Source organism: Microtus pennsylvanicus, chromosome 14 (assembly GCF_037038515.1).
Source record: "Microtus pennsylvanicus isolate mMicPen1 chromosome 14, mMicPen1.hap1, whole genome shotgun sequence".
Classification (NCBI taxonomy): domain Eukaryota; kingdom Metazoa; phylum Chordata; class Mammalia; order Rodentia; family Cricetidae; genus Microtus; species Microtus pennsylvanicus.
The window spans coordinates 35,650,216-36,761,371 of record NC_134592.1 but is presented as its reverse complement, the minus strand read 5'-3'; the positions used below and the strand labels follow the sequence as shown (position 1 = coordinate 36,761,371).

General features: G+C 44.6%; 10 protein-coding genes, 2 long non-coding RNA genes, 1 other non-coding gene and 1 pseudogene across 45 annotated transcripts; 7 read left to right on the top strand and 7 right to left on the bottom strand.

Moving 5' to 3' along the window:
- Positions 1–60,535: 60,535 nt before the first annotated feature.
- Tmem229b (transmembrane protein 229B) lies at positions 60,536–100,978 on the bottom strand. Of its 19 annotated transcripts, none has more exons than XM_075947351.1 (7): positions 99,701–100,038; positions 98,928–99,119; positions 98,401–98,495; positions 93,535–94,642; positions 93,056–93,310; positions 74,841–75,021; positions 60,536–63,877 (listed from the first exon to the last, which is right to left on the bottom strand). In XM_075947351.1, exon 7 carries the CDS (start codon positions 63,857–63,859, stop codon positions 63,356–63,358), a length of 504 nt encoding a protein of 167 aa, XP_075803466.1. In that variant the 5' UTR covers positions 63,860–63,877; positions 74,841–75,021; positions 93,056–93,310; positions 93,535–94,642; positions 98,401–98,495; positions 98,928–99,119; positions 99,701–100,038; the 3' UTR covers positions 60,536–63,355. The 19 variants fall into 19 exon arrangements, with proteins under 19 accessions (XP_075803466.1, XP_075803465.1, XP_075803470.1 ...); XM_075947350.1 differs by having other exon boundaries at positions 93,056–93,721; positions 94,552–94,642; XM_075947355.1 differs by lacking the exon at positions 99,701–100,038 and adding an exon at positions 100,246–100,574 and having other exon boundaries at positions 93,056–94,642.
- A 22,880-nt stretch (positions 100,979–123,858) lies between these two features.
- Positions 123,859–172,694, top strand: Plekhh1 (pleckstrin homology, MyTH4 and FERM domain containing H1). 2 transcript variants are annotated; one of them, XM_075948486.1, is made up of 29 exons: positions 123,859–124,106; positions 133,191–133,343; positions 140,828–140,890; positions 141,858–142,007; positions 145,353–145,436; positions 147,771–147,852; positions 147,944–148,698; positions 152,006–152,087; positions 152,597–152,688; positions 154,339–154,489; positions 154,674–154,801; positions 155,847–155,957; positions 156,988–157,074; positions 157,301–157,462; positions 158,306–158,386; positions 158,731–158,913; positions 160,711–160,819; positions 161,594–161,706; positions 162,344–162,520; positions 162,820–162,917; positions 163,614–163,791; positions 164,267–164,422; positions 165,454–165,554; positions 166,323–166,464; positions 167,361–167,503; positions 167,615–167,744; positions 169,471–169,557; positions 169,831–169,977; positions 170,430–172,694. In XM_075948486.1, the coding sequence occupies exons 2-29, from the start codon at positions 133,221–133,223 to the stop codon at positions 170,583–170,585; spliced, it is 4,071 nt and encodes a 1,356-aa protein (XP_075804601.1). In that variant the 5' UTR covers positions 123,859–124,106; positions 133,191–133,220; the 3' UTR covers positions 170,586–172,694. The 2 variants fall into 2 exon arrangements, with proteins under 2 accessions (XP_075804601.1, XP_075804602.1); XM_075948487.1 differs by lacking the exon at positions 123,859–124,106 and adding an exon at positions 124,162–124,319.
- Pigh (phosphatidylinositol glycan anchor biosynthesis class H) lies at positions 155,420–183,851 on the bottom strand. Of its 5 annotated transcripts, XR_012907763.1 has the most exons (5): positions 183,593–183,851; positions 176,927–177,136; positions 174,704–174,787; positions 166,563–166,707; positions 165,928–166,472 (listed from the first exon to the last, which is right to left on the bottom strand). XR_012907763.1 is itself a non-coding variant. In XM_075948491.1 (4 exons), the coding sequence occupies exons 1-4, from the start codon at positions 183,770–183,772 to the stop codon at positions 155,625–155,627; spliced, it is 510 nt and encodes a 169-aa protein (XP_075804606.1). In that variant the 5' UTR covers positions 183,773–183,851; the 3' UTR covers positions 155,420–155,624. The 5 variants fall into 5 exon arrangements, 4 of the variants coding, with proteins under 4 accessions (XP_075804606.1, XP_075804603.1, XP_075804604.1 ...); XM_075948491.1 differs by lacking the exons at positions 165,928–166,472; positions 166,563–166,707 and adding an exon at positions 155,420–155,660; XM_075948488.1 differs by lacking the exons at positions 165,928–166,472; positions 166,563–166,707 and adding an exon at positions 167,738–169,012.
- Positions 183,852–192,464: 8,613 nt separating this feature from the next.
- LOC142835450 (U6 spliceosomal RNA) lies at positions 192,465–192,568 on the bottom strand. The gene has a single exon (XR_012907876.1). It is a non-coding gene; the product is annotated as a U6 spliceosomal RNA (small nuclear RNA).
- A 22,715-nt stretch (positions 192,569–215,283) lies between these two features.
- On the top strand, positions 215,284–248,474 carry Arg2 (arginase 2). Its single transcript, XM_075948700.1, has 8 exons — positions 215,284–215,626; positions 216,515–216,587; positions 240,174–240,351; positions 242,609–242,768; positions 243,794–243,888; positions 244,007–244,111; positions 244,972–245,108; positions 248,013–248,474. Exons 1-8 carry the CDS (start codon positions 215,492–215,494, stop codon positions 248,216–248,218), a joined length of 1,089 nt encoding a protein of 362 aa, XP_075804815.1. The 5' UTR covers positions 215,284–215,491; the 3' UTR covers positions 248,219–248,474.
- Vti1b (vesicle transport through interaction with t-SNAREs 1B) lies at positions 248,440–263,421 on the bottom strand. Of its 3 annotated transcripts, none has more exons than XM_075948701.1 (6): positions 262,945–263,421; positions 256,177–256,235; positions 254,761–254,952; positions 251,291–251,464; positions 249,958–250,019; positions 248,440–248,761 (listed from the first exon to the last, which is right to left on the bottom strand). In XM_075948701.1, the coding sequence occupies exons 1-6, from the start codon at positions 263,057–263,059 to the stop codon at positions 248,665–248,667; spliced, it is 699 nt and encodes a 232-aa protein (XP_075804816.1). In that variant the 5' UTR covers positions 263,060–263,421; the 3' UTR covers positions 248,440–248,664. The 3 variants fall into 3 exon arrangements, with proteins under 3 accessions (XP_075804816.1, XP_075804818.1, XP_075804817.1); XM_075948703.1 differs by lacking the exon at positions 262,945–263,421 and adding an exon at positions 262,333–262,834; XM_075948702.1 differs by lacking the exon at positions 248,440–248,761 and adding an exon at positions 248,830–248,907 and having other exon boundaries at positions 262,945–263,204.
- A 56-nt stretch (positions 263,422–263,477) lies between these two features.
- LOC142834637 (uncharacterized) lies at positions 263,478–266,060 on the top strand. The gene is made up of 3 exons (XR_012907658.1): positions 263,478–263,613; positions 264,566–264,663; positions 265,928–266,060. It is a non-coding gene; the product is annotated as an uncharacterized LOC142834637 (long non-coding RNA).
- A 78-nt stretch (positions 266,061–266,138) lies between these two features.
- Rdh11 (retinol dehydrogenase 11) lies at positions 266,139–280,895 on the bottom strand. The gene is made up of 7 exons (XM_075947429.1): positions 280,745–280,895; positions 277,550–277,668; positions 277,034–277,189; positions 274,552–274,656; positions 273,430–273,639; positions 270,926–271,115; positions 266,139–266,852 (listed from the first exon to the last, which is right to left on the bottom strand). The coding sequence occupies exons 1-7, from the start codon at positions 280,807–280,809 to the stop codon at positions 266,747–266,749; spliced, it is 951 nt and encodes a 316-aa protein (XP_075803544.1). The 5' UTR covers positions 280,810–280,895; the 3' UTR covers positions 266,139–266,746.
- An 11,124-nt stretch (positions 280,896–292,019) lies between these two features.
- Positions 292,020–293,234, top strand: LOC142835075 (ubiquitin-conjugating enzyme E2 N pseudogene; annotated as a pseudogene).
- A 1,914-nt stretch (positions 293,235–295,148) lies between these two features.
- On the top strand, positions 295,149–295,589 carry LOC142834953 (small ribosomal subunit protein uS8-like). Its single transcript, XM_075947998.1, has one exon. It carries the CDS (start codon positions 295,149–295,151, stop codon positions 295,539–295,541), a length of 393 nt encoding a protein of 130 aa, XP_075804113.1. The 3' UTR covers positions 295,542–295,589.
- Positions 295,590–301,691: 6,102 nt separating this feature from the next.
- Rdh12 (retinol dehydrogenase 12) lies at positions 301,692–314,150 on the top strand. The gene is made up of 7 exons (XM_075948050.1): positions 301,692–301,953; positions 303,757–303,875; positions 304,318–304,473; positions 305,256–305,360; positions 306,141–306,350; positions 310,778–310,967; positions 313,435–314,150. Exons 1-7 carry the CDS (start codon positions 301,886–301,888, stop codon positions 313,535–313,537), a joined length of 951 nt encoding a protein of 316 aa, XP_075804165.1. The 5' UTR covers positions 301,692–301,885; the 3' UTR covers positions 313,538–314,150.
- An 8,030-nt stretch (positions 314,151–322,180) lies between these two features.
- Zfyve26 (zinc finger FYVE-type containing 26) lies at positions 322,181–384,500 on the bottom strand. Of its 3 annotated transcripts, none has more exons than XM_075947241.1 (42): positions 384,430–384,500; positions 383,675–383,951; positions 381,878–381,956; positions 378,361–378,450; positions 375,428–375,950; positions 374,720–374,850; positions 373,997–374,161; positions 373,773–373,861; positions 372,732–372,895; positions 371,949–372,155; positions 369,616–370,230; positions 369,331–369,417; positions 368,346–368,414; positions 367,833–367,984; positions 364,636–364,837; positions 363,433–363,696; positions 362,101–362,220; positions 361,822–361,986; positions 360,402–360,620; positions 359,330–359,432; positions 356,550–357,295; positions 354,482–354,678; positions 353,436–353,540; positions 351,995–352,117; positions 351,477–351,653; positions 349,520–349,766; positions 348,558–348,665; positions 345,088–345,251; positions 343,791–343,927; positions 341,890–341,921; positions 340,897–341,033; positions 339,260–339,480; positions 336,877–337,024; positions 336,418–336,627; positions 335,162–335,383; positions 331,394–331,591; positions 330,172–330,371; positions 329,209–329,350; positions 328,692–328,751; positions 327,751–327,933; positions 327,141–327,185; positions 322,181–324,187 (listed from the first exon to the last, which is right to left on the bottom strand). In XM_075947241.1, the coding sequence occupies exons 2-42, from the start codon at positions 383,866–383,868 to the stop codon at positions 323,984–323,986; spliced, it is 7,644 nt and encodes a 2,547-aa protein (XP_075803356.1). In that variant the 5' UTR covers positions 383,869–383,951; positions 384,430–384,500; the 3' UTR covers positions 322,181–323,983. The 3 variants fall into 3 exon arrangements, with proteins under 3 accessions (XP_075803356.1, XP_075803357.1, XP_075803358.1); XM_075947242.1 differs by having other exon boundaries at positions 335,162–335,380; XM_075947243.1 differs by having other exon boundaries at positions 372,732–372,892.
- Positions 384,501–385,132: 632 nt separating this feature from the next.
- On the top strand, positions 385,133–886,094 carry Rad51b (RAD51 paralog B). 5 transcript variants are annotated; one of them, XM_075948146.1, is made up of 12 exons: positions 385,133–385,425; positions 386,669–386,768; positions 388,537–388,642; positions 390,725–390,838; positions 393,314–393,430; positions 409,268–409,404; positions 421,130–421,249; positions 423,627–423,810; positions 740,042–740,138; positions 839,009–839,112; positions 875,312–875,390; positions 885,346–886,094. In XM_075948146.1, the coding sequence occupies exons 3-12, from the start codon at positions 388,559–388,561 to the stop codon at positions 885,360–885,362; spliced, it is 1,053 nt and encodes a 350-aa protein (XP_075804261.1). In that variant the 5' UTR covers positions 385,133–385,425; positions 386,669–386,768; positions 388,537–388,558; the 3' UTR covers positions 885,363–886,094. The 5 variants fall into 5 exon arrangements, with proteins under 5 accessions (XP_075804261.1, XP_075804259.1, XP_075804262.1 ...); XM_075948144.1 differs by lacking the exon at positions 385,133–385,425 and adding an exon at positions 385,439–385,486; XM_075948145.1 differs by lacking the exon at positions 385,133–385,425 and adding an exon at positions 385,489–385,537.
- Positions 886,095–951,194: 65,100 nt separating this feature from the next.
- Positions 951,195–968,453, bottom strand: LOC142834694 (uncharacterized). 2 transcript variants are annotated; one of them, XR_012907666.1, is made up of 4 exons: positions 968,296–968,453; positions 963,392–963,595; positions 960,336–960,447; positions 951,195–953,930 (listed from the first exon to the last, which is right to left on the bottom strand). It is a non-coding gene; the product is annotated as an uncharacterized LOC142834694 (long non-coding RNA). The 2 variants fall into 2 exon arrangements; XR_012907665.1 differs by lacking the exon at positions 951,195–953,930 and having other exon boundaries at positions 959,801–960,447.
- Positions 968,454–1,111,156: the final 142,703 nt, after the last annotated feature.

Genomic DNA, 1,111,156 nt, shown 5'->3' with positions numbered 1-1,111,156 from the left:
CCCCGGTGACATAAGCCCCGCTCAGCCACAGGAAGGAGGTGGGGGGAAATGGAAGTAAGCAGACTGCACAGACAGCTTGGACATGGGGAGGAGGCAGGATGAGGAAGGAGCCTCCAGACTCAGGAGCTCGCCTTCCTTCCTCTCGTGTGTCAGTGTGTGGAGAAAGCTGTTTCGTGGGTGTTCATGCGTGTGGTGACGCTGCCTGAGGTGGATTCTGCCATTAGCGAGTCATTCCTTGGGCTTTGGATAAGAATCTACATACAGTAGAGCCTTATTCACCATGAACACATTGGCTTCATGAGTGTGTCAGAATGACCATCTGCCCCTAGAAATCATCTGATCCAGACACTGGGTTTTTATAAACTACACACACACACACACACACACACTCTCACACGCCCCGAGAAACAATGATTTGTCTAAGGTCTTCATCCTTGTAGTGTCAAAGCAGGGCCAGGATCCAAACTAACAGAGCAGTATGTTGCAAGGCTAGCTCTTAGCAAACACAGGGTCACCTCCCACAGGAGTGGCCAGCCTCAGAAATAATGGACTGAGGGGATAGACAGCTCAGCTGTTATGGGCCCTCGCTGCTCTCGTGTACGACCCAGGTTCATCCACCCAGTTATGCTGTCCGTAACTCCAGTTCCTGAGGATTCCATGCCCTCTTCTGACCTCCATGGGCACTAGGCATGCACAGGGTACATATATGTTCATGCAGGCAAAACACTGATACACATAAATAATAAACAGCAAATAAATAAATCTAAAAATAATACTATTCCATAGGCCAGTATGGTGATGCACGCCTGGAATTCTTGTACTCTGGAGGTAGAAGCAGGAATTTGGTAAGTCCAAGGCCAACCTGATATCACTACATAGTGAGCTGCAGGCCAGCCTGGGCTAAAAAAATGAAGCCCTCTGTGTTAGTCATTTTTCACTTGCTGCGATAAAATACTAAGACCAAGGGGACTTATAGAAGAAAGAACTTTTTTATGCTTACATTCCAAAGCAATAAGGAAGCTGAGCAATGAGGCCTTTAACTGCAAACACAAAGCAGGAAGGAAGAGCTCAAGGCCAGTGACGCTTCTTCCAGCAAGGATGAACCATTTACAAACTTTGAACCCTGACTTTTTTACTTCCAGTAGCCAACATGCATCTTAACAAGTCACTAAAGTGATTGAAATGAGTGATTTCAATAGTTACATAAAATTTCATATGACAGTGTCATAACATATTCAATCATTTCCATATTGGTTGGTTTAGCTGTCTTCTATTTGTTTTGTTTTTAATGTGTTTATTATTTTTTTAGGGGGACAGGGTCTCGTTACCTAACCCAGGCTCGTCTTGCTTTGAGGATTCTCCTGCTTCAGCCTCCTGGGTGCTGGGGTTACAGTTGTGCTAAGTCCTCCACACTCATTACCAAACTGCTTTTCCAGGCATGTACCCTGTGATCTCCCCACCAGCAGTGCAGTGTCCACACCAGCATCACGATGTCCACACCAGCATCACGGGGTCCACACCAGCATCACAGGGTGCACAACAGCAGTGCAGTGCCCACACCAGCATCACGGGGTCCACACCAGCGTCACGGGGTCCACACCAGCATCACGGGGTCCACACCAGCATCACGGGGTCCACACCAGCATCATGATGTCCACACCAGCATCCTGATGCCCACACCAGCATCACGATGTCCACACCAGCATCACGATGTCCACACCAGCATCCTGATGTCCACACCAGCATCATGATGTCCACACCAGCATCACGGAGTCCACAACAGCAGTGTAGTGCCCACACCAGCATCACGGGGTCCACACCAGCATCACAGGATCCACACCAGCATCACAGGGTCCACATCAGCATCACGGGGTCCACACCAGCAGTGTGGGGTCCACACCAGCATCGTGATGTCCACACCAGCATCATGATGTCCACACCAGCATCCTGATGCCCACACCAGCATCACAATGTCCACACCAGCATCCTGATGCCCACACCAGGATCACGATGTCCACACCAGCATCCTGGTGTCCACACCAGCATCACGATGCCCAAACCAGCATCACGGGGTCCACACCAGCATCACGATGTCCACACCAGCATCCTGGTGTCCACACCAGCATCACGATGTCCACACCAGCATCCTGATGCCCACACCAGGATCACGATGCCCACACCAGCATCATGGTGTCCACACCAGCATCATGGTGTCCACACCAGCATCATGGTGTCCACATCAGCATCACGATGCCCACACCAGGATCACGATGCCCACATCAGCAGTGTGGGGTCCACACCAGCATCACGATGTCCATACCAGCATCACGATGTCCACATCAGCAGTGTGGGGTCCACACCAGCATCACGATGTCCATACCAGCATCACGATGTCCACACCAGCATCCTGGTGTCCACACCAGCATCACGATGTCCACACCAGCATCACGGTGTCCACATCAGCAGTGGGGGGTCCACACCAGCATCACGGTGTCCACATCAGCAGTGGGGGGTCCACACCAGCATCACGATGTCCATACCAGCATCTCGATGTCCACACCAGCAGTGCGGGGTCCACACCAAGCATCAGACAGTATTTTTGAGAAACTGCTCATTTTCTCCTGAACCAGAGGCATAGGCTGTGCCATCTGTCAGAATGAACCCCAGCTTCCTGGAACAGCTCTCCCCGCAGTGACTAGTGACTGAGAAATGAAAGAAGCCTGTCCCAGGGAAGTCCCAGACAGATGTACTGACCACAGAGAAAGGGGGACATATGGCATCCTAGAGCCTGTGGTGCACCCAAAAGTACTTAAAGGTTGAGGTCAGACCCTGGGTTTGGTCCCCAGCACTGCAATAGTAAGAACACCACCACCACCAACAGCACCCTACTGTAAATCAGGGAGTAATCATATTCTTTAATCCACACTCATTTATTCATCATTAACAGCAGGAGACACTCAGAATATGTCAGCACAAAGCACCAAGCGCTATGAGCTGTTCACAGGCTTTACCCTTGTCAGTCATCAGTGTAAACAGGAGGAATGTCACTTAGTGACATAATAAGAAAGGAAAGGTAATCTGGCCAGTGGTGGTGAGTGCCTCTAGTCCCAACATTCAGAAGACAGAAGCAGGCAGATCTCTAAGTTTGAGACCAGCCTAGCTTGGTCTACAGAGTGAGTTCCAGGACAGTCTGGGCTACACCGAGAAACCCTGTCTTGAAAAACAAAACAAAACCAACAAACAAAGGCAGTCAAAGACAAAAGAAATTCTGCCCAATTCATGACTGCTCAAGTTCATCCACTAAAATGCCTTGCTACAGAAGGAATACTTCCCAGTCCTCAACTTACCAGGATCTATAATGGCTCAAAAGCAGTTCAATATAGGAATTTAGATTTTTTTATTTTAAATTTTTGTCTTTTCCCAGACTAATGATGTAATCCTTTTTTGTTGTTTGTTTTGTTTTGTTTTTGAGACAAGATCCCACTATGTAGTTCAAACTGATCTCAGACATGCTATGTAGCCCAGGTTCAAGACCTTCCTGCTTCAGTCTCTCGGGTGCTACAGGTACGGTGTATCATCACCTCTAGAGCGCTCTTTCAGTTTGGACAGTGCAGTGAGCCCAACACTTAGTCACCCATCCATTGTGGATGGAATAGCACATCCCGCAGCACCACTGAGTTGTGATGTCCCCACCCGCAGTGTTAACCAAATCTTCAACTCATAGCCGGTTTTTGGAGATAGAGGCCACTGTTAAGTCAGGCAACAACCATATTCTTCTATTCACCGTCTCGTTCATGCATCTGGAGACTCACACTGTGTCAGAAGTGCCAAGCATGAAGCACTCTTAGCGATTCACAGACTTTGCCCTTGTCATCGGTCTGGACACAAGGAATGTCACTTGGTGAAAGCTATTGCCACAGTCTTCTCTCCAGCCCAGCTGACCCCTTCCACCCTGGTTTTTCAGGAAATGCCATCTCTCTAGAATCTAAGCATAGAGAGGCTCACTCAGCAAGCCTTTTGCAAGGGCCAGAGCCCCTTGTTTCCTGCTAGTGGGATCAAACGTTGCCTACCAGCTGGAGACTTCAGAGAGCCAGTCCCGCTCGGGGGACTGTAAGGTTTTGGGTGGAGCAGGATCGTGACTCAGCCCTGTAAGCAGGCAGGAACGGACCTGCTGGAGAGAGATAAAGGCCCCTCCTTGCCTCTCCTGCCCATTTCCCTCCGTTTTCTCCCTTCACTCCCTTCCCTAATTGTTATTCCTGGAAATTAGGTTTTCCTTTTATTTATTTTGTTTGGGGTAAAAGAACTTGGGAAGGCATAACCTCGGTCTAGGGATATCTGGGAAACTGTAGGCCAGGACAGAGTGGCTATGGTGTTCAGTGTAAGCCTCTGGTCATATCTGCCACCATCTGATTGGTCATCAGAGTACCTGAAGTGCCCCTACCAGGACCACGGCTCCCATCACTTAGAATAAGAAGACTGTGGGCTGCGCAAGAGAGACCCTTCTGGGCCACCAAGTGCCTCACCTCACACAGGGCTCCTCCTTGCGGGAGTGGGGACTTCCTCATCACTTAAAGGCGCTGCCTGGTTACCACATCCCTGCAGGGCTGCAGCTGGCAGTTTCGAGCTTTTTTTTTTCTACTTTAAGGGAAAATAGCATGGAGATTCTGAGTCCTATGTTACGTAAGCCTCGTTCTAAGAAATCTCGTTTACAACCTAGTTGAAAGCTGTTCATGAAGGAAAAAAAAAGAAATCCAGGCGATCCTGAAGGTGAGCTGGCCCCAGGGAACCTGGAAATTCCCTGACTAGCACAGCCCTCCCGGGGTTCCTGGGTGCTCTGACTGGCTTGAGCAGGTCAGAAAGTCCAGCTAGGCCTTCCACCTGCACCCTGAGACTGGCAGGTAAGTATCCTGATGGCGCTCCCTGCACAGCCTGCCCCACCCTTGGGAGAGGCTGCCTGTTGCTAGGTGGAGCAGTTTGCCGGGTGAAGGCTGCCCAAACAGCCTCAACAGCAAAGCTAAGAAGTTGAACTCTGATGCGCAGCCATTACGCCCACTCTGTGGTTCCTTCAACCGGGCTGCTCGGACTAGAAATTCCCAGGACGAGTCTAAAGCTTCCTTGACTGGTTGCTGCTGAGCAAGTCGGCAGACAGCAGGCATCCTGCAAGCTAAGGGCCCGATAATTGAGACAACCCACACTCCCCTGCTGGGCTGCCACAGCAGGAAAGCAAACTAGTCGTTTTGCTGACGCAAATTTTAAGGAGGCACACGCCTCGGAATCATGCCGGGGCAGGATCTGAGAGTGTGTGTCTCCTTTTAAGGGTCATAGGCTTGGCCAGCCTCCTCATTGCTAGCCTTGACTAGCAGTTGGAAGCCAAAAGCCCAAATCAGAAGCTTTTGATTCCCTGCAGGATGCCTGCCCATTCTGTTCTTAAACTTGAGGATCTCCTAGTCTTATGAAGGTGATAATTTTCTCTTCACATTTGAAGACCAGAAATTAAGGTTAAGGTCTATCGAAGGTAAGTATGGGTATGTTTCTAGTAAATGCAAAAATGAAATAAGCAAACTGCAGGCTCAGGATTTGATCTTGGTAAAGTGTATAGCCAACCCCACTGAGCCTCTGGCTTTGCTTTATTTATTTATTTTTTAAGGTTTATTTATTTATTATCTATCCAGTGTTTTTCTGCATGTATGCCTGCAGGCCAGAAGAGGGCACCAGATCTTATTACAGATGGTTGTGGGCCACCTTGTGGTTGCTGTGAATTGAACTCAGGACCTTTGGAAGAGCAGCTAGTGCTCTTAACTGCTGAGCCATCTCTCCAGCCTTTTTTGTTTTATTTTATTTTATTTTTAAAGAATAGTTTTGTTTGGTTTGGTTTCATTTGTTTTTTTCGACACAGGGTTTTTTTAAACATTGATTATTTTTAAATTGTAGCTATGTATTTTGCATGTGTGTATATATACCATGTGCATGCCTGGTGCCCAGGAAGGCCAGAGGGCTTCAGATTACCTAGAACTGAAATTATAGATGATTGTGACCTCTGATGTGGGTGCTGGCAGTCAAACTTGGGTTCTCTGAAAAAGCTCTCTTTTCCCCCCTCCATCATATTTTTATTGATTATTTGGGAACTTCATATAATGCACCCCAATCACACTTGCTTTTTATTTCTCCCAAGTCCACCCTCTCACCCTTGGGCTCATCCCTAAAGCTTATGTGTATTTTTCAGTTTACGAAAGAGATAAAAGCTTTAGATAAGTTAGCATTAATCTGTATTGAAATCCACATTGTAGAAAAAAGCAGCTAACAGGTGTCTATAAAACAGCTGGAGTAGATTCACACCTTTGAGTCACAGCAAAATCTATAGCTTTGGGCTAAAACCCATGAACATTCTTTTCTCCTCTGTCCAGATTTGACACAGGCAGTTTTACCAGTGAGACACACCTTTAGACATTTAAACTATTGAGCTTGTGACTAATCTTAAGTAGTCAGCACACGACCAGCTTATCAGAACTCTATTGATCAATGTTAAAATGCTGAACTTTTGAAATCTTGGTGTAACAATAGCATAGAAGGGGAAAGAAATCCGAACCATTTCCCATTTTTCATATATCTTAAATCATCTTCTTCGACCTTGACAACTTGCATCTACACACCGTAAAGCATTTTCTCTGACCCTTAGAACTTACTAAGCTCTCACACCCTCAGACTTTTATACACCTCATCACTTAGACCCTCGGCGTAGACTTTGACCCTTTCTCTTCCCATTTAATCATTCGCCAGAGACACAAGTAGTCATTGCTGAGAGCAGTCATTGCCAAACAAGTTCTTTTAAATGAAAGAATAGTAAGAGTTACACCTGAGACCCGTTTATCCTTTGCTAGGAAGCCTGTTAATAAGACAAACCTGCTGGACTTTTTCAGCAGGAGACCTAGTAGATCTAGAAAAAGCAAAGCCTGAATTTTACATATGAAGTGAACTAAGGAGGTGGCTGCAGTCTTGGAGACAGCAGCTAAGATGCTGGCAAGCCACGTGTTGTTTATATCCCAAGATGGAGTTGCACCACATGCATGGTTTCTTTAAGATTACCTATGCCAAAAATTTAACTATCAACCCAGTGTTACGAGTTTTAACTTAATGTTTTTCACAGACTTTATAGATTCTTAACCATAACCAATAAACTTATAAATCTTGAGGTACAGAATGTTCACATAAGCCAAACAAATCTCAGTTGTTTTTTTGTTTGTTTGTTTGTTTGTTTGTTTGTTTGTTTTGACTACTGTGCTTTGCTCTCTTCTCCGGTTAGATCCCCTAACACTGGACATGAGAAAACTTTTAAATATGTTTAGATCTAGAGAAGGAGAGCCATCACCCAACTCTAGAGGCAGCTTCTCAGTAAAGAAGAACAGCTTAAAACAACTTTAACACTATCCATACCCAAAAGATATTTGAATCCCTGCTAATCTGAATTCCAGTGGCCAAAAAAGCTCAAAGAAAAATTCCGACCCCTTGCCATAAAAGCAGTCGTGGTAGTGGTAGCAGTTTGTAGCTGATGATGTAGGGCCCAGCCATGACAGGTTCAATAGAGACCAGCCAAAGGGTAGGCCTGAGTTTCAGTTTACCCTAAGGCAATACTGGTTCCAGAAAAGACCACCCAGGGACCACGCAGGAACAGACCATCAAAGGGCAAAATACCTAACATTCTAACCATTCTAGATAGGATCACCAGAAGTCCCTTAGCCCAGTACATACCCATCCCCTTTTACCAAGACACCCCTAGACAAGGGGTCCTGAATCTTAGAAATACGCTCACCCCAACCTCTGCTATGATAAAAAATCACCCCAACTGCCTCGTGGCTCTACGACTTCACTGTTATGATTTCAGTCACAATAAGGCCGACACTTCCTGGTTCTGGGGCCATGCATGTGCAGACAAGCCTGCAGGCAGAAGTGCCTAATGTCCCTGGGGCCCCAGGACCCACACGCATGCATGGTTGCATCATCTGTGTATGATTCAGCTAAGCCCTTGCATGCATGTGTGAGCCTCGTCATCTGTGTATGATGTATCCACATCAACCCCCTGTGCCCATGCGCTAGGCAGCTTTTAAAAGCTAGACGTACCATCTTCCTCTCTCTCTGCTCTCTCTGCACACTGACTTCCCCAGGCCTGTACACCCCCACTCTAATAAACTCCTAAGCGGGTTTGTCGTGTGTTCTATGTTTCCTTCTCACTCACGCCAGGTAATTTCACTCAGCGCTCTGTCAGATGGATGGAGGGTCCAAACTTGAGCTTGAATAAAGGTTCTTTGCTTTTGCATACAAGTGCAGACTCTGAAAAAAAGAAAAAAAAAGTGCAGACTCTGTGGTAGTTTTGGGGGGACCCTGTGATCTGAGCATAATAGTGACTGTAATGATATGTCCTGTCCCTTTAAGAGACAAGCTTACCCCCTGCTACTGAGGTAAGCTGGTCTTCAACTTCTAGTCCCTTCCTTTTCTGTCTCTTGGAAGAGGCAGCTTCTTCTCTCCCTTCTCCCCACTTCTCCCCTTCCCCCTTCTCTCTCTCTCTCTCTCTCTCTCTCTCTCTGCCCCTCTCTCTGCTTTTCTCTCCTTCTTCCCTTTCCCCTCCATAACCCACTAAATAAATATCCAACCTCACTCTGCATGTGTACCTATCCATGTCTCTGTCTCTCATCTGCCACGTGGCTCCCTGCCGGGACCAGCCGCCTTCAGAGACCTGCAGTGTGGTCTCATGGCATGCCCATCTGTCTGTCTCTCCTCGTGAGACTGGCTGCCCAATCGAGGTCTCTCACCCGCCACACGGTTCCCTGCTGGGACTCATGGCCCGCTGCAGCCACTCGGGGAACTGCACCATCCCTGCCTGGGACTGGCTGCTCTCGGGACCTGCTGCCTACTGCCGCCACTTGGGGACCTGCAGCATTTCTGCTGTTGCACCCCTGGGTAAACCTGCAACATTTTTACTTAATCCATTACAGTGACAGCAGAGACAACAAAAATATAAAAAAAACACAGGACACAGAAATCTCACACACTCAAAGAAGACCAGTCAGAAACAAAACAAGTGGTGGCTACTATACATTCAACTAAGTCTGACCTTATCTGATGGAGTAAGGTCATTGGTTAAGTAATAAAGAAACTGCTTGGCCTCATAGGTTAAAACATAGGTGGGAGGAGTAAACAGAACAGAATGCTGGGAGGAAGAGGAAGTGAGCTCAGAGACGCCTTGCTCCGCTCTCCTGGGCAGACGCACGCAATGAAGCTGCAACCCAGGATGGACGTAGGCTAGAATCTCCCTGGTGAGCCACCTCGTGGGCTACACAGATTATAAGAAATGGGCTAGTCCAGGTGTGAGAATTAGCCTAGAAGAGGCTAGATAGAAATGGGCCAAGCAGTGTTTAAATAAATACAGTTTGTGTGTTGTTATTTTGGGCATAAGCTAGCAGGCTGCCGGGGTGCTGGGGACGCAGCCCCGCCGCTTCAATTACAACACTTATCAGTCTCGGTTCCCATGTTTGCAGCAAAACTTATGCACACACCAGAAAACACAGACCCATCCACACCAACCAACTAGAATCAGGCAGGCAGATGATGTCTCCCTATTTGCCCCAGACAGGAGAATACTAGGGTCTCGTCAATGCTTGCTGTTCTTCTCTGCGTGGCAGTTCACTCTGATAAACCAAATGCAGCCTCAGAGCCTTGGAACACTTCAAGGCACGTAGCTCCTGAGGCAGCCCCTCTGCCCTGGAGTTTCAGAAAGAAAGTTCAGTGTTAGACTTTTGGTGGATTGTCTGAATCTTGCTGGGGCTTCCAGAAAATATTAATTCCACCAGGTGAGAACAAGACTGCTACCACAAATTTGAGCCAAACTTGAAACAAGCTTTATTTAAATACTGGTCAGGATGATGAACTCTGTCCCCAGCCATTCCTAGGTTCCCAGAAAATGGCACCAAGTCATATTTTGCAGAGGTATTTATTTATTTTGGTTTTTTGAGACCGGGTTTCTCTGTGTTGCTTTGGAGCCTGTCCTGGAACTGGCTCTTGTAGTCCAGGCTGGCCTCGAACTCACAGAGATCTGCCTGCCTCTGCCTCCTGAGTGCTGGGATTAAAGGTGTGGGCCACCACCGCCCAGCTTGCACAGACTTTTAAAGGCAAACCCGTTAGTTTTTATTTTTCTCATCAGGTCCAAAGAAGGGCAAGCATACATCCTGATGTATTTCCTGACTACACACCTCCCACCTACACATGATCAAGCACATCTGGTGCAGCTGGCTTGAACAAACTTGTTCAGGGTAGTGGAAACACAAACAAAAGCCTCTAGTATTTCAGGAAGTATCTGTCCTTGAGCAAGGGGCTTACAGGTCAGAGGCATTTCAGTCTTATGGATCTCTTAAACACAGTAATTAAAACTTAAAACATAACCGACTCTCACACAAGTCCAATTTCTGTTGCTCATGTACTCTTGGAGAATGGTCAAGCTCTCAGTGACCAGTCCCTTAAAGATAGTGGAGTCCTCCACCTCTGTCTGAAGCCATCAACTGTGAAGAGCTACATTTTAGCATTTTTATCACAATTTTAAAGGACTCTCTTCAACCACTTCTGTCTAAACTGTTAATTATTATTTGTGTGTGTGTGTGTGTGTGTGTGTGTGTGTGAGAGAGAGAGAGAGAGAGAGAGAGAGAGAGAGAGAGAAGAGGTTGCCACAGAAACCTCCAATGTCTGTCATTCTCAATTATGAGTCTACAGTTATTAATATCACTTCAAAAGAAACTTCCCTTTCCATAACAGCCAGTTGCAGCATGGATCACGGACTTCCACATGGATTCTGGCAGTGGCATGGACCATAGACTCCATCAGCCAAGGGCTCTTAACACTGAGCCATCACTACTGTTCTGCCTTTACATTTTAAAAAGTAATTTATGAAAGACCATTGGAACAGAGAGGTTGAGTCATCTCTCTAGCCCCAAGACTCTGCATGTTTTTGTGGGGCAGGGGTCTAACTGTATAGTCCTGACTGACCAGGAGTTCACTATGTAGATGTAGACCAGTCTGGCCTGGAACTCATAGAGATTCTCCTGTCTCTGCCTCCCAAGTGCTGGGATTAAAGGAGTAGTCAGTCATGCCCAGCTACTTTGCATTTTTAACAAGCTCTCAATCACTTATGGTTTGTTACCTAAGTCAGGGACCATACCTTCAATTGACAAGTTATTCCCCTCCTCCAAAAGAGGAGAGACACCTGGGGCTCTGCAGGTGATACAAGCGCTTGCCACCAAGTCCGACAGCCTGTGTTGGATCCCCAGGACCTGCAAGTTGTCCTGTGACCCCCACCTCCACACACATAAATAAATTCAATTAAAGATAAAATAAAAGAGGACTCCTTGAATTCTAAACCAATCACAAAATGTGTAGGATCTGAGATAAACTGAAAATGCCTGCCCCTGCTTCAAATTTCCTTCAACTTCAAGACATGAGAAGCCATGTTCTAAAGACCCTGTGTGAGGACTCTCGCCTGCCATCCTAGCACTTGAGGGGCTGAGGCAGAAGGAAGCTGGGCTTTATTCTGAGCCCCCCCACAACAACAATAACAATAAAACAAACAACAACGAAACCACAAAACCCAAAAAACTAACAAAGGCATGGTAATTTTCAAAGCATGTGGGATTCTAAGAATCCAGTGTGGGCTTCATAGGTGGCTAAGAAGACAGGACTGCCTCCAGGCATGCTCAGTTCACACCATAAATTTTTACCTGAAATTAAAATGGCATTTTGAAGGTGTATTAGTAAAGGCGTCGGTTTCTAAGGGTGCCTGCCTCCCTAGGCTAACAGGGCTACTTATTTATGTAACACTGTCTCCCAACAGGGCTAGGAAGCTCTTTCTTCTGTGCTATCTCCAGAAGACAGGGAGTGGGGGTGGGAGGGAGAGGTGATGTCATCAAATGGGTAGCTTTGCATCTCTGGGAAATGCCAATGAGAAGTTGGGTGTGCTATGTAGGCCTGTGATCCCTCTATTTGGGAGACGGAAGCAGGAGGATCTGGAGTTCAAGGTCACCCTCAGCTATATATCTGTCTTGAAGCCAGCTTGGACTCTGTGAAACCCTGTTCTCGTCAAAAAGGGGTTAGGGGGTCCTGGGCAGTCTAGGGAAATAGCTTAGTGGGTAAGAATTCTTGTCACATGCAGGGTTAGTTTGTTTTGCCAACTTGACACAAGATAGCATCACCTGGGAAAAAGGAACCTCAACTGAGAAAATGTCTCCTTTATCTGGCCTGTAGGTAAGTCTGTGGGGGCATATGTATTTTATTATTATCGTTAATGATTGATGTTCAAGGATCTAACTCACTATGGGCAGTGCCACCTCTGGGTACTACATACAAAAACAAACTGAGCAAGTCATGGAGAGCAAGCCGGTAAGCAGATGTCATCCACGGAGGTTCTTCAGTTTCTGCCGTGAGTTCCTGCCCAGCTTCCCTCGGGAATGGACTGTGACCTGGAAGAGTGAGAGCAAATAAAACTTTTCTTCCCTGGAATTGCTGTTGGCCGGTGTTTTATCACAGCAACAAAAATCAAACTAGAACCCTGCCCAACCCTGGGGACCTGAGTTAAAATTCCCATGACACCTGTCACCCCAGTGCTGGGGAAGGTACGAAGAGGTCATGGGAGCCTCCTGGCCCCCAAGCTCCAGGTTCAGTAAGACCTTGTCCCAAGGCAATAAGGTAGAGGTGGGTACCTCCCAAGTCTTCTGCATACACAGATACGTGCATTTACGTGTGCAGATACCACACACACACACACACACACACACACACACACAGATAAGATAAAACAGTTCCAGGCTTGATGATGGCCTCCCAGCAGGCCCCACAGAGATAACAGTGTAAGCACTGAGTGAGTGATTCACCTGGCTGGCTCCTGAAGAAATGGTCTGAGACTTTGGGACTGACCAGCTTGGAATTACATGAGAGTTGCTCCGTACTTGACCTCTGAAATAGACACATTCTATCTTGCTTTGGGGTGTTCTAGTCTGTGCTGTTTTTGTATCTCCTCCCTTGCCGTCATGTTTCATTGCTTTCATGGTGCCCACCCCAGCAGCTACTCTGTAGACTGCTAAGCGTCTGATGGACTCTAGCAAATAACCCAGGTGTTTAGAACGGGGCTTAACCAAAGGGCAAACGGCGTCTTCTGAAGATGTGGGAAGCATTCTAGCCACATGCATAGTTTGCCATAGAAATTTTTTCCCATAGAATATTTTTTAAGTCCTTGAGAACCAAACCTGGGTTGAGGAGAGAGCCATCGGTAAAGCGACTGACTGACCCACACAAGGACCCAGCTGTGGGACACATTTGTGATTCCAACCCTGAGGAGGCAGAGAGAGACACAGGAATCCTTGGAAATCCGTGGTCGGCCCAGCCTACTTATGATGCTCAGGCCAGTGAGAGACCCTGTCTTAATTAACCCCCCTGAGGCTGGCCTTTGGCTTCCAATGCACATGCATGTACCCCCACACACCTGTGAACCTGCCCCCCAAACCTGGTTGGAGGACCAGACTTGTAGCTCAGTGGTAGATGATTGCCCGGCATGAGAGGCCCAGGTGTGGGAAGAGACTGCCTCATTTGGAGATAGCCAGTTCTTAGAAACAGCGAGGAGCATTCCTTTGATATGCATGCACTTTAACCAATCCAGGGGCCTCCCTCTCCTATCTGGCCTGTACACCCAGGAGTCAATACTCTTCTTTCTTAGTTATCCCAGGGCAAGGCGCCAGACAACTGGCGACCACCCCTAAATCTTAGAGGTACTCACGAACAATTCCAGACTGTCCCCCCTCCCTGCCTGACCTTTTCCATACAAACCTTGCTAAAGACCATGACCTAAATCTTCTCCTTCCTCATGTCCTAGACTTCCTGACCACCTGGGTCCTCTCCCATGAGGCCCTGTGTGGTGTGGCATGCTGTACTTCCATGTTGTAGGAGGTCACTTGTTTGTTTCCCAGAACCAACTGGAAAAGTCTTCTGGATACTCTGGGCCAGTAGGCTGCAGATGGGTGCCCACAGCATTACAGAAGAACTTTGGGTAACTGACTGTCCAGGCAGTGAGATGTCTCTGTCAATTCTAGAGTTTTGGAAGTTGCTTATAAAGCACTTCCTGTTTACTTAGGTAATATATCCTTCTGGAGTCTTTGATAGAGTTGAAAAATATATAGTTATAGTTTTCCTTAGTTATGATAAAAGATAAAGTATATATAAATATTGTAACTGTAATTCTTGCTTGATACCTGTTTTGTTATATGTAATTTTTATGTGTTAAAGTTAAAATTTTCTTTTTTTATTTAAACAGAAAAGGGGAGGTGACATGGGATTCCCCTCAGTATGCTGTGAATACAATTGGTTAATGAATAAAGAAACTGGCTTGGCCTGATAGGATCGAGTAGAGCTAGGTGGGGAAAACTAAACTGAATGCTGGGAGAAAGAAGGCCGGGTCAGTGAGAAGCCATTGAGCCACCGCCAGAGATTGACATGCTGAAGTTTTGCTGGTAAGCCACAGCCACATGGTGATACACAGATTAATGGAGATGGGTTAAATTAAGATGTAAGAGTTAGCCATTAAGAAGATAAGAAGATAGAGCTAATGGGCCAAGCTGTGATTTAATTAATACAATTTCTATGTGGTTATTTCGGGAGTCTAGATGGCTAGGAAGTGAACAAGCAGCCTCCTACAACACTTCCTGTCTCTGGACATGGGAGTATAATGCACTTTGTTCATATCTTTCCTGCTGCTTCTCTCCTCAATGCATCTGGCCCATCACATAAAAGAGTCCCAAACACAGCTTCTCTGGGCTTCCTTTTGCCCACCTGATTGCTGTGCCTGTGCTTGGTGAACAAAGCTGCCAGACACTGAATTCTGAACAAATGGAATATCTGTGAAACTAATAAGGAAATGGAAACCTGGAAAATGAAGGTTTTAAAATAATGCCATTATTATTATTTTAGTTGTTAGAGTTTCCAAGGGATGGAGAGGTAACTCAGTGGCTAAGAGCATATAATACTCTTGCAGAAAACCTGAATTCTGTTTCCAGCACCCACATCAACCACAACCACCTGTAACTCCAGATCTAGGGATCTGACACCCTCTTCTGACCTCCATGGACACCTGAACTCATGTACACATGCCTTCAAATGTACACGTACGCATCACACACATGCACACAGTTAGAGATCAGTCTAACAGCCGTAATAATAGTAGTAGTAATAATAATAACATGCAATGTGTTGGTTACTTTTCTATCACTGTGACCAAAGTCCCTGACAGTGGAGGTTTCTTAGGCATTCAGAGTCATCCCCATATATACAGAGTTCAAGGCCAACCTGGGATACTTGAGCCCCTGTCAAAAAAAAAAAAAAAAAGAAAGAAAGAAAGAAAGAAAGAAAAAAAGAAAGAAAAAGAAAATGTGGTCAAACTTGTGATTTTTTTCCTTTACTGATGTTAAAATAGCATTCCCTCAACATTGTACTTGGTATTCTTTCTTCTGTTTGATTTAATCTATTGGTGACATTTTCTGTTGTTTTTGTTGCTATTATTATTTATTTTCTTGAGACAGGGTCTCACAATAGAGACCAGGCTGGCCTAGAACTTACTACGTAGAACAAGCTGGCCTCAAATTTTTGGCAGTATTCCCTTCTGCAGTGTGAGCCACCACACAGCATTCTCCACTCTAGTTTTTGTTTGTTTATTCAGCTTTTAAAAATTGCATTGTCAGGCAGTGGTGGCGCACACCTTTAACCCCAGCACTCGGGAGGCAGAGGCAGGCAGATCTCTGAGTTCGAGGCCAGCCTGGTCTACAGAGTGAGTTCCAGGACAGTCTCCAAAGCTACACAGAGAAACCCTGTCTCAAAAAAACAACACCCCCCCCCCAATCACATTAATTTATTTATTTTCTGGTGGGGAGGACACAAGTTACGGCGGACTTGTGCTTGTGGTGGGTGGAAGGTCAGCAGACAGCTTCCAGGAGTCAATTCTCACCTCCACCCTGTGGGTCCCTTAAATCAAACTCAGGTCACCAGGCTTGGCAGCCACTGCCTTCACCCACTGAGCCATTTCACTGGCCCTTCATTGAGTTCTCATCTCCAAATTTTCAGATCGAATTTTGTTCTCCCCCAAATCCCAGTTTTTCTGCTGAGTTTCTCATCCATTGGTGGCTTTTCCACACATTGACATTCTTACTACATTTCCTCTACTACTGTTCTTGTTGCTAGCGGTGGTGGTGGCGATGGTTTTTTGAGACAGGATTTCTCTGTATAGCTCTGGCTGTCCTAAAATTTGCTCTGTAGTCCAGGCTGGCCATCAGTTCAGAGATTACCCTGCCTCTCCCTCCTAAGTGCTGGAGCCACCACATGCAGATAAAAATCTTGTTATTTATTTAATTATTTATTCATTCATTTATCCATTTATGTATGTATGTATTTATATTTTTTGAGCCAGAGTCTCATTATGTAGCACTGGATGGCCTGGAACTTGCTATGTAGACCAGACCGGCCTGCATAGCCAGTAATACACTTAAAACAGTTTATTACTATGACACCATTAGTGACCATAGGGGGGAAATGGTAAAAATGTAAAGTATGAAGCTAAAAATTGATTATGGTAAAAGTGACAATAATAAAAAAAATAGAGGGAGGTGTCAGAGAAAAGAGAAAGAAGAAAATGGAAAGAAAAGATTAGGGAAAGGAGAAAAGAGAGGAGAGGAGAAGGGAGGAGAGGAGACAAAAAGGGAGGAGGGAAGGGGAGGAGAGGGAAGAAGAGGGGAAGGAAAGGAAGGGGAGAGGAACAAAGGGCAAGGGGCAAATACCCAACAATCTCATAGAGCTACTGCCAAATTTAAAAGGCTTTTCTCAGAATGGCCACTAGAAGGGAGTCAAGCCCCATGTAGTTGAAATGGTCACTGGCGATAAGGTCCTTGGCTGCCAAGAGCTGAGGTTGTGACCTCCTGCAGCAGGTTCAGGAGATCCAAGCAGAAGCTAAAACCTCTTTTCTGAGTCCCCTCCTTTCTCTCCAGGGTTCCCACATGAAATAAGGACACCATCGGGGCTCCTGTCTTCCTATCAAGTGCACTGAACCCTACAAGAACTTCATTTTAGGAATTACCTTTGCCGTCCAATTTTTAGCTCTTCGTCCCCAGGCTCTATTAAAATGCTGCCTCCTCTGAAAATAAGCCTTGCTCTGAGGAACTAGAGGCTAATTTCGCCCTTCCAGGTGTGCTCAGACTGGAAGGGATCTGACCTCTAAGATTAGAGGTCTAGACCTAGTTTCTAGAGAACCCTGTTTGGGTTGTACAGTAGAGGATCATATATTCTGTCCATTATGGGACCCATCGCTCTACATTTCCCTGATCCCGCAAGAGGTGTTCACAGGAGCTTAGGGATGTCCTATTGGCCTCCAGTCAAGATGGACCTCTGACTGCTTCTAGAACATTTGAGAAACTATCTACCCACATACATAGGGTGTCCTCAATGCATCAAGCCCCAAACTGCATCTTGCTCCTTAAAATCGTAGTAGAATACACAGGGGTGACTGGGGGATGTCACTGGTAAACACTGGTCACTCAGGGGTGAAGACCAGAATTCGGATCCTCACACCTAATGCTGGTTGAGCGAGGTGGCCCCTCCTCGAACACAAAGGACCCCCCACCCCACCCCAGAACATGGCAAGAGAGATGACTCATATCAGCCTACTCTGGGTTTGTCTGAGAGACTCTGCCTCATTGAATGAGGTAGGAGAGAAATCAAGAATGACTTCTGAGATCAACTTTGGACATCTAAATACATACTGTACGCATTCGCCCATGCGCGTGCAAACACACACACACACGTGTGTGAATGCAAGGATGCAAATGAAAAAATATAAATAACCTAAAATTTATAGTCTGCCGTGGGATTTTCAAACAGAGAAAAAGGATAAAAAGCTTGCTGCCAGGAAGCAGCATTTATTTGTGCTGGCATTGGCTCAGCGGATTTACATCCAAAGGCTGAGCCCTAAGTGCAGCAGGCCATAGCTTTCTATACCTTTTGTTAGTTCCCTTATACATTTCAGTCCCTTTACCTCCCTTATATGGTAACATACACTCTAATAATTGGGTGGTCTGTTACAGGGTCATGACGGAGTCATGCATGCATGCACAGACACTGGTTATGCCATGTTCCCTTCCGTCTGTTTTGGGAGGACCCTTACTATAAGCCAAAACATGCTTTTTATCAGGTGCCTGGTTCTAAGTATTTATACGCATTTAATATTCACAACAATCCTCTAGGGGGTGCTATTGCTGCGGCTGTGGCACGAATGAGTCTGATTCCTCAGCTTGGTTTCTAAGCAGTGTGCACTCTGCCTCTTCAGAGAACAGCATTTTCATCTCCTCTCTACCACCTCCTTGCTCCTCTGGACTGAGCCAGGGACAGTTCATTCAGCTCAGTACCATCTTCCCAAGCTCAGGCTTGAAGCCTGTCCCCTTCAGTGTTGGGTATCTGTCACTGCTGTGGGTGAGTTCCGGCTGCCCCTCCCACCGCTTCCTGACATATGGACTGGAAATCCTATGTCCTCTGGACAGCCAGCCTCCTCATACAATGATCTTAAGACAAAACAGCACTTCTTTAAAGCTAGGTTTCTCTTATTATTTTATAGATATGTTTTGCCTGCATGTATGTATATAGCACATGTGCCTGGAGCCTAGAGTTACAGATGGTTGTGAGCTGCACGCAATGTGGGGGCTGGGAATTGAACCAGGTCCTCAGCAAGAACAATTGCTTTTAACCATTGAGCTGACTCTCCAGCCCTCATCTAAAGGCCATTTTGTTTGTTTTTTGTTTTGTTTGTTTTTGAGACAGGGTTTCTCTGTGTAACTCTGGCTGTCCTGGAACCCACTCTGTGAACCAGGCTGGCCTTGAACACACAGAGATTCTCCTGCCTCTGCCTTCTGAGTACTAGGATTAAAGACGAGCGCCACTACCACCGGCATCATCTAAAGACCTTAATGTTGGTCTCCATGGTAAGTAGAATTACATTATAGGAGTCAAAGGGATGATGGGATCACAGCCCTGGAAGAAATGTTCAGACTCAAGACCCCTCATTTCAACTATTTAAAAATTAGAGCCTTGAAATAACTTGTTCAAACCCACAGGACCCCATCAGGCTGAAGCTAAACTAAAAGCAGAACCTTCCACTAGCAACAGTATCCGTGATGATTTTATCTAATGGCTACGTGAGAGTTGCTATGCGCCAGCCACCACAGTCAGCCCTTTGTGTAGCCTTTCAGCTACCGGTAACTTGGAACACGGGCAGAGTTTTGTTTACTTTCGGTTCTTCATTGAATGTTTTTAATTTTTCTTGTTTTTTTTTTAAAGAAAGGGTTTCCTGTATCCCAAACTGCCTCACCCTTGAGATGCCCTTGAACTTCTGATCCTCCCGCCTTCACCTCCTCAGCGCTAGCTAGGATTACAGGCGTGTGCCACCATGCCCCACTTTGTACTGTGTGCATTCCAGGCAGGCACTGGAGCAACTGAATTAAATCCTGGGCCCCTAACACATTTTCAGGGGCTGGAGAGATGACATGGAGTTTAAGAGCACTTACTGTTCTTCCCAAGGATCCACACCAGGCAGCTCACAGCCGCCTGATATTCTAGTTGGAGGGTAGCTGACAACCCCTTTTGGCTTCTGCTGCTGTCTGATCTGTTTGTCTGTCTGTCTGTCTCTCTCGCTCTCTCTCTTTCACACACACACATTTAAAAAAAACTTTAAAATATATTTTTAACAGTTTACTTCAATAGGGCCATGGAGCTGGACTAGGGATGTGATTGTGATTCAGTAGCAGGTATGTGCCTGTTACATGGGAAGCAATGAATTTGATCTCCAGTACCCAAAATAAGAAAAGAGGGACAGGAGGGGCGGCTCACGAGTTTACAGCTGTTACTCCTCTTTCAAAGAACTCGAATTCAGTTCCCAACACCCACGCAGGGGAACTCCCAGCTCCCTGTAACTCCAGCTCCAGGGAATCCAATGCCTCCAGGGGCACCTGAAGTCATGCCTACATACCACCCCCATATACATAATTAAAATGATAAAATACATCTTGAACTCTCAAAAGACCCAGAGCCAATACACCAAATGAGAAGGATACGGAGTGAGACACATAAGCCCATCCCCCTTCACAATGTCCCTCCTGCTCCCTGGGCAGCTGCTAGAGACTAGTACTATCTACCCAGAGGTTCACAGGATGAACCAATCTTTCCCATAAATCATCTCATAGGATCCTAGGATACACTGGGTGTAAATGACTACTCTCTCCATTTACAGACAGGGCTTCAAAATGTTTAGTGACTTGTCCAGAATTTGACCTCTGGAAAACGCTGGAGCCAACATTGAAAGCCTGGTGGTCTGAAACTTGTGAATTATGTCCCACCATATCCCTTGATGACAGAGCACTGGGTGCTTAAGACCAGAACGTGCTGTAAACAACCCTGCTACAAAGATAGATTTGCAGATGGTCAGGAAACAGGAGAAGTTTCATCCTTTCTTAACGTTTGCATTCCAGAGGGGGCTGCTCATGCTCTGCCGGGCAGCGTGCAGTGACACCCCCCCCTCTGTCTCAGTTGGGCAGCTTACAGTGATACCCCCCCATCTCACCTGGGCAGGGTTACAGTGACACCCCCCCCTGTCTCAGCTGGACAGCCTACAGTGACACCCCCCCCTCTGTCTCAGTTGGGGCTGGCTTACAGTGACACCCCCCCCTCTGTCTCAGCTGGGCAGGGTTACGGTGACACCCCCCCTCTGTCTCATTTGGGGCTGGCTTAAGGTGACACCCCTCCTCTGTCTCAGCTGATCCAAGGATGAAAGGCCAGCAGTGAGAGGCTCAGGAAGACAGGAGTCTGGGGTGGACTGGAGCCCTCCAGCTGCCCTCCAAGTGAGAGAAATGTGAATTCTCACACCTTCGGACTCAGGGTGTCCCCAGGGCTGGTCCTTTGGCGGGTGGACGTGAACCTGCCCCCAGTCTCTCTCCCAGCTCCTGGAGGATGTTGGCAATGTCCAAGTGTCTTGGTTTGCAGACACATCCCTTCTCCTCTCTGCCTCATTCACCACATGGCTTCCCCCATGTGTTTTCTCTTTCATAAAGATGCCAGTCAGTGGATGTAGGGTCCGTCCTAATCCAAGTATGACCTCATTTTAATTGATTCTGCTTGCAAAGGCCCCATTTTGAAATCAGTCTCATTCTGATATTCTGGTGGGCATGAATGTTGAGGAGACACCATTCAGCTTAGTACACTGTGTCTTCCTGTTGCAGACATTAAATAGGGATGGCCCTTCTGGAATATTCTGAGTCTTTTTTGAATGAGTAATGCCCTAACCCAGGAAGGCAGTGCAGAGATAATCCTGCCCATTTACAGGGAGGGAAAAGAAAGAGAGAAAGGCAGTTGTAAGTGTCCTCAGAACAGTTCAAAGACGGCTGCTGACTGGTGCCAAGAGATGACATCTGCTGGTCAGGAGGGCGGAAGTGTTTCATTTTGGGTCAAAATGCTTTTATTTTAGTAAGCATCAGAATGAGAGTGGTATAAGGAAAGAGAAAAGGAAGAGAGAGCTGGCTCGTTCAAATCGGCAATGCAGAAAATAAAGTATGTGCCTGAGGAGGAATTTACTTTGGAGTAAAATATATTTATTCAAAGAAAAAGCTAAATGGGCAGAATAAAGGAAAACCTGATTGATCAAAGGCTATGTCTTAATTTTGATTTTTTTTAAAAAATCTTTTATTTTTAGTTGTGTGTATGTGTGTGAGAGCCTTGCACAGGAGTACAAGTGCCCGTGACGGCCAGAACCACGGGATCCCGTTTCTACTAAGAGTTACAGGCAGTTGTAAGCTTCTTGGCATGGATATTGAGAACCAAACTCCACTCCTCTGTAAGAGTGGTACCTGCTTTTAACCACCGAGCCTTCTCTCCAGCCTCTTTGATTCTAATTATAAAGTCAAAATAATAAGACTAAAATGGGGGGGGGGAGCCGATGAAATAAAATGCATGATATAACATCTATAAATGTTAAAATCCATTTGCAGTCTGAATGGGAAAAGTTTTTTTTTTTCTTTAAGTTTTGTTGTTGTTTGTTTGAGACAGGGCCTCACAGGGTAGTCCATCCTGACAAGAACTTGTAACCCTCCACCCCAACCGGTCAGCCTTGTCAATGCGGGATCACAGGCTACCACATCCAGTTCAAAAAAATACCTTTAGAGGGAAAAGAAATGTGCTAATGAACTTAACATAATCAATCACTATATTTTACCAGGACAAAAATAAGAAAAGATAGTTGAGTGGAGCGGTGGCCCTCGCCTTTAATCCCAGCACTTGGGGGGCAGAGTCAGGCTGATGGTCGTGAGTTCGAGACCAGCCACTGTTATACAGTGAGACCTTGTTTCAAAAAAGAGAGAGAAAATGTAGCGGACTAGCACAGACTCTGTTAAAAACAGATTTATTGTTTAAGGACTTGGCGTAACGTAAACAAGCGTCAACAGCACAGCGCGGGAAAGAGCCGCTATTCAGCCGACAGTGTCAGCACGGCTCAGAAGCAGCTTCGGTCCGTAATTTTCACGTCGTGCGTCACGGTACGCTCCAAATGGGCCGTGAGCAGCCGGAGAAAGAAATGGAAATGCAGATGACTTTCAGCTGTGACGGGAGAAAGCATTTCAACTATCCCTGCCGCAGACATCGGAGAGAGGAGGGACGGATCTAAATCTGTTCTTAAAAGCCTTTTGTGCCACCAAATGCAATAAAGCAAACAGGAAAATGAAAGCCACAGATGGGGGAGAAACACGTGTAGCAAATAAAGCATTCTGCCCAAAATAACTGAAGAAATGCCCCAAGTTAAAAAAAAAAAGCCAGAATCCTGATCCATTTTGACACATAAATAAACCCGACAATGAGCAACCGCACTGCAGATCTTGAACTTTCCGTCTAGATATCCTTTCTGTGATGTGTGTGTGTGTGTGTGTGTCCGTGTGTCCGTGTGTTTGTGTGTGTATGTATGTCACTGTATGTGTGTGGATGGGTATGCTGCATGTGGGGGCCCAATGTTGGTATGGAGAATCATCTTCAATTACTCCTCCATTTTATTCTCTGCCAATACGACTAATCTTGCCAGCTCGTGTGTTCTGGCAGGGGCAGTGGGGGGGACCTGCCTCTCAATTCTGAGACCAGACTCACAGGTGGGCCACCAGGGTTTCTGAACCATCTCCCCAGTCCGTTCCCCCACTCTTTATTTTTGAGACAGGGTTTCACTGTGTGCCCCAGGCTAGCCCGAGACAGGGTTACACTGTGCGTCCCAGGCTAGCCCAAGACAGAATTTCCACTGTGCGTCCCAGGCTAGCCCGAGACAGGGTTTCACTGTGCATCCCAGGCTAGCCCGAGACAGGGTTTCACTGTGCGTCCCAGGCTAGCCCAAGACAGAATTTCCACTGTGCGTCCCAGGCTAGCCCGAGACAGGGTTTCACTGTGCATCCCAGGCTAGCCCGAGACAGAATTTCCACTGTGCGTCCCAGGCTAGCCCGAGACAGGGTTTCACTGTGCATCCCAGGCTAGCCCGAGACAGAGTTTCACTGCATGTCCCAGGCTAGCCCGAGACAGGGTTTCCACTGTGCATCCCAGGCTAGCCTACCTCCGTTCATTCTCTTGCTTCAACTCTTCTGTTGTTGTAAAGATCAGTTTAAGGCCTGTCTGGCACAGCACATTTTTAATCCCAGCACTTGGGGAGCAAGATCTCTGTGAGTTGAAACCAGCCTGGTCTATGTAGTAACACATTGTCTCAACACTGCCCCCCCACAAAAAAAAAACACACACTCACAACTTCCCACCCGAGATGACCAGGCATTAAAGGCCAGCCTTGACTACATAGTGAGTTCAAAGGCAGGCTCTAACACATGAGACTCTGTCTCAAACAAAACAGAAATTGGTATTAGCCAAGCATAGTTGTGTAAGGCTATAGCCCCAACAACCAAGAGGTGGAGGCAGGAGGATCAGGAGTTCAAGGCCAGCCTGTGCCTTGCAAGATCCTGTCTCAAAACAAAGTAAAATCCATTTCAGTGATACAATCTTATGTTTGGTAGCGCAGATTTCCTGGAGGCTAACATGACAAAAAAACCAAAACACCGCTTCTATCCTTTGGTTCCACAGTCCTATTTCCAGAGTTACCACTAAGGAAAGAAATGCAAGAGGCCAGCGTGGAGTCTTTGTTACAATGTTCTCATTACAGTACTACTTCAGTTAGAAAACACATTCAGAAGCTAGCTGTCTGTCTGTGCCATGATTCTCATGGTGAAGTCTAAGGAGTTGAGGCAGGAGGATGGAGAGTTGTAGGCCAGCTTTGGAACTCTGTTTTACAAATAAAGGAGGTGAGACTGAGTAGATACTCAGAAGCACTGGGGTGTTCTTGGAATAAAGACTCAAGCCTCTGAGACTCATCGATCAGAATCTTTAAGGAGAGCCTGGGAAGGTTCATTTTATCATCAGACCAGATGGTCCATTACTGCGTTCAAGCTGCAGGGCCGCTCGACTGGAAGCAAACCACAGACGTGAAAGCCTTCTCGGGACTGAAGAGGCTTCAGCCAACAGACCACAGACAGCCACAGAAATAAGATGATGGATTAGGAAGATGCAGAGAACATTCCAGACCCAGGACAGCAGCAACCCCTTCCATGAGATGGCCCTAACAGAATACAGTGGCCATGGGCAGTGCATAGTCGTAATATTGTATTTAGTTCTGCAAGTCCCCTCAAATTTCAGAATGGTCATATTTATTATTATTATTCCCCTTTCTCCCGCCAAACCTCCCATCTACTCTTCCTTGTTCTCCTTGAAATTCATGGCCTCTTTTTTCAGTAATTGTTGTCACATGCATATATGTATACATACATATATGTGTATATATGTGTGTGCATATATGTGTGTATATATACATATATTATATACACATATAATAGACATATAGTCTTAAATTAAACTTCTCAGTCTGTGTAATGTTATGCTTGTTTTCAGGACTGACCATCTAACGGGTGTTCTCTTCCCTGGGGAAGACTATTTCTCCCATTCGCTGCATTCCGTAGCTGTCTGTGGTCCATTGTCTAGGACCGAGCCTCATGGTCTTTTTCTGTCCACTTTGGCATGTCTGTCGGTGCCATCCTTGCTCAGCTCAGGCAGTCATGTGACTTTATGGATGTCGTTTCTGACATTCCTAGAAGACACAGTCTCACAGTAAACTCCCTGATCCTACAGTCTTTCCGCCCCTTCTCCCACAATGTTCCTTGAGCCTTAGGTAAGGAATTCATTCAAGGTTGTTCATTTTTGACAAAAGCCCAGGAGGGTCACTTGAAGAATTAACAGAACACCTACAAAGAGTCTGTGGGAGTCTTGTCGATAGCCATCTCTGCTTAGATGTCACCCTTCCCTTTTGTCTCCTCAAGACCCCGGGTTTCAAGTGACTAATAGTCACACTGCTGTTCAAGGTCCAGATGGCACTGCATGAGCATCACCTGTGACCTCAACCTTGTCAACGGAGGCACCGCTAAGTGAGGGCCATCTCTTCATTAAGTTTGTTGCTCACACATTTTTGCATTGTATACAGGGTAACAAACAAACCATTAGAGAAGGCTTAGCAGGCCACTTATTAAGGCTGCCAGTCTTCTTTTGCAGAGGAGAGAGACAGAACTAATTGCCAGTTACTAATGCTCTTCTGAACCTCTCTGACTCCCAGGGGGCTTCCTTTCCTGCACACTGATCCCTGAGGCCCAGATGTACCACCGCGCTCTGACTCCCACAGAAGACTTCTTCCTGGAACCCATAGATTCATTCTTGCCCAGAGTCTTGGGGCTTCTTGCCAGGACCTGGGGGTGTCACAAGATACTACTTTCCAGCCAAGGGTGGTCATCATCCCCCAAGAAGGCTGGGTCAATGCCCAGAAGCCAGGCCGCCAGGCGCCTGTGTGGGTGCAGACAGTCTGCTCTCTACCAGGGATTCAGTAAGGGACTATGTGGTAGCCAGGCCTAATTTAACAATACACCTGAAGATCTGTCATTGATGACCTACGGTCCTGATGTAGATACACAGGCTTCCTTTGAAACTACGTGTTTCCTGCCTGAGAGATGTCATGTGCTCCCACCTTTCCCTGGTGGTCCTCATAGCTGCTCCCTCTGGGTACACAGTCTTAACAATCTTGCATGGCTCATCAAAGGGAGCCCCTTTTCCAGCCTCCTCTCAGACGCTGGCACTACCCCTTTACCACCCTTGCAAGCCCTTCTTACAGGGTTAAAAAAAAAAAAAGCCAATTTGATGCCTTCCCAGCTCTGTTTCAGGGACCTGCCTTCTGGAGACAGAGAGCAGTGGGGAACAATGTATAAACAACTCCTAGGCCAAACATGTGCCAGACGCTGTACTGGGGAGCTACAGCCATGTAGCCATGAGCAGACCAACTCCTTGAAATTAGAGATCACAGAGGAGGTAAAAAAAAATCAAGAAGCAACCAAAGTCATGAAGTGACGTCATCAGATTGTAATGTGTGCTCAGAAAGAAGCAGGTGTTTGATGGGATGCAGGTGGGATTTGACTTTAGGAGTTGGCCAGGGAGGGCCTCCGGGGCAGAGTCTGGGTGACTGGGAGGAGCATTAGGTTGAAGAAGCAACAAGGGAAAAGACCTGAGCCTGAGATCTATTTATTAGTTGCGACCTTTGGGCTTGCAATTCAGGGAGTAAGGGATAAGGCCCTTGGAGGACTGGCCAGGGTACAGATCGGTGACCAAGTAAAGGTTTTTTTTGGGTTTTTTTTTTTTTGAGACAAAGTCACTAAGACTGGTCCAATTAGTCTGCCACCTCCTCTAAGGGCTGGAATCGCAGGCGTATGCCACCATGCATAGTACGGTTTTTTATTTTGTCTGAGTCAAATGGGAAGTTATTGGAGGGTTTAAGCAAACGATAGGATCAGCTTTAAATTGTTCCTATGGCTTCAGGTCTGAGAAGAAGCTATGAGGAGCAGACTTGGGACAAAAGGGTTTGAAGGAGAGGGCACCGCTTTGTACTTGCTGGTGGAGGAGGAAGAGAGAGAAAAAGGACTCTGAAATTTACCTGGCCCACTTCCCAGGAGGCTGGGAATGAGGAAGAGGGAGGAGTGGGGGCGGTGCTGTACTCCGTGAGAAGGGTTGGTTGGGGGGTGTTACAAGGAAATGGGGATGGGGACAGAGTTAGTTTGTCTTCTGGCTCTTTCTGGTTCCAACGTCAAGGAATTGGATATCTTACTCTCCTTTCCAGCCAGCCCCTAAAATCTGATTTTATAGGCTGTGTTGAGCCCAGGAGTCCAGAGTCAGGTCTGAGAGATAATAATACCAAGAAGCCGATTTGCCTTTTAGGGCCTTCTGCTTTGAGAGTCCAGGCTCCTCCCACCCAGCCCAGCTCTCAACTCTCCCAAGTGTCTCGCCAAAGCCTCTTTGGGCCATCTTGGCACTGGGACCTAGGACAAGATGCTCTGGTTCAGGAGACACATGTTTAGTCTCATTTATTCCTAATCTTCCCCCAGCCTCCCTCCCTTCCCCAGATGCTCTGTCCAGTGCTTGCTTCTGGGTCAGCTTCTAGAACAAGCTAGGACTGGGTGATGGTGACCTGGGGAGTGGTGGCCATGGGGCTGGACGCAGGTTTAGGCTCCTGGACTGTTTGAGAGCAGGATGGCTTCAAACTCACAATCCTCCTGCCTCAGTAGGACAGAAGAATGGGACATAATCCCTTCTTTCTTTACAGGATGAGGATGAGGGCTAGAGAGACAGGGTGACCTAACTTGGAATGTCAGCTGTGTGACGTTGGGCAGGTCAATTACATCCCTGGGAAATAATTGCTTCTCTGAGACCCTTGGGAGGTCACAGAGACATCAAGCTCAAGAGCTGCAGTGACCCCTACACAGATCATCAGGGGACACAGGAGCTGCACTGAACTCTTGTTTGAGACACGGTTTCTTTGCATAGCCCTGACTGTACCGGAACTTCCTCTCTAGACCAGGCTGGCCTTGGATTCACAGAGATCCACCTGCCCGTTTCTCGAGTGCTGGGATTAAAGGCATGTGCCACCACTTCCCGGTTGCGGTCAATGAAGTCTCGGGACCACAAGAGACAGGTGCTAAGCATCCGTCCCTAGAGCCGACAGGAAGCCACAGCATCTGGGGTAAGAAAAATCTGGGGACTATCTGCCCCAACCTAAGCCCAGAGTTACACTTTTCTCTGGCATCTTCAGGTTGTGAAGGTCTAGGACAAACTGAATGGGTCCAGGCAGGACTAATGACAATTCACAGGTTGGCAGTTTCAAATAAGGAGGCAAAGCAGTGCGATTAACTGGACCATAGGAGAGTGTGAACACAGACCTAGGTATTCTTGAGATATTCTTGAGATTTATGTTTCTAGCACCAGGCATCAGAGCAGAACCAGTGTGTGCTGACAATCCTCCAGCCTGGGCAAAGAGGAGAGATTATAATGTAGTTGAGGTTTCTTTTATATCTGTTTTGGTGCTTCTCTTTTTGTTTTTAGAGGTTTTCTTGTTTTGGGGTGTGTGTGTGTGTGTGTGTGTGTGTGTGTGTGTGTGTGTGTGTGTGTTGTGAGCCTGAGTGCCAGCATAGATGTGGAGGTCAGAGAACTGACCCCTCACTTCATTCCCTTGAGATGGGGTCCCTCTCGGCACCTGGAGCTAGACTGACAGAGAACTGGTCCAGCAGTTAGTTCTTCTGTCTCTAGGCCCTCTCAGTGCTGGGGTTATAGGCACAGCGATTACACTTGCTTTTTATGTGGGTTCTGTAGATTTGAATCAGGCCCTCGTTTTGTGTCACCTATGCTTCCTCGCCGAGCTTGCTTGCTTTGCCGCGGTCTTACTGCATAGCACTGACGGGCCTGGTGCTCACTGTGAAGCCCAGATTCGCCTCTGTTCGTGCCTCAGCCCCCAGGTGCTGTGATCATGGCTCAAGACACCATGTCTGTCTTTTATTGTCATTGTTGTTTTGAAACAGGAGCTCACTACGTGGTGCAAGCCAGCCTCAAACTCCAATCCTCCTGCCTCAGTCTTTTGAGTGCAGGGATTACAAGTGTGTGCAGCCACTTCTTAAATATGACTCTACTCAATTTTGAAATTTTGCCCTTTGTATTTTTGGTGTTAAAATATCCTCTCTTTGCCTGGTGCAATGGCATGTACCTATAATTTCAGCTACGCAGGAGGCTGAGGCAAGATGACAACTTGAGCTTCAAGGGTTCAAGACCAGTCCAGACAAATGTAGTGATACTTGTGTCAAAACAAGCAAAAGAATAGATATCCTTTCTTTTATAAATTGTGAGTGAGAATTGTCGGTGCTGCGGTTATTCATAATGAATTATGACAATTTATTCTGACCCATGAAATTTAAAACTCTGTCTACAAATGGGGACTTGAGCCCAGAGAGAAGCCACGACTCCTCCAAAGTCAGAAGCCTAGGTTATTGTAGAATGAGGACTCCCACCTAGGGCCTTTGGTTTAGCACAGATCCTTTCACTAGAACCTTCCATAGCTTCTTTGGGCCTGTTTGATTTGTAAGTGATTGAAGTCCAGCTCAAGCAGCCTTAATCAAAGGAAAAAAAATCAGGACTTTCAACTAAAAAGAGAAATTGATTCTTGGCAGAAATACACAAAACAAAAGCCTGGATTCCCGTCAGTCTCCTAGAAACAGATGCTTTCAGGACTAAAACCACTAAAGAACTAAGTGGTTCAAAGCCTCCAACTAATTTGGAAGGCAGAGGCAGGTAGATCTCTATGAGTCTGAGGCCAGTTTGATCTACAGAGTGAGTTTCAGGCCAGCCAGGGTGGCATAGTGAGACCCTGTCTCAAACCAACCAACCACCACCACCAAAAAATGATCCAATGTTACAATTAGAAGTCACACGTATTGACATGCATTGGTAATTCTAGGGCTTGGGGTAATGAAGCAGGAGGATTGTGAGTTTGAGGTCAGCCTCGGTTACGGAGGAAGCTCATCTCTTAAAACAAAACAAAAAGAAGACTCCATTACTAAGCTCCTCATCTCTTTATTCACACCAATAACACACAACACACACACCCACGCACCAGCCCATGCATACTCCTCTCCTGGATCGACTTTAGGAGTCAGTCTTTGCCTTGTTCTATCCTGACTCACAGTTTCTCTCAGGACACACCTGCAGAGTGTCTAAGCGACCCAGGTCCAACCGATGTCTCCTGCTGCCTGGGAGGCGGGGCATCTTCCGTAGCAACCACCATAGAACACGCTGTCCTGGCAGCCTCTCAGCTGTAACTCATTAGCTGGGCAATTGTGGAAGCATCTGCATTTTCTTTATTCTGTTGCTGCTGATCAGCACATGCCCCAAGAACTAAAAATACGTGGCAGGAGGTGAGCCCAGTTGGAAACTGAGTAATCGGGTGTTTTCTCGAAGATTAAACCTCCTTGATATGGAGGAGAATATGCCTGAGGCTCAGTGTGTGATTTCAATACCCAGGTGGGTAAAACCCTAAAACGCAGCTTTGAAATTCTGCCCCAAGGTGGATGGTGCCAGGTCAGGGGAAGCACCGTGGCTTTCCCTGGTGCTGCACTGATTCTATTTCCCTTTAGGTGGCACACTGAGCAAGTGGGCTCCTTTCCTACCCATCCGCCTGGCTGACGGGCGGGAGGCAGCAAAACCAGAGGAAGACAACAGACATCATTCCTAACGGTCGCGGAGCCATTAGCCCCTCACAAACAACCTCAGAGCTTGCCTTGTTCCTAATCCATTTTCCCAGCTAGCAGCCTTTATCCAAGAATATTGAAGCCACAGGACAAAAATAAAATATCAACTTCCATTTGCGGAAAATAAATCTGGATATAATACGGAGTAGAATGCAAAACTTAGATAAAGATTTTAATTAATAATTACTTTTAAAAAATGTTTTTAAGAAACAAAGTCTCCACTGTCTTGCCCAGCCTGGCACCAAATTCTTGGATACAAGTGATTCTCTCGTGTCTGTTAGTCTCTGAGTCATTGGGACTACAGATGTGTCCCACCTCGAGGTGGGCAATTTTATATCTTTTATTTTAGTATTTTAGTATGTGAGTGTATGTGTGTGTTCTTGTATACAGGCAACATCTGTTTGCCTGGAGGGTAGAGACCAGCTTTCAGGAGACTGGTCTCACTCGTCACCTTGTTGAGGCAGGAGCTTTCTTGTGTACGCGGCTGTGATATGTACTACAGGTGGCCCTCAAGTTTCTTGACAATTCTCCTGCCTCCACCTCCCACCTCATCACAGGACTGCCCAGATTACAGATGCAGGTTACAACATGTGGCCCTTTAAATATTTTTTTTATAAGCATGGTGTTTTGCCTGCATGTGTGTATGTGCACCATGTGTGTGCAGTACCCACAGAAGCCAGCTGGAGGCAGCAGATCGCTTAGGACTGGAGTTGCATATGGTTGTCAGCTGCCATGTGGGTGCTGGAAACTAACCCAGGTCCTCTGGAAGAGCAGCCAGTGCTCTTGACTGTTGAAGTGTCTCTCCAGCCCACATCCAGCTTTTAGCATTGGTTACAATGATCAGCTTCAGGCCAGCAGGCATGTGCAGTAAGTGATTTTCCATGCTGAACCATCTCTGGCCAGGATGAGCAATTCTAAATTTAAAAAGCTCCACTGAAAAGGAACGTTCTGTTGTACTTACGGCGATGGGTCAATCTAAAAGACCTGGAGCCCAAGTTTGTGTTGCTCTGTCTTAGGGGAAGTGATAGTCTTCCAAATCCCTCCCAGGTGAACTTCATCCCCAGATACATTTAGTGAGATCCTCAGCAAGGGACAAAGAGTTTGTGACATGGGGCAGACAAAGTTGGTCCCCTGAGGCTCCACCACTCCCTCTCCCATTTCTCCCCCACTGAGGAGTAAAATGAACTTCTAAACTCAGGTTCCTGCTCCATGAACCTTAAGGTGTTACCTTAGCATTCCATTAGTATAATGCATATTACAGATAATCAACTTATTAGCAAGGAAAGTTTCATCCGGGTGTGATAGCACACGCCAGTAATCCTTGCACTAGGGAGGGTGAGAAAGGAAGTTCGTCATGAATTTGGGCTGCATGAGTTTGAGCTCAGCAAGAGCTTCAGACTAAGAATTTGACCCCCAAAAACAAACAGAAGAGATGGCTCAGTAGGTAAGGACACTCGACATCAAGTCTGAAGACATGAGTGTGATTCTCAGAATCCACATGGAAGAAGAGAACTGAGTGTGTGTGTGTGTGTGTGTGTGTGTGTGTGTGTGTGTGTGTGTAACAAATGGAGAGAAAGAGAATAAAGATTTTTGTCTTTAGTTCGTTTTGGAAAATGCTGCCCATGATCTGTTAGCTCCCACGGCTTTGAGCCCCGTGGAGTCAATGCAACAGGGCAAGAATGCAGAACTGTTCATTCATGCCAAGAAGCAAAAAAGAAGAAAAGGGTCTAGGTGAGTGGTTTCCCAGTAGATTACCATTCTGAAGGAAAGACAAAAGGGAAGAGAAGAGGGGTCCCTTCTCTTGCGCCCTAAAGACCTCTCTAGGCACCACTGTATCTCTCCAGGGCCCCTGGGGACCCCCAGCCTTTACCACATACTCTTTTGGAGAACATTCAGCCTCCAAACTGCAGAACCAGATGACCATAGTGTCTCAGTCATGTCTTCTGTGGGTCCCATGTGTACACAGAGGTAACGCCACAGAAAGGACCGTATGTCCACTTTACTCCCACACACCTGAGGACAACTTCTCCAATAGGCTCAGGACAGGCATCCAGAGCTCTGTGATGATTCAGTGAGGTCTTAACTTAGTTACCCAGATATTTCATTAAACGTGATTCAGAAATATCCGTGAGTGTTTCTGGATGAGATTCAAATCGAACCAGGACACCAACAAAGTGAATTGTGGGTAGGTCTTATCAAATCTGTTAGCAGCCTGAAAAGAAAAAGAAGCCAGGTACAACAGAGTATGTCTGTAGTCCCAGCCCTGGGAAGGCAGAGACAGGGCAATCAATCCCTGGGGCTTACTGACCATCCAGTCTAGTGAACTCAGAGAATTCCTTTCTTCAAAAAAAATTCGATGAAGAGCGATTGAGGAAGGTACCTGATGTCAGCTTCTACATGTGAGCGCAGACATGCGCTCGAACACATAACTCTTAGAAGGGAAGTTAGGCGTGGTAGGTTCACATCTGCAGTCCTAGTACTCAGAAGCCAAGACAGGGGTTTGAGAACAGTCTGGGTTCTATAGGAAATTTAAGGCTGGAAAATCAAAAGGCTTGAGGTGTAGCTCAGTTGCTAAAGTGCTTGTCTACCATACTTGAAGGTCTGGATTCAGTCATTAATATCAATTCACCCACTGTGGTGGCCTAAGCCTGTAATCTTAACAATCAGAATGGTGGAGGCCAGAGTATCAGTTCAAGGCTAGCCTGAGCGATTTGAGTCTCTTTCTCAAACAAAACAAAACCTAAAACCAGAGTCGGAGAGACATCTCATAAGTAAAGTGCTTGCTGGGCAAACATGAGGACCTGTACCCCATCTTCAGCACCCACACGAATAGACTTATGTGTGTGCTGTGGGGGACAGCCTGGTCATAGAGAGGCCAGCAAGCAGGCCGAATAAAGGGTGAGAGATAGCTTTTCCTGACATGGGGTGGCCGTCCAGGGGCTGCCTGCCTCCCCTCCTCCGTGTCTGGTCCTCTTCCTGTCTAATCAGGTTGACAGCTGCCTCCTGTGGACCAGGAGTCAAATATTTCCTGCTCGTGATAGGCCAGCCACCCCTATCAGGAGATAAACAACCGAATGCCGGTGTCGTTGTCAGGGAAACAGCCCTGTAAACAAGGAACTACTCAGCACAGTGTGCTTCTCACAGAGCCCTGGATGAAAGAGGAATCCTCCCATTGAGGAATGAATTTTGGAGCAGGGCTTGGAGGCATGAATGTGTGGTTGGCTGTCGATGTGGCCTCACTGGAGAGGGGAGGATGGCAGACCCTTCCCCCGGGAAGAATTTGTGATTGTCAGAAATACAATGGAACCGAACAAAGGCTGCAGCAAAGGGTTGCTGAGCTTGTTTGTCCTCTGAAGCATAAGGCCACCTGAGGGCTGGGCTTGAAGGCGTGTGCCACCACTGCCCAAGATCAGATTTCAGTTTCTAGAACCTGAGTTAAGAAGTTCACAACAACCAGAGGATCCGATGTCCTCGTTCAGCCTTTATGGGCACCTGCATGCATGTGTGCACACACACATACACATACACATAAACAAAAAAAAATTTAAAAATAGAAGTAAATGTAGAGTGTATCGTGTCATAGAAGATTTACTGCAAGCACCAGGGATTCTGTCCTTCTTGTTTCTTTTCTTTAAATCTTTATTTATTTTATGTATATAACTACCAGAGCACATATGAGCACTCTGTCTTTACAGATCTCATTACAGATTGCTGTGAGCCTCCATGTGTGACTGCTGGACCTCGGGAAGAGCAGCCAGTGCCCTTAACTGCTGAGCCATCTCTCCAGCCCCGATTGGGTCCCTTGTTTTTAATAGACTTCGACAGGGGGAGGAAAGGGGTGCAGCGGGCTTCTCTTACTCCCCTATCCTCTTTGCCATTCCACTTCCTCCTGATTTAGCTGACAAGAAGACCCACCTCCACGGCTAGAGGAACTGACAGATATTTCTTAGGATCACAGAACCCAGACCATCCGACACTCTTCCTTAGTAACTAGCAACAGTGGGTTCAAGTCCATCATATGCTATAGCTAGAGAAAAAGAGAGAGTCAGCCCCTGGAGGAGACCCCAGCATGCAGCTGCCCGCTGGCTTTTCCCTTCCCTCCCCCAGAAAAGCCATCTCACCCCCTGGGCCCCGCCCCCACCTTTTCATAGAGGTGGAGCTTTGAGGAGCTGGTCCCTTGTCTTCAGGGACAGCTTTGAGGAAACTGATTCTTCCTTCCAACTCTCATCTTCCTAATTTGATCTCTTGGGGATGTAGGCCGCAGGACATTTGGTTGCAATAATAGGAAGTGGTACAAGCAGATGGTACATGCGTCCCTGGCAATGGGGAGAAGACCAGTTGGAAAGAGGATGTGGGAGAGTCTGGCCCAGTTAAGGCTGTGTTTTAGTTAGGGTTTCTATGGCTGCGACGAAACACCACGACCAAAATGCAAGTTGGGGAGGAAAGGGTTTATTTGGCTTACACTTCCATACCGTCGTCCATCATTGGAGGAAGTCAGGACAGGATCTCAAGCAGGGCAGGAACCTGGGAGCAGGAGCTGATGCAGAGGCCATAGAGGGATGCTGCTTACTGGCTTGTTTCCTATGGCTTGCTCAGCCTGCTTTCCTATAGAACCCAGGACCACCAGCCCAGGAATGGCACCACCCACCACTCCTTCCCCCTACTGGTTACTAAGAAAACTCCTTACACCTGGATCTCATCAAGGCATTTCCTCAACTGAAGCTCCTTCCTTTGATGACTAATGTGTGTCAAGTTGCCTCACAAAACCAGCAAATACAGGCTGTTTTCTGGAATGAAGGAAACAGGTGCTCGGAGGAGGAGAGAAGGCTAGCCCTTGCAGGTGAGTTGCCTGTGCCAGGTCCTTAAAGGCTGTCTCTTGGAAGCACAGACTCTTCCCTTGGGCCTAATGATGTCTCCTGTCAAAGAGACAATGTTAGCCTGGCATAGCTGTCTTTATTTTACAACTGTTTCCTTTGATACTTTAAGCTTCGGGTCCAATACCTGCACAACTCTGATGTAGGATTCCCCTCTGTATGCTGTGATTACCATTAATAAATAAAGCTGGCTTGGCCTGATAGGGTAGAACAGAGCTAGTAGGCAGGGAAAACTAAACTGAATGCTGGGAGAAAGGAGGCAGAGGCAGAGAGAAGCCGTGTAGCCCCACTGGAGACAGACGTCAGAACTTTAGCTGGTCAGCCACAGCCACATGGTGATACATGGATTAATAAAAATGGGTTAAATTAGCCGGGCGGTGGTGGCGCACTCCTGTAATCCCAGCACTTGGGAGGCAGAGACAGGCGGATCTCTGTGAGTTCGAGGCCAGCCTGGTCTACCAAGGGAGTTCCAGGACAGGCTCCAAAGCTACAGAGAAACCCTGTCTCGAAAAACCAAAAAAAAAAAAAAATGGGTTAAATTAATATGTAAGAGTTAGACAATGAGAAGCTTGAGCTAATGGGCCGAGCAGTGTTTTAATTAATACAGTTTCTGTGTGATTATTTTGGGGCTGAGCAGCCAGGAATAAAACAAGCAGCCTCCTCCAACACAACTCTGCACTGAGAGAGACCTGCCAATCATTTAAGGAATAGTTATTTGAAACTGGTCGTGCCAGCCGGCCATGGTGTTACACGCTTTTAATCTCAACATTTAATCCCAGCACTCAAGAGGCAGCGGTAGGCAGATCTCTGTGAGTTCAAGGCCAGCCTGGTTTCCATAGTGAGACTTTGTCTCAGAAAAGTTAAATCAAACAAAGTGGCAGTCCTCCACATCAAGGTTGACATCACAATTACCAGACTTTACGACAGCCTGCTCCAGATCACCAGCATACTAACTCTGCCTTGACTTTTTTTCCCTTCCTTTCTTCTCTTCTACTTCTTTGTTTTTTCTCTCTTTCCCTCTATCCCTTCTTTTGTTTTGTCTTAATCTTTAATTATGTGTATGTGGCTGTGTGGTTTGTGCAGGCACCTGAGGAGGTCAAAGCTGGCAGATCCTGTGGAGCTTGAGGTACAGGGGAGTGCCGGGAACCGGACTCTTGTTCTCAGCAAAAGCAGCAAGTGCTCTTAACTGCTGAGCCATCTCTCCAGCCACCTGCTTGGTTTTTTTTTTTAAATCTTTTATTTTTTTTTTTGTTTTTATGTCATACTGTGTGAGACTTCAATTTTAAGAATTGCAAAAACTTGCCATTCTTCCTCGGCTCCATCTCGTCTCTCTGACAACCTTCCTCAGAGGCATTCTCTCAAGCAGGCCTCTTGGATTCCAGGAACAAATCTGACCCACAAACATCTGTGGCAAGAGTTGAAACAACCCCACCTCTAAGCAGCAGGAATTTTCTTATCTGTTGCAAGTCTCCTAGGATGGATCTTGACATACTGAATCAATCCTGTTCCTATTTACCACCATTTCTTCCATCTGGTATTTCGGGGCAAATGCCTCTGCCTGGTCTGTTGAGACCCACCCCTGATCTGGGTTTCCAGTCTAGAACTCAAGTAACCTTATGAAATATGGCTTTAGGCTTCTAACCTGTAATGTCCTAGCTGCTTGGAAAACCACAGTTTAGCCTAGCACAACACAAACAGCTGATTGCCCTTTGACTCTGTGTTCTTGCTCCCAAACTCAAGCCTGGGCGACAACAAAGCCCTTTCTGAACATGCCTGAGTTCACAGTAATGAAGTGAAACTCTAAGACATCTTCAAGATGGGAGTTGGTCGCCAGAAAAACCAATGCACGATTAAAGGGTGGGGACATTCAGCCTCACTGTCTGACCTCCAGGGAGGGGAGAGGCATGAGAGGTTGAGCTGTAAACTCTTGAACCATAAAATCATTCCTTGTTGGGGAAGAAACCCGTGCTTTAGACTTCTTTGACTGCTTTGACCTTTGTCCTTTATCTTAAAGCCTTCACCACGTGCTTTCCTGCATTCTGTTCTCAGGGATGATCATTCTGAGAAGAATGTCATTAGGATCCCTTATTTTTTGGTCAACCAGATAGAACTGCAGAGCCGCTGGGGACCCTGCCTTTGGCTGACATTCTAATTATTTTATTATTTTATTATAATTAAAATGGTACAATGGTAATGAAATTGCAACAAGAATTTCTGAGAGCGGGGGCTGGAGAGATGGCTCAGAGGTTAAGAGCACTTGATTGTTCTTCCAGAAGTCCTGAGTTCAATTCCCAGGAACCACATGGTGGCTCACAACCATCTGTAATGAGATCTGGTGCCCTCTTCTGGCCTGCAGGCAGACATGCACTCAGAACACTGTAAACTAAAGAAAAACAAATAAATAATTAATACATAAATAAAATAAAAAAAAATTTCTGAGAGCCAAATATTCAATAAAGCCCTAAGAAATGCTGTATCTTCGATTCATTTTAATGACGAGCTGGGTGGTTCTGATAGAGCCCTCAGTGCGTGCTTGTAATCCAAGCAGAAGGATTGTGAACTGGGGAGTTAGCCTGGCCTACATAGCCCTTGAGGCCCACAAGTTTCCCCCAGCAATCTGTCCTCTTAATCACCAGACTGGTGAAAGGCTCCAGGGGGCTTCAGGACATAGAAGCCTGGGTGAGCCAGTCCTCTGGGAGGATGCAGAGGAGAAAAGGAAGGACTAGGGAGTTTCAGGCTACTAGAAGGGTGGCTTGCCAAGCATTTCATCCATCGTTGTCCAGGCTGCTCCCTAGTGTGACCTCCCTCGGAAGGGGTAGAATGGGTTACCTCTTGCCACATCTTCAAGAGCCCATGCATCTGATGAACTTTTAAGACATCAAAGCTTCTGGATAGGGTGATGCATGCCTAGAATCCCAGAAGAAGGATCATACTAGCAGGGCTAGCCTGGGCTACATAGCAAGACCCTGTTCTAAAAAAATAAAAAATAAAATGCATGAAAATTTAATCAATATGCATATGGCCCAACTGCTATTCTGAATGATCAAATCAGAATTCAAAAACATATCATGGAGCTGGACATGGTGGCAAATGTCTTTAATCCCAGTACTTGGGAGGCGGAGGCAGAGGCAGGCAGAAAGAACTCTGTGAGTTTGAGGCCGGTCTAATCTGTAATATATATTGAGTTCTGGGCTAGCCAGAGCTACAAACAAACAAACAAACAAAAAAAACGGCAACAAAAAAATCAAAACTGTTGCTGACTTGAAAGATGGGCTGAAGCAAGTAGGAGTCTATTTAATTACTGAGAAATGAGGACCCATACGCAGATTCAGGAAGAGCAACTAGACTCACAGTTGCAGACCTCGGCTTGTGTACCAGATCTAGCTCTGCCTGATTTTGTTTTATTTTGTTTTGCTTTGGTGCTGGGGTTTAAGCCCAGACTTTGCATACACTGAGCATGCCCAGCCCCTTCCTGTTACTGTAGCCTAAACTTTGACGGGAACACCATGCTCATTCACCGCTACGCTCTCCACGGCGTCTTTTGTGCAGCGGCAGCAGAGCTGAATAGTCGCACGGGGGACAAAGTCGACACAGCCTAAAAAATGCTTGCTGTCTGGCTAACTGACCTGGACAAGAAAGACTGGAGAGATGTCTTTATCATCGTCCTTTCGGGATGCTATACAAACCACCGCAGACTGGATGACTTAAACATAAAACTGAGTTTTATTTCTCACTTTTCTGGGAGCTGGGCTGTTCAAGGCACTAGTGGATTCCATATCTGATGGGGCAGCTTCCTCGTTCAAAGATTGCCTTCGGCCAGTGTCTTTGCTTGGTAGAACCGGGAAGGAGGCCTCTCTCAGGTCTCCTTTATGGTCACTAATTCCATCACCAGATTTCCATGATAATAATGACCTTATCTCAGAAAAGCATCGACTCCTAATACCACCACTTTAGGAACTAAAAATTTCCACATTTGAAGTGGTATATACTTAGCAGGGTGATTTGAGTTTATAGTAATTAATGTGGCAGTGAAGGATATAGTTATTTACTCTGTATTAATTAGTAGCATTGCCGGGCGGTGGTGGCGCACGCCTTTAATCCCAGCACTCGGGAGGCAGAAGCAGGCGGATCTCTGTGAGTTCGAGGCCAGCCTGGTCTACAAGAGCTAGTTCCAGGACAAGCTCCAAAGCTACAGAGAAACCCTGTCTCGAAAAAACCAAAAAAAAAAAAAAATTAATTAGAAGCATTATGACATGTAGGCATGGCATTGTATTAGGCAGACCAAATATAATACAGAATTGGTTCAACACAAGGGTACACTGGGAAGATGCCCTGGGGCTGGCAGGTATTCCTTGTGGACAATCTAAACAACACCTTTCTCCGCACCTCCGGCTTCTGTCTATGGCTACCCCTCTTTGTATAGATTCGTTACCTATGCATTAAAGCAAGCAAATAACCAAACAACAAACAAAACCCCTGGGCACATACAACCCCCCCACACACACCTATAGTGAGCTTCTAATCACTAGCTTGCTAGTTGTCACTAATTTTTGTTCCTTTTCATCTGCCCCCAGATGTAGACAGATGGCATTCTGCAGCCTCCCCGCAGTTCAGGGAAACTGTGAATTGACACCTGACTGATGAACATGGGAGAGAGCATGCTGCAGCCCTTTCAGGAGGAGGCCATTGGAGCTGGCAGACCTCCTCCGTGTCTACCCACTTCACCCTCTTTCTTGTAGCTGGAAATGGAATAGTTAAGATGACGTAGCCTCAGAATAGTGAGACCTTGGTCCCGGAATCACTCCTCAGAGGAGAGCTTCCCAGGAGAATCGCCAATTGCAATTCTCAAAACTGCACTATATGGTGACTTAAGCCACTAATGTTTTCAGATTGGCTAATTTTAACCATTTGTTATTTTATCTTGATCCATATAGTTGAACATAGATAGGTGTTTATTCATTTATCTGTTTTTTTTTAAAGATTTGTTTTATTTTACACCAACTTTTAAAACTTTATGCGTGCATGTGTGTGCATGTGAGCCTCCCGACCTGGGTGCTGAGAACTGAACTGAGCTCAGGTTCTCTGAAAGAGCAGAAAGGATTTTATTTTATTTTATTTTATTTTATTGAGCTCTACATTTTTCTCTGCTCCCCACCCCGCCTCTCCCCTCTCCTTCTACCCTCTCCCATGGTCCCCATGCTCCCAATTTACTCAGGAGATCTTGTCTTTTTCTACTTCCCATGTAGATTAGATCCACGTATGTCTCTCTTAGGGGCCTCATTGTTGTCTAGGTTCTCTGGGATTGTGATTTGTAGACTGGTTTTCTTAGCTTTATGTCTAAAAACCACTTATGAGTGGGTATATGTGATAATTGTCTTTCTGGGTCTGGGTTACCTCACTCAAAATGATGTTTTCTAGCTCCATCCATTTGCCTGCAAAATTCAAGATGTCATTGATTTTTTTCTGCTGTGTAGTACTTCATTGTGTAAATATACCACATTTTCCTTATCCATTCTTTGGTTGAGGGGCATTTAGGTTGTTTCCAGGTTCTGGCTACGACAAACAATGCTGCTATGAACAGAGTTGAACACATTTCCTGGTGGTATGATTGAGCATCCTTTGGATATATACCCAAAAGTGGTATTGTTGGGTCTTGAGGAAGGTTGTTTCCTAATTTTCTGAGAAATCACCACACTGATATTCAAAGGGGCTGTACCAGTTTGCACTCCCACCAGCAATGCAGCAGTGTGCAGGAAGTATCCTTAACCACCAAGTTATCTCCCAGTACTGACTTACATTGTCTTTAATTAGTGTGTGCGCGCACGTGTGTGTGTGTGTGTGTGTGTGTGTGTGTGTGTGTGTGTGTGTGTGTGTGTATGCGGTGTGTGTGTGTGTGTATGCACACATGCAAATGGGCGCAGGTGCCTGCAGAGATGAAAAGAGGGTGTCAGATCCCTTGGAGCTGGAATCACAGCTGGCTTTTAGCCACTGGATGTGGATGCTGCGAACTGAACTCTGGTCTTTACAAGAGCAGCAAGCATTCTGTTGAGCTGTTTCTCCAACTTCCTGTCTGGTCTCTGAAATTGGTCTCACTATGTAGCCCAAGTTGGCCTCAAACTCAAGGCTCCTCTTGCCTTAGTCTTTCAAGTTCTGGGCTTGCAGGCATATGCCTGCCCATGCCCTGTTAATGCTGCGTTTTTACCTTCTATTTCCCATCACTAGAGAGGTACCAGGCTCCAAAAATCCCATAAGTTGAATTGGGTAGAGTAGGTTAAATTGAGTGCCAACCTTTTAGCTAATTACTGGGCTTGGGAGCGGAATCACAGCGAATCTGGAAACCTCTACTGTCAGGGATGCACTTTGGCGGGGAAGGTTCTGTTTCTGGAAATAGCCTGGCGAGTTGGGGAACAGCAGGTAGAGGGGTGGTAAAGGGAGACCCCAGACAAGAATGCTGGCCCGCTGTGGGACTTTGGAGTGTTGGGTTCCAGCATAGCGCTGGGCAAAAGACCCTGAGTCAGGGCTCCCGACAGATCCTTTAGAATCTGCTGGGAACAGAGGGAGCGGTGTGGTGACCTAAGGCAATGCAAGGCAATTGGGGTTATTTAATCTACAAATAGAAGAATTGGCAGGGCAATTGCCACTCTCTTCAAGGATGGGAAAGGCTGTTCCAAGAGGCCAGCAGGATGGTCAAATCAGGGCAGTGAGATGGCAGCCCAGCTTCAAGAAGAACGTCCAGCCAGGAGGGAGGGCTTAGATGCCACAGAATGCTGCATTCTGGCCTTTGCCCCCCCTCCCCCTGCCCCCTCCCTTCCCACATATTCCCCTCCAATACTGAGTCTCAGAATTATCTTAAAGTGATTTACCCCATCTGCTCAAGAGAATCCAGGAGGAGCCCGTTTCAGCTCAGACCAAATAAACTTTACTACCGTGAAACAGAATCCAACTTGCACTGTGGATGTGATCCATGTTTTCAAAAAAAATGTCTCTCTGAGCCCTGGAGATGCAGAAGAGCAGCACAGAAAACTCAGGAAAGATTCTCTTCCCTCTCCTTTACTTTCCTCCCTCCCCTCCTCTTCCACCCTTCCTCCTCTCCTTCCTCCCCTCTCTCCCATCTCAGATAGCTGAGGCTGGCCTTGAACTCCTGCAGCTGAGAAAAGCCTTGAACATCTGATCCTCCCACTCCCATTTCCCAAGCATGCACCGCTATGCCTAGTTTATATGACACTCAAAGAGAAACCCGGAGTGCCATCCCGCTAAACAAGCACCCCACCGACTTAGCGGTATTCCCCCTTATTTTTTATTCAAAATGCTTTTCCTGCTCCACTTCTTGATTATAAATCGTGACTACAGATGTCGCTTACCTCAAAGGGCTGTTTTGAAGATTGGGTCCCTTAGTTTTCACAAGGCTTTGAGATGGTTATTTGTCCAACATTGTTGTAGTTGGAGCGGCGGGCTGCATCCCCGGCACCCGGCCGCCCCCACGGCTAGCTTTACCCGAAATAATTACACGGAAACTGTATTCTTTTAAACACCGCTTGGCCCATTTCTATCTAGCCTCTTCTAGGCTAGCTCTCGCACCTGGACTAGCCCATTTCTAATAATCTGCTGTAGCCCACGAGCTGGCTTACCAGGAATGATCTTAACCTGCATCTGTCTGGAGTGGGAGAATTATGGCAACTCCTTGACTCAGTTTCTTTCTCCCAGCCTTCCGTTCTGTTTACTCCACCCACCTAAGGGTGGGCCTATCAAATGGGCCTAGCAGTTTCTTTATTGCTCAACCAATGAAATCAACAGATTGATATATGACACTCCCACATCACAACATCACGTAGACAAAACGAGTCTGATCTAGAATTTGAACTTGGATCCAAACTGAGGATTTCCCTGGCCCCACCCGGGTCCTCATCCCCTGCCCTAGCTCCCACCCCCTGCCCCAGCTCCCACCCCCTGCCCCAGCCCCCACCCCCTGCCCCAGCTCCCACCCCCTGCCCCAGCTCCCACCCCCTGCCCCAGCTCCCACCCCCTGCCCCAGCCCCCACCCCCTGCCCTTCACCAAGCTGCTTCTTAGCCCACAGATGAGCCTTTTCTATTATCATCTCAGGTAAGAGTTCCTTAGTCCAACTTTTGTGTGCTAGACGTGCAAGAAGCTTCAGTCTCACACCTGGGGAAACTAAGGCACAGTGCAGCAGGCATAGTGACATATTACTTCCAGAAAAGAGTGCCAGTGGCTGAAGCCTCTGGCAGATGTCCTTTAAGTGGGGAGCTGGTGGTGACTGAACAGTGATCTTGAGAGCCCTCTGCTTTGCTCCCTCCAACCACCCTCCAGGGGATTTGCTTGCTGCTGCAGCCTTGGGTCAAGGAGAGTCGGTTGACTGATCATTTGTCCCACTGCGTGGGAGGAGGCAAGCCTGCCTATAGTCCCGGCACCCAAGAGGCCAAGATGGGAGATCACTTGAGCCTAGCTTGAGCAACTTGTCTCAAAGCAAACAAACAAGGAAGCAACAACAACAAAAAGAAAAAAAACAAGTAAAGACAAAAGTAAACTTTTAAAATTTCCCCACTGTTTGGTTTCAGGCACTTTCTGGACCTCTCAGCCCTTTGTAAGTGAAGCCCAGAGAGATGCAGCAAGAGAGAAGGACAGGCAAAACCAGCAAGATCACCCGCCCATCTGGACGTCTTGCATCAGCCCACTCAGGTACTCGCGATGCTGACTGGCCCAGTCCTTGAATGGCCTTCGCTTAGACCGTCTGTCTCCGTCCTCCCCACAAGGACATAGAAATAGATTTTCACTGCATCTATTTCCCCCAAAGTTGCTGAAGCTCTGAGTTGCTCCGTTCCTAGGCCAGGTCAAAGAGGTGTCCCAGTCTTTATCATGGAAGAGCCCAGGTTCAGAGCTGTGGCCCGAGAGCCGCTGCTGACTCAGAAGCGTGCGTGGAACAAGACCATCTGCTGGGCTGTTCTGGGCTTCCCAAACTGCAAACAGAGCGACAGTCAGAGGTGACCTGAATCGCCAACTCAACTGTGAGCATCCGGAAGACACAGGAAGCAGCAGAGCGGCCATAACTACAGATCTTGGTTAGGCAGTTTCTCAGTTGTGTCTCATCAGCGAAATGCCAGAGCGCGCGTGCGCCGGTGAGGGAGAGTGCTCCCCCTTAGGAGGGCCGTTAAAGAGGTGCCCAAATGGGGAGCGGTGGTACAGGACTGTCGTTCCAGTTACTTGGGAGGTTGAAGAAGGAGGGTTGAAAGCTCAGTGTCTGCCTATGCTTCAGAAGACCAAGTCAAGGCTGGGCCAACCAACTTCATGAGAACTCCAGCAACTCTTGCCTAGCACCCCGCCCCCCATTTCCCTGTATATACAGTACCATCGGCAGGGCGCCCTGCCGGAGGGCAGCACCAGCTGGAGTAAGATCCTGGACACTGCTAGGGTTCAAAGCTTTGCTCTTGCTATGTCACTTACAGTTGCATTTCCCAGGGAACGTGGGAAAGGGGTGTATGCGTTATCCTCTGAGCTCCCCATCTTCAAAACAGACATGGTAATAGTCAAATGTTCTTTGAGTTAGTGTGGAAAATTGGATGGCTTCGTACTTGGCAAATTCGCACTCAGAGCAATGCTTGTATAGAGAGCGAGAGCAGTGGGTGGAGACACCCCTGATGTTCTCTGCACCCTTGTGGACCTGTTGAAATTCTTCCCCAGCGTTTGGTAAACAGGCCCTCCTTGAAAACATCCTCCTCCCATCCTTCTAAGACTGGCACCTTCAATCCTTCCCTCCTTCATGTGGCCCTAGATGCATGGCATCCTTTGATCTCTCTCCATTTTCTAACTTTCTGACCCCTCCCTCTCCCATCAAAGCTGGCAGGACCCTTTGTGCATACCCCATGTGCAGCCCAGACTTCCCCAGTATACAGAACTCCAAACGTCTGTTCCGTGCAATCTGTCTTTACCCAGACACCGCATCAGGCAATGAGATGCAGGATGCACAGCCGTGGTCTCTGCCTTAGGGGAACTCTCAAACAGGGGTGGGGGATGGGGGTAGGTGTGAGCAAAGGATCATTAAACAGGACTGATATGAAAGTGGGGGGCATAGATCAGGAGCAGTACAGTACTTTCCTGGTGTGTGCAAGACCCTAGTTTTGCACAATTGGGGAAAGCCTCCTGGGGGTGACAGAGAAGGAGCTGGGAGCAGTGTCTCAGAGGAGATGATGTCTCTGAGGTCAGGTCAGTGATACCAAGTACATTGGATTCTGCTGGTCCTTGTGTTGTTGCTATAGCCACGCCGCGGGTCTGTTATAGACCCTATGGGGTCCCAGCCTGTCTGCTCTACTTCACCTTCCTACACCCCACTACCCCTCAGCGTCTACCTTTTCCTGTGCCTGCCGTGTGCTTTCCCGTAACTCTGGCTCATGGTTCGCAGCCCACCTCAGTTTGAACTTGATACAACCGTGGCTTCCTCCTGCTAGCCTTGATCACAGACCCCCATTGCCAATGCTTCAAGAACCATGCAGCTTCATTTTGTAGTTCTGAGGTTATCTAATTCTTTTTCTTTCTTTCTTTCTTTCTTCTTCTTTCTTTTTTCCTGTTTTTTTGAGACAGGGTTTCTCTGTGTAATCCTACCTGTTATGGAACTCACTCAGTAGACCAGGCTGGCTTTGAATTCAGAGCTGCCTGCCTCTGTTTCCTGTGTCTAGCAAACTTATCTAATTCTTGTCTCTCCTGTAGTTCAAAAGCAGGGTTGAAGGAATAACTGAATGAGAGAATAAGACATTGATGAGGCAGGACTCTGTTTGCTAATCCTGAAAAGCTATGGAAATTACTGTTTCCTTTAAATAACATGAATAATAATCACTTATTTGTAATAATTATTTATAATAACTATCATTTATCAGCTATCATAATACTGCTGACGGGTTCATTTTTTTTCATCCAGCAAATGTTTGTTCAGCCCTGGCTTTGGGTGAGGCACAGTTCCCAGCACTGGAATGAGAAAGCAATGCAGACATGATTCTTGCCTGCTTATGTTTGGCTGGGCACACTGACTGCCGAGGGGCTGACAAAATGGCTTAGTGGGTGCTGTACAAACCTGGGGACCAGGATTTGGACTCCCAGCATCCGTGTAAAACCTGGGTACGGCAGCACGTGTCTGTAATCCCAGTACTGAGGCAGGAGAATTCTCAGTCTTTCTGGCAGCCTGGCCAATCAGTAAGCTCCAGGTCTAGGTAGAGTTAGTGTCTCAAAAATTAAGGTATAGGAGCAAGAGAGGTCTTAGTCGTTAAGAACATCTGCTGCTCTGTCAGGGGCTCAGGTCCGACTCTCGGCATCCCCCTGTGTATTACAACCTTCTGTAACTCCAGTTCCAGTGTATCCAACGCCCTCTTCTGATCTCTGAGGGAGAGGTCACACATGTGGCACACAGACATACATGTGGGCAAATACTCATATAGATAAAATTAAACAACAACAATGAAGTGAAAAGTTAATAGTGGAAGACCCTGCCACTGACCCATAGCCCTCACGCAAACATGCACAGGCCTACACACCTGAACACACGTGTGTACACACACATACACATACCACACACACACACCTTAAAACAACAACTCCAATAAAGACCCATCTCTCTGTGAAGCACAGATCGAGGAGTCCATTGTGATCCCCAAATGCCCAGAAGAACCAGAGCGGCTGGCTAAAGACAACAGGACATTGAAGACGCTGGCAGACATGAGGTCTGAGAACAGCCACTGTCTGGTATTCAGTATCCCTGAGTGATCAGAATGTTGTCAGCTGGGGCCTGCTGTCCCTTGCCTCAGCAGCCAGGAGCGGGAAATGAAGGGCGAGCTGGCTGATCCGCTGTGGCGGCGCCGCCTGCAGGTCTGTGAAACCTGAGGACGGCTCTTGCCTCTCCTTCCCTGTCCTGGGGTGAACTTCTAGCTTCAGGTTTTTACTCCTGAAGGTGACACTTGTCCCAGCAGACACAGATGACAGGATGGGGAGCAGACTGTCCAGACAGGAGGGGTCTGTAGGGTAGAGACGGGTGAGAGATGAAGAGCCTTGACCTCAGGTCTAATTAAATGCTCTGGGGATACACTGTCCTTTATGGACATCATAACACCCTCTAATTCCCTGGTTCAGTCAACGAACATTTGCTGAGCTCCTAATACGTGCTAGACCACGCTGTACTGGGCGCTCAGGATACAGTAGCCGATGAGTTGTGGTCCCAGACTCCTGTAGATCATCTGGGCAATGTTTTGCTCTTTATTTTCTCAATCTGAAGGTGTATGTAAAGTGTAGGGTATGGCTGTGTGTGCCTGTGTGTGTGTGTGTGTGTGTGCCTCTGTGTGTGTAAATGCAGATGCACCTGTACTGCAGTTGGAGTGTGAGGTCATAGGACAACCTCCACCTTGTTTAAGAGGCAGTATCTTATTCTTTCCACCATGTACACCAGGCTAGCTGACCTGGCGGCTTCCAGAGCCTTGTCTATCCCTCCCCCATCTCACTGTAGGAGTGCTGGGATTACTGACCCCTGCCTCTACGGCCAGCTTTTTCCCGGGTTAGATCCAAACTCAGCTCCTCAAGCTTTCTGTACATGTACTTTACCCACTGAGCCATCTTCTCTCTTCTTTTGTAATTTAGTGTGTTCATTTATTTTTTTAATTACATGTGCTTTGCCTGCGTGTATGTCTATGTGAGGGTGTGGGATCCCTTGGAACTGGAGTTACAGACAGCTGTGAGCTACATTGTGGGTTGCTGGGAATTGAACCCTAGACCTCTGGAAGAACAGTCAATGCTTTTACACTGAGCCATCATCTCTCCAGCTCCAGTTCATTTTTGTTTCTTTGTCTGAGATAAGAGTCTCACTGTTCCCCAGGCTGTCTTTTTTAAAAAAATATATATATATTTATTTATTATGTATACAATATTCTGTTTGTGTGTATGCCTGAAGGCCAGAAGAGGGCACCAGACCCCATTACAAATGGTTGTGAGCCACCATGTGGTTGCTGGGAATTGAACTCAGGACCTTTGGAAGAGCAGGCAATGCTCTTAACCTCTGAGCTATCTCTCCAGCCCCTGCCCCCAGGCTGTCCTTAAACTTACACTTAAACTCCGGGATTACAGGTGCGCACCACCTCACCTAGGGTAAGATGTTGATCTTTGAAAACATCTGTTAGGATCTCAAATCAATCTTATTCAGTGTTCAACAGAATCTTCTGGAAGGTGGGACCTAGTGCAATGTAATATATAAGACACAGGAAATGGCAGGATGTGGATCTTGAAGGAGTAAATTCATGCTTGGAAGAGTGACTTTACAAACCAAGGACGCTGACACACGCCCGGTGTCATTTCCTCTTTCGTCTTTTCTTAGTTTGTATGGACTCTCCAGCCAGCAGAATTCGGAGCCCAGCAATCTTCTTTACATTGTGTGTTTGCCAGCCTCTGGTATTTTGTTATATCAACACCAGGTGGACAAATATACGGTTGCTTCCTTTTAATTAATAGGCAAGAGAGACGGGGATTATACTGGCATTTTATATTCTTTTTAACAGTTTTTTTAAAAGCTGTTTCCTTACTTGTGAGACTGGTTTGGTGGGTGACTAGCTGCCCGCTGTGCCTGTGGAAAGATCACCAGGAGATCTTAATTCCCCTTGTTAAACTTTGTTTAGTTTTTGGTTCACTCCTTCACTCCGTACTAGACTGGCCTTAGACTTGCGATTGCTTCTCCCAAGTTGCCTGAGCTCCGGGTTCACAGGTGTGCTGATACTAATCTTTAGTGGGTTCACCTAACCACAGGAGTCTGGCGTCAAGGCTTGGTGCTGAGAGGAGGCTCCAGAGCACTCCCGAGTGTGTTCTCCCTATCCGTTGTTTCATTTTTAGTAATTTCTGGCCGAATGAAGGTCAAGCCCTGGACGCAGGAGGACAGACCGGAAGCCTATTCAGAGATCTTGCTTTCACTACGCTCCTCACACCCAGATGCCCATCTGCATGAGCTCCGCTTAAGCAGCCTCGTTGGCTGGATGCAGGCACAGCTGAAAGGTCTCCCTGGTTACACAGGAGCTCCTGGGGGGGGGGGGGGTCACGGACACAGCCTAGGCCTCCTGATCGTCAAGCAGCTAAGAGCACACTGTTCCCCACTCGGGCACTCCATAAAGTCTAATTGATTAGCTGATTGGAAACAACGGCTACAGAGTCAAAGTGCCTGGAATGACAATCTCCCAGGGCTGCAAGCCAGTGTGGGGGCAGGGGGAGTTCAGAAACCCCGTGATTTCAAACCACTGTGCTTGCTCATTCCCAAGGCAAAATTTAAAGTAAAAAGACTGAAGCAATTATTTTAGAACAGCGCAGAATGGCAACCCCAATAGTAGGGGAATAGCTAAGCCCACCGGTTATATATTAAGATTTTGAAAGGGTCTATGATTATTTAAAGGCAAGGATGTTGTCTATTTCAATGCAGAGAAATGTATAGCAGATGCTAAAGGGGGAAAACCCAAATCTGTAAAGAATGCAGACGTACACACACATGCACACACTTAAAAAGACAAGAAGAAAGGTTGGCTGTGCAGTAGCTCATTTTCAAATCTTAGATTATTATTGTTTTATTATCTTATGTGAATGGATGTTTTGCCTGCATGTATGTCTGTACACTTCGTGCATGCCTGGTGTCCATGGAGGCCAGAAGAGGGTGTTGGATCCTCTGGAACTGGAGTTACAGACAGTTGTGAGCCGCCATATGGGTGCTGGGAATAGAACCCAGATCTTCCAGAATAGAAGTGAGAGCAGCTGGTGCTCTTAACTGTTGAGCCATCTCTTCAGGCTTTACATTTTTGAAACTGTGTTTTTATTTATTTACTGGGGAATGATGCCACAGTATGCATGTGGAGGGCAGAGGATGGGTCAAACTTAGGTTGTCAGGCTCCTGAGGCATCTTGCTGGCCAAGTAGCCTATGTTTTAAAATGTAAAATTCATAAAGCAAAGAGACTGGCTGTAATAGAGTCAAGTGTCATGGGAGAAATCCCTTGTCTAGATGGTCCAAGGATCATAGCACCAACAATCTAGATTATGTGACCTTAGCCACTTCCCTCTCCTTCTCAGCTTGTTACATGTATGGTGAGAATTATAGAGCTTGCCCTGCCTGTCTTACCAGGGAAGGATGGATGTAAGGTAATTCCAAATCTTTCTCTACCCCATGACATATATTCATAGGCATAAAAATAACCATACCTTTGATGATAGGGTCTAACTCACACATGGCTTGGAAATTACAAAATATTCAAGATAAAAGAGGTTTGTGTGCTGGTTCTTGTTTTTCCATCCCAGCACTCAGGAGGCAGAGGCAGAGGCAGAAGGATTTGTATGAGTTTGAGGCCAGCCTGGTCTATATGTATTGTCTCAAAGATAAATGATATATAGATAGATAACCAAGAGAGAGATAGATACATCACACACACACACACACACACACACACACACACACACACACACACACGGGGGGGGTATTTTTCTCTTGATCTGAGACATTGCGTGCCAGCCACTTGACAATCACTGTCTCAGCTAATCTTTCCACTTCTCTGAGAGGTCAGACTATTATTAGCTCTATTTTCAGATGGTGCTTAGACAGGTTATATAACGTGCCCCGATGCATGAGTCAGGGGCCTGGCATTCACATTCGGGTCCAAAGTCTGGCATACCAAATCTTCCGCTGGGCATTCAAGATGCTCTAAGGGCACGTGGGGTGAAGATGGCAGTGTCTGAGAAAGGGGGCTGATGGTAAGTTTTCATGAAGATGAAGCAATCTGCTCCTTCCTGGTCCTTCCTTTCTGCCGCCCTTCCTCTCGTCCTCCCTCCTCCTAGACAGCAAAATCAGATACCATCTCTGGGGATGAAATGCAAGCCAGGACTGGGTCAAGTGCCTCCAGCAGAGTTAGTGGAAAGAAAATATACAAATAACTGGAAGGGATGGACAGACGTGCCACTCAGAAGTTGAGGAGCTGTTTCTGAGGATGTGCAGCAGGCGCTGAGAGATGTTTCTGCACACGGTGCCATCTGGTCCTGCTGGTCAGCAAGCGTGAGATCCTGGGGGAACAGATTGAGAGAAAGTCAGCAAAATAACATCCAATGTCATTGTTTTTTCACATCTAGAGCGATCTAAAGAAAAGGCTGGCCACTTTGGTGTTTAATGGGTCCAGGCAGGCTCCTGCATCCTGCCTTGATGCTTGGCAGCTAACACCATTATAGCAGCTTCCCATGGGAAAGAAAGGCAGGAGGTGCTGGGGACTAGCTGACCTTGACTGCCTCTGTCTACAGAACTCCTGTGTATCTCACTGCGGAGAAAGACAGCAGCTAAAGTGGATTAATCCCAAATGGGTCAGTCTGTATCGTGCGGCATATGTAAACTTTGAAAGGTGTTGGGAGCTGTGAGCCCCCAGATCCTGAATTCCTGGTAGACAACTTGTAATACTTGCTGCTGCTCTGAGCACGAGACCCTCAGGAGTTCCTGGTGGGTTTGGCTGGGGCGTGGCTCTCAGTTAAAGATCCATATATAAGCGGCTCTGGTACACAATAAAGGGGGCATTCTTGGGGCGTTCCTGTTTCAAGGATGATCTGTGTCTCTGTGTCTGTGAGTCTGTGTGTTTAAACCTCCAGCCCCTTGCCCAGTTCACGAACTGTATGGTGGCGCATAGAGCACAGATGGGTGTGATGTGCCGCAGAAAGATATGGGCGCGTCACAATTAGCGCTTCCTTTAGCTTTCAGCAGTTTTCCCAAAGCTCAGGAGCAAGGGAAGCTATGTGAAGCAATCATGCCCCGACTGTGATGGGCAGCTCTGTTGGGAGAGTGTGGGGCCATGAAGAGTGGAGAATAAATACATTTGCTAAATCCTGACCCGCTGAGCGCTGAGCTAAAAGTGGGTCAGCCTGACTGTCAGGTGTGCATAGGACTTTACAGGACCCGTAACTCACCTGCCATTGTTCTGATCTGTACCAGGCTTTCTGCTCTCCTCCCCGACCAAACAAACGCTGTGGTGACACCACCATGCCCTATTCTTATTACAAACTTCCATATCCTTTCATGGTTGCTAATAGCCGCCACAGCTGCCCTCAACAGGAGGTAACAAACTTGGGGTTTTTACCTTTATAACCCCCCTGCTGGGGCTGGAGAGATGACTCAGTGGTTCAGACCCTGGTTCAATTCCCAGCACCCACAACTGTCTGTAATTCCAGTTCCAGGAGACCTGACACACGTGGCAAAACACCAACGCACATAAAATAAAAATAAATTTAAAAAGAAAACAACAACAACAAAATAACCCCCCTGTTTGGGGTGCCTCTTTAGACATCTGGTCATAAGAGTGCATGTCCCTGGCTGATTTCGTGTGGCTCACCAAAAACGTCAGATTCACAAAGAGCTCACCCCGGTCTCCTCTTGGGTTACAAGAGGAGAACAGCTGGGCTACAACAATAGCTCATGAGATAGGAAGAGCGTTTGAGGGCTAAATGTATAAAAAGCAGAAGATCAAATGCTTTAAAGGGGGTTTGGAAACACAGTTCAGTCTTCAGTGCACTTGCCTGGCATGTGTGAAGCACTGGGTTCAATCCCCAGCCCCGCACAGATGGGTAAAGTGGCGGGAGCCAGGAAACCCAGCAGCTGGGAGATAGAAGGAGGAAGAGAGTCAAGGACCTGTCGCCTCACATGGGTCTGGGTGACAGGAAACTCTGTCGTGGAATATTATTCTAACTAGGCACAGATGTGTTGCTTTTGTTTATGCTCCATTTGTTTAATGATGTAAGGATGCATGTTTAAGTTTTTCTTTTTGTTTAGGGGCTGGAGGGATGACCCAGTGGTTAAGATCACTGGCTGTTCTTCCAGAGGTCCTGAGTTCAGTTCCCAGCACCCACATGGGGACTCACAACCATCTGTAATAGGATCTGACGCCCTCTTCTGGCCTGCAGGTGTTCATACGGAACACTCATACATAAAATAAAAATAAATGAAATTTTAAAAAGGATGTGTGTTTAGTTAAGTAAAGATGTGTTGCATCTGTTTCACCTTGCCTGGCTAAGGCACCTGATTGGTCTAATAAAGAGATGAATGGCCAATAGTTAGGCAGAGAAAAGATAGGTGGGGTTAGCAGGACAGAGAATAAATAGGAGGAGAGATCTAGGCACAAGGAGGAAGAGAGAGAGAAGAGAAAGAGCGACATACCAGTGGTAAGAAACCAGGCAGTCGCCAGGCAGTCAAACATAGAGAAGTAGTGAGAGTAAGATACACAAAAGTCGGAAAGGTAACAGGCCTCAAGGCAAAAGGCAGATAAAGAGAAACAGGTTAATTTAAGTTAAAAGAACTAGCCAGAAATGAGCCTAGGGTAGGTCAAGCATTCAAAACTAATAATAAGTCGTGATCTGGGAGCTGGTTGGTGACCTGAAAGAAAAAACCTGTTCCAAAGCCCTGTCTTAAAAAACAAACAACAAAAAAAAATCAACAAAAAAATCTTAAAAGAAGTGAGGTGTGTGGCAGAGATTTGGACTGCCCACTGATCAAGCTGTCATTGCTGTTGGGAGTGGAGAGAGAAAGGCCATGGCAGCAAGAAAACCAGCTGATGTAAAACCAGAAGGGAGTTTGCTGGAACCCACAGGGGAACTCCCCAGAGTCCAAGCTGAGACAACCACAGAAGCCCACACAAGTCCAAACGCCCAGATAGCAGGAACGAGTGGGCAGCCAGTTTAGGGTTTGAGTTGAGGTTCAAATGAAAGAGAACAGTGCTGGTTTCTCTGGTTCAGACCTGAGGAGAGGATCCACTAAGATCACATCCAGCAAGAAAGAGGACATGCTGCCAAGTGATGTGCTGTGACTAAAAAGAAGGTGTTTTGTTTTGTCGTCTTGGGACCCCTTAGCCTCAGGTGCACTAGAACACAAGGTGATGCACCAGAGTGAAAACTCCCCCAAAGACTTTACCCCCGCGTTGCTTCATAACATGGATGTGTAACATCGCAGTTCAAGATACTTGCTAGGCTGACTGGAACCCAATGCCTCCATTGCTACATGAACATTTGCTGTGCTTACTCTCACACTCAACCTGGGGGTGGGAGGGTCAGCATGTATTCTCAAGAAAATGAACCCAATCTATGAATGGTGTAGTCAGAGGAGCACTGTCTCAGGGTCTTGTCAAATGCCGTCTTAGTCACTGTTCTATTGCTGTGCAGACAACTCTAACAAAAGGAACATTTAATGAGGGGTTTGCTTACAGTTTTACAAGTGTAGTCCATTATTAACACAGCAGAGGGCATGGTTGAAGGCATCGCAGGCATGGTCCTGAGGAAGTAGTTGAAACTACATTCTGATCCGCAGGTAGAGTGAGCGAGCCTAGGCCTGGTATGGGCTCTTGAACCTCAGAGGCCACTCCACTGACACACTTCCTCCAACAAGGCTGCACCTACTCCAATAAGGCCACACCCATTCCAACAAAGACCACACCTCTTAGTCCTTCTAATCCATTCAAATAGTGCCACTCCTTCATGACTAAGCATTCAAATATATGAGTCTCTGGGGCCATTCATATATATAATTGATATTTATTGATCTCTACATTTTTCTCTGCTCCCCTCCCTGCCTCTCCCCTCCCCCTCAGCCCTCTCCCAAGGTCCCCATGCTCCCAATTTACTCAGGAGATCTTGTCTTTTTCTACTTCCCATGTAGATTAGATCCATGTATGTATCTCTTAGAAGCCTCATTGTTGTCTAGGTTCTCTGGAATTGTGATTTGTAGACTGGTTTTCTTAGCTTTATGTTTAAAAACCACTTATGAGTGAGTACATATGATAATTGTCTTTCTGGGCCTGGGTTACCTCACTCAAAATGATATTTTCTAGCTCCATCCATTTGCCTGCAAAATTCAAGATGTCCTTGATTTTTTTGCTGTGTAGTAATCCATTGTGTAAATGTGCCACATTTTCCTTATCCATTCTTTGGTCGATGGGGCATGTAGGTTGTTTCCAGGTTCTGGCTATGACAAAAATGCTGCTATGAACATAGTTGAGCACATGTCCTTGTGGCACGGTTGAGCATCCTTTGGATATATACCCAAAAGTGATATTGCTGGGTCTTGAGGAAGATTGTTTCCTAATTTTCTGAGAAATCGCCACACTGACATCCAAAGGGGCTGTACCAGCTTGTACTCCCACCAGCAATGCAGAAGTGTTCCCTTTTCCCCACAACCTCTCCAGCATAAGTTGTCATCAGTGTTTTGATCTTGGCCATTCTTACAAGTGTAGGATGGAAATTTAGAGTTGTTTTGATTTGCATTTCTCTGATGAGTAAGGATTTTGAGCATTTCCTTAAGTGTCTTTCAGCATTTTAGATTCCTCTGTTAAGAGTTCTCTGTTTATGTCTATATTCCATTTTTTATTGGATTATTTGTTCTTTTGATGATCAATATCTTGAGTTCTTTGTATATTTTGGAGATCAGACCTCTGTGGGGTTGGTGAAGATCTTTTTTCTGGGGCCGTTCTTATTTAAATCACCACAAAGTGCCATACCAATGGTAAGTGTCAGAAACAGAGGTTAGAACTAAAGTCTGCCTGGCTTAACACATGTGCTATCTGGCACTCCTGCCCTTCTGTTGGAGCCAAGGCCCCGATACTCCACAGGAGGGATGGGATCTGAGCGCTTAGATGGATGACTTAGGGGTGGTCTCAGTGGCTGTTGTATAAAGACTCAGGTGGGGCAGATATGTTTGAGGATTCACAGCCCTTCAGAACCCACAGGTGCTGTCTCTCCCAGAGCAGGGTGCTCACGTATCTGGGAAAGAAAGGGTTGCTGACGCCTGGAAGGTCTACCTTTCAGGCCTGCTGACCTCAATCCATGACCCAGTCTCTGAGCAGGCAGGGAGGTAGTAAGGGCACGAAGACTTCTAGGATCTCCCTGTAGTCTTCTCTTACTTGGTCCCACTCCTTTGGAAGGATCCTCTGTAAGGAACTGGGAAAGACCCTGCTTCTTTTTCCTGATACGTTTTAGATGCGTCTCCCTCCTAGGTCTGTGTAGTAAAGATCTGCAGTCAGCGGCAGTATTGGGAAGAGACGAATCTTTGATAGGTGGGACCTAGTTAGTTACTGGGATGTACTTATGAAGGGGGTCTTGAGGACCTGACCCTTTTTCTCCTTTGTACCTGGCCATGGGGACAACAGGCCTCCTCTGGCGAGCACCCTTGCATGATGGTCTATGCTGTCTTAGGCCAAAAGCAAGGGAGTAATGGTAATGGATTGAACTCTTCAAAACGGTGAGCTAAAATAAAACTTAATCTTCACCATATGGTGGATACTTATAAACCAGAAAACTTCCTGTTCAGAGGTGTGATTACAGCAGAGGCAAAGGCTACATCCTCAATGTGTTTTCTTCTGTATGCTATTAGACTCTAAAATGTCTCTTTTTCTCCACCAATATCAAGATAACATACCACCAGAATGAACCAATGGGTGAAACAATAGAGTGGAACTTTGGCTAGGCATGAAAGCTCCAAGAGGATGCTGGCAAGGCTCAGGGACCAGCAGGTCTGTCCGTTGCTTCATGATGGTGGGCACAGACAATGACTGGGGCAGTTGTCTGAACAGAATTCCTAGTCTTGGGTCCCCAGAAGAGCGTATGATACTCTGGAACACAAATATCACTTATCAGTTGGTCAAGTTGGTGGCTCATTCTTGTAATACCAGCGTTAGGGATGCTGAGGCAGGAGGCTCACTGTAAGTTTTAGGCTACATAGTGAGTTCCAGCATAGCCTTGGTTACAGCATTAGACTGTGTTTGAAGAAAATAAAATGAAAAGAAAAGCCATTCATCAAGAGGACCCTGAAGCACTCACTGTGTTCTGGCCTCGTTCTCCATATTCCGCTGAGATTGGCCAGGCATAGAAAACATTTGTGTTTTCGGTACAGTGAGAAGCCAGCACATCTCTGAAAGCATGAAAGAATGGCCGTCAGGACAGCCTGTGTTCTTCCTGGGTACCCTTACCTGTCCCTGCAGACAGGCAGGGTCTCTGTCGGCAATTCCCCCAAGGGGAAACAGTCAGTGGTACAACGGCATAACTGAATGGGGTCCCCATCAACGTCTTCCTCCTGGGTCACCCATCATTGTCTCTTGCCTGGTCCCTACTCTTGGAGGTGTCCAACATGGAGTTGAAGAGCTAAAAGGGTGAGTCCTCTGGCCTGAGTTTGCAGAAGGGCCTGGCAGAGGGTTCTTGGCGCGCCATGAAGAGCTCTCATCTGGTAGTGTCAAGCCCTCTGAGAGTACAAACAGCCAGAGGCCCAGCCTTCCCTTCAAGTTGAAAATAGGATCATTGAGAAAAGCCTGGGACAAAAATAAAACTGTGTAGGAGGGACAGAGCGGGTGTCAGGGATAAATCTAGCACACCAGAGGCCAAAATTTCACCACCTCCTCCACTAGGAGGGGCTTTGGCCACTTGTCTTGGCTAAGATGGCATTCCACACTGCCTACATTATGGCCCCCTGGAGACCCCTATCCTGCTACTCACAAATATTTCTGTTTAGCTTTGTAAACAGCATTTGCAGGAGATGAACTCAAGGCATCCGGAAAGTCCTCAGCACCAAAGGGCACCTGACTCCTCACAAATCCTCCTTGAAAGATCTGTCAGAGCAAGAGTCGCAAAGCTGGGAGCCTTGCCATGTGCCTGTTGTCAGCCGAGACAGGAGTGCTTAGGCCTAGGAGTTTAGGCCAGTGTGGGCAATATAATGACATGCTGTCTCAGAAAGAGGGGCCGAGGGCTTTGGAGAGAAATGTGGTGGGTAGCGAGTCCAGGCCAGGTATGGTGGTGCACAGCTTTAATCTCAGCACTTGGAATCTAGGCTAGCCTGGTCTACACGGCAAGCTCCCAGAAAGCCAGGGCTACAAAGAGAAGACCCATCTCTAAAAACAAACAAAACAAAACAATTAAACAACAACAAAAATGTGGTGAACCCAAGGTTGCCCGGATGTCAACAGTCCTCCCGTGTAAAACAGGGACATGACGGTGCCCATCTGAAAGGGGAGAAAATGGTGCCTGGCTGCAGTGTCACAGGAGCCACTAGGAGCCACAGCTGCAGTTAAATGAGACCCAGTTCCTCTAACCTTTGACCAGCGACTCCATCTTCCTCTATCGCCTTCCCAAAGAAGGAACTCGTCTTGTCTTTGGTTCTGCCAGTACAGAAGGCAGACATGCACACTGTGAGAAAGCTGCTTATGGAGGGAAACTCCATTCTAGTACTTACTTCACTATTGTTAAACATCGGGTTTTTGCAAAGGTTGGGGAGAAAAGAAGCCCCTGGCTGGGGGGGGGGAGACCGAGCAGGTTGTTAGCAAAGCGCTTGTTTAACAGGCTTATGAAGCCTTGACTTTGGGCTCCACATAAAAACGTTCTGATGTGGTGATGCACCTCTTGTAGTCCCAGGGCTGGGGAGGCAGAGACAGGAGGGTTCCTGGGATTTGCTGGCTAGCCCATCTGGTCTATTGCTCAGCGGTTAAGCAATGCACTTCGAAAGGTCCTGAGTTAATTTGCAGCAACCACATGGTGGCTCACAACCATCTGTAATGAAATCTGGTGCCCTGTTGAGGAAGAGACCTGGTCAGTCATCCTCATCAACTTAGACCATGAAACTCAATATGGACAAGTTCAACAGAACCGCCATATATGCGCTGCTCATGCATGCTTCAGCATTGCCAGGGCATACATTTCAATCCATTCATTCATTTTATTCTATTCTATTCTAACCAGTGAGTCTCAGGACAATGAACAACCCTGTCTCAAAGGAGGTAGATAACATCCCTGAGGAGAGACACCTGAGATTGCCTTCTGGCCTCCATATTCCTACACACACATGTACCTGCTCATACATACGTTAGGGGATAACAGGAAAAAAATGCCATTCATTGAGTATAAGAATAAGACTTAAGAATAAGTCTTGGGTCCTCTCAGTGCAGGTCTTGCCTTTTTCCCTAAGGCTCCATTAAGACTTCCATTGCCTGCCTTTTTCTACAAGATCTTACTCTGAAAGACCAACCTAACAGGTTTGTTTAAACTAATGTGCATATTTCTGCTACAGTGCTTTATACAAGCTCAATTTTATAAGGAGATGAATTCTCAAAGAAATAAAAAACTTTCAAGAGGATGAGTATGTGTGTATGGTAAGAGCAAAGGGCCTTCCCAGAGACTTCAAAGGCCACACTGCCATGCTCTGTGGCCTCGCTAAGGCTCAGAGGCCAAGCCATTTGGGTTTATCAGCCCAGCCTGCATAATTTTGTTTTTGAGACAGGGTCTCTCTCTACATAGACCTGGCTGTCCTAGAACTGGCACTGTAGACCAGGTCTGAGCAACTTCAAAGCCCTCCATTTTCTTTCTGGAATCAGGAAAGTAGTCAGGGGTGGGGCAGAGGAGTTAAACAGAGCCAAGGTACGCGAAGTAGGGAAGGGATGCTTCCTTCAACGGCCTTTCTCAAGGCACATGGCATGGCTAGGGAGAAGTAAGGGGCTGTTTCTTCAAGTATAGCGTTCATGTTGTGCAAAAGGGGTCTGGCCCACTAGCCTTTTTTAGAGTATCTCCAAGCCTTCTCTAATTATGGAACATACTGGGTTATTGTCAGCATGTCTAAGAACTTCTCATCTCATGGACAGGTATAGGCAACCCGTATGCTGCTGTGACTCCATATTTACCTTTGGCCTGGGGCTGCAAGAGCCAGGCAGCACTGGGGTGGATTCTGGTTTCTAGAGAGGGTCAGGGCTGACAGCAGGGCCACACCCTCCTTGCCACCAGCTGTTCTGGTTCAGGAAGGTGTGATGTATATAAAATGTCAAGCATGAAGGGCCCACCCTCCATTAGCACCTGGGAAAAGGGCCCCAGAGTGGAATAGATGAGTCACCGGCAATCCAGGAACAAACACCAGTATATTTTATGTGCACAATTATGAAAAGGAAGAGACAGACAAACAGACATAGCAGGCAATGGGCTCACACAATCAGCTATGTGCCTTTCTCAAGAGCTGTCCAGTTGGAAGACAGTCCTATCCACTTCAAAGGCCCTGTTCCAAAGCCGGGGCCTACAGCTCGTCCAGGAATGGATGGCCTCAGGGTGGAAGGCACTCCGTCTGCCTGATTCAGAGTTCATGGCTAGGCCTCCCACCTGCCTCCTGCAGCAAGGCTTCACACAGCCCAGAGCTTCAGAAATAGATTCTCCTGTGAGCTGACCCACTCAGCAGCCTCCTGGGAGATCGGTCCATGAAGAAGGAGGGACCAGAACAAAAGGGACTCACAGACACTCCCTATGTATTATTGCTGTGAATAAGCACAGGCCATTGTGACTCTCTGGCATGAGAAGGGGACAGGGCACTGGGAGCCTAGCGTTCATCCAAAGCAACTCAACCATGCAGGGCCGCATACTCATGACATCTGCACCTCTGAGATGGCTGCCTTGGGCTCCAGAAACAGCCAGCAGACTCCCCACTGCTCAGAAGGGCTTGATTACCCCAACCTTTGTGCCCCCCCAAGCACTAAGGGGTTGGAGCCATGAAGACAGGCAATAAAGCAAGAGCTGAAGTCTGGGCTACACTTGGTGAGATCTGAGCCTGCAGGCCTGTGGTCAGGCCTTATGTGTAGCTTCCCCTGGCTGGGGGGACTGTGTGCCTATGAGGGACCATAGGAGAAGGGGGGCGGGGGGACCCGCATAAGCAGACCACGATGCTGAATATTTCCAGGCAAGCAGCTTCGCTCCAGGAAACCGTCCTGACATAGGATTAAAGGGCCTTGAGAAAAACGGTGTCAGAGGGTTGCCTGCCAGGCGACATCTGGAGTGCTGAGACCGGGGGCCACCCAGTGGCTTTCTCTGGTTGAGAATTGGAGTCTTACTGCTGGGACACCTCAGCAAGCCACTGGATTCAGTTGTGAAGGTAGGCGTGAGGTGGCCTGGAGAGGCGTTAGGATTCAGGGGCTTGAGATCACATGGAACTGGAGGAAGGGACCTACACAATAAGGAATTCTCTCCACTTGTGGATGGAAAGCAGCCACTCCCTTTGGAAGCCTGGACTCCTGTAACCCACAGGGCCATGGAATCAGGGCTACAGTAAAACCAAAAGCAGCTCGTCCCCCACCCCAGAATGGTGTTTGGTGATGAGATACCTACTCAGAAAAACACTTCAATCTGCCCTGGCCAGAGAAAGCTGTGGGGAAAGATGCCACGGAAGGCTGAGTCTTTCTCCAGCGGCAGGACGTCCCGCTGCTGGCTCTGGCCTGCTGCTGTCTGCATGCTTCAGAGACTCTCTCTCCATGTGGCACTGCTACCTTTTAAATGATTTGTAAGAAAGAGAAGGCCGACTTCTATCTCAGAGTCCCCAGGGTGGCCCAGAGGTGACTGCTGTGTGGGATGGACCTCATCCTTCAAAGAGTAGAGGATAAAATCAGAGGACCTGGAATAAGGATTTCACCTGTCCACTGCCTGCAATGGACCCAGCAGCGTGGGGGAAAGCTAAGACGACAGAGCTGACAATGCCCGAGTGTGGCAGGGTTAACACTATTTGAGGAACAAGCTCAAAGGGTCATCCCGGCCAGGGGTTTGTAGGAGGAGCAGCTCCGAGAGGTGGCTGCCGAGCTGAGGCTATGGTAGAACTCATCTTTTTCCAGGAAGAGGCTCCAAAGAGCCTTCCGTGGTCTTCTACATCTGCCTTGTTCCTCCGTCTCACAGGAAGCCATATTGACTGGCTTGCAGATAAACCAGAGTGGGCATCTAGAACCTAAAACTCTGCCCCTCCACAGTGGATCTATAGAACACTAGATGTACATTGGGTGGGGGGATACTATGCATTTTCAGTAGGACTTCTGCGGGGAGGGGGCACCAGGCTGCACCCAGCCCCCCATATGAAGGTGGAGGGAAGGTTCCAGGAAGGCAGGTGGGGTCCATTTTAGAGCCGTGCCTCCAGCCACTGCCGTGTTCTCTAGGGAGCTGGGAGAGGGGGAGGATACGGTGACGACACAGAAAAGCGCTGCCTGCTCGTGGTAAATGTCTTGAACAAAAGAGAAAGGGGAAACACCACCGAACACACGGGATTGAAACCTCCAAAAGCCCAAGGTTGGTGGGAATCCAGCACCACAGGGGCCCCCAGAAGGCCAAGGGAGCAGCGTGGGGCCCTGGGGGAGGGAGAGGGGCCAAAGGAAGTTTTCCCAGCCCTTGCACAGGAACAATGCCACCAAGCAGCCTACTGGCTGCTGGGTCTCTCTCAGGCTGCAGCTCAGAGGCCCTCAGGGAGGTATTGGTTGCAAGCAAGCACCTGAATATTGCCTAATGGGACCAGCCAAAGCCCAGCTGAAGCCAGGGGGCAGGTGGGGTGGTGGCCCCAACGGCAGCCAAGGCCTCCTCAGACCTTGCCTCTCACCTGTGGCCCCAGAGTTCATGTCCCTTCGCCAGGACAGGCCTGCTGCTTCCAAAATCATCCATGAAGTCCAGTTGTTTATTGCCCAGGCCCTAGCCCCCAGGATGGGTGGAGAGCCATGGACCAGTTCCAGTGTCCTTCTGCTGTCTGAACACCCAACTTCCCAACACCATCCCTCTGCCCACCATATGTGGTTGCGTTTGCCCTACTGGGCTAAGGCCCCGTTGGGGGCAGGGCTTGTGCTGAACCAAGGGATAACCCCCCCAGCTTGGTCTCTGTCCTTGGGTTCCTAGAAGAGACCTTAGGTCTTCACATTAGTCTTTTCACTCAGTCGGTCTTGACGTGGCCATTGGCCAGGGCTGGCGGACTAGCAGGCTCCCCGGGCTCTGCGTCCTTGTCAAAGCGTAGGCGGAGGGTGTTGCGGATGATAAACTGTTCCATAATGAGGGCCCCACAGAACCAGGGCACAGCGTACTCCAGGGTGATGAGACCCATGAAATCAAAGTCGAACTGGGAGTAGTCCCAGGGACAGGCGTTGAACTGGCGCAGAATGAAGCCGGTGGTGAACTCCCACAGGTAGGTCCAGAGCGTGTAGATGAGGCAGCGCACCAGTAAAGGACAGCGGCCGCGCAGGCGCAGGTACATGCGCTCCACGATCAGGATGGAGGTGCCATAGATGAAGAGGGCCCACACGCTGGTGACCCCTGGGAACTTCCAGTTAAAATTCACCACAAACTCCCAGGCCGCCGTGAACATCACCTCGCAGAAGTAGCCGTGGATGGCGTACAGGTACCAACGGGACAGCGCTGTAAGGGGCTCGGCAGAAGCCATGGTGACAGCTTGGGCTTCCTGCTGGGGATACAGGGAGACAGATGAGGGGAGCTACCTTGCACGGTTCCCTGCCTCCTGATCCCCCTCAAATCTGCTTTCACCTTTCTCTATCCTCTTTAGTACTTAACCATGGTCTCAACCTTCTACCCTGTCACCTCAGTTCCTGGTTCTCTGTTAGCCACGCAGGCAGGCCCGGGAAAAGACAGGAAGAAAGCCTAGTCCATTAGCTTCCTTTGAGAAACTCTACTCAAAGACTATGTGGGAATGTTTACTGAACTCTATAACATTCGTGGTTATCTGAAGTCAGTTGAAAACTCATCTGCCTTGATCCATACCAGGTGCTTCTGGGACGCTGTTTCTCTTCCTGCTTTTTCCCTAACACACACACACACACACACACACACACACACACACACACACACACTCACACACTCTCTCTCTCTCTGTATCTGTCTCTCTCTGTGTGTCTGTCTCATAAACACACAACACTAACAACTTTTGAGTCTCTTTCATGTGTTTCTCTCTCATATATATGTATATATCAATATTATAGCTATATACCACCATTTTTATAGTTTTAAGTGTACGAATCAAGAGCATTAAGAGCGTTCATAGTGCTGTACAATCTTTGTTGCTATGGTTTCCAGAACCCTTCTAACATCCCGAACAGAATCTCTGCACCAGGGCTGGGATGTTGCCCAGTTGGTAGAGCTTGCCGAACTCCATGCAAACTGGGTGTGGTGGTATATGCTTGTAGTTCCAAAGAGGTAGAGGTTGGAGAATTAGGTCATCTTCAGCTACAGAGCAAACTCAAGGGCCAGCCTGAGCTACATTGAGCCTTGTCTCAGAAAAGAGAAGAAAACCAATATTGTTAAATGCCAACCCCCACTCCTTCTTCCAGCTGCTGGCAGCCATTAGTTCAGGCTCTGTAAATTCAACAACTCTCGTCATTTTTCTCGTGTAGCTGACTTATACAACTTAGTGTTGTGTTCTTCGGGTTGATGCAGGTTGTAGCCTGTATCGGAACAAATCCCCTTCTTTTGAACATTCTGTTTCCCCACTGCTCACAGATGCCTGGATGGCTTCCGTTTTTGAACAGTGCTGTTACACTTGGGTGAATAAGCATCCCTTCAAGACCTGCTTCCAGCTTCTTTAGATCTATACCTAGAAGTGGAATCACCAGGCTACGTGGTAACGTGTGGCAGCCTTTCTGAAGAACCTCTGTGCTGAGTAAGAGAGATGTCTTGTGGTCAAGAGCACTTTCAGAAGACTAAGGTTTAATTCCCAGCACCCACATAGTGGCTGTCAACTGTCTGTGACTCCAGTCCTAGGGGTTCTGGTACTCTTATCTGGCCTCCGTGGGCACCAGGCACACATGTAGTCCACAAGCATACAAAACACAATCCATAGCAGAATAAGCCCTCAAGAACCATGCTGATGCTGGATACATTTTACAGCCTCAGCAGAACAGGTACAAATCCCAGTTTCTTTGTATCACTGTCAACATTTGGTTTTTCTTTTCTCTGTAATGTCCACCCTAAACTAGATACCTAACTATGATATCACTGTGGTCATGTTTTATTTTTAACTGCTACAGTAGATGGGATTTGGCTTGCCCTTTTTCCCTTTCTCAAACCTCACTGCCAGTCTTCAAGGCCTGGCTTCCTCCCATCATGCTTCCCTAAAGCCGTGTCTGGCTCCTAGGCCTCTGACTTTCTTCTAGCCCCCTGTCTTAGAGGGTCTGGACCACTCAGGAGGCCCATTATCAGAAGCCAGTCTGTTTACCTTTTGATGAACGAGCCCTTGTTCTCTAACACTCTGAGGGAACTCCTTGAGAGGGACTGCTTCACAGTCCTGCCAGCCAGCTATGGCCCCATGCCTTTCTTCTGTAAGAGTCTAAGGAGCACATCTTGTTTCTGCAGAGGGTAGTGGGGAAGAACTCACAGTTTATCAAGAATGAGAAGTTTTGTCAGCTACCTGTGGGCATCCGGCTTCACATCTATTAATCCTCTCTCCCAGGCAGGACAAAGGACAGAGGTTACCAAGGTGGCACCTGTGGTTTGCCTAGCTGATTGAGAATTCCAGCACCATCTTTTGGCTATGCAGGCCTCATTGCAATAATACTTACCCACCCTTATGCCTTGATCACATTTTTAAAAAACTTGTTCTTAATTAGAACTCAAATGAAGGCAAGTGTGGAGGCATGGGCCTGAAATTCTAGTCCTTGGAAAGCTGAGATGGGAAGATCGCACGTTCCAGGCCAGCCTGGGAGACTTAGCAAGACCCTTTGTCGACACAGTTAGAAGAAGGGGTGGGGAGATCAGTTTGCCTACCGCTAGAGGCCCTGCATCTATTCTCCAACCCTGTGTAAACAGGGGGGGGGGGGGGGTAGAGGCAGGAGGGTCAGAAGTTCAAGGTCATCCTTAGCTACACAGTGAGTTCCTGTCCAGTCTGAGCTGCAAAAGATCTGAGAGAGGATAGATAGGTTGGGGGGGGGGGAGAATGGGAAGAGAGGGGAAGGCGGATGTTTCACTCCTGTTTTATATGTGAGCCTGGGAGGGAACATCATCTGCCCCACATCCCCAGGGTCATAAACAGAAGAACTTAGACAAGAGCCAGTTCTCAATCCTCACTTCAGACTCAGCCTCCTGAACAGACCTGTGTGTCCTGTCCCTTCCTCACTCAGAAACATGTAAGCCACGCTCCCCCCTACCCTGTTTCCTAAGGAAATGTGATAGCATCCTTGGCCTGCCATTCAAGACCCCAAAAATACCTCCTCCCCCTTATTCTAACCACTCAAGCCTCCCTGTCTGAGTCTTGTTTATTCTCTTTGGTATGCCTTCTCTCACCCCTATGAGCACAGCCCCAGAGTCTGGGTGATCTTTAGAACAAACCTCTCCTCCCCCAGCCACAAATCTTCTTTCTTCTCTGAATTTCCATAACAGCCCACCCATCTGATGCCAATTATTTTGCTAAATTCCATTGATTATTTTTAGTTCCAAGCCAGACCTTACCCACTTAGTCAACACAGCCTGGACCTCTTCCTTCAGTAATCCAACTGGATTCCTTCTCTTTCCTGGACACCTCCTCCTGGTGCCCTGTGGGCACTTCAAGCTCTTTCCTAAATCAAACCCAGTATCTTCCCCAAAACCAGTTTCTCTACTTTGACCCTTCCTGATTAATGGCTCCACCAAGTAACCGTTTAGAATTGAGAGGCCCTTTGTTACCCCGAGTTTCTGGATGTCCAGACCTATGTGTCAGGTTCATTGACACCCCACAGTGTGAATACAGGACTGCATTCAGCACAGAGATGATGGTAATTCTCAATTGTTAGCAAAAGCCCCAAACCATATCCTAAATCACCGGTCATTCCTATTGTAGCTCAGGCACCTGTGGGTCAGATCTCAGCTGGCCTAAGACACGAGGCTGTGAGTCATCTGAGGCTCTGCTCTGAGCTCAGCTGGGGAGGTTACTGGGATGGTGACTATGCTCCATCAGTTTCTTGCCGTCCCCCTGGCCCCAGTAAACTAGCACTTATCTCCTGGGAAGTGATAAGTCATAAGGCTGAGGACAAGCCAGGCCAACCGCACAAGTGTTTTTCACTCTGGCCAAGAGGAAGAAAGAAGGGAGGAGAGAGCCCTGGTGTTTGTCCAGGGGTTCAGCGGGAGATAAGGCGGAACTTCTAACGCTCCGAGCACATTAAGTTAGCGATGGTTGATTGCAATTCATCGTGCATCTCAAAATAACGAGTTGGGAGGATCGAGTTTGAGTGCTCTCAAAATGACTCACGCTTCAGGTGATGCTCCGATTACTCTGATCTGATTATACCTTGTGTTCAGGCATGATACTGTATACATATGAAATTTTACTATATGTCCCTCGAAGAGTTTTGTGTTTGGCCGGGTCTGATGTATCCCAGTCTGGCTTCTGAATCCACTGTGTAGCCAAAGATAACCTTGAACTTCTGATCCTCTTGCCTCTCCCTACCAAGGGCTGGGATTACAGGCGGGTGTCACTGCGCAGTGCACAGTGCTGCGATGGGAATAGAATCCGTGGCTTCCTGTACCCTAGGCAAGCAATCAGCTGAGCTATATCTCCTCCCCCCATTCAAGGTATTTTTAATATTAAAATTATTTTAAAAAATAAAAAGGCAGCCTTTTTTTTTTTAAAGAAAGTCCTGCTTAAGGCATGGCTGTAAACATCTCATTGATCAAAGTAAATGACATGACAAAGCTACTAACCCTTGGACTTTGCATCTTTTAAATCTCTTGGGAATCTGTCTCCGTGTTGCTGCTGTTCTGGTTCAACCATATCTCACAGGCAGCTCTAAAAGTCTCCCAGCCTTGTCTTGCCTACTTCCAGTTCAAATCCATAGCAAAAGTGTATAGAGAGAGTGATCTTTCTAAAATGCCAGTCTGATGTTTCTCCCCATTAAGAGCCCATTAGTGGATCGTCAACATCAGCATCCCTCAGAGATAGCTGGCAAAGTCCTCCTGGGCCCAGCTCTGCCTCTGGATCCCAGCCAGCTCTGTGCTTTGGATCCCAGCATCACTGTCTTTGCTGGGATGCTGCCTTTGCACGCCCTTAACCCCACCCCTACCTGCCATCGTATATGAACCTGTCATTCTTCAAGGCTCAAGTGCGGTCCACTGACCTGTGCATCACCCCCATGCACCTTGTTCATCTGTCCCAACAGCTAACCCTCACTTTGCTATGATTCATCTATAGCTAGCCCCAGTTATCATCTGATGAACATTTCACACAGTGTGAAGAGAAAATGCCAGGACACGAAGCTGTATAATTAACATTGGATTTCACAAAGGTATATTCTTGTGTATATGTGCAAAACATTCAGCACAAGTTGTCTCTGGGTGAGATTATATATATGAGTCTTCATTATATTTTTCCATATATTCTAAACTTGACAAATAAATGGATCCAAGGAAACCTGAAGTCATGTAAAATTGATGTAGGTTTTCCCTCCTGTGCCATCCTCAATACAATTCACAGCTTAGATGTGTGCAGTGTAGTGACCAAGCTCAGGAACCCTATATCCATTTGGCCATAGTCCTGCCTGATAGCCCAAACCTGTGAGATCCTTGGCAAGCGACCTCACTGCGCCCAGCCTCAGTTTCCTTTTAAGTAAAGCAGGGGTAATAGAAATGACGATCAGTTATTGTGAGGATGGGTTACCCAGCTACTACTAAACACTGCAGATAAGGGCTAGAGAAATGTCTCAGGTTAAGATCATTTGCTCTTCTTGCAGAGGGCTAGAGTTCAGTACCCAGCATCCACATGGTGGTTCACGACTGATTATAACTCAAGTTCCAGGGGGTCCAATGTCCTCTTCTGACCTCTGCAGTAACTTCATTTATACAATATACTTACATACAAGCAGACAAACACTTACATATAAAAAATTTTAAAAAGCAAAATCTTAAAACACACACACAAATATTTCTGCAAAGATCATATCCTTTCTGGCATAGCTTCTCTTGCTCCTAGAGGGTCACCTTCCACTATGCCCCTGCCCTTAGCCAGCCTGCTGGCAGTCTTCCCCCCTTGGCAGGCTTACAACATTGAGCCACCGACCCAGGAAACCCTATGAAACAATAGCCCTACACATGTAGCCTGGGAGAGCAAATGTGAGGTCACTGCTTCCCTGTGGCTGCCCACAGCTGAATAAAGAGGAAAGGGCAACCATGAGGGTCAGGCTTGAAACTGGGATAGACTGAAAGAGCAAACCTTCCCAGCCCAGCCTTGCAAAGCTCCACTGTTTCGTAAATTTCCTCCACAGACGAAGAAAGACGGACTTGGGCCACAGGGAAAACACAGGAGGGGCTGACAGGCTTAAGGCAGGTGGCCTGGGCACACAGTTCCGAGACCACTGGGCCTCCTAACCTGACTCAGGCCCCTTTGAACTCAGGTCTGTCCACTTGCCCTGCATTCAAGCCCCTGATCCTTTCCAGGCAGGGGATTCTGGGATGGGGAGTTTCCCATTCTGAGGTCTCCCCCAAAGTAGCTTGATATGACTATGTGGATCTCTTTACAAGCCACTGTGTGTATGTGTGTTTATGTTTGTGTGTGTGTGTTTGTGGGGGGGGGTATGTGTTTGTGTGTGTGTGTTTGTGTGTGTGTAGTGCTGGGGATCAAACCCAGGACCTTATACATGCTAGGCACGTGTCCCGCTACTACACTCTTTCCCCAGCCCAGTCCTCCCCCTTCTTCACATTGACTTTAAATCCTGCTCTGCTTGTCTCTGATCTCTCCTTCCTAGAATGGCCAAGAATGGTTTCTCTCCTGGGAACCACCAGGTCTAGCTTTCCCAGGTGGACCTCACAACTTTATCAGCAGGAGAAGGATGGAAAGATCTCATGTCTAAAGAAGAGAGGAACCTAGAACCAAAGGGAGCCAGCTCGGGAAGAAAGGGGGAGGACAGAACAGGGAACAAAGGGAGTCCCAGGCATGGTGCCATTTCTGGGCAGCAAGACGCACTTGGGCAGATGGAGGAGGGCAAGCATACCTAGGCAAGGTCAGACCTTGACCAAGGGTTGGTGGCAGGAGAACACAGCTGGTCCACACAGAATGAATGTGGGCAATGAGAGACCTGGCTGGGGGTGGAAGACAGGGTGGAGACAAAAGAATTCGAGAGTCTTTTTGGTTGGGTTTCAGCTCTGTGTGGTGGGAGGTGCTCGGAGGAAAGGTAGACGATGCTGGCTTGAGAACATTTCAAAACATCACCCTCGACTCCCATGTCCAATAGCCACAGGTGCTGTGCCTGAATTTGTGTCTAGGACAGGCTCTCCCACCCTCTCATCCCACACTCCACTGGATCCACCAGGCCCATGCCTGGTTCTGCCCTCCCTCCACCTGGCCTCCTTTACCCTTATGCCCCCTTTTCAATAAACTCCTTGCTCAGCTCTGGAATCACAGCCCTGAGAAAGTCTCCGGCAGGAGGCAGCAGCTCTGTGGACGGCAGCCTCCTTCTCCTGGTGATAAGCACCCCCTTTTCTAAGGACCATGACATAAAGAAGGGACAGCCCAAAGGGAATCGGGGTGGCACAGAGGGAGCTGGCTTCTTGCATCCTGTCCCTAGAAGCTCCACCTGAAGTCTCAGAGTCTGCTGAGCTCTAACACAGGGGAGCATTACACGGAATGGGCAATGGAGACACGTGAATCAGCCTTCAGAGAGCAGGATAGGCAAAGCCAGACGGAATGGCCACGTTTGGTTTTCCCATAAATTCTGATCTTATTTCAGGAAGCAAAGATGCGGCAACACAATGGCTCTGGGGATTTCTGCCCAGGAGAACATCTTACTAGGCTCAAATGGCATCCTATTCTCTGCCTGGGCTTTACTCCTCACACCCAGGCACCCAAATCACTACAATTCCATGCTCTGAGGAGCCACACAGTCCATCTAGGAGCTCTCTGGGCAAAGGCCTTGAGTTCTGTCTCTAGCAGGATTGGGACTGGGGGTCAGAGGAGTCAGTGGCGGCCGAGGACACTCTACAGCTGAGCTGCTGCCAGATCTGAAATGGCCATGGGCTTCCCTTGTCATCAAGGTAGAGGAAGGAAAACAGACACGCATCAGGGACAGAATGGGCCAAGGGAAGCCAGTTCCTATGGCCAGTGGCTAGCTCAGATGCCACCAACTTCTACCCCTCTTTCTCTTCACAGGCCCCTGGGATCAGTGACCCTGAAGGTCTTGATGAGGGAGTCCCCTCACCTCTCAAATAACAATAAAAAAAAAAAACATGTTTTAACTCGGAATTCGGAAGCTCATTTTACAAAGGGGGAGAAAAGAGGCAGAAAGAGGCTAAGTCATTAGCCCATGGTCCTACAGCTTTAAGTGGCTGGACTAAGAATTAAATCCCCGTTAAGTCTGGCTCCGGAGTCTTCATTCCTCCTAATCAGCACCCTGAGCTCCAAAGGCTGGCTCCAGGCTCCTCAGAGGTACTACATTTTCAAGGGGCTGTCTCTAGATACCGGGCCGACATCTGGAGTATCAAGAAGATTCATGTGTATGTCTCACTGAGTCATTCAGCACGCTCAGAACTAAGTGTTAGACATAGCATAGGCTCCTGCTCTATTTCTCAGAGCAAATTCTGGCAGGAGCCACGCATGGAGTACTCCAAGGTCAAAGCTAACCCTCACAGGCCTACGGCAGCAGCCGCCCTTCAGGGTTGCACAAGTCATGAGCCGTTTAAAGCCCCTTTGCCAGTGCACACATTACCTAGGACTTTCCTAACTGCCAATCCACCCGGGTATGGAAATCTGAGACAGCTCAGCCCTACTCTGGAAATGCCAGCCAAGGGCAGTGGCCTGTGTGCAGGATGTCCAGAGGAGCCATCTGTCCAGAGCCGCAACAGCCAGGGTGTCAGAAACAGCCATCCCACAGGAGATTTGGAAAGGATTCAGACACTGCGCATATCCCAGATGGGAAGGATGACGGTGGTAGTGTTCAGGGGAATGGAGTCTATCCTGGCCCAGAGATCACTGGGCTTGGGAAGCAAATGGGGGCCACGGGCTAGGAGGCACCCTGTGCTTTGTCTAGGATGCTCCTCTCAGACATCCATGTGGCTGTCTCTCTGTTGTCACTCAGGCCTCAACTCAGCTGTCACCCCTCGGATGAGACCTTCCCTGAGCCCCTGGACTTTTTATTGTTCAAATCGACCTATCTTATTTTCTTTGTAGCTCTGTCGAATAGTTTGCTGCTGTCTGTGGCCTTGCTCCAGTCGCAGTGAAAACTGTGGGGATGAGGCTTGGTTTTCTTTCTGATTCCTGGCGATGGTGCCTGGCAACGTCTGGGGTCGATGAGTGAATAGATAGATGGGTGGGTGGATTGACAGGTAGCTGGATAACGAGGCCCAAACAGGCCCAAGGCCTTAAACACGATGCAAATGGGTATAGCTCAGCCTTTCTCCTCTCCTCTCTTTGGGAAATAGAGTCTTTTAAGATGTTTTAATTCTAAAATTTAAAAACATCTCTTTTTGTTCCAATTACCAAAGCAACAGGCTCACAGCTAAAATTTAAATGTTATAGAAAGAAATGACGTAGTAACCAAAAGAACCCCTGAGAACCTCGGAGAGAAAGTCACTATTAACGGTGCCTTCTGCAGCCACCCTGATTAACCTCTTGTAAAAGAAGCCAACCCTGGCACCGCAGAAAGGAAGAACATTCGTAACGAAAGCGAAGCCACAGAGCCAGTATCTCTTCCCCTTTGCAGTCTTCTCCAGGTGCACTATAAGCCACTGTAACATACAGTCTGCTAGTTCCCATTTTCACGGAGATCTGAACTATTTTTTCTAAGTTCTACAGCCTATGTGTGCATCCTTGCAATAGCTATATAATACCCCACCAAGTGGAAACTATAATTTACCCGACTAAGACATTCAACAAAGGTAATAATTGTTTTCCATTTCCCCTATTACAGAGAGCACCACAGAAATACCTTTTATGCCTGTAACAAAAGAAATTTTCTTCTCTGAGACTATTTCATAATAAAAGATCCATCTACCCCTCCCTCCCTCCCTTCCTTCCTTCCTTCCTTCCTTCCTTCCTTCCTTCCTTCCTTCCTTCTTTCCTTCCTTCCTTCCTTCCACCATTTTTGTGTATTTGAAACAGAGTCTCATTGATTCAAGGCTGGACTCAAACTACTGATCCTTCTGCCCCCCCCAATTAAAGACATGCTCCCCCATATCTAAATAGCTTTCTTGGTCTCTTTCTTTTCTTCCTTCTCCTGCCCAGACAGGGTCCTTGCTATCTAATCCAGACTGGCCTCTATCCAGATATCCCCCTGTGTGCCCTCCAAGTGAGGGTTTACAGGCATGTGTTCCCATGCTCGGCATGAAGATCTCTTCGTGAGTAAGTCCAGAAGTGGAACTTCTGGATCAAAGGTGGGACAGTCTTCACACTAGTGGTGTAGCTTGCTATGGGAACCTGTGCCATGTGATGAGTGGGTTTCACATCTGGGTCACTACATCGCCACAGTGACCTCCATGAACATCTTCCTCCGCCCAGTCTCCCTCAAGTCCAGGTTCATTCATCCTCTTCTGGCTGCAGATCAACTCAAGAACACCTCCTCAAACGGCCTGTTACTAGCACACTGACTTTGCATGCAGAAGCGGACTGGTAAATAGGTTCTGATCCTTAGCTAGGAGAGTCGAGATCTACCTACAGCTGAGAAATAACCCAGGTGCCCTGTTCCCACTCCCTGCACAACTCCAAGAGACCAGCCCATGACCTCTTTAGAGTCTGCCCAATGAAGATGACCTCAGTGCTGAGCTAGCCAGGGTGTCAACTGGCCTGTCCTGCTTTATTGGAACTTCCTTCTTTCTGGTCCCTGATCCCACCACTGTATTGTCTGCTCTGACATAATGGCCTTCCAGCCTCTGGGGGCTAAGAAAAGCATCCAATTGTCATTCTTTAAAGTATCATCAAGGAAAAGCCAGAGGCAGAGCCTGGGATAGAGGCCAGATGAACTCTGCAGCCAAGGCCTTTCGCCCTATGTGTGCTTGTCTGGACTAAGGAGCCTCTGTTGAAAGTGTTGCCCTGCTGACTCCCTCTCCCTTTTATTAATATCTAATAATACTAATAATAGAGCCCTGGATGCTCTACCCAACTCCTTCAGAGCCAGTGCATTAACTGCTCATGTTGTGGGGGACAGAATTCAGAACTCTAGGTAAGGCATAGCCCCCACTGTTTGGATGGAAGCATCCAGGAGCCTTGATGAAAAGGACTTGGGAAGATACCCTTTCTCAGGTGCCAGCTGGGGCTGGCTCAGTTTTAGACACTAAAAGATGGTTCCAACAGTGACATGGCCTGAAACTTCAGCATTTCCCTCCCTGTAGCTGTGTGACAAGCCCTTAGACAGGAAGAAGGCTGAGAACTTGAACCCCACGACCTGTGCCCATACTGACGAGGTGCCAAATGGAAAGACAGACAGGGCCAGTGATCCCGTACATGTCTGGGGCATACTCACTTAACACAGCCTTGATTGTGTGGCTAGGAACAGACATCAGGATCACTATGCAGCTGTCTCCCGGTTTAACCTTGTCTTGGTAGCAGACTGGACCTTGGTGCCATTCTCAGCGATGTGGACGAGCATCCACCCCAGAGCTCAGCTAATTCTTGGCTGGTTGGCTGGCAGCTTCCAGGTGTTTCTGAGAGTGAAAGAGAAGACCATCATTAGCTTAATCCACCCCCAGCGCTGAGCCGCCAGGCCAACCAAGAGGTAGCTCTAACACCAAGTGCTCAGCAAGCCGCTACCAAGGTTCCCTTCCTAGACCCTTTCTGCCTCCTTTCTGCTCAGGGCAGGTCACTCCAGACATCAGAGCCTGGGATGGCTCCCTGGTGATCATCTTGAGGGGTTAGCAGTTGGGGGCGTTTTGTGGCACGCATCATCGAATGCACACTTTGAAACCTAAAAGGAGATGTCGTTTTCGAACCCAGCTCCCTTCTCAGCTCCAAAGCACACCTCGCCATGCAGTGGAGACATCTCTTTGCAAGGGTAGTCAAGAGCCTCAGGGAAGGCAGTCAACACAGGATATTTGGGTAGCATTTGGAGAATTAAGTCTATCACACAAGTAAACAGAGGACAGCAGAAAGTGTGCTGAGTACCCTCCCCCAACCTGAGCTGAGTCTGGTGGTATATCCTCTAATCCCAGCATTCAGAAGACTTAGGCACAAGAAAGTCCCCAAGTTCGATGTCAGCCAGGGCTATGAGATGAGACCATGTCCAAGAAACAAAACACAGCAACAGAAAGTCCCAAACCTTACAACCCACTGCCATAATACTTATCTCATGCTTAATGAGGTTCTTTATGGTAAGAACTGGCTATAGCCGATAGGAATCCTACTTCATATGGCCTTTTACCACACACATTCTAGTCTCTCACTAATATCCCCATGACATTTTTTTTTTTCATTTTTACAATACTGGGGACTGGACCCAAGATTTGGCATATGCTAGGCAGGAGCTTGACCACTGAGTTATATCCTCAGATCTTTAAAAAATTGTCTGTATAAAGGAAGATATACACAATCCTCCCCTCCCAGCAGATAGAGTTACAGGCTTGGCTAGCGAGACTATCCAGACCTGAGCATTTTCTTCATGAAGATTCCAGAATGATTTGGTTCCAAAATGAAGGTACCAGTCCTGCCTTCGCACGCCCCTTGATACAGCGCTGTCTATGCAGACCCCCCAGACAGGACTTTGCCCAGCACAGGTGGCCACTTAAAAGCTGACAATTACGTGGGGGTGGCAGAGAGGTGGCACTGTCGCCCCCGCCGATGGGTAGAACACAGAGGTACCCACTCGTACTGATGCCCAGGCATCTTCCTTCTGCCCAGAGGCTCTGAGCGGAAACAAATCCTCTCCTTCTGTCACCTGAGCCAACAACCTGTAAGGCCACAGACTGCTGACAAATTTGAGGGCAGGGGCCTAAAATGTACCCTGCCAAGATTGCCTTAGGGGCACACTTGTCCCCACGTCTGCTCTTCCCCTGGTCCCCAGGCCTCTGCACAGAGAAAGTGAAGGCCTGCGCTGTGGCTGAGTAGAGGCTGCTATGCCCAGCCTTGCCTGCCTCTCCCCAATTCCTCCATAAACAGGAACTTCAGCCCTCTCTCACCTGTTCATCTTCCTCCCCTCTCCTAGCCTGCCCACCTGGGGGAGGGGGCAAAGGTCACCCTGGCACCTACCTATCACCTTTAGGAAAAAGTCTTAAGGAGGCCTGTTCCATATCCTCCACCTTTGTCGTGTGACATGTGACCTGGGGAGTTCGATCCCCCCCCCCATGTGCACTTCCCCTTTCCTGGGGCCTAGGCAGGCCGCAACAACAGCACATGTCAAAACAGAAACAGAAACCAAAAACCACATCCTGCTCCTTCAGCCGGCTGCTGCAGCAGTCCACAGCAGGCAGGTGACACCACCATGCCGTGGTCAGAACGGGTCTCTTTGGGAATCCCCCTCTGACTGAACGTCTCCTGTCTCTTGGTCTGCTGGCTTTTTCTCAGGGGTGGATAAGATGCTAGGGGTCACAGGTGTCCCACCTTTTCCTACAAGGGCACAGACTGTCCCCAGATCCCTCACACACTTGGGCCTTCAGGAGCAGGATCCAGGGCATAGAAGCTCCAGGGCTCTTTTGTGGGTCATGTAGCCCGAGTCAGAAGTACAGGCAGTGTGTGAACGTGCCAAGTGCTATCAGGGCAGCCAATATGCAGACAGAGTTGGACCTTCTCAAGTTTATCAACTTGCATGATTCTCTTAGGACAGCCGTGGAGCAGGGAGGTGGTGGTGGGGACAGCTACTAAGGCATAGGACGTTAAGAGATTTGGTCAAATCTACATCTCTGACTCAAATCCAGGCCTTGGGCACCTCACGCCTTTGAAGCCCTGTATACCTCACCTTCAAGCTGCTTCCCTACTGAACTTCATCTTCAAGGACCATGTCTCCTCAGGTCTTCCACAGTGTCATCTACCCAGGCCGTCCTATGGCCAGTTATTTTGCACACATACAAGAATTTCTTTTCAGTTTCTCCATCGGTACGCCTGAGGTGGTCCCGGGAGATGGAAGAATCAGGGATGACTACTCGGCCTCAAGCCCCCACCCCTCCAACCCTCCCCTGCCGCCTGTCACCTCCTACTCTTCCTACCGCACTGCTGTTCTGTGAAGCCTTCCTCTGGGTCATCCTGGCATTACGCTCCCACAAGGTTTTGACCACGTTTCCCCCAAACATGTCATCCCCTTTGAAAACAGCCTCACTCACGCCGGGGTGAATTTCTGGAGACCGCAGGTCTTCTATTGGATGGCTGGATAAGCAGACTAGAGAGGGATCCTGTGGAATTCTTGGCTGATGGAGTCATCTAGCTTGGTATTAACCAAAGCTAGCAATGCCTGGAGTTTGTCTCTAATATCTAGGGCGCCTTCATGGAAAGGGAACGCTCCCATTAAAACAGCATCAAAAGGGTTCTACAAGGCTGTCTTTGCGGATGGGAGGAGCAAAGGGGGTGAGCACCTCTCCTTCTGCGTCCAAGCATCATCACAGACTGGGAGTGGGTGGCCTGGGTCTGGAAAGCACACAGGGAGAGCCATGCTGGGAACAGTGTCCCAGGCAGGCATCCCTGGGGACACCACAGGCTCCTACGTAGGCAGAGGTCGAGTAGGTCCGAGACAGTGGATAACAAAACCCATTCTGTGGCTTCTACCGTGTGCACGGGCAGTCGGTTCTCATAAGGATTCATTTCCCAAAGAGGTTTAACCAGCAGCTGCTGGCAGGAAAGTCCCCTGCACCAGTCTCTCCTCTGTAACTATTTAGGGTAAGCTGGGCTTGCGGGATTCAGTCTGCTTCTCTGACTGGAACCTAAATCCTCTCGCCTACTCCATCTTCATGGCCTGGGACTTTCAAAGGGAGCCAGAAAGGGGTCTAAAACACCATTTCATTTGCAGGCCTTTCCCCTGAGAAATTCCCAAATCTCCCAGAAAAAAAAAATAAAGATCAACTATCTAAGTCGAGCTTGGCATTTGCCTGTAAACCCAGCTCTCAGGAGGTGGAGGCAGGAGGATCAGGAGTTCAAGGCTTTCTTCAACTACTTATGAAGTTCCACATAAAACCTTGTCAAAAAAAAAAAAAACAAGCCCACAAGCCCACTTACAAAAAAATTGATGATTCACCAAAACAAACAAAACCACTCTCACTATCAATAATCAATACGGAATATTTCTCTAACTAGTTCTGGGGGATTCCCTACACACACACACACACACACACACACACACACACACACACACACACACACACACACAGAGAGACAGACAGACAGACAGACAGACAGACAACGGAGAGAGAGCGTGCAGACACACACACACACACACAGAGACAGACAGACAGACAGAAAGACAGACAGATGGAGAGAGCGAGCGTGCAGACACACACACACAGAGCAGACACACACACACACAGAGCACACACACACACAGAGCAGACACACACACAGAGCACACACACACACACAGAGCAGACACACACACACAGAGCACACACACACACACACACACAGAGCAGACACACACACAGAGCACACACACACACACAGAGCAGACACACAGACAGAGCACACACACACACACAGAGCAGACACACACACAGAGCACACACACACAGAGCAGACACACACACAGAGCACACACACACAGAGCAGACACACACACAGAGCACACACACACAGAGCAGACACACACACAGAGCACACACACACACAGAGCAGACACACAGACACACAGACACACAGACACACAGACACACACACACACACACACACACACACACTCCTCCACAGATACCCACTGCTTACCCTAACAGTTTATTTTAACCCTCACATTACACCAAGATGATGCCAGATCCCACAGATTTCAGGACTCAGTCCCAGACGGCTGCCTCACCTCAGATGCCAATCACAAGCAGGTTTTCACCAACACTTCTGACCACTGACGACAAACCATTATTTCCAGGCCCCCTGATTCCACCTGATTCATTTGCTCTGAATTTTCATAGAATTCACAGAAACACATACCTTGACCTGGGCAACCGGATGGAGAAATAAGCAGAGCGAGGTTAAAGTGGTGGAGTTTGCATTCCTGGCACCCTCTGAGCAACTGGGAACACAGCAATGCTGATGTGATTGTCAAGAGTTTTTATACTCTGAGAGGTTGCCGGCTAGGGCTAGAAGGCCCAACCCTCTAAGCTCTTTGTCATGAGGTGTTTTGGTGATTGGCTCCACCCTAAGCATTTCATTAGTGAAAACAAGTGTAACCAAAGGGGCTCATTCAACTGTGTTAGCTTATTCTATAGTGAGACCAGTCCTAAACACCAGGTTCCCAAACCACTGAGTAACCACCCAAAGCTACAAACCCAACTGGAGCCCAAGTTACCCTACGGGATGGACAGGGTATCGTTATTCCCAGGGAAGTGAATGGGAGGTGCACACATAGAGATGGCAGCTGCCCCCACGATGCACTTGGCTTTGGCCTTCCACTTGGCTCCTTGCTCTGGACTTGGGCTCTGGATGTCCCTGCCTGCTCCTTCTCTCACCCCCATCTTCTCTTTAACTTAAGGACTCTTTGTCCTGTCACTTTTCTGTCCTCTCTGGTTCCTCCTCATCTAATCCTTTCTGCCTCAGCAAGACCCTCCTGGTCTCCCTCGCTAATCAAAGCGCTGATTGCCCAACTAGTCCACCTGGGGATGTGGGCTTTGACCACCCCACACAACCTCTTCCCCTTCCCTCCCACCATACTCACTGGCACCTGGTCACTCCTGCCTGCTGTCTGAAAAGCTGGACAGCTGCTGGGCTTTCTAATTAGCTGCCTGGCTGCTGTCCCAGAGCTAGGCATGCGTTATAGTAAAAGCAACTCCTTAGCCTCCCTTCATCCATAATCCCCCCCATGCGGATCCCATCAGGTCACAGCCAGGAGCTCTAGAAGTCCCATCTCATGACTCTAGCAAGCCACCTCCTGTCAGTCATAAGAGAAAAAATAGCGACCTTACAACCCTACGGAGTGCTCAGGACTTTGTCTGTCCCACCCCCATCACTGTCGAGGTCTTAGAGTATATGTACCTCAGGTCTTCAGGAGCAACAGGGCCCCCTCAGAAAGTAGAGGTGCTTTTTTAAAAAAAAAAAAAAACACAGCTAGACTGGCCTAGCAGTGTGGTGCCAGGCCCTGCCTCCATCACTAAGCCACCCCAGAGAGTTCTACCTAGGCCAAGAATCCTTATTATTCAAGTTCACTGTGGGCCAGCATTGTATGAGGTGTGATTCACACAATGCTCTTGCCTCCTCACCAGACAATTCCCACCCCTTGTTACAAGGTACCCAGTGTGCTGGGCAGTGCCAGTTCAGCCAAGCAAAACCCCTGCCTGCCAAGCAGTGGTCCACCAGCTAGAAACGCCCCTTGCAGGCAGGCACTGGTTCCTTGTCAGCCACCATTTAACTAAGGACAGGTTTATTAAGTGACGACAAATGTAACACTTTGATTGATGGCCTACCCGTCCATCTGCCTGTGATCAGAAGAGCTTAAGTAGCCTTACCACGCCCCACAATACTAAATATAAACTAATAGTTTTTTTAATGAAAATGTTCTTGCTGCCCACTCCTCTCCCCACCCAAGACAGAATTTCTCTTTGTAGCCCTGGTTGCCCTTTAACTTGCTTTGTGGACAGACCATGCTGGCCTTAAACTCACTGAGATCTACCTGCTTCTGCCTCCCAAGTGCAGGGATTTAAGGCGTGCACCACCACCGCCCAGCTATTGAATATTCCTTTTTATCCAAGTTAATATGAGTTTTCTGTCACTGTCCATCAGGAAAACCCTAAGATAGGCACGAGACCCACACATCCACACGTCCACCTATCCTGCTCCAACAGCGGCGGCTCTGTGCCTCGCAGACAGAAAGAACAGGAGAACAGGAGAGAGGTCAGACCTCAAATATGGTGAGTTAATTTGAGCAGGAGAGCCGTCACTTCAGACATTCCAAATCTCCCTTCTGGCCATTGTCTGGGCTTCAATTGGTAGAGAAGAAAACTAGCCTAGCAAACCTTTGACCATCCTCTGGAAACAGCCCTCACGGGGACCAGAGAAAGGGGCGAGTTAAGAACACGTAGTACAGATGTTGGGACCATTTGGAGTCCTGGCCTCCAGCTGCTCTTCCCTGCTAGAGATCTTTACTTTCCTTCTTATTTGAGCTACTGAAAGCTGTGTCAAAGTTGTTTACCAGCTCTGCTTCCTGAGCACGTGTTGCCTGGCCTTGAGGATCAGAGGATAAGGTTTTTGCCTGTTGACCCACCTGAGTGTTGGGTATATAAGCCTCCGTGGTGCTATTGAATAAAGGGCTTCTTACCAGTGACTAGAGGTCCTTGTCTCTGTCTCCCTGTCTGTGTGTGTGTTTGTGTGTCTCAACCTCCAGCCCCTTGCCCGAAGCTCGCGAACTTTATGGTAGCGCATAGAGTGCAGACAGGTGTTGTGTGCTTCAGTACAGAAATTTGTTCTTTTCTAAAAATTCCAAAAATAGACTGCCCAAATAAATAGTCACTACACACAGGAGATTAAGTGTTAATAAATAAAATAAAATAAATAATAAAAGTGAAGTTGAATGAAGTTGAAAAACGAAGCTCTCAGATGAACTAGGCACATGGCAAGGATTCAAAGCTGTATGTGGTCCTTGTCTGCCATACTGGACAGTAGGCGTGGACTATTTCCGCTGTCACAGGAAATGGCACTGGAGAGCCCTGCTCCAGATTGGCTAACATCGAGTTCCCTTCTCTTGGCCCCGGGATTCTTGGACTTCTGAACATGTGTCTGGATTCTCCAGAAACAGGTCTAGGCAGCCAAGGCTACCATTTGAAACGAGGGAAAGTTAACCATTCACAGAAGTCACCAGCTACTGTCTGCAGAGAGACTGTTTTGTTTTTCAAGACAGGACGTCTCTGTGTAGCCCGAGCTGTCCTGGAACTTACTCTGTAAACCAGGCTGGACTTGAAATCATAGAGATCCACCTGCCTCGGCCTCCTGAGTGCTGCCACCACCACCTAGCTCTGAAAAGTGATTTCAAGGAACCAGATGACAGCCGTGGCCATTGCTGAATGAGGCCAGCCCTTGGTCTCTATAGCTCAGGCTGCTGGTATTGCTTTGAGTGTTGAAAATCATTTATCGCTGCTCTTCCATGCCAGACAGTTTCCAGCAGGCCATCTCATCTACTCTACACAAGTCTATGAGACACACATAGGCTCCAATGATTTAGGAGGATGAATTTCAAAGAGGTTAGAAGACTCGCTGAAGTCTATGGCTAAAAAATTATTCCTACCAGTACCTACCCCCACACACACACAGACACATACACACCACTCATAAAAGATGGAGGTCTGCTTATAGCAACGGGCCATTTATAGTTGACAACAGTTCCTCACGGATGAGCTACTGGAGACCACCTGTAGGCCCAAGAGAGCCACCTCCCAAGGGCCTGCCAAACAAGGTTTGAAAGGGACCATACCATAACCACAGCACGGAAAATAAATCTGACAACAGTAGGGGTCAGAAGGTAGGCAGAGCACGTGACATTTCTCCTGGGTAAAGAGGGAAAGGGTGGAATGCAAATTTATTTTAGGAAGCTCTCTGGCCCACAGGTTCCTTATCTCTGCATTCCCTTGTTCTAGACAGCACTTGCTACGTCCATCCGTCAACCTGGAGGGAAGGCAGGGGGTATGTCCTCCAAGGAGGAGGAACTTGGGCTGAGGAGCAGCCTGAAGGGCAGGTAGACTGGGGTGCCGGGTTTGGACTGGAGAGTGATGGTTCATCTGTGGAACCCTGAATGCACTGTCTGCCTCCACCTGATCCCACCTGGCCCGTTTCCCTTAACTGACGGCACACAGGAGAGGTTGTCAAACACTTGGCAAAGCCAACGCCAGCCACCTCAGGCACCTTCATCAAGAGCCATGAACTCAGCAATCCCGGCCCCTCCCTTGGCTGCTTGCTGGACAGCTCCATCTACTGAGCCAGCACCCCGGCCTTGCAACACGCTCAAATTATGGCTCCAAACAGCAGTTAGGCAAGAGTAATTAAAGGCAATGTTATCTCAGTCAGCCTCTCATTAGCCACATAATTAGACTGCTGAAAATAATTAACATTCCTTTTGACAAAGGAAACAGAGGACCCATTACGTTCATTAAGGCAGCCTCAAGCCGACCCGAGGAGGCTGAAAAAGGAACTCATCACCTAGTCCTGCCCATGGCACAGCAGCATTGGGTGACTCAGACCGAGTGACACGTCCCATCCTGGGCCAGGCTGGTGACGTGAGCTGATGCATGTGACACAGTAGACCTCCATGTATCGGTTACAGATAATAACACACATGTGCACAGGGAGAAAACAATCAGTGGGAGGGGCGGAGCCCAAGGGCAAGCAGCTCCCTCCTCGTGGCCCTCCGCATGGCAGAAAAGACATTTTCTAGGAACAATTCAAGCCAGTACAGCACAGGAAACAAGAAGGAGCCACAAGGACCTCCTGAGAACAGAAGGCAGGTGAGAATAAGCTGAGGAGAACCTCCCCGCACCCAACAATGAAACGGCAATAATAGCAGATACTTTCAAAGCACAAGCGATGGGCGTCGCTCCAAGGATTTGCCACATGTGACCTCACTTGGTGCTTACAAAAATCCCGTGAGTTAGCGACAGCTATTGCCTCTCCTATATAAGAAGAGACCCAGAGAGGCCATAAGAAACTTTTTTCGGACCGTGGTGCCAGGGCTAGGACTGCAACACAAACAGCGTGGCTGGAGATTCTCCGTTCTACTAGAGGGCCACTTCTGGGGTCCATATTTAAAGTGAGCGTATGTGGGACACCTGGGTGGGGGAGCAACAGTGGACCCTGGGATAGAGAGGCCAGGAGACGTCTAGATCATGACGCTACCTAGCAGGCATTATCCCATCCTCCCGGGGACGACACCGCACAAGTGGTGGCTGGCGCGAGTACTCAGAACTGACATTCCCAGAGAAGTGACCAGAAAACTTGAAAGGAACAAATCAACAAAGACAACAGGATGAAGTGATTTAAAGTAAGAGAAGTAGGAGTCAGTTCTCTCCTCCACCATGGGGCTCCTTGGGGTTAAACTCAAGTCACCAGGCTTGGTGGCAAGTGCCTTTACTCACTGAGCCTTTTAGCTGGCCCAGAAGCTACTTTTAAAAATATCTACCATGACACAGTACTTAATAGGATTTTGTTGAACAAAGCAAAAATCATTAGGTCCTGTCTCGTATACCAACCAGGCTGTCCATAACCGGCTATCCCTCCAACACATATTCTAGCCTCTTGGTGTCTCTGCTCAGAATCCCCCCAACTCCATCTGGAATGTCCCCTTCTCTCATCTTTGTTCACCTACTTGTCCTTCACCCACCCCCCCTCCACCCCCCACAAGATAAAAATCTAGAACAAAAAGAAAAAGAAATCAGTCTCCATGGAAAGAGTTCAGCACGATCCTGCCCCCAGACTCCTGAAGGTACCTACTTCTCCAGGGTCCCAGGACAGTGCCGGTTGAAACGGTTCAGTGAGCTCACAATATTAACAACTCCTAGGCCTCTTACCCTTCAGCAGGTTCAAGTCTTGTCTTGGCAGGCAGTAGGAAGCTAACGAGAGGGCCCAGCGCTGCTTTAATATCCCTCTGTGTGCAATAAAGCTGAGTAATATCAGTCGCACTGTGCTGGGCCATCTGTGTGAGTGACAAAGTCAGCCTTTACTGACAGGAGAAGGATGAGGAAGACAGGTGTGGAGAAGCCGTGACTCAGTGGGTTCAGGCTCAGCACAGCCAGGCTCTTCCATATCGGCCATGGCTTCCAAATGAACTCCATCGACATCACAGTAGTCCTACAGGTTCTGAGAAGGGGGAGGCCGTTGGCCAGCATTCTGCTGTCCTTATGTGACTTTAGAGAGTGTTTGAAGGAAAAGAACACACTAAATTATGATCATAATTATATTTGTTTTGAGGTGTTGGGGATTGAATCCAGGGCCTTATTCTGCTAGGCAAGCACAAGGCCCCCGAGACAGATTCCCCAGTCCCTTTTGCGTGATTTTTGTTGTTTTTATTTTGGTTTGGTTGAGGCAAGAGTATATCTCCCAGGCTGGCCTCCAATAGAAATCCTCCTGCCACAGCTTGGGATCACGGGTGTACGCCACCACACTTAGCCTAAGCACGGCTTGGCTGGATGCTGCATTGGCCAGGAATGCTATTAACATGTAAATTGAAAGGATATCCTGCTTCATATCCTTTGGGACATTACCAAGAACTGGTCATCATTTTGAAGGATGACATGAGTCTCAGTATCACCTTTCAGGTATGTTGAGTCACCCACAACAACACCCGAATCTAATTTCTGGGCACCCAATTCTCAGTGGTTACTACGCAAAGATTTCAGCCTCTGACTTCCAGGTAATTGTGCCAAAGCAATTACACACTAAATATATGATATTACAGGATAACTAACTTCTTCCTTTATTTATCTTTAAGATTAAAGTTAACTTTTCGTACTGACTTTAAAGACTTGATGTGTTGGTTGCACCTACCTGTAATCTCAGCACTTGGGAGACAAAAGCTAGAGGTGTGAGAGAGTTAGAGGTCTCTGGGCAACAGTTGGAGGCTAACCTGAGCTAATCAAGACTATCTCTCAAAAGCAAAACAAAACAAAAACCCAAAAGACCTGTGTGGTGGTTCATGCCTGTAATCCCAGCTACTTGGGAGGCTGAGTCAGAAAGGATCAAAGTGTAAGGCTTCACTGGACTATAAAGTGAGTTTAAGGCAAGCCTGGGCAATTTAGTGAGACCCTGCTTTAAAATAAATATATAATAGAGCTTGGGATGAACTCAGTGGTAAGGTCCTGGAACAACCTCCAGTATCCCCTCCCAGAGAGAGAGAGAAGGAGAGAGAAAGGGAGAGGGAGAGAGAGAGAGAGAGAGAGAGAGAGAGAGAGAGAGAGAGAAGAAACATAAAACCAATAATAACAAACAAGGGATAAGGGCTGGGGCTGTAACTCAGTGATGGACCCTTGTTTTTCATGTACAGCCCTGAATTTGATCTCCAGTACTGAGAAAAGAGACAAAAGTTTAAAAGTTTAAGTATATATAGGTAGATGTCAGTGTCTATGAATTTTATTCAGATTATGTGAATTTTATTTAGAGTAATCGGGAGGCACTGCAAACTTGCTGACTAGAAGGGTGTATCGTTATAGGTTATGTCAACTTTAAAAGTGAAGGGGTACGAAGGTGGGCAGAAAATTGGGGTCAATCCAAGTGATCTGTCCTGCAGAATAATGACACTGGTCTTTTCCTGGCACAGACTGGCGCTCCCAAACGATCGATATATAGATGATATGGTCAATCTTCAATTGAGCACCTTCGGGAAATGTCATTGACCTAACTCATTCAAGTTCTACTATAGCTCAGCATTTTCCAGCTCAGTGTAACAACAGAAAGTACTGGAGAGGGCGGGGAGATGGCAAAGGGTTCCGCGTCTGGAGGCCAAGATGTGTTTAGAGGAAGCCCAAGAAACAGATGCCAATCTGGGTCTGTGGGATATCCTCATAATGGAGATGAAGATGAGTAAACGCTATGCAAGAGGATGCCTAGGGATGCTGTGGGAAGTGCCACCTCATCAGGAATCGTGGGCAGTAGGGACAGAGAAGGGGGCAGCCCAGAGACTTCCCAACGGGTTAAAATGGCAGAGCTAGAAGTGTTTACCTCTTCCAGAGGGGCCTGGTCAGTTAACAGTCAGGGGATGCAGCCAAGCCTTCCACAGGTCTAGCCATCATGTCTCAACAGGGACAAAGTCGAAGGGTATGTGCCCTGTGAGTGAGAGAGGAAAATTGATCCCCGTGTCTCTCATAACACAATGGACACGTAGGGGTTAAGAGAAAAGGACCTGCCTTGTGGAAGGTTGAGAAACAGGGCTTATGGCTGGTCAACACACAACTTTGCATCCGAATTCCTCCCAGTTTCCTAGCAAAAAGAAGAGGAATGGGGGCTGGAGAGATGGCTCGGTGGTTAAGAGCACTGGCTGCTCTTCCAGAGGTCCTGAGTTCTATTCCCAGCAACCACATGGTGGTTCACGACTGTCTGGAATGAGATCTGGTGCCTCTTCTGGCATGCAGGCACACATGCAGACAAAATACTGTATATATAGTAAATATATATATATATATATATTTAAAAGAAGAGGAACAAGAGGAGGATAAAGGGAACACAATGATATCGTATATTCTATCATTTTTGTGTGTCTTTGTTGTTATTGCATTTCCCATGAGCATTTAAATCACCAGACTAGACTCACAGTGAGACCTTATCTCAAGTCAATAATAAAATGTCCAGTCAACACAACTGTAGGGATTAATAAGCAAACTGATGGTCAATAAGAAGTTGTATCACTTCCCAGATGGAATAGGAGAAACGACGTCATGTGCTCCAAAGAAACCTAAGTATAGGAGGTGCTTCCAGAAAACATCAAGCCTATTCATGTGGGCTAATATGCCAAGGAGGGAACAGGGCATAGCCTCTAGCAGGTGTGTTCCAGTTCATCTTAAAGCCAAAGCCTTAGAGGTCCAAGAGTTCTTCAGAGACAAAGCTGTAGGCCAGGACCAGGTGAGGCAGAAAGGCACTGGCAGCTAGGTGCTGCTGTGCTGTGACAGTCACCACAACACTTGCGAGGTTGCGGCAGGAAGGTTTCGAGTTCAAGGCCAGCTGGGGCTACACAGCAAACCTCAGCTTAAAAACCAACTAACACCACTTGCTTGAAGTCTAAAATTTAAAGCAACTTAGTAATGAAGATTTTGTGTGTGTGTGTGTGTGTGTGTGTGTGTGTGTGTGTTTACGTTTACATGTACATCTTCTGGAAGCTGAGTTTAAGGCGTGCATCAGAGTATTTTTTAAATTTTATACATACACACACATATGTATATGGGATCCCCTGGAGCTGCAGTTACAGGTCAAGGTGAGCCAGCTAACATGTGTGCTGGGATCAGGTATTCCACAAGAGCAGTAAGAGCTCTCGATCACTGAGCCATTTCTCCAGCTACCATAAATAGTATTTTAATAAAACATTTTAAAAATCTGAGAGATCTAATAAATAATAAATGAAGACTTGGTGGCAGAATTAATACATAATATGGCTTAGCAGTTAGGAGCAATGGTTGCTCTTCTAGAGGTCCTGAGTTCAATTTCCAGCCACCACACGGTGGTTCACAACCATCTATTTGGAGGGATTTGATGCCCTTTTCTGGCATAAAGTTGTTCATGTAGACAGGGCACTAATATACATTTTTTTAAAAAAAGGAACCAATTAGAAGAGATCATAGAAAAAAAATTCGACTTTACTATAATACCTAAAACATAGCCAACCATGGTATGAATAGTGAATTTATGAAATAAACCAAACTTTACCAAAACTCATAAATAAGTCAATATTGAGATTGGTTTGTCTCAAAAAACAAAAAAATAAAACAGTAAATTGTGGTCAATGGCATCAGCTTCATGGGAACCAGGGCTGGGATGCAGGAGAGGTCAATGAAGTGGAGACTTCTCTGGCGTTCTGTAACACGTGAAGAGTTCAAGGACCTGCCCCACCATCAGAGATTCAGAATGTTTTAGATTTTTGAAGTAGTAATTCTGAGCACATATTGTAAACGACACAGTTTCCATAGCCGGGGGTAGGGAATCTTCCCTTAGATAAACATACTAACACCCCTGCCGTGACGCCTGTGAGCACACACACTCTGTCATGTGTAGCCCTCCATGACTCTCGTAGGCCAGTCAGGTCCTACTGCCGTCAGTTAACTCTCAGGTTAAGAATGTTTATATTTCATTGTCATTAAAGAGACCCGTAGCGTGGTGAGAGTTAATTAGGTCTCCGAAAGGGGAAAGGCAGCAGGTCGGACCTGAGTGTTTGTTTTATAAATTCACTCTGAAAAGAGCAAATGCACAGAGCCCTCACTAAAACCATGACCAGCCAGAGAATAAGATTTCTAAAAGTTGCTCAAGTCTAGAACAGACATTGCAGAAATTATTTTCCCAACTAAAAGTACACATATCTTCGGTACGTAAATCGTGTGCAGAGTCTTGAACCCTCCGAATCCTAAAAGCTAATAGAAAGCAAAAAGGGAAATAGTACGTGGTGGCTCCCAACTACCTGCCACTCCAGTTCCAGAAAATTCCACACCCTCTTCTGACCTCCACAGGCTCCTTCATCTAGGTAGTGCACATACACACACTCAGGCAGACACAAATACACAATTTTTAAAAGGTAAATAAATATAGACTATTGCAAGTTGAAGGGACCTAATCCACACCCACATCTTCAAGGTGATGGAAGAAAGGCTCTTTAGAGAAGCCAGGGTTTTGCATAGGTTAGCAATAGGCAATCAGAGGCACAGAGAGAAGAGAAGCTACGATGTAGCCAACTTCATGTTCGCTGTCCTTGGCATAAAAAACATGCGATAACAGCAACTTAATGATGAAATGACCAGAGAAGTTGAAAGATACTAGCAGTAGTTGGGGCCAGATATACCTCTGTAGCTAAGGTGAGCTCGAATGTAGACCGACAGCGTATCCGTGGGAGGCAGTGGGGGCATGTGCATGACGGGTCATTTAGGCAGGCGGATTCGACCCTGACAGAAGAACACAGAGGGAGTTGTTGGGATGGGGAGATGGGGAGAGGAGAAAGCAAGCAGGGAGCACTCTGATGCAGAGTGAGGAACCTACAAGCACCTCCAAAACCAGCATCTGTCCAGCATGTGTCATCTTCACGACCCCTCCCTTACGGGAGGCAGCAGAGCATTGTGGTTTAAAAGTGCACACTCTGGGGTCAGATTTCCTCCATTCAAATCCCAACGCTGAAGCCAACTCTGTGACCTTAGACAAATTGGTTTAACCTCCCTCTGCCTCAGTTTATTCATTTGTAAAATAGAGATAATACGAGTACCTCCCTCGTGGGGATTGAGAGTGTGTGTTCGCGGTACTAAAAAGAGCACTTAGCACTACAGTGACCCTCTTTGCGTCCAAAGGCCACGGCTTCTAGGGAACACCCACAAATACCAGAATCTGCAGAAATGCAGATTCCCTAACTGCATATAAATCATCTCTGATTGCTTAACATACATAATAAATGCTACATACGCCGCTGCTGTGCTGTATTGTCTGTACATGTTCAGTATAAACACAATATGTTTTTCTGAATTGTTTTAATAACCAAGTGATTGAATCCAGGGATGAACAACCTTTGGATATAAAGGAGTGTCTATGTAAGAACTCAATAAAAGTTAGTTGTTTTCATTAACCTAGTAGATCAACTGTGTGCATGTGTATGCACACGTATGTGCATATTCCTCTGTGTGTGTGTGTGTGTGTGTGTGTGTGTATGTGTGTGCAGATGCATCATGTGTAGAGGCCATAGGCTGACATTCGTCTTCCTCCACCTCAGTTTTGAGACCGAATCTCTTACTGAACTTTCTATTCGCTGATTCAGGTAGGCTGGTGGACCAGCCAGCTTCAGGGATCCACCGTCTCTGCCTTGCTAGTGCTGGGGTCATAGATGCGTGCTGTGGGGATTTTACACAGGTTCTGGGGTCCACACTCTGGCCCTCACGCTTGCATGGCAAGCGCTTTACTGATGGAGTCATCTCTCCAGCCTCAAGAAACGATCCCGTCTCCTGCTTCAGCTTCCTGAGTGCCGAGCACCATACTCCCACACCCAACCTGACAGTCATGGTTTCTTTGTTGTTGTTTATCTGTTTGGTTTTCAGTTTTTCATGATAGGGATTCTCTGTGTAGCCCAGACCATGCTGGTACTTGCTCTGTAGACCAGGCTGGCCTCAAACGCAGAAATTTGCCTACCTCTATCTCCTGAGTGCTGAGATTAAAAGCGTGCGCCAGAGTATTTTTTAAAATTTTATACACACACACACACACATACACGTATATGTGCCTGTCTGTGGGTGTATGCAACTGAATGGCGATGCTCATTGAGATCAGAGGCATTGGATCCCCCTGGAGCTGGAGTTGTAGGTAGTTGTTGGGAACAGAACTTGGGTCCTCTAGAGGATCTCTAGATCGCTCCTCTATATATTGTGTTTATACTGAACATGAACAAACAATACGGCACAGCAGCTGTGTACGTAGCCTTTATTATGTAGGATAAGCAATCCAGAGGTGCTCTTTTAACTCCTGAGCCATCTCTCCAGCCCTGACTGATAGTTTTAATAAAATACACATAACAAAATGTCACGTCAGAAATCTTAACTAAGGCACCAAGATACAAAAGATGCGGTGTCAAGGATGAGCAGTCTCCAACAAAGGTGTGCAAGCTCCTCTCTCACACAGCGTCAGATTAGGCGGGCACTGGAGAACATCCGCGCAGAGGAACGTGGAGGTGGAGGGCGCTGCTATGACCTCACTGTCCCGCCACAGAGAATTTGCTCTGAGGGCTGGGTGGTGAGAAGAGCAACCACACCACAGGACCACTCAGGAAACTTGGTGTCTGGCCCCTCCAGGTGAGAAGACAGGGCAGGGGTAGGCAGAGGGTGAGCCAGACTGGCCATCAGCTGCTGGGAGATGGAGGGAGACTGCTGAGCGGGGGAGTAAGTCTGTACTCTGGGTTCACTGCTCCAGATGAGATGGGATGAGCATATCATATATAGGACCAGCATGAGTGAGCAAGGGCAGGTCGCATCCCGAGGACCTATTTGGGCAGACTAAAGAGATTTATAGAAAGAGACCGGACCGGAAAGCAAGAGCAATGATGTGCAATGAAAGATAGTTTGCTCTTTGTTTGTTTGTTTGTTTTGAGAAAAGGTATCACTTTATAGCCCAGGCTATCCTGGAACTCACTATGCAGCCTGCACCGGTCTTGAACTTGTGGTAAACCTCTTGATTCAACCTCTCTGATGCTGGGATCATAAGCATGAATCATGATGTCCAGTGATAAATTTTTCCATTGTGAATATCTCGGCAGCTGGGAAAAGAGCGCTCTCTGAGAAACCCATGAGTGTGGGCATGAGAGAAAGACTCAGCATTAATACAAGGTGGGCTCAGGAAACAACAGTGCTGGCCACAGAACACTTCCCTGTCCTTTGCAGTTCAGTGACAAAGACATGGATGTATGAAGTGCTGAACTGAGGCCATGTTTGTGACCCAAAGTGACTACGGGACACTCTACTGCCTACGAATAACCAGAAAATTTAGAAAGCTTGATTGGCTGTTCATCCTTAGGCAGGGAAAGAACAAAATTCACTGAGCAAACATAAAGGCCTCATGGGACACCGTACTGTTTCATGAATAGCTAATAGAATGAAATGTTCGTCTTTGTAGTTAAAATGGCCTCCCATGGAGCTCAAGAAGTGGCTGGCTTGCTCTTCCAGAGGGTCCAGGTTTGAGTTCCAGAATCCCCTTGCAGGTTATAACTTTCTGTAACCCTAGTTCTGGGGGATCCAATGCCCTCTTCTGGCCTTCGTGGGTACTACAAACACATGGTGCACAGACATGCATGCAGGCAAAACACACACACTCTTAATTTAAGATTTTCAAAAAGTCTCTCACACCCTCAGAGGGAGCAAGGAGGGAAAGGCAGAGAAACCAGGGACAGAAATGATTGGTTCGCTGGGTTCAGTGGGAACTCACCTGCTCCTCAACCTTGAGTACAAAAAATTCAAAGCAGAGGATGTAAGGACAAAAGAGAGTGAGCAGATCCTTATACAAATGGCCGTCCTCAAATGACCTCTAGCACGGCCGGCTGAGTTCACGGCTTGGCCTTGCTCCTTCAGGCAGAGATAGGGCAGCAGGAGGGGTGGGGCCTCACACCCTGTGTCACCCAGAACGTTTCAAACAAGGTCCTGAAGTCCTGGAGCAGAGGAGGAGGGAGGCGACTCTGCCAACCTAAATGCAGAATGTGAGACATCCACAGCACACAGCTGTGGACGGGCAGTCCCTGGAGATTGTCCTGGGGCCACGGGAGGGGTCGCTTATGGTTTAAGAGATGGCAAAGGGTGCTCACTGTGCTGTGGGGAGTAGTGGGGGAGGGTGGCATAAGTGCCACCTTTCTACTGCTCAGTGGGACAAAGGGTACCAGTCCTGCTACCCCTTCACTAGACAGCTCTTACTCTATTTGTTCTTTAACCTCCAGTATGGCTTCATTCTCCTTCCACTCCTCACCAGCTTGTCCAGCTCCGACATCCTTTAGCTGCAGAGTGAGTTTTCCCTGAGAAAGGCCAGAATTACCCCTAGCCCACCGGGTCATCCAGTATACTTCCTAGAAGGGAGGTTAGAGACGGTCTCATCTGGTATTTCCTATTTTATACACAAGGAAACCAAAAGCAAGAAAATTAGCATCCCATGTACAGAGTCATTGAACTGAATCCAGAATTTGTCTCTACCATGTAATTCTATCAAATAGCATCTCAACAACTCACATATGGCCAGCCCACCTCTTCCAGGCCAGCTCCATAACCCTCATGTGTCTCCATATTCATCTTCAACTGATACGAGACATAAAGTCAAATTGTCTAGGAATGAGGACAGTTACCATTGATGTAACTGGTTATCTCTAAATGGAGTAACTGGTGGCCATAAATCCTTTCCCAGAATAGGGTAGCCTGATGAATATAGGGTAATCTGATAGATATAAGGTATACTGATTTTTTTAATGTGGGGGATTAGACCCCTAGTCTATCTAATTTTTTTGTATTTTGTAAAGAATATCTGGGATTCAAGACATAATCAAATTCCCCAGATGGATAGTGATGGACAGGGAAGAGCTTGGAGGACCAAGACTAGACTCAAGAATTTGCTAACATGAATTGCTGTGACAGGCAGGAGGGTAACAGAAAGGAAAATGCTGCCCAAGAGCCTGTTAAACAAGAAGAGAATGTTAGCATTAGAATAAAATGGGGTTTATAAGATGCATTGCTATGCCAAGCAGAAAGTCTGTTCCCTTTACAATAACTTCCAGGCCATCTGGTCTACCCACTGCAGGGTGCAGGCTCCGCCCTCTCCTGAACACTCATGAGGATGCTAGTTTTCAAGACTCTGTACATCTATCTTCCTTTAGCTGGCCATGTTTAACCCCCAACGAGCTCTCCTTCTATGCCCACACCACCTCCACTTTCACAGTCACTCACCGACGCTTGTTCTACCGCTCAGCCAATTCAACACTCACAGCCTGCTGCAGAATCAGATCTCAGTTCAAGTCCCAGTACAGACACTTTCCAGCTGTAGGAGAGATGCAATCACTCTTGAAGAAGCGCAATCTTTCCCGCTATAAAATGGGGATAATCGATAGTGGCTGTCTCACTGATGGGAGAGGAGAACCTATGAAAAGTACTTAGCCCAGTGCCTGGCATATGGTAAGTATTCAATACACGGTGACTGCCAACTGTTAATGCCCTGACCACTGAAGCCAGTTGAAATTCCATTTGTGGAATTAAGTCTCAGAGCACTGAAATGGGTCACCCAAGGTCAACTGAGCAAGTGAGTTGGGGAGCATTCCCAGATTTCCTGATTTTGGAAATGTTGGCAGTCATTAGTTTCCTTAGAACAATATCATTGTCCAATGACCTAGAAGCCTAGATGTCTGACGACACTCAACCATCACAGCTGGCGATTTAAGAAGTGCTCTCACAGGCCAGGAACTGCGCGGGCATAGGAAACTATGAAGGCACCTATATTAGGACAATATAAGAAGTCGCTTCATTGCTTTGGGAAAAAAAAAAAAAAATCCCTGCAGAATATCAGAGAAAACTCTGGAGCTGCTGCTTATGCTGTCCAATGATAGCAATATTTATTCTCCATATTTGTATTATGATATAGATGAAAGTGTGACCAATGTTCAGGTTCCTTATTCCTGGATTTTGATGTGTGTGTGTGTGTGTGTGTGTGTGTGTGTGTGTATTGGGAACTAAGATGGAGACTGTAGTTAAGAACGCCCTTTAGACAGATATGACGGTTGTACATGTGCTAGAAACAGACTCGTGGTCCTCCCTGAGCACTAACTCTCATAGTATTAAAAGGTGTTCTGCAAGCTGTCAAGGGAGAAAAGCAATCGTCAGTCCAGCCCAGCTGAAGGGCTAGGAATCACAGCAGGGGCTGGCCTAGCAAGACATCTCCCCATGGTGCAGTAACTGCCTTTTTATCTTGGGGGGGCTAACCAACAGTTATTCTAATTGGACTTAAAAGCCTGCTTAACAGAAGGGAAGTGATACCAGGCGCTGGAAACTAGCTAGTTCCTCATGTCTGGAGAGGTCACGACCGTAGAGAAGAACCCACCAGTGCCAGTTTCCCAGACCAGTATCATTTCTAACAGTGCTCTCAATGCTTATCTCATACCCACAGACAGCTGTAGCTCTCGCCTCTCATGAAAGAAGCTTCTTTTGGCAATAGGCCAGGATGCTACTAGACAGCATCTTCCAGACATGACAGGGACACTGCAGCCATGAGATCTCAACAACATGGTTGCCTATACAAGACGTACACAATGGCCACACCATTTGGCATAACAACATGGATGGGGGAAATTTGATAAGGGCCACCTACAGGCAATCATAGACTTCTGAGAGAAGGAAAATCAGTTCTCTTTAGAGAGGAGCCCCTTGATTTATCCAAGACTAAGTAAGTAAGTGGTCACCCACAAACACATCTACCATGACTCGGTAGATTATGTATGTAACAGGTCCTAGTTAAAGCAGTCATGAGAGGAAATTGGGGCACCGGAAGAGTTGGAAGGGAAGAGGAGGGGGAATGAGGTAATCATATATACAACTCTCAAAAATTTTAAATGATAGCAAAATAGATCCCTTGTCGGTGGTCCATAGCAGGGCCATTATTAGCTAGAAGTCAGGCTTCTTGCTGCACTAACTGAAGCCTTGTGTGTACATGCATCTCAAAGTAGGAACTGCTTCCTCGGAAGTTCAGAGAACCCTCTCCCTCTGTGGCCCTTCAATCTCTTGGCTGGCATCTCTAGACCCAGGGCAGGTATCAAGGTCCTACTAAAACCTTTCTCCCAAAGCTCATGTGGCAGAGGGGCCTCTTAAAAACTGAAACAAAGAATAGACATAGTAACTAAAAGTCATTCATCATTCCAGCCCAGCCGCAAAGCATACAGAAGAGGATGACCCAGTGTACTCCAAACCTGGGGCCTCTAGAGAGAAGAGGTGTGACAGAAATGTTCTCACTAATTATGTCCCCTTATCAATTAGGTCTCCTAACACTACACTGCCAGTGAAATTTTGTATGCTGCCAAGATTCCAGAGAAAACAACAATTGTAAGACCCAAGTCCTGCCCATGTAGATTCATTTGTAGAAAAATTAATGTCTTTTCTACAGCATCAGCCATGATAGACACAAGGACATCTCAAAGTTCCTAGGAGCCATCAGAGAAAAAAGGACGGTGGGGTCTAGAAGTTCAGAAATGCCAATGGCAATAACTGTGTTTTTTCTGTAGATTGCTAGACTTAGCTTTGTCCAACAAAACTGTCAGCATGGGAAAGGAACAGAACATTTCCTTTGAGAATCATTCTTTGGTGGAGCACTGGGCCAATCTCACCCTACAATTTCAACCCCACTAAATTTATAGGTAGGGGAACTGATGTCAAAACGAACGTTAAGTAGAACCTTTGCATGGAGACATGCAGGAGCCCACTCCTGCAGCCTCGTTCGTGTGAGCAAAAAGAAGCAAGCAGGCTTTCCACATTAGCCTGCGAATGAGCAGGGTCACTCACTCAGCCTCAGCTTTATGGTCGATAACTGTGCCAGAGGGAGAGACCACTTCTTTTTCCATAAATGACAGCAGCCTGGAGCATCCCATAGCTTGATCTGAGGCAAGTGTATTATTTTTCCCAGCCAAAGTATCATTATATAACCCTGGTTGGTCTGGAACTCTTTATGTAGAGCAGGTTGGCCTCAAGTCTTCCTGCTTTTACCTACTAAGGGCTGAGATTGCAGGCATTTGTCACTACGCTCAACCCAAATGTCCGTCCTGAACCAAACCTACAGCGTCAAAAGTCTCTTCAAGCATCTTGGAAAAGTATAACCCACGAATCATAAGGTAAGTGATTCTAAACCTTCTCAAATCCCAAGAAAAGAGTGTTAGTACACCAGTCAGTGTACTAACTGTACACTTTAGGACCATAACCAAAAACACTAGCTCCTGACCCTTCCGTCAAACCAGCTTACACTTTACTTTTCAATAACCAACATCCTGGTTTCTGAGGAGACATGGGGGAAGAAGCCGAAAATATAGCCAATTTCAGATGATCTTAACCTCTTTCCATGCTCCCCGCCACTTGGTATGAACAAAAGGAGCTGGGAAGGTGCCAAGGCCAAAATTATTTACACTTTAAAAGGAATGTTCCAGAATTTTAAAAACCAAACCAAAAAAAACCACTAAAATCCAAACCACCTTGTCTGCCATTAGAGGGTGGCAGGGGAGGAGGGGACTAAAGGGACACATTTGAGAGCAGTGGGAGGGTTAGCTATCTTTTTTCCTCCTCAAGGACAGCCAGATCTGATAGGGCTGCTGCTAAACCCAAGCTGCCTCACTCTCCTGCCTTGTGATACCACGGGGCCCCCCTCACCATCAAAGACCCCTTTCAGGGCTTTGAGGGCGACTGTCACTAACGTCCTGGCTTGTCATCTCCTTCAAAAAGCTCCAGGACATCTCATGGTCAGAGGCAGGCAGAAAAACCACCCTGTGCCCTAGAACAACTTTTCTGATAAAAACGACACTTTTAAAACTAACACCGATCTTTCCCTATCGCAAAGACTGTAATTCAGCCCTGCCCTGTAAAATGACACGTTTCCCTTTAGAGACAACAGGCAAATTGGATTCAGCTGAGATAAACGTAGTCTAAAGCCCACTAACTCTTCTAATATCTTTCATCCAAGAACCCCCAACTCTTAAATCTGTTTATAAATGGAGGAAATCGGGTCCCATCCCTTTCAAAGAGGGAGTCAAATGAGCTCCACTTTCTTACCTCACAGCCTGTGTATCTGGAGAACAATCTGTCCATGGAAAAGGCTTTTCGCACCCTTGCTGCTGGGGAGGTCAGGCCAGGGCCACCGTCTTCAGCTGTGAATTAACAGCTTGAGATAAACCCAACCTGGACTGAGCAATAACCAAGCCTGCCTAGCAGGAGGGAGGAGTCTCCTGAAGTGGGGCTGTTCGTGTCATTTGAGTTAGCCACCTGACCTGACCTTGGCCACTTTAGTTCCAGGATCACAGAGCAAAGGGGCACTTAATTCCCCTTTTTTCCTGTCACCCCTTACAAGTCCTGGAACCCTCCTTGCTCCTATCTTGAAGTGGCCAAAGTCAATACTAAATCAACCTGCCATTTCTCTCCAAAGCCCAGAGTTCCATTTCCACTGTTTGCTGTCTCTGCTTCCCAACACGAAGTCTCAGAAAGGGCAAAGAACACTTCATCTCAGCCCACCCCTCCCTGTCTCTAAACCTAGCTGTCCTTGAGGACCCACCCTTGGTCCAAACCCGTGTGTCATAGCTTACTCAGAGAGACGCAGGAGGATCACCCAGAAGTCCAGAGCGTCCTGCACCTCCTGTCTCAGTCAGACCATGAAGCAGATGGGGTTCTGCCTTCCAACCAGGTAAATGACCTGAGCTCTTGGACGGCAGGGGCTGCCATAGGACAAGAGCCAATGGTCATATGCAAGCGCTCTGTAAACTGGAGGAACCTGGTTCCTGGAGACAAAGATTGGGAACCTTTGGAACATGGTCCATTTGTCTTCTAAAGAGAAAGATCCTATACCATTCTTAAGGCAGGTTTACCAGTCCTCTCTTTGACCCCTCTTTCTGGTACAGGAAAAAAAGGGGGGGAGACTTTGGTTTCTGGAGAACTTAAGTTAGAAGATCATTTGTTATTGGGGTGCAAAGATAATGGGTGAGCAGAGCCCCAAGGTTACACTGGGATGCAGCTTCCTCAAGCCCTCCAGTGAAGTCTAACCAGTGTCAAAGAGCCTGATACTACAAACTCAGAGCCTGAAGCCATCATCCCTCCACCTCCTAAGAAACCCCAGGGAAGAGAGGAGAACCGGTGAGGGAAAGAAGGTGAATGGGTCAGTTTCTGACTGGTCATAGAAAGGGAGAAAAAAAGACAACACCTCCCCGGCCTTGCCAGAAACAGGGCTAACTGGATCCTCATCCCAGCCCTCCATTTCTCACCAGGAAACAGAGATGGTGAATGCAGATGAAGCACTGGCAGCTAGGGGCTGGGCACTGACCTGGGCACCCACCTGAAAAAAATGCGAAAGAATGCAACCCACCATCAAGCACCCAGTTCTTTCTTGCACACGGAGAAGAAGGCAATAGGTCCTTTGGGCCCGCAAAGTCAGGAGGGTCTGTGGTTCCCACTCCCTAGACCTGGCTCTCCAGCTTCCATTCAGTCTGGCGCCCCCATCTGTCCTTTCCAGAGGGCCTCGGGGTGCACACCACTGGGTGGGGGGAGGTGTCAACCTTCAGAGGTCTGAGATTCTCAGCCGGATCTTTCACCTTCGCCTCAACCCGGCACCGCTTTGTTTCACGCAGGGAAAGTTGCCAGTGTGCACCCCTTTCGCCAACACGCCCCCCTGTGCGCCCATCCCCCGCAGGGAATCCAAGCTCAGACACACCATCTAATCTGCGACTCGCTCTTCAGCCCCAGCAGCCGCTTCGAAAGCGAAAGCAAAGAAGAGGGATCCGGTAGTGTCCCTACACGGGGTCGCCGGGTCTTCCCCATCACCCGCACCCACGCGCTCGGCCGCTGCCCGCCCCGCTCAGACACCTCTCTCCGCGGCGGAAAGGCCTCTCTGCGGGCATCGCGGGCACCTACCGGTGCGGGGCCGGGTACGAGGGTAGGGCAAGGCAGAGCAGGGTCGGGCGACCGGCTGCCCGACGCAGGTGCGGCCAGGAGCGCGGTCTCTCCGGCTGGCTCCCGCTCCTCCTCCCGCGCCGGGACTCGGGGCGCTCTCCTGCACCGCCTGCTCCCCGCCCCCACGCCCGGCGCTCGGGCTCCCCCCGCGCCGAGTGACCCGCCAAGCCTCCCCCACGCCGCCCGCCCGCGACTATTCCCGCATAGAGTGTCCGCGGCCGCCGGGGCGGCGCGGGGCTCGGGCAGCTGCAGCGGCTGCTGCCCCACGGAACCCAGCCCCAGGCGGCGACGGCGGCACTCACCCATAGTACGGATGCGGTGCAAACTGCACATGCTCGCGTCTGACAGGCGCTCTGCCCCCGGCCCTGTTTAACTCCTTCGGCGCCCGAGTGTCCGCCAGGCCCGCTGCCCCCGCCGACCCAGCCGCCATCCGCCACCCATCCTCAGCCTGCAGTCTCCCCTGCCAGGACTTCACCCGCAACCCTGGTGGCTCAGTGGCTGCAGTGAAGATTCCTTGGCCCTCCCTGCCCAGGCCACTCCTGCGTTCCAGGTGTGGGGTGAGGGTCGCCTCCCGATTTGTAGGAGTTGTAGGGAACCGCTTGCACAATATTGACTCTGGTTATCTTGAAGCCGCAGGTCCCCGAGGTCCGCACTTCACACGGTGTTGCATACCCACTGTGTGCCCGTATTGTGTTCCATGCAAGTTAATCATTGACGCAGCCAGACCAGGTGGGGCTGTTTGGTTTTCATCATCATTGTTATTCTCATTTCTAAGATGCAGAAACTGAAGCTTATGAAAAACTAGAATTTGCTTTGTTCAAGGACTGAACCTCAAGGTCCACGATTTGGTTTGTAAAGATGAAATGGAATATGTTCTTTCTGAGCTCCTTTTAGGAGGTACAAAACAATGATTGTCACAGAAAATAATAATAATAATACCTTGGCGATTCGGAATACAGAGCATGGGAAATCAGCTCAGTGAAGCCAAATTCAGACAGGCCTCTCAACTAGTCGTGGGTCCTGCGGGAAACCGGAATGAAATTTCCCTCCTATTCCTGTAACAGCCCTGAGTCCTGGCACTTCAGCCAAGACGAACGGACAGTCTTGAATGTCTATAATGCCACATGTCGAAGTTTTGTTTTCTTTTCTTAGCCAGGGCTGATCTTGAACTTCCCATCCTCCTAACCTCCACCTGTCCAATGCTGGGATTACAGAATGGACCCAACAGGTTAGCATGAAAGTGGAGGGATGTCCTTTTTAAATAACCAGAGCAAGCAGTCTTCCACGATTCTCACATACCCTTGGCCTGATCTGAGCGGTCTGACAGTTGCTTCTCTAGGCTGAGACTGTAGCTCGGTAGAAGACCAAGTGTTTAGCCTTCTGGAGGCCTAAGATTCCACTGCCAGTGGACGTTCATACATTTGTGTGCATGCGTGCAGTTCACACATGCCCCTGCACACACCAATCTACCTAGAAGGGAGAGGAACATTCGGGGAGAGGCACAACTTTACTAGCCAGGGTTCTCTAGAGGAACAGAACTGATAGAAGAACAAATATATGGGATCTATTGGAGTGGCTTACAAGCTGTGGTCCAGCTAGTACAAGAATGGCTGCTGCCCAACAGATGGGTTTAAGAATCCAGTAGTTGAGCCGGGCGGTGGTGGCGCACGCCTTTAATCCCAGCACTCGGGAGGCAGAGGCAGGCGGATCTCTGGGAGTTCGAGACCAGCCTGGTCTACAAGAGCTAGTTCCAGGACAGGCTCCAAAACCACAGAGAAACCCTGTCTCGAAAAAAGGGGAAAAAAACAAAAAACAATAAAAAAGAATCCAGTAGTTGTTCAGTCCGGGAGGTTGGACGGCTCCCTTGGTCTTCCACATACCTTGGAATCCAGTAGAAGTAGGTTCTAATAGCAGTGAGGGAGTGCCTCATCTACTTCAGAATAGATGAAACTGCCAGGGAGAGTGAGGGCAAACAGGCAAAAAAACAAAACACTTCTTTCTTCCATGTCCTTTATATAGGTTGCCGTGAGAAGGTGTGACCCAGATTTGGGGAGGGGTCTTCTAACCTCAAATGAGTCAACCAAGAAAAATCCCTCCCAGGTGTGCCCAGTTGCTTGAGCTTTCAGTGAATCCTAGATGCTGTCAATTTACAACCAAGAATATTATCCATCTCAATGACCAAAGAAATTGCAGCATTTACTTCATTTAAAAAAAATTATCCAGGCAAGGCAGTGATACCACATGCCTTTATTTTTTTTATTTTTTTGGATTTTTCGAGACAGGGTTTCTCCGTAGCTTTTGGTCCCTGTCCTGGAACTAGATCTTATAGACCAGGCTGGCCTCGAACTCACAGAGATCTGCCTGCCTCTGCCTCCCGAGTGCTGGGATTAAAGGCGTGTGCCACCAACACCCGGCCTCATGCCTTTAATCTCAGCACTTGGGAGGCAGAGACCAGCAGACCTCAGTGAGTATGAGGCCAGTTTGGTCTACAAGGCAAGTTTGAGGACAGGCAGGACTGTTATACAGAGAAACCCTGTCTCAAAAAAGCAAAACAAACAAACAAAAAAATTATCCAAGTGGTGATGGGCACAGACCTTTAACCCCAGCACTTGGGAGGCAGAGACAAGTGAATCTCTATGGGTTCAAGGCCAATTTAGTCTAGGCCTTGTGAGTTCTAGGACAGAAAAGACTACACAGAGAAATCCTGCCTTGAAAAACAAACAAAATTATACATTTGAGTGTTTGCCTGTATAAATGTGCACCACCTCCATGCCCAGTGCTCTTGGAGACCAGAAAACAGCATTGGAACCCTTAGTGTTGAGTTACAGACTGTTGTGAGCCACCATGTGGGTGCTGGGAACCTAACCTGGGTCCTCTGCAAGAGTAACAAATGTTCTTAATTGCAGAGCCATTTTTCCAGCCCCCTTTTTTATAATGTGCCAGATGACCTAAGAGGTCTCAGAAGTTCAAGGCAACACAAGTCTAAGAAAAGGAACGAAAGGTTCATTCAACCAGTCTTGCCCCACTCAAGACAAGATGTTAGGTTGCATCTATTCTTTCTGAGCCTAATTGGATCCTATGTCATCCCTTGATTGCCTGATGAGACCATGTCTCTTCCATCAGTCTATGTCCCTAGTCAGGGACCAACAATGAACATCTCTGAACTGGAGGGGGCTGCAGACCAGGGGCTGGATGCCCATCCCCATACATACATACTCTGTTCTTGGCCTGGACAATCTTTTCTTCTGTAAGAAACCACACTGGGGCTGGGGATGTAGCTTTGCAGTAGAGCACTTACCCAGTACGTGCAAGGGCTTGGATTCCTTGTAATACCACGGGGGAAGCATTGGAGCTCAAGTAGGAATGATTGGCTTTATCTTGGGCTCTTCAAACCAGCAGAGGAAGTATATAGTCAGGTGATGCCACTGATAAGAACCTTTGACCCTCATTATCCTCTGTGTAGGAGAAACACTACCACCTACCTTATGACTATGATGCAATAATTCAATGACATAATGCATGTGAAGTCCTTAGCATACAGTAGGCTTTCAATAACAGGAATTGTGTTCTGTTGCGACTAAGGCAGGGAGAAGGATAACAAGCATTTTTGTGGGCTATACCCTGGACCGTGTCAGAAAGAAATAAGACTGTCCCCTTGACAGACATGTTGACCAGGGTGACTTCATTAAACCTAGCAGCAGGGTTGAACTGATGAAGGGGGTATCCTTAACACCCCTTGCCATAGAACAAGGTCTCCTAGACCTCTCTGTGTTTGGCAGCAGCTTGGGTCTCTACTGGGTTCTGGGAAGCAGCATTGTACAGAGGAAGGTGTCAAGAGCTACGGGCAGCATTCTGAATTCCCAGCAACGTAGGTATTAGGTCCAGGAGGTACAGTATCCAGTGCCAGCAATATTTTTAGGGGCCCACAAAATGCCTTTTTGTATAGCAAAAATGGATGCAAAAAATAAACTTTGATGTCAAAGGAAATGTTTTCATAGAATATTAATATTTCCATCCTTGGTCTGGGACAAGATGCCAGTGGCAAAATTGCATAGGAAGCATCAGGAACTGAGATACTGGCTGAGCACCGTGCCGTCTTGGGTCACCCCTCCCATGGGATTTTTCCTCTCGTCTTTAAAAGGGATCATTTCCTCCTGACAACAGTTTACACAGCTGACCTCTCTTTGGGCAGGGCAGCTATTTCTATCTCTCATTACATAAATGGGGAAATAAAATCTGTGTAGTTTTGTCAAGGTTACGCTGCTGGTAAAAGGAGACTGAACGTCAAACTCGGGTCTTCCAGCGCCCCAACCAAGATCTCTTCCACCTGCACGAGACGAGAAATAATACCCAGGACAGAGCCGTCTGCTGCAGCAGGGAACCTAAAAATAGCAGCCAGAGCAATGAGTGGGTCCCCAGGCTTTCCACCCAAAGAATGCTGAGACCTCCCGGCAGTGTTGTGACAAGGACTGTGGCCCCAGCTGAAGGTAAGCACCAGGCGATTGTGGCTGTAGTCACTCAAGTATACATTAAAGGTAGAGAAACCCTGAGAGAAACTAAGACCCAGCACTCGTACATATACAGAATGCTTTTTTCCTTGTCTTAAAAAGCTAATGGAGCAGGTAGGTGGGCCACAGGCATATATTTTTGCAATACAGTTCTGTACTTAAATCAAATATCTATATATCTATATCTATATCTGTATCTGTATCTATATCTATCTTGGTCCAGGAATATGACTGGACTTGCCATGCAGGCCCGAGGAACAGAGTTTGGATCCCCAGAAAGTCATATAAACATTGGATGGACCTAGGGACTTTCCTGTCATTTCAGCCCAAGGAGTCAAAGACAGGGGATCTTCAAAACAAGCTGGCAGGCAAGATTAGCCATATCAGTAGCTCTGGGTTTGATTGAGAGGCCTTGCCTTGGTGGATGAAGTAGAAAAGAATGAAAAACAACCTGGGGCCTCCCCATGCATAGGCACACAGGCTTACCCACAAACATGCAAAGACACACATACATGCACTCCACACGTATACACATAAAAATGGGTGGGGGGATCTTCATTAGGATTTATACAGCAGTGCAGACCTGGATTTGAATTCAAGATCCACATCCTAGTTGGATGTCTTCGGCAGCTCATCTTCCTCGGCCTATTTCCTCATCTGCAAAGTGGACATGGCGACAGCACCCACCCTGGAATCTCGTGGGAATAAGATGATGTGTAAAAGCTGTCTTGTACGGTGCCAGGCCCAAAGTGCCTGATAGCACCAACAACGCCAACACTGCCACCTTCCTACCCCCATGGTGCAAAACTAAAAGTGTCTTACATGTGTGTGCTGATTAGTCTTCATGTCAACTTGACACAAGCTAGAGTCCTCTGAAAGGAGGGAACCTCAACTGAGAAAAGGCCTCCATGAGATCCAGCTGTAAGGCATCTTCTTAATCAGTGATTGATGGGGAGGGCTTAGCCCATTGTGGGTGGTGCCACCCCAAGGCTGGCGGTCCTGGGTTCTATAAGAGCAAGTCACTAAGCAGTCCCCCTCCATAGCTTCTGCATCAACTCCAGACTCAAAGTTCCTGCTCTGTTTATGTTCCTGTCCTGACTTCCTTTGGGGATGGAGGCGTAAACCAAATGAACCCTTTTCCTCCTCAGTTTGCTTTGTGGTCATGGCATTTCATCAGAGAAATAGTAACCATAGCTGAGACAGTATTTATGGAGCCTTTAAAATGTGTTGTTGCACAAACTAAGTTCTGGGGCATATTTTTCTGAAGGACATGGGATTTCTGTTTTTCTTATAAAGCAAACCATCCACAAGGGGCTTACTTTTGTCTCCAGCATAAGGAACACTCTTCGTGATTTTTGAAGGGATTTGGAAAAATTTCTTCATGCTTGATAGAGAGGACGTTCCCTGGGGTTGCCCTTTGACCCTGAGTCAGGAAAAATATGACTTGAGAGAGTAATTTTTGCAGAAACTGGCCTGTAGCCAGATGAGAAAAAGTCTGGGCACAGAAACTGGGGACCAAGAGAGGACCACATACAGTTTATGAAGATGCTGTGATAAGAGAGAAGCAAGGCAGAAGCAGAAAGCATCATATTTGGATGGGTTTTATGAGGAAGCAAGAGAGAGAGGGAGGGTGAGGGAGGAAGGGAGGGGAAGATCTATGACTCTTGGTGAGTCAAAGTAACATGCTGGCATTTAAAAATGGATGTCAGTGCAACCCCCCCCCCCCAAAAAAAGAACTTTCTGAGACAGAGTCTCGCTCTATTGCCTAGTCTGACTTTGAAATCATGGCAATCCCCCTGCCTCAACTTCCCACATGCTGAGATTACAAGCACGAGCTGAGGCAGTATCTATGCTTCCAACTAACAAGCTTTTCTTCAAATAGGAAAAAAGGATGCCCAAAGAGGCTAAGGACTAAGAGTCTGTATCATCTAGGATTCTTTGACTAGGGTCTCACACAGACCAGGTGGGCCTGGAACTTGCTGTGGAGCTGAACATGACCTTGAAATTCTGACCTTCCTACCTCCACCTCTTGAGTGTCAGGATTACAGCTGTGAGACATGTGCCACCATGCAGAGTTTATAGATATCTTAAATCTAAAAAGAATAAATATTAGAATGATAATTTGTGATCAGAAGGTTCACAGGTAGAAAGGATTATTGATAAACACAAGCTTGCTACAACAAGCTGATGAGCTGACTGGGTAAGCAAAGATCTGAGGTTGATCCCTGGAACCCATACAAGGGTAAAAGAAAAAAACCGAGTCCACAGAATTGACCTTTGACCTGCACATGCATGCTACAGCACACATGCCCACATACCCACATCAGTTTTTAAAAGTTTTTATTTGCTTGAGGCAGGGTCTCACTTTAGCCCTGGCTGGCCTGGAACGCATTAAGTAGACCAGGCTGGTCTAAGTAAGTCTCACAGATATCCTCCTGCCTCTGCTTCCCAAGTGCTGGATTAATGGTGTGTGCCACCATATCTGGGTTTACGGTTTTGTGGTTTTGCTTTTTTAAAGTCTGCAAGAATTCTGACGAGGAGCTGGAGAGAATGTTCAGTTGGTAAAGTGATTGTCTTGCAAGCATGAAGAACTGAGTTTGAGCCCTCACCGTGATTCACACTAAAATAAACATTGGGCGTGATGTCACAGGTTCATCATCCCAGTGGCTGGGAAGATGCACTCAGGCGGATGGACAGGAATCGCTGGACAAGAAGCCTAGCCCACTTGACAAGCTCCCGGTCAATGAGAGCCATTGCTTCAAAAAAAAAAAAGTGAATGTCACCTGTGTGTGTGTGCAATTCAGACTAGGTCAGTTTGGGGACTGAAGGTCGTGGGAAGTAACTGAAAGCCAAGGCTTTCTGCCACAGGTAGCACCAGATTCCAGCTTTTGTTGTTTGTTGTTCTGGTCACGGTTTTCCTGTGTAGGTCAGACACGCACTTTCCCCATGGAAAGACCCAGCAGGGTCCTCCGGGTATCAGCCTCCCAGCCCCAGCCTTTGTGGGTGAGAGGTGAGCAGGGAAACGGAAGTCGGAAGTCTGTTACCAACATGAAGGGAAAGGCTGCTAAACAGATCCCAGATGGCAAATGTCCCTGAGGAGGCAAGCAAGCAGCTCCAGGAGCTACACCTAAGCCAGCACTCTCTAAGTTAGTGTGTCTTGTTGCCGTCGTTGTCTCGCGAGACAGGGTTTCTCTGTGTACCACTGCTGTCCTGGAACTTGCTCCATAGACCAGGCTGGCCTCGAACTCACAGAGATCTACCTGTCTCTGCCTACTGAGTGCTGAGATTAAGGTGTGCACCATCACCACCCAACAGTTTGCGCTGTCTTCTTCCTCACCTTTCCCCATCTCTTCCCCCCCCATCCCAGTGTTCTCTCGCTCCTTGACTTTTTCCTTTCTTTCTTTCTTTCTTTCTATCTTTCTTTCCTTTTTCCTCTCTCTCCTCCTTCTTTCCTTTCTACTTTATCTCTATTTTATTAATTTACTTAATTGTGTAGTTTAATGTATCTTAGTAGCAAAATAACAGGGACAGTACAAAAGACTGACAATAAAAAGAAAAAACAACCCACCCACCCCCACAAAAAAAAACATGTAGTTGAGGGCTGGAGAGATGGCTCAGTGGACTAAGGCATTTGCCACTAAATTTGATAACTCAAGTTTGATCCCTGAGACCCACATAGTAGAAGGAGAAAATAGACTCCTACCAGCTGTCTTCCAACCTTCACAGATACTCAGTAGCAGGAATACCCCCAAACACACACACACACTGCAATACACATACAATTTAGAAAAATATGTACCTGCATATAGGACAACTCCGAAAAGTATAGTGAAGAGACAGAATCTGCTACAAATACCACTTAGTTGCCATCAATGAGACATTTATTTTGGTATTGGTTTTGCTTTGTTTTTTACAAATCCAAGTACTGGCATAGTCTAGAAAACTTTATAAGGTTTATTTACAATTTTCTTACATTTTTAGAACCTGGTTCACAGAAACATTGACTTACATTAACATTTTTACATCCTGCATTAATATTAAACATTCACACAAAAACAAGTGGGGAAAACCTATCAATATGTGATTTCTGTCCCCTATTTTTCCATTTACGATGACATACTTAGGTACCTTTGGATTGCAAGTTTAAGAAAAAAATGTAATGTTCATAACTACCACTAACAGGAGGAAAAGGGAAAGCATGTTTTCATCACGAAATGTTTCCTCTCATGGTGGACTCAGCCTGAGGGCAGGATGTCTTCTGACACAGTTTCTACGTGGCTGGCGTGGACAGCCCACAGGTTGGTGTCTTCTGACACAGTTTCTACGTGGCTGGCGTGGACAGCCCACAGGTTGGTGTCTTCTGGCACAGTTTCTACGTGGCTGGCGTGGACAGCCCACAGGTTGGTGTCTTCTGGCACAGTTTCTACGTGGCTGGCGTGGACAGCCCACAGGTTGGTGTCTTCAACAAGCCACACCAGCGAGGCCTCTTTTGCCTGTGCAAAGCACTTAGGGCTGCACTCTGAAAGCACAGATCTGTTTTGAGAATCAGAGGAATTTCTCACACTAGGCCCTGAAGGAAGAGCCTGTGGATTGGGTCTGTAGAGTTCTGACTAAACCTAATTTCTCCCAGTGCTACCCTACCAGGACTGTGATGATGTTTCTTCACCCCTCCAATAGAGGGCGCACTCTTACATGCGGATTTTGTAGCCAATTGCTTCCTGGATGTTTGTATGAGCCAAGATATAAATGACCCCCTAACTTATTCACTTCTCTGAGCTGCAGTTCAGAGAGCTAAAAGTAGCTCTGGCACAGTGGTTAGGAACACTATTCAATCTCATCATTGTTTGGTTTTAAGTTAGAGTCTTGCATTGTCTAGACTGACTTCTCCAGGGCTCAAGTAATCCTTCTGCCTTGGTATCTTGAATACCTAGGATTATGTGCACAACCGCTCTGAGCTATCCCACAACCCCGTGCTGGGGACTGAACTATATGCTAGACAAGCATGGTGCCATTGAACTATCCTCCTAAACTTAAAGTTTATGTTTTAGGAGCGTTTTCTGGCTCACAACAAAATGGAGCAGACAGTTCAGAGGTTTTTCTATATAGCCCGAGACAACCCAAGCCTAGCACCACCCATATTGATATCCTTCCATCAGAATGCAAATCTATCACACGCTTCCCATGGTGGTTTGAAGAAGAATGGCTCCCATATATTGTTTGGTTCCCAGCTGTAGACTGTTTAGGAAGGATCAGAGTGGTGTGGCCTTGTTGGAGGAGGCGTGCCACTGGAGGTGGTCTCTGGGTTTTCAAAAGCCTCTCTCTGCCTCCTGCCTTCAGATCAGGATGCAAGCTCTCAGCTACTGCTTCAGTGCGGGGCCTGCCTGCAGCCATGTTCTCCTCCGCGATGATCATGGACTCACCTTAAGCTGTAAGCAAGCCCCAATTAAATGTTTTCTTTCACAGGCTGCCTTGGTTGTGGTGTCTTTTCACAGCAATAGAATAGGTCACTTCTCTCCACCTGCAGAAGGTGAGGGACCTGAACCAACCCCTCACCAGCTACAGCACTTGGGAGAATGGGCCCTGCACCTTGCCTGGGAACCACGGTAGAGTTGACCCTGTAGACAGGGCACAGTGAGCCAGCCCTGAGGCTATGACAGGGGCATAGCTGGTACCATCTCCCTCATCTGAAGTGTGGTAGTGGGAGCCAGGGAAAAATGTCCTGCCCCTCACCTCTACAACTCCAACTGGCGAGTGAGCATCCCTCCCTTTTACCAGCCGCAGCACGCAGGAAAATGAGCCCTGCCCATCATCTGGGCAGCACAGCCAAGCTGACCCTGTGGATGGGGGCAGGGGTGAGCCTGCCCAAAAAAGTGAGCATGAGAGATCTGGCCCCAATCCCGTCTGCTATATGGTGGCATGGGTGGGGGAGAGATGCCCTCCCCTCCTGCCCCGCTCTGTGCCTGAGGCAAGTGGGAGAGCTGGCTCTGAGGTCATAGGAGCAGGAGAGCTGACCCTGGCCTCGCCAGCTGCAGCACTTGGGAGAGCGGGCCCTGCTCCTCACCTGGGCAGCACGGTAGAGGTGACCGTGGTGGCAGAGGCAAGAGTGAGCTGGCCCTGAGCCTATGAGAGTGGGATCACTGACCCCTCCCCCTCTCATCTGCTACGTCGTGGTGGTGGTGGTGGTTGTGGTGGTGGTGGCGGTGGCGGCGGCGGCAGCGGCAGCGGAGGTGGTGAGGGAGAGATACATTCCCCCCCACCCCTCAACCCCCCCCCGCCCCTACAACTTGTGGTGGGCAAGGAAGTCGACCCTCCCCCTTTCCAGCTGCCGCACTCAGGAAAGCGGGCCCTGCACCTTGCCTGGGCAGCACACTAGAGTTGACCAGATCCGGCCCCAGCCCTCATCTGCCAGGAGGTTGTGTGGGCCCCTTGTCACCTATGGCAGGTGGGAGAGCTGTCCCTTCCCCTCCCCAGCTGCAGGGCTCAGGAGAGTGGCCCTTGTAGGGAGCAACACAGTAGCGCTGGCCCTGATGAAGTAAGTGTGGAAGAGCCTACCTTGAGGACCAGAAAGCAGGAGAACTGGCCCCGCCCTTGCTCGGCTTTGCAGGCATGAACTAGCCAGGGTAATGCTGGAGAGCTCACCGTAGTGGAGAGGATAGGGGAGAGCTGGTGGGCTCCCCAGCCCTGAAACTACCCAGGCCCAGAACCAGGGTTATGAGTTGGCCCACCCCAACACTCACCCCGTCTGTGATCTGCTGGAGCACACGAAAGGGCCTGACCCCATCTCCAGGACACAGGGCAACAACAGGATATCCAAGAGGAGTTCCAGTGAAGGCCCAGCAGAACCTAGAGGCCTGGAAACAGACCAGTGATCACGTCTCTGCAATGAACACTTGCAAGTAAAGAGATATGGACAAAAGGGTTTACTGTGTGACTCACTGGGTCACCCTACAGCTTCTGTGATGAGATGACTTTTTCCTTTTTATTTTCCTCTTAAATTTTATTTTATTTTGGGGGGAGGCCATGGCAGAGGGCAGATATGAAGGGATGGGGAAAAGAATGGGATTGAGACGCAGGATGTGAAAGACAGAAAGAATAAATAAAAAGGAAGTTAAAAAAAAACCATGTTAACAATGAAACATCAGTCACAACCCTGAAAACTAGTGCAAAAGGCCAGCAGTAAATGAAGGGAGTCCAAGGTCAAAGCTAAAGAAACAAAAGTGGAGGGCTGGAGGTGTAGCTCAGTTTGTGGCGTGCTGGCCTAGCATGTACAATATCCTGGATTTGACCCCCAGCACGCCATGAACTAGGAGCGGTGGGACATGCCTGTAACCTCAGCCTGTGAGGTCCCAGTCTCTTCACAGTACAGGGAGGTGGGGACAAGAGGGAAAATTAAAGGTTGTCCTTGGCTATGGAGCAAATCTGAGGCCAGCCTCGAATATAACCTGGTCTCAAACAAAGAAAATACGATATAAAAAGAGACCATGTGAAACAAGAATAGGGACACACATTGAAACCACATCACTTCAGATACCTACGTGTGGGTTTAACTGGGAAGGCTGCACACTTTGGGAAGAGAGAGTTGACTAGAACACACAGGAAGCATGGGAGAGAACTCTACACACACACACACACACACACACACACACTTCCACCCTTATTCTGCTGCCGCCCTTTCTGATCCAGCCAATCCAGGCACTGGCCGTGTTGAACAGAATTTCTGCCCTGGAGATTAAAAACCAATCTCTAAGCCGATCCCCTCCCTCCCCTCGGTGCCTCCCTTTGCCAGGATATGGGGAGCTCAACCGGCTGAGGAGGGACAAAGGAGTATTGTTAAGGAGAGCATGGCTATGTCAAGGCTTCTCAACTAAAAGCTTTCATGCTGCTGTCTAAGCCATTCTCGCCCTCAGGGGACACCGTGTGCTTGTCCCAGCTCTACCGTATCAGTTCAAAGGGAAATTTCAGCCAGACATAGCGATCGCAGAAAGGTATCTTGGGACTTGGCAACATTAATAGGCTAAGAATTCCTATCACGACATCTTGTCCAAGCCCAGATCACCAGCCCTACTAGGTCCTGGGATGAGGTTGAATGGGAAAATATTTTTTGCAGATCGGAGTCCAGAGATACTTCCCCTGGGAGCTGGTTGAGAGCAGGCTGGCCTGGGGCGCCAAGATATGTGGATTGCATCATAGAAAGTAGGGTAAAACCCAGCTCTGCTCTTGTTATCCTCCCTGTCCTGGCCCTGGTAGATCTTAGCCACTTTAAGGAAAAGCCACATGATCCTGGGAGGCTGATGATTCCACAGAGTCTGTCTTCTTGGGAAACTAGTTCACCGGAGACAGCCCATTAGCTTCGATGCTAATATAAATATGCCTTTACTGTCCTCTCTTGCTTAAGATTGTGCTGTTTTAAGGACTAGGTTCTAAAAACTTCTATTCAACATCTATTAATATATTATACATTTTGCCAAAGATTTAGATCCCACAGGTAACGAGGATTTACACCTATGCATTACAGAAGGGAGAACAAGAGCAGCACAAGACGGCTGGTAACTTAACCCAGCTGCAAATTCTCACCTTCTGTGCAGAGGAGGGTCTGTGGTTACTAGTGTCCTATACCATAGGGTTCATTCCTCAGCCAGGCTTTCTTCTTCTTCTTCTTCTTCTTCTTCTTCTTCTTCTTCTTCTTCTTCTTCTTCTTCTTCTTCTTCTTCTTCTTCTCCTTCTCCTTCTCCTTCTCCTCCTCCTCCTCCTCCTCCTCCTCCTCCTCCTCCTCCTCCTCCTCCTCCTCCTCCTCTTCTTAAGACAGGGTTTCTCTGTGTAGCCCTAGCTGTCCTAGTATCTGCTCTGTAGCTCAGGCTGACCTCGAACTCACTGAGATCTGCCTGCCTCTGCCTCCCAAGTGCTGGGATTAAAGGTGTACACCACCACCGCCTGGCTCAGGCTTCGTTCTTTAATACACTTTATTTGCTGAGTAAACTATCTAGTTTGTGCTCTGAGTTGACCAGCATTTGAACATCAATGCATCTCCTTTCCCTTAAAATACTACTCTTCCTCTTTCTGGCTCACATCTTACTTAGGTCAAGGTACAGGTATGGGAATCATAGTAACTTCTTTGGTAGGATTTTCCCCCTTCTTTATAGGTCTGTGCAGTGATGTCAAATATATAGATCTATGACTTCCTTCTGGAAGAGGAGGAAGTCTGGGGCTAGGCAGGTGAAACACGGGGTTTCCAGTGGCTCAGCAGAAGGGCACCAGTGGGGAGTGTCTTTTGCAATGGATATGTGTTTAGCGCATAGCCTAAAAAGGAAACTGTTACCCTGTGGGGTACCCTCCTGTAACCCCAACTTTTGGGGAGAGGAGACAAGAGGATCACGTTTGGTTTGAGGCCATCCTTGTATGCAGAGTGAGGTCCTGTCTCAAAAAATGGAAAATATGGTGTAGTGGTGCATGCTTGTAAGCCTAGCACGTGGGAGGTGGAGGCAGGGTGATGAAGAGTTCAAGGCCAGAACTGGGGAGACAGCTCAGTGAGGAAGAAGAAAAAAAATAGCCGGGTGGTAGCGGTGCATGCCTTTAATCCCAGCACTCGGGAGGCAGAGGCAGGCGGATCTCTGTGAGTTCGAGGCCAGCCTGGTCTACAAGAGCTAGTTCCAGGACAGGTTCCAAAACTACAAAGAAACCCTGTCTTGAACCCACCCCCCCCCAAAAAAAAAGAAAAAGAAAAGAAAAAGAAACACACACACACACATAAAACAAAACCCTAAACAAGCAAAAGCACTGCCCTGTTGCATATAAGCCTAACAATCTGTGTTTGGGTCTCCATCTGTAACTAACTGCCTTCTGTAACCCCAGAGGCCCCATCAGAAACAGGAAGTAGAGACAGGAGAGCCTCCAGGAGCTTGACCACTAGCTACTCCAATTTATGGAGCTGCCAAGAGCTCCTCCCTCAAACTCAAAGCCTGCCCTCTAGCCCTCACACAAGCTCCATGGCACGTGTGCCCCTGTACATACACATACAAAAGTGCACACTCACGCACATGAGACACACACGAAATCATTTAAAAACATTTTTTTTTATAAAGGAATTCAAAGTCAGCCCTGGAGACATACCAAGATAGAGTCAGCCTAAGTTACATAAGATTTGTCTCAAAACAACAAAGCAAAACAAATGCCTTGCTCAACGGCTTGTGATGACCCCCTTGTGTTTTCTATGATGTATGAGAGACTGTTAATATTCCATTACATCCTTTATTTTTCACTGTTTAAATTTAAATTCGTGTTCTAGAAACACACTAGACCTTGTGAGCTCCGGTCCCTACCCTAACTGCTGAACTGAGCTTGGTGACGTCCCAGCACTAAGAACAAAGGGAGGGACCACAAGGGAAACCGCGGGACAGTTAGGAGAAAGGATGAATATGGGAGGTTATAAAAGGATGAGAAGAGGCAGATGATGAAGGAAGACAGATTCAGGACTTCCTCCTGGCAACCACTAGTTCTGTTACTCCCCAGAACCTCTGTAAGCCAAGCTTCTGGGCCACACCCAACCAACATAGCTTCCTTCTTCCTCCTGTGTAGAAAGTGACTGAAAACAGCATTTCCCTGGTCGGATGTGAGACGGGCTAGGACTAGAAATAAAAGGCCAGCTTAACTCTGTCCCCAGACTTGTGTCTGCTTCTTTAATACTTGGGCAACTGCCAGACCACAGGAACATAGTGTATAATAGGAGCCCGGTAATGCTGTTGTGGTCATAGTTTAATTGCTTTGAAGAGATAATAGGGGATCCACAAAATATTAGAGGCATGTGAGTCCCCTCTGACCTAAAATTGATTCCTAACTCCCCCGGGTCCCTGCTACCATATTTCTATCCAGTACTGCATCCAATTGGAGACAGGACTTGAATGGCTGGCACTAAACCTGAGGGATGGGGCCACATTTGTTCTTGGACAGGGAGGCTGTGGCTTTATTGAGTTGGTTTGTCAACTTCCCTGAATCTCAGCTTTCTCCTTACTCATGAGATCAATACTTTTTAAACATTTTAGTAGCTCTTATTAGAAAAATGATTCATGCTTCTTGTAAAATGTTTATATAATATAGAAAAGAACAAAACATAAACCAAAAGAATATTATATTGAATTTTTGGGTTTTTTTTTCCAGATAGAGTTTCTCTTTGCAGCTTTGGCTGTTCTGGAACTCCCAGTGTAGACCAACCTGGCCTCAAACTCAGAGATTCACCTGTCTCTGCTGCCATGGACTGTAACCCTTTGAAACTGTAAGCACAATTAAATACTTTCTTTTCTAAGTTGTCTGGGCTCATGATGTTATATCACTGCAATAGAAAAGTAACTAAACACATGATTTATGAGAATTAGCCAATGGATCTAGCTCAAGAAAGGGCACAAAGACCACACGATGACATGTCAGTAAAAGCAGGGGTTTGGGATAAAGACCCTAGAAGAGGAAATTGTCATCTTCCTCTTATAGAATCACTGGTCTTAGATACGTTCCTACACATGTACGCTACCGTTTGATGGGCATGAGTAGCCAACACATCTAGGTAAACTTATTTTCAAGATTGCAGTGAGGCAGGAGGGGAATGGGAGAAGGGGAGGAAGTGTAAAGTTTTGAATGGAAAAAAAAAAGATTGCAGTGGGCCGGGCGGTGGTGGCGCACGCCTTTAATCCCAGCACTCGGGAGGCAGAGGCAGGCGGATCTCTGTGAGTTCGAGACCAGCCTGGTCTACAGAGCTAGTTCCAGGACAGGCTCCAAAACCACAGAGAAACCCTGTCTCGGAAAAAAAAAAAACAAAACAAAACAAAAAAAGATTGCAGTGGGCTATTCCAACACTGAAACCTTTGCTTCCCCAACGAATCACAATCTTCACAGGAGCGTCTTTTGTTCTGGAGACCCCCGGGTCCACGAAAGCATGAACTCTTGCATCCAGGAAGCCTGTGCCCTGATGATCAGAACACCCCAGAAGTCACCTGAGCATTTCCCCTGTGGAACATGGTGCAGTGATGAAGACTTGAAAGAAGCAGTGACTTGGGACACCCCCAAAACAGTGCCATCCTAGGAAACCGCCTGTTCTGGTCCTCCTACAATCTCCTTCTGGAGGTGTGGGATCTGTCTGCCATCTCCCTTACACTACCTGATGGCTGGGCTGCCTCAAAAGGGAAGCAGCTGTATTTCTCTTCTAGACCTGAACTAAGAAATTCAGAGCCTAGGCATCTAGAAATTCCGTGACTAATTTTTTTAATATTTATTTATTTATTATGCATACAATATTCTGTCTGTGTATATGTCTGCAGGCCAGAAGAGGGCACCAGACCTCAGTACAGATGGTTGTGAGCCACCATGTGGTTGCTGGGAATTGAACTCAGGACCTCTGGAAGAGCAGGCAATGCTCTTAACCACTGAGCCATCTCTCCAGCCCTCCGTGACTGATTTTTAAAAAGTTTTAAAGATTTGTTTTCAATGTTGTGCATGTGTATATCTTAGGGTTTTTATTGCTGTGAAGAGACACCATGACCACAGCAACTCTTATAAGAAAAACATTTAATTGAGGTGCCTTGCTTACAGTTTCAGAGATTCAGTCCATTATCATTATGACGGGAGCATGAAGGCATGCAGGCAGATGGTAGTTGAGAGACCTACATCTTGCAGGTAGCAGGAAGTTGACTGGGTTATTGGGCCGTATCCTGAGCATAGAAAACCTCAAAACCCGCCCCCATGGTGACACAATTCCTCCAACAAGATCACACCCACTCCGACAAAGTCACACCTCTTAATAGTGCCGCTCCCTTTGAGAACATGGGGGCCAATTACGTTCAAACTATCACAGAGTGTTTGTCTGTGTGTGAGTATGTGCATGTGTGTGCAGATGTCTATTTAGAATAGAGGCATCAGATCCTGCTGGAGCCGAAGTCTCAGGTGGTTGTGAGCCACCTAGTGTGGGTGCTGGGAACTGAACTTGGTTCCTCAGCATGAGCAGTCTGAACTCAAACAACTGAACCATCTTTCCATCCCCAAATTTCCTTTTTAAAAAAAATGAATTGTCTGTGCCCTCCCCAGAAACGCCAACGCTCGTATCTGCCTGAGCAAAGCCTCCAGTGAGGTGTGAAGCCGAGTGCGCTCATCCCAGCTCTGCGTTCCATGACTCTCTTGCTAGCAGAGTGAAGGTGGCCCTTAAGCCTCGCAGCTGACAGGAGCGGTGCTTTCCATCTTCCCCAGATGCACCCTACTCTCTCCCTGGCATCCAGTGTCGGAGTTTGATCCCCATGCCAAGCAAGTGCCCTACCATTGAACTACATTCCTAGCCTTGTCCTCAGTGTTTTAAGATCACCCCGTTTTCCTGTCTGCGCCCCTGAGGTTGTATAAAACTGAATAGGAGGAACTGGGTCTTCCCAAGAATTAGTGCTGTGGGCTACCGGTTCAATTCCCAGGGCTGCAGAAAAGCAAAGGAGAGGAATAGGGACAAGATAGAGAGTTTAAAGTCTTCATCTTGGCTTAGGGATGTGGCTTGGTTGGTAAAGGGCCTCTCCAGAGTGCACGAAGCCCTGGATTCAATCCCTAGGACCACATAACCTGGGGAAGCACTCAAAAGTTCAAAGTCATTTGAGCCCAACCTGGGCTACATGAGATCCCTTCTCAAAAAACAAAATACCTCCATTTTAAGCATAGCTTGAAGCTCCGCTGTCGTCTGTGTTTGAAGATGATCAAGGTACGCGGTGATCAAGTTGAAAGGAGACTGAACTGGCCCTTGGTGTGTCTGGAGTCAGAATGCTAGAGCTCTGGGACCTTTGGGAACTCAAAATGGGCCTTCGTGGCCACTAGATGGCACTGGGAGATAGCTTCCCGTTTCTCTCTGGGTCACACCCAGAAGAGGGAGGACAGGTTAGATCACAGCAGAGTGTCCAGGAAGGCACGAGGCTGGAGAGAGGAGAATGTGACAGCTTAAGTCGTGACCTGATGAAGGAGATAGCTACCCTGTTGACTTCTAACTAAACCAGTGTGACCAGACCTATCAATCCCCGAGATAGGCCCCGAGAGTGACTAAAGGCATGTTCTTTGGAATAGTCAAAAGGGCTTGAGTCCTGGTTTGGCTGCATATCTCTGCCTTAGTTCAACTTACTCATACAGTGGAGATAAAAACAGCTTCAGGCACAGCGAGCTGTGAGAACTAACATGAGTCTTTAGGATGTTTCCTTCCTGATGCTCTTACTCAAATGCCTTCCACGACACGTAGCAGATACCTGGAGGGACATGCTCACCCCTCCGTGAGTGTTGACATTAAATACGTGTTTCTCAAGGAGAAAATCAGAGAGAGTCTCCCTTGTTCTCAGTGCCCTGGAATGGCTAGCTGTGTCCAAGGCATGTTTAGTGACATTGCTTTTATTCCCATCTGGCAATTCTTGAGCTAGTAAGCAGTGTGCTGCTCCGTGTTCCTCCCAGATCCTGGCCCTCCTGAAGTGTCCATCTCAATAGGATAGGAGCCAGAAAAACCTTGCGTTGGTTTCACAGATGAATAGAGGCATGGGGACTTGGAGCCCCCTCAGATCACAGCAAGAACTGGTACACACATCCCTGGGTGTTATGTAGGTCCCCACCCCAGGCCATAAGACTCTTCCTGTTGGAGAAAATGGGGGCTCAGAGGAGGGTTGACCAGAGAGCATGGTGAGGTCCTGCAAGGCCAGCGGTCTGGGACTGGGCTGTGCTCCACACTCTCCTCCTGGCCCAGACTGCACGTGCAGCAAACATGACTTGGACATATGAAATCAGAATCCTAGTTCCCCAGACCTCTTGCATTGTTATTTCAACCCCAGATGATCTTGTGGAGGCTGAAGTGGAGTCAAGATGGTGAAGCAGGGATGAGAGAGAGAGAAATGACTTCTTCAGCTTGGTCTGTCATCACCTGAACAGATAACAGCGGTCAGCATCTGGGGAGCATTTTTTAAGTGCCAAGAACTAAGCTAAGTGCTAGAGTAGCAATTTGGATTCTGGGAGTGGGATTCCAGAGATTACATGTTGTCATCTGAAAACTAAAACTTGATGTTGCCATATATTTACCACGGAAAAGGAGCCAAAGGCCTTGGCTAGCCCTGATATTGACTTGAGTTTTCTTGGTTTCTTAGAACCCTAGGGTCTCTCTCCATGAGGGCTTCCCTGATGGAGAACCTGACACCCACTTAGAACTGGTCCCTGCCCAGCTCTGCCCTCCCGGAACTGATATGAGCAGTCATTGTTTCCATCATTGGGGGACGCTGATAGAGCAACAAGGTTACATTAAACAGTGAGGCCAGCTCTACAAAGATCTAGAACCGGCTAGATTTTTCTGGTTCTCGTTTTCTGAGCTTTACAGCCCCAAACTCAGCTTCCCTCCTCCCTTTTTCTCCTGGTCTCAATCCACTGAGCGGCCGCCCCCTGCCTGGCTCCTTCTTGTCCACAGCTGCACTCGACAGATCATTTTCCATTGACATAATGTTGTAATTATATCTGTTCTACCCTGTGTTTCCCTCTGGAGCTGCTATTCTCTGGGGCCATCGCAGAAATGTCAGAATGTGATGTATGGCTTACTAGTCAATACAGATACCAGACAGGTCCTCAGAAAGAGAAAACACAGCACCCTACCCAGCCCCAGGCTGCTGACTCAAAAGGTCAGGGTTGGGACCTGGAATCTATGGTTTTAATCAGTGCTCTTGGGATGTCATGAGGCCTGATTGGGAATCAGGGTCTTCCTCGTCCAGATTCTCTTTCTAGTTACCCTCAGCCATCACCCTAGAGCTTTCTGCCTTTCTTCCTTCGTGTTTGCTTCTCGTTCACTAACAGTTCGGACATGCTTATCATACGCCAGACTCTAGGGCAGGCCTTTGATCTCCACCTTTTAAATATCATGTTAGGAAGTATGTGATTCCTGTTCTACAGAGGAAAAGCCCTGCCTTCCCCACCCTCTGCCTGGCTCCACAGATCATGTGTAGCTAGATATGTGGTCACTGAGTCAGGTCCATCCTGTGTACCCCTTTGGGAATAGCCAAGAGTCTAGGGTAGGCTTACAGAGCTCTAAAGTCTATGCCCAGAGTTCACCTGGGTGACATGTGTCCTCTGAGCATAACACTTAGGAAATAGCAAGTACTTAAGATGTACGCATTGGCAAGAAGCTGAATAGACGGGAGAAAAGGGAATACTGGAAGTTAGAAAACCTTTTGCTCATCTGCCTTCAACATTTATTCATCCCCCGCGACTCTCCACCCCTCTCCTCCAGGCCTTCTATCTGACACTTCTCTGCATGCCCAATCACTGCCCTTCCAGCCCACCTTTGGACCGTGACCCCAAACTTCTCGGGCTCAACCCATAATGACCCTAGCTGCTCTCAGCAGCAAACGACCTCTTGACTTCCCTAAGGGCGACCATGCTCTACCCCTGGCTATCCCTACTTTCCCAATCCTAGAAGTCTGGGTTCCTCTCCCCTTTCTCCTCTGCTTGCCCCTCTCTATTTTTCTTCTAAAAGAAGCAGGCAGAGGGAAGTTACTTTGATTTGTGGAGGTGTTAGTAATTCTAGAGTTCTCCTGCTTCTCTACTCAGGAGAGACAGGAGCTGCAGTCCTGTTTGTTAGGAGAAGATTGTGTGTCTTGACCATCCCTTCTACCCTCCTACCCCAAACTCATCTGACCTCCAGAAAATATCGCTCAAAGATCGAACAACAAAAGCTACCACATATAGATTACCTGCTAAATGTCAGGTATCATATTATCTCATTCAATTCTTTCAGATTCACTTTTAATTTTATTTAGGTACGTGTATTTGTGTGTATACATGTGTATGCCATGTGTATGGGTGCCCAAGGAGGTTGGGAAAGGGTGTTGATTCCCAAAAGCAGGAGTTACAGGCAGTTGTGAGCCACCAGAGAATGTGGGTGATGGGAACTGAACTCGGGGCATCTAGAAGGACTGCAAGCACTCCTAACCTCAGAGCCATCTCTCCAGCCCTTCAATTCTTTCTAAAAAAAAAAAAATATTTCTAACAACACTTTGCAAAAAAAGAATTAACACAGAAAAATCCAGCAAAGTCACATGACCACCAAAGTGACAAAGAAGGAACTTGAACTGATGTCTCCCCTTCTTTATGGCAGTGCTGTTCAAGAAACCAAGCCCAGACTGAGATACTATTACGTTGACTCCGACGGATTTAGTCAACATTCCAGCCTCTGCCTTGTAGTGTGTGTACACAAACAGACTCCTCTACCCCCAGAAGTGGGGTTAGCATCTGAAGTGGTCTAATCACAAACCTGCACTCCAGAGCTTGGTTACATAAGCACTTCACAGGCCATCAAAATCTATGCCCAAGGCCTTAATGTACTTGAGCGATACTGGAAATAATCTTTCCTTGGTGAAATAAGTGGTTTTCACAACACAGAATCAGCCAGGAAGATTATCTGGGCCCTGCTGCCCTTGAATGAATCAGAGTAGGCCAACAGCCGGCCTGCCTTGAAGTAGGGTAGGTGACTGTTTTGCTTGCTGATACACACACATTTGGCTAATTTGGTCTCTGCCATTTTTAATATCTCAGCTGTAGGGATGTATAACAGGACCAGTGGCCTCAGCTCATGTTCCATTGCTGCTAATTCCAGAACTCTGCTACCACCAAGGGCCAAACAGGTACAGACTAGATTTCATCTTCACCTTCCCAGAGTGTCCTCAGGGATCACTGAAGCCAAGGCGACAGTCTTCCCAGCGCTTAGCTCTGTCCTTCAGTGTCAGGTCACCTGTAACAAGAAGCTAACAATCAAAAGTTTGTTTGTCATTACAAATATAAGTGCATTAAGATATCACACTTTGTGTCAACACATGGGAATGTCAGGAGCCAAAGAGCAAGCTGGATGTGGTGGCACATGTTTTTAGTCGTAGCATTCTGGAAGCAGAGGCCAGCAGACCTCCATGAGTTCAAGGCCAGGCTGGTTTACAGGGTGAGTTCCAGACCAGCCAGGGCTGTGTAGTGTAATGCTGTCTCAAAAGAGAGAAAGAGTTAGAGAATGGGGAGAGGTGAAAAGGAGGGCTGCTTAGTGTTAAAAGTAGGTTGTAAATACAAATACATATACATGGATATAGAGAAATGCATATGAACACATGAATATGCATGTGTGTGAATGAATATGTATATATAATATAATCGTAGTGACAATCGTTTTAGGGCAGGGGTGATCTGCCAGACAAAGACCTAATGGGACAAAGACCTCGTTTCCATTGTTAGCCCCTGTATTTGAAATTCACAAACCCAGAGGTCCTGCCTATAAAGCTTCCTGCACCCACTCAGTTTAACTTCTTTCTTTAGTGCCTGAGCTTTCAAATTTGTGCATGAGACAGCCTGAGGAGGTTTGCCCAGCGGGCAATTCCCCAATTCCCCAGCGGCTCTACTCCCACCCCCAGATTCAGATTTAAACCTGGGGTGGGGCCAGGGACTTTTTTGGTGGGGGTTTGGAGTGACGATTCCAGCACCCACTTGGAGAAACAGGCCCTGATGGTGTTTTGTTTCTGTTCGGTCTATGGAACTGGGACAGCCAGCTCTGTGTCTTTTCTGTTTTGGTGCTGGGGATCGAACAAGAATCTCCTTCATGAGTTATGCCCAGCCAAAAGAAGTAGTATTCCAAAGCAGAGCCTTCTAGCTCTTTTGCTAGGATCCTTCATGTGCATCAAGTGTCCCATTCCCTTTGGATATGTGATTATTATGACGTGAGTTAGGTATTGCAACAAGGGCTTTTTGCCTTTCTGACTTCCTGGCCGTCGCCTTTAAAATAAGTAATACATACACAAGCAAGCAAGTTCTTCTGTGAGTTTCAGTGACACACTTCGTTCTCCACCAAACTACAAATCAGCGGTGCAGACTGCTCCCCAGAACCAGGCGGTACTTTCATACAGGTGGCTGGACACTCGCCGGGCCCTCCTTCCGGGGAAGGGTCCAGTCTCGGGAGCATCCCGCGAGGGTCCCAGCTGTCCGGGGGTCGCAGCGCGCAGCCCCGCCGGCGGCCCCGGCCGCGCCCCGCGGTGGGAGGCTGCGGCTGCTGAGGTCATTTCCTGTGCCTGGCCGCGAGCTGCCCGCCGAGCGCGGTGCGGACACAGCGGGCGCGGCGCTGCAGCCGGCGCCGGGGCGGGCTTTGTGCGGAGCTCCCGGGACCTTCCAGGCTCCGACCTCGGGCCGCCACGCCCACTGCGACCCCTGCTGCCCGGGAGCGGAGACCCGGCGGCCTCCGGGGACTGGGCTGGAGTCGCTGCAGGGCAGAGGCGCGCGTGGCGGCCGGGGGCGCGGCGGGACTCCCGGCAGCTCACTCAGGTGAGCGGCCCCGGGGACCGGGGCGGGCCGGGAGGGCCGGCGGTGTGCAGCCCGCAGAGGGCGTTCGGCCGGGCGGACTGGGCTGGCTCCTCGCGGCGGGGAGGGCGACTCCGGAGCAGGTGCCTGCCTGCCTACCTGAGAGCCGCGGGACAGGCGCAAGCAACCCGGGCTCCTGGACACCCGGACTGCGAGGCAGTGGCGAGCCTTCCCGCGGTAGGTCTTGCCTTTTGGGACTGGCTTGAGCCAGTTGCTCCTGGGAAGGGGCCCCGGGACGGGACGTACGTGCAGGCTTCCTTCCACCTCGGTGCTTGCTGCTCTCAACCCTTCCGCTCCCTTCAGCACCTCGTCCTAAGTGTTTCTCATGTGGTTTCTGGGTGTCTCTCCTAGGAGTCTTAGGCGTCAGGCTGGACTCCTAGTGACAAGTTGGCCAAGCAGAAAAGAGCCCAAGTTGGGTGCTGAGTGACATCAGGGGCTTTGTGTCCTAGCAGATTTAGGAATACGTCTCCCCGGAGGGTGGCAGAGGCAGCGGAGACCCTCCTGTGGAAACGGAATGGTTCTCCCTGTGGCTCTTTCAGCTTCTGCTGTGAATCCACCTCAGAAAACTTACTGACTCTGACCAAATCTAGGTTCCAGGAGAACGCTCGGAAGATCGTTATTTGAGTCACCTCACCTCCCCGCATGGAATAGCTATCAGTTCCTCAGACTTTCTAGACTACCATCTGTGTCAGACACTGTGTGGTGCCAGCTGTCGTCACTCAGCTCATCCGTCTGCTCACCTTCCACTGTACAGGAGGAAGCTAGGACTCGGAAAAATTGTGACTTGCCCAAGGTTATAGTGAAAGACTATAAAGGTCACATAGAGACGAGACTCAAACTTTCAGAGTTTAGATTCCAAGTGTGAGATTGTCTGTTGCCCTCCCCTGGCTGCCTGACGGGACCTACTCAGAGCTGGTCTGTGAGACTGTTCACCTTTTCGGTCCCTAGTTAAGGGAAACGAGCAGTCAGCCTTCTGGTTGAAACAGTCACCAGCAACAGGAGAGAAGTGTGTTCCTCTCATCCCACTCTCTGCGGTGTATTTTTTCCTTTCCTCTCTTCTTTCTTTTTATTTCTCTATGTCACACAGGTCCTCCTGCCTCAGCCTTTCTAGTGCTGACATTACGGCAACTCGCCCCTCTTTATTCTCCTCATCCCCACAAGGCTGTGCATCTGTTTTGAAATCTGTGCTCCTCAGAGTGGAGAATGCTTTATGCATGTTGACGTTGAGGGGTGTAAGGTGTGCAGGGATCCCCTGCCTCACTGCAGGCTGTTGTTGCTGAGCCACCATCCTGCCTCCTTTGGATAACCAATAAGCTGTCTAACCCTGTCTTGCCCTCTACCGATTGCCAGTTTCAAACTGATACTGTAGCCTGGCATGGGGGCCCATCCCTGTGATCTTAGTAAGCTGAAGAAGGGAAAGGAAGTGGGATCACTGAATCTACTATGTAGCAAGTCCCAGGTCAGCCTAGGCTACATAATAAGACCCTGAGAGAAAAGCAAAAGCTGAAGTCTGCGTTGGAGAACAGGCACTTAACTGTTGGCTGGAGGACGAGTTAGGGGAGCCTCAAGGGAGAGCACTTTACAATGTATATTACTTAATCCTATGAGCCCCATCTCTAGGACTGCCCTTCATATATATACTGATACAGATAAAGTGAGGTATATTCATTGAATATTCATTGTAGTAATGTTTGTGTTTATTTTAGCAAAAGGTTGGAAAGAACTCAAATATCCATCAACAAGGGATTCTTAAATAAGATCAGGTAACGGCCTCGCAATGGATGCATTAAGGTTCTTGAAAAGCCTGGGGGTTAGGGACCACAGTAAGGATGTGTGCTGGGAGGAAGAGCTCTGAGTTCTTCCCTTAAGTACAGTGGAGAGAATCAGACTACAGAAACGGCGCAGCAGTTAAGAGGACTTGCTGCTCTTCAGGGGATTTGTGTTTGGTTCTCAGCACCTACATCCATGGTAATTTCAACTCCATTCCATCTAGCGCCCTCTTCTGGCTTCTGTGAACACCAGCACTCACATGTGCATATACACACACACTATATGTATACATGCTATGATTGTGTGGGGGGGGGCATGTATATGTATGCCTGTACTCTGGGTAGCTCTAGAAAAAAAAGAATTACTGCAGAAATACAGGGCTGGGGAGGAATATAAGCCTTGCACCTTATATTCCCTTTTTTAATACTGAAAAATAAAACGACAATATAAATTGTTAAAAATTACCACGTGGGGACGGCAGTGAGCATATTCATGAACTGCATATCCTCATATGCCCCGTGAACTGCTGGTTTGCTTTATGTTTGTTGGCAGCAACATCAGCTGTCAGTTATTGGGTGCTTACGTACTCAGCAGGGGTCAGACTAAGGTAGTACTCTTAAATCCCACCCCTTCCTCCCTTCTTTTCCTCTGTGTCAGGTACACACAGCCCTAGAATCGCTGCCCCACCACGGCCTCGCCATGCTAGTCTGGGCTTTCCTAGAACATGTGTCCTCCTGCCGCTAGTTCTCAAGTACCGGGATTACAGGACACCACGCCCAGGTGGAAATACCTTTGTTTGTTTGAGACAAAGTCTCCATAGCATAGGCTGTCCTGGAATCTGAGGCTATTTCCCTGTCTCAGCCTCCTTGCTTGGATCACAGGTCTGAACTACCCGGCCTAGCTTGCAATTGCTGTTTTGATGGTCAAAAAGCTAGTTAAGTGTTGACAGCTTCATAGTTCTCAACCGACATCACTGCTCTCGTTTTCAAATATTGCTGTCAGTTTCAAAGTGGAATGGAGGACCAGAGAAGTTAAGCGGATGGATGATTCAGTGTCTGAGCCAGTTTTCAGGCCCAGGCGGCTTGGCCTCAGCTTGGGATCTTCAGCGCTATGTGGTTTCTCCTTTTGGTACTTAGCTTCTCAAGGGCTTGGGCATGTTCCCCGTTTCCTTTACCTCCTCCAACACTGACTGAAGGGCGATGCTCACACCCAGGAGAGCTAGAGAGATTGCTGCTGGTTGGCTCAGAGGGCAGTGCTGAGATCAGAGGGATCCCCATGTCTGCTCACCATCTTCTCCCAGATGCATCAGAACGAGGCACGGAGGCCTTCCTTTCCCACAGCTGGCCTTTAAAGGAGCAGCACTTGCATTACGTAATAGTTCATCCTTAGACATGGATGTCACATTGTGTGTGTGTGGGGGGGTGTTCTCATACCCTCACAATCTGGAAAAGAGAGGCTAATCATCTTTTTCTCTCTTTATCTTCCTTCCTTCCTTTTTTTTTTTCTTGGCTATTCTTTACTAATGATCCCCCTGCCTCAGCCTCCAGAGTGCTGGAAATACACATGTGCACCCCTGTGCCTGGCTTTCTTTACCTTCAGGTAGTGCTATTGGAAGCATTGCTTTCCTGGGTCTGCAGTGACCAGACTTGAAGGCTTGCATGACAGAAGATCCTTACCAGTGTTACTGCTTCAATGTTGCACATAGGAATTACCAAAGTTGGTTGAATTGAGTTAAATCTCAACATTTTGTGTATTTCTGCCTAAATCCTCAAGTTTACCCCATAGATCTCAGGGCAAGTTTGTGTTTTCTCTGTTACAGTCCAAAGTCACCAAACCCTTCTTGTGTCTTTTTCCCACAATCTCTTCTACCCTCAGCCCTTGCCTCTAGCATGCCCCTGTGGGCCTCTAGGACTGGGATTGCTAAGCTTCAGGACGGCAGGTAGGGCCCTGGCAATCATCTGGTCCATCTGTGGTGCACTCAGCCTTCTGGGCTCCACTAAAAGTAAAAGAACAGGTTTTAGAAGAATGGCCATGGGGGTGATGAAGTTGTTGCTGTGTGAGGCACATGAGAATTTATTAGGCTAGTCTCCTTCTTGTTTCTGTTTATCCTTGAACATCTTTTTGGGTAGTGCAAGTGTAAGGACACTTAGCAGGTAAAGTTGGGTTTATTAGCACCTTCCCATAACATTTCTTGTTTTATAGCTGTTGGTCCTACCACCTGCTTTAGCCCTAAGAGCCCCGGGCCTTTGACTTGGCAGTAGATGCCTTATTCTAGATCTGATTCCAAACCCTTAAATCCCCTCACATGCCACGGCAAGCCTAGCACGAGCCCTAGCCTTCTGAGGACTTGTCAGCATCCCTTAGGCAGGGAGGAGGAGTAACCAGATCACTTGTTGGTCTAGATCTATGAAGTCCTGAAGCAGAATAGAGAAAGCACTCTTGGAGTCTAAGTGTAATCTCGGATATCAGGGCCAGGGGAACTAGAAACAGTTCACTTCCAAGATTCTGGAGGACAGATAATCCAGCATTTTCCAGTCCCCACAGAATCTCTGGGGCAGTTGGGACAATCAAAAGAAGGACTTAAGTATTTAAATCAAACTCTATTCACCAAATTTCCTGTATCCTGCCTCCCACCGCTGGGTTCTTCTAGGTGTTTTAGTTCTTAGCCTGAACTAGAGTGCAAGACTCCTCAAGTCCTAGTCTCAGATCTGCCACCTTTCCTGTTTGTAGGATGAAAAACAGAATCTCCCCAAAGGACAAGGAGCTTCCACCTTAAAGCCTCCCAGCCTCTCCCAGCCCTCCTAGGCTCTGTTTGTCTTCACAGCAGCGATCTTAGCTCAGATAAGGTCATGTTTTGTTTTTGTCGTTTGTCTTCCTGCTTGTTCCAGTTGGTCCCAGTCTTTTGAAGTGGGAATGGCTGGGAGGTCACAAAGTCCCTATTGTCTAGGATGACACTTCTGGGCTTAGGTCATGTGTCCAGTGTTCAGAGGATCCCAGAGCCCAAAGAATCAGGCCCTAGACCTATCAGTGGTGTGATTGTTCAGCCCTTCTCCCAAGGTCTGCTCACATGACCAGTGTCTGAGCCTGTGGAGGTTTGTAGCGGCAGAATATCTGAGTCTTAGATGCCTTGGAAAATCTGGGCTATAGGTTTACCTTTGTGTTAAGGCTTTTGAAAGATATTTGAAAGCACTTTCCTTGTTCTTAATAATTTATCTTACTCTTTGTAGGATCAGAAATAGAATGCCCGCCATCCCCACCCCTGCCCCACCACTGTCCCACTCAGACCGGGTGCCTTAAGTATGCTAGACAAGCAGGTGTATTACTGTATTGTTATTGCTAGTGACCTGTACCACCGGCCTCTTTCCTTATTTTATTATTATTATTATTTATGGTAGATGGAATTTGGAAACAACCCCAGCAGTCCCAGTGCTGACCAGCTATGGCACTGTGTGTTGAAGTTACTCAGACTCTGTTCCAGGTGACCTTCTGTGTGTGGTCAGTAGTGGCTTCCTGCAGTTTTTAGGTTGACCCGAGGGTTAAAGAAACTGCAAGTGCCTGCCACACAATAAGGACCCAAGGAGTGACAGCTATTTGTGAAGCTTAGAGGGAGAGGGGCCTAGTGCAGGCAGAGGCAGGCAGATCTCTGTGAGTTCCAGCTCAGCCAGGGCTACACAGAGAAACTGTGTCTCAAAAACAAAACAAACAGACAAACACAAAACATAATGGGAGAAACCAATTAATCCAAGCCAAGTGTGAAGGGAGAAACCGCACTGGTGATCAGCCACGCGGGCGACTCATTATTGCTCTCGGGTAGCGCTGCTATCTGGTGACAGCACAGAAAGTGACTGGGGTTTCAGAGGCCACACAGCTCCTGAAGACTAGAGAAGAGGATTTCAAAACACAACACATTTTATTTTTTATTTATTTATTTATTTATTTATTTATTGGTTTTTTTCGAGACAGGGTTTCTCTGTGGTTTTGGAGCCTGTCCTGCCTGGAACTAGCTCTTGTAGACCAGGCTGGTCTTGAACTCACAGAGATCCGCCTGCCTCTGCCTCCCAAGTGCTGGGATTAAAGGCGTGCGCCACCACCACCCTCCCCCCCCCTCCCGGCCACAACACATTTTATTAAAGAAATTTCCAAGCATAAGTAGAAAGACCAGTATAACAAACTTCCACAGGCTTACTATTCAGTGTGACAAACTTCCACAGGCTTACTATTCAGTGTGACAGACTTCCACAGGCTTACTATTCAGTGTGACAGACTTCCACAGGCTTACTATTCAGTGTGACAGACTTCCACAGGCTTACTATTCAGTGTGACAGACTTCCACAGGCTTACTATTCAGTGTGACAGACTTCCACAGGCTTACTATTCAGTGTGACAGACTTCCACAGGCTTACTATTCAGTGTGACAGACTTCCACAGGCTTACTATTCAGTGTGACAAACTTCCACAGGCTTACTATTCAGTGTGACAAACTTCCACAGGCTTACTATTCAGTGTGACAGACTTCCACAGGCTTACTATTCAGTGTGACAGACTTCCACAGGCTTACTATTCAGCTTCCCAAACCATCAGCAGTCAGGGCTTGGGTGGGCGGGCACTTAGCACGCATGAGTCCCTAGGTTCAAGTCACGGCAACAAACACAGACATACACACACTTGTTACTATTTTTTTAAATAATTTAAGAAATACTTTGAAATTATAATTATATCATTTCCGTCTTCTCTTTATTCTCTCCAAACTCTCCCACGTATCCTCACATAATCCTTTTCAAATTTACGGCCTCGTTGTTTTTACGTGCATTCGTGTGCTTGTGATCCTTGTTCGTGTCACAATTGCCACTGCTTTCTTTAACTTCTATGTGTATGGGTGTTTTGCCTGCATGTGTGTCTGTACCACATGCATGTCCACCACCCTGCTCACTCTGTCGACCTGGTGTTGCAGGTGGTGGTTTCTCAGGGTTTGGCCAGGCCTTGTTTCTGCTTGCTGCTGAGAGTACCAATGGTGGTGTGGGGAAGACAAGTCCTGATGCTTATCACGTCTTCCTGCTGCCCCCGGCCGCTGCCCCCAGGCTCAGGCACACTCACGCCTGCTTCTTTTCTCATCCTAGACCCAGTTCTTATGGTCTAAACTACAAGTTGGAGGCATCTGGGTAAATTCCCCTGGCTGGGGTTGTGAAAGGCAGCTATCACCAGAGGCTGGAACAAGACATCTAGAAGTCTGGCTTGCGTCTTACGAGACTAGAAGGGGTTGGGAGAACGAGAGTTTGGTCTCAGTCAGGGTGAACTGATGACATTTGGCAAGATCTCAGCTAAACAGCAAAGTGTCAAGGAAACCCAAAGCTTATTTCCAGTCTGCCCTCAGCTCACCTAACAGACTACAGAGATCGAGAGTCAGGATGAAGGTGGGAGCCAGAGCTCTGTCTCCAGTTGGCTGTGCGACCTTGGAGGAATCTGTTTTTCACTGTAAGGTTTACCTAAACACCAAGGCCCCCCGACCCCTATACTCAGCCCCTTCCCTGCACCTATGTATCCACATGGCAGTGGAAAACTTCGAGGCAGGGACTTCTGCTTTCTCGTCTGCAGAGCCTAGGATGGCATCCGATAGCATGGTTGAGTAGACAATTAAGTGAGAAGCAAGAGAGCCCTAGGTTTCCCCTCTTGCCCCAGTTGGAAGAGCTCTCGTCAAGAAAGCGGGTGGCAGCAATGCTGGCGAGGTTGCGGGGCAAGAGGGACCATTAGCCACCGCTAATAGGAGTGTAAATATGAACTAATGGGATGTAGAAATCACAGCAGGAGTTCACGGACCTCCGCCCCTCACTGAGGAGCTAGGGACAGTTTTCTTTGAGGGTGTGGCCCCTGGTAGGGAACCACGCTCCCGTGGATGGCTGCACACCCGGAAGTATATGAGCACCGTGAATTACAGTCAGGTCATATGTTAAAGTGTAATAAACATTAAAAATAGAACTTCCAGGTGACCCAGCCACACTACTCCTGAGCACATTCCCCGGAGACTTCATGTCCTACCACAGAGACACTTGCTCATCCGTGTTCCTCATTGTACTGTTTCTAATACCAAGGAAATGGGACCAGCCTGAATGTTGAGTGGACAGTGAAAATGGGGCTCATGCCAAGTGGAGTTTTGCTCAGCTATAAATAAAAATGTGATTATGCAATTTGTAGAAACATTGATAGATCCGGATATTACTATATTAAGTAAGGTGACCTTGACCTAGACTCAGAAAGGCTTCTATCTCACGCGTGGATCTTAGCTTTCAGCGTCTGTGTGTGTGAGTAGGTTTTGAACACCCGTGGGTAGAGGCTGTTACTGTAGAGTGCTGTCATCCAAGGTTAAGGGCCACTTTTCATTCCATCAGCTGTGACTGTTTGCAGGTGACCCCCCAGGATGGGGCTGCTGACTGTTGACACTCCCCCACGGAAGGAGGGCTGGGGAGGGTCCTCGCCCCACCCCCCTGAGATTCCTGAAGGTCTCGTCTCACCTCCTGGACAGTTGTGTGTAATTATGTCCTCATCTCGCACGCCTTGTGGTGCTAGCGTATGTAGACAGGAATGGAAATTGGACTGAGGAGAAGCCTCTGTGCAGCTATGGGGACGTTGTCACCCATGCTGGGGGTACGATTACTTTGTGGTGGCCCACATTCCTGTAAGCGCCCCTTTACTCCTTTTCTGGGTAAGCCTGATAAATTCCCTGGTTTCCCAAGTTGGCCTTTGGTGCAATTATCTTCGGTTTGTTGTTGGTGCCCTCGAAGGAGGGAGTTGGCGTTTGTTTACATCTCCCCAGGGAAGGAGTTCCAGCAACAGTTGTGAAACTAGACCGGGAACAAGAAAGGAAGAAAGGTGTTGAGGAAGGGAGGGGCAATAGTGTGCAGGTGACGTGAATGGGAAGAAGGTGCCTGGGACTCCAAGTGGGGGCTGTGGGTTGGAGAAGGGGAATCGACAAAAACCATTTCTATTTGAAAATGCCACAGTAAAACCTAATGCTCTGTATGCTAATTAAGAGGATTTAAAGCCCAAGAGAAACTCTTCCTAAGATGAGATGAACTACATTAAAACTGCCACAGAAAGAGAAGGAAACCAGGTTCTTCTGAAGGTGCCTCAGGTTTGTTCGGACGTAGTTACGCCTCCTGGTCCTGCAGCCGGACACCCTGGGCTGAGAGAAGAGGGATCCACCTCTTTTCCACACCCTGCTTTCTCTGCCGTTCCCCCTTCCCTCTCATTCCTCCTCCTCACTCTCCACCTCCCCTTTCTCAGTGTGCTCCTGGGAATACCTGGACTCCAGCAATGGCAGAAGTCAAGATGGAGGTGGCCAGCATCGACTGGCAGAAGCGCTGCCTTTCCCTGGAGACCCAGCTGTTCCGATTCCGCCTGCAGGCCAGCAAGATAAGGGAGCTGCTGGCTGACAAGGTGAGTCCCCTGGGGAGCAGGAAGTTCCCTCACACCAGGGCTGGGGCCTGTAGCCAATGTCAGGTTCAGAGTTGAGAGGGCAAGTTGGGAAAAGTGAACTCCCATTAAGACTTTGCCATGTTTTTTATGGAAAATGAAAAGTAGGGTTTTTTTGTTTTTGTTTTATTCACTAAGCTTTCATCCGACATTTCTCCTGACTCGGCCACCCCAAGTGCCACACACTAAAGGATGGGATGATACAGTCAAGCTGGGTATGATGGTGTGGCACAATCTAAATACCAGCACTCAGGAGGCAGAAGCAGGCAGGGCTCTGTGAGTTCAATGCCACTCCTGGAATTTGAGGCCCACCTGGGCGACATAGTGAGACCCTGTCAGAAACAAACTATTAAAATTTTTTAAAAATGATACAACCATCCTGGTCCTCTGTCACTTTGATCCCTCCTGGCTCTCCATCTCCACCGTTACTTCTTTTACTATTACTCCTATGGCTAACAATTTCATTCTCTTTGTGGGCTGGATGATTTTTTTTTTTAGGAGCACAGTAAAAATCTCCACCCTCCTTGTCCATCCCCTATAAGCCGATGAGCCTCAGTAAAATGCCCGATTTTCTAGGGACAACAGATAAGCTTTGGAGTCAGCCCTGCCTGACTCTCAACCTGTCTGGCTCTGTGAACTTCCACCTCTTGGTCATTTTGAGACTGGTATCTAATGGCTTCCGGAAGGGTGGGGGCGCTAAGTAATGAGAACAGGTGTTATCTTTATATGCTCAGGTCGGTTGGTCTGCACAACTCACCTCTTTGGTCACATTTCTTTGGGAAGATACCGTTCAAGTGGCTAACTCTCATTTAGGGAGTGGAAACCTGCAGTTACAATGTATTTGTGCAGGAACACAACGGGTGAGTGAGTCACCCCTTCTCCTGGCGCTTCTGATTACAGTATCAGTGTGCTTAGCTAACGCTTTCTTAGTACAAAGGTAAAGTTCAGCTCACCCTTTTAGGTAAGGTCCAAACCTTGATTAGTAAAGCTGGGAAGAACGGAACCCATGACCTGGCCATCTGGCAGTCCTGAACCCTGAAGTGTGGGAAGGCCAGTCAGTGGTGTCGCTTTCGGCATTCCCGTGGCTGAGGTGTGGCCTCGGACTAGCTTGGACTTGAATTCGTGAACCTTGGGTCTGTTGGCATCACTTTCTTAGTTCAGACAGCATAGGGTTCCTGTGGGTGCCAGCCAGGTACTGCCAGTGGGCTGGTAAGACTTTAGGCACCTGAGGGAGAGGGTTGCAGGTCTAAGGTTGGTGTGGTCAGAACCACTTGGCCACAGTCACCTGGGGGGTTGCTTGCTTAGAACGGCTGTTCGTGGGTCACTCTAGTCCTCTTGTTCTAAATCTCTGGGGTGCTTTAGTAACCTGTGGCTAACTGGCTGCTAGAAAATGGTTTTGTCACTGTAAAGTCTGAGGACCTTGCCTTAGGCTGTGGCATTTGGGGAGAGGACAAGGGAAAGGAAAGGTGACTGGGGTACACTCAGCTAAGTGGAATGGAACACACACCGGGGAAGACTTCTGAAAGTAGGCAACAGCACAGATAAACAAGACAAAGGGAGAACCCTGAATAGAGCACGGTAGGAACCCTGAGGGGGGAAATGGACTCTAACCTGAAAAGAGCAAGAGGCCTCCCCAGGGAGGAAAGAGGGACAAGGCAGAAGTGCTCCCTTCGAGCACCTGAGTGAGGTGGGCTAAGTGACCAGCCTCCCCTTCGTCACGTAAGGTTTCAGGTTGGAGGTTTTACATCTGTGGAGTCAGACATGGTTTGGTGCTTGGAGCTAAAACTGAGTATCCCGTGTAATCCGGACTGCTTAGAAATAACAAGGTAGATGAAGGTAAGAGAATCAGCCCCCCAGCACCAAGAGATGGCCACAGCTTCTCAGACTTAAGGCTCTGGGAAGAACAGTCATTTACCATTAGATTTATATAGCTGATTTAAGAACCTGAGTTCTGGGGAGTGGGGGGGGGGCACAGGAGAAACTTGTAGGAATAGACTCACATAGACTCACAGTTTCTTTGGAGGAACAAGACTTCAATCCAGACCACCCAGGAGCCCCCAGGAATCAAAATGAACCTTAGTGAAGACAGATGTGTTATCCAAAATGACTAGTGCCTGGGGGGAGGGGGGTGGTCTATAGTTAGTAGGAATTCACATACACAAGAAATAATTGGTCTTCTAATGATAGACCCATGGACAAGAGACTTAAATTAATTCATTAAAAACCACTGATGACAGAATAAAGAAATTGAAAACCTGAGACAAGAACAACACAGTATCCAAAAGGACCAGGCAGGCTTGAAAACCAGATAGACCTTTGAGAAAGTGTTCTCCTTGGGATGGGTTTTTCAGTGGATAGATTGAACATCAGGCTGGCACCGTAAGATAGGCTGTGTCTGTTACTAGGGATCAAACGTAGGGCCTTATGCGTGGAAGGCAGGTGCTCTGCCCAGAAGATAGGAACGGGCAGAGCCCACCAGGGAAACCTCTAGGAAGACAACACAGAAAAAGAAAGACACAGCAAGATGTGAGTGCCAGGACCATGAGCCTGTTCCAAATTCTGCTCTATAATGGCCTTGGAGAAGGACATGAAGGAGAGGGATTATTTGAGAAAATTATGACTAAAAACATCCCAAACTTGATAAGAGAGGTGAAGCCACAGATTCAGAAGGCAGAAGGAATGAGAACAGGATAAAAAACTTGAGCATCACTGTCTTCTGTCTTAACTATTTAATAGTGTGGCTAAGACAGAACACAACAGTTTAGACCAGACGGTGCTTGTGTCTGTCAGGTGTAGATTCCCAGACAGAAGCAATCCAGCCCTGAGCTTAAAGATGATTCATCCTGATGCCCACGGCCCCACTCTGTCTTTTAAGTGTATGACCGAGAGGTTGCGTGTGTTCCTTCTGCCCAGATCTCACTGGCCATATCTTAGTCATGTATACTCAGCATCAAGGGAGGCTGGGAAATGTCTTTATTCTCAATAGCCACGTGCTCAGCTAAAACTAAGATGTTTTATTTTCTAGAGAGAATCCATCGCACAACAACCAGTTGTTCCCTTCCCTCCCACTTCCTCCCCTCCCTCTTTCTCATTGTATGGAATTAGAAATGGAGCCCAGGACCTCATGCATGCTAGACAAGCACTCAGCCACCAAGTTACCTCCTCAGTAGTCAGCTGTCTTTGAGTCTAGAATAATAAGCGTGATAATGAATAAAACTAGGTTATACATTAACTTTCAGATCACCACAATGAGGAATTGAAATTAAAGGTTACAAACAGGAAAAGTATAGAAAAGGGGCTATAAGCCAGGTATGGTAGTGCATGCCTGTAATCCCAGCACCCACAAGGTAGAAGCACAGGGTCAGGTCAAGTTCGAATTACATGAGACCTTCTCTCAAAAAACAAACAGAAGAGGAAAGGGTATATAGAAAGGCCAAAATGGTAGAAGTAAATCTAAATATTTACTCATAGGAGACACACACACACATATATATACACCCCAAACTACGGTATATTTATATATACACATTATATATGTATATATCAGTATATCTAAGTATATATACATCAAACGGCTATATGCTTATATATACGTATTATATACATTTATTATAGATAAGCATATGGTCGTTTGATGTATATATACTTATATATTCATATATAATATGTATATATAAATATACAGTAGTTTGATGTATGAAAACTGGGAGACGTTCTAGTCAGGCACTAATGTCCACCTGAAACCACTGTACTCAGAAGACTGATGCCTGTTCTAAAGCCACATGAGGGCATCAGCTAGGCTCCGAAACCTTGGCTTCGCCTCTGCTCTTTTATCCAGTGGATAAAAGGTAGTAGTAAGAATGTTGACACTCACTTTTGGCATGCTGGGAATCGAGCCCAGGGCTTTGTACATGGTAAACAGTGCTTTAGTCTCTTGAGTGACGCCCCCAGCTTTTGGGGGTTTGTTTTTAAACAGTCTCACTGAGCTCAGGCTGACTTTAAACACCTGAGTAGCCAAGGATAACCTTGAACTCCTGATTCTTCTGCCACCACTTCCCAAGTGCTGGCATTATAGGCAGGTACCACCACAGCTGGCTTGAGCCCCCCCCCCCTTTTCAAAGGGACAGTGGAGACCCAGGGTGAAGTGGTTCTTAGCTCAGGTAACCCTTTGGCATGGCAGTGCTGTGCTTGGGTGTAGGAGATGCCCTGCTGCTCCTGCTGCCATGGGGCTGGTATTTCACAGTGTTGCCACGTGTCGCAAGTTGCTGTGGACATGGGGAGTTGAATACCAGACTGGTGCCAAGTGCTTTTCATCAGGTTGCTACGGCCAAGTTCTAGGGAGCTTATGACTCTTAACTGCAGCTGGTGAAAGCAGATCCTTGACAGCTGCATAAACCTGACACCTCCTTGGCTGGCACGTCACTACAGACCCACACGCTGAGAGGAGAGCTGAGGACATGGTCTTAGGGAACCCTCGAGAGGAAGAGCAGAGCCCAGAGAATGGGTGGCCTATCCCCAGAGCCAGATCTCACAGCTCCAGGTGTGTGTCCTAAAGGCTGTGTGGAGAAGTCACATCCGCTACTGCTCCAGGGAGAGCATTCAGGGAAAGGAGAATCAATGTCAGCTTGATTACACCTGCGAGCACTCCAGCCGCGATGGGGAAAATCTGTTTTCATAAAAACAGGAGCATTGAAAATGTCTCTACATTCAAGGCCAGCATTGGTAATTGATGGGTACAGGAGGAGAAGCATGGGTAGGCATCGTGCTTTTCTTCTTAAACGGCCCCCAGTGTGGTCATGCACCTTTAATCTCAGCACTCAGGAGGCTGAGGCAGGAGGATCGTGAGCTTGAGGACAGCCTGGGCTACGTAGGTAGATGCCCTATCTCACAAACCGAACCAAATGAAAAGTTCTCTTACGTTTTGTTTTATATTTATGTGTATGAGTGTTTTGCCTAACGTGCATGTGTCTGCCTGCAGAAGTCAGGAATGGGAATTGGATCCCCTGGAACTGGAGTTACAGACAGTTGTGAGCTGTCATGTGGGTGCTGGGAATTGAACCTGGATACTTTGGAAGAACAGTCAGTGCTGTTAACCACTGAGCCATCTCCCCAGCCCCCTAGAAAGTATTCTTGATCCTAGAAAAGATGGACAAATGGATAAGGGAAGGACAACCTCAGAAAAAAAGATCCTCAGGTCCTTAAACATGACTTGTGGTTCTGGTGTAACATCCCCTGTCCCACACTAACGGGGCTCCTTCCCTTTCCTTTCCATCTTTGCTCAAGGAAATTGGGATTGCAGCTGAGGTAGGCCCATGAAAAGGCACAGGCAATTGCTGACTGCCTGGTAATATCAAGCCAGGATCTAGGCCATGGGAGAGAAGGTTGAATATCAAGAGAAGTCGAATCTTCAGTGAACAGTGAGGTGAGGACTAGAGCTAAGAAAGTAGGGGACGCTGATTCTATCCAGTTACAGAGAGGACATGGGTAAGGTATGTTTCAAATGGATGGGTAGGGATGGATGGAGGGAAAATGTCTGGCATTATCTCAGGAAAGGCACAGGACCCTTGACATGAGAGTCAGCCATGAAAATTTGTCCTTTGCATAAGTGGTTTATGCAGCACATAGAGGGGTCACTTGAGGGAAAACCTATCCTCCACCTGCTAAGCTCTGAGCTTGTGGAGCTGCAAAGGGGTGCCCTGTAGGCCACGACCTGTTCCAAAGGGGTGCCCTGTAGGCCACGACCTGTTCCAAAGGCTGCAGTTTAGATCTGGTCCCTGATGAGCCCCTGAATAAGATTCCAGAATTAGCCAAGTATCGTGGTGCATGCCTTTAACCCCAGCACTCAGGTGGCAAAGGCAGCCAGATCTCTGTGTAAGTTGGAGATCCACCTGGTCTACAGAGAGTTCCAGGGCAGCCAGGGTTATGTAGAGAGACCCTGTTTCAAAAAAAGACCTAAACACTATGCCTCTCCTGGCAGGGAGCTAGACTCTCCCTAACCCCTGTCTTTTATGGTTCTGGGACAGTGTGCATCCAGAGCCTTGCACATGCTAGGCAAGTGGACCACGGTACTACATCTCCAGCCAGCAAAGTAGGCAGGTTCTTTTAATTAATTGTTTAAATGTGCATGCATGGTGTGTTTGTGTAGGCACACATGTCCTGGCACATGTGGAGGTCAAAGGTCAACTCTGGAGCTAACTCTCTCCTTTGACCTTTATGGGTTTTGAGATTTAACTTAGGCCACCAGGCATAGCAAGAGTCCTTCATCTGTTAAGTCATCTGGCTGGCCTTGTATATGTTGTCTGTTTGTCTGTCTCTGTCTCTCTTTACTTCTTTTTGGACATGGGCTTATGTGGCCCAAGCTGTCAGGAATTTTCTCTGTGCTCATCTTGTGTTTCTTAATCTTTCTGTCTCCATCTCTTGGGGCTGTTCTTGCAAGTGTACACTGCTACACTCTGTGCTAGATAGAAGTTTAAAACTTCATTTTATTAGTGTGCGTCTAGGTATATGTATGGCAGTCAGAGGACAACTTTCAGGAATTGGTTCTTACCCTCCTCTTGATGCCACCACTAGTTGGCTCATTCCCTGCCCGGTCTGTCTCTGCCTCCTGTCATACCCCATCTCGTGGTAGAAGTGCCGAGATTACATATGCAAACCACTACGTCTGTTTCCAGAGATGGAATTGCTTACACAGCAAATGCTTTTACCTACTTAGCTAGAATTATTTTAAGTATAGGGGTTACTGGATCATCATGACCCCAGATTTTATTTAATCCCCAGCTCAAACACAAGCATACAAATACTCAGGTATCTTTTTTTTTCTGTTTATTTACCCCTCTCCCCCCAGGATCTTACTATATAGCTCTAGCTGGTCTTAGCTGGTCAGACTGTCCGTGAACTCACAGAAATTCACTTGTCTCTGCCTCCCAAGTGTTGGGACTAAAGGCCACTGCCACCATGCCTGGCCTTTTTCTATTTTTTTTTTAATTAATGAAATCAATCAAGAGGAGACTCATGAGCGCCATTTTCCTCCAGCTGGTAGATACTTGGGGTGGAAGGAGCACTGTCTTGCCAGTGGCAAAAGGTAGGCCTGTATAGGAGTGTGCTCCCTGCTGGGTACGTGGGCAGACAGCACCGTGGCCCTACCCATCACCCAGTGTAGAGAGGAAAGAGGCACAAGAGACTAAGGCAGGTTTGGGGCAGTGGTGTTCAGGGAGAATGACAGTGACATCCTATACAAGGGACTATTGTCCCACAGTGATGAAGACAGCAGTGACCCTCCATCTGCTCGGTAAACTTGGGACCAGAGAGCTGAGAATTGCCGTGACGATCTCTACCCTGATATCCGGGTGAAGTGTGGCCTTGTGGTGTCTGTGTACTTGAGTACCCTGTTGCCACTTTCATTGTCAGGGCTTGGTACTGATACCGCCCCTCCGTCTCTGACTTCACAGATGCAGGAACTGGAGCAGAGGCTGCTGGAGGCTGAGCAGAGAGCAGAGGATGCAGAGACTCAGGTAACTGGGCGTGGTGGGCGGTGGGAGAGCACATGGGACGATGGTCTTCCCACGGAGCTTTCTGTGCTAATGAGGGATCTTTGGGTAGGCTTGGTGTCGTGAGTGGGTATATTAGTCCAACCTGGCCGTGCTGCAGGAACAAATTGAATCTGTAGTCTGTGTTTTATCGTTTTTAGTCCTCATACCTGGTACACTTCCATTAGGATTAACCACAGAGTCAGCTTCCACGGTGATTCGGGAATCCAGGCCCAAAGAGGTTCCACTGTCTAGCTGGTTACACAGGCACACACAACCTATGGGCTCCACATGCATCCCAGCACAACAGATTTGTAGGTGACACTGTCATGTTACAATGTTTGGACACCCCCGCCTGGAACACACAGCCTTGTTGATTTTCACTGGAGAGAATTTGCTGGTTACCCATGTACCAGATTTCAAATACTTGAGACCAGTACAGCTAGTTCAAGTCATTCAGGGCTACATAGAAAAGCCTTGTCTTAAAACAACAAAATTGTCAACTCTTTAGCCCAGAAATGATGTATTGTTTCTACTACAGCCCTTTGGTCAGATGAATGGCATGGTCCTGTCTAACTCTAAGAGGGTTAGGAAACGTAGGGAAACACGTGGATGTCCTGGGAGTAGCATCTTTGCCCCCATGGAGTGGGAGCAGATTTCCTCCGGAATCCAACTGCTCAGCTCCTTCCTAACATCAACCCTCTGCCCCATCCCACAAAGACAAGGCCTAGGATGTAGCTGGTCTTTTCAGAGCAGCCAAAATGAGTTTCTCTGTTGTCAATTCCTTCTTTTGCTCAGATAAAAGCATCAATGGTCGCATCATTAATTGGTCTAGATTGCCCTGGGTAAGGGCCTAAGAGGCATATTCTGAAGCATCAAGGGGTTAGCCCACTCCATTGCACACACTACATGGTGATCTGAGACCTTAGGAAGACTTGTTGATACTTTTCAGGTGAGTGTGATGGAAGAGAAGATCAAGCTGTCCAGTCTGAAGAATGTGGACTCCACGGGTAGCTTGCACCAAAAGTACCAAGAACTGCTGAAGGCCTTGCAGAGCAAAGATGAGCTCATCAGTCAGCTGGAGGCACAGCTGGAGAAGCAGGTAGGAACTAACGTGAGGCGGAGCCTGTTTCCCCTCTCAGCGTCTGGACCAGTTGGCCTCAGTGTCTCCAACCCTGTGCATGAGCCCCGAGTGATAGGGAACTCACTTTTTCATGAGACTGTTCTCTTACATGGTGATCATTAGTGTCTTCTTCACATCCGTTCATCAGAAGCTCAGGGAAGGTAGAGGAAGCAGACCCTGGAGGCAGGCTGATCTGGAGGAGAACGTCACCTCTGCTTGATACTCTGAGGAAATTGCCTGACTCACTGACTCTCATTTTACAGCTTCAAACAATGGAGGTTATGAAAGCTCCGAGGTTTGGGAGTTAATTACCCCTAGGTATCCGTGTAGAATATCAAACACGTGGTTGGGCCCGGTAAGGAGATCTTTTCCTTCTCTGTGGTGGCCTTGTACCAGGCCAGCATGTGCTACTTGATACCTGGCTGTAGAGTGACTGGAACAGCATAGGACTGGATAGTCAGCCTTGGTCTGCTGGTTGGTCAAAGTTTCTCAATGAACCTGAGCAGGCAGAGACTAGGTTGCCTCTGAAAATGGAGATTTCTCACAACTTCAAGGGAGCCTCACAGACCACTGTCCAGTACTGCAGCAAGTTAGCATTCCTTCTCCTAGGGACTCCAGAACCCCTCTGGCCCTTCTGCTACTTCCTGTGCCCACACTTCCTCCCCTTTATAGTCTTTTTACCGCCATCATGCAACCCGGGCTGGCTTTGACCTCCTGTCTTCCTGCCTCTACTTTCCAAGTGCTGGGATGATGGACACATGCTACCATGTCTTCCCCATCCTGGTTCCATCCTCGTCCCTGGCTTCATCTGCCCAGCTTTCCTCTGGTGACATCTCCATCCCCATCCATCCCCAGCCACAAGCCCAGGGGTAGGGTCGGGAGACCGACATATCTACATGTGCATTCTCTTAAAGGTCTCAGCTGACCCAAGCCCCTCCTTCCAGTCATTGTGGGTAATTGTCAGTATTCCCTTGAACATCCCTTACTGGATGTGCCTTTTATGCAGCTGGATGCCTTGTGTCCAAGAAGACAGAATTTTATCCACTGATTTTAGAGATATTTTTTTTTCTTTGAGTAGCTCAGAGTTGGAAGAAGTGGTTGGTGGGGCAGAATGACTTAACCTCAGATTAGAAAAACATTTGTTTACAATTATAACCAATAGGTAAAGAGCAGATGGGAAAGAATGTTGTTCGGCTACATTTCATCCCTGGGTCTCAGTTTCCATGACCTCCCTGAGAGGATGTCAGGTATCCACTGGCTTTTTATACAGGGCCAAGGAATTTAATTGGTTTTTGTTTTGCAGGCCGTATAGTCCGTGTTACAACTGCCCAGTTCTGCTGTCACAGAGTGAAATCAATATTGGTGATCTGTAAATGAGTGGATATGGCTGTGTTCTAATAAAGCTTTATTTATAAAAATATGTGGGAGACAAACGAGGGAAAAGACTGAGTTTGGCCTCAGGGCAATTGTTTACCAGCTTTGAACTAGGTGACCTTTAAGGTCTCTTAAGGTCTGACAAACTAACCTGAAGTTCCCACATTCCCAGGTCCTTTCCACAGACTTCTGCTTTGCAGTCTGTCTGTCGTCTGAGAACTGTCAGGCAGTTTTTCCTAGAAGTGTAACAGGAAGAACCACTCAGGGGTCACCACGTGCTCCATGCTTTTTAGGTTTGGAAGTAGTTCTCATTTAAGCCGGCTGATAACTGCAGTAAGCACTGAACTCTGTATTCTTATTTCACCCTCAGAATGGCCCAGCAGGAGGGAGATAGCTTATCTCTCCTTTAGAGGGGCAGATTCGAGGCCAGAGAGATTAGGTTTAGTGCCTAATACTTCACAGCCAGAGAATTTCCTGTAGGATCGGAACTCACATTTCATTTTATCCTCGAGTTCTTTTAAGCCTTCCCCCCAGTACTGATGCTCAAACTTACACTCTTATGCATGGTAAGTGACTGTTCTACCACGGAGCTATATTCTCAGTTTTCACTGCCTATAGATGCAAACCTTTTCTTTCTTGAGACGGAAGTTTACTATATGGCGATGGCTGTCCTAGAACTAGACCAGGCTAGCCTCAAACTCAGAGATCCATATGGCGATGGCTGTCCTAGAACTAGACCAGGCTAGCCTCAAACTCAGAGATCCATCTGCCTCTGCTCCTTAGTGCTGGAATTAAAGGCTAGATGAATAACTTTTCAATTGATTATTTTGAGAAATACTACTTCTGTGCTCATTCAGCATTTTTTTAATTGTAAGCATAGTGTATGTTCTGGTAAAGAACAAACCATCCGGAAGGGTCTAGAATGGGGAGCAGCATTTCCCGTCCTCCCCAGGCTTCATTTCTGCCTCTCACTGATCTCTGTGTAAAGCTCAGGGACTCTCATTCTGTGGTTGTGCCGTGTCTACTTAAGTCACTCTTGTTTGTGGGCACCCAGCCTGGTTCAAGTTTGGGGTTCCTATGTTGTGTTGTTTCCTCAAATAGCATTGCAGTGAGCGCTTCCTTTGCAGTGGCCCTGCTAGACCAAGGGTATGTATGCTTGAAACACTGGTAGACGTTGTCTGATTGTCTCCACAGAGGCCTTTTTCGTGAGTGTGAGAATCACTCCCAGTATTCTTGATACTCGGGGGTTCTATCAAGCCAGCCCGATAGAGGGAAATGATGTCCTATATATCTGTATACTTGTGGTCGGGCTTCACAGCCTCTCATGGGTCCTTTTTCTGTTGACTTCCCGTTTGTATCCTTTGCATGCTTTGCGTGTTTATTGGGTTGTTCGTGGTAACTAGCCATCTGTATGTGTGTCGTTTTTGTTACAGATCTTTCTCCAGTAGGTCTTTTGTTTTGTTTTGAAAATGGGTCTCCCTATTTGCCCAGGCTGGTCTTGAACCTGTGCTCGACTGCTGCCCACCTAAGCCCGTGCGTAGCTGAGTGTGCAGGTATACACCTCCGTGGCTAGCCCTCCGCTGGTAGTTCAGTTGGTTTAGCCATTTTCTCTTGTCACACAGTAATTTGTAGAGATGGTATATGGATTTATTATTTAGTTTTTTCCTCAGTGGGTTTTTAGGATTTGTATAATATGTAGGAAAAAGCCCTTCCCACTTTAAGTTTTATTTTATCAAAATTTTGTTGTTTCGTCCATCTGATCTCGGGATCCACCTGCCTCAGCCCCCCAAGTGCTGAGATCGTAAGTGTGCAGTATCATGCCCAAGAATCTTAAAAGCCATAAAAAGAGTTCATTTTCTCTGCTGCATCACCCCATCCAGTCTGGGTTCCTTCTCTTGGCCCTCCTCCCTTTCTGACTGCTGTAATTAACCAAAGGCTTTCTCCTCACAGAAACAGACAAGAGCTGAAGAAGCCAAAATTGTTCAAGAAAAAGCTGCAAAGATCAAGGAATGGGTGACAGTAAAGTTAGCAGAGGTGAGTGGAAGGTCAGCCTGAGGTCCTGTCCAGGGCCCCGCTCTGCCGGACTGCTGTCTTGCTTACCCACAATCCTGCATGGTGGGAGTTCAGACACAGCCAGCTTCACTTTCCTTCTCATCCCTTCCTTTCCCTTGTCTTGGTCAGGTTTCCTGAAGCCTCCTCTAGCCCAGGACTGGGTTTGCGGTTGGGAAGATGGGATTAGTATTGGGAAGTTTCTTTTTTTTTTTTTTTTTTTATTTTTTTTTATTTATTTATTTATTAAGGATTTCTGCCTCCTCCCCGCAACCGCCTCCCATTTCCCTCCCCTCCCCCGATCAAGTCACCCTCCCTAATCTGCTCGAAGAGCAATCAGGGTTCCCTGACCTGTGGGAAGCCCAAGGACTGCCCACCTCTATCCAGGTCTCCTAAGGTGAGCATCCAAACTGCCTAGGCTGTATTGGGAAGTTTCTGAGAATCCTCTCGGCTGCTTCTTAGTGAGCGCATCACAATGCCATTTGTTCCTTCTCATTCCCTATTTAAAATATTGTAAGCTATGGACTCAGAAATGGCCCCGTGGGTAACAGCATGTATGCAGAGGGACTGAGTTCGGGTCCCGGAACCTAAATTGGGCAACTCACAGCTGCTCGTCCCTCCAGCTCTGGAGGCCCCAACTCCCTGGACTCTGCAAGCACCCACAGACACACACATGCTCAGAGCAACAACTAAAAATAAATCTTTTTAAAAGGATTGTGGTCAGGCTTGATGTGGTGGCACACACCCTTAATCCCAGCATTAGAGAGGCAGAGCTCTGTGAGTTTGGGGCCAATCTGGGCTATGCAGTGAAACCCCATGTCCCCCTCCTCAGATTGCGGTAAAGAATACATAAACATTGCCATTTTACCGTTTATAAAGTACCCAGATGCCGATAAGAAGCACATAAAGCACAGCATATCGTGTGTCCATCACCACCACCTGTTCCCAAAGCTGCCTCTCACCCCAGACAGAAACTTTGTTCACGCCAAGCACCTCTGGTTCTCTCCTCCCTCAGCTCCTCTTCCTCTCTATCCGTGCATTCTGTAGTTCATCACTGGCTACAGCTGCATTTAGGAAGCCGGGACTAGATACTGTAGCGTTACTAGCCAACAGTTGGTTCTTTCTAAACAGACAGAGGGACCCACTGGACTGTGAGTTCTTGGGAACAGAACTCAGAATAAATTAGGCCCCAACCCTTATCTGGCCCATGCTTGAAAAGTGTTCAGTAAAATTGTGCTATGCTTAATTAATTTTTTTAAAAAAAAAGATTTGTTTGTTTATTTATTTATTTATTATGTATGTAGTGTTCTGTCTGCATGTACACCTGGATGCCAGAAGAGGGCACCAGATCTCACTATAGATGGTTGTGAGCCACCATGTGGTTGCTAGGAATTGAACTCAGGACTTCCAGAAGAACAGCCAGTGCTTTTAACTTCTGAGCCATCTCTCCAGCCCCAGGCTTATTTAATTTAATAGAAAATACAGCCACCCCGAGGACAGAATTCACAGATAGCACAGCGAGAGGAACAAAGTGATGTAGAGAAGCACACACCGTGTAGCCAGCCACTCAGCTAGAGGGGGTGTGGGTCCCCCTAAACTGCTGTGTAGGAACGCAGACTGAGGTGGTAAAATGCAGAAGCAGAAGTTGGGTAAGCTAAGAAGAACTGTCGTCTTTTGTGAGGAGGGGGAACAGAGTGACTGAAGGGACAAATCGGGAAGTGTCAGGTGCCGACAGACTGCTGACTCTGCTTGCAAGGCGGTCATATGAGTAGCAGCTTCAGAATCGTTTAAACACTTCACTGAAGGGAGATGCAGTTTTCTGTGTATGTGCTATACTTCACAATTAAAAAAAAAATATTCCAGGACAGCACGGGCTACGTACTCAGACTCACGCCTCAAAAAAAAGAAAAGAAAAGAAAAGAAAAAGATTAACTGCAATGTATCCAAGTCATTGTACACACACACACACACACACACACACACACACACACACACACAGGAGAGGGGGGGGGGAGAGAGAGAGAGAGAGAGAGAGAGAGAGAGAGAGAGAGAGAGAGAGAAAGAGAGAAAGAATGAGAATAAAAACAAACTGGAAAAGAAAGTGCAGGGGTTCCCAAATGGTACCATGTGCTACTTTAAAGATTTGGACCTTTAGGCTTGTTTTGTATTATATATATGAACAAGCAGGGGTTGGGCATCCTAAAGCTCTGTTTCCTTACTGCTAGGTATCAAACCCAGGGCTGTGGCAGGCTAGGGATCAGTCTACCACTGAATGACAAGTGACACGGTCCCCTAAACTGTCATTTTCTTTTTGCCCAGCTTGAAAAAGAGAATGAACACCTGAAGGCCCATAACCAGCAGCTAGTGGAGCAGGTGGAAGCCCTTCAGGATGCTCTTGAGGGTAGGTAGATCCAGTGTCTTTAGGCATGGCATGTTGTAGGAAGAACGGAAGACATCCTCAATAGGTGTGTCTGGTTTCGCCTCGTCCACAGATCTTCGGATGACACCTTCAGAGAAGCTACTAGTAGTCCCTGAGGGAACCACAGAGGGGAATCCTGTCCCTTCAGGACCCAGAGCCCAGCCTGTGGAACAGGACAGTAATCCCCATACTCAAACTTCGAAGGTGGTTGTGCCTGCACCTGCTCTGAGTACCCTACAGAACAAGGACTCGGCGTCGGAAGCCAAAAGTCGTGAGGATTCGAACTTCAGCATGGTCTACTCTGGGGAGATAGCAGAGGCCAAGACCCTTAAATCCCATCTCCAAAGAGAGGGCTCGCCCAGCCAGCTGTTCATGAAGCCTGGCAGCCCCAGACATGGGTCAGTTTCTTACAGGGATGATCTGCTCATTGCTCAGGGAGGGACATTCCCTGGGACTAAGATCTCTACCAGGGAAGGTGGCCCTGGTAGTAGCTTGACCCTGCCAAAGGTGCGGGCTCCCAGCAATTCCCGGGACAGCTTCCAAGTGACCAAAAGACACCACAGTCAACCCCAGGTGGGTCCTGGGCATTGTAACCATGTGGTAAGCATTAAGATTGGGGCTCTGTCAGCCCTCCCCTCATCTGGCTTCTCCAAGTCTGAAGTCAGAGCTAAAGCCCGGGAAGAAGCAGAGAAGATGGAGATGGAGGAACCACCTCCATCAGGGAAACAGGAAGAAAGAGAGAGCCCAAAGCCCCCCAGAGCTGAACTGGAGGAAGGGGAACTGGAGAACAAGCCACCTACACCCCCCCTGCACCGGTTTCCATCTTGGGTAAGTGACTTTCTCAGGGTTGGGCAGGGGACAGAGCCAGCTACATGCGTGGTCTTCACTGAGGATATTTAGGGCCCATGAGGTCAGGCTCCTCCTCATGGTCATGTGGGGGGCTGGTACTGAGGCCTGCCTGACCCACGCACCTAGGCAGGGCAGAGGCAGAATCTGAAATGACATGTGCCATGTGCCAAGTCGGGTGTTTTGTGATGTCCTCAGCTCACTTTGGTTCTGAGGCATCATGCGTGGAAGTGAAGAGCTCTGCTCTAGATCAGGCCACACCTGGGCACGTAACTAAGCCCGCGGCCCAACATGAGGGTGGTGGTGATGAATAGTAGGGGTCTCTCTTTATTCCCACTTAAATTGGGGGTGGGGGGCATTCGTGTGCCATGATGCCCACCTGAAGGTCAGAGGACAACTTGTAGGAATCAGTTTTCTTCTTCCACCATGCAAATTCTGGAAATCTGACTCAAGTTGTCGGGCTTGATGGCGAGTGTCTTTACCCACTGAGGCATCCTGCTGATCCTACTAATGGGGTTCCTGGTAGGACTGAATGTATATTGAGGGGATGGAGGGATGGTTCAGCTCTCCCAGAGGACCCAGGTTTGAGGCCCAGCATGCACATGGTCCCAGTTCACTACTGTCTCTAACTACAGTTTCAGGAGATCAAATGACCTTTTTTGGCCTCCTCAGAATGTACCAGATGCACAAGTGATGCACAGACATACATGCAGACAAACCTCCCTACATGCTAAATAATTAGTTAAAATATGTAGTGAACAGTGCGTGTAAATGGTCAGTGGTCTACCATTGTTGCTGTTTTTGTCTCAGCCTTAGTTTCCTTATGGGTGACATTCTATACAGTGACATGATGTCTAGAATGGAGGTGGGGATCCAGATAAAATAAGACTGGACGTACATTAGTACAGAGTGAAGACGGGTGGTGGGGACGAGGTCATTCTTTCTACCGTTCCTCTTCTTTGTCTGACATCTGCGATGAAGGTTAAAATAAACACAGGAGGGCGGAGTGTTACTGGTTTACGGGTGGTGAGGATGGCATGATGCCTGCCTCAGAGCCTGGCATTCGGGAACTGGAAGTTACCTCTCCCTTTGATAGATAGGAACTGCTATCTACACTTCAGCCACCTCCTCAAGTCATGTTGGTAGTGAAGGTTCTAGGCTTCCAGTAGAGGTCTGGCCGCCTGAAGTACAGCCCCAGCACTGTAGCCGCACTGCCCCCTGGGGACACGGGCACATATGCCAATCTTTTAATCAAGCCCAGTCCTACAGATGTGCAAGGACATCTGCTCCTGGCCGCGGAGAAAATGGGATACTCTCAGGTGGGGTGGAGGCCCCTAACTTCAGCAGCACACTCTCTGCTCCTGGCCGCGGAGAAAATGGGATACTCTCAGGTGGGGTGGAGGCCCCTAACTTCAGCAGCACACTCTCTGCTCCTGGCCGCGGAGAAAATGGGATACTCTCAGGTGGGGTGGAGGCCCCTAACTTCAGCAGCACACTCTCTGCTCCTGGCAGAGGAGAAAATGGGATACTCTCAGGTGGGGTGGAGGCCCCTAACTTCAGCAGCACACTCTCTGCTCCTGGCAGAGGAGAAAAATGGGGTACTCTCAGTGGGGTGGAGGCCCCTAATTTCAGCAGCACACTCCCAGGTCTCCTTTTGAAGTGCTAGTTCAAGGAGGCTCTGCACCCAGGCTTTTTTTTAACTGTACCCTTAACAGTGACTGCAAGCCAGCCTGTGTGTTGCTACAAGAGGCACAGTAGCGTGTGGAACAAGATTGGCCCCAGGTGTGGTCCGTCATCAGCTGTACTGCAGGATGACAGTGTTAAGACTCAGAGTCAGGTCTGACCTCCCTGTTTCTGCTGGCATCCGGGGACCCCCATTATCAGCAGTACCGTTTGAGGAGAATTCGTCTCCTATTTTCAGTCCCCTTTGTAGCTCGTTCCTGATGGAAAGACAGACTGCCAGTTTACCCAAGCTCCCGAATGAAGCTCAGGTGTCTCACTCTGGCAGGGCCAGCCGGGCAGTAACTGTTAGGAGCAGGGCCTGGAATCCAGGGAAGGGCGTTCTCAGTGCAAGTACTTGGCGGACCAGTGCCACCCGCCTTCCGTGTTTGTGCCTCTCTTTTTCTCTAAGCCTTTCAACAGCTTCCTGAGGGACACTTGGTGCTCTTTGTCCAACAGGACTGTCTTTTGTTTGACCTTCTTCCCTCAACCTTGAGTTTCATTTCCTGTCCTTGCTGTAAGTTCATGATCAATATGGGCAGAGGTATCTATGCCCAGTTACTCCCCACACTTGATGTATCTGCCCTGCCTGAGCATGGGCATCCTGCCCCGCCCTGCCCTGCCTGTTGTCCTCCACCTGTCTTGCCGTAGCTCTGGTTACCTCAGCATATCTTCCCCATCACCCCTAGCTGGGCTGCTCTAGGGCCGGTATCCATCCCAGTCCTTCTAGCATGACCCTTTGCTGCTTCTCTGGTCCAGCATGGCTGACTTTCCTGGTCAGCCCCTGTGACTCACCTGTTGCCTGCGAGGCCTTTGTACTCACTGGAGGGCTTTGTACTCTGGAGCAGCCTGGGAAAGGCCTTCCTGGCTGTTGGGAGTAAAACTCTCTTCCCCTTGAGTCTGCTTCAGACCCAAGGGCTTGCATAGTTAGTGCCAGAATTTTCTGCAGAAGAATGTTCTGTTCTACAGAACATTTAGGGCTCTGGAGCCCTGTGGCCACAGTAGCTTTGTGGTTGGCCTTGGAAGCCTAAGGCATGCACCCTGCTATCGTAGGAAGCCATGCATCCTAGCCTTCAGACAGCTGAATTACAAACATCTATATCCTTGTGGCTCTCCCTCCCTCCCTGTCAACACTCAGCCTCTGGGGTGAGACCCAGGGACCCCAGGGTCACTAAAATAGGCAGAAATCCAAGAAATGGAGACAGTTTACTGACCAGCTCTCTTCAAACCTCCTTTGCCTCAAGGGGAAGGGTAGAGGCCAGAGGGAGTAATATCTGCTGGGCGTGGATTATGTCCCAGGCATGAAGTGCTTATATTAATTAATTAATTATATTACATTAATTAGCTACTTTATTTGATTCCATTGAACAGACTCTTCAAAAGCCGGTAATATTCAGAGCTGGGGGAAATGGGACTAAGAAATGAAGAAACTTGCTTAAAATTCCTCAACCAGTGACCAGCTTGTCCTGGGTGGCGAACCCAGGTCTGCTCACCCCAAGTCATGATTTCCCTCCACTGTGGGAGGGGCTGGGATGAGCAGTCCTTGACTGCCTGGGACGTTTTATTACAGGAGAGCCGGATCTATGCCATGGCCACATCAGGCATGCAGCTGTCATCAGACGCGTCGTCCCGCAGCGATGCTGCCTGCTGTGGTGAGTACGGGGGACCCGAGGGCCTAAAAACGTCCTTGGTGGGTCTGGCTCTCATTCCCTGGGGTACAGCAGGCAGTGAGGGCTATTTGGAACTAGAAGAGGGGTTGTACAGTTCTGTTTACCACCTAGCAAGGGAGGGTCCTCAAGTCCTGCCTTCCATCTTGTAGCGCTGGCCCCTGCAGGACTGAAATGGGCGGGGAGAGCCCTGAGCCCCTGGCTCCAGAGTCGCTGACCGTCCATAATGTCTGCTATGACAGGCACGCATTTATAGCTCACGCCAGCAAGAGCTGGACATGGTGCAAGCTTCCTGGAGAGCAGATGGTTAAAGGGCAGCACTTGGGTTCTGTTGTGATGGGCCTTTAGCCGTAGAGATCATGATCCCCAGGAAGTCAAGGGAACAGAAAGCCAGAAGAAGAGATGAGAAGGCTTTGACCCCGTTCTCTGCCTCCCCAAGCCTCTGGCTGAGTGCTGCCTCCTGAGTTCATCTCCTCCCTCTTTTCCCGCCCCAGCTTCAGGCCCTCCTGCCCTTGCGTTCCCTGGAGCTTTCTCTGGCCTCATCTACAAGAATGTCACTGTGCCTGTCTACACAGCACTGAAGGGGGTAAGAAATTGCCGTGACAAGAAAGACGGTCCCCATCAGGAGAAGCCCCTCGTCTCAGTGCAGTGCCTGCATTGGGGCTGGAGGGTCAGGTGTCTTCACACAGTGACCATGGTCAGGCAGCTCAGCCCACCGTGAGTGACTGTGTGTGTGTGTGTGTGTGTGTGTGTGTGTGTGTGTAAGAAAACAAGTTTATTAGTCCAGTGCAGGGGGTAACAAGCTCGGCAGTAACAAGAGCACTGCTCACCATCGTTTTGTCATGATTTATAATCTGTTCTAAGAGGTTCGCATGTAACTGCAGCATATCTTCATCTTTCTGCTACTAGTTTTTGTTTGGTTTGCAGTGCTTGAGTTAGAACCCAGGGCCCCCTCTTGCTAGGCAGCTGCTATACACTGAGCTACACTCCCAGCTCTTGTTATTCATTGTTAAACCATGTTAGTAATGCTTGATGCTTTTCTTAGAAGAATAAAAACACAAAAGCAGAAGTAAAAATTTCTCTCACGTTGCTTCCTCCCAGTTCCTATCATTAGCGCGCTGGTGTTCATTCTGCAGGCCGTCTGACGCGACTGCAGGTTTACAGATGTGCGCATGTGCCTGTACACACGCTCTCCTTCCTCCCATCTGTCTTCCTCTGTCACTCTCGGCCTTTCACACATGCAAGCACACACACGCACACTGTCTGGGTTACTCACCTAACCATGTGAGCCTGCCCTTCCATGCCTTCTGTGTGTTATCCCTGGGGCAGACAGCACTATAATTAGCTTGGGTCCCCTCTGCTCACTGGAAGTAGGTTATATCCGTCCCTTTCTGAAGTAAATGTGGCCATAAGCACCACTGTGCGTACGTACCCTGTGCACTTTATGTTTCTGGAGGACACAGGTCTAGAGATAGAATTCCTGGGCAGGTTCTGTGAATGTTTCGATTCTGATAGGTTCTGCCAAATTACTGTCTAAAAGCGCTTTGTGGACTGTGGGCTGGAGATGTAGCTGTGTGATCGTGCACTTGCCTAGAAAGAGTGAGGCTCTGTGGTCTATCTTTAGAACTACAAAAAACAAACAACAACAACAAAAAAGATCTAACAGAAATGGTAATTCATTCAAATGCTTTGTCCCAATAGTTTTTTGTTTGTTGTTGTGTATCCCTAGCTGGCCTGGAAGCCATCATATAAACCAGGCTGGCCTCAAACTCCTCAGAGATCCGCCTGCCTCTGCCTGCTGGGTGCTGGAATTAAAGGCGTGCGCCACCATGCTCAGCACTAGAGCCGTCTCTGGGCTCTGCTCCCGCCACGCTCCTACAACACTGAAAGTATCAGTCTTGCGTCCCTCTCTCGGCGTCCTGTCCGACACTTGACCTGTGGCATGGCTTTCTGGCCCCCTAGTGGAAGAAACGGGAGCTCTCTGGGGAACCACAGAAGTCGGGGTAGGGGAGTTGGGGGACCCACAAAGCAGCATGGAGGTTAGACTGCAGGAGTGAGGTCAGAAAGGGGCTCTACACTGCTTGGGACTTCCGTCTAGTCAGCGGTGCCTCAGCTGGGTGCTGGTCTCATGTTTCCCCAGACAGGCTGCGTGGGCACACCGAGCTAGGTACAGCTGTTGTGTGGCGGGGGCTTGTTTTGGAGCCTGAGCTGTAGCTGGGAGGTGCCTGTCTTGCAGAAAGCCACGCAGATCAGCAGTGTGCCTTTTGTGGATGAGTCCTCTGGGTCTGATGACGACTGTGGCTCTCAAGCGAGTTTCCGGATGTCACTCCCCTGCTCTGAGTACAGGAAGACCAGCGGACTGGGCAGCCCCCGGGCCATCAAGAGAGGTACACAGAGGAGAGGGGACTCTCAGTCTCTTACTGATCAGTCTCTGCCAGGGTTCTACCAGTTTTACCCTCAGCTCCAGACTCGGGAGATCCCAGTGGGTAATGGGAGCCTCACATCTTCTGGCCATATGGGTGTTTGGAAGGGGTGTAGGACCCCAGCCTTGATTCCTTCCTCTGTGGCCAGGAGTCTCCATGTCCTCATTGAGTTCTGAGGGTGACTACGCCATCCCTCCTGATGCCTGCTCCCTGGACAGTGACTACTCAGAGCCTGAACACAAGCTCCAGCGTACGTCATCGTACTCCACTGATGGGGTGAGCAGAGAACATAGCCCTGTGTATGAATGGGGAAGGGGCATTGGGTAGGAGCAGACTTGAGCGGAGGCTGCTTGGGCCTCTGTACCTACACAGCAAGCAGCCAGAGAGAAGGACCCAGAGATGGTAGAGGGAAGGTGGCCCTAGAAGTGTCACAGAGACAGCTGTGCACAGACCCCATGATGAAAAAAGATGAGTCCACATGCAGGAAGCTCCTGAGACCCATGAAGGTTGCACCTGTCCCCTGTTTAATCTTCACCCCGACCCTCAGATGCTGCCGTGAGCTGACGGTTAAGCTTTAGCAGGCCAGGTGCTACCTCAGTGCCTGGCTTGTGCCTCATGTCTCGTTTGCCTCATGCTCCTAATGGGTATTGGCTGTGTTTTATGAATGGGAGCCTGTGGCTCAAAGATCTGTCTGTTTTCTCCCACCTGGGATGCCTTGAACGGCCTTCCTCCTCTCAGCTGGTCCTGGTAAAAGAATCTGGCCTTTCCTGTAGAGCCACGGGGTCTCACGGGGATATCTCATGCAGATACCCTGCATGGTAGATGTTTATATTATGACTCCTAACAGTAGTAAAATTACAGTTATGAAGTAGCAACAAAATAATTTTATGGTTAGGGTCAGCACAACACAAGGAACTGTATTAAAGGGTCGCAGCATTAGGAAGGTTGAGAACCACAGGTCTATAGGCTAGTTTAGATGCTGATCTTTCCCCAAGCCTTCCCTGGCCAGCTTCTCTCCTCCTTGCAGCCTTCTCGTGGTGGGCCAGGTGTTCCTTCCCCAGTCATCACTGGGATTCCTCCGTGGTAGGATTGCCACACTTTATTCAATTCTCTGGATCTCATCAGTGTACAGAGCCTAGAAATAAACACTCATAGGTGGTCAATAATTTTTCTTAACAAAAAACGGCATGGTGGTGGTCTAGACCATTTTGCCTCCCGTGACCTTCCCTTTGTTCCATTTTCCCTCCTTGCCTTCCATCCCATAGGGTCCTCATGTGACTTCCCCCTCTGTCCCCTCTTCCCTTCTTGTTTTCTACCTCAGGAGGCACTGGAGAAGTCAGGTTACCTGCTGAAAATGGGGAGCCGGGTGAAGACATGGAAGAGGCGCTGGTTTGTCCTGAGACAGGGACAGATCCTGTACTACAAGTCTCCGGTGAGTGCCCCAGGACGTAATCACAGGGACCACAGCCCAGACCCACACTGTATAAGAGCTGGAGGAAGGACAGTGTGGCTGGGGCTTACCAGATGTAAGACTTAGCATCATGGCTGGCCTTAGAGGTGCTGAGCCACACAGGGGCTCTGAGCTGGCCACCTATTCTCAAAACAAGCTGGGGAGGCTATCAAGGCAGTCCTAGGACAGTTGGCTGGCAATTTCCTCTTCCTTCAGAACTGATCTCTTCTTATGCCTGGCCTTGTAAAAGGATGTTCCCAGACTGTCTATACCCTTTCTGGATTGTTATAACTGAAAAATTCTTTGCTTCCTCTTCTTTCCTCTACTGTCTGGAATTGGGGGGCCTCGAATGTTGAGAACTAGGTTGGCAGAATCAAGCATCATGTTATAAAGAGGACAAAATGGATTTGTCTCTTGTGCAGCTGTTTGCTTGGCTGAAGCTTTCTCCAGCTCCATGTTAAGGATTCTGGACCTAAGTTTCTCCTTGAAAAGCATGCTACTATCAATTATAATGTCTGTAGTAATGCTGGAAAGGCTAATAGTGGCTTATATGCCCCTTAATTTATTAATTAACTAATATCTGTGGGTATAAGGATCAAATAGAAAGGTTTGGTTTTGTTTTCTTTTTGAAATGTGTCTTGCTCTGTTGCCTAGACCAGCCTCATTCTCCTGCCATGTCCCACAGAGTAGCTGGAACTGTAGGCACTCGTCACCACACATAGATCAGTTAAAGGAGTAGGGGGGCTTTATAGATCAGTAATAACCTAGTAGCTTCTGATCTGATTTTAGAGGCTTGCTCTCCTTTTTGAAATCTTTTGAGGCCTGCATTAGAGGGGTTCATGTTCCTAATTTCGACTTTGTTTTACTAGAAGAATCTAGAACAAGTCACTCATTGTACCATAGCCAGAACGGGAATCACTTTCCACTTTGTACCTATAACTTGGAGTAAAAAAAATGATGATCTGAGAAGCCTCCAGACTCCAATGCTCTCCTTCTTACTCCTCCTTTGCAGAATGATGTCATCCGCAAACCTCAAGGTCAAGTGGATCTGAACTCCCATTGCCAAATTGTCCGAGGGGAAGGAGCACAGACATTTCAGGTGAGCCTGCTTGGAGCAGCTGGATTTTAGATGCAGTATGGTGTGGATAGGACTGTGATTGAAGCAAAGACGAGGCAAAAGTAAGCATGAATGAAGGATTTCATACCAGGAGTATGAAACGTAGGATACGGTCTTAGGTTGTGAGCATGAAAAGAAGGGACAGCAGGTTGAAGGATTTGTGTCTTTCACTGACTCTAATCCAGCCCCGCTCCACTCCACCCCACAGCTCGTCTCCGAGAACAAAACCTACTACCTAACAGCAGAGTCCCCCAGCCTCCTGGAAGAATGGATCCGTGTCCTACAGAGCCTGCTGAAGGTGCAGGTCACTGGGCCTCCAGCTCTGCGTCCAGGGGGCACCAAGCCTACGGTGAAGGGCTGGCTGACCAAGGTACGAGGTGGATAGGCTAGGGAAGTAATGGAAGCCAGGCATGGGAGTGCCCAGAGATGGTGGTCTTTCTCTACAAACTGCTTAGCCAGTGGACCCTCAAGCACAGTCTGAGCATACAAAATGATGGTGATTCTGGAAACAGAGATGGGGGCTTTTAAGGCAACTGTTCTCAAGACAGAAGGGAAAGAAATGTTTTACTTAATGTTGAGGATATTGGTCACTGCCTTCTACAGTGTAACTAGCTGTGTCAGGACTAATGGTACAAAGAAAAGACCTAGGTAAAGCCAGTGTGACTGCCATTCAAAGACTAATAGTATCCCAGGTTTGCCTAAAGACATTTTAACTAGGGTTTTCCTGGAAGCAGAGACCCCAGTTACGCCCAGCAAAGGGAAGTTAACTAGGAAGCACTCTCACAGGGTTAGTTACTGTGGGTTACTGTGCTCAGCAAGCTCGGTGCTCAGACTCTTTCCTTCTGAGCCTCTGCCTTCCATCAGCCCGCCCTTCTTCTCTGTGAGTGTTCAGTTGCTGTTCCGTTATGAGCACCTTACTTAAGGCTCCAGACTACCTGGGTCTTTATTTACCTTGCAGCATCCTTACAGCTCTGGCCTGTGCCATCTAGTAGGGTCTTCCCATTCCCACGTTCTGATTTTCCGGGTAATCTTTCAGTGGCAGGTCATAGGTCCCTGAGTGGCTCAGTAGTGGCTGGGTTACCACAGGGTGCATACTGTGGCAGTCTCACTGTGAACAGAGCCCTGACTTTGGTACTCTTCCCGGTGGTCTGTCTTGGCGAGGCCTGAGTTTATTTTGGAGTCCTGGTTCTAATGAAGGCATTTCACTTAACAGGTAAAGCATGGCCACTCTAAGCTGGTCTGGTGTGCCCTTGTTGGGAAAACCTTCTACTACTACCGGAGCCACGAGGACAAGGTATTTCATCAGCCTCCTAACGGCGCCTCCTCCAAACTGCACAGTGCAGGCCACTGATGGTAGCCCCCAGCTTTACCTTCTACCACACCAAACCCTACACCAAATACAGAGCCGGCTGCCCTGCTCCTCCAGGGCGTGTGACCAGCATCATAACCAGTGTAGTCGGCTGGCACTTTCCACAGCGCAGTCTTCTGCTTCTGGCCTGGCTGCAATGCTTTAGCTTCCACCTCCTCATCCTGCCCTCTGTCCACGTCTGTGCTATCCAGCCCCACCCAGCCTAAGCGTTCAGAAGGAGACTCCCCCGTCCTCCTGTTAGCCTATTCATGGAAGGCTCATGTCCGCAGAGACCCCTGGGCTGCCTACCTGTGCAGGATGCTCACATAGAGGAAGTAGATCGATCCTGTGACTCAGACGAAGACTATGAGGCTGGAGGAACCAGACGGCTGCTTTCCTCCCACTGCACCTTGGTGATCCACCCCCCAGAGCACAGCCCCACCTACCTCCTCATCGGCACCAAGCATGAAAAGGTAAGGAGGAGCTGGGCCTTTGTGTCCTAGCTTGGGCCTGGGTTCTGATTTCCCCTCTCTCTGTTCTCCTGAGCTTTCCAAATTCAAATTTATTTCTTCTTGGACACTGGATGGGAATGTTACCCTTGACTGTCTGTTGAGTCCATTCCAAGTGACCAGCATCCCTCCGTCACGGGCATGACACAGTGCCACAGACTGGAGATGTGGCTACATCTGACCCACCTGATCGTGACCAGCATCCCTCCGTCACGGGCATGACACAGTGCCACAGACTGGAGATGTGGCTACATCTGACCCACCTGATCGTGACCAGCATCCCTCCGTCACGGGCATGACACAGTGCCACAGACTGGAGATGTGGCTACATCTGACCCACCTGATCGTGACCAGCATCCCTCCATCACAGGCATGACACAGTGCCACAGACTGGAGATGTGGCTACATCTGACCCACCTGATCGTGACCAGCATCCCTCCATCACGGGCATGACACAGTGCCACAGACTGGAGATGTGGGCTACATCTGACCCACCTGATCGTGACCAGCATCCCTCCGTCACGGGCATGACACAGTGCCACAGACTGGAGATGTGGGCTACATCTGACCCACCTGATCGTGACCAGCATCCCTCCGTCACGGGCATGACACAGTGCCACAGACTGGAGATGTGGCTACATCTGACCCACCTGATCGTGACCAGCATCCCTCCGTCACGGGCATGACACAGTGCCACAGACTGGAGATGTGGCTACATCTGACCCACCTGATCGTGACCAGCATCCCTCCATCACAGGCATGACACAGTGCCACAGACTGGAGATGTGGCTACATCTGACCCACCTGATCGTGACCAGCATCCCTCCATCACGGGCATGACACAGTGCCACAGACTGGAGATGTGGGCTACATCTGACCCACCTGATCGTGACCAGCATCCCTCCGTCACGGGCATGACACAGTGCCACAGACTGGAGATGTGGCTACATCTGACCCACCTGATCGTGACCAGCATCCCTCCATCACAGGCATGACACAGTGCCACAGACTGGAGATGTGGGCTACATCTGACCCACCTGATCGTGACCAGCATCCCTCCATCACAGGCATGACACAGTGCCACAGACTGGAGATGTGGGCTACATCTGACCCACCTGATCGTGACCAGCATCCCTCCATCACAGGCATGACACAGTGCCACAGACTGGAGATGTGGGCTACATCTGACCCACCTGATCGTGACCAGCATCCCTCCGTCACGGGCATGACACAGTGCCACAGACTGGAGATGTGGGCTACATCTGACCCACCTGATCGTGACCAGCATCCCTCCATCACAGGCATGACACAGTGCCACAGACTGGAGATGTGGGCTACATCTGACCCACCTGATCGTGACCAGCATCCCTCCGTCACGGGCATGACACAGTGCCACAGACTGGAGATGTGGGCTACATCTGACCCACCTGATCCTGTCTTTATTCTTGACTCACGCTAGCCAAGCTAGTAATAGTCCACCTGTTTCCCCTAGACGAGGTCTCATAAGCCCAGGGCAACCTTAAGCTCAAGATCCCTCTGCCTCAGCCTCCCAGCTCCTGCTCTGACATCAGTACAGGTGTACACCTCTGTTCCCATCTTAAATTACATGCTGTTTTTCTGCAGGGCAGTGGTGGGAGTGAGCCCCAGAACTCACACATAGACCAGTGCTCTGTCACTGAGCTACATCTCCTCCCGCACGTCCGACTCTTGCCTCCACCCTTCCTACCCCCTTAGCATCTTCTTGTTTTTGCCCTTTTCCAGGATACATGGCTTTACCACCTCACAGTGGCTGCAGGTGGCAGCAGTGCCAAGGTGGGCACTGTCTATGAGCAGCTCATTGGGAAACTGATGGATGGTGAGGGAGACCCAGGTAAGGCAAGCATGGCCATTACTGCCTGGGCTGAAGGGAAGGGGCAGGGTGCACACAGGACAAGAAGTAGAGAGCACTACTATACCTAAGCTGTATGTATAGTCTCCCATCCCATGCTCCAGGGCTTCTCTGTCTGTGGCCAAAACACTGAGGGAACCACTGGATGTGAGGGAATCTGGGAAACAGACTTTCCAGACACCTGGGTAAATGTTCTACTCTGTTTAATCTGTAGCTTTGCTAGCTATGCAGAAGACTCGGGGGCAGGGGTGGAAGCAGGGGAGGCAGCAGCTGGTTAATCTATAATTAAGAGTTTGTTAATATATGAAGCCTCAATTTGGACCCGACTAATCTAATCCTGGGATGTCTGAGAGTCCTTATTTGGCAGCTAATTCTCAGGGCCCTCATGAACTCTCCAGAGTACACAGCACACATACCTCTTTATTACTGCTCTGAGGGCTGTCTGTCCCGATGCTGCAAGGAAGGCCGTCCCTGCGTGCAGACACTTGTGCTCAGGGTCTCACAGTTTTATCCGCTTGGCCCGGCTGTGCCTCCTCAGCAAAGCTTTGGCTGCCTTCCTCAACAGCCGTGTGAGGGAATGCGCAGTTTGCAGTACACACCTACATGCCTTCAGTCTGTAGATGATCAACCCAGAAAAACCCAGGGTTCCCAGATAAGCCACTGTCTTCCCTGCAAGTCAAAGCTGGGGCTGGTAGGGAAGGCAGCGAGTTCTCTCTGGAGTGACTACCACTGCTCTCTGGTCTGTGCTCTGTGCAGACTCCCCGCTCTGGAGGCACCCCATGCTGTGTTACAGCCGAGATGGGCTCTGTACCTCCCTTACCACCCTGCCCTCCGAGGCCCTGCAGACGGAGGCTCTCAAGCTCTTCAAGGTAACATGGGAGTGGAGTCCGGGCCTATTGGCTGTTGGCGCCCACATGTGCTCGGGCTCTGCCTGGCACAGCTCTGCCCATCCCAGCACAGGGGACCTAGTGATTATAGGGTGGCCCGAGGGTTGTGGAGAGGGAGAGAGTGTTCCACAGGAACCCCTCTATGGTAGGAAGGTAACCCTTCTGCAGGCCAGGAGGAAGCTCTGGGGCTCTGGGAAATGCTCCCCAAAGCTCTCCCTTGAGGAGCCGCCATCTCCCTCAAATATCCACAGAAAAGGCCTGGGTGCAGGAATCAGAGATTCTGACCTAGTTTAGATTTCTTTGTGCCCATCTGCATTTTCTGGCAACAAAACAAAACAAAAAACCAAACCAAAACAACCTTGCTAGGGGCCAGTGTGCTAAATGTCCACCCCTGAACTTGAGGTCAGCCTCCAGAGCAGAAAGTGCTCCCTCCAGAAAGGGCTGTTTCAATGTTCGCCAGTGAGCTAGCCACCTGCCTCTGCCTCCCGAGTGCCGAGATCAAAGGTGTGCGCCACCACCGTCCGGCTACTACTCCTTGAAGCTCTGCTACACCAGTGCATGTCCCAGGAAAAACCAATGGGGTGCTCCTGCCTTGTGCCCACTGTCCCCCTCCTTCTAGTCCTGCCAGCTCTTCATCAACGTGCCTGTGGAGGCTGCCTCGGTGGACTACCATGTGTCCCTGGCGCAGACAGCACTGCAGGTCTGCCTTGTTCACCCCGAGCTACAGAGTGAGATCTACTGCCAGCTCATGAAGCAGACCAGCTGCCGCCCGCCCCAGAAGTATTCTCTTATGCAGGTGGGCGCACGCTGGGGACATCACTGGCTAGAACCATTTCTAAGAGCTGTTTAAGGGGGGAGGGGTAGCAGGTGCCTGGGCAGGTGTTCTCCAGTCCTCACCCATGGGCAGCTTCTGCCAAGTTGCTTGAGCATGGCTGCCTGATCTGTGCATGGTCAGAATGTGACTGCTACCCTGGGCATTGCCTGGCAAGGGAGTTGAGGTTCTGGTGTGGAGAAAGAATAGTGAAGGTTTTGTAGCTCAAAGCCGCAAGAGCAGGATGCCCACACTCATCCCATGCTGCCTGTGTTCCATGGCAGTGCTGGCAGCTCTTGGCTCTGTGTGCCCCACTCTTCCTGCCTCAGCATCACTTCCTCTGGTATGTCAAACAGCGGCTTCAACGTCATGCAGATCCCAGGTAAGCAAAAGTATTTCCCCTGTCCCTCCTTCACTATTGCTGCCATGTTTCAAAGGGATGAGGGAAAGACAAGATTGAATTGACTGCGTATCCCCTCAGATTTGCTTGGGGTTGAGAGACTTCACCCATCACCTTGTACACATGAGCAGTGGAGATCCAAGCATACTTTACCTTCTTTGGACACCGATTCGTGTGTCCTTGGCTGTTTTGGGAACAGTCTCACGTGAAGCCATGCTATCCCAAATTATCCCCAAATGTTTATCCGTGTTCTTCTGGTTTACACAAGGAGATTATCTATGAGGGGGGCGGGGGTGTAGCTCCATGGAAGAGCACTTACCTGGCATGTACAAGGCCCTGGGTTCGGTCCCTAGGACTAGTGTAAAGAAAGAGACAAAAAAAGAAGATACCCATGGCAGACATGTGCGCAGATAAGTCCTTAGGGACAAACTGCAGTTGGTGAGATGGCTTAGCAGGTAAAGGTGACTGCCGCCAAGGGGACAACCTGGGGTCAGTTCCCACAACTTGTCCTCTGGCTTCCACAGTGTGCCTCCTCCTGAAATAAAAATGTAATAACATCCTGTACCAGTTTCAGGCCCCCACACCCCATCCAGTTACTTTTTATCCCAGCTAAGTCTGGGTATGCACCTCAGGGTGCCAACAGAAAGGGATTCCTACTATCCCAGTCTCTGTTTTTAGAAGTGAAACTGGCCAGTACGCCACCTACTGCCAGCGAGCAGTAGAGCGGACCCTGCAGACAGGGGAACGGGAGGCCAGGCCGTCGCGTATGGAAGTAGTCTCCATCTTGCTACGGAATCCCTTCCACCACTCGTTACCCTTCAGCATCCCTGTGCACTTTGCCAACGGGACCTATCAGGTAAGGACGCTGAGCATGCTCCCTACCCCAAGTCTTCTGTATCACTGCCCACAGGATACTTCTAAGTGCGCTAAGCCTTGTAGGCTTTCAGATTAATAGGCACATGGACAAAAGGGGTGGGCCTAGATCTGAAGTGAAGTGCCATGATCAGTGTGGGTATAGAGATAGGAGCTCGAATCCCAAAGTGTCTTGAATCCTATTTGGTGCCTTAGAGGTAGGACTTCTGACCCCACTGCATGAACACGAAAGCTGAAACACTGGCCCAGAAAGTAGCATGAGATGGAATCCCAGAATATTGGCTGTAAAGGAGCGGCTGGGCCTGTCTAGGTCCAGTTTACAGTGAGCAGGCTCAGGTTCCTCTGCATGTGAATGCGGAAACCAGCTGGCTTTGGCCTCCTGCACTCACCCTGTGCCACCCCCAGTGACAGTCCCTCAGGAAGTCTGCTGGTTCAGGGTGCCTCTCCCCCATTTCCAGGTGGTTGGCTTTGATGGCTCCTCCACAGTTGATGAGTTCCTCCAGCGGCTGAACCAGGAGACAGGCATGAGGAAGCCATCCCAGTCTGGTTTCGCCCTCTTCACAGACGATCCTTCTGGCAGAGACCTGGAGCACTGTCTTCAAGGGCGTGTCAAGGTAAGCACTCCCTCTTACACACACACACACACACACACACACACACACACACACACACACACACACACAGAGAGAGAGATAGAACTCGTCCAGTGTGTACCTAACTTGTCAGCAGCCTGTCTGATGTGGAGACCAAGACAATCTCTTCAGGCCAGCATTTCTGTGCCATCTAAAATGGATCTGTGCAGGCAGGGAAAGCTACATGTGACCTTGATTCTGGAGACATCCTCATCATCTTGTCTCCTAAGGGGACTATGCAGCATTGAGGGGGAGAGCCTCTTATCTCAGTGTAAGGACGAGGAGGCCCTCACAAGCGTGCCACCAATTATATATGTCCCCTTGGGTCAACAGCTATAGCGTAGATCCAGTGGGTGCCATGTTTGCACCATCACCTAGCTATACTCTGTTTGCTTATGCTTATGGTATACGTTATAGATTCAACCGTAGTTTAGGGAGGTAGGTCCTCATGGCACCTCTGCAGGTGAAAGCCTTTGAAAGAGACAGCTGATCTGTATGGTGGTGTGGGGCTAGTTCCATGAGGGTATTAAGCACTTATGGGAATGTACTGCCACACTGGATGGGTGCATTTGGCTCCAGCATCTGCTTCCTTTGCTGTTCTAGAACGAAGGGCTAGTCTTTAGAGGTGATGAAAAAAATGCCACATATCTTTCTAGTAAAGGTATGGGCTCTGGTCACAGCAGGCGTTTGGGTATATTTGTTGAAAGGAGAATATGGTGAGTGAAATGGAGCCACGATACCATGGGTTTTAACTGGGGCCGGCCCTGTTTCCCAAGAGGTCACACAAAGCCGATGAGGCAACAATCTTTCTTAGATACTCACTACATCCATGGTGCCATCTACCTCTTCATCAAAGGGGAATTGGTAGGCACCTCCCATCCTGACAGTCTGGGGCTTCATAGGGCCACCTCCTAAGGATAGAACCCTCACTCAGCTCTGCCAGAACCAGCTCTGGCTGAACCTCATTCTCCTCACAAGGGGCTTTTCTGACTTTGGACTTTTGTCTCTTCAAGATCTGTGATGCCATCTCCAAGTGGGAACAAACACTGAAGGAGCTGCACCCAGGAAAGTCTGAGGGTGGGACACGCGTCGTGAAGCTGATGTATAAGAACAGGTCCTGGGAGCCGCCTGAGGGTGGGATGCACATGAGGGCTTCCCCTGGGCACCAGTTCATCACCTCCCGAACATAATGGCTTGCCCCAATAAGGCAGAGGGGCCTATAATTACCACTCTAAGTGGCAGTCATCAGGTGGTTGCAGGCTAGCCACCCTCCTGATCCCTAATGAGACCCTGGTAGCTCATGTTCTGTCAGCCTCCCTCTACTACCTCGTGGACATGTGTGTGCACACATGTTCTGTCAGCCTCTCTGTACTACCTCGTGGACATGTGTGTGCACACATGCCACAGAACCATACCAATGTCATGGGATGGCTATATGTCACCTTATGTGAGGGTACAGTTTTGTGTAAGCACCAGAGACTTAAAGCTAGGAATAAAATTTTCCTGCATTTCAGGACATACACAAGTACTTCTTACCAATTTAAACAGGAGAGATCTAATCTAGTATGTCTCCAGGCAAATAATTTCCATCAGTCTCTTGGAGTCTTAACTCAGTCAGACCCTTAACAAGTTGTGATTCTAGGCACCAGATAGTAAGTCTAGTGGTTTGTTCAGAACTGACTCCTGTTGCTGCGGGTGAGACCTGCATGCCCACAGCGAGGTTAGACTTGGCTACAAATTTCTTGGGTGGTAGAAAAGAGGCTGACAAATGGCATAAACAGTTATCTTCACTGTAGGGATCAAGGTAAAGATGCAGAGAAAGCTTTCTCATTCTTGTCTGGAGTGCCAGCTGAGACCTGGCTTCTTACTGTCTTCCCTATAGGCTATACTTTCGAAGTCAAGTCAAAGGGGAGACGGAGCGAGAGCGGCTGTTACTTGCCTTCCAAACAAGTGGAGAAATTGTGGCAGGAAGATTTCCCGTCACCAAGGAGCTGGCTCTTGAAATGGCTGCCTTGATGGCCCAGGTGAGTTTCTGTTAGAAAACCCGAGACCTTACAGAAGACTGCAGATCCTGGGGCAGCAGGAGAGGTTCTGTGCTGGAGAGAAGGGACTCCTCACTCACCGCATACAGGCTGTGTGCAGAATGGGACTGGGAACTGAAAAACTGGCCTTAAGTCCCAGTCTTCTTCCAGTGTGAGAGCCTGGTCAAGTCACTTCTTAGTGCTTCAGTTTTTTATGGGTATGTGGGAAACACGATCCCTCCCTGCCTGCAGGGTGTGGAAAGGAGCACTGTATGAGGCACAATGCATGTGGGAAACTTTACCCCACATTCTAAGTAGAAGACTAGAAAGAGCACACGTTCAGAAGGATTCTCCTGCGTGATTTCTTTAGGCATGGGCTGTCCAGGACACCTCCATGGTTCCTGATGTGGTTGCACACACACATAATCCCAGCATTTGGAGAGCTGAGGCAGAGTTGACATAAACTCAAGTCCAGTCTGGGTTCCAAGCTCTTCATAATTATAATCATCAATATCTGTAGCAAGCCACATGCTAATATTTCAGATGTATTTGCCTCTGTAGCTTTCATCCCCACTTAGGAGAAGGAAGTTTACACTCAGTTTAAATAACTGGAACAAAGACACAAAACTAAGTGGCAGAGCTGATGCTTGGGCTAGCTGTCTGACATCAAGCCCTCTTCTGTCCTCTGTAGTCTGAGGCACCTTCCACTTTCTAGCATTTAGCTAAAAGTGAGAGTTGATCTAGACAATCTTATTAGGACCCTAAGGATGTTTCCCTAATGTCTATGAGGCATAGATAAATTCTTATCATCGTCATGTGATAAGCATAGGGCTGTTTACCTCTCTAACAGCAGCCCCTTTACCCCCCAAACTCGTGACTGTTAACTCTTTCTACCTCAGGTGGAATACGGGGACTTGGAGAAGCCTATCCTGCCAGGTCCTGGAGGTACACCTCCTGCCAAATCTCAGCATCTCCTCCAGCAGGTCCTCGACAGGTTTTACCCAAAGCGCTATCGAATTGGAGCTCCCCCTGAGCAGCTGAGGTAGGCTGGAGGCAAGGTCTTACAGAGGAAGCCTGTGGGGAAACCTCAGGGCTGTGAAGGAAACAGGCGGGCACTTCATCGGCACCATTTCTTTCTGTCCACTCAAACCAGGCACCTGGCAGATACGATGGCCACCAAGTGGGCAGCATTACAAGGCTGCTCCCCTGCTGAATGCATCCGCATCTACCTGACTGTGGCTCGGAAATGGCCTCTCTTTGGTGCTAAGCTCTTTGCTGCTCAGGTGAGTGACAGAAAAAGGAATTACCCAAACCCCCAGAATGCTGTTTCTCCCTTCTCTGCTCATATGTCCATCAGTCTGGTCTGCAGCCCCCACCTCACTGTCAAACCCTAGGAGTTGCCATCTCCCCCACTCTGGCTGCTCCAGAGTTCCATGGTCTACCGTGGAGTTATAATTCATTGTTTATCTTCATGCTTTCTTTATTGACTTGCCAGTGCCTCTGCTGCAAAGACAAGCTCAACTAATTCACACGAGGATTCAGACCTAAGTCTGAAAGGACAAAGCAGTGTATAACCTAAACAAACTCATCTCTACTGGCCACCCAAAAGGCCAGAAGTGAGAGAGATGGACCACCCAGGGGAATCAGATTACTCAGACAAGTAACTCTCACCTCTACACAAAGGCCAGGAGGCAAACAGTAATTTCAGTTGGACATTTTCCTCAGTAGGTGTCTGGTATGCATGAACTTTGCAGATAATCACAGGCATTACCCTGTGACCAGACATTATAATCAGACATTGAGACTGGATCTAGGTTCTGATCACTGCTGCTACAGATCAGAAAATGGACATCCACTCATCTACATAGCATATACAGATAGACTGTTGAATATATACTATTTCTAGTTCTAGCTGTTTAAAGTTACAAAAATGAACAAGGGCTGGGGAGATGGCTCAGCAGTTAAAAAGCACTGGCTGCTTTTCCATAGGTCCTGGGTTTGATTCCCAGCCTCCATATGGTGGCTCACAACTGTCTGTAATTCCAGTCTCAGGGATCTGACATCCTTTTCTGGCCTCCTTGGATACAGGCACACATGTAGTACACAGACATACATGTAGGCAAAACAACCATACATATTAAATATAAATTTTAAAAAACGTTTTAAAGAAATGAACAGACCAGTCCCTGGCCTTTAGGAGGCTTTCCAGCTAGTAGGGACAGAACCCTCGGGGAGTCGTGCATTGTTCTTTGTACTCACTTTCTAAGCAACATTAATCTCCTGTTTAATTTTGGGGATATGCTGGGGACCAAACCAGGACCTTGCACAATGCTAAGAATACTCCTGCCCCCTAAGCTATACCTCCAGCCTTTGTGTGTGTCTGTATTTGCGCACAAATGTTCACAAGGGCCGTGCAGTAAAAGTACAGTGGTATTATAAATAGAATGCCACTGGCCTGGAAGGTTGGAAAAAGTTTCAAAGAAAGGTTATCTGTCTTCTCTTCCCCCCAGGGTTTTAGGTAGAGAGATGTCTGGAGCACTTCACTGTAGCCCTGAAAGAAACACCCAGGAAATGGCTACCAAATAGTTACAAACTCACTGAAAGGACCTAAAGCCCATCCTACTGCCCTCTTGTATTCCTATTTCTTTTATAGTCCCAAGGAAATTGGCTAAAGCGAGATGTATTTTGCTTGTGAGAGATTGGGGAGCATGAGAAACTGTCTACCAACCGAGCTACACACCAGCCCTTAGGTTGGCCTGTATTCTACTACTCGGAGCTCTCCACCCAGCGTGCTGGCAGGTGTGACGCCCTCCACCTTTCAGGTGTTGGATGGCAGAGCCCCAGGGCCAAATGCCTCCTGCCACAGCATTCCTGTGCTGTATAAATGCTATTCTCTGCTTTCCACGATGATGTGACTGCCCATCCCTCTGGACATACCTTCTTTCTCAGAAAGTACTTAAATTCAGAATCTCTAACTGTGGGTCTGATGGGCTTTTTCTGTTTCTGCAGCCTGCCCAGCTGTCTTCTAAGGAGAGCACTCTGGTGTGGATTGCTGTGAATGAGGATGGTGTCAGCATCCTGGACCACCACACTATGGTATGCGAGGGAAAGGCTGGTTCTACCCTTCTTAAACACCTGTCTTATCTTCCCTGCTCTGGACTTAGAGGCCTGAACTGTCCATGGTCCTCCTCTTTCCAACCTCTGTCCCAGAAATGCTGTCCTATAATCTAGATACAACTTACAGATATCAGGATTTAACTCTCCAAATTATCACCACCTTTGGGGTTCTCCCTTCCTGGTAAAGGCTCCCTATGTCTAGAAGAAATAGGTACGGAATTTCTCCTGAACTCAACTGACTCCTTTCCACAGCAAGCGAACATCAATTATCCCTACTCTTCAGTGACAACATTTGGTGGCTGCAGGGATGACTTCATGCTTGTGATTAGATCCATTCCAGACCAGAGCTCTGGAAAAAGCCATATTGACAAGTTGATCTTCCAAATGCCTGCTCCCAAGGTGGGTCTGACAGCTACAACAATTTACTCTGGCCTGGTGTAATATAGTAAGCTTGGTGCTTAGAAAAAACTTTGGGAAGGTTCTGCCCCAAATACAATTGTTGGCCTTGGTGTGTTATCAGCATCCCAAAGGGTTCAGGTGGGGGTAGCATGTCCATCTCGCTATTGAGCTGGTACTTGGTAGGACTACCTGATTCAGCCGTTACTGTTCCTCCTTTCTTCAGGAGGGGACTGTGCACCTCAGAGACTCTCAGGCCAACAAAGGTACATTTGTTGTACACTGACCTCTAAACATCATACTAGTCTCTTTTGGGCTTTTCTCCTGAATGTGCAGTTTAAGAGAGAAAGCAGCGAAAGCCCAGGAAGACTATGTGTGTACCCAATGTTAGAGCCAGTGAGAAACTCAGCATTCAAGACAAGGCTAGTTCAATTTCTTCACTTCTCTGACCTCAGATCACAGAAGCTACCTTCATGATCGCCAGCTACATGAACCACTGTTCTGCAACTGTGAACCTATCCACCAAGCTGCCTGCAACCCGCCAGCCCCGAGACCTGGATGGACAGCTCTTTGCTTCTGTTTCCTGCACTAAGGGGCCAGCTTTGCTGTGAACGTTCCTCCTCCCCTCCCCCTGCCACCACTGGTGCCTCTGGGACTAGAGTGTGTCCTGGAGCATGCTACTACTGTGATGGGCCTAACGGCCCCTTCCGAACCTGTTCTGTGAAATGTGTCCTGCAGGGTCTCTCAAGCCTTTGTGCTCTTTAAGTGCCTTATCTTTCAAGGCCCGGCATTTTAAAATCCAGACCCAACATCAAAACCACTTACCATTTCTTTTACAAGAATACTGACTCTGGATGCTACCTGATTCTAGACTGAGACAGGGATGGCCCATCGTTACAAGGGCAGTGGTACTGTATTTGGGGCTTCTGCACTGATACTCAGGGAAGCTCATCTTTTTATATTGTACGTGGTCCTTATGTGGGGGCTTATACTTGAAGTTTTCTGAACATCCCTGAACAAAATAGGACTAATATTCCTAATTCACCTAAGTTCTGGCAAATGTCTACAAATCTCTAAAACTGGACAACTTTCCCAGATGGAAAGACTGACAGAACTGCAGAAAAATGACAAGCCTCCCCCTACTGGTGAGGAGGCATTTGCTATGCTCCTACTGGGGCTGCAGCTCTAATCTTCTCAGGACAGCACGCTATTCCTGTTAAGATGAAAACTTTTTCTCTCACACTGGACTAGCACAGGCAGGGACAGATCCAGTCTGCACCCTCCCTGTGTCATTTTAAGGCCCACCAGGGCTTAGTGAAGGCTGTGCTCACTACTGAAGGACGAGGTAGTCGTCTCTCCACCCTCTGAAAGACCAAGCATGTGAGTTTTGCTTGTTGCTGCTGTATGAGGCCAGGAGACAACACATCAGAAACACTAAAGACCCCACCCCCATTCCCAGAAGGCCTGGATTGCTCACCAACACTTCTGGTAGCTATCTTCTGAGAATTAATTGGAAGTACAGGACCTATATATATTTGCCTTAGTAATATATGGAAGTGCAAAGTTTCTTTTCAACTTTTGCTTTCCTGAGAACATTATACTCCCTTTCAACCCAGACTTTCTGATTTTGATGAAGATGACCTTTATCTCCACCTTCCCCCGAAAAAATAGTAAAAACTGGAAGTTCATACTTTGATTTTCTAACATATAAAAAAAATCTAAGTTTATTGTATAGCTCTAAGGTAGTTCTATCATCTTTCAGTAACATGGTCAAGGGGATAGGAGCAACACCCAGGAAATAAGCTTTTAACCCAACAATGTGTTTATTGCACACTACAAATTAGTTTGTCAGAATGGCTCAGCTGCTGTAATCTTTCGTTTCTCATCCTCTGGACTGACAAACATGACTTTACAAAGGCCTAAACAAGCTTGACAGGCAGGAGCCATTTCTGTCCCAATGTCAACTCCTGCCCCAGGATTGGGTCCTGGGGTTCTAGTGGACACAGGTCTACCTCACGTCTCATCACTCTCGGGTCCTGATAACTCCTTCCAGGCTAGTGTCAAAGGCAGAAAATGCAGTTCTAGTGGGCCACATTCCAAGGGGCCCTTAAAGCCCAAAAGGATGTGGTCTACTCTAGGGTTGTTTTTATTTTGTAATAGAGTTACAAAGAATGGAACTATTTGTAATAGACTTGGAGGTCAGATTTGCTGCCTCCTTTTCTCTTTAAATTTTCTCCTCTCCTTTCTTTCCTTTCCTTTCCTCTTTCCTTTCCCCTTCCCTTCCCCTTCCCTTTTCCCTTCCCCTTCCCCTTCCTCTTCCCTTCCTAGACAGGGCCTCACTAGGAAGTCCTGGCTGTCCTGAACTCAATATGGAGACCAGACTGGCCAAAAACTCAGAAAGCCACCTGCCTTCCAAGTGCTGGGATTAAAGGCCTGCACTGCCTAGCCCAGCTCCCTTTCTCCTTCCTGACCTCTAGGAATCCCAGAAACTGCCTTAGAAACAAAGGCTTCTGTAAACTGGCTTCTTAATTCTTTAACGTGACAGTCCCATGTCTGGGAACCAACATGAACTCTCTGGCTTTTCATCTAAGCCCTCTTGGTCCCAGCAGCTTTTGAAGCAATAGAAAATACCGAGTAACAGAAAGGTACTAATATGCTCGACACCCATGGCTGCAGTGCTGTGTACGCCTGTCAATAAAAAGCTGTCAGTGAACCAGCAATTCCTGTGTGTTTGGGATATTTATTTATTTTCAAGTTGAGACAGTGCCTCACCATGTAGCCCAGGCTGGCCTCAAACTTTCAATCCTCCTGTTGATACGTCTTGGGTCCTGGGATTACTGGCATCCATAACACCCCTAGCTAAGCTGTGGGTTAAGAGTCATCCTGCAGAGATCATAGGTGCTAGATGGACAGAGGCTAGCCCTTTGTAAGGCATTTTATTCTTGCTAATTCATACATAAAAAAAAAACTTATTTTTTCCCTAACTTTTAGATAAGAGTCCATGGAGATGGAAATTCTATTTTTCTTGTAGAATCTGGCACCAGTCTCAATACTCCACAGATTTTAACACAAATATAAACATGCTCAGAAACTTCACAGAGTGTTCTTCATGTGAATTACTTTTTTGGGTGGGAGGAGGTCCTCACTATGTAGCCCTGCATGGCCTCAAACTTGAGACCACCTGTTTATGCCTCAAGTTCTGGGATTAAAGCATCTGCCACTATGCCTGGCCTACTTTGATATGTCAAAATCCTTAAGGTTTCCCCTTGACTAGTAATGTAGATAAAATCTATAAATTTATAATATATCAAAACACTGAGTCAAGTTCCAACCGCCTCCTCTATAGCTCTGAGATCACTCATCCATTTTGATTCCCAGGACTGTATCCACCTAGTGATTTTTACAGTACAGAAAATAAACCAGCCACTATGGTCTAGGAGTCCTCTCCCATAAAGACAACACTGGTCTTTGAATGCTGAGATTCATGGGCTTGCTGATGTGGCTTTCTGGTGTGCCAGAATCTCCTGGCAGCTCCTGTATACTTCAATCAAGCAGTCCAACCGAGGCTTGGCACTCTGAATTCCAAAGGGGAGAAACGCAGAGTCAAGGAGAATAGAAGAAGAATCCATTTGCAACCTCAATCTCTCACATACGTCATAGCACAACTGTGAGCTAAGAGACACAGGTCAAGCCTCTGGGCACTTTTCTGGGAGCTCTCCAAATCTGGCCTTTATAGAAGATAAAAAGCTTGTTTGTTTGTTTTGAGACAGGGTCTCTCTGTGTATTCCGGCTCTCCTAGAACTCACTATGTAGACCAGGGTGGCCTCAAACTCAAGAGATCTTACTGCCTCTGCCTCCCAAATGCTGGGATTACAGGCATCAAAATACAGTTTTTAGCCTGACAAAAGCATATGATAGTGAGACAGACCATCTCAAAGTGTTACAAGTTGTGAAATGCATCTCAGAGACAAGATGAGCAGTTTAAAATGTACACTCTGAAAAGATTGTGTGTATAAAATGTAACACAACTAAAATTTAAGAGAAGCCACAGAAAATTACATGTAGAAAGTCTATTTAATAAATGTTTACTATTCAAAAATAATACAAAATTATTACAAATATATAACTGATTTCTAGGTTCTACTCAGCTAGAAGAGAAAACTTAACAGTTTAAAACAAGAGGATTACAGGTTTGTGCCACCAAAGGTTTTTATTGTAAGATCAAAAGGAAAGATAATCTAGACACTATTTAAAGCCTAGCAATAAAATAGTTAAATAAACAAATATTTCAATATAATAGAACATAATTATTTAAAGTAAATATACTGGCTGTGATAGAAAAGATATAGGTAGGTAGGTAGGTAGGTAGGTAGATAGATACAGGCTGTGGTAGAAAAGATATAGACAGACAAACAGAGAAAGAGAGAGAGACTATCTCAGCCTCACTGTATTAATGTAAACTTACACAATGGTATATTGACAGACTGGAAGAAAGTGATTTGTAAGCAGAAATGGTTATATGATTGGTAATTGTCTTCTAAGATTTTTGTGAATTATTATTATTTCTTAAAGTGTATCTTTATCAGAGAGAGGCTGATGAGATCTAAAATAAATCCTAACTTTTACTCATTCTGACAACAGAAATTCATATCGACTGAACAAAAGAGGCAAGGGTAAGCAGACAGAGAAAAGGTAGGCTTTCGCATGAGAAAGGAAGAACACTGCTCACCTGGAAGACAGGAACTACTTGGGATATCTCATGTGGCTTCCCTGGGTCCTTCAATAAAATGCAGAGGTAGTAAATCACCTTCTGCTGTAAGAAAAGACACCAGACAGAGGTCTCGGTGAAACTCATCTTGTTTCGTTTTCCTTCAAGGGAAGAATAAAATCCTTTCCACGAATTACCTCTAAGTAGTGAAATATTTGACAACTTTTGACATAGAAGAAAAGTTTATTTTTATCCTTGTTTATTTATTTTTTCAAGACAAGGTTTTTCTGTACTTTTGTAGCCTGTCCTGGAACTCACTAGACCAGGCTGGCCTTGAACTCACAGAGATCTTGTTACCTCTGCTGGGATTAAAGGCGTCCGCCACCATCGCCCAGCTTTCATCCTTTATCTTTATTTGATATATACAAAAAAATCTTTTTGCTTTGTTTTTGCTGAGACAGGGTCTTACTATGTATCACTGGCTAGCCTGGAACTTGCTATGTACACCAGGCTAGCCTCACTCACAGAGATCCACCTGCCTCTGCCTCCCAGATGCTAGGATGAAAAGCGTGTGCAACCTTGCATAGCAAATAAAAAAATAATCATCACTGAATTGTAATGTACTGACAAATAGAAACATCAAAGCTAGATTAAGGTAACCATTCAAACACTTGCCAAGTCTCAAATTCTGTACCATCAGAATGTCCACTCTGAAGCCACAGAGCTTTGCTTAGGGTTTATACTTTATCAATTATACTTTTATGCCACTTACCCACTCCAAAACAGGGGAAAAATGACATAGAATTGAAACCAGAATAAGAATTAGCTTTACATCTTCCTTCATGACTTCATGTGTCCCTTTGCCTACATTCTGATTTTTAAAGAATTACCTCCCTTCAAAAAAAAAGGGGGGGGGCAAGTATGTTAGTATGAACCAGAAGTCCTACTAATCAGGAGGCCAAGGCAAGTGGCTCCTTGAAACTAGGTTAGATATTAGAAGGCAACCTGAGCAACATAGTGAGACCTCATTCCGAGAAAGGAAGCAATCAAATGCTCTTGCATCTGAGCTACAAGATATAAGACAAAACGCTGACTCTTTCTTTATCCACGACAGACTGAGACCTCTGCAGCAACCATGGTTTATGCATTTGCTATGCTTTTTAATAGAGTGTACTCCTACTTATAAAAAAAGCAAAAGTTTGTTAGCCAGGCATGGTGACATACGTCTCTAATCCCAGCACTCAGGAGAATCTGTAGATTTCTGTGAGTTTGAGGACAATCTGGTTTACATAGTTAAGTTCTAGGACAGCCAGGGCTACATAATGAGACCCTGGCTCAAAAACAAACAAACAACAAGAGTAGGGGGCAGGGGGCTAAAGAAATGGCTCAGCAGTTAGGAGTGCTTGCTGCCTTTCTTCTTCTTTTTTTTTTTATTTTCTTTCTTTCTTTCTTTTTTAAATATTTATTTATTTATTGTGTATGCAATATTCTTTCTGTGTGTATGCTTGAAGGCCAGAAGAGGGCACCAGATCTCATTACAGATGGTTGTGAGCCACCATGTGGTTGCTGGGAATTGAACGCAGGACCTCTGGAACAGCAGAGCCTCTTAACCGCTGAGCCATCTCTCCAGCCCCTGCTTGCTGCCTTTCAACAGAATGGAGTTCAGTTCCTAGTGTCCATTTTCGGTGGCTCACAACCGCCTGTGACACCACCTCCAGGGGATCTGACCTCCTCTTCTGACCTCAATAGGATACATACACAGACACACACACATAAGTAAAAATAAAAATTTGTAAAATTATGAACAAGCACAAAGAGATAGAGGCAGGAGGATGGGAAGTTCAAGGCCAGCATAAGCTATATAGTCAGACCCTGACTCAGGAAAAAAAAAAACAGTTTACTGTAAGGCAGTACAGGACTACACTTGGCAGCAACCACAAGATCTTGTTATTACATCTTTTGATTCATCAATGAGATGTCTGAGTGAGTAAACTGTACCATTATACAAGAATGTTCTGTACAACCAGCAGACTGGTAAACGATGCATTTCTTAGAACACACCCATCACCGAGGAAACTTATTTTAATGTAAGTTTCTCTTTCATGGTTCACGAGCATGCCAGCCAAAAAATAACTACTTGTATTGGAAAGGAGGATCCTTAAGTTTAATTTTGTGACAATGAATGCTTTATGAGCAGACTGCCTCCATGCAGAGTTCAGAGATACCCCGTAAACACTTACTTACCATGTAAATAGCCTCATTAATGATAACATCCTTGACCTTGTCCATCTCTATGAAGGTGGTACTTTCTTTGCCAGAAGCATAGGATGAAGTCATCTGGATGCCAAGTGAATCGATGATTAAGAGAGTCTCTTGATCAATCTTCACAAAATGGAGGTAACCAAGCAGGCCTATGATGGTGATGAAGATGGCAGCAGAGAGGATCATGCTATTCTGAAGAGAGAGCCAGACACAGGCAGGAAGATTACCAAATGCCCCTATGTGGATCTGTAACACACAGCGAGTTAAACCGACCATGAGGGACAAGGCCTTTGCTCCGGTCACTACGCTGAAGTGAAGAGATGAGGGAACAAGCATGGAGGGGGATCACTTTCTCTGGAGCTCCTGAAGTGTCTGGACAGCACGCAGAGTGAAAAGGTCCAGACTACTAATGAATAGGTCTGGGATGTCCCAGCAAAACATCCGCCATCATCACATCTATCTCAGAAATTTTCTTCCTAAAATAACAACTTAAGGACCCAGTGCTTCCCTCTCCTATTCCCCCTGAAAAATATATAGCACAGAATTACAGACACAACTGTGAGGTGCTCTGTACAGCAGCTGATACGACTCCCTGAATGACAGTCACTTATATTTTCCTAATAGAATTTGGAATACATTTTGATTGGTTTAGAAGTAGACACAACCCTAGCCAATGAGAAGTTGTAGTCAAAGGTCTACAGAAGAGGCCAATTTACTATATTATTATATTTTTAAAAAAATATGAGTAGAAAGCCAGGCGATGGTGGCGCACGCCTTTAATCCCAGCACTCGGGAGGCAGAGGCAGGCGGATCTTTGTGAGTTCGAGGCCAGCCTGGTCTACAAGAGCTAGTGCCAGGACAGGCTCCAAAGCCACAGAGAAACCCTGTCTCGAAAACCCCCCCCCAAAAAAAATATGAGTAGAAAGAATGGAGAAAGGAAAGCGGGGTGGGGGAGGGAACAGTGCCAGGGGCATTAAGATTAAAGCATCCAGGGATAGCCTATGATGCAAGACTTAGTTGGTGCAGAGATTTATTAGAAGTCAGTGGTTTCTGGTGGGTACACTCTCCCACAAAGACATTCGGGCTGAGGACTAAGAGTACACTGGAGGGAGTTTGAAGGGAGGGTCAAATAAGACTCTCACTTGAACTCTGAGATCTTCGGACCTTACTTCTTACTGTGTTAATAATGGCCTCATCATTTTCATCTCCTCTTGTTCTGGGTTACTTACGGCTATGACCAAATGTTAAGGGGTCAGAAAATGGTAGGCAGGTTGGGGGTGTAGCTTAGTGGTACAGCATTTGTCTGGCATGAACAGGCCCTATTAGATCCATACCACTGCCCACTGCACCCACCCCCACGTGCACACAGGAGCTATGTATGTCCTTCTGTCTAAGACACATTTATAACCTTTACCACTTCTGAAGCTGCAATGTGGGATGTTTTGTTTTGTTGTTTCTTTCATTTGGTGTCTCACACTCTTGCTCCCGACTCTACAAAGAAAAGGTAATCACTGAACTAGTTAGTGTCTTAGGATTTCTACTGCTGTGATAACACACCATGCCAAAAGCTACCTGGGGAGAAAAGGGTTTCTTTCGGCCTACAGTTCCACATCACAGTCCACCACCATCACTGGGGGAAGTCAGGACAGGAACTAAAACTGGGCAGGAACCTAGAGGCAGGAGCTGATGCAGAGGCCGTAAAGGGGAGCTGCTTACTGGCTTGCTCTCCATGGCTTGCTCACCCTGCCTTATAAAACCCACCCAGCCAATATTGGCATTACCCACTGAAGAAAATGTGTCACAGGCTTCCCATGGGCCAATCTGGTGGTGGCATTTTCTCAATTGACGTTTCCTCTCCCAAAATGACTCCAGTTTGTGTTGTTGACATAAAAACTAACCAGCACACCTAGAATCAATAAAACTCAGTAATGCTGAACCACATTCACAAAGCCAAAAAATGTCTCACTCTTTGCACTGACCAGTCCCCCTTTAACCTGACTCTAATTCTTCTAAGTATTCTATGACCTCAGCATCTGTCTTTAATGGACTTGAAGGCCCTGTCATCCAGGAATTGTGCTGAATTAGCTTGAGAGAAGTCATCCTTTGAGGGCAAACCCCAATGACTAAATACATATCCCCACAGGCCCCATCTCTTAAAGGTTCCACATTTTGTTTTGCTGTTGGCTTTTTGTTTGCTTGTTTTTAAACAATGACCCTAAGCTGGGTGGTGGTGGCGCACACCTTTAATCCCAGCACTTGGGAGGCAGAGGCAGGCGGATCTCTGTGAGTTCGAGACCAGCCTAGTCTACAAGAGCTAGTTCCAGGACAGGCTCCAAAACCACAGAGAAACCCTGTCTCGAAAAGCCCAAAAAAATAAAAAATAAAAATAAAATAAAATAAACAATGAGCCTATCAAATCTATTTTTATTTATGTGTTTTGGTGTTTTGCCTGCATGTATGTCTATCTGTGTAAGGAAGGATATCAGGTTCCCTGGAAGTGGAGTCACAGACAATCGAGAGTTGCCATGTTCAATTCAACTAGGAATTGAACCCAGGTCCTCTGGAAGAGTCATCTCTCCAGTCCCGACATATCAAATAGAAACTGTTGCATCTACCTCCTGCAGTTCTAACTGGACAAGCGTTGTGATACACATCTTTAATACCAGTTCTGGGGAGGCAGAGGCAAATGGATCTGAGTTCCAGGCCAGCCAAAGCTACACAGTGAGACCTTGTCTCAAAACAAAACAAAACCCAATCAGGCATGGTGGTGTACTCCTTTAGTCCTAGCATTTGGGAGGCTGAGGCAGGTGGATCTCTGAGTTCAAAGCCAACCTGGTCAAAGAGTGAGCTCCAGGCCAGAAAAGGCTACACCGTGAGACCCTTTCTCTAAAAAACAAAGAACAAAAACAGGCTGGAGAGACAGCTCATTGGTTAAGAGCACTGGCTGCTCTTCCAGAGGACCTGGGTTCAATTTCTAGCAACCACATGGTAGCTCACAGCTGTCTGTAATTTCAGTTCCAGGGGACCTGACACCATCTTCTGACCTCCTTGGACACCAGGCACATGTGGTACAGACAAACATACAGGCAAAATACCAATACGCATAAAATAAAATTTAAATAATAGAAAAGAACAAAAAGAATATGGGTCAGAGACCTACAAAGACTAAAATATTAATTTGGCTTTTAAAAGAAAAGGTTTGCTGACTTCTGTTCAGATAATTACTTTTGGCTGATAAATGAGAGTTAGAGCTGGGCCTCTGGTGACCCAGAAACATCAAGTTTCAAGTAACTAACTTCCAGGTGTAGAGAAATGTCTTGTAATCAGTACAGATTGAATAAACATTATGGAAGAAAGGCCAGATTAAATTCAGATGCAAGGTTGATACATAAGAGAGTCTAGTCGGGCAATGGTGACGCACGCTTTTAATCCCAGCACTCAGGGAGGCAGAGGCAGGCAGAACTCTGTGAGTTGGAGGCCAGCCTGGTCTAAAGAGGGAATTCCAGTACAGTCAGAGATACATAGAGAAATCCTGTCTTGAAAAAAGAATGAAGAAGAAGAAGAAAAGGAGGAGGGGGGAGGAGGGGAGGAGGAGAGGAGGAAGAGGAGGAAGAAGAGGAAGAGGAAGGAGGAGGAAGAGGAGGAAGGAAGAGGAAGAAGAGGAAGAGGAAGGAGGAGGAAGAGGAGGAAGGAGGAGGAAGAGGGAGGAGGAGGAGGGAGGAGGGAAGAGGGAGGAGGAGGAGGAAGAGGAAGAAGAAGAAGAAGAAGAAGAAGAAGAAGAAGAAGAAGAAGAAGAAGAAGAAGAAGAAGAAGAAGAAGAAGAAGAAGAAGAAGAAAAGGGAAAAAGTCTAGAATACTGTGTTACTGACTACAAGTGTCAGTAACAAGGAAGTGGGAAGGAAGAAGGGGGAGAGAAGAAGTGAGAGGGCAGGAGGGCCATAAAAAAGTGGAGAGGGAAAGAGAGGGGCAGAGAGAGATTGAAACACACAGGACTGTCCCATGAAGACTTCAAGGCAGCAGGCCCTCACTGGTGCAGAGAAGACAGTGCATGCTGGGAGGACTTAAAGCGCTCAGATTGGAATAGTATTAGAACTATGAATTCAAAGGCAAGGAGAATGACAGGATGAAGAACAGAAAATGCTCAGGGAATTTCGCCCACTCAGCTTTCTGTTAAGATAACCGGCCTCAAAGTCCATTTTCCTGGCTAGAATTCTAACAATGCACTATTCATTTGAGTCAGGGTTGGAGGCCACGTATTTGAATGTCTCCTTTGAGAGCTCTTTTCACTGCAGATATTCATTACCTTCATGAATATTTTGAACAGGGGCAAAGATCTGAAATTTTGGCACACAGAGCCCCAGGGAAGTTTTGGAGTATGAGGGAGCAAGCATTACTTCTGCACTTGGGGGACATTAGGGGTAATGCGCAAGAGAAGTATTAGTACAGCAGGGAGCTGGCATGACCCACTCTGAGCTGGTGTGGTGTACACAGCTGTAATTCCAGCACCTGATGAGGGCCGAGATTGGAGGATGGAGAGAGGACAGCCTGGGCTGCATGACAAGGCCCTGTATCTCAAAACAAACCAACACGTAGTGAACACGACTGCCTGAGACCTGTTAGAAAGTCAAGCAGCTCTGGTTCTGAAGCTCGTATCTGTCACCTGGCCAACATCAAGACTATTGCATGATTACTCTTTCTGAACCTTTGTTTTCTTCTAGGGTTGAAGTAAGAAATTCAGCAAAACAGCTAGCTAGCACTCTGGGCATGTAATATGTTCCTCCTTTCAGATAATTGCACGGGTGTCTGGAATATAGGCTAGCATTAAAGTTCAACTGGGCACGGCGATGTGTCCCTTTAATCCCAGCATTCAGGAGGCAGAGGCAGGGAATGTCTGTGAGTTCGAGGTCAGCCTGATCTACAGAATGAGTTCAAACCAGTCAGAGCTACATGGTGAGACACTAATGCCCCTCCAAAAAAAAAAAATAGAATAAAAATTCCACTATATTGTAAATTGTGGGGAGGGTTAGGTCAACTTAATGAATTCAACTGATCTGTGAAGAAACTTTTAGATACAAATTGGTACAAATTAGGGTCTTTAAAAAATACTATTTATGCCGGGCGGTGGTGGCGCACGCCTTTAATCCCAGCACTCGGGAGGCAGAGGCAGGCGGATCTCTGTGAGTTCGAGACCAGCCTGGTCTACAAGAGCTAGTTCCAGGACAGGCTCCAAAACCACAGAGAAACCCTGTCTCGAAAAACCAAAAAAAAAAAAAAATACTATTTATTTAAATTTATATGTTTTGTTTTATTTGAGACAGGGTCTCACTGTGTAGCCCTGATTGTTACGGAGCTCAGGATGTACAGTGATGCAGACCAGGCTGGCTCCTGCATCTCCCAGATGCTCCTGCCTCTGCTTCTCTAGTGTTGGGATGACAGGCGTGCGCCTTCACACCCAGCCTACTATTTACTGTGTGGAGGTCAGAGGACTTTTGGGAATCGCTCTTTCCTTCCATCATGTGAGTTTTGGGATTCTCACCTACGGGCATCAGCTGCCCTTACTTGCTGAGCCATACCCCAAGTCCTAAATGAGTGGTCTTAATTTCATCTATTTCTATGTAAATTATTATACTCTGCCATCTGCTTTGACGGCATAAAAACTCATGGGCCAGGTGTGATGAAACACACCCTTGGTCCCAGTCTAGGGAGGCAGAGCAGGTGCCACATAACTTGGCCTATAATCCAGTTCCAGTACCACATATACTGAGACCCTGACAAAATAAAAAAAGGAAGAAGAAAGCGAATGGATGTTCTAATACAAACAATATGCGGATTACAGAAATAAGCAGTTCTAGTGTACTTAGCTCTGGCGAGACCACACTGGGAATATTTTCATTTCAGGACACTATACAGGAAACCAGCACTCATCCTGAGCAATTGGATGATGCTTTTTACTTGAAAACTGTCACAAACTCACGGCATTTGACCGTAACAATATCATTAACCATCTTAGATATGTGAAAAGTGAGGCTCAGAAGAAAAAAAAAAACACTAAAAGTTTGGAAACTAAACATTGAAAACACTCATGTCCTAAATTTGGCAATTCTTTAGAAAGTGCACTTAAGGCCGTGCAGTGGTGGTGCACGCCTTTAATCCCAGCACTTGGGAGGCAGAGGCAGGCGGATCTCTGTGAGTTCGAGGCCAGCCTGGTCTACAAGAGCTAGTTCCAGGACAGGATACAAGGCTACAGAGAAACCCTGTCTCGGGGGACAAAAAGGTGTACTTAAATTGGGGAAGGGTTGGGAGGGGGAGGCGGCTGACATGGTCTTGAAACGCAGAGACCAGGAAGAAATAGTGCGCTCCTCCTGCGCACACACACGTGCACAGCTGTGTCTGCCAAAGCCCCTTTCTGGAATTCTGTGGTCCTCTGGCTTTTATAGGCAGTGAGGCGTGAATGGGGGAGGAGCATCCACTGACAGTTCTCTCCGAGGAGGTACGCTCTGGGGATGAGCAGGGCAGCCACCCAGTGAGGGAGAACATTTCCAGCCACGGGACGGCGTCCCGGGCCCAGAGTCCCCACACTCCGGCCCGGGCCCACGGGTCAGCGCTTTTTAAAGCGGCCGCCTGCGAGGGCCGAGCACCGGCCTTTACCTCGCACAGCGTGAAGAGTCCGTAGGCCGCCAGCCACACGGCGCAGGTGACGGCGGTCAGCGAGCGCAGAGACAGCCGAGCCGAGCTGAGGCCGAACTCGCGGCAGTACGGCGAGTAGTAGCGACGCCGCAGCACCACGCGGCCGCCGCAGATATCCGAGAAGCTCTTCTCGTCCTCCATGGCCGCGTACGCCAGGCGCTCGCGCCGCTCTAGCGCACCCGGAGGACCGAAGTCTCGCCGGCTCCCGACCGTTCCGGAAGCGGCTCGGCCCCGCCCGCCACGCGCTCCGCGCAGCCGTAGTTGCGCCCCGAGAGCCGGGCAAGGGGTTGAAGCTGGTTCTCCTGGTTTGTCCATAGCCCAGGCTCCCCAGATACGTGGCACCAGTTTCAGACAGATTAGGATCTCTGTTCACTCGGCTGACTCATTTATATTGCGACTCCAGAGTGAGCCCCAGAAATGGTCCACAGGTGTGTTCATTCATTCATGCATTCATTTCCTTGCGAAGGAATTTTAGGTGCTGATGATTCCCTGTTCCCCAGGGGAATCTAGTAGGAAAAAGCGATATGGATGTAACTTTTTTTTAAAAATATATTTATTTATTATGTATACAATATTCTGTCTGTGTGTATGTCTGTAGGCCAGAAGAGGGCACCAGACCTCATTACAGATGGTTGTGAGCCACTATGTGGTTGCTGGGAATTGAACTCAAGACCTTTGGAAGAGCAGGCAATGCTCTTAACCACTGAGCCATCTCTCCAGCCCCCTGGATGTAACTTAAAGTAGTATTATTGGCAAAAATGTTAAGACCAGTAGAAAAGGACTGGGCAACCTTAAGTGACGCTCTCATCACTAAACCTACAAGGATGAAGGCCACACTGGTGTGGGGGATCCTGGGGAAGAAAATCTCCAGAAAATAAAAGGACCGGGCAAAGCTTGGAGGCTGGAACAGGGTTAAGTCACAGAAATCAAAAAATTAGAGAGGTTAGTATGCATGGGAAAACAAAGTTAGGAACGTAGGTAAGCCTAAGACCCGGGTTTGGGCTGGACAGATGTCTTCGCTGTTAAGAGTTTATCAATCCCAAAGATGGGAGGAGAAAGACCACACTCACAAATCATCATGGCCACATTAACAAAAGCAAGCTGTCATTTAAAGTGAGCTTTTCTATTCACATACACGGGGCTGCCTCCCTGTAAGGCAGGGTTCAGGTGTCTGTGTTTGATGTGAGGAAAACAAGGCGTTTATAGCTCAGGAGTAGAATTTGGTGGGCAAAATAGGATTACAGGAGCGGAACATCAGCATGACAAGTTAGTCCATCCCGAAACAAAAACAAACTTGCAAGATAGGCATAACAAAGTAGTCATAACAGGTCGTCATAATGACGAAGTCATAGGTGGTCATATAACCTTTTATACAAAGGTAGGGTTGCAAGACGGTTATAAATAACTTTTTCAAAGACATGATGGCCATTCCTGGAATAGGCAATGCAGAACCATTTATAGTTAAGATTCAGACTGGGTTCTTAAAATCTTTTTATGGAGCTCTCGTTTTAGTATTTGCTACAAGTAGATTTAGCAGTGTAAGAAGACCATGTTAGGAGCCATCCTGGTGGCTCTGCAGGGAAAGGCACCTGCCCCAGGCTGATGGCTTATGTTTGCTTCATGAATCCACAGTGGGAGGAGGGAACCAGCTCCCACAAGTTGACTTCTGCTTGCCACATGCTCTCTAGCTATGACATGTGTGCACCAATAAATAAATAAATAAATAAATAAATGTTTTGTTTATGTTTAAGAATGCTGTCTTAGGCAGGGCGATGGTGGCGCACGCCTTTAATCCCAGCACTCGGGAGGCAGAGGCAGGCTGATCTCTGTGAGTTCGAGACCAGCCTGGTCTACCTACAGAGCTAGTTCCAGGACAGGCTCCAAAGCCACAGAGAAACCCTGTCTCAAAAAACCATGCTTTTTTATTCAATTTGAGTTTGGTGGGTGGTATTTCAAAACAAGTTCCACTCTATAGCCCAAGCTCGAATCAACTTGTGATTCCTCAGCCTCAGCCGTCTCCGAATGCTGGAGGTCTGCCATAGCTCGTGTGAGAGAATTATAGGCTACCATGCATATAAGGCCAGAGTAGAGTCCTTATTGGCCAGTGACCACGAGCAAGCTGGAGCCTCAGAAGAAGTCTTGGCCCCTGAAGCTTAGGGGTATAGCAGTGTGGCTCCTCAGGGTCCCTGAACAGTCTTCAGTGGAAGGGGGCAATGCCTTTTCAATCACGTGTCACAGAGCTCATGGCCAACATGCCTATGACCAAAGGTGGGTTAATAAGCAAAACCATAACTATTATTGTTATTACTGGTTTTTCAAGACAGGGTTTCACTGTGTAGCCCTGGCTGTCCTGGAACTCATTCTGTAGACCGGGCAGGCCGCAAATTCATAGAGATTTGCCTGCCTCTGCCTCCCCAGTGCTGGGATTAAAGATGTGCACTTCCATACCCAGCCAGGCTATTGTGATTTGAACTGTGCTAATACACACAATTTTGTAAAGAAAAATGAACAATTTGAGAATTTTGTCTGTGACTTTATAATTCATTTAAAATAGCTATGTAGCAGCCATTAAGGTGACTTATCCAGTAAAGGTGCTTGCCACCAAGCCTGGAAACCTAATGTCAATACCCAGAGTGCACGTGGTGGAGGGAGAGAAACCGTGTCCTCTGACCACCCTCACGCCCCCTCCCCACCCCATCCTCTTTATTTACAGCAGAAGAGGTGGCTCAGCAGTCAAGAGTGTTGCCTGCTCTTTCAGAAGACCGATTTAGTGTTGTGTAAGGCAGTCACAACTGCCTGCAACCCAGCTTCAGGCAACGTCTTGCCCTCTTTTGGCCTCTGCAGGCACCCACAGGAGGCAAAAGACAAACGTAGTGAGGTCTAGAGTAGTGTTACAGAGGAGACCAACCCCACGAGTCCAAAGCCAACTTGTGAGTTCCAGGCCAGCCAGGGCGACCTAGTGAGACTATGTCTGAAATAACCCAAAACAAAACAGCACCTACTAAAACAAAACACTAACCTTATTTTTTAAGCTATTGTTCTACTGTTTTTCTACTCAATGAAAAAGTTTAGTAATTAGTCTATGTAAGAAAAAACTGGAAGAGCCTGGTGCAGAGGCAGAGGCAGGCAGGTCTCTGTGAGTTCAAGGTCATCTTGGTCTACACAGAGAGTTCCAGGATCGCTGGAACCATTCAGAGATCCTGTCTCAAACAAAACAAATCAAAACAGTAAATGTCAGAGAGACTTCTCAGCCTGAACAAAAACACCAGGGCCAGAATCCAGATTCACAGCTTGCTGGGTGGGTGTGATGGTCCACCTGTGATTCCAGAACCCCAGAGACCAGGGCTCACTAGGGCAAGACAGACTGCTCAAGTTGGGGAGCTCGGGGACCAGTGACAGGCCCTTTGTCAATATATAAGGTGGAAAGCAACTGAGAAAAACCGGCATTAACATGGGGATTTCACACAGCCATGCACACATGCCCACTCACCTGCACACACACTTGTGTATACACACGGGTAACTATATCACGTACACCACACACTCAGGGTAAGAAGGAAAACAGAAAAGTGCAGACAGCAGAGCTCTTGTCTGTGGAGTCACAGCGCCCTCTTGTGGCCTTCCACGATAAGGACACTTGATAGTTTCAGTTTAATTTGTAAGAACATTTATTTGGCTTTTGTGTGGAAAGTTTTTCTCTCCTCCTAATATCAGCATGTCTTGTGTCCTAAATAGGATATCTTCATCTAGCCTCTTCCATAAAGGCTCATGGATCTAGTCAGAAGAGGAGAAGGAAATGATTCTAAGAGCCAGAGGTGGTGGATGAATCTAAACACAGCAGGATTGATACACATGAACTCAGGGGACCAGGACAGCACAGGATCAAGCCAGACTGGGTCCTAGCACTAAGAGAGGGATGTGGACATGGGTCCCATCCTAACCAAAAGACCTATTTGCAGTTGATTGCTGGTAAAGGGGAAAACTGTTTTCTCCATTGGAGTGCCACTGAATACCCTGAGCATACGAATCAGACATAGACCCCCACCCCCAGGAGCTGGCCAACACAAAATTATCTCCATGTTTTTATTTTTTCTGTTGTTGTTGTTGTGTGTATGTGTGTGCTTTCTGTTTCATAAAATTTAGTTTCGTGATTATAATAGGTGATAAAAGTGTATTTGTATGTTTTAAGATGTGATGAGACAAAGTCTTAAAAACCATCCTAGAATCTGGGCAGTGGTGGCGCACACCTTTAATCCCAGCACTAGGGAGGCAGAGGCGGGTGGATCTCTGTGAGTTCAAGGCCAGCCTGGTCTACAGAGGGAGTTCCAGGACAGCCAGAGCTACACAGAGAAACCATGTCCTGGGAGGGGGGGAGAAGGATTTTTCCTGAGATGTAAAATGACTACCTAAGTTTTGAATGCAAAGCAATTAATTCCAGAGGCATGACTGAGGTGGCACTGGAGGAAAAGAGAAGGACGGCTTACACAGAGAAGAGTCTTCCCTGGCCTCCACTGTTAGTCTGCAGGCATCTGTGCCGGCTGCTCTTAGGGTCCCGACAGATATGTCCTCAGCTGCAGCACTGAGAGCACCTCCTGTGCACATTCGCTATGTTCCCTTTAAAGGGTGGACTTGCCCACCTCCGGTCTCTCTCTCTCTCTCTCTCTCTCTCTCTCTCTCTCTCTCTCTCTCTCTCTCTCTCTCTCTCCTCTCTCTCTCTTCTGCCACTCTTGTCCCCAAAGACTACCCTCTATCCCCTCCCCGCCCCTTTCTTTCTCCTCTTCCAATAAACCTCCCATGTGAGCCCTGTTGCATGGCGTGACTTCTCTTTGCGTTTTTTTTTTCTAAAAATTAGAACACCCACTCTGCCTGCTATGCAAATCAAATATTTAGGATTGATTGGTTCACATTGTGATGAGGGATTCCCCTCTGTATGCTATGAATATGTTTTATTACCATTGGCTAATAAAGACACTGCTTCGGCCTATGGCAGGGCAGAATAAAGCCAGGTGGGAAATCAGAACAAGATAGAGAGTAGGTGGAGTCAAAGAGATGCCATGTAGCTGCCAAAGGTTTAGTTGCCATTAGGTAAGCGGAGACTGCTCTTTTGTTTCCTGGCTGCCCAGACCCAAATAATCACACAGAAACTATATTAATACAACACGGTTTGCCCTATTAGCTCAGGCTTCTTATTAACTAATTCTCACATCTTAAATTAACCCATTTCTATTACTTAATATTTTATACAAGGCTCATGGTTTACTGGTAAGCTTCCCTGCATGGTGTCTCTCTGACTCTGCCTACTCTCTCTCTATATCTCTGTTTGGATTCCCCATCTGGCTTTGCTCTGCTAAGCCACTGATGGACATAGCTTTATTCATTAGCCAAAAACAGCATCACATATACAGGAGGACATCCCGCACCAGCATTGACGGCAGGATGGAGGTGGAGAGGGTTGGCTCAGGGGTAGAGCGCTTGCCCAGCATGCTGGAGGCCCTGAGTTCCGCTTTGCATCACAGAGGGAAAAAGAAGGTCGCCTGCAGGTGGCACAAGGGACTTCCTGGAGCCTGTTTACCTTGGCAGTTGGAACAGGAACATGCCCGGGCAAGGGCTGCAAAGTTCAGTGTGGTGATCCAGGAACATAGAGTACCTGGGTGACCCCCATTTGGAAGAGGGCAGCCAAGCTTTATTTTGAACGTGGGTCCAATGAGCTGCTTGGGACCTTATTTGAGGATTCAAGAGATGTTTCTGCAGTGACTGCAGGAGGTGTGACATGCAGGATCCGAAGTTTATTCTCGGCCATTGAGTCAGGGACCTTTGTCGCTGTGGTGACCAAAGGTTATTATGTTTTTGCAGCAGCTTCTTTGGTCACTCTTTAAAGAACCGAGACAATTCTGATTATAGAGTCTCAAACTCGTGATAACAGGCAGGTGGCCCTGGGTTGGGAATTGTTCCGGTACTAAGGGAACAATAAGAATTAGGACAGCTTAAGGCCCTGGTGGACTAGATGAAGACCTTGCTAAGGAAAAGCCCCCGAGGGACTAGCATACGTGACACAGAACTGTGTCTAAGGATCTTGTGTAGCTGGAGTTTTCAGCCTCTTCCCAGCTGCCGAGACACAGGGTGGACACCAGTGTCCCTCAAAGGCTGTGACCAGAGCAGGTGTTCTCTTTGGTCAGCCTAACTGTTGGCATGGATGGAAGACAAAAGAGGAACTTCACATAATTTTTGGTTCTGTTTTGCTTTTTCCTGTTGCATGTTTGTTTTGGGGGACCCTCAGGAAAGTCTGTGTAAGTTGACATCTTGCTTCTGGGGAGATGGCTCAGCGGTTAAGAGACTTGCTGGTCTTCCAGAGGACCCAAGTCAGGTTTCCTGTACCCGCATCAGCCACTCACAGTCACTTGTAACTCCAGCTCCAGAAGATCTGATGCTCTCCCCTGGCTTCCTTGGGTACCTGCATACATGTGGCACTCACACACACACACACACACACACACACACACACACAAATATAGGTGTTGAGGTGGGGGTGGCTGGAGAGACGGCTCAGCAGTTATGGGTGCCCCTAGTGCCCGTGTCAGGTGACTCACAACCGTTTGTAGCTCTAATTCCAGGAGATCCAATGGCTACTCCTGACCTCCACAGACTCCTGCGCTTGTCACACAGTCACACGAAGACACACCCATGCATACAATTTTAATAATACAATGAATCTTTTAAAAATAAAAAAAAAATAGTGTTAAGCTGTCGGGAATTGTAAACCAGTCCGTCTGCAAGGCCAGTTCAAACAACAGGTTCACCAGCAGCAATCCCTGTGCTCCTGCCCTGTGCTCCCCTCTAACAAAGGACACAGAAAGATGAGCCCGAGGAAACCAAAGATGATTCCTGAAAGGATCAAATATGAATCTAATCACCTTTAACCAAAAACAAGTTTCCAAAATGTTTTCTTTCTCCTAGTCCTAGTCTGCTTTCTATTGCTGTGATAAAATGCTCCGACCAAAAGCAGCTCAGGGAAGAGTTAATAGGCCCACCGGTCCGTGTCACGGTTTATCATTGAAGACATCAGGGCAGGAACTCAAGACAGGAACCTGGAGTCCAGAACTGACACAGAGTTCACAGAGACCCACGCTTCCTGCCCAAGGGCTTGGTCAGCTTGCTTTTTTATTTATTCAGGACCTGTAGGGTGAGGGAGTGGGGGAGGGGATGTACAGCCCACTGTGGGCTGAGTTCTCCCACAGCAATCATTAACTAAAAACAAGCAAACAAAAGCCCTGAAGACTTGCCTACAGGCCAGTCTGGTCGTTTGTGTCCAGTTGATAACAAGCGAGCCAGTCTTGCCTTGACTGGTCCTCACTGCAGGGTTTTTGTCAGAGGTCCCAGGTCTCAGCTGTCTAGCCCCAGGGCAAGCACTGATCCTCTCTGAAAGCCCCATTGGGCCAGGAAAGTTAGGGGTCATTCTGGGTTAGTTTTGTCCGAAGACTTAGCAAACTGCAACTCTATGGACAATAATTTTTAGTCATGAAAATATTTGGAATATAGGAGGTTGCTGCCCATTCGAAACGCTCTAGAACATAGGTTACTCACTTTTCACTCACCTAATGGAGTCTCCGCAATATTTACTGGGTAAGTAAATTAAGATCAATATGTAAATTAAGATGTTTATTTATATCTTGAAATAATGTCTCAGGGCTGGCGAGATGGCTCAGCGGTTAAGAGTATTGCCTGCTCTTCCAAAGGTCCTGAGTTCAATTCCCAGCAACCACATGGTGGCTCACAACCATCTGTAATGAGATCTGGTGCCCTCTTCTGGCCTGCAGGCATATATGCAGACAGAATATTGTATACTTAATAAATAAATAAATATTTTTTAAAAAAATGTCTCAAAGTCCTTTATCTGGACTAAGGGAGGTTTGGATTCAAGAGGACTTGTCTTCTGTAATGCAACACTTCCAGACACACATCCAGTCTCCGGGGCTCCTGCAGACATGGATGCTCTCAGTTAGACAGTGCTGGAAGGCCTGGGAAAGTAGGGCTGAGGCGGCTCAGCAGATAATGGTGCTTAGCACGAAAGCCTGTTGATCTGAGCTTGACCGCTGGATTCCACGGTGGAGGGATTGAACATACTCCTGAAAGTTGTCCTCTGACCTCCACAAGTATACCATGGGACATCTGTGCCCACATTCAAATGCATGCACGCGTGCGCACACACACACACACAGATACACAGAGACACAAAGTCAATTCCTTTATCTTTTTATTTATTAGTTTATTTTGAAGCAAGGTCTCTCTGTGTATCCCTGGCTATTCCGGACCTCTATATGTGGACCAGTTTGAACCTAGAGATCTATCTACCTGCCTCTGCCTCCCAAGTACTAAGATTAAAGATATACACCACCATATATGGCTATTTATTTTTATTTATGTACATGTGTGAGTAGCTGCATATATGTTTGTGTGGCATTTTTGTGCCTGGTGCCCCAAGAGGCATGAAAAGGGCTTCAGATCCCATGGAACTGGAGTCACAGGGGGTTGTAAGCTATCACGTAGGTGCTAGGAACTGAACCCAGGTTTTCTGCAAGATCAACAAACACTCCAAACCGCTGAGCCATTCTCAACTGTAGAACCACTTTTCTAGTCCCAGATTAAAAATTATTTTTCTTTTCTTATTTTGTTTTTTTTTAAGACAGAGTTTCTCTATATAGTCCTGGCTGTCCTGGAACTCATTGTGTAGACCAGGCTGGTCTTGAACTCACAGAGATCCACCTGCCTCTACCTCCTGAGTGCTCAAATTAAAGTTGTGCATCACCACTGCCCAGTTTTAAACTTTCGTTTAAAAACAAATACAGACTACTTCATAAATGTGCATGTCATCCTTACTTGGGCCACGCTCATCTTCTCTATATCATTCCACATTGGTATATGCGCTGCCAAAGTGAGTACTGGAAAAAAATTAAAGAAACAAGAAAGTAACCAAGGACCCACTTGTTTTATTTTACTAATTACTGTCTTACTATATAGCTCAAACTATAACAGGGCTCCAGACCTTAGTAGGCCCCTAGACCTTAGCACAACTGACTTCATGATGAAGCGCCGCTCAGAATGTAAAACTCAGCACGTAGACCACACCACCTGCCCAGATGAAAACAGACCTACTCCATCAAAGTCCATAGTTCTGGGGCAGTCTCTAAATGTACTAACTTGGCTTTTTGGCTTCTGTAGCGCTGCTTTTAACTAACTGCTCTTGTTAACTGAAGTGTGTCAACCGGAACATGGTTTTTTGTGTTTAAAAGCTCACCCTGAGAAAAGCTCAGAGCTTCACTGAGATCCCAAACACACAGTGTAGTCACTGGCCAGCTAAAATAAGACTTTCTATTGCCTTAAGCCTTTATCTGAGCAGTCTTCTCTGATGAATACCCCACAACAAGACTAGCCTTGAACTCAGGATCCTCCAGCCTCTGCCTCCTGTGTGTTGGAATTACAATCAATCCCACTTCTTTTGCCTAAGAACATCAACAAAAAATGTACTAGAGAAGAATTTGAGAAAAAGGAGATGTTTTATTTAATTTGAATATTTATTTCTCAGCACCGGGGATGGAACCTAGGGTCTCACGCATGCTCGGCAAAGTAAGCAGCAGCTTGCATGTGGGGAGACACAGCAAAACACAGGGACCCGAGTTTGGATCCCTAGTACCCACATGAAAACCAAGCATGGCAGTGTGGCACCTCTCTGATCCTGGTGCTGGGTGAGTGGAGGTCTTTGGGGACAGGTTAATAGTCACCAGACTCTCCAAAAGCCATGGGCTTCAGGTTCAGTGAGAGAGCCCCTCTCAAAAAGCGAGGTGGAGAACAAACGAAGAAGTTAGCTTTGATCTCTGGCCTCTGCACATGCTCATGCGTGGGCAACCCGGGAACCATACACACAGAGCAAACACACACACACACACACACACACACACACGCACGCACGCACGCACGCACGCAGCCTGAACACCAGGGCCTGGCTTGTGTTGAGAAAGTTTCCACACTGTCAGCAAACAGATACAATACCTGGGGAACAGTCCTGACTGACATTTAAATTTGGCTGCAAGTGGCAAGAAGAAGCTTCTGGAAGCTGCTCTCTCGGGCTTGAGATAGGGACACTTCTGAGCAAAGGCTGCAAGTTTCAGTGTGTGGTTCTTCTAGAACACTGTGCCTGTGACCTCACACTGGCAAATGACTATCAGACTTGGCCGGTGAACTGAGACCCAATTAGCCACGTTGGACCCTTCTTGGAGATTTGGCTCTGCAAATGGACAGATAGATCAAGAGACGCACAAGGCAAAGGCTGGAAAGGTCTAAGTGCAGGCACCTCCGTTTCTGTGAGACCGCGTTGTCAGCCTCCTGGCATTGGATGTGGCCTTGCTCCTGGGAGCACTCTCAACTCGGCCTATCGTTTATTTAGGTATAAGTTCTTACTATCTGGTTCAGGCAGGCTTCAAAATTGCGGCAATCCTGCCTCCCCCTACTGAGTGCTGGGATTTACAAGTGTGAGTCACCTCACCTGGCCTAGGGTGCTTTTATTTACGCCCGTGAGTTTGTCCACCAGCAAGAGGAAGCTATGTAACCTGTAACCTGCTGTTACAGTTTAGATCCAACAAATGTCCGCAAAGGCTGTGAGCTAACAGATTGGTTGGCCGCTGATGGGAAGTGACTGAATCTTTGACCTCATCAACAGACTTTTCTTTGACTTCCTTGTGCAGTCCTTGGCATATTTTCTCACATAGATCATGAGCACAGTCAAGTATATGATTATTCCCAGAAAAGAAACTCATAACAAAAATTAAACAAAAGGGTTTTAATGTATGTTATGTACAGGTATTATATAAGGCATTATTTATTTATTGATTGATTGATTGATTGATTGATTGATTGAGACAAAGTCTCAACTATGTAGGGTGGAACTCCACATGTAGATCAGGCTGGCCTTGAACTCATAGAGCTCTGCCTCTGCCTCCCAAGTGCTGGAATGAAAGGCAAGCATCATTATCTGTGGTGGTTTGAATGAGAATAGCCTCCATAGTCTCATCTATTTGAATGCTTGGGCTCCAGTTGTTGGAACTGTTTGGGAAGGATTAGGAGGTGTGGCCTTGCTGGAGGAGGTGTGTCATTGGCTTTGAAGCTTCTAAAGCTAACACCATTCCTGGTTAGGCTTTTTTTTTTTAAGATTTACATCTTTATTTATGTTGTATATAGTGTTCTGCCTGCATGTATGCCTGCACACCAGAAGAGAGCTCCAGATCTCATTACAGATGGTTGTGAGCCACCATATGGTGGCTGGGAATTGAACTCAGGACCTTCAGAAGAGGTCATCTCTCTAGACGCCCTAGTTAGTTTTTCTTTCTCTGCCTCCTACTGTGGTTACAGTTGTAAACTCTCAGCTACTGCTCCAGTGGCACGCCTGCCTGTCTGCTGGCATGCTCCTACCATGATGGCCATGGGCTCAACCCCTGCTAGTGTAAGTTACCAATAAACTCTTTCTTCTATAAGTTGCCTTGGTCACAGCAGCAGAAAAGTTGCTAAGACACCATGCCTGGCTAACAGAAAGCACTTCTATGTCCTTTCATTTTCTGTTACCCTTGGCTATGAAAAATTAAATAATATGGCTAGAGTGACGGCTCCGTGGTTGAGAGCGCTGGATGGTCATGCAGAGGTCATGGGTTCCATTCTCATCACCTCACAACTGTCTATAATTCTAGTTCCAGGGGATCCAATGCCCTCTTTTGGCCTCCATGGGACCAGGGATGCATGTGGTACACAGATCTACGTACAGGCAAAACATCCATACATATAAAATAAATAATAAAAGGATTTTTAAAAGAGGGACTGGAGAGATGACTCAGTGGTTAAGAGCACTAGTTGCTCTTCCAAGAGGATCTGAGTTCAATTCCCAGCACCCACATGGGGGCTCACAGTGGTTACAGGTCCCATGCCCTCTTCTGGTGTGCAGTTGTACATGCAGACAAAGCACCCATACACATAAAAGATATAAATAAATAATTTTTAAAAATTTAAGAAAGAAGAGGATCTAAGTTTGTAAAATGGATAAATTTAATAGGTCTTTCTTTGAACACCTAGTTAAATTAAAATTCTATTTATAATATAATTTTTCATGTCTATTTTGCGTTTTTGTTGTCAATCATTGTTATCAATCTCATACGCCCATAGCAAGATTTCCTTTCTCTTTTCCAGCCTCAATTTTCAGAACTGACATTTAAAAGCACCAGTTCAAGGCTATCGACCTGGAATTTCAAAATCAACACTTTAATCTCTACAGGTTGGTTAGGCCACACCAGGTTTTCTAGAGGCAACAATATGGAGGTGAGATACTGTCAGGCAACCATCCTGGCCCCAATCCCAAAATCACATTTTAGATTAGACATGCAAGGAATATCAATTATATTATGTAATGAATTTTTTAAAAACACAGTAAAGAGGAAGTAGCCATAGGCACATTGTTTAGTTTTAGAAATTCTAGAGATAGATGGAATCTTAGGTTATAGGCTCATCTCTTTGCTAAATGAAGAGCTAACATTAAGGAATTTGTTTAGCATTAGTGACGTGTGCTACTTACTGTGAATTGCTTCCCAGGGAGTCACCAAGGGGGTGGAGTTCCCCTCTTACATGTCTTAGGAAGTCCCAACACTAAGGGATATACCTCTTGGACAAGCAGCTAGAGTTCCTTCCATCCCAAGAGCGGAGTATATTCTGATAGAATTCCATATGAGATAATTTTTCATATGGGGCCAGATACCCTGATGTCTCTGTTATGACTCTTGCTACCTACTTACCCCGAGTGGTTTGGAGTAAGCATCTGTCTTTTTTCTCTGGAGTCCAGGGAAACCTCATGTAAAGAGATCTCTAAGGAGAGAACCGGTTACTTCAGCTGTCACAGTTTTAGCCTCCATCAAGTTACTTGTTAGAGACACCGACTAATACCCAAAGTGACACAAAACATTTGCATCAATTCAGAATGCACGCCCCTGAGTTTTACACTTATTGATTTATTTGTTTTATGTAGGGGTGGGGTGAGCAGGCGCACACACCAGGACGTGTGTGTGGAGGTCAGCAGACAGCAAGAGGAAGTTGGTTGTCACCTGTCACCATGTGAATCTAAGAGATCAAACTCAGGTCCTTAGGCTTGGCAGCAAGTACCTTAGCCTCTGGGCCTCCTTGCCAACTCAGGGTGCATTCTTAAACAGTAAAAGGACTCGTCAGCAGGGATTCTCCCTAGGGCTCACCAAGAGTAAATAGATTCACTATTTCTCATTCCTCTACAAATTACAATAGAGATTATTGCAAAAATATACTTAAATTCAGGGCTGACGAGATAGCACATCAGGTAAAAGTTCTTGCCATACAAGCCTGATGACCTGACTTTGATTCCAGGAACGCACAGTGAAAGGAGAGAACTGACTCCCGAAACTTGTATTCTTACCCTCCCTGCAACCAAGGCATGACACTCATATACATGCCTGCATACATGCGCTTCCTCTCTCTCCTTCCCTCCCTCTCTTTCTCTCCTTCTCTCATAATAATGACAAAGAAAAATTTAAAGAACCTCAAATACAGATGCGAGCGATACATTTTCTAAGAATCTTATTCATTATCTCGCAATGGCAGGCAGCACAAATGGCCAAGCCTCAGACAGCAGAGATCATTTATCTCCTATCGACTGGTACTACAGAGTGACCCAAGAAGGATCCAGATGGTTCTCGTGCCTCAAACATGGGGAGAGATGGAGATTAAAGCAAAATCCAAAGATGAATGCAAACTGGGCCAAACAGAGAAGCAAAGAGTGTAAGCATTGTGTCAAACAAAACCTGAGCTTCCCTGTAACATAACCAAACACCAGTCAGCAAATGACCTAACTGGGCCTTTTTAAATGTTTTAATTAGCACCCGGCTCTGTGTGTGTGTGTGTGTGTGTGTGTGTGTGTGTGTGTGTGTGTGCACGTGCATGCACACGTGTGTGCATGTTTAGCCACATGCATGTTACAGAAAATATGTGGCGGACAGAGGACAACTTGCGGAAGCCGTTTGCCTTCCTGGGCTTAACCTTGAGTCATCAGACTTGGGAGCAAGCTGCTTTACCTGCGGACCCGTGATTCATTTGAAACTGAAGAACTGGCTCCGTGGTTGAGAGCACATGTTGCTTTTGCAGGGACATGGGTCTGGCTCCCAGCACTCACATGGTGGTTCACAGCCATCTCTAGCTCCAGTTCCGGGGGATCTGATGTCCTTTCCTGGCTTCTAAAGGCACCAGGCACACATGTGTGCACATGCAGGTTTGAGGTCTTGATGTCCCTTCTTGGTTATCAGATGGCACAGGGGAAGGTTCTTATTTTCATTAACAAAATAATTTGAGAAAGAACTCAAATGGAAGCTCAGGATAATTTTTATTGGCATTTAGAAGAAAAACCCCCGATGGCAGGCAAACTGTAAATACCAGTTTTCCTGCACCTAGAGAAGAGTGGATGAGGGAAATTATGCTATTTAAATTGTCGTGGCCAGAGGCCTGGTGGAGAAACAGCCTCATTGCAGGGAAGGAGGCTGTAGAGAAAGAGTAAAGAAGCTCAAAATGTTGGGGGGAAAGTGTACTTAGAAAAGAGAAAGTGGTCGGGCGGTGGTGGTGCACACCTTTAATCCCAGCATTCGGGAGGCAGAGACAGACAGATCTCTGTGAGTTTGAGACCAGCCTGGTCTACAAAGTGAGTTCCAGGACAGCCAGGACACAGAGAAACTGTCTCAAAAAAACAAAACAAAACAAAAGCGGAAAAGAAGCTATGCTTTTCTGAACGATTCTCATTAATACTAGCAATTCTCATAATGATTCTCATAATTAGTAATAATTCTTATCAAAGGACTATCAACTGGTACTTCAAAATGACTCAAGAAAAACTACAAATAGTTCTCATGTCTCTAACACAGGGGAGATAAACATTAAACCAACATCTGAAGATAAATGCTAAACTAGGCTAAACACCTATCTCTTTAAGATGCCTTAAGGGGAGCCTGCCTTCCTAGGGGTGATCCTTTGACCAGGAGATTGATCCACCCTGTTGGTACATTATATCTCCACCCAGGCTGCAGACTCTATTGACCAGAAAGGGTTTTCCCTACTTCAATACTTATTCAGACAAAATACTCATACACATAAAATTTCAAAACAATTAAAAAAAAAGATAATTATTAGAAACCAGAAGAGGGGTTCGAGCCCCTGGAACTGGAGTTGCAGACAGTTGCAAGCCACCATGTGGGTGTTGGGAAGGAATCCAGGTTCTTAGGAGAGCAGTAAGTGCTCTTAACTGCTGAGCCAGTTCCCCAGCTCCATCAGTGAGAAAAAGGTGTGGTTAATGGATTGTTTCAAAATGCAAGTTTAAGGAAAATAACAGAAATGAACCAATAAATAAGAGGTGGAATTACAAACAAGTCATAAATTTAAAAGGTTTTTTAGTTGCTTAAAAAACCAAATACTTACAGAAGAGAGAAGAGCTTGAAGTAACAGATTGGCGCTTACCCTTCCACAGCAGCTGGGAACTCAGTTTGGCTAGGAACTCTCCACTGCGATGCTATACTGAGGATCCAAGGACCTCCCTGGATGATACTGACACTGGAGAAAACAAAATAACAAGCTAACTGAGTATTTTCTTGATATCAACAACAGAAAGCATTCTCCAGGGATGGGGATGTCTGATGCCAGAGATAAAATCAAAATCTTTCTGGCCTCTCACCGGTGTGTATGGTGTGGGGCCTGACTCTGAGGGGCTACTGTATGTACCAATAGGCTCAGGAAGAATAATACTCTGCCCCTTTCTTTGAAAAAGCATTGACCAGAGACCCGAGTTAGTTAAAACTTAAGGAGGGGGCCTGGCAGTGGTGGCACACGCCTTTAATCCCAGCACTCGGGAGGCAGAGGCAGGTGGATCTCTGTGAGTTCGAGACCAGCCTGGTCTACAAGAGCTAGTTCCAGGACAGGAACCAAAAGCTAAGGAGAAACCCTGTCTCAAAAATCAAAAAAAAAAAAAAAAAATGAAGAAAGCAACTTTCCAAAAAAAAAAAAAACTAAAGAGGGGTTGCTGTTATAATATGTAGCCATCTTTACGCATGCGCAATGCCTAACAAACACCATTGGGACTTTAAAATTACAGTTCTAAATATGATAGACACTCTGTGTCTCTCTGTCTCTCTATCTCTCGGTCTCTGTCTTTGTCTGTCTCTCTCTCTGTGTGCTCTCTCTCTCTCTCTCTTGTGTTCTCTCTCTCTCTTGTGTTCTCTCTCTCTCTTGTGTTCTCTCTCTCTCTCTCTCTCTCTTTCTCTCTCTCTCTCTCTCTCTCTCTCTCTCACACACACACACACACACACTTGGAAGCACTAAGTAGCCTACCTTGGTTTTAGTTTGCAGAATAGCCTTAAATTTTTGCTGCCCAACAGAGAGGAGCTGCTGCTCCCTCAGGTCCCAGCCAGCCAGTCATGAGCAGAGACACATGCCTAGCATCCCAGCACTCTGGTGGTTGAGGCAGGTGGATTGTGGTTTGTCTCCTTTATTATTTTTTGAAGATTTATTCATTTTGTTTGTTTAGTATTTTGTCACGTGGATATGTGTTCATTATGTGCATGCCTGGCACCCAAGACAGAGGAGGCATCAGATGCCCCTGGAACTGGAGCTATGGATGGCTGTGAGCTACTGTGTAGGTGCTAGGATCAAACCCAGCTCCTCTGGAAGACATGGAAGACGAGACAGTGCTTTTAACCCCTGAGTACTAGGCACTAATTGTGTGTTTTAGGCCAGTCTGAGCTACAAAGTGAGACTGTTGAAAAGAAGAAGGGGAAGGAGGAAGAGGAGGAAGAAAAAGAAAATATCTCAACCACGGTTATGGGTTTTCCTTGGTATTGCTGGATTTTTGCTAGGTTTAAGACTTCAGTTACGAACTAACAATGTGTCATTCTGCAAAGCCTTAAAGAGTTTGGATTCTGATCCACTGAAGTGAACCTATGCTTGGCAGCAGGACAAGAGGCAACACGTTTGACTGGAATGTTGATCCGAATGCTAGGGGATGGTTCCTAGCTAATTGCTTACTACTGACTTCAGACAGCTAGGGAAGCAGCAAAGGGGTGGTTCCCATGGCTGACTGGAGCTGCCCTTCACTGAAGTTTACTGGATGGGATGCTAAATCTTCACCCTGGGGACTTGAAGAGATGGTTCATCAGGGAAAGCACTTGCCACAAAAGTGTAAACACCAGAGTTCAGGTCTCTGGGTCCAGTAGAAGAGACAAGGAGAATCCCTGGAGCGTGCTGGCTAGACCAATCAGCAAGCTTAGGCTCAAGTGAGAAATCCTGCCTCTCTGTATAAGTGGGGAGTGAAAGAGGAAGACCCCCAAAGTCAACCTCTGTCTTGTGCACACACACACACTCACATACACACACACACACATACACACACACATACACACACATACACACACACATACACACACATACACACACATACATACATACACACATACACACACACATACACACACACATACACACATACACACACACATACACACACACATACACACGCACATACACACGCACATACACACACACATATACACACACGCCACACATACACACACACATACACACACACATACACACGCACATACACACACACATACACACGCACATACACACACTCACACATGCCACACATACACACACACACATACACACACATACACACACACATACACACACACACACTCACACATGCCACACATACACACGCACATACACACACACATACACACGCACATACACACACACACATACACACGCACATACACACACTCACACATGCCACACATACACACGCACATACACACACACATACACACACATACACACGCACACACACACACACACACCTTTCGCACACGCACTCAAACATAAGCACACACACACCCTCTGAAACTATAAGCCCCAAATAAAACTCTTACTTTATAGAAAAGTAACTAAGACACATTTCAAAAAATGATAAAAACAAAACAACTTCTGCCTGTTTGTGTTAGGGCATCTCCCTGGAGGGGCCTAAAATAAAACCCAGGTAAAGTTCTGTTTAGCAGACCCTTTCAGCCAAATGGAACACTTTGCTTCCCATTTTAAATACGGAGGACTTTTTAAAATTAAATATTCTTCTTCTAGGTTGGTTTCCATCATGTAAGTCTCTGTACCCAGAAGACCAGTGTTGGTAACGCCAAGCTAGGGTGTGTGTGTGTGTGTGTGTGTGTGTGTGTGTGTGTGTGTGTGTGTGGACACTGGAAGAGTAAAGTTTTAGTCTGAATTAAAACTGTCCCTGGGGACCGCAGCACGATGGTCAATGGGTAAAGACACTTGGTTCTGAACCTGATGATCTGACTTCATCCCTGGGACCCACACAGCGGAAGAATGAAACAGTCTCCTACAAGTTCTTCTCTGACGTCATAGGCATGCTATGGCATGAGCCCTAAATAAATACTAAATAAGTAAATAACAAAAACAAACACCTGTGTGACAGGAGAATCCCTGAGAGCTAGTCTGTCATGTGCAGTGGTGAACAACAGAGATTCTGTGTTGGTGGAGGCTGCTCGTTCACTCCTGGCTGCTCAGACCCAAAATAACTGCACAAAACTGTATTAATTAGACATTGTTTGGCCAATGACTCTATCGTATTCCTAGCAAGCTCTTATATCTTAAATTAACCCTTTCCTATTATTTTTGTATTTTACCACGATGCTTGTAGTCTACAGGCAAGGTTCCAGCTGCCAGCTCGCGTTCCAGCTGCTGGCTCATGTATTTCTCCCTGACTCGGCCTTCTTTTTCCCAGCATTCAGTTTAGGTTTCCTGCCTGGCTTTATTTTACTCTGTTAAGCCGTTGGCCGAAAGCAGCTTTATTCACTAACCAATAAAAGCAACACATATATAGAAGGACTTCCCACACCAATTCTGTCTCAAACAGAAGGTGGAAGTTAAGGACCAACACACTAAATTGTCCTCTGACATCTATATTTGATAAAAGTTTTATATTTATTTGCATTTTTCTAAACAGTCTAAATATAAATACACTGTGATCTTTAAATTTTGGCCTTTTCTTTTATTAAGTCAGGTGAACAAATCTGGCAGTTAGGATCTCTTGACTAGGAATGAATATGAAAAAATACAGAAAAATAAGTAAAAGTTTAGAAAAGAAGATAGGAATATGTTAATACTATGGTGCATAAAGCAACAGTAATTAAATATATCATCACAAAGACTATTTATAATATGTGTGTCTATTTGAGAATTAAGTTAAATTAAAATTTTAATTCTTTTGTTTGCTTATTTTCAAGACAGTTTCTCTCCGTGCAGCCTCAACTGTCCTGTAACTAGTTCTGTAGACCAGGATGGGCACAAACTCACAGAGATCCACCTGCTATAATTTTTTTTTTGTTTTGGTTTTTTTGTTTTGTTTTGTTTTTTCAAGACAGGGTTTCTCTGTGGCTTTGGAGCCTGTCCTGGAACTAGCTCTGTAGACCAGGCTGGTCTCGAACTCACAGAGATCCGCCTGCCTCTGCCTCCCAAGTGCTGGGATTAAAGGCGTGCGCCACCATCGCCCGGCCACCTGTTATAATTTTTAAAATTATATATCCGCCTGGCTATAATTTTTAAAAATGATTACATTTTGATTTTAAAAAAAGAGTTATTTACTTTATGGGTATGAATGTTTGGTCTGCATGTATGTGTATGTACCACATGTGTCTAGTGCCCAAGCAGACCAGAAGAGGGTGTCAGATACCCTGGAACTAGAGTTTCAGGTGGCTATGAGCCATGTTGGTGCTGGTTGACCAGCCAAGGCCTTCCGCAAGACCACTGAGCCGTCTCTGCAGCCCCAGGTGCCCGGATTTTAAATGAGAGGCTAATACCAATAAATCCTATTTGTGTCACGGTTTATTTCACCACTAGAGGTGGATTTTTCATTAGCAGTAAAATGTCCAGAGTAAATCAAACACCATAATCACAGGCAGAGAGGAACCTGGGTGCCCAGCTAGCAAAACTTCCTGGGGTGTGATTCTCCATTTGTGATAAAGTATATTATGACTGAAATGGGAAAAAAAAACTTGCCATCAAACAATCACGCATATTCAAGCCCCACTGGGTCCTGTTCTAGCTCAAGGCACTGCCCCTGCCTCTGTTCTGTAGAGGCATTCTGATCTGAGATGGGAATCCCAGAGCCAGAAGACTGTGAAATACACATCTGACGGTGGAGAAAGGCAGTGGAGTGCATAGACGCTTCCACTCCTTACCATGCATTTGGCAATCACCAATAGGGCCTTGGGGCAGCTGTCCCATCCGGCCTGCCTTTTGCGATATAAACAGCATAGGCATAAGCCAACCAGCGATAAGAATAATTCTCGAAATAATGACCTTTGTTCTTGAGATTCAAAAAAATGGAAGCATATCGCATGACTAGGTTGCCACAGGGATCAATGTGCGCCATCTGTCCGCCTGCATTAAGAAGACGTCCACCACCCCCAGTTCTGTGATCGCTCGTCATCTACTGGGAGAAGCCTGGGGACACCACCAACTATATGTATAAGCTACCTGTCTAGATAGGCTTTGTAGGAAAAGAGCGCTCCCTGCCAACCCCAGGGTCTCACGTCTTCCCAGGCTGGCCTCACACTCACTGTGTAGACAAGGGTGATCTTGGGCTTCTTTAAGTGTATTTGCTTTTCTACTTTATGAACCTACTGTTTTAACCAGAGGTACTCCATTTGGAGTATAAGGATCAAGACAGAAGTATTCTACATCTTGTTTATCCAAGCAAACCACAGCCATCCGCCAGCACACCAGGAGGCCAAACTGAAGGTTTTATACCTGTGAATGTATCAAATCAAAGGAGAAACACCAGATTCATTGGAGTCACTTCACATGTCCCTCCCCTGGGCCAGATCGAATGGAGCCACCAAGAGCGAGAGGTGGTAGACCCTGAGCCGTTACGTTGTTCCTAACGGAGCAGTGAATTTTGGTTGTTGACTTACAGAATCACCTGGGATCAATAAGGAATCCTCTGGATTAGGCTGGCCTGTATGCCTATAAGGAACTTTCTTAATTGGGCCAGCTGAAGTGGGAAGCCCTCCCTTGAATGTTGGCGGCGCCATCTCATGGTGGGGTCCAGGTCTGAATGGAGGGGAGATGGGGCTGAGAGCTCACGTACGTGTATGAAGTCGTGTGTGAAGTCATCCTCTCTTCTGGACTGGAGGTGTAGTGTGACCGAGCTCCACCACCTTGATCTCCCCTTGAGGAAGAACTGTAACCTGGAATTATAAGCCAAATACAGCCTTTCTTCCCTTGGTTGCTTTTGTTGGGTATATATATATATTTTATTATGGAACAGGAAATAAAAAACTAAGACATTAATCATGATTCATAAGCCTTGTTCAGGAAAATTATCAAAGCAAAAGACCTCCACATTGGTCCTGGGCTCCAACCAAGGACAAAGTGTTTGTCCTGCCTGGATACTTGGACACATTGACAGCGTTTCCAAGTGACACTCAAAACTGCCTACCGTCTGACCTATGTACACAGCTGTACAGGTTGCTAAACCTTGTTTGTTTCTGTGTGGGGACTTATAATGGTGTCTCCATTAACTCCCCCTCTGCCTTCAGTATAGGGCCTCTAAATCCTGCTGCCTTTTAATATTTATTTATTATGGATACAGTGTTCCATCTGCATGTATGCCTGCAGGCCAGAAGAGGGCACCAGATCTTATTACAGATGGTTGTGAGCCACCTTGTGGTTGCTGGGAATTGAACTCCAAACCTCTGGAAGACGAGTCAGTGCCCTTAACCTCTGAGCCATCTCTCCAGCCCAACCCTACTTCCTCCTAAAACCGTGTGGCTTCAGACCAGTGTCCCTTCTGTTGGTTGGCCGCTGCTGGACCTTTGGAACTTGTCGGGGACCAGCCTCGACAAGATTACTTTTCTTCCAGAGTGGAGGCGTGGGAATCTAGAAATATAGTAAGGAATAGGAAGATGTGAACAAAAATAATAAAACGCAGAAACACATAGGACAGTATCGGGAGGGAATTTCAGTGAGTACTGAGAATTCGTCCATGTTTAATTTTCTAACAGTTTAATAAACCCCTGATTTCAACTGGTAAGAGCGGAACCAAAGGACTGCCTTAACACACAAATTGAAAGTCAGTGGGGTATTCACCTCTAATGCCCTTGACTCTTGCCCTAGACCAAACACTCCACAGGCAAACCACTCCCTGGGTGGAAACCGAAGTTATTTCCTTAAAGGGAACAAGAACCTAGTTGGTTCCTGAGACTTTTGATTTAGGTAGAAACCAATTACTTCCCTATTTCAGGAGCAACTAGCCACACCTGTTTACAGTAGCCTTGAGAGAGCCGAACTCTGATTTACAACTGAGTGGGACCTTTGAGTTAGAAGACCAATAATCTTGAACTAAAAACAAGTCCCAAAACTCTCTGACCTTTGGCTTCTTTGGCCCTCCTCAGGAACTGATTTACCAGAAAAGTTTTCTCTCTCTCTCTCTCTCTCTCTCTCTCTCTCTCTCTCTCTCTCTCTCTCTCTCTCTCTCTCTCTCTCTCTCTCTCCTCCTTTTTCTTCTCTTTGATTTTTCAAGACAGGGTTTCTCTGGGTATTCCTGGCTGTCCTGGACCTCACTCTTTAGACCAGACTGGCCTTGAACTCAGAGATTCACCTGCCTCTGCCTCCCAAGTGCTAGGATTTAAGCCGGGTGATGGTGGCACACACCTTTAATCCCAGCACTTGGGAGGCTGAGGCAGGCGGATCTCTGTGAGTTCGAGACCAGCCTGGTCTACAAGAGCTAGTTCCAGGACAGGTTCCAAAGCCACAGAGAAACCCTGACTCGAAAAAAAACCAAAAAAATAAAAATAAAAAATAAATAAAGGCTTGACTTATTCATTTTATGATTTTATGTGTGTGATAGAGTATATGTATGTATATATCATGTTTGCCTGGTATCCAAAGGGGCCAGAAGAGGGTGTCTGGTCCCCTGAAACTGGAGTTGTGGATGGTTATGAACCACCATGTGGGTGCTGAGAACTGAACCCTAGCTCTTCTGCAAAGGTAGCAAGTGGTTTTAACCACCGAGCCATCTCTCCAGGCCCCACGCATGCATTCCCACCAGAGCCTTTGAACTTGCTGTCCCTTAGTAAAGAACAGGCTTGGGTCTCTGGCTCGAATCTGAGTTTGGAGAAGTCCCCCTACCCCCCACCCGCATCCTCTAAATGTCTTCACCTCTCGGCCCGTTCCCCTGCTTTATTTTCTTCACGCCGTTTCCCACCATCTGATTGTTTTTACTTCATAATTAACTTGAGGGGTTGGTGCACACGTGCAGAGGTCAGAGGAGGGTGTCTGGTGGCCTACTTTAGCTCTCTCCTCTTTATGCCTTTGAAACAGAGTCTCTCAACTGGAGTTGGAACAAGGCCTATGGGCAGCAAGCCCCAGTGATCCTCTGTCCCTACCCACTACAATACTGGGGTTATAGGCCCATGTGAAGCCATGCCTGGTTTTTTATTTGGTTGCTGGGACCCAAACATAGGTCCTCATGTTTGTACAGCAAGCTCTCCTGTGCATGGAGCCAACTCTCCGGCCCCCATCTGAAATTATTTGTTTGCCCAACTAAATCCTCCATGGGTGATGAATTATGCCACCTGCCTTCCTTTGTGCCAAGAGCACATTGGAAAGTTTGCACACACCTAGTACTCAGTCAACAACTACTGCAAGTGAAGGACTCTTTTTTTTTTAAAGATTTGTTTATTTATTATGTATACAGTCTTCAAACTACATGTCTGCCTGCAAGCCAGAAGAGGGCGCCAGATCTCATTACAGTGATGGTGAGTCACCACGTGGGTGCTGGGAATTGAACTCAGGATCTCTGGAAGAGCAGCCAGCCAGTGCTCTTAACCATCTCTCCAGCCCAAAGGAATCTATTTTTCAAACTATGCAGTAGCTCTAAAGTGTGCTTGATAGCCGGGCGGTGGCGGCGCACGCCTTTAATCCCAGCACTCGGGAGGCAGAGGCAGGTGGATCTCTGCGAGTTCGAGGCCAGCCTGGTCTACAAGAGCTAGTTCCAGGACAGGAACCAAAAAGCTACAGAGAAACCCTGTCTCGAAAAATCAAAAAAAAAATAAAATAAATAAAGTGTGCTTGATGACTGTCACTAGCACATAAAGGAAGTACAGAAAGAGCTCTCTGGGCAAGGGCTTCGGTGTTCCATGTCTGAGCCGCAGACCTCGGACTGGGAATAAGGACTTTCAGGTTGTTTTATTTGCTGTTTGCTCCAGCGGTGTGTCAAGCACTGTACACAGGACGTGATAATATGATGGCCAGAGGAGTCAAGTCTCTCCTTTGAGAATTTAGTTTTTGCTCAGTTCTCTCAGACTCACAGCCTGGAGCTTGTTCTAAGCAGCTTGTGGTTTTCAGGATATTGGTAAGCTAATTATTAAATGTTATCCTCTTTACAAACCAAGTTATATAAACTTAAACTTAAAAATACAGGCATGACTGTAGCCCCAGCACTTGGGAGCCAGAGGCAAGGGATCAGGAGTTCAAGGCCAGCCTCAGCTACCCTAGAAACTGGGGAGATAGTGGGGGGGAGGGGGTAAGAGTGTGCGCTGCACACACACAGGCTATGAGTTCAGGTGCCCCGTGCCCGTGTGAAGTGCTAAGCTGCAACCTTAGCACTGAGCGCAGGGCTGAGGGGAGACAGGGCCTTGCCGGGCTTGCCCGATTGCCAACCTAGCCAAACTACCTACCAGATCTAGGTTCAGAGAAGGACCTGTGTAACAGCTCTTTCTCTCCCCCACAAAAATGACATGGGACTTCTTATTATGAATGCTTGGTCTATAGCTAAGACTTGAACTAGTTCTTAGAGCTTTTTTGTTTTGTTTTGTTTTGTTTGTTTGTTTGTTTGTTTTTTGTTTTTTGTTTTTCGAGACAAGGTTTCTCTGTGGCTTTGGAGCCTGTCCTGGAACTAGCTCTGTAGACCAGGCTGGCCTCGAACTCACAGAGATCCGCCTGCCTCTGCCTCCCGAGTGCTGGGATTAAAGGCGTGCGCCACCGCCGCCCGGCAGTTCTTAGAGCTTTTAGCCCGTTTCTGGCCATCGACATCCTGCCACGTGGCTCTTGGCCCTCACCCCTCCTCCTGCAAGTCCTGCTTCCTCCGTGTCTGTCTGACTACATCCCCTTTCTCCCTCCCAGTGTTCCTCTCTCCCTGGAAGTTCCCATCTATACATCCTGCCTAGCTACCTCCTGGCCGGTCAGCTTTTTATGACACCAATCACAGCAATACATCTTCACACAGTGTGCAAATATCCCACAACCCTGTCTGAAAAAATAAAATTGGCGAGTGATAGAGGATTTCCTCTGTGCCCCCTCTTTGTGTGTGTGTGTGTGTGCATGCATGTGTGTGTGTGTGTGTGTGGTGCATGCACTGGTGCATGCACACAGGCATAGGACACACACACAAATAAATAGTAAGTAAATAAATAAAGACAGTATACTCCACACTTATTACAGCCCATTTTTTTTTAAAAAAAAAAAATCTCTTGGGGGCTGGAGAGATGGCTCAGTGGTTAAGAGCATTGCCTGCTCTTCCAAAGGTCCTGAGTTCAATTCCCAGCAACCACATGGTGGCTCACAACCATCTGTAAAGAGGTCTGGCGCCCTCTTCTGGCCTTCAGGCATACAGACAGAATATTGTATACATAGTAAATAAATAAATAAATAAATATTTTTTTTTAAAAAAAAACATCTCTTGCTATTATTTATGCTCCTGAGGTTATTTCTGTATATCTACCTGGTGAAATTCTTATGCAATCAGCACCTTTCTCAATTCCATCTTTGGTTCATAGGTAGGAAGTCTGAAGTCAACCTCAGGGAGTGTTTACACCATGGAATCAGCCAACAACTCAGATTTTACTGGCTCTTACTCTCTTATAGAACCTCAACCCCAAGCCGGGCGGTGGTGGCACACGCCTTTAATCCCAGCACTCGGGAGGCAGAGGCAGACGGATCTCTGTAAGTTTGAGACCAGCCTGGTCTACAAGAGCTAGTTCCAGGACAGGCTCCAAAACCACAGAGAAACCCTGTCTCGAAAAACCAAAAAATAAAATAAAATAAAATAAAATAAAATAGAACCTCAACCCCCTTTGACTCCCAGCAGCTTATGGAAGATAGAATGTGGAGCTGGAGAGATGGTTTAGTGTTTAAGAAGGAGAACTGATATTTCTGCTGGGGTCTGGATATAGCACCCACATCAGGCAACTTATAAACATATGTAATTGCAGCTCCAAGAGATATAACACCTCCCTTTAGTCAGATACACATGTGCCCATACACACATATAAAAATGTATTACTTTTATTTACTACTATTTTATTATTATTGCTAATTTAGCATGGAGGTGTGCACTTTTAATCTCATCACTTGGGGGCTGGAGAGATGGCTCAGTGGTTAAGAGCATTGCCTGCTCTTCCAAAGGTCCTGAGTTCAATTCCCGGCAACCACATGGTGGCTCACAACCATCTGGAATGGGGTCTGGTGCCCTCTTCTGGCCTGCAGACATACACACAGACAGAATATTGTATACATAATAAATAAATATTAAAAAAAAAAATCTCATCACTTGGGGGTCGTAGGCAAGATGATTGCTGCAAAATTGAGACTGGCCTGTGCTACGTATTAAGTTCCAGGCTTTCCTGGGCTGCAGAGTAAAACTTCTGTCTCATAAAAGGGAGGAGACAGGAGAGACAGCTCAAAGGTCAAGAGCTTGTAGTTACAGAGAACCTGTGTCCTCGTCAGCAACTCACAGTCACTTGTAACTCCAGTTCCCAGAGATCTGACACCCTCCTCTGAGTTCCATGGGCACATATGTTCGCATGCAAACACACACACACACACACACACACACAATTTAAAACTAAATTAAGTAAATCTTGAAAAAAAGAAGAAAGCAAAAAAAAAAAAGCCAGGTGGTGGTGGCGCACGCCTTTAATCCCAGCACTCGGGAGGCAGAGGCAGGTGGATATCTGTGAACTCTAGGACAGCCAAGGCTACACTGAGAAAACTTGCCTCGAAAAACAAAACAAAAATGTGTTTTAAGCCAGGCGGTGGTGGAGCATGCCTTTAATCCCAGCACTCGGGAGGCAGAGGCAGGTGGATATCTGTGAACTCTAGGACAGCCAAGGCTACACTGAGAAAACTTGCCTCGAAAAACAAAACAAAAATGTGTTTTAAGCCAGGCGGTGGTGGAGCATGCCTTTAATCCCAGCACTCGGGAGGCAGAGGCAGGCGGATCTCTGTGAGTTCGAGACCAGCCTAGTCTACAAGAGCTAGTTCCAGGACAAGCTCCAAAACCACAGAGAAACCCTGTCTCGAAAAACCAAAAAAAAAAAAAAAAAAACATGGGGAAATAACAAATCATACTTTGAATCTGAAGGAATAACAGTGTGGGGACTTGGAACACAATACCCCAGAGAGCGGAACTTTGACACGCATCTGAAGTTAGACAATTGTGAGCTGCCATGCGGGTAGTGGAAATTGTACCCAGGTCCTTTGGAAGAGCAGCCAGTGCTCTTAACCACTGAGCCATCTCTCCAGTCCCAGATATAGTGATTTTATATCTTTGGATGTACTGTGTTAGAATGTTTGACTTTAAAAATTGTTGAATGGCTGACTCAAGTTTCATGAAAAACTGTTCAGTGAATTCTGGCTGGGAATTAGGACAAAATTTCCAGTAGTTACTGAAATGGCCCTAGATATACATCTGCTTATTCTGTTCTACAAATTTATATGAAGTGGTGTTCTCAGCATTGGCAGTCATAAATTAAAAGCATCAGCTCTGAAGAATGTTGAAGATTTCTGTCCTGCTTCACTCCTCTGTCCCTGTGGTAAAACGCTATCCGGAATTGTCATCAGGGTTCCTATTGCTGTGACGGAACACACGACCACAGCAGCCTGGGGAGGAAAGGGCTTAATCGGTGTACACTTACACACCACAGTTTATTATCAAAGCAAGTCAGGACAGGAAATCAGACAGGGCAGGAACTTGGAGGCAGGAGCTGAGGCAGCGGCTTGCTGGTTTGTTTCCTCTGACTTGCTCAGGCTGCTTTCATACAGAACTCAGGACCACCATCCCAGGGGCGGCACCACGCACAGTGGGCTGTGCCCTTCCCCATCAACCACTAATTAAGAAAATGCTTTACAGTGAATCTTATTGAAGCATTTTCTCAACTGAGGCTCCTTCCTTTCAGATACTGCTAGCTTGTGGTAAGCTGACATGAAACTAGTCAGCACAAGAACCAACTTGGAGAAGAAAGGATCCATCACTGAGAGGAGTCGGGGCAGAAACCATGGAAGAAGCTGCTTGCCTTCCATGTCTTGTTTAGCTATCATTCTTCCTTTCTTTATAGACTTTATTCTGCTTTTATGTGTATAGTTGTTTTGCTTGTATGTGTGTATGTATGTATGTTTATGTATGTGCACATGTATGTACATATGTATGTAGTATGTATGTATACCGTGTGCCTGCCTGGTACCTGAGAAGGACAGAAGAAATGTCGGCTACCCTGGTAGTGAAGTTACAGATAACTGTGACCTACTATATGGGTACTGAGAATTACCTCAGGTCCTCTGCAAGAGCCACAAGTGCTCTTAATCACTAAGTTGTCTCCTTTGTCCCTCAGTTGCTTTCTTATACAACCCAGGACCAACTGTGGTCCCATCCACAGTGGGCTGTGGGCTGGGCCCTCCCCTCCCACATCCACCCATAATCAAGAAAATGTCCTAAAGACATCTGATGAAAGCAATTCCCCAACTGAAGCTCTTTCTTCCCAGATGACCCTTGTTTGTATCAAGTTGACAAAAATTAACCAGCGCAGTGTTCTATACTGGTAGTATCAAATATGCACCCAAGATTTAATTATTATTATTATTTTTTGGATTTTCGAGACAGGGTTTCTCCTTAGCTTTTGGTTCCTGTCCTGGAACTAGCTCTTGTAGACCAGGCTGGCCTCGAACTCACAGAGATCCGCCTGCCTCTGCCTCCCGAGTGCTGGGATTAAAGGCGTGCGCCACCACCGCCTTTAATTTAATTCTTTATGTAAAATTAAACAACCACACCTATCTAATTATCTGCTTCCATTGTTAATTAATGGTAAAATTATGTGTATGCCAAATAATTATTTTAGCATAAATCTGTGATTTGTCATCAGTAAATACTTGATTTGTTTACTTTTTATTTTTTAAAATAATATTATTTTTGGTGTATGTGTGTGTGTGGATGGAGGCCAGAAGAGGGCATGAGATCTCCTGGAACTTTATGTCTATTTTATAAAGCTGGGGTTACATAAAAGAATTCTCAGGCTAGGTGTGGCGCACGCCCTTTAATCCCAGCACTCGGGAGGCAGAGGTCGGTGCATTTCTGTGAGTTCAAGGACAGCCTGGTCTACTTTATTAATGATTGATATGGGAGTTCAAGGATAGCCTGGTCTACATTATTAATGATTGATATGGGAGTCCAAGTCTGAATGAAAAAAATGAGGCCACGACGGCTCCCAGGTATGTCTGAGGAGGTTTATGGTAGACGCTAGGGAGGAAAAACAGCCAGAGGCATCTGGAAGCGTTCAGACTGAACAGGGCCTAGAGAGGAGAGAGAGGTGGGGTTGGGTGTGTGGTGGGGGGCAAGAGGCCTAGACACCAGCGTGGCTAAAATGGCTGAGGTTATATAGGGGTCGGAGGCTGGGGCAAGAGAAGCCCAGGCCCTGTGCTGGAGAGGTTTGGAGAGGTGAAAAAATACTGGGAGGAGCCACAGATTCTAAATGAGAATTGTCTTAGGTTTCTTACCAAACACAGGCCACGGTGGGTTGTGCCACCCATGAGTCCCAAAGTTCTGTGTAAGAAAACAGGTTGTGCAAGCCTGTAACACTCTTTTGTGGCTTCTGCTTCAGTTCCTGCCTCCAGGTTCCTGCCCTGTTTAAGTTCCAGCCCTGACTCCCCTCAGCGATGGAGTGTGACCTGAGAGTTAAAAGCTGAACTAAACCGTTTCCTCCCCAAATTGCTTTGGTTGCAGTGTTTTATCACTGCAATAGAAACCCAAAGCTGCTGGGGGCTGGAGAGATGGCTCAGAGATTAAGAGCACTGACTGTTCTTCCAAAGCGTTCCTGCTCACAGCCATTTGTAACGAGATCTGGTGCCCTCTTCTGGCGTGCAGGCATGCATGCAGACAGAGCACCGTGTACATAATAAATAACTCTTAAGACAAAGCAAAACCCAAAGCCTCTTGAAGAATCACAGCCTTGTCAGGTTCAAGTAATACTGGGCTGATTTTGCTTACAACGCAAGACATCTTTATTAAACCAGCAGGCGGGAGAAACATGCTTGCTATCCCCTAAGACTAAAGACCTTTCTTTATCCCAACCTCCCTGGAGTTAGTGTTGCTATGGAGACTTCTGAACTACTCTAGAAAAAAACATGCAAACTAGCCTCAGGTGAAATAAGTTTCAGACCTCTTTAGGAAAAATGGACTTGGGAAAGAATGGGGTCTAGATTTTGGCTTTGCTATGGCGTTACATCTAAGAGGCATTGATAGTCTTGCCTCTGTATGAAGCATTAAATGTCTATTCTATCAAACACTGCAAACTCGTGCTTATGACAAAGAATTCATATCCTTTTATCTCCCCTGCCTTGCAGTGTCTGTGGAGGCAAGAAGCATGTGATTCCCCAGAAGCTGGAATTACAGGCTGGGAACAAAACTGGCAAAACTCAGGTCCTCTGCAAAAGCAGAACCCAGCAAATACATTTTTCTATTAAAACCACGAGTAGCGCTCTTTGGTATTTTCAGGGTTGTTTTAGCCTCCTTTTAGTTTAGGATGGTCCAGATGTGTTGCTATAGTTGACCTTTAATAATCAGTGCTTTCATTACTCATGCAAAGAATTGAAAACAAGAGCCAGGGAGGTGGGTCAGCAGGTAAGAGCACTTAATGCTTTTGCAAAGGACTTGGGTTCGATTCCCAGCACCCACATGGTGGCTCACAATGGTCCGTAACTCCAGTTCCAGCAAATCCAACATCCCCTTCTGATTTCCCTGGGCACATGCACAAACATACAGGCAAAACACTCATACACATAAAAAACAAATAAACTTTGTTAAAATGAAATTAAAACACCTAGAAAGTAATTGCTTGGTAAACCCTAACTTCCCCATCAGGACTATCCAAGGTAGATGAGTCTTCACTAAGAAGCCAGACCCAGAGGGGTTCTGCTCTGAATTTTGACAGTTCAAAGATGGGTAAACCTTTCTAGGATTTTTAAGCTTTGAGATGAAAACTGCAGATGGATATGGTGGTGTGGGGCTGGCAGATGTCGCCGGGTGCAGCCAGACCATGGCCAGCGCCAACTCTTCAGTCGAGCAGGTACTTGTGGGTGAAGAAACTTGGAGACCATGTGTCGAGTTCGCCTGTTCCACTGAGGTCTCCAATCTGGCGAGGAGCTCCGCTTCCCGGGAAACCACACACCTGCCACTCCTCGAGCCTTAGGCACCGAAGGGCGCGGCCAGGGAGAGAGGACACGCCCACGTTGGTGACTCAACAGCAGGCGAGTCCTAAACCCTGGAGAGAAGTGGTCCTCCAAGAAGGTGCGCCTGGGGGGCTGGTTGGAGGCGTGTCCAAGCGATGCTGACATCACAGGGCGGGGCGCTCTCCTTGTAAGACAGTGAAGCTGGGGGCGGTGGAGCTCACTTGAGATCCTGAGTGGCACGGAGCCGCTTCTCCTATGGTGATCCCCTCCCTGCCAATCATGTTCCTGAGGAGCAGCGTCTCGAGCCTCCTCCGCGCGCAAGTGCATTGCGTTCTGACGAGATCTGTCCACTCTGTGGCTGTGATCGGAGCCCCTTTCTCTCAGGGACAGGTGAGAGTTGGGACCCGAGCTGACCGGTCAGGGAGCCCCGAGAGTGGCATGGGACCGGGAGACGAGAATGAGGAGAAACGCCGCGAGGGGTGGGGTGGGGGAGCTCGCGGGTTCCCGTGGCTGGCACCGGAGCGCACTTGGTTGGAATTTTCCCTGACCCAGATTGAGATGAGGGACGGATGGAAGGCGAGGGGTGGAGGGCAGTGGGCATCGAGAGGACAATAAACATCGAGAGGGCAATGGGCATCGAGAAGGCGGGCTTCTGCGGCCTTTTCGGGTCGACGGAGAGATCGGTATTTCCAGCTTGGGGTAGTGAAGAGGAGGAAAAGGGAGAGGAGAGGAAAGAAGAGGACTCCATAGCGGAGCTGGAGAGGGCAAAACCCGGTGTCGTTGGAAAATTGTCGGAGAGGTTAGAGATTGCGACCAGGGAATAAGGAAAACTTGCCGAAAGAGCATTAACCAGGAAAGAAATCAATGCTGGCCTCGCCAGTTGCGGGAGGACCCGACGTGCTTTGTTCTGTCTTCAACGAAAGAAACCTGCTGTCGGGGAGAGCTCGCTCACTGGCTCACTGTTGGGAAAGCCCAGCCAACCACACACTCTCCGCCACCGGATCATAGCCTCACTCGGTCCCGTCCCAGCCTGGGACTCCTCTGGTCCGGCTCTCAATGAGAGACTCACAAGGTTGATTTGCTTTCAATAATGGAATTTCCCCTCTTCTATCCATTAAACACTTAATGAAATGACCAGACCGCTATGGTGTAAGTTTTGATGCTGTGGCAGGTTTACAGAGGAATCTGTTAGGAACTCACGTGTAGCATCCCTGTCAAAGTGTTTCTGCCCCTTTGCTCAAGCTTCCCTTATATCTGTGGAATTTTTATGATTCACAGAAAAAGGAAGGAGTGGAATATGGTCCAGCTGCCATTAGAGAAGCTGGATTGCTGAAGAGGCTCTCCAAATTGGGTAAGTGCTTGGATTTCCAGTGTTCAGGAGTGGAAACAGACCTGTTTAGAACTGTATCTCTTATATCCTGGCCCTGTGGTATCAGCTGTACGTGGTTTGCGCCATCTGGGGGTATCCTTTGGATTCCTTCTGCAGATAAACATCGGGGAGTCTTGAGGAAAAGTCTTGTAAATGGTATACAGTGAGTGAGACAGAACAAAGTAGAGCCCGGAACAGCCACCAGCGAATGGCACGTGCAGCCGAGGATGCTATCTAGCTCCAGTTTTAACTGCACAGTTGGCCTTTTCCAGTAACACGGTAGCTTCCCTAACTCAGTCTTTTTTTTTTTTTTATTTTCGAGATAGGGTTTCTCTGTAGCTTTTGGAACTAGCTCTTCTAGACCAGGCTGGCCTTGAACTCACAGAGATCCACCTGCCTCTGCCTCCCGCCAGTGCTGGGATTAAAGGCGTGCGCCACCACCGCCCGGCCTTCCTCAGTATTGAGATGCTTCTGAGTCATCAGTCTCGCCTGCTGCCCTCTCCAAACCATTTCTTCTCTGGGGGGGGGGGGGTTACCAGGCTTGTATTATTGTAATCAGTACATAGATGGAATTTTCAAAACTAATTATGAAATCAGTTGGGTGACTTGTTAAAAGCAGTTTCTAAACTCGTCCATGGAAGAGTTCTCTGGTCTGAGGTAGGGGCTAGATAGACAGGTCTGTGCATTTTTACAGGCCTCCTTGTAGTCGGATTTGCAAGTTTCTGTCTCATAGTTAAGGTAGTATTTAGGGTTTTAGTACTAGAAGTAAATCTAACCCAAAGATAAACGCCATGTCTACAATGTTGGAGAACTATTTTCACCAAGGTACCAAATTTCAATACCTGTATGGTATCTAACCCAAACATTTCTAGCTTGTCCTCCATTGTCATTAGGACCATTCACATGTCTTTTCAGGTGCTGTGAACACAGAATTCACGGTCAGTAGAGAGCTTTGGCCATGGGAATGCAGAATCATGGTGAACGACAGAATCTTTGTCCATTTTTTTTTTTTTTTTGGTTTTTCGAGACAGGGTTTCTCTGTGGCTTTGGAGCCTGTCCTGGAACTAGCTCTGTAGACCAGTCTGGTCTCAAACTCACAGAGATCCGCCTGCCTCTGCCTCCCAAGTGCTGGGATTAAAGGCGTGCCCCACCACCGCTCTTTGTCCACTTTTACTCTGAAACAGTTGCTGATTGTGAGGCCATGCCCAAGGCCACTCACCTTACCAAATCAAGAATAATGAGATCACCTAATATATCCCTTTTATGTGGGACCATGATGGAGAACCGAAGACAGATGAAAGTAAAGATCACCAAAGTCAAGTTGGTGAACCAGTGAATTTATTAGGGTGACTTACAGAAGGATGGGTGAGGGGTTACTTACAGGAACATGAGGTCTCAAGGGCAGCTGCATTATTGACAGCCCACCCTAGTTTGAGTGTATATGAAAATAACTGTAGTCTCTTGAGCACTTGCAAGTTAGCATGGGTCAAATTTTAGGCCTTTGGCAAGGTTGAGATTTGCGATGTCTTTGAATGGACTTGAGTAACTAGATTATGGGTGATTGGATGAAACAGAAAATAAGAAAAAATAGCAAGAAAAGCAGATTTTTGTTGTTCTTGTTGTTAGAGACATGGTCTCTCTCTATATCCCTGGTTGTCCTAGAACTTGCTAATAGACCAGGCTGGCATTGAACTTGAAGAGACACACCTGCCGCTCCCTCCAGAGTGCTGGGATTAGAAGTGTGTGCCACCGCGCCTGGCAGAAAAGCAGATTTGAGTATAAAATAAACTTGGTTTGGAACATGATGTATTTTCCGAAAGAGGTATGAGAACAAAGGTGAAGAAGCAAGTGTGGCTTTCTAGAAGGAAGATCTTAGTTGGGGCAGAACCTCAAGAACGGAGGAAGGGTCCAGAGGTGTCTCAGAAGTGAACAGCACTTGCTTTGGTAGAGGTTTGGTTACCAGCACCCACATGGCTGCTCACAGCTGTCTGTAATCGCAGGGGATCTGACGCCTTCTGATCTCCATGGGCACCAGGCATGCTAAGGGGCACTTACATATGAGAGATTAGGAGTCAGACTCTGTGGTAGGCATCGAGAGTTTCCAAGACTTCTTTCTCACCCTCCTGACTTGAGACAAAAGCCCAGCAGCTTAAAACAAAAGCCTTGTAGGCTTTTTTTTTCTCCCACCAGCAGGTCTCCTGTTGCCTGACTGGCTCAACAAGTTCAAAGTCAGGTCCAGGACATGTTATACGACAGTTGTGTTGTCAATCAGCCATCCTCTTTCTACAAACCAACCGGTTCTTCAGAGACTTAAAACCCCTAGTCCCCAAGAAGAGACTGGATTTTCCCATCTTTGTAGAGGGTCTTTGTGTGTCTGTTACGTGTGTCTCTTTCCTCACCCCCAATAAACACCTTTCTTCAACCGCTGATTCTGTCTCTTCCCGTTTGCTGTGTTTGAGATTGTTCTGCTGTGCCCTGTTGCACCCAGATTTCCCCTGCCTCTTAATTCTTTTTTGGATTTTCGAGACAGGGTTTCTCCTTAGCTTTTGGTTCCTGTCCTGGAACTAGCTCTTGTAGACCAGGCTGGCCTTGAACTCACAGAGATCCACCTGCCTCTGCACTCCCAAGTGCTGGGATTAAAGGCGTGTGCCACCACTGCCCCGGCTTGCCTCTTAATTCTTTATCTGACAGAAAATGAACTCAATCAAGACCCCTGGGCTGTATCACACAGGTAAAAAACACACACATGAAATGTGATTGGTCATCTGGGTCTGCCACAATGAACAAATGTCGGAGATACTTATTTGTGCGTTTTCAGATATGAGGGTCTCTCAGGAAGGGACCTAGGAAGGACCAATCAAGGGAGAGAGTGAAGTGTTGACCTAAAGAGAATGTTTTGGGAGCAAAGCAAGCAGAAGTGTGACAGGAAAGTCCAGCAAAACAAAGGATCCTGGGGCTTGTACCTCCTGACAGTCCCTTAACCACTGAGAGCAAATACAGATGCCAAGTCCCCGGCATCTGTTCTCATACTTAGAATCTCTAATGTCTGAACAACCACCGCAGGGTCTCTATCAGCCGTTGTCGCATTAGTAAAATGGATTTCTCGTCTATTATCGGGAAAAGTGGCGGGCAGATTCAAGAAGAAACAAGAAACGTCTGAGAAATGTGAACTCTGTGATGAGGGACCAGAAAATTCCCGGGTAGCTTCTTGAATTCCAGCACCGGTGGCCGCCTACCACCATCTCGGTCTTTTATCCAGCAGCCTTACTGGCTCGTGGCCTCCTCACTCTCAAAGCTGAGTCACGTGACAGCAATTACTGTTTATTGAGGCTTCATTCTTCTACTTGTCATGACAAAAGGGACCGCTGTCCGCGGTGATCAGAGCTTGAGTAGACTCTGGAGCAGATGGAAGGACGCTCCTGGGCCTTGGCAGAGCAGGGCCTCTCTATCCCCAGGCTCTCCAGTTTGCACATTCCACCTTATTTTCATTGCAGCTGGAACGGTGGCCCATTGACTTAGGTTCCTCCAAAACCTAGCATGCATAGCTAATTTTGATTTGAAATTCCAGAGGGACTGTGACAGTATCTTCATTGGAACATTCTGTATTGTGGGTGTCATTAGTTTTTTTTTTTTTTAATGTTTTTTAAGTTGGTGTCTTGCTATATAACCTTGGGTGACCTGGAACTCCAGGGTGACCTCAAACTTCCAGCCATCTTTCTGCCTTTGCCTCTCTAGTCCTAGGGTGGTAGGTCTGTGTCAAGGTACCTGGCTTTAGATTTCAATTCTTAACAATTCTCTTGAACGATTTCTGGGACCATCTCAGATACGTAAGTTGTTTTTCTGCTTAGGTCGGTTTCTGTTTGCAGCTTAAACACCTTAACCAGCACACTAGTTCATGAGTACCAGTGAGAACAGATTGCTGCAAAATCCTTGATTGCAAATTTTTGAGCTTCTGCCCCCACTGACTTACACAATCTTCTCGTGAGTTAATCCAGTGTGCTAGTTGGTTTCTGTGGCCTTTAATCTTGGACTGTATCTTAATTCTTTTGTATTTCAGCAACTTCCTGTACTGGTAGGCGCTTTGATTTCTGAACTGTTACATTCCTTAACATGACTCCTGGAAACAGCAGTCTAAAGTCTTGACTTGCTTACAGATATCAAGTTCTCAATAATAATCCATCTATCGTGACTTGAATTTTTTTCATTCTGTTTTTAGTGTGATGGTTATAGGACTATGCAGCCATCAAGACACATTGAACTTAATATGTGAATTAATATAAAGTATGCCTAAGTATGCCTTAAATCTGTTTTGGAAAGTTTCCCACATCAGTTTCTTTTTTGCTTTATCCCTTTTTTCTTCCCTCCACATCCCTGTTCTCTTTCTTTCAGTAGCTCTCATTGTGTATCCCAGGCCGGCCTCAAGCTCACAATCCTCCTGCCTTAGCCTCCTGAGTCAGGATTTACAGGCAGGTGGCATTGTGTCCAGCTTAGGTTTATTTTCCTTAACAGTAGCTTTTGGGCGCTGAAACTATAAAGAGCTGGACATGGGGCAGCAGGTCTTTAATTCAGAGGCAGAGGCGGGTGGATCTCTGAGTCTGAGGCCAGTCTGGTCTAGGTCATGAGCTAAAGGGCTAGCCAGCCAGAGTCTGTCTCCAAACAAAACCAAACATATGATGAGCGTAGTAGTTTACTGGTGTGTGTATGCAGAGTTGCAATATCTTGTATTTGCATATTTGCTTTAGAACGCTGCTAATGCTAGTTTCTAGACCTCCCCCTTGTGAACTAAACAAATTCCTGTTAACAACACTCTGATGAGGTAAAGCTGGACATGTATGTCGGCGGCCATGAGCACTTAACAGAGGAGGCAGAAGCCAGGGATGGGATAGCAAAGGCTGGAGATGGGAGAGCTCTGCACGTTAGAGAGGGGGCTTGGCTGAAAAGGGGCTAGGTGAGGAGACCCGGGCAGAAGGAAAGGGGTCTGAGCAAATTTGGAAGAACAAGGTTTCAGGCAGAGAGATCAGTACCAGCAAAGACCCTGAGGCAGATCTAAAATATTAATGGAACAGAACCCATTCCCGAGCCCTCACCAAGATTGCTGTGTTCAAAGGGGTGGACCTTCTACTTCGGGTTTTTAACATCTCAAAGACAGTTCCCAGGAAACTGTAGTTATATGATGATTCCAGTCATTTCTTAGAATGCTCTGTTTATAAGGCTTTTCTCCCCTTGGCTGACATAAGCAGGAAAAAGAATAATCTTCTATAAATGGTGTCAGGACAACTGATACCCACATACCAAAAATAAATAACGTTTTAAAAAGAACTCTTACTCCATAACATTAATCAGAATTCCTCGTTAGCTCATGCTGGAGAGATGGCTCTGTGGTTATGTGTGCTGGCTGTTCTTACAGCACCCACGTGCATCTCCATAGTGTATGTAGTTCCAATTCCAGGGAATGAAACACACTCTTCTGACATCCAAGGATACCAGGCATGTGCAAAGTTTACACGCATACATACTTGCTGGCACTTACACATGCACATAAAATAAAAAGAAGTCTTTAAAGATTTTTTAAAAACTTGGCATCTACCAAAGTTCTAAATTTAATGTGAAGTTGCAAAACTGTAGGAGAAGCTGCAAGTGTGAATTTTTGTGAATTTGGGTCATGGCTATCTTAGCCAATAACCAAAATCACATGTAGGTCTGTTAGATGTCATCATAATCAAAATTGTGTTTGAGGATATTATGCTATGAATGAAGGCAGCTAGAAAAGGCCACTTATTGGCACCTTAAGTGTGAAATGTCTAGAGAGGGCAGATCTTTGGAGGAAACAGCTTAGGCTCCCGGGGGTTGAGGAAGTAAGAAATGACTGAGAATGTGTTTAGGTTCTGGGGAAGAAGGGAACTGAAGCTGTCCGAGAATTAGAAAGTATTGCTATTTTTACAACCTGGTGAATCTATTAAAAACCACTGAGTTGTAAATTCTAAGAATGAATTTCATGGGATATAAATTATATCTCTAACACACTATCCAGACTGCTGTGACTGGAAAAGAGGTATGGGACTTGGACCTGCATGTTTTCTTTTCTTTTCTTTTTTTTTTTTTTTGGTTTTTTCGAGACAGGGTTTCTCTGTGGCTTTGGAGCCTGTCCTGGAACTAGCTCTGTAGACCAGGCTGGTCTCGAACTCACAGAGATCCGCCTGCCTCTGCCTCCCGAGTGCTGGGATTAAAGGCGTGCGCCACCATCGCCCAGCTTGCATGTTTTCTTTTATCTGCTTGCTTTACAGAAACCGTAAGATATTATATTTTGCATAGATTTTACAAATCATGTCTGTTGACGGATCTAGATCATAGGTTATCAATTTATAATTTCTGGTCTTGGGGGAAAAAGAAAAAGTTCTATGTTTAAAAAAGATGTCTTTGGGATGCTGTTTGAATAACACTGGAATATCTTTGGGACAAAAATTGGTTGCTAGGTAGCACCTGTAGCAAATAGTGAATATCAGAATTTATTTGCTCTCCCTGGAGGGAGTGCAGCAGCGTGTAGTCCCTCTTCTACATAAAAAGACAACCTGCCTTCACAGAGAGAAGGAAATAAAAGCAGAGCAGCTGTCAAACAGCGATCAAGCATCACTCAGTGTGGGCCTGGGTAGGGATTGGAAGCTAAGCTGTTGACGGGAGCGTCTTTAAGAAGGAAGTGTTGGATTCTGCTTTGTCACGAGCATCATTCGGTCTTCAGAAGAAGATCAGATGCCAGAGAACTGGCTTTGTAGTTTGTGGTTGTTTTAGTCCATTTTGTGTTGCTTTGTAGAAATGTGTTGACTCTAGGTATGGAGGCTGAGGGGTCTGCGATTAAGCATCTCCATCTAGCGAGGCCTAAGTTTACTGTCTCCTAACATGGCAGAACACATCACATGGCAAAAGAGAAGAAGAATCGATTTACAGACTCACTCTTGTACTGATTTGGCATGAGGAAGACTATGATCTACACAAACACACTTCCCATTAAGCCCACTATCCAGCACAGGGGCATTAGGATTCAGTTTTCAGCACAGGATTTTTGAAGGGAAACATTCAAAACCAAAGCAAGAATCGAGCATGAAACCAAACTGCCACACTGCTTTGGATCTTCCTGGGCCACAGTGCCCTGGTGGGATGGGCCATCTGTCCTAGGGAAAGAGGAGCTCAGGCCTGGGTTGAGAAATACCATCTTTTCAGTCCCTACTCTGCCATAGTCATGAGCTATTTTTTGTTGTTGTTGTTTTTTGTTTTGTTTTGTTTTTGTTGTTTTTTTTTTTTCGAGACAGGGTTTCTCTGTAGCTTTGGAGCCTGTCCTGGAGCTAGCTCTTGTAGACCAGGCTGGCCTCAAACTCACAGATATCCACTTGCCTCTGCCTCCCAAGTGCTGGGATTAAAGGCGTGCGCCACCAACGTAGGCTGTTCATTTGTTTTATTTTATGTGTTTTGCCTGCATGTACATATGTATGTGTACCACATGAGTGCCTGGCACCCTCTGAGGCCAGAAGAGAGCATTGGATCCCCTGAAGCTGAACTTACAGACAGTGCTCGGAATCCAACTTGGGTCTTTAAGGGCAGCAAGCACTCTTAATTACTGAGCCGTTCTTCTAGACCTTTAAAAAAACATTTTTAATTGTGTTTGTGCACAGTGTGCATGTAAAAGTCGGAGGACAACTTATACAGTCTAGCAGGCACGGGGTATGTACCTGTAAACCCAGTCAGTACCTGGGAACTGAGGGAGAAGCTAGTTTGGTTAGAAAATTAAAAAAAAAAAAAAATTAAAACACCTGGCCTTCAACACCAACTTTGGCTGAAGATCCTACGGTTTCTTGCTCATATTTTCCACAACAGCTCCTTATCTATAATCTTGAGCCCTTACCAACTCAGATGCAAACTCTTTTAAGTTCTCGTCATCTCTCAAATTAGTTGTAATAACAAGAGCCAGTTTTTCCTCCGCTCTCATCAGAGCCTGCATCCGATCCCTGTATTGGGTAGCTAAGATTGCACAAGAGCCTGAGATAGCAGCACATGAAAAAAGCTAATTTCACTTTCAAGTAAACAATCTGGAGAGAGGTCTGGAACTGGTTTGGTGGCTTTGTCTTCAGACCTAGATTCTCACCTCGTGCTATTGGCAGGGCCGCGACTGGATGGTTGTGTACTCATGTCTGGAAGCAGGACAGATGCATGAACAGCACGAGGGCAGGGGGATGTTTTTCCCTTTCTAAGAAGCCGTGGCAAAGCGTCTCTTTCCACACACTTGTTGGCTGGCACTGGTTATGTGGGCACATCCGGTTTCCAGGGAAATCTCTGGATGGAAGGCCAGGTTTTGGCCTTCAGCCATCCCATTAAGCTCTATATTAGGGCTTAAACTTCTTGCACTTGTCACTCTGTTTCACTTGAGAAATTTTTATGCAATTCTAGATCCATAGCTATACAAATGAAACATTTTATGATAATCATACCTTTTTTAAAAAAAAACAACCCCTTACTATGTAATTTTAACATTTATTAAAGACAATAGCAAACCATCCGCTAATGAGATGGATGTGTCTAGTTTTACATGCAGAATTGAATCTTGAGTCTGGTGTGCTGGCTCATGCCTATAACTAACCCTAGTGCTGAAGAGGCAAAGGCAAAAAGATCATAACAGTTAGAGGCCATCAAGAGACAGTGAGTTCCAGGCAAATCTGAGTGCATCTTAAAATAACCTTAGAATATTTGATTTTGCAGGACATAGTTACTATCAATGTTTTTCAAAGTTGATCAATATTTTTGTTCCATATTCATCAGCTTTGAGAATGCTGCTTCACCTACATATGTCATACAAAGTGGAAGAATTATGTTTAGAGTTATTTCAGAGCCCCAAATCCACACCCGAATTCATGTAATGAATTTGAAAAAAAATTTAAATCAATTTTATGTCTGAATGTTTTGCTTGCACATATGGATGTGCATCCTGTATGTGCTGGGTGCCTGAGGAGGTCCGAAGAGGGCATCGGATCCCCTGGAACTGGAGTTACCAACAGTTGTGAGCCGCCCTGGGGGTGCTGGAAATCATGCCTATGTCCTTTGCAAGAGTAAGAAGTGCTTTGTGACCCACGAGCCACCTCTCTAGCCCCCATGTAATGATATTTTAAATGAAACTCAAGTCAGCAACTCAAACGGCAAGTGTATTTTTTTGCCTTTAAATTGTTTCATTTTTTTTATTGTGTGTCTCTCTGTGTGAGGTGAGTCTTCTCGCCTAGGATGGTTTAACAAAATTGATATATGATAAACAAGTTTTGGGAAGTTGTAGGTTACAACATCAGTTTCAAAGAAAACCTAAGAGGAAGGATGGAGAGAGAAACCACAAGATGCCTCGTATAACCTATAATCCCCAAGAATGCCCTGTCCTTCCTTGTTACTATGTTGATCTTGTTACCATTTAAGCACAACTGGCAGAAGAGCTTAGAAACTCATTGTTCTTTGAGATTGTCACTCTTCTAGGAAGTCTGGTGACAGGGCTGGGACCCTTGCCCCAGTGTATCTGGTTATAGCTTCAGGCCATGAATTTTAAGTCATTATATTAAGTCCAAACAATTTTTTTCTTTTAAGTGTAGGGTCTCACTATGTAGCCCCAGCTGTCCTGGGATTGTTAGGGCCTCAAACTAAAACTGGAACTCACAGATCTGCCTGCCTGTCTTCTGAGTGCTGGGACTGAAAGCATCCACCACCATGCCTGGCTCAAATACATGTTTATTAGTTAAAATAGGAACCATTACAATCAACACATTTGTGCCACAGTGAAATAAGTTCATTCCTGCAGCGTAAAAAAATAAAATTCTGCTCTGGGATTTGACAGAGTCCTGGGAAGCACTTTTGGCATCCTGCTGCCTGTGCTAAGGATGGCTGTGCTAAGGGATGTTTGAAGAAGCCGTAGTCTAGTGGTAAGAGGTCAGGGGAACATGGCAGATGAGGCAGAACTGCATTGCCCAACTGGTTCAGCTTTTGAAGCATCGGCTTTGAGATGTGTAGGGAGGCATTGCTGCTGTACAGAATCGGGCCCTTTCTGCTGACCAGTGTCTGCCATAGGCATTGCAGTTTGCGGTGTGCTCTCACAGGTTTGCAAGGGTCTTCTCCATGCTGTTTTTGGTTCCTGCTGTCCTGAACCTGGGGAGACCTGTCCTTAGACACAAAAGGGCAAGACCCTAGCTAGGTATGACAGAGCCACAAACCAGGTCCCTGAATCACGACAGAGGAAAGTCTGCTCTTCACCTGTATGGTACACACACATGGCTGTATTCAAGCTATATTTTGAGTAGTTAGCTGCAGCAACTTTGCCTATTCCAACTAATTCTGTTTTAAAAGATTATGTAATATGCATAAAGGCCTATAAGAACACAGTTGTCAGGTTTGGGGAGTAACATGGGAGCCTTTACCATTAAATACATATTCATTTTTACAAATAATTTCTATTGCCTATAAGGGAAGAGGAAAAATGCACAGCAAGACAGCACTGGTACAAACTGTACTTGTAGAAGGCCCTTCCTTGGCTCCCGCAGTCATTGCCTCTACTCTTTACCTGGCACTCACACTGTGAAAATTAAAGAGGAGAGTTAGGGAGGTTATCAGATGGAGTAGTCACTTAGGTAGAGTTTTTTTAAAGATAGAAGCCCCTTCAGGGTCTGCTTCTTAGTTTTGTGGAAACGCAAGGCAGAGCTCATAAAGTTTTCATAGCCAGACTTGTGTTGACGGTGTAAATTATCAAAAATGCATGCAGCTGGGCATAGTTAGATTGAGAAATCATTCTTCCGTATGTTCCGTCAAGAAGCCCTTGTGGGGGTGTGAGGCACCCCAGTAGTGAGTGAGAAACAGGAAGGCCATTGGTAAGAAGGGATTAGTAAACAGAATGGATAATATCTCTGTACAATACTTTTATATGTATGGGTCTTTTGCCTGCATGCCTGGTGCCCACAGAGATCAGAAGAGGGCATCAGATCCTCTAGAACTGGAGTTACAGGCAGTTGTGAGCTACCATGTGGGTGCTGGGAATTGAACTGGGTCTTCTGGAAGGGTGGCCAGTGCTATTAATCACGAAGGCATCTCTCCAGCCCTCCAGGGTTGGTGATCTTAAGAGTCAACATTCAGTGTGTAAGTGAATCTGTTAACCTATCTCCAGCCATTGATTAGTGCCGGGGATCAAATCCAGGATCTCATGCGTGCTAAACAGTTGTTCCACCCCAGAGTTACTTCCTAGCCCCAGAGCTGTGCATCTAATGAGCAGAATCCTCTCCTGAAGTGCAGTCTGTCTTCCCTGAAGTACTGCGGTAAGATTGCCAGGGTCTTTTAGACCTCAGGCAGCTCCCTTGTGTTCAGTGCATGTGAGCAGAATACGGTTTTCTGCCAGGCTTCTAGCACTTTACACCCTGGTAGCCTTGGTTGGACTTGAGTGTTCGTTACTTATCTTATCCACTGGAACTTTAATATCCTTGTTTTTCTTATTGGCCATATGAAGATTTCTATGAGTTAAAAGGTTTGGCAAGTAGTTCTGCAAGTTAATATTAACATTATTATAACCTTTTGTATTAGTCAGGGTTCTCTAGAGAAACAACTTATAGAATGACTATATATGTGCATATATATATACACACACTCATACACACACACATATATGCTCACTCATTTTATGTATATGTTTAGAAAGGGGATTTATTAGAATGGCTTACAGGCTGTGGTCCAGCTAGTCCAACAATGGCTGTCTACCAATGAAAGGTTCAAGAACTGAGTAGTTGCGGGGAAGAGACAGAAATCTTTAATAAATAAATAGTAAAAAAAAAAAAAAAAGAGTAGTTTGTTCAGTTGACGAATCTGAAGGTTTCAGCTGGTCGTCAGTAGACACCAAAATTTCTAAGAAGTAGGCTCTAGGGGACTTACTAGCGAGTGTGAGAGCAAGCACGCAGAGAGGGAGAGTGCCTTCTTCCACGTCCTTTATATGGGCTGCCAGCAGAAGCTGTGGGCCACATTAAAGGAGGCTCTTCCCACCTCGAGCCTACTTCAAATGATTTAATAAGAAAGAAATCCTGTATAGGTGTGCTGTTAGGATTTTAGTTAATTCCAGATGTAGAGAAGTTGACAACCAAGAAGAGTCAGCACACCTTTTGTAGTGAACATTGTAGTATTACAGAACAGCAAGTATGTCCTCGTTTCTTATAACACATTAAGAACCTCATGCTTGGCCGGGCGGTGGTGGCGCACGCCTTTAATCCCAGCACTCAGGAGGCAGAGGCAGGTGGATATCTGTGAACTCTAGGACAGCCAAGGCTACACTGAGAAAACTTGTCTCAAAAAAACAAAACAAAAATGTGTTTTAAGCCGGGCGGTGGTGGCGCACGCCTTTAATCCCAGCACTTGGGAGGCAGAGGCAGGTGGATCTCTGTGAGTTCGAGGCCAGCCTGGTCTACAAGAGCTAGTTCCGGGACAGGCACCAAAGCTACAGAGAAACCCTGTCTCGAAAAAAACAAAAACAAACAAAAAAGAACCTCATGCTTGATGATGTTTAAGGAAGTCACTGGGACAAACAGGAAGGTCAAAACACTCTAGATAAAATAGGAATCATCTGAGATCTGTCCAGCCGAGCCAGAGAGATGGCTCAGTGGCTAAGGGCACTTTACTATCCCAGAGGACTGGAGTTCAGTTCCCAGCATCCACATTGGCTCCACAGCCGCTTGGAACTCCAGCTCCAGGGGATTTTGCACCCTTCTCTGGCCTCAGAGTGTCTGTCTGTGTGCCATATGTGTTCAGGTGCCCCAGAGCTAGAGCTAGAGGAGGCTGCGAGCCGCCCAGTGTGGGTACTGGGGACAGGACTCCTGTTTCTGAAAGATCAGCAGTGATCTTAGCTCACCAATCACACAAACGTGAAAACTATTTTATTTTTGGTCCGTGAATTTTCAAACCTATTTTTTATTATCTATTGTGTGTGTGTGTGAGAGCATACATGCTGTGATATGTATAGAGGTCAGAGGACAATTTTTGGGACTTGGTTCTCTCCACCCACCAAGTGTGTTCAGAATCAGAGATCAGACTTGGAGGACAAGGTAATTTATGTATGTGTGCCCAAGTGTACATATGTGCACCATATATGTGCAGGAGCCGGAAGGTGTCAGATCACCTTGAACTGGAGTTATAAGTGGTTATGAGTTTGCTGGGAACTAAACACAGTTCTCTGTAAGAACAGCCAGTGCTCTTAACTGAGCCATCTCTCCAGCAGCCCCATCCCCACAAGCTTTTTAAAACAACTGTTTTATTTGGTCATTTTTCTGTTGGTTCTTGAGCTTGTGGGTTATTTTTGTCAGTTTGACACAAGCTAGGGTCATCTAGGAAGTGGGGATGCCAATTAAGAATTGTCTCTATTAGATTGGCTTGTAGGCAACTCTGAGAGTATTGTTTGTTTGGGACCTCTCTATGTAACCCTGGCTGGACTGGAACTTCCAATGAAATCCAGGTTGGCTTGGAATTCAGAGATCTACCAGCCTCTGCATCCTGAATGTTGGGGAAAAAAGGAAATGTGCCACCATGCATTTTTTTGTTTTGTTTTTGGTTTTTTTTTTGTTTTTGTTTTTTTTGTTTTTTGAGATAGGATTTCTCTGGGTTTGGAGCCTGAAGGCGTAAGTCACAAACAATGCCAATTTGGGATTATGATTAATAGGGTGATATTTATTTAAAGGGGAAAAACTTACAGATCACTTTCAGCCCTCTGCGTAACCAGGAAGGAAGTCAAGTCACCGGCGGAGCAGGAAGTGAAGAGAGCGAGGAGAGGGAAGTGGCCGCTTTTTTAAAGGGAGAGAGACCACACCCCAAGGGGCTGGTATCTCAGCGGCGATAGGCTGGAGGAGTGGGAGGACCTCCCGTAACACCTCCCCCTTCTGTTTAAATAAGAGAGTTCTAAACCTACTATGAAATTATATACAATAAGTACAAATATCCTATTCTAACTAGCTTAGGTCTTGTATAATAAATAACTTGGCCAAGTCATGAGAGAAAAGTAACTACATCTATATAGTCTTCAACCCCATCGAAGATCTGAGAAGGGAAATAATGTTACCTGGTTAATTAGGAAGTTCAGTAAAACAACTTCCAAAACATGCAACAAATCACAGAGACAACTAGCTACCTAGGCAATCACCCAAAGTCACATTAGCAGCGTTGAAGCAACCAACTTTGGCTAAGGCCTAACATAACTGACACACCATTTTCAAAGGCAAGCAACTTTTCAAAACTATCTTACCCTGTCTTGGCAGGATAAGACAGCCCTGTTTTATCCATTGATGCACGCTCTGTATCTTTGTCAGTGGCTGAGGTATGGGCATTTCTTTGCCCCAAGGCCAGTTCTGCCAAAAGGAAAGGCTCCAGGTGGAGTGTCTTTGGTGCTCAACATTCTCTCGGGAATAGAGTGGTGTTGCCAGGAGCAATTGTGTCTCACTACCACAAAACTCTGAGTTAGATTAAAGGCCATTTTCTACAGCTCTTTGAAGAAGTTGAAGACTATCTATCTATACTGAGTATAATCTCTATATATCTAAAGAACCTGATTAGTCTAATTATAAATGACAAACTTAGATGACTATTAGTCTATATAATTCTCAATATCTATCTAACTTAAAGATTAAGACAATAAACAACTGTGAAACAAATGAGGACAATGACCTCCAAATATAAACAATGTACAAATATACATTGCAGTAGGTAAATATATATCAATACACAAACATTATATAAGTATCTTAATCAGAGGTAGAAATGTACACAGCAATATGGTAAATATATACAATATATGTCAATACATAAAAATGTTTTAAACAGAGGTAGAAACATGAATGCATACAATAGTCAATACAATTTAACTTTGTATCAATATACAAGAATCTATATCAATATATTTGTCTAACAACAGTAACTCACAATTACAAATCTATTATCCCATCATCCCTCTTTTTTTTTTTTTTTTTTTTTTTCAAAATGATCCCTGAGCTTATAAAATTCCTCCCCCAACCCTCAATCGTATACTAATTATAATCAACCCCTAAATGATGTCCCTAAACCCAAGGGCAAACTTTACTGGGAGAGGGGACGTCGTCCTCTAGAATTACTTCCAGCTGTCATGGGGGCGACGTTCTTTCTGGGGGATCCTGTGAAAGTAAAATGATGGTTAAATTTCAAGATCAATGTCTTTTAAAATTGCCAATAGTCTCTGAGTATTTTGTGCAGGTCTGGCCAAAATGTTGTATAAGATGTGCACCATTTCAGCTAACCAAGTTGGAACTGTCTTGTGCAGCTGGTATCCAAAGCAGGTCTTGTTGTAGCGCTATCAGTATCATGACGTCATATCAACCAGGTGGAGTTGTTGTTATGGGGCCCCATCTTCTTCCTGGAAACTTCAAATGTCACTTCAGGAAAAACTCATTGTTCATTATGAAAAACTTAAGCATTAATCATATAGACATATATATATATATATATATATATATATATATATATATATATATTCAATGAAAGACATGATAGATATATTCAATGAAAAGTATGATAGATATGAAGAAAAGCAAAGATGTTTTCTAAACTCATATTTCTTTCTGTCCCACATCATGGCTCTTGACATGAGACAGAAACTCCAGAAACTCTGGGTTTTTCTCTTACTAACAGGCTTGGAATTGGAGAGGGACTGAGCCAGAGTCCAACTTCAAAACCAGCTTTATAAATTTAGAAATATGGTTTAATATTACTTACACAACCCATTCAGTTTTCTTGATATTTCCTATCGGGCAGGTACTTTTCCATCTGTCAGTATCCAAACATCCAGGGTCCCTTGAATTTTTCAAAGATGAGTGTTTTCCTGTGGAGATAAGAACAGAACCCTGCCCCCATTCTATATGTTTTTCTTACCATCTGTATGAATATCATCATTGTAGATAAGTTGTCATTTCTCCTTTCCAAGAGGTTTTTCCTCTTCAAATCGAAACTTTATTAATTTTGATGGTATCCACAATTTTTCTTCTCCTGTGGAAACAAGAGCAAAACCCCTTCCCCAACGTAGCACATCTCCTGGCTTCCACTGAGAGGTCAGCACATCTTTGAAATAAATCGGTTGATTTAGTTCAGCAGACTTTTCCATTATCCAATGTCTTTCTGCTGCTGTCGTTCCTTTCTCATTAGCGTTAAGAAAATTCAAGGTTAATAAAGCATTATGTAATCTATTTCTGGGGGTATTTTCGGTCCCTTTCTGTTTGTTCAGCATATCCTTTATAGTACGATTTGATCTTTCTATAACTGCCTGACCTGTAGGATTATTTGGTATACCTGTAATGTGTTTTATATTATAATAATCAAAAAAGCGTTTCATTTTCTTAGATACATATGCTGGACCATTATCTGTCTTTATTTGCGCAGGTATACCCATGATGGCCATAACTTCCAATAAATGTGTGATTACTGAATCAGCCTTTTCTGAGCTCAGGGCAGTAGCCCATTGAAAACCTGAATACGTGTCTATGGTGTGGTGTACATATTTTAATTTACCAAATTCTATAAAGTGGAACACATCCATCTGCCAGATTTCATTTCTCTTAGTGCCCTTTGGGTTACTCCCTGCAGGCAACGGTGTTTGATTATAGAAAGAACAAGTAGGACATCTCTTTATAATGTCCTTAGCTTGTTGCCAAGTAATGGAAAATTCTTTCTTTAGGCCTTTACTATTGACATGATGCTTCTTATGAAATTCTGAGGCCTGCAACACACTTCCAATCAATAATTGATCAATCTCAGCGTTGCCTTGGGCTAGAGGACCAGGCAGACCTGTATGGGACCGGATGTGTGTTATGTACATCGGACAAAGCCTGTTCCTGATTATGTCTTGTACCTGGATAAACAATGAAGTCAACTCTGTGTCATCTGGTATAAATTCAGCGGTTTCAATATGCAAGATAACTCTTTCTGCATATTGTGAATCTGTAACTATATTAAGAGGTTCTTTAAAATCCCTTAGCACCATAAGAATGGCATATAATTCTGCCTTCTGGACAGAATTATAAGGGCTTTGTTCCACCTTACTCAATTCATCTGACTTGTAACCTGCTTTCCCTGATTTATTTGCATCAGTATAGAACGTACGGGCTCCAGTTATTGGAGCATCACGTACAATTCTAGGAAGAATCCAAGAAGTTCTTTTTATGAGGTTAAGTCTACCACTTTTGGGATAGTTGCTATTAATTTCTCCCAAAAAATTAGCACAAGCTCTTTGCCACGGTTCATTGTCTTCCCATAACTTTTTTATTTCTTCAGTAGTAAAAGGCACTATAATTTCTGCTGGGTCTATACCTGCTAGTTGACGAAGTCTCAGCTTACCTTTTATAATTAATTCAGAGACTTTTTCCACATAAGTTTTTAATTTTTTACTTGGTTTATTAGGTATAAATATCCACTCTAAAATAATATCTTCCCTCTGCATTAGAATCCCTGTAGGAGAAATTCTGGAAGGCAATATGACTAGGATGCAGCTAAGATTTGGGTTCACCCTATCCACATGTGCCTCCTGTAATTTTTCCTCAATCATTGTCAGTTCCTTTTCTGCTTCAGCTGTCAGTTCTCTTGGACTATTCAAATCTTTATCACCATCTAAGGTTTTGTTTAAATGAACTATTAGATCAGGTGTTATCCCAACAGCTGGTCGTAGACTGGAAATGTCTCCTAACAATCTTTGGAAGTCATTAAGAGTCTTTAAGCGGTCTCTCCTAATTTGTGCCTTTTGCGTTTTAATTTTCTCTAACCCTATTCTGTAACCTAGGTAATTAATAGAGTTTCCTCTTTGAATCTTTTCAGGGGCAATTTGTAATCCCCACCTAGGCAAGACTTTCTTTACTTCTTCAAACATCCTTTCTAAAGTATCTTTATTTGAATCAGATAACAAGATGTCATCCATGTAATGATAAATAATGGACTTGGGGAATTGTTTACGAATTATTTCCAATGGCTTACTTACAAAATATTGGCACAGTGTAGGACTATTGAGCATACCCTGTGGGAGGACAGTCCATTGATATCTCCTATTGGGCTGAGAATTATTATAAGTAGGCACTGTAAAGGCAAATTTTTCTCTATCCTTTTCTTGTAACGGTATAGTGAAAAAACAATCTTTCAAATCAATAACTATAAGAGGCCATCCTTTTGGTAACAGAGAAGGCAAAGGAATTCCAGATTGTAGTGAGCCCATAGGTTGAATTACTTTGTTGACAGCTCTTAGATCTGTCACCATTCTCCATTTACCAGATTTCTTTTTTACAACAAACACAGGAGAATTCCAAGGGCTGGTTGATTCTTCAATGTGGTGAGCATCTAGTTGCTCCTGCACCAGCTGTTCCAATGCCTGTAGTTTATCTTCAGCTAGAGGCCACTGTTTGATCCATATTGGCTTCTCAGTTAGCCATTTTAAAGGTAGGGCTGTTGGTACCTCTAAAGGTTTGGTATTTGCTGTATGTTCTTGTACAGCCTGAATGGCTAGTGACCTTTTTCCATAATACCTCATCATATACTTCCCAGAATTATGAGTTCCTGGAACTACAGGAATGTTAATCTGGGTATTCCATTGCTGTAGCAGGTCACGGCCCCATAAATTTATGGCAATATTGGCTATATATGGCCTTAGTCTTCCTATTTGCCCTTCGGGCCCTATGCATTCAACCCATCTTGTGCTTTGTTTTACACGAGATAGGGTTCCAATTCCCAGGAACTGAACATCTACCTCTTGAAGAGGCCAATTCGGATGCCAAGATTCTGGGGTAATGATACTTACATCCGCACCTGTGTCTAATAAGCCTTCAATAAAAGTGCCATTTATACAGACTCTTAGCTTTGGTCTTTGATCATTAATAGAAGTCTGCCAAAATATACGTTTACTCTGTCCAACTGGGTTTTTTGACTCATCCTCCACATGGATTTCATCATTTAGACCAGTATTACTTTTTACAGCAGAAATTGGAGCTTTTAATTTTCTTGGTGAGGCACGTTCTCCACTGTGACTGGGAATGACTGGGCCACTGTTGGCTTGGGGGCCTGCGAGAGGCCCCTCAAGGAGTTTCCCGACGGTATCGGGTTGCCTTGTTTGTCTGTTGTTGACCTGCATTCATTGGACCAATGTCGGCCTTTACCGCATCTCCTACATATACCTGAAGGCCTAGGTCTCCTATCTTTGTCATTCCCAGAGGAGATAATATTCCTAGAAATTCTGTGCCTGCAATCCCTTTTCAGATGTCCTAATTTACCACAATTAAAACACCTGGCAGTTTGATGTCTCCTCATTGCTGTGGAAATCGCTTCTCCTACCCAAGATTCATCGTTATAGCTAAACGTCTCAACATTCATCGTATGCTGAATCCATTCATCCATAGGTGCTGATCTAGACTTTAAAGGCCCAATTATCTTTTTGCATTCTATGTTTGCATTCTCAAAAGCTAGAGATTCAAGAAGTATTCGTCTAGCTTCTGGGTCTGTTACCCCTATGTCCAGAGCCTTAATTAATCTTTGCAAAAAGTCAATAAAGGGTTCTCTCTGTCCCTGCCTAATTCTGGTATATGATTCAACCCTTTTTGCTGGATCTTGTATCCTATTCCAAGCATTTAAAGCTGCTTGGTGACATAGACACAGTACTTCATCATCATAAAGAGCTTGGACCTGTGGATCAGCATATTCTCCTGCACCAAGAATTTGATCTTGGGAAACCTCAATACCTTTTGCTCTTCCTTGCTGTTCCATATGTTTGGATTCTTCTCTGAAATAAATTCCAAACATCAAGGAAGGTCCATTATCTAAAACTGCAGACACTAACTGATGGAAATCATGGGGGGTAGCTCTAGCATTAGAAGCCCAAGTCCTTATCATTTCCTTTACGTATGCAGAGTGCAAGCCAAAATTAACAATAGCTTGCTTAATTTCTTTTAGATCATTCATTGCTATTGGCGTCCATCTAGCTTCTCTGACTCCCTTTGAGCCTTTAGAAGTTGACGCTTTGTCAGAATTAAGTATAGGGTATGCTGCTAAAACCTTTGGTAAGCCAGTTCTAATAGCTGGTGTTGGCATTGTATTCTGTCCTTGTGCCTTATTACTCTGTTCACCAGCTCCAATCATTTCTTCAATCATTTCAAGTCTTTTTATTATTGTCTCTTTTGAATCCTTAATCTCCTGACCTGCATGAGTTTCTAGTAAAGATTGTATGGTTCTTAGGAGTGCCATGATCTTCCTAAATGATAGAATATGCAAAAAAATACTGAAACCTAGTAACCAGTAAATTAAGTTATCCCCATAGTCATATAAACCTTGCATGATATAACCCATTGTATTGGTAACCAGAACAGTAAAATTCGCGTTGGAAACGAGAACTGCCATATTACCTATTATCCAGCAGGTGGCGCTGTTGCCAAGTCTCGACGAAAACACGGTCCTGTTTCAGAGTCCGCCTAGTATTTGTTAAAAACTGGAAAATGTAAGTTGCTCAACAAAGTAAATGTAATTAAATCAATTCCAGAGATGGAACCAGAAACCAGAATCCAGGGGTAGGGAAGAGCAACCTGGAAGCCGCTTATGCCTCCACGTGACAGAGTCACCCTGAGGGGTTGCAGCTTTCAGCAACCACGTGCTCTGGTTCGCGCCACTTAAGAGCTGTGCTTGCAAGGGAGATCTGAAAACGACTCAGAAAAGAGCAAATCACGCGGGCAGAGACTTCGCGGGCCTGTGGAGTTTAAATCCACAGGCAGCGGCTGAGGAAGCAACTGCTCCCGCCAAGCTGAACAAGCGCCCGCCAAGCCGAACTTCCGGCCGCCAAGCCGAACTTCCGGCCGCCAAGCCGAACTCGCGGCTGCGAGCCGGGAGAGGTTCTAAAACCAAACGTTGGGCGCCAAATGAAGGCGTAAGTCACAAACAATGCCAATTTGGGATTATGATTAATAGGGTGATATTTATTTAAAGGGGAAAAACTTACAGATCACTTTCAGCCCTCTGCGTAACCAGGAAGGAAGTCAAGTCACCGGCGGAGCAGGAAGTGAAGAGAGCGAGGAGAGGGAAGTGGCCGCTTTTTTAAAGGGAGAGAGACCACACCCCAAGGGGCTGGTATCTCAGCGGCGATAGGCTGGAGGAGTGGGAGGACCTCCCGTAACAGGAGCCTGTCCTGAAACTAGCTCTTGTAGACCAGGCTGGCCTCGAACTCACAGAGAGAGGATTAAAGGCCTGCACCACCACCGCCTGGCTGGGGCATTTTCTTGAATGATGATTGATGTGGAAGGGCCTGTGGTGGTGCCTCCTCTGGACAGGTGGCCCTGGGTTGTATATGAGCAAGTCACTGAGAGAAAACTAGCAAGCAGCATCCCTCCTTGGTCTCTGATTTAGTTCCTGTCTCCAGGTTCCAGTGTTGAGTTCCTACTCTGATGTCCCACAGTGATGGACTGTGACCTGAGATGATGTGCATGCCCAATAGACTCTTTCCTCCCCAAGTTGACTTCAATCATTGTGTTCATCACAACAGCAGACAAATTAGAACAATCTCAGTGTCTTCAGCCTGATGTCAGTGATCTACTCACCTGGGGTTCCCTTCCTTTAGTTGACCAGATATCCTTTGGGGTCTTTCATAATTGTTTCTTAACAGTGAAAAAGGTTCATAAAAATTTTTTAGCCAAGTTATGTCTTGTGAAAGATTGAAATTTTCCATTTTGCTTCCAATATCCATTTTTGTTGATGATTAAGGTTAGCCTTAATGTCCCAGGTCATTGCTGACCTGATGATTTTATGTTCCGAGTTAATTTTTCTTAGTTTTACATTCTCTCCAAGTCTTTTTTTAATTTTCGAGACAGGGTTTCTCTGTAGCTTTTTTGGTTCCTGTCCTGGAACTAGTTCCAGGCTGGCCTCGAACTCACAGAGATCCGTCTGCCTCTGCCTCCCGAGTGCTGGAATTAAAGATGTGCGCCACCACCGCCCGGCTCCAAGTCTTATTTTAGGATGAGCTGGGTTCAAGAGGAAAGCTCCTAAACTGCCCAGTTTCAATTCGTGATGAATCCGCACTGGTCAAAATCCAATTCTTTAACCAACCTCTGCAAATATTAAGATGAATGGCTTTTCCAGCACTCCAGAGACAGAGGCAGGTGGATCTCTGTGAGTCAAGGCCAAAAGATACACAGTGAGATCCTGTCTCAACAAAACAAACAAAAATAAAAATAGTAACAAAAAAACCCACTTTTCAGACGTCTTAGCTATAGATTTTGATTTTGATCTTGAGCAGGTCCCTTCTTTGATCTTCATCTATCTATTAGGCAGTATTTTAGTAGCCTCATTATTTTAAGTTTGAAATAAAAACTTATGTTAAGCCGGGCGGTGGTGGCGCACGCCTTTAGTCCCAGCACTTGGGAGGCAGAGGCAGGTGGATCTCTGTGAGAGCGAGGCCAGCCTGGTCTACAAGAGCTAGTTCCAGGACAGGAACCAAAAGCTGTGGAAAAACCCTGTCTCAAAAAAACAAAAACAAAAAAAACTTATGTTAAGCAGTTAGAACAGGACTTGGGCTCCTACAAGTAATGAATAAATTTTAGATATTTTTCTCATGTCCTCTATTATTGTTATTATTATTATAATTATCATTATTATTTTGGGATAAGTCTTGTAGCTTTGATTGGCCTTGGCCTTGTTTATGTGACCAAGGTGACAACTTCCGAGCCCCCTGCCATCACTTCCCAAGTACAAAGGAGTGCTACCATGTGCACAGGGTTTTGTACATGCTAGGCAATACTCTGCTACTGTTACATCCCCAGCTCCTGACATTTAGTATGTATGTATACGTGTATGTGTGCTCTGGTGCCTGAAGACGGCACTGGCTCTCCTGGAGCTGTACTTACAGGCAGGTGATGTAAGAGCTGCCTCAGGTCCTCTGGAAGAGCATAAAGTGCTCTTAACTGCTGAGCCATCTCTCCAACCTCAGCTCCCAATCTCTTATTCTCGAAAAAAAATTAAAAAAAATAATTGAGAATTTGTTTTCTTGTAGCACTGAGGATGAAACCAGGGTCTTGAGAATTAATACACATGTATTTGTGTCCTAAATTAACAGTACTTCATTTTCTTTATAGCCTGATGGTTTTTTTTTTTTTTTGGTTTTTTTCGAGACCGGGTTTCTCTGTGGGTTTGGAGCCTGTCCTGGAACTAGCTCTTGTAGACCAGGCTGGCCTCGAACTCACAGAGATCCGCCTGCCTCTGCCTCCCGAGTCTGGGATTAAAGGCGTGCGCCACCACCGCCCAGCGCCTGATGGGTTTTTAACTCCACTTTATAATGGGTCTGGATTTCACTGTCCAATGTGCGGCCTCAGGGAAATGGTGTTCATAAGGCCTCCTTCGTAGGCTTGAGCTAACCTTGCCAGTCAGGTGACAGTAGGAACGGTTCCCTGACAAATGAGGATGCACTATCACAACTTTGTCTCCAGTAGTGACTTGTAGCCCAGGTCAATAGAAGTTGGAATGGCACCAACAGTTCATTTTGTTGCTCTTCATTTGTTTCAGGATGCCACCTAAAAGACTTCGGAGATTTGAATTTTACTAAAGTTCCCAAAGATGATCCGTACAATAATCTGGTAGTGTACCCTCGCTCAGTGGGCCTTGCCAACCAGGAACTGGCTGAGGTGGTTAGCAGAGCTGTGTCAGGTGGCTACAGCTGTGTCACCATAGGAGGAGACCACAGGTAAGCTGGTAGCAAGGGTGCTTTGGGGCTCAGTGGTTGGCTTATTCCAGCATCCTTACTTGGAGAAAGAGGCACAACAGACGAGAGTATGCTCAACACAGCAAGCATAGACACGGACTAAGCAAGGTTCTTGAGAAACTGAACTGTTCTGGAGAACTCGTAGGATCCATCCATAGACCGAAGTGACCTGTTTTCATCAGCATTTCTGCTGTAACATTTGCTCGTGATGCTAAAATTCTCTCTGATAGAGACCCAGTCAGTCCTTTCAATCTTAGTGAATTGTTCTTTCAAGTATGAGAAGTGCTCAGCTGAGATCTATTAGGACTAGATAAAACACATGTAAAATGAAAAACTGGAAAGCACTAGAGAATTTCAGAGGCGGGAGGGTTGTAGGCTCGTGCGGTCAGACTTTACCAGACAGTGGGAAAGCAGAGGACGAGAGCAGTGCTAGCATTGACTCACTGGCGCGTTCAGTTAGGCAGTCCTCCTAACGATGTCATCAGGGAGGCACCACTTATCTCATTTATTGCTAGAAGCTCTGAGGGGCAGAGGTTAGATAACTTGTTCAAGGCCTAATGCCAGGAAGTACCAGAGCTGCCATCCAAATCTACTTTCCCTTTTTGATTGAGTCTAGCAATTTTCCCTGGGTGTTCGGAGAATTTTCTAGATTACTATCAGAATTTAAACCTTTACTCTTCTGCAGAGGCAAGTAGCTTCCTCTTTAGGAATAAAACTCAGACTCAGGTTCTCTGGAGATGACTGGGCATTCAGTGGAATCAACCAGGAGAAGGCAGGTCTTTTGCCTCCTACCTCAGTCCCATCTCTGAATGCTTAATCTTGTTTTTATTTTTATTTTTCTTCCCCTTGGGGTGTCTCACTGGAGACCTCTTCGTTGTGATAGCCACAGCCTTTAGTTTTTCTTTTTGTCTATAGCTGTATTACCAGTTTTTTTTTTATTTTTTAAACTATTTCCAGTTCAAAACTAACACTTCCTAGGGTTTTAGAGTCTGCTAAATTCTAGCAGGAGGGAATAATGTATAATTTGAATGGCTTTTGTTCAGTGGTGTCCATGTGCACAACAGTGGCTGTCTTGTAAATTTAATGTCTAACAGCCCCACTTTTCAGGTTTAAGCAGTGTTACAATCAAGCTTTTACAGCTGATTGTGTGTGTTGTGCTGAGATCCAAACTCAGGCCTTCACACATGCTAAGGCAAATGCAGGGCCACTTAGTTACACCTGCAAGTCTGCTTCCTAATTTTTATCTTTTAAAAAAAGTTAATGTAAACTGGGGTGGGGGTGGTGGCACATACCTTTAATCTCAGCACTTGGGAGGCAGAGGCAGGTGGATCTCTGAGTTTGAAATTAGCCTGGTCTACAGAGCGAGTTCCAGGACAGTCAAAGCTATACAGTGAAGCCCTGCTTGAAAAACAAAACCGTTGGGTGATGGTGGCACACGCCTTTAATCCTAGCACTCGGGGTGGCAGATCTCTCTGAGTTTGAGGCCAGCCTGGGCTACAAGAGCTAGTTCCAGGACAGGTTCCAAAGCTACAGAGAAACGCTGTCTCAAAAAACCAAAACAAACAAACAAACCAAAAAAGTTAATGTAAGTTAGATGTAGTGGCACATGCCTGTAGCTGAAGTGGGAGAACTGCCTGAGCTCCTTGGACACCAGCCTAGAAAATATACAAGACCCCATCTCAACCAAACAGTAAAACCCCTTTAGTGTACCAGATGCTTTCGAAGTTAGAATGAAAGGAATTCCACAGCTTCTCTGCAAATTGTTACAGACAAGACCCCATTGCTTAACTAAATTGAATTCACTGGACAAATGTTAGTATTTGAGCTCTTTTTCTGGGTTAGGGACTAATGGACAAATTAACATGGGTCTGGCATCAGTATTCTTTTTACCTAACCTTTAATTTTATGTGTATGGGTGTGCTGCCTGCCTGTGTGTCTGTATGCCTGCATCCTGTACACCACGAGTGTACAGTGCTCTCAGAGGCCAGAAGAGGGTGTTGGATCCCCTGGGACTGGGCACTGACTCTAAAGTGTTATCTTTCCAAGCTCAGAGCCACTTAAAAGTTTATCTTTGGGAAGTCCAACTGAGGGACTTTTGTCTCACAGGAAGCCAGCCTCGGGCCAGACCCTGCCTTTGCCCTGGGGACAGAGTGTAAGCAGTGTTAGCTGAGGTTATCTGTTTCCAGGTCTACTGCCAAGCAGAAGGCCTTGAAGATTATTTTATATTTGTTCTTTGCAGCCTGGCAATAGGTACCATTAGTGGCCACGCCCGGCACCACCCAGATCTCTGTGTCATCTGGGTTGATGCTCACGCTGACATTCACACACCCCTCACCACGATATCTGGAAATATCCACGGACAGCCACTTTCTTTTCTCATCAGAGAACTACAAGACAAGGTAAGTGGGCCAAAGGGGGAAAGTGAGAGGCTTGCAGGGTTATCCTGGGGCTTTGGGAATCTAGTTGAGGTTTGGATGAAGGTGGGCTAAATGTGGCTAGCCCAACTCCTTCACTTGTTATTTTTACCTTAGTAAGGACCATGCAGTCAGCTGGATGCTGACCATAACCGTCTCTGTTCTCAGTGGGGGGTTCAGTAGGAAAAGCAGTTTGTAGAAGTAGGTGATAACTGTAGTACTTGACACTTCCATAGCCAGGAACTCTATCAGAGGCTCCCACACCTTAAAATACACTGATTTAGAGGCTAAGTGACCCTGCTTGCCTTTGGGTTCAATTTTTCTGAGCTCTTTAAAAGACAGGACAGTTTATGCTAGGCAGACAAGACTCTCTATTCCTCCTGAGAAGCCAAGCTAAACCAATGAAAGATGAAAGAACCAATCTGTAATGTGCAAAGGGGTGGGAAGGGCTGCCCAGCATATTCCTGCTACCTAGGTAGTTAATGAGAAGCCAGATCACCTTAGGAGACTTTTTTTTTCTTCCCTGAGACAGGGTTTTTCTTTGTAACCCTGGCTGTCCTGGAACTCACTCTGTAGACTCAGATCCCCTGCCTCTGCCTCCCGAGTGCTGGGATTAAAGGCGTGCACCACCACCACCCAGCAGATTTTTTTTTTTTTTTTTTTTTTTTTTGGTTTTTTGAGACAGGGTTTCTCTGTGGCTTTTGAGCCTGTCCTGGAACTCGCTCTGTAGACCAGGCTGGTCTCGAACTCACAGAGATCCGCCTGCCTCTGCCTCCCGAGTGCTGGGATTAAAGGCGTGCGCCACCATCGCCCGGCTCAGATTTTTTTTTTAAATATTCTCAAGAAACTTGTATTTTGTAGCTGCCCTTCTGAAACATTTCCACTGAACAGTTTTCTCTCCTAGCTCGAGTGTTTTTTGGCATTTTAAACATACAGTGGACAAGGAAGTGATGTATACTCTTAGATCACATGGTGATTACCTTAAGAGTAAGAATTTCCTCTCTTCACAGGTACCACAACTGCCAGGATTTTCCTGGGTCAAACCTTGTCTCTCTTCCCCAAGTATTGTGTACATTGGCCTAAGAGATGTGGACCCTCCTGAACAGTAAGTCGATGTAGGAGGGTTAATTAAGCTTTGGGCCTGTCCTGCCTACCAGTATGAAGGCAAGAGTTCCTAAATATACATTTTTTAAAACTAGAGTCTTCTCCTTTTATCTCATCAGTTTTATTTTAAAGAATTATGACATCCAGTATTTTTCCATGAGAGACATTGATCGAATTGGTATCCAGAAAGTCATGGAACAGACATTTGATCTGCTGATTGGCAAGTAAGTAATGGCAGAGCATGTCTACTTCTAGGTCCCAGGAGGAGACGGGGCAAACTCTGGGAGAACAGCACGCTTAAGTCTGTATCTTGAACACAGCAACTTCTTAAATAAAAGCAAAACACGGACATGTATTTTCAAATACTTCAGAAAGGCATACTATCAAACAAATCACATTCTCCTGGATTTGGGAGGGTTTCATTTAATTTACTGGCCCATCCTGCTTCTCATGGATTTTGTTCGTTACCAATTTTGCAAGCATCTTACGATGAGAAGCATTTACTCAGTATTCCATAGTCTCAGCTCCTCCTAGTCTTATTACTGCTTCTTCCGAGTTCTGTATTAAGCATAAAACTGCAGGCTAGTTAGGATCATTTTCTCATCCTTCTAGGCAGTCAGTCGAAGCTGCTAAGAAATCAGTCATTTGCTATGAGGATGCTGCATGTTAGTTTCAGTCATGGGATATCTGTACTCATCAGAACTGGAGGGTACATTTGAAAGCATTAAACTGGATTGTATTCAGCTGCAACAACTATAACCTAGATGAAGCTAACTTAATTAGTACATTGTGGAAGTAAAGGATTCCTTCTATTGAATTAACTGGCGTGAGAGGTTCTACTGCCCTAGGTAACCAGAAATACACACTGGAGTTTTTCTGAGGCATGCAAGCAACATAAACAGCACTATCTTAAAGTACAATGTAAGAAGTTAATATGCCAATCTGAGTAATTTCCAGGAATAGAAAATCTAGAAATACGCAGGGTTAGTAAAGCCCCAGGACTAGAACAAAATCAAGCTGTAGCCACAGAATGAAGACGAAAAGCATAACCAGCTATATATCCTCTCGTCCTTTTCCTTTCCAGAAGACAGAAGCCAATCCACCTAAGTTTTGATATTGATGCATTCGACCCTAAACTGGCTCCAGCCACAGGAACCCCTGTTGTAGGGGGATTAACCTATAGAGAAGGAGTGTATATTACTGAAGAAATACATAAAACAGGTATGTAGTAGCCAAGTCTGCAGCCTGCTAACTACACATATAGAACATGCCAAAATCTTTCCGCAGGGGCGCTTTTCTGTGTCTCTGCATTTGTTTTTGGTTAGACCAATATCATATGACCAGGTTAATAGAGTATATAGATATTTAGAGGCCTCTTTGGATCTGGACTGTACCCAAAATATACTAATTCTGAATAGGAAATTATGTCACTCACTACGTAGTAGATTTAATATACGAACAGAATGCCAAACATGCATTCCCAGTGTCTAAACTGTCTAAAGACAGAGTGATAAACGAGGCCAAGCAGCCCATTTTCTCTCATTGTCAGGGGCTGTTGGTTCGCTAGCAGCTGCGAATTGGAGTTAAGCTCATCACAGCCAGCTTTTGGAAACAGGTCTCATGCAGTCAATGATGATTAAACTCATGTAGTTGAAGGGGGTGACTCTGAATTACATATCCTGCCTTCATCTCCCAGGTGTTGAGATTACAGGCATGTGCTAGCCACCATGTCTAGCTTTTAAGGTCTCTAGAAAAAAAATTTTTTTTTTTTTTAAAATCTGGTCACCCTCCATTGTCATTTCTCAGTTGCCATCCATCTTGTTTCCTGGATCTCTTACTATATGGAATTCACTGAGTAGGCAAGCTGGCTAGCCAATGAGCTCCAAGATCCACTTGTCTCAGCCTCCCTAACTGGAATTACAGTCACACAGCATTATGCCTGTGCCTGGCTTTTTAAACACGGGCTCTGAGGATTCCGCTCAGGTCCTCATGCTTTGGACAAGCACTCTGACTTGAGTTAGCTCCCCAGTCTCAGTCTTGAAGTCAGTGTATATCAATATCTTTTTTCGCTTTAATCTAAGGTAAGCCTTCTCCTGGAGCTTGTTGGTAAGTTTAATAAGAAGGATACCTTTAGAAGAATGACTGACAAAGGATTAATGTGAATTTTATATTATCAAGAGTAACTACCACATGATTCAATTTCACTAATCATTTCATGAAACAAAAACCAAACGTGTAGCCCAGGCTAGCCTTGAACTCGTGATTCTCCTGCCTCTGCCTCCTTCAGCAAATCCTACTGGCGTGTGCCACCACAACCGGCGAGGAATCCTTTTTTGTCTTTAAGCAGGGTCCCACTATGTAGACCAGGCTGGCCTTTAACTCAAGATCTGCCTGCCTCTACCTCTCAAGTGCTGGGATTAAAGGTGCAGACCTCATAACTGATAAGAAACCCTTTAGAAATGACTTAGAACACACATGGAAGCCTTGTATTTGACTCTCTTCCACCAAGTCAGGTGTGAGCCTTAGTGGCAGAAGCCTTTACCCTCTGATCCATTTCTCCAGTCTTAACTGGGTCCTAGAATCTACTAGAACCTTAGGTGAGGACTGCCTTTCAGATCTGACAATAGGAAGACAGACTTACTAGATCCACAAACATAAATATTGCCAATGATTTTTTAGTTAAGAGAGAACTTGGAAGTTCAGTACTTTCAGGGGAGTTAACAATCTTACCAAGCAGTTGTGGCAGTGGTGTGTCTTGTGTTTCCCTTCTGTTTTATTGACCGGATATTGTCAAAGATAATTTACTTAAGCTAATCCGCAGGATGGCAGTAGTCTGGAAACATTCCATCTACATTGTTTTGATGGTACACACCCTTTAAGAGGGTATTTTAGGATATGCTAGAGGTGCTGGTTCAACCAGTGGGAATATGAAACAAATCACTAGGGACACAAGTACCTGTGCAGGAAATGCTGACAGTGCAAAGTTAACATCCTTGTAGTTTTGTAAAATACAATCAATTCTGCATTATTAAGAATGTAAGAGCCACTGTACAGTTTGTCGTGTACCATAATAAACTATTAGGTATTAGAATATGCTTTGACTTAATAGCTACCCTAAATAGTCTTACATACTTGTGTTACTGAATTCTAGTTTGTTCAGATCACTCTTTAAGAGGTAGATGAATCCAGAGCAAAATCTAAACTAGGAGGTGCTGGGCAGTGGTGGCGCACGCCTTTAATTCCAGCACTCAAGAGGAAGAGGCAGCTGTATCTCTGAGTCTGAGGCCAGTCTGGCCTACAGAGTGGGTTCTAACATGGTCAGGGCCATACAGAGAAACCTTGTTTTGGGGAAAATCTGAAGACAAGTAAACCAGATAAGGGTGTGGGGGGAGTGGAAGGTAGATATGGATAGGTTCTTTTTTCAGTCCTAATGTAGTTATTATTTTAACTAACTTGTGGTCAAGTGGACAAGGTGAAAAGGGCTTTAGGTTTTCTTTTGTGTAAGAATGTTCTGCCTACATAAGGGATGTACACACACAATTGGTGCCATGGAGTTTAGGTGTTGGGATCTTTCGGGATTAAGAGCTATAGACACTATTGCGCCACCATGTGGGTGTGGAATTGAACCTGAGTCCTCTACCATTGGAGCAATGGCTCTTAACTGCTGAGCCATCTTGTCAGGCCCTCATGGGTTTTTGAGTCAGGGTTTCTCTGTGTATCCCTGACTGCCCTGGAACTCACTCTATAGACCAGGCTGGCCTTGAACTCAGATTGGTCTGCCTCCGCCTCTACCTCCCAAGTACTGGGATAAAGGTGTATGCCATCACCACCTAGCTGGTGTTTTGTTAATTTTGGCTTTCATGTTTGTGGGGGAGTGGTGAGCCCATGTCAAGTAGACAACTTGTTGGATTGGCTCTTAACACCATGTGGGACCCAAGGACTGAACTCAGCGGTCAGGCTTGGCAAAGGCACCTTTACCTACTGAGCCATCTTGCCAACTACAGAAGGCTGACTGACAGCAGGCAATTTATGTTGGAAAAGGACTTTTTACCAGATGGAACAACCCTTGCAGAAAGCAGCAGCTAGGGAAGTTTCTAAGGCCGTCTTCTATCTTTATCGTTCCAGGGTTGCTGTCAGCTCTGGATCTCGTTGAAGTCAATCCTCATTTGGCTACTTCAGAGCAAGAGGCCAAGGCTACTGCCAGCCTAGCAGTAGACGTGATTGCTTCAAGTTTTGGCCAGACAAGAGAAGGAGGACATATTGTCTATGACCACCTTCCTACTCCTAGCTCACCAGATGAATCAGAAAATGAAGAACGTGTGAGAATTTAGGAAATACTGCACACTGGCACTTCTCACAATGGCATTCCAGAGCTGCAAGGCATTTAAGGGACAGATATTAAATGGCTGTCTGGATCAATACTGCCTTACTGAGAACATCTGTGCACTTGCAATTGTAAAATTTCCTTTCTGTTTGGTGACCAATACCACTGCTGTACGTGTATTTGTAGTTTTTTGACGTTTACAAGATATTAATGTTATACATGTAAATCTGAAGGAGTCATAAACAGCATTTATTACCTTAGTATATCATCCTGGTCTTGTTGCTGTTCCTTCACATTTATGTGGTTTTCCATCGCCCTCCCTCCCATAGTCTGGCTACACAATGCATTCTTGAACTGTTAGCCCGCAGCAGCAATATATATGCTTAACACCGTTCATTCAGATGTTCATTCAGAGTCAAGATTCTGGCCCACAATCCCTTCCCTCCAGGAAGCTCAATGGTGTCGAAAGAATTTGTAGTACACCAGCCCGACCAGGATGGCTAGCTCCAGTAAGATGACGATGGACAGCAGCAGCTTGTTGGTTGTCACTCTACGAAGACAAGCAGAGTAAGTAGCCATGAGTCTGGGTCACCTATTTCTAGCTGTTTGTAATGCTGGATACAGTGAGGCAGACTGAGTTTGTGTTTGTCCTAAATCCTTCAGCTAGTGACAATTCATGGTGCTCTTCGGCTGTAACTGAAGGACATCACTTAGTACATCAGAGACGTGGGAGGCGGGAATATAAATACCAAAATACAAACATGGCTTCTTGATTCTACACATATCCCCCACGTGTATTTCTGCTGCTTTAAATATGGTCCTATTAATACATACAGCTCTGAGGGCACACTGGAGCAGGGTTGGGGGTACCCTCTGATTTCAAAGTTAGGGTCATGGATGGGCCCTGCTTTTAGGTCAAGTAACTAGTGGCCCTGAGTACTGCTTTTTAGTCTCTTGTAAACTTCTGTTTCCTATTTCTCCCTCTGCTCTGCTACCTAAACAGTCACTGTCTAAATAATTTATTTCAGATTATCTCACAAGGAATTTACCACGATTTGGGGAAATTCTACTCCAAGTACTAGTTAACAGAATGGATGGTTGTAGATCTTATCAGCTCACATGTACACAAATACACGCCACACTACCATGTACCCAGGTTAGCCCTAGTGTCAGTACCTCCCCTTTGGCCTTGTTTTGCTGCTGTTAGTACTTACCTCAGGTTGGTTGTTTTAATTTGTGCACGTGTGCATGCAATGCATGCACACACCACCAGAGTTCACTTGTGGCAGTCAGAGGACAACTCCCTCAACACACCCCACAGCCACCTTTACCGCCTGCCAGCTTGTTTTGTTGATATTTCTTGCTAACAGGACTCCCTTCAAGGGCCTGCCATGAAAGGCAGGAACTCAGCTCTATCAGTGTTCATGCCGGGTGTTGACCAAGCTGCTCAGGGAGTGGAACAGCATATTGGTTCCTGAGGTCTCCTGAGAAGTGGAGACTGACGTTAACACTGTCCAGCAGACAGGCTTCCCTCTGCTTTAACACAGAACCCTAACCTGAGATCCTTGCTGCACAAAACTACATCCTTTGGATGTCGAGTGCTTGTATAGCACTGAGGTTATTAGGACATTTGTTAAGTTAATGTTTTAAACTTTCTTAGTTGAAATACATTAAGTCTCGAGAAGTTGTGGGGGGTTTTGTTGTGGGTCTTTGTTTGTTTTTGTTTTTGTTTTCCTTGAAACTTACTTTCTGGACATTGAGCGGAGAATCTTTCGGCTTTTACTCAAGTTTTCATTTGTGTTTACCAGCTGAAAGAGAAAATAACCATCATTTCTTCTTCTTTTCAAAAAAATTCTATAGAATTTGAATAGTGGACACTTAAAGGTCTTTCTTATGACATGCGAGGAAATCCAATGAATTTAATGGCTTATACCTGAGTATAAATAAAGGAACCTAGAGAGGTCAAGGCGTGTGGGTGCTCATCAAGGAGGGAACCACTGTATCTCATTGTTCTTGTAGGAGTGGGTGCTGTGAGTAAGTACAGAAACGCTAAAGGCATTCCAGCACATGGGAAGCAGAGGCAGGCTCTGTGTGTTGAAGACAGCCTGGTCTACATAGTGAGTTCCAGGTTACCCAGAGCTACAGAATGAGACCCTGTCTCAGGAGAAGGAAAAAAAAAAAAAGAATAGTGCCACAGTTACAAGATCCAACTTTCTGACTGCCAAATAGGAAGGTTTCCTCTGTACCTGGCCTGTGATTGCAGGACAACTTAAGATTTAAATTTTGTCAGTCAAAACACTAGGAGAGCCTCTTGAGTTGGTGTTTGCTTATTTTTTTTTTAAGGGTTTATTTTATGGGTATCTTACGGGTAAAATGACTTCTTTGTTGTCCAGCATGGTGGCACACAACTTTAATTCCAGGAGGAAGAGGCAGGAGGATCACTGAATTCCAGGCTTAAACGAAACTCAGTCACACATATATATGTATTTTTTTTTAAAGAATATTTATTTATTATGTATACGATATTTTGTCTGTGTGTATGCCTGCAGGCCAGAAGAGGGCACCAGATTCCATTACAGATGGTTGTGAGCCACCATGTGGTTGCTGGGAATTGAACTCAGGACCTCTGGAAGAGCAGGCAGTGCTCTTAACCTCTGAGCCAACTCTCCAGCCCTATATGTATTTTTTTATGTGTGTGTATTATCTGTGTGAGAAGGGAGGGTGCCTTCCTTGGTTGCTCTCCATGTTACTAAGAAGAAAGGATCTTTCAAATACACCTGGCCACAATGGCTGGCGACAAGCTCCAAAGGACTAGTGAGCAATATCTAATCCTCACCCTCCAACTCTGGCCTTACAGATAATGAGCTGCTACTTTTATTGACTGACCCATCTCCTTGGCCCTGTAAAATTAACTCTAGGGAATTTTTTAGCCAAGCAATTTAAAAATTTAGTATCCCTAGAAAAGTATAGGGGTGTGTGTGTGTGAGAAAGAGGGAGGGTTATTCCCGGAATTCAGGCCTGCTGTGGTGCCTGGCCTTGTATGGAGGACCCACCTACTTTACAGACTGCCCAGACTTACCCTATTCTTGGTACGTTCCAACTGTTCCCGTTGTTCCCCCAGCTCTTCTATGATTTCTGTACCAATCTGGTCAGTTTCTGTGGCAATCCGATGAGAACGCTCAATGCTTTGGGTGGCCCGGTTCAAGCTTTCTGTGCCTTGTAGAAGCAATGCTCTTTGAGACTGTAGCCGATTCTGACAGGAATAGGGAAGGGAAGTGTTAGACTTGTTTATCCCACTATAAATGTATTATCAATACATTCCTTGTGACCTTCTTCTTTTGTAAAAGGGATATAGTGAGCAATCATTTCATTAATTTTTCCTTTATATCTGCAGGGCATTGGTTCTAGGACACTCCTGCTTAAGTCCCATGTGTAAAATAGTATGGTGTCTGCATATTAGCATATATATACACCTTCCCAATACATTAAATCATCTTTAGATTAATTATACCTGATGAAAGGTAATCTTATGTAAATAGTTATTTATGGTTCAAGAGAATCATGGCCAGAAAAAAGATGTTCAGCATATATGAGAAAGATTTATGTGCATGCTAGGGTGCATGGATGCTAGAAGAGGGCACTGGATCCCTCAGAGGTAGAGTTTTTTTGAGACAGGTCTCACTGTGTAGTCCTGGCTGACTTCACCTCACAGAGAGCTACCTGCCTTTGCCTCCCAAGTGCTGGGATCAAACAGGTATGTGCCACCAGGTCTGGGTAGATGCAATATTTTTTTTTACTCCAAGGTAAAAAACTCCAAGGTATCCAGCTGCAGTAGGTATGAAGGTCACAGACTAAAGAGGTGTGTCCCACTGCCTGCTATATTTTCGTGAGTAAAGAGAAGAGACTGGGAAAAAAAAAAAAACCAAACCTGGAGCATTTTCCCCATGGACCAGCTGAAGTCTACCATGTAACTTGTTGGTTGCTAGCAATGTCAGCCAGCACTCAGACTGGGCCAGGGGAGGGAGCAAAGTGACCTGATAATGTAAATAGCTAAATAGCCTGCAACTTTAAAACTATTTGTTTAAATATTTACTTTTTTTTTTTGTCTTACTATAATTCAAGCTCAAACTCATCATGACCCCCCAGGCTCAGCCTCCTCCAGTGTCTGTCGTCATGCCTGGCTGCCCTTTAACTTTATAGTGCCACAAGTAAACAGCTAACCTCTAAAACTCTAGAAAATGACTAGTTCACCGACGATGGGCTTGACTGGTACTGAGGACTTAAGGACCATATAAAGCACTCTTTCTTAGGATAGATCTGAGGCATTAAAAGCCAGAGACATTGCCACATTCTTAAAAACAACAACAACAAACCCACAAAAACTTATGTGGCTATCCTCTGTTGGTGAACTTCACCTCATGCCAAACAGCACTCTGAAGTGAACACGCTGGTGACTGGCTCACAGGGAAGGGAGAATCTGCTACCCTAACTTGCCAGGAGCTCTAAATTTTAAAGTCCCCACTGTCCTCTATAATCCTAAACAGCATGACGACAAAAGCAGCCTAGGTCAGGCCAGATTTAGTAACTATGGGCAGGGATGGGGGCAGTACTAAGCTCTGACCTATTTGAAGCACACACAACTAAGAGGGGCTCAGCTCACAGAGCTTATTACAGGGCAAGCGACAAACGGCACAAGATGTCATCAAGAATTTGGTTCTCAGGAGGCAGAGGCAAGTGGATCTCTTGAGTTTCAAGACAGCCAGGGCTACATAGAGAAACCCTATATGGGGGGAAAAAGATCTTGAGCTTAGGTAGTGCACACCTTTAATCGCAGTACTCAAGAAGCAGAGGTAGGAGATCTCTTGAGTTCAGGGTCAGTCTGATCTACAACAAGCTCAGAACAATATACACTGGCCGGGCGGTGGTGGCGCACGCCTTTAATCCCAGCACTCGGGAGGCAGAGGCAGGCGGATCTCTGTGAGTTCGAGACCAGCCTGGTCTACAGAGCTAGTTCCAGGACAGGCTCCAAAGCCACAGAGAAACCCTGCCTCGAAAAACCAAAAAAAAAAATAAAAAATAAAAAAGAACAATATACACTGTATCAATATTTTTTAAAAAAAAGCAGATTCTAGGAGCAGAAAGCATAAAAGAAAAAATCACCATGGGCCAAATAAAACCAAGTGTGTATGATGCATGCTTGTAATCTTAACAAGGAGGCAGAAATGGGAGGATGGCTCTAATTCTGAGGCCAGTCTGGTCGATATAGTGAGTTCCAGTTCAGCAAAAATGGGGGCTGGTGAGATGGCTCATTGCCAACCAAGCCTGAAGACCTGAGTTCAATAATGGAGACCAGCAAATTTTGTCCTTTGACTTCCACACGTGTTTATGCATGAATACAAAATAAATTATGTAATAAACAATAAACAAGTAGGGCTGGAGAGATAGCCCAGTGGTTAGGAGCACTGGCTGTCTTCCAGAAAACCTGGGTTCAATTCCTAGCACCCACATAGTGGCTCACAACCACCTGGAACTCTAGTTCCAGGAAATCCAATGTCCTCATTTAGCCTCTATGAGAACTGCATGTACATGGTAAACAGACATGCAGGCAAACAGTCATACACATAGAAATAAATGGAGTTTTAAAAAAACACAAAAGGAAAGGAGGAAAAACAATTTTTAAATAAAATATACAGTTTTAAATGATTAGGCTAAAGAAAGCAAGAAAAGACAGCGTCAAATAAATCAACCTCAGACAGACATGGAATAGCCCTACTGAAGGTAACATGTATTATCTAAAATGACTTATGGACTTGGGAAGGGTGGCAAAGGCCATATGGTCTCCAGCTACTCAGAATGCAGAGTCAGGAGGCTCAACTGGGCATCTGAGCCAAGTCTGGGCAAAAACAAGAATCCCCTTGCAAGAAATCTTACAAGTTCTGATAAATGTAAAACAAATGTTAGACCTTTTTAACCCCCGTTTTTGAGGGGAAAGTAGCAAATGACCAGAGTAATTTTTACAGCTTCTGTTTCAACAAATTCTATTTGCCTTTTTTCAGCCTGCCTTCACAGGTGTACTCACATGCATCCATTCAAACTTGTTTCTTAAAAACAAAAACCAAAAAAGCAAAACAAAAACACAAAAACAAAACTAAACAAAAGCCGAAAACCTAAAATCTAACTGGATTTGGGGAATATAGCTGAGAAAATGATTCTAAGATTTATATAAAAGAAGAAAAATTCAAGAAGAAAAGGAATTAGATCAATAGGTCAAGATAGAATCTAGCCAGGAAGAATTTCTAGGTTTGCTAAAAAACAAAGTACTGTTCTTTATCTGTATTATATGTATGCACACAAAGAAATCTTGGAAGACCTGGATTAAAAAGGTTCCAAAGGGGAGAATGGGACTAGATGTGGGAAAGAGGCAAAGAGCAGGAAAACAAAGCCTCCAGCATGCGCTTCCGTAACTGTTGCCCACCTAGTTCTTGTACCACAGCCCTTAAGGGAGGAGCAGCTACCACTGCTCACTCTTACTAAGCACTTACCACTTACCAAATGCTCATTCTCTAAGGCATATGCACCGTACTTCACATCTCCTCGGCCGCCAGGTGTGGCTGTCAAAGGTGTGCTTCTCACCTCGCGATGGAGTTTAGCAAGGTCCTTGCGGTAGTTTCGAAGTTTAGACATCATGGGATTACGGAAAGTCAGGGGTGCATACCGTAGTTCTTCCTCCATTTCTGCCAACTAGGAAGGCAGAGAGCAGTAAGTAGACAGCCTGGTTTCTCCCTAACCTGGGCATACGCTAGTTTAAACTTTACCACAGGCGATCAAAATAGCAACTCTATTTTGTGGCAGGGCCAAACAAACACCATGCTCACTGTAAGTACCTGAAGGAGTTTCTAGTAGACACTCAAGGAAGTATGTTATGGGGCTGGAAAGACAGTAAAGTGCTTGCTTTGCAAAGATGAAGACCTAAATTAAATCCTCAGAACCTATGTAAATAAAGTGGGGGATGGCAGTATGTACTTATACTCCCAGTGCTGGCCAGTGTAGCCCAGTTCCAGGCCAGTGAGAGAACCTGTTTCAATAAAGAATAAAGAAAACTGCAAAGTGGATGGAGCCTGAAGAATGAGATCACATGAATGCGCACCTACATATACACGTGAACTTCCACCACAAGCTAAGGATGTAATGAATGCACCCATGATAGAGTGCCTACCTACCAACACCATACGTGTAAGGACCTAGGCTCTATACCTAGCACTGTAAATAACACACAGGTCCCATGAAGTATACATCTGTGCTAATAAGTTTAACAAAGGTCAGTTACTGATCATAGTGGGCAGCTTCAGGAAAGGCATGGGAATGCCCTACTATTCATATCAGGAATGCATCATCAAATGCTTGTACTTCAGAAATCAAACTTTACCTATTTGTGTTTGTTAAGCCCCCTTCACACCCATTCCCACCAGTCAGCCTCATTTATTAAGTGTTGATAGTGGTGTTAACTCGGCAGGATCTAGAATCACCTAGGGGACAAATTTCTGGATACACCTGTTATCAAGGGCAGCCTCTGGGATGATTTTGATTGCATTACTCAAGGATGCGAAGGACTGACCATTGTGGGTAGCACCATCCCCTACCCAGGATCCTGGACTGCATGGAGAAAGAGCTGAGCAGTAGCATGCATTCACATCGTGCTCTGTGATGTGACCAGCTGCTCCAGGGTCTGCTGCCTCACCTGTCTACGACAGAGGACTGGAGCCCTGCACTGTGAGCCAGACAAACCTCTCCTTTAACGTGCTTTTGTCAGAGTATTTTATACAATAACAAAAGAGAACCTAAGAGTTACAAACAGTCCAAATCAAGATGAGTAGACAGGAAAAGGTTACCTGTTAAGAAGTCATAGTGTTTATAGAACAGACCAAAACCAAGTACAAGAAACAAGGACTTGCTCCCTGTCCTCACCGTTTCATTTGCTTCCTGTTGTTTTTCATCAAAATCTCTGACCAGCTTCTTCTTCTCTTCTAGAAAAGACAAGTGCATTCCAAACGTTTATTACTGCTTCTGTGCATTTGTAGAGGCCATTCCCACTGCTTAGAATACCCTTCCCATTTGTCCCTGGGTGGGGGTGGCAACACTTAACCCCCTAGAGGCTTAGAGACTTGCTCTCACTGTACCTGAAGAATGCCTACTGCACTGGCATTTAGTACCCAGGGAAATATTTCTGCTGAGGACAAAGTCTAGCCTAACAATTACCTGGTTCTAAAGCCAACAGCATCCTATTACAGGTTTAAATTAACAATCACGTCTAACCTTTTCTCCTCCCACCCTCATGGAGGGGCAGGCACTCTCACATCAATAGGAATGTCTACCAACACTGGGTTTCCAAAGTGAGTCTGTAACCACCACTATTCTGCAAAAACATACTCAAAATTCACCCCCTCTGCTCATAGTGTGATGCATCTCTCGCACCCGTGGTGGCATGGACAATGACCTGAGCGTGAGACTGTCATTCCGTTCTCAGCCCTTCACGTGTCAGCTAAATTGCTGCACACATTTGTTTGCTTATTTGCTTAGGCGGGCTCTCCCAATGTTGGCCAGGCTGCCTTCAACTTTTAATCCTCCCAAATGCTAGAGTTATAGGTGAGTACAACCACTCCTCCTGTCTTGTCTTTAACAGAAACTACTGATCTTCCCTTTCAGCAATAAGAGAACAAGCTTGCTTCAGAGTAATAATATCTAAATGAATATTATTTCACCTTTACTATGTTTCTTCTGATTATTTATAATATGAAGATTTTCCACTTAAAATATACATTTCCTTTAAAGCTAACTGTATTAGACACATATTTTACATGAATACATTGATAAAGGAAGAATGTCTAAATAACTAAAAATGGCACCTAGCAGAGTAAAAATGACTGAGGTACTTGGAATGCTGTCACCTGGTAAACCTTTGTAGTGGGGAGAGCCCTGATTAATTCGGTTGGGAACCAGCATAGGACCTGCCTTAACATGAAAGCATGGTTAATCATTTCTGTGGCTATAAAACAGGGAAGTAGATCATCCTTTCATAGCTAACAAGAAGCAATCAGTTTTATTTGAGAAGAATTTGAATTTCTAACAATGTATGCATCCACTGGGTGTGGTGGCTTACACCTTTAATACCATGCAGAGGCTGGTGGATCTCTGAGTTTGAGGCCAGTATGGTCTACGAAGTGAGTTCCAGAGCTTTTAAAAAAAAAAAAAAATAAAAACCAAAATCGTTCACCTGAATGAGCTACATGAGGAAACCTATACATGATCTACTTATTACAAAGTTATCATAACTTACAATAGTTTATGAACTCAATTTTTTTTTTCAAGATAGGGTTTCTCTGTAGCTTTGGAGCCTGTCCTGGAACTAGCTCTTGTAGACCAGGCTGGCCTCGAACTCACAGAGATCTGCCTGTCTCTGCTTCACGAGTACTGGGATTAAAGGCATGTGCCACCACCGCCGGGTTTCATTTTTTTCTCTTTTGAAACAGGGTCTCATATAGTTCAAAACTCACCACTTCCTCAGTAGTCAAGCATGACCTCTTGCCACCACCTCTCAACTCCCCATTTACTATGCCCACCCACTGCTGGTTGACACTCCCTTAACATACACAAGGCACTCCCAGCAAACTAGTCTTCATACTGCTCACAAAACAAAAACCCCAAACAAAATAAACAAAGTCTAATGATCCATTACTTAAAAAACAATACAAATGGGGGCGGGGGCTGGAGAGATGGCTCAGTGGTTAAGAGCACTGGCTGCTCTTCCAGAGGTCCTGAGTTCGATTTCCAGCAACCACATGGTGGCTGACAACCATCTGTAATGAGATCTGGCACCCTCCTCTGGCGTGCGGGCATACATGGAAGCAGAATGTTGTATACTTAATAAATAAATAAATCTTTAAAAAATAAATAATACAAATGGGGAAAAGTTTAGCCCTGACAAATGGTGCACACATCTTGACCATCTATGATATAACTGAGATGGACACCAGAGCATGTCACTGTTCCTGAGGGGTGTGTTCTGAGCCACCAATAATGAAAAATACTTGCAACCAAGAATGGTCACTTGCACAGAGCAGTAAAGCACTCTTATGTAATAACGTGCCCCCAAAAAGCCAAGTGTCACTACTACTATGGCAAAGCCTATCTCCAAACTCAAGCACACCCTCTTCGTGACCCACGCTAGAAAACGCACAGCACAGTATTGTATACATACCTGTATCCCTTCCCTAGCTTGGATCTTTCTATAACTGTGCCACTCTTTGTTATTCATTTACTTGAGGCAAATTCTAGAATAACTCAAGAAAGTGACAGTGGCAGGGAGAGGTAGCATTTGATGAGGGGAATGCTTTTACCAATTCTGTGTCACTGGTATCTTCACTCGTTCTGGATGGAGCTGTAATTCTGCCTGACCTTATAAAACCCAAGCGTTCTATTACGAGTGCCCTACAACTATATACTATTCTTCTAGGTAATGTATTACCTTTCAAAACAGAACTTCATGTTTGATCTCCTTTATGGAGTCCTAGATTTAAAACAAAGAGAAGGCATAAGAAAGAAACCATTCCTTTTGGTGAAGAAGCTAGAAAAGCTCTTTCCAGTCTTGGCTCCAAGATTACCAAAAAGGACCACAGTCATGCACAGGCAATGCACTGTATGAACTGTAACAGGTGCATGCCCAAGGACAACGCCATCAAGAGGTTCAGAACATTGTAAAGGCTGCTGCCTGCCATTGGGGACAGCAACAGGAAACAATTGACAATTATGTGCTTCCCAAGCTCTGTGTCAAGCTGCATGATTACAGGAGCTGTGCCATTCACAGCAAGGTAGTCAGGAATCAATCTTGTGAAACAGGAAGCCCTAACACCCTCACCATGATTTAGACATGCTAATGCTGCCCCTCGACCTCCACCAAAGCCTGTTAGGATGGAAAAAAATCTGCGAAAAATAGATGCTGGAAAAGCAAATATTCAGTAGTCAAAAGAGGCTTGTCTATTCAGCTGAGCGGCCACTAGCTGCTTTCTTATGCTTTAGTCTTACCCACCAGTCAACATTACAGCTAGGATGGATCTAGAGATTACCAACTCCATTTTACAACTTCAGAAACTAGAACCTAGACAGCCATGTTCCCTAAGTGGCATGGACCACACCGTGGTCACTGCTGCTTGACGAAGTTCCAGTATTTCAACACTGCAGATCACACTTCTTCAGCACCATTTTATTTTTATTTTTAATGATTCTCACTACTGGGAAATTTTGTAAAGGATAAAAATGTGTACAATGGTAGTCTCTCTAAAAAAAATTCTTTGGAAAGAAATCCCCGCCGCTGCGGAACCAGGAATTCCATTGTGCTCTCCTAATTACACCAAGAACAAGAAAGTTAAGAGAATTATTAGGCGCCTGATCCCAAAGAAGAAAAGCCTACAACTCAGATCCAGAGCCTGAGGTCATTAATGGCGAGAGTTCAGTTAATACAGAGAAATCAGAATGGTACAGTATAATGGGAAAAGAGTTAAGACATCAGGACCTTCCCTTCTGGGAGCATTATGAGGGGAACAGGCCCATATAGTAAGACTAAGAAACTGTAGTAGTATGTTTGCTCCCCAGAAGTCCTTTTCCCGCGGTCAGGCATTTGGATAAGGGTCTCCATTCCCTTGGGAGCTTAGGCAAGTTCCTGCTTGATAATGCAGTTATTCTTCTTATCCCTGGCAAGTGGAACTTATGGCCCTTCTCTAACAGATGACTGGTGCCTATTGTCAAGATCAGTGCTAGATTCCTCAACAACCCCTGATCTCAAGCCACACCCCAGCGCACAAGCCCCTCGTCTCCCACTCAATCCTATGTGCAACTATACAGTATAAAAGGTGTAATATTTTCTCAATTAAAGGCCAGCGTCAGGTGTGTCTGTTTCCTCGTCTCCCTGCCCCCCAACTCCACACATTCACTTTGGAACCTGAACCCCCACCAAAGTAGGTCTCTGGCACCTCAGGCCAAAGGAATATGTGTGTGGTGACATTGGCTTTAAGAAGCGAGTCTCTTGACACGGAATCCAAATCTTCTGTATATGGCCGTGTAGAACTGAAGGATGTTAGAACATACATCCTTTAACAACCAAAAAATATTCTAAAAACAAAAACAAAAAAAATCTCTTACTCTTTTAGGGAGCTGGAATCCATGCTAAAATCAACCACAAAGCAGAATTGTATAGTGGGAAGGATGGGCCCCCAAACCAAGAGTGAGCCACTGGAAGCAATTGCATATACTTCATCTGTCAGATGTGAGTGAAGGGGGAGGGTCAACTGCTTCATTTGATAAAGGGGTTAGCATCATATTCTGGAATTAAATGGAAATAGGCTTTGAAAACTGCTAGAAAAGGCTCAAGTTGATGCACTATGAAGGTTGTCACCCTCTCCTTATATACTGGCTCATTAGTGAAAACCTTCAGTTTCATCAAGACCATTCGCTTCGAGCACACCAGTGTGACACTGCTGTGGCCTACGGGTTCTATCTGTAGACTAACAATGTACTCTCTGCATCTGTTGCATTTGTAAGTGCAATGCAGCAATAGTGACTGCAGAGGGCAGTGTGGGTGATGAGTGGGATAAAGAGATCAGTGATTATCATACATGGTAAGACTGTCACTGCCCTAAAACCTTCCTGAACTAGGACACACAGTGACAGCTATCCTTCGAGGCCAAGAGCGAATACAGACTACGCTTTGGGGAAATAAGCATCTCTTTTGCTTCGGTTGTTTTAATAGGTGTACATATCAATATGAAGAGTAATGAAAATGTGAAAAATAGAAATAAAATTATTCTGTTTACTCAGCTATTTTCTTCTAAGACCTCATAGTACCCTTAACAACCCAAAATGATTTTTGCAGTAATTTAACAAATATATATGTAATTTTTTTTTTTTAAAGACAGGGTCTCACTGTACCCCAAACTGGCCTTGAACTGCACCGCCACACTCAGGTTAGGATGTGCTGGGCACTACTCCTGGGAGTTTATGATACACACAGAACAGAACAAAATGCTATTTCATTTCTAGTTCATAGTTCAAACTTAAGCCAGCACCAGAAATCCTTCAAGCGCAGTTAAGACAGACACCTGTCACGACAGTTACTGATCTGTTCACGAGGTGGGGCCTGAGCATGTGCATCTAACAAGTTCCCGGTGCTTCCAAACTCCTTTTCTAGTCACAGAGAGACAAACAATATGCTACATCATAAATGTGTAAAGTGCTGAGTACATTAGAAAGTAAGTGTTCTGAGACCAGGAATAGTGGTGCACACCTTCAATCTCAGCACTCAGGCAGGTTTTTATGAGTTCAAGGCCAGCCTGGTCTATAGATGGAGTTCCAGGTCAGCCAGGGTTACATGGAGAAACAAGCAAAGCAAAAATCAAAACCAAACAAAAAAGAGCATCCTAAGAATAGCTGTATAAAGAGTTAATAAATGTAAATAAAGAGCAAATTCCCAGATATTAATAATAGCTAGTAGCTCTCACTACTACCAGATGGTATTACATACATTGAGTCATTTACCCTCTCACAAAAATCCCAGGAAGTTAGATGCTATGTTTTATTTTTAGAGGAAACTAGTTTGGTTAAAATAACTTGCAAGGTAGCCAGTCTGAAGCCAGTCTTTCTCTCTTTCTCCACCTGTCCCCACTCACCATAATGTATATAAAATCCAGTCTAAAACTCTCTTTGTAACTAGGTAGACCAAGATGAACTTTAACTCCCACAGATTCTCCTGTTTCTACAGCCCAAGTGCTGGGGTTAAAAGTATTTGCCACTGGCAAATTCTTGGTTTTTACTACATTTACTATATTAATAAATTCTTCATAATGGTTTTAATGGCAGAAAAATATTTTGTCAGGCTAGGTACAGAATACACTCTACAGGTAGACAGTCCCATCTAAAACTCAAACGAAACTGCTCCTTATATTTAAGTTCCTGCACTCAACTGATCACGTGAGAAAACACGGAAACGTCAATCTCTTATCCACCAGTCTCATAAATCTGCCTCAGAACCACCTGTTGGATTTAAGGGCTCACTCTCCAGAGTCCCACGCTTACCTAGTCAACTGCCACGGAAGCTCCTAACACAGTCTCATATCCATCCCGTCTCACATCCTCTAGCCAGCTACCGCAGCCTTGCTTCGAAAATGAAATCCACATTACTCAGCTGCTTAGCTTCCTTGCGGATTTCCCCTACGACATCCAAAAGTCTTGATGGGACACAGTCAAGTTCCTCTTCAGTGTGGCTGTGTGACTTCCCTCACCTCCCGCCTGTCTCACCCATAAGCTAAACTCTATGTTTAGAATTATTTAAAACTTTTCGTTGCCTACCAAACGACCAAACTCTACATCCCCAACCCCTAATCTCACGATTTTTTTAAAGTCGTCTTACTGAAACACAGGACCGAAGACTTAACCTCCTATGCCCCTGGGAGGCAGATAACTAAGAATTTGAGGCTCTAGGACATGAAAGGCTCTCTAGGAGCCCACACCCTAAAGTCTATCCCTTTGCACGCCCCGTCAGGCCAAGTGGCTGCAGGTGACCCTGGGCGTCGGGGGCAGGACCGCAGCAGGGGGCGTGCCCGAATGGGAAGCGGGGAGCCCGGGGTCCACATCTGGAAGGACCGAACCGGGCGGAGTTCTCCTGGTCTGGCCCCGCCCCCGCCTCACCGGTCCCCGCGGTCCCCAGCAGTCGCTCGGGCACCCCTCGTAGGTCTTCCAGGAGGCCGCGGAAGATCTCGTGCAGCTTCTCGAAATGCTCGGAGGAGGCGGCGGAGGTGGCCATGGTGCAAGCTGCACGTGAGCGTCGGCCTCTGAGACTCCGGGCGCAGGGCCCACTCCCTCCTCAGCGATCAGCTGCCCGGTCCCGAAGCCATCATCGCGACAGCCGCACCTGGGCCGCCCGGAACCAGGCGCTTCCGGGGTCCTTCGAGCAGGATGCCCTGCCCTTGCTGTCACCGCACGGGCGCCGGGCACCAAAGCCTGACGGAAAGCCGGGGCGGGGACGTCTCCCGGCTACTCCAGGGGCGCGGCGCCGCGGCGGGGATGAGCAGCTCTCTCCGACGTGAAGACAGCCAGCCAGGCTGGGTTGGTTCCAGGCGAAGGGCCCGAGGAAGCCCGCGGGACGGGCGCCTCGGCCGCCTCATCCGGGCCCACCGGCCCTGCAGTGCATGCTGGGGGTTGTAGTTGAGTGAGGTTGCACTGTGCAGGGGCGTGGGAGGCCAGTCCTGTTGCGCAGTGACAGGAAAGCCCTGGAGCCTCTACATCATCCTCGCTGTCACCGCAATTCGTTCTGCCACTACTTCGGCTAAATGTTCACTCTTAGCCCTAGATAGATAGGTGAGCAGAGTCCTGCCTGCCCTCGATGGAAAAACACTATTATTGGGGGACATTAAGTGGACAGGGTCACGTGCTTTCAGAAGCGGAAACTAGGCTGTGTGATACCAAAATACACTCACCTTCTAGGGGCTGAGCCAGTCTAAGTTCATTAGGCTGGCCTGGGTTCTCACAGCAGGTTAAGCATAGATATTGTGCAAAGACCAAGTCATATATTGAAAAAACAGATTTTTATCTCTGCCCTTGGGTAATTTATGATCTGCTGTGGAAGACAGACCCGTGTAGCCGTGTCTTATCTGCCGTTAAGTGAACTATATCAACAATCATGAAGTCCTTCCTGGCCTTCCATGGGTATTTGTTTCTATGTATACTGCTGACGTGGTTTGCACAAAGAGCCTGCTCTCAGAAGTTTGCGTGAGAGTTCAGTGTTTATACATGGAAAGATATATATGGGCTGCGGATGTAACCGGGGAGTACAAACGCTTCTCTAGCATAAGCCCTACATTCCATTTTCCAAGGTGTGTAGGGGAGCGGGTAATGTTTGGGTTATTTTTATCTTTGAGGCCGTGGGTTTTGCTTGCTTGAATTCATTGATCACTGAATTTAATAAAATGTAATATGTGTTGTGCAGAGATGACAAAGTCTGAGGTTGTTAGTGGTGGTGCAAAGTTTTCATAGACCAAAAGTAGTGTCACACGCTTTTAATCCCAGCACTCGGGAGGCAGAGGCAGATGGATCACTGAGTTCACGTACAGCATGGTCTACAGAGTGAGTTCTAGGACAGCCAGGGCTACCCAGAGAAAATAAAATTAAAACATGCGTGAGTGTAAGTGTGCTGCCTGTGGAGCCCAGAAGAGGGGGTTGGATCCCCTGGAGCTGGAGTTACAGGTGGTTGGGAGCTGCCTGTCTTGCATGTAAGAGTCATGTGATCCTAACAGCTGTACCATCTCTTCAGCCCCAAGCCTTCTATTTCTCTGTCATAGAAACAAACAAGGAGAATCTGCTATGACCAAGAGCTGTGGAAACAGTGACCTTTGGAAGGTGGCATAATAGGTAAGTAGGAAATAGATAATTTGATGATCACAACCCAAATGAATGGCATGTGACTTGCTGTTGTACTGTAATGACTCTGGGACACGTGATCCTTTAGGGCGGGAATAGCTGTATAACTACAATAAGTTTTCTTTAGATTACAATTAAACTTTTGTTTTATTCTTATAGTTATCATCTAGAACTACAAACATAATTTAAAAGAACCTTTATTTTCATTGACAGTAGAATATAAATTAAGTAAAATACTAATTCAGTTATTCACTGTATTATCAAAAGTTCTCCAATTTCCCCATAAACTCATTTTTAAGTATATATTTTAACGGTCAGAACAAGCCCACCAGAATTCTTAATTTACATATATTAGACATTAAAGATTGTGGTCTTTCACACAAGATGACTTATGTGTAAGCGCCTGCATGTGTATCTGTCGTACACCACATTTGCCCAGTGCCTATGGAGGTAGACGAGGGTGTTGGATCCTCTAGAACTGAGGTTCTAGATGGTTGTGAGCTGCCATGTAGGTCCTCTGGAACAGCAGCCAGTGCTAAGCCATCCCTTCTCCCCACCCCCAATTGACATCTTAATATTGTTAAGCTAATGTAAGAAAAAGATTATAAAATTAACTGTAATTACCAGTGTCAGACCTTAGAATAAATTTTCTAAATAAAGACATGTTAATTTTTCACTTTTGTGCTTTGGACTTTTTCTACACATACACACACACACACACACACAGAGAGAGAGAGAGAGAGAGAGAGAGAGAGAGAGAGAGAGAGAGAGAGAGAGAGAGAGAGAGTGAGTTCAAAAGTGTGGCTTTCTATAGGTGTCTATTGCTATTTTTCAGTTGTGGTTTAGTTTTTTTTTTTTTCATTTTTTTCTTTTTCTTCTTTTGTTCTGAGACAGGGTTTCTTTGTATAACAGCCCTAGCTGTCCTGGAACAAGCTCTATAGACCATGCTATCTTCGAACTCACAGAGATCTGCCTGCCCCTGCCTCTCAAGTGCTGGGATTAAAGGCGTGCGCCACCACTACCCGGCATGGTTTTACATTCTCAACTGATCCCTTCCTATCATGTATTCCCTCCCAGGATTTTCTTTTTCTAACACTGTTCCCTGCTGCACCTGTGCTTCTCTGTGACCAATTACTTCATGCACAGCGGCTCCCTCTCTTTGCAGCCGTACTCATTAATAGCAAAGACTCCACCTGGGTTTGCTCCACTCTGGTAATTGTCTAAACTATACTGATTTAGGACTTTTCCTTTGTAGCTGCCGTGAATTGTGTGGAAACACTCTCAACTTCATGAACGCACAGGAAGATGCACAAGGATCAACAGTGACGAGGAAAAGGTCTTTCCTTTTCTCATTGCCTAGGAGAAACAACGGCACAAAACAGAGGCCTCCATTGGTCTGGGGGTCAGTAGCTGAAGCCAGCTTCTCATAAGGCTTAGTGACCTCCTTACTGGGCTGAGAAACAGTAGGAAATGACAGTTTAGCTTTATTTTTATTTCTGCCCATCAAATCCACAAACTTCTTAGAGAAGAAAGCTCTCCTGTGGTCCGGACATGGGAAAGTATTTCATGAGCAAATGTTCAGACTGCCAGATTGACTGAAGACATTCCTCTTAAGTATCCCATCATTGGGGCCACAAAGGCCTGCTGTTGGGCCAGGTCACTGGACTCCTGGGGTTCAGATGAGGTTGCAATGAAGCTCTTCAAGGAGAGGTTGGTTAGTTGGTTGATTGGTTGGTTGGGAGGAGCTACATCTAATCTGCACTGCCATGCACCATCCTTCTAGGGCTTCCATTCTCCGAAGAATAGGTTTCCAAAGGAAAACAGGAACTGCGTAGGTCATATAAGGGTCCTCTATCTTAGTCTGTGAAACCACTAGTAATGTTGGCAGGATCAGGAACAAAGTAAGTCCATTCAAACTCAAGATATTTAGAGGAACCTGGCAGTGTACTGGGATTTAACTGGATGGATGCCAAGCAGGCAAGACTCGAAGTTCTGCTCTTTGCGCTTAAGCTTTTGGCTACTTTGAAGGACAATCATCATTTCTTCCAACCTTCTTTTGAGTCCAAACCACCACTTACCAGTCCATAGGGAGGCCCAGCAGGTCACAGCTGACATCCCACAGCCTCCTGGCTATTGTCTCATTACGAGCTTGGCCAGAGACCCATGCCAACTGGCAATCACTGGAAGGGAAACAGATTTGAACAGAAGGTTAAGAATGGAATTTGTGCTGGTTGATGGTGGCACATGTCTTTATTCCCAGCACTCAGGAGGCAGAGGCAGGTGGATCTCTGTGAGTTCTAGTCTACAGAGCTAGTTACAGGACAGCCAGGGCTACACAAAGAAATCCTGTCTCAAAAAACCAAAAAATTAAAAATGATCAGAATTTGCTTTTTGCCTAGTATAAAGAACATGACAGAAAAACAATCTAGTGTTCACAGGCCCCCCAATACTTCACAAGGACAGTCCTGCCCCATTCATTCTCTGATCCTTCTGTTTGTTGGCCTCTCTGTGTGGTCCTGGCTGGCCTGGAACACTTGTTCTGTGGCCCAGCCTGGCTACAAACTCATGATCCTTTTTGACTTGTGCCCTCCCCTGAAATGCTGGGATTATAGGCATATGCCACCACATCCAATCTATTCTCCAGTCTTTCCCCTAAGAAAATATTTTTATCTTCTCCTTATACCATCTCTGAATGCTTTGTCTGTTTTACAATGTGATCAGTGCCTCCCTGACACCTGGACAGCTCCATCTACTTCAAATGAGGCCACAAAGTCTATCCTTCAAGGCCTAGGACAGTGTGCAGGAACTAAGGTCCAGCTATTCACATTGGCTGCAGAAGGCATCATTACATGAGTAAGAAGGTTGGGGAACAACTGTGGAGAAATCCTTTTATACACTGTGAAGATGTGTTGCTGTGGTTGGTTTAATAAAGAAGCTGACTGGCCAATAGCCGAACAGGATAAGTTAGGCAGGAGAGCCAAATTGAGAATGCTGGGAAGGAGAAGGGCAGAGTCAGGAGTCGCCAGCCAGACACAGAGGGAGCAGGAGATGAATGTGCTATGCCAATAATGGTACTGCCATGTGGCAGAGCATAATTAAGGAATACGGATTAGCAACATGTAGGCGTTAGTGATAAGCCTGAGCTATTGGTCAAGCATTTACAATTAATATGTCTCTATGTGGTAATTTGGAAGTGTCTCAAGGGGTGGGAAAACTCTGCTTACAGGGAACTAGAACTAGCTCAGTGGTTGAGCACTGCCTGGCATGCTTGAAGCCCTGTCACAAGGGGACCTGGGGAGGGAGGAGAAGAACAAAAAGCATAAAAGAGAGTGAGTGAGAGGAAGCCACTTTCATAATATCAAACCACTCTGTAATAATGGCAGTAATACCAATCTTGATGGTTCAGATTCTCAACACTGTTGTGTTAGGGACACAGTCAAACCACAAAAAGGTATTCATATGCCTTCTCGGCATTGACATATTCTGCAGGGCAGGTATCCAAACTCTGTACCACCTAGAGAATTCTTTCAAGGACATTTTTTTTCTTTTTTTGGTTTCTCAAGACAGGCTTTCTCAGTAACTATGGAGCCAGGCCTGGAACTCACTCTGTAGACCAGGCTGGCCTCGAACTCACAGAGATCTGCTTGTCTCTGCCTCCCGAGTGCTGGGATGAAGGTGTGCACCATATTGCCCAGCTCCAAGGACAACTATTTTATCCATTTTAAATTCTCTGCATCTACACATTTAGTGTGTGCATATATGTGTGTAAACACCATTCATGTGCATGTATGTACATGTCATGTGTGTGTTCATGTATATGGAAGGCAGGGGTTGACGTCCAATATCTTCTTCAATTACACTCTACTATTTTTAGGACAGGGTCTCTCACTGAACTAAAGGTCACCAGTTCAGCTAGATTGGCTGCCAGCAAGCCTCAGAGATCTTCCCGTCTCTGCCTCCCAGTGCTGAGAATACAGGTGTGTACCACTGCACTTGACTTTGCTTGTGGGTGAATGAACATAGGCCCACATGAGATGTGCTAGTTATATGAGAATCATTTTTATCCAATGATCCTGTAAGAAATGCTGGTGGGAACATGAGCTAAATAATTATGGGCAAACCCAAAGTGTTTCCTAACTGAGCAACTGCCCTATCCCCTCTAGTACATCCTTATGCTGGGATTCTCCTTATCCTTTGTCCCTGCCTCTGGTTCCCAAATGCTTGGATTACAGGTGTGCACATCTGGTTATTGGACTGACTCTTAAAAGAATTTTTCTCATGCTGTGGATATTAATTTTACTTCATTTGACCTAGCAGTGGTCACGCAGATCAGTATCTAGAAATGAGCATAGCAGTCTGTTCTGATAGAGGACTATTCCTTCTGCCTTTCTATCTCTAAGGATTTGCCTGTACTGGATGTTCTGTATAAATGGAATCATATAACTAGAATCTTTTGTATCTTCTTCCACTTACCATAATATTTTCAAGTTTCATCCATGCCAAAACATATGTTATTATTTAACTACTTTTTTAAAAAATATTTATTTATTTATTATGTATACAATATTCTGTCTGTGTGTTTGTCTGCAGGCCAGAAGAGGGCACCAGACCTTATTACAGATGGTTGTGAGCCACCATGTGGTTGCTGGGAATTGAACTCAGGACCTTTGGAAGAGCAGGCAATGCTCTTAACCACTGAGCCATCTCTCCAGCCCTTTAACTACTTTTTAATTACAAAGACTATGTCATTATATAAACATAGCACCATATACCATGCATAAAATGAATATACTGTTCTGCTTTCTGGCTAAATACTATAAACATTCATATAATTTGTATTATTATTTTCTTGCTTTCATTTTAGTTTTGAGACAGGGCTGGCTGGCACTTGTGGCAGTCACCCTCTCTCAGCTTTACAAGTGCTGGGATTATAGGTGTGAGCTACAATGTCCCAGCTCTGTTTTTTTGGTTTTGTGTTTGTTTTTGAGCCAGGTTTTCACTCTGTATTTTGGCTGGCTTTAAACTTGCTAAGTAACCCAGGTGGGCCTTGAACTTAGGATCCTCCTGCTTCTGCCTCCTGAATACTTGGATTAAAGACATACACCACCATACTTGACCCATGTAGAAATTTTCATATGGACATTTGTTATCGTTTGTAATGGAATTTCTGAGCCATGGGGCAACGTTGTGTTTAACTGCAGAGGAACTACCAGGCCTCTCCAAAGTAGCTGTAGCATTCTGCATTCCCACTGGCAGTGTATGATGGTTCTGTTTTCTCCACAGTCATGGACAACACTTGTCTCACTTCTGAGACAGGTGTGTTCCTAGGTTTCACTGGCCAGTTAGTCTGCCTTGGCATGTCTCAAGCTAAAGGGAAATCTTGTTGTTCTGTGTCCTTCAAAAGGTGGATGGCGCCAGAAGTTGTCCTCTGGTTTCTACATGTACAGACACACATGCACCATCACAAACACTAACATGTATACAATACACTCAAAAAGCAAATAACAGGGCAGGGAATATAGCAATGATAGAGCACTTGCCTTAACATTGCAAGAGGCTCTGGGTTCCATCCCCAATACTGAGAAAATAATAAAACAAAGTAGAAGGGAATCTATTGATACTATTTCAATCTTGAAGATAATAGAGAAATACAGATTAAAAACAAAACAGAAGTTGAGGTCCAAAAAGGGAAGAAAACAGGATTGATGAGAGAGAGAGAGAAAGAAAGAGAGAGAAAGAAAACATAATTATTACTGTAAAAGATGATATAAAAATAAGATCAAACCTAGCAGGTACTACAAAATTGTGAATATGTCAATTCTCTTATTAAAAGAAAACTCTTAACCTCAAAGGGCAAAAGCTATTTTAATAAATGTACTTAAATTTAAAAAATATTATTATTTTTATTTTATATGTATGAGTGTTTATCTGCCTGTATGTCTGTGCACCATGTCCATGCCTAGTACCCCTGGTGGCCAGAAGAGGGCATCAGATTCTCTGGAACTAGAGTTATGGACAGTTGGGTACTGAGAACAGAATCCAGGTCCTCTGGAATTGCAGCCTGTGCTAGCACAGCCATGTCTCCAACTCTGGGAAATACACTTTATATAAAAGCATATACTATAGTAGACAAACCCAAGTTTTTCCCTTAAGCAATAACAACTCCTTTTCTTTCTTTTTTTTTTTTTCTTTTTCGAGACAGGGTTTCTCTGTGGTTTTGGAGAACAACTCATTTTCAAAGACAGGTACATACCTGAAGTGACTGCCACTTAGGCTCTCAAGACCTTCTGTTAAGGCACAGTACAGGCTCGTCTGGGCTCCCTGTTGAGGGGTCTTGATGAAAAGGAAGAAAAGCTGCCACATCCATCTCATAAATGACGAGTACCGAACCAATTCAGAATTGACTGTTCCAGGGTGGACAGAATATGTTGTTACTCCAGAGCCTGGTGTAGGCAGGTACCATGCAAAGAAGGAAGATAAGACCTGATTTTACCAACTAGCAAAGACAGCAAGGCATGTAAAGGCACATATGACCCCATAGACAAAATCCACACTTCTGGTGACATCACACACACACTCTGCTCCCTCTGGCCACATCACACACACACTACTCGCTCTAGAGACAGAACACATACATTCGCTCTTTCTCGCGACATCACACACACACACTGCTCCCTCTGAAGACATCACACACACACACACACACACACACACACACATACACACACACACACGCTGCTCCCTCTGGTGACATCACACACACGCTGCTCCCTCTGGTGACATCACACACACGCTGCTCCCTCTGGTGACATCACACACACGCTGCTCCCTCTGGTGACATCACACACACGCTGCTCCCTCTGGTGATATCACACACACTCTACTCCCTCTGACCACATCACACACACACTGCTCCCTCTGAAGACATCACACACACACACACACACGCTGCTCCCTCTGGTGACATCACACACACGCTGCTCCCTCTGAAGACATCACACACACGCTGCTCCCTCTGAAGACATCACACACACACACACACACACGCTGCTCCCTCTGGTGACATCACACACACGCTGCTCCCTCTGGTGACATCACACACACACACACACACACACACACACACACACACACACACACTATGACCTCTGGTGACATCACACACACGCTGCTCCCTCTGGTGACATCACACACACACACACACACTATGACCTCTGGTGACATTACACACACTACTCCCTTGATTTATGCCTGTTGTACAGATTTAGGAACCAGGTCCAGAAAGGTTTTTCTCTGCTCTAGGACAGCAGAGCCGAGACTCAGCATCAAAGCAGCTCTTCACACTTGGCCATCCTCATCTCATCCCTCCTCTTGGGCTTCCATGACCCCATGCCTCTCCCAGTGTTCTTAAATCTTCAGGTGTTTTGACTTGGTTCTGGATGTCCTCAGTCGTCACTTTCTACCCAAACACCTAACCTCAGAATCCCATGACTCACTAAACCTAAACCCCCCTCTTACAAATTTATGATGCTCATATTCTTTTTTTTTTTTGAGACAGGGTTTATTTGTGTAGCTCTGGATATCCTAGAACTCACTCTGTAGACCAGGCTAGCCTCAAACTCAAGAGATTGGTCTGCCTCCTGAGTGATGGGATTTAAAGGCATGCACCACCATTGCCCGGCTGATGCTCACATTTTAAAAAGAGATTTATTTCTATTTTATTTTGTGTATATGTATGTCTCTGTGTGTTTATGCCATGTGTGTGGGTGTATGAAGAGGTGAGAAGATCCCCTGGAGCTGAAGTTACTGGCAGGGACTGAACTTGGATCCTCTGGAAGAGCAGCAAGTGCTCTTAACTGTTGTGTGCTTGCATTTATTTAGAAATCTGCACCCCAAACTGCTCTTCTGAATTTGAACGGGGTAAATTTGTATATATTGTGTATTTTCTCTTTTATTTTTAAAAATTATTTTATTAGCCGGGCGGTGGTGGCGCACGCCTTTAATCCCAGCACTCGGGAGGCAGAGGCAGGCGGATCTCTGTGAGTTCGAGACCAGCCTGGTCTACAGAGCTAGTTCCAGGACAGGCTCCAAAGCCACAGAGAAACCCTGTCTCAAAAAAAAAATTATTTTATTGCTATGAGTGTTTTGACTGCATGTATGCACACCACATGTGTATCTGGTACCCAAGGAGGTCAGAAGAAAGTATCAGATCTCCTGGAACTAGAATTGTGGATGGTTAGGCCACCATGTGGCTGCTGAGAACTGATCCTGGGTCCTTTACAAGAGCAACAAGGGTTCTGAACTGCTAAGTCATCTCTCCAGCCCCTTGTGTGACCTCTGGCTGTTAGAGAGATGCCTCCTCCCCCGTCCACCACTCCTAGTACATGTTTTATACTAATGTCTGTTATTAAGTTACATTTCACTTATCATGAGTACTGAATGGATTGTGGCAGCAACCCATGAGGCAGTCCTCACTGTACCTGGGAGGAACTAAATCTTGGAAATCTCAGTAACTTGCTGCAGGTCACACAGTATTAAGCAGTGGGACCAAGTCTTCAGAATCAAAGTCAGAATTTCCCTGTGCCCAGTCAGCCACCCCCGATAGTCAATGTGGGCTACTTATAAAACCATACCCAGTTAGACTCGTGGAAGTTGCTCCTGTGCAGGTGATGGACCCTGGGAAACAGCTCCCATCCTGTGGCTTTTCACTACTTCCCACTGGCGCCTGCCTCCCAGACTGTTCCCTCCCAGACTCACCTTTCAGCCTCCTGGCCAGTTCCTGAGTGAAGAGAATGTTGGCCAGTTTGCTATGGCAATATGCTAGACCTGCACTGTAGAACTTCTCGCCCTGCAGGTTATGGAAGTGGATCCTTCCCAGATGATGTGCCAGGGAGGACACATTGACAACCCTTGATGGGGCTGACTCCTTCAGTTTCCCTAGCAGCAAATGAGTCAAGAGGAAGTGACCTGTTGAGAGAAAGCGGGGCTATCAGAGTTGTTCAGCACCCACGTCGGGTGAGAAGCATAGTGGCAAGGAGAGCTCAGCCATGGGAAGCATTAGCAGCCGGGACAGGTGAGAGGGCAGTCAGGATGGAGGCCACCACGGCAACTTTTCATCATAAATTAGAGAGCAAGTTCTGTTTTCAAGAAAACAGAAACAGCCAAAGACACAAGACACCTTTATACAAGGCAGGTCCTGTTTCATCTCCACAGAGCTGGGCGGGCCACTCTCGGAGAGCAGACAGTGGCACACACTCAGGAGGCGGAGGCGGAAGGATCGTGAGCTGGAGGGTAATCTGGGCTACATAGCAAGACCTTGTTCCCAAAACAAATGAGCATGAAGAGCCCATGGCCTCCACCTGATGCTGGCCATAAAGATAAGCAACACATACCTCAATCTAATCAAGCTGTTCAGATATACTCCCAACAGAAGCCAAATCTGAATTACAGATTTAAAGAGTAGGAAGAGGACGTGGAGAGATGGCTCAGCGGTTAAGAGCACTTGCTGCCCTTCTAGAAAACCCGAGTTGGGTTCCCAGCACCAATATATGGAGCCTTACAAACCCCTTAACTCTAGCTCCAGGGGATCTGATACTTTCTTTCAGCTCTGTAGACATGTACATACATGTAGCATACACCCCCACAGAAATACATGTGAGTGTGTATATGTAACTATGTATGTATGTACGTATATATATATATAGTAGATAGAACTTGAAGCCCTCAGTTTTCAGGCAGTTCTCAACTATTTATTATACATGCATGGTTGATTACAGTCCTGAGCTCCAATGGTTCCAGAGAGAAGGTTCGATCTGACCCCGAATTTTCTGAGAGAGTTTTAGGTTCCCTCTGGCTTTAGATTGAGGGCAGACTTCTCACCCAAGTGGTTGACTCCGATGTGCATCTCAAAGCCATCTACCGTCTTCGAGTAGGGGCACATCATCACCCCTGCATTGTTGATGAGAATGTGGAGGTGCTTTTCCTCTGCAGGAAGAGAAGACAGCCATGGCTTTCACAGCTCAGAAATCGTTCTTACAACCCAGGCCTAGGCCTCCACAGAAGGGGAATGAAAGCAGGGAGGCAAGACCCCACTCTTTGCCCCATATACCCTCCTATTATTTTGCATTGGTTTTATTGTAAGACTCCTTTTATACTTTGTTATTGTTTGTTGTTGTTGTTGTTGTTGTTGTAAGACTAGGGCTGACCTCACACACTTTTACATGGCCAAATTCTATTTTCCACCGCAGAATAGTATGTCCATGTTCTCCAAAAGCTTTTTGCTCGTTGTCTTGGGGAAATGTTCTGCCCACCAGAAAGACTTCCAAGCTGAATGGAAAGACACAGACGCCCACAGAAAAAGGATGCTCCATAAGCACCCATAGGTCTAGGATTTGGGCCCCAAAGAAACCTGCCACCTTGCTCTTGTAGTTCATTTCCTTATGTGCATTGTAATTCTTGACTGTAAACTCCTTCAGGTGAAAGTTATTTCCCTTAAGAAGTCTAGATCTGGGGCTGGAGAGATGGCTCAGTAGTTAAGAGCATTGCCTGCTCTTCCAAAGGTCCTGAGTTCAATTCCCAGCAACCACATGGTGGCTCACAACCATCTGTAAAGAGGTCTGGCGCCCTCTTCTGGCCTTCAGGCATACACACAGAATATTGTATACATAATAAATGAATAAATATTTAAAAAAAAAAAAAGAAGTCTAGATCTGGGTTGGAGAGATGGCTCAGAGGTTAAGAGCATTGACTGCCCTTTCCGGAGGTCTTGAGTTCAATTCCCAGCAACCACATGGTGGCTCACAACCATCTGTAATGAGATCTGGTGCCCTCTTCTGGCCTGCAGGCATGGAGGCTGAACACTGTGTACATAATAAATAAATAAATCTTAAAAAAAAAAAAAAAAGAAGTCTAGATCCCTGGGTGATGAGGGTCGGGCATACCTGAACAGTACTCTTGGGTCTACTTTTGGTGAAATACCACAACTTTCTAAAAAATGTTATTGCATTTATTTATTTGAGTGAGAGAGAATAGATGGCATGGAGTTTATGTGCAGGTCAGAGGACAACTTGTGGGATTTAGTTCTCTCCTTCCACCACGGGGGTCCTAAAGGCTGAACTCTGGTCAGCAGGCTTGACAGCAAGCACCTTTACCTGCTGAGCCATTTTGCTGGCCCCACAGGTTTCTAAGTTAAGATGCTACAGCACTTAGTAGAATGACTTCATGACATCAGCTTGGATTCTAATTTCTTGCAGATCCCCACCCTTCCTTCATCTATCCAGATGCTAAGTGTGTGTTTGAATGAGATGTGCCCCATAGATCTCCGACATTTGAATACTCGGTACCTAGCTGGTAGCTTTCTGGAGAGAATTAGGTAGTGTGGCCTTGCCGGAAGAATATGTCACTGGGGACAGGTTTTAGGTTTCAAAAGACTTGTGTCATTCCCAGGACACTTTTCAGGTCTTGCTTGTAGTTCAAGACGTGAGCTCAAGCTGTTCCTGCTGCTATGCTTTGCTCTCCCATCATGGCCGCTAGCCTTCTGGAACTCTAAACCCAATTTACTGCTTTCTTTTATAAGTTGACACGGCCATGGTGTCTTATCACAGCAAGAGAAAAATATCCAGTATACCAAGAAAGGGTAAGCGACTTTATTATGGCCCTGGGGTGGTGGCCAGGGTTTTGTTTTTCTTTTTAGTACTTATGCCATAGACGAATGGCTCTCTATGAATCCCAACATTTTATACAGCTCCAGCTCTCAAAGGCCTGAGGCTGCATCACTTCCCTATCCCAGCATGGATGTTTATGTCAGACCCTACCAAGCCAGCCCATATTGAGTCCTGATGTTCTTGCTACATTTTTTACTTTAGCTCTTGCTCACTGTTATGGGTTTGGGGCTCTGTGGTGGTCCCCATAGGTGCATATATTTGAATACTTGATCTCGATTGATGGAATTCTTCGGGAAAGATTAGGAGGTGTAGTCTTATTGTAGAAGGTGTGTTATTGGGGGTCGGCTTGGAGATTTCAAAAGTCCATACCATTCCCAATTAGCTTTTTATGCTTTATGGTTACAGCTATAATCTCTCAGCTACTGCTCCAGCACCAGGCCTGCCTCCCTGTTGCCATGCTCCTCGCTATGATGGTCATAGACTGTAGCCTTCTAGAACTGTGAAACCCAAATTAAACACTTTCTTTTATAAGTTGCCTTGGTCATGGTGTCTCACCATGGCAACAGAAAAGTAACTAAGACAGATTCTTTCTTTGTTTCTGTATCCAGAAGATGTCCCCTTGATCATAATGTGTTGACATAGTGACATGAAGAAAATTAGGCGCCAATGTTCATAATACAGTCTTTGTCTCCACTTACCAGCTAAGAACTCTTTGGCAAAGGCTCGAATAGACTTGGTATCAGCTAGGTCCAGTTTCCGTACCAAGACTTGACTGTTCCCTGTGGTGGCCTGGATCTCGCTGGCCACCCGTTCCCCCTTTTGCACATCCCGGCAAGCTAAATACACACGGGCTCCTGTCAATCAAATGAAGGGAAAACTGTTGGCTCTATTTTCAAGTGGTTTGAGAGACTGAACACAGATGCTGAATGTTCCTGATATTTTACAGAACAGTAATTTTTATCCCTTACTTCACAACAGTGGTATCTGAAGCAAATGAGCAAAGAAAAAAATAGAGATGGTACTTGTTATTTTTTAAGTTTCTCGTTAAGTGCCCATTATATGTAGAGCATCATACTAGATTCAGACCATCATAGGAAATTAACGAGGTGCTTGGAGTACCCTTAAATTCCAGATCTGGAAAGAAACAATGAGCATGGTCATCACTGTGAGGGGCAAAACATCGGCAAGGGCGAGTTGGGAGCAGGTGCACTTGCCTCTTTGGGCCAGGTCTTTAGCAGTCTCTTTCCCAATGCCTGTGTTAGCACCAGTGACTATGGCCACCTTCCCAGGAAGCTGGACATTAGATGTACACACTCCACTGGACAGCATTTTCCTAGAAACACAGAAAAAGATATCAGTTCTTCATTATCCTTTCCTGCTGAGCATTCCTGCAACTCCATCTGCCTGCCAATCCCAAGGCTGAGTTTGCTTTTATTTCTTCAATGTAACTCTTTCTTAAGCTTAAGCTGAAAAGTGGCAAGACCAGGCAGATGACTTAGCAGGTCAGCACGCCTGCCTCCAGGCTGTCGACATCAGTCCAGACTCCAGGACCTACATGATAGAAAGTGAGACTCCTGAAAGTGTCCTCTGACTCCACATGTACGCTATGGGACACACATGTGCACCCGCCCCAGCATACAATGAATATCCATATACGCACAATAAATAAATGTTAAAAAATGGAAAATAAAGAAGACAGCCATCTACTCATAAGCCAGATACAATCTTACCATTTAGGAGATGGAAGAATTGAGTTTAAGGCCAGCCTGGGCTACTAAGCAACTGTCTCAAAAAGGGAAACAAACAAAAACAAAAATTTTATGCTCTTGTTTAAGGACAAAAAGTGATAGCATTTTAAAGACAAAAGTTAGATCTGGCTGGGCAAGGAACGGCACACCTTTGATCCCAGCACTTGGGAGACAGGGGAATTTCTATGAGTTCAAGGCCAGCCTGATCTACAAAGTGAGTTCCAGGACAGCTAGGGTGATTTAGAGAGATTTTGCCTCTAAAAACTAAATTAAAGTTCTATCTGCTCCCTTAAGAACAAGACCTGGGTGAGTGCGTGAGTGGTCAGGCCCCAGACTTCAGTTGCAGTTGCCCATCCTGCATTTTTGGCTTAGGAAATCACAAGACTCATCCAAGCAGAAGAAATGTGGTATCTGCCTGCCAATCTGTGACAAATGGCATTTTATAATCTTGAGAATGGCTAATCCAATTCAAAGAGTAGAAATCATAAGCTTATGAATCCAGGTCAACAATAAGAAAAAGATAACACATTCACACGTTTAAGAATGGGAGAGGGGCTGGAGAGATGGCTTAGTGTTTAAGAGCACTGACTGCCCTTCCAGAAGACCGGGTTCAATTCCCAGCACAGACATGGTGGCTCACAGCTGTAGCTTATGGTCATATCTGGAACTCCAGTTCTAGAGGACCTGAAACCCTCATTCAGGCATACATGCAGGCAAAACACCAATGCACATAAAATAAAAATAAATTAATTATACTTATAAAGACCCAGGTGTGATGGTGCATGCCTTTTTAAGAATGGGACAAGGGGGGGGGGCTGGAGAAATGGCTCAGCGGTTAAGAGCATTGCCTGCTCTTCCGAAGGTCCCCAGCAACCACATGGTGGCTCACAACCATATGTAATGAGGTCTGGTGACCTCTTCTAGCCTGCAGGCATACACACAGACATAACATTGTATACATAATAAATAAATAACTAAATAAATATTTTTTTTAAAAAAAAAGAATGGGACAAGGGTTCGGGATTTAGCTTGGGGTAAAAGTATGTACTTAGCATGTGCAAAGCCGCATGCTTGATTACTAAGGTCCCACATTGATAACAGAATGACAACAGAACAGAGTGACGCAGACAAGAGCGAGGGGCTGTAGCTTGTTTGTCTAATCGGAGTTCTTGGTCCTATGCTGTATGCTCTGCAGCCTTTCCAACTGGATGAAGCACAAACACAATCTCTACAATCTTGGGACTAAAGGCATCTGTTAACTTTAGAGGTGTGTTTTGAAAGAGCATCTCGACCTTTTCCATTGACCGTGTTTCCATTGAATTGCAAGCAGTTCAATTCCATCGAACTGAAGCTATTGCTTAAGGCAAACTAACTCGTTCCAGCTGAACCTCTGTGCTCAGGGATCAAGGCTCTGTCTTTCACAACCCTTCAAATTGAGCTTCAACACTGACAAGTCCTGGGGACCTGTATTGCTTCTTTCTCCGTTATCAGCAAAAACAAAAGAGACAGTCAGCTATGAAAGCCCAGCTCTGGCCCCACTCCTACAAGCTTCAGCAGGGATAATAAAGTCCTTAGCGTGGACTGTTCTCAGAAAAATCTCGCTGGACGGAGTTCCGGTTCAAGGCATGATTTCGTCAGAGTCCAAGGCCCACGTGTGCCTACTACATGTGGGAGCGGGGAGTATTAGAGAGAAGGAAATCTACAAATGGAAGAAGGCCACCAGGGAGAGAAAGAGATGTAGAAACAGAGGGAAGCCGGTCCGAAGAAATCATTTACTATGGTAAGAAATAACAGGAGGATCGGGCACAGCCTCAGGTCCAATAGGAACTACAGCCAAGTTGCCAGAAAGAAGAGGGCGTTTATTACTGGTCTACCGTCACTCCTGGTGACTTACTCAGAACCAATCAGTTGTCTGCTCCTAGCATAGCCGGCCGCTCATTTCTCTGGCGGTATGTGGTCAGTTTTGAGCTGATCTGACACACCTGGCCAAGAGACCATGTCGCCTTCTTTCATTCCGTCCTTCCTCTCCTGGTCCTTAGGAGTCTAATTCATGCAAACACACACGCACACCTGATCCGACGGCAAAAGAAAGCAATCTCCCCCTTTCAATTCCCTCCTTTAACACTATCACGGAGGAGGGAATAACAGCAAAGAGAGCATACAGTGAGGCTACGGATAAAACTCCCGGCGGGTTCAGAGAGCAAAAAGTGCAAGCGCTCTGTGCTACCTCAAGGACTGAAAGCAAGTAGATAGACAAAGGCTGATTCTAAGCGGGGGAAAGGAGGAAACAGCGTTGAGGGCTGCACCCCACGTTAGGGTCTGAAGCCCGCCGTGCTCTCGGGCTTCCCCCAGCCAGAAGGGGGTGGTTCTAGAAGAAAGGTAGGCCAGAAGGAGCAAAGAATGATGCTGGGGAAACTGGGAGTCCTCTCACGACCACCTGGAGTCTGGCGTCTCGCCATACCCACACCAAGGCACCAGGATCTCGCCTGCAGTCCACTGAACTCCAGATCTCGGCTATCGAAAGGACTCCTTGGGGAGTTTTCCTAGTCTTTTTTTTTGGGGGGGGGGGGCGGGGGCGGGAGGGAAAGAGGATAAGTTTCAGTGGGGATTCTTGTCCTCTCAAAAAGACCTGGCAAGAAAAAGCAATACATTCTCACAGACCTGATTTTTGGCGTGGCCAGGTAGAGGATGAAGGGAAGACAGAGGAGCAGCAGGAAGACAACCATCTCAGCAGCGCCGTAGCACAGTGGAGGTTGATGCTCCTAAGCGGCTGGCCAACTATGGCTTCTCTTTCCTAGACACACCCCGATTCAATAGCAACCGACTGAGAGCAAAGCTCCCTGGGAAATGTAGTCCAGGATTTGGTGGCCGCCTGGCGGTTTACTTTCAGGAAGATGCTTCCTAGCTCTGTGAGAAGTTGACTAACACAATACAGGAGAGGCAGAATCCAATGGCCTAGACCCTGTGGGATCGAACCAGCCCTTCTGCCGCCCTATGGCTACTAATGATTCTTTAGAAATCGCCCTAGTTTGCTTTCTCTTGGAGCCCAAGTCGAGTGCTTTGTTCAATTTTCCCCAGTCATGATTAGGAAATTACCACATTTTGTCTGTGAGATAGCATCTGGTAAGTATTCTGAGGCCGATTTACACCGGAGAGGAGCCGTTATCTGACAGTTGGTGAGGTGGAAGGCATCCTTTCTCAGAGACTGTGCCCTATGGGGGCAAAGCAAGTAAGACATTGCCCTAGAGAATAACATTTCTCTGGGAACAGGCAGCTCCCTAGTCAAGTTTTCTTTCATCTGAGGTCTATTTCGTGGGGATGAACATGGGTTAATTTTTTTTAATTACTTAAAAAAAATACCAATCCAAATTCCCTCTCCCTCTCCTCCTCCTAGCCTTCACATACCCTCCCACCCCACTCCCTCCAATCCTAAGAGAGGGCCATGCACCCCACCCTGTGGAAAGTCCAAGGCCATCCCTACTACATCTAGGTTGGGCAAGGTATACGTCCAAAGGGAACAGGATCTCAAGAAGTCAGTACATGCAGTAGAGACACATCCCAGTGTCAATCGAGATAGAGGAAGGACAGATATGATAACATGGATTAAGTTTTAACAAATCATTATCCACCTGTGATTTCCCATCTACACTAATAGTTTCTGGTTCTTTGGCTTAATAACTTTCCATTTGACAGGAAGACACCTGTTCCATGGCCAACTTGAAGCAATATGTTGTGCAGCAATTGGGGAGGAGATTCCTTCACACAATGCAGATTCTTAGAGACTTAGCATTAGATTGTCTAGTAACCATCAGCTTTTGTCACTTTCTTCTCATTGTGCTGTTTGGTGTTTGGACAGCAGCTCACTGGTCAACACAAAGCCTGTTATGTGTGTTCTGTTCCTTACTCGTTTTACAAATGTTTCAGGTATTCCTCCTGGGAACTGGACTGTTCTAAGGCCCAGAGGGAGCCAGGCAGACATAACCTATGCCCTCTCAAGCTTAAAGGGCGCCAAGGAAAGCCTTGGAGAGGGATTACTATAAATAGATCATGGGAAAGCTGTGGAAGAATAGAACTTTGGCAGTTGACAAAAGGCAGGACTCTCCTGCTCTAGAGATTAGTGAGGGCTACTCTGAGATGGCCTTTGAGCTGAAGCCTCATGGTAGGTCAAGATCAATACATCTCAACACAGAGGAACTCACCGAGGAAAGACCCCACCACTACCTCAACACACAGGAGCGCACCCTCACAAGGCTCAGAGCTGGGGAAAAGCAGGGTAGAGGGTAGAGGGCTTGGGGGCAAGGAGCAGAGCCAGAAATGTCACTAGCCAGTGTTTATATAGGATTTATATGCCAGATCATGGACAAGCACTATAGTCTCCCCCACCCCATTGCTAAATTCCCTCAGCTAACCTCAAATTTATTAGCTTTTTTCAGTTCCTTTTTGTTTTGTTTTGGTTTTGGTTTTTCGAGACAAGATTTTTCTGTGTAACAGCCCTAGATGTCCTGGAACTAACTTTTGTAGACCAGGCTGGCTTCGAACTCACAAAGATCCACCTGCCTCTGCCTCCCAAGTGCTGGAATTAACCATGTGGCCCACTACACATGGCTAACTTTTCATTCTTACAAGCGTGAAGCAGATACTATAATTTTTTCTTTTTTTTTTTTCAATATTTATTTATTTATTATTTATACAATATTCTGTCTGTATATATGCCTGCAGGCCAGAAGAGGGCACCAGACCTCATTACAGATGGTTGTGAGCCACCATGTGGTTGCCGGGAATTGAACTCAGGACCTTTGGAAGAGCAGGCAATGCTCTTAACCACTGAGCCATCTCTCCAGCCCCCACTATAATTTTTTCCATTTTACCAACTAGGAAACTAAAGTTCAACTAAAGCATTGTTAGTTTAGTCAGAGTATGGGTAGCAGAGCTGGGGTCCAGACTTCAGCAGGAGATGCCCTGGGCTTCTGTCCTTAACGTTAAACCATACTGCCAAAGAGGAATCTGGAAATCTTCTCCCTAGATATATACAGTTTTCATATCCATATAACATTAGCATACAATTTCAGGTGACTTGATACATCGTCCTCATTCATGAGACCTAAAACTCATTGGTTAAGGTGCTGGAGAAGGTGTCCAGCAGTTAAAAACACTTGCCGCTCTTCCGGAAGAGCTGGGTTCAGTTCCTAGCAACCACATGGTGGCTAACAGCAGTCTGTGACTCCAGGTCCGGGAATCCAGTGACCTCTTCTGGCCTCCTTAAGTATCAGGCACACACATGATGCACAGACATGCAAGAAGACAAAATACCCACATGCACAAAATAAGAATTAAAAAACAAAAACATTGGTTAAGCTGAGGATGGTGGCATACACTTTTAATCCCAGCACTCAGGAGGCTGAGGCAGGTAGATATCTATGAGTTCCAGGCCAGCCTGATCTAAATGAGTTCTAGGACAACCAGAGCTACACAGAGAGAACTTATCTCAAACTCCCTGTTATGGTTTTGGTCCCTTTAAGGGACAAGCCATGCCCACTCCCTGCCCCATCTGCTGAGGCAGGCTGATCTTCAGCTTCCGGCCTGAGCTCACTCTCTTTTCCATCTTCCTCTCAGAGAGGCAGAAGCACTTCGCTTCTGCTTCTGCTTCGCTTCTGCCTCTCTCCCCACTTCTCTGCTTCCCCCCTTCTCTGTCTCTTTCTCCTCTTCTCTCTCTCCCTCTCTCTCTGTCCCCCCCCTTCACCCTTCCTCCTCCATAACGCCCTGAATAAACATTCAACCTCACCCTGCATTTCGTGTCTATCCATGTTTCTGTCTTCTGCCCGCCCGCCATGTGTCTCCCTGCCTGGAACCAGCCATTGCTTGGGGACCAGCAGCCGTCTCTGCCTGGGACTGGCTGCTCCCAGGGCCCGCTGTCTGCCGCCACATGGCCCACCACCACCATTTGGGACCTACAGCATTTCTGTTGCCTACTGCCACCGGGGATCTTGCAGCATTTAAAAAAAAAAACAACACTCCCCATAGCAGTAACAACAACAACAACAACAATAATACGTTGGGTGAACTCCTTAGAGATGCTGTTTCAGAGGAGAACCTGGAGGATTACTAACGGAAGAAAATAGTAGTGGTCAGTGGGGTTGGAAAAGGCCAGAGAGATTGGAGATATATCAGGTTTAATCTGGGAAAAGAAAGAGAGAGGGAGGGAGAACGAGAAAGAGAGGTGCTTTTCAATTTTTATTTAATTAAAATGTTAAAAAAATTGCATATGGATGTTTTGCTTGCATGTATATCTGTGTACCATATGCATTCCTGGAGGCCAGAAGAGGCCAGTAGGTCCCCTAGAACTGGAGTTCCAGATGGTTGTGAGCTATTGTGTGGGTGTTAGAAAACAAAGTCATCTCTCCAGGCCCCAAAGACAAATCTTTTAAGTGGCCAAGTGATTTGAACAAACTTAACCAGAAACAGGACAGTTAGAAACACTAAGGGAAATTTAATTAAAACCACAATAAAATACTACTACCCTCCTACAGGAATGGCCAAAGCACAAAGGCTGCCCACACCAGTACTGAGAAGAACGTAGAACAACTGAAATGGTTGCTGACGGAGGGGTCATGTAACACCTCAGTGGTGTAGCCGCTGACACATTTTTGTTGCTCAAGTAAATAATCCCCCACCTACGCTCGTGGCCTTAACCTTAATGCAAGACTCCACCCCACCCCGCCAAAGGCGTTAAAAATACAGAAGATGAAAGGGTTCAGGGGAAGGGGGAAGGCAAAACGAGAGGATAATGTGGGCGGGAAGATGATCAAACTGTTTATGTGCATCTAGGAAATCATGAAAAAATAAATACTTTTTAAAAAGAGAAAGGTTAAATTAAAAAAGAACTGTATCATGTGAATTTAGAAGAAAAACAAATGAAGAAAACACAGTGAGATGAGTTTACAAATGTCTGCCGAAAGCAAATTTATCAACTGCATTTGGACACTCTGTTTTGTTTTTGTCTATTTTTTTTAAGGCAGGGGCTCACCATAAAGTCCCCAGCTGGCCTAGAACTAACAGAAATCCGCCTGCCTCTGTACCACCACACCCAGTTCCATCTGATTCTTTTTAGATGTTGGGTTTGTTTGTTTGTTTTTTGAGACAGGATCTTACTAAAGTAGCCTAGGCTGGCCTTGAACTCACTAGGTAACCCAGGGTGGCCCTGAATTCACAGTCCTTCTGCCTCAAAATCCTGAGCACTGAGATTATAAGCATTAAAAAGGGAAGTGAGAGGGGCGTTAAGATAAAAGATAAAGAAGTTCCCTGGGCCTTGGCAGAGCTGGTACAAGAAAACCAAGAAGCAGGCCTCAGAGCCCTGGGGAAAACCAGCGTGAGAGGGACACACCCACAGGACAGGAGTGCAGCCCCACCACCTGAGTCAAGTTGGGGTCAGCATGGTAGGGCTTTGCTGTGACAGACCTGACCATGGTGTTGTGGGGAGGGGGGCTGTGGGCTAGAAAAGCCATTGACTTGAGAGCTCAGTGTGATGTTCTGTAGGAGCATCCTATAGAGGTTCCGTTCTGAGGTAAAATCTTCAGGGAAGTGTTTCCTGAGAGTCAGCACACAGAAGCTGTGTTCTGGGGTGGGCAAGGTTGTACCTCGCTCTGGCAGTCACACGTGGTAGTAAGAGGCACCTGGGTGGTACTTATCTTGAAGGCATGAAGAGGTCAGGGAGAACAGCTGAGGTTGGGAACTCTGAAAGTCCAGGAGAAGCCACCGATGCGTTGCAGCCTCGGTAGCCATTGAAGGACCAGGATTGAAGGGGTCATGCAGAGAAGTTGAGGCTTGGCACCATGAAGTGAGCCTAGGAGAGGCTATTGGTGAATGTGCAGCCCAGTTGCAACAGAAGGCCTCAGCATTTTGGAGACGCCAGTACCTTGGGTTAACCAAGAACAGCAAGAGTGGTGTGGAACCAGCTGGAGCCTTAGAAGACAAGCTCTGTGTGCTGCAGAGGACGGAGCAGAAAGGATCCAAGGCCCTTGGAGAAGCCCAGAAGATCATAAGTGGATCCTAGACATTGGACATTGAGTTATTTGCATGGTTTGAGCTTGGTTTTCGCTTTGTTCAGATTGTAACTGTGCTCTGGTTCTTCCTTTGTGAAGTAAAGAAATGTTTAATTTATTTTTTTAATTTACAGGAGACCATATTTGAAAGATTGAATTTTTATTAAAATTTATTTTTATGTGTATGGATATTTCACCAATAAGTATGGGGTTTTTTTTGTTTTTTGTTTTTGTTTTTTTGTTTTTTGTTTTTCAAGACAGGGTTTCTCTGTGGTTTTGGAGCCTGTCCTGGAACTAGCTCTTGTAGACCAGGCTGGTCTCAAACTCACGGAGATCTGCCTGCCTCTGCCTCCCAAGTGCTGTGATTAAAGGCGTGTGCCACCACCGCCCGGCTGATAAGTATGTTTGTGTACCAAATGTGTGCAGTGTTCATGGGGTATAGAGGAGACAGAGAAGAGGGTGTGGATCCCCTGGAACTCGAGTTATAAATGGTTGTGAGCTATCATGTGGGTATTGGGAATTGAACCCAGGTCCTCTAGAAGAGCAACTACTCTTAACTACTGAGCCATCTCTCCAGTCCTGAGAGGCTAAATTTTAAAGTGACTGAATTTTTAAAGTCTGTCAGACTTTTAAAGTTTGTAAAAATGTTTTATGTTGTGATGTTGATGTTAATGTGTGATCTTGGGGGTGAACAAGAAAAGAATGGTTTTGGCTAAACAGTGATTTGTGTGTCATATTGACAAGAGGTCATTTGTCCTGGCTAGTTTTATGTCAGCCTGATAAATCTGAAAGGAGGGAAGCTTAACTGAAAAAATTCTTCTATAATATCCAGCTGTAAGGCATGTTCTTAATTACCTATTGATGGGGGAGGGTCCATCCCACAGTGGGTGGTAACACCCCTGGGCTGGTGGTCTTGAGTTCTATAAGAAAGCAGGATGAACAAAGTCATGGGAGCAAGTCAGTAAGCAGCACCCCTCCATGGTCTCTGCATCAGCTCCTGCCTCCAGGATCCTGTCCTGACTTTATCTAATGATGAACATTGCTGTGAAAGTTTAAGCCAAATAAACCCCTTCTTCCTCCAGTTGTTTGAGTCATGGTGTTTCCTTGCAGCAATACAAACCCTAGCTAAGACAGATGTTCTACTAGACTGTGGCTGAATCTGGATCAAAGGGTAACCTGAGTAGAGAGATTTGCAGATCCATACATGCTGCATTATTCACAACAGCTAAGATACTGAAGTGCCTAGGTGCCCATGAACAGATGAATAACCTAAGGAAATGTGGCTGCTGGGATAAGACACCATGACCAGAGCAACTTACAAAGGAAAGCGTGCTATTGGGCTTACAGTTCCAGAGGGCTAAAGTCCGTGGTGGTAGAGCAAACCCATGGCAGCAGGAACAGCTGAGAGCTCACATCCCAAACCACAAGCAGGAGGCAGAGAGCACACTGTGAATAGCATGAATCTTCTGAAACCTCAAAGCTCACCCCAGTGACACACATCTTCTATCAAGGCCACAACTCTTAATCCTTCCCAAACAGTTTCACCAACTGGGTTCCAATATACAAGCCTATGGGGCCCGGTCTCATTCAAACCATCACCCTAATGGGTGTGTGCAATGAAATTTTATTCAACTATGCAGAGGAATGAAATTATGCCATTTTCTAGAAAATGGATGGAACTGAAGATTATTACGTTAAGTGGAATGGGCCAGACTCAGAAAGACAAATGTCTCATGTTTTTCATATGCATAATCTAGATTTCAATACAAACATGATAGTACATATGTATGATATGAACATAGGAAGACTATGAGAGGGAAGGAAAAGGCCTAAAGGAGGGCAGAGAGACATACAAGACAGAGTCCTCCCCATTGAGGGTGGGAGAGACAAATAAAACAGTGCATTTTTTTTTTTTTGGTTTTTCGAGACAGGGTTTCTCTGTGGCTTTGGAGCCTGTCCTGGCACTAGCTCTTGTAGACCAGGCTGGTCTCGTACTCACAGAGATCCGCCTGCCTCTGCCTCCCAAGTGCTGGGATTAAAGGCGTGCGCCACCACCGCCCGGCAAAACAGTGCATGTTTTCTCTCTTATGGAATCTGGAGTTGACTTTCTTCCTATCTTCCTGTCTATGTATCCTATGTACTTATCTGGTGTCTATCTACACACGCAACAAGAAAGCACCGGGGAGCGAGAAGTAGGCAGTGAGGTGGGAGGAGGGAGAGGAGAGGATAGTAGAAGGGTACATATTATAAGGGTATGAAAATATGTGTGATATATACATCATATATATCACACATATCTATGTATATCAAATATAATATATTATAATGATATATGTGATATGTCGCATATCATTGTAGTGTATGTTATACGTCATATATATGTTATGTAATATAGTATGTTATATACTATAATGAACCCTATTATCTTTTTTGCTAATTTTAATAATTTAGAAGGCTGGGTACAGGCAAGGGATAGCAGCTACTAAGGTCAGAGGCACAAGCAGTGGCCAGGGAGAACATGTTGGGCCTGGAATGCCAAGCTGGAACTACACTTTTACATTACATCAAGCAATGGAGGGTTTAGGCCAAAGAATGTGGCACTGAGTTCATGTTCTGTTTCGTTCCCCAAAGAAATTACAAAGCTCAACACGCCAATTTCTCCCTCCCAGATTTCTCTGAGTGCCAGATCTGTGTTTCCCACCACCCATCAGGCCCCTTTTTCTGGATGTCCTGGTCCTCCCCATGAGTTTCTTACGTTTTGGTAAATGGGACCATCTTTCTGTGTACCTACCAAGGATGTGATGGGTATTGTTTCTTTTCCTTTGGAGAGGTTGGGACCTGGCAAATCGCCCCTCAGTAACTGTAACCCAACATCACATTCATTAACCCAGACTGGTTAAGTGCTCAACTGACATTTGGAAAGAAATGAAAAAGCCTGTGGCCCCGTAACAAGCTGGCTCCCAGATAGCTCTGGTTTACAGATTAATATCGTTCTCTTTCAAGTTTACATCTAGGCGTGAATTCAAAGGTAGTAAGGTGTCATTAGTAAGGGATCTTTGTTTTATTGCTTAAGGTATTTATTTTGCAAATGTGTGTTGAGTAATAGTTCTCTAGGGCAGTTTTGTCAAACCATGGTTCCAATTATCCATAGTTGGGTAACACTCCACCTACACTTAGGAATTAAATAGAATTTACTTTACAATGGTCATGATTTGATCATGATTAGTAGTTCAGAAGAGTTTCACAAGGTGATTTTTCTGTGCTATATGGAGTTGACTGTGTGGCTCCATGGGGCAAAATTGACATGTGGGTCGGTCTGGGGAAATTCAAGAAGGTATCCCTCAAACGTCTCAAGCTTTGGCAGGAATAGCCAGAGGCTGAGGCTGAACTGGGCCACTCTCTCTCTGTAGTCTCGGGATCTCTTTATGGTCCTCTCAGAATGCTGGTTGTTATAAGACCAGCAGCGGGCTGTCCTGCCACCTGGCTAGCTTAGCCCTGAAATAATTAATTGCACAGAAACTGTATTCAGCCTGGCCCATTAGCTCTAGCTTCTTATTGGCTAATTCTCACATCTTGATTAACCCATTTCTATTAAATCTGTGTATCACCACGTGACTGTGGCTTACCGGGAAAGAGTCAGCATGTCTGGCCTGGCAGCTGGCTCCACAGTGGCTCTCTGCCTGCCTTCTTCCTCCCAGCATTCTGTTCTGTCTACTCCACCCATCTAAGTACTGCCCTATCAAAAGGCCAAGACAGAGCCGGGCGGTGGTGGCGCACGCCTTTAATCCCAGCACTTGGGAGGCAGAGGCAGGCGGATCTCTGTGAGTTCGAGGCCAGCCTGGTCTACAAGAGCTAGTTCCAGGACAGGCTCCAAAACCACAGAGAAACCCTGTCTCGAAAAAACCAAAAAATAAATAAATAATAAAAAAATTAAAAAAAGGCCAAGACAGTTTCTTTATTCAACCAATGAAAGCAAAACACAAGCAGAAGAACCTCCTACATCAGTTGGTTGTTCATCATCTCCTCCTCCTTCTTTTCTGCCTCCTCCTCCTCTTCCCTGTCTTTTTCTTTTTCCTCCTACCTATAGTTATACAACAAAAACTCAGATGTAGGAAACTTATTACATCCATATACAACAGAATACAATTTTAGCTATGCACACAGATTTTGTTTGTTGGATTTATAATAAGATAACTTTGATTTTCAGGAGTGATAGGCAAGAGACAGGAAGACTCCTAAGCCTAAACATAGAAAGCTGCATAATGCCACTTCTGTGTGGTCTGTTATTCAAGAGAATGACATCGAGGTTCCTGCCCTTTTGAGATTCAAGGGAAGGGGACACAGAGAGAGTTGCCTCTCCACAGCCAAGCAGACTGAGCACTGATGCTGTGTTTAATCTCACAAGTGTGACTCTAGTCAAATTAGCCTTTTGATCCTCTGTGAAACAGCTGCAATTGTTCTCATACTAAATGTCCATGAAGACATTTAAATCTAGTTAATGACGTTTTTATTGTTATGTGGGTATAAAGGTCAGAGGACAATTTGTGTTTTGTTTGTTTGTTTCTTTGTTTTTTGCTTCTTTCAAAACAGGATTTCTTTGTATAACTGCTCTAGTTGTCCTGGAACGTGGCTTTGTAAACCAGGCTAGCCTTGAACTCATAGAGTTCCATTTGCCTTTGTTTCCCTAGTGCTGGGATTAAAGGCATATGCCACCACTGCCCAGTGTGGAGAGCAACTTTTATGAGTTGAGTTCTCTTCTACTTCTCTGTGGGTGCTTGGGCTCAAACTCAGGTTGTCAGGTTTCTGTGACAAGAGCTTTATCTACTGAGCCACCTCGCTACATAAACTGTTTTTTTATTATTAAAGATTCATTTTATTTTTTAGTTATGTATGTATCTGTGCATCCTATATGCCACACATTGTATGCAGGTGTCTATGGAGCCCAGAAAAGGGTGTCAGGTCTCCTGGAGCTAGAGTTGTAAGTGGCTGTGAGCTACCATACAATGTGGGTGCTGAGAACCAAAGTTGGGTAGCTTAGAAGAACAGGAGGTGCTCTTACCTGCTGAGCTACCTCTCCAGGCCCCCTAAAGTTTTTTTTTTAATCAATGAATTGTGGTTTTGTTTGTTAAATAGTTATCATATTACAATTGCCTCTCTCTCTCTAAAAAAATGCAATCTCACTATGTTGCCTAGACTGGTTTCCAAATCCTGAGCAAGTGGTCCTCATTTCAACCTCTTGAGTACAGTGATTAATTCATCCTTTTAAAAAGTAAGATTTAGGGGCTGATGAGATGATTATTCAGTGGTTAAGGGCACTTGCAGAGGACCAGGGATAGTTTTCCAGCACCTACATGGTGGCTCACAATCATCCATAACTCCAGTTCCAGGGGATCCAGCATGTTCTTCAGGCCTCTGCAGGTAGCAGGTACGCATGTTGTGAGGTACTCACCAGAGAAGACCACTCAGACACAGGTTCAAGCCAATAGAAAGTTTTTATTAATTGGCCGGCAACTACTCCTGGTGTTCAGGACCCCAGTGTAGCTCAGAACCTTTCTTACAATAAGCTTTAAACACACAAAGACGCATCCTGGGTTGACATAACTAAGTTAGCAAAAGCAGTTAGCCAGAGGCAGAACTACAGAACCAAAAGGCAAGGTTAGTACATTTATGGACTTCTCCAGAGCTATGGATTTTGATGGGTTAGGTCTTTGTTCTGGTCTCGGTAGGTGTCGTTCCTACATGCTGGCTTCCGCATAGGCCTAAAGGGTTCTTCTATCATGGTGTCAGTTGTGCTAAGGTCTGGGAGTGAATACAGGCACGTGGGGCACATTTGTACATGCAGGACAGCAGGACAGCCAGGGAAAAACAGAAACAAAATAAAAAACAAACAAAGACAAGAGCAGAGGCCGAACTCAGGTTCTGACAAGATGGCCGGGCTGCCCCGCAGGATCATCAAGGAAACCCAGAGTTTGCTGGCAGAACCAGTTCCTGGCATTAAAGCAGAACCAGATGAAAGCAACGCCCGTTATTTTCATGTGGTCATTGCTGGCCCCCAAGATTCCCCTTTGAGGGAGGGACTTTTAAACTTGAACTATTCCTTCCAGAAGAATACCCAATGGCAGCACCTAAAGTACGTTTCATGACCAAAATTTATCATCCTAATGTAGACAAGTTGGGAAGAATATGTTTAGATATTTTGAAAGATAAATGGTCCCCAGCACTGCAGATTCGCACAGTTCTGCTATCAACCCAGGCTTTGTTAAGTGCTCCTAATCCAGATGATCCGTTAGCAAATGATGTAGCCGAGCAGTGGAAGACTAATGAAGCCCAAGCCATAGAAACAGCGAGAGCATGGACTAGGCTGTATGCCATGAATAATATTTAAGTGGATCAGATCATCAAGTGTACATCACTTCTCCTGTTCTGCTAAGACTCTTCCTTTTTGGTTTGCATTTAATGGACACAGTCTTAGAAACATTACAGAATAAAAGCCCAGGCATTTTCATCTTTGGTGATTACATGCACATTAGCAAATCTATGTCTTGTCCTGATTCACTGCTGGAAAGCATGAGCAGAGGCTAGAAGTGCCATCCGGGTTGTTGTGAAGTGTTTAAAAGCAGTGACTCTGCTTGGATTCATTTCCCCATCGTGGTTTAAGTACAAAGCACTGTGAATGAAGGCAGTTGTCAGGGTTAGCTGCCAGGGGTATGGGTGTTTTTATTTTATTTTTTAGGGGGGAAGTTTTATTTTAATTTTATGGTTTCCTTTCTCCCTTCCCCTCTTATGGGATCTAATTGCAGTGGTTAAATGCAGCTAACCAGTTTTTTAGCATATGCTCTCTAGCCAAGTCTAACTTTAGACGCTGTAGATGGACAAGCTTGATTGTCTGAACCAAAATGGGAACATTAAATAAACATCACAGCCCTCACTAATAACATTGTGACTTTGCTGTCAAGTGTAGATTCTCTGCCCCATCTCCCCAGAAGAAGAAGAAGAAAAAAAAGCTTGTGACCATTTTGTATAGCTTGTCTGGAAACTTCTGTAAATATTATGTTTTAGTAAAATATTTTTTGTTATTCTAAAAAAAAAACAAAAAAAACCCACAAAGAAACCAAAATGATGGTGGCGTTTCCCGGACTGATGACTGGCTAAGGCTTATGATGGTGAGATGAGAAGAGCTAAGGGGAGGGTGTTCAGAAATGCTCTGTGTGGTTTTCTTTTCCCTCAACAGTTCTGTAACATTTCAAAGTAAGATGCTTTACAAAGCAAATTTGATCAGCCATGAGGTAGGAAAGGCTGAATGTTTTCAATCTCTATAGAAAATCCTGTTTATAAAATAATTTATTAGAAGAGCTCATCAAAGCCCACACCAAAGGATAAGAAAAAGAGCCGTAAAGGAGCACTGCAAACTCTTGCTCCCTGGCTCACTCAGCTTGCCTTTTTATACCTCCCAGGACCACCTGCCCAGAGGTGGCACTACACACAGTGGGCTAGCCCCTCCCACATCCACTGTCAATTGCGAAAGTGATTCACGGACTTGCTTGCAGGCCAATCTGATGAAGAGTTTACCGGATAGTTTTATGTCAACTTGACACAAGCTGAAGTCGTCTGAGAGGAGTGAACTTCAATTAAGGAAATGCCTCCAAAAGATTGGGCTGTAGGCAAGCCTGTAGAGCATTTTCTTAATTAGTTATTGATGGGGGAGGGTCCCAACCCCTTATGGGTGGTGCTGTTTCTGGCCTGGTGGTCCTGGGTTCTATAAGAAAGTAGGCTGAGCAAGCCATGAGGAGCAAGTCAATAAGAAGCACCCTTCCATAGCCTCTGCATCAGCTCCTGCCATCAGGTTCCTGCCTGTTTCAGTTTCTGCCCTGACTTCCTTCAATGAACCCTTTCCTCCCCAACTTGCTTTTTGGTCATGGTATTTCATCACAGCACTAGTAATCATAAGACAGAGGCATTTCCTCAAATTGACATTTCCTCTTCCCAGATGATTCTAGCTTGTGCAAGTTGATGTAAAAGCAACCAGCACAGGATTCTTGATCTTGATTTTCTTTCTTTCTCTCTTTCTTTCTCCCTCTCTCTCTTTCTTTCTTTCTTTCTTTCTTTCTTTCTTCTCTCTTTCTTTTTTCCTTCCTTCCTTCCTTCCTTCCTTCCTTCCTTCCTTCCTTCCTTCCTTCCTTCCTTCCTTCCTTCCTATCTCCCTTCCTCCGTCCCTCCCTCTCTTTCTTTTTTTAATCTCTCACTCTTCCCCACTCCTCCCCTTCTTTCTTCTCTCTCTTTTTCTTCATTTTGAGACAAGGTCTGTATGTAGTCCAGACAGAACTGGAACTCATTCTTCCTCCCCAAAGCCTCCCAAGTGTAATATTTCTGATGGTCCAGGTACTTGTGAGTTTTCTCCATATTATTCCCTGATTCTTTAGTTTTCCCCAAGTGAAAAAATACATCGTTTTAATGTAGTCAATGAGGCATCGTGCCCAAGGACTTTACTGATATCCGTAGACACTCAAGTGGGCAGAATTTTGGACAGCTTTGCCCTCTTCACCTCTGAGTCACACACCATAGTTTGTTCCTTTTCCTTCTTTTCTTTCTTCCTTTCTCACTCCACTTCTGTAGTCCTAGGGATCAAACTTACGGTCTTGTTCATGCCAAGCAAGCCCTCCGCCAACTGAGCTAACCCCCTAGTTCCTCTGTACCATCTTTTTCACTTCATATTCCATTCCCATCCCCAGTGCTCAGTTGTCTGCTTTCTAATTATTCTCTGTAGGAATGGCTTTATCATTCACTTCCTTGAAATCTCCTATGCTGTCTGGGTTGGCTTTGAATTTTCCCTTTAGCCTTCTGAGTAACTGAGGCTGTAGGCATAGGCCATGATCCCTAGCTTGCCGTCTGCTTCTGTTGGAACCAAATTCTCATATGACTCATAAAATTGTATGAATCTAAAAACCAGAGTGACGAGAAACCTCCTTCAGCCAATACCTTTAAGAGCCTGGATCAGGCTCTTTCGGCCATCTTCCCGCGCCACCACCATGGTGCACATGAACATCCTGGCTGATACTCTCAAGAGCATCAACAATGCAGAGAAGAGAGGCAAATGCCAGGTCCTCATCAGGCCCTGCTCCAAAGTCATCGTTCGGTTCCTAACTGCGATGACGGAGCACGGTTACATGGGTGAATTTGAAATCATTGATGACCACAGAGCTGGGAAGATCGTTGTGAACCTCACAGGCAGGTTGAACAAGTGTGGAGTGATAAGCTCTAGATTTGATGTGCAACTCAAAGACCTAGAAAAATGGCAGAACAACCTGCTCCTGTCCCGTCAGTTTGGCTTCATTGTACTGACCACCTCAGCTGGCATCATGGGCCATGAAGAGGCAAGACGAAAGCACACAAGAGGGAAAGTCCTGGGATTCTTTTTCTAGAGATGTAAAACATAAATAAAAAGCCTTTATGGACTGTGCTCAGGGTCAGTCCTTTTGAATCTTTCCAGCAGAATAGCAAATGTCTGGCTCTGCTGGCTGTGCTTACTGGTGACACTTCTTTTGAAGCTACTAAGAAAGTCCTGTGATCATGCCTTTACTTGAGTCCTGGTTGGTTTCAGCCGCTGTGGTTGCAGTGCAGTGGTGTTCAGCTGTGAGACTTGACATAAATAATGAAAGCATGAAAAAAAAGAGCCTGGACCAGGGTGGGGCATGACTTTTTGGATACCCAGAGAAAACCACCGACCTGCCCAGCACTCACTCTCTCTTGTTCCTGCATTCCACACCTTGAGGTTGCACTTCTCGTTCCTGTTCCATGAGCTTTCCCCTTTCAATAAAGAATAATAATAGAAATCCTTTGGAGTTAGCTTGAGATTATTTGACTTGTGCCCCTCCCTTTTATGCATTCAGTTACACCAGAGAAAAATTCTCTAGGACCGAGCAAGCTTATTTAGGGTTAGATAACATTATAATGGAGCACTCAGGCTACAATAAACCATCAGTGTATTTGGGGGGACAATGGTGTGTGTTTTGGAAGTGAAATGAGAATTACCTAAGATATTTTGAAAGAAAAATTTATGACTACAGTAACTATTTTAAGGGTGATGCAAGTTCAAGGTCGGATGGACTATCCCTGGCCAGATGTCTTGCAGAAATGTTTTTTCTCTCTGTGTGTATAAGAGGTAGAATTTCATAAGGCTATAGATTTGACAGAATCTTTTGTACACAGCTCTTACTAGCAATTGCATCTGCAAGAGATCCACTCCTTCCTTGGCAACCTCCCACATTTATTTATTTATCCAATATGTTTTGAGAAAGGATCTTATTGCGTGGCTCAGTGAGGCCTGGAACTCACTGTGTAGATCAGACTAACCTTGAACTTGCACTGATCCTCCTGCACCTGCCTCCTGAGTGCTGAGATTATAGGCCCGATTCTCCATAGTTGACCCTGCTTAACTTAGTCATTTATTTTTGTTAGAATGGACACAACATCTCTATTTTGATCCTGGCAACTTGTATAACTGTAAAGAATAAAATTAGATTATTCTAGAATTTCACATTCTTGGAGAGATTGGTGAAAACTCAACCACATCCACCCCTGCTGCATGCATATCTGCCTCATACAAACACTGGTAGCAGGTTTTTGTGGAGAGACAAATATGCAGGTTTGATTTATATCCCTGAGTGTGGAAGGTTAAAAAAGTACTCAAATGAGATATAAGTTAAACTTTTCTGATTGTCTTAAAGAAGAGGTAAATATAAAATATTGTATAAAATATAGTCTATGGAAGCAATGACCAATTTTTGACCAATGCATAGATCCATCATGGATCCAAGGGACTGAACTTGGGTCATGACTGATAAAGACGGGGGGAGGCTGCAGAGAAGGTAGAGGCGAGACAGAAAGGGGTTTAAAGGTTTATTCAGCTAAAGAACATTTATATGATGTTAGAAAGTCAAAAATCAACAAATATATCAATATCCCAAGTCTTCATTCTGAAATATTTTCTGTCTTGGTTTTTCCATGACTAAAGGTTTATGTGCAGGCCTGTTTCAAAATGTTTGTAAAACTTTAAACTGAAACATATCAAACATTCATAACTTTTGAAGAATTTCATGGTAAATATCCAACTACCATCTACTTTCTATATTAACATTTTTGTATGTTTGATTTACCACGTGTTTAAAGTAGATATAATAGTGGCATAAGGAAGGTTTGGTGGGCAAAGGAGTTTGCTGACCTAAGTTCAGTTCCTGGGACTCTTCTGGTGGAAGGAGAGAACTGTCTCCTGAAAGATGTCTCTGACCTCCACATGCATCCTGAGACACAATACCCCTCCCACAATAAGTAAGTATAATGTGAAAATTTTAATTAGATGAATAAAACATTAGTCTTACTTCCCTCTATTATCAATCCACAGTATTTTATTAATGCACTTAATATACTTAATACAAAGGTAATATGATTTCTGGATTTTGTGATATTTGTGGCAACTGTTAGGTTTATTTTAAAAGATTTGTAATATGCTGCTGACATTTTAAAAGATTTCTATTTATTTTATGTGTGTAAGAGTTTTGTCTGCCTGTATGTATGTGCGCCATGTGCATGCCTGGTGCCCAAGGAGGCCGGAAGAGGACGTTGGATCCCCTAGAATTAAAGTTACAAACTGTAGGGAGCCACCATGTTGGGGCTGGAAACTGAACCTGAGCTCTCTGCAGTAAGTTCTCTTAACTGTTGAGTTATCTCTCCAGTCCTGATACTGACTGTTTTTTCGAAGTGAAATGAAGGCATCAATTTACTCTAAAATGTTCAGCATGTATATTATTAACTATAGTTCAGTGTTTTATTTAGTTTTTTATTTTTATGTAAAATTTGCATATGATAAAATAGAAAAGTTTTAAATATATATTTCCTTTTTGACCAATGCATAGATCCATCGTGGATCCAAGGGATTGACCTTGGGTCATCAAGCTTGGTGGCAGGTGCCTTTACCCAGTGAGCCATTTCACTGGCCACTCTAAAGTCCAACCCAAATCTCTACCAAGGTGGAACATTCTTATCATCCAAGAAAGTCATTCATGAGAGGCATGGATTTAACTTTTTAAAAAAATACATTTATTTATTTATTTATATATATATGCACGTATCTTGTGTATGAGATCACATGGCACAGAGAGCGTGTAGAAGCCAGAGGACAATTTTAGGAAGTTGGTTCTCTCCTTCCATCACGTGGATCTCAAGGATTGAATGCACGTCATCAGGACTGGTTAGCAGGCATTTTCACCTGACGAGCCATCTCATTAGCAGGAGAGGTTCCAGATGCTGTAGGTTAATGGAGTGAGCAGTGGTAGACAGAATTGAACTGTGGGGAATAAAGTCTGGAAGGTCAAAATGATTAGTAGGTGACCAGCATCCCAGGCCTGAGAGAGAGATAGTAGTCACTTGCTGCAGGCCATAAGCAGATTAGCTTGGCTGGACCTGAGCCAAATGCATAGGATCTAAGTAAAACTTTGCAGCACTCTGATTGTGTCAATAATACACACAGCAGAGCTGGGCTGTAACTCAGGGTTAGAGAACGCAGTGAGTATAGGCAAAGCTCTGTGCTCACTCACAAGCATCAGAACCAGAATCTTATACAGGATTCGCTCATAGATCCTACATCCTGAAGGACAGTGTTTCCCAGGAGAGGTGATTGTGCCCTTCAATGGACGGTTGACAATGTCTGGAGACACTTTTGGTTGTTGAAAGAGTCGTGCATAGGCATTTTACTGAATGGAGTCCAGGGATCCTACTAAACGCTCCCCAATACACAGAACAGTCCTTGACATTGTTTTGTCTTGTTTTGAGACAGGATTTCTCAGTGTAGCTTTGGAACCTGTCCTGGAACTCACTCTGTAGACCAGGCTGGTCTTGAACTCACAGAGATCCGCCTGCCTCTGCCTTGTGAAAGCTGCGATAAAAAGTGTGCACCACCACTGCCTGGCTAGTCCTTCATCATTTTACAGCCTCACGTGGCACTAGTATCTGCTATAGGTTAAAGGTAGGGGTTGCCACCTATAGGGGAAAGTCAATGACAGTTAGTGCTCACAGCAAACTTTTTTTTTGTGAAAGGCAATATGTTATTATATATGTATATAGATATAGATATAGATATAGATTGGTTTTTCAAGACAGGGTTTCTCTGTGGCTTTGGAGCCTGTCCTGGAACTAGCTCTGTAGACCAGGCTGGTCTCGAACTCACAGAGATCCACCTGCCTCTGCCTCCTGAGTGCTGGGATTAAAGGCGTGCGCCACCAATGCCCGGCTCCAATATGTTATTTTATCTTTTAAGATCAAGAAGAGAATCTGGGGAGATGTCAAGGGTTAAGAGCATGTCCTGCTATTGCAGAAGATCCTAGCTTAACTCCCAGCACCCACAGTAGGTGACTCACAACCATATGTAAACTCCTGTCCCAGAGAGAGTTGAAGCCTGCCCTTGTGGACACCTGCACTCATGGGCACAAATCTTCTCTCACACACATCATTTAAAAAATCTTAAAAAGACCAAGAAAGAGGAACAATAACTCACTACTGAGCAAAAGAGCTACAAGCAGGTGTGGCAGCATATGCCTTTAGTCACTCGGGAGGCAAGGCAGGCGGATCTCTATGAGTTTGAATCTAACCTGGTCTAAGCCAGCCAGGGTTAGATGGTAAGATCTGACTCAAAACAAACAACTTCCTCTTGTCCCCCAAAAACCTCCAAACTAAAAACTATCCTTCCATTTTGGTATAATTTTGGGTAGTGATGCAGGCAGAGGCAGTAGACTGTTTATAACTAGAAAAGGGCATATGATTGCACAAAGGGCATTTTAGGGAAACTCTCAGGGCAGCCCTAGGCTGCCACTTTCCTTATCTGGATTCCTGGATCTGTAATTTGAGGATGAAGAGAAGGGGACAGGGGGAACGGGTGAAGAAAGAGGTACGCACAGTTCCCCCTCTTGCTCTGACCCTGCAGCATCTGTTCTTACAGAATATTCAGGACAGCGATGGCATCAGCCGCAGTCCTGTGACTCCATCTGCCAAATCCCCAGCAAAGGTCACACCAGAGAGCAGCTCCCCAGCTCTGTTTGGAGAGCATGACCCTCACAGGCCCCATGGCTGTGTCCTCCCACGCAAACCGGCTGACCCGTGAATCACCTGGGGTGAGTGGGACAGAGTGAGGCTCACGAGTGATTATCACCCCCACTGGATAAGTGAGTAAACTGAGGCAGCAGAGACACTTTGTAACTTACCCAGGACCATAGAGTTTGTAGGTCAGTGACCTGGGATTTGAGCCAGGAAGTCTAGCTCAAAAGTACGTAAACACTCTTTACTTCCCTTAACATGACATCGGGCCTGTCAGCTTCATGGAAGGGTAACACAGAGCATGCACATAAACTACCCAAATCACAAGCGTCTGACTCCATAAATTTTCACAGTGAGCACACTTACATACTAGTGTACAGATCAAAGAATAGAACGCTAGCAGTTCCATGGGACCTTCAGCCACCTTCTCTTCAGATTATTTCTTCAATTTATTTTTAACTTTTCCTCAGATACTCGGGCACGTATGTGAGCACAGAAATGCAAATGCCACACGTGTGTGTAAGGCATGGGAGAACTCTTGGGTGTCGGCTTGTGGGACCTGGAAGTCAAACTTAGGTCATTGAGCCTGCGTGTTTTTGCTGATACCTGCTGAGCCATTTTCCCTGGCCTATTTATTTTATTTTTTTCTTTTTTCTTTCTCTTTACTTTTTTTTAAATTTATTTATTTATTCAGGATTTCTGCCTCCTCCCCGCAACCGCTTCCCATTTCCCTCCCCCTCCCCCGAGCAAGTCCCCCTCCCTCATCTGCTCGAAGAGCAATCAGGGTTCCCTGACCTGTGGGAAGCCCAAGGACTGCCCACCTCTATCCAGGTCTCGTAAGGTGAGCCTATTTATTGATGCTGGGGTTTGTGAGTACATGCATATGGAAGCTAGAAGACAATTTCGCAGGAGCCAGCTCTCCCTTTTAGCCTTCTCTTTGAGGCAAGGTACCTCTTGATTCTGGGTACCTTCCAGTTCCTCCAGGCTCCCTGGCCCCTGAGCTTCCAGCTTCCATTTTGCACTAGTATTACTGTGATTACATTTGGGAACCACCTCTTCTGGCCGGAGCCACCACATCTTGCTTCTACATAAGTTTTGGGGATTGAACTCAGGTTGACCGGCTTGCTTGGAAAGTGTTTTACCCACTAAACCTTCTCCCTGACCCTCACTCACTATTCTACTTTAGATCACACATATTTCAAGCGTCATTAGGTTTTGTTCTTTTGACACAGGGTCTTGCTATATCGTTTAGGCTGGCCTTGAACTTGTTTGTCAGCTCAAGTGATCATCTTGCTTCACCCTGCCAAATAACTTGAATTATAAAAGTGTGTCACTATGAGTACCTTTTATGAAGTCTGCTGATAAAGTCAAACATATTCTATCTTGATGATACAGTGGCTGGAGAATCTCCAGTTTCGTCAAATTCTCTCTGCCAGTAAAAGCCCAAATCTTCCCTTAAGCCCCACCCCTGCAGGACTACATCTCCCAGGAGGCTGTGCTCTGAAGGCTCTCGGATTTAAGTAAGATTCTGAGCTCCGTTTAAACCAGCCTGTTGCAGAGTGCCCTGGAGTGAGAGGAGCCAAGAGTCAGCAGAAACTGCCAGGAGTTGGAGCCAGAGAAGGATCCCGAGGCCAGGTTGAGGGTGGAAGCTGGAGCAGCCGCCGCCAAGGAGGTTGACAAGATGCTGGTTATCTTGGGACTGTTTGCGTCTTTCCTCTCGATCTTGTACCTGAAAGCTCCATCCATCAGGTTTGTCTTAATCCAGCAACTCAGCAATACCTTACAAAGCCCTGCAGTGGTAGCCACCTGCGACTGCTGAAGGAGAAAAGGGAAGTCGGTGAAAGAGAGATTAGAATAGTAAAAGCAGGAAAGGAGGGGTTATGGAAGCGAGGTGGAAATTGAGAAGGAAGCACCTGGGTGGGCGGCGTGCGGCGGTGGGGCTGATTCGAATCCTGACGCTAAGGGAAGGCTGAGGGGACCGGTGTCCTGGAACTTTCATTTAACCCCTTTAGGTTTCTCTGACACTTTCCCTTTCTTTTCTGACCTTAGGTAAGGTAGGGTGTCACCAGGGCATCTTTGTCGAGGAACGCATTGTCCAGCAGTAGGCACTCTGGGAAGGAAACAAACTCGCTCCCCGTGATACTTCTCTCAATAAATGTTTTGGAAATAGCCCTTTCACTGGGGATTTCCGGAGGTGCAAAAGAAAGGGCTATTCTGAGTAGAGAACTAAAAATTTGCGGATGATTAAGAAGGTAGATAGAAGCCAGGCGTGGCTGTGCTTGTCCTTAATCCCAGCACTCGGGAGACCGAGGCAGCTGGATCTCTGAGTTAAGAGTCCAGCCTGGTCTATAGAGTGAGTTCCAGGACAGTAAGGGCTAAATAGAGAGACCCTGTCTTGAGTCCCCATCCTCTCCTCCCGCCCCTGCTGCCAAAAAAAATAAAGGTTAGATAGACATATTAGGGACCGGGTGTCAGAGTGTTATACTCAATCATGGACATGTTTAGAAATGATTTGAACAACTTTGGGTTTCATTTTCTGCTTTGCAATGTAGAAATAATACTGAAATGGCTGGGAAAATTGATATAAATTACATAAGGAAGTATAGTATGTATGGACAGTATCTAGCTTGGGAAAGATAGTGAGTGTAGAGATGGTCTATCCTGGGGTAGACAGTGAGTGTAGAAAGTGTCTAGCCTGGGATAGATATTGAGTGTGGAAAGTCTAGCCTGGGGTGGACAGTGAGTATAGAAAGTGTCTAGCCCAGTGTCTGTCAGCCAGTGGTGTTCAGGAAGTATTCTAGACTCTATTATGGTCTTGTTTTCAGCAAGAAAGTTTTCTCTGCATGCCAATGGCCTGAATAAAATCCCTAACCCAGTGGCTGAAAGTCCCTCAGGATGCTCTATCGTCTACAACTGAAGAGACAACTGAGGGGTGATACTTACGTGTGTCAGCCCAGATGCTGTCCACCAGTTCCTCTGCTGACTATTGGAGCCCTAGGGCTCAGGGCTGTTGATTCCACTAGTGTTCATCACCCGTGTGTTTCCAGTGTGGGTCAGAGGAGGAGGCTGACCTATGGGAATCTAGAGATTAGACTGTTAGCTTTGTTACCCGACAAGGAATGGCTCCATTGTCCCTGGCTCAGGAGCATTTTCTCTGCTTGTTCAGGACACATAACCTTCCTCTCTATGCCTCTGAGCTGGCCACTACCCTGCCCAATCAAACAGTGGCCCATGCAAACTAACTTCTTTGCTTATTCGTTTGTTTTTTTGTTTTTTTGAGACAGGATTTCTCTGTGTAGCCTTGGCTGTCCTGGAACTAGCTCTGTAGACCAGGCTGACCTGGAACTCACGGAAATCTACCTGCCTCTGCCTCCCAAGTGTGGGATTAGATGTGTACACTACCACTGCCTGGATCAAATGAACTTTTTAAGATGATGACATTTTATGACACCAATTTAAAGCCCTCCCTCTTTGTAGTTACGTGGTCTCGTTTTATGCATCTCAGCATGAGTTTGGGAGACTGGTGTATGATTTTCCTCCCTTTGGGCACAGGAAGTTCTTTGCTGGTGGAGTTTGTACAACGAGTGTGCAGATTCCCGGAAAGGTAGTGGTCATCACAGGTGCCAACACAGGCATTGGCAAGGAGACAGCCAGAGAGCTCGCACGAAGAGGTGAGTCCTTCCCCATCTGTTTCCCCGGGCCCACACCTCCTGCCCTCTTCACCAGGGTCCTGCCTGGATTTCCTTGTCTTTCTTTCTGGGCTTGGAGGCAGTGATGGGAATTTAAGGACACTGAAATTCAAGTCTAATGTGGCACTAATTTATTCTGGCTCTCCCCATAGCTCCTTTCCTTCCTGTACCTTCTCTCCTTCAGGGAGTAAGGGGAATGATGTCTCTGGGTTATAGTGGTCAAGTCAGTTATTTTAAGGTAGATACTAAGCAGGATGAAATATCAGAGTGCAAGATGAGGGTTCTCAGCTGTACTGTGAGAAGCTAGAAGTGGCAGTATGTTCGTTCCACCGCCATAGGGACAGCTATGAGTATGCTCTACCCATCAGCTGCAAGCTCACTTCCTGTACCTCTGCACACATTGCCCGTTCTGCCTTGACCCCAGGAGCACGAGTATACATTGCCTGTCGAGATGTACTGAAGGGAGAGTCTGCTGCTAGTGACATCCGAGCAGATACCAAGAACTCCCAGGTGCTGGTGCGAAAATTGGACCTATCTGACACCAAATCCATCCGAGCCTTTGCTGAGCGCTTCCTGGCAGGTAAGGTTCCAGCGAGTAGCCAGGAAAGCAGGAAACTGAATAATGTAGGGATGACGGCCCCACCCAGAACCATCTATGGGCCCTTGCATCATACCCATGATCCCACTGGACAGGTTCAGCCACATAAACCAGCAGGACAGGGAATTGGCAAAGGGATGGCAGGGGGACAAGCTGGGCAGGATCTTTATCAACATTTTTGCTCCACAGTGGGAATCTTGGAGGTTTCATCTCCATGTCTGAGCTTGTACCTTGGTGTGAGGTGTGGCCCTGGTGCTATTCTTTCCTTTCATCCAGAAAGTCAACCTTCTGTGGCTACAGGCACTAGATGAGCGTGTGCCATTGTCAAAATGCTCCCGTGTCTTGGGAAATTACTGGCATCTACCAAGGACTACAGGTCCTTGAGGGACAAGGTCTAGGTGTGCCTTGTTTTGCCAAGTCTTCCCAGGGCCCATCAATGTGGACTTGCTCCAGAGCCAGTGATTAGTATACATTGGCCATGTGAATGAGCAAGTGGTGTCCAGGAAGATATCAGCAAGTAAAATCAGAAGCCCAATGGCAATGGTGATTCTATGTCACCCAGACAGGTCCAAATGGGGGAGTAGTTATTGACTTCTGAGGCAACATCTTAGGAGACAGGAGAAAGATGAGTGGTGAGTGATAACCTTGCCTAACAAAGAGTAGTCACCGACGAAAGCAGGGAGGAGGGTGCAACACTCGAGATGGTGACAGGTGGCCAGAGGCTTCATTGCCAGCCGAAGGATCTCCCTGATTGTACTCAACAGAGGAAAAGAAGCTCCATATTTTGATCAACAATGCGGGAGTGATGATGTGCCCCTATTCTAAGACAACAGATGGCTTTGAAACCCACTTTGGAGTCAACCACCTGGGTAAGTATCTTTGTGTGGTTAAAGGTGAGCTATAACCTACCTTGACCTCTCAGGAAGATGACTCTGCCCGGTACTCAGGATCTCCATTGATCCTCATAGAGCATCTTAGGATCCTCATAGGATCTCTCACCACAAGATACATTGCTCGTTTGCACTTTTTTAAGCAGTCAAAACCGTGACTCTGTGTTTCTATTCAGAAGCCCCCCATCTCAGAAAAAAACAGGGAGAAAAATGCCATCCTTAGATGGGGTAATGGCAACGCGGAGCTTGCTGGGCAGAGCCAACCTGTGGGTATTCGGGATCTGGATTTGGCAGGGAAAGTGACATCCACACGAGAACCAAAAATATCCTTGGGCTGGTGTGTGGGGGTAAGTGGACCTTGCGAAGTTGATACACAAGATAGATTGGCGTTCAGAGTTCAAGATTAATGCTCTAGTCACGGGAGCATGTGGCATATTCTAAGCGAATGTTATTTTCGCTGACTATTTTAGCTTTCTTTCTGTATGAGTATATGAGAACCCACAGTTATGCAGAGAAATTGGAAACAAGCAGATGGGAATATAAACAATAGGTACAAAAATCTAGATTAAATATCATTGATGCAGTCTAGCTTTTGGCCCTTGCTTTTGACTAACTTAAAGGAAGTGACCATTTAGCACGGAGTGATTCAGGCTTTATTCACATGCAGAAGACAGTGAGCCAAAATGAAAATTCTCTCTTCTGTTCCCATACCCTGAGCCTGAGCCTAGAGACATTCTACCCTTTTGGATTTCTTTGTAGGCCATTTTCTTCTTACATACCTGCTTTTGGGGCGGCTGAAGGAGTCTGCTCCCTCACGGGTGGTAAACCTATCCTCAGTGGCCCACCTTGGTGGCAAGATCCGTTTCCATGACCTCCAGGGAGAGAAGCGCTACTGCCGTGCCTTCGCCTATTGTCACAGCAAGCTGGCCAATATACTTTTCACCCGAGAGCTGGCCAAGAGGCTCCAAGGTACGTGTGGGGAAATAATAAAGTATTTTATCATTTAAAAAAAAAACAGGACTTTTAGTCCAGATTATAGGTTCATAGAAACTTCTGCGGGCTGGGGGGAGACTCGGGCTGGGGGGAGACTTAATTGGGGGAGGGGGAGGGAAATGGGAGGTGGTGGCGGGGAAGAGACAGAAATCTTTAATAAATAAATAAATTAAAAAAAAAAAGAAACTTCTGGAACCAGTATTTTAGTACTATTCTGCATGGTTCGGAAAATGATCTTTGATAGCTGTGCTTTTTGTTTTGAATGAGTGAGTTTATTAAATATGTAGGGAGCAAAAATAAAAGAATAAAGAGTAGTAACAGTGCCGGGCGGTGGTGGCGCACGCCTTTAATCCCAGCACTCGGGAGGCAGAGGCAGGTGGATCTCTGTGAGTTCGAGACCAGCCTGGTCTACAAGAGCTAGTTCCAGGACAGGCTCCAAAGCCACAGAGAAACCCTGTCTCGAAAAACCAAAAAAAAAAAAAAAAAAAAAAAAGAGTAGTAACAGAGAGAACAGTGGACAGATACTAAAACACCAGATTGGGCACTAACAACATCTAGTGGAGACTCTCGCCCAGTTGAGAGAGCAAATAAAAGATAATGTCAGGGTCTTCCAAACACCTAGCAGAAACTAACCGAGGAAGCCCCATTGTGGCAGTCAGTCGGAGTCCTGATTGAGAGTTCTAGATAGAGCATAAAACTGTTTCTCAGCAAAAGAACAAATAGCTCCAGATAAACAGAACATTAGCAAAGCAGGCACCTAAAACATCCAGCAGAAACCGAGTATTGAAATTGAAGCAGTCAGCCGGAATCCTCCGTTGAGCTTTTTCTCCACGGTGAGCCTCCAGTAGCTGGACTTTAACTCCTTGCTCCTATTCCAGGCATTTTAACGTTACAGGATAGACAATGAATAACCTTGGTTGGGAACCGCTTCCCTTCTAGCTGCTCTCAAGGACACATTTCTAACACCCTTAGTTGCTTGCCATTCTTCCGTCTCCCCATTACAGAGCCAGGGGCCATCCTGACCTAGGAAAGATCAGGGCAGGTTGGAAGATGTTTGACATAAATATGCTTCAGTGTGAAGGGGGGCAACTCCATTTCCAGAGCTTCCCAGTGAATCCCAACAGAACGTAAACATTTACCGGTACAATGTACCTTATAAGAAGGACCATGGTGTGTCGAGGAGACTGAGGTTACTAACAGAATGGAGTCGCTGTCCCTCAGGAAGTCCTGGGCTGAAGAGGTTGAAACTCTGGAAAGTTGCCTATGTTGGCTGCCTCTTTGCCTCCGATTATTTTGTTTTGTTTTTACAACAACCCTTGGTAACAGTCGGAGTGGGTAAGAATATTCCCATTTTATAGGTCAGAACTGAAATCCATGGAAACGGCTAGCTCAAGATTATACAATAAATAGAGGCATCAGACGACCTCAGGGATTACTTCTGTAGTTCATAGAGAGCCAGAACTGGGACATGGGCTCTCCGCTCTAAGCTCTTCCTCTCGTGTACCTTACACTGAGTTCTGCTAAGCTTCTGTGAGGGAGAAAGGGCTGGATTTCAGGCTCCTGGGTTTGAGTTTTTGCCCTTCCACATACTAAACTACTTGTGCATATGTAGACATGTTCCTTTAACTTCCTCGACCGCCTCGTCAGCTATAAAATGAGACCCTAATCCTTAATAATTCTGCTCTTCCCTGGGGTCTAGATAATCTGTGGGTCCTGATCTCTCTGAGTTGAGGGGACTGTTTGCTATTGTGAATAATTCAGAATCTGGGAAGAATGGCCAGTATCAGAATGTCAGAGCAGGAGAATAAGATAATCGTGGCAATAAATAGTAATGACAGGGAGCTTTGCGTGCCAGGCACCGTATAAGCCTCCAAATGTTCTTAGGAGATAAGCATTATTATTTTCCTCTATCTATGAATGAAGAGAAAGCACAGCTGTATTGAGGAATTTGCTCAAGTGCGTCTCCCAGCTGAGACAGTCCTCACTCAAGAATCCAGCAATAAGAATCACTTTCCATGTGGGGCAGCAGACTGCTACCTATGACCTTGGCAATTTATTTAGTTGCTCCATGTCTCCATTTTCTTAGCTGTACATAGGCATCTTAATGCTACCTACTGCTGCATAAGCCTCTTTTCAGAGCTAAGACATGACCGGCCTCTGTCCCCTGCTCTCCAAGTCCCCCTGCCTCTGATTAGTTGAGTAAGAAGTGCTGTTCCAAAAAAGGAGAAGGAAAAGGGAGATGCAGGATTGCCTGACCTTGGGGTCACACCTGTGTTGGGTAGAGCAAGTGTGAGAAAAAGCGACAACCTCTCAGCATCAGATGGTCAAGAGTTTTGGCCGGGCCTTTGGAGACAGTCTGGGGTGGTGAGGAGCCGGGTGAGAAGCACAGACTCTGTGTTGAAACTGAGTACTAAGGCACATAAGGACTTGGCTCATAACCCTCCCCCACAGTGTTCTGCAGGTCAGTTGAGGAGGAGGTTTCTTTGACAAGCCACAATTACAGATCCTGATGATAGTCCATACCAAATCAGTGTATTCTTTTCAACGATTTATTTCCCTGCAGGGAATACCTTCTCAACCAATCAAGGCTGTATGTACAATCAGATTTATCACCCACATATTAACAATAACGGCATCATTTGTCTCAGTATTCTGAGGTTACAGCAGCCTCCTGCTTGGATTATTTCCTAAGTTACCTTATCCGTTATGTCCACTGCTAAATGATCCAAATGTGCCTGCCCCCCTTGTGCCAGAGAGTGTATAAATCTACAAAACAGCGCTACAGGCAAGAGCACATCCAAGGAACAGATTCTAGAAAGATGCCGTGCAATGCTGCCCTGAATGCAGGAGAACCTGCATTGTAACTGGAATGGAGTCCAAATTGCTGTTCCTGTGTTGATTTTCTTATCCAGCTGTTCCCTTGTCAGGCCTCACCTTTATTTTCTTCCAGCTTTGGACAATAACCACTTTCTAAAATAGTTACTAGTTGTCCAAGATTGATGATTTTTTTTTTTTTGGATTTTCGAGACAGGGTTTCTCCGTAGCTTTTTGGTTCCTGTCATGGAACTAGTTCTTTTAGACCAGGCTGGTCTCGAACTCACAGAGATCCACCTGCCTCTGCCTCCCGAGTGCTGGGATTAAAGGCATGCACCACCACCGCTGGGCTCTTTCTTTTTCTTTTTTTTAATTATTTTTTTTGATGAATTTTTTTAAAAAAATAGAATGTATCTATTATGTGGACAAAATTTTAACTTGGTTGTGAAAGATATCCTGCTGTCACATCAAAGGAAGGAACAATATTCTAGCTTCATCTGTTCCTGTTTAAGGCGTCCACTGTTAGAGATATACTTTATGCTCATAACCGATATGACTGGAGAACCAGTATTGAATTTATAGCATCGTCAGAAGCAAAAATATGATATAAGTTACTTGCGTCAGTAAAGGAATAGCCTGCTCTTTACAAAGTAGAAATTGAAAATCAAACACCCTTTGTATTCCAAATTAGAATCTCAAAACTTTTGTAGTTTTTATTAAATTGCTGGGAGGCTTGGAGTTGTTAGTCCATCTTCCAGCCTACGGTTAAATGTCTCAGCGAATAACCGACGCAAGCCATCACTGGCTGATTGATCCAATGATAACTCCGCCAGTAACTGATTTATTTTCCTTCAATAAGTTGTTTATATTTTTATTTTATATGCATTGGTGTTTTGCCTTCATGTATATCTGGGTGAGGGTGTCAGGTCCCCTGGAACTGAAGTTACAGGCAGTTGTGAGCTGCCATATGGGTGCTGGGAATTGAACCTGGGTCCTCTGGAAGGACAGTCAATGCTCCTAACCACTGAGCCATCTGTCCAGCTCCCTTCCTTCACTAAGTTGTGTAAATCAAAAAAACTAAAAAGCAATGAAACAACACAGGTAAAGTGCACAATGCAGTCCCTGAACGTAAACAGTACTGGAAATAAGATGGTATGGGAGATGTGTTGGGGGCAGCTGAATGTCCCATAATTCCCAGCAACACCCCTCCATCCACACCTCATAAATGTGCTTCCCCAGCTAGCCTCTATCCTCAACCTTTCAAACAGATTGTTGTCTCAAAGCTCCTCCCATAGAAATGGCAAAGATACTGCTATTAATGATTAATACTTCTATTTCCCACATGTTTTTATTAGTAGTATGTAAGCCTCCATATAAGATAGCATTGAACTAGGACTCTTCTTTTGGAGCATAGAAAGCTGAGAAGGCTATGTAGATCTTTCTCAAAGAGATCAATTCGTTACTGGGCAGAGTGAGTAGACCCTTTTGAAACCTAGATTTGGGTTTCCCAAGTCCCTTCTTGTCATCTGGGTATTTTGCCGCAGGGCTCAGAGCGTGTCCTTGGCCTTACTGTGTCTTCTTTGTCCTAGGAATGGGGGTCACGGCCTACGTGGTACACCCAGGTATCGTCATGTCTGAGATCGTCAGGCACTCCTTCCTACTGTGCTTGTTGTGGCGGCTTTTCTCACCCTTCTTCAAGTCCACCCGGCAGGGAGCTCAGACCAGCCTGCACTGCGCCCTGGCAGAGGGCCTGGAGCCCCTGAGCGGCAAGTATTTCAGGTACGGGTTGGCAGTGCAGGGTGTCTCCACTACCGGTGTCTGTGAATCACGGAATCCAGGCTTGGGTAGGGTCAGTTTTATTTCAGTGTGCCAGGTTTCTGTGAGCATCTTTTGAATTTGAGTACCACACGTAAACATAACTCCACGTGCAGTCAGAGCTCGCAAATGAGAAGTCCAAGCTAAAGTCCCCTTCCCATTCCGTGACTTAATCCGGCCCAGTCTGGTCTACTGTTGGTTGCTAAGCAACACGCCATTTGTTAAGTGGAGCTCTGAGAGTACCTTTAGTGTCTGCAGTAGGGGAATGGATGAATGGTAACAGCCACTGTAATGTGGCTTGAGCTCTTGGCATGTGTTTGGCCCTCAGCTAAGTGTGTTATGTGTATCGGATCATACAGTCATCTCAGCTGTCCTCAAACTCAAGAGTTCCAACTGTCTCTGCCTCTGCATCCCAAGTGCTAGGATTAGCGGAGTGTGCCGTGACCAGCTCTTGATTTAGCTTAGAGGCATTTTCTCACTACGAAGTCCAATCTGACCTCAGATTTATGATTTTCTGTTTCAGTCTTCTGAGTGGTGGGGTTCCAGCTATGTCCCAGCATGCCTAGTTTCCTTTTGTCTTCTAAGTGTGGCCATTAGAAAATCTCAATTATGCATGTGGCTCATATTTTTGGTTTGCATCCTTTTGTTGTTGTTTGGAGGGGGTCAAGGTTTCTCTGTGTAGTCCTGGTTGTCCTGAAACTTACTCTGTAGACCAGGCTGGCCTCATCTCACAGAGCTCACCTCTGCTTCCCAAGAGCTGGGATTAAAGGCATACACTCTAATGTCTGGTGTGCATCCTCTTTTTATTGAACAATCTGAGTGTTTACATTACTGCCTTATGAATGTGACAGATATTATGTAGTCATTTAATATGATTTCAGATAATGTTTAATTAATAAGGGATTTTTCATAATACAATATGTGAGAAAATGAACGAACGAACAAACAAAAAAAAACCAGAATACAAAACTACAGGGGCTGAGATATGACCCAGCAGCTGAAGGTTCTTACTGCTCTCGCAGAGGACGGGAGTTGGGCTCTCAGTGCCGAGTGTCTCACACTGACTGGGACCTCAGCTCCAGGGGACCTATGCCCTCTTCTGGCCTCCATAGGCACTCACTCACATGCACAAGCTCTCACACAGACACGCGTGGATACAGAGAATGAAAACAAAATCTTTTTAAAAGACCATGTGAACGTTGTTACAAATGCATAGTGAATATTCTAGAAAAACCTAGGGAGATGAGGAAGTGCCGGACAAGATATGAAAGAGACTTACAACTTCTTATTCTAGCTGTTTCCTTATTATTTAAAATGTTTTGGAAGGTCTTATATATGTTTGCTATCTATATAATTAAAATATATTTTAACAACAAAAAAAGACTTCTTCCCCAAACTCAATACAACATGGTCTCACTTTTGTATAAAAGTAAAAATCCACATAAACTTACATATATATGTTACATATATATATATATGTAAACAAATAAGGTTGGAATAGAAGGCCAGCCAAATGATAGGCTTTTTTTAAAAAAAAATCAAAATTATATTTTCCAAACATCACATAGAAGTGTCATAATTATGAAAACTAGAACTCCAGTGGGGCAGTCCATCTCCCTTTCACTATTCTCCCCACCCTTTGGTCCGTCTGCCACTCTAAAACAGGTCAGTACTTACGTAGTTCTCCCTGGGCACAAGTGCCTTTGGATGGAATTCAGAGTTTCTCTAAATTTAGTAAGAAAGTCACTGCAGTGTTACAGTTATTCTCATATCACTTTGAATTATTGAAGGTATTTCATAATGCCTCTTTGGCTCACAAATACTTCGAAATAGTTGGGTATCAGTTCTGGTATCGCATCTTGCTGTAGGCCATACTAACAAAAAGCTTATGTATTACTATTTCAAAATTTGTTTTATATTTATATATATGCATACATGTTTATATATTTAAAATTTTTACATTTATGTGCATCTGTGTGAGCATATATGCATGTGTGTGAGGGTGCCCATGGAGGCCAGAATGGATGTTGGATCCTCTGGATCTGGAGTTGCAGGGGCAGTGAGTAGCCTGACATGGTGCTGGGAAGCAAACCTGGATCTTCTGGAAGGGCAGCAAATGTGCTTTGCTACCAATTCATTTCTTCAGCCCCTATATTTTGGTTTTTCAAGACAGGGCCTCATTGTAGTTCAGGATAGCCTCAAAGTCACTCTGTAGCCAAGGGTGACCTTAATCTTCCAATCTTCTTGCCTCTGCTTCTCAAGGGCTAGGATTATTTAGGCTGCACCCTGACCCTGAAATACTTAAGAATTCATTTCATTGCAGTTTCCTTAAGTCCAGTGCACGTATTGTATATAACTAGAAATTTATTCTGAGAAATGTGTTCCGAGATTGTCAGTTTTCATTCTAATGTTCACTTTCTGTGTCTGCCAGTGACTGCAAGAGGACTTGGGTGTCCCCCAGGGCCCGGAATAAGAAGACAGCTGAGCGTCTGTGGAACGTCAGTTGTGAGCTTCTAGGAATCCAGTGGGACTAGCTGGTTGGGAGACTATGGCCTTTTCAGGCCCAATCCATGTCGTGATGAAAGGGGACCAAAGACAAGGGCAGCCCGAAAGGATTATCCATCTAGCCTGCTGCTGCTGTGACTCCTGCCTACTCCGAACCTTCTAGAATCCTTTATACACACAACCTTTTTGTGAGGCAGGGTCATAGCCCACAAGGATATTCACACCTACAGACCATTCTCCTCAAAAGACTTAGAGAACCCACAACCCTCTGGGGCAAGAGGTCTACGTAGGTGCCAGGCTGGACATAGGGGTAGAAGAGGAACCTAGGAAATGGGGTCCTTTTCCTCACCAGCATCAGAAACACTAGCCTGCATGTTCACGGGAGCACTAGCATTGCACATGTCTATGAACTATAGGCTCAGATTCTAGATCGGCCTCTTTTCTCTATGAAATGAAATGCTAGTCACACCCCTGAAGTCTGGACCAAGGAAGGAAGAAGTGGCTCACTTTGGCCGAGCTTCATTTCTTCCTTTGAATGTCCTGGAGCCTCTGCATGAAGCTGAGCACATTTTCCACCATGTAGATCCCCCACTAAACCATTCTCTTTACCTCAATTTTTAGAGAAATAAAGTTTTATGTCCATCTCATTGTCTTATGTGTTTTCTCAGGGAGAAATGGAAGAAAGGAAATCAGCTGTCAGTCTAGTGAGTCCACATGTCCTCTTATTGAGCCGCTCACCAATACATCCAGAACTTTCTTAGAGTACTGTGTCTGGGTACAAAGTAAGCTGACCAAGCTAGCAAGCATTCACTCAGGTTTCTTTCAATGCCTGTATTTTATTATGAGAAGTAAGAGGTGTGGCTTAAAATGCAGAGCCATTCTGCTCCACCACAGATTATGATCAGAGAAATTTGACATATAGATACAAAAAAGCAAACCCCAATCTATTTCCCTAAATGTATAGCTCTTACCCCCTCTGGTTCCCCTGTTCTTCTGTGTTGTGGCCCTCATGACCTCCTTGCTGAAGGTCATCCAGAAGAGGTAGGCAGATGTGGCCAATGTTACAACCCATTGGCCCAAGAAGTCATATTTATTGATCTTAGATCTGAAGGGCATCTGGTGATAAATACTCTCTTTTCTTTAATGCAACATAGCCTTACATTTTATAAGTATTTATTAACTACAAAATAACGGGTTTATTTATGACATGTTCACACATGTGTATGAGGTACTTTGATCATATTTATCTGTATTATCCACACTTGCATTCTTGCTCCTGGAAGTAGCCTTGAAAATCTTTCATTTAGCCGGGCGGTGGTGGCGCACGCCTTTAATCCCAGCACTCGGGAGGCAGAGGCAGGCGGATCTCTGTGAGTTCGAGACCAGCCTGGTCTACAGAGCTAGTTCCAGGACAGGCTCCAAAACCACAGAGAAACCCTGTCTCGAAAAAGCAAAAAAAAAAAAAAAAAAAAGAAAAAAAGAAAAAAAGAAAATTTTTCATTTATTAATTCTCTATCTCTGTGTAATGTGAGTGTGTGTGTGTGTGCATGTTTTTGTTTATGTGTGTATGTGCACATGGGTGTTTGCAAGTGAGTGTGTGTTTGTGTGTGTGGAGTGTGAGTGTGTGTGCATGTTAGTATGTGTTTTCATAGGAATGTGTGAGTGTATGCTTGCATGTGAGTGAGTGTGTGTGCATGTGAGTGTGTTTGCATGTGTGTATTTGCATGTGTATGAGTGTTTGTGTGTGATGCTGAACTCAGGGCTTTGAGCATTCTAAGTCAGAGTGTAAACAAGGTCAAGACAAAACAGAAGAGACAGAGTACTTACTTCACTGCCTTGGTGATGACCCTGAATGTCCTCTCAGTGCTGGGAACAGGAACAGAGACTAAGAGTCATGGAAGGTGGGAGACAGGCACACCCAGCAGAGCATGCCATGAGAGTGGTGTGTGTGTGTGTGTGTGTGTGTGTGTGTGTGTGATGGTTCACACGTGAGTTCCAGGCACATCTGCAGGGCCCAAGAGATCTAAAAGATACAGTGGGAACAGGGATGCAGGGGACAAGCCTGAGATGGGGTTAAATAGATGCAGAAGGGGCAAAGCCATGTGTGGGCTGCAGGAAGCTTGCTGCTCTCTGGCTCCCCACCCAGGGCATCATACTCAGACTGAAATCGGCATTAGATGCTAGAACAGAAATTATGTTTGCAAATAGCCACATGAAGTTTGGAGCTGGATCTGCAAGGTAGTTCTCCCTCCATTTCAGACCCAGTCATGTTTGTCCCAAAGGGTCCCCCAAAACTCACCGTCCAAGACAGACTGGCCTCGTGTCAAGGAGAAAAGACGACAGCAAAAACAGTCCAAGAAGGAAAACATGATGCTCCTGAGAACAGGAGGGCGAGTCAGCTAACCAGACACTGTGCCCTTGAGAACAGCTGGAAGGCAATCTAGAATATAAAAATGCTTGTGGGAACAGCTGATTGGACGTCTCACCTGAAAGGAAGGCGTTCTGCTTGGGACCTCGGTGTAAATCAGAGACTCTGGTTGACTGTTTTCTTGAGCTATTCTGCCAGGTGGTGGAAGAGCCTAATCTGATGTTCCGACATGCTATTTTTCTTCTACTTTTTGTTTGCTGTATATTTAAGATTCTTACTTACTTGAAACCGAAAGGCTATCATGGATCATTCTTTAGATGTAGCAGATGCCGGGCTCCACCATTTCCCCTGCTGTTCCTGTGCTCCTTTGAGCCAGAGCCTCCCTCAGCAATAAGCTTCTAGGCTACACGTCACGTCTCTACAGCTTCCTCCCAGCATCCAAAATATTGTTCAATGTAGGACAAGGAGGAAGTGTCAGCCTTGGCTTTTTCCAGAAGAGACTTTCCCAGAATTAATAATCAAGTGACCCAAAACCCTGTCTCGAAAAACCAAAAAAAAAAAAAATCAAGTGACCCAAAGTCTTGATCCACATCAACAATGCTGTTATCAGTGGTGGAGGCCTGTCCATCTTGGCACTCCCCTGTGACCACAGAGAAGGTTTTCCTTTGGCTTCCTTGTGTTTGGATATGGACATGGCATCCTGTCTTGGCAGAGGGCTCCCTGGAGCCTGGGAAACTAGATCCTAGAAGAGAAGGCCTCAGGGGTGACAGTACTCCCCACTTCTTTCCAACTGTTCCAGTTCCCTTGCCTTCATTACTCCTGGATCCTCTGAGTCTCTGACACCCTTAGCCAGGCTAGCTCACAACTACAAATCTTTTCTCCCTTAGCTTGCCTGACAGACTGTCCTAGATTTTTTTTTAAAAAATAACACCCAGAAAAATAGGAGAAAAGGAATCTGAAGAGACATACACAAGTGAGAAAGAGTGTCAGTGTGCTGAAATGATGACTGACTGACAGCCACAGGTGATCTTGGCTGTCACCAGGCTCAAGTCTAACTAGACTCTGCATCTAATGCCAGCAAGCATCCCAAGCCTGAGAGGACAGACTTCATGTATTTATCCTCTTCTAGTTATAACACACACACATACACATTGAACAGACTCAGGAGAACAACAACAACAGAACATTTTGCTTAAACTCAAAGGAGAGAAAAGCTCCAGATAGAGGACACCATTAAGGGGACACAGCCACCACCCCACACAGGCCAAAAGAAAGTGGGGCTGGTTGCTGGGAACGTAGCTAAGTTGGTAGAGTGCTTGTTTTTCTCTGCTATGTCCTAGTACCACTGCAGTCTGTCTCATCAAGGCCCAGAAACAATGGAGCCTGTCAACCATAGACTGAAACCTCTGAACCAAATTGTTCCCTCCTCTGAAATTGTTTCTCCAGGAATTTGAAACATCAATGAAAATCTGAGTAACCCAGCCATCTTCCTGGACTTTCCCAAGCCCCTTTTCTACATCCTCCTCCTGACCCTCCCTCTTTTGTTCTTTACTTGTTAGCATCTACAGTGATCTTAGAATGTGTATGGAAGGAGACACTGGACTAGCAAGAAACAGCCCCAAAATCACTCAACTGGGAAAAAAAATGTATCTTCAGTGTGGTGGTTTGAATAAAAATGACCTCCATAGACTCGTAGGGTGTGGCCTTGGAGGAAGTGTGTCATTGAGGGTGGGCTTTGAGGCTTCAGAAACTCAAACCAGGCCCAGTGGCCCACCCTCTCTTCCTGCTGCCTGTAGATCCAGATGTAGAATTCTCAGCTACTTCTCTAATACCACGTCTACCTTTGTGCTACCCTGCTTCCCATCATTCTGATAATGGACTAAGCCTATGGATTGTAAGCCAGCCCAATTAAATGTTTTCCTTTATAAGAGTTGCCATGGTCATGGTATTTCTTCACAGCAATATAAAATCCTAAGACATTCAGTATAAATATATATGGAGTGTTATTGCTTTTGGGGTTTTTGTTCCATAAACAATTGTATTATTTAAAAATTAACCATACATGGATAGATGGATTTCAGAAAGACAAATGTGTGTTTTGTAATAAGATTTATATTTTATAACAACGTATCCATATGTAATTGTAGGAAACTCCAGAAAAATGTGCAATTCTTTCAAATTTTCTTCTTCAGACTCAGACTTGTTGCCCAGTTTATAAGTCTATTTTGGGGAAAGTTCTGCAAACTTGAGGAAGTGGAGCCTTGTTGAAGGAAGTACTTGATTGGGGGGTATGCCTTTGAAGTCTCTGCCTGGTTCCTAGTTCCTTTCTCACTGCCCACTTCCTCTGTGTTACTGGGTGAAGAATCCCCTATTACACCCTTCCACCATTGTGAAGCTACTACTTGTGCTGCCTAAGAGCATCTGCAAGCAACCATGGACTGAGCCTTCTGAAACCATCAGGCCCCAGATAAAGCCTTCCTCCATTGGGTTGTTTCCTGGAGGTATTTTGTCATAGCTATGAGAAAGCGAAAATATGCCAACCCATAGTCATATCCTAGGCTATCCCTTTTTTGACTTTGACTTGTTTCAGTATCCTTACCTCTGCCCCCATTGTAAACAGACCATCCAAGCACCAGGACTCATATGTGATTGGATTGGTATGTATAATAAAAAAAGAGTTTGTTTTCTTTAAAAAGAAAAAAATCAGTGGCTCCATTGCTCCTCAAGTTCTTGAGTTGTGCACTGGATGTTCTGTATAGAGCAGGAAGAATGAGAACATGAGGACCAGTGATGTTCAGTTGAGCATTACGGCCATGTCTGATTTATAAAATAGCATATACTTATTTTATAACAGTTATTTCTTGCTTTCATCTCAGTACCTTTTCAGATTTGATTTAAGCATGTTTCATTTTGTCCACTTTCTTACAAATAATTTTTTTCCCCTAAACAGGGTTTCTTTGTAGCTTTGGAACCTGTTCTGGAACTAGCTCTTGTAGACCAGGCTGGCCTTGAACTCACAGAGATCTGCTTATCTCTGCCTCCTGATAGCTGGAATTAAAAGTGTGCACCACCACCACCCAGCACAATTTTTTTTTCTATCTCAGGAAATGACTTCTATAGTTGGCGTTTTGCTAAATGAACTTTTTCTACCTACATACAAATAGTCAATTTCACAGAGACAAAGAGTCCAATGGAGATGTTGCCAGGGGATGGGGGAATTTTTTATGAGCCCATGCCACAGTGGTCTCTTCAGTGGTATACTTGCCAGAGACCTACCTATGCTTCTTTTAGTAACCCCAATAAACTCACTGGTTCACTTGAGTGAAATTATTTCTTTGCTCTGTCATCGGTACCGAAGGCTAAATGAATATTTGTTTTTCCACCCTCCCCCCCCAGGAAAATTAATGCAACAGAGGAGAGAGGGTTAGACCAAGAGCCTGTTTCTGCCAGGGTAATGTGACTATTGATATTTGCTTGCCTGGGTATTACGAGTCTGATTGCCTGTGATCTACTTTGCCTAAGCCTCAGCCAAAGACATCTGGCAGCCTAGCCTGTCTCGGGTTTCCAAACCTAGTGCTCATCTGTCCTGCATTCGGGTGGAATGTTCCCGTACTCTTTGTTGTGACATGTCTTCTTGTCACGGCCACACCAGATGTTTTCAGGTCTCCTTCCATCTTTAGCATGTGTTTGCTCCATTTGTTTTTGTTTTGTTTTGAATGAGAAACCGGAGAGGCTCCCATTTCTGGGGAACAATGATAACAGCAGCGATGCGAATGCTCTCAACTCAGGTGTCATTCCGCAAACGTGCCCCGAGAGAACGAGAAGCAGTCTTAACCCTGAGTTTTACTCTTCTCAAATACTACACAGGGAGTTTTGTTTTAAATCCACAGATCATTTGATAGTAAAAATATAGTTGGGCATTTTTTGTTGTTCTGCTAGGAATCATAAAGTCTGAAAAATGGCAACTAAGTTTTAAGAAGATCTCAGGATGCTATCTGTCTCCCACTACCTGAGCAAGAATCGATGAAAATGAGACCCTATCTCAAAAACAAACAAACAAAAAAATCCATCAGGTTTATGAATTGCTGGGGGACAAGAATGGTGGGAATGGTAGGGTGAGCACTCTCTACCCCACTGGTGGGAAAGTGAATCGTTATGGAAAATGGCTGGGATTATTGACCAGATGCACAAATCCTCGGACTCAACAATCCAGGAAAATTCACTGCAGGATAATCTGTTGTGGCAAAATACCCCTGCACCACAGCCCTGGGACTGAACACGAGATCCTGGCGACACTGGTCACCCCTGGGAGATGGGAGGACTCTTCACTTGTATTCCTACTCCTACGGTATGGCCTATCTCCACCCCTTCACCTAAAGCAGACGTGAAACATCAAGTTTCCTAGTGGTAGAGGATTCTAAATAGAGTTTTTTTATTTTTTATGGTGGAATTCTGTAACTGAGCCTAGGACTTTACACATACCAGGCAACTGCTATACTTTCAACCACGTTTCTAACGCACTAATAAAACAATACTTTATGACAATAAACTTATTTGATGTGTGTGGATGTTTTGCTTGCACATATGTCTGTGCACCATATGAATGCCTGGTGCCCTTGGTGGAGAGAAGTGGGTGTCATATTCCCTGGATCTGGTGTGGTTGGGAGCCTTCCTGGTCAGGTTGTAGTCTGCCACAGTCTGGCAGCTCTCTCTGAGCTCAGCAACAGGGAGGACTCTCTCTGCCCAGCAGAGGGTTTCCTATGCTCTATCTGACCTCATTTGAAGAATGTCTCTAGGTCCAGATGCTTGACTTATCACTAGTGTGACCCTTGACACAGTTCCCTGCAGAAGCCTTCTCCCAGCGGCCTAGACATAGTTCTAGGATCTTTACGGCAGAACTGTGCTTCCGCGTATGATCCTAAGACTTTTACTAAGGGTTTTGGGATAAGAATGTGCTGTTTAGTGCAAATTAGGGGATGCCCCAGCCACTGTCCCCATCCTTTCTTCCTCACTTGGGGATAAAGTTGAGCTGTCTCACTGAAGCTATTTCTGCCATGTTCACAGGTCATCCAAAGCTCTGTCCTTGCTTCTGCCTCTTTGTCCTTATGGACTGGTGGCCAACAGCGAGGAACACAGGGATTCCACATGGAGTCTGCAAGTAGGTGCTGGGATCGAACCCCAGTTCTCTGTAAAAACAGCAATGCTCTTAACCCATCAGCCATCTTTCCAGCCCCAAAAGGGAGCTGAGCAGGAACATTCTTTTTTTTTTTTTTTTTTTTTTTTTTGACAGGGTCTCACTCTGTAGCCCTGGTTGTCCTGGAACTCACTATGTAGATGAGGCTGGCCTTAAACTCACAGAAATCTCCCTGCCTCTGCCTCCTGAGTGCTGAGGTTAAAAGGTACACACCGCCATGCCCAGACCCTTCTTAAGGTTTTAGGATTTACTAATACTTACGTGTATTGTGTGTGTGTTTGTGTGTACGGACATATTCATGCCACGGTGTGTATATGGAGGTCAGAAGACAACTTGAACAGTCAGTTCTTCATTTCCATCTTTGCGTGGGTGTTGACAGGCCTGTGTGGCAAGCGCTTTATCCACTGATACACTTCTGGGGCCCACTAGTAATTTTTTTTTTTTTGGATTTTTTGAGACAGGGTTTCTCTGTAGCTTTTGGTTCCTGTCCTGGAACTAGCTCTTGTAGACCAGGCTGGCCTCGAACTCAGAGATCCACCTGCCTCTGTCTCCCGAGCGCTGGGATTGAAGGTGTGCGCCACCACCGCCTGGCCATTAGTAATTTTTTAATACATTGGGAATTTGAGAAATTCACAATCGTATGAACAGCTAGTGCAGAAATTGTTCAAGAGAAAGTTAGTAAGCTGAACTTTATTCCCTACTCACCTTTTCTTTCCACAGAACACATGAGCAAAAGGCAAGAGTCTGGAACCTGGGAACATGGAGGGAAGAGGATCAAGAGTTCTAGATTACCTTCAGCTACACAGCAAGTTCATAGTCAATGTGGCCTACAAGAGAACTTGTCTCAAAACAAACAGAAGTCATGGGCTGGAGACATGGCTAGGTAGTTAAGAGCACTTGTTCTTACACAGGACTTGAATGTAGTTCCCAGCAACTCACAGGCAGCTCACAACCACCTGTAACTCCAGTTCCAGGGGAATCCCATACTCTCTTCTGGCCTCCCCAGGTACCAGGCAAGCAAGTACATGGTATAGCATATATTTAGGCACTCATACAATTTTTTTTTTAAAAAAAGTGTACTTATATAAATCAATCCATGAAGCCAAGAAGTAGGTGGAATAGACAGTTTATTGTGGCATGGGTGTAGAACACACAACCCTTCAACATGTACAGGTGCTTTGATGTTACTGTTGCTTTGCAGGAGACCACAGTGTGATGTCTGGGGTCTGTAGTTTCTTCTCTGTTAACCTGGTCAATGGTTACCTATTTTATAGTTCAAGTTAGGAGAAAGTCAGGGAAATCTGGTTGTGACACCCTAAATCAAGGGCTGTAGGACTTACAACCCAGGTGTGTAAAGTGCTTATTCTCAGTGCAAATAGGACCGCCTTGAGTGTAAGCAGACACCAGGCACTGGGGGCTCCCGGGACCTGGGTGGTGTGTTCTATGACTCAAGGAAGGGAAAGCCACCACTAGACTGCACCCTCAAGGGATCGAGTATTTTCCCCCAGCCTTCCTTCTCTAATAGGATCATAGCTTGTACTCTTGACAGACGTCCATTAACAGTTGTTAAGAAAAACTTGGTTCAGAAGAAATGAACAGGGCTTCTAAGCACCAGAGACACTGACTTCAGTTTCCAGTTGCTGTTACTTTGGCAGCAAGGGGGAGACCAGTAGGCTGAGCTCTGGCTGGTGGGAGTCATGGGGCCACAAGCTTTTCTTTGGGGCTCTCATTTGTAAATCAGTCACTGAATGACAGACCCTTTCTCTTGAGCACTGACTGGTCTTGGGTGGGAAGATAAGCAGATGTGTATTTAACCCTTCATCTTGTCCCCACCATTGGATGGGACTCATTTGTTGCCTCCTTGTGCTGACTCATCTGAAGGCCCAACTGTGACGTGAACCCCATCCCCTCAGTGTACTGCTGCCTCATGAGCCAGGTCTTTGCATATCCCAGCCCATGGTCCTGAGGAGACTGAAGGGAAGCACGAGGGATAGAGAAACGGTTTCTTAAAGAGGCACAAACAAGAATGCAGCTTGAATAGGTAGAGTCTGGCCATTTGTTTAGCCCCAGGATCCTGGCTACTATCTCTTTCCCTGGACGCTAAAAGACAAAGTCATGTGTTCTTACCCATCCACCGTGCAGTAGGGATACTGACAAGAGCCAGCCCTGTGTTTGAAGAGACCTGCGTTTTCTTCCGCTCTGGATGGATGTAACGAGGCCTGGCCTCAGCCTCCCCAGGTCTGACCATTATGCTGTCGCCAGAGCCTTCAGATGCCCGCACCTGAAAACCTTGTGCTTGTGAGAGGTGCTGCCGGGAGGGCGCTCATGGTCCACAGGTGTAAACACTCCCAGTGCCTTCTCTGAATTTTGGAAAGGGAGAAGAAGCATTTCTTTTTCCAGCACTGCTTTGTAACTCTGTTAGTCCCTCGTGTTAAGAGGAGTCGCGAAAGTGTGTCTGCACAGTGGGGAGGAACCGTGGACAGACAGGATGACCTAGGGTAAGAACCAAAAATGCAGGGAAGGTTTGCAGACCAGCACAAAGCCAGCACAAGGTAGGAAGTAGAGTGCCTCTCTTCAGCAGAGGGGTCTCATTTGTTCAGAAAATGCTGGGGCGTAAACATGAGTGTACGGGAGCATGCACACGTATGTGCACACATGCACACACGCAGTCACTCTGAGGTAGAAAGAGGTGGCTATCTCTAGACAAACACAAATCCTACAACTTCTCATGGCACTTGTGTGAAAGGACCTGCTCTCGCCCACACAGGCAAGCAGGGTCCAACCTGCTCACTCCAACCTCGGGCAGGGCCAGAAGTTCCACTCCACAGGAAGACGGAGATGGAGGGCCTTGTGTGGCATTGTGCCTGTGGTCAGAGCTCCCAGGCTACAGTTCCTAGGTTCTGCTGCCCAGGGTCACTTCCTGGAGCCTGAGCCATGGGCACCACGGGAGTGGCTTGTCAGAAGCCACTGAGCACAGATGTCTTGAACCACAGAGTCCCCACTGCTTTGGGCAGCCTGCTGCACCTGCTGGACCAGGGCGGCTGCCTGCGAGTGTTCTTGCTTGACAGCGATCAGGTAGGCAGAGCGCAGTTTGCAACACGTCAGATAGGCTCGGACCTAGTGATTGGTTGGGCACAAGATATTGGAAAGGAAATGATCAGAAAAGGCAGGTCAATGAACATAAAGAGTCCCAGGAAGTGCCGGTGGGTAAACAGTACTTCTCACGCACCAAACTGATAGCTAGGCTCTTGCCTTCTATTATTTCATAACAACGTTCTAGACATCAAGCGATTGCATGGCTTTGTGCGCATATGATAAGCGCAATCACAGATGAAATAAGATTTTAAAGACCAAGGTAGACAGGCAGACTCTGCTCTTTATCCAGCTTCCTCCAGTTTCTTTCTGGAATCAGAGCTAGTATTGTCAGTGCCCACAGTGGTTTTATAGTTTCTTGTTGATTAACTGATAGTCTTGACTAGACTACAAGGTTCATGACAGCAGGGATAATATACTCTTGGGGCATAGCATGCAGCCAGTGTGCAGCCAATGGGCCTTACATGGGTGACTGGGTGGATGAGTAAGGAAGCATACCTTCCTTTGGCAAAGGGTTTACAGATTCCCCCTTTCTGTTTTGAACACGCTGAATTAAAACAAAAACAAACCTTTGGGTGGGTGGTCCTGGGGACTGAACCTGGGCCCCATGCATGCTAGGCAAGCACTCTAGCATTGAACTATATTCTCAGTCTTGAATTTAAAGCCCACTGACAGATAACATGGGAAGAAAAAATGGATACACACGATTAGAAAAGGTCTAGTTAAGATATCACCCCATGAGACTTGAATAGAATACCCTCGTTTGGATGGAAGGCAGCTCGGCGTGGGGGATAATGTATCTCCTATGCTGTCCATCCCACGATTCAAGAGCCCTTTTCTCCTTGGCTCTGGTTTCACCAGCGCCTCCATCATTCTGAGCGAGCCCTAGCAAGGCCTCCACAAGCTGCGGCTGAGCTCCCCCTGGCAGCTGCTTTTCTACCACAACACTTATTTCTGAATCAGAGACATTTTTTGCTCCATGCAAAATGTTTCATCTTTTTGGGATGTGTGTGGGTTCTGCTAATCAAAGTCTTTTTGGCTTGATTTCAGATAGTTTCCCACTACAGAAAAAATCTGGTGAGTTGTGAGCTCACTGAAGCAATTGGGTACTGCTGTTGGGGGATACATATGCTGGTCTAGGGAGTGAGCCCTTATCTAGGCCTCTAGCTCCAGCTAATCCTACCTATATGAAATATCACAAGCTGACAAGCAAAATCCAAGAGAATGTTATTGCCAGAATCTATAGTAAAAAAATGGATCATGCCAGTTTTTGGCAAGACCTGTGCCCTGAGGTCCCCAAAGTATCTTAGAATAGCTGCCGAAAGAAACAACTGTTGACATTTGGGTTCTCATTCAGACTGTACAAAAGTAGCTGTCATTTTGGAATGTGGGAATTTCATCCTTTCCAAGCGCCTTATTGGGAAGTTGTACAAGCAGTGGAGAAATGTCTAGGACAAGCTCTCCTTAGGATCTAGACTGAAAACCATGGTCGGCAGGTTCCACCAGGGGACCGACGGCACCGCAGTGGGAGCGGCTCCGTGGCTGTGTAAGAAGCCGCTGTCTGACACTAGTTTCCATCACGAGAGACTGCAAAGCTGGGAAATGTGTCTCCTGATAGCCAGCTGGTCTGGCTTTACTTTTTCAGAGCTCTTCTAGCCTGGAGGCCTTCCTGAAGATGGCAGGATGATGGGTCCCATGACCAGCCACAACTGGTGACACCGACCAAAGGATAAAGCTGGCTGGCACTTCTCAGAGAGGTGATCTGAAACTAAAGGTTCGGTCATTTCCCAAACAGGGAAGAGTTCACAGCTCTCGAGGGAGCACTATCCGCCAAAGGGCTGAGTGGATGTTCTGATTTGAATGTGAAATGCTCCTCATAGGGTCATGTATTGGAACAACTGGTTTGTGGCTGCTGGTGGTGTTTGGAAGGTGGGCCCTTGCTGGAGGAAATGGTCACCTGGGGTGGGTATTGAGGTTTTAGGACCCCACTTTTTGTTCTCTCCTTTTTTTCTTTCTTTCTTTCTTTCTTTCTTTCTTTCTTTCTTTCTTTCTTTCTTTCTTTCCTCCTTCCTTCTTTCTTTCTTGTTTTTTTTTTTCGAGACAGGGTTTCTCTGTGTAGCCTTGGCTGTCTTGGAACTTGCTCTGTAGACCACACTGGCCTCAAACTCACAGAGACCCACCTGCCTCTGCCTCCTGAGTGCTGGGATTAGAGGTGTGTGCCAAGACCGCGCAGCCTCTCTCCGTTTTCTAACTCTGGATGCAATGTGAGCAGCCAGCCACCTCCTCTTGTCCCTGTGCCTTTCCATCTCCACTACAGTGGAATTTATCCCTTAAACTCTAAGTTGGAATTAATCCTTTCTTCCTTAAATCGCGTTTTGTTAAGTATTTTGTCATAGCAACAACAAGAATAGTAGCTAATACAATGGGTTTTTCTTCCTGGACTCTTTTTCCCTCCAGAATAAGGAAAACTTTCCCCATCAGGAACCTCATCCAATCAGTCCGCCTAAAGATGGAAATGAGATTTCCTCTATGGCTATCGGGCCGAGAGACCTGAGAATAACACAGAGATTTAAAAACAGTCTCAGGGAGAGGGAATTGGGAAGGCAGCCAGGTGGTGGTGGTGCACGCCTTTAATCCTAGCAATCAGGAGGCAGAGGAAGGTGGATTTCTGTGAGTTCAAGGCTAGCTTGGCCTACACATTGAGTTCCAGGATAGGCTCCAAAGCTACACAGAGAAATCCTGTCTTGAAAAAACAAAACAAACAAACAAACAAACAAAAAATTGGGAAGGCAAAGGTTTGGGCAGTCAATGTTCCTCTGCCCCATCTATTCCGTCTGGAGCTTTTAAACCACTGTCTAGGTCCTGGATAACAAAGAAACAGAGCCACGAGACTGCATGGAACTACTGTGCAGGGCAAGGGAAGCCTCAGTGCTATTCATTCAATAACAACACCAGATCTAGGAGACTTCCTGCTCACCTTGTTGTCATCGCTGTGTATCGCCTGGATCAGTCCCTCCAGCTCCTGTGGACAACAGAGACATAGTGGCTGTGAAAGGAAGAAGCTGGGAGCCTTGGCTCAATCCAGTCTGAGCCCAGCTACTGTGACTCCAAGGTGGGGATGCCTGCCTGATCCTTCTCCCTACCTCAATTCCCACTATAAGAATAATGAATGATGGCTAATGATATTACTAAGCTTGGGTTGGGGCAGAAGGAGCATCTCCTACGATGAGCTTTCACAAATGGATGTGGCTTTGTTCGCCCCACAGCATGTCATAAAAGAAGGTTTTGCACGTAGCATGTTTCAAAGCCTACTCTAGTCTATCCATCAGAACACAGACATTTCCAAGTACACACACTATTAGATAAGAGGATGCCAAGGGATGCCTTCTGGAGACAGCCATCAGAATCATGACTTCTACAAAGGGAGAGAGTTGCTCAGAGTGAGGCCATGATTGCAGAGAGTTAGGAAGAGAAACGGATCTTGTAGTGAGGAGGAGAAGGAGGAGGAGGAGGAGAAGGAGGAGGAGGAGGATGGGGTGATTCTGAAGCAGATAGTGGCCACCCAAGAGATCCAGGAGTGAGCGCACCTGTGGTGGGATTCTCTTGAAGGTTTCCAGGCAGTTGAGGAGGATGGTGTCGCCGTCACTTTTGGCTGCCATGCCTGACTCACTGACACATTTGAGCAACTGCCGGATCTCACCATACTTCTCCCTCTCCACCAGCTGCCTGGCGGCTCTGCAGTAGGTTGCAGCAGCATCCAGTTGGAAGTCCTAGGACAGATGTGGGATGATGGACTTAGGGCAGTGGGAGACGCCCACAGTGGGAAAGGATTGCAGTTACAACCGGGAACCCAAATAAAACAAACATGCAGAAGTAAAAAAGGCTCCCTTTGGAGTCAGGCAGACGTTTAAGAAGTGAGCATAAAAGCCGCCTCCTCTTTTCCTCAGGACAGGGTCAAGGCTGGTCTTCAGTGATTGAGTTTCCTGTCACCAATTCCCAAACAATGAGATTCCAGAGTCTACCACCGTGCCTGGCTCCATGGACTTTCAAAGATATTCTACTTAGTTCCTAAGACCAATCCTCTCTCCCCTGACTCACCTTTCTCTGGGAAATGGTGCACAGGGCTGGTGTTTGTTAAGAGTTGCCCAAGTGTCGAAACAGATTATCAAAACTCACTTGCTGGAACCTGCCAGATAAATGCTTTGAACCCAGCTTCGGTTAGCCCTTACACCACAGGAGTTCGGAGAGATAGCCTGGCTAGTCCTTCTAGACAGGCTCTCCTGAGACAGTGAGTGACATTTCTGCAGTGAACTGGTTGTGGGTAGCTGTCTTACATGTGCTCCTGGATACCTTTTGAGATAGTAAGATTGGCTTTTGGCTGACTCAGTTCTGTTATCTGTTTTGACATGTAAAGCTGCTCTTCCTGGGATAAGAATATTTTCTAAGGAGTAGCCTTTCCCAGAAATGTCAGGTACGGGGTCTCTTGCCATACGCTTGAATGGAACATTAAGAGCACAGAACATCATACCTGTAGAACGCGGAATGCAATTCCAAAACCGTCTTCCACATTTTTCCCTCCCAGCATAACCTGGAGGGAGAGGGAGATGGAGATATGCTTAAAGGAATAATTATTCAAATAACTTCTCAATGAAAACATCAGGGTCCCTATTTATCTTTATCGTCATGTTTTTGTGGAGACAGGGTCTCTCGGCACAGCCCTGGGTGGTTTAGAACCCACTATGTAGATCTGGCTGGCCTTGAATTCACGGTGATTCTCCTACCTCTGCCTCCCTACTTCTGGGATTATAGATATGAGCTAACATACCCAATCCATTTGCTCAGTTATTAAATATATGTGGAGCCTTTACCAAGCACCCAGCAGCAGAGATCCAAGGGACCAAATGGCCTCTAACTCCCGCCTGAGGCCCGCATTCCAATGGGGAGGAAGCCATCAAGCAAATGACTGAAATAGTCAGATAATTACAATACGAATAAGCACTGTGAAGGAGGTGAGCTGTCTGCCACAGGTGAAACCCTGCACGCACCTTGCAGGCAACTTCCATCTTCATGTGGTTATTTCCGAAGAGCGTTGGCAGAGGCAAAGTGGTGACCTGCGAGGTGCCAGCGCTCTCACACCGATGTAAGAATCTGGTCACTTCCATCTGTAGCTGAAGTGTATTCATATGCCTGCGGGGACAGGGCAGGCACAGTGCAGCCTCAGCAGGCTCTCAGAGAGTGGGGGGCTGGGGCTGGGTGACTGGCTCATCATAAGAAGAGGGCAATGGAGAGAACAAAGAAATGGCACAAAGGGAAGAGGCTTGAAATACCTTCCAAATAGCTACGGTTAGACAGAAACGGAAGACCTAGCGCCCCTCCCCCCCCTCCCCAGACATACAATTGTTAAGGTGCACTGTGGGGCTGGACAAGCTTCTGGCACTGACTCAACAATATTTACTGAGTATCTACGCAGCAGGTCCCAGAGTGAGCAGGAGGCTTGAGTCCTGCTTTCACGGCTCATGGGCTAGAGCAGAAATGGATAGTAACCAGACAGAGAAGAGTTTTTGTGTCTGAGTCTAAGAAGACAACTAATTAGAGTGTTGGAAAATCTGCTATTTTTTTTTTGAGACTAGATCTAGCTATACCACTAGCCTCAAACTCACAATCCTCCTGCTTCAGCATGTACTACCACGTCTGGCTAAGCCTTTTCTTTAGATAGTATGTTACGAATAGAGGGGTTGGCAAGCATAAAAGAAAGAAAGTGCTTGGGTTGAGGATCCTGGAGGCCAGTTCCTGGAGGCCAGTGGCTGACACGTACCAAGGAAGAGTAGAGGGGCAGGGAGGGATTATGCTGGACCTTTTTGCTCATGGTAAGGAATGTGGAATTCAGTCTGGGATAGCATGGGATCCTAATCCCTTCCGATAGTGGCTTTCCAGGCTGTAGCAGACGCTGTCACCCATGGCTGCTGCCTTCCCGCCCTGCGCTGACCATCTCCTGAGCTTTGACATACCTGGAGACATCAGCAGCAGACATCTTCTTCCGGAAGAAGGTGCTTTTCTTCTTCCCGGAGCTGCGGGATGTTTCTTGGAGGTAGATCTTCAGGTGGTCCTTGGCCTTAAGCAACCACGAGAGCTTCTCTCCCAGCTCTGTGTAGGACTTTGCTTTGTGACTGAAGAACCGAATACAGGTCATGGCAGCCCGGACTTGGTCCTAGGATTGGGAAGCGAATGTTTGGTTTAGGAAAGATCAGAGATGTTGGTGGGTGGGGAGGAGGGTGGGTGTCACAAGAAGCCTGATCTGATTCCCCCAATATAGCAGACCTTCAGGTTCTGGCCCTGTGATGTCTTCATCCCTAGCTGGAGCCTCGCTTCCTCTCGATAAGTGCCAGTGTCTACTCTATCATCAGCCGAGCAGCATTTTACGTCAGTCATCACAGGGTCCCAGAGACCCTACAGTGAGCTGCCTGTCAAGCTCAGGTGGGATATTATCTCACCACGGAAGAGATCTCAAGGAAGATCCTTCTGACTCCCCATTAAGTAGATTCAGCTTTAAGTTGGCATCAGATGATCTCATTTCTGAGATCATAGTACTGAGAATCCTCAGACAGGGGAGCCTGGTCCTTCTCCTTTCATGCATTTTCTTCTAAAGACACAAGCTTGCCAGAACATATTCCCTTCGTTCGTTCCTTCGTTACTTTGTTCCTTCCTTCCTTTCTTCCTCCTCCTCATCTTCACTTTTATATTCCTTGAAGTCTTTTTTTTAAATTATACTATTTATTCATCTATTTATTTATTGATTTTTATGTGGGTGAGTATTTTGCCTGCATGTATGCCTGTGTAGCACACATGTGCCTGACGTCTGTGGAGATCAGAAGAGGGCATCGGATCTCCTGGGACTAGAGTTATAGATAATTATGAGTCACCATGTGGGTGCTGGGAATTGAACCCGGATCCTCTGGAAGAGCAGGCAGTTCACTTAACTGCTGAGCCATCTGTCCAGCCCCACACTGTTTAAATTCTGAAGGATGCTATTATGGGCAAGATTAAAGCTTGGCTCTAAGTGTAGGAGGAAAGTCTAAATATTTAATAATGTTGGAGAGTGTGGTGGATTTGCTCCAGGGTCAGGCACCAAGATCAGGGATCAAATGACTGTCCCCTTCCCGCATCTTGCACAGCCTCCCCTGCACGACAAAGCACCAGCGCCAAGTGGAAGGGAGGATGGGTTACTGCTACCTTCATAAACTGCTGCAGCTCATACAGGATGTGGTAGTAGTTCTTCTTCTGCAGATGCTGGCAGGCAGCAATCAGGTACGTTCCCCAGCTCTCCAGGGTTGGATCAATGGATTCCAGTAAGTTTTCCAAAGTGTGCAACTTCCCACTTTTGTAGCTCGGCTGGAAAATGCCTTCTATGAAGACCTCTGGAGGACTTTCCTGGAGCAGGAAAGTAAGAAGTCAGAAGTGTGGGACTGGTCCTGGCAGTCTGGGGTTTGCTCTGCACCTCCACACCCTCCTAGGTGTGCCTCTCAGCCTTTTCCTCTGGGAACCCCTCTCCAAGGATGCTCCATCCACTCCTTCCTTGAGTGGCTCTCTCCACTCATTGTTCTTTTGCTCCTAGGATTTATCCCCTATAGGCCCTGCATGCTAGCTAACAAGGAAATTCGACACTGCTAATTCCATCAGTATCAGTTCTTTATAGTGACGGGGATCAAACCCAGAGCCTCTCAAATGCTAGAAGACCTGTTTACTGTCTCCAGTGGACCCAGCAGTTTTTGAAAGAATAATGACTTCTTTCCCTTGAGAAACTATTTTTTTTCCAAAAACATTAATTTTTTAAGTTAAATAACATTGTTTAAATTTCTTGAAAAACTTTAAGCTTAATTTTTTTTATTTTTAAGTAAGAAAAAAAATCTTTATTTTGCTTTCATTATACAAGAAACCATGCTCTCTAGGCATCCTTTCAACATCTCTGGCCACTCAATTTCCTTAGCTGGCTCCTCTCATCCCTGCAGGGCTCCTTTTCGCTCTACTTTCCTAGTGATTCCATCCAGCCTCATGGCTTTCCATGTTGTGTGTGATGACATCCACACCTCTACTTCCAGCCTGTTCATCCCCCTAGACCTCCCAAACTGGACCTCCTGTGGGTCCCAGCTGCCTCTCTACGGGACTTCCTGCCAAGCCAATGCATCCAACACACAAAAGACGGCGTTCTAGATTGTTCCACGAAACTTGCTCCTCCCACATTCTCCTCTTTCTCAGTCACAATACAATTCTTCCAGGGGCACAGGTCAAAAAGCCTCAGGACCACTTTTCTTCTCAAACTCTGATATAAAATACCTCAGCAGGTTCTACCACTGGAACGCACCCAGAAGCTGCCCATGCCTCACACCCACAAGCTGACCCACTACACCATCGCATTCATGAATTATTGAAAGAGCCGTATCCATGGTACCCTTTCACAGTCTGTCTCCTTCACACAAAGCCAACAAACCAATTTTGCTGACACACGACTCCGAAGAAGTTCCGCTTCAGCTCACTGTCTTCCAGTGATTCTGCTCCCCATTCGCTAACAAAGCCCAGGCTCTCACAAAATCCACATATACTATGTGATTTAGCTATTGCCTTCCCGACTGTATCTGCTACCACCCAGGCCCCATCTCTCCCGGCTTCAGCCACCTGGCCTTTGTATTTGTTACTTCCTCTGCCCAGAGTACAACTCCTCCAGTTGCTCATGTGTCTTTCAGCCCTTTACTCAGATGCCACCACCTCTGGGCACCCCATCTTCTTCTGTTCTGCCTTTCCTTCTACTTCCCGTTCTCCTTCCTACCCTTCCTCTGCCCTCTTCTGCCTTCTTCTTAAGTTCATGCTCTTCTTCTGCTACCTCTTTTGATACAGAGCCTTTCTACATTGTCCTGATTATCCTAGAATTCACACAACTCTGCCTGATTCTGTCTCCCAAGTGTGTGTTCCTGTTCTGTGGATGTTTAACCCCTGTAAAGCTTGGAAAGATGGACAGAATTTCTCCAAGGAAAAAAAGGAAGGCAGGGCATTCTAGGTAGATGGAACAGTGCATGAAGGCTAATAAAGATAATAATATTAATATTTTGTTGAGGGGCTGGAGGGATGGCTCAGAGGTTAAGAGCACTGGCTGCTCTTCCAAAGTCCTGAGTTCAATTCCCAGCAACCACAAGGTGGCTCACAACCATCTGTAATGAGATCTGGTGCCCTCTTCTGGCATGCAGACAGAATGCTGTATACATAATAAATAAATAAATAAATCTTTAAAAAATATTTTGTTGAGTCTAGAATATGGAATATCTATAGCATTCATGGTGAAAAAAATCAGAAATATGGGAGACTGATCCTGAGGTCCAGCCACATGCTAAGGAGTGAGCTTTCATCCTAATGATGTGTGAAGGCCCTGTGGAGAGAGGGTGCTATGTTAGGAAGTTCACACTGAGGGCAGTGTGACAGGAAAAGGAACACACAGAAACCCTATGCACTCCAGGTGTCCAAGTGTCGTTTTTCAGTGCATTTTTTCTCTGCACTCCTGCTTGCTTGAGGACAAAGGTAAGGGTCTTAAGAAGTTCAAGGGTAGTTGGTGACAGGAGACAAAGAGAAGGCTTCCTTACTGGCTTTGTCAGCTGCAAAGCGAGGGCAGTGCTGTCGTCAGCTTCCACTTGGACTATAAGATAAGCAGCTTACGTCTGGCTGCGCTTATCCAAGGCACCAGACTGATGGTTAACACTCAGTCTGTGCCGGCAGAAACATCTTCACTTCTCAACTCATGTGGAGAGGGAGGGAAAGGGCGAATTAACTTCCAAATAATACGACTCATCCTGTATGGTTCTTAAGACACGCTCAGCAGCTGAGATACAGCAGCAGCCACACAACGGTCTCTTTCACTGTCCTGTAAGGGTCGGATCACAAGCTGGACTTCTCACAGAGTCATCTAGCAGAGTCATCTAGCAAACTACTGTCGGATGCTGTTGTGATCTAGTGTGGCTGACTGATGTTAGTCTGTGCTAAGTTCCTTCAGTTTCCTATGGAGTTTGGTAAATATCGGTCACTTTGTCAGAAAGTTACCATGAATGTTGAGATAAAAGGAATTCCAGGCCTACGACATAGCTCAGCGGGTAAAAGGTCTTGGTGTGCAACCCTGACCATCTGAGTTTCGTCCCTGGGACCATTCAATTAGCAGGAGTGTATATCTGTAAGCTCAGAACTCCGATGGAGAGGTGGGAGGCAGAAACAGAAGGAAGCTTATGGGTCAGCCAGCCTAGAGAATGCAGAACAGTACAGAGACAAGAAACCCCACCTCAAGGGTGGAAGGTGAGATCTGATTTCTGGAAGCTGTCCTCTGACCATAACCATGTGCACCATGGCCCTGTGTATAGACTCTCTGAGACACACACACACACACACACACACACACACACACACACACACACACACACACTTCCCCCCTCCCTCTAAATAAGTAAACAAAAGGGTGATGACCAAAAAAGTAACTCTCTTAGTTAGTGTTTTAGTAACACTCCCAGGAGGGAGGTGGAGGTGGCAGGGGAGTGAGAGAAAACCAAGGACAGGGTGTGCTGCTTCCTCATGCACATATGTGGGGTGCTCCTCTCTGTAACAGCTCTAGGTACACTCTGTCCTAGGCCAGGTGAAAACCAAGAGGTTCAGCACTGTGCCTTAGGTCACACGAGACTCCCGTTGAGTACCTCACTGTGGAGACTGGCTGATGGTCTCACTGTGCTTTACACTGTGGGTGGAGACGAATTTGTTACTGCTGGTCAGAAGGGAAATTTGGGGTTTAATGTGAGATTTGCTGGCCTCATTGGATGACTACTTAGACAAAGCTTCTTAGACCCGTCTCTGCAGGGAATTGTCTCACTGCTAGACGCTGAGTTAAGTATACCGGATTGGGGGGGGGGAGGGAGGCAGGGTGGGTGTGGTCAAGGCGGCTACTGCCCTTGGGCTGTATCTGTCCGAATGTCTCACCTTGTTGAGCAGGTGCAGCAGAGCTTCCCGAAGGCAGTTGTGCCTCATGTAGAAGCTGATGATGGCCAAGTTGGTGCTGTAGTTGTGCAGGTAGAAGAGACATTCCTGATAGTAGGTGTTGTTCATGATCTTCCCATCAGGAATCACCTCGAGGAAGAGGCTCTGGGTCCGAAGGGTGGCTTCCAGTTCCCGCAAGGTGGCAAAGTAATCGTCATCTTGCTGCTGGCAGGAAAAAAGAATGGCTTTGAACTCCAGGGCCTAAGAAGTTAAGAAGTGATTCCCCCTCTTCTACCCCGCTCCCCACCCCCAGCTTCCAAGCAGCATGGACCGGAGGCATTCACCACTAGGTCTGGCCTTCAACAAGTCTTAACACTAGAAAGGCTTGGTTGGCGGTGTATGTAAGGCCAAGGCAGAGGATTCGTGAGTTCAAGGCTGTTCTGGATCACACATTATAAAGCCAGGGACTGGGAGGTGGCTCAGCCATCAGAGGGCTTGTTGTGCAAGTCTGGGGATCCTGGCAGACACGTACAAGTTGGCGTGCTGGTGTGTGCCTGTAACTCAGTGTTCGGACAGGCAGATTCTAGGGGACTGGGGCTAGCCGGAGAGGTGCTCCACTGCAAACAGTGAGCACCAGGTTCAGTGAAAGGCCCTGCTTGGAAAGAAACACAAAGTGCAGTGTGGCAAGACGGTTCAGCCAGTAAAGGCACCTGAATCCAGCCTGACTGCTGAATTGATGTTGGGAACCCACTGCTGGGAGGCAGAGCCGACTCTGCGAGCCGTCCTCTGACCTCCATGAATGTGTGGGCTCATATACATACACACACTCAAAACAAAAGTAAAAGAAAAATGTAAAGACTGACAGAAGACGGCAGTTAACAGTGACCTCTGGCCTCCACACACGCATGCTTGGGCGAGCACATATGTATACGCACGCATACACTACAGTACACTCAATGCACAAAATAAAAAAAAAAAAAGAAAAACCCTAAATGGAAAATTAATCTGGGCACGTGGTTTTAATTTTTGGATACCTCTATAGTATCTTTTCAAATATTGATCTTGTGTTGCTTATCTAACTAGGCAGTCACTAATGTAACTACACATACTACAAACAAAACACACAACACACGAACATCAGCCTAGCAGCCTCTGCGCCTAACCCCACACTACTGACTGAACTGAAGCCATCATCCCCCTGGATCCTCACCGCTCCTAGCCTCTTACAGGACAGGGCGCTCTGCCCGCTTTGCTCTTACCAAGGAGACGAGCGGTCTCACAGTGGACTCCAGGTACTCAACCACATCCTGGACTAGCCTTGAGCCATGACTCAGTTGATTGAGGTCAAGGGGAGGCTTGAGGCAGCGACTGAACTTCTCCCGTGCAGCAGCGAGGTTGCCAGCTTTAAGGCAGGCCATGCCCCAGGCATGCCATGCCCCCGTGGAATCAAGCCCGGTCTTTGTAGAGACCTGGAGGAAAAATTGCTCCATCTGTGAGAGGTGTCTACATTCAGGTCTGAGAGTCTTCCCAAGCCATTCTGTTCCTTTGCCCCAACCACCTGCCAACATCCACGTGCTACCAATCTCACACCAGCAAGTTGGTTGTGCCCTGGATGCATCCATGATTGGGACCACGGAGAGATGGTGAGACCTGTTCCCAAGGCTAAGCAAAGGCCACTCATGACAGAGGGGTAGAAGGAAGCTTTATCTTTGCCTCACCTCAACGCCCAGTTGGTAGTACTCAGCTTCCAGGAGCTGGTTCCTCAGCCTGGTCACCGCGGCTGGCTGCAAGATCTGGTCTAGAGATGGCACATGGCGATAGGCAGCGGTGACTAAAATATGCAGGACATCTACCTTGCTGATGTAACTACAGGGAGACAGAGGGCATCGCAAATGAGGCTGTGTTGAGCTTTGGAGCAATTGTTGCTTGAAGCGTTTCTATTGCATCTTCACTGTTTTTTTTTTTATAAATGATTGTTCTTTTTTTTTTTTAAAGATTTATTTATTTATTATGTATACAGCATTCCGTCCATGTATGCTTGTGTGCCAGAAGAGGGCAGCAGATCTCATTACAGATGGTTGTGAGCCACCATGTGGTTGCTGGGAATTGAACTCAGGACCTCTGGAAGAGCAGTCAGTGCTCTTAACCACTGAGCCATCTCTCCAGCCCCTGCATCCTCACTGTTAAGTGCGATCGTGAGACTTGAGAGATATACAGCACATGTACTCTGAGTGAAGGTTCGAGAGTCAGACTCTTTTAACCCCACTCCCAACTTAATAGTTCCGAGGCCTGCCTCAACTCGCTCATCTGTTACGTGGCTATCGAGCAGAAAATGAAGTGTGTCAAAGGAAAGAGCTTAGGATAGTGTCTGGAACTTCTATATATAATCTGTTGGTTTATTTTGAGCAGGGATGCCCTAGGTTTCCATCTGAGACAAGGCCTCTATATTGAATACTGGAGCTCACAAATTACCCACTTGCTCTTGGCTCTTTGGAACCCTGCTTGGAAGAGTCCAGAACAAGAGTCATTGACTCAGGGGCTGGAGAGATGGCTTACCAATTAAGGGCATTGGCTGCTCTTCCAGAAAACCTGGGTCTGGTGTTTAGTACCCACATCAAGGCTTACAACCACTTGTAACCTCAGTTTCACAGGACCTGACACCATCTTTTGGATTCTCTGGGTACCATGAATACTTATGGTGCACATGCACACACAAACAAGATATTCATACATATAAAATAAAAATAATTCTTAAAAAAAAAGTCCCACTGACCCATATTCCTGGTTGGTACAGTGGTTTCACCATGCCTATTTCCTGGAGGTGGCACCAGGCAGGGGCACCTTGGCCCTTTGAGTCTAGTCTAGTATTCAAACCCTCTCTCCGTGCCAAGCATGGCCTTCCTTGTAGCCCACTGAATCTTATTCCTTACTCTTTTGGCAATCTTACTCCTGACACCTGAGGATTAGAAAAACCTTAGCAGGACAGAGCCCAGAGGGCCAGACCATTCATTCTGCCTGATGTGGCAAGTTCACAGCCATGGTTCCTGGGTATTGTCTCAGAACTGCAGCAGAAAAGCCGTGGCTCCTCACTCGTCTGCTTAGCAGTTTTCTATACCTTTAGTGATTCTTAACCTGGTAGGAACTGGGTAGGAGAAAGGATAGTGTGCAAAATCCAATTCAAAGCCATATAGTTTTTCAAAGATTTATATTACTAAGTCTCCCTTTGGAAAATGAAAAAAATTTGAACTAGATGATGTGTTTTTGTTTGTTTGTTTTGTTTATCTATCAGAAGACATAGTTCAAATCAGAAGCATCTGGTTTGTATGGCAATAGACAGGACAGAGGAGTCCTCTCCTATGGATAAACTGACAAGAAATCATCATAATGAAGGGATATCAATGCAGGGTGGGGCATAAAGAAGGTGTGATTTGAACTCAGTGCTGTAAACCATCCAGGAAGCCCATGACTGTTTGCAGGGGTGAGAACCCTGCTGAGTGAGGGCTTCCTTGATCTCTGCCACCTCCAGAGGCCCATAGGGCTTAGCAGTGGCTGTCTGAGGTGACTGAGTGGGCCTGTGCCTGAGGGAGGCATTTATGCTTCACAGGGCTTCCTGCCCCTGGATCCCGAAGCTGTTGGGACTGGTGCTGGACTCACTTAATGAGTCATGGATCTGGGTGGATGGATAAGCAAGGAATTGGGAGTCTTCATGTCAGTTTAATGAGGGGGAGTCAAAGCAGGTTCAGTTCCCGCCTCCACGGTCCTGCCCAGACTTCCTTCTATGATGGACTGTGATGTGGAACTGTATGCTGGATACGCCTTGTCCCCCAGAATTGCTTTTACACATGTTGTCTTGTCATAGTAATAGAAAGCAGATGAACACCTGTTTTTGAGGACGTTGGGAAAGAAAAGGACACAGGTTGACCGAGGGTGAGGACGACTACCTGTGATTAAGGGACTTATATTCCATCAACATTAAATCAGACGCATGTCGGCGTGTCTTGTCAGAGAGGATGGGAAGATGGAAAGCCATAGGGGGTCACAAGAGGAAGCCAGATAAAAGGCCGCACCCCGGTAAGAGAACGGAGGCTCGCTTCTGTGTACCTGTCACAGAGAGCCAGGTCCTGGCTTCGGCCGGCCTTGACAAACATCATCTTAGCGCTGAAGAGCAGCTGCTTCATGATGTCTATGAGCAGCCCCGCGTCCAGCTCCGGGTTGGTGAGGCCCTTGGACAGCTTGCAGCAGTGCTCGATCAGCTGGTGGCCACAGGCAACGCTGTCTCGGTGCAGGTTCAGGATGGCAATGCACAGGGAGGCGCTGGGGGCCTGATCAGGGGCAGGGGAGGGAGAAAGAGACAGTGAATTTAGGGACCAGAGCTGTTCAGCAGAAACCACCATTCCCCTTTAAAGGCTGGAAACCACTGCGAGAGGAAGCTGGACACATCACGGCAGGGCAGAAGCAGAGCTGGCCGCATTTCAGAAGCTCAACCTTCCACGGCCGTGCTAGGCTGTGTCACACTGCGTCAAGGTCTTTCTACATAGCCCTGGTCGGCCAGGAACTCACTTCCTACTTCTTGACAGTATCCACAGGTGGCCGCCTTTTCCTGGTCTCCTGCTCCTCAGTTGCAATATCACTTATCTGTGACTTAGGTGACCACAGTTACCTGAAGTCCTGAACATGCTGTGCTGCTGCCAGATCAACATCCATAAAGCACCCTTGTGAAATTCCTAGGTGCTTCTACCTATCACACAGTCATTTCTTACCGTCAGCTTCATAGCTTTATACATAAATCGTCTTTCTCAATCTTACCACCTTACCCCTTACTTCATCAGTGCTGTCTTCGGATGCCCTCATCATGCCCTGTGATTTTTGGACTCAGTGCCTTTGCTCGGATATTTAGCAATATGGGCCCACGAGTGTGTTGTTGTTGTATAAGCGTGTGTGTTGTGTCCATGCAAATGTGTAAAGGTGTGCATGCATTTATGTGTGCATGTGTGTGTCGAGGCTAGAGGTTGATATTGGGTATCTTTTTGAATAGTTTTCTAGCTTTTTTTTTTTTTTTTGACTCAGGCATTTTCACTGAACCTGGAACTTGATGATTCAGCTAGAACCTGCTAGGCAGCAGGCCCCAGGGTCTGCCTGCCTTTGCCTCTTCGGTGCTGGGACTATATAGGCACCTGTTGCTGCATCTGGTTTATATGTGGATGCTGGGGATTCAAATGCAGGTCCTTATGCCTGCACAGAAAGCACTTTACCACCCACTGAGCTATCTCCCCAGTCCCCGCACAGTTCAGTTTTGTGCTCTGTCTTTCCCCTGTCCTCGACACTCCCCTTCCACCGCATTCTCCACATTTCTCTGACCATGCACTTACCCTTCTTTCTGGTTTCTTCCTGTACATTCCCCGAGATGTTCCTTCTCTTCTGCCTATCTGGTTTACTTGTTTGGGCTCTCATATAATTATATAGCAAGGAAGGACCAGACTGTAGTTATCAGTCTCTGTATTCCCTGTTCTACTATCAGACGTCATAAAGAAACTTAAGTGTGGCGCACGCCTTTAATCCCAGCACTCGGGAGGCAGAGGCAGGCGGATCTCTGTGAGTTCGAGGCCAGCCTGGACTACAAGAGCTAGTTCCAGGACAGGAACCAAAAGCTACAGAGAAACCCTGTCTCGAAAAACCAAAAAAAAAAAAAAAAGAAAAAAAAAGAAACTTAAGTGACCATTACACTTTATTGTTATTACCTGCTCATAGTAAAATTCACTCCGGACCAGCTCGTTCTCTTCCTCATTTAGACTCAAGATCCATTCTACCTCCGTGGCTTTGGGGACTCGCACCACAGCTGAATATGGAGGGCTTTCATTCTTTGAGCTGTCTGAAACTAAGAAGAGAGTCGTCGATCACATGCCAGTTACTGGCTGGCCATGCAGCCTGATAAGCTAGTGTGTCATGAGCACATATTTACCTACTATCTATGAGTCCCTTTCCCTCTCCTTGCTCCCTTTTCTTTCCTTTTTAAAAGATTTATTTAATTGTTTGTGTGCGTGCCTGCATGAGTTTATGTGTACCATGTGTGTGCATGCACCAGCAGAAGCCAGAAGAGGGCATCAGATCTTCTGGAGTTAGGAGTCATTGGCAATTGTGTATCACTGAGTTTGGGTGCTGGGCACCAAACCTGGGCCCTCTGCAAGAGCGGTAAATGTTCTTAACCGCTAAGCCATTTTTATAGCAACTTCCTCACTTTTTGTTTTCTTTAGGAAACCTCATTAGATACTTCAAGTCCTCTTCCCCAAGCATAGGTCGGGGACAAATGTCACAGTATTTGTGACATGACTGATGCTTCACACAGAAAGCCTGAAAAACATGGCTCAAACGTTGGATACTCCAAACACTAACCTGCTATGGAAAGGTATTGGCTAACTTGCTAACAGTGATAATCTCAGGGTAAGGACAAGGCGTTGGATGATGGGCAGTGGAGGAAGGGAGCTGTGGTGAGGTGGATGGGGTAGCCTACTAAAAGATAAGCACCAAATCCATTGGTTGTTGGCCTTCCCAGGGTTGGAAGCTAATGGGCCTAGATAAAGGCTAATATGAAGAATGTCGAGGGAAACAGCTGATACAAAAGCCAAGATTTCTCTTTGGTGAATTCACCAAGAGGACTGAGTTGCCATATGGCTATCAGCTGAGAGCCAACTCCAGCACATAACAGAGCCACAGAGAATGGGATCAGGCCTTACCTTCTGACTGGCATGGGCTCTCCTCTGGTACACTAGAAGCAGAAAGAAAAACAAAACTCCTCAACCATTGCTTCTCTGTTTTGAGCTTAGTGAATGACATTTGCTCCATCAGTCACTGGTCAGGGAATTAATGATACATTGACTCTTGCTCTCCCCCACTGGTCACAACCATTTCTTACGATGCTCTGTCCATTTTATCTCTTACATATCCACTTAAATGCCCCCATCGCTCTGTGTCTGAGGGGGATCTCATCGTTTTTCTGCAATAACTTTCTTTGACTTTTACAGCCTGGCCTCTACTTGCAGCTGCAGCAAGATTTTAAGAATTCAAATCCGGTCCCATTCTGCTCCTGCTGAAGAACCCGTCAGAAGCTGCTCTGGCTGAAAGGATTCTACGTTCACAGTTCAGGAGAAAGGCCCTTGAGACCTTCCCTGACTGCCTCTTTAGCCATCTCCTTTCACCCATGACTTGTACTCAAGTCGTAAAGGTCCTATTGCTCCACCACCAGCTCTGGTCAACTTCTACCGGTGCCACCAAGGGCCATGTTTAAAATGAGTACAAGGAACATGCTGGCCGACCTCAGTCCATCATGGCACCAGGGAGCAAGCCCAAGTCTTGTGCCAGTGTTCAAGTCTTCCGGATTTGGCTGCCAGCTTTAAGGACAGGGTCCACTGATCAGAACCCTAGCCTGTCATCCACCTACTCACAGCTCCTCAAATGGTCGATTTCTTTTCTCTTTCCTCTGCCTGTGATGTGCCTCTCTGACCTCTGGGCATGTACTCCTCCCCTCCCCCCCCCGTCCCATTTTGAGTTTTTTTCCTACCAACTCCTCATTCTCTAAGATTCATTTCCTGGGGTCCCCTCCAGGACACTCTCCTGCCTATATGGGCCAATCTGTGTGTATAGTCATCACTGTACTTATCCAATCATTAGTAGTGTTTATTAGCTCTCTCCCTAGTAAAATGGGGGAATTACTAGTAATTCCTAGTGATGGAACTACTGCAGAGTGACTGCTGGCCAAAGAATTCCCATCAGTACTGACTGCTCACTAAACCCCATAAGGACAGTGTTTGGATAATCCCTGTCCTACCCCTGGCAGGGGAAGGCAGAGAGTGTATGTAAGGGTTTCAGGAACTATACCATGTGTATGGCATGTCTTCCTTCCCATGCAGTCAATACTCATTGTGGCAAATAATCACCAAAATTGCTAAAGAGTAGAACACAGAATCTGGTTAAAGTCTGCTAAATAAAAGAAAAGATGAAATCTAAAGTTAGGTTCCTTTTTATGGAGGATTTCCCCCAGATGCACTAGGGGCCTTACACTCCACACTCTCACTCTGAAGCAGTAGAAAAAAACCCTCAAAGCAACCATGAGTCAGCAAACACTGTCTTCATCCATCTGTCTTGCCAGAAGGAGGGATGGTTTCTGAAATTTATCTGGAGGCTAACTATATGCAAGAAAGTGTAAGGGCTTGTCATGAGTAACAAGTCAAGACGACTACTCAGTTGGAGCCGGAGCAAATGAGCCCAGATGCTCGGCAGGTGTGGACACGTTGTCTTGAATCCAGCTGGAGCCACATGAATCAGGAGTGACCAGGAAACAAGAGAGGTGGCCAGGTGAGATGGTGTCCTTGCTGTGTGGAAGGGATGAGGACTGAAGTGTCTTGATTTCTGAGAAACCAGCCTGTAAGAACTTCCTTCTCATCCCTACTTCCTGTCTAGAAGTTTCTCTGACAAGGTAAGCATTTCACAGCACAGCTAACAACACAGCCAGCATGCACATTAAACCCAACACCCCTGTGAGTGTAACAGGTTCAAAACACCGCACAGTGTGCGTGCTAGCCGTGTAAGGAGAGAACAGTGGTCCATGAGAGTGTGGGTCCTGTTGCAAGACACTCACTCTTTGTTGTAGTAACCGTAGCACTGGTCACACACACGTGTAGGGTTTTCTCGGCAGCCTTCCACCACCATCTTCTTAGTGGAGCAGGAGCCACACACTAGCCGCCCACAGCGGCGACAGTGATGACGTCTGTTAAACTGAGGAAAGGGAAGAGATGAAAGCGGGATGTCGCCCAGACATTTATACTTGGTTTTGGGCAACCATGGCTCATCAGGAATACCAGGCGCTTGGGTTTTCACTGAGAATGAGCACACTAGCCCTTGTCCTCAGAAAGGTCACATTTAGGACTGGGGATTTAGCTTAACATAAGGCCCTAGGTTTGATACTTAACACCTTCCCCTCCCCCATACACACGAAAGAAAAGAAAAACAAAACAAATGAAAGCCTTTCAAACTGACATTTTAAGGTATTATTCAGCTGAGGGACAGATATTCTAAGCCCTGGGCAGTCTGCAACCCACAGCTCTTGACAAGGATTGCTTCTGCATGGAAGCAACATGTTGAGATACTCTAGAAAGCAACAGAGAAGGTGGGCTTGGTGGCTCACCTCGATAATCCCACCACTTGGGAGACAGAGGCAGGAGGACTGCTGAGAGTCTGAGGCCACTCTGGGTTACATACACAGTGAGTTCTAAGCCAGTCTGAACTATAGCAAAACCCAGGAGGGGACTCCAGAGTCCTGCTCTCCCGACCGTTTGGCAAAATGGCTGCTGAGCTCCTTCTGAATATGGCCATAGTGCTGGGGTGGGGGGAGGGGGGCTGGAGACAGGGGAAACAGGATGCTGAAACACTGACAAAGCCCAGCTGAGGGCTTCTAGGAGCTTACATCTCCTTCTGTGTGGACAGCAGAAGCTTCGCTGACTAGAGATAACTGTCATCATTAGCACATTCCATGTTTGGTAACCCAAGTAAAAATTTGAAAATTCCATCAGGAAGAAGAGCTTTGCTTAGCCAGTCTTCTTTCTCCTGAGGTAGCATATATAACTACTACCAGGCCTCTGTCTTACTGTGAAAGACAGGAACTAACTATGAGATCGCTAAAGACTTGGTGACTCCTGTCTATCTTTATTATTCGATGAGAATGACAAGAGTTTCTATAACTTAAGGCTATTTGAGGATGTCTACTACATGAATGGACCCTGGGAAAACACTGAGGCCAGGTCAAAGGCAGACCCAGCTGTAGGTCTGGTGACCTGAAACCATCATGGTCCTCTTGGGGACAGATGACTGTGTACTCAAGCGCACACGCTGGCCCTCTGCTTTCTCTCCCTGGAGTGCTGCTGAGGAAGGCTGCTCACCATTGTGAAGCGCTCTCTGCAACACACCATGCAGGTGCTTTCAGTCTCATCAGGGACCCACTGATCCCTGGCAGGCGGTGCTTCTGGGGGCACAAACTCCAGTGGTGGCTGAGTCTGCGGGGAAGCCCTTTCCTTAGGACTGGGGGAACGGACTAAGGCACTTCCTGGAGAAAGAAGTCAGAGAAAAAGCTGGTAAGTGAAGAGGAAAGACTAAGTGTTACTGTTTTACAAGGCTCCCCTGGAGTGGTAGAGCCAGTTGATAATCAGAGGCTGCTTGAGTTGATGGAGGTGGGTCATCTGTCTATCTGTTGCTTTCATTGGTTAACAAATAAAGAAAACTGCTTGGTCTGATAGGGTAGAATTTAGATAGGCAGAGTAGACAGAACAGAATGCTGGGAGAAAGAAGCTGAGTCAAGGAGTCTCCATGATTCTCCCACTCCAGACAGACGCAGGTTAAGACTTTTCCTGGTAAGCGCACCTCGTGGTGCTACACAGATTATTAGAAATGGGTTAGATCGATATGTAAGAGCTAGCCAATAAGAAACTGGAACTAATGGGCCAGGCAGTGTTTAAAAGAATACAGTTTCCGTGTAATTATTTCGGGGCATAAGCTAGCCATGTGGGTGGCCAGGTGCCGGGGACGCAGCCCCGCAGCTCCCTATTACAACATTGACTCATAAAAGAAAGACAGGGACACTGTGTGTCCCTCCACTGGCCATGTACAACAAAAATCTATCAGATACAATTAATAATAATCACTGAGCCTTAGGGAGGCAGTGACGGGTCAGTGGGTAAAAGGTACTTGCTGACAAACCTAAAGACCTGGGCTTGATTCCCCAGGATCCATATTGGTAGAAGGAGAGAACTGACTCCTGCAAATTGACCTCGACACATGTGTTATGGCAAGTCATTCAATAATTTAACAAGAAAAGTAAATGTAATTTAAAAATACTGAGTCCACATGGAGATAAGCAATAGATCTAACTACCAGTGCATCAAAAACTTAGGGGATGCAGACCCTCATTGTCATAAAGAAAAAGTCAGCAAAATCTAGCATGTGGGGTACGGGTGGTAGCACACACCTGTGACCCTAACACTCAGGAGACAGAGGCAGACTGATCTCTGAATCTGTGGATAGCCTGGTCTACAGGGCTAGTTCCAGGACAGCCAGGGCTACACAGAGAAACCCTATTTAAAAAAAATGAAGGAAGGAAAGAAGGAAAGAAAGAAAGAAAGGAAGGAAGGAAGGAAGGGAAAAAAGGAAGGAAGGAAGGAAAGAAAGAAAGAAAGAAAGAAAGAAAGAAAAAAGGAAGAAAAAAAAATCCAACACATGGGATAAATGGCCTAGTTTTCTCCATAAAGAGGTAGACTGACCAATTAATTAAGACAGACATGAGAGATACTTTAGCCAAATGTCACGCATGGATGTTATTTGGAATTGAATTTAGAATTAAAACAACTATAAACAAACAAACAACATTATGTGATGACTGAAGGTATTTCAACATTGGCTAGATATTTGATAACATTCATTAATTTGTGTTTAAGTCCAATAAAAGCATTGTGGTTTGATTTTTTAAAAAAAGATTTTATTTTATTTCACATTATATGCGTGTCTGTGTGTCTATGTGTGGGCATGCACACATGTGAGGGCAAGTGCCACAGGATCCAGGAGAGGGTGCTAACTTCCCTGCAGCTGGAGTTACCACCAGTTGTGAGTCACCCAGTGTGGGTGCTGGGAATGGAGCTTGGATCTTTTGTAACAGTAATACATGTTCTACTGAGTCAGCTCTCCAGCCCCCAGTGGTTGGATACTGTAAAAGCATTTGCCTTTTGGGAATTTATAACAACATTCCTACAAGTGAAATAATGTCTATTTCACTTGACATTATTTCATAAATAAATGAGATTTATTGGGAAACAACCCATTAGAAGGATAGGCACACAGATGAAACAAGAAAGCACACACACACACACACACACACACACACACACACACACACACACACACACCAAAGCTGCTCAGGCGGACTCACACAGATGCACAAAGCTGTTTAGATCCCCAGAGTCTGGGTCCTCCCTTCAGGTCTGCTGATATTGTGAAGCGCGGCCAGGAAATGACAGGGTCTTTGCTTTACGGTATCTAATGAGATTTCTTATGGCTTCTTATTGCCTAGAAGAGCAATTTCACCACCAGCAGAAACAGAAGAGAACAGAAAACACAGTGCTTTTCAGCAGCACCCAGAGTTCTGCTCTCCTCACTGTTTGGCCAAACAACCGCTGAACCTTTTCTGAATAAGGGCCATTGTGCAGTGGGCTGGAGACTGGGAAGGAAGGGTGCTGAAAACGGCGAGCAAAGCAGAATTGAGGCCTGCAAGGAGCTTGTCCCTTGTGTGGGCAACAAAATCTTCATGAGAGCTAAATCTAGCTAATCCTCATCACGAACAGATTCCATATTTACAGCGCCATCTATTCACTCAATGTGTAACTTCAGAATCGATACTCTTGTGCTGGCTGGTTGTCATCTCGGCACAAGCTAGAGTCACGTGGGGAACCTCAGTTGGAGAACTGCCTCCATCAGACTGCCTGTGGGCATGTCTGCAGGATTTTTTCTTAATTAATAATGGATGGTGTGTGTAAGAGAGAGCACACTGTGCCACCCCTGGGCAGAGTTCTGGGCTGTATAAGCAAGCTGAGGAAGCCATGGGGAGCAAGCCAGTACACAGCGTTCCTCCATGATCTCTGCTTCAGTTCCTGTACCACTTCCTCCAGTGATGACCAGCTACCTGGAGGAGTAAGCTAAAGAAACCCCTTCCTTCCTCCTCAATCTGCTTTGGGGGAGTATTTTATCATTGCGTTAGAATCAAACTAAGACACCTCAAAATCGACACTCCCACGGCGTTTACAGCTACTTATGGACGTGTCTAGACTGGAGAGATTGTTTTCCAGTCACCCGACATTCAGGTTCTCAGTAGAGGCTGGCTAAGGTTCTTGTCTCAGCTCTCACGTGGTGGTGACAAAGGGTCTGGAGATAGTAGGGGACAGGGCAGGGCTGGGCAAGCAACTGGTTCCATACAGAGGGACAGATTTGGAATTCCACATGGGAACCTGTTGGTGAGGCAAGTCACTTCTGAGCCTCTTCTTCTCTCGTGAGACAAAGAATACAGAATCTACTAGAATGGATGACTTTGTTGGATTTTAATAGGATAATCTAAGTGAGGTGTGTGTGTATGTGTGTCTGTACACATGCTCATATGCATATTGTTCCCTCTTGGAGCAACAGTTCACGGCTCACTGATTCGGTGATTGCAGGGACTTTTTACAGACATATTGTCACAGATAAGGAGAGTCAACTGTACGCTGAATCTACTGGGAAGTACCATGCTAGCATAAATTATGAAAAAGAAGACTCTCTTAAGTGGGAATGAGGGAAGTGAGGGAATGAGACAGTCAGACTAAGAAGTTCTTACCAGGAGCAGCAGCAGCAGCAGCCACAGAGAACTCAGCTGATGATGATCTAGACAAGGTCTCAGAGTCTGAAGCTTGCTGGACGAGCTCCTGGAGGTGAATCACAGAATCTGTCGAGAGAGAAAGAGCTGACAAAACACTGGCCTACTACACGCATCTTTTTTCTCATGCTACACGTCTAGTGCAAACCTGTTTTAATTTTGCTGGTTGTGGCATCATGAGTATATTCAATATACATAGAATAGTAAAGAACTTCTAAGCTGGCTGGGGGGTGGCGGCACACGCCTTTAATCGCAGCACTCAGGAAGCAGAGATAGGCAGATCTCTGTGAGTTTGAGGTCAGCCTGATCTACAGAGCAAGTTTCAGGACAACCAGGGCTACACACAGAGAAACTCTGTCTTGAAAAACCAAAACTAAACAAACAAAAAAAACCTTCTAAGCTAAAGATACATCCTTTTCAAATTTCACAAAAAACAAAACAAAACAAAACAAAAAAAAGACACCAAGCCATGTTTAAGATGCATGAAACAATGGAGTATGTTTTTTCAAGACAAATCTAAAAATGCCCAGAGAGATGTGGAAGACACTTAAATGATGCCCCTGGAGGATGGGAGCTGGTCAGAAGCTTCACCTAGACTAGTTTCTTTTTCTTCATTCTAGAAGAAGTTGAATCAGCTCACAGACAACTGATATCCGTGACGCTGGAAATGAAGCATACCCCACTAAAAATGATGGCACTTATGAGGCCACCATCAAGGCAGACAGATTTTCTCAGCAATGTCTGGTTTTTCACCCCTTAGGATCATCATGCATGTAGTATTTGGCCCTTCTCCTAAGTTCCAGATCCTGCTGAAATAACAAAGAACCATATCTCCCTTTCAGTTAGTAAGGAAAGGGAGGACACAGAACCCAAGAGTAGCAAGGCATTTCTTCTTAAGTGTCAAATTGTTGTCAGCCAGTCACCTGATCGCTTTTCCCTCAGAAGGTACGGGAGGTCCAGGGCTTTCCCTGCATATTTGAAGAGCAGTGAGTCAACCTCATCCAGGGTGAAGCCGATCTCCTGTCCGGTCATCAGCTGGTGTAGAGTCTGCACAGCCATGGTGGCCCAGTCCACCTTCATGTTCATCAGCAGCTGCTCTAACATGAGCAGAGGACTGGAGGACAAGTGGGCATAGCTGGCCCGGTGCTGCTCGGGCAGGGTCAGAAGAACCTGTTTGCAGAGGAGAGTCAAGAAATAGTATACAAGTATACGAGCAATGGGATCTTGCTTTCCTTGCAGGGAAGTGGAAGGGGCACAGAGACAGAGCCCTGATGTGGCTAGCTAGGGGTCATTAGGGAAGCAAGGCTGAACTTCTAAGTCCTCCACGTGACAACCAAGAAGTGTCCTAAGGACTTTGACCTAGACAAGTGGCTGCTGATCTTTTTCTGCAAGGAGTAAGAGAGTAAATGTTATAGATTTTAGGCCCTTAGCCTATTCATTTCCGCCAATGTAGCATGAAAGCAAGCACAGGCGAATATTTAAATGGACATATGAATGGGCGTATCCTGTTTCAATACACCTTGACTTATAAAAACAGGCTGAGGACTAGATCTGGCCTCCAGGTGACTGTCTGGGCTAGACCCTCCAGGCATGGTTGAGCTTTGCCTAACCCATGCTATCATTCTATGTGAGCTCTGAGTTAGAATGAACAACATAAGATGAAGCTAGTAGGCTGCCCAATGCCGGCAGCTCCAGGGTCCTAATCTTAAAGGTGGATCCAAATGTTCTTTAGTGGTCATCTGTGAGGTCTGAGATATGGTCACTCTTCTGTCCTGCTCACTGCCATTTTCCCCAACTAATTAAGTGACAAGGGTCAAAGGGAAGAGCTGAGCACAGTGGACAGCCCCTGACCCTCAGCAGACAGAAGGTGGAGGATTGGGAACAATATCAGCTATGTAGTGAGTTTGAAGCCAGCCTGGGCTACATGAGACTGTGCCTCCAAAACCAAATGGACAGAGGGCTAAAACCCAACAACCCCCAAATTCCCACAATAGAATAAAATAAAATTAAAAAAAAAAAGAAAAAACAACCTCTCAAATAAGGCTGTGCCCATGAATTTCTTGGCACTTGTTCTGTTTGTGGGCAGTATATATGAAAAGTCAGAAGAACTAGAAAAGAGTTGAGGGTCCCCTCTCTCCAAACCCTGGGTAACTGGATTAATTAGTCTTGTTTGTAATATCTTCTATTGGTGTCTCTAACCTATTTTCTCATAGAATTACTGAGACAAAGGACCCTCTTCCATGAGAAGAAACCAGTTTATCATGCAGTAGTTTTAATTTTAGATTTAGGTGTGCACGTGTGTGTGTACCTGATTGTCTATCACGCACTACACGCATATGGAGGCCAGAAGAGGGCATCCAACCCTTTGGAATAACAGGTTGTTGCATGCTGTCTCACATGGGTGCTGGGAACTGAACCCAGGTCCTTTGTAAGGGCAGCCAATGCTCTTAACCACTGAGCCATCTCTCCAGCCCCTCAAGCAGTTTTAAAGGTGTACATTCAAATCTGTTTGGAAGAGAAGTAGTTCCTACCCATGACCACTTTTAATAGGCCTCGTGTGAAAGTCAACTACCAATATTTTTAAAAAGGCCAGCGATCTTAATGTACGGTTAGGCTTGAGAAACAATGATATAGCATGTACCATAGAAAGTGCAAGGACAGCTTGAGAGAACTTGGCAAATCTCTCTCTGGGGGATGTGCAGAAAGACTGCGACAAATCCTATTAGGACAAGGTGAGCTACCAGGTTAAGTTTTTACACAGCACAGGCCAAGGGCGGCAGGTGCCTGGCACAAGAGCCGAGGCAAGGGCAGATTCTGAGGTGGAAGTGAGGCCAGCAGTCCCCACATCGAGCATCATTTTCTCAAACCTTTCCTCCTCACCTTAGATCCCATGTACAGTGCCCGGATTTCACGGTGTCGGTCGGTGGTCAGTTCTCCGTAGAAGTGGGAGGTGAGGTAGTTGGCCAAGAAGTGTGAAGTGGCTAAGCTAGGGTGCTGGTCAAGGGACCTCTCTGTGATCTCAAGGCACATGGTGCGATCAGGGATTCGTTGCAGGAGCTGCAGCAGAGGGTACAGAAGGAGGTGAGACCTGCAGAGCTCTCACGCCAGCCTTGTTTGGTGGGAGAAGATAATATAGAGGCTCATTTACTCGGGGCTAATTGTCTTTCTCCACTCATTTGTTGCCACCCCCATACTTAACCAATGAGTTGTGGTAGGATCCAGAGGCTCCCCCTGGCACCTAAGGTAGATCCGGGCACCTAGCTCAAGCGAGTGTAAGCGGTTTATGAAGCATGGAAGTCTGCAATCACAAACTGTGCAGAGGATTCAGTAGGAAAAAAAGCTACCTGAGGATGAACCTCGGCCCTCTCCCATAGAAAGGATAAAGACTCAGAGCGTACCTGAAGAGCCTTCTCATGCTCTCTTCTTTCTAGCAGGTGGAGAAGATGTTGGTGGTGCAGACTGATCAGATGCTCCCTTGGAATGGAGTAGAGACAGCCCCACTCCTCACATAGTTCATACTCCTGGAAGGAAATACACGCCTTCAATAAATTCCTTTAAATTACTAGTGGTCAGGGCTGAGAGATGGCTCAGCAGTTAAGAGCATTGGCTGCTCTTTCAGAGGACTTGGGTTCAATTCTCAGTATGTACACGACAGCTCACAACTGTCTGTACCTCGAGTTCCAGGATCTGGCACCCTCACACAGACATACACATAGGCAAAACACCAATGTAAACAAAATAAAAATAAGTAAGTCTCTAAAAAAATTTACTGTTATTTTTTTTATTTTTTTGAGACAGTTTTTCTGTGTAGATTTGGAGCCTGTTCTGGAAGTGGATCTGTAGACCAGGCTGGCCATGAACTCAGAGATCCAAAGGGTGCCACTGCTGCCTGGCTTAACATTCTCTTTGTTGTCGTGTTGCTCTTGTTGTTGAGACAGGGTCTCTCTATTATATAGCTCTGGCTGCCCTGGAACTTACTATATAGACAAGGAGAGCCTGAAACTTGAATAAATCCACCTGCCTCTGCTTCCTGAGTGTTGGGGTTAAAGGTGTGTACTACTACATCCAGCTTTATAACATTGTCTAGCATCCCTCTCTGTGCCTCTGCCTTGGTCTGCCTTGTCTGACTTTGGGCTAAGTTTTGCCACTTGATATTTTACATCACAGCCACCTGGGATGTATCTTACATTGCCTTCCCCCCTAAAATGTGAGTCACTCAAGGGCAAGGACTAAGCTTATTAATCTTTGTCTTACCACCTTTCTGCACAGTGCCCACCAATATTCTAAATGTTTCCTGAATGGAGGACGACAGTTTGAATGAGCCTCTACATTTTGAATTATATGTATTGGCCTCTTAAAAGGCAGATTCATTTCTATTAGTGCCAAAATGGACAACAAAGACAGGAAAGAGATTCTCATTCATGACCAATCATGAATAAGATACCATCCTAGTGGCACACACAGACAGACACACACACACAAAGTGGACAATATAAAGAATTGGCAAGGGTATGGAACAACTAGAAGTAGGAGCAAGAATTGACATGTGATTTGATGAGAGACTTGACTTCATCCTAGTAAGAAGGATGCTCATGATGAAGAGCGTCCATGTAGAAACATTCTGCACACAGTGTACAAAATCCCACATGGGAATGCCACGGTGACGTGTTATTCTCTCTATCTCCCTGTGTTTTGGCAAATCTCACAATTAAAAGAAGGAAAGATGATACTGTAGTTAGAGAATCTGTGGACATCGATACCTGCAAAGGATTCTATCTACACACCAGCTAAGGTGGTACGGTTCGGGGAGGAAGATGAATCCATCCTGGAAAACGGTACCTGTGCTTCCAGAATCATGTTCATGACAGACGATGAGTCTTCAGTACAGCAGCTCCTCAGGGTCTGCCAGTCAGCCCACACTGGGGGATCCTGCAAACCTAGGACCTAAGGAAAGATGAGCAAACCATAAACTACCTGGCAGCTTCTCCCCCGAGAACAAATCATCTGCATGCCCACAAGAAAAGAGCTATCCCTTGAACTCTGCCCCAGACTCAGGCTGTTTGGATTTTTCAGAAAAGAGGGGGAAGAAAGCAAATGGACAAGGGTCGTTTGGTGACAATAAACCTCTTCAGAAGTAAAATTGGAGGGGAGTCTGACCAGCAGACAGGACAAGAGGTTCTCAGAGGTTCAAAGCCTGTCCAACATCCTGAGGTCATCTGTCCCAAGTTTCTCTACCTCAACACTCTACCCAAGGAGTTCCTTCCAGCCTGACCCATGCATCATCATCCTCCCTGCAGCATTTGAGCTCAGGATGAAAACTGTTCAAGAGGCACGGAAAGGAAACCTTCCCCCCTTGCCATGTTCACCTTGCCTGGTGAGCCCCAGGCTCTGTCCCAGGCCACAGGGGAAAGCTCTCATATACTATATACTGGTTATACAGCCGGATACCCTGAGTCCATCTCCCTGAGCCTCCTCAACTTGGATAGAACCCACCCCATAAGATTCTTCCACTGTTGAAAGATTCAAAATGGTTCTGGAAATTAGCCGAGCTTTAGAAATAATATTTAAGAACAGACACGATGTAAGTAGAATTTATACAAAAGCTCATTCACGCAAGTGAAAATACCTCTGTGGACGTTACAACACCATCCCAGCATGAATTTTACCACTATCTTTCCTCAATGCAAATGCATTTAAAACAATAAGAGAAACCACACAGAGCTAGACAAGAGGCCTCCTTTCATTCATGTAAGAACAAAAGTCCGGTACAGAGGAAAAGCCTAGCCTACATTTTCTGTTTCCTAGAATACCCCATTGTGAGAGAATGGGCTAGTGGGACAGCGGCTAAGAGATCTGTCTTCTATTCTTGACGCAACAGCCTATACCTTCTGATACACCCGCAGCTCCATCAGCTTCCTCTGCAGCTCAGACTTTAGTTCTTCTTGGACAGCCATGTCTGAAACACAGTAGGCCAGGATCTCCAGACATGACTCCAGGGGCCACCTGTCCACAAACCGCAGGGCCAGCTGACTTCTCAGAGTTGCGTCCTTCACAGGAAACAGGTACTGCCAACCTTCCTTGTCTACAAGACAAAGCAATGTTCGGGGGCAGCAAGCCTGCCCTGAAGAAGTTTAAAAGCTCCAGTTAAGAGGGCTTTGTTCTATTTTATGGCCCAGGAGCTTGTGGGGGTTGGAGGATCCTTCCATTCCACGTGACTACAGCTAGGTCTTATACCCGGAATATTACATGACAGGGAGAAACCCTCTCCTCCTAGCCCCTCTTTATGCAAGCCTGCCACAGCCATGGTACTCTCTAAAGGGAGACAAGGAGGGACAGACAAAGGAGGGGAGAGGAAGGAAGGAAGGGATGCTTTCCACATCTTGTCCTGCTGCATATCCAGTGCCCTTGCAAACTCGGCTGTCAATAAGGTTTGAGGGCTCCCTGTGATTTCTACTCTGCATCCTACATAAAAGTTATCGGAGGTAAACGAGCCTCATTCCCTAAATATCCTGTCACTAAGTAGCTCGCTCTCGCGCTTGCGCTCTCTCTCTCTCTCTCTCTCTCTCTCTCTCTCTCTCTCTCTCTCTCTCTCTCCTCTCTCTCTCTCTCTCTCTCTCTCTCTCTCTCTCTCTCTCTCTCTCTCTCTCTCTCTCTCTCTCTCTCTCTCTCTCTCTCTCTGTCCCACACTCATTCATAAAGTTGATCTTGGAGACATGAAAAGATAGACCCCAAGAAATTAATATCATATATTTCTTTTACTGAATTTCTTACCCTTGTGGGGCAGTCTCCTTTCAAAGGGCAGCTCTGGGGCTATGACAAAGATTCTCTGTACAGCAGCACATCTCCAGTGGAGCAGTGTGGCTCATTGGTTTTCTATTTTGATTACACATGAAAATCTCTTCTATTTACTTGTGTGTGTGTGTGTGTGTGTGTGTGTACATGTGGAGAACAGAGGTTGATGCTGGGTATTTTCTATTGATTTCCACCTTAATTTTAAAAATATTATTTATTATTGTGTGTGTGTGTGCTTGTGTGTGTGCGCGTGCGTGCGTATGTAATTATGTATGTCAGTAAAGCTGCACACATGCCATGGCGGAGGTCAGCCTTGGGAGTTGGCTCCCTCCTACTTTTATGTTTGTTCTGGGGCTCAAATTCAGCTATTGAGGTTTGTTTGGTAAGCATTTTCAGCAGCTGAACCATCTCACTAGCCTCAGACCTTACTTTTTGAAGCAGCGTCTTTTATTGACTTGGAACATGAGCTTTGGCTTGATTTGCGGGCCAGCCAGCCCCCAGGATCTACTCGCTTCTGTCCCCCAAGGGCTGGGGTTATAAATGTGTGCTGGACACACCAAGCTCTTACTTGGGTGCTGGGGATCTAGGGCCTCACGCTCGAGCAGCAGCAGCACTTTTCCCACCATGCCATCCCTCTAACCCCTTGTTTCGTTTTGAGGCAGGCTGGCCTTAAACTTCCCAAGTGCTGGGCTATGCGCACTGACCACCAGACCCAGCTCACAGTTCATCAGCATGCGGATGCTCCAGTTCCTTACGTGTGGACTTTGGCTGCCTTCGGGCTGCACTGGCATAGCTGTAACAGAGACCACGTGGCCTAGAGTACTCTGCAGGAGACTGCTAACTTCTCTCCTACAGTTACCATCGACTTGAACTCCATCCTGGACCTCTGAAGGCAGGGCCCAGATTGTCATTTATACCTCTGACAATGACTCAGACATACAGGACTGTAAAAGGTTGAAACTGGTTCTAGCTACCCATTCTAAAGCCACACAGGCTTGGGTTCTAGACTCAACTCACGATCCTGGGTAAGTTTTCTAACTGCTCTGAGCCTTGGCCTAGCTGCAGGAACGTGAGGCTATGGCGATGCAGTAACTCTCTCTAGAGCTCCTGTGAAGACAGTGTGATCAGGACACAGGGAGGGAGGTGGAGCACCCTGCTTACCACACGCTGCGGCACAGCTCAGCACCGCATCCCGTATCCTGCTCAGGTCGTCCATGTCGCGCCCATACACGTCAATGAGCTGAAGGGCCCGTGGCCAATCTCTGGCCACCAAGGCATCCTCAAAGGCCTCAGTGAGTACATCCAGGGCCACAGGAGAATGCAGGCCCAGAAGCACAGTAGAGAGACTGGCCTGACCACAGAGACTGGCTGCCAGACCCTGGCCTGGCTCCAAGGCTTGGTGTAGAGGCTCCCAGGCAGCCAGGAGGGCAGCTTCGAGCATAGGAAACTGCTCCAGGAGGTGCTCACACTCCTGAGCTACCTTCTCTGCAGTCAGAGGTGCCTCCCTGCGACCCCGCAGTTCCTTCCAAGACAGGCTAGGCTTGCTGACTCTTGTCCCTCGGGAAGCCCGCAGGCAGGCCACTGTGGCCAGTATCTTCGAGCGAGACTTAAGGAAGGCCAAGGCAGAGGAGGTGAAGGCTGGGGGTGATGAGTCCTTTGGGGAGGGACGAGACTTCTTCTCTGCTGAGGGATTCTCGCTTGGTCTAGGGGAACCCGGCATAGAGAGGGGCAGGCCATCCAGAAGGTGAGAGGCGTGCTCCTGAGCCAGCATGCCCAGGCACGTCAGAAGGGATGAGGCCTGCTGGCTTTGTCGAGAAGGGCAAAGAGTGAGGGGCTCACAGCAGCAGCTGACAATGACCTGTGGCACACTTAGGTTGAGACTTTCTTGGGTAAGAAGGGCTGCCAACCTGGAGGAGAAGAAGCAGAAGTCATGGGAGGCCTGAACACATAGGCACCACTACCCAATCTTGCAAAGGCATGCATACATACATGCATGCATTTATTCATTCATTTTAGATCATTTGCTGTGTAGTCCTGCCTGGCCCCAAACTTACTGCCTTTACCTCCCAAGCGCTGGCCTTCAGTCAGGTATCATCACATAGCAAAAAGAATGAAGGCTCTCTTAAGAATAACACAAAAGGCAGTCCACCAGACACACTACTCAGCTCTGTTTCACTTCATAATCTGAGAGATCTTCCACAGATTTGTCCCCTCTATAGGGAGGTGATTTTTCTATAGCTATGAAGTATAATATAACTTAATTCATCCCATCTTTGCGTACCATGGAGTCTTCTGGCCCATTGCACTCGTACCGCTTTTCATATGTACAACCAAGAGTCAGAATTACTAGGTTAAAAGACCTATCAATTTAATTTTTTTTCGCTTGAGACAGGGTTTCTCTGTGCAGCCCTGGCTATCCGAGAACTCGTTCTATAGACCAGGCTATCCTCAAATTCAAGAGATCCGCCTGCCTCTGCCTCCCAAGTGCTGGGATTAAAGGGTGTAACACTTCTGCCCAGGCAATTTGTTTGGTTTTCAATAGCACACAAAATAAAAGATTTAATTACGGCGTTTTCGTAGTTTTCTTTTGTTGACTCCTCTCCCCTACCCACCGACTCCTAACCCTGTCGGCTTTGGTTGTCCTCTTACTCCTCCTCTTCTTCTCTTTGGTTTTTCAACACAAGGTTTCTCTGTGTAGCCCTGGCTGTCCTGAAACTTGTTCTGCAGACCAGGCTGACCTCAAACTCAGAGATCCGCCTGCCTCTGCCTCCCGAATGCTGGGATTAAAGGCGTGCACCACCACCCGGCTGTCCCCTTTGTTTTCATAACCCGTGTATCTGATACAACACCCCTACCACAACCTCTTCTTCCCATCTTGTCCCCTTTCTAGTTTTATGACCTATGATCACACACATATGTATGTATATATATATATATATATATATATATATATATATATATATATATATCACATATTAAAGCTAGGATCGCATATGGAGAGAATATGTCGTATTTGCCTGAGTCTGTGTTGCCTCATTTAGTATGCTATTTGGCATTCATCTATTTTCTGTCACATTTCCTTTTTCTTTTTTCTTTTAAAAAATTTATTTATTTATTATGTATGCAGTGTTCTGTCTGTCTGTATGCTTGCTGGCTAGAAGAGGGCACCAGATCTCATTACAGATGACTGTGAGCCACCATGTGGTTGCTGGGAATTGAACTCAGGACCTTTGGAATTGCAGTCAGTGCTCTTAACCTTTGAGCCATCTCTCCAGCCCCCATTTCCTTTTTCTTTATAGAGCATTAGCTTCCACTGTGCACATGCAGCACATTTTCATCATCCATTCAGCCCTTGATGAATGTCTCAACTGATTTCATTTCCCTGTTACTGTGAGTAGGTCAGCCGCCAGCAAGGCCACGGGTGTAAGTATCTTTGCACAGGGGTGGTGTAGCGAGGTCATATGGCAGTCCAACTTTTGGCTCTCGGAGAAACCTCCACCCTGATTTCCACAGGGGCTGTACCAGTTTATTTTCTCCCCATTACTGAACAAGGGTTCGTTCCCGTCTTCCCATAGCCTCTCTGGAATTCGCTGTCATATGCTTCTGAGAGCAGACTCGGGTGAGACAGACTTTCCCAGTAGTTCTAATTTGCATTCCCCTGAAGGTTAAGGATGCTGATTACTTTTTACAAACATTTGTGGTCAACTTGTAATCTTAATAGATACTGATAAAATGCTTTGCCAGAGGAGTTATAGCAATTTTTATGCCTTACCAGCAATACCTGAGAATGCTTACTTTTCTATAGCCTCCATGATCCATGTCACTGAACCTTTGGCTTTTGCTCATCTGTGAGTGAAGACTCGCTGTTAGTCTCCTACTTACAACACACACTAGCGGTGGCAGGAGAGACAAAGAGTTAAAGTGTCACAGGTGACGCCTACCTGTCTGGAGGAACTTGTCTCTCAAGCAGGAGGTGGGACACCAGCTGGGAAGAGCTCTGCTGCAGGAGAACAAAGGGGTTTCCAACCCTGACCTCCACATTGTCTGAGAAAGTAAAGAAATAATCTTTGTTTGTCCTGCTGGGTGCAACGGCTTAGGGCTCTGTTCAGAGACCCCATAGTCATATTGTGAAAGACAAAGGTGACAACATGAAGAACCCTTCTGTTGACTCATAGCAGGTAAAGGTATTCTCAACATGACCCCGGATACAAGTTCATTTACATATTACAGTGTTAACGACTTCCAACCCAGACAAACTTCAGTGGCCACTCTAACCAGGCAGCACGCAATGCTCACTTAAACCTTTGAGAGCATTCTGTCTCCGAAACACTTGGGACTAGATGTGTTTTGGCTCCTGGAATGTTAGCATTCATGGGACAGGGGATTATGGGAACTAAAATCTAAGTCTAAACACGCATGTTTCATGTATATCTTATATACAGAACCCGAAGGTAAGACGATATAGTATTTTCATTATGACCTGTCAAACCATTTATGGCATCAGGTTGGTGGTTAAAAAGGTTTGGAATCTGGAAAATTTAAGATTTCAGATTTTTATCCATCTGCCTAAAACTTGTTACGAACTCAATCTGCGACTCAAGTCAAAAGCTTCATTTTCCTACTGAACTCTCAGATCTACAATGGACCCCAGGTCTGGTAGAATTTTTGTTCTGTTTTCCTTACAGGGTGTTATATAGCCAAGGCTGGCCTGGAACTCTTGGTCCTCCTGCCTCTGCCCTCTGGGGGTTGGGATTATAGACATGCGTCACCACTCCTGGCTTCAGAGATACTTTTGAGGCTCCAATTCCATGAGCTGTTATTGAGGACTTCCATGTATAATTTTACTTAACACAAAGATGCAAAAAAATAGATAGATGAATAAGAGAACTCTACAGTCTGGTGCCTTTAGATACTGTGTACCTAGAAAGAGCCCCTTAAGGAAGCACGCCTATTCCTTTCCCTAAATAACGGGCTCCGTATCGTTCATGACTCTTTACCATTCTCACTACTTACTGGGATCAGAGCTCAGACTCCGGAGAAGAACGGCCGCCAGGGTGCTGCAGTAGCTGAAGAAGACGCCCACATAGTCAGCCTGTCTGCCGCCTGCCAGTGCCTGCTTCCCCAGGGTCTTCCGGAGGAGCTGACTTTGGATGTGCACAGGGTGGGCCTCTGCCTCGGGGCCCTTCTGGGCTGCCTGCTCCACTAGGGACGTGAGTGGAGTACTCCTGGGCTCTGAAAGGAATAAGGGTGGGAGAAGAGACATGGCTTTAGTCTCTGCTTCTAGCTTTGGGTCGATTTCTTTCTTTTTTTTTTAAAAAAATATTTATTTATTTATTATGTATACAATATTCTGTCTGTGTGTATGCCTGCAGGCCAGAAGAGGGCACCAGATCTCATTACAGATGGTTGTGAGCCACCATGTGGTTGCTGGGAATTGAACTCAGGACCTTTGGAAGAACAGGCAATGCTCTTAACCTCTGAGCCATCTCTCCAGCCCCTTTGGGTCGATTTCTAAAAAGAAACATTTTATTTTTATTTTTATATATGCACGCATGTATGTGGATCTGGGGTGCCTGCAGAGGCCTGAAGATGATGTAGGACGCACTGGAGCCAGAGTTATAGGTGCTTGTGAACTGTTCAGTGTGGGCGCTGGCAACTAAATTTGGGTCCTCTGGAAGAGAAGCAAATAGTCTTAACCACTGAGCCATCTCTCAGGACCCTCAGCTTTGGGTCAGCTTTTGATCCAGTGTGTAAACTGAGCATCCTACAGAATGCACTGGGTGTCTATGGGACATGGGTGACTGTGAGCACCACACTCAGAAGGTAGACAAACACCAAACACAAATCCCAATTCAGCCACGTGGGCAAGTGATCTCAGCCAGGAAGAGCTTGGAGTCTAGAGAAATCAGGCTACATAGTTGTTTCAGCCTCTTGTCTCTGGGGTGAAGTATCTTTATGAAGAGCACATGAAGCTTTTGGGGATGGCCGATCAATAACAACTAACTACCAGCTGGGTATATTTCTCACCACGAGGGAAAAAATGTACCTGCTATTGAGAGTGTTAAGTGTCCTTTCAATTAAGAGTTGGGTAAGATGCCTGGGCAGTGGTGGCATACGCCTTTAATCCCAGCACTTGGGAAGCAGAGGCAGGTGGATCTCTGTGAGTTCGAAGCCAGCCTGGTCTACAGAGTGAGTGCCAGGACAGGCTTCAAAGTTACACAGAGAAACCCTGTCTCCAAATACCACAAACAAACAAAAGAGTTGGGGAAGAGAGAAATGCAGTTCTGAGTTGTGCCTTGCTCAGCTAGAAGGGCCGACTGAGCCCAGCTCTAGAGTACAGAGCTTCTGCTCCAAAATGCTCATAAATCCTTGGCTGTCTCATCTCCCTCGCTCAGTCCTCTGCTTCTCTGTTCCCACTCAGGCAGATCTGTACCTGGCAGCACTAGTGCCTCTCGCAGTGACTGCAGAGCCTGATCCAGTTGCTGGGAAAGGCTGGTGTGGCTGGCAACACAGTCCTCGGTGAGGCTGGGCCAGCATGTCTGAAGCAGCTCCAAGACGCTGCACCGCGCGGCACCTCCTCCCCTTTCTTCTAGAGTCTCTGTGGAAAACATGCAAGAAAGGAGGAAGCGGGGAAAAAAAGTCTGCTGATTCATTGTTCCAAGTCCAGGAAAAACAAAGCTAGGAGAGGAGATGGTGCAGTAAGGCTTCTCACCGGGTTTTGTTTGTCCCGTTAAGGTAAGTGGATAATTGAGAATCTTGTTAATTTGCTGAAGGACAACAGGAAAACCTCGAATACCATCGGGATTGAGGACAACCTGGTCCAGCTGTCGACCTGAAATAGAAGGAGGAAGAGGGACGCCGGAAGAAATGGGTTTTCAGAGGCTGATGCTCAGTTCCTTGTGTGACTTTGTCTTTTCTAATAGTAACTGTGAGCTACAAACTGTGTCATTTTGGGTGACAACAAGCAGGACCTTGGTGAACGCATTGCCAGAGACTCCAGGACTGCCTCAGCTACCAGCAGCAGAATCTATGGCATTCTGTGGCATTTGCTGACCAAATGCAAAGGGACTTTTCTTGTGGATTTGCCTTCCTACTCTCTTCAGCCACGGACTTGAGCCAGAATCAGATTTATATTTTCTAATTACCCCAGTCTGTCTTCATACTTTACATACCTGATTACTCTAAGACAGTGCTTCTCAACCTTCCTCATGTTGTGATCCTTTAACACAGTTCCTCATGTTGTGGTGACCCCCCAAACATAAAATTATTTCATTGCTACTTCATAACTTTAATTTTGGTATTGTTATGAATTGTAATATAAATATCTGTGTTTTCCAATGGTCTTAGGCGACCCCTGTGAAAGGGTCATGTGATGCTAAAGGGGTCGTACCCCACAGGATGAGAACCACTGCTCTAAGAACTCCATGTACATGTCCTAGGACATTTCCTTTACTCTGGCTTACAGAGTCATGGCAGTCCTAAGTTAGGGCAATGCCTTCACCCAGGAGGGGCCTGTAGTCTGAGGGCACTGATTCACTTGGACCTTGGTTTCTGTATGCTAACAGATTGAATCCAGAGCTCAAGCTGCTACACCCTCACCCCACCTACCCATCTGTATCATTCTTGATATGTTTCTTTCCGTCTTTTTAACAAGTACCAACTTGCAGTGGGTTTGGCGGGTTTCTTTGTAGCATCTCCATACTATATGCCGTTGTGTTTCTTACCTCCTCCTCTTCCTCCTCCTCTCTCTACTTCTTCCCTGACTTTTGGCTTTCCTGTTGAATGTATGTTTCTTCCTTCAATTTTATAATAAATTAAAAAAGAATTTCCTCAAAGGGCTGCAGATTGCTGTCTATGAATACGAGATACCCAACAGTCTCTATTTATGCCACTAGGACAAGGGAATTAACTAATGTTAATTAAATACTTCTCCTTCCACTCTCTCTGCAACTTCTTAAGGCTTGTTGAGCTCATCACTATAGCTGAGAATGAATGAATGAATGAACAGGAATGGAGAGAGGAGAGGTGCAGGATGCCCACTCACCCCGGCTCTCGAGGCTGCTGCTCAGGCGCCGCTCGGCTGTTTCTAAAAGCTGTTTGCAGGTCTTCCAGAGCTGACACTGGCAGCAGGCTAGGTCAAATGCAGCCATGGCAGGGGGACTGAGGTCTTCCAGAACTTCTCTAAGAGGAGTGCTGGGCTCCGTCAGGGTCGCATTTATCCAGAAATCTTCCTGGAGCGTGGGGATGGGGTCGTCAGAGGGGCTAAGAAGCTTGTCAGTCACGTCCGAGATGGAGTAAAACACCATTCCTGGGCGTGGAGCAAACAGCAAGGGTTAAGGTGAGTCTACCCGCCACGTGTCGTATGAGAAGTAGTTTGTGTGAGGCTCTCCTGCACAGGAGCTGCACACTAACACTTTCATTGGGGCCCGCTCTTACAGAACCAAAACAAAGGTATGAAAAAAGGCCACAATAAACCCAGAAGGCAGTGACGAGGGAGTGTGTCTTCCCAACAGGATATAAAGCAGGCTGAGAAAGATCCGGGTCAGGGTGGGCCAACTGGAAACACTCTCTGAATATATTGCTAAGAAAGCAAAGTAGACATCACTACTGCTTTAAGAGCCCTAGTCTATCAAAACCACTGAAAAGATGTACCTAAATATTTTTTAAATAGGGGGGCCAGGGAGATGTCAGTGCCAGGTCGGTGAGTCATAACAACCTCTGAACAAGCAGGAGAACTTGGGCATGTATTTTAAGTAGGGCTGAATCACATGTAAAGGGCAAGACATGATGGTACCCTGGTCTATGGAGTTTGGGGAGCAATGTGAAAATGTGGGGCAAGCTTCTGCTTCGAGAAAGAAGGGAAGCAGCTGTTGGATGTGCTGCCACAGCTGGGAACTGAGATGTGGTCCCCAGGCTGCAAACACTAATGAGCGATTTTTCTCTTTTAGGGACAGTCAAGTAATAGGCTTCACTGCTGGATGATTGCACGAGACAGGAACAGCTCCTCTAATGCCAGAGCGAGTGATCCCAAAATGCACTGGGACAGGCAGGAGTGGCTTCAGGGGCAGCCACGTGACTCCACCCACCTAGTCAGGGAGGCCAAGAGCAGCTAGGAAATGGCTGATTTTTGGGACGGGAGTCCTGCTTTCCATCTCTGCCGGTTTCTCATGGAGATTTAGGTGGTTTCTTCCCTTATGCCGCCACCCCAGCTACCCGTCCACCTTTAATGTCAAGAAGAAAGACTAACCTGCAGCTGCAGCGCTGCCAATGGCTTGCAGAGTTGAGCGCCCACTGCCAGTGCGCCGAACGGTGTTGTTACTGCCATCGGAATTCTGGTTTTCAATCTTATGCTCCACCCGGGCCAGTTCCTGGATCACCTCTTGGTAACGCTCTACAAACATCAGCTCCCCAGCACTGGGTGAAGACTTTAGGTTGAACATGAATATCACCTGTTACGAGAAAGGGAGGGGTGTGGCGGTGGTAGGTCCACATAGTCTGGGGATATCTAGAGACAGGATGCTAGGTCAACTCATTTGACTATGGCCCCAAGATGGCTACTTTAGAGCATCAGAGAACATCTGGCTTTTCTTTTAGAGACAGAGATTTTTTGTGTAGCACTGGCTGTCCTGGAACTCACTCTATAGACTAGGCCAGCCTTGATCTACCTGTCTCTCCTGCCCAAGTGCTAGGATTAAATGTGTGTGTCAACTACACTCAGCTAGCACTGAAAGTTAAGGAGAGACAAAATACAAAACAGCTCATAGGAGTCCATTAACAAATTATCAAAGCTCAGAAGGTATAAGCAAATGTTAGCCGTGATTTCAGAGGAAACACCTATGGGAAATAAAAAAGAAAAGACTTTTCCTACTAGGAATTTAAGTTATGTATGATACTATATTTTAGTTGCTATGGTGAAACACCATGATTGAAGCAACTTGGGGAGGAAAAGGTGTATTTGGCTTCCACTTCCACATCGGAGTCCATCATTGAAGGAAGTCAGGACAGGAACTCAAACATGGAAGGAACCTGGAGGCAGAGGCTGTGGTGGGGTGCTATTTACTGGCTTGCTCTGCCTGCTCTCTTATAGAATTCAGGACCACTAGCCCAATAGACTGGGCCCTTCCCATCAATCACTAATTTAAAAGTCCTACAGACTTGCTTACAGCTCGATCCTATGGAAGCATTTTCTCAATTGAGGCTCCCTCTTCTTTGATGATTCTAACTTGCGTCCAGTTGACATAAACCAGCACAGATACTATTTTATATCTAACACACTAACAAATTGTAAGAATAAATCCTCAAGGGGCATGCCACAACTGCTGTTAATAGTTTGGTATTCTTTTAAATGTTAAAAATATATTTAGGAATACTTTTAATCCCATCTTTAATTGGGAGGCAGAGGCAGGCGGATCTCGGTGACTTTGAGGACAGCCTGGTCTACAGAGTTCCAGGACAGACTCCAAAGTTATACAGAGACACCCTGTCTCGAAAAACCAAAAACACTTTTTATAATTCTATTGATTTATTTGTTTGTTTATAGAGAATGTGTGTGGGCACATGAGTACCACAGCACACATGTGGAAGTCAGACAGAAACTTGCAGGAGTTAGTTCTCCCCTCCAACCATGTATGTCCTGGAGGTTTTCCAAATTCAGGTTTTCAGGTTGGGTGGCAAGTGCCTTTACCTACTGAGACATTGCCCTAAAGTATGTGTTGACTTAGTAATTTAGGTAAGACCCCTTTCATTCCCCTCCTGTCCCCTGCTTTTCTGAGGCAGGTTCTTATTCGATAGCCCAGGTTGCCCAAATTCACAGCAGTCACCCTTTTTCAGTGTTGGGCTCACCAGCAGCAGCCGCCATGCCCAGCTATGAGAATTTTTCTTAAGGAAATAACTCCAAAGGCTTTACAAACAAGGGTGATCACATTTCCACAGCATTATTATAAGGCTGAAAGCAATCTGTGTGTTGCATAGAAAGTGACTTAAATGCAACATGAGTAGATGACTATTATTGGAAAAATATTGGCCAAAAATACACATCTTTAACATTGGCTCTTTCTTTCGTTCTTTCTTTCGTTCTTTCTTTCTTTCTTCCTTCCTTCCTTTCCTTTCCTTTCCTTTCCTTTCCTTTCCTTTTCTTTTCTTTTCTTTTCTTTGGTTTTGTATTTTCAAGATAAGGATTCTCTGTGCAGCTCTGGCTGTCCTGGAACTTACTCTGTAGACCAGGCTGGCCTTGAACTCAGAGATATGCCTGCTTCTGCCTCTCAAGTGCTAGGATTAAAGGTGTGCAGCCACCACTGCCTGGCTTACATTGGTTGTTTCTATATGATAGTGTTAATAGTATTAAAAGTAATTTTATTTTCTTGGTAACACTGTTTGTAATACATAAAACTTGTTTTGTAACTAGGTTAAAAATATTTAGGGGAGAAAGCATCATGCAAACTCCTAGCCAAGTTGTTCAGGTTGAAGAAAGGCTGAGAAGTAACGACAACAACAACAACAACAACAACAACAACAGAGCAATGAGATTCGGGATCTGTTTTTTATCCAGGAGTATAACTCATGTAAATCCCAGCATGTGTGAGACCCTTGGTTTCATCCCCAGCACTACAATAACAATAACAAAAGAAAGGGTTTGGTGAAGGGGTCCCCTGTCGTGTCCAGAGGCTCCAATTATGAAAGAAGGAAGTCTAAAAGGAAGAGGGGAGTTAAGGAAAGACCATCTCAGCATGGAGATTTCTTCTAGATCTTCTGAACAACTGGACTCATGCCATAGGACATTCTAACCTAGATGTTCAGGGACCAGCATTAAGTTTCAAAAAAAAAAAAAATTCACAGAGCATTTGAAGCATAGAAGAATGGTACTTAATGCTACTGAGTTTAAACAACACAGAGGATTCCTGTATTTCTCCCAGCTCCTGTATAATCGTCTTAACCTTACTATGAGGTGGGAGAAGCAGGAATTATACTGAGCTACAATTGTCCACAGAGGATCAAGGCTCAGAGAGCTTGTGTTGTTCTGACTGCTATTCCAGGGTTATTTTCCCTGTATTCTATGGCACTCCAGTTTGTCAGCCCCCATGCTGTACATGGGACTAAACTGTCATTCTGTGTATTACCAAAAGCTATCTGCATTATGATTTTTAGTATGGAGCAAGAAACAAAAGTTTTACTGTTCAGAGGTGGTGGTGAGATTGTGGCTATTTTAGTTTGTTAAAACACTGCTTGTATTAAGAAAACAAATAACTCAATGTCTCTAAACCTGCAGCGCCGAGCACTGGGCCTGCACACGTGGAAATTCCTTTGTCTTTTTCTGCTCCATGAGACTCCCCAGTAAGTACTCTCAAGTACTTTTGGGGTCACATGCATTTAGCTTTCCTGGAGGCACAACATGACAAACAGTCAGGGGCTGATGTAGCATCTTTACCGTGACCAGTCTCCTGTTACCTGGTGGGCTTCTGCGAAGTTCCCCCTGAGGATACAGGATGCCAGCAGTGACTCCGGTGGGGAGAACATCATGGGGATGATGGAACTCTGAGGTTGGGGCTGCAACCGGCTGTCTAGCTCCAACTGCCCAGACACAGCGCTCAGACTCCCTTCTGGTGGGCGAAGAACATTGGACATAGTCGGGAGAAAACATAAGAGCTGTCACCTCTCCCCACAATTCTATATTTTCTGTAAATGGGTCTTGTTTTTTGTTTAAATGAAAGGTAGGCGTTTGTCATCATCTTAGAATACAAGTAACAACTATCTCCCTTGAATAGCCACCTTTTTCTCTCTGCTGCTGGGCAACTTAACTAAGAGAGAAAGTCTTTCCCCTTTGCCTAGCTGACATCTCCGTTATGCAGAATAAACCTTGAACCTAGGTTCAGTTCCTTCCGGTGTTCACACCACAGGGCACGGCAAGTCTGGACATGGGCAAAGCTGCCTGAAGTTAACATCTGTCTGGGACCCAAATACCTGAAGTACTTGTGCTCAGCTCACTGCTGGTACTCTCCAGGGATGGGTTGGGGCCTCTTTCCCGGCCATCTAGAGGGAGAAGAGTGAAATTCGGCCATCAGCTCCTTATAGCCTATAAACCGCAAAGTCAGTCTACTAGCCGAGCTCCGGGTAGACTGAGGATGAAGGGTGTCTACAGTGAGGATGGGTGGAAGGGACGATGTGGTCCCAGAGCTCTCTGGGTAACAGCCTATACCAGTGGTTTTTAACCATGTGGGGCCTCAGAGTCCTAGGAGCTAGCGACCACCATCTGCTGACTAGCAATAGCTTGGTAAAATGAAAGCAAAACTATCATGACTAGGAACCAATAGGCTGATAGATGTTTTCTGCTGTAGAGGATGTGGCTCGCCCTGATGCAAGCCGAGGAGGAAAAGTGGCTCAGCGTCAGCTTTCCTAAGTGCTGAGACTTGCCAATTCAGGCTGCCTGTCCCTTTGTGTGGCCCTATAGAGGCTGTCAACCATCAAGGGAGTCCCCTTGGCGCACTACTGAGGCAGCCCTGTGGAACGATGAGGTACCTGTGGGGAAAAGGAGACAGAAGACGTGTTCTAGGTCCGGAGGATGCAGGTGGACGCAAACTCAGCCTATGTCCCAAACCTATCACTGAGCATCTTCAGCGCCGTGGCAACACTGCCAGGCAGATTTTCCACGTTTCCCTTAGGGCATCCCTTCATCTCACTCAGGGTGTTTACAGTGTGTTTGTGTGTGTGTGTGTCATTGTGCATATGTGAAAGGATGTGCATGTTGTGTTGTGTGGGAAATTTCTGGATGGCTATGTAAGTTAGGACCTGACCGGGAAGGGGTGGGACTAGGAGGATCCTTCCGACTTTTGTTATTTTGATAATGTGCTCTGCCTAAAAGAACATTAGACAAGCAAGCATCGGCATGCCTCTTTGTAGGTGTGTGGGAACCAGACTCGAGGAGAGAAAAGAGAGGTTTGTGGATCACCTGCCCGGTTTCTTCTAGTCCGGCGACCTCGGCGGAGACTAGAGTGCCTTGTGGCAATGGGCCGGTATCTTCGGGAAGGTTGGTCTTCTGCAATAGCAAACACAGACACAGTGTCTAGCTTTGATGTGACCTTTTGTGGAAGCAGGCAGGGGTCACCTTTGCTAAGCTCTGAGATGTTGAGCAGTCTGAGAGGTCCCCGAATTCGGGTGTGGCTCCCACGTGCCCACCCGGCGCCCACGTCGTGGAACTTTCCTCCTTTCCTCTTTTCTGTCCCCCTTCACTCACCTGAGCGCTGGTTGCTGGTTACCACCTTATATCGCCACTGGGCCTCGGAGAGAACCTTTGAGAACCGGTGCAGGCGGCTCTGCAGTCCATCTCTGCCTGCGGAGCCGGAGCCGCTCTGGCCTTCCAGCAGCTTTGTCTCCTCGGGAGTGCTTCGGCTGCCGATCTCGTCGAGCTGCTCCTGAACAAGGCTGAGGAAGGCTCCTATGGCGAACTCATCGGCCAGGAATCCACTGAGGCCACTAGTAAAGTGCTTTAGGTCCAAGAAGCTGTGCTTGTGAGGTCCCGGCGAACAGTCTTTTGGCTCTGCCTTTGGACAGCTTGGCATTGTGTGCTCAAGGCTCCTGGGTCCCAGGGGACCCCGCTCTGCCTTCCTCTCGGGTGGGGCTACGTGCTGAGGGCTCTCTGACGGAGACCTCAGGCCCAAGGAGCCCTTCCCCTCTATGTCATCATCTTCAGCATAGTCCTCGGGCAGGTGAGGCTCTGCGTGGAGATCGGCAGAGGTGACGAGGAGCAAAGAGAAGATGTTTTCGAGAATTTCCAGGCACAGAGAGTCGGGGATACTGCGTAGATACTGTCGGCATCTGGCCAGGTATGTTGTGAAGAGATGGGAAGCACCTAAGGAGGATGGGTAAGAGCAGAAGCCGGAGGGAGAGGAGAGAGAGCAAAACACTAAAAATCAGCCCACTGAACACCCCCTCTGTTTCTGCTCTTCCCTTATTTTGGTGTCATCCCTTACCTCTGACAAGGACTTCCTATTCTAGGAATTAAGGTAACAACATGGACTTCTCACCCCGCAATTCTATTTTAACCTCCTGTTTAATCTCAGGCTGCCTAGGTCTCTTAAATATTTGATATTCAACAAGGGTGTGGTAGTACAATTCTGATCCCAGCATTCAGGAGGCTGAGGAAGGGGGATTGCCACAAGTTTAAGGCTACCTTGAGCTATAGCATGAAACTCTGCCATAAAAAAACAAAGGGACTGGAGAGATGACTTAGTGACTCAAAGCACTGGCTGCTCTTCCGGTTTGATTCCACCTCGGTTTGATTCCCAGGACCTACATCATGGCTCACAACCTCTGAAATGCCAGGTTTTTTTTGTTTTTTGTTTGTTTGTTTTCCCAGATAGTGTTTCTCTGTGTCACCCTAGCTGTCTTGGCTGTCCTGGAATGCACCTGTAGATCAGGCTGGCCTTGAACTAAGGAAGATCCACCTGCCTCTGCCTCCAGAGTGCTGGCATTAAAGGCGTGTGCCACCACCACCCGCCTGAAACTCCAGTTTTAATCTGATGTTGTGTTCTGGTCTCTGTGGGAAGCAGCCATGTGCATGGTGCATTGCATACATGCTGGCAAAACACCTACATGTATTTAAAAAAACCTAAAAAATACATTTAAAAGAAGAGAAGGAGGAAAAGGAAGAAGAAGAGAAGGAAAATCAGAACTAAGCATGCTATTTCAGGCCTGTAATCCCAGTGCTTGGGAGGCTTAAGAGTTTGAGGCTAAATCGGGTTACATCAATTTCCATTTGTACTACACAGTACGACTTGGAAGGAAGGAAGGGAAAAGAAAAAAAAAACTCATAAGTATGTTCTATTCGGAGTACTGTGTCTTAAAACTGAGCTTCAATTTATATATCATATACATAAATACACATAATATATATAAAGATATAAACTGTGCAGGTAAGTTTGAACCTGAGTTGCTTTATTATTTTTAAAATACCTATCAATTTATGTATTTTACGTATGTGTGTGTTTTATCTGCATGTACATGTGTCATCAGAAGAGGGTATCAGATTCCATGGGTCTATAGTTACAGGTGATTATAAACTGCCTTGTAGGTGCTGGGTGTTCAACTCGGAACTGGAAGAGCAGCCGGTGCTCTCCCCTCACTCTCCCCAGACAGGGTTTCTCTATGTAGCCCTGGCTGTCCCAGAACTCACTCTGTAAACCAGGCTGGCCTTGAACTCAGAGAACCACTTGCCCCTTCCTCCTGGGTGCTGGGACTAAGGGCAATGTGCTACCATAGCCGGGCTGCAGCCAGAGCTCTTAACCATAGAGCCATCTCTCCAGAAATGGCATTTCTCCTGAAATGCTATTCTTACCATGGTGTCTAGCTACAAAAAGTAAACCATTTGCCAAATACTATGCTAGATGAATGGATTAAGATCCATTAAGATATAAGCACATCCCTTTGATGCAGAGGCTGATAAATGGATAAAATTGTTCCTGTGTACTTTCAAATCAAGGGCACTCCATCTTGGAAGGAAATGGTAACCACAAAAAGCAGTCCCTGGGAGAGGTGCCTGCATACGCGGGGGACGGGAACGCTCTGTACCTGCGTGGGGGAGGGAATCGTTGCCTGGCTCTGCCACGGCCAGGTCCTCGGAGGCAGAGGCGATGTCTCTGCAGTCCTGGCACTGAGCATGCTGGTGTGAGTTCACACAGAGGGCATAGACAGCATACTTCATGGCGCAGAAGCCCTGGTAGAGGGTCAGGCTCTGACACGGGCTCAGGTGCTCGGGGGCTGAGGCATCACGGGTATCTGAAGCAGAGACATGGGCAGAACTTCAGAATTAGCCTGTTCAGGCATGAGCAGCGAGAATGACTGAAGCAGAGGGCTGACCTGCAACCTCCTGCATGTCTGACCTGCAACGTCCCAGGCCTGCCCCCTAGTCAAAACCAGCTTCGTCCTTTTTGCTTTGCTTTTCTCTACCAGTCTTCTGTCTATATGATACATGGTCTCCATTGCCTGGACTCTAACTTATATTCCACATGATTTGTACCCAGTCACGGTCCTATTACAGCCTTTTCAGATTTAAGTCCCAAGCTCCAGGTGCAATTGGTTCAGAGGCCAAATATCAACCTCATCCTTGGAAGCCTTTTACACTTCTCACTGTGAATCAGAACTCTAGTTCTTCTAGGAAATTTGCCAAACAAGTTTCCCATCTTTATGGGAGGTGGAGGAAGAAAAAAAAAAAGAATGTGGAAACACTGGTTTGTGGTAGGTCCTTTTGCAAAGCAAGTCAAAGCAATATCTCCCTGCTGGAAACATGTGTTCTCACCTGAGGAAGTTCCTGGACCTGTGTGACACAATGCGACCACATTATGACCAACTCACCATGCTCTTGTTGGAGGTCTTTAGCTGGCACCTTCTGAAGAAGCTTGAGGACTTCTTCCTCCCTGAGGGCTGGAAGGTTTGTGAGGTGATGGAGAGAGTAGAGCACGGAGTGGCTGTCTCCACCATGTAAGTGACACAAGAGCTCTCTCTTTGGTATGAGGCTGCTGGAAGGCAAAGTCGGAAGGATGGATAAGGAGGTGGTTTATATTATTGCCCTGCAGAGAGACAACTCTCTTTCCTCTTGTTCTTCTTCTCTGGCCTCTAGTACTTTGGGTTTCACCTTCTCAAACTATTTTATTAGGTTTAGGATAAAAGGAAACATTTATCCACATCCACCTTGAGGAATTACAGCCATCAAGTTAGTTGCTTGTCTGGAAAGGATCTAGGAAGGGCCTTTCTGCCCAGTGGAGTCTAAGAAGGACCTGAAGATCCAAGTCCCTGAGTTCTGTACTCTCTGTAGCTTTCAAATAAGCTTCTTTGGTTTATTCAAAGAGCCCCTCCCTACACACTACTCCACCTGCTTCCCGAGGCATTAGTGAGGTTCATGAAGAACAAAATGGAAACTCAGATCTAGGTGAAGGCAGGTCTTCCTATGTGACCTTGGCTGGCCTAGAACTTGCTATGGAGAACCAGCTGACTGTGAATTCAGAGATCTGTCTGCCTCTGCCTCTCAGGGTCTGAGATTAAACTGTAAGCCACCATGTGTGACCTTTAGTGTTTAAAGCAACAATCATGTCTGGATCTACTTTGCCAGAATGTTGTAAGAGGCTTAGCACAATGCCTGGCCTATAGTACATGCATGCGTAGGGATTGTTAGCTGCTGTTCTTTTGGATTCCAAATTATCCTTTGGCCATGACATGGTGGTCACAAACGGAAGCTAATCATTACTTAGGTTTTCCCCAAAACCTACTTTAACAGATGGAACAATTATTTGTATCTGGCCATCACAATCAATTTTTTTTTCTTTTTCTGAAATGGAGTATAGGGTTGAGTGTGCTCCAGGTATGGTAGGAAGGGGGAAAGCCTTGACAGGGACATACCTGCTCTGCTGTACACACCACTCCAGGACTTCTAAGTGAGCCCACAATCCTTCACAGGCATCCCTGAGAAGCTCATCATGGCCTTGGTCCTATGTCAACACAGAAGAAACAAATACTGAGTTAGGCTTCAGACACTGTGGCTGACTGTGAGACTAGGAACTCTTCTAGGTCCAAAGCCCCAAGGCATTTGCTTCTGGAGCACCCTGGGGCGCTGACCGAGTTACCTGGGTCCTGTAGAGTGTTTGGAGTAATCGTTTAGCTGATTCAAGGCTCTGGCAGTGTGTCCAGCCCAGGAGCACGAGCAGGTGGCTGAGAGGCCGGAATTCTCGATCCAGCAGGCACCCAAGGCTTGGGAAGTCTTCCTCTTTCAACAGGGTTAGCGCCGTTACCTGTAAGGCAAAGGTTACCTGCTTACCTGAACTGGAAAGAATTAGTTCCAGTTTCACTAGGGTAGCCAGTTACATAAAATTACAGTTCACAAAAGTACGTTCTAAGCATTTTGAAGTGAGGGACTGACTTCTCTTGTAACCCCATCTCTTAGCATAGCCCACAACCTACAACTTGAGATTCACAAATATCTGTTGAAGTAAATGAGGTTCGGCTGTAATTTAGAAGGCAAGAGTTAGAGTAATTAAATTTCCCTGCCAGCTAGGCCTTGAATTGCTGCCGTGGCCTTTGCTGTCTACATCCCCCAGAAAGCTGACCCACAGCCAACATCTTGCTTCCTAACACAGGTTCAACCTAAAGTGGCTACAGCATCAATTAGGAATGGAACTGGTTCTCAGAGGCTCCTTTCTCGAGGGATGTCGGGATGGCAACCAGATGACTTGCCACTGATTAGACTACAGGAGTTGGATATGTGAGTGAGAGAGAAACAGAGAAAACCCCAATAGCCCTGGGAGAGTTCTGGGTTCTTCTATGGTGCACAGGAATGAAGCTCGACTCACCAGGATCTGCTCCAGGAAGTGTTTGTTGTTGCTCAGGCAGTAGAAAAAGGCCATTTTCCAGGCGTGGGCTGGGTCAGGGGTGGAGAACAGGGCCAGCATTGCCCGCTCAGGATCTGGATGATCTGGGGACGCTGAACATCACACCGGGAGGGTTACTAATGAACAGCTCCTTTTTCTCACACAAAAGTCCACACTGAAAACCAGTCAGTCCGAGACTAGGCACTTGTATTTTTTACTTAAAATGTATCATTATTATTGTTATATTGTATGTGCAAGCATGTGCATATTACGGAGGTCAGAGGACAATGATGGGGAGTCCATTCTCTCCTCCCACTCTTATGTAGGTTCTGGGGATCACACTCAGATCATTGGGCCAGTGTGGTAAGTAGAAGCACCTTTAGCCACTGAGCCATCTTCCTAGACCAAGAGTAGACTCTTGCAAAAGTTAAACTCTACTGTTTACACTTTATCTGAAAGATGTTTCAATCTTCTCAGTAGTTTCTGCAAAGCTCTTTTCTGCTCCTGCTATTTCCTTAAGCTATGCTTTAAACAAACAAACAACGACAACAAGAAAATGCTCTGTGGTTTTGCTTAGCCTCTCTTGTCTTGAACAACAAGCAGGTACAACACTAGTTCAGAACTTCAGAGGGGACATCAGAATGACTAAAGTACCAAATTACTAAAGGAGAAACAGCAAAAGACACACACCTTTTCCTGGAAGTGTGGCCTTTGGTGTCCTTTCTGTCACCTTCTCTGCATAGGTTTGGCCGTAGAGGGACAGTAGGCCCCGTCCAGCCTTGTGTAACAGGCAACCAAGCAGCCGCTCCTCCCGCAGGGGACTGCCCTCAGTCCTGCAGGTCTCTAACAGTTCCTCACAGAGGACCCGCCATTCACTTTCTGGTGGCTCGGCAGTGCAACATAGAGCCTGAAGGGCTCCACAGACAGCGTCGGCCACCCCAGGGGGCTGAGGGGCAGGGTCCCGAAGGGTCTGTAGTGCCTTTCGAATGCGATCCAGCAGTGTCTTCTGCAGAGGGCTCTGACAGAGGCTGGTGCTGTGGTGATCTACAAGCAGGAGCTCCAACAGGGCCCGGGCTAGCTGGGGGGCTTGCTTCAGAACATCCCAGAGCGCGGAGACAGCTTCAGGGCTGAACTGAGGGGTCCCGCTCTCCCAACTCTGGCTTCTGTCAGGTATGCTGTCTCCTGGACTTTGTGCTAAGGTTTCGAACAGCTCCTAGGTGGAGAACGAAGACAGGGAGTGTGGTGACCACCAAGATGGCGATGACCTGTGTGCCTTGATGGCTCAGCAGCCATAGCAAACATTTCTATAGGTGTCTGTATAGCTAGTAACTATCAAGGCTCTTTATAGAAGAACCAGATCAACCATGATGACAATCTCCAGAAGCAGACACCATAGTTATTCCTGTCTTACTGAGGAGACTGAGGTTAAAAGTGATTAGCTCAGCCACCCAAGCCCCACCCCCACTCTCCTCAACATTTTTAGTGACCTAATTAAGACTATACTTTTATAGACCAGGTGGGTAAGGCATTATGTACACCTTATACACAATTTAATCTAATTTTTAAAGACATTTTTAAAATATTTATTTATTTTTATTATGTATACAATATTTTATCTGTGTGTATGCCTGCAGGCCAGAAGAGGGCACCAGACCTCATTATAGGTGGTTGTGAGCCACTATGTGGTTGCTGGGAATTGAACTCAGGACCTTTGGAAGAGCAGGCAATGCTCTTAACTGCTGAGTCATCTCTCCAGCCCAATTCAATCTAATTTTTGAAGGAAAATTACATATCAGTTTTTAACTACTAATCTGAATTCTGTCTAAGTTTTAAGACATAATCCATTTTTTATCCTCCTATAAAACCCTTCTGCTGTGGTTTGACTGTGCACCTTAAAAAGTTCATTGTGTCAGTAGGCAGGTATGTGGCACATACCTGGAAACACAGGAAGCTGAGACTTTGTGTCCAGCCTGGGCTATATGCCGAGACGCTGTCTCAAACGAACCACAGCAAAGTAGTTCATGTGTTAGAAACTCAATCCCCAATTTCATGTGTTAATATTTGGAGACTGAGCCTTTGGGAGAGTTAAGATTAGATGAAATCTATCTCAAGGCCGATCCCCATGGTATCAGAAGCTTTGTAAGAAGAGAGACCCCTGAGCTAGCACGCCTGTCCCCTCTCACTTCGCGATGACCTCTGTCATGTTACGGTGCAGGCAGAAGGCTCTTCCAGATGCCGAGCAGACACCAGTGTTGTGCTGTTCTTCAGTATTCCAAACCATGAACTAAACAAATCGCTTTATAAATTACCCAGCCTGTGGTATTTGGTTACAGCAACAGACATCAGGCACTTGCTTAATGTTTTTAAGTCACACACCTTTGAACAATTGAATACCGTATGGTTTATTAAAAATATGTCTCCTGTGTAATAGCTTAATTACGTATTGAGTCTGCCTCTTCAGCTAGCCTGTGAGAAGCATGACTCTCTATAGACTGCTCATATAGGCAGAATGAAGGAGAAAGGGGCACAGGGATGTGCACTGTTTCCTACATCTGGAGATGTTGTTCAGCGATGGCTCTTTTTATTAAGACTCTTTATTCATGAGTCCTTGAACTAATACAAGTCAGTTCTCACATAAGTCCTACCATAAATATATCTTATCTGGTAGCAGGGTCTTAAGAAAACAAGTAATGGCTGGGTGGTAGTGGTGCATGCCTTTAATCCTAGCACTCAGGAGGCAGAGGCAGGTGGACCTCCATGAGTTTGAGGCCAGCCTGGTCTACAGAGTAAGTCCCAGGACAGCCAGAACTGTGATAATGGGCTGGGGTGTGGATCAAGGACAGAGTGATTGTCTAGAATGTTACAAGACACTGGGTTTGATGCTAACAAAATTTAAAATAAATAAATGAGGTATTGAGTGTTAATAAGTAGCAACTGATATATATTATAATATATAATATATTTCTATATAGATATAGTTATATGTATCTATAGGAAAAATCTAGTAATTGATAGATAATATAAAAATAGTATCTATATCAATCTATAGATATCTAGCTATAGATATGGATAACTATATCTATATATTATCTATCTATTGATTGTTAACTTTCTGGGGGGTGGCAACTGAGACAGGTTTTTACTATATAGCTCAGGCTGGCCTTAAATTATTGATTATTGGCATATGCAATCATGCTTACCTAGACAAAGAGAACATTTAGTTGGACTCTGCCTCTAGAAGGTTGGTACACTGATTAGCTATAAAAACATTAGTGTATCTGTTATAGAAGACAAGTCTATCAAATATTCATTTCTTCCTTCAAATTCTCTATCGTCTACTCATCAACAGTTCAAATATCTTAAATTAAACCCAAGTAATGAGTTCCTTCTAGGTGAAATGCAAAGAACAATTGATCGCCTGCTGCGATTAGTTCTGCTGGGCAATCTGCTTCCAGAATTCCAAAGTCAGGTATGTGATACTCATTCTAAACTCACCTGGGAGGGGCCTGCCTATTGCTTTCTCTGCAAACAAAGAATAGTCAACATCTTAGAGACCTGTCTCCCCGATGGCCCTAAAAATTAAACTTGCTGAGTGACAGCAGATGGACCTCAGTCTTTCTTACCTGGAGGATGTTCTCTGGAATGTCACCTTGGAGGTCTTCTGATAAAAAAAGAAACTCAAGTTTTCTCCGGAAAACAGCAGAAAGTAATTTCTAGAGGAATAATACACAATTATAGAGGTCAGGCATATGCTTTGCTTGACAAATACAATTTCTCTTTAGTTACTCTTATTTCTGCTATTTATCTAAGATAAGGTACTTTTAACCATTACACCCCTGGATGCATTTAAAAAAATATTTATTTTTATTTGACTGTATATGGATGATTTATGTATGTCTGTGTGCCATGTGCAAGTCTGTTGCCTGCAGAAGGCAGCAGAGGACATCAGAGTCCCTGAGACTGCAGTTACAGACAATTGTGAAGTGCCATGTGGGTGCTGGGAATTGAACCTGGGTCCTCTGGAATATCAGCCAGTGCTCTTAACCTCTGAGCCATCATTCCAGTGCCTCTGGATATGGTTTTAGATGTTCTCCTTTGGAAATCAAGTTGACTAAACTTGAACATTCTTTAAATTAATATGCAGGGGCTTGGATTGCTCAGTTGGAAAAGTGCTTGTCCACAAGCATGAGGACCTGAGTTCAGATCCCTGACACCCACATTAAAAAAAGGGGGGGCTAGGTGTAGTGGTCTATACCATTAATCCCAGCACCTGCCTTTAGTCCCAGCGCTTGGGAGGCAGAGGCAGGAGACCTCTATGAGTATGAGGCCAGTATAGTATACAAAGTGAGTTCCCAGTCAGGCAGAGCTACACAGTGAGACCCTGTCTCAAAACAAAACAAAATAAAACAAAAAACAAACAAAAACCCAAAATCTGGACTGGAGAAATAGCTCAGTTGTTAAGGTATACAGACATACATACAGACAAAACACCTACATACATAAAAAGAAACAAAACAATAATAAAAACACAATCAACAACAAAACCAGATAACAATAATAAATATCTAGGGTTGAATGCATATAATCCCAGTACAAGAGGATCTTGGGAGCTTTCTGACCAGACAATATAGCCAAATTAATGAGTGTCATGTTCATTGAGAAACTTTGTCTGGAAAAAAAAAACCCAAAAATCCAAAACACCAAAAACTCAAACACCAAAGAGAAAGGCAGGAAGACACCTAACTGATGTTGATTTTAAACGGCCTAGCACATATCCATACAAATGTGCACACATGTGTGCACACACACAGAGAGCTAAAGCCTACACTGATTAACCTCAAACTCCAAGCTTGTTCATTTCAAGCGCTCTTTCCTTTTCTCCTTGTCTGTTCTGAGACACGGTCTTGCTATGTAGCCGAGGCTGGTCCTGCACTCAGGGTCCCCTTGCCCCTGTTTCCCTCCTGCTGGGATGAGACAGATACCATGCCTGACTCCCTCTTTTTGAAAATTCACTCAAGTTTTTCCACCAATAATTTTTATCGCTGTGTGTAAAACAGCTACAGGAAACTCTTGGAGGGCACACCCTCATAATCCTTTCAACCCAACCACGCTTTTGGTAGTCACTATGCTTTGTATACCAGTTGTTGAAAAAAAAAAACAAAACAAAGGTATGCAGGCCTGGCACAGGGTGTTGTATTTCACTTCCAAATTAAAGGAAACCCGTAGCATTTAATTTTTTTTTTTACAGTGCTTCTCTGTGTAACAGCTCTGGAAGTCCTGGAACTCACTTTGTAGACCAGGCTGACCTCGAACTCACAGAGATCCACCTGCCTCTGCTTCCCAAGTGCTGGGTTAAAGGCGTGTGCCACTGAAATGACAATGAAGACTCACTGGCCACATAATTTTGAATAGTGGCATCGTGCACTGCATAGAGATATGCTTTCACTTAATAGCCAGGCCTGTGCATTATGGACATGAGGGTTATTGCGAGCTTTCCTCTCGCTTATCAGCAAACGTCTCTGTAGCTAACCCTTTAGACACATGCTTACACATGTAGGCCTAAACCACTGCAAGATAAACAGACAGAAGATAAAAGTGAATGAAGGATAGAAACACAGCACCACTGCTTCGCCTCATAATGAAACGGCAGCTCTTGGCAGGCAGCGGGAGCCCGCAGCAGTAAACAGCTGTGTTTCCGAGCACCAAGGCAGAACCAGCTCTGTAGCACTCCAAAGTGCACCTGAAGTCCTAGTCCTTAAAAAAACAGTTTATAGTTCTCCAAACAACACAACTACAACCGTTTGACGCAGTGGGTCACCGGAGCTTTAAGGAGTGCATGAAGTTTGGAATTGGCCAAAACAAGAGCAATTCCCCATCTAGGCTGAGGAGCCGAGGAAGTGAAATCCACCACCTGACGTTGTTAAGCAACCCTCCAGAGAAGAAGCAGTCAATGAGGTCACAAGTCAGCAAGCAGACCTCTTCTCCTCAAGGGGAAAGGTCAGTTAGTTCAATAGACTTGGTGTTTGTAATAGGGAGATCCTTACTCAGTAACAAAGCCCCTCTGTCCCCCTCCCTTCCGAGATGCTAGCGAATCTTCTTTCTTTCTTTTCTACTTTACCTCATTTTTGTTGTCTTTTTCTCTCTTTAGCGCTGACTCTTATTTTTCCTCGGTTTCATTATTTTACAATTTTGCTTCTTTTACTTGATCTTTCTGCTAGTCTTTCTACAAGTTCTCTTTGCTAGACAACCCTCTAAGTCTGCCTAAAAGATACATTTAAGTCTGGTGGTGCTGGCACACACCTTTGATCCCAGCACTAGGGAGACAGAGGTAGGTGGATCTTTGGGCGATCGAGGTTAGCCTGGACCACAGAGCTATACAGAAAAATCCTGTCTTGAAACACAGTAACAAAAAAAAAAAAAAGATACCTTTAGGCCAGGATTTTTTTTGGCACAGTTATGGGAAGGACAAAAATGCAAAAATTGGAACTAAACAAAAAATTAATTCTGATGAGCGAAAGCAATAAATGTAAGAAAAAATGATGGATATTTTAAAAGTGAATTTTTTTACTTCGAAGCTCACGTAGGCTAATATAATGTTGATGTGGAAAATGAACGAGGATTGAGGTGGTCAGATCTCTGGCTTTGCTGGAGTCATTTCTCTTGAGTCAAAGATTCTGTGTGGTGTGTGTGCTTTGTGTGTGTGTGTGTGTGTGTGTGTGTGTGTGTGTGTGTGTGTGTGTGCGCACGCGTGCATGTGAGACAGAGTCTCATTATGTTGCCTAGGCCAGCACTGAACTCCTGGACTCAAACAATCTTAATGTGTCAGCTTCTTGAGTAGCTGGGATTACAGCCTTTACCACCACACCCCACCCGTCTTGGCTTAGTCACTGAACTCTACAAAGTTCTCTTCAAGAGCAAGACTTCTAGAGATATTTAACAAACTAGTATCACTCCTAATGATATTATATGTTAAGGTACCAGGGTAAATTAACAAGCAAATCATTTCCACAGTCAACCCTGAGAAAGACTACAACCAACCACAAAAAAAGGGAAGTAGCTGACGGGTGGAAAATCTCCTAACTTCTAAGTTCTTCTCAGTCCTGGTCTCAGGGAAAATAAATTAAATGTAAGCCCACGTACTTTTTCTTGGGTCACCCATTTTTCCAGTATGAGAAGCCAGAGCCAGGCTAATCTTTGAGGGGTGAGATCTGGCCCGCATCTGAAAAAGAAAAGAAAGATTTAGCAAAACAGGAGTTTCAACTGACCCTTTCTCTTTTGTGATTCGAGCTTTATATATCAGATTTCAGTTCAGTTCATTTTAAATCTGAACAAGCAAGTCCTAATGAGAAATTCTCAATTGCGAGTAACAGTTGAACCAAATAGAACCACATAACTTTCAGCTTCCACTGACGCCTGTACTACCTTATCTAATTTTTTTTTTTTCGAGACAGGGTTTCTCTGTAGTTTTTGGTGCCTGTCCTGGAACTAGCTCTTGTGACCAGGCTGGCCTCGAACTCACAGAGATCCGCCTGCCTCTGCCTCCCGAGTGCTCGGATTAAAGGCGTGCACCACCACCGCCCGGCTACCTTATCTAATTGTATTGTATCTTTCCAGCTGCAGTACCGCTAGGCTTGAACTCCTGGGCTCCAGAGTGTCTGGAGCTACAGAAACAGCCTCACCATACCTGGCTTAATTTTATTTTTAGAAATACTCCCAGAGAAAGTCATCATTCATTTGAAATATATGTGTATATGTCTATGTATATGTATGTATACAGACAAACACACATACATAGACACACACTCTGTCACTCACTGTTTTGAGACAGGGTTTCATACTGTACCATTTAGGCTGATTTTGAACTTATAGCAATCCTCCTGCCTCAGTTGAGACACATGTGTTAAACTATCATACCCAGCCCCTAAGTGTACGTTTGAATACCAAAAGTGAATCAAAGACAAAAGAATAAAGGGAATACATAGAAATTCATTTTTAACTATATAGTTATAGGAGTTCATAAGCCTTACTTTGTAGTCAGTAGATTGGGCAGTACCAACCCAAAACCCAAATTTAAGGGGGGAAAAACACCATAAAAGTGATTTGTTTCTCTGGTCTTTATGTGCTAATCCAATAAATCCACAGGCTTACAACAGAACAGTTAGAGATAGAACAAAATAGTACATGACACTAGTTCATAGCCCTGCTAGGAACTTGGATCTAGGATGAAGAACCTCAGTGACCAAGAGGCAAGAAGGGGTCACAGTGTAAATATACTGTATAATAGGAAGAACGAGAGAATTCATGTGCAGTGAAGCAGGACATCTTTATCTTTATTACAGTGGGGTGAAGTCAACCCTCACATGGGTAAAACCTCATAGAATTACAAGTAAAAAGCAAATATAGAGTTAAAAATGGTGAAAATCAAGTAAGATCTTTACTGTAGCTCCTGCACTAAGGTCAGTTTCCTGGTTTTGATGTCACAACCGGGGAGCTGGTAAAAGGGGTACCCTGGACTCTATTATTTTTCAACTTTTTGTGGATCTACGATTATTTCAAAATGCGAAGTTTTAAGTTAACGCACAATCAGTCCTTTGTTAAAGCAACAGCACCACTAATCTCACGAACAAGAGGAGAGGGTAGGTTGGTCTTTTGGTGACAAGATGCAGTTACACCATCTTTTATCGATAATAAACAAGGAACGATTTCAGGAACCTTTTGGTAGCCAGGCTTAAACTCAGCTCCAGAGGGTAATCCAAGGCCAGTGGAGTATATTAAATGTAAAATACATTAAACAGATAAAGCATCAGAATATTGAAATGTGCTCTATTTCTGCTAACTTTAAAGAAAGTAGTTGATTGGGGGCATTAAGACCAGAGTCCAAATATTAAACCACGTGTCTTCCTCTCTGAGATCCTGGAAAAGAGTAAGATCGCTTACCTTAGCAGAACGGGACACTGCACCAGCGCCTGCAGGATGTCTTCTACCTTTTTGGGGATATCCCCTTGTCCCTTGTGTAGCTGAGGTACACATGCTTGTGCCAACTCCCAGTCGCCCCTCCGCAGGCACTCACAGAAAAATTCAAAAAGTTGCTCCTCGGTAGCGGTTTCCTCTTTTCCAAACGGGTAACTCATTTTCCCAGCACAGAGTGCAGGGAGATAGAAAGAGAGGTGTTACGCCGAATACATTCTCAATTTTCTCATTCGAGGAGTACCTCCTAGAAACAAAAGACCAGATGAGAAGAAACGAAACTGTTTAGATAAACCACCAGCTATCAGCCCGAAAAGAAAAGGCAGAACTTACTTTTCTAATTATTGTTTTGGGTTTAATTTGACCTGTTACTATCTCCTTTCGAGAACCGCCTCTTTCTCTAAGGGGTGGATCCCATCTCCTAACGCAGATCCCATATGTAATAATCTTAATATTTGTGTTAGCCTGGGGCGCAGACACATAAATTTACTTCCGCATTCGCTCCTGAACATTTTGCTAATAGGATTACAAATCTCGAGGTGGTGTCTCGGTTAGGATGGCACTAAACTCCTTTGGTTTTAGCCTTCTGTTAAGGCAGAGGATTTGAAGATCAGGAGATCAATCTGGGACTGAACGGGAGAGCCGGAAGGCTGGGGGACAGGGATGCTCCCCCTAGCGGGGTCGGAGACAGCACCCTTGCCGTCTCCCCTGCGCTTTACACTCACCTGCTCCGGGAGTCAAATGCATTTTAGCTTCCAGGGCAGCCATGTTTGAGTCCAGTCAGGTGACAGATCCCATTGCGAAGAGTGGTGGAAAGGGGTTGGGATGACGAATGAGAACGCCACTCTTATTGGCTTAGAAGAAGGAAGATGCAAATCAAGTACCAGATTTATTTGAGTCATGTGACACCTGATCGCTAGGGTGAAGCTACGGAAGAGTTAAAAATCACGAGTTACTGGGCTGGAGGACCCTCCGCAATTATGGTTGCTCTTCTTTACAGTTATGCTTTTCGGGGGAGTTGACGTCAGAAAAAGCTTTCACAGCTCCACTCCCGCCACTGTCTCAGTGCCAACCAGTGACAGATGCTGGGGATGTCCACAGGAGTCCTGGGTCCTCCTGCATCATTATTCTACTTGGAATATATATCCATTCATATATATATATATATATATATATAACAATACATAACTATATGTAAATCCGAGGACCGAGGTCGACACAGAGGAGTTGCGCAACCGAAAGCAAGGAGTGAGCAAATTTTGCACAAATTCAGTAATCAAGCCAGTTCTTAATTTTATTTTTCTTACCGCAGCTGCTTTATAATTAAACCTACTCGATTTCCTTTATTTCATTTTCAACTACACTCTTGTTTTTTTCAACACATATTTTAGTTTGAGAACCTTTAGTTAGCTTCATTTTCACAATTCAAGTTTGGTGGAAGTGCAAAGGAAAACAAACACTAAGCTCTCTTTCCAAAACTGGAATAGGCAGATAGCCCATACTTTCTCTAACTCCTCAACCCCCAAAAGACGCTTCTCTGGCCCAGGAAGTAACTTAAAAATGCGTTTCACTAGGGAAAAGAATTTCCAGGCAAGGTTTTTCTTGCTTCACACTCGCTTTGACAGGTTCTTCCCCTCGAGTTTGGCGCTCAGCTACGAGTTTGAACTACAATTCCCAGAATGCAGCGGGACCAACCCGAACTTTTGCCTGCTTCTGATTGGGTGAGTTTCCAGAGTACCGACCAACCAGCTCTCCAGTTGTTGCAGTGGGCGCTTTTCGCGGGTAATTGTGTGAGGGTGGGGGAAAGTTTGAAAGTTCGATGCTGCTGACCTGGTACTGGAGTTTTCTGAGGGGGGGCTGTTGTGGGCAAGTGGGTGTGCTTATCTCTTACTTTCTCTCCGGGCCTGTGGATGTTGATACCGGGGTGGCGGAGAGTCCTGGGTGGGGCTAGTCCGTGGAACCCCAACTTGGGTCCAGGGGCTTCAAGACTTTCTTTGGGGTGGGTGATGCTTGGAAGCTGCCCTGCTTTATTAGGGCGTTCTGCAGGAGGTTTTCTACTTCTTGATGCCTCTCCCTCCTCTTCGGAGCAGTTAGGGCTCTGGGCAAGTTTAGGGACTGTCACACGTATGTTGAAGAGCGAGGAATCTGGAGTCTGAGCTCTGGATTAGAACTCGTGCTCCATCCTTGGCTAGTTTGCGCGTTTCTCAGCTTAGTTCCTCAGAGTAGACTTATGTGTAAGATGAAGTAAAAACACCCGAAGCATTTAAAATTAGTGTCTGTCGCGTATTAAGGGCCCAATAAATAAATTAATCCCCCAAGCCCCCCAAAACAGCTGCTTTTGTTACTTCAGTGTTTTTATTGAGCCGAGTCTGTGTTGCCATCTCCTCTGTCTCACATACATACATACATACATACAGACAGACAGACAGACAGACAGACAGACAGACAGACAGACACACGCGCGCGCAGAAAGAAAGAAAGACATAAGCTATAAAATCGTATAGATAAGATTAAGGAAGATATATGTGCTAAGCGTGGTAGTAGTCGTGGAAAGGAAGAGACTGATTATCGAAGGCTTTGCGTGTGGAAATGGAAGATATGTGCTTGAGGAACCTAACATAACCCAACTTAACCTAACCTTGTGGACGGTCACGCTGGAAGAATCCCACGTTTGTCGGTGATGCTTGCCTACGTTGAGCATTCATGCAGCAGCTCTCGAGTAGAAACTGGAATTGCCCTTATTTTACACACGAGGAAGACAGTGCTCTGCGAAATCTGATATTTGAGGGAGAGCTAAATGAGGACCCCCCCCCTTTTCAAGTTGGTTTCTTTTTAAAATGTGATTCTAAAAGTTTGGAAGTGGTCATATGGTCTGATAGTCCCACAGAACATTTTAAGCAATGAAACCGACTTAAGGAAGCTACTTGTAGTAGGATTGTGACGTTCATCCTTTTTTTTTTTTAGGCCATTTTGAGACTTCTCCCCGTCTGTTTCTTCAGCAGCTACAGCTATACTTGTTGCATAGTTGTAGTTATTTGAGTGTATATCTCGCCATCTTTCAGTTGTAAGTATGAACAACAGAGGAAATGAGTTTTACATCCTTGAGCCCAGCAGAGTGAAAGAAACAAACAAATGGAGAATATTATAATTAGAGAATTTATATTATATTTGGTCGAGTAGAGAATAACTCGAAGTCATAAGCAGTAGTGTGGGCAAGTGATGGGAGTGGTACTATTAAATAGAATGGTTATTGCAAGGTCTTTGTAATTTTGGGTTATATGGTTTTTGTTTTTGCTGTTTGATGGCTTGTCCTTACTCACTAAGTGATGTTATTGCCTAGCACTACCTTATCTGAAATGCAGTAGGTAACAGAATAGCAGGCAAGTGTTCTCTTTTCTCCTAAAGAAACAAATCAGCCCTAACAAATTCCCCTTGAGAGAAATAAAGAATGTGTTTTGTTTTTGTGGGGAGAGAGGAAAGTAGGAGATGGGGATGGAGGGAGAGAAAGAGCAGGGGGCTTCGTGTAATTCAGATAATTTAAGTGTTAAACAGAATTGGACTAAGTGGTGTGGTAGCAGATACCTTAATTCTTGTTTATAGATTTGTTCTTTGCTGTATAGTTTGATTGTTATTGCTTCATTCCATGGAATAATGAGTTCCTATTCTTTTATTTCTGGAAGATACTTTGCCATATCAGTGAGATGCATAGCCATTTCTTTGCATGAATTATGACAGAGATTACAACAGTTCTAATTGCCCAAAGACTAATATTGCATGAGTCTCATTTAGCAAGGTACAAGAAGAACAGAATTTAATTTTATATGGGACAGTAAGCAGCTAATACAATAATGAATATGTTTATTGCTAACACTTATACTAGTAAAGTCTCATTTGACTGAGATTTGTTCTGACTCTTAGAAAACGCAAGGGTTAAATAAGATTTGTGTTCTCCTAAAATGGCTCTGGTTCAGAGGATTGGTCTCAGTGTCAAACTGCCTGGATGGAATTCTAAATCTACTGTTTATTTTTTTTTTTCTGATAACAGCGGGATATGTGACATTTGCAGAGTAGCTTTCTCATAAGTTAAAAAATAACTTTCATTATAATCTGTTGAGAATATTAAATATAAAGTTGGGAGCATGGCTGGTGTATAGTAGATGTGTAGTTATTGTTACAGTTGAGTGTAGAGTTGCTATTTGGAAATGCATCTTGAAGATTATATAACCAAATACAATTTGTAAATAATGCTCAATGTCTTAATATTGTTGTAAGTGATGGCTAGTCTTGGTAGTCAGCTTGACTCCTGAGAAGAGGGAGCCTCACTTGAGGCGTTGCCTCCATCAGATGGGGCCTGTGGGCATTATCTGTGGGAACATTTTCTTTATTGTTAATTGATGGAGGGGGCTCAGAAGTAGGGTACTTGTGAGTGGTTCTACTCCTGACCTAGGATGCCTGGTGAGTGAGCAGGGGAAGCAAGCCAGGAAGCAGCATTGCTCTGTGGTCTCCGCTTCTGTTTCTGCTTCAGGCTCTTGCCTGGAGTTCCTGCCTTGGCTTCCCTTGACAATAGAATGTAATTTGTAAGCCAAATAAACCCTTTCTTCCCAAGTTGCTTTTGGTCAGCATTTTATCCCAGCAACGAAAAGCAATCTAGTCTACAATGTAAATATGAAGTACTGTTAAAGTCATGTAATATCCAAGAATTGTATGGAATCTGTTTTCTGAGGTTGCCTTCTTTCTCTGTAGACATGCTCAATAAGTAAGTGTCTCTTCTACTTTTATTAGCAATTTACTCTGTCCACTATAATTTTTATTACTTTCTGATGTTTTTCAAGATTCTTTGGGAGATCTAGAAATATGAGCAGCAAGAAACTAAGACGAGTGGGTTTCTCACAAGAGCTGTGTGACCGTTTGAGCAGACATCAGATTGTTAATTGTCAGGTAAATATTTTATGTGTTTTTAGATTCATTTTATATGCAAATTAATTTAAAGTTAACCTTTACTGTTAGACTTGGGTTATGAAGATTTAGGGTTGTAGGGGCTGGGAATGTGGTAGAGTCAGTAAAGTCCTTGCCGTGTAAATGTGAGGACCTGAGCTCGGATGCCCAACACTGTCACAACAAGCCGGGCCTGGCACATCTCAACTGGCTCTAGGGAGGCAGAGACAAGAGGATCCCTGGGGCTTGCCAGGTAGCCAAGCTAGCCACATTGTAACCTCCACATCTGTCCCAGAGGTCAGTTCTTAAAGAGAGACTAAAGGAGACGTCCAATGTTGACTTCTTGCCTCCACATGCCTAGACAAAAATAAAAGTAAAAACTTAGATGTACAGGGGCTGGAGAGATGGCTCAGTGGTTAAGAGCATTGCTTGCTCTTCCAAAGGTCCTGAGTTCAATTCCTAGCAACCACATGGTGGCTCACAACCATCTGTAATGAGGTCTGGCGCCCTCTTCTGGCCTGCAGGCATACAGACAGAACATTGTATACATAATAATTAATTAATTAATTATTTAAAAAAAAACCCCAAAACTTAGATGTACAAAAGTAAGCAAAATAATGCTGCTTCTTATAAGTGATTTAGGTTGCATTTCTAGTGGAATTTTATTTACTGAAATATGATATTTTTTTTATTTTAAGATGAGAATGATCATAGCATAAGGAAGTATGCCTGTGCCATTTATTTGGGGTTCCTGAGAAGTTTAATCCACTTACAATTTTTTTTATTATTACCTGAGAGATATGACTTAAGTGAGATTACAGTGAAGATGATTTCTCTTAGGAGAGACATTAATAATTAGGGTTATTATTATGATTTACTAATGTTGGACATTGAACCCCAGGTTTAAATGATCTGCAACTGAGTTATACTCCAGTCCAGCAGTAAATTTTTAGGATAAAAATATACAACAGAAGTTGCTTTTTTCTTCTTCTTTTCTTTTTCAGATGCTACATCTTTAAGTACAGTAATGAAGAAAGTCCCTCTTAGGAGGGCAGATTAGGGCCAGAGTTTTATTTTCGGATTTTTGTCTTTATTTTTTTTATTTTTTATTTTTTGATTTTCGAGACAGGGTTTCTCTGTAGCTTTTGATTCCTGTCCTGGAACTAGCTCTTGTAGACCAGGCTGGCCTCGAACTCACAGGGATCCGCCTGCCTCTGCCTCCCGAGTGCTGGGATTAAAGGCGTGCGCCACCACCGCCCGGCCCGGATTTTTGTCTTTAATAAACATATTTTCACAACGTATAATGTTTGTGGATTGTTTATTTCAGGGATATCTTTGTTTATTCTGTTAATACATTTAATAATCATGTTTATATTTTAAATGGTTTAAAAAGCATGAATTAAACATTTTATTCTGTATTCTGAATTAAACATTAAACATCCCCATTCTCTCAGTTGATACTTTTCTTTGAGTTAACTTTTTTTTTTTTTTTTTTGGTTTTTTGAGACAGGGTTTTTCTGTAGCTTTGGAGTCTGTCCTGGAACTAGCTCTTTGTAGACCAGGCTTGCCTTGAACTCACAGAGATCTTCCTGCCTCTGCCTCCTGAGTGTTAGGATTAAAGGCGTGTGCTACCACTGCCCAGCTTCTGAGTTAACTTTTAGCCTAGAAGACAATCACTTTTTAACCTGATTCTTTCTGGGCATATATTTGAACCCAACTCAAGCACAGTGCTGACATAAACCTGGACTGGGTGTTGCTGTTCATGATGTTGCTTGGTGTATCTTCTGAGACACGCCAGCTGGACTGTGTAATAGTGTGTAATAGTGTAATAGCTGGTCTGTGTAATAAGACTGCCTTACATCTCTGAGTTAAGGCCTAGAAGCTCAATGACAGAATCTAAAAGAGGCACGTATCTTCTTTCTGCAATAAATTTCACTTCTGTTTCGGATGAGCAGTGATATAAAGTTTCTTTATATTTGCATATCTTTTAAATTAAAAGAGCACATGATAAAAATTACTTTTTAATTCTTATGACTTTGCTATACATGTATGTTACATATTTATTTGTACCTTTTTTCTTTTTAGGACTTTTTAGATCTCTCCCCACTGGAACTTATGAAAGTGACTGGCCTGAGTTATGGAGGTGTCCATGAGCTTTTGTATATGGTCAGCAAGGCCTGTGCTCCTCAGATGCAAACAGTACGTGTAACTCAGCAACGAGGGGCATTACCCCCTCTGAGGGTCAGGGCAGCTCCCTCCTGTGCTTACCTAAAATGTGAAGGATGACTAGGGGAGACAGACAAAGACACTGGGGTTGGAGAAGGGCTGGGAAGTGTCTGGCCTTTGCTGTAGCAAATGCACAGGCTGAGAGGGGCACTTGTTCAGCGGTAGGCGGGCTGTGCCTGCGGAACCCAGTGAATTACTGCAAAGATGCAGCCAGAAAGAAGTAGGAGGCAGCATGGGGTCTTGAAGACCATGCTAAGGATTTGGGAACATTATTCCAAAAATAGTAAATCATAAAGGGGAGAGTTAGTGCATTTGAAGAAGATAGGTCTTGAATGCACATTAAAAACAAGCAAGAACTTATTCAGGGTCTACTAAAGTATCTGTTACGGTGTTGTGGATTAGTGGGTAATGGGTTATTGGTGTGGCATTGTGGCAGAGGCTAGAGTACTGATCACTTGTTTTTTTTAAGATTTATTTGTTATGTATACAGTATTCTGCCTGCACACTAGAAGAGGGCACCGGATCTCATTAGATGGTTGTGAGCAACTGCTGGGAATTGAACTCAGGACCTCTGGAAGAGCAGCCAGTGCTCTCAACCTCTGAGTCCATCTCTCCAGCCCCATAAAAATTATTTTCTTTTTCTTTTAGTACTTTAAAAAAATACCAATCCAAGCCGGGTGGTGGTGGCGCATGCCTTTAATCCCAGCACTTGGGAGGCAGAGGCAGGTGGATCTCTGTGAGTTCAAGACCAGCCTGGTCTACAAGAGCTAGTTCCAGGACAGGAACCAAAAAAAAAAAAAAAAAAAAAAAGCTACAGAGAAACCCTGTCTCGAAAATCCAAAAAAAACAAAAAACAAAAACCAATCCAAATTCCCACTTCCTACCCTCCGCCCAGTCCCCTCCCACTCCCTTCACAAACCCTTCCACCCTACAAAAAATTATTTTCATTGCTACTTCATAACTAATTTTGCTACTGTTACGAATTCTAATGTTAATATCTGTGTTTCCTGATGGTCTTAAAGGGTTTGTGACCCACAGGTTGAGAACCTCTGTTCTAAGCCATCCTTAGTATCTCCTCAAAATGATAATTTGTGGGGTTGGAGAAATGACTCAGCAACTAAGGACACTGTCTGCTCTTCCAGAGGACCCATGTTTCATTCCTGGTACCCACATAGCAACTCACACTAAAACTCCAGTTCCAGGGGATCCAGTACCTTCTTCTGGTCTCTTCAGTCACTAGGCATTCATGTGGTTGACAGATACACATGCAGGCAAAACACCCATATACGCAAAATAAAAATAAAACAAAATATGATAGTTTGTTATATTTACCACAAGTGGGTGGATTGAAAGAAGAGAAAGTTGTCTCAGTCTGGCTCAGGCACAGCTGCACCCTCTCTGGAGTGTCAGAGGAGAATCCCTTTCTCGCCTCTTCAGTTGCTGAAGAATGTTGGCATTCCTTGACTTGTGGCCACTCTCCCTCTGTTCCATCTTCACGTCATTGTCTTCTATTGAAGTTGCCTTTTCCTGTGTCTTAGAAGAGTACTTTTGTTGGCATTTGTGGTCCACACACATAATCCAGATTGTCTCCTCATCACAAGGTCTTTAAGTTATTCACATCTGCAGAGACCCTTTCTCCAAATATAGTCACATTCACAGGCAAACTCCAAAGGATTTGGTGTGGATATCTTTTAGGGGCCATTTCTCACCCATCTCTCCAGCCTCCTTCAAGCTGTACTTCACAAACAACCTGAGTTTGAGATGATCCCATGGCAAGTTGCCTGCCCCAGAGCTCCTGGTGGGAAGCTCCTGCTTGCTTCCCCTGCTTGCTTCTCCTGCATGCTTCTCCTGCATGCTTCTCCTGCATGCTTCTCCTGCATGCTTCTCCTGCATGCTTTTCCAGCATGCTTCCCCTGCTTGCTTCTCCTGCATGCTTCTCCTGCCTTGTCACAAGCTGCCCTGCTGCCACAGTCTGTCTTCCAGCCATCCTAAGTGAATCTGTTTAATTATTATGGTTTGCAGTTTCCATTAGCTTCTGCTTCTTTCCCACTTCTTGGTCTTTCTGTGTGCATTCTTGCCTCTTTGGCAGGAATGTTCACATTCCTTTTCTCACCTAACAGGGGATTCAGAGTCTTGCACAGATCCCCAGCTCTTCAGTGAAGCCCTCTAGACCACCATGTCTAGGTTAGGTATAACTAGTTTGTAAGTCTAATATGTTTGTAAGTTAACAATGTTGTCACCTGGTGTTTGAATCCCATAGTCCTTGTTTTGCAATAAGCCTGTGAGTATGGTAGCTGTTTGTTATAGTCCATCCTTATAATTTCACATGGTCATTGGCACTGGGTAAATATTCACTAGTCAAATGAATAATAGAGGAAGAAAAGCTGAATTATGGTTACAGAGTTGGTTTGTAATAGCTGAAAGGAACTTAATGATTTTCTTTTGTAGGCTTATGAGATAAAGATGCGGAGGTCTGCTGGTCCCTCCCCAGCGTTCCTATCTACTACCCTTTCTGCTTTGGATGAAGCCCTGCATGGTGGTGTGGCTTGTGGATCTCTCACAGAGGTAACGGAACCCATACCTTCTTCAATAAGTGTCAGCACCAGGAGGAATGTTTAGTTAAAAAAAACAAACATAAATTACCCCATGCAAACGAATGTGAATTAAGTCCTAAGTACTTTGCTGGTGTAGTGTTCTAGGCAGTATCAGTATAGTTGTTTTCTAAGCAGAGGCATTAAACAAATCGTTGCTGACGAACTAGATGTGTCCCGGTTTTGGTTTCTTTGAATTGCTGTAGAAAGTGATGAGTACTGGGGTCTGAGGAGGCGGCTGGGTGGGCAGAGTCCTTGTCTGGATCAACAGCACCCGTGTAAGAGCCAGGTAGTGGTGTATGTCTGTGACGCCAGTGCAGTGGAGAGGAACCGAGTCTGTCTCAGAGCACAGGATGGAGAGGAATAGAGGAAGACGTCAAGTGTTGATCACATGCTCACACTCCTGCACATGCACACGCACGTGTGAAAACACATGCACGCATGCAACCACAATATTGTGAAGTAGTATTAGGAAACAATTTGAAGGAATTTAAAAAAGGATTACTATAGCCTGGCGGTGGTGGCGCACGCCTTTAATCCCAGCACTTGGGAGGCAGAGGCAGGCGGATCTCTGTGAGTTTGAGACCGGCCTGGTCTACAAGAGCTAGTTCCAGGACAGGCTCCAAAACCACAGAGAAACCCTGTCTCAAAAAAGCAAAAAAAAAAAGGATTACTACTTAGCAGATTTATAGTACGAGCCAATTTTGATAATATTTTAGCAAATGATATATTAAACTATAGTGAGCTATTTTTGTTTCCTGCTATTGATAGCTTTTGATTCTAGGAAGCAATAACTTAATGTATTATTTTATGTTGCATAATGAATTATGTTCAAGTTAAGTGGCATGAAGTAACCATTAACAGTGCCTTTGGAACCGGGTGGTGGTGGCGCACGCCTTTAATCCCAGCACTCGGGAGGCAGAGGCAGGCGGATCTCTGTGAGTTCGAGGCTAGCCTGGTCTACAAGAGCTAGTTCCAGGACAGGAACCAAAAAGCAAGCTATGGAGAAACCCTGTCTCGAAAAATCCAAAAACAACAACAACAACAACAACAACAAAAAAAACAGTGCCTTTGGGAGTGTCAGAGCTTAGTGATGCTGGCAGTGCCAGCAGTCAGCCACAGCTCAAGATGCCCAGAGGAGCGCACTCCTAGGGGCATCACTGGCAGGCTGGTGCTGGTTTTTTTTTTTTTTTTAATTCTTCCCTAAGTGGGGTCTTCATAGTCTGTCTTATCTTCTCTTGACATGCTGGCTGACTTCACTCAGGGTGAGTAATACAAGACAGCAAGCTGGAAATGGTGTTGTTCTAGGTGATTTCACCACTGCTCATGACAGGTTCTCTTCATTGTGAGAACTGTAAGCCCAGCTCAGGGTCAGGGAAAAAAAATTTAGGCTCTGCCTATTGAATGAAGTTTCAAGAAGCAGAGGGCACTTCAGGGTCATTGTGTCTCTTTTCCTTGAAAGTTGCATTGGTGTGTATGGGTGTGTATGGATGTGGCACCCATAGGCTGCTTATCAGTAACTCCTGAGAACTTGCCCGAAATTTTTAGAAGCAAACTTCTAAGAGCAGACACATTGTGTGTGTGTGTGTGTGTGCGTGCGTGCATGTATGTGTTTCTGGGTATCAAACACAGGGCCTCAAGCATATTATACAATATCTGGTTCACTGAGCTACATCCCCAGTGTTTTCTTATAGTTCTCATAATCATAATTTAATTGTAATGTTTTTCTTAAAGATAGGAATCTTGCTTTATGGAATATTTTATTTTCTATATTCCTAGAGAGGTTTAAATACTGCTGTGACTAGTAGGTGCCTATGAAATAGTTGATGAATAACCTAATTGAAGGGCTTGTTGTTGCATATGTCGCCACCAGATGGTGCCAAAATTGCACTTTGCACAGTCATTTTGAGGTGAGGCTGGACCGGGGCAGTTAAGGACTATAGGACTGATGGAGTTATGCGTTTACGTATAGAAAAAAAATGAATGTGAAGACAATTAGCAGATGTATGTGTTTCATCTTCAAATATTGTAGTGATTTCTCCATGTTGTCACTTTCATTCACTTCACTAATTAATTCTGTTTGAATTCAAGTGAAGTTATAAGCCTTCACTTTTTTATGGTCCATCTAGCTGACTTATAATGCTGATTAGTAACAATTTTTTTTACTTTCTGCCCTCATTAGATCATTTTAAAAATCTTTTGGGCCCTTTCAGTTAAAATAGCTTACCTGCATCCCAGGTTTTTACCATTCTCTGGGGGTTCCTTTAGTTATACAGTTTTTGTTTTGCTTATTTTTAAACTTTAAAATCCATATATTTGTGATTAAGATTCATATCTCATATCTCCTTCACAAATTGCTTTTCTCACTTAATGTTATTTCTAAGGTTTTTTTTTTCATGTTGCTTCAGGTAGCGAGACCATAATTTTTATTGCTATATTATATTTCGTTTTGAAAACATGTCACAGTTTACTCCTTTTGTTATTAGTGAACATTTGGGTTGTTTCTCATTTGCTGCTGATATGAATAAGTCCTGTGAAAATTTTGTTTATTTATTTATTTATTTATTATATTATGTGTATAGCATTCCTTCCACGTGTGCCTGCAAGCCAGAAGGGGGTGCCAGGTCTCATTATAGATGGCTGTAAGCCACCATGTGGTTGCTGGGAATTGAACTCAGGACCTCTGGAAGAGCAGTCAGTACTCTTAACCTCTGAGCCATTTCTCCAGCCCCATCCTGTGAAAATTTTTATACACAGCTGCTGGATAACATAGGGAAGTTTTTATCTGGGGTAGGGATTGTAGAACCACCGCCCAGGAGTTAAATTCAGCTCACTGCCTGTTTGTGTAAATAAAGTTTTATGGCCAAGCTCATTTGTTTACATTTTGTGTGTGGTTGTCTTGTGACATAAGGGCAGAGTTTAATTAGTTGTGGCAGAGACCATATGGTATGCAAAGCCCGAAGGATTTTCTGTGTGGCCACTGGCCCGAGTGTCTGCCCTGGAGTGTTAGGTAGTTGCAGGGCGTGCACATGGATAACCTCACACAGTCAGAACCAGTGGTCCTCCACAGTGCTGTGCTGGCTCATACTCCCACCATTCAAGCGCAGAAATTCTCCCTGTCCATCCTAGGGTCTTAGTTTTATTTTTCCTAACTGCTAATGATCTTTTAGATGTTATTTGGACACTTAAAGATCAACTTTTGCAGGTGTAATTTAAACAGCCAGAATCCATGCATCGTACACATCTAGCCATACAATCACCACTGCAGTCACGGTCGGGAAGCTTGCATCCTCTTGGTTTCACTTGCAGCAGATTCTTGCTTCCATCCTAAGCCAGGCAAATACCGATCCGTTTTTATTCTCTATGATTTGCTTCTTGTAAGTGTTTCACATAAATGGACTCATGTAGTTCATAGTCATTTCTGTTTAGTTTCTTCCACATGGCATTTTTAAGGTAACTAAATGTTATAGTACATATAAGGAATTTGTTCTTTTTAATCATGAATATTTCACTGCACAGATTTTTGTGTGTGTGTGTGTACTCTTCGTTAGTTGATAGGTATTGGGTAGTTTCCAGTTTTCATCTATCATAAATAATGTAACATTTATGGGTATGTGTGTGTGAAATAGATTTTTGTTAGTAAATATTCACCTAGGAGTGAATGGAAAGATAGGATCATGTAATATACATGGCTCTTTAGGAATCCGCCAGACTGGTTTCCAAAGTGATGGTAGCATCCTGCATCCTCCCTGGAATGCACAGTGTATTTTTCAATACACTCTAACCAACACTTAGCATTTTTTTTTCTGATGCTAGGTTTTGAACCCAGGCCCTCACTTGTGCTAAGTACACAGTCTGCCATACATCTATGTCAGCTTGCACCAATGCCTGTTTCTGTTTTACTTTAGTTCCCCTCATGAATGTATGGGTTATTCCTCTGTGGTTTTGTTATATATTTCTTCAGTGTGTTAATCTTTTTGTCTGTTTGTCTCTTTTAATGTAGGGTCTGGCTGTATAGCTCAGGCTGGCTTTGAACTTGTGATCATCTTGCTTCCTAAGTACTGTGATTACAGGTGTACACCACCATACCCAGCTTCTTTATTTTCTAAGAATCATCTTTTACTATGTTTTTAAAACTTATATGCCTGTTGCCTGCAGAGGCCAGAAGAGGGAGTTGGATTCTCTGGAACTAGAGTTACAGATAGCTGGGAGCCACTGTGTGGGTACTGGGAATTGGGAACTGGACTCAGATCCTGCAAGAGCAGCGAGTGCTCTTCTCTATTGAGCCATCCCTTCAGCTCCACATCTTTAACATTTTTTTTTTTTTTTTGGTTTTTCAAGACCAGGTTTCTCTGTGTAACAGCCTTGACTTCCTGGAACTAGCTCTTGTAGACCAGGCTGGCCTCGAACCCACAGAGATCTGCCTGTCTCTGCCTCCCAAGTGCTGGGATTAAAGGCATGCCACCATTGCCTGGCTCACATCTTTAAGTTTTAATTGAATTGTTAATAAAGTTGATTAACATTAAATTGGGGTCAATGATGTGACTCAGTGGGTAAAGAAGCTTGCTATCCAGCCTGGTGTTCAAAGTGTGATCTCAGGAACCCACATAGAGAGGGATGAGAAAACCATCTCTAAGGAAGTGTTCTCTGTACCTCCTCTACATGTATGCACAGACACAGTAACAATAAATATATTAACTAAAATAATTACTGTAGTGGGCGTCCCCCTTGCTGGCTTTAAAGGGATTATGCTTCTCATATTTCATCATTAAAAATGATGCTGAGTCTCACTGAATCAAGTGACAGAAATTAGCGAGATGAGTGTGTTAGGTTACTGAACCTGTTATTAATTGCACTATGATTATATAAGAGAATATCTTTATTAGGAAGTACACACTAAAATATTTAGGGAATAACTGATGTATACACTGACTCAGATAGTTGTAATAGGTATCTTACACATAAATATGAAGACTTGGGAGAGGGCAATAAAATGATAAACAAATGGGAAAATGTTAACTTAGTAGGTGTGGGAAATGAATTTAAATGGTTTCTGATATTCTCTTGTTACTGTTAGTTGTTGTATAAGTTTAAAAGTAATTTCAGACAGATAGTGAAAGAAAATCATGCAACCCATAATTGTTCATGTGTGCTTGGATAGAATAATTGTTCTCTAATTATGGGTTTCTTCTGTATATGTTCATTAAATTAATCATGCTATTTAAAAGTTATTTCCAAGGGCTGGAGAGATGGCCCAGCAGTTAAGAGCATTGGCTGTTCTTCCAGAGGTTTTGAGTTCAATTCTCAGTATCCAAATGCCACTCACAATCATTTCCACAGGATCCAACACCCTCTTCTGGCCTCCATGGGTACTACACACATGGTGCTTAGCCTTGTATGCAGGCAAAACACCCATAAACATAAAAAGAAGTAATAATAATAAATATTTTGAAGGTTATTTAAACCTACTTTATCTTTATTGATCCCTCCTAAGTTGATATAATACCTCTTTCAGGAGAGTTATTTAGCCTATTTCATTTTGGGGTAGACAAATTTTCTTTTTGTTGTATATATTTGAGCACATTTTATTTCATCACTTATTTATTTACTTATTTATTTTGATTTTTCTCTGTGTAACAGCTCTAGCTGTTCTGGAACTAGCTCTTGTAAACCAAGATGGGCTCGAACTCACAGAGATTCGCCTGCCTCTGCCTCCCTAGAGCTAGGATTAAAGGTGTGCACTACCACCGCCTGGGTTGAGCATATTTTATTATGTTAAACTAAAGACATTCAGAATTGCCGTGTACTCCTGGAGAAACAAACGTCATGGATCTTCTATGTGGCACTTGTCACCATTAGTTTTATTATTTGTGTGATTAGTGTGTATCCTCTTCACTGCATAATAATGTCAACTGGCAGTGATTGTTTTATTATTTTTTTCTATTAACACATGTACAAGGTACTTAATGAGTGCCCATTGAATTGAGGCATTTGGTTTTCTTTCTTACTTCTTTGCTTTCTTTTTGTATCTCTGGCTGGCTTGGACCTGCCTGTGTTGATGAGACTGGCCTTGAATGCGGAGACCTGCCTGCCTCCGATTTCTTGTCGCTAGGATTAAAGGTGTGTGCTACCTTGCTTGATTTCTTTCTTTATTTTTAATACTCGTCTAGTTCTTGTTTACTCTGATGTTTTGGTTCCTGTTGCCTTTCCTCCCCGCTTCTTTGATTATGTAATTAGTAAAAGTTTAGGCGGTTTTATTTTGAAGATTAGATTATTTTTGTTACTTTGAAGGTGTGTATGAGTGTGTGTGTGTGTGTAGGAAGGTACACATGAGTGCAGGTCCCTCAGAAGGTACACATGAGTGCAGGTCCCTCAGAGGCTGGAGGTGTTGGATCCTGTGGAGCTGGAATTAGAGGAGGCTGTGTGCCAGGAATTGAACTTGGGTCCTTTGCAAGAGCAGTATGTTCTTTTCACACTGCTAGACTTTCCAGCCCAGTTTTAGATGATATTAATGTTATTACAATTCCAGAGTATAATAGTCTATTTTTAATATTTATTTATATACATTTAATAATAATTTCTGCAAATTTGTTTAAAAATTATTGAAATAGTACACTTAAATTTTTTTGATGAACATTTACCAAGTCTTTTAGTTTTTCCTTACATGTTTTTAAAATTGTATATTTCTTAAATCTGAGTATTTTTTTGTTGGATATCACTCAACCAATCACTCCAAAGCTTAATGGTTAAACAATATTTATTTTGTTATATAGATTCTTTGCTTCAGGAATTTGAGAGCAACTTAGTTGGATGTTTCTGGTTCAGATCTGCTGTGAGATTATTGTCAGGGTATTGGCTGAGGATGATATTGTCTGAAAGGTTGGCTGGACCTGGGGGAACTGCCTCCACAAGACCATTTGAGTGTCTTCGTGCTATGACAGCTGATTTCCAAGGGCACAAGGTAGAAGTGGCAGTCTTAGAAGTTATGTGCCATCATATTTTATTTTATTTTATTTCATTTTATTTTGAGAGAGGGTTTCTCTGTAGCTTTGGAGCCTATCCTGGAACTAGCTCTTGTAGACCTGGCTGGTCTCGAACTCACAGAGATCTGCCTGCCTCTGCCTCCTGAGTGCTGGGATTAAAGGCATGCGCCACCACTGTCCGGCATTCTTATACATACAAGATATGATATGTATTGTAGCACACCATGCCTTACTGTGCTCTATGCGCTGCCATACAGTTCGTGAACCGGGCAAGGGGCTGGAGAGTGAAACACACAAAGACACACAGACAGAGACACAGGTCATCCTTGATGCCAGGATGCCCCAAGAATGCCCCCTTTATTGTGTCCAGGGTCAGCTTATATAGGGAACCTTAACTGATAGCCATGCTCCAGCCAAACCCACCAGAAACCACTCTCCTGCCATCAGGAACTCCTGAGGGTCTCGTGCTCAGAGCAGCTGCAGGCTGTCTCAGAGCAGAGGAGAACAAGTTGTTTACAAGAAATTCAGGATCTGGGGGTTCACAGCTCCCAACAATATATTATATATTTGACGCATGGACAAACTTGATATGTGGAGGGGACCACAAAAAGCATGGGTATGAAGAGTGGGGATCAGTGAATCTATCTTAGAGACTATTAACTAATAACAAATGTGTGTGTGTGTGTGTATGCAATAAAAAAAACCCTATGTCTCCCAAGTGCTGGGATTAAAGACACGTGCCACTATGCTGGGCAGAACTATTACTTGATTACTAGGTCTCTGTTTTCATAGACATTATATCAGACAAAATTTCTAAAGTGGCTTCCTGTGGTGGTTTGAATAAGAATGGCTCCCATAGGCTTGTATATTTGAATGCTTAGTCACCTGGGAGTGGCACTACTTGAGAATTAGAAGGATTAGGGTAGGTCTGACCTTGTTGGAGGAAATGTACCCCAGTGGTGGGCTTTGAGGTTTCAAAAGTCTATGCCAGGCCCGGAGTCTCTCTTTCTCTGCTGGCGGATCAGGCTGTAACTCTCAGATACTTCTCCAGCACCACACTTGGCTGCCGTCATGCTCCCTGCCATGACATTGGACTAAATCTCTGGAGCTGTAAACCAGCCCCCAACTCAATGCTTTCTTTTATAAGAGCTGCTGCGGTCATGGTGTCTCTTCACAGTAGTCAAACAGTGACTAAGACACCTCCCAATGACACTGCATCCTCAGCAAGGTGCCTGTGACTACGATGAGATGTCGTTGCCATGGTCAAGGCGTATTTTATGGCACAGGGGCTTTCAGATAGGAGAGCACCTAGATCTCATCCTGTGAACTCTCCAAAGCGATGATCATTCTCTCGCTGATATGAAGAAGACAGAGTCAAAGCCTCCGGAGGACTGATGGGCTGCCAGTGTAGAGAAGAACAGGAATGGATGTGGCTATTGTGTGATGTTTTACTCTTTTGGCTTTTTGAGGGGCCCACCACTCAGTGCCCAAAGAAATCGCACATGGAGGCTTATTCTTAGTTATGAATGACTGGCCTTAACTTGGCTTGTTTCTTGCCAGCTTTTCTTCACCTAAACTAACCTGACTACCTTTGCCTCTGGGCTTTATCTTTCTCTATTTCTGTATACCTTTCTTTACTTCTTTCTCCGTGACTTACCGTGTAGTTGGGTGGCCCCTGGTGTCCTTCTCTCCTTGTTTTCTCATTTGCTCCTTGCGCTCCTCATTCTCGGTTCTCCTTCTGATTATACTCTCTGCCTGCCAAACTCGCTTATCCTTGCTCCTGCCTTGTGACTGTCCATTCATCTCTTTATTGGGACCATCAGGTGCTTTAGGCAAGGCACAGTAACACAGCTTCACACAGTTAAACGAATGCAGTGTAAACAAAAGTCACACACACCTGAAAATAATATTCCCCAACATGTGGCCACCAGGAACAGTAAGGATGTTCCAAGCTTTCAGATGACAGAAAGAAAAAAACCTCAGATCTAGAGCAGCAGCACAGATTTTCCAACAGCCTGACTGAGCTTGGTAGTTGACACCCATCTTTCCAGAGCGGAGCCTGGTCTTTCCAGAGTCCAGTGGCTCCCTTTTTAGCCTTAGGAGATACTAAGCAGAGAGTTCCGTCAAGCCTGTCAGGACTCTGATCTCCAGAACTCTAAGATAATGAATGAGTATTCTTTCCAGCTTCTGAATCTGTGGTGATTGGTGTGGCAGTAGAAAAAGTAGTACAGGTATAAGGTATAGACGGAGGTATCTACTTGCATTGTACAATCTTTGTTTCCCATTCAAAGGCTGGAAATGACTGAGGGAATAAATATAAATCTGGAAACATTGTCTCATCAGATTTATAGTTGCCCTTCCTTAACTTTAAATGTACAGTTCCTAAATGTGTTTATCATCAATTGTAACTTACATGAGCTCGCTGAATCTGGGTATGATTAGTTACATCATCAGGTTATAGCATCAAGATGGGAAGTAGAATCAGAGGCATGCTCACGCCGAGGGAGCTTCAAAGACAGTAGTCCTGCTGAACTGCTAAGGGCGTGAGCCAAGGGCTTTGTCTTATTGCCTGACACAACTGTGATTCCTTACTTGTGGATTATATAAGCAAGTAATTCTGAATCTGTTATAATTGAAAAGGGACAGTGAAGATAAGTTTGAAGCCTAAACTTTAGAAGTTTGCATATGTCAGTGATTACCTACCAGTTTTTCATTATCTACTAAAGAACCTTTTAAGAGTTTTCCCCTCCCCCAGCCCTCTTGTATCTTTACTGTCCATGGAAATTTAAATGCTAGAGATATGCTGTGCATTTTTTCTGTACTTTGTGTCTATCTGTGCTAATGTAAAAGAATAAACCACTGTTTTCTCAAAAACCAAGTTTTCACCTCTGGGGTCATTATTACCCCTGCTAAAGGTACATGGGACTAGATGCTATTGTGAGTAGGTAGAATTAGAGTTGTATTTGAAGGTATTGTCAGGGGCATGCAGGATGGCTCAGTGAGTAAAGGTGCTTGCTGCCTAGTCGACTGACCCCAGTTCCATTCCTAGGACCCATATGGTGGAAGGAGAAAGCCAATTCCTATAAGTTGTCCTCTGATCTCTACACACCTTGATGTGCCCCCCAATAAATAAATAAATAAATGTAGAAGAAATATTAAAAAGGTAGTTTCACTTTATTTATTTGTTTATTTATTTCAGTTTTGGAGACAGGGTTTCTCTATGTAGCCCTGGCTGTCCTGGAACTTGCTTTGTAGACCAGGCTGGCTTCAAACTCAGAGAGATCCGCTTTCCTCTGCCTCTTCAGTGCTTGGATTAAAGACGTGCGTGGACCACCGTCTCCAGGCTTGGTAGTTTCATTTTGTAATCTAGATATTACACCATCTGTGGAACTGGTCCAAGCTCATGTCAATCAAAAGACGTCACATCTGTGTATCTTGGTTCAAAGAGTACCTCCAGAAGACCAGCCAGTGAGCACTGCTAAATATTTACACTGTTGGTATTTCCTGTATCATCTATACGCTTTTGTTCATGATTTGAGATTAGAATCAGTATCAGTTGCCAGAAGGGAACCAGAGTCCTTATTTGACACCCCATTTTTCCCTTGGATAAAAGTCATATTACAGGTTTTTTTCTTTCTTCTCATTGACTGATTAGTGTGGCCCACTTGGTCTCAGGAGAGAACAGAGCGAGGCTTGTAAACTCAGATACCTGCAGGGCCTGCAATAGGAATGTGTAAGATTGACATGGTCATTAGATTCCTTTCACTGTTGACAACTGCAGCAAATCTTCATTTTCCTGGCTATGGACCTCCAGATCTAGGGAGATGAGTTTTATCTTGTTCAGTTACAGTTGGGTTCTGGTGGTCCACTTATAGCCACAGTGGTAGGAAAAATTGGGAATGATTTCAGGTGGGGATCGTTTATGTGTGATACACTCATTGATTTGTTTACCTGATGCACTTCTGTGAAAGGTTCCAGTCACCCCAGGATTTTAGCATGCGCTGTTGATGTCTTCACTCAGTCCTCATTTTAGATATACCTTTATGGTTTCTTAGGATTGTTCATATAACATGTTCAGGAAATGCTGCTAAATTCATGGCTATTTGTCTTCACGCTGTTTGATTTTTATGTGTATTTTGCAATGTTTGCCATTTCCACGTCCTTCTTTTTTCCTGTCTGGTTCTCACCTTTCTTCTTACATGCACACACACACCCACACCCACCACCAATATATACTAATGGTACAGAGAGTCTTGGATATAAACATGCTGATATTCTGTAAGTTAAGATCCAGTTTTCTTTCCCAAGGCAGAGTGCAGCAGCCTTCTGAGATTCTTGGCTCTTTAATTTTAGTTTTAGGATTGGGAGAGGTAGTTATGAAATGAATTAGGCAGGTCTGAAGACCTAACCATATTTGTGCATAATTCTTGAGCAAATACAGACAAGTTCTTAGATGCGGGGTCACTAGAGAAAAAGGGAAGTTCTCAGGAGCTGTCTTGTTTCAGATCAGGGCCAGAAAAGCCTTAATTTTTTTCTGCCAAGTAGTGGCTTGGGAGATTACACTATCTTGCTGCCCCTGGCCCCAGTGTGCAGAGTTCACTTGGTAAGATGTGAGGTCCTAGCAGGTCTAGGCTTCACATTCTCTTTCACTGTGCAATTGAGCTTCAGGTTGAAGTGAATAGGTTCGTTCATTCGTTCCTTCCTTCCTTTTTTTTTATTTTAACAGATAGATTTTCTTTTATTGGGAGTAGCATTTTTCTCCTCAAATGTGTCACTAGTTTGCTATATTGCTGATACTTGAATGGTCTTCACTAAGGATTTTCCTCCTGATGCTTTTGCATTTCTCGTGGAGAGGTGTTGAGGTTCAGCTTAACTGTGTGCAGCTGGTTGTATCTTACGGTGTTTCTGTGTGCCAGTGTTTCCAAGAAGCAAACAGCTTTGACTGCTCTAGCTTGGCAAGTTTTTCTTTCTAACCACCATTGGGTAGAAGCTGGGAATCGAACACAGCTTGAAATCTTGTGGTTTGGATGGTGGAATTCAGGGCTAAACTGTCTAAAGCTAAATTTCTTAATGTTGAGATATTTTTCCCCAATAAATAAACCTGAAAAATAATGATATTTAACTCCTGGAAGTCCATAAAATTGTGTATTTGGACACACACACATACACATATACACAGCTAACAAGAAGGAAAATATACTAAGAATATTCTAGAGATAGCTACTACAGTATAAATCAAACTCAAAATAGCCCAAACCAACCTAGATATGATGTTGTGTTTCCCCAGACTGTACTAAGGCAGTTCACGAGAGAAAATGATACTTTACTTAACTTTGCAGCTTTTTAGGTAGATGTTTTCAGAGAGAAAATAATAAATTAATACCATACACTTTCATAGTACCTGATACTGAATATTTCATATGTGTCATTTAAATTGCATTCCAGTAAATGACCAAGCATTTAGCAGCTTTAATCTCATTAAATCAAAGAATAGATCCCAGAACTGGCCCTAGACAGCATGCATTGGAAGATGGCATCCATCTTTCTACCCTTTCACCCTCTAACATGCACACATTTGTTTGGTTTCAAGACTCATGTGCAACTTTTTCCAACGGGAGTGTCTCCTGTTGTGACATTTAATGAACAATTTGATCTGTGCTGATGTTGGTAATGATAAAGACCTGTGAAGTTTCAGAGATCAAAGTTGATTATTCAGTTTGATCAATCAAAGGGAGAATGCTGTACATGTAAAGTATTCAAAAATATTTTTGGCTAGGAGTAACACATGCCTTCAGTCCCAGCACATAGAAGACAAGGAGTTGGGTTTTTGTGAGTTCAAGGTCACATAGTGGTCTACATAGTGAGTTCTAGGCTAGCCAGGACTACAAAGTGAGAGTCAACTTTAGAATAAAAACAATTTAAAGGGGGCCTACTGTGATGGTTAGAGAGTAAGGTGCTTGCCGTGCAAGCCAAAACTTGAGCTCAGTCCCCAGATCTCATGGTGGAAGAAGAGACCCTGCTGGCTGAATTTCATGTTTGACCTTCACGTGTGGACTGTTGCGTGATATGCAAGAGTAATGATAATAATAATGATAACGCACGTGGACTGTGTCCAGTATGTGAGTGTAACAACAACAATAGTGATAGAAATAATGAGGAGTGTAAAGTGTGAATGTTTTTCTAGTATGATCTAGATTATCTGACTGGCTAGATTCGGTTTCAAAAATGAAATCCATTAAGAACTACTTTTTTGCGCATATGCTATTGAGGTAAAGATATTGACAGGGAAGGGATAGCCTCAAAAATGAAAGACATTGTGCATAGATTTTTTTTTTCAGCACTGGATGTGAAACTCAGGACCCTACTGGTTAGTTACATCTATTGCTCATTTTGGGATAAAATGTTGCCTAAGTGGCAGCAAGTGGTGGTGCACGCCTTTAATCGCAGCACTCGGGAGGCAGAGATGGGCAGTTTGAGGCCAGCCTGGTCTATGAGAGCTAGTTCCAGGACAGGCTACAAAGCTACAGCGAAACCCTGCCTTGAAAAACCAAAAACCAAAAACCAACAACAACAAAAATGTTGCCTAGGCTAGCCTTGAACTCAGGCTGTAGCTCACAGATGCCTTGATTCTTCCTATCTCAGCTTCCCAAGTAGCTGGGATTATAAGCCTGTACCATCAGAATTGTTCAGACTTCTTGACTAGAAAATAATGAATGAGGGCATTTTCTGAGGGTAGTAATGTTTAATTTGATAGGAATTTAGATTACATATATGGGGCTGGAATTGTAGCTCAGCATGAGACTACTTGCTTAGCACACATCACCCCTGAATTCAATCCCCAGTACTATAAGCAAGTAATTCATAGATGGCATATGTGTCTGTTGCATGGAACCACTCGTTCATCCAGGCTGCTTAGAACCAAAATAACCACACAGAAACTGTATTATTTAAATCACTGCTTGGCCCCTTAGCTCTAGCTTTTTATTGGCTAACTCTTACATATTAATTAAACCCATCTCTATTAATTTATGCATCACTACGAGGTCATGGTCTACCAGCAAAGTTTCAGCACATCTGTCTTCAGCGGCGGCTCCATGGTGTCCCTCTGACTCTGCCTTCTTCCTCCCAGAATTTATTTCAGTTTTCCCTGCCTACCTAAGTTCTGCCCTATCAACAGGCCAAGGCAGTTTCTTTATTCATTAATGGTAATCACAGCACACACAGGGAACTCCCACATCATATGTTTGTTAGCATTCATCAAATATTTGCATATTTCGTTATGAGAAAGTCAAAAGGAAAAGTACTATATATATTAAACTCTGGAGAATGATATGTGTGCAGGATTCCTGTGAGAAAGTATGTTGATGTGTGGTTTATTTTGAAGCATGAAAGAGAGAAACCCAAAATGTATTGGTAAATAGATGGAGAGATGGACAGACAGATTAATATAGCATGAAATTGCATAGTTAATACAATAAAATGGTAATTGTTGAGTATAGGGAGTGAGTGTATGGATGTTTCTTGTAAAAATCTTTTAGCTTTTCTGTTGCTTTTATTTTTAGGTGACTGACAGACAACACAAAAGTTAATTTTAGATGGGCAAAAGAGTTTTTCAAATGATATAAGTTTTGCTAGATTTTATAAAAACTTGTTTGAGTCTATTACTATACCATTTGCCATAACAGAATTTTGGAGGTTGGGTACTTTTATATGGTAAAGAGATTTATTTGGGTCACAATGTGATGGTTAGAAGATCCAAACAACATGACAGTAGCCTGTTGTGCCACAAGATGGCAGAGAAGCAAAAAGGAAAGTACTGTGTGCGAAGGGGCCTATGAGAGAACACACTCCATAAGAGGTATAACAATCCCTTCTGCTCTCCTGTCTGACCTAATCGTCTTCCATCAGCCCTCCCTGTTAAAGTTTCTGCTACCCCAAACTGAGGACGAAGTTCCGAGGGCGCGAGCCTTTGAGAAAACATCTGGGCTGTAAAATATAGACTCTTTATGGTACTCTGTGATGAGATGAGGACTGATCATGAAAATCCATTGAAGCACAACTCTGTGAAAGAGCTGTTGAACTGACAGAAGGAAGAACACATACACGCTTAAGTATTTTACTATATATATTTAGTAAATTTTATATTTATATATAATATGTATTATATTTTATAACTTTTTAGTAAATTATAAATTTAGTGAACATAATATATTTTAAAATTATATTTTAATATATATATTTAAAAGATAAGAAGCTGGATATGCTAGCACATTTCTTTAATCTCAGCACTAAGGTGGAAACACAGATTTCTGTAAGTTCTAGGCCACTCTGGACTACATAGTAAGTTCCGGGCCAGCCAGGAAAAACAAAAAGAAAGAAAGGACAGATAAGCTATGTGCTATGTCATATCTACTGACCCTCTTTGAATGACAAGTAACTGTGCTATCTATTGCCTAAAGGATTAACACCCCTACCAATCAGTAGTATTTTCACAAAGTCATTCGTCAACACCAGTATATACAGTTAGTGGGTGCAACGTCTATCCTTTCACAATTTTAACTTCACGTCTGGTAACAGAGCACAGACGGTAACTAACTGAGTGAGCATTCTCGTTATTCCCAAGGATACGCATCCCAAGCATACACCAATAAGAGGAAAGTTAGTTGTTACATACAGTGGGTGTCTTTGGGAAGTAGAGCTCAATTCTCTCCTGGAACCCAGGCTCATTGCATTGGTTTTTTTTTTTCCAGCAGATCCTAAAATAATTTTCTTTGAGTAAATTACAGTGTTTATTCAAATTTTATAGATAACATCACTTTGTTTTTTAGATTACAGGTCCACCAGGCTGTGGAAAAACTCAGTTTTGTCTGATGATGAGTGTTTTAGCTACACTGCCCACCAACATGGGAGGATTAGAAGGAGCTGTGGTGTACATTGACACAGAGTCTGCGTTTACTGCTGAAAGGTAGGTTGTTTTAATTTCGACTATAATTCTTTGCTTTTAGAGCCCCTGTGCACACCATGGGCAATTTACACATAGGTTATTATTTAATTTTTGAGAACAAAGGGTGCTAGCTACTATTTTTAAAGTTTTTTTTCTTTTGAAATTGATTCAGGAAGCAACTTGTCTTCTTCCTTTTCTATCTTTTCTTACTGGTTTAAGTGGGGTACCTGTGTAAGCTATATTTTTATTACTGCATCTTGAAAAAAAAAATCTCCTCTCCATGGTGATATTTTGCTTGTGATCTAACAAATAAAGCTTGCCTGAAGATCAGAGTGTGTAGCTAATTAGCCATAGAGGTCAGGCAGTGGTGGTGCACACCTTTAATCCCAGTACTTGGGAGTCACATGCCTTTTATCCAAGCACTAGAAGGTGGAGACAGAAAGGGATATGGCTGGGTGGAGAGAGGAATATAGGGCAGGAGGAGATAGAAGCTCATGGCATTCGGTCTGAGGATTCATGGAGATGGGATCTTGCCCACTTTGGTCTGAGGATTTAGTAGAGGTAAGAGGTCTTTCTAGTGGCTAGCTGCTTAACTTCTCTGTTTTTTCAGCATTTATCCCATATCTGATCCTGGGTTTTTATTAATAACGCCTTTCCTCTCCTGACAGTCTTTGTACATAGTTACATCTCTTTACATACAGAAACATCTCTGTTTTTCATCCATCTGTCTCCTCTACACATTTCTTCTCTCCACTCTGCTACATTTCTTCACATAGAGCTACACCTCTCTTCTACATCATGTACTCACTTGCACACTGACACACTCACATACACTCTCACATACCTTTCATAGCACAAACTCTGGACAATATATAAATAACATTCTTAGGGTCACTTAGCATTTCTTGAGTAAACAATAGAGACAGAGCCATTCTGATACACTAGGAACCGTACGGTTTCTCTCAGGCTAGGGAGGTCATGCCAACCGGGCATGGTGAGTAAAGCAGGCTTGTAGCTTCTTAAAGTGGTCAGGGTTCCCAGACAGAGAGTGACATTGAAATTCGGGACTTAAACAATAAACAGTTAGTTGACTAGGTCTTGAGTCCTGCATCACAAACATGCAGAAAGTCAGTTGCTGCAGGGAGTTATATCTCAGTGTTATCACCCTGACTTTGGTTCAACAGATACCTGGGAACTTGCTCTGGTGCATATTTTGTAGGTGCATCGAGTCTATTTTGAATCTGTTCTGAAGTCTAAAATAAATTTTATAACTGAGAATTTTGTTATTTTCCTATGTTAGTCTGAGCTATGAAAAATATCCTAGTATTATTTCTATTCATCAAAATTATACAGATTAAGCAGAAATCATCTTTCTGACCATCCACAGATATATGTGTGCTCAGTAGATGATACGCACACACACAGACACACACACACAGACACACAGACACACAGACACACACACACACACACACACACACACACACACACATATGAGATAAACATACTGGCACCAGGAAAAATACCCATAGCTGTTTTCAGGAATAAAATGTAGTGGCACATGAGAAAAACTACAGACAGAAGCAACCGATTCACATTCAGTGACCCCACGGTCTTTACCAAGTGGGGCCAGAGAGTTTTCATCTGGTGGGTTGACCTGTTGAATATGAGCTGTCATCTGCTGTATATGCTCACAGCTCTGGCTGCTTTTTATTAAACCAACCACAGTGACACACCTTCACACAGTATAAACAAATATCCTGTAACAATTCTTCCTTTTTTGTTTCAAATAAAAATGGAAGGTTTTAACTCTAACAAAATAAAATTATATACAATAAGAACAATTATCAAGTAAGAGTTACACTTACAAAATACAGTCCATTTATATTTGGCAAATTCAGAGAAAATGCTCTATTATCTATCCTATCTTGGTGAGTCCAAAGTTTTATACCTAAACCACTTTCTATCATAAAACTTGTATTACCAACCTAATAGTATATACTTAAACCTTAAAACTTCTTTTAGATAAATAACTTAAGCTTTTATGTCTATTAACCTTTATAAATTTTATATCTCTTTTTGTAAGTTTCTTTTCTGAGTTTGGTAACAAAGAAAATGATTTAACTATCTAGTCTTCAACTCTATTAGAGACCTAAGAATGATAAAATATTACTTGAGTAAACAGAAAGTGCAAGGCAAACAACTTCCAAAACTAGAAACAATTGAGACATCTGACTTTCTGGACAGTCACTCAAGATTCCTCTGTAATATGGGGGTATCCACCTTCAGCCTACAGGCCTAGAATATCTGACAGGGTTTTTTGTGAAGCAGGAGTTTTGAAAAAAACTGTCCTACCTTGTGTTGGCAAAATTTGCAGTCTTTCTTTTGTGTCCTTGTCCAATTTGGACAGCATACTGTCTGCACTCTAGGCAAGGGCAGTTGCCCAGTGGCTATCTTTGCCACATATGAAAGCAAATTCCATATGGAGGTTCTTCAATACCCATCACCTTTTTTTCTGAAGTAGAATGGAACTGCCAGGAGCAGACCTATCTCACTGTCATGAAAAGCTTTATGTTATTAAAACATCTTAATACCATATTCTGTAAATCTCTGAAGTGCTTGAAGACCACCTATCTATCTAAAATATGTCTGTTTAACCTTGAAAACATACCTAATATGACTACAAGTTAGATTGTTATAGATGATCTATAATTCTTAATTATCCTAAAGAGTTTATAATAATAACTTTTAAGAACTAGAATTTACATTACATTTTAAAATGAGCTGCATGGGTACAATACTTTAGAAAAGAGTAGAAACATACACACAGTCTATTAAAACAAAAGTAGTCTTAAATTTGTATCAATGTACAAAATATCTTAAACAAGAGTAGAAACATATATTTACATATATATATAGTATGTTCTAACAAAAATAACCTTACATTTGTGTCAATATATAAAAATCTATACCAATGTAAAATATTTGTGACTAGTGGTTGCTTTTTAGTTTAAAAGTAGATTCAGTAATCTACCACTTTATCCTATCATTTTTTTATTCCCCTTTTATCTTTCCAGAAAGAAAACCTTGAGTCTAACCTCTTTTGCTTAGCTTTTTTCTCTGGCCATGACCAATAACAATTTGCAAGTAAGCCCTGCTAAACAATGACAAGCACCCATAACCCACCGATTGACAATAAAACTACCCACCCCATCTCTTGGAAATGTGGGCGTCATGTTCTTAAAATTACTTCCTGCTGGGATAATTGTATCTTTAGGGGACTCTGAGAAAACTGAGATAATGGTCAAGTCCTGGGAAAATAGCTGTAACATTTATTGTCCAGTCTCTGTGTAATGGGAAAGTGCAGGGTTTATCTGAAGTCCTGACTGGAGTAGTCTGTGAGGCTGGACCATCTCAGCTAGCAGCTTTGAAGTTGTTCTGAATGCAGATTTTTGAGGAAAGTGCAGCACTCCTAGAGGCTGGACCACCTGGGCTACTTTCTTCATTGGTATCTGGTCCTTTTTTTCTGAAAATACACAGACTTTTAAAGGTAACATTATATTTGCATTAACACAAGTATGGAATTTGCAGTATACTCAGGTCAGTTAAAGATGATTCTCTGCTCTATATTTGATCAGGTAAAAGACATCTGTCCACTTTTTAAGTCCATTTGGACTGTATAGCCAAACTGGAATATAAATCTCCATCCATGCCATATAAAAGGATGGCATGTAAATAATAAAGCATGAGGATTCTGTAGCCAACAAGATTTATTATGTCTCCTCCAGTCTCAGAGCTGTTCCCATGTAGAAGGATCAGTATAAATGTCACCTGGCTTGTAGCCTTTCCTGGCTTTCCTCCTCATATCTGCAACCAAGATCCTCAGGATCCCTACACCCATCAAATCTGATCTTCATTAACTTTGAAGGAATCCATAGTTTTTTTTTCCTGTGCAAACAGGGTATAACCTCTCCTCCAACACAAAACTTTTCCTGACTCCCATTCTGAAATTAAGGCACCCATAAAATATATAGGCTGATTTAATTCAGCAGTCCCTTCCTCAATCCAGTGTCTCTCAGCAGCGGTTGTTCTCTATTCATTAGCATTCAAAAGTGTAATGTTAACAAAGCACCATAGGCCCAAACTCACTGTGTTGTAGTATTTCCCACCCTTACATGGCTTATTCTTTTTTATAACTTTACTCACTCTTTAAAGACTTTATTATTTTTAAAGCATTTATAGGGGGCTGGAGAGATGGCCCAGAGGTTAAGAGCATTGCCTGCTTTTCCAAAGGTCCTGAGTTTAATTCCCAGCAACCACATGGTGGCTCACAACCATCTGTAATAAGATCTGGTGCCCTCTTCTGGACTTCAGGCATACATGCAGACAGAATATTGTATACATAATAAATAAATATTTAAAAAAAGCATTTATATTTTTATATGACAGTCTATACCCATTTTTACTGTACCTGTTCAGAAGTTTTCTCGTCTGAACCCAGCCTTACTGGGTACATGAAGTATTCTCTGACCACGGGAACCAAACCTTAAAGGGTCAGGCAATCCGCTGCATGGTTCTACTTACCACATGGCTCTGGCAGCTGGCTCTACCCCAGCTTGGGTTTGTGAGAGCTGAGCCTCAAGCCTGTAGGTAGCAGCTGGGAGCCACGCCTCTGTATGTCATGAACACCAGCCAGCCTAGGAAGCCAGATCTGTTTGTGTGTTTGGAACTCTTTTTTTTTTTAAAGCTTTCTCAGGTCCTATGTGGATATTTGTGCCTCCACTTTGGACACCATATGTAGTCAGACTTTCTTGTTGGGACCACCAACTCCCAAATAATGACATGGAGACTTATTATTAATTATGAAAGCTTGGCCTTAGTTTAGGCTTGTTTCCAACTAGCTCTTATAACTTAAATGATAAGTTAAAAATTATATAAATTAAATTATAAGGTCCATGAGGAACTCAGTTTAAAAACCTAAGTAAAAGGAAAGAGCTGGTTTGCTTATTTTATTTGCTTATTTTATGTTAAGGAATTCATTTTACTTGTGAAATTGTGGGTGGTTGATAGTGCATTCTTCAGGTTTATGGCTGGGGAGGGTTGATGAGGTTGAACCCAAAGGTAACACATGCTTTGCCTTAAGCATGGTTCATTAGTGGTTTGAACATTTTTGTTTCAGATGATCTCGGAAACAGTATTAGCTCTGCAGGCATTCTTTATAGCTGTTTCGATTGATTTATTTTAGTTATTGATTCTGCCAAGACTTTGTGCATGCAGTTGCATGTACATATATTTGTGTACCTGTGTTAGTTTTTTTTTTGTGTGTATATGTATGTGTGTGTTTATGTGCATATAGACCCCAGAGAACAGACAACCTTGGGTGCCATTCCTCATGTCTATCTACCCCCTTTAAAAATTTTTATTATGGATGTTTGCCTGTATGTTATATCCCTTGTGTGCTTGGTGCCTGAGGAGGTCAGAAGAGGGTATTGGATCCCCTGGAACTAGACTTAGAGGTGGTGTGAATCGAACTTGGGTCCTCTGGAAGAACAGTGAGTGCTCTTAACGATAGAGCCACTCTCATTTTTTTTTTTAAATTGAGATAAGGTCTCTCACTGGCCCGGCCTGGCTCTCTGGGGAGTTCCAGCGACCTGCCAGCTCCTGCCTGCCCAACCTGAGATTATAAACCTGTGCCGTCACTCACGTCGTTGTTACACAAGTTCTGAGGATCGAACCCAGGGCCTCATGCTTGCAATGCTGACACGTTACCAACTAACTGAGCTACCACCCTACCTCCTTTTTGTTTCTGACACCGTCTTACTGTATAGCTTAGGTTGTCTCCCCTTCTCCTTTCTTGTGCTGGGGTTAAAGCCTTGAGCTGCCCCAGCTCTTAGTCTTTTGCAGCCCTTCAGTTCTGCTCTTCTAGTGCAGAAGCAGCTGTAATAGGAAGTGAGCCAAGTAGGTGTTCAAATTAGACTTTATCAACAAAAACAAATTATTTTCTGCTTTGGGTCTACAGTACATAGTGTTTGACAACTTCTATTTACATATTTAAGTCAATTTATAAGATTATGAATCGCTGTTTCTGAGGACTTTAATAATACCATCACCTGTACAGTTTCTGGTCTTTTGTTAGTGATTTGCATGCCTAGTAATTAAACATTTTAAAAATTTCTGTGTATGAGTGCTTGTCTGCATGTGTATATCTGTGCGAGAGTCCAGAAGAGGGCGTTGGATCCCTTTGAAATGAAGTTACAGAAGGCTGTGAGCTTTCATGTGGGTGCTGGCTTGAAACTGAGTCCTTTGGTTTCAACTGAAGAGCAGACTTAAAATAAGAAATTTATTATTTTGTATTTTCTGTGTATGAATGTGAGCTGGCATGTGGGTGCTGGGTTGAAATCGAGTCCTTTGGAAGAGCAGTCAGTGCTCTTAATTGCTGTACCATCTTTCCAGCCCCCCCTTTTTTTTTCATAATTTCTAAGTTGGATGTTAGATGCCGGACTTAAATATATAGCTTTAAAGCATCAGATTTTTGTTTTAATTTATAGTTAAAATTATTTTGATCATTTAAAAGCTGGCCCTTCCCTTTTGTTACAGCAGATCCCAAGTGGTCTTTAAGCCTCAGTACTGTGAAGCCCATCTGAGGACTCCACTAGAGGCCTAGGGTATAAAGAGATCTCCGTACTCTCTGTTGACGTGGGAGTGTGTACTGTTCTCATTCTGTGTTTAGTCTCTGCGTTGTCTCCTGGTCCCTTCTGAGTAGTTTCCTTCCATACATTATGCGTATTGGTTCTGGAGCTCCCCTCCAGACCCCACACCTCGTTTTCTGCATTCGCACCAGTTTGGCCTTCCCAAACTCTGATCTCATCTTTGCTCAGGTTCCACCAGACTCACTTTGGCTTCCCTTTTTTGTTTTGTAGAATGGAAAGTGCCTCTGGTGTGAGCCTGGGACACACTTCAGGTTCCTATTAGTTTCCTTTCTCATGAGGGTCACAGTTTTGAACTATTGTTCAGTGTGTGAAACTGTTATGCCAGATATTTTGTCTGCTTTCCTAGTTGTTGATGCTATCAGGGCAATTCCCAAGCCAGTTAATCTTTTGTGCTCAGAAGTAAAAATCTCCCTGTTTTGTCTTGAATTCATTCCATACTGGCTTTATCTCCTAGCCCTATATTGAAATTGATTTTCAAAACTTTATTTAACTCAGTAGTATTTAAAACATAGCCATGTGCTGCTTAATGGTGGTGATATGGTCTGAGAACTGTATCACTAGACAATTTGTCCTATGTTTCTGTTACAGTGTACTTACACACACTGCATAGTGTGTGTTCTTTATAGATATGGTCTCTGTATGCAGTCAAGCCATGGTGAGCAAAAACAACGTGAAACTGCTGCATTGTGTTTTACAGAACTGAAAAATGCTGTCATGGTGATTGCTAGCAGGGTAAACAAACACAGCTGTCCATTGCCATTACCAAGTGTTATAGACTGTTCATAATTGTATATGCTGTGCTTTTACATGACTGATAACATAGTAAGTTTTGTACATCATTATTAGTATAGACCTGTTGAATAATGTGTTGTCTGTGGACAAGATGTTGGCTGTGACATCTCTAGGAAGTGGGACTGTTCCAGCCCGGTCTTGGATCCACCATGTGGGTAGTCATGTAGCACTGTTGACTGTTGTTGATTGTTCTGTGAACAGTTCTTCCCTTTAGCTGTGTTCTTAGCAGCAGTCAGTCTCTCTTGATTTGATTCCTATCTTCTGACCACTTCTTTCATCTGTGTTGCTGGATCCTCAAGTTTTCATCTTCTAAGTCTTGGAAAGCCCTAGAACTCAGTTTTGGAATCTTGTTCTTCTTCTCTCTTTCCTCAGTCCCTGATATCCAGTCTCATGATTTTAACAAACTTCTTGATTGGCAGAAGGGTCATGGGTTCATGTTCTGAGCTTTCCCACAATCCCCAGACTCATATACATTTGCCACTTGACATAATAGCATGTTATAGCTATGTTTACATATGTGGAAAATTGATATATCTGAAGATGAAGTCTGGAGTCCTCCATAAAAAGTAGAACACAGGAAGAACACCAATAACTGAAATCCTGGTTGAATTTCCATTCTTCTAGTAATGAAATTCTTCCTTCTCTCCCTCTGAATTATAATCTAGGTACTTCTGGTTATCTGAGGTGTTATTTCCCTAGGTCAAGTCACCATCATTCTTTTGTGTGGACTGCAGTACCAGCTCATCTTATTTTCATCCTTGCCCTTCCTATAGCCTTTTCTCCATTTGACATCTAGAGCAAACTCTGTGTGTGTGTGTTTGTGCGTGCGCGCACGCATGTGCCCACGCTTCTGCCTGTTTATGGAGGACAGAAGAGGATGTTGGTGTCCTGATGTATCATTCTTTCTCATATTCCTTTGGGGTAGGTTTCTCACTGAACTTGGACCTTGCCTAGCCTCTATTAAGCCTCAGCCATCCTCCAGCTCTGCTCCATAGTGGGGATTTGAACTCAGGGTCTCATGCTTGTATAGAAGCACTCCTGCATGCTGGGCCATCTCCCCAGACTCTAGAGCAAACTTAAAAAAAAGAGAGATTTATTTATTATTTTGTATCTTATGTGATGAATGTTTTGCCTGCATGTATGTAGAAGCAACATGTATGTGCCTGATACCAGAGACCGGAAGAGGGTGGCAGGTCCCCCAGATCTGGAGTTAAGGATGGTTTTGAGCCGCTATATGAGTATTGGGAAATGAATTTCATCTTCTGAAAGAACCGCAAATGCTTTCTAGCACTAACCCCCAATAGTCTTTTGTTTGTTATTCATTTACTTATTTTTAACTTTTAAGGAAACCTATGTGGGATGTGGTGGCTGAATGGTTAAGGTCATGGACTTTTGAGAAGGAAATCTGCTGGTGTCGGTTCAGCTCCCAGATAACAGATGACCACAGATCTGAGGCTCTGAGGGGACCTTCATCTCTGGCTGGCTAGCTCTCTGGCTTTCCCCCGTTAATCTTCCCCTTGCCCCCCTGTGTTCCAGCTATATTATCCTTTCACTCCTGCCACTGACGCGAGGGAGGGATCTTCTCTGCTGCAGATCTCTGTTCTTCCAGACAGCGCATTGTTCTCTTACTCATCTGGACAGCTCTGTGAGGAATACCACTTGCTCCCCCCCCCCCCCCCATCCTGCTTCAGTTTTCTTTAGATCACTGGAGCTGGCCTCTGATATGTTTATTTGCTTTTCTCTCCTTCCGGAGTGAAACCCATGACCAAAGAGCCAGCTGGGAGGGAAAGAGTTTATGCCTCTACAGCACTGGCCATCATCAAAGGAGTCAGGACAGGAACTCAAACCTGGAGGCTGGAGTTGATGCAAAGGCCATGGAGGGTGCTGCTTACTGTCTTGTCATGGCTTGCTCAGCCTGCTTTCTTATGGAGCACAAGACTACCAGTCCAGGATGGCACCACCCACAATAGGCTGGGCCCTCCCCATCAATCACTAATTAAGAAAATGCTCTACAGGCTGGCCTACAGCCCAATCATATGGAGGCATTTTCTCAGTCGAGGTTTCCTCCTCTCAGATGGCTACAGTTTGTGTCAAGTTGACATAAATCAAGCCAGCCCAGGGAGAATGTAACTTTCTTCCTCCCTACTGTCCTCATTTCCTTTTGTGGGATGTTGTAATGCCATGTGTTCTGTACTTACAGCAGTGCCTGGAACACGGCGTAGGTCCTCAGTAAATCCCGAATAAGCGGATTTTATTTTCTTGTATTATTTTTTTGGTTTTTTGACATAGGGTTTCTCTGTGTAGACCTGGCTGTCCTGGAACTCATTCTGTAGATCAGGCTGGCCTTGAACTCACAGAGATCCACCTACCTGCCTATGTCTCCAAAGCGCTGAGATTAAAGGTGTGCACCACCATGCCTGGATGAATGAATGAATTTTAAGTGAATCTTTTCGAAGGAATGCTTTTTATTAAAAGATATCCAGTAGGTGGCACTCTTTTCAAACTTGTGATTATGTTGGAGGACAGGATAGGTTTTTCTGTTGCTTGTCCTGAAAAACAAGGTCTTGTGAAGAAGATTGTCACAGGAGACTACTAGGATTAAGACCAGGCATGTAGAAAACTCCATTTATATTTAGCGTTTATTTATACTTTTAAAAATGCTTCCTAAAGCTGGGCGGTGGTAGCGCACGCCTTTAATCCCAGCACTTGGGAGGCAGAGGCAGGCGGATCTCTGTGAGTTCGAGGCCAGCCTGGTCTGCAAGAGCTAGTTCCAGGACAGGCTCCAAAACCACAGAGAAACCCTGTCTCGAAAAACCAAAAAAAAAAAAATGCTTCCTAAAATAAAAATAATTTGGATAAACCTATAGAAAATTATTTAGTATAGTTATTCAGCACATCAAATGTGAATAGCACTAGCTTCTATCCATACACTGAGTGCTGAACTTACTGCATAGTTGCATAATAATAGTAATAATAATAATAATAATAATAATAATAATAATAATAATAGTTTCTGACAAACCTTCACAGCCTGCCCATCTTCCATGGCCAATGGCACAGCATTTCTTCTCTGTCTTCCTCCATTCCTGCCCTCCTCCCTTTAGTCCCTATGCCTCTGTCTTCCTAACACTGCTCACTTGAATACCTCTTTAAATAATATTTTTCTCTTGAAGCATTTTGAATCTTTTCTTATTGAACCAAATTATGTATTTTTCTTTTCATTTTGCTGAAAATAAACTTAAAAGGTTGTTGACTGTCTCTATCTTTCTCTTCTTTTTTTCTGTTTTAGGCCCCTCCACCCTTGCTTCTGATTATAGCATATTTAAGGAACTTGTTTTGTTTATCTACTTAACGTTCTCAGTCTCTTCTCAGAAACCCTTTAACTCTTTGGACACTGATCTTTTGTACTTCTGTGGCTCTAACTTGAACATAGAACATGGGATGGCTTAGTGTTTGCAGTTCCTGTTCCAGGTCCCCTGGATGACCAAGTATGGCTGACAGATGTAACTGGAATACAGCTATACTCAAAGAGTTTTAGTTTTGACTTTTAAACCTATACATTTGTCATTTCTAGTAATGCCTTTTATGCCTCATTCTGCTAAATGATGATGTCATTTTTGTTTTATTTATCACTTTTTACTTGACCTGCCCCACATTATTAGATTTAGGCCTGAGGTCTGAATTGAATATTTAGAAAATAACTTTTTGTTTACTGACAAGTAATTGGAGAACATTCATTTGTTTACATAATAATCTTATGTTTACCAAGGAACTATTAGATAGCACTAAATTTTAATTGAGAAAGCATATTTTTTTCTGGAATGAGACATGCCAACTTAAATATAACTTATCATTAGGATAATATACTATAGTTATTGAAATAGACTTTGTTCATCCAAGCAACTGAGAGCCTTTTCTAATTTCAGATATGTTAATATAGCTGTTAGATAAAAGTGTTACTTGTAAACATGTTATTTCCAGAAAATGAAAATTTGGAGACATTGTGTTGCTTGTTGGAAGTTGGGTGAGACCCGAAGCCTTGCTAGTTTCTGTTCTGACAGCTGCCCTTCCGTAACAGGCAGAGAGGACACATGGCTTCAGGACACGTGTGTTTCCAGACTTTGGCCTGCACCTGATGTACGGCAGGTCTTAGAAATTTCCCATGTAGAATGTGCTGGAGACTCAGCAGTGTGGCTTTCAGTACTCAGTGTTTTCTCCTGCACTCTTCTCCCTTTTCTCCGTAGACTGCTCGAGATCGCAGAAGCCCGTTTTCCACTCTATTTTAACACTGAAGAAAAATTGCTTCAGATGAGCAGTAAAGTTCATCTTCACCGGGAACTCACCTGTGAGGGAGTTCAACAAAGGTAGGCAGTTTCAGATTTTTTTATTTTAGTAATGCTTTGAAGGTGTTTATCTTCTTTATTTTTAGCTTTTGAGTAAAATAATTCTTATATAATAGAATTAAGGAAATAATTATTTCTGTACTCTTTATTTGTTGTAGTTTTTAAAATGTTTCTTTAACATAGAAAAACATTTAAATGAATATTTTACAATCTAAGTGATTTATTAATTATGTGTTTTGTTAGCAAACTGCCTCAAAATGTAGCAGCAAATATGTATTTTCTGGGTGCTGGGCATCTGGGAGTAGCGTAGCCAGTTTTCCTGCTCCGCTCTTGTCCAGGAGTGCAGTCATCTCTCGGCTCAGCGGGCCTGGCATCTGTTTCCAGCCTCACTCCTGTGCCGTTGGAAGGCCTGCTTTCTTATGTGTGGATGTTGTAGTCCTTGTGCCTACTGTCTGGAACAAGAGTACCACTGTGTTGTCAAAAGCTTTAGTCACCCAGACCAACCCCTGTACCAGGTAGGAGGGCACATATACACAGGGAGATGTAGTCATACAAACAAGAATACTACCCTGTTGTCAAAGCTTTAGTCACCCAGACCAACTCCTGTACCAGGTGGGAGGGCACATATACACAGGGAGATGTAGTCATACAAACAAGAATACTACCCTGTTGTCAAAGCTTTTGTCACCCAGACCAACTCCTGCTCCATGTGGGAAGGCACATGCACACAGGGAAATGTATTCATACAAAGACATGACATACCAGGAAATGGGAACAAGAGGGGGCCGTTTTGGAGACTGACTACCACAAGTAGTTTTACTTTAAGATTACAGCTTTTCTAGCATCGTAGGACAACATGAAAACACTGTGCCTGTTTCCAGAAGAATGCAAGACAATAGCTGTGCTGGACTGAACTAAGTTATGTGTGCTGCGTTTTATAGTCACCAGTGTGACTTAGGGAAGTGTGTGTGTGTGTGACTAGGATGGAGCCTAGGGCCCAGTGTGTATCAGGCAGGTGCTCTACCAAAGAGCTGCATCTCAATCCTTTTTAAATTTTTTACTTTGAGACAGGGCCATGCTACGTTGTCCAGTTTGGGTTTGTACTCCTGTAGCCCAGTTCAGTCTTGAACTTGCAAACGTCTTTCTTCAGCTTCCTGAGTAGTGAGGACTACAGACCTGTGTCACCATACCTGGCCTACTGATTTAAAGCTGATAAACCTTTGAAACACTGTTGTTGTTGTTTTAGACTTACTTATTTTATATTTTATGTGTATGAGTGTTTGCCCACAATGTTTGTATGTACACCACTTGTAATGCCCGATGCCCTTGGAGGTCAGAAGAGGGCGTGGGATGCCTTGGAACTAGAGTTTCAGATGGGTGTGAACCATCTTGTGGGTGCTGGCAGCCAAACCCTGTCCTTTGCAAGAGCAAGTATTCTTAGCCATTGAGCCATCTCTCCAGTCCCTTGACTCTGTTTTTTTTTTAAATTTATTTATTTATTAAAGATTTCTGCCTCCTCCCCTCCACCGCCTCCCATTTCCCTCCCCCTCCCCCGATCAAGTTCCCCTTCCTCATCATCTCGAAGAGCAATCAGGGTTCCCTGACCTGTGGGAAGTCCAAGGACCACCCACCTCCATCCAGGTCTAGTAAGGTGAGCATCCAAACTGCCTAGGCTCCCCCAAAGCCAGTACGTGCAGTAGGATGAAAAACCCATTGCCATTGTTCTTTAGTTCTCAGTAGTCCTCATTGTCCGCTATGTTCAGCAAGTCCGGTTTTATCCCATGCTTTTTCAGACCCAGGCCAACTGGCCTTAGTGGGTTCCCGATAGAACATCCCCATTGTCTCAGTGTGTGGGTGCACCCCTTGTGGTTCTGAGTTCCTTGCTCGTGCTCTCTCTCCATCTGCTCCTGATTTGGACCTTGAGATTTCAGTCCAGTGCTCCAATGTGGGTCTCTGTCTTGCCTCTGTTTTTAAAAATTAAATCTTAGCAGTTGTTTACAGATATTCAATGTTAAACCTGCCTTTTGTTTTTCTTTTTCTGAGTTCTAAATCCAAAAGCATGATTTTCTCTTCCCCCACTTTCTATCTCTTTACTGGGTACCAACCAAAATCCCAGTCAGGTTTGTTCTAGGACTCTGGACTTCCTCCCTGTTTTCTCTGACCCTCCCTGCTCCTCACAGATGCTTGCAGACCCTAACTCAAAGGTCATGATGGTCTCTCTTCTCCCCTAGTTCCCTTCTCCTGGAAGCTGCCAGGATTTACAGCTTGCCCGTCCTGTGGTTAGCTTTTCTCTCCAACCCTAATACAATGTTCTTCCATCTTCCTTCTAAAAACAAAGACAAATAAAAAAAAAATGGTCTTAAATTTGTTCACTGTTTTACAAATTCTACTTTCTTAGGCTTGAATCTTTGGAGGAAGAGATTATTTCCAAAGGAGTTAAGCTTGTGATTGTTGACTCCGTTGCATCTGTGGTCAGAAAGGAGTTCGATCCGCAGCTTCAAGGCAACATCAAGGAAAGGAACAAGTTCTTGGCCAAAGAAGCATCCTTACTGAAGTACCTGGCTGAGACATTTTCACTCCCAGTAAGTGTCCCCTTTTCCTTCTTTTCTCGTAAAGTCATGGTCTCACAGTATGGAGTAATGAACTTAGAGAAGACTAGCAAGCAGGCGACCTTTTAAAGTTTGATTACTACAGCAGGTAACTCTGGTTTTGTAAATTACTCTGTCTGCTGAGATTCTTTCCCCTTTTTCCAGTGTGATGCTGGGGCACATTTAAGTGTTGGACGGTTCCATCGCCACTCACCTTACTCCTTCTCACTCTTCACTCATTCTGAGTGTTTTGTATCACGTCTGTCATGCTGAGATGACTATGAAGCAGTACAACTTACCGAGTTGCCTGGGTCAATGTCTGTGAACTTTCTTTGCAGAGGCAGGGTGTCTTGTAGATTTTGTAAATTAAATCTTTTAGGCTTTGTGCATACGTTACTGTGTTTAGTGCTGTTTCGGTTTGCTTCCAGTGGGCAGAGGTCACCCACTAATGGAAATGCCCATGAGAAAACCTTAAGAGAGCTGTTGGAATGGCTTTCTGTCGTGGGCATTGTGATCAGGACATCTGAGATGCACGGTTGACGACACAGAAATACATACTAAGGTCCACCCCACTCTGCTGCCCGTGGGAGGGCTGAGCTTGTTCCACAGCCTCAGGAAGAGTGCTGTTTCCAGACAGTCTTACTGTCCAGCCCTGGCTGTCCTCCCCCCAGACCTTCCTGCCTTGTCTCAGTGCTAGAGTTGCAGGTGCGGCTTCCACACCCTGCCAGGCTTTTCCGTTTCATGTCCCTCATCCATGCAAGGCAACTCTTTAACCTGAGATAAAATTTGTTTGAGACTTTATAATTTTCACTTGTCTTGGGGAAATTAAAAGCTTGGGTCTTTGTATCAGAAATCATTCAAACAAATTATGTGAGCCACCATGCAGCCTTTCATTTGTACAGCCTAACAGGAAGGCGGGGAGAAGATGTCATATATGTGCCTTCTACATGTTTTAATGGCTCTAAAACTTACAGTTTGGATTAAAATCAGCTACTGCAAAGTTTAGCTTGAGAAGTGTTTCCTTTTAAAGTTTTGTAGTTGGGGCTGGAGAGATGGCTCAGTGGTTAAGAGCATTGACTGCTCTTCCAAACGTCCTGAGTTCAATTCCCAGCAACCACATGGTGGCTCACAACCATCTGTAATGAGGTTTGGTGCCCTCTTCTGGCCTGCAGGCATATACACAGACAGAATATTGTACTCATAATAAATAAATAAATAAATAAATAAATAAATAAATAAATAAATAAATATAAAGTTTTGTAGTTGCTTAAAATGATATATTTGAATTTCTGTTGTTCCTATTCAAGTAGAATAGAAAAATTTAAAGACTATTTCAAAGTGATACTTAATTGAATGGAAAGCTAAGATTAGTTGCATACTTATCTTATTAATTTAGTGTTGCTTGACCTAAGCCTGTGTAAAATGTAAAAAATTCACTTTTTAAAACTTGTTTTTTTTAATAGCAATTTTAGCCTGATGCTTTGCAATTTGCTAAGATAATTTATGTTTCTGAGTAAGAAAAAGGACTTTTTGTTTTGAGTCGAGTTCTCTGAAACATCACGTGCTCGGTGTCTGCACCCTGGAAGAACGTGAGCATGGCTGCAGTCTGATGCGTGAGTTATTTCTGCCAGTCCCTAGTCTAGATCCTTCTCCCTAGGCCAGTCATCCAGGTCTTATGCTACTCCAGACAACCAGTTATTTCTGCCAGTCCCTAGTCTAGATCCTTCTCCCTAGGCCAGTCATCCAGGTCTTATGCTACTCCAGACAACCAGTTATTTCTGCCAGTCCCTGGTCTAGATCCTTCTCCCTAGGCCAGTCATCCAGGTCTTATGCTACTCCAGACAACCAGTTATTTCTGCCAGTCCCTAGTCTAGATCCTTCTCCCTAGGCCAGTCATCCAGGTCTTATGCTACTCCAGACAACCAGTTATTTCTGCCAGTCCCTAGTCTAGATCCTTCTCCCTAGGCCAGTCATCCAGGTCTTATGCTACTCCAGACAACCAGTTATTTCTGCCAGTCCCTAGTCTAGATCCTTCTCCCTTGGCCAGTCATCCAGGTCTTATGCTACTCCAGACAACCAGTTATTTCTACCAGTCCCTAGTCTAGATCCTTCTCCCTAGGCCAGTCATCAGGTCTTATGCTACTCCAGACAACCAGTTATTTCTGCCAGTCCCTAGTCTAGATCCTTCTCCCTTGGCCAGTCATCCAGGTCTTATGCTACTCCAGACAACCAGTGCATTATGGATCCAGGAGGCGCACATGCCTTTAATCCTAGGAAGCAGAGGAAGTGGATCTTTTGTTAGTTCAAGGCAAGCCTTGCCTACCTAGTAAATTCCAGGCCAGACAAGGCTATACAGTAAGACTCTTGCCATAAAAAACAAAAAACATGAATCTAACAGTTTTTTGTGTGGCTTCAAGGCACTGACCTCCCTCCCTTTTTTTTTTAATCCTTTAAGGAATTTTTGTTAGAGCAAGAATTTTATAATTAAAATTGTGTTTCTGTGCTTAGTTATCAGTTCTGTTACTTAACAAAGAATGGACAGCCCAAGTGATTCCACATTAAAGAATTAAAGTGCAAAGAAAGGGGTGCTTTAAATTTTTGAACTTTCCTGAAAATTCTTTTTTATGGTCTACAAAACATTAATTTGTTCTTATATCTTTCCATTTTTTTTAAATCAAATAATCTAGGACTAGCATTTTTTGCTAGACCTGGCATTTGCTAAGTACATACAGTTCAAAGTTTCCCTTCCTTTTAAAATTTATTTTATATTTTGCAATTTTTCATAGTATTAAAAATTTCAATGTTTAGATATTTTTCTTCTATGAAGCGTTGTGGTTTTTTTTTTTTGCCTTTTTATTTATTTATTTATTTGGTCCCTGATCAAATTTAGCCATTTGGAACCCCAGTGGCACTGTCCCCTGCTTTCTGGGCAGCCTCTATTGCTTGGTGTGCTGGTAGTATGGCTGTGGTGTCATCAGCCTTTGAGGGAGACACTCTGGAGACTCAAATGTGGGGGAATTCTGCAACCTGCTTTTCCTGTACAAGGTCAAGAACCTTCAGTTGCTTCCCTGTTGGCAACTGCACCCTTTGAGAACTATAGCGAGGGTTGGGTGACCGGCTGTTTGCTCTTACTCAGGTCATGCACCCTCCTCTTGCAGAGATTCTATTTAACCCCCATTGCTGACTCCAGTGTTATCACTGCAGGAATATGATGAAGTATGAGTAATACTTCATACCAAATGATATTTGTGAAATAAATCATCAGGTGTGCTGCCTTTGTAATCAGCATAATGCTGTACAAATAATTATGCTAGCCTAATGTTATAGTTGATAACTTGGTAGGTTTATCTGTTTATAGTATGCATACACTAACCTGTGTTATAGCTTCCTTTGATTTTAACGTGCATGCAGTGAATGTGATGACTCAGTTTTTTGAGCTACTAGTGAACCTTTGGTTTGGGAAGGGTGACATCATTTGGTCCTCACGTGGACATGAATGTGTTTATATTTTAATTCAGTTATGGCTCTTGTCTCCATTAGCCATTGACCATCAAAGAGGTTCTAAGTGACACCGCTTTACTGGAAACACACATATTATGTTATGGAGGATTTGAGTTATAAAGTTAAACATTCTCAGGAGAGAATTTTATATACTTGAATACATTAAGACTGTGGTTTGCGAAGCTCAGTTGCAGAAGCCTGGTGGAATTTTTCCCCTCTGAAGCTTTGGGGAAGGGAGAGGCATGCTGCTATGGGGGAGCTTTTGTCTTTAAAGCATGTTTATGATGGTGGTGGATTCTGAAACTGTTTATAGATACTCAGTGGACATAATAAGAGAAAAGAATTCAGATGTTGTCTTCTGAAGGGTGGTGACTGTGGTTGTACTGCCTGTTGACTGCTGCTTCTATTTACCATATCCAAAGCAGTAATGTCACATTGTGAACTGCGTAGGTGAAGATAATAGCACGTTCTTGTGAAAAGTAATTGTCAGTTCACAGTGGCCCCCCTTTCTGTTTTACAGATGATACTAAATTAGAAATAGTTTTTTTTTTCACCTGTAGTTGTTAAAATTTGGCTTATTCTAAAACAGGGCCTGAGGCATTTCTCCTGTGGTTGCCCTCTGTGCTTCTGACTATGTGCTTTGGGAATATGCATAGCTCTGATTTATTGCTTATTAAGGGTTCTTTTGAAATAGTAATTTCCATTTTTATGCTTAAAACTTTAGAAACATGAATGAAAATACTTGTACTTCTCGTTTGCTATTTAAAGGCATCCAGATTTAGGATCCTCATCAAGAAGAAACTGTTTGGTTTTGTTTAAGTGAAAAAATACAATAAGATAAATATTTTATTATTTGAAAAGGGCATACATTTTTTCTCTCAAATTAATCTGACTCAACTTTATATGGTCTAGAATTTATTTTATTTTTAACCTTCAGCTGTCTCATCATGCAAGGTGGTTTAATCTTGAAGACCATATCTTATCATTGACACTAATAAATACTAAAAAATTAAATTAGTGGACAGTTTATTAAAAGAGTCAAGATTTTGTCAATTACAAAATTATCATTGGGTTTTTGACTTGTGACATAGATACAAGTGTCCACTTTTGTCATTTAGCCTTTTTTATGGGTCTTCAGAGCTTACCTTTTTAGGAGAGTTTTATGAAATTGCTCTGTGAGATAGAAATCACAGATCCTCAGTGTATTAAAACACTGGAGTTGGTGCTCACACTGTGTATCTTCATTGTGTGGCTTTTCTGGAAATCAGACGTTTTGGGTTCAGTCTGACCATTCATAGGAGTCACTGAGAACCAGTTCTCAGTGGTGACCTCGAGGTGAGTAGGGCTCTGTGGGGCCTCTGTTTGCTCGTGCAGGAGACCTTGCTACTTCAGCTATCCGCTTGCTGCCCGCGGCCCTTAAACTCGCTGTGTAGTAAGCATCAGCTAGCGGATAGCAGGGCGGCATTGGTGTGCTTGAAGGTGCACAGCCTGCAGCGGTGGGACGAATCAGGTAGCCCAGGAATATACTCCCAGTGAGGAAAGGGTTAACTCAGCTGGCTCAAGTTGCTCCAGTCCTGCTCATTTCTAGAAAAAAAAAAATCTCCCTTTTTTTGGCCTGGCTCTTGGCGGGGTCCTGGGAGAAGAGCCCTGGGAATATTCCACCTAGTAAGTATTTTTGTATGTGTGAGGGTTGAGGCCATAGGTACCAGTCTGATCACAGTTTGTGCAAACAATGCGGTCTGTGGTGAGCATTGATTTTGCTCTGGGGACCGGAGTCTAATTAGCTGAGGTCATTTAAGTGGGTGCTGCATACCTCCCGACTGACCCCAATAAAAATGCTGGACACTAAGGATTGAGCCAACTTCGCACATGTTGCCCTGCGTCATTACTGAGACAGTTAAGCACATCCTTGTGTCTCCACAGGGAGAGGACAATGCAGCCTCTACCTGGATTTCCTGCACTTTGTCATGCCTTCCTTTGCCACGTGTCTGTCTCTAACAGTCATCCCTGAGGGAAGGCGAGCAGAGGATGGGGGGAGAGAGGGAGCCTTAGCTGTAACATCTTTTCTGAGCTTATAGTTTAAAAAACATAGTTTTTAAAGCTGTTTTTTATTATTGTATATTGACAGTTTATAATTTTATGTATTGATTGGATCCAAAGTGATGTTATGATAGTCTTAATGGTAACTGCAAGATTTAGCTCAGTGTTCCAACAAGCATAATTCATTGCTTTTGATGATGTCCTGCGATGGGCTAAGTGAGTAAGACGGTGGGAGGAGCTGGGGGAAGAGAACTTTGTGTTCTCTTTGCAACTTTATGGTAAATCTAAAATTATTGCAACATGGGCAGTTTTTTAAAAAGGCGGTAAAGCGGGTGACTTTGCCTTAGCTGGCCTGCAGACTCATAAAAACACAATACTGGCTGTGTCTGGAGAAGGGGATGTGCCTTTGAGGTACTGGCTCTCCTCCCTTTGGCCATCTGGTTCTACAGATATCATCTAATGCTTCATTATTTTTAACACTCTTTTTTATCTTTGAGCAAATCCTCTTGGCTCCATCTCATAATACATTTGGTGTCCAGTTACGTCCACCACCTCACTCTTACTCCCCGGGTCCTGGTAGAGCGCAGCATTGACTTCTTTAGTCTGACTTTTCTTTGGGCTTCCAGCTCACAAATAATGGCATGGAGACTTATTATTAATTATGAAAGCTTGGTCTTTTCCTTAGACCTTTCCCCAACTAGCTCTTGTAACTTAAATTGACCTGTTTCGGTTAATCTACGCTCTGTCAAGTGGCTTAGTTACTTCTCCGTACCGTTATGACCGACTTCTTCAGAGTCCAGCTGGTGTCTCTCCACCTCTCTTCTTCCCACAGTTTTCTCTCTTCCTGGAAGTCCTGCCTATTCTCTCCTACCTATCTCTTGGCCATTCAGCTTTTTATTAAACCCATCAGAAGGTGCCTTAGGCAGTGACACATCTTTACAGTACACAAAAAGATTATCCCACAACAGCTTTGGATTTAGATGTTAGATTGAGTTATAGCCCACTCTCGCTAATGTTAAGACTTTGAGTAAGTGTGTGTCTTGACTCTGACTTTTAGCTTTCCTGTTTGAAAAATGGGCATAATATCTGACTTGTAGGTATGTGGGAATTAAATGAGATGTTTGTAATGTTATTAATGCAGTACTTGGTACATTCTGTGAAAGACAGCCTATTAATTATTACTTTTAACTATAACCTTATTCCAGATGCTTTGTATACTTTCCATCCTAATATTTGTACAGTGTTAAAATAAGGACAAATTATGCTGTACTTCTCCATTGCCCCCTTCCTCTGTTTTGTTGATAGATACTAAGACTGCCTGAAGCCTCTTATACCCCGTAACTCCTACTTCTTTGGATCTCATTCTTTCTTCCTCTTTCCCTTTTTAATTCCACTTTTAGTAATTGTGTCCAAAGCTTTAAGCTAGGCACAGTGAGGTCCTGAAGACAAAGAAAACCTAGTCTTTGGCCTTGAAGCTTCTATAAATCATCACCTGCAGAGACAAATAGCTCTCTGTGGCGTAATGGAGAACAGAACGAGTATCTTGGCTACTGCTCTTTTCTATTTCTAACTGATGCGTGAGAAGTGGAGCACCTTCACTTCTGTCACAGGGGCTACAGGTTACCCAGAGAAAACAATGGACAAGTGTAGACCCGCAGTTCCTGTTAAACCCTTTCTCATGTCTGACTGGACCCATACAGTCTCTCCCTTGTTCAGAGAGTGCTCTTGTTGGAGGCAGGCTCTTGGTAAACCGATGAACACACGTGTGGTTGTTACTTTGCTGAGAAGAGGTTGGAAATGAAAGTCAGTTGCAGCCCTAGCATTGCCCTGCGCTTATTACCCAGCCTCCCACTTGCTGTATGTTTTCCAGTTGAAGATCTCAAGCTTGTGGCTGAGTGGCAACCTTTAGTATTCCAGTGAGCGCAGCGATCCAGTGAAATGAGTTGACTTGCCCAAGACTGCTTTGGATAACTGAGTAATGTCACTTGACACTTGTAGCGTGGGTTTTCATCCAGCATCTACTTGGTTTGCTTCTGAGTTTACTGCATAGATAATGATATGATACAGATCAGTGCAGCGTAACTTTCTCCACGTTTATCTCTGACCACATCCTCTGCTCAGAAGCATTGTGTGGTAGCATGTCTAACTAAGTCCTAGACTAAAAGCACGATAAGGACAGATAATTTACATGTCTCATCAGGTATATCCTCCATAGCTTGGTCAGAATCTTTGTTGATAGATTGCATTCCTGATAAGGCACTCAGGAATATCCTTCTGGCTCCAGCATGTTCCCCCTGCCTTGCATTTTTCTATAAATGCAGACTGCTGGTCTACCTCTGCTCTCTAACTGGTTCCACTTTCCATTGTGGTACAACCATTGTGAGTTTCTATTTGGAGCCTAAATGATTTTTTGCCTTGCAGCATCATTTAAGTTTTTGTATGTTTGTGTTGGAGCCCCTGAAAACAGGACTGTGCACTCCTCACCATAGCTCCCTTTCTTGAAAAGTGACGCATATTAAGTAGTGTCCAGTACATATCTGTAGGGTATTTTATACTTTTAATTATACAATTTCTGAAATGCATATTTAATTAAATGCTTATTTAATTCCTATGCTATTTGAAAGGACAGCACTCTAGCATTGCTTCTAAAGTGTGCAAAATCACCTGGAAACTAGGGCTTGGTGTCTCCATGCTTCTTTTTTACAACCAATGGCTGTTGGCTGATGATCGGAAAGCTCTGTTCCTCTAATACCCTGAGCTGCTCAAAGTCCTGTGAAATGCCACTAGCTACAATTTTATGTAAACTGTATGGTAAGAATTGAGCACCAGTGCTCTGTAGAGTGCTACCGTAATGCCTCACTCCTAAAACATGGACAACAAAGCAAAGTCAAATGGGAATATATCAAACTTAAAAGCTTCTGCCCAGCAAATGAAATAGTCATCAACGACCTGAAAAACAAACTGTGGGGTGGGGAAGTCATGAATCTGACAAAGAACTAATATCCACAATATATTAAAAAAAATCCTACAACTCAGTAACAAAGCCTGGACAACAACAAAATCAAACTAATTAAAGACTGGCCTAAGGACTTGAGTAGATGTTCCTTAAAGAACGCACATAACCCAGTATGGTGGCACAGGCCTGTAATTTCAGCACTTAGGAGGTTAAAAGCAGGAAAACTGTGACTTTAAGGCCTGTCTCAGCTGCATCAGGATCTCAAAGTGATATCTGCGTTGCGGTGTTCATTGTAGCATCATTCCCCAAAGCCAAGCCATGGAAGTAGTCTAAATGTTCATTCATACGTGAGTGGATAAAGAAGATTTGTTATATACACATGATGGGATATTATTCAACCTTAAAGAGAAATCCTACAGTTAGTGATAACATGGGTGAGTGTGAGGATGCTGTGCTGGATTAAGTCAAGCATAGGACACATACTACGTGATCCCATTTACATTTGGAATCTAAAACAGTCAGACTCCTAGAAACAGAAAGGTGATTGCCAGGGCTGGAGGGACTGGAAGATGGGGAAGTATTGGTCAAAAGTGCAAACTTCCAGATATTAGAAACGAGTCAGTTTTGGATATGTGTACACAACACACTGTCTGAGTTAACAACATTGTCTTATATACTTGAAAATTGCTTATGGGGCCAATTTTATATTTTTTTAATCACAAATAGTGGGGGAAATTTATAACAAAAAATGTATTGAGTGTAATAATTATGGAAATAGTTTCATGATAATACATAATTGTCGTAGTTTTAAAGTTTTTCTCCCTGGGTTGGAGAGGTGGCTCAGTGATTTAAAGTACTGGCTGCTCTTCCAGAGGACCCGGGTTCAATTCCCAGCACCCACATGGTAACTTGCAACTGTCTGTAACTCCAGTTCCAGGGATCTGGCACCCTCATACAGACATACACGCAGGCAAAGCACCAGTGCATAGAAAAATAAAAAGTTTTTTTCCAGTACAACTTAGACACTTTAAAATAGAGCATATTAAAAGTTACATAGTTCTCATTTGAACAATTTGTATACTCCCACTTTGCCTTCTGTTATTGACATTTTTGTAGGTGTGCGTGAGTGTACAGTGTATGTGCTTATGTGTATAGTGGTGTACACAGCTGTGTACGTGCATGGAGATTGGAGGAGGATGAAGGATATATTGTTTTATTACTTTCTACCTTACTCCCTTGAGACAGTCTCTAACTAACCCTGGAGCTAGGTTGCCTGACCAGCAAGCCCTAGCAATTCTCTTGTTCTCTTTTACTATGAAGAGGAGTTACTGGCAAGTGTGTGACCACACTGCTTTTATGTGGGTTCTAGGAATTTGAACTCAGGGCATCATGTTGCATAACAACAGCTCTTACATGCCAAGCTATCTTCCATCCTTAACTCATCTGTCTGTCTGTCTGTCTGTCTATCTATCTATCTATCTATCTATCTATCTATCTATCTATCTATCTATTGATGCTGGGAGTTGAACCCAAGATATTGTACGTACTAAGCTAGTATCTCACCAGTAAGCTTCATCCCTATCTCCTGCTCTTTGCTTCTCTTTGATAGTGAAAGAGATAATCTTATCAGTTTCACATTTTTTTTGTTTTCATTTTGATTCTCTTAATGTTTCTTCACTATTGGGGAATGTTATATTGGGTTTTAGTATTCTTAACACAGAAATGACAAATGTTTATACTAACTTAAATCTTATTATAATAAATGTGTAGCCTTAAAATCATTTCTGAGTAATTTGACTTTGCACCTCCCTTAGAGAACACCTGAGGTCTGGAGGCCTCCCTAGCATCCTGTTCTGAGGTTTCATGAGAACCCAGTACACTCTGTGAGTACTCAGAGAATGTTTTACTGCCGTGGTTTGACAGATGTAGCCAGTAAAATGGCCTACTTAGGAATTTAACTTGAAGTTCCTAGGGACTTAAAACATAAAATATTTTTTATAGTCATCATGATGCAAAGGCTTTCCTGCACATATAGAGTGTATGAGTGAGGAAGGGATAGTTATGACATGCCCTGGATAAGTGACATCCAGAGCATAGGGATAAAAGTGTGTGTGTGTGTGTGTGTGGTGTCAGAGTTTTCAGGCTTGTACCTCAGGAACCACCCACCTTGTTTTTTAGACAAGCACTTTCAGTGACCTGGGGCTGTTGATTCAGCTGGGCTGGATATGGACTGAGTTTCTCTACACGGATCTGAAAAAGCCTGGGATAAAACTGGACTCGCTGAACATAGCGGACAATGAGGACTACTGAGAACTCAAGAACAATGGCAATGGGTTTTTGATCCTACTGCACGTACTGGCTTTGGGGGAGCCTAGGCAGTTTGGATGCTCACCTTCCTAGACCTGGATGGAGGTGGGGGTTCCTTGGACTTCCCACAGGGCAAGGACCCCTGATTGCTCTTTGGGCTGACGAGGGAGGGGGACTTGATTGGGGGAGGGGGAAGGAAATGGGAGGCGGTGGCGGGGAAGAGACAGAAATCTTTAATAAATAAATAAATTAAAAAAAAGTCTTGTTTTGCCGGGCGATGGTGGCGCACGCCTTTAATCCCAGCACTCGGGAGGCAGAGGTAGGCGGATCTCTGTGAGTTCGAGACCAGCCTGGTCTACAGAGCTAGTTCCAGGACAGGCTCCAAAGCCACAGAGAAACCCTATCTCGAACCCCCCCCCCCCAAAAAAAAAGTCTTGTTTTAAAGAAATTATTGTAGCATGATTTTTTTATGATTCTAGTTTAAAGCCACCAAAGTTAGGTTATTTCTTAGACCATATTATAATTATTTGCCTTTGTTACTATGTATGATCTTTAGCTTAGTCTACTGGAATGTCTGGTAACATGGGATGGACTGCTTAGTGGTTTTAGAAGTAACAGATCTTTGTCCAACAGTACAACTCTCCTCCACATTCCTCTTCCAGTCTTTGGGAAACACATTTCATAGCAACACCATGATACAGCAGAAGAGACCCAGAATTTTAGGTTAAAAGATAAGTGTTTTAGCAAGTGTAGCAAATGTGTTACAATTGGCTGCAGGACTGCTCTATTTATGGTCAGTTCTCTTTTCTGATACTTGGTGTCCTATTATATAGGAAGGGATTAAGTTACTCTATCAGGATGCCTAATATTATTAGTAATTCTAGATGAATAATAATTTAATATGTTTCTGTGTTACTAAATTTATTTTTAATAAATTTATTTTAAATTTATCTTTACAGTTTATAAATTACTTCATATATAATTTTGCCAGAAGATATTTATATATAGTTGTTTTAAAAGAGTAAGAATATTATGTGTATGTGAGTGTTCCTTTGTTGATTTGTGCACATCATATGTGTGCAGGTACCTATGAAGGCCACAAGAGAGCATTAGGTCCTTGGAACTGAGGTCACAGGGATTGTGAGCTGCTCCATATGATTTTGGGAACTGAACTTGGTCCCTTGCAAGAGCAACAAGTGCTTTTAACTGCTGTACCATCTCTCCAGCCCCCTCTTCTTTCTCTTTCTCTCTCTCTCCCTCCCTCCCTTCCTCCTTCCCTTCCTCTCTCCTTCCCTACCTTCCTTTTTTATTTGAGCCCTGGCTGGCCTAGAACTCACCATGGAGGTTAAATTGTCTTCATGTTTGTGGCAGTCTTCCTGCCCCTGCCTCCTGAGTTCTAGGATTATAGTCATGAACCACCATGCTTGGAGCAACTTCTTTTCTTTAAAAAGATACTCTGCCTTGTTTTTTTTGTTTTTTGTTTTGTAATAGACTAGTATGGCTTATTTTTAAACTTTAGTTATTTGATTGATGGATTATAATTTCCCAAACTTAGAGGATATACTCAATGCATTTTATTTAGAATTTTGGAGTATTATGTGATTGTTTTTAATATTTTTTTTAAAAACCAATTTCTAACAGTTATGAATGATCAAAAATAGTTGGTTCTAGTGTCATTTTTGAGGACTGTAATGAGGTTCTCTTTTTACTAAGAGTAAGGTTGCCATCCAGTAGTGTGGCTATTTAAAAATAAATATTTAGCATTTATGTTTATAGAGTTCTCTGCAATTGTTAATTAGCCTGAACCAGTGTTTATCTCTGTAAAAGTCTGGCAAGTGCTTGTGTAAGCCAGCTTTGGGCAGGATTTCCAGTCAGCATTTGGAGAACTTTTAACTCTGGAGTTAGTTGATACTTGTCTGTATACTATGAATTCTTCAAAGTATATTTGATTTTTTAAAACCATACCAACATTGTTTTAGAGAAATTCTGAAATATTACCATTCCAGATGATAAAATCTTTTGTTGTAATCCACTTTTTGTTGCTATAACTGAATGCCACAGATTTAGTAATTTATAATGAACAAAGATTGTTTCAGCTTGTGGGCCCGGAGGCTGGGAATTCCAAAAAGCACGGCTCCAGCAACTGTTGAGGGCCTTCCTGATCTACCACAGTGTGCTGTGTGTGCTATGATCTACCCAGTGTCCAACATGTGACCCTTTGGAGACACATTCAAGCCCTAGGAGCTGTTCTGAGTGTTGTTTTAGAAACTCACACATCCTAGGACCTAAAAGTTCTTAGAAAATGTAGCCCGAATATTTCCCTTCGTAACTTGGCATTTTTAGAGTAGACACTGCTAAAAGAAGACGTTTTGTATTGAGTAACCTGCTTGATGGTTGATAATGACTGTTGGCAGGCTATAGAATCACATAGGAGACAGATCACTGGGCATGTCTGTGAAGGTTTCTAGAGTGAGTATAGGGATGGTACCTGTCCATGGGCTGAAGTTCCAGACTGAATAAAAAGCAGAAAGTGAGCCAAGCACCAACATTCATCTTGTACCAATCTTTGTTGTTCTTTATTTTCTTTCTTTCTTTTTTCCTTTTAATTTAATTTTTTAAGACAGGGTTTCTCTGTGTAGTCTTGGCTGTCTTGGAACTCACTCTGCAGATTAGGCTAGCCTCAAATCTGGAGATCCACCTGCCTCTGCTTCCCGAGTGCTGTGATTAAAAGTACACACCGCCATTGCCTGCGTGTTCTTTGTTTTCTTTATGATAGCTGTTGTGGAATATTACTTTAACTAGGCAAAGATGTGTTGCATTTGTTTATGCTCTGGAATATTATTTTAACAGTGTAAAGGTATGTTATATTTGTTTCTGCTGCCTTTGTTAACAATGTAAAGATGTGTTACATTTGTTTATGTTGTATTTGTTTAATTATGAAAAGATGTGTTGGTTCACCTTGCTTGCCTAAGCACCTGATTGGTCTAATAAAAAGCTGAATGGCCAATAGCTGGGCAGGAGAGGGACAGGCGGGGCTGGTAGGCAGAGAGAATAAATAGAAGGAGAAATCTAGGCTCAAGAAAGGAGAGCGAGGAGGGGGAGGAAAGAACAAGGGAGAGAGGGTGAGAGGGACATTCTGGGGCCAGAAGCCAGATAGCTGCCAGCCAGACACAAGAAACAGCGTCAGTAAAACATACAGAAATAAGGTAAAAGGCCCCAAGTCAAATGTAGCTAAAGAAAAACAAGTTAATTTAAGTTAAAAGAACTAGCCAGAAACCAGCTTAACCTAGACTAAGCATTCAAAACTAATATTAAGTCATGATTCGGGAGCTGGTTGGTGGCCTAAAAGAAAGCCTGCTGCAGATAGCCCTTCTGGTTGGGGTGAGATGGAATTTCACTGAAGTTTTGATCTGCGTTTTCCTGATGTATAACCTCTCATTTCCGAGGGTTTTTTTTTAATTAACATTTTGTGGGTCTTAATCTCCTGTGAGATGAATAGCTGGCCAAGGCTTTCCCACTTTGCATACGCAGTTTCTTCACTCTTGTTCTGTTTCCTGTGCAGGAGCCTTTTGGATTCAGTGCAGCCTTGATTGTCAATTCCTGCTGTCATTTTCAGAACTCTTGGAGTCACGCCCAAAACACATTGCCTGTATCTTGATGTGTTTTAACTTTAATTTTAGCTTTAACACAGCGAATAGTGGTAGATACAGACACCAAAAGCTCCGTAGAATCCTCAGTGAGTTTTTGAAGGACATCGAAGTTGAAGCTAAAGAGTTTGAGTGCTGCTGCTCCAGAGGTTAGGTGAGGGGGTCCAAGGCTGGGGAAACAAAAGTTTACTACAAAAGCGCAGAGATGTAGGAGGGGACGGGCACTCCAACCTGAGTGCCGAGTGAAAGGGGGAGCGAGAGGCGTGTTCTCTAGAGGTTGTAGACTGCAGGTGATAACGTCCAGTGTCACTTGTGACGTGAGAAGTGGAGACTGAGAGGAGGAACCTCTGCCCTCTGGGGAGCAGCTTGTCACTGTACTGTAGGCTGTAACAATGGGCCTCTCTGCAATGCCGTCTTCCTTTGTAATGGGTGAGGATGCTTTTGCAGTTTATGGATAGGAACTTATAAGGAGTGGAAGAGTCTGTCGGCAGAGCCTGATTAAAAGCTTTCATTCCTTGAAATGTTGTGCGCGCAGTAAAAATGGGGCCGATGGATACTTAACGATGCACACATGGCATTTAGAAAGTCATTTGCATAATCTGGTTTCTCTGTTGCCAGTTTGGCATGTATTGGTTTAAGGTTTTTGCTTAGAAGTGCCTCTTTTGTTAAGCTTCAGGTCAACCAATAAGTATGATGTTTAGAAAAATATTTTTCTTCTCAACCATTCCAGCCTTTAGCCCATTTTTAAATTGTAGGCCGAGATAGCCACAACAAACATTGTGTTTTTATGAATATGAATATAACTAACATTAAAAGACACTGTGACAAGACTTTCAGAAATGATAGATGCTGCCTGTTTGACTAAAGTTTCAGGGTCTGCTTTAATTATAGATATTTAAAGATCATTGTGTTGCGGGGAGGCAGTGGATTGAACGTTAAAAACAGTTTAGAAAGCTAATGTCCTGCTTAGCTCTCTTATTGCTTGCTTTCCAACTTCTATGGTCCAGGTTGATAATCTGTAAATTTTCATCTCATTAGCTTAATGTGCCATGTTTGTGCAGTGATTTGAACTAGTTATCAGTTAAATTCTGGTTGAAAAGCATAGACGTGGGTCTATCTGAACAAAGTCTTGTACGCTGATATATACTATGTATCATTCTTTGAAATAAAAATTCTGCCTTTCCTATGGCAGCACTGAATCCTCAGGGAATGGTGATCCCAGTCTGCAGACTGCTTGCATTCCTTTGCATCAGAATTATTAGGTCTTGAAGTCTGTTTGGTCAGCCAGCTAATTATGCCTGGGATGCTGGCCTTTATGTGTGGGAGGGAAGAGAGAGCTTTTTACTGGGAAGCTACATTCCCCAGCCTCTGTGTGGTAGATTAGTGTTCTTGAGCGTGTCTCATTCTTTTCTCCTATTTTCGTCTCTTTGTCCTGCCTCCACTTCTTGAGTTTTGGGATTGCAGGGGTGCTCTGTCACTTGGCTGATGTGGTTCTGGAAACTGAACCCTGGACTTTGTGTAAGCTAGGCAAATATTCCCCTGTTTTATCCCCATTCCCACAGTTGTATATTTGGTATTCCTTTCAAAGGGTTCTCTGATGTAGTTTATCTAAAACTGCTTTTTGTTTCAACTAAACAGATGATGTTTGGCATTAACTTTTAGGACTTTTTCTTTATAAAATGTTCACCATACTATTATTAGAGGGAAATAATTTTAAAAACCATCTTTGTTTATTTTGTGGTGCTGGGAATTGAACTTATGGCCTTTATAATGCTAGACAAGTGTTCTGTCTCTGAGCTACTTTCCCCCCACCCCTTGCCTTTTGAGACAGGATGATGTTATGCAGTTTAAGTTGACCTTGTACCGACCGATCTTGAGTTCTTCTTTTCTGTGCTCCCTAAATGCTGGAATCGTATGCCTGTGCCATTGTGTCTGACAAAAAGTAGTCTTACTGAGCTGTCCTTGCCATATCATGCCATTAATTTTAGGAGAGCATTTTGCCTTGTGGAAGGATAATAGATTTAAGATCTTATTCTTCACATATTACTGATCATTTATTTGTACTTCTAAAACAGGCATTTATTCTTGCTTTATTGTTAGATAACTATAATTTGTTGCTATGGCTGTCTTTATTGTGTTCCAATTTTAAATATATTGAAATAAGCTTCCTAAGAGGCCAGGACTACAGATGCAGCTTTCTTTTATATTGTGTATGGACAGAGAATTTTGAAATTAATCCAACAGTTGTCCTGCACATGTCAGTGTTATTTGCTCTGCTGTGGATCAATCCCAGGGACTCACGTAAGTGAGTCAGGCAGGTGCCCATCAGGTCCCTTGGCGATGGAATTACAGGCTGCCTCATGTGGGTCCTGGGATCTGAACTCTGGCCCCGATAGAGGAGTCAGTGCTCTTCACCACTGAGCCGTCTCGTCAGCCCCTACATTTTTGGTAACCTGTGTATTTTCTTGTGGTTTAAGTTCTTGGGATTGAAACTGTGGTCCATAGACTGTCAGCAGCATCCTCTGTGAGCGTGTTAGAATCTCAGGCCCTCCTTTCTTCTGTCTAAATCAGGGTCTCTGGCTGATTCCATGTTCGTGAAAGCTTAGGAGGCATTGTTTAAGCCCCCTCAGCTCGGGGTTTTGTTTACTGGCAGCTGGGAACATCCTGTTCTAGTTTCATTTCTGTTGCTGTCATAAAACACTCTGACCGAAAGCAACACAAGGGAGTAGAGGGTTTTCTTGGCTTGTATTCTAGGTTATAATCTATCGTTGGGGGAAAGCCAAGGCAGGGAACTCAAGCAGCCGGTCACATCATATCCACAGTCAAGAGCAGAGAGAATAAACATATTCGCACTGCCTGCTGGCTTGCCTATGCTCAGTTAGCTCTCTTAACTCGTACAGTTCAAGCCCAGCCTATGAAATGGTGTTGTCCACGTTCAGGCTGGGTCCCCTTACATCAGTCAACAATCAAGACGATTCTACATAGACACGCCACTGGCCAACCCAACTTAGTTCTTCAGTTAAGGCTCTCGGATGATCTTAGGTTGTGGAAAGCTGACAGTTAAAAACTAACTGGGTAGAATGGCGCAATCCTCTAATTCTAGCATTTGGAGACAGAGGCATTTGTGAGTTCAAGGCTGACTTGGTCTACATAGCAAGTTCCAGGACAGCCAAGGCTATATAGAGAGATTCTATCTCAAAAAAGAAAAGAAAAAACCCTAGCCATCACACATCCTCTCTAACATTCTAGACTTTCTTCCTCCGAGGAGGCACCACCTTCCCATCATACCATAGAGAAGCAGGGTAGGGCACTATTTCCTACTGTAATAGAAACATCATTTAATTGGATCATTGTACAAACATACTTTCATCTTTTTTTTGAATGACATATAGCTTTAAAATTTTTAATAATTTTTTTGGTTGAAATATAAAACTGTAGCCCATACAACGGTGGTCAAAAGGACTTTAATGTTTTTGGCAAGGCAGAGTCTATGGGCTTAGCTCCTCTGGTTGCAAGTCAGCTCGGAGAATCACATTTTCCCTCCCCAAGGATTGCTCCTCTCTGTAGTTGCCCAGCTCTGTTCCTGGTTCAGCTAGACAGGGTTCTGAACTGCACTTCTCTTCTGGAATCCTGAATCCCCAGGGACCAGCTCGTGGAAACTGCTGACCCGTGCATCTCAGTTGCAGACTTTCATCCCCTGCTGTGTCGGTGTCTACAAGACTAACAGCAGGGACAAATTAAATCTACCTGCAATCTAGCAACTGGATTTCATTTTTCTTCTGCTCTTTACATAGATGCCATATTTCAAAAGAGCAAAAATATCTTTCAAGTTTTTCTTACTTGTTTATCTGTCTAGAGATCTTGAGAGTGTTAGGTAGGATACGTGGAATTATTTAGTTCAGAGATTAGACTATTATTCTGTAATTAATAGGTGGTAAACCGTGTCTGTGTTATGGTTTGCAGTAAGAATTCACTAAGGTCTTAGCTCCGAAGGCAATACTTTTAAGAAAGTATGGCCGTGTTGATTGATTTTTATTCTTGTATGTGCTAATTTTCCTGTGTGTTAGGCTTTGTGGTAGAGACTGTCAAAATGAAGCTTTTCTGTCCATTTTAGACATGGTAAAATTGAGGCTAGGGAGATGAAGTAACTCAGAATATCCTGGTCAGGGACCTAGAACCTAAACACCCCAGCTCATTCAGCTCCTCGGGGGTCTGCAGGGCAAGAGGGCCTTCTGAAGTCTGATTATCCTTAGAAACACCTTTGCTGTTGTTCGAGTTCTGTATTAATGCTTGTTGTTGTTGTTGTTGTTGAAACACTGCTTTTATTTAGGGGGAAAAACCCAATCTGGTTATTATTACTTTGATGTTTGGAGATTTTTTAAAACATATATTCTTTTCTTTTTACATTTTTATTTATTATTTTTATGTGCACATTTGTCTGTGTGAGGATGTCAGATTCCCTGGAACAAAAGGACACTGGATCCCTTGGTGCTAGAGTTTCGTGTCTCTTGTCTCAGGCTCCTGAGTACTAGGACCACAGCCATTTACCACAATGCCTGACTGAGTGCTTGTCTTACAGGTAGTCTAATTTTGTCATTTTCCCCAGATCACCTTGCAGTCTCCCTTTCTTCAGCTCATCTTACCCCCTCCCCCATTTTGACTCTATCACACACCATTTCTCTCCTCTAATTCCATGGCATTCTTCCTATTTTTATTAAATACCAAATATTGACATAATGACAGTTTACTTGAGCTGGGAATATAATCTTATTTCTAGTTTATAATATTAATTTCATTCTGTGATCTTTTTATCTTGACTTGCCTTTGACCGCTGACATGTAGAAGGGAAAGTTAGGATGCTGCTTACCAAGTTCATTGAGAGTAGGGACTTTGTTCAATAGCCATCTGATTAATTCTAACTGGCAGATGAAATTAGAAGGATAGAAACGACAAAACTGGGCTCTGGTGGACCAGATCGGCAACAAATTTGATAATTTCACAATCTTATTTATATTGAAAAGCTCGCCTAGGCGCATCTATAAGATGGTTAGGATTTCCTAGTAATAAGAATTTTATTTCTATTGGTTTACTTCTTCTCCTTGCAGTTTTTGACCCTATCTGAGGTGTGTCTTCTTGGATCTCTCATAGAGACTTCAGATTTATTATGAAGAAAACTGCATATCAAAGGCATTGAGGGATTCTTTTCTGCCAAGATCAGAAAGTCTCATCTCAAACCAAGAAACAATTACAAAATGAACAGAACTGGTTGAAACACCTATCTTGTTAGAAGCCACCAAAACAAACAAACCCTGTCATCTGAAAGAATGGCAAATTCACGTACAAATTAAGCATCTACTCATGTTATAATATTAACTGGGAAACTTATACTATTTCAGGGAAATCAAGTAGTAAGGCATTTACAGAAAATTCCAGTTAATAAATTTGGAGGACCTGTAGAAGATTTTTAGACCATCAGTTTTCAAGTGCTAAAAAAAGTAGTGATTTTCACTGTGTGTGAAACAAGTGAATTTCATATTTAGAATTGGGTTCCATCCCCAAGACATCTCATTATGTATTGGTTGAGATCCCCAAATTAAAAAATAATGCTTAAATCTAAACGCAATTTGGTTTCAAATGAGCACAATAAGTAAGGTTTTTTTTGGTTTGGTTTGGTTTAAAAAAAAAAACAAACCTCTATTCTTAGAGCCACTTCTTGTTTCTTTTAGGAGACGGTAATGTTCAGGAGCCCAAATCTGTACCTGTGCTCACTGATTCTAGATCCTGAGTGGAGACAGGAGGGGCTATTGTGTGTGTGTGTGTACATGTATTCTTTCGCACCTATATGTGTGTGTCTTTGCCATTTCTACTCCCTGTGTAGTCCTGACTTCATGCTGACCCGTCTGGTTGTGATCTAGTGTCACAGGGCTCGCTTGTCCTTGTGCCATGTCCGTAACTCCCTTCCCCGGGACCGAGAGACATAACTCGCACTGCTCAGAGTGTATTTACTTATTTTTCAGTTTTAGACTATACAGAAAATAGTTTCAGAATTGCTAACTTATTCCTCTGAAGATTCTACTGTTTAGATTTAGCAATTTATTTGGATTTGAAAAACAAACAACTTTGACCTGAGGGAATGTATTTCAAAGACTTTGCTTAAAAGCTGCTTGGGTTGCCTGTCCCCAGAGCGACCGTCATACATTGGCTCTGAAGCTCTATAGCATCTCATGTCAGGATTGGCCTCTCGCCTTCTGTGTTTGTTTTCATATAACATGAAAGTCAGAATTGTGTGACAGGCAGGGCACACTCAGGCACTCTTATCTGTTCCATTCACTGGCTATCATGGCCTGCCTGTCATCCTCTTACATTGTCTACCTGTGCACCCCTTTACATAAGTGTCTGGGGCATCTTTTCTGTATTCTTGCTCAAGGCTGAATCCATGCAGATTTTATTTTCTCTTATGTCTTATGAAGTCAGCACGCTATAGATGCTCTTTTAGAAATTTTGTCGAGATATAGTTCATATATTGTAGCACCCACCTCTGCAAACACTACGCCCGTTTCATTCTAGAATGCTGCCATACTCCAGACAGGACCCTCCTGGTACCCATTCTCTCCCCGGCCCCCAGTCAGTCTCTGCATTCTTCCTATAAGAGGAGTCTTACAGAATACTTACTTTGATATACTTGCTTAGCAGCAAATACTTTCACCAGCTCATAGAATCTGCCCCACTAAATATACTCTTTTATAATCAATTAAAAGGGGCCAGTTTGAACTCTGCTCATCGGATGTTATGTAGAAATTTCCTGTCCTCAGTTTGAAATATATGCTAAGTAGTTCACGTTTAAAAGCACTTTATATAGTATATAATGCAATATGAAAATATATCCTAAAAGTTGTATCAATATACAAAATATCCTAAACAGAGGTTGAAATATACACGTATACAATCTGATAGGTATTTGCATAGGTATACAAATATTGTAAACAGAAATAACAAATATAATTTGAACTTGTATCAGTAGTGGATAAGTTCAACAGAACCACTGTATATGGGCTGCCCATGCATGCCTCAGCATTGCCAGGGCATAAATTTCAATTTCAATGAGAAAAAAAAAAGCATTTTATAATTGCCTTATGAAATCTGCTAAAGTCTTATTAAAACATGTATGTGCTCAATATGAACCATATCGCTGAGAGAATAACATTTAATAGATGACCGAGGGGCCAGCTAAGTATTTTCTAGTAAATACACAGAACATGGGCTGACGAGATGGTAAAGGTACTTCCTTCCAAAACCAACAGCCTGGATTCGGTCCCTGGAACCTGCACAGTGGAAGGACAGAACTAGCTTCTGAAAGTTGTTTTGTGACCCCACCTGTGTGCTGTGGTGCGCATGCCTGTACACACACACACACGAATAAACATAATATAAAACATTTAAATATATACACCATTTAAATTATTTAAGTTCTTTCTAAAAGCTTAGAGACAATTTTGCAGATCATAATTTCCTTAGTATCACCTTTTCTTTTTTTCCTTTGTGGTTGTATTGTGTATGTGGTGTTTGTGTGGTGTGTGTGTGTATGATCTATGTGTGGTATGTGTATGATGCATATGTAGTCTATAGTCTGTGATGTTCGGGGAGTATGTAGTGCATTGTGTAATGTAGCGTGTGCTATGGTGTGGGTGAATGTGGTGTGTGTGTGTGGTATATGTGAGGGTGTATGTGGTGCATTGTGTAGTGTGTGCTATGGTGTGGGTGAATGTGGTGTGTGTGTGTGGTATATGTGAGGGTGTATGTGGTGCATTGTGTAATGTGTGCTATGGTGTGTGGTGAACACGGTGTATGTGAGGGTGTATGTGGTGCATTGTGTAGTGTGTGCTATGGTGTGTGGTGAACACGGTGTGTGTGGTATATGTGAGGGTGTATGTGGTGCATTGTGTAGTGTGTGCTATGGTAATCACGGTGTGTGTGTGGTATATGTGAGGGTGTATGTGGTGCATTGTGTAATGTGTGCTATGGTGTGTGGTGAACATGGTGTGTGTGGTATATGTGAGGGTGTATGTGGTGCATTGTGTAATGTGTGCTATGGTGTGGGTGAATGTGGTGTGTATGTGGTGTATGTGGTGCATTGTGTAGTGTGTGCTATGGTGTGGGTGAATGTGGTGTGTGTGTGTGGTATATGTGAGGGTGTATGTGGTGCACTGTGTCGTGTGTGCTATGGTGTGGGTGAATGTGGTGTGTATGTGGTGTATGTAGGGGTGTATATGTATGGTATATTGTATAGTGTGTGTGCTGTGGTATATGTGGTTTATATGTTATTTGGGGAGTATAAGGTATGTGTGTAGTGTGTGGTATATGAGGTATGGATTTAAACTTAGGTCCTCAGGTGAGCAAGCACTTTTGCCCATCAAGTCAAGGCCACAGCCCCATCCCCCCTGTTAGATCTAACATTTTTTCATTAGGTTTCCCTATTCCCTTCCCCACCCCCTTTTTTTAATTTTTTAAATATTTTTGAGGCAGGGTCTAATGGAACCCAAGGGGGCCTCAAACTTGGTTTGTATTCAAGACTGGTCTTTTAACTCCTGATTCTCTTGCCTCTATCTCCTAGGTTTTAATTCTTTCCTGTCATTCAGATGTCAACGTTATAGTTTTATAGCACACCCTGCAATGGTAACATCTAAAAACATAAGCACACACATTTGAAGACTACTCATTTTTCCTGAGTATCAGCAAATAAAAAAATAACATTTTATTTAAATCTTTGAGGGAAAAAATAGTATGCTCTGTTTAAATAAGAATTCCCTTAGTAGTATTAGATTTCCTAAGTTTTTACAAAATAAATTTTCTTTCTCTAATTTAGATGACTCTCACACACACGCTCTGCCCCTGCGAGATAGCCCTGCCCTGTGACCAGTCTGCTCCCCTCTGTTTCCCCAGAGGTAGCTGAGGCTGCTTTGGGCTTCCCCAATGGCTCTGGCATTTATTTCTCTGCCATTCTCTGCTATCTACAGTAACAGGCTTCTCTCCCCCAGGGCGCTTTCACTGTGCCCTCGCTCGTGTTTCCCTCACAAAGACCTCTCTGGGCTTTGTGTGCAAGCTGCTAACAGTTCTGAACATTTTTCTTTGGATTTTAGATTTTCTTTCCTTTAATTTTTGCTTGTGATATACCTTTGGAAAGATTTATTTTCAGTTTTATGTATGTGTGTGGGTGTGTGCATGGGGTGCAGGTACCCGTGGAGGCCAGAGCATCGGATCCTCTGTGGCTGCAGTTCCAGGCAGTTGTGAATTGCCAGATGTAGGTTCCATGCAGCAAGTTCAGGGCCTCTGCTGGAGCAATACACACTCTTAACCCCTGAGCCAGCTCTCCAGCTCCAATGCCTTTTTAATCTTTGATGTTTTGTAAATAGTTTCTCTGTTCTTTGCTGGTTTTCCCCAAGCGTGTTTTTTAAACCTTTTCTTTAAGAATTTATTTGTGTGTGTATGTGTGTGTGATGTTGCAGAGATGGGGAGGAGGCATGCTGTGGCACACATGTGGAGGTTGGAGGTCAGCTTGTTGAGTCAGCTTTTGCCTTCCCTCTTTGTCTGATCTTGTTAGGCTTACATCATTGGTGCAAAGGCCTTACCCACAGAAACATCTCACTGGCTCCAGGTTTCTTATTTATATGTAATCAAATGCATCTGTATTTTATTGTGTTGGGTTTGAGTCAAAAGAACATACTCGTATTTTCTGCATGCATGCATATATAGTTGATCCCCATTGTTTACAGATTCAGTATTGCGAATTTGCCTCCTCATAATCACCAAAATAACATTGTTGGAACTTTCTGGTCATTTTCAGACACGTATCCTACCCTCCGAGTGCCGCAAGGGTTGAGTTGTCCCGTGACTCCCAGGGCCAGTCTTTTTAGGGGAAGACTTTATTACGTAGGCAGATTGATAGGCCACTGACGACGGGGAACCACACTAACTTTCAGGCCCTTTCTCCTCTCTGGAGGTGTGAGTCCCTTTCCTGTAGTTAGCATGCCTTAGTCCCCATCTTGACTCAGTCCTCTTATCAATGTAAGGATTCTTTCATTGCTGTGAAGAGTCCAAGGGTTTCTGGAAAAAAACGACAACCCCCAAATCTATATCGTATGTTCTTCCACTTCTGTAATGTCCGTATGATTTGTTGGAGACTAGCCTGTGTCATACATATATCTACCATGCCAGTGGGGACTTGTTAACCCCCTTGCTCCACCCTTATTTTGGGGGATGCCACCTCTCCAATCACACATCTGCGAGTGTTTTGGGGGAGGGGTTAGATTTCCAAATGGGGTCAATTTCCCAGAAGAAGGGAGGCTGGGTATCAGACAGTCAGGAGCAGCTGTTTACTGAAGTATCTGGGTAAGGCTTATTGGGTAGGCTTGAATTGAGTTAGTAAATGAGTAAATTGTGGTATTTCTGAGAAAGGAAAGGCCCTGAAGGATTTTTTTTTTTTTTGGAAGGGATTCCTTTCTGCTTGTTTTCCATCTACTTTGGCACTAGCTGACAGTTTCAGGGCTGGTTACTCCAGCTTTATGGGCTTCTGTCACCATGGCTGGAGGGAAGTGATGTCAAGAAAGCGGTGAGTGTGAAGGAAAGACTGCCCAGGGCCCTGCTTGCCGGCAGCTCGGTCTAGCCTACCAGGACACATAAAAGGCCTTCCTCCGGACTGAAGGGCCAATGTGTCATTCTTACATAAGACATAAAACATGTATCAGATTGCATCCTTGTACCACAGGAGTTTGGTTCTTCTCGTTAGTATTGTCTAAAGTTACAACATGTAAAAACTCTTTATCCTACTTTCTAAGCCTGCCAGTGTGGGGAAAAAAAAATATATTAAGGAACATTTCCTTTTGGAGCCTGGAGCGTTTTTCCTCTCTAGCTCTTATTTAAAGAGAATATGTAATTTAGATGTTTGAATAAGAATAGGGGAAGTGGCCAAAACCTTTTCAATAGACTGGCTGAAATACGCGACTGTTTCCATCAGTGAGAACACAGACAGAGCAGAGTAACCTTGGCTTCCCCCAACACTCTCTGGTGGAGCTTGTTGCTCTCAGGATGAGTTATATCTCCTGGGTATCCTTTTTCCTCTCCTCCCTCTCTCAGGATGAGTTACATCTCCTGGGTATCCTTTTTCTCTCCTGCTTCACAAAGGATGCAGAACTATATGTCAGAGTCACAGGAACATTAGACTCTCCATCTTTCTTTTAAATTAATATTTCTCCACTCAGGAGCATTGAAAACGACCTCACTGTCTGTCCCGCAGTGGCTCCAGTCCTCTGGTCAGGCAAGCACCGTGCTCGGCAGGACTGTTTGGGCCTTGTGCGCTGGGTTATTCCAGCCGCTGGCTGCCCCTGCTTCGAGCAGTCTCTGGACAGCGAGCTGTGTGTGTTGCGGCGCTTTCACCTTCTGCAGCTCTGCAGCAGCCAGCTTGGAACTAAGCTGCTTCTCCTTATAGCCATCTTCACCTCTCAAGCTGCCCCACTGCCTTGGTTAATAGTGCCAGCCCGACCCGGTGATATCCCCCAGCTTCCTCACAATCTGTTGAATGCCCCCTCTGGGTTTAATACTTCACAGCAGACTCTGAGAGAGGTGTCGGGCCTGGCTGGTTGTATCCTTCCTCAGCTTTAGTGTTTACTGCTTCTTGTCTCTCCTGCGGGCCCTACTTACTGATGCTGAGGTAGTAGGACAGCTGCAGACTCACCTCCCCTTGGACTGTGATCAAGTGTAGGGGACATTACTGCAGGTAGAGGAAAGCATGCTTAGATTTCTCTTTCATGGGGCTTAAAGTTTCTATGAAGTAAAAGCTCTCTATGTCTTTGTACGTACTTTTTATCAGAAAAAAGTTACTACTGGTAAGAAACAAAATCAATGTATATATAAGTGCAAATATTTATCATTAGTATCTCATAGCTTGGTTATTATGGATGTTAAAGGCATGATGAGAGTATCTGACAAGCTAACAGGAATTCAGTCCGGCTGTGGCTCATTTCAGGTTCCTCCACCGTAGGGATAGAAGGGGATAAACCACTAGGGGGCGCTTTTTAACTAGAAAACGTGATGCCTTCTCCCTGCTGCTAGAGACATTGTGGCTCAGTAGGCAAGCAGTTGCCAGTGACAGTAGCTGGTGGCAGTTCCTGAAACTTAAGAAAGAAAGGGGGAAATGAAGGTAAAGGGGAGGAAAGATGTGTGAGGGCAAAGAAGAGAAAATAGCCAGCAGTTGTGACGGAGGTGATGAAATGTCGTAGCGCCCTCAGGAGTGTGGCCTCCCCACCCCTGGTTGCTTGCAGTTGTTTGACTCTTTATCTATTCACTGATGCTCAAGTAATAGGAGTCAGGGTTTCTGACTGAGATGCCAGGTGGTCAGGATGCTGTTCCCAGCTTCTCAGACTTCACAGGTTAAGGGGTTTTAAAAAGCCGAGCTTCACATGTTGATATCCTTCCTTATAGATTATGTTAAATAATATAGGAAACAAAACTCCTTTGGTTTGTGTTGTTGATATTTTCCATTCCGTTCTCTTACCAGAAAAAGATATATAGTATTATATATGGTATTAGAAAGCAATCTTGTTGACGCGTGTGGAATATTGGCTCTTGGAGGGCAGGCGTCGTTCCAGACTCTGGAGCATATAGTCAGATTCCCAGCTCTTACCTCTTAAGGAGGTTGCGCATGTGTGTGTGTCTGAAAAGCACTTTGTGTTTCTCCGTAATAGTGAGTTACTTTACAGTAATGCCCACCAGTAACTTGAATTACTTATATAACCGTCTTTATACGGCTGTGCATGCTCAATACACTGTGGTTGAGTTAATAAGCAAATCTGAAGTTAATAGCATACCCGGCATAAGATGGCTTTCATAGGATGCATTTTGAAAGGCTTAGTTTTGAGACATGCCAGAAAAATGTGCCCTTAGCATCCCACATAACTGCTCGTCTAGGCAGTTGCCTCGAAGTGCAAGATATGGTTCACTTTTAGAGCTACCCAGAAGAGTGGTGCAGGGCTCATCCTGCAAATGCGTCTCGTTTTCATTTCACTATGGATTCTGTTGCTTCCTCATGGATACAGTCTAGGTGTGGTTTCCTTGTTTCTGAAATAATCGGGGCTGGTGACACTGACTAGGGCTGCTAAAGTCTTCAGTACAAAGACAAGAGAAGCAAAAGATGGCGGAGAGGATTTCCTTGTAGCTGAACTTCACTATACCAGAAATCAGCGTCTGTGGATGAAGATATGTTCATCCTCACCCTCAGGAGGCTGAGGCGGGAAGACAGCTTACTTCAAGTGCAAGACCAGCTTGGGCTACAGAGAGAAACCTTGTCTAAACCAAACCAAACCACACCAAACCAAATCACACCACAGCCCCCAAAACAACTTTTCATTGAATGCCAGCATTTTTATATTCAAAATGCATGCTACTTTCTAAAGAACAAATTTTGGAATCTTTAAAGAACAGAAATAGCTAGTGATGATTTTTCTAGTTTCTTTTGAACCCTAGGCTGGCCTTGAACTTACCGTACTGGTCCTCCTAGTTCTCCTTCCCAAGTGCTGTGATTACAGTTCTGTACCATCATGCCCAGTTTGTGTGGTCCTGGGCGTTGGAACCAGGGCCTCAATCATGCTTAGCAAAAACCAAGTCCCAGCCCCTAATGTAGTTTATTGAGCTATAATTCACATATTGTATTGCTTCTGTGAAGTGTGTCTTTCCATGTCCAGGATACTCACAGCTTGTGCAATTATCACTACAATTTATTCCCAGAGTTTTCATCACCACCAGAAGAAGCCCTGGACCCAACAGCAATTACTCTCTACTTCTACCTACCCACTTAGCCTTTGCAAACAAGTTTTTGTCTCTATAGATTTGTCTATTCTAGAAATTTCACACACAAAAAAAATGGAGTCAGACGTCATGTCTTTTGTGACTGGTGTCTTTTATTAAACATAATGTTGATTTAAAATTTGTCTGTACTGTAGCATGCTATCAATACTTTATTCCCTTTCATTACAATGAAGGGTGGGTCGGATAGGGTGCTGACTTTTGGGAGGGGCTCATCCAGCCTTATTTAGAGTCTGGAATGGCATTAACTGTCACTTTTGCTCCTCTGAGAAATGTTGAGAATGTTTCATAGGGCTGACATAATTGAGGGTGTAGGCTTCCTTTAGAACACAGCCCCCAAGAGACTGTCCCGGACAGAACGCAAGGATGCTAAGACGATGAGAAGTCTGCTGCCACGTCGCAGGGCTGTCCCCTCCAGTTGTGTAGTCTGTTCTGTGGACGACGCTCTTCTTCAGGAGGAGACGTTTTATTTATTTACTTGCTTTTGGGTCACATGTCCTTTTGGCACCTGTGGTTCAGATCCTATTAAACAAGCTTTCACGTGTGATCGTGTCCTTGCCCAGACTAAAGGTCAGCTGTGTGTCACTAAGGAAATGTCTGCTTTTTATCTAGTGTGTGATAAAGTGATGAGGTGACCATTGTGTTGATTACAGTCTAGGAAGGTAACTGGTAAACAAGGGTCGGGGGTAGGAAGGGGTGTAGATACGGAAAACAGTTATCGAAGGATCAGTATTTGCTGTTGATCAACTCCTCCGACTGTGAAGCATGTAAGGCTTTTAGGCTGAGATTAGCTGAGAAACACTGACTTAATACTCAGTCAGTTACTGTGCACGCAGAGCTCAGTTAGCCACGATTCCTTGTCCCTAGGGACGTAGACGTGCCGAGAGACAATATAGTCCTTGAAGACCATGCTGAGCTCAAGGCTTTGCTTATGCTCTCTCTTTCCTGTCCAATCCCCTTCCCAGTGTGACTTGCACATGAGGGGGAGCGTGCAAGGAATGACAGCAAACCTATTTTAGGCACATATCTGTACCCATCACGCGTTACATGTCACATTGTCCTGGGATATAAGCTTTAGAAAGGGAAGGCACCCATGTGTGTGTCTGTAGTGCAGCTCCTTGTACAAGGTACAGGGTAGCAGGCCCAAGACTGACAATGTAAGAGGAATACTAAATTTCTTAAAAGAAATCCCAATAGCTGTGGCCCCAAACAATTTTTTAAAAAAGAGACAAAAATGAAATACATGCATAATTCAGAACATTGATGCCATTGGGAGGCCGCCCTGTGGGACGACAGCCTTTGCTGCTACATCGTGTCTTCAGCTGGAGCCCCTGCAGCTCAGTAGACTGAGCAGGGTAAGCAGCATTCCCTTCTGATATTCTGTTCACTGAGAGTGTGAGGCCAGAGTCCTATGAGGTCAGTTGCTTGGTGACTGTGCTGTCACGTGACCGCTCCCAGCAGTGTTTCCCCTTTCAAGACCTAGTCTAGCCAGGACCCCGTCAAAAACTTTATGGACCATCACCCCATCACATCGGGGATTAGGGCTTCAAGAGATAGATTTTGAGAGAGATGTAAATATTTAGTCCACAGCAGATGACCAGACTGGAAATTCCCCCCAGCCCCAGCCTTCCTTCACGTTGCTGAGAACTGAACCCAGGGTCCTGGGCATGCCAGGCAAGTGTTCTGCTACCAAGTGACATTCCTAGTTTTTCAAACTGGAAAGATGCTAATTAAAAATGCCAGGCAGGTTCACAGGCGTGTATTCTAATAGTTATGCTTCATGACCTACACCGAGGGTGTGTATGTATATGTATTCTTTTGCTTTTATCAAATGTTCAGTTTTTTTTAAAAGTCATATTTTTGGTAGTTAAGCATTTTTCCATCTGAGTTTTTCCAGGGCTTTTGCTTATGTAGAGTTGCAGGAGAAAGCATTGCAGACAGCGACTTAGCCAAACTCATCTCCCAGCCTCCCACTTCCTACAGCCATTCACTTCTTATGGTAACTTTTCTGAAGCAAAGTTACAGTCTACTGGCGAGAGATTTTTAATGGGAACTTAAATGTGGGAAGTAGAGAGAGAGACGAAGGAAAGGAAAGTTGCGCCTCTCACTTTCATCTTGGCAACACAACAAGAGTGAAGTAGAAACTGTCACGTGGCCTGTGTCCTGTGTTTCTGCCCCCAGGTGTCCATGTACTCTCCTTGGACCCAGCTTCCAGGTCAGAAACTTTCTGTCTGGGCTCACTGGCCAGACGTTTAAGTATTCATTACCTCAGTGAGTGCCTGTGGATCCGTGGGTAATGATGTTTGCGCTTTGCTTACTCGGGGCTTTTGAAATCTTTGCAGGGTTTCCCGACTGAAAGGCTGTGTTAGAATTAAGGGTCACCAGTGGGGGAGGGACGACCAACCAGAAAAGCACTGTTTCCCTTTCATCTGTGTCCCATATTGTACAAATGTTCCCTGAAAATAGCAACAGTTTTCTGGGAAAGGTCCCGACAGAGGCTGTTCTCACCCTTTACCCCTGCTCTCCGATTCATGTTTCCGTCTCCCAGTGTGGTCATGTGCTTGCCCAAGCCTGGCTCATGAACCGTGTAGCATATTCGTGGGGTTTTGTTTTCGAAGCCATACGCTGCGCACATGATGCGGTATTTCATTTGGAACGAGCTCCGAGTTCAGTCACACGTGCTTCTTGTGGTGTTTATCTTGGAGTCCGCAAGTAGGAGGGAAGTATTTTTGCATTTATACATCTGGACACTGTTCATGGTCTTTCTGTGACTTGGGAATTGTGTGGGGGGCAAAATCCAAGGCCCAGTATTAAAATAACATGGAGTTATAATGAGATCTGAGTGCGGCCCCTTGAGAGCACCCTTCTGATCCCGGCAGAGTTTGACGTTTGAGGTGGTGAACTTTTTCAGCTGTGTGGTTCACTGGTGGCCTGAGTAGACGGGTGGGATTGGAAGTTACCTGACACCCCACGCAGTACCTGTGCTGCCAGACATGAAGTCTGCAAGTCTTTGGCAAATTCGGCTCTTTAAAGAAAAGATTTTAACTTGATTTTGTATGGAGCAAGATAGGCCAAGTGAATTCTGCTCAACTGCTGCCCAGTCTGCCGTTCCACTGAGTCTCATGAGACCTTTTTGGGTCTCTGCAGTGCTGCTTCCATCCTGCCTCAGTTCATGCATCTAGAACGGCAATGATCCTGAGACCGTCTCAGGCTGTGTGAGGTTGAGGGTGATGGTGGTATCTGCCGACCTTATCCTTTCATGATCTCAAATGAAAAAAGTTATTTAAAATGGCATAAATATGATGTAGTACAGTACTGCTTTCTTTTGGCTGGGAGTCTGTTAGAATGAAGGAGGGGCGTTTAGAACGTTGTTGCTTTCTGAGCGAGCCTGCCTGAGGACAGTGCTGCTGTTTTGGCTTCGGCCTAGTTTTCTTTAATTTCCATGCCTCATCTGTAATGCAACTGCAGAAGCAAGTTGGGAAAGCAGGATAAAGCTTCAGCCGAATTTGCACTTGAATAAAGAGCAGTTGTTTCTGTGTTCATGGTGCAGACATTTGGGTGAAGAGCTGTTTGGATTTTGACTTTCAATATCAGTGTTGTTTGCTTCCCCTTTTACTGCAGCGGAGAGAAGAGAATCTCATAAAGTCATTGGACCCACTGGTTAGAATTCATACAGAGTTTTCAAGTGTGGTTACTAGTGGTCTCTCATACAATGATAGAAAATAAATAATTGGACAGAAAAGGTCAAAATTGTGTTAAAGTTTGAGAATCAGACAAGTCCACGGCGGTCTGAGTGACTGGGTAGATTACTCATCTGGGAGCTGTTTCTTTTTGCTGCTTTTGGGGTCTTTCCTTTGGGTTTCTCCCCTCCTTTACTTTTGTAATGTATTTTGCAACTTTCAGTTAAATAATAGCCATCAGAATTTAAGCGTTAACAGATAAACACATTGCGGTTCTACGGTGGGAATCCCTAGGTAAAAGAGAATGGCCGGGTTTCATTGGAAGAGAGAGGTTCATGGTAGGAACTCCAGGAGTTGACACCAGGACCATGCTCGCTTGGGGTGTGAATGAGTCCCAGAGGAAATGGCGAAATCTGCCGATGACACCAGATTGTTTTCTTGATCCTAACAGAGGTTCTGGGAAGTTGCTTTGTAGTACTGGAGTTAGTGGAATTGGGCAATGCGGGCAGACACGCTCAACTCGAAGTGGAGGTTATGTGAAGTAGCAGGAGCACACCAGGGACGACTCAGAGCCTGTGTCCTCCCTGAGGAAGACTAGGACAAAGAACGTTTTCATAGGAAACAAAAGCTATTATGGTGGCAGTTAGAAGCTACAGCGATGCAAAAATATGGCACCTGAGTATCTTTTTGGAGGCCAGTTGTAATATATACAAGTGGGTGTTATTTCAACTCAGAACAACCATGGGATATTATATACTTATTTTATATATGCCTTTTAAATGGGCAGGTCCCTTAATATATCATTTTAATTATTTTCTGTGGTTTGTAGATTAGTTTTGATTTTCTTTTTTTTTTTTTTTTTTTTTTTGGTTTTTCGAGACAGGGTTTCTCTGTGGTTTTGGAGCCTGTCCTGGAACTAGCTCTTGTAGACCAGGCTGGTCTCGAACTCACAGAGATCCGCCTGCCTCTGCCTCCCGAGTGCTGGGATTAAAGTAGTTTTGATTTTCAAATAGTCAATTGTCATTTAGAATCTGAGGAAGCTATAATAGACTTAAAATATAAATGAAATATAAAGTGATAAAAGGGATTATTTACTTCCTGGACTGATTCTGAAGGAAATTACCATGAGTTATTGCAAGGGTATTTGTGTAATAGTAGTAGAATACGTTCTTAATTGATACGGTTCACAAGCGACTCATTACCCACTTCACTATATTAAAGACTCAGTTCATGGGGTTGAATCAGCACATTATGCTTGTCAAGAGCACGTTACCACTGAGCCCTGCCCCAGCTCCACACATCACATCCTCCACAGTCCGCTTCTCTGTCTTCAATCATTATTTCTAGAGCAGGATGTTGTACAGCACCCAGAGAGTCCCTTAGTACGTTGTGTTTTCTGTCTATAGTCTCTGCCTAGAAATCACTTAAAATGAGAAAATCAGGAAAGTCTCTACCCGAAAGTAGAGAAAATCCTCTCATGAGCAGCATCTTTCTGAATAGCCCAAGGGACCCACCATTACCACCACCACAAAAAAATCTCCATGTTTCGAAATGCAAGGCCTCAGCCTGGTTGCATCAGAGTTACTGGAGGCCACTTGTTCAAAACAAAGATTTCATATTGTAGGGCAGTAGCTAAATCATTTAGCCTAGCTTGGACCAGGTCAGCGGTTGATGTCAGTACTGCAAAACGGAAAACAAACAGAGAGACCAAAATGACTTCTATTCTGGTTTTGATACACTGAATTAGAACCTCCATATTTTACTATGTTTTCAGCATAAAACAGTACTTTCTAAAAATAGACATATGCTATACTCGCACCACAAACCAAAGAAATTGGAAAATAGAATGGTGCTAGAATGTGTTGAAATAAATAATCATGTTGTAGAGTTTGTTCGCTGAAATTCTAGTGACCCACGTGTAATTAATAATGATTTTGAATCCTCTGATAGCAACAGAAATGCTGGAATTGTGGTAAAAAAAAATTCACTGAGGCCATAATGTCTGGTCACTTCCTGGTTATGTGACATCAACAAAATACTTATTAACTCCTCAGCAGTTCATTTTCTTTTTCTCTAAGGAAGAGATTTTGGACTTGATCCCCAAATCTGCAAAGGCAAACAAACACAACACACAAAAATCATTGTTCCTTCTGTTCCCCCAGCACACAAAGAAGCTCTCTGGTTCCCACTGTGGTGCTTTACCCTGTGGTCAGTCCTGTTTGCTAGGCAGGTGAAAAGACAATCCCAAGACTATTATACAAAAGTATCTGCTGGGGAAGATGGGCCTCTTGGCTTCTTTGGAACAAGACTTCAGGTGACCTTTCCCCTTCTGCAGTACTCTGGTGGAGCGGACGCAGCAGAGCAGACACGGTAGATGGCGCTCTAGACTTATTTTTAAAAGAAACTAGTGTTGGGTAGGGGTGGGGGGAGGGACTGAAGCCCATTTCAGCGAGCTCCCACCACCAAGATTTCACCTCTCCTTGTGCCTCTGGGAAACATCTTGCTTTTGGGTAGAGCTGGGGAACAGCTTCAGCAAAGATAAATCTCTCGGTCGCTTTATTTGTGCAAGCTTTGTCACTTGGAAATTATCACTTGTGCTTTGAACTATAAAAATACAAAGGAGTTATTTTCTTTCAAAATATTTTTTTATTTATGAAGGTTACCCCCTAATTGTCTTTGTATTTTAATATTTCTATTCCTTCCTAGTTTTTTTTGGACTTTTTTTTGTTATTTAATAAAAATGTGATTATGAAGTTAATTTTAATAACTCCAATTATAATCAGCCATATTTTTTTAAAAGTTACATTAAATACCCATTCAAGCAGTATATATTACATTAAGGATAACTTAGTTTTATTATATGTATAGGTATTTTGCCTGCTTCTATGTCTGTGCATTGTGTGCCTGCGTGGTGTCCGTGGCGGCCAGAGGAGGGCGCCAGATTCCCTGGAACTGGAATTACAGCTAACTGAGCTGCCCTGTGGATCTGGGAATCAAATCCTGGGTCCTCTAGAAGAGCTTTATGCAGTTGGTCTTGTTTAATCTTTGTAATAACTCTGAGAACTGTTATCCCCATTTCTAGATGAATTGTCTCGGAAATGCTCAGAGAACTGCTAAATTCTCATACTTAGTGCTTGCACTGTAGCTGCTGTAGGAGTTTTGTCTGCATTGACGTTACAGTTTTGAGCACATCTTACTATGTGACGGGCATGCTGTATGCTAGGCATACAACAGGGACCAAAACTAATGTGGGTGCTACCATTATAGGCCTTACAGTTACTAAATGCTCAACAGGGTTCCTTTGAAACCCGCTGCCTTGAGAGTGGGTAAAATAAACAACGGGAGATGGGTCAGGAAAGGGATTTGACTTGCTGTGCCGTCATGAGGACCTTAATGAGCTCTCCAGAACCCACATGAAAAAGCTGGGTGTAGTGGCCTGTGATCATACTCTCAGCTCTGGGAAGATGGAGATATGGGGGTCCACAGAGCTTGCTGGCCAGCTAGCCCTGCCAAATACACTAGACCTGGGCCAAATGAGAGACCCTGTCTCAAAAAATAAGTGGATGGCACCCGAGGAACATCTGAGATTGATCGCTACACACTTGCACACACACGTGCGTGTATACTCACACTCACATATGCAACACACACACACACACACACACAAACACACACACACAGTGGGAGGCAGGGAGAGAATACAGATATGTTTTAGTCTCTGGTTATTGAGTAGGTCAGGGAGCTGCACGTTCTTCAAAGAGAAAGATAGAATCATACCTACCTCAGATATATTACTATACTAATATTTATGTGGATAGACTTCTTTTTTTCCAAGGGAAGATCAGGACCGTCTTCCTTCTTCAACTCTGACAATTGCACTATAAAATTAGGGGCTGGGGAAGTTGCTCAGTGGAAAGTGCTCTCTGTGCCAGCATTAAGACTCAAGTTCCTATCCCCAGGTCCCATGTAAAAACTGGACACTGTGGTGTGCTCCTATAATCCCACTGCTGGGAGGCAGAGACAGGAGGATCCTGGGAGTTTGCTGGCCAGCCAGTCTAGTCAAGATGGTGAATTTCAAGTTTAGAGAGAGACTTTGCCCCAAAAGTGAGGTGACATGACTGAGGAAAGACATCCCATAGTTAACCACTGGCTTCCTACAGGCATCTGCCTAGGTCAGCAACCTGCATACACACAATCTATATGGATACAAAATAATAATTTAAAAATTAGTAAATCAATATTGAGAAAAAATAAGGTAAAACTGTCTTCTAGATAAGAAGCAGGAAGAATAAGTAGAATTAAACTATACTAGAGCATCTAAACTTCCTGCTGATTAAATGACATTATTTAAAGCAAGGTATTAGTAGTGGAAATATGCAAGATTGATTTTTGCAATCTAAATCATAGATTTGTTTAGATTGTTCTCTAGCGCTATTTAATGAGATTTGGTATTTGCCAACCTAGGGGAACCCCACATTGGCATGGACCCCTTTCTTTGATTCTTGGGCATTTGACATATTTCTTTCTATTGGCTTTCCTCAAATAAGTATGATTCTAGGATTTCTTGATATTGAAGGAAACATGACTGATGAGAAAATGTTGGCCAGTCATTTTTAATTGATGTCCTTTGATTGTGCTTTAGATCTCCTGAAATTATGGAAATTGTTAGGTGTAGTCTAGGAGCGTGTTCTGGGAAGGGAATCTGTAGCTTCATGAAGTTCTTCATGAATTTGACAGACCTTAAAAGGTTGAGAGTTGTAATTGTGACTTTACCAAAGGGGTCTTCATGAGTCACTGCTTCAGGCTTGTCTCTTCCCAATTAGGCATTGTGGAAAGGGCAGGGCCATATTTAAAGACAAAAGTCATGAGGTTTTGAATCATGTGGGGTGTGAAAGTGTGTGTTTAACTGTGGAGTTGGGGACCCTCCAGTCTCAGGGTGGCCTGTTTGTAAGTGAGCACTGCTTTGAGTTAGATGAACAGTTATTTTTTGGAAGTTAAATAGAAGAAGGGGAATAGTAGGGAAATAAACATCTGGAAAACTTAATTTCTAAATCTTAAATTTTCATCACATTAAAACAGTGGGTGAAAGCAGTTGATGCCAAGCCCGACTTCCTGAGTTTGTTCTCCAGAACCCAAGTGTTGGAAAGAGAGAACCAAGTGTCACAAGCTGTCCTCAGGCCTCCAGGATAGTTACGCTGGTCCTGCGCCGAAGAGTCAAGAAGTAAAGTTAGACTTCATTAGTTGGTCTCTTCAAGTTCCTTATTTTGATAGGATTTGTTTTGTTTTGTTGTCTTTCAAGACAGGGTGTCTCTGTGTAGCCCTGGCTGCTCCTGAACTCTCTCTGTATGCCAGGTTGGTCTCAAACGCTCAGAGTTCCGCCTGCCTCTGCCTCCCTAGTGCTGGGATCAAAGGCGTGCGCCACCACCAGCTGGCATTAATATATTTTTGATCAGTGGTATGCTCTGGGAGGATAGCTTGAGCCCAGGAATTGGAGACCAGCATGGATGTGTGGCAAGAGCCGATCCCATACAAACAAACCCAGTGATGTCTTAATACTAGCCTTGTCATACATAGTAATAGTATCAACCAGATAGGGTTTTGGTGAGGAGCAGGTGAGATAACAGCTGAATATTGTAACTAACTGTAACTAACCTCAGGAGCTTATTGCTTTCTACGTAGTTAGTGCTGCTGTCGTCATCATCATCAATAACATCTACATTGTGTATTACCATGACTGAATGTATAGTGTCCAGCATAAATAATAAAAACCATCCACAGATGTAGAGGGGGTGAAAGGTCAATCTGATGAGCCTCTTGTGAAAGGGATTCTGAAAGACTTTCTTTTTTATTTTAATTTTTTAAGTTTTCTTTATTGTGTATGCCTGTTTTGCCTGTATGTGTATATATGTGTACCATATGACTGCAGTGCCCACAGAGACCAGAAGGGGGCATCAGGACTGGGGTTAAAGATGATTGTGAACTGCCATTTGGGTTCCATGAATCAAATTTGAGTCCTTTTTCAGAGCAACCAGTGCTCTTAACATAGAGCTCTCTCGCCAACCTTCTGAAAAGAGTTCCTTACAAGACATACCACTTTTATTCACTGATGAATGGCAATATAGATAGTTCTTGTTTTGTGCTAAAACTCTAACAAATGGTATCATATTAGTTAGAAGCTTTGTAAGAACAGGGAAAATATTTGTTTTGTGACCATATGTCCTCAGTTCCCATTTTAGGTTTTGACTAGGGAAAGTATTGCATTAAATGCTTATTTTTCCTCTGTGTTATTTTTTGTCTTCCTTTTAGCTTTACAAAATAGTTGCTGTTTTTATATCCAACATTTTTTTGCTGAAAGTCAAATCAGTAATTTAACCACTAGAATTGATGGTTAAAATAGGATCTTTCTTGGAATGAGGTTGTTTTGTTTGAAGCAAAGGACTTGGGAGACAAGATTTAATTCAACTTAAGACTATTTAGACTTGCAGGGTTTATGTTAGTATGTTCTCTGTTGCTATAACAGAATACCTGAGATGGCGCAATTTATAAAAGAAGTTTATTTTTACTTTGATTTTGGAGGCTGGGGTGTCCAAATGCATGGTGCTTGTAGTGTTTTGACTTTTGGAGAATGCTTTGTGCAACTTTAGCATCATGGTGGAAAGCAAAAGGGCAACTAGGTTTGCGTAAAGGAAAAAGAGGGGCTCAACTTCTGTAGAAACCAACCCATTCCCCCAAGAAACCATTAATCCCCTCATGGGAGCACGGCTGACATGTCTAGACCCTCTTGCTAAGCTCTGCTGTTTAACAGTAGCACATTTAGGGGGGAAAGCCTCAACAAAAATTAATAAATTTCAAATTATTGTAGGTGTGTGTATGTTTTGAAAAATATGTGATTAAAAGCAATAAATTTTATTTAAATTTCGGTAAATGTCAGGCAGTACTTAATGTTAACCCATAAGTTGCTTTACATTATAGATCCATATGTGATAATGGAAAAATCTGCCAGACGGTCTGGTTTCTCCCCCTTTCCTCTCTCCTTCGCTCACATCCTCTCCTTTTTTCTTCCCCCTCCTCTTCCTTCCCTGGGTATTGAGCTTTATATGCTCTAGGTAACCGATCTGTCAATAAGCTACATCCCAGTCCAGTTAGGTTTTCAGTAAGATATCCAACTCATGCCATTCTCCCTGCCAACCCATCCAGGCCTCATGAAATGTCAGTGTTTCTAATCTGGTCCGGAACCAAGGGTTCAAGTTGATCTTCCTGCATCAGCTCACCAAGAAGCTTGGATTACAGGTTTGGACCACTGCACCTGCCTAAGAGTGTTTCTCAACTATTTCATTGAGTCTGCTACAGCAGTGTGGGTCTTGGGAGGCTAATGCAAAAACATTGTATGAGCCCAGGGTTTCAGGGCCAGTCTGGGCTATATAGTGAGATCTATACTACTGTATTTATTTATCTACTTGGAGATAAATAAATAAACAATTTAAAACATTTATTTTTATTTCAAATGTGTGAGTGTTTTGCCTACATGTGTCTATGTGTACAACATGCATGCCTGCTTGTCTGAAGAAGGCAAGAAGAAATTGTCTGAGTCCCTGGAACTGGAATCACAGCTGGTTGTGAGTTGTCATATGGATGCTGGGAACTGAACCTGGGGTCCTCTGCACAAGTGGCAAGTTCTTTTAAGCAGTGAGATATTTCCAGCCCCTAAATAAACACCCGTGAGTCAAAGAATCTTAGAGGAAATTCTATGTAGCTCACTTGGTAATGTATCATGGATATTTACAACTATAGGAAACAGGCTGCCATGGCAGGATGTGACCAGAGATTGTCCTGTTTTAAAAATGCACATTCATGTGGCATGGTTGATTTGAGGAATACCCAAGATTGACTTGGGAGTTGGAGGCATTTTGAACTTCTCTGGTCATAGTGTCACCCTTTCTTCTTCTTCTTTTTTATTTTTATTGAACTTTTTATTTTTCTCTGCTCCCCTTCCTGCCTTTCCCCTCCCCTTCAGCCTTCTTCCATGGTCCCCATGCTCCCAATTTACTAAGGAGATCTTGTCTTTTTCTACTTCCCATGTAGGTTGGATACACATATGTCTCTCTTAGGGTTCTCATTGTTGTCTAGGTTCTCTGGGATTGTGGATTGTAGGCTGGTTTTTCTTTGCTTTATGTCTAAAAGCCACTTATGAGTGAGTACATATGGTATTTGTCTTTCTGGGTCTGGGTTACCTCACTCAATATGATGTCTTCTAGATCCATCCATTTTCGCCCTTTCTACATTTTCTACAAATATTTGATGAACTTCAGACATGTGGACACAGTGAAATGGTACCTATCTCTAGCAAATGGAACCAAACTCTGAGATACAAACTACATAGTACTTTCAGTGTTTTTGTTTCCATAGTGAATTTTCTTACTGTTTGTGCAGTTGGAATCCTGTGACTTATAATCTACTGACATGCAATACCATTCACTGGGTCTCGAATTGGATAAAGCTTGTAATAACAATGCCATCCTCTGCTTATCAGAGATGTGGGCCTTCCCTTTTTCTGTGGTAGGTAGGTTGGTATTGTCAAGTGAAACTTTTATAAACCTTTAAAAATAGAGGTTGAGTCTTAAGTGGTTTATTTACCAAAATAAGAGAATTACTTTTGACTTTCAACACAGCATCTATTTTCCACTCGGGATTATGCCCTCTGGTTTAAAGGCTTGGGCAGGGAGAAGTGAATTTAGATAGAAATTAGAGTCTCTTTGCTCTTTATCCTGCAACTCAAAAGTCAGAAGAGTAAGGCAGAAAGAGTCTTACTTCACCAGTGGGGATATTTCGGGCTTATCTGGATTTAGAGCATATTTTAGCAGCACTAGTGGTGATTTATGTAAATAGCTGTTTTGTGAGGTGACTCATGTGGTTTCTGAGTTGTTTATGGTTCACCCTGAAGGTTCCTCATTGTCATAGGGTGTCTTTCACAGCTTTTTGCTCATTTGCAAAATAGTGACACTTTTCTCTTGTCTTGTTAAAGCGGTGGAACCATTTCGTAGCATATGGAAACATTTTTGCCCCTCGTGTTCTTTTCACAAATAACCCCATGTGACTTGCAAATGTTGTGAAAGCAGTCGATATTTCCAAATGCTTTGTGAATGATTAAACTAATCCATCCTTAGGTACTGAAAAGGGCTTTCACAGAGACAAAGGAGGCCAGGATGAAATATGGCCACGCTTTCAAAGAAACCTAGTTCTTTTCATGCTAATTCCAGAATATCTTTAATTTTTTTTTATTGTTCCTATCATACCAGTATTTTCACAAGATTTAAGAGTCATCTTCGTAGGTAACCAGGTACTGTAAACCTACATGTACAAAATTTTCTTCAGTTTTATGGACTGAAAAAAAATGATAACTAGAATTAAAAACTTCAAAACTTTTGAACTGTAGTAATATATTTTGAAGTATCATTGTCAATATTAAGTACACAGGTGTGTAATATTTCAAACAGCATAGAATCTGTGCCTAGAAGAGTAAATAAAGAATGTCTATAATATTAATGAGGGACATATAGTGAGAGAAGTAATGCTAAATTTTGTTAAACACTTAACTAATGTTTATATTTAACAAATGATGTACCTGAACAAAACAAGACCACTTAGAAAGATTAGCACCATTTTATTGAAATTGAGTGCATGTCCTGTGGTTTAAGCTTGCTTCTGAATGATGTCTTCAAAAACAAGTTTTGAAGGACTAATTGTATAATTGCTGTCTTCAAGGTCAGAGGGTGGGGGCAGTAGCCTTTAACCTTATATTAAATTTAAGGTAGAGTATGGCATTCCTCCAAAGAACTGACAAGAAGGAGGAGTAGCAGAGGAGGAGGAGGAAGAGGGAAGAAGAGTCTTACTGACCCCAAACTGAAGCAGGAGTTAGAAATATCAGGGTGTCTAACATCTGGGAACACTGTGTAGGAGATTGGCAGTAGATCACCACTCTCTGGGGACTCTGGGAGCAAAAGAAAAGCATGTTTTGTTGTTGTTGTTTTTTTCAATGTGATTTCTGAATCATATGTTCTTTGATATCTTGAACAATACCTATAATTACTTCTGCTATTTTGTGACTTCAGCTGTTCTATAGAAACTTTAATCCCACCTAGTAAAGAATGTTATCCTAATTTTGCAGAAAGAGCAAGATTAATAAGATATTGCATCTTCCCTTGGAGAACTTATTATCTAGCAAGGGGAAAATAAGTGTTCAAACATATGGAACAGAGAGGACGTAATCTTGGGGGACACGAAGGCTTTGTGGAGCAGGTGGTCTGAGTGGCAGGATGCGAAGGATGTGGGTGAGTGGATGAATCAGGTGTGGCAAAGACAGCAGCACAAACTGAGATGTAGCTAAGCTGATGTGGCGGAGGATCCTCAGTTCAGATAGCATAGCACCCCCTTTGCTGTCTTTTCCTTTATTGTTGGTTCCTGGAATTTTGTTTTGTTTTTATGCCTTGGTTTAAACCAAGAAGGCATTTTGAATGGGATGATATGTAATCTCAAAGCATTGTTACTTGCATTCCCTGATGGCTAAACATGGTAAAGTGCTCCTTAGATATTTGTGTTTCATCATTGAGGAACACTATAGAATTCTATACCGTATTTTTAAATGTTTTTTTGTTTTCTTTTTCAATGTATTTATTTTTTAGAATTGCTAATTTTATTTTACATGTATGAATGTTTTGCCTGCATGTACGCATGTACTCCGTGCATGCCCACTGCTGGTTGTGAACTACCATGTGGGTACTGTTGGAATAAAAAAATGTTTTAAGCACTGAAAAAAAAAAAAGGAAAATTGATAGGTGGTGTATTAGTTAAATTTGAGTCATAAATATCTCCATTCAGCTTAATGGAATGTTAAATATCTTCAAAATGATAACTGTTTGGTGTATGTAAGATGATTATAAACGAGGTCTAATTCCTGCCCTCCTAATGCACCTTATCAGTTATGAGAAATTTCACTTATGAAATAATGTGAATTATATTAGTAACCTTTGCTTCCAAGTTCAGTATGTATAAAATGTAAGCAAGCCAGGTTGTGTATAATATTTTATATCCCCACTGAGACTCTAGAGTTAAACTGTTCAATATGTTCATCACTAACCATATGTGATTAGTGAATAAAAATTACATATAATGAAAAATTCAGTTGCACTAGTTAAGTTTCAAGTGTTGAGTAGTTACATATGGCTAGTGACCAGCGTACTACTGGCCAGCATAAACATTAGACATTACTAGTTTTGCAGAAATCGCCACTGGGAAATAGTGTTCTAGAGGTGTATTGACATTTTAATTGCGTCAGTCACATGAGTGATCTTTCATTCATCTGTTCAACCAAACTTCATGAAACGCATGTTGTGGTGGCTAGTGTTGTCAACCTGAAAGAACTGGAATCACCTGTGAGATGGTCATGCTTGTGGGGGATTATCTGGGTTGTGTTAGTTGAGATGGGAAGACTACCCACTGTGAATGTCGCCATTCCCTGACTGGCATCCTGGGCTGTAAGTGGATGAAGGGCACCGAGCAGCAGGTACACATTCATTACTCTCTTCAGCTGAGTGTGGATGCAATGTGACCAGTTGCTTCAAGTTTCTGCTGCCTTGATTTCCTCTCCAGGATAAACTACCCTGAACCATGGGCTAAAATAAACAATCCTTAAGTTGTTTTTGTCAGGGTATTTTATTACAGGAGCAGAAAAAGAAACTTAGGTTGGAAATTGGTATCAGAAGTGGGGTTGTTGCTGAACCTGGCTATGCAGTTGTTAGGCCTCTGGATGAATATGAAAGACTTTGGATCCCGCAGCAGAAAAAGTCCTTGAGTGCTGCAAGCAGAGCATCATGGGACGTTATAAATGGAGGCTTGAAAGACAAGAATGCTGAGAGAAATGTGTGTAGTGGAGGTCTGGCTCATGAGGTTTCGGGGGCGGGAACAAGAGCACTGTCAGGAACTATGCTGGGGCCATTAGTGTGATACTTTGGAAGAATCTGATTGCATTCTGCATGTGTCTTGAGAACTTAAGTGAGGTTGATTTGGAAGATAGCGGGCAGAGGGAATGCCAAGACAGTAGAGTATGTGCCAGTGCTGAGAAGGCAGCCGCTATTGCTAGAATTATTACTATTAAAGAGAAACTTTAGCAAAGGTGTTTGTGGGCAAAATCCCACTCCTTGGGTGACTTCATTTTGTAAAGATTCAGGTTTATTTAAAAGAAAAAAAGTCTAAACTGAAGGAATTCCCTGCTCCTCCAAAGAACTGCCTAGGAAAATGTCTTCCAGGGTCAGCACCCAGCAGCTGATGCATCCAAGGGGACCAGGCTCTAGTCACAGGAGGTAGCAGCTTGGCAAGATCACATATATGGTGTTGGCTTCGAAGGCATGAAAACTATAAGATTGAGGGAATCTTGGTAAAAAGCTGAGGCTAGGCAATGTTTGTCAGGGTCAGAGTCCCTACAGAGAGGTCCCGAGAGTAGATTGTATGAAGCTGTGATGGTGAAGGCTAAAAGCAATGGAGACCCCAGGATGTTGAAGATGCCAGAACCACTGGACCTCTGCCAGTAGGCAAGCTGCCTTCCGTATGGAGCAGAGTTAACTCAAAAGAGTGGTATGTGCTATAGGCAGCCGACTGTAAGGGTGAGGTTTCCTGAGCTCTTTGGAGCATAGCCAATTTCATAATGAGTCCTAGGTGCCAGATAAGGAGCTATAGGATTTGATGTTTGCCCTGCTGGGTTATGGCTTTTTTTTGGGGTGACTGTTTCTTGCTATGCCCTGGTTCTACCATTTTGGAAGGGGACTGTTTGCTCTGTGCTGTTATATTCTTACAGTTTGCAACTTGTTTTTGGTTTTATAGGAGCTCACAGTTAAAGAGACTTTGGACTTTGAAAGTGTTGGAACTTTTAGCTATGGGTGCTTTTAAAGTTGGAATGTATTTTACATGATGAGATAACATGAGACTGAGGAGACAAGGAACAAAAAGTTACAACTTAAGAAGTGGTGTGCTTACGTGTCAAGCTGATAGGAGTAGAGGTGTGATGGACAGTCTTAACCCGTCAGACTCTAGAGTCACCTGGGAGATGGACCCGGGCGATATCTGTTACGGTAACTGAGATGCTCACTGTGGGTACCACATTCCTTGCTTGGTATCCTAGAATGTGTAGTTGGAGAAAGGAACCTGAGCAACATCATGCATTCACTACTGGCTTCTTCTGACTGCAGATGTAATATAACCAGAGCTGCTTCAAGCTTCTGCTGTCTTGAACTCCCCACCATGGAGAACTGTGGGCAAAAACCCCACTTCCTTCTTTTTTTAAGTTTTGTTTTGTTTTGTTTTAATCACAGCAGCAAAGCTAGAATCAAAGACACAGTGTGGCTCATGCTTTGCTGGAGTTGGGTGGAAGATTCCTTTCAGTCCTGGCGAGGTTGAGATAAGCGAATAGATGATAAAATGGGATCTGGCAAGCACCAGCAGGGAAGGGAAAAGAAGAGCTGGAAAGGTTTGAGAAGTACAAAAGCAAAGCTCTTGCCCCGAGGGAAAGTTGAGTAAGGTTTGGCTTGGTTTCCTTGGCTTGATTAAGCTGAGAGGGAGTAGGAGAAGTCGTGATTAAAGCAATGTGAAACACCTGGGTGTGTAAGGGCACGGCATATTTGACTGAAAGATGTTCATCGTGCCTGCAGCCCAGGCAGTCTCTGATGTCTCCATGCAAAATTTGTCTTTCTTATGATGCATTTCAAAACCAGAGCCTTTTCTTTTTCAAAACTGAAGATAAGGCTGCCGTGGGGGAAGCACCTGCATTCCCAGCTGCTTGGGAGGCTGTGTCAGGAGGATCACTTGAGCCTTGTTGTTGGTCAACTGGCAATAGTAAAGTATTGTTTCTTATTAAAAAACAAAACCCATAAATCCTTGATGAAGAAGATCCTGGCTCCTTCCCACTGTTTGGGAAGCTTCTTTATTTATTTTTAAATGTTTTATTTACTTGGTGTTCGTGTGTGTTTATGTCTGTGGGAAGTCATGTATATGTGGAAGTCAGAGGAGTCTGTGCTCTCTTTCCACCCTGTCCATCACACCAATTGAACTCAGGCCATCAGAGCAACAGGAACCTTTACCTCCTGAACCAATTGGATAGCTCTTGGGAGGCCTTTTATGTTCATCTCATATTTGTAGATCTCACAGTCAGAGAAGGACAAGAAAAAGGGAAAAGACAAAAACTACAGGGGCTAGGCAGTGGTTGTCAAGATGTGGCTCACAAACTCATTGGGGGCTGTCGAACGGCCCTTTCACGGGGGTCACCTAAGACCATTGGAAAACACAGATATTTACATTACGATGCATAACAGTAGCAAAGTTACCGTTATGAAGTAGCAACTAAAGTAATTTTATGGTTGGGGGTCACCACAACATGAGGAACTGAATTAAAAGGGTCACAGCATTAGGAAGGCCAAGAACCACTGGGCAAGAGAGATGACTCAGTGGTTAAGAGGAGCAGAGTTTGGTTCTCAGTTTACAAATGAGATGACTCACAACCATCTGTAAGTCCAGCTTCAGAAGATCTGATACTCTTTTCTAGAGTCTGTGGGCACCTGCAATGTATGTGTGCATGCATGTATGCATGCATGTGTCTGTGTGTGTTACATTAAATTTAGAATAATTTTAAAGTTCTTCTTGCCAGGCATTTTATTATAGTTTCTCATAAAAAAGGTTAAACTTTGTTAGTTATACTTCCTGGAATACTTGCTGTCTATTCTCAGTTACTGTGTCTTGAGTAAATAATCATTTAAAAGTTTAAATACTTTATTTTTATTTTAGCTTTTGTATATTTCTAGTAAAATTAGAATTTGTTTTGAAAAAGTAATGACAGTCTTATCCTAGAAGTAATAGATTTATTTCTGCATCTCCATCTGTCTGTGTATATATGTGAATGATTGTCTGGATATTTCAGTGATCGGTGGATATTTTCAGTGATGAGATTTTTAGGTGATTTGCTACATTTTGGGGGATGTTTTCTATTTGATTATTTGCAGTAAGGGAACTTTAACAAAATGCTATAGTGAATTGATTATGGTGAAAAATGAATGTGCGCGCGTACTGCTTTATGACTCTTTCTCTTAAAGTTGACTGTGCCTTTCCTCTCTCTGATGCTGTGACCAGCAGCATGAGGTTTTATGGATGTACTATTTCTTCCAGTCTTCATCTCAGCTTCCTTCTTTTAATGACAGAGATGGACTTGAATCTAAGTGGTGGCATTTTTCTCATAAATAGAACAATCTATAACTCTTGACCAAGCACTTCACACAGAATATAGTCAAAAGCTATGCACATTAGATCATTTTAACCAGGTTTTGGCTGGATTCCCCATTTTCACCCCCTCTATTTTCTTTTTGCATGTTAAGTCTCCTCTGAGCTTAACTCCAGTGCTTAGCATCAGTATATTGAAGTTAAAGGGTTGAAAACCACGAGTCTTCTCCTAACATTAAGTTCTTAACTAGCATCCTACAGTGAACAGAAGTGAATGGAATTGAGCCTACATTTCCTGGTATTCTATGTTGTTGTTTCCCCCAAAAAATTATGCAGAGAGAGGGTTAGAGATCAGTTGGTAAAAGCACTTGCTGGGGAAAGCTGACAACCTGTGTTTGGATTCCCAGAGCCCATGTAGATCTAGATGTGGTGGCACACATCTGTAATCATGTGGCTCCCACAGCAGGATGGGAGCCAGATAGAAGACTTGTCTGGAAACTCGTGGGCCACCTAGTTTAGTGTACAGAACAGAGAGCAGCAGAAACGAGAGGGACCCTGCCTCAAAATAAGATGAATGGCCAAGAACCTCAGAGATGTCCTGTGACTTCTGCATGCCCATCATTGTGTGTGAGCGTGTGCGTATGCTCACAGACACACTCATAAATGAGCAAATAGAAAAATAAGAGAGGCAACACAGAGAGGGTGAGACCCTCATTGTAGCCCACTTCACATGCACAGTGCCATGTAAATGTCAAGGCATGCGCTTAATTTATAAACATTTTCTTCGTCACAGAAAGAGGCTAGCTGTTTGGCCATTACTGAACCTTCAAGCCCCAGGAACTAGACAGGAAAGTTAATGGGATTCTGGTAAGGAGAGCAGTCACTTGTAAAACATTTACAGTGGTGACTGAGAGTAAATAAAACAAAAATTTGCAGCTGGCGGAGGGTTAAAAACCAAGCCGCTCCCACGTGCGACAGTCCTGGGGAAGATGCACCACTCATGTCTTCTATGAAGCCATCACTCGGTCCTGCAGAGGGTGGGGGCAGGGAATATTGCTTCTTTGTTTCTGGAGCTGATTTATTTAGTTATGATTTCAGCATGCCTACAAGGCAAACCCCAGAAAACATTGCACAACAGCATTAACCAGAGCAAATGGTGCTTTTTTTTCCTATACCTCCCGCAAGGTCTTTAAAATAAAACAGCAGTGAGCTTTCCGCCCCCTCCACTCCTTTTCCCTCAAGTTGTTTAAATTGCTCGGGTTATGTTTGACCTGTGGGTGTGACAGGCTTTAGAATCTTAAGTGGTAGTGCGGGTTCCTGAGCAAGAGAGATTTCAAGGTGACACGACTCCATTGTTGGGCCATGTAGAATGTGAAGTAGTAAGAGGCACTGTGGTCTACAGAGGCTGCTCTTAGCAGATCTTATTAAAAACCCTGTTGCTATTCACATTTATTTGGGAACGCAAAAGAAATTTGACAGAAAAGTGAAACTAACAAACCATTTGTCTCATATTTTCTTTCCATTCAGCCACTTTGACGAGATTATCTTAATATTGTCAAGTTTTGATTCTCCTGGTCTCAGGTTAGCATCGTCGCCATTGTTGCGGGCTTGAATTAAGCACACATGACATTTCACTAAGAACATAGCAAAGGGGAAATTAGCAAGCAAGAGCCTTATCCTGAGGAACTTAGTAAGAATTTGTACGCGAGCAAGATGTTAAATAAACGTGAGACTCATTTTTCAATGCACACATCATCCACTAGCTCTCTTCCCATATTCTCTATCTTCGTTAATGACGTCTGCATCCTCCCAGTGGGAACCTCACATTCATCTTGAGTCCTCACGTTCCCTTAGTCTCCACGACCAGTCAATCTATCAACAAAGTCCTGTCTCCCCTACCTCACAAGCAGCCTGTGGAAGTGTTCATTCCCTTTTTGCCATCCCCCCAGCCATTGCTCTGGACAGACCCTTTCATCATTCACTGCTGTTTTTTGGCAAGCCTCTTATCTACTTTGTCTTCTTCTTTCCCAATCTCACTGTTTCCACGTGGTTTTGGTTATGCTGGTCCTTGCACCATGCTGCACACAGAGTCCTCCACCCTGGCTAGTATTGGAAGTATTGGCTGCTAGTATTGGAAGAACTGAGTGAGGAAGCCAGGGGTTTTAAAGAATACTGTTAGCTGGGAATGAATGGTGTATCTGTAATCCAACTCTTGGCTTTGGCAGAAAGATTGCCTTGTAATTGAAGCCAGTCTGTACTTCAGTGAATACCAGGCCAGTCCAGGGTATGTAGCAAAGCTGTCTCCAAACAAAAACCAAACAACAACAGCATAAAACAATCACAGATATGACAAACGGAACAAGTCACTGAGCATCAAAGGCAGGATCCGAGCAGGGTTCAGACTAGCTTCAGATGGGGAAAACCGAGAGGCAGCTCTTATTTTTGCAGGTAGAGATGAAAGAAAAGATCCACAGAAGATTCTTGAGGTGGTGATTAAGTTCAAGAATTAAGAAAAAACTCATACCGGCACCTACCTATGACTTATGCTGTATCTTGCTTTTCAAGAGTGCAATGAGTAGATAGGAACCAAGAGTTTCACATTAGTGTTTTTAAAAAAAAAATAGCTTTGGGGCTAGGGGTATAGTTCAGTGATCAAACATAAGCTTAGTCATGTGTGAGGCCCTGGGTTCAATCTCCAGCAAAAACAAAATAAATAAAAGCAGACCTCACAAGCTGGGTGTAGTGGTTCATGCCTTTAGTCCCAGAAATTTGAAGACTGAGGTTGGGAGGGTTGCTATGATTTCTGGGCACTAGTGAGTGCTAATCTAGACTGGGCTATTGAGTGAGTACCCTGTCTCTAAAGAACCATAACCAACCAAACAAAACAACAACATATCTAGAAGACCCAAATATGGCGACTTTAGAATAGATCAAATGCAGGACAATAGAAACTTTGACCTAGAGAGGAAGGGACAGACCTGTCTCACACCTGTGCCTAGTCATGCTGACTCATGCAGACTCACCTTCGACTCTTTTCCTTTTTATCCATGCCTTATTCTTTTGAACTAGTTTTATTATAAAAGTAGTATATTAATATATACAAATATTCAGAATATCTCTAAAGTTCCCCTCACCTCCTTCATGACAACATTCCCTATTTCGTCCCCACCCTCAATTTGAATCAGTGCCACTATCATTTGGTTTCTATCCCCGTGGACCTTTTCTTGTGCATCCACTGGGGGAGGATGTGCAAATGGATGAACAGGCTTCTTCAGGCATGCAATTCTGCCCTGGTGGGGGTGCTCCTCACAGATGCTTACTCTGCCTCTTATCCTGAAAACTTGTTTTCTTTGACTCTAGATTATAACTACACCATTTCCTGTTACCGCAGATGGATGGTTTAATCACTTTTTTTTATTTGCTTCTACACAGTAGAATCTTTGGGGTTTTCTTAACTCTGTTGTCTTCTTTTAATAGTAACTGCACATGCACAGTTGGGGAAAATGGGAAAAATTTAGTAAGGTGGTATAGGTTTGAGGGCAATTAAAATATGAAAAAAGTTATAATTGTTGGCTGAGGGAGAAAGTTTTCCTTAAAAATTAGACACTGTTGGAGTCAGTTCAGAGAACAAGCCTTGTGTTAACTCTGGTAGATTCCCACTCCTCAATTACTGCTGCTGCTGAAAATTAAATATTCCTGATTTTGGTGGTTTGTCCGCATCTGCTTTTCTCTTTTTCATATGCTGTGAGTTCTCCCCCCTCGATTGCTTCTGTTAGAACAAAAATTCCCAAATTAATTCAAGAAGTAAACTTGAAGTCTGTGAAAAGAGGACTTCTGTCATCTTGTGCAGCTCCGGGGTTCACTTAAGCTATTGGAATCTTCTCAGAGAATACAGTTTGTTGTTGATTTAGGTTGTAGCTAATTGCAATCATAAATAATGAAATCGATGAAACCTGTGCCACACTCTCCACTAATTTCTAGAAGAATATTAGTAATGATCATTGAATGTTCCAAGCAAACCTGCCAAGTTATTTGGTAATTGTCAATATTATTTTCAGCCAATTCTTTTCTTAACTCAGACTGCTAATATCTGATTGTTTTTGTTATATAAAACTAAGAAACAGAGGCACATGAGTTTGTGAGAAAGCGCTTGTCAAAGGTTTGCATTCAATTTGCTTTGAGTGTCAGACTCTTTGGAGGCACCACCAGCTGTTGGGAGCCAAGAATTAGAGAACTGTTCCAAGGCCATTACTTTTGCTTTGCACTTCTAAGTACTCCTTGTTTACTTGTAGCATGTAGTAAATTGTTTTTCTTAACTGACCCAAGTATGTTTTGTGAAATGATAAAGACAATCACTTTGAGCTCTTTTATGCTTCTCAGTAGAGATGCAGTTGAATGGTGGTGTTGGATCATTGTTTAAGATCTTGAAAGCAAGAGAAGTGCTCAGAGCAGGTCATGTCACTTTCTGTCTCTTGGAGGCAAAGTGTGCTCTGTCAGGTGGAGCACCCTCATGGAGACCTGCACAAGTGCTGAGGTCTAAGTCCTCTGTGGCAGCCGTCCAGGGTGCATTTAGTTCTTCCCAACTCTAACCTCTTAGCTACTTGCCTGTTGGTCTTCTATAAAGCTCTATTTGTGTGGTTATTTTTGCTATAATATTCTTCATGAGTGTTGTCATTTAGGTACCCTCCAAATAGAAAGTCATGTAAACTTTCCCCTTTGCTCAGTATAATGTGCTTTGTGTTAGAAATCCTGCCAGATTCTCTTTCTAAATTCCATTTTTATCATTTCCCATCGGTTGCTTGTTATTATAAAACCATAAAAAGACTCTTACCCTGTTAATGAAATAATCAGTATATTTCTCATAAAGAAAAAAGCAGTTGTACATAAATGTAGATATTGTTTGGAGAGACCCATTTAAAGAAATTCCTCTTTTTCTTTTTTCATTTTCTTCTTCCCAAGTTGCTCTCATTTGTTTGGTGTAGAGAGTCTTCCAATGTTTGGTGTCGATTTGGGGGACAAAAGTGACACTTGATTGCCTGAAATCCCATAGCCTTTGCTGTGTATTTTCTACATCTGGGGTCTATTTTGTTACCATATAAAAATATTAAACATTGCAATTTAAAACTGTATATTCCACAATCAAGTATTTGTAAATACATATGAAACTCGTTGTGAGTATAACCTGTACCGAGATAGGATGGCCGTGTTTATAGCGTGGAGGTAAATCACTCTGAGATGTTTCGGATCAGGCTCAGTGACTGCAAGATATTTAAACCGATGTTGTAAGAAAGTTTTTTTGTTTTGTTTTGTTTTTCTTATTCAGCAGTTTCTTGTAAACTGAAACTGTAACTTGTGTTTGGTTAGTTTGCAACTTAAGTTTGTTATACTTCTTATGCCAAAAGAACTTTTCTTTCTGTCTGTAGAGTTAGCATTTTTCATAGAATATGGTTGTGTGAGTTAAAAAAAAAGTTACTGTTTTGAAATCTCTTCAGCTTTCGAAACCCATCAGTAGGCAGGGATGTAGTTGGAGAGGACAACTAGGAACTTGCTTTGCATCTTTGTTTCTTCGTCTGCAGATGTAAACTGACTAGAAGCTTTATGCGTCCACATAAATTACTGCTGCAGAGTGGGTGGAAGGCCATGGGCGGCAGTAGACTGTACTTGACTTTGAACTGAGTCTTGAAGAACACCTGGTTCTTGATATTTTCCAGACTGCTCCTGGGAGAGTTTTTCTTCTGTGATTGCTGAATGTCACGTGATTGTTTGCATCATTCTGTCTTGATGGCAAGACTTGCTGTTTATTTTCTAACTTCAGTGGCGTCTTAACACATTGCCTTGGGTGAATCAGGTCACTTTACTTTGCCTCAGTTACTCCATTTGTTAAATGGCTGTGTAATTTTAGATTCATTTAATTTATTGGAGCCAAGTTTTTTATAGCTGTGTAGAACTAGCTTCAATATAAATAAATTAAAGACTTAGGATAGTTTTGCCTCAATAGTGCATCCCCCCACCTTTAAGAAGTCTACTGCCTGTTTCTTTATCTGGAATAAAAACAATCTGAAATTGTTTGCATGCCCTGTGCATGTCCTGGCTGGCAATAGTAATCTTAACCATTTTGTACTCAGGATCTGATTTCTATGTGAGATGCCTATAATTAACTAGTAAGACTTATGCATCTTGTTTATTTTATTTTAATTTTTTAGGAAGGTTTATCATATACTTTAGGTGGTGTTAGACCTTAGGTAGAGGATTGAATAGTCTCTGAGCTAGATAATTTTGTCTCCATTGTATTGATATTGTTAAAATAAAATATGTTTAAAAATTACTTTCTCTGATCATTTGACATTATTTTTTTTCATTTGACATTATTAATGACAATATTTCCTTAACAATCAAAGAAGCTAATGTTTCTTTGGTGTGGTTTTAGAAGTTTAAGACAGCTGAGAAGAATTCAGGCTTTAGAAGAGTCAGGTTTAAGGTATTCAGGAATGTTATGCAAGGAAAATTTTTTTAGGTTATCTACTTTTCTTGCATGTATTTACCAAAGTAAGAGAAAGAGACCAGAGTTTATTTGAGTAAAAGTATTCTTATTTTATCTTCCCAAGAACACAACAACTTTGTAATATATGTAAAAACTCAATTCTACATGTAATGTATAATATGTATGTACAAATATAAAAACTACTTTATATGTGATATGAAATAAGGTGAGTCTGTTTTCTGATTAGTTTTCAAGTTGGTACACATTCTCTGTGTGTGTGCATGCACACACATATGCATGCATGCGTTTGTGCAGCTGGAGAACAAATCCATGCTTGTGCTTGCCAGGAAAGCATTCTGCTGTGCTACACCCCAGCCCTGATTCATGCTCTTGTTTCTGTGTTTCATTTATTTTTCTTTTATCAGAGAAATGTTGTTAAATACGATTGTCTGAAATGAAACTTGATAGTCATATTAGATTCTTTTGGTTGGTATTATTATCACACCATGAATTAAGAGCTACTTGGCCAACCCACTCATTTGGAAAATTCTCATCTCACATTTTACTTAAAACCCGCGACTTCTACTGGAAGGTGCATGATGGGGCAACAATAAATTTCTAAATCTAATTCTTCCTAAAATTCCCAGTGGCTAAATTGCTTTGTTTGAGCCAACATAAGTCTAGGGATTGGTTAATTCCAAGTTCAGCATTCTTTTAGGGCTAGGTCTATGACAGATAGCTAGACCTGTAGAAATAAAAACATCAACATGGTGATGACAGTGTGATTAGCCATCTCAATCAACAAGAGACACTCAGTCCTCTCTGAGGCCCCTGGAATGTTAGTAGTGAAAATTCTGGCTCCACCCGTGAGAATTAATGATCTTGAGGGTTTTGGATTAGAGCCTAAAGTGGGTTTGAATCTGACCTGGAATCTACTCTCTACCTGTAAGTAAACTGGGTGCTAAGTTATAAAACTAGATCCCAGTGAAGCTTCCTGGTAGGATCCATTGTGAAAGTGAGCATTTGGCAGTAAGAGGTTCCAACAGACAAATGTGTGCCACGACCAGACTTAGAACAACAAACAACAAAAACTCTGCACACTGTCGAAGTGGATTTATGTCAATTATTCATGCTAAACATTCCCTGTGTATCTCTACTCCTCCGTACTTCTCATTTGATGAAAATTTCAAACTGTGGTTTGATGGGGGTGGGGGGAAACCCCAAATCCAAACCACATAGGACAAATTGAATTACAGACCCGGTGTGGTCCTTTAACTCAGTTACATCTAATTTGTGTTATTTTAGTCATCCTGGGGGGCAGCTGTTTTGTGTAAAAGCCCACAGACATTTTCAATGTAAGAATTTGTCCTGATTACAACTTCTTAAGATTGGTACTGGCTGTTATTTATATTTTAAGTGGCAAAATTGTAGATTAATTTGGGACCATTTTAAAAATTGAAAATTTTGTTGTTCTTTGAATAAACTTAAAAATTGAGCATTCAGTGTTCGCTTTAAATGTCAGTTTTTAGACATTCCATTTTCTTATGCTTCTTAACTGTCTTTGCAAAGCAGTTTCCTAATTACTTTAGGTAGTTATCACTCATAAAAGCTCTTTGATATTTTAACCCCCAATTTAGGATAATTTGGGAAGAAAAACATGCAAGATTATGAATTTTGGATTGTGTAGGTCAGTATAATTAAGATGGAGGGCTGAGTTAGGATTGGGTGTGGAGGTGAAAACTTAAAGAAGTGAAGTCTTGGAATTGCAGTCGTATGACAACACAAAGAGTTTACATCAAACCCACTCAAACACTGGCTTCAGGGCAGTAATTCCTGACTCTCTCCTGCTTTCTCCAAGTCCCCTTGCTGGCTTCAGCCTACATTAGTTATCTATTGCTGTAACAAATTGCTTAAAAGTTAATCTTAAAACAAGGAACACTTGTCATGCCCGTTTCTGTGGACCAGAGATACCCCATTTGTCTTATGAGCATGATAAAGCTGAGACAGTAAGTGCCGACTGTTTGGCGAGTGGATACTTTCAGTCTGAAGCTTTTAGTGCTCCACACATATGTAGCTTCTAAGTTTTGTCACGTGTGGTTTTTAAAACCATCCTTTAGAAAGAGACTCATATTGCTGCCTCCTTTGTAATAATCAATTAGGATTTGTTGGTCTAGTCTTCAGGTTTATATTTGCCTCCCCGACATTCAAATCCTACCATAAACCAAACTTCCCCCATTTATTCAACTGCTTTTTTTAAAAAAAAATTATTTATTAGAAATTCATGCCCACGAGTGCTTGCCTTCGTGTGTGTGTGTGTGTGTGTGTGTGTGTGTGTGTGTGTGTGTACCACATATGTGTCTGGTGCCAACAGAGAGGCGATAAGGGCTTTGATTGTCTGGAACTGGAGTTATTGACAGGTTTGAGCTACCCCGTCAGTGTTAGGAACCAAATCTGGGTTTTTGTCTAACCACTGAGCCATCACTCAGCTCCTCTACCTTTCTTTTAAAGCAAAATTCTACTTAAGGTAATTGCTTCTACCTTAGTCTACACCCCATCTCAATCCCTAAGAGCGCATGCAGAAAGTTGACTTTCTTGCTTTAGTCCTCTACTTACGCCGTCTACCCTCACGTCTTTTGAACTCTCACCGAGTCTGTCCACTCAAATCTCATTATGTTCCTTCCACTCTTGTAAAAAGCCACTTTAGACTTTCCTGGCCCAACGAGTTACTAAACTTCAAATTCCTGGCGTATTAACATATAATGCCAAACAGTTTATTTCTTTATTTTTAATTAGTTTAAGTGGGTTAGTTAATTTCTCTTTCCAAAAAGAATTCCAATTTTCAGAAAACAATATCCTTTACTTCCTGTGTACTTTTGCAGTGTGCTCTGCCTGCATGCTGATTGAGAAGTTAGGAACCTTGACTGTAAAAACTTCTCCTCGTGATGCTGATGAATGGCAGATAACTCCCAGAGCCATTCACGGGGATTAGCTGACTTCAGTGCAGTGTGTGGCTATGCTTTGTCATTTTCTCAATGAATTGCTTTATGAGGAGATTAATTAAAGAAAAACTTTTCCTTCTGGCTAATGACCAAAATTGTCATTTAGCCTTGAATTGTCCAAACAAAAGTGTACACTTGCTTGGAGCAGGACAGATGCTGACTAGCAAGTAGCTCAGGGGCTCTGACCCCTATCCTACTTCAGTTTGAGCTGGCCTGGCCCTTTGGCTGACATAAGCAGAATTTACTAGAAAAACAAGAAATCTACTTCTGTCTTTTCTTGAAAGTTTGATGAATTTGATGGTCACACACACATACAGAAAGGTTAAATAACTGAAATTTTGCTTTTGCATCTTCTCATTCACCTAGGAAAGTTAAAATAAAATAATAATAACAAAAGTAAAAATAAAATAATAATTTACAACCTGAAACATAGCCTATAAATAAATTGTGTTCCATAGGATTCTTGATATTTCTAGTACAGCCCTGAAGACTGAGGCTAGAGAGAGAGCCAGTGCGAAAGAAGTTCTAGGCTTTTGCTAATACATAACTCTATTCATGTTATTAGTTCTGTTAATATTCTTTGTTTTTCCTCCTTCTCCTCTTCCTCCTCCATCCTCATTGTCTACTTTTTTGTTCCACTTCTCACCCCTAAAGACATAGGAAGAATGTTTGGTTAAAGTGAGTGTATAGAGGTATGTTTGACTTTTTTTTAAAAAATTGAAAATAGATTTTTTCCGTACAGTATATTTTGATTTTTGTTTCTCCTTCCCCATCTCTTCCCAGATCCTTCCATCTCTTTACCTACCCAACTACATGACTTCTCTCTTTCTCTCTCTCTCCTTCTCTCTCTTTAGAAAACAAGCAGAAAATGAGTAAATACCCCAAACAAATCAGAATTTTAAAAAAAGAAGAAAAAGCACGAAAAACACACAAGCACATGCCAAATAAAACCCATAAAAACACAAAACCAGAAATCATAATATAAAAGCAAAAGACCAGATGACAAAAAAAAAATGTCCAAACAAAGCCATATGAGACTATACATCTACATTCTGCTGAGTTAGTTTTGTATTGACCATCTACTGTTGGCCATTGGGCCCTAAGTGGTTTATATACCTAGTGGGACTCCATTGGAAAAAATTGATTTTTCCTTTGCAAGCAGTTGCAGTGTCTACTTCTCCTTCACAAGGAACCCCATCTGGCTTGAACCTTTGCAGGGCCCCGTGCATGCTGCAACGCTCTCCCTGAGCTCTGACGTGAGTGAGTCCTCCTGTGTCTCTTTGCTGTGGTGTCCGCCATCCCCTCTGGCTCTTACACTCTCTCTGCCTCCTCTTCTGCAGAGTTCCCTGGGTCCTCAGGGGAGGGGTTTGATTGACATCCCACTTAGGACTGAGTGCCCCCAAGTCTCTCTCTGGGCACATTGTTCAGTAGCAGCTCTCTCTGTGTGTTAGTTCCCATCTACTTCGAGAGGAAGCTTCCCGGATGACTCCTGAGTGCGACACCGATTCAACATTTGACATTTTCCATTACAGCCATCTCATATTCTGTTTAGCCTTGGTTTTAGGATACTTATAATTTGAGTCTGTGATTCAGGTTATTATTTGAACATTTTTGGTTTCCTTGTGGCTAAATTACTGGTGTTTACACAAAACTAAAAACCAACAAAACAAAACAAAAACCAGTCTCTTCCCTGTTATTTGTGCCTATGTGTGTTTAAGAAAAAAATCCTTTATTGCAGAAACACTTGAGTTAGAAAAATTTAAGGACTAGAAAAGGTTACACCTTTTTAATTTTACCTTTGATCCTTACAACTAATGAATTTGGGGGGAACATGTCCTTGGGAAGGCAAGTCGTAGCAGATGTGTCCTTGCCTGCTTTCTGCCCAGTGTCGCACCTCCTGTCTGCAGCCTGGCCTTCTATAGAGCACCCTGCTGGGGTCTGCCCTCTGACAGTTCTTGGTTGCCTTCCCTCAGTCCTATACTCTGCACGCATACCCTACCTGGTTTCTGCAGAGAGGTAGAGAAGTGAGGGGATTGAGAGCCGTGAAGTATGTCAGGAAGGAGCGTGGGGCCGCTCTTGGAGGACTCTACTTAGCCTTCTCCAGTGCTGGCCCCCCCGTCAGCCTCATCCCTTTCGCTGCCACTTCACTATCTGGGTAAGGAATTTAAAATAAAAATCAGCTCATTACTTGCAAATTTCAGACTCTTTTTCTAAAAGTCTCTCATGTCCTGAAGGGTCTTATGGTTTTTACGTAGTTTTCATCTTCCCTGATCACCCTGCTGCATTTTGAACAAATTTGAACATTGCCCTCATGACAACAGGGGAAGGATTGACTGAGTGCAGTGTTTGCCCATGAGTCTTTGTCCAATCAGGCTGACTTGAAAGTGTGCGTTTCACGGAAAGGCATTTGCAAATTGTTTTCCTCCCTACCCCACCAGAGCTGGCAATCTGAAAACGCTTCCATATGCTGGAAGCTGGTCGATTTATCTTGTTTGAAGGGCGCGTGTGTGTATTTGGAGAGACGGGGCAGTGTACTGTACTCCCTCGTTATCATATAAACATGAAACTGCAAGGTGGGCAGATTTTGCAATGAAAACCCTGGGAGTTCGCTGTAAACATCTCTAGAGCCCCAAGGCTTCACTACTGTTCAAGATAAGTGTGGAGAGTTGTTTTTACCCCACAAGAGTAAAATTTGAAAGCGCAATTATGATTTGCATATGGCTTGAAAATATTTAATTGAGTGCAGTTAGAACAGAGCATTACACTCTAATTTTGAACAGGCCTGAACATTTTAAGTAAATAAATGCTTTTGCTTGACTACATCAAGGCATTTCAGAACTGCCACTGGAAGCTCCCTCTTCATGATCTTCCTAGTGTTAGGTGCTCCCCACTCCGCTTGCCCTGCCCGCTGTGAGTGGCATCCTCTAAATGCTGCCATGCTTTTCCATCGAGTCCATTTCCCCTAGTCTCACCACCGGTCCTCTCCAAGCCCGGCATAGTTTCCTTTAGTGAGCCTTCGTAATAATCCTACCTGGTTTATTTTTCCATAGTTTTACCTGGTTTATTTTTCCGTAGTTTTCTTTTTAGACCACATATTTCCTCTGTTATTTTCATGTTGACTTATTGAGTTTTGCAAAGTTAATTTCTGTGCTTTACTTCTCAAGCAGAGTTCAGTGCAGTAGAAACACTGTCTTCTATTGTCCTTGAGTGGAGGACACTTCTAAGTGCACTTCTAAGCATGTCGGTGTTATATATGTATCTGTTACTTCCTGTTACCAAGTTTAAAATTGGGGCTATTTGTTTAAATCACAGAAATGATCAGACAGGAGCTGAGAGATGGTTTTTGCAAAATGCTTAACACACAGCAGGAGCGTGTTGCCAAACTCTGCACCTTTCTGCTTTAAAACTTGTTATTTATGCTTAGCATTTGGAATTGAAAATCCAGGATTTAATTTCTATTACTATAGGAACAGACAAAGTCACTTTTTTATTTTTGTAAAGAACAACTTTAAGTCTAGGTGTGGGGATGTATATCCCACTGCTCTGAGAAGGGCTGAGTCAGAAGGATGGGCATGAATTCAAGACCAGTCAGGACTCTGTAGACAGGACCAGGTCCAAGAGAGAGAGAGAGTCAAAAAGAGAACCAACAAATCAGCAGAGGACTTCCTCTTCCTAATATAAAGATGAAAGAAACTAGAGTGACCAGGGCAGAGCACAGGATTGCTTTAAAGACAAAGGCACAGATCATTGGAGTATAAAAAATCCAGGAAGAGATGCGTAAATAGATGGACAACTTAGTATTGACAAAAAGTATAATTAACTGGAGAAAGGCTAGCTTTTAAATTTTAAGAGATGATACTGAAATAATTGGATATTTATGTGAAACAATTATTTAAATTACTCTTTGTATAATATGTAAAAATTAACTCAAAATGAATCAGATAAAAGTATAAAATTTATGAAAGGACAAATAAGAAAATTCTTGTTGTGTCAAGGCACTGGTTTCTTATGTATGCACATCCTATAAAAGAACCAATGGATACCCTGAACATCAGAATTAAAAATTTAATCTTTATAAAAAAGAATGATAAGGGGCTGGAGAAATGGCTCAGCGGCTAAGAGTACTGGCTGCTCTTCCAGAGGTCCTGAATTCAATTCCCAGCAACCATATAGCAGTTCACAAACTGAAATATATATAATGAGAGCTGGTGTCCTTATCAGGCATGCAGTCATACAAACAGGAAGAAAGCTGTATACATAATAAATAATAAAGCTTAAAGAAGAATCATAAAACAAACCATAGACTGGGGAGAATATTTGCAATACTTATAATGAATGTGAATACATGAGATGGGGACTTAGAACCAGAATATATGTTTTCAACATTAAAAAGGAAATCAAACCAACAACAAAAATTACGCACATGCCTGTTGTAAATAATTTGAGGATCTTAGTAGTTATGCCATTGAAGATGTATAGATGACAAACATTAAAAGAAGCTTGGTGTAAATATTAGAGAATTGTAAATTAAAATCACAGTGAGATGCCCCACCTATTTGTAAAGCTAAAATTAGAAAGACTCACCATGCAAAGTGTTGGTGAGTGTGTGAAGGAAAAGCTCTCCTCTTGTAGACAATGTATACTGACTTTGAAAACCTGTTTGGCAGTGTTTTAAAATATTAATTATGTACCTACTGTGTGATTTAATCATTCATTCTTTTTTTTGATACAAGAGAACTGAAAACATACATTTGTTCAGGCTAATACATGATTGCCATAGCAGCTCTATTTGGTACAGCCAAAAACTGTAAGTCACACAAAGAAAGACCTCCAAGTAGTGAATGGATGAACACATGGTAGCATATCCATACAATGCAATACTACTCAGCAATTTTAAGAATTATTTTCACATAGAGCAACATGAATGGCTCTCAAAATCATTATGCTGACTGAAAAAACCAATTAAAAAAGAATATAAACTGTTTAACAGATAAAACTTCTAGAAAATAAAAAATAACCTATACAGATGGCAGATTAATGGTTGCCTTGCACTAGGAACAGAGAATGAAGGACTATAGAAAGGTAAAATTAAAATATAATTTTAATTATACCTTAAAATACTGCAAAGAGATAGTTCACCAATAAAAACAACATTATTAGCATTTATGTTACTGTTTTACAGACATGATATACATATAAGGATAACAACATATATCATGGATTGTTTATGAACTTTTATTTTATGGTATTATTAGAATATGATTAAAGAAGACCATTTACAAAATAATTTACTGTGCTCCAGTCATCCATTTTGTATGGAGGATTTATACCTCTATGCAATACAGAAAGAATTACATCTATTTCCTTATTATTTCCTTATTATTATCTCCATCTTATCAAAATTCATATTCATCTTATACTTTCTTGAAAGCCTTATTTTTCCCCCTTCTTATTGTGTTCTCTTAACAAAAATTCTTACAAACAGGAGGTAGATCTGTAGGAACCATATAATGGTATTATACCATGTGGTGATTTGAATGTAACTGGCTCCCATAATCTCATAGGGAATGGCACTATTAGGAGGTGTGCCTTGGTGGAGGAAGTGTATCATTGTATGTGCAGGCTTTGAGGTTTCCTATGCTCAGGATACTGCCCAGTGTCTCAGTCAACTTCCTGTTGCCTGCAAGATGTAGGACTCTCAGCTATCTCTCCAGCACCATGTTTGCCTGAATGCCTCCATGCCCCCACCATGATGATAATGGACTGAACCTCTGAAACTGTAAGCCACCACATCAATTAAATGTTTTCCTTTATAAGAGTTGCCGTGATCATGTTGTCTCTTCACAGCAATAGTAACCCTAAGACATACTGTGTTGGTTAAGTGACTCATTTGTAGTATAATTTGGGGAAAGAAATTTTTACATTTTACCACAAGTGAGGATTCAACAAAAGTAATGATTGCAGTCTAAGCCAAGGAGAGTATTAGGATTCTCATTGTATTTCATGTATTGTGCCTGATTTAGCCATTATGAAAGTAAACTTAGGTACCATTGGCCCCTTTATATAAATAGAAAAACAAAAAAGGAAAAGAGTACTATGGAGGCTTCTTCTGCCAGATGAAAGGAGATAGTACATTTATGCCCACAATGACCACACTGGACAGCTCCCCATTAATTATCACAGTATGGGAAAGTCAGGCAGTTTTACTCTTGTTGAAGCTATTAGTAAGTGATTATTTTATACATAGAATGGTATTTACTGAATATTTATGGGGGCTGGAAATGTATAGCTCAGTGGTACACTACTTACCTAGCACGTACAGGCATGGATTTAAACATCATCTTTGTCATCCTCCTCCTCCTCCTCCTCCTCCTCATCATCATCATCATCATCATCATCAGCAGCAGCAGCAGCAGCAGCAGCAGCAGCACCACCACCACCACCACCACCACCACCACCACCACCACCACCACCACCACCACCACCACCACTGTAAGAACACAAGTGTAAGAGTGACATATTTATTTAAAAGTTCTGTGATGACTTGTCTATGATGAGCTGGCAGAGATAATAGTTTTTAATCTTAAAAAACCAAAACAAACCCCAAAAACTCCACCTCACTTATAATAACAAGCACCTAATATGACCTTTAGTTGTTTGGGGGAGAGAGAGTGACCAGCTAAAAATTTGGTTATAAAGCGACAAATTACAAACCAAATGGAGTACACTAAAAATTTCTGAGTGTTATCTCTTAGTGGAAAACCATACTGGTCATGGGCAGATGTCAATTGTTACATATTTTCTGCAAGTAAATTAATAGAGTGAGCTAGGGTTTTCTTTCTTTTTTCTGCTCTGCTCTGTGTGTGTGTGTGTGTGTGTGTGATTTTTATATATGTGAGTGCACTTGTGTTTGTATAGATTTGTGTGCATTTGTGCACATTGAAGCCAGAGGTCAACCTTGGGTGTCTACCTTGTGTCCTGGGTCCTAGGGCTTGCCAATTAGGCTAAACCAGGTGGCCAGAAAGCCCCAGGTCTACCTGTCCCTGTCCTCACAGCACTGAGGATATAAATGTGAACACCACAACTATGCTTTTTTTCCCCATGTAGGGTCTGGGCTTGAACTAAGGTCTCATAATTATGTGACATGCACTTTAGCAACTGAGCTATTTCTTTAGTCAGAGCTAGGTGTTTACTAAAGATTCCATTTGTTCTTAGAGGTCATAGCAATCCCTTTTAAGTCAAGTGCTAATAATTTACCTATCTCTCTCAATTACCCAAATTGGCAGTATCATAACACCTTACTGAAATTCTTTCAAAGTCATTCTTTGTTGGCGGAAGCTGCTTATTTGTTCCTGGCTCCCGGACCCAAAATAATCATACAGAACTATATTATTTAAGTCATTGCTTGGCCAATCACTTAAGCATATTTCTAGCTAGCTCTTACATCTAGAATTAACCCATTACCATTATTTTATATTTTATTAAGAGGCTTGTGGCCTACCGGAAAGGTTCCAGCTGGCATCTTGCATCTTTTTCCTCTGGTGGCTCCATGACATCTCTCAACTCTGCCTTCTTTCTCCCAGCATTCAATTTAGTTTTCCCTGCCTACCTCTATTCTGCCCTGTGCAGGCTCAAGACAGTTTCTTTATTCATTAACCAATAAAAGCAACACATATACAGAAGGACTTCCCACACCATTTTCCTTTTTCTGTTTAAATAAAAAGGAAGGTTTTAACTTTAACATAGTAAAATTATATATAACAAAACAGGTATCAAGCAAGAATTATAGTTATAATATTTATATCTGCTTTATCTTTTATCACAACTAAGGAAAACTATAACTATCTATTCCCCAACTCCATCGAAGACTCCAGAAGGTATAATATTACTGAAGTTAACAGGAAGTGCATTGTAAGCAACTTCCAAAACTTTAGAATTGACAGAAACATCTCGCCACCTGGACAGTCACCCAAAATTCCTCTGTATTATTGGAGCATCCAGCCTACAGGCCCATAGTACTCAGCAGACTTTTCCATGAAGCAAGAAATCTGAAGACTTGTTTTGCCTTGTAATGGCAAAATCCATCAGTTGCTTTCTTCTGTGTCTTGCAGAATGTCTAGCAGACTCTTTCATGAAGCAGGAAATCCCAAAGGATCGCCTCACCTTAGGAAACTTCAGCAGTCATTTCTCTGTGGGTCCTGCATGTCCAGTTCATATAGCATAGCATCAAGCAGTCCAGGCAAGAGCAGTTTCTTGCCCAAATGGCTAACCAACACCACAAGGAGCCTCTTCGGTGCCCATCATGCTCTTGAAGTAAATTGGTGCTGCCAGGAGCAGATATGTCTCATTGTCATGAAAAGTCCTAACTTCTTTAAACATTTTCGTGCCATATTCTAAAGGTCTCTGAAAGATTTGGAGTATATCTATCTAACTGAAATGTATTTCTATATATCTAGAAAACCTAACATGACTATCAGCTTGACTATTATAGATGACTATCTATTAACCTATATTTCTTAATTATACATTGTCAGTGTCTGGTGCTAGCCTGGACCATAAACTATATCTCTGAACCAGACTCCAACATAAACTATCTCTCTTGACTGGCGCGGGAATAAAGGCACAACTCACATGGCTTTATCAGGAGGGAGATTCTCAGTGGTCCCTCATGAAGTTCTGAGTTCACATCCTGAAGAATTCCTTCGTTTTTATTCTCCAAACAGCTTTTATACCAAAACATAAACTGAGTGGGAAATACACCAACATTCTGTCTCCTAGGTGACCAGGCGAATGGCATTTTGTCAAGTCCACATCTACCTGTCTGCTGTGTATGCTAGTTGTCATGTAGGTTTGAATTATCATTTCTATCAGGCATCCTCCAAATTACAAAGAAAGGAGCAACAACATCCTGATTTTGTTAGGGTAGCGGCAGCCTGTCTGGCAGGTTACGTGACCCATCTCAGGTGTGGCCTATGGCTTGATGGCTTGGCTGCCATGCCATATAGAATTATGGGCCTACAATATGTTACATTTTTAAATGAGCTGCACAAATACAATACCTTAATCAAGAGCAAAAATAGACAAATAACAAAATTGACCTTAAATTTCTATCAAAAGCCAAGATCCATATCAATACCAATATAGAATTGATCTCTATATCATATCTCCCTTTAAATGTAAGCAAACATTTATAAACAGTCATTTAGAGAAATTGGGTGTAGGTCTCTCCAAACCGCTTTCTGCTTTTTGTTAGTCGTAGTAATTTTTGGGGTTATTCACAGTGACCTTTTGGGGGGTCTTGACCCATCAAACCACATTAATCTGGAAAGATTCCACAGGTTCTCATCCTTTGTGGAAACAAAAGAAGAACCTCTTTCCCAAAGCAACAAATCCTCAGACACAAATTCTGAAATCATGATACCTTTAAAATATATATATGCTGATTTGGCTTAGCAGCCCATACACTGAAATGTCTCTCTGTACTTAAATCCTTCACAATCAAAAAATTCAAAGAAAACACAACAATATACATAATCCAGACATTCTAAAAAGATTAGTAAATCCTATTTATTTATTTTTATTAATATTTGTTAGTATGCAAAGTAGTGGGTTTCATTATGATATTTTCAGGCACCCATGTCATTATACATTGTTTTTATACATTCTCTCTCAACTCTCCTTGGTTTCCTATTCAAAATTTTTTCCAAATCTGTTACTAAGCTATTTTCTCTTTCGTCTTTTTCCTTGCTTTTGAGATGTGGTCTTCACATTTTGTCCCAGTTGGTTTGCTCTTACTGGCTCAAGAATCTTCTTAGAACCCTGCTCATGCCTCCTGAGCAGCTGGAACTGCAGGTGTACACCCCTGTGCCTAATCTGTAAGGTTTTATTTTAGCTTTTATGTTCATTAATGTAAAAAAAAATCAAAAAAGTCAAAGTTCTAAGTATAATAAGTCAAATGTTATAAGCCATTCACATATTTTATCTATTGTTCAGTTTTTTTGCATTTTTCATTTAGTTTCTTAAATACACATATACATACGGTACCTTTTTTCTGAAGCATGTGTTGAGAAATTATAGAAGTTATGATCTTTATTGTAAATCTATTTTAATGTATATCATTCAAGAACAAATATATTGTCTTATACTATTATGGTATAGTGATCTAATTCAATATCTTATTATTCAATATATAGTTTATGTTCAATTGTTAACTCTTGACGTAGTATAACCCTTTATAGCAACATTTCACTAACCTAAGTATGGTGAGAACAATTTCATTGTCAGATCGCTTTAGCTTCCTTTAAGAGATCAAATTCTTACTTCTCCCGCTGATGTTTATTGTGAGTATGAACTCTTACTTTTGTATCATGCCTCACTGGGATTTGTGTAACTTGCTTTCACTTGATGTATTTTCTTTCAGCATTTTAATTCTGTTGTGTATACCTGCATGTTACACTACACTTTTGCTTATGTTGTGTCTTCCTTTCTAGATTATACATTCTTTGTGGATGTATGATATATCCAGTTAGCCTTCACTCTTCATATTTCCAAGAACATGCGATGCGTAACATATCGTAAAAATTAAATATGCCCATGTCAAACATCCTACTCGTCTGTAGATTGAGGTGTTACTTAAAACAAACAGAGAATGACATATCAGATTGTTAAGCTCTCAGAACTAAAGCTGCCAAGAGCTGTCCAGAAAGCAATGGGAACATGATGGTCTGGTCTTACGTTTGTTTTGTTTTTTTAAGTATTGAAGGAAATTGAATGCTACAAAGTATAATACATGGGACATGCACAGAACACTGAGAATTCTGAGCTCACTGACATGTGCTGTTCCTTTTTATTCTTCCTTTGAGGAAACCCTTTGCAGTATTATCTGACTGTTTTTTCATATGCAGGTTCCAGGAGCATACCAGGTGACCCACGGCAGTGAAATTTGCATGAAGGACCTTTGACTTTTAAAATACATTTCTCAAAAGTGGAAATATCTTAGGGATAAGGTTTTTTAAATTATCCATTTGTTATCAAATAAACATAAGAAAGTGACTAATTCAAAGTTTTAAAGATAATTTCAAGAAGTTCAAGAATATCTTATTTTCATTTTTCATTTCAGTCAACATCTGAAAAGATAATTGTGGGACGCCCTGATTTTCCTGAAGCCAATTTACTTGCTTAAAATGGGCCACAATGAGCTTACATTTATCATTTAAGACTATTTAGGATTTTAAGCCTAATTATTCGGAAACCCTTAAATCACTGTTTTCCCTGTTTCAGTGAGGAATACCCAGGTTCTTTCCACTGTGGTCTTTGCAGCCACCATCTGGGAAGAGTTCTTTTCTCAGTTATTTGTCTCCAAAGTTCTGTTCTAACTGTACATCCATCTCTTCTTACAGAGAGCTAGCGCCTCAGTACTCAGCACATACCTCAGCAGAGTCTGAGGAGTAGCGGCTGACATTCTCCATATTGTGGTTTGTCTGTGTGCATGTGCCTGTGGAGAGCTTGGCAATCGTCTCCCCAGTGAAGTAACAGCCAGTGCGGTTCAGCCAAAGTTTAGAGGAATAAAGTAACTGAAGTGGGAGTCTATTTATTTATTTATTTGAATAATGCCGAGTGACACTACCCTTGACTGTTTTTCATTGAAGTGTGGAGCCTACTTATTTATTTGAATAATGCCAACTGATACTACCACTGGCTGTTTTCCATTGAAGTGCTTAGGTGGTAGATAGTGTTTCATGGACATGGCAGATATTAAAGACAAAGCAAGCAAAGAAAGAAAACACTAACAAATGGGGGCAAAACAGGCAATTCGGATGTCTTCTCTCTGGCCACACCATGAAGCTGAGGACTTTCCCATAACTCAAACACTCAGATCAGAATCTGATGCAGAAAATGAAAAACAACATCCTGTTTTTTCCCCAAAGTCAAATTTAGTAGAAAACTATTTTTCACAGATGTGACTTGAGAACTTTTTATACGCTTATGATTTTTCTTAAATAGCCTTCTTTGGGGGCTTATTTCAACTGCAGTAGAGGAGACTCTGTGATTCACTAAATTGGGTGAATTAAAGGCATGATCAAGGAACAGGCCATTGAAAATGATGGCCCCACAGTATTAAAATCACTTTGATCTTTTGTTTTGACACGTTGAATCTATCTTTAATTACATGTGATGACATTTGATTACTGCACATTTAGACTATTATAATGTGGCTTGTAAAATGTAGTTTATAGTATGTAATAACTTCAGCACTCATTTTTCTATACTTATGAGTTTGCAGAATGATGTTTCAGTTTTGTGTAAGTGAAAACTACTGCGCTTCTGAGTTAGCAGATTTTTAAAATGTAAAATCTTCAGCATCTAGGCAAAGTATGATTCCTATATGCTAGTATATATTCCCAAATATGTTCTTACCACAGAGGCAACAGACTTATGCGTGGTGGTTTCCTGATGTGTGTCCACTAATTGCAGTTTACTTCAGGAAAATCACTGAAGCCATGAACCTTTGGAAACGGAAAGCCTTAGACTAAATGATATTCCAAGTTTCAGTTAGGAAATCCTATGATTCTCCTCTGATTTCTTTGGTAGACATACTGTCTCCATGTGTGATAGGTATTTCAGACATGCTTTCTAGAAGGATATTTTAAAAATGCTTCAGGTTAGTGATTTTATTTTTCCTGTTTGGTAGAGAAATGAGATGAGAGAGGAAAAAAAACCGAAAGAGCCTTTTTTTGTTGTTCCTCTTTGAGGGAGGGGCTGTGTAGTAGGCAGCCCCATGGGCTCCACTGTAGAGAGCGTTCACCTGGAATTTCCTGTGTTATGCCAGTGCCATAGCCTCGAGGACTTGGTGCTTTTCTTTGAAATCTGCTTGCTTGCATTTACTTGCTCAGCCTGGGATTTATCCCAGTTCAGGCAATTGTATGTCCTTCCATGATGAGTCTTTTTAAGAGTTTAGGTTTGATCCTAATTAACTAGGGGGAATTACAAAGTTATTCTTTCTTTGCAAACAGCAGCCATATGAGTGGTTTGACTTTTAACATTTTTTAACCGATTTTGCTCATTTCTCTTTTTATTTTGTTTGTTTTTGTTTTTTATTTTGAATTTATTATTTATTTGTTTGTTTGTTTTGAGACAAATCTTTCTACTTAGCCCTGGCTGTCCTGGAACTTGCTCGCTATGTAGACCCAGCTGGCCTTGAGCTCACAGAGATCTGCCTGACTTTGAAAGCTCTGCGATTAAAGGTGCCGCCTGTGCCCATGCTTCTTATAAGGAAGTCAGATAAAAACAAAACAAAATAAAAAAAAAACCCAACAAAATAAAACAAATAAAAAAACTAATTTTTTTTAAATTACTAAAAATTCTACAAAGTTCAGTAGCTTAGTTGCTGGATTCTGTCAGCATGTATAATAGACTCTGTGCTTTTACTCCAAATTTTGCCTTTTTTTTCTCCACCCAGCCAATTCTTTTTGCTTACTCAGAGGATTGTCTTTTATTGTCAGAAGTCTGTCCCATAGAATTACTGACTGTCATTATTTACTGCCTAACAGCTAGGCAGTGACTGAGTTTCTGCACTGTGTCATCCCAGCATGTTTTGTCTATAGTAAGTACTTGTTTGTGATAAGGAGTTGACAGTATGGAAAGCCACCCTCTTGAAGAAGGTATTGTCCTGAACCCTTGACAACATTTGTTGGTTTTTATTTTCTTAATGCTAACTATTCTCACTGGGGTGAGATGAAATCTTAGTATAGGCAGGTGTGGTGGTGCACACTTTTAATCCCGATGTTTGGGAGGCAGAGGCAGTTGTACCTGATACATGATTGGGAGGAATGGCTAAATTATTAGGTGATAGGTATGGGAATCAGAAAGGGTAAACCATGTTTCGCCTGATGGGCTTGACCAGTGTGATAAAATTTAATGAGGATGAATTTATAATGTAATATATAATGCTGTGTGTTTTGTTGTTGCAGTTAGGAAGATATGGCTTAGATGAAGGGTAGAAGAAAAGATCTGATGTCTTTCACTTAACTACAAACTCAGTATGAACAACTTTGCCATGCTCCTACCAAAATTATGCTCTTGGACTACCTTATCAGAGTGTCCGGAACAAGACTGATGATAGCCTTTTAATCTGCACCAGATTATCCTGATTGGCACATTTTAAGAGTAAAGAGTCTTAAGCACATCTATGAGAAAATGGCTAAGATGATAAGGGGAGTTTCCTCTCATATGACCAAACTAAAGAATGAAGGACTTCTTCCTTCTGCTCTTCATCTGGGCCTTGGGAGCTCAGTCTAGTGCTCCAATGTGGGTCTCTATCTCTATCTCCATCCATCAACAAATGAAAGTTCTATGGTGACATGCAAGATATTCATCAGGGTGGCAATGGGATAAGGACATTTCAGGCACCCTCTCCTCTGCTGCCCACAGGCCTAGCTGGGGAAATCCCCTTGGACACCTGGGAACCCTTCTAAGAGCCAAGTCTCTTGCCAACCCTAAAATGGCTCCCTTAGTTAAGATATCTTCTTTTCTGCTCCCATATCCACCCTTCCTCCATCTCAACCATCCCATTCCCCCAAGTTCTCCCCAATCCTCCTCCCTTCTCTCTCCCCATTTCCCCTTTCCCCCAGCCCACCCCACACCCTGCTCCCAACTTTTGCCCGGCGATCTTGTCTACTTCCAATATCCAGGAGGATAACTATATGTTTTTCTTTGGGTTCACCTTCTTATTTAGCTTCTCTAGGATCATGAACAATGTCCTTTGTTTATGGCTAGAATCCACTTATGAGTGAGTACATACCATTTTCCTCTTTTTGGGTCTGGGTTATCTCACTCAGTAAAGTGTTTTCTATTTCCATCCATTTGCATGAAAAATTCAAGATGTCATTGTTTTTTACCACTGAGTAGAACTCTAAAGTGTATATGTGCCACACCTTCTTTATCCATTCTTCTATTGAGGGGTACCTAGGTGGTTTCCAGGTTCTGGCTATTACAAATAATGCTGCTATGAACATAATTGAACAAATGCTTTTGTAGCATGATTGGGCATCTCTTGGGTATATTCCCAAGAGTGGAATTGCAGGATCCTGAGGTAGGTTGACTCCCAGTTCCCTGAGAAACCGCCACACTGATTTCCAAAGTGTTGCACAAGTTTGCATTCCCACCAACAATGGATGAGTGTTCCCCTTACTCCACAACCTCTCCAGCATAGGCTATCATTGGTGTTTTTGATTTTAGCCATTCTGACAGGTGTTAGATTGTATCTCAAAGTTGTTTTGATTTGCATTTCCCTGCTGGAGAACATGAGCAAGGAAGTCAGGACCGCCAGGGGTGCATCTACCCATGGAGACCGTGACTGATCTAATGGGAGCTCACCAAGGCCAGCTGGACTGGGACTGAACGAGTATGTGATTAAACCGGACTCTCTGAATGTGGCTGACAATGAGGGCTGACTGAGAAGCCAATGATGATGACACCAGATTTTGATTCTACTGCATGTACTGGATTTTTGGGAGCCTAGTCTGTTTGGATGCACACCTTCCTAGACCTGGATGGAGGGGGAGAGGGGAGGGGGAAGGGAAAGGGATATTGGAGGATGGGAGGAGGTGGAAATTTTTAATAATAATAATAATAATAATAATAATAATAAAGACTGAAGGACTTCCTATAAAGGGTCCTAACGACTAGCTCCAAATACTTCCTGGGTAATTCTGGAAAGGAAGGTGAGAGTGAGGTTGGGACATTCCAGAGGGAAAATGATGGCCAGCAGAGATAGATTTTCCTTTTGCTCCATATACATAGGAATTTTCTGTTTTAGAGAACTCTTAAAAAAAGAAATGAAAAAAAGGAAAGAAACTGGGTGAATGTGGTGCACACTTTTAACCCCAGCAATCTGGAGGCAGAGACAGATGGGTCTCTGTGAGTTTGAGGCCAGCCTGGTCTACAGAGTGAGTTCCAGGATAGCCAGGGCTGTTAACATAGAGAAACTCTGACTTCTCTATGTTAAAACCAAACAAAAAATAAAAAATTAAGGAAGGAAGAAAGGAAAGGAAACAATGGATTAGCCTGTGTGCCTGTGTTGGGAATTAAATAGTGCAATCTTCAGGGTGTTATGAACTTCCTCTGGGCATGAAACAATAAAAGAAATTTTGTTTGTGGCCAAAAATTGATCAACAGAAATCATTGGGGTATGCTGCTATTAAAACACTCCTCTCTGCTTTGCAAGAAACTATTCCAGAATACTCATTTCTAAATACATTTCTGAAGTCAAAAGGAGTTTGGAAGGGAAAAAATTTTCAGGAAATGTTATTCATACTTTACACAGTTCACCAAATCCAAGGTGATCATATTGCAGCTGTGAGGAGATACCGCTGTGAAATCAAGCAGTCATGCCCGAAGATCCAGGGTTGTCGGTTTATTCCTTAGTTGTGTTTGCTTGTTTATTAATGTATAGATGCTGCTTGTTCATTAATGTATAGATTCTGCTTGTTCATTAATGTGTAGATTCTGCTTGGTTACCTGGTCAGCGTCAGTCATTCCACTGGGTGCTAGGGACGTTGATACTTACTGATTTCTTGGAATGTTTATTTAAAAAATATTTTACTAAACTTGTTTCTTATACAAAAATTTTATAATCGAAATAAAAAGTAGTGCTCTTTGTATTTGTACTTTTAAGGATATAAAGTATTAAAATAATATGATAATTTTTATCTTAATTCTATATGGTAGTTATTATATGTGTTTATAGAAAAATTCACACTTAATATGTATCTTCAGTATTTACCTCACTTTTCAAACTAAATTTTAAAATTGATCTTAGTCATTTGCAATTGTGAAGGAAAAGTAAACTGTTCAATGAAGGGTTTAAAAATACACACTAACCACTATTATTTTTAGGATGAAGTAAAGTATTCTTTCTCTCTGGGCTAAATATTATTTTTAAACAGATTAAATTTCAATGTGCATCATTGCTAAGTGGACAAAACGGATCTTGAGATGAGAAAAGCTTTTAAAATGTTAACAGCAACCAGCATTGCTGGCAGAATGTTCATAGTTGCACATTTCAGTGGTTAAGTGGTCAGATTTTTTTTAAAGACTGGTTTTTATTTTATATGTAGAGGTATTTTGTCTTCCTGTATCCCTGTGTCCCACGTGTGTGCTGGTGCTTGCGGAGGCCAGAAGGAGGGCATCAGTCTCCTGGAACTGGAGTTACAGGAGGTTTTAAGGCACTGCCTGGGTGCTTGGGACAGAACCCTGGTCCTTTCCAAGAGCAGCGAGTACTTTTAGCCTCCAAGCCATGTTTGCAACCACACACGTGTGAACTTTAATAAACCACAAGTTGTTTGATGCACCCTAACATTTGAGCATCACTCCATGGTCCACTTAGGGTTTTTATTAGGGTATGACTTCCGGAGTTTTTGTGTAATGCTCTAGATATTGAATGAGGTCTCTGCTTTAATGACCAAAATATCCTATAATCTTGTATGTACTCTGAAAATTTTTGTTTCTAATAAAAATGTGCCATTCATGATTCTTCGTTTGGCCTTGCCCAGTTTACTCTGTGAATAAGCAGATTAGTTTGTAGCTGCAATCTCCCTTGTACAGATTGTGTGAGCCCATCTCTGTGTAGCTCCCTCCTCTGCAGTGTTCTGTCCTGGAGATTCCATCCCTTCCTACCCTTTGAACTCTGAACTTTGCCACCCTAGCATAACCTGACTGCACCCTAGCAGTGTTATCATTCTCTAGTATGCACTAGGTGATTTGGGGCTTAATTTTCGTTTTTTTTACAGATCACAGTTTTATACTACTTTGTTCAGTATGTGACAATAATTCTTTTCAGGTTTTTTTTTCTAATTTTGTCATTATTTGCAACAGGATGACCAATATAGCTTAAGTTAGCGTGTTAATGCTGGAATCTTAGGTACTTTATTTGGGGGAGCGTGCATCCATGTGTGGGCATGTGTACATGCTTGTGGAGGCCTTAGGTCAGTGTCTGGTGTTTTCCTCAGTGACTCCTCCATCTTAGTATTGGCTTCTCTTCCTTAGTTTCCATCATGTTATATAAATAATAGTGACTATGAAACTGTCAAGAAGATTAAGATGAAATTTTTATAAAGCCTTGGCATGTAGTAGAGATTCACTAATTACTGGCTTTATTATCCCTACAGTATATTTAAGATGTAGAAACAGTTAATTTTGTTACTGTAACAATATTCAGGATAGAATTGACACTTAAATTGTTCCTTGAATGTTGAATAGGATACTGAGATGCATTACACGAGTTACATGGATATTCGTTTTATTTTTTCAAAGGTTTTTTTTTTTTTTTTTTGGTTTTTCAAAACAGGGTTTCTCTGTTTAGCTTTGGAGCCTGTCCTGGAACTAGCTCTTGTAGACCAGGCTGGCCTCGAACTCACAGAGATCCTCCTGCCTCTGCCTCCCAAGTGCGGGGATTAAAGGCATATCCCACCACCACCTGAGGATTTACTTTAATTATGTGCACGCATGTCCATCTGTATGTGGGTACGTGCGTGTGAATGCAGGTGTCTGGGCAGATTGGAACAGGCTCTCGGATCCTCTGGAACTGGAGTTACAAGCAATTGTGAGCCCTTTACATGGGTGCTTGGTGATGAACTCAGGTCCTCTACAAGAACAGTATATACTTTTAACTGCAACGCATCTCTCCAACTCCATTCTCTCTGTTTTTAAGAAACTTCAATGAACACGGATTAAAATGTTAACAAGTGGGAATCCTGCATATATATTTATGAAGTTAGTACAGTCTAGAAAAGCAGTTTTTGCTTGGATGTGGTAGTTTATACCTCTATTCCCAGCAGTTGGGAGGCTGAGGCAAGAAGATTATCGTGAGTTCCAAAGTATTTTGGGCTACAAAATGAGACCCTATTTAAACAACAAACTAATAAAACAAATAAATGATAAAAGAAAAAAGTTTATATCTTAAAAAATTAAAGTAGTGGGGAAGTAAAAATGAAAAACAGAAAAAACATCTAAACCATAATAAAAGTATACTTCTTGGTCCATTCCTGTTGGCTGCCGTGACTAACACACTTGGGAATGCCTGTGGGAAATTCCTGTGAGCTGGTGTTTTCTGAACCACCATGGAAGACTGCTCTCAGCTGGTGAGAGGAGCTGATTGTTTCATTAAGAGTTGTTCCTCCCTGTAGCCTTCCTTGTTCTCTCCTTTTCCTGTATGACTGATTCTCTAGGTTTTCTGGAGGGGATGTGAGAACCTTCAGTGGCGCTTCTTGACTCTGGCATGATCACTTAGTGTGAGCACTGTCGTGGGCTTTGTGAAATTGTGCCTGCCGTGCTTTCCACACTTCTTAGCACACTTGTGTGGAGTTCTGAACTGCGGCATCTGATCTCATCGAGGCTAAGATTTGAGATTTTGTTTGTTTGGTCTTCTGAGGCTGTAGCTCAGCGGTAGAGCACTTGAGTAGCAAGCACAAGGCCCTGGGTTCAGTATCCAGCACTGAAGAAAGAAGGAAAGAGAAGAAAGATTTCTTTCCTCTTTTAAGTTAATATTTATTGTACTACTAAGAATCAATGGTTTGCTGGCCTGTTTGGTGCATTTATCCAGTGGGTAAAATCATCTGTCTTTTGACTTAATAGTAGTTGGTTTGCTTTCTGACACCAATAAGACCAGAAATGGAATAAATAAAATTCTGTCATCCTTGAAGTGTGGGATTTGATGTTTTAAAAAGAAGTTCTTGGCCAGGTGATGGTGACGCATGCCTTTAATCCCAGCACTTGGGAGACAGAGGCGGGTGGATCTCTGTAAGTTTGAGGCAAGCCTGGTCTACAAGAGTGAGTTTCAGGACAGGCTCCAAAGCTACAGAGAAACCCTGTCTTGAAAAAAACCCAAAGGGGAAAAAATACCCCAAAAAACCAAGCCAGGAGGGGGAGAAGTTCTTGTCTGTCTGTGTCTGGCACTAATCATTTGGGAATCTGTCTAGCTGCCTCTTTGCTCACACTCAAAGTCCTCTTGGAAATATGTTAGTATTTGGATTCCTAAACTGAGAAGATTATGATATTCAGTCATGAAAATGGTTTATTTCTCTACTTAGGAGATTTTTATGCAGAGTTCCGTCACTAATGCTTTGTATATTATTTTCATGTTTGTTTAGTCGTGGTTTTAAATATTTCTTTTTAGCAGGAGTTATTTTTGTTACATAATCAAATTGTTGTAGAAAGATTGCTTTTTATAGGTAGATTTGGAGTCAGGAACTTTAGTTTTCCTAACTTGTTAAAGTGGTTTGTAAATTTCCTATGTTATTCGTGTGGAGAATCACTTATGCAGTGGAAATTCTTTGGGTTCCGAGCTTATACTTTATCATTTTAAGTATGCACAGTGGTAATGGGGTCTTGTTTGTCCTGATGTGAAAAAGACCCCTAACACAAGAGATTTTCATGTTAGAAAGCTTTGTTGCTGGGTAAAGTTCTTTCCTTAAGTAATAGAACAATGTGAGGTTTAATAACTGTCTTTCTATCTGCAGTGTAGATCACAAGGATTTTTGCGCTTATTCTACTAATGTATGACATTTACTTATAAATTTTTTCTGGTATTGGACCACTCTTGCATTCTCAAATAAAATGGCTTATTGGTGGATTTCTGTTGTCGTTAGTGTTTAGGAATGGCCTGTAGATTTTTTTCTACAGCACTGCACCTCTACAGGCCGTTTGTAGCTGTGACGGTTGATTTCCATTGTCAGCTTGGTAGGATCTGAAGTACCTAGGAGTGCAGTCTCGGTGAAGGTTTAATGAGGTTGGGTTGGCATGTGGGGTACTTGTATTGATGACTTAACTGACCTTTGAAGGTCTGTCCTGGTTTGAGGAGGATTCCCAGCTGTATGGAAGGAGAGCGGGAGAGCCGAACACTAACCGCACTCACTGCCTTGGTCTTCTGCTATAGATGTAATGTTGCCCCTTTGAAGCCCCAGCTTCTGTGACTTTCCTGTCAAGAGCAATGGATTTCTCTTGTTCAGGGTATCTTACTTATCATATCAAAGGCAGAATGTGGAACGGACTCTTAAAAGAAATCCCACACTAGCTCAGGATTGAGAAATAGATGGTTATTTATTTAGAGGTAAACTCACAAATCAACATTCTCTGCTTGAACGGAGAACTGCTGCTTTATAGTAGAATATTTTGCCTTTATTATAATTCGTATTGTAAGTCAGGCAAATTGTTCTTCATTCTTAATTGAAAAATAGTACGATAAAAGATTTTGTTAAAAGTATAATAACACGCCGAGCGGTGGTGGCGCACGCCTTTAATCCCAGCACTCGGGAGGCAGAGGCAGGCGGATCTCTGTGAGTTCGAGACCAGCCTGGTCTACAGAGCTAGTTCCAGGACAGGCTCCAAAACCACAGAGAAACCCTGTCTTGAAAAAAAAAAGTATGATAACAAACGAGCTGGGATGATGTATCCCAGAACCCCAAAGGCTGAGGCAGGAGGATCATGATTTTAAAGTCAGCCTGCAGAAAAGAAAGTTTGCTAAAAATTTCTATATACATACGAGATTTATCAAACATATATACAGAAATGAATGAATGCAAACATCGATCTTACTGATAGACATAGCCTTCTGAGGATGCAATAAAGTTGATACATTCTTCTATTTATAGTTCTGAGTCTTCCTCCCTCTCTCCTTCCCTCCCTCCCTCCCTTTCTTCTTCCTCCTTCCCTCTCTATCTTTCTTCCTTTCTTTTTCTTAGATAATCAGGAATAGATGTATATTGAGAATGGATATATATCACCTGGAAATTACTAAGAAAGCATAACACTTATGAGCAATATATTTTCATAGAGATTAAAAAGATTATGACGGTATGGTGAGAATTTTTCCCATATGGTTCTGGAATTTTCTTTATTTGCTAATATGTTGGTAGTTGTGGACTAGATTGCTAAGTTATAGGAATCAGCTTTGGAACAAACTATTTTAAATCCTAGGAATTACAACAAAGAAAATATTGAAGCAGAGAGGGCCAGTAAATCCTGATGTGTTTTGCTAACTGGTTACTAGTTCAGTTATTATCTGTCATGGCGCCCTTGTTTTCTTCTTTGTTCCCCATCTTACCCCTTTTTCAAGCCCCTCTAGATATATTTCTCTATTGGTGGGGTGAGTGCTGGATTATTTAAACAGTTCTCTTTCATTCTGTCCCACTTTGAAAACACCACTTTTCTGGTAAGTTGTGCATTTTATTTATTGTTTTTAATCTGGAATTCCCCCAAATATCTCTTTCCTTTAGTCATGCCCTCTTTAGTTATAATGGAATTTCTGTGTTTTGTCCAGAGTGGATTTTTCACTTTTCTCCATCATTGTCTCCTCTCTGCGCTCACACTGCTTTTGAGGGCATTTCGGAGACTTGTCCACAGTCCTTATCGCCTGGGGTTCTCTTTGGAGACTGTTTATTAAAAGGGAGAGGATGGCATATTAACAAAACAGTGAGATTAAGTGTCACTTCATGGGCTTAAATGCATGTTTTATAATTTGGTAGTTTGTCCTTAATTTCTCAATATCTTCATTTATACAGGAGAAACAATATCTCTTTCCTCTCATTGTATTTTTCTCTTTTCTTTATAAATTTATTTATTCACTTTTCTTTTTGGTATTTGAGACAGAATCTAAATGTAACTCAGGATGGCCTTGAATTCTTGATCCTCTTGTTTCCGCCTCCCGAGCGCTAGAATTACACTCGTGTGCCACCATTCTGTTTCTAAGGTATTTATTACGCTTTTCATCAAATCATCGTAATGCACAGTCCCTGCAGTCCCCAGTTGCTTTTGTTCATTTGTGTATTTCTTGCATCTAGTATGGAATCGTCAGTGTATTGACCCCCCGCAATTCTGTGCCTTTCCTGGAGCACTCTTCCTAAATATAGCCATATAGCTGATTTTGGTGTTATATATAGTTCCCTGCCCAACTATTACGTTAACAGTAAGGTTTTGTTACACAGCCTTTTCTAGAAAATAACATTCTTCAATTCTTTACTTATTTTATTTTTTCATTTCGCTCATACTATTTACAGTATAGTGTGTGTGTATATATATATATATATATATATATATATACTGTCTATACACAAACACACACATATAATTTTCTTGTTTATTTCTGTCTTTTCCTCTCAAATATAAGATCTGCAAGCTCAAAGATTTTGTTTGTTCAGTCCTTTACCTCCAGTTTCTTACCAGATGTGTGTGGTGTCTTTGAATGAATAAACGAATAAAAACTGTTACACTTGCGAATGGATAAATAAAGGAATGTCATATCCCATATAAAGTTGTTATGGAAATGCAGTGAAAACCTCAATGTTGCCTGTTGCTTTAGTTCCCTTTCTTGTCGATATGACCATCGCAAACAGCTTACAGGAGGAACTTTTTGGTTTGACTTGTGGTTTCAGAAGGTTCAGCCCATCATGGTAGGGAAGGCATGGCTGAGCAAGCCACATCACAAATGAGAGGAATCAGAGTCATGCTGGATCGGGCATAACTTTCTGCTTTTCCCCACTTCATTGAGTCTGGGCCCTTAGACCATGGGTTGCTTTTACCCATTTTCAGCCTGGGACTTCTCAGCCCATTTCCTTCTTTCTGGAAATGCCCTCAGCAGGTACTCCCAGAGGTGTGCCTCAGCAGTCTCCCAGGTGAGTCTAAGTTAGTCCAGTTGACAGTGGAGATTAGCCATCACAACCTTCCATAGCTATTTATGTAAATAGACAAAAATATTGACTACATGATAATGTTATTCAGATTTTCTTTTTTTAAAAAATTGTTTTATGTGTATGTGCTTTGCCTGTATGTATGTCTGTGTACTACAAACATGTATGGTGCCAATGGAAGCCCGAGAGGGCACTAGATACCCAGGACCCGTAGTTACAGATAGTTGAGTCACCATGTGGGAATTGAACTCTGTTCCTCTGAAAGAACAAACAGTGCTCTTAACTGCCGAGCCATCTCTCTAGCTCCTACTCTGAATTTTCAGTTTTTACAGCAAATTTGCAAGATTTGAATTCATGTTAGTATCTTACAGGTGAGAGAATTGAGGCACAAAATTTGGTTAAAATGTAGTGAATTTTGATATAGAGAGAGTATTTCTGGGTTTCAAATGTTAGTTTGCAATGTTCCTAAACTGTAGCTTTTCTTATTCTGTTTCTCTTGGAGAAAGAAAAGGAATGAAGGGTCGTGGAAAGATACCAAATGAACTGGCTTGGAAAAATGAGGAGGCATTCGACACTGAGGTGGGGGACAGAAATCCAAGTAGAGGGAATGCCACAAGTGTGAAGGTGAATCAGGGCGGTGCGTGGGCACCTGTGGGAAGGAACCTTGTCTGTGGCATACTTACTGTGGGCCCAAGCTGTCTAAAATGGTAGCCACAGTCTAAGATGACTGTGGCTGTTCAGATTTGGATTAAAGTAGGAAAGTCATGCTGCAGATGCATTAACTGTGTCTCGAATGCACAATAGCTTCATGGGCTAGAGGCTACCGCGTTGGATAGTACACACGTGGAGTGTATCACCATCGTAGGAGTATAGACTGGAGAGCATTGATATAGATAGCACAGACAAGCTAGGAAGACTCTAGCAAACCAATACATAAAATTATACAACAGCAGAAAAGGAGCTTAAAATTTCTTGAATTACAAACATTCAAAAATGGGTTTGGTTATTGCCGTTCTAAGATGACTTGGCTTAAAAGGCTCACTAAGCTCTGTTTGCTTTATGGATGTAAGCTTCAGGGAACTTAAATTGGAATTGGGATACAAAATCAGAAGTCTCAGTAGGCTTACAGAGTCTGCAAATATAGACAAAACAATTATCTTTGTTCTTTCTCCCTTTCCCTATCTAGGCTTTGAGCATTTATATTGATTACCAATTAAGTAATAAAGTGATATTATTACCTAATATGAATCTATAGTCATCTTCACAAAATATACAGATATTTGTATACTCGCCCCACTAACTATTAAAATTTGACACAAATCCACACATCACCCACCTCCCCAGAGACTGACTTTGTTCCCTCAGATGATGTCAGTAAGAATACAGATGGACCGGTCCAGCGTTACATAATGGTGAAGTCAGAGAGCCCGTATGGAGTCTTAGAGTATCTGGTGCCAGAAGCTAACTATTACATGATCTTGACAAAAAGGCTGTGTCTGCTCTTTAGCTAGGGTAAAGTAATTTGATATTCTTTTTGACCAAGTTTAGAGGAGCTCAGGTAAAAGGTAGGAGAGGCCTTCAAGAAGTGATTGTTTGGGGAGCAGATGATTGGTTCTCAAAGTCATTGGTGGTCTCCAGAGTCATCTGGGCAGTAAGAGTAGCACAATAAATGGTGTCTTGGGGGACTTTGGAAACTGACTTGATTTGCTTGGGTCCCACAGTTTGTTTGGTGAAGTGTCACAGTCACAAATGCCAGTGATTGGACTTTGTTAGTACGAAGAGATTGGGGGTAGGTCAAGGGACATTTTGAAGAGACAGTGCCGTGATCTGGCGCACATTTCACTACTTTCACCATCACTCATCTTCAAATGTTCTGGCTTCTACTCAGGATTGATGGCATCATCTTCTGGACCTGTAACACGTTGTTGACACCTGGGTGATAATTCCCACTGTCAGACTGTTTTTGTGGACGTTGTCTGTCTGATGTATTGTTATGATTAGTTTGAAGACTGATTGGGTTTAATTCTCTTTTAGTGCTTTGGGCAAATTAAGATCTTAAGTCTTTCAGGGCAGTGGTGGTACATGCCTTTAATCCTAGTACACAGGAGGAAGAGGCAGGCGGAGTTCTGTGAGTTCAAGGCCAGCCTGGTCTACGTAGTGAGTTTTAGGACAGGCTCCAAAGCTACAGAGAAACCCTGTCTCAAAAAACCATAAAAGAAAAAACAACAAACAAACAAAAGATCTTAAGTCTTTGTTGTATCAAGCTATTTCTTAGCTATTCTTTCTTCTTCTGTTATTTAGTAAATTATCCATGTTTTTGGTGTTTGCATATGTGTGATATGTTGTTTTATCACTGGCACAGTGGATGCACCTGGATCCACTGCTGTCTCAGCTACTGACCGCAGCTCTGCCATCACTGTCCCTGCTGCTCCCAACGGAAGCACCTCTGCCTGCAGCCAAGTAGCTTTTAACTAAGTTTATATCGTTCTCTTTTACCAACAAAGACATGGGAACCAGATACTGGGGTGAAAACCTGCTAACTCAGAGAGACCAAGAAGCAACCAGTTGACCTTTCTCCTTAACCAGCCACCCAACAAGAGAGAGTCTCTTCTGCTGTCCCCAACCAGAAAAAAAAAAAAAAAGACTGCGAAACTCCAAGTACCTCCCTACTCCTTCCTCTGCATTTCTCTATCCCTGTTCCAGACTTCCTTCCTCAAACTCTCAATGGCTTCTTCCAGCTAACTAGTTGCTGGCTTCACCTCCTGACTCAAGGTTTTATTTCATTAATGCAAACTCGGGGTTCACAGTATGATCAAATATCCCTCAACTGTGGTACATGACTGTGCACGTATCTCTGGCATGATCATGTGTGCAGGTGTGTAGGCACATGTTTTCTCTTGTGTATGGAGGCCTGAGGTGTCGGGGCTTGTTCTCAGTTGCTGCCCACACTAATGATTCTTTGACTGCTGATTGTCTGTAGACTATCTCAGTCTATCTGGTTATGTCTGCCTTTCTTCCCTACTAGCTCAGGTGTCTGCCTTCTTTTGCAACAACTGAGTAGTGACTGTTAAAATCTGGCTTTATTTTTCTCCTTGTTTCTCTAATCCTGCCTGAAATAGCTAGCATATTTTCTTTCAAATGTTGCTATTGCAACAGTGTCACTGTTTTCCAGTGGCTGGCCATAGTCGGCTGAATCAAGGTATTTCGTTCTCAGTGGAGCCTGTCCTTTTGCAGCGCTAGGAGAAGAATTGTCTATAGCTGTGACCTTTCTGTGAGTTTAAATAGAACTAAGAAAAAGTGACCTAAGAATATTAGTCACCTGCTCTACCACCTGACTCAGTCTATGAGTCCTATAGGAATTGAGAGACCAAGATTATTGAGACTTTGGGTCATCTGAGGTTGTTATTATTTAAGTCCCAAGTTGTTTATTCATGTTATTTAGACCAAGTCGCTCCCTGTTTTTGTAACACAACTTAAAGTTTAGACTTATGGGCTCGGCTTTGTCAATGTGGGAGTATTTCTTATGCTGGGAGACTCAGACCTAATGTATCCTTGCTTTCATATTATTAGGTTCTTTTCCCGCACTATCAAAGTGTGCCCTTGGAACTTTTTCTTCTGGGCAGCTTCTGCTCTAAGACCTTGGTCTAAAGTCATATTGGATTAATTTAATCAGAAGTAGAGTTCGGCAGATTTATGGCATTTAAGTATTGTAAAATTTAGGTTTCATGCAAGGGATGGTCCAGCTTAAGCACAACTTATATATTAGTTTGTCAGCTATACATAGAATAGTTCAGAAAGTGTTCATTCTGAGAGTGACTCGAGTTTTCTGTATGTTTAGTTGCTCATTTTTGCCTGTATTTACATTTTGAATGCTCTCCTGTGTGAAAAATTATAGATGTACAAAATAGGAAAAATTCAGAAGCCCTGAGGTAATATGTTTAATATTCTATGTCTTTCTAATAATAGAAAAAGTATACTGGAAAGTTGTGAACTTTAATTAATAAATTGTTTATTCTCTGCTGATTACTTTAATTAATTATCTGATTCTCTTTGGTACAGCTTATTTTTATTACCATGACATGTCTGCCTTACTTACCAATAATCAATTCCTATCTATTCGAAGTCTGTAAAGAGGACTATGTTTAAACATCAGATGAAGATTTTTTTTTACTTAAACTTTATTTTTTTACATTCTTGAGAGAGGTGAATAAAAATTTGTTTTTATACACATGAGTTCATTTCCTCCCTCCCATACTCATTCCAGTTTCTAAGGGCCTTCTGATTTATAGACTCTCAAAAATTTTTTCCCTTCCAATTTAAATTTAAGTAATTAGCCTCTTCCTAATTTGGAACTTCAGTATGAAAACAGTTGTGTTTGGTTTGGCATTAGACCTGGCATCTCACTGAGTGAGGTCATGAGGCTCAGGCTTCAACGATCACAGGAGCAGGCCCTGAGCAGCATCCTTGGCACATGGAGGAAGCAGAAAACAGCTTTGCTACTAGGATTGAGTCTTCTTGGCATCTCTTTAACTGTAGCTGTGTTCTGGCTTTCCAATTCCACTTTAAATAACTGGACTCCGAACCTGGGTTTGATGTGATCAAAAAGTTTATTTATAGGTTTAAGAACAGACACAATCTGTTAAGAGCTGTAAACGTTGTAAATTTTGTCGATTAAGTTGTGTGTAGACAAAGTTCTAGTGGGAAACAGTTCTCTAAAAATCCCAGTTCACTTACACACGAAAGTAGTCTGGCCTTTTCTTCCCATTTTCCGTTAATTTCTTGCCAAGAGAAATAAACATTTTCTTGCAAAGCATGGACACGAAAGGTTAGAAGCATTCAGTGTTCTATCAGTTACAATAGGCCGCCGCGGAGCTCAGTAAATAGTTGTCTGTGGACATACTTGGAGGAGCAGTTGGAGCCAATAGAGGTAATTTCCTGCAGACAGTATTCTAGCGAGTGTCACTTCGTTTATTGTAATGGGCATGATGAATGGATTGGCCTACATTTTCTTTTTCAAAATAATGCAAGGAAGCTTGTGCTTCTAGTGTATTATAATAATAGGCTGAACAGAAAGAGGCAAAGAGAGAAAAGAGGAGAGAGATTAATTTGGTATATAGCTCCTGATATATAAATTTTTCTATGAATGAGTCTTCTAATTTAATTTTACATTATTCAATATTTGCTTATTATGGTTTCTTAGATAAATTATGAACTGGGGGGGCAGCATGCTTTTGTGGCATATACAAGGTAAAAGTAGTTGTATATTTAAAAAAATGCTCACAACAAATAAACAAAATCCAAGAGGAGTAAGCCAAAAAGATTACATAAAGGATGATCCAGGCATGTTGGTGGTGCAAGCCTTTAATCCCAGCATTTGGGAGTCAGAGACAGGGGGGTTGAAGGCCAGCCTGGTCTACAGAGCTAGTTCCAGGACAGCTTGGGCTATACAAGGAAACTCTGTCTTGGGGAAAAACAAAGAAAAACAACCACCCCCAAATCAAAACAAAAACAAGAAAATGAAACAAAAAAAAGAAAAAAATTAAAAACAAAATAAAAATAAAAGACTATAGAAGAAATCTTTAAAGACTAAATTATTTTTTGTTTATCCTTTAAAAAAATTTCCTCCTCCCCCATTCTAACTCTGTCATACATTTTTTTGTTTTTGGTCAAGGATAAATGCATAAATATATATTTGATAACTAAAGTGTAAAATCCAATGTGAAGCTCCACAGATTCAGAATGCTGCTCTAAATGTAATGAAATTAATTGAAATGTATAGATTTCGGCCCTGGTTAGTTTCAATGTTTGATTTTTTTCATTATAAAGTTTACAAAAATAAAAATGAAAAAGAAATACTTGCTGATCTCTTTTTATTAGTAATAGTCATAAGTATGTTTGATTATAAAGGACATAAAATATGCCATCAGTAAAGCCAGGTGAAGATATGTTTTCATAGTGTCAATGTTGGGATGGCATTTCTTGTTAGAGTTTTGTGTTTCTTATTTGTATGTGGCATACAGAATTGAGGTAATAATAGTACCCTTATGGGATTGGTCGCATTAAATCTTGACTTCTGCCCCATGCATGAAGAACAGTGTCTATTAACTAAGCTGTTGTAATGGCTCCTCTCCTCTTTCATACATCCATGACCACATACAAATAAAAGTTTAAAAAGCTTAAGAATTTCTTTATGAAGTGGTCCAAATGATTAAGCTGTGAATATTATTTGACAGCATTTTGGGGCTGACTTATGAAACCTTAATGATGAATTAATTCTGTGTCCTTTTATGAATGTCTTACAGTGATAATTTTACTTAATGGCTGTCCTTTCCTTTGTTGGTATTGAAATCAAACTGCTGGTTGTGAAGGTTAGTAATTTGGGGGCTAGTTCAGTTTCCATTATTGTTAAAGTATTTCGTCAGGGACACAGTTTGTTCTCCCCTTTCCACACCACTGTCAGTTGATGGAGAAATGGAATTTTGTATGAATTATTGTTGGTATTATTTAAAAGCTTATTTATTTATTTTTACATTTTTGGAGATTTATCCCTTTCTGAGCATGTTTTTTGGAGTCTTCAATCTTCTTTTTAAACTCTGTTCTATTTTAAGCACAGGCTAAAGTGACTTTCATAGTACTACATTTGTGACACATTTACAGCTATATCCTCGTCTTTGTACATAACGCAATATAGCATGCACATCCAGGGAAACAGTATTCGTGTTATTTGTATAAACTCAAGTGAATCATCTAAAACGCTTTTAGAATATTTAAGTGGTATTTACTTTTTAATTAAAAAATTAAGGCTATACTATAAAAGCCATTTGTATTGGGGAAATGGAAAGAAATTCATATAATTAAAACTTGCTAACTGAGACTCACACATTTTACTTTATTTGATTTACTTTGGGTATCTAAAATAGAGATCTATGCCCTTTAAATGTGAGTAGCCAGGCAGGAGTGAGGCACACGCCTGAAATCCCAGCACTCAGGAGGCAGAGGCAGGCGTCTCCTGAGTTTAGTGTCATCTAGGACTACACACACAGTGAGTTTTCCTTTACAAAGTAAAGGAAAATGAGCTTCTGATAGTGACTAGGATATGTAATTTAGAATCTCGCAATTCATGCAAGAGTGAATTTCTTGATCACAAGCACAGCTTCTGAGTGCTGGAAGCTGGAGGGGTATGCACTCGGAGGGCAAGTGTGGCAAGTGTGCACAGAATGAACACACTCCTGGGATAACTGTAATTGATCTGAATGTAAGGAGTCACATCCACTGAGTTACATCTAACACTTGTGTGTTGTACTTCAATTATACAAATGAATAAGAGAAACAAACTTTAAAAATTAAAACAAAGAATGAGTATTTGTAAAAGGATTTCTGTAATTTGGTGCTGAATTGACACTTCTCATTTATTTATATTTGAAGGGATCAAATCTTAACCACTAGCTTCCATGGACACTGCATTTTTTTTTTTTTTGAGAGATGGTGTGAGGGTTAGTTTTTGTCAACTTGATACTAATGAGTCACCAGAGAGGAAAGAACCCAACTGAGGAAATGCCTCCATCAGGCTGGCATGTGGGTATATTTATGTAGCATTTTCTTGATGGTTGATTGGTGTGGGAGGGTAGGCGACTGTGGGTGATGCCACCCTTGTGCATGTGTCCTGGGGTGTGTAAGAAAGCAAGTTAAGCAAGCTGTGGAGAGCAAGCCAGTAAGCAGCATTTCTCCATGGTCTCTGTTTTAGTTCCTGCCTCCCTTTTCCCACCTGAGTTCCTGCCTTAGTTTCCCTCTGTGATAGATTGTGACCTGGTAGCCATAAGATCACTTTTCTCTCCAAGAGCTTTTGGTCAGTGTTTTATAACAGCAACAGAAACTATACTAGGACAAATGGTGTGGCCAAGTAGTAAAGAGCAGGGACTCCAGGGGACCAAACAGAACTACAGTCCAGACACTGACAGAGAGCTGGTCCGCTGTCTCCTTAACCTTAGACTTGTTTCTTATTCAGTCTCTTGAGTTGCTCTGCTCATTTGGCGAGGGACTGGATTTTCTTCTTGATAAAAACAGCCTGCACTCATGGTGTTCTTGTTAAATATGCTTCAGTATATAAAATGCTCAGCATGTCACCAGCCCAGAATGTGAATTCTTGTTCGCCTGTCTGTTTTCAGTCACCCACTGTAAGGCAAAGATGAGTGAGTGTTTAGGAGATAGGCGAGGTATTGGGAGAACAAAGAAGTCTCCAATCACTGCAGCCTTGGTAGAGGGATGCAGTGTGATACATGGCAGTGTTTGAAGAGGAATAAGAACTAGTTGGTTTTTTTTTTTCCTCTCCAGTGCTGGAATACATGCTGGGCCAGGTCCCAACTGCTGAGCTGCATCCCAGCCCCAAGTAGGGAGTTCTTTCTTAACCTTAAACAATTATTTCACTTTTGTGTGATACCATTTATAATTCTAAACGTTCCTTATTTTCATAGACATTTAAAAATCCTTCAGTGTGATATATCCTCTTTTCACATCCTTGTATTATCTTATGGTCTGGCAATTCTCATTTTCTATCTTAAGTCATCGTTTTTGCCTGTCTTAGACATTTCTGTGTTTCTAACAGCTCCTCACTGCTGTTCTTTGCGAATACTTTACGGAGTGACTGAGTGATGGGCCAGGCTGATGAAGACACTTAGATGTCAGCTTCTGCTGCCCTCTCTTTAAAGTTTAACTTATTTATATTTCCTTTACATTATTTTAAATATTCATTCACCCATCCATTCGTTCGTTCATTCATTCATTCATGTGGAAGGCACACACAGCGCCACACATGTGTGGAGGCCAGAGGAGCTCCAGGAGTCTGTTCTCGCTTGGTACCACGTGGGCCCTAGGGATTGAACAACGCTTCTCAGTGGCAAGAGCCCTTACCTGCTGAGCCATCTCCCCACCCCTACTTTTGAAACTGGCAGAAAAACCAGTAGTGTGAGGGTGAAATAAACCAAATGCTGGCCAACATAGCTCATTATGTGAGTAGCAGGGCAATTTCCTGGGTTACAGGGTGACAGGAAACCACAACGAATAGCATTTTCCACTTCCCAGAACGTGAGTACTTGACACAGACAGTTCAGGTCGCGGGCATTATGTCGCTGAGTATGTAGCTGGGAAGAGGTTGCAGCAGGACACTATTATACAGCGTTCCCATAGATAGAGACAACTGGTACAAATGCCCACTAGCAGTATGAGAGGAGAGGAGAGTAGCGTGAGAAACAAGTGGTGAGTTTGTTCATTGTCTTTAGTGTCATTTATATAATTGTATATTTACAGAACTTCAATTTCACTGGTGTCTCTATTCAACAATTAATTTAGGACAGTTTGAAAATGCCACAGTTAGTAATCATGAACCCAGTACAGCTAACCACCTGCATCCCTATGTGACTCATGCTAGTGATTTCAGTGCTAGCCATTCAGCTAAGGAAATCACCTACATACTGTATAAAGCACAAAGGTATTCCAGATGGCGTTATTAATAACAGCCAAGAAACTGGAAGCAACCCAGTTATTTTAAGTGAATTTGTGGTCAAATAAATTCATTGGAATGTTCCCTGTAATTAAAAGTGACTTCTTTGAAATAACGACAGGAAAATGCCATAACTTTAAATGAAAACGAAAAGAGTAAGAAAAGAATGTCAAATATCTGCTTCATATCGAATGGCAACATTTTATATAAACATGCTAATAGCAGAAGTAAATGTTAGTGTTTAAAGATCGTTAGAACATGCCTTTGTTCTCTTTATTCTCATCTAAATTTCTAATAATTAGTGTTTCTGATATGTATAATCATTTTTGATCATAAAATGAAATTCTAATATTCCTAGATTTTTGCTGCATATAAGAATATTATAAAATGCATATTTTAATTTTAGAAATTATTTTAATCTAACAGCCAGGAAAATATATACAAATTCGGTTGGCTTTTTAATGCGTTAATATCTAATTCCTTTACATAGGTTTTATAGCTATTATAGATTTCAAAATGGAGGATTTGGAATTTCTATAGAAATGCTACTTAACTTTTAAAAAAATCCCTAAGTGCTATTTAAAAACTGTGTTGTAACTAAATAGTCAGTAACTTGAGAGAATTGAAGGTGTGTGGTTCTAAAACAGCCTGGGTCCTGTGAATTCCACATCCCTGTCTAATCTGTGGGTGGCTAACATTTTATTTGCATTTATAGCTTGTCTCAATTCATGAAGGAATTTCTCAGATCTTTTAAAATTATTTTCACATACAGATAATCTAATTTCACACACCTCTAGCAAATGGTTTTAACTATGTGCTCTCCTTTCTAGCCAATAGCAGGTTAATTTTGGCAGACAAGCTAAGCTTCTGTATAATTTTCCCCTAGAAGACTAAGATGTGATAAAACAAATCCCCGTAGCACATGGCATGGAAGGAAATGCCTTCTTGATGACTTCAAAGGCTCTAATTTAAACGTCAGAGCAAACCCCCATAAGCTTTTCTTCGTCCCAGAGTTGTGATATCTCTTCCACTTTACTGACTTGCTGTGGACAGGTTTTAACAGGGATTTGGTTTTAAAAGTAAGTCTTAGTGTTTTTATAGAGAAGAAACAGGAGCATTCCACGATCTCCTTATTCAGTAGTTTTCCCTCCTGGGAACTCCTGGTGCTTTTTCCCCACGGACGGTTATTAACTTTTAGGATCATCCAGCTTTCTGTTTGACTTGAGGACGATCTCCTCCTGAAACATGGTCATCTTCTTGAGAGACTTGTGTGTCAGGCAGACAGCACAGAAAGGACTTTGGACTTTATTTGCTAACATGCAAGGAGTTAAAGTTTGGTTTATTCTGTTACTAGCTGTGAGATCCTGGATAATTATTTGGGCCTTAGACACATCTCTGAAACTAAGATAGTTTTTCCTAGCTTGTTGAATCACTGAGAGGCCTGTAGATAGAACAGGTACTAGTCCTGACATAGAGTAAGTGTTTTGTGAAGGGCTAGTTAGCTGTCAGTCTTTTGTTTATAGTTGAGTGAATAATTGTTTGGGGCAAGGTTTTATCCCCAAAATAGCCTTCGAACACACTTACAAGGACACATGCACAAACACTCTTACACATGCACACAATTATGCACGCACACATGCACAAACACTCTTACGCATGCACACAATTATGCAAGCACACATGCACAAACACTCTTACGCATGCACACAATTATGCACGCTTCTACACACTGTCTTGATCAGAACAGTTTAGAGGGTTGGCTGCCACATTGTAAAGGAGCCTTGCAAAGAAACTGGAAAGCAGTGAAGAGAGGTAAGAGAAAACGTGGCAGTGGACTTAAGAGTTTTGGGCTTCTGTAATGGTTGTCATAGTTCATACGATACTGAAGGCAAACAAGGAAAAAGTCAAAAATTGGTCATCTTTGGATTTGGTCGTTTTGCGTATTTTTGCTAGCATTATTTTTATGATCGTGTTGTGTATGTGTGTGTGGTGTATGCATGTGTACATGTTTCTGGTGCACTTGTCTGGGGAGGCCAGAGGTTGATGCCAGCTGTCTTTTTCTATCACTGTCAACTTTTTATTATTTATTTATTTATTTTTGAGTGACAGCCCCTCTCACTGAACCCAGAGCTTGCAGATTTGACTAGACCTAGATCAGCTGGCCAGGAAGCCCCTGGGGTCTTCCTACCCCTGCCTCCCCAGTGCTGGGATTACAGTTGTGCGCCACTGTGCTCAGCATTTATAGCTTTTACATGTGTGCTGGGGATCTGAACTCAGCTCCTCATGCTTGTGTGGCAAGCATTTCACTGACTGATCCATCTCTCCAGCTTTAAGAAAAACTAATCAAGAAATACAGAGGACTAAAAAGAGGGAAAAGATACTGAAATTGAACTGTTCATTGTTAACATTTTTGGCATGCATCTGTTGATCCTTAATATTCACAGTACATCATTGGTACTGGAGATGGATTGTGGTGGTGGCTGCATGACCATGTAACTGTAATTCATGTCACCGAACTGTACTCTTAAGAGTGTTCAAAATATTATATTTTATGTATATTGAACTCTAATCAGATCCAGGCTGGTGACACAGCTCAGTGATAGATGATTACCTTTCACTGTAGAAGACAAAACTAAACTATGGATTGTTTACAAAATGACACCATACTCAGCATATTATATTGTAATGTGCCTTTTGTGTTCAAAAATGAGAAGAGAAATGAAAGAAAAGAAAAGAAATTTTCTTGCATATAAATAAAAACCATCTGCAGCACGATTTTGTGGCCAGGTAATTAAACTTTGGATAGTCCAATATTACTGAGGGGACGTTGGACAAATGAAAAGGAGTGCTAGTCTCATCCTGTTAGCACGGGTTTACAGAGGGCTTGAGATGCATAGAGAGTGACCGAGAACAGAACCAGATGTGGCAACAGAAACTTGCCTGGGTCTTTAAATGGTGTTTGCGTGTTCGATCAGCTCTAAATAAACCTCTTTGCTCAGCAGAGGTCAATGTGGCAGTTTTTGTCACTTTAATTGTTTATTTTTTGTATTAAAGGGCTTTTTCTTCTTTTCCCTCTTTTCTCCTCCTCCTTCTCTGCTTTCTCTTCCTTCCTCCTCTTCTTCTCTTCCTCCTCCTAATTTTCTTGGATTTCTTTCCAACTAAGTTACTGTCACATTAGAAGAACCTGGTTGAAAGGGAAGCACACATGGGCATCACAATCCGTGAAACAGTTGCTAGGCACAAGCATCCATTGAGGCAAGCACAGTCCTGGCATTGGCAAACTACTCTCAAAACCGTCCTCCCTGAATTGAGGTCTGACTGTCCCCTGAGATACTCCTTCCCTCCAGCCACTCTGGGAGAATGCTTTCTGTCATCTTAATTACTGTCCCCTGCCACTTTTAGATCGCCACTTCTTCCACGCTGCTGTAAATGCCCTGTTTAAGGATGCTTTTGCAGCCCAGCTAGCCTAGCAGTTACTTCTCTCCCATGGTCGTTAACAGTTGACCTGTAACTCAGCAACTCCTCTCTACCCTCTGCCATCTTGCACCTTCATTCTCCCTGTGACTCTTCTAATACTCTTTAATCTCTTTTTAATTTCATTTTACATTCCAACCACAGTTCTCCCACACCCCTCCTGCCACTCCTCCCCACCTCTCCCCCTCCTCCGTCCATTCCCCCATCCTAGTACAGACACTGAGAGCAACAATCAATAAAGGGGACTTCCTGAAACTGAGAAGCTTCTGTAAGACAAAGGACATGGTCAATAAGACAAAACGACAGCCTACTGAATGGGAAAATATCTTCACCAACCCCACATCACATCGACACATTGTTGTTGTTTAAAAACAAAACCACATCTTTGGTACCTTTTCCTTCTCTGGCACTTTCTTATTTCTTTCACTCCTCAGCCGCCTCTTCATCTTGCATACTTTAGTCTGTGAATGTGTGAACACGTTTCCCTTTCTAACCATAGCTTCCCTATCTTTCCAGCATATGCACCTGCTCTTCAACTTGAAGGGACCTTGTGATTTCTGCAGAACAAGCTCCTTGCTAATCATCCTTGCCCTGCTTTATATTTCACAGGCAGCAACTCTAACTTCTCTCTTGCCAAATCTAACTCCTCTGCCCTATTATCAGTTGTATCTGTCTAGGAAGTTCCTAGTAGCAGATGACACAGATTTTTCTGCAGTTCCTAAGCTGCTCAGTTCATTGAAGAAGACTATAGTGTAAGATTTATGGTCTTGTATGTACATGAACATCCACTGTTGGTTGCTTTTTACTCTTTGACTCTTTACTCTTTGTTCTTTGCCCTTTTGGGGGGACCTGCTCCCCAGGTCCCCAGTAAATCACAGAGTCTTATTCTTACTTATAAATGCCTGTAGCTTTGTTTATTTCTAGCCAGCTTTTCTTAAATTATCCTATCTTTTGCCTCTGGGCTTTTGTCTTTGTCTATTTTTGTATACCTTGCTTCTTTCTCTGTGGCTTGCTGTGTAGTTGGGTGTCTGGCCCCTGATGTCCTCCTCTCCTCCTTTTCTTGCTCCTCAATCTCTTATCTCTTTTTTTTTCTATTTATTCTCTCTGGCTGCCAGCCACTCCTGTCCTCTCTCCTGCCTTGCTATTGGTCATATAGCTCGAGACCAATCAAGTGTTTTAGACAGGCAAAATAACACAGTTTCACAGAGTTCAACAAATGCAGCCTAAAAGAATGCAACACACCTTTGCATCATTAAAGAAATGTCCCACAGCATGAACAAACGTAACACATCTTAAAATAATGTTCTACAACAACCCACCTCATTTAGCCCCTCAGTGTTAATCAGCTATCTTTTTTCATTTATTAATAATTCTCTTCATTTCTCTATGACACGTTTCAGATGGATTTCCACCAGCCTCAGCTGTGTCTACTTTCTCACACATACCTTTCCTGTAGCATCTTGTGTAAAACAGTTTTCCCTGGACACACAATCTTATTGCTCATTTCCTTTCCTCCATATCACACAGGAAAATTATGTGTTTAATTATTCATTCTAGGTGTTTCTCTCCAAAAATACATCATGGGAAAGGAGTCTTTCTCCTCCCTCCTTCCTTCCTTTCACCCTACAAGTCTTCCCATGGGTATTTTTCTTTAATATTCTCTCTCTCTCTCTCTCTCTCTCTCTCTCTCTCTTTCTCTCTCTCTCTCTCTCTCTCTCTCTCTCTCTCTCTCTCTCTCTTTCTCTCTCTCTCTCTCTCTCATTTTGTTTTTTAGACAGGGTTTTTCTGTATAGCCATGGCTGTCCCAGAAGTTGCTCTGTAGATTAGGCTGGACTCGAACTCAGAGATCAGTTTGCCTCTGCTTCCCAAGTTCTGAGATTAAAGGTATGTGCCACCATGCTCAGTTCCCACTTTAGTTTTAGTTTAAGGTCTGCTACTATGAAATAATTGGGCAAAATATATGAGCTTTCTCAGCCTCAGCTTCCTTGTGTTTCAGATGAAGATAATAATGCCTGCATCGTGGGGATGTTGTGAAAATATTAAAAGTGATAGAATGAATTCTGAGAGATGGCTCAGTGGCTAAGAGCACTGGCTGCTCTTCCAGAGGACTCAGATTCGGTTTCCAGCAACCACGTGGCAGCCCACAGCTCTCTGTAACTATAGTTTCAGGGGGTCTGAAGGCCCGCACGGCGGCCCTCAGCTATCTGTAACCACAGTTTCAGGGGGTCTGAAGGCCCACATGGCAGCCCACAGCTCTCTGTAACCACAGTTTCAGGGGGTCTGAAGGCCCACATGGCAGCCCACAGCTCTTTGTAATCATAGTTTCAGGATATCTGAAGGTAACAGACATGCAAATGATGCATAGATACATGTGTGTAGGCAAAACAAAATAAAACTTTTCAGAAAAGTGTAAAAAGCGATAAATACACATGAAAACAGTAACTCTGTGCCTGGCTTGTTGATAGGTCTTGTTTTATGATCACCCTTCTTTCTCTTGTGACCCCACCTGATTCTTTCACACTAAGAAAATTCGTCCTTCAACTGGAGACTTGTCTCTCTTAGCACAGCTACCCTACTCATTTTGGAATCCACTTCTGTCTGGTTTTGGAGCATTCCAAAATCTATCCTTAACCTCATTGCTTCTCCAGCCTCCCCCTCTAAACCTGTTCTGCCTACCATGACCTCCGTGAGTTCAGCTCAGAAGCTTGTGTCTTTTTTTCTTTTGGCCTCCCTACATTCTATTTTCAAGCAAACTTCTGATAAGGTGATCTTCAGATAGTTCCTAACATTTTCTCTTCCTCTTCTTTGTTCCAGTCCAAGGCCCTATCACCTCCACAGCAGTGTGGCGATACCCTGCTACCGTTCTTCTCTTTGCTATAATTTTGGAATATTCTATACAGCATTCTCCAAAATGCAAAGCTGACTGTGTTGGTTCTCCTTCTTATAAATCAAGGGACTTCTTTCTGTTCTAAAGGAGAACATCTTAACTAGGCCCTACTCACCTCTTAGCTGTCTTCCTATTATTGTCCTCATGCCTTTGTTCATTGGGTTTAAGTTCTTTTCTTTCCCTCCAGCTGTCTACATAATGCTCTATGCATCCTCACTGCCCATGTGTTTTGATTCTTACCTGGCTTCTGGCGTCAACCTAAACTTTATTTTCTCAAGTGACTTTCTGATAGGCTGCTGTCTCATGGCCAACCCATATTGCCTTATCATCACAGCACTGTATATTGTTTCTTGTCTCTTCCCAAGTCCCTGGAGAGCAAGAACTGTGTCCTTTGGGTTGTCAGTGTGTTACCTCTGTTCTCCGGCATGGAGTCTGGCTTTCGAGTAAGACACATGGTTAAATGTTAACAGATTCTTCAGTCAGGAGAATCTACCTTATATAATAGCACATGTTAAGATTTGGAGCTATGTATGGTATTCCTGCATTTAGTTTTTAATATTTCTTTAAATGTTAGTGTAGGAAAAATAACGACTCTTTTCAACACATGCCCTTATTTTCCTATTTTCACATGTTCCCTCACTTTAAAGTCTTTTATGTTTGTTTCCATTCTGATTATAGGCACTGATGCCCTTTTTCCTATTTGGATGCTTTCGAGAGTAAAATGCTTTTTAACATTAATGTTTCGGCCAGCTTTTAGTCACCTTACTATATTTGGATGTCATCCACACGGGTAATTTTGTGAAAATTTTCAATTAAGACATTGAATTTCTATCATGCAGTCTTCAGCACACCTTCAAAGAGAATGAAACCCACTAAGCTGTCAGATTCTCCAAGACCTGAGTAGAAAGCACTGAGAGGCCGGATAGCTATGACTTACTCTGGTTTGGCCACCTCACTGCCTTTCATACAAGCCCTTTTCCTCGTGGGGATGGCTCAAGGGCGAACCTCCTCATGGGTTAGCCATCATTTTCTTCCTGTTCATCACTGTGAATAGGACTAGGTTATGGGGCAGACTCACCCCTGAGAGGGCAAAGCTCTGGGATGAGGTGAGCAATATACACTGTTTTTCCTGTCTGCTTTGAATTGCTCTTGATCGATTGCAGTGTTAAAGTATCAATGGAAAGTTTGAGAAATAAATGAATCATAGGGTTTTTTTTAAAGATTAAATTTTTTATTTCTGTGTCTGTATCTGTGCGAGTGTATGCTACAGGTGTGCAGATGCCACAGGTGTGCAGGTGTTAGGGATAACATTGGGTTGTGAGCCACCCAGTGTAGGTACTGAGAAGGAAACTCAAGTCCTCTGGAAAAGCAGTAAGCCCTTTATAAACTGTGGGCCATCTCTCTGGTCTCTATAATAAGTTTTTAATAACACTTATAGTATTACTGCCATTGTTCTATTTACTTGTTAATTGCTAATCTCTCATTGTGCCTAGTCTATAAATTAAAGATCATGGTAAGTATGCTGTATAGGAAAGAACAGTTTATTACTATTCTTAAGTAGCATCCTAAAACCATCTTCCATGGGTGGGGAAAGGGATTAATGTAATTTAGCTCAGAAGCATTTTCTTAGGTCTGGTGTGGGGTGGCACATTCCAGCGTCTCTGGAAGTTCAAGGCTAGCCTGATCTATATAGTGAATGCCAAGCTAGTCAGAGTTACACAGCAAGAAAGACCTTGTCTCAAAAAAAAAAAATCTAAAAAAAAAAGCATTTTCTTTATTTTTGAAAAGTGATAGTTATTACTGATTATATTGCCTCTTAAAAATCTTTTGCTTTATTTATTTTTAAGGTTGACATACAAAGGAGTCACACTATATTCGTTTTTCTTTCTTATTTATTTATTTATTTATTTATTTATTTATTTATTTATTTATTTATTGTGTGACCGCTAATATTTAAGTATTTGGTACTGTAGTTTACTAGAGATTTTGTATACTTCTTGCTGTACTTTGAATTAAAATATTAGAAATACCTCTAGTCTCAAAACTCCTGGAGGGAAGGACCTGTTAGCACTCTTATTGACCCAAAGATTAAGTATTTTTTGTTTTGTTTTTTAATTTACTTTTATTTATTTACTTTTGTTTCCCGAGAAAGGGACTTGTTGTGTAGCACACACTGACTTCGCTTTGACCTCATGATTCTCCTGTCTCATGAGTTCCAGGATGGCAGGCCTGTGCCACCATGCCTGGTCAGTAAGGATTGTTTACCTACAAGAATACCAAGTGTTTATATAAACCCATTGATTCTGAATCAACATGAAAGAGATAAGTAATGGAAATAATGTGTTATGTGTAGTTTTATGATAAAGATACAAGTTTTAGTCCAAATGATAAGTCTTCCTTAAAGTCCTCCAGGAGGAGTTCCCCAACACCAGTCCTCCAGGAGGAGCTCCCCAATCTCAGTCCTCCTGGAGGACCTCCCCAATTTTAGTCCTCCAGGAGGAGCTCCCCAATGCCAGTCCTCTAGTGGGAAAGGACATACCATGCCGTTTCCTCACACTCTTCTCTGATAATGGGCTACATCCAAGAACCTAGAGACCTCATAGCCTCAACAGAGTGGAGATCTTAAAGACCAATAAGACAAGGGGGAAAAAAAGCCAAAACAATGTAAAATCAAAAAAAGTCCACAAAAATACCATCAATTCATTTTGCGCTGATCAACTACACAGACCTGTGAAGGTTCAGGCCAGACAGGAATCCAGCATTGAGAAGGGGAGGTGGGCACAACTCACCTCCCCTCACCGAGATGCTAACAGCAATTGGTACCTGTCCTATTTACATATTCAAAAACTCACCAGAATATTACTAACTGGAAAGCTAATGGTTTTCAAAATGAACGTACCTGAGTCCCACTCTTGAAGGAGATATAAATATAAAAAACTCCCACGATTCTTCTTCTCTTGGCGAGTACTAATATGGAAGAAGAGGCTTTCCTTGTAATTATCCTACAACGTTAACGTTCCAGGACAGGATCCTAGCTGCCATTTATAATCCTGTTTCTGTGAGAAAAGTATATCCCCAGTTCACCAGGGAGTAGGAAGCACTCAGCACATTTCCCCCTCCTCCCCACTTCCTGTCAGTGCTGCCCCCTTGTCATGTAGGAGCTTATTAAGTATCTGGCATTTAAGATGTGTGGAGGATTGTAACTTAGACTTTAGGGAATGTAAAAGCTAAGCTGTTGCCATCATTATACCTTCATAGTTAAAAATGGAAATTATATGAATTACAGACCCGAGAGTCTTTAGAGAGAAGATCCAACGGAAAACACTGCACCAGCCCTTAATAACTTAAATGCAAATACTGGCATATGTCCAGAAGCTAAGTTTCAATTAAGTGTAATTGTTCCATCTTACAAAGTCTTGTTCCCACCAAGAAATCTTGGCAGACATTGTGATGACTTCTCATGAAAGAGTCAGGAGGGGACTGTAGAGGGGTCTGATGGATTCTTAATAGTAACTTTCTAATTCTTCTTCTAAAGTATGGAGCTGGGTCTAGGAATCAAGCAGCCTGATTTTCCTCTGGTTTTCTAATCACGAGTCTAGTTTCTTTGCTTGTCTCCTACTTGTTCAGAAGTTGTAATTTGTAGCGAGGGCTTAAGTGGATGTTATAGAAAGTGGAAATGAGATACAATCTAGATGGCTGTTTGTGGGTTTAGTTTCAAAGACCATATTTGTCTAGAAAATAAGCAAGTAGGGTCAACAGGCATTTTCCTGTGAGCAGATTCTGTGCCTGGCATTTCCCCTTGGCCACCACTGGTGTCCCCATAATCTCACAAAGCTCCCCTGCTTTGTGCCAGAATGCCCCACCAGTAGATCAAAGCTTTCCTGTGTGCCTCACATTGTTCTGGTACCATGTGACTCTGTTTTTAATGCAAGTGCTGATCAGGTAAATCTTCTCACTGGGATCATACAGAGAAGCAAATGCAGTGGCAGAAACAGGCTGCTTAGGCTCAGGGGCAGGAGACTAGCCTTCCTCTAAATAGGCCTTTGGCATGGAGCATGTGTGAAAGTGTCCCCGCCCTAGTGCCTGTGACTGTAAAAAGGACTGAGGACAACACAGGAGCCTCATTGCAGCCGCGCTGAGCTGAGCTTTGGGTACGGAGGGATTTTATTTTTTGTGAGTTCTGACTTTTTGTTTGACTTGGGATTTTTTTTTCCTCAGGTGTAACCACTGATGAAAGTTTGGGGAAGTTTGATTTTTTTTTTCAATTCAGATTTCATGCGTGGAAGCCAACTTTTAAAACAATATATATTCCAAAGCTAGGCCACAATGTAAGAGAATTGTAAGACTATATTTTAAAAAATCATATTTTTGAGAATTTCTTACATGAATACTATATATATGTCACCCTTCCTCTCCATCCCCATCCTAAAATCCTATATTTTAAAGTGAATTTTCATTAATCTTCCAATTTAGCAGCTTACTCCTTATATAAAGTCTGAATTTTATTGGAAAAATAGATTAAATTTTAAGTTAATTCATTAATCTATATTGCTGTAGTTTACAATCTTTAAAAATGCTGTTCGCCTTGTATTTTGTTGTAAAATAGTTTTCAACTATATTTTCCATTGAAATATCACTCAATTTTGTTTTAATGTTTCAGTTGTTTTTACTTTTTTAAATGATTTTTTTTTAGTATCTATAATACTTATTTGGAATTCTTAGTTCAAAGAGAAACTGCTTTTAATCCTATGCTTAAGCCAGGGTTATAATTGAAAAGGAAACATGAAGCCGGTCCCCTGCCTTTGTTCTGTGAAGCCCAGAGGAGCACCATGTCCTATGGGGGTCTTAACGTGTCCTGTCTGTGCTCTCTCCCAACCCCAGCACCTTCAGGCTGGGACTGCCTCGCGCTCTGTTTATCCCTGTTTTGTTTTTCCACGTTTGTTTTGCAGTGGAATAGCACTTGACAGCTATAAATATTTCCATATGCTCCTTCTTGCAGAGACAAACATTTTCTTCAGCTTTGAAGACTTAGTTTTGAAATAAACAACGCCAACAGACTTTATAGAAGGTTTTGCAAAGTCCTCACATAGGCATGCCCTTCGAGAAATGGAAGGTGGCTGACTTTCCACCCATGTAATATAAACTAGGTAATTGAACTCTTCCAGGGCACTGGGAATGCCTTAATAGATTTCTTGTTTTTCAAAGATTTGCCAAAGCAGTGCAGACCCATGTTTGAAAGTCTTTAAAAGGACTAGTTAACATCATAAATGACTATTTTATGCAATATAAATTCTTTAATTCACTGAGTGATTTACTTTGGCTAAAAGGATTAGGGAAATAGCTTTGGATTTGCTTGTAATTTCCTCTTTTATCTTTTACAAATTAAAAAGTTGGTGTTGTATATAATGATGCCATTGAAAGCACAATTTGTAAATCGTCTTAGAGAAAACATCTTTATGATGTGTTTTAAGTAACTGCTTCTTTAATTTTTGTTCTCTTAGCAAATAAAAACTTTCTGAGAAATTTTATTTGTTAAAATCAATGTAAATATCATTATTCATAGCCTGATGTCCCCACTGCCTAGACCAGTGTGTTTTCCTCATGTGATACTTTAATCCCAATGTGGGTATTATCTGATTTCCTAAAGGCCTGAAGGTAGACATGTTTCATAAGTTTTCCAGTTAACTATACACTCAGATCCATAAAACATGAATACCTATAGATTTATTTTTGTTTTTATTCTCATCTTGTTAGCATACGACATTTATCAGATTTAGTCAAGAGATCTTTGATTTTAAGGCGTCAGAATTGGCATGTAAATCTGGTATGTGGAATGTGGTTCACAGCCAATGTACGCCCAGACCATCTCTGGAAGCTAATGATTAAACTTTCAAAATTTGCGTAAGCTGGTTATCATTAGATATTAAAGTATAAAACTTACTACTAAATAAATCACTTTAAATAGTACTCAAAAATCGGTATTTTGTAATTATCACATTTTATTCTTATCTGTTTATTTAAAGTCATTTGTGTCTCGTGTGGGGCAGATGATTGGAAACACTGTGTGGTGTTTACAGCTCTGATTTTTATGCAGCTTCATGTTCACTGGTATGTTTGCATTTCAGTTCAACCTTGGTAAAAGTCATTACGTTGTGGAAATCAGCAGGCACAACAAATCAGGGTTTGTTAGTTTTGTTAGTTCAGACTTCAGACTGAGGGGGAAATGTTAATGATGTATACTAAACTTAGAAGAATATTTCTGTGTGGCAGTGTCTTACGAACATCACAGAAATTGAGACAATTGTGTCTCAGTGTTTGAAAGCTATTTTCTAGACATGAGCAGTGTGGCCATTTTATGAACAACTGAATGAAAATTGAAGTTCTGGCACACATTTGTTCTCATCTTCTCTATCAGCCACATAGAAAAGAGCTATATTAAGCGTGTGTTGTTTCAGGCACTTCAGAAATCAGTTGCCAAAGGCGTCAGGATACTGCGTAGTTTATTCTGAGAACAATGCTCCTTAAAACGTGATGCCTCCTTTTGAAATCTGATATGGCCCCAGATTTCCTCTTTGCTCCAAAGATTGCTATTAAAGGGTAGAATGTTTATATAATATGCTCACTCATCTACATAGAGTTACCAAGTTATAAAACTTTTGTGGGAAAAGAGAAACATCATAATGTTGAGTGTAAGAAATGATACCTTTCCTTGGGAGAGTAATTCTGTTGTTTACCTCATTTGGGGGAGGTAGTTTAGATTAAATGTTAGAGGGGAAATAGTTATATCTAACCAATTTTCTTTTCCTTAACCTTATGGCTTGACAGTAGCGCTGTGCAGTGCATGAGTAAGAATGACTGAGATGTGGTTCCGGGGTGTTGAGGGATCAGAAGCCCAGCATCGCAATGCATCCTCTTGGCTTGTTGGTAATGAAAGCCTGGAGTCCCCTCCTCTTGCCCTGAATCAGAATCTGAGGTTTAATGAGTTCTCTCAGCTGATTCTCCCACATATTAAAAGCTGAGGGTCCCTGATACCTGGGTGTTGTGCCTCTGTAACAGATGGATCCTGGTCCCCAACCTGCCATACCTTTTCACTCTGCACTATTATTTCCTTTGTTCTATATTTTCCAAGTTACAACTATTTTTTTAAAAAAATTGATATTGATGGGATGTTAGGAGATAATATTCCAAGTTATTTTGATAATTTCTCCCCTCTAATGCCATCTTTTGTTCATTTTCTGTAATTGGGGTAATAAGATGAGGCCTAGAGGTCATCACTTTAACTTCTCTCTGCTGTTTCCTTCTTTAGAATCCAAAGTTTGTGACTTTGGCATAGCCTAGTTACTCTTCTTTGCCTTCTCCAAACATTGACCCTGGGAATTGTTTGAAGACCAAGTGCTAATTCTTGGTTATTCTTGAAAGGTTTTTTTTTTTTCAGCTTAGATTATTAGCATTCTTATTTTGAATGCTGGGGATTGAATACAAGGCCAACTATCTTGGAAATTTTTGATAGTGCGTATGTATGTCATCTGCCTTGGTCTTGTTCTTTGGCACTCAGCTCACGAAGATGTGGCCATCTGTGCATCCGTGAGGCCTGCTTTCCTTTTACCATGCATCCTTTTGCCTTTTGCTTTCTTTGCTTCTCCCATAATTGCATGTTTTCTATAATCAGCAAGCTCTGGAGACCCTGTAAATGCAGTCTTCTCGAAATGGTCAGAGTTTGAGGAATTTGATGTTAGAAACCCATAATGGTAATCTCCTGGAAGCAGTCATTGTGCTAGAAATTTGAAGACTGAGTGTCTGTGATGGATGTAAGTGGCTGCTGATTCTAAAGTGTTCTGGTACATCATCAGGATCCTATCAGTGTATTTATTGTCCTTTCCTTTGAATCCTGTATCCACAGGGTTTGTAAACTGTACCAGAGGCTTGTACAGTTCAAGGCCCTTTTTCCTGCTGGTTATTTAATTGTTTGTTCTATCTCAGAAATGATTAGTTATTTGGGAATGGAAATCATACCTGAGACCGGGGCTTACTTTCTTGGTCAATGGTGGCCAGACATATAGTATATATAGCACATAGTGGTCATATTTATTGTATTCCATGTTTTAAAGTTTGACTGAGAATAAAAGGGAGTTAACTCATTCGAATAAAGAAAGTACTGAAAGAAAACTTGTATTCATTGTCAGAACAGTGGAGGAGAAGCCCCTCTATTATTCATTACATTTTGTAAAGTAAGAAACAAAGAAGTATAGTTGTTCCTTCCACAGTCAGTTCAGACTCGAGAAGTTTGTTTATTAGCCAATTCCAGACAAACCCCTCTCCTAAGCCCAGACTTCTTTTAATGGTCTTCAATTTTGCAATCATTTAGAAGTGAGTTTTTTCCTTTCTGCCACATTTTTTAGTACACACCCTCTTCCCTCCTTTTGCCATACTTTTGTTTCCTTGAGAAAGGAGAGTCCCCTTGAGAGCATAGAGTAAACATTTCTTTGTGAAGTGTGACTTATTTATGCTTCAGGGGTTGTCAGTGTATACACAATAGAGAAGGTGATGGAGGCTTCTAGGCATGCCAAGTCAGCACTTTGTGCATGTTGGGGCCAAAGCTAGCTTTAAGAAGGCTGAAAAAATTTCAACAAGTCAGAACATTTTTACAATTTCCATATTTATCAAACATGTCAGGGAATGGACTTGTAAAGCCTTCCAGGGATTAACTGACTGTAGGCTTGTTAAGGTGGAGGAAGCCACCTTCCCAGGACCAATGGTTTGCTCTAATAACCTCAAGAATGAGAATGTAGGTGAGCCCTGCCAGATGAGAGCTAATCCTGAGGCTGAAATGCTCTTTGAATGGGAAAAAAAATACCTTTCAGCAAACTGTGTGACTCTTTCTGACAGAGCGCAGCAGACTGACGTTTGTTTACCCAAAGCTGCAGTTTTATTAGGTCTCTGGTTGGTGGTTCTTGACCTTTGACACAGACCATGATGTGAGTAAAAGGGAACCACGAGACATGCAGATGTTCCCAAACACAGGTGGCCATTGGTTTTTAGAACTTGGCGAAACATGCCAGGGTTCTTATTTGTTTTCAGATGTTTGGGGTTTGGCAGACTCTTGTTTGCATTTTGCCAAGCACTTTCCTTTGAATTTTAATTCAGGAATATCTGGGGTGGAATTTAATTGGTGATTCATTTGCATGGTACCAGAATGCTGCCTTCAGAAGAATGTGTGATGACTAAGAAATATTAGAAGCTTTAAGAACAGTTTTTGATGCCCCCCTTTCTAAGATTGGGAGATTCAGTCCTCAAATATTTCCTATAAGATTTGGAAGTCAGAATCTTTAGCTAAGGAATAGTTTCCAAATCTATGTGGATATCTTCACAAAGCAAACCAGACTTTACGTCTCTAGCGTGGCCTGTGAACCTTTAGAAAAAATGCAGGATTGATCTGCAACCCTGTGCCAATAGTTAATTTTTAAATTTGTGTTTAAAAAGGTTTTCGATAGCTAGATTGGGAGAGCAACCCCCTTCTAGGGAGATAAGTAAGAATTTAAAAAAAAATAGAAAAAAAGAAAGACAAAATCCAAAGTCATCATAAATGTTTGTGACACCAAAGCCAACTTGCTGGAGACGACAGAACCCTGACAACACTGGAGTTACATAAAGTGCCACCAGGTGACTTTTCCATTATGGTTGGAAGGGAAAGGAGAAGCGTGCTCTAACTTTATGAGTGAGGATTAGGCCATAAGCTTTTAAAAGACAGAAAATAAGGTGTGGTGAAATATGGCGCCCAACTTGTGACTGCCTCTCAGGTTGCAGGGGAGCATGGTGATAACGCAGGTTTCTTCTTGTCCACCACCAGCTTCCTATCATTTGTAACCCCAGACGGAGCAGCAAGGGCAGCGCCAGTGACTGTGACAGTCTCTGAGGGCACAGTGCAGATGGTGCTCCAGCAGAAGGAAGGATTGGGAAACTGTAGCTCTGGGTTGTTCAGCCACACCAAAGCATGCTAGACTCTTTCCTTTTCTCAGTGAGTTATAAGCCTCTCTGGGTCAGTCTTGGTGATTTTCTTCTTCGTGTCAATCAATGTGTTCTACAAATGGCTTAAAATGACCCAAAAGCAGAGTCTGTTTTTAAGTCCCTGATCTTATCGCAGCACTGATTGAGCTGGTCAGAACTATGATGTGATCTCCAGAGAGCCACACTGGTTTAAGTGTAAGGTGTTCTTTATATGCATGTGTATTTAATTTTGACGCTCAAAAAAAAATCCATGTTTTTCTTTTTAAAAATTTGTTCTGGTTATATTAAAACAGACAATTCATTAAATAATGACCCCCTCCCTTCACTTTCTTCCCTTAACCTGTGATTTCTTCCTTCCATCTCGCCTTCCTTCCCTTTCCTATGAGTTATAACTTAATGAGGGCATATCAGTCACTAGTGGGAACACTTACGTGTTTGCGTTTTACATATTCACTGTAATCTGTTGCAGCGGGTGCAGCTTGGTGAGGCTGAAAGGCAAGGGCGGACCTTTGAGTCACATTTTAAAATGCTGGAACAGGTTGTTAACACTGTGAAGGAGCACCTTACTTAGGCTTAGACTCCGGGAAGAGAAGCTCAGCGGCATTTCCAGTGCAGCTTTCGTCCCACACTTCTCATCTGCCACAGGGCCTTTTGCATAGGAGGGCTTGAGTAAATCATTACTGTGTTCAGTTCGGTTACATTTTGATTTAGTTCTGCACCTTTAATATGTAATTCAGAAGTGAATGCTACTACATGCCATAATCCATTAACTTTGTAGGAGATAAAAACTAATGAGGATTGTGTAAGTCAGGAGCAATTCAATTTAGTTTTTACATGTTGACTTGTATATTTTGAAGTGGTCTGCACATCTGCCTTTTCACTTACAGTCAAGAAGTAGAGCCTTCTCATGAGTGAATATTTGAAAATGCATTAGCTTCGTATTGCTGTACTACAGTGCATACTAGTGACTTGGAGACAGGCCTTGTGTCACATGGACTTGGAAAAGCAAGAGCAAGACAGATAAACCCTCGGAGGTGATGATCTGGCACCTTCCTACCACTTAGAAAAATGGCAAGCTTAAGGAATATATGAACGTTTGCTATCCTGAGGCCCAGAAGCACACTCTCCTGTGTCCTTGGTGATGCCTCGGTGCAAGCTTCACCAGCTCTTGTGGTAACTTTTGTGGAAGTTGCAGCTCCCCCATCTCATCATAAAGCAAAAGATTCTGTGGGAAATGCTGGGTTATCTTGTTACCTTTCAGAGCATTGCGTTAAAATTGTTTAAGACCATCTGTACCCGTGGTTTTCAGTCTAAAAATGGTACTGCTGCTACCTCTCAGTGAATCAGACCTGTACACATTCCGTGGCTTTCAGTTTTAAAATGGGCCTAAGTATTGAGAATTCATCAGTGAATCTGGTGTCATGGTGCCGAGGCTTGGTATAAGCACAGTATTTATACTGTGTGTTACAACTTTTTGAGGAAAAGAAATTAAGGATAATAGTGTGATCCTTTCTGTGCCTCTTTCTTTTTTCTGTCTCTGTTTCTCTTTGTCTCTGTCTGTACTCTCTCTGTATCTATTTGTGTGATATTTAAAATTCCCAGTTTATCCAAAACATTAAAAGACATTTCCCATCACATGCTCAGTATAGGAGATTATATTATAATATGCATGACATAAATGAAGGCTCTTCATAGAATTAAGCCTAAAGTCTGTTTGTGTGTGTGTACAGTTTAAATGACCATTGTAAGACCCTAAAGAATAGCAATTAGATAACTTTAAAGAAGTAGAGGAACCATGTATTACAGAAGGAAAGTAAGATTCATGAGAGCAGTTGTAGCCTCATCCTCGAGGGAGCCAAGGCTTCAAATAGAGAAGGTTCTGTCAGTCTCTACTTGCCAGGGCAGGAAATCCCCTCTGGCTCCTCTCATGTGTAAAAATCAGCCATTCAAATAGTGATTATAAAAGAAAGGCATTTGCATTGTGGGAAATCTGAAAAGAATAAGGAGAACCAAAGCAGCTAACTGCCTCTTACCCACTCCCAATAATGACCCTAACTCGTCAGTGCATTTTTTTCTTCCTGTCTTTTCTTTATTATTGCTACATGTATACATACATATAAATACATAAATACAACTTTACCAAGTCCATTTAGTGGTCTTTTCTTTTTAATTTTGTGTTGTTTGTCAAAAAGCTGCATTTAAAGTGTCCCTGGGCTTTTGCTGTGTGTGTAGAAAAATAGAAAAGCTTACTACTTTTAAAAGGCAGCTGTGACAATCACATACTCGGGGCTCCTAGGACCTAACAAACACGAAAGAGTTTAACACAGCCGTGTGTGATGTGGTAGTGCCTGCAGATGAACTTGTGTTGCCCACATCCTGGAACCAAAAGCAGCCACTTTCTGCCTTCTGCACCGTGTTGTGAGGCTGTCAGAATGTAGTTCTGGTTGGAGTTTAGTTATTAGTTGCCCTAACCCTGTTCCATAGATCACTGTAGGCCTGCTGTTTGGCTTAGGCCTGTGGTTTGACTTGGTGTGGCTTCTTCAGGCGTGGTTGATTTGGAGCCCGCTGGAAGGCAGCATCTCAAGAAAACAAACAGCTCACACAAAGATTCTTCTTGTCCTGCCCTGGCATTAGGGTGCACCTAGCATGCAGGTGGCACGGTTGCTACAGTCCATCTGTGGCGATATAGGACATCGACACTCGCCTTGGTAGTCCCACTGGCTCGATTCACTGATGCCACCTCTGGCTCCACTGAGGAAGCCTCCACCAGAGTGTCTTTCCTGACTGTAGAGAATCAGGGCCTGTGTCAAGCTGGCTGTTCCACTGATGGGCTGTCCTGAAGGTACCCCAATGGGTTTGGCCTCTCTGCATCCTCGACCACTCTCTCAGGGTGGGAGCTGGACGAGCCATTCTCCTCTTGGTGTATTTCTTTCTAATCTTTAAAAGGGAATTTTGTTTCACTCGTTAGTTGTGTGTGTGTTTGGTGTGTGTGTGTACATGCACTTGTGCCATGCTTGTGTGTAGCGGTTAGAGGACAGCTTGCAGAGCCAGTTCTTTCCCTCTACCTGTGGGTTCAGGGATCTGAGGTTATCTGGCCAGAAGTGCCTTTCCCCACTGAGCCATCTCGAGGGCCCTCTTTTTCATCTTTATCCATGTCAGAGTAATACACTTGAAATAATGCCAAATAAAAACTTTCTTGGCCTGCTAAGTTTTTATAGCATTTTTAGTATCAGTTTGAGCAATTATATTGTGCTGGTAAGTATTTTACAAATATCTTTCAGGGTGAGATGGGTATTGTTAAGTGTTGAGCACGTGTTTCAGTGAACATCTGTAAATGAGTCTTAAGTGCAGGAGAGAAAACTAAACATTTTCACAAGTTTTGGAGGTTTAATATTGAAGGGTAAAAAGGAACAATCTTTCTTTAAAAATGGAATATTTTCAACTGAACCCTTATCTACAGTGTTTAATATGTCAACACATTTTTTTTTAAAAAAAAATCAGAGTAAAGACTGCTTTGAAAATGATAGGGAAATGTTGATCTGGTGTTCACTCCTCCCGTGCCTAGATTCAAGCATACAAGGGAGGCAATGAATGTTATAATATTTGGATAGTGACTAATCACAGAATTCTTTGGGTATTTAATAGAGGGTTAAGTTCAGCCCACCTAGAGCTTATATTACAGAGGCAGGTCTAGAATCAGTCGCTTGGACACTCCGTAGCTGTGAGAGACCCTGGGCCAGCCTAGTGCTCTCCTGTAGGAGTGCCGGGCACATCAGTGGGTAGAGGTTGCGCTGGTCCAGCTGAGGACTCTAGAGCCCCACCCTCCTCTAGTGCTTCTTTCTCTCTTTTGTATGCTGGCTTTAGATTTATCATTTAAGTCATTTTTTTTCCCTGTCATTTCTCTGCCCAAGAATGCTTTGGGGCATCTGATTGTCCCTCAAGGCCCTCTGTAAGCAGGGTGTATCACTTTTATTTCTTACTCTGTCTTGAAGCACCTTTGTGGCCCAGTGGTGTGGATTTTAACCTGTATACTTTTCATGGTATCCACTGCCTTAAGTCTAGAAAATCTTAAGTCTCATGTATTCAAACCTTTCTAATCTTCTGGTTCTCTTCCTTTAAGAAACATTCCCTAACTCACATCACTTAACTTATTCCATTCTCTGTACATCCCTGAGACAGCATCCCACAGGAAGACACATTCTTCTGGACGCTATCTCCTCTGCTAGATTATGAATTTTATCACTGAAATGACCATGGTAGAAGCAGACACCTTCTTTTCAAGCCCTTCCTGTCTGTTTTTTTTTAAAATATGTATTGATTCTTTGTGGGTTTCACATCATGCATCTTGATCCCACACATCTCCCCATCCCTTCCCATCTGCTCTGTACCCTTGTAACCTCCCATCCCCCAGAATAAAACAAGATAAAACAAGAAAAGAGAAAAAAGAAAAGGAAAGAAAAGTCTCATTGTGGAAGCTGGAGTGTGACACAGTGAGTCACACAGTCCTTTAGTCCGTATATTGTTACTTGCAAGTGTTCATTGCATTGCGTCCTTGGTCTGGTTTGAAGGCTCTCTCTGGGGCTCCCCTTTTTTATTCTGTTGTCCTGTGTCATGGAGACATGTAACTTCAGATCTGCAGGACCAGTCCCTTCACGTGCTCCAGCAGATCACAGATGGGGTGGATGCTGGGATGGGGACCAGTCCCTTCACCTGCTCCAGCAGATCACAGATGGGGTGGATGCTGGGATGGGGACCAGTCCCTTCACGTCCTCCGGTAGATCACAGATGGGGTGGATGCTGGGATGGGGACCAGTCCCTTCACGTCCTCCAGCAGATCATAGATGGGGTGGATGCTGGGATGGGGACCAGTCCCTTCACCTGCTCCAGCAGATCACAGATGGGGTGGATGCTGGGATGGGGACCAGTCCCTTCACCTGCTCCAGCAGATCACAGATGGGGTGGATGCTGGGATGGGGACCAGTCCCTTCACGTCCTCCAGTAGATCACAGATGGGGTGGATGCTGGGATGGAGACCAGTCCCCTCACCTGCTCCAGTAGATCACAGATGGGGTGGATGCTGGGATGGGGACCAGTCCCCTCACGTGCTCCAGTAGATCACAGATGGGGTGGATGCTGGGATGGAGACCAGTCCCCTCACCTGCTCCAGTAGATCACAGATGGGGTGGATGCTGGGATGGGGACCAGTCCCTTCACCTGCTCCAGTAGATCACAGATGGGGTGGATGCTGGGATGGAGACCAGTCCCCTCACCTGCTCCAGTAGATCACAGATGGGGTGGATGCTGGGATGGAGACCAGTCCCCTCACCTGCTCCAGTAGATCACAGATGGGGTGGATGCTGGGATGGGGACCAGTCCCTTCACGTCCTCCAGCAGATCACAGATGGGGTGGATGCTGGGATGGGCCAATTCATGACTCTTTTTCTGGGCCTGGGTGGTTGCTGGGTTAGTTAGTTCACCAGCTCTCTTCATCCTCAACACTAGGGTTAGCTCTCCAGTACTGCCCTGGCTAACTCACCCTATGTAGTAAGCGGCAAGGGGCAGACTGATTCTCCTACTCTCTCGTCTTTGGGATCATCTAGCCAACACCTACACCACCAGCTCTACTGTGTTCCCTAGTTGAGATGGAAGGGCCACTCTGCCCAGTGCTACTGCTGGTGAGAGTTAAGGCCAGCTCTCTCACTCAAGTGACATCAGGGATGTCTCTCTCCCGCTACGACAGGCTTCAAGGGGCATGGGGAGGGCTTCTTTCCCTTGCCCACACCACCACACATGGTAGATGAGGGGCCGGGCTCAGCCTCTCACACTCATGTCCTTGGGGCCAGCTCACCCACGCCTCTGTCAGTGGTGTCAGCTCTCCTGTGTTGCCCAGGCAAGGTGCAGAGCCCACTCTCCCTAGTTCAGCATCTGGTAAAGGGCAGCAGCAGTAGCCCTCTCATTTGCTGAGAGCAACAAGGGGCAAGGGAGAGGGCGTCTTTCCCTTTCCCTCACCACTATATGGCAGACAAGGGGTGCAGGGCCAGGTTTCTCACTCTCATGACCTCAGAGCAGGCTCACCTGTGCCACCACCAACATGGTTGACATTGCTGTGGTGCCCAGGGGAGGTGCAGGGCCTGAGGGCTGTAGGTAGTCAGGGCGAGGGCCAAGCAAGGCCTTTCTGTTTCTTCAGCACTGGCCTCCTCCCCTCAGCCCTTCCTGGTGATTCACGTTGTTGCGCTGTATTCCTTTCAACCTTTCTTGTTTTTATGATCTGTTAGTGTACTCGCATACCCGATCATGGACCAGTTTTATTTTTCATTGTAATATTGCATGATATGTTTTCATGTAAAACATTTTTCCATCCTACTTTAAAAAAAATCCTACACTTCAGGCCAGACAGATAATTCAATCATTGCCCTTGCAGAGGACCCAGGTTCGGTTCCCAGAAACCACATAGTTGCTTATAACGACCCATACCGATAGTTCCAGGGGATCCAGTGCCTTCTTTTGAAATCTATGGTTACCAGGCATGCACATGGCACATATGCACACATGCAGGCAAAAACATGCATACACACACACAAAATAAACAAATCTCAAAAATAAGTAAATACAAATAATTCTGCCTAGTAGTCAAAGTGTATACACTTCAGTGTCAGAGTGCTTGCCTAGCATGCATGAAGCTGTGAATTTATCCCCACTGCCTCCCTCAAAAGGAAAAAAAATCTGATTAAAGAAATAAAGATACCTGAAGTCCTCTCACATGAGCGGTCCACCGTGAGCATTTTGGTCACTTTCTTTGGCATCTTTCTTCACAGGTGCACACATGCATGCTGACACAGGTGCCTTTTCCTATATGACTTTTGAAAAATGTAGATTTGTAGATGGCATTTACCTTTCCCCTTCTTTCCCTCCCTACCTTTTCTTCAGCCATCCTCCTTAACAAGTACTACATGGAGCCCTCGTGAGCTTTACATAAGTACGTTTCCTATAATGATATAAGCAGGGTGGAGAATTTGTTTGGTCAACATGATATCAATACTTTCTACATCTCTATGTATCCTGTTGTTTTGTGATGTGTATATGTTTGTGTATATGCAGATGTATGTGCATGTCAGTATGCAGATGTGTGCACATGTGTGCATTGGTTTTTCAGGTGCTGCTCACCTTATTTTTTGAAACTGTGTCTCTCAAACAGTGTTTCTCATTTGCCTGGGGCTCACTCATTAGGCTAAACCACCTGACTAATAGGCCTTTCCTTCTCTGGCCCTGGGCTGCACCCACACAAACATATACACATGAACACTTTTTTTTTTGGCCTTAAACTGTTTTAAGACTGGAGATATGCTATTCCTATACCCCAAAATATCTCCATGTTTCTTAAAAATGAGAGGATGACTCAATTGTTTAAAGCAAAAAGTTAACATACATAAATAAATCTCCCCTCACTGAAGTGGTTTCATGATTTCATGAATAATTCTTCAGACTTCTAATGTTGCAAAAGTGCTACGCTTCTGTAGAAGCTGTATGCTGATCATTTCCTGGGCTGGTATGCGTGTGATCCTTCCCTTCCACATGGGCACCTGCAGTGTACTGAGTACTGATTGCCGTGTGGTCCCTGAAGCATGCCATGGCTACCCAGCAATGCCCAGTGTTGCCATGATGTGAGGCAGGTTAGGATGGGTTTGTCAGCATACAACATCAGACTATGTCAGGGGCATCTCTAGTAGCATTGTTACCTGTGGACCTTACTCAGCGTGTTCCAGCTTCCCAATAATACCCTTATACAGTTAAAATCTCAAGTCATGTGTTACATTCAGTTACCAAGCCGCTTAAAATCTGCATTAATTTGTAACAATTTATTAGTCATTCTTTGTCTTCTATATCATTAATATTTTGGTTCAAGCACAGGCCTATTATTAAATATATAAAAGGTTTTCATTCGGGTTTGTCTAATGTTTCCTTATCATTAGACTCATGTTACACATTTGGGGCCACATCTTGGTTTTATTTTCTGTTGCTGTGAGAAATCCCCTGGCAAACCATTTAAGGAAGAGAGAGTTTATTTGTCTTGAAATTCCAGTTTACAGTTCATCGCTGCAGAACAGGAACTTGAAGCAGCTAGTCATATCACATCCACAGCGAAGCACGGTGTGATGAATTAATGCATGCCCATTCATGTTCAGTTCACTTTCTCTACCCTTATACAATCAAGGATGCCCTGGAGGAGGGACAGTGTCAGCCACAGTGGGTGGATCTTCTCACTAATCTAGACAATGCCCTGCTGATGTGCCCACAGGCCACCCTGCCCTAGACACTGAGACTGCCTCCCCAGGTGATTCTAGGCTATCAGGTTGACAAAAAATAACTTTCATGGGGCCTGCGATGATGGGTCAGCGGTTGAGAGCACTTGTGGCTATTAAAGAGGACCCAAGTTTGGTTCCCAGATCCCGTAGGGTGACTTATAACCATTCATAACTCCACTTTTAGGAGCTCCGATGCTCTCTTGTGACTTCTGCAGAGACCTTGCACACTTGTGGTACACTTACACCAACATGGGATTTCAAAAAGCTATTACTCATAATTCAGCTTAAATGTTTAGTGTTTTAAGTTTCTAGCCATAGTCATACAGTTCAAAAACTATGTTAAAGTCATCGGGGGAGGGAACAGGTTGTTGGCTCAGTGGGTATAAAGCACTTGCCCTGCAAACCTGGTACAACCTGAGTTCAATCCTTGGAACCGGTGTGAAGGTGGAAGGAGAGAACCAAGTTTGTAGTGGTGTCTTCTGACCTTGGCATATGTGCTGTGGCACGCACACTTATATATTGCATAATATGCACACGGTAATAATAAATTTAATTTTTTACAATTATACTTGGGTTAGTTTTTATTCTTTGCTTTCCCCCTATTGCTTCCAGTATGGTTTTGTTATTTGAAGTAAAAATTTGGTGCATTTGTTCCCATTTAGATTTTATTTACAGTTTATTCTCATCCTCTGATATCTGTGTGGGTGTAAAACATTAACATGCATTCAAACGTCTGTGCAAAAAAAGTGGCCAGAGGAGGACCAGCTCCCTCCCCTTCCTGCCATTTTCATCCCCTCTACCCTGTAACTTCAGTTTCATCTTCACCCTTTCTGTGCTTGCTTTTGCTGGTGGTGTGTAGATTTCTTATTTGAGCATATCCTTGGGTTTACTTTCTTCTTTACACTGGTATTCTGTGGGTTTATTTATAATGTATCTTTTCTTTAAATTATTCCATATCAATCCGTAGAGCTTTCTCCAATTCTTCTTTACAACATAATTGTATCTAGTGCAGGATACCACTGGAAGGTGACAGTTGCTACACCAGTCTTTGTGTGGAGCTCATGCACCCACACCTTGTTAAACTGCAGGAAGTTTGGAGAATAATGAGAGCAGAACATTATTGCAGCCCCTCCAAAACCAATCAAGTGGAAAACCAATGTGTAAGGAGACATTGGTTTAAGTGATCTGTAATAGATTTCTTGCGTTTAATATTAAAAACTCAGTTGTGATTTCGATCTGTATTCCCAGCTTTTTGGGAGGCTGAGGTAGGAGCAGCACAAGTTCAAGACTTGCCTGGGCTACTCAGTGAGTTCATGGCCCCCTTAGTGATACCTTGTCTCAACATAAAAAAAAAAAGTGTGTTGGCGAGGGGCCCTGTGTGTAGCTTGGTGATAGAGCTCTGGGTTTAATCCCCAGTTAAAAAACAAAACCAAGCTCCTGTCATGTATCCAATGCAGTAAATCTGAATATATAAACATTTTTATAGAGGATAGAGAATTTTCCCCATGGTGTATAAGTAAATGATTCAAACTGATGCTGTTTATCTGCAGATCAGCAGGAATGATCAGGTTTCTCTAATCTCATTCATGTGTAAATAAACAAGTAAGCAGATACGCTTGCATTCCCAGAAGCATTTAATCAAGGGAAGCCATGTAGTCCAGTCAAAATCAGTAAGCTGCTCTAGATGTCGGAATCTTTAAAAATGTAAGGATTTGATTTTTGGCCCTTGTTTGAGTAACCCTCTGCTTGCAAGAAATTATCTCACAACATGGTATTTAAACATGATGACAATACTTATGAATGCTCACATTTCTGGTCAGGTGTTTTTGGGGTTGGATGTTTGCTGAGTTGTGAGGTCGGGATCATTGCCATAATCACCCACAGCTTAAAAGATCTGTAGATGGGAGGTGATGGCGGCAAGTTGATGCTAACTGGTACTACTGGCTCTGAAGACTGGAAATGTCAAGAGATCATGGAAGCCTCACACCATACAGATCAGCTCTGACTCTGTGGAATAGGGCTAAATAAGGAGCTGGAGACTACCTTCAGTGACCATTTTTGTACCTTAGGAATATTACTAAAGTGGCCTCCACTGTTGTAGTTCCTTTCAATTCACAAGGTTTTTTCTTATTTTTCTTTCAGCTCAGCACTAAAGCCTAGTGTTTGCTGAGGAAATATTGATTAATTTGGGTGGAGTAGGCTCAAAACCATGAATGCTCTGAGTGACCCTAGATTTGGGTGGGAACTGTTTAAACTTACTTTACAGCAAAAGAGATAAGATTGCTGGTTTAAAAGAGCAAGAGAAGAAAAGGAGGGCTTTCAAGAGAAGATGGAAGCCATCACCAGTGCCCTTTGGCTCTTTCACCGTAATCAGCAGGACCTGCCTTTATGAGTTCTAGAGTGTGTTTATGGAAACTTCAGGAAACAAGCTTTCAGTGCCAGTTGCTGACTTGTAAACAGACGCTTGCAGCTTTAATGAAGTTTAAAGTTGTGTATAATTTTCTGAAAAGTTTTGTGAATTGGTTTGGATATGGGAGATGAGATTTGAAATCAAAATCATGTTATAAAGTTGGGCAGTCTTAAAATTTTCATTCAACACATAAAATATGACATAAAATATGTCAAACACATTTATAACCTTTTGAAAAGTAAGTCCGAATGTATTTATGGTCCATTTAGTATTAAGGTTTTTTTTTTTTCAGAGTCTCACATCTGTGCATTGCATTCTTTTCTCCTTCAGTGGAAAACCCCAATGGTTTCTCCTCTTAATACGGTCAATCATGCTTTCATAATTATAGAAACATTAAATGAAGCAAATCAAACCTACCATCTTCTCAGCTTAAAAATTGTACTTCCTTTTAGAATTTTTCCAAACAAATAGCTTTTTAGTTTTCTTTTTACTTTCTTTCTGTTTTTTTTGCCTTTTGAGACAGTCTTGTATCTTGAATAGCTCAGGCAGGCCTCTGACTCGTGACTCTCCTACCCCCACATTCCAAGTGCTGGGGATTCTACTCACCAAGTCTGGGACTCTTAGAGGGGAAAGCTTGTGAAAAGTTATCATGGGACTAAATAAAATGCTTATGTTTGTTTTCAGACATTGCTGTGTAGCCCATACTGACCTCAAACTTGTAATCCTCCTGCCTCAGCCTCTTAAGTACTCAGATTTAGAGGTATGAGCCTTTATGTTCGGTTTTGAGCAAAAATTTTACTCCGCTAGTGTTGTAGGTGTGCATCACCACGGCCAGCAGTTCTTTCATTGCTTTCTATTATTTTCTATCCTCAGATTGAACCTTCTTGGTGCCCTCTCAGAATTCAAGGAATAGTTAAAAGAAAGTTCCCTTCTTTACTGGCAAGGGGCTAAAACTTTGATTCTCAAACTTCTTAATGCTGAGACCCTTTAATACAGTTTCTCATGTTGTGATGACCCCCAATCATAAAATTGTTTCATTGCTACTTCATAACTGTAATTTTGCTGTAATGAATCATAATGTAAATATCTGATATGTGATATATGACATATCTGTGAAAGGGTTGTTTGAACCCCAAAGGGTTGAGAACCACTGGACTAAAACACTCTGAGAAACTGCAGAACTTTTGCTTTAGTGTCTGTCAGTGAGATTCGTGGTTTTCCAAGTTTGAGCCTTGAGTCTCTCTTTCAGTTAGCTATGGTCAAAGTGTAGGGCCAAGTCAAAGCAATAGGGCTAAAATGAGGGTAGGGATCAGCTCTTGTCTGAGCATTGTTAGCATTTTTAAGAAGAGAAATGGTATCAGTTATGGTGTAGACCTCCAAAGATAGTCACTGCATTTCCCAAGCCAGTTGTGGACAGGGCTACATGTTGGCTTGTGTGACCCAGTTTCAGATCACCAGCATGTCTTACATGACCATAGCACGCAGGTGCCATGCTTGTCGATGAGCTGACAGAGAGGACAGCGCATACCTCCTGTTCTGTGTATTCTTACAATCCTTTTGTTGAGTGTTCATTTTCTAGTTTCATTTGTCTTGGGTTCATATATGGGAAGGACAGCCTACTGATTTTATTGTAAGGCTTTATTTAAACCTTTGGAAAAGTTCCAAGTTCAATATTAAACACGTTTCCTTTTTTAAAAAAAATCTACACGTGTAATGTTTATATAGATCATTTCAAAAAGGCAATCATAAGCTTAATATTAAACACAAATTCCAATACCCACCCCTTTTTATTCATTTATTTATTTTGAAACACAGTCTCACCATGTACCCCAGGCTTGCCTTGAATTCAGTAGGCAGCTTGAGCTGGCCTGAAACCTATGGCAATCCTCTTGTCTCGGCCTCCTGCATGTTGTGATCATAGAGGCACACCACGGCAACCAGCTCCAGCTTGTTTTCTTGGAAACAAAGGGAAGTTTGAATTGTATGTTTCCTTAGTTACTGTTGTGTTGCTGTCTCAAAATACTCATAGGAAACAACGTAGGAGAAGAAAGGTTTGTTTTGGTTCATGGCTTCAGAAGATTTCAGACCATCCTGGCAGGTGGTAGAGGGGTGTGGCAGGGGCTGTTCACATGGCTGTGGACCAGGAACAACAGGTTGGAATCAAGGACCAGGCAATAAGCTTCCAAGGCTTCATGTTCTTACTTCTGTTAGCCTGTCCCCATCAGTTAAAGATTCCATGGCCTTTCAAAATACCTCCACCAGGTAGGGAACTAAGCATTCAAAATACAAGTATAAGACCTGGAGAGATGGCTAGATAGTTAAGAGTGTGTACTGCTCTTGCAGAGAACCTAGAGTTAGGTTCCCAGCGACTGCTTTAGGCACCTCAGAGCCACCTATCACTGCTGCTCTAGAGGATCTGATGCCACAGATACCTGCCATCTCCACACTCCATCATCTATGCCATCTCCCCTCCCCAGTATGTACGTAATTAAAAGAAAAAATATTTTTTAAACCCAAACAATCATGATCTTATAGGAGACCTTTCAAATTCAAGCCATTTATCTTGTGTTGCTTGGAATATACCCCATCAAAACATGTGCTTGCTCTAATTCGTGAACGAGATAGAAGTTAATAAACATTTTAAATGTCTATGAGCTACCCATAGCCCAAGTATATCACATGATGTGGAAATATTATATGTAGTGTTATGATGTGGGTCCCCCTCTTTATTCTGTGATTAATGAATAAAGAAAACTTTCTTGAGCCCACGATAGGGCAAAACTTAGGAAGGTGGGGAAAACTAAACTGAATGCTGGGAGAAAGAAGGGCAGAATAAGAGAGAAGCCATGTAGTCCTGCCAGACACAGACTCCAGAATTTTACCCAGTAGCCCACTGTCCTGTGGCGATATACAGATTAATGGAGATGGGTTAAATTAAGATATAAGAGTTAGCCAATAAGAAGCTAGAGCTATTGGGCCAAGCAGCAATTTAATTAATACATTTTCTGTGTGATTATTTTGGTTCCAGGTGGCCGGGAAATTAACAAACAGCCATTCTACAACAGTGTTATGATTATATAATCTATTTTAGGATGTATTTATTCTGACTGAATAAAGTGAGAATTTCTTATTTTTGTATTCAAGGTATATTTAGGTTTTAAAATGATCATTTTTAACTCATTTTAAGCTTTAGTTCTTTCTGTCAGTGGAATCCTTTTTCAACAAAAGGTAATAAAGTAAAAATAGTATGACATGTATGTTAGGCATTAAATCCCTCACCTTTCATTTACCTTCCCAGATAAGGTGAAGAAACTTGTCTTGTTACGATGTCATGTTAGAACCCTTTAAAGATAATTACTAGCTGACTTAGCGAATTGCTGGGATGTTTCCCAAGAGACTGGCTTTAGCTGTGATGCAAGACATACTTGATCTTGAGTTGACTAGGTCTCTGGCTTTATCAAAGCTACACATTTAACTATAACTTGGTCTATTTAAAAATTCTGTATTTGTTTGAAATGGTTATTAAACTTTGATATCACAAAGGAGTTATGTGCTATCCTTTTTTGGTCTGGCAATCTCTTTGGTTTTAGGAAGTAATCAGTGTTGGTGGCGAGAGTTCTCAGAGTCTGTTATTGGAAAATAATCATTTTCCTTTTTAGAGTCTAGTGTTTGCGCACATTGTTTCCCACTGTTTACACAGTACTCGCTTTCCACTGTGCAGATAGAATGTTAGGAAAGATCAATTCAGGCATGTTTATTCAAAACATTTATAGGTAAATTACAGCAATCTTGACAAATCATTATTAAATTGCAATAAAACTTTGCTTAAAATCTAATTCTCCCATTGGTTTGCATAATGCTTGGTCATTTAAACAAGTATCTGCCAGACTCACTGCGATTCTGAGTTTTTCAAGACAACATTGAACATTTCCTACTTCCTTCGTACACTAATGGGTTTCGGAGCCTCTTTAGCACAGTAGGGTGGCTCATTCACACACTAGTGTGTTTGAGAAAGCAGAGTCACATGGTAGTGTATTCACCTCCATTATTTATTGAAAGATATATTGCTAGTTGTAAAAATAAAAATTTAGAATTACCAATTACCAAATCTATATTTTGGACTGAATATGAGTATTTTGTTTTCTTTTATTATTACTATGTCTAGTATTTAGTCAAAGTACATAGAAGACATAAAAGGCAAAAGTTTTTTTTTTTTTTTTAAGGCTAGGGAAATGGCTGGCTCAGTGATTAAGAGCTTTTGTTACTGTGCTTTTGCAGAGTACTCAGGTTCAGTTCCTACCCCTCACATGGGGGCCTCTAGCTCCAATTGCAGGAGATTCAACATTGTCTCCTAGCCCCCATGGTACCAGCAAACCGCATAGACATGTGGGCAGGCAAACACTCAGACACATAAAGTAAAAATAAAATTTTAAATTTTTGAAAAATGTATTTATTTGTTTTGCCTGCGTGTAAGTCTGTGCACATGTGCGCAGGCCATCAGAGGCCACAAGAGGGTGTCAGATCCCCCGGGACTGGAGTTACAGGTGGTTGTGATCCACCTTGTGGCTTCTGGGAAACAAACCTGGGTCCTCTGGAAGCGAGTAGCTAATGCTCTCTAAATCACTGAGTCATCTCTTTAGCCTAAATAAATCTTAAAAATCAGTTTTTCAAGTGTGTATTTTTTTCTCATTGATATTACAGCCATGCCGTCTGTGTTGATACTGACTTTATTCTTTCTCCTCTGTACCCCAACAGATGTAAGACTGCGTATGTTGTCCCCTGATTCACTAAGTGCACTTTCTCCTAGGACACAAAGCTACTGGAAGTCAGTGATTATGTTTTCCCCTTTTTGATGACCAAAATTATATTCTACATGCATAACAGTGATAATTATTTATAACTTGGTAGTTGTTAGGAAAGCTACAGATTTTCTGAACAACAGGTAATAACAGCTAATGGGATGCTTCTGTGGAACAGGTGGGGCCGGTTTTGAGCAGCAGCAAGTGGAAGGTCCTTATTGTTCGTATCAGTCCTTCCCATGAAAATCTGGAAAACCTCTTGTCCTTTCCTCCACCTTGTATCTGACTTTCTCATTCACAAATGAGGATAGAGAGTTGCTTTCTCATGTACTTCTTGGGGATCTAAAGGATACATGGGCTAATATTTCCATCCCATGTGTTAACTTAATCTTGTTTATTTTCTGTCTGTATGTCTGATTCTGTAATGTCCAATTGTGTGTGTGCATGTGTGTGTGCGCGTATATATATATATATATATATATATATATATATATATATATATATATATATATATCCATTTCTTTATTTACATTCTTTTCCCTCTCTGGAGTTTTTCCAAATCAAAGTATGTTAGTCACATTTCATAATGCACTTGAGTACCTAGGATAATCTGCAGATATGGGCAAATGTTTGAATAGCTGCGTTTGCTTTGGAGTGTCTGTAAATCCCAGGTCCAGGCTATCAGAGCAAGAGGGGTGTCCCCAGTCTGAGAGGCAGTCTGGCTTTAAGGCTAGTGCTTTCTGAAGTTTTACTTTCAGAAAATGCCCACCCTTCCCAACAGCCCCTCTGTCATCTGGATGCCTTCTTTAACCTCCATGCTCACTTCTCAAATAGTGCCCTAACTGGTGGTTGAGTTTGGTCAATATGGATTCTTTGAGAGCATCAACTGAAAGTCTGATGTTTTTTCATCTGAAAAACAGATGTTTTACCACCCTTCTCATCGTGCATGTGCCTTGTCTGTCTGATATTGTTTGAGAAAAAGAAAAATAGCTCAGTAGTCACTATCTGGGGTATCACTGGCATTTTCTTATAAACTATTAATAGTTAAACCTCAACGCCAGAAAGAAGGCCATTAAAATTTAGAGACATAGTATTCATTGATAGAATTACTCCAAAAACCAGAACCAAGGTAACACATAACCATTTATAAGACTGTCCGCAACCCTTGGTCCTGATTTAGTATAACACAGTTGGGATCCAAAATTTTGTAGCATGACCTGGAAGGAGTTAGCATCTTGCTGCTTTTGAAGACAGGTGTTGAATGATTTTAATTATCGATTAATGATAAAAATTTTGATATGGCTCATAGAATTTGGAAAGTTTTATCCTAGTTATTAATAAGATAACCAAAGGACACAGTTGTTTGGTACTGTTCTTTTGAGCACTAAAGAGTATTCCGTGCATGATAGATTTGGGGTTAGATAATCAATGAGGTCTGTGTGTGTATGTGTGTGTGTCTGTGTTCGTCCCTGTTGGAATGTGAACAGAAACTCAAATGCTTCCTGAGATGCTTTTTAGAATGTTCTTTTAAGGCTGTCCCAGCCCAGAAAGGCATCCTCAGCTTCTGTTTAGCTATGGCCTCGGGAAATGTGCTTAGGTCACACAATTCTGTCATTAAGTCATAGAGGAGAAGAGCTATGACAGAGGCTTACTTTATGGAATTTAACTGTGTAACCATGTGTGTCCTAAACGTGTGTATTTCTTAACATAATAAACGTTGGATTGTAAAGGAGAAGCATCACTTCCAAAGTCTTTGTTAGACTGTGCTGCAGCAGGCACTCGAGCGCCAAGGCTTGTGATGACAACGGAGTGACAGCTGTAGAAATCACAGGCGCTTTGGGGAGTCTCAGAAGCTACCGATGGACACGTAAGTCAGGGATAAAAACATCTTCAGAGTCTTCTCTTCTTTTGAAAGTAGGAAAAATAAACTCTGTTAGCAGTCTCTAATTGTTTTTGCACACTTCCTCAGTACTGTGATCAAACACTGAGCAGAAGCAACTCAAGGAAGCAGCAGTTTGTTTTGTCCACTGTGGCTGTGGAGGTGCGGCTGGAGGCCACAGAGGCAGAGCTGGAGGCAGTGTTCACATCCTGGCCCCTCATCGTAGGGAGGGAGCTGTTGTGGAAATGGGATCAGGCTGTCACTCTTATGCTAATGACTCAGCTCTGTCAGCTGTGCCTCCCATCCCCAAAGTTCCGCCACCTCCAGAGAAAGTGCCACCACCTGGAGCCCAAACCTTCCACACCTGAACTGAGCCTGTGGTGGGGGCTTCACATCCACTCTGCAGCGCCGCTCAACCTTACCACTTCCTTCTTTCCATTGCAACTACTGCTGCCATCTGTTAAGGAGATTTCTGAATGGGAGAATTCTGCCATACATGCATTTCGGAACTCTTATCAGAATTTTAAAAAGAATAAAAAATTTCGGAGGTGTGGGATGAGCCATATTTTTCAGTATGGCCACTCTATTTTCTTGTAGGCAGCTCAAATTACTGGTCTCATGTACTTCATTTCACACATACTTCATGTGTGTAGAAGATATGTGAGTTTTTAAATAAATAAAATTTTTCTTCTTTTACATAACTGCTTGCTCACCATAAGCTTGCGTATTTTTTCCTACACTCTACTATTTTCATTAAACAGCAGAACTTGGGGATAAAATGCTTCCTCACTCTTCCTGGAGATGTCTGTAATGTGAATGAAGCTCATTTTGTTTTAGTTGGCACCTACTGATGTACACTTAACGTTCATCCAATTAATAACATCGCTTTTTGTTTAGTTTTTCCTTTTGAATTCATTTTCTAGCTTTAGTCAGAGATCACAGTATTAGTACCAAGAAATATGATATTGGGCCAGAGAGATGGCTTCATTGTTAAGAGCACTTCTTGCTTTTCCAGAGGATCTGAGTTCAATTCCCAGAACCCACATGTGAATTCCAAACCATCTGTTACTCTAGGTCCAAGAGATCTGATGACCTCTTCTGGCCCCTGGGGTCAACAGGCATGCATGTGGTGCAGAGACATACACACAGACAAAATACCTATACACATAAAATAATTTTTTTAAAAGGATATTTATGCTGTTCTAACACCTCTCAAGTGTGTGATTGTAGACATCTGGTGACAAGGGACACCACTGACCTGTCCAGATCTGGCTTGGAAAACTCGTCTCCAGTGTTGCTTTTGTTGGAATCATTATGGGTGTCAGCCCCTACTGTCTCAGCCTCTCAACCTCTACACTGTGGCTTTGATTCCTCTTGCACAGGCCCTCTTTCAGTTGGAAGAAACAGCCCATGCTGGGCAAGGTGCAAGCAGTAAGAAGAGGACCTGTATGCTTGGTTAGGTAGGCCTCACAAAACGCGAACCATCTCAGCTTATAGGGAATGCTGACTGCAGACTGTCAAAACAGTGTGAATTTGATTTCAAACCCGAGTTTATTATTTCCTTACCTCAAACAGCCCCTCACAGGACACAGCTGGTGTATTTCATGACCAGCATTCTTAAAGTAGTGATTGAACATAGTAGCCAGTAACACAGTCATGGAACAGAGCTGCTAGCCTATGGCAGAGTGCTGCAATTGCAGACCATATCTCATGCAGGAAGCACAGAAGAGAATATAGTCATAGTGAGCAAGGGAGCTTGTGATGGTCAGTCACTAGAGCTTGCACGTGTTAGCTCCTGCTCTTCTTTTAACATGCTCTTATCATTACAAAAAAGCTTTATTACAATGTGATATTTAGGAAATAAAACTAATAGAAAAAAGCTCTTAGAAACAAATTGACATGATACTGGGATGATGGCTGTTGTTTTAAATGGAATATTTCTTCTTTTGTCATGGAGGAAAGTATCATGAAAGAAGAGAATATTGGTTTAGAATTTTTTGGTTTTACCTCTGTGTTTGTTTCTCCAGAAAAACAAAAAGGTCTACATACTTACTTTTAATCTTGGGGAAAGGGAGCCCATGAAGTGCAACAGACAATCAAGTTTACTCCCTACCCTTATTGAGGTTCATTAAATAAGAGCAATCAGATAGAAGCAAGCAGAAGGAACAATCTTTTTGTTTTCAAAAGGTATGAGAAACAGCGATAAAACACTGTATGTGCCTGTGTGCCTCTGAGTGTCTTTCTTATTTTGTGTTTCCTTGGGTGGTGGGGATGAGTAAGTAGAGAAAGAAAGGAGTTATCCACAAGGAATTTGTTATTAAAGTTGTTGTACCCTGCTTTATTCTGAGCGTGTAAACTCTAAGTCATTGTTTAATTTGTCTTGTCTTCTTTTGTCATTGGAGAGACTTTACTCTGAAAAGAGGAGTGGTCGGTTCTCCTTCTTCAGAGGAAATAAACAGGTTTGTTGTTTCGTGATGGCAGCCTAACCTTATAGCACTTTTTGTTTAATTATTTTAAGATAACGTCTTACTATGTAGCCCATTCTGATCTCAAATTTGTGATTCTCTTGCCCCAGTTCCCCAAGCAGTGGCATTATAAGCATGTGCCACCATATTCAGTTTGTTGAATGAGGTTTCAAAATGGTAGGCTTTTGTAACTAAGAATCTTGTGCCATTGACCTGTTAGACTTGCTCCTTCTTAGAGGGTCTGTTCTGGTGTTTAGAGCTTTCCTGGTTTCTCCCCACTGGGTGGCAGTAACAGCACCCCACTGGGAGACCACAATCATCTCTACCTGAGAACTCTTAGACATACTGCATACTCAGCTGAGAGGTCAAGTAATATGGGAACTAAGAAGGTGACATTGGCTTTACAATTAAAAAAGTACCAACAACTTTTCAAAAGCCTTTTTTGGTCATATGGTGGTTGCAAAGATTTAGTAAATTTGGTTAAAGGTGGGAGTAAATGGGAGGGGAGTGGGTAGACATAGTGGGCACAAGCTGTGCTCTTGTGTGTTTTGCCTATGGAAAAAGGATGGAGGGTATGAAGGTGTGGGTTGAGGAAGGGCTTGTGGACTTGAACATATTCAAATGATCATAGGAGGACAGGGGTCCACAGAGAGGAGAAAATGGGCATGGGGCAAGTTGAGTAGGATGAATCCAAGCATAGGGAGAAGAATGGATCTTAGAACTGATGCTCTACAAACCAGAGACTTGTTTGTGACGAGGAAAATCCATATTTTACTGCTACAATTGGCTTCTAATTTGGGGGCCTTCAGAGGGAATAATAGGTCTAGAGTTTTCTCAAGACTTGGGACATTTAACATAATCTACGTGATTTCTGGATGTGCTAGAATTCATTGATCCCCAGACCCTGTGGCTCTGTTGGGGACATCAGACATATGCTAGAACCCTGTACTTGGACTGTGGATTAGGTTAGTCTAGAATTCCAGACTTCCAGGTGTCACAGAAACTATCTGTGACTTATCTGCAGCTAGTCTGCCTCATAATAACAAAGATATCATTCTCATTATGCTTGAAAATTCTTTATTGTATTTATTTTATTGAGAGGACAGGAAGGGACTAGATACCTAGAGAGAAGTGGGAGAGATGGGAAGTGGGAGGACAGTGGCTAGGACAATTGAGCTGGTGGCTTTCTTTCTTTCTTTCTTTCTTTCTTTCTTTCTTTCTTTCTTTCTTTCTTTCTTTCTTTCTTTCCTTTTTCCTTCTTGAGAGAAGTTCAGATGTCTGGCTCTGGTTCAATTGCTCTGTGGGCATAACTGAAGAAGGGGCCTGAGGAGGGGCCAAAGCAATTAAAACCTTGAACAACAGAAATGCCCTTCCTAATTAAATGGTAAGGATAGGAAATCAAGTCGCTTCATGGGCCGTTTCTGCTCTTTTAAAAGTTGCTGAAAGGCCAGTTGTTCATGTCTTTTAGAGAGGACAGAACTTTCAGAATAACCCTGAGAAAGAGTTTTAAGTTCTCTCATTGTCTTACGCTTTTTTTTAATGAACCTTCACATTTGATTTCCTGGGCCCTTTACCTGTAGCCTCCTGCTTGGCTTCACCAGCCACTCCACAGTTGAAGCGCCAGAGCCAATTCTCTAGTGTATTAATGGGAGACAGTTCAAGTATCTAACTGCTGTGTCCTTTGTTCAAGCTGCTTTTGGTCCTTGCTGGGAAATGCTCTGAAACTGAACTGGGGACTGAACACAAAAGCCAGCCGATGTTGTCCCTCCTGGTAAACACACTGTGTGATTTGTTCCCACCTCCTGTTCACGACTCATTAGTCCCTCAGTACAGAAAAGGTTGCTCCTCTGGAATAAAGGGAATAGACGTAACTCGGGGTCCTTTTTCACCCTTTCCTGTGTTTTATTTGGGTGCACTCACAGTTCTCCATCTTCATTAGTGACCCGGCAGGGGGCTGGCACAGCGCTGAGACTAGCCTTTGCTGGTTCCCTGGAGTGTATCAGAGACCTCAGAACTCAATACCCCACTATAAAAATAAAATACTGTGCTTCAAACGACCTTTTGATGGAACAAAGCCATACATCGCAATCTGCCTGGGCCTCTCGAATTGCAACCTTGCCAAGCACCTCCTTAGATTTCGCACATACCTTCCCAGCCCCCACTTCCCCCTCCTTGGGATATGGTGCTTTCGGTGGCCTGCATGTCAGGAAAATGTGTGTGTGTGTGTGTGTGTGTGTGTGTGTGTGTGTGTGTGTGTGTGAAAATGCAGGTTTTGCACAAGACCTGGTGTCTGTCACGCATGAGCATATCAGCTTCCTGGGCGAGGGAGCAGCAGCAGATATTTGTGGGCTCTCACACTGCAAGTGGGAGTCACCTCAGGGCTGCACTTACAGTTCAGGGAAGTTAGTGAAAGCTCGTGATGCTAAAATGAGTTGCAGGACTGGAGAGATGGCTCAGCAGCTCAGAGTTCCTGCTGCTCTTCCCTAGGACCTCTGTGTGCTTCCCTGCACACCCCCAGGCATGGGTTCACAACCTCCAGTAACTCCAGCTCTAGGGGCTGTGACAACTCTGGCCTCCAAGGGTACCTGCCCTCGTGTGTACAAACACAGACACATATGTACATGTATTAAAAATGAAACCACAAAGTAAGTTACATGTTTATAATTCAAATTACGTTTCTAGATTTTTTTTCAGGGTAGCCCAGTTGTCGTCGTATGACTAAGTTCCTAGAGACCTTTCCCTGACCAGAGCCACATGTGTGTGAATTTCGTGATTCAATGTAAGGCTGACATGAGAGTGATAATCGTCAGATCCTTCTAGGGAGCGGTTGGAGTCCCCAGAGCACTGCGCCTTGTTAAATGTTTAGCATTTGCATGCTACAGCTCTTGGAAACCATTTGCAATGCTTATATTAAAGTAGCATGAGAAAGTAAACACAGAGACTGTTTGGGGTTGAATGATCTGCCTAACCTTGGAAAACTCAGCTCTCCTACCCTCTGATTGCTATCCCTTTGTAGTTGGAGCAATAGACTCGGAGGAATGGTCTTGACAAGTTGTTGTAAATTTCTTAAGCAAAGTTTCAAAGTATATTGCTATTGCATTTCCACAATACTTTATTATTGTGTATGTCTATGTGTCTGTCTATATGTAGAGTTATAGGGGTAGGCATGAAGGTTGGTATGTGGGCACGCATGTGCCGTGGTGCTCATATGGAGTCAGTTCTCTTCTTCAACCATGTGGTTCCAGGGTTGAACTCAGGCTTGGGAGCAAATGCCCTCCTTACCCATTGGGTTATCTTAACAACTCTTCAACAACATTTTTAAGAGTGTTTGAGTTATTTAGGGTCTTTACTTGTGTAAATTATTTAGTAATTTAATAAAATACATTCTGAGTCTATAAAAATACAGTGTATGAACCAGGCGGTGGTGGTACCTTTAATCTCAGCACCCGGGAGGCAGAGACTGGGCCAGCCTGGTTTACATAGTGAATTCCAGGACAAGCTCCAAAGCTACCAAGGAACCCTGTCTCGAAAAACAAAAACAAACAAACATAATGCATGCAAATATGAAGTGCTGTTTTCTACGTAAGTGGTATGGTTGTATGGCAGGCTCTTTGTCTTAGGGATCCAACTATAGCCTTGCTTGGGCTAAGCAGATACATCCCTAGCTCTAGACTTTTTAAAGTGGTTTCTGGAGATGAGAGATATTTTCATAGTCTAGTTCTAAACCACTTCACTTTATATTTTAAAATAATTGTCTTGTCTTCCTGTCACCACAAACAATTCTGTGAAGATAGCCTGCTTTTTCTGGGTATGAACTGAAGAACAGAATTGCAAAATCACATTGAGAAGGTCACTAAGTATCACCAGTACTGCCAGATTGCTCCCTGGCGTCCAGGCACGAATAGTATAGGAGCATTTCCCTGTCATACTTGTTGGCTAACACTTAACTCTTAGATATTCTCATTTTTCCAAACTAATTGGTGTAAAGTGATATTTAATTATAAGTTGTATTTCTAGGTTTACTAATGAAGTTGAGTACTTCTCTCTATATATTAGTTTGTTATTTTATTGTGGCTATTGTGATTTATTGAAGATATATTTGTAGATCTTATCTTAAGTTAGTTAAACACCTTACCTTTTTAAAAGATGAAATTAAAATTCTTAAATATTTTGTCTGTTTATATATTGTATGTGTATTTTCAGGTATATGTGTACATGCCCATGTGTGCCCAGATGGAGGCCAGTTGATGTCAGGTGCCCTTCTCTATTATACCTATGTACCTTATTTTTGAAGACAGTGTCTCTCAGTGAATCTGAGCTCAAACTTTGGAGATCTGCCTGTCTCTGTCTTTCCACAGTGGGGTTGCAGGCTAACACCTTAGTGCCCAGCTTGTATGTGCATGCTGGATCCAAACTCGTGTCCTCCTGCTTACATAGCAGACACTGTCCCCCAAAAAACCATCTCTCTAGCTCTGCATACTACTTCCTTCCAGTCTTATAGTTTAACCTTTAGGATCCATAGCAACAAGGTTAATCACATTTATATTTAGGCTTTATGTCATCTGTAAAATAGAGACATTATTTGACATAGGAGAAACATATTTTGGAATAAGATGCAACAGTTTAGCATGAACAGGAGACCATACTATATTATGGGTATAGTTTGAAGACATGCTTCAAATATATAGAAAAGATTGTTCATAACACATGACTATAAGTAAAGTTTAATATACATATAATGCATGTATACATGTGTACATATATACCCACATGTTTGCATGTGCATACACACACCACTTTATATTTTCAGAGAAACAAAGACAGATGCTAGGAAATGTAGCATTTGCTTATTTGATATATAGAGTAGGGGATAATGGAGAATGGAGGCAAAGATAAGAAGACCTAGTTAAATACCTAACAGAGGGGCCTTGTTGAGATTGACAATAACGTGCTGGATAAAGGAGAGTCAGCCATGAATTTGGAATAGGGTCAATATAATTTAGGAGTGGTGATACAGAAACGTCAACGATAAGCCGAAAAACTTGAAGACAAGGTGAAATAAAATACTTTAAGTGTTACAATTCATAAGTGAAACATCTACAAAGAAGAAAAATGCTCCTAAATGGCTACCTCTGGTTTTCTATCTTAAAGCCTTTTGTGGGAGAAACAGTAATTTCTCCTTTCTTCTTAAGTATCTCTGAGAAGGAAAGCAGATGTGTCTTCAAGCATGTGTGCACCTGCCATGAGACGAAATGAATGGTTACTCTTGAAAGCTGCCGCTGGTTGTTTTTTATGTTGCTTGTTAAATTAAAATTCTCTTCCTGGCAAGTATAGGTTTATAATTAAGTCATTTATCATACATGTCCTTTTGGCTACATTTGAAATTTGATGATATACAGAAGCAAAATGTGGGTGGTTTCATAGAAATGAGATGAATGAGTTATTTTATTAGCATTTATCATTGATGTATAGGTTCTTCCTGTTTACACCGAACACGGAATGCTGACTAATTATGTGCAACTGAAGGAAGGTGAAAGGTCCTGGTCCTAAAATACATGGAGAATTGTATTCTCAACCTACTAACACTTGAAGAGTGTGGTGTATAATAGAACCATACTCTGATGACATCATGCTAAGGACTCATCTTTGGAGATATGGATTCTGTATTTCTTACCTTTGATTTCACAGATGCTTTCTTCTTCTAATTATTTCTCCCACTCCCCACTTTGCTCCTATCCCCATTTATTTTTGAAGTCTGCACATCTAAAACTATACTCACTTAAAACTTTATATTGTTTAATACTCTTTTTTTTGTTTTTTATTTATTTATTTATTTATTTATTAAGGATTTTTGCCTCCTCCCTGCAACCGCCTCCCATTTCCCTCCCCCTCCCCCATCAAGTCACCCTCCCTCATCTGCTCTAAGAGCAATAAGGGTTCCCTGACCTGTGGGAAGCCCAAGGACCGCCCACCTCTATCCAGGTCTCCTAAGGTGAGCATCCAAACTGCCTAGGCTCCCCCAAAGCCAGTACGTGCAGTAGGATCAAAACTCTTTACATCCTGCATATTATAGATAACATAAGCAGGTCCAGAAAGGCTAACCAAATTCTTATGTTCATACAGTACTTACTGACTAGCAGAACTGGGATTTGGAACCAGGTCTTACTCCAAATCTTACCATTTTTCTACCTGCTCATACCATAGTTTTTCATGGACTATATCCAGAAATTCATATTTGTAATATGGTGTTCTTAATTTTGAAAAGGATATCTGAAGGATGTGGGCACATTTAAGCTACATTATAGAAATGTGTATTTATCTGGGTATGGTGGTACATGCCTTTAATCTTAGCACTCAGCAGGCAGAGGCAAGCAGAGCCCTATGAGTTCAGGGGCAGCCTGGTCTACATAGTAAGACTGTGTTTATAAAGAAAGTAGGAACAGAAGAGAGAAAAAAAGAGGGAGGGAAATAGGGAAAGAAGACAATCTCTATTTAAGATCCCTTAATGAATGTTGAACCTCTGCTGTTCAGTTGCTAAGAAACCAGCTCCTGACAAATGGTATTATTCTTCATCTGTGTCTTTAAATTGTCTGCAGTTTAGTTTGAGGCCAGGTTATAAAATTATAAAGCCACATACCTGGACTCGGCCACTTTTACTTTTTGTGGAAATCCATCCTCCTCTCCCATCTTCCCTCCTCACTTCTTCTGTTTTTTTTTTTTTTTTTGGTTTTGGTGATGGGGTGGGGAGAGCGCTTAAATCATTGGTCTTCAATCATGAATTCTATAGGACAGTTGAGTGAAAGTCACTGTTTGCGTGATTTATTTTTCTTGAGGGGGCCACGTAGTATATTATACTACACTACATCACACTGCCATTGAAATGGCCTGAAGATGAAATCTTCCCAGATCTCAGGGTCAGGAAACAATGAATCATTTGTAAAAATTCATGGAGTTACAATGAATCTTACACATGGTTGTGTTTGAGCTAAGTTTGCAGATTTCACTTAACAATTGCTCAGGAGTTAAACGCTGTTTTTGTCTGTGCTCTTTCATACTTGTTTATGTTATTTGTGTTGAATGAATTTTTATAAGTTACCATAATCATTTTGCCAATGATGGATATAAATATGCAAATGACATGAGTAGGCCAATTAAGTTTTCCCAAGTTGATAACTAAATCACATTTTTCTGGGGAGGTCATAAGTTTGCATTTCTCTTCCTCATTTTCCATTGTTAATTTTGAATTTCTCATTTAGTTGGTATATTAGTTCAGAATTGTTCTATTTAAAGAGCTATTTTCCTAAGAACAGATTGGTCCCCTATATTTTTAATTTGTGGTTCTTATTAAATATACACACTTAATGTGTAGGAATAAGTTTTGTTTCCCTAAAGAAATTTAGCCAAATCAAATAAGGTTTTGGATAGCATAGACATAGGGATTTGGAGTCTCAATGGTATGCCAAACACAGAAGTTGAGGGAACATAATTTTCAGCATGTTTTTATGAAGAAAATGTCTTATCTGTTGTCTAACTGGGTGTTCATATGGCGCTCCAGACCATCTAAAGTCTCAAATACTGTTTTCTCCAAGGTAGTTTTTCCCTGCCTCACACCCTTTCCTGTTTTGGCGAATGGTACCCCTAAACCTGTTCTGTCAAGTCACATATGTGACAGTCCTGTCACCCTGTGCTAATCGGTCTCCTGCTTTGAAGCTGACTCTTTTCCATGTCTGCCATTACCTTTTTCCAGGTCTTTTTTTAAATAAAGCAAGCACTAAGAAATATTGGTTGGAAACTGAAGAAAATAATTTATGAATTCCGGGATGGCTGTTGTTAGCTTCATTGTTTCTATCTGAACTAGTATAAAACCCTACTTTTCTATGTTCTTCCCCCTTCTCTCTCTCTGTGTATATACTGAAGATCAAACCCAGTCATTCTGTACCTTTGTGATCTGTGATCATATATTCACAGTATCTACAATGTGCCCATGAAATCTGTCTCTCCTCTGCTTAAAGTGTTAATGCTTCATTCAGCTTCCAGGATTAGTTGGGCATCAAGAGTTTTCTCCCACCCTTTTCTCTACTATCTTGATTTCCATTATTTGCATGTGTATCCCTTTCCTGTTCATTCACGAAATACCTGATGGAAAATTTCACTGGAAGAACTTACTGACTGTACGTACGTTTGATCCAGATGCTTTTCTTTCTTGTTCCCAGAATCCTTTGTGTTCAATCTCACAACTCTTCCCATATCGGACTTCCTTATCTGGGTGCTTTCTCTTGATCAACACAGGTTCTTCTAGGCAGCACCCAACATTTAGTGAATAACAAATGCTTTTTATTACCTGGGACTGTTAATAAACAAGTGCTTATTTATTCTGGGGTTGGAGGGATAAGTGGGTTAAGGACACTTGCTGTTCTTGTAGAGGACTGGGATTGGATTCCTAGTATCCATGTCTAGCAGCTCACAGCCGCCTGTACCTATAGTCCTGAAGGATCGGACAATCTCTGGCTTCCACATGCACAGAAATAAAAATAAATACATCTTTTACAAAGGAAATTTTAAAGTGTGTTCATGCGCGTGGGCGCATGCGTGTGCATACATGTGGGTATCAAAGCAGCTTTAAAGAGGAGACCCTGTAGCAGAAGCCTGAGTGAAGTGAGGAGCCATGCTCATGGTAGTGTTGGGGAGGGAAGGTTCTGGTCAGAGAGCAAAGCATTCCTATACGATTGTTATGTAGCAGACACCGTGCTAAGGGCTCTGGAGACAGCAGTGGACTAGACTGTTCAACATCAGCATTGTTTATTGTTTAACTATGCCATCTGTTCTTTTTCCACAGTATATACTATGGTTCAAACCCTTTGTTTCTTTAATTGCTTGATGTTTTTGAAGTTGGAAAACCCAACATGGGAAAGTCCCTTAGTTCTCCCCAGCAGCTTATCACTTCGTACTCTTTCCTGCTGGTTCAACCTGATGCCCTGGCATGAAGGATACAGCTTCAGGCTACAAACCCTCACTCTACCTGTATTTAATCATTGTTCTTAAGGATGTGTGGAAGTGTGTTATGTTTTCAGTGCCTGGAGTTTGACTCAGGCTGTAGAGACATATAAAATTCCCTTGTCATAAGTAGGTAGAGATACCATTGGCTGCTCATAGTTGCCTGTACCTATAATCCCAGAGGATCTAACATTCTTTGGCTTCTGTGGGCACCTGCACACATGAGTTTACAAATACACATGCACAGAAATTAGATAAATTCATCTTTTAAAAAGGAAACTCTCTAGCATTTGTGTATGTGTGTGTTGAGAGAAAGAGAGAGATCCAGCCTATGACCCTTTGTTTTCAGCAGTAGAAATACATGCACACAATCATAGTATGAGATTCTATTTGTCCCATCATCTTTTTACTGTAGCAAGTATACTACATAGCAGTTTCTCAATAGCCAGAAGGGCACCCTTCTAGGTAAGTTGTAAATTCATCTTTAATAAGTCCTCATGCTCCTGAAGGATAAGAGCTATAGGCATGAGGAGAGAAGAGGAAGGAGAGGAAAATTGGGGAGAAAAGAGGAGGAGAATGAGAGAGAAAGAGCAAGAGACCTGTGCAGATTTGCAAATCGGCTGTCCTTTCGTGGCAGATGACAAGTGGAGTGACGGCCCAACCAGTAACACTGGAGCCATTATGATATGACGGAACCCAGTGCTGTTATTGTTCCATTTAGATGAGATTCACGTGAGGTTACCCTGCTCTGGCATTGAGAACGACCATTTGAGCAGAAAGGGTTTGGTTTCTAAGTTTAGAGCTGCCAGACAACTGAGGGGAACCGATTAAATCTGGAAGGAGGCAGCTCACCCCACAGGCTTCTCCAGGCACCCCAAGGAGAATCAAAGATAAATAAACACTGTTTTATGAGCAGAGTGTGGGATGAGAGGGAGGGCCAGGCCAGGAGTTAACATTTCAAAGGAGAGGGAAGTTTTCTGACTTTCTTCCTGATCAGACGCTTGTCTTATGATTCTACTTATGCTTGGAATAGTTTGCCCATGTAAACATGTGTGAGTTTTCTTGGCAAGGAAGAAGATAGACTCCAGTGTCCTTATTATAAAGGGAAACGTTATCAAATGTAGAGGCCTTTGTTATGAAATGAAGCTTATGAACCATCTCATAGCTGTAATACCAAAATTTGGAAGACTGAGGCAGAAGGATTGCCTGGAGCTTATGGCCAGCCTGTGCTACATATTAAGTTAGCCAGCCAGAGATACATAGGAAGCCGCTGCCTTAAAAATAGAACAGACAACAAAAGTGTCCTGTTTTATAAGCCACAACTGATATTTACTTGCTTATAGATTTCATAGTATATCACATAGGAAAATTCTGGCTCATGGCACAAATGTTTAATTTTGGGAAGTCTATAGATTTTTTTAAGGTAGAGTTTGTACTTTTAGTATGGGCCTTCTCTAGAACTCAGTAAGTTACCCTCTTGTTTCCTGGATGTGGATCCTAGTTTCTCATCCTAATGTTGTGCCTCGAAAAAGCTTTATGTTTAATTTTATTTAATGAATAAAGGCAATTCAGAGGGGTTAAGAGATGGTTAGCTGGCTAAAAATAATTCATTATTGTCATAGACTTGTGAAGTTTTGGAGTTCTCTCCCTCTGTGCTGGTCATTTCCTCCTTGTTGAGGGTAAACTGATGTCCTAGAAAGAGTTAATGGCTTGGGGATGAGCTTTGCACCTGTGCATAGGCATTCAGGGATGCCACCCACTGTCTGACCCCATACTGCCTTTTCTATACCGATGTGTGGCATTTGAACTGCCGAGAGTTCAATATTGTGTGCAGTGAAGGAAGCTGCAGCAGTTTGCTTTAATGACTTAGAGAGACTAAATTAATAAAAGAATGAAATAAATTCCCTTATAGTTCAAAACCTCATGAGTCATCAGAATAGTTTCAGCCTTTTTCCGTCACATCTTGTATAAGTAACTAGGAAATAAGTCATCACATGGAGTTCTAATTTGTTGTGGGGTTTGTCCCTGATGTGGAGAGTAAAATGATAAAAAAGCAAACCCAGTAGCCCCAAGTCAGGCAGCCAAAGGTGAAGACCAAAGCCAGAAGGGTTAGATTAGGGACCTCTTTCTGAGCTGCTCAACTCTTGTTCCTCTCAAGACAGGGTGGCTTGCTGGGACAGTGCTGTCTGGTCCCACCCCTAGACTCATTTCTCCCTCTTTTTCCCAGTATACAAAGTCAATTCTAAATGTGAGTACAGAGAGAAGGAAAGGACAAGGGAGAGGAGGCTTATTATTATCAATATTATTGATTGACTTATACAGATCAATTCAGATAGGGATCAGTCTTTAAAAACGAAGGGGCTGGAGACATGGATCAGAGGTTAAGAGCACCAACTTTGCTCTTCCAGAGGACCAGGGTTCAATTCCCAGCACCCACATGGCAGCTCACTAGTGTCTGTAACTCTAAGATCCAACACCTTCACACAGACATACATGCAGGCAAATATAGCAATGCACATAAAGTAAAACTAAATAAATTTTGAAAGATTAAATTTAAAGGGTGTAAGGAGATTGACTCCATTATTAAAGAGCTTGTCATGAAGTGTGTTAAGGACCTGAGTTCAATCCCACCTTCTATCCTGCCTTCATAACAAACACACTACTGAGCAAAGAGTACCAGTATGTAATCCTCTTGCTGGGAGGCAGAGACAGGTGGATCCTTGAGGCCTGGTAGCATAGTCCTATTGGTAAGTCATAAGTCAATGAAAAGAGCCTGTCTCAAAAAAAAAAAGTAAGAAAGAAAGAAAGATAAAAAGGTGAATGAGCTGGTGACATGCCTCAGTGGGTAAAACCATTTGTTGCCAAGCCTGATACCTGAGTACCACATGGTAGAAGGAGACAACTTTTTCCTGCAAATTGTCCTCTGACTTCCACATGAGCACAGTGGCGAAAGCACCTATACACACTCAAAGTAAATAAGTGGACCTAAAGAAAGAAAAATCAAAAATAATGGGCAACATCATTAAGGAAGAAACTCTTATTATATGATAGCCTCAGAAGCAGGTGGATACACCTGTACCTACACACAAACGTATGAACAAACAAACACCACAGACCAAAAAAAAAAGTATTAGGATCATCATTATGTATGAACAAAATAATCAGTGCTGTAAAATTATGGGGAGTTTCACAGGTTTGGTATATTTTGTTTTTTCTTAGAAATACTAGGTGGCATTTGTCAGGATTTGCATTGTGGTTTTGGGTCCCTCCGTCTGTGTTCATATTAAGGAACGGAGTTCACTTGGTCAGTTTTGTAAAGGGTCAAAGTAACCTCCTTTGGTGAGACATCTGTACTGTTTATCTTGGAGATGGTTCCCAGAAACCCAAGGGAATAACGTACACAGAGGGAGAGTTATATCTGGGAGATTTTTATTTGGCGTTTTTACTGCTAACAATCTACAGAAGTTTCAGTGCATCATGCCAGGCAAGCTTAAGGGGTGGCGGTTTTTAATTTTTGTATGACTTTGAAAGATTTAAAGAATCAGCGGATGATTATGTAACATGGGTTGGGGAATGACAACTCTGGCTTCTATAGAACTTCTCCAGGCTCTGCTTTGAGCTGCATTTATGCTTGTCTTGAAAGAACTCAAAAAAGGAATAGTAGCTCTTTGAACAAGTCTGTTCTATAGACTTGGGAACACCGCCACTCTGATAAATAAGACCGTGTCCCTCTGATGCAGAAAGCAGGCGAACTGAGAAGCCGCACTTGGAAGGTCATCCTCAGCAGCCCACTGTATGGTGCTCTTGTCCAGCTGCCGCTACACTGCATGTTCTGCCATGGGCTCTGAGCCCCTTGTCAGTACAAAGGCGCCTCAGCAGACTCAGCGATGGGGGGCAGGGTCATCTCTAGACGCCATGGACATCTTGTCTCCTCTCACATACCAACAGGGTGAAATCTGGCCCATGGGATTCTTGTAAGTGGATTACAAGAGATCCATCATAGAGTTCATTCACTCCGGAAGATCTGAGAACTTTCTTTCTTGCTCTTCTTAATGAGACCCTGCTGTTCTTGTATCACACAGATAGGCAGGTTGGGGCTTGTGAGCACTCTGAATTCTTAAGGTACTGAACTAAGAAAATTAAATCCATGATTTTACCGTGCATGCCCAGGAATTAGCTAAATTCATAAGGTTTATATCTGATTTTTGTGTATTATCTTAAGAATACAGGTGTGAATATATCTGTCAGATTTGCCCAGGAGGCATAACTGTTGTTTTGGAAGAAACTAGATTACTCCCTCCTGCCTCATGCTACAAGCAGAAACATTAAACAATGGAAGAAGGTCTAACAGTTTACCACTTCTTCAGTTTAATAGCTCCCATTGAGAAAAATATCCTGGAGCCTATTAATAAACAGTAATATCTTTGAATTCATACAAGGAACAAAGTGCTAGGGCCTCAGTGGTATTAGGATAGCGCTAGGAGTGCCTACCTCTGCTCGATATGCCTTGTTACCAGAGTTATGAAACAAGAGCCTGTAAATGGTCTCTAATGTTATTCTTAGCTCTTAGGTTCTCTGGTCACTCTTCTAGAGTCAAACAATGATAATAAAATGAGAGGTATGCCTTGAACGTATTGGCACAGGAGACCAGTTCCTAAATATAACCGCAGCAGCGTAGACACTGAGAACAACAATTAATAAATGGGACCTCCTGAAACTGAGACACTTTTGTAAAGCAAAGGACATGGTCAACAAAATAAAACGACAGCCTACAGAATGGGAAAAGATCTTCACCAACCCCATATCAGACAGAAGGTTGATCTTCAAAATATACAAAGAACTTAAGAAATTGGTCATCAAAAGAACAAATAATCTATGAAAAAAAATGGTTTACAGACCTAAACAGAGAAATCTAAAATGGCTGAAAGACACTTAAGGAAATGCTCAACATCTTTAGCCATGAGAGAAAAATGCAAATCAAAACATCTATGGGATTCCGTCTTACACCTATAAGAATGGCCAAGATCAAAAACACTGATGACAGATTATGCTGGAGAGGATGTGGGGGAAAGGAAACACATCTTTATTGCTGGTGGGAGTACAAACTGGTACAGCCACTTTGGAAATCAGTATGGTGATTTCTCAGAAAATTAGGAAACAACCTACCTCAAGACCCAGCAATACCAGTTTTGGGTATATATCCAAAGGATGCTCAATCATACCACAAGGATATGTGCTCAACTATGTTCATAGCAGCATTATTTGTCATAGCCAGAACCTGGAAACAACCTAAAAGCCCCTCAACCGAAGAATGGATAAGAAAAATGTGGTACGTCCCACCTCCTTCCAGGTCTAGTAAGGTGAGCATCCAAACAGCCTAGGCTCCCACAAAGCCAGTACGTGCAGTAGGATCAAAATCCAGTGCCATTGTTCTTGACTTTTCAGCAATCCTCATTGTCCACTATGTTCAGCAAGTCTGGTTTTATCCCATGCTTTTTCAGACCCAGTCCAGCTGGCCTTGGTGAGTTCCCGATAGAATATCCCCATTGTCTCAGTGTGTGGGTGCACCCCTTGAGGTCCTGAGTTCCTTGCTCGTGCTCTCTCTCCTTCTGCTCCTGATTTGGACCTTGAGATTTCAGTCCGGTGCTCCAATGTGGGACTCTGTCTCTGTCACCTTTCATCGCCTTCCCACAGGGCAGGGAACCCTGACTGCTCTTCGGGCTGTTGAGGGAGGGGGAGTTGGATGGGGGAGGGGGAGGGAATTGGGAGGCGGTGGCAGGGAGGAGGCAGAAATCTTTAATAAATAAATAAATAATAATAATTAAAAAATGTGGTACATTTACACAATGGAGTACTACACAGTGGGGGGGGGGATAATGACATCTTGAAATTTTCGGGCAAATGGATGAAAACATCATATTGAGTGCGATAACTCAGACCCAGAAAGACAAATATCACATGTACTTACTCATAAGTGGCTTTAGATATAAAGCAAAGAAAATCCAACCTACAATTCACAATCCCTAAAGAACCTAGACAACAAAAGGGGACCCTAAGAGAGACATACATGGATCTAATCTACATGGGAAGTAGAAAAAGACAAGATCTCCAGAGTAAATTGGGAGCATGGAGAATCATGGGAGAAGGTAGGAATGAAATGGGGATGAAGGAAGAGGAGTGGAGAAAAATATATAGCTCAATAAAAACAATAATAAAAAAAGAAACTTTTTTCCTACATTTTCTGTTATTCATGACACTTGATGACCACACACTGGAAATATTCCCTGGCTAAAGCAAAGCATTCTGGAGGTCAGTGTAGAAATGATTCACGGTTTGATAGAACGCAGGCAGGTAGACTATGACTTTTATAATGTGGCTGTGAGCCCAGTTTATGATATGAATTTATACATTGCCTTTCTATTTTTAAACATGCTGCTATTCAACTAGGTTTTATTTTTCAAGGGCTATGGCACAGTGCTAGAGAGAAGTACAAGTATCCTACCCAAAGCATTATAGAACAGGAAGCAACATTTTTTGAGGGAAATAAGGAATTTAGAAGACAGAAGATAAAATCTCAACTGAAGACAGCTCTTTTGCATTGGCATTCCCACTACATGTTCCCAGGGGTGTGGCTGGGAATTCTCTTCTGTAATGCCTTCTTATTGAGAGTGATTGGATAAAGAAACCAGTTATTTGGGGCCTGGTTTGTAGACAGCAAGGAGCCATGGTTCTGGATGTGGTGTTTGGCCTGGGCATCCTCACCAGTGATGAAGATGTGGGGCGGGAGGAGAGAGAGTGAGTAGAAGTACTTGATAACACAAGATATTGGCACACCACCTTCATTTCTGGTACTCCATATTAAAGTAGGCTGCATTTTAGATTCTTGTCAATTGAATGTTGAACATCCCTGTAAACAGTGCCTGCTAAATTGTTGGCATATTTGGGAAGAGTTCCACACCACAGCTTCAGTTTGTAGCCACATTTAAATTGCTAATTTTAATCAGCTATTTTGCTTTGCCCAATGTTCCCTCTTCATGGTTAGTCTTTCTTCCAAACTGTATCAATAGAATCCTCCAATTTAGCTCCCTTAGTTCTTGACTTGCCTTTTAATTGTTGATTCCAGTGGTTCTATGTGGAGATGGCATATTTAAGATTGTTTTTACTGTTTATTATTCAAACCAGTTTTGAATCTAGATGAATAGGTAATCTGTTTTACCTAAACCAGACTAGATTAGTCAGCTTCTAATCGGCAGTATCATGGCTGTTCCTTCACTTGAGTTTCTGAAAGATGATGTGGGGTTGAGTTGGAAAGTGTTTGTTGCACCATCTTTCTTTTCGGTAGAGTCATGAGTTATCACCGTTTTCTTCCTAGCAGAGTGTTTCATTTGAAAACATCCTAAGATAATAATAGTCAGTAATTCAAAAAACATTCTCTTCAAGAGATAACTCATTTCACTTACTATTTTTCATACTAGAGAAATTGTGGCATAAAATTCCTGCATTGATTTCCTCTGACGAGGTTAATTCAGTGTTCTCATTTGTGTTTCCCTATTTTATTAGGTAGAAATTAAGTATGTGTACCCTCAATATGAAGCAAGTCGTTTCCTTATACTTTGTGCTAAATATTTCACTCTTGTACAAGACTCTGTGTTCAAGAAGGCATGATGGTACAAGTCTGTAATCCCAGCACTTAGCAGACAGAGGCAAGAGAATTGCCACAATTTTGAGGTCTATATAATGAGTTCCAGGTCATCAGGGTTATATAGAAAGATTCTGTTTCAATAACCAAAACTCTTCCATATTTGCCTTTCAGGTGTATGTTATTTAACTTTAAAAGTTGTGCTTGAGTTGAGCATAAGAAGGTCATAGAGGCTGACATGGTGTTATGTACCTACAAGCCCTTAATCCCCCAGGCTGAGGCAGGGCTATGACAACTTTGAGGATGGGTTATATAGCGAGCTCTGGGGGAAAACAAAGCAGAAGAATAAAGGGAAGGGGAAAAGCATGAGAATTCTAGATTCTATTACCTGGTAAGAGCAATATACTATTAGAACTTGGGAATTCTAACCCTAATTCCACCCAAGTTCCTAACCAAATCTGCCATCCAAGGGGCTATCATATTGAGGAATTACTCAGAAATTATTCAGGTTCAGTGAAAGTAAATTTAAATATTCTGTGGAGGGTAGAAATTTAAGATAGGGACGAGTCTGTCTGTAAGAGGCACTGCCAGCTCTGTTCTTTACGATACCCTGTGCCACCCAAAACTCAAAATTGTACAGTGAGCATCAGAGCGATGGGAAGCAGCAAGGCACAGGGTGGTTAATTATGGAAAGAAACTGGAGTGTCACCTTAGTCCCTGGTCTTTTCTAACTGTTTCTATGTTGGTAAAGGGATGAACAGAGACTGTTGGGTCCATCTCAAGGTTGCTTTTGCGTATTTGGATCCTGAGTTTTGTTATTGGGAATTTTTTCTCATGACCATAATGGAAATAGTAATAATCAGTATTTATTGAGCATAAGAACTGAGCCAGACTCTTTCAGCACGTTCCTTACTCTAGACAACTCTGTTGTATAATGATTTCTCTACTGGTTAAAATACTCAAAGAACTTTGAATAGTATCTGGGCTATAAGCATCCAAGAAATAATGTGGATGTTTAGACATGAAGAATATCTTCGATCTAACAATTACACAGTATTTTGTTTCTCTTTCAAGAAGCCAGTTCCTTTACCAAAGCCTGCCTTGTTATCTCCCTATACAGTCTAGGATCATATTTGTTTCATTCTATCATCTGATTAGTTCCATTTTTTAAGTTGTAAATTCTGTGATTGTCCCCACCCCCATTCGTAGGAAGTTCATTTTTCAAGTTACCAAGGTCTGGGTCAAATTCATTTATTGAGAATGTGGGTTTTTTTTTTTTCCCCACAAGATTTACAAAAGGCGAGTAAGATAACTGAATGAAAGGGTTTGCTCAGGCTCCTTTGGTGTGATGGTGGCAGTGATGGCGGTGTTGGTGGCCGTGGCTATGGCGGCAGTGGCGGCAGCAGCAGGATGGTGGCGGCAATGATGGTGGTGAACCAGACAACCTGGGCACCACCACTTGCCTAACTTACTATTTTGGCAGGGTAGCCAAATTTTAGGCCAAAGTTCAACTTTTTTTCTTTTTAATTGTTAAATTCTTTCATCATCACCAGGAAACTAGAGAAAATGAATTCTTCACAGTGTGCTCAGGCATGCAACTTGAAACTGCTTGCACACTAAGTGAAATTCAATGAAAGCCAGCTGTTTGGGAAAGAGCTGTCAGGAACTGGTGGGGTCTTGTTAAAGGAGAATTGTCTAGGAATACATTTTCAGAAACAGGATATCAGTCGTAGAAAAAGCAAGCACATTTACATACTCAAACTCTTGTGTGATTCCAGTGTTATGTCATCTTAGCCCCTTCATCTCAAATTCTTATTTGTTCTTGGTGGGTAGGTGTCTGCTTTCAGGGCTTCTTTTCACATGTCAAGTGTGTGGCAGCTCTTACTTTTCTGAGAAGTAAATACAGCCCAACCTATTACAGTGTCCTAAGTGCTTTGATTTTGGTTAAACTGAAAACTCACATATGTTTAACAAACCATTTCCTTTACCCAGTACTTCTCTGTTCTTGCCAACCATGCCCACCTTGGGCAGCTTGCCAGAGGTGCCATCCAGGTCTCCTGAAATCGCTGCCAGCAAGAAGGGAGCAATTATATCCCAGTACAGACTCAAAGCAGATGGTTGTCAGTGGTGAGGAATGTCGCATCACCAAGCCTTTGTTTTGTGGCTGTTCTTTGTGCTTCCAGGTACCGTGTGATGCGCCCCCTGCTCTTGCGGTCTTGCTGCCCATTGCATACGTATCTGTTAAACCGTCTACACTAAAAGCCTCACCTAGATCCTTTAACCCCACTTGTATAGTGGTTGGTTCATCACATGAACTCTGTCAGGTCCTCCAGCAGACCTATGGATTATACATGGCCCTGCCTTTAAAGACATTTTAGAGAAGCGATTTCGGGTTTTATTATTGAAGCATAACCCATTCACTCAGGAAATTCGGTTAGCATCCAGAGTTAGGAATCCTAGGATAGTGTTTCACTCACGCGGCTTTTATCTCTGGAGCCTCTCCTTATGTTGCATCTTTCTGTTTTCAACTCCATTTAGTCTTCAGTAAATCCTTTGAACCCAGTCTTAGCTGCCTTCCTTGGAGGTCTTGCTTGCTTTTCTCTCAGCATCTTAGTAGTATTATTTTTTAATTTAGAATTAAACCCACAGTCCCTCTTTGGACTGAGATTGGAAGTCACACGGTCATAGGGTGCCCGTTTAGAGCTCCTGTTACAGTATCTGACCCTGGTTTCTAGCAAACTGGCCAATGGCACCAAGAAGGGGTGCATTCAGAATGAGCCATAGGAACCTCCCAGGATCCTGCAGTTTCCCATTTATAAAGCCATATTTAGAAATGAGAAGGAGAGAAAAAAAGTTTCAGCAGGCCTTACTTTATCTAGACCCAGGCTTTCCTTCCCCCAGGAGATAGGGCTAGCGAAGTAAATGTATCTTTACCATTTCCCACCTCTCCGCTGTGACTGCACTATATATGCGAGCAAGGGAGTCAAAGGCGACATGTGACTCCACCCCTGTGCTCACCAGGTAAGTCTCACCCCCACAGAGTGACAGGGTGGGCACTGGGTCAGAGGTGCCTGGAGGTTTCCCTGTCTTTAGAAAGATGTCTTCCAAAGCAGAGACATTGACTGGAAGTAAGCTGTGGATTTACCAGTAAGCATGTTGGTGTGAATGTTTGCTTCTTAGTTCTGGACTGCTTCTGGTAACTTCCATGGGCATCTTTCCCTTTCTCTCCCAAGTTCAATGCCACAATTGACTCCCAGTAATCAGGGTATCTTAAAGCGCCCATTCTGTGTGTAGTGGTTTGACTAAGAATGGCCCCCATAGGCTCATATGTTTGAATGCTTAGTCATCAGGAGTGGCACCTCTTGGGATGGATTAGGAGGTGTGGCCTTGTTGGAGGAAGTTTGTCAGTGGCTTTGAGTGAGACCCAGTGGCTTTCTCTCTCTTCCTCCTTTGTGTGGATCTGGATGTAGAACTCTCAACTACCTCTCCAGCACCATGTCTACTTGCACATTGCCTTGCTTCCCACCATAATGAAAATGGACTAAGCCTCTGAACTGTAAGCCAGCCCCAGTGAAATGCTTTCTTTTATAAGAGTTGCTGTGGTCATTGTGTCTCTTAACAGTGACTAAGACAGTGGAAAGGTCTATAGTGGAAAAATCAATTCTATTGATTTCTCTGCATGGCAGAGTTCAGTTCACCTTGCCCCATCATCGCCTAGAGAGCTGTTTTTGTCACTTACTGTATCTCCTTTATCATTCGGAACATTTTTATTTAGCACTTCTCATGTGCAAGATGCTGTGCTAGGACCAGTGTCAGAAACTGATAAGCTCTGGCCCCTGTGCTTGAGAAGCCAATGATCTGGGTGGTGTGTGTGTGTGTGGGGGGTGCTTTTCTGAATGTCACTGTCAGTATTTCCTTTGCTCTCCACCCATCTTAGTATAAGCAGCCCTTCAGTATGAGATGACAAATGTATGCAGGAGTTATGACAACCTTAGATGGATTTCTTCAGTCACAGTCTTTCCGAATTATTGGCACATCTTAACATGATGAACCTTTTTGTAGTAAATTGGGTTTAATTCTTATGTGCTTAAGTGAGGGTGATTGTTTTTGGTTCAGCCATAGGAAATCAAGCCAGCAGCTAGGTTGCAGTTGTGTCTCAGCTGGTTTCATTTGAGGAGAATTCAGAAGCAAGGGTGGCGGCAGTACCCCACTTCAGGCCATAGTCTTTGGTCACACCAGGCGGTACATCATAGATGCTCTCCAACTAGTGCAGTTAGAACTTGGAGGGTGAGACTTCAGTTAAAACTGTTAAGAATCTAGGATATATGTTCAGAGGGTATAATATCAGTTTTCTTGTTTACATTTTTAAAAAGATTTAGTGTGTGTGTGTGTGTGTGTGTGTGTGTTTGTATGTGTAGGGCATGTTTCTTCAAGTACAGGTACCCACTGAGTACAGAAGAGTCTGTTGGGTCTCAGAGAGCTGTAGGTACAGGTGTTTGGGAGCCACCCGGTCTAGGTGCTGGGATTCTAGCGTAGGTCCTCTGCAAGAGCAGCGAGTGCTCTTAACCACTGAGTCATCTCTCCAGCCCCCCTCTCCAGTCTTAATCAAATGTTGTTGTTAAATGCTTGGTGTTGTAACAAAAGGTTTCCCACATATACTGCATTAGACTTTCTCTACAGAACAAATCTAATGAATAATGAACTTAAACTCTTATCTACAGCCTCACAATGAAGGGCCAACAAAGATTTGATCTGGCAGGTTTTTTTCTTTCCCATATTGGGTATAAATATACTCTTTCTCCCCGATTACTGAGAGTTATGGCACCTGCTTGTTTTATTATTTTATCTGAAATATCTGTAATAAATAGTAGCGATGACCATCTACTCCTGAGGTGGTGGATCTGACACAGGTACTACACATTTGCTTTGTACCTGCGCATGTGTATAACATCTGAAACTCTTTTTTTAAAGGTTTATTTATTTATTTATTATGTGTATAACATTCTGCCTGCATGTATGCCTGCGTGCCAGAAGAGGGGGACAGATCTCATTACAGATGGTTGTGAGCCACCATGTGGTTGCTGGGAATTGAACTCAGGACCTCTGGTAAAGCAGCCAGTGCTCTTATCCTCTGAGCCATCTCTCCAGCCCCACATCTGAAACTCTTAAGACAGACTTGGTGTATTTTTCCTTATGTAATTTAAATAGTTCCAGATTGCATTATTAGAAACAATTTGTGGGGCTGATTAATGGTTAAAAACACACGCCGTTCTTTCAGAGGATCTAGGTTTAGTTCCCAGCACCCATACCACCAAGTGCCCTTAAGTCCAGTTCCAGGGGATCTCAAGGCATTCATGCACTACACTTACATATATGCAGGCAAAACACTCATCTGACTCATTTGTATAAACTACATAGTGTCTAGGCCATAGAATGAAACCTATTCCTTGCAATCTATGTAGTACAATTGAATGGCAGCTTTTTAAATCTGCTGTTTTTATATGACAGTTATTCATTTATTATTATTATTATTGGTATATGTGTGTGTATGCCATAGTGATCATGTGGAGGTCAGAGAACAACAAGCATAAGTCACTTCTCTTCTTCCACCATGTGAATCTTGGAACTTTAACAGATAGTTAGGCTTAGCAGCAGGTACCTTCCTCCTGAGCCATCCTGAAGGTCTATGATAGTCTTCAAAATGGCGCTTTTGAGGGATACACGCAACACTTTGTAGAATTTATGTAGTTACCCTTGATAGTGCTTGTGATTTGTTTTCTACTACATCAGCATAGTAACATCACAGCAAGGACATTTGTTTTGTCAGCTTTACCCTTTCTATGGGTTTGTCCTTTTCAAATACAGGCTAAATATTTCTCAGTTCGTGTTTCACAGTTATATGTCCTATATAGAAGCAGAAACACATATTTGTTAAGTTTTCAATAATTAAAACAGCAAATGATTTGACAGAATTATTATTTTATTTTATGTGTGTTACTGCTTTTTTTATTTTCTTATTTTTTGGGGGGGTGGATGTTAAGACAGGGTTTTGACCTGGCTGTTCTGGAACTCTCTCTGTAGACCAGGCTAGCCCTGAATGTGCAGAGCTCTGCCTGCCTCTGCCTCCTGCGTGCTGGGATTAAAGGTGTGTGCCACACCACCCAGTCATTTCTGCTTTTTAAATTTCTTTTTTCATTTGTTTTTAAGACACCATAGAAAATAATGGTTTCTCTTATGGAATACTTAAATAATTTGGTTTTGTTGACCTTCTTCTCTTCCCTTATCTCTCTGCAATCCTCTCTCTTCTCGTCTTCTCAGTAGCTTACTCCACTTTTACTTCACATGTATGCCAAGTTGTGTTTCTTGTTGGTTCACACATATCAGGCACTGTGCAGGGTATTCCACAATGGAGCTCACTTAATTGTGTGTGTGATTGTTAATATGAAATTAGGTGTTCAATTTCCCAGCAGTTTCAGATGGTAGTTCATCAAAAAAAGTGAATAAAATTAGAACAAAGACCCAAGACGATTAAATGTTATTCATATATAAAAATTATCTTTATCCTCTGAAGAGTCTGCACATTGGTTAGTGAGAAAATGCAGTCTTGTTTAGAAGCGGAGCGTTCAGAAACCATGGCACTCTACGGAGAACTTTTACATCTTTTTAGCTCTCTGTTAACAACTCCATTTCTGTTGAAATTCCCGGCTGGAAATGCTGAGTGAATGTGGCACCTTGATGGATGAAGCCTGGCCCTCGGTTCAGAGGTCAGTGACCACCGCTCAGCCTTGGGTCAGCCCTCATGTGTTTTCCTGGCTCTGCATCCTGTTGAACTGGACTATGCTTATATAAAGAAAAGTCTGTGAAGCCATACAAAAAAAGCTGAAATTTCTTCCTTGGGGGGAAGTCTCAAATGTAGAGTTATAAGCAAATATTAAGTTCAAAGAAGGCAGCATAATGAGTACATTCAAGGAACAAGCAAGTACTTATGTAACATTTTGTGTTTGCAAAATGTTTTACAACTCTATTATTAATTTCCTTAAGTCTCCTGGAAGGTAACAATGTTATTACATATGTTTTATATGCAAGGCAGGAAAATTAAGTGGCAAAAAGGAAGAGAACTTCAGACATTGATTTTAAGGTTTGAATTTATATCCTAACCACACTGCTTCATCAGGAAGATAAAGAAATAAAATGTTTCTGTTCCGTTCGAGACTTGGGAGTGGTGCCCATTTGGGCCGTTATTTCTGTGTGTTTAAATAGCGGTTCAATGACTTCCAACTTGTAATCCAGTGAATGACTAGCTAAGCATTTTAACTAATGGTTATAAGTTCTCAATAAAATGTGGCCTGTGGCATGGCTGACATATTAGTGACTAGCCAGGGGATCTTTGGTTTGGTCTAGTTCGAGTCAGCATGAGACTAACAAAGGTATGATTTGGAAGAGCAGACACTAGTCACTGTCCACTGCCTGTCCACTTTTTCTCTCTTACTAGGTTTATTTTTTCTTCTTTCTTTTTCTTTCTCTACCCATAGAAAGGCAAATTTATATTAAAAAGTAATAAAAATTTCTTAAAACCCTCAAAGAGTAAAATATACAGATTTTTTTCCATAACAGAAGAAATTGAAATTAACTACGACCCTTACCTTCGAAGGTGGAGAAAAACATGATAAATTATTGCCTTCAGATAGCTTTTCTTTCATTTACAGAGTATCCAAAAACCTCTTTCACACCCTGAGGTGTGACCAGAAGGTAATGAAGAGTGATTTTGTAAAAATAAATATTTCATAAGGTACCCTGGTTTAAATGAGAACTGTTCTTTAACATAGTCACACTTTAACTGATCCAATGATGTTGTCATTACAAAAAATATTTTTAGAACTCGTCTTTTGGATGCCTTAAATCATTTATGAACTGTAAAAGAAAACAGTCGTGTATTTTTTTTAATTAGCCCCTCCCTTGCAAAGAAATTTATTATTCAGATAGGTTACTGGCTTTCTTTTTAGCCTTTGTTCTACATCAATTTTTCTTTTCTTGTTTTGTTTTCAAAACTGAGTCTAAAATTTAAAAAATAACAATTTAAAGTTAATGAGGATATTTTCTTTTAACTTTCTATTTTGAAATGCTTTGGACTTAGAAAAAAGTTATGTATTAGTATAGTTTCCATATATCTTTCATCCAGCTTCCCTTAATTCTCTACTGAGTTTCTTTTTAAAATGTAAGTTTCTATGTTATAGAAGCCTTTAAATGTTTATGTTGAAGTATAAAGTTCTTATCAGCTAAAGTTATCCTGAGGTGATAGGTTAATTTACTCATTGAATTACACACACACACACACACACACACACACACACACACACGCAAACTGTACTTTGTAAATAAGTGCAAATATTACATCAATTAAAAATAAAAAGAGACCAGTGAGATGGCTCAGCAGTTAAAGACATGTCGTTTTTGCAGAGAACCCAAATTTGATTCTCAACGCCCACGTTGGGTAGCCTGTTACTTCAGCTGATTCCCAGCACCCACATTGAGTAGGCTGTTACTTCAGCTGAGTCTCAGCACCCACATCGGGTAGGCTGTTACTTCAGCTGATTCCCAGCACCCACATCGGGTGGCCTGTTACTTCAGTTGGTTCCCAGCACCCACATAGGGTGGCCTGTTAGTTCAGTCCCAAAGGATCTGATATCTCTGGCCTCCCACGGTACTCTGTTACACAGCCCCCTCCAGTCCCTGCCCAGATATTGAATAAAAATTAATGATGAGAAATGAGTAAAGTATCTTTCTTTCTGTCTATCTATATAACTATATATTTAAAAATCTGTATCTTCTCGTGCTCAATTAAATGAGAGATTTGTCGATTTTATTAGTTTCTTCAAGGATAAATTTCTAGCCTTTTGTTTTTCTGGTGCTATAAATCAAGTGCAGGGTCTTACACATATTCATGCTCTACTTGTATTTTTAAAATTCTCCCTGTTGTATCCCCCTCATTTCATTAATGCCGTTTTCCTTATTTGGGCCTTCTTTATATTATGTGTGTGTGTTATCTTTTGTTTTTCTAACATTTTTCTTTATTTTTTGTTTTTTTAATATAAACCACGCAAGACGATACATTTTCTTCTAAGTACCATTGTAGCTATATCCCCCAGATAAGAATATATAGCAGTGTCATTAATTTGATTGAAAGCATCTTCTCCTTTTCTTAGGATTTCTTCTTTGACTTAATCCTCTCAGTGGCTCCCGAGCAGCTATTGTAGGAACCTTCTGAGAGGTTTTGGAGGCTATGTTAGAGTTTATTCTTTGAGGATCTCAAAGGAGGGGAGATTCCTATTTGCCTCTCTCAGGTACGTGTGACCACTGCACCTCAAGGGATACCCGAAAACCAATAGTTTAATGTTGAAGCTAATATCTGTGACTGTTTTAAATTTCTTACCCTAAACCATATTAGCTAGGCTTTAGTTAGATATGTTCTTGGAGGAGTTTGTTACTTGAGATCTCTATTATTAACCAAGGTGTAGAATGTTTCCTGACACAAAACAGGCACATGGGGAATATTTGCTGAATGGAGAATGAATGAATGGAGAGGCCCCCTTTTTCTTTGTTAGCCTGTGGCCATCACTAAGAAAGGTAGGTCTCTTCATCAGGGCGTGTTCCTCCTACCTGCTGAGGCTTGGAATCACTGTCTAAGTGAGGGTTTTACTTTCCTCTTCCTCTGTTTGGACTCTGATTCTGTCTTCTATCCCCCACCTGTGAGTATCCATTGCAAGCCAAGCAATGTTCCCTAAGTTCACTGATGTTCACTAAGTTCACTAAGGATTGGCAGCTACTCCCAGGCGAGAATCCTTTTAAGATTTTTCTAAGAATTTTTTTCTCATTGTTTCTGACCTATATTTCATTTCTAGCAGGACCATGTTACTAAAAGATATAATTTGCATTGCAAATGGAAATTTTGTGCACAACGTCGTTTTCTATTTAATTGTTAAAAGGAGGATTCTTTGTAAGAATTCACTTAGACGAGGAATGGTGTTGAAGTAAAGAGTGAGTACCCATTATAAGAGAGCGTAACAGTCTGTGGCATGTCCACTTTACCCATGGAAAAGATAGGGCCTTTCCCCACTTGTGTATTCTAAGGTCAGTACTCCTCATAAACTGATAATACCAGCTGACACTTACTGTCTCTTGTCCATCAGACACTTTACCCATGTTATATCACGAGTCCTCAGCAACAGCTTTGAACCGTGCTGTTATGTTAGCTCTTCTGTAAAAGTGGAAAAGGGAAGTAGGAGCACTTCTCCAGCTTTTCCAGCGGTTCCAGGAAGGACGGTCTCAGCATATGCTCTGTGGCATCTGCCTACTGCGTGTTTTAAGGGACAGTACTTCATCCTACTGAGGGGTAGCAGCCATAATTTGTGCCATATGAGTCCATTCCTATGTTGAGAAGGACATATAAATAGTCTTTGAAAACAAATGACAACACTGTATTTTTCAGTTGCCTCCTTCATAAATCAAGTATTCATACTTAAATAAGAATTACAGCTTCAGGGACAGCACAATAATGTCCTCTGTAAAGCTGTCCCACTGCTTCTTAAACCTTCAGGTATTTTTTATTAATTAAATTTGTTCATTTATTTTTCAGTCTTCAAGTAGTTTTAAGACCAGAGAAAATAGGAATAAATCAACTGTAGGTTTGAAAATCCCCTGCTCAAGATCAGTAAAGTTAAAGCAATTGTAGGATATTGACATGGCTTTTCACTATGTTAGAAAGATCCAGAGTCAGTAATAGCACTGTACAAAGATGCATTTGTTCTTTTCAGTTACTATTAATTAATATATTCATTCAGTAAATTAGTATTTGTTGAGCACTTTTTGTGCTCAACATTATACTAAGATCCACAGATAGAGCAGTTAAACAAACGTATTTAATTTGAGTCTTTGTATAGTTTACCTTGAGAAACAGACATAAAACAAATAATTATCTAGATCATTACTGAATTTGCAAAAGGACTATCAAAAAGAAATAAGATATCTAATAGAAGGATCAGAGAACAAAGAACTACCCTTAAAAATACATGGTATTTAGGTAAGTCTCATTTATTATGCATGCAAGAGTCAAAAATGAATATCACAGATAAATCTCACTCATTGTATATAGAAAACTAAATAAAATCTTAATGAAACAAATTTAGCACCTTGAAGAGTAAATACGTGGCCAGATGGGATTCATTGTAGACATGAAAGGATATCAATATTAAGAAATCGCAGCATAACTTACCACGTTAAAACAGCCGAAGAAAATTTATATTTTCATCTCTATGATAAAAGACATTTTATTTTCTAATTTGTTAATTCATTTGTGTGAGGGAGCGTTCTCAGCCTGAGGGTGAATGTCAGAGGACAATGGCATTTAAATGTCATGTTATTTAAGTCATTCATGTTTGGCTTTATGTGCCTTCTTGCCGAGACATCTGGAAAGGCCATTAAAAGTATTTTGTGAACTTCATCATCTAAGTCATATATGTACAATGTGCGTGTATGTTGTGAGCACATACATGTGGAGGTCCAAAGTTGACTGCCAGTTTCTCCACTTTATTGGGGTAGGATCTTTATGAACCCTAAGCTTATTGAGTCAAGCTAGCGTAGCTCTCTAGATTGATTTAGGGATCCCCTCTATCTCAAGACTTAAAACAGGCACAATTTACCTGGTTTAAGATTTATTTTAATTATGTGTCTGTGTTTTGGAACGTGTACATGTGCCGGTGCCCTTTGGATGTCTGAAGAAGACCTTGAATTCCGTGGCGCTAGAGTTACAGGCAATTGTGAACCTGATGTGGGTACTGGGAACTGAACTCCCATCCTCTGAAGGGAAGCAACAGCTCTTAACTGTGGAACCATCTCTCCCGCCCCTGCCTGCCTATTGTACAGGTTCTGGGGATTGAAACTTTCCTCTCATGCTTGCTTAGCAAGGGCCGGGCAAGGACAAGATTCTCAGTGCTGTCTCCCCAACCTAATCTTCTGAAGTATTTGATTAGACTGTAGTCTATGGTATGTAGGTTTTGTATTTTATGTTGAAAAGCTTTTCTCACGCAGAGATTATCTTAAATAGTCTGGCTTTTTCCCCCCTAAAATACCTGATTCTGCTTTCTACAATTAAATAATTATTCTACTCTGCTATTTGAGGATAAGGCTATCTGTCAGTACCTTACAAGAAAGACAACAGAACACAGTGATGAAAAGCAGAGTCCAGAATGAACTTGTTCTACACATCAATTGTGTGGTCTTTCTGAAGGTATTAACACGACTGCAGCAGTTAAGCGGAAACTGGCTTTCTGGAGGTTTAGAGGAGCTACAGTCCACACAGTATGCAGAGAAGTACTTAAACTGTAATGAACAGTCAATAAAACCCATACTATTTTCATGAGTTTTAGGGAGATAAAAGAGCATTGAGGAAGGATCTCGGGTAGCGCACTACTGGCCTTGAACTCACTATGTAGTGGAGGAAGAGCTGGAACTGCTGAATCTCCTGCCTCTACCATCTAAGTCCTCAGACTGAGGCATACACCATGGTGACTGGATATTAGAAGTCTTAATTATCTTGGAAATGTCCTCATGGAAAGACGAAAGTGCGACCTGAAATCCCACCTGACAGTGATGAGCCAGCAGAGCCCGGTCATCTGGCAGCGACGTCTGACTCCGGCCTCTGAGAAGAACATCAACCAGAGAAAATGAGGGAATTAGAAAAAAAGAAGTAAACACAGGGCAATCCATTTCTCACTCCCTGATGGTCTGCGATTCCAAGTCCTGATACAGCAATGAATTCTGTTTTGAATGCTGGGCAAATGAGTGCACATCACTGTCCTGTATCCCACCATTTTCTTGTGTGGTGAGGAGTGGCCTCAGCCTCATTTTTCCATTCTTATCACTGAGCTGTGAGGGGACGGAGTAAGCGGGTTCATCCCATCTAGTCAAGCCCCTGCATTCCTAACGGCAGAGTGGATGTGTGTGTTAGTGTTGTGCTGGTATTCAGTGGCCAATTAATGCGGGGCAGTAGCTCTGGTTTCTGAACAGACAAAGAAGGCTTCTCTGAGCAAGGAATGGAATTTCTCATTCTGTTCATGTGGCAGTTTTGTTCTTTGAGGCCATAGAGATCTTTTCCCTGAGGTAGAAGAGCAGACTAGCTTTTTGGTGTCACTGAGTCTACAGATTTTTTTTTTTGTTCCCTTTATATGATGAATAGGCCTTGCAAGTCCATAATAGTAATAAGGGAAAAAAAAGTCAGGTTTTCTTATTCTTGTTTTAAAGATGAGATAAATGTACAGTTGAAAGATATTATGCAACTTTCCCAAGTTCTCATGAAAAACAGGTGACAAAGCTAAATTTTCCCACATAATGTCATATTGGGTTGAGAAATGTGCCCTTACTTAGAGTATTACATCAGTGAGTCATAAGCTTTACGGAGCGCCCAGGCCAGCGGGAACACCGCTGAGCCTTCTCCTCGGCACACAAGAAAATGGTGGGAATACATTTGCCCAGCATTCAAAACAGAATTCATTGCTGTATCAGGACTTGGAATCGCAGACCATCAGGGAGTGAGAAATGGATTGCCCTGTGTTTACTTCTTTTTTTAATTCCCTCATTTTCTCTGGTTGGTGTTCTTCTCAGATGCCAGAGGCCAGCGGTTGCTGCCAGATGCCTGGGCTCTGCTGGCTCATCAAGGGGCTGTGGCAGCACTTGTTTCCATGAGAGCTGGAAGAACAGATGCAATGGAAAAAGCACAGGCGGTTGTTTCTCAGTAGCTGGCAGCGTGATTCACAGTGCCCTGTATAATGTGAATGGAATCCGAGAGCTCTTGGAATCAGGCTCCGAGAGTAAAGTTACCATCACTGGCAAGCCGAGCAGAGGCCGAGCACTTGGTTAACATGTTCACTTCTGGGCTTTTAGGAATCATCTATCTGTGCAGTTTAACTTCTCCTCATTCGGTTGTCTGAGTAAAGTAAGATACGCCTGGAAAGGGTATTGCCTAATTTCTAGGGGTAGTTAGAGATACTATTTTGAAGGCAAATCCCATTTTGGGAGGTGAGTAGATCAACCTTAAACATCCCGTAATCGGCCATGAAATTTGATGGTAGGTTGTTGTTAGGATTCAGCCACTAGACAGGCTCGGTGGCTCATGCTTATGGTCCTACCACTGGGAAGGCTGAGGCTGGAGGGCCCAGAAGTTCACAGTAAGTCTAGGTACTATAACCAATTCTTGTCTCAGTAATGCAAAACCAAACAACAGCAAACCCTTCCACTTCTGGTGAAGCCTGTTCTCAGTCATTTAAAAGGTGTGAGATGTATAATAGGCCACAGGCTCTCATAGGACCATATGAAAATAGGGTTTGCAAAGTAGTTGTTTAACTACCTATGGAGCCAAAGCAGCATAATAATTCATAATAATCCTTATGTTTTCTCAGGGATAGTGTATTGCTAGTCTTGACTATGACACAATAATTATAAAGAAATGGAGACTGCATTATGTAATCTGTGTTTTGTAGTCATACAGCTTCTTTATGCTGATGTTGTTTCCTATGGTAACAACAGAAATATTCTCATCAGACTTTAAATGTTCACAACCATAGCTAGTCATTTTCTTGTTTATATGACCTTATTTCCTAAAACATTCACTTCCTTTTTTTTTCCTATCGCCATTCATGCCTTTTCTTTTTCTGGATAACCTTTTAGCTCTTGTATATGGGAGAAAAAGCTCTTGGTAATTGCAAAATTGCTTGCTATCCTTATGGACTAATTTGTATTCCGTAGTCCTAAATCATCACAGGCATTATTGCAAGTCACAGTCAGAAGAGTTCTAGGCAAATGAAAATGGGTTTTATGTTGCGACACCTCTGTCAGTCTAAAATTGCTGAGCTGAAGAAGAGGCTGTGCAGTGACTCTCGTGACAGCCGAGGTGCATTTTCCTCCCTTAATGCCTAACCTCCAGCATCTGGTCCATACCCAGGAGTGAGCAGCTTGTTTTCCAATCACGACATATTCTGCAATTCGACCTGTTTTGGAAATTAGGTGCACTTTCCAAGATATAGGCTGAGAGGCCCTTGGGTATTTGAACCATTTCCTAGTCTACTTTCCCAGACATAAAAGATACCATGTGTGAAGTATGTGGAATGAAAATGTCAAGGTGTTTGGGTGGGTTCTTTCTACAGAAAATACATTTGCTTATTGCGGTTCTCCGCGAAGACTTTAAAGTAACTCAAGGACAGTTTAAAAATCACCTCTGCAGAGCTGAAATGATTGACGTCTGCTGTATAAATAGAACCTTGCGGAATATAAACTGATGAGCCACCTCGACTCTCACCTCTTGTATGAAGCCTGCCTCGGTGCTCTGGTTAAAAGGAATGCAGTCGTCCTCTGCTTTTCTACGCATGCTGACCTTTCCTCTCCTATCTCGGTCTGCCTCAAATGCCACGCCTTTCATCTCTTTCCTGTCTCCTTATGAAATTAGAATAGAAATTTTATCATACTTGTTTTTTTTTTAATTCCTCCAACTACATGTCCAAACTGTTGGATTAGCCTCCCCCACCACACTGGTTTCCTCTTGAAGGGGCCTGTTTACTGCTTTCTCATTGCTAAGGTAGTATAATCTTAAAAGCACCCACCGTTCACATACTGTGGAATGACTTGCTTATATAGCTGCCTCTTCTATTAGACTGTAAATTCCATGGGGGTAGGAGCATGCTTTTTCATCTGTATTTCCCCATGGCCTAGCATAGTGCTGGAACACAGAATACTCATTACTGTTCTATTGAATGAATGTTGGACTTCATTCAGTGGGCTTGACCTGGAGTATATTAATTTGGAAAGGTAGAGGCCTATTTTCCACAGTTAACTCTACTGCAAAACAGTAAGTTCCAGTTAACCACCCCATCTTATAATATACATACATGCACATCTCTGGAGAGCTGTAAATACCAATGAAGTATGCTGCTTTATTACAGTCGGTATGTCATGGCAGGAAGGCTATGTTTGTTTCCTTTTACTTCAAAACCCCAAATTGGTAATCTATCTTCTCTCGTGGGAATATTAAAAGGTGACTGCTACAATTTTTAAATTTTTGAGTTCCCATTATACCTAATGATAGAATTGCCTGGTAAGTGGTCTGTTCCCACTTCTCCAACCTACGAAATATGGGCATTCTTTGTGTAGAATCTCACCTCATGCCTAAGTTCCTACCATAGCGCCTAGAAAGAATGGAAGATAATCAATAAATATCTAGTGAATGAAATGTTAAGTGGAGTCTGTGAGCAATTTAAAAAGCCTATAGGATTTCTTAACTTAAAAGTAGAAGTTCTTGCCAGGCAAGGTGAAGCATGCCTTTAGTCCCAGCACTCGGGAGGCAGAGGCAGGCGGATCTCTGAATTCGAGACCATCCTGGTCTACAGAGCGAGTTCCAAGACAACCAGGATTACACCGAGAAACCCTGTCTTGAAAAACAAAACAAACAAAAGTAAAAGTTCTTTCCACTGTTTGGGAGGAGTTGGTGAGGTCTTAATGACCTTTCAGAGAGATGCTGGGACAGTTTGAAGATGATATTGCAGACCTAGAATGTGAGTCTGATATTAGTTGTTTTCAGGTTCCTCCTCCAAATGATGCTGCGTCCTTCCTTTAGGAACTTAATCTTATTTGCTTTTCTATTGCTTGAACATCTCTCCATTGAAAGAGACCTTCAGAAAAGGTCACATAAGGAGACAACTGGACTCCCATAGGTCCCAGCCAGTACATCTTCTGAAACTTTCATGTTAATTCTGACAGCTGTGCGGGTTTCCTTGTGAAGGACCTAGAGATAATGGTTTTTTTGAAATCCCTTCTTTAAGGAAATGACTTTGTAAAATTACATAATTTTTAGTAAGTAATTCTCTTATTATCAGCAGCATGAGGAATGTTAAACTCTCAAGCTAATTTTAGCAACTCCTTATTTTAAAATTTAGTAAATAGTTTATCATTGAAATATTTCTTTACCCCAAAGATAACTGTCTCGATATGAAGTCTTCTTTTCTTGTTTGGGATAAACCAAGCCACTCATAGAGCTGTTTCTACTTTCTACCTTTCTCTAGTGGTCTCAAGGACACTGGCCTGCTTTTGGAGAAAACTACAGAAAGATCTAGTTGCAGTAGATCTTAGAGACCACCATTTTGGGCTTTTTGTTTCACCAGGGAGAAAACTGCCTCCCTCAAGTCTTAAATGATTTGTGTAAGATTACACAACCCGTCCTTGGCTAAGTCTCTCTCTCTCTCTCTCTCTCTCTCTCTCTCTCTCTCTCTCTCTCTCTCTCTCTCTCTCTTTTTTGTTTATTTTTTTTTTTAGTTGTTGCAAAAAAAAATTTCCCATTTCCCTCCCCCTCCTCGCACACATCGTCCTCTCCCCCCACTCCATTCCCCCTCCCTCTTGAGAATAAAGAGCAGTCCAGATTCCCTGCCCTGCGGGAAGTCCAAGGTCCTCCCACTTCTATCCAGGACCAGGAAGGGGAGCATCCAAACAGGCTAGGCTCCCACAAAGCCAGTTCATGTATTAGGATCGAAACCTAGTCCTTGGCTTCTCATCAGCCTTCATTGTCCGACACGTTCAAAAAATCTGGTTTCATCCCATGCTTATTCAGTCCCAGTCCCGCTGGCCTTGGTGAGTTCCCAATAGATCAGTTCCACTGTCACAGTGGGTGGGTGCACCCCTCGTGGTCCTGACTTCCTTGCTCATGTTTTCCCTCCTTCTGCTCCTCATTTGGATCTTAAGAGCTCAGTCCGGTGCTCCAATTTGGGTCTCTGTCTCTATCTTGATCCATCGCCAGAGGAAGGTTCTAAGGTGATATGCAAGATATTCATCAGTATGGCTGATAGGGTCATTTCAGGTTCCTTCTCCTCAGTTGCTCAAGGTACTAGCTGGGGACATCTCCCTGGACACCTGCGAGCCCCTCTAGAGACCAGTCACTTGCCAACCCTAAGATGGCTTCCTTAATTAAGGTATGTGCTTCCCTGCTCCCCTATCCAACCTTCCTTTATCCCAACCATCCCATTCCCCCAAGCTCCCCCCATTCTCCCCTTTTCACGTTTCTCACCCCATTTCCCCTTAGCCCCATGCCACCTCATCCCCAAGTTCCCAGGTTTTGCCCTGTAATCTTGTCTACTTCCCATATCCAGGCGGATGACTATATGTTTTTCTTTGGGTTCACCTTCTTATTTAGCTTCTCTAGGATCACAAATTATATGCTCAATGTCCTTTACTTATGGCTAGAAACCAATTATGAGTGAGTACATTCCATGTTCATATTTTTGGGACTGGGATACCTCACTCAGGATAGTGTTTTCTATTGGCTAAGTCTCTTGAGAGCTAGTTCAATACTTGCTTTTCTGCTATGACTCATGGGATTTCTCTACGTAGTGAGGAAGGATGCTCACTTCCAGGCAAACACTGACTTCTGAAACTATAAAAATTCTGTGGGCTAAGACTTCAAAGGGACAACAGAGAGCTAAAAACCATTGAAATACATCTAATTATTCTTTAGGTAGAGAGCCACATACTAGGGGAAACCTACACACCACAGGTAACCAAGATACGTGCTTTTCATTAGTTTGGGAAATGACGATCTTAGTTTATTCACTTGTGCTAAGCCACAGGATATTTTCAACAGTTCTCTTGAAGAGTATGATCCCAAAAGGACAGAGCTGACTGGAAAGTAAACAGCGGGTATTAACATTCCCAAGGAAAGAGCGTGTGTGTCAGGAGAGCTCATACTTGGCTCCAGCAGCACAGGCCACCTGGCTCCTCCCAGCCTGTGCTGCAGCAGCTTCCGTGCAGTGTGCCTGAGAATCAGTGCGAGGGGTTGCTGAACACAGAGCTGGAGGCTTTGCTCTCAGACTCTGATGCCCAAGTATTTGCACCTTTGGAAAGTTCCTTTGTGAAGAGACTGGAGAGATGGCTCAGCCGCTAAGAGCCATGCTGTACTTGCAGAGGACCTGAGTTCGATTTCCAGCACCCATATTAGGTGGTTCACCACCTGTAACTCCAGTTTCCGGACATCAGATGTCTTCTGGCCTCCTCAGGCACCTACATGCACATATCCCCCCCACACACAGATAAATGTATACACCCATAATTCAAAATTAAAATAAATCTTAAAATTTCCCATGTGATATGGAGTCTAGTTGGTGAACTATGACTTGGACTAGAAAAATGGCTTTTAAACAAATAACTGAACATTTTGTATGAGTTAATATGAACTTTTTTTATTTTAGTTTTAGTCTTGATTTTAATTGAAAAAAATCTATACAATGAGAAGTTGAAGGACAGGTTGGGAAGTAAAGCAGCTGGTTTAGTTGATACGTGTCCATTTCTGCTGTGGCGTAGTCACCAGCTGAGCAGGTTAAATCAGAACTCATTCACAGCGTGCAGTGCCAGGGGTCGGGAGTCTGGGGCAGCATTGGCAGAGTTCTCTGTCCAGCCTGAAATCAGGGTGTTGGCCAGCAGTTCTCATCTGAGTGCCTTCCTATTATTGTCAGTAGTCATTCCAAGCAACGGTAAAAGTGAAGTCCTGGGGACTACTACCTGCTCCCTCAGCTTGCTTGGCCATCCACAGAGGATGCCTGTCAAAGGAAGATGTATGCTTGTCTGACTGTCTCAAGAGTCCCTGCTTCTATAAAGCAATTGAACTTCTTCCAGGAGATTAATGAATTGGAATTGTTACTGTGTTCATCTGCTGCTGTGAATGTATTTGAAGTGGGTCTCCTCTTGTTGTGTTGACAAGATTGGGTTTTAAGACGTTTTTTTTCCATCCTGGATAAAGATAAACTCACTAAGATGAAATGCAGTGTTGGGAGCTAGTCCAGACAGCTTATCCACCCTCTTAGGCATCATCTCTTTATGGCTTTACCATCATTCTTGTTCTTCTAATATAGCAAATTAAAACCAAGATTAAAATTAAAAGGGGGAATTTCTCAGAAATTCAAACATAGCCAGGCAGTGGTGGCGCACGCCTTTAATCCCAGCACTCGGGAGGCAGAGGCAGGCAGATCTCTGTGAGTTCGAGGCCAGCCTGGTCTAGAAGAGTTAGTTCCAGGACAGGAACCAAAAAAGCCATGGAGAAACCCTGTCTCAGAAAAAAGAAAGAAAGAAAGAAAGAAAGAAAGAAAGAAAGAAAGAAATTCAAACATAGTGTCTAGTAATTTTTTTAAATTACTCTCTTGAAACTTTCTCTGTGTGAGATTTGATTCTTTGGTTTTGAGATCTCTAAGCAGTATGAAATTCTTGAACAGAAATAATATCCTGAAAATAAAGTAATTAAATGTGAAAATTCTTGAACTGCTCAATAGTAGACAGTGATAGAGTAAATCAGAGGTTCTCAACTTGTGGGTCGCAATCCCTTTAGGGGTCACATATCAGATATCATATATTCACATTACAACTCATAACAGTAGCAAAATTAGTTATGAAGTAGCAATGAAATAATTTTATGGTTGGGGGTCACTGCAGCATAAGGAACTGTATTAAATGGTCACACAGACTTTGGAAGGTTGAGGACCACTGAAGTAAATGATCTGCCATTTTTAAACACCTGGTCTAAGTGCCTGACGTGTGTATGATTTTTATTTACTGTATCAGTTCTTTAGCCACTTGGACTTTTCTCGCTTTACTTATTCTAATATTAGTGGATCAAGGAGTATGCTACATAAATTCACTTAGTTGATTCTTATATGTAGTACAGACATCCAAATGCAGGATTCCTTGTAAATAGTAGTTGTGTCTCGCACTATCAGAGAATAAAACTGTCAACCTTTGGAGACTTAGCTGAGACTTACGGGCTGAATTGTTAAGATGTAAGCTCTATTTTAAAATATAAGCTATGTAATGTAGGGCAGCATTTGGCTTTTAAAAAAGTTGGTATGAACAAGACTAAAATATTTAGTTGGCTGTAAAGTAAATGTCTGCCGCCGTGACACATGCCACGGACCTTAGAGCTCATTAATAGAAACACATGGCTAGATCAAAGATGAGCTTTGTTCTTCCTATCTCTGTGAAGGTTCAACCATTTTTTTTCTATGCTGCTATGTGTGTAGAATGGGTTTTATATATAGTTGGATGAAAACCAATGAGATTTCAGATTAGAAATCAAGTCACATGAAATTGTTTTCAACAAAGAGTTCTTAACCTAAAAAAGAAAGGGAAAAAACCTTAGGGGGAATAAGAAAGAACTCTCGGCTGTCTAAACTAATTGATTAGCCTAAACAGTGGCACACCTGATTACATTCCTGAGTTAACTTCAGTACCGGAGTGCCACATGCTCAGTTATTTTTTTTTTAGCCTATTTTTTTCTTTTCTGAAACAAAACATGGGTACCTTTGTCTGTTAATTCTTCAGCTGTAGAAAGACAATATCTATTTTTCAGTTGGCGATAGGCAGGGCACCGTGACTACAGTGTCAGCAGACTGTATTTAATAGGCTATAGAGTCCCATTAATGGACCTCTAGTATATAGGAATGATGGGTAAAGAAGTTGTGGGACAGTAGGTCCAGGCTGGCTTGCTGGGTTTTATCATGGAAGAGCATTCTAGCAATTAGGGCTGCAGTGTAATGTAGTAATAAGGGCGGCGGGGCTGCGTCCCCAACACCCCAGCCGCCTGCTCGGCTAGCTTTTGCCCCGAAATAACAACACACAAACTGTATTCATTTAATCACTGCTTGGCCCTTTAGCTCTAGCCCTTACTGGCTAATTCTGATATCCCGATCAACCCAGCTCTAATAATCTGTGAGCACCGGTCTTACCGGGAAGATTCTAGCCTAAGTCCATCCTGGGTCGGAGCTGGGGCATGGCGTCTCTCTGAGGCGTCTGCTCCAGAGAGGAGAGCTGTGGAGTCTGAGCTCACTTCCTTTTCCTCCCGGCATTCTGTTCTGTTTACTCCACCTACCTATGTCCTAATCAATAAAATGGGCCAAGGCAGTTCCTTTATTAGCCAATGACCTTCCTCCATCACTGTAACATTATGGACTTCCCTTCTATCACAGGTTATTCTTTTTTGATTGCATGTGGTAGAAACATGGCCTTAAGTTTTTTTTAAATTATTTATTAAAGATTTCTGCCTCCTCCCCGCTACCGCCTCCCATTTCCCCCCCTTCCCCGGTCAAGTCCCCTTCCCTCATCTGCTCGAAGAGCAATCAGGGTTCCCTGCCCTGTGGGAAGTCCAAGGACCACCCACCTCCATCCAGGTCTAGTAAGGTGAACAGCCAAACTGCCTAGGCTCCCACAAAGCCAGTACGTGCAGTAGGATCAAAAATCCATTGCCACTGTTCTTGAGTTCTCAGTAGTCCTCATTGTCCGCTATGTTCAGTGAGTCTGGTTTTATCCCATGCTTTTTCAGACCTAGGCCAGCTGGCCTTGGTGAGTTCCCGATAGAACATCCCCATTGTCTCAGTGTGTGGGTGCACCCCTCGCGGTCCTGAGTTCCTTGCTCGTGCTCTCTCTCCATCTGCTCCTGATTTGGACCTTGAGATTTCAGTCCGGTGCTCCAATGTGGGTCTCTGTCTCAGTCTCCTTTTATCGCCTGATGAAGGTTAATATTCAGGAGGATGCCTATATGTTTTTCTTTGGGTTCACCTTCTTATTTAGCTTCTCTAGGATCACGAATTATAGGCTTAATGTCCTTTATTTATGGCTAGAAACCAAATATGAGTGAGAACATCCCATGTTCCTCTTTTTGGGTCTGGCTTACCTCACTCAGGATAGTCTTTTCTATTTCCGTCCATTTGTATGCAAAATTCAAGAAGTCCTTGTTTTTTACTGCTGAGTAGTACTCTAATATGTATATATTCGATACTTTCTTTATCCATTCTTCCACTGAAGGGCATCTAGGTTGTTGGCTTTAAGTTTGTTCAAACAGAAAAGATACTATTAAGTACTTATTAGAAAGGATTAGACAGTGAGACTGTGGAAGGACAGGCATCCACTTGGCCACAAACAACTGGAGGCAGAGACTCAGAGGCAGCAGGCCTTATTTCTCCTTTTTTTTCAACTCTGCTCCTCTAAGAATTGTCTTAGTTTCCTTGCACAGTAGTCTTGGTTTTTTGTACATCATATAGACCATTCAGAGTGCCTGAGTTTCCCCTCTCACCACACTACAGAGAGACACAGTCATATTTAGTGAGAAAAGCCTTAAGACTGGTTGAACTTGACCCTGGTGTTCAGCTCTGAGCAAATCAGTCAAGGTGCAGCTTCAGGAACCTTGGTTATAGTTTTAGTGCCTTTAGGAGACCTGGGGCCTGGGGGAATACTTGGGTATCACATTGCTTTTTGTGAGTTTTTGTTCAGGAGTATCCCAGAGACCTCCAAAATATATAGACAGTTGCCATTTCTCTTGGTTGTCCACAAGCATTTGATGGTGAGACCCTGTTGTTGGACACAGTCACACTTTGGTCATAGGACATAGAGAAGTAAAGCTGGTATTCACCAGGAAGCTTCCTAGGGAGGGCTAGCTTTCATAGGATATGAAGGTGCTCTGTAGACTGCTGGAAGAGAAAAGTTGACAACAGTCTTACCAAGCTCTGAAATTTGTGAATTATAAAAACGACTAGCAAGGCAAGATATGCCCATAGGTACAAAAGTGGCATGATTATTATGGGGGCAACTAACAATTTCTGGCTGGATTTAAGGCCTTTGCAACAGGAAGAAACTGTCTGGTACTGTGAAGCTAGTCAAGAACCATGGCTGGTGAGCTCATAGGCCCCAGAGACCAAGTGCTATGGTTAGTTTGCTAAACTGACATAGTATCAGACTGCTTTCTGATACACCCCTTTATGCAGAGATTAGTGCAGCTTTCCATCCTCATCAGAGAACTGTCTTTACTCCGTGGAGAGAAGCTAGTGCAGAAACTCACAACGCATCCAAGTGTAAAGATTAAGTGTCAGTGAACATTGGCCTGGAATGGGACCTCTGCGCCATGCCTTCTTCCTCCAGACGTCAGGTAACACTGTGGAAGAAGGTCCAGAAAGATCATAAGAACCAAAGACTGGGGAGGACCAGGCAAAACAGTGTCTCCTGGACACAACAGGGCCACTGCACACACAGACGTAGAGCAGCTGTAGTGGCCTGCATAAGGTCTGCGTGAGATCAAGCCAGTTAGCGTTCTAGCACAGAGTGGGGAGGGGCTAGTGGTCCTTATCCCTAGAGGAGAAGCTATGGACAGACAAGGGCTGCTGGAGGAGGGAGAGTCAGTTTTCTTGAAGAACATGGTCCCTGACTGTTCTGGTGGATGGCCTCACACCCATGCATATCATGAAATGGACTCCGGGTTATGAAAAGGGGACAGGCATAGGTTGATTCTGAAGGATTTAAGGGAAGGAGTGGGGCTGGATATGTTCAAAATACATTGTCTGCATGTATGAACTTCTCAAAGAATCGATAAAATTACATTTTAAACTTTTTACCTTTAAAAAAGTACAGAAATGTAGACGTGTACAGAGGGCCCCATGCACTTCCACCCTGACTCCCATAGTGTCCTGCACAAATCTCATAAAGCAATACAACCAGGAGACTGACATTGATACAATACATACATTTATTTTGTTACTAGTTAATTTTGCATTTATTTGTGTGCTTTTCATCTTAATAGCACATGTAGTTGTATTTAACTGTCACCACTGCCAAAGTACCAGTAATATCACTTAGAGACTCTTGTGTACTAAGCTTTTGCAGCCACTCTTACCTCAACTACTAAAATCTTGTATCCACGAATCCATTTCTCATCTCTTAAACTGTGTTGCTTCACAAATAGTCTGTAAATGTAATCATGCAATATGGATCCTTTTGAGATGTCTTTTTTCACTTAAGGTTTGTCCTTTGTTTCTTATTGCTAATGTTTCTTATTCCAGCATACCATAGCTTTCTTAACCATTCATTCTTTTATATATATTTGGATGGTTTCCAGTTTGGGGCTCTTATGAATAAAACTTAAGAATATTGATATGCATCCATTATGTTATAATATATTTTCATTTGTTTGCTAAGAGTGCAATGTGGGCATGTAAAGGAAATCTGTTCTTAGTTATAAAGGAACTGTTAGACTATCTTATAGAGGACTGTCCCATTTTATATCCCCAGCAGCAATGTCTGAGCACAAATGGTCCATCTTCTCATTTTTTCTAGCATTTGGTGTTAACAATAATTTTAATGTTAGCCATTTTAATAGGGATGTAGGGATATCTCAATTTGATTTTAACTTACATGTTCTTAATGACTTAATGTTGAACATCTTCTCATGTGCCTAATGTCATCTGAATGTCCCTTTGGGAAAAATGTCTGCTTTTCTGATTGGGTTGTTTCTAATGTTGATTTTTGAGAGTTCCCTTTATAGTCTAGATGTAAGTCTTCGGCTGGATATGTGCTTTGCAAATAGTTTCTCTGGGTGTATTCTGTCTTTTTGCCCTTCAATATGGTTGTTCACAGAGCCAAAACCCTTGTTAAAGACTGTTGCCATCCTTGAACTTGTGACTTTTGTGCCTTAGTCTCCTGAGTGCTGGATTACAGCTGTGCACTGCCAACTTAGTAAGTTTTAACTTTTGATGAAGATGCCTAGTTTAATTAGTGAAGAATAGATTTTGCACATTTACGATTGAGCTAAATAATTTTCAATTTCCACCTTCTTCTTTAGCCTGGATGTTACATTATCAGTGTAGATGTAGTTAAACTGGAGATAAGTAAAGTCATTCTGTTTATATTACTCAAATGCAGTGGAATTCTGTGTATCTGACTCTGTTGAGACACATGTTCTTCTCTTTGTGGTGTTTTATTTAAGGAAAAAGGGAAAATTCAGTTCCATTAAGGAAGCAAGTCTTTATACACTAAATGGACCTGTAGTTTTGCTTGTCCCACTGATTTATGTAAACAGACAGACACCTCACGCTAAAGAAATGCAGGTTTGTTTATATATGCTTTGCTTTTAGGCTCTCCTGAAGGGAGCCTGCTGATTTGTTCTAAAAATACCGAACATCTTCCACTGTGTTGGAATGGCACACACTGGATTATGATGGTGAATAGAATAGATGTGGGCTCTGTGCCCACGAGCTTACCACTTTGTATCATCTTCCACATCGGCCCGTGGCGTCTGTCAGTGATTCACTGATTCAATTAAGTATCCTCATTTCCCACCTATCACAGGATCTTTATTGCTTTTTCAAAATGCAGCATGTCTTAAATCGCGAGTGACTGATTTAAATGCTTTAGGAGTGGCTACATTCTGTGAAAATGAAAACCAATCCAAGCAAGTCACTCTTGCAGGCGTGTACATGAGAATATATTCTAAGGAGGAAACTGTCATATTAATTACTATTTCCAGCTGGGGAAATATTTTTGCAAAGCCTTAAGTTACCTCAGAGGGATGGAAAATTCTAAATATGAGACCCCAAAGCCCATCATTCCCTTTATTACATAACGAGAAGCCCAGCCACTTGAATGAGTCAGATAGACAAATCCCTCTTTCATGGTTTACATTTTTGTTTCAAATGCTAAGCCCATATCATTTATAAAAACTTGATTCTATTTTAGTTCTATAGATTAGATTATTTTTCCATAAACTCGCTGCCTTGTTTATAGTCTGGTTTTATTATGATTTGCCCAAACACTAGAAAAGATTCTACAATAAGTTCTAAACTATTAGCTAAAAGTCAAAATTCGTTTTGAATCAACATTCTGAAGTTGAGTGTGGTTCCACATGCCTGTAATCTCAGCAGTCAGGAGCTTGACAAAGGGGGATGACTCTTAGTTCGAAGCCAGTACGTTTAAGGTCAACCTGAATTATGCAGTGAGACTATTAAAAAAAAAAGTCAGCATTCCTTTTAGAGTTAAATTGTTATCTCAATAATTAACAATAGTTATCTAATTGTTATCTTATTATATAGCAATTTTGTTTTTGCCTTTACTGTTTTCTTTCATTGTAAGCAGGATTTTGTATGGCAAGCCACAGTGGATTTGCTATGGTTTTTTCATTATTTTAGCAAAGGTAAGGTATATTTGTGGGTTTTGTAAATATTAATCAAATTATGATAAATGTGTGTGAGATAGATGTTATTAGTCCCATTTTGTAGATGATAGAACTGAGGTACTCCAGAGCTAGGAGCATGCTTAAAGTAACACAGTTAATAAGAGCCTGAGCGGGGTCCAAATCTAGTCCCTCTAGTTCCAGACTTTGCTTTTGACATACCCAATAGTCCCAAACTGTGGTTAGTCAGGCATTTTCCCATGTAATACAATAAAGGCATTGAGTGGCAGTATAGTAAAACAAAGTGATAAAAAATTTTGATAGAAACAAAATTAGACCTAGAGTCTGAAAATGTGTACTCTTACATCATCATTGCAATGTGACTAAGTCTACGCTGCTTTCTTATTGGTACCTAGCACACATTACCATAGATTTAATAGTACAAAGCAACATGAATTTATTCTACTGAAATTCTGGTAGTGCGAAGCTTAAAGGCAAAGTGTTGTCAGGGCCGCATTTGTGTTGGGAACTGGCGGGAAGAGTTCATATACTCATCTGCCTCTTTCTAGAGTCTGCCTGCATTTCTTAGCTTATGGCTCTGCATCTCTAGAGCTTATCACTACAGTCTCTAGCTCCATTGTTACAGCTCCTTTCTGTTCTTAACCCATCGCACCCTTCCCCCTGCTTTAGACAGAGTCTTTCTCCACATCCCAGACTGGCCTCATTCGTGGAAATTCTCCTGCTTTACTTCTGAGTACTAGGATTCCAAGCATAGCCCCATCCCCTTCCTCCCTCTTATGAGATCTACAGCAACATTGGGTCTATCTGGTTGACCCAACATGATCTTCCACTCAAAATCCATAACATAATTTTGTCCCTTTCTCCCTGTCTCTCCTCCTTGGACATGAGGATGTGGACATCTCTGTTGGCTATTTTATTCATCAATCACTTTATTTTTGTGAACCTCATTTTTCTTAATTATAAGGTGAAGGGACTGATCTAATTCTGGTCATTGAGATTTCTTGTTTCCTCCATTGAGTGGAAAGTTTTGTGACTGAAATCTTAATTCTAAAATATCTTTTCTTCCTTCATTTCCAATATCAAGGGGAAAGTGATAGTTTAAAAATTAAGAAGAAGGAGAAACTAAGATGCTTATGTCTGTGCAAGTGTACTTTAGCTGAGATTTAAAAGGAAGATGCTGTGTACTGGAGGCTTCTTAAAGACTTTTTAAACAGTATATTGGTGAATTTAGACTTTTATTTTTAGAAAAAAGCACTTTTAATTTATTTGTATGTGTGAGAGTGTTTTGCATGTGTGTTTGTGAACCATGTGGAAGCCAAAATAGGGCATTGTATTGAGTTTTAGAAAGTTGTGAACTACCATATGAATGCTGGGAAACAAAACCGGGTCCTCTGCAAGAGCAGCCAGGGCTCTTAACCACTGAGTCATCTCTCCAGCCATTGGAATTATTTCATTATAGAGTAATAAAAAATAAAGTTCAGTTGCTAGTTTGTATTACATAAAACTCTGTCTCTAAATGGTGTAAGCCATAAGGACATTTGCCATCTTATTACATCATGAAGGTACAGGGTTGGCAATACTTTAGCTCAGTTGTTTCATTTCAAACTCATATTTATTTCAGTGCTAATCATTTCTATGAAGTGAGCTTTGCTAGCTGCACCAGATCCCACAGTGCCTCAGCATTCTCATCTGTGTGTCTCAGGCTAGCCACTCCAAAGCCCACCAGCCTTGGAAATCATACAGCTAGGATAGTACATAGATGGTGCCTGGATTTAGTCAGCCATTGACGAATTACAGGTCGTTTATGTGAGTTAGGTAGTGTTCCAAGTATTGAAAAGATGGCAAACAGGACAAGATCCCTGTGGCACTGGAAAGTATTAAAAGCAAATGAGTAATGCACTTCCAGATTGTGGCGAATATTAAGAAGCAAACAAAGACTGAGTGAATAAAGTGATCTGTCACAGTTGTCCAAACCCATGGCTTTCCTTAAAGAACTCGGGCGATTTGGGGTTTTTCTCCAGGAAGAAGATATTTAGGCATATTTATTTTTACATCAAAATAAATAAATAAATAGGCTCAAATGTTTGCTATTTGCTAAGTGAAGGAAAATTCAGATGCGTTCATGAGAAGTCACTGATTTCCTCTGCTGTGCAAAGCTTGGCTTTGCTTGAGACGTTCTGGCGAACCCTGCACAGCCCAACACAGAGCAAAGTTTATTTCTCATTTGTATTCCCATATATCATTTGCTTTGTCTGGAGAACTTTAGCTATCTATAGTGGGTTTCTGGCCTCCAGCTTTCTCGCCATAAAGTAGGATTATCATCATAATATTTATGAATCATACAGCTCTGGAAAGATCTGTCATTAATCAAAATAATTATTAAATATCTCATAAACTTGTAGGCCAAAGAAAACGTTTAACATTTTTATTAAAATTGTGCAAATCATTCAGCAAGTTCAGGTTTTCATTCCCCCCCCCAATTTTAAAAAAAAGTAGGTATAGGATTGTCCAGAATGATAAGAACTGGATCCCCACAGGAGCGGTAGAAATAGAAACAAGCACGGGCTTTCTGGAGCGCCAACTGGCAGAACAACAGACAAGTCTCTAAAATATTCAGATTTACATCTTTGCCCCTAGTATAAAATTGATTCAGTGTTCAAAGGCGTACGTTTGGGGGCATTCATCATAATGTTGCTCATGATGACAACAGACAGTACACAGCTTGGTTGTTTAACTACAGGGACAGTTCACTTGTGTTCAATGTGGAATTTGTGTGTGACTATTAATGTAATGATGGCATTGATAGGAATTAATGGGCTCGGAAAGAAGTGCTCAGTGTACCAGCATTTATAGTGTCTGTGCTGCTTTTCTCTGAGCAACTGCAGTCAAGGGTGGCAATTGTGATCACTTGTAAAAACCTTGACGTTAAAGCATGTTACTGTGCAGTGCTGAAGGGTCCTGGGCAGTATGCTGAGCCTGGTCAAATGTTATCTCAGTGAACTTTCATCCTAACTCCTCTGAGCAGGCAATTTGGAGTCTTATTTCGTAGACGAGGAAGCCAGCTCTTAGAGGAATAGAAGACTTAAGTAAGGCCTTATCCTCTGTGATTGCAGAGACAGCATTTAAATCCAAACATTTGTCTCTAGCGCCTATATTCTCAAAGCCAACAGAGAAGCAGTGTATCCTAGAAGAATGTCACAAAAGGTATATTGTGGGAAACTCTTTTATATCATTTCCCATAACTACCTTTATGTGAGGTCCACGTATGTGGCAGGGAAAAGGTGGGTTAATATTTAATAAATACACAGATCAGCAAATTCCCACTCATGGGCCAAAGCCAGTCTGATAGTGGTCTTTGTAAGCCATAAACTCAGCTGCCTCTGCACCTTATTGACAGAAATGATTAGCTTCAATAAAGATTATGTGGCATACAGGGCCTAAAATTGTTAATATCAGGTCCTTTACAGAAAAATTAAAATTACAAAGCTTGCTTTATTTAATGCATTAGAAACCTGGACGAATGCCTATCCTGTTGAAATGATTGCTTTTCTGTTTAAGAGTTCCTGTTCTGCAGTAGGTACAGGCCGCGGGTGTCCAGATAGTCGATGAAGGTTTTCTGAGAAGGTAAACCAACAGCATACTTCAGAACTTCTGGGCCCCACTGTGCATGGCTGACTGGCATTCTCTAACTGGGTCTTGTGTGTTGCCCTGACAGACTGTTGCTGCTCCTCTGAGATGGACTGTGTATTCACAAGTGAGGGCTCCATTAGTCACGGAGAATTTCCTGGGCCCTGGAGACATGGTCATGACATCACCAAGAGCCAATGAGAAGGGAGCCTCTATAGTGCCAGCCTTCAATCCTCTTTGGAAGACTATAGACTATGTGTTCTATTCCTAGCCCTCGGGGTGTGATTTGAGACTGCCTCCCTCATCCAGCCATATTCTGGGCACCAAAGTCTAGCTTCTAGACCCGAGAGGCAAGGGCAGGCTTGAAAATCTGCAGAGCTGGAGGCAGATTCCCATTGACCATTTTTTTCCAGAGCTCAGGTTTTTCTTCCCACAGTTTTCCACTCCAAATGACGTTGTTGCTTTATGTGGCAAAGGATGAGTGGCGAAGGATGAAGTCTGCCTTAGATAAAATATGGCTGGCAGTTAAAATTTCTGGGTAAGTATAGGTTGGTAGCATAACAAAATCAGAAGCATATTTTGCTGTTTTGTTACATTGCTTTGTGTGTGCTTTAACAGCTTTTAACAGCAACTGCTCCTAGCAAAATTAGTGTGGCTTAAAAACAGGGCAATTACCCAAGGAGCTTTGCCGAGGGGTTTAGGAGTACCTCATTAAATCTTTTATCTTCGAGAAGAAAAGACCCCCTCCACATCTCTTTTTTTGAGATTTAAATATTTTAGATTTGCAAGCCTCTTTCTTTTCCTTCTTTTCTCCCTCCCTTTCTTTCCTCCTCTTTTTCCCTCTTGCCTCCCAATTTACAAAAATAATTTGTAGAATTTAGTTTTAGACGTAACTTTGTTAACCCTGTGTTCAAGAACATGCAATCAAATATATGTTTCTAATTGGTTCAGTATCTTGTTAATAAACTAAAATAATAAAACACTTTTTAAAATTGTTCAAAGCTCACATTTGTAATCATAGCACATCTGAAGCAGGAGGATCTCAAGTTCAAGGTCAATCTGAACAAGACCTTGTCTCAAAAAAAAAATAATAATCCTGGAAATTGAGGCTTGGAACTAAGGCAGGCATGATTACTTGTGCCTGTAATACTTGAGTCTTAGACTGAAGAACTGACAAAAGTTCAGTGTCAGCCTAAGCTGTAGATAGTGATATTTTTCCTTAAAACCAAACTGAAACAAACACAAACAATCCCCAAAACAACAAAAGCAGAAACCCCTCCCCCAAAAATCCAGCAACCAAAACCTAGATAGTGATATTTTTCCTTAAAACCAAACTGAAACAAACACAAACAATCCCCAAAACAACAAAAGCAGAAACCCCTCCCCCAAAAATCCAGCAACCAAAACCAGAAAAACTCTTTATGTGGACTTCATACAAAGTTTTATAGTTTAATCCAGTAAATGAAGCCAAAATCTATTTCGTACCTTTCCATGAAATCAAAGATAAATTGTCAGAGTAGCCTTCATTATTAGTTCATCTACAACTACTGAACACTGCCTCTGCCATGTTAAAATTTTCCCTTGTTTCTGCAGGATGAACATAGTGATGTTATATGATTATAGGGAGTGTATTTCAGAAGCATCTTAGAGCCCAGAAATTGTTCCTTATTTTCTGAGAACACATATACTCATGACTATAAACACAGCCTCTAGAACCATGTAATATACTGCAAATGAAGCTTTTTTTTTAAAGCCACTGTAGAGTTTTTCCCATAAAAATCTTTATGTCCTAGATTTTTCCTAGAGAGGTGACTTAGTGGTTAAGAACACTGGCTGCTTTTCTAGAGTACCTGGGTTCCATTTCCACCCAACCATCTGTAACTCCGGTTCCAGAGGATCTGATACCTTATTCTAGCCTCTATAGGCACCAACTATTCATTTGGTACACAGACATGCATATAGGCAAAGCACTCATACACATAAAATAAAAATCAGAAAATTTAAAAATCTCTATACAATTCAAAACACAAATCATTAAAATTTCAAATGTGTGTGATATATTCTAAATGATTTCAGTTTTTATAGCTGAGGAAACTGAGGTGTAGACAGCTTGAACCTTCTACCAGATGTCATTCACAGAAGTAGATACCGAATGGAAAAATTCATTGTTTTAATGAAAGCCCTTAAGAGAACAGCGCTTTGTGTGATTCCACATATTTGATTCCGTTTTCCTTTACTGCATTAAAGCTTTTTGTTATGAACAAAACGCTCATTTTTACAGCCCTCTGATTGGTCTGAAGCAGCGGGTTGGTGTAGTGTAGGCAGAGCTGAGACAGGCTCGCTAAAATGGTGGGCTCTCTGTGGTGACTGCACTCTGTGAGCTCTCCCGAGGCCTGGTTCTTAGCAGAGAGTGCATTCTACTCACGCACACACCAGCTCTCCCACCTGAGCTAATATTTGCCACCTCTTTCCTCAAATGGTTGTCACGACTACTGATGATTTGATAGCGTGCTTCAAGGCTTTTGGAAGTAAGGTCTTGTGCACAGTCAGCACTGCCGCTTCGACCTCACCCCACCCCCGCCCCAGGTGCCTGACAATCAGGTTAATCACACTCCTGACTTTGGTGAGGCTAGGCCTTGGGAGTTCTACTGCGTCTGGTTTGGATGCTGAAAGCCAGGCATATCTTAGAACAACCGCACAGCAAGGTCTCTTTGTTGCTTCTGTTTTCTGCACACTTGAGACACAGCAGATGCCGCCCTCGGAAAACACTCCCAGAGGTCCAGCCTGCTCTGTTGATCATATCATTAAGCCCTAAACCTTTTCTGCAGAAGACAAATTCTCCAAAGTTCCTTCCAGAATATGGCAGTGAAAGGTCAGGACAGACAATGAGATGAGTGTCTGAAAAGTTAAAGAGGAGCTATGTCACCCCGAAAAGGGCTGGCATCGATTTATTACAAAAACCAAACCCAGGAGGAAGAAAAGCCTTTAGTCTCATTAAGGAATCCAGACAAAAATCCCACTTAATCTGTCTGCTTTTCCTTTTCCTCCAGTTCAGCTGGTGTGCAGGTGTAGGGCAGCCTTGGCAGAGGCTTCGAACACTTGGAAAAAGGAGTCATTACTGAAAGTCACTGACACACACTTCCCTTGGAATGCTGCTGATGTCATGGAAAACCAGGACCTTAGCAGTAACCCCTAACAACCAGAGCTACGGTAAACACTAAATGTTACCTCCACCAAGGCATTGGTTTTTAAAGACTTTTAACAGGCTAAAGCTTGCCAGCCACAACTCATAAAAACGTTCTTATAATTTTGCTCTCCTTACTAAAAGCCCTGGATAACTGCTAAGGTTTCTTTGGCACTCAGGGACACAAAGCCAAATTCACGTCAGTTTGAAGGTTCGCTGATCAGATTCTACAGCACTTCTTTTCCAGTCCTCTTCATGCCCCCTGCCATGCTCCCGGGGTGAGGCCTTGGCAGACTTAACCGTGCTTCAAAGAAGCCCCTTGTCTTTCTGTATTGCCTCAACTTCTGGTGGTGAGGTGAACTGGTGTGTGGGGGTTTTGCCTAATGTTTTGTCAGACTGGTGGTTAACTCAGTCTGTTAATTGGTAGCCTTAATTTACTGGTTACATTTCAACCAATTTGAGACATGCGAGCAAAGTGACATTCCATCATTCAAACTCTTAACTAGGTACAGAGCAAGAAAGCAGCAGCAAGGGCTGCAGTAGAGAACGGTTCAGAATGGCAAAAGACACGGAAACTACGAGATTTGAGATCGTTTTCTCCCAGCCTTGGTGAAATATCATTATTTAGACAAAAGCCGGTGTGGCTTCCTTCTGACCATCCTCAGGTGGGAAGAGGCAGAATTCTTGCATGGCTTTTAAAGGGCATCTTTGAGGTGACCGTAAACTGTATCACCAAATTAGGATAGTTTTGAGAATGAAGGAGCTCTTTTAATAGATGCCCTGTTTTAAAAACACCCTGAGACTTCTGAAGCAAAAATAAGGCATATGGTCACCCTTCTCATCATGCTAAACCCCATCTATCCCAAGCCGTTTGAGTGCTAGAGACCAGGCCATCCACACAGTTCAACTTCTCTATTTACAAGAAGGTAACTCCAATTTTAGAATTGCAAGATGAAGTCATGGATTTTGCTCCTTAAATAAATCTATAAGTAAGTCTAAATAAGTCTAAATCCACAATCGAATTTGCCCAGTTTTGAACATTCACTTCTACAGCTAGGGGACCATGCTTCTTAACATGTGACCTTGGGACCCTGAGGGCCACTGAGATGCTCTCAGAGAGGCCATGCAATGCTCACCCGCATCAGAAGACATCATCTACCCTTCCCATCTTACTCTCTTCCTGCTGTATGCACCCCACTGCCTAGGCTGATCTTAGAAGACAGGTGTCATCTGAGGCTAGACCCTCAACAGTATTGTAAGAATGTAAATGATTTTACTCTTCTACTAAACCTTGTTTTAGAAAATAGTTTTTTCTTAATAGAAAGCATGACTTATTAAGGTGTTATGGACTTCTTTTCTATTATGATTTCATAATTTTAACAAAATAAATGCCTTAAAAATCATCAGTTATGGTTTCGTATATAATAAATGTAGTCTTTAGGAATAAAGTCTCCGCAGGGCTCTAGTAATGTTCAAAATGTTTAAGGCTGTGGCTCTAGACTTTTATTTCTCCCCAGGAAGGGATTTGCAGATAAAATAAATTCCATAAGAAAGACCAGCCACTCGCCATGTGTCTACCTCAGTGACTTGTGTATGGCTCATGTTCTCACATGAATATGGGTAGGCTAAGCTTCTGTGGTAGTTGCAAAGTTTCCATGTTCTCTGATGTTTGGGTATTACATTTATTCACATTGCTATGTTCTTGAATGGTTGGTATGTGTGTGTGTGCGCGCGCGCACGTGTGCGTGTTCATGTATGTGCATTTGCATACATGTGAATGTGGAAACCAGAGGTTGGCACTGAATATTTCTCTTGATCACTCTCTACCTTATGTGTTTTGAGAGAGAGTCTCCCACCACCCCTGGCACTTAGTTACTGTTAGTGAGTTTTGGAGAACCATTTGTCTTGTTTACACTGAGCATGTGCTGTCTCACTGAGACACTCTCAATCCGGGATGGCTTTTTTTTTTTTTTTTTTGCTTGTTGTTTGTTTTAACCTGCCCCATTCTGCCCTTCATTTCAGCTGTCACCTTCAGTTTTCCTTCCTGGACCAGGGAAGCCAGGCCAATCCACAGGCCACCCAGTCTGTCTCATCACCCTCTATTACTGAGCCTGCTAATCTGCCTGGGCCCACTCACGTTTCGGTTTTCCTTGGCTAATTTCACGTGCCTTTATGTCAGAAGAGAAACTTTATTCTGTTTCCCCAGCTGTAAATATAGCTGCTCTTCCTTCTCTGCAGGGGATACTTTCCAAGATGCTGCTTGGGTGCCAGAAACCAATGACAGTAGTAATCCTTACATGTTGGTTATAGTTCCCCATCTCTATGTATACTTATGTGTACTTATACACACATACATACACATATGACTGGCTAAAAACTGGGCAAGAATACACTGCTATAGTACATGATGAGACTATTAAAGAACATCTAAGTTTAAATATATAGGAAGAAGGAAAACTTGAGAAATTTAACTACTCTACTAAAGTGTTATTTTTCAATGTCTAATAATACAAATTCTGTGGGTCCAAAAAATACTTTGCTTTTGGAGTAAAAGAAATCAGACTAAGGAAAGAAGACAAATTTCATTTTGTATTCTAATTTTGCAAGTGTATATATATATATATATATATATATATATATATATATAGTCACACGTGTGGGGTGTACATGTGTGAAAGTATGTAACACATGTGTGCCAATAGAGTCCAGAAGTTGATATCACATGCCTTTTCTCTGTTTCTCTCCAGTTTATTTACTGAGATAAGGTCTCTCTCTGAACCAGAGGTCACTGATTTGACTAGTCTTGCTAGCCATTTTATTCCAGGGATCCCCTGTCTCTGCCTCCTGATTGCTGGGATTACAGGGGCAGCTATCCCTGCTTGGCTTTTATGTGCTAGAGACCCACACTCCAGTCATACTTACTTTATCCACTGAGCCATCTTCCCAGCCATCCTCTGATTTTTCAAATTGTTCCATAATTTAGAAATTCTGTTTTGTTATTGTTGTTCTTTTTAGAAATTCTATTTTTAATACCTACTTGCTAGATAGATATATGTCAACTTGACACAAGCTAACGTCAACTGGAGGAGGGAACCTCAATTAAGAAAATGCCTCCATAAGACTGGACAGTAGACAGGCCTGTGGGGCCTTTTTAAAATTAGTAGCTGATGGGGGAGGGCACAGCCTATTGTAGATGGGGTCATCCCTGGGCAGGTGGTCCTGGGTTCTACAAGAAAGCGACTGAAGAAGCCATGGGAAGTAAGCCAGGAAGCAGCACCTCTCCATGGCCTCTGCATCAGCTCCTGCCTCCACATTCCTGACCTGTTTGAGTTCCTGTCTTGACTTCCTTTGATGATGAACAGTGCTATGGAAGCCCAATAAACCCTTTCCTCCCCAAGTTGCTTTGGTCATGGGATTTTGTCACTAAGACACTCACTTAATTTGAAAGATGTCTCCAAAGCTTAAAATTAACTTGCTGCTTTTTAAATCAACGTGACAGGGAAAGCTGAGGCCATAGCTTCTTTGAATATCAACTTTATCTCCATGTGTTGACAATTACATATGATAAATGAAACTCAAAATCTTAAGTTTTATCATGGCACCTTTTAGTGACAAGCATTTTGTTTGGTTTTAGGTTCATTGCTTTTTAGTATTGTTAAATTATATAGGTGGTTTGTTTGTTGCTCTCTTCTGGAGAAGATAGCAAGCCTTTTGAATAATAATAATAATAACTCGCTGAGAAATGCATTCTGGCTCAGAACACAGAGTCTGAGAGAGGGCATCATTTTTATAAAATCAATGTTAACAAGGTGGATGGGAGTAGGTTCTCTGGCCTGAAACGAAGCCTTGGAGAGAGCTGATGTTTGTGGACAGGTCCCTGGTTCCCTATGGGCTGGGCTGGGGGTGCTGGGTGCTTGTCCCTCCTTTGCTGCTCTTAAGTATTAGTGTGGTGTTAGCCAGTCCCCATCCTTCCTAACTAGTGTTGATTTGCCCATCTGTAAGGTGAGGTAGGATCGAATGCTCTCTAATGTCTCTGACGGAGGAAACATCTCCTGTTTGCTCTATGCTACGTCGTGAGCTCGCGTTCTCCAAGTCCGTGGTTGACAGATATGGTGTGCGAGGAAACGATACACAGCGCAGCCCTGAGTGGGTTCTGACCACACTGATGTGCTAATCCCCCAAGAAGAAAATGCAAAATGGTCCAGAGATTGAACATGAAAACGGTGACAGTGAGAGAAACATTGAAGCAGACACTGAAAGCCTCATTTCCTGGCCCGTCTGCCATGAGAAAGGACAAGCCTGCCAAGTCCTTCAGGCCGCCAAAGCCCAACACTTGGGCTAGCTCTTATTTTGAGCTTCCCACACCACATGCCCAAACCGCACAGGAACGTTGACTCTCTCCCTTCATACTTGTGCCTTTTGGCTACACTTCTGTTTATGCCAAGCCCTTGCCTAACTCCTTTCCTTCCAGCTGTCACTGTGTCCTGGCTGCTGCCTTCTGGGGCCTTCAGAGAGCAGCTCCAGTCTTCAGGGGTGGCACAGGCTGATGGGGATGGTGACAGAGCGTTGGTAGGGTGTGTGGACCCCGAAACTGCAGTCATTTCTACCTGGTTTCTAAACAGTTCCAGCAGTGCTCTCGCCGCTTCTTGGCAAATGTTAGCACTGATGGCTTTAATTTTTTCCCCTCTCCCTCCCTCTTGGGGAGTCCCCGCCCCCCTGCACATTCTTTGGCAATTGGGTCTGTGAACATCCTGTGGAAGATTTGGTTTGTCTTATTTTCTTTTGCCAGACTGTTCATCATCTTTTCTTCTCTCACACAAAACATATTTATCTATTGAGAGACTTTTAAGGCCAGTAAGACGGAGACAGAGCCACCAGCCTCACAAGCTTAGAGATGTGATTCCATGCTCCAGGCCACTTGTCTGTCCAGCCCCAACTGTTGTGGTGGCCTTTTACCTCTGCCCTGTGATGTTCTTCTGTCTCCATCCACCTCCTATTGGCTTAGTGATGGCCGCTAAGAAAAGACACACTTTCTCATTGTTTAAGAAAACCCAGGAAGAATCAGGAAATGTGGCTGAAGAATCTTGGCTGGATAGAAAGAGAAGCTGTGGGTTATGAAAGTTTTAAATTGTTCTGCTCTGCTTGGTCTTTGTCTGCTGGCTCAGTGTGGAAAGGAAAACCAAACAAAAGCCCCACACAGTCATTGTCTTCTGTCTCCAAGCATTGTCTTTTGTGGAGGAGTGGCGCTTCTGCAGAAACAATGGCTTGTTCTCTGCCACTCTTTCTGGCACCTTCATGAGCTGCTAAGCTCTGCATCTCTCTGCCAACTCCGACCCACACTTGTTTCTAAGGGGAACTCCACACAGTTTCAGGATCTCATTCAGCAAAAAACAAACTCAAAGTGTGTTTGTACTTGGGTTTGTCTGATGTTTTCTCATGTCTGTCTGTATTTTGTGTTTTACTTAAGTAGATGAAATATTGCTAGATGTTAAATTGAAACAGACCAGTGTAGTTGGCAAACCTTTAGTTACAGGTTTTGTTTACTTGGTATATGTTATGTAATGTCTTCTTAATAATATTGGTGATATAACCCCGCAAAGCCTCTCTTCTTTTATTTCTGCCCGTCTAGTTGGTTTGGCTATATTGTGTCTTGTAATCAGATAAACTTTCTCTTATTTATCTTTCTCCAGTTCCATATTTTTACATCGTGTATAATGCATAGAATCATAGTATGGTGAACTATTAAGACCTGGAAGGGCTCTTAGATGTTAGCTATCTGAATTCCTTATTTCTTGGATGAGAAAAAGAAAGCCAAGAAATAGAAGTCATTGCGATCACACGCTTGCTGGAGCCTAGGCTCACAAGCTTCATTTCCACAATCAAAGTTTTCCCTGCTCTACCACCCAGTCTAATGTGTCAGGACTTTCCCAAAGCACTGATAATAGTTCTTCCAACTATTCCATAGCCATTCCTATGGGAAAGGACACAGGCCCTGGAACCAGTCAGATTTGGGCTTGGGTATGCTGGCAGGGTGACTTGGGCAAGTGAGGAATACTTGGGGAACTTTGTTTCTTCCTCTGTATTCTAGGAGTATTAATAACATTAACGCTTTGGAATTATTGTAAATATGATATGACATAACCTATATAGTGTACCTGCTACAGTATCCTGTTTAACCAATGATTATGAATGCTTGCTGGTCATTTAAATGATAACTTGAAGTAGCCATCTTATTATTGAGCAATTTGAGCCTCTTTTGTTCAGTAACAGTTTTCTAATTTAGTGTTAATCTATGAGTGGAGTGAGTTGTCTGGAAATTAATTCCTGAAATGATTTATAGCATGACTGTGTATGCATTTCCTCTTCTTTATGACTTTCATTTCAATCTAGCCATAGTGCATCTTGTCCAGAATTTTTTGTACAAGTTAAATTCACCCAAAGAAGATATCTGAAGTATCTGTGGTTTTATCCTCTGCTTTTTATGTAGCCAAACATTATGTTTTAAGCCTAGAGAATGTTTCATTCAGACTTTTCAGAAGTTGGGAGATTTAGTATTATCTGATACATATAGAACTCTGTGAGGACCAGTTTCACTGTAAAATCATCTGTACTGGTTCAGAGTACAAGATGTTATAATGTATCAAAAAGGTGTCCAAAACATCTCTCTCAAAAGGAAGCAGACCTTATTTCTTCAATTTAGTAAAACACAATCACTTGTAATATAGTTGATCTTCCTTGTGGAACCTCTAGCTGCCAAGGGATTCTGAAGCTCGTTGCCATGGTTATAGGGGAAACTGTCACCTCTTCAGGGTTTAGATAGAAGTCTTAGTTAGAGGAAAGTGCACATGCAGCCAGAGTAGTGCGCAGAGAATGTTCCTTGTGCCTGCTCGTACCTCATGCCATAGTCCATTAAGAGCTCTAGCTGGTGACTCCTTCAGGATATAAACAGGATATATGATTTTGGAGGGATATTGGATAATCAAATATGGCTGGAAGTAGAAGGTGGTATATGGCTATATTTTGAGTTCATTCGGTTTTGGGGCCAGACCAGAGAATTTGGTAAGCACCAAGACTTACCACTTAGAACCACACTCAAATAGTTGTGGTAGCAAAAGAATTTCTTCAGGAGTCTTACTCCGCTTGAGGCATAACAGCCAGAAGTTTCTGGCTCTAAGTCCGAAGTTGGTGAATGTTAGAAAAAAATCAACTGAAATCTATAAATTCATGAGAAATCATTCAATCAAATGAGAGTATGTGCTTCTGTAATTTTCATTGAGAAGATATATCCTGAGTACCTGTGTTATGGATACCAATCTCACTGCCTCCTACTGAGAGTTAATGTATTCTAATTTAAAATGAAAATGTCATTAAGAAGGTAAATTTTAAGACTTTCTATTTGACATCGGTATTGTTGAAATTCTGACTTATAAACCTGGCCGTTTAATCTTCCCTTCTTCTTTCTTCTTTTGCCTGCTCCTCCTCCTTTTCCTCTTTTTTTTTCTCCTTTTCATTTTCTTTTTGGAACAACGTCTCACAATGTAGCCCTGGCTAACCTAGCGTTCATTATGTACACTAGACCAGTCTCAAACTTGCTATAATCCTCCTGCATCTGTCTTCCAGGTGCTGAGATGACAACATGTACTACCGTGCCCAGTTAATCTTCCCATGTCTTAAGGCTTTTTGTCAAGAGCTGTTCATGATCCTAAACTTGGCCTTCTTGTTTAGTCATTCCTTGAGCATTTTTACACTCTAGAAAAGAAAATGACACCCGCTATTATAATTCATCATCATCAGTATTATTTTTCCCTTATAATTTGACAGCACTACTATAGCATCCAGTGGCTCCCAGTTTACATATAATGGGTTTTTAATAAGTATTTTTAATTTAATGATGAATAAAGAAATATTTTTGTGTGTTTTAAACAACTATCATGGAGAGACTTACTACGCAGGAACTGCTTTATTTAAAATTTGAGGGCACCCGCCAACACATACACACGCACACACATACACACATTAATAGTCAAATAAAAGAAGCTGAAAATTTGAGAGTGAGGAGGTACTTGGGAAAGACTGGAAGGAGGGTTATAAGAAGGACTAGAGAGAGAAAAAGGGGAAGTGGTATATTTTAAGTAAAATATATTTGAATAAAAAAATTGAACACAGAACTAAGAAATTCAAGGGAATCTTTCAGTAATACTGAGTCATTACAGGCCAATGAGTAAAATTTGGTAAGTTTTAACATATGTATGTGTGTGTGTGTGCATTAAACCATAATCACAATGAAGATGAGTATGTTCATCATCCTCAACAGTTTCTACAACACTTTCCTATCTGTTAATGCCTACCATTCTTCTTCAAGTAAATAACTGGCATATTTTTGTTATTCTAAATTATATTTTATCTTCAAGAGTTTTACATAAGTGGATTAAGTTTTTTAGTCTGAATTATTCATGCCATTTGTATCAGTATTTTATTTTTTATTGCTAAGTAATATTTCACCATGTATACATATCACCTATGCTTATTCATTCTTCTGTTGATGAATAGTTTGGCATGTATTATAATTAAAATCACTTTTACTGTTTGACTATAAATTAGTAAGTGAAGTAATGCTTTCTTTTCCTGTGAGTGGGATGACTAGATTATGGGATGGATGTTATGTTTAGCTTTGTAATCGTTTTGTCTTCTTACCAAGAGTGTGTTGCTCCACATCCACACCAGCACTCGACCATGCCACTGCCTATATTTTAACTGTTCTGGTAGATGTTTAGTGGTTTCTCTTTGTTTTAATTTGCAGTTATCTTGTATCATATGCTTATTTATCATTAAACAAATTTCTGCTAGTAGGACTGGGAATTGAACCAAGTAACCCAGGGCCGTTTAAATGATAAGAAAACAGAAAGAAAGAAAGAAAGAAAGAAAGAAAGAAAGAAAGAAAGAAAGAAAGAGAGAGAGAGAGAGAGAGAGAGAGAGAAAGAAAAAGAAAGAAAGGAAGGAAGAAGGAAGAAAGAAAGAAGAAAAGAAAGAAAGGAAGGAAGGAAAGAAAAGAAAGGGGTGGAAGGAAGGAAGAAGAAAAAAGAAAGATAAGAAAGAAGAGAAAGAAAGAAGAAAGAAAGGGAAAGAAGGGGGTAAGAAAAGAAGGAAATTCTTTACTATGGAGTATGGAGTTATATCCCCAGCTTTTGTCTTTATTTTTTTTTAGTTTTAATATTCAGTATATTTTGTATAAAAATCCAATATCAGGGGGCTGGAGAGATGGCTCAGAGGTTAAGAGCATTGTCTGCTCTTCCAAAGGTCCTGAGTTCAATTCCCAGCAACCACATGGTGGCTCACAACCATCTGTAACGAGGTCTGGTGCCCTCTTCTGGCCTGCAGGCATACACACAGACAGAATATTGTATACACAATAAATAAATAACTATTTAAAAAAAATCCAGTATCATATATGCATTTTGAAAAAAATTTCTTCCAATTTTTGGATTATCTGCTTTTCATCTTAACATTATCTTTCTATACAGGAGATACATTTAATTTTTAAACACTTTTAGTTTTTAATTTTATTATTTAGTGTGTGTGTATGCCATGTGTGTAGGGACAATGGTGGAGGCCAGATAAAGGAGTTGGAGCCTCCCTCCAAAAAATCTGGAGTTACAGGCGGTTGTGAGCTACCTGATACGGGTGCTGGGAATTGAACTCAGGTCCTCTGGAAGAGCAGCAGGTGCTCTTAACCGTTGAGCCATCTCTACAGCCCTGAGAAGTGTTTTTATTTTACTAAGATTCTACCTGTCATTGATTTTCATGGATTGTGTTTTTGATGTTCTATCAAAAACCTCAGTGCCCAGCTCAGGTTACCTACCTTCTTCCTTTGTTGTTGTCCTAGCTCCTTTTCCTGTTGCTTTGATGAAATACCCTGATGTTAAGGGAGAAGAGGCTTATGGTTTGAGGTTGCAAGTCCGTCAGGGCAGGGAACTCAAAATGGCTGTAGCTTGGAACTGCTAGTAGCATTGCATCCTTAGTCAGGGGGAAGAGAGCCGTGAGGGCATATGCTCAATTCACATCCTTCTTTGACACAGCCCAGGATGCCAGTCCAGAGTATGCTGCTACCCACTGTGAGTGGCTCTTCCCACCCCACCTAACTTAAATCATTTATTTTATTTGAACATAATTATACATGAGTAATAAAATCCCACTCTATACTCTTGTTTGGGCAATCAGTTGTTGTTAAAATATACTTAAGTAATAAAAATATGTAGTTATCAAAAGTTACCATTCCCAGTGATTACCAAACCTTTGTGTACACCCATATTTCCACCAGTTCGCTGAATCATAGGCATTAAACTGAAGGATTTCTTTCAGTCCCTCCACCTCTATCTTTCTTTGTTGTTGTTGTTGTTGTTGTTGTTGTTGTTGTTGTAGGCAAAACTGTCTACCTTTAAGGTGTATCTCTTGTCCTTTTTACATCTTTTATTTTGAGGTGGTCTAACTAAGTTGTATTTAGTGGCCTTAGACTCAGTCTGTATCCCAGGTTGGCCATGAACTTGTGGTCCTGCTGCCTCAGTCTCCCTAGTAGCTGGCATTACAGGCCTGTGTCACTAGGCCTACATCAGGCCAGGCTTGTCATCCTTTAGTTCAGGTTGATGCACTGGTGGTAATTTTAACTTTTGTATGTCTTAAAGGGTTTATTTCACATTAAAATGATACCATTAGTTCTTCAAGAATTTCATACGGTCTATTTTGAGGATAGTCACTTCCCCTCAGCTCTTCTCAGATCTGTCCTCTCTACCCTCATTTGTCTGCCTGTCGAGCTTTGGATTTTCTTCTTTTATTTGTTGTTTAAATCCATGGAGTCCCCGTATGTTGCTCAACTACTCTTGGGAGTGAGTATAGCCTGCCCTTCAGAAGTCACACCATTAAAAAACCAACAACAAAAAAGAACTGATTCCCTCTCCCCAAAACTATCAAATGATCAAATGTCACCTTTGCTTTTGATAGATACTTTTGTTGGATATAGAACTCTAGGTGAATTTTATTTTTCTTCCACTTTTTTAGAATAATTTTTTAAGGATCAATCTATTTTAATCCTATTTTTCTTGTCTGTTTTTCTGGGTGAAAGATGTTAAATAAAAAGCACACCTGTAATTCTAGCACTGGGGAGGTTGTAGGCGGATCTAGAGTTCAGGGCAGCCTCAGCTACACAGTGATTGCAAGGCCCGCTGGGGCTACGTGAGACATTGTCACAAAACTGCAGTTTTGATTGATTTTTGATGGTAGGGTCAGTCTTGTCCATGTTGGTCCATCTTGGTCAGAAGCAAAAATTCTATAGGGGGCTTCCTGTAGGTTTTCAGTAGCATAGAAATGACCAGTAGCAAAACAGAGTCACTAATGGAATTAGGAAGGGAATTAACTTCAGAATTATGATACTATGTTCTCCCTCCCCCATCCTCCACACTTACATAATAGATTTCCTTGTCTACACTGTGGACCACACCAGTGGGTAAATTATTGAGCTGTGAGAGGGAAGCATGCTTAAGCTCCCTGAATGGGAAGATTCTTTGGACTGTGTTACATAAAGAAGAAATGACACAAAGGATCCTCATTGGTGTCGTGACCTTGAAACAGTAAATGGCTCAGACATTTTTTGGTTTTGTTTATGTCATTTTGTTTATTTTCAGGTTTTCCTTGGGGAATCAAATGACTTTTGCTGTTGTTTTTGTTTTAGGGGGCTTTTTGACAAAGGGGGACAAGAAAAAAATCTTTAAAAATGCAAATTTTTTTCTTGTTCTTACATCTCTTGTAATGTCAGCTAAATCAGTGTCTGTAAAAAAAAAATCCAACCTTTTTTATGAATAGTTTCAAAAGTAGAGACATTCATATGTAACAGTGACTAACTGCAAAGTGTTAACCCAGATCTTTGCAGTTTGCAAGCGTGAGTTTGGGTTTGACTAAATGCTCAGCGCAGAGATGGTTAAACCCGACGAGTAATGTGCCAAGGTTTGGAGTTTACGCTGCCCACTTCTGTGACTAATTAGCACGTCCCATTTTAGAAGTCAGTGAAGGAAGAGCTAGATAAATGAGAGATTTTTCTCCGTGTCACGTCCTGCTTAGAAGAGGGACACAGGGTGTTGAGTTGCAGTGAACAATGAAACAGACTTTAAAATTAAGCCCTTAGCGTGCTGTTTACGCCCAGTGCCGCTCTGTTGTGGCTGCGGCAGGCCCAAGAGAAAAGGCCACTGCTGTTTATTTGTTTGCCTCCACACAATTTCCTGCGTCATCACATTTTTTTGTGGACCAAGTGTTTGAGGTCGATGATGCTGATGGAGCCCTTACAGAGTGGAAGAGGTTCATCTCCATCAGGAACAGCCTTTGTATTTCAACTTTTGAAATTCCAGATCATTTAGCTGTTAGTGTTGTTTTCTGTGCCTTTGTGGGGGAAGTTACACTGCCTTCTGTTAGCCTTTAGGAAGAACCTTCTTTAAGTCAGCGAAGCATGTGAAGAAACCATGAGCCCATATGAAGCTCTTAGTAGCTTCAAGCCCTGGCCCTGCTTGGGTCTTATAGTTTGGCAATTAAGATGTATGCATAGTGGTCTCAAAGACTTACTTTCTTTTGGTTTTAGCCTTATGATAAGTCATATTTAAATTTCATTCTAATGGAGTCATTATGTCCTATGTGATAATTTAGTTCCAGTTATTCATGAAGTGTGTTGGGAAAGCATATATTTGAGCTTAATGAATTATAAATTCTCCTTATTGATAATGGTGCCCTTCCCCCAAGCTGATTCTTAACAGTTTCAAAATTGAAACTTTGTTAACATTCTTTTCTTTCAGAAGCATTTTGCACCCCTGAACATGAAAGTATAAGCCTTAGGCATTAAGAGTTCCTAATCTGACTCCAGTAACATCTCTTTGATTCAAAGTGGTGGTGTAGTTTATACAAGACTTACTTTGTGTACCGCTGTTGGGATGGTGGGGAACAAAAGGGCAAAAAGATTAAATATTCAAGTATTTAGATTCCATTGTAGGTCAGCACTCCATAAATGACTGTTCCAAACCTTTGAAAATGACCTGAAGTGGGATTTGGAAAACTAGAAAGACCTTACTTTTCTTCTGATTTCCATTTTTTAACTCATATCCATAAGCAAGAGCTATATGTCAGTCCTTCAAGTTGTTTTGCTTCTCATTTTAACAGTTTTCACATAGTAAGTGGATTGTGAAAATGAACATACTATATAGAAGTCATATAGTAGCAGTTATTGAGCTGGGTAATCTGAGGATTGTAGAACTAAAAGAAGTCTCAGGTCTCTTTCAAACCCCTTGTGTAATTTGATAGCTGAGAAAGCTGCTGTTCTGAAGTGACTCAGCCTTGCCCAACAGAACTAGTAAGTTCTTAATTCTGATGAAGATGGCCACCCAGGCTGCCTGAGTACCACCGACCGAGTCTCTTCTTACCCAAAATGCTGGAACCCAAAAATGTTTCGAATTTCAGACTACTTTGGATTGTGGAATGTTTGTATCTGCAGGATGATATGTGGGGTGGGAATCAAATTTAATTGGGCAGTTCACCTGCTTTTCACATATATCTCATTCACACAGCCTGAACATAATTTCAAGCACAATACCTGTAATATGCCCTGTGTGTGGCCTGTCACGTGAGGTCAAGTGTGAAATTTTTCCACTCGTTGCATCATCCTGCCCTCCAAAAAGTTTCCGGTTTTGGATTTTAGGATTAGGCAAGCGGAACCTGTAGATTTTAGTTCCGTTCTGCTATATTTTAGAAATAACAGTTCACCAGAGCTCCACATATTAAAGAAAAGCAATCATGTTGGTAACCATTAACTTTTAAATATATCAAAAGCCTATTTGTTTTGGACTTTTTTTTAAAAAAAAATCTTAATTTATCTTTGGTTTGTCAGAAAGCCACAATATTACTTTCCAAGTTGGCGAGAAGTTCCTGGAGAAGACCTCTTATATAGACTTCTAAACTTCTCGTCTGAGGGTTTAATAACCTGTGATTTCCCTGTGATAGTCTTAGAGACAGCCAGCTCTCCTTGAGATCACAGAAGAATAAGCATTCTGCTTTTGGCATCTCCCATGAGCTGACTAATAGACAACTTTCAGGGAGACGAGCTCACGATGGACTTCCCACCACACCCTTTGCACAGCTTTCCTCTGTGCTTCTCCTACCAGATCCCAACTTGCCTTGACTAAACTCAGTGAACAAGACCATTGTATGAATCGGAAGGAAAATGTCTAAAGCATACAAAGTTCTAATGACTTGGTAAATGCTGTAAAAGCTCTCTGAGCTGGAAGTTGCATCATTTGTGCCTATGGCACTATGGAGTGGGCCCAAGTGGTATAATTCTTCAGTATAACACTGAGGTAATTTTTGCACCAGCCAAGTCAATGGTTTAAAGTTTCAAGCCTATGAAATGGCAAGCTATAATTGTTCAATTCCAGTGAGGCACAGGTGTGTTTAATTTTCGTCCTTTATATCTCGTTGTCTTCTTTAGGTAAGCCAAGCCAAGCAAGGAGTGTGCTTGTCTGGATCTACAAAGTGAGCTTTAAAGTCTGTGAATGCATTTGAATGCCCACATGTTACACAACACAGTTTTCTTTTAAATGTAGGAAACTCCTTAGAGCATAAGTCTATTTCATTTAGAGAAAAGAACTGTTTTCTCTTGGTAACAATACAAATGGTGTAGGATGATGATTGAGCAAAGAGAATCAGAAAATATGGATTTGTTTTTGCCTTCACTATTGATTTTTCATTTGACCTGGGTTGAATAATTGATTTCATTTCTCATATCTGGTGAAAGTGAGTGCTAATATTTTTTAGTGGCTGCAAAGAGGTGCTGGGAGAATGAAAAATAAATTCCCCCCAAAAAACCATTATGTTGCCTAGAAGAAAGACCTATTTAAACAACAGTCAGTTTCATTTCCATCTTATTTTATAACAATCACCTACCGCAGACTCAGAAAAGCTTTTAAATCCATGGTCATTTTCTACAACTTCAGGTATAGAGGTTAGAATAATTGCTTGCAGTTTTCAAATATGGAAACTAAAGCTCCCAGAATATTTGCTTAATTCTAGTTTAGACTGATCATCCTTTCGTGAGTGTAGGTAAAGGCACTCCAGTTACGTACAGTAATATTGGCAGGAGTTGGTCATTCTTCAAACTAGCTGTAATATATGGACAGCCACTTACGCTGTCGTATGCACATCTTCTGTGCTTGAAATTTCACATGTAAATCTTAGTGGAGAGTTCTTCACTTTTCAAAGTTCAGCGAAAGAAATTGACCAAAGTTTCTATGTTTGGAAGCAGAACCCAATTTTTAGTTTTTCCTCTTCAGCCTTTATAGTTTACAGTGTTGAGACGGTTGCTACTTTCAGACATTGTGTTAGAAATTGCTTGTCCTCTTTCTTATTTCTGCTCCTGCTTGTCACCCCATCATGTAGTTGTTGATTTTAGATTTTCATTTTCCTATCTGGAAATTGTTGGAAATTATAAGCAGTCATTTATTAACCCGATTACTTTATGCTTCAATGGGCTTGTCAGTGGGTGGCCTTGTGAATTATTTCAGCTTTTATAGACACAGATCAACCATGCCACCCTATACCCACAACACAAAGCTGCCGACTTCTCTATTGTAGGACCTTGTAATTGAATGGCATTTGAAACATGTATGAGCACTCCCCCCTCTTATTCTTCCCAAATAATGCTTAACCTGGGTTTTATTTTCTCAGTAGACTTGAATAGTTGAAACTTGTCATTGCATAAGCTCCCAGATAGCACAAACGTTGAACAGGAATTACAACATACTTGGTGTGATTTATTTCTGGTCATCAAAAGCAATCAATTTTACAGTAGAATTGTAAAACTTCAGAGCTAGGTGTAACTAATAACCAGGTATAGGCCTTTCAGTTTATTTAAGGAAAAGCTCAAGATCAAAAAGACAAGGTAATTTGTTAACACTGCATTCTTTAGTGCTGGTGAAGTTGGGACTTGAACCTGGGTTTCTCCACTTGTCACTCAGAATTCTTAACTAGGCTACATCTCCCATGCTTCTGAATCCTTGACTCTGCTTTTGAATATCAGATGATGTCTCTCCACTTCGTACAATTTAGAAATGTGATTGCATTTGCTATTCCTTACCAAGCTATATTGGAACCTGATTCAGAAATTAAAGCCTATCTTGACTCCATCTTTATTATGGACTTTCAGCATTAATTTTTAATTGTACTAATAATTATCTTAATTATAAATGATTCTTTCTAGTCCTGGTCCTATTGTTTTACTTTAATTTACAAGCTATAAATCCCTTCTTCCGGGCTTCTGAAATAAATAAGGACATTTTGGGGGATATTTTCTAGTTTATTAAGAAGTTGAATTCAAGTCAGAGGATCTGTTGTTTTCTGCTTCACTGTACTGTGCTTTGAGCCCTTGTAGAACAGTGTATGTGCGATTTGTATGGATTAGGAAGTGAAAGAAGCTCTTTATAGAGCAGCTACATTCATTACCATGCCCTGTTCTCTCAACAGTGTTTGAGATAGGTACTATATTGGCTAAGATTTTTATTTTCTTCTAAGTGACACAGACTTACAATGAAGGAATTAAGTCACTCATCACTGCTGATGTGTCTGAGGACAGATACATCAGCATCATTTCTTCAGGCTCTACTTTCTTCTTTTCCCACTTTGAAACTCCAAGCTTAAAGCTCTGCTATCAGGGCAGCTGAGCAGAAAGAGAACCTCTCCTGATTGCTCCAGAAAGATGTTGCAGAATTGAGTCTAATATATATATATATGAGTCAGTATATATATTCCACTAAAGCCCACATGCCAGACATTAAAGCTTGAGGTTGCATTTATTTTACTAGTGAATTATGCTTCTTATACTCTACCCCGGGGCAGAATCTTAGGACCAAGAGCAGAAGAGATTTAATTCTTCCTAAAGAAGAAAGAATACCTTAAGCCCCTCCCACATGAGATCTTAGAGTTGGACCTGGTGGTCCTGGCCTGTAATCCTAGGCATTTGGGTTTTGGGAGCTGTGAACCCCAGATCCTGAACTTCTTGTAAACAACTTGTTTTCCCCTGATCTGAGTGCCTACAGCTGCTCTGCGCAGGAGACCCTCAGGAGTTCCTGGTGGCAGGGGAGTGGTTTCTGGTGGGTTTGGCTGGGGCATGGCTATCAATTAAGGATCCCTATATAAGCTGCCCCTGGACACAATAAAGGGAGCATTCTTGGGGCATTCCTGTTTCACGAATGACCCGTGTCTTTGTCTGTGAGTCTTTGTGTGTGTTTCAATCTCCAGCCCCTTGCCCCGTTCACAAACTGTATGGTGGCGCATAGATCACAGACTGGCGTGGTGCGCCGCCATTGGGGAGGATTTCTGTCTTTACGTCCAACCTAAGCTAGAGTCCAAGGTCACTGTGAACGATTTATACAGACTGTCTTCAAAATAAAAAATAAAAGTGTAGTTGAGGGATATAGCATGGTGGTAGAATGCTTGCCTAGTGGGATGGGTATGAGGACTAGTTTTAATTCTCAACTCGACACAGGCAGAATTACCTGGGAAAAGACTCTCAGTCAGGTTGGCCTGTGGGCATGTCCGTGGGGGATTGTCTTGACTACATTAATTCACGAGGAGACCCCAAATTAAAAGTAGGTGGTACCTTAATCTGGGATTGGTTCTTTAATTGTCTAGGGAAAGTGAGCTGAGAAATAAGCATGCATGCATGCATTTCTCTCTGCTCTTGACTGTGGATGTGATGCATGCCCAGTGTTTTATGTTCTCATCCCCTTGGCTTCCCTGCTATGAGGGACGGTAACCTAAATTGTGAGTTAAATTACGCCTTTTCTCCACTACGCTGCCCTTTGTCAGAGTATTTAATCACATCAACAGAAAGGAAACTGGAATATGTAAGCATGCGTGAGACCCGCACTTCACTTCCCAATATTTCAAGGTGTGGGGGTTAGTATTCTGGGCAGGCAAAGAGAAATGTCTACTATAATGTGATTATCTCCTTCCTCTTATGAGGAACTTTAGGGGATCCTTCATTAGGAAGCCTGAGACCACACAATTGGTGAGCAATAGATCCCGAATTTCACTCCATAGCTGACTACATGTGAAACCCTTCTCCTTTCCCAATGCTTTGTTGTATCTATAGATACTTGAAAGTGTGACCATTCCTTAAAGCACTACTCTCCAAGGGAATGGTTTTGCCCCTAGAGGACATGTGATACTGTTTGGAGATGGTTTTGGTTGTGGTAAGTATGCATGGAGGTGGTATGCATGCTGGCGGCTACAGGATGGAGATGCTTTAACAGCCTCCCAAGAAAACCCTTCCCCCGCCTGCAGTATCACAGTGCCAAGGGTGAGAAACCCTGCTTTCTAGGTTCTAGTTTTAGACTAATTACCGTTAGCCTAAATTTTGAAAGAAAGAATTAATATTGAACAAGATTGAATTAATTTTAACATCAAAGTCAAATTAGATAGCCTCATAAGTCAATTTTCTTTAAATTTCATAGCATCCAGCTTTAGAGTGATTCTTATTTGATGAGTAAATTTAAATAAGCATAAATTACTTTAAAATTAATTTATACAAGTTAACTATGCAGAATAATTTTTTTATTGATAAAAGGAGAATAAAGAAAAGAAAAAAAAACAAATTTCCACCTCCTCCCAGCCTCCCCTTTCCCTCCCCCTCCTCCCACTCTTCTCCCCATCCTCCCACTCTTCTCCCCCTCCTCCCACCCCTCTCCCCTTCCCCCCACTCCTCTCCCCCTCCCTCTCCAGTCCAAAGAGCAGTCAGGATTCCCTGCCCTGTGGTAAGTCCTAGGTCCTCCCCCCTCCATCCATATCTAGGAAGGTGAACATCCAGACTGGCTAGGCTCCCACCAAGCCAGCACATTGCGTAGGATCAAAACCGCGTGCCATTGTCCTTGGCGTCTCATCAGCCCTCATTGTTCGCCATGTTCCGAGAGTCCAGTTTTATCCCATGCTTTTTTGGTAACAGTCCAGCTGGCCTTGGTGAGCTCCCAGTAGATCAGCTCCACTGTCTCAGTGGGTGGGTGCACCCCTCGTGGTCCCGACATCTTTGCTCATGCTTTCCCTCCTTCTGCTCCTCATTGGGACCTTGGGAGCTCAGTCCAGTGTTCCAGTGTGGGTCTCTGTCTCTATCTCCATCCATCGCCAGATGAAAGTTCTAGGATGATATGGAAGATATTCGTCAGTATTGCTCTAGGGTAGGGTCATTTCAGGTTCCCTATCCTCAGCTGACCAAGGAACTAACTGGGGACCTCAGCTTGGGCACCTGGGAGCCCCTCTAGGGTCAAGTCTCCTGCCCACCCTAAAGTGGGTCCCTTAACTAAGAATTGTGGTTCCGTGCTCCCCTATCCAACCTTCCTTTATCCCGATCCTCTGCAGAATAATTTTTATCCAAAAATAAGACATGTAATTTTTCCTTAAAGTAAATCTAAGCTCAGATGTGGTGAATCGGGCCTGTAATCCCAGCATTTAGGAGACAGGAGAATTATTGCTCATTCTAGTGAATTTAAGACCAGCCTGGGCTACAGAATAAAAAAAAAAAATGAGAGCTTTAATTAAATTCTAATCTCTCTCTCCGTGTGTGTGTGTGTGTATTACATACACATTTATGTGGGGTATTTTAAGTTTAATAATGGATGCTTTTAAACAAATATTAATTAAGGTTATCTTGGAAACCTTTAAACATTTAAATAATTTACATTTGAGGAAAAATTAACAACTATTTTTAAAGCTCTTGGCCAAAGCATTTCCAAAATTTTTTGATAACCAAAAGAGATTTTATTATGCTAGACAATGGTCAGAATGTTTATTACTGTGACTACTTGTGGTATCTCCATGACTCCATGCGCTAAAGCTGGCCGTGTAGAATCAGGTGCTTTGTGGAAGAATGATAGAGGCAGAGGAGGGGAGTTAATGTGTTCTGTTAACTCTTCAATCCAAATGGAACCTGGGAAGTCAGACCTCAGCTAGTTTCCCCGTAAATTAGCTGAGTGATGAGCCTGACACCACGCATGGCATTCACACGAGAAAGTTTCCGCAGTCCAGTCACTCCAAGTTAGTGTTGGAGTTCGATTTGAGGCTCAGCATTCTCTCATTCTGCCAGTTTTGTACAAATAATTTCTTAGTGCTACGTTCTAAATCCTCATGGCTGCTCCTGTTTAGAATTATTAATGTATTCCTCTTGGACTCTTTTCGTCCCTGTTGGTCCTATCCCGAGTAACTAACATTTTCTCATTTTCAACCGGTAATTCCAACTGGCCTTGCTTTTCCATATGGCTGACCCTCCTCTCACTTCTTCTCAGCTCTTGATGCTCCCGTGACACCCGTGGTGTGGTCTCACTCCTTCACCTGACTGTACGATTTAATCCCAGAACGCTCATTGTTTTTTTCTGTTTCTTCTCTTTTTCTTTTGCCTCTCTTCCCTCCTTAGTATTGAATTCCCTTCTTGCCTATTATTCCTACCTCCTTCTGTTTCTCAACCCCTTAATTACTGGCTTCATATCCTTAGGCTTCTCAGCTTCTTAGTTCCTGTCCTCATCCACGGAGGTATCTGATGTCCACCCACCTAGCCTGTGTTAGTTGGGCTTGTGTGTTCGGAGAGGCCTTCCATTCATTGTTAATAGAATTCAATTTGCTGTTTCCTTAGAAACAGGGCAGCTGCTGATCTTCAGATTACTCACGATTTTCATGCAAATTCCTGTTCACATTAGGAGGAGCAACATTTCTCTACAAAACATGTCACAAAAATACCTTAATAAATGGTGCGAGGTAAAATGGCACGGTTTATTTTTGATTCAAGCTCAGTGAACTTACTGTTTTCTTTGAGAAGAAAAAAAACAAAGGTCTTGAAGAGCTGGCATTTTTATCTCTGATCTGCAGACACTTTCCCGGCACTGTCAGAAGGGTGCTCCTCAGCCCAGCCATGCAATGTGGGTTTTACAGAGAGTACGGAGATGAGAGGTCACTTGACAAACAAGCGACTTGTTTAGGATTTCACAGCAAGCTAATTGCAGAGGCCTTGAGTTTCCTGCCTCTTAATTCCTGCTGCATGAACAGAAAAGAGCTTATTATGCTCTGCTTATTTATATGGATGCCTCAGAGCATTTCCTTTGCTTTAATAAAATTGTGAAAATTATTACCCAGTAAAGGAATTGTTAGGATAGAAAACAACTAGACACAGGGGCACCTGAGTTTATTCCTGGTTTTTCATCTCATTAATGATGGAAGCTGTGAGTTCCAGGGCTTCTTGAACCTTGAAAACTATACTCGTTTTATTCTGCACGGTGAAGTTCCTTGAAGTCCTCTAAAAAACCCCAAAAACAAAATTTAAAGTACAAAATGTTATTATTGATTAACTCAAATTGGACCTTGTTTGTTTGCAAAGTTCCCAGGACTCCATGGGGCAGGGAATTCCCCGTGGTGACTTGGTGAGCATCCTGTGAGAACCAAGCATGGCTTGGTGATATAGTTTGGATTTCTGAAATTGTCTTTCTGTTGGGTTGAGGTGAGGGGACAACTTGTGGAAGTCCTCCTGGCTCTGCCAGCAGAATGTTTGGGACCAAAGCAAGCATTCCAATAGTATGTTATGGGGAGGTTAGCTGGTCAGGAAATAAAACCCTTACCAAATGTAATGGCTCCCACTAGCATTTTCAGTAACGAGTCCCAGATGTGGGTAGTTAATTATTCTCAGATCTGATAAGTACCTGCCAGCCAAGGCTAATTTTATTTTCAGTAAACGTGGCCAAAGGTCCTAGCTGTTCATTTGATAGGACGGGGCCTGTTTGCACTTATCTATTAATAAATGCACAACACTCCTTTCGTTTTCCTTTCCCAGGGCCAGATAAAACATTTCAGACACTCAAAGTATTTGTCCTAGTAAATCAGACAAAATAAACAAATCTGGTGATTAACTTGGTAAACAGAGAATGGTTAAGTGTTACCTTTGGAGTTTAACCCAATGCCAAATAAATAATATTAATCGCATGGCATTTTCAATAACCTTTATGAAGTAAGACAGGAAGGATTTTCCACCCTTTTTTAAACATCAGGGCTATAAGTATATCTCTTAAGTGCTTTCAGATGGCTTTCTGTAGGGAGATTGTGAAAATCACTTTAAAATGAGATTATTCTTATGTACTATGAGTAACTTGTTGGGGGCATTGTACCAGTTAATGTTGCGTGTAAACCTGGGAACCTCTGTTGGTCACCCCAGAGGGAAGACCGCCCAGTGACATGCCATCTTTTGCATATAGAGATAATAGCCTTCTGAAGGTTTGATTCAGATAGAGCCCTGAGTAAATGGTCCCCTTTATACTAGTAAGGGGATAGGTCACAGAAACTCATTCTTTACTCATCTAGACTTTTGTCTTTGGAGCAAAGGGCTCCGTTAAGAATTGGACTGTTTGTTTTGTGATGTGCATGCTTGTCTGGTAAGAACTAGTGAGAAATAGACCAGTTATTTCATCCTAGGATGCAGCGCTATGGTATCAAAGTAAGTCCCATCCACTTCAAGCCTGGACCAAATTTCACTGGTGATCCAATATCTCTGCTTCCTGCCACCTTTTCTGTCATTCCACTTTCTTCTTTCCTTCGATCGGAACCTACCTGCTCTGCCAAATGTCAGCTCTTTTGTGTTAGCTTTGCCCTTGAGATTGCAAGTAGCTCATGAAATCCCTTGTAGTTTCCCATGATGTATAGTAACCCTAATTTACTAAACATGGAGCGCAAAAACATAGCTGGAATGCCTTAGAGAACAATCCCTTATCTGCACGTCTCCACTTAGAGTTTCTCTGCATTGGTGTCTTACCCCATCAGAGGGTGTCCTGGCACAATGCCATCAGTATAGTGCAGGCACTCAGTGGTAACATCACACGAGTGGTGGCTGACACTAATCGTGTGGAGGAGACAGTGCAAACCTGGAGTTTGCAATCTGTTACGTTTTTCCAGCTTCTCCTTCAGGACCTGCTGGGAGGCCAGGTGAATTCCTTGTACTCTATGTTTTAGTTTCTGCAGCTGTGCAGAGAAGTTAACCGCTCTATCCATTTACCTACCTGACAGGCATGTCCTTAAAACCAACGAGAGAAAGTATCAAGTTCTTGTATCTTAAAGGGTGAAAAGGATTACTACTACTACTATTTACACACTCTGAATTTTTCTTCCATACTACTTATTATTTTCTATTACATTTCCTAACACTTCCTTATGTTATATACTAATGTACTTTATATTTGCTAAATAAACATTGTATTTACTTTATCCAATTTAGATTTACTTGTATTTAACAATCGTTTGTCCTATTTTCTTTATTCTTTATTTTTTTATATATATATAGATAGATATAGATATTAAGATGAGGTCTTGCCATGTGACACAGACCACTACCAAGCTCCTGTACTAAAGGTATTCTCCTACTTCTGCCTTCTAAGTAACCGAGTCTCTATTTAAATTAAGACTGGATTGTAGTAATCAAAATCCTTGGCATATCTTTCTGGAGGAGATGTTTTATTTTCTATACCAATTCTCACTTAAGATCCTTTCAGCTATAAATCTAGTTGCATCTTCAAATACCTTTGATCATAGGTGATTAGATACTACTTACATGGTAGGAGAGGCTGAGTGTTGGGGGGACTGCTAGAAGTGTTGGAAAGCTCATGATGCAGTAGTCTGCTACTGATCCCCACTTCTGTGTTTCTATCCCATATCTTCCTCCTTATCTCCAGACCTCGAAGTCCAGCTAACCAGTCAACTTCTCTACTTGGCTGTGCACAGTATTTTCTAATGTCTCGCATAAATTTAATATCCTGTTTTTGAATTTACTTTTCTCTCTAGATAGAATCACCACCCACCCTCTCTGTCAAGACAGCAAACCCTCACCCTTAATGTCTGTACAGTTGACCACCTTGATGTTTTATGTCCATTCTTGTTATGACTTTAACAGGCTGAGCCCATCTACCTTCCTGCACCAGTCTTGTCCCTTTGCTATCCCCATAATGGATTCCGGTTAATAGTGCAAGTGTTGTGTCCTGATTTAAGATTTTTAGTGGCTCCTGTGAGTTGAGATGAAGTTTACATTTGTTTTGTTTATTGAGGGCCTAATGATTTTCATTTTAATTTATCCTCACATCTTCTTGTAGCCTTTGTTGTAGCCATAAACTCTAATTTTTTCTGCCTGCTTCTTTGATTGGAAAATGCTTATTTTATTTAAAAAGAAAAAAAAAACATCCTTCCACCCTGAGCTTTTGTGACTCAAGTGAAATTGGTTATCACATCCTTGAATCCCACTTTAATTGCCTATACTTCTCTCGTGGTTCCGGTGAGAGGCCCTGAATCTGCATATGTCTTTTCTCCATAATCCATTACTTGTTTACTTCATTTGCTTTTCCATGTTGAGATCAGTGGCTGAGACGGGGATAGAATATGGTTAATTGATTCAATTGATGCATTTAAATCCTGCAATGTATCTTCCTGCTCAGATTTACTTCATTTTCAGTGCAGGGTTGAGATGACTTTAAGAATTTAGATTAGGATTTGATGTGGTGGATGGACTAGGTCTTTCTTTAATTGCTATGACTGAAGGGCCAGCCATAGTCTGAAAATTAGCCATAAGGACTCATTTATTAAGAAGCTATTTAATCTTCTGTGTGGTGGTGGCTCACACCTTTAATCCCAGCACTCAGGAGGAAGAGGCAGGTAGGTCTCTGTGAGCTTGAGGCCAGCCTGGTCTACAGAATGAGTTCCAAAACAGGCAAAGCTACACACAGAGAAGCCGTGTCTCTGGGGCGGGGGAGCTCCTTAAGCCTCACACCTTTTTAGAGGTTCTTCATAAGTATTATCTTAATTTTCAAAATAATTATATCACATAATTTTTATTAAATATATTTTAGAGATTAAAACTGTAACTTCAGAAGACATCATTGACATCCATGAGGACCTGTGATGATGGCGTTTGAAGCTGGATCTACTGATCCTCCTAGCATCCTTTTCTTCTTAGGCTTCTTGCCTTAAGAAAGACACATTAATCTATTTGCAAGCTACATGTCAAGTCACGTGTACATTAGTGAAACCAGTAGCTTTCTTCATGTGAAATCATCAAGAAGAGAGTTCTGAAGAAATCAAACTTTTGGCTACTATACTGGGAAGGAAAAATAGTATAGAGAATAGACAGAACATAATTTTGGAGCCCAAAGAAACGTTTTGGTTTTATATGACCGTGACACATAAAACTAGGGTGGCTCCTAATATGATGTAAATGAGCCAAATTTATATTGCTTCATTTAATCAAGCCTCTGGTGAGCTCAGTTTCATAAAATAATTCTACATTTTTATTATCTAGATTTTATCAAAGTAAAATGCTAAATATTAAAAATCATCTTTTATGTATATTCTTAGAGGTGTCCTTTAGAATTTTATCATGACTGGTTTTATTGAGAACATAGTTTTTTTTGAGGTAGTTTAACATGACTGGTTTATTGAGAACATAGATTTTCTTTGAGGTAGTTCACACTGATGTGGTTATGATTTGTTCTTTGTCTTTCATGTTGTAGACTTTCTTCAAAAGTCTGATGATGTTGGGCAACCCTTCCACATCCAATAGTAAGGATCCATGCACACACACAGGTGAGAAGCCCTGTGTAACAGGCTTTTCTTTGGGGCCACCAATTAGCTCTCAAATCATGACACAGAAACTTGTTACTAGTTATGCTCAGCCTTAACTTAGCTTGTTTCTTGCTAGCTCTTATAACTTAACCTGTTTCTCTTTATCTACGTTTTGCCTCGGGGATTTTCCCTTTCTTTCCTGGCGTACGTTTTACTTCCACTGCTTCTAGCGTGTGGTCAATGGCTGCCAGACTTCTGGCCTGAGGCGTGTCCCTCTCTTACTTTCTCATTCTCTTCTTTCTCGAGCCTAGATGTTTTCTCCTACTTATTCTGTCTGCCTGCCAGCCCTGCCTATCCCTCGCCTGCCTAGCTATTGGCCATTCAGCTTTTTATTAGACCAATTGGGAGCCTTAGGCAGGCAAAGTGAAACAAATGCAACACATTTTTACATATTTAAAATAATTTCCACAGAATCTACAGCATTAACAAATGCAACACATCTTCGCATAGTTAAAATAGTCTCCACAACAGCCCTGGGTGTGGAGACAGGTTTGTTAATTGATACTTTTATTAGACAGTTTGGAAAAAGATCCTATTGTTTAGTGGGGGAACTTCCAAGATTCTGCGACAGCAGCATGTCATGTTATCTCTTTGTCGGAGAACTTCCTAATTTTCAGTGACTCTAAAGCAACTGATTGTCAGAGTTTGGGGGGCTGAAGGAGAGATCGGGACAAGATATGAGGATGTGTTTTCTCCCAGAATGTAGGTGTCCACTCTATCTCCCATTTCAGTTCAGGTTCAGCACCTCTCTGAGCCCTAACTTCTGCCATATCTGATGTCTTTGAGCTTCCAACTCCTTTAGGTCCACTTTTCCAGAAGCCAGATAGCTAAGTACATGTAGGATATAACATCTAAGCTTGTGAAATGTGTGTAGGATTTGAACCCAGGGAGATGGGAAAATATTTCCACAAAAGGAATTATGCTGGTGGGAAAAAAAAATAACAAGGTAGGTAGGAGATTGCAAGTAATACAGTTTACTTGAAGTGAAGCAAGCAGAGAGATGTGTTGAAAAAGAAATAGAGCTGCAAATATAGCCTGGAACTTCAGAGACTGAACAAGAAGCCCAGAGTCCCTGTCCCCACCCCCAGAGGTGCTAAAGTGCCAACTCGTGCACACTAAAAGCTGCTCAACAGATTCTAAGTGCCTACGTGTGAGGAAATCTGAGGTGCTGTGACTTTGACATTGTGCAGAATTTCTGCAGTTGAAGTCTTGAAAGGACAGAGATGCCATGTATATGGAATGTGAGCTTGCAGATTCTAAGGCTAGCTTAGTTTGTCTCTTAATTTGTATACACTCTCTCAGTGAGCCGACATTCTAAGAATGTGAGAGCTGAGAAGCACTGGCTGCGATCTCAGTCACTAGATGTTTTCAGAGCACAAATGTCATCGGTGCGGTGGGCCAGCAGCAGAGACCCTTGGATGAGAAGAGGTCCGAAGGAAGTACCACTTTGTACCGGAATGTTACTACTTTTAATACAAATGCCTCTCTATAGAAATTTCAATATGTCCAGTCTGGAACAAAATATAAGGCAGAACACTTTTGTCCATTACCCAGCATGCTGCTCAGCTGCATAGAGATCAGTCATTCTTTCAATGACAACACGAGTGATGATTTAGAAGCTATTTCTTTTCTTTTCTTTCTTTCTCTCTTTTTTTTGCCCCTCCCCATCCACCCCAGGATTGAGCAGTTTTCTCCTTTTTTGGGTTGGGAGGAACAGTATTTGTATTGATACAAATTTCTCTTCTTCACAGTGTTTGCCTGCGCCTTAAAGATGTGGCAGGATTACATAAGCTCTCTGGAATTTAGATTAAACAGCATTCAATTTGAAAATCTAATCACATCATCTAAATATCATTAAGTTATAATAGGCTGATTGATAGGGATTTCAGCCTGGTACTGCATGCCTTTCACTCAGCCAGCCTTTTCAAACCAAGATGTTGATAAAGAGGTCTATAAATCTTAATAGTTGGAGACAGTTTAAAAGCATAGTTCACTGGGCAAGGTCACACCCACTTAAGTGACCTATTTTGTATACTTTTCAAAAATAGGTTAATTAACTTAATAGAAATAATAGGTCCCTGGTATTGATGTGCAATTACCACAAAAAACAGCTTTTTTTCCCCCTTTTCCTTTCCAAACGAACACGATGTTCATGAAATTGAGGGCATAATAGCTGTGACAAAAACCAGGTTTAGCAAGGCAAGTCATGTTCAGCAAAATACATTTCAGACTCGCTCTTTAGAATCTCCCTTTCCCAGGTTCTGGGATGTGGGCACACCTCCACCAGAGCTCTGTTCCTGGCATTCTCCTGCTGCAGTTTTCAGGAGGGCCTACTCTAGCTGTGGCTGTTTCCCTAATCGCTATATGCACAGCTCTTGTCCCCTGGAGCCTCAGCAGGCATAGAGGGTGCAATGAATGTTGGCCTCTTTCTATTTAAACCGGGGCATTTTCTTTGTCGTCATGACACATGGTTCATGGGCTAGCATAGTTTCAGGGAAGGATACAATGGAGAGGCAAGGGATGCCCAGTCCAGAGTCCTATTTGGGACTGGCTGCAGCCTCCTAATGTATCCTGCTTTCTTTTAATGTTGGTATTGCTTGATTGTTTTTATTGTTGTTATTTGGTACTCAAGTCATTCTCCCAAACTATTTTATGCTTCCCTTAGGTAGGACAATTATAACCTTTGTTTTCTATAATTGACTACTAAAATTATGTAATTTGATTTTTCTGTTCATCTGTTCCTTAAGACCTAAAACCTTAATGTCTTATGGAAAAGGATGTTTATTATATTGTTCTTTAGAACCTTTAAATGCATTTTAACTAGAATATTCTGTTTAGAAAAGTTAATTCCCAGCCAGGCACAGTGGCAAAATACCTGGGCTTTATAGCATACTTGGTTTCAGAAAAGGAGGAAGAAATGAGATGGGATAGAGAAAAAGATAAAGAAAAGAAAAAAAACTTTCTCTCCTCTCAGTCAGATGTGTGTATCACACACAACTCTCTAAGTATGTATTGCGAATTGAAGTGAGTTGTAGTTCCCTGTGGCCTCGGGATCCTGAGGTATTCATTGGTGTGAGGCTCTTACAAGGTGCTTGAGATGAGTACATTTTGAATTGATGAGTGTATTTTTAACAGCTAGGTGTGTTCTGCACTAGAAATTCTAGGTAGACTCCTTGGCTACTTTTCAGCAATACCACCATTCGCTTGCTTGTGCCCTTTCCTAACAGCCCAACTTTCCTTTTTCCAAAATACAATATTTTTATTTATTCTTGGACAAATTTATACATGCATGAAATGTATTTGTACTCCTTACCCTAACTCTTGCAAGATATACTTCCAACCCCCTTGCATTTCCTCTTTTTAAAAAATAACCCACCAAATCCACTTTACGCTGCCCATTCACTCATGGGTATGGTTGGACCTATATGGGGCCACATCCTTAAAGGAAACTGAACCTCCACTTCCAGAAGCCATCAGTTTCCATAGCTCCTCATTTAGTGGTGGGAAGCTCAGCATCCTCCTTCCTCTTCATGCTAGAATGCTGATTGGCTGGATCTGGTGCGGGCCTTGTGCAGGCAACCATAGTTGCTATGAGTATAGCCATCCTGCCATGTCCAGAAGACATTATTTCACTGTAGGCTTCTCCAGTCTCTGGCTCCTACAATCTCTGTGATGGTCCTAGGCCTTGGGGAGAGATTATAACATACACGTCCCATTTTAGGCCCATCGCTCCGCTCACTTGAGATCTCTTCACTCTGTAAGTTTCTGCACTAACCACTGTCCCCCTCGTAAAGAAGCTTCTCTGTTGAGGTCTGAGAACTGAGAACAAATTCAAAGAGGAAACAATAGTCAGTGCACCCCTGAAGTTTATGAGCTCCCCAACCATAAGTTCTTGACCAGATTTATAGTATCAGGCATGCTTTTCTTCCTGTAGAGTGGGCCTTAAATTCCATCAGAAAATAGTTACCGCCATAACATTTATGCCACTCTAGTGTGCATCCATGGGCATGCCTTGTAATGCCTGTTGTTATTGTAGCTCACAGTGATGACAGCTGGTAAAACTGTTGACTTTTCTCCCTCAGCAGCCTGAACATCACCTTTTGGTAGAGCCAAACATTTATTTTCTTCCTTCCTTCCTTCCTTCCTTCCTTCCTTCCTTCCTTCCTTCCTTTCTTTTCTTTCTCCTCCTCCTCCTCCTCCTCCTCCTCCTCCTCCTCCTCCTCCTCCTCCTCCTCCTCCTCCTCCTCCTCCTCCTCCTCCTCCTCCTCCTCCTCCTCCTCCTCCTCCTCCTCCTCCTCCTCCTCTTCTTCTTCTTCTTCTTCTTCTTCTTCTTCTTCTTCATATCCTCTAATTTGCCCAATATAGGTTCCAGTTCAGAGTAAACATTCATTAAGAATATTTTAGTTAATTAACTACAAAGTATCTGGCTTGAGCTGGGGGAAAGAATGACACATTGGTTAAAGGAAGTACTGACATACAGGGAAATTAAAATAAAGAGTGAGATTTTTCCTATTAGCAACTTTTTCTAATGATGATAGTACTATCCATCCCTTATAGAAAGTGTGGAAGAACAAAACTTTAAAATAAAATCACATGCACTCCTAAGATGATACCTGAATAAGTTGTACAAAAACTGTTGGTAGCATTATTCACAATGTCAAAAAATGTTGAAACAACCTAAATGTCCACCAATGATGAATGAATAAACAAAATATAGAATACACATGCAATATTATGTTGTGTAACAATAGAAAGATATGATTTATGGGTACATGTTCAATATGGGTGAACATTGAACACTAAGTACAAAAGCTTATATGATGTCAAGGAAATCTGTAGAGCCAAAGTGAGATTCGCGGCTGCTTAGTACTGGGGGAATAGTCGGTGGGTAGTACCTAAAGCATAGAGAACCTCCCTCTTTTGCCCTTCCCTCCCTTCCCCACTTCCTTCCTTTCCTTTCCGAAAGTGCAAGGGCTCCCTGCATGCTAAGGAAGGGTTTTGCTCCTGACTGTACTTGCCACCCTGTAATTCCTTCTGACATGATGAAACTGTTGGAAGTAGTTGGTGGTAAGGACGGCACAGCTCTGTAAGTAACTGTAAAGCTGCTGAAACATTTTCAGTGGGTGAATTGTTTAGAATGTGAATTGTATCTCAATGAAGCTGCTATAAAAATTAATCAGAGCTCCACCCTGAAATCACTACTTTTCTATTTTTTTCTAGAAATATTTTATACAAATCTAAACATTTTGTCTAGCCCAGCTCATATTTCACATGCAGTTTTTAGATTTTTTATTTTTATTTTATATTTATGGGTATGGGTGTTTTACCTGTATGTATATCTGTGTACCACATGCATGCAGTACCTGTGGAGGTCAGAAAAGGGCATCAAATCCCATTGAGCTGTTGCTAACTCTGGTTGTGAGCCACCATGTGGATACTGGGACATGAACCTGGGTCCTCTGGAAGATCAACCAGTGCCCTTAACTATGAGCCATCTTTCCAACCCCTCACATATAATTTTTTTTTCAAGACAAGGTTTTCCTGTGCAGCCCTGGCTGTCCTGGAACTCACTCTATAGATTAGGCTGGCCTCAAACTCAGGAATCCGATTGCCTCTGCCTCCCAAGTGCTCCCTAAAAATTATATCATCTGGTTATATGATTTTTTTTGTTTGTTTGTTTTTCGAGTCAGGGTTTCTCTGTGGTTTTGGAGCCTGTCCTGGAACTAGCTCTTGTAGACCAGGCTGGTCTCGAACTCACAGAGATCCGCCTGCCTCTGCCTCCCGAGTGCTGGGATTAAAGGCGTGCGCCACCACCGCCCGGCTGGTTATATGATTTTTAAATAGTAGTTTTCACTTATTATTTTATCATGAACATTTTCTCATCCTAATAGGCTCTCCCTTGTAAACATTCTTGTTAAAGGAACAGCATAGTTAACCTCATAATTTTAACACAATTTCTATTTCCATTCTTCTGAGGGTTGGACCTTTAGATTAAGTCTATTTTAGCATGATTGTAAGTAGCAAGTTTTAGTTTGGAAGGCTGTGAGGCTTGTCTTCTCATTCCCGAACATACAAGCCTAATGTAAAAGAAACAGACAAAATGTATGAGAGCGGTGTTTTCATTGAATGTAAGGCCAGGGCTTCAGGAAATAGAAGCTTCGTGTCTTAGTTATGAACTGGAAGCAGAACAAGTGAATTTTCATCTGGTGAGACCCATGGGGAAGAGCCCCTGAACGGGACACCTAGGCCCCTCCTCTACCCACAAGTGCAGAAATCTTGGCTTCCATGTGAACAGGGTTCTAACATGTTCTCACCCTGATGGCTCCATGACTGTATAGCAGAGGCTGTCTTTCTCCAGGAGAGGTTTTGAGTTATTGATTTGTCTTTTTCTGTTACTTTGTAAGAGCATGGATGGATGGGAAGGCAATAGGTATTTCTGCAGTAGAATCTTCTTTCATGGAAAAAGATTCAGGACCATAGAAATTTTTTAATAATTAGAGAAATTATTGAACATCATAGTATAGGCATGAATTCATCTTATGTATTATATTTTTATACCAGTAATTTAGGTTGATGAAAATATTAAATCTCAATACTTCTGTCATAGCCACTCAAATCTGTACATCTACCAGCTAGTATTTTCCCTGTTCTCCTTCCCTCTTTCCTTTCCCCCTCTTTTTTTTCTCTCTCTTCTGTTTTTCTCCCCCTTCGTACATGCTAGGCAACCACTCACCCAACTGGACTACACTCCAGCCCCGTTACCAGTTTCAGTCTGCTTTCATTGCATTCTGTTAGAACTTCAGCTGAGTAACTTCTGAAATTTCGCTTTGTACCTTCCTTCCTCTCTGCAAGCAGAGTTCTCACTTAGAATAGGTTGGGAAAGACACTGTTAGTTTCTGAGAAGGGATAAAGTCTGTAGTATTCTGCCCTTATATTCTTAATCAACTAGAAATGTGTTTGCCCTGTTCTTATTAACTTGAACCCTGATAGCTTTGCAAAAATATAAATATATTGATTGCTTAAGGAAGGAGAGTTGGGTTTGTCTCCTTGCCAGCCTGAGCCCAATTCACAATTACTGTTTTCTAACCTGGGGAATAAGAAGCTTAACTAGATGAAAAGACTTTTCTAAGCAACATAACTGCTTGCAAGCAGCTAAGACCAAAAATAAGAAGGCTTGCCAAAACTCCTCTCCAAAATCCAGAAGCTTGTGGAAGCTCATTCATATGATATGTAAGAAGTTATAGGGGCAAAAATCATAATAATTGAATCTCTCTACAGCCCCCGTTGAACCGGTCTACCACCCCAATTTTGTCTGAAGACCCCTAAAGAGCGGTCTTAAAGGGATGAAAACATGGTGGTGGGAGCACGGTTCCCTCTGTATCTGATTATTTCCTTTTCACCATTGATTGTGCTTTGCGCTTGGCTGGCTTCACTCCCAGCTAGTCAAGCCTACGTTATGAAAGAGAAATGAGACACTTAATCCCGAGAATGATTAACCTGCATTGGCTGCCCTCCCTAGTAGCTTGCCTTTCTTTTATTGTCCTCTGTTTACTCATTCTTGAGCCAAATCTCCAACCACTCTTATTATTGAACCCAGGGACACCTGGATCACAAGGAGTTGGACCTTTGCTTTAGTCTGAAGGGGATCTCCTGGTATTTTTTTTTTTCTGTTCATCCTACTTTTTTACTTATTCATTCATTTTGGAAACAGGATCTCATTACAGAGCCCGGCTGGTCTCGGCTCATTATTCTGTCACCCATGTTGGTTCTAAACTATCTTTCCTAACCTTCTTAAGTGCTAGGATGAGAGCATGTTCCACCATACCCAGATTTGCAAGTTTCAAAAGCATTTTTTAGGTTCATTGCTTGCAAAATATCAGTTTTAAATTTAATGTACAAGGAAGTCAAAGTTACAGACGTTTTCCATGCCAAAAGCTCCACAGCAGAATTGAAGCGAATGTACACCCTTACATGGCTGTCTCAGTGTCTGGGGGGGTGGGGGATAGCTTTAGTTTTGATTTGTAGGGTCCACTAGGGATGGCTGGAGTCATTTGGAATTAATACATTTTAAATTCCTTGCCAGAAAGCTCTGCAATGGCAAACTAGCATCACACTGTTGCAAGAAGATGATTGTCAACTTGTTATTTTGTCTGTGGGAGCCCCTGACCTTGGAACTCATGTCTTATTTCCCCCACCATCCGTCAGTGAGTGTGGGGACACCTAACAGGGACGTGACCCTTATGCTGGAGCTTTTGACTAGAAAATCCTATTCTGTATTTCAGAGATGGCAAGATCAGGGTGATTAGATTTAGATTCTTGGATGTGGGTAGCTTCTGTGGGATGAGAATCATGTGAAATGTGAGTGTTTTTAGCAGTACTTGATCCAAGGGCATAAGCAGGGTTAGTTCTTCAGTAGAAGGAACTTGGTCAGAACACAGCTTCCTCATCAAATTGAACAGCAGTAGCAGAATATGAGATGGTATTCATGTTTGCTGGCTTCTTTCCTCAAGCTGTAGACTGCACAGATAAATATTTACCCAAGGAAGAGCATAGTGTTGGAAGAGCAAAACCTTAAAATGGCTAAAATACACAAATCCCTCCTACATAGATCCGTATATTGACATCCGTAGCCACCGATTGGTCAGTGAAGGGGAACTCCTCGTCACTGAAACCTCAGTCGCTAGAAACATGCGTTGAATAGCTCTACTCGCAGGTTACCCTTTCATGTCCTTTCCAGTTCCACAGTGACTGTATATATTATTAGCAGCTGCCTATCAATTCCTGATTTCCTTGTCTTCCTAATGACCTTCATTTTGCACTTTGCTTTTATTTAGTATATTCTCTACTTTTGCTCTGTTTAGGGTGTGATGGAGATGCTAGGGAACTGTACTCTCTGGTTGATTTCAGAGTCCATTATGAATGATGGATAAACGTAAGAATAGTGGTAAAGCAAACAATATCATTTTGACTAAGATAAGGCTATGGTCTCAAAAGACCTCAGTGTCTCAAGGCTAAGATAAGAGCAGCTTAGGTGTAGTGCCTGAAGCCCTCTAGTGAATGTTGTTTTAAAATGGTATAGACACAGGATGGGTATTACTGGTAACACTGAACAATGCTGGAGTGAAGCCAACAGCATGTGAGTAGCACTATCCAGTGGGGCCAAGACCCAGGAGCATTTGCTTGGATCAAGATTAGTGACTTAAATATTCTCCCCTGATATGCACATGACTAGCTCCGTCTCCCACCTCAAGTTTCTGCTCAAATGTTACCTTCTCCCATGAAGCCTGAAAACCTATTCTGATCCACCTATTTAAACTCAGAATAAGTTGAAAGAACTAATTGAAACCTCATGCTGATTAATCCTCTTTTCAGGGCCTGAGCTGCATTACACGAGAATATTTAACATTATAGTTGGTGAACTCAGTGATACAATGCACATAGAAGTTTTTAGCTTTATTTGCCTTTAAAATAATAGTATTAAGTTTATATAAATATTAATGTTTGTCCATGAAAAAGGAACAGAATGTTCTCTCTTTCTGACTATACTTTGAATCCTGGAGATCAGCATTTCCCAGAAAGATTAAATTCTAAATGAAATGAAGCAGTAAGTTGGTTTAGTTGAAATATTAACATTTTGATATATGGATTTGATATATGGATATACCACATTCTTCCCTGTAATGTTTTTATTTTTGTTTTGTTTTTCAATCTCAAGCTTATAATGCCAACTCTCCTTTTCATCTCTGCTGTGAAGAAGAGGGAAGGAATTCAAGGTTCATTTTCTGTCCCTGCAGAAAGTGGTTATGCTCATAGTAAAACTCAAGCATACCCAGGAGATCCAGTATTTGAGTTTCACCAGCCAGGCAGAGTAATCAAAGTACTGAATGTGTCAGAAGGATTATTTTCTTATTCATTATTGGCATGGCTTATAGGAAACTGGTAGGCGTACCAGTCCGTGGTCATCCCATGCACTTTTGGGATGAGTTCACTAGAGGACCCAAGTGTATCTGGCTAAGAGCTGACTTTAGACTGGGGAGGATGACTAAGAAATGCCTGTTTTATATTATGTAGATGAACTTTGCTGACATGTTCCAGGACACTTTTCTTTCTCACTGAGTACTGGGCATGTTTCTGAGGGTACCAGTGCCTCAGTAGTTTAGGTTCTTGTATGGTTCCCTAGCCAGATTCTAATTCTAGACTCATGTTTTCAGGCAGCAACCTTAAGTTAGCTCTTATACTTGGATTTGCCAATGCCTACTAAGTTCAGAATACTGGTAGGAAATATGTGCCTAATTTGACCTGGGTTCGGCCCTGTCTACTCCTCTGATTATGTGGCTTCTCCTGAATGAACCTCTCTAGGCCTTCCCTTTTTTGTTTGTAAAACCTAGGTGTTCAAGTGAGTGTGGGACTTTTCACCTACATATTCATTTTCTGGAAAAATTGTGATAGTATTTGTGATATTTATTGCTGAGATGTTACCAGTTTCTCCTTTGTTAGCTCTTCCACCATGGTGAGTTGCATGCAGTAAAGCCTGCTTACTCCTTTATTAGTGAGTTACCAGGGTTCTAAGGCAATGGCTGATACTCCCACTGTGCCTGGACTCCATGGGGATGCTCTGTTCTGTTGTCTGGACTCTGAATGTGGGCAGACTTTCTAAACTATCTAATCCCAGGAGATGAGGTGGAGGCAGGCTCGATCTCGGGCATGAGTCTTAGAAAACACATCACGTATCACTGATTTACTCTTTTGGGGCTTTGGAAATTGAGACACAGAGAGAGGTTAAACAGAGACCCATAAAAACAGGTAGAACTGGAATTCATATCCTGACCTGGACAGTTCTAAAACATTAGTCATGCTATTCTCAAAGAATTAGCTTTTGAGTTCTTCATCATTTCTAGAAATCAGATAATAAAAATCTGGTGCTGTGCTAGTAAAACCGAAAGGTTTAGATTTCCTTCTGCGCTGTGCCAGTGACTTCATCTTTGGCAGCAGGAGTCATCATATGATTTCTCCATGAGGAAGTGACAGTCACAGTGGCTGTCACTTACGGGTAAGTAAGCATTAGAAACTAAACTTAATAGCACCTGTGAAAATACTGACATCCAGAGAGCATGGGGATTGCTGGATTTATAACCTTAAATATTTCATGGTGAAAACTTCTCAAGTCAAGATGATTTGAGCACAGAAAGGTAAATTCTCGACCTAGGATTTCCAGATTCGGAGAACTAACTAAAACCGAACATGAAACATCCAGACTATGAGTCGGATAATGGAACATGGTCACCCAGGTCACTTCCACAGAAGGCCTCTGGCTTGTTTCAGTTGACAGAGACTATGTATTCCCAGGGACATATTAATCACCCCACTATGTTAACACTGAGCTCTAAGAGATCTGGTCTAAAGCACTCTGTAATGTTGTCATCAAGTTTGCCATCCTCAACTGAGGCATGTCACTAAGTGAGCACAGGGGTTCTGCCAGACAGAGTGTAAGTACCCGAACAGCAGGCCGAGAACCCTAACTCACAGGAATAAGAGTTGTTTCTGTGAAAGGCTTTCTTTCAAACTAGAACGCCACCAAGTGTTCAGTGTCACATTGACTCCAGGGGCAAACAGCATGAAATTCTATTCACGAACTCACTCGGGGATGTTTCTCCTTTAAGCTTTTTCTAGGCGCTGGAAATGAGTGTAGCCTATCCACTGCTTCCTCTGTCTACACATGTGTCACAAGTGTCTTGTATGGGAGTGCACACTCACACCCATGTGGATGTGCATGTGTAGGCACTAAGATGTTTTGTCCTTGTTTTATTCGTATGATCCTTGATGCTGGACCATAACCAGAATGTCTAGTTACATACACTTCACTGCGTCCTTATTACAAAAACCCATCTTTCAACTTAAGTAGATTTCCTCAATGGCCTTTTCTATAAAAACATGCACGTAATCCCATGTGATTATCGCGTCTCTTACTAGGAAAAACCTCTTGTCCGTTTACAAGAACGTATGTGATTGCTTTAATTGTGGCATTGTCACCGAGCTTCTCCAAGCTACTTAAATTGGTTAGGGCACCAGTGAGGTGAAGAAAGAAGAGAATGGGAACAAGGGGCAATTAAACTTTAAAAAGTTAAGTTCCTGGCAACATATATAAACAAACAGACACAAATAAGTAAAGTCTTACAGCCAGGTGTGGTGGGGTACTCCTGTAATCCAGCACTATTGGAGGCAGACATCATGAGTAGGAAACCAGCCTGAGTTACTTAGACGTTCTAAGCCAGCGTAGGCAACACAGCAAAACCCTATTTCAAAGAGCCAAAAAGAAAAAAAAAACAGTCACCTTTTAATACTTAAAATGATTTCTATGGTTCAGACCTTCTAGGCTTTGACCAACCATCACACTGTTCTGTTTATTGATTGTTGAGCCACGCTCGGGAGGATCAGATGTACAGTGCTCAGAACGCTCATACCAAGTTGCCTTGCCTGGCATCATTTGCATATTCAGGTGTCTTAAACTGTTCAATGCACCTGGCAGTGGCCTGGCTTGAAAGGAGGCCACTCATTCAAGTAGGCAGAACTGGCCGTCTCCACACTGTCTTCCTAGTGCCGTTTCCTAACTTGCCTAAGTTGACATTCTGCATGTTTGCAGGAACTGTAGTTTTCATCTTCCCTTCTAGATATCCTCCTGCCTGCCCTGAGGTTGTTTAGCAACAACCTGTACAAACTTAAACCCATATTCCTTTACAGAACTAGAAAATAGCATGATAATTAGATGTAGCTTTTTATAAAATATCTAGCTCTGGGCCCATTACCACAACACTAGTTTTAAATGATTGCTTCCTAGTAACTCAATTAATTGTAATTGTTTCTTGAAGCCTAACTTAGCCTAAGTCTCACCCAAACACTATGAAGACTGTGCACTATGCACTAATTACATGTACCTTGCTATATAGAAGAGAAGACTAATATGCCTTAGCAGGTTTGTTGTTAGTTTACCCTTCCAGCCTTGCAGTATGCTGGGCATGCTTTCTTTTGTTTCTGCATTTGTTTTACTAGCCAGTTTCAGGAACAAAGAAGGGAGTTAACTATATGCAAATAGTCACTTGAGTAGCTGCCATTGGAAACTGGATGCAAGTCTTTGGTTGTTCAAGTAATTAGACTATGGTTAGTCGGTTGAACCATATTCCTTCTCAAATTTTTCTGTTTTAGAAGTTTGGTGGTAGGGTCTTTTAAGTTTTTCCTTGTTGCATTAAGTTAACAAAGGCATTTTTAGGCTGATTTGGAGAGTTTGGCTTCCTGGTGTTGGCTGATAGCTAGCATGTTGCAGATTGGCAGAAGGTGAGGTGAACAAAGGAGGGCATTCCTCCCAGACCCTCCACCTACTGCACCAGTTCCATTGCCTCTGATTTCATGTGGCTCCTGGCTGATGGTATTTGAGGTTGTTTAAACTACAACCATCTTATCCCACTTTTTCAGGTGAAGCAGAATTTTTTGAGGCTGGAAATAGGGCAGAGTATTTAATAATGTTGGAGAAGCTGAGTAAGAAACACTTCGATGGAGAGGTGAGATAAAACCGCTGCTCTGGTCTGAATCACAGTGAATGCCAGGGTTTGATTGTACAAGGGTTGTGGAAGGGTGTGTGCCTGTTGGCATTTTGACCAAGAACAGGTAAAATTAGTGCCACTTTTGTGCAAAGTGCTCTAAGGTGCCTCCTTCCTACATTAGTCCTTTAGAGATACAGGGGCCGCTTTGTGTATATATTACACATTCCTTTGCCAATTAAATTACTGCTTATTGGTTTGTGATTTCATTCCTGTAAGTGCTATGTGGTAGATGTTTTTTGTTATTTTCTTTTTTATCTAGCCCTAGACTTCAGGATTGTTTTTAGGATGAAGCACCTTTTGTCAAGACTTTCCCTTGCTAGGATACATTTTATGAACCCAAATTAAAAAGAAATATTTTAAATTTAATTCCCTCCTCATTTTTTTTTAAATCAAAACATTCAAAGCACTTTGAGCAGAGGTCCTTAGTCCTGAGGCAGATGATTTTAGTTTACCTCTTACTTTGGGGTAAGGCATCAAGACACAGAATCCTAACCACCTTAACTGCCCCAGCTCTCAGTAAACTCTGAGTGGGAGCTGTGTAAGAAAGCTTTGTTTGATGGAATTCACACGGTGGAGGGAACATCGTCTCATTCATTTCCAAGTCAGCCCAGTGCCAATCTATTTCTTCTACAGCTTGCTCACTAGTGACTCAGTTTACCCCAGATAAGTGTGGTTTGGGAATATGAGATCATCCTGCCCACCGTTAGAGGAGGAGTTTGTAAAGTAGCCAAAGGTAGAGGAGCAGCCTAGCTATTGGAAGGACTAGAATTTGATTATGAAGTTGTCACCATACCCTTGACCTTTGTTTGTTTTGCTTTCACAGGGTCTTTCTATTATGTGTCTCTAGTTGTCCTGGAACTCACTGTGTAGACCAGGCTGTCAAACTCACAGATGTCCACCTGCCTCTGCCTCCCGAGTGCTGATATTAAAGGCGTGCGCCACCACGCCTGTCACTCCTGAGACCTTTACATTTCAGTTAACTCACAAGACAATAAGGCCATTGTCTTAGAGTTTCTATTGCTCTGATAAAAACCATAACGAAAAGCAACTTGGGGAGGAAAGGGTTTCTTTCAGTCTACCGTGGTAGCTCGTCTCTGAGGGAAGTCAGGGCAGGAACTAAGAGCAGACGCCTGGAAGCAGGTCTGAAGCAGAGACCGTGGAGAAATTCTGCTTATGGGCTTGCTCCCCACGCTTCGCTCAGCCTCTTTTCTTAGAGTATCCAGAACCACCTGCCCTGGGCCCACACCAATTAGTAATCAAAAAAATAAAACTAAAATGCTTACAGGCCAGTTTCTCCGCTGAGGTCCCTTCTTCTCAGATGAGCCTATGTTTGTGCCAAGTTGACCACAGCTAACCATACAATCATGTACTCCATCCTTAAAACAAACGGAGGCAGAGTAGCCCTTTGCCATTTGCACAGCATCGTAGGCAGTGGACATCAGAGCCAGACTGCCAAACCAGAGCGTCTGGCTCCAAAGACTGTGGCCTTCATGCTCTACTTCTTCTCCAGGTAGCTGTGGGGAGTGTCAGCTTTGTGAGCAAGAGTGAGGTAACAGCCATTGCAGTGACTGGGTGAGTCCAGGGCACAGATAAAAAATGTGGGGAGGTGAAGGATTGCCCTGGGCTGGAGCCGCGCTTCTGGCCACCATGGAAAGTTGGCGCTCGCTGGTGACCACGGTAAGACTTCTCAGGACAAGTTGTGGCGCGGAGTGGGGAAATGACCGGATAAGAAGCCCGAGCATCTCCCAGAGTGGCAAGTAAGGAAAGAGAAGCAGACAGCAGAGACGTTTGCTTTGCACTTGGGCGAGCATGCTGCTGCTGAGAGGGGGAGAGCCAGGGCCTCTCCTGAGAGCTAGGAGAATGATTAAATTTGAGGGTGGGTCTTGGTCTTGACCCCGTGCCACAGCAAGCAAAATGAACGTCTCCTTGAGCCAAGATAATCAACATGAAAGTGTGTTTATACAGACGAACAGTGGGATTTATCCAGGATTTTGGGAGGTAATCCCTGGGTTCAACACTCCATGAATAGCATGCCATGTTCCTAAGCTGAGACATTACTGTGAGCTTTTACGAGAGTGGATTGTGGGAATCATCTAGGTGAAATGTACCCGATTTCACCTTGAGTCCAAGGCCTACTAATGCACTCCAGGTGTGCAGGCTGCCCAGACTCTCTGTTTTAGAAACTCAAAGAAGAACTCTCAGCCCCACGGGGAGGCTTTGAAGAACACCAAGGACCTTTCTATCTCTCCTAGTGTTTTGTATTCTTTCAGCCCACATTTGGTAATTGGAGATATTCGTGGTATTAAAGCCGGACTTGTTCCTTCTCGGCCTGCCCCTTCAACAGTGAAATCTTAAGCCTGTGGCTTCAATTGTGCTTGTGTGCAGTGGTGATCTCGCTGTGGTGTCCCTCGGATGTAAGAGGAGAGCAGATGAAATACTAGAAAGGGGGTTATAGGAAATCACCCAGCAACAATTTTCCATGAATGTAGATGCTTTCATTGGAGGGCAGGAGAAGCTGGAGGGGTACCTACAAAAGGAATGGGTGCACAATTTAAAACACTCTGGTTATAGACTGAGAACTAAAGATCAAAGGGCTGGGCCCTCAGAATTACACACTGAGTCACTGGAAAAACTGAGTAGAAGTTAGGCATCCTGTTCTTCAGTCATGGCTACTAAGAGCAATTGGCTCTTAAGTAGTACCTGTATTTTTTTTTCACTTAGACCCAATCTCGTCCTAAGGAATATAATTATGTGTACATTATAGATTACCAAGCCCTAGAGCACTGTGAAGTATTTTGCCATGATAATATGGTAGGTGAGGTGAAAAGGTAATGAGAAGCCACACATCTGATGTGTGGTCCCGAGGGACTGGCCTTCTGCACAACCACTGTTCCGGCCATCTCGTGGATTCAATTCAGAGGTTTTCCTATAAGAGAGAATTTTTCCAAAGCTAAATTGACAGCGATAGAGTGTGTAAGCAACTGACTTTCTACAACTTTATCTGCTGTATGCTTTTCCGTTGGTTGCCTACTACTTTATACCAACTTTATCTCAAAAGGTAATGAATGTTTAACATATGATAGACAAATACGTTTGCATTTAAGGGTGGCAAGATTTACTTGAACAGATAATATACAAGTACTGTAAATGTTTTAATATTCCCTTCAATCGAATTTTTTTTGTATGCCCCCCTGTGCATATGCCAGTTTTTGATAATAGGTCAACTGCTTTAAAGACCAGGTAACCCAAAATGAAGATGACTAAGCATGAGTGCACTGTGCATGTGTGTGTGTGTGTGTGTGTGTGTGTGTGTGGTGTGTGTGTGTGGTGTGTGTGTGTGTGTGTGGTGTGTGTGTGTGTGTTTACCGTAAATGAGAGCCAGAGCAATCTTCAGTCTTCTAACCACCTGCTGTGGGATGAAGGGGATGTGTCCTGTGGAAATGAGTTCTCAGGCACCTTCCCCAAGTGAACTGGAAGAGGTCATCTTCTGGGCAAACATACTTTGTTTCTTAACCATGGACTTAGATAAGTAGGGCACAGGGCAGTCAGCACTGGGGGAACATTCAGGAAGTGTGTTGGGGTCAGGGGAGCCTTTTCAGCTCTCTTGGGATGTGTGCAAATACCTAGATAGCAAGGGGAGAGCAAGTGTAAACCCTGGGCTGCCTGGATTAGGGCTCAATGCCGTCCGGCTACCGTCTAGATGACGAACTCTTGAGTTGACCATTTCATTGCTGTGAACCTTAGATACTCCTTTTACAAAAAATATTATGATAATAACCACATGGGTTTTTTTGTGAAGATTAAGTAGAAACATGTATGTAAAACTTCAGGATTTTTAAGATTTGGTGTTAGTTTTGTTTTCTCTCCCTCCTCTTGTTCTCTCTTTTGTTCCCCATCTCCCCTTTTCTTCTCCTCCCTTCCTTCCTCCCTCTTTCCCACACTCCCTTTCTTCATGCAGAATTATATGCCTTAATTTTTTTAAATTATGGTCCACCAATAAAATGCTATCAAAATCATCTCCAGACTTGCATGGGCATTTGTGTTGTTCTGAATCTTTTCATGCGTTATTTTCTAAAATATGCATGATTCTGTGAACCTGGTGAAATTGATGTACAGGAAGAGTTCCAGCAGAAGCTAATGTAGCATGTGTTGGCATTTGTCTAGCAAAGCTTGGCTCATGAAGACAGACAGATCCAAAACTGTATAGACTATTGCCTTGCCCACATGGCTGAGCCATTTGTCATCCATCAAGGAGCCTACAACTCTTGCCCTTGTAATCCGTTCCCCTAAATTCAGTGGCTTAGTACATACAAAGTTATTTCTACCTCAGGTGAAGTTTAATCAAATGCCATCAGTCATGATTGGTGGAAGACTCTTTTCTAGGCAGTAATTCTCAGAATGGACATCTCAAATTGTGACTCTTCTGCTTTAAAAAATAACCCCCGTAGTTACACTGGAAGAAGAGAGCGTGTGAAGAAAGATTCTGAAGAAAGCAAATGCAAAGAGTATAGGGGATACACCCTTCCTGCCCACATTGCATTGCTTGGAAGTTACATGGCTATTGGAATTAGAGGCTGTGGCCTGTCTTTGTGTCTAGGAAGAGGAGGAAATAGGTCTGTGCGCAGGCAGCAAGCTCTAGCGAATGGCTGTTGCCTTAGCCTCCCTCTTCGAGGTCCATATTCCTTTTTTCTCTTTCACTGAGTCTTACACCAGGTTATAATGTTAGTTTATGATTCCAAGATTACTTTGATTCTGGGGTTAGAGAGATGGCTTAGTGATTGAGATCACTTGCTTCTTATGCAGAGGACCTGGCTTTGGTTCCCAGCACCCACATAGTGGTTCATGACTGCTTGTAACTCCAGTTCTAGAGGACCTGATGCCTCTTTTGACCTCTGTGGACACTAGGCTTGTGTGTGGTGTACAGTCATGCATGCAGACAAATACTCATACAGATAAAATAAATTACATAAATCTATTTTTTATATTTAGTTTGTTTAACTCCTAATTGGGAGGGGTGTTTACTTGCTAACCCTCATCTGATAACCTATTAATCCAAATTCTTCACTTCTTGGCTATACTTCTATTTTTAAAAATAGAACTATTTCTAAGTCAAAATCTTAGAGACATTCGAGTTTTGACAGTCATTTTCATAGTAAGGTTGCCTCTCTAAAGATTATCTTTTGCTTTGCTTATGAATGGAAATAAAATAGAACATTTTAAAAGCTGTATTTAAAGCTTTCTTCTTTATAATACTTGGGCATTTTGAAAGACATGTGAGTCAGAAGGAAGGAATTTCCAGGTACAGTGAAAAAACATTCTTGGCTTTTATCCCTGAAGAGCCATGTAAGTGAGTCATCTTGAAGCAGCTCTAATGGACCACAGAGAACAATTGGAAATACTGGAAGCCTACATATCCACGTAGTAAGAATGCTGCACATGGTGGTAGAACTCTGAACAGTTCTTTGTTTGCTTCTCTGACTTGGGATACATTCCCTCTGTATTTTCTTGCCTTCCCCCAATCTTTGTTCCAACGTGAAAACCAAGAAGAGAAAGTGCACGGGTGGTGTCTAGCCTGGGCTACCTCATGAGGCCAGTGTTCTGTTTAGAATCCGTCTGAAGCAATGTGGATGGGTACTCACTGAAGGGCATAGATAATTACATGATGGAGCATTACCCGCTTTACCTTAAATTCAGAGTTTCTATGAGGCAAATAGAACAGCTGACGTGCTGAGTACTTGAAGTTCTTGTGTTCACAGTTTGGGTTTGGTGCTCCCTGAGACTGCCATCGTGCAGACCCCACATGCAGATTTATTCCTCACAAACGCCGCATCTTGAGACTGGCTGCTAGCGCAAATGATCATGCTTAAAACTGCAAAGCGAGAACAGCATCTTTGCAAGCTCCCACGTTGTGTTCTGTGGTAAGCTATCAGGGATAGGAGAGGCACAGTAGGTGAGCCTCGCCCGCTAAACTGAAACCCCTGTTCCAGTATGTCCTATCGACCACATGGAAATGCGTAGAACCTGCTCGTTAGTGGTGACTGTCACATGGAACCGCTTAGTTAATTTATCTGGCTTCCCACAGCCCCTGTGATTACAGGCCACCGTCAAGAGATTTTATTTAAATTAAAGTGACCTTTCATATGTTTTCCTGTTTGTAAAAGTAATACATAATCTTAAAATTCCACCCTTTAAGAAATATATTATGGAGAGAAGGGAAAAGTCTCCCGTAATTTTCAACACAATTGCTATTAGCATGCTTTTGTATATGGTCCTTCAAATACTTTCAATGGATAAGTTAAGATTTTACTATTCATTTTCTTAATAATGGATGGGCTTGTGTGGTCTATATTATTTCTCATATTTTCCCTCTTACTACATCATGGACTTTAATATAGCAGGATTTTCTGAGTTTTCCTTTCTCATATTTCTTCAGAGTCCCATGGTCCCATTGAGTGGCATATCGTCTAGAAAATTAAAAAGTAGAGCTATGAATGGTACTTATTTCTCCTCCCTCCCCTTCATCCTCTCTGTAAGAGTAGTTTTTAAAGAAAGGTCACTTAAAAGCACTTCTGAAGGCAACAGTATTAGGTTTGTCTATGGATCTACTTTCCTATAGACCATTTATTACTTCTGATTGATGTATTGAGAGTGTGATGCATGAATCGATGTCTTCAAAAAAACAGTTCGTACTCTGATGCTCTTTCCAGCAATAGTAGTGTGATGTTGCTGTCTGTTAGGAAGATGACGATGGGATTAGTTGTCTGCCTAGAGAAAAATCAAGCTCTGTGAAGGACAGAATCTTAATTCATTAGATTGCTTTGCAAGGTTTTCTCAGCCTAGTTCTCTAGTATCAACTTCCAACACCCCATTCCATGTGCCTGTGCTTCAGACATGTTTCTTACCACCTCGGTGTCCTGATTGACTTCCCTCTCTTGGCATGCCTTTCATTCCTTCTGCTAGGTGACACTTGTATGCTCACAGCTCCTTGATGAGACATCACTGGACTTCCAGGCAGAGCTCTTTGTCCTTACTCTCTGCTTCCATGTACCACTCTGATGTTATGTCATATTTTACCTTCCCTGTCTGTGTTTTTATGTGTACGACTGAGCTACACCCCCAATTCTCGGTTTGTTTTATTATAATGTAATACACACACAATAAATTCCACAAAGCCTAATCAGTTTACTAATTTATCAGGTCAGAATTAACACCTGGACTGTAGCCATCAGAACATAGGAAGGTGCTTTCCCATTCTTCTGTTTCCAGAGGTAGCTCATTAAATTCTCAAGTGGGTCTGACTGATGACTGGTAATTTTGCTCATTCCATCCAGTACAGATTTTTTTATAATGGGTTTTTACCCTCTTTTACAACATTTATTGCCATTCATTTCAGTTCTTAAGAGAAACAAATTAAATTACTGATTTCTTCAGTGGCAATTATGGATTTATGAATAAAATACAGATTCTATTTTTTCTATTCATTGATAAAATTTGCTATCTATTTGAAGAAGTTTTATTAGAATTAATCTCAAGATGCGATATTAAACAGAAAGATTTGGTTTACTGTTTATTCCTTACAGAAAAAAAAATCAAACCTTACCTCTCATATCTCTAAATCTAGATTGAGATTTTTAAAAGTGGAGTGATGTTGTGTTTCAGGTTTCCTTCTCCCACTAATCGATGATACATTTTTTATGAAAGGTACCTCTGCACTTTTTTTAAAGCTAGAAAACAGAGCATTTGCTCAGAGTAATTGGATTCAACAGAAGGGCTTATTGGTCTTCTTGGAAAGATGATCCTGAGATCAGCCCCTTTCATTTACATTCGGTTCAGAGGAGGTTAACAGTCCCCAGTTCAGAAGGCTGGCCTCGTTACCTCTTCTGCATAGGGAGTCCAGCTGGAGAGACAGTATTACTTGGCACTGCCTGCGATTCTCAGCTCTTCTTCGAGAGGTATCCAATAGACCTAGATAGTGGATCCCTTCTCAGCTTGTCCTAGTATTCTTATACAGTTGTCTTTCTGTATTAATTAAGTGATTAATGAGGTCATTCATTCACATAATCTGTCATTGTCAAAGTCAGTGTCTTTTATTTCCCCGTTTCTTTGTTCTTGGATATCAGATTAAAATTTTCTCAACCATTTTTACAAAGGCAGTTTTATTCCTTGTAAGTAACTGACTAAATAGAACAAATATTCATTTAGAATCTTCCCTGTGCTCAGTACTGCTCAAGATCATAAACTATAATCTCTCGAAGGTAGCATGTTTTCCCACTGATTTAAATAATAGCTGATGAGTTTTAAGTTCTTTGTGTGGTTGGTTTTATAGATTTCATTAGTAATTATAAAATGGAAGATTCAAACAATCTCCTTCCCCTTGGAACAATATATCTCATTAGTTCTTAGTATTAATTATCTAAATACTCATCACTAGTTAGTGCCATATTGCTTCAAGCATTTTTCTGCATGTCTATGTGTGTGTGGTATGTATACATGTTTGAATATGTGTGCATACCTCCTTGCCCAAAGTTGATGCCAGGTGCCTTCCTTTACTGCTGTCGATTTTATTTATTGAGGCAGGGTCTCTTGCTGAACCCAGAGATCACTAATTCCAGCTAATCTAGCCAGCGGGGGAGACCTGAGTGATAGGATTGCAGGTGGGTGCCACACTGCCTAGCCTTACATGGTTCTGGAGATTGAAACTCTGGTCCTCATACTTGATCAGCAAGTACTTTACCTATTGAGCCATCTCTCCAACACCCTTGTTTCAAATACAGAAGGACTTATTTATGCTAAGTACATATTTTAGTTCTTTTGTAGAAAAATCCGGAGCATTGTTGACAGGTCTGTGAGTGAAATGCATTTGCTCAGGTCTTAAATAGGGTACTCATCCTTGGGAACCCACCTACAATAGTGTCAATTCTGACCTAGGACTAAGAAGACAAAAATTAAGTATCTGCACTTGGATCCTGGTTTTGGAGAAGCCATAGATCTGCTGTATGGAAACTTCAGTTTCTGTGTGGTAGCATCTGAAAGCACTATAAGATCAAAGTGTTTAATGGACAGTCCTGTGATAAGAAAGTATGTACTGATATTTACTTATCACCTGGAATGAAAAAAGTAAGGCTTTGCCTTCAGTTTTCATCCCCTAAGGAAATGGAAAAGATAGTAAGTAATTAGAATTAGATCCCCACCTGCCTAATACTCGGGGAACACTGATGGGTTCCAGAGAATGCTTGCTAAGGACAAAAATTAAGTATCTTCCTGGATCATGGTTTTGGAGAGGCCATAGACTTTCCATGGTGATGTAAGACCCTTTCTTCTTGTCTTCTGTGGTCTCTTTGCAAAGCCTAAGTCTTACTTAGAAGTAACTTCTCAAACTCAGGAAAAAAAACTTAGTTCGCTTTGGTCCTTGCCTATAAATCAATGGTTGACACTTTTTTTGTGTGTTCTTTAGAGAGTTGTGCTCTTGCTAGAGGACAGAGAAATAGCCTATGTCATTAATCAGAGAGAGCTATTTACCACTATAATCTAGAGGGCACTTGCCCATAGCAGGCAGTACAATTACCTTGGTTGTGTAAGCATGGTTTGCTTAGACTGGCTCCAAATGTTTGGGAATTATTCAAGAGCCGTCTGAGACTGGCCAGTTAACTATTTTTTCCCTGTTCTCTTCAAATTCACCTTTACACCTTCCAACCACATTGATAGGACTGGAGGTTCCAGAAATTGCAACATTACTGACTTCCAGCCATGTGACATAGGATTTCAGACACCCAGTTAAACTTTAAGCCAGACATTTCTCTTCAATTCAGGTCACCTACAGGCCAGACAAAGCCAAGGTCATATGTTGAACCAATATAAGAGTTCTGTTGGTTCCAGTAACCCTCCTGTTGTTCATAGCTTGAAATACTATACCATGGTTAATCATAAGTGTCAGCTGCTGTGCCCTTTTATTTATGAGCCCTTAATCAGGAGGACACAGCAAGAATCACTGTTCATGAGGAGCCTTTCATGAGGCCTTTATGGATACTCTTTCCTCTGTAATCGTGAAGAGGACTTGATGTTAACTTGCAAAACTGTTGAGTAGTCTGTGTTGGCCTTTCTGCAAACAAACTTTTCTGTGCTGTGATTGAATGATCTATCTGTAACTTTTATGTTGCTGCTATTACAAAACAAACAAATCACTAAGCCATTTCTCCCCATCTCTGTTTTATAGATACATAGTTTTATAAGAATTCAAAGAGGGCCATAATCAGGAGTTTAGATAGGATCATTTTATGAATAAATAGCAGAGTAAGATTTGTAGCCAGATAATTTAGTGACAGTTTATAGTTCCCTATTTCTGTATTTACTGCTTCTTTCTCAGATTTGTAGCACCCAAACATCATGTACAGTTCCTTTTTTTTGAGGCTGTCAGAATGTTTCTAAACTTTAGATTCATGCTTACCTTTAAGAGCTAACATTTTTGTGGATTTCATTCCTGTGGAATTCCACTCTTCACTCACTGATCCCTGTGAATCTTTCACTCCAGCCTCACAGGCTCCATGTGGTTACCTGAATACAACATGCTTTCCCCAGCTTTCTGGGTTATATAATGCTGTTCCCCGGCCTTCCTTTCTTCCCTGTCTCCTTCCGGACAACGCTTCAGAGCTCCTTCCATCATGACATTTCCCATTGCTTCATGCTTGAATGTCAGTTGCTCCATGGACGACCTTATTTGCCCTATTATTAAAGTACTCCATTCTACCTTCTGTTTAATCTTTTTGTTGTTGTTTGTGTTTCCTCAAACAAACAACAAACAACAAGGAGCATCCATACTGAGGACCTAGGCCATATTTTCCAAGCAGCATCCAAACGGTTGGCTTGGCACAGAATTGCATATTTCTCTTGTTTTCTCATCAATAGATGGGAAACATTAGCATTTGGTTTCTCAGAACTGCTCTGAGGAAGGGAAAAGAAACTGACGGGGAACTCAGAATTCTTTTAACAGTAGTTAGTATTTCTTCCAAAAGGATTACCACACGTGTTCAGTGACAGCTGTATGGACACACCAACCTGACATTTTTTTTACAGTATCTTAAAGTGAAAATGGACAATCAACCACAGAAAAAGGTGATACACTTCCCCTTTGTCTCCAGTCTGTTTAACCTAGCCAAGATGAAGCAAGCGTGCTGGGAAATGAGCTTTTCTGAGTAATATATTTGTTTAGACTGCTTCCAGCTTCTTAACCTCTGCTTCCTCTCGGCGGTATCCACCTTTTCAATGCTCTTTTTGTGTAGGATGGCATGTTAGCTGTTAGAATAATAGGGATCACGCCCATTATGCCAGCAACAGTCTGTCCCAGTGTGATCACGTTCACTGCACTGCTCACCAGCAGGAGCTCAAGGGAAAATGGCTTGGGACATTAAACAAATAAGTCAGCTAAGAGGGCTGTCTAGACCCAAGGAGCAGAGTTTCTGGATTTGTTTAAAGAATTAAATTTGTGCACTACACTTTCCCCCTTTGCAGCACAGATAGAAATCTTTGCTGGAGGAGTATTTCAACATCCTAGCTGCAAGTATAACTTACAGTGGAAAATCTTTTCAGTTCGGAAAGAGGCAATGGCTCTTCTGTAATGAAAGACAAGGGTGGCTAGGGAGAAAATGTGTTCAAGATTGACGTGGCTTAATGAAGGAAGCAAATTGTTAGTCCTTGAAGTTAGGAGATCTCTGTTTTCATCTTATTAGTAGATTGGTCAAGAAATAGTCAGCGTCCACTGTATTGAGAACCGTTAAACATTCTGAGCATTGCAGTAAGAGTAGAAGACCCAGTTACTGCCCTTGAGGGAGTGAACATTGAATAGGCAGCTGCTATAGGTTAGGACCAGCAACAGAATGAAGCAAGTCAGGTATAATTAAAGAGCCCCAGACAGACTACAGACCAGAAGGCAATGAATGGATTACTGTAGACTCTGCTGCTCTGGAGCTGTAAGTTTCTTGGATCTCCCCCACAAATCCTATCTTTTCTTTTAAACAAGATTGCCTGCGCCCTTTACCAGGTACAGTATTTACCACTGTGAACATAGAACTTCGAGTCTCTTGCAAAACTGTAAACAGAGCACAAATGAGATCAACAGTGGACGTGGGAGCACCAGATACCCTGCAGCCAAAGGAGTCAGAGTGCTTAGTAGTGTGATTGTCATAGAGATGATGTCCCTTTTCAGCTTTGTAAAATGTGACTTTCGGTTACAGCTTCAAAGAAAAAAACTATTCTAAGTTGGTTTGCCTTCCTTAATTTAAAAAAATATAGAACATTTCATTTCCCCCAAGTCTGAGTATGTTTTCATTTTAATTTGCTTCACTTATTAGTTTATTCGGCACATAATTACTTTTGGCAGGCTTTTATCCCTTGTGCCCTTTGGGTATAAGGATGGGGACCTGGGCCTTGCCTGGTAAAAACTAGGGAATCTAAACACGTGCCTGTAATTTTAGCTTGTTAGAATATGTGTGCTTTCTGTAGTTAATTTAGAAGAAAACTCTAATTTTAGTTAGATTTGCCTTGTCCTGTTCATTACTTATTTGCTCATGCGCTCACTCATTCATTTTTCAAGTTAATAATTGCTAGAAATTTAACCCCGAGTCATCAGTGGCATCCTCGTTCGCCTCAGATGAAACCATAAGTTCTTTCAAATGTCTCTCTGTAGAAAGTGCTGACTCTGCCTGCAGATCACCTGACTGGTCTCCCAGTCTCTGTCTGCTTCCCTCTCACAGTGAGTTCGAACTTGTTCACTGTAAGCCATTGAAAGAACTGTGTTCAGACATGCACTGGTGGATTCATGTGTTATTGTGTATCTGGAAGTCTACAACAAAACATTCAAGAAATGATATATGTCTTTACTCTCTATGATTCATCGTGACACTGGTTCAAGTTACATTTTCTTTTCCTTTTCATGCTTGACATGGTCATCTAGGTTCATTTCACAAACCATTAATGGCTTGAGGTGTACTGTTCAACTCTCTTCATCATAGCGGCCTACCTGGTGGCTTTATATCATTTCCTTGTCTGAAGCCTTTCATTGACTTCCAGTTGCACACATATAGTTAGTTTTTTGGGTTTTTTTTCTTTGTTTGGTTTTTGGTTTTTCAAGATAGGGTTTCTCTGTAGCTTTGGAGCCTGTCCTGAAGCTAGCTCTTGTAGACACCTGTCTCTGCCTCCCAAGTGCTGGGATTAAAGGTCTGAGCCACCACAGCCCCAGCACACTCATATGGTAGAAATTGCACAAATGTAGAAATTACCGCATAATCTATGAGGTCCTACATGGCCCTGCCACTGCCTCACCTTTGCTTTCCTGTGCCCCAGCACCTCTGTCCAGGTTCCTCCCTTTCTATGGAGTAATCATTTTTCTTCTAGTTTTTGCCTCCTTGACTCCTGTTATCCCATTCAGATTTTTGGGTACAGATCACTCTCTTTAGAAAATTACGTTACCACTCATAACTTTTTTCTTTTCTACTTCTTACTCATGGAGGGTTTATAATGGAGCATAGATAAAGAAATTGTGCTACATTTACACAATGAAGTATTATTTGGCCGCTAAAAAAAAAATGACATCATGAAATTTGCAGGCAATTGGATGGAACTAGAAAAAAAAAAAATCTTGGGTAAAGTACTCAGACCCAGAAAGGCAAATATAGTATGTATTCACTTCTATGTGGCTGTTCGCTGTTAAGTCGTTAATAACCAAACTACAATCCACAGAACCACAGTAAGGGAACAGAGGGTACAGGTGGATCTCATTAGGAGAGGGAAAGAGGGACAGATAATTATGGTTGGCTATGGGACGGCTAGAATGGGAGGATCAAGTAGGGAGGGTGTCTTGGCTAGTTTCCTGTCAACTTGACACAAGCTAGAGTCATCAGAGAGGGGAGAACCTCCACTGAGAAAATGCCTCAGAAAGATCCAGCAGGTGGCAAGCCTGTAGAGTGTTTTCTTAGGGTTGATGAGGGAGGGCCCAGTCCATTGTGGGTGGTTCCATCCTTGGGCTTCTATAAGAAAGCAGGCTGAGCAAGCCATGAGGAGCAAGCCAGTAAGCAGCACTGTTCCTTGACTCCTGCATCAGCTCCTGCTTCCTGGTCTTGCTTGAGTTCCTATCCTGACTTCCTTTGACAATGAAATGTGCTGTGGAAGCCTCGCCCTAATAAACCCTTGCCTTCACACGTTTCCTGGATCACAGTGTTTCTTCACAGCAATAGTAACCTTAACTAGGAGGAGAAGGGGAGAGGAGGTTAAGTGAGGGAATGTGGAGAGAGAGACAGGTAAAATTAAGGTGCATTTGATTGGTAGTATGGAAACCTAATACAGCAAAATCTTCCTAAATCACATACACATATGAAAGCAATCTAAATGAAATCATCAAATAATGGGGTAGACAGAGTCAGCTGGCCATCTCTTGTCCCCAAGTGAAACTTCAAGTACCCGGATTGGTTTATACCAGCATTGAGTCGCTGATCAAAGGGATCCTATGGGAATCCCCAAACAATCCAGGTTGTTGCGAAGACTATAGTTTGCTCTCCAAAAAACTGACAGCAAGACTCCATTGCTGAAGACAACACCTATACAACCTCATTGAACCTAGAGAAGATGAGCTGGTGCCTACATAGAACCTTCATCCCTACATTCTAGAGTCGTTGGTACAGGAAGGTACTCTACAGGAAGATAACACCAACCCAGCCACAAACCCTTTGATCTGCAGTGGCTTGGAAGATACTAGTACATAGTGGCATAAAGCTTTGGGAGTAACCAACCAATATCACCACACCACAGGAATGAATCCATACCCAATACTGCTTGTGTGACCAAGAACCTGAGACTAGATAGCCCAGGGACCTAGGGTAACTACCTCCCTCCCCATGTCCTATAAGTAAAATGACTTTGAATGACATTTTGCTATACTCATGTTAATGCCTTGCTCAGCCATCATCAGAGAAACTTTTTCCTTCTGTACATGGGAACAAATACAGAGATCCACAGCCAGACATTATGTAGCAAGTGAGAGTCCTTGGAACACTCAACTCTAAACAGGATGTCTCTAACAAATCTCTCCATTTTAGGGCTCAGGGAGCCCTTAGGCAGAAAGAGTGTAAGAGCCAGAGGGGATGGAGAAAGATGAAGAAAATCAGCTCCTCTAAATCAATTGATCAAAGCACATATACACTCCCAGAGACCGAGGCAGCATCCATGGGGCCTGCACCCGTCTGCACCATGCCCTTTGCTTATATTATGGCTTCTAGTTTAGATGAGATTCCTGAGTATGTGAATGTGTGGGTCTCTGCTTCCTGTGCCTTCTCTTGGGCTCTTTTCCTTCGATTTATTTTGTCCAATGTGTAACTTTTTGTTTTCTCTTATTATATATTTTATTTTATTATTATCCCTCAGAAGCCTGTTTGTATTCTAATGAGAGACACAAATGGGGTGAATCCAGAAGGGAAGGATAAGTCGGGAGGGGAAATCATAATCAGGATATAGGATGTAAGAAAAAAATCTACTTTAAATAAAAAGGGGGAAGGTTAAAAATAAATAAATAAGAGAATTCAATGGCTGTTGAGAGCAGCTTCTATACTGCTGGAGTTTCCAGCTATAGCATCACTGAGCTATATTCTTTAGACCTAGCCCTTCCCATGATGGAAAAGTACCATTATACAAAACAGTCTATTCCATTTGGGGGCCGTTTAAATTACAAGGAGAAAAAAGGTCTTACATAATTCTTATGGAGATAAGTTTATTCTTATAAAAGTCTTATTCTATAAAGTCCAATTACTTCTTTCTTCCTAGCTGAAGCAATCCTACTTTCTGCATTTATTCCTCATGTGTCGTGACCTCCCATACCGTTTCTCCCCCCGTGACGCTTTTGCTATGCCCCAGGTTTTCTGTATATGCTTTAAAACTTGGCACCCATCTGGCAATGTCAGACAGTGCCCAGCACAGTGTGACTATATATTTTTCTCACTCTGAACACTATACTTTTTGCTAATCTGGCCATAAATTGCAGTAGGGTTTTCAGCAGCCAAGTGCCAGTATTGGCATATATAATGTTCGCAATCAAGTACAACCCCTGGAACATTTCACATGAACTCTGTTCAGCCTGTTCATTCTCCTCCCATCCCAAACATATGCATTTCCATTTTTCTCATTCAGTCTCATCTTATTAACTTCAGAGCAATCTTATAGTCAATCTTTTGTGGGGTCCACAAGCTTGGCAGAAGAAGAAGATAAAATTAAAAAAAAAAAAAAACAACCCATCACACTCCAGTGAATACCACAAACAGCTATGTGCTTTAGGTTCAGGAAATGAAAAGCTCTGCTGGTTTTAAGTGTCTCAAATGGCCTCCCTCCTCCAACCCACCCCTCCCTCTTCAGCTCTTCACTCTGAGGCCCCATTGAGCATGTCTGCAACAAGACTCCCTTTTGGGAGGGTGTCACTACCATCCTCCACATTGCCACTCAATAAAATCTGTCTTGCTTAAGCCAGGGCCATCTTTAGCCTCTCTGAGCAAACTTTTGCTGCCTAGTTGCATACCACAGAATGCGGCAGTAGCATTGTCTGGTGGACTTGGCCCGTTGTCTCCCAGAGGAAAACATCCTCCCCACAAAGCCCCCAATCTTTTGTTCCCACAATCCATCTCTGGAGACTATCTGAAGCCTACAGAAGTAGGAGTGCCTTTGATGTTTATATTGGCCAGCCTATTTTCCCTTTTTTTTTTTTTTTTTAAATAATCAGGGCAGTAGGAAATGTGGAGAATTAACCGCATGACAGCCGCAGAGGAATTCATTAGGGAAACTGAGATGCAGTCCGCTCAGATTTCAGCCTCTCAGGCAAGCATCACAAAGGAATAATCGTCTTCTAGTTGTTTTTAATCTTTTCTTTTGTGGGACCTTCCTCGTCCAGGAAACCAATCTCAGTGTCCAGCATGGCGGAGCCTGAGAACACAACTGCCAAATGGTGGTTTTGATTCGGGGATTACTACAGCGACATCAAACAGGTCTCTCTAACCTGTCTCTGAGGGAACTTGTCCCCTTGGAGACTTCAACGGACAGGGATATGTCACTACTTTTATTTAAAACGTTACCCATCAAAAATTTGTTTTACAAATGTAACATTGTACACAAAATTTTACTATGTAAAGAAAAGTGGTGAGGAGCAAAATTTTGTGAATTTTGTCTAACTTGGTGTTGCCAGGCCATCCTTTCACGGCCTCAGAGGCTCTTTATGATAACTCACCATGGCTTAAGATATGCATAAAAATTTATTTGGAGGAACTCAGTGAAGTACCGCAATGATTTCCTCTGTAACTGTATAAAGGCTACTGTGGGGCCTCCAGATACTAGTGCTGTTGCTAAGATTTTGCTCTCAGAGTCCAGAGTTGTCCCTGTGTCTCACTATTCTAATTCTTCATGATTTTCTAAAACTTAGTCATGCTAGGAGGATTTGTATTGAAATTATTGAGAAAATCTTTTCTCAATTACCTTTATATGCCTTAAAAGTTTGTATTTGCTGGAAAGATGGATCAGAAGTTAAGAGTACTGTCTGCTCTTCCAAAGGTCGTAAGTTCAGTTCCCAGCATCCACATGGTGTCTCCCAACTATATAGAATGAGATCTAGCATACAGGTGTATGTTCAGGCAGAACTGTATAGACAATAAACAAATAAATCTTTTAGCTGGGCAGTGGTGGTGCATGCCCTTAATCCCAGCACTTAGGAGGCAGAGGCAGGCGGATCTTTGTGAGTTCAAGGCTAGCCTGGTCTATAAGAGCTAGTTCCAGGACAGGCTCCAAAGCTACAGAGAAACCTGTCTCAAAAAACCAAAAAAAAAAAAAAGTTCATATTCATAATCTGCTGAGCTTACAAATACTTCATTTGTGTTGATTTTTAAAATCAAGTTCTATAAGACCACTGCTTAAGTACGATTTTTTAGTTCTATGAGTAAACATGCCCATTAGAAAACAATTAAAGCATTTCAATATTAGTGATTTCTTGAGAAAGAGCTCAAAGCCTGAAGGACTCATACACATAATTGATTTTAAAGTCGTTTGGTTTTAACTTCGGACAGGTCCACCCTCCTTTTGTTTCCACCACACATTTAGAGCCTCACAGAGACTGATCTAGACTTGCAGAACATTTCCCAGGGACTATTTTTCACAACTCACCCTAGAGATTCATATTTGGTCTATTCCATCACCTTATCCGTGGTCGACTTTTTTCCTTCAAAATTCAGAGAGACACAGGCATGTGCCACCTGCTTGTCAATGAGAAAACATACCAGTCCTTCTGTATCAGTGACATGAACCAGTGTGAGAAAGAGACGGAAACAGATTAAAAAGCAAAGAACTTGCAGTGTGTATTCTGTACAGCAAATAATGAAAGATGTGATTCAGTTTAGGTTTTCTTTTTTTAAATTGGTCATTTTGTTCCTATGGACATCTTTAGGGAGTCACAGATATTTAAAGGGTCACTTCTTTAGTGTTCCATCTGTGCTGCTTGTTCAAATGAAAGATTGGAAAATAAACATCAAGGAGTTGACTAAGGGAGCTTGATTCCTTTATACTGTATAGTCACTGGATATACCGTATATTGAATAAAAGTATCTATTCACATAGAGAAATATGATATAGGTGGCAGTGGGAAAGGTAGCTTGTAAAACTGTGCTGGGAGCCCATTTAGCAAAATGTGCTTACATTTGTAGCATGGAAAAGAGAGTTCTCAGTGAGTACATCTGCCAGAAATCAGGGAAAAGCATTGATTGTTCAAAACGAGGATAGTACCTCACATTTATTTGAGATTGAGCTATTTGAGGCTGAGATATTTTGATTTCTACCAGAAAAATACTGTATTTTACAATCAGCTTTTTAAAAGTTCTGTTTTCAAAGTTAGCCGTTATCTACTGGTTGATTTAATCATTTATTTTTTTTGAGCTCTTCATTTATTTTAGAGACCTTTGTGAGTGAGGGATGAGCAAGAGAATTCGTTTTCTTGGGAAACCTTTAGAACACGTGTATGAGAAAGGTTAGTTCAGAAGCAGTGACTCCAGGTTGTCACAATAATATATCATAAAATACTAATGTTTCAAATAGGGTAGTTAGTGGTGGGAATTCAGAAGGGACAGAAATGAAGGAAGGATATAGTGAATAGCCCTTAGAGTTGAGGTACAAACCTCTAAAACAAGTTTTTTTTTGTTATTGTTATTGTTTTTACTTGCACACTTATTTACTTTCTTTATCTCTTATTATTTTATTTTATTTTTATTAAGAGAATAAATCCAATAAAGGGTAGAAACAACAAGGGTTAGGAAAAGAATCTTTCTAGGCTGTTGTCTTTGGCTGATTTTTGTATGTGTGTTGTCAAGGTTTTATTTGGCTTTTTAATTTAAATATTTATTTGGAAGTATAAAATTTATAAAACTAACAATGCACAAGGCATACATTGCATTATTCATTTTCTTTATAATTTAGTCCTCCTACCATGTGCCTTTATGCACACACACACACATACATATACACACACCATACACATGACATTATTCTGAGCTGTTTGGGGATAAATTATCTGAATATTTCAGTGTCTATTTACAGGAAAGAAGATATTGTCTTATATAGCTATAGTAGAATTATCTGCATCAATAAATTTGATAAATTATACTTATCTATTATTTGTATTCTAGTTTTACCAATAAACCCAATAACAAAACAGTGTCCTTCATAACATTTCTTCCTTCCAACAGAGAACCAATTTACAATTATATCTTATAATTATTTGGTGTAGTTTGTTGTCATGTCCATTTAGTTTTCTTTAATCTAGAACTTTCCAATAGCCCTTCTTTGACTTTTATAAATTGGGTTTTTTGAAGAATTTAAGGCTAACCTTCTCTCAATCCCTAGAAACTTTAAAATATTTCCTAATTATTTGGTTCATTTTGTATCTCGCCAGCCAGGTGGTGTTTTTTCCTCAAGTTATTATTTCTGGAGGTACGCAGTGTCCATCTCTACCATTTGTTGGTTATATAAAATTTGGCCACTTAGTCAAGGCATGTTTAATTCTTCCTTTATATAGCTACTTGTTTTCCCTTGCAAGCACAAAGCAACCATCCCACTTCTCATCACACACATGGATTTAATATTGTGTGCTGTAGGCTCAATAACATGACTGTTAAATCGTGGTTTCCAACTTCAACTTTCTCTTCGTATTTGCCAGTCAGTACTGTACCTTTTACTTAAAAGCAAGAGAGCTCTTTCTCATCTCAGCTATCCACCAATTCATTTATCTTCCTATCCATCCACTTTTCCATTTATCTATCTATCCATTTATCCATATACAGACCCACCCATTCATCCAGCTTCTCACCCATTCATCTATCCATCCATCTATCCATCCATCAATCCATCCATCCATCCACCCCTTACCAACTTAAACTCATGAATATTTATTCTTTTCAATGATAGTTATTTTTTATGTTCATATTATTCCTTTTGTAGCTAGTATGTTCTTGTTTCATAATATCCCTATTATGTTTTAGTGTTGTTTTACTTGTTGACATGATACGTTATCTTAAGCATATCTTGTACTTGCCTTGCCTCAGCACTCGAGTCATCTATTTTCCTAAAAATCCGCAGTTCTCTTTCAGTGGAAATAGTATTAGCTACCAGGTTCTAGACGCACTTGTGCTCATTACTATTGTAATGGCTTCTTGGGCCTTTCAATATACAGATGTGACTGAAAAATGTATATGCACACACACATAAATATATACACATAGCATATATGTACATATATATATATATTAGAAATCATTAATCACACATTGAAACTTCTCATTTCAACCAATCTACAGATTTCATACTACTTGATTCAGTTTTATGCAGCTTTCAAGCTTGAGATAATAAGACATACAGTGGAGGGAAATAGAAAATTGAAACTTACATGAGATGATGTAAGTGGTCAAGACTAGGAAATCAGCCACACGGAGTTAGGAGTGTGCCAAAGCCAAAGTCAGGAGTCTAACAGAAAAATACTGAAAGAGAAAATAACTGAGGGTTTCTACTGAATTATAAGCTATATTTTAAAACTACTATAGGAGGTGAAGGAAATAAAAAGAGTAGCCTGGGAAAGAAATGTAAAAACTGAAGTTCAAAAAGTAGCTAGAGCTGGGGAGGTGGCTCAATGTAAGGTGCTTGCTGTGCAAGCATGAAGACCTGAGTGTAGATCCCAGAACCCGTGGAAAGACAGACATGGGGTGTAGATCCCAGAATCCGTGGAAAGACAGACATGCAGTATAGATCCCAGAACCTGTGTAAAGACAGACATGGAGTGTAGATCCCAGAACCCATGGAAAGACAGACATGGAGTGTAGATCCCAGAACCTGTGTAAAGACAGACATGGAGTGTAGATCCCAGAACCCGTGGAAAGACAGACATGGAGTGTAGATCCCAGAACCTGTGTAAAGACAGACATGGGGTGTAGATCCCAGAATCCGTGGAAAGACAGACATGGAGTGTAGATCCCAGAACCTGGGTAAAGACAGACATGTGGTGTAGATCCCAGAACCTGGGTAAAGACAGACATGATAGCATTCATGTATAATCCCATAGTTCCTGTAATGAGATAGAAAATGAAGGCAGGAGAATGCCCAGAATCTTGCAGGCCAGCTAGCCTGGTGTGTGTAGCTGTGAATGAGACACTCAGTCCTGAACAAGGTAGAACTATAAGGTAGATTAAAGGTAGATTCTCAACTTTAATCCCAGCACTTGAGAGGCAGGGACAGGCTCATCTTTGTGAGTTCAAGGCCAGCCTGGTCTACAACGAGTTAAAGGCTGGTCAGGAACAGTCTACCTGAGCTAATGGGAGCTCACCAATACCAGAAGGACCGGAAAAGAACAAGCATAGGACGAAACTAGTCCCTCTGAATGTGGTTGACAGTTGGCATGGCTGGGGCAGATTGAAGGGCCACTGGGATTGACACCAGGACTTATTCCTACTCCTTGTACTGGCTTTTTGGGAACCTATTCTCTTTGGTTGGATACCTTGTTCAGCCTAGTATAGTAGGGAGGTCCTTGGACCTTCCCCAAAACAATCAATATGCCCTACCCTCTCTGAGGAGTGGATGGGGGAGGTAAGTGAAGAGAATGGGAGGAGGAGAGGAAGAGGATAGTTTGTTTTCTTTAAAAAAATATATATAAAATAAAATAAATAAAGACTGGTCAAAGCTGCATAGTAAGACCCTGTCTCAAAAATAAAATCAAGTGAGTAAAGAAAAGGTAGAAAGAAAGGACAGACATATGAACTTGTCCTCTGACCTCCTCACAGATGCTATAGTATGCACACATCCATATTTACACACATGAACACAAATACACACATAGAGATAATAAATAAAATAAAGAGCACCTCAACATTGTGCCCCAGGCCTGTAACCTTAACACTCAGGAGGATTGCCTTGAGTCTGAAGCCATCCTGGATTACATAGAGAGCTCTGGGTCAACCTGGGCAGCAGGGCGAGACCATCTCAAAAAATAGTAGACTCAACCAATACTCCATAGTGCCATAGACCATAGTGCCATAGGTCAAGACTGGATTAAATTTAAGAACTCAAAAACTCATCTGGACAGTGGTGGTACAAACCTTTAATCCCAGCACTCAGGTGGCAGAGGGAGGTGGATCTCTTGAGTCCCAGACCAACCAGTCTACAGAACTAGTTCCAGGATAGCCAGGGCTGCAACAGAGAACCCTATCTAAAAAGCAAACAAACAGTAACAGAAAAACAAAAAGGAAGAAGGAGGAGAAAATGATGGTGATAATGACGAAGTAAAGAACTCAAGAGTGCTCAGAGAAAACTGAGGACCAAGGTTGTGGCTTTAGATTTTATATTTGATTATCCAAAGTTTTTTTAATCTGACATTAGAAACTCATTGGGGTCATTTTTTGAGAGTACAGCTTTAAAATAATAAAGCAGCTTACATTGATTACCATTTCTTTAGTCTCTGAAGGAGATTTACATACAGTTTTTCTTAACCTTGTAGATATGGTCCACAAATATTATTTTGTTTCTATTTGCATGCTAAGCAAGTTATACTCTGTGCAGAAAGCACCCAAATCTGTGAGGCATTGTAGACAGGCTATTTTTAGGGAACTCATGTTTTTCTTTAAAAGCTTGGTTAGCATTTGGAATCGATACGCAGTATAATATTTAAAAGGAAAACAACACATTTCCTCATCCCCCAAGAGGTTTCCTAAAATAGCATGTAATCTTACCTACATTGGGAAAAACCTCAAATTTTATAAATTGGGTTGGATCTAACCCAGATTACCTGACCAGGAGAGCCCCCAAGAAAAACAAGGTGTGGTAAAGGTTATAGTAATGGCAATTAAGAAATTTGTGTTGTGCCTGTTGGACCTCACTGAAAGCAGTGACCCAGCCTGTGGCTACTGGCATCCTTTCCACTGCTGAGACATGCTGTCTTTTTGGAGAGAAATCCAAACCAAATTTTTGCCCACTTTGAAAGCCAAAATATTCTTCTAATTCCTTTCAGCCACAGCAAAAGCTAAGTTCTTGCTAGCCGGATCCGTGCCTGTGGGACCTGCTGAATTAACCTGTTTCTGTGCGCTGTTTAAGAACTTGACAACTTTGATTTTAGTTCCTTCTCGTCATACTCACAGAATGTGAGAAGACAGAAAGTATTTTTGATGTTATCTACTTGAAACATCTCACTTTGCAGAGGAAAACACAAAAGGTTTAGCTGACTTAGAATCATATCTGTAGCTCCATAGCTGGAAACGGTAGAGCCCTATCTTAGGGCTCCTGGCCCTCCATTCAGGCCTACAGTTGGCTCATATACTACAGCATCTCTGCTCAACTGAAAGAGCTCTCTAGGGTCATACATTCCATTCTAGATGTTGACCTCCAGAGCTGCATGCTGCTGACAGTAAGCTAACAACAAGCTGCTCTCTAGTAAAGGTGTACTATGCTCAGCAACAGCGCAGTGGCCTGCACACAGCAGCTAACTCCATCCAGTATGAAAGCCAACTCTTCATTGACCTGAATGGGTTCTGTGGAGAACTTTGCTAAACTTCTTTTGAGGTGGAGAGGAAGTTCTTGAGAGAATGCTTTGAAATCTCCTTAGCAACCTACAAAAGCAGTGAAACAGTTTTGTGTTTGTTTGGAGGGAGCCCTCTGCCAGAAGTTCATGGGGAGATCCAGAATGAGTAGAGAGGACATGGCCAACAAAATTCCCCGGCCTGGGTTGCCAAGAGCTGAGGGTCCTGAGAAGTATCCCTGTCCAAAACCTTGGTTTCGTTCTCACATCCCATGCCTTACCAACAAAGCGGTTTCCCTTCGTCTCTCATCCCTTTCACTTTCAAGTTCTCAGGGTTGCTTTACTGGCTGTACATTCCCACGCCTAGATGTTTGCCTTGTCATGCTTGAGCTCTCTAGCTTGTGCTAAAGCCAGAGTCGAGATTTACATGGTATATTTTCTAGGTAGACACATCTAAGAATGACATCCTCTGTGATCTCCTCCTCTGCTGCCTTCCTCCCCCAGTGCCTGGTCACTGATCTCTCCCACCTCTTTCCACCTCTAGTTCAAGTACTAGAGTCCTTCTCCATGGAGATCTCTCTGGTCACAAGGCCCTTTCCCATCCATTGAAACCGGTGTTTGGAGAAGGCATAATATTTGTCTGATTTTTATGGCTTATTACCTATTTTGATAGGTACTACCAATTGAATGTGGATGAAAGGTTAAAAATAAGAAAAATAAATTTAGAATGTTAATAGACTATGCTAGATGCATCAAAGACTTTTTTTAGGCCAGAGTTATATTGTAGAGCATAGACTAGACATGAGAGTTATTTGAGAATTTGGTTGGAAAATAAAGTAATACATAAAAGTACCGGAGAATATGTTATGTGGACCTATTAAAGGCAACCATAAGTTATCTTTAGGCCTAAGCTTGGCCTAAACATCAAATGAAGCACAGATGTATCAGAAAGGTTATCTGTCTGGTAAGTGTCCAAAGCACCTGGAGGCCAGCACTGAGTTTCCCTTCTGCCTCCAGAGCTGTCCACAGAGATGGGAGTGCTGGCTGACTTCAAAGCTGTAGTGCCAACAGCCATAGTCCCCCTCTTACATATTCCTAGAGCAAACTGCTTTATTCCAATGGTTTGGTTTTACAGTTTGCCTCTATAGGCAAAGATGTCGAAAAGGACAACTACTCTTGTCAGACTGTTAAGATTGCTGGTCTGTGTGAGAGATGCGTATGTCGAGATCAACAGACTGACCTCTGGTTTGCTAGTCCTGTCTCCTATGAACTTGTTAGGGAGAAGCACTGTGTGTCAGATTAGTCAGCTGTGGGGTAGTTACAAAACTTCTATGCCTGCCAGACTTAAACTGGCTTATTCAGCCAATGTGGTGCCCTTTGTCAAAAAGAAGACGCTGTAATTAGAGATTGGTTGGAAACTTGGACCCCAGAATCTAACTGATCTGGGTTTGGAAAGGTCAGCCATTTTCAGGCTACATGACCTGAGTCTTATTCCCACTCTGCAAAAAAAGAGATGTCATAAGAGCAGCTTTGAAGTATTGCAGTGAGCATTAGATAATGCATTGTAAATGCTTCAACCAGAGTCTGACCCAGATCTGTTGTCGTCATCCTTGTCAAAATCGTCATCATCATCATCATCTTTCACAACCACAGTAGCACAAAGGAAATGCCACCCTGTGTGTCTTTTGGATTCTGCTCACTTCTGGGTCCTTTCTTGGCCTCCACCATGCAGAGTAGAGAACAAGCTGCCATGTGAACACACATTCATGAGGAACTATAGTAAGATGTGGTTCAGAATATTGAAGCAGGATAGCATCATTCTGATTTGAGAAGAGTAGGGGAGTAGAAGGCATGTTCTAGAACCTGCAGAACTTTGATCTTTAGAAAAACTTCATTAATCATTAAGTGATTGCTCGTGAGAAAAAAATCTGGCGAGAATCCAACCTTTCTGAAAGGAAAGCATCCCATTTCTAGCCTCAGTTCATTCCTTCCCAGCTTGACTATGGGGCAAAAACATGGATTCTTACTTCCAGGAGCAATTTGGCTGACACTCTTGTTGTGTTGTTGGAGTTGATTAAACAGGTCCAGAGCTGGTTGAGCTAAGTGATGGGCTGATGTCCTTCTGAAAAGACATCATGGTAAACCTCAGGAATTTGTTTGCTGACCAGTTTTCTCATTTAAATTTTTCATGGATGCTCAAAAGATGTGCTTTCACCACATATGTTTGACTCAAGGTTAGAAGAGGCGACTAATAAATCCAGTGAGACTGGACTTTATGAGTCTGCGTAGGTTGTTGGACAGATCTGCTACGAACATGTCAAGCACTTGCTGTGTGCCGAGTAGAATGTCGAGTGTGCTATAGAAGTTCTCTGTTTCCGTCCTCACAGTGACCCTCCGAGATACACATGACTAAATATTCCATTGTAGAAGGAAATGAGGGGACAAAGAGATGTTAGTCATTTACTCAGTTCCATAGCTTATTAGACTTAGAATTGGAGTGACTAAGAGGGAGTGTAGCTTGATGATAGATGGAGGAAGCTCTGGGAATGCAAGTTAATAGACAACTGAGCATGAAGACGTTGTCCATATATGTTCTTGGTGAAGATAAGAACGAGTCTCGGGTGCGTTATTAGAATGCAGTGCTGTGGTTCGGGTGGGGGAGAAAAAGGGGGAGGGGGAGAGGAGTTCAAGTGGAGATTATTGGTGTTTAAGAGTGCTGAAAGTCTTGTTTTCTTCTTGCTCTCAGACACCAGAATGGCTAAGAACAAGATGATAGCATTAGCCCAGGAAAACTATTTTGAGGGCATGGCCCTTGCTTCTCTTCTCCTTCTCTTTTCTGGTTAAATGTTCCTGGAGTTGGGCAGGCAGCTAGGTTCAATAAGCCTTGTCTTGCAAGGACGAACCAGAGGAGGGAAATTACGGATTCTGAAGCTGGGAGTCTGCTGATGACTCTCTTCTGTGTAAGAGAGAAGGAAGCCAACTCCTCAGCCCCACAAAAATGTAACAGTAACTGAAGAGTCATGAATTTGAGAGAGACTGAGAGGGAAGATATGGGAGGCATTCGAGGGGGTGGAGATTAATATTAAGTATGGCATTCATATATTAAATTTAAAATAAATACAGAAAGTAAATGTAAAAAAATCCTTCTTGTACTCCTTAGAAAGGACCCTGAAAAGAATGGGGTGCTGCTCTAGTAGGAGGCCATTTGCGGAAACCTTAGAGCAGAGGAATGTGCTACCCCTGGCGTTTGTCACCAAGCCCAGGGCAATTTTGTCGTTGAAATGTTAGTCCTCTGTACATAATGGGGTGAAAAGGCTCTTCCAGCATGCGGGAGGGAGGCATCTAAATGATCCCTACACCCCCCCCACACACACAATTCCCTTGAGATCCTCTAAGACAGGCATTAGTACACAATGAAAACTCACAATTCAGTCAGTAGTAAAGGACTTTGTTTGAGCAATGGGAGATGGTCAGTGTTCTGAGAGCTGTGGCTTGTTGTGTTCTCAGTGGCTTTGCTCCAACTGTTTGTTCACCAGTGTTTTGAGTTAAAGGAAATGACAGTCTACAAATTTATGCATATGGCACACAAAGAACAGAAGAGGCCAACTTCTGGGCTCTGGTACCCACATGCAACAAATATAGCCGTGTCCTTCCCTGAGGACTCAATTTGTAAGGCTCTTTATGACATTGTGCTGTAGGGCCAGTTCCCCAGTGTTGTGGACTGTCCGTGAAACCAGCCTTCCCTCTGGTTCAGCCTTCTTGTTGTTTTCCCTTTATACCGTTGAATTAAAGGACTCCTTAGGGGTTCCAATTATATTATGGAAAAAAGAACTCAGAGTTCTGAGAACATATAGAACAATCTGTTTTCTTCAACTGGATATGAAGACCATTAGGATTTTATTTTTATTTGTTTTTTTTTTTATTCAAGAAGATTGATGTATCACTGTTACTTCTAGTGACAGGTAGGAACATTCAGTTCATTCCCAAGTTGTCATTGCAGGAATTCTATTTTTTCACATGTTCTTCACATTTTATAAAGTGCTGCTTTCTACACAATGCTTGTTAGAAATGGTGCTGTTTGGAAAGTAAAGCAGAAGAGGCAAGACAAGTTTAATTGTCCCCCTTTCAGAAGCACAGAGAATTCTGGGGCAGCAGTGGTGGCGCCACCAGTGTTAGCCACCTGCGATGTGACACCGAACCTTGCATTTGTCCCTTCCGTTAGGTACTATTATCCCTGAGCCACAGGGAATCTGTCCCCCAGGAAGTGACTTTCTCCAACATCATGTACAGTGGTAACTAGAAACACCAGAATCAGCTCTGATTCTGACGGCCACACCCTCAGTTGCTGGGTTATTGCCACTAGAAAGGTCATGAGCCTTTCCAAGGCCACTGGCTGCCTCCTGGCCTTGGCAGTTCCAGTACCTACATCTTTAGACTGCTTAGCGTACCTCTACATTGTGTGGCTGCTTCCCTGGTCTGCATTAGCTGGGCTTTTTTTTTTTTTCTTCTTCAGAACAGAGAAGCGGAAAGTAAAAAATGAGCCAAAGTTTTTCTCATAACAGAGAAATACTTCCTTATAACCTTTTCAGAACCACAGAGATGCTATACTCTAAGTATAACTGCCTATGTTCTCTTCATGTTATGGTTCCTCACCATCTCTCATTCTTAGAGTGCACACAGTTCTTGTATAATAAAGATTCACATGTGAATTCAAGCTCCGTGCCTCTATTTTACTACTTTGAGCATTGGTAGAAGCAGTATGTGTCTCAACGTACCTGGGAAAGTTAATTCCCAACTGTAGTAGACAAAGGAGTGAGGCTGAGTGAAAACAGTTCAGCCTCTTCCTAGAATAGGGGCCTGAAATGCGTTACTGAAATCCTGACAACTTATTTCTGCATAAGCTGGAGCTAATACTTGATTCACAGGCTTGCTAGAAAGACCACGTTGCTCAGGTAGCTGTGTGTTTCCTGGGAATGAACTGTGTTGTGGATACTGTGCATGCATTTGCCTCAGCCTCAAGGCAACTCTAGAATATAGGTGTTATCACCTGAACTTGATGAACAAGGGAAGAGTCTCATAGAAATTTGATGGCTTCCCTCAAGTGAACTATACCTTGGAGTCTAAAATGCATCTAAATGTCATGTATCCTTATGTTTTCCCAGGTAAGGCTACCATATCTTCCTATCATCCCAGTGGGTTTTTGTGTGTGTGTGTGTGTGTGTGTGTGTGTATGTATACTATGTATATGCCTGTGTGTGCACATGTGTGTTTGTGTGTGTGCAGTTACACATATGTTCATATACATGTCCCAACTCCTCACTGATGCTTTTCAACCATTTTTAACCATTCTTTATCCCTCTCTGCTTTATAAAAAAATAAATAAATAAAATTAAAAAATGAGAGTCCTACACTGGTATCTCAGGTTGTTAGTTTTATGTAGATCTCGGGAGCTTAGTTAAGAACAGCTGGTTAATATGGAGCTCCTAACTCTTTTAAAGAAAGTGGATTGTGGCCCTCTCCTGAGAACAGAAGCTCTTTAGTGCCATGTGATAAGAGTTTGTGCTAACAGGAAGTGGGCTCTGCTTCCATCTGTCTGGTTGAGAGCTGGGGTCTTAACCCACTCAGAATCAGAGACTACTGTGGAACCACAGACCCTGCCCTACCGTGGTATTCACAGCGTGGCCATGGGACAGATCAAATCTGCTATGTCTCGGAGTCTTTGTGGAGGAATGAGCCAGGACTGTGGAACGGAGCTGGCATTCATGGGAAACAGTGTCATTCTAAAGACGATGGCATGAAAGACTCAAGGTCTAAGGACAGCTTTGTCAACTTTTTTGGCAAGGCCTTCTTGTTTAAAGGTGGTCGTAGAGAAAGAAGGCCTTGTTGGGTTTCTCAGGAACTCACAGAAGTTACCAGCTTGGAGCTATTCCTTATCTGTAACAGGTCTTTAGGTTATAGACCTAATGGGGATATAACTTTAGTGCTCTGTAATTAAACCAGCTTCACACTATTTACAAGGCGTGTCATACAGCACTGAGAGGAAATGGGGGCACATGGGAAGTCTGCTGCTAAGAGGGAGCAGCCAAAGGAAAATCAATGTGAGCGGCTGACTCGGGCAGTGGGGCCAAGAATAGTTTGAGGAATTGTTCTGTTCTGAGCTGTAAAGATTTCTTGATGTTGCCCCCACCCCCACTCACTTACAAGTGAGCCCCAAATGTTAGATGATTTCTTGTCTAACTTGGTACCCCCCCCCCCCAGCAAGGAGAATTGCCTACTTGGGTGAAGTATCGTAGGCAGTTGGCAGTCTGTTTCATGATAGTTTATGTAACTGCCAGTGCTATTTGTGATCCTCTGAGGATAGACACGAGAGAAGTTGGTCCTTATTGGGAAGCCTGATGCTCTTTGAGTGATAATTTTATTGTTGTCTGAACATGAGTGTAATTGATGATGTGTTAATATCAGTTAATATCTATTTAATCAAGTGACAAAAAAAATCAGAGTTTCAAATGTGCAGCTACAACATCCGTATATTTATGTAGAGCCCAGGTTAGTCTTAAATTAAAGCAATCCTCCAGCTTAAATTTTCCAAGTGGTAGGTACAGGCATGAGCCAAACACGTAGCTTGTCTTTCTTCAGTGAAGAAAAACAGAGTTGACAGTTATGAAGAATATCCATAATTATGTTTAAAAAAGCCATTCATTTTGAAAGAGTAGACAACAAACCCAGGAATGTTTAGATACATTAATGGAACCTGGCATGATTAGACATGATGGATTATGTAGTCAGACATGGACACTGTAAAGGATAGAGACAGGAACAGTGAAGCGCCATGTCAGGGCAGTGGGCACATCTCTGCAGTGGGACAGACTGTTTATAAGGAAAGTGGAACTTCTGCCTCACCAAAACCCCGAGGATGTATGTGTGTAGTTGACTCAGCTCCTACGTGCTGGGTGTGAGGGCCTCTTAGTTCTTCTGAGGCAAGAAAATCAGCAATTTTTTTTCTTTTTACTTTCGCTTATGTGGAGGTTTGATGAAGAAGAAACAATAGAAAATTGGAGGGTTTTTATTTTAATTGAACATTAACCTGTTTGGACTTCACTTAGTTCATAGTGTGTCTTCCTGTTTATCACGGAGGCACATGAATTTTAAAATAAAAAGGTGTCCTTGAGAGTGAGTGGTACAATGACAAGCTCACAAACATGACTTTGGAAATATCCTTTTTAAATTTAAGATTTTTTTGTTTTACATTTTAAGAATAAATGTTTTGTCTGTGTGCATGTATTTGCACCACATGCATATATGTTAGATCTCCTAGAAGTGGAGTTATGGATGTTTGTGAACCACCATATAGGTGCCAGGACCTTTGCAAGAGCAACAAGTTCTCTTAACCATCGAGTCATCTGTCTAGCCCTTGAATACCTTTTTGAAAAGTGCTTCGGCGTCCGTGTCCTGATTTTGAAGACCTTTGGTAGGACTGCCCTTTGCTACACTCTCGGTGTGAGGACACCTTCCTGTGTCTGTCCTAAGTCCACTCTATCACTTTCAGAGCCCTCTTCTCTCAGATAGGATTATTTCCAGTACTTCAGTTTTCCATAGAAATCCCATTTTCCTAGTCTATTCAGCCCTTACAACTCTCTTTTAAACCATCTGGATTCTGGAATGTGGGGCTACAATCCAAAGCTTCTGAATTGTTTAAATAATAATAATTATTATTATTATTTTAAAAGGTTGTTTGTTTCCTAAGTGGTCCTGTTTGTGAATCCCATCGCACTGTTTGAATTATTAGACTGTATTTTTTAACCGATGTCCAATTCACGCCCTACAACATGAACTCGTTTCTTAGTCACTAGCATGGATGGCAATCACCAGCGTCTAATTTCAAGTCATTTTGTCACTGTGGAAAAGGAATCCAGTGCCCATTCCTAGTCACTCTCAATTTCTTCTCCTGGTTACTGGAAACCACTCGTTTAGCTTGGGGGATTTGTAAATTTAGGACGATTCCTGTAAATGGAGCCATATACAATGCATTGCCCTTTGTGTTTGACTTCTTTCCTTTAGTATAATGTTAAAGTTTATTTTTGTTATATCGTGAATTAGGATTCCATTCATTTTGTCATTGGATGTTATTCTATTATTTTTCTTATTCTTGCTTGTTTGTTAAATTTGTCAAATTATCCCCACAGGAATACTCTGTTAATCTTGAGTTTTTAAGTCTTATTTATTTAGCTTTTTAATTTTTTATTCTATAGTCCAATAAGATCCTTTTTAATCCCTGTTTTCAGTGCTCAAGATACTGCTCACAAACCGAGGAGACAAACCCAACACCTGCATAGAGTTGTTAGTTTTCATTTGCAGTTGACAGCCATTGTGTTATGTATATACCCTTCAGTTGAAGGTTTTCATTTTTGAAAAATGTTGACAGACACTCTTTTGTCTGAGAGGAGACAACTTCTCCCAGCTCGATAACTGGTTTCCTGAGGTGGTCAGGGTGGGTGGTGGAAGAGCTTGATGGGAGAGGCCAACTTATTATAAAGTTTCCCCCCCATCTCTGCTGAGGGTGGGATGTTTCCTGTGCCTGAGGGGGAGACAGGCAGAAGCACTTGGAGGACTTTTACGTGCATGGTGTCACTTCTGGAATAGGAAGTAGATGTGAGCGTGTGACTCGGTTGCTAGCAGTTGTACCCCAAATTGTAGCATCTATAAAGTGAGATAATAATACCAACTGTGTTGGCATATTGTGCTATTTAGATAAAATAACCTTTACAAAACATTTAACAATAATACCTGATACATGGGGTGTGGTCAGTAAGTGGTAGTTATCAGTCCTATGTAAAACATATACGTTTTCAAAAAACATATAAATGCTATATATATTAAAGATACTAAAGAGCTCAATACCCTAATAGTAGAGACAATATTGATAGTTAATAATACTAAACTTAAGGACAAAATCTATAGGGATGGAGAAATGGCTCAGCTGTTAAGAGCTGCTCTTGCAGAGGGTCCAGGTTGGTTCCCAACACCCACATGGCAGCCATCTGTAACTCCAGTTCCAAGGATTTAACACTCTCTTCTGGCCTTCGCAGACACTGAATGTGTGAAGTATACATACATACATGCCAGCAAGACAATATACAGAAAATAAGATAAATCTGAAAACAATTTGAATTTTTTAAGCTTTGGGAACAGGTACATAAAGTATGCGGTAATTTTCTTACTTTAGTAAATTTTGTAGAGTATTCATAGGTAAAGTATTGTTGACATTGAGAAAGAAATATTTTTCTTTCTTATATATACACTGAGTAGAAATCTCTGTGAGGGCTGGAATTCCATTTTCTTTGCCCCTCTATGTCTCATAGAGTGATTACATAAAGTGCTCACCCAATGCACAGGTCTTAAATTGTCCATTCTAACATTTTTTGCTCTCCAGTGATGTCTGCCCATCCTCTGACCAATCCCAGATCCCTTCCTCTAGCCCAGACATGACCAATCCCAAATCTTTACCTATAGCCCAGACATGACCGATCCCAGATCTATGCCTGTGGCCCAGACATGGCCAATCCTAGATCTCTACCTCTGGCCCAGACTATTCTCCTGAGCTCCAAAGTCATGTGTTCCAAAAATCTCCTCGATGCTCAAGTCTGAACTCTCTTTTATTTGTGATGTCTACCTCTCACACATCCCCTACCTTGATCCGTAGGAAAATCTTTATACAATTTTGCAGCACGTTTTCCTCCTCTATATTTCTCATAGTCGTAAGTTTATGTTCCTTCTTTTTTTTATCTGGTTTGAGATTCTCCTCTTACACAGAGATCCAAACTTATTGTTTATTATCTCTGCCTATCCCAATGCCTGATTTAAAATACATAAAGTTTTCAATAAATGCCTGATACTTGGGAATGCTTTCTATACCCTTTTATTTTTTTATGGAAAGAACATGCATACACTCACAAGCATGCATGCCTATGAGCACATGCATGTAGTGCTCACACAGCCTTTGAATTTACCAACTTGTGTCCAGTTCTTCAGCGTCTGGTTTCCTAGTGAGATTGTTATGTGGTCTAAGCCAACAGGCATGTGTCATTGTCTAGGGGTTATAGGATGAAGACTCTGCCATGACGCATAATTCTTTTCAAATAGTTAAAACACATACTCAATTCCACCAAACTCTTCTCGGGCATTTCTCAATCACTTTCTCTTTTGTTATTATTCTTTTTAGTGGAAAAAGAAATTGGGGAAGAAAAGAAAAACCTAACCTAAGACCTTGTCTTGGCCTTGGTGAGAATACATTTTGGGTTCCCAGTTGACCATTTTCCATACTGTCATTGCTTCTGGAGAGCAAACCCCCCGAGCCTTGCCATTGTTCCCATGGTTTATGTTTCATGCTCTGCTGCTTCCTGGCTGGGAGGAGGCTTAACTGACAAAGCCAATTTCTGTAGCTTTGCTGATATCACCCATGATTCAAAACCACACTAAAAAATGACAAATTAAGTTCAGCCACATTTTTGTTATTCTTATTGAGAAACACCCATGCACAGACCAAGAAGTTCATGTTTGCCAAGCAGGGCCAAACAATCCTGATGCAGAATGAAGAAAAGAAATGTGAACCCACAGAGAATAAACTTATTTAAAGTAGGAAAAAAAATACCCAAGTGATTCTGTTTCCTTGGGTTTCTAGACCACGCTTGGTTTTTAAACCACTCCCTTTATGCAGTGCCATCCTGCCCATAATCTTTTGTTCATTAGTTTTCTCATCCGAAGGTTGCACTGAAATGGCCTGACTCTTACAGGACTTGGTGATTCTCAAGAACACAGTTGTTACCATAAAATTACCATAAAAACAGCATCTCGTCTGAATCCAGTTTCACTCATTCCTAGCCATCTTTGTCCAGGACATGTTGGCTGGCTCAAGTGATGCCACGCTGCCTGCCTCTGCTCAGGTTCCCCAGCTTGCTGTGCCTTCTCTTAACTTGAGCACTAATCAAAATCCCACACATTCCTTGAAGTCTGGCTTCCATGTTACCTCTTCTGAAAAGCCTGTCAGGTGCACATGAGACCTCTGCTCATAGCTTGTCCAGTCTCTGAGTACCACGTGTGCACAGCACGTGCTCAGTGTTTTTAAGCTGATGCTAATATCAGGTTCAGAACATTGCTCATGTTCTTATTTTTTTAAATAGAAGCAATAAGAGAATCTGTAAAAGTTATTTCTTTTAAGTGTCAGTAGCACATATAAAAGACACAGGAGAGAAATGTGCTGATTTAAAAAAAATGGGCATCTGATTGTGCAGCCTGCAGAAACATTTCAGTGGGCATTATAAATTTAGGGAGAAATGTGCCAAACCCAGAAAGCACTGTGTCTAGGGACAGTAAAGTAAGTGTGTCTTAGATACCATTGTTTTTATACCATTATTTGCACCAATGGAGGGGCAGTGAATGACACACAACCCAAACCTACTCGTGTGTGTGTGTGTGTGTGTGTGTGTGTGTGTGTGTGTGTGTGTGTGTGTGAATATGTACATGCTTATGCCACAGCCCATATGTGGAGGTCAGGGGATTACTTGTAAGAGTTGGGTCTCACCAGGCAGTGGTGGTGCAGCCTTTAATCCCAGTGCTCAGGAGGCAGAGGCAGATGGATTTCTGTGAGTTCGAGGACAGCCTGGTCTAAAGAGTGAGTTCCAAGGCTAGCTCCATAGCTACTGAGAAACCCTGTCTCGGAAAACAACAACAACAAAAACAAAGAGTTGGGTCACTCCTTCCATCATGTGGATCCCAGGTATTGAACTCACATTGTTAGACTTGGCAGCAAGCACACAGACCAACTGAGCCATCCTTCTGACCCTCGTGTTTATTTTTAATACACACTTTGGGTTTCCTGTTCTGTTTATTTCTTCTTTATTTCTTACCCAGACTCTTTTTAAAGTTACTGATTGCTTGCAGAAGTAGTTAGAAGCTCGCTACAAGTTAAGAAGAAGGCAGTTTACATTTCTATGCTATGAATAATCTCCTTTTTTTGGCTAGATTAAGGTGGCTTCTGCAGTACTGCAAACCCTAGCATGATTGTGGGGTCTGAATTTAGAGTACTAGTCTGTAGGAATCATGACAAAATCATCTTGCCAGTTAATATTCAGAGCCATGGTTGGAAACCATGCCCAGGTCTGCAATTTGTAATTAATGTGGAAGAGTTCAGTCTCCAGAGGTGGCTGAGAGTTCAGCCACAAAGGTGATTAAAGGATTGGGAAAGAACTCTTGGGGAATTTAAAGAAACTGGATTAGTCAGCATGGAAAGAAAGGAGGATAAAAGGCAATTTAATATCAGTCTTTATGTATACAAAGCCACTTAGGAGAACATAGTGGCCAGTGTTTTCCAACTCGCCTGAGGAAAACACAAGAGGCTTATACTACAGTATGGATTGAGTGTAGACATAGGGAAGTATCTACTGTCAGGCAAACTTGGAGTGAACTCTTGGGGAAAATGATTGAATTTCCATCTCATGCTATCTACCTGTCTGTCTCTGTCTGTCCGTCCGTCCGTCCGTCCGTCCGTCCATCCATCCATCCATCCCCATCTCGGCTGTTTTAAGATGAGTTGCTGAGCATGGTGGCACATAATAATCTCAGCACGTTTTTGAGCTTAGAGATGATGGCAGATAATTGAGAGCTTCATGGAATCCTGTCTGCTGTATGATGATGATGATGGTGATGGTGATGCTGGAGCAATGGAAATTGAACCTGGAACCCTGTCCGTGTTCTCTGGAACCCTGCCCATGTTCTGTGGTAAGCAGATTCTCTGCCACAGTTATACCCCTGGGTCTGCATTAGTATTTTGAGAAACTGCTTTATGGGTAGCCATGTACACTAATCAAATGGGGAGGCCTTGCATTACAGTTGTATTCCAATTTCATCCTAAGTGATGGCAATAACTACTAGCCATTATTAAGGGCCTACTCTGTGCCAACACCGAGCTAAACGCTCTACATATGCTATACCTAATTTTTACAGTAACCCTCTGTAATGGTTTCATCTCCATTTTATACCCAAAAGAAGTTGAGGTTCAGTTAGATCGAAGTTCACAAACTAGGAAATAGCGAGTCATAATGTAAACCCAAGCCCAGATGCCTTAGCTCCGGCGCCCAACACCTTTTGCAGCGCAAGTTTCTACTCCTTCCAGGTGAGCCCTGGGTCCAGAGTGGTTTAGTGTGCTCATTAGTAAACATAGTGGGAATGTTCACTATTTCTGCTAACTAGTCAGTATATTGCTTAATTGATTCTAAAACATTATTGTTACTAAGACTGAACTTGCTCTCCTGTCTTCACAGTAGTGTGAAAATTTTGTGCCCATATCTTGGTATCTCTTGCCATAAACAAACTTGCTTGATAATTTTATATTGAATGAGATAAATGAAGGAGAACTTAACATACTTATAAAGAGTTTTGTTTTATAGCTTTCAGTGATGAGGTGACTTTGGACACGGTAGTGTAGGCTGTCTGGTCAGGGACCAGGTGCGGATTTAGCTTATGCCTGCTTTGTGACTGGTTTGTACATGAAATGTATCCTTTGCAAAATGAGAGAATTTAATACATGCACTTGCTAAGACCCCTTCTAACCTCTGCTTCTGTAGCTTTCTGTGCACAGTGAACATGGGAATAAAATAGGATTTCTCTGGTCCTTGATCTGGAAACCTAGGAACTAGCAGATTTCGGAAGGAGATCTAATATTCTTTAAAAATACTGTAGAAGTTCCAAATATACAGAGAGGTTCTCAAAGTCTTCTTGTTTGTAAGTCCCTAAAGACCTTAATTATAGACTGGCTGATAGCACCCTTTGTTGGTAGACACAGTGGGCAGGCATATTTATGCTATTAGATAAGTTGAAAATTCACTTGGTAATAAGCACCTATAAATAACTGAGTAGTTATTTTCTTGTGTGTTGCATTGCTTATATCTGAATATTTTGTATTGACTTGTGCTTATCTCACTGGTCGAGCTAACATGATTTATTGGCCAGGAACTAGAGAGCTAAGTCACTACTGGCCTAATTGTTTTCTTGGCTTGCCTATAGAATTTTTGGCAGCTAGAGTTTCTTATAAAACTTTCCTAGCAGTGCCTTGCTCCCTAGGGGGAACATTGTACTTTAGGATAGTATGTGATAAGAACCAAGATGATGAAATAAGTTTTGAGAGTTCTGGACAATTCTCAGTGCAACTGTGACATTAATTGATGTCTATAGCATATGCATCTTTGTTATCATTGCCATTTCAGGGTTATATGTGTTGCAGGACGAGGAAGAAATAACTCTAGGGAGCAGACATTGTCTGTGCACATCTGCGTTCAGAGTAGTGCTCTATAGGGTATTGGGAGGAACAAGGCTTGGTCTCCAGTTCTAAGTTCAGCTGAAGCCCTTGCTCCTATTTTAGCTGGTCAATCCCCTTGTCTCCAGACAGGCCATACTGTATATAGCTCCAGTGTGGAGCTCACCATAACTTTTTGGTTAGGCAATTCTTAAGTCTGGGCACAGGATCAGAGTTATATCATAGATGTATTTATTCAACTCTCAAGATTGCCGTATCTAATGACTAATAACTTAGGATTTGAAAAAAAACATTCATGACGAGATTCTGGTGCCATCATGGGCCAGGCCATCTTCCTTATCCCATTCTAAGATTTTGGCTTTGACTAAGTGGAAGAAACATATCATTTGTAGTGCATTTTACCTCTCTTAAACTTTTTCAGTTGAATAAACAAGGCTGAGAAGGCACAAAAGAGACCTGGCCTATGGTCAGTTGAGGGATAACAAAGGTATCCAAGTATAAGGCAATCTTGTACCGGTTTTCTCATTTACTATAGCAGAGGTCATTTTAGTTCAGGCTCTTTGATTGAAAGTAAGAAACTAACCTTGGCTGACTTTGGGGAAAGAACCATTTTAGATGGATCTGGAGCAGTTACTGGGATGAATCCACTCCAGATGTTTTCTTCTTGAGTTATTCAGATTCCCAAGAAAGCATTTGAGTGGCTGGCTTGGATTATAAACTTACCTCTTAGGCAAGAAGAGGCCTCATACCTCCCAATGTATTACCCACAGTGGCCACAATGAGTATAGATGTCAAAGCTCAGACTAGTATCATCTCACGTCAAGGAAGACTCAAATACACCTGATGCCCACTATAGAGTTTAAGGCGAGGACCAAATTCAGCCTTTCAGTGAATAAAGTGGGTGGTGGTTATGCAGAGGCTTCTGTCTTCTTAGCAGTTGCCTAAAACCTCATCAGCATAGGTGTTCTTGGCTATAATTTAATGTCCTTATGCCTCTGGTGTAGCTTGACAACATAGATCAATGATTAGCAAGATATATCTTTCGTCATTATAGCTGCCTGGAATAAAATGAATGCTTTCAATTCTCTGGGTATGATTTAAAAGCCATAGAAGGGCCCAAATCAAGGCCAGTCATCAGAGGGAAAGTATCAGCAACTCAGCCTTGCGTTTCTCATCATGGAGTTGTGTAGAATGACGGTTTGAGGGCCTTGACTCCGCGAACTGAGCGAGGAGCTTTCTCATAGGTGGAGAGGTGACGCACTGATCTGGAGTGCTCTCTCATCTAGGGTCACTGATGACTGAATGGCTTCTCTCATGCTTTCTTTTCATGCAGAGGACCAGCTAGCTGTGCCTGTTCTTCTCTCTTTACCTCGGTGCCTGATCCTTCTTCTCCTTAACCACTCTGCTGTCTTTCCCCTGACTTGTGTTTTCTCTCTAGTAAATCATTTCTCTATCTTTATCTCATGTGACTCTCCCCCTATTTGTTGCTTGTTCTGTAACTTTTGATCCTTTTCCCAAAGCCCCTTCCCCTTTCCTTCTCTAAGCCACCATCATACCCTTTCCTCCAACCCCCAAAAAGAACACACATTTTTTTTTTTTGCTGCTAATTCCCAGTATGTTTACTGACCTGTGTGCCAAAGAGAAAATTCCCAGGCCACCTCCATGCCAATGCAGTGAAATTCAGCAGCTGTCGTTGCTCAACAAGGTCCTTGTGGCACATAAATCAGCGGATAAGCGCTCTTGCAGTGAACCTTGGCATGGGTATGTTTGTATGAACATGTGAGATACATGACCGTGTTTGCTGCAGGGGAAAGTTCTTGGATCTTTTCTGATAAGAGAATTAAGCAGAAAGTTTTGCCCTTTTAATTATTATTATTAAGTTAATGGATGAGATCCTAAGAATTTGTATAAAAAATTAATGGTATTAAAGAGATAAACAGACTTAGGGGACTGATAAATAATCAAGCATTAGAATACCCTGCTGACCCATTATTGATAGCAGACTCAATGCTTTATAAATGCGGTGGTGGGACAGGAAGCAGAAGCAACGAAAACAATCTAGATATAAACCCAAGTGATCTGTTGGTTTAAATGAACAAGAGAAGCAAGTTTAGATCATGTGAAGGGGCAAGAAAATGGAGGCAGAGACCTAAGTAGTGAAGACAAGCCTGTCAGAAAGCTGAGAGCCCCTTGCATCCGTGTAGCATTACAGGAAGGACATACAAGGCAAACAACACTTCTTCTTTTCAGACACACTGTCTGCAGCAGTTAGGGATCTAAAAGTTAAACTATACCAGAGTAGTATCTTTAAACAACAGGACAGTACAGCAGAAATCAAGGCCCCAATAAAACAATTGGGAGAATGTGAAGAGCTGAATCAGGGAGCGCCAGAAAGCGACACAGCTCTTCAACTGGAAAAGTGGTTTTAAGTTGTGCCTGCAGTGTAACAGCTGGCAAGAAAGAAAAGAAAAGAAAACAGAAAAGAAAAACAAGATGGAGTGGTGCTGTGTTTCCTGAGCTGGGAAACCCACCTGGCCCGACAGAAGAGCAGACCCCCTGACTTTGCCAAGCGCGGTCCTAGATGCTCTGTGTATACTTCTAATTTCAGCCTCAAGGTTAAAAGTGAAGCCAAGGACTGAGATTGCTATCCACTGGGAGGAAAAGGCAGAGGGGGTTTTCTGAGCCAGCTCCAAAATCATAAGGCTCAGGGGGAATTACTTTGATTTTGTCAAGTCAGAGTGAACAGCCAAAGGCAGCAGACATAGGATATTGTCAGGGGTAAATCCCCCAGCGAGGTCTGTTCTGTCTTATTGCAGGGTCAGAGGATCATAGCAAGCCAGCCAAATGTTTTCAAGCATGGAAATCCCCTAACTTTCCAACTGCTGCGGTCCCACTGCGCCGCGGCTTTACTCACAGGATGGCTCTGCTCCAGCTTTCAAATCTCTCCAAGTTGATTAATCATTTTCTTGTTCTGACTCATTCAAGCTTCTTCTAGAAAAATAGCTAAAGGTACTAGATGGGCTGGGCGGATCAAGGAGGTCAGAGAAATTGGCTTGATGTTAGTCTATAGAAAAACCTAGAAGAAATTGCCAAAAGCCTTTAAGCAAGCATACTGTCCTCAGATGCTATGTATGGTTTGGGGCCAGAGGCCATTGGCTCATTTCATGTGTTTAAAGCAGGATATTCCACATACATTAGGAAGCTTGGGTATGTGAGATTTTATTTCTTAATGTAAAGAAAGTTAATATAGGCTAGTGCTCTAGACATTAGGATTCCATATCACAGCTTATCTTTGTATCTAGACGGATGGACTGTGGACCCATGTATAACCTTCTAACACTGATAATGGCCAACACATATACAACATTGGTTATTTATCGGGTACTGTGTTCAGTTTTACCAAGAGACATGTTTACAGCACTAAAAGGTCGATTTTGATTGTCTTAGCCAAGGCCATACATAATGATTATATTATTTGGTCTGGCTAATATTCCTCATCATGAAGTTTATATTTAAAAAAATTTTGGTTTATGATTATATTGAGTCATACTGGAAAGTCTGCTTCTTTGCTTTTGTGACATAGTAATCTCTGGGCTTATTCATTGAGTTCATAGGCATTTATTAAGCACCTGAGTGTACAAGTCATCAGAGATGGGATTGTAAAACTGAGCTACCACCCCAGGCCTGAAGTCATATGCTGTGGCTGTGTTCATGCCTTTTAACCGAGTGAGCAAAACACACGGAGGGACACAGAGCATGAAGCCATGATTTCTGCGGAGGAAAGGAGGAAGAAACATTTGAATTGGGAATTCAAAAATAAACAGGACCTTTTTAGAGTGGTACGGTCAGAAGGGACACCGTCATCACAAGGAACGGTGTGTGCCAATCCTGAGTGTGTGGAACAGCATAGGACATTTAAAATAATGATTTTGTTTTTGTAGCACCATGGTGGGAGGGGCCTGCGTGGGTTAAATTGAAGTGAGGTTGTGATGGGTAGAAGACTGTGAGTTCTGGAAGGTGATATGGGAGTTTTAAAGGAAGAGAGTGGCTTCATTTGGTTATGTTTCAGAGAGTCCTGCAGATAGTGCGCAGGGAGACTACAGGGTGACAAGGGGCCGGACGGAAAGTGTCTGTGTGTCCTGCGAGTGGTGGCAGCAGCCAGAGAGGTGAAGGACAAGATCGTAGACACATTTCAGAGGTCGGGTAGACAGACTGGAGTGGAGAGTTGAGAACAGAAAATGATGTTTGGATAATCCCTCGGTTAAGGACTTGGGTGCCCAGGTGAATCTTAATGCTTTCAACAAGAAATCCTGAAGGAAACAGTCAAAGGGAGTGTTGAGATTACTTTGTAACACGTTAAGTTTGGATGATGGCACAGATTAGAGAGAAGGCACTGAGGTCCCCTTGGTAACCATAATACAGTCAAGAAAGAGAAATGCCTAACACACCTGAAGCCAGGGCAACTTGGTCTGTCAGGCAAAGGACAAAGCAGAGTGCAGTCTGTTAAGGTTGCTGTCGAGGAGTCTTCATGGTGTGGGAGAATTTTGGGAAGTAAAAACAGGGGTGTCATCTGTTGCACACTTCGGATCCTGTTCTCTTCCTACACGGGACTAACCAACTTTTTGAAGAGGTTTAAAAGTCCTGTCAAAGGCTAGAAGGACACTGACCCCTCCTAGGCTGTTATCTTTAAGGTTTCCTTTAGGGAACCCTTGGGAGCCGTTCCCAACACATAACCATGCTTCTGCTGAGCTTTCCCCATTGGTCTGCATTCCCAGCTGCTAGGGCCGCATAGATTTGCAGACATCTGTACCCCTTAACTAATTGCAGCAATCTGTTCCATCCATCTCTGAGAAAGCACACAAATTGATTCTCCAGCGATGTCCATATCCAAGGACACCTGTATGTCCCTCCATCAAATCAGCTGCCCCTTCACCTTGTGCTCACCTGCTTTTTCCATTATGAGGGCAGTAATAGATCAGCCTCAAACGTCCCTGTCCTGGGAAATTTCTTCACAAGAGAATTATTGGAAACAATATTTTGGCCGTGGAGCCAACTTGTGGTTTTAAATATCTTCCAGCCGGCAGAGCACCTGGGCTTAAGTGTCTAGTCCCTTCTGACTCTGAAGAATGAGCTGTACCTTAAATTGAAGCTCATAAGCACATTGAGAAACGATGAGTCTGTTTCCTCCTGCTGTTCACTGAAGCAATGAAAAGTAAATGAATTCAGAAGAGCCAGAGCCAGTTTGAAGTATCACAGGCTGGGGCCTTACAGTGTGCAGGGATGCATGCGCTTTGGATTTAGTGCCGTGTGCACAATTGCCCTGTGCAGGCTGCTGGAGCTGGCTCCTTCCCCAGTGGAACGTTTGGCTTTTGAGATGAACATCGACTTCTCATATTTCATGCTGACCCTAACTAGTACCTTTCATCTAAGAGTTTGATGGTAAATATCTGTTAACTGGTTAGAGTCTCCAAATTATGGAGGTTGGTTAACAAAGACTTCCGAGCCTCTTGAATTCAAGCCGTCCACTTTAGCAGCTGCATAGGAAAGATGTGCACAGGATTGATGGTCACATGCTGGCAGCCGTGAGGTTCAGTAGCATACAAATGCATTTTACTTGTATCTATCAGTAATGTCTTTACAAAATGAATTCGGCATCAGCATTTAAATATTAAGAAACTTCATAATAAAACCCAGGCTTCCGGCTTTGTTTCCAAACTGTGAGAACTGACAGACTTATGTCACAGTCCTGTAGGGTGACTGTTGACAGAGCTGAATGGTCGCTGCCTCCTTCAGGATGTGCATACCATTCACGGTTTGCCAAAGTCTCCATCACTCCTGTCTTTCTTACATTTGACCCACCCTACTCACCTAATGTTATATGCCTTGTTGAATTTTAGGATGTTTCCCCCCTAAGAAAGCTTCATTCCATTAGCAGTGACTGTATTCCCTCCCTCCATTCTTCATCCCATCCTTCAGCCTCAGACTTCCAATCTTTTCTCTCTAGGGATGTGAATTATTTCTCTACTTCCAGCTATTAAAAGAATATCACTACTGTGAACATCTGTATACAAGTTTTTGTATAGATACCTTTTTTCATTCCTTTTGGGAATATAGCTAGGAGTGGGTCATTTGTTAATCTGCATTCTGACATGCTGAGCAACTTTCAAATTGATTTTCAAAATGACCACACCGTATCACAACCACACCACCAATATATGAGGGTCCCAGTTTCTCCACATCCTTCGCAACAAATTTCCCTGTTACCTTTATAGCTAATCTTTTTGTTATTGTATGGTGATATTTCATTATAGGTTCAGTCCAAACATTTTTTTTCCTATACAAAATAGAATTTCTTAAGTGTCATGAGGAAATGTTACTGCTAGATTGTGGTGACAGCCACTCATCCCTGGGGCTCTCAGCCTGGTCTCAACCCTTAACATAACATAATGTCATGTAATGTATTATGTCCCTAGACTGTGGTCTGTGGAATACCTGCAGTGAATTCCATCATTTCGATGGGATGCTTGTTACAAATCAGATTCCTGGTCACACAAGGATTCATACTCTCTGAGGGTAGAATGTGATCTGTAGGAAGTTACATAGCTTTGTAAAAATAAGTAGCATGTGTAGACCCAAATAATAGGCCAATGACTTTTCACCTTCCTGCTTACATGAAGAATCACACCCAAATGGCAGCATGTCTTATTGAAAAACTAAGTCGTTTGTGAGCAGAGTATATTTAAGGGGGTGGGGTACAGAATCTTTACAGTGGCCATACTGCTTCGGCCTAGTGGCATGGGAGAATCCGGCATGTTGGCACATAGGGTCCTTTTCAGCTGTAATGAAGTTGTAGCGTTCTGTAATCAAACAACAGTTGTAACTTTTGTAGAAAACACTGCTTCTGGAGGAGCTTTGGCACTTTAACAGCAACAAAACCAACCTTTACTGAGTAGTCATATGAGAGGCATCATGCAGGCAGATCTGGCCACAAAGATGGCTAAGCTGCCTCCTTGACCTCGTGGATCCGGGCTCCTAAGGAAGATGGTAATGTTCCATAGATAGAATTCTCACCTGAAGACAATGTCTGTAACTCCTCTGTCACACCCCAGGGAGCACCCGGCAGGTATAGGTGGATTTGCGCTCTTCCTATGACTTGTCCAATCCAGCCTTTTCTTCCTTGATTTTTCTTTTCTATTATTTTCTTTCTCAGGATGCCACAGGCAGCACTGCAGCCCCTTGGTGGTGTTGAGTCTGTGATCAACCCCCTGTACCTGAAAGGCCACAGTCTGGCCATGAGATCTTCCATAAAGGTATCTGGAAGCAGAGAGACCCTTTTCCTAAGTGTGACGCCGGCCTTTTCCAGTAGTTCTGTCTGTCTGTCTTTGTCAGCAGAGGTGGTTTTTAGGGCCCCCTTTTTATTGCGGGCATTCCATCTTTCAGTGACAAAGATGACCTTGGAGAACAAATCTCACTGTATATATTGGGGGCCACATCCCCAGGATGCTGCCTCTGTGATGGGTGTGTGACTTAGAATGCACCTTTCACCCCAGGATCTGAAAACAGCTCCTGTTAACAGCTCCAGTTTCATACATGACTGCTGAGGAGATGCAGGCAATAAACAGGAACATCTGCTCAAGGAGTAGGAAAGAAAAAGAAGGGCATTCGTGAGCAGCCTGAGCTTTGCTCCTCAAGCCACTATGACTCAAAGCCATGTGAGCGAGCAGAGTCCTGCAGCATACATGTAATTAATGCCTTTTGCTTACCTATCACATCACTGTGAGTGCTCCCTCATCAGCTGCTGGGCGCTGAAGTGGCAATAAAGGACAACTATTTCCCTAACTCAAGCTTTCAACCGACACGGGACCTTGCTCCTTTGGGTGAATCACCAGTTCAAGATAAAGTTGGGGTAAGTGTGTAGGTCATTTGGTAGAGTACCTGCCTCGTAAGTGTGATGCCTCAGGTTTGATCCCCAGTGTGACAGAGACTGGGCAACATAGTTCACGTCTCTTCTCTCAATACTCGGGAGGCGGCGAGGGAAGAATCAGAAGTTCAAGGTCACCACCTTAAGGAGTTCAAGGCCAACCTGAGGTACTCGAGATCCTGAAGGTCTTCTCAGGGAAGCAGGCTCTCTCTCACCCATCTCAGCAAACAGGCAATTTCAGACTCAACAGCTTGAGCCCATGGAACTTTGACTCAAAGTTTTATTTCTCAAGAATTATAGTCACCCCATCTTTTGTTCATTCCAAGTAGGGAATGAAAAGGAGCCAGTACTTGCTTTCTCTCAGGTTTTTGTGCACCAGATGAAATCCATTCAGATGCTTCAGAGGTTTCAGGGGGTCGCATGTCATCTGCAAATGTGTGCTCCACCATCCATGAGCTCTGCCCGTACTGTCTGGGCTTTAACCCTGGTTACCGACCAAAGCCTTACCAGAGACTCTTTGCCTTTCATTTTAAATGTTACCCCGGTACCCTAAGAAACCCAAAACACTTGTGTTCTTCCCTCTCGGAAGCTGCTACACAGCCTGCTTTTCCTCTTTCCTTTTGGTTTTCCTCTTTGTTGGGAGAAGGATTTGTGATGATCTGTTCCCAGTGTCAGCTGTAGCATCATGATAAGAAGTTTGGTTTCATCCTTTTGGTTCAATCTTCTGAACATAGGCACCATTTATATTTAAGTTCTTTTAGTTCTTAGATTTTGTTTTATTTTTAAAATATGTATTGGTGTCTGGTGTGTGTATAGAGATCACAGGACAACTTTGTGAAGTAAGGTTTCTTCTCCCACTTTTATTTGGGTTTCCAGGCTTACATAGCAAGTGCCTTTACCAGCTAAGCCATCTTGCTTGCCCTTAGATTTTATTTTTAAAATTATATTTATTTGTGTGTGCATGCGTGGAGATCAGAGAACGATTAGCAGAAGTCAGTTTTCTCTTTCTCCTGTGTGGGCTCTGGGGTCGAACTCAGATCATCAGGCTGGGTGACAAGCAGCTTTACTCACAGAGCAATTCACCAACCAGATTTTATTTTTAATGTTGAATTTCTGTTTCAGTTCCCTACCCCTACAATAGACAGGGACAGCATGCATGTTTTTCCCCTTCTATTTCCAAGCCTGTCACATGACTCCTGTTCAATCATTTCCCTCCACATGAACTCTAGAGGTCATACCCTGGCCCAACTTTGGGAGTAAGGTGAGCTTGGGCATGCACGGCCTTGGTTTCCCCATCTGAGGGCACTTGGGAGCTGTTCTGCAGTTTGATGTCAGGCAGGATCCTCCCTGTCTCAGGCTCTCCTGTGTGGGTCCGCCAGAACACAGCGGCCAGTCCAGTTAGTCTCAGTGTCCATGCAGCTTCTCTGGTTTCCAGCACTCGGGCCCTGACATCTGAGGTCCTTCCAGGCAAGTCCATGCTGCTCTTTCTAGCCCTGTCACACCACACCCCAACACCAGCTCGTGTCCTCCAGCCAGCCCAGACTAGTCAACATTCCTACCAAAGCATTTGCTTTCTTCACTCGGCTCAGCCCAGCCTGCTCACACACAGTTACTTCTCTGCTTAGCTTATCAAATTCCCAGCATCCAAGGTACCCACCTTAGCCACGCTCACCAAGGATCCCTTGATGTGATTATTCACCTATAAACACCTAGACTGTCTTTACTGAGATGGTACTTGTCATGTATTATCTGGAAATAGGGAAGACATAAGCACACTTTGTTTCTCCTTCTAGGTCATAAACCTCTTGAAGGCAGGAGGCATACTTTCTCTTACATGTGTGCTGAGTAATATTTTCAGATAAATGAATAAAGTACCTTTGTTCCCTTGGTTTAAATCCAGCAGCTGCCTCTAATGTCAAAGGAAGGTAGATGATGGAGTCGCCAGGACTTAGCACTACATCCTCTTGCTCTCTTTAGCTTACTCTCTCACTTTCTCTGTTTGAAATGGGGATCTCACGATACTGCCCAAGCTGGTCTCAAACTCTTGGACTTAAGCAACCCCCTTGTCTCAACTTCCTGGTACTGTACACATGTACCACTCCATCTGGCTATAGCTCTCCACATTTGTGAGTACCTGATAGGTATTAGAAACTGTGATAATTGCTGGGATTAAAAATAATTATGGTCCAATTTACTGATTTCTAGGTGCTAAGCACCATGCTAAGTTAGTATTTTTTTTGTATCATTACAAGTAATTCTCATGGCGACCATCTGAGGTTATTATTTTACCATCAAAGCATTATTATGTATGCGGTAGGTCAAAGAAGTTAGTAAACTGCTTAAAGTCACCTAGATAGACAATAATAGAACCTCTTAGTTATAGGGTTTATCTCCCCTTGAAGGCTCTGACTTCAGGCAAGATGGCTAAGGTTAACTCTAATGCTAACCATTCTCATATTGGCCATAAAGACCTTCTTCAAAGGGGTATAGCCATCCTTAATGAAAATGTTCCAGATTTTCAGATAGGCTCTCACTATATAGCATTTGCTGGTCTGGAACTTACTATATTAGTCCTGGTTAGCTTCAAACTATCTCCTCCTGCCTCTGTCTCTCAAGTGCACCTCTGTGCCTATAAGATGTATTCTTCAGAATTACTTACAGTCTTAAAGCTGGAGCTGTTTATCCCAGACAGATCGGTACTGGTTGCTTTCTATCATTCAGTGCTTTAAGTGATATATGATAATGACAATTCTTCCCTCCCTCCCTCCCTCCCTCCCTCCCTCCCTTCCTTCCTTTCTTCCTTCCTTCAATCCTCTTTTCTTCTTTCTTTCTTTCTTTCTTTCTTTCTTTCTTTCTTTCTTTCTTTCTTTCTTTTTGATGCAGCCCATTTTCTTAGTATTATACAGTTTAATATTTTTTGTATGATAATCTCTGTTTCAAAAAACGTGCCCAAAGTTTTCATATCTGTTTCTTGCCTAAAGTTGTATCTTCAAGGTGATTAAAGATTTTAACTTTGAAAATTTTTTTAAGAAACCGTTTTTTTTTCTCTTTTCCTTTCTTTCCATAAAGCATTGTTCATAGTTTTGCCCCTTATAAACTTCCTTGTGTTCCGCAGTCCTTTCTGTCTACAGAAGCTTTCTGCACTGTTTGTTTTGTCTTCTCCGTTTATCTTTTTCTTTAGGTCATCTTGTTTGTAAAGCTCATAGCCCAACACCACTATTAAATTGTCATGGCTGGTGTTGCTTTGTATTTTGTGAGTTCTAGAGCTCACTGATTTTTTTTTTTTTTTGATCTGGCCTTCTTCTTCCTAGGGGAGTTGAGTTTCCCTTTGTTGTCTTATTTATAGCTCTGCAGTGGGTATGGTTTGGAGTCTTGGTTTTTATTGCTTCAACTGATCTGTAGTAACTGACACTCTATGCACAATCCTGGTTCCTGCCCGCTTTACATATGCACACACACTATTCCATGGCTCAGACAGACTATAATGTATTGCCTTTATCCTGGGGTATCTGAGATTCTGGGTTACTGCATTGGTCTATTCTTCCCAAACACAGAACCAACCACGGTGCCTCTTGTAAACAGGCAGTGATTGATTTCTGATAACATTTCATACCACGGGTGCCTCTCAGTCTAATTATATGTTGATTTGTAATCAATGGAAACTTTCTATCATTTGATTTCATGCTGACTTTGTGTCTGCCAGGCACACACACACACACACACACACACACACACACACACACACACACACACCATTTGGAAACTTCCAGGATTACTGTCTCAACTTTAGTTTCATTAAACAGGTCTCCTATCATGATGGCCTGCCTTTAATCTATTACTTTTTGTTCAGTTACTCTGTCAACCTAGAGGTATCTGTTGTCTATTTAAAAAACAAACAATTAATCACAGTGATATGTTGGTAGGCACCATGTGTCCACCTAAACTTTAGATTCTGAAGTATGAGGGAAAGCACAGACATTGGCATGCGTTAGTTCAGTGCCCCACAGCTCTCTGCTCTACAGTGCGACAGCTAACCTTAGAAAACAAAAACATCTCCACCAGAATCCTCAGTCAAGTGTGATTTGGGTACAATGAGAATTCATCAAGTGTGTAGAAACCGCATTTCCTAGGAAATCTAGGCTTTCCTGTATTTGGGAGTGGTGAGGAATACGCCCAAGAGCTTGGAAAAGATACAGAATTGGCAGGCAAATAGACGGTCTGGAGAGCAAGACTTCCTTTCTCCCTGCTGAGCTTTTTTCCCCATTATCTCTGAGAAAATGAAGCAAATATGCAAACACAAGCTTGCCTCGGGATTGTCTTTTATTGATAGGCCGCTGTGTTCAGTGATTCCTCCAGCCCGTAGTGTCTGCTGGACGGTTGGAAGCTTTTTGAAGCCATTGTATTGTTAGGGAATAATTAGGGTGAATGGAGCGGGGAGTAGGGGTTAACAACGAGTCTTTGTTGTCAGCAATTGCTAGTCTTGGCATCAATATTAGTAACAAGGCCAATCTACTGGAAGGATTCTAAACAAAGGATGGAAAGGTTGCGGTTGGTTTGTCTAATCCGTCCAGTAAATCCACCCATGCGTGGCCATTGTACCCTGTGAGGTCGCTGGAAATGCCTTCGGTCACACCGCATTCCAAGCCACTGGGTGGGTGATCTCTGCACAGTCTGCTACATGGGTTTCCTAGAATGCTTCCCATATGAAAAAGGGGATGCACAGGTGTTGCCTTGGCAATTAATCAGCATACTTCACAAAGAAAGTCTCTTGATGTTTGGGTAAATGAATGAGCATCCTATGAAAGGCTCCTGGGCCTTTCCGTGGCTGGAGGAGTTAGAGAACATCCTAATGCAAAGGGCTGAATGTGTCTTGAGACTAAGGCAGAAACACCTAGGTAAACCCTGCCCCGGGTTCTCGTCCCTTCTACCTACTTCAGTTGGGCCCAGTCTTAGCGTCATCATCTAGTCCAGTGAACTAAGGTAGCTATAAACTTAGTGCTTCAGGGACAGTTCTTCTTGGAGTGAGGGCTGTAGCTTAGACATAGAGCAGTTGCTTAGCATGTGTTTAATCCAACACACGGAACACAGAACAAGACAAGACAGATAGTAGTTCTTAGCAGTGAGCGTCTGTTGCTCCTCACCCATGTGGGAACCTGGAGCTGACAGTGAATGCCAAATCCAGTCAACCTGCAGCTCTGGCTGATCAGGTTCTTAATCAATACCCAGCAGCAGTGCCTTGCAGAGAGACCTGGAGTCCGGCTTGGAGCCTGTCCGTCTTCTTTTTAACAAGTGCATGTTATGTACTCTGCTCCCAAATCAGCTTTCTGTCAAAGGTCCCCACGGACAGAGGTTCAAATTGTGCAACAATGCTAACACAAATCTTGCTTTCTGTTGTGATCTTAAAAATAAAGACAGAGGAGCTCAGGAATATAGAAGTGGAAGCAGCGATGTCTCCAAGAACACTTATGGCCTTAGCTACGTAGTCCTAAAAGGCAGACGCCTGCCTCTAATGTTGAATTAGGTTCTGATCTCAGTCTGACTGTACAAGGTCAACACTGAACACCAGGCACTGAGGCCAAGGTTATTCCCACTAACGTTCTGTTCCCAGAGCACGCCTGACTGTCCTGTCTGTGAGGAGTACTGGGTATTGGGGACTGGGCAGGGGCTCTGTGAGAAGGGAAGTAGCTGGACAGCAAGTGTGCTTCTTTTCACTTTCTCAGCTGCTCTGGAAAACAGCTAAAACGAATGAGATGCCACAAGCCTTCGGAGTTATTGTAAGCCACAGAGAGGCAAGGCCCCTCATTTTCAAAAGCTCTATGGAGTTTAAAGTTTCATGTATATTTGGTCTGGGGCAAGTATAAAACCCTGAATTTTCTCCAGGAAAATATTTGCTTTCAGGAGCACCCAATGGACCCTGCGTCCCTGGACACATTGTGTCTTGAGAAGGTAAAACAATGTAGCACCCCTTTGAGGCTGCTGGCTCTGTTTGGCTAGTAGAGAAAGATTGGTACCCTCCATTAGACCTGTTGTCATGGCCTCTGACAGATTGTTGGAAAGGCTTGAGAAAAATCTGTTTGCCATAGAGGGTGGATGGCCTAGTAGAGGAGGGAGAGCAAAGGGCTGAATTTTCTGAGACCAGTGTGCTTGGGTGATGTACACAACGTGACACCCAGGGAGGCTAGGAAAAGCTCAACAGTGGTTCATGAGCCAAAACCCTGGCATCCTCCGAAAGGATGGAAAAGCTGGACGTTCAAAATAAGTCACCTTCCATGCAGAAAGAGTTCACGAGCCTGAGGTGACTGTGAGTTATGGAAGTCCATGGCTGGGCTTATCTTTGTTGTTGTTGTTGTTTTGTTTGTTTGTTTTCGTTTTTTGAGACGGGTTTTTCTGTGTTGCTTTGGAGCCTGTCCTGGAACTAGCTCTTGTAGACCAGGCTGGCCTCGAACTCACAGAGATCTGCCTACCTCTGCTTCCCTAGTGCTGGGATTAAAGGCATGCGCCATCACCACCCGGCAGCTGTGCTTTTTATAGGTGTGAACTGTGTTCTGTTCTAGCGGTCGTGTTCCAGGCTCAATACTTTTCGATGTGACTTTCATCAGCAGGCTCTTTTTATTGTCTTCCCAAGTAGTGTTGACATTTGTAGGGAGAGAAGAAATCTGGATAAATAAAATTCTTGTCTTGACATTGTTGAAAAGCATTGCAAAAAAGAGCAGAGGGTATTTTCAGAACTAAGTGGAAATCATTCGTTGCCAACATGGAAGAGCAGGTGGGTAGCTTGTGAGCCCTTTCAGGCCGCAGCCATTTGCGAGCAGCTCCGAGACATTTTCATACGGATAGAAACACATCCCTACTACATCCCTACTACAGTGGCCACCTCTCTCCCTATGGCTGTCTTTTCTATCATACAGCTTTTAGGATTTTTCTGAAGAGTTACATCACACCTGGTTTGTGATGATCTTAAGCTTTCAGAGAAATTCCCACAGATCCTCGGACTGTTTTTGTGGAGGGAGGAAGAGTGGATCTCCAAAGCAAACCATCTCTTTGTCTCAGAACTGGAAAGAGGTGGTTGTTCAGTCTGCCTCTGACTGGTCTGTGCATTTGGAAACTAAAACTGAAGATAGGTCCATGGCTTTTCCTGAAGTTCCCCAGAAAGTTAGTCCAGGAACAGCACCAAAGTCCTGGCTCCTTATGCCTGGTTTGTTGTCACAGTGCGAGCTCTGTCCATAAGGAGGAAATCCAGTCTAGACTCCTGCTGCCTTCTAAACGTTGTGAATGCACCAGTCATAGAAGCAGCTTGTCCCAGCGGGCTGAGCATCCTCGGTGTGCATAATTTAAAAGGGTCGTGTTTAGAGCACTCTAATTTTGAACTACAGTGGCCTTCTGATGCCCAGAATCGTGTACAAAGTGCCCCAACATACATTTCTCACAGGTCCTCAAGGCGGTTTTGTGGAAGTAGGAAAGATGCTTCTAAGTACAGCTGTTTTCCAGAAAACAGAACTGAAGCTGGAAGCTGTGTGCGACCTAAGCACAATGCCAGAAAGCTGCTGAATGGGACTCACCCCCAGGCTTGAAGTCCAAGCCCACAGCTTATCTCACTACACCCCACCATGCATTAGTTGCTAAACTGATCAGCTTTTAAGAAGTCGTTCCTCCCCACCCCATCCTCTCCAGGGGGGAAACTGCAGTGGTTATGCTTCTTCTGCCCAGTTCCAGATAGTTCTGCTGTATCCGCGCTGTCTGCCTTGTGTGCAGGGAACAGGCCTTTGCAGATCACCAAAGTAGAGTTTAAAGGCTATATTCCTCTCTCCCCCGTGTCCTAACTTCAGACCCAATGCCTGCTGTTTCCTCCTCAGATGAGGGGCTGTTATGTTGAAAGACTTTCATTTTAAGAAAGAAAGTGTGTGGGGGGAGGGGGCTTAGCAAAGTTCATGGCTCCCAGTTTTGCTGTTTAAAACTCAGCATCTACTGAGAACTCAAGAACAATGGCAATGGATTTTTGATCCTACTGCACGTACTGGCTTTGGGGGAGCCTAGGCAGTTTGGATGCTCACCTTACTAGACCTGGATGGAGGTGGGTGGTCCTTGGGCTTCCCACAGGTCAGGGAACCCTGATTGCTCTTTGGGCTGATGAGGGAGGGGGACTTGATCGGGGGAGGGGGAGGGAAATGGGAGGCGGTGGTGGGGAGGAGGCAGAAATCTTTAATAAATAAATGAATTTTTAAAAAATAAAATAAATAATAAAATTTAAAAAAAACACAGCATCATTTTTGAGAGGCGCTATTTGTTTTCATATGTAACACTAGGTGGCAGGATAACCACACCACAAGGCACCATTTCCCCTGTTGCTCACCAGCTGGGGGCACAGCAACTAGAGTGCTCAAGCACAAACCATCTGTGGCTCGGGGGAGATTAGACTAACCAACCCGGCTGATATTTTCTTGACAGGGAACTGGCTGAAGCGATTCTAAAACATATGCTTCCAAGATACTGTCTTTAAATTTCCTTCTTCCTGTATTCCCTCAGCTCACTTGCATTTTAATTTTTCTGCCCCATTGCATTCTGGTAGCAGAGGGCAGACACGGCCTGTAGGCAACTGCTTTGAGAGGCAGATTGGGATGGGCGTGCCCAGTGGTGCTGGCACTCTTGCCTTGGCATGTCATGGAGGGTCTGATGGTAAGGTACCTGAGACCATCCCCTGAGTTAACTAGATGCTTCTCAGTGGATCAACAGACTGAGCCTAAAGATCACTGTCCCCTTAACTCAGGTGTACACTAAAGATCACTGTCCCCTTAACTCAGGTGTACCCTAAAGATCACTGTCCCACTAACTCAGGTGTACACTAAAGATCACTGTCCCACTAACTCAGGTGTACACTAAAGATCACTGTCCCCTTAACTCAGGTGTACACTAAAGATCACTGTCCCACTAACTCAGGTGTACACTAAAGATCACTGTACCACTAACTCAGGTGTACACTAAAGATCACTGTCCCCTTAACTCAGGTGTACACTAAAGATCACTGTCCCACTAACTCAGGTGTACACTAAAGATCACTGTCCCACTAACTCAGGAATACACTAAAGATCACTGTCCCACTAACTCAGGTGTACACTAAAGATCACTGTCCCACTAACTCAGGTGTACACTAAAGATCACTGTCCCACTAACTCAGGTGTACACTAAAGATCACTGTCCCACTAACTCAGGTGTACACTAAAGATCACTGTCCCCTTAACTCAGGTGCACACTAAAGATCACTGTCCCCTTAACTCAGGTGTACACTAAAGATCACTGTCCCCTTAACTCAGGTGTACACTAAAGATCACTGTCCCACTAACTCAGGTGTACACTAAAGATCACTGTCCCACTAACTCAGGTGTACACTAAAGATCACTGTCCCCTTAACTCAGGTGTACACTAAAGATCACTGTCCCCTTAACTCAGGTGTACACTAAAGATCACTGTCCCACTAACTCAGGTGTACACTAAAGATCACTGTCCCACTAACTCAGGTGTACACTAAAGATCACTGTCCCACTAACTCAGGTGTACACTAAAGATCACTGTCCCCTTAACTCAGGTGTACACTAAAGATCACTGTCCCACTAACTCAGGTGTACACTAAAGATCACTGTCCCCTTAACTCAGGTGTACACTAAAGATCACTGTCCCCTTAACTCAGGTGTACACTAAAGATCACTGTCCCACTAACTCAGGAATACACTAAAGATCACTGTCCCCTTAACTCAGGAATACACTAAAGATCACTGTCCCCTTAACTCAGGAATACACTAAAGATCACTGTCCCACTAACTCAGGTGTACACTAAAGATCACTGTCCCCTTAACTCAGGTGTACACTAAAGATCACTGTCCCACTAACTCAGGAATACACTAAAGATCACTGTCCCCTTAACTCAGGAATACACTAAAGATCACTGTCCCCTTAACTCAGGAATACACTAAAGATCACTGTCCCACTAACTCAGGTGTACACTAAAGATCACTGTCCCACTAACTCAGGTGTACACTAAAGATCACTGTCCCACTAACTCAGGAATACACTAAAGATCACTGTCCCCAATAGCTCAAGTGTACACTAAAGATCACAGCTTTCCCTAACTCAGACATAAGAGCAGGTTTGTTTTCCTGGCGCATCAACATCTTGATTCCGCTGTGTAGCTGTTCTGGGAGTGCTACTGTCTGTGGGTGAGACATGGCCTCCAGGGTTTTTTCCCCTAATAACTCACTGGGGTCGGCTACCCTGGATGCCTCACACACCGCAGGCCACAGTCAGCTAAATAAAGCTCCAAGACAAGTTGTGTACTTTCATGTTGCAAAGAGCGTGAACTTGGGTTACAGAAATAGTTCTCTGGATCGCTGGGGTTTTGTTTTTGTTTTCTAAGAAGGAAGGCACAGCTTTTAAACCAGAACACTGCTGCACACCAGCTGAGGATAGCACTCAGAGAGCACACACCTTGAGACCCCAATAGAACCAAGTCTGAATGCAGAAAATCCACCAAACAGAAAAATTTCATTTTAATCGCGAAGCATTCTTTCCTCACAGCTGAAACCATAATCAGATTTCATTAAACAAAGAGTAGTGAGCTCCTGATGTAAATTGTAAATGATTCCATCTCTACAAATTAAAAAAACAAAAAACTTTAAATCCTGACTTTTCAGGAACTGGCTTGTTGCATAACACCGAAAACCAAGTGACTTGTTATTTCATACAAATGCTGACATCACGTCCTACACCACTTCCCAGCTGGGGAGCCCATGGCCTCTTTCAGTGTTCAGCTGGTCCTGATAGATTCCTAACTCATACCTACAATAGTGGTAACATGACAGAGCCTTGAATGTGACCAAGGAGATTCATACTGCAGGATGATCCTGTAGACGGAGGCTCTAAGTATTCTGTGTTTTCTGTTGTCTAACAGAGCTGCGGTTCTTACATTACAATCCGCTATATGACTTTTGAGAATGCCCCCAAGCAACATATGCGAAGCAGGCCACCACCACAGCAACACTTTGGAGCTGGGAGAGGGTGCTGAGACCCTCTCCTTCCCTAAGAAAGAAAGGCCATAAAAATACCAAAGCAGAGAACAGATTTCCAGGAGGGGTTTCTTCCTGCGCTTAGAGCCACACTGAAGACTCCTGAGCACAGAGCCCGAACTACAGCCTGGTTTAGCCTCCACGACTATATTTTGCATCCATTCTGAATTACTATTTTTTATGATATTTCTGCTTCTGGCAGTCACACCTTTTACTCCACCCCACCCCCCCACCCCAAGTATCCTGTCTTCATTTTCATACTTTTCCAATTGTTGAATGTCTTCCGCTCTTACGATCCCGTGAGTCTTCCTTCATGTGACTGACTCTTCACTATGTGGACCATGCTTTAAGTCTTGGGAATAGAGGGATGGGGGAAATGCGTCACAACTTGTTTCTATATTTGTTTCCGTGTCAGGCAGTGTGATTTTCTTACTACGATTCCTGAGAGGCAGAACTCCATCGCTTACTTTTTCAGGGAAATAAACCAAAATTCAGTCCATTCCTTTAATTAAATGTTTTCAAATGCTGCTGAGTTCTTTGCATTTGTTTTTCCCCACTGAAGGACGCAGCGATCGTGGCTTTAGTATCTTTCTCCACAAGAAGAAAAGGCACACTCAAAATAGACACCCCCCCCCAAGTCCTCTGTATCAGGCCCTTTGAGTGTTGCCCGGACCTGTTCTTAGCCTTAGGACACCAGCACTAATTCACTGAAGGCCTCAGACCTACTTCTAAGTGACAGTTCAGAACAGGGACTTGAGAGCCTGGGGTCTAACAGTGAGAAAACCAGAGTGGAGCTGGGGGTCAGGAGGCATTTGTGTGTGTGTGAGGAGGGGGGGAATAAAATGAAAAAAACACAGTGGCTTCCCCAGCACAGGGCTGCAGCCAGGAGCTGCCACTTGGGCCCGAGTAGACGCAAGCTGTTATGGCTCACTTGCCTTGATTTCAGCATAAAAAAGCCAGTGACTGCTCTTGAGTGTCAGTTTATTGAGCTCTCCAGCACAGCCTCATAACTTACATTAATTGGGAGGAAAAATGCTTCCAGAGAAAAGAGAAGTGCTCGGCCAACAGCTTTGTCTTTGACCAGTTGTCAAGGCCCTGCTGTCTGGAGTCACCAACAAGTCCTGGATTCTTAAATGACAGACCCTGGAGAAAAGGCAGTTCATCCTTGTTGCACTTTTTAAGAGGGAGCTAATTCCTTTTTCCTCCAAAACACATTTTGTTTATGGACTTACCGTCTCTGTAAGGTCTAATTTACTATCGCTTCTTTCCTAACTTTGAGCACCTCAAGGATTCTCGTGAAAATTCCTTCTTAAAAGCATAAGGTAAAAGCGTCAAATGTGGTGTTTTCCTAGAGGGGAGTGTAGCTTTAGAAGGGACAGGGCCCGGTCCTTTGCTATTTTAGATGCTGGTCAATAACTTCAAACCTATTAAAGCTTTTAAAGGAATGCAGAGGGGTTGTCCCTCTAACTCCAGTGTTCCAGAAAGCAAATAAAGGGGCCGACTTTAAGAAAAGTCAGTCTTTGATGGACTCTGTTCTTTGCAGTATCTTGCAAATGTCACATCTGTCCTTATAAGCACACATACTGATTCACTTGCTCCATGGCTTTTTTTGGGGGGGGGCAGGGGGTGTTGCTTGGTTTTTTTTTTTTTTTGAGACATAGTTTCTCTATGTAGCTTTGATTGTCCTAAACTAGCTCTGTAGACCAGATTGGCCTCAAACTCTCAGAGATCCACCTGCCTCTGCCTCCTGAGTGCTGGAATTAAAGGCGTATGCCACCACTGCTGGCTTTGCTTCCATGTCTTAACTAGTTCAACAATCCTTGTCCACTCCCCAACTGTATTTTTTCAGATTTTTGTGCTATCCTTGTGAAGCTGAACAGGTAAAAGGGCGGGCGGGGGGGGGGCGGCAGGGGACAACACAAGACAAATAATCCCAAACTGACTCTGAAATGGTGTATTCTAAAACCTTTCTTTATTAAGGAGGAAAGCTCACGGAATAGGAACAGGGGCCCAAACTCAAGGTGTAGAGCACAGAAGAAGGAAGAGAGGGCGAGCTAGGCTGGATGGTGGCCCCATCAGCCTTGTCCAACCCAGCCATTGGAAAAGTGTGAAATATGCTTTTTGAGAGAGAATAGTGCTACTTAGAGCTGGCATGGTAATCTATGTATGTGAAAATTCCCCATTTTGTAAACATCAGTGTCTATTGGTCCTGGGTGCAGATCTCAGCTCACCATTTTATATTAGTCATGCAAATTAAGATAAGCCTTCATGGCCAACAAGATACCAAAGGGACTAACTGGGCTTATTAGGACTTTAAAGGAATGCCTTTTATAGCCTCTCCCTTCTTTTTTTATTAATTAAATGTATTTATTTTACATCCCCGCCACCCTTTCCTCCCATTTACTCTCCTCTGACCCCACCCCACCCCCAATCCACCGTTTCTGTTGAGAAAGGGGAAGGCCTCCTATGAGTATCAACAAAGCATGGCATATCAAGTTGCAGTAGGACTAAGCACCTCCCCTTGTATTAGGCTGGGCAAGGCAACCCAGTATAAGGAATAGGTTCCCAAATGCCAGCCAGAGAACTGGGGACAGCCCCTCGTTCCACTGTTAGGAGTCCCATAAGTATACCCAACTACACAATTGTCACATATATGTAGAGGGCCTAGGTCAGTCCCATGCAGGCTCCCTCGTATGTTGGTTCAGACTCAGAGCCCCTATGAGCACAGACTAGTTGAGTCTGTGGGTTTTCTTGTGATGCCCTTGACCCCTCTGGCTCACACAATCCTTTCTCTGATTCTTCAGCAGGATTACCCGAGCTTAGCCTAATGTTTGACTGTGGGTCTGCATCTGTTTCCATCAGTGGCTGGATGAAGCCTCTCTGATGACAATTGGGCTCGGGACCAGTCTAAGTACAGGAGAACATTGTTGGGCATTGTTATGTTGACATTAATTGTGTTTGTTGGTTCTGTAGCCCAGAGTCCCTTCTTTATTTTTGAAACTCTTGTTTCTCAAGGGTCTCTGTAGCTTCTACAAAAGAGAAGAAGTTAAATTCCCTTCTAACCCCACAGCTCCAGGAGGTGAGTGTACCTGCAGCAGGCAGTGGAAGCTCAAAACAGTAAGATCATGATAGTCTAGCGTTGCATTTTGGCTTGGGAAACTTTGAGAGCAACTTGGTCCTGATTTCCTTGGAAGGCTCTAGTGGAACTCAAATGTAGGTCTTCTCTGTTATCGCAATAGCATGAGAAAGGATGTGATTGGAGAAGGAGAAATAGAAGAAATAATGTAGATGTGGCATGGGTAGGTGTTTGGCACTTTGCATTTAAATATGGCTATAACTATATTCTGGAAATGTAATATACTCATTTCAGCCTTAATCTGTTTTCCAAGTTCTACACACACACACACACACACACACACACACACACACACACACACAGTGGGGAGGCTTTGACAAACAGTGGGAAAACTGTGCTCCTCTTCTTCTTCTTCTTCTTCTTCTTCTTCTTCTTCTTCTTCTTCTTCTTCTTCTTCCTCTTCCTCTTCCTCTTCCTCCTCCTCCTCCTCCTCCTCCTCCTCCTCCTCCTCCTCCTCCTCCTCCTCCTCCTCCTCCTCCTCCTCCTCCTCCTTCTCCTTCTTCTTTACAGGGTTTCACCCTGTATCTGTCCTGGAACTCGCCGAGATCATGCTGGCCTCAAACTCACAGAGATTACCTGCCTTTGCTTCCCAAGTGCTAGGATTAAAGGTGTGTGTCACCATATCTGACTCAATATTTTTAATAGAACTGTTCTATAATTTTTATTTTCGTAGCACTATTGCAAAAACAATAAACTTCATTTTTTTTAACAAATATACTTATTATGTATGTTCTTTACTCGTGTGTTATTGATAGACATTTAGGTGGTGTGTTAGTCTTTTTAAGTGATCTATTTTAGCCTGGAGAAGAGGTGCATTCCTTTAATCCCAGCATTCAGGAAGTAGAGTGTTGTGGAATATTATTTTAACTAGGAAAGGATGTGTTACATTTGTTTATGCTGCGCAATATTTAACTGTGTAAAAGTGTGTTACCTTTGTTTATGCTGCCTTTGTTTAATTAGGTAAGGAATTTTGCATTTATTTCACCTTGTCTGCCTAAGGCATCTGATTGGTCTAATAAAAAGCTGAACAACCAATAGCTAGGCAGAAGAAGGGATAAATGGGGCTGTCAGGCAGAGAGAATAAACAGGAGGACAAATCTAGGTTCGAGAGAAGGAAGAACATGAGGAGGAGGAGAGAAAAAGGGAGACACACAGACCAAGAAGCTAGGCAGACATCAGACAGACAGACATAGAGAAGCAGTAAAAGTAAGATACACAGTAGTAAGAAAGGTAATAAGTCCGGAGACAAAAGGTAGATAAAGAGAAACAGGCTTTAAAAGATCTAGCAAGAAATGTGTCTAAGTTAGGCCGAGCATTCAAAACTAATACTAAGTTTCGTGTCATGGTTTGGAAGCTGGTTGGTGGCCCAAAAGAAAAAGTGTGGTACAACAAAGGCAGGAAGATCTCTGAGTTCAAGGCCAGCATGATCTGCAGAATGAGTTCCAGGATAGCCAGAGCTACATGGTGAAACCCAGCCTTGTGAGGTGTGGGGAGGAATATTTATTTTATTTTTTGATATTAATATAATTACATCATTTCCCTTTACTTTTTCCAAACCCTTCCACACACTCTTCCTTGCTTTTTTTCAAATTCATGGCCTCTTATTTTTCATTAATTGTTGGGTGTGTGTGTGTGTTTATTCCTAAATATATAAATACAACCTGCCCAGTCTGTACATTGCTACTTGTATGCATTTTTTAGGACATCCCTGATGCTCAAGAGGAGCAATCTAGAAGGATGAATTATTCATCTTGGGTCACAGTTTGAGGCTTCAGTCCATAGTTTTCCAGCTTATAGAACTATGGTAAAACAGAAATGTCTTGGAGAAAGGGCACAGTAGAGGAAAGCTGTTCACTTCCTGCAGCCAGGAAGCAAAGAGGCATAAGAGGAACAGGCCAAGACCAAGTTACAGCATTCAAAAGCACACAGTCAGCAACCCACTTCCTCCAGCTCAATTCCAGCTTCCACACACACCAACAGATGAAATCACTGATTGCTTCAGAGCCCTCATAGAATCACAAAGACCAGATGACCCTTAACAGGTGGTTTTAAGTTTCCCACTCTTTTAGGTAATACTATACTCTCATACTCTTTTTCTTATAAGAAAGAAATATTTTGTATAAATGTGGTCAAATTCTCCACTAAAAAAGTCAGAAACATGTAAGGAAAAGAAACATTTTTATACTCACTGTTTTTTTTTTCTCCAAGCATGTTTAGCATTGCGGTATATTTCCTTCTATGCTTTAAAAGTTTTTTTTGTGTGTTAACAAAATTGATATCTTGCTCTTGGCATCATTTTCCACTTGACACTTTTCTTACATCCTTCCCTCTTTGTTTGGAACATTTTTGTCTTTTGCTTTTTTTCTCTACTGAAATGCTAATATCTATTTTATATTGATTTATAAAAAAATCTTTATGTACTAAAGTTTTAACCTTTTCTCAATTTTTGTTTCAGTTATTTTCTTCTAGTTTTTGTTTGATTTTTTAAAAAAATATTTATTTATGAAATCATGGATATGGAAAGTTTTATGTAACAAAAATGCCAGTATTTTTCTTTCTTTCTTTTTTTTACAGTAAAATTACCTTAAGGAAGCGATAGCACTAGTAGACATATCTATCACTTGTTAACTGCCTTTTCAAGTGGTGTGCGTGTGTGTGTGTGTGTGTGTGTGTGTGTGTGTGTGTGGTTACTGTTTGCAACAGTCCTGTGAGGTGTATGATATTATATCTATTTTACTAGTGATGATATTAAGGTACAAGGAATCATGTTTATAGAATTAGCATAAATGAGATTCAGGTCTGGGCCTATAGCTCAGTGGTAGTATGGTTGTCTACTGTGTATGAGGTCCCAAGTTCAAATTCAGACAGCATGCCTATGATTATGCATATATGCCTATTATGTTTCTGTGTGTCCTCTGTCTCAACAATCAGTGGGAAATAGTCATCATTTCTTCTAATCTAATAGTTTTATATTTCATTGTTGTTTCTGGATTTTGCCTTGCTGTATGCTAGGAAGTAGGCTCGTCTGTAATACTGTTATTTAGTGTCCCACATATATTGGTACCTCTTTAGACACTTGGAAACAACTTGCCGGCATAGTCAATGCCACCCATTGTTTCTTTAGTTAATTATTTCTCCGCAGTTCTTAGTTTGATTTCCTTGCCCACTTTGGTCTGCATTGTTTTGTAGAATCTCATGTTATTCTTAGTTTTAAAATTTCATAAACTCAGGACTAGCCCTTCAAGTTAATTTATATTATTATACATATACGTATATATATATATATACATATATATACACTCATGCCTAACGTCTTATTACTTGGGCCAGCATGGACTGTACAAAGTTTCCAAAGGTTTAGGCTCAGCTATGTAGTTAGACGATGTCTAAAGAATAAGAAGAGGGTCTTAAGCTTCACTTCACACTCCTCATCCCCCAAAAGGTAGATGATCCATGACCTTGAAAGATAAAGAGATATACCTCCATTTTCAATGAACATGACTACAATTGAGCATTTCCTCCACTCAAAATACATAATAAATGTAAATGAGCAGAACCTGAACTTTAAACCACAGATACTTAATATTATAGATAGATAATACTTCTAGTGCTTAAGAAACACATCCATTAATATTTTATATATTTTAAATAATTTTGAAACTATTTCTATGATATTGATTTCATTATATTCCCATGTATTATGTTCTATGCACTTAAAACATATTTCTGAGATGGGGTTGGTCTACCCAGACCACTGAAGGAATGGGTGGCATTGGCATGGGAATGCCCCCTACACACCAGAAGGCATGTTGGTGTGCCAGTGTGGTATATACCCCTGGGGGTTGAGTAACCAAGCAGGGACAAGCTTGAAGATAGGCCACATGTCCTCTCTGATGCTTTATCATCCTAAGTCAAACTGTTTCTTCTCTCCTTTCCCATCTTCTTACTGTATCGACCCCTCTTTATTTCTTTTCACTTAGGTTTCTTTGTTTTCTTCTCTGCTTTCTTTCTTTGCTTGCTGTCTTCCTCATACATTCCTTCTCTTCTTTTTCACTTAAAAACATCAGTCTTTTAAGGAGCTCCACATATTCTTTTTAAAGAAACACATTCTCTTTCTAGTTTATGAATGAATTCAAAGACAAGGAAAAACTAAAAAGGGTCACAGGATAAATCATAACAAGAATTTGAAAGCAAAATTTGCTAAAGATAAGCATAAACTAATTACCTGTAGATAATTGATTTGTCTGGCCCCAGGAAAGCAACAGACCTTCATTCTGGTTCACCGACCTCAAGTCTGCTTTTGTCACAGGCCTTCCAGTTGCTTTTCCAAGTTTGCCCTCATAAGACAATTAGTCCCTCTGATTTCCAAAGTACTCACAAGCCAGGTCTATTTTGAAAGAATGAGACAACTAGGCCATATTGTTGAGGTACAGTCATTTCTTTGGGATTGTTTCCAAAGTCCCTATCTTTTATGGACAAAAGTTGTCATAAAATTTCCTCACCTAACGTGGAACTTGTGATGCCTGTAATAAGTTGGTGTTTGATTACTAAGGTGTTTGCGCTGTGGTCTTCCCTGTCTGTTGCAACATAATAGTCACTGGCTGCAGATGCCATTTATATAATCTGGGTGGCTATAGAATTTTTCTTCCTGAGAGTAATTTCTGCGTCTGGGATAATGCCATTTTTCTACACCAAAAACATTAGCTCGTCTTACAGTTAATATAAGCTGAAAATTAGAGGTGCCTGGGGGAGGGAAATGAGGCCACAGATTGTTTACATGAGTGCTATAGTTTCACTTTTTATGCAACAGTCACCTTGGAAGAATTAATGCCCTGTGCATGTGCCAATCAGATTGTCCCATCATCACTAAACATTCCATTGCTTTATTAGAATAATAAATACTGGGGGGAAAAAAAACAAGGTTCATCTGGATTCTGGCTGTGGTCAGCTAAAGAAATATATGCTGCACCTTACCTCTGGCTAGACCCTGTCGAGGGTGGGAGTGGAGGGGTGAATTGGACAGATGGATACAGATTTCTTAGTCTTGAATTTGATGAATAATCTCCAGTCCTAACCCTTGGAAATTCTTGTCAGTAGTGCAGGGCCAGTGTTGAAGGCTATTCCCATCACGCCCCTCTCTATCTAGTATTTGCTGAGCAATCTGTTTGGAAAGGATTAAGATGCCTTTCTTTATCTTGCTAGGTGTGTGTGTAGTCACTTCCAAAAATGTTGCCCAATAGTCTATTCAGTGTTTTACCTGATTTCATGACTAGGATTCTGAATTTTAAGAATCATTTTAAAAAGTTGAATTTTCAGGTCCTTCCATTAGTTTTATTGAACTCAAAACAAAACCAGTCATAGATCAATATGCAGGAGTCTAGTGGGTTTGGAACTCCCTAACACATGCCTGTAATCATCCTTTAGAACCTCACTATAGAGGTTTAGCCCCATTATAGACAATCCAGCCAACATTCTAACTTCTCAGGAAGTCTCCTTTATGGATCTTACCCACATCCTACTTCAGAAATTCTTATGGTCATACCTTGTACCCTGATATGACCGGTTACACCCTTTGCTCTCTAAAGTCATAATTTTAAGTGTCCTTTTCTTTGACTGCCATCTCATCTACTTTATATCTCAAGCCTGGCAACATATCAACTACATTAAAATCCCCCCAAACTAATGGTTACACAGCTAAACAAAGAAGATTAGATTCCAGGGTTTTATTTTGAAAAGAAAAAGTGAAATGCTATGACATTATGCTCTTGTACACTCTAAGGATTTGTAGCTTATATTTGTTTTATAAAACACAGATTGGCCAGTAGCCATGAAGTAAGTATAGGTGGGGAAATCAGACTAGGAGAATTCTGGGAAGAGGAAAAACAGAGAGTCAGTCTCCAGATAGATGCAGAGGAAGCAAGATAAGAATACCTCACTAAGGAAAATACCAAGCCACATGACTAAACATAGACAAGAATTATGGGTTAATTTAAGTTGTAAGAGCTAGTTAATAATAAGCCTGAGCTAATAGGCCAAGCAGTTTATAATTGATATATGTCTCTGTTTCTTTGGGGATGAATGGTTGTGGTACAGGATAGGGCAGAACTTCCGTACACACCTGTTCATTTTCTTAACCAAGCCTGAGTAGCCCATTGTTATAATCACTAGAGTGTATAGACACTCAACTTCTTTCCCTTAATTATAGTCAGTGAGGAAGTTCTCCATACTATTAAACCTAATAATCCTCTGTCCACTTTATGGCTTCACGGGAGAAACATGAATCCAGTCTAAATCTTAGGTTCTTCCTTGAATACCTTCAGTCATTCCTAGAATCCCTTCTAACAGTTCTCTCCAAAGCAAACATCCAATACCTTTTTCTTTTACCATCTCTAATGCTTCCCTTTACTCCCTCATAGCCATTCCTCTGATTTCTCTGAGGACTTGGAAGTAATTCTCATATTGTGACTAACAAATCTTCCCACTCTGTGTACGCTCAGGTTCTTCCCCATCTCAGGCCCTTACTTGAACAGTAGTTCCCATCCGCTTTCACCTCCTCAAACACTTCACAGTGATATTTATTCCTCTTCTTTTCCTTACTATTTTTTTTAAAACATGCTCGAATAACTTCCATCTTTAAAATGAACCCTATATCTCAGATTTCCCCTCTAAATACCCAAGCCAACTCCAAAGACTGTCCTTTCTCACTTACCTCTTCCAAGCCATCCATATTGGGCATTTGTTTCCAGGGTTCCACCTTTACTATTTCTGTACAGGTCACTCATGACTGTTTGCCTTGTGGACTCCCTTCATCTTGCATGCCAGGCATACTCCCACTTCAAAGCCTTAGCCCCATGACTTATTCTCTCTACTTCTCCTGTTTATTTCTCCAATCACTTGTGATCTCACTCACTTAAATTCATGTGTCTGTTCAAATGTTCTATCACCAAAAATGCTCTTAACTGCCTAGCCATCTACCCAGCCCCAGTTCTACTGTATCTTGATCAAGGGAGTAGCTGTGGGAAAGTAAAAAAGAAGATTGAATTTCCAGCCTCAAAATTCGGTTCTGAGATTGGCCCTTTACACATCTGAGATCCAGTTTTCTCTTGTGTGAAAGCAAGGATAAAAATAGAATTACATTGTTACAAGAATTAAGTATCTCATGTAGGACAATGCCTGACACATTGAAAGTAATCTAGAAAAACAGTATTTATCCATTCACCATAATTTGTTATAATCACGTTACTGTTGGATATTAGAAAATGTCACTGCAAAGTACAGCACTTCAGCGTACTAAGTATTTTGAGCTAATGAAGATTGAAAGGTCTTGATGGAGACAGGTGTGGTGGTGCATCCTTTATTCCCAGCACTTGGGAGACAGAGGCAGGTGGATCTCTGTGAATCTGAGGACAGCCTGATATATACGGTGAGTCCAGGACCACCAGGATTGTGCAGAGAGACCCTGTCTCAAAGAAAGAAAGGAGGCAAAAGGGAGGGAGGGAGGGAGAATCTTGAAGGCAGTCAAGCATCTCTCTCTCTGTCTCTGTCTGTCTCTGTCTCTCTCTTTCTCCTGTCCTCCTGTATCCCTTTGGGTCTTTATCATCAAAAGGCCCCATGTCACATAAAACTTTGACAATGTACATGGGTTATGCATTTCCCATTTTGTTGCAGGAGACTCTGTTGTGACCTTTAGGATGGCTGAGGGAAGATATCACCTCTTTTTGTCCCTGCACTATTTCTTGCTGGCTACCAATGCCTTTGTAGCTTAGTGTATAGGGAAACAGAAACTCCTTATGATCAGTTCCCATGACTGTGTATTATCTTTTGAATGGATTGTTAGTCATGGTAATAAATGAATCTTGAAGTCAGTACTCTTTGAGCCTCACCTGCCATTTCCTGTCAGTCATTCTTGTTTCTCTATTTGCATGAAGCCTCCACCATTAGGGTGTTTGTGCAGAGCTCACTGATTCTCACCCTAGTGTCTCCCACAGCATTCTGCAGCATGTGGTCTGTGATGCATGCTGCACAAAGGACTTTTGAACTGAATTTCGGCAGCATCTAGGGGAGGTAATGGCTACGTTTTTGCAGGGAATTAGACGTCAACCTGATGGTTAAGCTATGGCCATGCTCGTTGCTTCTTCAGGAAAGTCCTGTGGTGTTGCTGGGGCGGACTAGGCCAGACAGGTGCAAGGATCTTGGATTTTAATTAATGGTATCGGGGGATTGGTTCTTTTGGAAGATTCAGAGAGGAATATACCCTCTGAGTATCTGCATCTCTAATCTTTTTGCTTTTCGGTATGAAGAAAGGGGAGATGTTATATAGAGAAACCTTAACCCTGTCAATTCCCTGGTGGTGCTTGGCTTTCTCTAACTTTAGGGCGTATACACTGGGCTCCTGTTTTCCCTCACGATCCCTTTCTTAGTGTTTGGAGGAGTAAGGTAATGTTATCTTGGCCAGAATACTGAAGTCCGAACCAGAGGGATATGGCTAAATGGCTGTGTCTATAGACATATTTTGTCTCAGAATCATTTCTTTTCTCATTAGATATTTATTGGCCAACTTCTCTGGCATGCATCTGCTAGCCATTGAAGAGGAAGTGTTGATAAAGGCAGAGAGGTCCTACCTTCAAGGAGCTTGCATCTCAGTAGAAGAGTTCAGATGATAAGCAAAACAAGGTATCTCCAGGTAGTGAGCTAGTGACAATGGGCGGGAAGATTATCTCCTGCACAGCAGATGGTCAGGGGAAACATCCAAGGATTTGATCTGTGCCTTACATCATGTGAGAGTCGTCTAGTCATGGGGAAAACTAAGGAAAGCGGAGCTGGAATGAGACAAAGCTATGGCTATGCCATCCTGTGTATGTGTATAAGTGGGCAAGGAGAAGAAACGTAGGGAAGAACGTGATGTGATTTCTTCACCCATTGCAAGGTTCGTGATTGGCACCCTATATCTAAAGACAAACGGACAGATTTAACCAAAGTCTTGGGTGTCTTAGATGAAGATCCAGATCCAAGGAAAAATCTATTTCTATGGCTAGCTTTGATCAAATACAGGCACTTGTGTAGACCATGGGTTACATAAAAAGAGGGTATGACCCACTGGAGTAGCTTGAGGGGATCCTAGAAAGGCCAGTTTGTTCAGATTCTTCCTGTCATGTTTATCTTTCCTTCGTTCCAGGCAGAAAAGATAGCTGTCACATCAGTGTCTTCAGGATGGAAGGGCATAGAGACTTTATTTTCCCAGTTTACTCAATTCTTTCTGTTTAGAATGCTCAGGATGCCAATGGGACATATCTTCAACTAGCATTTCTTCCATCTTATCACATTACATTTAGGACAGTGTTCAATGCACAGTGTAAAAAACGACCTAATACAATAGAAGAGATGGATGGGAGAGGGGAGAGAAGGTAAAGAGAGGAGAGAAGAGGGGAGGAGAAGAGAGGAGAGCCCCTGCCTCCTAAGTGGTGGAACTACAGGTGTGTGTCCACGTACCTGGCCATATACCCTATCTAATGATGTCCTTATTTCTATTTGTTTTTAGTTTTGTTTCATCTTTTCATTTCTTTTTCTAAGGGACACAGAGAGAAAGAACATAAAGTTGGGATCTAGGAGAAGTTGTAGGAGGGAAAAAATATGATCAGATATATTATATGAAAAGATTAAAATAAAAAAATTAAAGGCTGTCCTTATGTGAATTCTTAAGAACAATAAACACATTCACAGATACCATTAATCTTCCACTATTTGTTAAGGTCTTTTATCTAACCATTGTTTAACTCCGTGTCAACTAGAATGCTTCCTAAAGTAGCATTTGAGAAAACTTCCCATCCTTCACAGATTTTAGGCCACCCTTTCATAAAGACCCTCCGTCTCTGGGCTTTGTGCTGTGAATGTCAGAGTTTAAGGAAGCGGTTTAAACTTGGCGTGGTCCACAGCCTGGTGCAGAAGTTACTGCCTGCAGTTTTTGCTGGCTTTCTCTTTCAGAATTTTTTTTTTTTTGTTCCTGCCACAAGGCAAAAACAGGAAAGAGATGTGTGTGAAAGAATGCTCTCTCTTTTCCTTTTGTGGTGATTGTGTATCTTATGAGAAGGCTCAAAGGTTCCCGGAGCTGTCTGCCTTTTCATGTAAATGGAGCCCTTAAGCCTATTTAGAAGTGTGTAAAAAGCCTGTGGGAGCTGAGGTGAAAGATACAGGGCTGTAGCATCAGCATCTCATTTAGTTTATTCAAGTTCAACTGGGTGCTCTTTCTTCTACATAATTAAAGCTACTTCAGGACTGTATTTGACACTTGTCCGTTGTAAATGACGTGCTATGCATATTACTGTATACACATATTACTGTGCATTATAACTACAAAGGCAACTAGGCTGGCCTGGGAGGTTTAAGGGATTTTCCAGGGTGGTTTTGACAATGTTAATTTTGCCTTCTACTGCCAACTTTAGAATGCATCTCCCACGTAAAATGACCGTCTGCCTTAAATACCTGTGTGTTCACCAAACTGGGTACGCTGTTTTCCTCCAATGAGCGCAGGTCTCAAAGCAACGCTAACCATGGACTTGCTGTTGTTTATAAGCGAGAGTAAGCCTTTCTAGATGGATTTCAAGCCCCTTCCCTTGAGACTGTCCCACCTTCTAGAAGGACGCGTTTGTGCATATTTTCATGTGAATGTTTGCTGGATGCCTGTGCATCACCTGAGTTTGCAACATCATAGGCCAATACAGAGAACAGCAGGGCCAGAAAGGGGCGACACAGGGAAGAAGTCAAAGGTTAGACCAGTTCTATCTTCTGCCCTCCTGTGGCTGGGGAGGTATGGAAAGAAGTGAGATAATGGAGTAGTTGGGAAAGTGAAGGTGACACCTTCCACCCTCTGTCCTGGAGAAATGTTCCCTTACTCTCTTCCCCCCTCCCCACCATCCCAAAGCAGAGTTGCTTTAATCAGATGCAAAAGTGCTCTGAGATTGGGAGAACTGGTAAATAGCTTGCATCTCCATCTCAGTGCAATTGAAATTTGTATCCATGGATACAAATCCTTGCTGTGGGATTTTCACCTGCCTGCTCCACCATCCCATCCCTTCACAAACCCTTTAGGAGGCTAATAGTTCTCTGAGTCACCACCTCCTGAGCTGGAAGCCTTCCCATAACTGAGTGACGCTAGGGTTAAAGACATGCTGCTCAAAACAGTATGGTACCCTGTTGTTTGCAGAAACCCATAGAAGTAGGGAGATCACTATCTTCCTTCACTCCTTCCCTCTCAAGTACTCATAGACCTTACTAGGCAGCTGCCTTCCCCTGACCCAGAGGAAAAGGACATCTTTTATTCTGAAGATCTTGGGACCCAGAGAAGAGGCCCTGTTAAATCCTCTCGCTACCCGTTGAAGTTCTGTTTTCCTTTGTCCAGTCATAGTTCTCCAACGTCCACTTCTTAGTTAAACCTAAGCATAAAAGTGTTGTGCATTTCCCAAATCCTCATTTCTGAAGGCTTTCATGGACATAAAACGTATACTCAAGGGGCTGGAGAGACGGTCCAGTAGTTAGAAGCACTTGGTGCTCTTGTAAAGCGTCTGGATTCAGTTCTCAGCAAACACATGGCAGCTCACAACTGGCTTCCTCAGACACCAGGCATGCACATAACACATATACATGCATGCAGGAAAATACCCATACACATTTTTTAAAAACTTTTAATTAATAAATATGTTTATGCTTTTCTCCTGATAATCTGTTGCCAGAGATACTTAACCATTGATTTAAAAATTAAATTAATTTTAACCAGAAATTAAATCTTCCTTTTCTTTATAGTAGCTACTAATTTTCAAGCAAGACTCTGAGCCTCAGTTTCCTCACCTGTAGCACAGGGATGGAGCCTCCCTCCCTGGCACACTGTGGAGCTGAGAGAAAGTGAATGCCTGTAAAAGCTTTCTTGTCGTCTGCATGTGGCCTATAAAGAAACTGCCCTTAGAGAAAGTCTGAACACAGATAATCCTGATGCAGCATGTGTCATACAAATCACAGAAACTCAAATCTAACGAGTGTGACAGGACCCAGGGAAGACCTACAGAATGAAAAAGAAACAAAGATAAGAGTCAATAAGTAGAAGCCATGTGGCAGCGAGGACACACAGGACAGCCAATCCTAGTGATGGGGACTTACCTTCAACAATTTCAGTATGGCTTATTCCTCATGAGTAGTTATTCCTAAATTTTTATTTTTAGATTTAATAGTTATACTAACTAAATATACAAAAAAGATTAGCGTATTTCATGGTGCCGTTTTGCTTCCTGACACCATTTTTTGTTTGAACACACAGAATTACACTTTACTATAAGCAAAAAAAAAAAAAAAAAAAAAAGCAGACACACCAAGCTCTTAGTTCAAAAACCTGACTCGGGTCAGTAGTCTCTAGGAGGAAAAACATTGGAAGGCCTATGTGCCCTAGTGATAAGTCTAGCCCTGCCCCTTTATTTGACATTTTTCTTGTGGAAAACATCTGGTTAAATAGGCACCAGTGTCAGCCTTGATCATCAGAAACCAAGATGCAGAAATCACAAACAATGTATATTTAGTGCAGGAAACACCAAGAAGCAACAGAGAAAGTCAGCAGTGTTGCGAGTTTATAAATAAATTCCACCTATCCAATGCTTCACTTTCAACTGTCATATGTCTCTCTTTTGGAAACAACCAAAGACCTCAAAACGCAAAGATTTGTGATTGTCCTACCCTGTCAGACCCTTGGGATGGCTCAGCAAACAAACATACCCTTCACCCTTGGCCCCTCACGAGAACTCAATGACAACATTTAGGGTAATCTTATGTGTGGGAGGTGAAGAAGAATAGAGTGTATACAAGCTGGTCACTAGGACTTCATGAGCCTAGAGATATTTATGAGGGTAAGGATACTGAAGTGGGATTATTTTGGGGATGTTAGAAGAGTTGGAAAATGCTGAACGATACGTCAGAAGTGTTGAGAATCTAAGGAGGACAATGGAAGGACAGGAAGAGACAAGTGTCCGTGCTGCAAGCACCCATCTGCCCTCTGGGACGAAACCTATTTCAGCCGTGAAGGCCAGGTCTGAAAGCGAGGAAATAGGAAAGCGTAGCCTGTCAACCCGGAAAACCTTCAACTCATAGGATTGTGTCTCTAAGTAGCATATCAAACTCATCTCAATGTTTGATGTGAAATAAAAGGGGTAATCTAAGGCAAGCAGATTAGGTAGAATATCAGCAAGTGACCAGGCATCTTGGGATACCTAGGATAGTCTTGCATTTCAGCCTCCTTTTCCAGGCCCAGTTCATTTTACTGTGAAGAATTCTTGTTACGGATGTCTGCAGGGAATATGTTTTTATGACCCTATAATGACAGTTACCAGTGGCCAAAATAAACTGGGTGCAGATGTAGGGTTATAAATGGCAGTTATTGTATGTTTGGGAAAATGGCTTGGTCTTAGTAAAGTGTATCCTCAAGACTTATCGCTAGTTTACAAAATAAGTCTATCGCAGGTACATAGTGCCATAGCGAGTCTTCAGCCACCATTTCCTTGGTGCCTACTGTGCTCTTCTGTACCAACAGCTGTGAGTGAGACTTGGCTCTTCTTTAAAAATGCTCCTAGATCAGCACATCAGATGTGTGAGAAAATAATTAAGACAATAAGTGTTATTCTGTTTGAACAAATCAAGCGCACAGTGGAAGAAAACAGTTCGCCCTGGAAAATCAGGAACTCAGAGAGGAGGAAGTAGATGGCTCACATTTAGAAAGGTGAAGATAACCATGCTCAGCAAAAAAAGAAAAAAAAAGAGCTGCAAATTACAGGAGTATAGGAGACATGTGACTATGAGCTGAAGAGCATCAGATCGGATTAAGTTTGTAGATAGATGGTCCCATCATATATTTCCCTACTCACAAGTAAATTCTTATTTGGCAAAGTAATCAGTATTTGTACTGTTGGAAATAGGCTTTAAGCCCCTTGTTCAGGCACAAGAAACCAGCAGGGAGAAAAGATAATATTCTTTCCTTACTCATTACAAGGTTCCGGCTGACACCCTGTCACAGAGGCAGACTAACAAGAGAAAAGCATAAACAAATATATTTAACCAAGGTTTATGTGACACAGGAGACTTCAGACACACAAGCCCAAAGACCTATGGAAACTATTTTTATGAACTGTTAGGCAGAATATGATGAGAGGAAAAGGGTGTGATGGTGGCCCTAACTCAGGAAAACTAGCAAAGCCTGTTTGTTCCAGTTCTGTTTAGTCTCCAAGATATGGATGGAACTTCTCTAGAATGGGAACCGTGTGACCTGATTCTTGAAGAGCTAGGTCAAAACAAACAAACAAACAAAAAAAAAACAGTAAAGGCTTCTGTCAGGGGAGACAGGCAGAAGAAGGTCACAAAGAGTTCTTCCTGCTTTAGGGGAAACAAATTAATATTTTAGTTTCTTTAGCTTAAAATACTCTTGACAAGAAGTCATGGACTCATCTTCCAAACCCCAACATTTCTGTAGGCAGGAAATTGATTTTTGATCTAAGTGAAGCTAATACAGCAGTGTGTTTTAAATGAATAAAGGACAGACCATATGGCCAAATGGACTCTACCATCTAAGAGCCGAATAACTTCTGATAGGTTGGAATTCTGGCCACTCTGGTGCCTTTGTGCTAGAGGGCATAGATAGTACCTTCCCCATAATATTATGCCTCCAGGGCAGAAATAAAGGTGAGGATGTTTTGTAAAGTGCTTTGAAGATCTGTAAAAATTATTTTAGCAAAGCCATAAGCACACCATTTATTGTGTAGCCCTATATATTCTATAGGTCCCTGCACAGACACAGAGTCCCTTCATCTTCGTGGTACATTGTATTTAATACAGTGGATGAAAATAAATGTGAAAGAAGGAGAATATTGTGCTTTCAGCCAAGATCTGGATTTCGGGAGGAATATTTTACCCCTGTGATTGTGAGTTCTGGAGGTGAGCAATCCAGTTGATTCAGATCCCCCAAAGTATCCCTAATAATAGGAACACCATGGCAACAACAAAGACTGGAGACATACCTCAGTTTAGACAACCTGTGTCAGACAAACACATATAGTATAATATGGGGGGAAATCCCCCATGCAAGACTAGGAATATCATTTAATGTTTTTTCATTTAACAGCAAAGGGTGATGACCACAGGGAAGTTCAAATGGGAAAATTACAACCAAGGCAGTAGAAGGAGAATGAAGATGAGTGATTTTTCTTTATTTGTGAGAGGAAAACTTTGAAGATTAGATTAGCATCAAATTTTCTAAAATTCTATCTACATCTAGTAAAGTGCATAGCTTACTGAGCTTTGACACATACATATACCTAATAGAGTTTCTGTCACCCAGAAATTTCCCTTGTGTGCCTTTGTAGCTAGTTGTCTATCTCCTTAGTCTGACAAACATGGATTTGCTTTTCTTTTGATGAAATAATTTTGCTAGTGTTTAATTTTAATTTATATTCTTCTTATAGATAAAAATTATAATAGTTGAACATCATTGAAGCGTAGGATTCAGATCTTACATCTGGTAGAGAGAACAGTTCCAGAAACTTCTGAGCCTTGGTGTTTTTGTACCTCAGTGGAAATGTTTATTTTTCTATCTTATAAATCCGTTGTGAAGAATACAGAGAAGTCATGTATGAAAAATAATTATATATAGCTCAATTGACTATTTGGAAATTAATTAATTAAAATTAATTAATTGAAATTAATTAATTTCACTTAGAAGAGTGATACTTTTAGATATTAGCTCTGTAGAGGAAATATGCCAGAACTCTTGTGCCCATACAAACCCTTGAGGGATGGTACTCCAATATAGAGAGAAAATTTTATTTTGAAATATTTGACTTAATGTTCCATAATTCAGTGTTCTGTCTCTAGCTGATAATAGAGGTGAACAATTCACTTGCCTGATACATCTTAGTTGACATCAGATTATCTATTTTACTTCAGACATTAGTATAATATAAAACATCCTCAGTGGTTGCTGGTTTTGTAATGTTGTCATAGATAAATGATTTTTGTCATGTCCAAGCACCTACTGCCCAATTCTGAGCTTGTCAGTTTTATAGTTTTCATTTTCCTCAGACAAATCTGAATTTTTCAAGTAATATGCCAGACGCTTCTCTGTAGTATGTCAGCCACTGTGGTAAATCACTGTGGTTTGAACAGTTGACTTACCTAGCATTTTTATTGGAAATTGAACAGAGGGACTAACCAAGCTTCTGGTAGAGTTCTGTTAGTTTCCCTTGAGCAAAAGAAAAGAATTATGTTTCCTTCTAGTTAAAGAATCCAGGACACTTTAATCTTTCTTGTCTGGAAGGTATTTCTCTGACATTGTGTAGGCAAAGCAAGTATGTTCAGATCTCCCTTTTTAAAACCGAGTTATTAGAACACACACACGTACACACCAGCTCCTTGCTGCTTCTGTGTACCCAGATATATCATTGTGTAGATTATGCATTTTCAAAAAAGGCAACTAGCCATCAGCACGGCACTCTCACTTCCCCTGTGTACATTTTGTAGCTTCCCCATAGGGAAGTGAAACTGTGGTGGTTGGAAGAGATTGACTGCATTGCTAGTGGATTCTGCTAACTGGCTGTTTGTAGATGACCTTTGTCTTAGGGTAATACCAGGAGCTACAGAATTCCAGCGAGCATCTGAAACATCCATCACCATCAGAATCGTGATTCCGCACTGCATTTATGCATATGTTCACTCAAGCTGGTGATGAACCATCTCTAAACAGCTACATATATGTGCAGGAAGCTTTGTGTCGCTGTTGAGAGTTTCCTTCTTGTGGCTTATCTGCTGCGTAGAACTTTCAAATCCTCAAAGGCACGTTGCATCTTTATTTTTTGCAGTATTCACCTTTTCCTCTTCGTTTTGTAGACATGTAACAAGTTCTTGCCCATTGAGAGTTAGACCATATCCTGCCTGGGATGAGCTGGATTCTATTTGTGTGTTTCTGTCTGTGCTGCCCAGACATTAGGACTCCTCTGGAGCAGATGGAGTATGTGACCAATCACCTTCTCCTCCTTGGTATCAGCTGTGGGGGAGCCCTGAACTCTAAGAGACCCTTTATGGGCCATTCTCTACTACGCTACTCTGACTTCGTTGTCCAGTGTCCCACTTTCTGTATTTCTCTCAACTCTTAGGAGCCTGCAGTCTATTAAATCTATTTAAAAAAAAGAAGAAACCTATTAAATATTTCCTCTTATTTCCATACCAAGGATTGAACACTCATGAATATTTTAAGCAGGTTATACAGGATGTAAAAGCTTTACCTTTGTGGGAGGGGCTAAGTGTTGGAACTATAACTTTTCATATCAAACATATTTTAAAACGTAAGTCAGATAATGTCTGCCATCTCTTTCAAACCCATCCATGGCTTTTTACCATCCTAAGTCCAAACCCTCAGTCATTATTGTAGGGTCCAAGATGCTGACTCAGCCCATCCTTTTCTTTGTCCCTGATCCTTAATCACTTAATCATTAACCTGCAACCACACTGGACTTTGGGTCCTCAGATCATCTCAAGCTTGTTTCTCATCTCTTCTGTCTGGGACTCTGCCATGAGCTCTGGGCAAACTCAGGACTTCCTCTCAGATCTCAGCCTAAATGGCTTCTCTCGGCAAGAGCTACTCATCATCTTGTTTTTTCCTATCTCTCATCCTGTCTGAAATTCCCTTGCCTACCTCCCGGTTTCCTTATTTATTCTTAGACCCTGATTTGACCTCTCTGAGATTTGCTTTTCTAATCTATAAAGTGAAGATGTATTGTGGAGATCAAAAATGGTTGAGGCACTATAACATTGGTTACGAGAGAGGACTCCTTATTTCAGCTGGTCTGGATTCGGGTACTGAATCCTGGTTCCGACTCTCTTGTTGCCTTATCTTTACAAACTCTTAAGCTCACTTCTCTTTACCTGTCAAATGGATATGATCACTGAAAGTGGCCAAAGAGGGATCTCTTCATTACTTAATAAGAAAATGACAGCAGCAAACTGACCGTGAAGATGGTGCCTACGGTAATGCACGATGGGGTGAGGGAAGCTGCAGAGAAGGAAGGCACCCGCTACTCAGGAAGGCTGACAGGGCTCTACCTGTTGGTCAAGTTTTGACTGAGAGCCTATCATAGTCAGCCGCAAAATTCAGCTGATGTGCGCATTGAGAGGCATGCCGGCCTAAGTTCTCCTCGAGGGCGGGTTAACTGAGAAGCCAAGCTCTTGACCGTTGCATGATAAGAACAGAGCTGAGAAGGGGGGTTAGTGGTCTAGCTGCTCATGCTGATGGACTTTCTTACCCCACTGTCCTGTCTGCACAGCAGCTGACCTCTGTGCCCACTTCAGTCACACAAGACTCTGTGGTGGCACTGGCAGGGTTAGGACCCAGTTCCGTCATCATCTGCCTCTTCTGCTCTTCTTTGTATGTAATTTGTTGGGTGACCGATCCCTTCTCACTTCACCCTAATGTGCACTTCGTTTTCCATCGTAGTTTTCCTCCAAGTAAAGTATGTATTTGTTTCATAGATTTGGTGAGAGGATAATTCTCAGCTGAAAGCGGCAGTTCCCTCCCGAGCTCTCCCCTTCCTTCTTGCTTCTTCCCCTTCTGGAGCTGCCACTGTGCGAGCCCAGTTGCTGACTCCCCGGCTGTTCTGCTCTTTCTAACAGACCCACTTGAGCTGGTCTTCATTTTCCTGTTTTAGATGTTGTCATGGGCCTTCTGTTGACGATGGCCACTGAGCTCTTAGGCCTTTTTCTCTTTCAAATTCACTCTTTTTAAAAAAAATTTTTTTATTGGTTGCCCTTTGTTTTTCAAGACAGGATTTCTCTGTGTAACCCTGACTGTCCTGGTACTCGTTTTGTAGACCAGGCTGGCCTTGAACTTAGAGATCTGTCTGCCTCTGCCTCCCAAGTGCTGGTATTAAAAGGATGCATCATCATTGCCTAGCCTCCAGTATCACTCTTAATATGCCTTTTTTGATTTTTTTTTAATTTTTTAAAATTTTCATCTATTTATTTATATTTAATATATGTATATGAGTGTCTTGCCTGCATGTATGTCTGTGTATCATATGTATACTTAGTACCCACAGAGACCAGAAGAGGGTCTCAGATCCCCAGAACCTGGAGTTATATACAGATGGTTGTGAGCCACCATGTGGGTGCTGAGAATTGAACCCAAGTCTTCAGAAAGAGCAGCCAGTGTTCTTAACTGCTGAGCCATCACTCTAGCCCTCCTAATATTTAATTAAAACCATATTTAGTATGTATACTATTTATATTGTGGCAATGTAAGTATTCACAGCAAGATATAAAATATACCATGATTACATCTCCCCTTTATTCTTTTTATTTTATTTTGTTTTCTATTTTATTTTGTTTCAATTTCAAGACAGGATTTCTCAGTGAGACACTCTGTTCTGGAACTCACTCTGTAGACCAGGCTGTCCTCAGACTCACAGAGATCCACCTGCCTCTGCCTCTCACGCACTGGAATTAAAGGTGTGCACCACCATACCCGTCTATATCTCCCTTTCTTGATAGTGTTTTAAAATTTCTGTCTGTAATTCAGCACATTCCAGAGCTGGGGATGTAGCTCGATTGGTATAGTGCTTACTTATGTAGGAGTTCCTGGTTTGATCCCCAGGAATAGAACCCAGTGTAGTAGTATGTACCTATAATCTCAGTAGTCAAGAGGCAGAGGCAGGAGTATCAGAAATTCAAATTCATCTTTGACTGAATAGCGAGCTGGAGGCCAGTCTGGGCTATAAAGACCCTGTCTCAAAAATTGGTGATGATGTTGATGGTAAGTCAGAGCAATATCCTCCACCGATCCACCATATTTAAATTGATAATGGCATTTGAAATCATAACTGCTATGCCTTCAGCACATAACAACATTAGTAATGGTGTATTAATACTGTCTAATACCCAGTTCATATACAGATTTCTCTGATTGTCTTCAAGATGTCCTTTTACAACTGTTAGGTTGAATAGGATTCAATAAAGTCCACATGTTACTTTTTTTTTCTGCTTTACCACATCTTTAACTTCCTTTATCTGTGGCATTGCGCTATTGTAGAAATTAGATGTAATTTATCCTGCAATTATGTAATTTATTTGGCGATTCGACTTATGGCTTCTCAGGGTTTCCTTTAGCTGGTTCTGTATCTCATATTTCCATAAACTAGTGATTGCACTTAAAGGCTTAGATTCTGATTGAGGGTTGTTTTTTTTTAAGGATAAAAGTATTTAATATGTGCTGCTATGGACCTCCTATCTTGTGTTTCAAGACAAGAATTATGCTCACACTGACATTAGTAGTGGTCCAACCTGGCTCAGATGCTGATAGTCTCGTCTTTCCCTGCTCGAGTTCTCTACCAGCTGTTTGCCTAATGGCTTTAGTGTCTGTTCTTGATCATGCTCCAGATTGACTATTGTGGGGGATTCATACTTGGTCCTAGTGCAAGTTCTGCCTGACCCCATCAGTGACCACTGATTTGACTGTTTATAAGTCTGTGTTAGAGTCAAGGGGTTTCTGTGCGATCCTCCCATCCTGTCGTCATACATCATAACTATATTTACATGAAAGTAATGCCTTTGCGGTTGTGATGATTCCTTTTGTATTGGACTCTAGCTGGAGTTTGCTCTTGGTCTTGTAAGGATAGATATACACAGAGCAGGGGAGAGTGTGCTTGCCTGTCGTGTTGATGAATAAGCCGCTGAGCAGACAGGCTTTCAAGCTGCCAGAGTGAGCAAAGGGACTCCGCCTTGTCACACCCCTTGCGCCTGGACAGGGGAGCCCTGGAGTCTGATGGGGTCCCTCCTGAGTGAGGGAACTGAAGAGAAGCTGCCAGGATGGGCCGCAATGGCATTGAGGATGTTTTGGCTGTTGGTTTAGTTGTACCGCCCCGATTTTAGCAGAATTTAACTTCTAAATATAGTTTGAAAGTTGGGGTGCCGCCCCTCCCCATACTTTGGGGTGGGAGAGAAGGAGACTCACTTGTAGCTGACTTATTTTTTCTTTCTGTAAGAACCTGTCCTGTGAAAACAACTTTCCATGGCAGGCAGGAAGTAATGGGGTCTTCTCTTCCTGAAAGATTGGGACACCAGATACAAGTGTCCGGTGGAGGAGAAAGTCTGCCTGGTGCCTCTCAGCTGAGATCTTATTACCATGTTTCTCAGTCTTGAATTTTTTGTCTTTACTTTTTTTGAATTTTTATTCTTTTAAAATTTCATTTTACATTTTAACCACGGTTCTTCCTCCCACCTCTCCTCTCACCCCCTACTTCGTCCCCTCCCCCAGCTCATCCCCCATCTACTCCTCCCAACAGGTTAGGGCTCCCATGGGGTGTCAGCAAAGTCTGGCACATTAAGTAGAGGCCCTTTCCCTCTGCATTAAGGGTGGACATGGTATCCCACCATAGGGAATGGGCTCCAACAAGCCAGCTCCTGCACCAAAAATAGATCCTGTTCTACTGCCAGGGGCCCCTCAGATATGTGTGTCCACATATGGAGGGCCTAGATTGGTTCCATGGAGACGCAATAGCTGTTGATCTTAAGTTCATCTCTCCTGCCTAGCTATTGGGCATTCAGGCTGGCCTCAAACTCACAGAGTTCTGCCTGCCTCTGCCTCCCAAGGGCTGAACTGAAGATATGTGCCACCACTGCCCGGCTCTAAATTCTTCTAATGTGAGGTGTTCTGCCATGTGAAATTACCTTCCACACAGTTAAATGCTTTCTATGTCCAATAATTTTTCCAAATCTCCAGCAGGAGACTCATCTTTTCCCAACCTCTATGTTCTCATACATCTGGACACACCACCCTTATGACAAGGATTATTTGATCTCTTTCATTATAGTCCATTCCCAGAAGACGCCGGTCTGTTCCATGTTAAATAAACAGACTTAATTTTAATAATGAAATAAATTATGTGAGTAATTTTGTTTTTATTTTATATTACAGCTGTGCCTCAGACATGTTTAGAGGGCGTCTGTCAGCCAATGTAGAGTCAAAAGTTAAATTTCACCAAAGGGAAGACAAGAACATGCAGGGGAGCTAATATGGATCTGAAGTCAGAAGCACAGGCCTCCAGACCCATGGCTACTCCCTCAGCGTTACTGCTGTAGAGCACTGGCTTGTCACTAGTCCCACAACCAGAGCCACCTCTAAGGCTTCCTTAAGATGGGGTTCTTCAGAAAGAGGGAAAGGGAGGAAGGGCTACAGATTTCTGAGTAGTGGTGGATGACTCGTGGCTGAGACGGATGGGCCCTCCAAGCGTACTTCGCAAGGAGAGGGCTGCAGAGAAGGATGGGTCATGACATCCAGGGATTGTTCAAGGCAGAGAACACGATGGACGTGTTGGGATGTGGGGGGTGGGGCAACAATGGGACGGGACTGGATGGGATAACTTAAAATGGGATTTACTCTCAGCTCAGAGTTTTCCTTGTCTCAGATACAGCTTTCTCTCACCTCTTGCCTCTTCCGCCCTCTCTTGGGAACTTTGTGGCTAAGTCAGTGGAGGGGACAGCTTGCGGTAACTTATGACTGTCAAGCCTCACATTGGCAATGAAGAACCACCTCAGCAACCATGTGTATTCTAAAGTTATTCCTAGTGAGTAACCAATAGAAAAAACAGGGAAACAATGACCAAGTTCCCACAGGAGAATACAGGTCCCAGGCAGCCGTCCTGACTTCAAAGGCAATGAGATCCCATTCTCATGGCAGTTTTCCTATCTCTAGGAGGTGAGCTCTTCTTTGGAGTCAAGGAATATTAGATGGTGCGATGTGGAGCCAGCTGGACCTGTATTTGGCTCCATTTAAATATTGTAAACTTTAAACAATTTGCTCTTTTTCTCTTTCTATAATGTCTACTTAATAGCTGGCAATGAGGTTCAGATAAGAGTTTATATTCATTTACATGTATTATACATTTAAAAAAATGTTCTAAAGTAACCTAAAGAATTCTTCCCCCGGGGGGGGGGGGCTGGAGAGATGGCTCAGAGGTTAAGAGCATTGCCTGCTCTTCCAAAGGTCCTGAGTTCAATTCCCAGCAACCACATGGTGGCTTACAACCATCTGTAATGGGGTCTGGTGCCCTCTTTTGGCCTGTAGGCATACACACAGACAGAATACTGTATACATAATAAATGAATAAATATTTTTTAAAGAAAAGAATTCTTCCCCTTGGCCACAGTATTTCCAAAGCTGCATCTCCCAGGTAAGAAGAGGGCCGTGCTCTGTTCTAATGGTTCTTCTGTCTACCAGAGCAGTCAGTTCTCTACACCCTTAGCGCCTTGCCTTTCTAGCCGCTGTAATGGTTGTCTTGGAGAAGAAACTTCTCTGGAGAGAGGAAGCATGGGAAGTGTATGCTGCTGAGTTGGCAGAATGCCATTTCCATCACTGCTTGTATTTCATTTCTTCCAGTGGATTTCCTGGATGGGATCCTCTAAGTTAGGAAAGATTGTCTTATAATCACATGATGTTGCTGTTTGCTACAAGTTCAGCAATTTGGTGTGTGTGCATGTGTGCACATGCGTGTGTGCATGCATTTCTCTGTGTGTGTGTGTGTACCTTGGGTGTCATTCCTTAGGAGATGTCCATCTTGTGTTTTGAGACAGAGTCTCTTGCTGCAACCTAGAGCTTATCAATTTGGCTAAACTGACTTGCTGGCAAGCCTCAAGAGTCTGCCAATCTCCACTTCCCCGGGACTGGGATGACAAAGGGGCACCACCACACTTGGCTTTTATGTGGATGTGGGGGTTAAATTGAGTCTTGCTTTACTGACTGAGCTATTTCTCCAACCCAGGTGCTCAGTATTCTTATCCATAAAACAGGGAGATCATGCCATCCACCTCGGGGTTACGATGCGTGTTACAGTAAGTCATTCGTCTCTTGCAGGGCTGCGGTTTACACCAGGGCCTTGTGTGGGCCAGGCAAGCACTCTATCTCTGGACTACACCCCAAGTTCCTTAAAGAAACTTGTTTAAACAGACACCGAGCCTGGTGATTGGCACTCTGTAAATATTGGTTTTCTTCCTCCAGCGCTTTTGGGTTTTGTGTTCAGCAAATAGTGTTAGTTGGTATTCTAAAGAAGCGTGGCCTCGGGAACTTTAACTCTGAATTAAGAGGTGTAGGGGAAGCTCAGCCTTGAGCAGAGGCTGTAGGAGTCAGTGGTGTGTGTTTGTTCATTCGCTCGTTCATTCGTTTGTTGATAAACAGTAGTGACTTTTCTTCCCCTTCCTGTGGCCATGAGCCTGCTGAGTCACTCACGGTCCTAGTCCTTGGCCAGTGATATCTGCTATGCCTTGTGGAATACAGCAAAAACCCATCAAAAAAAAAAAAGGGCACCAATAAAGAGCAGATGATTTAAGGGATTTTCTTTGCATTCCAGGGCTTGCTCCCCTAGTGAGATAGGAAACCTTTAATAAGACTTTTCCTAAATAATGTTGCATGTGAACGGGGAATTTTTCCCTCCGTTCTTCTAACAAATGATTATTTCATGAGGTTTCTTTTTATTTTTTTTTTCTTCATCTTTCCTGCTCTTAGTGCATTCCACAAAGAGCTCATTCCTCTCCTGGTTACTGATTGATGGGTCTGCTCTGTGTGCCCTTTAATTTTGCAATAAGCCAACAAGAAGTTGAGACCACAGAGTTAGAGAGAATTGACTTATTCACTTATCCGGATTCACTGGAGCAACAGGCCAATTTAGTCATTTCGCTATGGTCCTGCGGAGGGCAGGAGTCCTCAAGAAGGAGCACTGTTCTGTCAATAACCAGGGAGAAGAGAGCCTGATTGTTCGTCCGTCCCCCCACCCCAGTCCAAAGCAACCCTCAGCAGTGATCCCTTCCAGGAAGTCAGCTATAGGACTTGGTCCCAACACTAGGATTCAGAATTCCATGAAACATCAGCTAAGTAGAAATGGACAGTCACCACCCATGGGTTCTCTGTCACTTTTTCTTTTTAAAGTAATCATGAAATGCCATAAAAGAAAACAGCTAGAATTCACCATGGCATCTTGATGTGAGTGAACGAACAAGGCAAACCTTGGTCCCTGCTGCTCCCATCCCAGCTGAGTTTTCGCCATAAAGCTGGGTGCCCATCAGGATGCAGAGGCACTAATATAATATTTCATGACTTGATTTCCAAAGTCGCCAAGAATCCATCATCATCATCATCATCATCATCATCATTATTATTATTTTGCATCGTTACTGTGTATAGTAACCAGTCTAAAAAGTACAAATACTGCTTCAAGCAAGAAACTAAGAACAAATCCAAGTGGCTCAAGCAGATCCTAAGTGAGCTACTCTCTACGGGGTCACGGTGGAACTGGAAAGACAGATGCCCACATGGACTGTGCCCCAGCTGTGAACTCCCATTCCAGACCCCAGGACTGTGTGTGGCTCTAGCACACGTGACCAGCTAACTGCCTGTCTGACGGCTCTTAGGGAGCAGCTTTTCTCCTGAAACTCTCGTCATCACATTTTAGCAGAAGTGAAAATATTAGCAGCGTGGTTAGTGGCCAAGACAGAAATAGAATCCAGGAATCTGTGTCCTTTCCCTTGCCACACCTACCAGTGCACGGTTCCTCCCTAGCCTGCAAATTCAACGTCTCTAGGCGCACTGAGTAGACCATTGACAGTTGACTAATTCCCTTCCTTCCTACTGAAGATTTGTTTTATTCTTAAACATCTTGTTTAAATACACTCTCATCTCTTATATGCATGCATGTTGTATGTATATGTGCACATGTGGAAGCCAGAGGTTGGTGTCCAGTGTCTTCCTCTATCATTTTCCACCTTGCTTTTTAAGTTATAAATAAAATATAATTAAACTTCCCCCTTTCTTTTCCTCTCTTTAATCCCTCTTATGCACCCCTATTTTGCTCCCTCTCAAATTCATGGCCTCTTTTTCTTTGATTATAATTGTGTGTGCTGTATTCACACACACACACGCACACGCACAATGTATGTATAACCTGCTGAGTGTGTTTAGTGTTGCTGATAGGTATATAATTTCAAGGCTGATCACTTGGTATGGCATAATGAGTTAGGGAGCTCATCCCTGGGGAAGACTAATTCTCCCTCTCTGCGCAGTCATTGGTTGCCTGTAGTTCTTTGTCTAGAAGGTGCGCCTCCCTTGATATTCCCCCTTTCTTTGTTATCATGTCTATATTGCCATTGTTTGGGTCCTGATTAGGTAACATGTTATTTTGGTATCCCGAGTGTAGTGTCCCTGTCATTTCCAAGAGACACCGTCTCACAGCTCTGGTCCTCTGGCTCTTACAGTCTTTCTGCCCCCTCTTCTGCAATGTTCCCTGAGCCTTAGGTGCAAGAGTTGTGTTATAGATATGTCCACTGGGTTAAGTACCCCGTGATCTCTCTGTATTTCCTGTGATGGTCTCTGTTCACTGCAAAGAGGTACTTCTTTGATGAGGAGCGAGAGCTGCGTTTATCAGCGGGTGAAAGAAAAAGTGTTTAGGATGCAGTTAGGAATTATGCTAATCTAGTAACAGGCAGCAGCAGATTCTCCTCTAAGATCCATGACTTCACTAGCCCCAGGTAGTTAATTAGGTTTCCTGTACTGGACATGATTTCCCTCCTGTTGAGCAGGATTTAAGCCCAGTTATGTATCTGTTGGTTACCCCTAAGCTATGAATACCACTGTTGCACCCTTAGGTGTATCGTACTATTGCTGTCCACTGTTATGGTTCATGGGTGTGGCTCGTATGGTTCTCCCACCTTAGTTCTTTGAGACAGGGTCTCTCACTGATGAACAATACTGGCTGGAGAGCAAGCCCTCTGGCATCCTCTCTCAACCTCCCAGCACTGAGGTTACAGCCTTAAGCCTCCATAACTGGCTTTTTACATAGATGCTGAGGATCTGAATTTAGGTTGTCAGGCTAGTACAGCCAGCACTTTACCCACTGAGCTATCTTCCCAGATTTCTCTATGCAATTTTGCATTGAGCAACATGGAACTTGTTTAATATGATATTAGCATTCCTTGCTTTTAGGAACTAAATCAGCAAATTCCATGAAGCCATAAATTTTCATGCGAAGAACTTTGATTTGACAGAAGCAGTATAGACTAGGGAGCCATATAGAACAGATTTGAATCTGACCTGTGGTGCTGTTGATTTCAGACAACTGATTGACTTCTCTGAACCTCAGTTTCTTCATCTCTAAAGCCAGAATAATCATGGTGACTTTGCTGAGTTGGGAGGATGAAATAAGCTAAAGAAATGTCAGACAAGCATTCGCTGCGGAGTCTGTAGGTGGGAAGTACTGAATCAAGGCTAGTTTCTGTTCTCCCTTCCCTCATTTAGAACAGGGTCAGGGACCCAGGAAAGCATCAAATCTCTTCAAGTTTACAAGGATTAGAAAAGTAGGCAAGGATTAGAAAAACAGAATTTTATAATGAGTAGTATCATAGATGGTCGGTATTAACTGACTTCCCCTCCTTGGACTTATTTGAGACCAAGAAATATTTCTGTTAAGTCTTGTTAAAAGAAAAACAACACATGTAACATTGAGAAAAATCCTTGTAGTAAGTCACTTAATACTAACGCTGAAGTGGGTATGTTAAGAGCTGAGAGATTAGCGGAGACTGAAATATTTGGGAAATTTTTCATGAAAGAATCAAGACTTTACCTGAACTCTGAAATACAAAAACTTAAAGAAGAGTGAAGGAAGGGGTTTTTCAGATGAGATATTTAGGATGGGATGAGTGAGAAGCAGAGGAAGGGACCATGAGACATAAACAAGTTAGAAAGAGAATGTCACAACAAAGGGGTATTCATTGGGCACCTATTAAGTGTCAAGCCTTTTTAAAAAAGCACTTGGCATGCTGTCATTTGTCTCCAGCATAGGGATAATTACAAACCCAATTATGTAGTTGAGGAAAACGAGGCTTAGAGAGCGCGAATCACCCACCTAAGGAAGCAGGAGACCTGGTGTTCCACTACTGTTATGAGAAGGGAGCCAGGATGTTTGGGCCCAGAGCCTGCCTACCCTAACTCACAACAGCTGCTGCACTTAGTTCCCAGCTTCCCTCACACACTAATAAGGATCAGTGAAGACTGGGCTGTGAATCAACCCTCCAAAGTATAAAATATCATGGAGCCCACTATTCCTGTTAGTGGTGTCAGATGAGAGGTGACAAATAGCCCTCTGAAAATGAGGGAAGGAAAGATATAAAACATTGCCTGCAATATGTAGCTATATGGATAAACTGAGCCAGTGGTCATTGCAGGTGCCTAGCCGTATTTTCTGGCAACTCTGAGGCCTGACAGAGCCTCACGTTTCCTCTCAGACATAGTTCCAGATGGGCGTTTCCAAGTCACCAGAGTGAGTATCAGAGAGAAGAAACTGTTTTGTCACCTAGCACTGGGTCTTGTACCTCCAGTGAGATGTGCCCTTACCAGGATACTACTTCAGTGTGTCTGTAGCATATGACGACGGAGGGTTTGCTCTGTAGTGGTCGCAATGGAGCGTGCCACACCAAGGGCTACTAAGTAAATGTTGGCCACTTAATATAGTTCTTCTAGACTTATTCCTCTTGTGTCTTTCCTTTGTTGACTCTTGTGAGTCGTTATTGTTTGTCTATATTGATGTCATTTAAATATGGACATAAGAGCACAATGTCATTCCCCCTTAAAAAGTAATAGCTTATAAATGGTCCATCTTTGTGGACTTGCAGTTATTTCTGTGTGAGAGCCTCTGACAGAGCTGCTGACTGGGGTTTCTAGGCAGACCTGTGGACCAGTCTTTGAACAGATGGCAAACAGAGCTTATTTCATTTACTCTGGAGACAGAGATAATTGCATCTGTGCAGTCACTGTTTTGGTGAGCCTGTGCAGGCTAGGATGCCACACCGTTCATGTTGGGAGCATAGAGACACAAACAGGGAGGCAAGCACTGGTCTGCACTCCACAGGAGGTACCTGAGGCTCCTCTGAGCTCAGCTCCTGACTCCCATAAGTATAGACGAGACTGGGAGATCAAAGTTGGTGTTGATCAAGTTGGACTCCCCCAGAAGCTATATTTTCCGTCTCTTGGGGGAGCAAATGACTAACAGAACTATTTCCTTGGTCCCAAATGAGTGTAAGGAGGGGAAGTGTCTTAGTACCAGCCATCTATGATGATACTTATCATGAAGCTGTGTCTTTCTAACCCTCCTTGCAAACCAAGGGGAGGGGAATCCCCAGCACCAAGGCATACACGTGAATAGAAAGCACCGCAAGTAACAAAAACACCTAAAAAGGTCGTCAGAAACTCAGGGGGCCTCTGGAACTTCACCTCCCTGCCTTTCTGAAGAGCTCAGTAGTCAGGGACAAGGAAGTGGGCAGAGACAGCCAAACAAACTTCATGCAGAAGTGACTCCGCCACCGAAAGTGCACAGCACAGCTGGTAGGAAAGTTCCTCTCACGTCTCCTGTGAAGCTCAGAGTCATCTGACAATTGGCCTGCTTCTTTTCCCCACCTAGGTGGCCAGACCGTCTTGGCTCCATGCTAACTGCAATATTGCTTATAGTAGGTAAATGCACCATTAGAAGCCACAGTGGCTACCCTGTCACAACTAACCAAGAGAGTGTGTCATTTCCTGCAGTGGGCCCAAGATCACAGATACAACGCCGCCGCCAGATTGGGCTAGAGATGGAAACAGCGCACTGGCCTGCGACTTGTGGCTTCCCCAACTGTTGCCACCCCACCCCCACCCCCAGTCCCAGAACCCAGGTGCTAACGTCAGCCCATTGGGGTCAGGGAACAATGTGTTGATATGCAATTAGTGCTCTCCACGCCTGTGGCCACAGCACCACAGTTGCTGGCCACAAGTTTCCCCTGGGGTGTACTTCTAGGGGAAGTAGGCCAGAGAGAAAGCCTCACCATCGTGCTGGGTTTGAACAAATAGCAGACACTGTCCTCCTCAGTGCATCTCCTCTGAACTCAGTGCTGGAGGTGGCGCAGTCAAGATGATGGGAGGAGGACTCTTAGATGTGTATGGAAAGCTGAAGAGATTCCGCCTCCCTCCCTCCCTCCCTGTGTGCTGCCTCTCCCGGAGCCCGGCTTTCCTCCAAGGACTCTTGTGATCAGCAACTCTCGTCCCCAGTTTGGCTGTGGATTACTTTGGGAATCCACTCCAGGGAAATCCTGTGGCCAGCAGTAGCGGTGCTGTGCCCACAGGCATAGTTGCATCTCAGTGTGCTCCCTCATCTCAATGGATTGGCATCAGCACCTGGTGGTTCTGGGGCTGGGGACGGCAGCAGTGGAGAATGCCAGTACACTAGAGAGACTTTTACTCCCAGATCATTGTGCAGAGTGTGGAGTCTCTGGAGTGGAAGAATTCTCACCATAAAGACAAATATGCCCAGGATGTCTCCCTCCCTTTTTCCTCAGCCACTGCCAAGTATCTCTGGGCAGAGCGGCTTTCTCAAGGTTGCTGAGGCCCAGCAACAGTTATGGAATTCTGTGCACAACACCAGACCTGATGCAAACTGAAGCATGGTTGGCACTTTTCTCTGCAGCCTCCGCCACTAACAGTCACTGGAATATATTCTCCTCGTCGTGTTTGTGGACTCAACACTTTAAAGTACAGAGGAGTTAGGCACTTTTTCCAGAATTGCACAGCAGAGTAATGTCAGAGCCAAAACTAAATAGAGGCAGGCTGCTAGAATCCTACAATCGTGAGTTTTTTTTCCCCCTAGGTCAAATTGAAGCTTGATGTTTTATGACAGATATTTCAAAAAGAAAGGTCCTGACAGCATTCACCTTTTCCCAGATAATCGTTGTCTTACAGTCAGTCCTTCACGATGGGAATAGCAGACCGACATCCTAAAGTCTTATCAGTTCTTTGTTCTAGAACAGACAGTTGATATTCGCTGAGCTGAAGGGGGGGGGCGGGGGGAGGATGATCTTTTTTTCATCATGGAATGATTTATAATTTTCCAGAGCTTGGCACAACTAAGCGAGTGAATAGTAAAACCAGATTTGTTTTTGTGATGCTCAAATTCCAGAATATTTAGTCTGACTTTTCCTCACAACAAATGCTGGATATCTCTTTCCAAAGATGGAAGTGGGTAGGAAGAGAGTGGGAGGGGTAGGGACCTGTGCCTGGAAACAGAGCCTTTGGACCTGCATGCTAGGCCTACCCTGGTCTTAATCCATTTCCCTCTACTCATACATGTGTGGATGTGAACACACACACACAGAGCTTTCCTTTTTTTGCTCTCTCTCTCTTTTCTGTCTGCCTCTCGCAAGGCTCTCAGGGAGCAGGAGAGTTGGGACAGACACTGTCCTGGGTTGGGAAGCTAGAGAAGAGTATGCTGTAAACCACCCCAGGGCTTTCTCAAGCTTTGTGTGATGGAAGGTCTCAATGAACCTGAACTCTCACAGGAGAGTTCTGGCCTCTGTCTTCTTAGGAGCAAGGCATTCTGTAAATTTTAACAGAGTTGGGATCAAAATTCAGAATGCCTGACTCACCCGAGGCTTTGTTTGGACAGAAAGGCCAAATCACTGTCATGTCTGCAATTAAGATGCTTTAAGGTACAAAGAGTAATATTTTAATAATGTTGCCTAGAGCAGATAGATTGTTTTCAGTACAGAAAGAAAGATGCCTTTGGAGCCCATAAAGGCAGTGGCTTGCCATTTTGAAAGCACTGTGCTTGTGCCTGGCTGATGATATGCAGAGTCAGTACCCATATTCTTGTCAAGTTGCTCTTTCTCCCGCTGGCCCTGTTCCTCAGTGGGCTGCCTATTTACAATCACTGCACTCAGCCCTCCTGGCCCAGTTAAGGTGATTTTGAAACTTCACTGATTCTGTGTAGCAGGCTGTGATCATTTTTTGCCAGGGAAGTGGGCAGAGGAGGAAGTGGTGTTCTGGGCATAGAAGTCCCTGAGATCACTCTGTGGTTTCTCTTGCCAGTCTACTCTTTGAACTCCACTGCATGTAGACATGAGTCCCATGAAGAGCTCCGCTTCCAAGATACCTGTGGCCTCAGAAATGACCAGTTGCACATATTAGAAAGACTGACACCGTTTATGTAGACTCCCTTGCATGCTTGGCTTTCCAGAAACTGAAGCTATTTGGCATGTGGCTCAGAGTTATTTATTAGTTTGACTAGTGGCTTGTTATCAACTGACTTTGGGCAGTCTTCAGTGCATGTCTGCACATGAGATCCCATAGTTGGATCCCATGACTAATAGATTGGATTCTCTAAACCAAGGCATGGAGAAGTCATCTGTTAAAGAAGGTCTGGGCTCAAAGACCCTCTCTCCTTTTCCTACTGTTGCTTTAGGAAGGAGTCAGATAAACCTATAAGCCCCATCTTGCCGTCTGAACTGTTGTACTCAGGAAAGTGACTACTTCACTTAGTGGAAAATAGAGATGATAAAATCTGTCTCTAACATGCCCACACACGAAGCTAATGATAACATTTATCATATTCATGATATCAGTCTGACTTGTTTGAGAAAGTCATGCGAAAACCTACTATTTTATAATCTATGTGTGTGGGGGAGGAGAGAGAGCAAGAGAGAGAGAGAGAGATTGAGATTGTAGTTAATGTATACAAGGAATTATGCTTATCCCAGAAGCCAGATAAAAAGCCCAGTGCAAGATATGGGATCCTTCTTCCTAAGTTGTTGATTAGAGGTATTCTAGAGATCCCCCCAAAACTACAAGCTAATGCCATTGCTCTTACTTATCTACTAGACCCTGTTTTTGAAGACACTGCGCATTGTTCACTGGATGTGGAGAAATTAAGTCAGTACTGACCAAGTAGCCTCATCTATTGGGTAGCTTTCATAGTATTGTAAGGTGCTATGCAGGCCACTGAGAGGAAAAAGTCATCAACAGTCTTACCTAATTGTGGACCCTGGGAACCCTAAGAACTGCAAATAGTGACCCTCATGCTAAAATGTGCCCATGTGTGCAATAGTGGCATGAATGTTATGCAGTAACCATCAGTTTCTGATTGGATTTAAAGCCCACACCACAGAAGGAACCACATTCTTGGTGCTATAAACCTGGCTAAGAACCCACAGTGGTATGCTCACAGTACCCAGAGGTGAGTGTACCACTGTTCTCTCATGAAACAGACCCAGTATCAAACTGTCTTATAAACTCGTATCTCTCTACCACTCTCAGGCTTCATCAGAAAAGTTTCCTTGTGCATTCAGTAGTGGTTAATACAGAAACTCACAGCTGGTCAGACTGTAGAGAATAAGTGTTGGTGGAGGGCTCACCCACAAGTGAGACGTCTGACTATATCCCACTCCCTCCTCAAGGTTCCACAAGAGGGACCACAAGAGGAGACACTAAGCTTGTAAGAATCAGAGTTCAGGGAAGACCAAAGTGAAATGGTGTCTTCTGGACATGATAGATTGCCTGTGCTATGAAGTCACAGCAGCTATGTTGTGGAAGATTTTTCTCTTTTGGCTTGTTGAGGGGTCACCATCCAGTTCCCAAATAAATCACACACAGAAGTTTATTCTTACTTATGAATGCCCAGTCTTGACCTGTTTCTAGCCAGCTTTTCTTATGTTATCTAGACTACCTTTTGCCTCTGGGCTTTTATCTCTCTCTGTTTCTGTATACCTTTCTTTACTTCTTTCTCTGTGGCCTGCTATGTAGCTGGGTGGCTGGCCCTTGACATCCTCCTCTCCTTGTTCTCTCATTGCTCCTCCTCTTCCTCGGTTCTCCTTCTATTTATACTCCCCGCCTACTAGCCCTGCCTATCCTTTCTCCTGTCTCGCTATTGGCTGTTCAGTTCTTGATTAGGACCATCAGGTATTTTAGACAGGCAAAGAATCACGGCTTCACAGTTAATCAAATGCAGCATAAACAAAAGTAACAGACCCGAAAATAATATTCCCCAACACAGCTATAGTTGCTTGTGCAAGACTTGTCCAATATCATGCCAGTCAACATTGTAGCATGGAAGGAGAAGAGATTCACAACTCCCTACCCCAACCTGAGGAGCTATGGACAATTGGTGGCTTATGGGAAAAAGAGTCATTTTTCTTCAAGGGGGTGGTTACTGGTAGTCGACATTCTCCAGTGAATGTCCCCACACCCAAGAGCATATGAGCAGCACAATTGGAGTCAGTTATTAGAAAATGTTTTTAAGAGGACAGAAATTTGGGGGAGTAGAGAAGTGGGAGTGGATCAGGCAGGACTGTGTTGGGGGACAAATGTGATCAAAATACATTGTATGGAATTCTCAAAGAATTGAGAAATATTTAATTGGCTTATCAATATTGAGTTACTACTTTGCTGACCATTAATATTTCTTCTGCTGCTAAACAGGGCCAGGTACTACCTTCTACCTATTCCACCCCTGCCAACCACAAGCTTTGCCTTCTTCGTTATCTTCTAGGAGTTAAGTTTAAGGCACTCCTTCTATCACAGGCCGTGCCCTTGGGCCTGGTAGTCCTCCTATCTGTTTTCTCCAGTTGATGCCTATGCTCATGGTAGACTATGGTATACTTGATGACTACTCATGGAAGCCTCAGCACTGACGTTTCTAATCCTTCAATGTGGTGTGGATCAAACTAGACACTTAAGTGCCCATGAAAGCAGAATGTGTTCTGGACCAGAATCAGTAATCTGGAGGATCGTGTGAGTATATCCTTAGATCATCGCATAGCCGAAGATAGCTCAACTGAAGGCAGGTGGTCTGCACTGGCCCATAACTAGTGGAGAGTGGAGGTCAGATACTCAAGCACCCTGACCCTTAGGCCTGAAGACCAGCTTATTCTGCTCCACCCTCTGATAGCAAAGCTTTTGACAGCTGCCTTTTTAATACTTAATGGAAGTGGGTCACATATTTTGTCGGTGTATTTATTTTCCAGCCATCTTCCTCACTAGTTCCCATCTCTCTTCTCTAATTCCCAAGTCGTCTCTGTGACAGCAGCACCTACTGTGTTGTTTATGAGTACATACCTTGAATTTGCTTCTTTCTAGAGAAGTATTTTCTTTAAATGAGGTCTTGTGCCACAGCACGCAAAACGATGGCTAGGATGCAGTTAGAGAAGATGATGCAAGAGGAAACCTGGAATGCAGGATGTAGAGAAGAGAGGAAGCCTGAGCCAGCAGTTGACATGGGCATGGCCATGTCAAGGACCTCGTAGCCTCGGGTTCAGAGGGAAGGTGCAGTCTTCCTCGGGAGACCAAGTGCTGGTGTTGACTGTGTGTGCTGAAACCATCAACCATAGCTGTCTCTCCACAGGTGTTTACAGTCTGAGACTGCTCCCATGGAGATTAGGAAAATCTGTCCTTTAATCCAGCTCTACTCCATAAACTCTGCCTCCTTGTTCCTCTGTACATAATAAACATGATGAGATTCTGGGGTGCTAGTTTCTCCAGCTGAAGGCCAGACTGCTGCCTATCCCAGTTTTCTGTCCATGTGTCCATCTGTCTGTCTTTTATTCATTTTCTCACCATTCTAGTCTGTTTCATTCCTGGAACCATGATGGACATGGCATGGGGACTTACCTTTGAAGGAAGAAATGTCCCCTTCTTTGTGTTGGGCAGTATTAGCAATGGGACTCATGGTCTATGCCCCATTATATGAGGGTGCCTTTGATACAAATATGCTTTTTATGCATCCTATAACCAAGGCAGTGCTAGAAAACAAGTAAGTGGTCTCTTCATTAAAAAAAAAAATCAGTCAAACAGTAGTTACTCTATAACTTGCAGCTTGCAGGGCTCCTGGCCCTCCTGCTCAGTAAGAGGATGGTGTTCTCCTAAGTAAATTCTGAGCCAGATTCAGTCTCCTCCTGATCTCAGATGAAGCCATGATCATTAAAACTCTTATCTTCCCCTTTGTCCAAGAGTCCCCCTCTGGCTTTGTAGTTAGAGTTGATGCCGATGTACGTACCTTGTGTTTTCAATTAGCTGTGCTTTTAAGGAAATGGTGAAAATAGCAGATGCACTTCCAATTGAAGTTTTATTGCCTTTAAAGATATAAATAGCAAATGTATGTTCTTTGTCAACGGTGAATGATATGCTGTACAAAGGTGCCCCTGACTTTTGTTTGTGATTTTTTTGTTAAAAATGAAAAACTATTTTTACAATTTTTAACAGATACAAAAAACCATGCATATACATATATACTAACAGGCTGATATGTAAAGTTGGGCATGAGACTTCTGAACAAGCAAAGCACAGTCAGCAAAGGATGGCGAGGGACAATGACAGAGAACCATTTGCCATGGGTTGGGTACTATGCTAAAGATCTTAAGTAAATTGTCAAGTCTAATGCTCAAGCTCCTGAGGGTTAAGCACATCGACAGAAGTTACCCTGGCCGGTGTCATTTAGGTAGAAACAGAACTCCAGTCCGTCTAATTCCAAAGCCACTGCCCTAAACCTCTACGCAAACTGCTCTCACACAAGTTTATATCCAATATCAGAAGCCCCAACTGCTCCAGTGGAACAGAGTTTATGAACAGCCCTCTGAAGTGTCGGTCGGAACTCGTTCTCAGAAACCAGACAGTGTTAAGACTCTGTTTATAACTCTGTAGTAGTGTTTTATAAGTTAGTTTAAGAGCATAGTTTTCACGTCTCCAGATTGCCTCAGAGAAAAAAACGTCTATAGGCTTCTGTCCAAGTTGTGATTATTTGTAATTGATGCTTTTGGAAGTGTTTCTGTTCCATCGTTTTGCTAAACACAGGTTTAGAAAACCACACAGTTCCATCAGATGATGCGATTAGCAAGCCCCCCAGTTTCCGGCCAGTGGATGCCTTCAGCGCCTTGGCTTTAAGACCTATGATAACAAGGAAAAGATAATCTACAGAACGAGAAAAGCTTTTCTTCTCCACGTACCTCAGTGGAAATGTGTGTTTTCCTTCCTTCCCTTTCCTACTCGCCTTCCCCCTTCCCATCCTGTCGTTCTTCTGCTGGGAATCCAACCCCAGTCCTCTCGGCTGCTAGGCCAGTGCTCTGCCACCGACCTGCAACCCCCCTCAGTGCAGCTATTTTTGAAGCCATCTGTAGCTCGCTGGAGATCTGCAGGCTGTTATCCATTCCATACAGTAAAAGCATCACCTCGGTACGTGTTTCCGTTACAAAACCAACGTTGAAAAAGAGTGATGGAAATATTTTAGCTGATACCTTCTCATTAATTTATACAGGTCTGGAGGAGCCATGTTCTCTTTCCTCTTAATGTCCCCACTGCCACCACATTATTAGAGATCCAGTCTTTTTCAACAAGCCATCATCTGGAAGAGTCCCACAAAAATGAAAGCTCACTTTTGTTATCATATTCCTCATTGCAAGCCTAACCAACTGAAAATAACCTTGAAGTAGTTCAGAGGAAACAACCTTCGTGTCCACAGATAACTGATCCAATAAGCATAGCATAGCAGAGGGGTGCCGAGTATGGTCAGATGCGTGATGTTCGTGAATGAACAGACTGTTACGGGGCTGGGCCTAGCGTCACACACTTTAATCCCAGCTCTGAGGAGGCCAGCTTGATCGCCATAATGAATTCTAGAACATACATAATATGTTCTACATAATAAGACTCTCTCTCAAAAGAAATAAATACATTTTAGAAAGAAAAGTGAAAATGTCATTTTGAAACGTATCATTTTGTAAAGAACGTTAATAAACATTTTTAATAAAATCAAGGCTTATTTGTCTAGACTTCTCAGAAGTCACATTTTAAAAAAAACTAGAACGTACATTGTTTTGCTTCTCAGTAGATGAGACACAGAATATCGTCAGAGCCATATCAGTGTCTCGTTGGCTTTGCGCCAACTACTTACCTTTTCTACGATCTTTTAACATCAATTCTTTACAGATTTTATGTATTATTTTATGTGTATGAGTATTTGTATGCAATGGTACCTCGTGCATATGGTTCCTGTGGCAGCCAAAAGAGGGAAACAGCTCTCCTGAGCCGGAGTTGCGGGTGGCTGAGAGTTGACCTGTGGGTGCTGGGAACTGAACCTGGGTTCTCTGTAAGATCAGCGAGTTCTCTTAAGCACAGAACCATCCCTCAAGACCCGTTTTATACCAAAATTTGTGGTTAGCTCAAAAACAAAAAGACTAAGCTTAGTGAGAACTCTCTGCTGTAAAACTAATTTCTGATATGAAGATCATGATTTAATATTCAGGTTTTAGACCAATGTCTGAAGCATCCTATCATTAGCTTCCATGTCATCTTCTAAAATAACTACAGTGCTTCTGGCTTGTGAACTTTCACTTAGTACCAGGGACCCCGTTAAGTACTTCGTATTGGTTATCTCACCCAAGTCACGTAAACTTCTGTAAGATCAATACTGTGTTGTCTGTAGAACGTGGGGCTCAGCAGTTTAGCAGCTTTTCCAAGGTCAAGGCTATCAAGGTCACCACAGTTTGAATCCAGCTATATTAAACTCTGCAGTTTATAGTATATACTCTGAAGTGAGAGGCGAACATAATTTTTAATTCATACTTTCACATGAGCACTTGCTAGTTTTAGGCATGTTCACTGAAGACGGCCCATGTGACTCTTCCCAGTGAAGATGAGAAGGAGCGAGGCGACAGGATCTGAGGTGTGAGGGTGGCAAGTACTGTGTGGGCTCCTAGAAAGCCTGGCCAGCATTGCAGAGTAGCTGGAGTTTCCAAGGGTCCCTGAGACTGATGTCTCTGCTAATCGAACCTCTCATTGCTTAGCCTGACCTTGTCATCCTATTCCCCTCTCCCGCCTCAGTTAAGCTGCCATTGGCTCAGGATTTATATGTGTCCCTGGTCCATTGAAGACGCAGTGGCAGAGGTTTGGTAGAAAAGCTGGGTAATGGGGAGTGTAGATAGAGGTAGAGCATTTGGCTGGCATTCACAAAGCCCGGGGTTCAATCCCTGGCGCCATGAGAAATTCTGATAAAAAAAAAATTATTCCGTTCATATCAGGATGCCAAACCCATAAGCTAACCCTCTCGAAGGACCAAGACAGTTCTGTCCTATGAGGTACACATTCTAAGCACTGAACTGTGCTCCAGCAGACGTTTCCTTCACGTGACCAAGATGCCCAGGGGTTCCTACTCGTGATGGGAACCTCACCCAGAACTTTTGACAGTGAATGTGTTCTTGGAATGTTCCAGCATTTTATCCTCTCTTTAGATTGTTAAGCAGTAGAATAGACTTACTAATGGAAATTTTTGAGGGAAAGAAAGTTTCTTGACTTAGCCAGATAGGAAATCGCTGTATAGCGTTGGGTCATGTAAGGTTAAGTTGTTTAGAGTCCTCTCCTGGAACTTTAATACAAAATAAAGTCCACAGCACTGAAGTTGTGGCCACTTGTGCCTTAAATGCACAGTGACACTGCGCTTCTTGGGTTTCATCAGCTAATGTAAAAGAAGCCTGTGCTGTTCCTTTCGAGACGAATCTTATTTCTGTTTCATACATCTGGAAATAGAGCTGACTCTGGGGATAGCAGGAAGAACCCGCTGGCCTCCATACTTTAAATGACGCCTTTAGAAACCAGTACCAGCAACACCTTGGACTTGGGATCTAGTTTTAAAAAAAATTGATAAACTTTACATAATGTGCATGTATGCATCTTAATTCTGGCTTGTCTCCTGCTTTTAGCTAATATTATAACGCTTCTCAGCCTGCGCTGTATTTGGGGAGGCGCAATCAGCCATGTCAGCTCTGAAGAAAGCCCACCGGCTTCTGTTTTCTGGGTTTTGAATAGCGATAGCCCCTGCCTGATAAGCTGGAGAAAGTTAGAGCTGGGGTTTTCCTACCTGCCTTTATCACTCCCCTCCTTAACCACAGTCTGCCTTTTGATAGCTCTAATAATTAATTTGGTCTTCTCTCTTTCTTCTCCCTTCCCCCTCCGTTCTCCCTGTCTGTTCACAGGTTATCTTGACGAATCAAATTACGACCCATCTGAGTGGAGCCCTCCCTTCTCAGGCAGACCTGGTGTCTCCGGCTGATGATTTGTCCCTGTCTGAAGGTAAAGGATCTGTCCTGGAGAGACTGAAACTTGACACTGACATACAGCCTCCTGCCTCCTGCTGAGAGCTGGGAGACGTGGCTCCTGGATGCTGGTCAGTGCTGCCTGCTGGAGCCTGGTGATTTAGGCTTGGACATCTTGCTGGGCACCTGATCTATTCTTGTCTTTTGCTGTCTCTGAGTGAGTTTCCTTTGAGTCATCTTTCCACACATCCATCATCTTCCCCAGGAGGGAGTCTTGTCTACCCTTGTTGCGCCTTGCTAACTAGTTGCTGTTTCTGAAACGGATGCTCCAGCATTGCCTTTGCTAGTGGCCCCATTGTGATTTCGCCTTTTATTTGTACTGAGCACCTCTGGGAAAGTGTGCAGTGGTTCCATGTGCAAGAGGTTTGATGTTCCTGATCAGCTTTGCAGAAGGAGCAAGACAAAGTCTCCCCAGTTGTAAATCTGCCCTTTCCCTATGACCTCCTACTTAGCAAAGGTCAGACGGGCTGGGATTTGAGGGCAGTAAACCTTGAGTGGTTGGGGGAACTACATCAGCATCCAGAAGGTGGTTTCTAATTTTGTTAAAGTCCTCCCTTGACATTTCTGAGCTTTTCTAGTTGCAGTTGAATTTGGGGCACAGTGCTAGGGGCCTGAGTCGACTCACACAGTCCTTCCAGGCCCACTTTCCCTTTCTACTTTCGGAGAATTGGCCCTGCTGGAATCCAGGGGACTTTCAGGCCTAGAAAGGCTCCTGACTGCCAGACCAGGTAGCCTGCGTGGGTCAGTACCACTTTTGTCTCAGATTGAAAGCCCTGATGTCTGATTCTGGTGTTGTTTTTCATAGTGAAAACAACCTACGTGTTTATGAACGCTGTAAAGTGCTCTGGGTCCCTTCTTTCTGCATTCAGTGATCTGTCAACCTCCTGCCACCTGAGCTGAGAACCTGAACTAGCTGGAATTCACCTCTCTTTCAACTCCTCTCATCAAATTGGCTTTAGCTTTCTTTCCAAATATATCTTTCATGTGTCCCTTTGTTTTCTTTGTGGTTTGTGTTATGATCAAGTGATTTTTTAAAACTCATAATTGGCTCATTCTAATAAACCCTGTAAGACCTTCTGTTTCCATTCTGCTATTTGGCCTTATTCCAGGGTGTCTCCCTCTTACTCAAAATGCCGAAGATTGTCTTTTCAGAGGATGCGCTAAAATATGTGTGCCAATTTAAGAATTTGAGGTTTATTCTACCAGCCATGTAATATAAGGTGGGAGTCAGCAAATGCAAACACTCCAGTATCTTTCTTTTGAGTGGACTAGTTTCTAGAACCTCACTAAATAAGGTTAATCCTTCTTAACCCTGCCGGGTCAGCCCTGCCCTTGCTGGTCAGCCCACTAAGTCCTTGAATAAAGCGTCTATGTCAAGCATGCAATCTTCTGATGCCCTTCTCTCTGTCTCTAGAACAGTGTTTCTTTCTTGTTCTCTCATCCCTCTTTCCAAGGCCCATCCTCCAGTCTCAAAGGCTGTCTCTTGCACAGCCTCCTGGCCTGCACAGTTGATCTTGCTCTCTCCCTCCTCTGTCCTCTCTGTCTGCTTGGGTATATAAAGAAATGCTCTAAGAAGGTTAACTTTTCATAGTTTTAAACCAGATTGGTAGATATGTCTTGTGTGAGAGATCGAACTTAGGACCTAGGGCATATTATAATCACAAGTGCTGACTACTGAATGTGTAACCAGCACTATGCTATATTCTTTCTGTGTGCATGTTTTATCACAGTGACCAACCAAAAGCAGGAGGCGTACTGTAAGCCATAAGAAGATATTAAGTGAGTACCACGGAAAATAGAGACCAGCACTCTGCCTAGGAATGTCATTAAAAATCATTATAATAATACATATAGCACACACGCACACAAACACACACAGCACACACACACACACACACACACACAATTTGCTCAGCTCTGAGGAAACCAAAAGAGAATATCTTGCTTCTTTATTTGAACATAAGTGCATTTTATTTATTTATTTTTTGGTTCCCTGCTTTATATTAAGCAAAGGAGTAGAGCAAAATGGAGAGGAAAGAAATGGCTTTGAAGTCTGGTGTAATGGCAACAGGAAAGTGATGAGCTGCTGCATGGAAAGAGAGTTCCTCGTTCATCCTTCGGTAACTAACTCCTCCTAATTATGAAGCCCTAGCGGGAAATGAAGCAGATGGGTTTTTTGTTTTGTTTTGTTTTAAGTGTTTTTCTTGTATTGAGGGAACTTGTAAAGAGAACATAGAAATATTTTTCCCAAAGTTTACAATGGAGTTACTTACCAGTGAGTTAAAATAAACAGATTTTGGCTGGGGAAAACACTTGCCTAATACTCATGAGACAGTGATATCCTATCCCAGAACTTTAGACCAAAACAAAACAAAAAAACAAAAACAGAACACACCAAGGGGGGGGGTTGCGGGGAGCAATACTTAGAACATGCGTTAGAACATGCGTTCCTGATCACATATATTGCAGTGGTCCCCAAGTGTCAGTGAGAGAGATATGAAAGTGATGGTATAGAATAGCATAAACCGCTTGTGGATTTGAGTCCTCTGCTTGATCACCTTTGCCTGTGTGTACCTATGACCACGGGCAGATCTTCTGGACCTCAGTTTCTTCTGTTTGATGTTATTTCTGAAGGAGTAGAAGACTGCTCCAGTCTTTTTCGGTGCTGACATGGCGCGGTGGTCTGCAGCTGGGAAGCCCCCAGCCACGGGTGGCTCTTCTGGTTTATGGAGTCCTGTAATGGATTTCAGCTGCAAGGCAGAGACCCCTGCTTAAACAGTGCTCCCTTGAAAACAGTTATGAGAGCAGGCAGCCAAGAGCAGCCAGCAATAAAATGATCTGGGCTGACCTGAGAGGAGCACCCAGCAGGAGTTGATCCGGGAAATGAAGTCCCTTCTGCTCTGATGCAGAAAATGGAATACAAGTGACCTGGTCCGACTGAGCCATCTCTCCTGCCCGAGCTGATCCTGTGCTATTAATATCTGCCAGCTGCAGGCCCAGAGCATCCCCTGCTGAGATCAAAGGAGCCCCTATCTTAGCTGGAACAAGGTCATCTGCACAGGGCTATAAAAGTAAGTCCTGGCTGGCTACAAGGATGGCTGTGGGGGAGGAGAAGTCAGGAGATGGGAGGCAACTCTCCTGCTCCTTTCATCTCAGCTGACCAGCTGTTGCCCTCCCAGTGTTTGTAGAGTTGAGAGTTCTTTGTTTTTGTGTTGCTGCCTCTGCCTTATTCAATTTGTGCCTGGGTTGTTGTCCGGATTAAGCACACCCAGTGCTCACAGTTTGGGTCCCCGATATGAGTCCCTGAATTGAGGTTGCAGTGTTGAGTTACCCAGCTCCCGGTTGGGAAGGCCAAAGAAGGGAGGCGTGGACCCCATAGGCCAAGGCCTTTCCCAGCCTACTCCTGCCCTACAGCCTGTGCCTTGTGAAGGAATTCTTAAGAGGACACATTCAGTTACTTGGCATTTTGAAGTCTGCCTTTCACAAACTCACTCATTAATTCAAGAAAATAGAACTTTCGGGGCTCCTGCACACTTACCGAAACTGCAAAGTCATCCCATCCCAGTGTGCTCCTCAGTCTCTCTGGGCTGCACACACTCCGACTGTTTCTATGTCTGTATGGAAGAGATGAGAAGAGAATGAGAGGCAGACAAACCCAGAAACATATACAGAGTGAGAAAGAAGCAATACGGGGGAGGGGGTGTGGCAGGTATGCGAAGTGTCCATACTAGAGCAGCCTCAGCAATGAGGTCATTTGTCCCACTCTCTATATTAGAGTTAAAATCCCACCAGTGAGTTGTTCTTTGGACCCCCTTTCTGTCTTACAATAATATCAGGGCTAGAAAAGACTTCAGCAATGTTCTGTTTGTCCAACCTGCTGTTTCCAAAAGAGACTGAGTAGAAATACTGATTTTATTGTTTAACATTTTCCATAATTCTAGGTTTGGGTAGGTACTGTCATTCAAATTAGCTTTTTAAGTTTTTGTTCCATTGACAGAAACCCTGACACATAAATTGTCAATGTTCAGTAATTGGTTATTACAACTTTTCCGTTTCTTAGCTCTCGCTTCTTCCTTGTAGCCACTGAAGAGACCACAGGTTGGGTCCCTTCAGTGCTGGGCCTCAGTCATTGGGACTCTTTCCCCATATTGATCATTAAAGAAAGGATCAAATGGTCCAGCTGCCTATAAATGCATATCCTAGGCAGAGTTGGTAGGTGACATTGGTATTTGGTAGCAAGACTGGAGCTCTGCTCAGCCCACTGCATTAGCTTGCTTTCTTATGATGGGTTAGGAGGGTAGCAGCTACTTTTAAATATGGTGACATGGCCCACTTGAGGAGTCCCAGGTGACTTCATGGGATGGGAGACGTTACTGCCCTTCCATCCCACGTTCTAGCATCTGGCATGTGGTTATCTTCTTATCTCTGTTGGTAGTCTTTGTAGATTACAGCACAAGGAAAGGAACACTTAAAAGCGCATGGGAGGGTCAAGGATAGAACAAAAGAAAAACAAAATGCGCTTCTTACTAGAACCAAAAGTGTTTTTTAGTTCTAGTGCTGGAACTCCTTTCTATTCCTGTTGCAGTCAAGGGAATTGATGGCTGATTTCATTTGCAAGAGAAAGTATTTTGGGATTCAAATTCCCTAACCAGCCACCCTTGCAAAAAGCTGGAGTCCATTTGAAAGAGTATATGCAAGTGTGTGTGGCTTGTGTGTCTTTTAAAATAAATTTAGCAAGCAAAAGCAGCTCCGAATGGTTGGGGCGAGTCAGGGACTCGTGGTTGTGAAAGAAGCGGACTTCAAAGCGTGGTATGAATTTTCTAGTGTTATTTCCACCCTTGCCTTCCAGCTGGATCTGCTCTGGATTTACTGCAGGATGTTTGAAAATGTGGCTCCCTGCTAATCTCAGACAGTTGCTATGATCAATGGTTTCTTTCATTTCCGATAAAAAACACTGGTGTTTCTGCTTAAATTGTGTGTACTTTCAGCTTTATTATTTTAGTTGTGATTTATTGTTCTGCATTACCCAAATTTGTAATCCATTAACCACAAACTTTTGGGTGGGTTGGTCAAGTTAGCCAACTCTCCCCACAAGTTAACTCCAAGGCCTTTCAGAGTTCAAGCTCACGCTGAAGTTCATAGGTTTGTGTAGATCATGTAGACAAGGATATGGGTGGAGCAGGTTCATACCCACTCACTCATCACGGGTATGGTGTATGGCTGTACTTGGTGCTTTTGGTATAATTGGCATCAGGTATCACCATGTGATTCTGAGGTTTAAAGGAACAACTGTTATTAGCAGCCTTTGTATTAGCATTTCCAGAGTTCCATAAAATGTCTTAAAATGATAGATTTCTTAGTTCACCTCAAGCAACTGAAGCATGACCGAGAGAAACAATTGCTTGAAGGCCACACAGTGAGAGGAAGAGGTAGTGCCAGGGACAGAAGTCACCACGCTTCCCACGAAACCTTAGCTTTGGAGACTGCAGTGCCGTAGGAGTAAGTTCTGGATAAAGATATTTAAAGAACCCAGTGATCTTTCAGTTTTTTTATTCCAAAGCCACAGACATATGTCAACACACAGGGCGTTTCATGTGTTTCTCTTCACAAGGGCACACACATCTGCCCACGTCCCACATTCCCTGCATTCTAGAATCTGTGGTACTTGACTATATATTACTTCCAGCAACTGTTTAGTTGCCATGAAAAGTCTAATTTATAGAAAAAAATTAAAGGCACAAAAATGTGTGGTGTTTGGCTAAAGAAAGTCTAAATATTATGTAAGGCAGGAGAAACTGGAGTTGAGAGGAGAAGGGCACAGCCTACTAATGTCAGAAAAGCTATAAATCTCAAGAGGGAGGGGAGCTAGCTGAGGGTTTTCAGCAAGAAGGCAATATAACCATGGCTGAGGGATCAAAGCAGAAAAGGAACAGTAAAGTCAAACACCAGGAAGTCTGTGCTCATTTGGTGAAGGGAGACGCAGGTGAAGCCCAGGTGTGATGTGCAGTCACATAGACGGCAGGTTTGACAGCAGAGAGAAGTCTTTGGGGTCGTTTGGGAGACCTGGATATATGGTTTTTGTTTTGTCTTGTTTAAATTTTTAAGATTATATTTCTTTATGTATGTACGCATACACGTGTATGTGTGTGGCACACACATGTGGGCAGGTCAGAGAAGAACGTGTGGGATTGGGCTCTTTCCTTTCACCATGTAGGTCCCAGGGATAAAGTTCTGATGCATTTATCTAATTATTCTTTATCAATAAAAATTTGGGAGTCAGATATTGAGGTAAGAACCTGAATGATTAGAGAAGTGGTGGAGAGGTGGCCAGTGACCTCCTCTCTCTCCTTCTTCCATCCGAAAGGGCCAAGAATCTTTCTAAGCCTCACCCTATATTTCTTGTGTCTCTCTATATGTTCTCTGCCCTCCAGAACCTCTATGGCTAATTTTGGTCAGCTAGTAGCTAGTTCCACCTTCTAGTTCAAAGTAAACTTTATTGTCAGTTTCAGGAATGTCAGAGTGTGACGAAAATATACCACAACAAAATTCATCATCAGACTTAGTGAGCCCTTTACTCGCTAAGGCATCTTATAGACTTTTGTTTTGTTTTGAGACTGGGTTTTACTGCATAGCCCAGGTTGGCCTTAAATCTGTGATCCTCCTGTCTCCACCTCCCAGATAGTAGGATTACAGGTATCCCTCTCAGTGTCCTGCTCCAGGATAGATGTTCTAAAACCATTTCTCCTTATTCTCAGACCTCTTTACCATCTAGAATTTACTATCTGGTTTTCCAGATCTGCACATGTTTTTGTTAAAGTCTAAGGGTCAAGAAAAATCTAAGGGATGGTGTCACCAAACCCAAGCTTTGTCGGTTGCCTCAGCTGCAGAGGTAACTGGGCCAAAGAGAATGGTACAGTCCTGGAGGCTTTCCAGTTGGAAGGAATCTCCAAGAAGATATCCTTGCTGGCCATCATCACAGATAATTCTATACTCAGAGTGGGAAGGCCAGTAGGTCAGCTTGATGAAGGAGAAGGGGAAAGTAGATGTTTGGTTTGGTTTGTTCTGTGAGGCAACATGACATACTTTCAGAATGCAATGTAGAATTGTTGGGGTTTTAGCAGGTAGAGTGTCCCAAGATCCAGCCAGGTAGTCTGTCCTAAGAACAGCCCAGCCAAACTCAGAATATAGCTGAACAATATTCCATTGTATAAATAGACCACATTTTCATTATCCAGCCAGTTGGTAGACAAGTAAGCTGTTTCCTGGGTATTGTGAACAGAGCAGCAATGAACTGGATGTGTCCATTATCTCTGTAGTAGGAATGTGCCCAGGATTGGTAAAGCATGATCACATAGTAGATATAATTCTAGTTTTTTTTGTGGAGCCTCCCAACTGATTTCTAAGGTGACTTCCACCAACAGTGTCTTCTGTTCCCCTCATAGATGCCAGAATGTTAACTTTTTAAAAAATCTTATCCGTTCTAACTGAGGTAAGATGAAATCACAAAGTAGTTTTGATTGCATATCCCTGATGACTTAGGATGCTTAAAACCATACATTTGTGTTTCTTTTACTAAAAACTCTTTTTAGTTCCGTTCCTCAAATTTTCATTGTGTTGTTTGTTTGGTGTTTAGGATTGTTTTTAGTTATTTGCATATTCACTAACCCTCTATGAGACGTGTAGCTAGTCAAGGTTTATTTTTTTCCTATTCAGTTGGCTGTCTCCCCTTTCTTGAACCTAGAATCTGACAAGAGCTTGTGAGGTTCACTTAGTCCCCTCATCTTGGAAGCAAAGGAGCTGAAGCATGGAGCACTTACTGATATTCACATCACAGTAATTAATCAGAGCCAAACCTGGAGTCCGCCATCTGAGCCTGTTCACCGGCACATGGCGCTCGGCTCTCAAGGATCTACGCAGGGAGACTTCCTGGTCAAATGTCTTGTTGCCGGAGCTGAGGGGACTGGAGGCTACTTCCTAGCACCACCCCTCTCCCACTCCTACCCCTGGAATCTCTCCATGGGCAGATATTCAGGAAGGAGTGTGTCTTAACAATGACAAAGCATTGCATCTCAAGCAAGGGAACTTGGATCCAAGGACTACCTCTGCCACCAACTGCTGTTTGAGCAAGTCACTTAAACTTCTCTGGCCCTCATTTCCCTTGATCACACTAAGTGACACCTGTTGGCTTTTTCAGAGTGTTTGTAGAGCTGTGTTCCATCTTTTCAAACAGGTGCCCTATCCTCCTCTGAGCCTCAGGCAGGCTTCTCTCTATCCAACGATATCCAGCGTCAACCCCAGGCTGGAGCAACCCCTCTCCAGGCATTCGGCACCTTCCTTGTCAGTTTCTATGCTGGTTATCTGAAGCAGCAGTCTTTGCATTTTGAATCTATAATCAATATTTAGCATGTTATCTATAAAGCCTGGTGCAAACAACTGTGCAGTTAAGTTATATAAAACACATCAGGAATAGGAAGTTTTAAAATGAGAAAGGTTCTAGTATTTGCTTCCCACATCCCACTTAGTGTGATATGGATGTCTGGCATTGGGTCATGTTCAAAGGTCTCCCTTGTTTTCTTTGGAGAATGCTTGCATACCATAATGAAGCTAACCCTTACATCTGAGTTGGCTAGGTGTTGTGCTTAAGATGATTAGACGGGGAAAGATAAACAAATACAGAAAGGGCTGATAATGAGGCTCATAGACATGCAACAATTTAGGTCTCACTGTTATACAGCACATGATGAGTTGCCAAGAATGAGGGAGAAAGATCAAGTCCTATAAGATGGCTCAGTGGGTAAATGCACTCGCTGCCAAGCCCGACCACCGAGGTTGATTCCCAGAACCTCCATGATAAAAGAGAGAACCAAATTATTCTATGATCTCCACGTGCATATCTGGGCAAACAGGTGCCCACCAATAAGTACATAAGTAAACATTTTTAAGGAAGAAATGGAGAGAGAGGTAAGCCTTTGTTGATGACATGGTCTTTGTTGGTGACGGCACGAGCCACTGTCTTAGGATATCAGAACAAAACTCAAAAGACTCCTTGACTAGTCATCTTGAATCCCACAGTATGCGGCACCCTGGCTATCATCTGGTAGACAGCCTTTGGCCCTGGTCACACCTACTGGCTGCTATGATTCAACTCCGTGCTTCACGGAGAATTTACCAGACTGGTCAGTGTAACTCGGTGTAGCTTATACCCAAGGTGGGCAACTCTTTTTCTTGGCTAGCTTTTGACTGAGCACCCAACCAGATAGACCATTGCTTGGTTCCTAGGCTCACTCCAGACACAAACAATTCAACACATGCTGGTGCAGTGGTCATGTCAGGGAACCTGGCTTTCCTCTGCTGATTGTCTGGTTTTCTTGCCCCTGGAGGCTGGAGTTTGGAGTAACTATGGAAGCAGTCTTGAGAAAGCCGTTAACCCTCGAGGGTGTAGTTGTTTATCAACAAGTATATTCAAAAAATGGTTTTCAGTCAGGGCCTCGCTACCAATGGCAGCCTAAGCTAATTGTTAGAATAAAAATGTGATTTGCTTTCCCCTCCACTCAGAGAAATAGGAAACTCTAATTCACAGGTCATTTCTGGTGTTGTCACCAACTTGTGGTCTCAAATTAGGTTAGTCACCCCCCCCCACCTTCCTTCTCGAGTTGCTCGTCTGTTACCTGGGCTAATGCCTGAAACCTCACTTTGTTTCAGATTTTTTGAGAAACCATTTCCTTTATGGTGATGTACTTATCAGTCAAGTTTAGTGTGATTTAGTCTAGATATGAATTAGTATGAGCCGAAGCTGCACAATCAGGAAAAGTCATCTACAATTAGTCATGGCCTTTGTCCAACTGACATTAAGCACCATAATAGGAATAGAGAGAGTATAGTCTTGACCCTTTGGCCTCCTGGCCAGCCTTCTTACAATGATGAGCGTACCTGCAGTTTGTAACATGTGTGCTGGGGATATCTTTGTAACGGGTAGCTGGCAACACATCGCTTTGGGAAGAGGTGCTTGGCTCACGTCCGATTGCATCGGGAGCGGTCTGGGAGAGAAAGGGGTCGATAATGTGTGTGGACCCCTGAGGGACGGGGACCCCTGAGGGACAGGGTGATGGTGTACAAGGTTGTGAGTGCTACCCTCAGTAAAGGAATCTATAAGGGTGGGGAGACTCATGAGAAAAGAGGTGATTCTGTTGACCAGTCACCCTTGCTCAAACCAAGGCTGGGAAAGGAACCCAGCTCCTCCTGGATTGGATGAAAATATTGAATATTTTTTTTCCTAGCTGGAATTTGACAGGGTCAGTTCATGTCTGGGTTTTCAGCACTCTAAACAGGGCTCTTTTGTCTTGGGAGGCGGTCGGACTGGTTTTTCCTCCAGGCAGGTGCACAGAGGGCGGTTATTGTAGCCTGGAACACAAACACCGAGCCCCTCCACCCTCATCCACATACTCTCTCCAGCCTGGCTCAAGGAAGTAAAATGAACAATGACTCTTGCAACAGGCAAGCACTGTAAATGCCACTCCTGAATGAAATATTTCTTAAAACTTTGTATCCGTAACTTGATCGGCTCTTAAAACTTAATTATATGTCAGTGGAGAGGAAGCCATTGGCTCCTCCAGCTGTCCAGGTTGAACAAGAGCGCACAATGGACCATATCCGATTCGCAGCCATACTTAGGTAATCAGATTAATATCTCCTGAATTGAATTTACCCTTTTGATACGGACTCTTTCAGCTGCCTTGTTTCACATCTCAAATTTTGACCAAGCCGTGCGGCCTTTGAGTAAGTTCCCTGAAATCTATATGCGGGAAGCCTGTGCTCTTTGGAACACTTTTTGGGACGTGTACCAATTAAATCTGTTTCTGGCACACTTTTAATGGCATGCTTTCCCCCGAGTCAACAACTGCTCCAAAATCTGAGGTCATTTATTTAATTTAAAAGCAAAGGTTATGGAACAACCATTGCCGGCTTCACCAGCCAAGTCCCCGTGGCTTTGAAAGGGGAGATGAGGAAGGCGGAGGCTAATAAACTAAGATACTTATACACACAAAATAAGTTAAGTACTGTGTCTCTGTTAAATGAGTGTTGAACAGGGTTTGCCCACACCCACGCTGCCAACCTTCTTCCCCTTTCTCTTCAAACCAATCCCTTCCTTTTAGAGCTTGCTTACTCCAGAGGGAGTTTCACCCAGGGACTGCTGATCTCTCACAGGACATACATCTGGACTAGATTTTTGTCAGCTGGAGTTGAGAGAGAACTGTAAATGATGCAGCGACTTTTTCATCCTTATTAAATTTATTTATAGCCAGTCTGCAGCCAGGAAGCGGGCCTGAGCTCTTGATTGGATGTTCTCGAGGAACGCAGGGCAGATGGCATTTCCCCCCTGTTGTTTTCTAAATAATATCAAAGATAGTGTTACATCACTCCCAGCTCAGCACTGTTTGTGACCCCGAAGGACACTTCATTAGGACATTTTGTGCGTCACAATTCTCCCACCGTGTTAGCTTATCCAGCGTGCCTTCCTTTCTGTCAGAAAGAGGAGGAAATGTGCCTGGCACAACATTTGAAAAGCTGCAGTGATGGAGAGTCTGTGTCTGCTTTGAGACATAAACCAGTGTCATGGAGAGTTTCTTTGCCAGAGGAACTCAAACTGGGTCCCATTCTACCTTTCCCACTTAACAAACCTTCAAAGTTTGAGGCTGCCCCCCCCCAAAAAAAACCCAAAACAAAACAACAACAAAACCCTCATTCATTTTTTTCATTATTGAAATTAATACAAAAGGCTCTACAAGAGATATTTCTAAATACTTTGCTCAGCCCTTAGACTGTATTACATAACAATGCCTTAAGGGTTATATAATTAAAGAAACAAACCTTCTGACACAGTCTAATGAAGATTTCCTGTGGGCTCTGCCCAGCACTGTGATTTGAGATGATCCTTCGATTTTTCCCTCACTGGCACCTATAACTGCATTGTTTGTTTTGCTTTAAGGCTTGGGAATGAAGCTTGCTACCCACAGACATTTTCTTCTCCAGAGTAGAATCTGTTCAGCTTCTTGCCACCCAAGCCATCCTCCACCTGCACAGTGGAACTTACTATTGCTCCTCCTGCTGAGGGTCAGTCTCTATTGGGAAAGCGAACTGAAACCAAATGCACTTTTATTGGAAAAGCTGCCCCTGATGCCCACTCCCAGGCCTTCCTCCCAGGGAAGACTCTTAGGAAACAAGGGATCCCGCTGCGGTATCTCAGCACCTAGGGTCTCAGTCTCCCATCTACCTACAGATCCTCGCTGCAGCACAACAGCTCTTGCTCTGATGTTCCTGAATCACGGGAAGATGGGTGTTCCTAGAAATGTCAGCAGATTCTTCTGCATGTCATCTTGCTTGTGGAATAGGGAAGCCATTCTTAGAGCAACCCTCTTGTGAACTCAAGGTGGCCCTGTGTCCATGTCTGATGGAAAGCATCATCAAGGTGGGGGCAGGGGTGGTTGCTATCTACTGTTGAGCCAATGCAATGGTGTCACACTGGCCCTGGCAGCAAAAGGAGCCCCAGGGAGGTCATTATTTACTCTTATCACAGTTCAGAGCACTAGGTCATAAAATGGGAGAGCCAAAGGTAAAGAATGTTTGTTATCAAGTAGGAAAAAAGGAGAGATACAGAGATGAAGTGCAGAGAAAGGTGAAGGGCTTGGGGGTGCAGGGGGGACTTACCAGATGGGCTCTAGATTTGACTTCAGTGCTTTCAGGTGAAAATTACAGGTTGGGTGGGAGCAAAGAGTTTTCTGTCTATACTTAGAATCAGCCACATAATTTTAATAAAATAATAATAATAATAAACACTTGTATTAAGTCTCCCTAAAGTTTTCTTCCTTTTTATCCTAACTTTCTCTCTCTCTCTTGCTCTTTCTTCTCTCTCTCTCTCTTGCTCTCTCTTCTCTCTCTCTCTTGCTCTCTCTTCTCTCTCTCTCTTTCTTGCTCTCTCTCTCTTTCTCTCTTGCTCTCTCTCTATTGGAATTGGAGCCATGTCCTTGATACACTCTGTCCCACCTCAAGCACCAATAAGCCAATACAGATAGCAGTGAGCTACATCCCATGTGCCTCTCCCCTCTTTTATTTATTTACTTATTCCCTGTGTGGGGGTATTTTGCCTACATGTATGTCTGTGCACTCTGTGTGTGCCTGATGCCCACAGAAGCCAGAAGAGGGCTTTGAATCCCCTGGAACTGGAGTTACAGGCGGTTGTTACCCTCCATGTGGGTGCTGAGAACTGACCCTAGGTCCTTTGCAAGAACAAGTAGTGTTCTTAACCACTGAACCATCTCTCCAGCCCCTCCTTCCATTTTGAGGCAGTATATCACTGAGTTCCCAGACTGAATTGAAGTTCTTATGCAGCCTATGTAGGCCCCAAATTTGCAATCCCCCTGCCTCAGCATCTTGACTAGCTGGAATGGCAGGCACCTGTCATCATACTTAGCAAAGCAGCATTTTAATTTATTTTTATTTTGTGTGTGTGTGTTATGGAGGTCAAACGGTAACTTTGTGGAGTTGGTTCTCTCCACCCATCTTTTCATGGGTTGTGGAGATTGAACTTATGTCAATAGAATTTACCCACTGAACCATCTCACCCAGCTTCAAAGCAGCATTTTCAAACGCATTGTGGTTGCTATGAAAGGTCCCAGCTAATGGAGGTTAAATGTCTGTCAAAGATGTGGACATGAACGAACACCGTGGTATTAGACACTGATAAAGTTCGTTCCTCTGCCAAAAGAAGTGAGTGATGACGGGGAGATCCCAGCTCTGGCGCCTGGTAGGATATGGCGATGTTAAAGAAGGAAGAATTTTAAACATATAGGAGACCCTATATAAGTTAACTTGACTGGCTATCGTGGGGAAACATAATATGATGAAAACATAAGAGTGTCTTTAAGGTGATAGTTGATGCTATAATATTATGCGAGTTTGGAGCCATCATCATACAAGGAAATTTTTTCATCTATAATTCTGTTACCTATAATTTAAAGCTTAAAAGAATAAGTGGATTTTGGCTGGGTGCGGTGGCACATGCAGGTAACCCAGCATTTAGGAGGCCGAGGCAGAATGATCAGGAGGTCAAGGTCAGTTTCAACTACAAAATGGGTTTGAGGCCAGCCTGGGCTTTATAAAACAGTTTCAAAACAAACTAATGAAAAAGTGAGCCAGGCGATGGGGGCGCACGCCTTTAATCCCAGCACTCGGGAGACAGAGGCAGCCGGATCTCTGTGAGTTCGAGACCAGCCTGGTCTACAGAGCTAGTTTCAGGACAGGCTCCAAAGCCACAGAGAAACCCTGTCTCGAAAAAAAAAAAAAAAAGAAAAGAAAAAGTGAGGTTTCAACCAGCATCCAATTTGTTTCCTAACAGATGGCTCCTGCCTTGGTAAAGCCGGTGAGAATGCCGGCATCTCTAGCTACAATTCCTCTTCCTCTGGCATCTGTAGCCTCAGGATGAACAGCATAAAATTAAAATGAGATACCTTGTGCCCTCCAGGATGGAAGGGCTCACACCAAAGCTTTGTAAGCTATTTTCCCCTTAGGTATCCAAACTCAACGTCCTCTTGCCACCTGATGAGTCTCTTTCCACCCTTTTTGGGTATATTGTTTGTAAATCCATGAAACCTATAAGCCACAGGACAGATAAGACCAACTATTAAGTGACCCATGCCTTGTCAGGGGCAGGGTCACAAGTCTTGAGGTCAGACAACCAACTGTATATGATGAGGGCATAAGACAAGTCTTTAAAAACAAAGTAACTTTCTCTTTGAGGAAAGATAGTTTGTCTGAGAGAAAATGAAACTTCCCAGAGTGGAAGGCAGCTTTGTATCCGAGGACTTGTGCTAGACTGTTCTTCTGCCCCTTCTCAGAAGTTCTTCTTTGAACTGTTTCACTTCCTCGTCACAGATCTTCCCCAGACACCAGCTGGTATGCAGCCTCCCTTGTGGAGAGTCTGAGCCGTGCTGTTCGCCTAGCCCAGAGCTCATGTTGGTCATTGGCTGTTCGTTGCAGATAAACCTGTGAAGCCTTCCATCCATTGCCCTTCCTTTCCTTGTACACCTCATCTTTACAGCGTGAGACCCAACCTCTTCAGCAGCTTGCTTGGAGGGGAGGAATGCAGAGTGGATTGTTGATGCCATGGCAACCTTGCTAATGGCAGTCTAACAAATCTTCCATCATTTAGTCTTGTTTAAGGAAAAAGCAATAAAATTATCCTAATAAACTACCTCCAAATGCCTTAATGAGACTTAATAAGGCCAACCGGGAAGTAGGCAATGGCTGTTCCAAAAGCTTGATACCTAAACATCTGTGCATACCGTTTTCTCTCATCTCTTACAAATAGATGATAATTTACATCAGGAGAATGTTCGGGAACAACGGCCTCTTTTTTCCCAGGAACTCTGGCCACAGTGTTCCTGTTGTCCACGGTAAATGGAAATGCCAGTAGTCGTGACTTAGACTATCTGAATCCTTGCTCTTCTGAGGAACTCACGTTCTGTTTTCAGGAGCAGCCTGCTCTACTATAATCCTTGCAGCATATCACCTGAAGACCAGCGTTGCCCACTGCTGGCGGCCTGCAAAGGCAGCGATGCAGCTTCAGCGCTTCCTTCGTAGATGTTGTCTTTTAAGAGAGGGAAGAAGTTGAAGAGAAAACAAGTAGTTATTGACACCAAACATTGCAATTCAATAAGTAGACCCCCTGAAGCTTGGCACTGCTATCTCCATTCATGTTGAGCATATCCCAGATTCATTTATGGAGGTAACTATCTTCCATTTAAAAAGGCCCGACCCAATCCATTTGGGACAGTAGTACAGTGGAGGATAAATAGAGTTTTGTTTTGCATTTTAGCTAGTGCTAAAATGTAAGTCACAAACACCGGTGGTAAGATCACTCAGGACGTCTACACTAATTATGCCAAGTTAGTGAGAGCACCGTGGAGGAGCTCCCGGAGCCCCCTAGCTGCCTGTGTCCCTGTGCCTTCAAAGCGGAGTAGAGAACACATCTACTGTTCTTCTTCCCATTGTCTTCCTGCTGAAAACACATTGCAAACCAAAGTCCAGAGGGAAAAGGCTCTGCTGCTGTGTCTTTGTCCCACTCAGCCATCAAGGCTGGAGAGGAAGGACAGATCAGTCTTTACATCCATCCTCCCCATCCTCCCACCTTGTAAACCTGCAGGAGTCATCAGAGTGTCTGGTACCAGGTACACGTCTTATTTCCAGTGAACAAGACAGTCAGATGTACAAGGAGAAGAGAGGAGGGAGTGTGGAGGAGGAGGAGTCAGAAGGAAAAGACAGCACAACTCTGGCCATTAGTCAAGTAGTTCTGGCTTAGGAGCAATTCTTTTCTACAGGTGCTGCCAATATATCCTCCAGCTTGGAGTGTTTTTCCTTCCTACATCTTATTATTTTTTATTTATTTAGTGATGTCATAACTTTTCTATTTTTAGAATTAGTGGAAGATAAAAACGTTGCTAAGAGCAACTTGAATGGTATTGAAAGTATTAGGGAAGAAATGGAGCAGGGATTATTAGCAAACAGCCTGGTTGTAAACACTAGGCCTAAAAATTGACAGTTCAGGCCAGTGGACCATCTCCAGTGCCTATGATTTAAACACACACACACACACACACACAAGGTCTCCTGGTTAGGATGTCTTGAAGAGTCAGAACCTGGGGTGGCAGAATCAGAAGCTGCTGATTTCCGGCCTTACGCACCAGGCACCAAATGCTTTAGTGATCCCTTTCAGAGTTAATGGGGAAAGGGTAGGATATAAATTTGAGGTCTTTGCTCAGTGTGTGTGTGTGTGTGTGTGTGTGTGTGTGTGTGTACGCGCGCGTGTGTGTGCGTGTGAGTGTGTGCCTTTGTGCCTTTTCAGATGCAGATGCACGCGTGGATGTCGGCATACAACTATGGAGGTGGTTCTTCCCCGACTCCTCAGGGACCCAGCCTAGGTTGTTAGGCTTATGTGGTGCCTTTGGCCTGAGACATCTTGCCAACCCCTTTGCTGTTCTCTTATTCAAAATGCTGTTTCTGTTCCGAGCAGCTGATCCCAATTGTACTTGCTTCTACCTGTTGATTCTGGTGTTCTGCATGGGAACCAGGCTGCATGGCCATGGCGCCTTCCCATCTGCCTCCTTTGTGAATCGCTCCCTCATTCACTGCCTCCAACTTGGGCCCCAGAGAGGGATCCAGCAGCTGAGTGTCATTCTCTTGGGCCTTGGCCCAGGCACACATCTCTTTGGAAGGATGACTGAATCCCATTCTTCAGGCTGAAGTTCCTCTTGATTAGCAGTCCCCTTTGTGTGCTGTTCTTAGCGGCTCTCTGTCTCTCATGGGTAGCTTACAGGGATGTGTTTGAGAGTTCCTTCCAGCTGGGAAACTGCCCAGCTCCCACCAGCTGAGTTGGGGGATGACTTCCCTTTAGTTCCGCTGCCTGGGGACTACAAGGACCCTACTTCCAGCCTGGCCACAGTGGCCCTTTTCTGCAGTGCAAATTTGGCTCTGGATTCCGGTTTTCATTCTTCTGCCATCTGGGCGTTTTGAGCACCCCTCTTATCTTAGTACCTTGGCACTCAGGACCACATGTCATCCTATCATGGAGAGGGAAACAAAGGAATCCTTCACCTCTGGCTTTAGTTCCCCTGGAGCCATCATCGCTGGAGTGACAGTTAGGGAGATTGTGAGAGCTGTATAGATCTACAGTGATGTAAATGGTTTTGCTGATAGAGAACATGCAGAGCCGGTGACAATAGCTAGGATTGTTCACTAGCTTCCTTCTCTGCCGCGCCGCCCCCCCCCCCCCACCTCCAGGCTAATTTGAAATCTAGGAGAAAGAAAAATAAAGACCTAGAAGACTAAGCTTAGGACTGGGTGTGTCATGCAAGTGAGTATAGCTCCCTACTAAGAATTCTGGGTACCAGTTACCTGGAGTGGGGGTACCATTATCAAGGAGGTGATTTTCCCAGGGTAAGCCTCCTCCATTCCTCGACTTCATGATTTGTGGTAGCAGTGGTCTCCATTCTCTCTCCTCTTATTTACTTATTTATTCTTAGCATGCCCCAAACCCTGGGTTTGAGCCCCAACACCATTCCATGGGCATGACGAGCTTTTCAGATTCCTCCTTCTTCCTCTTTAACTGCTGGTTTGGGAAGGGTTGGTTGGATCAAAGTCACTCTTCAGAGAAGCATCTGGAAAAATTAGTTCAGGCATCCTAATGGCAAGTTCACTATAATTGTCTTAACTAGAGAAAAATAAGCATTTGACACAAAGACAGTCTGTCCCACTCCCACCCCCACCCCAGCCTCTGGCTCTCAGGCATTCATTCTGATCTTCACTCTGCCCAAATAGCTCTTGGAGGAAAGGTTAACAAAACAGCCTTAGTCGACTTCTCAGGATGTCTCAGCAGTGGGGAGGTGGGACGCGCCTTTGCAAGGGACTCTTACAGCGCCTGTGCACTTCAGAGAATCCGATTTCACGTTAGTGGCTGATCATTTAGTTCCTAGCATTTATGCACTGTAGAAATCCATATTTGATGCTTCAGAGCAGTACGATGTTAAAATACCATCTTGGTTTTGGTGGACAAAGGGCCACCTCATCCCATACCACATTGATGGGCATTATTGTTTTGATACTGGTTAAAACCACAGAGACAAAGGGAAGGCCAAGGATTTCATTCATGATAGTCCTTTTGGTCCTCTGGCCTCTGTGACGGGCATTGGTGGTCACTTTCCTATAAAACACGTGACCAATTTGACCAGAATCACAGGTTCTAAATTTGGCTTCTATTCTCCACCCACTACTGCCACCGGTAGTTGTCAAAACCCAGTCAGTGTGCTGTAAAAAGCTGGCTGTTGACACATGATGTGGGCTCCCAGACAGCTTCTGGCCTTCATCTTGTTTTACTTGCCTGTCTTAGTCATCAAGTGAGGGTTAGCTCTCCACATGTAAAACTGACCTCTCCTGTTGACTGTTTCTTTCCAAGAATTAGACTTCATTCATCCCTGGCATTGTGTTGAATGACCAAGCCTGTTTAGAATATCGAATTCTTGTTCCTAAAGTGTAGAGACGATGCACTGACCTCTATGTATCTGTAAGTGAAGAAGGAATGTATAGTCTCTAGCACAGGCTGATCCTACCAAGTGGTTTGAGGTAAAAGCCCATCCTTTTTCCTTTTAGAAAATGTTTGGAACAGCTTGGCAGCAGGTCTGGGGCTGATAGTTAATCTAAGAACTATAGCTTTCTTCCACATAGGAGATTAAATGCCTGCTTGGGGTCAGATCAAAGCCTACCTCCTGTACCATCTCATAGGACAAAAGGCCCCATGTTGGGCCAGCATGGCGGTCTCTGCATGTGTTACTCCCTCTGTCTTAAAGGAGACCTTTTTGCGTTGGATCACCAGAGTTTGTAGCTCTTTGCTCATAGCAAAGCTCTCCTTTCACTCACGCTGTCTTTGTTATCGCTCTTCTACCAGGAAAACAAGTTGCTGTCTTCCAGAGTTGGCGAAGATCAGTACGACAGGGTGTTTCTGAACAAGAACAGTCACACTGCTCTCTGGGTAGCGTATCTTAACCATAAAGCGCATTTTCTGTAGGGCATCAGCAAATATAGTTTATGAACTGATCCTCTGTTTCCTTTGAATCTCACCAAGACCGTTTAGGTGTCGTCTCTCTACTCTCCATCTGTAAAATGGAAACACTGGGCCAGACGGTGGTAGCACACACCTTTAATCCTAGCACTTGAGAGGCAGAGGCAAGGCAAATCTCAGTGAGTTCAAGGCCAGCTTAGTCTACAAAGTGAGTTCCAGGACCGCTAGGACTGTTACACAGAGAAACCCTGTCTCAAAAAAACGAACGAAAGAAAGAAAGAAAGAAAGAAAGAAAGAAAGAAAGAAAGAAAGAAAGAAAAGAAAAGAAAAGAAGAAAGAAAGGAGCCCAGAGCATCCTGCTCAGCTTAGAGGAATGACAGCAAAGAATTCAGGCGTTGTCGGAGCCGTGCTGCTGCAGACATTTTACTTTTTCTAAGTTCTTCATTTCGCCTACCCAAGGGAATCTGGACAGTGTACAACTGAGGACAGGGCCCAGGGGGTCCACAGCCAGGTTGAACTGGACAAACAAAATGGAACTGGTCCCAGTTTACCAAGCCGGCACAGATCATGGGGAGCCACTGGTGAAAATCTGCTGGAGCTTTGATGGTGGCCTTTGGAGATACTTGAATAATTTGAAACCATTCCCATGGCAGGCCCAGGGAAAGGTCTTCCTTTAGCCAACACGCAACATTAGGCAGAAGAAACAGGGCCTTTCTGGCTGATTTGGCTGTGGGTGGGCCTTTTCCCACATGTTTCTAATTAGGGGATGGAAGAAAGAGGAGATATTCTGTGGGGACTCTCCTTTCCCTCTTTGCTCTGAGACAGAACAGCAGTGTCTTTGTGGTGACCTTTGCAGAGCTGTTTACATTTGGTGACCTGCCTGCACACTCCCGCTAGAGCAGACTCACCTCCCAGCTAACAAGGAGATAGCTCTCACTGTGGAGTCCAGATGAAAATTAAGAAGGTTCCCTGTTGTCCAGACAACTTTTTATAGATTTATTGAGGTTAATGTATATACCATAAAATTTATCCATTGTTAGTATACAATTCAGTGATTTTTTTTTTAGTAAATTTATGGAGCCTCGATCCAATTTTAGAACTTTACTTGGATTGATTTCAGAAATAGCAACAATCATAATTGGAATGCAAGTTGAGCTGAATTGCAGACTAAAGGCGATCTAGGGAGGGGCCACCCAGGAAGCCTCTTGAGACATCACGTTTCAAACCCAGAGTACACAAAGTCTTGAGATTAGCATTTGCATATAGGAAGATTTTTCCATAATTTTGCTTTTCAAATGACAAGATTTCGCTACAAATACTGAGCAATTGTTTGCTGTAGAGTCTCCCTCGCATGTCAACCTCAGTTCATGGTGCCTGGTTACAAAGAGGACGTACGGAAAATGAGAACATAAGCTCTCCTCGGGAATTTATAGGTACCTTTAAACATCTGACCAAACATTTATCTCAAGTACCGCTCATCTTAGGCGCTGTAGACACTCAGTGAAACGAGGTGCTTACTGTCAAGAGCTAATTGTCTGGTGACTTGTGTGCTCATTTCCCCGTAACATCATGAGTTCTTCAGTAGACTGTATGGAATTGAAAGGCCATCTAAAGACTCCTTAGAGGAGATGTTACCAGAAGAAAAGATGTCTTAGTGGTTAAGAGCCCTGGCTGCTCTTACAGAGGGACTGGCTTCAGCTCTCAGAGTTGCAGTAGTTCACAACTCTCTGTAACTCCAGTTCCAAAGGATCCAACACCTTGTTCTGGCCTCTTCTAGAACTGCATGTATATAGTATACTTATAGACAAGCCACTTATACATATTTAAAGAATAAAATGATTTAATCAATTAAAAACAGCATAAAAGACTTTTCTTTGGGTAGGACATGATTCATGCTAGGCTGTTAAGCTGGACCAGTTCTGTCTGTCCAGTTCAGCCTGGCTGTGAACCTTTGTGCCATGGCCCTGAAGTCCAACATGAAAAGGACGGCAGTGTCGCCTGCCTACCTTCTAGAGCGTAATCTCTTACTTGAGTAGCTTTAGGAGAACAATTTATGAAGGCAAACAAAACAACCGCAGAAAGTGTTTGCTGAAAGTTGCCAGCGTGAATATGCCTAGCTTGAAGATGGTGAAGACCTAGGTTTGTTTGAAGGTATTTGGAAAGTAGGAAATATCCTTGACTCCTAGTCAGAAGTGGGATGAACTCCGATGGTTTTGATGTTACCAGGGAAGAGGAGCTTTGTATTTGCTGGTCCACCTACTGTGTGGCCTTGTTCGTGACATAGTCAACCTCTCTCTGGGATTACTGGGAATGGCCATACTTCATGTGGAGCCAGAGACAATGGCCAATACTGCTGAACATTGCCCTTTGAGTCCCAAAGGTTAATATCATAGTATTTAGTGGCACTGACCTTGCCAGAAAAGTACTGTTTCATTTGGGGGCAATGTAATTTCTGTATTTCTTTTTCATAAAGAATAAGGAAGAGAGAATTTTGGAAGAACATGTCTTAGCCTATTGGCCTTTCTAGACAACCAAAAAAAGTAAATCTTAAAAAAAAATCTTAAAAATGTCATATCTTAAATGTCAGCCTACCAATAATTATTTAGATGCCATCAGAGGGGAAATCCCCTCCCATTGCTATTTTTTATCTAGACTGAGATAAAATTAAAAAATTTTTTAAATTAAAAAAATTCCAGTTTGGGTAAATGATTGCTTTTTAAAGCAAACACAAGAAAAGCATATGAATTTAGAACTGTATTACTGAGAAGTAACAGACCTGGAAACTGTGTGTGGGGTTTTGTTTTTGTGCTTTGTTTTCCAATGTAATACTAATTATGGATGGGAAGCTTGGCTTCTCCACTCTGCATGTTTAAAAGGGCAAGTTTTTAGACGCTGGTAAGGTTTGTCAAATAAAATTCAGAATGCTCAATGAAATGATTTTAGAGAAACCACATATAATTAATATAAATACATCCAAGCTATTATACTATGATGTACCCATACTAAAAAAAAATCATTCACTGCCTGAATTTTGTTCATTTATTTATTTTAGCCAAGGTCTCATGTAACCCAAGCTAGCCTCAAACTTGCTACAAAGCCAGGTCTTAAACTTATAGACCTCCAGTGTCTACCTCCCAAGTGCTGGGATTATAGACATGGGCTATCAAGCCTAGCATTTTCTGAAATGTAATTTTAATTGAGCCTTATATACTTATTTTTGACAAATCTGGCACCTTTATGGCACTTCTACAATTAAAAAAAATACTGCCAAGAAGCTTAGGAAATTTTATAATTATTGAAAGTCAGAATCAAGTTTAAGCTAAAAGAAAACATAGGAGCCAAAACTGTGAGCCCCAAGCCAATTGTCTCAGTGATATAAGTTCTTTCTCATCCTTTCAACTTCATGTGGCTCACTCTGTGGGTCCATTCCTATTGAAAGTGGCCTTCTTACTGCTCCTTATAGACCCCTTGTATGGCTAAACTCAGTTTGTTCCAAACTGGGGCTCTCTTTTGAAAGTCAAGGTTCTTGAATGCCTTAGAATATTCTGAACCCACCTAAATTCTTGCTTCTGTAAATCAGCCCAGTGAGGTGGAGTCCTACTAGACATGTCTCAGAGAATAGTGATAGCTGTTATTTACCGAGTGCTTCCTACATCAATGCTTTACTCCATCACATACCTCTCCCTTGAGTTTACGTGTTAAATGGGTGTTATTTCGATTTTAGAAACAAGGAAACAAAGACAAGAGAGCTTTAGTAATTTGAGACACTGAAGAGCAGAGCTGGCATAAATCAAATGCTGAAGTCCTGCCGCTAACCACTGTGCTATGCTGCCTCAGGTTGTACCTTAGAGCCCTGCTTTCCCAACTTGCTCCCCAAGCCCCTGGCTTGCCTTGCTGCCAGAACCATCCCTTCTTTTCCTTGTCCCTTATTGGGTAGAATTTGATATAGAACTTCTCACCCAGAATTGGTCCTGCACAATCTTTGCCTGTGTGTCCTGCAGAAATCTGAGCACTGCAGAATGTTAACCTTGAATGCTTCCTGTTGTATATAAAATTGCTTAAACCTTGAGAAATACAAAGCCCAGGATCTTCATTAAAATACTGCTTAATGTGTTTTCCTTTTGCCCTCTGGGGTGGTTTGAATAGGGATGGCCCCCATAGGCTCATATATTTGAATCAGTTTGATCAGTAGAGAGTGGTACTATTTGACAGGGATCAGGAGGTGTGGCCTTGTTGGGGTTAGTGTGCCACTGGAGGTGGGCTTTGGGGTTTCAAATGCTCCAGCTGGGCCCAGTGTCCCTCCCTGCTGCCTATGGATCTGGATGTAAAACTCTCAGTTCCTTCCCAGCACCATGTCTGCCTGTGTGCCACCATGCTTCTTGACATGCTATGCCTGGAAATCAGCCCCAACTAAATGGTTTCCTTTATAAGAGTTTGTATAGTCACGTTGTCTCTCGCAGAAACAGGACAATGACTGAGACACCATCCTTAAAGGGGCTCTAGACTCTCCATGGAGCAGCGCACAGGTAAATAGCTACCAGCTCCAAGATATGGAAATCACATGATTGACCCAAAATGGCTGCTGCTGTAACTGCAGAGTGACTGTAGTTCTCAGCCAAGGCAAAGGGCTCCTCTTTGCTGCCCCTGCCACTCTGCCCTCTCAGTTCTTCTTGGTTAAGAGTACCAAAAAATATCTATACCACCAAACCCCATTTTCTTCTTTTAACACTCTGGTTTCCTCCTCATGTAAAGTGACTAGTCGGCATTTTGGTCTTATTGTGTAAAAAGTTTTATTTGCTCCAGCTGGAAAAGTTCATAAAATTAGCCATTCCATCCCATCATCTGCTGTGGTCACAGTCATTAAGTGTCAAATATCTCCATGGGTGGGGTCTACCATGTAGCCCAGTGACATTTCTTAAGCTTGTGGGTTATGGACCCAAGGGTCTGGAGGAATGTCTGTCTTTGGGTCACGGGGAGAACGCTGCAAGTTTTCCCAGCCCTTCCCAGACTCACAGCCCTTCTCTCCTCTGGCTCCCCATGCAGTGGTGCAGCAAGCCCTGCCTTCCTCAATACCCCACCCCTGCAGCAAGTCCTATCTTCCTTGTCCCCTGGTATCTCAGTGTTTAAAATCAAAGCTAACCAATTCAAAAAGGAAACCTAAAGCAAAAAGCAGGAAATGGAGGTAGAGGTGGTGAGGCCGAATGTTGCAGTCGACTCTGCCTTAGCCCTGCACAGCTGGGAAGAAGCAGTCTCCTCTCTGTTCTCAAAAACTAGTGCAGCCTTGGTTGCCCCTCCCCCTGGCCCTGCTCCCCATGCCCCTCTGTCCTTTTCTCTTCATCTCCCAGTGCAGGTCTAATCTGATGCTTTATGGTCTCTCTTTCCTCCATGAGTGCTGGAATGCCAGTGCCATGGGGGCTTTGGGGAACATGTTAGTAAGTGGTAGTCTTAGAAGATTTCAGAAGCTCTCTGGGAAGACGCTTTTGATTAGTTTTGCCCTTGGCATTCTGTTGCCTCTTCGGGGGCTCAGCAAACAGCAGGATTTGATCCGTAGTCAGCAGGAGAGGCAGCAGCAGTATAGACCTTTAAAGTGATCATTCTGGCTCCAAAGTGATGTCGTGAGGAGCCGAGGAGTTGACATTTAACAATCTCCAAGAACATAGTTTGTACACAGTGAACACTATATTAAATACACATAAGTAAAAATAATGATAATATTCTTCTTTTAATTCATGCCTAAAAGACAACATTGAACTTCTGCCTGATAGCTTATAGGTTTGAACTAGATGCAAATGTCAATTTGCATGGATTAAAATCACACATTCTATAATTTAACTCAAGGATTTTGATAGTCTGTCCAGGCTTGATGGCTTCTCAGTGCATTTTGGCATCATGCCTGTTTCAACTCCCCATTCCACTTTCCTCCCCCCGCCCCACATGTATCCATTGCTCTTGCTGCCCTTTCCTCACATGGCCTCTCAGCATGCATGGCCCTGTGCTGGCAGGCTTCTACTTGAACACAAAGTCTAAGTCTTAAGTCCTATTGAGGTGTGAGGCCTACATTTCTGATCCTTGTGCCATTCTGTAAGTTTTGCACATGAAGTGATATAACTCACAAGTGATGGATTCTAGCCATATGTTGTGATTGTCTGACTTGAACTTGAGCCAGGTGGGGAAGGTTTGGTCTAGATCCGAGGGGCACCTAATAGCTAGCGTCTTGCCTTCCAGGTTTCACAGATGCGCTCGGTAGAAAGGCAGGCCCTCTTTCTTTGTGCGGTGACAGTTAAAACTGCCAGAAGCGGTCTCAGTGGAAACAGACGCTTTGAGGCGAGTGGCGTGAGGAAATGCACTGGGATTTGAGTCTGGGCTGATGGGAAGGAGGGGTGTCTGCAAGCGGACAGCAGAAGGTGTTAACTTTGCATGATTACCAGGAGCGTAGTACCTTGAAACATTGGCTAACCTGTACTTTGTGTACTGATGTGAAGGGCCGCCTCTGCTGAGGGAAAAGTAAGTAAACACGGAGCTGGAGGAACCCATGGAACCACTTCACAAAGGTGCGCAGCGGAACTGAATGGGAGTGTGCATTGGTGGCTCCCGACAGACAAGCCAGGCGTGTGCTCTTTTATAGCCTGTGCAGGTTCTTCCTGAATAAGTAAACTATGTGGGGGGAACGACTTTTCTAGAAGCAAATTCTGCCAGTGCTGCAGTAGAATGACTCACACACCCTCACTGTCATAAATGTACTTATGCAAACCCATGGAGCCATGAACCCTCGCATGATGGAGATACAGTTGGAAACGTAGTTGGGTGGATTAAAAAAGTACTGTGCTCATCATGCCCTGGACTTTGGGGTACTTTTTCTGTTTATTAGATGCATGGTTTTAATAACCTTTGCCAGTTTGCATTTCAGAAGGAAGGGGCTGGGTGAAGAGAACATTTCTTGCTTTTATAGGTCAGCCTTTAGCGGCTCACAGGCAGAAGTTGCATCCCTCCAGTAGAGCACAGTGATGAAATAAACAGACATTCTTGGACTCAAAGGTAGGGATTCCCAGGAAGCCCATGGGATCTGGGAAAGGCAGCAGACTAGAGGGATGTACTATACAGGTGGAAACGTCGCTAGCGTCCGCTGGGCAGCCTGAGGATGATGAAGACTGCCCTCGGTGCCACTGAGGACAGAGCCCTCACTATGTACCAGGTACTGGCCATCGAGTCCAAAATCGAGGCCTGCCAGACACGAGGCACAGAACAAACAAAAGAGGTGTCAGGGAAGCCTAGCGTGCACTGGGGAAAGTGGTGCACAGATGCTTGACATCCTCAGAGTGAAGCAGCGACAGAGACATCTGAGTATTCAAGCTTGACCTTTAGCCAAGAGCTCCACTGCTAAGAGAACATGCAGAAAGAATCCAGAGGCTCTGTTGACCAGAGGAGACAATTTTGAGTTTTTCAAAGCTACATAGGCAGCCTCAAACATCAAGGAAGAAGCTGAGAAAAAGCTAGCACAGATACGTCCAGTCACTAGTGACTCCTAGACTCCTCTGAGTTCTAGAGAGTGAAAGCAATAGTCATGCTTACTGTGATTTGACAAGTACCCAACGTGTCAGTAAACAGAGTAGGATATTCTTATAGCAGAGTTTTGGCAGCTCTCAAAGAACATCTGCTTTTCTACTGTAAAGTCCACTGGGGTGAGGTAGGGATGGGTCATCCAAGCTCAGGAAGACTTAGCAAATCCTGTGCTCCCAGCTCACACACATCTGGGTTGTCGCTTGATGAACTTTCCAGGTGTCATCTTACGAATTCTGCTTATCCCTGTTATCATGGAAACCACAAAGTCAGTTTCATAGTAGCTTGTCTTTTTCAAAATCCTATGCTTCTCTCCCCACTCATCTCTTTATCTCTAATACCTGCCACCCAGTCCAGCACACAGTTAGGTCCAGAATGGGGACTCGTCCATTTTGGATGAGCTGACCCTGGGCTCAGATGATAACTTGCTCTGGTTGTCAAGCTGCATTTTCTGATGATATGAAAGACTATAACTTATGTCTTCATATCATGCAATAAATTATTTATGAGGGAAACTTTTGTCTTACATTTCAGGTTAGTGATGACTATTTCTCTCTCTATTTTTTTTTTACCAAGTGCTTCACTTTTTCATTTCTCCCATTAATTTTTCTTCTCTATATTTATAATCACATTTTCTTTTCTTATAGCTTATCAATTCCTCAGCTGCCTTTGGCCTGTCTATTCATACTTGATCTCAGTGGACTTTAGAGCTCACCACAGTTGTTCCTCACCTTGCGAGGGATTCTATTCCCATGACTGTTTTAGGGAGAAACTGATTGTGATGTCTATGGTTCCCTCAGGGAAGCTAGCACAGTAACTGACCTGCCACTCATTCGCCAAGTGCCTGCCAATAACAGTCCATTCAAGAAATGGGTATTTAATGGCAGCAGAAAAGCGGCTAAGAGATCAAGCACTTAAGTGGGACGGTAAAGCTCATCATCAAGGCCACGAAAGCTTCTTTAGATTGAAGGCGATCCACGTTGAGCATCCCTAATTCAAAATCTAAAATGCTCCCAAATCTGTATCTTTTGAATGTCAACATGATACCAGACAATTCTACTCCTGGCCTCAAAGTCAAAATATAGACACACTAAAAATAGTTACATAAAATATCTTCAGGCTCTGTGTGTAAAGTATACATGAAGCACCAATGAATTGCATGCTTCGGCAGTCACCCTTCCCATTCGTATGAAGTCTGGGTAGGAATGAATCTTCATCAGATTTCCTTCAGAGTACTTTGTGTCCTCCGCCTTTGCACATCAGAACTGTCTGCTCCGAATGACACAGAACATCTCGGTTACTTTTTTAACCTGTAGACCTTGAGCTATATTTATCTTTTGGTGTGGTGAAGGTACATAGCTTTCATCAGAATGTCAAAGGGGAAGTCCACGTTCCAAAAATAGGTCAAAACCCACCGCAGAAACATCACTGGGGCTCTATTAAGAAGAGTGAAGCTGGGTATGGTAGCTAGAACACGCTTATTATCCCAGCACTCAAAAGACAAGACAGGAAGATTGAGGTCAGCCAGAGATGTATAGAGCAAGTTTAAGGCCAGCTCAGGCTACTTAGGGAGACTTTTTCTCCAAATGAATGAATGGATGAATGAATGAAGGAATGAATGAATGACATGGGTGAGAGAAAAGCCAGGTGTGCAGTGGACATGCACAGCTAGAGTACATGCCTACAGCTCCCCATAGCCCCTTTACCATCCCCTGGACCTCAGACTTCAATACCATAATTCACATCAGCCAGTGCTCACTAAGTGCTGGGCGTTTTGCTCATTGTGGGTGCACAAGGCATCATTCTTGTGCAAGTGCTCGTTGAGGTAATGAACTGATCTCGCAGAGTTCTCAAGACTGTCCTGGGCAGCATGAACAAGCGCTGCTCCTTCCACCAGCAGTGAAAAGAATGGGGCGGCAAGCTGTGAGGACATCAGGGCTTTGAGGGCAGGGAAGAGGGGAGCCAGCCTGGACTACTGTGATGAAAGCCAAGCTGACTGGGTTCCAGGAGTGTGTATCCATGTGGGGTCACAGCTAGAAGAAGGCTTTGTTGATCAGAGATTTCTTGTGCCTAGGCTTGGCCTGCATTCGGTTCTAATAAAGAGAATGACGAATGTCAGAACTAGACATAAAAAGAGGTGCAGGTTGCCTTTAGGACATTTTCTATAACAAAATGTCTCTTTCTTCAGCTTAATGCCTTCCATATTGTATCAGCTAGCATGTTTTCAGGAAAGAGATGGCATAATCTAATTAGGATGGTTCAGAAGACTTGTGTAATCAAGGGAGTGTGTTCAAGGAGTGGGGAGGCAAGAAGAAACCTATAGGACTGTGCAGTACTATAGGGGTACTTACAAGTGAGCCCCATCAGCAACCTCCTTCCTGACTCTTGCTGCTGAGTCCTGTTGAGGTGATCCATACAGCCCAGGCTCCAAAGGCAGAGGTGGAGTGGAGGAGGGCCAAGACGAGATCTAGAGAGACACTCAGTCGATGCCTGGCAAGTTTGCTTTTATTCTTGGTTTTAGAAGTAAACGTATGTGTTTCCACTTTACTCATTTGAGCAAGCTAAAGTTTTAATAGCTTCTGCCACAGTTATCGTACTCTCAATTTGATGATCTCAGATATTTTCCTCACTGTCTGATCAGTTTGGTTTGATTTTTTTTCCCATAAAAAATTATATAGAAATTAACCTCTTTCCTCCAAAGCAAACAATGAATAAAAAAGCTTTTCTTTGGAAATGTGTCTTCTTGCACAGGGAACCACTCCATTTCCTCTGGGTTTCTCTTCTCTGCTTTCCCCTTCTGTGTTTAGGCTGAGACATCCAGCATGGCACACCCCCAGCCCTTCTCAGCCAATGTCCTGGAGGGAGCCTACTAAAGTCCCTGTTTCTCCTGTTTTCAATAACAAAAGCCGTAAGATTATTTTTATTATTTACAAATATTTTTGTAATTAATCTAAGGCTGTCCATGGAACCAAAGGTAAGCAGACTGCAGTTATTTTGATTTCTAAGAATTATAAGTGAAAGTGAATCTTAAAGAAAGTATTATTAAAACAAAGAGTAGAATAATCATAAATTATTATCAGTTTATAATAGCAAAATGTATGAACCGTAAAAGGCACAATAAAGTAAAATTTAAAAGCCAGTCAGTGTGCCTTAGTAAACATGATTATAGAACATTTGACACGTTATGTTTTTAGCTTTATGATAGGATTTTTATTTTAATTATTTCTTTCCCCATATTTCTTTTATCATAAGTATTTGGCAAGAAATCACTTAAATCACTTTCAAAGGTAGTGTTTTCCTGCCTTCTGTTCAGAAATGTCGTGTATTTGCTAACTCTGCTTAGAGCCTCCTAGACCCTTACTTCCTGTGGAGTCTGTCCCTTCCTACTTCCCATGGACACCATGTACCCTCGTCCAGTCTTGTTCCGTGGCCACCCTGTCTGTTGTACGGCACTGCTCCAAGTCAGTGCAGAATTTTGATCAGAATGTTACTGACTCAGACCACAGAGAAACGTTCTTCACGAGCTCTGAGTATACTCCCCTTTTTAAGGCTATGGAAGTCAGTCTCTCCTGAGTCTTAGGTTTCTTCCTGATCCAGAGAAGACTTTGTCTTCTCAATCCATTCTCTACTCTCCATCCAACCTCCAGCCCAGCCTGATGTTTTCTCCTGTGCTCTTCTGGCCGGTGCTACTGTTGGCTGAGTTAGAGGTCCTGTGCTGAGTCAGTGGTCACAAAGCTAGCTACCGGCTCAGTCTTCCATCCTTTGCCGAGTCTATACCGTAGACTCCTAGAAAGCCACAAGACACCAAGGAGTGCTCTGTACCTTCTGCTCAACTCCCTGACTTTACAACCAGCAACTCACTCACTATTCCTTTAGGGAGTTTTCCCACCCCACTCTCCATTCATGCAGTTCACACGCAGCTGACAGCATCCTCTAATGCTGTAGGCTGGCTCGGAACCTATTTACAACCAAGCAGGGTTTCAGGGATTGGCTTCAGAATGGATTTATGGAATTTAGTCAGAACTACCAGGAAGAAGGAGCCCCTGTATGCTATGATACCAGCTTGCTTTGGAGGAGCCCACCTTAAAACATTAGCACACTTCAAAGCCGAGGGAGACAATAGAGAAAGGTTCCTGTATTTACCTGTTCTCACTCAGGTGCTTAACGGTAAGGCCCATTAGGACTGTCCCCCCAGCCCTGTTGTTGCTTTGCCTGTGCCAGATCAGCCTGAGTATGTGCACTATCGCTTATAACCCAGATTCGTATCTGAGAATTCTACACTTTCTGAATCCACAGCCCCACCAACGCCGTAAACCAATATACCGAGATAATTGTGGTTCTGTTGCTTGCTTTGAGGACCATTTATCTTGACTTGGCTTTAGAGATTTTAGTCTGTAGTCTTTGGCTCTGTTGACTCTGTGCCCATGGTGGGTCATGGCAGTGGGAGCATGAAACAGGTTACTGAGCTCATGGCCAATGGAGAAGTCCCTAGAACGCGATAGAACCTTTAAGGACACACCCTGTCAACCTGCTTCCTCAGTGAGGCTTCATCTCCTAAAGTCCCCAGAGATAACACCACCAACTGGGAACCAGGCTTTTAAATACTGAACTTTTTGAGTGGGAGGGCACAAAATACCCAGACCATAGCAATCAGTTTGAGCTGGGAATTCCAGAAAACTGCAGAGAGTATTCTTTTTCTTTGGTTTCAGAAAACACAGTGATACACACATGGAATGCAGGAATTCCAGGAGGAAGCTTGGGACTAGTAACACAATATATCTCCGGCTGTGTGGAGCATCTGTAATTAATGCAGTCTCCCATGGTATGGGAGGGGGAGTCTACGAGGACTCACCCAACCCCCACGAATACCAAACTCATGGCTGCTTAGACTTCTTACAAAAAAATAATTCAGTATTTGCATATAACCTAGGCACTTCCTCTTACACATATTAAACCATCCCTAGATTACTCATAAATACCTAATAGGATGCAAATGATATGCAAATGGTTGCTCTACTGTATTGATTAGGGGATGATGAAAGAAAAAGGTCTGTATGCATTCAGTACAGATGTGTTTCCCTCAGTCTATCTAGTCTACAGTTAGCTGAATCCGCAGAGATGGAGAACCACCTGGAATTAAAACCCTGGCAGTCCAGATTGACTCTGCAAAGCATTCTAAAGAAGTTGAATATGTTTCCATTTTAAATACGTTAATGTTAAAAATGTTTTCATGATAGAAATGTGAGGTAAATGATCAATTGCACCTCTTAAAAAGCAACACTTTAGGGGCTATAGAGATGGCTCAGTGGTTAAGAGCACTGACTGCTCTTCAGGAGGACCCAGGTTCAATTCCCAGCACCCACATAGCAGCTCACAACTGTCTGTAACAATAGTTTCAGGGAATCTGGCATCCTCACAGGTACATGCAGACAAAACACCAATGCAGCACTATATATATATATATATGTGTGTGTGTGTGTGTATGTATATATATATATATACATATATATGTATATATATATTTAAAAAGCAATGCTTTTGAAATCATGTTAGGCTATGTTCATAGAAGACTGGCTTGAAAAGCAGGCTAGCTGTAAATGGGGTGCTAACATTTCCTCCCATCCCGGCTTGGGCTTCTGGGTTTTCAGAGGACGTGGAAAGCAAGTGAAATGATGAAAAGCATGGCAAACCAGGTCTCTGAAGATCAAGGAAAGTGGGCAACTTAACAGAAAGACATCAAGTGATCTGTAAGCACAGGAAGAGTTCCTAGAAAGAGAAAGATGGTCAGATAGTTTCTGCTTCCACTGAGTCTACTTAGAGAAAATGGCCTAGGACATTTCATGTAGATGAAAGAATCCAATTTTCAAGCAGATTGGATTCTTAAACTAGGTGAAAGGTTGAACCGTAAGGTTCCTCTTCACCAAGATTCTACAACAACAGGTAAAAGTTTCCTGTTCAGGATCCATGCATGTGATCTTCAGAGCTGTGATGAAGGGGTGCCGGCTGGCCGCTCTGCTGGAGATGTGCTTCTGCTGGAGTAACTCCCAACACTCAGAACTCACCTGGGAAGAGGCAGATGGAGTGTGGAGACAAGCAGCAATCAGAAAAAAAATACTACTGAAAACACAAAAGGAAAATACTCGTGAACAGTGAGGCTTTTTGTTTTGTACTCTTTCAGTTTAGCTTCTGAGCAACAATTCACAATTGCTTTTTCTATTAACCATTCAAATGGGGTAAACTATGGGCTAGCTGAGCCATGGTGCCAGTGTTCTGGCATTGTTTAAGTGAATGAGTTTCATACCGAGTTGAGGGCATCTATTGTCAGCTCTAGTAAGAAGTGGCCGTATTTCTTTCTGTGACTTAGTCTAGCCTCTGGGCTCCAGACGCTCAGGAAGAGTTTACTTAGGGAATTCATTCTTGTTTTCTAGATAGAAAGATCTTCTACAGACTAAAAGCTTTGCCAGTACTATTTCTTGGCTGGATCTAAGGCTTATTTAAGAACTAAAGTTTAAAAAAAGCTGTTAAAGAGTTTATGTTGCTCCACATGTTTCATCACTAGTCAACCATTTCATCTAGTTCTAGCATGTGCTACTCAGCTTGCTTTGTGCAAGGACAAGCTCCCCTTACTGTACTGCTTCATGCATCCACATATCCACTCATTAGCTCCATAACTGGGTTCTTCAGTTTCCTGGGCCATGAGCATCCTATGCCCGCAGTCATTTCCCCTTCACACAGCCCACATTGTCACTTGAAAGCAATTAGGGAGGTTTGCCAGCCTTTAAAGGACTACGCTAAGGGCAGAGATTCACTGACCTCTTCACCTGTTACTCTGAATAGATTTGAGTGATGGTGTGGCAATGTCCAGGTTTGAAGTTTTCAAGTCACAGGGAATAATTGAAACGAGGAAAGAATATCTGTTTTACAAACTTTTTTTTTTAAAAATTAAAGTATAAGTGTTTTGCCCGCACGTGTATATTTGCACCATGTCTGTACCTGGTGCAGAGGAGGGCAGAAGTCCCATATGGTGCTGGAAATCAAATCCCAGTCCTCTGTAAGAGCATGCAAATCTATGTGAGGGTGTCAGAAGCCTGGACTGGAACTACAGACGCGTGTGAGCTGCCATGTGGGGTCTGGGAATTGCACTGAGGTCCTCTGGAAGAGCAGCCAGAGTTCTTAACCACTGTGCCATCTCTCCAGCCCTGCAAACTTGTTTTTGAGAGAAATTTTGCTGAAGGTGGTGATTTGGGCGGAAAAGGACTTTACAGTGCCCTATTCATTCTTATTTTCCAATTGAACTGAGAAAGAAATTAACTTAGAAACAAAAGCAAACAAGCAAAACAAACAAAAAAACTGGCCGAAATGCTTCATGTGATACGGTTACCTTTGAAAACATGTTGGGAACCAAGAAGCCAGTTTCTAAATTTATTTCCATGCTTGCCTTCTGAGTCCTGTCTTGCTGAAGATATCAAATTCTCTCCCATAATTTTCTTTCAACAGAATCTACCATATTACCCACCTATCCCCCAAGCATAAATGGCTAAAACAGCTGCCTCTTTCATTCTGGTATATACATACAAACACAAATGAGATGCGCCCCCATCTGTGTATGATATACATTTCTACATATATAAACACACACACACACTTTAGTCATTTATTTTTAGTCATTAATCAAAATGTAATTCATTTTAAGAGTACAGACTTGACATGAGATCATTAGTTCAAGAAAACCCAAGGAGACTGACCCGCTTTTGACGGTATCGTTTTCATTCTAACCCTCTGTGGGGTGTATAACTCTTCTCCACTGCTAACCCTAAGTACAGCACGGTGGAGCAGCCTGTGTCCACATGCCAAAAGAGCCAGGTTCTCCTGGAGAAGGAGCTTATAACATAGACTGAAGACAAGATGTAGTATCTTTGGGTTTCTACATTGAGGCTCTCCCTTGTTAGCCCTGGTATAGAAAAACCAACTACATCCTCTACCTCTCAGAAGTAAACTGGGGATTCCACAGAATAAAGCTAAATATGTTCTTCTTACTCTAGTTTAGCTTCTTTTCATCTTTACATTTTGTAAGCTGGGGAGAAAAGATTTCCAAGTCATCTATTTCTAAACTCTCCCCCTGGAAGCTCAAGAGTACCCAGACTGCCTCCCTCCTCCTGGAATCCAGGGATGATTGTGAATAGCTAGATCAGAGCGCTTCTTCCTGCTTACAAGGAGCCAGAGCCATCAAGCAGATTGACCAGGATGGTGGCCAGGCAAATGAGGGACAGCCAAGGAGCCTGCGCACCCAGACGAGCTGGCAGTTAGCAGGCTCCTTCACTGGGTGACTGCCCTCACCCTTCCTGCTTTTACTCAGAGGCTCTGCCATGAAGCCAGCAGGCACTGAACTGGGTGTCCCCTCGTCACAGTCAGAACCAACGACGGGCTCTTTTAACTTAAGAAGTTAGACACAGCCAAGGGGCTGATGGTAGGGTTCAGTGGTTAAACCACTTACCACACAAGCATGAGAATCTAACAGAATCCCCAGAATCTGCATAAACTCAGATGAGGTAGCACACTCTTGTGTCTCTAGAAGTGTGTGGACTAGCTATATATACCTCCATATGTCTCAGAAAAAAAAATGAGTAAGAAATCTTGCTCCTAACAAGGTAGAAGACAAGGGCCGTACACTTGAGATTGCCCTCTGACCGCCACATGTGGACACATGTGGTTGCATTCACACACAAAGATTAATACCGACGATGGTGGTGGAGGAAGAGGAGGAAATTAGGCATATTCATATTATAATCTGTAAAAGTAGTCCACAAATCAACAACAAAACCCTGTATAAAAGTAAACCAAGGTAACCTAGGGCTCCTTGGTTAAGAGCAAATCCTGCCCTTCCAGAGGACCTGAGTTCAGTTCCCAGCACACATCGTGGGCAACTCACAACCTACCATAACTCCAGCTCCAGGGAGGATCTGACCCGTTTGACCTCCAAACTTGTGTTTGCATACCCACCCACAAACACACATTCACATAACTTCAAATAATAGTTTTTAAATCTCATAAAAAGAAACAGAAACCAAAGTGTTCTACTTCATAAGTTGTTTAAAAAAATAAAAATTAATGCAGAAATGAAGTAGCACTTTTACCCATCAGTTTGGTAACATAAAACAATTTCCCCCAGCATTTAGGGAAGCAAGAACAGACGGCTAATGGGAGGGCAGGGTTCAGCAGACACCCAGGACCACCCAGCAGCAGTGGGTTCTACAGCAGTGAGTGCTGGGTGCCTGGATGGGTGACTCGGAAACGCTCTGTGTTTTACATGTCACTTGACATGCAGAGTAAAATGACTGTAGGGACGGACAGCAATTTTTGAAAGGGGTTGTCAATGGAAAAAGCAACAGGGTTTTGTTTTTGTCTTGGGACAGGGTCCTCATGTTAAGTTGTCCACATATCTGAGACTGTTGCTACACACCACCACACCTGGAAACTTGATGTGTTGTTTTTTAATATCTACTAAAAAAAAAGGTATCTGAAGAAAATATAGGAGCAGCGTTTATGATGCCTTTCTCTGTATCATTCTGCCTTCAAGCTTCTCGGGGTTGTAAAGTTTTTGCCATCCTACGTACAGGGAGCTAATGTACAGCTCTCCACCATCTTTAGGAGTTTCTGACTTGCGTCCTTCTGGTGTGGGAGCAGTTGGCTTTACTCTAGGACACACATGGGCTTCCTAGAACTACCTAGTTCCTTGTTCAGAACTGATCATACGCTCTCCACGGAGGCCCTTAGGAAGCCTGTCGACTTGGGAATTACAGGAGAGATGTCGATTTTCTCTGAGCCTCTCGTGGCATTGGCCTTGGTTTCAGCTATCTCTGTACCACCTTTATTGCCATGGGGAAGTCAAGGCCTCCACAGGCTCTGTCAGATGAGGAACAACATCATGACTTAGATTTTTCTGCAGCAAAGGCTCCACTCTATGGGAGATGATCAAGGCTTTAGGGAGGTTTCACAGTGGCAAGAAGGCACGCACTGAGGGAACTGGGGTGATGACATTGGCCACTAGGCCAGCAATGCTTCAAGAAAAATAAAAGGAGAGAAGTGAAAAACCTATATGGTCAGTATATTCAAGAAGCAGGTTGGCTCGGAGGCTAAAGAGTTAAATGTCAATCAGAAGCTGTGCCTTTGCCTGCGCATCCCGGTTCTCCATTTCTGACTGTTTGACTGGGATGAATTACCCCACCTGTCTGTGTCACTATTGCTTTCATGGTGAAAGTGAGAATAATAATAATAGTAATAATAAAAATAATAATAATTTTATTGCCAAAATAACATGTGAGGACGGCGATGATGTCTAAAGTGCCCCACAAATGCTAGCTATTATCATTCCGTCATCTGGAGAAGCACTGAAGAAACTGAGGATTTAATAATGTCCCTCCATCTAGTGCCTTAAACTACATATTTACCTCTCAAGACTGTCAGCATCATGTCCTGTTGTGTTGGACTTGGATGAATCTCAGCTTTTACAGTCAAAAAAGTAAGATCATGGCTTTGCCCAAGAACAGTGCCATAAATACACGCCGGCGACTACAATTCCTTCCTCCTGGAGTTCACGCCACACTTACTCGGCTTTTGGAACATACAAGGCTATTCATGACAAGTAAGTCAGCCATAGGGGTGGAGGACCCAGTCCTTGGGGGTCTGATTGTCTAAAACGCTACAGTGTTACTCTAATGCTATTACTCTGTTGTCTAAAAACTACTGTCACCGTACACGCCGACTATAGTTATAGAGGTTCTGAAGGAAGCTGGTACCCCAACCTCTGCAGTCACTTTGCTGGAAATGCCATGAGTCTTAATAAAGATGGTGCTGAGCTCGCCTTCTAGCCAGATTTGCTCTCTTTTATGGGTGAGGCTTCTCAGTCCCCAGCCACATTCACTTTCCCTGCATCAGTGCATGCTGTTGCATGTTAATTTGGACAAGCTTTTCAGATTCCAACTGTGCACTGGGAAGAACGCGTTCCCAGGTTTTGCAAGAAAGCTAACCATGTCATTATTTGTTCCCACTTCCTAAACAATGTAATTCTTGAATAATGAAGTTCTGGCTTGGCAAAATGGCTCAGTGGGTAAAGGCATTTGCTCTCAGACCACCTGAATTCAATCCCTGAGACTCATGTGGTAGAAAAAGAAAAACGGCTCTCACAAGTTTTCCTCTAACTTCCACACCCGTGTCAGGCATGCACTCTCATAACACACACACACACACACACACACACATACACACACACACACACACACATACACACACACACATACACACACACACACACATACACACACACACACATACACACACACACACACACACAAATTAAATAAGTGCAATAAATTTTTTTAAAATCAAATTTCCTTCATTTAGTTGTTTTGTTTGTTTGTTTGTTTGTTTGTTTAGAACCATTCCAGTAATTTTTCTCATATACTTCTAAAAAGATGCATGTTCTAGCCCTGGAAAAAATAAATTTCTTTGTCAAAGTACTAAGAGGGTGATTTCACTTGCAGTTTGCTTACTAATTTATTCCATAATTTGGGTGTTAATCCTGCTGTCAGATGAATGCAATCAGCTTTTGGACAGGCTTTCTTCCTGTGCAGGGGGATTTCTGCAGCACATTCTCCTGTAATTGCCTCTCGCACACACCCAATGTCTCATTTTCATGCGGGCGCAGTCGAACCCATCACAACCTATAATTAGCAACTAAACGATATTTTTTGAGATTTGATGCCATGCATAAAAGTGATTTGAGTTAAAATTTCAGTTTATTTCATTTAACTTCTCTGACAAGCTCTCACTGTGTTGGACAGATTGGCCTTAAAACTCAACAGTCCTCCTGCTTCAATTCCCTGAGTGCTTTGATTACAGGTGTGCACCAGCACACTCAGAATGATAGTTTAGTGATATTTAAGTTGGACACTGATTTCGACTCCTTTGGATGCTTCAGTCTTTTCTAAGGGAAATGGCTGCAGTTGCCTCCTGCGATGGGTGTGAAAGTCGATGCTGAGATGAATCCTGGTAGCACTCAGCTTACGGAAGAGGGGAACCCTGTGATTTTTCTTCCTGTCTGCCCTGTTGTTTGGGGTGATTCGTGCCAATCATTGTTTTGACAGGGTCTAGAACCCTGGGTCTATGGGGCATGTCTTTGGGGGATTAGCTTAATTAGGTTGCTGATATGGGAAGGTCTATCTGAACTGGATATGAACAGTCCTGAAGTATATGAATTAGAGAAAGTAAGCTGAACCTAGCATCCATCACTCTCTGCTTCTTGACCAGCTCCTGCTGCCGTGACCTCCCTGTGACAGGGGGCTAGCTATACCCTTGAACTGTGAGCCAAAATGAACTCTTTCTCTCTTCGGTTGCTTCTGCTGAGGTATTATCACAGCTATAGGCAAAGAAATGAAGATGTTATCTTGGTGGGATATGCCTTTCCAGATGCCCAGCGGAGAGCTATCTGCTACTTACCAGTTGTCACTCCGTGCATCAGTATAGCGCTGAAAGGTTTCACCTTGTCATGGCTGATTCCTGAAGGCGGGACAAGAACAGTGGGGCTTTTACAAACCTCTTTAGGTCGTTCTGATGTTCAACTTGAATGAAGCGCCACTTCTGTTGCCTAGATTAGAAGTCATTTGTTAGCTGAAATCTACTCAAACTGTCTTAACTGGGCCTCTTTACCATAGAGAACCAGGAGACTTACAACCCAGTGGCATAAAATCCAAGGGGATTTCCTAAGGCCAGAGCTAGAATGGGGTCACTGGGAGGAGCAGGATGAGTAACTAGTCCCTGCTCGCATGAGTAACTAGTCCCTGCTCCTCACACAGGTCTCTGCACCTCAAGCCATTGTGGTGCCAAATAGCCACTTGATTCCGTGTCTGCTTTCCTCTTTTCTTTTTCTTGGCTGGCCACCTTCGCTACTTGTGAGCACATAACCAGATGCGATACATCCCAAGGACCTACGCTCATCTGTTTTTCTTTCATTTTCCCAGCCTGGATCAACTAGTATGGATACATCTAAATTCCTCAGAGAATCTTATTGGCCTAGTCTGGGTAATATGTCTACCCTTTATCCAATCAGATAATGTGATGTGAACTGGCTTCCAAACCCCGAAACCCATCCTCTGAATGTGCAGATTCAGATTAAAAGCTGCCTAGATATTTCATAGTGTGTCATGCTACTGTTTTGCTTTACTTTGCTTTGCTTTGTTTTGAGTCATCCCATCAGTCCAAACTCACATTTCTGTGAAAAACTGCTAGATAAATACTGTCTCTAAGATTGTACTGAATACTAGCTGTCTTAGTTAGGGTTACTATAGCTGTGATGAAACACCATGACCAAACTAACTTGGGGAGGAAAGAGTTTATTTGGCTTACATTTCCATAGCTCTGTTCATCATCAAAGGAAGTCAGGGCAGGAAGCTGGAAGCAGGAGCTGATGCAGAGGCCATAGAGGAGTGCTGCTTACGGGCTTGCTCCTCATGGCTTGTCAGCCTGCTTTCTTATAGAACCCAGGACCAGCAGCCCAGGGATGGCACCACGCACAATGGGCTGGGCCCTCTCCACCAATCACTAAGAAAATGACCTATAGGCACGCCTATAGCACAGTCTCATGGAGGCATTTTTGTAGTTGAGGTTCCCTCCTCTCAGATGACTTTAGCAGTTTTTCACAGAAATGTGAGTTTGAACTGATGGGATGACTTTCCAGGGAAAGTAGCTAACCTTTCCCCTTCTCTCCTTTCCCATCTAACCACTGCCTCCTGTATAATGGAATGGCCAAAGAAGTTCATAGCTTGTCTCTCCCAAAGCTCAGATTTGGTAGAGGAATCAGTCATTATTAGACCAACAAGGGCACATTTTGACATAGACTTGGAGGATACAGTCCTCACGTGCTCTGTCTTACCTCTGTGTGACCAGAGAGGGAATACAGGATTCACTGATGCATCAGTCAGAATACCTTAAAATTCTGATTTTGCTGATACTTAGCCCTTCAAGAAAAGTAGGAAGCAAGGGCTTTCCTGAATGGGAGGTGATTTATCCTGAAAGAAGCTGTTGAGATGATCTGGGAAGACAAAGTTAAGGCAAAGCAGCGCTCTTAATTGTATTAGAATCAAAATGAATCTATTGCTTCAAGGACAAAAAAAAAAGGATAAAGTAAATCTTAGAGCAGTGAACAGCATGATAGGAGAAGCCAAAGTTACAGTTGACAGATGGTAAATGATACAGAATCCACGATGCCTCCCCAGTGAACAGCACAGATGTCACCCACAGAGGAACTGGCAATTCTTAGAACGCATCCTCAAGTATTAACACAGGAAGTCTCCATGCATTCTGTCTTCATCTAAAACCCTAGTTATAGATGGAAAGAACAGTAGCTGCAACCCTTATGTCATGTTTGAAAGTCATTTGTAAGTAATGATAACATCAGGTGCGAGGGGAATGGAATTACCGCCTAGTAGAGGTCAAGAGAGGGAGACTACGGCCAGGTTTCCAGCTGCCCACCTCTGCTGCACTTCCTTCCCTTCTGCCTGCTGACCTGGCGCCTGGCGGTTTGCTTCTCTACTGCTACTTTTGCCAAGTGGCAGCAAAGCAACTTCTCCATTTTTTACACTTAGGTCCTCAGAGGGCCTTTTTCTCTCTGACATTGAGTCAACACCCCTCTCCCCTCTGCCCTTGTGGCACAAAGACAGCCCCCAAGGGGAGTGAGGACAGTTCTCCCAAGGAAGGCTTCTACTGTCAGAAATGTAGAAGAGACATCAGTCAAGTAGAAAAACCACATGTCTGCCCATCCGTTACACAATAGCACACAGGTGCTTTTACATCCTGTGGCAAGTGAGAAAACTTCACCGGTGGAAAAGCACCGAAGGCCGGAAATGCTGTGTGCAGGGGCAAGCTGGGACAGAAGAGCAGCTTGGTCGGGCCTTGTCCTCAGCTGGAGCTTAGCAATTCAGCTAGATTTCCTGGCTGGCAAGCCCCAGAAACCCTTCAGTTTCTGCCTCCACAGCCCTAGAATTATAGATACACGCTGCCGGGCCTGACTTTTTAACATGGGCTCTGGGCCTTGAACTCTGGTCCTCACGCTTGCAGAGCAAGCCTCTGGATTTGACTGAGAGTCATCTCCTTGGTTCCCCACTGTTGATACTTATAGCGCATTAATTTATTCAGTCTGTGCAATCTATCATCCACCACACTATGCAATATGCCTCAAAGGGGGAAAAAAGCTATTCCTTCTGTTTAATTGGAGCTCTGGACCTCCGATCTTATTTCCACCTCCCCTTCCTCCCTGCCTTAGGACAGGTAACCACTATTCTCTCCACGTACAAATGTGAACGTGCCAAATTTGCTTTTCTATGCTACGCCTATTTAACACGGCCTTTGCCAGCTCTGTACGTTTTGTTACAAAGACAAACATTTCTTTGTTCCTTTCTTAAAAACTCAAACCCAATTTTACTGTATTCTGCATCTTACTCAGACAACTCGCACACTTCAAATCCCATTAAATCTCCCTCTCCGAAGAGGTGGAGGACAATAAGAGAAAATTACGGAGCAATATCCAGTCGTTAGACAGCACTCCAATGTTTTGCGATACTTGTGATATTAGATGTCTAATTCAATAACCCTCAAGCCTCAAGAAAGTGGTTTTGCCAAGATTGTCCATTTGCCTTTGTGTATGCTTGGAGAGTAGAGTAGAATCTAACATCATGAGCATTCTGCCCATTATTCATTTATACCCCGTCCCTCTCCAAGACAGGCTTACAATGGCTCCAGCCTCGGCCTGGTAATCCCTGCATGACAGTCCAAAGCCACAGAGACAGAACAAGACTCTCCCTGAATACCCTGAAGCACGCTTTCCTAGCCCAGAATATGATCAGGAAATCCCTGTCTCTTTAAAAGTTTTGTGTTGTGTTTAAAGCAACAATCCTCATTCTATTCCTTCAAAGGCCTTCAAAGGAGTTACCCTGTCACCCAGCTGGGAACTAGGAGTCAGCTGAACTCCTTCCCTCTGTGGCCTTTCCCCACCTGCCCCGCCCCTAAGCATCCTTAGTACCATCTTGCCCCGCCCTCTGTCCAGATTCACACCTTGAGCTTCTCTCCCCTGACTAGTGTGACAGTTGCCCTCTGCAGGAACTTGTCCCCATCCTTTACTCCAGGACCAAGTGTCCATTCTGACCTACTAGTGCGATTGCAGCCCTCCCAAGCTTCCCCCATGTCTTCTCATTGTCTCTAGGATGGAGCTGAAATTCTTGCTCATGGTCGTAGGACCCCGAGGATCTCTCAAAGCTGAGCCCTTAGCCTCATCTCTCTGAATGGCCTCTTCCAAGCCTCCTTTCCCTGTCACCTCCCTCCAAACACTGAGCCAGTACGTGTTACTCAGAGTGGCTCCTATGGTCTACCTCTGTGTAATTTACCTTTCCCTACCTTGCCTAGACCCCTTCTCCCAAAATTGACCCCGTGTTCAAGACTCGGTGACACCTCCTGGCCCAAACTGTTTTCACAACTCACCCCTTGAAGATCAAACATTCTCTTCCTATGTCTCCCTCTGTCTGGGGATCCATAAACTGTCATAGTATTTTCTATTCACGGGAGTGAATGACCTTGGGGGAAAAGTCACACTGTGCTGTTTCTGTTGTCCTTAGCATATAGCATTTTTAACTGACACATTTGCAATATTCTATAAGTGTCGACAAAGCCCATGTTCATATGTGTGGATGAATAAGTTGGGCTCTCTGGTAGTGGCATTCTTTCCACTTCTATAACTGTGGGGAGACAGCTCAACTTTTCCCACACAGGGCTGGGAGGTTCTGTGTGTTGCAAAGATCTGGCTGCAGGAAGCAGGCATATGAACATTGGCAGGCTCTCAGCTATTGATAAGAACATCAACTCTGTGTTGGGTATAGAAAACTGTGTCTTCTATCTTTGGTCTATAGTACACAGAAAGACTGCGTGGGAATTGAATGAATTTGGGTGATGAGTGAGCCTGTGTTTCTCCCAATGATCCCTATCCCTTAAGCCTCTGTGTGTCAGGCAAATGTATGCGTAGAAAGACTAAGTGGAATCTGTTAATATCTCAGCTAGAAAGAAAAAACTCTAAATCACACATATGTGCAAATGTGTCTGTGTCTGTGTCTGTGTGTGTGTGTGTTCTGCAGTCAAAGGCTGAGGATTTCTGTGAATACCTGTGGATTGGGAGGAGACTTCAAAATTTTAGGGAATCTCATCATTCTTGGTCAGTTGAAATATGTACCTTCCCAGGGCATGGATGAGCTAACTAAATCACTCAGTGTTCCATCCAGGCTCTGAACACTGACAGGGCAAGACGGAAGTGAAGAAGTAAAGAATGCCATTAAAATCACCAAGTACCAAGTGACCATTGCAGAGCCACCCTGCGGGAGGCATACTCAACAGAAAGTGAAGACATCCCTGAAGCGCGAGCCATAGCTATTACTGTCACTGCAACTCATATGCCTCCGGTGACAGGTTCTGATGATAATGTTATTTAGAAGTAAAAGATACCGTGTAAAGCATGGGAACTTTTCTTTTTTTAAAATATTTTTTATGGTTTATTTAACTTTATTTTATGTGCATTGGTGTGAAGGTGTCAGATCCCCTGCAAATGGATCCTCAGACAGTCGTGAGCTGCCATGTGGGTGCTGGGAATTGAACCCAGATCCTCTGGAAAAGCAGTCAGTGCTCCTAACCACTGAGCCATCTCTCCAGCCCCGGGAAATTTTCTTAAAGCCTGCCACAGTTTAAGTAATGGTTGAAAAATGAAGACATATCTCAGCAATGGCCTAAATCAGGGATTGGAAGTGGTACCTGCTAGGACCAGTATCATAGGATTTCCATGCTCAGAAACTTGTTACTGAAAATCAAGGTTTCCTACTTGTGGTTCTTTGTGGTCTTGGGTGTAAATAGGTCGTGTGTGACCTGATGGCATGAGGGAAAACTTACAAAGGCTCTGTAAGTGTGGATTCTGGAGAAACACAAGGGCTGTTCGCTCCCTGTACTTCCCTAGGCATAATGCATAAGCACACGGAAAAGAGAAACTGAAAACTGAAGAATATCTTTTTTTTGTTGTTTTTTTTTTAATTTATTTATTTATTAAAGATTTCTGTCTCTTCCCCACCGCCTCCCATTTCCCTCCCCCTCCCCCAATTAAGTCTCCCCCCAGCCCGAAAAGCAATCAGGGTTCCCTGTCCTGTGGGAAGTCCAAGGAACCCCCACCTCCATCCAGGTCTAGTAAGTTGAGGATCCAAACTGCTTAGGCTCCCACAAAGCCAGTGCGTGCAGTAGGATCAGAAACCCATTGCCATTGTTCTTGAGTTCTCAGTAGTCCTTATTGTCCGCTATGTTCAGAGAGTCCGGTTTTATCCCAGGCTTTTCCAGACCCAGGCCAGCGGGCCTTGGTGAGTTCCCAATAGAACATCCCCATTGTCTCAATGTGTGGGTGCACCCCTCGCGGTCCTGAGTTCCATGAATATCTTTATCTCATAGTAGAGATCACAGAGGTCAAGAAACCTTTCTGTAAGGTCCCAGTAAATATTTTAGACTTTGTACATCGGATGGTCTTCAACACATTTTCTCTGTTCTGCCATTGTAGCACAAAAGCAGCCCCAGACCGTGAACAGTTAAGCATGGCTGTGTTCTACTGAAATCTGAAGGCTAGAAACTTGAATCTCACGCAGTCCCCACATGTCACAAATATGTTTCTTTTGTCTTTGTTCAAAATTTAAAATAAAATCATTAAAGCAGTTCTTAGCTGGTGGGCCATATAAAAACAGGAGGCAAGCTTCAACACATAGATGAACACTGTGTGATTGTCATTGTAGTCTTGATCTTAGTCTATTTAAAGCTGATCAACCCCATCCCCTACAAGAAAAAAAAAAAAGGAGCTAGGCTGTTTTGTCCTGTGTAGAAGCTAAGGGAATTTTCTTTTTCTTTTTTTCCTGCTTTTTCTCATTCTGAAGAAGCTGGTTGATACTCGGCATGAATGTGGAAAAACTAAATTGTTCACCTGTGTTTCCCAAATCCTCAGAGACTAGTCTCCATTTCAGACAGCCTGGGTGATGAGTGAGCCCTGTGTTTCCCACAAGGAACCCTATCCCTTAAGCCTCTGTGTCCCAGGCAAATGTATGCATGGAAAAGCTAAGTGAAATCTATTAATATCCCAGCTAGAAAGAAAACTCTAAAATTACACATATATGCAAGCGTGTGTGTGCGTGTGTGTGTGTGTGTGTGTGTGTGTGTGTGTGTATTCTGCAGTTCAAAGTGTAGTCAGCAGAAAAGGCTCGCACACTGTTGCATGGGGAGGAAACCTGTGTCTTTGAAATAAAATACCCCGCCATTGGCATATCCAGGCTTGAAACCCGGCTGCAGCTTTTAGCTTCCACCACATGTTTACATTGGAAATCTCTCTGTGCACATATAGAGTTTGTTCTCTTATGAAATCATGTCTCTAGGGAAGGATAATTTAAAGCCATTTCCGTTTGTTATGTCTGAGCTGAACTAGACTATTAGGGCTTGTTAACGCTGGATAAACTTGAGCCCTATAACTGCCTTCATCTGCAGATTATAGAATCTATCCAACAAATTGCATTCTGATGTTCTCAGAATGATGGCTCAGCAAGCAGGGGTCTTCTAATTTATATTCTATCACCACAACTGTCTTAGGAATCACGGCTCTGACTTTTCATCCTTACTTGGTGTAGCAGCGATGATCTAACTGTCAGATGGCCAAATGCAGCAGTAATTGAGACTCTAAACTACATCTGCATGCTCCGATCACTGAGCAGGCAACGGCGGGCAGCAGAAAATTGCTGGCGAAGCATCTTTCTTCAGCGTGTCTCCCTTCCCCGCGCCCCCATCCCCAGTCTTAGCATAAATCAATGTTAGGTCCACTGAAATATCGTGTGTGGTCTGCACTTAGAAATTTCATTTGAAAATTATATTGTGGCAACCATGAGACAGGGGGATAAACTACAATAAGTTTCTCTCCGCTAGTGTTTAAGTAAACAGAGCTAAGTGAAGATAGACAGTTGCCCTGATTTAGTGAAGGGGAGGTGGTGGTTGCCCCGGTATATTCAACTCCCTCCACCTTCATCCATCAAACCCGCTGACCACACTTGCTGCTGCGATGCTTACACAGAAGGCTGTGGCTTATTGCTGCTCTCTGTTTCCCATACCAAGGTGATCCAGAATAAAACTGCATCTGTCTGGCTTTGCTTCTGAAGGAACCTACCAGAATTTCAGACACAGCTTCAGGAAAGTTGTGGGTGGGATGACATAGCAGTGGTGTGCCCAGGCAGCGTGTCAGCCTCCAGTTCTAGAAAAGGAATCTTTTCCTTGCGGCGCTGCAGAACTCAGCTTTACAATAACTGAGGGAAGGTGCTGTCTTGGCCCTCGTGTTGGTGGTCTAGCTGGCGGTAGGATACGGAGACAGATAAGATGGGGACCTCGCTGAAAGGCAACTGTGTGTTTAAGGCACCCTGATCTAAACCAGACACCAAGAATGTCAGAAATGGAGGCTAGACATGAGGTAGGGGCATTTGATGGGAATAGAGTTTTAACTTAGGAGAGAACGAATCTGCTACACTAAAAGAGCAAAAGTTCAACCATAAAAATATAGAATATGTGTGTGTGGAACGGGGGTAACTCCTATCCATCCTTTGGCCTCTCCCTACACAAAGCTTATAGTCTGATGGAGGGGTAAACCTGAGCCAAAGAGCCTAGTTTCTACCTCAAAGGAGAGGGCTACCTTGAGGGGACTAGGAGCGCTGCAAGAGAGTCAAACACACTTCACGGGCCTTCACTAAGAAAGGGGGTAGGCATCGGTGAGATCATTTTGTGGAGGAAAGTCATCGTGTACATAGCATGTGTAAGAGGCTGCGAGGAAGTGAGCACACACACACACACACACACACACACACACACACACACACACACACGGACTGGAGTCAGGAGGCAGCCCGCAATGGAGTTCTGTCTTTACTCAAGAGCAAATGGGAACTGTTGACCTGCTTCAAGCAACAAAAGGGATTAGCCGATGAGATTTGCTTGTTGGCAAGGCACTGTTGTAGTGGAGAGAAGAGATTAGATGGGTAAATGAGGGGGGTCCCCTGGGAAGCAGACGTGATTGTCCAGGTGGGTAATGTTAATTGCACCGAGGTGGTGGGGGCGAGGATAAAGAGACAACATTCATGGGCTTGGTGTATGTCTCAGCCGTAGATCATTTCCTGGTACATTCAGGACCCTTTGTTCCAAGCTGGGGAAGAGGGACCGAGGAGAAGTGCAGGAGGTGAATTCATAATCTGACTATTATCTTGGTCTTGGATATACTATCTGAGGTACCTTTCAGACAGAATAGTGAAGAGGGTGAGGAGGTCTGAGCACGTCATTGTCATGTCCCTATGGGGGCTACTGAGCCATGAGTATACATAAGTAGATATTGACCGAATGCCTGGTAGAGTTAGTTAATGGATGAGCCCAGGGTCTCCGGGGCATGTCCTTAAATAGTATATACATGCTATTCAAACCCCTGAGGATAATCAAATGTGTGGGATCCTCTCCTGTCACCGTTTCCATAAAACAAATCAAATTCAGTGCTACGGCAGTGCTTTCCTGATCATAGATTACTTATAAAAATATTAGGAAAAGGAACGATATCATCATCTCAAGAAGGAAAAAGGAGCCATGGTTCTTACTGCTTATGGTGTTGTATGTTGGTGATGTCCTATTATAAGAATTTCACATATCACTTAAGTTTGAGGCCGGCCTGGGCTAGATAGCAAGCTCCCGCCTTAAATAAAATAGCGAGAGGAGAACCGCCGAGTGTTAGTGTATGAGCCTTTTTAAATCCCACATTTTTTTCAGCTCTGTCTCTGCTTTTGCTTTGAATTCCCACTGTAAAACTTGACTTACAGAAGGGGGCAGTTGCCATAGCCAGAGTGAGGCACTACCTTGAAATTTCTCCCACCAAAACAAGTTAGTTTATTACTTTTGAATCTAGCTTCATTCAAACTTTAAGGACTGAGGCAGAATGTAGTCAGATTCCTTGTCAGAATAAGTGGTTTCTAAGCCCATTGCTGACAGTCTGTGCCCTCTGAAGTTTGACAAGCACTTCCTTCACCGTTCCCAGGGCTGTCTGCAGCTTGGTCCTCTGCCCTTGCACAGGAATCGGCCTTTGTGTTCTGCTTACAACATCCTGACACTTGACTTTTCCACATTCCTCCTACCCATTCCGAAAGCCTAAGAAGCACTTGGTGAGCGCGTCCTCACAGCAATATCAGGGCCCCCACCCCGTGTCTCTGCTCAGGTTGTCTGTATTAGCTTTTTTTCTCCCCACCATGTCAAATATCTGACAAAAGGCAGGCCAAGGAGATGAAGGATTGATCCTGCCTCGTGGCTGGAGAGGACAGCATATCATGGTGGAGAGGGCACAGTTAGGAGAGCAGCCTGTGATGTGGTGGCCAGAGCATGAGACCTCTTGTGTTTATCTCAGTGGACTAAATAAATCAGAGGGAAGGAGATTGAAGCTGGAACCAGGACTAGGCTAACCCATAAGACTCACTCCCAGTGACCCACATCTAGCAAGGCCCCAGCCCCTGAAGTTCCCATAACTTCCCAAAGAACTTCTGGGTACTAAGAACTCAAGTTTGTGGGGACAGTCACACTCAAACCATGACAACCTCATTCTCTGTATTGCCCGTTTTTCAGTACGTAGCTCGTTTCATTCTTTTAGCTCTTTCTATTATATTTAACAAATACGACTGTAAATTTATCAAGTGACCAATTAGCTTCAGTATCCTCCAAGTAAATTGAACATTTTAAAACTCATCTTAATATTATCCAAACTCAGACATTTTACTTAAAAAGCTTAGCCCCTCATTTCATTACCAGTTTCAGTGTAACTCTGGAAACATGGGAGGGTGCAATGGTACTTGGGCTCATGGGTCTACTAGATTCTCTCATCTCATCTATTCGTCTGTATCCTGAGCATTTTCTGCTCCCTCGTTAACAAGCCCTCTGATATCAGCTGCCCAGATTGTCTTTCTGCTCCCCAATCTGACAGTTTTGCTGTTGAGATTATTCTAGGAGTTTGGGATTTCGTTTTAATCCCAGTGAAAATAGACTAATTGTTATTGTTTTCTTTTAAAAATATATATTTATTTATTATGTATACAATATTCTGTCTGTGTGTATGCCTACAGGCCAAAAGAGGGCACCAGACCTCACCACAGATGGTTGTGAGCCACCATGTGGTTGCTGGGAATTGAACCCAGTACCTCTGGAAGAGCAGGCAACGCTCTCAACCTCTGAGCCATCTCTCCAGCCCTCATTATTGTTTTCTAGTTAGAAACAAAACATAACACTGGGGAGGAGAAGAATATGATCAAAATATATTTAAGGTTAAAGTTTTCAAATAATAAAACATTAAATTATAAAAAGAAATAATAGTTTTTGAGAGCTGGGAGGGAAAAACACTAAATGGAAGTCTTTTACGATCATTCTGAGAGAAATAAGAATTTGGTGAGCAAGGACTCAGCACTTGTGTGCTACATTCACCCACACCCCCATCAGAAAACAGTCCCACTCAACTGTCTGTGACCTTCTTTACTGTGCAAGTCTTTGTGAGCAAGCTTATGCCTAAGAAGTAACACCATCAATTCTGGTGACAAAGCACAATATTCCACTAAACTGCTGTGCCGTAATCCATTTACATTTCCCAATTGTTGGTCATTTCATTTTTTTAACCAATTTTTACAATTATTAAAAATTTATGATTATTCTTTTGTAGCCAGATTTCTATGCTGGTCTGTGTCTTTAGGATGCCATCCCCACGTAGCCTCGGTGGATCCTACACAGGTTTTCACATGTCTCCTCAAATGGCCTGTTGGAAGCATATCATTGGCATGATCAGGAGCCTCTGAGTTCCCAGTCACGCTCACATGAAAGTGATGTCATACTGGCTTCGTGTCGGCTTTGCTTTGATTGACTACTGGAGGCAATGTGTGTCTTTTTTAAAGGAGATATTTATTGTCCATTTGTATTTTCCTTGTGATGACTCGCTTGTTTGGACCTGTCTGGACATTCGGTGAGCATTATGGTCTGTTGGTCCGTGGAATGCAGAATCTGGGCTATATAAATTATTCTTCAGTTCAATTATATGATGTGCCAACCCATGATAAAGAAAATATTGACAATCGTCACAAAGTAATTTTGAGAAGATTATTTCATGATTAAAGTATTCCATCCAGCTGAAGTGTCGTTACAAATGGAGAAATTTATAATACCTGTTAAAGATGTGCCAATCCTAGACAGGATGGGGCTGAGCTGAATGATGTGTTACACTCCAAGCAAGTACCATAGAAATGCTAAAAACGATGACAACAAACACCTCCCCAATCCCCAAATCCACCCTGCTGGGGGTGGCGCAGCCCACCACCTGCCTGAGCTGCTTTGGCCAGCCTCTCCTGGTGCAGCCCACCCCACCTGCCTGAAGCTGCCTCTCCAGCTTTTACGACGCTCCAAGATGAAAATTTTCCTGCTTTCTCCCTCCACCTCCCCCGAAACCGCCGCGGGGAGAAAGGAAAACAGACCCCGCCGAGAGGAACCGGCAGGCAGAGCTGTCCGAGGTGGGGAATTGGCTACTCCAGAAGGCAGGGAGGAAAGTACAAAAAACATAAAGCACACCTCGCTTTAATCCCTTCCGTCTGCTCGGAGCACCCAGAGAGCTCATAAAGTCTCCCTTTCTGGGTGACTGGATTCCTTTAGCTCGGGGCAGGCAGGGTTTTGTTGTTTAAGGAGAGGGGCTCAGGGAGCTGGGGCAAGGAGAAAGGCTACCACTCGGGGATGAAATCTCCTCGCCTAGTTCAAGGTACTCAACTGTAAATACAAACAGCTGCGGAGGGAGGGGCCGGCTTGACCCGCAGGCCTAGGCAGGCACCTCTGGCCATCCTGGAGAGGTGCGGGTTCGCCTTTGTGCCCCCGTTGGCGGACTCAAGGGGTCATTTTGAATGGTCGAGTGCGGTGGGGTGGCGTGCTTTCTCTCTATGGAAAAGTGGCTGTTCTGCGCCAGTGTTTAGAAGCTGGGGCTGTCGGTTCCTTTTGTTTGAAATAAAGACTTTAGAGACCAGTCCTCTCAGGCAGTGGAAAAAATGAGAAAGGAGGGGAAAACTTCTCCAGGCTGCCTTTGGTGTGAGTCCTTTTTTATGTGTTTGCTTTTGACCTTTTGCAGTGTTTGCAGGGTAGGGGAACTGGGCCTGCTCCATCTGGACTGAGCTCCTGGGTCCCCAACAGCAAACACTTAAAACAATCAAAACAATTTATTTGGCAGTTTCAAGAAGAATCCCTGAAGTGCGTCTGGTCTCTGGTGCCTTTGAACTGCTGGCAAAGGCAGCCATAGCTTGTTCCTTTCCCCAGCCCTGCCCAACCTCTTCCAGGCTTCCTCTCGCTGCTTACCCCTGCCTGCTCACCCCATGTTTCCCCTTCACTGCTGTAAGGTCTTTCCCACCTCTCCAGAAAAGACATCCTCGCCATCATATTGGGCTGATCATATTGGGCTGTTTTGAACACGCGGTATCCTCCAAGAAGACGTACTATCTTGATTTCTGTTTCTCTCTTTCACTGGCTGAACTCCTGGACAGTAGAGTCAGGAGTGGGTTTCCAGCCTGAGGAGGCAGCATCAGTCATGATGCCTCCTTTGTTTCTCCATACGTTGGGCACTGTTTTTATAAGCAGTGTCTGCAGTCTTCTCGGCAACCCTGTTGTCATAGGTGGTATCTCCATTTACAGATGAAATCGAAGCTTGAATGTTTGAAGTTGAGCTCACATGACTAATAAATGCTTACACCCAGAGCTTCCTCACCTCCATTTCAGAATCTCGTGTTAGATATTGAGAAAGTCATGCTAACTGATGAACTGAAATGGGTTTTGCACCTGGGGAACCTTGCCAAGAATGTGAAGAACCACAGCCTTATGCTTGGTTCAATAGTTTTGTTCCCTAGAGCTTTAGACTCTCTGCTTCAATGCCTTATGTCTAACACACACACACATACATACACACATGCATACATACACATGCACACACATACACATGCACGCACACACACATATCACACACGTGCACACACATACATGCACACACATATACTCACACATGCATACACACATGTGCGCACATACACACAAATGCACATGCACACACATACTCATGTACACATGCACACGTGTGTGCACACATGAGCACACAAAAACTCACGCACACTCACACAGCCATATCACCCTCATGTCATGGGAATGGGGTGGAGAAGAGACATTGTTGGCATTTTACCTTCTTTCCTTGATGTGGTTCTTGTTCCTGTGCAGTCTTTATGGTTACCTCTAAAGACAGTAAGCTAACCAGGAGAAAGTCACTGCTTTTGTAAGTCTACAGCAATCAAATATCAGTCTTAAATGAACAGAGAGCTCCCAGGAAGATGTCTACATATAGTCCCCCATGGAATACGGAAAAATAACTGAATAAACAAACAAACCAGAATATATAGAAAGGATTACCAGTACCTGATATCTGAGCTTTCAAAAAAAACTACCCAGAAATCTTAGCTTTTCTCATGCTTATTAACTCATGACTAGAGGACCTAAATTCATAAATGGGAAAAAGCTAAGAGAACTGTATTAATATTGGCAACTATCGCAATGATTAATATTTCCACTACTTGCCAAGTAGTTGCGGGATTTTTCATGTATTAGCACATTTACATTCGCTTTCTTTTTCTCCTTTGTAAAATATGCTTTTATTATTTTATTTTTCGTGAGCCTTGTCCATGCACTATCAACATCACTTCTACTCACTCTGGGGTGTTTTCATAGCGACGCATTCAAGGTGAGGAAGTGGAGGCACGCAGTAAGTTGGGTTCCAGCATACTTGGTTCACAGTTACACTGTGGGAAGCATGATGTAATGTAACATACATAGCCTGTTCTCACTATTGCTTCTAGCCTGCTTTTGTAGGGAATGAGTGTTTTGCACTGTCCTGGGCACTGCCGAGGGAGGGCAAGCAGCGGGAATTTGTCCTGATAAGCAACTCAAAATGGGCAAAACCTTTCTGCACCGAACCTAGCTTCTCTCAAACTAGTATTTCCCAGTTGCCAATTTGGAATAAAAACCTGCATTACCATAGTTGAGGCTGTTCCTAAAAGAAGGACTTTTAGCACAAAACATCTGTATTTCCTAGTCAACAAACTTAGCCCTTTGGTTACTCTCCACGCAAGAACACCACATCTATGTTTCAAAGAGGCCCAAGCGAACTGTGAATGAAACAAACTTTTCTAACTCCTAATACTTAGGAAACTGGTATTGTATCTGGAGTACATGTTTGATGAGGGAACACAAAAAAATCAGTAGTTAGGAAAAATGCATACACCTGTATAGTCCGCAAAAGAACAACAATGCATGTCCGCAGAAAATGCATGTATATAAGGATTTCACATCTAAACTATAAAAGTGTTACTCTATATCAGGTGAATTTTTCGTTGTTTGCATGCTCTGGGTTAAGCCAAGAGGAGAATCAGAAGTGTCTTCAGGAGTGAGATGGCTGTTCTCCCTCAGCTGTGTGCACTCTGACTTCTCCCTCGATTTACCCTTTACCCAGTGGCTGCTGTCACCTTGTAGTTCAAGCAATAGGGCTAGGGTGGGCGTCACTCACCTCTGCAAGTCAAGACTTGTGGGGAGTGTGTGCTTATGAGTCATTGTGCCCTGATATGAGCTAGACATCTCAGGCCCTGCTGTGCTTCACAGACACACAGGGAGAAGACACAACTAGAATCTAGGATGGTAGAACCCATGACAGAGACTCGTGCGTGGGAAAGGTACACTCCTGACTAGTACCTGACTTGCTTTTCCATCCATGTTCCAAGGGAGAGCAGGGCCACAGTGAACGGCCTTCTCTAGCTGGCAGCCTGTGTGGCAAACCCAAAGCCTGCTGAATATTTATCTTAGCTTTGCTTTGCCGCGGTCCGTCCCCCCACCACCCCCACCTCCGTCTTCCTGGTCTCTGGATTGCCGTGTTTATATATCCCCCTACTCCATCCCCAGCCTGCCCACCCCCCATCCTCCTCCATTGCTCAAAAACGCTCTCCCTGGCCTCAGAAGAGCATTCTCCTGACGCAGGACATGCATGAAACAGAGCGCGACACAGGCAACCACCAGGCATTGGGGGGGGGGGCACCAATTAGAGACCAGAGTGACCAGTGTGAGCAGCAGGACATCCAGAAGGACGCTTTGCTACTGAGGAGTGGAGCCTAATCCCGTTACAGGCGGGTAGAGACTCCTGGGGCCCACAAGCCTCCTTCCTGCTGGGCCCGGAGGGGTGTCATTGGAGGACTGCAGATCTGGGGAAGGTTCTGCTAGCCAGCAGCTCCCTTCCCCCCAGCCTCCAGCCCCCCTAGATTCTCTTTTCTTTTGCAGTGACACACACTGCAGAGCCTCTGAGGTCATTTGTTTCCCACAGCCTCACAGGGCGCTGTGGCAACAAGGGGGACAATGGTCTCTCACAGGAATGATGGGAGGCCTTGTTTTGCCTTAAATAAGCCCCTTCAAGGGAGCAGTAAGGTCTGTTGTGTGTGTGGTTTGTTTCTTCAGAAAATCCTCCTGCCCATAGTTCCAGTGTGGAGTACTCAGGCGACTTCAATTGAGGACATAAAGAATCCTATGTGTGTGAGAGAGGGTTTAATTTTATTTTTATTGCCGCTTTGAGACCAGAACTGTGTTTCCCCTTCTCTCAGTTACCCTTTCTGCACTCGTGATCCCTGGACCCCAGCATTCTTTGGATAGTTTTAGGCAGGAATTGGCAGGTGCTGGGGGCAGAGCATCGATCGATGCCCACATCTCCTGTCGGCCTCCAGTTGCCCTCTTTGGCGAGGGAGCCCAGCAGGAATTTCGAAATGTGTTCCTTTATTTTTCACCTCATCCTGAGTCTGAAGAAAGTGCTTGAAAGGGGAAGTGAGGCCGGGGCGGGGGCTGGCAGCAGAGGGAAGGTAGAAACTGAAGAGAGAGGTAGGCTCTGTATGTCACCTCAGCCCGGGAAGAAGGAGGCCTGTGTAGGAAACAGAGAAGGAGGGCGGAGTGCCTGGTCCAGCTGTGTGATAAGGAAAGACGCGCGAGCTGTCTACCACACTCTGATAGCCCCGCTAAGAAACACAGCTGTCTCGTGTCTTCTGGTGTTCTGTGCAGGCTTTCAGGCCTTCTAAAGGAACATAGCTTAGCTGTGGAGCCTGCATGAGTAGCGTTGCTACCTGAAGAAGCTTTGCACATGTTGGATCAGGCTGTGCCATGCAATCTTGGTATTTCGTCTGGGGAAACTGAGGTTCCCAAGACCGTGCTATGAGATCAACTAAGGTCACGACTTTGGATTATAACTAAGATAACCTTATTTTCCAGTCATTACCCAAGCGTGTGGACCAGTGTGGTCTAGAAATTCTTTCTCCTTGTTTCAGAAAAAAAAAAGGCAATTATGACAATCTCTGATCTGATCACCAGTAGTGCCCATCAAAAATCATTTCTTGCAGACTGGGGAGATGGCTGAGTGGTTAAGAGGACTGAATGTTCTTCCAGAGGACCTAGGTTCAATTCCTGGCACCTACATGGCAACTCACAATTGTCTGTAAATCCAGTTCCGGGGTTCTGACACCCTCATACAGACATACTTGCAGACTAAAAACCAATGCACTAAACCAAAACAAAACAGAATTGCTTCTTGTTTTGCTTTAAGGTCATCTTTTCTTCCTTTGAGTTCTATAAGTCATATTCCTGTTTATAAAATTGTATGACTTCTACCAAACTCAAAAGCTATTGGCTTTCTGACCTAGCTTTTTGGGTTTTTTTTGTTGTTGTTGTTTTGTGTTTTTTTTGTTTTGTTTTGTTTTGTCTTTCAAGACAGGGTTTCTCTGTGTAGCTTCGGAGCCTGTCCTTGAACTTACTTTGTAGACCAGGCTACCCTCAAACTCAGTGAGATCTACCTGCTTTTGCCTCCCAAGTGCTGGGATTAAGGGTGTGCACCACCACCACCCAGCTACATTTTGAATATTTTTTGTGAAATACACAGGAAGGTGAGTTTTCCAGATGAATCTATTGATTATGCTCTTATAAATATATAACAATTCAAACACTGATATCACTTTGTGGTTAATTTTAAAAAATGAATTGTCTTTGAGTTTAATGTTCACCTCCAAGATTAATTCTTAGCCTGTATATCATTTTAATTTTTCACAGATTCTGAAGTAGTCTCCTGGAAGTTTGACAAATGGATTGACATACTGTTTCCTTTCTCTGCAGCATTGGTTTATTTTAATTTATTATTTATTTTTATTTTATGTGCACTGGTGTTTTACTTTCATATATGTCAGTTTGAGGGTATCATGTTCCCTGAAACTGAAGTTCCAGACAGTTGTGAGCTGTCATATGGGGCAGGGGGATTGAACCCAGGTCCTCTGGAAGAGCAGTCAGTGCTCTTAACTGCTGAGCCATCATTCTAGCCCCTGCACCACCAGTTTAATGATTATTCTTAGCTGAAGTGGTGTTCATCAGCTTCAAGTCATAAACATCCTATAGTCAATTCCAAAGATAGCCTGTGTCTCTTTCCAACAGCAACAGGACATTGGCCAGACTGTCCTCTTTCTGGGCATGATAGAGGCAAAAAGATAGACTGACTTGGCTTTGTATTAATTCTAAAAGAAACAACACTTAAAACAAATAAGTAAAAAAAAAATCACCAAAATAATAAGCTCTGTGACAGATAATAGACGGTGAGAGGAACCCCTAACCTCCAGTCAGTTTTGGACACGTCTGACTTTAAGAAGTGCAGACTGTGCATAATCGCCTTGTGACCCTGGACTCCAGCTTCCTTCCTTTGGGGATCATCTCTCCACACCCCCAGAGCTTTTTGCCTGTTGACACATCCCACCATAGCTTCCAGATATACAAAAGTTTCGTCCGATCCAAAATGGTAACCAAAAATGTTGAACTGCGAGGAAATGGCAGTCATAGCATTGAGAGCTAGTAAGTAAATAACAGGCCTGTTGTCCCACACCCCAGTTTAATGCTCTCAAGAGGTTCTTATGTTGCTCGAATTAGTGGGCATGTAAATGAAGCCCCTGTTGGCCTTGGCAGATCTTGGCCTCTTCCTTGACCTTGTTTGACTGAAACAAAAAGTCATTGGTGGAACAAAAATTCAGAGCTCTGAACTTGGTTGAAAGAAAAGGGCAATTCTCTGAATTGGGTAATTGGATCATGCTCCCAAGTGCCCTGCGGCTTATATCAAACATATAAGCAGGGGATTAATAACTTCAGTGTGTAAGTGAGCTTCAGGCAGCCCCTAACCCCAGCATTTCACTCTCAGGAGCTCTGGGACACTAACAGATTTTCTTTAGAGCATTTGAAGTGCTTTTTATAAAAGTCAGGAAGGGTCTACAGACTACTGTGGAATCCTTATCATTGTGGGTTGTCCTGTTTGACAGACAGGCAACCTTGGAAGCCTCTGCAAAACAGCCAAGAACAAAACAATAACAATAACGTTATTCCAAATTGTGCTTGCTTGATAGTCACTTCCTTAGTCATGACTTTATCATCCAGCCTAAATTAAATGTGTCTGTTAAATGGAAAGTTCCTCATAGTCCTGTGTCTTGCAGAGAAGTTTGGGGAGCTCAAGACTTACCACAGACACATAACCTTACGTGTAAACTTTAAGGAGTCATCTGAAAATCAGGGAACTTTTGATTAATGTATTTTAATTAGTTTATGATGTTCTTACTCAGTATCAAATGCCTGCTATATAGCAAGCTTCAGGATATAAATAGAGATGGAGCAAAAGTCAGTTAATTGGTTTGTGAAGGTTGGAGGGACGCACACGAAGGGAACCTTTGCTTCTCGGGTTGGTGCAAGTGCAGAGAGAACCGGAGATGGCGAGCGCGTTTGTAAAGCTGCAAAGCAGCGAGGAGCATGCCAAGATAGAAGAACGCAAGCAGAAATCCCTGGTTTTTTCCCATAGAGGCTATTGTACTGGGGCTTATGACATAGAACCATAAGCCAGTGGTAGAGATGCTTTGTTGAATAAAAGGGGGTGGGGAGCAGTTGTGAAACCTTTACAGGTCTGGGCGTTCTAAGACTTCCGGCGCTCACACAGAAGAGCTCTTAAGGAACATTCCGAAAGCAGTTCTTATCTTAATGGCTATAGATCAGTTCAAAGTCCAAAAAGAGTTAGCAGAATCTTACTATTTATTCATTTATTGATAATTTAGTTTAGAGATAAGAGTCCTTTTATTACTAATGAAATGTTACTAAAGCTGGGTGGGTGTATTAGAACACTCTAGAGTACCAGAACTGATAGAATGAATCCATATAGATGTAGAAAGGAGATTTATTGGAGTAACTTACAGACTGTGGTCCAGCTAGTCCAATAATGACTGTCTACCAATGGACAAGCCAAGAATTCAGCATGTCTCAGTTCGTCTTCAGTTTATGCAAGCTCTACTGCCAGTGAAGGAGTGGACTTGCCAGTGAGAGCAAGCCAGTGAAGAGAGGCAAGCTTCCTTCTTACATCCCTTGTACAGGCTACCAGCAGACGATGTGGACCAGATTAAAGGCGGATCTTCCCATCTCAAAAGATCCATACTAAAAGTGGATATTTTCACTTTGAATGATTTAATTAAGGGAAGTCCCTCACAGGTGTGTCCAGCCTCATGGGGTTTAGTTAGTTCCAGATGTAGTCAAGTTGACAACCAAGAATAGCCAGTCATTGCAGTAACTTCTGAGAATTAGAATACCAGAGAACTAATCAGGATCAGAATTAACTTTGGCCACGAACCAATTATTTATTTTCTTCTTTAACTTTTATAGAAAACCTGTGAAGCAAATGTTTTGTAACAAAATAACGCACAGTCTCAAAGAAGTTAAATAACTTGTAAAGGCAGATCGTTTTGTTATTAATTTTATTTTTTCTTCAGCAATAGTTTCTAGCCAGAGATGACAAAAAGACTGTACCATGCTGGATAATGTGTTTGGATCGCTCTGTTGAAATTTTGATACAGCTGCCCCTGCGTGCTCCAGTGTGAGGTGGTAGTAGTGTGTGACCTGCTTGTCTCTCATCAAAGAGATGAGAGGAGTCATCTAAAGACCTCTCCAGGAAAGCGATGCCTGCCAGCCAAAGTGGGAATACAATAGGCCAGTGGATTTATGAGAGCTATTTGCTAAGACTTGAAAGGGAAGTTAAGTGTAAATAAAGAAGGTTTGTAGCTTAAATGTATATCTTAAGTGTGATGACAAATTCAAGTTTGTATCGGTGGGGTATTTTGAGGATAGCTGCTAGAATCTGTCCGCTTTGACTGATGCTCCTCCTCCTCCTGTTCTTCCTCTGTTGTATTTTTCCTCTCTGTATGGAGTGAGATGGAAATCATACACACAAGTACGCACGCACGCACGCACGCATGCACAGTCGTCCTGGCTGTAATGTTCTCTGGCTTGGCAGTTTAGTTTGTACCCAGCTCTTCCTACAGCTAGTGCTTTGCTTGTCCTGAAGAGCCCGATGATTCATCTCTCTGGGGAGATGAGACACGGCTCCATATTGATATCACCCCATTGGGCTTATGGCGTGAATCCACAGATTGTTCTCGTGTGTGCTGACTTTTTATCTAAAAATAACGTCCTTTAAGTCACCAGTGTAGTGCCAGTGGGCCTGGCTACTTGTGAAGTTTAGGAAGCCATTTGGAAAGCCTCTGTCAGGATGTTCTTGGCACTGCATTAGCTGGGGAGCAATGCCCTTTAGGCCACAAACTTACATGGATTGGGCCTACTGAATTGAATTATGGAGACCCAAACTCTCCCTGAGAAGCCAAGGGCACGGGGGGGGGGGTAGTTTTGATGATCCTCAGAGCACCCCGGTGCCCCCTCAGGATCTCTCTTTCATTGTTTTCCTCCTGGGTACCATGTGAAACAGTGCTTCTGCCCTTCTCAGGGGAAGTACAAGCAGTTATTTCGCTTTGAATTTGGGTGTGAGTTAGTCAATGAAATCCCTCTCATAAACTCTGCTGTTCTTTATGGTGAATACAGCCCCCTTCACTTCCCCTCCTCACACATGGCATGCCATTTTTGACAGCTGCATACCATCCAGAGTCTCTTATATTTAGGTGATAGAGGAAATTATCATAATAACTAGCTTGGTGCATGCTGCATAATTGGAGACGGTGACCTGGTCATCTCTCCGGATCACACAAAAATCACTTCTGAAAAAAAAAACATGCTATGGACAATATGTATTTTTAAAAATAATTTTTATTCTTTTTGCTGCAAAAACAAACTTTGAGAGGATGATTCTCCCGCAGGATATGGAAATGACCTTGGATAAGGTCCAGGGTCAGTGGCGCAGCTGCTGTTTCCTGCAGAGGACATCTACATCCAGAGGGGAAAGAGGCAAAGTTAAATATATAGCAGGAAAATAATGTCTGGACATATTAACAAGAATAAAAGGATTTGCCTGTAACAGAACCTGTCTGTAAAAATATATAGCCAGGAATTACAGTTAATGTTTAGAAGATATGTTTAAAACTCCCTATCAAAAAATAACTGGTCTACCAACAAAAATAGCATTAATAACCACGTCTACTTATGATACTTCACACATTTAAAATTCTTTGGATGTCTAGTTTCATATTTACAGCAGCTTAGTATGGCTAATCTGTTGATTTAAAAGACTAAGACCTGTAGAACTTGAGCTGGGGTCTGTAAAGCCAGGGGGAAAACTTGGGATTTCATTCTAAACATGGAACGGATTTTAAAAACAGAGATAGATATGACTTAATTTACACTTTTAGAAATTTACAGAGACTTGAGAGTGGCTGGAAGCAGATAGAAGCTGGAAAGTAAACCAGGAAATACAACACTAATCCTGGAAAAGGGTTGTTTGGGTGGCTTTAAGGGGAGGAGGGTCTGAAAGGATGAGACTGTGCTTCCCTGTCAGCTGTGAAAGAGCTCTTGACTCTCCCATGTGCATGTACTACAGACCCAACAGTGAGGGCGAGGGAAGACTAGTGTTACTGGAGAACTTCCCAGGACAAACTAAGATTCCACTCAAATGCTGTTTGTTTGCTCGTGTTAGTCAGGATTCTGGTGTTTTAAGGTTCCTGCCTGACATTTGTGAACTAGAAAACACAGCGCTTGTGGGTAATTAAGAAGAAATAGTAACAATAAGGTTGATAACACCTTTTTCCTTCTGGAATCTCTGAAAGAATGGCAATCCGAAAGCCAGACTTCCGTCCCCCTTTAAAGCAGTGACATTGCTTTTCGATGACCCTTTCACTGCGTCTCAACAGAAATCCTAGTGTGATGCTATTCATAGTCACGATATTCACTTTGTATCTCTGTGACTCTGACAAGTAAATTAAGAAAATAAAAGCGCGGGCCATACCAAGGCAAACCAGCATTTTTGCGGGAGTATCCGTCTGCCCCCATTGCTTGCTAATGAGCTAGGCAGTTGCTATTGCTTCCTGGCTGTCCTGGGTGTGTTGTATTTGTCTTTCTTAATTCTCAAGACAACGGCTTGTTGACATCTCACAGATGAGAGGACTCAGAGGCCCAGGGAGGTTTAATCTGCCATTTGAAGCCTCACATCCAGTACTTAGAAGAGAGCTTCTCACTCTGTGTTCCCACGACTCCGGCTCTTCTGCCACACTGCCTGTTGTAGGGAAGCGGTATACTCACTTGGTCCCTTGCTTTTGTGAAGCATCTTTCATTTGAAGAACTGAAACTGAGAGCATCACTTTCTTCCTTTGATGACTCGGAGGGAGGAAGGAAAGAATTAACATTTATTGGCTAATTTGCACACGTCAGATATAATTTTAGTCACATTCACATTCCAAACAGGTTGTATCTGCTGTCTTCATCCTGCAGATGAGGAAAGGAAGTTGCCCAATGTTGTGTCGCTCTCAAAGAAGTAAATCTCAACCTTGGTGCTGCCCCTCAGCCAACTCTAGGCTCCATTAAAGCTGGGACGAAGTCTGCTTTTCCCTTGGGTTTGTTTGTTTTGTTTTATACTGGTGAGCTAAATCCCAGATCCCAGGAAGTCTGTTTCCAGGATATTATATCTCTCATGCCTGCAACAGGGTCTGATTCTGATACATGTAAGATGCTCAGGAGGAAATGTGGAATCGGTGGGTGAGCATGCGCAGAGGTGCAATTAGAATGCATTGAGCCTTGGACTGGACTTCCTAGTGTCTCCCAGTAGATGTTTTGATGACACCGTAGGAAGGGTCTGTGAATTCAACCACGGAAACCCACGTGCTCCTGATTTACAAAACTCGCATGTCCTCACAGATGTATAGTTTAAGCGATGGAATCGCTTTTCTGTTTGGGGGAAAACTGAGGCACAAAAGCTACCTCGGCAAAGGCTTTGCAAGTCCGTGAACAGTTTGTGACACAGCTAGAATCTTGGGATTCTCACCTTTACAGCCATAAGCCTCTTCACAGCCCTGTGGTTCTGGTCGGGCTATAGCTTTTCATAAATCTGGTACTTAATCATGTAAAGAGACGGCAATTTATCTTAACTATGTGCCTCATTATGGATGCGACACACTTAGCACAGATGGTCTCAGCAGTTTTTCCTGGCTTCCCTTACCCTAACATATCTAGCACGCTAATGTCAATATTAGCTTTACTGTTTTAGGTGACTTTGGTGTGCTTCTCATTAGCTGGGACCATAAAGAGTGGAGTTTTACCTGCGCTGAGGGATCGCTAAATTCCTGCTGGCATCTGTGCGTACAGCCCCATGTCAAAAGTGAGGTCATGTTTCTCCTGGATTGTGCCTGTATCTGATGAGCCTGGGCTGGCATGAATCCGAGACAATGAAATAATCACACCCATTAGCTCACCAGGGCCTTATTAAGATGTGGCCTGGCTTTCCATCCATTTCTCCTGCTTGGAAAAACTGACATAGTCATGGTGTGCAAAGGTTAGTGGAGATGAAGCTGCTTCAGCAACCACAAGCCAGCACTCCCAGCTCAAACCTGGGGAAGTGCTGTGGCTGACGGCAGGGAGCAGCACTTCACGGGGTGGCATGCAAGGGTATTTTCCCTTTTTTTTTTTTTAGACAATGCTTGACCCTGGAGCCCTAAGTAGCCTGACATTTACATGATGATCCTGTCTCTGCCCCAGAGGGCTGAAAGGGAAAGTCAGTGGACATCACCTTGTCTGGTCCAAGAGTGTTCTCTAGTCTGTGCGGCCGTGATAATAACATGGCTACCCTGGAGCAGTGCTTTCCAAACTTTCATTGTTGGTTACATTTCTCTTTGTAGACCCCCCCCACACACACATTTGGAAGGTTTGGGTCTAGTAAACAAACTGTAATAATTAAATAATGATTTTGTGTCTTCATTGACGGTTCATGTCATTGTTCCAAATCTGCTGTCTCCATTCATAGTGCTTTCTTAGGGATACCTTCCCAGACCTCGTGCCTGGCCTGGGATGTAACCACCAGTTATATGTCCAAGATACCCTCCACTTCACCCACAGAGGCCCTTCCACAGCCGCAGCACCCACCACTTATAAATACAAGTCTGTCTCACTCACAGCCGCTTTTCTCATCCTTGCGTCTTTGCTTGGCATATGTAATTGGCACTTGGCAAACATCTGTTGACTGAATTAAGGAATTCAGTGACAGAACCAAAAGAGAAATAAGAGAACTGTGGGCTTGGAGAATCTCAATCTATATCAATCTGATAGGGTTTCTGAAATGTTGACACCAGCCTAAATGAAAGTCACCAAGTTTAAAATGAAGGTTAACTTTGGGTGGGGGTGAGATGATGCTTCTAGCACATTGTTGAGGTTCTGGTTCTTAATAAGGAGGCTACTCTGGCTACTCCTGAACTACAGGCATAGACCACCTCATTTTGTGTATACCCATGGCAGAACTCATGGAGACACCTAAGGGTTTTACAAACCGTAAGGGTAGTTTTATTTTATAGCCCGTATGGTTGTTTGCCTGTCTTCGCAGCACCCATTTTCCCTGGTCATATCTTTGGGGATACTCGGAACCCCTGCATATCAGTCATCCTACCTCTTCTGTGTGTGTCTACTACCTCTTGAACCTACCTTACTCCCTAAACCACACAGCGCACAACAGTGTTTGGTTGAGTGCCTCCTTCATACTTCGTGTTATAAGCTATAATTTGAATACCTGGAGTCTTACACTTAGCTTCATGAGGTCTTTACCAGGGAAAGCATCATATAAGAGAAGAGCCTGGTGTCAGGGCCGTATTTCAGTCTTTCAGTCTTTCCTGTAGATCTGATGCTCTCTGTTGGGCACACAACAGAGAAGTCACCTCGCCTGCCAACACCCATGGACAGGGAGTAGAACAATAGGTTGCATGGCTCCCCCAATATTGAGAGACCACCTATTGCCAGAAGTCTGCCAAACCCAGCTCTTAGGGAGCTTCAGCTAACAGCCTCAGCCAGTCCTCTCATCAGATGGAAATCAAAAGTTGCTTGGTAAATCACTCAAGCTGAAAACATTCCTGGCAGTTCAAACAGCCTGTGGTAAGAACATGCTTTCTTTCCCTGCAATGAGTTCATTATCCAAGGGCCGGAAGTGCTCAAAATCATTGATTGGCTAATTATAAGTAACTCAAGGGCCATAATGCTCCAGTCCCTCTGTGGGAATATTTATAAGCGCTCGAGTTCAGCTCAGATAAAAGAGAGGGAACTCACCCAAGGAAACTGCAAGGGAAAGTCTGGAATGGCAATGGCATAGGATGTTGCCAGTCTGAAATAGAAAGGTCCAATATATCACTGAGTTTTACAAACAAACCTTGGAAAACAAATTACTTGTGTCCCTCCCAGCTTTCAGAGGGGATGTAAAACTAGAGGCTCTAACCTTTACGCATGGTAGTAAGTCTACCCTATTTTTCTTAGGAAGGGAAGCAGTTGCTTTAACATCCTGGCTAGATTCCCAAAAGGAACAGGGTGGCCCGTTTAAAACAGGCCTGTGGATGCTTCTGCGTGAGGGAAGGGCAAGCTGTAAGCACCATGTGCATGTGGGTGTTTAATGAATATGAGCTGATTAAATTGGCCACCCTGAACTATAAGCTCATACCTCTGAAGCTCCTCTCCAGCCAGCCCTTAGCTCGGGACGGAGTTCTTCAAACTTTCTGCCCAAACTTGTTAGGCAGCAATGCTCCTCTTTAAAGCTGCTGTTTTCCCGCCCAGCTTTTCTTTGTTTTCGAGTAGCACGAAAGAATGTGGCCCCTGGAGTCCCTTCCTTCAAACACAGGCCCCGCTGCGGTGATGGTAGCCACACCCACAGCACTTCCCCTCAAACCTGCTGCCTCCATCTGTTTCCCTGTCTCTGGACCAGCACAAAGCCAGTGTCTGTCTGGGATAGATAGTGAGCTGGGCCGCAGACAGAGGAGGCCTTGTCTAAAGGAGGAAAAGCTACTGCTTGAGAAGCCAGGCAACCTGGCTTTTCTGACTGGATTGTGCTAAGAGCCATCTGTGTGGTTAGGGGAGTCATTTGCTCCTTCACCCATAAAAGGCAAGGGTGAAACAAAAATCAGTATTTCTCAGACTGTGGGCTTTGGATTCTTGGGGTCTGCAAATTGTATGAGAAGTTTTAAATATTTATGCCCTTACCATCAAAGATTTTTTTACAGTTATAAAATCAATATAATATAATTGAAAGACATTTTGGAAAATAAATATTGAGTTTCTTAAATTGGTGATTCTGAAACTGATGTAACATTCCCCAGAGGTTTCTGGGTGTATTGGGGGAATTCAAATAGTTATTCAATTTTTAAAGGAACTCCATGTATCAATCAAGTTTGACATAGAAGCAAAAATCTTGGTTTTAAGGTTTTTTTTTTCTATTTCCACTAGAATATGCTTAACTATTTTAGTACACAAACTTCTTTTGTTTCTAAAACCAAGACATTTCTTTTTCACAAAAACTGTATATTAAATTGCAAAGAGTGTGTTTGTTACAAAAGCTTCTTTTCCCTTTAAGATTCAGAGCATTGTTCTGGAGAGATAATTCAATGGCTGAAGTACTTGCCATGCAAGCATAAGGACCTGAGTTCAAACCTCTAAATCCCCTGTAACACTAGTACTGTGGTGCGTGCGTGCGTGTGTGTGTGTGTGTGTGTGTGTGTGTGTGTGTGTATGCTTGGGTGTGTCATGCATCTATACATACATACACAGTCACACATACACACAAATAAACTCAAGGGACTGGAGAGATGGTTCCATGGTTAAGAGCACTGATGACTTTCCCAGAAGACCTAGATTCAGTTCTTAGCGCCTACATGGGAGCCTACAGCCAATTATAATTCCATTTTTGAGGATTCCAATACCCTCTTCCAGCCTCTCCAGGTACTGCACGCACATTATATGTAGACATATATACAGAGAAAAAAGTCCACGTACATTTAAGAAGAATCAGAGCATTTAAGTGATTTTTGGCCAGCCTTGTTAGCTAGGACTATCTTTTGTTTCTCAAATCTTATAAATTTTCCTTAAACCTGAGATTGGGCTTATAGTTTATGAATTATGCATCTTACTTCATAGTTTACCAAATGCACTTGTGTATACTGCCTATTTATTTTGTGTGTGTGCATGTGTGGGGATGGAGCACATGGAAGTCGGAGGACAACATGTGGGAGTTAATTATCCCATCACGCAGGTCCTGGGGATCAAACCCAGGTCTTCGGCTTTGGCAGCAAGAACCTCTACTACTGAGGCACCTCCCGGGCTTTATCCCTTTTGGTTTTCGGTATGGCATTGTCTGGTAAATGAATCAGGTAGCGTGATGTCTATTACATTAAAGAGGACACTCTGACTATAGACCATGCCTCGTGTTTTCTGACTCCTACCCAGCAAAGCTCCCTACTCTAGGGACAGCAAGAGAGTAGTAGCCTGGGCTCCTGCCATTCAATCCACTGCACTGTTCCAGGGTTACTTATTTCAGGAAATAGAAAATGGAGCTTCTCATTCAAGGATAAACTGACATTACCAGGTGTCAATCACATGCCTCCAGTCCTTACTTAGACAGCCTCAGCCCAGTTCTTGATATATACAGGTACTTGGTATTTACTGAATGGTGAGTGAGTGAGTGAATGAATGAATTAATTAATTAATTAAAAAAATTAATTCTTGGGCTGGAGAGATGGCTCAGAGGTTAAGAGCATTGCCTGCTCTTCCAAAGGTCCTGAGTTCGATTCCCAGCAACCACATGGTGGTTCACAACCATCTGTAATGGGGTCTGGTGCCCTCTTCTGGCCTTCAGGCATACACGCAGACAGAATATTGTATACATAATAAATAAATAAATATTTTTTAAAAAAATTAATTCTTCTGCTAGGTATGGTGTGTGCCTGTAATCCTGTCACTTAGTTGGCAAGGGCAATAAGACTCTTGTCTCAAAACCCAAGCCAACAAAATCTTTCTGACTAAAGTTTGTAAATTGGAGGTCATTTTTACCACTCAGATTTTTCCAAGTACTAGGTCAGCAGGGTTTGCTCAGAGTCTACCAAGCGCTTTGAGGGAGAAGGAGGGAACTGGTGAGAAATGGTAAAGGGACAGGCCAGCAGAGGAAATCCCTGGCCTTCTCTACCTTTCTGCCCAGGGATGGTTTCCTAGGATCCCAAAGGGCCATGGTAAGCAGTATCTTCTTGACAGGGGCTGACCGAAATTGTCGCTCCCGTGGAGAGAGGACAGGTATGACCGTATGACCAGGTGGGAAGGGTAAGTAGAAGGCAGCCAGCTGTGTCCCGTGGGAAGATGGGTCGGGGAGCAGAGGAGCTTGTGGGAAGACAGTATCTGTGGCCAGAACGTGTCTGCATGGAAAGGAGAGAGAGACTTTGTCTGCTCACATAGTGTGGTTTGGCTGCCTTCCCATCATTCCCCAGGAGAACTCTTAGTGGTCAAAGACATCGTATTTTAATCAAGGCAGTTCTAGCTGGACTGGTAAGCTAGGCCCCCATGGGTATGGTGAAGTTCTAGGGTGAAGAGGGGAGCCACGGGGAGCCAGTGGATCCACTCACTCCCTTGCACTGTTGGCAGCTGCTGTGGTATCCAGAAGCATGCAGCGTGTCCTCACATACTCATAAATGCTGCCTATGGCCATGGGACTGCATTGTCTGTGGAAGTAGCCTGCCTGGAAAAAGTGACCCCATTTCACTTTTCTGTACTCGTTGTTCCCAGAACCATGTCCTGAAATCACAGGGTTGGATTTTGCTGCCACTCTCCTAAGTTACCTTTCTGCAGAAGCCTGGGGACTCTAGAGAGGTTCTTTAGGCTTAAATCGTGCCTCTGACTTACCTCTGGGAACTCTGTAAGATGGCTTGGTTTTGCTTGGCCAATGAGGAGATGACTTTCCCTTGCAATTGACAGGAGCTGTTGGACATTATGAAAAGCTAGGAATGTTGGGGGGACCAAAGTGAAATTGCAGAATGTATTCCCTCAGCCAAACTGAAACACACATGATTACCTGGCCACACACACAGGCTTAAGATGACGTCTCACTCCTGGGTTGTGGTTAATGCCCCAGCAAAGTCCAGATTGTTAAAGCTAATACACATCCACCTATGCTCCTGCCAGGGAGTTTTCATCAGATTCCTGGGCTGTCAATGCGTGTGTATAATTAAGACTATTTAATCATATTAGCTTCCACAGAGATGTGTGGAGGGATGCAGTAGGGTAGAGATTACTAGGTCTAGCAAGAGTCAGCAGTTGGTGACTTGTCTTAGTTAGGCTTCCTATTGTTGTGATAAAACACCATGACCAAAGCAATTTGGGGTGGAAGGGGCTTATTGGGCTTACCCTTCCATGTTGTGGAGTACATCATCTAAGGAAGCACGACAGGAACTCAACCAGGAGGCAGGAGCTGATGCAGAGGCCATGGAGGGGTGCTGCTTCCTGGCTTACTTCTCATAGCTTGCTCAGCCTGCTTTCTTACAGAACTCAGGACCACCAGCCCAGAGGTGGTACCACCCACAATGGGCTGGGCCCTCCCACATCAGTCACTAATTGAAAATGCCCTACAGCCTGATCTTATGGAGGTATTTTTTTGAGATTTATTTATTTATTGTGTATACAATGTTCTGGATGCCAGTACACAATCTCATTATAGATGGCTGTGAGCCACCATGTAGGTGCTGGGAATTGAACTCAGGACCTCTGGAAGAGCAACTAGTGCTTTTAACCTCTGAGCCATCTCTCCAGCCCCTGGAGGTATTTTCTTAATTGAAGTTCCAGGACAAGGGCCAAAACAATACAGCGAAAAGATCAGTCACTGGCTGTATCTATGTAAACTCACCTAGGAGTCTACCTTGCAAATTTCTTAGGTTTTTCGAGACAAGGTTTCCCTCTGTAGACCAGGCCGGCCTCAAGCTCACAGAGATCTGTCTGCCTCTGCCTCCCGAGTTGCCTTGCGGATTTCAGTATTCTCACTATTTCATTCTGTTTGATTTCATTAGCTTCTTTGGTAGTGTCTGGGGTTCCATTCAAGGCAAGTGCTCTTCTTCCTGCGCCCTCCACTGTTTTGGTGTTAGGCTCAACATTTGGATCGCAGAAGAAAAGCTCTGTTTTAATTCCGCCTCCATCGAGGCTGTAACTCGTGTGCATTCATACAAAGCAGCCATTGGCCTCCAAGAAGGATGGCTTCAGTCTTATAAAAACAATGAGGTTGGCATGGCCGATGACTATAGAGTAATCGACACCTGTTAATAGACTTCTAAATTAAAAGAAGAAAATAGAGACCCATCAGTCCAAGCCAAGAAATCATTTTCCAGTTTGGTCCAGATCCTTCACTCTTGCCAATTTCTCTTTACATTCTTTTCCTTGTCTCATCAGTCATCAAAATTCGGGGCTGCTCGTGATTTCTTATTTTGGATGAGGGAAGCAAGTCCAAAGGAGAGTGACTTTTTATAACCACACGGCTAGTTAGCAGGTTAGAAACAAGTTCACCAGAATTCCAGTCTTTCTACTTTACCAAATAGTTTTCTATAAATATATATGTATTTATTTTTAACCTATTTCTTGGAAGAATTGAGTAATGTGAGCCTGGCCCCGAGCAGTGGCATTTCTAGTGAACTTCCATTTAAAGGCTGGAGCTTCCTCCACAATTAGGCTCTATCGCCACCTCTATCCCTGAGTGGTGGGAGTGTCCTGATAAATGGACCAGAAGAGAATGGAAGGCATCAGGTGAGCCTCTGATCATGATCCTTTCAGGCTGCTCTTTATTGAAAGAGGAAGCAACTCAAGTCCTATTTCTGTCCTTTATGGGACTTTGATCTCTGTCTCTATCACTCCAACCTATAGTTAACTCAGAGTACCTTTGAAACAATCAGATACAAGAGACAGAGGGTGAAAATGTGAATGATATTTGGTAGCCTGAGGCTTGAGAGGGATAAATAAATACAGAAAATATTGGGCTGGAGAGATGGCTCAGGGGTTCAGAGCACTTGCTCTTCTTGCAGAGGATCCAGGTTCAATTCCTACCACCCACATGATGGCTCACAACCATCTGAAACCACAATTCCAGGGACTTTGACATCTTCTTCTGGCAGGCACGCATGTGGTATGCAGACAAAATGCCCATACATATAAAATAAAATAAACGTTTTAAAAGAAAGGAAGGAAGGAAGAAAGAAAGGAAGAAAAGAAAGAAAGAGACCTGGGAAGAACAAAAACAGCAGCTGGCTGGCACAAAGACCACTGGGAAATATGTCTTGTTATTTAGCTCTGGCCAGTGAATTATCTGGCCTGGGATTTCTCAGAACCATTATTGACATTTGGAGCCAGCTACCCTTGACTGTGGAAGGCTGTTGTGTATATTGTTCTGAGATAGCTGCACTTCTGCCTTTCCCCACTCAGGAGATGCCAGTGGCACGCTTCCTACCATTTGCCACAACCAAAATATAACTCTAGCCATTACCAAATAACTGTGACTCAGGATCAGCAAAAAAAATTGTTCTCTATGGAGATTTATTCATTCATCTTAGATCTGTTGTCTTTGAAAGCCACCTCAGTAGGCTCTTTGTGAGAGGATAGAGTAGCCCTCCTAATTATAACCTCAAAAATTAGAACTTTAGACATTTCTTATCTGGTACAAATACATATTATATGACATGAACTTCTAAGGAGGGTGAAGCATGTTGTAATTTGTTGCTAATTCCCTTTCAGTGCTTGGGACTGTGTGAAGCCGTTTTATCTGTGAAACCTGGCAACAGGGATCAGGAGATGCTCCTGACATAGCTAGCCCCAAGGATGCTGGTAACCATCCCACAATGCCACCAAGAGCCAGTTCAACTAAGTCATAGGTGCAAAGAAGCTGGCATGCTCCATTTTAAACCAAACCATGTTGGGGAGTACACACTACTCCTGCTGTGTGGTCTGTGTTGTCATTTCCATCATATCCAGGGTCCCACAGCCGTCAGCATTCAGGCAAACTGCCTAGTCACCCTAGGGCCTTATGCTTTATGTAAGATATGCGCATGTGCAAGATAGCTATGTACTCTATACTTACGCATGGCATGACCAATATAAACCCCTATACGCATGTGCTGAGCTACGTTTAAAAAGCAGACTTGCCTTTCTCATGTTCTCTTTCCCCACGTTTCTTTCAGACAGGCCTGTGCACTCCCCTTTCTTTCTTTTTATTAACCAAAACTTTTAAAATGAGTTTTGTTGTATATCTTGTGGTCCGTTCCCATGCACAGTAGTACCAGTCTGTATGTAGCTAGTGAGCTCAACGTTCTTTGAACTGATCCTTTTTCGTCATTGTCAGTTGCAAGGCTCTAAGACACTAGATGTTAACAGATAACTCCTGAGAGGTGGGTGGGTAAGGAACTGTGAGAGAGTGGTTGGAGGTGTGAGTGGACTTTCAGTGCGCAACCTGTGCGTCAGTGCCCCGTTTAGATGCCATCCTATTGGCTAGTCAGTGACTAAGACTTCTACTAAGTCTGCTTCTAACTTTTCTAAGGCAAAACCCCTTTGTATGAATAAAGTTTAACTTCATTTATTTTAATTTTTTGAGTTTGCAATATAAATGTATCTTTTCTCCCTTCCCTTTTCTCCCTCCAAGTCTTCCATAGATTTCTTCTTGTTCACTTCAAATGCATGGCCTCCTTTTTCATTAATTGTTGTTGCGTGCATGTGTATGGATATGTGTATTCCTAAATACATAAATACAGCCTGCTCAGTCTATAGAATGTTGCTTGTGTGTATATGCTTTCGGGGCTGAGCATTTGGGAGTGGATAGCCAGTTGTTGAGCTCTTCCCTGGGGAAGACTATTTCTCCCTCTCTTGGCATTCCTTAGTTGCCTGTGGTTCTGTGTGGGGTTGTGGCCTCCTGAGTCTTCTCATCCACATAAGCAGGTCTGTAGGTATCATCCTTGTTCATGTTTAGGCAGCCATGTTAGGGAGATGGTATAGGTGAAGGTTCTGACGTTCCTAGGAGACACGAGCTCACAGCACCTCCTGGTATTTCCGGCTCTCGCAATCTTTCCACCCTCTTTTCTGCAGTGATCCCTGAGCCTTAGGCACAGACGTTGGGTTGTAGGTGTGTCCTTTGGGACTGAGCTCCACAACTCTGCATTTTGATTGGTTGTGGTTTCTCTAATGGTCCCCGTCTGTTGCACAGAGAAATTTCCTGGATGAGGGGTGAGGCCCGCATGTAACCAACTAGACCCTAGAAAAAGATGTCTTAATTTTTTTTTTTAAGTTTCTGATCACCCCATTGAATGAAATAACCATAGGGGAGAAGTTAATTTTTAAACCTCCCCTTCTTCTGAAAATATTCATCTGTTGTTTGCATAATTGGAATTGTACTATTACAGAAAATATTTTAAAAATGAACCAATACTCAAAAGACAAAGATCTTCCATAATGGCTGTCTTAGTTGGTATCTCACAACTGGCAACCGCCTTTAATGCCATCTGAAAACGATGACCGCTGGAAGACATGTTTTGGTTTCTTTTCTAGAAAAACAAAACAACAAAAAAGGACCTTAAACGATGCACAGGGTGGGAAAGTGAAATGATGACTCAGCAGGTAAAGGCATTGCCCACTAAGCCTAACAACCTGGGTTTGATCCCCCCTGGCCCCACCTCATAGAAAGAACCAACTCCTACAGCTTCTCCTCTGACCTCCACAGGTGTGTGTCCGTGTGCACCATGCACGCACACTGAAAAGTTTCAGTGCAAGTGTAGGGGGGAGGGGGTTTAAGGTGGATAGACAGACAGGCAGGCAGAGTTGCAGACAATTCACAAAGCAGTCATTTGAATCCCACTTGAGTCTCCACATTTCTGGTGTCAGCATTGCACACTTGCCCTGTGTTCTGGCCAAGACTCCCACGGCCTGCACTGTCTATAGATCTGGCTAAAGGAAATTTGTTTTAGAATCAGAATAAAAGTTACCTCCAAGTAATATCACGTTCTAGAATTTTCTAGTATTCTGTACATGCTGTCTACTAGTAAAAAGGAATTATATCTTAAATATAAAATGACAAGAATTCAACAAAAATCACTTTATTTCTCCTCTAGAACCAGGAATATCTCCCCAAGGCCATCAGCAAAAATTCCAGTCCACTGTCCACCAATCATGGGCGACAGTTGTGTTTGGAAAGTGAGCTTGTAGCTGTTTTCCATGCAGGATGATTACTCAGTGGCCTTGACCTTCTGGGGTGGACGAAAGAGCTGGACAGAGTTAGACAGCACAAGGACAGAGGAGACGCTGTGGGTGTGTTGCAAACAGAGATGGGCGAGTTAAGTTACTCAGTTGCCATCTGTCTCTGTTTTGCTAACTCATTAGCTCGGACACCACATTGTGTTAATCCCCACTTCCCCTGGCTGTGAGCTTGATCCAAATCTCCAGGGAACACAGGGACTGCTCAGTCTGACTCTCCCCTCATCTGGGTGGCAACTTCTACACATGGGCAGCTTGCCAGGCCTGCCACCCTTCCCAGCTACATCACACAGAGGTGAAGCACACCCGCCCCCCCCCCCCACACCACTGCAGTTGAAATGGGAGCTTCTAGGTGTAACTATTCTTCTAGGCGGTGTGATAAATGCTGACCTCTCACTTCTTAGCACTCCTGTCCCGGGCATCACCATTCAAGGCCCTAGAGAGTTTTAAGAAGACCGTCTTGGAAACTTGATGGCAGCGTGTGCCACCAACCACGGCTCTGTATCTCTCAACAAGCCCATTATGACAGCTACGAACCGATAAGCAAGGCTGAGTTTGTCTCCCAGAACTGTCCCCAGAAGGCAAGACCCGAATCTAGCCTGCAAAGGATCCAATAATTCTGAGAAAAATTCTTCAGAAATGTTGGGAGCCAGAGAGATGGCTCAGCAGTTAAGAGCACTTGTTGTTTTTACAAGGACCTAAGCTTTAGTCCCACAGCCGCATGATAGCTCACAACCATTTGTAACTCCCAGACACCCGTGTGATACACATTCATATGCATAAAGTAAGTAAAACTAAAAAAAAAAAAGGTAAAGAAATGTTATCTCCCCTTATAAGCTTCCTGGAGTACACAAATCATTTTCACTGACTTATCTTGGCCTTATTATTTTTTAATGTGAGAGGGTGTTTTCTAAGCAGGACTAGACAAATTGATTGTGTAACCTATGGCAAATGTATAATCTTTTCCAGCTTTAACAGTAAAAGTATGGCTGTGTGTGATAGCCCCCACCTGCATTTCCAGCCCCGATGCTGAGGCAAGAGCAATGCCTATGAAAATCAAGAGTTAAAAATGGGGCTGAGGAGGTAACGTGCTTGGTAAAATTCTTGCTTAATATGCGTAAAGCCCTGGACTCTATACACAGCACCCTGTAAACAGGATATGGTAATGCACGCCTGTAACCCTAATACAGGGAAGGTGGAGGCAGGAGGATTGAGTTGAAACTCATCCTCGGCCACGCTGGCGATTTGAAGCCAGCTTGGGCTGGAGACTGTGTCTCTAAGTAAACCCTGAGAACATACTGTGCTTTGGGTAATTGGACTTACTGATGTTAATGGTTACCAGATGCCCAAGATACTGAACATACATGGCCCCATCTAACGCTTGGTTCCCAGAAGGTAACATTGCTGTCTCTAGGTGACAGATCAAGAAACTGAAGCACAGAGAGGTCATATCCTACATCCAAAGGTAAACAGCTAGTAAGTATCAGAGGCAGATTTGAGAAAAAGGTTGTCTCCAAAGTCTGTGGCCTTAGCCTTTTGCTGTGGTCACCTAAGGAGGTCCTTCAGCCATTTTGTTGCCCTCTTTCCTGTATCCTTTCCCAAGTTTTTGGATTCTCAGATGTGAACTCATCAACAATTCCTTTGGATGTTATCATTTCCTCCTTCCTCCCTACAAATGGCACTCTGAGATAAAAACAGGGACTTAGAAAAGCCACACACAGTCTAGCAGAAGAACTCAAAGGTCCTGCTTTTTATGCCAGGTTGTGTGTGTGTGTGTGTGCGCGCGTGTCCACTCATAATCGGGATGAGCAGAACAGAACGTTCGGGTGTTAGAGAATGTTAACTCACTTCAGCTTCCTACCAGGAACAGCCTACAGTTCATCTTCATAGGCAAATGCATTAAGTTTCCCACTTACAGGGTGAGTGATCTGTGCAAGATACAGGCATTTCCAAGACCCTGACTCATGCACATGGAGCAATAGTATGCCTTTCCTGGTTCCCTTTTTGGCTGAAAGACACCCACTGAATGTCTAACAGCTCTCTAGATAGCTAGATTTACAGTAAATTCTCTGAGTTCCCCCCTACACCCCGCACAGGGACCCATTACAGACGTTACAGTGGCAAATTTGCTCTTTCTGGTTCTTCCTGTCTCAGCCCTCACAATGCCTAATGCCTACCCCTATGCCCTCCCCAGATCCTCCAAAACCACTAATTGCACATGCCCATTAGCACTGACCCTCCTGGTCGCAGGAGGGTTCCTGTCCCTCAGTGAAGGAGATTGTCTCTGCCTCTCATTTGGTCTGGCCTTTCAAGTTACCCTATACCACCTGCAAAGACAGCCTCGAGCCCAGGGTAGCCTTTACAACCTAAAATGCCCAAAGCTCGCTCTATGACTGACTAGTGTGTAGCTGAGAGGAGACTGTCTCTGGGTCTCTCAGAGGGAAAGGAACACTGGTCCTGAAATAGCCACATTTAATGTCGTCATGAAATAGCTAAGGATTTGGGTTCAGGTATCAGGGATGGCTGTGGCTTTTCCCACAGAAGACGTCAACCACTGACCCGTTTCCTCTCAGACTCCAATTCCGTGTTTAGCTGGAGACACAGAAATAAATGCATACTGGCGGGAAGACAAGAGCTGAGATGAAGCAGGAGCGTGCTGGCTGATAGAAAGGCTGTTATTTTAGTTTCTTTTACATTGTAGCCGTCTCGGGTGGATAGTATCCAGGTATCTCGTAGGCCTGCACCTTATTAAACTCCTGTTTGATTCAGAATTTACAGCACATGCACCTGGAATTCTTCAAATAGGAACTAGACTTGGGTTCATTCATTCACAAAGGAGGCTGACAAATTGATTGTGTAACCTATGGCAAATGCCCTGGGAAGCCAAGAATAAAATGGTGGCACATTTTTCTTAATAACTCTCTTAGTTTATAAATCCAACTGCGCGTATTGAACGTCTGCTTTTTGACAGGCATGCCACCACTTAAATAGGATGTACCCATAGGCACGCCTTCTCTATCTCCGTCTGCTTTTATTGCCTGTGACAGAAACCATACTCTGTACGAAAGCAGAAAGTGAAGTTGCCACAAGGACACTGGGTGTCTCGAAAAGTGGAGGATTTGGATGCAGCCAACTGCAGGACGAGGTGGAAACATTGTTAACAATGAAGCTCATTTTTCTGTAAACCCTCGGTCACCTAGAGGACTCCTCCACCACCCCCAGTGGAAGCCTCCTAGACCTGCAGTGCCTTGCATGGCTGCTGAGCATTTGAAACCTGTTTGAAGTGTAATGCGCATTGCTTCAGAGGGTTCATATGGGAGAAATAGTGTGAAATATATTAACGTCTATATTGACTACACATTGATCTGATAGTGATTTGGACATAGTTTGCTAACTGAAATAAAATCTTAGCATTTATTTCACTTGTTTTCACATAAATGATAAAAATTTTAGATGCATACAGCTACTCAAACCCCATCACGCCTTGGTCAGTTCCTTAGCATCCTTAAGGAATGCTGGACAGACAATCTTCTATCCAGCATGGGTCATTCTGTCACATCCCTTCCCCTTGAGCTGTAACTTCCACTTGAGCTGGAACATTGCAGTTTTCTTTTTGAACAGAGATTTAAACATTTATACAAGTCAAAACTATTCCTTGAGCCTCTGTTCTGATAATAAGAAGTAGCATTAGGAACCGAGGACACAAGGTTCTCCTCAGAGTTCCATTCTAGAAGATTCAGCCCCTTGTTTTCATAAATTCTGGCTTAGTTCTAGAAGTGTAGCTCCCCGAGTGATGTATCTGGTCCAGTATCAACCTTTCTGGAGAGCCTGAACTGAATGAAAACACAGACTTTCAGAGTCACCATCAATCCTGTGCTGTCAGGGAGAGTCAAACGCCACTAATCTCCACATGTCGTGACCTTTTGCTGATGTCAGCTCGTGTTTTCCTTCCTGGTTAATGGAAGCAGATTGCAGAGCCCCTTTCTCAGAGCTGGGAAAGTACAAGTGTCTCTTCCTTGTCATAAACACCTCTCAAAGAAAACAACTGTACAACTGAAAGTACAGTTTGAATTCTCTCTCCCTGTCTGCAACGAGCCACTCCCTGGACTTCCTAAAAGTATAGTATGGAGAAGCCTTTGAGGTGGTACCTTCTATGTTCTGAGTAATTTTTTTTTAAGTGTGATAAACGACTAGAAATGGGTATGCATTATACAGTTACACCGTCACTAACTTTCTCCAGGAGCACACATGTGTGACCAACACCCAGGGGAGGAAGCAGAGCAGCAGTGGTCTCCAGGACACCCTTCCTGGGGTTATCCTGTCCCATCTTCCCTTCTCCTCCCCAGAGTAACCACCCACTTGTAGGCTCCTGTATACCCCCAAACTGGTTTGTCTATGTTTGAACTCTATGCGGTGTCACATAGCAGCTTCTTTCTCTGGTATCCGTTCCTTTGCTCCATAATGTTTGCGAAGTTGATCCGTGCTTTGTATAGTGATATAAAATATGCTTACACAAAATGCATATAACGCTGTATAATAAAAATAAGTAAAACAAGAAAAATGTAGATAACTGGAAAAGGAAAATGAAGATTATGATCCCACTTCAGTGACACACACATGTAATCTGAACACAGGGAAGCTGAGGCAGGAGGATCAGGTGTTCGAGGCCAGCCCGGAAACAAAGGACACCTCTTTGCTTCTTGCATAGTAAGATGCTGACTCAAAAACTGATGTGTATAAACACTTGGAGTGAGGGGTTTTTTTTTTCTCCAAATTTAAATCATACCATACAGACCATTTGTGATTTTCCACTCTGCTTATTACACCAACATGCTCTAAATATTAGTCGTCTGAAAGAGGATGCATTTGGGCTTGAACCAAAAGATAATACAGGAGAGGGGAAGATACTTTTCAAAGCTAAGAACACAGGTCAGTATTTATATTAATTGTCCTAGAATTGGCCTATCCTACTTAGATTTCCAGAAGGTTCCCAAACTGCCCCGCGTCACTAGAGAGCGCAGATACTTGAGGCCCCTTCTTTCTCAAAGGCTTCTCTAAGTTTCTGTGTAGCTCACACAGGTATCTGCTAATGTGTTAGAGATTAGGAACTTCTGAAAGTGGCTTGCTGGAATCTCTGCTCAAGCCTGGCTTGCTCTATAACTTAAGACAAGTCTGTAAACTGTCCTTTACTTCTTGGATGAACAGCTCCTTCCCCACATCTGTTTGAGATCAGAAGAAATAAGCCTTACGTAACATTTTGGAGTCCTTGAATGAAAAGTTCCTTGGAGATGCTGACTAGTCTTAAAACTTCCTTAGCTAACACTGTGGAAGCGTTGTTATGGATAGAGTTGCTGAGCTGGGTTACTAAGTAGATTGAGAATGTTAGATGGTGAGAAAAATGTCTGACCATTTCTGTTAAAAAAAAAAAAAGCTACCTTCTTAATGTCCTAGGTGCTTACACTCTATAGATTTAACCTGTGGACTTGTTTATGTGTGTGTTTCTTGCTAAGCCTTCACATTTGGGGTCTTTGTCCTTATGTTTTGAATTAGAGCTCTTGAATATCCTTGGTTCCTGAGGTCAGCTGGGTCAGTAGAATTCTGCCTTATAGGGGTGGGAAAAGCATTTGATTGTTTTGACCAGTAAGGCTTCTTATGTTGAGCTGAGACTCCCCAGGCACTGTTAGGCACGCTTGGGGACTAGGATTCAGTGAAGCCGGAAAGGAAGAGAATAAATTGTAGCCAGAAATCGCTGCGGGCCAACCCTGCAGGGAAACAGTTGTTATGGGGAAGCTCGGAGGATGAATGTTAGAGGCGTTCTAGTTCTGTCCCTTCATTTTTCAGATGGGACTGGGACCCGAGGAGGCCACAGAGGGAGTTATTTTGAAGTTTCATCACTACCCAGATGTTTGCAGTGTCTAGGAGATAAGAGGGAAAGATGATAGCCTCTTGTGCGGGTCCTGTTCCTGGATGGATCTGAGGGCTAACCCCTATCTGGCTAGCCCAAAGTACCAATTCATTGCTTTCCAATTTGGGATTGTGAGGGGAATCTGGCATTTATCTAATCAGTGTTAGAAACTTGGACTTCTCCTGGAGAGTTCAGAAATTCAGTTCAGGAGAGATTCGCCAGGTATTTCCTCCCAAAACAGGCTGTCCTGGATGTTAAATGTGTGAGATTAACCACTGTCGTCGTTAACATACCACACCCCCTTTTCCTTGTGGTGTTCTTTTTCAAACTTGTTTCTGATGACCTCTTTACCCTGCTTTTCAGGTTTTATTACATTTCAGTTGTCTCTGGTATCAGCTGTTGAATCTGTAGTATGCAGCAGAAATGCCAAGGCTTGCTCTTCCAGAATTCTTCCGGGGTCAACTCCCATTATAATCTGCATCCAGGAAATAAGAGTATTTTCAGTTCACTGGGGACCATCTTGGCTTCGACCAGCAATGGGGTCTGAATCATTACCTAAGACAGCTTTGTGGATTGTCACACTTGGCAGCCTCAAGATTTGAGCTAATCCTGGAAATTCCTTAACTTCCCAGAAAGTAGGGTTTCACAAGGTCAGGCTGAGGTCCTCAGGGAGCGCAGATGGAGCAGAGCTGGCAGTTGGTGGCCATACAGCTGGACGTGGATATAAATACAATGCATCCTATTCCCACCCCCCAGGACGCCTCTGACTTTCCAGAGACATTTTTTCTTTATTCCTTTTACTCTGTATAAAGGAAAGTGTTCTGTCGTCTCTGCGGGAAAAGCAAGCAAACTTGACTCAGTTCCCATGGTGAATGCAAAGATCGGGCCAACAGAAACAACCTAATTACTTCAAAAATGTGCTGCTTCTGGAGGCTGCGTAGTCGGTCCTTTAGGTCCCCATAGTCACCCCGCCACCCCAAACCATTGTTCTTTACTGTTATCCAAGATCACTGGTCTTGTGGCAGGAGTTGCTTCTACAAACAAAGGCTGATTTTACAGTCTTACTTCTCTGACTCTTTGTTGGATGAGCAGCAAGGCATCAGTTAGGAAAAGTACGTGTTGAAGACCAGAGACATGAGCTATGGCAGGTTTTCTAAAGGCTCAGGCTTATGGAGCTCCTGCACCAAATTATAAACTATGAAACCTGTATAATCCAATTTTAATTAACTTGAAGATCAGTGCTTTTTCATTAAAATGAAATTCTGGGTAAATGGAAAACTGCCACTACAGGGCACACTGGGCTATTGTTCGCATGGTAAATCCTCTATGTGGGAAAGCCAAATCAAGTCCTATTGTTCCAGGGCCTCCCCATGCTTTGGGGGACTTACTATAAGTTCCGTGGAATGTAGGGTATGTTCCTGGTTCAGTCTGAGGCTCAGCTCACGATCTAGTTTACCAGTTCTTCCCTTTTTGACCCTCTCAGTATTTTCCTGCTCCCAGCGTGTCTCCATCTGTTTTGACCATAACACATCAGGGCCACCTCTCTGCTTTGCCAGGCCACACCGGCTGATCTGTTGCTTGATGCCATAGGTGGATAGTGGATGACGTGGCGCACTCTGTAAAGAGACAAGGGTACCACTTCAGGCTTACAAAAGGAACAAGGCTTAGATGGTCACAGGGATCGGCGGTGCTCTGAAAGCAGTCTTCTGAAACTCCTTCCTCAGCTATCTTTAAAGAGCAGGAAGGGGCCCCCCAACCTAAGCACCTCTTTTCCTAAGCAAAGCGCCGAGACGACGGTGAAGAGCCTTGTCTGAACTAAGTATTGCCATCTGAATGTAGCCCCCATCTGGACTCCCACCCTTTCCCCTCCACCCCAGTGCTGAACCTTCCTCCAGACACGCAGATTACAAAACAGTGCTTAGGAGAAAACCCCACCCTGCCAGCAGATGAATTTTACGGGCTGCCATGGGACTTGTGCACATTTGGAGTCTGGAGAGTGGCTGAGCCATCCTTCCAGTCCAGCCTCCCTTTGCTGGCTTCAGCGAGTTACTTCTTCCTTTGTCTATTTCCCCAATTGCTAAGGAGAAGATAATGAGCCTCTCCACCTATCAGGCTCGCTGGAGTGCTATAAAGAATAATGAGGTGATATTTGTAAAGTGCTTTGAGCTGCTGGGAACGAAGAAGGGGAGAGCTAAGCAGAAAGCATTATGAGCTGGGAGCACTTACCAATTGAGCTGCCTAACAATGGCAGGGAGTAAGAATACTCAGAAATGAATTCCAGGGACTAGCCCTGCTTTGAATTTCGGAGGAGGATTAGTGGGGACCTAATAGGTATCCCACTTCTCCAGTTTCTTTAGTGTACCGTCAGACTAGAAAAGGTAATTACATTCTTCTATGTCCGATTCAGAGCCTGCTTGTCTTCTGTTCTCATACTGAGGCTGTTATGTTGTGATTGTTAAAGCCCTGGGCATCTTCTGTCCCCCAGGGGATTTCACTCAGGAGCTGTACAGAGTCATTTCTATGCAGAGGCCTGGCCCTCGGTTATAAGGCTGATTAGTGGATGGCTAAGTCTCAAGCGCCTGTGGAGAAGTTTTGCTGAAGTAGAGAAAGAAAAACCAAGGTCTTGATCATGGTCAGTCTTTCTCAGTATACTGCTTTATGGGAGTTTTCTCAGCAACTCAGATCAATGTGCATATAGTATGAAGCATGGGACTCGATGGCCACTGTGGCATCCTCATCCACGTCAAAATGGGGGCTAAGGTGAGCTTAAAGATAGTCAGAGCCTTCTTTTAACCCTTCCTTCACCACAGAGGGTCAAAAGAGAAACGCTTACGAGGCCTGACATGTGAAGGAATGTTTCCAAATGTTCTGATGAGGGATCAGTTTCCACAAGACCATACTTCACCACCTCAGGACTCCGAGCCCCAGCAGGTTGCCATTCAGGGCCAGCGGAAGGGAGAAAATGCAGAAGCAGGAAAATGTTTTGAGCTCATGCTGCTCCCTGAGCTGTCTACACATGGAGTGGGGAGAATTCCGCTCACTCCCAGCTGGCAAGAGAAGGATTGACTTTATCATTCCCCAGTAAAGGGTACAAAGAGAGGTCACGGGGGCATTTGGAACAGTGACTTTTCCTGATGGAAGAATGTTACGGAAATTACACTGATTGCATCTTCGTCCCCTGAAGTTTGTAAGCTCTTTGTGGTTACTGCTTCTACAAACCCTTCCCTCTCTTCACCGCTACTCCCATCCTTCGTCTGCAGAGACTGCTAGACTTTCTCCTTCTAGAAGGCTGAGCTCACGAGTCAGCCAGGGCCTCCAGCACCAGCTGTGCTTTGAAATGACTCGGGAGTCTCACAGGACAATCCACAGTGTGGTACAACTGCATACATCAAGCCCACTGGTATCCTGTCCCCATGTCAGAGAGGCACGCAGGGACATGCCTGCTCCTCCTCTGTCCCATCATTCTGTGCCAGGCAGGGTCTGACTAGCCTCTGAAACTGACCCACGGCATTCCTTCCTCACCCATGTTTGTGTTTTCCTCAGCATGTGCCTCTTCTGTTCTTTCTCAAAGCCCCAGGTTTCTTGTTGGCTCTTTGGATGGCTCACTCTTCTTACAAAAACCCCTGACTTTCTTCCTTCCCCTCTCTTGAGGTATATCCATTTGATCCCAGGCATGCATCCCCCAGCAGGTTCTCAGGGGAGGAAACAGGGACTTCAGCCTGGACTCTTCGCCTGTTTTTCATGTCTGTCAGCCCAAAGTGAAGAGCAAAGCTGATCTTCCCTGGCTATACCTGAAAAGAAGCTGCAGGGCCGCTGCTGGCAGCGGATGCCCACTCCTTTTCTTTTTCTCCGTGAGCCTCAGCGCCTCTGCCCCAGTGAGCTTCTGGGAACAGAGGCCTGGTGGGTACTCTGGCCTCAGCTCTCCAACACCGAACATGCTGGCGTCAATGGAAAACAGCAAGATCTGTCAGCATCGCCCTCTCTCCGGGGTCTGTGAGGGACACATTCTCCACAGCCATCTGTTCCCTTTCACCTCTCTGGACAATGTTGCTTTTTAAAGCCAGCGATTCTTCCTCTTTATCCCATCACCTCCCGCCCTCCTTTTGCCTCTCTCTTGTGGCTCTGCTCTCCTTCCCCACCCTGTAAAAGTAGTGTCTCCTAAGATGACTCCCCCACTCTCAGCCCCACCCCCAAAGTAGTTAGTGACCACGGTGGGGTTTTGAGTTTTTATTTAAAAATCCTTTTCGGAAGTGAGCTCTTCTACTTTTAAAGTTTAGGATTGTGTTCGGGGTATTCTCTTGCAAAGGGTGGGAAGGACGATGGAAAACTTTTCAGTCATGAAGAAAAACACAGAAGAATGAAATTAGATTCCTTCTGGCAGACCCTTGCCTGTTGAAAGACTCTCCCCTTGGTGATCAGTTGAAGGAAAGTTTTACACCTTTGAGGTTTTGTATCATTTGTCTTGTTATCATTTTGTCCAGCCTGCTGTTATAGCACTGCTGTTGGTTTGTGTGTGTGTGTGTGTGTGTGTGTGTGTGTATGTGTGTTGTTTGTGGAGATAAAGGACATCTTGCCGGAGTTGGTTCTCTCCTTCCGCCATGGGGGTTCAAGGGATCAAATTCAGGTCATTAGGCTTGGGGCAAGCCCCTTTACCCGCTAAACCATCTTTCAGCCCCTGTTGTGCTGGTTCTAATTTTGAGCTAGAGCGCTGTGGAGTCTTTCATCTTGAACAGAGCCATAGACCTAGACAGCTACAGAAGTTCCTAGACGCGAGCAGTAACCCTGGTCCAAAGGATGGATGTGAAGGGACGTTTGCATGTGGCTTTCCTAAGGACTGATGATAATCCTCTATTTAAAACAGTTCTTAACCCATGAGATTTTTCTTTGTGCATTGATGTTTCATAAACATGATGAACCTATGGTAATAATCATGGAAAGTTTATGGACGTCATTGTTTCAGAGGCTGTAATGGCCCGCTGTTTAGGATCGAACTCAGCTATTGTGATAGGAAGTATCAAGACCCAAGATCACAGCCTCACTGCCTGGCAGAACTGAGCAGAAGGCTGGCACACAGGCCCTGGAGCCAGACAGCAGGAGTTTGAATCCTGGCTCTACCACTTGCTAGCTATACAAATAAAGATAAAGTTATATGCTCTTTAAAATGGGAGCGATGGAAGGATCTACTTCATATTCTTGTCAGCATGGCTAAGGGCTTTTGACTTTTTTTTAACAGTTTCTGGTACACACAGATGCTTGAAAGTAAGTATTGGATATGACTATTGTCCATCTTCTTATCCCACACGAACAGTATGGGATAAATAAGCTAAATGGCTTTCAAAATGGTTTTGGGGATGAGGCTGGGGGTAGGCTGATAGTGGGCTGGTGGTAGACTGGAGATAGGCTGAGGGTAGGCTGGTAGTAGGCTGGTGGTAGACTGGGGGTAGGCTGGTAGTAGGCTGGGGCTAGGCTGGGGGTAACCTAGGGGTAGGTGATCATACTATGGGAGTTGGTTTTCTTCTTCCATCATGTAAATTCTGAGAGTTAAAGTCAGATTGTTAGTCTTGGTACCCTTACCCAAGGTAGTCCCTAGCTGCCTTTTTCCAGGGCTCTAACCTCTATCACATGTACCTTCTGCAGCTTTTCATTGTAGCGTTAACACCGATGAAAATAAGTCATGAGATTGCTGATTGAAATGACTAGCATAGCACTTCTACTTAGAGATGTCATGAAGCACAGGCATGTCCAAAGACATGAAGAGATACATAATCACATGTTTCTGGCAAAGAAGGTGATCCAGATGTGTAGATTATGATCATAGAAAGAAAGCCAGCCATGATTTTAGCAGTTGGGGTTATTTTACATATTTCCAGTTGGAGAAAACCTGGAAATTTTTTTTTGTATCAATTTCTTGACTTAATTCCCCAACAATAGAGACAGAATATTATTAAAACATGTTTTTCTAGAAAGGTACAGAGGACTCTGAGTGAGAAATTATATATTTCAGTTTATTGAGGAAAAGAAGGATATCTGGAAAACGGGGTGGGCCGGGGGTCAGTAACTTCTCCCTCCCAGAAGGAAATGATGAAAGGAGATAGAATGAGTTAGACTGTGGGGCTCACATCCGGCTTTTGCCACTTGCCAAGTGGCCTTGGGCAAATAAGCCTCTTGGCAACTCAACTTCCTCCCTTAGAAAATTGGTACGATGGTGGTACCTCCCTCACAGAGACAATATGAGTCAAGGTGTTTAGCCCTGCACCCGAACACACGTGCTATCCTACAATGTTACCTCGTAAGTCTTTACTGTTATGTCAGCCGATGTCTGCAATGTAGGGCGCATTACACAGCTTGGTGGTCTTGATCGCTTTCCTAATGCTGGTCATTTTCAGAAAGCCCAGAGTTTCAGCCCGTGTCTGGATAAACAGTGGCTGTGAGGAAGAAGGAAATTACTTTGCCTAAGAATTCATGTTTTGCAGATGTGTCTTAACTGCCTACGACCCACTGAAACCAGTTCCCCCAGTTGAAATAATCGCGCTGCCATCAGCATTTTTCCCTTTCAGGTTCCTCTCTGCCACGAGGCAGCTTTCTGAAACTGTTTGACCAAACCTTGGAGACTGGGATGCCTCTAGGGAAGTAGAGAATATGGAGCAAGCTTCTCTTCATTGCCTTAAACTGCCTTCACTCCTTAGATATGCGCGCGCACACACACACACACACACACACACACATGCACACACGCGCGCACATACACGCAACACTCACTCACACTAACTGTCTAGACATTGTTGGGACCCTACAGCGTTCCATCTAGAGTTCACTGTGAATGCTTGTTACAAATAAGAGTTTTCCTCTCTTCCGTGGCCCTGCTTTGTTGTGAGCCTTATATTGATATGAGGAAGACACCTCTTACATGTATGTGAACCCTCATGTGTGTGTACAACCCTCCGAAAGAAAAGTCTGGCAGCTTCCCTTAGCCTTGGATCAAGAAAACCTTGTTCCAGATGTTAAAAAAAAAAAAAAAAGGCAGGCCACACTGAGGGAAGCAGGCAGCCTGTGTAGATAGGGCAGCATGAGACGTGAGCATGCTCTGGCAAGGACACTGGGGAGGCCTTCATGGATCCACTTCTACCCCTCACCCCTTCTCAGTGCCTTCAGGGGCCGCAGAAGTGCCTGTGTGACGCCCACATTCCATTCTCTCCAGGCAAGAGTATATACTGATTCCTATCAGTCCTTCTGCTTCCCAAAGGGGCAATTGAGATGGGTGGGAGGAAAGCATAACAATAAATCCTCACATTCATGCTAGGTGATAATTAAAAGCATAACATTCTCCACAGCAGTTCACGCTCAGATGCCAGAAGTGAGGCAGCTGGGCCAGCAGATCTGCCTGCAGCAAGGTGGGTTTCGGTGCCCGGGACTCTCTCTTTCTCTCTCCTCTCAATGCAGAGGTAATGATTGTGCCCGTGTCTTGAGATCAAAGGAAAGAAACTTCAGTGACTTTATCAGCTATCCTTGCAACCTCTGAGGTAGAGACACCTGGGAATATCTGTCTCCTGTCCCTTTTAGTTATCCCCACTCCAAGTAACACTGTTCCTTCCTGAGTGGCAGAGGAGCTGGACTTCATTGGTTGGTGCCTTGAGAAACTTCAGACCAAAGGGCATAACTGAGGAAGGTCCTTAATGAGGGTCCCTAAATGAGGGGACTGGCCCGTTCTAGCCCTGGCCTGTTTTATGCCACAAGCTGTCAGCTGTCCCTCCTCCACTCTTTCTGGATGTTTTGGGTGGCGCCTCCAACAGCAGCTCCAGACAGATGAGTTATGGCCACTCTGAAAAGTACTTACATCTCTCCTCTCTCTTCCCCCTGGGAGCTAAGATGAGGAAAAAGTCAGCGGACGACATTTTTAAACACTGGGCCAAAGGGCATTCTCCAGAGCTGTATCTCCAAGATGAAAAGGACACAGAGCCATGTCACAAGACACTGAAGATTTCCCAGTGCAAACACACCTGGGCCATTGAAAACAGAAATGCAAACTCCTTTGATGAGGTGCATGCGTGTGTTCGTGTGTGTGTGTGCATGTGTGTGTGTGTGTGTGTGTGTGTGTGTCTGTGTGTGTGTGTGTGTGTGCATGTGTGTGTGTGTGTGTGTGTGTGTGTGTGTGTGCATGTGTGTGTGTGTGCATAGTTGTGAGTGGACCCAGGATTCAATGCCTTAGAAAGTTAACCAGGTGATTCTGATGTGAAAAACACACATTTGACCCTACCCAGCATCCTGCTGTTACGACTCACCCCGTCCATCTCTCACAAGTAATTTACATACAGGCAAGTTTCAAGAAAACAATAGTGAACTGGGGTACCCATCTCCTAGGCTGCTCGCATGCTGCCTCCCCTGCTCTTTCTTCCTTGCTTATTGTCCTTATCCATCTATTTTTTTAAATATCATTAAGTTGTTATTGTCTTTGTGGCAGCATTTGACAATAAGTTATAGATGTCATGATCTTCCATCCCCAGAGACTTTCATTTGTCATCCAAGGACAACAATTTCTCTTACATAGCCATAATACGTTTATTCTTTCACCCAAGAAATTAGCATTGATACAACACTGTAATCTAATATACAGGCAATATTTAATCTTTTCCAGGTGTCCCAGTAATACTCCTGTGGCAGGTTTTTTCCAGGGTTCAGTCCAGGATTAGACACTGTGTTTAGTTGAAATGTCATTGTATATTAGGATCTTTTAAGTCACTTGAAACCAGTTTCACGGAAATATTTTTCTTCAAGAATATACTTCCTGATAAATCACATTTCTTTTTGCCGCCTGTCCTTGCCGCTTGCAGAGCCAATAAGCTGATGCAGGCCTGAAGCAGGAGCTGCTGACGCAGGTCTGGGTCCACATGAGCTAAACATGAAGAAATTGGCCCCCAGGCTTGGCATGTCCGTTTCCTTGTCAGCTGAGTCCCCAAAGTCAAAGCACAGGTTCCAGAGAATCCCCTTGCTTTTCAGTTAAGTGGGTCGTCACGTGGCTTTCTCACTGTTCAAACTGGGTCCTGAAATATGTACAGCTCCCAGATATTCTTCTCTATGGCTTAAGTCTCCCCAGAAAGAGAAACTGATAAAGGATATGCCTCTTTAAAAACAAAAAACAAAAACAAAAACAAAACAAAACCCTTTCCCAGCTCTCTTCAAAGACAGTTGTCTGAATGCACATGTCTGAGGGTATTTTTTTCTCACCCCAGCAGTCAGGGTTCTAACCAATCTGATGTCAGACTAAACAGCTGTGTTCCTTCTCCACCGGCCAATGTTTCCCGAAGCAAATATCAGATGGTCAAAAACTGAGATGATGACCATGCATAATACAGATTTACTGAGAATGCAACCCCAGTATCCTCCTGCCGCCTCAGATACCAGGATGGGGCCAGAAAAACAAAGCTCAGGCCACGGCAGCTGCTAAGTGCAATTTGAAAAATTTACAGCAAGGGGATAGAAATATATTTGGGGACAAGGGATATTTCGTGTAAACATCCTGCCTTATTTTAAATGAACATGAATTTTTTTTTAAAATGTGCTTCAGGTTTCTTTAAATAGTTCAGTTTTTGCTTTCTTTCGCTAGTGTTAGCATAAGGATTTTGAGTGTGTGTGTGTGTGTGTGTGTTCACTCTCATAAAATTCATTCTTAATTAAAAGTTCTTCTTGGGACTGGGAAGATGGTTCAGCAGATAAGAACCCTTGCTTTGCAAGTTCAAGTCTCCAGCACCCACATCCAAACCTGGGCATGGGCGGACCAGCCTGTAACGCAGCACTGAAGGAGATGGAGACAGGAGGATCACTGGGGCTGGCAGCCTAGCTCCAGTTTCAATGGAAAATGGAAAAAGTGGAAGGCAGAGTGACTCAGTAGACACCTGAAGCCCCCTCTGGTTTCTATACAGGTGTGTGGATGTGCACACCTGCACACCCGAGTTCTTTTCAGAGTTGAGACAACTTAGTTACTGGCCACCCTTCACGACTTTCCCCTCAACTAGAAAGTAACAGGAACGAAGTGGTACCCCTGGGGGCGGGGAACTCTGGGAGCCTCCTGGGGAGCATTGCCAGCTAGCTGAACCAGCAGGACTACCCAGATGCTGGAATTATCTGCTGGTTTTTTCCTAGCTATGTTTAAGGATATTGGTGCCTGTCATTGCAAGCACAGCCGAGAAACCCTACATAGTCAAGAGTGGTTTTGTTGCCAGATGGAATGGTTTTCAGACTGACCTTTTCTAAGAGTGAGCCTCCTCCACCTGATTCCAGACAGTTCTTCCATGGTGTCCCTAATAAGATGACCACCTGTGTTCACTCAAAACAGCCCCAATTTATCTCTGCTGTCCCATTACGACTAAAATGACCCCATCTCCATTTCAAAAGTATCCTGATTGGATAATAACTTGCGTGACCATTCCAGGACTCTAGGAAATTATAAGTGTCTTCTCCCCATACAAAAGCCAGTGGGGCTGTTTGGAGGGATTTGTGCCAGCACATACCAGGCTCCATCCTAGCCATTAGTTCACTCCCCCAGCTCCACCCCACTTCTGCTCCACCTGCTGCTACGGGAGATTAATCCACCTCTAAATCTTGCATTCCAGAGGTGCTGATTGCCCCACCTTTTATGATTTCTGCTTCACATTTCTTAGTTTCCGCTGTAACCACTATTACTGAGGCTTGAGTCAGTCTGCGTGTGTGATGGGGGCACACACTGGGCACCCATCATCTGGCTCTCCTCCAGCTAAGAGACCCTGGAGATGCAAGTTTCCCCTTTCCCTAAGCAAAGAGGCCTGATCCTCTAGCAGAGCCCTGGGCTGTGAGCAGATGGTGTTGGGCGAGGCCATTGTTGCATGGTTTTATGCCCCAGATCTTTTATTTGTAAATCTGAGAGACTCATAGCTTCCGAGTATTTTGAGACTCTCAAAACTCAGAAGATTATAAATAACACAATATTTATTTTTTACTCGTCTAAAATGGCAGCCCAGACACTACAGTTGCTTGATAGATAGCGTGTGGTTCCTGGGCCAGTCGGTGCAGCTGATGGTTTTTTCCAGTACTCTATTTATAGAGCTAGGTCAAAAATGTCACTTCCGTTGGAACTTGACCTACAGACAATTGTCAATTTTAGAGACCCAAGGAAGTAGAGTGCACACTAAATACAGCTGGTTCACAGGTTCAGTTAGTGAACTGCAAGCCCCCAAGGAAATTAATTTTGCTGGAGAATAAATGTCTAAGCCTTCCCGATCTCTTTATTTGATACTTTTGCCCTCTGGCCTCATGGAACTTGTAGGTCACCTTGAATCTTTGTTCTGAAACTACTGTCCCAGCCAGTGTCCCATTTGTCTTCTTCAACTGTGGCTGTTGAAATTGTCTTTCTGCGTCAGGCAGTAAAAACTGACAAGCCTCCAACAGAGGCTGTGTAGAACTGCTTGGAAAACAGAGGGGAAGCAGTCCAAAAGTTTCCCCTATTTCGTCTTTCCACTGAGGCAGCTAAGACTCTCTAACCGTCTCCCTAGATCAAACGGAAGACCCAATGGAAAAATGTCTGCCACAGCTCAGCAGCTCCCCTGACCTGGTCTGTAACAGGAGGAAAGGAATCAAAGGGACGGTGATACCCTTCCAGTTCCATGCTACCACTCAGACTTGTTGACTTGAAGTTGTGTGTGCTAGAAGTTGGTCCTTATGAGTTGTAGTAGGTAAAACAGACTAAGGGAGGGATAAAAAAGCCCTGATCTGGAGAGAAATCTGTTATCAGAAAAGGGACCCCACATTTACACTGTCTTTGGGTGTAAAGGGTTGCTGGGTGGAACCTGGCAATTCAAGACAGTGTGGAAGGACTGTGTGCACAGACTTCTTAGAAAAGGTGAAGCCGTCGAACACGACACCAGTTTTTTGTTCTCAAAATACCTTAGACTTGGGTTTTTTTGTTTTTGTTTTTGTTTGTTTGTTGCTGTTGTTTTAAGTGAGACCAGGAACTTTTGAAGTCATTTTGGACAACTCCTTCTGACCATGGGTGAAGGTGCCGCGGCTTGGAAGGGTGATCTGGCTGGTCAGTTTTGAAGCTCACTTCCACGTTCTTTGTTATAGATGCTCCTTCTCCCTTGTGGTCTCATTGAAAACCTGCGGCTAAACCAGAACTAGAACCACAGGGCCCGAGCCATCAAGGGTGTTGGAGAAAGGTCCGTGGTAACCCCCCACCCTCACCTACACTGACCCCAGACCCGCAGCATTCATGAGCGGTGTTGTTTTCATTTCCTAGTTCCGGTCTCAGCAAGTCGCTTTTTATCCAACAGGACCAGAAGTACCAAGTATTCCAAATGCCCAGTCCTTTAAAACTATGAACTTCTCCCTCCTTTCTGTTCCTATTCTGGGAGTCACTGCTTTGTTAATTTGCTTTTTTTTGGGGGGGGGGGTTGTTGTTGTTTGTTTGTTTGTGTTGGGGGTGGTTTTTTCCTGCTTATTTTTAAACATGTGAAATTCTATTCTTTTCAGTTGAACAGGGCAAACATGTCTCTGTCATTCACTAGCAGCTAGTCTGACCTCTCAGAAATATTTAGCAGAGAAGTCGTAAATTCAAATGTTTTCAGAAAAAGAAACTTTTTCATCACAGCCCACCCCCACCCCCAAACAGGCCCCTTCTGAACACCGACACGGAGTGGTACCAGCGGCCCATCACCTTCTAGAAACCAGGCTCCATAGCAACTTGGCTCTCCTCCTCCAGCCTGAAATCATGAGGGCTCTACCCTGTGTGTAGCGCGCAGGGAGACCACGTGAGAAATGTGTCTTCCTAGCCAGCTCCCACCAGAGGTTAGGAACTGGCTCCAAGAGATAGCAGCAGTTCTGGGAGAAGTTTCGGAATCCGCTTTCTATTCCCGACCGCTTCATTCCTAGGCTTTGCTATCTTGAATAATGAGGAGGAGGGAAAACAGAGCGTGGTGATTAGACCTTTCTCCCTCTCCTTTCATCTTCTGGGTTTGATCACCACTGTTCCTGCCATTTATCCGTATCAAGTATCTCCATCTAGGGTCACCAAGAACTTTTGGTTGCCTGGAGGCAAGACTTATTATTCGAATTTTACAGATGGGTAAGCAATCACAGAAGGACAGCAGGCTCTGACTCACCTAAGCAAGTCTCTGAGAGAGTGGGGATTGAGTATTCCCACAGTCCTTTTCGAGAGCCTTGATTCCATGTAAATGAACTGGGCTGTTCTAGGGATCTCAAACACAGCGATGACGAAAAATCTCAAATAATGAAAATAATTTCAAATCTCAGTTTATTTATTTGAGTTTTAAAAAAAATTGTATTGGAACCCCCCAAATTCCAGGCAATGAAATCATACAGCCTGGGCAGGCCTAAATATCACAGTTGTTCAAAATAGGAGGAAGGGAGAGTGCCCCAGTTTTTAGAACTTCCGCTTCAAATGAACACAGAGAAGACTCACTTATCAGTTTCCTGACCAATTAGGTCACCGGGCAGGAAATCTTTACAAAGAGCCAGTAAGCAGATTCTTCCTACTTTAAATTTCCCATAAACAGCATTAATGGCCACTTTATGGCAGCCCTGTCATGGAAATGCTAGAAACTCGAAAGACAGGAAGAAAATAAGGCCATGATTGTACAGTAACTGCCGACTTCCCCGTCGACCTGTCTCAAGTGAGTCTACCAGCATAATCGCCTTAGCTTCTTCTCTCGTGAAGGGGTTAGAGTTTGAAGCCTCTAACCAGGGAGGGTCAGTTCTAGGCCACCTGACTTGTGGGAATCCAGCTGCTAGTCCAGTTGAGCAAGGCTAAATAACTTGCCAAGCCAGGGCATGTGCTCACTGTGGAAACCTCTTGCCCTGGGTTATCACCGAACATCAGAACAAAGGAAGCAGAACACGGAGCCCGAGTGACACAGCGGAGTTCAGATGTGTGATAAGATGAGCTGTCTCTGCTGTTCCTGAGATGGGCCTTTGGGCAATCCAGGACCTTTCTCAGGCCCCGCGGACAGGACAATAACTAGATAGTTAATCTTCGAGATGTGATGAGCCCAGAGAAAGCTAATCAAAGTAGGGGCTAACAGCCAGGTTTTGAGCCCTAGCTCTGCCATTAACAAACCATGTGACTTTGAGGAAGTGACTTAATCTCTCATAGCTTAAGTCTGTCAATAGAATTGATAATGTTGCCTGTCTCATAGGCTATTGTGAGGATAAAAAGGGTGTACTAAGATATGAAATTCAAACAGTGTAAGCCCTCTCTATTTGCAGGGTTTCCCTAGTGCTTAGCATATAGAGCCTTCATCGAGGCATTGTCTTCATCATTAACTTTCAAGGCCTTGCTATGGTTACTCTTACACTGGCCTGAGACTTGTAAGTGCTTTCGAAATATGCGTCCTTGAAGTGACTTTTTCAGAGTTTTCTCTGGCACTTGCCCTTGTGACCCTTGATTAGGCCCCAGGTTTACTTGGCCAAAGAACAGCCAAGTATCTACTGGGGATCTGTCCCATTCTTGTTGGCCTAGCGGTACAGAGTTTTTGTTTTGCTCTGTTTTTGTTTTTTTTTGATCACTTGCTTATTTATTTCCTTTTATGGAATTTTTAAAAAATAGTTGCTCCTGGCCTGAGTGTGGCTATGATCTCTAAAAACATCCTTTGACTTCATTTAGAACTGGGACACTCCTCCACTTTTATCACCACAAAAAAAAAAAAAAGAAGAAGAAGTTTTAAGTTCTTAACCAATTAGTAACTCCTAATTATTCACATGTAGCCTTTTCTTCTCAAATTGTAAATCTCAGCCCCACTTAATCCTCTTACTTAGCAGACATATAAACAGCTAGCTTCTACAGCTTACTTGAAAAATGCAAACCTATTAATTTTAGCTTAAGGTAGAATTAAGAATGTAAATATGCTGTTAAAACAAGCCTATAACATGGTCCAGCATTCAGTGGCAATAACTTATTAGCCATTTAATCAGTGTAAGCATCCTTGTGTTAAGTGAGTCAGGCTGCTGGCACAAACCAGGCATGCCTCTAGCTCTTTCATAATGCGTATTAATCAAAAATCACACACATAGCATACCACCATATAAATGGAGGTAAGTGAGAGAATGTTTAGTATTATGGTTGGAACTTTAGAGGAGGAAGACACACTTTATTTCTATGAAGGGAAGTGAAGTTGACATTTGAGAGGCAGCTCTGGACATAGGGTAGACATGAGGCCAGACCACATGGGCAGATAGAAAGACCTGGTGGCCATGAACCCATCTGGTTCTCAAGTCTTTAAAAACTTAAAATGTAAATATTAAGCCACCTTTTATGTGTAATGCTGTGAAATTGAACCCAGGGCCTTGTATATGCTAAGCAAGCTCTCTACAACAGAGCAATATCCTCAGTCCAAGCCAGCAGTTTTAAATCAGGAAAATTAACTCAAAATATTTATTTTGGGCTTTGCTTTTTGGAAATCAGAAGAGGATCTGGAAAGATGATGTCTCAGCAGTTAAGAACATATGCTGCTCTTGTAGAGGACCTGGACTTAGTTCCCAGCACCCACATGATGACCCGCAACTGTCCATAACTCCACTTACAGTAGACATGAAGCCTCTTCTGGCTTCAGTAGTCACCATGCACACACATGTGCACATACATACAAGCAGACTAAACACTCATACACATAAAAAATAGCTAAATTATGAAATCAGCCCAGGTCTATTGACACAGGAATAGGTAAAGAACACACACACACAGAATTTTTTCAAACATAAAGAAAAATAGTTATACCATTTGCAGTAAAATGGATGCAGTTGGAAATATTTGTATTAAATAAATTGAGTTCCCAAAAGGCAAATATTACATAGTTTCTCTTACTCATGGTTCCTAGATTTTATAGAGATCCACAAAATCATTTATGTACATAAGGCATGCATATAGAAAGAAAACAGTATAGCAAAGGTGACCAATGAAGAGGGAGAAGAAAGAAAGGGAAAGGCCGAGAGATATGGGAGATGTGCCGAGAGTTCATTACATCCTTGTAGGAACATGTTGTTATGTGACCCAGCACCATGAATAAGGAACATATACCACGGGAGGGAAGCGGGCGGTGCAAGGGAGACTGAGAGGCTGTGTACCACAAGAAAATTGGAATTGAGTTCATCTCTGATGTAACAAAGGCCTGGCATATAACTAATGAACATTAATTTCATAGCTACTCAATGGCTCTTCCTCATTTGGTACTAGGGGAAAAATGGCCACACCCCCCCACCCCAGTTCCCTGGGGCTTCACCCAAAGTAAGAAGAGGGAGATAAAAGGCAGAGAGGGCAAAGAAGCGCTCCCCACGGTAAAGGTCAACAGAGAAGGCCAGGGGACTCTCTGCAAGGAGCGGGGAGCTTTATCAACTGCTGACAAGAGGTCAAGGATGATGAGGACAAAGAAGTCAAAAGGTCACAGCAACTCATTCAGTGAGGAACTCCGAGAGGTGAAGTCAGGGGCAGAGGCAGGAGCAGAAGATAAAGCCCCAGAATACATTGTTTAGGCTTTAACATCTTATCCTTAGGCTCGGAGGACTACTAAGGATTAAATGGGGGGCGGGGAATGAGGTGGTCAGATTCCCACAGGCCAGGTGATTTATTTCCGCCTTCGTCTGTTTGTGTTTTGAATTGTGCATACAATGAGCCACGGTTAATCTGAATTTCACTCTTTTCTAGTCTATGCTAACTTCTTTAAATGCCCTTGCTGAGGCCCGTTACTGATTTCCATCTGATTCTCTCATTATCAAATTTTGGGTTTCCAGAGCTGCTGTAATCTGACGTGGGCAGACCTTTGTCACAGCCCTGTTCTGTTCATGACAGGATGCTCAGCAACAGCACTGGCCTCCACTTTCTAGATGCCAGTAGCCCTCCCACTAGCCCTTAGCCAACAAGAGCACTTCCAGCTAAGACCCACTGAGCATCATTTCTCGGATGTGGCATTTGGACCCAAGAACCTAGGCTCTATGGAACTGGTACTACCTTAAATTTTGTCTGTCCTGAGAAAGAGGACCAGTTACTACTTGACCGTGAGGGGTGCAGATGAGATAATACAATGAGGAGAAGATTGATGCCTCATTTTGTTTCAGCTAATTTAATGAACATCTATGTTCTCAGCCTTCTCATTAGAGAGATGCTATCTCACTGATGGAAGGCAAAGTGTTCAATAGGGCTCCCTCAGGCCAGCATCCCTGCCATCTCTGCCATAGCCTGGGGTCAAAGAGGACTCAAGATTGGAAGGGAACCTCAGGATGTGTCAGGCATGATTAGAGGGAGCTGGATTCCCTGAAACAGGGCTTGGCAGCCTTGGCAGCTTGCCTCTAATGAGAAAGAAGGGGGCTGGGAAGCAGGGATGGTTTTGCTCCCGGTCTTGTCCAAAGGGAGCAGTGAAGCCGTGAGATATAAAATAGCCTCCCACGTGCAACTTGGAGTAAGCTTGGAATTCAGATGGAGACCAGCTCAGATCCTCCTTACAGGAAAGTCTCAGGAGGTAAAGGAATGTTTCTCTTGAAACAGAGCAAGTTAAAGCAGACTGGGCACAACAGGCTGAGCTCTTCCAGATGCCCCTTCTGGGTGTGGATGGGCACGCAGGAGGGAAGGCAAAGGAATGCTCCATGTGTCTGCCAAGGGATTGAAAAGGAAAAGTGAGTTAAGATGCTCACCAACCTAAATGAAGAGCTGCTAATTCAGCCAAACAAAGATTGCTCATAAACGGTAGAGTAGCGCTGCGCCCCCCTGCCAGGGATGGGTATAGGAGTGGTTCTTTATCAGCGCTAGCTTGGTTGTCTCATCATGCATCTTCTTGTTAATGTGCAACTGCCTATTCTGCCCATTGGTGGCCACTTTCACTAAGGCTGAAGGACCCCATGCTGGTTCTTGTTAAGACTCCAGTTTCTTTAATGTCTCCTAATTCATCCACTTTTGTCGTGATGGACTGAGCCCTGAGTACTCTCTAAGTATGAATAATGACTGAGCTTAGCTCAAATGCCATATAAGGAAGGGCCTCTGAAAACTGGCTTTTGCCCTGTCTCCTTTCAGGCACTTCTGGATCCGGCTGTGTGGTAGCCGCACTAGGAAACACGTGGAGTCACTGTGTGAACACCCGGCTGATTCTCCAGTACCTTGACTCAGAGAGAAGGCAGGTGAGTGCGCGAGCGCTGCCACAGAGTTCTTCAAGCGCCAAGGCCAGGGAAAAGATGAAGTAGAAATCAGAGTAGCTGAAAGCCTTTGCCACCATCTCTGTCCTGGGCCAGTACTGACTGGCATAGGGATCATCAGGAAACGTAAGATAGGGGAGGGTGGGGGTAGAGAGGAGGGGAGCTAGCGCCACACAGTAAGAGTGGATCCTGCAGAGTCAGCATCTCCTAACATTTGTGAATGACTAGGGAACACACTTGGGGGACTCTTAAATCCTCCATCTCTAAATGATTATTTCAGTAGATATTTGTTGAAGACTAGCTAATCTGTGAGCAAATTAAATAGTTGCAATGCTTTTTCTAGCATGTATGTGTTTTGAGACCTTAAGATGGACATCTTCTGCTAAATGCATAAGCCCAGATTCTGGATAGTTTTTTGGTTTGTTTTTTTTCTTTTTATTTTGGGGTTTGTTGTTGTTGTCATTTTTTTCAAGACAGGGGTTCTCATCAGTAGCTATGGAACCAGACCCGTCCTGGAACTCATTCTGTAGACCAGGCTGACCTTGAACTCACAGAGGTCCACCTGCCTCTGCCTCTGAGTGCTGGGATTAGAGGTGTGCGCCACCACCACCCAGCAGTTCTGGATACTTTTACCTTACCACATATGTAGTGGCTTAAAGTACTAAATGATGTCAGAGGGTCCTCTGAAAGTTTGAAGACTTTCTCAAGGGAGAATCCCCTCCATTCAGAAAGGAATACTGTCCACCCCTTCTTAATCTCCTCTCCTGACTCCAGAGAAAGGAAGTCTATAGTCTGATCTCTTCAGAAATAAGGAAGTTTAGGTCTCTTGATGCCCCACCTCAACAAATCCCACTTTTGACCAGACTGGATTAGTATCTCTCATGAAAGAGGGCAAAGGAAAAAGACTGGGTGGATACCCTGATGTTTTGAATGGAGCAGAATTCAAAGTCAGATTTGATGACTAAGTATGTGGTGAATCCAGGTTAATAAAGAAGCAGGTGGTACTGGGGCCTTTCCAGGGGCGATGGAGCAGGACAGTGTTGCTTTTACCAGCAGGAGATAAATTGACTCTTTCTAGCAAAGAGGCAGGAATCGTGAGATATAGAAATAAGCATTTGCCTTTTCCAGATAACGTTATGGATGTCCTTGGTTTTAGACTAGGATTCTTCTTGGTTTTCTTGGGCTTATATAAATAACATTCCAGCCTGGTCACTAGGTCAGCCCTGTTCGGAGATGATAAAGTAGATTATTCCCATGCAAGGAAGGATTCTTGTGTTTTCAGGCCCCAGCACGTCTGTTACCTAAGAGACACCTTTTTACTAGTGAGTCCAGTGTCCTGGATGCTATATCCAACATGTTTCTTGATGAAATACATCCAAAAGATTTCCGGAGAACCTAGTGGTCTTTGGTGTGTCCCTTAGGTGGTAAATGTTGATAAATAAATATTGATGGTAGCTATCAGATAGCACTGATAATAGCAGCATTCTTTGTGAGTTAGTGTGTGTGTGTGTGTGTGTGTGTGTGTGTGTGTGTGTGTAGGGGGGGTGTCTCTGTGACCGCCAGGGCCAGCAAAGTAATAATCTATGCGAGGCAGGAAGAAAATCCAGTTCAACATGACTTAGTTAGCTAGTATTTGTTCAAACTTGTAGGGTCTGACACCAGGCAGTTTATTTTAGACATACTTAAGTATAGTGTAACTTTGGGGAAAAAAAAAAGTTTTCTGGTGACAATTATCGCAATTCCATGTATGCAATGAAGTGTAAGGCAGGACTGCATTGAAACTCTTGCAAAATACATGTAACCTCTTTCATAAAGATGGGTTCTATAGCTTAGGGGCCTAGGATCTGGTACAGTCTTGTCATACAGGTAGCATAGAAGTCACCAGGCTATGTACATATGACATCTCTCCTAAGGATGGGTTCTGTTGACTGAGAAACAAATACAAAAATGAAGATCTAGGGAGGAAGGATCTGGAATAAGCATTCCAGGGGATTTGGGTGAGGCCTGGCCCTACAGATAGCAGAGGTCACCAGATTATTAGCTACATCCACTCCCAGCCTTCTGGGAAGAGAACAGTTATACATCCCTTCCATTGAAGAGACAAGCCTGCATGTTTAACATTCCTGGTTTCCCTAGTACTTATTTGTGAATCCAAGAACCTTCATGTTCCCAACACCAGTGTTGATTCTTTCACTTCATAGACCCTAGACCCTACTTGTTGAGAGCCCATAGTATCTCTGCCAAAAGGAAGTACTTGATAGAACAAATGTTGTGTTTTGTATCTTTGGTGACTTGACTTGGGTGGCTCTTGGCTGATAGGATTAAATATAGGCCACTGATCACAAGAAGCACCAGGAACAAAGTAGGGATAGATCAGTGACAGTCTATGAACTCATATGACCCACAGATGGGTCATTGGTGTGATCTCAAAGGAAAACATGTTGCCCTGGTTACTAACCAATCAACAGCAGACTTGAATTCCTTCAAGTCTGGTTTTCAAACAAAAATGAACTATTAATGAAAATATGACTGGACTGCCAATCCAGACAGGAGAACATATATTTAATTTCTCTGTAGAAATAAATTGTTAAATTTGTGACTGAATACCTAGGATAATGTTTGTTGTAGGAAATGTGTCTCTATCTGATGACCTTATCTTGCCTTCACAGATCATGGGCTTAGTGATTCTTTAGGTCTTTCCTGTGGTCTTAGTTCATGGCAAAGTATTAAAGCCATAGGAAAAGGCTTTTTGGTGATGTGGGTAACAAAATAATCCTTTAAAATTAGTCTAGAAATACCTTCTTATAGCCCTTCTCAGCAGCAGAGCATACAGGGCCACTCTAGGATAGCCGTACCTCTGAGACAGCAACCTGAAGATAGCAGATAGAGGTTTTGTATCTTGGCTTTTGTTTTGTTTTCAGCCTGCAAACAGAGAGCACTCTACTATGGGATCAAGCTCATGGAATGGGGATTATGTTTTATCCTGCATCAGGGCTCTTGAATATAAGGCTTAGTCTGGGATCACAGGGCCAGAAGGGGATCAAGCCAAGCTGAACAACCTGAGTTAGATTGTATTGTCCAAGGGAAGGAGTCCCCCTTGGCTGGATATTTTCTTTACACCCAGGAAACTTAGTAAAATTATATAACTAAGAAAGAAATCTCCTATTGGGGTACAAGCCAAGTTCAATGTCTTGTTTATTCTGCTTCAGTGTTTGCAGAAACCTTCTTAAGAAGTCGGGATACGTTTTCCTTTGAACTGACTCGGGGCTCTTTTCCATGTGGCTTTTACTTACTCCTTCCTTCCTTGTACTCCTTCAATCCAGTTCTACCCATTTTACAATATTTTTTCTTCTAATCAACACATGTCTATAGAGTAGAATTAAAATGGCCTCTACTAGGTTGACTGTTGTCTTTGTCATTTTAAGTCATCCAAAAATGCATGTGAGCTCACCATGCGCATGACATAGAGATGCCAGTAAGAAGAAGGCATAGTTCTTGAAGGCCTTCAGTCAGGGATGGAGGATTTTATATTTGCACATGTATGCACTCGTGAATAATCAAGAGGAAGTCAGAGTAAGGGATGCTGAAGCACCATCACAAGTGTCAATCAAGAGGGAGTCAGAGTGAGGGATGCTGAAGCACCATCACAAGTGTCAATCAAGAGGGAGTCAGAGTGAGGGATGCTGAAGCGCCATCACAAGGCAGTGTCTGACTTATCCTGTGTGAATGGCTAAAACAGTAACCGCTGTGAATCCAAAGAAAGGTGAAATCATCCAGGGTGTCTTGTGGTTGACACCAGGAGAGGTTGGGACCTGAGTAGTTCCAATCAGTAGTTCTCAAGTCTGACTGCATTGCAGCTTCAACGTGACAGCTTTGTTTGCTTTTTTGAGACAGGGTTTCTCTGTAGTTTTGGAGCCTGTCCTGGAACTTGCTCTTGTAGACCAGGCTGGCCTCAAACTCACAGATATGTGCCTTCCTCTGTCTCCAGAATGCTGGGATTAAAGGCGTGCGCCACCACCACCCAGCTGCATGACACCTTTTCTAAGATCCCAAAGCCAGAGCTCCACATTGATGATCTAATGCAAAAATCTCTGCCAAGGAAGGGGCAACAGGAACGCACACATTGGCCTAAGCATCGCTTTCATCTGTAAAGCTCACCCAGGTGGTTCTAATGTACTAGGACAGGCAGGAAGGGGTGGTGTGAGGATGGGGCCCAGCACAGAAGAAAAGCAGGAAGCCACTCATATCTGGTGGCACAGACTGGATTCTGCCTTGTAACTGAGCAGAGGTTTCCTCTCAGCATTTGTTTGACAAATCTTTATTGAATCACCCCGACTGCTCATTACTGTGGGAGATGCTAGAGTCAAAGAATTAAGAAAGGTAGCCAATATCCCCTCATTACTTAGTTTACTTGGAAAGAGCCAAAGGGACGGTATGTTCTACAAGAGCATCAGTAACGAGGAAATGTGGAGGCGATAGAAGGCCTTACCACTAAGAAAGGTTCTGGGATGATTAAAGAGGCAACAATATACACAGTAAATTGGCCAAGACCAACATTTGGGAAGTTCTTGAAGTACCAGGTTCTTTGTGATGACTCAGAAAGTTCTAGTGTGGGTGGCGATGCCTGAAAATGATGCACAACCTGATGAAACATTCGGAGTATTTTTCATCAAATCCTCATGAAGCCTCTTCCTACAAGCCACATATGGCATTATATAAATTTTGAAGTGCCCTAGAAGGAGTAATGAAATAAATTAATCCCAGCTAAGCCTTACACCCTCTTGATGAAATAAATATTATGACTCTCTTATTTCAACAGATTGGAAGTAGGTAACCTTTTCATATAGGCAGTTTATTTGAATAGACTTTACAATAATATTTTTGTCTCCTACTCAGGAGGCACCCTAAAGTTATTGAACACTTGAGGGAGGAGCCAATGCATTGTTGACAGGACTGATACTATTACTCAAGTCCCCTCTCCTGATTTCGGTATGTGGCTTTGTTCAATGCTATAGGTTGTTTGAGGTTTTGGAGTTGAGTATACTGTGTTTCTTTTCTGATGATGGAATTCTCTCAGAATCCATTTTGTACTTTCCAAAGACTAAGACATTGTCACTGTGAAGACCAAGCCTTCATCAGGCCTACACCCCTCTGGACCACCATTGTACCAGGCATTTACATCAATTGCTCTATTCAGAAGCCCTGATTAGGAGCCCATTGAAGGTGTAGCTTCAGAGCTAAGGACATGTCTGACCCATAGGTAATGCCTTTGTTCTGAAAGAAGGTGAAAAAGAAAGAGGCAAACAAATCCTTCTTAGTGTGCTAAAGCAACAGGTTGCAAGTTCCAGGCCAGCGTGGGCTAACTGTGAGCCGTTGTCATAAAACAAATGAAGATAAAAGAAACATTCTTTAATGTGTGAACCCAGTCTTGAATCACTCTTCTGAATATTGAATGGTGCAGCTTACGAGTTCCTTAAAGCGTTTGTAGTCAGCAACAGTTCCACATCAGACTGGACAACTGCAAGCGGCCATCTGTATGGTCGTGTTCTAGGACTACTGAGCATGACAGCACTTGAGAAGCAATCTGCTGAGAGCTGTAGACGGATGGGAGCCACTCTAGTCTGGCTCTAGAATCCTCCTAGGACTTTGTTTATACAACCAAACCAGAGCCCTGAACATGACATGTCACATGAGGGAGGGATCCTACGGCCACCTTCAAGGGCAGGTGGCTTGAGCACTTGAGCTAAACAGAAGTCCTTACATTAGATTTGGGGCAGAGTATGCGACTTAAACCCATATTCACTCGAACCTTAATGTGATGTTCTTCTAGATGTTATCAGCCATGGTTTGTGTCTCTTTGCTTCCAGATTTCTCAGAGATCTCTGCTCCAGAGAGATCTGGCTTAGTTGTCCTAACTCAAACAAATCCTTCCCATAGATAGCTCCCGGGTGGTCATACAATTTGGCTTTTCACTATAGTACATCTGCTCACCTACTGTTTTTAGGCAGGGACAGAAAGAGAAAGGGGGGGGCTCACAACTCACGTGTGCAAGAGAGAATTTGGCCAGGCTACCGGGTGAGAGGAAATTCTTTTAAGCACAAATATCTGTAGGAATAGCCAAGGAAACACGGGATTCCAGCCAAGTACATGGCCTTGAGTATTAATATTCCCTCGCTTTTCAGACTGCTCAAGTGTGAAATCTGAACCCCTGCCCGAAGTCTCCAATCAGAAGTGCTCTGAGCAGGTATTGAACAGATTAGAAAAGCGATGACTCTTAAAGGGTTCTCTTTTGTTTCTTCAGACCACCCAGGTATGTAGGTGAAGAAAAGCGTGAAGGAGTTCTACGTGGAAGGATGCTGTGACCACAAATAGTTACACTGAGTTGGTGTCACAGAGCACAGGCCTAATGGAGAAAAGGGCAGCACGGTTATCAAGCCAGCAACCCCTACTGCTCTCTCCACACTTAGCTTACAGATTTCATATCCACCTAACGAACAGACGCACACATGCGCACACACAAACTTGATGTGGCTCCTTTGAAGAAGGTCAGTGTCTAGAGACTGGAGAGTTGGCTGCTCTTCCGGAGGACCCAACCTGCATGGCAGCTTACAACAATGTATAACTCCAGTTCCAAGGATCCAACTCTTCTGGCTTCACAGGCGCTCTGTGCATGTGGTGCACAGATGCATTCAGGCAAAATACCCAAACACATAAAAATAAGAAATAATTGTAATTTTTTTAAAAAAGGAAAAGAAAAAGGTCAGTATACTCACCATCACTATTTCTTAATGGACCTCAGGAAAAGAGGCTCTCTCTCTCTCTCTCTAAGACATGGGCATTTTCAGTTAAAAACACAGGTGCAGTTGGTCCCTGGCACTTCTGCTGAAGGTTGCTTATTCAGATCTTCATCTGTGTTAGACCTTCACTCAAGGGTGGCTCTTTCCTAAGGGATCTCGAGCGCCTTAGAGACTGAAAGTTTAAATAAAAACAAGCATTTTTTTTTTTGTAACTGGTTGTTACCATCATTTCAAAATAGAAAAGGCCCTAGAACCCTAAAAATGTAATAAGGCATATATGTAAGTAAAGATATATTTATTAATGTATTTAAACCATAGGTCTTTATTTTTGTGGTTGGCTAACTATTACATGTCTATTGCTCTCTTTGAGAATCTGGGTCCACCCCAGAGGCCCAGGGCTGGGTCTACTCAGAAAGGTGAATCCCCTGTTTATGTCTCTCTCTCTCTCTCCTCCATTTTCCTCTATCTCTGAGAAGTTTTTTTTATTTGTTTTTTTTTTACATACTATTGTCTAGTTCCAAATCCCATGGTGCAGTGACCCTCCCAGCTCCAGCTTGCAAAGGAAACTAGGCCAAATAGCTGGGTGAGATTTTCTCTCTCTTTCTTTTTTTTTTCTTTCTTTCTTTCTTTCTTTCTTTCTTTCTTTTTTCTTTTGAGAAATCTGAGCATTTACAGGAAGTGAAAGAGACACAGGGCTTTGGAACCAAACTGAAGACTCTGTCTAGCTTTAAAACAAAATGCTTTCATTTGGGAAGCAGCATAGGAAACAGCTATGAGATGTCTTAAACAAGGCAGTGACCTGTGAGTCAAGGACGCTAAAATATATTTGGCTCATTTGAGAATGAAGTTTGGGCAGGATGCTGCCTTAGCTCTTTAGTTATGGGCGAAGAAACCATGGACCAGGTCTTTGGCTGGGGAAAGCACAGGGAAAGACAGGTTCCATATCTGCATAACTATGATTGATTGACATTTGAATCAGCACTTCCACTAGAACACCACAGTGTCCCATTTGAAATACCTCCTCGTTTATCCGGTGACTCTAATTGTGTGACTGCTGGATAAGCTAAGGTGCCTGTGGCCCATGAGGTCAGGTCCTGGGCCCTCTCCCCACTGACGGATTCAGTTAAGGCATACCGGGGTGGGATCTGAAGTCTTTAGCAAGCCGTTGGTGACTCGTACAGCGGTGTTCATATTCTCGTCTAACCTCTTTTTTTTTTTCCACAAAGTTGGATAAGTATCTGGGGTTTAGTGGTTGGTTCACTGTCATGAAGCTAACAAGAAGAAAAAGAAAAAGACATGGTATTCAAATTCACTTCTCATTTCCTGACATATTGCTGTTTTCATTTTCTCTGATGACTTGTTTTGTTTTCATTTGTTTTGTATTTTGAAACAGGATTTTTCTGTAGATTTGGAGCCTGTCCTGGAACTCACTCTGTAGACCAAGCTGGCCTCGAACTCTGCCTGTCTTGCCTCCCAAGTGCTGGGATTAAAAGCGTATATCACCACCATCCAGCCTGGTGACTTTTTAAGATAAACTCTGAGTCAAAAAAAAAAAAATTTCCCAAACCCAGCCAAATTCCTAGCTAATAGGTGTAATGCTCTTTCTATCTCCTATGACTTTCAGTAGTGGAAAAAAAATTCTATAGAACGCTGCATAAAAATATTCTTAATATTCTCACTCTACGTTGCAATGAATTAGAAAAGCCAGTCTTTGAATCTTGGGTTCAGATAAGGGACTTGGTATCTTTTTCCCAGTTGAACTTCACAGTGAGTGTTAAATTCCCAAATGGAGGATCTGTGCTTATAGACAACCTTCTGCCAGCATCGTTTGTGCTCCTGGAAGGACACCCTTAAGCCCCCAAGTTCCTGTTGCCAGCCTTCATACATTTTTCTGGCCTTTTTCTTGGTTTTCCCAATGTGGAAGATGCTTTGTGGTTATACCATTTTTTGGGTCTTGCATGTTCGTTGTGAAAAGGCATTGTAGGGCAGGAGGCAGCCTATGTGGGGCCCATTTTCTGCCGTCTCAGGGCCTCGTACTTGTCCAGAGCTCCAGGCAGAACTAAAAGCTTCTTACCGTCTAGGAGGGAAGGTGTTAACCTGTGCACCGCATCTGCAGGGTGAGAGGCTCTCATATTCTCTCTCTCTCTCTCTCTCTCTCTTTCTCTCTCTCTCTCTCTCTCTCTGTGTGTGTGTGTGTGTGTGTATGTGTGTCCTTCCCTCCCTCCTTCGCTCTGATTTTTTCCTGAAAGACAGCTAGACCTAGAATGACATTTAACTTACCTGCAAAGGGTACAAGTTACATGTGAGAACAGCACCTCCCACTCAGGAGCAGGGACATGTAGGGATGATAATCTGTTTGATGTTTTCTTCCTTTATTCTTATTTGGCTTCAAAATACTCCTGGCAATGGCTAGTAAAGAAGCTCCCTGCTCTGTCTAGATGTGGAATTCCAAAGGCTTGCTGCACTGAAGCAGGTCCAGGTCATAGCACTGCTGTCTGGCTGCTGTGGCCGGGGAGAATCTGTACAGTACTCCTACCGGCTACCTGGGCCTATGTCCTCTGCTGTCTCCCTAGAGAGTCTGTGGCTGAGGGTACAAGGAAAGTTACAGGGCTAGTTTGCGTTTTTCATCCTTCCTGAGGCCACTGGTTGGAGCAATGGGTAGAGTGGGGGCTCTTCCAGCATCTCAAAAGCTTACAAAGTTAGGGGTGGGGTCTGGATGCAGACAAGGGAGTTACATGATGGAAGTATGGGGGTAAGTGAATATGTCTCTGGCATTCGGTTTGAATTTTTGAAGTCTTATGTTACCATAACATTTTATGATATGTTACACATTATCAAATGCGTGATTGGTTGTCAGGAGCAATATAAGTCATTGGGCTTTCCTGATTTCTGCTGCTTTGTGTAATTTGGAGTTTTCAGTTGACATACTCCTTTCTTCCCTTCGCCTTCCTCTTGCCCTGTCGCCCCTCTCTCTGTCCCCAGCCTTCTCTAGATTTTTAAATCAGGCAATGGCTTCTGACAACTGTCTTAGTTTGAATGCTTGAAACAGGTTTTTCCTCTTAAGGGCTCCTTCTGGAAGTATCCCTCCTGGGCTTGCCAGGCCATAGGAGTCTTGGCATTTTGGACAAAGACTGTGTGTGCTTGGCTCTTGGGTTCCTGCTTTATTGTTACCAAAGGGACTGTGATCTTGAGAACACCTTTGGGCAGCCAAGCTGTGGTGGCTGTACCCCACTACCTACTGTCTGAAGCTTCTCTCCAGAGCTGGTAGTAAGGCACTGGGCTGGAATCCTGATGCAATACTCTCCAACAGAGCTCTTCACTGTCTGACAGAACCTCAGAAGAGACATCCTCACAAAGCTCATAAAACAGAACTGAAGTCCTGGGTATATTTGGGAGGGATCAGTGATGTGGGATTCCCTCTGTATGCTGTGAATACCATTGGTTACTAAAGAAGCTGCTTTGGGCCTGTGATATGGTAGAGCAGAGCTAGGCGGGCAAAACTAAACTGAATGCTGGGAGAAAGAAGGCAGAGTCAAGAGAAGCCATGTAGCCCCCCTGGACACAGACACTGGAGACAGATGCCAGAACTTTACCAGTAAGCCACAGCCTCATGGCAATACACAGATTAATGGAGATGGGTTAATTTAAGATATAAGTTAGCCAAAAATATGTTTAATCTATTGGATAAATATAGTAATTAGAGCGGCGGGGGCTGCGTCCCCAGCACCCCGGCCGCCTGCTAGCTTATGCCTCAAAATAATTACACGGACACTGTATTCTTTTAAACACTGCTTGGCCCATTAACTCTAGCCCTTACAGGCTAATTCTCCTATCCCAATCAACCCATCTCTAATAATCTGTGTAGCATCAGTCTTACCAGGAAAGATTCTAGCCTATGTCCATCCTGGGTCTGAGCTTCATGCGTCTGCTTCAGAGAGCAGAGCTATCGCCTCTGTCCGGGAGAGGGGAGCATGGTGTCTCTCTGAGCTCACTTCCTCTTCCTCCCAGCATTCTGTTCTGTTTACTCCTCCCACCTATGTTTTAACCTATCAGGGCCAAGCAGTTTCTTTATTGCTTAACCAATGAAATCAACAGATTGATATATGACATTCCCACATCAGATAAACAGTAATATGGTTTCTGTGTGATTATTTCAGTTCTGGGCAGCCAGGAACAAACAAGCATCCTCCCTACAACAGCTCAGGAGCAGTCCATCCTGTCCTCAGCCCTGCTTTGGAGGCACTTTGCTTTATTATCCCAGTTATTTAATGGGCTTCTTTTAGGTCAGTTACCCTTCTCAGTTCTTTGTGGGCATTTCTCTTGTTCAAGCCTCATAATAACTCTATGTGTATGCATTTCTAGGTGAATACACTGAGATTTATAGAACTTTAAATTTTGGCTCTAAAATACATGGCTTCTGGCCCAGAATTTTCCCTCTCCTTTGCATCCAGCTCCAATCATACATGTGCACTGTCTCATCTAACTCTGGGTTCTTCATCCTACACTGTATCCCATGTTCATATAAGGTTGCTCATGTATGCACTTGAAGTTAATTTCTTTGCTCAACCCCTGTGATGTAACCATCTGAAACTGTTGTATTAGACAGAATGATTCCTTCAAAGAGTGGAATGATGTATTATCTTGAGAAAGCTATTTTGATCTCTATCTAGCAATGCTGAGTTATTTCCTGTATCTCTGTGGATCTGTGTGCCACCAGAACAGTTGAGAGAGAGAGAGAGAGAGAGAGAGAGAGAGAGAGAGAGAGAGAGAGAGAGAGGAGAGCTCTGGAGCATCACCCCTGAACCTTATCATTCGGTCAGAGAAATCCCCACCCTTTCCTCCTTCAGCTTCCAAAGCTATGGTCTTGTCGCAGCAATATCTTTTCCATGGGCTGGCTCCAGTATCGATGCTGTGCCCCTTACTGGCATGAGAAAGAAAGGACATCCTTGTGCAGTCATGCCCATCTTTATGACAGACCTTTGCTCATCTGCCCAGGATGTCCTACAGTAAGAATGGGCAGGGACCATGGTAGACCATACATGCAACTCTTCCTTCCTGAGAGATACAGAATAATATGTAAATTATCCCTAAAAAGTCATTTTCCCACACAGTAAGCAACTTTATGGTTTATCTTTAAATTCTGGGGTGTTTGGTCTCTGAAAGTCTCATCCCAGCACTCTAGTAAAGATTCAGTCGATATTCAGTGAAATGAGACGACTGGCCGTGCTGTGTTCTTTTCCTGGCACTTCCTTGAAAATGAAAGGTTAAGCAGATTCAACCCAGCCTCCAACCCTTCAACAACTGTTGTTACACTACACGGTTTGTTTTTATTAATGGTCATTTATGCATTGTTCTCTCTAGAGGTACTGTCCTGTATGGAGCCACTCTGGGATGTTTGCCTCTTTGTAACTGATGTTGATTTTTGAGTGTGACTCCATTCTAGTGCTGGCCTTGCCTTTGTCTGCCTTCCCCACCACCTACTCTGAGACCCTTGTGATTGGCTCAGCTCCCAGCCTTCAGCATTTCATCCCATTGATTTGAGAAGGCCAGTACTTCTAAGACACTGTCGGTAATTTGGTCTCAGGGGAGCAGCAGTCACTAGGACTTCTCCACAGCAAGGCTCTAGCTACATGGTGTGACTGCCCAGAGGCCAAGTAGTTCCTGAGAAAATTCATAGAGATAAGTTAAATGAGTGACTGCCATAGCACCGGTAAGGCCTTGTTCATTTTTTTCATCTATTAAAACATATTAAAATATGACTTTTCCCCTCTCAGTTAAAAAAAAAAGTATATGCTACAGTTTGAATGTGCCTATCCCCCAGTGTATGTTGGAAAGTTGATGGTTACTCTAAGTTACAGTGTTAAGAGGTGGGACAGTGGGACAGCTGTCTACATGATGTGGGTACACCGGCACACATGCGCACACAATGTTTTTTTTTAAGACAAGGTATTTTTTAAGAGGTGGCTGGGCCATAAGTTTTGGGAATAGGTTAAAGTCATGGTGGGACTGTATCCATATAAAAATGTGAAATTGGCCCCATTTTATTTCTTTCTTGCCCTCTCTTTGCCCTTCCATTGTGTGATGATGCAAGAAAGGCCCTCACTAGATAGCCATCCTGTCACACAAGCAGGGAACTGCGAATGCTCTAAGCAGTGACAGCTCTCGCCCCACCCCCCTCTTCCACTTCCACATCTGTGTTCTGTCTCTGCTGCTAGCCCTGGCTTCTCAACAGACAGCCATCCGAATGAAATGCTTGGAGATTCCTACTACGGGGAGGGAAAAGAACAGACTCTGCAGCCGCCGCCTGCTCTCTCAGGGAAGGAGGTCTCCTGGAGGCTGCCATGCCTCCTTCCCCCAGGCAGTTCTGACAAATTTCAGGTCAGGGGTGTGTTAAGCAGCAAAAATGGAGCACTCACAGCTCCAAGGTTTTTGTAAAACACCTCTCTGCGACTAGACCATCAGGGATCTGCCCTGCACATCACTCCAGTCAGTAGCTTATTCTCAGATGTGTTCCCCGCCCTTCGAGGCCCAGCTTAACAACCACTAGAGAACTGACCCCTGCAGCTCTCCAAGGCTCCCTTTCTGTTCATTCTGGATAAGCATAAGAAGCTCGGTACTCTTCATCCCTCAACCCCGCCTGCGGGAGTATCTCAGGCAGTTGTATGGGCTCTAAGTCTATGATCCCTTTGCTGTCCGAAGTCCAATTGGGTGATCTTCTTCAGTCTCTGGGCTCCAGCAACAAAGGAACCCCATTTCCTGGAGACAGCGTCTTGTCATTGCTGTTCCCTTTCCCTTTCAGCCCTTTCCACAGCATGTGTGACTAATTCCAAAAATTAAGTCTCTTGAACCTCCGGGGATGAGCCCTCTTTCCCTGGTTGACATAGACTGATATGGATCTAAAATGTTCGCTCTTAAAAATGGTTTGTGTAAGACTCCAGATCCCCAAACCACTCCTCTTATCTCCAGTGGCTCTCTAGCCCAGCAAGTTGGGCTCCTGGGCTGACTGTCTTGGAGGGCAAAGATTTTGTGCAGCGCTTCCTGAATTGCATGAGAAAGGGAGCTCTTTTGGCCTTGTCTCCTTCCTGTAGGATTTTCCAAAACTTTCCAGATGTATCTAAGTTCAGGAAACATTTTAATAACTGGAAATTGTGTCTTGTGGAGGTGGGAGGTGGTGGGGGTTTGAAGCTAACAGGGCCTCCTATGAAAAAGGTACCTGGCAGTCTTGCGGGGATCTGCAGGCACAGGTCCAGACTCTGCCCCTCCCTTGGGGCAAGCATGGCAGGCTCCCATCCTCCAGTGAGTTCACTGTGGCCAAAGCACTGATGTTCTCCAACTGCCCCATGACATGGAGAAGGACAGCTCCACAGCGTTCTCTGCAGGAAGAAGGGACTGGTAAGTGTCACGGAATTTGGGTCTAACTCAGGGGAGATCTTCTACCTTGAGAGCCCTACATTAAATTGGTAGGGAACCATTTGTCCCATGTTAGTAACTCTAAGATTGGCCTAAATCATAATAAACATTTTCTAAAGCCACAGTTACTAACAAAATGAATTCAAGTGTTCGGAGATTCTTGTGAAGATAGGCATCACCCAGCTGCAGGACACACGTGGGTTTCTTTAAGCAGGCCATGGCCCTCTCTTTGCTCCTTCACTGTCTTCATAACAGCTCCCAGAAGGGACTCCTCTGTTGAGGAATGCAGGTCACTGATGCTTCAAAGTAGCCTCCCCAGGAAAGCATGCAGGAGCTATCCTAAAGCACCTGCTCAGATCCTTCAGCACCGTAGTAAGAAAATAAGCACCTCTCTCGGAACCAGAAAGCTGGGTCTGTGGTTAAGAGTGCTGACTGCTCTTGCAGAGGACCTAGGTTCAGTTCCCTGCACCCACATCAGGTAGCACCAGTCCCAGGACGTCTAATGCCCTGGCCTCTTTAGGTACCTGCACTCATGTGGTACACATGAACTCACACAAGCTCACGTACGTACATCATTTAAAATATTTAGGAGTTAAAAGATGGCTCAACAGATAAAGCACACTGGCTGCTGCTCTTCTAGAAGCTTTAGGTTCAATTCATAGGATCCATATATAACTCCAGTTCCAGAGCATCCAAAGCCATCTTCTGACCTCCACGGACATGTGTGTGGTGCACAGACATGCATGAAGACAAAAAAAAACCTCCATATACATAAAAGTAAATAACTTTTTTAAAAAAATTTAATTAAAAACAAGAAACTCGCCATTCTACTCTGGGGGTAAAAAAAAAAAAAATTGAGAAATTTCCAAGGGCTTTTCACACCTCTTTCACCACAAGTAACAGCTGATAACTGCATCTTTCTGAAAATCACTTGAATCCAGTTCCTTGCTCATCTATTTGGATTTTCTTTAGAAAGTTCACATAATCTTTAATACGGTAACTAACCAGGACACTTACACGGTTCTTAAAGATTAGAGTCCTAACGAGAAGGAAGCAGGCGAAGTGTACAGACAGAACCGTGATTCCTGACTCCTCTGAGCTGCGCAACATCGAGGGATGGTGTGAGTTTTTAACCACTTTCTTCATTAGCTTGCCAGGAGTCCTATGGCAAGAATCGACCCCATAAGTACCATGGGAGCATTTGAGCACACTGAAAGTTAACGTAGTCTTTTGAATTCTTTCAAAAATTAAGCTTAATTGAGTCTAAAATAAAATATACATGCCATAGGCACTGTCTTCATCAGTAGGTACCATGGCAGAAAAGATGTTTCCTTGCCAGAAAGATGATAGTTTAAAATTAATTTCAGGCTTTGTCGCCAATGAGATTATGAGATCTTGAACAGATAACTCTTCTATGACAGAGAGCCATAAATTCTTCTAAAATTTTAGAGTTTTATTTTTAGTTATGTGTACATGTGTGTCTGTGTATGAGTTTATGAATATGTGTGCAGTGCCTACAGAATCCAGAAGAGGGCATTGGAGCCCTGGAGCTGGACTTACAGATAGTGGTGAGCCATCCAATGTGGGTGCTAGGAACCGACCTCGGGTCCTCTGCAGAGGCAGTATGCACTCAGCACTGAGCTGCCTTTCCAGTCCTGAGTTACTCTTCTGTAAGAGAGAGAAATGGTCTTGAAGGTGATTGCATTTTCTGGTTCTATGATGAAGGAGCAGTGTCACACTCTACCTCCGATTCTGCTTCATACAATGTTTTATACAAATAAATATTTTTCACTGTCTTCAGGAACTTGCCACATGGCTTATTTGTGCAAAGCCGTTATCATGTCTTCCTAAGATTCAGCTGTTTATTTGGCTAATGACTTCCTCGTGGAATGTTTCTGGACAGGTGATCAGAAGAGTACAGCTTAGACTTTGTCTGCACAGCCTGTGACAGTTCACACTCCTGGGCCTGTTCAGGATAAATCCAGCAAATGTAGAGGTGTACCACCCCCCCACCCCCGCAAAAAATCCAAATTTCTATATTCCTGGGTGGGAGAACGTCTGAGATCCACTGCCAGCAGATAGCTTATGTATATTCTGTGATGGAAGTAACTTCAGCTCTCTTTGCTCCCTGTCTACAAGCCTTCTGCCCCCTAGATGACTTCAGAAGACCTTTTCATCTCTCCAGGACTGCTTCCTCATTTATGTAATGCAGGACTTAGAGAATTCATCTCGAAGTAGCCTCTGGGTTCTAGTGATCTGTGAAAATAGTTCTCTAGTGACTTAAAAGAGTTACCAAACCTATCTTAGCAAATCATACTTAAGTGCCAACTGTGTACTAGGCATTGTGTGACTGTGTGTATGTGGTGTGTGTATACATATGGTGCATATGTGCCTGTGGCGGTCAGAAGTCAGTTCCAGACATTATTCTCAATCAAAACCTTAGTTTTTTAGGCAAGGTCTCTCACTGAACTTGGAGCTCACTGCCTGACTTCTATCTCTGTTTCCCAGACACTAGAGTCATCGGCACACACTCCTACACGTGCCAGCTTTTAACATCTGTGCTGCAGATACGAACTCAGGTCCTCGCGCTTACCCGGGGAGCTCTTTACCCACTGAACCGTCTCCCTCCAGACCCCTTAACTTTTGTGTGAATCTTCACCACCATCGTCATCAGCATCATCTCCTCATCCTCTTCTTCTTGTACTTAAGATCAAACTTCTTTATGTAAACCTCCGCCCCGCATCTTTATAACGCTTGCTATTGTCAGTAGTCACACATGATATCAGACTGGGGCTCAGACAAGTAAAGCAACTTGCCTAAGTCTACTTAGTAACTGGAGCCACAGTGAAATCGGATCAAAGCAAGGCCGTAAACAGGTGAAGAACTGCCCGAGTTAGTATTGGCCCAGAGCTGCCCAAGCACTGGGCCTCTCCCAGTAAACTGCTCGCTCACTGCCTGTCGCTCTCTCCAGCGGAGGAACCTGGTTTTGGTTTTCTCAGATGTTTACTTGGCCTCTTGCTTAAGCATTTTCCTTTCCTACTAAATAGCAATGAAAGGACAAAAAAAAAAATCCCAAGGCTGGAAACATTTTGTTTCCTACAAAAAGAATATTTTTTGCAGCCAGCTCTGTGGTTGAAAGCATTTTTTCCTGTGGTCTAGGGATGGGCTGGATCCCATCTCTCCTTGGCCAGTGACTGAGAACTCAGCCTGTGGCTTCCCAGCAAGTCTGTACATAGCCCACTGTTTTCTGAAGGAGTGTTTGATGGTGTTGGCTATGGGCACGAGTGGACAGAACGGTCTGTTTGGGTGTCTAAGAGCATATACGTGGGCCTCTGGATGCTTCAGGGCGGAGGGTTTTCCACATGCTGGACATATCAGCATAGCTTCTCAGTTTTCACCACTTCCGTGACAAGCGAAAGGACTCCGATGCTGACAGAACGAGAGGAGAATGATATATGAGCCTTGTGTGGGTTTGCACGTAATCAGAACGCGAGGGAATGGGAAATTTTGACCTGTCACGTTTCTTTCTCTTTTCAAATGCTCTTTTCCAAGACATGGCATTGGTTTTATTAGATGGCAGGGTGGTCTCATGGTAGCTCACAAAGTGGGAATTCTGAGGTATCGGCCTCCTGCTTGGCCTCTTTTAGGATTCGACACAATAATCTTTGCCCAACTCTGGGTAAGTCACTTTGTAAAGATTGCATTTCCCTACCAAAAAAAATTTTTTATTTAAAATTAATTTTTAAGTTTTGTGCTTCTAAGAATAAACGTGCTTTTAGTAGGATGGGCGTAGAACATTCTAGCAGTCCACAGACACTCATAATTTGCTCTTCATTTATAATTTTATTTTCTGACTGAGAACTTGGAGTGTGTAGTCTTTCCTAGAATTTTTCAATGTTGACCCCATGTCCTAGCCTTAGTGATTCTGTTCCCCTACATTCTTGTCAACCAACACAGACCAAAAAAAAAAAAAAAAAAGAGGCTTTCACTGGCTCCCATTGCCCTGGCTTTTAAGTAGAATCCCAGTTCTGACACAGAACAAATGCCTAGCAGACACTGGTTAACTCGCATGAAGTAACCTAGTCCAGGGACGACAGGCTGCTATCTGTAACTTCAGGACTCCAAGTGGAGGCTCATTTAGAGTACAAAGCACTATGACTTCTAGAAAGGAAAACTGTAGTCAGTGGTTTTGCAGCCACCATTTGAAGAAACGAGCAAATCTCATGGATAGAAAGAACTGTGAGTCCCTTTGTGTTCTGGGGTAGAAACAGCACTTGAATCACAGGACTGTTTCCCTTTACAGACAGATTGAGATAGACCCACTCCTGGCATGGGACCCGGGGCTATTCCACACATGGCTATAGAAACTGGACGATCCAAGTCAGGCTCATAGGAAAGGATGACCACAAAGAGATCAGGAATCAACCAGTGGAGAAAGCTGATATTTTTTCCATTCTATCACACAAGGCTACAGACGTGTTCTTACAGTAGGGGGTAGGGGAAGAGTTGGGAGAGAATGGTAGTGATTTTAGTACACTGGTTTACGAATGGGGTTGGTATTTCTGTCTTTCCCCTTGACAATGAGACAACAACCCAAATAATAGATCCCTTGGTATATCAGAATGCCAAGGCTAACTGAACTGGGAGAGCTGTGTGGCTTTGGCTCTTGGCTGACAGGCATATCCATGCGTTAGGGCCATGGCTTGGCAGTAGACAAAGCAGCTGTGTGGGTCCTGGGAGAGCTCTCCGGCTCCGTGGCTTTCTTTGATACGCAATTGAACTTTGGCTAATTTTTCCTCTCATGGCTGTTTATGAAGTCCAGAGCTGGGCAAAGAACTCATTATGGAGCCCAGAGGCAAGAGCAAAGGAGTCCAGGATGTGTTCCCACAGTTACACTCAATCCATAGCCTTAAAGGAAGGCCCGCAGGCCTACCACAGAGGGGCCAGTTGAGGTAAGAAACTGCAGCAATTTCTTCCCAGTCGCATGCTGCTCTACCTAGAAGATTGGACAGATCCCTTTAAAGCTTCCTTCCTTCAGAAAGAGCGGATCTCTCACTTAGACAGGGTCAGTGCAATTACTAAATCACTGCTCTCTGGTGCCGCAGTGCTTACCAACAGCAGCCAATGTTTACCGAGCATGTAGACATTTGTGAGGTACTGAAACGACTCATGGATAACCCACGCAGTCATCACATCTTGTGAGGTAAAGTCCCGCTACCCCCACCTCCCTATTCATACGTGGAGAAACTCGGTGGCAGAATTCTGAGTGACTGTGGTTCTCAGTACTCCCCACCTGAAGACCCAGTTCTACAAATATGGCTGAATGCTAACTGGCTTTCCTGAATCCCTACCTCCTTTGGTCTGTAACACCAGGCCAGAGGTAATAAAGTAATTGAGGTTAGCCTTCTTAATTACCCACTTTAATTTATAATGGACATGAGCCGTTTTCAGGCGGTATCATTCAAGATACCTGAAATGACGACTTTCCTCAATGCATAGACAAGTGGAGAGAAGGTGCTTACGATGGGACCATCCAGCCTATCAGGGTTAGAGAACGAGGATGCTGTTCAAGTGGAGAGAAGATGATTGGCTTACGATGGGACCATCCAGCCTATCAGAGTTAGAGAACGAGGATGCTGTTCAAGTGGAGAGAAGGTGATTGGTTTACGATGGGACCATCCAGCCTATCAGGTTAGAGAATGGGAAACAAGGATGCTGTTCAAGTGGAGAGAAGGTGATTGGCTTACAATGAGACCATCCAGCCTATCAGGGCTAGAAAACGGGAGACAAAGATGCTGTTAAAGTGCTAGTAAACCCTAGAGCATTTGTTACCAGAATTAGGGCACTGCTGCTTTTTCCTCATCACTTTCACTCCAGTCGTTGTGCTTTCTATCTCTATCCCCAGGAAACAGTGGTATCAGCAATAGTAGCTGCCCGCTTTGTGTCAGGTCTGTAAGAACCGTGGGAGCACAACCCTGGTTTTACAGTAACACTTCCAAGTGGGTGCCGTGACCCTCAACTTACAAATGGGGAAACAGACTGTGAGACGAAGATGTGTCCTAAAGCGAAAACAACTAATAACTGGTAGAAAAGAGAGCCAAACTCCCAGGGACACATTTCGCCTGTAGGTTGTCTGCTCCACAAACAGTGTGACGGGAACCTGGCATTTTTCTTCCACTTGACCTCTTGCCCTTCCTTTGAATGTGAGCGCCATGGTTTTCCTGTAAGGAAAAACCCTTCTTCAATTTTCAACCTGTGTGTCTAGGCAGGGCTGTTTGGACCACTGGCTCCATGTCTGACCAGCAGACGGATCACATTCCTTTCCTCCAGAGATTGGTTTGCAGTAATTGGTTAGCACAAACCAAGCCAATTAAAGTAAACCCAAGACTTAGCTGAACAAGGGTGGCTAAGTTGGTTGAATTATGCAAACGTAGATCTACTGGGGGCCCTTCTTTGCCACAACATGGAAGGAATCCCCTTGAGAATGACTATAAGTCCATCCAGAATAAAGGGGAAAAGGAGAGACACAGAGGGACCGTACCCTGGAGAAAAGCATTTACAAGATTGTGCACATTGTCCACCACCCCGGCCCCTGCTCTGGGTCTGGATCTGATATTGAAAACATTAGCACTGAATTGAGGCATCTATCCTCCCCCTGGGCAGAGAGAACCAAGTTCGGATCCTCCAGGTCTGGTTTTCTCGAAACCACGTCTTTCTTTGCTTCTTCTCCCCCGGTGCATTTGCTCTTCTTCCTGCTTTCCTGTTGGCCTTTTCTTTACACACCAACCACAGTAGCTAGGGAAAAGGCCGGAAACCTAAATCAGGCAGCCTCGCTGGCTCTCTGCAGAGGTTCAGATGAAGAGTGAGTTAAAAATACTGACTTAGGAGGCTGGAGGGAAAGCTCAACACATAAGAACACATGCTGCTCTTGCAGTGGACGCGGGTTTAACCCATACGGGCAAAACACTCATAGACATACATTTCTAAAGTAGATAAATAAATATTTAAAAACATATCGACTTAAAAGCAATTTAAAACACATTCTGGGATTGTACTTAGCCATTCTATCCGTGGCTTTTTTTGTCACACATTGCACTTGATGAAAAGCCCTTGATGTCATTGCTTCCACTACAGAAATACAGCGTTTTCTGAGTTGGTCTCACTTAATCATCAGTGAATGATGGGGTGTAAAATATTCTTTCCAGTTCAAAAGTAGCATCAAGTAAATAAGACGAAACTAGTAATGGTTTGGGAAATGAGGTCATACACCAAGTGGATACTTAGTAGCCATCTACCAGGCTAGGTTATGGAAACGGCAAAGATGGATAAAATATCATTTTCAAAGTCTGGCCAGATTAAGCCTCAGAACCACTGACCATAATACAGCGTGATGGGCAGGAAGATAGTGAGAACGTGAGGGATTGCATGGGAAGGGACCATTCAGAACAGATGCTAGGACTTGGAGAAAGGAGGCTGGATTCTGGATTCTGATGTCCCCTTATGTACCCATGACTACTGAATTGTGTCAGACAGTTCTGGGGCTGAGGCTGCAATTGGGGGCATTTATAGACTTAGAGGTAGCAGCCATTGGCCAAATGAAATGGCAGAATTTCAGTATTATAGCTAGAATGACCTAGTACAATCAAGCTGAGCAACAGCCCATAAAGTGTGCTGCAATCAAGATCTCCTAAAAGCATATAGCGGAACTCTTATCACGCCTAAGGCTGAGAGTAAAACCTCAGCCGCGGGCTCTAACAGACCTCATTCAGAATTCAAATAGAACAAACAGTCTAAGTAAAGGTAGCCTCCTGGTGTTTATCCCACAGGATCAGGTTTAGGAGTGATCAGGAGGGGAGAAGGCGGTGGGCGCTGGGGCAGCAAGTCAGCCCCCCAGGGGAAAGACCTGCTGAAGGGTGTGGGAAATCAATGCAGGGAAGCCAGTGGTGGTGCTCAAAATGTCAAAAACTTGGTCATCGGGCTGGGCATGGTGGTGGTGCACACCTTTAATCCTAGCGCTTAGAAGACAGAGGCGGGTGCACCTCTGTGAGTTCATGGTCAGTTTGATCTACATAGAGAGTTCCAGAACAGCCAGGATTACACAGAGAGACCATGTCTCAAAACAAACAAACAAACAACAAAACATGATCATGGTAATCCATCAACTTTTGCTTTCTATTCAAGGGCCTTGCTTGTGAGACTTTGATGTTATTTAGCTGTATGGCCCATGCACACTACCAGGACCTCTTTGGTATATTGTTCACATTAATCTGAAAAGGCCAGAAGTACATGCATATAAGCCACTAAATCCCTAGACTGCTGCTCACCCTATGCAAGGAACCAAGAAGCCAGTGTTTTTAAAGCGTGTGTCATCTCTGGATTCCCGAGGCCTTCTGGGTTGCCTCAGAGCTGGGTCTTTTGACTGCTTATGGGCAGAGGCGGCATCATATTCGTCTTTGGTTTCCCTAATGTCTAGCTTAGTACCTGGGACATCGGAGGTACTCAGTAAATATTTGTTGAATGAATATAACATTAAATAAGTCATTCAGTTCTAAGTAACCATTGCTTATACTTCTTGTAAATATGGGTTTATATAATTGCAAAGTGTGTCTGCCCTTTTTAGGTCTTGTATTTTCATTGTGGCCTGAGAGCTGTCAGTGGCACTCTGCTAAGTCGGCCTGCTCCACAGGAGAGCTCTGGCAAGAGCAAATTGAGTATCCTGGCTTGACGACTGACCGAATATGGCAGAGTTCTCACTCCCTTCCACTTCTCTTTTCCCTACCTGAGTAAGGGAGACAAGGTTTTTGTTTGCTTGTTCTGAAATGAAAAACAAAATGCAATGCATAGGAGGTGTGGGTAGAGAATCAGGCAATATAGAATAATATAGAGCAAGAGGGACAATCCTCCCAGATATATAATACAGGCTTTCTCTGTTTGTACTAACATAACATACATAATATGTAATATTATGCGTCTGCTTTTAAAGTCATTTGGATATTGCAGATACTCTTGCCATATATATATGAGAGACTGAGTTTTCTGTCCTGCCCAGTCCCTTAGTTGTTCAGCCCCAAAGAAACACACAGGGGTGTGCATTAATTATAAATTGATTGACCTATTATCTCAGACTTCTTATTAACTAATTCTTACATCTTAAATTGGCCCATTATTCTTGTCTGTGTTAGCCACGTGGCTTGGTACCTTTCGTCAATGAGGCATTCTCATCTGTGTCCTCTATGTCTGGGTGACAACTGCAGACTGTGTCTTTCCTTTTCCCAGAATTCTCCTGTTCCTGTCACCACCTCTACTTCCTGTCTGGTCGCCCTGCCTCTACTTCCTGCCTGGCTACTGGCCAATCAGCGTTTTTATTAAAAGTAATACATGTGACAGGATAAAAGACCATTGTCCCACAGCACTATATATTGTCTATGAAAAGTGATTAACCATATATATACTTTTTATAGAACTACGATATTCCATGGTATGAACATATAGATATTCAGACAAAAGCATGACGGCATTAAAATAAATTCCTGTGTTCTTTAAACTCATGCCAGAAAAACCAGGAAGTATTTTATTTTTAATTACCAAAAGTCATTATCAGGCTGGGTTGGTCGAGTGCTTTCCTAGTGAGTACAAAGCACTAAGTACAAGCCCCAGCCCTGCATAAACTGTCATCTCAGCTCAAGTCTGTCCTCAACTGCACAGTACTTTTGAAGCTTTCTGTGCTACAAGAGAGCCTGTCTCAAACAAGGAAAGGATACCATCATTGGCAGCAAAAATTTTATCACAAGGAAAGGAATAATACAGTTTCACTTCAGAAATAGCTGTTTCATCCAGCCAAGCCCTTCCATGTTGGGACATTGATAAAAAGTACTGTAGACTTTTATCTATATTAGCAAGTCTTCTGCCCAATAGGTCTTTAAATATAAACTCACTGTTCCAAGTGTCTCTTAGTTGGAATCACCTTAATATTGAGCTTCTCACACAAGAGAGTGAAAGGAGAGATTAGGCTAGCGGATGCAGTTCAGTGATAGAGTGCTTGCCCAGAGTGTTCATGGTCCTAAATTGCACTCACAGTAGCATGCACGCGCACATACACACACATACTTGTGTGCGTGTATGCGCGCGTGTGTGTGTGTGTGTGTGTGTGTGTGTGTGTGTGTATTAAAGGGAGATAGCTCAGGAAACTACAGCTAACCAAAGAAATCCAAACTCAGAACAATGAAGTGCCTAAAGCCTGTTCCCACCCCATCCCTACCCCATCTGTTCCCAGGCTCAGGCTCACACACTCCTTCATCCTGTGCTAGTGAAAGAGATTACACAGTTGAGCCTCAAGAAGACTGAGCTGTCCCTGCTCCTTTTTGCTTTTGTTGACATTCCATTGTCCTCTTAAGGGTTTCGTTCCTCTTAGGAGTACTGACTGGTTCCCCCCAGAGACCTGTCTACCTGCCTAGACATAGGAATCTGGGGTGTCAATAGGGCCATTTCCTCCCTCTCATTCTTCCTCCTCCTATTAGGGATTCTGCCCGAGCAGCAAAGAAAATCCTGCGGACTCTTGTCTTGGGTAGAACTTTGTCCCGTGGTTATTAGGCAGACCTCTGATTTCCTTCTAAAACATGATTCATTTGTTGGGAAAGAGGAAAGGAGAATGATTTAAGATAGAGGCTTTAGGGAACAAAGCAGGGCTTTTTGTTTTGTTGGCCTCCGCTTTAGACCAAGCCCCAGGTTGCTGTGCGGTGTGCCATTCCAAGAGGCAAGTGCCTGCCTGGAAAGATAGGAACTGAGGGATTATGGACTGAGGCTGACCTCAGAAGGACATTCCCTGCTGTCGCGGTCTTTTAAAGATTAGACTGTCTGGACGGGCCCTTACTCCAAGGAGTTCAAGTAAGAGACAGTACACACCCATGCGATGGCACTTGGTTCTTTAGTTTAAACATGAAGTTTTCCTAGCAGATCTGCTGAGTAAGGGCTGGTTTGCTTTGTTCTCCCAGCTCTCTGTCTTTGACTTGTGGTATTTATGTAAGCCCAAAGACCCACAACCATTTCCATAAGACAAGGTGCCATCAAGTCAACATTAACTATAGAAAGACTTACAAAATGACGATCTTGTAGAAGATCCCTAACATGATGACACAATAGGAGGACTTGACCCCTCCCACTGTGCAGAACCCCACAAAAGGCCTTTCTACACATCCCAGCCCATTTCATATTGTTTTTATTTATTGATCTATTTATTTACTTATTAATCTTTGGTTTTTTTTTTTTCAAGACAAAGTTTCTCTATGTAGCCCTGGCTGTTCTGAAACTTACTTTGTAAACCAGGCTAGCCTCAAACTCAGAGATCTGCCTGCCTTAAAGGTATCTGCCACCATTGCCAGATTCATTTTAATTCCCAATTTCAAGGCTTTGTATTCCAGGCAAGGGAATCTACCAGCTGACTTGAGAGAACATATTTTGCTAGTGGTACATGTGAATTAACTAGGTAGGATGCCTGTTTGCACAGCTTAAATCCAAATGTAGTATTCTAATAAAAGTGCTAACATTGGGGTCATTGGTGAGGAGAGGGTATTTGAATAGATGCCTCCTAGCACCCCTCAAGTCAGATCTTATAAGTGGCTGGTGGGCGCTATAAGCAGATATCCTCGGTATGGAGAGCCAGTCCTTCCCTTCTGTTGATCAGTAGACTTGTTTAACCATTGCCAGTTTCCCCATTAATAAAATGAGGATAACAATACTTGCCTGTTAAGACTGATGTGAGGATTGTATGCCCTAGTCCTGGGCACAAGGAATTAACATTAGCTCTCATTACTGATTATCCAAACTCTGCCAAGAGTTATGGTACTTGGAGTAAGCTGCCGGATGGCAATCTGGTGGCTTCCCAGTGTGGTAAACTCCTTCTGCATCCAGTCAGGTCCTGTCAAGCTCTTCTGAGTCCTTTCTAAGGCCTTCTCATGTAGATCCCCTTTCTTGAATTATTTCAGTGTGGGAGTCTAGTTCTGTGGGCTAAAGGCATTGTGAGTTTCCCATAATACTTCATGAATGAGTCACCCTGTGCTTGTATATAGTATGAGATTTGAACACAATCATTTAAAATATTAAAAACACAAAAGTCTAAGCAGATATGTTTCTGATTACACTGACTATGTTGGGATAACGTTCCAGCTCTCCTCTATCTTATAGAGAAAGAATGAGATCCTTTCTCCCTCTCTCTTCCCTTCCCTTCCTCTCTCCTCTAGCCCTCTCCCTCCCTCCTTCCCTCTGAACTCTGTCTGTTGTCCCCTTCTTGTCCTCTGACATTTTCTCCACCAGAGGAGAGATTTAGGGAGATAATAAGAATGCTGTGTTAATGGGAATTCATTGAAGAACGAGCATGATGACTCCTTTTCATTGGTCCTCCACCCATCACAGCCCGGCCAGCGATGTGGTATATTACACAAGCCACTCCCACTTGACCAGCTGTTCTTGGATGTGTCAAGCCCAGATTTCGGCCTCTTTACACAGAAACATGTTGCCTTCCTTGAATCAATTCCTGTGAGACTAAAGGAAGTCCCATGTGGCCCAAGCATGATGTAACAGGGATGTGTGCTTCAGAATTCAAGACACACCCTCTGAGTTCCTGGCATCTTTTTGCTATAATAATCACACAACCACAGCTTTCCTCTGTGACCCTTGACGCCTCCGGAGCTGCCTCGCCTTGGCTGGGTTTTCTAGCAAGCCTGGACTGGAGGATCCAGCTCTGCTTCCTGTGGGGCTGTAGAGGGCCTTGGCGGGCAGGCCTGCCTAAGTGGGTGTCTTGAGCACTCACCCCATGTGCTGATGCTCCTGGCTTTCTGGTGTCTTGTTTATTTGGCCAGTTTTATTCACCTGCTATAAGGGAGAGAAATAGACTGGTTCTTGGTCATCAAAGCTGTCCCCTACAAAAGTGTTGGAACAAAGTGCAATCTCCCACTACAGATGACAATGAAATAGTTCATATTTACTTGTAAGTTGAAATTGGCTGTACTCTCAACCTATTTGTGTCTTTGATTCTAAAGTGTAATTCCTATAGACAGACACACAAAGGTTAAAAGTACAAAGGTTTAAAATTATATACTAGACTAAAATTTTTAAAAGAGAGGGAAAACATGTGACTATCACAGAAAATAAACTTGGACAAGACAAAACAAAACAGACAGACAAAAAACTGCTACCGGAAACTGAAGTGGACACATTGTTATTGTTAATGTTTGAGACAGAGTCTCATTATACAGGGCAGGCTAGCCTCAAATTCATGAGCCTTCAGCCGGGCAGTGGTGGCACATGGCTTTAATTCCAGCACTCGGGAGGCAGAGGCAGGTGGATCTCTGTGAGTTTGAGACCAGCCTGGTCTACAAGAGCTAGTTCCAGGACAGGCTCTGAAGCTACAGCTAAACCTGGTCTCAGAAAAAAAAATTAATGAAGCTTCTTTTTATTAAAGGCATGAACCACCACACCTGGTTTAAAGGGGAAGTAGACACAGGGTTTCACCCCTAACCAAGGAGTTATTTGCAGTTGATTCCTGGAGACAAAGAGAAAAACTGTTTTATTCAGTGGATGGTTACTGAAGTTGGTATATCAACCAACTCCAGGACAAGTCCCATAGCCAAGAGTAATTGGCCAACACAAAATCCATGGGTTTGGGGTTTGGGGTTTTGTGATTTTGTTTTGTTTTGTTTTGTTTGTTTTTTGAAAGAGAGAGAACATAAAATTCAATGTGTAGGAGATGGAGAGGAAGGAGCTGGGAGGAGCTGAGGGAAGAGGAAAACAGAATAAAAATATATTGTATGGAAAAAATTAATGAAAAGTTCTCTCTATGAGGAATACTCAGCTATTATTAACATACATGTATCTAAAAACTAAGCCCCCCAAATAATATGTGAAACACAAACAAACTCGAAGGGAGAAATCTATTGATAATTCAGCAGTAATATTAGGAGACTTACATGTCCCATTTTCAATTATGGAGCGATCAGTTAAGCAGAATTTCAGCAAAGGAACAGAAGGTTTGAAGAATTCTGTGAACTTAGCAAGATGCTCAGCAGGTGTCTGCAGCTCACTTCCTGAGCAACCCTGACATTTTCCTCTGAAGTATGAATGGAACACTCTCTGGCGTACACTGTGGATGGGGCAAAATGAGCCTCATTTCAGAGAACTGAAATCATACAAATTTCTCCAGTTACAGTGGAGTGAAGTTAGTAACCAGTAACAGGTAGTAGGCAGTAAGAACATTCTGAAATGCTTATACAGTTTAAAACACACAGAAGCATACTCTGAAATAAACAACAGACCAAAGAATAAGTCACAATGGAAATTAGAAAATTAGGAAAATGGAAACAATGTATAATATACCAAAGTTTATATGATATAGTTGAAGTGGTATTCAAAGGGAAATCTATAGATTAAATGCCTATATTAAGAATAACTTTATTGCATGCAAAGTATATCTCAACAAAACATGTTATTATTGAAAGATCAATGATCCGCAGCTTTACCGATTGAGTTTATATATCATCACCACATGTGTAGAGCCACTGCATTCTCTTTAACTATATTATGTTTGGGAAGTATCATTAATACTTTCAAGTCACATAATGTACACTTTAAAAAACCAGCACAGCTGATAAGGTGTATGGACAAATCTTAATCTTATAATACCTTCTATGCAAGGGTCTAGGCAAAAAGGGGCTAACGTTTGCAGTTCGCTTCAGAATGTACCAAATGCAGAAGAGTCGATAGGTGGCTGTGGAGGAACGGAAGCGAAGATAATAAGTGTTAGTTACAAAACAAGATGATTGGTGTTCTCAGTTTTGCTGTGTGCTTATATCGAGGAAAAAGTGTGAGTTGAAAATCGCACTCTCCTATAATTCACTAAGTGAGCATCCCACTGACTGAGGGAACTGTTTTCCTTAGGGAACATGTTCTCTTCTAGATAATACTTCTTGAATCCACTATATTAGGAAAAAAAAAAACAACCCTTTGGAAACGGCCACTAGAGAGGTGCTATCAAAGAACATAATAGTATCCTGTGACAGAAGATGTCCTCAGAGCCTCAGGTGCAGATCTGCTAGCGGGTTCTTCCTAGAAGCTAAAGTTACATTTCGTAGGGGTTTAGACCCCCTTACTTTCTGTTACCGAATGCCTTTAAGAAGAGAAGCTGGCCAAGCAGAAATAAACTAATGCATTCACACTTGCTGAGATACAGTCCACCCTGCCATTTCCAGCACGGTATTATTCCTGCAGCCTGTGCACCTCTGCTCTGAAAAGACAACCTAGGTACATTAAACTCATTCCTTGCTCTCCTCTCATGGCTGCGATGTTGGCGCTGAGATTTCCATGTTCATGGAGAGTGATTTTTCTAATGATGAAGCAGATTCTAATCAGAGTAAGATCCAGATATACACGGCAACCGCCCCCACCACCTTTCCTGTAGTTCCTCCAACACAATGACAGGGAATTCCTATGAGGATCTCTGGGTATGCTTCAAACCCCCTCATCTTCCAGCCTCCGTGCAGGCCCAGACCTTCCTGTCTGAAGCATATCCGGCCAGCCTGTCCCTTAGCTTGGAGGACTCAGCTCAACCTGGGGAAGGGTCAAAACTGGGGTTACCAAAACCTCTTGGATTATTTGATGCAAGCCTAAGCAGCTCCCTTCCTGGGCTTCCAAGCGTTTGAGGAAAACTTTTTCTAAGTCTTCAACAAGGAGGAAAAGTCCTGGCATGCAGAATTACTGTCACAGTTACTTGGCAGAACTAGAAGAAAGGTTTGTTTAACTTAGCAATGGGTTTTATTAGCCCAGACTCCAGATGAAATGAGATAATGGGGTCCATGTTGAAAGACAGACGAGTCCATGGGTTTCTCCCAACTTCTTAGTAGGTCCATGCGTGCAAATGAAAGGCTCAGACACGTCCAGCAAGCACATCACGGCTCAAGTCATCAACAACCACATCATCTTGCTGATCAACGGAAAGACTGAGAAAAATTAAAAAGCTAGCAGGGCAGGAAAACGTGGGTGGGTACAAGGTGTTACTGCTGAGCTGGCTCTCAGTTGCTTTTTGCCACTGTTTCCTCAGCCGAACACATGACATTGTCACCAGAAAACAGCGCCGAGAGCCAGCCTAAGCAACCACCTGCGCCTGCCGGAGGAAAACGTTTTGTGTACACTCCAACTCAGCCAACCCCTTTCACTGGGCCCTTCACCCTCCACCATTGTGAGATCTGGGGTGTGGGTGGGAAGAGGAAGAAAAGAGAAAAGAGGAAGTGTTCATCACCAGGGTTAAAAGAAGCCTTCCTGGCATGGGAGTGGGAGAAGAGAAAGTGGAGGAGCTGGTGGCAGCCTGCCTCCGTGCATGGCTGCCTATTCAAACTTTTTTCCTAGGCCACAAAGACAAGACTCACTGTTTCCTGAGGCTGGAACTGATTGAGCCAGCCAGGACCAGATCTCTCCAGAATATCCTGTACCCCAGCACTCCAAGGTCCTGCTCCCCATTGTCTGCCCTGACCAACCGTGGAGGAGGGCCAGACTGGCCTGCTCCAGATGATGGCAAACCCGTATCCCAGCAGAGGACACAGGCATTATTCCTGGAAGGTGTCATTGTCCTGGATTAGTCCTCCTGTGCCCAACGCTCTCTGTTCTATGGCTCCGTTTCCACTTTTGAGCCTCGTAGAAGTCTGGTCGGGCCAGGAAAAACATATGATGTTATAGTAAGTGGGAGCCCATGACTTGACTTTGGGTCCTGCCCAAGCTGAGTCTCTTGGCAGGACTTGACGAGGTAGCCTGCTCTTTTCTATGACATTTTCCAAGTCCCCTCACTGGGGGAGAAACTACGGGTACGTTTTGAAGACAGATACAAGTCAGTGGAGCTCTGGTAGGTCACCACTTTGTACATTCAGTCTTGTGCTTCAGAGAGCTTGTATTATATCTAGAGCAGACTAGAAGATGTGGGAGCCAGAAGCAGCTGATTGTGACGGTGGCTGCCATCGAATACTGCAGATTTGGTGCCTAAAATCACAGTGTACAACAGCAGTGAGCACCGGTTCAGCTGTTCTTCCAGAGGAACCAGGTTTAGTTCCCATTACCCACGTAGAAGCTCACAACTCCAGTTCCAGGGACTCCATCGCCCTCTTCTGGACTCTGCAGGCACCACACACATCATGATACACAGACACACATGTAGGCAAAACTCCAGTACACATGGAATAAAATGACATTTCATCTATTGTGTTTAAAGAACAGTAAGGGATGAGTTTGGACATTCAAAGATGAAGGCAGAAGGAAGAATACCAGTGTGGAAGCCATGAGCAACTGAGGCCACCGCACAGGTCCCTGTCCAGTCCCCCCTGCCCCGCCTTTCTCCTGTCTTGAATCATGTAGGGAGGGAATGGCCTTATTTCTAGTATGTATTTTTATCCCAGCTGATATTTTGCCCCCAGAGAAGTAGATTGGTCTGTATGTGTCAAATTGTGGGTTGCCACTTGGCGTTGCAAGTATTGACTTTGGAGCCCTCAAATGAAGAGCCCGCTTCCCATGCTGCATGCTGGCCTACATGCATGTGAGCACACTTTTTTCACAAAGGGTTCAGGCTGTATTAGTTTCCAGGCCTCCTTGCAGGCAGGCAGGCAGGCATGTTGAAGAAGATAGTGCAACACTTGCTGACAGCCCAGATGCGCACCCTGGGAACACTTCAAACATGGGAGAGGGCTGGACCTCTGAAACAGAACAGCCTGACTGAACTCTAAAGCTGTTTCTACTTCAGGGGACGGTCTCTGCTGAGGAAATGGCCCAGTGGCTAAAGTGCTTGCTATGTAAATACGACTGCCTGAGTTTAGAGTTCTACAGGGGTAGACGGCCGGGCATGGCAATATGCACCTGTAACCCTAGTTCTCAGAAGCGGACTTCAGAGATGGGAGGGTGCTGGGGGCCTGATAACCAGCAAGTCAAGCCAAAATAGTGAGCCCCAGGTTCAGTTAGAAACACTGTCTCCAAAAATATGGTCGAGAGCAATAGTGGGAGACATCCAAAGTCTCTATCACATACACACACACTTACACAGGCGCTAGCTATGGTTTGTAAGGCCAAATGGAGCAAAGGTGTGGGATACTGGGTCATTTTTGAAGAGAGAGGAATCTGCGCATTTACAAAGACATGCAGCATGCACCACTATCTTCCCTGACATCTATGGGGCTAAAAAGTGACTTTATATTTCCCCTCACATATGAGAACTCAGAAGTAATGTTGGCCTTCCCCTCAGCCTCCAGCCTTCGCGATTGCGTCTCGGTGTTTGCGGTTACGAACTGCTCGGACATGTAGCCACCTGTGTTTGTTCTCTTTTAGGTTGTCCTCGCAGTTGTCCGTTTGCCTTTTGGATCTGGGCCCCTCTCCACACACACGGCATTCATTAGGCGTGGTTTGCTGACACAACCTCCCGGTGCCAGTGCTTACAACCTGTGACCAGACTAGGTTTCTGAGTCACATCCCACAGCTGGTTCATTCGACTAACATGCCTAGTCCATTTTCTGAATGCCGGCTCTCATCTCTCCCACTCTGTAACCAGTAACCGGCGTTCTGTTCCCAGGAAGAAGACCTGATATTTATTTTCGGTGGAATTTTATCCTACAAAACCTGTAGGATTTCCTGGTTACCTCCTAATATATATGTCTTTCACATTTTACTAAAAGATACATGGGATTTGTCTCAGCATTTTAGCCAAGTTGAGGTTCATCTAGATACCGTAGTTGTCTGGTCTGATGTACTGTCTCCGTGTGTCTTTTGTCACCTCCCATCCATTCAGTTTCCCTTCCGTGTGTTTCTACCGCCTCCCAATCCCAGCTCATCTCCTATGCACTCTGCTGTTTTCCCCTCCGTAGCAGGCATTTCGCCTGGCATCCCACGGTCACTCATCTTGCTGCCTCTTGCCTCCTTTAGGATGAAAGGTCTGCTGAGACAGCAGTTTTTGTCACTTTCTCTCCTGCTGGGCTCCATGTTTGTTCAAGAGTGTGGTTGGATGCAGCAGCATCCTCATGTCTCGCAGTAAAAATGTTGAAGCAGGCAGGGCCCAGGCTCGGTTCAGTGCCTCCTGCTAGAGGCTGCTAAGGATCGTGTGATCGCTAACGAACCCACTTCATGCTCTCAGCATCCAGCCTAACTCATCCTCACTCTATCTGGTGGGGTATCAAGAGAGTTGATCACAGTTCTTGCTACAGTTGGAGATAGCCCTCTCGTCCATCAGTCTGGAAGTTCCGCTTCTCCCCCTGCCCAAAAGGAAGCAGCTCCATCTGACTCGTGTTAACTGCACCCAGTGCCCGTGTGGTTGGAGAGTGTCCCTGCCCTTGAGGAAAAGGGAAAAGGCATAGGCATTTGATTTCTTATGAAAACATAATCCAAAGTTTTACTGGCCATTTCTACTTCCATTCCGTCAATCAAAGCTTGTACACTTGGCCACATTTAGTTGCAGAACAGACAAAGATATGTAGGAACTTGGAAGTTATTTACTAGGAAGGAAAATGGGAATTACTAATAAGAGAACCCATAGGTTCTGCCCAGGCACCTAACTGAAGGATGAGATTCAAACCCTGTCACCAAAACTTGTGACCCGTTTATATTATTGACTGTCAGTAGATGTTGCATTGGCATAGATTGAGATACATGTGTAAGCTTGCTTTTTATGGTTAGGAATCATTTATCCCTTTTCTTTGCTTCCTTCACAACCAAAATGATTCTGTGACAAAATGTCACAATTTTTGTTGTTGTTATTGTTGTTTTTCCAGAAAGGGTTTCTCTGTGTAACAACCCTGCCTGTCCTGGAGCTAGCTCTTATTGACCAGGCTGGCCTCAAACTCACAGAGATCCACATACCTCTGCTTCCCAAGTGCTGGGATTAAAGGCTTGCACCACCACCGCCCAGCAAATGTCACAATTTTAATGAAGTTATTTTTACTTATAAAATAGGACAAATACCATCTCTCTGTTGAGCAGAAATATTTAGTAAAATAATCCACCAATTTTTTTCTAGACTTTTTAATGAAACTATATTTTTTATATGTAGGTGTGTGTGTGTTTGCGCGTGCGCGCATGTACATGCCAGGGCATGCATGCAAAGGTCAGAGGAATATTTAATTCTTTGTAATTCTTGTACGAGTTGATTCTTTTATTTCCTTTCCTTTCATCATCTGGGTCTTGAGGATCAAACTCAGAGACCATCACAGGCATGACAACAACTGCCTTTATCCAGTGAGCCATCTTGCCTTTCTGAAATTTTAATTTTATTCTAAATAAATACATGTTGATTATTTGGTGTTTCAGATAACTAGTTCACATACCCATTGATAAGCACTATGTGTGTGTGTGTGTGTGTGCAGCACTTGAGATATAGATATAGGTATAGATATAGATATAGATATATATCTTCCCAGATATATGTGTGTGTATATATGCACACATACATATTCTGCAAAAATAATTCTTACAAATCATTTTTACCAAATAATCACCTTCTTTACAAGAGAGAATGTCATTGTTCCAAACTCAGCTGGCATTTCTCTTTTGCTGGAGTGCAGGTCAACTTGTATGAAATAATGCTTCACACCAGCACCTCCAAACATTCAGAGGCAAGCAGCAATATTAACTCTCATGCATGTGGGTCCCCTGAGGCTGAGCCTGGGTGGCTAACTCTGTCCTAGACATCTCTGGCTCTCCTAAGGTAGCTGACTAGTTTGAACCTGTTTTCCTCTGACTATGGCAAGAGTATAAGAGAACAGATGGAAATACTTGAGGCCTAGGCTGGGAACTGGCATAAGCCAAAACAAACCATGTAGCCAAACCCACAGTCAAAATCCAGCAAGAATGCATGATGAGGCTTTCGGTTAGAGAAAATACAGTCACAGGATAAAGGGTAGAATCACACACTCCATGAGGAATCGGGGCCAGGGCTAATAAACAGCTTACCATTCCTTTGCCTTAGCAAGTTATTTTGAATATTTGTCATGATATGATGGTAACTATTTTAAGGTAGCTTTATTTTTTTAATAGCTAAGCTATGGATAAAATTAGAAGATCTGGTAGGTTTATCATTGCACAGAGAGGTAACTATTTAACCATGTTACATAAAATAATCTTTTTCAACTGGGTGGTGGTAACACATGCCTTTAATCCCAGCACTGGGGGGGAAAAGAAAGGCAGATCTCTGTGAGTTTGAGGTCAGCTTGATCTATAGAGCAAGTTCCAGGACAGCTAGGGCTGTTACACAGAGGAACTTTCTCCAAAAAACAAACAAACAAACAAAAATCTTATTTCTGGAAGAATTTGTTTAAGAATATAGTATTTAGTGCCCTAGTTCTCAGCCTTCCTAGTGTTACAACCCTTTAATATGGTTCTCAGCCTTCCTAATGCTGCCACCCTTTAATACAGTTCCTCATGTTGTGTGAACCCCAAACCATAAAATTATTTCATTGCTGCTTCACCACTATAATTTTGCTACTGTTATGAATCATAATGTAAATAGCTGTGTTTTCCAATGGTCTTAGGTGACCCCTTAGTAGCCATTCAACTCCCAAAGGGGCCACAACCCAAAGGTTGAGAACTTCTGGCTTATTCGCATAGTGTTGAGATAAATGTCTTTCCTGGTTGACCATTTTAACATGATTACAACTCATTTGAACATTTGGTTCTAAAACAACTTTTTTTTTGTGGTTGTTGCTTTTTTAAGACAAAAGTCTCTCCTCGTAGCCCTGGCTGTCTCAGAACTTACTATGTAGACCAGGGTGGCCTTGAACTCATAGAGATCTACTTGTCTCTGCCTCCTGAGAGCTAGGGTTAAAGGTATGTACCATCATGCCCAGTTCTCAAAAATATTTGTAATAATAAATCCAATGCATTGTAATCATGTGCTGTCAAAGGAGAAAGGGAGCCAGCAGAGGCTCATGCTACACTTTCTGCTAACTCTGGAAAATGTGCTTTCTGTGCAGATTCTTATTGCCAAGTCCCCTCTGGCTTCCTTCACCTCCTTCGTCTACACCATCAAGGGGGAAGGCCTGGTTCTCCAAGGTAAGATCCATCGGCTAAATGGTTTCTGTAAGCATGTTCTTCTCAGTGCTGCCCATAACCGGTGTCAAGCACTGCTTGGGTCCTATTAGATGCTAGTTCAGACAATTCAAAGGCCAAGGTAAATTAGCTGGTAATTTTTTTTAAACCCTGATAAGATCAAGGGATTTGGCAAGTTGTAACAAGAATTTGACAGGAGGAAGGAAGAACGACAGGATTTATAACAGAATGGAAGAGCTGTTGTTTAGTGGTAGAATGCTCATTTATTTTTTTGCATTATAATGAACAAAACAAAAGGAAAAACAAATATAAAATCCTCCAAATGGGACAACAATAACAAAAATATGAGGGCTTAATTCATTAAGGGAGCCTATATACCAATACGAAATACAACCATAGATTCTTTATAGATATTAGATATAGATTGCTCATGTATGTATGTGTGTGTTTTCATGTATATGGTCAGGTGCCTGTGCATATTAAAATCTGAAGTTGACAGGTATCTTCTTCAATTACTGTCTGCCTTATGTTAGAGGCCAGGGCCCATGGAATTCTCCCTTCTGGCTAGTAGAGCCAGCCAGCTTGCGTTAGGAAGTCTTCTTTCTCTGCCTCCTGTGTTGGGACTGTCAGTGGGCTGCCACAACCACCACCTTTTCACACGGGGTCTGGGGTTCTGAACTCTGGCCATCACACTTTCCCAGCAAGCGCCTGACCCGCTGAGTTGTCTCCTCAGCCCCATAATGGTCTTGTAAATAACCAAATGACCGTCTCCTTTAAAGCAGGCATTTATCTCAGGAGAATGTCAAGAACGCTTCTGATTGTTTGGGAGAACTTGTCCCTGCCATGTCCTTTGCAGATCCTATGGTGTGAGCTGCGTGCAAAGTTGTCAGTGCCAGCCTGGCAAAGATCAACCCACAACCTGTGGGGCTGTGTGTGGGATTCCTGGAACCCTGCTTCCCTGTGCTGAAGTCCCAATGACATTTCTTCTAGTCTGTACTTTAGGACATCCTGGTCCTCAACTTGAAGGGAGCTGGGTTCTGGCTCAAAGCAGAACTCTACTAGGCCACTTGAGTGGAGGTTCCATCCTAGGTGCTCGGTGCCCTGGTTAGGAGAGGCTCTTGACATTGTCAGGTCCTTCCAGAAAATTCCTTCCAGGGTAAATTTAAGACTTAGACAATCCAGCCTCTCGAGTCAAAAACGCTGCTCTAGGGGTTAAGAGTGCTCAGGATGCACATTTGCCCCCCACTGTCAGGCCAGAGACCCCACCCACAGGGACTCGTAGGTGAACATCTGCCCTGAACCAGAGAGCCTTTCCTATTGCTTTGCATGGCGGGAATGTCTGCCCTGCAGGGTTTTATGAACTAGGGTTTTTCCCCAGGTTTGTAAACCAGCTGCTTCAGGGTCCCCAAGGAGATCACTTCATCACAGAGACCCAGCAGGGACAGGATGGGGAGTTCCTGCTTCTGGATGAGGACCAGGCGGCAGCCCTCCCTTTCTGCCCCCTCAAAAATGCTCCTTAATGGACTCTGAAGCAGTGTGTTTGTTCGGCGCAGCTGAGCTCCCCAGCGGGAGACTCTCAGGTCCACAGAAATTTGGGGTAAGAACCACTGACCTTTGGCTCTTAGCCTTTGACTTACGCTATCCAAGTTACTTGGTAAATATTTTTTTTTACAATTGCAAATATTGTTTTCTGACAAAGAAGCAGAGATTTTAAGAGCAGATTAAGCAAAGCAAACAGCAGGCTCCTCTGTTACATACTCTCTAAGGGTGTCTAACTAGTAAGCGATCAGAAAGCCGGGCTTGTGTTTGCCCAGGGCACAGGATGGGTTTTCGAGCGAGGCTGCCTGAGAAGATTAGTGCTCTAGTAAAGAGAAAGTTAAGATGAGGGTTTCAGAAAGTCTAGGGCAAATTGTAAGCCAAGGCTCGTACTGAAAACCTTGCTGCGAAGCATTTCTTAGTTTGTCTAAAGTGGGTAACACCGGGAGCGTTTGCAGGGACAAGATTCCTTTGTCCGTTCATGCCTAAGATCACGATTCAGACAGAGAAGAGGAGATTATTAGAGAAGAGTAGAAACTGGATATACGCTTGGTGGGTGGAAGACACAGACCCACCAACCCAAGTGAATCCACGCTTAAAACAAACAACAGGAAAACCACACGCAGCGGCAGCCATCTGTAACCACAGCAATCCTATGAAGAGATGAGAGGCAGAGGCAGGAGAATCACCCTGAAGCTGGTCTAGTCTAGCCTGAAGTACTTGGCATGGCGGAGATAACAAGAGAGACCTGCATCTCAAAAGCTAGGTGGAGAGAAGCTGGAAAGATGACTGGGCGGTTAAAAGTGACTGCTGCTCTTGTAGAGAACCCAGGTGTGATTCCCGGAGTTCTCTGGCAGCTCCAGGGGATCCTGTATCTCAACTGGCCTCTGTGGACACCAGGCACACATGTGGTGCACATACATGCTTGTGTTTGCAGGCAAAACACTCTTACACATAAAGCGGAATCTAAAAAGAAAGAAGGAAAAACCAAGGAAGAAGAAGAGACCGTGTCTCAAAAGTTGTCCTCTGACTCCACATGCATGCTATGTCGTGTATGGGCATGGGCGTGTGAATAATAGTCAATAGTAATAATAAAGCAAAGAATAACTACAGAGAGCTGGAAACCAGCAAAGAAAGCGTGTTACTGAAGGGGACGGACCTCAAGCCATGTGTCCAGGAAAGAAAAATTCAAGAAAATGTCACGATGCAAGGTCCCCAACCAATAAAAACATGCCCAGGGGAGGGGCTTCAACCCCATATGCTGATTTCTATGCTGTTATCTTGGTTCTGCTCCCCGAAAAGCACTTCCCTATCTAGGGAACCCTGCCTCCCCCCCCCCCCCCCCCCGCCGTCAGCAATGCTTCTGAACACAACCTCACAAGGCCCTGCTTTCCTGCATGTGCTCCTGGGTCTTCTGGGGAGTAGGGGGCGGGGGCCACCGGGGCTGTTCCCCCCAGTAAATCAGGAGACGCTTTTATTGGAAAGGATGCTTGGTTCTCAGTTCCAGCTCTGCAGTGAGTTTGAGAAAAGTCTTTGGAGCCCTAGGTTTAAGAACTGAACAGTAACCTGATGGGGTGTGAGCAACTTGGAGGAAGAAAAGGAGGTGGGGGGAGGGGAGGAAGGGGAACTGGAATTTATCAGGTCATATCACATACATTGGATCCTTCCATGATATTTAGTCATTGGGTGTGCACATGTGTATATGGTCAGTTTGTGTATGTAGATCACAATAGCCCATGGCAATCTCTAGGTCCCTCCAGCCTTCCACTTCCCTGCTTCTTCTGGGAGGCCGCATACTAACCCCTTACCTCTCTCCTCTCTCGTTACAGTCGTTCCCTTGAGACCACCACAGGCTGAAACACACAAGCTTCCCTTCCCTTCCCCCCCATTCTTAGCAGATGAGCCTGCGGAAAGACCTGCATGTCCCCCAGGTTTGAAGCAGAGAGGCCTTGCTCCCTGAGTCACGAACCTGGAGAGGTACCAGGTTCCTGATGGGATGGGCGGCTCTGACAGCCAAAGTGAGCTTGGAGCTCCTGGTAGGGCCTGCAGCTCCTGCCTGCAGGACACCCAGAAAGGAGATTAGCTGGGAGGCTGGGGCAGGTCCTGGGCTACCACTAAGAGAAGCAGGTGTCCTGGTAGCTTGAGGTCCGTCTCTGGGAGAGAGCGAGGAAGCGGTGCTGGGCTGGAGTGGTGGGAAAGTGCCCTTAGCTCAGGCCGGCTGCTCTGGGGGTGGGGCTGTCAGTGACCGTGGGAATGGTCCCTCGGTGCCTTTTATCCTCCGCAAACCCCAAGATTCCTAATACCTGAAGCTCTCTGAGTGCACAGCAGAGGGAGAGAATGAAAGGTGAGGGCAGAATGGGATTGAGCAGCTCCACAGGCCATTCCCCTCGCTGCTTCTCAAGGATTAGGATGCCTAGAGCGGGCGGCTACTGGGGGCCTGACTCTGGTCCCTCCCCTTTGTCTGCCGGGCTGGGAGGGACAATGAGAGGGCAGGCTGGAGAGACCAAGGGGCTGGGTAGAGATTTCTCAAGCTGCTTTTGAAACACTTGAAGGAGCCAGTCCATGCTATTGTTGTAGTAAAATAGAAAGCGGAACTATTCTTAAAAAAAAAAGGAAAGAAAAGAAAAGAAAAAGTAAAAGAAAGAAACGCACCCTCCCAGGCATCTTCAGGAGGCTGCTGGACTGAAGCCATTAACATGGTAATACCATCCTGTTTGCATCTTCTTTGTCTGCCCAACATTTGTCTGGGATTCTGCCTCTGCTCCCGGGCCCTAGACCCTGGAAATACTTAGGCCCCAAAGGAGAGGGAGCAAACCGCGTGGCCGCTGGCATCCAAGCCTGGCCTCTAGCAGGAGGCCAGGTGGAGTGAGGGGGAAAGCTCAGCCCTTTAAACGACTGGAATGAGAACGAACTGTAAATCTAATTTTCCTTTCCCCGCCGCGAAGCCTTGGTACTCACCAAGTGGAAAAGCTTGCAAAGGGCCGAGTGAGGCAGAGAGGTGCCAGGACTGATGGCCAGGGAAAGGCAGCTGACTTTGGGGGTGGGTTCCATGGGGTGGCCCCCACCCAGAGCCCTTGGCTGCGAAAGGCAAGGGGGAATTTGCAGGGAACTCCAACCCTCTCCAAGTCTCTCTGTTCATGCCTGTCTTCTCACTGAGCTCCAAATATGCCAAGAAGAGAACAGGGTGGGAAGCGGCCTGGGGTGCCTCGCTGATGCTGGGGGCGGGGGTGCAGGGCAGGAGAAGCCATCTGGCCCTCCTGGAACCAGCCCTGTTTTCTTGGGGCCTGTGACTGGGTGAAGGAGCTTCCGAGGAGGAAGCTAGCCCAGAAAGTGCAGAGGATGGATGGCAAGGCCCGCTGTTTCTGCTTTGCCTTGCATTCTCCTTTGCTCAGGAATCCAGGAAGTGGTTTGGAAAACAGCAAGCCGAGTTGTTTGAAGCAGGACAGAAGACAGCTTCATTGCCCAGGAAGACAGAAACATGTGTGCCCTCCATTGTCTTCACAGCACCAGGCTCTAGCGTGAGATGTTGGCTCTGGGCTCTGGGCTATCCCGTACTAGTTTAGGTCTGAAGGAGCTGAGGTAGGCTGGGGAGCCTGAGAGGAGACTGAGCTATCCCAGCACGGGTCCTGAGAAGGTGCAAGACCCCAAACTAGCTTCAGCCATTCACTCCCCAGGCTTGGATGAACTAGAAAATAAAGACGCTGTTTCTTTGGAGAGCTGGACAGCTGTGTGACTCTGCTTTTAACATCAAAAACGCCTTGTTTGAGCACCTTTGGGAGCTCCTGGGGAAAAATATTAATCTGCTCTGTGTGACTGTCACAAACTTGGGTTACATCCTCCAACCCCATCTTCTTAGCCCCAAGCCATTTGGGAGATAATATTGAAGAATTCTTTCCCTTGATACTATCATGTGGGCTTGTTCCCTTCATTTGGAATCTATAGTCCAACCTCTCCCACCCCCTCTCCTGGACTCAAAGTGACCCAGAAAGAAGTGTCTGAATGGTAAATCCATCCCACATACCTGGCAAAGCCCAGCATTCATTGTGACACCGGGCCAAGACCAAGAGTCCTGAGGTACAGAGGAGCCTGTCACCATGTCCCTGCCCACCCCCATCCGTGCTGGTGCAGCCTCCAAAGGCCTCTTGGTGGCAGAGTCCCATTTGCTCTGTGCTCTTCTCTTTGGACATTTGTTCTGCATCTCCTTCCATGCTGCCTTTCACCACCCACCTTCCTTCCGCTCGTGCCGTTGTTTTCCTCTGACCATTAGCTTCAAGGAGCTTTTTCTTTGTCAATGCAGAGCCCAGTGCCCTGCACACTGTAGGCAAGCGCTCTGTTACGGAACATTTTCATACAGAAGTCATAATACATGAATTTTACATATGCAGTATCTAGAATTAGGTTTTAAAATTCCCATTGGTTTCAATTTTTTTTTTTTCAGTTATGGGAGTAGAACTTGACGAAGCTCAAGTCTCTAAAGCTAGTCCCAAAGCAACCCCTCCACCATGTCACCCCTGTTTATAGGGTCAAGGCTCTCTGCCCACAGTGTCATGCTTCCTTCCTAGCCATTCTTGAACGCTTTTCTGTCTAGATGTGAGTCCACATGAAATGATTTCTTCCGGGGAATATTCTAGAAGTTTCATAAGTGCTTGAACATACACATTTCACAACTTTCCTTCTGTTATCTATCTTGTCTCTGTGATAAATCTACACACATAACTCGCGTTCTTTCGCTTCAGGGAACCATCCGCTGAAGCATTCCAAGTCTCCTCTTTATGGAGCTTTTTGTGAAGGTTTATTTATTTTCACTTTATGTACATATGTATCTGTGCACTGAATGCATGCTTGGTGCCCGAGGTGGCCAGAAGAGTAGCAGATCCCTTGGAACTGGAGTTTCATCTGGTTGTGAGTGACCAGATGGGTGCTAGGAACCAAACCTGGGTCCTCTGCAAAAGCAGTAAGCACTTCTAATCGCTGAACCATTTCCTCAGTCACCACACCATTTATTTTGAAATTTTGATTATTTAGCGCAAAGGCTGTCTTTCCAGACCTCTTGATAGGCAGGTATGGGTTTCTCTGGGAATGCATGAGACGTGTGATGGCTTCCAGAGGCTCCATACGCTTTTCACCTCTGCTTCCTCTCTGAAGGGGTTTCCCAGTTTACTCTCCCTCTGAAGGTAATGAACCGGTTTCTGCGCAACTGTACATAACCGTGGGGGTCCTGCTGATTTTCCCAGACACGTTGTGTGTCTCTGTCAACTCTGCCTTTAGAGTGCGAGCTTTTGTGTCCTCTAGCGAGATCCACACAGCGAGTGTGTGTCTCTGGCATCGACTTAGTAAGGTTATTGATGACAGTCACTCCTTTCCCCTAAAGTTAGCTGAGAAATGTGTAGTCTCACCCACCACTTTATCTTCAGGGAAGGAAACGGTCGTGATCATTGCCCTCAGAGTGGGTCTGGAGCCCTTTCAAAGCACGTAACCAGGGTCTGAGGTTTAAGGAACTCATTCATACCTTTGGACCCTCTCCCTTGCCACGGCAAGCCCTGCAGTCGCTTATTCCTCAAAATTGCTGGGCCTCTTTTGACATACTGCAGGCCAGTCCTGAATCTTGAATCTAGTCTTGATATTCTATGCTAAAGGTTGCATCAGTCATACTGATATAAGGATGCCTTGAGAAATTCCCTGAGGGTAGTTGGGATGTTTCTTTGCTGGGTATACCTCCTAGATAAACAGTGCTGAGAACGCCTGCTTTCCGACACAGCACTGCAGGGGTGGGGGGTGGGAGGGATGAAGGGAAGGATGGGCTCAGAGCTGGCCTGTTTGTCCAGGAACCCAGCCTATTGACTTACTTCTCCCTCACACCTCAGATATCACTATTGTTGCCTTAGCCCAGAATGGCTCAGCATCATGTCCTCCATCCAGGCAGCAGGATTTGGTGAGAGGGAACGTGTTCCCCTTCCTTTAAAGGCAATTACCCAGAAGCTGCACACTTTATTTCTGCATGTATGATGCTGGCAAGCTGTAGGTGAAATACACAACAAGAAAATGTTAGTCATCTGAGTGGTCAGGTACCGCTCAGTAATGAGGGGGCTCTCCTACCGGTACAGAAAGGTATTTCAAGGGCACATCCCCTTCAGAGGTCAGTTACAGAGATTACAGATGCAATAGTACAGACCCTAGGGCTGTTACAGCCTTGAAATATGGCATAAATTTTGAATGTATTAAAAATTCTTGGTCTCTTTCTCTTTGGTTCCCGAGACTGTAGCAGCAGAATAAGACACACAGCAGCAGTCAGTTACTCTGTCGAGGATCAGATCAAAAATCCTGTCCCAACCCACCCCAGTCCAGAACAGAACCTCTTTTAAGTAGGAACTTCAGTATGTGTTCTATTAGATGTGGGGTATGGACTTGGGTCCGAAGTCACAGATTAAACACATTCCACCCCTCACCCCCAAATTTATGTTTTCTTGTCTATGCTTTTGTTTTCTGAAACACTGAACAAAATGCCAGATGAAATAAGGCTAGAGAAGAAAATTGTTCATTCTAAGACCTGGATTACCATTAGGCTGTCTCCTCCTTCAGAACCTGGAAGCCATTGGCAGAGTTAATAATTTGCATTTGTTAGAATGCTCAAAAGATGTTAAATCAATTCAGGTGGTCGATCTTCTTTGAAAATTGCTTCCAAAAGGACTTGGTGTTCTTTCTAGAACATGATTTAAGCTCCATGATGGTTAGTTCAGTTCAGAACATACTAGCTGAACATCTATTGTTTACCAAGATGGTGCTCTGTATTTAGAGGACATAGTGGGGAGGGGTCCCTTTTAGCTCAAAAGGAGATATAGTTAGATAAGTTTAATCAAGAACAAACTGACACCTGTTCCAGAGGGATAAAGAAATAGATTCACTCCAGCTCGGGATGAGGCGCCTGAGAACCTGAGGACTTGCACTGGATTCAGCTAGTTAATACTGACAAAACCCGCATCCCATTGTCTCTTGACAGAGGCCCATTTCTTTCGCTGTTTGAGGATAGATTTGGGGGCACCGGGGGATGCTGATTAGTTCTGTCACCACGCTGGTTAGTGACAAACGTTGAATCGTGCTGACTAATGTGTTCTAAATGGATTGACTCAACAATAAAGGGAACGCTTGGAGTCAAGAGTTCAGGTCGTGAATCTCACCCACGTGATGAAATGCAAATCACTTCGCATCTTCCTCCTCTTCTTTCTGTTTTCTTTTTTGTTTGCTTTTATTTTGTTTTCTTTGTGTTTTCTGTTTGGTTTTTTGTTTGATTGCTCTTTGGCTTTGGTCAATTAAAATGTGTTCATCTTGAGCATCTGGTAAGTTACCTTGACTGGGAAGAGCTTTACAGACCTTAGGGGGACAGGAATGCTGAGCAACTAACTACCAGGAAGACTTATGCCACCTTACTTTAGTTTTTCTCATACGCCATACCGAATCAGACCGTCCATCACACGGGCGCTGCTCCTGAGCCTGAGCCGTGCGAACCTTGCCGTTCCTCACATATGCCGTGAGACCCAACAAAGGGTGAACTGCGCTCACCAAGCCTGACAAATAGAGGAGCTTTTGAAAAATCTTCCATCTACCTACTGGGGCTTCTGTGCCTCTGGACAACAAATGTCACCACAAAACTAAGCGCTCACATTGCACACATAGCTCTTTCTCTCTTTTGACATCTCCCCAGTGAGACTGCTTGAGAACCTGGCCTTCCACGTCCAGATGTTTACTGAATTCTGAAGGCCCCCCAAAGGGCCCAAATTCTTTTGTTGCTCTTCAAATCATTTCCCACAGAGACTGACCAATGTCCTGAAGGAGCCCTTCAATAGAGAGGATAAATGAAGGCAGATGAAGACATGACCCCCCGAGGCTTGCCCGCAACCACTCTAACAAAGGGCCTGAGGCACAACCTTGTAAGGAGTGTTTTGGTCAGCAGCGTCCCTATGAGAGGCCAAGTCTCCCCCACAGGGCTGTTTTCAATGGCTATCATCATAGTGGAAGTCCTGGGCATTTGTTAAGGGTTGTGGTTTGCTAGGTGTAGCATAAAACATCTGGGCCTTTGTGAGGGTTTCCTGAGGCTACAGATGGCAGCTGGCTTTCTCAGAGAAAACTTGGGGGTAACAAAAACCCAAAGAGGGGCTCCTGTGTCTTTGGATGGTCCTTTCTTACCCAGTACAGACTTCCCCTTTTGTATGTGACTCTTGGGAGTCAAGCCAGAGTTGCTGGACCTTAACCCTGGCTGGGCTGTCTCTGGGTATCTCTGGAACATGCCAGAGTTGGCTCTGGGAGAGGGGGGGATGTTGCTACAGGAAATGCTTTATTTAGATTACTAATGGGAAGCTAGTACATTTCATGAAATTTTCTTTTTAACTTTCCTTTTCTTTCTCTCTCTCTCTCCCTTTCCTTTTAGGCCAAGAAAGGCCGTAGGGATACTGTGACCTTTGTCTAGAGCTGATGGGGGTGTGATTTGTGAAATGAAACAAGACCAAGACGGGTGCTGCCTGCAAAAAGGAAACGGAAGCCAACATAATGAGGATTAATTGGTTGATTGCCATTGAGATGGCAACTGTGATTTCAGACCCGGAAGGGAAGGTGAAGATGAAGAAGGCTTTGTCCGGTCTCTAGATGTGGGGGGCTAGGGGCTGTACCACGGTGGGGTATCAGCAGCTATAATAATAATTTGCACTTACATAACACCTTTCACCCATGCACCTCAAAGCGGTTTAACCACATTAATTAATTAAACCCCACAATCCCCCTGGGGAGAGGAGGAGGAGGACTAACAAGATTTGTAATTACAGAAGGGAACATTTCCGAATAAAGTATTGTCCAGCAAATAAAAAGAATAGGTGCAAAAGAATTGGGGTCTCCAAAGAGTAACTGATTCACAACTGAAAGCGTGGAACCATGGGGGACACCGGAGGCGGGCATGGAGGTGGGGGTCTGCTCTTGTGTCAGAGGGAGGTCGATGGCCTCAGAACTCACTGACAGGCGCGGCTCCAGCTCCGAAGCCAAGCATGCATGGTATTAGTGTTGTTCGGAAGGTCATTAGTGGCGTAACTATTGTAAGTATAAATTCACGTTCCACTGGTATATTGTGTGTAGCCTTGCAGAACAAAGAGTGAGATTCTTGCAGAATTTAATAAAGGATGAAGTGATTTCTTTAGAGGTGAAGCCCAGAGCTGGAGCACTCAATTAGCAAATAAATCAACTGGTGACCCATGGGATAATTCCCTTCTTTCCCTTGGATGCCCAGCCCACCAGTTCCCACTGCCCTGAGGATCCTAGGCAAAGTCTCAGATTGAGCTGGTTCAGTGCAAACGTTTGGGGGCTTAAGCACCCTCAAATTCAAGTGTTGACCCTTCCCAGGACTGGCAAAGTGGCTCGGTGGGTAAGGATATTTGCCGCTGAGTCTGATGGCCTGAGTTTGAACCCAGAACCCACATGTCAGAAGGACCAGCTCCCCCAAGTTGTCCTCCGGCCTCTCCACATACACATTGCACACACAAAAAGAACAAGAGAGAGAGGAAGTGGAAGGAAAAGGAATAAATGTGAAGTTATTTTATTTTTATTGAGACAGGGTCTCACTGTGCAGCCCTGGCTGGGACTCGCTATATAGACCAGGCTGGCCTTGACCTCTACATCATGATTACTGGGATTAAAAACACACATCACCATACCCAACTATAAAATTATTGTGAACAACAATCTTTCCAGCCTCTGGCAACCTACCATCAAAGTTATTGGTGGCCTCAGACTGTGGAATCACTGCCTGCTCCCCCTTCAGAGACTTTCAAAGTCATAGGACGTAGAATAAGCATCATGTCTCATTCCTTGCCTCCTATTGGTCCCCAAGAAAGTGTTATGCAAAATGTGAGGTGAGGGTGATGAGAGACTGACTCTGCTAACAGCTTAGTATTTAATTACTGAGTACATAGCAATATAAAGCGATAGAATATTTGCTCCCCTCAGTAAACGAATCACAAGGAAACTCATTCTAATAACTAGACTGCAAAACGGAATGAAGTCACACGACAGATAACAGTGAAGCCCCGAGCTGCAGGGAAAGCACAAGGACATCTTGCTGGGCTGGAAGGAGCCAACAGTCATGCCAGGCGTGAAGGAACAGGAGGATTTGTGTAGGTCTGGACGAAGCTGCCAGGGCCGCTACTCTAGTCTGAAGCCATGTGCTTCCTCCTAGTGAGGGGCGTTTCAAGAACTTGTGGTTTTACCATAGAATGCTTTGTGCAAACCAAGCTGATTAAATGTAAGTTTCTCGTGCATTCTTATGACACAAACTGGCCAGCTTAAGACAAGAAAGGAATAATTGAGAAGATGTTGATGAGGTTTAGTATACACTAGCCCCATATATAAGGAAACAGCAGAAGGAAGATTGATGTCTTCCCCTCTCTCTTCCTTTCGCCTGAACAGGTCATAAAACCTAGCCAGCTTTCCCCTGAAGTAGGCCATAAAGACATCCTCCAAGGGGTGCCCTCCCTGGGCCCTGAGGAAAGGAATGTTCTTATCTCTCCAAGGCGTGGGGTTGAAGAGGAGACTATGAGCCAGCAGGCCAGCTGGATCTGCTCTTAGCTTACTGCCATTAGATCATACCTCCAATCAGACTTCTGCCCACTCTCTTTAAAAAGAAAAACAAAATCCACTTGTTTTCCTGTTTCTTTGGGTTGCCATTTCTAAGGAGTCTGTGTCATATATAACATATTAGATAGATGTGTTTGCTTTTCTCTCGTTAACCTGCCTTTTCCCATAGAGGTCTTGCCATGGGGAAGGAAAAAGTACCAATGTTTGCTGCCTACAGTTTCTGGTGCCCAGCATAGGGAGACTGAGACACTTTACTCGTAAGATTCTTGGACAGCTGACAAAAAGCCAGTTGCATAAGAATCTTATCAGAGCCGGCTCTCCCAGATCTGTCTGCCAGGCCTGGTTGAGAAGGAGGCGGATATTTCTTCTCATGCTTCCCCAAAATGGTATTAGCACGACAACATCTGTTTGGACTGACTGGCTGGCCCAAGCTAGCTGGAAGCTACCTCCTCACGCTGGCCCTTTTCTTCCCAGTGACACCTCTCTTCCCTTCTCCTTACTGGCCTTTTCATGTCCCCAGTACTTGGCTTCACTTCCACTTATCAGGGGTCACAAGTAAACCAGTGTTGCATAAGCTGGCAGGGCAGCCATCTTCAGGCTGGAGAGCCCCCCAAATATGGCTGCACGAACCTGCCCCTAATGATGGGCGCTCTCAGGAGGCTCTGTCTTCCCTTCTTCCTTCCTTTCTTTTGCCCTTCTTTGGGGTGGTCCTGGGTCTGGCAAGAGCAGCATCTTTTTGTCTCTTTTGAGGACACATTTACTCCAGTGTTTACAGACAAGACAGATACACCCAGAGACACACACGCGCGCGCGTTTTGGGTTCTGCATCACTTAATAGATACCTTTGGTTTGAAAGAAGAAAAAAGTAAGTAAATATATAAACCATTCTCATGTTTAGCTTGCTTTTTTTAAATAGGAGTGTCAGCCACGGACATTGAGAGAGGTGAAGAAAAGATAACGTTTTCTCCACTTTTGGAAAAATGTTTATTCTCTATTGCTCTTACGTGGGTCTCTCTCCACTTTTATTAAACTAAAAGAGAAAAGTGAAGCGCTCCATGCATCCAAATGGATCACTCAAAAGTACCTGAGAAGGTTTTACAAAAGAAAGACATCCCCTGACCGCAATGTGAACAACTGGCTAGGTGGCTTCACCCTGGAGACTCCTATTGGCTTTTTCTGTTTGTTTATTTATTGATTGATTTTTGGTTTGAACCCAGAAGGCTCTGAGAACTCTATATCCAGGGCTTAGCAAATCCACACAGCCCTTTCCCAACCCTTCTGCCACATGCTGTTGGGACAGGCCTGGACACTGTGACTACTCACACCGAGCAGTGCATGGTGTGTGATACACTGCGCAACTGAAGAGAACACCATGGTAGCGACCCCACAAACATCTGCCTTACTGTACTGGCATGGGTCTCCTCCGAAAGTCACTCCTTATGTATACCCTCCCCTTGGCTCACTTGGCATATATCAACTATCTCGGTGGAGCCATGCTGAGGGAGGGAGACCTCTTTGAAAAGAGAGGCAGAACCAAAGAGGAACTCAGTCCTTTTCTCTCCGTGCTTTTAGCTACCAATAACTCTGGGAAAGAGGGTGAGCTTGAAAGAGTTGTGTCCTGCTCTGCCTGATGCTCTGAAGACAAAACAGCTGACTCCGAACTGCCTGGGACAATCTGACTTTGTGTGAAAAGGTTCTGGAAATGCACCTCCATTCCTCCCTTCTTATTAGACATGATTCAGATCACCTCTAAGCCCTGTGATTTCCAGAAATCAGCTGGGGGGGGGGGTAAAAACTTTCCCTCATTATTCTCAATAATGAATCCCTGCTCTCCTGCTCTGAGCGGATTCCGTCCATGTGTTTCCCGTCAAGTGCCGTTGGCAGCCTCGCCGGGGGACATTTCCAAGAGGCTGTGGACATAATAGATGAGGCCTTGTATTGACAAGAGCTGTCCTTCATTTTCCACCCAGTTCAGCCTTTCTGAGCCCTGAAATCAGAGGTGAGAAATGATGAGCCCACACGGTTGCCACACCCCTTTGCTTCCTCTGGGTAAAGACATGGTTTCAGGGTCCCCCCCCACACACACACACACAAACCAGAGTCACGGATCTGGAGCCTAGTAACTTAAGAAAGACTTCTTAGGACCAAGCCAGTTTTTGTAGATGCCAAGACTTCCTTTCTTTAGGACCTAAGCACAGCCTTAGCTTGCTCTCACATCCCAAGAGCAAAGGGAGAAGCTGGGCCACACCGCTTCCTAGAGAAAGCCTCATTTCAAGCACACAAACAACTTCCATGTAAACTATGGGCTTGACTGTGTTAAGACAGCCAGCCTATGCATTCTTCCCAAAGCAACCTACCTACAGAGAAAACAAACACCCATTGAGATAAGGCAGGCCCTTTTTGTTTGGAAAACAAGCATAAATCCCCGCAGGTAAAAAGTGACGTGTTCTTGGGATGTGAGTGGTACCTTTGGGATTGGGAGCATCCTGAGAACTCGCTGAGTGTCCTGAAGTCTGTAGTTCTGTGCTTCAGCCTTTCAGCTGCGTCCCTCCTTCCAACATCCCCCTCCCCAACCCCTCTTGGTTAACATTCCTAAGCAAGAACTTGATGGCTCAGGCTCCTCTTGTGTCTCAGCACCTCTGGCCACTAGCAAGCCTCAGGTGTGGGCTGGAGAATCGAAAACATGACTGCCAACGAAACAGCTGTGAGCAAGGCTGCTCCCATCAGAGGGGTTGAGAAAGGCCAAGGCAGCCATGAACTCTAGCCCACCCTGTATCCTTTAACAGGATTCTGCAGGGCTATCCCATCTCTCACTTCTTCCTCCCCATCCTGTCCCTGTAGACCTATCCTTTACACCCTCACAGCCAAAAATTATCCTTTCTCCATCTCCCAACCCCAGACGTCCATGTTAACATGGGCCCTGTTAATATAAATTATGTAAGAATACAAAGAAATAACCCACGGTGGTGGCACACACCTTGAATCCCAGCACTCGGAGGGCAAAGGCAAGCAGATCTCTGTGAGTTCAAAGCCAGCCTGGTCTACAGAATGAGTTCTAGGACAGCTAAGGCTACACTAAGAAACCCTGTTCTGAAAAATAAAAACAACAACAACAAAAAAGAATACAAGTAAATAGGGATGAAAATAAAGCCCTTTCTACTAAAGAAAACCCTGTTTCCCTCCTGAGGTCCAGTTCCTTTCCCCTCCCAATCCATAGAGTGATCTCCAGGTTCCCCACAATCACAAGCCAAAGAGAAGTGTCCACTTGGGAACTCTGGCCGAGTAACTGGGGGAATATCCTCGTCTCTCTCCATTCAGCTCCCAGATACCTGGTGCCGGGTAACTAAAAACACCCAAGCCATTTGCTTTCAGACTCAAGTCTGGAACACAACGGAAGGACTCGTTTCGGATTAAATGTTTGCCAATTGTATCTTCCCCAAACACCCGAAACTCTCTGAGGTTACTCACGCTCTTCATGATTTTGGAAGACTAGTGTGTGTGTACACCACCCTTTCAGCTGCTCTCCGTTGTTCTCTGTGAGACACCAAGGACTACGGGGAAAACTGAACTGCACACCCTCAGTTTTCCCATTTAGTCGCTGGACAGGACTATCTTTTGTGCCTCATCAGACCTCTGAAGTCCTCCACAGCCCGCCTTCAAATTCTAGTCTTTCCATATACATCGGCATGGCTATGGAGTTAGGAAGTAGAAGTCAACCTCCCCAAGCCCTGCCCCGAGCCCTGGGTATGTCAGCACGGATCATCAGTCTAACTCTTCATGTGACTGACACTTTGATCTCCCCACTAAAACAGCAGCGTTCTCCTCTCGGAGTCTGATGCCAGCAAAGGTTTAGCTATGGCCCTAAACCTGCTGCTCTGGGATCGTAGATCCGGTCCTTCTGGACCCCTTCCAGGTCCCTGCTCATTCCATTTAGAGTCTGAGGTTGATGTCTATTGCCATTGGCTGTCCTCTGGGACCCAAGAACCCATCTGGGCTTTGTCCAGCCTCTCATGCCAGCACCGCCATCCAAACTCCACAAGTCATTTCCAATCTAACAGCTGGGAGCTTGACGCAGAGACAAAGCAGAAGCCAGCTTGGCTTTCTCCCAGTCCTCTGGGCCCCTCCGGGGTTAATCAGCAGCCACCTATCTTTTTTATCACTAGCAGAAGCCTAAGTACAGCACCTGGGAAGACCCACAGGAAGGCCGAAGACATGAGTGGTGCAGCAATTACTGATCATCACTGGTTAAGCCAGTCTCTAAATCTCTGGATTAAAACCAAGCTGCTCAGCCCAGTCAACCAGCTCAGTAGACCTGTAGCTCTGAGAATTCCTTCCATATTTGGGGTTTGTATCTTCCATATTCCGCAGGCTTCCTATGCTGTGAACTTTAAGGCGCGTCATCCAATTGGCACACAGGGTTTAGGGAGGGGCAAAGTAACGCAGCTTCACAGAGTTCAACAAATGTAACCTTAAAGAATGCAACCCACCTTTGCATCGTTAAACAAATGTTCCACAGCATAAACAAACGTAACACATCTTAAACTAATATTCCACAACAGATCTGAATGTTAGATAAAGTATCTCTGAAGTCTTAAATCTTGAAAGTGTAGGCTGGGTATGGTGGCACACGCCTTTAATCCCAGCACCCAAGAGGCAGAGGTAGGCGGATTTCTGTGGGTTCGGGGCCAGCTTGGTCTACAGAGGGAGTTCCAGGACAGCCAGGACTACACAGAAAGATCCTGTCTCGAAAAACAAAAACAAAAAAACAAGCAAAGCAAAGCAAAACAAAACAAAACAAAAACCAAGCAAACCAACAAAATGATATGGTGAAGAAAACTGATCTGTTCTCTGGCTGAACGTACCCTGGAGGGAGCCAGTTTTCCTCTCTTGGAAACTAATGTGTCACATGATCATGTGAGGATGGATCTATGTGGCTATTCAGGGCCTGGGAGGACTTCCTGGGTTCACCGTCCAGCCACCACTTACTCTTTTGTAAGGGGACAATTAATGGATACATGCTGGTACCTAGAATAGAGTCTCTGCCTAGTAAGAGAGTCAGAACTGAGCGTTAGTACTGCTAGCTAGTACTAACCGGTTAGTACCTCTCGATGACCTCATCTGTAAAATGAGAACATGTCAGAAGACTGTGGTGAGGGCCAAGAAGAATGTGTTTGAGAAATGATGTTGTCCAGCCGTTGCTTCTCTTTGGCAGTATTGGGGATGGGACTCCAGGTCCCACACAGTCTGAGAAAATGTTCTACCACTGACCCCTGCACCCACTCCCACCTTCACCCCCACTGGACCCTACTGTTGTTCCTGTGATCAGCCTTCTCCAGTGCGGGGCTGGGAAGCCCTAGGAAGACAAAGGTTGCATTAAACTGAGACTTTGCCTAGACATGGACTCTTAGGATGTCTTCTTCTTTTTTTTAATTTATTTATTTATTAAGGATTTCTGCCTCCTCCCTGCCACCGCCTCCCATTTCCCTTCCCCTCCCCCGATCAAGTCCCCCTCCCTCATCTGCTCGAAGAGCAATCAGGGTTCCCTGACCTGTGGGAAGCCCAAGGACCGCCCACCTCTATCCAGGTCTAGTAAGGTGAGCATCCAAACTGCCTAAGCTCCCCCAAAGCCAGTACGTGCAGTAGGATCAAAAACCCACTGCGATTGTTCTTGAGTTCTCAGTATTCCTCATTGTCCGCTATGTTCAGCTAGTCCAGATTTATCCCATGCTTTTTCAGACCCAGGCCAGCTGGCCTTGGTGAGTTCCCGATAGAACATCCCCATTGTCTCAGTGTCTTCTTTCTAGTTGGTGGGGGCCTCGCATGATAGCACATGCCTTTAATCTCCAGATTTGGGAGGCAGACACAGGTAGATCCCTGTGAGTTCGAGGCTAGCTGAGTCTACTTAGAGGTCATTCCAGGACAGCAAGAGCTACACAGAGAGACCTTTTCTCCCCCACCCCACCCCCAAAGTTGGTGAGTTTTTCTTTTCCTGCTTTAATTTACTACAAAACATTTCAAGGGAAAGTCGGGTAACAAACACACAAATAACCTTACCTAGATTTAATTATTATTAATATTTGTCGTGTATGTTTTACTTGGTGAATTTTTCTGGCAGATATATGGGATGCAGTATGGCAGGGACATGGTAAGGCAGAGGAGGAAGAGAGGTGCAGAGTTATTGAACCAGAGAGCTGGCCACTAACTCCTGCAACTACTGTGTACTTTTGAAAAAGAAGCTAAGAACAAACCAGGAATGAATCAAGAAAGGATTTTTTTAAAGAATACTTTGTTAGAAACAACACATTGTCACTGCTTTCAATAAAGTGATATAAACAGTTTTAATATTTTTAAGATTTTAGGCCTATGTGCCTATAATAATTTTAGCACTCAGGAGGAAGAGGCTGGGATACCTGTGGTTCTAGACCAGCCTCTACTGTGTGGATTAAGGTTAGAGTGGATGATAGGAAACCCTGGCTCAAAAAGTACCCCCCCACACACACACCCAAACATTTTAGTTTACTGTTGTTTTAATTTTTTTACTAGTGGAATTTTTGGAGACTTTGGAAGGAAAAATGTCTCTACAGGAGGGATCTCATACTGGTGGATTGTGAGGAATCTGGTCAGACTCAGCGAGAGAAATAAGAAGTGAACCACTTTAGAAACACAAGGCTGCTGTTCAAAGAAAGTGTACGCTCACTGTCAACAATTGCTTCCTGGCGAAGCACTTAGAGGGGTCTCTATTCTAAACCTATGGCCCATTTCTCAACATCAGCTATCGCCGAATGTAAACGTTCCCGCTTCTCCCGGGGACCGAGGGTGAGAGCGACCAAGCTCAGCTCTAAAATGCTCTTATTCCGGCTTCTCATTAATTTCAGCTGACATTCCTTCTCAGCTGGGGCCGATTGTCAAAGCTCTATTGTACCGAGAACCTCGAATTCAGCACAAAGGGCGTGGGGTATGGCGGGAAACATGACACAGAGTGAGGGCAGAGGGCCTCCAGGGGTTAGGGGAGTGGGGGACCCTGAAGAGCTACAGAGAGAGGCACTAAGGTGTGTGGAGAAGACAGAGGCAGCGGTGCAGCAAGCCTTCTGCTGAAGGGAAGGGGCGAGGCGAACCGAGGAGCCTTGAGCTGGAAAACAGTCGCCTAAGCTTTGTTAAATCAACCTGGGAGAAACAAAGCGAGGTGAGTTTTTCAACAGAGTAAAAAGAAATAAATAAAGAAGCTAGTGGACAGGGACAGGCAAAGCATCCCCTCTCTTCCTTCCTGGAGCTGTCTCAGGAACTCCTTTCCAGTGGTCCTGGGCCTGCCAGGAAGCCCGTCCCCAAAGGCCCCTGGCCTGAGCCCCAGACCTGGCTGAGGGCCTGTCTGTGTCTACTCAGTGTCTGGCCAAGTCGCAACTCTACCCAGACCACTTCAGGTGGATCCTCTTTCCCTGGGTGAGTGGATGTGGAATATCTGGTGTGGGATGTGCCGAGTGGAGCACATGGGTCCTTGTTGAGACATGAGCAGGGAAGGATCTTTTGAATGGGAAGACCTGGTCCACATCCACACACGTTCACTGACCTGCTGCGGTTTATACCTGGGATCCGGTAAGATCCAGAAAGTGATTTGAGCTATGGGAAACTTCTTTTTTTTCTTCCTTTTTTTCTCTTAATGTATAACCTTAGCAAATAAAATACTAATTTCCCAAACCAAAGTCTCTCCAGATAGTCTTTTTTTTTTCTCCATGACAATGATCCTCAAATGGACAGGAAACATACACAACCCTCAGTATCCAGCCACATATCCGTGACCACGTGCGGGGACTGTGAGGACATAATTCTCAGCCTCTTGTCTCCTGGGCCCTCAGATAACATTGCAAACCTCCTCAAGGGACAGTTCTCAGTGGCACAGGGCAGAAATCACCTTCCTCATCTGCCAAGATGCCCGAGAAGACCACAGCACAGAAAAGTAAAGCTTCTCCACCTTTCTGTAACCTCATGGAGGCTGGAGCCCGGGTTCTTGCAGTGAACCATTCTGTTTTGTGACATGAGTCCAAAGGCCTTGTCCCTCTGCCCCAAACACTGAAGTGACTGCCTTTATACTCAGTCTCCAACAGGGCACCCACCAGCACCTTCTTCCTCATCTTTTTTTCTCCTGCTCTGACTCCATGCTTCAGCCAAACATCTGTTCACTCTCCCCGCCCCCAATCCCCCCATTACAGTGTGACCCTCCCACCTCTGTTACCTTCTCCATGACATCCACCGTGCTTACACTCATAGCCCTCCTTGCTTCACGTTTACGTTCCTGAGACACTTATTGCACACTAGGTAATAAATAGCTTGCTGTGTTTACCATCCATTGGGTGTTTCCCATGCTATTGTATAGGCTCTGGACTGCATCCATCTTTGATCCATTTGCTGCTGTGTCCTTGGGCTCTGCAGCCTTATCAGGCATGTTAGGGACATTCAGCAAACAGGTTAGATCTGTCTTAGAATGCAGGATAGAAAGCCAATACAAGAACGGTCACCTTAGTTGAAGGGCAGTGTGAGCTCCAGATCACCCACGCCCTCCCTGTGTGCCCTCCACAGAATGCCTCTATCTCTAATGAGCAAGTGTGAAAACACCAAACCTTGTCCTTCTGTGTGAAACCATTTTTGAGGTTATGAAGTGCTGTGTACCATGTGGTCTGAAGGCCTAGGACAAGGAACTGTGAACAGTAGGTTCCCAGGTGGCACAGATACTAAAGGGAGGGAACAGACATGTGTTGAGCAACTACAAGGTTGAATTGTCCCCCAGTGTATTATATAAGTGACCTCACAAAATTGTCGCTGTCCCCCCAGTATCTTATATGGGTGCTGGCAAGTCTGAAGGGCTATCCATGTGTGTCTATCAGCCTAGCAAACTTCTCTGAGGCAGGAATTAGCTCTTTCTCAGCAGCCCCAAGGTTAAAGTTTAGGCAGCTTGTTCAGTTTTGTACAAGTCTGTCTGGTCACTCAGGAGGAGGAGGAGAAGGAAAAAGAAGAGGGAGAAGGAGAAGGAGGAGGAGGAAGAAGAGGAGGAAGAGGAGAAGAAGAAGAAGAAGAAGAAGAAGAAGAAGAAGAAGAAGAAGAAGAAGAAGAAGAAGAAGAAGAAGAAGAAGAAGAAGAAGAAGAGAAGGAAGGAAGAAGAAGAGGAAGAAGAAGAGAAGGAAGGAAGAAGAAGAGGAAGAGGAAGAAGAAGAAGAAGAAGAAGAAGAAGAAGAAGAAGAAGAAGAGAAGAAGAAGAAGAAGAAGAAGAAGAAGAAGAAGAAGAAGAAGAAGAAGAAGAAGAAGAAGAAGAAGAAGAAGAAGAAGAAGAAGAAGAAGAAGAAGAAGAAGAAGAAGAAGAAGGAAGAAGAAGAAGAAGAAGAAGAAGAAGAAGAAGAAGAAGAAGAAGAAGAAGAAGAAGAAGAAGAAGAAGAAGAAGAAGAATTAGAACCATGGGTCACAAGAGAAATATTCTTTCTCCACCCAGGCCCATTGCTTCCCTTTGTGCAGTTGGCTCACCTGGAGTGAATCTCCTGTCACCTTTTGATTAATGGTTTCCTTCCCTGGGGCAGGATAGCCCTGGAGTTAGAGCCATTCATCTTGAGTCATAAATCGAGTTCTAAAAGCCCTTGGCAGCTTTGTGCTCAGGTCTCCACAGAAGGGCTGGGAATATGACTCAGTTGAGGACTGAATTCAATCTGTACATTGAAAGAAACCTGATGTGACTGTGGTATAGCAAGCTTGTAATCCCTTGGAAGGTAGAGACATACAGGTGAGTGGATCCCCAAGGCTGGCCGACCGTCCTAACGTGCTTGGCAACTTGGCAAGTTCTAGACCAGTGAGAGACTGTCCTGAGAAACAAACAACCAGAAAAGCTGCTGAGAAATGACACCCCTTCACACACGTTAGTAAATGTTCACATATGAACACACACACACACACACACACACACACACACACACACACACACATCTCCCCCAGAACGCAAAGTTTCTGTGAAGGTTGCTTGCTTCATCAAATCTCTCCTTTAAGAAAAATCCAGATGGTATCTGCTTGTTTCCCCTACCCAGTCCAAAACCAGCAACTTTGGAGGGTCCATTCAGTGTAGCTAGAATTCCTCCCCAGCCCTCACACCGAGTGTCACTCTAGAAGCGTCCCACTTCTGTTTCATGTTGCAGGGATTGAAATCATTCCTATGCCGCAGGCTCGCTGTGCTTTCCAGACATGCACTATTAGCTGTGAGTGATGTTGTTGCTTTTGCGGAAGTGTCACATGTCACCTATGTGACAAAACAACCTCACACGTGTCCCCGACCCATTCATTTCACAGAAGAGCGGCAGCTCCTGGAGCTCACCCTCTTAGAACTCCTGGCCCAGGAGAAGGCATTTCATGGTGCCAGATTCGGTGCTCACACTCATGCAGAATGTGGAGTTTGTTCCAGGGTCTCCTTTCAGGTCAAATAATGGTGCACAGATGTCGGGTGGGCTTTGTCTCTGGGGATGCTTATTTCATGTAGAACCAACTGTGGCCTTTAAAACTGGATTCTCTGTTTGACATTTGTTCCAAGGTTTAATGTTTGAAGATTCTAGATTGGGTCCAGTCAGATGTTTCGTCATGTAAAGGAGCTTGTCCCCAAGATTTATGAGCTGAGAGATCCCTAGAATCTCTGTGGCAGGAGAGAACATGTGTGTGCGCACGCACACACACACACACACACCAAATAAACAAATATATTTTGAAAAGACTCTAAGTTAAAATGCTTGTGTCTGAAATGACTAGTTCTATCCAGATTGCTTTATTAGTAAAAGGCTGGGATTGTTCTTCGGTAGAATGGGGATGTTGTAAACGGATGTTTCCTGTCCTGACCACCTGGTACCAAATAACTGACATAGAGGCTTAATATTCCTTATAAATGCCCAGCCAATAGCTTAGGCTTATTAATAAGCTCTTTCATTTTAAGTTAAACCATATTCCTTATTTATTCTCTGCCACATAGCAGCACCTTTATTAGCATGGCACATTCATCTCCTGTTTCCTCTGCATCTCGCTGGTGACTCTTGACTCCACCCTTCTCCATCCCATCATCCTTAGTTTGGTTGCCCCATCTATACTTCTTGCCTGGGTACTGGCCAGTCAGCGTTTTATTAAACCAATTCAAGTGACAAATCTTTACAGTGTACAAGAGGATTATTCCACAGCAGGTTGTCTTATGTAGGAGAAGACAGTCATCCTTCCAGAAACATTAGATGCACACCCCAGTCACTGTAAGAGCCAGAAATGCCAGTAGACAATATTCCAAGTCCCCTTCACTGATAGATGGTGAACTGGGAGCATATACCCCTAAGTTCCACCACCAACTAGAGAGTCATCCACCTTGGTGGCACTTCTCCTCCTCCTGTGAGCTGCTTCCTGCCCTTGCTACCCTCGATGACCTTTGCTTACTGTCGGTTCTTGTCCTAGTAGACACTTATTTTCATCACCGATTTCTCTCATATACAGTGGACAGTAGGAAAGAGGAGAAGGAATATAGAGGATATTCCCTAGGTACATATACCCCTAAGAAGGGTCTTGTTCTCTGAATGACTCTGAACTCTACAGGCCAATGTTTAGGAGGCCTAACTGCATATAGATTCCCAAGCCCAATGATCAAAATTTGGGATAAGAGATAAAAATGATGTAGAAATATCAAGGCATGGTGGCACATGCTTTTATCCCCACTACTCGGGAAACTTGGATGTGACTATCACAGGTCTAGGCCCAACCATGCCAGCTATGTGGTGAGACCCTGTTTCCAAAGGACAAAAAGAAAGAAACAGGGAAATAAATGGATTCCCCAGGACCCATGTTTAGGCTCTAACCAGCAACCAATAGACTTCTACCTTCCCGCCATCACTTAGGGCGTTCCTCTAGATTCTCCAGTGCTGCTCTTCTGCCCTACGAGGCAGAGTGGGGTCTCTGTGATATCTAGAAACATCACTCTCTCTCTGAAAGGTGAATGGCCAGAATCCTCACACCCAAGGAATGGTAGGAACCCTCTAGATAGGCTGTTGGCTGAGTCTCTGTGTCTGTCGTCTTGTTTCTCTGGGGCAGAATTGTACACGTGCCAACACCCAGGCTCCCAGGCCCTCTCTCTAGCCCTGCATCCTGCCTGCTTCTCTTGCTGGAGAGTGCTCTCTGTGGCTCTGGCATCCTGTTTGTTCAAAGCCTTTGTCTTCCACTGGAGCAATGGGAAAGAGGATTCCTCTGAGTCCTTTACTTTTGGCTTTGAAATCAGATCCTGGCCCACCTGATTACGCTCAATAGCTGGAAATGGCAAGGATGTCCGATGGCAGAGGGCTCTTGTTTTAAGCTCTGGGGGCCAGGAAGGCCAGGGGTTGGGTCTCCTCCTCCTCCAGGCTGCACTGGAAGGGACAGGATGCGCTAGCCAAAGAAGCAAACCGTGAAACTGAAGGGAAGTTCACTTGAAAGGAAACCAGAACCAGCTGTCAAAGGGCATACACATCATCCCAGGGGGACACAAAGTGGGGTCACACTCCCTCCCTCCCTCTTGCCCATCCCCAAAAAGGAACCATTCAGTTCTAGAAAACCTTGTCTAGGGGTGTGTGGGTTCCAGTGCTGTGCCCTTCTTTATGGCAGTTGACTCAACGTTTTGGAACCTCATTGTCCTCGTCTGTATGAAGGTGGCTACTGAAAGGCTCACAGGAAGTGATGCTTGACAAATATATGACTGTTGTTTCTATGGAAAGGAAGAAGTCAGCACAAAGAATTAGGTTGAATGCAAAGCCTTTCCCAGCAGGGCCTTGACATATACAGTCTCTTCCCACGAGTCTTCATGCCTCTGGGCTGGTATGGGTGCTGAGCTCATGCCCCGTATTGCGGGGCCACTAAATCCATCTGCTTTCAACACTGGACTCAAACATCCCCAGCGCTGAGAGGCCTCTCTCATACCTTAATGCTCTCACAGCCGGGATACCTCTGTTTAAAACTGCAGTATGGCCACAATGCCTCTACCCTGTCTGTTGGTTTTGCACTGAGCAAATGGCAAGAAAAGGATCAGGGCTCTTCTCCAGCTAGCAGACCTCTGTTCAGGAAGTGGATGAATAGGTGTGTTGATGAATTCAGTTTCCAGACTCCGACCTTTAGCCCTAGCTAATGGCACAGACTTCATGCCTGGTTCTCATTCTGTGCATTTTGCTCATTGAAGTCCCAAATCTTCTAACCAGAAGATCTCAGAACTCCTAAAATGAAACAGAAATGGGAGAAGAACAATCTACTTCTAGAATGTTCTGGATGTAAACTTCCTTCCCACCAAACTTCCTGCAACAACAATTACAAATAAAACCCTGGTGGCATTATGTAAGCCGGGTGCCTTTCTCCCTAGGTGTCCTGTTTAATTGCACCCGGTTTCTTCTTGAAGTCTGTTAAAATTCTTCAAGACCTGTGCTTCTTGCCCAGAAAACCCACTTTACTAGCGCAGAGCAAACAGCTGAGGAACAGCAGTCTGGGCAGGTGTTCTCACCCACACCCATTGTTCCCTGCTAGGACGCTGGCTGGCTGCTGTGGAGACTCATCTTTAGTCACCGGACTTCGGGGAATGGGGCTTAGTGGTGCTAATCTTCCGGGTGTGGTAGCAATCTTCACTCTGAACTGGTTTGGTGCAGGTATTGAAAATGGGCACACAGGCACCCCAATTAGACAATGTAAAAGGGTTTGGGGTGTCTATAGACAGCACACAGTCAGATTATTATTATTTCTTTTTGACATTTAAATTTTATTCCCCTAAAATTTACATATTGTGCAATCAGCCATTTGAAAGAGCACAGTTTAGTGGCATTTAGTACATTTACCTCCTCAATCTACTTATAAGAATGTTCTCACCACCCCTAACCATTACACAGCTGCTCCCAGCTCTAAGAAACCACCAGTCTACTTTGTCTTTTTGGGTTACCTGCTTTGGGTGTTTCATACAAGGAGAGCAGTCCCACATGTGTATGGCTTCTTCTACTAACAAAATTCATCACTAGAGGAGGGACATACCAGCTCCCACTCCTAGCAGAAGAGCTGCTGATAGCTGGTGGCTGCTGGGTAAGGAGAGTAAATTGTCTCTGGGGGTGTGGTCCCTGACCATGGTCCAGGGGATGCTCTCATACCCATGTGAATATGGGCAACGCGAATTGAACTCTGTGGATTAGTTAGAAAGAAAGGAGGACAGGAAGAAAGAAAGAAGGGAGGAGGGGAGAGAAGGAAGAGAGGGGGAAGTGAGAAAGAGAGGAGGGAAGGAAGAAGGGAGGAAGGAAGGAAGAAAGAAAGGAAGAAAGAATAGGGATGGAGAATGGTAGAGCAGTTAAGAGTGCTTGCTGCTCCTAAAAAGGACTCAGGTTTGGCTCCACAGCAGGCCACTCACAAGAGTCCATAACCTGATGCCCTTTGAGGCACCTACTCTCACGAGTGTGCATGCTTACATGCATGTATACGTGCATGCACACACACAGATAATTAAAACTAAATAAAATTTTTTTTTAAGAGGACACAAAAATGGGCTAGAGCTGGAGGGATCTGGAAAGAGCTGGGGGAGGAGTGTGGGTGGATATGATCAAAATCTACTGTGTGCGTGTGTGAAATTCTCAAAAAAAATCAATTAAATTTTAAAAGGATGTATCCACAGTGTAGCATAATTCCTGTGTCATTCCCTCACAACTGAGTGTTACTCCATTGTGAGGTACACAGCGCTCACCCATCCAACCACGAGTCAACATTGTGGGGCTGGTTCTAGTTTTGGGCTCTTGGAGATAAAGCTGTTATGAGTTTATAAAGGCATGTTTATTTGAGCCCCAGTTTTCAGTTCTTTGGGGTATATGCCTAGGAGCTCACTTACTGGGTTGTGTGGTGGTTTGGTTTTTGTCAGTTTCTGAGAAGCCAGACAGTATACTGTCTTTAACAGTGATGGAACCTTTTTTCACGTTCCCACCAGCAAGTCATGAACACAGGCAGCTCTTATCCTTCCAGGAGCCATGTTCTAAAGTGACACTCTCAAAAGGGCTGGCTTCCATGCATGTAGACCACACAATATGTGCATAAAGATACAAATACATGTACAGAAGGAGAAAAGAGAATGTGGCCTTCAGCCAGAAGTGTCACTGTGGTTCAGAGACCTCAACCTTTCCCATCTCTATCCTGGGCTGAGCAGGGGAAAGACCTGAGATGGCACTGTCAGTGTATGTGTTATATGTAGCTATTATGACTTTCTAGTTAGTTACCAATACCACCTGGTCACAGCACTGCAGGGTCATAGCAACCTTCTTACCCTTATCCAGGTCCCAGAGAACATGGGGAGGCAGAGGGCAGGGGTAGGGGACGACTCTCTTAGTGTATGGTCCAGAGAGGCCAAATGTGTATGAAGACTGAATTCTCGGCAGGACTTGTCAACATCTGCGAGACGGAAATAGGAGGAACGCCAAAAAGAAAATAAAAACCCGCTGGAAGAGAAAAGTTATTGTCTTAGTTAGGGATCCTATTGCTGTGATGAAACACCCTGACCAAAGGAACTTGGGGAGGAAAGGGTTTGTTCAGTTGATGTTCCCACAGCACAGTTCATCACCAAAGAAAGTCGGAACAGGAACTCAAGAAGGACAGGAACTTAAGGCAGGAGCGAGTCCAGAAGCTACGGAGGGCTGCTCTTTACTGGCTTGATCCTCATGGCTTGCTCAGCCTGCTTTCTTATAGCACCCAGAACCACCAGCCCAGAAGTGGCATCACCACAATGGGCTGCGCCCTGCCACATATATCACTAATGAAGAAAATGTCCTACAGGCTTGCCTACAGCTGAGTGTTAAAGTTCTGTAGAATAGTATTTGACTGGAAGACTATGATTGTATTATAATCTTTCCATCCTAGCTTGGTAGCTATAGAATCACCATAGTGTGTGTGTGTGTGTGTGTGTGTGTGTGTGTGTGTGTGTGTGTGTGTGTGTGTGTTGGGGGTGATAATGGCTAGTTTTATGTCAACTTGGCACAAGCTAGAGTCATTTGGGAAGAGGGACTCTCAATAAAGAAAATGCCTCTTTAGTCTGTAGGCAAACAAGTCTATAGAGCATTTTCTTAATAAGTAATTGGTGTGGGAGGGCCCAGCCCATTTTGGATAGTGCCTCCCATGGACTGGTGGTCCTGGGTTATGTAAGACAGCAGGCTGAGCAAGTTATGGGAAGCAATTCAGTGTAGCGCCTGGGACAATGGCAGGCAGCGGAGAAAGGGTAAAGAGTCTGAACACGAGGCAACCAGTGCTTCCTGGGGCCCAGCAAGAAGATACAGGCATAGCAAGTCCTCAGGGGCAAAGCAGAGTTCAAAACCCCAGTGTATCTGTCTAAGAAAGGAGACCCCAGGATGCAGCACCGGCTTGAAACCCACCCTTGGGTATAAGGGTTCCTGCCCCTTTCTATAGTTTGAGAAGAACTTGTCTTAGTTCCCTGCTAACTGACAATGGATTTACCGTGAGGGTGACGGCAAACTCCCTTTTCGGAGCCAAGTTGAGGTCCAGGGATGTTATCACGGGGTGAAGAACACTTGCTATGACCTTTTAGTCTTAATGTACCTGGATAGTTTGCAAGGTTAGTGATGCATTCATTTAAAGAGCGATCCTCCCAAAAGATGTAACCCCTGTAACAACTTGTAACGTTATCTTATTTGTATAAAGGGTCACTGTAACTGTAATCAAGTTAAGAGTCTTGCACTTTGATCATCCTGAGACCGTGTGTCTCTAGTGAAGGGCAGGTGTCCTTGTAAGAGGCACTCAAGAGGAGGAAGAAGCGAGGCCACAGAGGCAAACAAAGGTCTCAGTCTGGGGACACCTGGAACCACCAGGAAAGACAAGAGTCTCTCACACCCGCAGAGAGAATGCAACCCTGTAGACACCTTGCTTTTAGACATCTGGCTTCCACAACTGTGGGAGAACACATGTCTACTGAGCTAAAGCCATCTCATGTGTGCCAGTTTGTCCCTGAAGCTCTCGGAAACCAGTCCTGAGAGGTGACATGGCTGGAGAGAAAAAAAATCTGGTTATGTCCAGGTTTGTCCCAGGGTTTTCTGCTGGCGTCCCAGGTGGGCTTTCTTAATCTCTGCGCTACTGAGTCTGCCTTCCCCTGTATTTGTTCCTTATGTCAGCGTAGGGCACATTGTTCTCTGAGGATGCAACTTAGAACAAAGGAGGTCAGTTGGATCTGCATGGCTGTTTGAAAGGGTAGTAATGACAATGACCACACTGAGGAACACTCAGATGTACAAGGACATCACAGACATGATCTCATTTAGGTCTTAGAACGGTCCTCTGAGGTTCACAGTGTCTTACAGACATGTAAACAGAGGCTGGGAGAAATCAGGTCAACCTAGCCTAGATCCCTTGGTGAATGCTGCTGGAGCCAGATATTGAACCCAGGTCTTCCTACGTTCAATTTGTAGCATTGTAAAGGCTCAAGCTCCAAAGAGCAGTGGCCCGCCATCCCACAGTGCTCAGCTGCCGGATGGGCACAGCTTTCTGTAGCATCTGAATGCTGGCAGCAACGGCACTGGAGTTTCTCCTGGGCAGTGAGGTCTTGGGGTCTGGACTGAGTGACATTAAGAATGCTAATGGAAGGTCAAGGTGATGGCTCTGTGGGTAATATAGCCATGTCAAAGCCACGTGTGGCCACATATACCTCTAACCCCGGGACTAGGGAAGGTCAGAGACAGGACAATCATTGGGCTTGTTGGTCATTAGCCTAGCCAAAACACTGCAAGATCCAGAGTCAATGAGAGACCCCGACTCCCAGAAATAAGGCGGAGAGCACCACAGTAGGAGACCTGACTTCCTCCTGTGGGACTCTGTGTATGCGTGCAGTTGACATACATGCCTGTATACACAGGTGTACATACTAGCGTATGTGCACATGCGCAGACACATAGATAGATAGATAGATAGATAGATAGATAGATAGATAGATAGATAGATAGACACATGCTGATGAAATGGCCTGGGTAGGTACTACTAACAGCATATGGTGGAAAAACATCTGCTTTTACAGGGACATAGTCACAACCAGAACCAGCCAAGCTCCCCTTAGCCTCAACCATTGGCGGGGGGCGGGGGGGGGAGGATGGTGAGCTCTCTAGGCAAGTGACCTCTCTTCTGTAAGAAATTGGGAGTGTCCACTGCTGCGTCTGTCCCCTGCTTTTCCACCAACAGACGACACACCTCTACAAAGTTCTGTCACCAGGAGTAGAGAGGAGGACCCTGGCTGGGGAGAAAACCTTAGGTCAGTCCTGGCCTGGGCACAGTGACACTCTTTGGAGTCCCCGCCCCCCCCCCCTTTGCAGGGTTACACTCTAGTGAGGGCATTTGGAAGACTGCTCAGGTCTCATTGCCCTGGCATGGGTGAGGCTGGGGTGAGGCCAATATGGCCGCTTCTCTCCACTCCAGGGAGGGGAGACAAGCAAGTGCAGCTGGCCAGATTTCCTCCCACACAGACCTCTGTAGGAGATAAAGTCCAAGAGGGAACTGCTGAGGGCCAACCACAGGATAAATCCCCTTGGGCCTCCTCCTGTGTGCATTGTTCTGTCCTGGTTGTTTTGAGTACAGTCGAAAGGAAGAGCACTTGCTATCAGGCTGAGGAAGGAGGATGCTCTCCTGCTGCCCTGGCCACCCTCATTTTAAATGCGAGGAAACCAAAGGGCACCGTGCAGCCTTCCCCCATCTGCCGGGGAGGAGCAGTCAGCCGGCCTTCCAGGGAAGCAGCAGCCTCTGCAGACCGGCAACAGCACATGGGTGGCCCAGCCCTTGTCCCTTGACTCAGCCCTGGGGACTGGTGGATGAAACAGTTTGGGGGCAAGAACTAGAAATAGGCTTTGGAGGGGCCACGTTAGCTGTTGTTCATGCCCTGGGCTGGGGACTGAGCCTGTAAGGCCACAACTGTCAGAAATAACAGGTCCTGAATAGCACCGGCCCATTGCCTGCTTTTCAAGTCAGCAGCTCAAGTTCCCGGGAACTGTAGTCAACTTTAGGAGTCTTGGCTGTGTCCCAGGTTCAAGGACAAGCACAGAATGAACAAGATGCTGCCTCAGCCACCATGGCTGAATTTCTTCAGGGAACTGGAGCAGAAATCCTTGACTTTTATTAAGCCGTGTGCTTCAGAGGTTAAAAGGGCCAAACTGAGTGTTCCTCTTGAGTCGCAGGCTGAAGCAGATGTTTGCCCTGCCCAATACCCAGACTCCGACTGGACAGTTGCCTGTTGCCATTGGCCCGGTCACCTTTGTCTGGGCTAGAAGGCCATGTCTGAGCCGTCAAAGGGCCTCAATGGGAGAAGACGAATGTCAATGTGCTTCCTCAACCAGAAAGGTGATTTCGCTTTGGCCGCAGCAGCCCGACCAAACAAGCGAAAGCCTGTCAACTGAAAGATAGGGCTGCCAGGAGATCACACAACAGCAAAATGGGAGCCATTATCAGACTTGTCCCAGCCCGAAGGGGCAGAGTCTTTGAAGCCACAGACAGGCTGAACAGAACTTTCCACCTGGGAGACGCTGGAGATGGGAGGTCAGGCTGCACACAGCCCCCACAAAAAAAATAAATAAAAAATAAAAACGGATCAAAGCCCTGCTACAGAAGGGAGGGGGCACACAGCTGCAACCAGCTCCCCCCACGGGGCCGCCCAGGGCTTTCTGAAGGCAACTGGACTTCTTGTGCAGGGGCCTGTGGGAAAACCCAACCCAGATGCAGTGTGCAGCCGAGCCCCAGAGCACTGCTGGGAGAGGGAAAATAAAACCCCTCAGTGGTCCTGAAAAGAAAAGCAGGGAATCAAAGCGCAGAAACGGCAAAGACCACCCACCTGATTGCGCCTACCTTTCGGAAACAAATAACGCTGACTTCCAAGGCCCGTTTCTAAAAGAACAAACGGGTCTGAACACTAGCCTCAAAGCTCCCTGCGCTTGGGGATTTGTGGGACGCTGAGGCCCCTCCTAAGCTTAAAGTGCTGCCTATTCGAGGACTTCCTTGCATCAACTTTGCTCTCATCCCTGGGAACCTAAAGGACAAGACCCTCAGGGAGGGAAGGGGTCCTATGTGGATACTGGTAACGGCTCCTCCTCAGACTAGGACCTGTTTAGGGCATCACCTGGGTTGGTCCAGAGAAATGAGGCCATCTGTGAGTGGGCCTTATCTGGCTAGCTGTAAAGATCTTGCCCCTCCAGCTCGGTGAGAGCCTCCTTGCGGCCTGTTTGGACTAGCCCCTCCTCCTCCTCCCTCCTGAAGCCTCCTTTGGACTGGCCCTTCATGGAGCCGGCAGTTTGATCTTTGTCTGAAGTGGGCACAACGAAGCGAAGCCTCGTCCAACGGGCTTTCTCTTGCTCAGAAGAACGCTTTTCCCTCTTAGGACTGGGCTTGAAGGGAGGGTGGGGGAGGTATCACCTAGGGACCCAGGAATTGTTTAGTGGAGGAGGAAGAACAGGCGGGACACACATGACGGCTTGCAACTCAGGTGAGAACAGCCCAGACCCAACCAAGTGGTATTCTTACCAAAATAGGTTCGAGGCTAGACAGGAGCAGAGCCCAGAAAGAGGTGTCTCTTCACCCCTCTTCCTCGGGGCCAGATTGCAAAGAGGAGAGAAGCCACCTTGTGAGATGAGTGTGGTTATCACCCTCTCACAGGTGACAAAACAGATTCAGCGGGGTGGCAGGGTCTCCAGCAACACAGGGGCCTGACTTAGCTTAGAAGCCACCTAACTTCAAGGCTTAACATTTTCTCCTCACCCTGCTTCTTGGGATTAAGAAGATATTAGTAGATACTCCATAAATAAAACCAAGCGCAGCGGATGGGAGTGGCCGAACCCATATAGGCCTCTTCGACAGAGAGAGAGGAACCCTTTCAGGTCTAGGTACTGGGAGGGTTTCTCTGAGGCAAACAAATAAGATTCTGCTCTGAGGTGCAAGGTGGCCTTTTCCGAAATGAATACCCAGTAAAATTTATATAGACCCCCCCAAAGGAAAGGCAGAGGAGGTAGAACAACATGAAAGGCAGGGTAGGGAGATAGTAAAATGCCACAGCTTTGCCTTTTATCCTGGAAGTGCAAAGCCTTCGCAGGCTCTAGTTACATCTTCATCCAGGCCCTTCTGAAGCTGCTGGTCCATGTTAACAATACCCCTTCCTTTAGGCATGGCACATTCCAGTACCAAAAGCTTTGGCAATCCTCCACAAGGCAGGCAGAATGTAGAGCTAGACCTGGAAACACAGCCTTGTTTGGCAAATCTGGCCGGATGCTACCACTAGCATAGGAAACCAGCATCTTCATTAAGGCGTTTGCGGGCCACGAGTGTCAGAAGATGGAGAAATGCATGTGGGCAGAAGTGAGTAGCTAGCTTTGCACTTTGACCACACATAGTGCCCATATGTGAATTCTCTCATTTGGGTGCATCCCTCTGTGTGTGTCAGTGGGTTTGCTCAGTCACACCTGGGCTGAGACCCAGGCTGGGCCACTCAGTTTACATGATGCTGCGACGCCAAACAGCAAGAACCTCTGCTGGTAGAAGCTGGAGGGAGCTGGCTTGGCAGCTTCCATCATGAAGGTTAAGGGATTCTGATCCTAGGATATGGAGGCCGAGGAACTCCCCTACACACACATACACACACACACACACACACACACACACACGCGCGCGCGCACATGCACACAGAGGCACAGACACAAAGAGAGAGACACACCAGACACACAGATGCACAGAGACAACAAAGACACACACTAGACACACCAATGCACACAGAGACACACATTGGACTCACATACAGAGAGAGACACACACACATTCACAGACACACACACACACACATTGGACTCACATACAGAGAGAGAGACACACACACATTCACAGACACACACACACACACAGATCACACACATTTCCTAACCCCTGCTTTTACCAATTCTGAACACTACAATTTTTGTGAGATTTTCTTTGACCTCTGCTGGGGTGGAGAATAGGGAGAAACTTACAAGCAAAGGCCAAGGACAGAGTCCATGTACTTCTAGCCAACCTCTAGCTCAGGGCTATGTGGGGAAGGTAACCTGTCAGCAGCCCGGCCCCTGCAGTGTGAGCAAGCTGTGCTGTGTGTGATACAAGCGATTACCTCTGCCCAAGTCGATACAGCAAGAACATGGACACATTAGGTCCATGGGGACCTGGGATTAAATCCCATATGTGTGGAAACCACACAGTGTCTGCAGCTGTTGGAGGAGGGATCTGTGTATCAGTTTCTCTGGGGGGTTTAAATTCCCAGGGTGGCAGTCATCGCTCAGAGCCGATGCTAACTCTTCCAATTTCTGCCCAAACTCATCCTTGTTGTCTGACTGGTGCCTGGAGATGGAGACTGCACTTTTGTTTCCCAGTCGCCCAGACCCAAATAATCGCACAGAAACTGTATTAATTACAACACTGTTTGGCCAATGGCTCGGGTGTATTCCTATCTAGCTCTTAGATCTTAAATTAATACATATCTATTAATCTATCTATCACCACATGCTATTAAAGATGTGTGTGTCATTGCTGCCTGGTCTGTAAGGCTGGCCAGTGTGACTGTTTTACTTTTCTGATCTTCAGGCAAGCTTCATTTATTAAAATATAAATAAAATGCCACCACAAGTGCCTGCCCACACCCAAACTTTCAGAAGACAGTTTTCTCCCAGAAATCTGAACCTATAAACACTAGAAGGAAAAGAGGCCATAAAACATCAGCTGCCCGAGATCCTTTAGCTGAGCCTCGGTCTCTCCAGCCTAGCCTCACACAGGGCCAAATAAAGAAATCTTCCTAGCCGCCAGATGAGTGCACACTAGCCTGGACCTGTGTGTGTGCCTACAGCCCCGGGCCTGTGCACAGCTTCAAACAGCCACCTTCTCAGGCTCACGGGAAGCAACACAAGCCAAGGTGACAAATATCTCCTGCCCTCCTCCGTGAATGCACACCTGGGAGAGGCCAGTGCAAAACAATAGCAACCAATCCCAAGCCTGTCACGGCTGTGCACAAGCCAGATGGGATGCACATCTGTGGGGGGGGGTGTATATATGAGCGTGTGCATGTGTGTGTGTGAGCGCGCGTGCACGCACTCACACGCTCGCATGCTCACATACGCATGGGAATATAAACACTCGGGCTCCTGTGTGAGTTCCTTTGCACATGGGTTGTGTGTTCAGTTGGGGGGAGAAACTCCATGTGCCTAAGGAGAAGGGAAGGGTGTGTGCACACTCGCACGTGCACACACATAATAGTTAAATATGTGAGAACTAAAGGAAGGAAGTGCTGGGGAAAGGATGTGTGTCCTGGTTAGGAGCAGTTATCTCTGTGATGGGAGGAGGGGACCAGGGGAATTTTGTGCATGTGTGTGTGTGTGTGTGTGTCTGTGTCTGTGTCTGTGTGCATGTGTGCGTGTGTGTGTGTGTGCGTGTGTGTGTGTGTGTGTGTGTGTGTGTGTGTGTGTGTGCATGGCAGTACCCCTATTCAAGTGTGTAGGGAAGACACTGACAGAAAGGTTTGAGAGCCTGTGAATATTTTCAGGTAGAGAAGCCTGGCGGCTCCCCATCCCACAGGCTGGTCCACCCCAAGGGCTGGTGAAGCCCATTTCCTGTGCTAATTAACAACCCTTTGTTTACACAGGACACTAAAGGCAGCTGATAGCTGGGACTGCAGGTCTCTGCCGCTAGAGTACCGGGTGACTCAGCAGGGCAGGCGAGTGTGAAGGGAGGTCCCTGCCTTGCTTCTTTTGAAGGGCACATGAAATCAATTTTCAACATGAATCTACAGTTCCCACCCATCTGGGCCCTTGGGGGGAAGCTTGCTTCTGTGGTGTGGGCCTGGAACTCCGGCTCTGAACCCCTTCCCCAGCCCTTTTTACAATCACATCCTCCTCCTTGCTCTGGAGCCATAGGAGCACCCAGTCTGCCCCTCCGTGACAGCCTGAGCATTTGTGGACACATTTATGTGCTTTGAAACTCGTCTGGCTTGCTCGGCTTGGAGTTGCCGGCTGTCAGCCCAGCCCCAGGAAGTGTTTATGGGCTTTTTCTCTGTTTCATCCTGTTTTGCTTTGTTTGGTAGCCACAGAAGGGTAGAGTAGAGTGTGGCTTAAATACCTTGTTCTTTGTGTAAGGGCTCACGATCCTCAGCCTGGTAGCCCATGCTCAGCCAAATGGGACAGGGACTTAGCGCAGGGATTTCTGACCCCCCTCAATGGGGTGAGAAACTGCATTCTGTGAACAAACTCATTGGTGTGTGACCTCCTCAGAGTCTGTCTTGCTGCTGTGTTCATTCAGGTGGTGCCCAGTTCACAGTGCACATGAGATGACCCCTATTTAGCCACGGTGCACTGCATTCCACGCAAGCGGCCGAGACGGCATTACCAGCTGTGCACAGTGCCCCCAGTGCTTTAGCATAGCTCTGGACCTTGTTAAGTCCAGACCTTGTTTAGGTGACCCAAATGCCTACTTGGGTCCCTGGTTCCGCCTCTGCTCTTCTCATTCTAGACTAAAGAAAATAATAGCAAACCTCTCCTGGACATTCAGATCAGTGAAACAGCCTGGAACCAATTCTAGACAAAGTAACTTCGAAGACTGCACGTGACCTTTGGTGTTGTCAGAAGCACGGGTACTAGGGGAGGCCCGAGGGTCATTCAGAGGCAGAAGCTGGGGGTGTTGTGTTGTATATTCCAACATGCTAAGCGCTAAACTCTGCATAAGGCTATGTCTAAGCACAGAGTCCCAAGATGGGGGGACTCGGATCTTCTGATGGGTCACTTCCCAGGTTCTGCCCTGACCTGCTACAAAGTCTTTGTTGCTTATGGTGATGAGGGCTTCCTCAGTCCCTGCCCAAATGGAGTCCCTCTGTCACCCTTGGGCAATTCACAGTCACTAGTCACATAGAGACCATCAAGCAATAGCAAGGCTCTAAAAGATTGGGATTCTTTATTGACTGCTGGGACTCTTCTAAACTGATACTAACAAGGAGGAGTTTGGAAGGAACCTGGGGGCACGGGTGGAAACGGACAGGACAGTGAGGTCTAGAATAATGTCCTTTGTCGGAACGTCCAGCTCCTGCTAACCCAGGCCCCTGCAGAGTCAACAAGCCATGCAAAGTAGTGTAGTGCTCTATTGATCTACGATTCTAGGCCCGGGTGTGATCAGGGTACTGAAAACCACTGTGATAACAGCATGCGGCCCAGGCTGGGTTCCACCCTGCAGAAATGGGCTCCAGAGCAGATCCCAGTGCATGCCAATCAGACATTTCTTGGTGTCCCATGTCCACCTGCTCGACAAGACCTGGGAGGGACTTTTGCTTCCCTGGTTGTCCTTAAAATGCTCTCCCGAACCACTCGGCCCCATAAGCCTTGGAAGGTCCTCACTGCCACCTGAACTGGAGTCTCTTTGCTAGAGTCTTTGCTTCCAGGGAAGGGGTAATACTCGCTTGCCCTGTCTGCCCCAAGCATCCCCATCCCAGAATCAAAATCTTCTCCTTGCTTCCTAAGAGAATGCAGCTGCTCCCTGAGGTCCTGGATGCAGGAAGACCAGCATAGGACCTACAGATCCGTGAGAAGGATGCCCAGCACTCACTTGCTGATGGGCCTTGAGAGAGATGGTTTTCAGAAGTGAGTAAGATCTAGTTGGTCTCATTCTTATCCCTAACACCACACCCCCCCCATACTAGCTATTTTCCGTTGCCTCTGAAATGGAGGCATGCTTGCCCAAGGCTGGTACCAGCACCAGGTCATTTGTGAGCTAGCAGGTATGGCGCATCAGGGTTGGTGCACCCTAGTCCCTGCATTACATTATCTAACAGACAGGACTGTCATGTTGCTCAGAGACCCAGCTCCTCCTAAGTACTGTTTCCCACATGAGCGCCATTCCAAGATTTCAAGGGTGACCATGTCTCAGAAACTGCTCTTCTATCTGCGGATGGGAGTGGAGGGTTGTGAGGCCAAGGGCTTGGCAGCCTCACCTCGGTGGCACTGTCTTTCACTGTCACTGGTTAAATGAACACAGAGACACTTTCCTGCAGGCTAATGTCTGGAAGGAATCGAGACCTGTGTGATGTGGGAACTGAAGGAATTCTCAATCTGTCCTTTGTGGTCCTCTGTGCAGAATGCCTGCCCGGGAAGATTCAGCAGAGTTCTCTAACTCGGGGTTGGCAGACTTTCACTGCAGCGGGGCGGGTAGGAGACATTTCCAGCTTTCTACCACAACTGTTAAAGCTGCCACAGATAAGGCCAAGGAAACTGGCACTGCTGTGTTCTAACAAAACTTTATTTACAAAGTCCGGTTGGGGGCCTGATTAGACCAGCTAACCCTCTCACCATGGTAGATGGGCAGCAAGAGCTTGGGGGAGTTAATGTGTTGAAGACAGGCGAGGAGAGAAACCTCTACTTGTGCAGATCTTGGTTTTAACTCTGTTTACACAGGCCCACGTCCTGTGTGTGCCTACCACAGGGTCAATGCAACAAGACCCTCCCTGCCTCTAACTCCCCTCCCCCAGCTTTGAGAACTCCCAGGCGCATTCAAACTCTCTGCTTAATGGAGAGCAGAGGTTTTGTACCTTTGAGGATGCGTTTTCCCTTCCCCCCCTCCCCTCCCACTCCGCATCCAGGGCCCTTCCCCTCCATCCCAACTTTGCGGGACACACAATTTGTAATCTCCTTAAAACCAAAGAAGCGAGGTTTCTGATTCATGTAGATTAAAATCAGCTGCAACCTATTAATGGCCCAGAGCCCAGGACAGATTTTAGGAAACAAAAACACTGGACCAAATTAGACTGAACCAGCCCCTGTCTCCAGGGGAGGGAGGCGGGGTGCAAGGCTGGGGGTGGAGGGAGTGGCCATGTGGTTTTAATTAATTTGGATTCTCTTCCTAAAGCTAATTCACCCAACACAAAGCATGTGTATAGCCCCATGGCAGCCTCCAGCCTCAGAGCCCTGTTCTCCCTGGTAGAAGGGCCTGGTCTTGTCGGGGAGCTGGGGCTGGTTGTGTCTGTAATTAACAGGTTTCAAAGTAGTTATTTTGGAAAAGAGAATTTCAGTGGCGTGTTAAAACCCTTTCATTAGCCATCCGCTGGTGTCTCAAGGCCTTCAGCAAGGCCCTTGTCACTTAAGGCTTCAGAGAGCTTCGAGTTCCCAGGGTCCTCTTCGAGAACATGGAGGCTTTTGCCATGGTTTTCGTGGGGCTGGTGGATGTCATGGTTTTCATTATGTCGTTTGGTTACTAGGATCATAAAAATGTTTCTCCCTTCCTAGAGTGTACCTGTGCTCACTAAAAAGGCCTCATCTATCCCTGTCATGGGAAAGGGGTCATAAAACCGTGACAGACGGTGCCAACATCCTCTCTGGGGAAACTGAGGCCATGGGAGTCCTCATCTGAAGCAGGTCTGGAGTCCTGAACCCACTGAGACTCCCCGGCGAATATTGTTTTTCTGCTAACCTGGAGCTTTGAGATCCTTCTGTGTGGGAGGAAATGCCGAATCCAGAGGCAGTTTTGACTCAAATGCTGAACTGGACAGGGGAACAATCCAGATCTAAAAGCCCAGAAAGGAGCGGCCCTCTGGTGCTGGAGCCTTTACTTGGCACAGGGAGCCCCAAGCAATAGGGAGGAGAAAAGTGGACAGCAAAGAGGTGATGTCTTCTGGCTTCAGGTAAAAGGCTTTTTCTGCCACCCAGTCAAAGACTCACCTGAGGAGCGGCCACAGGGACTTCTATTAAGGTGGCATCACTGGATAAATTGGCATCAGTCCTAATCTAACTTCCGACTTTCTTCCAGAACCTTCTTTGGAGACTGTGAAAAATACTCTGGGGAAACCGCTGTTAAATAATGCTGCTGTGTCCCAGAGCAGCTGGACTAACTCCCAGGGAGACACGTGTAAGAAGAGCTAGTCCCAACAAACTGTGAAGGTGTGTTCAGAGAGTTAGACAACATCAGGGCTCGAAGGGGAGTTACAGTTGAGTTGGGCTTTCCTAGTATGAACAGGGAAACTGAGGCATGCGCAGAACCACACGACTGGCACGGGTATCCTACGCACAGTTCGCGACCCTTGATGCAGGCAGGATTGACTTATCCTACATCATTCCTCACCAGGGTCAACGATTCCTCTTTGGCTTGGGATTCTCATTGATTCATTCAGGATTTACTGCCCTTTCTCCGCCTCTAGGAATTGCTAACCTCGCTCCTTTGAAGTTATTAAAAGGAGAAGGAGATTAGTTTCTGCGGTGCACATTAAAGAGGAAAGAGACCCCTCCACTCCTCAGTCCAGACTTCAGGAAAGCTAGGCATCTTGGGAAAACAGTTATTTCTGGTTGTGCCTTTCAGAGTAGAGTATGGGGGGGGGGGGTACCATTATCGTAGCCATGGGACTTAACCGATGCTTCTCCCGTTTGCATCGACCCCCTACTCCCAGCAGTCATTGGGGCAGCATGGCTCAAAGGATTCTAGAAAGTGGTGGAAATTCTTTGGATGCAAGTTTGAGTGAGGCCGGGTGGGAACCTGGGGCTGCCGAAGGCAAGCGCAACACCCTCCGTCTGCTTCGCATCACCCTCCTCCCACGCTCGCTTGTCAGTCCTCCGCTCTTGTTTACCTCTATGCGAATAGTTCCCTGATTATAAATCAGAGGACTTGGCACTGAGTTTTGGATTATCTGCGATCTTTAACTTTCCCAGGGCAGAAGAAATTTAAGCCGCAAATCTCTTTGTTTCTCGTGGTGCAGGATCCAAATCACGGAAGTGCTGGACTATATAGAATGAGCCACGTCTAACCCCTGCCTCCACCCCTGCACTGGAGGCCGTTGGTCATGTATGTCTTCCTTCACCCATTTAACAAGTATCCAGTGAGCAGCCATGTGGCCATAGACTCCATTCTAGATGCTGGACATACAGGTTTAAAAAAAAAAATAAAAGACTCCTTTCTTCATTACCCAGTTTATTGCAGGTGACAGACGTAACCAGACAAGCATACGGCCATACCTCAAAACCATGGGGAACTGATTCCAGGACACACACAGCTATCGGAACTCACACATGGCAGCACAGTGCTCACGCTGAAGCTGTGTATCAGCTGTCACAACCTTGTGCCACCTTGTCATTATTTGTGTGCCGAACACAATGCAAGCACTGTACAAACAGCGGTTCTACCATACTCTAGAGAATAAAGACAAGGAGAGGGACCTGTGCCCGTTCGTTAGGGATGTAACTCTTTTACTGAGTATTTTCCATCCACAGTTGGTTGGCTCTGTGGATTTGTGACCTGCAGATAGGGAGAATGTTTTATGTTAGTGGTAAGTGTCTTGGTAAATTAACACAGACTGAGAGTCAGTGGCACTCACTGCCTGCACACAGTGGGACCTCACAGACCCCTCTGAAGAGGTCTAGCCTGCGAGTGGGAACCAGGTGAAGAGCGTGAGCCAGCTCTAGAGCAGGAAGGACTTTCCAGTCAGAAGGGAAGAACCAGTGTAAAAGCCTGGGCCTGCATAAGTTTGGCGTGTTTGCTGAACATCAAGGAACTGGAGCAGAATGAAGGGCGGGGCGGCAGCGGTGCACAGGTCAGAGCAGAGGGCAGGACTGTGGAAACAGTGACTTCAGGTTTGATCTCACCCACATCCCCGAAGGCCTTGGAGCAGAGCTTCTGAAGCAGGGATGAGCACTGAAGGTCATCGTGGAAGGTCACGGACTAGTAAAGCAGAATTGGGTTTGACCTCTGGTTTGGGTTCAACGTTTCATTCCGCATGGCACATGGCGCGTGGTACTTCTCCATCGTGGGCAGCGTCTCAGTGGAAGCCTTAGAGGAGGCTCCACATTTTGATGGGCCTCAGAGCTCACTACCTCGCTACCAATTAGCTGATTAGTAGTAAGCCTGGAAGATGGAAATGCTGCTGCTTAAACAGTAGGGGTGGGAACGGGTGAGTCACGAAACCCTTAGCCAACAAGGCCGTGGCCAGCTCTGGGGCAGGTCACATCCCCCATCTGAGTTGTTTGGCCTCCACCACAGCCTCCAGCACAAACACAGGCCCACCTTTTAGGATCTGGCTCTATTTTCTGGCCGACTGCATGTTGTCTTGTCAGTTTCCTTCCTAGGCCTTTCCCTTTGCACAATGCCAGGCACTTCACGCGAGAAGAGATGGGAAAAGGGAAGGTGTGTATTTGGAGCTCAGCCAGGCGAGACTGGCTCAGCTTGTCAGTTCGTTAGCTTTTGGGTTGACTGAGCCACATAGAACTCCACTGGCCAATACAATAACCATTAACTGTGTGTAACTATCCTTAAATCAAGAAGAAATAAGGTTTAAAAATTGGCTCCTTGGGCTCACTCACCAGACACCTGGTGGTTACACAGGGTTAGCGGCTCTTTGACGGGACACTGAAGACACAGAACTCATCCCTCAAGGTAAGAACTTGGGTTGAACAGTTTCACTTCTTCACAAAGCACGTAATTCTACAGGCACTGAACAAGGTAACACAAAGTAGAATATGTGCCAGGAAACGGTAGCCTCTGAGGCTTCTGCGACCCTCCTTATGTGACCCTGTGACCACGAACTGTGGCAAGTCACTCGCTCGCCCTGAACCTCTGTGCTCTGACGTGTGAAATGGGGCTAAGAGGCACTCAGGATGCATGCCCCACGGTATAACACGATCCTTATTTTTCTTAGTAATCCCAGACCCTTGAGAACCCGCCCTGTCAGCCCTCCGCTGACTGATCCAAGCCAGAATTCGGAAGCCCGGGTCCTGCTTTTCTTAGTGGAAAGGTTAACATAGTTTGGTTCAATAAAGGAGTCTGGAGATTTCAGTCACTGCAGAGGGCCTGACCGTGGTTGGTAGCATGAAGTCCTAATGAAACAAATAGACGATTCTGATCACAAAAATATGTCTCTTGATGTCAAGCGTGATGGCAAAAGACTATGAATCAAGCTACTCGGGGAGCTGAGGCAGGAGGAATGAACGTTCAAGGCCTGTTGGAGAAACTTAGTGAGACCTTGTCTCAAAATAAACAAATAAATAAAACACCAAAAGGGCTGGGACTGCAGTTTGGTAGTAGAGCAGTTGCCAAGATGCACAAGGCCCTGGGTTTGGTTCCCAGCACTGCAAAGACAATAAAAATCAGCTGTTCAGCCTCTCACGATGCTCTGAAAGAAGCCAGGGCTGCAGATGTGGGACAGCTGGTAAAAGGTTGGCAGCACGTGCATGAGGATCTAAGTTCGATCCCTGTATCACAAGTAAAAGCAGCAGTGTGTGCCAGCACAGGGAGGTGAAAACCAATAGATCTCTCATTTTGCTGGCTGACCAAGCCGGTTCTTCTTTGTGAATTCCAGATCTACAGGAGACCCAAGAAAAGACTCAGAAAACCAAGGTGGATAGCATTGGAGGAACAAAGAAAGCCTGAGAGCTTAACCTTCATTTATCGTATGGGTGCACACACATACACACACACACACACACACACACACACACACACACACACACACACCAAAACTAAAAAACAACACAACCCCTGAAATCCCACCTCTTGCTCCCTTGGGGGAGCACCATTCTAGAAGGAGGCTCTCAAACAGCCCTCTGATATCTGTAGCGATCATCTTCCTTTTCACATTGGATTTTTGTCGTGAGAGCTCTTTTGATGACAGGATCTGGGGGCAGCAGTTAGGGTTTGCCTGGGGCTGGGTGGCAGTCATTTTCTGAGCAAGATGATGTGTGGCCTAAGAGTTGGTGCTGAAATTCTCCCACCTGCTTCATGCAGGTCAGGGGAGACTTGCTTCCAGCTCCCAGCTGCCTTCCAGAATTGTTCCATGGGGATCCCATCTCCCCTGCTTGTTTTCTTTCATTCCCGATAAGAAAGACAAGGGGAAAGAAAGAGAGGCCAAGTCTACCATTCTCACACTCCCTGAAACAAAATTTCACACAGTGGGTGACTTGCTTGGGTTTTCTAAGGAGCGGGTAGCAGAGAGCCTGTCCGGTTGTTACAGTCTCTGCCCTGGAGTGCCATGGCTGGGCCCAGGGAAGCAAATGCAGCTGGGGTCTTGTGGAAAGCTCAGAGAGCACCCCAACTCACCCAGTCCAATGAACCTTTCTAAATCTCTCCTTTCAAACTTTCTCAGTACAGCACCAGAGTTCTAGCTGTTTAGAGAAAACCTTGAAGTCATCCTTGATCACTGTCGTCTCCAGTCTTCCCGACTTTCAAGCTTCCATTAAGTCCTGTTGGCTCCATTGTCAAAATATACCCAGAATCCAGCCAGTTCTCATAGGCCCACTGACACATGCTGGTCTCAGCCACCTTAGTTGGCATGTCCTGGCCTCAGCCGCCCTAGTTAGTCAAAGCCACCCTAGTTAGTCAAAGCCACCCTAGTTAGTCTAAGCCACCCTAGTTAGTCTAAACCACCCTAGTTAGTCTAAACCACCCTAGTTAGTCTAAGCCACCCTAGCTGGTCTCTGTCACCCTAGTTGGTCTCTGCCACTCTAGTTGACTGCTGCAGAAGCCTCTTCCGGTTTCCCTCCTCCTGTTGCTCTAAAATGTGTTCTCAGCATAGCAGGCTGGTTATTCCCTGCCTCCCTCAAACTCTTCCAGACAGGCTCAAAAACACTCCCATTGTATCCGGAGTAAAAGCTGGTTTCTACCATGGCCACCAAGACACTAAACCATTCGCCACTGTCAATGTTCAGACCTCTCCCTGGCCTCGGTGATTCCACTCTGGTTCCATTGGCCTCCTTGCTTCCTTCAGACAGCACCAGATACAAGTCCACCCTAGACGATTGGCTGCAACTGCTCCCTCTGGCTAGCTTCCTCACCTCGCTGTGTCTTCACTCAAATTCCTCTTCTTTAGTGAGGCTGACAGGGCCCTGGCCACCCGTGTTAACCTCAATAACTACCCACAAGGCCTTGCCTTTCCCTGTCTTCATTATTCAATTTTCTCTCTTGTAACTTCCTAACACGGTACAGAACTTGCTTGTTTGTGATGTCTTTTGCTTCTGTGTCGACTCTGGAAGGGCAGTGACCTTGTTTGGGCTCTTTAGTTCCCTGCTCACTCTCCAGTGCCCACAGATGCTTCTCTCACAGCTGCTTTTCTTTGCCCATTAGTGACCCAACTCTTGGAGACCCTGAATGCCCAGGGAGCCTGCCCTGAGATGATGCAATCCCAGCTATTGCCATGCAAAAACCAAATGAAAACAAAACACCGCAATAAAACCAGTAGGGTAAAGGGAAGAGTTAAAACTCACAAAGGGAGGTCCAGATAGCTCTCTATGTCTCATAGTGGTTAATACTCTACATTGTGGCTACAGAAACCTGAGTTTGAATCAGAGGCATGGCATTGTGGGAACAATGGCACAGTCAGGGAGTTTCCCTTCTTTGGGGCTGGAGAGATGCTTAGGCAGTTAGGAGCACATAGTGCTGTGACAGAGGATCTGGCAGCAACTTAGAACAGCCACCTGTAACTCCAGTTTCAGGAGATAGGATGCCCTCTCCTGGTCTCCTGTACTCATATGGCACACATAAAAGTCACACACACACACACACAGACACACACACACACACACACACACAAATTTTAAAAAAAAAATCTTTGAAGGCTCACAAAGGAGTCTTCAGTAACCTGCTATTAAGCTAGACATTAAAGAGATTTTCCAAACATGTACAATGCTGTCATTCTTTCTCACCACGCTTTGTTTTGTTTTAGTAAGTGTAAGCAGTGATTTTTACAATAAGTGGTTATTTTTAATTCAAAAGAAACAGGGCCTAAGTCCGGGCTTGCAGAGGGAGGGGGTAAGCGAATGAGAAGTTGTCTAAACGATGGCACAGCTATCAACAATAGGAAATAATAAGTCAGCAAACAGCAAAGCCTTTAAAGACAGAGCAGCTTCTTTAGGCTCGCTCTCTCTAACCATTGCATTGTGTTCTCAGGTTTTGTTGAAGACCCCAAAGGCTTTGTTTAGCGGATTGTTCTAGTGGGTAAATCTTGGCGTGGCAGGCTCTGGATTCTCATCAGCGAGAACTCACGCTTGTGTGTGCTCACCTAGAATCAGTCCGTGTCACAAATAAGAGGTGACAGGAGTAACGGGGTGCAGTTCAGAGGTGGGGCCATTAAAGGGCTCACCCTGAAAGCCCCTCACTGTGATTTGAGTACACTGGAAAAACCCACGGTGAAAAACCAAGACCTGCCGTCCACAGTCAGCAACTGCCCAGGCTGCGAGCCAGCTGTCTCAGGGCAGAGGCAGAGCCACCTAACCCAGTGGTCCTCAACCTTCCTGATACAGGGACCCTTTGAGTCCTCATGTTGTGGTGACTCCCAACTTCATAACTGGCATGTCGCTACTGCTATGAATCGTCATGTAAATATCCAATATGGGACGTGGAGGAGTCACGACCCACAGGTTGAGAACCACTGCTCAAACCCCTGTACAACTCTCTGGTAGCTACAACCTTCTGAGACCCTGACTCACCCGAGACATACTTGGTCTCAGCAACTATAGGAAATAACCAAGGAGTACTGTTGCTTTACTCTAATGGGCTGGTGTGTGTGTGGGAGGGGCGGGTATTTTCTTACACAACAATAAATAATTAAATGATTTTTATTATATTATAAATTAAGAAATAAAATAATGTTAGGGCATTTGTATTTATTCATTTAAATGAATAAATTTAATACTTAGTTCATTTGTTTAAAATTAATTTATTTAAAAATTAAAATAACCTTTCATTGCAAAAACAACTGCTTACTGAAACAAAGCAAAACTCGGGGAGAAGAGTGGCAGCGTTGTAGTTTTTTTTTGCAAATCTAATGTCCGTCTTAATAGAAGACAGCTGGGCTCTCGTATCTACTTCTGCAGCCGATCAGCGGTCCTAGTGTTGTTTTGGTTGCGGCCTGTGAAGGAAACACAGCCTCCCTCCCCAGACACATCGCTGCAGAAGGGAGGGTTCCTTTAATGGCCTTCCCAGAGAATTAAAGATCTTTCTTAACATGATTCTGAACGCGATGAATGGCAGTTTACCGAAGGTTTTTTTTGCAGTGTGCAATCTGAAACCGAGTCAGTGAACTCTGTGTACCCGAGGATGTTAAAGCCACTGGGTCCAGCTTGTACTTTGAATAGGTCTTTGGGGGTATGCCTGGGTCATTTGGAAAATATTGCTTCATTAAACTATGCAGATCTTCTCAGTTTGATATATTCTGTGAAGAAAACTAAAACTTCGTGTCTGTTAATGACACCATTGGCTTAAAGCAGAAAGTTCTGTGAGTGTGGTGGTGTGGGGCAAGTGTCAAGCTCCCTGTGGCACATAGAAGTTTCCAGAAATCCTGCTCAAAGCAAACGATATGTTTGCGTCATACGCTGTCAATTATCTTTGTATGGCAACCTCAGGTGGTTGTTTTGCTGCATTTTTTGTTTTGTTTTTCACTTTTCATTCTCCAGAAATGTCTACCAAACAGCCTGCTCTGACTGTGGTCCTTTGTCTTCTGTGGAAGTGGCTCATTCCACTCACAACCCTCAAGGCACTTCTCCAAGACAGTCAGTTCACAGCAAGACGCGCTAGCGAGGCTCCACACCTCCATCTCTGCTCACTGTACAGAATAGTAAACAAGGGAACCGTGGGCAAGCCTGTATACACTGCTTCATGTCAAACATTCTGGAGTGAAGTTGGCCTCCACCCACCTACCCCAAAAGTCTGTAGCAATGAAGACAGCTGTGACGGCCAGAGTAATCTGGCCCCCGCAATTTTAACCAAATGTCAACATGGTAAGAAAGGAAATAGCATCTTGCTTTATTATGAAAATATGTGTAGCCTTACAGACACCCCGTAGGGTCTCATGGATTGCCAAGGTCCCTCGGACTCACTGTGAGAGCCACAGCTTGCAGAAACGTGTGTCATTATATTAATGTGTCCTATTTCAGGGTGACTCTGCTATGTGCTAAGGCATGCATGTGCCAAGCTTTTGCGCACCTCTCCTATAAGCTAGAAAATGTACCACTGAAAAATAGCATATTCTAATGGTTTGATTAGATATGAAACGGGCTCTTTATTTAGGGTCAGTTAGGGCAATCCTCATGCTTTTGTTTGCCCCACTTGTGAGTCTCTGAGAAATCCCTCAGATGATCAGTGCTACATTGAATATTTATAGCAGACAAGGATGCTAATCCCTGCGCTCTTCCTCTGTAGCATTGCTGCTCCCTTCATCTGAAGTGCAGTGACGCTCTGCGGATGCAGAAAAGACCACATTTCGGATCAGTAAGTTCCCTTCTTGCTCCAGGCCAGAGGTTCTCATGCCAGCATTACCCACAAGGTATATCTGGAGAGAAGCAGGCCCACGGGCCATGTGTGCAAGGGCTGGTGCTCACCTTTTCCACGGTGCCTGCAGAGAGCAGAGAGGGGCTGCTTCTTCCTTCTTGCTCAGTTTAGTTGCCAGACATGCAGAATAGGCTTGAACCGTATACCTGACTGGGCCCTGCTCTATGGTTAGTGACACTGTGTGGCTCTTCCGTCTGAGAGCAGGCCCAGGTCTGCAGGCAGGAGCAGCAGGCAGCTGTCTTGAGCCCTGGGAACTGGAGACCTTTACACATCTATTTGCCTGGTTGTGGGCAGGAGGAAATGACCAAAACCTTCAAACAGGAGGCCAAAGCAGGGAAACAAAGGGGAGGCCTTAAAGTGACCTGTGACTTTGGGTCATATGAGCACCCACAGACCTCCTCCATCCCCTTCAGTCCTTTCAGGTCCCTAATAACCAGTCTTATCTTCCGGGTCAGCAGGATGGGGCTGATGGGAGATGAGCAGAAACTTTATCAGATGAAGGCAGAAACAGGTGTTTGAGATGCCCTTCCCATTAGAAGCCAGTGAGTAAGATGAGAAGTGGGGCCGAGGCCAGCTACCCAGACTGTGTCCCCCCCCCTTTTTTTCTTCTTTCCTCTTTTTCTGCTTGGGAACCCTGTGAGATCACTAGAAACCAGTTGCCAAAGCAGACCACGAGAAGACTTAAGGATCCAGGGAAAGAGACTACATAGTTACCTTCTGCACTAACAGCCCAGGAACCATCAGCATCCAGAGCCATCCAGAACCTTCCATGGCATGCTACCACCCTGTGGTATGCTGGAACCATGGGTTTGCACACACCTTGTCCCAGCTTCATAGTTGGGACAAATCACAGTGACGTGGTAGCTTGAAGTGACACAGATATTGGCAAGCTGCAAATCAGACTCCCTTGCTGATGGTCATGCGTTTACCAACCCATCAGTGCCTCCACCGGAGCAATTATCTATCCTTCCTGATACAATTCTCAGGGGGATTACGTCGGAATTCTGGAGAGATGAGATGGGGTGGGAGTGTTGTTTAACGTGTAGGTTTCTGGCCATCCTGAGCCAAGGGGGTTCTGTTTCTCTGGAGGCCGAGCCTGTCGGAAGGCTCCTTTAGCAAACCCCTAAGGCTATTAATAAATTCAATAAAATTTGAGACTTGAGGCTTAGGGAGTGGGAGAGGAGAGTGGGTGTGCATCTGGCTCTTGGCATCTGGAATAAACAGCTGGCGTCAGTCCCAGTTGGCTTGAGAACCGGCAGCTGTTTTACCTCGAGATATAACTTCATGACAGGAAAAAGAGGTGGGAATTCTGGGGTTCCAGCTACTCACTGACAACACAATTGGCCCTGCCTTGGATCTCAGGATGTCTCCACTTTGCAGCCTTGAGATTTTTGACCCAACACAAGCACATGCCCAGATAGATATATGGCCCATCAAGAAGGAAGTCCTCATGGTTCCACCCAGCAGTGTGGCCAGTGTAGCATAGGGAGCCCTCAGGCAGACTGATACTAGACTGCTTAGGACAGTGTTTCTTTCAGAAGTGTAGGGGCAGAATCAAGAACTTTCAAACCAGGAGTGCTTTGCAAGGCAAAGACCTGTTGACTACCTCCCATTGAGCCCGAAAGAGAAGGTACCTTAAGGCAGGGCACACACACACACACACACACACACACACACACACACACACACACACACTAAAGAGTGTTTAAAAAAGAAAAGGAGAAGAAACAAATCTTCCCCTGCAAGTCTGCAGGGAGCCCAGCTCTGTCTGCTTTGGACTGGCTGTGCATCTGACTGAGTGGGCAGCTCAGATTCATTTTTTTTTTCTGAAAGCTTGACTGTGTTTCCAAACAGTCTTGGGAGGTAGATGGCGATGAAAGAAACAAAGACAGAGCTGGCACATGGACGAGCTGGGGCTTGGACCCCCAACTTCTGCGGCTGAAAGGTATTGCTTCCTTCCCAAGCACAATGCAGGATTTCTCCTGCATGCACTGGGTGTCCAGGAGAGCCCTTGCTAGGCCACCGACACCAATCACTGGACATAGGAGCTCAAATGAATTCTTAGACTATCAGAGCCGCCCGCATCCAATGCAAATCCAGAAACATAGTCCAAAACCACATGTAAAACTTGTGGGGCTGTAGGATATTAAATTGTAAACTATTAGATTACTGGCTATTAGATTATGTGCTGGAGTGGATAACTGAGAGTCAACCATGTTTGTGAGTACACTCTAGGCACGCCCTGGTTCAGGCATTTAAGCTCGCAATAGTTCATTATTGGGCCTGGTGTGTTTATCCTAACAATTCAGGGCTGTTATTAAACATGAAACTTCATCAAATAAGAGGCAGGCAAGGCCAAATGGCCCACTTGAGGAAAACAAGATGTGATTTCAAGTGTTTTTCAGTCTCTCTGTGTGCCCAGAAACTCTCCTTGACTACAGGAACTGTGTCTGCTTTGAAGTTATGGATTCAGGGCTTGAGGATATAGCTTTGGGGTATAACATTCGCCTAACATGGTCAAGGTCCTGAGTTTGATTCCTCGTACTATAACCACACAGAGAAGGAGAGAAAGCGAGAGAGAAATCACTCATTTAGCAAATATGTGGAAAGAACCAACTAGATCCCTATTAGGTCGCTTAGATCTGCATGGACAGAAAAAGGGAAGTTCACAGGCAAGCAGTCACCTGTGTTAGAGAAGAAAGGACAGAGAAACTTCCTCCACACAAACTTTAGGTCAAGGTTAGAGAACATTGAGAGTTCTGAGTAGGGTGTTGGAAAGGGAAGGGTCAGCAGCAGCTGGCGACCACGGCACCCTCCACCTGGGTGAGATCATCCAGGATGGCAAGTAAGAGCAAGGATGAAACCGAGCTCCTCCCTGGATCACCCAGGGCCCCCAGGATACACTTGAGGCCTGTCTCCTGCCTTCCCATAAACCAGGGTGGCAATCTGAGCAGTCTCTAACTCCAAACCCACTGCTTCTCAGTGCTTCTGAGCGGGGAATGCTAAGAGCAACACAGCCAGTCCACATTTCTTGAGAAGTCCAATAAAGCAGAGGCAACAGGAAGTCCGGAGTCTCAGGCAACCTGAGGTGTAAGACAGTTTTCTTGGGTGGGAAAACATTTTGGGTTGGGGATTGATACCCTTCCCTTCCTGCTTCCTTACGTTGATCTCACCGTGGCTTCTCTCTACAAACCGTTCCAACTGGCTCCTTTGGCAGCAAAAAGGCCTGCCCTGACAGTTAATGTTAGCCAACCTTTATTGAACACTTAGTATATGCAGGTCCCAAACCAGGCACCTTACATGGGGGTGCCTCATGGGGACCTCATGCACTCTCTGAGGTTGGTCCCCTACTGCTCACACTCCATGGGGGAGGGCATCCTGTGAGTCAGCTGATCAGGGCTAGGCTGGGATTTAAACAAGGTCCTCCCGGCCCACCCATGGAGCATAAGGGAAATAATTCGGAGATTCCCCACTTTTGGGTTTACTATTTTAAAAGCGCAAAATGAATCCTAATATTCTGGTTCTTTGAGGTGGTTCTTAGCCTGGCTGGGTCGAGCCCTGCTCTGAGGTTGGGTAGCCTAGGTCACGTATATGGTTACCGATTTCAAACAAGGAGGGAGTTATGTAATGGGTCAGCTCCTGCCCCCTGAGAGAAAACAAAGCAAAAAAGCAAAACCCAATTTTCCAAAACGGAGTTGAAGTCATAGTCTCTTCAGGCCAAACCTCTCAGGCGGTCTCAAGGGGAGAAGAGAAGAACATGGAAGACTCCTCTAGCATTTCTGAGACGTGCGGAGCAGAGCTTTTGTGAGCTCTGTAATCCTCCCTGTAGCTCAGAGGCCTGGCCACCGTCTGTAAAACCACCCAGAGCCATGTGACTTGCTGAGCGTACCAGCGCGCGCAAATGGAAGACAGTAATTATCTCCAATTCCAGTTAGGAAAGCTGAACCCTGCCTCTTTCGTGCCTCTAACAATTATTGAAGTGCCTTTTGAAGCACTGGATAGAAGAGAAAAAGCAAAACAAACCAGAGCCAATTAGAGCCTGGGATTTGAGGGTGGCTCCGAATGGTGCGGTGGGACTTGGGAGGAACTGTGGGAGAGGGTCAGAGGTCACCTCAAAGCTCCAGCTGCCAGCCAACTTGGCCTGTGCCAAAAGAGCCATTACTTTGCCTTTAGAATCAAGGCCCTCACCCTGGCTGGGGAATGTTTTGCAGGAACAGCCTCTGCAGGGCTGTTGAAGAAGGCTCCCTGATTAGATAAGGCCTGGAATGTGTTTGATGTTGTGCAAAACAGTCTCTGACAGCTTTCCTAACTCCAAGCCAGCCAAGGCTTTTCCTCAGCAGAAACCCAGCTCAAGAAACTGAATCACGGAGGTCTGTCATATAGGGGGTGTACCTGGAGAAATCTGGGAAAGTATAGCCACTCAGAGTCAAGGTCCTTGGGCTCTGGAGCTCTTCCGGAGGTTGGGAGGCAGCCTGAGAAACCATTGCTGGGTGTGGAAACCAGGACACACTAGGGCTTCAAATGGCCTTGCCGTGGGGAGGGATCTGAGGGCAAACCCTTCTTTCCAGGACTCAAGAACAGTCCCTTGTCACTCAAAGCTGTGACCCAAAGTGCAGACCGGTGAGTTGGGGTGTGGAAGATTGAAAGCCAGGTTAGAGAGGTCTTAGCTAGGATCTGGTCCTGAGACGGATTGCCTGGAAGGCATTTTGAGTTAATAAATTCAGAGTGCCTGTCAAGGCAAGGTGACGCCAACCAGGAAGTTCCAGGCTGAGTTTGGGTCAGGATCTGGTAAACAGTGGGCACCAAACAGTCCACAGAGAAACCACTCTGCCGAATGTCCCCATCTCCAACTGTGCAGAAGGGCTTTATTTGGTCCCTGACACGAGTGCCTCGCTCCCCTGCCTGCCACCTACTCATTTACTGTGCCTTCATGTCTGCCCACGACTGTAAGAAATGGTCCTTGACTAGAGAAAGAACAAGAAGAGACTTTTTTTGGAAACGTGATTATTTGGATCGTGTGAACACAACATTCTGGTGGCATCAAAAGCTGGCTCTGTCCAGCGTGGTGACGCACACCTTTAGCCTCAGTCAGTGCTTGGGAGGCACAGGCAGGTGGAGCTCTGTGAGTTCGAGGCCAGCCTGGTCCATATAGTAGGTTCTCGGCCAACCAAGGCTATATAGTGAATTCCTGTCTCAAAACTAAAATAAACAAAACAAAAACAACAATAAAAAAAAAAGTAGGCTGGTTCTGTGGTTGGGAGAGACGAGGTTCATTCATGCTGCACCTCCTGTTTGGATAACAGCTAAGATAGTCACAGCTTTTGTGCTTGTGGGTTGTTGCCTGGTGTCCTACATGGGAAGTGCTGTCTTTAGCCTTGTTGCAGAAGTGGGGTGGGGCGGTGGCAGGAAGAGGTTAACAAGCCTCACCAGGACACATGGTGTGAGGGGTCCACAGAGAGAGCAGCTGTCACGCCCCGGAAGGGACTTAGACATACCAAAGCTCTGAAATACACTTCAGCTTTAAAATTAAGCTTTTTAAGGCTCCCACAAAACAGCATTGAGAGATGACCAAAGCAGAGTAGAAAGAAAAACATACAGACCCTGTAAACCCTGCTTGGGGGCTCTCCTCAGTCCTCACAGGCGGTGTCAGGATAAAGCTAGAGGACTGAGGGATGCTCGGGGCTCTGGTTTGAAGGTTAAATGGGCCCACAGGCTAAAGGCTGGTTTTAAATAAAGAATTCCTAGCTGATCCAAGACACATGATTAGGGAAATGTTCTAGATTTTAGAACTGAGTTAACCGTGGAGATCATTCATCTTTTCCTACAAACTGTTCCGTGCGGTCCTTATTCCGGAGGAATTCAGACCCTGTCAGCCAGGCCACGCGGAAGGCCCTTCTTCCCTAAGTTCTAATGAGGACCAGACACTAGTCTTGGGGTGTTTCCAAGGTATGAGTGTAAAATCTAGGGCTGTCTTCAGCAGTGCAGGGCCCATCTACCAAGCACGAGACCCTGGGTTTGATCCCCCAGACACATGCGTGTGCGCATGTGCACACACACACATGCACACAACACACACACACAGAAAAAAGATGAGGATGACAAAGACAACAACAGTCAAGATGAAAGAGGAGGAGGAGGGTGTGTCTGTAGCTTTTTGGAACAAATCATGTACCAGGTGTGGAGGCACACACCTGTAATACCAGCACTTGGATACTGGGGCAGGAGGATTATGAGTTGACCACAGTGAGGTAGTGTCTGAAACATCCTTTCCCCAAGTTTCCTCTAAAGCAGGTTCCTAATACACACAGCAGAGTCCACCAGTTACTTAGCCTACTCTCTCCTAGGGGATCTTAGCTTTTCCCCTTGATGCCTGGGCTAGGCAGAGTAATGGCTTCCCAGTGCTGTTGACATCCTAATCCATATGTCACATGATGAGGAAGGAATCAAGGTAGGAGATGAAAGGAAGACTCCAGCTAGTTGACTCAAGACTACAGAGTCAATCCTGGATTGAGTAAGTGCTTCGTTAGCCTCAGAAACATTCATGTCAGAGTTAACACAAGCCGCAGCTGGCTAGGAGGCAGAAGGAGCCAGGCGCCAAGCACTATGGATGTCTTCTAGATGCTGGTGAAGGCAAGGCAATGGATTTCGCCCCTGAACCTCCAAGAAGAAGTGAGGCTATGACTGGCTTAATTGTAACCCCATGTCTGACTTTTGACCTCTCCCCCCACAAAGTGTTAAATAATAAATTTACATTGCCATAAGGTGCTATGTGGAAACTTACTAGAGCAGCAATGGGAAATCATATTACAGTATCATAGATTTCTATCCAAGGTCATGGGACAGCCTCCTGCACGTCCTCTGACCTGGGGCTTGAAGCCATGATAACTACTGTGGCATTTTCCTGGTGGTAGGTTGGAAGTCCTTGAGCTCTTCCCAGCCAAGACATACCTGAAGGTGAGCAGTTCAGCCCCTCAGGGACTCCCCAGCTGGGGCTTCTCCCTGGTGATTAATGTTCCCTGTCTGGGCAAGCATGTCAGGGCCTCTCTGCAGTGCAGTCCCCATACCCAGTGGCATTACAATGAGCTGGTCACAGTCACCCCCAAATACCAAACAGCGCTGGACAGCACAGGACCAGAGAGAATTTTCTCCCCTTCCTGGAAGCCAGCTTCTGTGGAGTCAGCAAGGCTGAAGTGTGACCGGCCAGTGTCAGTCTCTAAGAGGAGCCGTCCTTGGGTCTGACAAGCTATCTGATGGGGAATACTTGGGACTTGTGATTTCTCCCAATCCTGTCACTTCCGTCACATGAACTTCCAAGCTGATTAGAATCTAGAATTCCTGCAACTTTGGCTCACACTCTTAAGAGCTCGGTAACACTGGGAAAGTCATTTCGGACTGGGGATGCAGCTCGGTAACAGAGTACTTGCCTAGCAAGCATGAGGTCCAAGATTCAGTCCTCAGTACTGAGAGAGAAAGAACATGATCTACCTTCAGGTCTTGGTTTGCTCGCGTGTGCAGTGGGTAAATTCGCAAGTCATTATAACCAGGTATAGAGAAGGGTGTACGAAGTATTCAGTGATTTATGCGTTTGCTTTTACCGCTCTCGTTCTCTGTCCTTGATATTGGTTTGCTCACTGATTGGTTTGTTTGTAGCCCTAGCTAGACTCAAACTCATGGTCCTCCTGCTCATCCTCTGGAGTGCTGGGATAGCAAGCATGAGCCTTTACAGTCAGCTGCCGTCTTCACCCTTTTCTGTGTATCTCACGGCCGGTACTGGGGAAGTACTGTTGCCTACAGTGTGGTAGCCTGGGCACCTATGTCGCTTGGAAACTTTTTTCCCACGCACATCTCCTTCAGGAAATAAGCTCTGGTGTGCCACCACCAGATGAGTGATCGCTGGGAAGGCAAAGCCTGTGTTTAGAGTTATGCAAGGGCCGTGGAGTGAGGGCATTTGGTTTATGACTCACCCACTGGCACCCAGCTTGTCTCATCTCAGCAGCGGCAGGGTGCCTCACACGGGAAAACATTTGCCTCGTTTTAAACTCTCCGCAGGGGCAACCAAGAGCCCATGGCAGTTAGGCCTCTTGGCTTCTCAGGATTTAGCTCATGGGCCCCTAAGTGGTTAAGGACAAGAGGAAAGATGCCCTTACTGTCAACCAGGGTTGGCCCTGACTCCTTGTTACCCTGGTGTTGAACAGAGGCTGCTCACAACAGGCTGTCCCTTTAGGAGGAAGCAGCCAATGTTCCCCCAATAACCTTGGGCCTGGATCTGCCTGAGCAAGTGTCTCTTTCAGTGGCTGCTCAGGGTGCTTCAGTCATGACTCGTCCAAGAGGGAAGTTTCTGCGCAGATCAGAGCGCTCAGGAGAGAAGAGAGCCATGTCTGCCCAGAGTTCCAGCTACAAACCACAGAGTGAGCAACAGCAACAAAATTCGACACCCTCTCTGGTGCTGTTGGAACCGAGAGCAGAACCGAGTTTTGCGAGCTCTTAATTTGATTCCTATGGGAAAGGTTTGAATTATTTTATCAAATTCAAACCCCACCGGGGACCTCTGAGCTAACCTGCAGTCTAGGCAGTTTATTATTATATGTGGAGAGGTAGCAAGGAGAAAGGAACTGGGGTAGGGAGAGAGTTCCTTCCTTCTCTCTCTGCACTGGTTGACTGGGGCCACGGACACCGCTCAGCCCCCATCAGCTGCTCTTCCTGCAGGGGTCAGGGCCAGCCGGAGGGACCGCCTGCGTCTCTGCGGAACCTAACATCTGTCAAAGTGGAATGGGCTACACAGACACACCCGCCTTTGTGGGTTTGCTCTTCCTCGGTGCTGTGTGATTTAGACAAATTACATAACTCCCTGCACACAGGGAAGATGTCCTCTCACCCGCTGGAAAAGACACGGAGATGTACCTCATGGGCCCTGACAATGGGTAGTCGCTATTTTTATTATAAATTAAAAGACAGTGGAGTCAAAGATCGCAAACTTACAGAATCATTTAGATAAAAAGATAATTGTAAGAAATGAGAGAATGTAAGTTTAAATTTTTTAAAAACCTGAAAGTTAATTTGTTAATAATCACAATTGTTTCTAAACGGGGATTGTCAGGTTGTCTTTTCTCCTTTATACTCTTCTATATTTTCCAAATCCTCAATAAATAGGCGTTTCAATTTTACTTTTGTGTTAGTGTGTGTGTGTTTGGTTATGTAGGAGTGTGTGTTTGTGTGTCTTTGTGTATATGTGTGTGTGTATAGGTAAAAGTACGGATTCGCGTGTGTGGAAGCCAGAGGATGATGTCTGCTGTCTCTTCTATTGATGTCATTTTATTTTCTGATCAGTCTCTCGCTGACACGGAGCTTTCCTTTCGGCTGCACTGCGTGGCTTGAAGTTCTGGCATCTGCCTGTCTCTGCTCCATCGATGCTGCGGTTCTAAGTTGATGCCACCACACCTGGCACTTAAGTGGATGCCAGGGATGTAAACTCAGGTTCTCACAATAGCACAGCGGGCACTTATCAAAGCCAAACCTCCGGATACCCATGAGCTAACCTGCAGTCTAGGCAGTTTAGCTTCTTGGCCTCTTGGTGACTGAGCCGTCGCCCAAGACCAAATAGGTATTTTCATACATGAGCATTTAAAAACAGTTTTCTTAAGATTTTATCTTATTTTCAACTATGTGTGTCTGTGTGGCAACTGTGTGCATGTGGGCTCAGGTGCCTGCAGAGGCAGCAATTGGTATCGGATCCTCTGGAGGTGGAGTTACAGGAAGTCACAAGTTGCCTACTGGGAACCAAACTTAGGTTCTCTGCAAGCATAGTATGTGTTCCTAACTGCCGTACCATCTCTCCAACCCCTAAAAAACATTTTAATTCGTTAAGCCTTCTGTCTCAGAATGTTGGCTCCAGTCAGGTTTGTACTCAGCCATTGCAAACCAAAGTTGTCCAACCTGTTGCTAAAGTTGGAGAGGATAAAGGGTAGGTCATGGACGGGACACACCAGCAGCAATCTGCACAGACTTCCGCCGGCTTTGCGCTCCCAGGACGGAGTGTAAACCAAGTATTCTCCAGTCCATTGTAGCCTGGTAAAGTAGTTAAGGGCAAACTGCAGTCAGGGAGCTACCTTTGCATTTCCTCTTTTTTCCCTTTAGCTGCCAGAAAGCCTTGAGCAAATTTAATGCTCAATTACAATAGCAATTAACTCGGGTTTTTGGCATAATTATTTTCCTTTCCTCCTCTATGATTTAAATTTCTCTTTCTTATTCAACCAACTTATTGTACATATGTCTTTTATTGTAAACTGTCTCAAATACACTTTGAAAATTGCATGTAAATCAAAAAGAATAAACAAAATAAATGGGGTTTTACCTGATTTCTTATAGGAGCTCATGTCTGGTCTGTTAAAAACCCCTCTGACTGAACACCTTGACCAGCAAGTAGAGGGAGGAGGCATGATGCGCCTCTAGAAGAAAACCTCAGAGAGAAAGTCTTGTACTTGGTAAGAAAAAATAGAAATTAACTATAAATATTTTCAGAGTCTAAAGATTTTTTTGGTAAACAAGGCACACTTACCCAGTGAACATACCTCTCCCTTCAGGTTTTCTCAATCTTTATTTTCCACTTCAGCTTGGTTTTTGCAGTCTGTTGATGTCAGATCTCTGAGCCTACTATCATTTCTTAACTTCTGTCCCTTGCCTTTAGACTTCTTTTTATGCAACTTTTAATGATTCATTGTGTGACGATTCAAGGCTGGTTTAAAAAGAAAAATATTTTCCAAGTGGTGGTGGCACACAACTTAATCCCAGCACTTGGGCGGCCGAGACAGGGATCTCTATGAGTTTGAGGCCAACCTTGTCTACAGAGCTCATTCCAGGATTTGAAAAAACAAAAAAACAAAAGAACTTTCATTTAAAAAACATTCTAAAAATGCTTCTGTTTTTTAACCCGCACTTAAATCTAGTTTAGCCGGGTATAACACTCTAAATTAGCAGTTGTGTTTCCTTAAATCTTTGAAGATACTTTTCCACTCCTCTGGAACTTACTGTAAATGTTCCCTATTACAGTTTTCAAACTAAGTAACTTCTCTGACTACTTTCTGGGCTGTGTGTGTGTGTGTGTGTGTGTGTGTGTGTGTGTGTGTGAGAGAGAGAGAGAGAGAGAGAGAGAGAGAGAGAGAGAGAGAGAGAGAGAGAGAGAGAGAGAAAGAGAGAGAGAATTAGAATCATGTGCCCAGCAAGCCCCAGTGATCCTCCTACCTCTGCCCTGCTTAGCACAAGGGTACAGGCACACATCGCTTTTCATGTGGACCCCAACCAAGTCCATGTGCTCATTCATCAAGCTCTCTTATTCATTTAACTCCCTCTCCAGACTCTACCTTTTTAAAAGTTAGCTTTTATTGTAGAAGCAAAAGTTCTCCTAAAGTATCTATAAATAACACGTTTTCTTATAGACTACTTTCCACGGTTGCAAGTCTCCTCACCGGCTTCTCACCCTCATCATAAACTACATTATCATTCCATATACCTCTCAAGAAAGCCTAAAGGGTTCTAAGTGGCTTTCAGAGTTCTGCATGGATTCCTTAATGTCCAAAGGTCAATAATGAATAAACTTGTGGGTAAATTAGAAGAGGGAGAAAGAGTTGACAGCTGATTCTAGAATGGCAGAAAGGTGTTCTCTGTTTGACCTAATTTTTTTGATGTTTAGTGTGATGTGTTCTTTCTTTCCTCATTATTTGTCTTAGTATATATTCAATCAGGAAGGCTAAGAATATGGCTCATGTACAAAGAACTAGTTGTGTGAGAGCTCAATGGTCTTTTAAAGACAGGGTCACAGGACCAACTAGGTGCCAATAGCCTGGATGTCTGGGGCAAGGTTCTTCAGTAGCTATATATGTTCTGAATCAATGCCCAATGCATGGTACAGCTTCTACTGTAGTCAGGATTCCCAGGTCCAGGAGTCAAAGGATGGAATTAGGAATGGTATCATTTAACCCCTTCGTTGCCCACTAGCAAAGTTTCTGGTTTATGTTTCCATGACCTGTGTTCTGCTGGCAGGACAAGAAATGGCCAAGTTCCTTCAGAAATGAAGGTGTGAAACATCCTTCCAGTAAAGAACTAAGATCTGCCAAGGCATTCTCTGAGGGTGCAGGAAGTACAGAAGAAGAGGCCATGTGACCAGTTACAGAAATGAGAATTGGGATTCCCATGTTTTTCTGCCTTATTTTGTTAAGAGTATGTGTTGTTGGATTTGTTTGTTTGTTTGTTCTTGGTTTTGGTTTTGTTTTTTGTTTTTGTTTTTTTTTTTGGCTTTCTTGGACTTTAGATGGCTATTTGAGCCTCATGTTGCTATAACAAAATGTAGTGGATTTTTTTGGTTTTTTTTATTGTTTGTTTGTTTGTTTGTTTTACTCTTTGGCTTTTTTCCACCCAGTTCCCAAATTAATACATGGAGGTTTGTTCCTTCTTAAGAATACCTGGCCTTATCTTGGCTTGTTTCTAGCCAGCTTTTCTAAACTTAAATTATTCCATCTGTCTTTTGTCTCTGGGCTTTTATCTTTCTCTATTCTATATACTTTTCTTTACTACTTACTCCATGACTTTCTGTGTGGCTGGGTGACTGGCCCCTGATGTCCTTGTCTCCTCCTTTCCTAACTCCTCAATCTTCTCTTTCTCTCCTATTTATTCTCTCTGCCTGACAGCCCTGCCTATCCCTCTCCTGCCTAGCTATTGGCTGTTCAGCTCTTTATTAGACCAATCAGGTGTTTTAGACAGGCAAAGTAACGTAACTTCATGGAGTTAAACAAATGTAACATAAAGGAATACAACACGTCTTTGCATTATTAAGCAAATGTTACACAGCATAAACAAATATAACACATCTTCACCTAATATTCCACAACAAGTATGTTTGGTATGTGCATATGTATATATATCCTAAGCAAGTATGTTTCCTTTTTTCTGTTACTTTGTCATATAATGTAACATCAACTGAGATATATCAGTGGCTGGGTGCTATAAATCTATATAATCATATTTAAGTTCTGAGACACTTAAATAATAAGTAATTCTCAAAATGCTATTCTGTGGGAAGAAAAGCTTATTTTCAGTTGAGCATGGGATAGTTATGCCATGTTAATGAGAACTGAAACCTTGGGTGGTCTTCATTAGGAAATTAAACATGACATAAGGAGATACGGTTGGGTGTCAACTTGACAAGGAGAAGCTTGTGATGGTTAATCTTCATGGGTAACTTGACTGGATCTGGAATCGACTTTTTTACATGTCTGTAGAGGTTAGCAGTGAATCCATCTTTTCAGTTGGGAGACTTTTTTTTAAATTACTGCTTCAAGTTCGTTGCTTGTTTTATGATTTTCTGGGCTTCATTGGTATTGGCTGTAATGCTTTTTCCTTTTTTTCTAATTTTATTAATTTAAGTCTTTTCTTGCTAAAGGTTCGTGCATATATCTTGTCAAAGAATCAACTCTTCATTTCATTGATTCTTTCTTTATATTGTGTTTGTGTCTGTGGTAATGTAATGAATATATTTGTATGTGTATGCTTATAGGCGTGTATATATAATTGTACACATAAGCATATATTTGTAGAGGCTAGAAGTTGATATCAGGTGCCTCAATCTACTGCTTTCTGTATTTACTCAATTAGTTACTTATGATTTTGAGGCTTGGTCTCTCACTAACCCAGGAACTCAGCAGTTCATCTATACTGGCTGGCCAATGAGCCTTAGGAGTCTGCCTGCCCTGACTCTTCCATAGCAATGGGCTATACACAGCACCGTGCGTAATTCTATGTTCCCTGTGGTGATCCAAATTCAGGTCCTCATATTTGCGCAACAGATGCTTTTGTCAACCGAACCCCCTCTCCTGCTCCCTTGCATTATGTTTTGTTTGTTTGTTTGTATTTCATTAATTTATGTCCTGAAATTATTTCTTTGGGGTTTTGGCTTGCTCTTATTTTTCCAAAGCCCCAAGGCATATTATTAAAATACTTACTTTTGAGCTCTCTAATTTTTTAGTGTAGGCCTTTGTAGATATAAACTCCCCTCTTAAGTCTGCTTCCATTGTATCCCATAGGTATTGATACATTGTATTTGCATTTTTGTTTGAGTCTATGAATTTTTTGCTTTCCTTCATGACTTCTTCAATGACTTATTAATCCAACAATTTAATCTCCATGAGTTTGCATTTTTTTATAGCTCTCATTGCTGTTGATTCCTAGTGTTATCCCATTAGAGGGAGAACACAAGAAGTTATTTTATTTTTCCTATGTTCATTGAAGATTGTTTTGTGTCCTAATATATGATTTATTTTAGGAAAAAAACTCTATGGTCCGTTTGATTATGGTGTCATTTAACTCAAATGGTTCTGTTTATTTTGTTTCCTTTGGAGTGACCCGTCTATTGGTGAGGGTGTGGCTCTAAAGTCACCAGCCACTACTAAATCAGAGTTAATCAGGGGCTTTACATCTAGTAGTATATTGTTTATGACATTGGATGTACTCCTTCGCTGCATATTTGTTTACAATGGGAGTTCCTTCTTGATACTTTGTTCTCTTAGTGTGACTTGGCCTTCTCTATCTCCTTGGACTAGTTTTAGTTAGAGGTCTGCTTTGTTATCTATTACAATAGCAATACCTGATTGTTTCCTCATTCTACTTGCTTGCAAAGTCTTGTCCTAGCCTTTCCTCCTAAGGTGAATCTCTCACTGGTAATCAAGTAGGTTGCTTGGAGACAACAAATAGACAGATCCGACTTTTTAATCCAGTCTGCCAGTCAATGTCTTTTCATTGTGGAACTGGGGCTATTAATAGTCAGAATTATCATTAAAATACTTTTATTATTAGTTCCTGTCATGTTGTTGATTTTGAGGGGTTTGGTATCTTCCTCTCATTTGCTCAGTTAGAATCATTTATTCTTTCCTGCAGCCTCCTGGGGGCATTTTCTTCTTTTCTCCAGTCTGAAGAATTCTTTCCACTGTCTTCCATGGAGCTGGCTTAGTAGACATAAATTCCTTTCACCTGCTTTTATCATGGACAGTTTTTCTTTCTCCTTCGATTCTGACAGTTATCTCTGTTGGGTATAGTATTCTGGGTCAGCAGACGTGGTTTACTTTGTTCTGTAATTTTGGTACTTACACTATAATGTAATATGGGAGAGTTCTTTCCTGATCTTATATACTTGGTGTTCTAGATGCCTCCAGACCCTGAATGAGCCTCTTTCCTCAGACTTGGGGAGTTCTCTGCTATAATTTTATTGAAAATGTTTTTTATGCCGTTGGCATGACCGTTCTCTCCTTCTTCTATGTCTGTAATTCAGGACATAGTTTTTTCATAGTGGATCCCAAAAAGCTTGCATATTTCACTCATGTATTTTTACTAACTAGTATTTGCCCTTGACTAGCTGTTCCAATTCTTCTATCTTGTCTTCAAGCCTCATGATTCTGTCTACACCATAGTTCATTTTATTTGTGAGGCTTTCCACTAAACTCTTTATTTGATTTATTTAAGTTTCATTTCTAGGTTCTCTTTGAATTATTCAGGAGGAGTTTTTTGTTTTGTTTTTGTTTTTGGGTTTTGTTTTGTTTTTTTATCCACTTTGATTCTTTGGACATTATCTATAATTATTTTGATCTTCAGTCTGAATTTTGTCTATCGCCCTCCTTGAGGCCTTCTGCTACTACAAGGCTGACAGTTCTGGAAAGAGATACGCTGTTTTGGCTGTTCACATTTTTGCACTAGGACCTGTGCATATGGAGTTAGGCCATTAGCTGAATTTTTGACATTTAAGCCACTTTTTTTTTTTTTTTTGGTTTTTCGAGACAGGGTTTCTCTGTAGCTTTGGAGCCTGTCCTGGAACTAGCTCTTGTAGAGCAGGCTGGTCTCGAACTCACAGAGATCCGCCTGCTTCTGCCTCCCGAGTGCTGGGATTAAAGGCATGCGCCACCACCGCCCGGCCTGAGAGTAGAATTTTATGTGCAACAATAGTCTGTATCCAGGGGTACACCCATTATGAAACTACTGTAACAGTCAACTAAAACACCATTTGTGCTGTGTGTGTTAATGTATTAGTTCCTGTGTGTATGTGTCTTTCTTGGGGTTTCTATTGTTGCCATGAAACACCACGACTAAAAGGCAAGTTGGGGAGGAAAAGGATGGTTTGACTTGCGCTCCTCCATCACAGTTCATCGTGAGAGGAAGTCAGGACAGGAACTCAAGTCAGGCAGGGATCTGGAGGCAGGAACTAACACTAGAAGCCACAGAGGAGAGCTGCTTATTGACTTGTTGCTCATAGCTTGGTCAGCCCGCTTTGTTATAGAACCCAGGACCACCAGCCCAGAGGTGGCACCACCTACAGTGAACTAGGCCCTCCCACATCAATCGCTAATTGAGAAAATGCCCTGCAGGCTTGCCTACAGCCTGATCTCAGGAAGACTTACAATTTTCTTAATTGAGGTTCCCTCCTCTCAGGTGACTTCAGCTGGTGATAGGTTTACCTCCAGCACAAAGTGGGAAAGAGGAGAAAAGGGAGGGGAGAAAAAGAATAGTGATTAGTGATGGGTTGGTAGGAAGTAGAAGAGAGGAATGTAAATAGAAGGGGAACGTGGGGGCAGAAGGTAAGAGATAGGAGGGAACTTGAGCTAAACGTAGGCTGAAAAGAGGTAAAGATAGGCAATCAGATACCGTAGAAAGTTTCATCTCTCGGGGGACTGAGCCACAGAGACCTGCAAATTAGGCCAGTCTATGTTTCTCAAACAAGAAAAATTTAAACAGAAAGAGGAAGCAAAATCGGGCAACAAAAAAAGAAAAAGAAGAAAAAAAGCAGGGTAAGGTGGCCTGCTAAAATGGCATTGGCAATTAATTAAACCAAGGAGAACTGGCTATGCAGGGGAGAAAGTGCCTGTCGGGGCGCAGGGCGGGGCGGGGAGGGCACGGGCGCAGGATGGGGAGGGCGCGTGGATACAGGCTATGAAAACTGTCCAGCCTGACAGCTGGATTCAGCTTTGCGTCTCTCCAGGTTCTTCCCCAGCTCCCAGGAGCCCGGCTCACTCCTGGGAATTCCTGAGTTCCTTTGTGATGAGCCTCGTGTTCTCCCCTCCAGGACTTCTTTGGTTGGTGGATGACAGATGTGTCCAGCCTGTGCGTGGTGCGTCCTTGGTGGCGTCTCAGATGCTGGTCACCCTTGTTCATTCCTTCGCTTGTGTGACAAATGCAGGCCCTGCCCCTCTGCTGTCCTTGTCCCGGTGGCGTGCTGCTTGCTGGGAGACTGAGAATGTTCATTTCCCTGTTGACTTTGGTTCCCAGCTGGTCTTAGCTCTCCGAGTGCTGGCGCTTTTATCATAGGGTACCACGGCACTCGCTCAAGTCGCCTGTAGTTCAGAGTCTCACACTACCAATGCAGCTGGGACTTTTTGAAATGTCTCACTCTCTTCCATGGGATGTTGAGTGCCCAATACCAAAGAGAGTATTTGTGTGTCCTCCCCCTTCTGCTAATGCCGCTGCCACTCTAGAGGTGGGCTTAGCGCTCCGCCCTTTCCTTTTCTTTTTTGAGACAGTTTCACTATGTAGCCCAGGCTGGCCTAGATCTTACAGATATCAACCTGCCTTTGCCTCCTGAAGATTGGGTTTAAAGGGGTAGGCCACCACTCCTGGCTCCTGGTGTGCTTTGTAAGGCTCACAATTTTATATTTTTCTAATCAAAGAGAAATATTCAGGCACCACCTACCCAGCTGTTTTTCCACTTTTACTGGAGAATTCCCCCAGACACCAGCTGGCTGTACCCAGTGTCATCTGCCACCTTTTCTTCTTTTTCTTCTTCTTCTTCTTCTTCTTCTTCTTCTTCTTCTTCTTCTTCTTCTTCTTCTTCTTCTTCTTCTTCTCCTCCTCCTCCTCCTCCTCCTCCTCCTCCCCCTCCTCCTCCCCCTCCTCCTCCTCTTCTTCCTCCTCCTCCTCCTGTAGACCCATGCTGGCCTGAAATTTATTACAATCCTTTCACTTCAGTCTTCCAAATGCTGGGATTACAGGTGTGAGCCTCCACACCGAGCTCCTGGCACTACCTCCCTCCCACCCACCCCCTGATTAGGTCCTATAAGAGCTTGTTTATCTGTTTGACTGGTAGGGTTTCCTGTACTTCAGGCTGGCCTCAGACTCCCTTAGAGCTTTTGCTGACTCTCATGCCTATATTTTGGTTTATCTGGTGACCCAGGCATTTTCTGGCATCAGTTCCCCGGTTTTCTTCTTTTGGAGTTCATTTTCTTTTTATTTATTTAATTTATTTATTTAGAGAGTATTTATTTTATGTATGTGAGTGTTTTGTCTGCATATATGAGAACCGCATTCATGCCTGAGGAGGTCGGCAGAGTGAGCTGGATTCCCTGTAACTAGTCACAGGTGGGTGTGAGCCCTCATAGGAGTGCTGGGAATTGAACCTGGGTCCTCCACAAGAGCATTGAGTGCTCCTGTCCATCTCTCCAGCCCTGGAGCATGCTTTCCAAACATGTGATAGTGATACAAGGACTTGGCAGCAGGCCGGAGGAGCTCCAGGCTGACTCACTGTGTTATAGCTTCCAACTACGAACTCATCCTGGGAGTGCCCTGTGAAGCGCTGTGATCCTCCTGGCCGCTTTTATGAACAGCTCATAGGATGAAGTAAAGAATGAAATGAATGTCCCAACGTTCCAAGAAAATGAAGAAAGGAGATGGATATGTGTGACTGGGTGGAGGAAGCCTGGGGTGGCGCCAGTGCCTTTCCCTGAGAGAGATAAACCCACTCTAGGGCCGGGTACATGAATGGTCACCAGCACTTGGTAAGCTACATGGAGGTCAGTACTTGTTCTTAGGAATCAGTTCTTGGGGTGAGCACAGCAGAAATACCCTCGAAAAGAAGGTGGATAGGACTAAGGGGAGGCTGGAGAACCAGTCTCAGAGACGGGGTGGGGGGACACACAGGAACTGGGGCTGTGGCTCAGTGATAGACTTTTGTTGTTGTCTTAGCAGCCAGCTTCCAAATGGCCACACAGAGACTTATTAATTGTAAGTTCTTGGTTGACAGCTTAGGCTTGTTACTAACTAGCTCTTACAACTTAAATTAACCCATATTTCTTATCTATGTTCTACCTTGTGGCTCAGTGCCTTTCTTTAATACAGATATGTTGACCTTGCTTCTCCCTACGACTCCACCCTCCTTTATCTCAGAGCTCTCTCCTTGTCCACAAGTCCCGCTTAACCTCTTCCTGCCTAGGGATTGGACGTTCAGCTCTTTATTAAACGAATGAGAGCAACACATCTTCACAGAGTACAAAAAGACGATTCCACAACACTGCTTACCTAGTCTCCATGAAGCCTTAGTTTCAATCCCAGCACTACAAAGAAGGAAATTAAAGAAGAGGGCAGGAGAGGAGAGATGAAGAGAGGAAGGAAGGAGAGGGGAGGGGAAGGAGAAGGGAAGAAGGGAGGAGGGAAGGGGAGGAGGGGGAAGAAGTAGGAGACAAACATGCTTTTAGAAGCCAGGAAGCAAGAACTCCAAAAGGGCCACAGAAGTCTGGTTAGGATAATCCACTTGAGCATGATGAAATTCTCAAGACAGCCATTCCTTTACGCCCCCACTCTGAACCCACTCTCCTTGAGGGGACATCTGGTTGACCTCACTTGGATCATAAGCCTTCTGATGATCAGCAGTGTCCACAGTCCAACCCTGCAGGCTAAAGCATGACCTCTGTGGGAACTGCATACCTGTGATACACAGACACACATGCAGCAAACATATACACATGTAAAAACCACAGTTAAAAAATAAATCCAATATTTTAAGAATCTTCTAAAAACTCGCTTTCTAAAAACTAACTTCCATCCTAAAGTTCAGCCTAGACTAGCATAGCTCAAAAGATGACTTTGAATATCGGGTCAAGTAGGCTTGTGTAGGATCATTTATCCCAAACACACTGAAGAAACTCTTAATTCAGTGTTACACCAGTGTTCTGGTGGTCCACGTTTCTCTTCATAAAATGTCCTCTTCTTCCATGGTGAGGGGTTAATGTTCCTTAAGTCTTTCAAAGTAAAATCATCTTCTCATTGATGTAGACCCTTCTGGAAAGTTTTAGTATTTTCTTTCCCTTTTAAATAGATGACCCCCCCCCTTGCTATCTTGTCCATTGATCTTCGTTCACTTAGCACCTAGGCCTAGCCAAGCAGTGGCACAGGCCTTTAATCCCAGCTCTCGGGAGGTAGAGGCAAGTGGATCTCTCTGAGTTCAAGGCCAGCCTGGTCTACAAATCGAGTTCAGGACAGCCAGGACTACAAAGAGAAACCTAGGCCTAACCTTTCTAAGATGACCGTCACAATCATCGCCCAGGCCCTTCCTTCATGTTGACTGTGGAAAAGAGGCACAACTCTCTGAAATCTGTAGGATTCGGGTTCGTGCACGTGCATGTATGTGCATATAGAGGCCAGTGCACTACCACACCTGGCTTCCACCTTATCTTTTGAGACTGATTCTCTCACTGAACCTGTCCTAACCATCTTGGTTGCCTTGGCAGGCCAGCGAACCCCCAGGATCTGTCTGACTCTGCCCCCTCCCCCAGTACTGAGATTACAGACAAGGACTACCACACCTGGCTTTTGCTCTGCATGCTGGGGTTCTGGCCTCAGATTCTCATGTTTGAGCTGCACTGAACCATCTCCACAAAGCCAGAATTTGGTTTTTGTTGTTACTTTTGCAATAGCCTTTCAAGGCCAATCTGAGAGAAGACATAGCCTAAGAGACTGATGGCAGACAGGCAAAGCACTCAGTGAAAGACACTGTTAGGAGTGGAGATGTAGCTTAGTGACAGAGTGCCCTCCCATTATGTACAAGGCTGTGGGTTCAATTCCCGCACCAGGAAAGAAGAAAGAAGGGAGGGAGGGAGGGAAAGAGGACAGGCCATTGCAGACTTCTAGGCTTGGCCCGCACCTGGCATTGAAAGAAAGACTGTTGAGGAGATAGCTTCACTGAGTTCTTCATTTGCAGTTCCTTTGATAAAGTCTGTACCCGAAGCAGCCGTTTTCTTGGCCATCCATTTTATTTCTCTGTCAATATTTTTAAAAATATTTTCAGAGATATAATTGCATTCTGCTTCTCAACTGGATCAGATGACGAAAGCTCCTTACTCCATTTTATCAAGTAGAAATTTGTTTATATATATAAAAAAATTGCTCTTTCCTCAGGATCACGTAGCTTAGTCGTAAGACCAGGCCAAAGGTCAAGACATGTCACTTCTAGTCTTTTGGGAAATTAGAGATCTCTTCCAGTTGGGGCCAATTACATACTTAGATCTTGGTGACTTGAAACCCAACCTCAAAAGACCTCCCGGTGGTCCTCGCCAGTGCCATGAACCGGAGTGAAGTGACCGACCGAGAGCGCGTTCCTCCTTCTGAACCCTCCAGAATCCTCTCATATGTGACCAAGTCCACTTGTGTGTTCCTTCCAGGGCAGTCTGCGTGTCTCGTGTGCATGGCGTCGAGCTACGGGTAACTGTTTAGAGGTGTAACGGGCTAGACAGCGGGCAGGGGTTCCCACTGGGTGTGCAAGGTGACACAGGATGAAGTTGGGAAAAGAAAGCCAGAAGGACCGGGACTCAGTCCTCAGCACACTATCCTGCCCAGAACCCCCCATGTCCCAAACTCTGATGTCAAACCTGGCTTCCAGGTTGAAAGAAGGCATATGTTTTTTTTTTTTTTCACTGTGGGTAGACAGGACCGGCAAAGCCAACAGTTCATGAACTTCATTTATATCTGGTAAATATTTAAATGATATTCAGACCTCCCTTTGTCCTCTAGGTCCTACAGATGTTAAGGGTGGCCTTGCAGTGTGCACCGATTTTCTGAATAAGTTGCACATATTAACAATAGGATGATGTCTTATAAGGAGGGGAGGACTGGTTTTGTAAACCCAAATGGACACAGCGATTCAGGGCCTACCTACCCAACTGCGGAAGGGGCTGGAGTTGAGCAGCAAATGCCGGCTGTAGCCAGGAGTGGGTTGTTTCCTAATTGATCACAGTTCCCACCTGTCTCCCTTCACTCATTTTGGTGACCTCTAGCCTCTCTGGCCCCTGGGTCGCTTGAGTTTGTCACCTCTGATTTAAGGCCTCCATTGAGATATGTCCTTTCTATGGGAAGCCGCTGGACCGCCACATTTAACTCCAGGTTTGTGCCTCTTGCCTCTGACGTGCCTCAAAGAGAGCTGGAGGCTGCTTTTCCCATTAGAAAACGCAAAGTTCCTAAACTTCAGGGTGGGGTAGATGCCTATACTTTCAGCAACTGAGTCGCTAACTTCTGAGTCTTGGGGACTCATTAAGACAGCAGCCTAGAATTTCAAGAGAGCAGCCTCCCCGCAGGGATCCTCTCCTTTTACCAAACCATGTGAACTGAACCCAGCAGCCTGGATCCCTCACTTTGACCCCAGTGAGGGAGGCAGATTTTTGATAACCGACAAAGGGCTTTTGTTCAGGTTTGCGTCAGGATAGATCATCTCTCCTCCATTGCATGGCCCCTTACTTCTGGGCTCGTCTTCCCTTTCTGCCCCCCAAAGAGCCCTCAGCGCTTCCTCTATCAGGGCTCTTTTGGTCCAGTACCCAGCACCCCACGCCCCTCCTCCACCCGCCTCTTGGTCTGGAAAACAGCTTTGTACATTAACCTCCAGGGGCATTCACTGCCTTTCCAGCGGGGTCCCCAGCCCCACAGGCTGCCAAAATAGGCTCTTTACACTCTGTAGATGGGAGAGAAAAATATGCTTGTTCCGTTGCAACTGTCAAGCAAAGGACGTGCTGAGCTCAGATAGAAATAGCAGCAGGGTCAGGGCAGGGCAAGGCCCCAGCATTTCATTAGCTCGGCCTGGCCCAGGGTGATTAAATGCACACAGTGGTCTATGAATGGGGCCATGGAGGGCAGCGCACTGCGCGACACAGGAAAATCATTCTTTGGGTGCTGTCAGCCCGCTGAATGGGACTTAATCATCGGGATAATGAGAACCCATTTTCATTGTTTTAATTTGAGGGAAGGAGTGAGAAAGAAGGAACTTTTCCCCCCTGTGGGTGAAAAGATGTTAAACTGTGGCCTCAGAGTCCCACATCCCTCCAAGCTGCTGTAGACCAACCTGCTTTTTGCCGCGGGAGTAAGAAGGGTGAGAAGTTGTTGTTGGTACTTCCTTCAGGCCCTGTGATCCTGGCGGGATGTGCCCTCGGAGCTGCATGTCTGTGCTGGCATCTGTCCCCAGCAGCTGCACCGAAGCGGCATGGGCAGAGAGAATCCATGGGCAGAGCTGACTAGGATCCTCACCTACAGAGTGCTTCCAGCCATGAGTGGAGGCATACCCGCACCTTTAAATTAGTGTGTGTGTGTGTGTGTGTGTGTGTGTATATTTTACAACGCATGGGTGGAGGTCAACTAAATGACAAATGATTTGCAGAAGTCAGTTCTCTCCATCCTCCATGTGTGTTTCAGGGACCAAACTCAAATAATCAGGCTTGGTGGCAAGTGTCCTTACCCACTGAGCCATCTCACCAGCTCTTCTCTAACTTTCTTCCTTCCTTCTTCCTTTCTTTCCTTCCTTTTCTTCCTTCCTTTTCTTCCTTCTTTCCTTCCGTCTTTCCTTCCTTCCTACTTTCCTCCCTTCCTTCCCTTTCTCCTTTCTTAATAAAAAATTGAGTGAATTCAAGTAACCTACTCAGAGTAAACAGAATTCTGAGTTTCTTGCACCTCATTTGGGGTTCAAGACCCCCAAACCACCACAGAGCACTTAACTACCACACACAAAGCCCAGGGTTCGACCCCCAGCTTCACAAAGAAAGAAACAAAACAGAACTGCCCAGAACTGGAACACAGCCAGCTGGCTGGGCTGATCTCTGGCTCCCTAGATCCTCTTGCTGCCCAAGATCTCCCACGTCATGTGGAAACACAAGTTATTTGTGCTCCGACTGGATCGCTCATTTGCTTGTTTCTGTGAAAATCTATCTTCCCCCAAAAGTCATTGTGGGAGACCTGAAACAGAAACATACCAGAGGACCCTGACTCAGTGTGACTCTGGAGAAAAAACTGGGGGCAGGGTTGACATCAGTGAAGGATACTTTGTTAAAAAAAAAAAAAAGGCTTGTGAGGGCCAAGGTTGAGGAGAATTTCAACCAAGAGCAAACAATGGAATTGGGTGGCGTGTTTGAGAGCGGGCAGCATGGCCAGAATGGAGAATCCATGTGGGGACTAAGATTCCCTGGGAGAGGGAGACCAGATGATGTGGACTGTGAAAGCCAGCAGAGCTGTTCTCTCCCCTCCTCCATCTGTGGTCATAAAAAGTGATTGTGGCTGCTGTCATTTGTTTCTGTTTTCATCCCCCGCCCCCTCCATGTTCTTCAAAGAGACAGGCAGAAAAGAATAGTCTGTGCTCTCTCCCGGAGCTCGCAAAGGGAGATGCTCTTGGATGGGTCCAGGTTTTCAGGCCTGGCCTCCAGACCAGTGCTCATGAGTTCTTCGGGGCTGCTCAGCTCTACACACACACAGACACACACACACACACACACACACACACACACACACACACACACCACGGGAATTTTGCAGACCCTCCTCTGCTTCATACAGCCTTGTTTCCTCTGCTGTGTAGGGACCAGGTCTCACTGTGTAGCCCAGGTTGGCCAGGAACACCGCCTGAGGGCTAGGATTATAAACACATCCACCACACCCTTTCTTTCCTGGAAGTTTTAAAAGAATATAGGTGAACTCTTTACATCTGACAGTGGGCAAGGAGTGGGGATGTCTGAGGCCACGGATGAAGCCGGTAGATGGCCCACCTGGCTCCCTTCCAAAGAGAAATAGCAGCCTCCTCCTCAGAAAGCCATACTCTGCAAGGCTAGTGTTCTGAGAACTTGCCGAACCACCAGACTCAACTTAGACTGGCAGGAGTAGGTGTGGCCTCTGCGGTGGCAACGATGCCATCGTATCCCTCCTTACTGAAGGTAGACTCTTTTGCTTCAGGAATTCATGTCAGTCAGAGGGGGAAGGTTCTAGCTGGTGTGTGGCATCCCTAGGATGGGTTTTCTCATCCCTTCAAATAGGTGTCACCTAGCAGACTGTTCCCTGCAGAGTTCCACTAGCTTGTCCTGAGGAAGAGAGAGAGTGCAGAGTGGAATCTGAAACAACAGCTCTTAGTATTTACATTTCCATCCCAAGAGCTTCAGACACTTCTAAATGGCTGGAAGTGGTTGAGTGCCACATCTCCCTCATCCTGGGATCCCCATTGGTTGTGTTCTGTCTATAGGCATGGTCTCTGTTATGATTTTTGTTGTTGGCGGGTCCAGAGCAGCTGGCAGCGGGGTGGGCTGGTCCTGGCAACAGTGAGGTTCCCTGACCGGGAGAGCCGCACAGACCCAGCCATGCAGTGAGCAGCTGGGCAGGCAACAGTGAGTCCCGGGAAGGCGCAGGTTCCCAGCTGCGAGCGGCTGGGAGACACATGGACAGACACGTCACACAGAATAGAATTGGATATTTATTACTTAGAGGAGAGGGTAGGTAGAGAAGGAGAAGAGGACAGAGAGAGAGAAACGGGGGACAGAAAAGTGGGGAGAGGCAGAAGTGAAGCTGCCTCTCTGGGAGGAAGACGGAAAAGAGAGCGAGCTCAGGCCAGAAGCTGAAGATCAGCCTGCCTCAGTGGATGGGGGAGGGAGTGGGTGTGGCTCGTCTCTTAAAGAGACGAAAATCATATCGGTTCCCACACTTTTTATTTTCTTCTCAGCTGTCTAAACAGCTCTGGTAGGGGAGCAGGGTCCCATCTCGGCATTCCCATCGGCTCACAATTCTCACAGGCTCACAATACATGGAACTCCAGAGGATCCATCTGATGCATCTGGCCTCACATGCACATACCACACACACACACACACACACACAAAATTGAAAATCAAGTAAATCTTTAAAAAGAAACTATACACATCGTAAATCCAAAGTGCTTCTGGCGTGCTCACCTTGCTGCCCGGCGCAGGCTCATTGCAGCCTGGTTTCTGAACACACAACATGCTCGCTTTGCACTGTGCATGCCGCCGTGCCCCCCAATGTCAACAAGTGCAACACCTCAGCTCACATTCATGACTGTGCAATGAAGTGTCGTGTCTTCTGCTTGTGCAGAAACATAATTAATTTAGTTACAGAAGACAGGATCATTTTTTAGCTTCGTTCTGCCCTTCAGCCTGAAAGTATCAAACTAGTATGTTAGGATTGTATTGTGTTAGGGTGTTTGTTTGTTTAGTTTGTTTGGTTTTTCAAAACAGAGTTTCTCTGTGTAGAGCAGTCTGGCCTTGAACTCAGAGATCCACTTGCGTCTGCCTCCTGAGTGCTGGGATTAAAGCCATGAACCACCACTACCCATCTGATGTTTGATTTTTTTAAAATTGCCGTTTCAGTTGCTGACTTGAGTTTAATTTTTAAAAAAAATTGTTAGATGAATTTTGGCTTGGGATTATGACAGAATTTCCAAAAATTTCTAAATGCACATCTAGAATTTTGCATTATATATTTATGCAAAGTGGTATTCTCAGCATTGGCAATTATAAAATCAAATTAATCAACTCTGAAAATATTGAAAATGTTATACCTCCTGAAGCATCAAATATTCAGCCAGCACTTAATGTTTATGTAAATAAATGTATCCATCTCATTAATATGCAAGTTTGCTGTCATCTTTAATAAATGGTAAAATTATATGTCTATTAAAGAATTTTTAAATGTGTATATTTGTGTTTGCGTCTGATGTGGGATTTCTCTCTGTATACTGTGAATGTGTTTTATTACCATTGGTTAATAAAGAAGCTGCTTTGGGCCTATGGCAGCACAGAATAGAGCAAGGTGGGAATTCCAAGCAAAGATAGAGGAGAAAAGAAGGTGGAGACGGGGAGATGCCATGTAGCTGTGAAAGGAGTAATATGCCGGTACGGGTGGTGATACATAGAGTAATAGAAATGGGTTAATTCAAGATGTAAGAGCTAGTTAGAAACACTCTAGAGTCATTGGCCTAACAGTATTGCAATTAATATAGTTTCTGTGTGGTTATTTGGGGTCTGCGTTGCCAGGAAACGAACAAGCAGCCTTGTGTGTATGTCTATGTATGTCAGAGGATCACTTCAGACATCCTCAAGAATACTATCTACCTCCTTTGAGACCAAGTCTCTCATTGGTCTGGAGCTCACAGATTGGGTTAGACCATCTGGCTAGTAGCCCCCTAGGAGCCTCCTGCCTCTGCCTCCCCAGTGCTGGGAGTCTAAGTGTACCACACGCCCGGCTTAGTTACATCCTTCTGTTTGTAAGTACTTTATCAACAGAGCCATCCCTGGGGTCACTGAAGAATTGTTTTAAAATGAATCTCTTTAGTTTTTTATTTTCAACAAATATTTGAATTATAGAACACTTTCGTATATCTATATGCCCGAGGTCACATAAAAACTTCTTGGGTGAAGAAGGGATAACCAATGGGAGAAAACAAGATTCCCTGATCTACCAGATGGATTTTCTGACGTGTTAGTATTGATTTAAAGGGAATATCCCTGGCCAACTACAGTTCATCTTTCATTTTAATCTCCATTTGTTCCTTTTTTTTAAACCAAATTAAACTTCCTGTTTCTTCTTCTGTTTAATGTCAGCAGTTTTTAATGAAAACTGTACTTAAGATCACATCATTCTTGTATCTTCTTGGTTCTTTCTTCCTCATGTTTGCTTTCTTCCATCTCTACCAGTAAGATTTGACTTTCCTCTAAAGTGTCTATTTGTGGTCTTTGTCCAGTTTTAGTCTAGTGATAGCCACCTTGCTGTGACTGCCCATAGACAACTATGCCATGAGCCTTTTCCTGCTGTCCTTGTTCAGTGTATATGTCATGTTTCTTTCTGTGAAGTTGAGCTACTTTTCTCACCTGTTGACTCTTAGAATGCACAACATGAACTTCGCCATCCTCTGGGATGGGCATGGGTTGAAAACCATGCCTCTGTTTTGATGACACGTAATCTTGTGAACGAGAGAAGGTGTTAAGACACCTCTTATGGTTCTTGCTTTAATCAGAAGTCACAAAGATAGAATTTCACCATCACGGCCACCATCATGTCATCCAGGTCCATAAATAAGAAGACAGTTCCTTGCTTCTCATATAAACCCTGGCAACTCTCCTCCTTTGTGTTCAGTGTTCCAGCGAACTGGGGGTGTTTCTCCTGTTCTCTACTTTAACCCAAGTTTTAAACCTTTGTGGGACTTGTTTCCCTTAAGTCAAAGATCAACAAGTGTGTTCTTTAAAAGACCAAAGAGCAAATATTTTAAGCTTTGAGAGTCATGGTGATGGTTGGATTTTGTGTTGCTGTGACAAAAATCCTAACCTGAATGTCTTAAGTGAGGGGACTTTGTCTTGCTCATTGTTTAAGAAGTTTTGGTCCATCAGGGCACCAAAGACAGGACAACAAAGAGCAGCTTCTTACCTCAAGGCAGTCAGGAAGCAGAGACAGAGAATCACCTTCCCTGCCCCCACCTGGTATTTGACTTTTTGTTTTGTTCTGCTTTGTTTTTTGTTTCTGGGTTTATTTTTATTTACTTATTTATTTTTGTTTTGTTGTTTTTCGAGCCAGGGTTTCTCTGTAGTTTTGGAGCCTATCCTGGAACTCGCTCTGTAGACCAGGCTGGCCTCGAACTCACAGAGATCTGCCTGCCTCTGCCTCCCGAGTGCTGGGATTAAAGGTGTGCGCCGCCACCACCCGGCTTTCGATTTATTTTTGAGACAGGGTCTCACCATGTAACTCTGGCTGCCCTGAAATTCACTATATAGACCAGGCTGACCAGAAACTCACAAAGATCCTCCTGCCTCTGCCACCATGCCCAGACCCTGATTTTGCTCTTTTGAGACAAGGTCTTCCTATGGTTCCCTGGCTGGAACTCACAGGGCAAAGCATGTTGTCCTCAAACCCAAGATGACACTCTTCACCTCTGCCTCTCCAGTCCTTCCCTTCTTTTATTCTATGGGGGCACCCAGGCTGAGATGGTGCCGCCCACATTCATAGCAAGTCTGCCTCTTCATCTGCTATGCTCTGGAGCCACCCTCGCAGAGGGAAGCACCCCAAAGTTTCCTTTATCCCAAACCTTTGACAGTCAGTCTGAGTCAAGGCTTTGTCTCTGTTGTTGTTCCTCAGTTCTGCCATTGTTGTGCAAAAGCAGCCGTTGCCAGCAGGCAAGCAAGTGAAACAACTGAGCTTGGCCGTGTTCTAATCAGACTTTCTTTACCAAAGTAAAGAGTGAGCTGGCGTTGGCTCACTCACTGCCGCTCTCTTCCGTCCCCAACTCCCCACTTCATATGCCCCCAACTTTGAATGCCTGCTTAAGATCCTCCCTTGCTGGCACCACTTCACCTGCTCCTTCCGGCAACTCTAGTTCACAACTTGATTCACCAGACTAGACTCGGATGGAATTATGTCTGTGATCTGTCAGTGTCTGATGGTTCCAGAAAAAGGAAAGCAACCAGAATTGGCATTGTGAGAAGAAGAAGAAAAAAAAGCGGACAAAATTTTTCTGCCAGGTATGAGACTGAGCAACTTGATTCTATTGTCTAAAGTGAACGATTATATGAAAATCCTGACAGATGAACATGTTTCTAACGGGCAGTCAGCGTCCTGCCTCTCTGCTTACCGTGTTTGTCTGCCCCTCATGTCCCGACTTACAACTTCCACAGAACCTCCAGAATTACTTTATTTTCAATCCCATAGTGCAGTTGAGGACAACCCCTCCCTGCCTTCAGAGTACTCTGTGATGGTCAAAGCAAATAGCACAAATCTTATTGCATAGGCAAGGCAATGAAAGCACACTTAAGGGACTGCTTTGATTGACATGGCTGGGACTTCTGACTCCCACCCAAGAACCCTTCTCATTAGACCAGGCAGATTCCCAGGCATCAGAATGAAACGGCACAGTGAAAAATGAAGCCAGAGGCTGGAGAGATGGTTCATCGGTTAAGAGCCCTTGCTGCTCTTCCAGAGGATCCACGTTCAATTCCCGGTACACACATGGTGGCCCACGACACTTGTAACTCCAGTTCCTGGGATCTGATGCTATCTTCTAACCTCCGTATGTACCTCCTGTGTACATGGTGACAGACATATGAGCAGGCCAAACATCTATACACATAAAATTTAAAATTAAAAAGAAACCAAAATAATAAATTAATACGACTCGAGATATTCCAAGGAGTCCTAGGAATATATTTGAGAATTTGGGTAGTATTTGTTAGTGTGGCCCAATCGAAAAACAGAACCTTAACAAACTTTGCGCAAGGTTTCTCCATCTCCAGATCAAATCAACTAACACTCATTTATCTTGGAACTGCAAACCGTTAGACTAGAGCTTGGCTTGAATGGAGAGATTCGCACCAAACTTGAATCCCCACCACTCTCGTAAAATTGTTTCAGGCTCCCCAGTGAAGACCTCATTGTTTTGCTTGACCATGGAGCTGCCTTCACACGCTTGCTGCCAGCGGAAGGTTAACACTGAGCTAGAAAAGAGAGAGCCACTGCCTCCATCACCACCACTTACTACAGCCTGTGCTCTGTGTTCCTTGGAAACCTCCTGCCTCAGTTTGGGCTTGACCCAACCCACTTAGGAGGAGGAGAGCAATTTCACAGCCCCACATGGAGTGACTCCAAGCCAGCCGTATCTATTTCCAAGCGATCTGACGCAGCAAGCAGATCGTGTTTCCTTCAGAGGCTTGGCTGGGAATAGTTGGGCTGGCAGGTCTGAGCCAGAGTGAAGAAAATGACTGTCAAGAAAAAAAAATCCCAAAGGGCCTCTAAGGAGGGAGGACTAATGAAATGCTTAGGTCAGAGGTGGGGTGCTTTCTGGGGAGACTGTAAAGAGAAAGGAAGATGAGGTGACCATGTGTGAAATTTGCAAGAGTCAACAATGATGGGGGATGCCAGGCACGTTGGCATGTTTCCAGAACTTTCCCAAGAGCAGGCACCCGGCCTGAAACAACTCACAAAGAAATCCAACTCCTAATTTGAATCTTACCTTTAGTCAGAGGTTTTATTGGAATTTCTTGGGGGTTGGTTACCTGTCCACCTTGCCCCTACCCTGCCAAAGTCGGCAGTGATTCTAAGCGCATTCGCCAAAGATCAACAAAGCCCTGTGTTCAATTATTCTTGTCTCAGGGAATAGAAATTAGGGAATTCCAGAAACGGGATGTGGGAACAACGAGAAGTTAGACTTCACTTAGGATACTTGAAAAGAAATAAATGCCCTGTGGTTGGGATGAAAATAGAGTTGGTTCTGCACGGATCATCTGGAAGGACAGGCCAAGCCATCGACCCGGCTCCTATTCCGATGACTTTCTGCTCAGAATGGTAAGAGCAGATCTTTGACCAGCAGATCCCACAGGCGTGGGTCTAGTTCTTTGTTCTTTTCTTTGTCTATACAAAGATATTTTCAAAGGCAAAGACACAGTGACAAAGTCGTTTTTCTCGAGCCAGAGCTGGGTGTCTCTGGCTACCCACTCGACAGTGGAACCTTCGTGAGTTCCTCTCTCTATCCAAACAGTATGGCCGTTAGATATGGTGGCAGCAAACACTGCCCCCGACGGTCAGCTGGCCCATTTCAGGGTCCTACTATGTGCCAGACATTGTCTCAGAATGGAGCCAGGCTGTCCTTGCTCTTGCTGTCTTGGCTATACATCTCTCAGGGTAGTATTGAAGACACCTGGGGCAGAAATAATATGAAAAACACTGGAGGAAAGGAGCCAGAATAGACATGAGGGTGGAAGAGGTCATGCCTAACAGCTTTAATCTTCATTTAGGGACCCCATATTAAATTCCCAAATATTTGTTACCCATTGTTACTCACACAGGCTTGATGTTCAATATGAAACAGATTATGGAATCTTTGAAAAGGAATGTGGGCAGAGGGCTAGTGTAGCTTAGCCAGGAGAGTTCTTGCCTAGCATGCAGGAGGCCCCAGGTTGGATCCCCAGCACTGTATAAACCATGTGTGGCGGTGCAAGCACACGTTTATCTCCAGGATTTGGAAGGGACTAAAAGCAAGATGGTTAGACATTCAGAGGCCATGCTTGACTATCTAGTGGCTCTGAGGTCAGCACCTGGGCTACATGAAACTCTGTCTCACACCAAAAGCCTCAAATTTGATTCCTAGTACCCACATGGTAGCTTACAACTGCCTGAAACTCCAGTTCCACGGGATCCAACACCCTCTTCTGGCTTCTGTGAGCACTAGCCAGGCACACACGTGGTTCACAGACATACATGCAGAACAAACACCAAACGCCCCCTACACATTCGTGCACACAAAGGAAGAAGAAGAAGAAGAGTAAAGGGATGGTGGGCAGGGAAGTAGTGATGTGTAAGGAGGCTGAAAGCAGACTGGATCATGTGTGTTATGTTGTTAGGCTTTGCTTGTCGAGCCAGGCACGAACTCTGTGCTTTAGATAATGAACGGTTCCTGTAGGTGTAAAAATAGATGCCTATTAGTCCCGACCCATTTTACTCATGCATCTGTTTGTTTCTTCTGGCTCCATAGCTGGGATGCAAACCGCATGAGGACAGGAGCTCTTTTGGTCAGGGGCTCCTTAAGATCGCCAGTCTGGAGCGCAAAGACTTGCACACATAGCTACTGGGTTCAAACAATTGTCTCTAGTTTGTGGAGTTGGGGGGTGCACTAAGACAGGGAGATCCTGGAGGAGGGATCTGCCACAGCAGAGAGGTGCTAAGTCAGATCCGATCTGTGGCGGCATACAAGAAAAGGACAGATGCTGGGAAGGGGAAGAGTGGTCAGAGCGGCTTAAGGTTTCCATTTGGGTGTCTGTGGGCTGGTGAGTTTGTTGACTAAGATAGAAAAGACAGGGGAAGAGCATTACGAGCAGCCAGCCTGTCATGAGAAGCAAGGGTCATGATAGTAAATCTGTTTTGGACATGTGTGATTTGAGGGGACCGCAGAACGACCAGCTGGATGTGTCTAGGAGGCATTTGGAAATATGTGTTGGAAGTTCAGAAGGCGGTTGGGCCTGAGGTCACAGAGTTTTGGTGATAAATGAAGCTAGCAGAGGGTAATAAGGTCACTCAGGAAGAGCAAACATGTTTGAAAGAGAAAACAGAAGCCCAAACCTAGAGGACACACCCTCTGAGGAGGGCAGTAGTGAGAGAAGGTGGGGGAGGAAATGGAGGGAGAGACCTAGAGGTAGGAGGAGGAGAAAGGAGGACGTCCAGCTTCTGTTGACAGCAGGTCAGAGCAAAGGTCAGCAGGTATAGGCGCTGCCACCCTGGGTGACCAGTCTGCCCAGTTCTGAGCCTGCTACAATTACTGGGGCTCACTTAGCAGTTCTGAGCCGTAAGACGAGCAGAACCTAACTGTGTTGAGGACTTTAGGACTTGCTCCATCTGCCACTTCCAGATGTGGTTGAGGGCTGAGTGTTCTGCCTATGGAAGGAAGTCCTCATCTTGACAACACTGGCAGCTCCTATCTCTCTTTGCCTCCTCTGGCTCTCAAGAACTACACAGGTGAGGGGCACATGTGTGGAGATCTGGGTCCAGGGTCCACTAGGAGTATTGGATCCTTCTGGAACTGGTCCTCATGCTAGGGCTGACCAGGCCTCTCCTTAGGTTGGCCTCTTTCCTCAGCATCCCCTGCCGCATCCAGTCCGTCTCTAGAGATAGTTTCATCCGCCTTCCTTCTTGCCACATCCTAATACTTTGTACATCCTGTCCACTCACCACCAGACAAATGATCTCTGCACTTAACTCTAGTCCCTGAACTAGACATAGAGATGACATGAAAGCTTACAGAGAGGACGGTACAGAAAACATAGCGCCAAAGAGATGCCTTAGCTGAAGTGGGGAGAGCTTGAGTCTGGGTACCCACTCCCTCTGTATCTACATGGAGGGAAAGGAAGTAGCCTGGTCCCCTAATCTTCTTCCTCCTTGGTGTATGTAGATCCATCCTAGCTGATGCTGAGGGACAGGAGGCCAGTCACCAGGGCCATACCCTTTTCCCTCAGAAAGAACAGGCTAGGCTGGAATAAAGCGTATTAAGACACCTTGACATAGAACACTCCCTAGCCTTCCCAGTCTCAGTGTCCAAAACTAAATCCCTCTGACCTTCAGGTCATTATTATGGATGGAGTCCTTTACACTTCCCGGCCTGGCCGGACTGCTTAGGAAAGGGACGTACAAGACAAGGTCACTCTACCAAAGGAACCCAAAACAAAACCCTAGTGAAGATGCCATCACCAAATACACACAAGAAACTCAACTTAAGGGTCCTGCTTTGGAGACTCAGCGAGGCTCCTAGAGACAGACTCCTGGAGCAGCCTTTTGAGAAGGGGAGCAATTCTCTGAAGCCAGAAGTGTTTTTCTCTCTTCCCATGGCTTCTCTCAGTCCAGGAGGAGGCTGCTGGCCTGCTTCCCAACCCTCGCCACTTCTCCAGTGCCCAGAACCCCTGCTGGGATTGTCCTGCTCTTCCTTCCTCTGGGACTCCCTCTCCCCCACTGGCCAGCCCAGCCCAGCCCAGCCCAGCCGCATACTTTCACCCAGGCTCCTGCGTCATTGCTATTCATCTCTTTTAGAGCCGGGCTTGGCCACAGATGCTGTCAATATGGTAACTTTAGACTCCCTGATTGGAAAGGGTTGCAAGGCCAGTCAGACAACAGCCCAAGGAAAAGAGCAGTTTGATTTACTCCCTGCAGCTTTGAGCTGGTTCTGCCCCTCCCTCTTCTCCAGGCTGAGGCCTTCTCGGGTCCCATCCTGTACTCAGAACAGAGAAGAGAGAGGGCCTGGGCAGGGCACCTAGGTACAAGGTTGGCTAACACTGCCAGGCACCTGAGAAGCCAGAGGTGCAGGCCAGAGTGAACCCGGAGGGTGTGCTGATGGAGCAAGGCAATGCTCAGGGCTGGAGACAGCCTGGGTTAGCCTCCCTCCTGGGGCCATGATGAGAGCATGCTGGGGGGAAGAGGAGATGCCTGAGATCCCCGACCTCTCTGAGCTTGCTCCCCTTTCTTTCTGTCTTCTCTCTCCAGAGTTCCCCAATATGGGGCTGTCACTCCTGGGGGGGACTTCTGGGAATTTCCAGGGTTGTCAGCTAATCCCCCCAACACACACACACACACACACACACACACACACACACACACACACACACACACAGCTCTTCCAGTGCTTAAAGACTCCATTTACATCTGGTTTCAGGGCCCATGAGCTGTCTAAAAATTCAAATCTCCCAGAAACCTCTCAGGCTAAGAATTCAGGCCATAGAAGTCAGAGGAACTGGGAATTTTGAGCTCCAGTGTTATCAGGTCCTTCAAAGGACCACCAGAGATGCTCCTGGCCATCTGTGCCATCTCTGAATCTGTACTAAATTCAAAGATCTTGACCCATGACTTGGTTAGACTTAGCACCATGAACACTGAGGGAAGGGAAAATTCTGATTTGACCCTCATTTGACCAATGAGAAGTGGTTTGTGTTGAATTACCTGTCCATTTTTTTAAAAAAAGGCTAGTCTGGGGCAGGAGAGATGACTTCGCAATTAAGAGCACTGACTGCTCTTCCAGAGGCCCAGGGTTCTGTTCCCAGCACCCACATGGCAGCTCACAACTGTCTGTAACTCCAAGATCTGACGCCCTCATACAGGCATATATGCAGGCAAAATATCAATGCACTCAAAATAAGAATAAATAAATTATTTTAAAAAATAAATAAAAAGTTTAGTCCATATCTGAGCCTTAACCTATGTGCCAGACACACTTTTGCAGAAGGATCCAGCAAAAGAAAGAGGTCTAATAGGTATGTCTTTGCTCCCAAGTTCTGGGGGAAGCTAGAGTGGAATCCTGCTGTTCTCCCTGCTGAGAGATGTTGGACTCATGTTTGGTTGCCTCTGACAGGCAGCTTGCCACCAAAAGGCGGCTGAGTCAAACCTTGGCTGGCTCTGATCATTATCCCATAACTCTTTATTGCTGCTCATTCCCCTGCTGTCACCAGCATGTTTTCGGAGGACCAGGGGAACTCAGAAGGCAGGGGTGAGCCTGCTACAGGGAGAGATCAGAACTCTCCTGAGGGTGGAGGAGGAGCCTTCAACTTCTTTCACATGTCAGAGTGCTCCAGTCTATGCAACCACAGGGTGCTCCCTTCCTTGTATGATCAGAGGGTGGTCCCTGCCATGCACAGTCACAGGGTGCTCCCTTCTAGTCCTAAAGGTACCAGGTACCACACTTGCTTTTGTTTGCTTTTTTTTTCCTCCTAAGAATATGGACATGAGAACATTTTACCCCCTTTGTAAACAAGCAACCCTTTCCTATGGCATTACCAGGACTTCAGTGTCCGGGCCTTTCCAGCAGCTGTCTGCAGTGATTATCCGTAGGGTGCATGTAAGTGATTATTCATGGATCCTTTTATACTAGGGCTGCGCGACAGTGAGACTTCACTGTTGGAACTAATTTGGGTGACATTCTGTGGAACGCAGGGCATTCCAGAAAGACAGTCTTCGTACCTCCACCCTCGAGAGGCCATCAGGATCCCAGGCAATGAAATCTTTCCTAGAAGAGGTGTGCCAGGTCCACTTTTAAAAATGAACGCGTCTTCCAGCACAAACAGCACTTGGTCTGTTGGAGCGAAAATGGATGTTGTTGTAATGTTTGGAGACAGTTTGTTCTTTTAGAGGATTTGCGATTTCCCCTGGAAATAGTATTCCTCGGGATTTGCTCAGCACCTCTCTCTGTTGTGATATGGGATCCCCTCTCAGTCAGCCAAGATGAGTCAACACTCCTGCCCAACCCATCAATAACGGCAGCAGAAATGCGTGCTCGAGAGAGCCAGAGGTAAGGGGGGTGGGGGCAGGTTTTCTGGAGAGATGGAGAATAACAGCAAATTAGTTGACATTTTTCAAAAGTCATGACAAAGAGCCATTGGTGATCAAGATGAATAATCTACAGACACAATGAAATGGCATTGCGAGTATGCTTGTGGAGATGGTGAAAGTCAGGGTGTCATGGAGACAGTATGCAGCAGCAGTTCCAAACCCTCTTACTGTCTCAATGCTGGCACCCTTTCCACAGCCTCCTATACCGCGGCCATCGTGGACACTGACCATGAAGGGGTTTCATGCTGAGACCTGAGTGCATCCCTGGAGGCTGCTGTTGATAACGTGCTATCTTTTCGCCTTACGGATACTGTGGTTGCGTAATGACATGAATTGGCATGATTGAAATAATTGCCTCTCCTAAATGAAGTTTGCTTCTGCTTGCGGCCGCTTTTGACAGTACACCCTACCGCTCTGCGGATTTGGCCTGGTAAAATATCTTTCTCCGCATCCCCACTCACCCATCCCCAGACCCTCCTTGAGCTATGCTAGGTCTGCCCACAGACCTGCTTCCGTCCCTTCTTGTTCTCGACCCCACATCACTGTTTTTACCGGGCCAATTTTTTTGTTTTTATTCTTCTACCAACCAATTAAGCATTCATGCTCTGGCCTGGCCATGCCCACAGCCCTGCTTCCCCAAGACCATTCCAGCCTCATACCCTGCAGGAAGCTCAAAGAGCAAGTCTGCCGCTCCATGGAAGGCACCGGGAGTTCTTGCCCCTTCATTAGTCTTTTATCATCTACTTCCTGGCCTTTGCTCGGACCCCTTCCCCTCCTCCATCTCTGCCTGGACAGATCCCGTGCCCCACCTCCTTCAAGAGCCCAACTGCCTCAGTTTCCCGTGTGTCTGATGTCAGTCACAGTCTTCTATCCAATCAACTCATGATCCTTCTGCCCAAGGCGGAGCTCCCTTTCCAGAATGAAAACATCCCCAAGCTAGGGGCTTTCTCTCACATGTATTTAATAACCTTTGAGCAACTGCATGTATTTAGCAAGTGCTCACGTCAGACAGTGAGATCCTTAATAAACATAATGCTGGCGGTTGCTCTACTGTATCAGCAACCCCCAGGTCCCAGGCGCATCTATACAGCCAATGAGTGCTTTCCTTAGTTTCAGTTTTATGGAGTGAGAGATGGGGATTGAAGGATTTTCGGTGGTCGGAGACATGGGTAATGAGTAATGGAACCGTGATTTGAACCCAGGTCTGTCGGCTCCAGAATTTGAACTCATAAGAGCCCTTCATAAGGACAAGGACTGAGTCCGTTCCTACGTTGGAGTTGTGAATTAGCCACCCGAGGGCCAATTCTGGCCCCTGCATATGTTTAGTTTGGATTGTGCAGTGGTTTTTTTTTCTTCAGGAAATTGTGCATCACCATCTAGATTTATAGCTTCTTTGGAAAGCCTGAGAGTTCCAGTAACCCTGAATCTCAGCTTGGTGGTGCCGGGCTGCTGCTGCGAAACAGCTGTCTGGCTTCACCGCAGCCCTTCTCATGTGGCCAGAGAAGAACGGGAGTCTTGGGGGTTGCATCTTCTCTAGTCCACAGTCCAGATGAGTGCCCCCCTCAAGGTGTTGGCACGAGGAATTGGCCACTCTGCCCTGCACCACAGCCCTGCCCCCACATCAGCAGTACCTTTCCTTCAGTCACCCTGACAATCAAACACACTCCAAACATTCCCCAAATTCCCAAGTTCTAGCGCATCACTGTATCCACTGTTGAAAGCTGTTAACCAATAGAGAGCCACTTGTTTCCCCAGTCCCTGTTAAGGTGGAGCCTTCATTAAATAGAGCGGAAGGAGCAGAATGCAGCATCCATTGCTGAGTGGTTTCTGCTTATCAAAAGATCCCAGGAAAACAAAGACAGGAAAATGCAACAATCATAGTACTCTCAAAAATAAATTATCTGAAGCCAATTTAGGGCATTCCCTTAAACACCTGTTCCAAACCGGGGGAGAGTGGGGGGGGTGGTTAGTAATAGCGCGTTCCCTTTGAGGTTTTCCACTCTCCACGCCTCGGTTCCCACTGTGATGTTAATTGGTTTTGGTTTCCTTGACTTCCAGTCCTTACACATAATGAGAGTTACTGTGTAGATGTCCTGTCCAGCACCATACCAGGGAAGGCTTCATTCAAAGGAACACAGAGAGAAACAAAATCACATGTGGCTTCCCTATGGAGAAACACTGTTATTGGTATTTTTTTTGGTCAATCTTCATTTTAATCATATACTACTACAGCCCAACAGTACACAATCCATATGTAGCCAAGTACTAAGAATAAGTAAAAAGATAAACAATGTTTCATTTTGGCATATTTTCCTCCTATCTTTTATCTTTTATAGATGTACGTTCATGATTGTCACAGATTCTATTTTGCTTCTAGCAAAAACTGGGGTTGCACTGCATCGAAAATCACCCAGGCCACCTCAAAGGCTGCTCTCTAGCCTATTTGAGCAATTGTCCTCTGTTGGTTACTTCCCAGTTTGTGCTTTTACAGACTCTACAGCGAACAGCTCCCTTGGTCACACATTTCTTTAGAAAGTTTAATTTAGCAGCCAGCACAGGAAAAAAATCACCGCCTGCACTGGGGAGGTGGCATTGGCTCTGACCCTGGAGGAGAAGGGCGGGGCACACAGCAGTGAGGTGTGCATAAGGAATGTCCAGGCAGAGAGATCTCATACTGTTGAACTTACCCTTCCTAGTGCAGCTGAAGATGGCCGAGCACCGAGAGTAAGGAGAGGAATGTGGCGGCGGGGGAGGGCGGCCTTGGAAAGGAGAGGTTCCAAACTCCTGTTGCAGGACCTAAGCAAGCAAGGGCTTAACCAAAGGATGAAGTCTCTGGCAGCGATGAGAGGCCAGTCCAGGTCACGCACTGGCACCGACTCTCTCCTGTGAGACTGGGAGACAAAAGCAGAGGTGGACCGAGGCAGGAGAATTAAGATTATTTCAGACTTAGGAAATGGCCTTGACAGAGCCAGCCAGAGGTCAGAGGAGCTGGCATGGGTGAGCCTCACGAACTCCTTCCCCACTCAAATAAGATCACTCTAACACATCAGTACAGGGCTTCTGTGACAGGCCAGAGAAAGGAACTTTGTCCCCGAACTTGGCCTTTCAGACTCCATGTAAGCAGGACACAGCCCTCAGTTATGTTTATGCTACCATGAACAGATAAAAGCTTTCTTTAACAAATCAGAGTTCACCAGTGCACTATGTAAAGTCTGGTTTCCTGGCATAGACGGTGTCCAAGCTACCCTCCCATTTTGCAGAAGGGAAAACTAAGGCCAAGAAAGGGTGATTTCTCCCATTGGATGCAGTGGAAACAGGTTTCAGAATAGCTCCCTCTGCTGACCAGACCTGAGGTTAAGTCCTGAACTCCTTTCCCATCTCAGCATCTACAGTCGTCTCCGTTTCCATGCTTCCTCTTTGTTTTCTCCAACAGTGTAAGTAAGTCAACAATACAAGACTTGTTTTGCAGGACAGCTCTTAGCTGTCATGGGACCTTTCTCTTCAATTGCATTGCCTCGGAGTTATTCATTGGCACATTCCCTCACCCCTATCCCCCACCCCTCAATTATTTGGTGTATCTATGTGGAAAGTCCATTGGGTGGGTGCCTAGTGTTGTACCCAATGTTCAGATTCATACAGATTTCAAATATAAAATTCTATCCACACTAGAGTCGCCTTGGATATGCCTGATGCCCGGAAGACTATCTGCTCCTACTTAGTGTGGTCTCGTCCTTCCTGGGGCTTGCTCTGGCCTCTTTTTTGGAGCATAAAATCTCCTAACTAATCACTGTGCTCCCCCTCTCTCACCGTGGATCTTCCAAAAAGCTACAGTCATTCGGGAGGATTCCACTTCAGGGTATGAGGATCATCCCAGGGAACACACATGCTGAGCTAGGGGAGGAAAGGGAGGTACTTTGTGCTAAGTGAAAGTGTGTTGTGTGGGGGAGGTGTCAGAAGAAAAGGAAGTGAAGGGGGAGCTCTTAGCAAAGAGGAGACCCACAGGGGATGAAGAAGAGGAGGTGGCCAGAGAGCAAAAAGAGAGAGAAAGAGGGCGTGTGACAGCTGAAAGGTGACAGTTCCAGGAGATCTAGGAGAAAGGTTTCGCTGTGAGGTGCTCCGTAGGAATCCCGCTCCTCCAGCACAGGAGGCCTGGTGGCTTTTGCAGGCATATTGCATATGTTCTTTTGAATGCAAATCTGACCAGAGGTCATCCTCAAGTTAAGGCTGCCTCTGTTTATGCAGATGACAAGCACATAGTCAATATCATCACTGTCCAATAATGTCATCAACCACAGTCACGGGCCAGGCTCTAGAGATGTCCTGTACGAGGCTGGTCATTCACTCTCCGTCTCATTGTCTGTCCTCACTGGGATTTCTCACTGTCCCTCAGATAAGCCACATACAGGATGGACAGAGATGATGTGTTGGTCACTTTCTGGCCCTCTCATCTCTGGCATTCTCAGATGTCCCCAGCATCTGTCCCTCCTCTTTCTCCTGTGTTCCCAAGCCTCCATCCAGAGCCTTCATCACCTTCAAGAGGCCTTTGCTGGTCTTCTCCTCTCTCCCTTGGGAACTTCTCATCAGTTCCCTGCCTAGGGCCATCACCTTGATATAGGAGAGCTTGCTGTAGAATCAGCTAGGTGTAAATTCCCTTTTAAAATGAGGAGTCAAGATTAAAAATCCTCGACTCTTGCAGAGATGACTACAGTGTTGTACACACGGAGTTTCTAGATGGTTGCTGACTGAATAGACTATCCAGAACAAGCCCCCCAGAGGTTGCCCCCTGGAAAGAGCTAGGAGAGGAGGGCATTGATCGACATGCCCACTCTTTTGAGCCTACACACCAACTCAAGCAGCCTTTCTGAATTAATAACACCCTCAGTGGGTACTGCCTCTTCTGATACTTCTTGTTATATGCAAAACAACAGGAAAGGTACCTGGTCGTTTCTTTGCATTTCCTGCTTTTCAATTGAGTGAGGACAGACAGATGATTTATTGGGCATTTCCTAGCATTCCCCCTCCCCACCATAGGAAACGAGCCTTTAAAAAAAAAGGTGCAAATTTTAAAAAGATGTGCGAATGTTTTAGGGGACTGGAGAGGAATTCTTCTGTAGCATTGAAGTAAAAGAAGGGGGCTCTCTGACAGCAGGACCTCTGATCCAGGGCGCACTGGCAATAAATTAACATCTCCCTTTGAGAGCTCAGAATGCTCAGGGCTAGGCTGAGATTCCGGCAGGCAAAGCTGTAGTGTTCTGGCCTCCCTTTCTGCTCCAGGAGCGCAAGCTTAGGTTGGGACAGTGGCAGCGACCTAACCTTCTAGTTTGGGTTGAAAAGAGACATCTGCATCCCATTCACTGCCCTTCAGAGAGAGAGTCAGGGAGAAGGCGGGGAAGGCAGCACTGAGCAGCCCGCGAGTCCAGCTCTGCAAAGGTGCTCTGCTCCGCTCCACTCTGCAATGAGTTATTCTCACTTCCTAGGGCTGCCCTGGTGAAGGCCCGCAGACTGGGTAGCTGAATAGTTATTTCATTGTGGATCTGAAAGTTAGAAATGAGAAATCAAGAAGAGTTATGCTCCTCCTGGTAACCCTAGGGAAAAGCCATCCCAGCTGCTGGTGGCTCCCACCATCCTTGGCTATCCTTGGCTTGCAGATGCACTAGGTCTGTCTTAGCTTCCACCGTCATATGGCCTCATCCCTGTCACTACATGGTCTTCCATCACTGGGGATCTGTGCCTGTGGCTTCTCTCTTCTAAGGACAGCAACTGTATTGGATTAAGAACTGATCGGCTCCTGTGTGTTCTCTTCTTTACTTATATCTTATATACCTGCAAAGACTCTTATTTCAAAACTAAGGCCACACAGGAACTGGGGACTGGATAGCCAGAAACCTACAGTAGAACTAAACACAACTGGCCTAAAAAAAAAATCAATGAAATGATTACTGATAACATATTTGCTATACTCATAAATCTGTCTGTGCCTTGTCCAGTCATCATCAGAGATAGGAGAAGATGGGAGAAGTACAGAGACCCACAGCCAGACATTATGTGGAGAGAGAGTCTAATTTGGAGGTCTCCATCAGGTTCCTCTCCTTGGAACTTAGAGAATCCCACAAAATAGGGAGTAGAAAGATTATAGGAATCAGAGGGGATGGCAGACACCAGCCCGTCGAATCTACTAAGCTGAACTCCCAGGGGCTCACAGACTGAAGCAGCAAGCACCAAACAGATCTGCACCAGATCCTTTGCATATATGTTATGTTGTTGGCTTGGTGTCTTTGTGGGACCCCTAACTGTGGGAACGGGTGTGTCTTTGACTCTTTTGCCTGCTCGCAGGACTCCTCTCCTCCTTAGATTACTAAGTCAGTTATTTTGTTTGTGTGCATGTATGTACGTGTAATATCTTTATTTACCTGTGATTTATATAGTGTTTTAGATATGCAAACACAAATATCTGTCTACAACTATAATATTTACACAAAATCTACATGTAATTATAATATTTGTTTAAATACCAATATAAATGTCTGTGATTTTTGTTTATAAAGTATCATGTCATAAATATATATTATGCTAATAACAGTACATGTTATATATATACAACACACACCTGAAATATGCTACATAAGCATCATATGACATATTTAATCAGAAGTATATGGTACTATATAAATATACGTATGACACTATAAATACAAATCATAAAAGCAATTTTTGTAATAACAAATTTTATCAATCAAAGGAAGATGATGGATTTTTCTCATGGTTTTCTTCTTGAAGAGATGGTGAGAAGGATCTGTCTTTGCCATAGATCCAAGGGCTGGACCTGAGAAGAGTTCTCCAGCATTAGACTGAGTCTCTTCCTGCCTGGGCATCTCCTATACCATTGTTTTCTGGTTTTGGTTTTGTTTTCTAAAACATGGCTTCTGAGGATTAAACTCGGGACGTCACAACCTCACATCTGCAAGGCAAGCTCTTTCCCAACTGAGCTCTTAGTCTTGCCCAGTTTTGTTATATTTTTTGGAGGGGGGGGGTGTATTGTTTTGCTTTGTTGTGATGGTTGGTTTTTGTTTGTTTGACTGCTTTTGTTCTTTGAGACAGAAGACTTATTCTATAGTTCAGACAGGCCCAGAACTTGTAATTGGAGGTTTCTCTCCTGCTCACCAGTTCCTGAATAACCACTCTGAGTTTTAATATTAATTACAAACTGTTTAGCCTATTAGCTCAGGCTTATTATTGACTAGCTCTTACAACTTAAATTAACCCATTTCTATGATTCTATATTTTACCACAAGGCTCGTGGCTTGTTACCTCACATCTTGCTTCTCTGGCCACTGATGAAGTCTCCCCAGCTCCGTCTCTTTTCTCCCTTTATCTTTGCTTGGATTTCCCGCCTTGCTCTATTCTGCCTGGCTATTGGCCAAATCAACTTCTTTATTAACCAATGATAATAAAACATATTCACAACATACAGAAGGGCATCCCACATCAGGAACTCACTGTATAGACCAGTCTTATTTTTAACTGATGGCAATTCTCCTGCCTTAGCCCCCCAAGGGGTTATAGGCATGAACCACCAAGCTCAGCTTCCTACCTTCTTTAGGATGAGAAATCCAGGTCCCAGAATTCTGAGATTCTTGTTCAAATCCAGAGGCCACAGGCAGTTCTCGCTGAGGAAACCATGTTTCTACTCAGCCACTCAGGCTCCATCCACTCAAGCTGCTTCCCTCCCAGCTTCTCCTTGCTCTGCCTTTCCAGTTAATAATCAGATTTTCCTCCGAGTTGCTTCACCGAGCAGATGTTTTATGGAATTGTGAAAAGAACAGTAGTTTCCCTTCAGATGAGCAGAGTCATGACTTTTCAGGGAGGCCTTGCTGCAGGCCAAGGTTAAAGTACTTTGTAGCCAGTTGTTTTGGCGTTATTGGGAGATTGGAAAGAAAATCTTTCATTTTTCAATTTGAAGATTTTTGTTTGTTTCATTTTCTCGACTTCAAGCTGACTGACCTAAAACTTAACTTCATTTTCTGCATATAGTAGGATGCCTGGGGTGTCTTCCTATGATCAATCTGGGGACTCTGAAGTGAACTTTGGAAACTGAAATTCTTTCTCTCTCTCTCTCTCTCTCTCTCTCTCTCTCTCTCTCTCTCTCTCTCTCTCTCTGTGTGTGTGTGTGTGTGTGTCTCTCTCTCTCTCTGTCCCTCTCTCTCTGTGTCTCTGTCTCTGTCTCTCTCTCTCTCTCTCCTGCTCCCATCTTCTGCTTACCTGGGCCTTCACCACTCTCTCCATCTTGTGAATACACTTGACTTCCTGTCTGGATGCCTCTGTCTGTTTCTTTCTCCATCCTGCTTGCTGGGATCGCCTATAGAAGACAAAAGGGATACTGCTTCCCAGCAGGAAATGGACCAGCTTCCTGGATGCTTGAAATAGACTCCGGAGGCCTTGCCTGGAACATTTGCTGGAGAATATTCTTGTCAGGGCCACCCTGAAATTCCATACGGTGGGCAGAAATATTACCCAGCCCCCTCCATCTTTCTCTGCTCCTTCTCACACCCCTTTGTCCCAGCCTCCCCGATGGAGAACACCAGTGTTGGGCCCTGAATCTCGGTGCATTCCTACAGCCTCGCAGCTGCCAGAGGGTAGCTGGTGTCCAAATGGCTGAGCCTGGCTTGCCATCAGCACATCAGGATGACTTGAAGAGATGCTCCAAATCACAATAACCAGTTCCACTGCTGAAGGCCTTGTGGACGCCTCTGGCAGAACCTGAAAATCTGTTTCAGGCAGCTAAGAGGATTCTGATGTGGGTTGTCTAGAGGAAAAACAAAACAGGAATTAGATAGGCCATGCTTACACAGGCCTCAACTCCGCAAAGCCTCCCAAGGATACTTAGAGGAAATCCATAAGAGGAAGCAAAAGCTAGCAGTGTGCAGGTAACAGGCTAAGATACAAATAAAACCAGCTAGGCTAGGGCTGGGTGTGGGCAGGAGGAGGGTCTCACAAAGCAGACTCCTGAGAGGGGCTGTTCAGCAAACTGCGGTGATGGCTTCAGGTGGGCACACTAGTTGATGCCCAAGTATTCTGTCAGAGCTAGGAGAGTCTTCATGTGGGCATGAGAGAGCCACAGAGGGCAAACCACCCAGCGTGAATGTCTTCATCCTGAGGCAGGAACTCGTGCTTCCTGTCAGAGACAGCACATGCAGAATGCAAACACCGCTTTTGGTGTACACAGCATTAGGTTTAGGTTCCGAATTTGCAGGTCTCTCTGAGTGAATGTGAGCCAGCTCTATATTTAGTCTGTGCCTCAGTTTCCTCACCTGGAAAAGGAGGACAACACACCCACCACAGAGGGCTCTTCTGAGTTTACACTTAGTAGTACATGCAAAGCATTCATCCTGGCCCTGGTGGAGTGAGGCCCCTTGCACATTAGCTGTGGTCTTTGTTATTGCGGGCGCTTCTATCCTCCTCACAGACAGTCTGAAGCTGTCGTTGAACAGTTTAAACACACGAAGACCTTGGTTAAACCATAGAAGTCCTGCTGCCCTGCTCCCAGAAAGCTGTTGGTTCTCCGTCTCTCTGTCTGACTCTTGCTGTATGTCTCTCTCTGTTTCTTTATGTCTCACCACGTCTCTGATGTCTCTCTCTGTATGATGTATCTCTGTGTCTCTCTGTTCTGTGTCTTTCTGTATCTCTGATGCCTCGCTGTGTATCTCTGCTTCTCTGTGTGTCTCTGTGTCTCTCTATGTGTCTGTTGTTTTCTGTCTGTCTGTCTCTCCCTCCCTCCTCGAAATGCCTTTGTCAACCTGCAGCTTAGACTAGGCAAGGCTTCTGAGGACGTGATCCTGCTCATTCTTACTCTCCAAAGGACCCTCCTTGTGGACATTTGTGTCACTCCAGAGATACAGAAAGAGTTGCTCAACAGATGGGAGCCAGACCTTTGCAAATGAAAATTCTCCTTTTAAATTCCAAAGCTCTGTCCCAGGAAGGCTATGAGGCTGTGTGATCTACAAGGTGAGAGAGGAGTCTGAAGGTTGGGATCAAAGACTCCTGGGTAGAAGGGGGGAAAAATGTAAGCATGCAGATACCCAGAAAACATCTAGTTAATCTTGCCCTGTCCAAGTTCATGGTGGGGCTTTAAGGGTCTCAGCATCTGAATACTTATGCCCAGTTTCTCCTGTAGCCATGTTGGGGCGCGTGGCAAACTTAACACCTTTTACATGCTATATAATGTCAAGAGCAAGAACACGGTAGTAGTAGTAGTATTGGTTCTCTATTCTGTTTAATTTTTAACATTTTGGGGGGCACAGGATCTTGCTATGTAGCCCAGGTTGGATTGAAAGTGGTAATCCTCCAGCCTCAGACCCAAGTGTTGAGATGATGATCATGAGCCATCATTCCCAGTTCTGATTTTCTCCTCTGACCCCTAGCTGTGAGAAGTTGAGCAAATGAGTATTGTGGTTTGGTAAGATAACTGGGTGCGTTAAGGGGTTTGCCCAAAGCCTGACCACCCGAATGTCACTCCCTGGGACCCATGTAGTGGAAGGAGACAACAGACTCTTCTCTTCTGACCTTCGTATATGTACCATGCCACATGCGTGCTTGCACATACACAGATGATTATTCAAAAATAATTATTCAAAAAAGTGTAATTCTTAACAGAAAAAAGTTGCTGCTTCTCTGTAATGAGAAGATCTTGACTGATCAACACAGCCCCCAAGCGGGTCACCCTATGCCTTCCTCAACAGCAAGTCTCTGAAAGATGTCCTGTTAGTGGCCCATGGCTCTTTTGTGCTCTCCTGGAGAAGGCTACAGATGCCAGGGGTGAGGTTCCAAGGTTAGAGACGTGAAAAGGCCAGCATCCCTGGGAGACAGTAACACTGAAGCCTTTGGCCATCTTCTGTACGGAGCCCATCGCCAGCACATTCAAGAGCTGTCTCCACTTGGAGAAATAACCTACCCTGTGTTCCATGGAAGGCCTTGGCGCCTGCCAATCCCTCCAGGGTTCACTGCTGGGAACAGCATGAGTGGCCTCTCTCATCCTGGCTGCCTCACTGGCCAGTAGAAGGCAGAGTTGGCCGAGGAGCCTTTGTGTGCCTTGTTCATCCTGCCGGGGTCAGGGAGGGCTTCACGGTTGACTCGGCGAAGGAGCAGGCTTGTTTATTTCCCCAGCCTTGAGGTCTGCCAAGCCCAGGACCAAACTGGGCAGTTCAGTGCCCCGGTCTCTCACTTCTCCACTAGGACCTGCAGAAATCAGTAGACAGCCCTTGCCAGCCAGGCCAGACTGAGTCTGCAGCAAACGGGCTCTGCACAGCCTCTGTCCTCCCTGCCAGTTCAGCTAGCCAAGCCCGCCTAGTGACACTCCTGGGCCAGGTTTCTTTCTTTCTTCCTCAAGTCCAGAGCCCAGTTATTTACCCAAAGAAAACAGGGAAGTGACAAGGTAGCAGAATACACATGTTGTGAAAATATGCAGGCTGGGGCTGAAGGAAAGAAAACATTCTTCCATAAGTAGCGGCCTTGTTAATTCATTTTTTTCCCTCCAGATTAGAACCAGCCATTGCTTGTGCTCCTTCAAGTACCTTCTGTGGTTTCCTGACAGCTGCCTACAAGGGGCGAGATTTGGCTTGAAAAATGGGCCATCGGTCATGCATTGGATGTGGTGGAGGAGGGGAGGGCAGAAACTGAAATTCCCAGATTGCTCAAATTCACTGCTCCCTCTCTAGACGGGACGAAGGAGGGAGAGGTGGAGGGGATTGTATAAACGTCGAGGCATAACCTGATTTTCCACAAGAAGCCGCGGCTCGGTAATGAACAGTCTTTGGAACGAGCTTTTCAACTCCTCTTGAAGTTGGTTTCCGATCCCTGGCAGATCTGGGCTCTGTAGCCTTGAGTAACGGCCACGGGCTGATTCTCCGCAATTAAAAATAATATTGGCCCTGATAGAGAACTCTTGGGCACCCCCCTCCCCTCCACACCCTTTTCATTATGTGCCAAAAATCACTTTCCCAAACCTGTTTCAGAACAGCTGGCGCGTTGGAGGAGCAGGCCCAACCCTCACGGCCTAGAGAGGCCACGGTTATTAATAGCACTTGCTCTGCCTGGTGTGTGGGGCAAGATGGGGGTGACCTGGGTCTATTTAGAAAGTTGGGCCCTAATCAGTTGGGGGGCCTGCTCTCCCTTCACTGGACTCTCTAAAGCTCAAGTCCTACAGAGAGTGGCTGAGAAGCCTGCAGCGGGGCTGGCCAAGGCCAAATATCCTCCACTGTCAATCCTTAGACTCCTCATTTCCCCCTTCATCCATGTTTTCTCGGTCTTTCAGCCTGTGGGTATTGGCCCAAGGACTGACGGGCCAGGTTCCTTTCAGGGGAGGTCACATGGCAGAGGCCTGGATGGCCCCTGTTAGCACTTTCTGGTAACAGAGCCTGCTGAAGCCTGGTGTTGCAACTTAGGCCTGAAAGCAAGCAGAGTGGGATGTAGCCCTCCTTCCTAAAGGCCTGAGGGGGTGTGGGCTGGGGAAGCATCCCACCCCTCAGAGCCACTGAGTTTGTCAGCTTCCCACGGTCAGCGACGAGCAGCCTTAACCTCAGAATGGGTGGAAATCCTACTGTCTCCCCACACGGCTGACCACAACCACCACACAGCGTGGGGCTGGGTTTCAGGCCTGGAATGGTCTTGATTGGCAGGTTGGGTTGCAGCTGAAGGGGAAAACCTTGGGAACAGGGCAGATTATGGGTCGGAGAATAAGGTCTCTCTTCCAGGTGTACGTTTCCCAGGGAGAAGACAACGGTGGGTAGAAGCCAAGTCCAATCAGAAACCATGTGCTCTTGGTTGAGGGGACTTCAGAACATAAGTATGGAAGTCCAGCCATCCACCTTTGCTTGTGGGCTTCCCATGCCACTGGCTCCAACAGGGAGCGCACGGCCTCTGCCGCACTGGGCCAGACTCCAGTCTCTGGCCATAGGTGAGAGACTGTTTCCGGTGATTGTTTTCAGACATTTTATATCCAGTGTGTGAAAATATAATAGTGACCGGAAAAATACACACACGCACACACACACCCCACAGAGGTGGTCCCATCCTTAGCTAGAAAGGTCAGAGGACCCTTTTCTCCTTTAAGTCCTTGATGTGGATCCAAGGGAAGCAGTTTCTTTGAAGTCAGCAAAGACCACAGCTGGGCCAGCTGTGAGGGTGTGGTCGGGGAGTCAGACAGGATGCTCTGCCCTATCGGGGACCAATCTAATTCCCTCCTGTAAGGACCATGCTTCCTCTGGCAAAAGGTGACTTCAGAGCCATTTGTTCAGAAATCTGAGGAGGGCTCGCTGTAACCCAGGAGGGCAGTGATCCTGTCCTGTCAAAGGCAAGCCTTTCTGTTGACTTTCTGCACAGCCCTTGAGCATAAACCTCCCTCTTTCAACTCCAGGCAACTATGCCCTTTATTTTCTCGTATGCTGATTTTGGTCATCTTTAAAATGCCTGTAATTTAACAAATAATGACAAACAAAAAAACCTGGGTGGAGGGTGGGGTGAAGACTCAGAGAACAATGCCAATCAATTTTAAAAATCAGATATGAGGCTCCTGTGTTTGTGTGGATGAGGCTGGGACCCAGAGTGGCCCTTCCTCTTCAGACTTCTACCTCCTAGAAGTAGGATCTGAGGGACCTTGGGGGCCTTGGTCATGAAATTCAACTTCCTTCTAGGGGTTGGGTTCTTCCAGGACAGGAAGCTCACCACTCTAGAAACATTGGGGCTGCTGTTGGAAAATCTGTACCTTCAGCAAGTTCTTTCTCACACTAAGGTGGAATCTGTCACTCTGGTTGATCGACTGACTCAGCCCTGAAGTAATTCTCAAGGGCAGTGGTGTGGCAGGGTTCCAGTCCCAGCGAGATCAGGCACATCAAGAAAGCCACCCCTCCCTTTTTTTCTGATCCTATTGCTGTTTACATTTCAAACCCACTCATTAGTGTCTTGCATATGTGTCGGACAGACTGATTCATGCTTCCATCCTATGTGTTCTTATGATGGCTTGGCAGGCCTGTGTCAGTATTACCTCTTAAAGTATTACCAAAAGCCAGGTGTGGTATGCATGCTTTTAATCTCAGCACTCAGGAGGCAGAGAGAGGAAGATCTCTGTGAATTAGAGCCCCGCTAGGTCTCCATAGTGATACCCTGTCTTAAAACAATTTCTTTTGCAGGGTGGTGGAGGTGCACACCTTTAATCCCAGCACTTGGGAGGCAGAGAGAGGTGGATCTCTGTGAGTTTGAGGCCATCCTGGTCTACAGAGTGAGTTCTAGGACAGTCTCCAAAGCTACAGAGAAACCCTAACTTGAAAACAAAACAAAAATTATATTTTTATGTTATAGAATTTGCTTTAAAGTCACAAGCTAAAGGGACTGGAGGATGGCTCTGTGGGTAAGAAGAACTCTTTGAAGACCTGGGTTTGAAACTCCAATACCAGCATTACAATCTAGGTGTGGCCACATATCTGTGACTCCGGCACTTCGAAGAATAGAGACAAAAGTATCACTGGGGCTCCAGGTACCGGCAAGTGAGTGTGCACAGGCGCACACATACCAACATATAAATACACACCAAAAAATAAAGAAATAAAGCAGTTTGGATGGTGATGCTTTACTCCATGGTGTTCTCAGTGCAGTGGACCTGGGTCTACACACCAAAAAATAAAAATAAAGAAATAAAGCAGTTTGAATGGTGATGCTTTACTCCATGGTGGTCTCTTCCCCTGGGATGCTGGCCACTCTGACCCCCTTCTAGTACCACCTTGGGCAAAAGGCACTGTTACTGATCAACATTTTTGCTTTTTTTTAACATGTATTTCTAATCAATATCCCCAATTAACCCATACTTTCTCCATATTTTAATAGACTTTTTTTAATAGATTTTTTTGTACTCAGTAAAATTGAGCATCAACTAGATAGAGTTCCCATGTTCCATGCTCTGGTACACTATATCAGCATCGCCCATCAGAACAGCACATCTCCTGACAACCACTAGCCGACATTGGCCAGCCTGTCACTTGACTTCCAGGGTTTACAAGGACCTGAACTGGCACATTCTGTGGATTTGGACAATGCATAAGATCTGTATTCACTTTTACAGTATCATACAGAGTAGCGTCACTGCCCTAAAGAGTCCCTGGGCTCTGCATACTTGTTTTTTTTTTTTTTTTTACGTTTCGGTTGTTGACCCTGGACATCATGGATAGTTCATGTTCTACCTTCCTCACCACGCATGCCTTTCCTAATGGCTGTAGTCCACATGCCTCTCTCTGCCTAAGATTCCAAACACATCAACAAGCAGGGCACCCTTGAGGTTCGTCACCGTTTCTTTTGTGTTGGCTTTGATCCTTGGGGTTCACCATTGTGCTTGGTCCTTGGTAGGCCTTCCACAAGCAGAGCTGTGGTGTGACTCAGCTCCAGGGGTCCTGGTTCTGTGGTGTGAAGGGCTTTGGTGATTGGCTAAAATCCAGTCCAGGAACTGGAGACAACAATTACATATCATAGTAATAATAATAGTAAAAACATAATAATCACCCTGAAAGTGATCAGTTTGGTTCTTTGGGCAATTGTTCAACAGCTAACCACCAATGACAACAAGATGAACAAAGTGGTTGACCCTACACTCTAAGACACCATAGTCTTGTGACACTCACACTCACACACACACACACACACACACACACACAAAAGGCAAACAGAGGACTGAGGTGATGTCTCAGGGGGTAAAGTGTCTGCCACACAGCCATGAGGACTTCAGGTCAGAGCTCCAATGTCCGTATAAAAGCCAGCATGGTAGACAGGGGCAGCGACAGGTGGATTCCTGGAACTCTCTAAACATCCAGTCCAGCCAATTAGTGAGGTCTAGACTTAGTGAAAGAGCCTGTTTCAAAAAAAAAAACCCAAAGCAGAGAATGATCAAGAAAAACCCCTGACAGTGACCTCTGCTCTCTACACTCACCCACACGCATACCACACACACATCGTCCACACGAAGGCTGAGATTTTTACATTGTTCAGGTAAACAGATCATCACAACACAGTGAAGGGTACTACGACGTGGGTATGCGTGATGGCTGTCACACTTGACGTGTAGCTGAAGGGATCAGTGGGAATCAGTGAGTGGGTGGAAGAATATCCCAACAAGGTTTGGTTATTGGCAAAATGGAAGCAGAATTATAAGTGATAGTTTGTTTTCTGATGCTAAAACGAGACATTCCACATTAAAGGGTTGCCTGCTAGCCTCCAGTAAACCTCCACCAGACCACCGACACAATAAGATTGTGTGTGCACCTTTAAATACTGTTTCTAAAATTAGTGGCCCATCCTCACAACCATCCCTTCCTCTTTGGAGGGCTGGGCCGTGTGTTGTTCTCTGTGTTGCTTTGGGCACAGCTGAGTGCAAAGTTCCAGGAGTGGAGCTGGGTCTCTCTAGCACCCTCACTGGGCCGGGTAGCCATTCTCCACAGGCTTTCTTTGAAACTTCATCTGCTGGGAGCTTATGTCATAAAGCAGTAATTCTCATTCTTATTCTTTTAAATTTCTTCTGTCTCTTCGTTTTCATCTTCTTCAATATCCTGGATATTAGAAGTGTGGTTAATTGTGGGGGTGGGGCGAGCGTAGTGTGAACAAAGTAGTTGTTTCCTCCCCACACATGGCTTCCTTTCCCCAACCCAGCTGCCAGGCGTTGGCTGCCATGTTGGAGCCTGGATGCGGCTGGGTCTCTGCAAAACATGGCCCCATCCCAGAGTGTACAAACAGTGCTTGGGGCTGATTGGATAAGAGGGTGGAGGGCCAGTGTTGTGCTTCTGGGCACCTTTCATTTCCCTTCTCTGTTTTCCCTCTGCGTCATCAGCTGGAGCATGTTTAAGACTCCGGGAGCTTGCCTTTGTTTCACCTGGGAAAGTCCCTGCAGGGAGCGCTAAGATCTCCCAGAGGAAGGGGCTGGAGCCCTGACCTCTGTCACCCGAATTGTTTGGGCCACGAAGCCCCCATAGGGGTTAGGAGGGTGATCAATTGGCAACGTGAGGAGTAAAGGCCTCTCTCTCCCTTCTCCTCTCTGCTCATTGTGCTCGGGAGGGCAGCGGGGTCAGCGGCAGCAAACTGAAGGGCCAACTCGCCGTGCCTTGAAAGGGGCTCGTTTTGTGTTTCAGTAATGAGCACTCTTTCTCCCCTTGGATGCACTCAGATTTCACAAGTTACAGGGAACCTGTCAACTGCTGTTTTCATTGTATGAGGCTCACAGGGAACTTGGATATAGGGCAAGCTTGTTTCAAAGGAAGCAGGGAAAGAAAAGTCCTGAATAGCAGCAACGGGCTGTCATATGCAGATCACAGCTCTAGTTGCCATGGGACACCTCTGCCAGCCGAGGGGGCAAGCTGCCGAACGTCCCTTATTGACGTGATGGCCTCCTTGGAGATGGGAATGCCACCACTGGAAGGTCTTGCCAGCAGCCTCCATGGAGCCTGGCCTGCCAGCATCCCGAAGCCTAGGAGCCTCTGCCCCCCACTGGCTGTTTCCTAAGAAGCCCCTCACCCCGGCTGAGGAAACAAGCCAAGCTAACCCTGGAAAAAGGAGGGGGCAGGTAGAAGGGATCCCTGTGTGTGGGGCTCTGGGCCTGTGCTCGCAGCTCTGCTGGGGCCATGGCCGAGAACCAGGGTCCTGATAATAAAGTTTCACCTTCTTTGTTTGTCCTGCCCTCTGAGAACACTTGGCAATAACATTCCTTTCCTGACAGGTTCGTTTTGTAGCCCATAGACGTTGTTTTCTTTCCCTTGTTTACCTAAAGTGGCCCAGAGCAATAGGGCAGGCTGTGCCAACAAGAAAGGAGAGAGCCTGCCCTGGTGGCTGCTGGGTCATCACACCCAGGTCCCTCTGCCCTGTAGTTCCTTGTCCTAACTCTGTTGCCCCACAGGTGAGAACAGCAAGTTTCCAGAGCGTCCTGCTTAGAGCAGAGCACAGAGAATCTGAACCCGTAGAGGAGTTAGGATTAGCAGAAAGAGGGCCCAGAATGAAGGCTCCAAGGAGTTCTTTGACGTAGGGCAGGTAGGTCCCTCAAGGACATGGGAAACTATTCTTATTACCTTGTGTAAAAGTAGGCCAGTGGAACCATGGGCTGGAAGGATCTAGAAGTCACAAGTAACCTAAAACCTACCAAGGTGGGGGACTATGACTAATACATCTCCAAGAAGTGTGTTGGAGTGTATCACTACACGCTGTATTTAAAGGAATAGAGTGTGGTCGGGATGTTGTCAGAAAGTTTAAGTCTGTGGCTGTGGGAGAGCCAGTCCATGGTGTCAGAGCTCTTGGCAGCCTGTGGTAACCCCCTACCCTCTAGTCTTCAGGACCAGTTTCCGCTCTTACCTCTTCTCCCTACGCAGGTTAGAAAGATAAATACTTGAAGTCCACAATCCTTGCATCCAGTAAGCTTCAAATCTAGTAGAAGAATGACATTGGCGTGTATGGAGCTGTAATTGAAGACTGTGGTCAATGCCCTAAAAGGAGAAGCCCTGCAGGCATGCAGAGCCATTTGCTCAAAGTCTAGAGCGTCACACCTGCACATGGAATCACAGACTAGTGCGTGCCTGTTCTAGATTCTCTGTTTGCAAACTACCAAGCTGTGTGGTATAGCGTTTGAACATCCCAGCCACCCATGAGCAGGCTTTGAAAGCCGGAGCCTCCTGATAGAAATCGGATCCCATGACCTTTCCGCAAAGCACCTGGAACACTGGCAGAGGTTGGGTGCAGGGACTGTCAAAGTAACAATGAATCCAATGGTTGGCTGAAACATGGGAGGTAACCACAAGAGCTAAAGTTGGACAATAATGATGAAAACCACTCACAGTGCGGCACTGGGCTCTCCACAGAGAACACAGATCCAGCTTGGGATATTCATTTTCTGTCACTTCTGTAAGAAACTGCCATAGCCTTAGTGGGTTTGATGATACCAATTAATTATCCTACAGTTTGGAGGTCAGGAGTCCATGTTGGATCTCACTGAGCTAAAAAAAAAAAAAAAAAAAAAAAAAAAAAAAAAAAAAAACCAGAGATGCCAGGTTCTTACTTCCTTTTGGAAGCTGCAAGGAAGATTCAGTTTCCTTGCTTTTTACAGTTCCTTGAGGTTGCCCACGTTCTTTGACTCTGTCTTCAAAGCCACCAGCATTGCAGCCCTCTGACCGTTTGCTCTCCAAGGACATCTTCGGACCGCAATTCCTCTGTGGCTTTCTTTTTCCATGGTTAAAGACCCCTGTGATTACACTGGGACCAGCTGGATCAGATTCAGGGCCAGCCAGCTAGCAAACTTTAAATCTCCTTGTAAAGGCACATCCTCACAGATCCGTACACTAGAATCAAGCATCTTCAGGGAACTCGTTTGGTTAGACAACTGGTCAACTCTCAGTTGTTTGGTTAGCTCTTGATTGCCTGTGCTTTGAGACTCTGCTTCCTAACTCCTCATCCAAGAACCAGATAATCAGGTATATTGACAGAAGGACACTAAGCGTGAACATCCCCCAGACATGAAGAACGGGCCTCTGAAGTGGACATAGATCTGGTCTCGTTGTCTATCGGAATCAGCAAAAGCAACACCATCGCAATGGCTGACAAGCACGACATTCTGAGGAGATTGTTGGCCCACATGCTTCACGGGCTCCCTGGGCTCTGCTATTCCATATTTCACACAAGAACTTGTCCTCAAGTTGTCCATGTCTCTGGCTTAGCAGCAGGGATGTCTGGCCAACTTTTTGAGATGCTATCTCTAATCCAAATACACTGGTGGCTTTTGCTAAGTATCTCTCAGTCCCCGGAACCTCCCCAGGCTGCAGTGGGTTTAAGCCCCCCACCACCACCACGCAGTAGCCCTATGCCTGTGTCCATACCCTGGCCACGGAGTCTCAGACTGCATATCTCAAAGCTGGAAAATGCCACCAATTGTCCTGCTTTCTGCCTTGTTGGAAGCCAAAACTGTTCTTTAAGAAGCCTACCACACACTTGAAAAAAAGATATGGGCACTGGGTTGTTGCTTCAAGCTGCCCTTGCTTGCTGCTTCCCGAGTTTGATCTTTTCATCTTTATTCTGCCTCGATTCAAGTTCCTTATCTCCTAATGTCTTTGCCTGGGGACTTCGTTCTATCCTCCTCATTACTGCCCTCCCACAGACGGGCCTCCAAACAAGCTTCCATGGTCACTCTCACCTCAGCCCAGACTACCCACTCAGCCAGGACCTTCAGCTTTTCCTGACAGCCCTCCCTAATCCCTGCAGCGTGTCTCCTGGCTTCTAGGAATGAATTTACAGTTCGAGGCCCCAGTGGTTTTTATTGTTGCTTTGGTTCCAAAACAGGGTCTCATATAGTCCAGGCTGGCCTTGAACTTAATGTATATAGTTGAGGTTCCTGCCTCTGGCCCCCAAGCACTGGGATTGCAAGTCACCATTCTTACCATGATGACTTCAGTGTTGGTGCGATTTTCCCATGTGGCCTTAGTTGCTCTCCCATCACCTGTGAACAGAAGCAGGAACGGCAAAAAGTACATGTGATGGGCCAGGCCCTGTGCGAGCATCCGCTCGTTCCATCCAAGCAGGAGCTCCATAGACTCATTTTAAAGGCCAGGACACAGATGCCTAGAGATTCACTTCCTCAAGGTGATTTGGGTCATATGTGATGGAGTATGGACTCAAGCCCAGATTGTAAGGCGCTGTTTTGCCCACCCGGATTACTGCCTCGGTTGTCTTCTTTCTACTTTGTACTATTTACAGTGAATCCTCACCAGTCAAGGTGACTGGGGATACTCTACCACACCACTCCTGGTTCCAAATCAGTCTCCCATCCCCCCAGACTTACACATGGGGTGCCAGAGGCTACAATGATCATAAGCCCCATGTTCCAGACCTGCGTCTTCTTGGCCTTCACCTCCTGTCTGTCACCTCCCTCTCCCTCTGCTTAGGCATGGTGAACTCTGCACTGTTCCTCAGGAAACCCAACAGAACTCCTGACTCAGTGTCCCTGTCGGCCATCTTTCATCTGCTTGGACCCTCTCCCCTCCTCACTTACCATATAGGGCTATTTGTCCCATTCCCTTCTTTGGGATGTGTTTGCTGTCACTGAAAAACCCGCCTTTACTAATCTCCCTACCTAAATGCTCTCTACACCACTGCTATGGTCAATCATTATTTCCAACTTCATGGGATTCAGAATCTCCTATAAAACAAACAGCCTCTCCATAGAACTTTAATTGAGGTGGGAAGGACCACTGTCAGTGGACACAACACTGTTCCATGGGTTGGAGAATCACACAGCATAGGAAGGAGGAAGTCAGTGAAGGACCAGGACTCATCTGTCCGCTCTTCCACCCGGATGACTTGTGACAAGCTATCTCATGCTCCTGCTGCAGTGGCTTGAAGAAGGGTGACTCCCATAGGCCCAAAGTCATCAGGAAGTGACACTACTTGAGAAGAATTAGGAGGTGTGGCACTATTGAGGGGGTGTGGTCTTGTTGGAGGAAGTGTGTCACTGGAGGTGGGTTTCAAAATGTAAGGTTTCCAAAGCCCAGGTCCAGTGTCTTCCTCTTCCCGCCGCCTGTGGGTGCGGATGTAGAACCCGCAGCCTCTTCTCCAGCACTGGGCCTGCCTGCGCACCGCCATGTTCCTTGCTATGCTCCCTGCCAAAATGATAGTGGAAGAAAGCTTTTAAACTGTAAGCAAGTCCTAATTAAATACTTTTCTTTATAAAAATTGCCGTGGCCATGGTGTCTACCCACAGCACTAGAACACTGACCAACACGGCTGCCATAGCAACTGAGCCAAACTGAGAGTCCAAACACACCTCTCCTTGAGATTGCTTAGTCAGCTTTGTTACAGACGTGAGAAAAGTAAACAGTGCATCTGCTCGCCTGGATGTGCTTTTCTCCCCCTGTGTGTCATCAGAGAACACCAGAGATGTGTCCTCTCTCCCACTAGGAATAAGGCTCCATGGGGGCAGCACCTGTACCCCATGCTGCATCCAACCCCTCAAATGGTACTTTGAATTCATTAATGAATGACTAGGGGAGACCTCAGGTCACCTCAGGACCTTGAGGTTCTGGGTTGGCTCCAGGCTACCACCTGCTGTGTCTGCTCCTGATCACTAACATTGAAGAACCTGTCCACAAAAAAGATTCTGACATCTTCGACTCTCAGTCACAACATGTAGACTGGCAAGTGAGAACACACAGCACTCATCTCTGGACTGAGCTCAATTTCCATCCTCACCAGGGTGCGTGCGTGCGTGCATGTGTGAGCGTGTGTGTGTGTGTGTGTGTGTGTGTGTGTGTGTGTGTGTGTGTGTAATCCACCTAATGAAGGCCCTCCAGCACTCTCCCCTCCAGGCACCCCAATTCCAGCAAGTTACGAATAAAAAGCAACTATATCACTTCTGATGATGTCCACACTGTCCTCTGAGCCCTCAAACCCTCTCCAACTTTTTCGGTGTCACTGTTCCTGCTCTCGCACCAGGCAGGGCACCCAGGGGTACACCCTAGCCTCTTAAGGGCACTCAGACCTCAAGGCATGATGATCCTCCTGGGCCTGCTTAAGCGTCAGGGAGCCTGGTTGGTGGGTCAGAGCCAATGGAAGTAGTAGCAGCCATGGGCATGTGTCCCTCGGTCACTACTCTGACAAAGAGTGTTTTGTTTTTGGCTGCAGCAAGGTAGGACTTGCGACAGGTCCAAGAGCTCTTGGACCAGGGAAGCCTGATGAATTAGCCAAGGTCTGTCTCAGGTGTTTTGGGGGAGTGGCAACTGCTGGGAAAATGTGCCAAAGGTGAGGAGGAGAAATAAAGCCTAGTCATCCAAATCTACTCTGGCATTCAGAAAGAAAGAAAGGAAAGAGGGAGGGAGAGAGGGAGGGAGGGAGGAAGGAAGGAAAGAAGGAAGGAAGGAAGGAAGGAAGGAAGGAAGGAAGGAAGGAAGGAAGGAAGGAGAGAGAGAGAGATGGGTCACAGGACTGTGTGGTCTTTTGACCACTTTAATAAGACCACTGCTTAATAATATGCCAAAGAGGTGGGTTTGGCTAATACACTGTACCTTTATTAAGCATCTGTGATGTGCCCAGCATTGTGTCAAGCCTTTAGAGGCATCTCTCCACCTCTCCATTGGGAGTTGCTCAGCCATGGATATTCTATCAAAGCACCGAGTCAACAACCTTAAAGGCCTTCCTTCCTCCCTCCCTCCCTTCCTTCCTCTTTCTTCTTTCTTTTGTCTTTCTTTCTTCCTAAATTCCCAAGTTAAATAGGAAAATATATCAAGTGAGGTCTCAGGAAGAAACAGAATTATTTTCAGAGCGGTTTAACTCTGGAGGGCTGGCGGGGAGGAGCAGTGAGAAGAGAGCTTACCAATGGTTGGGAAGTGGCAGGAATGCTGAGCCCCCACCCCCCAGGGACTGGCAATAGTAGAAAGCTGCTGGTCATCTTGCCAAGAGGAACCAAGGGAAGAAATAATGTGGCTGGGCCTGGCCAGAGCTGGGACCCTAAAGGATGTCACCTGGGAGAACTGCAGAATTGTGCAACAAGACCATAGAGGGGAGGAGATGGCCCTCTAATCTCTGACCCCTGCCCCTGCCTCACGCTAGCCAAGTGAGAAAGGAAGCCAGGGAGCAATGGAAGCTGGTGTCCAGGGAGCAATGGAAGCTGGTGTCCAGGTTCCTGGCAGTCATCCTCAGGGAACACAGCACAGGAGAGCTGGGAGAATAGTCTGAATGGAGAAGCCAAACAGAGAAGGACAGGCACAGGGGCATCTGTCCCTGCCCACCACCCACATGCCCACATCCAGGAGACCGCAAGACTCTGGGGAGTAAAAGCCATGCTCAACACAAGAAGGCCAGAGACAAGGGAAATAAAAGCCCTCATTCAAAGGCAAATCGCTGAGCCTCCATCCTCTCCGAGGCTTGGGCAATGAGCAGCCAGCTCTGCTCTAGGCAGTGGGCATTACTGTGTCTGAGAGAGACAGGTTGATGTTTCTAGGGAAGGACTCGGGCTTTGGCACTGCAGAGCTTTGAGGACAGGAGGCCTCTCAGCAATGGGACCAGCAGTCCTCTAGGTGCTATTGTGCTTGGGATGAGAACTGGCTTAGACTTTGATTTAGGCAAGCACAAGACTGAGTTCAGCAAAGGGTCAGAAGTGGGCCCGGCTGGGTGTGCCTCCTCTTGTCCTGGAGTCTGGGTTCTCTGCTAAGCCTGCTGTCGGGGGAGCTGCAAGAGAAGATATTTCAACATCAAGAGAAACAGTTAATTGTCTTGTATTTTTTTTAAAAAAAAAAATACTGGGTAAAGAAGGAAGAAACAGAGTGGCTCTTTGTGGTTTGCTGAGATTCCCTGGAAAGCAAGCTTAGGAGACCAGGGTCTATGTCAGCGCCTGAGGAGCCACGTTTGCTCCAGGACTTGTATAAACAGCAGTGCTTAACAGGCTGACAGGAGTCATGGGAGGGAGCAGCATTTTCAGTTTGGCTCCAAGGCTTTTCTAGCCTTGACCTTTAGCCTAGAAGCAGAGCTGACTGGATCTCCGCCTCCACTGTCACCCACAAGGAGACACAGTTGGGCCAGGAGGGAGATGAGGAGTACCGATGGGTTGCCATGGCTCCTGCTGCCTCCTCTGCAGGGTAACAGCAGCAAAACTGCAGTTATGAAGTCACAAAGAAATAATTCTATGGTTGGGGGTCACCACAACATGAGGAACTGTATTAAAGGGTCGCAGAGTTAGGAAAGCTGAGAACCATTGCCCTAGAGGATTCCAAGCCTCGAACCCAAAGGACATATTTGGGAGTATGCAGGGCTATCAGTTGGCCCACTGGGCCTGCTTGGAGATGAGGGGATAGTTTTAAGGCACAGGCAGATCTTGGGATTCACCAAGGCCTTGAGTCCACTGGCTTTGCCACCCATTAAGTCTGTCTGTCACGCCTGCAGACCTGCTGGGAGAGAGTGGAGCTCTTCAGAGACAAGACACAGCTTAGTAGTAATGTAAGAGGGAACAAGGCATCAGTGGATTAGCCACTATTAACCCACCCTGGGAGAGTTTGATCCACAGAGAAGAAGGAAGTGGAGGCCATTTCCACATGGCCAAGTATCTGAAAATTAGTCATCAAACTAACAGTTTTTAATCTCTTCTCCTGCCTTGACAGACATCTTCATGACACCCTGAAGGTCAAGTTCGAGTTGAGAATTTGGAGTCACAAGAACCCCAGAAAGAATGTGGTAGCCTAGGGAGATGGGCTGGGTTTGGCCCCTTACCCCACCTAACACTAGAAGAAGGCGGTACATTTTTTAAATTGCATTTGTAGTGTGTGTGTGTGTGTATGTGAGGGTGTGTATGCACCATAGTACATATGTACAGGTCAGAAGACAACTTAAGGGATCTGGTTCTTTCCTTGTCTTTTGTGGGTCCTGGGCATAGAGCCCATGTCTTTAGGCAGCAAGTTCCCTTCCCTGGTGAGCCATCCCATCAGCTGTAAAAGTGGTCTTAACCCCAAGCATGTCAACACTTAGACGATAAGTCCTAGCCCTATCACCACGCACCACCCACCCCTTAGTCACCCTGAAGGCCTGTGGGTGGACACACCATTTCCATAACCCACCTGCTTTGGCAGACCAGACTCCAATTAATTAGAGCCCTACACTGATTGATTTCAGCTCAGAAACTCAGTAAGGGAATTCCAGAATCTGAAAACAAGGTCCAGCAGTGTGCTCTTACTGAATCTGTTTCTTTAGCCCAAGAGCACTCTGACTGTAGCTGGAGCAAAATCCCATCATATGGACCACACACAGTATGTGCCAGTCTTGTGACCAGATCAAGGCCAGAGCCTGACAGGCATGAGGTCAGCCAGTGGGAGCTCGGGAGAGGAGTTCTGGAATTTCCTCGAAGGGTCCTCACAGTGCACTGAGCTTCCTGCGCCTAAGACTGGACGTCTGCCCATGACCTCATGCCTCCACACAGGTCCCATGGGCGTCACACAGGTGTCACCATCTCAGGCTCCCAACACAGAGGAGCTTGTTTTCTTCTTCTCTCGCTCCTTAACTCTAATCTCCGCTGTCCTGTGCCACTTGGCTGGCCTCCTAGGCAGAGCGGTGACAAAAGGACGGATTCTCTGGAGGTTCAGATCCTTCAGCCATTGGAATGCAGTTTCCTTGAGGTCACATGAGCTAAATGGCAAGAGTCCTACCCTCCAATCACTCACCTGGTTTCCTCTCACCTCTTCTGGCTGGGATGTTGGTGGTTGCCACTCAAAGTAGGTTCATTCATCTGTGTAGGAGAGAGGCAAGCCCCTTGCCTCTCTGTCACAACTCCTACTCAAAGCCCGAGACAGGCTTCACTCCAGTTCCAGCATCCTCCCCAGCCCAGAGCTGGCCTTCTCCATGGGCTCTGCCTCGCCCTCCCATACCTGCTTCTTTGTCCCTACTCAACTGTTCTTATTTCTGTCGAAATCCTTTCATCTTCGAGGTTGTTCTCGAAGCTTCCCTCCATGAGAGGTTCCTGGCACATCTATGAATCCATCTCATACTTTACGTCCCATGCCGTTAACCTCTTGTGCCCTACATTTGACCCAGAGATGACACTCGTGTGCCTTTGTATGGCATTTGTAATATCCTTGCTAAAGAAAACTCACAGAAGGGACCTTGAAAGAACACCTACTCTAACCCTCATTTTCCAAAGATGGGGAGGAAAGTTTCATAACTTACCCAGGCTGGAGGTCTGAGTCTGGCAGAGTTGGGCATGACACTCAAATTACACTCAACCTCTCCAATCCAGGACCTGCCCACAAACCCCCCTACTGCTTCCCTATGGGGAGCTATACCACCCCCAGGGGACCAGGCTGTCACGAAGGGCAACCACGTGACATTCTCATCAACCGGGCACCCGGTGCCTCTCCATTTACCAGCAGGACAAAGCCTGCTGCTGCGCCGCCTCCGCCCCTCTGCGTGCTGTATGTTTCTCAACTTCTTTGCATTTTAATATCCACCAGGCAAAACAAGCAGTGAACAGAGGTCACTTGGATTTTCTCAGACCAGCTTTAATTCCCCCACTGGCTGCATCTGAGGACCGCCCTTTTCTTCAAAGTGAATAAGCCCCATGCCTGCTCCCCATGGCAGGGAGGCCGGCTCCTTTTGCCTGGCGGTCCTTTGCATTTTCAGCTTCCCAACGTTACCCTCCCTCAGAAGCTGCCACAAAGCTCCAGGCAGAGGCTGGAGGGGACAGAGGAAGTAAGCGAGCAGGGTGCTTCAGGGGTCCATGGGATGAGATAAGACGCTGGGAGCTGAAGAGAAGGGAGGACCAGAGCAGTGAGACCCCTAACTTGGAGCAAATGCCCTGACTCAAAGTAAGCCTAACAGAGCAGAGCAGACATTCCATCCCTTCACCACCACCACCACCACCCCCCGCCAAGCCGTCCCCTCCCTCATTGTCCTCCTCATGAAAAGAAGAAAAACAGAATAAAGAGCCACGTTGGACAGTGTCACCCGAGGAGCCGGAAAGACGTGGGCAGACGCCTGGCCAGGCCACTAACTTTCTCTGTTTCTGGTAGAGATTTTATAAATATTCGGGGAGTTTGATCTGAGATTGTTGGTGGGGAGGCGAGGAGAGCTGTGGGGGGGGGGGGGAGTGATAACTCAGTCCCTGGGGGTTCTTGGCTCTCTCTGAGGCCTGCTTTTCATTAGGGTTGCCAAGACAACAGCTCATCTGCTGCAGAGCTCATCACAGCCTGAAAGCATCCTCAGCCCAGCCTGCTTCCTGTGAAGCGCTGAATCTTCGTAGCAAATCCGCCTTCCTCCAGGACTCTGCCCTTCACCTTATTACCTCCTAGCCTGGGCAGGAGGAGATCACTAAAGGGGAGGCAGGAACGTGTGATGGCAGCTTTCTGAGGCTGGAGTGGGCAGACAGAAGTCCCATGGCCCCGTTACCAGGGTGGTAATTTGCCCCAGCATTGTTCAAAACTAGAGGCAGGAACTCCCAGGAAGTACAAGGTCCTTCATCAACCTTCTGGTTCCAGCATCTCCTCCTGTGGACCCCAATCTTTACTCACCGCCCCCATACAACCAACCTTTCCCCTCCACACACACCTTGATTTGATTTTCTTCCTAAGGCAAGCACTTACAGTGTTCCCAAGGAGCAGCCTCCCTGGTTGTTGTATTGATAAGTTCCAGATGCCTATGCCAGTAGGAGTCCACGCATGACTCTGGTTTAGACCAAGGTGTCCAGTGGTTTGTAGAAGGGGAGAGTCAGGGTAGAGGGAGGAGGGACACTGGGGTCAGAAGAGACTCAAAGCAATATTTGAATAAGCAAGTCAACCTCAAGGGGACAACCTGAGGCCAGTTAGAGAGTGTGTGCCCATAGCTTATAACTCCTATGGACTGCCAGTTACTGGATGAGAAGCCAACTCTCTCTACTGTGAGCTCTGCAGAGCCAGCAGCCAGGAACCCCCACTCGTGGGCTGCATGCCAGCACCCAGCAGGGCGCCTATACCCAGGAGGCCCCTTAGCATGGGTTCTCAGAAGAGTCCCTTCTGCAGAAGCAAAGGAGGGAAGAGTCACCAAACTGCATCTGGGCCTGCGCCAGAGTGCTCCGGGTTATCTTATGGGCCTAGCTTTGTGCCTTGGAGAAAGTGGACCTCAGGCCTCTCCTGCCTCTCCTTACTGTGGAATGCAGACCACCCTAACACTCTGGAAAGATTTGGACTCTGAAATCCAGAGCTAGCCCTGGGGAAATGAAGACTCTGGGATAGAACTAAAAAGCCAGAAGAAGATTTCTCTCTCTCTCTCTCTCTCTCTCTCTCTCTCTCTCTCTCTCTCTCTCTTTCTTTCTCTCTCTTTCTCTCTCTCTCTTTCTCTCTCAGAGTAGTGACTGACACAAAGCAACTGCTTGCCTTAAATATAGATACACACACAAAATACAGAACAGGGTCTCATAATGTAGCCCAGGTTGGCCTCAAACTCTCAGAAAGGCTCCTGCCTCAGCCTCCCAAATGCTAACCTCCCATCAGACCTCTAAACACCTTCTTTCTTGCTCCCACCGAGATTGGAGGGTGGACTCTTAATTCCTCAGCTGGTCAGAGCAGAGGGGCAGGGGATTCCCGCCCCCCAGCTTGTGGGAGAGGCCATCTGAAAGCTATTTCCTCACATCCATCCCCCAAGATACCAAAACCATATCAAAGTCTTATCTGAGCCAACCCCCAAGGGAGCAGCTGTCTCCAGTTCTGGGCTTCTGATCCTCACTGAAGAGGCCCCTGCTGGCTTTTGTGACTCAGTACTGGTGCTGGAGTTAAACAGGCAGCCAAGTGAGCCGGTCATGTGACTAGCTGCATAGGGTGGCTCCTCGGTCAACCCTAACATCCTGTTGCAGAGTGACACTAACCCAAATGGCTGTAGGGGTGGAGCGATAAAGAGGGCAGAAGAGTCCCCCAGCCTGCAGCCTGTTTATTTCCGCAGCAGAACCTCAGGCCCCTGCTGAATCAGGGGGTGAGTTTTGACGCACTCCCTAGGAAACAGGGTGCACATTGGAATCGGTGAGACAGTGGAGCCCAGGGCAGAACCTCAGGGATTCAAATTCCAGATCTGCGCTCAGCAATGTCTAGCAGAAGGGAAATCAGCTCCCTGTCTGAGGCTCTCTCCTTCCCTTTAGAGTAGATGTGATACCACCTACCAGAGGGGTTGGTGTGGGCCAGGGGCCCCACACTAGCAGCCCTCACCCCCGTGACTGGTTGCAGCCTAGACATTGCTCAGGAACCATTCCATAGCCTTTGCTATCCTGATGCCGGGGCTTCAGCTTGTCCTCTGCCTGTTTCATTTCTGTATTTTCTGGGGGTATTTTTTTAGCCCCCTAACCGTGAACCCTGTTGCCAAGTATATCCACCCGTGTGAACTAAGGGTCCCAGGGCTGTGGGAAGGCTGGGGCTGTCTAGTGTAAACCAGATAGCTATGTCATGAAAGTTCCAGGCCTGGCCAGGCCTAAGGCCAGTTCGTAGAAGAGACAAAACTAGCCTTCGCGATGGCGTCTTCCAGAACCTTCCCCATTTCCCACAAGGAAGTAAAAGGGGTTCTGGTTTTCATCTCTTTCACTACCTTGGTTACCTTGAGAGGCAGCAGGATTCCGTCGCCATGCCCCCTTTGGGGGCGTCATGTTCTGTATGTGGTTCCATCTATACACCTAGGTTGGTGAGACGGCGCATAGCAGGCACGCAGGGTGGGGGTAGGGGACTCGAGGTTTGCAAGATTGCCGGAGTGATTTCGCAGAGTGCTTGGCTGATTCACATTCATTTTGTGGGAGGAAGGAGAGAGAGCTCTTGGGATGGTCCTTGGCGTATATGACTGGGTGACCTGGCGTCTTCTTAGCAATGCTTGGCCTCAGTTTTCTTCTGGAATGTAATGCTCACATTAGAACTTCCCCGAAGACAGGCTTAGCTACTTCTACCCAACAGCAATGATGCATTTGCCAGAGAGTTCAATGAGGTGATGCTTAGCAGGAATGTGGCGTAGAGAGTGCTATCTGATTGAGAAATGGTACCCACTATTTTGGTAGCTGTCAGAGGGGCGAGGCCTAGACAGTTGGCTCAGACTGAAAGCACAAATAAGAGAATGGGCTGCAATTTATAAAAAAAAAAAAAAGAAAAAATCAAACAGAGCTCCCAGCTCCTGGGGAGCACAAGCCAGTCATTCTCATGCCCCCCCCCCCACTTCTTTATCTGCAGAAGATGAGGCATGTGGCCCTCCAGGCTACCCCAGTAAGTTAAAGCTTTAAATAAATACACAGTCAAAACTGCTGTCACGTCCCTGCCCCTTGGCGGCTCCAGGCTCCTCCCCCTTCTTGCCTCTTCTGTTGGGAGCCAGGCCTGGAGGAGCTCTGGAGACGGTATCCCCTCTACATGCACGTATGCTGTCCCAGGGGTCTGTGCTGGACACAGGGGGCATCCTGATCCAATGCAGGCTCTCCTCTTCCTGGGTTTGTTAGGAGCCGGCCCGGCCCTGAGTCTTATGACTTCAACAGATGTTTCTGCTTAAGGAGTCCTGGCATCTTTACGGCCTGTTTTTTCCATTCTTGCATCTCTTCCTCTGTCTCAGCAACCCTGAACACAATTTAGACTTCATTTTCTTCCTAATGGTTACAGGGAGAGAAAAGGCTGGGTTTTCGTTTTGTTTTGTTTTGTTGTTGTTGTTGTTGTCCTTGTTTGCTTCTTCTTTCCCCCAGTTTATCCTTTTTTTCTTAGCTTGTTAAGTCACATGTACACAACACACACAGGTCTATGCTTATGGTGTCTATGAAAATCACAGTGGCATTTTTGTGTTCTGTTTCAAGGCCTCCCTTCCTGCCTCTATGCATAGTTACCCCAAGACTGTTGGGGTGTCCGCCATAATGCTGATTTGAAGGCTTATACAACCCTCGGCCTCGGCCTCTCGCCTGCTCTCACAACAAAGCCCAAGGAGCCCCGCTGTCTATCAGTATCCGGGGAGGCTTTAGCGGATCAACAAGAATGACAGCTCTCCCCACACTCTGTCTAGCCAGCCTGCCTCCCTGAGCTCAAGTGGGGGTCAAGCTGACAGTTGTTAAAAATGGAACCGGTTTTCCAGGGGCAGGTCGCAGGCTTGAAACCAGTCCAGCCACACTTCAGGTCACACCTGTAATTCCCTCTTGCTTGCTGGCATGACTGGGTGTTCCCAGTCACCTTCCCTGCAGGGCTTAAGGTGACCTATCCCAGGACCTCAGCTTATGGCTTGTGTATGCCTGGGGTTGAGGCCTGTTTATTACCTGCCAAGACTGATGAGCAGACCAGAATTTCTCGTCTAGGCTCCCACAGGAATTTAAGCAGATCAATCTGGAGTCCTAAATCTTGACTTGGTTACTTAGCTGGGGTTAGATATGTGTCTGTCTGTATCCTTTGTGTAAGACTCATATCCCCAAACACTGTCTTGTTGGAGCACACTGCCCCACGCGGTCCGCATCCACCTTGATATTAGCCATGGGGCAAGAAGTGGGGTGAAATCTTCCGGATGTCCATCTTCTTCTGATGGCTGAGCCAAGTCCTTGAAAGTGTTCGTCAGGTGACTGCCCCCACCTGAAGAGGCCAAACTCCTTTCTCCCGCTCTTTCCCATGGAACTGCCACACTCGCCTCACCCATGACCCTCTCCTATCTCCTTCTTGTTTAAACACGTCACGACACTGATTCTTGCTTGCCCGTGTTGGGAGGAAGAACTATAGCATTCTACCCCATTGAGGAGTCCGTTGGGTGAAGGCAGCCACAGTAAAATGGGCCAGATTCCCCATGGCTGATGTCACACATAGGGACAGCAGGATACAGATGTGAAAATAAGGCTCAGATGCAGAGAAGCATAATGGTCTACCAGGGAAGATGGATGTGCTTGTGGAACACCAGCCATGCCTACAGTCTCAGGCAGCCCTGGCTTTTGCATTACTTCATACTTGTCTACCAGGGATGGAGTAGGAAGGCTTCCCCCAGCTTGTCCATCAGCAAATAAATCCCATCAACATGGAGACCCACACCATGGACACTTCCCCAGAAATCACTATGGATGTCATAATGAGAGGTCCTATGGATGGCCAAAATCAAATCTGCCCCAGGAGCTCTCAGGGTCTACCACACCTCTTCCCTGGGCATATGCCAGTGCCAGGCCTTGGCAAGTGAGGCAGTGGCACGGTGGCTTCTTAAACTGTATCTGGTACTGCTCATCCTGTGGCCGAGGCATGGTGGGTTCCTGCTGTTGAATGGTGCCCTGGTTCTACTGAGCAGGCCTTTAGAGACCTAGTAGAGACAACAGGGCTTGCAGGTCTGAGTTAGCAGCCTAGGAAGTGATGACTCAGCCGTCTGCACGCCCCATCCATCACTCGCCTTCCCTCTTGTCACCCCTGGAGCCTGCTGGAGGGGTGGAGCCCTGAGCACTGCCTTGCTGCCTGGACCATGTGAAGCCAGGCACTGGTGCTGGTGACAAGTAACGTTCTGATGGCCAAGGGCAGCTTTCCTTTTCTTCTGAAGGCCCCAGTTTACAAATGATAACCAGATCGTATTCCTCAGTGTCCGGAGTGAAGGAAGAGCCAAGTACCAAAGCTCTGTGTCACCAGGAGGCCCTGTAGAAGGACGGCAGACTCAATCGTACTGCCAATGTGAGGAAAGGTATAGAGGAGTGTGTGTGTGTGCGTGTGTGCGTGTGTGTGTGAGTGTGTGTGTGTGTGTGAGAGAGAGAGATATGAATTAATTTGTCACAGGATAAGTACGTAATGTACTAGACGTTTTAAAGGTATATATATATATATCCCAGTTTTAAAATAGGAACACTGTGGCTAGAAGTATAGCCCCAGACGTAGAAAACTTATCTATTATGCACAAGGCCCTAAATTCAATCCTCAGTACTGCAAAAAGGGAAGGGGGGAGAAAAATTAACCAGGCATGCTTCTAATCCCAGAATTTGGGAGGCAGAGGCTAGAGGAGTGTCAAAATTCAAAAGCAGCATGGTCTCCCTAGTGAGTTCTAGTCCAGTCAGGGCTATATAATGAGACCCTATTAGAGAAAGAGAGAGAGAGAGATCAGTCTTTGTTACAATCATTGATTGAGATCTTTTTCCATACTAGGCATACATTATTTCATTTATTTCTCAAATAATATCTTCGAGCCACAAGTACCAAAATCTAGATCAACTGAGCAGTGGAAGGGCGGGCCAGAGCCCAGAGTCTTCACCACAAGGCTCTCCTGTCTGCGAGCATAGTGGTGATGAGGACGCCTATACCAATACCAAGAACTTCTGGCCCTTACTAAGCATGTGCAATGTGCCAGACACAATCCTACCTACGTGCCTTATATAGATTCACCCAGTCATCAAAATCCTCTGTATTTGTTATTGCTACCTCATTGTAGAAATGAGGTTGCTCACCATGTTAACATTGATTTCCTGCAGCTAGGCACACTGGGACACTTCCTGTCCAGGCAGTTCACTAGGGTTTTGTGTGGCTTCAAAGTTGAGGAGGCTGCTGTCATCTTGTGGGACCCTGACAATACCCTTCATGATAAGTGTGTGGTGGATTAGAGATGGGATATATATAGTGGTGGGCTAGAGATGGGGTGTATATATTGGTGGGCTAGAGATGGGGGTGTATGTAAAAACAGGCAACCTGGCGGTAGCTGAGAAGATGGAGACCCCAGGTGGTCTCCAGCGAAGGAGTCAGATAGAATCTGGTCACCAAACTAAGATCGGAGCTGAGCCAGCAGTAAAGTTTGACAAGCCTGGGGTCATTTTTTTTTCTACCTACAGTGCAAAACCAGGCTGCCAGACTTAAATTCTCATTCCACCATTCTTTATCTGTGACCTTGGGCAAGTTTCTGAACCTCCTTGGGTATCAACAGCCTTCTCTATAAAGTAAGAATAGCAAGTGCCTACCCTGTGACACTAAACAGGGCAGTCTATCTAATGCTCCCAAGTAGAGCAGTGCCGCCGTCAGCTAGCTGTCGAGGTGGCTCTCAAGCCTGCAACAACCTTCCCTTGATTTGAAGGTACCACACTGAAGAAACAGAGCTGCAGACAGACATTAGCCCATCCCTGCTGTAGAGAAAGCTATAGCAGGACTCAGAGCATGTCCCTGAGGCTCGGTAGAGAGGGAAAGATGACATCTAATGGGAGGGAATTCACATCCTGGGTGTCAGTGTTTGGCAGCCAGGCATGGGCTCTCCCTTCTTCATCCCCGGAGGCCAAGTGGGAGGTCCTGCACACCTGGACTGTTGAACATGGGAATTTCTCTGGTCTGGTTTGATTGTAGTATCACCATCATCCAATTATGGGCAAGAAGAGAGGCTTCCTCTGTCTCTGAACAGCTCCTTCTTGTCACTCAAGACAGGAATATTGATCTGTTCCCAGCCTCTCTGTAAACTTCCCCAACTCCAGCCTCGGGCTTGGAAGACAAGCTGGGGGTGGTGGGTGGGGCTGCGGAAGGCAGCCATGTTCTGGCACAGTAAATCTTTCCCGGGAGATGAGACAGCTGAGCTCTTCGGCCAGCTCTGGATCTGCTCAGAATGGATCCTTCCCAACCCCCAGAAGACCCTCAGCAGCTTGGGAAAGGAACGGTTCGCTTGGGCGCTGGGTTTGTGTACACGAGACTGTCAGTCTGGGCAGGGGTGTCTGATGACATATGAGAGCGGCAGAGAAGAGAAGGCTGTTTGGAGCCCAGACAAAAATGTTGGCCTAAAGGGAAGCTTGTGATCCTCTGGCTCTCCTCCCCCACTTGCCTTGGAGAGCCCGCCCCATGACTTTCCATGAGCAGTTGAGCCCATGGTTTCCTCTCTCAGAGCTCCATTAAACTGTGAGTGAACGATATGTGTGCACACGCCACCGTTTCTTCTTCGCCTGCTCCCCTTTGCACGCTGCCTGCTCCCTTTTGCACGCTGCCATCGTATACATTCCCGTGCCAGTCCCCTTGGGTCATTCCCCCCATTAAGCCTTCCTCTCACCATCTCCTCTATAAGCTTCCATGTCTCAGCAAGGGACAAAGGGGGTCTGGATTGCGCCTTGCAAAGCAGAATTTCTTCCTTAGTGGTTTCATCCAGCATCTTGCTAAAGAAGCGAATGGAGCTGGGAAGGAGAGGGCAACGGAGCAGGAGGTGACCTCTAATGCCTCCCCACACAGCCCTTGTCCCTCTAGAGAGCACACTTCTCTGGCTTGCACTGAGCCAAACCATCAAAAATGCCAAAACAGGAGGTGTCCTGAGACTCATCCCACATGCAGCTAGATTTCTTGCAGGTGAGCTGCACTGGAGAACAACAGCCTAGGTTTTGCCCCTGATTCTTTGGTGTGAGTTCACCCAGTTTTGGAAGCCTATGCCTTCCCTTCTCTGCCTGGGTGAGCCATGACTTCCGAGCACACTCTGAGCCTGGACCTGCTTATTCAAGACCCCTTCTGATTATCTCCTCGGATGGAGCAGAAGAGACACTGAAAATCTTAAACATGAAAACGGCTTCATTTTACACCCTGTCCTTCCAGCTGCTTCTATAACTGGATCTTGCACTGGGCATTTATCTTCCATTGCTACCTAATACTGAGTTTGTGTTTCGTGCCGAAAAGACGGCCAGGGCTTGAGGAGATCAGTCAAGGGGATCAGTCCTGTCCGAACTAACACATCTATGAATAGGTTTGTGCTGAATTGAGTCCACTGTCCTTTTACATCAGTGGGTGTTTCTGTGGGTTTATAAACACACATTCTGGCTGCGTCTAGCCTGAATAGATTAAATTTCTCCTTCAGTTCTGAGAAAGGGCTGTGAAGGGTCTCTGACCTCCACAGAGACCAGTGGCTTTTCAGGAAGAAATAAGTGACTTATGACCAGAACAATAGAGCAGCCTGAGTGGGTCTCCCCAGTGTCAACATCATGTAATTTATGGTGGCAGAGAAAAAGACACACAAACTAAAAACAGACACAAGTATATGGTGTTAGTTAAATTAAACATCTGCGAGATGGAATACTAGGTAGTCATTAAAATTGTATTAGAAGAAAAGCTCAGACCGGTGGGAAAATGTTCACATAACATATCATTAAAGGGGGGAGTGGATTATGAAGTACCCTGCACAGAACGGAACAGTTTTTAAGGAAAGCATCACGCACATTTTTTTTTTGAACTGCAAAATCCATCGAAAATGGTCAGAGCGCTGTCTCTGGGTAATAGGTTTCTGCTTTGCGTTTATTTCTTTTGAGGCGTTAGCTCTATTTTTCCAGTTTTTCCCATAAGCACGTCTTTTCCAAAATCGGCGGAGGGGGATCATTAAAGAAAGATGATGAGAGGGGCAAGCAGATGTGTCCCCTGCTTTTTATCCCATGTCTTTCCTTGGATTCTCTAGCCCCTTCCCATTACGGACACTGCGCCAACATCTTCAGCGTTACTCAGGTGGACGTTCTGCTATGGTACAAGCCCTGGAAGGCTTTGAGAATTCAACCTGACATTGGGAATTCATCAGACCCAAGCCATGCTTTCTCCCAGCCAGTAATGAGCCTCTCCAAGGAATCTTAAGTGTATTTCCAGGGTTCGAAGAGGACAATTGCAAACCCTGACAGCTCCTCGGTGGGTTTTCAAATGCGAGTGTGATTCATCCCTTCTCCCGGATCTTTTCATGCATCTATTCCTGGAGACCTTTGAAAAAAATCTGCCATGGTTGTGAGAAAGAAAGGGGCTGAGGAAAACAATGGCCCTTCTCCTCTTACAGAGGATGATGAAGGGAAGTAGAGAGAACCAACCAGGGCAGGGAACAATTCAAAGCTTTGTTTGTCCAGTTCATAGGACAGGGTTAGCTGTAGAGTGGAGCCCAGTAAGCATATGGAATAATGAATGAGTTCATGGAGGGGCACAGTTGGGCCGCTGTGAAATAGGCTGCAGCCTAGACAGGCCCTGTGCATAGCATTTCTGTCACAGATTCTAGAGAGTCATCTAGCTTTCAGCTGCTCTTCACCGCCACCTCCTTCCCAAACAGAAACAACATCATGTCTCTTCTCACCGCAGGGAAATGGCACTGAGATGACCCAGCTGTCTTGGAGTCACTAATCCCATTGGTGGCAGATCACCAGGCACGCCAGAAAGAGGAGGGAGCACAGCTTTCCTCCTGGTGTAGCCAGCCACCTCTTCTACTCCAGGGGGTGCCACATTACCTAATTCTGGAGCACGGGCAAATGAAGGCTTTCCTTGGTCAGCCTGGCCTTGGAAAATCCACTCCCTGGTTGTATTGGAAAATTCCTCTTGTGTCTGTCACTGCACACATCAGAAGACCAAGGTTTCCATTTTCTCAGAAGAAATCAACCAGCTACTGTCAGGGAGAGCGAGTTTGTCTGGAACTGTTGACTCATCCTCTCGGAGCCAATCCAGGAAAGGCAGGCCAAGACCAAGGCTGGTATCCCCCAGCACAGAAAGCGACTGGTTAGGCCGGAACTACGCAAGGAGACTATGGTCTGCACCCAGAGGGGTGGCCTGATGCTGACTTCTTTAGTGACGTTGGGGTTCCCTAAAGCGAAGAAATCAGCTTGAAAAACAGCAAGTTTCTTTGCCTTGGATTCCCATGGTCGAAGCAGTCAGATTTTAAATCTAAATGATCGAGCGCAAGCAGCCTCTTGGAAGAAGAAATCTCTTTCTACACAGGCTGGGACCTTTTGGGGATTCTTAGGCCTGGCCATTTTATCATCCATGATCATCCTGTTGATGCTATTTGTCAGATTGGACAAAATACACCCACTCAACCAACATTCTCCCAAGCATGTGTCCACTTAACAAATATCCCTTGATCACCTTTTGTGTCTATGAGACAAATATTGGGAAAGATCGACCATTCAAGAGTGCTAACCAGGTATAGTGGTGCACGCCTTTAATCCCAGCACTCAGGAGGCAGAGGCAGGTGGATCTCTGTGAGTTTGAGGCCAGCCTGGTCTACATAATGAGTTCCATGACATCCAGAGCTATATCGTGAGACCCTGTCTCAAACAAACAAACTAACAATCCCCCCCCCCAAAAAAAGTGCATTCGTATAATCCCCATCTAGGGAGTTCACAGTCCAGGAGCAGGGGTGTTCAAGAATGGGGCTTAAATCGCAGTGCAAAGAATGAGCTGTAGAAAAAGGAAGGCCATTAATCCACCCACAGATTCTGGGAAAGGTGCACAAAAGGGAGACTTAGACATTGGGGCAATGTGAGCCAGAGTTTTCCAAACACCTTTTCATGGTAGGCGTGAGTGTGTTGCACAATGCCCTTGAGCTCTGGGGAGCTAAAAACACAGAGGGTGACAAGCTCTTAGGGAATGTGAATTCCATTCACTGGAAACCCTGGCTCTGCCCTTGGGCAGTATGTCCAGTGGGCTAGAGGCCTAAAGCGTGTCTTAATGTTTGATGTAGTCAAACATCTTGGCACAGAGTTCCAAAGCCAGTAGCAATGCTCTTCCAGAGACTTCTCTCCTTGCAAAAAAGAAGGTCCAGGTCTACTTAAATAATTAAGCAAAAATTATTGAAGAAATATTAAAGGAAGTCTGTACTATGATGGGTCCAGTCTTGGCATGGACCCTTCCCCTTGTTCCTTCTGCCTGCCATAAACACCGTAGCTTCCCCTGAACATCTTCGCTCAAACACCATGTCCTCTGGGAAAATTTCAATGCACTCCCCAGAGAAATAGACATTCCCTTCTCTTGGCACAAAACCATCTTTTCCCCATGAGAAGACTGCATTTGCCTACTTACCTGTGTGTCTTTCAGAAGGCCGGAAGTGAGTCTTTCTCATCTGACACCCACCCCATTCCTGAGGGCCCATAAAGCTTTTGTTGACTGGACTGAGGCTGCCATAAACAGCCCTTTACTTTGCCCTGGTCTTCTAACAGAGCAGGGTCAATTGCAAAGACTTTCCCGATAAGACCAGACATCTTTATACCCTAGTGTTACATATAAAGAATCTAAAGTGTGAACAAGGGAGGCTAGTCCAGAACTGAGCCCAGCCCAGGGGTGTATCAAGTTCTCCTCAGTCTGGGATAAACCCTACCAGGACTATGCTGAGACCCCAAATTCATCACAGTTCACGGACCACCCCAAAATAGATGGAAGTCTAAGCAAGCCATAGTGCCAGGCTCCCGCATGTTCTGGAAGCTTCTCCAAGGCTGTTTCTCTAAAAGGTTGGGGTGAATAAGAGCCCCATAGGCCCCCAAGAAAGTGTCAGGTTCCCCCTTTTTGGTCAACAGGAATGGAAGGGCCTTTAAGAAAACCAAGTCTTATTATTTGTTTGTTTGCACAGTGACTCAGTCTGTAGTAACTAGGTTAAAGTCCACTTTGAGAAAAAAGAGAACAAAAGACCTCTTGTTAGTGCTGGAAGTTTGCCTCTTAAGATATCACCGAGGGGAGCTGGGAAGAGAAAAAAAAAAGTCAGCAGGGCAGAGGAAGCTGCAGGCCTTCAGGAACACAGCCGTACTTTGGAAAGGAAAACGCACCGCCTTTCATCTCCAGGCCTATCTGCACCAGCCGCTCCCTTTGCCGCTGTTTTATGGCCCCGCTGCAGGACACAGGCCAGTGCCCAATTCCCACACTCCTCGAACACACTGAGACTGCCAGGGGTTATAGCCGAGTGGGCAGATGTCCACATCTAACCATCCCTCGGTGCAAGAGGAGAGGAGAAAAAGGGAGAAGAGGGGGGCGGGGGAACCCCACCTTATAGAACTTGCTATACGCTGGGTGCTGTTTCTAACAAAGTCTAGGGTGACCTATCTCCTTAACGCCCAAACGAGGTTAGCATGCTATTTCCCAGGTCCAGGCAAAGAGAGAAACAAGCTGGTCCCACTCTATTTGGGAAACCTGTTCACTTCAGTACTGTTGAGGAGCCACAGGGCCAGGAGACTGAGGGGACTCTTCAAGGCTACACACTAAAACAATCAGACTCTGGCACCGGAGGACTTAATCCCACCCGCTTCAAGTGAAAAGAGGAAAGACAAGGCAAGAGGAGTTCTTTTCCCACACCCTGCCTTTAGACCATTAAACTTGTGCCTGGGACCATTCTTCTTCATCCTATGGAGATGTTCTTCTAGCTTGTGACCGCCCAGATGGTGAGGTGGGTCTGTGCTGTGATTGCCCGTCCTGGAATTGATCCACTGCACCTTGAGTGTAAGCAGCCGAATAGAGACAGGTAAAAACAAACAAACAAATCAGGAACTCCATGACAATCTTCATTAAAACTGCTTCTTGCCAGGCAGTGGCGGCACACACCTTTAATCCCAGTGCTGGGCAGAGACAGGTGGGTCTCTGTGAGTTCAAGTCCAGCCTGATCTACAGAGTGAGTTCCAGGACAGCAGGCTGTTACACAGAAAAAGCCCTGTGTCGAAAAACAAAACAAAAACAAAACTACCTCTTATCATCTTTCCCTTCCAGGGTCGCCCAGAGATTAGGTCTCAGCCTACAGACCCCAGACCCTGACATATAGAATGTTGGGACTTTCTGGGTCTTCCAACTCAGTTAACACTTGTGGTGGTTTGAAAGAAAATGTCCCCTAAAGGGAGTGGTACTATTAGGAGGTGTGGCTTGTTAGAGTAGGTGTGGTCTTGTTGGAGGAAATGTGTCACTGTGGAGGTGGACTTTGAGGTCTCATATGTGCTCAAGATACCTCCCAGTGTCTTAGACCACTTCCTAGTGTCTACAAAAAGATATAGGACATTTGATTTCTTCTCCAGCACCATGTCTGCCTGCCACCATGTCTCACCATGATGATAATAGACTAAAATTATCCTCTGAAAATGTGAGCCACCCCAATTAAATGTTTTTCCTTGATAAGAGTTGCCATGGTCATGGTGTCTCTTCACAGTAGTAGAAACCCTAACTAAGACAACACTAATCATTCTGCCCTCGGAACAAGTTATATTTTTGCTGACTCATGACCAAACAGCAGATATTTCTCCACAGAAACCTGAATAAAAAGTGTTGCATGCTGACATATCCCTTGTCTCTTTGTGGAGCATCCCTGTTCTACAGGATGCAGAAGACCAACATGGAAAGCCAATGTGGTTAGGAGCTGCATATTAAAGCCTGTCTTCTGGCTGGTGACTACTGGCTATCTTATTGGCTGCAGGTGACTTTGAAGGATTTTTGCATTGACAAGCAAAGACTCAAAAGAGGCTGATAGGGCTCCTTGGGCTGCTTCTCTTAGTGCCAATGTGCCAGTGGCCTCGTTGAATTTCGTAAGTACTAGTCCGAGAACATGAACTGCTTAGCCCACCCTAAAAGAGCTAGTCCTCCCTAGCTAAGCTCAGCAAGACCTGGGAAGAGTTTGTGATGTTACATCAGGCACCTTTGGCAGACACAACAGAGGCTCTGCACAACTCCACAACTGTAGAAACCTTTGACATTCCCTTCCCTCCTTGGCCTGGTAAAGCCCACACTCAACATCAGAGTGACCAATTATATCCTTCTTTGTCTTCATCTTTCCCATGTTTCGTGTGTGTGTGTGTGTGTGTGTATGTGTGTGTGCATATGCGTGTGTGTAATTACATTAATGTGCAGGTATACATGTGTTTTCAGATGCATGTGCATAGGCAACGTGGTGTATATGGAGGCCAGAGGATAGCCTCGGGAACACTATCCACTTTATTTTGAGACAGGGTTTCTTACTGACCTGAAGCCTATCAATTATTCTAAACTGGCTGTGCAGCAAACCCCAGGTATCCACCTATCCCTGCCTCCCCAGTATTAGGACTACAAGCATGGGTTACCACACCTGAATTTTTTTTCAGTACTGAGGATCAAATTCAGGTCTTAATGATTACAAAGCAAAACCTTTATGGACTAAGTCCTCTCCTTTATCCTTTAGTCATCTTCTTAGTAGATTGCCCTGATATTCTCTGCCTTTAGGAGTCTGACTTCTGAGCATGGTTGGGTTATGCACAGCCCAGAGTGTAAGGACTGGGATATTTCTGAACAGCTCTGGAGAGGTTCTTATGAAAGGGGGTCCCACAGATCACAATCTGAGCAATTGCCTGTTTTCTTGGGCTTGATATTTGGGTTAATCCTTGACTTCGGCATCTGCTTCTGATAAATAAATAAATAATAATCTGGACAGTGGTGGTGCACATCTTTAATCCCAGAACTTGTGAGACAGAGGCAGGCAGATCTCTGAGTTTGAGGCCAGCCTGGTCGACCAACTGAGTTCCAAGACAGCAACCTTGTCTCAAAAAAGAAAATCAAATAAATAAATCATCAGAAAGAATCTCTCAGGGTTCCTTTGTAATCCAGCACCCAACATAGGAAAGACCCGCCGCTGGCTCCAGGACCCCTCTGCCGTGATCCTGCGGCTACCTGCTGAAGCATCCAATCCTGTGGTCGATGCCAGAATATCAGATGGACAGAAACATCAGGGAGAGAAGGGTTGACAGCAAGCTGTGGGTGATTTGGGACTGGTCCAGTTGCGGAGGGGAGGGCCAGGTAGCTATCTCCCACTGCAGACACCTGGGGACTTTACCTGACAGTATCACTCTCATCCTTCAACAGTCTTCATGCCTGTAAACATAATATCCGCCACCAACTGTCCCCTAGAGGATCCGGGTGAGGAGAATTAATGAACATTTGCTGAGCAATTTCAAGTTCTTCGGAGAAAGGCCCTTATACATACGAAGCATGATCGAAGGCTATCAGCTGGCTAGGTCTTGAAGGAAATATTTAATGGAATCGAGACTGATGACTGAGTTCAATTCTTTATTCAAGTATACACAGAGTTCCCATCGCTAGACTCTGCTGCCTACTCGAGAGGTTATTACGCTCTTTTTCCATTTCCATACAATCACAATGTGGGTCTACCAAGCACTGCTGCCTCCCTACCATGCTACCCACTGTCTTCCCCCTGTGTTGTCAAACCTAATGACTTTTGCTCATTCTTGTTTCTTTTGTCCTTTATTCAATGTGACTTTGGCTATGGGCCTCTCTTTGCCCTAAGCAGTCTAGTTCTCTAGTTTCCTCAAACTTAAATGTCCTTTTATTTTGGCGGTTCTGGAGATTGTATCCAGGGGCTTACATACTAGGCAAATGCTCTTCTTCTGAGTATATGCTCAGTTCCTTTTATATTTTGTGTGTGTGCGTACGGGTGCAGGTGTACTGTGTGTATTATTGTCGTCTCTCAGTAGCTAAGTCAGGGTCTCTCACTGGGACTTGGGGTTTGCCGACTAGGCTAAACTGGCCCACCAATAAGCTCCGGGGATCCATGCATCTTTCTGTCTGCACGAGTATTCTTGTATCCACACAGGATCATACCTGGCTTTGTTTGTTTGTTTGTTTGGTTGGTTGGTTTGTTGGTTTGGTTTTCTGAGATAGGGTTTCTTTGTATAGCCCTGGATGTTCTGGAACTCACTCTGTAGACCAGAGTGGTCTTGAACTCATAGAGATCCATCTGCCTCTGCCTCCTGAGTGCTGGGATTAAAGGTGTGTGCCGCCACTGCCTGGCTCATACCTGTTTTTTTTTTTTACATGAGTGCTAGGCACCGAACTCCAAGTCCTAACACATAGCAAACACTATTGACTGCGTTCTATCCTGGCTCATTTTTATATTTATCTTGAGATACTATCCCCGCTCTTCTCTTGCTTTAGCACTAAGTTCCCCAGATGGCCTTTCACAAGTAGGCCTTCAAGTATTTGTGTATTGATTTACGGGGAAAGTGGTATACATGTGCGCATAAATGTTCATGTGTGCATGCACACGGGTACACATGTATGTCAAGGACAGAGGCTGACATCAAGTGTCTCCCTCAGTCCCTTCTCTGAGGTTTTTTTTGGGGGGGGGATTTTCGAAACAGGGTTTCTCCGTAGCTTTTGGTTCCTGTCCTGGAACTAGCCTTCTCTGAGTTTTGAAACAGCATCTCTCATTGAATCTGGAGCTCACTGATTGACCAGTTGACCAGCAAGGCCTTCCTCCTTATCCTCCTCCCTCCATCTCCCAAGCAATGGGGTTCTAGGTGCTGGAGATCCAAACTCAAGTCCTTGGGTTGGCATGGCAAGTGCTCTATGAGCCAAGGAACCTCCCTACTCACAATTTGGTTTTATTTTTTACTGTTAACTGTATCAAATTTATCTGCAATATTAAGGTCTTAGAACTATGAAGTCCTATAAATTTATGATACTAAAATCTCTTTTCTCAAAAAAAAAATTAAGGTACATTTCTTTACTTGCGTATGTGCATGCCTCTGTGTGTGTGTGTGTGTGTGTGTGTGTGTGTGTGTGTGTGTGTGTGTGTTGTTGGTCAGAGGACAATATACAGACATCCGTTCTCTCCTATTACCATGAAAATCCTAGGAATCAACTGAACTCGGCCACCAGGCTTGACAACAAGCACCTTTACCTGCTGAGCCAGCTGGCTAACTGCTTTATTTTGAAGGTACAAATGTGAGGAGATTTTCAGAATTAGAAAGGGTATTTGGACTTCAGTCAGCAGTCCATAGGAATGAATTGGGACAGCTTCTATTTTATTTACCTGCTTCGTTGTGTTTTTTAAAACTTGTCCTCTATGGCCACAAGTTACTTTTAAGATCATAAAATGCAACCTATGCCTTTTTTCCCCTTCATCTTTTTACTTCTAAATCTGAAGAGTTCGGGGCTCCTCAGGTCTCTCTCAGGCCCTCCGCGTACTCTTGGCTTCTCTCTGAAAATGAGGTGGTCTGGAATGGAGGCCTTGCAGACCTCTGTGAGGAAAGTTAACTGCAAACAGTTAGATCTTAATTACATTTGGCGTCTGGTAACTGTAGGTCTAAAGTGACAGCATTTGGAGGGTTAATGATGCCGCTGTAAGCCATCATTAGGAAAGAGCCAGGGATCCAGGGACACTGCCTCTCCCCTCAGGCCACTCCTTTAGCCTGTCTTGCCCCGCCCACTGGTCCCAGGCTCTCTTTTAGTGTGTGGTCAGGCTGTGTGTGCCAAACACCCAGCCATGGTGGAAACGACTGTTCTTTGAACTTTGCTACAGCCCCCGCCCGCTGGGGTCTCCGGAGGGAAGCATTCACCTCTAGCCTAGATGAAATGGAGCTTCGGAAAAACCAAAGCGGCCTCGGGCTCTGAACTTTATATTTCTTAGGCTGCCAGCATCGCTCGCCACTGAGTGTCATATAACTCCCAAAAATGTGCAGAGGAAACCGAAGAGCCGAGGAGCACAGATGCCCTGTGGCTGGAGAGACCATCGAGAAAGTGTCTTTTCCCTGAGAGGCCAGGTGTGTGAGAGGACAAGGAGGCCTATGAGGAGGTGGGGCATCCCAGAACAAGGCCGGAATTCCAGGAAACTTATGCCTCATACAGCCAAGTTTGTGAAATCCCCCATGTTCTGGAAAAGTCTCCTACATAAGCCGTTGGTGTTTCCAGCCTGATATTTGATAAGCGCAAGTCAGCTGGAAATATTCTGGAGACTTTGGGTTTTACATGGTTTGGGATGGCCATGGAGACCCTTTTCACCTACTACGACATCCAGCCAGTGGCCACCCTGACAGCCTCCTGCCTATCTCAGCCCTCAGTGAAGTGTGTCTCATTCTCACTGGCTCACGTCACTGGCAGCCTTGCTTCAGCCCTGACTCTCAACATCTATGACCTCAGAAAATGTCCTTGGCCCCTTCTTACTTCTTCCAGGTCACTAAATCCCAGAGCTGGAGGGATCCCAGGTGTATCAATCCAGCCTCTTTAGTGATACACTGTGATCCGGACAGGACTGGCTCTAGCCTTGGGTACATTTGTGTTCCAGGAGCTCCAGAAGCTGCTGCTGAGTGAGTGAGTGAGTGAGTGAGTGAGTGAGTGAGTGAGTGATTCTCCCATTCTTTTCTTCAGAGTGATACCCAATGGGTCACACCAGTTTTCTGTGCCTTTATAGAGTATGATGTTGCTAGTGCCAGGCAGAACCCATTGGCTCCTCCAACAGACTTATGGGGTGGCAAGGTCACGCTCGTCTCTCATAGAACTCCTTGGAAAGAGCAGTCAAATTCAGGTGTACCGAGTACAGCTTTGGACTTGTTTCCCCAAGCTTGGTGAGCCTGGCTTAAGCAGCAACTCTCCCAGAGTTCCACAGACAAGGTGCTGGCAGCAGGGACTCCTTCCAGGCACTCCGAGGAAGAAGCCGGTTCAGGCCTTCCTTCTACCTTCTTCTTGTCACATGCAACCCCTGGGCACATGTTCCATGAGTGTGGTGGTTTGGATGAGAATGAGCCCAATGGCCCCATAACCTGGGACTACAGATGCACACGTGGATCCTGGGATGGAACTTAGGCTTGCAGGGACAAGCGTTTTTAATCTGCTAAGCCATCTCACCAGCTCTCCCTTCTGCCTTTTCCCACATGTGTTCCATTGGCCTCCCCTACCTCCTCGGTACCTCTTTTCCCCTCTTGTGGTCCTCCTTCTCATTCCAGGATCTATATCCCAACTCATACCCACATATATACATATGAGGCTGAGATCGCCATGTGAGAGAGAACATACGGAATTGTCTTCCTGAGTCGGGGTCACCTCATTTAATATAACAAATTCCAGGCCCGCCCATTTCCCTGCAAGTTTTATAATTTCATTTTTCTTAACAGCGGAATAAGATTCCATCACGTATATGTACCACATGGTCCCCAGCCGTTCATCTCTTGATGGCCATCTTGTTCTAGCTCCCAGTTACTACGAGTAGTGTAGCCCTAAACACAGATGTGCAGGAATCTCTCTGGGTATCTAGCCCAGGAGCTCAGTATAGCTGGGTAGAACTCTCAGTCCCACCCCAACAACAGACTACAGATGCATTTCTCCTAAAGGACTTCCTAGTCCTGATCTTTGGGGCACTTTTCCCCACAGGAGTCATGAGAAAGGAGGCGTAGACAACAGCGGTGGCCTGTCTTCCTCCAGCCTTAGCAAGGACACAGAAACCTTGCTCCAGCCTTTCCTCCAGAGGAAGTCCACCAGTCTCGCCCTGCCCCACTGTCCCAGGCCCTTGGAGGCTCCCCAACCCTGCTGCCCTTTTCTGTTTACACTGGGAGATGAGCCTCTGGGAGCTTAAGTGCAGTTCTGGCCCTTTTGTTTGTTTTGAAGTCAAGTTACGACTTCGCTCCCGGATTTATTGCAAATTCCATTTATCTCCCTCTCCCCAGGGTCTCAGCACAAATCCTTTAGGGCTGCTCTACCCACTGGGGACAAATGTCAATTGACACAGGAAAGGATAGGCGTGCACAGATATGGAGGAGGCACATGTAAGGGCCAGAGCCACCCCCTAGTACAGGAGAAGCACAGATCACCCGAGGAGGACAGGCCTCAGCAGCCTGCCTGCCACCCCCCTCACGCCCCTTTTTCACAGGCCTTAATAGGAAAGAAGAGCCAGGCCCAAAGAAATCCCAGTTCTGAGGGGCTAGAGTAAACAAAGGAAGGCTCTGGTTTGGAGGGATGAAGCCTGTAGCAGTTTTTAGCAGGAAGCGGTGTGAGGCCAAGGGTCCTGGGAGGCCTGGAAAGGAACCTCCCTGGAGTTGGTCTGACAGGGGCTGAGGGCCTGAGAGTTGGGCACGGGTTCATGCCTGCAGCCTTGCTGGGAGTCTCTACCTTCTCCTAGGTATCCCAGCGCCCTCCAAACCCCACTGTGTTCATAGACTACTGCTGTGAAGCTCACTAGGGAGAGAAAGAATCAAACTGAGCCAAACAGATTGGGAATGGGAAGTCCCACTGTGCTGTTGGCTTGTCCTTTGGAGACAGGAAGTGCCGTGGGCCTGTCCCTTCCTTGCATAAGTTCCCTGGTTAAGGAGCATGCAGGAGACATTGGAGGATTTCAAGCCAGCCTGATAAGGGGGGGGGGGGGGAAGAGGTTGCTCCCCATCAACACATACACATCAGCCAGGAGAACAGGGGCAAGATTACGTATGTGGCTGCAGAGTGCCCTGGAGCAGGCTGCCTGCATCCTCCCCAGGCATCACCAAGACTAGAGTTCCGGCCTCACAGCCAATGACACCGGGATCACCTCTGAGAGCACCCTGATTGCAGAGTAGGTGCAGCTGCTTGCCAGAAGCACGTCCCACAGCCATTTCACCCCGGAAGGCACTGGGCTCCATTCTGTCCAGACCTGATTCATCTTCAGTCTCTAAGCAGCTGAGCCATTAGCCCAGGGTCTGTGCCATCTGCATCTCTCCAGACCTAACTCTGGTCTTAGGAACCCCGGGGCCTTCACACACCTCCATCAGCTTAGCCCTTGCCTCTGGCATCCACTCCCACCAGTCTCTGAGGCTCTCTGTGCTTCTCTCAAGTCTCCTCACAAGCTTTTCTCTGTCCCCTCACTAGCCTGACCTGTCCTCTAAATTCCTCTGTCCCTCACTTGCCCTGAAGGACCGGCCTAATTCACCCATTCCATTCTCTCGGCACATGCTACCACCTGGCCCGGAAGGGAGCGGCTAAACACCCAATTGGTGGCAGATTCAACAATTAGGTCACCGTCCCTGCGATTCATCCCCCACCCCCAACCCCAGCCTCCATTTTCCAACACCTCACGGCCCTCTTTGCTAGGGCCCTGGCCTTTTCTCAGGCCCCTTCCAGTCTCTGCCTGCTCACCTCCAAGTCCCTTTGTATAGCCCCCTTTCCCTCATGCCAGGGCAGGAGATGTTCCTACCTCCTCTCTGCAAACTTACATACCTGGCCGTGTGTAGCCGCTGTCCCTTCCACGCCATGTCATCATCTCTGTCTCCTTTCCTGGATCAGAAGCTGCATGTTCAGACTCAGCTGAGATTCAGCAGCACACTCCTGCTGAAGAAGCAGTAGCCCAGAGCGTGGCTGCCTCTTCCCTCAGGCTGGAAGACCTGCTTTCTCTCCACTCACCACCCTTTTCTCCCTTTGCTAAACATCTGTGTTTGTTTCTTTCTTCAGACCCAGCCCACACACCTTCCTCACAATGGTGGCTCAGTAGCTCTCGCAGCTGCCTCCTTGGGGTGCCACTTGGACTCTCTCCTTAGGCCATTCTGGCTTCTCTCTGCCAGGATCCCACTTTCCTCATGCTCTTCAGCTACCCCCCCCCCGACAACTCGGCCCCCTCCCCTCCCCATCCTTGTCAACCAGAGTCCATGAACCCCAAATCTCTAGCTACTGAAATGCCCATATTTCTGCCTACTGTTGGCTACTTCTGCACAGACACTGTGGAGAACTGCACACACAAAAAAATGAACCAATCACCTCAGACTCTGTTTTTGAGATTGCTTGATTGTGTTATATCCCCAGCTTCCCACGACAAGGCTGAAATCTTCAGCTTCCAGAAACCCAAATGATCTTCTTCAATATGTGTGTATATGTATACGTGTGTGTATGTAAATGTGTGTGTAAATGTATGTGTATGTGTGTGTAAATGTGTGTGTATGTGTGTGTATGTGTGTGTAAATGTGTGTGTGTGTGTGTCACGTACTCTAATGTTATCATCTAAATTCAAGCCCTTCCCATCTCGCTCCTAGACCTTTTTCTCAATCTCTGAGCCTTTTCTCTGATGGCCCACTTGTCTTTGGACACAGGCCCCTTCATAGCAACCTGTCTCCCTTTCAGAAACCCATGTGGATGCCACACTGTGTGTGGTTCCCTAGCCAGGGCCAGGGCCAGGGCCTTGCCTTGCTGTCAGTCCAATTACTACTACCTGTGGCTGGCAGTTGTTGGCTCAGGATCTACTATGAACAGGTCCCTGGGTCTAAACAAGAGCCTCTTCCTTTGCACTTGCAGAGCTGGCCACTCCCTCACATTCCCAGTTTTCCTTTTGCCCATTTTTGTCTGCAGTGGACAGCCCCCCTCCCATTTGCTGCAGGTATTTCCCAATCTTGCTTAAGACCTAGTTCTTCCAAGAAACCTAAAAACTTCCAAAGTAACAACTGAGTCCCCCATTCTTCAACCCACATGACAACAATATCTGAATGTATGTGTCATCTCCCTGGTTGTACAGCCCTGGCCTACCATAGAATGTTGACTGAGTTTTCTGTTGTCAGGGTTTCTATCTGCCCCATTCCCCAGCTGTTTAGTCCCAGAGAAAATTACACAGAGTCTACATTAGTTATAAACTGATTGGCCCATTAGCTCAGGCTTCTTATTAGCTCTTATAACTTATATTAACCCATTACTCTAGTATATGTTAGCCACATGGCTCAGTACCTTTTTCGGCTGTATAGGTCACATCTTCCTTCTTCCATGTCTGGGCAGGACTGGGAGAGAGCTTCCTTCTTCCCAGAATACTCCTGTTCTCATTATCCCACCTCTACTTCCTGTCTGGTTGTCCCGCCTATACTTCCTGCCTGGCTACTGGCCAATCAGCGTTTATTTAAAACATAATTGACAGAATACAGAATTGTCCTGCACCAATAGAATAATTCTTTTTGGAGGGAGTTTGGTTGGTGGTTGGTTTGGGGTTTTTTGGCTTTTGTTTGTTTGTTTGGTTTTGGTGTTTTGGATGATTTTGTTTTGTGTTGTGTTTTAGCTATTTTCGAGACAGGGTTTCTCTGTTTAACAGTCCTAACTGTCCTCGAACACACTTTGTAGACCAGGCTGGCCTTGAACTCACTGAGGTCTACCTGCCTCTGCCTCCCAAGTGCTGGGATTAAAGGCGTGTGACATAACCACCCAGCCAGAGAACAGTTTTTAATGTTGTATGTATCCTACACACTTTTAATTAAAGCCAGTTGCTTTTGAATTGGGTCTTATCTTCAGATTTAGCATTATTTTCTAGCTGCTAAAATTGTGGGCAGAGTCAGGGAGGGTAATTACAGCAACTCCTAATACCTGATTCAGTCTCCAGAAAATTAAGGAATCCTTGACTCAGTGGCCCCAAGTCTTGTACACGCCCTCTGCAGGTATGCTGACATTTCTTATGGTCTTCTTCCTACTGACCGGGTGGAATCAGAAGAGAGAGAGAGACCTTGGATATACATCTGGGGGCTCACCTGGCCTTTTTCCACAGTTGCCTCCCGAGAGCATGGTCTCGGAAACTCTAGGCTGATTGCTTACTTCTGACTTTCAGGACCTGATGTCACCCTCTTACAGTCTCTGTGGTGGAAAGTCTCTTTCCTGTTCCGAAGACCTCCCTCCTGACCCTCCAAGCCTCAGTGCTTGCTCTCTTTCCCAAGCTCTCTAGCAGGTCTCTTACAGAGGAAGAGGTTTTCTCACCCTTCTATCAGCAATGCCTCTAAGGGAGAGGATTTTTGAAGCTTGTCAAACCTAGTAACGCCTAGAAAGGAAGAAATAAAACTCATCGGTCTAGGGCTTTTGTAAAAGTTGAATGGGACACAGCCCAACTGTGACTGTTCACACAGCATTCTCACAGAGATATTTGAAGAAAAGTAAACTTTGTCACTCAGGAGGGGCCCATGGGTCCTCTTGTCTAGATGCACATGAGCTCACTCCTCAGCCCTTCCCCCACCTGATCTGGCATGGGACATCCCAGGACCCTCTGACCTACCTGTTTTCTAGTCTCCCCATTTCCAGTCTAGCTGTGCTCTTATGCCAAATCCAGTGGAAGATTTTCTCTTTTTCAGGAAGAAGACATTGGTTTAATCACCTCCACAAAAGCCAAGAGAAGGATCTCGTATGGAGCTCAAATCCTGCCCCGAGTCTCAAAGAACTGGCTAAAGAAATAAGAAGATCATGGCAGCCGAGGCTGCAGGAACTCCTGGGAGTTGCTGACCTGCATTTTGAAAAGACTCCATGGTGCTCTCTGCAGCTTGGAACAGAAAGCGGCTCAAGCTGTCAGGGAGCCGGTGTTCTCCGTCAAGGGTGAGCAGGAGCAGGCTGACCCAGGAACGGGCAGTCACAGCTGAGCGCGTTAGCTTGCGTGGGAAGGCCAGCTGTCTCAGTGGGGCCCAGGAGACAGACTGACTGGGGAAGAATTCCTGTGTTTGGAACTGGGCTTGAAAAGTCTCCCATTTGTAGCTCTCGACTCACAGAAGAGCAGAAAGAATTCCCAGCTGTCATCAGGGTGCAGAAAGTTCTCCCGCGTCTGTCTGGGAGTGTGTGTGTGTGTGTGTGTGTGTGTGTGTGTGTGTGTGTGTGTGTGTGTGTTGTAGACTCTCCTCCTCCTCCTGGCCTGGCTACCACATCAGAGGGGTCAGCTCCAGGCCACATGACCCCTTGCTGTCAATAAAGGCAAACAGGCCAGGCCTGGTAGCACAGCTGCTCAAGAGGCTGAAGCAGGAGAATCTCAAGTTCAAAGCTAGCCTGGCAGAAGTTAAAAAGGGGGTGGAAAAATATGCATATACTTACATATCCAATGATATTATAATATATATATGGTATGATATATTATCTATTATATAGTCCAGTGTAGAACACTTACTTGCCTAGGAAGTACATTTCCCTTCAACCCCCAGTTGAGGGAGAGAGAGAGAGAGAGTGTGGGGTGGAGGGAGGGAGAGGAAGGGAGGGAGAAGGAAAGGTAGAAAAGAGCCATTGTCGCTGGACAGTGGTAATGCACATCTTTAATCCCAGCACTTGTGAGGCAGAGGCAGACAGATCTCTGTGAGTCTGAGGCCAGCTTGGTCTACAGAACAAGTTCTAGGACAGGCTCCAAAGCTGTCTGGAAAAACCGCGAGGAAAAAAGCCAATGTCCTGTGGCTCCTCTTCTATGAGTATCTAGCTTACTCAAATTCGTGGAGACAGGAGGTATCATGATGGTTGCTAGGAGTTGGGAGAAAATTAATGGTTTGTGGGAATGGAATTTCATGTTTTTCAAGATGAAAGGTTGTGGATACAGACAGTGGTGCTGGCTGCAAACCGGTGTGAATGTTTTTAATGCCACAGGATCGCACACTTCAAATGACTGACTTACAGGCCAGAGAGCTGGTCCATTTGGTAAAGCACTTCGAAAGCAAGCATGCATACCTGAGCTTAGTCCCCAGAACCCATGAAAAAAAAAAGACAGGATCAGTAGCCTGCCCTGTAATCTCAGTGCTGGGGAGACAGGAACAGGCAAACCCCTGGGGCTCTCTAGCCAGATAGTTCTGGCCAACTGATAAGTTCCAAATCAGTAAGATCTCTCAGAGAATGAAGGCAGATGGCTCCTGAGAAACAACACTTAAGTTTGCTTACTGATCTACACACACACACACACACACACACACACACACACACACACACACACGTGCGAGGCCAAAATGACCTGTTTTAATGTTACACATGTTTTACCACAATTGGGGTGAAGGTGGGAGGAAAGATGGAAGGATGAGGGAGGAAAGGAGAGAGGGAAGAAGGAAGGGCAGGCAGGTGGGGAAGGGAACTCAGTTCTGCTCACAGCACAGTCAGTAGAAGGCAGCCAGGTGACTCGGGCCCTGACTCCAAAGAGGGGAATGTGTCTGGGTGCGTACATCAGGAAATGGATTCACACACAGCATGGTAAAAGCAGGGAGCATACGAAGCCAAGTCCTGTAAGCCCTGGACACTCCCGATGACTAATAGCTGAGCTAATTGTGCACACCACAGACCCATCGAAGTTTTTCATTGGAAGTTATTCATTAAAAGCCTATAAGCCTTCGGGATATCCTTGTAGGGCTATGGATGGGAAGCCATTTCTTCATAACCTGTTCAAACACACAATTTAACTCTTCTCAGTCAGACTCTATTTTTAGAGCTAGGGAATTTGGGACCCGAATTCAGAGCCTGCCATTGTGCAGCCGGTTTAAGTGTTTAAGAAGAAGAAGAATTCCTGAGTGCCTTTAATTCCAGCACTCAGGAGGCAGAGGCAGGCAGATCTCTGTGAGTTTGAGGCCAACCTGGTCTGCAGATAGAGTTCCAGAACAGACTCCAAGACTACACAGAGAAACCCTGTCTCAAAAAAACAAAACAAAAAAAGCAAAACAAGAAAAAAAAAACCAAGAATATGGAAATGCTTTCTGGGAGTGGCAAAGGACTTTTCCATCCTCTCTTATCCTTTTAATTGAGTCTGGTTATGGAGCAAGTTAGCAATTGACAATAAAGAACTAATAGCAAAGGAAAATAAGCATGGCTATTAAAATACAAAGTACAACCTCCACTGCCGGCCAGACAGCCTGCAGCAGCCACGGCTGAGAATCGCACAGATGTCCTTGAGACTGGACTCTGAGAACAGAGTCTACGAGATGGGAGAGCCAATCTGAATCAAGCCAGATGTGGGTGGGACACAAAGAATGTTCTATCAGATTCTTATATTTTTTGAGATGTAATTCACGTGTGATTAAATTTCACTATTTTAAAGTATGTGGTCCAGAAGGTTTTAGTATTGTAGGGAAGAAGGAAAAAAATGTCCCCTTTGCCCTCCGGAGAGTCGCTGCAGTGAACTAACAGCACAGATTAGCGAGAGACAACAGCACACACATGTTTAGCTTGGCTGGTGAGAAATCCCATGAGGGTGATTACCAGTAACCCGGATAGGCAGAATTGCCTACACATCTGTCTTCATAGGACACGGGGATTGGGGGGACTGCAGACCATGTAGTAAGTTATGACAGCAAACGAACATTTGAGGAAGGGCCTGACTGGCCGAGCACGTGTGTGAACCCAGGACTTGGGAGGCAGAGGCAGGCAGAGCTCTATGAGTTCCAGGCCAGTCGGGGCTACAAAGTGAAACCTTGTCTCAAAGCAAGACTGACCAACAGAAATGAACCTTCGGGGGGCGGGGGGTAGGGGGGTGGATATGAATGGGTCTAGGGGTCTAGAGCATACACAGACAGGGTTCAACAGCCTGTGGTAGATGAATGATACCCGGGGAATATAGGAAAGAAGTGGAAACTGACTGTTGATAGGTGTGGATACTGGAAATGTTCTAGAATTAAATAATGATTGCTGTACAACATGATGAATAATTAAAACCATTGAACTTCACACTTTAAAATTATGTCTTAGACTGGGCATGGTGGCACATGCCTTTAATCTTCACATTCAGAAGGTAGAGGCAGGTGGATCTCTGTGAGTTCGAGGCCAACCTGGTCTATGTAGGAAGACAGGGATACATGGTGAGACTCTGTCCCTAAAAACAGAACAAAAAATGTATCTTAATTCCATTCATTTGAAAACAAAAATCCAAACTATCCTCACATTTTCTTCATTTATCTTGCAATTATCTGGATATTCTAAATATCTTCCTGATTTTACTTCTAATGTAATTATCTTGTGATTAAATTTCAATTTTAAACAGATGCAGTCTTTTTCCCTTTTTCTTTGCAGGGCTGGACACTGAAGCCAGGACCTCACACCCCCTAGGAACTGCTGAGCTACATCCTCAGCTCAAATAAAGCCTTTTTTTTTTTCAATGTTTTGATGCCCCAAACTATCTTGGTGACTGTCTTAGTAAACTTGAAAAGAATGTGCGTCCTGCTGCAGGTAAAGGGCTTTAAAGTCTCAGCTCAAGTCAAACGATCACACTGCCGCATCTTCTACAATCTTATTTTTCTGTGTGCTCTATTGATGCCCGAGAATTGTCGTTTTCTCAAGCTACACTTGTATGTCTACTTCATCTTTACATTTCATCCATTTTCCCTTCGTGTGCTATAAAATTCTGTTTGTGGATACACACACTCTGAGTGTTATTGTGTCTTCTTACGTTTTTCTGTCTAAGATTGTCCCTCTATCTCTAGGGATAGCCCTTGCTCTGTAGTCTTCTTTTGCAGTAATTAAACCATTCCAGATTTCTAACAAATGTTGCCTGATTCAGCATCTTATTCTTCTACTTGCATTTTGAAGAATACTTGCATAAATATTCTTCTATTTGCATTTTGATTCTTAAAGTTGTCTCTTTAAGCATATGCAAACAGAATATCTTCCTGTTAGCTTTCCTATTGCCCTGTCTGCTTCTTGTCGTCCTCTTCTTGGGATGGACTGAGTTCTTTTTTTTATATTTCATTTTATCTGCCTTGTTGACTTTCGTGTCCATGCCTGTGTGGGGCTTGCGTTAACCACTTCTGGCACTTTTCACTTCTTTCGTATATCTAAGCTTTCTGCCTAAAGAACCTCCTTTAATATTTCTTACAAGGGAAGATCTGCTTACAGTGAAACCCTGTGTGTTTTGAAGTCTTTAGTATGCCTTTGTCTTTTGTAAAGAGCATTTTCCCTGGATACAGAATGCTAAGTTGAGTTCTTGTTTTCTTTACGCAAATTTAAGGTATTGTTCCATTATCTTTTTGCTTGCATAACTTTGGTCAAAAGTCTGCAATATTTCTTATTCTTTCTAAAGAATAAAAAATAAAATAGGGTTTTTTGAGTTTACATTTAAGATTTTTCTTTATTGTTAATATTTAGTTATTTTTATTTATTTATTTACTTACTTACTCACTTACTTATTTGCTCTTTCAAGACAGAATCTCTCTTTATATCCCTGGCTGTCCAGGAACTACCTGTGTAGACCAGGCTGGTCTCAAACTCAGAGATCCGTCTGCCTTTGCCTCTCAAATGCTGGAATTAGAGGGGTGTACCATCACATCCAGTTTTATTTAATACTGGAAGCTAAGCACAGGACTTTCTGTATGCCAAGCAATCACTCTATCAACTAAGTCAGTAAATCACTATCAATACTTTGATTACAATATACCTCAATGTGGTTTCATCTCTTGTGGTTGGGATCCACCATAATTCTCAGATCGCTGGTATTTATCATTCTTATCACCAAATTTGGAAAAATTTTGGCCCATCATTGTTAAGCACCTATTCAATCTCCCTTCTCTCCACTTACACTTTTATTTCCTTGTCTTTCTTCTCTGCTTCAAGTTGGGTAGCTTCTATTGCTGTATGTTTTCAATTCCACTTCTTTTTCTCCTGCAGTTTCCATTTTACTTGTAATCCCATAACTAGAAGTTACATTTGGTTCTTATTTTGTATCTTCGATTCTTTCCTCATTCCATTCATGTTTCCCTTTAAACTCTTGAGCACATTTTACATTATGTTTACTTCAATGTGCCTGTCTCCTCATTTAATCAACTCTGTCACCATCAAGTATATTTCTATTAGCTGATATTTCTCTTGGTGTGAGTCACAATCTCCTTTTCCTTGGTGAGTCTAGTTGGCTTGATTAAATGGTGGGTACTCTGAAAGTTCTATTGTTGACCATTTAGGTATTTGCCTAGAGAGTATAGAGTTTCTATATGATCATGAGTAGCTTCTGAATGTGACTTTCCTTCAGGGATTTGTTTTAAGCTTTATTAGAATAAGGAGCCTAAAATCCCCCAGCCATGGGAAGTTTGGAATTACTATTTGCCAGCTCAATGGCATCTGTCAGAGTCAGAGAGATGTGGATGGGAGATGGGAGAGGGTGTGAGGCTGACCAGGAGAAGTAGCTGGGAAGGCTTCAGTGCTGTGAGATCCAGCATGGACAGGAGAAAGGTGCATGATGTGGGGAGCAAGCCAGTAAGCAGCACCCTCCATGGCCTCTGCATCAGCTCCTGCCTCCAGGTTTCTGCCCCACTTGAGTTCCGGCCTTTCTGCTTTTGTTGATGAATAGTTCTATGGAAGTGTGAGTGAAATAAGCCCTTTCCTCCCCAGGTTGCTTTTGGTTATAGTGTTTCATCACAGCAATACGAAGCATAAGTAGGACAACTGATAGCTTCAGATAATGCACGGAAGGCTGTATAAGACCAACAAGGAGGAAATGAAAAACCGAGGCGGGGGCTCTATGATCATCTACTTTGGAACAGGAAACCTGGACTTCAAGGCTGCGCAAAAGAGCCCACGCAGAGCATGTTGGTCTTGGTGAATTAAAAGACAGACATTGCCAGGGATGGTGTCACATGCCTGTCACCCCAGCTCTTTGAGAGGAAAAGGCAGGACGATCACAAACTCAAGGTCACTTTGGTCTGCATAGCAAGACTCTGCCTTAAAAACAAAAGGTTGAAGAGACTTTAGGTGGAAGCTGCCAGGGCAGAGCTCTAGGGAAGAAAGGACTTCGTGGAAAAATCTGCCTAAGTGCCTCCTTGAAAATGTGTTTCCTCGTGAGCTGTGCACACCTCAACTGCAGCTCTACCGCAGTGGGCAAAGAATGACCGAAAGTTGTAAAATGAGTCAGTCAGTGTTCACACAGGAGAGTGACTCAGACGGATGCCATTGAGCTGGCAAATAGTAATTCCAAACTTTCCATGGCTGGGGGATTTTAGGCTCCTTATTCTAAAAAAGCTTAAAACAAATCCCTGAAGGAAAGTCACATTCAGAAGCTACTCATGATCAGATAGAAACTCTATACTCTCTAAGCAAATACCTAAATGGTCAACAATAGAACCTTCAAAATACCCACCATTTAATCAAGCCAACTAGACTCACCAAGGGAAAGGAGAATGTGACTCACACCAAGAGAAATATCAGCTAATAGAAATATACTTGATGATGACAGAGTTGATTAAATGAAGAGACAGGCACATTATGTATGTATTATGTTATGTATGTATTATGTAGACATAACAACATAAAATGTGCTCAAGACTTTAAAGGGGTTCAAGCTGTTCAATGCGCAAATGCCCCATTTTTTTTTCTGCTTGTTTACTTGGGATGATCTTGGGAGGTTTCACAATCAATTCCTGACTAAAATGGTTAAGTATACACATTGCATCATGTCAAGTATAAGGACTGGATTCAATCCCTAGAGCCTATCTAGGTGAGGCAGTGTATACTTGTTATCCCAGGGGAGAGGAGGGAGAGGGAAAGGAAGAGACAGATGGGCTCTGGGACTTACTGTCCAGTCAGCCTAGCCTTTTTTGTGAGCTCCAGACTAACACAAGTTTCTGTCTCAAAATGGACATCCAAGGCCTCATGCTCATGTGCATTTGCACATACACACACGCACACACACACACGCACACACACACACACGCACACACGGGGGGGGGGAGCTCAAGTGCGTGGATAAGCATGTCCTCACCTGCTGTGCTCTGGTTATTGCTTTGCCATTCCAACCTTCAGGGCCCACTTGGAAACAGAGCCTCCCCAGGGGCTGGACTTCTATCACTAGAGGTATGTCTTTCTGACTTCTTGTACACTTGGGCAACAAACTGGTTTAGCCAGCCCACATCAGTGAGAATGTGCCGGTTCTGTAGACTACAACCCTCTCCTCCTAAGCTGGGTTTCCAGGGGGAAAGCAGAGGACACCAAGCAACTAAAGTGGACGCCATCTCTCGAAAGAGGGAAAGCACACAGGCTTCAGGTCTGTTGAGACGCTGAAGTAGTTAGGAGATAGCTTTTCAACTGTAGGCAGAGGCTCTTCTTTTCCCCTGCCTTCCACCCGGAGCCTGACCCAGGGCTGGCATGTAGTAGCTACTCAGTGATACCTGGCTGAAGGATGAACATGAATCTCTGCACTTCTTGGTAGAACCTGGTACTGGGGCTGTTAGGTGTCCATTTAGAAAACACTGCACTAAACCAGAAGTACCCTTCCCCCTAATGTCTGCACATGTGGGCGTGCTGTGTGTGGTTCCTTTGGTTTTAGAGGTGCTGATGCTGGGTCACAGCTGGGGAAGACGATACCCCTGAGATCCTGAAGGGAACCTTCCAGGCTTGCCCCCCTGTGGCCTCCAGACCACACCGTGAAGAGCTCTGTAAATGGATTCATCAAAGCAGGCAAAGCGAGCCTCTTGACAGGTGACTGGATTTAGACCTGAAAGCAGAGATGTGTTCAAACTCTCTGGGCCCAGATGTCCTAACCGCAGGCCGGCTCCTGAGGAGGAAGGAGAGCAGCAACCATGACCCTCACCTCTTTTTCTCTAAAGAGGGTGACAGTTCTTGGGAATTCCCTGAAAGCACCCAAATGAGCAAACCTGAAGCCTTCAAGTTTCCTCGGAGGATTATGGCAGACTGACCAGCTGTTCCATGCTCCGCAATTACCTTAACTTCAAAAAGCTGGCCTTCTGTCCCAGGGAAAATTGAGCCTTACCATAAAATGTTTCCAAATTCACCCAGATCTCAAAACATGCCCACACTAAGGTGTGGGTCTTAAGCCTCCAGAAACCTGTGAGAAATGACCACAAAGGCTCCTGTGCCTCCTGAAGAGCTAGAGACAGTGTGGGGGCTCACCGTGTGCGCCCCCATGCAGGCCGTGTTTGCACAGAGAGCGTTGGGGGCAGAAGTTCATCGAGGGAGGCTGTGTCCACACAGAGGGGTGCCTTGGATCACTTAAACTGCGATGCCATATGAGCGTGTAGTGACCCTGGCTGGAGAGCGCAAAGAATTACATCTGGAGAAGAAAATAAGTCATCCTTCCCTACATATTCTAACCATCTGTTCCTCAGTTGAGCGGATAAACTAATAAGGCAGACTTCTTAGAAGGTCATAGAATGTGGTGGAAACAATGGTTGAACCAGTGGGGCTCTGTGTTTTACTTTGGGGTCCCAAGGTTAGCCGACAGTGAAAAGCAAATGGCTGTGGTGTACTCAGGAAGACTCCAATGTCTTCCTTCTGTTGAGCCACGTTAAGGAGAAGCAAGATTTACAACAGGCATGCCTCCTCTGGGTTGGAAACACCAGAGGTTTGGAATCCAGCCCAGACCTGGTTCTGGGGCTTCACGTACCTGGAGTCTGTTGAGCAGGAAATGGGCCCCTGGAAGATGAGGTGAAGGGAACACTTTCTCAAGAAAATGACTCTCCCCACGGAGATCCAAGCACCTCGACAGAGAATAAATTCCATCCCAGAGCGAGTAGCTCTCGGCGCCATCTGGATGCTGGTGTGATGTGGATGTGTTGCTGGAAAGGAGCTGAGGTTCTAGCTCATGCTTTCCTGTGCAGAGGGAAATGTTTGCGCTGTGCACGTGGCTTCATATGGGAGGCTATTTGGCAAAGACAAAGGATCCATGGGTGGGCCCGGGCTTCCTCTCAGAAGCATGTCTCTGGTGTGACGCTGTGCCCCATCTGCCCAGTCATCCCCAAGTCAAAGAAGAACTACGGCTATGGGAAGCTAAGAGGAAAGGTGGAAGCTGGGCTGCCAATCACAACTCTTCTGAGGCCTCTGGTACTTGAGGAGAATTAAGGCAGAACTGGAATCCTTCCTGGGGCTCTAGAGCCCCTTAATCTAAATTCCGTGCCCTCCTCTTTCTCCATTATCTCTTATTTTTTTCACAACATTAGCTGCTGTGATGTCAGAACATGGCAGACATGAGTCTTCCATGCCTGGTGGGAAGCCTGAGTAGTTCCTGAGCACTTTTAGTAGCCAGGCTAAGGGATAGCTGGACAGCAAGATCCTGTGGAATCCCCCAACCCTGAATGAAGCATTATTTGACTAGCCATGAGAAACTAGAGACCTCCAGGGAGAGTAATACGCCCGAGGTCACAGCCAACGGCGATGGTTTGGGTCCATACAAGATGACTCTAGTGCCCACATCCATTCTCCCTTCTCAGCATAGGGAGTTCCATCCTAGGTCTTTACTGAAGTCAAAAGATGATGTAATGAGGGGCTACCTCCCATTCTGCTGTCAGCCAAGCTCTGCCCTGGATCATGACAGAGGTGCCAGACACCAAGAGTTTGCCCAAGAGAGGGATCAAAGACCCTTCCTTATATCCGGGATCTCCTTTGCTGCCCATCCATGGGAGTGTGTAGTGGACTGTGGTGGGGAGAAGAGTGAGGATACAGGTCAACCTAGGTAGAAGCCTGGGCCCACTCAGGAGAGTCTTGGAGAGGGGACATGAAGGAACAGCAGACCATGGGCAGCTCAGGAAGGGTCCCTTTATTCCTCCAACAAACACTCACTCTCCTATGAGCCAGACTCGGCTGCAGCACCGGAAGATGTGGTGAGACAAACCTGAGCTGATGAGCGCTGCCCCCTTGGCCCAGGTCTCTTTCCACGAGTAAAATGAAAGAAAGTATGTGAACCTCATAGAGTGAGGCTCATGGCATGGCTCACTCCTGGGTGAGCCCACGCAGAGACCTTCTAACAGCAGGTACCCGACCTCTCAGATCAAAAGCCAAACAGTTCAGACACCTGGAAATGCTGCTGCCATTAAGAATCCCCATGCTGACCCGCACTGAGGGGGACACTGAGGAGGGAAGGAACCAAGCAAGGCAAGACCCTGCACTTTAGTATCTGTGCTGATACCAATGTGTGTGGTACAAGTGAGCATACAAAGTTTTTTATGGGGCTGGGTGCTAGGCATAGTTCCAAAAAGAAGGGTGGTATTGGGGACCAGGGGGGCAAAGAGGCTAAGAAATTAGGGTTTTTCCAAGTGTTCTTTTCAGTCTCCATTCCCTTCCTGTCTGGTTATCCATCGCTACATGACACACTGGCCCAGACTCAGTAACTTCACACAGCTATTAGGTCGGTTCCGTTCTAGGGAGCACTTGCCATAGCGGTCCAACAGCTGCTGAGGCTAGAGCCATCAGAAAGGTCTATGAGCCAGATGCCCAGAAGAGCTGTCATTCATTCCGCACGGCTGGATCCAAGCTGTGGAAGGTCTAGAATTTCTGTAGTAATCAGTGTCTTTTGGTCAAACACATCACTGTGCTAGCAGAGAGAACATACAAGGCTGCCATCTTGGGGGGTCTCTCTACAACAACCGCCTTTATACAAAGTGACCTAAGGGAGGGGAGAGGAAGAGGGACAGACTAAGAATGAGCGTGAGAGAGAAGCAGAAAGAAACTGAGCCAAGGGCTTAGTTTGGGGTATGTTTGGGGCTTAATTTGGGACTCAGTATGGGGAAGTCAAGACTTTGTCCTTGTGTCAAAAAAAAGGAACATCTCTTAAGCGACATCTGACTGTTCCCTCACCTCACATCCCAAGGTACATTCCTACACTATGCCCGGACCCAGGGTTCTGGAGCCAGTATGTGGAAGAGAGCAGAAAAAAAACCGCTTACATCATCCTAACTAGCCAGCCCACATTTAAGAATGAGCCTGCTACGTGACTGTTCTCTGTGAAATTGTTTATCTGCCCTTGTTGAAGTGTGGCCTCTAAGGGTCATGATCTGTTGCCTATGACGTCCCAACAGCGGTTGCCCTGGAGATTTGGAAGTCAAGGATGGTAGAAGAACCTCTTGCCAGGATGATCTCATATGAAAAATCCCTTTGCTGGGGCTGCAGCCCAGCAGCAGAGCATGCTTCGCGCACACAAGGCTTTCCGTTCAGTGCCAGAAACGGGGAAAATATCTCCCCACTTTCTTGTGACCGACCACCTGGCAACTGGGCTACGAGGGGAAAGGAAAGAGCCATAAATCCCTTGCATATGTACACGGGCAGAGTGGGGTGGGCAGAGCATAGCTCTTCTTGGCCTCCTGACTGTTTCTGCTCCCTCTAAGGGCCGTCCAGTTAACCTCACTGGACTTTGGTTCTGGAGCCTTGTTTGGGAGGCTGTAGAACCATCCGGATGTTTGAGATTACCTTTCCCACTCTGGATAAATCAAGCATAGTATCTCATTCCTAAGACTGAAGCCGGCTTCCTCTAGGCTCTGCCTGGCTCTCCATTGCATATTGTGACAGTCTTCGTTATTGCAAAGCAGAACAGGGTACTTTGCACGTCATATTTCTCCTACAAAGTCACTTTTAATCCACCCTACTCTAGAGCTCCTCGACCTTCTTCAGTAACAACGAGGTTTATTTACTACCCCCCTCCCTCGAGAATTCCTTAGTTCACGACAAAATCTCATCTTTGTTCCACGAAAATTCCACTTCTATTTGCCTTTAAAAATAAAATAAATAAAGAAACGCTGGCCAGCCCACAGCCTCCAAACAAAAGCCAGTGCCTTGACAATAACCATCTTCGCTCTGAAATCCCAAGTGACAATAAACAGGAAACCAAAAGAGGGGTCATCCAGCATAAACAAGACAAAGGGGGCCCGTTCCCTCAAAAAGATTTCACTTCTAACATCCAAAGAAGACGTCTTTTCCAAATGCTTTGGTTTTTACATGGCCCAAGTGTCCTATTAGTCCGGGTCATTTAAAACCTGAGTTCCCAATTGGTCTATCATTTTATTTTAATGACCTATACTTCCTACAGAAACATGGAAAGTAATTGTTTCTTTCTTTTCTTCCTTTTTTCAATTAAACATGTTGTGGCGGGCATATGAAAGGCAGCCTTACTTGCAGCCCGCAGCGGGGAGCGCGCAGGGAACGCGGGAGAACTAGGTCTGGAACGGCGCGAACCGCGCGCCACGCATGCGCCCAGGCCCCAGCCCAGCTCGGTGCGCGGCCCCGCTGCTCCCTGCTCCCGCCGCCGCTCTGCACAAAGGCTTGCTTTGTTCTCTCGGCTCTGTTTTAAATATCTGACGAATATTGCCCCCATCCCTGCGCCAAATCCCTCGGCCTGGCTGCAAGCCCGGTACAAGGGTGCATTGTGGGGCCGAGCGAGGCGCGAGGGGGCTGGAGGCGGTGGGGATGGGGACGCTCCGCGTGCCCCGAGTCACCCCTGCCATTAGGGTCACCAGGGTTTAGGTGGTGGGAGCTGAGGATGGAGGCCCAGGGAGATGGGGAATGGGATCTTATTTTCTTTTTTTATAATTCCAGAAGTAAAAATCGGAAAATGGGGCTGGGAGCGGTTCCTATAAGGAGATGCGGAAATTTGCAGGGGCTACGCCACCCCATCCCGAGCCCGGAAAGCAGCGGGCAGTACCAGCAGAACTGGAAGCGTTGACCCGCAAAGCCCCACGCTTGGTTTTTTATCTGATCATCGCTGTACTTATTTAGAAAGTGCTTATCACACGGACACTTTGAAAAGCGTGGCATTCCAGCGCAAACCAACCCGAATGGGGGCCGGTGGAGGAGGGGAAGGCGGTCCCTCCTCCCCCAAGCTCAAGGGTCAAGAGACCAGAGCTGACTTCCTGCAGCAGCCATCGGTCCAATCTGGCACCTTGGGGAAAACCACACCTTCCATGCTACAACCTCACCCTCTGGAGGGATAGGGGGTGATTAGGATGTAGGTCAAACAAAAGTGGGCTTTCAGCTGGCATGGAGTTGCCCAGCCTCTTCCCTTCACGGATCTGGCAGGCCTGCACGGTGAACCGCAGGTAGTTCCCTCCCAGCTCAGGTGTTTGGTTTCCTGCAGCTGAGGGGAAGGAGTTCTTGCTTGTCTCTAGGGAGGCTTGCTAAACAGGAATCACAAACCCCACCTGTCTACTCTGGCGTCTTATTTTAAGGTCAAGGAAAAACTGCCTTCCAAACTAGGTCTTGTAAACTCAAACTCAAAATATGGGCCTTCGAGACTCTAAAAACAAGAGTATGTTTGGTCTTAACTTTAATTAAAAGACAGCTTCTATACCCCACCTTGTGAATAGTACCTGCACCACAAGTGAAGGAGGAAGGTGTGGTCTGAGACTGATTTAGAAAACAGCTAGCTCATTTTGCTGTCCTCATTCTCGTTCTGAATGGGAGCCCCAACCCCTTCTTCTCGTCATTTCTCATAAACCTGAGGGTCAAACTTACATGTTCCTGGAGGCTCAGAGAGGGCTCAGTTGGTAAAGGACTCGCTGTCCTAGAATGAGGGCCCTAGTTTATACAAAGGGAGATGGGGTGGCTGTCACCCCGGTGCTGTGGAAGCCAAGATAGAAGGCGGGCTTTTACACCCCACCAATCCAGCAGAATAGGTGAGCTCAGCTCCAATGAGAGTGGCTGGTTCACAAAATGCAGCTGAGAGCAACTGAGTAACACACCCAACTTCAAACTCGGGCCTCCGCACATGTAGCCGCATAACACACCATCACATGCATGATGTAAGTCGAACAAAATAATAAAAAATTTGAAAACAAATTTCCCAAGCTGGGAGGAACATAAATACCTCTTTAGTTTTTTAAGTGATAGTTTGTTTTTCCCATGTCACATATTATCGTATTTTGCCAATATTTACAATCAATACCTGAATATAGAGATGATCTGTCAGAGACCAACCTTCTTTTGACAAGGAGAGAACTTGTCCTGAGTCACTCAGAAAGTCAAGACAGAGGCAGCCTGGTGGTCCAGCCTCCTGCCCATGATAGGATTCTGCCCCTCTAACATGTCAGTCTTCACTTCCTCATGCTTCCCACGTGGAGGGAATTGTGTCTTGGTAATCGGGGAACTCTGAGGAGAAAGAGCTTCAGGATGTGTTCCAGAACTACAGTTTGCAAGGACCATACCATACCATCCCTGTTCGGATTGCTAAGTGGCAGAGGGTTCCTAGATATCACATCCAGGCATGTTGGTCTCCTGAAGAATGTCTTCAAGGAATACTAAGTGTCCTTTCACCACTCGGTGAGTCCTAAGCCCTCTATCTCTGGAGATGACAGCAACTTGCTCCCCTCCACCCCCGTTGCCCTGGGAGCAGAGCGGCCTGGAGCCACTGTGCCCTAGGAAAAGGGCAACCTAAATCTTGGCAGCTTGTCTGACCTCTTTCTAAGAATTCAGTCTCTCTGGTTGCACAGCAGGATGGTGGGTCCTAGGACCCTCTCCTTTCACACATCCCCAAATTCAGGAATGCTGGAAGATTCATGGGCATGTCTATGGGGCACTCTGCTTGGAGAGCAACCTTCACCCACAGTTTCATTGCTTGGAGGTATTTGCCCAAGTAGGTGCCAGGATTTACACCTGTTGGGCTTCATAGGGTGAGATCATTTGAGGTCGCCTTTGGCTTCAACCTTTGACTCTGACGATAATATACATTTCCTTTGACTACATCATCCAAGCTCTTGAGCCAGCGCCCAGTTCAGGCTGTCCGTCCCAGGTCGACCAGTTAACCAGGGCTTGAGGCACTCACAGTAGTGGATCCTGCCAGGCAATGGTTGCATTTTTTTTTCAGCATCACCTGTTTGGTGGTGGTTGTGCAAGTATGTGAATATTTTCTTACATTTTGACCTTAATTCTTTTATAAGAATGAGTGGAAATGGAACATTGACATTCTGATGCTGGTGATAAGGAGGGCAGGTCTCACAAACCTAATGTAATTTAAACAAAGATGGAAGTCATTAGGCACGCCAAGAGTGGAGAATATTTAGCCTAACTCAGATGCTCCCTTGATTTAAGCCAGACAACTGTGCGTTCAATTGCGAGCGGGAAAGAACACACTTGGAAGGCCCACAGGAAATTGTGGACATACACAGTCAAAGATTGTGTCTCAAAGGCGAGCAAAATTAGGCATTTACTGTGTTCACTCAATTCTAAGGCTGTGCTGATTTAATAGAAGTCTTGGGAGACTCAGTGGAAAAGATACTGGGAAACTGTGAGTCAAGTAATGCAGCGGTAATATTGTTTTATTTCCTAGGAACAGAGCGTCCCCTGCGAACATGCATGCCAGCTGCTTGCTTGTCTCCTGTATGTTAGATGAGTGGACTTTCAGGAGAACATTGAATATGAGACGCAGCCAAGAGGGAGCCTCGAGACAGAACCTCAGTCCAGCACCGTAGCGAGGGAGAAAGCCTCACATTAACGTGCTGGGAGGAATGGAACTCAGTTCAAGAGAAGCGCAGAGACCATGATGTTTTTACAGTCCCACGAGCCCAACAAATAGAAAATCAGGAGTCATCAGGAAAGAATAAGAGCCAGATGCGGGAATGGACTCCGTCAATTGCAGCACTCCGGAGGCAGAGGCAGGAGATTGAGAGTTTGAGGTCAGCCTGGGCTACATCAAAAGATGCTGTCTTGCTGATGGAGCGATGGCTCAGTAGTTCAGAGTACCGCTGCTCTTGCAGAGGACGTGGGTTGGGTTCCCAGCAGCCCCCTGGTAGCTCACATTTATCCATAACTCCCATTCCAAAGGATCCTGCTGTTCAGCATAGGCATTTGTGCAGAGTACATACATATATGCAATCATACTCATAAAAATTAAAATAAAAAATATTCTGGCTGCAGCAGCATTGGGGGCAAGAGAGGAGAGGAATATAGAAAAGAATATTGAGTGTGCCTTCCTCTTTGGGTATCCGCTCTTTCATGCCTCAGCACGTTTTGCTTGCTCTGTTCCCTCTGCCTGGGCCAACTGACTACTTCCCTGACTGATCATGGCCCGCTCTTGAAGGCTCAGGATTTTGCCTCCCTCGATCCAGGTTTCACCTGAACGCTACGTGTTCCCAGGTCACCTCTCCCTGCTCTTTCCAAGCCATGTAGCCATCACTACTTTGCCTAAGATTCCCTACTCACCCTTCAGTAATCTCTGTAGGAGTGCCTAGGTGAAGCAGAGCAGGAAGGAAGAGAAGGCTCTCAGAATACCCCTTTAGCACACGCTGTTATCTAGTACGGTGGTTCTCAGCCTTCCCAATGCTGTGACCCTTTAATACCATCTCTCACGCTAGGGTCACCCCCAACCATAAAATTGTTTTTGTTGCCTCTTCCTAACTGTAATTTTGCTACTGTTATGAATCACAATGTAAATATCTGTGTTTTCCAATGGTTTTAGGTGACCTCTGTGAAAGGGTCGCATGACCCTCGAAGTGGTCAAAACAGGTTGAGACCCACTGATCTAGTGGGCAATAACAGCCATTTTGAAGTTCTTAGATGCTAAATCCTTGCCTTTGCTCTCCAGGAGTTGACCCATTTGTTCTTCATCCCCCACTTTGTCATCCACATCCTTCTTGGGAGTCTCCAGTCCCAGCTCTGACAATGCTGTTCTTCACATCCCGGGAAAATCCTCCATCAGTCCTTTCAGTAAGTAAATTCACTGTCCTCCAACCATGGCCTTCTTGCTAAACTTCTCCCCACTCTCCTCAGACACAAACAATCCAGAAGTGCTCTCAGATCCAAAACATTGCTCAGGGAGGGTGGTCAAGTGAGCATAAGGACCATTCACCCTCCCGAGCGTAGGATGTGACGTCTGAGTAGCCACTTCACAAACATCAGGGCCTGTTCCAGGGATGCCACCCAGACAGGTCACTGCTCAAAGCTGCCTCCAGTCCTGGGAACAAAAGGAAGAGCTCTTGGCAAGGAAACTTAATCCTTCTGGGTATGGATGGTGTCACTGGTCAAACCTGAACGAGGAGGGGTCTGAGTTTTGTTTTGTACTTCTCTGGTCTAATCCTGCTACTTTGGTTACATACTCTGTCCCTGCTGCTCTGAGCTCAGAGTGGGAAGCAGAAGTCTAAAGACACCAGAGAGAGGCCAGCTCAGAGGAGCCGCCTTTGGCCCACCTTCCACCTTAGTGTTATGACCCTCCGGGTACTTGTGCCACCACCTCCTGGCGAAACTGTTCCGGCAAACATTAGCCACTTCTGTTCCCCAGGTCCTGCGGACTCGGAGCTCCCTGGGGCTATGCCCAGAGTCCACCCCATAGAAAGCTCATTCTTTTCCTGTGGGGCAAATATCTCTGGTCAGGACATGTTTGTCAGGAGGTGGCCTGCAGAACGACCATGCCAAGACTTAGATGTGTGTGTGTGTCTTTCTTTCTTTCTTTCTTTCTTTCTTTCTTTCTTTCTTTCTTTCTTTCTTTCTTCCTTTCTTTCTTTCCTTTTTTCTCTTTTTGTCTGATTTCCCAAATTCCAGGCAGGAAAACATGTCTTCCCCTCTGCACAGCCCCAGCTCCCCCTACCAACATTTGCATTCCCTGGGTATGAAAGGAGCCAGTAGCAGGCCCCATGGAGGACAAGGCTGTAATTCAGCCAGGCCCCAGTGACATCCCAACCGTGAGAGTGCAGCTGGGGCAGCTTATGAACAGCACTCGGGTCCCAGGGGGAAGTCAGCCCTGTTCTCTAGCCCACAAGCGCCTATTGTTCACTTTCTTGTTTTTCTCCAAATGTTTAGATGTGCTCAGAGCACAGAGAAGCCCAAAATTAAGACCATCAACCAGAGCAAGCCTGAAGCCGGGAAGCCCTGGGCTGAAACTCTGGGGCCCTACACTCCCTTCTCAGTTATTCCCACGTCCCCCTACTACGTGTTAGAACTAGGGTTCCAGGAGGTGGCCTCTTCCTGGCCAGGGCTGTTTGGACATTAGTGGGCTTGGGTTGTGCAGCAAGGGAAGTGTGAAGTCCAGCTCAGACTGGCTTGCTTGGCAGCCAGGCACAACTGCCCACGTTAACTTGGGGCTGTCCAACATGAGGGCTGGTGGTGTCTGGGTATGCAGACTTAGGAAACTTACTTAGTCTTTTTGAGCCTCGGTTTCCCTCTTGGTAAATTTTTACTTACTTTGTAGAGCTATGCAGACTTGACATAATCAAAGGAGAGCACCGAGATAAAGTTGGCCCTCAACCTCAAGAGGCTGTCCTTCCTCTTACCATGGGTTGCCGTGAGCCCCATCAGAGGCTGCCCCAATGCTGGGAGCATTGACTTTTGTATCTCGGTGTCCACCGTGGATCAGAGCAGCTCTGCAGGAACAGCGACGTCAGAGGAATGAAGGATGGAGTGCCTGGTGATACCAGGGAAGAGAGAACACGCTCGAAAGCCAGCCTTCTTCTCTCCCTCTCCCCTCTGTTCCAGATCCCTTTCCCTTGGGAGTTCATATTACTTGCCTTCCCCCATGCCTGGGATTTCAGGCTGCCTTGTGTCTTCAGGTCCAACAGACCCAGGGAAAAACCTCAACCTGGAAAATGCCTCCACCCCATACCATCCTGCCAAACACCACTGGTCAGAGCCCTCAATGGAGGCACAGGTAGGCAGAAGGGAATTACTAGATCAAGGTGGGGATCCAAGCTTGGGATGAAAGGATAGACAGACAAGCAGGCAGGCAGGCAGACAGACAGACAGACAGACAGACAGATATCTTAATAGTACAGTATAAATATTGATAACACTGAACCTTTTGAAATGAAGGGAGATGGACAGATCAGGCCGAGGTCCCCTCTCAGATCAGAGAGCTGGAGTAGCAGGGTCTGAGTTCTAGTCTTCTATGTCTGTGGAGAGTTCACATCCCCACATGGGGGTTGGGGAGCTTCTGCCATCTCAAGAGAAGGACTTTATGAAGATCCCCCTTCAGACTCATTAATCCTTATAGGAATAAGCCCCGGGGAGCCTCCGGTGACAGGGCCATATGGTTTCCTTATCTCCCTTATCGCCTAGCACTCACCTTCCATTTGGAATGTTTATCCCAAGATAAAGATCAGATTCCACTTAGGGTGATTGAATGAGGGCCTCCCTGCAATTTCAGATGAATGGACGGATGATCTGATCCAATCATAGTTGAGCAGAACTCGGCTAGTTAATGGATGTGGTTCCTCCTATATCCCCACCCTCTGTCCCCCCCCCCCATCCCCCCAATGGCCTTTATTTCTCTGCTTTTGCCTGCTTTACACAGGAGAGGGAGCTCTGGATAGCATGGCCACCACAGAGTACAACAGCTTCACCCCATTGTTTTTAAACCGGAGTCTGATTCTCAACAGACAGCTATCGATAAAAATGTAAAGCAAGCAAACCCCAAAGGGTAAGCCACACACGTCATTTAAAATTCTCTACTTATCACAGTGAGAAGGAAGACAATAAACAGGTAAAATTAATTTTAATAATTCGTCTTAAGAATTGGGAAGATGGTTCATGATCAGTGCTTAGCATAAGGACCTGGATCTGGTTCAATGGGAGACCCTGTCTCAAAATTTAAAGTCAAGGCACTAGACAGATCTGCAGTTAAGAGTGTATACTGTTAAAAAAAAAAGAGTGTGTACTGTTTTTCTAGAGGCGCTGAATTCAGCTCAAATGGCCACAATGATCTCTTCTGGCCTCCATGGGCACCTACATGCCTGCATGCACACGCGCGCGTACACACACACAGAGTTTTGTTGTTTGTTTGGGTTCTGTGTGTGTGTGTGTGTGTGTGTGTGTGTGTGTGTGTGTGTGTGTGTGGTTCGCCTGCACGTGTGCACCATGTGCATGCTCGGTGCCTTTGGAGGCCAGAAGAGGGCATCACAGCCCCTAGAACTATAGTTATAGATGATTGGAAGCCACAATGTGGGTGCTGGGAATTGAACTCAGTCCTCTGGAAGAGTGGTCAGTGCTCTTAATCACTGAGCCATCTCCCCAGCAACTGAGGAAGACACACCAAAGGGCAACTTCTGACTTCTGCACATGTGCACACATACTTGGGCATGGACAGGCACACAGACACACACACACACATTAAAATAATACTTTTTGTAACTCATTTTTATATCTATCATATATTTACTCTAATAATTAATTGGTAACATTTTATTTGACCTCAGAATACCACTTCAACCTGCAACTGAAATGTTTAAAAGTTGCAAAATAGTTTATATTCATTTTTTTATACATTTCTGTCTGGTTTGCTTACATATTTGCCTATGGGTAACAATTATTGCATGGCTTGGGGCAGAGCTGGACTAGACCACATTTAGAAACCTGGAGAAAGAAGGCTGTGTGGGCAGCTGGCTGCCAGAGAGAGCTCCTGTGGGGAGATGAGCCACTCATACTTTACTCTCAGCCTGAACTTACCCCTAACTGCGTCTTGCTCCTTCCTGCCCCCCTCCTCTTAGAAGGAAAGCACACACATACAATATAGTATTTTTTAAAAGATAACCACGTTTATCACTACCAGTTTCAGGTGAGTTATTGCACCAGCTAGTGTAATTTTCCACCAAAGCCACCAGCGTTGGGTGCTTTTTTTTCTTCCTGTCTTGTTTGAAATTAACCGTGGTGTCCATTATCACCAAGAATCTGTGGTATGGGTCCTGCTGCCCTTTGTAGAAAAAGAGGAGGACCTATGTGAGTAGAGGAGTCAGCTTTCGGTCACCACTGCCTGTAGATGCTCTCAGATTTAGAGGGGAGACATTAGACATGGGCAGGATGGTCAGGCAGGGGAGCCACTAGTCAGCCATATTGAATCACATTTAAATGACCACTCGCGTTCTGGGTAGGAAATGGAAACAGTGAAAGCGTGTGTGCACTTGATTTCTCCCAGCCGTAGGGAGTCTTCGGTGAGTTGATAACATAATAAATCTCCTGTTGAAGCAGAGCTGGGACCTTACAACTCAGACTCACAGAAAAGAAACAAGAGAAAAAGAAGAAAGCAGAGCAAAGCTTCCAGGCCTTCCTGGGCCTTCCCAGACTACCCATGGAAGAGTGGCTTGCTGGCTCCTCTCTGCTTCCTTTCTCTTCCAAGCGTTTCAGACTCTTGATGCTATTTTGTTTGTTCTTGACTGCTGCCCCCAGATTTGGTTCTTGCTGCTGCTCCAGTGCCCAGGAGAATGCACTTTCTGGCTAACGAAACATAGCTGTGGATGGTGCCGTCATACCAAAAGGCCCTGTGATGGCAGATCAGCAACAGGCAGAGAGAAAAGGCAGTGGGGAAGCCAAGAGAGGGGGCCAGGGAGGCCGCAAGAGATGGCTGACTGTGTGTGATCCCCCTGAAAAGGGATAGAGAGAAGAATTTGTGAAAGTGGAGGAATGTGGCTGCGGCACAAAAGTGGCGAGATTATTTTGTCAGCAACATTTGGATCCCATTGACGACGAGAGACACGTGGGCCCAGCAAGGAGACAATTGTGGTAGTCAAGGCAGGATGTGACTAAGACATAAAGAAGGGTTTCATCAGTGGGGATGGAAAAGAACCAGGGCTGTGGGACCAAGAGAGGGAGCAGGAAGGGTCGGCCTGGCATTCACACGTGCGTCCGTGTGTCTCACACACGCACACCTGAACATGCAGGCCACCCACTGGGAACATGCATCCAAAGTTACTCGTCACATTCTAGGCCAGTTGCAAGCCCCATAATCTGCTTAGAGCTTTTGACCTTTGCCTTGCTTGCTTCTGACCATGGAGGGTAATAATGAGGAGGAAGGAGAACAGAAACTGGAGGAGGTAATACCTTCTCTGGTAACACAGGTCGGAGAGAAAATTCTGGCTGCTGGAGAGAGAGAAAAAGCCTCAGAGAAGTCACAAAGTCCTCTGGGATGGAAAGGAGAGAACAGACTGGTGAAGGAAGACCCGGGGATCGGAGAAAAACACTTCTTTGAATTGGGCAGGGAGAGCAACTGTTAACTGGCATCCTAAGTTGCATACTCGCACATGTGTGGGACGCGTGAGGGGTCTATACTTGCGATACTCCTGTCTGCAGAAGGCAGATGAGTATCTATCTCGCAAGGAGTGGGTGGGAACATGCTTGAGGATCCAGCTGAAACAGGACTTTATTTTTAAAAAGCCTAAAATTGATGTCCCTGCTTAGCCTAAATATAACTGAACAGCCTTCTTCCCAGCCAGGCCAGGCTTTGGAACAAGCTCCAAGACCGTGCATCTGAAGAGAAAAATGCAAGAGAGAGAGAGAGAGAGGGAGAGCCACAGATGGAAAAGGTCACACAGTCAGCCCTGTGGGTGTGCAGGGGAGGGAATGGATGAGCTGGTTGCAGACACGCTGCATTCTCCCCGGCCTCACACTCAAGCAAGAAAGATTGACGACGGCTAGGCAGTGGAGGAGGGGAGCCAGCACCCTCTTTATATCTAGAATATGCCTGGCATAGTAAGGGATATTTAAGGACCAGGCTAGCACTCAGCCAACAGTCCAGCGGGAGGAGGGGAGGGCTGTGCAAGCATGGATGGCATATGCAGAACAACAACTGAGAGACCTGTGTGGCGTTCAGATGGAAGGCTTTCAAATGTGTGAGCAGAGAGGGACCACTCCGGGGGCTGGAGAACCTGGAAAATCTGTCTTAGTAAAGGAAGAATTCTGATGGACCTTAAAGGACAATGGCAGAGGGGGAGAGAAAAAGAACAGGAGTGAGCAGGATGCTTTGGTGGGGGCTCTAATTAGATTACACAGGACTGCAAGAACGTGAGCCTGAGGAGGAGGCAGGAGCGTGGAGCCGCCCCCCCCCCCCCCGGGCTCCGTGTCTCTGTCTAAAGCATGTCTTTGAGTCTGTAGGTAAACAGAAGCCATGGAAGGGTTAGGGCGGGAGAAGGTGTCCACACAACCAGATCGATTGAAGAAAGGTAAATTTGGCAATAAGGTGTAGGATAGAGCTTGCCAGGGGCATGGCAAAGACCAAGGACGCACAGGTGAGGGAGATGTCGGCACTAAGCCAGTGAGGCTAGCTAACACTGCAGACCCTCAAGCCTCAGGGACATGGCACACCAGACATTTGTTGCTTGATCACTTAAAGAGACCATGGAAAGAGACTGAGGTAATAGTTCAAGGATCCTGAGAGAAGGGGGCTCTTCCATCTTCAGTTTGAGGAGGTAGGGGTCACCCAGGAACTGGCATGCATCTGGCACAGAATTCCTGGGTCCCCCAGGAAAGCTTCATGAGATAGGTGTTCCACTGGGAAGACTCACACGGCCTCAGCCATGTGCAGTGAGGGCTGGGTTGATGAAGGCTTGGTCCTTGGCTGTTCTGTGCTGTCCAGAGGATGATCGACAACACCCACACTTTAGGTTTTGAATGAGTGAATCTATTAAGAAAATAGCAAGTGCTGGGCAGTGGTGGCTAGTGCCTTTAATCCCAGCCCTTGGGAGGCAAAGGCAGGTGGATCTTTGTGAGTTTGAAGCCAATCTGATCTACAGATTGGGTTCCAGGACAACCAGGGCTACACAGTGAAACCCTGTCTCAAAAAAACAACAATAACAAAAAAAAAACCCCATATATATGTCCATGATAGAGAAAGCCCCATGTCCAGCAGTGGTCATCAGGCGAACAGCAAGAGACGGAGGTAAAACCATCAAATCAAATCAGACACTCTCAGTTTGCAATAGAAACTGACTGGGGAAGTTGAGGCAGTCGGCTAGAGTTCTCAATTGAGATTTCTCTCCGTGGATGAGCTTCCTCCCCCTCACACTGCAGGCACTTCTATATCATGGAATAAACAATAGAAACTTCTGTCGGAAGTGACGTACCTTCTAGCTGCTTTCAAGGACACAGTGTGTCTAGTCTTGGCCTGTTGTGCTGTTCTCTTCCCGCGCTGTCAGAGTTAGAAAGGGCAACCCACCCCAAGACAAAGGCATTGGAGGACACTTAGAGACAAGCATGCTTGCGTTCAAAATAAGATGAGGGACGATCTCGCATCAGAACCAGATAGCAATTTACCAGTATGACGCACCAGTCCCTAGCGTTAATTGGGAGATGGTAGAATGTTTAAGAGGTAGGGCCTCGGGCTGGCATGTAACTCTGTTGGCAGGATGCTTCTCTAGCGTGCATAAAGTGCTGAGTTGGATCCCTAGCACAGCACAAAAGGTGTGGTGGCCCTTCCCTGTGAGTCCAGCACTGAGGAGGCTGAGACCGGAGGATCACGAGTTCAAGGCCAGCCTTGGCTACATGAGACCCTGTCTCAAATGTATAATTATAATAGGAAAAGGAATGACAGAAGTTGTAGAGTCTAATGAAAATAAGCCGGATAACCAAGAATATACCCTTGAAAAGGATATGGGACCTTCTGCATCACTGCTGAGTTTTTCCTCTGTCTCCTCTGTTGCTTCTGACTCTTCCTCCTCCTAATTCTGTAAACACACAGAACCACCACTGCTTACACATACCTCCATTTCTGTGACCAGAATACTTCTTCAGAGCTCAGTCCTCTATACCCTTGTTCTATGACAGAGACGAACAGAGTGTATGTCTGATGACACTAGCTATAGATAGCCCCAATGATGATTCTGTATAATCATGCCTACTCTGTACATGTGTGTCCCACATGCCCGCCCTATGTTAAGGGGGTTGATTTCAAATCCCCTTGTTTTCTGCTGTCGTATGGAAAAGCAGTTGGTAATTCTGTCGTAACTTGTATCCTGCAACCTTGTAATCATCTGTGGGTTCCAGTGCTTTGTCAGTTCAATTGGATTTTCTCTATCATGTCATCTCCAACAAAAAAACAGTTTATTTCTTCCTTCCCACTCTGCATGTGTTTTATTTCCTTTTCTTGTCTTATTACATTCCCTATGATTTCAAGTACATGTTAAAAAGCAGCAAGCAGGGCCATCTTTACTTTGCTCTTTCTCTTGGTCAGAAAGTTTTGAGTTTCTCATCAGTAAGTAAGATGTTAGCTATATGGCTTTTTGTAGATATCTGTTCAAGTTGAAGAAATACCCTTGTGTTCCTAATTTACTGAATTGGGGAGGCATAGAGTGTTAGATTGTTTGCTGTTAATTGCTCAGGTGGAGTTGGTTGTTTGCTCTTGTATATCCCAGACTGACTTCAAGCTTGCTACATAGTCAAGAATGACCTTGAATTTCTGATCCTCCTGCTTCCACCTCCCAAGTGCTCAGATTACTGGAGTGCTCCACCAAGGCTAGTTTTTGTGGGTGCTCTGGATGGCTCCCCAGGCTCGTGGATAGTAGGCAAGCACTCTACTAATTAAGACACATGCCCAGCCCAAGTGCTGGATTTTGTCAAATATCCTTTGTCATCTGTTGATACACTCACTTGATTTTTATCTTTTCCTGGCTTGTTGAAGTGATGGATTCCATTGATTAATGTTCAAATGGTCAACAGCTTTGCTTTGCTGGGAGAACTCTCACTGGATTGTGATATACAATGAGTTTTATATATCGTTGGGTGTGGTTTGACAAAATTGCACTGAATATTTTAGAATCTATATTCTTGGGAAATAATCAGATTCCTCTTCCCGTATCATTGTCTGGTTTTAGGTGACATTGGCATCGTAAAATACCTTAGGAAATATTACTCCCCTTACTCCCCTATCTCCTGAAGATTACTGTAGAGAATTAATGTAATTTCTTCCCTAAATATTTGGCAAAATATATCAGTGGACCATTATGAACCTGTTTTGCCCTCTGTTTTGAAAGATCGTTAATGACTGATTTAATCTGCCAAATAGTTATATGTTCATCAGTTTGTATATTTCTTCCTGTATGAGTTTTGCCTGGTTATATCTTTCAGAAAATTGAACAGTTTCAACCCACAAAGTGTGGTAAGTTGGATTTCCATTTTCGTTTAGTTCAGAGTACTTTTAAATTTCTCTCAGGATTTTTCTTTTGACTCTGGTCTTTTTTATGGTCTGCTATTTAATACCCATGTGTCTGAACATTTCCCAGCTATTTTTTTCGCTGTTGACTTCTACTTCCATTTTGTGGTCTGAGACCACTGTGTGGCTCTCTCGACTGGTTGGGGCTCCTTTTATCTGTTAACAGCCAACCTGCCATCTCATCAGTTTAGAGGCTGGGCGGGGGGGAGGAAGGCGGGTTCAAGGCTGACCTGAATCACGTAGCAGGACTCTGTCTCAGACACAGGAAAAGAAATGGCCACAGAGATTTGTGCATAAATCTTTGCTGTGTTTCAGGTTATTTTTGTGGGGAAGGAGTGCATATTGTCGCTAAACTATTCAGCAAATATTTATGAAACGTCTTCGGTGGGTCAAGTGCACGCATACAATATCTTCCAGCCTTAAAATTCCTTTTTAATTTATAGGTTTGTTTTTTTAATATGTGTATCATATGTGTGTGCAGGTGTCTGAAGAAGCTAGGAAAAGGTGCTGGGCCCCCTGGGGCTAAGTCACGGACAGTTGTGGCCTGCCAAACATGGGTGCTGGGAACTGAGCTCTGGTCCTCTGCAAGAGCAGCAAGCACTCTTAATCACTGAGCTGTATCTAGAAACTCCCAGCATTAAAATTTTAAGGCAAGGGCTGCCAGATAAAATACAGAATGCCTAGCTAAACTTGAGTTTCAGATAAACAATGAAAAATTTCTTATCGTTAAGTGTTCCCAAAGACATTGCCTGGAGTCAATTTAGCCTCTAAAAAAAGAAAAAGAACAGTATTCATCGTGTGTATGCAATACAAACTCAACTGGGAACCTTATCTTTTACTTGCTAAATCTAACAACCACATCACAGGTACGGTTCCCAGAAGTGAGTCAAAGCTGATGGCCATCTTCAAGGTTCTCAGCGTCTATGGCCAAGAGCATTGTGTTCAGAAAACTAGGGCAGATCTTCTCTGCTCAAGCAGCAAATGAAAAGGCCTAAATTCCCACAAGAGTGGCAACTCTCAATCATTCCTTTTAAAAATAAACAAAGGGGACAGAAAGATGGCTCTGTGGGTGCTGCCAAGCCCCATGGCCTGAGTTTGATCCCTAGAACTCACTGGGTGGAAGGAGAGAGCCAACTCCCACAACTTGGCCTCTGACCTCATAGTGTACATGAGCTATGGCACACACACGCACGCACGCACACACACACAGAATTAAATATAAAAATATTAATAATAAAACTTTATTCATTTCATAATAGGTGGGAAATGGCCATTCATAAAACTTGAACTATCACTAGTAGCCTTTTGCATTTCTGTTTGTGAATACTATGTTTCTATCCTTTGTTCATTGGCCTTTTTGTTTTCTTTGTCAAACCCTGTGAACTCTTGTGTGTGCATGTGTTTATGTGTTCATGCGGGTGTGTGCCCATGTAAGTATGAGTGTGCATATACATGTGTGTGCTTGTATGTGAAACAGTCTGAGACTGACATCAGGGGGCTTCCCCTCATGTTCTCCACCTTAGCTCTTGAGACAGGGCCCTCTCACTGAAGCTGAATTCACCATGTTATTTGGAATGGCTGACCAGTGAGCTCCAGTGAGCTGCTTGGCTGTGTGCAGAGCACTGATCTCGCAGATGCATGCCACATCACCTGGCTTTTGACACAGGTGTTGGGGATTTGAACCCATACCCCTATGACTGTGAAGCAAGTGCTTCACCAACTAGGCCATCTTCCTATCTCTGTATGAACTTTTAGAGAATATTCATCTTGCATCTTTATTTCTCCAAGTTTTTTTATCTTGCCTTTTAATTTGATTTACATTATTTTCCGAAGGAGAGCCACTTAAACATTTTATACATTTAATCCCTATGTTTTTCATATTGTTGCCATTGTTTTTATCCTACAATGGTTTTGTTGTTGTTGTTGTTTGTTTGTTTGTTTTGGTTTTTCAAGACAGGGTTTCTCTTTGTAGCTTTGGAGCCCGTACCGGATTCATACTGTAGACCAGGCTGGCCTCAAACTCACAGCAATCCGCCTGCCTCTGCCTCCCAAGTACTGGGATTAAAGGCGTGCCCCACCACCGCCCCAATTTACAATGGTTTTCATATAGACTAGCATGTCATTCACTTATATTTTCTTTGAGAATCTGTATAGGGTTATTTATTTATTTAATGTGCTTTGTATTTAGCTCATTAAACCCTAAGAGGTTTCTCTGGAAATGATACACAGTAAGATTCTAAATTCACCTTTTCCTTCAAAGCTCTAAAGGGTCTAAACTTTGTTCAAATAAAATCCTTCCCAGGTGGTGGTGGGGCATGCCTTTAATCCCACCACTCAGAAGGCAGATCTCTGAGTTCGAGGCCAGCCTGGTCTACAGAGAGAGTTTCAGGACAGACAGGGCTACACAGTAAAAACCTGGCACAAAATACATACATACATAGCCGGGCAGTGGTGGTACACGCCTTTAATCCCAGCACTCAGGCGGCAGAGGCAGGTAGATCTCTTGAGTTTGAGGCCAGCCTGCTCTACAAGAGCTAGTTCCAGGACAGGCACCAAAGCTACAGAGAAACCCTCTCTTGAAAAACAAAAACAACAACAACAACAATAACAAGAAACATACTACATACATACATACACCATTTTCAATGGCACATAGTATGATATCTCTTTAATCTTATTCATTAAAAAAATAATTCCGCCGGGCGGTGGTGGCGCAGGCCTTTAATCCCAGCACTCGGGAGGCAGAGGCAGGTGGATCTCTGTGAGTTCGAGGCCAGCCTGGTCTACAAGAGCTAGTTCCAGGACAGGGACCAAAAGGCTACGGAGAAACCCTGTCTCGAAAAATCAAAAAAAAAAAAATAATAATTCCAAGATGGCTATGATGACACAGGCCTTTAATCCTACCACTTGGGAGGTAGAGGCAGTTGGATCTCTGTGAGTTTGAGGCCACCTTTGTCAACACAGTAAATTCTAGGACAGCTAGACCTAGACTTGTCTCAAAAAAAGCAAAAAACAATTCTTTAGTCTCCTATAAAACGAGCTTACATTGGGATAACAACAAAATACTCTACCTGTGGCTCCACTTTACCTCAGCATCATCAAACTCTGTGGAATAGCCACATATTACTTCTCTCAGTCTTAAGGGATTCAGTCTCCTTGTGCTTCCCAGGCTGATCCCCAAAATTCTGGACTCAAGCAATCTTCCTGCCTCAGCTTTCTGAGTCTCACAACCATTTCTATCTGCCATAGAAAAACACAAATAAATGTTTGAATTCGAATACACACAATACAAAATGCCCTCCAACGTCAGAAAACACTTTGAATCAGTGAGATTGAGTTCAAAAATGGCAAAAAGCATCCAGAGGGAGAAAAGCAGGATGCCAACATGTTGTTCAGCTTTGCCTAACCTGGAATAAGTTATGTGGTCTCTCTGGGACTCAGGTTCCTCATTGCTAAAATGACAGGGCTGGGCTAGCTGACAGCCAAGCCTCTTCGTGCATTGACATTTACTGACAGCCATGCCCCTGTGGGGAATATCAGGTTGTGGAAGAAGCAGATCTGTGTGTCAGTCAGCAGGCAGTTCTGGCTTTAGAAAAACCAAGTAGAGCGCAGTCCTAGGATTGATGACCAGGAAACTGTGAACTGAAGTCAGTCTGGAGGTCTCCAGGGGCAATCCTGGCACCAGGCGTCGCAATAGAGCGCGAAGGCTCTGGTGCTTTAGACCAGAGAACAGCAGCATGCAGACTTCAAGACAAGGTCCTTGGAGGGAAATTTTAAAGAAATAAGTCCGTAGGCTACAGAGGACATATTTTGATGGCTCTAGCTTTGAATTCTGGGGGTTACAGCAACTGTATTATAGAGAACATGGCGGCTCTGTTGTACTCTAACTCAAGCCAGCTCATGAGCAGACGCGGGGTTCACAGGAAGGGACAAGCGGGGGGGGGGCTCAGCTCTTGCTCTCACAAGTGGTCCTTCACGAAACTTCTGTTCTCCATTCTCTGAGTCCCACTGCCAGTGGCCCCTCATCTTAAGGCCAGCCTCCAGACAGCCCCCACGCTACCCTCTGCATGGCTTCTCAGTGGCTGAGTCTCGGAACCGCTGGCACGTCCTTTCCTTTTCAATCCTAGCTTCCCCAGAGTGGATTCCTTTACCATAGCTTATTTTTCCTTGTCAAGGCACACCAGTCACTGATGATGGCCAACTAGTCAGTGAATGGGTCACCTTTGGAGTGTTCTGACCCAATCAGGGCAAAGAAGAAGAGAGGGGAGGCACGTGCCTGAGGTCATGACTGTGTGAGTGGACCGGCCATGATAGACACCTTCAGCAAAGAGGCCAATGTCTTAGCGTGACACCATATGAGAACAAAATGCGCCTGACCCTGAACTTTCTATACAGAAACATGCTGTCAGAACCGCTCTCAGGAAACCTCTGAAATTCTGTGAGATTCGTGCTTCTTTAAGGCATGCCAATAAAGCTGCCTCGGGGTGGGGCTCGGCTTCAGGGCTTCTTAAAACTACCTCTTGGTTTCTTAGCCTTGAAGAGCAGTGGTTTCCAACCCGTGGATCTCAACCCCTTTGGGGGTTAAATGTCAGCTATTCTGCCTATCAGATATTTACATTACAATTCATTACAGTTATGAAGTAGCAACAAAAATAATTTTTATGATTGGAGGTGTCACTACAACATGAGGAAGGATATTAAAGGTCGCAGCGTTAGGAAACTGAGAACCACTGGTGTTGAGTATAGCCAATCCCTCTTACAAGTCTGATTTCTCTATCGAACATCCCCGGTCTTTGCTGAGGGGTGGTTGTTTGGCTGAGGACTGTATAAAGCGCTGGTTCTGATCATTACTAACCAGACACCACCAGAAAACAGCCTAAACACCTCTGGGCCTCACTGCATTGGCTTGGCTTGTATTCACCTACCTTGAATATCCAGTTTCTATCTTTTCTTCTGAGCCAATTTACAACTTAGTACCTTTACCACTGACATGATTAAGTTTAGGAGAAAAAAATAAAAAACAACCCTCAATGACTTCAGATTTAATGGTTTGATGGATAGAGACTTGAAGTCAGAAGAAAGTTTCCTTGACCCGGAACACAGGTACCCACATGCCTCACTATGTAAAATTGGACCAGAGCCTAGAGATAAGTCAAGATCTGTCTAAGCAGCCGAATGTATCCAGCTCGGTCCATATTGGAGTATTTAAAGAATCATACAACCAACTCACCTGTGCCCCTGGAGGGCTGGCTGGTCTAAGACCCTTTAAGACTGACTGGTGTATCCTGTGGAACAGGGAAGCCTGGGTTCCTTACTCATGATGTGCCAATACCTTTTTGGTCACACAGAAGCTTAACAAGTTTGCGTAGATGATTTCCCAATCCAAAACAGACTGAAAGAAGTGTATTACACGGAAAAGGATGGCTTTGCCAGGTTGTGGCAGGCGATCCACTGTCCAGCTTACAAAAGAAGCGATAAGAAGATGGCTTTAAGAAAGAAATAAAGAGAGCACACACTGTTCTTCCAGAGGACCTAAGTTCAGTTCCTAGCACCCATATTGGATTAGGTCACAGCTGCCAGTAACTTCAGCTTCAGGGACTCTGATGCTTCTGGTTTCCACAGGTTCCTGAACTCTTGTGACCACACCCATTACATAGATACACACACACACACACACACACACACACACAAACATATATATACATAATTTAAAATAAAATGTTTTTGAAATATAAAAAAGGCCCATGAATTCCCAAAAGAACATAAATACACATATCTGAAAGTCTAGGTGTGACTGGACTAGCCGTATATTGACTATCAATTATTAAAATGACCATAAGAAGAATTTTTAAGTATTAAATTAAAATAAAAATATCCCAGCTGGATATGATGGCACATACCTTTAGCTCCATCTGCTCAGGAGGTTGAGGCAGGAGGAACAATTGTTGGAGCTTTTGAGTCCACTATCGGCCTGGACAACATAGTGAGACCCTGTCTCAAAACAAAACAGATCCCAGCATATTCTATACTAAAATCTATTCTAAAGATGACATTTTTAAAGACAAGATTTGATCCCAAATGATTGCATTTTGAAAGTGTGTTACTTCCAAGGACAAACTAAGCTCCCTGGAATGTTCTGCCACCTAAAGTGATGTGTGGTGGGCTAGATAACCGAGGTTTCACCAGGGCTCCTCGCAGACCCCTTAGGAAACCTCCTAAAGGACAGCAAGGCACCTAGTCAGCCAGGAAAACGCTGTGACTTTGACTTATATGCTATGTGGAATCAGCCAACGAACAGGGGCTTAAGAAGGTTTTACTGTATTTGGTTTGCAGGCTTGCTTGGCACCGTCACTTTAAAAGGCTGCCTGCCTTTGAACTAATCCTCTATTTATAATCCAGCTGGAGAAAGGCCTCTGCAATGTATACACATTCCTAGAATTTACAGAGTGCTGTTCACGTAAGCCCCACATCCAGAGCCCTGCCTGGCCCTCTCCCCCCAGAAAGCACCCCACAATCCCGGAAGCATCTGGGTGCTGTGGGAGACAAGCTGCCTGGCATGCCCAGGAATGCACCCCACATTCTTGGTGGGGAGCACAGGGCAAGTCTGAGGCCGAGGCATGAGCTGGATTAGGCTCAGTAAACACCATCCCTCACTCCTGACAGGCTGCCCTGCTCAGACAACCCTCTCCTAGAGGCCGGGGGCCAAAGCCTCATGTACGGCCTGCCCCCTCCAGCCGTGCCTTTCTTATAACTCATTCCCTCCCCAAAACGACAACGCCAACTTCACATTTTTCTCCTTCCCCCCTCACACAAATTATTGCAAGTCATGGCAGTCTAAATATAGCCCCCAGTCTGTTTTCCAGATGCTGGCTCGCCGGCCGGCCTCGACATTTTCCTGATGTGGCTCCAGCTGCCTCTTTGCTCTGGCTTTCCTCTCTCCTCTGCCTCACCTTTTTATCCCTCCCTGATACCCTTCTCCCTGCCTCTCAGAACTGTTAGTCTTTCCTGCCTTTCCAGTTCAAAGGAAAGTTCTAGAATCAAAACCCAGAGCCTTTCAGCCACATCCCCAGCTGTCTAATGGTGCAGGCAATGGGACAGGGAGATCATCTAGGGTCCCCGGGGACCCCTGTCAATCAACTTGCCCGATATGTGCTTAACCCCACAAATACTTCCTTGGTCCAGAAGCCAGTGGACCTCCTTGTCTTTCTCTGCCTTTTGAGACCTCAGTGCCAGAGTGATTGACAGCTCTCTCCAACTGACAGACATTCCTGGATGACACTGGTTGGAGCTAACTTGAAACCATCACTTCCTTTGGGTTAAGTAACACCAATTCCTTTTGCCTTTCTTCATCAGAAGAGGTGTCCAGAGTTTAATCATTTTCATGACTCTCTCTGTACAGCTTCCAAGTTGGCCACATCCCACGTAGGATGCAGAGCTGCGCCCTTGCTCCTTCTCAGCTAGTGAGGGTTTGATTCCTACTGCATGAGTGTGTGGGAGCAATTTCCCTGAAACTTTGTCAGAAGCCCCTACTTTAAAAAGAAGTGATGTGTGTTCACACCCAGCATGAGGTATACATACTCTAATATATCTTTTTCTAGCCTAAAAGCAATGCGTTCAATTCATGGGCATATTTTATTCCATCCTTTTCAATGTGCTTGTTCTCAATAGCCAACTTAAGACTTAATTTGGTAATCTCAAAAAGAACCAGTCCCTACAATGAGAAAATATATAACTATCAAGTCAATCTGATCATTCACTTGTTACACAAATACACATTGGACATCTCTTTAGGCCAAATATTGGAGATTAAAAGGTACCAACAGGAATCCAAGGGACCTATTCCAGGGCTAACACTCAGCATAGTTTACACCTGGAGCCACAGACTTTCGGGAGAGGCTGTCCCATCATTTTATAAGTTCAACAGCACCCCTGGCCTCTAGCTCCTGGGTGCCAGTAATATACACACAAGCTGTATTTACCAAAAGTATCTACACATATGGTCAAATGTCCCCTGAAGGCAAAAATCACCCCAAGTTGAGAGCTACTAGCCTGGTGGAGTAACTAGCAGAGGCAGGGAGGCAGCTTCGGAGGCCAAGATATTTGGGCCATGTTCTGAAGGATGGAGACGTGCTTCCCACATAGCGATGGTAGTAGAGGGAGAATGTTCCAAGTGGAAGGAACAGGGTCAGCAAAGGCTCTAGGGTGTCAAAGAATGGATCAGCTGCTCCACACGGCATATCTGATAAAATAGAGGATGAACCAGGGTGAGCCTTGTATGAGTAGGACTCTAAGCCGAGGAATGTGAAGAACACAAGCATTTTGACCTGTGGATGTGGCGTGGGGAATATGAAGGTATAATTCGGAAAGACGCCGTATATGCTTGACTTGAGGTGGTAGTGACGTGGTAGGAGACAATTTGTGAGGGATGGATTGGGCACAGAAATCACAGAACTCAGGCCCAGAGGAAGTGAAGGCAACAGAATAAAGCTGGGAATTACCCCGGTGCCTCAGAATTGATGGAATCTCAAAGACTAGCCTTCACACAAGGATCTTGTTCTAGAGTCTGGGTTGTGCCTACCTTATCTAGGAAGACCAGACTCTGAGGCAGCTAGGGAGTATTTGTGTTCATCTTGCCTCCTGCTCGCTTTATAATCAGGCTCATGGAATGCACTAGGTTGTCAGGACCCACCCACAAGGAATTTAGCTTAGAGAACCAGGCTACTAACCTTGCCATTGCCAACCCCCAACAGTCAGGTAGCTCTGAGCCTCAGTTTACACATTTGTGGTAGAAGACAGCCCCTGCTCCCAACCTAGGAGGATGTGGTAGGAGTGGATATGGCTGTTTTGGTGGGTGGTTCAGACCCCCGTGGGGACTTGGCATGCAATGCCTGCAGTTGGCAAAGCTCATGAGCGGTTGTAATCAGGCCCTGATGGAAAGGCCCCCTGACTCCACCGCGGCCTTGAGCGGCTGCCAGCTCCACAACCAGGCCTGCTTCAAAACTTGCCTGCAAGGTTTTTTTTTTTCCAGGATGTCTGCTTCCTGCAAATAGGCTTTCCAAAACCTTCTCAGGCTCCAGCAAAGTCCCCTTGGCTGTGCATCCAACTGTCTTTCATGGTCCCCAAGCTCAGTGGGAAGTTAGGAGACAAAGCCCTTAGCCCTCCTTTTCACTTCAACTTAGCTGGGAAGGCTGGGAGGGAGCCAGGGAAGAGGCTGCACGGACAGAGGCCGGCCAGGTGGGCCAGTCGTGATTACTTTGGGCTTACTAGGAAACACTTGGGTGCTTGGGTGGGCAAGGTAGGTAGATGACATCAGAAGGCAAATTGTGTGTGTGTGTGTGTGTGTGTGTGTGTGTGTGTGTGTGTGTGTGAAGTTGATGGTGATCTTGCTCTCCAGGCAAGAACAGGGACTTCATTGTTAGCAGCCTATCTCTTGGTTTCTCATTCACCCCGGGCCACTGCAGCCTGAGCAGGTTCACAGCTGCTCAGGGATACACTTTCCAACACATTTAGGACTTGGAACAGTCCCAGGTTTGAGGAACACATGGTGGTGGGGGAGGGAAGGGGGCTCAGATAGACGAGAAAGCGGGAAGAAAGCGCCTTCTTTCTTTCTTTGGGACCAATCTCCATTTTCATCATCTGATAGCAGAAACAGCATGTGAGGGCGGCGAATGAATTGCAAACCTGTGCAGGTCGGGGAAGAGGGCAGGCAAGGGGGGGGGGAGATGGGCAGATCTCAGCCCTCCTGACAAGGTCCCCACTCACTCACAGTGCTTCCTCGGCTTACAGTCACCACCCAACCTCGGCCTACCGGAAACACTCCAGTCCACACCAGAAATCACCCACAGAGTGGACTCCCAACAGTCAGGTCCAGGGTGCAGAGATGAACCTGGGTCCCATCCCACCGATGGTTTTGTTCCTTTCTGCTCCTGCTAGTTCCTTTGTGTGTCCCCCCCCCCCCCCCGGCTCTGCTTGTTTTTCCTGTCTCTGTCTCTCTCTCTCTGTCTCTCTCCCCTGAGGCAAGTCATTACCTCACCACAGGCAGGGGCCAAGTGGTACCACCACCTCTTACCTTCTACCCACATCCAACCACAATCATTTATCAATCAGCTAATGAATTTTCCCAAAAGCCAAATACAGTCCAGGTGCTGCAGACTAGCAATTAGGGTCCCTGCCTTCCAGTTCAACAGAGAACCCAAAGGAATGGGCAAGCATCTTTAGCACCAAGAAGACGCCGGCCCAGCAAAACCAGATCTGAACGCTCTACCTCCTGGGGCCTGCTCATGGTGTTGCAGGCAGCTCCTGCCACGCTCACCATCTAGCTGAGCAACCTGGGCAGGTTTCTTTGTGTTCCCCCATTCATCTCAGCCTGGTGATGTGGATGGCTGAAAGCGGCCCTCCTATCTGCCAGGATGGCTTCATGGTTTGAGCCAGACCCTATGAACACCATCCCATGGCAAACCAGAAAGCCTGTATCATATTCTCACGTTCTTCTTTTCTCCCTTTCTCCATGGGTGCCTAAGGATGGAGGACCATCCCATGAGAGCCAGGATCAGAACAAGATGGAGTTGGCCACCCCTCTCCACCCAGCCTGCCTGGGCAGTACCACACAGAGCTGGCTTCTGTGTGGGGTTAGAGTCTCCTGGCTCCCACACAGGGCCCTTTTCTCCTGTGCTCTGGCACAAAGCTCGCTCACAGTCACCCACTCAGAAAGCCGGGTGATTGAAAGGAGGCTGTGGGCCGGCAGGGTGACCCCCGGGGTCTGCCTGGGTGGGAGAGAGAGTTAGACCCCACAAAGACCCCCAGGCCCTAAGAGGACCAGCTGGGCTTTGATTCTGCACAGACACAGCTAGGAAGAGGACTGGCCTGAGGTGCTGGCTCCCAGCCCCAGTGAATTACTTGTCCTTCTTTTCATTGCTCTCATTCATAAAACAGGATAAATAATCGCTCGCCACCCCCAATTTCTGGGGGAACTGAAGAAAGTGGGGGCAAGACTATAGGTGTTTGGCGGGTAGATGAATTTGCAGCTGAATAAAAGGATTTAACCGGTGTGTTAAAACAAGTTCAAGTCCTCGGTACATTCTAATGGTACTTTCTGTGAAGATGGAATGTTCCATGCTGTACTGCCCCATGGGACAGCCTCAGGCTGCAGGTGCTACCAAGGAGTGAAATATAGTTAGTGAAACCAAAGAGAGAAAGTGAGAGAGAGAACTTTCATTTCTTTTAGTTAGGTTTAAAGAGCCACACATGGCTAGTGGCAACTGATGATGGAGCAGCACAAGCTTAGTGGAAAAGGGTCCCTCAGACTCTGAGGCCCCAACTGACTCAAGCTCAAATCCTGACTCTGCAGCATCTGCTTGTCACCCAGTGTGTGCCTAGGATGCATGGCTTGATCTCTTGGTTCTCTGTGGATAATACTAAGAAAGCAGGAAGGGCCTGCAGGCAGCTGGCGCTGAGCCCCAGACTCCAGGTCTGTCCCACCTCAGCTGCCTCCATCAGGCACATTCCCTGCAAAGTTGGCCTGAGGGCTGAGAATGCTCTGCTTTCCCTGGCCTTTCCTGCAAACAGGCTATACTCAGGGGAAATCACCTCTCTCTGGTGTATGGACCATCTGATGGACAAGCCCAGAAGCTTGCAGGACAGGCTGTCAGGCGTGGTCCTTCTGTGCCCACAAGATTCATCTTCTGTGAACAAATGTTCCTGAATCCAGTTGGTGATCCTGACAGCCCCATGCCAGACAGTGATATGGCTGGAGGAAGTCCCCGCCCTGCTTCTCAGTGGCCAGCTGCCTTCTACCTGATCTATGGCTCCTGCGTCATCTCTTCTTCCTCCTCTGCCTTTGTCACAGCTTATCTGCCGCATGGCCCACTCTAGAGAGATTCATCTTGTTATCTTCCCAAAGGACAACTGTTTCCCCCACAGTCCCAGGGCCTAATGTCCTCCTAAGACCCAGTCCTGGTCTTTCTGAGAAGTGCCAGAGACCATGACAGAGGAGAGAGGGTCTGGCCAAGTCAGCCGGAGGCTCCCTGGGCTACTAAGAGCAGGCACATCCCCAACTTTGCTGTCCAGGTGTTTCTGCGTTTCTCTTAGAGGTAAGTGGTAGCTGCCTGAACTAAAAATCTAGACCAAGGACGTCAGCCCCAGCTAGTACCCCCAGGACGGTCATCATGGTATATGGCATAGAGCTTCATCTGGAGGACAATATGGCCAGTCAGAAGAGTTGATGAGTTCCAGAAAAGCCAACAGATAAACCAGGGTCCACAGAGCCAAAGAATGGGAAAGCTTGGTTTCCCCCATTGCTCCTTCACCTCCAGGTCACAGGTATCACCCACTGCTCAGTACTGTGACACAGTCCTTCTGCAAGAAGGAGGGGACGAACTCAGCTGTGTCTCCCCAGAGGGTAAGTTCTGGGATCAGAGATCCACCCAGAGCTTCTATGCGAGCTTTGTCCCTCCTCCTCCAGGGCACCCCCATCCAACCATTGATTGCCACCACCGCCATCCTCGTTACCAGATAGGCACCACCAATTTTAACCCAGAAGCTGCCCTGTTTTTACTAGTTCTTCTGTATGACAACTCTGGGAAACAGACACCACGCTTGTCATCCCGCAGGTGGAGAAGCTAAGGACCAGAGAAGTCATTAACTCGGGTAAAATTACGCAACTCTTTAAAGAGAGGACGCAGTGCCTAGGCAGTCACTCCCTGCGCTGTACAGCTAGCTGCTCGGAGAAAGGCAAGAGAGAGGAAAGGAGCAGGGACTAGGGGGCTCCACTGCAAAATAGGCCATGGAACCCAGAGCAGTGAGGAGCAGTGGAGGACAAGCAAGGCAGGAAAACCCCCCACAGAACCATCTGGGGATGCATGGGATCTGCTTTCCTCCAGGCCAGCCAGCTCTACTGGGAAAACAGCCTCCCGCCTAGGAAGCCTGACTGGGCCACCTTCTGGTCTGTCTTCATTCAGAGCTAATTCTCTCCTCTCTGGGGCCAGGGGCTGGGGGAAGGTTTGGTGAGGCTGGAGTCTTCATCTGGGCCCCTTGAAGCCAAGCAAAGAAAAATAGCCCTTTGCCAAGATCTTTCATCTCGGTCATTTATTCTCACAGATGTTTTCTGCAATATAAACAAGAAACGAGGAATGTCGGGGAGGAAAGGAGTGTGGGAGGGGGCAGGAGGAGGAGGAGTGAACTGAGAGCTTTGAAATCTGCTCCCTCGGAGGGCAGAAAACAGGACCTCAGCAGGGTCCCTCTTGCCCTGAGAGTGTGGGCAATCTCAGGATTACTGCAGTGGGCCAAGCAGACTACCACAGCCCTGAAGAGAGGGTCTGGAAAAGTAGGCCAGGAGCTCCAGGCAACCTCGCCAGGCCTGGGATCTACTGAGGTCTCTGAGCTGACCTGGAATAAGCCCTGCGGAGGCCCACTTACCTAACTTCGGACACCTAAAGCTGGGCAGGGCTCTGGGGGGATCTTGAAGAGCTGTCAGAAAGACTGGTAGGGGGCATGGCCCTCACAGTGGGCATTATTAATAAGTAGGCTTTGGTTGTACCACGGGAAAGAGAATCCTGGGCTGGAGGAAGTTGGAAAAAGCATAACTTACAATGAGTCAGGAAATAAACCCAAGAAGTCAAAGGTCTCCAAATTCAATATTCCCCAAGATTCCTGCTCATTTCGGAAGCTTTTAAACTAGCGAACCATGGGCCTATGGGAGCTAGCTGGAGCCCAAAACAGTGAAGATAGGGGACCTGTGGGACCCGAAGAAGACAACCCCATCCTTAGGGGACAGGCATCATTTTCTTCTGGATTTCAAAGAAATCCCAGAAATTCATAGCTTCCCATAAAATCTCCTGGTTTTAACAATATTTGCAATCACTATAACAAAAATACACTGTGCCGGCCACATGAGGGGAGCCTGTGGGCAGCTTTAGTTTGTGAACCACAAATAATTGTGCAATGCTGTTGGCCAGTTGAGTAAATGCTAACTCGATGTTTACTCTTCCTGCCCCTGACGTCGCAAAGGGATTTGTGACAAGGTTGTAAGCCTAAACAGCAAGCTTTTATTGGGCGTCTACTCGTCCCTCAAAATGGAGATAAGTATTCAGGTGGGTTCAGAGCAGAACCTCGTCCCAGACCCCTAGTGTGTGTCTGTATCTGTGGTTGGGAGACAGAGCAAGACAGGAGCCCACTATGATGGTGATCAGTTGTGTAGCACAGAATGTCCAGAGGAGAGAGACACCCAGGTTTCTCTGAGGAGACCGTGTGAGGCTGAAGCCTTGGGAATCAAATAGGGCCAGCCATTTGTTGCAGGTTAGGAATGGATTCTGAAACCTTGAATTCAGTGAGAATTCTGGAAGGCTTCTCATTGAACTTAGGACATTGGCAACTCCACAAAATCAAGACCTGGGACTTCAGGAAGGGAGATCCCTAGCCTCCTTCCATTCAGACACTACCGCTGCCACTGCATTGTATGGAACGTGTCCAATAGACACTCCTCTAGAGTATTAGTATGTGGGTGGCACAAACATTGTTGGGGGTTATGGAGGCGGAGCATCCATTCAGGAAGAACTGCCCAGCAGGCTTGGTGTTCAGCAAACAGAAAGGAGGGCACGCAAAAGCCCAAGTAGGGATCTGGTACCCAAGATTTCACACATATGACTATCACTTTGAGCTCATGAATGAGTGCCGATAAGGGCTTGGCGCCGGGATTCTCATGTATGAATCCACGCATGGCAGCCATCATTACTCACACATCACAGCATGGGAAATGGATTCGCACAGGAAGCTCCCCCGGACAGAAGCCCCTCAGACTCTCCTAGGAATCCATGATGCTTGATGCAAGGGGCCTGTTGGGGTTGCAGGCAAAAGTGACTAAGAGGAGCTTCACATCCAGGTTGGCCTGTGCCCCAAGACCAGGATCTTCCTCTGTGCTGGGGAAATACGCATTTTCAAAGATTCCCAGAAGTCCCTTGAAGAAAAGAGCCTTGCTCTGAGTTACAGATGACCCACGTGTTGAAGACCAATTGCTGGGTGTGGTCCACTGCCCCGTCTCCACAGCTGATAAACACTCGAGTGAGGGAGCTACAAAAAGCAAGCATTTCTCATGCGTGTGATACTGCAGAGTCCACAGAGATCCTTTGAGCCACTGGCCCGCCTGCTCACGTGATGATACCGCTTCCTCTCTGACAGCTCTTGTCTCCAGTACCTCTCAGACAACCTGAGTCACGGCATGGCTTGCCGCTGTGCTGTCCACAGAGGATGCTCCAGACAGCCGCCCGTTAACTGACGCTCACTGCTCTCTCTGCTTGCTTTGCGTACTTCACAGACAGGCAAAGGCCTACCATATGACCACTTTCCAGATACCCAGGCCTCCCTCCTAGCCCCTCCTATTCATCACCTCTGCTTTCCTTCAGAGGGTCTCCCTGCTACCCGCTCTCAGCTTCCCGCAACTCATCCATGCTTCATCCCAAATGTCATCCAGTTTGTACTTCCTTCTCTTTTAAAAGTGAGGCAGGGAGGCTAGAGAGATGGCTCAGGAACACGCTTGCCTCACAAGCGCAAGGACCAATGTCCAGATCAGCAATAGCCACATAAAAAATTGGTGATATGTCTGTAACCCTAGCATGGTAAGGAAGAAACATGCAGACGCCTGGAGCTTGCTGAACAAACCAGTTTAGTCCAGTTGTAGAGCTCTGGGTTTGAAGAGAAACCCTGTCTCAGAAAATAAGGTGGAAAGCAATTGAGGAAGACAGACATCAACATCTGGCCTCCACATGAACACACATGAACACACACACACACACACACACACTAGATAGCACAGATCAATAGAATCCAGGAGAGAGAGAGGGGGGAAGACTTTATCTAGCTGTTCCTCAGTTAATGTCACCCATGATTGTTCTTCCATGAATGTCACTTAAGATCACACCAATTTCCTTGGTAGTCAACATAGTGGCTTACATCAAGATTACTCTCCAAGAGACAGCATCCCGACCCTGAACATGGAAGTTCCATGTGTTCCAACCTCAGTGTTCCAGATGTGCATTTAATTCTATTGAATCCATTGTGTTTCCTTTGCCCACCACTAGGCCACATTACAAGATCTCTGAGGATTCTGGTTCTGTTATCTAAGTTGTCAGCTACTCCCATGAGCAGCAAGCAGGTCAGCCTAGCCCTTGACAAGTCTTCCCAAGCTTGGGTGAAAGGTCACGGAGACAGGCTGTGAGAGAGCTCAGGGATACCGCTATCTAGACTGACACCATGTGTCTATCAATAGCCTCGTGGCCAGTCACACAGTACCTGCCCAGCCACTCTGCTTATACCATCTTCCAGATTGCACTAGTCTCCTTTACTGCATGCAATGATGCCTTGGGGCCCCAGCTGAGGGGCTCCAGCCAGAATCTAACAAAGGGCACCTGGTAGGTTGTTTCTCTCCTTGGTGAATCTGTGCTGATTTCTAACAATCAGCATTTTCTCTTGTCTTCAGAAGCCATCTCTTTGCCTCTTCTGGAATTGCCCCTGAACCCCAAAGCAAACACCTTTATGTGGTAGACTTGCTCGTCTGTTATCTGAGCATGTCTGTTTGCCCTCGCTTCCCTTCTCCCGCTTCTCACCATGGCACTGCACCCCAGGAGATGGATGTGGTGGACACAGCACCCCTGCCTTCTGGCTTCGGTTGTGTTCATCCACAAGATGCCAACAAGAGACGTGAGTGAAGCAAAGTCAGACAATTCATCCCCTTGTTTCCACTCTATTTCCTTGTCTGTGTGTCTTGGCTGTCCCTCCATCTAATGTCACTCTCTGGAGAGGCACTCTCTTACAGCTCCTTTCTCTCATGCTTCTCTGCCTTGCTCCCAGGCTCCCCACCCTTGCCAGCCCTGGAGGACTTCATCTTGCCTCATTGGTGTCCATACCTTGCCCACAACTTGTGAGCGGCCCTCACAAGTCACCTTGTGACCTCTCAGCCACCCTGTTGGAGTGTACCATCTCTCTCCCGCCAGGATGAGGACCAATTTGCTCATAGTTTGAGTTACACTTTCTAAACATAAGCTCAACAAGGCCCAGGGATGGAGGGAGCTGTGTAGGTGCTTATGAGAACACAGTAGGGCTGAGGGGCAGAGGATCTGTGGTCTCAACCAACAAAGTTGAAGAAATCGCTACCACTGTCTAGCTAGAGCTAGTTAAGTTTTCTAAACTTCTCGTTTTTCTTCTATAAAATAAGAACAATAATCCTTCCTTACAAGTCCTTTATCAGGAACTGATAAGATTATATTTGTGAAGAATGAATTGGCACATGTTTTATTTCGATTTGGTAAGACTTGGTATGTGTAAGATAGCATAGATTATTATTTTTTTATATTTATTTATTTATTATGGATACAATATTCTGTTTGCATATATGCCTACAGGCTAGAAGAGGGCACCAGACCCCATTGCAGATGGTTGTGAACCACCATGTGGTTGCTGGGAATCGAACTCAGGTCCTTTGGAAGAGCACGCAATGCTCTTAACCGCTGAGCCATCTCTCCAGCCCAGCATAGATTATTATTAGGAGAAAATCTAATCATGAATCCAGGGTATTGCTTTGGTGCTAGGTCACACTAGCAGTAAGCCACAAGGTTTGGCTATTTATGGCTACTAGGGAATTTGGACAGCATGTAATCTCCCCATACACTGTAGTAGAAAGGCAAAGACAAGCATTTTTAAGTTATATATAATCAGGTTTATGATGTACTTTCAATAGAAATTCCTTTTTTTATAATACAACAGTTGTGCTGAGTTTAAAGCCCCCCTTCCCCGTGCTGGCACCACTTTCATGAACTGTGATTCTTACTTGCTAAAGCTAAAGAAACCCAACTCCCTTCAGTTGCCCTTACAGAGTGTCTCCTACCCCATCCTCCCTCCGAGGGATGTTCTTCACAAAATAAGATTTAGAATGCTAAGAGAGTCTCTTAACTTGGTCCAAAAGCTAAATCTGAAAGAGGTCAAAGACTCTCCAGCCAGTCACATTTCACCCAACTATTTTTAACCAGCGTATGGCAAAGAAAACAAGATTCCCCAAAGAGTCAGGCCCTGCGAAAGCCGAACAGTCTGCCAATATGGAGAAACACAGCCGTTTCTTGTGGAAGAAAGATTGGGGTTCTCCCTTCAGTGTTCCAGGGTGTTTGCTGTCAGTGAATCCTCCACCAGCTCCACCTGGCTTGCTCCTGATCCCGTAGGTGGGTCTGCTTGCTTGTTACTCCAGCACCCACCTCTACTTTGGAGGCTATACTAGTGATCTCTGGTGTGTCCACTTATCCCCCTGGACCATCTGTCTCTCCTGTGGCAGAAGTTGGGTAGACTCTTGGAAACACATGATGAAGAATCCTGATTCTCGGCACGAACAGACTCTGTGCCCAGCCTCTTTCCCAGTGCTCCCACACAGTGTCTCCTGAGAACCCAAGCCCTGCCGTGCTCCTTCTGCGCTTTCTGTCCCTTCTGACTCCCACTGACATCACTGCACCAAGGATAAGCATCTTTCTGTCCAGCCGTATCTGCCCTTCCACATGCTCCTATGTGACCCTCAACTCCCTGACCTCTGTTGTCTGAATCCCTTGAGTTACAGAACCAGAGATGTTTCCATGACTTTTAAGGCTCTTTTGGCAATATAGCAAAGAGAAGAGACTAAGGGGCCAAGCACAGAGTTTTGAGGCCTGACCCCAGATCGCTGCTGAAGGCAATGCCATGGGAAGGTGACCTCCCATCAGGCTGGGATTGTCCTCGGCACTGGGCTTCTCTGTTGCTCTACTCCACGGGCAGAATACTGAGGGGGCAGAAACTGAGCTTGAGATGAAAAGATGTGGCTAGAACTTCATTCCATGATTGATAGCCTATCCCAGGCTTTCCAAAACTGTTCTAAGAACGACTCCTGGATCAGATCCTTGCTGGTCACATGTATAAAATGGAAACGTCAGCTTTATTACAAATACCCTGCCTCCCCAGTTTCAGTGTCAAAAGTCAAGTTCTAGGTGGAAGATCTAGATAATGGGTTAGGGTGCTGGGAGAGGATTGTTAAGGAAGACTTGACAGCAGAATCTTGTCCCCTAGCATGTGGGGAGAGAATCCTGGGTAGTCAGAAAAGGGTGCCGCTCCCGAGGTATATTTCTGTTAGTAAATAGATCATAAATACGAAGGCTTTTCTAGTTACCATTGTAGTTATTCAACACTCATCCACCCTCTCCTATCCCTAGCCGCCACTTCTTCCTGGGAGTCCCACACTCTCCGTGACTCTCAGCCCAAAAGTTCTCTACAGCAACTTCGCGTACAACCCCGTACACATATGACCCAGGTTTACATCAATCTGGGTGTTATATTCTCTTGGCTGTAGTGACTGGTTGGGCAGTGGCTATCAATAAGTGGAGCCAATAAGCTATCTTGAGTTTATCCCCCAGGACTCTTGGAGAGGAAACTACTTCCCTTTAACTTAAATTCTGAGAAGTAGAAAGTTTAGGGCTGTCATCCTCTTACTGTCCCACGAAACCCGGGTTTAAAGCCAGCAGAGAAAAGTGTGGAGAGTGAGTGACCAAGTTCTATAACATTTTTTTTTCAGCTCTGAATCCAGTTGTGTCTGCTGCTAACTCCAATTCTAGATCTTTCCATTGCATGGGTTTCTCTTTTGCTAAAGGAATTTGAGGGTTTTTTCCTCAGTCCTTAGTAACCGAAGGATCCTCATTTGCAGTAGCTGTTTAAAGGTATATTGATTGCTAGCTAAGTAGAACTAAGGTTCCTGGCCAGCACTAGCCTATACCGCATAGTCTCCGGTGCTCGCACACAGACATTATCACGAACCCTAATGCCAAAGAGTGGCCCCCAAAAGGTCCCCAGACAGGAAATGGGGGAACTCCGAGAAGGAAGTTCCACTAGCCCATATCACCTTTTTAGAACTGCGTTTGTTGAAAGATGAGACTGTCTTCCTGAGTTTCATCTCGGCAACACTGCACGTTCTGTGCCTAGGAAAGTTGCTGCTGGGGCGAACCGTCCATTCCCATCACAGCTGCGCCGTTAGCTGCGATCCACTCCATTTCCCTGACAGTTAAATTTCCACTATCCCAAAATGACTTCCACTAACGTAATCTAATTTCTCTCCAGTGTGTTCATCTAAGTTCTCCAGAGAATAGAGCCAACTGGATCTCTGTTTTGTTTTGTTTTGGTTTGGTTTGGTTTGGTTTTGGTTTTTTAAGAAGGATTCCTCTGTGTAACAGCCTTGGCTATCCTAGAACTTGATCTGTAGACCAGGCTGGCTTTGAACTCACAGAGATCCACCTGCCTCTGACTCCCGAGTGCTGGGATTAAAGGCGTGCGCCACCACCACCCAATCTCTATTTTGTTTTGATTTGGTGTTTTCAATATTATTTTTAAAGTTTTTGTTACTACAAGAAATAATGGATTTTGCTGTGACCTTTTCACATACATGTGTAATTAGAGTTTGCTCACATTCACACATAGAGAGAGAGAACAGAGAGAGAGAGAGAGAGAGAGAGAGAGAGAGAGAGAATATAGACTCTAATTCTATTCTATCTATTTTCTGGCAAATGACATTTCCTTTTTTCTTTTGAGCCAAAACCCCGCTGTGTGTGTATACCACACATCCTTTATCTGTTCATCTGTTTGTTTGGTTTGAGACAGGGTCTCATTATGCAATTCAGGCTAGCCTCAATTCACTAACTATCCCAGGCTGGCCTCCAACTACCCTCCTGCCTTTGCCTCCTGAGTACATGATTAATGGCCTACTCCAGGATGCCCAATCTGGATCTCTATGTCTCTGTCCCTATTTTTGCGTGAACAAGCATTGTCAGAGGCTGTGATCTCATACCTTCAACCACCAGCTATGAAACCTGAAGACTATCCTCAGGAGAGTGAGGCTATCTATCCCCTTGCCCCACTATGAACAGAGTGGCTGTGTGAACCGGCAGAACCTGAGCTGTGAGCTCTTCAAGAAACCTGAAAGACAGCAAGGATTTGGGGCCCTCCACAGTGCTGATTGCTTCTTTCTTTTAGTTGAAACTGAAAAGATGTCCTTACTGGAGTGGGGGCAGGGGTGTCTCGAAACAGAATCTTAACTGTTGAGAATGAGCCCATCTTAAAACTCTTTCCCGAGGAGCCCACCGGGCCCGCTATGCATGACATACGACCACGGGTGAGATGGCTTGGTATTTTCATACTCATGGAAATGGTGGCCTGCTTGATCTCAGAGCCTCCCAGATTAAACTGATTTCTCTATTTTTAATCTCTCCGGAAATAAGCAAAGAAGAGACCTCTAATTGCAAACAGACTGAACTTTACATAGGAAGTATGTAGGTCCCCCGAGGCACCTAGAAATTGTCTGAAACCCAACTGCCCCATTTGCCTCTCCCATACCCCCCCCCCTTCCAGAGAACTAGGCCTCACCTAGGAGGCCTAAGGGTGCAAGATGGTTTGCAGTGGGGAGCCCAACCTTGGCCTTCAACTGGCCAAACCTGCCCAGCCAGCTATCCCACTGTGCCTGAGGGCAGGGGTTCTGGGTGAGGAAAGAAAGGCATTTGCCCACAGCCTGCTTGTACCAGGGCATTGAGAGGGCTCTTCTCTCACCCCCACTGTTTTGAGATTTTCTGTTTTTTTCTCTATTCTGGTGCTTATCAAATTCCAGGCACGAAAGGATTTCAAACAGTACCATCATGCCCAACACACACACATACACACTTGTGTGTTCACACTTACTACCCCACAGCATTCCCCTCGGAATCTCACTGCACACAGTTCTGGGACCTGGAGCCAAGTGGGGCCCAGTAAAAGCTTTGAAACCATTCACATGGCCCTTTCCATAAGAGCTCCATAGTTAAAGTTCCAGCCAGAATCCTGGGCCTTCCTGGCAGCCATGCTACTGGGTCACTGTGGGAGGTACGACGAGGCCCTGTGGCCTGCTGTGCCTCAGTTTCCCTGCCTGTCAGTTTGGACAACCATGACGACAGCTAATTCTGAACTGTCTGCCTGCTGGTGGGATCAGGCCCTGGGGGTAGGGGTGGGGGGGCTCGGATTTATGGCATGGAAGTCTAGGAATGAGCCAAAGTGGAGAGACCAAATTAGGTTGGGTGCCCAGATCCCAGAAAGGCAGCCAGGGAAAATTAGACACGCTGCTGAGAGAAGCATCCTGATGGCTTCCCTGAAGGCTCCTGCTCAGACACAGCCACTGTGTTGTTATAACCCACAGCCTGGGCCAACCCTTCCTAGTAACGGGAAGTTTGGGATTGAAGTCGTTCATGTGCCCGGCTGTTACTGAAGTCACCCTGGGAGCTGGGGCTCTTCCAAAGGAAATCAGCATGGGGCTGCTGGGCTTGGCGGAACGGCTGGACAGATGGACAGTCTCTGAGTGAGAAAGCCATGGTTGGGAGGCAGGGCGCTGTAGCAAGCCCCACCCCCACCCGCCACAGCGGCGTTAGTGGGAGTAAGCCTTTTCTTATGCAGTATCTGCCGCAAAACCTTTCCTGCCTTGTGTTTGCCTCTTGGTTCCATGAATCCATGTGCACAGCAGTAAATCAAGAGCACAGACATAGAAAGGACCCAAGAACTGCTACCGTAGCCCCTCATCCCCACACCCCAGACCGTAATCCTCCAGTCACACAGAATCGCCAGCAATGGCTTTTCTTCTTACCCATCGTACCCTGTCTCATCAGTGCCCATCTTTGCCCTCTGACCATTTGTCCCTTTTAATCTTTCTTTTATGCAGAAAACAAGAATGAAGTTCCATTCTACTCTTGTCTTCCATTGGTTCCCCTCAGACAATTACAGGAAAACTGGGTTCGCATTGACCAGCAAGCCAGTCTAGGCGGCATTTGTGGATAAGGGACTAGTGGATACCCTTGAACTGATCTTTTTTCTTCCCTACCACTGCCAGCTCTCAGTCACTCACTCATCTCCTGCTCATCTCTGTTGGAAACACTACCAGCCAAGGCCAGCCAAGCCAAACAGGTGTCAGTGTGCACCCAGACTCTCCAAGGATGAGGGTCTCTTCTGTGGCTACCAGATTGCACCCCGATGCCGGCCAGCTCCTGGCGTCTGCTACTGGCCCTCCCAAGATGGCAGTCTGTGGGGACATCATTCAGACACTTGATCCAGCCTTTTCCAAGTCTAGTTCCATTGGCGAAATAAAACTCCCTGCCAGGAGAGAGCCAGCCTGTCTTGTCCATGAGACACCCATGATACCTGGCAATTCACCCATGTTGAGATGGCCAGGACACTTGGGGATGCCCACACTTGGTGGGCAAGAGTGAGGAGGGGAGCCAAAGGAAGATGCCCAAGGCAAATGTCAGGTTTTTGACAAGACAGAGCTTGCAACACAGTCTTATTCTAGAAAACAGCACATAGTGGGCCAAGACAAACATAAAACAATTGTTATTGCAAAATGAAGAAGAAAAAGAAGAAGGAGAAAGAGGAGAAGGAGGAGGGGGAGGAGGAGGAGGAAATTGCATGTAGAAACCTAAAACAATAAGGAAATTTTAAAGACCCCACCATGCAGCTCTAACCCACCTCTCCAGCCTGCCGTACCATGTCCCTCTTCTACCCGAATTCACATTTGCCAGGCCTACAAACCCACCCAACTGCCTACTTTATCCTTCCTTACATTCACTCATCTTCTGAGAGGTCAGTCTCCAACTCTGTCCTCTCTGAAATCTCATCCCACTCCTCCCAAACCTTCAGGGGGTCTGGAGATCCGTTGCCCCCCTCCCGGCTCTCCACACACCCTATCCCCTCGCGCAGTTCACTTCTGCACTGATGGTCACCCTATATGTTCTCTCACACGGATGTACAGGATCTTGACTCTACGATGAACCTATGTGTCTCCAACCTTGTCTTAAACTATTTTGTATACCTCAGGTGTGTCCCTTTGGTGCTCTGAACACTGCCAGGCCTTGGACAATGCTTAGAGATTTGACTGGTTATCCAGAATGGATTTTTGAATAAACAAAAGGATGCATAGCCATAAAGAACTATGGAAAAGCTAAATGAAACTGTGAGCCTGGGACCAGGGGGTCCTTTCTTGGGGGTATTAGTATAATGGTCTCCCCCAATAGCCCTAGAATCCCACAGAGGCCCAGGGAAGGAGCTGGTTGGGTGAACTGTCCTCTGCAATCAGACGAGACCATAAATGCAGACCCAGGCGAGCTAAACCACATGAGTTTTACAGCTCCAAGTGATGAGAGTGGTATTTGTAGACACGGTGGCATGTTTGAAGCACTGAGTCCCAGAGGCTAATATTTTAAACTGGACATCCTGAGACCCCGATGTTCTGTTTTTGTTCTCCCCATCCTTCCCTGCTGGAGCCCCTGGAACTTTCCATGTAATTCGGATGAAAGCAGAAACCATCTATTGTTTCTCAATCCGTACTCATTACTAGGGAAGGGTTTAAAAACTGCTTTGTAGAAGGGTGGTTGGTGATGAGTGGAAACAGTCTAATGCCTCAGAACGACATTTGCCATGACTTCAAAACCTCCAGCAGAAAATTTCAAAATTCTAGGCAGAGACAGAAGCCATTCTGTCCTCAGAGACCCCGGCAACAACGGGGCCAGAAGCACCAACCAGCACGGAGTCCTTACCAGTAGATGAACACATCTTGGACAAGATGTTCTAGGGAGTCCAGAGTCACCTGCTAAAAAATTGTTATTTTGGGAGTGCTGGAGAGGTGGCTTGGCTGGTCCTTTTCCAGAGGCCCCAAGTTCAAGTCCCAGCTCCCAAATGGCCGTTCACAGCTCACAACTGTATATAACTCCAGTTCCAGAGGATGGGATGTCCTCTTTTGGCTTCTGTTGGCATTGCAAAAACATAGTGCATATACAAATAGACAAGTAAAGCACTTATACACATAAAATAAAAATAAATAATTTTTTGTAAAAAAAAACCTTTCCTTTTCATTAAGCCTTTTTTAAAAAAAAAAATATGTTGGATAATAAAACCGGAGGCAAATCTATAAAGACAAGAACCTAAATCTCTGCTGTTTATGTCCCAGAAAAAAAAATAAGAAAATCTCTGCTTTTCTTCAGAGCAATCTGAAAAAGACTAGCTAAAGAAGAAATTACAAACAGCTACACAAGTATCAGGGAAGTCCCACAGATCATAAGGGATGGAAAATAACCATGAGATCATCACGCTCATCTCCCCTGGGGCCTGGACAGCCAGGGCACGGCCACACAACCACCATCTGAGGGTGTCCTGGCCGTTGATGCTCTTGCTTTGCACTGTGAACAGCCCTTCTGATTAACGTTCCACGCATCCCCAAAGAGAAGCAGCAACTACAAAACATGCTCGTCGTGTAAGGGAATTAAATCCAAAGGATTCTCCACAGGGCAGGTTTTGTTTCTTTTTTTTCACTGTTTGTAAGCAATTCTAAATATTTATCCACAACTCACCCAGCCATGCTGACCAGTATTCTATGCTAGCCAGACCTGGCCAAGCCTAAACATGCACTAGCTCCTGCAGTGACTAAGGGAAGACTTCTAGAAGCTATCAATACAAGAAAATGCTGTGCCTGTTTTCGTGCTGAGAAAAGCAGATAGCTAATCTGTACCAAGAAGTCAAACAAAAACAACATGCTGAACTAGATTTTTTTTTTCAGCATAGGGAGCATACAGAGAGAAATATACACACACACACACACACACACCAATATAAAAATAATAAATACTCAGTGCAAAAACTTAGGATACACAAAACTACACAAGTAGAAAACTTTGATAATGGTTTGTTGCATTTTCTTTTGATATTTAATAGCCATTATGATCTAATGTTCTATGATCTATTATCTAATGCTCTGTGTTCTAATGTGTGATCAATATTATGCTATCTATCATATAGGATTATTTTTCATGTATACTTGCAAATACATACTTGTATATTTCACTGCAAATTTCACAAGAAATACAATCATCAGTTTTGTCTCCTAGTTTCTTCCAAGGATGCTCTTGAGTGACTCACACACTTCTCCCAAGCAGGCGTCACCTCCTAGTCTCTAACGTGCCCCAGTACTGACGTGAAACTATAGCTGCCCCTATGGATTAGTTCCTTCAGAACCCTCATCACCCAGTCCATCCCCCCAAAGCCCCATCCTCGGACATTGCACTGGGACTAGACCAACAGCCTTCGCAGGTATATTCAACCAGACTACAGAAGGGACGGAAGGAAGCAGCTCCACGTCTCAGCACATCGGCATGAGATGGCTAACTTGGGCCTGACTCCTTATGGGCTCAGTATGGCAACGTAAGTGGTAAGAAAAGGCCTGGCCTGCGGTGAGGACTCAGGGACCACAATTCCTCCCCAGTTCTCCCAGGCTAATAATTTAATTCAACTCAGTTCATTCAAACATGCTGAAGCTCCATCCCCAGTGATCTCAAAACCCATGGGATTTAACTTCCGCAGTACCACACTAGTGCATACACTCTAAGCATTAGCCTAAGCAGATGCTGGGAGAGCCTCACCGTTGCACTGTGTTGGACAGTCGGGTTGCTGAGAGCTAACCCAAACACCGTTCACTCCCCCTTTTTTCTGCAACCTTTATCTTCACCTTGCCTTATCTGCTTCTGCATTCTCCAATGCACCTGCCTCGCACACCAACTCTTTCATACCTCACTCCTGTGAGTGCTGATACCGGTTAACAAACCTGGGGGGTAAGGTCAGGCTTGTGGTAAGAAAGTCATTTAAAGTGGGGGGACATTATTAGGATAATTTGGTGGTGTCTGATAATAATACTAATTATTATCACTATTGCTATCACTTGTGTGTTTTCCTTACTGCGCCAAGCACTGGGTAAGCGCTTTTCACATACAGCATGAGCTTCTAACTCAAATGCATGAGCTCATACTGTAAACGAAGTCACCTAAGCAACAGATGCCACTGTGACCCTTTTCACAATGAGAAAAGCCAGGCCCAGGGAGGCTAAAGTGCTCTTCTGGGGCTGCATAGCCATCAGAAGGGAGCCAGCACTCCCGTCCCAGTACTCTGGTTCCGCATCCTCATTTGGTAGCGGTTAGGTAGCCCAGACACCCCGGAGCTGGACCAAAACAGGTGACTGCATTGGGTCTGAAAAAGCAGGCTGACTCATAGAGGCACTGGAGAATCTGAAACCATGCATCACAACCTTTAAGTGATGTCTCAGTAGGCAGGCGTTCCAGAACACCTATGGCTTCTGCTTTGCTACTGGGCCTGGGAGATCCAGGGATAGCTACAAGAGAGTGGGATGTGGGCAGCCAGCACTCTGCAGAGGCAATGCCAGCATTCAGGAAGGGGTGCATGTCTGTACCTGCCAGGCCTTCCGAGAAGCCAGGCGTGTCAAGCCTCCTGCTGAAGAATGCAGCAAGGGAAGGTAGCTTGGTCTTGCTCCGGTGGCTTTCAAATGAAGCGCTTCGCAGGCATCCATTCATGTGCTGGGCGCCTGAACTCACTGACAGCGACAAGCCTGCTGGCCCAGCATCCAGGGACTGGGTCTCTACATGCAGACAGGGCCAGCACTCCTGCGCTAATCACAGGAGTGGTGTGTTCTTTTCAGGGAACCACACTAGATGGGGTGGGGGTGGGGGACCTGTAGAAGTGAGGGTCCCTTGGAAGCACAGTATGGACTCTCCAGAGCCATAATCCTCAGAGACGATGACTGGGGAGCCTGTGAGATCTTTCCCCCCTCTGTTTGGTCTTGACAGTGACCCAGTAGAGCAGTCAGGGATGTTTCCCCTTGTGTCACAGTTGAGGAAACTCAAGGTTAAAACTAGAAAGAGACTTTTGGACCCTCATGCCCCATCTCTTAGCCCCTACTCCAGGTGTTCACATATAACACAGTCTTGAGCAGCACAGGATTTAAATGTCAGGCAGAACAGGAACATTTTGACCCTAAACTGTGCTTCTTCTGGGGGAACCTGTTCCCGGATCTTCATCCTGTCTCACAGACTGTTGTGTGTTTGTGATGACGACAGTTGAGAGTCGGTCGAACGGACTCGTCTCTTTGCACGTCTTCTCCTCCTGAATCGGTTACTTTCTCATGCGGGGACAGAGTGACTGACAGGGACAGCTTAAGAGAGGGTTTATTTTAGCTTATGATGTGAGACTGGCTAGTCCATCATGGCCGAGCAAACATGGCTGGAGCATCAGGGATGTGGGGGCAGCTGACTAGATCAATGCCCGGGGCAGGAAACAGAGAGCTGAGGTCAGTGATAGAACCAGAAATCACCTGGCAGAGCCTGAATCTACATACTATTAACCACTAAACTTAACTCCCTCTGTTAGGTCACATCGGCAGGCCCAGACCATCCTCAAAGACATCTCAGGGACATCCGTTTCTTCAGAGTCTACCTTGGGCCTCTGACAACATCCTCCCTGCATGGCTCACACTAAGAAAACTGAGCCAAGTCTGAGTCTGTTGAACTTGAGCAAAGAGTTGATGATTGTTTTCAAATATAACTTTGAAAGAGGAAGGAGCAGGCTAATGACTTTACTATCTTCTTTGGTCCAATGTTTTTATTACTAGATATTAATTACAGCAAGTAGGGTGTTTCATTGTGGCATTTTCATACATGTCTACAAGATAGCTCTGTCTCAGCACTGGCCTAGATTTCAAATGGAACAAGCAAACAATGGCATGTGTCTTCAACCCCAGAACTCAGGAGGCAAAAGCAGGCAGATCTCTGTGCATCCGAGACCAGCCTGGTCTACAGAGTGAGTTCCAGGACAGCCAAGGCCATAGTGAGACCCTGTCTCAAAACAACAGCAATAACAGAAAAACAAACAAAGACCTCTCTCCTTTCTTGGAACTGACAATCAAAAAAATGACCAAGCATGCCACATGGTGATGGATACAAGGAAAAAAAGAAATCCCATAAGCAAAGGAGAGAGGGTGCCAGGACATGACCCAAGTCCTCTGCTTCCACCCCCTAAAATGCTCAGTCTTACCCCTAAAATGTTCAGAGAAGGGGTGAGGTTGAGCATTTTTAAGGGCAGAGGTGTTTCTGGGAACCTTTGCTTGGCTGGTGATGAGACAGAACTTAGCTGTCACCAGGGGCACCCAGATGGGGTGCTAGCTGTGGGTGCATGGGGTGCTTTTCCCAAACACAGCCCTGTGTGTGGAGTCCCTGCTGTTACCCACGAGGGGAGGGGTGCTGTACATGTTGTCCTGGGTCACTGCCCTTTTCCTGGCCCTTTCCTCCTTCCTCCCTGGCTTCTTGCCCCTGAAAACTATGTGAGTCATTTTATCTAAACTCCTAAAAACACAACTAAAAATGTAAGTATGTTAGACTAAAGACTCATAACCAACGTAAGAAATTCCAAAACTCAGCAGGAGGGAAACGAAAAGAAACTTTTAAGGACGGCTTCCCAAATACTGGGCCTTTACTTCTATTAATTGCATTTTACCCAAACGTCATTGCAAACTTGTGACCAAGGCACTGTCACCTCCGTGTTGTGGGGCTGGTGAGGCAGCTCAGCAGGCAAAGGCACTTGCTGCCGAATCTGAAGACCCGAGTTCTATTCCAGGGACCCACGTGGTAGAAAAAGGAAAGCGACTCCTAAAGGTAGTCTCAAACCTCCATGTATGTACCATGGCACAGAGGTGCATACGCACATACACTCACTCACCCATGCCAATAAACAAACACACAAATATAATTTTCAAAAGACTTTTTCAAAGAACCAACACTTCGAATAGTAATTTTACCAAAGATACGTAAAAGTCAGGATTAGATTTTTAACTGAGTTTATCGATGCCCAAGTCTACATAATCCTACGTCTCCATCAAGTGCCAGCTTCGCCATTTATGCAGAAAGACTACCCTTGAGTGCACTCTGTAACTTCTCGTGCCCCATTTCCCGTGTGTGAGATGAGTTTGTGGATGATCTCTGGCTCCACCAATGGTTCCAGAGTTCTGGGGAGCACATGAGCTCAGGCAGAAGGAAGACCTTTAGACAACTTCCAGGAACGGAAGTCTCTGATGCTGGCTAGAAGTTACCTTATCTGTGATGCTCTCTCCCGACAGTTAGCATCTGCTTCCCTATAACTGTCCTTCAAACACGTTCCCTACTGCTGAGCTACAGGTATTCTAGAAAGTTCTTCCATCTAGAACCCCAAGGCAGTGGTCCACACATCCCCAGCAATGTGATAGTAAATGATTAACAACTAACGTGCGTACCTGACAATTTATTTGTTAAAATTATAAGAGGAATAGGAATCAGCAAAAACTCATGGTTATATGCCACGTAACAATGTTTGGGCAGTAAACACTGCACACACAACAGAAGTCCTATAAGAGTGTATTTCCTAGTGCCGTTGTAGCCATCTGAGTTTGCCTAAGCAGATTCCATAGTCATACAACAATGAAATTGCCCAACACACTTCTCAGAATGTGTCCGTCGTGATGCTACAGACAACAGAATTTCAAAACCTCATTTCTTCACAGTATTCATGACTCTGCCTAACAGAGCAAGATTTTTTGAAACCTGGAAGAATATTGCCTCAGTGTTCCGTGTTCCTCATCACGTCAGTGCTGTAGACACAATCGACTTCCACATTAAATCTACTTTACTAGTGTTCGCTCACCGCCTTAGTCTCTGGTTTTCTAACTCGAAAGGGAAAAGGTATCAAGCCCTTAGTAGAGTTTGCCGGTTCCTCTGGTATAAATAGTCACACCACGGCTAGTTAGGACTGTTAGCGTCATGATACTGAAAGGACAATTGCAGAGGCTCCCTGCAGCAGGCCACTCCAGAGCAATGCTCATATGTGTAATAGTAGCTGTGGGACTCAACAGGCAAAGGACAAATCGCAGTAAGATGAACTAGGGCGTGATTAGATTGTAACATTTATAATTTTGATTTTGAATATGTGACTTAATAATAGCTGTCTTAAGCAATGAGCTTGGAAAAATTCCTAAAAATTCAGCAATCGGTTTTTACAAATCAATTCCTGTGCACCCTACCCTGTTCCTCAATCCATGAGCTCCCTGTGCCCCAGGCCTTGGATGGCCACGCCCGTTGTTACAGAGCTGCAGCTAGTTCAGGTCCACATGACTGGAAGGGCATTAGCCAATGCTTGGCATCTCCCAATAAGCAATTTCAACAGCTTCAGCCCGGTGGAGGGACTTAGTGATCTGTTTCCTTCGATAGACTGTGATTTCTGAACACAGTTCAGGTACCAGGGTGCCATCCTGAGTGGAGAACATGACCCGAAAGCACTCGTGATGTAATGGACCCTGTTGAAACTTGGCAAGGGGACAGCTGTGTGAGAAATGGAGTTTCTTAGGCTGGGTTTAAGAGTCTGGGGTGTTTTCTTAAGAGTTAGGCCAAGGCAAAAAATAACCCTTGCAACACATCACTTCCCAGCTGGTCAGACTGGGAGAAGCTATTCTGGGATGGCCAACGAAGAGGCCTCTGGAAGCCCCAGGCAAAGGGGAGTCGGGTGGTAGGGTTCTATTTCTGTCTGGGTCACTGACATGCTCAGTAATCAATTAGCTTCCCAGCTCCAGTCTCAATTTACCTTCTCTCCAAATCAAGTCAACTTGACTTTACCAAGCATATTGGACTCAAACAAAGAAAGGCTCTCGGGGTTACCACTATATAGTTACTAAAGGGATCAAGAGAAAGACAGTATTTCAAAATCTCATTTCTTCATAGTATAGTCTCCAACTGTACGTGAAGCCTTATTTCTAAAACAATTACCAGTGAAGGAAGTTTATCAGAGAGGTTGAGGAAAGACAATGGGAGAGGCAGAAGAGGGTGTCTAAAGTGCTTTTAGAGTTCCCCTCCCAGGACCAAGAGTATCTGCAAAGACATGTTCATTACAGAAGAAAGAGCCAGCAGGATGTGGTTGGTCGGGCAGTACTTTTTATCTGGGTTGGACAAGGAGGGGGGTTTCTCAAGTAAGAAAAGATTGTTATCAGTAATGATTCTGAGAGCTTTATGAATGATGACTTGGGGCTAGCAAAGTTGGAGACAATCCAGACACCCAGATAGTAACATGGGCCAGGCCTCTCACTCTGCTTCATCCTTAGCCATCCCAGTCCTCAAGTAGCCAGGCAATGTTCTGTTGAAAACATGAACCAGGCCTTTGGAGATTAGAAGGCCTACACTTCCCACCACACACTGTGCTTCTGTGCATTCTACCATCTTCCTCTTCATGCCAGCAGATTGAAGAGAGGACACTTTCCAGTTTCAACATCCAAGCAACTGAAACCTACAGCTGTTAAATGGCTAAGTCCACCCAGTTCGCAGCTAAAACTCAAACCCATCACACAGCCACGTATCCTGTGCTGTGTCTACATGGGCTCTATCTCCACGAAACCTAACTAGCTGGTCAACTGTTCTCACCCAGAGGCCAGACATCTTTGGAAATTAGAAAGCTATGAATCTCTAGAAAGCCATTTGGTGGTCTCTTCAAAAACCCCTAACCCCACTTACAGTTGTCAAACACAACTAGCTAAAAAGAATCTCTTCCAAAGCTTCTCTGGGAAGACCCAGACAGACTTTCCTGTTGAGAGGCAGGCAATCCCTCCCTATTCAGCAGATACCCTTCCTCGTTCAGCTAGTTTCATGCTTTCTAATAACTTTTGCTTACACCACAAAACTGTCATAGACTATGGAGACACAAAGGCCTTGTTGGGGGGAGGCCCTTGAGCCCCTGGAAGTCATTATTCTTTCCTTTAACAGTTGCTGAATTAAGCATCATAAATATGGTTCCCATCCTGCTCCATTCTCCACCACACACACACACACACACACACACACACACACACACGATCTGCTAGACATATGTTCAGTAGAAAGCAAGGACGTGGGGGTGGGAGAGAAGATTCACATATCCTGAGTCAGGAGCTTGAACGCTTTAAAGAAGTTAGGGAGAGGGTGGAGACTTTGCTGTTCTGGAAATGGAATATCCATAGGATTTATAGCCTTTGAGTGTCTCCCAAAACTTTTCTTAACATATAAAAATCTCTCTCTCTCTCTCTCTCTCTCTCTCTCTCTCTCTCTCTCTTCCTTTTTGGTATAGGGCAGTAAACAAGAGCTCTGAAAGGGGAAGGAAGCCAGGAGAAAGCCAGCTCCATTAGTCACGCAGCTGCATATCCTGCCACAAAGGACCCCAGTTGAGTAATCGCCCAAAAATATGCCTGTTATTTTTTTTCTGTCAGAATAAAACGAGGCCTGCCAAAATGTACTGTAAAAAAAAGAAAGAAGAAGAAGAAGAAGAAGAAGAAGAAGAAGAAGAAGAAGAAGAAGAAGAAGAAGAAGAAGAAGAAGAAGAAGAAGAAGAAGAAGAAGAAGAAGAAGATGATCTGGTCGTTTAACCCCAGAAGGGGGAGAGGAAAATAATGAAGAAACAGGCACGACTTGGAAGTGTTCTCCCAACCTTCTCTTCTCTATTTGTCTTTGCAAGAAAAAGCCCTCAAACTGCTCACAGCAATGGAGCCTGTCTGGTTGGAAGATAACTGACTCCTTGGACACCCCCTCCCAGAGTCCTTGCTGTCACGGGGTGCCCAGATGTTAAGGAGGACAGTGGGAGAAGGCAGAAAGAAGTGAGCTGTAATCGAAGGAAGGGAGCCCAGAGAATGAATAAGTCCTCTGAAGATCCTTCTGTGAGAAACCTCAGGGCTCCATAGGGAACCTATGGCAGTATACACCCTTTCTGCAGGGATCACCGACTTTCCTCCAGCAACCACACCTGCCTCCCGCGCGGGCCACGGTCAGCTTTTCTGATGGGCTCAGCAAAATTGGTTTTGGCTCAAGTCTGAGCCACCCTTGTGATGTCTGGGCTATAGATAGAATGAGAACAGGCATGGAAGGCTATCGGACTTGAGGATAGACTGAGGAACTGGAGCTCAAAATATAGCAGGGATACATGCATCTAATCTCAGCTACTGAGGCAGGAGAATTATTTGAGCATATGAGTTCAAGGTTCAAATGGATAGGCGTTTTACAAGGTGTTTCAGGAGTAGATGCGTGGCTCCAAAGCTGATGCCCTGAGTTCAGTCCCCAGGATCCACATGGGAAAGAGAGAACCAACTCCCATTTCATCCTCTGACCTACACACACACACACACACACACACACACACACACACCAATACATTTTAAAATTGATGTGACTTTTTAAATTTTTAAGAGAGAAGAGGGGCTAAAGACATGACTCAGCAGTTAAGAGCTATGTCTGCTCTTCCAGAGGACCTGGGTTGAATTTCCAGCATCCACGTGGCAGCCAACAACTGTCTGTGACTCCAAGATCTGATCTGAAACCCTCAGACAGACAGACATGCAGGCAAAAGACCAATGTACATAAAATAAGAATAAATAGCCAGGTGGTGGCGCATGCCTTTAATCCCAGCACTTGGGAGGCAGAGGCAGGCGGAGCTCTGTGAGTTCGAGGCCAGCCTGGTCTACAAGAGCTAGTTTCGGGACAGGCACCAAAGCTACGGAGAAACCTTGCCTCAAAAAGCCAAAATAAATAAATAATTAATTAAAAGAGAGAGAAAAGAATTAAAGGGAATGGGGAGAGGGCTCTAGAGACAGGCTGCATTGACCGGAGCTGCCTTCAACTGTTTCCTGGCTCAGCTGTCCAAAACGCTTGTATGACAAGCACCTGGTGAGGAGACCAAACCCCAGCAAAGGTGCTGAGATGTCATCAGCCACCACCTTGGTGTCCCGCTCTCAGCCCATTGTCCTCATAATGGGGGTGGGGGTAGGGAGTTAGGGGGCGTGGAGCAGTCCAAGTATAAACACCTCTCCAAAAGTCACATTTTCCCTACTGCTAAGACTGCCCCCGTCAGAACTGTCTCCAGGAAGTGGGGCTTCTGCATCTATAGCAGGGAACTTTTTTCTTAAGGAAGGGAAAGATCAAGAAAAATAAAAGTGTAAGAAAAATGTTCTACGAAAAGCCACTATTCTGTGTACTAATTAAAACGTAAATGAAAGAAAGAGGGGGGCATGACCCGCACTGAAGAAGCATGCCCCGTGTGTTCCGCCTTTCATGGGCTTTCTGGATTAGTTCTAGAGAAGAAAGCCACAGATACTCTGCAGAAGCAGCCTAGGAGACCTCTGCAGAGACACCTCCAGAGACCTGAGTCCTAGCATTGGCTGTGAAGCTGCTATTGCTCAAGGAAACTCCCTCCTCAGCCCAAAGGCCCAGTCAGGGTCCTCCGCAGATTGGCGCATGAAAGTTCAGTTTCATCAGAATCAGGACTTTCTTCAGCCCTTCGATGTCTCAGATCCACTTCTGACCTTAAAACCAAAGCCTGCCCTGAAAGAGTACATAGGTGACCGTTCAGATTTTAGTTAGGGCCTCCTAAGGGTAGCATGCCCGTGGATTACAAGCAATGTGCTCTTCCCTCGTTCACAGACCTGCTATGGGATTTCAGACAATTCACCGGACTCTAACTGCTTCCCCCTTCAAGATTCGTCAGTTATAGTCATCTGTCCCCTAACATTAGAGACCAGTGCTCAGGAGTACGGCCTTGCATGGCCCGTGAGAGCATGACAGAATGCACTCATGACAGCCTAGACGGCTGAGGTCAGTCACTTAGCATGGCCTGCTGATGTAATCCGGACACACAGCAAGCACACGGTGTTGTATGAGGCTGCTGCTAGCGTGGGACGGCGGACTGTTTTTACAACCGGAAAGAGTACACACTTACTCTCTATAGTGGGATATAGTAAATACGTCAGCCAGAACAGTTGCTGGTCACCATTATCAAACATTGCATACACTACACAATCGTGTGGCTATACTTTCACGACTGGCTGCGTAGTGGGTTCGTTTACACCAGTTTTACCACACAGGCAAGAATGCCTGTGCTGTAGGATAGCTGCTGTATCACCAGGCAAGAGGAATTGTTCAGCTTCATTCTAACAAATGGGCCCATTGTTGTATATGCTAACCACGATTGACCAAACGCGTGTCGCATGCAATGTGACTATTTTAACTGCAGCCTCTATAAGCCTGCCACACACAAGGTCCCAGAATCCAGTGGCAAATAATACAGGCACGGTGCCTTTCTGCATGGAAAACCAGGCAGCCCTCTCCATTCCTCCCACATTCCTTCTTTCTCTCTTGAGTTTTCCTGATACCAGCTCCTCGGATGCATTAGCCAGGAATGGGAAAGGGGTAGAAATGTACCAAAATATCATTAGGCATGGAAAAGGAAGACCCCAAACCCCATGCTATAGTAGCATTTCCAAACTGTCGTAGGTAGAGGGTGGTCCCCTAGCAACCTGACCGTGATGAAAATTCCACCAGGGCATCTGGAATTGACTTTGCCAGACATTCCAGATGATCCAGACCAGAAAAGGTCCAAGGCAATCTTTTAATACACAGACCGCTAACGTCCATGCCGACACCTATCACCTAGTCACGCCAAGCCCCAGTCATGAGACTCACCCATGAAGCTACTCTGCATCTTGTCTCTCACCACCTGCAGTACCTGAGGGCCATTATCTTCCTTTGGCTCAGCCCCCTTTTTAGTTCAGACATCCATATAACCCTCGAGTTAAAATCAGTGAAGTCACCCAGCACTTTGACAAACATTCAAGGCGCAGGCCTGGCTCTGAACACCGCTGATGTGGGTAAGGAGGTCATCGGAGCATCCACACCCACATGGACATCGAAGTCAGGACACATGGAGCCACCAGTCACGTCAGTCCCCTTCCCACTCCCTCCCTGGCGCTGGAGGAGGGCTGGGACAGATCCTCACCACAGAAAAAGCCCACTTCATCAAAGACCAAACAAATCTGTCATTCCGGGCCTCACAGATACCCCAGTGATGAAGTCTTTCTCAACCCACTGTTCCCCTGTGGCCCTTTGATGTTTTAAAGCTGACAAGGTCAGCATTTTCCAGGTGCTGGAACATGCCTGTCAGGTACACCTTTCAAGTCGTTGATGAATAGGTCATGAGCTCCAACCAAACAAGAATCGAAGGAGTTGCTGAAATAACCTGCTAGCATTGCCCCTGGGTTTTAGGGGAACTAGCCTGTCAGCGAGAGGCCTTCGGCTGAAGTCAGAAGACATGCACAACAAGCCAGAGTGAAGACAGCAGGGGTGGGCCCTACCATCTTCTCAGATCCCACAAGGCCTGAGTCCCAGGCTCTGCTTAGGGCTCCCAGTGCTGCAACAATTATCCTCCCGCCGGCAAGAATTCTACTGGACCTCCAGAGCATGCGTGCTAGCTTATTTCCGGATCCTGCCAGATCCGCTGCTGCAGGTGGCATGATGGGGGCCTCTGGCCTGACGAAGCACTTTCTGACCCAGGAAAATCCACTTCAGGTGCAATGTTCCCATCGGCCTGCTAGCAAGAATGTCTGGGGTTTTGAGACACTGGAAAAGATTGCCTAATAATGTCATGGGCTCCTGCCCTGGAAATATCTGGAAATAGGATAAGGACTCTCTGGTACTGGCTGGACCAGCAGTGCCAGAGGTGAGGAGGTAGCTACAGCGAGCCAGGAAGCAGACTCGCCAGCAGGTCTACACACAGGAGCGGCACATTTTCATAAGAAGAGAAAGGACGTTTATGTGACAAAATACATACAGCCCAGAACGTGCTATTTTGACATACAACATAAAACATGCCATTTTAAAGTACACAGCTTGGTAGCATTAAGTGGTGTCTGTTGGTGTGTTCTCTCCGGAATGGCTTCGTCCTCCCAGACTGACTGTGTGCCCATAAAACGCCCAGCATCCCCTCCTCCCTCCCACCTCTGGCAGGCAACATTCTGCTCTTTGTCCTGATGGTTTTGACCACCACAACCATCTCATGTAGAGTTGTGTAGAATCTGTCCCTTTGTGACTGATTTTTTTTCACTTGGTATGTCCTCAAGGTGAATCTCTCCCCTTTTAAAGGCTGAATCATGTTCTGTGTATGCAGGCCATGTCTGACTAGGTCCAGCCTTCTGCTGACAGACATTTGAGTTGTTTCTGACTTTCAGTTATTCTGAATAATGCTGCCAAGAGCTTGGCTGTACAAATCTCTACCTCTGCTTTCAATTCTCTGGGGTATACACCTAGAAGTCAAATTGTACAAGGAAACGAAATTTAAGAGAAAAATATTGTCCCAGGATAAAAACTCGAAGCATCCTCGTAGCGAGACTGAATGTAGAGACTGGGCATGATACAGAACACCTTTAATCCTAGCTCTGGAGAGACCAAGACAGGCAGGTTGAGACTGGGCATGATACAGAACACCTTTAATCCTAGCTCTGGGGAGACCAAGGCAGGAAGATCTCTGCGAATTCAAGGCCAGTTCTGGTCAACATAGCAAGTGAGACCCTGTCTTAAGAGAACTTTTTTTTAAGATCTAATATATGGAGTGGCTGAGGTTGGGATGTAGTTCGACTGACAGAGTGATTGTCTTACATACACAAAGCCCTGAATTCAATCCTCAGCATCCCATAAAGTGGCCATGATGGTGCCTGTAATCCCAGCACTCCTGAGTTAGAGGTCAGAAGACCAAAAGTTCAGTGCTTTCCTCAGCTACATAGTGAGTTTGAGGCCCAGCCTGGAATACATGGAACCATCTCAAAAAAAAAGTAACACATAGAACAAACACCTAAAAGTCTAAATTCAGTGCCATTTATAAAAAGGACTAAGGAAATGTGAAACAGGGAATGAACTGGCTCATGAATCTGTCAAAGAATATGTCACAAAAGATATGAAATCTGAGCTGGAGGTCCAAAGAGAGGCTTAATAGTTAAGAGCACACACTACTCTTGTCAAGGACCAGAGAACAGTCCCCAGCACCCACAACTGCCTGTAGCTCCAGCTCCAGGAGACCAGTGCCCTCTTGTGACTCCTACAGACAGACAGACAGATAGCACACATACACAATCAATCAATTAGTCAATCGATCGATCAATCAATCAATAAATCTCTTTGGTTGCTTGGTTGTTGTTGAGCAAGGTCTCACTATGTAATACTGGCTGGCCTGGAGCTTGCTGTATAAGCCAAGCTGCCCTTGAACTCACAGAAATCTGCCTGCCTCAGCCTCCTGAGTCCAGGGATAAAAAGAATACAACATGTTTCGCTAAAAAAAAAATAACCGTTAAAATAAAAAGAAGGAAAAGAACAAACCACAAGCTACCTTTATGCCCATTGGTCAAATAAATGGTGGCGCAGCTGTCTTATAGACAAACACAAAGTCGACCAAGAGTGACTGGGTCTCTTCGAGTTGAAATGGCAAGGATTCTGGGCTCATTTGCAGTTATGAGCAAATCTCTGGGATCACATACAAGAAACTGTCAACAATCACTGTCTTTAAGGGAACTATGTTGGACATAGTTAATCCCAGGACTCTGGAGTTCAAGATCATCTGAGTCTATTAGTGAGCTATAGGGACAGCCAGAGATATGTAATAAAGAGACTTTGGAGAGAGAGGAGAGAGAGAGAGAGGGAGAGAGAGAGAGAGAGAGAGAGAGAGAGAGAGAGAGAGAGAGAGAGAGAGAGAGGAGGCAGCGAGAGAGAAGGGCAACTGTGCTGGGGAGGGTGATACATTGAAAAAAAAAGAAGATTCATGTAATATCTTTAATGGTGGTGGTGGCGGCGGTGGCGGCAGTGATGGTGGTGGTGTGTGTGTGGTGTGTGTGTGTGTGTGTGTGTGTGTGCGTGTGTGTGCTGAGGTACAGACACGCTTACCCATATGGGCACCTGTGCAAGCCAGAGGTTGATGCTCAGGCACCTTCTCTATTCTTGCTACCTTATTTCTTGAGATAGTGTCTTTCTCATGGACCATGGAGCTTTGTTTCTGCTAGACTGGCTAACCAGAGACCCCACTTGGGTCTGCGTGTTTCCTCTCCCTAGTGCTAGGGTTACCAGCATATATTACCACACCCAGATTTTATTTTAAGTGGGTTCTGGAGCTCTGAACTGAAGTTCTCATGATTGCTACCCATCTGCCCCGCCCCCTAATACTTCTTTGTAAAAGAAATGCCTGTATAGCATTAAAAGAAATGTTAGTAGGGATCTCTGGGTGATAGGATTATGGGATATTTTTATATTCTTTATGCTTTCCTTATTTAAAATATCTTAAAGGGGAAAGCAGCTTCTCTTTCTCTCTTTTTCTTCCTTTCTTTCTGGAATTGTTTAGTCCCGGTTGGCCTCTAACAACAGAACAATGCAGCAGACAGTTAAAGGGCCAGTTTGGAGGACTGTCTCTAAGAATGATGCCTCTGAAGACCTTGTCTTCTGGCTAGAGACACTGGGGACAGTGATAGGAGAAATAAGGGCAGTGGGGTGCCTGGACTATCAGAAAGTCTGAATAACTACCAGGACCTTCACCCCTCCATAGCTCGCACACTTCTCTGAACTCCTGGGGACCCAATTCTCTGGGACAGAAACCCAGCCACACAGGGTTAACGCTCGGGCTTTGCTTCACTGAGCAAGGGTGGGGGTGTGAGCTGAGGGGGCCTAGCCCAGCCCCAGCTCCAGGCAGCATTAATAAAATGCAGGTGTTTCTACAGTTGCTTTAAAAGAGAGCAGGGAAGAAAAAGCCTGGGCTGCAGAAAGCGCATAGAAAGGAGCAGAGTGCTGTAGAGGAGAACGTGCCGGCAAGGCATGAGAAAGCATTTTGCAAAGTGGGCTGGATTTGGGTGATGAGGAATGCAGCGATTGCTGGCAAAGGCCTACCCTGTAGCTAGCTCTGTGTGTGTGCATGTGTGTGTGTGTATGCACATGCATGTGTGTGCATGTATATTGTGCGTGTGTATGTGCATACATGCATCCATGTGTGTGAGTGTGTGTGTGCACATGCGTGTGAACGTGTGTGTGTGTGTCTGTGTGTGTCTCTGTGTGTGTGTGGTGCCCCTGCATATACACATACAGACAGGATCCTATTCTCACACAGACATATACTATCACCATGGGTCTTTTCCCAGAAACACCTCAGATATCTTGAATTTGGCCTTCACTCGTTGTAATCCAAGGTTAGTTATGACAGACACCACCTAGGGGCCGCTTTTGCTCCACCTCCTTCTTTGCACTCTTTCCACCCTTCACACCTTCCTCCCTCTCCCTCTGGGGCTTCCCGGAGACTGGTTCTCTGCAGAGGCAGCCTCCTGTGTCTTACTCCCCTTGGGCTCTACCCTCAGGTTAGCAGCACTTCAGAAGCCTGACTCCCTGTTTTCAGAGCCCATGTCTTGTAGCCATGGCAGAAGATTAGCCCTGGGCTTTTATAGCTCAGCCCCAGTGGTTACCCTGCTTCTGTGGCTTTAGTGCTGGGCGAAGGCTCCAGGAACCGTCTGCTTTTCCTGTGCCGGCCTATGAGAAAGCAGGTGATGGAGCCACTCCTCTTGGCCATTCAAGGCCTGGTCTGAGTGAGGAGATGTGGAGGTGACCGCACTGTGACCTGGGCATTAGCTCCAGAGGTAACTAGACTCTATAACGGTCCCTCTGCCTTCCTCCTCCACATGTCCTAGGGATGTGGAAGTCAACCACCTGCCTTCTTGGGGTTGGCTCTCAGTTTTCCTGTGACAAAGAAGGTTTAAGCTGGTTACTCCTGTGGCTTATGCTGTTCAGTCTGAAGTCCATTGAGGAAAACTGTGATAACTATGTTATGGCACAGGAAAGGAGCGGGGTAGATCCAGGCTGGGTCACAGTGGAGGTATAGTTCCTTCAACGGAGGTGGGTTCCTGAGTCCATGAGGAGAGAGGGACAGGGACAGGACATGGGTTGAGAGGCAAGGCTCTCTTGTTGCTGATCCTAGGCTGGCCCTGAGCTTAGGTGTGTACATGTGTGAAACACCAGGCCAAGGACAGGACTAATGTGTTCTCCAGAATTCAGAGCCCAGGGGTCAGAGGGAGATTGAGGTGGCAGGAGGAGGGAGGGTAAGGGGAGGCTGGCAAAAAGTCATCAGCTACCCTCTCCCCAAGCCTAACTGAAAAAAGAGGCCAACTCCAGAGGGTCAGGCTTTTACCTAATCAGCCCCCGTCCCCCACCCTTCCCATCCACCAAAATAAAACTGAAGACAGCAGAGGTGAAGAGGTGGCAATCAGATCAGCTCACAGCCTCATATCCCCAGCCTCAGCCAGCCTTGGGGAGCTACGGTGAGGAGATTTCAGGGCAGGCTGCCAGCACACTCAGCAACTCCCCATAAAGTTCCTGCAGCTGCCTGTCCCAGATGCAGGCTGAGCCACCTAAGAGTTCAGCTAGCGGCTTGTAGGGACAACAGTGGCAAACACCTTGGAAAATCCAGGACGTGCGGTCCCCAAACCAGCACCAAATGGCCTTGAGAGACCCTGCCTCTCCCTCCTGGGAGTCCCGTGGGGAAAGCTTTGCATCTTCAGGACCCTGTCTGGAAATCTTATGGAGTCCTCCCTACGTTTCTCCCCCACTCGCCCTGTGACAGAGGTCAGCAAGCCACAGATGTTTCTAATGAAAGTCTCAGACCCTGCCCGGAGGTAACAGGCAAGCCACACAGCCCTGGATCCCACAAGGGGCCGCAGCCCCCAGACCTCTGAAAACACACGCTGCCCAGTGAATGAGACCCACACTCTCTAGCATTCTCGGCTCTTTTCAGGAAATTGCCAACTTAGCCCTTGGCTTTCTCCTATCCCGCGCCCTCCCCGTTTCCGTAGCAACCCTCCCCCCATCCTCCGGAGCCCCTCCTCTTGCTGCCTGCCCCCTCCTCTCTTCTCCACCCTCTGCGTCTCATCTGTCTGGGTGGGAACCAGGATTAGAGTGCTTTGGGACTGGGTCGCTTTTCCCAGGGCCGCTTTGCTTCCCTGATGTCTTTGCAGCCGCAGGCTCCTGCCCCAGGCTTTTCAAGTCCCCAGACTTAATGACCAGCCCTGGGTTTCCTCCTCTTCCCTTTCTCTGCCTCCAATAAAGTGGGAGAATTAACCCAGGTTTTAAGTGCCCGGGTTCCAAGTTGCATATCAAAGGAGGCTTCCACAAGCTGCTTCTGCATTTCAAAGGGGCTGATTTATGCTTTCACTTAAACCCACACTTTTGGGGGTAAGAGTTTTCCTGAGAGGTCAAACTCTGGGAAAAACAAATGGACCCCCATTCATCCCCTCCTGGGGTGCGGTGGGCTATTAGTATATAAACTGCCCACAAGGAAGGTGGGGGAAAGGTTGCTGAAAAGCCAGGACCCACATCACCCCTGTTTTTTGAGGCTTTTGCTGTTAGGAAGTCGGGGGTTGGGTGGGGGGAAGGACCATGGGTCCTCTGCCCTGCTATTGGCCTATGTGACTGGCACTAGCCAAATCCTAAGGTCTCTCAGGGCTTCCTTGGGGCCACTTTTTTGTGCCCCAAGCCATTCCCAAGTCTGTTAGCTTGCTGGGGAAGGGGGCCCCGCCCCAGCTGCTTTGTGCTTATTACGTGGCCTCCTGCTCTAAATAGGCTGGCAGTGTGCATAGCCACAACTAACCTCTCCATGAGGATCCAGGGAGGACTTCAGGAGACTTCATTTGAACTCAGAGCTGGACAGGAACTTAGCAGACAGACGAGGGTATTCTGAGTGGAGGAAACAGTAGGGACAAAGGTTGTAACGGTGGCGTTCCACAGACCAGCACGTCCAGCTCTCAGGAACGTGGACGGAGGTATAAAGAGAGCATCCTGGAAGGGCAGGGTTATGGGTGAGGTAATGCCAAGCCTAGGAATCCACCACTTCTGCCCTGCTGCTACCCAAGCTTCACCCTGCTAAGATCCGAGCCGTGTACCTGAGCTACACCATGGTCAGTGCTCTGTGTGCCTCCACGAAAGGTAACATCACCAAGGTAACCAGGCACAACTGTGAGGGCAACAATGACTCTGACTGTTGAGAATAGACAAGCTGCGGTGAGGTGGCACCTTCTGCCTTCGCAATGATCGCCAAGCCCTCAAGGAGACACTCAGCCAGAAATGACTAAGGACAGCGGAGACAGAACTGTGATGAGGCCCTCAGCACTGCCCGACAGATATCTATCTTTAGCCGGAGAACATTCTGGAGCCAGGAGAGGTCCTGGGGTCTGTCCCCATCCAGAGGCTGTAATGGCAATAGCACAGCCCCCACAACGTCACCAGTGACATCGGTCACGATGTGGCAGAGTGACAGCGTAGATCAGAACGACAAAGAAGAAAATATTGCAGCGAGGAATCATTTAACAACCAAAGGAAACACACTCACACACACACACACACACACACACACGAAAGGGGGATTGAACTGAAGAAGGTGGGTGACAACATGGGAAACATCAGGGTGGCCACACATCCTCAGCCACCTTCTCTGTCTACCTCTCCTCCCCAGGAATCACCAAGGAGGACAGGCTGTCCCTGCCAGAGTCATTGTCGTAGCAACCACTCACTTCTCTACCCCTACAAGATCAGCAAAGGACTTTCCCTCTCCCTGGAGAGAGATAAAGGGTCCAAGGAAGGTATTGAGCCATCGCACAGGCCTGGCAGCGTACCCACGAGCACCCACGACTGGTGCCTGCAGCTTGTCAAAGGCCTCCCCACTTCTCTTCACTGGCATCTTGGCATGTCTCGAGAGTCATCACCCTCATAGCATCTGCCTTCTCTCTCTCTTTCTTGTTTTGCTTTTTGTTGTTGTTTGTTTGTTTTGTTTTGTTATTTTGTTTTCTGACACAGTCCTGTGCAACAGACCTGGCTGTCCTGGAATTCACTCCATAGCGCAGGCTGGCCTCAAACTACAGAGATCCGCCTACCTCTGCCTCCCGAGTGCTGGGACCAAAGGTGTGCACCGCCACTGCCCAATCCTCCTCACCCTCTTTTGAACAGGTAAAGCTCAAGACACTGTGGGATACACAAGAAGAAAGGAGGGAGGGAGAAAGACTTCACGCTGCCTTCAGGGAGGTTCCCTGGAGTCCTTCCCAGGCAGCCTCCTGGGGTATGTGCAGAGCCTTTGGACCATGGGAAGCCCCTGGCTCCTGGTAGCCTCTACACAGACAGCCCTATACAGACAGCCATGCTCAGGTCTCACTCCAGATCACTCGTAAGACACCTGGAATGCCGACACCTCCAGCACCCGCCCTTCCAGAGACTCCCTGCATGGTTTTGCCTTGCAAGCATCCAGCTTGGAGAAACAGAAAGAAACCCACCCTTCTCCTGTTTGTGTCTTTTCTGTCTACACTCCCCGGGCCTCCGTCAAAACTTTTTTGCCCTTATTAGCAGTGCACGTCCCCACCTCTCTTGGGCTCCGTAGCTAGGTCCTTTCACCTGGGTGGGCCTTCTCTGTCCTTCAGTACCACCAGCCCTTCTGTAAATCCTCAAACACAAGCACAATCTCATGGGTTGCACTTTTCTCTAATTGGCCTCCGGCGCACCAGCCAGCCACCGTACTCCACCAAAACCCCAGTTCAGCAACAGGTGTGCCGAGGAATCTCACTTGGCCCACTAGAAACCAAAGGAAATTGGTCTGAGTCAAAAAAGCCTGCACAGGTGAGTCAGCTCCCAGCCTGTCAACCATTGCTGTCACCCGGTGTCACGCCCACTCCCGTCGTGAGTTACTATCCTCGGTTTACTAGACAGCAGAGCTCAGTCAAAACGGTGGGAGCCTGAGGATGATTTATGCAACAGTTGGGGTGCCTTCCCTTGGTAAGAGGTGTGTACGGTGTAAGAATTCTGATCAGAGAGATTTTCATGGCTCAGGGTGTCCTCCCGAATCACAGGAAAGGCTGCTCTGAACGTCACACCTCAGGAAATGCAAGGAATGGGGAAATTCTTAGCGATGGGGTCCAAGCAGAGGACCCCAGCCAATCCCCTCTCTCCTTATCAGCTGCATGACAAGAAAGACCACTGTGGCCCGCTCCATGACGCTTGTTTGAACAGAACCAGTGTTTTTAAGAAGGAAGCCTCTAGCAAGACAGAAACAGCTGAGGTAATCTGTACCCCCAAAAAGCTCAGAGAAATGGAAATGGACCAAGCTGATAATTCAGAGTTCATTTATGTTTAATGGCCTTAAAAAAAATTCCAAAGCCTGTCTGGGTATTGAATCAAGAGGCAGGCAGGAGGCGCTGGGGAAGAAAGTTCAGGAAGGGCTGCCAGGCTAGGGGCTACGGCTTGCAGGATCAAGCCCAAAGCAAAGACAGGAGGAACTAAGGGCATGTGCCTTCTGTGGAGCACCTGATCTCCGTCCCCAAGTGTCAGGGTGAGTAGAATAACCCAGAGCCAGGAACCAAACCAAAGGTTGAACTCCCGCTCCACCCTTCCACAGCCTCCTCCCCATCCTCTCCCTGTCTCTCATTCTGCCAGAGACCACCTCACCTTGACCTGGTGGTCATCCAGGGCACTTGAAGTTAATGGAAACAGGGTCTTGACACCCAAAGGAGCTAATCATTACCAGTTCCCTTCCTGGCCCTGGAGAACCAAAACAGAGAGGGAGGTGGTGACTGAGAAGGGCCCGGGTAGGTCTCCACCTCGAAGTAGCCAATGGTTTCTCACTATGATATTAACTTGGAAACTTAATTCAGTGGTTAATGATATTAAACTCCTTGTCATGCCTCAAATGTATTTGTATTGGTGTGTGTGTGTGTATTAACGCATCTGTTGAGACAGAATTTGCATGCACTAAAATTTACCCACTTTAAAACACTAGTTCTGGGGCAGGAGGGAAGGCCTAGTGGTTAAGAACACATATTGTCCTGATGGCGGGAGGGGGAACTGGCATTGGTATAAGATAGATAGATAGATAGATAGATAGATAGATAGATAGATAGATAGATAGATAGACAGACAGACAGACAGACAAAAGATAAAATTTAAGGAAAAAAAGAATGCATACTGTTCTTGCAGAGGACCCGAATCAGCTCCCAGGACCCACATCAGGTGGCTCACTACCACCCGTAACTACAGCTCCAGAGGTGCCCAGTGCTTTCTGCTGGTTCTGCAGGCCCCCAAATGCACATGGACACATAAACTCGTAATTAAAAATAAAATAAATCTGAAGCGAACAAGTAAAGTCTCGTTCTACAGGTCTTAACAAATAAATTCATGCAGCCTGTGCCCGTTACAATGGCCTTGAGCACTTCTTGTCAGACACACTCTCCCCAACCCAGACTCCCAAACAATTTCTCAGGAATTCCTGTCCAGCTAGAGTTTTGTCTTTTCCTGAATGCCATTTCAGTGGAGTTGTGTGGTATTTATTCACCTGGCTGTGTTTGCTTTCCCTAATGCACCACTTGTTTGTTTTATTCTACATATCAGGCATGCATTTCATTCGTGAGCACTGTTCCATACAAGGGCATTGCGGTTTGTTCACTCAGTAGCTGGAGGCCCTGAGTTATGTCCTGTTTTGGACCAGTATGGTGAAAGCCATTATAAGCATTCATTTCCATGTTTAATGGCGGCCTAAGTTTTCATTCCCCATGGTAAATACCAAATTGGTATTTCTGAATCGTATGAGAACTATGTATTTATTTTTACATTAAACTGCCAAGCCATTTTCCAAAGTGGGGGCACTATTTTGAACTCCCATGAGCAATGTACAAGAATTCAAGTTGTTTTATATATTCTCCAGCCCCTGATATATCATGATTTCTTTTATTTTTTTAAAACATTGTTTATGGGGGTGGGGTCATGTGTGCCACAGCACATGTGGGAAGATCAGACAACAACTGGTGGTTGATTCTCTACTCCCACCACTGAGTTCCAGAGATCAAACTCACTGCTCAGCCCTGAAGACAGTCTCTATCTGCTGAGCCATCTCACCAGTATATGTGTGCGTGTGCACATAAGTGTGTGTGCGCGCATGTGTGTGTGTGCGTACGTATGCATGCGTGTTGTTTTGTTTTTAATGTTTTTTTCTTCTAGCCACTCCAAAAGATATGCAGTGGCTTTTCACTGTGATTTCAATCTTATGATTAATGATGTTGAATATCTTTTCAGGTATTTATTTCTTCTTTGGTGGAGAATTATATTCAAATATCTAATAATTAGAAAATTCTTTTATTAATTATTATTATTATTTATTAAAGATTTCTGTCTCCTCTCTGCCACCGCCTCCCATTTCCCTTCCCCTCCCCCAATCAACTCCCCCTCTCTCGTCAGCCCTGTCAGCCCGTCAGAGTCAGCCCTTCAGCCTGAAGAGCAATCAGGGTTCCCTGCCCTGTGGGGAGTCCAAGGACCTCCCACTTCCATCCAGGTCTAGTAAGGTGAACAGCCAAACAGCCTAGGCTCCCACAAAGCCAGTACGTGCAGTAGGATCAAAACCCAGTGCCATCGTTCTTGACTTCTCAGCAGTCCTCATTGTCCACTATGTTCAGCGAGTCTGGTTTTATCCCATGCTTTTTCAGACCCAGTCCAGCTGGCCTTGGTGAGTTCCCGATAGAACATCCCCATTCTCTCAGTGTGTGGGTGCACCCCTCGCGGTCCTGAGTTCCTTGCTCGTGCACCCTCTCCTTCCGCTCCTGATTTGGACCTTGGGATTTCAGTCCTGTCCTCCAATGTGGGACTCTGTCTCTGTCTCCTTTCATCGCCTGATGAAGGTTAATATCCAGGAGGATGCCTAAAAGTTTTTCTTTGGGTTCACCTTCTTATTTAGCTTCTCTAGGATCACGAATTATAGGCTCAATGTCCTTTATTTATGGCTAGAAACCAATTATGAGTGAGTACATCCCATGTTCCTCTTTTTGGGTCTGGCTTACCTCACTCAGGATAGTGTTTTCTATTTCCGTCCATTTGTATGCAAAATTCAAGAAGTCATTGTTTTTTACTGCTGAGTAGTACTCTAATCTGTATATATTCCATACTTTCTTCATCCATTCTTCCATTGAAGGGCATCTAGGTTGTTTCCAGGTTCTGGCTATTACAAACAATGCTGCTATGAACATAGTTGAGCATATACTTTTGTTGTATGATAGGGCCTCTCTTGGGTATATTCCCAAGAGTGGTATTGCTGGGTCCAGGGGTAGGTTGATCCCGAATTTCCTGAGAAACCTCCACACTGCTTTCCAAAGTGGTTGCACAAGTTTGCATTCCCACCAGCAATGGATGAGTGTACCCCTTACTCCACAACCTCTCCAGCAAAGGCTATCATTGGTGTTTTTTATTTTAGCCATTCTGACAGGTGTAAGATGGTATCGTAAAGTTGTCTTGATTTGCATTTCCCTGATCGCTAAGGAAGTTGAGCATGACCTTAAGTGTAATTAGAAAATTCTTACAGAGTTTTGAGGACTTTGTTTTATATGCACGTCCTCTGTCAAAATAGTGTTTTTGCAAACATTTTCTCTCAGTCGGTGGCTTGTCTTTTTATCTTTTTAAGTGAAGATTCTAAATTATAATGAAGTCAAATTTATCAAACTTATGGATTATGTTTTCAGTGCAATATCTAAGAATTCTTGCCTCACCAAAACCATAAAGATTATACCCTGTGTTCTTCATTTATATGTTCAGAGGTCGTTCTCTTTCTTTTCCATTTTATACTTTTTCTGTGTTTTTGTCTTCTTATATTGTAAAGTTATCATTTTGATCTATTTTTTACTTTGAACTGCAGGCCGATGTTGATATTGTTACTGTCTTCCTCCTGTTCCTCCTCCCTCTCCTGCTCCTCCTTCCCCTCCTCCTCCTGCTCTCCTTCTTCTGCCTGGTCCTCCTGCTCTTCCTCCTTCTTCCTTTCTCCCCTTCTCCTCTTCTTCCCTCATCCCCCTCTCCTTCCCCCTCCTCTTTCCCTTTTTTCTTTACCGCCTCCTTTTCTTCATTTTATTTTCACATATAGATATCCAACTCTTCCAACGCAGCTTTTTAAGGTTCTTTCCTCGCTCAACTCTCTTTTTACTTCATCAAAGCTCAACTGAGGAGGCTGGGGCATGACTCAGTTGGTGAGGCGCTTGCCACAAAAGCTTAGGTACCTGAATTCAGGCTCCAGCACCATGGTACGGTGACAGCCTGGTACAGTGACTCCCAGTGCTAGAGATTTGGCAATATAAGGACCTCTGGGGCCTGCTAGCCAGACAGTAGAGTCAATAAAGTAGAGAGACTGAAGGTGTCTAGCACCAACCTCCAGTCTACATGCACACATGCGCATGTGCACACACACACACACACACACATGCACACACACGTGTACACATACACACAGAGACACAGACCTCCCCTGACCTTGCCTGTGTAAATGTATTTCACACTCTCCCTCTGTTCTAACGTCAGATTTCTCTACTCATCATTTTTCCTGTCTTGATTACCCAAGCTTCCCAGCAACTCCTGAAATCCAATGGTTCAAAGCTTCCTATTGTCATTATTTTAAAAACCTTGCCTCCTCTCTCCTATAAACTTTCAGGCCAGGGGAAGAGAATGGAAGTTTAAGGGTCCCCTAAAACCTTGAAGGCCCTTGTGATGCACAGCTCACCTTCCAGGAATACCTGTGTGCTTACAATGCTCAGCTTTTACCTGACATCCACTGGAAGTCTCTAACTCCCAGGGTTCCTCAGAAGTCCCCTCACACAAACATTACAGTAGAGTGGCCATACAGTGAGCCCGGCTGCCCAACCTTCAATTCAGAGAGCAGGAACCCACTACTATGATGACAAGTAGGACTCTGATTTCCATTCATCGGGCCCCAATTCCATGTCTTGGAAGCAGAAATAATCAAATGTGTCTTCTTGGGGTTGAACAGGTATGAAACAGGCTCATACAGGAATAATAAAAATCTACTTGCATTCCAATATATATAGTACACCCAGAATAATATTCAATACAACTCTGTCACTATCAGTACTTGGTAACTGAGATACCTGTGGTGTACATGGAGAAACCTGTGACCCAAGGCTGCTTTCCCTCAAGTTGCTGCCATGCTCAGTAGGAGTCAAGGACACCTGAGACCAAGGCTGTGGTCCCGATTGTACAGCTGTCGCTTCTGAGAGCCTGGTGATAGGGAACAGGGCATCTAGCAAATAACAGCACCAGACACAAGCAGCTTCTGCCTCTGTTTCCCTGCGTGCCATCCAGGGCCCACTGCAGGATGCTCGCTGATGAGATCTGAACTCAGGTACATACTTGCTTACCCCAGGATCCTTAGCGACTATCAAGACCAGAGCAACCAGACACTTACCTGTGGAGACAAAGTTCATTCTCAAGGGGGCTGTGCAAAGTCCTCAGTCCCCAGGAGAAAGGAGTCCAGAGGTAACCAAAAATGCCACTGGTTTAATCTGGAGTAGAGAGAAGGACTTTTGAAATGTCGCATTCATTGAGGTATGGAAGGAAGCCGTGGGGGAGCATCGTGAAGGGAGAGGGACCGTCCAGCCAAGTACCCCCTCACTAGGGAGCTACTTCACTTCCCTGACTGTCAGGCTCCTCAGATCTCCTAAGAGGATCATGCCAGCCCTCAGTGGGTGGCTGAGCTTCAAGGAGTAAATAGGAGAACTAGTAGAGAAGCCTGCACTGTCTGCCCCCTGCCCAAATCCAGACAGTAGGGAAGAATGTTCCAGGGAGTCCTCACCGGGGTGATAAAATCTCTAGGGAACAAGGGACTGTAGAAGAAAACCGAGTCTGCTCACATTCTGCAGCCCCTTATACCCTAGGCCCAGAGGAGCCCGACCCATAGCCTCTCTTCTCCTTGCCCTCTGGCTCCCAGCTTCCTGGTTCCTTGACTCCCTCAGGTGGAACTGAGGAGGCCAGTTGAGGGCCAGGCCATGTTGAGCTGGGCATATCTCAAAGGGGGCTTGGAGAAGAAGGTGGCCCTGGCTTCACCAGTGCTTGGGGAGGAGGCAGACATTCTTGCGAATCCATTCGTCAGCCCAGCTATTTCCTGCCCTGCTTCAGCATGGAGTGTTCCACCTGCTCCTACTTAACCATTTCCTGTTTACAGACCTCCTGTGCCTCTGAGCTTCATGACAGCAGACAGCAGCCCATCAAGAGCTCCAACATGAATGGGCCAGACCTATTGGAAGCTTCGGGGTGGGCACAATGCTTTCTTGTAGGGGCCCCATTTTTCCTTTTAGGATGCTTAACTTACCTCAAGGGTGCAATGCTTTGGCAGGTCACCCCAATGTAAGACACAGGGGGATAGAAGCATCATAGGTTAAGTCACCGCTTCATGAGAACAGGTTCTTATAATCCCAGCTCTCCTAGAGGCTCCGCCCCAACTCTACCTGCCCAGGTAAAGCTCTGGCCTAGCCTCGACACCCCCCCCCAAGAATCAACACCATTCAGGTAGACACAGGAGCTCCTGAGTTACAGTTCACTCAAAGGCTCCTCTATGGCAGACAGTAGCTTCCTGTGTGCAATGCCTGGGAGTTTTCCAGCAATGGCTATGGGGTGAAAGTCTTGGTTCTGGTCTCAGCAATACCTATTTCTACCCAGTGACTTAGGCAAATTACAACACTATCAAGTCTGGTGTTTTGTTTTGTTTTGTTTTGTTTCAGGGAATAGACTATCTGGTATGTCAAATGCCAGAGAGCATATAATGTATGTGACAGTTCCCAGTTCAAAATAAGTGCCCTATGCTATTATTCTATAATTATATAAAACAAAGGCTTCATTATAACATTGTATTATACAAAACATATTTTAAAATAAAGACCACAAATTCCTTGCTTCCCTGTCCCTCTGGAACCGTGAGTTGACCTGGTAAGATGACAGAAGGTAGAAGTGTTTTTTTTCAATCTCTGGTATCCGGTCATCACCCTCTCACTCTTGCCCGCCCCCGCTGGCCAGTTAGGTGGGAACAGGAAGGGACAGTGAGGAATAGGTCAATGCAGAGAATTCTGGTTCCACACGAGGAAAGGCTGCAGATGTGCCCAGTAGGCCACTTGAGTCCACCCCTCCAGCATAGAGTGCTGCCTCCTACCCGGCCCCAGCCCATCATCTCTGAAGCAGGGATTCTCAACCTCGGACTTGATACTTTGGGCTGGGAACTTTCTATCGTGTCGCTGTCCTGTGTGCACAGAGCCAACAATCGGTGACAGGGCACTTCTTCCCCCGACGGGTATGATCAGGAGACCTTTACCTGTGGACATTAGCAAAGAAAGCCTGCCCTCACTAAGAACCTACCTCTGCCGTGCGAAATTGCACGGGCTCCTTGGTTCTCCCTACCCATCTCCTGTTCCTCCACCTTCTACTGAACCCTCCTTCACCATCTCTCTCTCTCTCTATACCACTGGAACAGCTTCCCAACATTCACAGGAAGAAGCAACTCCAAGCAGCTTCTCAGGAGGGCAGCCTGACCAAGCTGCTGACAAACAGATACAATAGATCGACTGAGCAAGAAAGCCCAGCTCTGGGCCAGAGAGAACTCCAGAGATAAAGAAGGAACCGAAGGCCTAGTGAAGGATCCAAAGCCAACCACAGATAGTGCTGTGTGCGCCTTGGCTTGGCCATGTTTGCTTGGTCAGCGGCCCACTCTTGGGGCAGCTGCAAAGAGATCAGTGCACTGGGTCTTGGGTGCCCTAGAAAGTCTAGGCTCCAGGTAGACTCTGAGCACTCAGGAGATCCAGGCTGAATAAGAGACTAAATACAAAGCATCACACAGAGTTTGGGGCATAAAGCTTCCCGGCAAATAAATTATCTAAATACTCCACAGCAAAGGGAAAGAAGACCCTAGAAAGGTGACAATGGAGGCAGGCTTCACAGGGATGGTGACTTTGGAGCACATCTTGTCGGTGAGGAGTTTGCCAGGCAAAGAGGCAGACAGAGCGTTCCTGAGAACGACGCATACGGCGCAGGTGTAGAGCCTTCCTGAGACCAGTGAATACCGAGCCGGTGTAGGCAAAGGACCTGAAGTTTGGGGAAAGGCAGACAGGACTGTGTGGCTGCTGTAGGAGCTTTACCAGCTGGTACAGATTTGCCCTTGGGAAACAGGGAGTGAGGATGCAGTGGGTCTGTTTCTAGTAGAAAGACTGGCTGGCAGTAGAAGAATGAATAGGAGGTGTGTGGTATCTCCCCGTTCCCACCACTCAAGGTCAAGTCACCTTGAAGCAGAGGTCAGCCCACAGCTGGTGTAAGCCACCCACGTATGTCAAGGGTACGTTGGATCTTAGTCAGTTCCAGAAGTTTCCCTTGCTCCCCTGTGAAGTGGCATGAAGTGGTTGTACTCACCTAGCCTGAGACCTTCAGCCACACAGGTTCTGAACACAGGTTCATTTACTAAGAACTCACACCCTCTGAGGGTCAATACGGTCCCTGCTGGCAGTGCCTGGACCACCCAGGAACACCTCCCCTCCAGGTCACCTCAGAAGGTTCCCTGGCTGTGAACCTCACCCTGTCCTCCAGGACAGGAAGATCAGATGGAGTCAGAGGAGACTCCTCCCCCCGGGCTGGCCCCCACCCATTCTTCCCAGTCCCAGGAAAGGGCTGAACAGACTCCATCTCCAACATGCCCGGGCCTCACCTTTCTTGTCTGGTGGCGCTGCTGGGAATCCCGGAACAGCTGAGCCAGCTTTTCAGGACAGTCCAGTGCTGTTGAAGGGCTTTCCCCTAGAGGATCTCAAAACTGTTACCAGAAATGGGGGTGACTGAGCTGTGGGAGGACCCAGAGAAACAGAATCCTAGCCAGGAGTGTGACAGCTTTGTCTGTAGATGAGCGCTAAGTTAAAAGACAGCTTCCAAGGAGACACAGCCCGAAGGCTGAAGCTACAGCTTCAGCGTACTGTATGTGAGTTTGAAAACAGGGGCTCAATTCTAGTGGAAACCCAGACAAAGTAGGTGTGGAAGTGGCCACTTATCTTCCCTCAGAAGACTTCTGAGAATGCCCCTATCGTGAAGGTCACGTGATACCCCTTGGTTTGAGTCCAGAGTTCTGCCTCCTCTCCTATTCAACACACAGCCTGAGTTCTGGGCTGTCTCAACACCGACATTGGATGGCTAGATTTGGCAGATGAAGACACCAGATTCCTGTTCGAATTTGATTCAAATAAACAGCAACAAAATGTTATATCCTCTGTGATATTTGGATCACGGATATATTAAAATTGTATTGTTTACCTAAAATTCAGATTTAAATCTCCCTGACAACCTTAGAAAAAAAAAATTCATGTTCACATCTGCCATTCTCCACCCATCTCAGGGTCTTGTACCCAGAGGAGTTCCTTGGGACCTGTTTGGTTTGTTTGCCTATCTGTCTGTCTGTCTGTCTGCCTGCCTGTTTCGTGGTGCTAATACAGAACTAGGAACTTTACAGCGCTAGTCAAGCATTCTGCCACTGAACTACATCCAGCTAATTCTCATCTGCTGAAATCTCCAAAACCCTGGGCACATTGCAATTCCTTTGGTCCACTCTGAACATCCGTTAACAAGCTCCTGGCCTATAAATATCTTTTAATGCCTCTTGTTCTCCTTGGACATGCATCCGTTAGTGGTAGGCAGGCTTCGAACTGTAAACCTGAGTGTTTTTTGCTAACCAAAGAAGGCAGGGGCACTGAAGCCAGACTGCCCAATTTAAAAGTTCATGCCAACTGCAGAGTTGTTGCAAGGCCTTAATTATTTTAGCTTCTCAATTTTCCCGTTTACAAATGGTCAATGATACCTACTCTACAGGGTGGCTGTGTGAACCAGCGAGAGAGCGGCACTGGTGAAGAAACAGACTGTTAGCGGAAAGCGCTCGTGAATAGCGCTCAGAGAATGCGACATGACAAGGTCGCTGGTGATCTGAAGCTGGCAGTGCCTGTTGGCATCGGCACAGTCTCCTTGGAAGGCCCTCTCACTAGCTGCTCACCTGTGTGGTGCTCATGTGTGCTTTAGCACAAACAACAAAGCTATAGCAGCCACAAAGAGGGCTGCCCAGGACATGGAAGAAACATTGTGAGAAAGCTCACATCTCCAAGTGACACAATGAGATGTCCAGGGGCTTCCTCTAAGGGCACAGGCTACCCCTACTTCTCCAGCTGAGTGCAAGCCAGTACCATTCCTTTTCAAGTGTGAATAGCACATTTTTAAAGCCCTGGTATGGAATGCCCTTTCCTTTGACGAAATGACTGTCAAACTCCATAGTTGACTAGTTGATAATGGAGAAAAATACCATGGGCCTTCTTAGGACCCTGTGGATGAGCATCTCGAGGGAGAGAGATCCATTTGCATTCTTCCAACCCTTCTTCTTCCTCCTGAGCCCCAGTGGGGCTGCAATACCTTGGGTTGCTTGAGCAGACCCTAGGTCAATCCACCAAACGTTCCACCCCCAAAGGAATGGAAATTCTTCGAGTCCTTAAAACTTTGGATAGTTTCCGGGGTCCTCCATGCAGTTTCCTGAGTCCTCCATGGACAGTTTCTAGAATCCTCCATGCACAGTTTCCAGAGTCCTCCATGCACAGTTTCCAGAGTCCTCCATGCAGTTTCCTGAGTCCTCCATGCACAGTTTCCAGAGTCCTCCATGCAGTTTCCAGAGTCCTCCATGCACAGTTTCCAGAGTCCTCCATGCACAGTTTCCAGAGTCCTCCATTCACAGTTTCCAGAGTCCTCCATTCACAGTTTCCAGAGTCCTCCATGGACAGTTTCTAGAGTCCTCCATGCACAGTTTCCAGAGTCCTCCATGCACAGTTTCCAGAGTCCTCCATGCACAGTTTCTAGAGTCCTCCATGCACAGTTTCCAGAGTCCCCCATGCACAGTTTCCAGAGTCCTCCATGCACAGTTTCCAGAGTCCTCCATGAAGTTTCTTTTTTCCTCTTTTTTGTGTGTGTTAACAGTTTAATTCAGTGTTGTTAATACTGTGAAACAGATCCATAGATTCAGAGACTTGAGAACAGGTACAAAGATCCACAAAAGCTACACACTGAAAATGAAGTTGTCAAGCAAAGTCACTGGTGCCCCTGATTCTTCTAAATATTAACTCTTGCTGTTACTGTCAAAGGGTGTAACTGAAAGACACAGTTATTAATTATCCCTGAGACATACCCTCATTTTACTTCACTCCTTAGGAAGTCCATAAACAGTAGCCTAAAAGAATACAGGATACTCCCACGAGCATTTTCAATGAATTTATTTTGCTGAACAGTCACTGATGGGACATTAAATTTGACAAAAACTCAGAGGCCAGAACAACTTCCATTTTCTTATAAATACAGTCTTCTTTTGGATATATTTTTCTTTCAAATGTGTTGTTTTAATTAAGATATTTTATTTTTCTTAATAATGTGTTTACAAAAATTACAAAGAATACATTAGATCAAGTACTAAAACATTTTTAACACACAGTTACTAACATCTTCAGGCAGATCACAACCAGATGCTATCAGAGAATATATTCTTTTTTCTTTCTTTCTTTCTTTTTTGTTTTTTTGTTTTTCGAGACAGGGTTTCTCTGTGGTTTTGGAGCCTGTCCTGGAACTAGCTCTTGTAGACCAGGCTGGTCTCGAACTCACAAAGATCCGCCTGTCTCTGCCTCCCAAGTGCTGGGATTACAGGCGTGCACCACCACCACCCGGTTTCAGAGAATATATTCTTTGAGTATATTTCAGACTATGCTCAAAACAATTTTTTGGTAAACTTTTAACATTAGTACTTGAAGATTTGGCAACTTGACTCACCCTCTTGTCTTCCATTTCCAGGATGCTTCTGAGAACTTCTAGAACACCGATCCTCAAATATGAATATTTGCCCTGACATTGGGAATCTTGAAAGGCTGCTGACTCTTGGATTGTAGCCTCAGGGATTCTGTTCAGAGAGAGGTGAAGTCCAGGAGCCCACACCTTACATACAGTGGGAAAGCCGCTTGCTTGCCTGCAGAACCTGCACTTTGTACCGTTAAGCATAAAGAATTATGTGGACATCATTATTCATAATAGTCAGAACCCAGAAACAACCTAAATGTTCCTCGACTGAAGAGTAGATCAAGAAAATGTGGTACGTTTACACAATAGAGTACTATTCCGTGGGAAAAATAGAACAACAACAACAAAAACCATTGACATGTTGAAATTGCAGGCCGATGGACAGAACTAGAAAAAACATCCTGAGTTAGGTAACCCAGACCCAGAAAGACAAATAAGGTATGCACTCACTCATAAGTGGATACCAGACCTAAAGCAAAGGATAACCAGCCTACAGTCCACAACTTCAGAGAAGCTAGAACCCTTTTCCAGAAACAGATGGAACCAGATGCAAAGATCCACAGCTAACACCTGGGCCAAGCTCCTGGCAAAGAGAGAGATATTATGATATTATGAACAATGGGGTTAAGACCATGATGGGGAACCCACAGAATTAGATGACCTGAACTAGTAGAAGATCACTGACTCCAGACTGACAACTGGGGAACCTACATAGGACCAAACTAGGCTCCCTGAATACAGGTGACAATGGTGTGGCTTGGGCAGTATGTGGGATCACTGGCAAGTGGGACCAGGATCTAACTGTAATGCATGAACTGACTTTGGAGCCCATTCTCTATGGGGAGATACCTTGCTCAGCCCAGTATGGGGGCATAGGGGAGGGCATTGGTCCTGCCTCAAAGAGATGATGAAACAGACTTAGTTGACTTCCCAGGGGTGACCTTACCCTCTCTGAGAAAGCGATGGGGAAGTGGGGTAGAGGGAAAGAGTAGGGGAAGGAGGAGAGAAGGAAGGGGGAACTGGGATAGGTATGTAAAAAATTAATAAAGAAAATGAAATAACAACTTGGGCACATGGGGTTAGCTAAATAAAATACATTTTAAAGATGAAAAACAAGTTACGTTGACATCAGAAAGGCTTATTTTTTCCTCTTTTAGCATGTTCTAAAATTACAGGCAGTATTATGCTAATTTGGAAGAACGTTGGGGCTTGTTTATTTGTTTTTCATTTTTCTTTCTTTTGTTTTCTTTCTTCTTGCTTTTGGTTTTGAGACAAGGTTTCTCTGTGTAACAGCCTTGGCTGTCCTGGAACTCACTCTGTAGACCAGGCTGGCCTCGAACTCACAGAGATCCCCCTGCCTCTGCCTCTCAAGTGCTGGGATCAAAGGCATGTGCTACCGCCATCTGGTCCTCACTTTTTGCTTTTTTATTTATTTGTTTAGAGGCAGGCTCTAATTTATCCCATGTTGGCCTGCAAACCACCACTGTAGCCAAGAATGACCTTCATCTTCTATTGAAGTCAAGTGAAAGCATACATCACCTTGCAGAGGCCTTGTGCATGCTAGGCAAGCACCCTACCAACTGAGCTATGTCCCCAGACTGCTAATTTTTAAATAATGAACTTACCTATATCCTAGCATTATACCATAATGATCCTTTTCAGAAAGAGCCTTCAACATTCAATCTTGCTGATGAACAAGATAGTCTCATTATTTATATCGACCTTTTCCATTTACAACAATATTAAAAACTCTTCTCCATTCTGCAAAAGTATTACCATTAGCATTCCAAATGGTTATATAATATGCCACTACTCTCATTTATGTGAGGTTGGAACTCCAAGGGTTCGTGTGTCCCTGTGGTAAGACTGTAACTCTTAAGCAGTAGGAACTGTGGGATGTCCTTGGAAAAGATTATGGATCCTGGGTCTCTCACTGGCCCCTGTCTGGTGATGATCTTTCCTTCCCCAACACGGTCCCACCATTCTGATGCCATCCACCACAAGGTCCTCTCCAAAGCTGAGCTAGGTATTGCTGGCTCCATGCCCTTGAGTCTCCAGGACAGAAAATTAATAAAGTTTTCTTTGCAAAGTAAATGGCACCTAGTTATTTGTTAGAGTAACAAAAAGTTCTACCACAACCGTATACAGATGTGCTACTATTTGTTCATTTCATCTTCTGTTGTAGATCTCCGCTGTGCTGAGTTCTAAATTGTTTGCTTTTTCTTTTCATGTGTATGGAGGGAGGTGTGCGCATGTGTGCACACATGCGCATACACATGTTCCCATTTGTGTGGGTGTGCCTGTTTGTGCAGGTATGCATACCCACGTGGAGGCACAAGGCAGATGTCAAGAATCTTCCTCATGACTCTTCCACTTTATTCACTGAGGCAGGGGTCTCTCAACCACACTCAGAGGTTGCGTATGCGGCTAGTCACACTACCCAACTTGTATTTCAAACCTGCTCTGTAGTATGAACCCTACACCTGGCACTGTTAATTGGGCCAGAACCCCAGGCTGTCTGAGTACTAGAGCTGAGGGGAGAACCTAGTACTATTACTCTGGTAGTAATAAACCGTCTCCTGAGTTCTTTAGAGCCACAGATTAACGTATCCCTTAACCCTCATCAGAGAAACGTCTCTTTGCAGTCAATGCTGACGAGCCAACAATGATCAACATGCAGAGAAAGAGAGCTCTAAGTGAGCCCTCGGCTATAAATGAGACATCTATATCACAAACTCTCCTTTCAAGGCTCAGGGGTCATCACAGAAAAGATGGAAAGATTCTAAGAGACAGAGGGGATGGATGTCTATAACAAAGCAGCCTTTGCCAGAAACAGCAGAGCAGCTGTACACTTATGAACTTATAACAGCCGTGATGGCGCGCACAAGAACAAGACTTGCACAAGATCTAGCCATCGGAAGTTCCGGCATAAATGGGGGAGGGGCTCATGAAGTCCCACCCCTCTCTGAGGAGTTATTGGCAGTTGTTAGCTACTGGGAGAAGAGTCACTTTTTTTCAGGGATTCAGACCTTGAGAGGCTACCCATGCTCCAATAGATTGTCCCACTACCATGATCATGCAAGCAGCAATAAAGGACTCCGTGAGTATAAGAGAGAGAGAAAGAGAGAGAGAGAGAGGGAGAGAGAGAGAGAGAGAGAGAGAGAGAGAGAGAGAGAGAGAGAGAGAGAACATGAAGTTTGGAGGGAAAAGCGGAGTAAGGATAAGGAAAGAATTGGAGGGGAATGAATGGTTAGTAGATTGGACCCAATCACATTAGCATATGTGAATATTAAATAAAACATAAAATAAAAATACCAAACACACAAAAATGTAGTTTTCATTTCTATTGAATAATTTCCTTCAAATTCCTTTCAAATATTGGAATCAGTGGTATGACGGCCATCTACAGGCATTCCTTACAAAGAGAATAAATAGAGAAGAATAAAAGACATTCCTGGGTGCTATGAGCACAAGCATCATAATCCTCCATTACGTCATTCTGACGGAGCTGTGGGACAAGAGTCATATTTGGTTTTACAGATCAATTAAGGTCAAGTCATGGAAGAAGCTGGTAAATAGGGGTTATGAGCTTCTCCAGAATCGTGATTTTAATGCATCATTTATGGGGAAGGCCTGAGATCCAGTAGGTGCCTAATGTGTTCCAGTATTTGATGCATAATAAAGATACGGCACTTAGCTCATTAACAGCCCAGTATAATTGAGTTGCATCATGAACGCTCCTTGCCACACCATGAAATATGTCTGCGTCCTACCCAGAGGTGGCCCATTGAGTCTCAAGACTTCAGGAAGATTGGAGCTGGCTCTCTCAGTTCCCATCTTGCTCCTGCTCCAGGTGGGAAGTGTGCCAAGTGGTTGTGGTCTTTGATCCCAGCACTCAGGAGGCAGAGGCAGGTGGATTTCTGCGAGTTCAAGGCCAGATGGGTCTACAGCATGAGTTCCAGGACAGCCAGGGCTACACAAAGAAACCCTGTCTATAAAAACAAAAACTATAACAACAACAAAAAAAAGGGTGGGAAGTGGAGGGGAGGACGTGATGGAGTCCAGTAGCTGAGTCCCACTTCCTAGAGCTGATGTGCTGACTGCTAAACACCATCATAGGTGCTTAACAAGCAGTTATCAATTGACTAAATGAGTGAGTGATGGCCTAGGCTGCTAGACACTGTCCCAAACACTGCCTTGCCTGTCCCTAATGTGCTCTTACCCACCTTAGCCACAGCGGGGACACAGCCCTTCACACTCCCCCACCCCACCCCTGTCTCCCTGTCCTTCCCTCCTCAGGCAGTGCTGACTTTGGCTGTATTTATCTCCAAGATCTGACCTCTTGGAAGCTCAACTGTATTCATTCTCTGCCTCTTTCAGAACCTGGCATGAGGCAGGGGACATCAAAGCACACACTATGTGTGCAGTGTCCCTTTGCAAGCTGGCCTCCAGTAACTGGGAAGTCCCACTTGAGTGGGCACAGCAGAACACCCTCTGGAGATCCGAAGTCTAGTCCTAGCTCCAAGGTTTCCTCTGTTTCACTGGAGCTTGCTCTAATTTGCTACAAGGCTATTCTAGCAGGAGATTCCTTCAGACCCCATCCACCCACCCTCACCCCCTGCTTCTGAGATCGGCTATCCTAGCTAGGTGTCTATTGACAAATCCAGAACCATTTTCCTTTCTTTCTTTTCCCTGTGTTCTGTCTCAGCACACACGGAACTACCGAGGACCCCTCCGCTACAGCACTAGAAGCCCCAGATCCCATCTTGCAACACCCAGTCAGCTCCATATAATGCTCAGGTCAGAATATTGGTCCCGCTAATAGCGGACCATACATCCAGGTGGGCCAACAATAGGGGAAGCCACTGTCTCTCCCTTTCCACTTGCCCTGCCTGGGATTCTGAATCTCAGGTAAGTCATAGAGAGGAAAGCTTCCTGTCCCTGCCCACTGTCAGGTGATGACCTGGGAGGAGGGCCTCAAGCCAGTTGGCCCAGGTTGAGGCCCAGACAACCAGACACCTCCTAGTTCCCACGGTCCGGTAGCAGGCCTGAAGCAGAAGGGTTTCATAATCCGTAATCTCACCTCTGAGGGTGCTGGTGCATAATGACCTGACATTTGGTTCCCACATTACAATCATAGTATTTATCTATGCAAAACAGCACCTCATTAAAAAAAGAAAAAAAAAGCACGTCACTGCTGGCCCAACCCCTCATTAGAGAACAACACACAGGCCCTGGGCACACCCAGGGTGGGACTAGCATCCTGCTCAGGCTTTAGCCAATCACACCAGCTCTATCTCCACCCTGGTCCCACTTCTCCTGAGCAAGCTAAGCTGCCCCTCAAATCTGTGTAGTGGGAAATGACCCATCGGAGTCCTTTGAGGTTGAGCGATGGATTTGCTGGGGACCCTCTTCTCCAAGAGTCCTCCCCAAGAACTGTCCTGAGGAACGGTTCTTAGGAGGCCCTTCCTAGTGTCTTCAGCGTCTACAAACTGAGTTCATTCTCCAGCATTCTCACACGCACACACACACACACACACATGGAAAATTTTAAATATGAAAATATTAAATGTAGATTAAAAGTAGAAAGACTGAGGAATTCTGTGATTGGTTCTTTGACAACTGATTCCCACTCTCTCTCATCCTTTCTGTTGCCCAATGTGCTTCTTCTTATCTTTGGTACCCACGCTCTCTGAAGCAGAAGTTAAAATGCCTTCATTATGAACAATCATCTTGTGCTTTTTCTATTGACTGAATAACTTCAGAGACAAATATTTAAGATGTATGAAAAAGAATAAAGAAAACTATAACAACAACCTTCTACTCAATGAACCTCTAAAGCGTTGTTACCGTGACTACTAAAGTCCCCATGCTAATGCTAACCCCGGAACAGCAAGGCCCCTTCGTGCCCTTGCAGAGACACCTGTATTCCAAACGTGGTGACCACCTGGTTGTTTACAGCCAGTCAAGATGAGGTTTGTCATCAGTATGCCCTGCAAGTTGGGGTCAGACCAGTGTTCTCAGCCTGGGCTCCACCCCCACACTGCACCTGTTTTGCGCCCCAGTTTCTCTATCTGTCAGTGGCAATAATAATACCCATTGCTTCCCCACTTCTGAGTGTGCAGATACGTGAGATAAACATGAAGTTCTTGACGCATCTGGGAAGCAAGGCAGTGTGCAACCCCAAGCAGGTAAGGCGGAGCATGAAGCAGCAAGAGGCAGCGATTGTGGGCTTCTTACAAGGAGGAAGGGCATGCTGAGAGGGCTCCCCCTCCCATGGCCAAAGCCTTTTGCCAGCATGTGCACCCCATCAGCTTGTCTCCACTGGAAGCTCCTGTCATGACTTACTGGATCCCAACATCTCCCCCTGTCCTGGGGAGACTTATTTCGTGCAGGAAGCAGGCAGTTTCTCCTCTGGCCTTTCCTGTCTCCTTTCCTGACTTTCTGTGAACCAGAGTCACAATGTCCACAGAGCAAGCTCCCTCTACCATGCTGTTCACAGAGCAAGTTCCTCCGACATCACAAAGAAATGGAAGAAAGGAAGTCCATTTGCTAGCATGTTACCTTAGGGGCACCCGGACTACAGCAGCAGCCACCCTATGCCAAGTAAACGGCCAATAGAGTCTGTTCTCAAGACTCCCTGCTCCTGGGAATAAGAAGAGAGGCAAAGCTGAGAACTACAAACTAGGCAGAAAAATAAAAGTAAAAGTAAATAATTCCCACATGAGGTTGTCTACCTACATTCACATGAGGGGATTTGAGCTTAGAAATCAGGTAGGGCAAAGGGGTCATATTTGTCCAGCTTACTCGAAGCTTGAAAAGGCATGAGGCAGGGGGCAGGGGAGAAGGACAGTGGGCAAAAGCAGCAGGCCCACGCTTAGCCTGAGGCAGTGTCACTTTACCAGACCAGAGAGACCTCCAAAGCAGTGTGACATTGGGGCTGAGGAAAACATCAAGCTCAGAAGGTCAGAGAGTTTACCAGCCCAGGTATCATCTGTGGCAGAGAAGTGACTGCCGTCAGACACTGTCCCCCGCGCGCTGACTGCTTTCCATGCTCCTGCCAGAGCGGTGACTCAGCATGCTGAGGCTCAAGACAGAGAGCAGGGAGTGGCTGGGAGCAGCTCAGCTTCCATCCTCCATCTCAAGGATCCACTCCTGGCTCCGGGTACCCAGCATTCTGTGCCTGGTGTTCAGGGTGGCCCTGGAGGTAGGTGGTGTTCCCAGAAATATTCCACAGAGATGGTCAGGAACAGCCCAAGGCGTGCTGAACTGGAGACCCGGGTCTCTGAAGCAGGGTATCCCGAGTCACAAACCCGAGAACTGAGAGGGTGGGGGCTGGGAAACAGAGGAGTGACTGGGAACCTTTCTGGTGGAGGAGAGTGGCAGTTGGTGACCAAATGACAGACCTTAATGCTTACTGTCTGCATGACCTGGTGTGAATCATCACCCTCTTTCTGCTCCCGAGCTTCCTCGTTCCTCGCATGAATGGGCTGGAGTAAAGTGCAGTAGTTACCCTTGATGCTCAGGAGAAACTCTACAAGGTCGGCCGTGGACTCCTGAAATCACATGAACAGCGAACTCTACACACGCTCTTTTTACATACATACCCACGATGAGGCTTAATTTATAAATTAGACCCAGTAAGAGATGGCAGCAGCTGGTAGCAATAAAACAGAGCATTATAGCGAGAGACTGTGATAAAAGGTATGAGGACGTTCTCCTTCTCTCTCATCTATCTCCTTACAGTATTCTAGTCCTTCTCGTGAGGATGAGATAATATAAGGCTGGCATAATAAAATGAAATGAGGTGCTGGCCACGGTGTGACGTGGCATTAGGCCGTAACTGGCCTTCCGAGACACATCATACATAGGGAGGGCCATCTGCTTCATTCGGAGCAAGATTTCATCACGCCACTCATCACAGCACACAATCTTAAAGTTACTGGGATTTTCCAGGTAGCATTTGTGAAGCCCAGTTGGCTGGTCCAGTGTAGCCAGAGCTGCAGAAAGCAAAATCACAGGGCCACGTTACCTCTAAGTTCCCATCACTGGAACGCCCCAAGAACAGCCTCAGTGAATAGGGAAGGGACCAGTCGGGGATGTCTCTACATATGACGCGTAGGGTCACCCATGCATGACAGAATGAAGAATTAGTAGTGTCTGGGAAGCATCATTGTAAGGCTTTCTTGTCACCCATAAACGTGTTTCCCAGTCACACAGCTCCGCACCGTCATTGTCCTACGGACACAGCATAAACCCATGGACTGTTGGGCAACCGGATTCGAGGACCAGAGCAAGTCCTGGCTGTATGACTTCAGACATGGTGGTCATCCTGTTGCCAAGCTTGTTTCCTCATTTCTAATCATCTCTGCCTCCTCCCTGCACCAGGAAGCTGTGAGAATTCACTGAGTAATGTCTACAAAGCACTTAGCTTGCAGGAGACGGAGTCCCACATAAACAGAAGATGACGCTGCTTGTTGTGACAGCTGCCTGACTCTCTTAGCTGCTCCCCAGCCCTTTGTTTGCCGCGGATAGAACTGAGCCTGCTGTGAATCACTACGCTCTTGTTCCCAAGGTTTTCTCAAAAGAATTCCCCTTGAGCATGTATTCCTACCTAGCTACCCAGCCAATTGAGGCGACATCGGAAAACAAGGCTAAGAAAATATGCCGTCACAACCTGCCTAGCACCTGCTTCCCCTTTGCTTCTTATCTACTAGACTATAATTTCACAAGGGCGGGAACATCTAGGCCACAATGTTGCACAAGGGGAGGGGCACCATCTACCACCGTCTAATCGACAACACAACAAGTATTTGTTGAATGAATGCATGAACATGAATGAAACACTGCCCAGCTAATATTTAGGCAGAAGCTAACATTTTTTGAACGCTCACCTTATTTTATTTATTCAACTCAACAGCCCTATGAAATCAAAATCATTTCCATATTTAGCAAGCGAGCAAACTTAATACATGTAAATAATCACTAAGACCTTACACTTTAAGACTCTGCACCCAGACTTGTCTGACGGGGCCTTAGCCACAGCACCTTCAATAAAGGAGTAGACAAACCCCGTGAGCCAACATAAGCTGACCATCTTTGGTAGATGTTTCAGCTAAACCATCAAGAGTAGAGAATAAAAAAAGACTCTTGAGAACAATACAGAGATCTCATTAAACCAAACTTTTTTTTTAGTTTTTTGAGACAGGGTTTCTCTGTAGCTTTGGAGCCTGTCCTGGAACTAGCTCTTGTAGACCAGGCTGGCCTCGAACTCACAGAGATCCGCCTGCCTCTGCCTCCCAAGTGCTGGGATTAAAGGCATGCGCCACCACCACCCGCCCTAAACCAAACTCTTAAGTGCTGTAGAGATAACTCAGGGTAAAGTGTTTGTTGTACAAGCACGAGGACCTGAGTTCAGATCCCCAACATTCATATAAAAGAGTACAGCAGTCCACATCTGTAACCCCAACCATGAGTGAGGGGAAGAGATGGATCTCCCAGAACTTGCTGGTGAGCCACTCAAACTGAAATAGTAAGCTCCAATTTCAATGATAGATCTCGTCTCAAAAACTAAGACGGAGAGCAACAGAGGTACCCAGTATCAGCTGCCGGCTTCCAAATGCATAGCACTGGGACACACTCACTACAAAGAGAGAGAAGGGGGGAGGTGGGAAGAGGGAAGGAGGGAAAAGGAGAGAGATGGAAAGAGAGAAAGGGAGGTGCCGGGTGGTGGTGGCGCACGCCTTTAATCCCAGCACTTGGGAGGCAGAGGCAGGCTGATCTCTGTGAGCTCTAGGACAGCATGGTCTACAAGAGCTAGTTCCAGGACAGTCAAGACTGTACAGAGAAACCCTGTCTGGAAAAAACAAAACAAAAAGAGGGAGAAGAGGAAAGGAAAGGGAAAGAGAAGAAAGAGGACCTGGGTATCAATTGCCAGATAAGAAAGAGCTCAGATTGCAGTAGGTTCTTACAACTTTCCAAAGAGCTGGGCTGCTCCCTCCACTGAACCACCATCCCCACCCCACCCTGGATTCTTCTGCCCACCCTTTCTTCCTCCAGTACCTAGCCTGCATCGCAAATATATGCACAAAGTCCCTGCCACAAGGTCTCCCCACAAATATAAATATACAATCACACAATATCTATTCATTACTAGGAAAACTCCTCGGTTTCTAAGATACTGATGAGAACTGACAGGCAAAACCATGGATAATACAAATTATTTAAAGAACACCGAGTGGTTTTTGGTCTTTTTGGGTTTTTTTGTTTTGTTTTGGTTTTTTTGGTTTTTGTTTTTTGTTCTTTTGTTTTTTTGTTTTTTTTTTTTTTTGGCCGTAGCATCACTGAAACTCAACAGTATAGAAGGTAGGCTTTTTTTATCTTCCTTCCCTGTTGGGGACATTTTCCTAATTGTGAACCTTATCGGGGTGGCTCCCCTAGTCCCAAGGACTGACCCACATTCAACCCCTCCATTCATTTTCTGAGCTCTGTTGACCTTCATTAGTCCTTTGATAGAGAAACAATAATCTCTGGCCTGAAGGAACTGGGCTTCCAGAGCCCCACAATAGGCCTTGTTTGAGTAGCAGTCTTTAGGAAGGGCCCACGGGGAGAAGTACATATTGACTCAGGCCCTTGGCACTGGCAAAGGAATTTTTTAACAGTTGAGAGGCACTTCCAGGTGAATGTGAATCTAAAGGTTCAGTGACCTCCCTCACCTGGGTCCCGATAACTGCAGGGTGCCCTGCCTGCACACCAACTACTCCTGATCTCCTTACCTGACTCCAGGAGTAGAGGGGGGGAGGGTTGAGTTTATGGGTCCCCTCGTCCCTACTATGGATCCACCTCAGAGTACCCAAGAAATGGATGGGGTCTGCAGGAATAGATACTCAGACTTCATTCACATGAGGCCTACTAGGTGACTTCACTGACAGAAGCCAGGACCAAAGACCTGTTCTTTGGGTGCCTCATCCCTGCTCAGACAACACCCGCTATCTTAATTTTTAGGAACTTTATAATCAAATCTCAAAGATCAGGTGGCTCAAACAACAGACTCATCCTGCCTCCCAGTCCTGGAGGCCCAAGATCAAGCCGTCAACAGGGTGAGTTTATTCTGAGCACTCTCTTCTTGGTTTGTGTCCTCACACGATCTTGGCTTTATGTGTGCTCACTAGGCTATAAGGAGCCACGCTAGTGTATAAGGGCACACTAGTCACATGGGCTCATGTTACCTTAGCTGGCTCTTTTTAATGCAATCAGTTCTTTAAAGGCCCGGTCTCACAGTGAGGGAGGGGCACTACAATTCCACATCGTAATCTTGGGGAGCAGCCCTTAGCCCCCTGCCTTGTTCAAATCATTTCCCATACCCTGGCTTTCTGGCTTTACTTGCCCATTTTCTAAGGAATACATGTCATGTGATTTTTTTTTTTTAAATCTGTGTAAATGAACTCAATGATACTTTTTGGAAATGTTTTCATCTCATAATGCTTTGTGGGGACATTTTTGCCTTACTGATGGTCTTTTGCTTATATATTATGGTTTCCCATTTTGTGTTTTTATGCTTGTGTGTGTGTGTTTGTATGGTTCTCCTGTTTTGTTTTGTTTTCTTTTCTTTTTTTCTGCTCCTTTTGTTTTATTATGTTTTTTTTTTTTTTGCTTGCTTGCCTGTTTTGGTTTTTTGTTTGTTTGCTTGCTTGCTTGCTTTTGAGACATGGTTTCTTTGTATAGCCTTAGCTGTCCTGGAACTAGCTCTGAGGACCAGGTTGGCCTGGAACTCACAGAGATCCACCTGCCTCTGCCTCCCGAGTACTGTGATTAAAGGCACGCACCACCACCACCAGGCTACCTGTGCGTTTTCTAAAGAGAGAGAAAGAAGGTGTGGAGATAGATGGGTGGAGAGGATCTGGGAGGAGACAAAGAAGGGAAGCCATGATCAGAATATATCGTAGGAAAAAGATTATTTTCAATTAAAAGAAAAAAGATCTGTGTGTGACAAATGTCAAGAGCAGAGGAAGAAACAGTGAAGAGCCCACCTTGAGCTGTCTTTGAAAAGCCAGCTGTGTCTTTAGGAGAGCAACAGACACCATCCAACTAGAGACTACTCCCTAAAGAGTTCCCCTTCCAAAACTTTGAACTTTCGTGGTTATACACCCTTCAACTCCAATGGAGATCATGAAAGGAGTCACCAGGGATCTCAGAGCAATAACAATTTAAAGGTTTGGGGGTGGGCGGGCAGAAGTGTGGCCCTCTGTCCTGTACAACAAAGTTCTGAAGTTCACTGCCCACAAGATACCTAATGGTAGCTGGGTGCAGTTCATGCCTTTATTCCTAGTACTCGGGAGGCAGAGGCAGGGAGATCTCTGAGTTTGAGGCCAACCTTGTCTTCACAGTGAGTTCCAGAACATCCAGAGCTGTGTAGAAAAACACTGCCTCAAAGAAAGAAAGGAAGAGGGGGGATCCAATGCTGCTTTTTCTCTCTTCTTCCCCCACCCCAATTTATTTCTGGGCCTTGAGGGTAAAGAACTGTAGCTTTATTTGATTTGGACATTGCCATGTGGTCCCCTCACTCTACAGATCACTAGGCGTGTTTTAGACAGCTTTAATATGTGTATGTACTTGTGGGTGTGTGATATCATTTCACGGGGATTTGCAGTTCCATTTTGCAAATGATGTTCTCTAGATAGCGTTTGCCTGCCTGGTTCATTTTCACTTTTGACTTTGGTTTTGGTTTCCAGCTGTACGGCATTGCTATGTTTTTGGAGGCTCATTCACCCCTGCTTCTAAGAGCTGCATTTCATAGTGCCCAGCAGTTAGTTAACTTCCCAGGCACTGGAGACAGACAGTTAGACTAAGTCAAGCTGAAGCCAACACCCTTATGATCTGTGCAAGAAGTGCTGGGCTAGCATTCCAGGGGGCCTTTGGGGCCCCGAGTGGACACACCCTTACAAACTGAATCCTTCCAGATTCCTCTCTGACCAAGCAGATCTGATAAGGGGAATGCTTGGTAGGACTTCATCAGCTGTCTCCAGGAGCATTTACACCAGGGCCTCAGGGTTTGACCCAGCTCTGACATGTAATTGATGGCTATGGCTCATCAAGACACAGCATGGGCCTGGCTCTCTGGTCTTCTATCAGATGAGTATGTCAGTCAAGGTCAAACCTACCCACCATAGGAGAGCGTCTCATGAGCAGAGCACGGTGATGCGGGGAGAAACAGCCCTGAATCCCCAAGTGCTGGCCTTGAAAGCCCGGAGAAGGGTGGCTGTCACCTTCTCCTTGGGAACACGCGCACAGAAGACTGTTCTGATGTCAAATGAAAACACGTGCCTACAGTAAGGTGCTCTTATCCTTTATCACCAATAGGCCTGAGATAATCATGTATCATAAAATTCATGCTCCTAAAGTATGACTCAGTGGTTTTTGATCTGTCACAGAGCCGCGCAGTCATCCTGACTGTTTAACTTAAGGACACTTTCATCACTCGGCCACAGCGCTGTGCCTTCTAGCAGTGGCTCCCCCATTTCCCACTCTCGAGCAACCATTCATCTACTTTCTGTCCACTATCAGATGTAGATATATCTGAATCATAAATGGATTCATTCAATATGTAGCCTTTTGAGAATAGCTTTTACTTTGCACATGCCCGAGGTTCACACATGCCATAGTGTGTATCTGCTCCTCGTTCCTTTTGTTGATGAATGGCATTCAGCTCTACGGACGCACACACTGCATTTTGTTTACCCTTCATGGTTGATTCATGTTTAGACTGTTACCACTTATGGTTTATTATGATTAAAGCTTCTATGAATGTTCATGGTTTTTGTGTTGACATATGTTTTCTATTCCCCTAGATATATGCCCAGGAATAGCATGTGCTGGCCATATTCTTAACTTTGTAAGGAACTGCCAAATTTATTCACACACACACACACACACACACACACACGCACACACACTTTATAACCAGAAACGAAGGCTCCAGTTTCTTTTCATCTTTGTGAGTACTTGGTATTGGCTACATTTTCTAGGCTAATGAATGGAAAGTGATAACTCCTTGTGGTTCTGAAATGCACATGGATCTTGTGTTGAACTTGATGCACTCTTGCTGATGTGTATACATACATGTATATATGTATATAGAAGCATGTGTATGTGTGTTTGTATGTGTGTGTGTTTATACAATTGAGACAGAGAATTTTTCTTCAGACCAGCTCCCTTCCCAGCAAAGGGAGTGAATGTTCGGCATTTTTATAAATTAGTTTTCTGTTCTTTTTTTTCTCATATTTGTGCGTGTGTGTGTACGTGTATGTGTGTGTGCTCACAAGCATATGCATGTGCAGGAACGTATCATAGCACACATGTGGGGGATCAGCTTGAGGGAGTCAGTGCTCCCCTTCTTTCCACTATATGGTTTCTATGCTCCAGGCTTGGTAGCAATTGCCCTTCCTGAGCTATTCACCTGCCCCTTATCTTCCTGTTCACACTTCCTGTAATCACAAAGTGTATACTCTTTATACCTAGCTTCTATCACTCAAAAGATGCTTTTCCTGCTTTTAAAAGTATTATATTAATCATATTATATTAATCAATTGTTTTTTCTTATTATTCCCATGGAATATCCCATCATACAATAGTACAACAATCTAAAAAGATTCATTATCTTATTAATAGATATTTGAGATATTTGTGTAAAATACAGTTTGGGGTAATCACAAGTAAATTTACAGTAAAACTCTTGGATATTCCTTTGGGAAAATGTAATTATCTTAGTTAATACCAGGATTACAAGGTAACTACAGCTTCAGCATGGTAGAGGTACGCTCATTGCCAGCTCTGGGTAGCAGCAGGTCCATGCTGTCAGCAAGCAGCTTGTAGCATGCTGCCCATAAACCTTTTTCTTTTTTCTTT

Coding starts and splice junctions, on each gene's coding strand:
- Vti1b (XM_075948701.1), bottom strand. CDS start 263,059: ATGGCCACCTCCGCCGCCTCCTCCGAGCATTTCGAGAAGCTGCACGAG. Junction 256,236..262,944: donor GCTGGGGACCGCGGGGACCG/GTGAGGCGGGGG, acceptor TGTCTTTTCTAG/AAGAGAAGAAGAAGCTGGTC. Junction 251,465..254,760: donor CCTTAGAGAATGAGCATTTG/GTAAGTGGTAAG, acceptor TATTCCTGTCAG/AATCGGCTACAGTCTCAAAG.
- Rad51b (XM_075948146.1), top strand. CDS start 388,559: ATGAGCAGCAAGAAACTAAGACGAGTGGGTTTCTCACAAGAGCTGTGT. Junction 390,839..393,313: donor GTGCTCCTCAGATGCAAACA/GTACGTGTAACT, acceptor TTTCTTTTGTAG/GCTTATGAGATAAAGATGCG. Junction 421,250..423,626: donor TGTGAGGGAGTTCAACAAAG/GTAGGCAGTTTC, acceptor CTACTTTCTTAG/GCTTGAATCTTTGGAGGAAG.
- Arg2 (XM_075948700.1), top strand. CDS start 215,492: ATGGTGATCCCCTCCCTGCCAATCATGTTCCTGAGGAGCAGCGTCTCG. Junction 215,627..216,514: donor CCCCTTTCTCTCAGGGACAG/GTGAGAGTTGGG, acceptor TATGATTCACAG/AAAAAGGAAGGAGTGGAATA. Junction 216,588..240,173: donor GAAGAGGCTCTCCAAATTGG/GTAAGTGCTTGG, acceptor CATTTGTTTCAG/GATGCCACCTAAAAGACTTC.
- Rdh11 (XM_075947429.1), bottom strand. CDS start 280,809: ATGGTTGTCTTCCTGCTGCTCCTCTGTCTTCCCTTCATCCTCTACCTG. Junction 277,669..280,744: donor CTGGCCACGCCAAAAATCAG/GTCTGTGAGAAT, acceptor CTGTGTTTCTAG/GAAAATGCTGTCCAGTGGAG. Junction 273,640..274,551: donor CATCGGAGTCAACCACTTGG/GTGAGAAGTCTG, acceptor TTCTCTCAACAG/GTCACTTCCTCTTGACTCAT.
- Tmem229b (XM_075947366.1), bottom strand. CDS start 63,859: ATGGCTTCTGCCGAGCCCCTTACAGCGCTGTCCCGTTGGTACCTGTAC.
- Pigh (XM_075948488.1), bottom strand. CDS start 183,772: ATGGAGGACGAGAAGAGCTTCTCGGATATCTGCGGCGGCCGCGTGGTG. Junction 174,788..176,926: donor TTAATGAGGCTATTTACATG/GTAAGTAAGTGT, acceptor CTTTTCTTACAG/CAGAAGGTGATTTACTACCT. Junction 169,013..174,703: donor AAGTAGTTCCTGTCTTCCAG/GTGAGCAGTGTT, acceptor TGTTTCTTTCAG/GGCTACAGTGAAGTGCTCCA.
- Plekhh1 (XM_075948486.1), top strand. CDS start 133,221: ATGGCAGAAGTCAAGATGGAGGTGGCCAGCATCGACTGGCAGAAGCGC. Junction 142,008..145,352: donor AGGCACAGCTGGAGAAGCAG/GTAGGAACTAAC, acceptor TTCTCCTCACAG/AAACAGACAAGAGCTGAAGA. Junction 164,423..165,453: donor GTCTTCAAGGGCGTGTCAAG/GTAAGCACTCCC, acceptor TGTCTCTTCAAG/ATCTGTGATGCCATCTCCAA.
- Zfyve26 (XM_075947241.1), bottom strand. CDS start 383,868: ATGAGTTACCCGTTTGGAAAAGAGGAAACCGCTACCGAGGAGCAACTT. Junction 349,767..351,476: donor CACTGTACATGGGATCTAAG/GTGAGGAGGAAA, acceptor CTCTGCAAACAG/GTTCTTCTGACCCTGCCCGA. Junction 330,372..331,393: donor AGCTGCAGCAGTTTATGAAG/GTAGCAGTAACC, acceptor TCCCAATCCTAG/GACCAAGTCCGGGCTGCCAT.
- LOC142834953 (XM_075947998.1), top strand. CDS start 295,149: ATGGTGCACATGAACATCCTGGCTGATACTCTCAAGAGCATCAACAAT.
- Rdh12 (XM_075948050.1), top strand. CDS start 301,886: ATGCTGGTTATCTTGGGACTGTTTGCGTCTTTCCTCTCGATCTTGTAC. Junction 301,954..303,756: donor CTGAAAGCTCCATCCATCAG/GTTTGTCTTAAT, acceptor CTTTGGGCACAG/GAAGTTCTTTGCTGGTGGAG. Junction 305,361..306,140: donor CTTTGGAGTCAACCACCTGG/GTAAGTATCTTT, acceptor ATTTCTTTGTAG/GCCATTTTCTTCTTACATAC.